The sequence below is a fragment of the Phyllobates terribilis genome, unplaced genomic scaffold (assembly GCF_046119375.1).
Source record: "Phyllobates terribilis strain yellow unplaced genomic scaffold, ASM4611937v1 Scaffold_1__5_contigs__length_1240528914, whole genome shotgun sequence".
NCBI lineage: Eukaryota > Metazoa > Chordata > Amphibia > Anura > Dendrobatidae > Phyllobates > Phyllobates terribilis.
The window spans coordinates 1,214,271,646-1,215,275,462 of record NW_027362761.1 but is presented as its reverse complement, the minus strand read 5'-3'; the positions used below and the strand labels follow the sequence as shown (position 1 = coordinate 1,215,275,462).

Sequence of the window (1,003,817 nt, the reverse complement as noted above, 5' to 3'; positions counted from 1 at the left end):
AGGGGGCACAGTATGGAGAGGGGGCAGAATGAAGAGATGAAGAGGGTGCACAGTATAGAGTGTGGACAATGTGGGGGACAGTGTGGAGGAGATCACACATTCTTGATTTGAAAAGAAAAGGGAAATAGTCTAACAATTAATGCAAAATAACCCTTGTTCATAAAAGATAATCTTTAATAATCATAACAAGACACATACAACATAAAAAAGGTGCCAATAAAAAAGTGACTTAGTGCAGGTAGTTATATGGAAATTGGCCCTAAGCGATCCCCACCCCCCACACTTCCACCAGAGGCGATAAATAAGATTTTCTGCCACTGGGTGTACAATAGAATAAATAATTAGCGTGCACTCTTGTCATAAGACGAGAGGTGCTGATGAAGAGACACGAGGTGTCCAATACATATATTAAATTATATCATCGCAGACTCATGAAATCTGATGCAGTGTTCATTTATTAACATTTGGCATAATATCAAACCGATCAAACGTGATTTGCGACAGGCGACAGCGCTGGGAGACGGTCACGCCGCCCTCCTCCTCCCCTGCAACAACGAGCCATATCTGGGACTCCTGCACCACAGCCAGAAACGGAAGCCAACAGGAACAAGTCCCCCACACTATATGAATAACAATATAGGGAAAAGGCCACACCGCTCCTCTCTACTATATGAAACAGCCACAACAGGGACGCCAGCACTGTATCAAGACGTAGAGACTTCACGTCACACCAGCATGAAAGTCTCCTTTAGGCTGTGAACCAAGAGACATTAAAGCACCATATAAAGATTTTTATTCTATCTCTTATGGCATATACCTTCATCTGAACCCACTTAAGCAGTGCGACTCAATGAATAAGGCCTGGAAAAGTCCGAAACGTCTCTGTCGCCAATCACTGTCGCAAATCACGTTTGATCGGTTTGATATTATGCCAAATGTTAATAAATGAACACTGCATCAGATTTCATGAGTGTGCGATGATATAATTTAATACTGGGTGTACAATATCTTAGTGTGAGGTCTAAACCCTAAATACATAAATCACTTATTTAAAAACAGCAGGAAAAAATACAGTTGGGGGATACATATCCGATACTAATAAATCCTACTAGTCTTTTCCCCCAAACCAAAGAACAACATGACAGGGGTGTAGCCCACAAGATAAGTTCAGACACTATTCATACATCCTACTTCGAATGCATTAGCCCTGTGGTTCCTTATACTGGTAGAATCACAGTGTATTTCAAGTAGCAGGTGGATGTCACTGCCACATCCGTCATAACATAATAATAGCATAATATGTAGGGAATTAAAAAAAAATGCACTTATCTTTGCAAAGGTATTGGGTTACCCCCATTACTTCTCGACGCGTTTCCCTGTTAGTGATGGTTCATCAGGAGAAGATCCAATCATCCTGCAAAAAGCTATGTGACAGTGTGGAGGCCATGGTTCATAAAGGAGGCCAGTGTGGCGGTTATAATTTATTAAGGGGCATATAGTGTGGCAGCTGTAGTTCATAATGCAGGATGATGTGGCAGTTATACACTGAAGAGCAAACGGGTAACAACTTTTTGCATTTTTGACTTTCCGGCTCCGTATCTCACCATCCACTACTGCTTCTAACCTGAGACGACCATCATTTTATAGACAATCATCTTGGCTATCTCATACATAAATTTGATTTGCAGCTTTTTAGCATATGATTAGTGATGCAGATTACTGTCATGTCACAGCATTGTTACTGTTTTGCTGCTAAAAATCAAAGTTTTTCTTTTTATTATTTTCTTAGTATTTTGTAAATCCACCTTTAACTTTCAGCACTGCCTGAATCCTTCTTGTTCTCAATCAGATTCAAGTATATCTCGACCGAAATCTGATCCCAGGTCTCTTCTACACGTTCCCAAAACTGAAGCATACTGGTCGCCTCACTTGGATATGTATACAGATTTTTCTTCAACTTTACCCACAAGTGTTTGATTGGGTTGAGATTTGGGGACTGTGGGGGCCAATTCAGCACCTCTACTTCATTGTCATTGAACCATTTTTTTTGCCAATCTCAATGTATGCTTCGGGTCATTGTCCTTCTGGAACACTATGTCGTTCTTACCCATAGTACTCAAGTGTACAAAGTAATTTGTCTTGTAGGATACTCACATATAGCTCAGCATTGAGACCGCCATTGAGCCTGGTCAAGTATCCAAGGCCTTTGTCTGTGAAACAACCCCATATCATCAGACTTTCTCTACCAAACTTGACATTTCCTTCAGTTCCTCGATCCGTTAGCCCCTTTTCCCCTTGTTTCTCCCAGACTCAAGGGCACCCATCAGAGCCTCGTCTATTGACTTTAGTCATCGCTCCAAATCACCCATTTCCAATCTTCTACTGTTCATTTTTCGCACCTTTTGGCAAACTGAAGCCGGCGCTTCTTATGACGATATTGAAGTGGAGGTTTCTTCGCCTTTTTTGGGCCACCATTCCAGGCTTGTGTAACGTGCATCGCACGGACTACTGTGATCTCACTATTACAAAGCATACGAGCCACCTCCACGACCATGTTTGTCGCTCCAGAACTGATAGACATTGTGATGAGCCGACTTGTTGACACAAATATGTTGCTCAGACGTCCACCACTTGGCTTTTGAATGGATGGACATGTCGTATCCTTCCAACTGTCTTGGCCAAGAGACCACTATCGATGAGCTGGATGATGCTGTTTCTCTTTTATTGGGAAATCTTCTTCATGGCGGCTCCAGTGACTTTTTTCTTGGGAATCAGCCTAGTAACGCACTGAGCTATTAGGGGATGTGAGAACAGGTTGTATTTTGTGGTATACAGGAAGAAAAAGATTTTTCCACCACCAGGAGCAAAAAAGTAACAATGCAGTGATATGACAAGAACCTGTATAACGAATCATATGATATATACAGTGCCTACAAGTAGTATTCAACCCCCTGCAGATTTAGCTGGTTTGATAAGATGCAAATAAGTTAGAGCCTTCAAACTGCAAACGAGAGTAGGTTTTATGAACAGAAGCATAAATCTTACAATCCAAAAAGTTATGTTGCTCAGTTGAATTTTATTAAATTTTAAACATAAAAGTGTGGGTCAATTATTATACAACCCCTATGTTTAATATTTTGTGGAATAACCCTTGTTTGCAATTACAGCTAATAATCGTCTTTTATAAGACCTGATCAGGCCGGCACAGGTCTGTGGAGTTATCTTGGCCCACTCCTCCATGCAGATCTTCTCCAAGTTATCTAGGTTCTTTGGGTGTCTCATGTGGACTTTATTCTTGAGCTCCTTCCACAAGTTTTCAATTGGGTTAAGGTCAGGAGACTGACTAGGCCACTCCAACACCTTGACTTTTTCCCTATTGAACCAGGCTTTGGTTTTCTTGGCTGTGTGCTTTGGGTCTTTGTCTTGTTGGAAGATGAAATTACGACCCATCTTAAGATCCTTGATGGAGGAGCGGAGGTTCTTGGCCAAAATCTCCAGGTAAGCTGTGCTATCCATCTTCCCATGGATGCGGACCAGATGGCCAGGCCCCTTGGCAGAGAAACAGCCCCACAGCATGATGCTGCCACCACCATGCTTGACTGTAGGGATGGTATTCTTGGGGTCGTATGCAGTGCCATCCAGTCTCCAAACGTCACGTGTGTGGTTGGCACCAAAGATCTAGATCTTGGTCTCATCAGACCATAGAACCTTGAACCAGTCTGTCTCAGAGTCCTCCAAGTGATCATGAGCAAACTGTAGACGAGCCTTGACATGACGCTTTGAAAGTAAAGGTACCTTACGGGCTCGTCTGGAACGGAGACCATTGCGGTGGAGTACGTTACTTATGGTATTGATTGAAACCAATGTCCCCACTGCCATGAGATCTTCCCAGAGCTCCTTCCTTGTTGTCCTTGGGTTAGCCTTGATTCTTTGGACAAGCCTGGCCTCGGCACGGGAGGACACTTTCAAAGGCTGTCCTGGCCGTGGAAGGCTAACAGTAGTTCCATAAGCCTTCCACTTACGTATGATGCTCCCAACAGTGGAGACAGGTAGGCCCAACTCCTTGGAAAGGGTTTTGTACCCCTTGCCAGCCTTGTGACCCTCCACGATCTTGTCTCTGATGGCCTTGGAATGCTCCTTTGTCTTTCCCATGTTGACCATGTCTGAGTGCTGTTCACAAGTTTGGGGAGGGTCTTAAATAGTCAGAAAAGGCTGGCAAAAGAGATCTTTAATCCACACATGTGAAGCTCATTATTCTTGATGCCTGAACTACTTCTTAATACTTTAGGGGGACCAAACAGAATTCTTGTGGTTTGAGGGGTTGAATAATAAATGACACTCTGAATTAACTTTTTACGTTTTAAAAAAACAAAAAACAAAAAAACTAAAACAAAATTTGCTGCAGTGCATTTCCCACTTCCAGGCTGATCTACAGTACAAATGTCACAATGCCAAGTTAATTCCGCATGTGTCAACCAGCTAAATCTGCAGGGGGTTGAATACTACTTGTAGGCACTGTAGATGCAAGTCAAATTTATGTATGAGATAGCCAAGAAGATTGTCTATAAAATGATGGTCGTCTCAGGTCGGAAGCAGTAGTGGATGGTGAGATACGGAGCCCGAAAGTCACAAGTTCAAAACATTGTTACCCTTTTGCTCATCAGTGTAGGTCCTAAGGAGGGCAGTGTGTAGGATATAGTTTATAAGAAAGCATGATGTGATGGTTTTAGTTCATGAGGGAGGATGATGTGACGGAGATAGTTCATATGGGAGGACAGTGTGTCAGTATAGTTCATAAGGGGGTGGTGTGGAGATTGTAGTTCATAATGAGGACAATATGGCTGTGATATGGCTGTGATAGTTGTAGGGTTTTCTACTCTCTTCAGCCCGGTTAGAGGTAGGCACGGTACACTGTCTCTTTAAAATGTCCAAGGCAGGTTTATTACGCTGCATAAACCGCACTTTCAGGAGTAAACAAAAGAAAAGCCTTGTCCGGCACAGTGTAACAAAAACGGAAAACAAACAGTCCATCCAATATGGCGGGTTCACCCACTCACGGTCACAGTCAGTGTCCTTTTGGCAAAAACACTCTGGAGGTCTCCACACCGCCAGCCACAGACAATGAATGAGACACTTGGTCTCCATTTTATACACAAGCTCTGGGGGTGGGGATATGTGAGCAACCAATCCCCCCCATCTCTTATGACTGCTCGAAAAAAACAGCCCTGATACACCTAATTAACCCTCCCAGCACTACTTGTGCTGGAGCATGCTTTTCTGGTTTTACATTACTGAAGTTACCAACCTCAGTGATACATACCTCCCCTCAAAGACATGTCCGGTGGCCATTTTACATACCCCCCCCCCTTCTGCTAATATACAGTGGACCCTCGACAATGCGTCAGCATTGCCATGCAGTTTCCCAGACCTATGCTCTACATGGAAGCTGAACTCCTGGAGGGCAAGGAACCACCTGGTCACTGGGGCATTATTCCCCTTCTTCTCCATCATCCACCTTAGTGGGGCATGGTTTGGCACCAGCCTGAACTTCCTGCCTAAGAGATCGTATTTCAGGGTGTCCAACGCTCACTTGATGGCCAAACATTCCTTCTCCACTATGGAGCAATTTCTCTCACAAGATGTCAGCTTCCGGCTTAAATACATTATGGGGTGCTCCTCCCTGTTCACCTCTTGTGATAGGACAGCCCCCAGTCCAACATCTGACGCGTTTGTCTGGACCACAAACTCCTTTGAGAAATCCGGCGCCACCAGCACCGGCTGTTTACACAGAGCCTGCTTCAGCTCCTGGAAAGCCGTCTCAGTTTCTGGAGACCACTTAGCCATAGGCGACTTTGTCCCTTTAAGGAGGTCTGTCAAAGGGGCGCAATCATGGCAAAATTAGGGATGAACCGGCGGTAGTAGCCCACGATGCCCAGGAAGGCTCTGACCTGCTTTTTTGAGAGAGGTTGTGGCCAACCCTGGATCGCTTCAATTTTATTTATTTGGGGCTTTATCACGCCTCTGCCTATGACATAGCCCAAATATCTGGCTCCATCCATGCCCATGGCACATTTCTTCGGGTTGATTGAAAACCCTGCCTTCTGCAGAGCATTGACTATCGCCTGGACTTTACTCAGATGACTTCCCCAATCCTGGCTGTAGATCACAATATCATCCAGGTAGGCCGCTGCATACTTCTTGTGGGGAGCTAGAATCCGGTCCATGGCTCTCTGGAAGGTAGCTGGAGCTCCTTGCAACCAAAACGGCATCTTGGTGTACCGAAAACACCCATCTGGAGTTGAAAAGGCCGTCTTCTCCATGGCCTCTTGGGCCATAGGGATCTGCCAATACCCTTTTGTGAGGTCAAGGATAGTAATGTACCTGGCCGGCCCTAGCCTTTCAATTAGTTCATCTACCCGGGGCATTGGGTATGAATCAAACTTAGAGACCTCATTCAGGTTCCTATAGTTGTTGCAAAACCGCCATTCTCCATCTGGTTTTGGCACTAGGACTATGGGACTGGAGCAGCCACTCATGGATTCTTCAATGACTCCCAGACTTAGCATCCACTTTACTTCTTTCGAAATTACCTCTCGGCGGGCTTCGGGAATCCGATACGGCTTCAGGTTTACCCGGACATGAAGTTCTGTAAGGACCTCATGCTCTATGATCTGGGTCCAACCTGGTAGTTCGGAGAACAGGTCCCTGTTCTGCTGCAACAACTCTCGGCACTGTTGCTTTTGGGCACGTGAGAGCGACTCAGCCACCTTGACCTCTTCCACATCGGCTTCAGTCTTCACCACCAAACACGGAGCTTCCATGGGCTCCCTATCTTGCCATGGCTTGATTAAGTTGACGTGGTACAGCTGGTAGGGCTTTCTCCTCCCTGGATGGTGAATTTTATAATTGACATCACCAACCTTTTCCACTACTTCATAGGGACCCTGCCACTTGGCCAGGAATTTGCTCTACACAAGTACCCGATCTCCAGGGTTGAAATGTCTCACCCTCGCTGACCTATTGTACACCCTCGACTGTGCCTCTTGGGCTTTGAGGAGATGTTCTTTCACAATGGGCATTACTTCTGCAATCCTCTCTTGCATCTGTGCCACATGTTTAATTACACTCCTGTAGGGTGTAGACTCAAACTCCCAGGTCTCCTTTGCTACATCCAGGAGTCCATGGGGGTGTCGGCCATACAACAGATCGAAAGGGGAGAATCCAGTAGAGGCCTGTGGGTCTTCTCTGATGGAGAACAGAAGGTACGGCAGTAGGCAGTCCCACTCCCGGCCGTCTTTCTCTACGATCTTCTTCAACATGGCCTTCAAGGTTTTATTGAACCGCTCCACCAAGCTATCTGTCTGCGGGTGGTAAACTGAGGTCCTTAGTTGTGTGATTTGCAGGATCTTGCACAACTCCCTCATCACCTTTGACATAAACGGAGTTCATTGGTTCATTAGAATTTCTTTAGGCAACCCCGTCCTGGAAAAGATATGGACTAACTCCCGGGCTATACATTTGGAGGAGGAGTTTCGTAGGGGCACGTCCTCCGGATACCACGTAGCATAGTCCAGTACCACCAGGATGTACTGATTGCCTCTGGCGGACTTGACCAGGGGTCTCACTAGATCCATTGCGATGCGTTCAAATGGGATCTCAATTACAGGTAGAGGCACTAAAGGGCTCCGGAAGTGAGCCACCGGGGAGGTCAGCTGACAGGTGGGACACACGACCTGCAATAATTCACTATCTCTCGGTGACACCCGGGCCAGTAGAATCTCTGGAGGATCCTTTCTTGGGTTTTTTCTACCACCAGATGACCGCCTAAGACATGTGCATGGGCCATATCTAACACCTTGCGTCTATACGGCCCTGGCACTAGTAACTGCTCGAGAACCTCCCCTCTGAGCTTGGTGACCTGATATAACAACTCCCCATTTATGGCAAAATGTGGATATCCAGTGTCAGCCCCCGGCTCTTGATCAACACTATTAAGAACAAACACATTATCAAACGCCCCTTTTAGGGCTAAGTCCCTGAGCTGGGTGGTTCCAAAGTTTCCTCTGGACACCTCCAGTTCAGGGAGGTTGACCTCCGGGGATGCCGCCTCATCTTGTCCCCAACCAGCACACAAAAAGGAAACCCGTTGGCAGCGGGCGGTGATGAGGTTTCTTCAGGAGTGATCTAGTTGTTGCCCGGACAACCCAGCTTCCTCCCTTTCTCCCACAAGTCCCAAAACAAGGCAAAGTTCCGCCCTATTATAACAATGTGCAACAGGTCCTTGACTACGCCAACATCATGGGATTCAGCACCACAGTTTGTGTCTATGACCACTCGGGCCACAGGGTAGTCCTTAGCGTCCCCATGGATACAACTGACGCCTACCTTTTTCCCCGGAACCAGATGATGAGGAACTGTGGCCTGCACTAGGGTTACTAAACTCCCCGAGGCAGGATATGCATAGTACGAGCAGCGCCGTCCTGCTCTGCAGTCCATTGGCTCGTTGGTCATGGGGCAACGGGCGGCTATGTGACCTGGGGTATAACATCTCCAACACACTATGTTATGGGGTAGGACCTTGGGCAGCAACTCAGACCCCTCCTGACCTCTAGGACACCCCCCAGGTGTGGCTCTAGCTCCCCTCATTTGGGTGTCCGCCCCCTTTTGGAAACCCCAGGATGGAGACGCTACGACCCCTTGTTTCCCCAAGGAGCTCTCAACCGCCTGGCACCTTTCCACCAACCCCACCAAGTCATCGGCAATATGGGGATCTCCCTGGGTAACCCAGGATTGCATCAACCTCGGAAGAGAGTGTATGAACCTGTCTATAACAACCCTTTCCACCATCTGTGCTGGGGAGGAAGATTCAGGTTGCAACCACTTTTGGACCAGGTGTAGGAGGTCGAACATTTGGGACTGGGGAGGTTTGTCACTGCAACAGACCCAATGGTGCACCCGTTGCGCCCTGACAGTCAGAGTCACTCCCAAATGCACCAAGATCTCCATTTTTAATTTAGGGTACTCTTTTGCGTCCTGCAAGGCCAGGTCATAAAAGGCCTTCTGCGGCTCCCTTGTTAAATATGTTGCCAAAACCTCCGCCCACTGCTCAGGAGGCAACGTCTCCCGCTCAGCCACCCTCTCAAAGACCGTCAGGAACGCCTCGACGTCATTGTAATGCAGGTGCCGGAATGCAACACACAAAGACATAAGGCGAGGACAGTCAGAAATGAATATAAACAGTTTATATATAGATATAACAGGTATTGTGAACAAGGGAATGGCAACAGAGGTAATGAACGATAATTTGAAATATTAGCAAAATACGAAGTCTCTCAAGGTAGTGTGGTGTATCCAATCATGGGAGTCACCATGTCAGTTCTTTAACTCTGTATATGGCCCTAGCGGGGGTCACCGGTTATTCCCTCTAGGCCGAAAGTCTTTTCTCTCAAGCCGTGAATAGGGGTGTCCAGACCTCGTCTGTCGGCAGGCGACGTTGGGTTCCGCTTACTCACTCAGTACCACAAGCAGGTTCCGACTCACCTCAGTAGGCACAACACTCGGGGCACATCTGTGAGGGATTCGGAGCTCATCCACAGGTGTCCGGCTGTGGCACCTCGCAGGCCTCCGGCTTAGGCCTGCCACGCGGGGGTTCTCAGCACGTAGGGAGCACGTCTGCTCCTCCCTGTTGCTTGGCGCCAAAACCACCTCAGGCTTGGCGCACTGGCCTCTTATACCCAGGAACTCCTTCCTGGAAGTCACCTGACTGGGTCCAGCATCTAAATCTGCTCCCCCTTCAACTTACCTTGCACATCTTGGTTCCGCTTGACTGTGCCTGACCAGCAGATGGCAATCTCTCTCCATCTTTGGAGCATCCTGTAAGAATTCTCTTAAAGGCTCTCTTGCCTCTATTACATTCCTCCCTCCTTTTTGTTCGCTAGTCCTCGGGCGAGTGGATTTCTCGTGGGATTGATGCCTCTTTCCAGGCAGCGCTAGTTCAGACAGGAGTTGTGCACACTCCTCCATTTTCTGTTGGATCTGAGACCAGATACACTCTTCTTGAGCATACCGGTTAGGAGGAATTCCAGCATTAGCCTCTTCAGTTCTGCGGGGCTCCTCTCCCAGAGGTGACTCTACCACTTGGGATTGCAAGTGAGGGTCCCAGGGGATGGGGACGACTCAGCGCCGGGGCCTTGTTGTTAGTTTTGGGGGATGCCGTGGTGGCCGGCTCCGAAAGCCGTACCCTGGGGTCACTCTTTAAAAGAAGAAGGAATTGGGGGAAAGGTGTATGGGATAGGTAAAGTTCGTGATGCCACCTGTGGTGTCTGGTGAGGATCACCAGCGCTGCTACAGTCCTCTGAGGCCGGTGGTCCGGCAGCTTGGTTGGTGCGGCTCCCCACAGGTGGAGCGGGACCTCAGGGCAGCGTAGGAGAAGGGATGCAGGACAGAGGGGACCCAGCCGGGTCAGAAGAAGAATAGGCACACACACGACAGTTCACTTCAGTACCTTTACTGGTGGTGTTTCAGGCACGATCCAGGGCACTGTAGGGTGAAGGGTGCACTTCAGGACTCTCCCCAATGAGCAGGTGTGGGGCCTCCTGTTTATTGCCTTTTCCTGTTAAGTTTAGTTTATGACCTGCCTGAAGCTAGGCCTAACTTGGTCTCTGTCTTGCACCTGCTGACCTGGTGGTAGGGCCTTCCGTTGGAGATCACACTCCCTGGTCTCTTGGGCCTCTGTGATTCCTGACCCTGGTATAACGGTCAGCTTCTGGTGTTCCTGGGACATGTAGTTCGCCAGGGGTTCCGGTAGTTTCTGCTGGTCCTAGAAATCCCTGCAGACGCGAACCCGGTGTCCGGTATATGAACTTGGAGTGAGCTGGCTAAGCTCCTCTGCTCCCTATGTAGCTCGCTTACTCCACTTGCCTTCGGACGCACTCGGGGCCCTCACTAGGCTTCAAACTGGCAGTAGGCCTCGCTACTCTTCACCGCTCTTATGGCGTCGGCACGCCTTAGGCTCACTGACTGAGCTTCTTGAGTCTGAACTCTCTCTAGAGGGACTGGAACTGCCTCTGTCCGCTGAGGAAACTGTTCTATAGACTGCACGGCCTAGCTCCACCTTCCCTATTTATATCCCTATCCGAGCTCCCTCTGGTGGTCTGAGGTGGAAGGTGGAGGTGTGTGAATGCTACGAGGGCCTCTTGTGGAGGAATCCGTCCATGCACCCCTCTAGGATCTGTGGCACTAATGCACAGTAGGGCGCCACACAAGTCACTTCTCGATTCATTCAGGGTCCTACTAGGGGTTGGCATCGACGGTTCTGACAGGCCCAACTGCATTGTGGCCCATCCTTCTTCATCCCCCAAGACTTCAGTATGTGGCACTTCAGCCAATTCCTTTGAAGGCCCAACTCCATTACAGGCCTCTGCTTCAGAGGAGCAAGTTCGCAGCATATTGCGGTGCAACAACCTGGGTGTCGCGGTGTCATCCCCTTCGGGCCTAAGCTCGTAGACTGGGTTGTCTGGGTGAATCTTCTTCACCACCCCATATTGTATCGCCTCCCAACGATGGTCAAGTTTACTCCCAAATCGTTTGACCCTTACCAGCACACGGTCTTCTGGCTGCAGTGATCCACCCGAGGTCGGGGGCTGAGCTGCATGCTCTACTTCCTGAAACTTCTGCGCAACCAATCTTCTCACTGTATGAAGCCGGCGCTTGTGTTCGCGAATCCAGATACTCGAGCTACTGCCCGGGCCAGAGTCTTCTCAGTCTACCTCTAGTTCAGTAATTCCTCGTCCACTCCTTCCAAACAGCAACATGTAAGGGGTGTAGCTAGTAGTCGCATGAACTCGATTATTATACACCCACACCCGCTCAGACACGAATTCGGGCCACTTCATCTTTTTGTCCACTTCCAGCATTCGCAACATTTGCCACAGGGTTCGGTTGAAGCGCTCGCATGCGCCGTTCCCTTGATTGTGGTAGGGTGTTGTTCAGGATCAGTCGATCCCATAGATACGGTATAGTTCATCCATCACTCGTCCTTGGAAGCAGGCCTCCAGGTCAGAATGTATTCGCTTCGGGCACCCATAAATCCGGATGAAATCCTGACAGATGGCCTTAACTGCGGCTTCTGCTGTCTGGTCTCGGGTAGGCGTCACTACTGCGAACTTGGTGAAGTGATCAGTCATGACTAAGCAGTGTCCGTAACCATTGTATGACGTTCCGATCATCAGGTAGTCAATCATCAGGACTTCCAAGGGTGCAGAAGTTCGGATAGTCTGAATCGGTGCTCTTTGTTCTGGGGGCTTGTTCAACTCACACTAGTGACATGTTCGGCAGACCCCTTCGACTTCTTGCAGCAGTTGAGGCCAATACACCAGCTGTTGTAACTACCGAAAGGTCTTCTCCACACCGAAGTGAGCACCTCTTCTATGAGCTTCCTGGGCTAGCTTCTTTACCAGCGCTTCTGGAACTACTACTTGCCAGGTAACATCAAACTCTTGAGGTAGCTGGATTCTTCGGCATAGCAAGCCGTCCTTCAGGAAGAGTCTCTCCCACTGGCCTAGGATTTGTAGGGTAGTTGGAAGTGAAGCGGCCCTGGCTTCCTGGTCAGGTCTTTGACCCAGGACGACCCATTCTCTCAGCTTTGCCAGCTCTGGGTCGGAATGTTGCAGATGTATCCACTCGTCTCTTGAGCGGCCAAGAATTTGAGTGGGCCTCGGCTCCTCTCTGGTCTCCTGGGCGTTGACCACGGCAGCGGCGAACTGGCTGAAATCCGGAATCTCGTCACCTTCGAGCTCCTCATTTCTGTCCCTCTTCGGCCCCGTCTGAGTGACCCGGGACAGGGTATCTGCATGAGTGTTCAGGGCCTTGGACCGATAGGCGATTTTATACTGGTATTTGGACATCCTTGCCAGCCCATCGCTGCTCTAAAGCGCCCAGCTTGGCGTTCTCCAAGTGGGTCAAAGGATTGTTATCTGTCCGCACTTGCACTTCTGACCCCGACAAGTACTCAGCAAATTTCTTGGTCATTGCCCACACCAGTGCCAGTAGCTCCAGCTTGAACGAACTGTAGTTGTCTGGATTCTTCTCCGTATCTCGGAGCGACCTGCTGGCATACGCGATCACCCGCTCTTTCCCTCCTTGCACTTGAGCCAGCACTGCTCCCAGTCCATGCCAGCTTTCATCAGTGTACAACACGAAAGGCTGTGAAAAGTCAGTGTAGGCCAGAATTGGGGCATCCGTTAGCGCCATTTTCAATGCTCGGAATGCCTCTTCTTGTCGTGGGCCCCACTGAATGGGCTTCCGCTTGGCTCCCCAACCGTTCCTCTCAGCAATTCATTGAGCGGGATTGCAATCTTAGCGAAGTCTTTAATGAACCTGCAGTAGTATCCAGAAAGCCCCAGGAATGCCCTCAGTTCACTTAGATTGGGGGGTGTGGGCCATTTCTGCACGGCAGATACTTCCTCCGCAGTGGGGTGCACTTCCGTACTGGACACAGTGTGCCCCAGATATTCAATTTCTCGATTGAAGAGACGAAACTTACCAGGCTTAATTTTCAGGCCATGCCTCTGAAACCATTCTAGCACTTGTTCCAGTCGGCGGAGATGATCTTCAAATGTAGCGAAATAGATAATTATATCGTCCAGATATATTAAAGTGGCTTTAAAGTTGAGGTCCCCCAAGCATCTCTCCATCAGTCTTTGGAAGGTTCCCAGTGCATTTGTTAGCCTGAACGGCATCCGATTGAACTCAAATAAGCCCATAGGGAGGACAAAAGTTGTCTTTGGACGATCCTTCTCAGCTACTGGGACCTGCCAATAGCTACTGGCCAGGTCGAGGGAAGAGAAGAACTTGGCACTTCCTAGTGCAGATAGAGACTCTTCAATTCAGGGGAATGGATAGGAGTCCCGTACTGTACATGCATTCAGCTACTGATAGTCTACACAAAATCTCAGGGTACCATCCTTCTTCCAGACCAGCATGATAGGAGCTGCCCAAGGACTCTGACTTTCGCGGATCACGCTGTTCCGCAACATGTGGGCCAATAGTTCTTTCACCTCCTGGTACATTGGAGGTGGGATCTGCCGAATAGGAGCAGTATTTCCTGTGGGTATTTCGTGCTGAATGTCCCGAGTGCAAACACTCCCTGATACCGCTGTAGAAGTTGTTCGATCTGTCTGACTTATCCAGCAGAAAACTCAGTAAGATTAACCTCCATTTTCTCCAAGAGATGGCGCCCAGCCAATGGTTCTCTTCCATTCTCTTGGCTTGGCTGTTGAGGGACACCTCAAGGGTCCGTGGCTCTCCTTCCACAGGTGCCAGCCCTATAGCATCAGCTCTGGTAAGGGCCTCTGGCAGTATGCAAACTCGCGCCACCTCTTGTCAGGGCAACAACTGTAAACTAGTGCCTCTTAGATTGATGCAGTGCATGGTCACTCGACCCTGCCGCTTAGTGGCCAGGGTCCGAACAACCAGGAGTCCAGAGAGTGTTTCCTCTCCCTTCATTGGTTCAATCTTAATGTCCACACTCTCTAAGGACACATGTACCAGTACCGGTAAAGTGAGTACAGTCTGTCCCACTGGCAGTGTTATTGTGCCTTCGGACGGTATCGATACCTTACCAAGGTACTGAGAGGTAGCCGGCAATTTTTGAATTTGACTGACTCGCACGAAATGCTGGAATACTCTCTTGTTAGCTGGGTCATGAGTGGAGTGGGTTCAGTTGTTTTTGTTAGACCCCTCAGCCAGGAACTGCCGACCTCCTTCAGCACATTCATGCCCAGGGTTACAATGGGCCCATCGCCTCCGGGCCCTGAGGTCAGTACTATCCCTTTCCGACCAAGTTCCTTTCTGCATGCCCGGACAGACATCCATACTACTCCCTCTACTGGGATAGGTAGTTGATTACCCGCCACCAGTTTGACAGTGGGTTCCCGCCAGGAACGAGCAACTTCAGGAAAGTGACTTTGGAAATACGTCTCAGGCATAGTGGTCACCTGAGACACAGTGTCCATTAGACAGCGGATCCACTGCCCATTAAATTCAGCCCAGATAAAGGGCCTCTCGGAGACAATGTCTTCAGAGCTCCAGCTTCCACTCTCTGAAGCTTGAGACCCCACGGTATGCTCCACAACCATGGGGCATCTTAGTTTAACGGCTGCCCCCGCCTCCTCTTTTCTCGGTTTGGACAGTCTTTAGAGATATGCCCCCTGCCGCCGCAGGTCCTCATTCTACCAATAGGTCGGGTACATGACGTGCTGGTGCCTGGTAGGAACGTCTTTCTCGCTCTGGTCTCCATCCACGTGGGACAGTATGGTCCATCGGCAAGGGTGCAGCAGGGGTCTTTCTAATAGTGTTCAGCTCACCCCGAATATCTCGAATTTCCTGACTTATCTCCCGTACCCAATCAGGCTCTTTGTGGGTGAATCCAGGGGCAATTGCCTCATGACTTCTAACTGTGGCCTTGAGAACAGGAACTTCTTTCTCCAGGAGTCTAGCTTCAGCCCCAACCTCCAGGAAGCCCAGATCGGGGCTCAAATGCAGCCGCTCCTTCAAGATCTGCCTCAGGGAAGGGTCTTTCAAGCCAGCAATCAGTTGGTCACACAACACTTCATCCAATGGTCCCAGTCCTCGGTTCCCATCTCGAGCCTTCTTAACGATATGAGTCGTCACTTCCTGTAATGCATTAACATACTGTTTTCTGGTCTCATTTTCCCCTTGGACCCGCTGAAATAACCGTTGGTGCAAGTGTCCCAGGTCCGTGGTGTCCCCGTGCATGTCCTCTAGAATTTTTATCACTTTGTCCACGGTGTCACGGTCCCCAGGTGGGGGGTACATCACAGTTTGCCGGGCCTCTCCATCAAAGGTTTGGAGGGCCAGTTCCACCTGGGCTAGGGGATCGAGGGGATACATAAGTAGCATACTTCTCAGTCTTTCTACCCAGTCCCACAGTGACATGCCATCCCCCGTGAACTTGGGAAGATGGCTGACCATAGCCCCCAGGGGTATATGGCTCCGGCCGGACCCAGCCACAGACTGATCCGCCATCTCTGCGTCTGAATGTTGCATCCTGCCTACTACGCCAAATGTAATGCAGGTGCCAGAATGCAACACTCAGAGACACAAGGCGAGGACAGTCAGAACAGGATTCTGAAAAAGGGAATGGCAACAGGGATAATGAAGGGTAATTTGAAATATTACCAAAATACGAAGTCTCTCAAGGTAGTGTGGTGCACCCAATCATGGGAGTGACCACGTCAGTTCTTTAACTCTGTATATGGCCCTAGCGGGGGTCACCAGCTATTCCCGCTAGGCCGAAAGTCTTTTCCGGACAAAGTCAATTAAATCACGTTTAGCTTCTTCCGCCCCAACCGTTCCCCTCCCAACCTGAGTACCTAAACCCAACTGTAAACAGTAGAAGTGACGGCCCTGTTCACGTATGCAGCTCCTCTGCTTTCACTGGCGTGACTTTCCTGGCGCAGCTGTCTCCCAACTCCCGGGGTCATCTTTTGCAATGCTCTCCTTACCGTCTTCCTCACGTGAGAGTCATCACCTGGTGTAGGGGGTGGGGTGGATGCCCTGCCACGGATCACCTTAAAGGAGATTAAAGTGTGGAGGCCATTTATCATAAGTTGGACAGTGTGAGAGTAATTTTTTGCGCAGGAAGCACAGTGGGTGGTAATCATCTAATTGAATGTTTGCCTGCAGTTATCTGCTACCATTACATGGTTCTACAAAGCGAGCTGGATAGCAGGAAGTTAATCACTGTGTGGCTGAGACCACATGAGAGGCAGAACTCCCGTGTGCAGAGGAGAACGGAGACCTAGGCTGCAAATATGGAATGGTTCAGAAAGAAAGGTCCAGAAAAAGAGGGAACGTTACAGAGGCATGCATGAGGAGAGAGATGCAGCTTCAGAAAGACAAGAGATCGGTGGAGTGAATGCTGCAATCTTCATTTCCAGTGAAAGTGCCTGTGAGGCTGGAGACCTGGAGGACAGCATCCTTGAGGTGAGCGGGCTGCAGAACATGAGACTTTGTGAAGAGGGTGGTCGGGTAATAAAGATAAGTGCCCAGGGTGTTTTTTGAGTAGGTTTGGAGCATAAACAAAATGGACAGTCTCAAAATGCTCCTCAAAAAAATGGAAGTTCTACTCAGTTTCTGCTCTGAAAAATCCGTGTGCACATACCCATAAGCTGAATACTGTTGTAACACATAGCGCCCAGGCTCACCCAGAAAGAATCACTGAAGTTAAAGTGGCACCCTTTTAGAAGTGGAAACTCTAAAGACTCTCAAACTGTGTTGACCAAGTCCAGCTCGGAGAACATTATTCAAATATAGACTGACTAAGCTTCATAACGTCGGATGGGATCCATGGTGACCTGTTAAGACCAGGTGGGAGCTCCACGACTTGGACTCACGCAACGTTACAACTTCATGCAGTCGTGTAGACTGACTAGGCTTCATAATGTGTGATCGAACCCATGGTGGCCTGTTAAGACCAGGTGGGAGCTCCACGACTTGGACTCACGCAACGTTGCAACCTCATGCAGTTGTGCAGACTGACTAGGCTTCATAATGTGTGATGGAACCCATGGTGGCCTGTTAAGACCAGGTGGGAGCTCCACGACTTGGACTCACGCAACGTTGCAACCTCATGCAGTCGTGCAGACTGACTAGGCTTCATAATGTGTGATGGGACCCATGGTGACCTGTTAAGACCAGGTGGGAGCTCCACGACTTGGACTCATGCAACGTTACAACTTCATGCAGTTGTGTAGACTGACTAGGCTTCATAATGTGTGATGGAACCTATGGTGGCCTGTTAAGACCAGGTGGGAGCTCCACCACTTGGACTCACGCAACGTTGCAACCTCATGCAGTCAGGTAGACTGACTAGTCTTCATGACGTGTGACGAGACCAATGGTGGTCTGGGAAGATGAGGCGGGGAGATGCATGATCGAGGAGAGGGCCAATTAGAGGCAAATTCTATTTCCCCCCACATTTGTTATACTCTGGGGTCTGGAGAGACCCTAGAACATAATAAGACACAATTGATTCGTATTCAATAAATTTGAAGTATTACCAAATTTTATAGCCAAAGTCAAGCAAACTTCCGAATTTGAATTTTGTCAGAATCTGTCATCACTCGTCTGTTCACATTAATGGATGGTCTGCGTATTACGCAGTGGGGGCTGTCCTCCAGAGAGAGACAGATGATCTTTGTAATGGCTCAACACTCCGGCCAAAATATGAGGATCCTGAGCACAGGAACACATTCTTATAAAGGGGTTGTCCATACAGGGCATTTATCACCGATCCATATTCATGTATGATCCCTGGCAATGTGGCTACTGAAACCTCGAGAAAAAGGGGCCAAAAGTCCCCTGTGTCAATAGAGCAGCAGTAAGCATGTGTGACCACTAACTCTATCAACAGTGAACGTAACAGGGGTCGCACATGCTCACAGCTGCTCTAATCACACAGGGACCACCCATTATTGTGACTAGTGGGGATCCCAGTGGTCAAACCCACAGTAGCCATAGGCGGATTATAATGAGGGCAATATGGGCTACCGCCCGGGGCCCTTGCTACTCTTAATCCACCCCTGACAGTAGCCATTTATTTTGTCTTCCTCCCTATGGATAAGTGATATATGTTGTTTATAGGACAAGCCCTTAAAGCTTTTTTTTTTATATGTATACTGCCTGACTTCCACCCTCCCGCAGTTCTTCAGGGTAATCCTAAACTTCTGACTTTCCTTTGATCGGACCCAACTGTCCGGACGCGCGGAGGAAGTGGCAGCAGGTTACACATTGCAGATAAGGGCTCTGCTATGAGTCAACTGTAAATATTTCTACTGAAAACACGAAGATATAATATAATGTCACAACAAGTCTGCGCGTCCTATGGACACAAGGAAAGTGGAAGAACCGGTCCTGCAGCCGCTCACACGAACCGGTCCTGCAGCCGCTCACACTGACACATTCATCTCTCCTTCCGCACAATTCTCCCCGGGTAAGGGAGTCGCAGATGTCAGCCCAGGGTGATGGCAGAGTCCGTGCTCACAGCACAATGTCTGTTATCAAGGGGAGAAGAGAGACACCGGGCCCAACAAAGGATGGCAAATTATCACCAAGACGGGGCCACCAAGAGCAGAATGCCAGGGGACCACCAGGGTTATTACATATGGCGTGAATAAAGATAAAGAGTATACATCTTCTTGTATACAGTGACATGGAGCATGCTGGTATAACCTGGGCATCTCCTGTATATAATTATATATGTACAACTGGTATAACCTGGGCATCTCCTGTATATAATTATATATGTACAACTGGTATAACCTGGACATCTCCTGTATATAATTATATATGTACAGCTGGTATAACCTGGGAATCTCTTGTATATAATAATATATGTACAGCTGGTATAACCTGGGCATCTCCTGTATATAATTATATATGTACAGCTGGTATAACCTGGGAATCTCTTGTATATAATAATATATGTACAGCTGGTATAACCTGGGCATCTCCTGTATATAATTATATATGTACAGCTGGTATAACCTGGGAATCTCTTGTATATAATAATATATGTACAGCTGGTATAACCTGGGCATCTCCTGTATATAATTATATATGTACAGCTGGTATAACCTGGGTATCTCCTGTATATAATTATATATGTACAGCTGGTATAACCTGGGTATCGTCTGTATATAATTATATATGTACAGCTGGTATAACCTGGGCCTCTACTGTATATAATTATATATGTACAGCTGCTATAACCTGGGCATCTAGTCTATATAATTATATATGTACAGCTGGTATAACCTGGGCATCTCCTGTATATAATTATATATGTACAGCTGGTATAACCTGGGCCTCTACTGTATATAATTATATATGTACAGCTGGTATAACCTGGGAATCTCCTGTATATAATTATATATGTACAGCTGGTATAACCTGGGCATCTCCTGTATATAATTATATATGTACAGCTGGTATAACCTGGGCCTCTACTGTATATAATTATATATGTACAGCTGGTATATCCTGGACATCTCCTGTATATAATTATATATGTACAGCTGGTATAACCTGGGCATCTCCTATATATAATTATATATGAACAGCTGGTATATCCTGGACATCTCCTGTATATAATTATATATGTACAGCTGGTATAACCTGGGCATCTCCTGTATATAATTATATATGTACAGCTGGTATAACCTGGGCATCTCCTGTATATAATTATATATGTACAGCTGGTATAACCTGGACATCTCCTGTATATAATTATATATGTACAGCTGGTATAACCTGGGTATCTACTGTATATAATTATATATGTACAGCTGGTATAACCTGGGCATCTCATGTATATAATAATATATGTACAGCTGGTATAACCTGGGCATCTCCTGTATATAATTATATTTGTACAACTGGTATAACCTGGGTATCTCCTGTATGTAATTATATATGTACAGCTGGTATAACCTGGGCATCTCCTGTATATAATTATATATGCACAGCTGGTATAACCTGGGCATCTCCTGTATATAATTATATATGTACAGCTGGTATAACCGGGGCATCTCCTTTATATAATTATATATGTACAGCTGGTATAACCTGGGCCTCTACTGTATATAATTATATATGTACAGCTGGTATATCCTGGACATCTCCTGTATATAATTATATATGTACAGCTGGTATAACCTGGGCATCTCCTATATATAATTATATATGAACAACTGGTATATCCTGGACATCTCCTGTATATAATTATATATGTACAGCTGGTATAACCTGGGCATCTCCTGTATATAATTATATATGTACAGCTGGTATAACCTGGGCATCTCCTGTATATAATTATATATGTACAGCTGGTATAACCTGGACATCTCCTGTATATAATTATATATGTACAGCTGGTATAACCTGGGCATCTCCTGTATATAATTGTATATGCACAGGTGGTATAACCTGGGCATCTCCTATATATAATTATATATGTACAGCTGGTATAACCTGGGTATCTCCTATATATAATTATATATGTACAGCTGGTATAACCTGGGCCTCTACTGTATATAATTATATATGTACAGCTGGTATATCCTGGACATCTCCTGTATATAATTATATATGTACAGCTGGTATAACCTGGGCATCTCCTATATATAATTATATATGAACAACTGGTATATCCTGGACATCTCCTGTATATAATTATATATGTACAGCTGGTATAACCTGGGCATCTCCTGTATATAATTATATATGTACAGCTGGTATAACCTGGGCATCTCCTGTATATAATTATATATGTACAGCTGGTATAACCTGGACATCTCCTGTATATAATTATATATGTACAGCTGGTATAACCTGGGCATCTCCTGTATATAATTGTATATGCACAGGTGGTATAACCTGGGCATCTCCTATATATAATTATATATGTACAGCTGGTATAACCTGGGTATCTCCTATATATAATTATATATGTACAGCTGGTATAACCTGGGCCTCTACTGTATATAATTATATATGTACAGCTGGTATATCCTGGACATCTCCTGTATATAATTATATATGTACAGCTGGTATAACCTGGGCATCTCCTATATATAATTATATATGAACAACTGGTATATCCTGGACATCTCCTGTATATAATTATATATGTACAGCTGGTATAACCTGGGCATCTCCTGTATATAATTATATATGTACAGCTGGTATAACCTGGGCATCTCCTGTATATAATTATATATGTACAGCTGGTATAACCTGGACATCTCCTGTATGTAATTATATATGTACAGCTGGTATAACCTGGGCATCTCCTGTATATAATTGTATATGCACAGGTGGTATAACCTGGGCATCTCCTATATATAATTATATATGTACAGCTGGTATAACCTGGGTATCTCCTATATATAATTATATATGTACAGCTGGTATAACCTGGGCATCTCCTGTATATAATTATATATGTACAGCTGGTATAACCTGGGTATCTCCTATATATAATTATATATGTACAGCTGGTATAACCTGGGTATCTCCTGTATATAATTATATATGTACAGCTGGTATAACCTGGGCATCTCCTGTATATAATTATATATGTACAGCTGGTATAACCTGGGCATCTCCTGTATATAATTATATATGTACAGCTGGTATAACCTGGGTACCTTCTGTATATAATTATATATGTACAGCTGCTATAACCTGGGCATCTCCTGTATATAATTATATATGTACAGCTGGTATAACCTGGACATCTCCTGTATATAATTATATATGCACAGCTGGTATAACCTGGACATCTCCTGTATATAATTATATATGCACAGCTGGTATAACCTGGACATCTCCTGTATATAAATATATATGCACAGCTGGTATAACCTGGGCAACTCCTGTATATAATTATATATGCACAGCTGGTATAACCTGGATATCTTCTGTATATAATTATATATGCACAGCTGTTATAACCTGGGTATATTCTGTATATAATTATATATGTACAGCTGGTATAACCTGGGTATCTCCTGTATATAATTATATATGTACAGCTGGTATAACCTGGGTATCTCCTGTATATAATTATATATGTACAGCGGGTATAACCTGGGCATCTTCGGTATATAATTATATATGTACAGCCGGTATAACCTGGGTATCTCCTGTATATAATTATATATGTACAGCGGGTATAACCTGGGCATCTTCGGTATATAATTATATATGTACAGCCGGTATAACCTGGGCATCTCCTGTCAGGCCGGTGTCAGCACCAGGCGCACCCCGCAGGGCTATGGGCGGAGGAGAGCGGTGCCAGCGCCCGCCCTTCTCTGCCGCTTGCTTAGGACACCGGCAGCCGGATACTTACCTCTCCCCGTGCCTCCGCAGATCCGCTGTCTTCCCACTCTGCGCTCCCTGTGACGTCTCAGGTCAGAGGGCGCGGTGACGTCTTTCCACCACGCGCTCTCCTGAGCCGTCACAGGGAGCGCAGAGCAGGAAGATACCGGCAACGCTGGAGTCCGGACCCGACCAGCTGCAGCAGGTGAGGAGGAGGTAGGTGAGTATTTGATTTTTTTTTTAATGTATGGAGGCATGGGGCATTATATTAGGGGTGACATCCTGCATGGGGCATAATATTAGGGGTGACATCCTGCATGGGGCATAATATGAGGGGGTGACATCCTGCATGGGGCATAATATGGGGGGGGTGACATCCTGCATGGGGCATTATATGGGGGGGTGACTTCCTGCATGGGGCATTATATGGGGGGGTGACATCCTGCATGGGGCATTATATGGGGGGGTGACATCCTGCATGGGGCATTATATGGGGGGGTGACATCCTGCATGGGGCATTATATGGGGGGGTGACATCCTACATGGGGCCTTATAAAGAGAGGGGGTGACATACTGTATGGGGCATTATAAAGAGAGGGGGGTGATATCCTGCATGGGGCATTATAAAGAGAGGGGGGTGACATCCTGCATGGGGCATTATAAAGAGAGGGGGGTGACATCCTGCATGGGGCATTATAAAGAGGGGGGGTGACATCCTGCATGGGGCATTATAAAGAGTGGGGGTGACATCCTGCATGGGGCATTATAAAGAGGGGGGGTGACATCCTGCATAGGGCATTATAAAGAGTGGGGGTGACATCCTGCATGGGGCATTATAAAGAGGGGGGGTGACATCCTGCATAGGGCATTATAAAGAGGGGGGGTGACATCCTGCATGGGGCCTTATAAAGAGGGGGGTACATCCTGCATGGGGCATTATAAAGAGGAGGGGTGACATCCTGCATGGGGCCTTATAAAGAGGGGGGGTACATCCTGCATGGGGCATTATAAAGAGGAGGGGTGACAGCCTGCATGGGGCATTATAAGGGGGGAACAACCTGCATGGGGCATTATAAGGGTGGGGGACGACAGCCTGCATAGTGCTTTATGTGGGGGGTAACAGCCTGCATGGAGCATTATATGGGGGCCAGTATCCTGCAGGGAGCGTTATAAGGGGACCAGTATCCTGTATGGAGCGTTATATCCGGGCCAGTATCCTGTATGGAGCTTTATAAGGAGACCAGTATCCTGTATGGAGCCTTATATGGGGGCCAGTATTCCGTATGGAGCCTTATATGGGGGCCAGTATTCCGTATGAAGCCTTATAAGGAGGCCAGTATTCCGTATGGAGCCTTATATGGGGGCCAGTATTCCGTATGGAGCCTTATATGGGGGCCAGTATTCCGTATAGAGCATTATGGGGCCAGTATTCCGTATGGAGCCTTATATGGGGGCCAGTATTCCGTATGGAGCCTTATATGGGGGCCAGTATTCCGTATGGAACCTTATATGGGGGCCAGTATTCCGTATGGGGCCTTATATGGGGGCCAGTATTCCGTATGGGGCCTGATATGGGGGCCAGTATTCCGTATGGAGCCTTATGGGGGCCAGTATTCCTTATGGACCCTTATATGGGGGCCATTATTCCATATGGAGCTTTATATGGGGGCCAGTATTCTGTATGGAACCTTATATGGGGGCCAGTATTCCATATGGAGCCTTATATGGGGGGCCAGTATTCCGTATGGAGCCTTATATGGGGGCCAGTATTCCATATGTGGCCTTATATGGGGGCCAGTATTCCGTATGGGGCCTTATATGGGGGCCAGTATTCCGTATGGGGCCTTATATGGGGGCCAGAATTCCGTATGGGGCCTTATATGGGGGCCAGTATTCCGTATGGAGTCTTTTATGGGGGCTAGTATTCCGTATGGGGCCTTATATGGGGGCCAGTATTCCGTATGGGGCCTTATATGGGGGCCAGTATTCTGTATGGAGCCTTATGGGGGCCAGTATTCCGTATGGGGCCTTATATGGGGGCCAGTATTCCGTATGGGGCCTTATATGGGGGCCAGTATTCCGTATGGGGCCTTATATGGGGGCCAGTATTCCGTATGGAGCCTTATATGGGGGCCAGTATTCCGTATGGAGCCTTATATGGGGGCCAGTATTCCGTATGGAGCCTTATATGGGGCCAGTATTCCATATGGAGCCTTATATGGGGGCCAGTATTCCGTATGGAGCCTTATATGGGGGCCAGTATTCCGTATGGAACCTTATATGGGGGCCAGTATTCCGTATGGAGCCTTATATGGGGGCCAGTATCCTGCATGGAGCATTATAAGGTGACCAGTATCCTGTATGGAGCGTTATATCCGGGCCAGTATCCTGTATGGAGCTTTATAAGGAGACCAGTATCCTGTATGGAGACTTATATGGGGGCCAGTATTCCGTATGGAGCCTTATATGGGGGCCAGTATTCCGTATGGAGCCTTATATGGACGCCAATATTCCGTATGGAGCCTTATATGGGGGCCAGTATTCCGTATGGAGCCTTATATGGGGGCCAGTATTCCGTATGGAGCCTTATATGGGGGCCAGTATTCCATATGGAGCCTTATATGGGGCCAGTATTCCATAGGGAGCCTTATATGGGGGCCAGTATTCCGTATGGAGCCTTATATGGGGGCCAGTATTCCGTATGGAACCTTATATGGGGGCCAGTATTCCGTATGGAGCCTTATATGGGGGGGCCAGTATTCCGTATGGAGCCTCATATGGGGGCCAGTATCCTGCATGCAGAATTATAAGGTGACCAGTATCCTGTATGGAGCGTTATATCCGGGCCAGTATCTTGTATGGAGCTTTATAAGGAGACCAGTATCCTGTATGGAGCCTTATATGGGGGCCAGTATTCCGTATGGAGCCTTATATGGGGGCCAGTATTCCGTATGGAGCCTTATATGGACGCCAATATTCCGTATGGAGCCTTATATGGGGGCCAGTATTCCGTATGGGGCCTTATATGGGGGCCAGTATTCCGTATGGAGCCTTATATGGGGGACAGTATTCCGTATGGAGCCTTATATGGGGGCCAGTATTCCGTATGGAGCCTTATATGGGGCCAGTATTCCATATGGAGCCTTATATGGGGGCCAGTATTCCGTATGGAGCCTTATATGGGGGCCAGTATTCCGTATGGAACCTTATATGGGGGCCAGTATTCCGTATGGAGCCTTATATGGGGGGGCCAGTATTCCGTATGGAGCCTTATATGGGGGCCAGTATCCTGCATGGAGCATTATAAGGTGACCAGTATTCCATATGGAGCCTTATATGGGGGCCAGTATCCTGAATGGAGCTTTATAAGGAGACCAGTATCCTGTATGGAGCCTTATATGGGGGCCAGTATTCCGTATGGAGCCTTATATGGGGGCCAGTATTCCGTATGGAGCCTTATATGGAGGCCAATATTCCGTATGGAGCCTTATGGGGGCCAGTATTCCGTATGGAGCCTTATATGGGGGCCAGTATTCCGTATGGAACCTTATATGGGGGCCAGTATTCCGTATGGAGCCTTATATGGGGGGGCCAGTATTCCGTATGGAGCCTTATATGGAGGCCAGTATTCCATATGGGGCCTTATATGGGGGCCAGTATTCCATATGGGGGCTTATATGGGGGCCAGTATTCCGTATGGGGCCTGATATGGGGGCCAGTATTCCATCTGGAGCCTTATGGGGGCCAATATTCCGTATGGGGCCTTATATGGGGGCCAGTATTCCGTATGGGGCCTTATATGGGGGCCAGTATTCCATATGGGGCCTTATATGGGGGCCAGTATTCCGTATAGAGTCTTATATGGGGGCTAGTATTCCGTATGGGCCGTATATGGGGGCCAGTATTCCGTATGGGGCCTTATATGGGGGCCAGTATTCTGTATGGAGCCTTATATGGGGGCCAGTATTCCGTATGGAGCCTTATATGGGGGGGCCAGTATTCCGTATGGAGCCATATATGGGGGGCAGTATTCCGTATGGAGCCTTATATGGGGGCCAGTATTCCGTATGGAACCTTATATGGGGGCCAGTATTCCGTATGGAGCCTTATATGGGGGGGCCAGTATTCCGTATGGAGCCTTATATGGGGGCCAGTATTACATATGGGGCCTTATATGGGGGCCAGTATTCCGTATGGGGCCTTATATGGGGGCCAGTATTCCGCATGGGGCCTTATATGGGGGCCAGTATTCCGCATGGGGCCTTATATGGGGGCCAGTATTCCGTATGGAGCCTTATATGGGGGCCAGTATTCCGTATGGAGCCTTATATGGAGGCCAGTATTCCGTATGGAGCCTTATATGGGGGCCAGTATTCCGTATGGAGCCTTATTTGGGGGCCAGTATTCCGTATGGGGCCTGATATGGGGGCCAGTGTTCTGTATGGAGCCTTATGGGAGCCAGTATTCCGTATGGAGCCTTATATGGGGGCCAGTATTCTGTATGGAGCCTTATATGGGGGCCAGTATTCCGTATGGAGCCTTATGGGGGCCAGTATTCCGTATTGAGCCTTACATGGGGGCCAGTATTCCGTATGGAGCCTTATATGGGGGCCAGTATTCCGTATGCAACCTTATATGGGGGCCAGTATTCCGTATGGAGCCTGATATGGGGGCCAGTATTCCGTATGGAGCCTGATATGGGGGCCAGTATTCCGTATGGAGCCTTATGGGGGCCAGTATTCCGTATGGGGCCTTATATGGGGGCCAGTATTCCGTATGGAGCCTTATATGGGGGCCAGTATTCCGTATGGAGCCTTATATGGGGGCCAGTATTCCGTATGGAGCCTTATGGGGGCCAGTATTCCGTATGGGGCCTTATATGGGGGCCAGTATTCCGTATGGAGCCTTATATGGGGGCCAGTATTCCGTATGGAGCCTTATATGGGGGCCAGTATTCCGTATGGAGCCTTATGGGGGCCAGTATTCCGTATGGGGCCTTATATGGGGGCCAGTATTCCGTATGGAGCCTTATATGTGGGCCAGTATTCCGTATGGGGCCTTATATGGGGGCCAGTATTCCGTATGGAGCCTTATATGGGGGCCAGTATTCCGTATGGAGCCTTATGGGGGCCAGTATTCCGTATGGGGCCTTATATGGGGGCCAGTATTCCGTATGGAGCCTTATGGGGGCCAGTATTCCTTATGGGGCCTGATATGGGGGCCAGTATTCCGTATGGGGCCTTATATGGGGGCCAGTATTCCGTATGGAGCCTTATATGGGGGCCAGTATTCCTTATGGGGCCTGATATGGGGGCCAGTATTCCGTATGGAGCCTTATGGGGGCCAGTATTCCGTATGGGGCCTTATATGGGGACCAGTATTCCGTATGGAGCCTTATGGGAGCCAGTATTCCTTATGGGGCCTGATATGGGGGCCAGTATTCCGTATGGGGCCTTATATGGGGGTCAGTATTCCGCATGGAACCTTATATGGGGGCCAGTATTCCGTATGAATCGTTATATGGGGGCCAGTATTCCGTATGAAGCGTTATATGGGGGCCAGTATTCCGTATGGGGCCTTATATGGGGGCCAGTATTCCGTATGAAGCGTTATATGGGGGCCAGTATTCCGTATGGGGCCTTATATGGGGGCCAGTATTCCGTATGGGGCCTTATATGGGGGCCAGTATTCCGTATGAAGCGTTATATGGGGGCCAGTATTCCGTATGGAGCCTTATATGGGGGCCAGTATTCCGTATGGGGCCTTATATGGGGGCCAGTATTCCGTATGGGGCCTTATATGGGGGCCAGTATTCCGTATGAAGCGTTATATGGGGGCCAGTATTCCGTATGGGGCCTTATATGGGGGCCAGTATTCCGTATGGGGCCTTATATGGGGGCCAGTATTCCGTATGAAGCGTTATATGGGGGCCAGTATTCCGTATGGGGTCTTATATGGGGGCCAGTATTCCGTATGAAGCGTTATATGGGGGTCAGTATTCCGTATGGAGCCTTATATGGGGGCCAGTATTCCGTATGAAGCGTTATATGGGGGCCAGTATTCCGTATGGGGCCTTATATGGGGGCCAGTATTCCGTATGGGGCCTTATATGGGGGCCAGTATTCCGTATCGGGCCTTATATGGGGGCCAGTTTTCCGTATGGGGCCTTATATGGGGGCCAGTATTCCGTATGGAGCCTTATGGGGGCCAGTATTCCTTATGGGGCCTGATATGGGGGCCAGTATTCCGTATGGGGCCTTATATGGAGGCCAGTATTCCGTATGGAGCCTTATATGGGGGCCAGTATTCCTTATGGGGCCTGATATGGGGGCCAGTATTCCGTATGAAGCCTTATGGGGGCCAGTATTCCGTATGGGGCCTTATATGGGGGCCAGTATTCCGTATGGAGCCTTATATGGGGCCAGTATTCCTTATGGGGCCTGATATGGGGGCCAGTATTCCGTATGGAGCCTTATATGGGGGCCAGTATTCCGTATGGGGCCTTATATGGGGGCCAGTATTCCGTATCGGGCCTTATATGGGGGCCAGTATTCCGTATGGGGCCTTATATGGGGGCCAGTATTCCGTATGAAGCGTTATATGGGGGCCAGTATTCCGTATGGGGCCTTATATGGGGGCCAGTATTCCGTATGGGGCCTTATGGGGGCCAGTATTCCGTATGGGGCCTTATATGGGGGCCAGTATTCCGTATGGGGCCTTATATGGGGGCCAGTATTCCGTATGAAGCGTTATATGGGGGCCAGTATTCCGTATGGGGCCTTATATGGGGGCCAGTATTCCGTATGGGGCCTTATATGGGGGCCAGTATTCCGTATGGGGCCTTATATGGGGGCCAGTATTCCGTATGGGGCCTTATATGGGGGCCAGTATTCCGTATGAAGCGATATATGGGGGTCAGTATTCCGTATGGAGCCTTATATGGGGGCCAGTATTCCGTATGAAGCGTTATATGGGGGCCAGTATTCCGTATGGGGCCTTATATGGGGGCCAGTATTCCGTATGGGGCCTTACATGGGGGCCAGTATTCCGTATCGGGCCTTATATGGGGGCCAGTTTTCCGTATGGGGCCTTATATGGGGGCCAGTATTCCGTATGGAGCCTTATGGGGGCCAGTATTCCTTATGGGGCCTGATATGGGGGCCAGTATTCCGTATGAAGCCTTATGGGGGCCAGTATTCCGTATGGGGCCTTATATGGGGGCCAGTATTCCGTATGGAGCCTTATATGGGGGCCAGTATTCCTTATGGGGCCTGATATGGGGGCCAGTATTCCGTATGAAGCCTTATGGGGGCCAGTATTCCGTATGGGGCCTTATATGGGGGCCAGTATTCCGTATGGAGCCTTATATGGGGGCCAGTATTCCTTATGGGGCCTGATATGGGGGCCAGTATTCCGTATGGAGCCTTATATGGGGGCCAGTATTCCGTATGGGGCCTTATATGGGGGCCAGTATTCCGTATCGGGCCTTATATGGGGGCCAGTATTCCGTATGGGGCCTTATATGGGGGCCAGTATTCCGTATGAAGCGTTATATGGGGGCCAGTATTCCGTATGGGGCCTTATATGGGGGCCAGTATTCCGTATGGGGCCTTATATGGGGGCCAGTATTCCGTATGGGGCCTGATATGGGGGCCAGTATTCCTTATGGGGCCTGATATGGGGGCCAGTATTCCGTATGAAGCCTTATGGGGGCCAGTATTCCGTATGGGGCCTTATATGGGGGCCAGTATTCCGTATGGGGCCTTATATGGGGGCCAGTATTCCGTATGAAGCGTTATATGGGGGCCAGTATTCCGTATGGGGCCTTATATGGGGGCCAGTATTCCGTATGGGGCCTTATATGGGGGCCAGTATTCCGTATGAAGCGTTATATGGGGGCCAGTATTCCGTATGGGGCCTTATATGGGGGCCAGTATTCCGTATGGGGCCTTATATGGGGGCCAGTATTCTGTGTGGAGCAATTCGCCGGTTTCTGAGCTATTGTGGAATTTACAGTAGATATCACTCATGTAATATAAGAAGTGAAATCCTAAGCCTTGTACTATATATATATATTTCTCTGTGGTATCTCTGCATCATGAATCATGGTATGTGTTAAAGGGGCCACTGAGACTCTTTCGCCCGGGGCCCAGAAAAACCGTCCCTGTCTCCTGTATATAATTATATATGTACAGCTGGTATAACCTGGGCATCTCCTGCATATAATTATATATGTACAGCTGGTATAACCTGGGCATCTCCTGCATATAATTATATATGTACAGCTGGTATAACCTGAGGATCTCTTGTATATAATTATATATGTACAGCTGGTATAACCTGGGCATCTCCTGTATATAATTATATATGTACAGCTGGTATAACCTGGGCATCTCTTGTATATAATTATATATGTACAGCTGGTATAACCTGGGCATCTCCTGTATATAATTATATATGTACAGCTGGTATAACCAGGGCATCTCCTGTATATAATTATATATGTACAGCTGGTATAACCTGGGCATCTCCTGTATATAATTATATATGTACAGCTAGTATAACCTGGGCATCTCCTGTATATAATTATATATGTACAGCTGGTATAACCTGGGTATCTCCTGTATATAATAATATATGTACAGCTGGTATACCCTGGGCATCTCCTGTATATAATAATATATGCACAGCTGGTATAACGTGGGTATCTCCTGTATAATATTATATATGTACAGCTGCTATGACCTGGGCATCTCCTATATATAATTATATATGTACAGCTGGTATAACCTGGGCATGTCCTGTATATAATTATATATGCACAGCTGGTATAACGTGGGTATCTCCTCTATAATATTATATATGTACAGCTGCTATGACCTGGGCATCTCCTATATATAATTATATATTTACAGCTGGTATTACCTGGGCATCTCCTGTATATAATTATATATGTACAGCTGGTATATCCTGGGTATCTCCTGTATATAATTATATATGTACAGCTGGTATAACCTGGGCATGTCCTGTATATAATTATATATGCACAGCTGGTATAACGTGGGTATCTCCTCTATAATATTATATATGTACAGCTGCTATGACCTGGGCATCCCCTATATATAATTATATATGTACAGCTGGTATACCCTGGACATCTCCTGTATATAATTATATATATATAGCTGGTATTACCAGGGCATCTCCTGTATATAATTATATATGTACAGCTGGTATAACCTGGGTATCTCCTGTATATAATTATATATGTACAGCTGGTATAACCAGGGCATCTCCTGTATATAATTATATATGTACAGCTGGTATAACCTGGGCATCTCCTGTATATAATTATATATGTACAGCTGGTATAACCAGGGCATCTCCTGTATATAATTATATATGTACAGCTGGTATAACCTGGGCATCTCCTGTATATAATTATATATGCACAGCTGGTATAACGTGGGTATCTCCTGTATATAATTATATAAGTACAGCTGGTATAACCTGGGCATCTCCTGTATATAATTATATATGTACAGCTGGTATAGCCAGGGCATCTCCTGTATATAATTATATATGTACAGCTGGTATAACCTGGGCATCTCCTGTATATAATTATATATGTACAGCTGGTATAACCAGGGCATCTCCTGTATATAATTATATATGTACAGCTGGTATAACCAGGGCATCTCCTGTATATAATTATATATGTACAGCTGGTATAACCTGGGCATCTCCTGTGTATAATTATATATGTACAACTGGTATAACGTGGGTATCTCCTTTATATAATTATATATGTACAGCTGGTATAACCTGGGCATCTCCTGTATATAATTATATATGTACAGCTGGTATAACCAGGGCATCTCCTGTATATAATTATATATGTACAGCTGGTATAACCTGGCATCTCCTGTATATAATTATATATGTACAGCTGGTATAACCAGGGCATCTCCTGTATATAATTATATATGTACAGCTGGTATAACCTGGGCATCTCCTGCATATAATTATATATGTACAGCTGGTATAACCAGGGCATCGCCTGTATATAATTATATATGTACAGCTGGTATAACCAGGGCATCGCCTGTATATAATTATATATGTACAGCTGGTATAACCGGGGCATCTCCTGTAAATAATTATATATGTACAGCTGGTATAACCTGGGCATCTCCTGTATATAATTATATATGTACAGCTGGTATAACGAGGGTATCTCCTGTATACAATTATATATGTACAGCTGCTATAACCTGGGCATCTCCTGTATATAATTATATATGTACAGCTTGTATAATCGGGGCATCTCTTTTATATAATTATATATGTACAGCTGGTATAACCGGGGCATCTCCTTTATATAATTATATATGTACAGCTGGTAAAACCTGGGCATCTCCTGTATATAATTATATATGTACAGCTGGTATAACCTGGGTATCTCCTGTATATAATTATATATGTACAGCTGGTATAACCTGGGCATCTTCTGTATATAATTATACATGTACAGATGGTTTAACCGGGGAATCTCCTTTATATAATTATATATGTACAGCTGGTATAACCTGGGCATCTCCTGTATGTAATTATATATGCACAGCTGGTATAACGTGGGTATCTCCTGTATAATATTATATATGTACAGCTGCTATGACCTGGGCATCTCCTATATATAATTATATATAGACAGCTGGTATAACCTGGGCATCTCCTGTATATAATTATATATGTACAGCTGGTATAACCTGGGCATCTCCTGTATATAATTATATATGAACAGCTGGTATAATGTGGGTATCTCCTGTATAATATTATATATGTACAGCTGCTATGACCTGGGCATCTCCTGTATATAATAATATATGCACAGCTGGTATAACCTGGGCATCTCCTGTATATAATTATATATGTACAGCTGGTATAACCTGGGCATCTCCTGTATATAATTATATATATACAGCTGGTATAACGTGGGTATCTCCTGTATATAATTATATATGTACAGCTGCTATAACCTGGGCATCTCCTGTATGTAATTATATATGTACAGCTGGTTTAACCTGGGAATCTCCTACATATAATTATATATGTACAGCTGATATAACCTGGGCATCTTCTATATATAATTATATATGTACAGCTGGTATAACCTGGGCATCTCCTGTATATAATTATATATGCACAGCTGGTATAACCAGGGCATCTCCTGTATATAATTATATATGTACAGCTGGTATAACCTGGGCATCTCCTATATATAATTATATATGTACAGCTGGTATTACCTTGGCATCTCCTTTATATAATTATATATGTACAGCTGGTATAAACTGGGCATCTCCTGTGCATAATTATATATGTACAGCTGGTATAACCTGGGCATCTCCTGTATATAATTATATATGTACAGCCGGTATAACCTGGGCATCCCCTGTATATAATTATACATGTACAGCTGCTATAACCTGGGCATCTAGTCTATATAATTATATATGTACAGCTGCTATATCCTGGGCATCTCCTGTATATAATAATATATGCACAGCTGGTATAACCTGGGCATCTCCTGTATATAATTATATATGTACAGCTGGTATTACCTGGGCATCACCTATATATAATTATATATGTACAGCTGGTATTACCTGGGCATCTCCTATATATAATTACATATGTACAGCTGGTATAACCTGGGTATCTTCTGTATATAATTATATATGCACAGCTTGTATAACCTGGGCATCTCCTGTCTATACTTATTTACGTACAGCTGATAAAACCTGGGCATCTCCTGTATTTAATTATATATGTACAGCTGGTATAACCTAGGCATCTCCTGTATATAATTATATATGTACAGCTGGCATAACCAGGGCATCTCCTGTGTATAATTATATATGTACAGCTGGTATAACCTGGGCATCTCCTGTATATAATTATATATGTACAGCTGGTATAACCAGGGCATCGCCTGTATCTAATTATATATGTACAGCTGGTATAACCAGGGCATCGCCTGTATATAATTATATATGTACAGCTGGTATAACCGGGGCATTTCCTGTATATAATTATATATGTACAGCTGGTATAACCTGGGCATCTCCTGTATATAATTATATATGTACAGCTGGTAAAACGAGGGTATCTCCTGTATATAATAATATATGTACAGCTGCTATAACCTGGGCATCTCCTGTATATAATTATATATGTACAGCTGTTATAACCTGGGCATCTCCTTTATATAATTATATATGTACAGCTGATAAAACCTGGGCATCTCCTGTATATAATTATATATGTACAGCTGGTATAACCTGGGCATCTCCTATATATAATTATATATGTACAGCTGGTATAACCAGGGCATCTCCTGTATATAATTATATATGTACAGCTGGTATAACCTGGGCATCGCCTGTATCTAATTATATACGTACAGCTCGTATAACCAGGGCATCACCTGTATCTAATTATATATGTACAGCTGGTATAACCGGGGCATCTCCTGTATATAATTATATATGTACAGCTGGTATAACCTGGGCATCTCCTGTATATAATTATATATGTACAGCTGGTAAAACGAGGGTATCTCCTGTATATAATAATATATGTACAGCTGTTATAACCTGGGCATCTCCTGTATATAATTATATATGTACAGCTGGTATAACCGGGGCATCTCCTTTATATAATTATATATGTACAGCTGGTATAACCTGGGCATCTCCTGTATATAATTATATATGTACAGCTGGTATAACCTGGGCATCTCCTGTATATAATTATATATGTACAGCTTGTATAACCTGGGCATCTCCTGTATATAATTATATATGTACAGCTGGTATAACGAGGGTATCTCCTGTATATAATTATATATGTACAGCTGCTATAACCTGGGCATCTAGTGTATATAATTATATAGGTACAGCTGGTATAACCTGGCCATCTCCTGTATATAATTATATATGCACAGCTGGTATAACGTGGGTATCTCCTGTATAATATTATATATGTACAGCTGCTATGACCTGGGCATCTCCTGTATATAATAATATATGCACAGCTGGTATAACCTGGGCATCTCCTATATATAATTATATATGTACAGCTGGTATAACCTGGGCATCTCCTGTATATAATTATTTATGTACAGCTGGTATAACGTGGGTATCTCCTGTATATAATTATATATGTACAGTTGCTATAACCTGGGCATCTCCTGTATATAATTATATATGTACATCTGGTTTAACCTGGGAATCTCCTACATATAATTAAATATTTACAGCTGATATAACCTGGGCATCTCCTATATATAATTATATATGTACAGCTGGTATAACCTGGGCATCTCCTGTATATAATTATATATGCACAGCTGGTATAACCAGGTCATCTCCTCTATATAATTATATATGTACAGCTGGTATAACCTGGGCATCTCCTGTGTATAATTATATATGTACAACTGGTATAACGTGGGTATCTCCTTTATATAATTATATATGTACAGCTGGTATAACCTGGGCATCTCCTGTATATAATTATATATGTACAGCTGGTATAACCAGGGCATCTCCTGTATATAATTATATATGTACAGCTGGCATAACCTGGCATCTCCTGTATATAATTATATATGTACAGCTGGTATAACCAGGGCATCTCCTGTATATAATTATATATGTACAGCTGGTATAACCTGGGCATCTCCTGCATATAATTATATATGTACAGCTGGTATAACCAGGGCATCGCCTGTATATAATTATATATGTACAGCTGGTATAACCAGGGCATCGCCTGTATATAATTATATATGTACAGCTGGTATAACCGGGGCATCTCCTGTAAATAATTATATATGTACAGCTGGTATAACCTGGGCATCTCCTGTATATAATTATATATGTACAGCTGGTATAACGAGGGTATCTCCTGAATATAATTATATATGTACAGCTGCTATAACCTGGGCATCTCCTGTATATAATTATATATGTACAGCTTGTATAACCGGGGCATCTCTTTTATATAATTATATATGTACAGCTGGTATAACCGGGGCATCTCCTTTATATAATTATATATGTACAGCTGGTAAAACCTGGGCATCTCCTGTATATAATTATATATGTACAGCTGGTATAACCTGGGTATCTCCTGTATATAATTATATATGTACAGCTGGTATAACCTGGGCATCTTCTGTATATAATTATACATGTACAGATGGTTTAACCGGGGAATCTCCTTTATATAATTATATATGTACAGCTGGTATAACCTGGGCATCTCCTGTATGTAATTATATATGCACAGCTGGTATAACGTGGGTATCTCCTGTATAATATTATATATGTACAGCTGCTATGACCTGGGCATCTCCTATATATAATTATATATAGACAGCTGGTATAACCTGGGCATCTCCTGTATATAATTATATATGTACAGCTGGTATAACCTGGGCATCTCCTGTATATAATTATATATGCACAGCTGGTATAACCAGGTCATCTCCTCTATATAATTATATATGTACAGCTGGTATAACCTGGGCATCTCCTGTGTATAATTATATATGTACAACTGGTATAACGTGGGTGTCTCCTTTATATAATTATATATGTACAGCTGGTATAACCTGGGCATCTCCTGTATATAATTATATATGTACAGCTGGTATAACCAGGGTATCTCCTGTATATAATTATATATGTACAGCTGGTATAACCTGGCATCTCCTGTATATAATTATATATGTACAGCTGGTATAACCAGGGCATCTCCTGTATATAATTATATATGTACAGCTGGTATAACCTGAGCATCTCCTGCATATAATTATATATGTACAGCTGGTATAACCAGGGCATCGCCTGTATATAATTATATATGTACAGCTGGTATAACCAGGGCATCGCCTGTATATAATTATATATGTACAGCTGGTATAACCGGGGCATCTCCTGTAAATAATTATATATGTACAGCTGGTATAACCTGGGCATCTCCTGTATATAATTATATATGTACAGCTGGTATAACGAGGGTATCTCCTGTATATAATTATATATGTACAGCTGCTATAACCTGGGCATCTCCTGTATATAATTATATATGTACAGCTTGTATAACCGGGGCATCTCTTTTATATAATTATATATGTACAGCTGGTACAACCGGGGCATCTCCTTTATATAATTATATATGTACAGCTGGTAAAACCTGGGCATCTCCTGTATATAATTATATATGTACAGCTGGTATAACCTGGGTATCTCCTGTATATAATTATATATGTACAGCTGGTATAACCTGGGCATCTTCTGTATATAATTATACATGTACAGATGGTTTAACCGGGGAATCTCCTTTATATAATTATATATGTACAGCTGGTATAACCTGGGCATCTCCTGTATGTAATTATATATGCACAGCTGGTATAACGTGGGTATCTCCTGTATAATATTATATATGTACAGCTGCTATGACCTGGGCATCTCCTATATATAATTATATATAGACAGCTGGTATAACCTGGGCATCTCCTGTATATAATTATATATGTACAGCTGGTATAACCTGGGCATCTCCTGTATATAATTATATATGAACAGCTGGTATAATGTGGGTATCTCCTGTATAATATTATATATGTACAGCTGCTATGACCTGGGCATCTCCTGTATATAATAATATATGCACAGCTGGTATAACCTGGGCATCTCCTGTATATAATTATATATGTACAGCTGGTATAACCTGGGCATCTCCTGTATATAATTATATATATACAGCTGGTATAACGTGGGTATCTCCTGTATATAATTATATATGTACAGCTGCTATAACCTGGGCATCTCCTGTATATAATTATATATGTACAGCTGGTTTAACCTGGGAATCTCCTACATATAATTATATATGTACAGCTGATATAACCTGGGCATCTTCTATATATAATTATATATGTACAGCTGGTATAACCTGGGCATCTCCTGTATATAATTATATATGCACAGCTGGTATAACCAGGGCATCTCCTGTATATAATTATATATGTACAGCTGGTATAACCTGGGCATCTCCTATATATAATTATATATGTACAGCTGGTAATACCTTGGCATCTCCTTTATATAATTATATATCTACAGCTGGTATAAACTGGGCATCTCCTGTGCATAATTATATATGTACAGCTGGTATAACCTGGGCATCTCCTGTATATAATTATATATGTACAGCTGGTATAACCTGGGCATCTCCTGTATATAATTATATATGTACAGCTGCTATAACCTGGGCATCTAGTCTATATAATTATATATGTACAGCTGCTATATCCTGGGCATCTCCTGTATATAATAATATATGCACAGCTGGTATAACCTGGGCATCTCCTGTATATAATTATATATGTACAGCTGGTATTACCTGGGCATCACCTATATATAATTATATATGTACAGCTGGTATTACCTGGGCATCTCCTATATATAATTACATATGTACAGCTGGTATAACCTGGGTATCTTCTGTATATAATTATATATGCACAGCTTGTATAACCTGGGCATCTCCTGTCTATACTTATTTACGTACAGCTGATAAAACCTGGGCATCTCCTGTATTTAATTATATATGTACAGCTGGTATAACCTAGGCATCTCCTGTATATAATTATATATGTACAGCTGGCATAACCAGGGCATCTCCTGTGTATAATTATATATGTACAGCTGGTATAACCTGGGCATCTCCTGTATATAATTATATATGTACAGCTGGTATAACCAGGGCATCGCCTGTATCTAATTATATATGTACAGCTGGTATAACCAGGGCATCGCCTGTATATAATTATATATGTACAGCTGGTATAACCGGGGCATCTCCTGTATATAATTATATATGTACAGCTGGTATAACCTGGGCATCTCCTGTATATAATTATATATGTACAGCTGGTAAAACGAGGGTATCTCCTGTATATAATAATATATGTACAGCTGCTATAACCTGGGCATCTCCTGTATATAATTATATATGTACAGCTGTTATAACCTGGGCATCTCCTTTATATAATTATATATGTACAGCTGATAAAACCTGGGCATCTCCTGTATATAATTATATATGTACAGCTGGTATAACCTGGGCATCTCCTATATATAATTATATATGTACAGCTGGTATAACCAGGGCATCTCCTGTATATAATTATATATGTACAGCTGGTATAACCTGGGAATCGCCTGTATCTAATTATATATGTACAGCTCGTATAACCAGGGCATCACCTGTATCTAATTATATATGTACAGCTGGTATAACCGGGGCATCTCCTGTATATAATTATATATGTGCAGCTGGTATAACCTGGGCAACGCCTCTATCTAATTATATATGTACAGCTCGTATAACCAGGGCATCACCTGTATCTAATTATATATGTACAGCTGGTATAACCTGGGCATCTCCTGTATATAATTATATATGTACAGCTGGTAAAACGAGGGTATCTCCTGTATATAATAATATATGTACAGCTGCTATAACCTGGGCATCTCCTGTATATAATTATATATGTACAGCTGGTATAACCGGGGCATCTCCTTTATATAATTATATATGTACAGCTGGTATAACCTGGGCATCTCCTGTATATAATTATATATGTACAGCTGGTATAACCTGGGCATCTCCTGTATATAATTATATATGTACAGCTGGTATAACCTGGGCATCTCCTGTATATAATTATATATGTACAGCTGGTATAACGAGGGTATCTCCTGTATATAATTATATATGTACAGCTGCTATAACCTGGGCATCTCCTGTATATAATTATATAGGTACAGCTGGTATAACCTGGGCATCTCCTGTATATAATTATATAGGTACAGCTGCTATGACCTGGGCATCTCCTGTATATAATAATATATGCACAGCTGGTATAACTTGGGCATCTCCTATATATAATTATATATGTACAGCTGGTATAACCTGGGCATCTCCTGTATATAATTATTTATGTACAGCTGGTATAACGTGGGTATCTCCTGTATATATTTATATATGTACAGTTGCTATAACCTGGGCATCTCCTGTATATATTTATATATGTACAGCTGGTCTCACCTGGGAATCTCCTACATATAATTAAATATTTACAGCTGATATAACCTGGGCATCTCCTATATATAATTATATATGTACAGCTGGTATAACCTGGGCATCTCCTGTATATAATTATATATGCACAGCTGGTATAACCAGGTCATCTCCTCTATATAATTATAAATGTACAGCTGGTATAACCTGGGCATCTCCTATATATAATTATATATGTACAGCTGGTATTACCTGGGTATCTCCTGTATATAATTATATATGTACAGTTGGTATAACCTGGGCATCTCCTGTATATAATTACATATGTACAGCTGGTATAACCTGGGTATCTTCTGTATATAATTATATATGCACAGCTTGTATAACCTGGGCATCTCCTGTCTATACTTATTTACGTACAGCTGATAAAACCTGGGCATCTCCTGTATATAATTATATATGTACAGCTGGTATAACCTAGGCATCTCCTGTATATAATTATATATGTACAGCTGGCATAACCAGGGCATCTCCTGTGTATAATTATATATGTACAGCTGGTATAACCAGGGCATCTCCTGTATATAATTATATATGTACAGCTGGTATAACCTGGGCATCTCCTGTATATAATTATATATGTACAGCTGGTATAACCTGGGCATCTCCTGTATATAATTACATATGTACAGCTGGTATAACCTGGGTATCTTCTGTCTATAATTCTATATGCACAGCTTGCATAACCTGGGCATCTCCTGTCTATACTTATTTACGTACAGCTGATAAAACCTGGGCATCTCCTGTATATAATTATATATGTACAGCTGGTATAACCTAGGCATCTCCTGTATATAATTATATATGTACAGCTGGCATAACCAGGGCATCTCCTGTATATAATTCTATATGTACAGCTGGTATAACCTGGGCATCTCTTGTATATAATTATATATGTACAGCTGGTATAACCAGGGCATCGCCTGTATCTAATTATATATGTACAGCTGGTATAACCAGGGCATCGCCTGTATATAATTATATATGTACAGCTGGTATAACCGGGGCATCTCCTGTATATAATTATATATGTACAGCTGGTATAACCTGGGCATCTCCTGTATATAATTATATATGTACAGCTGGTAAAACGAGGGTATCTCCTGTATATAATAATATATGTACAGCTGCTATAACCTGGGCATCTCCTGTATATAATTATATATGTACAGCTGTTATAACCTGGGCATCTCCTTTATATAATTATATATGTACAGCTGATAAAACCTGGGCATCTCCTGTATATAATTATATATGTACAGCTGGTATAACCTGGGCATCTCCTATATATAATTATATATGTACAGCTGGTATAACCAGGGCATCTCCTGTATATAATTATATATGTACAGCTGTTATAACCTGGGCATCGCCTGTATATAATTATATATGTGCAGCTCGCATAACCAGGGCATCACCTGTATCTAATTATATATGTACAGCTGGTATAACCGGGGCATCTCCTGTATATAATTATATATGTACAGCTGGTATAACCTGGGCATCTCCTGTATATAATTATATATGTACAGCTGGTAAAACGAGGGTATCTCCTATATATAATAATATATGTACAGCTGCTATAACCTGGGCATCTCCTGTATATAATTATATATGTACAGCTGGTATAACCGGGGCATCTCCTTTATATAATTATATATGTACAGCTGGTATAACCTGGGCATCTCCTGTATATAATTATATATGTACAGCTGGTATAACCTGGGCATCTCCTGTATATAATTATATATGTACAGCTTGTATAACCTGGGCATCTCCTGTATATAATTATATATGTACAGCTGGTATAACGAGGGTATCTCCTGTATAATTATATATGTACAGCTGCTATAACCTGGGCATCTCCTGTATATAATTATATATGTACAGCTGGTATAACCTGGGCATCTCCTGTATATAATTATATATGCACAGCTGGTATAACGTGGGTATCTCCTGTATAATATTATATATGTACAGCTGCTATGACCTGGGCATCTCCTGTATATAATAATATATGCACAGCTGGTATAACCTGGGCATCTCCTGTATATAATTATATATGTACAGCTGGTATAACCTGGGCATCTCCTGTATATAATTATATATGTACAGCTGGTATAACGTGGGTATCTCCTGTATATAATTATATATGTACAGCTGCTATAACCTGGGCATCTCCTGTATATAATTATATATGTACAGCTGGTTTAACCTGGGAATCTCCTACATATAATTATATATTTACAGCTGATATAACCTGGGCATCTCCTATATATAATTATATATGTACAGCTGGTATAACCTGGGCATCTCCTGTATATAATTATATATACACAGCTGGTATAACCAGGTCATCTCCTCTATATAATTATATATGTACAGCTGGTATAACCTGGGCATCTCCTATATATAATTATATATGTACAGCTGGTATTACCTGGATATCTCCTGCATATAATTATATATGTACAGCTGGTATAAACTGGGCATCTCCTGTATATAATTATATATGTACAGCTGGTATAACCTGGGCATCTCCTGTATATAATTATATATGTACAGCTGGTATAACCTGGGCATCTCCTGTATATAATTATATATGTACAGCTGGTATAACCTGGGCATATAGTCTATATAATTATATATGTACAGCTGGTATAACCTGGGCATATCCTGTATATAATAATATATGCACAGCTGGTATAACCTGGGCATCTACTCTATATAATTATATATGTACAGCTGGTATAACCTGGGCATCTCCTGTATATAATTATATATGTACAGCTGGTATAACGAGGGTATCTCCTGTATACAATTATATATGTACAGCTGCTATAACCTGGGCATCTCCTGTATATAATTATATTTGTACAGCTGGTATAACCTGGGCATCTCCTGTATATAATTATATATGCACAGCTGGTATAACGTGGGTATCTCCTGTATAATATTATATATGTACAGCTGCTATGACCTGGGCATCTCCTGTATATAATAATATATGCACAGCTGATATAACCTGGGCATCTCCTGTATATAATTATATATGTACAGCTGTTATAACCTGGGCATCTCCTGTATATAATTATATATGTACAGCTGGTATAACGTGGGTATCTCCTGTATATAATTATATATGTACAGCTGCTATAACCTGGGCATCTCCTGTATATAATTATATATGCACAGCTGGTTTAACCTGGGAATCTCCTACATATAATTATATATGTACAGCTGATATAACCTGGGCATCTCCTATATATAATTATAAATGTACAGCTGGTATAACCTGGGCATCTCCTGTATATAATTATATATGCACAGCTGGTATAACCAGGGCATCTCCTGTATATAATTATATATGTACAGCTGGTATAACCTGGGCATCTCCTATATATAATTATATATGTACAGCTGGTATTACCTGGGCATCTCCTGTATATAATTATATATGTACAGCTGGTATAAACTGGGTATCTCCTGTATATAATTATATATGTACAGCTGGTATAACCTGGGCATCTCCTGTATATAATTATATATGTTCAGCTGGTATAACCTAGGCATCTCCTGTATATAATTATATATGTACAGCTGGTATAACCTTGGCATCTTCTATATATAATTATATATGTACAGCTGGTATTACCTGGGCATCTCCTGTATATAACAATATATGCACAGCTGGTATAACCTGGGCATCTACTCTATAAAATTATATATGTACAGCTGGTATAATCTGGGCATCTCCTGTATATAATTATATATGTACAGCTGGTATAACCTGGGCATCTTCTGTTTATAATTATATATGTACAGCTGGTATAACCTGGGCATCTCCTGTATATAATTATTTATGTACAGCTGGTATTACCTGGGCATCACTTATATATAATTACATATGTACAGCTGGTATAACCTGGGTATCTTCTGTATATAATTATATATGCACAGCTTGTATAACCTGGGCATCTCCTGTCTATACTTATTTACGTACAGCTAATAAAACCTGGGCATCTCCTGTATATAATTTTATATGTACAGCTGGTATAACCTAGGCATCTCCTGTATATAATTATATATGTACAGCTGGTATAACCTAGGCATCTCCTGTATATAATTATATATGTACAGCTGGTATAACCTGGGCATCTCCTGCCTATAATTATATATGTACAGCTCGTATAACCCGGGCATCTCCTGTATATAATTATATATGTACAGCTGGTATAACCTGGGCATCTACTGTATATAGATATATATGTACAGCTGGTATAACCTGGGCATCTCCTGTATATAATTATATATGTACAGCTGCTATAACCTGGGCATCTCCTGTATATAATTATATATGCACAGCTGGTATAACGTCGGTATCTCCTGAATAATATTATATATGTACAGCTGCTATGACCTGGGCCTCTCCTGTATATAATAATATATGCACAGCTGGTATAACCTGGGCATCTCCTGTATATAATTATATATGTACAGCTGGTATAACCTGGGCATCTACTGTATATAGATATATATGTACAGCTGGTATAACCTGGGCATCTCCTGTATATAATTATATATGTACAGCTGGTATAACCTAGGCATCTCCTGTATATAATTATATATGTACAGCTGGTATAACCTGGGCATCTCCTGCATATAATTATATATGTACAGCTCGTATAACCCGGGCATCTCCTGTATATAATTATATATGTACAGCTGGTATAACCTGGGCATCTACTGTATATAGATATATATGTACAGCTGGTATAACCTGGGCATCTCCTGTATATAATTATATATGTACAGCTGCTATAACCTGGGCATCTCCTGTATATAATTATATATGCACAGCTAGTATAACGTCGGTATCTCCTGAATAATATTATATATGTACAGCTGCTATGACCTGGGCCTCTCCTGTATATAATAATATATGCACAGCTGGTATAACCTGGGCATCTCCTGTATATAATTATATATGTACAGCGGGTTTAACCTGGGAATCTCCTACATATAATTATATATGTACAGATGATATAACCTGGGCATCTCCTATATATAATTATATATGTACAGCTGTTATAACCTGGGCATCTCCTCTATATAATTATATATGCACAGCTGGTATAACCAGGGCATCTCCTGTATATAATTATATATGTACAGCTGGTATTAACTGGGCATCTCCTGTATATAATTATATATGTACAGCTGGCATAAACTGGGCATCTCCTGTATATAATTATATATGTACAGCTGGTATAACCTGGGCATCTCCTGTATATAATTATATATGTACAGCTGGTATAACCTGGGCATCTAGTCTATATAATTATATATGTACAGCTGGTATAACCTGGGCATCTCCTGTATATAATTATATATGTACAGCTTGTATAACCTGGGCATCTAGTCTATATAATTCTATATGTACAGCTGCTATAACCTGGGCATCTCCTGTATATAATAATATATGCACAGCTGGTATAACCTGGGCATCTACTCTATATAATTATATATGTACAGCTGGTATAACCTGGGCATCTCCTGTATATAATTATATATGTACAGCTGGTATAACCTGAGCATCTCCTATATATAATTATATATGTACAGCTGGTATTACCTGGGCATCTCCTGTATATTATTATATATGTACAGCTGGTATAACCTGGGCATCTCCTGTATATAATTATATATGTACAGCTGGTATAACCAGGGCATCTCCTGTATATAATTATATATGTACAGCTGGTATAACCTGGGCATCTCCTGTATATAATTATATATGTACAGCTGGTATAACCTGGGCATCTAGTCTATATAATTATATATGTACAGATGGTATAACCTGGGCATCTCCTGTATATAATTATATATGTACAGCTGCTATAACCTGGGCATCTCCTTTATATAATTATATATGCACAGCTGGTTTAACCTGGGAATCTCCTACATATAATTATGTATGTACAGCTGATATAACCTGGGCATCTCCTATATATATTTATATATGTACAGCTGGTATAACCTGGGCATCTCCTGTATATAATTATATATGCACAGCTGGTATAACCTGGGCATCTCCTGTATATAATTATATATGTACAGCTGGTATAACCTGGGCATCTCCTATATATAATTATATATGTACAGCTGGTATTACCTGGGCATCTCCTGTATATAATTATATATGTACAGCTGGTATAAACTGGGCATCTCCTGTATATAATTATATATGTACAGCTGGTATAACCTGGGCATCTCCTGTATATAATTATATATGTACAGCTGGTATAACCTGGGCATCTAGTCTATATAATTATATATGTACAGCTGCTATAACCTGGGCATCTCCTGAATATAATAATATATGCACAGCTGGTATAACCTGGGCATCTACTCTATATAATTATATATGTACAGCTGGTATAACCTGGGCAACTCCTGTATATAATTATATATGTACAGCTGGTATAACCTGGGCATCTCCTGTATATAATTATATATGTACAGCTGGTATTACCTGGGCATCTCCTGTATATTATTATATATGTACAGCTGGTATAAACTGGACATATATTATCTGTGTATAATAATATATGCACAGCTGTTATAACCTGGGCATCTACTCTATATAATTATATATGTACAGCTGGTATAACCTGGGCATCTCCTGTATATAATTATATATGCACAGCTGGTATAACGTCGGTATCTCCTGTATAATATTATATATGTACCGCTGCTATGACCTGGGCCTCTCCTGTATATAATAATATATGCACAGTTGGTATAACCTGGGCATCTCCTGTATATAATTATATATGCACAGCTGGTATAACGTCGGTATCTCCTGTATAATATTATATATGTACAGCTGCTATGACCTGGGCCTCTCCTGTATATAATGATATATGCACAGCTGGTATAACCTGGGCATCTCCTGTATATAATTATATATGTACAGCTGGTATAACCTGGGCATCTCCTGTATATAATTATATATGAACAGCTGGTATAACGTGGGTATCTCCTGTATATAATTATATATGTACAGCTGCTATAACCTGGGCATCTCCTGTATATAATTATATATGTACAGCTGGTTTAACCTGGGAATCTCCTACATATAATTATATATGTACAGCTGATATAACCTGGGCATCTCCTATATATAATTATATATGTACAGCTGGTATAACCTGGGCATCTCCTCTATATAATTATATATGCACAGCTGGTATAACCAGGGCATATCCTGTATATAATTATATATGTACAGCTGGCATAACCTGGGCATCTCCTATATATAATTATATATGTACAGCTGGTATAACCTGGGCATCTCCTATATATAATTATATATGTACAGCTGGTATTACCTGGGCATCTCCTGTATATAATTATATATGTACATCTGGTATAAACTGGGCATCTCCTGTATATAATTATATATGTACAGCTGGTATAACCTGGGCATCTCCTGTATATAATTATATATGTACAGCTGGTATAACCTGGGCATCTAGTCTATATAATTATATATGTACAGCTGCTATAACCTGGGCATCTTCTGTATATAATAATATATGCACAGCTGGTACAACCTGGGCATCTACTCTATATAATTATATATGTACAGCTGGTATAACCTGGGCATCTCCTGTATATAATTATATATGTACAGCTGGTATAACCTGGGCATCTCCTATATATAATTATATATGTACAGCTGGTATTACCTGGGCATCTCCTGTATATAATTATATATGTACAGCTGGTATAACCTGGGCATCTCCTATATATAATTATATATGTACAGGTGGTATAACCTGGGCATCTAGTCTATATAATTATATATGTACAGCTGCTATAACCTGGGCATCTCCTGTATATAATAATATATGCACAGCTGGTATAACCTGGGCATCTACTCTATATAATTATATATGTACAGCTGGTATAATCTGGGCATCTCCTGTATATAATTATATATGTACAGCTGGTATAACCTGGGCATCTTCTGTTTATAATTATATATGTACAGCTGGTATTACCTGGGCATCACCTATATATAATTATATATGTACAGCTGGTATAACCTGGGTATCTTCTGTATATAATTATATATGCACAGCTTGTATAACCTGGGCATCTCCTGTCTATACTTATTTACGTACAGCTGATAAAACCTGGGCATCTCCTGTATATAATTATATATGTACAGCTGGTATAACCTGGGCATCTCCTGTATATAATTATATATGTACAGCTGGTATAACCTAGGCATCTCCTGTATATAATTATATATGTACAGCTGGTATAACCTGGGTATCTCCTGTATATAATTATATATGTACAGCTGGTATAACCTGGGCATCTCCTGTATATAATTATATATGTATAGCTGGTATAACCTGGGCATCTCCTGTATATAATTATATATGTACAGCTGCTATAACCTGGGCATCTCCTGTATATAATTATATATGTACAGCTGGTATAACCTGGGCATCTCCTGCATATAATTATATATTTACAGCTCGTATAACCCGGGCATCTCCTGTATATAATTATATATGTACAGCTGGTATAACCTGGGCATCTCCTGTATATAATTATATATGTATAGCTGGTATAACCTGGGCATCTCCTGTATATAATTATATATGTACAGCTGCTATAACCTGGGCATCTCCTGTATATAATTATATATGTACAGCTGGTATAACCTGGGCATCTCCTGTATATAATTATATATGTACAGCTGGTATAACCTGGGCATCTCCTGTATATAATTATATATGCACAGCTGGTATAACCTGGGCATGTCCTGTATATAATTATATATGTACAGCTGGTATAACCTGGGCATCTACTGTATATAATTATATATGTACAGCTGGTATTACCTGAGCATCTCCTGTATATAATTATATATGCACAGCTGGTATAACCTGGGCATGTCCTGTATATAATTATATAAGTACAGCTGGTATAACCCGGGCATCTCCTGTATATAATTATATATGTACAGCTGGTATAACCTGGGCATGTCCTGTATATAATTATATATGTACAGCTGCTATAACCTGGGCATCTCCTTTATATAATTATATATGTACAACTGGTATAACCTGGGTATCTCCTGTATATAATTATATATGCACAGCTGGTATAACGTGGGTATCTCCTGTATAATATTATATATGTACAGCTGCTATGACCTGGGCATCTCCTGTATATAATAATATATGCACAGCTGGTATAACCTGGGCATCTCCTGTATATAATTATATAGGTACAGCTGGTATAACCTGGGCATCTCCTGTATATAATTATATAGGTACAGCTGGTATAACCTGGGCATCTCCTGTATATAATTATATATGCACAGCTGGTATAACGTGGGTATCTCCTGTATATAATTATATATGTACAGCTGCTATAACCTGGGCATCTCCTGTATATAATTATATATGTACAGCTGGTATAACCTGGTCATCTACTGTATATAAATATATATGTACAGCTGGTATAACCTGGGCCTCTACTGTATATAATTATATATGTACAGCTGCTATAACCTGGGCATCTAGTCTATATAATTATATATGTACAGCTGGTATAACCTGGGCATCTCCTGTATATAATTATATATGTACAGCTGGTATAACCTGGGCCTCTACTGTATATAATTATATATGTACAGCTGGTATAACCTGGGCATCTCCTGTATATAATTATATATGTACAGCTGGTATAACCTGGGCATCTCCTGTATATAATTATATATGCACAGCTGGTATAACCTGGGAATCTCCTGTATATAATTATATATGCACAGCTGGTTTAACCTGGGAATCTCCTACATATAATTATATATGTACAGCTGATATAACCTGGGCATCTCCTATATATAATTATATATGTACAGCTGGTATAACCTGGGAATCTCCTATATATAATTATATATGTACAGCTGATATTAGCTGGGCATCTCCTGTATATAATTATATATGTACAGCTGCTATAACCTGGGCATCTAATGTATATAATAATATCTGCACAGCTGGTATAACCTGGGCATCTACTCTATATAATTATATATGTACAGCTGGTATAACCTGGGCATCTCCTGTATATAATTATATATGTACAGCTGGTATAACCTGGGCATCTCCTATATATAATTATATATGTACAGCTGGTATTACCTGGGCATCTCCTGTATATAATTATATATGTACAGCTGGTATAAACTGGGCATCTCCTGTGTATAATTATATATGTACAGCTGGTATAACCTGGGCATCTCCTGTATATAATTATATATGTACAGCTGGTATAACCTGGGCATCTCCTGTATATAATTATATATGTACAGCTGGTATAACCTGGGCATCTAGTCTATATAATTATATATGTGCAGCTGCTATAACCTGGGCATCTCCTCTATATAATAATATATGCACAGCTGGTATAACCTGGGCATCTACTCTATATAATTATATATGTACAGCTGGTATAATCTGGGCATCTCCTGTATATAATTATATATGTACAGCTGGTATAACCTGGGCATCTTCTGTTTATAATTATATATGTACAGCTGGTATAACCTGGGCATCTCCTGTATATAATTATATATGTACAGCTGGTATTACCTGGGCATCACCTACATATAATTATATATGTACAGCTGATATAACCTGGGCATCTCCTGTATATAATTATATATGTACAGCTGGTATAACCTGGGCATCTAGTCTATATAATTATATATGTACAGCTGCTATAACCTGGGCATCTCCTGTATATAATAATATCTGCACAGCTGGTATAACCTGGGCATCTACTCTATATAATTATATATGTACAGCTGGTATAACCTGGGCATCTCCTGTATATAATTATATATGTACAGCTGGTATAACCTGGGCATCTCCTATATATAATTATATATGTACAGCTGGTATTACCTGGGCATCTCCTGTATATAATTATATATGTACAGCTGGTATAAACTGGGCATCTCCTGTGTATAATTATATATGTACAGCTGGTATAACCTGGGCATCTCCTGTATATAATTATATATGTACAGCTGGTATAACCTGGGCATCTCCTATATATAATTATATATGTACAGCTGGTATAACCTGGGCATCTCCTGTATATAATTATATATGTACAGCTGGTATAACCTGGGCATCTAGTCTATATAATTATATATGTGCAGCTGCTATAACCTGGGCATCTCCTGTATATAATAATATATGCACAGCTGGTATAACCTGGGCATCTACTCTATTTAATTATATATGTACAGCTGGTATAATCTGGGCATCTCCTGTATATAATTATATATGTACAGCTGGTATAACCTGGTCATCTCCTGTATATAATAATATATGTACAGCTGCTATGACCTGGGCATCTCCTGTATATAATAATATATGCACAGCTGGTATAACCTGGGCATCTCCTGTATATAATTATATAGGTACAGCTGGTATAACCTGGGCATCTCCTGTATATAATTATATATGTACAGCTGGTATAACGTGGGTATCTCCTGTATATAATTATATATGTACAGCTGCTATAACCTGGGCATCTCCTGTATATAATTATATATGTACAGCTGGTATAACCTGGGCATCTTCTGTATATAATTATATATGTACAGCTGGTATAACCTGGGCCTCTACTGTATATAATTATATATGTACAGCTGCTATAACCTGGGCATCTAGTCTATATAATTATATATGTACAGCTGGTATAACCTGGGCATCTCCTGTATATAATTATATATGTATAGCTGGTATAACCTGGGCCTCTACTGTATATAATTATATATGTACAGCTGGTATAACCTGGGCATCTCCTGTATATAATTATATATGTGCAGCTGGTATAACCTGGGCATCTCCTGTATATAATTATATATGCACAGCTGGTTTAACCTGGGAATCTCCTACATATAATTATATATGTACAGCTGATATAACCTGGGCATCTCCTATATATAATTATATATGTACAGCTGGTATAACCTGGGCATCTCCTGTATATAATTATATATGTACAGCTGGTATAACCTGGGCATCTCCTATATATAATTATATATGTACAGCTGATATTAGCTGGGCATCTCCTGTATATAATTATATATGTACAGCTGCTATAACCTGGGCATCTCCTGTATATAATAATATCTGCACAGCTGGTATAACCTGGGCATCTACTCTATATAATTATATATGCACAGCTGGTATAACCAGGGCATCTCCTGTATATAATTATATATGTACAGCTGGTATAACCTGGGCATCTCCTATATATAATTATATATGTACAGCTGATATTAGCTGGGCATCTCCTGTATATAATTATATATGTACAGCTGCTATAACCTGGGCATCTCCTGTATATAATAATATCTGCACAGCTGGTATAACCTGGGCATCTACTCTATATAATTATATATGTACAGCTGGTATAACCTGGGCATCTCCTGTATATAATTATATATGTACAGCTGGTATAACCTGGGCATCTCCTATATATAATTATATATGTACAGCTGGTATTACCTGGGCATCTCCTGTATATAATTATATATGTACAGCTGGTATAAACTGGGCATCTCCTGTGTATAATTATATATGTACAGCTGGTATAACCTGGGCATCTCCTGTATATAATTATATATGTACAGCTGGTATAACCTGGGCATCTCCTGTATATAATTATATATGTACAGCTGGTATAACCTGGGCATCTAGTCTATATAATTATATATGTGCAGCTGCTATAACCTGGGCATCTCCTTTATATAATAATATATGCACAGCTGGTATAACCTGGGCATCTACTCTATATAATTATATATGTACAGCTGGTATAATCTGGGCATCTCCTGTATATAATTATATATGTACAGCTGGTATAACCTGGGCATCTTCTGTTTATAATTATATATGTACAGCTGGTATAACCTGGGCATCTCCTGTATATAATTATATATGTACAGCTGGTATTACCTGGGCATCACCTATATATAATTATATATGTACAGCTGATATAACCTGGGCATCTCCTGTATATAATTATATATGTACAGCTGGTATAACCTGGGCATCTAGTCTATATAATTATATATGTACAGCTGCTATAACCTGGGCATCTCCTGTATATAATAATATCTGCACAGCTGGTATAACCTGGGCATCTACTCTATATAATTATATATGTACAGCTGGTATAACCTGGGCATCTCCTGTATATAATTATATATGTACAGCTGGTATAACCTGGGCATCTCCTATATATAATTATATATGTACAGCTGGTATTACCTGGGCATCTCCTGTATATAATTATATATGTACAGCTGGTATAAACTGGGCATCTCCTGTGTATAATTATATATGTACAGCTGGTATAACCTGGGCATCTCCTGTATATAATTATATATGTACAGCTGGTATAACCTGGGCATCTCCTATATATAATTATATATGTACAGCTGGTATAACCTGGGCATCTCCTGTATATAATTATATATGTACAGCTGGTATAACCTGGGCATCTAGTCTATATAATTATATATGTGCAGCTGCTATAACCTGGGCATCTCCTGTATATAATAATATATGCACAGCTGGTATAACCTGGGCATCTACTCTATTTAATTATATATGTACAGCTGGTATAATCTGGGCATCTCCTGTATATAATTATATATGTACAGCTGGTATAACCTGGGCATCTTCTGTTTATAATTATATATGTACAGCTGGTATAACCTGGGCATCTCCTGTATATAATTATATATGTACAGCTGGTATTACCTGGGCATCACCTATATATAATTATATATGTACAGCTGGTATAACCTGGGTATCTTCTGTATATAATTATATATGCACAGCTTGTATAACCTGGGCATCTCCTGTCTATACTTATTTACGTACAGCTGATAAAACCTGGGCATCTCCTGTATATAATTATATATGTACAGCTGGTATAACCTGGGCATCTCCTGTATATAATTATATATGTACAGCTGGTATAACCTGGGCATCTTCTGTTTATAATTATATATGTACAGCTGGTATAACCTGGGCATCTCCTGTATATAATTATATATGTACAGCTGGTATTACCTGGGCATCACCTATATATAATTATATATGTACAGCTGATATAACCTGGGCATCTCCTGTATATAATTATATATGTACAGCTGGTATAATCTGGGCATCTAGTCTATATAATTATATATGTACAGCTGCTATAACCTGGGCATCTCCTGTATATAATAATATCTGCACAGCTGGTATAACCTGGGCATCTACTCTATATAATTATATATGTACAGCTGGTATAACCTGGGCATCCCCTGTATATAATTATATATGTACAGCTGGTATAACCTGGGCATCTCCTATATATAATTATATATGTACAGCTGGTATTACCTGGGCATCTCCTGTATATAATTATATATGTACAGCTGGTATAAACTGGGCATCTCCTGTGTATAATTATATATGTACAGCTGGTATAACCTGGGCATCTCCTGTATATAATTATATATGTACAGCTGGTATAACCTGGGCATCTCCTATATATAATTATATATGTACAGCTGGTATAACCTGGGCATCTCCTGTATATAATTATATATGTACAGCTGGTATAACCTGGGCATCTAGTCTATATAATTATATATGTGCAGCTGCTATAACCTGGGCATCTCCTGTATATAATAATATATGCACAGCTAGTATAACCTGGGCATCTACTCTATTTAATTATATATGTACAGCTGGTATAATCTGGGCATCTCCTGTATATAATTATATATGTACAGCTGGTATAACCTGGTCATCTCCTGTATATAATAATATATGTACAGCTGCTATGACCTGGGCATCTCCTGTATATAATAATATATGCACAGCTGGTATAACCTGGGCATCTCCTGTATATAATTATATAGGTACAGCTGGTATAACCTGGGCATCTCCTGTATATAATTATATATGTACAGCTGGTATAACGTGGGTATCTCCTGTATATAATTATATATGTACAGCTGCTATAACCTGGGCATCTCCTGTATATAATTATATATGTACAGCTGGTATAACCTGGGCATCTTCTGTATATAATTATATATGTACAGCTGGTATAACCTGGGCCTCTACTGTATATAATTATATATGTACAGCTGCTATAACCTGGGCATCTAGTCTATATAATTATATATGTACAGCTGGTATAACCTGGGCATCTCCTGTATATAATTATATATGTATAGCTGGTATAACCTGGGCCTCTACTGTATATAATTATATATGTACAGCTGGTATAACCTGGGCATCTCTTGTATATAATTATATATGTGCAGCTGGTATAACCTGGGCATCTTCTGTATATAATTATGTATGCACAGCTGGTTTAACCTGGGAATCTCCTACATATAATTATATATGTACAGCTGATATAACCTGGGCATCTCCTATATATAATTATATATGTACAGCTGGTATAACCTGGGCATCTCCTGTATATAATTATATATGCACAGCTGGTATAACCAGGGCATCTCCTGTATATAATTATATATGTACAGCTGGTATAACCTGGGCATCTCCTATATATAATTATATATGTACAGCTGATATTAGCTGGGCATCTCCTGTATATAATTATATATGTACAGCTGCTATAACCTGGGCATCTCCTGTATATAATAATATCTGCACAGCTGGTATAACCTGGGCATCTACTCTATATAATTATATATGTACAGCTGGTATAACCTGGGCATCTCCTGTATATAATTATATATGTACAGCTGGTATAACCTGGGCATCTCCTATATATAATTATATATGTACAGCTGGTATTACCTGAGCATCTCCTGTATATAATTATATATGTACAGCTGGTATAAACTGGGCATCTCCTGTGTATAATTATATATGTACAGCTGGTATAACCTGGGCATCTCCTGTATATAATTATATATGTACAGCTGGTATAACCTGGGCATCTCCTGTATATAATTATATATGTACAGCTGGTATAACCTGGGCATCTAGTCTATATAATTATATATGTGCAGCTGCTATAACCTGGGCATCTCCTCTATATAATAATATATGCACAGCTGGTATAACCTGGGCATCTACTCTATATAATTATATATGTACAGCTGGTATAATCTGGGCATCTCCTGTATATAATTATATATGTACAGCTGGTATAACCTGGGCATCTTCTGTTTATAATTATATTGTACAGCTGGTATAACCTGGGCATCTCCTGTATATAATTATATATGTACAGCTGGTATTACCTGGGCATCACCTATATATAATTATATATGTACAGCTGATATAACCTGGGCATCTCCTGTATATAATTATATATGTACAGCTGGTATAACCTGGGCATCTAGTCTATATAATTATATATGTACAGCTGCTATAACCTGGGCATCTCCTGTATATAATAATATCTGCACAGCTGGTATAACCTGGGCATCTACTCTATATAATTATATATGTACAGCTGGTATAACCTGGGCATCTCCTGTATATAATTATATATGTACAGCTGGTATAACCTGGGCATCTCCTATATATAATTATATATGTACAGCTGGTATTACCTGGGCATCTCCTGTATATAATTATATATGTACAGCTGGTATAAACTGGGCATCTCCTGTTTATAATTATATATGTACAGCTGGTATAACCTGGGCATCTCCTGTATATAATTATATATGTACAGCTGGTATAACCTGGGCATCTCCTATATATAATTATATATGTACAGCTGGTATAACCTGGGCATCTCCTGTATATAATTATATATGTACAGCTGGTATAACCTGGGCATCTAGTCTATATAATTATATATGTGCAGCTGCTATAACCTGGGCATCTCCTGTATATAATAATATATGCACAGCTGGTATAACCTGGGCATATACTCTATTTAATTATATATGTACAGCTGGTATAATCTGGGCATCTCCTGTATATAATTATATATGTACAGCTGGTATAACCTGGGCATCTTCTGTTTATAATTATATATGTACAGCTGGTATAACCTGGGCATCTCCTGTATATAATTATATATGTACAGCTGGTATTACCTGGGCATCACCTATATATAATTATATATGTACAGCTGGTATAACCTGGGTATCTTCTGTATATAATTATATATGCACAGCTTGTATAACCTGGGCATCTCCTGTCTATACTTATTTACGTACAGCTGATAAAACCTGGGCATCTCCTGTATATAATTATATATGTACAGCTGGTATAACCTGGGCATCTCCTGTATATAATAATATATGTACAGCTGGTATAACCTAGGCATCTCCTGTATATAATTATATATGTACAGCTGGTATAACCTGGGCATCTCCTGTATATAATTATATATGTACAGCTCGTATAACCCGGGCATCTCCTGTATATAATTATATATGTACAGCTGGTATAACCTGGGCATCTCCTGTATATAATTATATATGTACAGCTGGTATAACCTGGGCATCTCCTGTATATAATTATATATGTACAGCTGGTATAACCTGGGCATCTCCTGTATATAATTATATATGTACAGCTGGTATACCCTGGGCATCTCCTGTATATAATTATATATGCACAGCTGGTATAACCTGGGCATGTCCTGTATATAATTATATATGTACAGCTGATATAACCTGGGCATCTACTGTATATAATTATATATGTACAGCTGGTATTACCTGAGCATATCCTGTATATAATTATATATGCACAGCTGGTATAACCTGGGCATGTCCTGTATATAATTATATATGTACAGCTGGTATAACCAGGGCATCTCCTGTATATAATTATATATGTACAGCTGGTATAACCTGGGCATGTCCTGTATATAATTATATATGTACAGCTGCTATAACCTGGGCATCTCCTGTATATAATTATATATGCACAGCTGGTTTAACCTGGGAATCTCCTACATATAATTATATATGTACAGCTGATATAACCTGGGCATCTCCTATATATAATTATATATGTACAGCTGGTATAACCTGGGCATCTCCTGTATATAATTATATTTGCACAGCTGGTATAACGTGGGTATCTCCTGTATAATATTATATATGTACAGCTGCTATGACCTGGGCATCTCCTGTATATAATAATATATGCACAGCTGGTATAACCTGGGCATCTCCTGTATATAATTATATATGTACAGCTGGTATAACCTGGGCATCTCCTGTATATAATTATATATGTACAGCTGGTATAACGTGGGTATCTCCTGTATATAATTATATATGTACAGCTGCTATAACCTGGGCATCTCCTGTATATAATTATATATGCACAGCTGGTTTAACCTGGGAATCTCCTACATATAATTATATATGTACAGCTGATATAACCTGGGCATCTCCTATATATAATTATATATGTACAGCTGGTATAACCTGGGCATCTCCTGTATATAATTATATATGCACAGCTGGTATAACCAGGGCATCTCCTGTATATAATTATATATGTACTGCTGGTATAACCTGGGCATCTCCTGTATATAATTATATATGTACAACTGGTATAACCTGGGCATCTCCTGTATATAATTATATATGTACAGCTGGTATAACCTGGGCATCTCCTATATATAATTATATATGTACAGCTGGTATTACCTGGGCATCTCCTGTATATAATTATATATGTACAGCTGGTATAACCTGGGCATGTAGTCTATATAATTATATATGTACAGCTGCTGTAACCTGGGCATCTCCTGTATATAATAATATATGCACAGCTGGTATAACCTGGGCATCTACTCTATATAATTATATATGTACAGCTGGTATAACCTGGGCATCTCCTGTATATAATTATATATGTACAGCTGGTATAACCTGGGCATCTCCTATATATAATTATATATGTACAGCTGGTATTACCTGGGCATCTCCTCTATTTAATTATATATGTACAGCTGGTATAAATTGGGCATCTCCTGTGTATAATAATATATGCACAGCTGGTATAACCTGGGCATCTACTCTATATAATTATATATGTACAGCTGGTATAACCTGGGCATCTCCTGTATATCATTATATATGTACAGCTGGTATAACGAGGGTATCTCCTGTATATAATTATATATGTACAGCTGCTATAACCTGGGCATCTCCTGTATATAATTATATATGTACAGCTGGTATAACCTGGGCATCTCCTGTGTATAATTATATATGCACAGCTGGTATAACGTCGGTATCTCCTGTATAATATTATATATGTACAGCTGCTATGACCTGGGCATCTCCTGTATATAATAATATATGCACAGCTGGTATAACCTGGGCATCTCCTGTATATAATTATATATGTACAGCTGGTATAACCTGGGCATCTCCTGTATATAATTATATATGTACAGCTGGTATAACGTGGGTATCTCCTGTATATAATTATATATGTACAGCTGCTATAACCTGGGCATCTCCTGTATATAATTATATATGTACAGCTGGTTTAACCTGGGAATCTCCTACATATAATTATATATGTACAGCTGATATAATCTGGGCATCTCCTATATATAATTATATATGTACAGCTGGTATAACCTGGGCATCTCCTCTATATAATTATATATGCACAGCTGGTATAACCAGGGCATCTCCTGTATATAATTATATATGTACAGCTGGTATAACCTGGGCATCTCCTATATATAATTATATATGCACAGCTGGTATTACCTGGGCATCTCCTGTATATAATTATATATGTACAGCTGGTATAAACTGGGCATCTCCTGTATATAATTATATATGTACAGCTGGTATAACCTGGGCATCTAGTCTATATAATTATATATGTACAGCTGGTATAACCTGGGCATCTCCTGTATATAATTATATATGTACAGCTGGTATAACCTGGGCATCTCCTGTATATAATTATATATGTACAGCGGGTATAACCTGGGCATCTCCTGTATATAATTATATATGTACAGCTGGTATAACCTGGGCATCTAGTCTATATAATTATATATGTACAGCTGCTATAACCTGGGCATCTCCTGTATATAATAATATATGCACAGCTGGTATAACCTGGGCAGCTACTCTATATAATTATATATGTACAGCTGGTATAATCTGGGCATCTCCTGTATATAATTATATATGTACAGCTGGTATAACCTGGGCATCTTCTGTTTATAATTATATATGTACAGCTGGTATAACCTGGGCATCTCCTGTATATAATTATATATGTACAGCTGGTATTACCTGGGAATCACCTATATATAATTATATATGTGCAGCTGGTATAACCTGGGTATCTTCTGTATATAATTATTTATGCACAGCTGGTATAACCTGGGCATCTAGTCTATATAATTATATATGTACAACTGGTATAACCTGGGCATCTTGTCTATATAATTATATATGTACAGCTGCTATAACCTGGGCATCTCCTGTATATAATAATATATGCACAGCTGGTATAACCTGGGCATCTACTCTATATAATTATATATGTACAGCTGGTATAACCTGGGCATCTCCTGTATATAATTATATATGTACAGCTTGTATAACCTGGGCATCTCCTATATATAATTATATATGTACAGCTGGTATTACCTGGGCATCTCCTGTATATAATTATATATGAACAGCTGGTATAAACTGGGCATCTCCTGTGTATAATTATATATGTACAGCTGGTATAACCTGGGCATCTCCTGTATATAATTATATATGTACAGCTGGTATAACCTGGGCATCTCCTGTATATAATTTTATATGTACAGCTGGTATAACCTGGGCATCTGGTCTATATAATTATATATGTACAGCTGCTATAACCTGGGCATCTCCTGTATATAATAATATATGCACAGCTGGTATAACCTGAGCATCTACTCTATATAATTATATTTGTACAGCTGCTATAATCTGGGCATCTCCTGTATATAATTATATATGTACAGCTGGTATAACCTGGGCATCTTCTGTTTATAATTATATATGTACAGCTGGTATAACCTGGGCATCTCCTGTATATAATTATATATGTACAGCTGGTATTACCTGGGCATCACCTATATATAATTATATATGTACAGCTGGTATAACCTGGGTATCTTCTGTATATAATTATATATGCACAGCTTGTATAACCTGGGCATCTCCTGTCTATATTTATTTACGTACAGCTGATAAAACCTGGGCATCTCCTGTATATAATTATATATGTACAGCTGGTATAACCTGGGCATCTCCTGCATATAATTATATATGTACAGCTGGTATAACCCGGGCATCTCCTGTATATAATTATATATGTACAGCTGGTATAACCTGGGCATCTATTGTATATAGATATATATGTACAGCTGGTATAACCTGGGCATCTCCTGTATATAATTATATATGTACAGCTGGTATAACCTGGGCATCTCCTGTATATAATTATATATGTACAGCTGGTATAACCTGGGCATCTCCTGTATATAATTATATATGTACAGCTGGTATAACCTGGGCATCTCCTGTATATAATTATATATGTACAGCTGGTATAACCTGGGCATCTCCTGTATATAATTATATATGTACAGCTGGTATAACCTGGGCATCTCCTGTATATAATTATATATGCACAGCTGGTATAACCTGGGCATGTCCTGTACATAATTATATATGTACAGCTGGTATAACCTGGGCATCTACTGTATATAATTATATATGTACAGCTGGTATTACCTGAGCATCTCCTGTATATAATTATATTTGCACAGCTGGTATAACCTGGGCATGTCCTGTATATAATTATATATGTACAGCTGGTATAACCTGGGTATCTCCTGTATATAATTATATATGTACAGCTGGTATAACCTAGGTATCTCCTGTATATAATTATATATGTACAGCTGGTATAACCGGGGCATCTCCTGTATATAATTATATATGTACAGCTGGTATAACCTGGGCATCTCCTCTATATAATTATATATGCACAGCTGGTATAACCAGGGCATCTCCTGTATATAATTATATATGTACAGCTGGTATAACCTGGGCATCTCCTATATATAATTATATATGTACAGCTGGTATTACCTGGGCATCTCCTGTATATAATTATATATGTACAGCTGGTATAAACTGGGCATCTCCTGTATATAATTATATATGTACAGCTGGTATAACCTGGGCATCTAGTCTATATAATTATATATGTACAGCTGGTATAACCTGGGCATCTCCTGTATATAATTATATATGTACAGCTGGTATAACCTGGGCATCTCCTGTATATAATTATATATGTACAGCTGGTATAACCTGGGCATCTCCTGTATATAATTATATATGTACAGCTGGTATAACCTGGGCATCTCCTGTATATAATTATATATGTACAGCTGGTATAATCTGGGCATCTCCTGTATATAATTATATATGTACAGCTGGTATAACCTGGGCATCTTCTGTTTATAATTATATATGTACAGCTGGTATAACCTGGGCATCTCCTGTATATAATTATATATGTACAGCTGGTATTACCTGGGCATCACCTATATATAATTATATATGTACAGCTTGTATAACCTGGGTATCTTCTGTATATAATTATATATGCACAGCTTGTATAACCTGGGCATCTCCTGTCTATATTTATTTACGTACAGCTGATAAAACCTGGGCATCTCCTGTATATAATTATATATGTACAGCTGGTATAACCTGGGCATCTCCTGTATATACTTATATATGTACAGCTGGTATAACCTGGGCATCTCCTGTATATAATTATATATGTACAGCTGGTATAACCTGGGCATCTCCTGTATATAATTATATATGTACAGCTGGTATAACCTGGGCATCTCCTGTATATAATTATATATGCACAGCTGGTATAACCTGGGCATGTCCTGTATATAATTATATATGTACAGCTGGTATAACCTGGGCATCTACTGTATATAATTATATATGTACAGCTGCTATAACCTGGGCATCTCCTGTATATATATATATATATACAGTTTGTATGGAAAGTATTCAGACTCCTTTAAATTTTTCACTCTTTGTTTCTTTGCAGCCATTTGGTAAATTCTAAAAAGTTCATTTTTTTCTCATTAAAGTACACTCTGCACCCCATCTTGGGAATGATGCAACAAGTTTCTCACACCTGGATTTGGGGATCCTCGGCCATTCTTCCTTGCAGATCCTCTCCAGTTCCATCAGTGAACGTTGGTGGACAGCTATTTTCAGGTCTCTCGAGAGATGCTCAATTGGGTTTAGGTCAGGGCTCTGGCTGAGCCAGTCATGAATGGTCACAGAGTTGTTCTGAAGCCACTCCTTTGTTATTTTATCTGTGTGCTTAGGGTCATTGTCTTGTTGGAAGGTGAACCTTCGGCCAAGTCTGAGGTCCAGAGCACTCTGGAAGAGGTTTTCATCCAGGATATCTCTGTATTTGGCCGTATTCTTGTTTCCTTCAATTGCAACCAGTTGTCCTGTCCCTGCAGCTGAAAAACACCCCCATAGCATGATGCTGCCACCACCATGTTTCACTGTTGGGATTGTATTGGGCAGGTGATGAGCAGTGCCTGGTTTTCTCCACACATACCACTTAGAATTATCCCCAAAAAGGTCTATCTTCGTCTCATCAGACCAGAGAATCTTATTTCTCATAGTCTGGGAGTCCTTCATGTGTTTTTGAGCAAACTCTATGCGAGCTTTCATATGTCTTGCACTGAGGAGAGGCTTCCGTCGGGCCACTCTGCCATAAAGGCCCGACTGGTGGAGGGCTGCAGTGATAGTTGACTTTGTGGAACTTTCTCTCATCTCCCTACTGCATCTCTGGAGCTCAGCCACAGTGATCTTGGGGTTCTTCTTTACCTCTCTCACCAAGGCTCTTCTCCCACGATTGCTCAGTTTAGCTGGACGGCCAGGTCTAGGAAGACTTCTGGTGGTCCCAAACTTCTTCCATTTCAGGATTATGGAGGCCACTGTGCTCTTAGGAACCTTGAGTAATGCAGAAATTCTTTTGTAACCTTGGCCAGATCTGTGCCTTGCCACAATTCTGTCTCTGAGCTCCTTGGGCAGTTCCTTTGAGCTCATGATTCTCATTTGGTCTGACATGCACTGTGAGCTGTGAGGTCTTATATAGACAGGTGTGCGCCTTTCCAAATCAAGTCCTATCAGTTTAAATAAACACAGCTGGACTCCAATGAAGGAGTAGAACCATCTCAAGGAGGATCACAAGGAAATGGACAGCATGGGACTGAAATATGAGTGTCTGAGCAAAGGGTCTGAATACTTATGACCATGGGATATTTCAGTTTTTCTTTTTTAAGAAATTTGCAAAAATTTCTACATTTCTGTTTTTTTTCAGTGAAGATGGGGTGCAGAGTGTACTTTAATGAGAAAAAAATATATACTTTTTAGAATTTACCAAATGGCTGCAATGAAACAAAGAGTGAAAAATGTAAAGGGGTCTGAATACTTTCTGTACACACTGTATATATAGTTGGTATAACCTGGGTATCTCCTGTATATAATTATATACCGGGGCGGACACTGACTGCTTGGGGCCCCTGTGCAAGAAATGTGTCTGGGTCCCCTTCTTTTATGGTGACAAAGCTACAGACGTAAATATAGCCACAGACACATATATATCTTACATAGCCTCCTTTATTATGTATATTGCCGTCCCTTATTACACAGTGCCCTCTCTTGTTATGTACAGCACCGTCCCTTACATATCGGATAATATAACGCCCTGTTTTTTATTACATACCGTCCTCTCCTGTTAGATATATAATGCAATGACTGCTGATGGAGCATTGGAAAGCGTCTTTTCTGATGGAGGAGCTGATGGACTGGTCTTCCGGTCAGATGCTGCTCCATCAGCCATCATTTTATATCTAACAAGAGACGACTATGTAATAAAAGAGGGCGCTGTGACTGACAAAAATAACAAGAATATGCTATGTAAGGGACAACATTGTACATTACAACAGAGGAAGCTATATAATAAGGGACTGCACTATATATAACTAGGGCGGATGGTACACAATAAGGGACGGTGTTATATATAATAAAAGAGGAAACTATGTAACTAAGGATGGCGCTATACAAAATTAGTGAGTGCACTATGTACTAAGGGACTATGCTATACATAATAAGTGAGTACACTATATACTAAGGTACTGTGCTGTACATAATAAGTGAGCACACTATATACTAAGGGACTGTGCTGTACATAATAAGACTACATTCCTGTATCTGTGTGCAGTGTCGGTGTGCTGGCCTGTTTTACTGACGCATTGAGCAAAATCGGATCAGAACAGGACATTCTCTGACCCTCTTAGATCTCATTCTCAGATCTGTGATTTTCATGGATGTGTGAATGGATCTATAAAACTCTACGAGTCCGTGGACCATCCGATAAAAAGATCTGGCAGCACACGGACATTTCACAAAATGTGAGAATTCAGCCTAAGGGATTTTACAGATGACATTATCACTCCAAGTCACACAGTGCAGATACAGAATAATACTTACATCCAGGCACTTACCGCTGACGTGTCATCTGAGTAGAGTAATTTTAATAATAATAATATTTTTTATTTATATAGCGCCAACATATTCCGCAGCGCAGCCCTTTACAATTCAGACAATTCTGCTGTTTCTTCTCCATCTGGTCAGACCTTCATGTCCACATCTCCCAGCCACGACTCGTCTTGTCACGATGATCTCCAGCCTAGAAAATAACAAGGTCCCATATATTGTATATATACATGTGCCTCCCCCACACTGCGCCCCTGAATACAGATATGTAACCCCCCAATAATATACTATTAGCCACTTAGTAATCAAAATATAAAGTGGTAAGCAGCACTGTGCCCCCCATTAACTATAATCTCCACCAGCCAATAATAAAAATTATTCAGTCTCTGTGACTCTCCCCAACTAACTGTAAGGCTATGTGCACACGGAAAACATACAAGGCTTCACAGAACAAGCAAAGTGAAACCCCCATTATTGCTCTCTCCCAGCACCCCCATCATTGCTTTCTCCCAGCACCCCCATCATTGCTCTCTCCCAGCACCCCCATCATTGCTCTCTCCCAGCACCCCCATCATTGCTCTCTCCCAGCACCTCCATCATTGCTCTCTCCCAGCACCCCCATCATTGCTCTCTCCCAGCACCCCCATCATTGCTCTGTCCCAGCACTCCCATCATTGCTCTCTCCCAGCACCGTCATTGCTCTCTCCCAGCATCCCCATCATTGCTCTCTCCCAGCACCCCCATCATTGCTCTCTCCCAGCACCCCCATCATTGCTCTGTCCCAGCACTCCCATCATTGCTCTCTCCCAGCACCGTCATTGCTCTCTCCCAGCATCCCCATCATTGCTCTCTCCCAGCACCCCCGTCATTGCTCTGTCCTAGCACCCCCATCATTGCTCTGTCACAGGACTCCCATCATTGCTCTCTCCCAGCACCCAATCATTGCTCTCTCCCAGCACCCCCCATCATTGCTCTCTCCCAGCACCCCCATCATTGCTTTCTACCCGCACCCCATCATTGCTCTCTCCCAGCACCCCCATCATTGCTCTCTCCCAGCACCCCCATCATTGCTCTCTCCCAGCACTCCATCATTGCTCTCTACCAGCACCCCATCATTGCTCTCTCCCAGCACCTCCATCATTGCTCTGTCCCAGGACTCCCATCATTGCTCTCTCCCAGCACCCAGTCATTGCTCTCTCCCAGCACCCCCCATCATTGCTCTCTCCCAGCCCCCCCATCATTGCTCTCTCCCAGCACCCCCATCATTGCTTTCTACCCGCACCCCATCATTGCTCTCTCCCAGCACCCCCATCATTGCTCTCTCCCAGCACCCCCATCATTGCTCTCTACCAGCACCCCATCATTGCTCTGTCCCAGCACCTTCATCATTGCTCTGTCCCAGCACCCCATCATTGTTCTCTCCCAGCACCCCCATCATTGCTCTGTCCCAGCACCTCCATCTTTGTTCTCTCCCAGCACCCCATCATTGTTCTCTCCCAGCACCCCATCATTGCTCTCTCCCAGCACCCCCATCATTGCTCTCTCCCAGCACCTCCATCATTGCTCTCTCCCAGCACCCCCATCATTGCTCTCTCCCAGCACCCCCATCATTGCTCTCTCCCAGCACCCCCATTATTGCTCTCTCCCAGCACCCCCGTCATTGCTCTCTCCCAGCACCCCATCATTGCTCTGTCACAGCACCCCATCATTGCTCTCTCCCAGCACCCCATCATTGCTCTCTCCCAGCACCCCATCATTGCTCTCTCCCAGCACCCCATCATAGCTCTCTCCCAGCACTCCATCATTGCTCTCTCCCAGCACCCCATCATTGCTCTCTCCCAGCACCTCCATCATTGCTCTCTCCCAGCACCCCATCATTGCTCTCTCCCAGCACCCCCATTATTGCTCTCTCCCAGCACCTTCATCATTGCTCTCTCCCAGCACCCCATCATTGCTTTCTCCCAGCACCCCCGTCATTGCTCTCTCCCAGCACACCCGTCATTGCTCTGTCCCAGCACTCCCATCATTGCTCTCTTCCTGCACCCCCATCATTGCTCTCCCCTTCCCCGTCATTGCTCTCTCCCAGCACCCCATCATTGCTCTCTCCCAGCACCCCCATCATTGCTCTGTCCCAGCACTCCCATCATTGCTATCTCCCAGCACCCCATCATTGCTCTCCCCATCCCCGTCATTGCTCTCTCCCAGCACTCCATCATTGCTCTGTCCCAGCACTCCCATCATTGCTCACTCCCAGCACCCCATCATTGCTCTCTCCCAGCACCCCATCATTGCTCTGTCACAGCACCGCATCATTGCTCTTTCCCAGCACCCCTATCCTTGCTCTGTCCCAGCACTCCCATCATTGCTCTCTCCCAGCACCCGCATCATTGCTCTGTCCTTGCACCCCCATCATTGCTCTGTCCCAGGACTCCCATCATTGCTCTCTCCCAGCACCCCATCATTGCTCTCTCCCAGCACCCCCATCATTGCTCTCTCCCAGCACCCCCATCATTGCTCTCTCCCAGCACCCTCATCATTGCTCTGTCCCAGCACCCCGTCATTGCTCTGTCCCAGCACCTCCATCATTGCTCTCTCCCAGCACTCCATCATTGCTCTCTCCCAGCACCCCATCATTGCTCTCTCCCAGCACACCATCATTTCTCTCTCCTAGCACCCCATCATTGCTCTCTCCCAGCACTCCATCATTGCTCTCTCCCAGCACCCCATCATTGCTCTGTCTCAGCACCTCCATCATTGCTCTCTCCCAGCACTCCATCATTGCTCTCTCCCAGCACCTCCATCATTGCTCTCTCCCAGCACCCCATCATTGCTCTGTCCCAGCACCTTCATCATTGCTCTCTCCCAGCACCCCATCATTGCTCTGTCCCAGCACCCCCATCATTGCTCTGTCCCAGCACCCCCATCATTGCTCTCTCCCAGCACCCCCATCATTGCTCTGTCCCAGCACCTCCATCATTGCTCTCTACCAAACCCCATCATTGCTCTCTCCCAGCACCCCATCATTTCTCTGTCCCAGCACCTTCATCATTGCTCCCTCCCAGCACCCCATCATTGCTCTCTTCCAGCACCCCCATCATTGCTCTCTCCCAGCACTCCATCATTGCTCTGTCCCAGCACCCCGTCATTGCTCTCTCCAAGCACCCCATCATTTCTCTGTCCCAGCACCTTCATCATTGCTCCCTCCCAGCACCCCATCATTGCTCTCTTCCAGCACCCTCATCATTGCTCTCTCCCAGCACTCCATCATTGCTCTTTCCCAGCACCCCCATCATTGCTCTGTCCCAGCACCTCCATCTTTGTTCTCTCCCAGCACCCCATCATTGCTCTCTCCCAGCACCCCCATCATTGCTCTCTCCCAGCACCCCATCATTGCTCTGTCCCAGCACCCCATCATTGCTCTGTCCCAGCACCCCCATCATTGCTCTGTCCCAGCACCTCCATCTTTGCTCTGTCCCAGCACCTCCATCTTTGTTCTCTCCCAGCACCCCATCATTGCTCTCTCCCAGCACCCCCATCATTGCTCTCTCCCAGCACCCCATCATTGCTCTGTCCCAGCATCTTCATCATTGCTCTCTCCCAGCAACCCCATCATTGCTCTGTCCCAGCACCCCCATCATTGCTCTCTCCCAGCACCCCATCATTGCTCTCTCCCAGCACACCCATCATTGCTCTCTTCCAGTACCCCCATTATTGCTCTCTCCCAGCACCCCTGTCATTGCTCTCTCCCAGCACCCCATCATTGTTCTCTCCCAGCGCTCCCATCATTGCTCCCTCCCAGCACCACCATCATTGCTCTCTCCCAGCACCCCCATCATTGCTCTGTCCCAGCACCTCCATCATTGCTCTCTACCAAACCCCATCATTGCTCTCTCCAAGCACCCCATCATTGCTTTCTTCCAGCACCCCATCATTGCTCTCTCCCAGCACCCCATCATTGCTCTCTACCAAACCCCATCATTGCTCTGTCCCAGCACTCCATCATTGCTCTCTTCCAGCACCCCATCATTGCTCTCTCCCAGCACCCCATCATTTCTCTGTCCCAGCACCTTCATCATTGCTCCCTCCCAGCACCCCATCATTGCTCTCTTCCAGCACCCCCATCATTGCTCTCTCCCAGCACTCCATCATTGCTCTGTCCCAGCACCCCGTCATTGCTCTCTCCCAGCACCCCATCATTTCTCTGTCCCAGCACCTTCATCATTGCTCCCTCCCAGCACCCCATCATTGCTCTCTTCCAGCACCCCCATCATTGCTCTCTCCCAGCACTCCATCATAGCTCTCTTCCAGCACCCCCATCATTGCTCTGTCCCAGCACCCCATCATTGCTCTCTCCCAGCACCCCATCATTGCTCTCTCCCAGCACACCATCATTTCTCTCTCCTAGCACCCCATCATTGCTCTCTCCCAGCACTCCATCATTGCTCTCTCCCAGCACCCCATCATTGCTCTGTCTCAGCACCTCCATCATTGCTCTCTCCCAGCACTCCATCATTGCTCTCTCCCAGCACCTCCATCATTGCTCTCTCCCAGCACCCCATCATTGCTCTGTCCCAGCACCTTCATCATTGCTCTCTCCCAGCACCCCATCATTGCTCTGTCCCAGCACCCCCATCATTGCTCTGTCCCAGCACCCCCATCATTGCTCTCTCCCAGCACCCCCATCATTGCTCTGTCCCAGCACCTCCATCATTGCTCTCTACCAAACCCCATCATTGCTCTCTCCCAGCACTCCATCATTGCTCTCTTCCAGCACCCCATCATTGCTCTCTCCCAGCACCCCATCATTTCTCTGTCCCAGCACCTTCATCATTGCTCCCTCCCAGCACCCCATCATTGCTCTCTTCCAGCACCCCCATCATTGCTCTCTCCCAGCACTCCATCATTGCTCTGTCCCAGCACCCCGTCATTGCTCTCTCCCAGCACCCCATCATTTCTCTGTCCCAGCACCTTCATCATTGCTCCCTCCCAGCACCCCATCATTGCTCTCTTCCAGCACCCTCATCATTGCTCTCTCCCAGCACTCCATCATTGCTCTTTCCCAGCACCCCCATCATTGCTCTGTCCCAGCACCTCCATCTTTGTTCTCTCCCAGCACCCCATCATTGCTCTCTCCCAGCACCCCCATCATTGCTCTCTCCCAGCACCCCATCATTGCTCTGTCCCAGCACCCCATCATTGCTCTGTCCCAGCACCCCCATCATTGCTCTGTCCCAGCACCTCCATCTTTGCTCTGTCCCAGCACCTCCATCTTTGTTCTCTCCCAGCACCCCATCATTGCTCTCTCCCAGCACCCCCATCATTGCTCTCTCCCAGCACCCCATCATTGCTCTGTCCCAGCATCTTCATCATTGCTCTCTCCCAGCAACCCCATCATTGCTCTGTCCCAGCACCCCCATCATTGCTCTCTCCCAGCACCCCATCATTGCTCTCTCCCAGCACACCCATCATTGCTCTCTTCCAGTACCCCCATTATTGCTCTCTCCCAGCACCCCTGTCATTGCTCTCTCCCAGCACCCCATCATTGTTCTCTCCCAGCGCTCCCATCATTGCTCCCTCCCAGCACCACCATCATTGCTCTCTCCCAGCACCCCCATCATTGCTCTGTCCCAGCACCTCCATCATTGCTCTCTACCAAACCCCATCATTGCTCTCTCCCAGCACCCCATCATTGCTTTCTTCCAGCACCCCATCATTGCTCTCTCCCAGCACCCCATCATTGCTCTCTACCAAACCCCATCATTGCTCTGTCCCAGCACTCCATCATTGCTCTCTTCCAGCACCCCATCATTGCTCTCTCCCAGCACCCCATCATTTCTCTGTCCCAGCACCTTCATCATTGCTCCCTCCCAGCACCCCATCATTGCTCTCTTCCAGCACCCCCATCATTGCTCTCTCCCAGCACTCCATCATTGCTCTGTCCCAGCACCCCGTCATTGCTCTCTCCCAGCACCCCATCATTTCTCTGTCCCAGCACCTTCATCATTGCTCCCTCCCAGCACCCCATCATTGCTCTCTTCCAGCACCCCCATCATTGCTCTCTCCCAGCACTCCATCATAGCTCTCTTCCAGCACCCCCATCATTGCTCTGTCCCAGCACCCCATCATTGCTCTTTCCCAGCACCCCCATCATTGCTCTGTCCCAGCACCTCCATCTTTGTTCTCTCCCAGCACCCCATCATTGCTCTCTCCCAGCACCCCCATCATTGCTCTCTCCCAGCACCCCATCATTGCTCTGTCCCAGCACCCCATCATTGCTCTGTCCCAGCACCCCCATCATTGCTCTGTCCCAGCACCTCCATCTTTGCTCTGTCCCAGCACCTCCATCTTTGTTCTCTCCCAGCACCCCATCATTGCTCTCTCCCAGCACCCCCATCATTGCTCTCTCCCAGCACCCCATCATTGCTCTGTCCCAGCATCTTCATCATTGCTCTCTCCCAGCAACCCCATCATTGCTCTGTCCCAGCACCCCATCATTGCTCTCTCCCAGCACCCCCATCATTGCTCTCTCCCAGCACCCCATCATTGCTCTCTCCCAGCACACTCATCATTGCTCTCTCCCAGCACCCCCATCATTGCTCTCTCCCAGCACCCCCATCATTGCTTTCTCCCAGCACCCCCATCATTGCTCTCTCCCAGCACCCCCATCATTGCTCTCTCCCAGCACTCCATCATTGCTCTCTCCCAGCACCTCCATCATTGCTCTCTCCCAGCACCCCCATCATTGCTCTGTCCCAGCACTCCCATCATTGCTCTCTCCCAGCACCGTCATTGCTCTCTCCCAGCATCCCCGTCATTGCTCTCTCCCAGCACCCCCGTCATTGCTCTTTCCTAGCACCCCCATCATTGCTCTGTCCCAGGACTCCCATCATTGCTCTCTCCCAGCACCCAATCATTGCTCTCTCCCAGCACCCCCCATCATTGCTCTCTCCCAGCACCCCCATCATTGCTTTCTACCCGCACCCCATCATTGCTCTCTCCCAGCACCCCCATCATTGCTCTCTCCCAGCACTCCATCATTGCTCTCTACCAGCACCCCATCATTGCTCTCTCCCAGCACCTCCATCATTGCTCTGTCCCAGGACTCCCATCATTGCTCTCTCCCAGCACCCAATCATTGCTCTCTCCCAGCACCCCCCATCATTGCTCTCTCCCAGCCCCCCCATCATTGCTCTCTCCCAGCACCCCCATCATTGCTTTCTACCCGCACCCCATCATTGCTCTCTCCCAGCACCCCCATCATTGCTCTCTCCCAGCACCCCCATCATTGCTCTCTACCAGCACCCCATCATTGCTCTGTCCCAGCACCTTCATCATTGCTCTGTCCCAGCACCCCATCATTGTTCTCTCCCAGCACCCCCATCATTGCTCTGTCCCAGCACCTCCATCTTTGTTCTCTCCCAGCACCCCATCATTGTTCTCTCCCAGCACCCCATCATTGCTCTCTCCCAGCACCCCCATCATTGCTCTCTCCCAGCACCTCCATCATTGCTCTCTCCCAGCACCCCCATCATTGCTCTCTCCCAGCACCCCCATCATTGCTCTCTCCCAGCACCCCCATTATTGCTCTCTCCCAGCACCCCCGTCATTGCTCTCTCCCAGCACCCCATCATTGCTCTGTCACAGCACCCCATCATTGCTCTCTCCCAGCACCCCATCATTGCTCTCTCCCAGCACCCCATCATTGCTCTCTCCCAGCACCCCATCATAGCTCTCTCCCAGCACTCCATCATTGCTCTCTCCCAGCACCCCATCATTGCTCTCTCCCAGCACCCCATCATTGCTCTGTCTCAGCACCTCCATCATTGCTCTCTCCCAGCACCCCATCATTGCTCTCTCCCAGCACCCCCATTATTGCTCTCTCCCAGCACCTTCATCATTGCTCTCTCCCAGCACCCCATCATTGCTTTCTCCCAGCACCGCCGTCATTGCTCTCTCCCAGCACACCCGTCAGTGCTCTGTCCCAGCACTCCCATCATTGCTCTCTTCCTGCACCCCCATCATTGCTCTCCCCTTCCCCGTCATTGCTCTCTCCCAGCACCCCATCATTGCTCTCTCCCAGCACCCCCATCATTGCTCTGTCCCAGCACTCCCATCATTGCTATCTCCCAGCACCCCATCATTGCTCTCCACATCCCCGTCATTGCTCTCTCCCAGCACTCCATCATTGCTCTGTCCCAGCACTCCCATCATTGCTCACTCCCAGCACCCCATCATTGCTCTCTCCCAGCACCCCATCATTGCTCTGTCACAGCACCCCATCATTGCTCTTTCCCAGCACCCCTATCCTTGCTCTGTCCCAGCACTCCCATCATTGCTCTCTCCCAGCACCCGCATCATTGCTCTGTCCTTGCACCCCCATCATTGCTCTGTCCCAGGACTCCCATCATTGCTCTCTCCCAGCACCCCATCATTGCTCTCTCCCAGCACCCCCATCATTGCTCTCTCCCAGCACCCCCATCATTGCTCTCTCTCAGCACCCTCATCATTGCTCTGTCCCAGCACCCCGTCATTGCTCTGTCCCAGCACCTCCATCATTGCTCTCTCCCAGCACCCCATCATTGCTCTCTCCCAGCACACCATCATTTCTCTCTCCTAGCACCCCATCATTGCTCTCTCCCAGCACTCCATCATTGCTCTCTCCCAGCACCCCATCATTGCTCTGTCTCAGCACCTCCATCATTGCTCTCTCCCAGCACTCCATCATTGCTCTCTCCCAGCACCTCCATCATTGCTCTCTCCCAGCACCCCATCATTGCTCTGTCCCAGCACCTTCATCATTGCTCTCTCCCAGCACCCCATCATTGCTCTGTCCCAGCACCCCCATCATTGCTCTGTCCCAGCACCCCCATCATTGCTCTCTCCCAGCACCCCCATCATTGCTCTGTCCCAGCACCTCCATCATTGCTCTCTACCAAACCTCATCATTGCTCTCTCCCAGCACTCCATCATTGCTCTCTTCCAGCACCCCATCATTGCTCTCTCCCAGCACCCCATCATTTCTCTGTCCCAGCACCTTCATCATTGCTCCCTCCCAGCACCCCATCATTGCTCTCTTCCAGCACCCCCATCATTGCTCTCTCCCAGCACTCCATCATTGCTCTGTCCCAGCACCCCGTCATTGCTCTCTCCCAGCACCCCATCATTTCTCTGTCCCAGCACCTTCATCATTGCTCCCTCCCAGCACCCCATCATTGCTCTCTTCCAGCACCCTCATCATTGCTCTCTCCCAGCACTCCATCATTGCTCTTTCCCAGCACCCCCATCATTGCTCTGTCCCAGCACCTCCATCTTTGTTCTCTCCCAGCACCCCATCATTGCTCTCTCCCAGCACCCCCATCATTGCTCTCTCCCAGCACCCCATCATTGCTCTGTCCCAGCACCCCATCATTGCTCTGTCCCAGCACCCCCATCATTGCTCTGTCCCAGCACCTCCATCTTTGCTCTGTCCCAGCACCTCCATCTTTGTTCTCTCCCAGCACCCCATCATTGCTCTCTCCCAGCACCCCCATCATTGCTCTCTCCCAGCACCCCATCATTGCTCTGTCCCAGCATCTTCATCATTGCTCTCTCCCAGCAACCCCATCATTGCTCTGTCCCAGCACCCCCATCATTGCTCTCTCCCAGCACCCCATCATTGCTCTCTCCCAGCACACCCATCATTGCTCTCTTCCAGTACCCCCATTATTGCTCTCTCCCAGCACCCCTGTCATTGCTCTCTCCCAGCACCCCATCATTGTTCTCTCCCAGCGCTCCCATCATTGCTCCCTACCAGCACCACCATCATTGCTCTCTCCCAGCACCCCCATCATTGCTCTGTCCCAGCACCTCCATCATTGCTCTCTACCAAACCCCATCATTGCTCTCTCCCAGCACCCCATCATTGCTCTCTTCCAGCACCCCATCATTGCTCTCTCCCAGCACCCCATCATTGCTCTCTACCAAACCCCATCATTGCTCTGTCCCAGCACTCCATCATTGCTCTCTTCCAGCACCCCATCATTGCTCTCTCCCAGCACCCCATCATTTCTCTGTCCCAGCACCTTCATCATTGCTCCCTGCCAGCACCCCATCATTGCTCTCTTCCAGCACCCCCATCATTGCTCTCTCCCAGCACTCCATCATTGCTCTGTCCCAGCACCCCGTCATTGCTCTCTCCCAGCACCCCATCATTTCTCTGTCCCAGCACCTTCATCATTGCTCCCTCCCAGCACCCCATCATTGCTCTCTTCCAGCACCCCCATCATTGCTCTCTCCCAGCACTCCATCATAGCTCTCTTCCAGCACCCCCATCATTGCTCTGTCCCAGCACCCCATCATTGCTCTTTCCCAGCACCCCCATCATTGCTCTGTCCCAGCACCTCCATCTTTGTTCTCTCCCAGCACCCCATCATTGCTCTCTCCCAGCACCCCCATCATTGCTCTCTCCCAGCACCCCATCATTGCTCTGTCCCAGCACCCCATCATTGCTCTGTCCCAGCACCCCCATCATTGCTCTGTCCCAGCACCTCCATCTTTGCTCTGTCCCAGCACCTCCATCTTTGTTCTCTCCCAGCACCCCATCATTGCTCTCTCCCAGCACCCCCATCATTGCTCTCTCCCAGCACCCCATCATTGCTCTGTCCCAGCATCTTCATCATTGCTCTCTCCCAGCAACCCCATCATTGCTCTGTCCCAGCACCCCATCATTGCTCTCTCCCAGCACCCCCATCATTGCTCTCTCCCAGCACCCCATCATTGCTCTCTCCCAGCACACTCATCATTGCTCTCTTCCAGTACCCCCATTATTGCTCTCTCCCAGCACCCCTGTCATTGCTCTCTCCCAGCACCCCATCATTGTTCTCTCCCAGCGCTCCCATCATTGCTCCCTCCCAGCACCACCATCATTGCTCTCTCCCAGCACCCCATCATTGCTCTCTCCATCCTCGTCATTGCTCTCTCCCAGCACTCCATCATTGCTCTGTCCCAGTACCCCCATCATTGCTCTCTCCCAGCACCCCATCATTGCTCTCTCCATCCTCGTCATTGCTCTCTCCCAGCACTCCATCATTGCTCTGTCCCAGCACCCCATCATTGCTCTCTCCCAGCACCACATCATTGCTCTCTCCCAGCACCCCCATCATTGCTCTCTCCCAGCACCCCCATCATTGCTCTCTCCCAGCACCCCATCATTGCTCTGTCTCAGCACCTCCATCATTGCTCTCTCCCAGCACCCCATCATTGCTCTCTCCCAGCACCCCATCATTGCTCTCTCCCAGCACCCCATCATTGCTCTCTCCCAGCACCTCCATCAATGCTCTGTCTCAGCACTCCATCATTGCTCTCTCCCAGCACCCCATCATTGCTCTGTCTCTGCACCTCCATCATTGCTCTCTCCCAGCACCCCATCATTGCTCTCTCCAAGCACCCCATGATTGCTCTCTCCCAGCACTCCCATCATTGCTCTCTCCCAGCACCCCATCATTGCTCTCCCCATCCCCGTCATTGCTCTCTCCCAGCACCCTCATCATTGCTCTGTCCCAGCACCCCGTCATTGCTCTCTCCCAGCACCCCGTCATTGCTCTCTCCCAGCACCCCGTCATTGCTCTCTCCCAGCACCCCATCATTGCTCTGTCCCAGCACTCCCATCATTGCTCTCTCCCAGCACCCCATCATTGCTCTCTCCCGGCACCCCCATCATTGCTCTCTCCCAGCACCCCCATCATTGCTCTCTCCCAGCACCCCCATCATTGCTCTCTCCCAGCACCCCCATCATTGCTCTCTCCCAGCACCCCCATCATTGCTCTCTCCCAGCACCCCATCATTGCTCTCTCCCAGCACCCCATCATTGCTCTGTCCCATCACTCCCATCATTGCTCTCTCCCAGCACCCCATCATTGCTCTCTCCCAGCACCCCCATCATTGCTCTGTCCCAGCACTCCCATCATTGCTCTCTCCCAGCACCCCATCATTGCTATCTCCCAGCACCCCATCATTGCTCTGTCCCAGCACTCCCATCATTGCTCTCTCCCAGCACCCCATCATTGCTCTCTCCCAGCACCCCCATCATTGCTCTGTCCCAGCACTCCCATCATTGCTCTCTTCCAGCACCCCATCATTGCTCTCTCCCAGCACCCCATCATTGCTCTCTCCCAGCACCCCATCATTGCTCTCTCCCAGCACCCCATCACTGCTCTCCCCATCCCCGTCATTACTCTCTCCCAACACCCCCGTCCTTGCTCTGTCCTAGCACCCCCATCATTGCTCTGTCCCAGTACTCCCATCATTTCTCTCTCCCAGCACCCCATCATTGCTTTCTCCCAGCACCCCCATCATTGCTTTCTCCCAGCACCCCCATCATTGCTCTCTCCCAGCACCCCCATCATTGCTCTCTCCCAGCACCCCCATCATTGCTCTCTTCCAGCACCCCCATCATTGCTTTCTCCCAGCACCCCCGTCATTGCTCTCTCCCAGCACCCCCGTCATTGCTCTGTCCCAGCAGCCCCGTCATTGCTTTCTCCCAGCACCCCCATCATTGCTCTCTCCCAGCACCCCCATCATTGCTTTCTCCCAGCACCCCCATCATTGCTTTCTCCCAGCACCCCCATCATTGCTCTCTTCCAGCACCCCCATCATTGCTCTCTTCCAGCACCCCCATCATTGCTTTCTCCCAGCACCCCCGTCATTGCTCTCTCCCAGCACCCCCATCATTGCTCTCTCCCAGCACCCCATCATTGCTCTCTCCCAGCACCCCCATCATTGCTTTCTCCCAGCACCCCCGTCATTGCTCTCTCCCAGCACCCCCATCATTGCTCTCTCCCAGCACCCCAATCATTGCTTTCTCCCAGCACCCCCATCATTGCTCTCTTCCAGCACCCCCATCATTGCTTTCTCCCAGCACCCCTGTCATTGCTCTCTCCCAGCACCCCCGTCATTGCTCTCTCCCAGCAGCCCCGTCATTGCTTTCTCCCAGCACCCCCGTCATTGCTCTCTCCCAGCACCCCCATCATTGCTCTGTCCCAGCACTCCCATCATTGCTCTCTTCCAGCACCCCCATCATTGCTCTCCCCATCCCCGTCATTGCTCTCTCCCAGCACCCCATCATTGCTCTCTCCCAGCACCCCCATCATTGCTCTGTACCCGCACCCCATCATTGCTCTCTCCCAGCACCCCCATCATTGCTCTCTCCCAGCACCCCCATCATTGCTCTCACCCAGCACCCCCATCATTGCTCTCTCCCAGCACCCCATCATTGCTCTCTCCCAGCACCCCCATCATTGCTCTCTCCCAGCACCCTCATCATTGCTCTCTCCCAGCACCCCGTCATTGCTCTCTCCCAGCACCCCGTCATTGCTCTCTCCCAGCACCCCGTCATTGCTCTCTCCCAGCACCCCGTCATTGCTCTCTCCCAGCACCCCATCATTGCTCTCTCCCAGCACCCCATCATTGCTCTCTCCCAGCACCCCATCATTGCTTTCTCCCAGCACCGCATCATTGCTCTCTCCTAGCACCCCATCATTGCTCTCTCCCAGCACCCCATCATTGCTCTCTCCCAGCACCCCATCATTGCTCTGTCTCAGCACCTCCATCATTGCTCTCTCCCAGCACCCCATCATTGCTCTCTCCCAGCACTCCATCATTGCTCTCCCCATCCCCGTCATTGCTCTCTCCCAGCACTCCATCATTGCTCTGTCCCAGCACTCCCATCATTGCTCTCTCTCAGCACCCCATCATTGCTCTCTCCCAGCACCCCCATCATTGCTCTGTCCCAGCACTCCCATCATTGCTCTCTCCCAGCACCCCCATCATTGCTCTCTCCCAGCACCCCATCATTGCTCTCTCCCAGCACCCCATCATTGCTCTCTCCCAGCACCCCATCATTGCTCTGTCCCAGCACTCCCATCATTGCTCTCTCCCAGCACCCCATCATTGCTCTCTCCCAGCACCCCATCATTGCTCTGTCCCAGCACTCCCATCATTGCTCTCTCCCAGCACCTCCATCATTGCTCTCTCCCAGCACCCCGTCATTGCTCTCTCCCAGCACCCCATCATTGCTCTCTCCCAGCACCCCATCATTGCTCTCTCCCAGCACCTCCATCATTGCTCTCTCCCAGCACCCCCATCATTGCTCTGTCCCAGCACTCCCATCATTGCTCTCTCCCAGCACCCCCGTCATTGCTCTCTCCCAGCACCCCCGTCATTGCTCTGTCCTAGCACCCCCATCATTGCTCTGTCCCAGGACTCCCATCATTGCTCTCTACCAGCACCCAATCATTGCTCTCTCCCAGCACCCCCCATCATTGCTCTCTCCCAGCCCCCCCATCATTGCTCTCTCCCAGCACCCCCATCATTGCTTTCTACTCGCACCCCATCATTGCTCTCTCCCAGCACCCCCATCATTGCTCTCTCCCAGCACTCCATCATTGCTCTCTCCCAGCACCTCCATCATTGCTCTGTCCCAGGACTCCCATCATTGCTCTCTCCCAGCACCCAATCATTGCTCTCTCCCAGCACCCCCCATCATTGCTCTCTCCCAGCCCCCCCATCATTGCTTTCTACCCGCACCCCATCATTGCTCTCTCCCAGCACCCCCATCATTGCTCTCTACCAGCACCCCATCATTGCTCTCTACCAGCACCTTCATCATTGCTCTGTCCCAGCACCCCATCATTGTTCTCTCCCAGCACCCCCATCATTGCTCTGTCCCAGCACCTCCATCTTTGTTCTCTCCCAGCACCCCATCATTGTTCTCTCCCAGCACCCCATCATTGCTCTCTCGCAGCACCCCCATCATTGCTCTCTCGCAGCACCTCCATCATTGCTCTCTCCCAGCACCCCATCATTGCTCTCTCCCAGCACCCCCATTATTGCTCTCTCCCAGCACCCCCGTCATTGCTCTCTCCCAGCACCCCATCATTGCTCTGTCACAGCACCTCCATCATTGCTCTCTCCCAGCACCCCATCATTGCTCTCTCCTAGCACCCCATCATTGCTCTCTCCCAGCACTCCATCATTGCTCTCTCCCAGCACCCCATCATTGCTCTCTCCCAGCACCCCATCATTGCTCTGTCTCAGCACCTCCATCATTGCTCTCTCCCAGCACCCCATCATTGCTCTCTCCCAGCACCCCCATTATTGCTCTCTCCCAGCACCTTCATCATTGCTCTCTCCCAGCACCCCATCATTGCTTTCTCCCAGCACCCCCGTCATTGCTCTCTCGCAGCACCCCCGTCATTGCTCTGTCCCAGCACTCCCATCATTGCTCTCTTCCTGCACCCCCATCATTGCTCTCCCCTTCCCCGTCATTGCTCTCTCCCAGCACCCCATCATTGCTCTCTCCCAGCACCCCCATCATTGCTCTGTCCCAGCACTCCCATCATTGCTATCTCCCAGCACCCCATCATTGCTCTCTCCCAGCACCCCCATCATTGCTTTCCCCATCCCCGTCATTGCTCTCTCCCAGCACTCCATCATTGCTCTGTCCCAGCACTCCCATCATTGCTCACTCCCAGCACCCCATCATTGCTCTCTCCCAGCACCCCTATCCTTGCTCTGTCCCACCACTCCCATCATTGCTCTCTCCCAGCACCCGCATCATTGCTCTGTCCTTGCACCCCCATCATTGCTCTGTCCCAGGACTCCCATCATTGCTCTCTCCCAGCACCCCATCATTGCTCTCTCCCAGCACCTCCATCATTGCTCTCTCCCAGCACCCCCATCATTGCTCTCTCCCAGCACCCTCATCATTGCTCTGTCCCAGCACCCCATCATTGCTCTCTCCCAGCACCTCCATCATTGCTCTCTCCCAGCACCCCCATCATTGCTCTCTCCCAGCACCCCATCATTGCTCTCTCCTAGCACCCCATCATTGCTCTCTCCCAGCACTCCATCATTGCTCTCTCCCAGCACCCCAAAATTGCTCTCTCCCAGCACCCCATCATTGCTCTGTCTCAGCACCTCCATCATTGCTCTCTCCCAGCACTCCATCATTGCTCTCTCCCAGCACCTCCATCATTGCTCTCTCCCAGCACCCCATCATTGCTCTGTCCCAGCACCTTCATCATTGCTCTCTCCCAGCACCCCATCATTGCTCTGTCCCAGCACCCCCATAATTGCTCTCTCCCAGCACCCCCATCATTGCTCTGTCCCAGCACCCCCATCATTGCTCTGTCCCAGCACCTCCATCATTGCTCTCTCCCAAAACCCCATCATTGCTCTCTCCCAGCACTCCATCATTGCTCTCTTCCAGCACCCCATCATTGCTCTCTCCCAGCACCCCATCATTTCTCTGTCCCAGCACCTTCATCATTGCTCCCTCCCAGCACCCCATCATTGCTCTCTCCCAGCACTCCATCATTGCTCTGTCCCAGCACCCCGTCATTACTCTCTCCCAGCACCCCATCATTTCTCTGTCCCAGCACCTTCATCATTGCTCCCTCCCAGCACCCCATCATTACTCTCTTCCAGCACCCCCATCATTGCTCTCTCCCAGCACTCCATCATAGCTCTCTTCCAGCACCCCCATCATTGCTCTGTCCCAGCACCCCATCATTGCTCTTTCCCAGCACCCCCATCATTGCTCTGTCCCAGCACCTCCATCTTTGTTCTCTCCCAGCACACCCATCATTGCTCTGTCCCAGCACCTCCATCTTTGCTCTGTCCCAGCACCTCCATCTTTGTTCTCTCCCAGCACCCCCATCATTGCTCTCTCCCAGCACCCCATCATTGCTCTGTCCCAGCACCTTCATCATTGCTCTCTCCCAGCAACCCCATCATTGCTCTGTCCCAGCACCCCATCATTGCTCTCTCCCAGCACCCCCATCATTGCTCTCTCCCAGCACCCCCATCATTGCTCTCTCCCAGCAACCCATCATTGCTTTCTCCCAGAACACCCATCATTGCTCTCTCCCAGCACCCCCATCATTGCTCTCTCCCAGCACCCCCATCATTGCTCTCTCCCAGCAACACATCATTGCTTTCTCCCAGAACACCCATCATTGCTCTATTCCAGTACCCCCATTATTGCTCTCTCCCAGCACCCCATCATTGTTCTCTCCCAGCGCTCCCATCATTGCTCCCTCCCAGCACCCCATCATTGCTCTGTCCCAGCACCCCCATCATTGCTCTGTCCCAGCACCCCCATCATTGCTCTGTCCCAGCACCCCATCATTGCTCTCTCCCAGCACCACATCATTGCTCTCTCCCAGCACCCCCATCATTGCTCTGTCCCAGCACCCCCATCATTGCTCTGTCCCAGCACCCCCATCATTGCTCTGTCCCAGCACCCCCATCATTGCTCTGTCCCAGCACCCCCATCATTGCTCTGTCCCAGCACCTCCATCATTGCTCTCTCCCAGCACCCCATCATTGCTCTCTCCCAGCACCCCATCATTGCTCTCTCCTAGCACCCCATCATTGCTCTCTCCCAGCACCCCATCATTGCTCTCTCCCAGCACCCCATCATTGCTCTGTCTCAGCACCTCCATCATTGCTCTCTCCCAGCACTCCATCATTGCTCTCTCCCAGCACCTCCATCATTGCTCTCTCCCAGCACCCCATCATTGCTCTGTCCCAGCACCTTCATCATTGCTCTCTCCCAGCACCCCATCATTGCTCTGTCCCAGCACCCCCATCATTGCTCTCTCCCAGCACCCCCATCATTGCTCTGTCCCAGCACCCCCATCATTGCTCTGTCCCAGCACCTCCATCATTGCTCTCTCCCAGCACCCCATCATTGCTCTCTCCCAGCACCCCATCATTGCTCTCTCCTAGCACCCCATCATTGCTCTCTCCCAGCACCCCATCATTGCTCTCTCCCAGCACCCCATCATTGCTCTGTCTCAGCACCTCCATCATTGCTCTCTCCCAGCACTCCATCATTGCTCTCTCCCAGCACCTCCATCATTGCTCTCTCCCAGCACCCCATCATTGCTCTGTCCCAGCACCTTCATCATTGCTCTCTCCCAGCACCCCATCATTGCTCTGTCCCAGCACCCCCATCATTGCTCTCTCCCAGCACCCCCATCATTGCTCTGTCCCAGCACCCCCATCATTGCTCTGTCCCAGCACCTCCATCATTGCTCTCTCCCAAAACCCCATCATTGCTCTCTCCCAGCACCCCCATCATTGCTCTGTCCCAGCACTCCCATCATTGCTCTCTTCCAGCACCCCATCATTGCTCTCTCCCAGCACCCCATCATTTCTCTGTCCCAGCACCTTCATCATTGCTCCCTCCCAGCACCCCATCATTGCTCTCTTCCAGCACCCCCATCATTGCTCTCTCCCAGCACTCCATCATTGCTCTGTCCCAGCACCCCGTCATTGCTCTCTCCCAGCACCCCCATCATTTCTCTGTCCCAGCACCTTCATCAATGCTCCCTCCCAGCACCCCATCATTGCTCTCTTCCAGCACCCCCATCATTGCTCTCTCCCAGCACTCCATCATAGCTCTCTTCCAGCACCCCCATCATTGCTCTGTCCCAGCACCCCATCATTGCTCTTTCCCAGCACCCCCATCATTGCTCTGTCCCAGCACCTCCATCTTTGTTCTCTCCCAGCACCCCATCATTGCTCTCTCCCAGCACCCCCATCATTGCTCTCTCCCAGCACCCCATCATTGCTCTCTCCCAGCACCCCATCATTGCTCTCTCCCAGCACCCCCATCATTACTCTGTCCCAGCACCTCCATCTTTGCTCTGTCCCAGCACCTCCATCTTTGTTCTCTCCCAGCACCCCATCATTGCTCTCTCCCAGCATCCCCATCATTGCTCTCTCCCAGCACCCCATCATTGCTCTCTCCCAGCACCTTCATCATTGCTCTCTCCCAGCAACCCCATCATTGCTCTGTCCCAGCACCCCATCATTGCTCTGTCCCAGCACCCCATCATTGCTCTCTCCCAGCACCCCCATCATTGCTCTCTCCCAGCACCCCCATCATTGCTCTCTCCCAGCACCCCCATCATTGCTCTCTCCCAGCACACCCATCATTGCTCTCTTCCAGTACCCCCATTATTGCTCTCTCCCAGCACCCCTGTCATTGTTCTCTCCCAGCGCTCCCATCATTGCTCCCTCCCAGCACCGCCATCATTGCTCTCTCCCAGCACCCCATCATTGCTCTCTCCATCCTCGTCATTGCTCTCTCCCAGCACTCCATCATTGCTCTGTCCCAGCACCCCCATCATTGCTCTCTCCCAGCACCCCATCATTGCTCTCTCCATCCTCGTCATTGCTCTCTCCCAGCACTCCATCATTCCTCTGTCCCAGCACCCCATCATTGCTCTCTCCCAGCACCACATCATTGCTCTCTCCCAGCACCCCCATCATTGCTCTCTCCCAGCACCCCCATCATTGCTCTCTCCCAGCACCCCATCATTGCTCTGTCTCAGCACCTCCATCATTGCTCTCTCCCAGCACCCCTTCATTGCTCTCTCCCAGCACCCCATGATTGCTCTCTCCCAGCACCCCATCATTGCTCTGTCTCAGCACTCCCATCATTGCTCTCTCCCAGCACCCCATCATTGCTCTCCCCATCCCCGTCATTGCTCTCTCCCAGCGCTCCATCATTGCTCTGTCCCAGCACTCCCATCATTGCTCTCTCCCAGCACCCCATCATTGCTCTCTCCCGGCACCCCCATCATTGCTCTCTCCCAGCACCCCCATCATTGCTCTCTCCCAGGACCCCCATCATTGCTCTCTCCCAGCACCCCATCATTGCTCTCTCCCAGCACCCCCATCATTGCTCTCCCCATCCCCGTCATTGCTCTCTCCCAGCACCCCATCATTGCTCTGTCCCAGCACTCCCATCATTGCTCTCTCCCAGCACCCCATCATTGCTCTCTCCCAGCACCCCCATCATTGCTCTGTCCCAGCACTCCCATCATTGCTCTGTCCCAGCACTCCCATCATTGCTCTGTCCCAGCACCCCATCATTGCTCTGTCCCAGCACCCCATCATTGCTCTGTCCCAGCACCCCATCATTGCTCTCTCCCAGCACCCCCATCATTGCTCTGTCCCAGCACTCCCATCATTGCTCTCTCGCAGCACCCCATCATTGCTCTCTCCCAGCACCCCATCATTGCTCTCCCCAGCACCCCATCATTGCTCTCTCCCAGCACCCCATCATTGCTCTCTCCCAGCACCCCATCACTGCTCTCCCCATCCCTGTCATTACTCTCTCCCAACACCCCCGTCCTTGCTCTGTCCTAGCAACCCCATCATTGCTCTGTCCCAGGACTCCCATCATTTCTCTCTCCCAGCACCGTCATTGCTCTCTCCCAGCACCCCCGTCATTGCTCTCTCCCAGCACCCCCGTCATTGCTCTCTCCCAGCAGCCCCATCATTGCTTTCTCCCAGCACCCCCGTCATTGCTCTCTCCCAGCACCCCCATCATTGCTCTGTCCCAGCACTCCCATAATTGCTCTCTTCCAGCACCCCCATCATTGCTCTCCCCATCCCCGTCATTGCTCTCTCCCAGCACCCCATCATTGCTGTCTCCCAGCACCCCCATCATTGCTCTGTCCCAGGACTCCCATCATTGCTCTCTCCCAGCACCCCATCATTGCTCTCTCCCAGCACCCCCCATCATTGCTCTCTCCCAGCACCCCCCATCATTGCTCTCTCCCAGCACCCCCCATCATTGCTCTCTCCCAGCCCCCCCATCATTGCTCTCTCCCAGCACCCCCATCATTGCTCTGTACCCGCACCCCATCATTGCTCTCTCCTAGCACCCCATCATTGCTCTCTCCCAGCACCGCATCATTGCTCTCTCCTAGCACCCCATCATTGCTCTCTCCCAGCACTCCATCATTGCTCTCTCCCAGCACCCCATCATTGCTCTCTCCCAGCACCCCATCATTGCTCTCTCCCAGCACCCCATCATTGCTCTCTCCCAGCACTCCGTCATTTCTCTCCCCATCCCCGTCATTGCTCTCTCCCAGCACTCCATCATTGCTCTGTCCCAGCACTCCCATCATTGCTTTCTCTCAGCACCCCATCATTGCTCTCTCCCAGCACCCCCATCATTGCTCTCTCACAGCACTCCATCATTGCTCTCTCCCAGCACCTCCATCATTGCTCTCTCCCAGCACCCCCATCATTGCTCTGTCCCAGCACCCCCATCATTGCTCTGTCCCAGCACCTCCATCATTGCTCTCTCCCAGCACCCCATCATTGCTCTCTCCCAGCACCCCATCATTGCTCTCTCCTAGCACCCCATCATTGCTCTCTCCCAGCACTCCATCATTGCTCTCTCCCAGCACCCCATCATTGCTCTCTCCCAGCACCCCATCATTGCTCTGTCTCAGCACCTCCATCATTGCTCTCTCCCAGCACTCCATCATTGCTCTCTCCCAGCACCTCCATCATTGCTCTCTCCCAGCACCCCATCATTGCTCTGTCCCAGCACCTTCATCATTGCTCTCTCCCAGCACCCCATCATTGCTCTGTCCCAGCACCCCCATCATTGCTCTCTCCCAGCACCCCCATCATTGCTCTGTCCCAGCACCCCCATCATTGCTCTGTCCCAGCACCTCCATCATTGCTCTCTCCCAAAACCCCATCATTGCTCTCTCCCAGCACTCCATCATTGCTCTCTTCCAGCACCCCATCATGCTCCCTCCCAGCACCCCATCATTGCTCTCTTCCAGCACCCCCATCATTGCTCTCTCCCAGCACTCCATCATAGCTCTCTTCCAGCACCCCCATCATTGTTCTGTCCCAGCACCCCATCATTGCTCTTTCCCAGCACCCCCATCATTGCTCTGTCCCAGGACCTCCATCTTTGTTCTCTCCCAGCACCCCCATCATTGCTCTCTCCCAGCACCCCATCATTGCTCTCTCCCAGCACCCCATCATTGCTCTCTCCCAGCATCCCCATCATTGCTCTCTCCCAGCACCCCATCATTGCTCTCTCCCAGCAACCCCATCATTGCTCTGTCCCAGCACCCCATCATTGCTCTGTCCCAGCACCCCATCATTGCTCTGTCCCAGCACCCCATCATTGCTCTCTCCCAGCACCCCCATCATTGCTCTTTCCCAGCACCCCCATCATTGCTCTCTCCCAGCACCCCCATCATTGCTCTCTCCCAGCACCCCCATCATTGCTCTCTCCCAGCACACCCATCATTGCTCTCTTCCAGTACCCCCATTATTGCTCTCTCCCAGCACCCCTGTCATTGTTCTCTCCCAGCGCTCCCATCATTGCTCCCTCCCAGCACCACCATCATTGCTCTCTCCCAGCACCCCATCATTGCTCTCTCCATCCTCGTCATTGCTCTCTCCCAGCACTCCATCATTGCTTTGTCCCAGCACCCCCATCATTGCTCTCTCCCAGCGCCCCATCATTGCTCTCTCCATCCTCGTCATTGCTCTCTCCCAGCACTCCATCATTGCTCTGTCCCAGCACCCCCATCATTGCTCTCTCCCAGCACCCCATCATTGCTCTCTCCATCCTCGTCATTGCTCTCTCCCAGCACTCCATCATTGCTCTGTCCCAGCACCCCCATCATTGCTCTCTCCCAGCACCACATCATTGCTCTCTCCCAGCACCCCCAATCATTGCTCTCTCCCAGCACCCCCATCATTGCTCTCTCCCAGCACCCCATCATTGCTCTCTCCCAGCACCCCATCATTGCTCTCTCCCAGCACCCCATGATTGCTCTCTCCCAGCACTCCCATCATTGCTCTCTCCCAGCACCCCATCATTGCTCTCCCCATCCCCGTCATTGCTCTCTCCCAGCGCTCCATCATTGCTCTGTCCCAGCACTCCCATCATTGCTCTCTCCCAGCACCCCATCATTGCTCTCTCCCGGCACCCCCATCATTGCTCTCTCCCAGCACCCCCATCATTGCTCTCTCCCAGGACCCCCATCATTGCTCTCTCCCAGCACCCCATCATTGCTCTCTCCCAGCACCCCCATCATTGCTCTCCCCATCCCCGTCATTGCTCTCTCCCAGCACCCCATCATTGCTCTGTCCCAGCACTCCCATCATTGCTCTCTCCCAGCACCCCCATCATTGCTCTGTCCCAGCACTCCCATCATTGCTCTGTCCCAGCACTCCCATCATTGCTCTGTCCCAGCACCCCATCATTGCTCTGTCCTAGCACCCAATCATTGCTCTGTCCCAGCACCCCATCATTGCTCTGTCCCAGCACCCCCATCATTGCTCTGTCCCAGCACTCCCATCATTGCTCTCTCCCAGCACTCCCATCATTGGTCTCTCCCAGCACCCCATCATTGCTCTCCCCAGCACCCCATCATTGCTCTCTCCCAGCACCCCATCATTGCTCTCTCCCAGCACCCCATCACTGCTCTCCCCATCCCCGTCATTACTCTCTCCCAACACCCCCGTCCTTGTTCTGTCCTAGCACCCCCATCATTGCTCTGTCAAAGGACTCCCATCATTTCTCTCTCCCAGCACCGTCATTGCTCTCTCCCAGCACCCCCGTCATTGCTCTCTCCCAGCACCCCCGTCATTGCTCTCTCCCAGCAGCCCCATCATTGCTTTCTCCCAGCACCCCCGTCATTGCTCTCTCCCAGCACCCCCATCATTGCTCTGTCCCAGCACTCCCATCATTGCTCTCTTCCAGCACCCCCATCATTGCTCTCCCCATCCCCGTCATTGCTCTCTCCCAGCACCCCATCATTGCTGTCTCCCAGCACCCCCATCATTGCTCTGTCCCAGGACTCCCATCATTGCTCTCTCCCAGCACCCCATCATTGCTCTCTCCCAGCACCCCCCATCATTGCTCTCTCCCAGCACCCCCCATCATTGCTCTCTCCCAGCCCCCCCATCATTGCTCTCTCCCAGCACCCCCATCATTGCTCTGTACCCGCACCCCATCATTGCTCTCTCCTAGCACCCCATCATTGCTCTCTCCCAGCACCGCATCATTGCTCTCTCCTAGCACCCCATCATTGCTCTCTCCCAGCACTCCATCATTGCTCTCTCCCAGCACCCCATCATTGCTCTCTCCCAGCACCCCATCATTGCTCTCTCCCAGCACCCCATCATTGCTCTCTCCCAGCACTCCGTCATTGCTCTCCCCATCCCCGTCATTGCTCTCTCCCAGCACTCCATCATTGCTCTGTCCCAGCACTCCCATCATTGCTTTCTCTCAGCACCCCATCATTGCTCTCTCCCAGCACCCCCATGATTGCTCTCTCACAGCACTCCATCATTGCTCTCTCCCAGCACCTCCATCATTGCTCTCTCCCAGCACCCCCATCATTGCTCTCTCCCAGCACCCTCATCATTGCTCTGTCCCAGCACCTTCATCATTGCTCTGTCCCAGCACCCCGTCATTGTTCTCTCCCAGCACCCCCATCATTGCTCTGTCCCAGCACTCCCATCATTGCTCTCTACCAGCACCCCATCATTGCTCTCTCCCAGCACCTCCATCATTGCTCCCTCCCAGCACCCCCATCATTGCTCTCTCCCAGCACTCCCATCATTGCTCTCTCCCAGCACCCCCATCATTGCTCTCTCCCAACACCCCCATTATTGCTCTCTCCCAGCACCCCCGTCATTGCTCTCTCCCAGCACCCCATCATTGCTCTGTCACAGCACCTCCATCATTGCTCTCTCCCAGCACCCCATCATTGCTCTCTCCCAGCACTCCATCATTGCTCTCTCCCAGCACCCCATCATTGCTCTCTCCCAGCACCCCATCATTGCTCTCTCCCAGCACCTCCATCATTGCTCTCTCCCAGCACCGCATCATTGCTCTCTCCCAGCACCTCCATCATTGCTCTCTCCCAAAACCCTATCATTGCTCTCTCCCAGCACCCCATCATTGCTCTCTCCCAGCACCCCATCATTCCTTTCTCCCAGCACCCCCATCATTGCTCTCTCCCAGCACCCCCGTCATTGCTCTGTCCCAGCACCTCCATCATTGCTCTCTCCCAGCACCCCATCATTGCTCTCCCCCAGCACCCCCATCATTGCTCTCTCCCAGCACCCCCGTCATTGCTCTGTCCCAGCACTCCCATCATTGCTCTCTTCCTGCACCCCCATCATTGCTCTCCCCTTCCCCGTCATTGCTCTCTCCCAGCACCCCATCATTGCTCTCTCCCAGCACCCCCATCATTGCTATCTCCCAGCACCCCCATCATTGCTATCTCCATCCCCGTCATTGCTCTCTCCCAGCACTCCATCATTGCTCTGTCCCAGCACTCCCATCATTGCTCACTCCCAGCACCCCATCATTGCTCTCTCCCAGCACCCCTATCCTTGCTCAGTCCCAGCACTCCCATCATTGCTCTCCCCATCCCCGTTATTGCTCTGTCCTTGCACCCCCATCATTGCTCTGTCCCAGGACTCCCATCATTGCTCTCTCCCAGCACCCCATCATTGCTCTCTCCCAGCACCTCCATCATTGCTCTCTCCCAGCACCCCCATCATTGCTCTCTCCCAGCACCCCCATCATTGCTCTCTCCCAGCACCCTCATCATTGCTCTATCCCAGCACCCCGTCATTGCTCGGTCCCAGCACCTCCATCATTGCTCTCTCCCAGCACCCCATCATTGCTCTCTCCCAGCACCCCATCATTGCTCTCTCCCAGCACCGCATCATTGCTCTCTCCTAGCACCCCATCATTGCTCTCTCCCAGCACTCCATCATTGCTCTCTCCCAGCACCCCATCATTGCTCTCTCCCAGCACCCCATCATTGCTCTGTCTCAGCACCTCCATCATTGCTCTCTCCCAGTACTCCATCATTTCTCTCTCCCAGCACCTCCATCATTGCTCTCTCCCAGCACCCCATCATTGCTCTCTCCCAGCACCCCCATCATTGCTCTGTCCCAGCACCCCCATCATTGCTCTGTCCCAGCACCTCCATCATTGCTCTCTCCCAAAACCTCATCATTGCTCTCTCCCAGCACTCCATCATTGCTCTCTCCCAGCACCCCATCATTGCTCGCTCCCAGCACCCCATCATTTCTCTGTCCCAGCACCTTCATCATTGCTCCCTCCCAGCACCCCATCATTGCTCTCTTCCAGCACCCCTATCATTGCTCTCTCCCAGCACCCCATCATTGCTCTCTCCCAGCACCCCATCATTGCTCTCTCCCAGCACCCCATCATAGCTCTCTCCCAGCATCCCATCATTGCTCTGTCCCAGCACCCCATCATTGCTCTTTCCCAGCACCCCCATCATTGCTCTGGCCCAGCACCTCCATCTTTGTTCTCTCCCAGCACCCCATCATTGCTCTCTCCCAGCACCCCCATCATTGCTCTCTCCCAGCACCCCATCATTGCTCTGTCCCAGCACCCCATCATTGCTCTCTCCCAGCACCCCCATCATTGCTCTGTCCCAGCACCTCCATCTTTGCTCTGTCCCAGCACCTCCATCTTTGTTCTCTCCCAGCACCCCATCATTGCTCTCTCCCAGCACCCCCATCATTGCTCTCTCCCAGCACCCCATCATTGCTCTGTCCCAGCACCCCATCATTGCTCTGTCCCAGCACCCCCATCATTGCTCTGTCCCAGCACCTCCATCTTTGTTCTCTCCCAGCACCCCATCATTGCTCTCTCCCAGCACTCCATGATTGCTCTGTCCCAGCACCTTCATCATTGCTCTCTCCCAGCAACCCCATCATTGCTCTGTCCCAGCACCCCATCATTGCTCTCTCCCAGCACCCCCATCATTGCTCTCTCCCAGCAACCCCATCATTGCTCTGTCCCAGCACCCCATCATTGCTCTCTCCCAGCACCCCCATCATTGCTCTCTCCCAGCACCCCCATCATTGCTCTCTTCCAGTACCCCCATTATTGCTCTCTCCCAGCACCCCTGTCATTGCTCTCTCCCAGCACCCCATCATTGTTCTCTCCCAGCGCTCCCATCATTGCTCCCTCCCAGCACACCCATCATTGCTCTGTCCCAGCACTCCCATCATTGCTCTCTCCCAGCACCCCATCATTGCTCTCTCCATCCTCGTCATTGCTCTCTCCCAGCACTCCATCATTGCTCTGTCCCAGCACTCCCATCATTGCTCTCTCCCAGCACCCCATCATTGCTCTCTCCCAACACCCCCATCATTGCTCTCTCCCAGCACCCCATCATTGCTCTGTCTCAGCACCTCCATCATTGCTCTCTCCCAGCACCCCATCATTGCTCTCTCCCAGCACCCCATCATTGCTCTGTCCCAGCACCTCCATCAATGCTCTGTCTCAGCACTCCCATCATTGCTCTGTCCCAGCACCCCATCATTGCTCTCCCCATCCCCGTCATTGCTCTGTCCCAGCGCTCCATCATTGCTCTGTACCAGCACTCCCATCATTGCTCTCGACCAGCACCCCATCATTGCTCTCGACCAGCACCCCCATCATTGCTCTCTCCCAGCACCCCCATCATTGCTCTCTCCCTGCACCCCCATCATTGCTCTCTCCCAGCACCTCCATCATTGCTCTCTCCCAAAACCCTATCATTGCTCTCTCCCAGCACCCCATCATTGCTCTCTCCCAGCACCCCATCATTGCTCTCTCCCAGCACCCCATCATTGCTCTCTCCCAGCACTCCGTCATTGCTCTCCCCATCCCCGTCATTGCTCTCTCCCAGCACTCCATCATTGCTCTGTCCCAGCACTCCCATCATTGCTTTCTCTCAGCACCCCATCATTGCTCTCTGCCAGCACCCCCATCATTGCTCTCTCACAGCACTCCATCATTGCTCTCTCCCAGCACCTCCATCATTGCTCTCTCCCAGCACCCCCATCATTGCTCTCTCCCAGCACCCTCATCATTGCTCTGTCCCAGCACCTTCATCATTGCTCTGTCCCAGCACCCCATCATTGTTCTCTCCCAGCACCCCCATCATTGCTCTCTCCCAGCACCTCCATCTTTGTTCTCTCCCAGCACCCCATCATTGTTCTCTCCCAGCACCCCATCATTGCGCTCTCCCAGCACCTCCATCATTGCTCTCTCCCAGCACCCCCATCATTGCTCTCTCCCAGCACTCCCATCATTGCTCTCTCCCAGCACCCCCATCATTGCTCTCTCCCAACACCCCCATTATTGCTCTCTCCCAGCACCCCCGTCATTGCTCTCTCCCAGCACCCCATCATTGCTCTGTCACAGCACCTCCATCATTGCTCTCTCCCAGCACCCCATCATTGCTCTCTCCCAGCACTCCATCATTGCTCTCTCCCAGCACCCCATCATTGCTCTCTCCCAGCACCCCATCATTGCTCTCTCCCAGCACCTCCATCATTGCTCTCTCCCAGCACCGCATCATTGCTCTCTCCCAGCACCCCATCATTGCTCTCTCCCAGCACCTCCATCATTGCTCTCTCCCAAAACCCTATCATTGCTCTCTCCCAGCACCCCATCATTGCTCTCTCCCAGCACCCCATCATTCCTTTCTCCCAGCACCCCCATCATTGCTCTCTCCCAGCACCCCCGTCATTGCTCTGTCCCAGCACCTCCATCATTGCTCTCTCCCAGCACCCCATCATTGTTCTCTCCCAGCACCCCCATCATTGCTCTCTCCCAGCACCCCCGTCATTGCTCTGTCCCAGCACTCCCATCATTGCTCTCTTCCTGCACCCCCATCATTGCTCTCCCCTTCCCCGTCATTGCTCTCTCCCAGCACCCCATCATTGCTCTCTCCCAGCACCCCCATCATTGCTATCTCCCAGCACCCCCATCATTGCTATCTCCATCCCCATCATTGCTCACTCCCAACACCCCAACATTGCTCTCTCCCAGCACCCCTATCCTTGCTCAGTCCCAGCACTCCCATCATTGCTCTCTCCCAGCACCCGCATCATTGCTCTCCCCATCCCCGTTATTGCTCTGTCCTTGCACCCCCATCATTGCTCTGTCCCAGGACTCCCATCATTGCTCTCTCCCAGCACCCCATCATTGCTCTCTCCCAGCACCCCCATCATTGCTCTCTCCCAGCACCCCCATCATTGCTCTCTCCCAGCACCCCCATCATTGCTCTCTCCCAGCACCCTCATCATTGCTCTGTCCCAGCACCCCGTCATTGCTCGGTCCCAGCACCTCCATCATTGCTCTCTCCTAGCACCCCATCATTGATCTCTCCCAGCACCCCATCATTGCTCTCTCCCAGCACCGCATCATTGCTCTCTCCTAGCACCCCATCATTGCTCTCTCCCAGCACTCCATCATTGCTCTCTCCCAGCACCCCATCATTGCTCTCTCCCAGCACCCCATCATTGCTCTGTCTCAGCACCTCCATCATTGCTCTCTCCCAGTACTCCATCATTTCTCTCTCCCAGCACCTCCATCATTGCTCTCTCCCAGCACCCCATCATTGCTCTCTCCCAGCACCCCCATCATTGCTCTGTCCCAGCACCCCCATCATTGCTCTGTCCCAGCACCTCCATCATTGCTCTCTCCCAAAACCCCATCATTGCTCTCTCCCAGCACTCCATCATTGCTCTCTCCCAGCACCCCATCATTGCTCGCTCCCAGCACCCCATCATTTCTCTGTCCCAGCACCTTCATCATTGCTCCCTCCCAGCACCCCATCATTGCTCTCTTCCAGCACCCCCATCATTGCTCTCTCCCAGCACCCCATCATTGCTCTCTCCCAGCACCCCATCATAGCTCTCTCCCAGCATCCCATCATTGCTCTGTCCCAGCACCCCATCATTGCTCTTTCCCAGCACCCCCATCATTGCTCTGGCCCAGCACCTCCATCTTTGTTCTCTCCCAGCACCCCATCATTGCTCTCTCCCAGCACCCCCATCATTGCTCTCTCCCAGCACCCCATCATTGCTCTGTCCCAGCACCCCATCATTGCTCTCTCCCAGCACCCCCATCATTGCTCTGTCCCAGCACCTCCATCTTTGCTCTGTCCCAGCACCTCCATCTTTGTTCTCTCCCAGCACCCCATCATTGCTCTCTCCCAGCACCCCCATCATTGCTCTCTCCCAGCACCCCATCATTGCTCTGTCCCAGCACCCCATCATTGCTCGCTCCCAGCACCCCCATCATTGCTCTGTCCCAGCAACTCCATCTTTGTTCTCTCCCAGCACCCCATCATTGCTCTCTCCCAGCACTCCATGATTGCTCTGTCCCAGCACCTTCATCATTGCTCTCTCCCAGCAACCCCATCATTGCTCTGTCCCAGCACCCCATCATTGCTCTCTCCCAGCACCCCCATCATTGCTCTCTCCCAGTACCCCCATCATTGCTCTCTCCCAGCACCCGATCATTGCTCTCTCCCAGCACCCCCATCCTTGCTCTCTTCCAGTACCCCCATTATTGCTCTCTCCCAGCACCCCTGTCATTGCTCTCTCCCAGCACCCCATCATTGTTCTCTCCCAGCGCTCCCATCATTGCTCCCTCCCAGCACACCCATCATTGCTCTGTCCCAGCACTCCCATCATTGCTCTCTCCCAGCACCCCATCATTGCTCTCTCCATCCTCGTCATTGCTCTCTCCCAGCACTCCATCATTGCTCTGTCCCAGCACTCCCATCATTGCTCTCTCCCAGCACCCCATCATTGCTCTCTCCCAGCACCCCCATCATTGCTCTCTCCCAGCACCCCATCATTGCTCTGTCTCAGCACCTCCATCATTGCTCTCTCCCAGCACCCCATCATTGCTCTCTCCCAGCACCCCATCATTGCTCTGTCCCAGCACCTCCATCAATGCTCTGTCTCAGCACTCCCATCATTGCTCTGTCCCAGCACCCCATCATTGCTCTCCCCATCCCCGTCATTGCTCTCTCCCAGCGCTCCATCATTGCTCTGTCCCAGCACTCCCATCATTGCTCTCGACCAGCACCCCATCATTGCTCTCGACCAGCACCCCCATCATTGCTCTCTCCCAGCACCCCCATCATTGCTCTCTCCCTGCACCCCCATCATTGCTCTCTCCCAGCACCCCCATCATTGCTCTCCCCATCCCCGTCATTGCTCTCTCCCAGCACCCCATCATTGCTCTGTCCCAGCACTCCCATCATTGCTCTGTCCCAGCACTCCCATCATTGCTCTCTCCCAGCACCCCATCATTGCTCTCTCCCAGCACCCCCATCAATGCTCTGTCCCAGCACTCCCATCACTGCTCTCTCCCAGCACCCCCATCACTGCTCCCCATCCCCGTCATTACTCTCTCCCAACACCCCCGTCCTTGCTCTGTCCAAGCACCCCCATCATTGCTCTGTACCAGGACTCCGATCATTTCTCTCTCCCAGCACCCCATCATTGCTCTGTCCCAGCACCTTCATCATTGCTCTCTCCCAGGCCCCCATCATTGCTCTCTCAAAGCACCTCCATCATTGCTCTCTACCCGCACCCCATCATTGCTCTCTCCCAGCACCCCCATCATTGCTCTCTCCCAGCACCCTCAACATTGCTCTGTCCCAGCACCCCGTCATTGCTCTCTCCCAGCACCTCCATCATTGCTCTGTCCCAGCACCCTCATCATTGCTCTCTCCCAGCACTCCATCATTGCTCTCTCCTAGTACCCCATCATTGCTCTCTCCCAGCACTCCATCATTGCTCTCTCCCAGCACCCCATCATTGCTCTCTCCCAGCACCCCATCATTGCTCTCTCCCAGCACCCCATCATTGCTCTGTCTCAGCACCTCCATCATTGCTCTCTCCTAGTACCCCATCATTGCTCTCTCCCAGCACTCCATCATTGCTCTCTCCCAGCACCCCATCATTGCTCTCTCCCAGCACCCCATCATTGCTCTGTCTCAGCACCTCCATCATTGCTCTCTCCCAGCACCCCATCATTGCTCTCTCCCAGCACCCCATGATTGCTCTCTCCCAGCACCCCGTCATTTCTCTGTCCCAGCACCTCCATCATTGCTCTCTCCCAGCACTCCATCATTGCTCTCTCCCGGCACCCCCATCATTGCTCTCTCCCAGCACCCCATCATTGCTCTCTCCCAGCACCCCATCATTGCTCTCTCCCAGCACCTCCATCATTGCTCTCTCCCAAAACCCTATCATTGCTCTCTCCCAGCACCCCATCATTGCTCTCTCCCAGCACCCCATCATTGCTTTCTCCCAGCACCCCCGTCATTGCTCTCTCCCAGCACCCCCGTCATTGCTCTGTCCCAGCACTCCCATCATTGCTCTCTTCCTGCACCCCCATCATTGCTCTCCCCTTCCCCGTCATTGCTCTTTCCCAGCACCCCATCATTGCTCTCTCCCAGCACCCCCATCATTGCTCTGTCCCAGCACTCCCATCATTGCTATCTCCCAGCACCCCATCATTGCTCTCTCCCAGCACCCCTATCCTTGCTCAGTCCCAGCACTCCCATCATTGCTCTCTCCCAGCACCCGCATCATTGCTCTCCCCATCCCCGTCATTGCTCTGTCCTTGCACCCCCATCATTGCTCTGTCCCAGGACTCCCATCATTGCTCTCTCCCAGCACCCCCATCATTGCTCTCTCCCAGCACCCCCATCATTGCTGTCTCCCAGCACCCCCATCATTGCTCTCTCCCAGCACCCCCATCATTGCTCTCTCCCAGCACCCTCATCATTGCTCTCTCCCAGCACCCTCATCTTTGCTCTGTCCCAGCACCCCGTCATTGCTCGGTCCCAGCACCTCCATCATTGCTCTCTCCCAGCACCCCATCATTGCTCTCTCCCAGCACCCCATCATTGCTCTCTCCCAGCACCCCATCATTGCTCTCTCCCAGCACCCCATTATTGCTCTCTCCCAGCACTCCATCATTGCTCTCTCCCAGCACCCCATCATTGCTCTCTCCCAGCACCCCATCATTGCTCTGTCTCAGCACCTCCATCATTGCTCTCTCCCAGCACTCCATCATTTCTCTCTCCCAGCACCTCCATCATTGCTCTCTCCCAGCACCCCATCATTGCTCTCTCCCAGCACCCCCATCATTGCTCTGTCCCAGCACCCCCATCATTGCTCTGTCCCAGCACCTCCATCATTGCTCTCTCCCAAAACCCCATCATTGCTCTCTCCCAGCACTCCATCATTGCTCTCTCCCAGCACCCCATCATTGCTCGCTCCCAGCACCTTCATCATTGCTCCCTCCCAGCACCCCATCATTGCTCTCTTCCAGCACCCCCATCATTGCTCTCTCCCAGCACCCCATCATTGCTCTCTCCCAGCACCCCATCATAGCTCTCTCCCAGCATCCCATCATTGCTCTGTCCCAGCACCCCATCATTGCTCTTTCCCAGCACCCCCATCATTGCTCTGTCCCAGCACCTCCATCTTTGTTCTCTCCCAGCACCCCCATCATTGCTCTCTCCCAGCACCCCATCATTGCTCTGTCCCAGCACCCCATCATTGCTCTCTCCCAGCACCCCCATCATTGCTCTGTCCCAGCACCTCCATCTTTGCTCTGTCCCAGCACCTCCATCTTTGTTCTCTCCCAGCACCCCATCATTGCTCTCTCCCAGCACACCCATCATTGCTCTCTCCCAGCACTCCATCATTGCTCTCTCCCAGCACTCCATCATTGCTCTCTCCCAGCACCCCATCATTGCTCTGTCTCAGCACCTCCATCATTGCTCTCTCCCAGCACTCCATCATTTCTCTCTCCCAGCACCTCCATCATTGCTCTCTCCCAGCACCCCCATCATTGCTCTCTCCCAGCACCCCCATCATTGCTCTCTCCCAGCACCTCCATAATTGCTCTCCCCATCCCCATCATTGCTCTCTCCCAGCACCCCCATCATTGCTCTCTCCCAGCACCCCCATCATTGATCTCTCCCAGCACCCCATCATTGCTCTCTTCCAGTACCCCCATTATTGCTCTCTCCCAGCACCCCTGTCATTGCTCTCTCCCAGCACCCCCATCATTGCTCCTTCCCAGCACACCCATCATTGCTCTGTCCCAGCACTCCCATCATTGCTCTCTCCCAGCACCCCATCATTGCTCTCTCCATCCTCTTCATTGCTCTCTCCCAGCACTCCATCATTGCTCTGTCCCAGCACTCCCATCATTGCTCTCTCCCAGCACCCCATCATTGCTCTCTCCCGGCACCCCCATCATTGCTCTCTCCCGGCACCCCCATAATTGCTCTCTCCCAGCACCCCCATCATTGCTCTCTCCCAGCACCCCCATCATTGCTCTCTCCCAGCACCCCCATCATTGCTCTCTCCCAGCACCCCCATCATTGCTCTCCCCATCCCCGTCATTGCTCTCTCCCAGCACCCCATCATTGCTCTGTCCCAGCACTCCCATCATTGCTCTCTCCCAGCACCCCATCATTGCTCTCTCCCAGCACCCCCATCATTGCTCTCTCCCAGCACCCCCATCATTGCTCTGTCCCAGCACTCCCATCATTGCTCTCTCCCAGCACCCCCATCACTGCTCCCCATCCCCGTCATTACTCTCCCCCAACACCCCCGTCCTTGCTCTGTCCTAGCACCCCCATCATTGCTCTGTCCCAGGACTCCCATCATTTCTCTCTCCCAGCACCCCATCATTGCTCTGTCCCAGCACCTTCATCATTGCTCTCTCCCAGGCCCCCCATCATTGCTCTCTCCCAGCACCTCCATCACTGCTCTCTACCCGCACCCCATCATTGCTCTCTCCCAGCACCCCCATCATTGCTCTCTCCCAGTACGCTCAACATTGCTCTGTCCCAGCACCCCGTCATTGCTCTCTCCCAGCACCTCCATCATTGCTCTGTCCCAGCACCCCCATCATTGCTCTCTCCCAGCACCCCATCATTGCTCTCTCCCAGCACCCCATCATTGCTCTCTCCCAGCACCCCATCATTGCTCTCTCCCAGCACCGCATCATTGCTCTCTCCCAGCACCGCATCATTGCTCTCTCCTAGTACCCCATCATTGCTCTCTCCCAGCACTCCATCATTGCTCTCTCCCAGCACCCCATCATTGCTCTCTCCCAGCACCCCATCATTGCTCTGTCTCAGCACCTCCATCATTGCTCTCTCCCAGCACCCCATGATTGCTCTCTTCCAGCACCCCGTCATTTCTCTGTCCCAGCACCTCCATCATTGCTCTCTCCCAGCACCTCCATCATTGCTCTCTCCCAGCACCCCCATCATTGCTCTCTCCCAGCACCCCCATCATTGCTCTGTCCCAGCACTCCCATCATTGCTCTCTCCCAGCACCCCCATCACTGCTCCCCATCCCCGTCATTACTCTCTCCCAACACCCCCGTCCTTGCTCTGTCCTAGCACCCCCATCATTGTTCTGTCCCAGGACTCCCATCATTTCTCTCTCCCAGCACCCCATCATTGCTCTGTCCCAGCACCTTCATCATTGCTCTCTCCCAGGCCCCCCATCATTGCTCTCTCCCAGCACCCCGTCATTTCTCTGTCCCAGCACCTCCATCATTGCTCTCTCCCGGCACCCCCATCATTGCTCTCTCCCAGCACCCCCATCATTGCTCTCTCCCAGCACCCCCATCATTGCTCTGTCCCAGCACTCCCATCATTGCTCTCTCCCAGCACCCCCATCACTGCTCCCCATCCCCGTCATTACTCTCTCCCAACACCCCCGTCCTTGCTCTGTCCTAGCACCCCCATCATTGCTCTGTCCCAGGACTCCCATCATTTCTCTCTCCCAGCACCCCATCATTGCTCTGTCCCAGCACCTTCATCATTGCTCTCTCCCAGGCCCCCCATCATTGCTCTCTCCCAGCACCTCCATCATTGCTCTCTACCCGCACCCCATCATTGCTCTCTCCCAGCACCCCCATCATTGCTCTCTCCCAGCACCCCGTCATTGCTCTCTCCCAGCACCTCCATCATTGCTCTGTCCCAGCACCCTCATCATTGCTCTCTCCCAGCACCCCATCATTGCTCTCTCCCAGCACCCCATCATTGCTCTCTCCCAGCACCCCATCATTGCTCTCTCCTAGTACCCCATCATTGCTCTCTCCCAGCACTCCATCATTGCTCTCTCCCAGCACCCCATCATTGCTCTCTCCCAGCACCCCATCATTGCTCTGTCTCAGCACCTCCATCATTGCTCTCTCCCAGCACCCCATGATTGCTCTCTCCCAGCACCCCGTCATTTCTCTGTCCCAGCACCTCCATCATTGCTCTCTCCCAGCACTCCATCATTGCTCTCTCCCGGCACCCCCATCATTGCTCTCTCCCAGCACCCCCATCATTGCTCTCTCCCAGCACCCTCATCATTGCTCTGTCCCAGCACCCCGTCATTGCTCTCTCACAGCACCTCCATCATTGCTCTCTCCCAGCACCTCCATCATTGCTCTCTCCCAGCACCCCATCATTGCTCTCTCCCAGCACCCCATCATTGCTCTCTCCCAGCACCCCATCATTGCTCTGTCCCAGCACCCCATCATTGCTCTGTCCCAGCACCTCCATCATTGCTCTCTCCCAGCACTCCATCATTGCTCTCTCCCAGCACCCCCATCATTGCTCTCTCCCAGCACCCCCATCATTGCTCTCTCCCAGCACCCTCATCATTGCTCTGTCCCAGCACCCCGTCATTGCTCTCTCCCAGCACCTCCATCATTGCTCTCTCCCAGCACCCCATCATTGCTCTCTCCCAGCACCCCATCATTGCTCTCTCCCAGCACCCCATCATTGCTCTCTCCCAGCACCCCATCATTGCTCTGTCTCAGCACCCCCATCATTGCTCTCCCCGTCCCCGTCATTGCTCTCTCCCAGCACCCCATCAATGCTCTGTCCCAGCATTCCCATCATTGCTCTCTCCCAGCACCCCATCATTGCTCTCTCCCAGCACCCCCGTCATTGCTCTGTCCTTGCACCCCCATCATTGCTCTGTCCCAGCACTCCCATCATTGCTCTCTCCCAGCACCCCATCATTGCTCTCTCCCAGCCCCCCCATCATTGCTCTCTCCCAGCACTCCATCATTGCTCTCTCCCAGCACCACATCATTGCTCTCTCCCAGCACCCCATCATTGCTCTCTCCCAGCACCTCCATCATTGCTCTCTCCCAGCACCCCATCTTTGCTCTCTCCCAGCACTCCATCATTGCTCTCTCCCAGCACCCCATGATTGCTCTCTCCCAGCACCCCATCATTGCTCTGTCCCAGCACCCCATCATTGCTCTCTCCCAGCACCCCATCATTGCTCTGTCCCAGAACCTTCATCATTGCTCTCTCCCAGCACCCACATCATTGCTCTCTCCCAGCACTCCATCATTGCTCTCTCCCAGCACCCCATCATTGCTCTCTCCCAGCACCCCATCATTGCTCTGTCCCAGCACCCACATCATTGCTCTCTCCCAGCACTCCATCATTGCTCTCTCCCAGCACCCCATCATTGCTCTCTCCCAGCACCCCATCATTGCTCTCTCCCAGCACCCCATCATTGCTCTCTCCCAGCACCCCATCATTGCTCTCTCTCAGCACCCCATCTTTGTTCTCTCCCAGCACCCCATCATTGCTCTCCCAGCACCCCCTTCATTGCTCTCTCCCAGCACCCCCATCATTGCTCTCTCCCAGCACCCCCATCATTGCTCTCTCCCAGCACCCCCATCATTGCTCTCTCCCAGCACCCCCATCATTGCTCTCACCAAGCACCCCCATCATTGTTCTCTCCCAGCACCCCCATCATTGCTCTCCCCATCCCCGTCATTGCTCTCTCCCAGCACCCCATCATTGCTCTGCCCCAGCACTCCCATCATTGCTCTCTCCCAGCACCCCATCATTGCTCTCTCCCAGCACCCCCATCATTGCTCTGTCCCAGCACTCCCATCATTGCTCTCTCCCAGCACCCCCATCATTGCTCTCTCCCAGCACCCCCATCATTGCTCTCTCCCAGCAACCCCATCATTGCTCTGTCTCAGCACCCCCATCATTGCTCTCTCCCAGCACTCCATCATTGCTCTCTCCCAGCACCCCCATCATTGCTCTGTCCCAGCACTCCCATCATTGCTCTCTCCCAGCACCCCCATCATTGCTCTCCCCATCCTCGTCATTGCTCTCTCCCAGCACTCCATCATTGCTCTCTCCCAGCACCCCATCATTGCTCTCTCCCAGCACCCCCATCATTGCTCTCTCCCAGCACCCCATCATTGCTCTGTCCCAGCACCCCATCATTGCTCTGTCCCAGCACCCCATCATTGCTCTGTCCCAGCACTCCAATCATTGCTCTCTCCCAGCACCCTATCATTGCTCTCTCCCAGCACCCCCTTCATTGCTCTCTCCCAGCACCCCATCATTGCTCTGTCCCAGCACTCCCATCATTGCTCTCTCCCAGCACCCCCATCATTGCTCTCCCCATCCCTGTCATTGCTCTCTCCCAGCACCCCATCATTGCTCTCTCCCAGCACCCCCATCATTGCTCTCTCCCAGCACTCCCATCATTGCTCTGTCCCAGCACCCCCATCATTGCTCTCCCCATCCCCATCATTACTCTCTCCCAGCACCCCCGTCCTTGCTCTGTCCTAGCACTCCCATCATTGCTCTGTCCCAAGACTCCCATCATTGCTCTGTCCCAGCACCCCATCATTGCTCTCTCCCAGCACCCCATCATTGCTCTATCCCATCACCCCATCATTGCTCTGTCTCAGCACCTCCATCATTGCTTTCTCCCAGCACCCCATCATTGCTCTCTCCCAGCACCCCATCATTGCTCTCTCCCAGCACCCCATCATTGCTCTCTCCCAGCACCTCCATCATTGCTCTCTCCCAAAACCCCATCATTGCTCTGTCTCAGCACCTCCATCATTGCTCTCTCCCAGCACCCCATCATTGCTCTCTCCTAGCACCTCCATCATTGCTCTCTCCCAGCACCCCATAATTGCTCTCTCCCAGCACCCCCATCATTGCTCTCTCCCAGCACCCCCATTATTGTTCTCTCCCAGCACCCCCGTCATTGCTTTCTCCCAGCACCCCATCATTGCTCTGTCCCAGCACTCCCATCATTGCTCTCTCCCAGCACCACCATCATTGCTCTCTCCCAGCACCACCATCATTGCTCTGTCCCAGCACTCCCATCATTGCTCTGTCCCAGCACTCCATCATTGCTCTCCCCATCCCCGTCATTGCTCTCTCCCAGCACTCCATCATTGCTCTGTCCCAGCACTCCCATCATTGCTCTCTCCCAGCACCCCCATCATTGCTCTGTCCCAGCACTCCCATCATTGCTCTCTCCCAGCACCACATCATTGCTCTCCCCATCCCCGTCATTGCTCTCTCCCAGCACTCCATCATTGCTCTGTCCCAGCACTCCCATCATTGCTCTCTCCCAGCACCCCATCATTGCTCTCTCCCAGCACCCCATCATTGCTCTGTCACAGCACCTCCATCATTGCTCTCTCCCAGCACCCCATCATTGCTCTCTCCCAGCACCTCCATCATTGCTGTCTCTCAGCACCTCCATCATTGCTCTCTCCCAGCACCCCATCATTGCTCTCTCCCAGCACCCCCATCATTGCTCTCTTCCAGCACCCCCATTATTGCTCTCTCCCAGCACCCCCGTCATTGCTTTCTCCCAGCTCCCCATCATTGCTCTGTCCCAGCACTCCCGTCATTGCTCTCTCCCAGCACCACCATCATTGCTCTGTCCCTGCACTCCCATCATTGCTCTCTCCCAGCACCCCATCATTGCTCTCCCCATCCCTGTCATTGCTCTCTCCCAGCACTCCATCATTGCTCTGTCCCAGCACTCCCATCATTGCTCTCACCCAGCACCCCCATCATTGCTCTGTCCCAGCACTCCCATCATTGCTCTCTCCCAGCACCCCATCATTGCTCTCCCCATCCCCGTCATTGCTCTCTCCCAGCACTCCCATCATTGCTCTGTCCCAGCACTCCCATCATTGCTCTCTCCCAGCACCCCCATCATTGCTCTGTCCCAGCACTCCCATCATTGCTCTCTCACAGCACCCCATCATTGCTCTCCCCATCCCCGTCATTGCTCTCTCCCAGCACTCCATCATTGCTCTCTCCCAGCACTCCATCATTGCTCTCTCCCAGCACTCCATCATTGCTCTCTCCCAGCACTCCCATCGTTGCTCTGTCCCAGCACCCCATCATTGCTCTCTCCCAGCACCCCCATCATTGCTCTGTCCCAGAACTCCCATCATTGCTCTCTCCCAGCACCCCCATCATTGCTCTCCCCATCCCCGTCATTGCTCTCTCCCAGCACCCCCATCCTTGCTCTGTCCTAGCACTCCCATCATTGCTCTGTCCCAAGACTCCCATCATTGCTCTGTCCCAGCACCCCATCATTGCTCTCTCCCAGCACCCCCATCATTGCTCTCTCCCAGCTCCCCCATCATTGCTCTCTCCCAGCACCCCCATCATTGCTCTCAACCCGCACCTCATCATTGCTCTCTCCCAGCACCCCCATCATTGCTCTCTCCCAGCACCCCCATCATTGCTCTCTCCCAGCACCCCCATCATTGCTCTCTCCCAGCACCCTCATCATTGCTCTGTCCCAGCACCCTCATCATTGCTCTCTCCCAGCACTTCCATCATTGCTTTGTCCCAGCACCCTCATCATTGCTCTCTCCCACTACCCCATCATTGCTCTCTCCCAGCACCCCATCATTGCTCTCTCCCAGCACCGCATCATTGCTCTCTCCTAGCACCCCATCATTGCTCTCTCCCAGCACCCCATTATTGCTCTCTCCCAGCACCCCATCATTGCTCTGTCTCAGCACCTCCATCATTGCTCTCTCCCAGCACCCCTTCATTGCTCTCTCCCAGCACTCCATCATTGCTCTCTCCCAGCACCCCATGATTGCTCTCTCCCAGCACCCCATGATTGCTCTCTCCCAGCACCCCATGATTGCTCTCTCCCAGCTCCCCATGATTGCTCTCTCCCAGCACTCCATCATTGCTCTCTCCCAGCACTCCATCATTGCTCTCTCCCAGCACTCCATCATTGCTCTCTCCCAGCACTTCATCATTGCTCTCTCCCAGCACTCCATCATTGCTCTCTCCCAGCACCCCATCATTGCTCTGTCTCAGCACCTCCATCATTGCTCTCTCCCAGCACCCCATCATTGCTCTCTCCCAGCACTCCATCATTGCTCTCTCCCAGCACCCCATGATTGCTCTCTCCCAGCACCCCATGATTGCTCTCTCCCAGCACCCCATGATTGCTCTCTCCCAGCACCCCATGATTGCTCTCTCCCAGCACTCCATCATTGCTCTCTCCCAGCACTCCATCATTGCTCTCTCCCAGCACTCCATCATTGCTCTCTCCCAGCACTCCATCATTGCTCTCTCCCAGCACTTCATCATTGCTCTCTCCCAGCACTCCATCATTGCTCTCTCCCAGCACCCCATCATTGCTCTGTCCCAGCACCTTCATCATTGCTCTCTCTCAGCACCCCATCATTGCTCTCTCCCAGCACCCCCATCATTGCTCTCTCCCAGCACTCCATCATTGCTCTCTCCCAGCACTCCATCATTGCTCTCTCCTAGCACCCCATCATTGCTCTCTCCTAGCACCCCATCATTGCTCTCTCCTAGCACCTTCATCATTGCTCTCTCCCAGCACCCCCATCATTGCTCTGTCCCAGCACCTCCATCTTTGTTTTCTCCCAGCAGCCCATCATTGTTCTCCCCCAGCACCCAATCATTGCTCTCTCCCAGCACCCCCATCATTGCTCTCTCCCAGTACCGCCTTCATTGCTCTCTCCCAGTACCGCCTTCATTGCTCTCCCCCATCACCTCCATCATTGCTCTCTCCCAGCACCCCATCATTGCTCTCTCCCAGCACCCCCATCATTGCTCTCTCCCAGCACTCCATCATTGCTCTCTCCCAGCACCCCATGATTGCTCTCTCCCAGCACCCCATGATTGCTCTCTCCCAGCACCCCATGATTGCTCTCTCCCAGCACCCCATCATTGCTCTCTCCCAGCACCCCATCATTGCTCTCTCCCAGCACTCCATCATTGCTCTCTCCCAGCACTCCATCATTGCTCTCTCCCAGCACTTCATCATTGCTCTCTCCCAGCACTCCATCATTGCTCTCTCCCAGCACCCCATCATTGCTCTGTCCCAGCACCTTCATCATTGCTCTCTCTCAGCACCCCATCATTGCTCTCTCCCAGCACCCCCATCATTGCTTTCTCCCAGCACTCCATCATTGCTCTCTTCCAGCACCCCATCATTGCTCTCTCCTAGCACCCCATCATTGCTCTCTCCAAGCACCCCATCATTGCTCTCTCCTAGCACCTTCATCATTGCTCTCTCCCAGCACCCCCATCATTGCTCTGTCCCAGCACTTCCATCTTTGTTTTCTCCCAGCAGCCCATCATTGTTCTCCCCCAGCACCCAATCATTGCTCTCTCCCAGCACCCCCATCATTGCTCTCTCCCAGTACCGCCTTCATTGCTCTCTCCCAGTACCGCCTTCATTGCTCTCCCCCATCACCTCCATCATTGCTCTCTCCCAGCACCCCCTTCATTGCTCTCCCCCATCACCTCCATCATTGCTCTCTCCCAGCACCCCATCATTGCTCTCTCCCAGCACCCCCATCATTGCTCTCTCCCAGCACCCCCATTATTGCTCTCTCCCAGCACCCCCGTCATTGCTCTCTCCCAGCACCCCATCATTGCTCTGTCACAGCACCTCCATCATTGCTCTCTTCCTGCACCTCCATCATTGCTCTCTCCTAGTACCCCATCATTGCTCTCTCCCAGCACCTCCATCATTGCTTTCTTCCAACACCCCATCATTGCTCTCTCCCAACACCCCATCATTGCTCTCTCCCAGCACCCCATCATTGCTCTCTCCCAACACCCCATCATTGCTCTCTCCCAACACCCCATCATTGCTCTCTCCCAGCACCCTCATCATTGCTCTCTCCCAGCACCCCATCATTGCTCTCTCCCAGCACCCCATCATTGCTCTCTCCCAGCACCCCATCATTGCTCTCTCCCAGCACCCCCATCATTGCTCTCTCCCAACACCCCATCATTGCTCTCTCCCAGCACCCCATCATTGCTCTGTCCCAACACCTTCATCATTGCCCTCTCCCAGCACCCCCATCATTGCTCTCTCCCAGCACTCCCATCATTGCTCTCTCTCAGCACCCCATCATTGCTCTCTCCCAGCACCCCATCATTGCTCTGTCCCAGCACCTTCATCATTGCTCTCACCCAGCACCCCATCATTGCTCTCTCCCAGCACCCCCATCATTGCTTTGTCCCAGCACCTCCATCTTTGTTCTCTCCCAGCACCCCATCATTGCTCTCTCCCAGCACCCCCATCATTACTCTCTCCCAGCACCCCATCATCGTTCAGTCCCAGCACCTCCATCTTTGTTCTCTCCCAGCACCCCCATCATTGCTCTCTCCCAGCACCTCCATCATTGCTCTCTCCCAGCACCTCCATCATTGCTCTCTCCCGGCACCCCATCATTGCTCTCTCCCAGCACCCCCATCATTACTCTCTCCCGGCACCCCATCATTGCTCTCTCCCAGCACCCCCATCATTGCTCTCTCCCAGCACCTCCATCATTGCTCTCTCCCAGCACCTCCATCATTGCTCTCTCCCGACACCCCATCATTGCTCTCTCCCGACACCCCCATTATTGCTCTCTCCCAGCACCCCCATTATTGCTCTCTCCCATCACCACCGTCATTGCTCTCTCCCAGCACCCCATCATTGCTCTGTCACAGCACCTCCATCATTGCTCTCTCCCAGCACCCCATCATTGCTCTCTCCCAGCACCCCTATAATTGCTCAGTCCCAGCACCTCCATCTTTGTTCTCTCCCAGCACCCCCATCATTGCTCTCTCCCAGCACCCCCATCAGTGCTCTTTCCCAGCACCCCCATAATTGCTCAGTCCCAGTACCTCCATCTTTGTTCTCTCCCAGCACCCCATCATTGCTCTCTCCCAGCACCCCCATCATTACTCTCTCCCAGCACCCCATCATCGCTCTGTCCCAGCACCTCCATCATCGCTCTCTCCCAGCACCCCCATCATTGCTCTCTCCCAGCACCACCATCATTGCTCTCTCCCAGCACCACCATCATTGCTCTCTCCCAGCACCTCCATCTTTGTTCTCTCCCAGCACCCCATCATTGCTCTCTCCCAGCACCACCATCATTGCTCTCTCCCAGCACCCCCATCATTGCTCTCTCCCAGCACCTCCATCATTACTCTCGCCCAGCAACCCCATCATTGCTCTCTCCCAGCACTCCATCATTGCTCTCTCCCAGCACCCCCATCATTGCTCTTTCCCAGCACCCCCATCATTGTTCTCTCCCAGCAACCCACGCCATTGCTCTCTCCCACCAACCCCATCATTGTTCTCCCTCCACCCCCATCATTGCTCTCCCCATCCCCATCATTGTTTTCCCTTCAGCCCCATTATTGCTCTCCCCAGCCTCATCATTGCTCTCCCCATCCCCACCATTGCTCTCCCCATCCCCATCATTGTACTCCCCAGCCCCATCATTGCTCTCTCCAGCCCCATCATTGCTCTCTCCATCCCCATCATTGCTCTCTCCAGCCCCATCAATGCTCTCCCCAGCCCCAACATTGTGCTCTCTCCAGCCCCACCATTGCTCTCTCCAGCCCCACCATTGCTCTCTCCAGCCCCACCATTGCTCTCCCCTGCCCCACCATTGCTCTCCCCTGCCCCAACATTGCTCTCCCCAGTCACATCATTGCTCTCCCCATCGCCCCCATTGCTCTCCTTAGTCCCATCATTGCTTTCCCCCACCTCCCCTCATTCTCCTGTTCTCCCCAGCATTTCAGCGCGCTCCCCTGCAGCATCATCCTCACCGGCAGCTTCTTCCCTGACACAGGCCCGCGCTGCATGATAACGTTATCAAGCAGCGTGTGCCTGTGTCAGAGGAAGCCGCAGCGGCGGGCAGAAAGCAGAGGTGAGGACCCCTCCAGCTCCGCTGCCATTTTCTCCTGTCAGCGGCGGAGCTAGAGGGATTGCTCTCTGCCCACCGCATATGATGAGAATAATGTGGCCATGGGCCCCCCCGGAGCCCGGGGCTCCGAGAAGCAGGCCAGATTGCCCTCATCATTAGCCACCCGGCAAGGGCCCCCCTGCACCGCCGGGCCCCTGTGAGGTTGCTCCGGCGGTAGGTCCACCCCTGATTATATATGTACAGCTGGTATAACCTGGGTATCTCCTGTATATAATTATATATGTACAGCTGGTATAACCTGGGTATCTCCTGTATATAATTATATATGTACAGCTGGTATAACCTGGGTATCTCCTGTATATAATTATATATGTACAGCTGGTATAACCTGGGTATCTCCTGTATATAATTATATATGTACAGCTGGTATAACCTGGGCATCTCCTGTATATAATTATATATGTACAGCTGGTATAACCTGGGCATCTCCTGTATATAATTATATATGTACAGCTGGTATAACCTGGGTATCGTCTGCATATAATTATATATGTACAGCTGGTATAACCTGGGTATCGTCTGTATATAACTATATATGTACAACTAATATAACTTGGGTATCTTGTGCATATAATTATACATGTACATATATAAGCGATATGGGCCACATTACTCCTTTGCAGTACGTCACTATTAACTGGCACCAGAGAGCTAAGGCTATGTGCCCATGTAGCATTTTTGTAGCGTTTTTGCGCCGTTCTTACGGCCACAAAAACGCTTGTAAAACCGTCTGCCATGCAAAGCAATGTGAATTCGGATGTGCTGTGGGCGCCGAATTCGCATTGCGTTGCAAAACGCAGCATGACCATTTCTACCGTGATTGCGCCGCAAATTCGAGGCCATTGAGGAACATTGAAACACAGCAGACCCGCAGGTATATGTGGATTTGCTGCGTTTCAATTAAATTCAATGGCGTAATCGCGGTACATGTGGTACCCGGGATGAAGAGGAGACTACAACTCCTCTTCATCCCGGTTACCACGTGGTGAAAAAAAGAAATTAAAAAGTTAAAAATAAAAAAAAACCTGTATACTCACCTCTACGGTGTTTTCCCGGCCGCGTCCTCTCTCCTCGGTGTCCCGCGGCACACATGCAGGACCTGCGGTGACGTCATTTAGTCAGCTGATGGTCACGCGACCGCTGACGTCAGCGGTCAGGTGATAGTCGAATGACCATCAGCTGACTAAATGACGTCACCGCAGGTCCTGCATGTGCGCCGCGGGACACCGAGGAGAGAGGACGCGGCCGGGAGAACACCGTAGAGGTGCGTATACAGGTTTTTTTTTATTTTTAACTTTTTAATTATTTTTCTTTTTAACTATAGATGCAGCATTTAAAGCATCTAAGTTGGTCACACAACATAAATCCATGCCGGTTGCATGGATTTATATTGTGTGACCAACTTGTCAAGCACTTTCCAGGTGATGCTCAAAATCGCTTGGAAAACTGCTTGAAAAAACGCCTGTAAAAACGCTGAAAAAATGCTTCTCTCTGGCAGAAAAAACGCATGTAAATCTGCCAGAGTGAGGCAAAAACGCTCTGCATCAAATCTGCTACGTGGGCACATAGCCTAAATTTGCAGTTTTTGGAGTCTGAAGTCATCGGAAACCTTCATTCTTCCACATCAGCGGTGCCTCCATGCTTTACACTGCAGTACTACGAACGGATTATAACTTGAATAATCCAAATCAACCTCAATAACCTGGAGCTTTCAGATCTCCTTTAACCATGATTGCAGATTACATGAGATCAGACCTGGACATGAAGGACACGGACACGCATCTTATTTACCAAAAGCAGAGAAGTTTTATTCTGTGAGGATGAAGAAAAAAAAATGATTTGTCAAAAAACACCTTTCAGTACCGAGCACCAAGCACGACATCACTTTGTCCTTAAAATGACAAGAAATACGAATTTAAGAGTTTTCTTTAAGAGGACGAAAGATAAACTGGAACTGATTATTACAGCATCCTTCAATGCCCGTCTCCTCGGTAGGTGAAACACCGTGTAATGTCCTATCTGTGGCTGGATGCTACCAAGACTGTGCCAGGACCTTTACTTCATCTGTGACCAGTTGCTTCTAAGATGGTGCCACCATCATGTGACAATGCCATGTTTCTTCCTTTATATTATGGAAACTAAGGATGTCTTATTGGCACCAGGTCATTTTGGTGAGGGCCACTAATGGTGGTCAAGAATGGATGGAGCTACAGACCAAAGCGAACCAGACCACGACATGAGTTAGCGTCTTGTTAGCCTGTAGGGCTCTCAAGACAAGCTACGATTCGGGCTGCTTTGTATCCGTTGCTTGGGCAATTCTTGGCATTTCAGCATGCCACCATGTCTTGTAGTATGTTGACAATATGGCGATGACAATTAATGAGTTCCTCTTAGAAATAATGAGAATCAAGTTGGTTGGCTGGGTATTCAAGAGGACCCAATACTCATGGAAGAGTGGTCACCTGAAAACCCAACATCTCATCTAAAACTCTGGTGGGTTATACATTCAACTTTTAAGAAGTTTATGAGAGCAACAACTGAGGGTCCATTCAAATTCTAATTTACCCCACACAGTCAATGGGATCCCCAAATGAAAGCTGTTGGCAAAACTTATTTTCACCTCTTCATAGCTTTAAATTCTCAATGGCTCAACACTGGAGATGTCATTTCAACACCAGTGATGTCACCTCAGTACAAGAGATGTCACCTCAACACCAGTGATGTCACCTCAGTACAAGAGATGTCACCTCAATACAAGTGATGTCACCTCAACACCAGTGATGTCACCTCAGTACAAGAGATGTCACCTCAATACAAGTGATGTCACCTCCATACAAGAGATGTCACCTCAACACAAGTGATGTCACCTCAACACAAGTGATGTCACCTCAATACAAGTGATGTCACCTCCATACAAGAGAAGTCACCTCCATACAAGAGAAGTCACCTCCATACAAGAGATGTCACCTCAATACAAGTGATGTCACCTCAGTACAAGTGATGTCACCTCAACACAAGTGATGTCACCTCAATACAAGTGGTCACCTCCATACAAGAGAAGTCACCTCAACACAAGTGATGTCACCTCAATACAAGTGATGTCACCTCCATACAAGAGACGTCACTTCCATACAAGAGAAGTCACCTCAATACAAGTGGTGTCATCTCAATAAAAGAGACATCACCTCAATACAAGTGATGTCACTTCAAGTCAAATGATGTCACCTCAACACAAGAGACAATCACCTTAATACAAGAGCTGTCACCACAACACAAGAGAGGTCACTTCAGCTCCATTGATGTCACCTCAACACAAAAGACATCATCTCAACACAAAAGACATTACCTCAACACAAGAGAAGTCACCTCGATACAAGAGATATGACCTCAACTTCAGTGATGTCACCTCAACACAAATGATTTCACATCACGCCAAGTGATGTCACCTCAATACAAATGATATTATCTTAACACCAGTAATGTCACCTCACCAGAAGTTGCAGGTCAAGGTCACAAAGTGGTCTTCTGCTACTTCAGAAAAAGACTTCAAATACTTTTTTTAAGGGTTTAACTGAATTTGGAAATTCAATCTAATGCTTCCACGTCTGGTGACTCCATGGTGAAAATAATTAGCAGAAACCAAGTTAGTTGGCTCATATTTGAGGGGGCACCATACAAATTGTAGAGTCCATCTCCCGAACCCCTTTATTTCATGGAAAACTGTCAGTTTGGGTGGGTTGAATATTCAACTATTAAGCAGTTTATGATTGTCAATGCAAATCCCACAAAGGTAACGGGACCTCCCAACCGAAAGCTACTGGCAATGGTTAGTTTTACCTCATTAATATTTTTAAATATTCAACACCAGTGATGTCACATCAATACAAGTGGCATCACCTCAACACCATTTACGTCACCTCGACACAAGAGACGTCACCTCAACACAAGAGACGTCACCTCAACACAAGAGACGTCACCTGAACACAAGAGACGTCACCTGAACACAAGAGACGTCACCTCAACACAAGAGACGTCACCTCAACACCAATTATGTTACTGGAACACAAGTGATGTCACCTCAAGACAAGTGACCTCACCCCAACCCAAGTATTGTCATCACAACATGAGTAATGTCATCTTAACACAAGTGACGTTATCCAATGCCAAATGATGTCACCTGAATTTGAGCGATACTGTATAATCTCAATAGAAGTGCTGTTAACTCAACAGAAGTCCAAGTCAGGAGGACAAAGTGGTCTTTTGCTCCACCAAAAAATAAGTACAAATACTTTTTACAGGGTTTACCAGGATTTGGAAAAACTTTCTGAAGTTTTATCTTCCTGTCCCATAAAGAAACATCACTTTCAGGTGGAACCACTTCTTCCCATTTACAGTTTTTTTTGGCATCTACAAACCGACCTTCCGTTCCAGACTAAGTCATAATAAATAGTAATGAAACAATTGATTATTCTCGGATTACTTTAGCAAAGCAGAAACGTTTAGAGATCTCATCAAGGGGTTTTGACCCACAAGAATTAATGGATGGCATACAAATTAACGGGGATCCCTATAGAAAAAAAAATCTACTGAACGGGATCGGAGGTGGGGTTGGGTGGTGTAGGCACAATCTGTCAGGGTATGAAGACCATGCATGATGGTTAAATACTGTACATATCATAGATTCTCAGTACAGGGCTGGAAGTGTGTGTCTCCGATACACCTACTGAAAACAGCCAAGAAACCTCCTTATAGAGCTCGCTTCAAGATAAATCTGTTTAAGAAGGTGGCCCAGAAATCAGATTGTCAAATGTATGAAGTGGAGCCGTCCAACGCGAGCCTTAAAGTTGCAACACACAAAAAAAAAAACCCTGGAGATTTCTGAATTAGGCTTTTATGAGCAAGGAATCATACATAAGCCCGATATCATAGTGCTCAATGCCAGGTGTATGCTGAGGTGATGTAAAGCCACCAGAAAAGTACTCCAGAGATATGGGGATGTTTACAAAAATTTTTGTCTGTAATATTCAAATACGTGTTTCGGGGTGCACATACTTGATAGAGAACGCAATTTGTAGATATTGAACAAATGTATGGGGATAATTGTCTCTGGCTGTCCTCTTCTACACCCCTCTTATCTGGATGCATCCAGCCTTGATCTCCCATGATCGCATGACTGGACAGGTCCCGGGGTCGGCGCTTCCCACTTCTACAATGTCCTGTGACATTGCAAACTCTGCTCCTTCCCCCATGTCTCTGCTTGTGGCCAGTTCATTACATTTCACAGTGAACATAGCTCATAACTTCTGGAAAGACAAGGTAACATGGTTCCATATGCATTAAATGACCTCACATATATAATTAACACCCCTCCCCCACCCCTTCCATTTTTTTTTTTTTCCAAGTCTTGAACGAGTGTCTTGTCATCGGTTTTCTTAGTACAGAGCAATCCCACGATGGACAGACCCATTTACCAATGTGGCGAGAGTGTTTACGGACCAATTAACAGTGGTAGGAAAAATGAGGACCGCCGTCTCCCGCTGAACAAGTCATAAAGCTGCCTCTGTACAATTTATATTATCACTGTGAGAACAAACACACACACCACGAGACACATTTGGCTCAATAGTCTCTTGATATTCGACCAGTACATAGGTGTGCGGGCAGAGAAGCGACACAGTGGACCACTCGACTTTGACACCTTCACGTCGGCAATGATTCTTAGGAACTTGCCTTTTTGCTGGACATAATGTCTTTTCTTTCCAGACGGGTATAAGGCTCAAAGGCTGAGCTTCCTAGTCCGTACCCAGTGGGTATTTCATGTAGGCCCCCCAATAGAGGACCGGGAAAACAAAGCGGAGGCGGGAGCCTCGGTGAAGTGGCAGAAGCTAAGGATGGAACCTGGAGGGTGAAGGCACCAGCTCCTGGTGGGGTACTGCTTATACTGGGTGATGTACTTCCCGATGTTCCCAGGCTGGACCCATTTGCCGATGAATTGCCTAATGGGTTTTGATTAGGTGAAAGCAAGTTGGGGGGAGCCGGAACGGATAACAGTCTGCCTTGTTCCAACAGCCGTAAAATATTACAGGTAGCGAATGACTCGGAGGTCGACGAGGAACGTTTTTCAGAGTCCCTGCTCTGGTCCTTCTTCTGTTTGGTCCTTCGATTCTGGAACCAGACCTTGACCTGAAAGAGAGAAATGTAAAGAGTGAACATTAGAGTCATTTATGGACCAAAAATATATATATATATATGTAGTAATGACGTAAGATGTTGTTAGGTCAGGGAGGTCATGGTCAGCAGGTCTTGTGCCATATTGCCAGACATTGGATTACCACCATACACAAGTAGTACCAGATGGCCATAAAAAGGTGTGACAGCCTCATTGGGTGCACTGACCCAAACAATAGAGATACAGCAGCTATACCTTATAGGTTCAACTCTAACAAACCACTCACCACCGTATTCCAGTGATAATGTGTCATGTCGTGTAGCGGTTCTTGTTTTACCCTCATGGTTGTTTTAGAAATACGACTTTCAGACATACCCCCCCCCCCCCCATCAATGCTACATAATTTATTGCTCAATATTCCTATTCTACCAGTTCACCAAGAAAGAACTAAAACAAGTCTGTAGAGCAAGGAGAGGTAGTCTCACATTGGTGCATTTCGTAATGAAGTATATCACCTGAACAAGAAGATACAACGGTACAAAGATATCAGTGGCCAACCAACTTAAAAGGGGTTTTCAGGGCTTATTCTTCTTAATCAGCTCAGAATCCAGGGGGAACCTGAGTAAAAGGGCCCTATCTCTCCATCAAGGGCCAAAGCCAGTGGTGTCACCTCAATCCAAATGATGCCACCACAGCCAGTTGAATGCCAGTCCAGGGACATCAGGGCGTCCATAACGTCAGCAGTACTTGGCACTGAGGCTCTAGATATTCGCCTGGACTTTAGGACAGATGAGATACAGTCTTTAGCTACAGAAGGCAGGAGGAAACCCGAGCAACTCGCTCCACCTGCATAGTGGTCAGACGAAAGGTTTGAAAGTGGGAACATCTGCAGATGTATCATCCCCTGAAAAGTTGTATCTGCATGGGGTGATACATAGTGTACCCATCCAAAAGTTCTTCTTATAGAGAAAGTTTCACCAATCTCCTGTGAGGTGGACGTGTCTATGAGCGCAATGAGAGGTCTATCATTCCAATCCAACTTAGTTAAAGATCGGCCAGAGCTTGGGGTCATTTCCCTTGGGCTTCCCGATGGAGCACCTCTTCGAGATGGAGAGAGTATTTAGATACAAGGCTTATGCACCACACTAAACCGTCCATCCCATCTGAAGAAAAGCTTAGATACACGTATGTTACTGGGAATCCTGTAGAAATCACCACAAATAATTGCTGACCCAAAATTGTAACCTACGCCTTTCGCGACCACCATGGTTCTGATGATACAGGCGCAGGTGGGTAGATAGGTTCTTGAGGTTCCCACCCATGTTTCATAAAATATAACCATAAAGGACTTCAAAAATGGATTAAAAAAAAGTGGACAAGAGATTTACCATTACACTCTTTGATAACCAGAAGCTACAATGGATCTTTCATGTATCGTGCACCCGGCCGAGCTTCCCACATTGGGAAAAGGCTTCATCTCCCAGTATAATTCCTGTGATTTTTGGTGGGGACCACGTGAATTCTCGTATTAAGTGCCTTGTTCTGACTCTTTCATGGAGCGGTTAATTAGCCCGTCTGCCGTGGACGGCCATTCATGTCACACTTTATGTAGTCCCAGCAGGCCACCTTCCATTCTAGAAAAAGCCTCGGTACAAATAGGATTTATTCAGTATGGAAACCGTCTCCCCCTTTATTAGTCCTCATCATTCATGTCTCCGGTCTGAAAAGGAATCGGGAGAACAATGGCCTCGGCCACATTTACAGAAGACGGTGGCGGCACAATGGAGGCATGCAGATGTGACCGTGCCCCAGACGGATGTGAACATGGAAATAAATGATTAAATATAAACGTATAAGAATCACGATAAAGAATCTCGAGGAGATCAAATATCCCAAATGATCAGACTCCATGGCAATCGTGAAAAAAAAAAGGACAAAAATCTCCAAAATACAAAAAAGTGATAAAGCAAAAAGCAATAGGGGTAAGAAAATGTAAAATTAACGGGGTCGTCCAACCCCATAGCTCAAAAAAAAAGCAACAGCTGCCAATAGTCCTAAATGACAAACAGTCATTCTCCCACCTGCCGTGTAGACGATTCCTCCCGGATCCCCTGGACTCCAGTGATGACGTCTCTGCACAAGACTGCTGCAGCCAATCACCGCCTGTCCACACCCCTGATATCGCCTCTGTAGATAGTGATTGGTTGCAGCTGTCATATATCGCATCAACACATCATCGCGGACACCTCGCGAGCAGATCATGGTGGTCGACCAGGCAAGAGGTGTCATGAGAGCGGCAGAGAATTGGCTGCTGGTTCAAACTATATTTATGGAGCTGGAAAAACCATGGCTGCCCATTTACAATACAGCATCATTCAGAAACCACAACCCCCATGGAGTGCCTCTCTGTAGGCACTATAGTAATACCGCTCTGTAGACACTATAGTAATACCGCTCTGTAGACACTATAGTAATACCGGTCTGTAGACACTATAGTAATACCGCTCTGTAGACACTATAGTAATACCGCTCTGTAGACACTATAGTAATACCGCTCTGTAGACACTATAGTAATACCGCTCTGTAGACACTATAGTAATACCACTCTATAGACACTATAGTAATACCGCTCTGTAGACACTATAGTAATACCGCTCTGTAGACACTATAGTAATACCGGTCTGTAGACACTATAGTAATACCGCTCTGTAGGCACTATAGTAATACCGCTCTATAGACACTATAGTAATACCGCTCTATAGACACTATAGTAATACCGCTCTGTAGACACTATAGTAATACCGCTCTGTAGACACTATAGTAATACCGCTCTATAGACACTATAGTAATACCGCTCTATAGACACTATAGTAATACCGCTCTGTAGACACTATAGTAATACCGCTCTGTAGGCACTATAGTAATACCGCTCTATAGACACTATAGTAATACCACTCTATAGACACTATAGTAATACCGCTCTGTAGACACTATAGTAATACCGCTCTGTAGACACTATAGTAATACCGCTCTGTAGGCACTATAGTAATACCGCTCTGTAGACACTATAGTAATACCGCTCTGTAGACGCTATAGTAATACCGCTCTGTAGATACTATAGTAATACCGCTCTGTAGACACTATAGTAATACCGCTCTGTAGACACTATAGTAATATCGCTCTGTAGGCACTATAGTAATACCGCTCTATAGGCACTATAGTAATACCGCTCTGTAGGCACTATAGTAATACCGCTCTGTAGACACTATAGTAATACCGCTCTGTAGACACTATAGTAATACCACTCTGTAGATACTATAGTAATACCGCTCTGTAGACACTATAGTAATACCGCTCTGTAGACACGATAGTAATACCGCTCTGTAGACATGATAGTAATACCACTCTGTAGGCACTATAGTAATACCGCTCTGTAGACACAATAGTAATACCGCTCTGTAGACATGATAGTAATACCGCTCTGTAGGCACTATAGTAATACCACTCTGTAGACACTGTAGTAATACCGCTCTGTAGGCAGTATATTAATACCGCTCTGTAGGCACTATAGTAATACCGCTCTGTAGGCAGTATAGTAATACCACTCTGTAGACACTGTAGTAATACCGCTCTGTAGGCAGTATATTAATACCGCTCTGTAGGCAGTATAGTATGGTGTCTCTGGATTGGTCTTACGGTTGTGTCAGGGGTGTGGATCTCCTGAATGTCTAACCACAATGTAACATGATTCCATATAGTAGTGAATAAATTAGCAGTGTAATTTGGTATTGGATTTGTTAGGTGGAGTTCCCCTTTAAGCCTAGATTGTGATGACAATGGAGACTTCTATATTCTCCCCCTTTCCTTAGGACCGGCTGCCCCGGCTCACAGATCGAGCCCCGCCGCCTTGTTTTATGACTGAGCACAATTTAAGGCTGAATACCTGGAACAATGGCCGCCGCCGCCGCTTCGAGGAGCGAAGTCGCTATTTGTCTGTGCAATGTCGGCAGTTATAACAAATCAATAGGGACGTACGACTGGGTATTGTCTGCGCTGTGGGGTTTTTACTACAGAATGGACCATTATCTCCCTCTGACCGGAGAAGCAGACGCTCGGCATGGCTCCTCAATCAGCCGCGGCATTAAAGACAAGCACTCTCCGGAAAACGAATTATACCATGTCATGTAGCAAAACGCAAATATCCCGCCATCGCCTTCTTCACCCTCTTCCTAAACCCCTTGAGGAACAGCACAATAAAGAACAAAGTTTTTTTTTTTGTTTGTTTTTTGTTTTTGCCTCTCAGTATTTTTTTATATGGTATTTTTTTTTTTTATATAGGGTCTTATTTTTTGGGGGGGGCAGATACAGTATAGAGAAGCAATCATTTACATTTCCACGAAAAAGAAAAAAAACAATGTGATTTTTTTTAATTTTTAGATTTTACTTTATTTCGTTTTCCAGACCTTTTGCGTCGATGACCGCGAATTAACCCTGGTCGCCTTCTAGAAATGAGTTTTTATGATTATGAAGTGGCCAAATACGGATATATTATTGTTTTGTAATTAATATGGAAAGTAATAAATGTAACAATATTGGATAATAATTTTTTATTTTTTTTTTTACTTTTGTATTAGTTATTTTATTAACATTATTATTATTTAAGTTTTTTTTTTTTTTTTTTATTGACTTTTTTTTTGCTGATTATTATTTTTTTTCCCACAGTAATATACGAATATACTGTACGGAGCTCCGTAGCGCTGGACGACAAGGGGTTAAAGCCAACGTTAAAGGGGGGTGATGCTACGGCCGTGTTGCGTTATTAGGCCAATAATGCAGTTTTTGGATAGATGGCCGCAGGCTCGCTGTAGGATGGACCTAAGTGCTCTCTTCTCGTCTTGGACGTAGTTGACCGGTGTCTGCACCATCCACATTACCGATCCATTAGCGCGGAGGGGTCTTCGGTCATCACTCAGGTCTGGCCGACCCGAGACAGTTATGTAGGTACATAGTAATATAGGTGGCTACTTTGAAGAACCTAGAATATAAGACATATTTTCAGTAGTTTCACACTTTTTTGTTAAGTATATAATTCCACATGTGGTAATTCATAGTTTTGATGCCTTCAGTGTGAATGTACAATTTTCATAGTCATGAAAATACAGAAAAATCTTTAAATGAGAAGGTGTGTCCAAACTTTTGGTCTGTGCTGTAGGTCTTACACAACGTCATAATGTCCAGGTGATTGCAAGTCATGCAGTCATAGGGGGATCTTATGACAGTTTCATTGATGACTAAAGACCGGAGTGGAGAGGGGCTGCACAACTGCCCTGCTGAAAGTGGGTGATGGGGAGACAACATGTTTTTAAGTATTTTTTTAACCCTCTAAAATCCAGGAAAATGTCATCCGCTCGGTAACCACTTTGATAGATTTCAGCAAAATGGATTGCCCAATATTTGGATCTGCCTGAATCGTTGAATTTTGAGAAATTCTAAATGAATTTGATTTGTTTAGAACCAATTCTCTCATCACAGATTAGACCTCATTGTTGATGTTGTATGCCATCAATGATAATTATAATAGAACCTACACAAGCACATCTGACATTGCCGATTTTCCCAGGGCAGACCTGCCTGCCAATCCGCAATGGGATTGGTCTTAACAAGACCATGTCCAAAGGTTTGTGGGCATTCTTTGGCGATTCTAGTGGCGGTTCCTAAAGTAGACCTTTCACTAGATTATTTTTTTTTATTTAACCTGAGTATCTCCTCAATTAGATGCCGTTCCACTGATTCGGGAACAAGTTTTCCTTTTTTTTTTTCTATGCCCCTTCTTTACAAAGTTATGGACTCCAGAAATAAATAAAGCATAATTTTTCCTTCAACTAACTGGAAACGTATCCCAGAACTCCTCCGCGCGACCATGGTTTGGTCAGCGTCAGAGGAGAAGAAGCAAACACCCATGAGGACCTTCTGCCACGTACACCCAGTTGGTTCACCATAAAATGTCCTTCTTTATTTCCTGGAGGCATAACTTTGGACCTGAGGGGCACAGAAAAATAAAAAAGAAGAAAAATTGTTCTAGGAGGAGGAGGTACTCAAATTAAAAAAAAAAACAGTGAGAGGTCCACTTTAACTATCCCAAATATTTCATAGGAGATGTTGCATTGTACCTTAAAAGTGGATGACACGTTTCTGTGAGTGGTCCTCTCAATCATGGTCTAAGGGACCCCAGTTTATCACAATCTCAAGTTTGTCCTAAACTGCAACCATCAGACGTAAGACTTGACCCAGAAGGAAGGGGATGATATGACAATGCCTCGGAGTCTGAGACCGGCACCTGGTGGCGGTAAGGTTCTTGCTGTACCTGGCGTTGTGCCTACTGGGTAATTACATGGTAGCTATCCAAGTACCGTGCTTATAATAAGATGCTGGGGTACGTGGGATTCGGAGAACTCTATGTAATGTTCTGGTAATTAGACTGTAATTTTACTGCATTTTCCCCGATCATCCAACCTGTCTAATCTCCGGTTTCCTCTCTTGGACTCTGTATAATAAACTTACTAACTAAATCCCTTATTGATCCGAAAGGAAGAATTATTTCAATTTCATAAATTTGTTGTTTTAGTTGGAGTTGGCTCAGCTGATGAGGACAGCAAACCACCGATACTAAGCAAGGAATGGGAAGATGAAGACCACAATTTCCATAAATGAACCAAGGGTCAAACAGACAGCTATAGGATACTAGATGGTGGCCCGATTCTAACGCATCGGGTATTCTAGAATATGTATGCGGCCGACCGGGCGCAATCAGCAGAGCGGTGTTTAAATTTGGCGCCAAAATCGCTGATTGGCCGCGGCCGGCGGTCAGGGTACTTCTGCTGCGAGCCGGTCATCTCCCGGCTGCATCGCCACTGACCTCCGTGCGGCAGATGAGCCGCTAACGGCCGCCATCTTTTTCTGAAATCCCGCGTCGATGATTGGCCGCGGCCGGACCAATTAGCGAGGCGGGATTTCCTGGACAGAAGGACAGACAGACAGAGAGGGATAAGACGATTATATATATTAGATAGGAGAAACAACTGAACGTATAGGGTGACATTTTTTTTAAAAACATCTACTTTTATGGTGGCTGGACGTTTCCCCATAAATTGATTCGCAGGATATTTACGCCAGGTGGATCTCCTCAATGAGAGCAGAGTCTTACAGGCAATGTTCCATGGGAAAAAAAGTATGCAAATGAGCTCTCCTCCATGAAAAAGAAAACTCTTTAGTGCCACCTATAGGTAGCCACCCTGTAAGCACACACAGATGAATCCTCCGCCCATTGCGTTAGGCCAATATATTAAACTGTGTATGGCCAACTTTGGTGCAGTTGCAAGAACAAAAGCCAAGTCTAAGAGAATCCAGATGGAGAGTGAGGACAATCTCAAGTCTTCTTCATCACAACACATCTGTAAGGAGAACAGTCCTAACGCTATAGATGGCAGTAAAGAGAGGTATTTCCCTTTGGAGAAGAGCTCATTTCACAAAAAATATTGCCTCTAAGCCTCCCTATACTATATGGATGCACATCCAGCTGACGTGTATTGCAGTGCAGAGAACCTCCGGCTCCCTGCGCTGCAATACACGCCACTGGCCAATCAGGTCCCGCGGCAGCTGACATTAGTATGCCTGGCATTGTCATTGCATGGAAGTGACATCATGCTTCACCATAGCAGGCACGCTAATGTCAGCTGCCGACATCAGATGCTAGGCTCTGATTGATTGGCGGCATGTATTGCAGCGCAGGGAGCCGGAGGGTCCCTGCGCTGCAATACACTTCAGCTGAATGTGCATCTACACACATCTAGCTGAAGTAGATGCCGGGGTTTGCAGGTCAACCTCCCGCACAAGCCCAGAAGAGCACACTGCTCATCAAGGGAGTGGAGGAGGGAGTTCAGAATAATGTTTTTTTTCTTTAAATGTAGAATGGGGAACATGTATAGCAGAAATGGGCGCAGGATGGGGGACATATATTCCAGGATGGAGGACATATATACCAGGATAGGAGACATATACCAGAATGGGGGTCATATATACCAGGATAGGAGACATATACCAGGATGGGGGACATATATACCAGGATAGGAGACACATACCAGGATGGGGGACATATATATTGGGATGTGTCACGGATGGGGGACATTATACCAGGATGGGAGATATACAGTAGGTGAAATAAATATTTAACACATCACCAATTTTCTAAGTAAATATAGGTGCTATTGACATGAAATTCTCACCCGATATTGGTAACAACCCATCCTATCCACACAAAAAAAAGAAATTAAACCATAGATGTCCATAAATTATGTGTAATAATGAGCAATGACACGGGAAAAAAGTATTGACCACATGAAGAAAGAGAAGTGCAAAAAGCCATGTAAAGTCCTGACACCAGATGAAATCTAATCTGAAAGCAATCCTGCTACTTAGTAAAAAATAATATCAGCTAATGTATAAAAAAGTGTCTCATTACCAAGGTGCCACACAAGAAACATCTCATGATGGATGGGTAAAATCAGTGAAATGTCTCAAGACCTTCGCAACCTTATTGTTGAAAAACATCCTGATGGCATTGGTTACAGCAGAATTTCTAAACTACTGAAGACTCCAGTGAGCACTGTTGGGGCAATAATCCAGAAGTAGAAAGAACATCATTTCACCATAAACCGGCCTCAACCAGGTGCTCCCCGCAAGATTTCAGACAGAGGAGTGAAAAGAATAAGCAGAAGAGTTGTCCAAGAGCCAAAGACCACATGTGGAGAGATACAGAAAGACCTGGAGTCACCAGGTACAATTGTTTCAAAGAAAACTATAAGTAATGCACTCAACCTCCATGGCCTGTATGCACGCTCACCACGCAAGACTCCATTGCTGAACACAAGCATGTTCAAGCGTATTTACAGTTTTCTCAACAACATTTAGACAAGCCTGTGAAATACTGGGACAAAATAGTCTGGTCAGATGAGACCAAAATTGAGCTCTTTGGATGCCATAATGCATGTCATGTTCGGAGGCCAAAAGGCACTGTATATTAATGCAAAAACACCATACCAACAGTGAAGTTCGGAGGTGGGAACATCATGGTGTGGTGCTGTTTTTCAGCATGCAGCACTAGCAAACTTCATATAATTGAAGTTAAGATGAATGGACAAATGTACTCAGACATTCTTGATAAAAATCTGCTGCCATCTACCAGGATGATGAAGGGGACACAAGGGTGAACGTTTTAGGAAGACAATGATCCCAAACACACAGCCAAGAAAATGCTCAGTTGGTTTCAGAGAAAGAAAGCTCCTAGAATGGCTGAGCCAATCACTGGACCTGAATCCAAAAGAAAATGTAGGGAAAAAACTAAAGCTCAGAGTTCATAGAAGGAGCCCACAGAAGCTTCAGGATGTGAAGAGTGTTTGTGTGGAAGAATCGGCCAAAATCACACCTGAGCAATGCCTGCGACTAGTTTCTCCATACAGGAGCTGTCTTGTCATCACCAACAAAAGCTTTCTTATGAAGTATTAATTACATTTCAGTAAGCGTGTTCAATACTGTTTCCCTGTGTCATTTCTCATTATTACACATAGCTTAAGTTATGGACATCTATGGTTTGATTTCTTTGCCTGTGTGGATTGGATGAGCTGTCTCTGACATCTGGTGTGAATTTCATGTCAATAGCACCTTTAGAAATATATTTACTTAGAAAATTGGTGACATGTTCAATACTTATTACACCCACTGTATATGCCAAGAAGCGGAACATATATACCAGTATGGGATACATATATACCAGGAAGGGCCTCAGGATGTGGCACATATATACCAGGATGGAGGACATAAATACCAAGAAGGGGGACATATAATACGAGGAAGGGCCTCAAGATGTGGCACATATATACCAAGGTGGGGGACATATAATACCAGGAAGGGCCTCAGGATGTGGCACATATATACCAAGGTGGGGGACAAAAAAACCAAGAAGGGGGACATATAATACCAGGAAGGGCCTCAGGATGTGGCACATATATACCAGAGTGGAGGACATATATACCAAGAAGCGGAACATATATATCAGTATGGGAGACATATATACCAGGAAGGGCCTCAGGATGTGGCACATATATACCAAGGTGGGGGACATAAATACCAAGAAGGGGGACATATAATACGAGGAAGGGCCTCAAGATGTGGCACATATATACCAAGGTGGGGGACATAAATACCAAGAAGGGGGACATATAATACCAGGAAGGGCCTCAGGATGTGGCACATATATACCAAGGTGGGGGACATAAATACCAAGAAGGGAGACATATATACCAGGAAGGGCCTCAGGATGTGGCACATATATACCAAGGTGGGGGACATAAATACCAAGAAGGGGACATATATACCAGGGAGGGCCTCAGGATGTGGCACATATATACCAGGGTGGGGGACATAAATACCAAGAAGGGGGACATATATACCAGGAAGGGCCTCAGGATGTGGCACATATATACCAAGGTGGGGGACATAAATACCAAGAAGGGAGACATATATACCAGGAAGGGCCTCAGGATGTGGCACATATATACCAAGGTGGGGGACATAAATACCAAGAAGGGGACATATATACCAGGGAGGGCCTCAGGATGTGGCACATATATACCAAGGTGGGGGACATAAATACCAAGAAGGGAGACATATATACCAGGAAGGGCCTCAGGATGTGGCACATATATACCAAGGTGGGGGACATAAATACCAAGAAGGGGGACATATATACCAGGAAGGGCCTCAGGATGTGGCACATATATACCAAGGTGGGGGACATAAATACCAAGAAGGGGACATATATACCAGGAAGGGCCTCAGGATGTGGCACATATATACCAAGGTGGGGGACATAAATACCAAGAAGGGAGACATATATACCAGGAAGGGCCTCAGGATGTGGCACATATATACCAGGGTGGGGGACATAAATACCAAGAAGGGAGACATATATACCAGGAAGGGCCTCAGGATGTGGCACATATATACCAAGGTGGGGGACATAAATACCAAGAAGGGAGACATATATACCAGGAAGGGCCTCAGGATGTGGCACATATATACCAGGGTGGGGGACATAAATACCAAGAAGGGGGACATATATACCAGGATCGAGTATCCTCTTTTTCAGGGTAATTGCTGTTTTATAAGACAATCTGATCCAAGGTCAACGATTTTGGTAAAGTAATGGTACATCAAGACTATAGATAAGGGTAAAGCACAATCTAGTGGAAGGTTAATATTTTCGATAGAGGATTATATGGCTCCATTCGACATCTACAGATTACTGATCAATTCAATATTAATTGATATGGAATACACGCAATAAGGCAAAGAACACAAGGTAAGGAAATTCTTATAGATCTGAAGGACCTGGATCATCTGTATGAAAAAGAGAGAAAAGTCAAGAAATCACAGAAATTTAAGAAGCGGAAGAGTCAAGTAAGGACAGAAGGATTTTTTTCTTTTTTAAGTCTTCTACCTTATCGGGAAGAAGGGATTGATTTGTTCTGGGTACTTATTTTATTTTGTAAGTATTTTTATAATGATTAATAAAAACATTTAAAAGTAAAAAAAAAATTGACCCACAAGAATAATTGTTTTCAAAGTTCATTATTGACCATCCATTGAAAAATTCATTCAAGACCATTAATAAAGAACACCCTGCGTCTTAAAATTGGGTAAAATTTCTGCAATTTACCGTGAAGGTCCAATTCCAACCGTTTTAAGGCAATCATCAAGAACATCTGAACAATTGGTTCCAATCTTTTCCTTAAAATCTTGCGAATTGTATGTCGTTTTAAACAAACAGAATTCATTTCATGGCCGCCCGCCGCCCAGCGATAATTTTTTCCTAGGTTTGATAAAGATAATTGATACGGGTAAGCGGACTTCTTTTTCCAGTTTGTCTTTCGAGATAATGAGGTTGATGTCTAAATGTAGTTTTCCTAGTAAATATGCCCAGGAAATATAAATTAAAATACACGTAGTGGGTCCGCGGGAGCCAGCGTGTAAAAGAATAAGTGGCTGAGCGAAATCATTCATTATATTAAAAAAAAATGCTGTTATTGTTAAGTGAATGTGACAGACACAAAAGGCGGCACGAGAGCCTGCTGGGAAATCCTTTGCCCTAAGCCCACTCCGTTGTTTAAGTAAATCATTTTCTGCGCGGCTTAAGAAAAGGACAATTACAGTTTTCATTTTTGCTTTTTACACTCGGAGATTGCGGAGCGTAGACGGCGCTTAGGACTAAAGTGCAGAGCTCGGCCCGACGCTGGGTTATTAGACGCGGACAAGCTGCGCGGAGGACGCGGACGCGAAAACCTGAAAACAAACAAGAGTCGCTTCGTTGGGTTTAATATGTGGGTGCTGAAGTGTGCGAGGTGGTCGGTCTAGATTGCACGTTACACCTCGACTTCATTCATCATCACCAATCCATAAAATTCTACTCATCGAGGCAAATTAGTTATAATAACTACAAATCCGTGTATAATGGGTAATATTATTATTTAATGGCCTTCGGCTCGATCTTGAGATATGGCGACTTGATGGATGAGTGGTCTGTAGGAAGATCGATCTTCTCCAAGCCTAGATAGGTCCACCAGGGTCTTCTCCACCGGTATCTTGATAGTATCAAGCCTTTGGGTTGCCGGTTTTCCTCTTCACCTTGTTTCTTCTAATCTTCGGACCATGATGTCCTTCTCCAGCGACTGCTCTCTACGTATGATGTGTCCAAGTCGTAGCTCGGTGATCATTGCTTTGAGTGACATGTCTGGCCTGATTTGTTCCAAAACGTATTTGTGTGTTCTTCTTGTATAATGGATAATTTCACTTATTTTACAGTAGACTGTTCTTGGATGCCAAACTCCAGAGAAATTTCCGCTGCAATTGATATTACCATCGATTGTACAATAATTATCCTTTACGAAATGGAAGGCTCAGCTAAGTATTTTACTCAAAGTTCAAAATTTGCCTTCGTATCTCAATGTTTGGTAACAGTTATCAAAAGGGTTATCCAGTGATGATCCACAGGGTAGATGATAACGTATAGATCGGTGGGAGACCAACTGTTAGGACCTGCATTGATGGGCAGAATGAGGCCTTTTTATCCCTAATGATGCCAGTCCATTGCGCCATTCGTTCCCAGTGGTGCTCTTGAACGTTGTACTCGTCTTTTTCAGACAGCAACGCAGACAAAGAATGGAGAGACGGTCATGCATACGTACTACTGCATACGCACTTCCGCTCCATTCTATCGGGGCCTCATTCTGCCAATCAGTGCAGGTCCCAGCGGTCAGGACTCCCACGATCTATCCTGTGAGCTTATATGGTAACTTATCTTCAGCAGAAAACCCCTTCAAGGACATTCTCTTTACCATGGAAGTAGCTTTCTCTTTTGGCCTTTGTCTCCCCCCCGCCCGAATAAGTAATGAACTTTTTATGAGCTGCCAACATACAAAAGGGAACTGACAACTTCTCACAACACATTCACCTTACTTAATTTTATCCCTAATTCTGGGCATTAAGGAAACCTGGATATTTTCTTTACCATTACTAATACAATTTTTTTTCTCTCTTTTTTATTATTCCACCTGCAATGACTTTTGCCTCCTCATTTATATACTTTTTGGAAATCTGAAGTGTCATAATTATTACATAAGTAATAATTGCAACCATAAGTGAATGTCTGGTGACCTATATGTTTTAGATAGCCTTGGTCTGATGATAGTTTTGGGTCTTTTTACTGTTCAAATGCACTTTGAATCCATTGTGAGAAAAGGGCAATATCAATGTTTGCTGTTTTTGTTACCTTTGTTGTTGCTGTTGTTTTTGTTGTTGGTGTTGCCTTTGTTGTTGTTGTTGCCTTTGCTTTTTCTGTTTTCTTTGTTGTTGCCATTGCTATTGCCTTTGTTGTTGATGTTTCCTTTGTTGTTGTTGTTGCCTTTGCTGTAGCCTTTGTTGTTGCTGTTTCCTTTGATGTTGCCTTTGTTGTTGCTGTTTCCTTTGTTGTTGTTGCCTTTGCTGTTGCCATTGTTGTTGTCTTTGCTGTAGCCTTTGCTGTAGCCTTTGCTGTTGCCTTTGTTGTTGCCTTTGTTGTTGTCTTTGCTGTTGCCATTGTTGTTGTCTTTGCTGTTGTTGTTGTCTTTGCTGTAGCCTTTGCTGTTGTCTTTGCTGTTGCCTTTGTTGTTGTTGTTGTCTTTGTTGTTGCCTTTGTTGTTGCCTTTGTTGTTGCCTTTGCTGTTTCCTTTGCAGTTGTTGTTGCTGTTTCCTTTGCTGTTTCCTTTGTTGCTGCTTTTGCTGTTGCCTTTGTTGTTGCTGTTATTATTGTTATTTTTACATTTGTGATATCACACTGATGATTTCTTTGGTAGTCTCCATCCATTATAACGTCATATTAGTCTACACCTTTCTAATTTTCTCTTTATTCTATGCATTTGAGACTCAAGTATAAGACTTGTCTTGGTTTTTACATTGGTTCACTCACCTCAGCTAAAGTTTTTTTTTTTATCATCTTAGTCCTCAAATAAGAAAACTTTTACTGGTCAAATATTCAACCTTAAATTCTAAGTTTTAACTTGTAACTTTTGGAAACCGCTCGCATTTTGCTAATTCTATACAAAACAACAAATGATTATTATAATTTAATGCAACTCGTGGCATTGTCCGGAGCATAAGATTTTATTTGCTTGCCACCATAATAACCTGACCTGTGTGTACTTGGGACAACCCGCTGTTATTCTTATTACAGGGAAGGACCTAATCTATACTAACAAAAGCCTATAAAAAAAAAAAAAAAAACGAAAAAAAAAAAACTTTTTTTTGTGTACTTTAGTGGGAGTAAAATGCCAGAGCTTTTTATTCTGTCAGTATGCGCCTTCCTCCTCCTGCCTTTGCTCCTTGGGCGAGTTCTATTCTAGTAACCTGGCATACCTCCATCAAATCAAAATTAGGCTAGTTCTAGCACCCAATATGGCATCTCGCGTGTGGTTCCGCTAAAGCTCCCTGCTCCTTGCTCTCTTCATAGTGAACAATTCAAACACCTAGCAATCTAGTACCGGCAGCAGCCGGGACAATAGAGCCATGCGCGTGCAGAGACTCTGATTGTATGGGGGACGTGAGACACACATTTATGCAAGGAGCTAATCCCGCTAACAAGCTCTGCCATGCTACGGTGATTTATTTTTACACCCTGCTTTTGCGCTGGGCATGCATTGCAACCAGGCGGGTCAGCACAATGGCATCTGTACGGGGAACTGTGCTTTGCTTCTATTTCTCTATGTGCTGGGCCTGGACACAACATTATAACAATTATGGCTGTACAAAAATTATACAGGAACTGAACAACAACCTGGGAAAAGCTAATTTTATATCAAAGTAGTTTAACCGTTCCTGTGCCTGCCCATCGACCAAATTCAAGCTCAACTTTTGGTTTTTATTTTTTTTATAAAGTTCATTTCTGGACACAACATTATAACAATTATGGCTGTGCAAAAATTATACAGGAACTTAACTACAACCTGGCAAAAGCTAATTTTATATCAAAATAGTTTAACCGTTCCTGTGCCTGCCCATCGACCAAATTCAAGCTCAACTTTTTTTTTTTTTTTTTTTTATAAAGTTCATTTCTGGACACAACATTATAACAATTATGATGGACAAAAATTATACAGGAACTGAACTACAACCTGGCAAAAGCTAATTTTACATCAAAATAGTTTAACCGTTCCTGTGGCTGACCATCGACCAAATTCACGCTCAACTTTTGTTTTTTATTTTTTTTATAAAGTTCATTTCTGGACACAACATTATAACAATTATGACTGTACAAAAATTATACAGGAACTGAATAACATCCTGGCAAAAGCTAATTTTGTATCAAAGTAGTTTAACCGTTCCTGTGCCTGACCATCGACCAAATTCAAGCTCAACTTTTGTTTTTTTTATTTTTTTATAAAGTTCATTTCTGCTTTAAAGGGAACGTGTCATCAGAAAATGCGCTATGGCTTAAAAAAAAAAGTTTGAAGAATTTTCGTTGTTTTTTTTTTTTTTTTTATTTCATCTTCCATATCTTATCTATATTAATAAAAAATCCTAAAAGCTTGATGTTTTCAATGGCCGCTGAGCCTCATAATAGCCTTATACTGCCTGTTCCGTAATCATCTCATCGTCATCAAAGCCAAGTAACACCGACAGTCCTGCTCCTCGTTATCGGCACCCATGAAGTGTAAATACATAATGTGGATTATCTCCTGAACAAAAATGAATCAAATGAAACAGTTTTTTGTATAGAGACTCGTGTTAAATACAAAAGAGCAAATGATAAACAATAATTTAAACCAGAAAACAATGGGAGGGAAAAATAGAAAAACCTAAATCTTCCTGTGTCACTGGTATTGGCACCTTTACATTAATTTAGTGTGGAAACACATTTTAACTCGCCTGTAATAAATCCCAAAAGAGATTCACCTGTGATTAATTGTCAGTGCCCATGTGACACGAATTACCCAATGAAAGATGACTTGAGTGTTTTAAAAATGTACATGGCAGGCCCGGTGTCTTTGTCACATTAGTGAAGACAAAGGAACTGTCTGAGGACATCAGAACTGTTATTATTAGCCAACACAAGACTTCCAAAGGGTATAAGGCCATCTCCAAAGACCTTGGTATCCCAGTTTCAACAGTTTGCAATGTTATTAAGAAGTTTTCCAAGAAAGGAACCATCAAGAACTTCGCTGGACATGGGGGAAAGAGGAAAATTGACAAAAGAGGTCTTTGAAGGTTGGTGCGAATGGTGGAAAAAGCACCACATCAAACATTCAAAGACCTGAAGACCAACCTGGAAAAGGCTGGGGTCACGGTTTCAACAAGTACCATATGCCATACACTAAACCAAGCAGAGCTTTATGGGTGAAGGCCAAGGAAGAAACCATTGCTGAAGAAAAGACATAAAAAGGAACGACTGATCTTTGCCAAACAGTACCTTGACAAACATCAATCCTACTCGGAAAAGTTTCTGTGGACAGATGAAACAAAAAATAGAGCTATTTGGCAACGCAAAGCAACAGTTAGTTTACAGACGGCGCAATGAAGCTTATAAGGAAAAGAACACCTTACCAACAGTTAAGCATGGTGAAGGATCCATAATCTTGTAGGGTTGCTTTGCTGCGTCTGGTACTGGAGGCCCTGACTGTATCACAGAAATCATGAAATCAGATAATTATCAAGAGATTTTAGAGCAAAATGTTCTACCCAGTATAAGAAAACTTGGTTTGAGTCGAAGATCATGGGTCCTCCAGCAAGACAATGACCCAAAGCACACATCCAAAAGTACACAGGAATGGTTGAAAAAGAAAAAATGGATTGTTTTAAAATGGCCAATAATGAGTCCTGACCTCAATCCCATTGAAAATCTTTGGGGGGAGCTGAAATCTGACATTGGAAAAAAGAACCCGGCAAACATTCAAGAGCCTGAACAAACTGCAAAGGAAGATGGGAGAAAACTCCAGCTGAGAAGTGCAAGACGCTTATAGATGGCTACAAGAAACGTGTGGAGGCTGTCAGCAATGCCAAAGGGTGGGCAACCAAGTATTAATTAGGGGGGCAACCAAGTATTAATCAGGGGTGCCTTTATTGCTGCACATGATGGTTATTCTGTTTTTTTCATTAAAATTGAAACATGGAAGTTGAAAAACAATGTTTATTTTTGTATTACTTTGGACCACTAATTAAAAAATCCTGAGGATATAACTTTGGTACTTTTCCATTTGGTTCTGAAGATATTGTACAGTCTATGAAAAAAAATGAAGGTGAGCCAATAATGGTGAGAAGCTCTGTACATCCAGGTAACACAAGATTCACCATTTCATATAGATGATGGTTACAGCTCACCTCCTCCGTCTCCCTTCACAATGACATTTGCCCTGGTCCATGTGGCTGTTGTAAAGCAGATCTGCCTCCATAATTTACAACATACAGTACACAAAGAAACGTGTAGTCAGTATATGATGCGACAATCAGGAGCTGTTCATCAGTTTTAGCCACCATCTGTACATGTAAACCAATCAGGCTAGGAAGTCAAAGGCATCAGGACAAAGATAAGTGTTTTCGATAATCACCTTGACTCTTCGGAAGATGAAGGATCCTTCAATGAACGTGTATGCGGAGGCGACAAATGCCTCTAATTACCATATATCGGTTAACAGATTTCAATCGACTCAACCCTTCTCTTTCTATAAAAAAGACAAACTTGACAACTTTGGGATCGAATGGTGAGAAAGGAGAAATCGGTTGGGTAGAAGCTGAAATACTCCATTGGTAAGGGAGGATGTACAGAGAGGACGACCATTCTCGTAGCCTTTACATTTCCTAATCTCAATTACAGTTGACATTTCGGAAGGGATTCCTTCCATTTAGGGGGTTGTCCGGTGAATAGAAGTTCTCCCATACTCACAGAGTAAAATATTGGGGGTCTGACCCCCACCTTTTACCAGAATGGGGCACTTTTATACCTGATAGAATGGGGCTGCAGTGCGCATGCTTGACCACCGCTCTATTGATTCTCTATGTGGCTGATGGAAAAAGAAGAGCTCAGCGCTTGGCGGTATCACCGAGACGCATTGGAGCGGTAGTCGAGTATGTGCATTCTAGTGATAATTGTGCCCCATTCTTGCAATCAGTGGAGGACCTAGCAGTCAGACTCGCAACGATCCATAATCACTAACTTACCCTGCGGATAGGTGATCACTGATAACGTCACTTCAGTGGAAAAGACCTTTAAAAGTAATGGTGATCTAGCATGGAAGTGTATATGGATGAGCTACAATATCACACGCAACCTGTAGACAAGTATGGAACGATCTGGAAGAAGCAGCCATGTATTTTTTTTCCAAAGGTTGCATAACCGCATTAATTAAATAGGTTTGGCACGCAACTAGTTTTTAGACTCAAGGTGGTCCGAGAGTAGTTTAAGAGCCACATGCATCTCGGAATTTGACTAAATATCCGGCATTCAGCGAGACAATACTAGACGACACCCAACATCTTGGTGAAATTCATCCTGACAGAACAGATCGATCATGGAATTGTTCTGTCTGATCAAATAGTCCAGGGCTTATCGCGGACGGTACCCTAGCTGTAGTTAAAGGTGTTCATACATTGTTCATAATGTTGTTGTTGGCTGACTAAGGTGTGTGAAGGTGTCCGGTTGGCCGCCTGGTGAAAGACACATACATGCCCAATCCTTTATTCTTGCAGGTGACTTGATCAATACTCAGCTGGCTGATATGATCGTGCTTTTGTATGGAGGGTCAGGAAAAAAGTTGTAGGCCAAACCAGCGTTTAGGACAGCAGTTCTTGTATGTGGATGGGCAGTTCTAGAAGTGCCATTGATGTCACCTACAAGATTTTAAAATACCAACCATGTTAGTTTCATAGGTGTGATTGAAGTAGTAAGGATAGGGCGTAAAGCTGAAAAATTGGTTGCAACATGTTCTCCAATAAATCCACAATTGTCTCTCAATTAGCAGCTAGACCCTGAAGCACAGCAATGGGACATTTCTAGGAGTGATGTCCCATTCACCATGCTTTATATCTTGGACTCTCTCACCAGTGGTGAGAGTCCAGGTTCTGTATGCCCATTAGCAGGGGAGCGGTGGCTGCATAATACCGTAAGGAGAAGGGAGATGGTAACAACCTTCGGTCAGATCGTGTGTTCTGTTGTATGTCTATAACTACAGAAGTCACTAGGACACATGAGGACATCTCGGACATGATAAAGTCCTTGACTGGCTCATGTAGCCTTTACCTATCCCCCATTCCTTCAAGATGGCTGGACCATCATTGTAAATAAGCCCCTGGACTTTGTGTCACCCCCACCTCATTGTAGATTGTAAGCTTTTATGAGCAGGGTCATCATTATTTTTGCTTTAATTATTGTATTATCTTTAACTGTTACTTATGACTGTTGTATATGAACCGGTCACGGGTGTGTCAGAGGTGACAGACAGTCGCCCTGCAGTGGGTTGCAGGAGATCTCTACGTTTGGCATTGCAGACAGCTTCTTAGATAAGAGGCTGTCTTTAGGACCGAGCGGCTACCTCCCTCTTGCTAATTAGCTCTCTGGCCTGGGTGTATATATACCTGGTGTGTCTGAGAGGGAGTCGCCGGCTATATCCATTTCTACTTGTGAAGCTTAGCAGGAGCAGTACTTCGTCCTCTCTGGAGCTTGAGGCCGTGTGCATATTTGGAGTCTTCTAAAGCTAAGCTATTTCCCCCTGTTTTGTCTTCCCTTGTTGTCTATAGTGTTTAGTATAGGTTGACTTGTGCTCATCTCCTTCCATCACTAGCCGTAGCCATACGCCAGGGAAAGTAGGGCGAGGCATACGTGCGGTGATTGCTGAAAAGGCAATATAGGGATGGTAGTTGAGACAGGGTTACGCTAGACCAGACTAGGAGGTTTCCACTTCCCCCTTTCCCTAGTGTCTGGGCTCCCTTTCACTTTTCCACCTGGAGTGACATAACCTCTGAATTGTAAAGCACTGTGGAATATGTTGGCGCTATATAAATAAAGATTATTATTACGTGCGTATCTGAGCTGTATGTAAATAATGCGATCGGAGCCCTGCTGGATCGTGGAAAGCAGCAGGATAATGGGATATGCTTTTTACAAGTCTAGAGGAAATCCTAAATAATTATTGTACTTTCTGACAATGAGATATCAATTTATAGATAATGTGATATACTATATGCATTTTTTTCAAGAAAACCGAAGAGTAAACAGTGCCACAAAACAGTCCACATGGATGCGGTCTATTGCGGAGGAGAAGGGCACCCAGTAAACTTTACCCCATCCCTACAGACCAGAAAGCCACAGAGAGAGCCAGGGATAGGTGTCAAAGCTTAGGAGTGCCGATCTTCCTTCCAGCATCCAACTGGGCTGCCACCCCAGTGGACCCAGGAGCTCAGTCTAGATTGGCTTATTTCCTGGTGGGAATGAACTGGGGGTAACATTCTTTATCTCTCTATGGGAAGTGGATGTGGATTTTTCTTTCAGGAAGTGTAGACGGGTTTATGTATTTTTTCTCTATAGTGAATTGGGCAGGTCTTTTTGCCCTTCTACGAGAAGTACGGGTGGGTCGGTGGGTCCCCCTCTCCTCTACAGATGGGTGGGTTTTTGACTTTTTACAGGAAGTGGGGGTGAGTCTTTTTCTCTATACAGAGAATGGGGAGGGCCATTTTCTCTCTACAAATAGTGGAGTTGGGCTTTTGTCTTTCTACACGAAGAGAGGGAGGGTCTATTTTCCTTTACAGGAAGTGGAGGCAAGTTTTTTACCTCTATAGGAAGTGCGGGTTTTCTTTCTACAGGAAATGGGGGGGGGGGGTCTTTGTCCCTCTACAGAAACTTCTGATGTTTTTTTTTGTCTCTACAGTAAGTGGGGGGAGGTTTTATTTTACCTCTACAGGAAGTGTGGGGTTTGTCTCTCTACAGGAAGTGGTGATACTTTTTTGTCTATGTACAGGAAGTGGGGATAAGTCTGTGTGGCGTCCCTGCGGGTTCAGTCACCACAGAGGTACTGCATCTCACCCAGAGGTGTGGTGTCTCCTTCTCTCAGGTAAGGAGGGAGTGCTGCCCGGAACCCCAACACCTGCATCCAACACTACACTACTCCAGGTCAGCAGGAGGGGCAAGATGCACAGCTACATGGCTGTGCCCTGTCCCTGGCTGGAATGGGGGGAACCAAGAGAGGGGGAACCATGTAATGGGTGTGGGTGGAGGAAGCAGATTAGGAGAGCACTTGAGAAGGAGGATATAAAAAGAGAAGCCATCTTCTGAGTCCAGTCAGTCAGTCAGTAGTCAGTCAGTCAGAGGAGAGTGACAGGAGCAGGAGCTCTGTAGGAGCTCTGCTCAGGAGGAGGGCCTAGTGAGAGAGGTCCAGGACAGACTGAAGAGAGGAGAGGAGCAGGAAGGAAGGCTCCAGAACGGAAAGGATCCCAGGGGCACGGGCAGTGCGGATGCCACCCGTGCGCCCAAATCTACCAGGAGTGGAAGCATCAGGCCGCAGAGGGGACCGGCTCCTAAGCTAGCGGAGCTCTTCAGGTCTCAGCTAGATAACCGGAGGGGGCAGCATTTCAGGTGCTGCAGCCAGCAGCCACATCTAAATCGCCAAAAAGGTGGCCATAGAGGACCCAGGGGACAGAGAAGACATCGCCTGACAAGGTCCGCGGTCACTGGCTTGGGACACGTGGTGTGAGGCGCAGAGCAGGAGGGTGAGAGCCAGCGCAGGAAGTAGACCAGAGAAGGCACACAGAAGGGGGTCCCGCTAGGTGTTCTGGAATTACCTGAGGGTTTGCTGAACCCCTCAGTGAGTAGACACAGGACGACGTGGGAGGTTATACACCGGTAACTGTAACCTGGAGTCTTGGCAAGCTGTGAGTAAAACCCTGAAGATTTCACCCCACTGTCTCTGTGAATAATTTCTGCGCCATCCCCTGCACTACACTGTAACAGCAACATCGATGACATCCCCACTACTCTGCCCTGGAGCTAAGCTCTACCTGTGGAGAGCTGAACCAACTCTGCTGCATTAACAACAACTCTAGAGGATCTGCTCCGCAGCGGCGGCTCCATATAGCCGCGTACTACAGGTGGCGTTGCGAACATTAAACTTTAAAAACTATAATCCCCTGAAAATTACCCCCCCTTTTATTGACCGCCCTGGGTCACGGACCAGGTCACCGCCACTGTGACATGTCCCCTAGCAATGACCGGCCCGGCACCGAGTACCCCACGGCCCAGGGGGGGTGCGTCATCTGCGTCTCTTGATTCCTGCTCTGCTGAAACGTATTTTGGGAAGTGAGAGAAATGATGTTCCTGCACATAAAGTGCTGGCAGAATTCTGATGAAGAAGAACCACTCAACTCAAAAACTGCATGGTATGTCACAGAGCATCAAAATCAGGACAGGTCCTGGACTTGTTAATCTGGTATAAGCAGCTTTCCATTGTTCTGGAGATGAGAGCAGCAAAGTTTTGGTCCACTATTTGCATTCAGAGTGATTACAGAATCCTGTGTCTGGTAGAGCGCCAACCTTCCTTTCGCACCAGACATTATGCCGCTAGTTCCAAGCAGTAAATCAGCGTTGATGGTGAAAAGACAATTTATAAGATCCTTTGATAGAACAGGTTGCTTTAATAAAGGGAAGATAGGACATCACAGCTGCAATCTGGAAATCTGTAACTATAGGGAGCCACCGGCGTCCACGATCCCACTCCAAGGGAAGAAAGGGAAAGTAGAGGGAAGCGAGAAATGAAGTGATTTCGACATTCCTGGCAGAGCTATTACCGAGCGTCTCGAGAAAACACTTACTGTAAGAGGCGTGCTTTTTTTTTTTCAGGACTCAATTGAAGGGAAGGAAGGCTTGTTTTTATAAACAGGCAAATGACTCAGCTTGTAATCTCAGCTGGCGACCATTCAATTATTATTATAACTGAGCCCCCTGCCGGAGCTTTCCATATCTCATCCGCCGAAACCTCACGAACAAACGCTCTGCCGGGTTATTTCTTCGTCTGCACTAAAAACTCCCTTTTCTCTTTAACAAATGACAAGTAGTAGAAACATGGAGCGGCATTGATAATAATATACATCACCCCCCCGCCAAGTCTTAAAGGGGATGTCTCACGCACGCCATTCTAATTCATTAATGAGAAGAGAAATGCTGTCATGCGTTTGCTTTTTTGTAGACGGTGCAGCAGGGTGCGCGCTTCATCAGAGAACTGTCAATGGATAATGAGAGGAAACTATAGAGTCCAGCCCTACCTAGAGCGACAGGAGAGCTGCATACTGAACCGTACTTATGTATATAGCGTTCATAGCTTTACTCATCCAGGTCTATAGCAGAACAGAGCGGCCGTTATCTCTGTGCATCTGTAGCGCCCCGAGGGTTCGGCCGCTACAGGGGTATTGCACCTCTGCCAGAGGTGTGGTATTCCACTCCCGGGTAAGGATGGAGTATGGACCAGGGCTCAGTTAGCTGCATACAGCACACACACCCCATTTCCGAGGGACAACTCAACGGTGCTCCCACTAGACAGAAGTGCAGGCACGACCGACTATGTCCCTGTCTGGAGTGGGGAGGGGGGTGGAACACCCAGTGCTGTAGGAGCAGAAGGGGACGGTTCCTGAGCGTAGGTAGGAGCCCATTGGTTGCTGGTCACCTGGGCTCATGGTCAGAGGGAGGTATAAAAGGTGGGCACCATCTTAGCTCTAGGAGAAGAGAAGTCCTGTCCAGAGAGGAGAAGACAGGGAGTAGAGGCTCTGTAGGAGCTCTACTCCAGGAGGGCCTAGTGAGAGGCTGAGGAGGAGGTGAAGGGGAGCTGTGATTAAGTCTCATCCCAGCTCCACGAGGAAGGAACAGACAGGAACGGAAAGGAACAGAGAAGGAGAAGAAGAAACAGAGAAACAGAAGGGCTCAGGAACAAGAAGGTGGAAGGGACCCTAAGAACCCACGAGAATCCAGGGTGCAGGGTCAGGCAGATTAAGGGTGCCGGATCCCAAGTTGGTGGAGGAGAAACTACCCTCAGCCAAAGACCGGACGTCGTGATCATTTATTGGTGCGACACCTCATCCAACCTGCTAGGAAGGCACCATATAGGACAGCGGAGGACGGGGCCCACGTTTACCCGCACAAGTCCGCGGCAGCTGGACAAAAGTGGGTCACTGGCGAGGCAGGCCAGAGGAAGGATTAAAGGTGGTCCTGAGCCATACTCCTGAGCTGTCTGGGAGTTGACCGAGCCCCTCACCTGGTGGACGCCGCACGGCTCGGGCAGTCATTCCCTGCAGAAGTGACTTGGATATTAACCGTGAGTAAAGACTCTGGACTGCAGTACGTTGTCTTTGTGCTTTTTCGCTCCTCCGGCACTACCGGTACTGGGACTCTCACCACCATCACTCCCACCATCCACTACACTGCCCTGGGGCCGCACTCTTCCCATGGGGAGTCACACCATCCCAGCTGCGTACATCATCGGCCCCAGCGGTCTGCCCTGCAGCGGCGGTTCCTAATAACCGCAATCCACGGGTGGCGTAGTCGGACATCTCTTAAAACATCTAAAAGACTGCCACTGGTCTGACCACCCTGAGCCACTTGACCAGGTCGCCACTACTACCCCCATCGTCTCCCTATTGCCCGGTTCCGAGTGCCCCACGGCCCAGGGGGCGAGTCAGCTTTGGCGTAGTCGGCAGGATTTCGTGCCCGCTAACAACGGGTACTGCGCGCCTGAAAAGAGACTGTTTCACTGTACTAAAGATGGCGCCCGCCCCAGAAGAACGAGCGCCATAATGTGCGCGCCAAAAGACCACAGGAGGCAGCCTCCCATCGTGGGCCGGGTCCCAGAATGGCGCCAAAGAGGAAGCCCGCCCCCAACAACCATGAGCCCGGCTGTAGAAATGTCCGTCAACGTGGGGGGGCTGCCCCTGAGAGTGATTGTCAGCAGAATGCCCCAGGACCACCCCCCATGGGGGCGGAAAGAGAAGAAAACTGCGGGGCAGGGGGTGGTCTGGATCAGTCTGGCCAGGCCGCACCCGGAGATGGAGAAAGGAACCAGCTCCAGTACTTTAGCAAGGGGCCTGCTGCAAGCCACACCACCATGCAGCTTCACAGAGCTGCTAGCCCACCTCCCCAAGGAGGACCCCGAGTATGCGCGGGCGGCGCTGGAGGAGCTGGACCGGAGGATGGTCCGGGCGCAGCAGGACGTGATAGCCGGGTGGAAAGAAGAAGTGGCTCGGCGGGCTGTGACCCTGCAGCAGGAGGCGCCGTCGACGTCCAGCAGCACACCAGCCACCGAGGGCAGTGAAGACAGAGTGGAGGCTGAAGACGACGCCGCGGAGGAGGCCGCGACAGCAGAGGCAGGTAACGGAGACGCCCCTACCCCGAACCCTGGGGCCGCCGACCTGCCCCTGCACCCTGTTGCGGAGCCCAACGTACCTGAACCCGCCATCGACACCGTGCCTCCACCGCTACCAACCGGTTCCCAGGCCATCGACACCGCCAGCGAGCCCCGCCCCACGCCGTGCCCTCTGACCCCGGGCGTGATCAGCAGACCACAATCGCAGGCCCGGTCGCAAGGCCTAGCGCCCCCGGACGCCGCCCGTCGACGGGAGTACTGCCGCCAACAGCTGGAGGTGTTCGAGAGGGAGCAGCGGGAGCGGTGCATGAAACAGGAGAAGCTGCAGGCCCAAAGTGCGGAGCAGAAGATGAAGGCCCGACGAGATCCCCGAGCTGCCCGCGGCCCCCAGTCACCGGGACTGTCGTAAAATTTTACATGGAACATGGCTGGGGTTTCATTAAAGATCCTGAGACCATCAGCAACGTGTTCGTGACTAGGAGGGATGTAGAGAGCCACCTGCCACCTGCCAGAAGGTCATTGAGGGCAGGATCTATATCCAGGAGACGTGGTGTCCTACACCCGACACCAAGGCGTGAAGGGATAGTACGCCCTCCACGTCCACAGAGTGGTAGAAGAGGAGGAGCAGTACCACTCGGACTCTGAGTACCAAGAGGGCCCTGACAGGCCTGAAGATTATGAGGAGCAAGGAGCAGCTGGAGGGTATCGCTACCAGTAAACAGTGGCATACCAGTGTAAATAGTTACCCGTCAGGGTACAAAGGAACTGTTTGGGACTGTTTGAAATTGAGTGTGGTCCCCGTTGGGACTGATATAGGACTGTGTGAGTAACCTGGCTGAGGACTGAGAGCAGCCATCCCTCTTCCCTTTAACAGGCTGAGGACTGTGAACAGCCATTCCCCCTTACCAACCGGCCGAGGACTGGGAACGGCCAATCCCTTGTATATAGTTGCGCTTCCTAAAGCGCTCCCTACTGATTTTATAAAAAGACTGCAACGTCTACCTCAAGACAAGTTTACTGGACTGTTGCACCTTTACGAAGAAAGAACACATGGTCGCAAATTCCACCGCGGCCGTGATCCAAGAATACAAGAATGTGTTTTGCCTAAATATGTTTTATATGAAGAGTTTAATATGCTGCTAGAAAATGTTTTACATAATCTTGAAACCGTTTTATAAGATGTTTTATACAAAAGAGTTCCGGAAGTATTGAAAATATAATGTCTAGTGAAAAGAAAAGTGTGTCCCATAAAGGGAATTGAACTGTGTCGTCCGTTTCTAAATGTGAAAAGTTTTGAAAAAGTTTTGCATGTCCTGTAATTATCTGTCTTTGCTCTTTTCCAGCCCAAGGACGTGCTGTGGTTTACCAGGGGGGAATGTAGCGCCCCGAGGGTTCGGCCGCTACAGGGGTATTGCACCTCTGCCAGAGGTGTGATATTCCACTCCCGGGTAAGGATGGAGTATGGACCAGGGCTCAGTTAGCTGCATACAGCACACACACCCCATTTCCGAGGGACAGCTCAACGGTGCTCCCACTAGACAGAAGTGCAGGCACGACCGACTATGTCCCTGTCTGGAGTGGGGAGGGGGGTGGAACACCCAGTGATGTAGGGACAGTTAGGGGTTGGTTCCTGAGCGTAGGTAGGAGCCCATTGGTTGCTGGTCACCTGGGCTCATGGCTAGAGGGAGGTATAAAAGGTGGGCACCATCTTAGCTCTAGGAGAAGAGAAGTCGTGTCCAGAGAGGAGAAGACAGGGAGTAGAGGCTCTGTAGGAGCTCTACTCCAGGAGGGCCTAGTGAGAGGCTGAGGAGGAGGTGAAGGGGAGCTGTGATTAAGTCTCATCCCAGTTCCACGAGGAAGGAACAGACAGGAACGGAAAGGAACAGAGAAGGAGAAGAAGAGACAGAGAAACAGAAGGGCTCAGGAACAAGAAGGTGGAAGGGACCCTAAGAACCCACGAGAATCCAGGGTGCAGGGTCAGGCAGGTTAAGGGTACCGGATCCCAAGTTGGTGGAGGAGAAACGACCCTCAGCCAAAGACCGGAGGTCGTGATCATTTATTGGTGCGACACCTCATCAAACCTGCTAGGAAGGCTCCATATAGGACAGCGGAGGACGGGGCCCACGTTTAACCGCACAAGTCCGCGGTAGCTGGACAAAAGTGGGTCACTGGCGAGGCAGGCCAGAGGAAGGATTAAAGGGGGTCCTGAGCCATACTCCTGAGCTGTCTGGGAGTTGACCGAGCCCCTTACCTGGTGGACGCCGCACGGCTCGGGCAGTCATTCGCTGCAGAAGTGACTTGGATATTAACCGTGAGTAAAGACCCTGGACTGCAGTACGTTGTCTTTGTGCTTTTTCGCTCCTCCGGCACTACCGGTACTGGGACTCTCACCACCATCACCCCCACCATCCACTACACTGCCCTGGGGCCGCACTCTTCCCGTGGGGAGTCACACCATCCCAGCTGCGTACATCATCGGCCCCAGCGGTCTGCCCTGCAGCGGCGGTTCCTAATAACCGCAATCCACGGGTGGCGTAGTCGACATCACCTAAAACATCTAAAAGACTGCCACTGGTCTGACCACCCTGAGCCACGGGACCGGGTCGCCACTACTACCCCCATCGTCTCCCTATTGCCCGGTTCCGAATGCCCCACGGCCCAGGGGGCGAGTCACATCCTGTAATGATAATGAGATGACTCTGCTAATTCTGTCCTAGTCTATACAGCAAAGCAGACAAGTGACACTAAAGTAACCAGGAGACGTGTGCGCGAAAACTGAAATATTTCTATATTTTTCTACGTGGAAAAAAAGGTATTTTTTTCTAATAACATAAATGAAATAAAATTCTATAGACCGATTCGAAAAAAATAAAAATAAAAAATAGACCTAGATACTTTGCTATATACCCCTTTATGTGACATGGAGTTCTTATTATTTCTTTGTTTTCCAAGCCCAATCTTATCTGGCAAATGATGTAAGAGCTAATATCAGTAAGGGGCTATAATATCATATAGATTTATATTTTATTATTTTTGTAGTTATGGATTCTGGTAATGATATTTATAAGAAATCTTAGCTTTGGGGTATACATAGAAATCATGGGGTCCCAGAGCAGAAATCTGAGTTGGGCCCCTCTCCTATATGTAGAAAGTCAGCATGGGATTAAAGGGGTTGTCCCTTTTTTATAAAACTGTTCCTGATCTATACAGTTGGTTGTAAAATTGAATAAACTGCCCTTTTTTACCCTCCCAGAGTCCAGCACTGAGTCTCCACCGCTGCCCCAGTCTTTGTCATTTGGCTGCAGTGATGACGTCACATCAATATTGTTGTAGCCAATCACTGAGCTCAGTGGCACGCGCTGCCTATTCAGGTGACGCTGCTGAGCTCAGTGATTGGCTGCAGTGATGCTGCAGCCTGTAATGACCCCCTGCCACATCACCACCACCAGAGCTGCTAAATCACCAACACCAGAGCTGCCACTTCACCACCACCGGAGCTGTCACCTCACCACCACCGGAGCTACCACTTCACTACCACCAGAGCTGCCACCTCACCACCACCGGAGCTACCACTTCACTACCACCAGAGCTGCCACCTCACCACCACCGGAGCTACCACTTCACTACCACCAGAGCTGCCACCTCACCACCCCCGGGTATGCCACCTCACCACCCCCGGGTATGCCACCTCACCACCACCGGAGCTACCACCTCACCACCCCCGGGTATGCCCCCTCACCACCACCAGAGATGCCACCTCACCACCACCGGAGTTGCCACCTCACCACCGCCGGTGCTGTCACCTCACCACCGCCGGAGCTGTCACCTCACCACCACCGGAGCTACCACCTCACCACCACCGGAGCTGCCACCTCACCACCACCGGAGCTGCCATCTCACCACCACCAGAGTTAACATCTCATCACTCCCGGGTATGCCCCCTCACCACCACCAGAGATGCCACCTCACCACCACCGGAGTTGCCACCTCACCACCGCCGGTGCTGTCACCTCACCACCGCCGGAACTGCCACCTCACCACCACCGGAGCTACTACCTCACCACCACCGGAACTGCCACCTCACCCCCCTCAGAGCTGCCACCTCACTACCATTGGAGCTGCCACCTCACCCCCCTCAGAGCTGCCACTCACTACCACCGGAGCTATCACCTCATCACCACCGGAGCTGCCACTTCAGTACCACCACAGCTGCCACCTCACCACCATTGGAGCTGCCAGCTCACCCCCCTCAGAGCTGCCACCTCACCACCACCGGAGCTGTCGCCTCACCACCACCGGAGCTGTCACCTCACCACCACCAGAGCTGTCACCTCACCACCACCGGAGCTGTCACCTCACCACCACCGGAGCTGTCACCTCACCACTACCGGAGCTGTCACCTCACCACCACCGGAGCTGTCACCTCACCACCACCGGAGCTGTCACCTCACCACTACCGGAGCTACCACCTCACCACCACCGGAGCTGTCACCTCACCACCACCGGAGCTACCACCTCACCACCACCGGAGCTACCACCTCACCACCACCGGAGCTACCACCTCACCACCACAGGAGCTGTCACCTCACCACCACCGGAGCTACCACCTCACCACCACCGGAGCTGTCACCTCACCACCAACGGAGCTACCACCTCACCACCACCGGAGCTGCCACCTCACCGCAACCAGAGCTACCACCTCACCACCACTGGAGCTACCACCTCACCACCACCGGAGCTGTCACCTCACCACCACCGGAGCTACCACCTCACCACCACCGGAGCTGCCACCTCACCGCAACCAGAGCTACCACCTCACCACCACCGGAGCTACCACCTCACCACCACCGGAGCTGTCACCTCACCACCACCGGAGCTACCACCTCACCACCACCGGAGCTGCCACCTCACTGCAACCAGAGCTACCACCTCACCACCACCGGGCTGCCACCTGATTACCACTGGAGCTGACACAATCTCCCCAACCTAGCGTCTCCTTCCCCATTGCCCTGTAGAATGTAAGCCAGTGAGCCCCGGGCCCTCTCCCCTCTGTACCCATCTGTCATTGTTAGCTTGTTACTGAGATGAGAGAGATCCTGTACTGCTGAGCCGGCCTCTCTAGCAAGTAACGTTACAATATATATATATAAATTTATGGGCCTCTTTTTATAAAGTTGGAAACAGTAGCAAACACAAAACCAACAATGTACTCAGGAAATCATAAAAAGTAATAAAAATTTACAGAACCTTTTAGGTTAAAAGAGTGAAACTTTGGTTTGGACAAGGAACCCCTGTGGGTGCTGTAAAAAAATTATTGCAAAGTAAAGGCCCCTATTGACCTGACACGTTTTTGCATTGGAGGCCATATTGGCTTAGATGTTCTGCTGAATTTCCATCATTGATCCCTCATCAGGGGAGTTGGGAGCCAATGGTCGTAGCTGGTTTTTCTGGCGCGCTTTATGGGAGGGATCGGTTGTGCCCTGCGGATGACCTGGGCCTTTAAATCTGTTCATCTGCAGGGACTGTGACCTCAGTCGATTAAGCCTTAAGCCCTGCACTCGCCTTCCCTTCCATGGGGGGATTAAAGCATGATAGGCATGTCAGCGGCTACACGTCCTTGACAATCAATGGACGCGGTTTATACGTGATCACAAACAAATCATCACGAGGGCGGAACGCCGGATAAAACTGACTTTATATGTATATATGTTATATATAGTTGAGCTAAGGGATGAAGGCGTAGAGTAATAAGAACCCACCACAATGTATGGGCTCGCGAGCCTATAGGGGACGTCTATGTATAGCTGCCGCTGTCTCTTCCCGGGGGGGGGTGGACAGTGACGGATGCAATCTCTGCATTCAGCGACCTACTTCCACGGCAGCTGCCGAGCCCCTCTATGTCTCCATATCCAGAGACCAGATGCTTCTCTGCAGATTTCCTCCTTGAACTTGTAACCTATAAGAAATTATTAACCTGTCCGTGACTTTTCCTTCTAAATTCCCTACGTGGCCGATATTCAGGCGTTTTCCATATGCTCACACAGAGGAAATTAGGATTTAGTGTTTAGCAAAGGATAAATAATTATATACTGCGGTGGGATTATGGCAGCCACAGTGCAGCTCGGAGGGATTTCTGCTATTACTAATGGTGAGCGAAACGCAAGGATATAAATGGAAAACCGGTCAAAAACGCGCCGGCAAGAAGTCACCGTCCACATATGGGCTCAGAAAAATGATATAATGACACGGGCTGTCGTAGAATGACATCATCCAGGAATAACGCTGCACCAGCCCTAGCAAAGAAGTCATAGAGCGGGGGTGCCGAGCGCTGAGGGGTAGAGGGAGAAAAGTCACCACCGCTCTGCTCACCCCATAACTGCAGAGTCCAGACCCCCTCTGCTATCAGCATAAACACTGCGCCCCCGCCAGGAGCTTCATGGCCGAGCAGCTGCATGCAGCCGTACATCACCAAGCACAATGCTGAGCATCGGATGGAGTGGTGTAAAGCCGCCACCACTGGACTCTGGAGGAGACGTGTTCTGTGCAGTGACGGATTGCACATCTCTATCTGCGTCTGATGGAGGGGTCTGGGTTTGGTGATTCCAGGAGGACGTTACCCCCTGACGGCATTGTGCCCCCTGTACAGATGGTGGAGGAGGATAATAATACGGGCTGTTATCAGGGGCCGGCCGCGGCCCCTCAGCTCCAGTGATGGGAAATCTTGATCTTCAGCACAAGACATTGTGGACAATTGTAGCTTCAGCTTTGTGGGAACAGTTTTGGGAAGACCCTTCTCTGTTCCCCCTGACTGTGCCCAGTGCACAAGGTCCATACAGATATAGAGGGGAAGAACATGAGCGGCCGCGCAGAGCCCGAAACATCCAACACCTATAATGGAAACTGTGAGCCCGGGGTCCCCCCAATATCAGGGTCAGACCCCACAAATGCTCAAAAGGTCCCGTAGGCACCTCCAAAATCTTGTAGAAATCGTTTCCAGAATGAATATTCAGAGGGGCGACTCCATATTAATGTCTATGGATGTAGGATGGAGGCTAGAATAGCTCCAAGAGGTGGGTGTGAAGGGGGCACATACTTTTCTCAATTTTATTGTCCATGGATGTAATATGGGAGGTCGGAAAAGCCTCTGGAGGTGGAAGTAGCTCATACATTTCTCCATATAGTGTATCCATGTATACTACTGGTACAGTGTATACCAGTACAGTCTTCCTGCATGACAGTTCTGATGAAGAAAGACTATCTGTGGAAGTCATAGCAACCAGAGCTCAGCTTTCATTTTACCATAGCAACCAGAGTTCAGCTTTCATTTTACCATAGCAACCAGAGATCATCTTTCATTTTACCAAGGCAACCAGAGCTCAGCTTTCATTTTACCATAGCAACCAGAGTTCAGCTTTCATTTTACCATAGCAACCAGAGATCACCTTTCATTTTACCTTAGCAATCAGAGCTCAGTATTCATTTTACCATAGCAACCAGTGCTCAGCTTTCATTTTACCATAGCAACCAGAGTTCAGCTTTCATTTTACCATAGCAACCAGAGATCAGCTTTCATTTTACCATAGCAACCAGAGATCAGCTTTCATTTTACCATAGCAATCAGAGCTCAGTATTCATTTTACCATAGCAACTAGAGCTCAGTTTCTAATTTTACTGTAGCAACCAGCACTCAGCTTTCATTTTCCCATAGTAACCAACGTTCAGCTTTCATTTTCCCATAGTAACCAACGTTCAGCTTTCATTTTCCCATAGTAACCACCGCTCAGCTTTCATTTTCCCATAGTAACCACTGCTCAGCTTTCATTTTTCCATAGTAACCACCACTCAGCTTTCATTTTCCCATAGTAACCAACGTTCAGCTTTCATTTTCCCATAGTAACCAACGCTCAGCTTTCATTTTCCCATAGTAACCACCGCTCAGCTTTCATTTTCCCATAGTAACCACCGCTCAGCTTTAATTTTCCCATAGCAACCACCGCTCAGCTTTCATTTTAGCATAATAACCAGTGCTCAGCTTTCATTTTCCCATAGTAACCACCGCTCAGCTTTCATTTTCCCATAGTAACCACTGCTCAGCTTTCATTTTCCCATAGTAACCACTGCTCAGCTTTCATTTTCCCATAGCAACCACCGCTCAGCTTTCATTTTACCATAGCAACCAACTCTCAGCTTTCATTTTACCATAGCAACCAACTCTCAGCTTTCATTTTACCATAGCAACCAACGTTCAGCTTTCGTTTTACCATAGTAACCACTGCTCAGCTTTCATTTTCCCATAGTAACCACCGCTCAGCTTTCATTTTCCCATAGCAACCAACGCTCAGCTTTCATTTTCCCATAGTAACCACCGTTCAGCTTTCATTTTCCCATAGTAACCACCGCTCAGCTTTCATTTTCCCATAGTAACCACCGCTCAGCTTTCATTTTCCCATAGTAACCACCGCTCAGCTTTCATTTTCCCATAGCAACCAACGCTCAGCTTTCATTTTCCCATAATAACCAGTGCTCAGCTTTCATTTTCCCATAGTAACCACCGTTCAGCTTTCCTTTTCCCATAGTAACCACCGCTCAGCTTTCATTTTCCCATAGTAACCACCGCTCAGCTTTCATTTTCCCATAGTAACCACCGCTCAGCTTTCATTTTCCCATAGTAACCACCGCTCAGCTTTCATTTTCCCATAGTAACCACCGCTCAGCTTTCATTTTCCCTTAGCAACCAACGCTCAGCTTTCATTTTCCCATAGTAACCACCGCTCAGCTTTCATTTTCCCATAGTAACCACTGCTCAGCTTTCATTTTCCCATAGTAACCACTGCTCAGCTTTCATTTTCCCATAGCAACCAACGCTCAGCTTTCATTTTACCATAGCAACCAACTCTCAGCTTTCATTTTACCATAGCAACCAACGTTCAGCTTTCGTTTTACCATAGTAACCACTGCTCAGCTTTCATTTTCCCATAGTAACCACCGCTCAGCTTTCATTTTCCCATAGCAACCAACGCTCAGCTTTCATTTTCCCATAGTAACCACCATTCAGCTTTCATTTTCCCATAGTAACCACCGCTCAGCTTTCATTTTCCCATAGTAACCACCGCTCAGCTTTCATTTTCCCATAGTAACCACCGCTCAGCTTTCATTTTCCCATAGCAACCAACGCTCAGCTTTCATTTTCCCATAATAACCAGTGCTCAGCTTTCATTTTCCCATAGTAACCACCGTTCAGCTTTCCTTTTCCCATAGTAACCACCGCTCAGCTTTCATTTTCCCATAGTAACCACCGCTCAGCTTTCATTTTCCCATAGTAACCACTGCTCAGCTTTCATTTTCCCATAGTAACCACCGCTCAGCTTTCATTTTCCCATAGTAACCATCGCTCAGCTTTCATTTTCCCTTAGCAACCAACGCTCAGCTTTCATTTTCCCATAGTAACCACCGCTCAGCTTTCATTTTCCCATAGTAACCACCGTTCAGCTTTCATTTTCCCATAGTAACCACCGCTCAGCTTTCATTTTCCCATAGTAACCAACGCTCAGCTTTCATTTTCCCATAGTAACCAGAGCCCAGCTTTCATTTTCCCATAGTAACCACCGCTCAGCTTTCATTTTCCCATAGTAACCCCGCTCAGCTTTCATTTTCCCATAGCAACCAACGCTCAGCTTTCATTTTCCCATAATAACCAGTGCTCAGCTTTCATTTTCCCATAGTAACCAACGCTCAGCTTTCATTTTCCCATAGCAACCAACGCTCAGCTTTCATTTTCCCATAGTAACCACCGCTCAGCTTTCATTTTCCCATAGTAACCACCGCTCAGCTTTCATTTTCCCATAGTAACCACCGCTCAGCTTTCATTTTCCCATAGTAACCACCGTTCAGCTTTCATTTTCCCTTAGCAACCAACGCTCAGCTTTCATTTTCCCATAGTAACCACCGCTCAGCTTTCATTTTCCCATAGTAACCAACGCTCAGCTTTCATTTTCCCATAGTAACCAGAGCCCAGCTTTCATTTTCCCATAGTAACCACCGCTCAGCTTTCATTTTCCCATAGTAATCACCGCTCAGCTTTCATTTTCCCATAGTAACCACCGCTCAGCTTTCATTTTCCCATAGTAACCAACGCTCAGCTTTCATTTTCCCATAGTAACCACCGCTCAGTTTTCATTTTCCCATAGTAACCACCGCTCAGCTTTCATTTTCCCATAGTAACCACCGCTCAGCTTTCATTTTCCCATAGTAACCAACGCTCAGCTTTCATTTTCCCATAGTAACCAACGCTCAGCTTTCATTTTCCCATAGTAACCAGAGCCCAGCTTTCATTTTCCCATAGTAACCACCGCTCAGCTTTCATTTTCCCATAGTAACCCCGCTCAGCTTTCATTTTCCCATAGCAACCAACGCTCAGCTTTCATTTTCCCATAATAACCAGTGCTCAGCTTTCATTTTCCCATAGTAACCCCGCTCAGCTTTCATTTTCCCATAGCAACCAACGCTCAGCTTTCATTTTCCCATAGTAACCACCACTCAGCTTTCATTTTCCCATAGTAACCACCGCTCAGCTTTCATTTTCCCATAGTAACCACCGCTCAGCTTTCATTTTCCCATAGTAACCACCGCTCAGCTTTCATTTTCCCATAGCAACCAATGCTCAGCTTTCATTTTACCATAGTAACCAGTGCTCAGCTTTCATTTTACCATAGCAACCAGAGTTCAGCTTTCATTTTACCATAGCAACCAGAGATCAGCTTTCATTTTACCATAGCAACCAGAGATCAGCTTTCATTTTACCATAGCAATCAGAGCTCAGTATTCATTTTACCATAGCAACTAAAGCTCAGTTCTAATTTTACTGTAGCAACCAGCACTCAGCTTTCATTTTCCCATAGTAACCAACGTTCAGTTTTCATTTTCCCATAGTAACCAACGTTCAGCTTTCATTTTCCCATAGTAACCACCGCTCAGCTTTCATTTTCCCATAGTAACCACTGCTCAGCTTTCATTTTTCCATAGTAACCACCGCTCAGCTTTCATTTTCCCATAGTAACCAACGTTCAGCTTTCATTTTCCCATAGTAACCACCGCTCAGCTTTCATTTTCCCATAGTAACCACCGCTCAGCTTTCATTTTCCCATAGTAACCACCGCTCAGCTTTCATTTTCCCATAGTAACCACCGCTCAGCTTTCATTTTCCCATAGTAACCACCGTTCAGCTTTCATTTTCCCATAGTAACCACCGCTCAGCTTTCATTTTCCCATAGTAACCAACGCTCAGCTTTCATTTTCCCATAGTAACCAGAGCCCAGCTTTCATTTTCCCATAGTAACCACCGCTCAGCTTTCATTTTCCCATAGTAACCCCGCTCAGCTTTCATTTTCCCATAGCAACCAACGCTCAGCTTTCATTTTCCCATAATAACCAGTGCTCAGCTTTCATTTTCCCATAGTAACCAACGCTCAGCTTTCATTTTCCCATAGCAACCAACGCTCAGCTTTCATTTTCCCATAGTAACCACCGCTCAGCTTTCATTTTCCCATAGTAACCACCGCTCAGCTTTCATTTTCCCATAGTAACCACCGCTCAGCTTTCATTTTCCCATAGTAACCACCGTTCAGCTTTCATTTTCCCTTAGCAACCAACGCTCAGCTTTCATTTTCCCATAGTAACCACCACTCAGCTTTCATTTTCCCATAGTAACCAACGCTCAGCTTTCATTTTCCCATAGTAACCAGAGCCCAGCTTTCATTTTCCCATAGTAACCACCGCTCAGCTTTCATTTTCCCATAGTAATCACCGCTCAGCTTTCATTTTCCCATAGTAACCACCGCTCAGCTTTCATTTTCCCATAGTAACCAACGCTCAGCTTTCATTTTCCCATAGTAACCACCGCTCAGTTTTCATTTTCCCATAGTAACCACCGCTCAGCTTTCATTTTCCCATAGTAACCACCGCTCAGCTTTCATTTTCCCATAGTAACCAACGCTCAGCTTTCATTTTCCCATAGTAACCAACGCTCAGCTTTCATTTTCCCATAGTAACCAGAGCCCAGCTTTCATTTTCCCATAGTAACCACCGCTCAGCTTTCATTTTCCCATAGTAACCCCGCTCAGCTTTCATTTTCCCATAGCAACCAACGCTCAGCTTTCATTTTCCCATAATAACCAGTGCTCAGCTTTCATTTTCCCATAGTAACCCCGCTCAGCTTTCATTTTCCCATAGCAACCAACGCTCAGCTTTCATTTTCCCATAGTAACCACCACTCAGCTTTCATTTTCCCATAGTAACCACCGCTCAGCTTTCATTTTCCCATAGTAACCACCGCTCAGCTTTCATTTTCCCATAGTAACCACCGCTCAGCTTTCATTTTCCCATAGCAACCAATGCTCAGCTTTCATTTTACCATAGTAACCAGTGCTCAGCTTTCATTTTACCATAGCAACCAGAGTTCAGCTTTCATTTTACCATAGCAACCAGAGATCAGCTTTCATTTTACCATAGCAACCAGAGATCAGCTTTCATTTTACCATAGCAATCAGAGCTCAGTATTCATTTTACCATAGCAACTAAAGCTCAGTTCTAATTTTACTGTAGCAACCAGCACTCAGCTTTCATTTTCCCATAGTAACCAACGTTCAGTTTTCATTTTCCCATAGTAACCAACGTTCAGCTTTCATTTTCCCATAGTAACCACCGCTCAGCTTTCATTTTCCCATAGTAACCACTGCTCAGCTTTCATTTTTCCATAGTAACCACCGCTCAGCTTTCATTTTCCCATAGTAACCAACGTTCAGCTTTCATTTTCCCATAGTAACCACCGCTCAGCTTTCATTTTCCCATAGTAACCACCGCTCAGCTTTCATTTTCCCATAGTAACCACCGCTCAGCTTTCATTTTCCCATAGTAACCACCGCTCAGCTTTCATTTTCCCATAGTAACCACCGTTCAGCTTTCATTTTCCCATAGTAACCACCGCTCAGCTTTCATTTTCCCATAGTAACCAACGCTCAGCTTTCATTTTCCCATAGTAACCAGAGCCCAGCTTTCATTTTCCCATAGTAACCACCGCTCAGCTTTCATTTTCCCATAGTAACCCCGCTCAGCTTTCATTTTCCCATAGCAACCAACGCTCAGCTTTCATTTTCCCATAATAACCAGTGCTCAGCTTTCATTTTCCCATAGTAACCAACGCTCAGCTTTCATTTTCCCATAGCAACCAACGCTCAGCTTTCATTTTCCCATAGTAACCACCGCTGAGCTTTCATTTTCCCATAGTAACCACCGCTCAGCTTTCATTTTCCCATAGTAACCACCGCTCAGCTTTCATTTTCCCATAGTAACCACCGTTCAGCTTTCATTTTCCCTTAGCAACCAACGCTCAGCTTTCATTTTCCCATAGTAACCACCGCTCAGCTTTCATTTTCCCATAGTAACCAACGCTCAGCTTTCATTTTCCCATAGTAACCAGAGCCCAGCTTTCATTTTCCCATAGTAACCACCGCTCAGCTTTCATTTTCCCATAGTAATCACCGCTCAGCTTTCATTTTCCCATAGTAACCACCGCTCAGCTTTCATTTTCCCATAGTAACCAACGCTCAGCTTTCATTTTCCCATAGTAACCACCGCTCAGTTTTCATTTTCCCATAGTAACCACCGCTCAGCTTTCATTTTCCCATAGTAACCACCGCTCAGCTTTCATTTTCCCATAGTAACCAACGCTCAGCTTTCATTTTCCCATAGTAACCAACGCTCAGCTTTCATTTTCCCATAGTAACCAGAGCCCAGCTTTCATTTTCCCATAGTAACCACCGCTCAGCTTTCATTTTCCCATAGTAACCCCGCTCAGCTTTCATTTTCCCATAGCAACCAACGCTCAGCTTTCATTTTCCCATAATAACCAGTACTCAGCTTTCATTTTCCCATAGTAACCCCGCTCAGCTTTCATTTTCCCATAGCAACCAACGCTCAGCTTTCATTTTCCCATAGTAACCACCACTCAGCTTTCATTTTCCCATAGTAACCACCGCTCAGCTTTCATTTTCCCATAGTAACCACCGCTCAGCTTTCATTTTCCCATAGTAACCACCGCTCAGCTTTCATTTTCCCATAGCAACCAATGCTCAGCTTTCATTTTACCATAGTAACCAGTGCTCAGCTTTCATTTTACCATAGCAACCAGAGTTCAGCTTTCATTTTACCATAGCAACCAGAGATCAGCTTTCATTTTACCATAGCAACCAGAGATCAGCTTTCATTTTACCATAGCAATCAGAGCTCAGTATTCATTTTACCATAGCAACTAAAGCTCAGTTCTAATTTTACTGTAGCAACCAGCACTCAGCTTTCATTTTCCCATAGTAACCAACGTTCAGTTTTCATTTTCCCATAGTAACCAACGTTCAGCTTTCATTTTCCCATAGTAACCACCGCTCAGCTTTCATTTTCCCATAGTAACCACTGCTCAGCTTTCATTTTTCCATAGTAACCACCGCTCAGCTTTCATTTTCCCATAGTAACCAACGTTCAGCTTTCATTTTCCCATAGTAACCACCGCTCAGCTTTCATTTTCCCATAGTAACCACCGCTCAGCTTTCATTTTCCCATAGTAACCACCGCTCAGCTTTCATTTTCCCATAGTAACCACCGCTCAGCTTTCATTTTCCCATAGCAACCACCGCTCAGCTTTCATTTTAGCATAATAACCAGTACTCAGCTTTCATTTTCCCATAGTAACCACCGCTCAGCTTTCATTTTCCCATAGTAACCACCGCTCAGCTTTCATTTTCCCATAGTAACCACCGCTCAGCTTTCATTTTCCCATAGTAACCACTGCTCAGCTTTCATTTTCCCATAGTAACCACTGCTCAGCTTTCATTTTCCCATAGCAACCAACGCTCAGCTTTCATTTTACCATAGCAACCAACTCTCAGCTTTCATTTTACCATAGCAACCAACGTTCAGCTTTCGTTTTACCATAGTAACCACTGCTCAGCTTTCATTTTCCCATAGTAACCACCGCTCAGCTTTCATTTTCCCATAGCAACCAACGCTCAGCTTTCATTTTCCCATAGTAACCACCGCTCAGCTTTCATTTTCCCATAGCAACCAATGCTCAGCTTTCATTTTCCCATAATAACCAGAGCCCAGCTTTCATTTTCCCATAGTAACCACCGCTCAGCTTTCATTTTCCCATAGTGACCACCGCTCAGCTTTCATTTTCCCATAGTAACCACCGCTCAGCTTTCATTTTCCCATAGCAACCACCGTTCAGCTTTCATTTTCCCATAGCAACCAACGCTCAGCTTTCATTTTCCCATAGTAACCACTGCTCAGCTTTCATTTTCCCATAGTAACCACTGCTCAGCTTTCATTTTCCCATAGCAACCAACTCTCAGCTTTCATTTTACCATAGGAACCAACGTTCAGCTTTCGTTTTACCATAGTAACCAACGCTCAGCTTTCATTTTCCCATAGTAACCAACGCTCAGCTTTCATTTTCCCATAGTAACCACCGCTCAGCTTTCATTTTCCCATAGCAACCAACGCTCAGCTTTCATTTTCCCATAATAACCACTGCTCAGCTTTCATTTTCCCATAGCAACCAACGCTCAGCTTTCATTTTCCCATAGTAACCACCGCTCAGCTTTCATTTTCCCATAGTAACCACCGCTCAGCTTTCATTTTCCCATAGTAACCACCGCTCAGCTTTCATTTTCCCATAGTAACCACTGCTCAGCTTTCATTTTCCCATAGTAACCACCGCTCAGCTTTCATTTTCCCATAGTAACCACCGTTCAGCTTTCATTTTCCCTTAGCAACCAACGCTCAGCTTTAATTTTCCCATAGTAACCACCGCTCAGCTTTCATTTTCCCATAGTAACCAACGCTCAGCTTTCATTTTCCCATAGTAACCAGAGCCCAGCTTTCATTTTCCCATAGTAACCACCGCTCAGCTTTCATTTTCCCATAGTAATCACCGCTCAGCTTTCATTTTCCCATAGTAACCACCGCTCAGTTTTCATTTTCCCATAGTAACCACCGCTCAGCTTTCATTTTCCCATAGTAACCACCGCTCAGCTTTCATTTTCCCATAGTAACCAACGCTCAGCTTTCATTTTCCCATAGTAACCAGAGCCCAGCTTTCATTTTCCCATAGTAACCACCGCTCAGCTTTCATTTTCCCATAGTAACCAGAGCCCAGCTTTCATTTTCCCATAGCAACCAACGCTCAGCTTTCATTTTCCCATAGTAACCACCGCTCACCTTTCATTTTCCCATAGTAACCACCGCTCAGCTTTCATTTTCCCATAGTAACCACCGCTCAGCTTTCATTTTCTCATAGTAACCACCGCTCAGCTTTCATTTTCCCATAGCAACCAATGCTCAGCTTTCATTTTACCATAGTAACCAGTGCTCAGCTTTCATTTTACCATAGCAACCAGAATTCAGCTTTCATTTTACCATAGCAACCAGAGATCAGCTTTCATTTTACCATAGCAACCAGAGATCAGCTTTCATTTTACCATAGCAATCAGAGCTCAGTATTCATTTTACCATAGCAACTAGAGCTCAGTTCTAATTTTACTGTAGCAACCAGCACTCAGCTTTCATTTTCCCATAGTAACCAACGTTCAGCTTTCATTTTCCCATAGTAACCAACGTTCAGCTTTCATTTTCCCATAGTAACCACCGCTCAGCTTTCATTTTCCCATAGTAACCACTGCTCAGCTTTCATTTTTCCATAGTAACCCCGCTCAGCTTTCATTTTCCCATAGCAACCAACGCTCAGCTTTCATTTTCCCATAGCAACCAACGCTCAGCTTTCATTTTCCCATAGTAACCACCGCTCAGCTTTCATTTTCCCATAGTAACCACCGCTCAGCTTTCATTTTCCCATAGTAACCACCGCTCAGCTTTCATTTTCCCATAGTAACCACCGTTCAGCTTTCATTTTCCCTTAGCAACCAACGCTCAGCTTTCATTTTCCGATAGTAACCACCGCTCAGCTTTCATTTTCCCATAGTAACCAACGCTCAGCTTTCATTTTCCCATAGTAACCAGAGCCCAGCTTTCATTTTCCCATAGTAACCACCGCTCAGCTTTCATTTTCCCATAGTAATCACCGCTCAGCTTTCATTTTCCCATAGTAACCACCGCTCAGCTTTCATTTTCCCATAGTAACCAACGCTCAGCTTTCATTTTCCCATAGTAACCACCGCTCAGTTTTCATTTTCCCATAGTAACCACCGCTCAGCTTTCATTTTCCCATAGTAACCACCGCTCAGCTTTCATTTTCCCATAGTAACCAACGCTCAGCTTTCATTTTCCCATAGTAACCAACGCTCAGCTTTCATTTTCCCATAGTAACCAGAGCCCAGCTTTCATTTTCCCATAGTAACCACCGCTCAGCTTTCATTTTCCCATAGTAACCCCGCTCAGCTTTCATTTTCCCATAGCAACCAACGCTCAGCTTTCATTTTCCCATAATAACCAGTGCTCAGCTTTCATTTTCCCATAGTAACCCCGCTCAGCTTTCATTTTCCCATAGCAACCAACGCTCAGCTTTCATTTTCCCATAGTAACCACCACTCAGCTTTCATTTTCCCATAGTAACCACCGCTCAGCTTTCATTTTCCCATAGTAACCACCGCTCAGCTTTCATTTTCCCATAGTAACCACCGCTCAGCTTTCATTTTCCCATAGCAACCAATGCTCAGCTTTCATTTTACCATAGTAACCAGTGCTCAGTTTTCATTTTACCATAGCAACCAGAGTTCAGCTTTCATTTTACCATAGCAACCAGAGATCAGCTTTCATTTTACCATAGCAACCAGAGATCAGCTTTCATTTTACCATAGCAATCAGAGCTCAGTATTCATTTTACCATAGCAACTAAAGCTCAGTTCTAATTTTACTGTAGCAACCAGCACTCAGCTTTCATTTTCCCATAGTAACCAACGTTCAGTTTTCATTTTCCCATAGTAACCAACGTTCAGCTTTCATTTTCCCATAGTAACCACCGCTCAGCTTTCATTTTCCCATAGTAACCACTGCTCAGCTTTCATTTTTCCATAGTAACCACCGCTCAGCTTTCATTTTCCCATAGTAACCAACGTTCAGCTTTCATTTTCCCATAGTAACCACCGCTCAGCTTTCATTTTCCCATAGTAACCACCGCTCAGCTTTCATTTTCCCATAGTAACCACCGCTCAGCTTTCATTTTCCCATAGTAACCACCGCTCAGCTTTCATTTTCCCATAGCAACCACCGCTCAGCTTTCATTTTAGCATAATAACCAGTACTCAGCTTTCATTTTCCCATAGTAACCACCGCTCAGCTTTCATTTTCCCATAGTAACCACCGCTCAGCTTTCATTTTCCCATAGTAACCACCGCTCAGCTTTCATTTTCCCATAGTAACCACTGCTCAGCTTTCATTTTCCCATAGTAACCACTGCTCAGCTTTCATTTTCCCATAGCAACCAACGCTCAGCTTTCATTTTACCATAGCAACCAACTCTCAGCTTTCATTTTACCATAGCAACCAACGTTCAGCTTTCGTTTTACCATAGTAACCACTGCTCAGCTTTCATTTTCCCATAGTAACCACCGCTCAGCTTTCATTTTCCCATAGCAACCAACGCTCAGCTTTCATTTTCCCATAGTAACCACCGCTCAGCTTTCATTTTCCCATAGCAACCAATGCTCAGCTTTCATTTTCCCATAATAACCAGAGCCCAGCTTTCATTTTCCCATAGTAACCACCGCTCAGCTTTCATTTTCCCATAGTGACCACCGCTCAGCTTTCATTTTCCCATAGTAACCACCGCTCAGCTTTCATTTTCCCATAGCAACCACCGTTCAGCTTTCATTTTCCCATAGCAACCAACGCTCAGCTTTCATTTTCCCATAGTAACCACTGCTCAGCTTTCATTTTCCCATAGTAACCACTGCTCAGCTTTCATTTTCCCATAGCAACCAACTCTCAGCTTTCATTTTACCATAGCAACCAACGTTCAGCTTTCGTTTTACCATAGTAACCAACGCTCAGCTTTCATTTTCCCATAGTAACCAACGCTCAGCTTTCATTTTCCCATAGTAACCACCGCTCAGCTTTCATTTTCCCATAGCAACCAACGCTCAGCTTTCATTTTCCCATAATAACCACTGCTCAGCTTTCATTTTCCCATAGCAACCAACGCTCAGCTTTCATTTTCCCATAGTAACCACCGCTCAGCTTTCATTTTCCCATAGTAACCACCGCTCAGCTTTCATTTTCCCATAGTAACCACCGCTCAGCTTTCATTTTCCCATAGTAACCACTGCTCAGCTTTCATTTTCCCATAGTAACCACCGCTCAGCTTTCATTTTCCCATAGTAACCACCGTTCAGCTTTCATTTTCCCTTAGCAACCAACGCTCAGCTTTCATTTTCCCATAGTAACCACCGCTCAGCTTTCATTTTCCCATAGTAACCAACGCTCAGCTTTCATTTTCCCATAGTAACCAGAGCCCAGCTTTCATTTTCCCATAGTAACCACCGCTCAGCTTTCATTTTCCCATAGTAATCACCGCTCAGCTTTCATTTTCCCATAGTAACCACCGCTCAGTTTTCATTTTCCCATAGTAACCACCGCTCAGCTTTCATTTTCCCATAGTAACCACCGCTCAGCTTTCATTTTCCCATAGTAACCAACGCTCAGCTTTCATTTTCCCATAGTAACCAGAGCCCAGCTTTCATTTTCCCATAGTAACCACCGCTCAGCTTTCATTTTCCCATAGTAACCAGAGCCCAGCTTTCATTTTCCCATAGCAACCAACGCTCAGCTTTCATTTTCCCATAGTAACCACCGCTCACCTTTCATTTTCCCATAGTAACCACCGCTCAGCTTTCATTTTCCCATAGTAACCACCGCTCAGCTTTCATTTTCCCATAGTAACCACCGCTCAGCTTTCATTTTCCCATAGCAACCAATGCTCAGCTTTCATTTTACCATAGTAACCAGTGCTCAGCTTTCATTTTACCATAGCAACCAGAATTCAGCTTTCATTTTACCATAGCAACCAGAGATCAGCTTTCATTTTACCATAGCAACCAGAGATCAGCTTTCATTTTACCATAGCAATCAGAGCTCAGTATTCATTTTACCATAGCAACTTGAGCTCAGTTCTAATTTTACTGTAGCAACCAGCACTCAGCTTTCATTTTCCCATAGTAACCAACGTTCAGCTTTCATTTTCCCATAGTAACCAACGTTCAGCTTTCATTTTCCCATAGTAACCACCGCTCAGCTTTCATTTTCCCATAGTAACCACTGCTCAGCTTTCATTTTTCCATAGTAACCACCGCTCAGCTTTCATTTTCCCATAGTAACCACCGCTCAGCTTTCATTTTCCCATAGTAACCACCGCTCAGCTTTCATTTTCCCATAGTAACCACTGCTCAGCTTTCATTTTTCCATAGTAACCACCGCTCAGCTTTCATTTTCCCATAGTAACCAACGTTCAGCTTTCATTTTCCCATAGTAACCAACGCTCAGCTTTCATTTTCCCATAGTAACCACCGCTCAGCTTTCATTTTCCCATAGTAACCACCGCTCAGCTTTCATTTTCCCATAGCAACCACCGCTCAGCTTTCATTTTAGCATAATAACCAGTGCTCAGCTTTCATTTTCCCATAGTAACCCGCTCAGCTTTCATTTTCCCATAGTAACCACCGCTCAGCTTTCATTTTCTCATAGCAACCACCGCTCAGCTTTCATTTTAGCATAATAACCAGTGCTCAGCTTTCATTTTCCCATAGTAACCACCGCTCAGCTTTCATTTTCCCATAGTAACCACCGCTCAGCTTTCATTTTCCCATAGTAACCACTGCTCAGCTTTCATTTTCCCATAGTAACCAGTGCTCAGCTTTCATTTTCCCATAGCAACCAACGCTCAGCTTTCATTTTACCATAGCAACCAACTCTCAGCTTTCATTTTACCATAGCAACCAACGTTCAGCTTTCGTTTTACCATAGTAACCACTGCTCAGCTTTCATTTTCCCATAGTAACCACCGCTCAGCTTTCATTTTCCCATAGTAACCACCGCTCAGCTTTCATTTTCCCATAGCAACCAATGCTCAGCTTTCATTTTACCATAGTAACCAGAGCCCAGCTTTCATTTTACCATAGTAACCACCGCTCAGCTTTCATTTTACCATAGTAACCACTCACAGTCCAGCTTCCATCTCACACCCCAGCAGTTGAAATGACAGCGGCCGTAGTCTCTTTCCTGTCAGTCGGGTGTTTCTCTGCAGAGAGTGGTCACGTTCTTTGCGTCTATCATGGCGTATTATGATAGAGGATGCTGATGCACACACAGGATCAGTCACAGAAACATGACCGCCTTGCCGGGCAATGTCCGCATCTTCCCACCTCAGTAATAAGCCGTATACAAGATCCATGACCAAATTCCGAAAAATAATTGACACCACGTGTCCGTCATTGTTAAAGATGTCCAAGAGAGGATTGTGAGAATCCAAAGGAAATCGATGTGAAAACGGTCCCAGCAGCCGCAAAATAACATGGCGGCGTGTACAGATATCACCCCACCGAGTGTCAGCAGTGCGAGGGTTAAATAGAAGTGCATGGACGATTCGGTGGAGTCATGCTCCTCGGAGGATGTGACGCAGTTGTACAGTAACATAACTTCCAACTTTTTAAGAAGAGAAATATGGACAAATTTTGGCCAAACCCCAATCCATGCGCATTTATCACTTTTCTTACCCTGGCGGGAGATGTTGGGGGTGACTGAGGGCCGTAGCCGTGGACGAGGTCCATTACGCCCTGGCACTTTACAGGAAAATTGTGTCCCGGTCCCAATGTGCTGTCATGTGTGGGGTGCATCTTGTAGGCCGCAGGCCTCCACTTTCTCCAGGCCTCCATCTTATGGAGCCACCGCACATAACTCAGGGGACACACAGTTTGTTTCAACACATAGAAGTTTACTGGAAGTTCATCAGATTACAGCACGCAGTATCGGGCACAAAGCTTCTCGTTCCTTGTTTCCCTAATACAGTCCGTCTCCAGCATTACTATCCGTTCCTCCTGGACCATCCCCACCTTTACTGACTCTGTCACCCCCAGGGATTTCCCAGCCAGTTCCGCAGTGCACCCGGGATCCGTTACCTTCTCTTAGTGCGGTTCGACGTCCATCGTCCCCTGTATGCCAGAGGATAAGGCACTCTCCATGGTACCTGTATCGAGTCTTGAGCTCCACAAGGAAGTCCATACAGGACTCCCACTGCCCCAAACAATGGATCCATACTTATACTATCAGCCTACTGCAACTTCAACTTGACCTTGGTTTACAAATGTCCTTATCTGACTCCTATCAGGAAGCAGTCCCTTTTTACTGGGGCTTTCCCCTCCCACTACGGGCTAGTCCCAAATTTAACTGTGTTTGTCCCTGTCTGTAGCTGGCAGCTATACTTTTACAAACATTATACATTGCATTTGCATACATCAAACGTATTACACTTTTAATGTTTATCAAAGTCTATCTTACCCTATAGTCACTACCTAACCTATGTCTTACTCTATACTTTATACATTACCATATCACAGGCTATATCACAATACACACTAAAACGCGCAGGACATAATTCACACTTCACATGACACAACCTACCTATATAAAACGCATGACATTGTTCACAAAACGTGATTGGTGTCTACACTAATTAAAAATTACATTTATGTACTGTAATTGTTTTTCATTATTTTTTAGTAATTTTATAGGAAGAAAAAAATCTTCCTTTTCTCCTTCTAGAATACAGAGACATAAAAATACAGAAGCCGAGATTGTGGGCCAGATGAAACCATGCCTGCTGTGGGAGCACAACAAACATACTCATCCACGAGACCTAGCTTCCTGTCCCACTTTGCAGGGCGGGGAGGGACACTACTCTTGAAGCTAGAAAAGTGCAAACAGGTGGTAAGTTGGATGGCAGATAATGCTTTCAGTATGTTTCACAGCACCACCCTGTCTTCCACACGGTGTAGTCTCACTTGCCAAGAGCCTGGACCACATAATCCTCACCCTGATTCTCCTTTTTCCCACCATAGTGAGTCCCAGGAGACAAGTGATCCCACACTCAGACACTCCAAGGAGCTCTTTACATTTCCATTTATTGATTCCAGCCTCTCACAGTGCACACTTCAAGATGGACATAGGGAGCTTGTGTGTAGTAATGCCCAAATATTTGAGCAGCTACAGCCAGAAGAAGACGACGGTGGGGAACGGCAATTAGTGTCTCAAGTGGTAGATGATGATGAGACACAGTTGGCAATAAGTGATGTTGTTAAATCAACAAGTCAGGAGGAGCAGTGTGCGTAAATGGAAGACGAGGTGGTGGACGATGAAGTCACTGATCCTACCTGGGAAGGTGCCATGCAGAGCGAGGCCAGCAGCCCCGAGAGGGAGGGATCTGCAGCACCACAACAAGCCGGAAGAGGCAGTAGGGTGGCCAGAGGGAGCAGGAGGGCAACTCTTCCGCAGAGCACCCACATGCATCAAGATTTTGGGCCAAGCGTTAGGTGTTTCCCAGTCTGGACCTTTTTTAGAGAAAGTGCAGATGATATCAGCAGGGGCCTGACCACTCCAAGCTGACCACCACTAACATGCTTAGGTACATGTCATCAAAGCACCCCGTCTAGGTGGGCCAAACGCCTGAGTCCACAATCAGTGTCTGCGGGTGACACCACTGCCTCTTTCCCTGTGATACGTGCTTGCCAATCCCCTGTCCAGGACGCAGGCGTGGATGCCTCCTGCCCTGCACCTGTCATTGCACATTCACAAGCACCATCAGCAACCATGTCCAATAGCCTTTTCCCAGTGGAGCCCTACCCCAGGCCTTGAAACGCAAACGAAAATACCCAGCCAACCACCCACAGGCCCAAACACTAAACGGACACATTTCCAGACTGCTTGCCCTGTCAATGTTGCCATTTAGGCTTGTGGACACTGATGCGTTCCGTAACCTCATGGCGGTGAACGTCCCTCGGTACTCGGCCCCCAGCCGCCACTGTTTTTCCCGGTGTGCTGTCTCTGACACCGGCACATGTCCCATAACATCACCCATGCCCTCTACTATGTCATCTATTATACTCATAGGTGGCAGAGAAAGACGGTGAGAGATGGGGCTACACTATATTGATGACATATGATGATATGATTGCATTGGGGATTTACAATCATTCGACACTTTTATTCAATCGATAAATTCTAGTGATTCCGATATCACATTCATCACTCATATTGGCCAGGTCCTGATTCATTTTCTTGATGATATGGTAAAAAAAAAGATTCCCCTGGTAGCCTATCAACTGATTTATATAGAAATATACACTTTATTACTGTACAGTAGCTATCACCCCAACTCTGTTAGGTCCTCACACTGCCAATATCTCAATTTTGTCACATTGTTAGTGACACTCTTCCTTTATCCTATCCACAAGTCATTGAACTTAAATCTCCACCATTCATTTCCTACAATACATGGCAGAAATTTACAAGATAAACCTGTTAACCCCTTCCCGACCTTGGGATTTTCCGTTTTTCCGTTTTCGTTTTTTTTTTTTTTACTCCCCTTCTTCCCAGAGCCATAACTTTTTAATCTTTCCGTCAATATGGCCATACCAGGGCTTTTTTTTTTTGTGTGGAACGAGTTGCACTTTTGAACAACACCATTGATTTTACCCCATTGTGTACTGAAAAATGAGAATAAAACTCAAAGTGCGGTGAAATTGCAAAAAAAAGTGCATTTTCACAATTTATTTTATTTTTTTTTTAATTTACCACGTTCACTAAATGCTAAAACTGACCTGCCATTATTATTCTCCAGGTCACTATGAGTTCGTAGATACCAAACATGTGTAGGTTCTTTTTTATTTAAGTGGTGAAAAGAAAATCCAAAGCTTGCAAGAAAAAAAAATGGCGCCTTTTTCCGAGACCTGTAGGGCTTATTTTTTTGGGCGCCGAGCTGAAGTTTTTAGTGATACTATTTTGGGGTATATATGATGTTTTGATCGCCTGTTATTGCATTTTATTGCAATGTTGCGGCGACCAAAAAACCCCATAATTCTGCCATTTCCATTTTTTTTTTCATTACGCCGTTTACTGATTGGATAATTTCTTTTTATTTATTGATAGATCGAGCGATTCTGAACGCGGCGATACCAAATATGTGTTTTTTTTTATTGTTTCTTTTTGAATGGGGCAGCAGGCGGGTGATTTAAAGTTTTATATATTTTTTTATTTTTTTATTTTTATTTTTTTTACACTTTTTACTTGCGTCAAGACTTGAAGCTGCGATCTTACATAGTTACATAGTTAGTAAAGCCGAATAAAGACTTGCGTCCATCAAGTTCGACCTGTTAGTTCTGTAATTGCTAAAGTTGATCCAGAGGAGGCAAAAACCCCAAATGATTTGGCCAATCTTCACCTGAGGAAAAATTCCCTCCCGACTCTGAAACCAGCAGTCAGAATAAATCCCTGTATCAACCTACTATTTTATTTTATTTTTAAGTATACGCTGAAATCTGCCTGGTATCTAGAAATGCATCCAGTCCCCGCTTGAACTGGTTTAGTGAATCCGACATTACCGTCTCCTCACTCAGTGAATTCCATATTCTCACTGCTCTTACCGTAAAGAACCCCTTCCTATGCTGGTGCTGAAACCTTTTCTCTTCCAGTCTTAGTGAGTGCCCTCTTGTTACCGTAATATCCCTCCTTTTGAACAAATCCTGGGCAAGGTCTCTATACTGTCCCCTAACATATTTGTACACATTTATTATGTCCCCCCTCAACCTTCTCTTTTCCAGGCTGAATAGTCCTAGTTTTGCCAACCTCTCTGGGTATTGCAGTCCCTCCATTCCCCTTATTAATTTTGTTGCCCTCCTTTGTACCTTTTCAAGCTCATTTATATCCTTTCTATATATTGGGGCCCATAACTGAGCACAGTATTCCAAGTGTGGTCTGACCAGTGCTTTGTACAGTGGAAGAACAATGTTCTCCTCCTTTGCAGCTATACCTCTTCTGATACATCCCATTACCCTGTTTGCCCTTACAGCAGCCGCCTGACTTTGGGCACTCCAATTTAGTTTGCTATCAATCAAGATGCCCAAGTCCTTCTCCATCTCTGAATTCCCCAATGATTTCCCATTCAGTGAGTACTGGTGACTTCCATTTTTCCTTCCCATATGTATGACCTTACATTTCTCCTCGTTAAACCTCATTTGCCATTTAATGCTCCACCTACCCAGCTTATCCAAATCCCTCTGTAGGTCTGCACTGTCCTCTTTTGTATTAATTGTTTTACATAACTTTGTGTCATCTGCAAATATTGATATTTTACTATTTATCCCGTTGACTATGTCGTTAATAAAGATATTAAATAACATTGGGCCTAGTACAGACCCCTGTGGTACCCCACTAGTGACGCTTACCCAATCTGAGTATATTCCATTTATAACCACCCTCTGCCTTCTATCCTTTAGCCAGTTAGCTACCCACTTGCAGACATTTTCCCCCAGCCCCATCATTCTCATTTTGTATACCAACCTATTATGTGGCACGCTATCGAACGCTTTTGAGAAGTCGAGATACACGACATCCACTGGTTCCCCCTGATCTACTCGAGAGCTAACCTCCTCGTAGAAGTCAATCAGGTTAGTTTGGCAGGAGCGATTCCTCATGAATCCATGTTGGTTCGGGGTTAATAGATTATTAGCATCAAGATGCTCCGTAATTGCCTCTTTAATGAAGCTTTCAAAAATTTTTCCCACAACGGACGTCAGACTCACCGGCCGATAGTTTCCGGCGTCACTTTTCGCTCCCTTTTTGAATATTGGCACTACATTCGCCTGTCGCCAATCAAGTGGCACAGACCCAGTCTCAACAGAGTCCTTAAATATAAGATATAACGGTCTGTCTATCACATGACTTAGTTCCCTTAGTACCCGTGGGTGTATGCCATCAGGTCCTGGTGATTTGTTTATTTTAATGTTACTGAGGCGTTTCTGTACCCCAGCTTGGGTTAGATTAGTCATACTTAGTGGAGGATTAAGCTTGTCACTTCTCATTTCTCCTGTTAGTTCTTTTTCCTTTGTGAAAGTTGTCGAAAAAAATGTATTTAATAGATTAGCTTTATCCTCATCTTTCTCTATGATTTTGCCTTCCTCACTTTTTATCGGTCCAATATTATTCGATTTAATCCTTTTACTATTTATATACGTAAAGAACAGTTTGGGATTTGATCTACTTTCTCTAGCAATACGTCTCTCTGTTTCCTCCTTTGCTATTTTTATTTGTTTTTTACAGGTTCTCGTTTTTTCCTTGTAACACATTAGTGCCTCCTTGCTGTTTTCCTGTTTTAATCTCTTGAATGCCTCTTTTTTGCTATTTAACGCCCCTTTTACGTTCTTGTTCAACCATATTGGTTTCCTCTTATTTCTGGCCCTTTTATTCCCATACGGTATATACCTCTCGCACTGAGTATTCAGAATTCTTTTGAAGGTTTCCCATTTACTATTCGTATTCCTTTGATTAAGAACTTTGTCCCAGTCTATAAGTTGAAGGTTTTCTTTCAGCTGATCAAACTTCGCCCTCCTAAAGTTTAATGTTTTTGTTGTTCCCTTATTGATAACCCTACTGAAGGGCATTTTGAAATTGATAATATTATGATCGCTATTACCTAGGAGCCCCCCTATCTGTACCTCAGTTATTCTATCAGGCCTATTAGTTAATATTAAGTCCAACACGGCCTTCCCTCTCGTTGGTTCCTGCACTAGTTGGGAGAGATAATTATCCTTGATATTTGTCAAGAACCTTTTTCCTTTCTGCGATCTACAGGTTTCTGTTTCCCAGTCAATATCCGGGTAGTTGAAATCCCCCATTACAATCACTTCATTATGTTTTGCTACTTTGTCTATTTGTCCTAATAGCAGATTCTCATTCTCCTCTGTTATATTGGGTGGCTTATAGCAGACCCCCAGTAATATTTTATTATTATTTTTTGCCCCCTCTATCTCTACCCACATGGACTCGACCCCCTCTTCTCCCTCTCCTATATCTTCCCTTAGTCTGGGTTTTAGACATGACTTTACATATAAGCAGACTCCTCCGCCTTTCCCCTGTTTCCGGTCCCTTCTAAATAAACTATAATCTAATAAATTTACCTCCCAGTCGTAGCTATCGTCTAGCCAAGTCTCTGTTATACCTACGATGTCATACCTCTCCTCCGATATAAGCGCCCGCAGCTCATCCGCCTTATTGGTCAGGCTTCTTGCATTGGTCAGCATGCAAGATAAAACTTTGGGGTTATTTAGCATCCTATTCTTCTCTAACGATCTAACTGTACTATCCCCACCCCCCTCTCCACCCTCATTATATTCACTTCTCCCCTTCCCCCTTGCTTGCCTCACATCCCACCTATTTCCTTGGTTTCCCCCCCCCCCCGTCTCTAGTTTAAAAACTCCTCCAACCTATTAGCCATCTTCTTCCCCAGCACCGCTGCACCCTCCCCATTGAGGTGCAACCCATCCCTACGGTAGAGCCTGTAGCCGACCGCGAAGTCGGCCCAGTTCTCCATGAACCCAAACCCTTCTGCCTTGCACCAACTCTTTAGCCACTTATTCACCTCCCTAACCTCCCATTGGCGCTCCTGTGTGGCTCGCGGGATTGGTAGTATTTCTGAGAAAACTACCTTGGAGGTCCTTGCCCTAAGCTTCCTACCTAGGTCCCTGAAATCATTTTTAAGGACCCTCCATCTACCACTCACTTTGTCATTGGTGCCAATGTGGACCATGACCGCTGGGTCTTCGCCAGCCCCACCCAGTAACCTGTCAACCCGATCCGCGATGTGCCGGACTCGAGCGCCAGGGAGGCAGCACACCGTTCGGCGATCCCGGTCTTTGTGACAGATTGCCCTGTCTGTCCCCCTAATAATAGAGTCACCCACTACCAGGACCTGTCTAGCCTGCCCTACACTTCCCCCCTCCCCCTCATTACTGGAGCATACACTCCCCCGGCGGTCAGAGGATCTGTCGTGCTCCAATAATGCCGGTCCTGAACCAGCCTTCCTATACTTCTTCCCTCTATCCCTTCTAACTGTTATCCAGCTCCCTGCCTGTTCAGCCTGCACTTCCCCTCTATGCTCCACCCCCAGTATTGACCCATTGAGTGTCTGCTCGGTGAGCAGCAAACTCCGTTCCATGTTGTCGATGCTCCTCAGTACCGCTATCTGAGCACTTAGATCCAGGATTTGGGCTTCCAAGTGCACGATATGCTCACATCTCTCGCAGCAGTATGGATCCCTGAGCGGTAGCTCAGGGAATGCATACATTGCGCAAGATGTACACTGCACGGCTCCGGCCAACATGGACGTCATTCTAAATATGGGGATACAGTCAGTATATATGTACAAGTACAAAACACAATTATTTATATATAGGTGTATGGACGGGGATCAATTAGGGATGTGCAAGTGTATCGATTAGATATCGGCGCGGGATCAGTTAAGTATGGACGGGGGATCAATTAAGTATCAATTAAGTATGGACGGGGGATCAGCTGAGTGGGTCAGGTGGATTAATTAAGTATGGACGGTGTGTCAATTAACTATGGACTGGGATCAATAAGTATGGACTGGGGAAATAATTAATTGTGGACTAGGGAATCAATCAATTAATTATGGACAGGGGGTTTAATTAAATTCGGAATTTAATTCCGATCGCTTGTGCTACACATAGCAGGGCTTCAGCAAGTAGCAAAAATCATCATCTCCTATTAGGAGATCTGCAATGACAAGCATGGGGGGGGTCTTCTGCAGACCCCCAGCTGTTATGCCAACCCATTGGCGCCCCGCGATCATGTGACAGGGGCACAAATGGGCGGGGTTTGTGACGCCGCGCTTCCGGTGCTCTCGTATTGAATGCTGCTGTCAGTGATTGACAGTGGCATTTAACATGGATCGCTTTTCCACCTGCTTTTAGGGGCACATGACAGCTGATCAGATCAGAGGGAAAGATGCAGGCTCAGCACCGGAGCCCGCATCAAATGCCTGGACACCAGCTATGACGTACCTATACGTCATAGGTCACGAAGGGGTTAAAGCTGATATCGGATCCTGACACAGCACGTATCCTGGTCTTGGGTGCAGTCAATGTTCCAGTGTATTGAATGGCGACCACATTGTACATCCACACACTGGTTTATCCATGTGATCCATCATTCGTTGTATACGCCATTAGGTGTCCATACGGTCTCATACACCAGGGGGAAAGCACCTGGCCCATACGTGTCCGCATATCCAACATAAATCCACTATCAGATGTAAATGATGCCACCTGACCATTCCATAACATCAGCGCTCGACGCTTCCAGGGTTTGGAACAGATTTTACCATCACGACGTGGCAGCCATAGGATTTACCCAACTCAAACTACATCAATCCTTTTGGATTCACAAACTACAAACCCTTTTCCTAAAAGGTCTGAATAGGGAACTGGCCCGTCCTCTGTAATCTGCTATGACATTCGTTTTCTCTTGTATTATCTCTATAAGATACAATATGTTGGATTTTTCCCTTTTTTTTTTCCTTATCTAAAAAAGCTTTTGGAGCCATCTGGTTCTGGGTCTTGATGATCCCACCATGTGGCGTAGGTCTGGATCTGTGTCGGTCTTGCCCTATCTTCTCCTACCCTCGCCCCCTTCCCCTTGCGTTTTTGATGTTGTGTCCTAGTCAGGATTCATATTGCCATTATTTTATGTTTTTTTTTATAATTTTATTGTTATTTCTATGTTACTTTCATATCATTTTTGTAATATTATTCTAATATAATAATTGAGTTTATTATTCTCCATTTTTACTTTCTATTATTGTTTTCTGACCCTACACATTGCTCTTCACATTGCTGCTCTGTATATTTTATTTTCTCCCTAGTAGAGCCTCTCTCCTTCCATCATGGCCGATCTGGTGATCCTCTTCTTCAGCACATCCCCTTGCTCTTACTCATCCTTCTCTCTCTTTGTGCCACACTTCTGTCCAAACTCTCCGCCCTCATGCCCCTCATCCGGTGCGCGCTACTAAACCTGCGCGGGACGTCACTTCAGATTAGGTCTATTTAAACAGTTCCAGTCGGCTCTCATTGCACCACATGTCTCAGCAGCACACACCGCATCTCTCGGCAGCACACACAACATCTCTCGGCAGCACACGCCGCATCTCTCGGCAGCACACACAGCATCTTTCGGCAGCACACACCACATCTCTCGGCAGCACACACCACATCTCTCGGCATCACACACCACATCTTTCGACAGCACACACCACCTCAATCGGCATCACATACCACATCTTTCGGCAGCACACACTGCATCTCTCGGCAGCAAACACCACATCTCTCGGCATCACACACCACATCTTTCGGCAGCACACACCACATCTCTTGGCAGCACACACCACATCTCTCGGCAGCACATGCCGCATCTCTCGGCAGCACATGCCGCATCTCTCGGCAGCACACACCGCATCTCTCGGCAGCATACACATCTCTCGGCAGCACACACAGCATCTCTCGGCAGCACACACAGCATCTCTCGGCAGCACACACCACATCTGTCGGCAGCACACACCACATCTCTCGGCAGCACACACCACATCTCTCGGCATCACATACCACATCTTTCGGCAGCACACACCACGTCTCTTGGCAGCACACACCACATCTCTCGGCAGCACATGCCGCATCTCTCGGCAGCACACACCGCATCTCTTGGCAGCACTAACCGCATCTCTCGGCAGCACACACTGCATCTCTCGGCAGCACACACCACATCTCTCGGCATCACACAGGACATCTTTCAACAGCACACACCACATCTCTCGGCAGCACAAACCACATCTCTCGGCAGCACACACCACATCTCTCGGCATGACATACCACATCTTTTGGCAGCACACACCACATGTCTTGGCAGCACACACCACATCTCTCGACAGCACATGCCGCATCTCTCGGCAGCACACACCGCATCTCTCGGCAGCACACACCACATCTCTCGGCATCACATACCACATCTTTCGGCAGCACACACCACATCTCTCGGCAGCACACACCACATCTCTCGGCAGCACATGCCGCATCTCTCGGCAGCACACACCGCATCTCTCGGCAGCATACACCACATCTCTCGGCAGCACACACAGCATCTCTCAGCAGCACACACAGCATCTCTCGGCAGCACACACCACATCTCTCGGCAGCACACACCACATCTCTCGGCAGCACACACCACATCTCTCGGCATCACATACCACATCTTTCGGCAGCACACACCACGTCTCTTGGCAGCACACACCACATCTCTCGGCAGCACATGCCGCATCTCTCGGCAGCACACACCGCATCTCTCGGCAGAACACACCACATCTCTCGGCATCACATACCACATCTTTCGGCAGCACACACCACATCTCTCGGCAGCACATGCCGCATCTCTCGGCAGAACACACCACATCTCTCTGCATCACATACCACATCTCTCGGCAGCACACACAGCATCTCTCGGCAGCACACACAGCATCTCTCGGCAGCACACACCACATCTCTCGGCAGCACACGCAGCATCTCTCGGCAGCACACACCGCTCTGCTTCTCTCTGTCACCTCCACCCTCCGCTCATGTGTGGGATGTAATGATTGATGCTCTTGGCTCTCGCACAGTTGATATCATCGTTTAATCAGTGATCAGCTTTGGTTTCATCCTCGTTTCTTCTTTCACTCTTCGTCGCGCTCCCTCTATTCTTTACTCTCGGTTACATTTTCCTCTTTTTTTCACTCCTGTATCTTTTGCTCCTATTTTTTATTCTTTCTTTTACCTCTTTTTCAGTATTTTATCTTCTTTTATCACATTTGTGCTGCCTTCTATACTTCTACTACGGATTTTGTCTTTATTTGCAGCTCTAAGCATCATTTATCAGATACATAGACTTATAACGGTAAATCCTTCAATTCTGGTTACTGTTACTATATCTTATATTACTCCATAATTTATAGATTTTTGGTGCAATTATTTGTCTGTACTTATGTTACTGTTCTCAAAAAGTACTTTTTTTATGTGTGTATTTCTATATATTATTCCAGGCTGTGATTAAAGATCAGTGGTGACATCACTGAGAATGCCGCCTATCCATCACTAGAGAACAGCGGTGACATCACTGAGAATGCCGCCTATCCATCACTAGAGAACAGCGGTGACATCACTGAGAATGCCGCCTATCCATCACCAGAGATCAGAGGTGACATCACTAAGAATGCCTCCTATCCATCACTAGAGATCAGCGGTGACATCACTGAGAATGCCGCCTATCCATCACTAGAGATCAGCGGTGACATCACTGAGAATGCCTCCTATCCATCACTAGAGATCAGCGGTGACATCACTGAGAATGCCGCCTATCCATCACTAGAGATCAGCGGTGACATCACTGAGAATGCCGCCCATCCATCACTAGAGATCAGCGGTGACATCACTGAGAATGCCCTCTATCCATCACTAGAGATCAGCGGTGACATCACTGAGAATGCCGCCTATCCATCACCAGAGATCAGCGGTGACATCACTGAGAATGCCGCCCATCCATCACTAGAGATCAGCGGTGACATCACTGAGAATGCCGCCTATCCATCACTAGAGATCAGCGGTGACATCACTGAGAATGCCGCCTATCCATCACCAGAGATCAGAGGTGACATCACTGAGAATGCCGCCCATCCATCACTAGAGATCAGCGGTGACATCACTGAGAATGCCCTCTATCCATCACTAGAGATCAGCGGTGACATCACTGAGAATGCCGCCTATCCATCACCAGAGATCAGCGGTGACATCACTGAGAATGCCGCCCATCCATCACTAGAGATCAGCGGTGACATCACTGAGAATGCCGCCTATCCATCACTAGAGATCAGCGGTGACATCACTGAGAATGCCGCCTATCCATCACCAGAGATCAGAGGTGACATCACTGAGAATGCCACCTATCCATCACTAGAGATCAGAGGTGACATCACTGAGAATGCCTCCTATCCATCACTAGAGATCAGAGGTGACATCACTGAGAATGCCGCCTATCCATCACCAGAGATCAGAGGTGACATCACTGAGAATGCCGCCTATCCATCAGAAGAGATCAGCGGTGACATCACTGAGAATGCCTCCTATCCATCACCAGAGATCAGCGGTGACATCACTGAGAATGCCGCCTATCCATCACTAGAGATCAGCGGTGACATCACTGAGAATGCCGCCTATTCATCACTAGAGATCAGCGGTGACATCACTGAGAATGCCTCCTATCCATCAGAAGAGATCAGCGGTGACATCACTGAGAATGCCGCCTATCCATCACCAGAGATCAGAGGTGACATCACTGAGAATGCCTCCTATCCATCAGAAGAGATCAGCGGTGACATCACTGAGAATGCCGCCTATCCATCACCAGAGATCAGAGGTGACATCACTGAGAATGCCGCCTATCCATCAGAAGAGATCAGCGGTGACATCACTGAGAATGCCTCCTATCCATCACCAGAGATCAGCGGTGACATCACTGAGAATGCCTCCTATCCATCACCAGAGATCAGCGGTGACATCACTGAGAATGCCGCCTATCCATCAGAAGAGATCAGCGGTGACATCACTGAGAATGCCGCCTATCCATCAGAAGAGATCAGCGGTGACATCACTGAGAATGCCGCCTATCCATCACTAGAGATCAGCGGTGACATCACTGAGAATGCCGCCTATCCATCAGAAGAGATCAGCGGTGACATCACTGAGAATGCCGCCTATCCATCACCAGAGATCAGCGGTGACATCACTGAGAATGCCGCCTATCCATCACCAGAGATCAGAGGTGACATCACTGAGAATGCCGCCTATCCATCACTAGAGATCAGAGGTGACATCACTGAGAATGCCTCCTATCCATCACTAGAGATCAGCGGTGACATCACTGAGAATGCCTCCTATCCATCACTAGAGATCAGCGGTGACATCACTGAGAATGCCGCCTATCCATCACCAGAGATCAGCGGTGACATCACTGAGAATGCCGCCTATCCATCAGAAGAGATCAGCGGTGACATCACTGAGAATGCCGCCTATCCATCAGAAGAGATCAGCGGTGACATCACTGAGAATGCCGCCTATCCATCACTAGAGATCAGCGGTGACATCACTGAGAATGCCGCCTATCCATCAGAAGAGATCAGCGGTGACATCACTGAGAATGCCGCCTATCCATCACCAGAGATCAGCGGTGACATCACTGAGAATGCCGCCTATCCATCACCAGAGATCAGAGGTGACATCACTGAGAATGCCTCCTATCCATCACTAGAGATCAGCGGTGACATCACTGAGAATGCCGCCTATCCATCACTAGAGATCAGCGGTGACATCACTGAGAATGCCGCCTATCCATCACTAGAGATCAGCGGTGACATCACTGAGAATGCCGCCTATCAATCACTAGAGATCAGCGGTGACATCACTGAGAATGCCGCCTATCCATCACTAGAGATCAGCGGTGACATCACTGAGAATGTCGCCTATCCATCACTAGAGATCAGCGGTGACATCACTGAGAATGCCGCCTATCCATCACTAGAGATCAACGGTGACATCACTGAGAATGCCGCCTATCCATCACTAGAGATCAGTGGTGACATCACTAAGAATGCCGCCTATCCATCACTAGAGATCAGCGGTGACATCACTGAGAATGCCGCCTATCCATCACTAGAGATCAGTGGTGACATCACTGAGAATGCCGCCTATCCATCACTAGAGATCAACGGTGACATCACTGAGAATGCCGCCTATCCATCACTAGAGATCAGCGGTGACATCACTGAGAATGCCGCCTATCCATCACTAGAGATCAGCGGTGACATCACTGAGAATGCCGCCTATCCATCACTAGAGATCAGCGGTGACATCACTGAGAATGCCGCCTATCCATCACTAGAGATCAGCGGTGACATCACTGAGAATGCCGCCTATCCATCACTAGAGATCAGCGGTGACATCACTGAGAATGCCGCCTATCCATCAGTAGAGATGAGAGGTGACATCACTGAGAATGCCGCCTATCCATCACTAGAGATCAGCGGTGACATCACTGAGAATGCCGCCTATCCATCACTAGAGATCAGCGGTGACATCACTGAGAATGACGCCTATCCATCACTAGAGATCAGAGGTGACATCACTGAGAATGCCGCCTATCCATCACTAGAGATCAGCGGTGACATCACTGAGAATGCCGCCTATCCATCACCAGAGATCAGCGGTGACATCACTGAGAATGACGCCTATCCATCACTAGAGATCAGAGGTGACATCACTGAGAATGCCGCCTATCCATCACTAGAGATCAGCGGTGACATCACTGAGAATGCCGCCTATCCATCACCAGAGATCAGAGGTGACATCACTGAGAATGCCGCCTATCCATCACTAGAGATCAGAGGTGACATCACTGAGAATGCCTCCTATCCATCACCAGAGATCAGAGGTGACATCACTGAGAATGCCGCCTATCCATCACTAGAGATCAGCGGTGACATCACTGAGAATGCCGCCTATTCATCACCAGAGATCAGCGGTGACATCACTGAGAATGCCGCCTATCCATCACCAGAGATCAGAGGTGACATCACTGAGAATGCCGCCTATCCATCACTAGAGATCAGCGGTGACATCACTGAGAATGCCGCCTATCCATCACCAGAGATCAGAGGTGACATCACTGAGAATGCCGCCTATCCATCACTAGAGATCAGCGGTGACATCACTGAGAATGCCGCCTATTCATCACCAGAGATCAGCGGTGACATCACTGAGAATGCCACCTATCCATCACTAGAGATCAGCGGTGACATCACTGAGAATGCCGCGTATCCATCACCAGAGATCAGCGGTGACATCACTGAGAATGCCGCCTATTCATCACCAGAGATCAGCGGTGACATCACTGAGAATGCCACCTATCCATCACTAGAGATCAGCGGTGACATCACTGAGAATGCCGCGTATCCATCACCAGAGATCAGCGGTGACATCACTGAGAATGCCGCCTATCCATCACTAGAGATGAGAGGTGACATCACTGAGAATGCCGCCTATCCATCACTAGAGATCAGCGGTGACATCACTGAGAATGCCGCCTATCCATCACTAGAGATCAGAGGTGACATCACTGAGAATGCCGCCTATCCATCACTAGAGATCAGCGGTGACATCACTGAGAATGCCGCCTATCCATCACTAGAGATCAGCGGTGACATCACTGAGAATGCCGCGTATCCATCACCAGAGATCAGCGGTGACATCACTGAGAATGCCGCCTATCCATCACTAGAGATCAGAGGTGACATCACTGAGAATGCCGCCTATCCATCACTAGAGATGAGAGGTGACATCACTGAGAATGCCGCCTATCCATCACCAGAGATCAGCGGTGACATCACTGAGAATGCCGCGTATCCATCACCAGAGATCAGCGGTGACATCACTGAGAATGCCGCCTATCCATCACTAGAGATGAGAGGTGACATCACTGAGAATGCCGCCTATCCATCACTAGAGATGAGAGGTGACATCACTGAGAATGCCTCCTATCCATCACTAGAGATCAGAGGTGACATCACTGAGAATGCCGCGTATCCATCACCAGAGATCAGCGGTGACATCACTGAGAATGCCGCCTATCCATCACTAGAGATGAGAGGTGACATCACTGAGAATGCCGCCTATCCATCACTAGAGATCAGCGGTGACATCACTGAGAATGCCGCCTATCCATCACTAGAGATCAGCGGTGACATCACTGAGAATGCCGCCTATCCATCACCAGAGATCAGCGGTGACATCACTGAGAATGCCGCCTATCCATCACCAGAGATCAGCGGTGACATCACTGAGAATGCCGCCTATCCATCACCAGAGATCAGCGGTGACATCACTGAGAATGCCGCCTATCCATCACCAGAGATCAGCGGTGACATCACTTAGAATGCCGCCTATCCATCACTAGAGATCAGCAGTGACATCACTGAGAATGCCGCCTATCCATCACCAGAGATCAGCGGTGACATCACTGAGAATGCCGCCTATCCATCACCAGAGATCAGCGGTGACATCACTGAGAATGACGCCTATCCATCACCAGAGATCAGAGGTGACATCACTGAGAATGACGCCTATCCATCACCAGAGATCAGCGGTGACATCACTGAGAATGCCACCTATCCATCACTAGAGATCAGCGGTGACATCACTGAGAATGCCGCCTATCCATCACTAGAGATCAGCGGTGACATCACTGAGAATGCCGCCTATCCATCACCAGAGATCAGCGATGACATCACTGAGAATGCCGCCTATCCATCACCAGAGATCAGCGGTGACATCACTGAGAATGCCGCCTATCCATCACTAGAGATCAGCGGTGACATCACTGAGAATGCCTCCTATCCATCACTAGAGATCAGAGGTGACATCACTGAGAATGCCTCCTATCCATCACTAGAGATCAGAGGTGACATCACTGAGAATGCCGCCTATCCATCACGAGAGATCAGAGGTGACATCACTGAGAATGCCTCCTATCCATCACTAGAGATCAGCGGTGACATCACTGAGAATGCCTCCTATCCATCACTAGAGATCAGCGGTGACATCACTGAGAATGCCGCCTATCCATCACGAGAGATCAGAGGTGACATCACTGAGAATGCCACCTATCCATCACTAGAGATGAGAGGTGACATCACTGAGAATGCCTCCTATCCATCACTAGAGATCAGAGGTGACATCACTGAGAATGCCGCGTATCCATCACCAGAGATCAGCGGTGACATCACTGAGAATGCCGCGTATCCATCACCAGAGATCAGCGGTGACATCACTGAGAATGCCGCCTATCCATCACTAGAGATGAGAGGTGACATCACTGAGAATGCCTCCTATCCATCACTAGAGATCAGAGGTGACATCACTGAGAATGCCGCGTATCCATCACCAGAGATCAGCGGTGACATCACTGAGAATGCCGCCTATCCATCACTAGAGATGAGAGGTGACATCACTGAGAATGCCGCCTATCCATCACTAGAGATCAGCGGTGACATCACTGAGAATGCCGCCTATCCATCACTAGAGATCAGCGGTGACATCACTGAGAATGCCGCCTATCCATCACCAGAGATCAGCGGTGACATCACTGAGAATGCCGCCTATCCATCACCAGAGATCAGCGGTGACATCACTGAGAATGCCGCCTATCCATCACCAGAGATCAGCGGTGACATCACTGAGAATGCCGCCTATCCATCACCAGAGATCAGCGGTGACATCACTTAGAATGCCGCCTATCCATCACCAGAGATCAGCGGTGACATCACTGAGAATGACGCCTATCCATCACCAGAGATCAGAGGTGACATCACTGAGAATGACGCCTATCCATCACCAGAGATCAGCGGTGACATCACTGAGAATGACGCCTATCCATCACCAGAGATCAGAGGTGACATCACTGAGAATGACGCCTATCCATCACCAGAGATCAGCGGTGACATCACTGAGAATGCCACCTATCCATCACTAGAGATCAGCGGTGACATCACTGAGAATGCCGCCTATCCATCACTAGAGATCAGTGGTGATATCACTGAGAATGCCGCCTATCCATCACTAGAGATCAGCGGTGACATCACTGAGAATGCCGCCTATCCATCACTAGAGATCAGCGGTGACATCACTGAGAATGCCGCCTATCCATCACTAGAGATCAGCGGTGACATCACTGAGAATGCCGCCTATCCATCACTAGAGATCAGCGGTGACATCACTGAGAATGCCGCCTATCCATCACTAGAGATCAGCGGTGACATCACTGAGAATGCCGCCTATCCATCAGTAGAGATGAGAGGTGACATCACTGAGAATGCCGCCTATCCATCACTAGAGATCAGCGGTGACATCACTGAGAATGCCGCCTATCCATCACTAGAGATCAGCGGTGACATCACTGAGAATGACGCCTATCCATCACTAGAGATCAGAGGTGACATCACTGAGAATGCCGCCTATCCATCACTAGAGATCAGCGGTGACATCACTGAGAATGCCGCCTATCCATCACCAGAGATCAGCGGTGACATCACTGAGAATGACGCCTATCCATCACTAGAGATCAGAGGTGACATCACTGAGAATGCCGCCTATCCATCACTAGAGATCAGCGGTGACATCACTGAGAATGCCGCCTATCCATCACCAGAGATCAGAGGTGACATCACTGAGAATGCCGCCTATCCATCACTAGAGATCAGCGGTGACATCACTGAGAATGCCGCCTATTCATCACCAGAGATCAGCGGTGACATCACTGAGAATGCCACCTATCCATCACTAGAGATCAGCGGTGACATCACTGAGAATGCCGCGTATCCATCACCAGAGATCAGCGGTGACATCACTGAGAATGCCGCCTATTCATCACCAGAGATCAGCGGTGACATCACTGAGAATGCCACCTATCCATCACTAGAGATCAGCGGTGACATCACTGAGAATGCCGCGTATCCATCACCAGAGATCAGCGGTGACATCACTGAGAATGCCGCCTATCCATCACTAGAGATGAGAGGTGACATCACTGAGAATGCCGCCTATCCATCACTAGAGATCAGCGGTGACATCACTGAGAATGCCGCCTATCCATCACTAGAGATCAGAGGTGACATCACTGAGAATGCCGCCTATCCATCACTAGAGATCAGCGGTGACATCACTGAGAATGCCGCCTATCCATCACTAGAGATCAGCGGTGACATCACTGAGAATGCCGCGTATCCATCACCAGAGATCAGCGGTGACATCACTGAGAATGCCGACTATCCATCACTAGAGATGAGAGGTGACATCACTGAGAATGCCGCCTATCCATCACCAGAGATCAGCGGTGACATCACTGAGAATGCCGCGTATCCATCACCAGAGATCAGCGGTGACATCACTGAGAATGCCGCCTATCCATCACTAGAGATGAGAGGTGACATCACTGAGAATGCCGCCTATCCATCACTAGAGATGAGAGGTGACATCACTGAGAATGCCTCCTATCCATCACTAGAGATCAGAGGTGACATCACTGAGAATGCCGCGTATCCATCACCAGAGATCAGCGGTGACATCACTGAGAATGCCGCCTATCCATCACTAGAGATGAGAGGTGACATCACTGAGAATGCCGCCTATCCATCACTAGAGATCAGCGGTGACATCACTGAGAATGCCGCCTATCCATCACTAGAGATCAGCGGTGACATCACTGAGAATGCCGCCTATCCATCACCAGAGATCAGCGGTGACATCACTGAGAATGCCGCCTATCCATCACCAGAGATCAGCGGTGACATCACTGAGAATGCCGCCTATCCATCACCAGAGATCAGCGGTGACATCACTGAGAATGCCGCCTATCCATCACCAGAGATCAGCGGTGACATCACTTAGAATGCCGCCTATCCATCACTAGAGATCAGCAGTGACATCACTGAGAATGCCGCCTATCCATCACCAGAGATCAGCGGTGACATCACTGAGAATGCCGCCTATCCATCACCAGAGATCAGCGGTGACATCACTGAGAATGACGCCTATCCATCACCAGAGATCAGAGGTGACATCACTGAGAATGACGCCTATCCATCACCAGAGATCAGCGGTGACATCACTGAGAATGCCACCTATCCATCACTAGAGATCAGCGGTGACATCACTGAGAATGCCGCCTATCCATCACTAGAGATCAGCGGTGACATCACTGAGAATGCCGCCTATCCATCACCAGAGATCAGCGATGACATCACTGAGAATGCCGCCTATCCATCACCAGAGATCAGCGGTGACATCACTGAGAATGCCGCCTATCCATCACTAGAGATCAGCGGTGACATCACTGAGAATGCCGCCTATCCATCACGAGAGATCAGAGGTGACATCACTGAGAATGCCGCCTATCCATCACTAGAGATCAGAGGTGACATCACTGAGAATGCCTCCTATCCATCACTAGAGATCAGCGGTGACATCACTGAGAATGCCTCCTATCCATCACTAGAGATCAGCGGTGACATCACTGAGAATGCCGCCTATCCATCACGAGAGATCAGAGGTGACATCACTGAGAATGCCTCCTATCCATCACTAGAGATCAGAGGTGACATCACTGAGAATGCCGCGTATCCATCACCAGAGATCAGCGGTGACATCACTGAGAATGCCGCGTATCCATCACCAGAGATCAGCGGTGACATCACTGAGAATGCCGCCTATCCATCACTAGAGATGAGAGGTGACATCACTGAGAATGCCTCCTATCCATCACTAGAGATCAGAGGTGACATCACTGAGAATGCCGCGTATCCATCACCAGAGATCAGCGGTGACATCACTGAGAATGCCGCCTATCCATCACTAGAGATGAGAGGTGACATCACTGAGAATGCCGCCTATCCATCACTAGAGATCAGCGGTGACATCACTGAGAATGCCGCCTATCCATCACTAGAGATCAGCGGTGACATCACTGAGAATGCCGCCTATCCATCACCAGAGATCAGCGGTGACATCACTGAGAATGCCGCCTATCCATCACCAGAGATCAGCGGTGACATCACTGAGAATGCCGCCTATCCATCACCAGAGATCAGCGGTGACATCACTGAGAATGCCGCCTATCCATCACCAGAGATCAGCGGTGACATCACTTAGAATGCCGCCTATCCATCACCAGAGATCAGCGGTGACATCACTGAGAATGACGCCTATCCATCACCAGAGATCAGAGGTGACATCACTGAGAATGACGCCTATCCATCACCAGAGATCAGCGGTGACATCACTGAGAATGACGCCTATCCATCACCAGAGATCAGAGGTGACATCACTGAGAATGACGCCTATCCATCACCAGAGATCAGCGGTGACATCACTGAGAATGCCACCTATCCATCACTAGAGATCAGCGGTGACATCACTGAGAATGCCGCCTATCCATCACTAGAGATCAGCGGTGACATCACTGAGAATGCCGCCTATCCATCACCAGAGATCAGCGATGACATCACTGAGAATGCCGCCTATCCATCACCAGAGATCAGCGGTGACATCACTGAGAATGCCGCCTATCCATCACTAGAGATCAGCGGTGACATCACTGAGAATGCCGCCTATCCATCACGAGAGATCAGAGGTGACATCACTGAGAATGCCTCCTATCCATCACTAGAGATCAGCGGTGACATCACTGAGAATGCCTCCTATCCATCACTAGAGATCAGCGGTGACATCACTGAGAATGCCGCCTATCCATCACTAGAGATCAGCGGTGACATCACTGAGAATGCCTCCCATCCATCACCAGAGATCAGCGGTGACATCACTGAGAATGCCTCCTATCCATCACTAGAGATCAGCAGTGACATCACTGAGAATGCCGCCTATCCATCACCAGAGATCAGCGGTGACATCACTGAGAATGCCGCCTATCCATCACTAGAGATCAGCGGTGACATCACTGAGAATGCCGCCTATCCATCACCAGAGATCAGCGGTGACATCACTGAGAATGCCTCCTATCCATCACTAGAGATCAGCGGTGACATCACTGAGAATGCCGCCTATCCATCACTAGAGATCAGCAGTGACATCACTGAGAATGCCGCCTATCCATCACCAGAGATCAGCGGTGACATCACTGAGAATGCCGCCTATCCATCACTAGAGATCAGTGGTGACATCACTGAGAATGCCGCCTATCCATCACTAGAGATCAGCGGTGACATCACTGAGAATGCCGCCTATCCATCACCAGAGATCAGCGGTGACATCACTGAGAATGCCGCCTATCCATCACCAGAGATCAGAGGTGACATCACTGAGAATGCCGCCTATCCATCACTAGAGATCAGCGGTGACATCACTGAGAATGCCGCCTATCCATCACTAGAGATCAGCGGTGACATCACTGAGAATGCCGCCTATCCATCACTAGAGATCAGCGGTGACATCACTGAGAATGCCACCTATCCATCACTAGAGATCAGCGGTGACATCACTGAGAATGCCGCCTATCCATCACCAGAGATCAGCGGTGACATCACTGAGAATGCCTCCTATCCATCACCAGAGATCAGCGGTGACATCACTGAGAATGCCGCCTATCCATCACTAGAGATCAGCGGTGACATCACTGAGAATGCCTCCTATCCATCACCAGAGATCAGCGGTGACATCACTGAGAATGCCACCTATCCATTACCAGAGATCAGCGGTGACATCACTGAGAATGCCGCCTGTCCATCACTAGAGATCAGCGGTGACATCACTGAGAATGCCGCCTATCCATCACCAGAGATCAGCGGTGACATCACTGAGAATGCCGCCTATCCATCACTAGAGATCAGAGGTGACATCACTGAGAATGCCGCCTATCCATCACCAGAGATCAGCGGTGACATCACTGAGAATGCCTCCTATCCATCACTAGAGATCAGCGGTGACATCACTGAGAATGCCGCCTATCCATCACTAGAGATCAGCGGTGACATCACTGAGAATGCCGCCTGTCCATCACTAGAGATCAGCGGTGACATCACTGAGAATGCCTCCTATCCATCACCAGAGATCAGCGGTGACATCACTGAGAATGCCGCCTATCCATCACTAGAGATCAGCGGTGACATCACTGAGAATGCCGCCTGTCCATCACTAGAGATCAGAGGTGACATCACAGAGAATGCCAGCTATCCATCACTAGAGATCAGCGGTGACATCACTGAGAATGCCGCCTATCCATCACCAGAGATCAGCGGTGACATCACTGAGAATGCCGCCTATCCATCACTAGAGATCAGCAGTGACATCACTGAGAATGCCGCCTATCCATCACCAGAGATCAGCAGTGACATCACTGAGAATGCCTCCTATCCATCACCAGAGATCAGCGGTGACATCACTGAGAATGCCGCCTATCCATCACTAGAGATCAGCGGTGACATCACTGAGAATGCCGCCTGTCCATCACTAGAGATCAGAGGTGACATCACAGAGAATGCCGCCTATCCATCACTAGAGATCAGCGGTGACATCACTGAGAATGCCGCCTATCCATCACCAGAGATCAGCGGTGACATCACTGAGAATGCCGCCTATCCATCACTAGAGATCAGCGGTGACATCACTGAGAATGCCGCCTATCCATCACCAGAGATCAGAGGTGACATCACTGAGAATGCCGCCTATCCATCACCAGAGATCAGCAGTGACATCACTGAGAATGTCGACTATCCATCACCAGAGATCAGCGGTGACATCACTGAGAATGCCGCCTATCCATCACCAGAGATCAGCGGTGACATCACTGAGAATGCCGCCTATCTATCACCAGAGATCAGCGGTGACATCACTGAGAATGCCGCCTATCCATCACCAGAGATCAGAGGTGACATCACTGAGAATGCCTCCTATCCATCACTAGAGATCAGCGGTGACATCACTGAGAATGCCGCCTATCCATCACTAGAGATCAGCGGTGACATCACTGAGAATGCCGCCTATCCATCACTAGAGATCAGCTGTGACATCACTGAGAATGCCGCCTATCCATCACTAGAGATCAGCGGTGACATCACTGAGAATGCCTCCTATCCATCACTAGAGATCAGCGGAGACATCACTGAGAATGCCGCCTATCCATCACTAGAGATCAGCGGAGACATCACTGAGAATGCCGCCTATCCATCACCAGAGATCAGCGGTGACATCACTGAGAATGCCGCCTGTCCATCACCAGAGATCAGCGGTGACATCACTGAGAATGCTTCCTATCCATCACCAGAGATCAGCAGTGACATCACTGAGAATGCCTCCTATCCATCACCAGAGATCAGCGGTGACATCACTGAGAATGACGCCTATCCATCACTAGAGATCAGCGGTGACATCACTGAGAATGCCGCCTATCCATCACTAGAGATCAGCGGTGACATCACTGAGAATGCCGCCTGTCCATCACCAGAGATCAGCGGTGACATCACTGAGAATGCCGCCTATCCATCACCAGAGATCAGCAGTGACATCACTGAGAATGTCTCCTATCCATCACCAGAGATCAGCGGTGACATCACTGAGAATGCCGCCTATCCATCACCAGAGATCAGCAGTGACATCACTGAGAATGCCTCCTATCCATCACCAGAGATCAGCGGTGACATCACTGAGAATGACGCCTATCCATCACTAGAGATCAGCGGTGACATCACTGAGAATGCCGCCTATCCATCACTAGAGATCAGCGGTGACATCACTGAGAATGCCGCCTATCCATCACCAGAGATCAGCGGTGACATCACTGAGAATGACGCCTATCCATCACTAGAGATCAGCGGTGACATCACTGAGAATGCCGCCTATCCATCACCGGAGATCAGCGGTGACATCACTGAGAATGCCGCCTATTCATCACCAGAGATCAGCGGTGACATCACTGAGAATGCTGCCTATCCATCACCAGAGATCAGCGGTGACATCACTGAGAATGCCTCGTATCCATCACCAGAGATCAGAGGTGACATCACTGAGAATGCCGCCTATCCATCACTAGAGATCAGCGGTGACATCACTGAGAATGCCGCCTATCCATCACCAGAGATCAGCGGTGACATCACTGAGAATGACGCCTATCCATCACCAGAGATCAGCGGTGACATCACTGAGAATGCCGCCTATCCATCACCAGAGATCAGCGGTGACATCACTGAGAATGCCGCCTATCCATCACCAGAGATCAGCGGTGACATCACTGAGTATGCCGCCTATCCATCACCAGAGATCAGAGGTGACATCACTGAGAATGTCGCCTATCCATCACCAGAGATCAGCGGTGACATCACTGAGAATGCCGCCTATCCATCACTAGAGATCAGCGGTGACATCACTGAGAATGCCGCCTGTCCATCACTAGAGATCAGAGGTGACATCACAGAGAATGCCGCCTATCCATCACTAGAGATCAGCGGTGAGATCACTGAGAATGCCGCCTATCCATCACCAGAGATCAGCGGTGACATCACTGAGAATGCCGCCTATCCATCACTAGAGATCAGCAGTGACATCACTGAGAATGCCGCCTATCCATCACCAGAGATCAGCAGTGACATGACTGAGAATGCCGCCTATCCATCACCAGAGATCAGCAGTGACATCACTGAGAATGCCGCCTATCCATCACTAGAGATCAGCGGTGACATCACTGAGAATGCCTCCTATCCATCACCAGAGATCAGAGGTGACATCACTGAGAATGCCGCCTATCCATCACCAGAGATCAGCAGTGACATCACTGAGAATGTCGACTATCCATCACCAGAGATCAGCGGTGACATCACTGAGAATGCCGCCTATCCATCACCAGAGATCAGCGGTGACATCACTGAGAATGCCGCCTATCTATCACCAGAGATCAGCGGTGACATCACTGAGAATGCCGCCTATCCATCACCAGAGATCAGAGGTGACATCACTGAGAATGCCGCCTATCCATCACTAGAGATCAGCGGAGACATCACTGAGAATGCCGCCTATCCATCACCAGAGATCAGCGGTGACATCACTGAGAATGCCGCCTGTCCATCACCAGAGATCAGCGGTGACATCACTGAGAATGCCGCCTATCCATCACCAGAGATCAGCAGTGACATCACTGAGAATGCCTCCTATCCATCACTAGAGATCAGAGGTGACATCACTGAGAATGCCGCCTATCCATCACTAGAGATCAGCGGTGACATCACTGAGAATGCCGCCTATCCATCACTAGAGATCAGAGGTGACATCACTGAGAATGCCGCCTATCCATCACCAGAGATCAGCGGTGACATCACTGAGAATGCCGCCTGTCCATCACTAGAGATCAGCGGTGACATCACTGAGAATGCCGCCTATCCATCACCAGAGATCAGCGGTGACATCACTGAGAATGACGCCTATCCATCACTAGAGATCAGCGGTGACATCACTGAGAATGCCGCCTATCCATCACCAGAGATCAGCGGTGACATCACTGAGAATGACGCCTATCCATCACCAGAGATCAGCGGTGACATCACTGAGAATGACGCCTATCCATCACCAGAGATCAGCGGTGACATCACTGAGAATGCCGCCTATCCATCACTAGAGATCAGCGGTGACATCACTGAGAATGACGCCTATCCATCACCAGAGATCAGCGGTGACATCACTGAGAATGACGCCTATCCATCACTAGAGATCAGCGGTGACATCACTGAGAATGCCGCCTATCCATCACCGGAGATCAGCGGTGACATCACTGAGAATGCCGCCTATTCATCACCAGAGATCAGCGGTGACATCACTGAGAATGCTGCCTATCCATCACCAGAGATCAGCGGTGACATCACTGAGAATGCCTCGTATCCATCACCAGAGATCAGAGGTGACATCACTGAGAATGCCGCCTATCCATCACTAGAGATCAGCGGTGACATCACTGAGAATGCCGCCTATCCATCACCAGAGATCAGCGGTGACATCACTGAGAATGACGCCTATCCATCACCAGAGATCAGCGGTGACATCACTGAGAATGCCGCCTATCCATCACCAGAGATCAGCGGTGACATCACTGAGAATGCCGCCTATCCATCACCAGAGATCAGCGGTGACATCACTGAGAATGCCGCCTATCCATCACCAGAGATCAGCGGTGACATCACTGAGTATGCCGCCTATCCATCACCAGAGATCAGAGGTGACATCACTGAGAATGTCGCCTATCCATCACCAGAGATCAGCGGTGACATCACTGAGAATGCCGCAAATCCATCACCAGAGATCAGCGGTGACATCACTGAGAATGACGCCTATCCATCACTAGAGATCAGCATTGACATCACTGAGAATGCCGCCTATCCATCACCAGAGATCAGCGGTGACATCACTGAGTATGCCGTCTATCCATCACCAGAGATCAGCAGTGACATCACTGAGAATGACGCCTATCCATCACCAGAGATCAGAGGTGACATCACTGAGTATGCCGTCTATCCATCACCAGAGATCAGAGGTGACATCACTGAGAATGTCGCCTATCCATCACTAGAGATCAGCGGTGACATCACTGAGAATGCCGCCTATCCATCACCAGAGATCAGCATTGACATCACTGAGAATGCCTCCTATCCATCACCAGAGATCAGCGGTGACATCACTGAGAATGCCTCCTATCCATCACTAGAGATCAGCGGTGACATCACTGAGAATGCCGCCTATCCATCACCAGAGATCAGCGGTGACATCACTGAGAATGCCGCCTATCCATCACCAGAGATCAGCGGTGACATCACTGAGAATGCCTCCTATCCATCACCAGAGATCAGCGGTGACATCACTGAGAATGCTGCCTATCCATCACTAGAGATCAGAGGTGACATCACTGAGAATGCTGCCTATCCATCACCAGAGATCAGCGGTGACATCACTGAGAATGCTGCCTATCCATCACTAGAGATCAGAGGTGACATCACTGAGAATGCTGCCTATCCATCACTAGAGATCAGCGGTGACATCACTGAGAATGCCTCCTATCCATCACTAGAGATCAGAGGTGACATCACTGAGAATGCCTCCTATCCATCACCAGAGATCAGCGGTGACATCACTGAGAATGCCGCCTATCCATCACCAGAGATCAGCGGTGACATCACTGAGAATGCCGCCTATCCATCACCAGAGATCAGCGGTGACATCACTGAGAATGCCGCCTATCCATCACCAGAGATCAGCGGTGACATTACTGAGAATGACGCCTATCCATCACCAGAGATCAGCGGTGACATCACTGAGAATGCCGCCTATCCATCACCAGAGATCAGCGGTGACATCACTGAGAATGCCGCCTATCCATTACTAGAGATCAGCGGTGACATCACTGAGAATGCCGCCTATTCATCACTAGAGATCAGAGGTGACATCACTGAGAATGCCGTCTATCCATCACCAGAGATCAGCGGTGACATCACTGAGAATGCCGCCTATCCATCACCAGAGATCAGCGGTGACATCACTGAGAATGCCGCCTATCCATCACCAGAGATCAGCGGTGACATCACTGAGAATGACGCCTATCCATTACCAGACATCAGCGGTGACATCACTGAGAATGCCACCTATCCATTACTAGAGATCAGCGGTGACATCACTGAGAATGCCGCCTATCCATCACTAGAGATCAGCGGTGACATCACTGAGAATGACGCCTATCCATTACCAGACATCAGCGGTGACATCACTGAGAATGCCACCTATCCATTACTAGAGATCAGCGGTGACATCACTGAGAATGCCGCCTATCCATTACCAGAGATCAGCGGTGACATCACTGAGAATGCCGCCTATCCATTACCAGAGATCAGCAGTGACATCACTGAGAATGCCGCCTATTAATCACCAGAGATCAGCGGTGACATCACTGAGAATGCCGCCTATCCATCACCAGAGATCAGCGGTGACATCACTGAGAATGCCTCCTATCCATCACCAGAGATCAGCGGTGACATCACTGAGAATGCCACCTATCCATCACCAGAGATCAGCGGTGACATCACTGAGAATGCCACCTATCCATCACTAGAGATCAGCAGTGACATCACTGAGAATGCCGCCTATCCATCACCAGAGATCAGCGGTGACATCACTGAGAATGCCGCCTATCCATCACCAGAGATCAGGAGTGACATCACTGAGAATGCCGCCTATCCATCACTAGAGATCAGCGGAGACATCACTGAGAATGGCGCCTATCCATCAACAGAGATCAGCGGTGACATCACTGAGAATGCCGCCTATCCATCACCAGAGATCAGCGGTGACATCACTGAGAATGCCGCCTATCCATCACCAGAGATCAGCAGTGACATCACTGAGAATGCCGCCAATCCATCACTAGAGATCAGCAGTGACATCAATGAGAATGCCACCTATCCATCACCAGAGATCAGCGGTGACATCACTGAGAATGCCGCCTATCCATTACCAGAGATCAGCAGTGACATCACTGACAATGCCGCCAATCCATCACTAGAGATCAGCAGTGACATCAATGAGAATGCCGCCTATCCATCACCAGAGATCAGCCGTGACATCACTGAGAATGCCGCCTATCCATCACCAGAGATCAGCGGTGACATCACTGAGAATGCCGCCTATCCATCACCAGAGATCAGCAGTGACATCACTGAGAATGCCGCCAATCCATCACTAGAGATCAGCGGTGACATCACTGAGAATGCCTCCTATCCATCACTAGAGAACAGCGGTGACATCACTGAGAATGCCTCCTATCCATCACCAGAGATCAGCGGTGACATCACTGAGAATGCCGCCTATCCATCACTAGAGATCAGCGGTGACATCACTGAGAATGCCGCCTATCCATCACTAGAGATCAGCGGTGACATCACTGAGAATGCCGCCTATCCATCACTAGAGATCAGCGGTGACATCACTGAGAATGCCGCCTATCCATCACCAGAGATTCTCGGTGACATCACTGAGAATGCCGCCAATCCATCAATAGAGATCAGCGGTGACATCACTGAGAATGCCGCCTATCCATCACTAGAGATCAGCGGTGACATCACTGAGAATGCCGCCTATCCATCACTAGAGATCAGCGGTGACATCACTGAGAATGCCTCCTATCCATCACTAGAGATCAGCGGTGACATCACTGAGAATGCCGCCTATCCATTACCAGAGATCAGCAGTGACATCACTGAGAATGCCGCCTATCCATCACTAGAGATCAGCAGTGACATCACTGAGAATGCCGCCTTTCCATCACCAGAGATCAGCAGTGACATCACTGAGAATGCCGCCTATCCATCACTAGAGATCAGCAGTGACATCACTGAGAATGCCGCCTTTCCATCACCAGAGATCAGCAGTGACATCACTGAGAATGCCGCCAATCCATCACTAGAGATCAGCAGTGACATCACTGAGAATGCCGCCTTTCCATCACCAGAGATCAGCAGTGACATCACTGAGAATGCCGCCAATCCATCACTAGAGATCAGCGGTGACATCACTGAGTATGCCGCCTATCCATCACCAGAGATCAGAGGTGACATCACAGAGAATGTCGCCTATCCATCACCAGAGATCAGCGGTGACATCACTGAGAATGCCGCCTATCCATCACTAGAGATCAGCGGTGACATCACTGAGAATGCCGCCTGTCCATCACTAGAGATCAGAGGTGACATCACAGAGAATGCCGCCTATCCATCACTAGAGATCAGCGGTGACATCACTGAGAATGCCGCCTATCCATCACTAGAGATCAGCATTGACATCACTGAGAATGCCTCCTATCCATCACCAGAGATCAGCGGTGACATCACTGAGAATGCCTCCTATCCATCACTAGAGATCAGCGGTGACATCACTGAGAATGCCGCCTATCCATCACCAGAGATCAGCGGTGACATCACTGAGAATGCCGCCTATCCATCACCAGAGATCAGCGGTGACATCACTGAGAATGCCTCCTATCCATCACCAGAGATCAGCGGTGACATCACTGAGAATGCTGCCTATCCATCACTAGAGATCAGAGGTGACATCACTGAGAATGCTGCCTATCCATCACCAGAGATCAGCGGTGACATCACTGAGAATGCTGCCTATCCATCACTAGAGATCAGAGGTGACATCACTGAGAATGCTGCCTATCCATCACTAGAGATCAGAGGTGACATCACTGAGAATACAGCCTATCCATCACCAGAGATCAGCGGTGACATCACTGAGAATGCCGCCTATCCATCACCAGAGATCAGCGGTGACATCACTGAGAATGCCGCCTATCCATCACCAGAGATCAGAGGTGACATCACTGAGAATGCCTCCTATCCATCACCAGAGATCAGCAGTGACATCACTGAGAATGACGCCTATCCATCACCAGAGATCAGAGGTGACATCACTGAGTATGCCGTCTATCCATCACCAGAGATCAGAGGTGACATCACTGAGAATGCCTCCTATCCATCACCAGAGATCAGCAGTGACATCACTGAGAATGACGCCTATCCATCACCAGAGATCAGAGGTGACATCACTGAGTATGCCGTCTATCCATCACCAGAGATCAGAGGTGACATCACTGAGAATGTCGCCTATCCATCACTAGAGATCAGCGGTGACATCACTGAGAATGCCGCCTATCCATCACCAGAGATCAGCATTGACATCACTGAGAATGCCTCCTATCCATCACTAGAGATCAGCGGTGACATCACTGAGAATGCCGCCTATCCATCACCAGAGATCAGCGGTGACATCACTGAGAATGCCGCCTATCCATCACCAGAGATCAGCGGTGACATCACTGAGAATGCCTCCTATCCATCACCAGAGATCAGCGGTGACATCACTGAGAATGCTGCCTATCCATCACTAGAGATCAGAGGTGACATCACTGAGAATGCTGCCTATCCATCACCAGAGATCAGCGGTGACATCACTGAGAATGCTGCCTATCCATCACTAGAGATCAGAGGTGACATCACTGAGAATGCTGCCTATCCATCACTAGAGATCAGCGGTGACATCACTGAGAATGCCTCCTATCCATCACTAGAGATCAGAGGTGACATCACTGAGAATGCCTCCTATCCATCACCAGAGATCAGCGGTGACATCACTGAGAATGCCGCCTATCCATCACCAGAGATCAGCGGTGACATCACTGAGAATGCCGCCTATCCATCACCAGAGATCAGCGGTGACATCACTGAGAATGCCGCCTATCCATCACCAGAGATCAGCGGTGACATTACTGAGAATGACGCCTATCCATCACCAGAGATCAGCGGTGACATCACTGAGAATGCCGCCTATCCATCACCAGAGATCAGCGGTGACATCACTGAGAATGCCGCCTATCCATTACTAGAGATCAGCGGTGACATCACTGAGAATGCCGCCTATTCATCACTAGAGATCAGAGGTGACATCACTGAGAATGCCGTCTATCCATCACCAGAGATCAGCGGTGACATCACTGAGAATGCCGCCTATCCATCACCAGAGATCAGCGGTGACATCACTGAGAATGCCGCCTATCCATCACCAGAGATCAGCGGTGACATCACTGAGAATGACGCCTATCCATTACCAGACATCAGCGGTGACATCACTGAGAATGCCACCTATCCATTACTAGAGATCAGCGGTGACATCACTGAGAATGCCGCCTATCCATCACTAGAGATCAGCGGTGACATCACTGAGAATGACGCCTATCCATTACCAGACATCAGCGGTGACATCACTGAGAATGCCACCTATCCATTACTAGAGATCAGCGGTGACATCACTGAGAATGCCGCCTATCCATTACCAGAGATCAGCGGTGACATCACTGAGAATGCCGCCTATCCATTACCAGAGATCAGCAGTGACATCACTGAGAATGCCGCCTATTAATCACCAGAGATCAGCGGTGACATCACTGAGAATGCCGCCTATCCATCACCAGAGATCAGCGGTGACATCACTGAGAATGCCTCCTATCCATCACCAGAGATCAGCGGTGACATCACTGAGAATGCCACCTATCCATCACCAGAGATCAGCGGTGACATCACTGAGAATGCCACCTATCCACCACTAGAGATCAGCAGTGACATCACTGAGAATGCCGCCTATCCATCACCAGAGATCAGCGGTGACATCACTGAGAATGCCGCCTATCCATCACCAGAGATCAGGAGTGACATCACTGAGAATGCCGCCTATCCATCACTAGAGATCAGCGGAGACATCACTGAGAATGGCGCCTATCCATCAACAGAGATCAGCGGTGACATCACTGAGAATGCCGCCTATCCATCACCAGAGATCAGCGGTGACATCACTGAGAATGCCGCCTATCCATCACCAGAGATCAGCAGTGACATCACTGAGAATGCCGCCAATCCATCACTAGAGATCAGCAGTGACATCAATGAGAATGCCACCTATCCATCACCAGAGATCAGCGGTGACATCACTGAGAATGCCGCCTATCCATTACCAGAGATCAGCAGTGACATCACTGACAATGCCGCCAATCCATCACTAGAGATCAGCAGTGACATCAATGAGAATGCCGCCTATCCATCACCAGAGATCAGCCGTGACATCACTGAGAATGCCGCCTATCCATCACCAGAGATCAGCGGTGACATCACTGAGAATGCCGCCTATCCATCACCAGAGATCAGCAGTGACATCACTGAGAATGCCGCCAATCCATCACTAGAGATCAGCGGTGACATCACTGAGAATGCCTCCTATCCATCACTAGAGAACAGCGGTGACATCACTGAGAATGCCTCCTATCCATCACCAGAGATCAGCGGTGACATCACTGAGAATGCCGCCTATCCATCACTAGAGATCAGCGGTGACATCACTGAGAATGCCGCCTATCCATCACTAGAGATCAGCGGTGACATCACTGAGAATGCCGCCTATCCATCACTAGAGATCAGCGGTGACATCACTGAGAATGCCGCCTATCCATCACCAGAGATTCTCGGTGACATCACTGAGAATGCCGCCAATCCATCAATAGAGATCAGCGGTGACATCACTGAGAATGCCGCCTATCCATCACTAGAGATCAGCGGTGACATCACTGAGAATGCCGCCTATCCATCACTAGAGATCAGCGGTGACATCACTGAGAATGCCGCCTATCCATTACCAGAGATCAGCAGTGACATCACTGAGAATGCCTCCTATCCATCACTAGAGATCAGCGGTGACATCACTGAGAATGCCGCCTATCCATTACCAGAGATCAGCAGTGACATCACTGAGAATGCCGCCTATCCATCACTAGAGATCAGCAGTGACATCACTGAGAATGCCGCCTTTCCATCACCAGAGATCAGCAGTGACATCACTGAGAATGCCGCCTATCCATCACTAGAGATCAGCAGTGACATCACTGAGAATGCCGCCTTTCCATCACCAGAGATCAGCAGTGACATCACTGAGAATGCCGCCAATCCATCACTAGAGATCAGCAGTGACATCACTGAGAATGCCGCCTTTCCATCACCAGAGATCAGCAGTGACATCACTGAGAATGCCGCCAATCCATCACTAGAGATCAGCGGTGACATCACTGAGTATGCCGCCTATCCATCACCAGAGATCAGAGGTGACATCACAGAGAATGTCGCCTATCCATCACCAGAGATCAGCGGTGACATCACTGAGAATGCCGCCTATCCATCACTAGAGATCAGCGGTGACATCACTGAGAATGCCGCCTGTCCATCACTAGAGATCAGAGGTGACATCACAGAGAATGCCGCCTATCCATCACTAGAGATCAGCGGTGACATCACTGAGAATGCCGCCTATCCATCACTAGAGATCAGCATTGACATCACTGAGAATGCCTCCTATCCATCACCAGAGATCAGCGGTGACATCACTGAGAATGCCTCCTATCCATCACTAGAGATCAGCGGTGACATCACTGAGAATGCCGCCTATCCATCACCAGAGATCAGCGGTGACATCACTGAGAATGCCGCCTATCCATCACCAGAGATCAGCGGTGACATCACTGAGAATGCCTCCTATCCATCACCAGAGATCAGCGGTGACATCACTGAGAATGCTGCCTATCCATCACTAGAGATCAGAGGTGACATCACTGAGAATGCTGCCTATCCATCACCAGAGATCAGCGGTGACATCACTGAGAATGCTGCCTATCCATCACTAGAGATCAGAGGTGACATCACTGAGAATGCTGCCTATCCATCACTAGAGATCAGAGGTGACATCACTGAGAATACAGCCTATCCATCACCAGAGATCAGCGGTGACATCACTGAGAATGCCTCCTATCCATCACTAGAGATCAGAGGTGACATCACTGAGAATGCCTCCTATCCATCACCAGAGATCAGCGGTGACATCACTGAGAATGCCGCCTATCCATCACCAGAGATCAGCGGTGACATCACTGAGAATGCCGCCTATCCATCACCAGAGATCAGCGGTGACATCACTGAGAATGACGCCTATCCATCACCAGAGATCAGCGGTGACATCACTGAGAATGACGCCTATCCATCACCAGAGATCAGCGGTGACATCACTGAGAATGCCGCCTATCCATCACCAGAGATCAGCGGTGACATCACTGAGAATGACGCCTATCCATTACTAGAGATCAGCGGTGACATCACTGAGAATACCGCCTATTCATCACTAGAGATCAGAGGTGACATCACTGAGAATGCCGTCTATCCATCACCAGAGATCAGCGGTGACATCACTGAGAATGCCGCCTATCCATCACCAGAGATCAGCGGTGACATCACTGAGAATGCCGCCTATCCATCACCAGAGATCAGCGGTGACATCACTGAGAATGACGCCTATCCATTACCAGACATCAGCGGTGACATCACTGAGAATGCCACCTATCCATTACTAGAGATCAGCGGTGACATCACTGAGAATGCCGCCTATCCATTACCAGAGATCAGCGGTGACATCACTGAGAATGCCGCCTATCCATTACCAGAGATCAGCAGTGACATCACTGAGAATGCCGCCTATCCATCACCAGAGATCAGCGGTGACATCACTGAGAATGCCTCCTATCCATCACCAGAGATCAGCGGTGACATCACTGAGAATGCCTCCTATCCATCACCAGAGATCAGCGGTGACATCACTGAGAATGCCACCTATCCATCACCAGAGATCAGCGGTGACATCACTGAGAATGCCACCTATCCATCACTAGAGATCAGCAGTGACATCACTGAGAATGCCGCCTATCCATCACTAGAGATCAGCGGAGACATCACTGAGAATGGCGCCTATCCATCAACAGAGATCAGCGGTGACATCACTGAGAATGCCGCCTATCCATCACTAGAGATCAGCGGTGACATCACTGAGAATGCCGCCTATCCATCACCAGAGATCAGCGGTGACATCACTGAGAATGCCGCCTATCCATCACCAGAGATCAGGAGTGACATCACTGAGAATGCCGCCTATCCATCACTAGAGATCAGCGGAGACATCACTGAGAATGGCGCCTATCCATCAACAGAGATCAGCGGTGACATCACTGAGAATGCCGCCTATCCATCACCAGAGATCAGCGGTGACATCACTGAGAATGCCGCCTATCCATCACCAGAGATCAGCAGTGACATCACTGAGAATGCCGCCAATCCATCACTAGAGATCAGCAGTGACATCAATGAGAATGCCACCTATCCATCACCAGAGATCAGCGGTGACATCACTGAGAATGCCGCCTATCCATTACCAGAGATCAGCAGTGACATCACTGACAATGCCGCCAATCCATCACTAGAGATCAGCAGTGACATCACTGAGAATGCCGCCTTTCCATCACTAGAGATCAGCGGTGACATCACTGAGAATGCCGCCTATCCATCACCAGAGATCAGCCGTGACATCACTGAGAATGCCGCCTATCCATCACCAGAGATCAGCGGTGACATCACTGAGAATGCCGCCTATCCATCACCAGAGATCAGCAGTGACATCACTGAGAATGCCGCCAATCCATCACTAGAGATCAGCGGTGACATCACTGAGAATGCCTCCTATCCATCACTAGAGAACAGCGGTGACATCACTGAGAATGCCTCCTATCCATCACCAGAGATCAGCGGTGACATCACTGAGAATGCCGCCTATCCATCACTAGAGATCAGCGTTGACATCACTGAGAATGCCGCCTATCCATCACTAGAGATCAGCGGTGACATCACTGAGAATGCCGCCTATCCATCACTAGAGATCAGCGGTGACATCACTGAGAATGCCGCCTATCCATCACCAGAGATTCTCGGTGACATCACTGAGAATGCCGCCAATCCATCAATAGAGATCAGCGGTGACATCACTGAGAATGCCGCCTATCCATCACTAGAGATCAGCGGTGACATCACTGAGAATGCCGCCTATCCATCACTAGAGATCAGCGGTGACATCACTGAGAATGCCTCCTATCCATCACTAGAGATCAGCGGTGACATCACTGAGAATGCCGCCTATCCATTACCAGAGATCAGCAGTGACATCACTGAGAATGCCGCCTATCCATCACTAGAGATCAGCAGTGACATCACTGAGAATGCCGCCTTTCCATCACCAGAGATCAGCAGTGACATCACTGAGAATGCCGCCAATCCATCACTAGAGATCAGCAGTGACATCACTGAGAATGCCGCCTATCCATCACTAGAGATCAGCAGTGACATCACTGAGAATGCCGCCTATCCATCACTAGAGATCAGCAGTGACATCACTGAGAATGCCGCCTATCCATCACTAGAGATCAGCAGTGACATCACTGAGAATGCCGCCTTTCCATCACCAGAGATCAGCAGTGACATCACTGAGAATGCCGCCTTTCCATCACCAGAGATCAGCAGTGACATCACTGAGAATGCCGCCAATCCATCACTAGAGATCAGCAGTGACATCACTGAGAATGCCGCCAATCCATCACTAGAGATCAGCAGTGACATCACTGAGAATGCCGCCTATCCATTACCAGAGATCAGCAGTGACATCACTGAGAATGCCGCCTATCCATCAATAGAGATCAGCGGTAACATCACTGAGAATGCCGCCTATCCATCAATAGAGATCAGCGGTGACAACACTGAGAATGCCGCCTATCCATCACTAGAGAACAGCGGTGACATCACTGAGAATGCCGCCTATCCATCAATAGAGATCAGCAGTGACATCACTGAGAATGCCGCCTATCCATCACTAGAGATCAGCAGTGACATCACTGAGAATGCCGCCTTTCCATCACCAGAGATCAGCGGTGACATCACTGAGAATGCCGCCTATCCATCACTAGAGATCAGCGGTGACATCACTGAGAATGCCGCCTATCCATCACTAGAGATCAGCGGTGGCATCACTGAGAATGCCGCCTATCCATCACTAGAGATCAGCGGTGACATCACTGAGAATGCCGCCTATCCATCACTAGAGATCAGCGGTGGCATCACTGAGAATGCCATCTATCCATCACTAGAGATCAGCGCTGACATCACTGAGAATGCCGCCTATCCATCACCAGAGATCAGCGGTGACATCACTGAGAATGCCGCCTATCCATCACTAGAGATCAGCGGTGGCATCACTGAGAATGCCGTCTATCCATCACTAGAGATCAGCGGTGACATCACTGAGAATGCCGCCTATCCATCACCAGAGATCAGCGGTGACATCACTGAGAATGCCGCCTATCCATCACTAGAGATCAGCGGTGACATCACTGAGAATGCCGCCTATCCATCACTAGAGATCAGCGGTGGCATCACTGAGAATGCCGCCTATCCATCACCAGAGATCAGCAGTGACATCACTGAGAATGCCGCCTATCCATCACCAGAGATCAGCGGTGACATCACTGAGAATGCCGCCTATCCATCACTAGAGATCAGCGGTGACATCACTGAGAATGCCGCCTATCCATCACTAGAGATCAGCGGTGACATCACTGAGAATGCCTCCTATCCATCACTAGAAATCAGAGGTGACATCACTGAGAATGAAGCCTATCCATCACTAGAGATCAGAGGTGACATCACTGAGAATGCCTCCTATCCATCACTAGAGATCAGCGGTGACATCACTGAGAATGCCGCCTATCCATCACCAGAGATCACCGATGACATCACTGAGAATGCCGCCTATCCATCACCAGAGATCAGAGGTGACATCACTGAGAATTCCGCCTATCCATCACTAGAGATCAGCGGTGACATCACTGAGAATGAAGCCTATCCATCACTAGAGATCAGCGGTGACATCACTGAGAATGCCGCCTATCCATCACCAGAGATCAGAGGTGACATCACTGAGAATGCCTCCTATCCATCACTAGAAATCAGAGGTGACATCACTGAGAATGCCGCCTATCCATCACCAGAGATCACCGATGACATCACTGAGAATGCCGCCTATCCATCACCAGAGATCAGAGGTGACATCACTGAGAATTCCGCCTATCCATCACTAGAGATCAGCGGTGACATCACTGAGAATGCCGTCTATCCATCACCAGAGATCACCGATGACATCACTGAGAATGCCGCCTATCCATCACCAGAGATCAGAGGTGACATCACTGAGAATGACGCCTATCCATCACTAGAGATCAGCGGTGACATCACTGAGAATGCCGCCTATCCATCACCAGAGATCACCGATGACATCACTGAGAATGCCGCCTATCCATCACCAGAGATCAGAGGTGACATCACTGAGAATGCCGCCTATCCATCACTAGAGATCAGCAGTGACATCACTGAGAATGCCGCCTATCCATCACCAGAGATCAGCGGTGACATCACTGAGAATGCCGCCTATCCATCACCAGAGATCAGCAGTGACATCACTGAGAATGCCGCTTATCCATCACCAGAGATCAGCAGTGACATCACTGAGAATGCCGCCTATCCATCACTAGAGATCAGCAGTGACATCACTGAGAATGCCGCCTATCCATCACCAGAGATCAGCGGTGACATCACTGAGAATGCCGCCTATCCATCACCAGAGATCAGCAGTGACATCACTGAGAATGCCGACTATCCATCACTAGAGATCAGCAGTGACATCACTGAGAATGCCGCCTATCCATCACCAGAGATCAGCGGTGACATCACTGAGAATGCCGCCTATCCATCACCAGAGATCAGCGGTGACATCACTGAGAATGCCGCCTATCCATCACCAGAGATCACCGATGACATCACTGAGAATGCCGCCTATCCATCACCAGAGATCAGAGGTGACATCACTGAGAATGCCGCCTATCCTTCACCAGAGATCAGCGGTGACATCACTGAGAATGCCGCCTATCCATCACTAGAGATCAGCGGTGACATCACTGAGAATACCGCCTATCCATCACCAGAGATCAGCGGTGACATCACTGAGAATGCCGCCTATCCATCACCAGAGATCAGAGGTGACATCACTGAGAATGCCGCCTATCAATCACCAGAGATCAGAGGTGACATAACTGAGAATGCCGCCTATCCATCACCAGAGATCAGCGGTGACATCACTTAGAATGCCGCCTATCCATCACCAGAGATCAGAGGTGACATCACTGAGATTGCCGAATATCCATCACTAGAGATCAGCGGTGACATCACTGAGAATGCCGCCTATCCATCACCAGAGATCAGAGGTGACATCACTGAGAATGCCGCCTATCCATCACCAGAGATCAGAGGTGACATCACTGAGAATCCCGCCTATCCATCACTAGAGATCAGCGGTGACATCACTGAGAATGCCTCCTATCCATCACTAGAGATCAGAGGTGACATCACTGAGAATGCCGCCTATCCATCACCAGAGATCAGCAGTGACATCACTGAGAATGCCGCCTATCCATCACTAGGGATCAGCGGTGACATCACTGAGAATGCCGCCTATCCATCACCAGAGATCAGAGGTGACATCACTGAGTATGCCGCCTATCCATCACCAGAGATCAGCGGTGACATCACTGAGAATGCCGCCTATCCATCACCAGAGATCAGAGGTGACATCACTGAGAATGCGGCCTATCCATCACCAGAGATCAGCAGTGGCATCACTGAGAATGCCGCCTATCCATCACTAGAGATCAGCAGTGACATCACTGAGAATGCCGCCTATCCATCACCAGAGATCAGCAGTGACATCACTGAGAATGCGGCCTATCCATCACCAGAGATCAGCAGTGGCATCACTGAGAATGCCGCCAATCCATCACTAGAGATCAGCGGTGACATCACTGAGAATGCCTCCTATCGATCACTAGAGAACAGCGGTGACATCACTGAGAATGCCTCCTATCCATCACCAGAGATCAGCGGTGACATCACTGAGAATGCCGCCTATCCATCACTAGAGATCAGCGTTGACATCACTGAGAATGCCGCCTATCCATCACTAGAGATCAGCGGTGACATCACTGAGAATGCCGCCTATCCATCACTAGAGATCAGCGGTGACATCACTGAGAATGCCGCCTATCCATCACCAGAGATTCTCGGTGACATCACTGAGAATGCCGCCAATCCATCAATAGAAATCAGCGGTGACATCACTGAGAATGCCGCCTATCCATCACTAGAGATCAGCGGTGACATCACTGAGAATGCCGCCTATCCATCACTAGAGATCAGCGGTGACATCACTGAGAATGCCTCCTATCCATCACTAGAGATCAGCGGTGACATCACTGAGAATGCCGCCTATCCATTACCAGAGATCAGCAGTGACATCACTGAGAATGCCGCCTATCCATCACTAGAGATCAGCAGTGACATCACTGAGAATGCCGCCTTTCCATCACCAGAGATCAGCAGTGACATCACTGAGAATGCCGCCAATCCATCACTAGAGATCAGCAGTGACATCACTGAGAATGCCGCCTATCCATCACTAGAGATCAGCAGTGACATCACTGAGAATGCCGCCTATCCATCACTAGAGATCAGCAGTGACATCACTGAGAATGCCGCCTATCCATCACTAGAGATCAGCAGTGACATCACTGAGAATGCCGCCTTTCCATCACCAGAGATCAGCAGTGACATCACTGAGAATGCCGCCTTTCCATCACCAGAGATCAGCAGTGACATCACTGAGAATGCCGCCAATCCATCACTAGAGATCAGCAGTGACATCACTGAGAATGCCGCCAATCCATCACTAGAGATCAGCAGTGACATCACTGAGAATGCCGCCTATCCATTACCAGAGATCAGCAGTGACATCACTGAGAATGCCGCCTATCCATCAATAGAGATCAGCGGTGACATCACTGAGAATGCCGCCTATCCATCAATAGAGATCAGCGGTGACAACACTGAGAATGCCGCCTATCCATCACTAGAGAACAGCGGTGACATCACTGAGAATGCCGCCTATCCATCAATAGAGATCAGCAGTGACATCACTGAGAATGCCGCCTATCCATCACTAGAGATCAGCAGTGACATCACTGAGAATGCCGCCTTTCCATCACCAGAGATCAGCGGTGACATCACTGAGAATGCCGCCTATCCATCACTAGAGATCAGCGGTGACATCACTGAGAATGCCGCCTATCCATCACTAGAGATCAGCGGTGGCATCACTGAGAATGCCGCCTATCCATCACTAGAGATCAGCGGTGACATCACTGAGAATGCCGCCTATCCATCACTAGAGATCAGCGGTGGCATCACTGAGAATGCCATCTATCCATCACTAGAGATCAGCGCTGACATCACTGAGAATGCCGCCTATCCATCACCAGAGATCAGCGGTGACATCACTGAGAATGCCGCCTATCCATCACTAGAGATCAGCGGTGGCATCACTGAGAATGCCGTCTATCCATCACTAGAGATCAGCGGTGACATCACTGAGAATGCCGCCTATCCATCACCAGAGATCAGCGGTGACATCACTGAGAATGCCGCCTATCCATCACTAGAGATCAGCGGTGACATCACTGAGAATGCCGCCTATCCATCACTAGAGATCAGCGGTGGCATCACTGAGAATGCCGCCTATCCATCACCAGAGATCAGCAGTGACATCACTGAGAATGCCGCCTATCCATCACCAGAGATCAGCGGTGACATCACTGAGAATGCCGCCTATCCATCACTAGAGATCAGCGGTGACATCACTGAGAATGCCGCCTATCCATCACTAGAGATCAGCGGTGACATCACTGAGAATGCCTCCTATCCATCACTAGAAATCAGAGGTGACATCACTGAGAATGCCGCCTATCCATCACCAGAGATCACCGATGACATCACTGAGAATGCCGCCTATCCATCACCAGAGATCAGAGGTGACATCACTGAGAATGCCTCCTATCCATCACTAGAAATCAGAGGTGACATCACTGAGAATGCCGCCTATCCATCACCAGAGATCACCGATGACATCACTGAGAATGCCGCCTATCCATCACCAGAGATCAGAGGTGACATCACTGAGAATGCCTCCTATCCATCACTAGAAATCAGAGGTGACATCACTGAGAATGCCGTCTATCCATCACCAGAGATCACCGATGACATCACTGAGAATGCCGCCTATCCATCACCAGAGATCAGAGGTGACATCACTGAGAATGACGCCTATCCATCACTAGAGATCAGCGGTGACATCACTGAGAATGCCGCCTATCCATCACCAGAGATCACCGATGACATCACTGAGAATGCCGCCTATCCATCACCAGAGATCAGAGGTGACATCACTGAGAATGCCGCCTATCCATCACTAGAGATCAGCAGTGACATCACTGAGAATGCCGCCTATCCATCACCAGAGATCAGCGGTGACATCACTGAGAATGCCGCCTATCCATCACCAGAGATCAGCAGTGACATCACTGAGAATGCCGCTTATCCATCACCAGAGATCAGCAGTGACATCACTGAGAATGCCGCCTATCCATCACTAGAGATCAGCAGTGACATCACTGAGAATGCCGCCTATCCATCACCAGAGATCAGCGGTGACATCACTGAGAATGCCGCCTATCCATCACCAGAGATCAGCAGTGACATAACTGAGAATGCCGCCTATCCATCACCAGAGATCAGCAGTGACATCACTGAGAATGCCGACTATCCATCACTAGAGATCAGCAGTGACATCACTGAGAATGCCGCCTATCCATCACCAGAGATCAGCGGTGACATCACTGAGAATGCCGCCTATCCATCACCAGAGATCACCGATGACATCACTGAGAATGCCGCCTATCCATCACCAGAGATCAGAGGTGACATCACTGAGAATGCCGCCTATCCTTCACCAGAGATCAGCGGTGACATCACTGAGAATGCCGCCTATCCATCACTAGAGATCAGCGGTGACATCACTGAGAATGCCGCCTATCCATCACCAGAGATCAGCGGTGACATCACTGAGAATGCCGCCTATCCATCATCAGAGATCAGAGGTGACATCACTGAGAATGCCGCCTATCAATCACCAGAGATCAGAGGTGACATAACTGAGAATGCCGCCTATCCATCACCAGAGATCAGCGGTGACATCACTTAGAATGCCGCCTATCCATCACCAGAGATCAGAGGTGACATCACTGAGATTGCAGAATATCCATCACTAGAGATCAGCGGTGACATCACTGAGAATGCCGCCTATCCATCACCAGAGATCAGAGGTGACATCACTGAGATTGCCGAATATCCATCACCAGAGATCAGAGGTGACATCACTGAGAATGCCGCCTATCCATCACCAGAGATCAGAGGTGACATCACTGAGAATCCCGCCTATCCATCACTAGAGATCAGCGGTGACATCACTGAGAATGCCTCCTATCCATCACTAGAGATCAGAGGTGACATCACTGAGAATCCCGCCTATCCATCACCAGAGATCAGCGGTGACATCACTGAGAATGCCGCCTATCCATCACCAGAGATCAGAGGTGACATCACTGAGAATGCGGCCTATCCATCACCAGAGATCAGCAGTGGCATCACTGAGAATGCCGCCTATCCATCACTAGAGATCAGAGGTGACATCACTGAGAATGCCGCCTATCCATCACCAGAGATCAGCAGTGACATCACTGAGAATGCCGCCTATCCATCACCAGAGATCAGCTGTGACATCACTGAGAATGCCGCCTATCCATCACTAGGGATCAGCGGTGACATCACTGAGAATGCCGCCTATCCATCACCAGAGATCAGAGGTGACATCACTGAGTATGCCGCCTATCCATCACCAGAGATCAGCGGTGACATCACTGAGAATGCCGCCTATCCATCACCAGAGATCAGAGGTGACATCACTGAGAATGCGGCCTATCCATCACCAGAGATCAGCAGTGGCATCACTGAGAATGCCGCCTATCCATCACTAGAGATCAGAGGTGACATCACTGAGAATGCGGCCTATCCATCACCAGAGATCAGCAGTGACATCACTGAGAATGCCGCCTATCCATCACTAGAGATCAGCGGTGACATCACTGAGAATGCCGCCTATCCATCACTAGAGATCAGCGGTGACATCACTGAGAATGCCGCCTATCCATCACCAGAGATCAGAGGTGACATCACTGAGAATGCCGCCTATCCATCACCAGAGATCAGCAGTGACATCACTGAGAATGCCGCCTATCCATCACTAGAGATTAGAGGTGACATCACTGAGAATGCCTCCTATCCATCACCAGAGATCAGCAGTGACATCACTGAGAATGCCTCCTATCCATCACCAGAGATCAGCAGTGACATCACTGAGAATGCCTCCTATCCATCACCAGAGATCAGAGGTGACATCACTGAGAATGCCTCCTATCCATCACCAGAGATCAGAGGTGACATCACTGAGAATGCCTCCTATCCATCACCAGAGATCAGAGGTGACATCACTGAGAATGCCTCCTATCCATCACCAGAGATCAGAGGTGACATCACTGAGAATGCCACCTATCCATCACTAGAGATCAGCGGTGACATCACTGAGAATGCCGCCTATCCATCACCAGAGATCAGCGGTGACATCACTGAGAATGCCTCCTATCCATCACCAGAGATCAGAGGTGACATCACTGAGAATGCCTCCTATCCATCACTAGAGATCAGCGGTGACATCACTGAGAATGCCGCCTATCCATCACTAGAGATCAGAGGTGACATCACTGAGAATGCCTCCTATCCATCACTAGAGATCAGCGGTGACATCACTGAGAATGCCGCCTATCCATCACTAGAGATCAGCGGTGACATCACTGAGAATGCCGCCTATCCATCACTAGAGATCAGCTGTGACATCACTGAGAATGCCTCCTATCCATCACTAGAGATCAGCGGTGACATCACTGAGAATGCCTCCTATCCATCACCAGAGATCAGCGGTGACATCACTGAGAATGCCGCCTATCCATCACTAGAGATCAGCAGTGACATCACTGAGAATGCCGCCTATCCATCACTAGAGATCAGCGGTGACATCACTGAGAATGCCGCCTATCCATCACCAGAGATCAGCGGTGACATCACTGAGAATGCCTCCTATCCATCACTAGAGATCAGCGGTGACATCACTGAGAATGCCTCCTATCCATCACCAGAGATCAGCGGTGACATCACTGAGAATGCCTCCTATCCATCACCAGAGATCAGCGGTGACATCACTGAGAATGCCGCCTATCCATCACTAGAGATCAGCGGTGACATCACTGAGAATGCCTCCTATCCATCACCAGAGATCAGCGGTGACATCACTGAGAATGCCGCCTATCCATCACTAGAGATCAGCGGTGACATCACTGAGAATGCCGCCTATCCATCACTAGAGATCAGAGGTGACATCACTGAGAATGCCTCCTATCCATCACTAGAGATCAGCGGTGACATCACTGAGAATGCCTCCTATCCATCACCAGAGATCAGCGGTGACATCACTGAGAATGCCGCCTATCCATCACTAGAGATCAGCAGTGACATCACTGAGAATGCCGCCTATCCATCACTAGAGATCAGCGGTGACATCACTGAGAATGCCGCCTATCCATCATTAGAGATCAGCGGTGACATCACTGAGAATGCCGCCTATCCATCACTAGAGATCAGCGGTGACATCACTGAGAATGCCGCCTATCCATCACTAGAGATCAGCGGTGACATCACTGAGAATGCCGCCTATCCATCACTAGAGATCAGAGGTGACATCACTGAGAATGCCTCCTATCCATCACCAGAGATCAGCGGTGACATCACTGAGAATGCCTCCTATCCATCACCAGAGATCAGAGGTGACATCACTGAGAATGCCGCCTATCCATCACCAGAGATCAGCGGTGACATCACTGAGAATGCCGCCTATCCATCACTAGAGATCAGCGATGACATCACTGAGAATGCCTCCTATCCATCACTAGAGATCAGCGGTGACATCACTGAGAATGCCGCCTATCCATCACTAGAGATCAGCGGTGACATCACTGAGAATGCCGCCTATCCATCACCAGAGATCAGCGGTGACATCACTGAGAATGCCGCCTATCCATCACCAGAGATCAGCGGTGACATCACTGAGAATGCCGACTATCCATCACCAGAGATCAGCGGTGACATCACTGAGAATGCCGCCTATCCATCACCAGAGATCAGCGGTGACATCACTGAGAATGCCGCCTATCCATCACCAGAGATCAGCGGTGACATCACTGAGAATGCCGCCTATCCATCACCAGAGATCAGAGGTGACATCACTGAGAATGCCGCCTATCCATCACCAGAGATCAGAGGTGACATCACTGAGAATGCCGCCTATCCATCACTAGAGATCAGCGATGACATCACTGAGAATGCCTCCTATCCATCACTAGAGATCAGCGGTGACATCACTGAGAATGCCGCCTATCCATCACTAGAGATCAGCGGTGACATCACTGAGAATGCCGCCTATCCATCACCAGAGATCAGCGGTGACATCACTGAGAATGCCGCCTATCCATCACCAGAGATCAGCGGTGACATCACTGAGAATGCCGACTATCCATCACCAGAGATCAGCGGTGACATCACTGAGAATGCCGCCTATCCATCACCAGAGATCAGCGGTGACATCACTGAGAATGCCGCCTATCCATCACCAGAGATCAGCGGTGACATCACTGAGAATGCCGCCTATCCATCACCAGAGATCAGCGGTGACATCACTGAGAATGCCGCCTATCCATCACCAGAGATCAGCGGTGACATCACTGAGAATGCCTCCTATCCATCACTAGAGATCAGCGGTGACATCACTGAGAATGCCGCCTATCCATCACCAGAGATCAGCGGTGACATCACTGAGAATGCCGCCTATCCATCACTAGAGATCAGCGGTGACATCACTGAGAATGCCGCCTATCCATCACCAGAGATCAGCGGTGACATCACTGAGAATGCCGCCTATCCATCACTAGAGATCAGCGGTGACATCACTGAGAATGCCGCCTATCCATCACCAGAGATCAGCGGTGACATCACTGAGAATGCCGCCTATCCATCACCAGAGATCAGCGGTGACATCACTGAGAATGCCGCCTATCCATCACTAGAGATCAGCGGTGACATCACTGAGAATGCCGCCTATCCATCACTAGAGATCAGCGGTGACATCACTGAGAATGCCGCCTATCCAGCACCAGAGATCAGCGGTGACATCACTGTGAATGCCGCCTATCCATCACTAGAGATCAGCGGTGACATCACAGAGAATGCCGCCTATCCATCACCAGAGATCAGCGGTGACATCACTGAGAATGCCGCCTATCCATCACCAGAGATCAGCGGTGACATCACTGAGAATGCCGCCTATCCATCACCAGAGATCAGCGGTGACATCACTGAGAATGCCGCCTATCCATCACTAGAGATCAGCGGTGACATCACTGAGAATGCCACCTATCCATCACTAGAGATCAGCGGTGACATCACTGAGAATGCCGCCTATCCATCACCAGAGATCAGCGGTGACATCACTGAGAATGCCGCCTATCAATCACTAGAGATCAGAGGTGACATCACTGAGAATGCCACCTATCCATCACTAGAGATCAGCGGTGACATCACTGAGAATGCCGCCTATCCATCACCAGAGATCAGCTGTGACATCACTGAGAATGCCGCCTATCCATCGCCAGAGATCAGCGGTGACATCACTGAGAATGCCGCCTATCCATCACTAGAGATCAGCGATGACATCACTGAGAATGCCGCCTATCCATCACTAGAGATCAGCGATGACATCACTGAGAATGCCGCCTATCCATCACTAGAGATCAGCGGTGACATCACTGAGAATGCCGCCTATCAATCACTAGAGATCAGAGGTGACATCACTGAGAATGCCACCTATCCATCACTAGAGATCAGCGGTGACATCACTGAGAATGCCGCCTATCCATCACCAGATATCAGCGGTGACATCACTGAGAATGCCGCCTATCCATCACCAGAGATCAGCGGTGACATCACTGAGAATGCCGCCTATCAATCACTAGAGATCAGAGGTGACATCACTGAGAATGCCACCTATCCATCACTAGAGATCAGCGGTGACATCACTGAGAATGCCGCCTATCCATCACTAGAGATCAGCGGTGACATCACTGAGAATGCCTCCTATCCATCACTAGAGATCAGCGGTGACATCACTGAGAATGCCGCCTATCAATCACTAGAGATCAGAGGTGACATCACTGAGAATGCCGCCTATCCATCACCAGAGATCAGCGGTGACATCACTGAGAATGCCGACTATCCATCACCAGAGATCAGCGGTGACATCACTGAGAATGCCGCCTATCCATCACTAGAGATCAGCGATGACATCACTGAGAATGCCGCCTATCCATCACCAGAGATCAGCGGTGACATCACTGAGAATGCCGCCTATCAATCACCAGAGATCAGCGGTGACATCACTGAGAATGCCGCCTATCCATCACTAGAGATCAGCGGTGACATCACTGAGAATGCCGCCTATCCATCACTAGAGATCAGAGGTGACATCACTGAGAATGCCGCCTATCAATCACTAGAGATCAGAGGTGACATCACTGAGAATGCCGCCTATCAATCACTAGAGATCAGAGGTGACATCACTGAGAATGCCGCCTATCAATCACTAGAGATCAGCGATGACATCACTGAGAATGCCGCCTATCAATCACTAGAGATCAGCGGTGACATCACTGAGAATGCCGCCTATCCATCACCAGAGATCAGAGGTGACATCACTGAGAATGCCGCCTATCCATCACCAGAGATCAGCGGTGACATCACTGAGAATGCCGCCTATCCATCACTAGAGATCAGCGATGACATCACTGAGAATGCCGCCTATCAATCACTAGAGATCAGAGGTGACATCACTGAGAATGCCGCCTATCAATCACTAGAGATCAGCGATGACATCACTGAGAATGCCGCCTATCAATCACTAGAGATCAGAGGTGACATCACTGAGAATGCCGCCTATCCATCACTAGAGATCAGCAGTGACATCACTGAGAATGCCGCCTATCCATCACTAGAGATCAGAGGTGACATCACTGAGAATGCCGCCTATCCATCACCAGAGATCAGCGATGACATCACTGAGAATGCCGCCTATCCATCACTAGAGATCAGAGGTGACATCACTGAGAATGCCGCCTATCCATCACCAGAGATCAGCGATGACATCACTGAGAATGCCGCCTATCCATCACCAGAGATCAGCGATGACATCACTGAGAATGCCGCCTATCCATCACTAGAGATCAGCGGTGACATCACTGAGAATGCCGCCTATCCATCACTAGAGATCAGCGATGACATCACTGAGAATGCCGCCTATCAATCACTAGAGATCAGAGGTGACATCACTGAGAATGCCGCCTATCAATCACTAGAGATCAGCGATGACATCACTGAGAATGCCGCCTATCAATCACTAGAGATCAGAGGTGACATCACTGAGAATGCCGCCTATCCATCACTAGAGATCAGCAGTGACATCACTGAGAATGCCGCCTATCAATCACTAGAGATCAGCGATGATATCACTGAGAATGCCGCCTATCAATCACTAGAGATCAGAGGTGACATCACTGAGAATGCCGCCTATCCATCACTAGAGATCAGAGGTGACATCACTGAGAATGCCGCCTATCCATCACCAGAGATCAGCGATGACATCACTGAGAATGCCGCCTATCAATCACTAGAGATCAGCGATGACATCACTGAGAATGCCGACTATCCATCACTAGAGATCAGCGGTGACATCACTGAGAATGCCGCCTATCCATCACTAGAGATCAGCAGTGACATCACTGAGAATGCCGCCTATCCATCACCAGAGATCAGTGGTGACATCACTGAGAATGCCGCCTATCCATCACTAGAGATCAGCGATGACATCACTGAGAATGCCGCCTATCCATCACTAGAGATCAGTGGTGACATCACTGAGAATGCTGCCTATCAATCACTAGAGATCAGCGATGACATCACTGAGAATGCCGCCTATCCATCACCAGAGATCAGCGGTGACATCACTGAGAATGCCTCCTATCCATCACTAGAGATCAGCGGTGACATCACTGAGAATGCCGCCTATCCATCACCAGAGATCAGAGGTGACATCACTGAGAATGCCGCCTATCCATCACCAGAGATCAGCGATGACATCACTGAGAATGCCGCCTATCAATCACTAGAGATCAGCGATGACATCACTGAGAATGCCGCCTATCCATCACTAGAGATCAGCGGTGACATCACTGAGAATGCCGCCTATCCATCACTAGAGATCAGCAGTGACATCACTGAGAATGCCGCCTATCCATCACCAGAGATCAGTGGTGACATCACTGAGAATGCCGCCTATCAATCACTAGAGATCAGCGATGACATCACTGAGAATGCCGCCTATCCATCACCAGAGATCAGCGGTGACATCACTGAGAATGCCGCCTATCCATCACTAGAGATCAGCGATGACATCACTGAGAATGCCTCCTATCCATCACTAGAGATCAGCGGTGACATCACTGAGAATGCCGCCTATCCATCACCAGAGATCAGCGGTGACATCACTGAGAATGCCGCCTATCCATCACCAGAGATCAGCGGTGACATCACTGAGAATGCCGCCTATCCATCACTAGAGATCAGCAGTGACATCACTGAGAATGCCGCCTATCCATCACTAGAGATCAGCGGTGACATCACTGAGAATGCCACCTATCCATCACTAGAGATCAGCGATGACATCACTGAGAATGCCGCCTATCCATCACTAGAGATCAGCGGTGACATCACTGAGAATGCCGCCTATCCATCACTAGAGATCAGCAGTGACATCACTGAGAATGCCGCCTATCAATCACTAGAGATCAGAGGTGACATCACTGAGAATGCCACCTATCCATCACTAGAGATCAGCGGTGACATCACTGAGAATGCCGCCTATCCATCACCAGATATCAGCGGTGACATCACTGAGAATGCCGCCTATCCATCACCAGAGATCAGCGGTGACATCACTGAGAATGCCGCCTATCAATCACTAGAGATCAGAGGTGACATCACTGAGAATGCCACCTATCCATCACTAGAGATCAGCGGTGACATCACTGAGAATGCCGCCTATCCATCACTAGAGATCAGCGGTGACATCACTGAGAATGCCGCCTATCCATCACCAGAGATCAGCGGTGACATCACTGAGAATGCCTCCTATCCATCACTAGAGATCAGCGGTGACATCACTGAGAATGCCGCCTATCAATCACTAGAGATCAGAGGTGACATCACTGAGAATGCCGCCTATCCATCACCAGAGATCAGCGGTGACATCACTGAGAATGCCGCCTATCCATCACCAGAGATCAGCGGTGACATCACTGAGAATGCCGCCTATCCATCACTAGAGATCAGCGATGACATCACTGAGAATGCCGCCTATCCATCACCAGAGAACAGCGGTGACATCACTGAGAATGCCGCCTATCAATCACCAGAGATCAGCGGTGACATCACTGAGAATGCCGCCTATCCATCACTAGAGATCAGCGGTGACATCACTGAGAATGCCGCCTATCAATCACTAGAGATCAGCGGTGACATCACTGAGAATGCCGCCTATCCATCACCAGAGATCAGAGGTGACATCACTGAGAATGCCGCCTATCCATCACTAGAGATCAGAGGTGACATCACTGAGAATGCCGCCTATCCATCACCAGAGATCAGAGGTGACATCACTGAGAATGCCGCCTATCCATCACCAGAGATCAGCGGTGACATCTCTGAGAATGCCGCCTATCCATCACCAGAGATCAGAGGTGACATCACTGAGAATGCCGCCTATCCATCACCAGAGATCAGCGGTGACATCACTGAGAATGCCGCCTATCCATCACTAGAGATCAGCGATGACATCACTGAGAATGCCGCCTATCAATCACTAGAGATCAGAGGTGACATCACTGAGAATGCCGCCTATCAATCACTAGAGATCAGCGATGACATCACTGAGAATGCCGCCTATCAATCACTAGAGATCAGCGGTGACATCACTGAGAATGCCGCCTATCCATCATTAGAGATCAGCGGTGACATCACTGAGAATGCCGCCTATCCATCACTAGAGATCAGCGGTGACATCACTGAGAATGCCGCCTATCCATCACTAGAGATCAGCGGTGACATCACTGAGAATGCCGCCTATCCATCACTAGAGATCAGAGGTGACATCACTGAGAATGCCTCCTATCCATCACCAGAGATCAGCGGTGACATCACTGAGAATGCCTCCTATCCATCACCAGAGATCAGAGGTGACATCACTGAGAATGCCGCCTATCCATCACCAGAGATCAGCGGTGACATCACTGAGAATGCCGCCTATCCATCACTAGAGATCAGCGATGACATCACTGAGAATGCCTCCTATGCATCACTAGAGATCAGCGGTGACATCACTGAGAATGCCGCCTATCCATCACTAGAGATCAGCGGTGACATCACTGAGAATGCCGCCTATCCATCACCAGAGATCAGCGGTGACATCACTGAGAATGCCGCCTATCCATCACCAGAGATCAGCGGTGACATCACTGAGAATGCCGACTATCCATCACCAGAGATCAGCGGTGACATCACTGAGAATGCCGCCTATCCATCACCAGAGATCAGCGGTGACATCACTGAGAATGCCGCCTATCCATCACCAGAGATCAGCGGTGACATCACTGAGAATGCGGCCTATCCATCACCAGAGATCAGAGGTGACATCACTGAGAATGCCGCCTATCCATCACCAGAGATCAGCGGTGACATCACTGAGAATGCCGCCTATCCATCACTAGAGATCAGCGATGACATCACTGAGAATGCCTCCTATCCATCACTAGAGATCAGCGGTGACATCACTGAGAATGCCGCCTATCCATCACTAGAGATCAGCGGTGACATCACTGAGAATGCCGCCTATCCATCACCAGAGATCAGCGGTGACATCACTGAGAATGCCGCCTATCCATCACCAGAGATCAGCGGTGACATCACTGAGAATGCCGACTATCCATCACCAGAGATCAGCGGTGACATCACTGAGAATGCCGCCTATCCATCACCAGAGATCAGCGGTGACATCACTGAGAATGCCGCCTACCCATCACCAGAGATCAGCGGTGACATCACTGAGAATGCCGCCTATCCATCACCAGAGATCAGCGGTGACATCACTGAGAATGCCGCCTATCCATCACTAGAGATCAGCGGTGACATCACTGAGAATGCCGCCTATCCATCACCAGAGATCAGCGGTGACATCACTGAGAATGCCGCCTATCCATCACTAGAGATCAGCGGTGACATCACTGAGAATGCCGCCTATCCATCACCAGAGATCAGCGGTGACATCACTGAGAATGCCGCCTATCCATCACTAGAGATCAGCGGTGACATCACTGAGAATGCCGCCTATCCATCACCAGAGATCAGCGGTGACATCACTGAGAATGCCGCCTATCCATCACCAGAGATCAGCGGTGACATCACTGAGAATGCCGCCTATCCATCACTAGAGATCAGCGGTGACATCACTGAGAATGCCACCTATCCATCACTAGAGATCAGCGGTGACATCACTGAGAATGCCGCCTATCCATCACCAGAGATCAGCGGTGACATCACTGAGAATGCCGCCTATCAATCACTAGAGATCAGAGGTGACATCACTGAGAATGCCACCTATCCATCACTAGAGATCAGCGGTGACATCACTGAGAATGCCGCCTATCCATCACCAGAGATCAGCGGTGACATCACTGAGAATGCCGCCTATCCATCGCCAGAGATCAGCGGTGACATCACTGAGAATGCCGCCTATCCATCACTAGAGATCAGCGATGACATCACTGAGAATGCCGCCTATCCATCACTAGAGATCAGCGATGACATCACTGAGAATGCCGCCTATCCATCACTAGAGATCAGCAGTGACATCACTGAGAATGCCGCCTATCCATCACTAGAGATCAGCGGTGACATCACTGAGAATGCCACCTATCCATCACTAGAGATCAGCGATGACATCACTGAGAATGCCGCCTATCAATCACTAGAGATCAGAGGTGACATCACTGAGAATGCCACCTATCCATCACTAGAGATCAGCGGTGACATCACTGAGAATTCCGCCTATCAATCACTAGAGATCAGAGGTGACATCACTGAGAATGCCGCCTATCCATCACTAGAGATCAGCGGTGACATCACTGAGAATGCCGCCTATCAATCACTAGAGATCAGCGATGACATCACTGAGAATGCCGCCTATCAATCACTAGAGATCAGAGGTGACATCACTGAGAATGCCACCTATCCATCACTAGAGATCAGCGGTGACATCACTGAGAATGCCGCCTATCCATCACTAGAGATCAGCGGTGACATCACTGAGAATGCCGCCTATCAATCACTAGAGATCAGCGATGACATCACTGAGAATGCCGCCTATCAATCACTAGAGATCAGAGGTGACATCACTGAGAATGCCACCTATCCATCACTAGAGATCAGCGGTGACATCACTGAGAATGCCGCCTATCCATCACTAGAGATCAGCAGTGACATCACTGAGAATGCCGCCTATCCATCACTAGAGATCAGCGGTGACATCACTGAGAATGCCGCCTATCAATCACTAGAGATCAGAGGTGACATCACTGAGAATGCCGCCTATCCATCACCAGAGATCAGCGGTGACATCACTGAGAATGCCTCCTATCCATCACTAGAGATCAGCGGTGACATCACTGAGAATGCCGCCTATCAATCACTAGAGATCAGAGGTGACATCACTGAGAATGCCGCCTATCCATCACCAGAGATCAGCGGTGACATCACTGAGAATGCCGCCTATCCATCACCAGAGATCAGCGGTGACATCACTGAGAATGCCGCCTATCCAGCACTAGAGATCAGCGATGACATCACTGAGAATGCCGCCTATCCATCACCAGAGATCAGCGGTGACATCACTGAGAATGCCGCCTATCAATCACCAGAGATCAGCGGTGACATCACTGAGAATGCCGCCTATCCATCACTAGAGATCAGCGGTGACATCACTGAGAATGCCGCCTATCCATCACTAGAGATCAGAGGTGACATCACTGAGAATGCCGCCTATCAATCACTAGAGATCAGCGATGACATCACTGAGAATGCCGCCTATCAATCACTAGAGATCAGCGGTGACATCACTGAGAATGCCGCCTATCCATCACCAGAGATCAGAGGTGACATCACTGAGAATGCCGCCTATCCATCACCAGAGATCAGCGGTGACATCACTGAGAATGCCGCCTATCCATCACTAGAGATCAGCGATGACATCACTGAGAATGCCGCCTATCAATCACTAGAGATCAGAGGTGACATCACTGAGAATGCCGCCTATCAATCACTAGAGATCAGCGATGACATCACTGAGAATGCCGCCTATCAATCACTAGAGATCAGAGGTGACATCACTGAGAATGCCGCCTATCCATCACTAGAGATCAGAGGTGACATCACTGAGAATGCCGCCTATCCATCACCAGAGATCAGCGATGACATCACTGAGAATGCCGCCTATCAATCACTAGAGATCAGCGATGACATCACTGAGAATGCCGCCTATCCATCACTAGAGATCAGCAGTGACATCACTGAGAATGCCGCCTATCCATCACTAGAGATCAGCAGTGACATCACTGAGAATGCCGCCTATCAATCACTAGAGATCAGCGATGACATCACTGAGAATGCCGCCTATCCATCACTAGAGATCAGCGGTGACATCACTGAGAATGCCGCCTATCCATCACTAGAGATCAGCAGTGACATCACTGAGAATGCCGCCTATCCATCACCAGAGATCAGCGGTGACATCACTGAGAATGCCGCCTATCCATCACTAGAGATCAGCGATGACATCACTGAGAATGCCGCCTATCCATCACCAGAGATCAGAGGTGACATCACTGAGAATGCCGCCTATCCATCAATAGAGATCAGCAGTGACATCACTGAGAATGCCGCCTATCCATCACCAGAGATCAGCGGTGACATCACTGAGAATGCCGCCTATCCATCACCAGAGATCAGAGGTGACATCACTGAGAATGCCGCCTATCCATCACCAGAGATCAGAGGTGACATCACTGAGAATGCCGCCTATCCATCACCAGAGATCAGCGGTGACATCACTGAGAATGCCGCCTATCCATCACTAGAGATCAGCGATGACATCACTGAGAATGCCGCCTATCAATCACTAGAGATCAGAGGTGACATCACTGAGAATGCCGCCTATCAATCACTAGAGATCAGCGATGACATCACTGAGAATGCCGCCTATCAATCACTAGAGATCAGAGGTGACATCACTGAGAATGCCGCCTATCCATCACTAGAGATCAGAGGTGACATCACTGAGAATGCCGCCTATCCATCACTAGAGATCAGAGGTGACATCACTGAGAATGCCGCCTATCCATCACCAGAGATCAGCGATGACATCACTGAGAATGCCGCCTATCAATCACTAGAGATCAGCGATGACATCACTGAGAATGCCGCCTATCCATCACTAGAGATCAGCGGTGACATCACTGAGAATGCCGCCTATCCATCACTAGAGATCAGCAGTGACATCACTGAGAATGCCGCCTATCCATCACCAGAGATCAGTGGTGACATCACTGAGAATGCCGCCTATCAATCACTAGAGATCAGCGATGACATCACTGAGAATGCCTCCTATCCATCACTAGAGATCAGCGGTGACATCACTGAGAATGCCGCCTATCCATCACCAGAGATCAGAGGTGACATCACTGAGAATGCCGCCTATCAATCACTAGAGATCAGCGATGACATCACTGAGAATGCCGCCTATCCATCACTAGAGATCAGCGGTGACATCACTGAGAATGCCGCCTATCCATCACTAGAGATCAGCAGTGACATCACTGAGAATGCCGCCTATCCATCACTAGAGATCAGAGGTGACATCACTGAGAATGCCGCCTATCAATCACTAGAGATCAGCGATGACATCACTGAGAATGCCGCCTATCCATCACTAGAGATCAGTGGTGACATCACTGAGAATGCTGCCTATCAATCACTAGAGATCAGCGATGACATCACTGAGAATGCCGCCTATCCATCACTAGAGATCAGAGGTGACATCACTGAGAATGCCGCCTATCCATCACTAGAGATCAGCGATGACATCACTGAGAATGCCTCCTATCCATCACTAGAGATCAGCGGTGACATCACTGAGAATGCCGCCTATCCATCACCAGAGATCAGCGGTGACATCACTGAGAATGCCGCCTATCCATCACCAGAGATCAGCGGTGACATCACTGAGAATGCCGCCTATCCATCACTAGAGATCAGCAGTGACATCACTGAGAATGCCGCCTATCCATCACTAGAGATCAGCGGTGACATCACTGAGAATGCCACCTATCCATCACTAGAGATCAGCGATGACATCACTGAGAATGCCGCCTATCAATCACTAGAGATCAGAGGTGACATCACTGAGAATGCCTCCTATCCATCACTAGAGATCAGCGGTGACATCACTGAGAATGCCGCCTATCAATCACTAGAGATCAGAGGTGACATCACTGAGAATGCCGCCTATCCATCACCAGAGATCAGCGGTGACATCACTGAGAATGCCGCCTATCCATCACCAGAGATCAGCGGTGACATCACTGAGAATGCCGCCTATCCATCACTAGAGATCAGCGATGACATCACTGAGAATGCCGCCTATCCATCACCAGAGATCAGCGGTGACATCACTGAGAATGCCGCCTATCAATCACCAGAGATCAGCGGTGACATCACTGAGAATGCCGCCTATCCATCACTAGAGATCAGCGGTGACATCACTGAGAATGCCGCCTATCAATCACTAGAGATCAGCGGTGACATCACTGAGAATGCCGCCTATCCATCACCAGAGATCAGCGGTGACATCACTGAGAATGCCGCCTATCCATCACCAGAGATCAGCGGTGACATCACTGAGAATGCCGCCTATCCATCACTAGAGATCAGCGATGACATCACTGAGAATGCCGCCTATCCATCACCAGAGATCAGAGGTGACATCACTGAGAATGCCGCCTATCCATCACTAGAGATCAGAGGTGACATCACTGAGAATGCCGCCTATCCATCACCAGAGATCAGAGGTGACATCACTGAGAATGCCGCCTATCCATCACCAGAGATCAGCGGTGACATCTCTGAGAATGCCGCCTATCCATCACCAGAGATCAGAGGTGACATCACTGAGAATGCCGCCTATCCATCACCAGAGATCAGCGGTGACATCACTGAGAATGCCGCCTATCCATCACTAGAGATCAGCGATGACATCACTGAGAATGCCGCCTATCAATCACTAGAGATCAGAGGTGACATCACTGAGAATGCCGCCTATCAATCACTAGAGATCAGCGATGACATCACTGAGAATGCCGCCTATCAATCACTAGAGATCAGAGGTGACATCACTGAGAATGCCGCCTATCCATCACTAGAGATCAGAGGTGACATCTCTGAGAATGCCGCCTATCCATCACTAGAGATCATAGGTGACATCACTGAGAATGCCGCCTATCCATCACCAGAGATCAGCGATGACATCACTGAGAATGCCGCCTATCAATCACTAGAGATCAGCGATGACATCACTGAGAATGCCGCCTATCCATCACTAGAGATCAGCGGTGACATCACTGAGAATGCCGCCTATCCATCACTAGAGATCAGCAGTGACATCACTGAGAATGCCGCCTATCCATCACCAGAGATCAGCGGTGACATCACTGAGAATGCCGCCTATCCATCACTAGAGATCAGCGATGACATCACTGAGAATGCCGCCTATCCATCACCAGAGATCAGAGGTGACATCACTGAGAATGCCGCCTATCCATCACCAGAGATCAGAGGTGACATCACTGAGAATGCCGCCTATCCATCAATAGAGATCAGCAGTGACATCACTGAGAATGCCGCCTATCCATCACCAGAGATCAGAGGTGACATCACTGAGAATGCCGCCTATCCATCACAAGAGATCAGCGATGACATCACTGAGAATGCCGCCTATCCATCACCAGAGATCAGAGGTGACATCACTGAGAATGCCGCCTATCCATCACTAGAGATCAGAGGTGACATCACTGAGAATGCCGCCTATCCATCACCAGAGATCAGAGGTGACATCACTGAGAATGCCGCCTATCCATCACCAGAGATCAGCGGTGACATCTCTGAGAATGCCGCCTATCCATCACCAGAGATCAGAGGTGACATCACTGAGAATGCCGCCTATCCATCACCAGAGATCAGCGGTGACATCACTGAGAATGCCGCCTATCCATCACTAGAGATCAGCGATGACATCACTGAGAATGCCGCCTATCAATCACTAGAGATCAGAGGTGACATCACTGAGAATGCCGCCTATCAATCACTAGAGATCAGCGATGACATCACTGAGAATGCCGCCTATCAATCACTAGAGATCAGAGGTGACATCACTGAGAATGCCGCCTATCCATCACTAGAGATCAGAGGTGACATCTCTGAGAATGCCGCCTATCCATCACTAGAGATCAGAGGTGACATCACTGAGAATGCCGCCTATCAATCACTAGAGATCAGCGATGACATCACTGAGAATGCCGCCTATCAATCACTAGAGATCAGAGTTGACATCACTGAGAATGCCGCCTATCCATCACTAGAGATCAGAGGTGACATCACTGAGAATGCCTCCTATCCATCACTAGAGATCAGAGGTGACATCTCTGAGAATGCCGCCTATCCATCACTAGAGATCAGAGGTGACATCACTGAGAATGCCGCCTATCCATCACCAGAGATCAGCGATGACATCACTGAGAATGCCGCCTATCAATCACTAGAGATCAGCGATGACATCACTGAGAATGCCGCCTATCCATCACCAGAGATCAGCGGTGACATCACTGAGAATGCCGCCTATCCATCACTAGAGATCAGCGATGACATCACTGAGAATGCCTCCTATCCATCACTAGAGATCAGCGGTGACATCACTGAGAATGCCGCCTATCCATCACCAGAGATCAGCGGTGACATCACTGAGAATGCCGACTATCCATCACCAGAGATCAGCGGTGACATCACTGAGAATGCCGCCTATCCATCACCAGAGATCATCGGTGACATCACTGAGAATGCCGCCTATCCATCACCAGAGATCAGCGGTGACATCACTGAGAATGCCGCCTATCCATCACCAGAGATCAGCGGTGACATCACTGAGAATGCCGCCTATCCATCACCAGAGATCAGCGGTGACATCACTGAGAATGCCGCCTATCCATCACCAGAGATCAGCGGTGACATCACTGAGAATGCCGCCTATCCATCACCAGAGATCAGCGGTGACATCACTGAGAATGCCGCCTATCCATCACTAGAGATCAGCGGTGACATCACTGAGAATACCGCCTATCCATCACCAGAGATCAGCGGTGACATAACTGAGAATGCCACCTATCCATCACCAGAGATCAGCGGTGACATCACTGAGAATGCCGCCTATCCATCACCAGAGATCAGCGGTGACATAACTGAGAATGCCACCTATCCATCACTAGAGATCAGCGATGACATCACTGAGAATGCCGCCTATCAATCACTAGAGATCAGAGGTGACATCACTGAGAATGCCGCCTATCCATCACTAGAGATCAGCGGTGACATCACAGAGAATGCCGCCTATCCATCACCAGAGATCAGCGGTGACATCACTGAGAATGCCGCCTATCCATCACCAGAGATCAGCGGTGACATCACTGAGAATGCCGCCTATCCATCACCAGAGATCAGCGGTGACATCACTGAGAATGCCGCCTATCCATCACCAGAGATCAGCGGTGACATCACTGAGAATGCCGCCTATCAATCACTAGAGATCAGCGGTGACATCACTGAGAATGCCGCCTATCCATCACTAGAGATCAGCGGTGACATCACTGAGAATGCCGCCTATCCATCACCAGAGATCAGCGGTGACATCACTGAGAATGCCGCCTATCCATCACTAGAGATCAGCGGTGACATCACTGAGAATGCCGCCTATCCATCACTAGAGATCAGCGGTGACATCACTGAGAATGCCGCCTATCAATCACTAGAGATCAGAGGTGACATCATTGAGAATGCCGCCTATCCATCACTAGAGATCAGCGGTGACATCACTGAGAATGCCGCCTATCCATCACCAGAGATCAGCGGTGACATCACTGAGAATGCCGCCTATCCATCACTAGAGATCAGCGGTGACATCACTGAGAATGCCGCCTATCCATCACCAGAGATCAGCGGTGACATCACTGAGAATGCCGCCTATCAATCACTAGAGATCAGCGGTGACATCACTGAGAATGCCGCCTATCCATCACCAGAGATCAGCGGTGACATCACTGAGAATGCCGCCTATCAATCACTAGAGATCAGAGGTGACATCACTGAGAATGCCGCCTATCCATCACTAGAGATCAGCGGTGACATCACTGAGAATGCCGCCTATCCATCACTAGAGATCAGAGGTGACATCACTGAGAATGCCGCCTATCCATCACTAGAGATCAGCAGTGACATCACTGAGAATGCCGCCTATCCATCACTAGAGATCAGAGGTGACATCACTGAGAATGCCGCCTATCCATCACTAGAGATCAGAGGTGACATCACTGAGAATGCCGCCTATCCATCACCAGAGATCAGCGGTGACATCACTGAGAATGCCGCCTATCCATCACTAGAGATCAGAGGTGACATCACTGAGAATGCCGCCTATCCATCACTAGAGATCAGAGGTGACATCACTGAGAATGCCGCCTATCCATCACCAGAGATCAGAGGTGACATCACTGAGAATGCCGCCTATCCATCACTAGAGATCAGAGGTGACATCACTGAGAATGCCGCCTATCCATCACTAGAGATCAGAGGTGACATCACTGAGAATGCCGCCTATCCATCACTAGAGATCAGAGGTGACATCACTGAGAATGCCGCCTATCCATCACTAGAGATCAGAGGTGACATCACTGAGAATGCCGCCTATCCATCACCAGAGATCAGCGGTGACATCACTGAGAATGCCGCCTATCCATCACTAGAGATCAGAGGTGACATCACTGAGAATGCCGCCTATCCATCACTAGAGATCAGAGGTGACATCACTGAGAATGCCGCCTATCCATCACTAGAGATCAGAGGTGACATCACTGAGAATGCCGCCTATCCATCACTAGAGATCAGAGGTGACATCACTGAGAATGCCGCCTAACCATCACTAGAGATCAGAGGTGACATCACTGAGAATGCCACCTCTCCATCACTAGAGATCAGCGGTGACATCACTGAGAATGCCACCTCTCCATCACTAGAGATCAGCGGTGACATCACTGAGAATGCCGCCTATCCATCACTAGAGATCAGCGGTGACATCACTGAGAATACCGCCTATCAATCACTAGAGATCAGAGGTGACATCACTGAGAATGCCAACTATCCATCACTAGAGATCAACGGTGACATCACTGAGAATGCCGCCTATCCATCACTAGAGATCAGCGGTGACATCACTGAGAATACCGCCTATCCATCACTAGAGATCAGCGGTGACATCACTGAGAATGCCGCCTATCCATCACCAGAGATCAGAGGTGACATCACTGAGAATGCCGCCTATCCATCACTAGAGATCAGAGGTGACATCACTGAGAATACCGCCTATCCATCACTAGAGATCAGCGGTGACATCACTGAGAATACCGCCTATCCATCACTAGAGATCAGCGGTGACATCACTGAGAATACCGCCTATCCATCACTAGAGATCAGCGGTGACATCACTTAGAATGCCGCCTATCCATCACTAGAGATCAGAGGTGACATCACTGAGAATACCGCCTATCCATCACTAGAGATCAGCGGTGACATTACTGAGAATGCCGCCTATCCATCACTAGAGATCAGAGGTGACATCACTGAGAATGCCGCCTATCCATCACTAGAGATCAGAGGTGACATCACTGAGAATGCCGCCTATCCATCACTAGAGATCAGTGGTGACATCACTGAGAATGCCGCCTATCCATCACCAGAGATCAGCGGTGACATCACTTAGAATGCCGCCTATCCATCACTAGAGATCAGAGGTGACATCACTGAGAATGCCGCCTATCCATCACTAGAGATCAGCGGTGACATCACTGAGAATGCCGCCTATCCATCACCAGAGATCAGCAGTGAGATCACTGAGAATGCCGCCTATCCATCACTAGAGATCAGAGGTGACATCACTGAGAATGCCGCCTATCCATCACTAGAGATCAGAGGTGACATCACTGAGAATGCCGCCTATCCATCACTAGAGATCAGAGGTGACATCACTGAGAATGCCTCCTATCCATCACCAGAGATCAGCGGTGACATCACTGAGAATACCGCCTATCAATCACTAGAGATCAGAGGTGACATCACTGAGAATGCCGCCTATCCATCACTAGAGATCAGCGGTGACATCACTGAGAATGCCGCCTATCCATCACTAGAGATCAGCGGTGACATCACTGAGAATACCGCCTATCAATCACTAGAGATCAGAGGTGACATCACTGAGAATGCCACCTATCCATCACTAGAGATCAGCGGTGACATCACTGAGAATGCCGCCTATCCATCACTAGAGATCAGCGGTGACATCACTGAGAATACCGCCTATCCATCACTAGAGATCAGCGGTGACATCACTGAGAATGCCGCCTATCCATCACCAGAGATCAGAGGTGACATCACTGAGAATGCCGCCTATCCATCACTAGAGATCAGCGGTGACATCACTGAGAATACCGCCTATCCATCACTAGAGATCAGCGGTGACATCACTGAGAATGCCGCTTATCCATCACCAGAGATCAGAGGTGACATCACTGAGAATGCCGCCTATCCATCACTAGAGATCAGAGGTGACATCACTGAGAATGCCGCCTATCCATCACTAGAGATCAGAGGTGACATCACTGAGAATGCCGCCTATCCATCACTAGAGATCAGCGGTGACATCACTGAGAATGCCGCCTATCCATCACTAGAGATCAGCGGTGACATCACTGAGAATGCCTCCTATCCATCACTAGAGATCAGAGGTGACATCACTGAGAATGCCGCCTATCCATCACTAGAGATCAGCGGTGACATCACTGAGAATACCGCCTATCCATCACTAGAGATCAGCGGTGACATCACTGAGAATACCGCCTATCCATCACTAGAGATCAGCGGTGACATCACTTAGAATGCCGCCTATCAATCACTAGAGATCAGAGGTGACATCACTGAGAATGCCACCTATCCATCACTAGAGATCAGAGGTGACATCACTGAGAATGCCGCCTATCCATCACTAGAGATCAGCGGTGACATCACTGAGAATGCCGCCTATCCATCACTAGAGATCAGAGGTGACATCACTGAGAATGCCTCCTATCCATCACCAGAGATCAGAGGTGACATCATTGAGAATGCCTCCTATCCATCACTAGAGATCAGCGGTGACATCACTGAGAATGCCGCCTATCCATCACTAGAGATCAGCGGTGACATCACTGAGAATGCCGCCTATCCATCACCAGAGATCAGCAGTGACATCACTGAGAATGCCTCCTATCCATCACCAGAGATCAGAGGTGACATCATTGAGAATGCCGCCTATCCATCACTAGAGATCAGCGGTGACATCACTGAGAATACCGCCTATCCATCACTAGAGATCAGAGGTGACATCACTGAGAATGCCGCCTATCCATCACTAGAGATCAGCGGTGACATCACTGAGAATACCGCCTATCAATCACTAGAGATCAGAGGTGACATCACTGAGAATGCCTCCTATCCATCACCAGAGATCAGAGGTGACATCATTGAGAATGCCGCCTATCCATCACTAGAGATCAGCGGTGACATCACTGAGAATACCGCCTATCCATCACTAGAGATCAGCGGTGACATCACTGAGAATACCGCCTATCCATCACTAGAGATCAGCGGTGACATCACTTAGAATGCCGCCTATCCATCACTAGAGATCAGAGGTGACATCACTGAGAATGCCGCCTATCCATCACTAGAGATCAGAGGTGACATCACTGAGAATGCCGCCTATCCATCACTAGAGATCAGAGGTGACATCACTGAGAATGCCGCCTATCCATCACTAGAGATCAGAGGTGACATCACTGAGAATGCCGCCTATCCATCACTAGAGATCAGAGGTGACATCACTGAGAATGCCGCCTATCCATCACTAGAGATCAGAGGTGACATCACTGAGAATGCCGCCTATCCATCACTAGAGATCAGAGGTGACATCACTGAGAATGCCGCCTATCCATCACTAGAGATCAGAGGTGACATCACTGAGAATGCCGCCTATCCATCACTAGAGATCAGTGGTGACATCACTTAGAATGCCGACTATCCATCACTAGAGATCAGTGGTGACATCACTGAGAATGCCGCCTATCCATCACCAGAGATCAGCGGTGACATCACTTAGAATGCCTCCTATCCATCACTAGAGATCAGAGGTGACATCACTGAGAATGCCGCCTATCCATCACTAGAGATCAGAGGTGACATCACTTAGAATGCCTCCTATCCATCACTAGAGATCAGAGGTGACATCACTGAGAATGCCGCCTATCCATCACCAGAGATCAGCGGTGACATCACTTAGAATGCCTCCTATCCATCACTAGAGATCAGCGGTGACATCACTTAGAATGCCTCCTATCCATCACTAGAGATCAGAGGTGACATCACTGAGAATGCCGCCTATCCATCACTAGAGATCAGAGGTGACATCACTGAGAATGCCGCCTATCCATCACTAGAGATCAGAGGTGACATCACTGAGAATGCCGCCTATCCATCACTAGAGATCAGAGGTGACATCACTGAGAATGCCGCCTATCCATCACTAGAGATCAGCGGTGACATCACTGAGAATGCCGCCTATCCATCACTAGAGATCAGAGGTGACATCACTGAGAATGCCGCCTATCCATCACCAGAGATCAGCGGTGACATCACTGAGAATGCCACCTCTCCATCACTAGAGATCAGCGGTGACATCACTGAGAATGCCGCCTATCCATCACTAGAGATCAGAGGTGACATCACTGAGAATGCCGCCTATCCATCACCAGAGATCAGCGGTGACATCACTTAGAATGCCGCCTATCCATCACTAGAGATCAGAGGTGACATCACTGAGAATGCCGCCTATCCATCACTAGAGATCAGCGGTGACATCACTGAGAATGCCGCCTATCCATCACTAGAGATCAGAGGTGACATCACTGAGAATGCCACCTCTCCATCACTAGAGATCAGCGGTGACATCACTGAGAATGCCGCCTATCCATCACTAGAGATCAGCGGTGACATCACTGAGAATACCGCCTATCAATCACTAGAGATCAGAGGTGACATCACTGAGAATGCCACCTATCCATCACTAGAGATCAGCGGTGACATCACTGAGAATGCCGCCTATCCATCACTAGAGATCAGAGGTGACATCACTGAGAATGCCGCCTATCCATCACTAGAGATCAGAGGTGACATCACTGAGAATACCGCCTATCCATCACTAGAGATCAGCGGTGACATCACTGAGAATACCGCCTATCCATCACTAGAGATCAGCGGTGACATCACTGAGAATGCCGCCTATCCATCACTAGAGATCAGAGGTGACATCACTGAGAATGCCGCCTATCCATCACTAGAGATCAGAGGTGACATCACTGAGAATGCCGCCTATCCATCACTAGAGATCAGCGGTGACATCACTGAGAATACCGCCTATCCATCACTAGAGATCAGCGGTGACATCACTGAGAATGCCGCTTACCCATCACCAGAGATCAGAGGTGACATCACTGAGAATGCCGCCTATCCATCACTAGAGATCAGCGGTGACATCACTGAGAATACCGCCTATCCATCACTAGAGATCAGCGGTGACATCACTTAGAATGCCGCCTATCCATCACTAGAGATCAGCGGTGACATCACTGAGAATACCGCCTATCCATCACTAGAGATCAGCGGTGACATCACTTAGAATGCCGCCTATCCATCACTAGAGATCAGAGGTGACATCACTGAGAATGCCACCTATCAATCACTAGAGATCAGAGGTGACATCACTGAGAATGCCACCTATCCATCACTAGAGATCAGAGGTGACATCACTGAGAATGCCGCCTATCCATCACTAGAGATCAGCGGTGACATCACTGAGAATGCCGCCTATCCATCACTAGAGATCAGCGGTGACATCACTGAGAATGCCGCCTATCCATCACTAGAGATCAGCGGTGACATCACTGAGAATGCCGCCTATCCATCACCAGAGATCAGCAGTGACATCAATGAGAATGCCGCCTATCCATCACTAGAGATCAGCGGTGACATCACTGAGAATACCGCCTATCCATCACTAGAGATCAGAGGTGACATCACTGAGAATGCCGCCTATCCATCACTAGAGATCAGCGGTGACATCACTGAGAATACCGCCTATCAATCACTAGAGATCAGAGGTGACATCACTGAGAATGCCACATATCCATCACTAGAGATCAGCGGTGACATCACTGAGAATACCGCCTATCCATCACTAGAGATCAGAGGTGACATCACTGAGAATACCGCCTATCCATCACTAGAGATCAGCGGTGACATCACTTAGAATGCCGCCTATCCATCACTAGAGATCAGAGGTGACATCACTGAGAATGACGCCTATCCATCACTAGAGATCAGCGGTGACATCACTGAGAATGCCGCCTATCCATCACTAGAGATCAGCGGTGACATCACTGAGAATACCGCCTATCCATCACTAGAGATCAGAGGTGACATCACTGAGAATACCGCCTATCCATCACTAGAGATCAGCGGTGACATCACTTAGAATGCCGCCTATCCATCACTAGAGATCAGCGGTGACATCACTGAGAATGCCGCCTATCCATCACTAGAGATCAGCGGTGACATCACTGAGAATGCCGCCTATCCATCACTAGAGATCAGCGGTGACATCACTGAGAATGCCTCCTATCCATCACTAGAGATCAGCGGTGACATCACTGAGAATGCCACCTCTCCATCACTAGAGATCAGCGGTGACATCACTGAGAATGCCGCCTATCCATCACTAGAGATCAGCGGTGACATCACTGAGAATACCGCCTATCAATCACTAGAGATCAGAGGTGACATCACTGAGAATGCCACCTATCCATCACTAGAGATCAGCGGTGACATCACTGAGAATGCCGCCTATCCATCACTAGAGATCAGCGGTGACATCACTGAGAATACCGCCTATCCATCACTAGAGATCAGCGGTGACATCACTGAGAATGCCGCCTATCCATCACTAGAGATCAGAGGTGACATCACTGAGAATGCCGCCTATCCATCACCAGAGATCAGCGGTGACATCACTGAGAATGCCTCCTATCCATCACTAGAGATCAGAGGTGACATCACTGAGAATGCCGCCTATCCATCACCAGAGATCAGCGGTGACATCACTGAGAATGCCTCCTATCCATCACTAGAGATCAGAGGTGACATCACTGAGAATGCCGCCTATCCATCACTAGAGATCAGCGGTGACATCACTGAGAATGCCGCCTATCCATCACTAGAGATCAGCGGTGACATCACTGAGAATGCCGCCTATCCATCACTAGAGATCAGAGGTGACATCACTGAGAATGCCTCCTATCCATCACTAGAGATCAGAGGTGACATCACTGAGAATGCCGCCTATCCATCACTAGAGATCAGCGGTGACATCACTGAGAATGCCGCCTATCCATCACCAGAGATCAGAGGTGACATCACTGAGAATGCCGCCTATCCATCACCAGAGATCAGTGGTGACATCACTGAGAATGCCAACTATCCATCACTAGAGATCAGAGGTGACATCACTGAGAATGCCGCCTATCCATCACTAGAGATCAGCGGTGACATCACTGAGAATACCGCCTATCCATCACCAGAGATCAGAGGTGACATCACTGAGAATGCCGCCTATCCATCACTAGAGATCAGCGGTGACATCTCTGAGAATGCCGCCTATCCATCACCAGAGATCAGTGGTGACATCACTGAGAATGCCACCTATCCATCACTAGAGATCAGAGGTGACATCACTGAGAATGCCGCCTATCCATCACTAGAGATCAGCGGTGACATCACTGAGAATGCCGCCTATCCATCACCAGAGATCAGAGGTGACATCACTGAGAATGCCGCCTATCCATCACCAGAGATCAGTGGTGACATCACTGAGAATGCCACCTATCCATCACTAGAGATCAGAGGTGACATCTCTGAGAATGCCGCCTATCCATCAATAGAGATCAGAGGTGACATCACTGAGAATGCCGCCTATCCATCAATAGAGATCAGTGGTGACATCACTGAGAATGCCACCTATCCATCACTAGAGATCAGAGGTGACATCTCTGAGAATGCCGCCTATCCATCACTAGAGATCAGAGGTGACATCACTGAGAATGCCTCCTATCCATCACTAGAGATCAGAGGTGACATCACTGAGAATGCCGCCTATCCATCACTAGAGATCAGCGGTGACATCACTGAGAATGCCGCCTATCCATCACCAGAGATCAGAGGTGACATCACTGAGAATGCCGCCTATCCATCACCAGAGATCAGTGGTGACATCACTGAGAATGCCAACTATCCATCACTAGAGATCAGAGGTGACATCACTGAGAATGCCTCCTATCCATCACTAGAGATCAGCGGTGACATCACTGAGAATACCGCCTATCCATCACCAGAGATCAGAGGTGACATCACTGAGAATGCCGCCTATCCATCACTAGAGATCAGCGGTGACATCTCTGAGAATGCCGCCTATCCATCACCAGAGATCAGTGGTGACATCACTGAGAATGCCACCTATCCATCACTAGAGATCAGAGGTGACATCACTGAGAATGCCGCCTATCCATCACTAGAGATCAGCGGTGACATCACTGAGAATGCCGCCTATCCATCACCAGAGATCAGAGGTGACATCACTGAGAATGCCGCCTATCCATCACCAGAGATCAGTGGTGACATCACTGAGAATGCCACCTATCCATCACTAGAGATCAGAGGTGACATCTCTGAGAATGCCGCCTATCCATCAATAGAGATCAGAGGTGACATCACTGAGAATGCCGCCTATCCATCAATAGAGATCAGTGGTGACATCACTGAGAATGCCGCCTATCCATCACCAGAGATCAGTGGTGACATCACTGAGAATGCCTCCTATCCATCACTAGAGATCAGCGGTGACATCACTGAGAATACCGCCTATCCATCACTAGAGATCAGCGGTGACATCAATGAGAATGCCTCCTATCCATCACTAGAGATCAGAGGTGACATCACTGAGAATGCCTGCTATCCATCACTAGAGATCAGCGGTGACATCACTGAGAATGCCTCCTATCCATCACTAGAGATCAGCGGTGACATCACTGAGAATGCCTGCTATCCATCACCAGAGATCAGAGGTGACATCATTGAGAATGCCGCCTATCCATCACTAGAGATCAGCGGTGACATCACTGAGAATGCCGCCTATCCATCACCAGAGATCAGCGGTGACATCACTGAGAATGCCTCCTATCCATCACCAGAGATCAGCGGTGACATCACTGAGAATACCGCCTATCCATCACCAGAGATCAGAGGTGACATCACTGAGAATGCCGCCTATCAATCACTAGAGATCAGAGGTGACATCACTGAGAATGCCACATATCCATCACTAGAGATCAGCGGTGACATCACTGAGAATGCCGCCTATCCATCACTAGAGATCAGCGGTGACATCACTGAGAATGCCGCCTATGAATCACCAGAGATCAGCGGTGACATCACTGAGAATGCCGCCTATCAATCACTAGAGATCAGAGGTGACATCACTGAGAATGCCGCCTATCAATCACTAGAGATCAGAGGTGACATCACTGAGAATGCCGCCTATCCATCACCAGAGATCAGAGGTGACATCACTGAGAATGCCGCCTATCCATTACTAGAGATCAGAGGTGACATCACTGAGAATGCCGCCTATCCATCACTAGAGATCAGCGGTGACATCACTGAGAATGCCGCCTATCCATTACTAGAGATCAGAGGTGACATCACTGAGAATGCCGCCTATCCATCACTAGAGATCAGCGGTGACATCACTGAGAATGCCGCCTATCAATCACTAGAGATCAGAGGTGACATCACTGAGAATGCCACCTATCCATCACTAGAGATCAGAGGTGACATCACTGAGAATGCCGCCTATCCATCACCAGAGATCAGTGGTGACATCACTGAGAATGCCACCTATCCATCACTAGAGATCAGAGGTGACATCACTGAGAATGCCGCCTATCCATCACCAGAGATCGGCGGTGACATCACTGAGAATGCCGCCTATCCATCACTAGAGATCAGAGGTGACATCACTGAGAATGCCGCCTATCCATCAATAGAGATCAGAGGTGACATCACTGAGAATGCCGCCTATCCATCACCAGAGATCAGAGGTGACATCACTGAGAATGCCACCTATCCATCACCAGAGATCAGCAGTGACATCACTGAGAATGCCGCCTATCCATCACCAGAGATCAGAGGTGACATCACTGAGAATGCCACCTATCCATCACTAGAGATCAGAGGTGACATCACTGAGAATGCCGCCTATCCATCACCAGAGATCAGTGGTGACATCACTGAGAATGCCTCCTATCCATCACTAGAGATCAGCGGTGACATCACTGAGAATACCGCCTATCCATCACTAGAGATCAGCGGTGACATCACTGAGAATGCCGCCTATCCATCACTAGAGATCAGCGGTGACATCACTGAGAATGCCGCCTATCCATCACTAGAGATCAGAGGTGACATCACAGAGAATGCCTCCTATCCATCACCAGAGATCAGCGGTGACATCACTGAGAATGCCGCCTATCCATCACTAGAGATCAGCGGTGACATCACTGAGAATACCGCCTATCCATCACTAGAGATCAGCGGTGACATCACTGAGAATACCGCCTATCCATCACTAGAGATCAGCGGTGACATCACTGAGAATACCGCCTATCCATCACTAGAGATCAGCGGTGACATCACTTAGAATGCCGCCTATCCATCACTAGAGATCAGCGGTGACATCACTGAGAATACCGCCTATCCATCACTAGAGATCAGCGGTGACATCACTTAGAATGCCGCCTATCCATCACTAGAGATCAGAGGTGACATCACTGAGAATGCCGCCTATCCATCACTAGAGATCAGCGGTGACATCACTGAGAATACCGCCTATCAATCACTAGAGATCAGAGGTGACATCACTGAGAATGCCACCTATCCATCACTAGAGATCAGAGGTGACATCACTGAGAATGCCGCCTATCCATCACCAGAGATCAGCGGTGACATCACTGAGAATGCCGCCTATCCATCACTAGAGATCAGCGGTGACATCACTGAGAATGCCGCCTATCCATCACTAGAGATCAGCGGTGACATCACTGAGAATGCCTCCTATCCATCACTAGAGATCAGCGGTGACATCACTGAGAATGCCGCCTATCCATCACCAGAGATCAGCAGTGACATCACTGAGAATGCCGCCTATCCATCACTAGAGATCAGCGGTGACATCACTGAGAATGCCGCCTATCCATCACCAGAGATCAGCAGTGACATCACTGAGAATGCCGCCTATCCATCACTAGAGATCAGCGGTGACATCACTGAGAATGCCTCCTATCCATCACCAGAGATCAGAGGTGACATCATTGAGAATGCCGCCTATCCATCACTAGAGATCAGCGGTGACATCACTGAGAATGCCGCCTATCCATCACCAGAGATCAGCGGTGACATCACTGAGAATGCCTCCTATCCATCACCAGAGATCAGAGGTGACATCATTGAGAATGCCGCCTATCCATCACTAGAGATCAGAGGTGACATCATTGAGAATGCCGCCTATCCATCACTAGAGATCAGCGGTGACATCACTGAAAATGCCTCCTATCCATCACCAAAGATCAGCGGTGACATCACTGAGAATGCCTCCTATCCATCACCAGAGATCAGAGGTGACATCATTGAGAATGCCACCTATCCATCACTAGAGATCAGCGGTGACATCACTGAGAATGCCGCCTATCCATCACTAGAGATCAGCGGTGACATCACTGAGAATGCCGCCTATCCATCACCAGAGATCAGCGGTGACATCACTGAGAATGCCGCCTATCAATCACTAGAGATCAGAGGTGACATCACTGAGAATGCCGCCTATCCATCACCAGAGATCAGAGGTGACATCACTGAGAATGCCGCCTATCCATCACCAGAGATCAGAGGTGACATCACTGAGAATGCCTCCTATCCATCACCTAAGATCAGCGGTGACATCACTGAGAATGCCTCCTATCCATCACCAGAGATCAGAGGTGACATCATTGAGAATGCCTCCTATCCATCACTAGAGATCAGCGGTGACATCACTGAGAATGCCGCCTATCCATCACTAGAGATCAGCGGTGACATCACTGAGAATGCCGCCTATCCATCACTAGAGATCAGAGGTGACATCACTGAGAATGCCGCCTATCCATCACTAGAGATCAGCGGTGACATCACTGAGAATGCCGCCTATCAATCACTAGAGGTCAGAGGTGACATCACTGAGAATGCCACCTATCCATCACTAGAGATCAGAGGTGACATCACTGAGAATGCCTCCTATCCATCACTAGAGATCAGAGGTGACATCACTGAGAATGCCGCCTATCCATCACTAGAGATCAGCGGTGACATCACTGAGAATGCCGCCTATCCATCACTAGAGATCAGAGGTGACATCACTGAGAATGCCGCCTATCCATCACTAGAGATCAGCGGTGACATCACTGAGAATGCCGCCTATCCATCACTAGAGATCAGCGGTGACATCACTGAGAATGCCGCCTATCCATCACTAGAGATCAGCGGTGACATCACTGAGAATGCCGCCTATCCATCACCAGAGATCAGAGGTGACATCACTGAGAATGCCGCCTATCCATCACCAGAGATCAGCGGTGAAATCACTGAGAATGCCGCCTATCCATCACCAGAGATCAGCGGTGACATCACTGAGAAGGCCGCCTATGCATCACCAGAGATCAGCGGTGACATCACTGAGAATGCCTCCTATCCATCACTAGAGATCAGCGGTGACATCACTGAGAATGCCTCCTATCACCAGAGATCAGCGGTGACATCACTGAGAAGGCCGCCTATGCATCACCAGAGATCAGCGGTGACATCACTGAGAATGCCTCCTATCCATCACTAGAGATCAGCGGTGACATCACTGAGAATGCCGCCTATCCATCACCAGAGATCAGCGGTGACATCACTGAGAAGGCCGCCTATGCATCACCAGAGATCAGCGGTGACATCACTGAGAATGCCTCCTATCCATCACTAGAGATCAGCGGTGACATCACTGAGAATGCCTCCTATCTATCACCAGAGATCAGAGGTGACATCACTGAGAATGCCGCCTATCCATCACCAGAGATCAGAGGTGACATCACTGAGAATGCCGCCTATCCATCACCAGAGATCAGCGGTGACATCACTGAGAATGCCGCCTATCCATCACCAGAGATCAGAGGTGACATCACTGAGAATGCCGCCTATCCATCACCAGAGATCAGCGGTGACATCACTGAGAATGCCGCCTATCCATCACCAGAGATCAGCGGTGACAACACTGAGAATGCCGCCTATCCATCACTAGAGATCAGAGGTGACATCACTGAGAATGCCGCCTATCCATCACTAGAGATCAGCGGTGACATCACTGAGAATGCCGCCTATCCATCACCAGAGATCAGCGGTGACATCACTTAGAATGCCGGCTATCAATCACTAGAGATCAGCGGTGACATCACTGAGAATGCCGCCTATCCATCACTAGAGATCAGCGGTGACATCACTGAGAATGCCGCCTATCCATCACCAGAGATCAGCGGTGACATCACTTAGAATGCCGCCTATCCATCACTAGAGATCAGCGGTGACATCACTGAGAATGCCGCCTATCAATCACCAGAGATCAGCGGTGACATCACTGAGAATGCCGCCTATCCATCACTAGAGATCAGCGGTGACATCACTGAGAATGCCGCCTATCCATCACTAGAGATCAACGGTGACATTACTGAGAATGCCGCCTATCCATCACCAGAGATCAGCGGTGACATCACTTAGAATGCCGCCTATCAATCACTAGAGATCAGCGGTGACATCACTGAGAATGCCGCCTATCCATCACTAGAGATCAGCGGTGACATCACTGAGAATGCCGCCTATCCATCACCAGAGATCAGCGGTGACATCACTGATAATGCCGCCTATCCATCACCAGAGATCAGCGGTGACATCACTGAGAATGCCGCCTATCCATCACTAGAGATCAACGGTGACATCACTGAGAATGGCGCCTATCCATCACCAGAGATCAGCGGTGACATAACTTAGAATGCCGCCTATCCATCATTAGAGATCAGCGGTGACATCACTGAGAATGCCGCCTATCCATCACTAGAGATCAGCAGTGACATCACTTAGAATGCCGCCTATCCATCACTAGAGATCAGCGGTGACATCACTGAGAATGCCGCCTATCCATCACCAGAGATCAGCGGTGACATCACTGAGAATGCCGCCTATCAATCACCAGAGATCAGCGGTGACATCACTGAGAATGCCGCCTATCCATCACCAGAGATCAGAGGTGACATCACTGAGAATGCCGCCTATCAATCACCAGAGATCAGCGGTGACATCACTGAGAATGCCGCCTATCCATCACCAGAGATCAGCGGTGACATCACTGAGAATGCCGCCTATCCATCACCAGAGATCAGAGGTGACATCACTGAGAATGCCGCCTATCCATCACTAGAGATCAGCGGTGACATCACTGAGAATGCCGCCTATCCATCACCAGAGATCAGCATTGACATCACTGAGAATGCCGCCTATCCATCACTAGAGATCAGAGGTGACATCACTGAGAATGCCGCCTATCCATCACCAGAGATCAGAGGTGACATCACTGAGAATGCCGCCTATCCATCACTAGAGATCAGCGGTGACATCACTGAGAATGCCGCCTATCCATCACCAGAGATCAGCAGTGACATCACTGAGAATGCCGCCTATCCATCACTAGAGATCAGAGGTGACATCACTGAGAATGCCGCCTATCCATCACCAGAGATCAGAGGTGACATCACTGAGAATGCCGGATATCCATCACCAGAGATCAGCGGTGACATCACTGAGAATGCCGCCTATCCATCACCAGAGATCAGCAGTGACATCACTGAGAATGCCGCCTATCCATCACCAGAGATCAGAGGTGACATCACTGAGAATGCCGCCTATCCATCACTAGAGATCAGCGGTGACATCACTGAGAATGCCGCCTATCCATCACTAGAGATCAGAGGTGACATCACTGAGAATGCCTCCTATCCATCACCAGAGATCAGAGTTGACATCACTGAGAATGCCACCTATCCATCACTAGAGATCAGAGGTGACATCACTGAGAATGCCGCCTATCCATCACCAGAGATCAGCGGTGACATCACTGAGAATGCCGTCTATCCATCACTAGAGATCAGAGGTGATATCACTGAGAATGCCACCTATCCATCACCAGAGATCAGCGGTGACATAACTTAGAATGCCGCCTATCCATCATTAGAGATCAGCGGTGACATCACTGAGAATGCCGCCTATCCATCACTAGAGATCAGCAGTGACATCACTTAGAATGCCGCCTATCCATCACTAGAGATCAGCGGTGACATCACTGAGAATGCCGCCTATCCATCACCAGAGATCAGCGGTGACATCACTGAGAATGCCGCCTATCAATCACCAGAGATCAGCGGTGACATCACTGAGAATGCCGCCTATCCATCACCAGAGATCAGAGGTGACATCACTGAGAATGCCGCCTATCAATCACCAGAGATCAGCGGTGACATCACTGAGAATGCCGCCTATCCATCACCAGAGATCAGCGGTGACATCACTGAGAATGCCGCCTATCCATCACCAGAGATCAGAGGTGACATCACTGAGAATGCCGCCTATCCATCACTAGAGATCAGCGGTGACATCACTGAGAATGCCGCCTATCCATCACCAGAGATCAGCATTGACATCACTGAGAATGCCGCCTATCCATCACTAGAGATCAGAGGTGACATCACTGAGAATGCCGCCTATCCATCACCAGAGATCAGAGGTGACATCACTGAGAATGCCGCCTATCCATCACTAGAGATCAGCGGTGACATCACTGAGAATGCCGCCTATCCATCACCAGAGATCAGCAGTGACATCACTGAGAATGCCGCCTATCCATCACTAGAGATCAGAGGTGACATCACTGAGAATGCCGCCTATCCATCACCAGAGATCAGAGGTGACATCACTGAGAATGCCGCCTATCCATCACCAGAGATCAGCGGTGACATCACTGAGAATGCCGCCTATCCATCACCAGAGATCAGCAGTGACATCACTGAGAATGCCGCCTATCCATCACCAGAGATCAGAGGTGACATCACTGAGAATGCCGCCTATCCATCACTAGAGATCAGCGGTGACATCACTGAGAATGCCGCCTATCCATCACTAGAGATCAGAGGTGACATCACTGAGAATGCCTCCTATCCATCACCAGAGATCAGAGGTGACATCACTGAGAATGCCTCCTATCCATCACCAGAGATCAGCAGTGACATCACTGAGAATGACGCCTATCCATCACTAGAGATCAGAGGTGACATCACTGAGAATGCCGCCTATCCATCACCAGAGATCAGCGGTGACATCACTGAGAATGCCGCCTATCCATCACTAGAGATCAGAGGTGATATCACTGAGAATGCCGCCTATCCATCACCAGAGATCAGAGGTGATATCACTGAGAATGCCGCCTATCCATCACCAGAGATCAGAGGTGACATCACTGAGAATGACGCCTATCCATCACTAGAGATCAGAGGTGACATCACTGAGAATGCCGCCTATCCATCACCAGAGATCAGCGGTGACATCACTGAGAATGCCGCCTATCCATCACTAGAGATCAGAGGTGATATCACTGAGAATGCCGCCTATCCATCACCAGAGATCAGAGGTGATATCACTGAGAATGCCTCCTATCCATCACCAGAGATCAGAGGTGATATCACTGAGAATGCCTCCTATCCATCACCAGAGATAAGCGGTGACATCACTGAGAATGCCGCCTATCCATCACTAGAGATCAGCGGTGACATCACTGAGAATGCCACCTATCCATCACCAGAGATAAGCGGTGACATCATTGAGAATGCCGCCTATCCATCACTAGAGATCAGAGGTGACATCATTGAGAATGCCACCTATCCATCACCAGAGATAAGCGGTGACATCATTGAGAATGCCGCCTATCCATCACTAGAGATCAGCAGTGACATCACTGAGAATGACGCCTATCCATCACTAGAGATCAGAGGTGACATCACTGAGAATGCCGCCTATCCATCACCAGAGATCAGCGGTGACATCACTGAGAATGCCGCCTATCCATCACTAGAGATCAGAGGTGATATCACTGAGAATGCCACCTATCCATCACCAGAGATCAGAGGTGATATCACTGAGAATGCCGCCTATCCATCACCAGAGATAAGCGGTGACATCACTGAGAATGCCGCCTATCCATCACTAGAGATCAGCGGTGACATCATTGAGAATGCCGCCTATCCATCACTAGAGATCAGAGGTGACATCACTGAGAATGCCGCCTATCCATCACTAGAGATCAGCGGTGACATCATTGAGAATGCCGCCTATCCATCACCAGAGATAAGCGGTGACATCACTGAGAATGCCGCCTATCCATCACTAGAGATCAGCGGTGACATCATTGAGAATGCCGCCTATCCATCACCAGAGATAAGCGGTGACATCACTGAGAATGCCACCTATCCATCACCAGAGATAAGCGGTGACATCATTGAGAATGCCGCCTATCCATCACTAGAGATCAGAGGTGACATCACTGAGAATGCCGCCTATCCATCACTAGAGATCAGAGGTGACATCACTGAGAATGCCGCCTATCCATCACCAGAGATCAGCGGTGACATCACTGAGAATGCCGCCTATCCATCACTAGAGATCAGAGGTGATATCACTGAGAATGCCACCTATCCATCACCAGAGATCAGAGGTGATATCACTGAGAATGCCGCCTATCCATCACCAGAGATAAGCGGTGACATCACTGAGAATGCCGCCTATCCATCACTAGAGATCAGCGGTGACATCACTGAGAATGCCACCTATCCATCACTAGAGATCAGAGGTGATATCACTGAGAATGCCTCCTATCCATCACCAGAGATCAGAGGTGATATCACTGAGAATGCCGCCTATCCATCACTAGAGATCAGAGGTGATATCACTGAGAATGCCGCCTATCCATCACCAGAGATCAGCGGTGACATCACTGAGAATGCCGCCTATCCATCACCAGAGATCAGAGGTGATATCACTGAGAATGCCACCTATCCATCACCAGAGATCAGCGGTGACATCACTGAGAATGCCTCCTATCCATCACCAGAGATAAGCGGTGACATCATTGAGAATGCCGCCTATCCATCACTAGAGATCAGCGGTGACATCACTGAGAATGCCGCCTATCCATCACTAGAGATCAGCGGTGACATCACTGAGAATGCCACCTATCCATCACCAGAGATAAGCGGTGACATCATTGAGAATGCCGCCTATCCATCACTAGAGATCAGCGGTGACATCACTGAGAATGCCGCCTATCCATCACTAGAGATCAGCGGTGACATCACTGAGAATGCCGCCTATCCATCACTAGAGATCAGCGGTGACATCACTGAGAATGCCGCCGATCAATCACCAGAGATCAGCGGTGACATCACTGAGAATGCCGCCTATCCATCACCAGAGATCAGCGGTGACATCACTGAGAATGCCGCCTATCCATCACCAGAGATCAGCGGTGACATCACTGAGAATGCCGCCTATCCATCACCAGAGATAAGCGGTGACATAACTGAGAATGCCGCCTATCCATCACCAGAGATAAGCGGTGACATCACTGAGAATGCCGCCTATCAATCACCAGAGATCAGCGGTGACATCACTGAGAATGCCGCCTATCCATCACCAGAGATAAGCGGTGACATAACTGAGAATGCCTCCTATCCATCACTAGAGATCAGCGGTGACATCACTGAGAATGCCGCCTATCAATCACCAGAGATCACCGGTGACATCACTGAGAATGCCGCCTATCCATCACCAGAGCTCAGAGGTGACATCACTGAGAATGCCGCCTATCCATCACTAGAGATCAGAGGTGACATCACTGAGAATGCCACCTATCCATCACCAGAGATCAGCGGTGACATCACTGAGAATGCCTCCTATCCATCACTAGAGATCAGAGGTGACATCACTGAGAATGCCACCTATCCATCACCAGAGATCAGCGGTGACATCACTGAGAATGCCTCCTATCCATCACCAGAGATCAGCGGTGACATCACTGAGAATGCCGCCTATCCATCACTAGAGATCAGCAGTGACATCACTGAGAATGCCGCCTATCCATCACTAGAGATCAGAGGTGACATCACTGAGAATGCCTCCTATCCATCACCAGAGATCAGCGGTGACATCACTGAGAATGCCGCCTATCCATCACTAGAGATCAGCAGTGACATCACTGAGAATGCCTCCTATCCATCACTAGAGATCAGCGGTGACATCACTGAGAATGCCGCCTATCCATCACCAGAGATCAGCGGTGACATCACTGAGAATGCCTCCTATCCATCACCAGAGATCAGCGGTGACATCACAGAGAATGCCACCTATCCATCACCAGAGATCAGCGGTGACATCACTGAGAATGCCGCCTATCCATCACCAGAGATAAGCGGTGACATAACTGAGAATGCCGCCTATCCATCACCAGAGATCAGCGGTGACATCACTGAGAATGCCGCCTATCCATCACCAGAGATCAGCGGTGACATCACTGAGAATGCCGCCTATCCATCACCAGAGATCAGAGGTGACATCACTGAGAATGACGCCTATCCATCACCAGAGATCAGCGGTGACATCACTGAGAATGCCGTCTATCCATCACCAGAGATCAGAGGTGACATCACTGAGAATGCCGTCTATCCATCACCAGAGATCAGAGGTGACATCACTGAGAATGACGCCTATCCATCACCAGAGATCAGCGGTGACATCACTGAGAATGCCGCCTATCCATCACCAGAGATCAGCGATGACATCACTGAGAATGCCGCCTATCCATCACCAGAGATCAGCGGTGACATCACTGAGAATGCCGCCTATCCATCACCAGAGATCAGAGGTGACATCACTGAGAATGACTAATATCCATCACCAGAGATCAGCGGTGACATCACTGAGAATGCCGTCTATCCATCACCAGAGATCAGAGGTGACATCACTGAGAATGCCGTCTATCCATCACCAGAGATCAGAGGTGACATCACTGAGAATGCCTCCTATCCATCACTAGAGATCAGCGGTGACATCACTGAGAATGCCGCCTATCCATCACCAGAGATCAGCGATGACATCACTGAGAATGCCGCCTATCCATCACCAGAGATCAGCGGTGACATCACTGAGAATGCCGCCTATCCATCACCAGAGATCAGAGGTGACATCACTGAGAATGACGCCTATCCATCACCAGAGATCAGCGGTGACATCACTGAGAATGCCGTCTATCCATCACCAGAGATCAGCGGTGACATCACTGAGAATGCCGTCTATCCATCACCAGAGATCAGAGGTGACATCACTGAGAATGACGCCTATCCATCACCAGAGATCAGCGGTGACATCACTGAGAATGCCGCCTATCCATCACCATAGATCAGCGATGACATCACTGAGAATGCCGCCTATCCATCACCAGAGATCAGAGGTGACATCACTGAGAATGCCGCCTATCCATCACCAGAGCTCAGAGGTGACATCACTGAGAATGCCGCCTATCCATCACTAGAGATCAGCGGTGACATCACTGAGAATGCCGTCTATCCATCACTAGAGATCAGAGGTGACATCACTGAGAATGCCGCCTATCCATCACCAGAGATCAGAGGTGACATCACTGAGAATGCCGCCTATCCATCACCAGAGATCAGCGGTGACATCACTGAGAATGCCGCCTATCCATCACCAGAGCTCAGAGGTGACATCACTGAGAATGACGCCTATCCATCACCAGAGATCAGCGGTGACATCACTGAGAATGCCGCCTATCCATCACTAGAGATCAGCGGTGACATCACTGAGAATGCCGCCTATCCATCACTAGAGATCAGCGGTGACATCACTGAGAATGCCGCCTATCCATCACTAGAGATCAGCGGTGACATCACTGAGAATGCCGCCTATCCATCACCAGAGATAAGCGGTGACATCACTGAGAATGCCGCCTATCCATCACTAGAGATCAGAGGTGACATCACTGAGAATGCCGAATATCCATCACCAGAGATCAGCGGTGACATCACTGAGAATGCCGCCTATCCATCACCAGAGATAAGCGGTGACATAACTGAGAATGCTGCCTATCCATCACCAAAGATCAGCGGTGACATCACTGAGAATGCCGCCTATCAATCACCAGAGATCAGCGGTGACATCACTGAGAATGCCGCCTATCCATCACCAGAGCTCAGAGGTGACATCACTGAGAATGACGCCTATCCATCACTAGAGATCAGCGGTGACATCACTGAGAATGCCGCCTATTCATCACTAGAGATCAGCGGTGACATCACTGAGAATGCCGCCTATCCATCACCAGAGATCAGAGGTGACATCACTGAGAATGCCGCCTATCCATCACCAGAGATCAGCGGTGACATCACTGAGAATGCCGCCTATCCATCACTAGAGATCAGCGGTGACATCACTGAGAATGCCGCCTATCCATCACCAGAGATCAGCGGTGACATCACTGAGAATGCCGCCTCTCCATCACAAGAGATCAGCGGTGACATCACTGAGAATGCCGCCTATCCATCACCAGAGATCAGCGGTGACATCACTGAGAATGCCTCCTATCCATCACCAGAGATCAGCGGTGACATCACTGAGAATGCCGCCTATCCATCACCAGAGATCAGCGATGACATCACTGAGAATGCCGCCTATCCATCACCAGAGATCAGCGGTGACATCACTGAGAATGCCGCCTATCCATCACCAGAGCTCAGAGGTGACATCACTGAGAATGACGCCTATCCATCACCAGAGATCAGCGGTGACATCACTGAGAATGACGCCTATCCATCACTAGAGATCAGCGGTGACATCACTGAGAATGCCGCCTATCCATCACTAGAGATCAGCGGTGACATCACTGAGAATGCCGCCTATCCATCACTAGAGATCAGCGGTGACATCACTGAGAATGCCGCCTATCCATCACCAGAGATAAGCGGTGACATCACTGAGAATGCCGCCTATCCATCACTAGAGATCAGAGGTGACATCACTGAGAATGCCGAATATCCATCACCAGAGATCAGCGGTGACATCACTGAGAATGCCGCCTATCCATCACCAGAGATAAGCGGTGACATAACTGAGAATGCTGCCTATCCATCACCAAAGTTCAGCGGTGACATCACTGAGAATGCCGCCTATCAATCACCAGAGATCAGCGGTGACATCACTGAGAATGCCGCCTATCCATCACCAGAGCTCAGAGGTGACATCACTGAGAATGACGCCTATCCATCACTAGAGATCAGCGGTGACATCACTGAGAATGCCGCCTATTCATCACTAGAGATCAGCGGTGACATCACTGAGAATGCCGCCTATCCATCACCAGAGATCAGAGGTGACATCACTGAGAATGCCGCCTATCCATCACCAGAGATCAGCGGTGACATCACTGAGAATGCCGCCTATCCATCACTAGAGATCAGCGGTGACATCACTGAGAATGCCGCCTATCCATCACCAGAGATCAGCGGTGACATCACTGAGAATGCCGCCTCTCCATCACAAGAGATCAGCGGTGACATCACTGAGAATGCCGCCTATCCATCACCAGAGATCAGCGGTGACATCACTGAGAATGCCGCCTATCCATCACTAGAGATCAGAGGTGACATCACTGAGAATGCCGCCTATCCATCAATAGAGATCAGCGGTGACATCACTGAGAATGCCGCCTGTCCATCACCAGAGATCAGCGGTGACATCACTGAGAATGCCGCCTATCCATCATTAGAGATAAGAGGTGACATCACTGAGAATGCCGCCTATCCATCACCAGAGATCAGCGGTGACATCACTGAGAATGCCGCCTATCCATCAATAGAGATCAGCAGTGACATCACTGAGAATGCCGCCTATCCATCAATAGAGATCAGCAGTGACATCACTGAGAATGCCGCCTATCCATCAACAGAGATCAGCTGTGACATCACTGAGAATGCCGCCTATCCATCACTAGAGATCAGCGGTGAAATCACTGAGAATGCCGCCTATCCATCACCAGAGATCAGCGGTGACATCACTGAGAATGCCGCCTATCCATCACTAGAGATCAGCAGTGACATCACTGAGAATGCCTCCTATCCATCACTAGAGATCAGCAGTGACATCACTGAGAATGCCGCCTATCCATCACCAGAGATCAGCGGTGACATCACTGAGAATGCCTCCTATCCATCACCAGAGATCAGAGGTGACATCACTGAGAATGCCGCCTATCCATCACCAGAAATCAGCGGTGACATCACTGAGAATGCCTCCTATCCATCACCAGAGATCAGCGGTGACATCACTGAGAATGCCGCCTATCCATCACTAGAGATCAGAGGTGACATCACTGAGAATGCCGCCTATCCATCACTAGAGATCAGCGGTGACATCACTGAGAATGCCGCCTATCCATCACTAGAGATCAGCGGTGACATCACTGAGAATGCCGCCTATCCATCACTAGAGATCAGCGGTGACATCACTGAGAATGCCGCCTATCCATCACTAGAGATCAGCGGTGACATCACTGAGAATGCCGCCTATCCATCACTAGAGATCAGCGGTGACATCACTGAGAATGCCGCCTATCCATCACCAGAGATCAGCGGTGACATCACTGAGAATGCCGCCTATCCATCACCAGAGATCAGCGGTGACATCACTGAGAATGCCGCCTATCCATCACCAGAGATCAGCGGTGACATCACTGAGAATGCCACCTATCCATCACTAGAGATCAGCGGTGACATCACTGAGAATGCCTCCTATCCATCACCAGAGATCAGAGGTGACATCACTGAGAATGCCTCCTATCCATCACTAGAGATCAGCGGTGACATCACTGAGAATGCCGACTATCCATCACCAGAGATCAGCGGTGACATCACTGAGAATGCCGCCTATCCATAACTAGAGATCAGCGGTGACATCACTGAGAATGCCGCCTATCCATCACCAGAGATCAGTGGTGACATCACTGAGAATGCCGCCTATCCATAACTAGAGATCAGCGGTGACATCACTGAGAATGCCGCCTATCCATCACCAGAGATCAGCGGTGACATCACTGAGAATGCCGCCTATCCATCACTAGAGATCAGAGGTGACATCACAGAGAATGCCGCCTATCCATCACCAGAGATCAGCGGTGACATCACTGAGAATGCCGCCTATCCATCACCAGAGATCAGCGGTGACATCACTGAGAATGCCTCCTATCCATCACCAGAGATCAGTGGTGACATCACTGAGAATGCCGCCTATCCATCACCAGAGATCAGCGGTGACATCACTGAGAATGCCTCCTATCCATCACCAGAGATCAGCGGTGACATCACTGAGAATGCCTCCTATCCATCACCAGAGATCAGCGGTGACATCACTGAGAATGCCGCCTATCCATCACCAGAGATCAGCGGTGACATCACTGAGAATGCCGCCTATCCATCACCAGAGATCAGCGGTGACATCACTGAGAATGCCTCCTATCCATCACCAGAGATCAGCGGTGACATCACTGAGAATGCCGCCTATCCATCACTAGAGATCAGCGGTGACATCACTGAGAATGCCTCCTATCCATCACAAGAGATCAGCGGTGACATCACTGAGAATGCCTCCTATCCATCACTAGAGATCAGCGGTGACATCACTGAGAATGCCGCCTATCCATCACTAGAGATCAGAGGTGACATCACAGAGAATGCCGCCTATTCATCACTAGAGATCAGCGGTGACATCACTGAGAATGCCTCCTATCCATCACTAGAGATCAGCGGTGACATCACTGAGAATGCCGCCTATCCATCACTAGAGATCAGCGGTGACATCACTGAGAATGCCTCCTATCCATCACCAGAGATCAGCGGTGACATCACTGAGAATGCCGCCTATCCATCACTAGAGATCAGCGGTGACATCACTGAGAATGCCGCCTATCCATCACTAGAGATCAGAGGTGACATCACAGAGAATGCCGCCTATCCATCACTAGAGATCAGAGGTGACATGACTGAGAATGCCGCCTATCCATCACCAGAGATCAGAGGTGACATCACTGAGAATGCCTCCTATCCATCACCAGAGATCAGCGGTGACATCACTGAGAATGCCTCCTATCCATCACCAGAGATCAGCGGTGACATCACTGAGAATGCCTCCTATCCATCACTAGAGATCAGCGGTGACATCACTGAGAATGCCTCCTATCCATCACTAGAGATCAGAGGTGACATCACTGAGAATGCCTCCTATCCATCACCAGAGATCAGCGGTGACATCACTGAGAATGCCTCCTATCCATCACCAGAGATCAGCGGTGACATCACTGAGAATGCCTCCTATCCATCACTAGAGATCAGCGGTGACATCACTGAGAATGCCTCCTATCCATCACTAGAGACCAGAGGTGACATCACTGAGAATGCCTCCTATCCATCACCAGAGATCAGCGGTGACATCACTGAGAATGCCTCCTATCCATCACCAGAGATCAGCGGTGACATCACTGAGAATGCCTCCTATCCATCACTAGAGATCAGCGGTGACATCACTGAGAATGCCTCCTATCCATCACTAGAGATCAGCGGTGACATCACTGAGAATGCCGCCTATCCATCACCAGAGATCAGCGGTGACATCACTGAGAATGCCGCCTATCCATCACTAGAGATCAGCGGTGACATCACTGAGAATGCCGCCTATCCATCACTAGAGATCAGAGGTGACATCACTGAGAATGCCGCCTATCCATCACTAGAGATCAGCGGTGACATCACTGAGAATGCCGCCTATCCATCACTAGAGATCAGCAGTGACATCACTGAGAATGCCGCCTATCCATCACTAGAGATCAGAGGTGACATCACTGAGAATGCCGCCTATCCATCACTAGAGATCAGCGGTGACATCACTGAGAATGCCGCCTATCCATCACCAGAGATCAGCGGTGTCATCACTGAGAATGCCGCCTATCCATCACTGGAGATCAGCGGTGTCATCACTGAGAATGCCTCCTATCCATCACCAGAGATCAGCGGTGACATCACTGAGAATGCCGCCTATCCATCACCAGAGATCAGCGGTGACATCACTGAGAATGCCGCCTCTCCATCACTAGAGATCAGCGGTGACATCACTGAGAATGCCGCCTATCCATCACTAGAGATCAGCGGTGACATCACTGAGAATGCCGCCTATCCATAACTAGAGAACAGCGGTGACATCACTGAGAATGCCGCCTATCCATCACTAGAGATCAGCGGTGACATCACTGAGAATGCCGCCTATCCATCACTAGAGAACAGCGGTGACATCACTGAGAATGCCGCCTATCCATCACTAGAGATCAGCGGTGACATCACTGAGAATGCCGCCTATTCATCACTAGAGATCAGCGGTGACATCACTGAGAATGCCGCCTATCCATCACCAGAGATCAGCGGTGACATCACTGAGAATGCCGCCTATCCATCACCAGAGATCAGCGGTGACATCACTGAGAATGCCGCCTATCCATCACCAGAGATCAGCGGTGACATCACTGAGAATGCCACCTATACATCACCAGAGATCAGCGGTGACATCACTGAGAATGCCACCTATCCATCACCAGAGATCAGCGGTGACATCACTGAGAATGCCACCTATCCATCACCAGAGATCAGAGGTGACATCACTGAGAATGCCGCCTATCCATCACTAGAGATCAGCGGTGACATCACTGAGAATGCCGCCTATCCATCACCAGAGATCAGAGGTGACATCACTGAGAATGCCGCCTATCCATCACTAGAGATCAGAGGTGACATCACTGAGAATGCCGCCTATCCATCACCAGAGATCAGCGGTGATATCACTGAGAATGCCGCCTATCCATCACTAGAGATCAGCGGTGACATCACTGAGAATGCCGCCTATCCATCATCAGAGATCAGCGGTGACATCACTGAGAATGCCGCCTATCCATCACCAGAGATCAGCGGTGACATCACTGAGAATGCCGCCTATCCATCACCAGAGATCAGCGGTGACATCACTGAGAATGCCGCCTATCCATCACCAGAGATCAGCGGTGACATCACTGAGAATGCCGCCTATCCATCACTAGAGATCAGAGGTGACATCACTGAGAATGCCGCCTATTCATCACCAGAGATCAGCGGTGACATCACTGAGAATGCCTCCTATCCATCACTAGAGATCAGAGGTGACATCACTGAGAATGCCGCCTATTCATCACCAGAGATCAGAGGTGACATCACTGAGAATGCCGCCTATTCATCACCAGAGATCAGAGGTGACATCACTGAGAATGCCGCCTATCCATCACTAGAGATCAGAGGTGACATCACTGAGAATGCCGCCTATCCATCACCAGAGATCAGCGGTGACATCACTGAGAATGCCGCCTATTCATCACCAGAGATCAGAGGTGACATCACTGAGAATGCCGCCTATCCATCACTAGAGATCAGAGGTGACATCACTGAGAATGCCTCCTATCCATCACCAGAGATCAGCGGTGACATCACTGAGAATGCCGCCTATTCATCACCAGAGATCAGAGGTGACATCACTGAGAATGCCGCCTATCCATCACTAGAGATCAGAGGTGACATCACTGAGAATGCCGCCTATCCATCACCAGAGATCAGCGGTGACATCACTGAGAATGCCGCCTATCCATCACCAGAGATCAGCGGTGACATCACTGAGAATGCCGCCTATCCATCACTAGAGATCAGCGGTGACATCACTGAGAATGCCGCCTATCCATCACCAGAGATCAGAGGTGACATCACTGAGAATGCCGCCTATCCATCACCAGAGATCAGAGGTGACATCACTGAGAATGCCGCCTATCCATCACCAGAGATCAGCGGTGACATCACTGAGAATGCCGCCTATCCATCACCAGAGATCAGCGGTGACATCACTGAGAATGCCGCCTATCCATCACTAGAGATCAGCGGTGACATCACTGAGAATGCCGCCTATCCATCACCAGAGATCAGAGGTGACATCACTGAGAATGCCGCCTATCCATCACCAGAGATCAGAGGTGACATCACTGAGAATGCCGCCTATCCATCACCAGAGATCAGCGGTGACATCACTGAGAATGCCGCCTATCCATCACCAGAGATCAGCGGTGACATCACTGAGAATGCCGCCTATCCATCACCAGAGATCAGCGGTGACATCACTGAGAATACCGCCTATCCATCACTAGAGATCAGCGGTGACATCACTGAGAATGCCACCTATCCATCACCAGAGATCAGAGGTGACATCACTGAGAATGCCGCCTATCCATCACCAGAGATCAGAGGTGACATCACTGAGAATGCCGCCTATCCATCACCAGAGATCAGAGGTGACATCACTGAGAATGCCGTATATCCATCACTAGAGATCAGCGGTGACATCACTGAGAATACCGCCTATCCATCACCAGAGATCAGCAGTGACATCACTGAGAATGTCGCTTATCCATCACCAGAGATCAGCGGTGACATCACTGAGAATGCCGCCTATCCATCACCAGAGATCAGCGGTGTCATCACTGAGAATGCCGCCTATCCATCACTAGAGATCAGCAGTGACATCACTGAGAATGCCTCCTATCCATCACCAGAGATCAGCGGTGACATCACTGAGAATGCCGCCTATCCATCACTAGAGATCAGCGGTGACATCACTGAGAATGCCGCCTATCCATCACTAGAGACCAGAGGTGACATCACTGAGAATGCCGCCTATCCATCACTAGAGATCAGCGGTGACATCACTGAGAATGCCGCCTATCCATCACTAGAGATCAGCGGTGACATCACTGAGAATGCCGCCTATCCATCACCAGAGATCAGCAGTGACATCACTGAGAATGCCGCCTATCCATCACCAGAGATCAGCGGTGACATCACTGAGAATGCCGCCTATCCATCACCAGAGATCAGCGGTGTCATCACTGAGAATGCCGCCTATCCATCACTAGAGATCAGCAGTGACATCACTGAGAATGCCACCTATCCATCACTAGAGATCAGCGGTGACATCACTGAGAATGCCGCCTATCCATCACCAGAGATCAGAGGTGACATCACTGAGAATGCCGCCTATCCATCACCAGAGATCAGCGGTGACATCACTGAGAATGCCACCTATCCATCACCAGAGATCAGAGGTGACATCACTGAGAATGCCGCCTATCCATCACCAGAGATCAGCGGTGACATCACTGAGAATGCCACCTATCCATCACCAGAGATCAGAGGTGACATCACTGAGAATGCCGCCTATCCATCACCAGAGATCAGCGGTGACATCACTGAGAATGCCGCCTATCCATCACTAGAGACCAGAGGTGACATCACTGAGAATGCCGCCTATCCATCACCAGAGATCAGCGGTGACATCACTGAGAATGCCGCCTATCCATCACTAGAGATCAGCGGTGACATCACTGAGAATGCCGCCTATCCATCACCAGAGATCAGCAGTGACATCACTGAGAATGCCGCCTATCCATCACCAGAGATCAGCAGTGACATCACTGAGAATGCCGCCTATCCATCACCAGAGATCAGCGGTGACATCACTGAGAATGCCGCCTATCCATCACCAGAGATCAGCGGTGTCATCACTGAGAATGCCGCCTATCCATCACTAGAGATCAGCAGTGACATCACTGAGAATGCCACCTATCCATCACCAGAGATCAGAGGTGACATCACTGAGAATGCCGCCTATCCATCACCAGAGATCAGGGGTGACATCACTGAGAATGCCGCCTATCCATCACCAGAGATCAGCGGTGACATCACTGAGAATGCCGCCTATCCATCACCAGAGATCAGCGGTGACATCACTGAGAATGCCGCCTATCCATCACCAGAGATCAGCGGTGACATCACTGAGAATGCCGCCTATCCATCACCAGAGATCAGCGGTGACATCACTGAGAATGCCGCCTATCCATCACCAGAGATCAGCGGTGACATCACTGAGAATGCCGCCTATCCATCACCAGAGATCAGCGGTGACATCACTGAGAATGCCGCCTATCCATCACCAGAGATCAGCGGTGACATCACTGAGAATGCCGCCTATCCATCACCAGAGATCAGCGGTGACATCACTGAGAATGCCGCCTATCCATCACTAGAGATCAGAGGTGACATCACTGAGAATGCCGCCTATTCATCACCAGAGATCAGAGGTGACATCACTGAGAATGCCTCCTATCCATCACTAGAGATCAGAGGTGACATCACTGAGAATGCCGCCTATTCATCACCAGAGATCAGAGGTGACATCACTGAGAATGCCGCCTATTCATCACCAGAGATCAGAGGTGACATCACTGAGAATGCCGCCTATCCATCACTAGAGATCAGAGGTGACATCACTGAGAATGCCGCCTATCCATCACTAGAGATCAGAGGTGACATCACTGAGAATGCCGCCTATCCATCACCAGAGATCAGCGGTGACATCACTGAGAATGCCTCCTATCCATCACCAGAGATCAGCGGTGACATCACTGAGAATGCCGCCTATCCATCACTAGAGATCAGAGGTGACATCACTGAGAATGCCGCCTATCCATCACCAGAGATCAGCGGTGACATCACTGAGAATGCCGCCTATCCATCACCAGAGATCAGCGGTGACATCACTGAGAATGCCGCCTATCCATCACTAGAGATCAGCGGTGACATCACTGAGAATGCCGCCTATCCATCACCAGAGATCAGAGGTGACATCACTGAGAATGCCGCCTATCCATCACTAGAGATCAGAGGTGACATCACTGAGAATGCCGCCTATCCATCACCAGAGATCAGCGGTGACATCACTGAGAATGCCGCCTATCCATCACCAGAGATCAGCGGTGACATCACTGAGAATACCGCCTATCCATCACTAGAGATCAGCGGTGACATCACTGAGAATGCCACCTATCCATCACCAGAGATCAGAGGTGACATCACTGAGAATGCCGCCTATCCATCACCAGAGATCAGAGGTGACATCACTGAGAATGCCGCCTATCCATCACCAGAGATCAGAGGTGACATCACTGAGAATGCCGTATATCCATCACTAGAGATCAGCGGTGACATCACTGAGAATACCGCCTATCCATCACCAGAGATCAGAGGTGACATCACTGAGAATGCCGTATATCCATCACTAGAGATCAGCGGTGACATCACTGAGAATGCCTCCTATCCATCACCAGAGATCAGCAGTGACATCACTGAGAATGTCGCTTATCCATCACCAGAGATCAGCGGTGACATCACTGAGAATGCCGCCTATCCATCACCAGAGATCAGCGGTGTCATCACTGAGAATGCCGCCTATCCATCACTAGAGATCAGCAGTGACATCACTGAGAATGCCTCCTATCCATCACCAGAGATCAGCGGTGACATCACTGAGAATGCCGCCTATCCATCACCAGAGATCAGAGGTGACATCACTGAGAATGCCGCCTATCCATCACTAGAGACCAGAGGTGACATCACTGAGAATGCCGCCTATCCATCACTAGAGATCAGCGGTGACATCACTGAGAATGCCGCCTATCCATCACTAGAGATCAGCGGTGACATCACTGAGAATGCCGCCTATCCATCACCAGAGATCAGCAGTGACATCACTGAGAATGCCGCCTATCCATCACCAGAGATCAGCGGTGACATCACTGAGAATGCCGCCTATCCATCACCAGAGATCAGCGGTGTCATCACTGAGAATGCCGCCTATCCATCACTAGAGATCAGCAGTGACATCACTGAGAATGCCTCCTATCCATCACCAGAGATCAGCGGTGACATCACTTAGAATGCCACCTATCCATCACCAGAGATCAGAGGTGACATCACTGAGAATGCCGCCTATCCATCACCAGAGATCAGCGGTGACATCACTGAGAATGCCGCCTATCCATCACTAGAGACCAGAGGTGACATCACTGAGAATGCCGCCTATCCATCACCAGAGATCAGCGGTGACATCACTGAGAATGCCGCCTATCCATCACTAGAGATCAGCGGTGACATCACTGAGAATGCCGCCTATCCATCACCAGAGATCAGCAGTGACATCACTGAGAATGCCGCCTATCCATCACCAGAGATCAGCAGTGACATCACTGAGAATGCCGCCTATCCATCACCAGAGATCAGCGGTGACATCACTGAGAATGCCGCCTATCCATCACCAGAGATCAGCGGTGTCATCACTGAGAATGCCGCCTATCCATCACCAGAGATCAGGGGTGACATCACTGAGAATGCCTCCTATCCATCACCAGAGATCAGCGGTGACATCACTGAGAATGCCACCTATCCATCACCACAGATCAGAGGTGACATCACTGAGAATGCCGCCTATCCATCACCAGAGATCAGGGGTGACATCACTGAGAATGCCGCCTATCCATCACCAGAGATCAGCGGTGACATCACTGAGACTGCCGCCTATCCATCACCAGAGATCAGCGGTGACATAACTGAGAATGCCTCCTATCCATCACCAGAGATCAGCGGTGTCATCACTGAGAATGCCGCCTATCCATCACTAGAGATCAGCAGTGACATCACTGAGAATGCCTCCTATCCATCACCAGAGATCAGCGGTGACATCACTGACAATGCCGCCTATCCATCACCAGAGATCAGGGGTAACATCACTGAGAATGCCTCATATCCATCACCAGAGATCAGCGGTGACATCACTGAGAATGCCGCCTATCCATCACCAGAGATCAGCGGTGACATCACTGAGAATGCCGCCTATCCATCACTAGAGATCAGCGGTGACATCACTGAGAATGCCGCCTATCCATCACCAGAGATCAGCGGTGACATCACTGAGAATGCCGCCTATCCATCACTAGAGATCAGCGGTGACATCACTGAGAATGCCTCCTATCCATCACCAGAGATCAGCGGTGACATCACTGAGAATGCCGCCTATCCATCACCAGAGATCAGCAGTGACATCACTGAGAATGCCGCCTATCCATCACCAGAGATCAGCGGTGACATCACTGAGAATGCCGCCTATCCATCACCAGAGATCAGCAGTGACATCACTGAGAATGCCGCCTATCCATCACCAGAGATCAGCGGTGACATCACTGAGAATGCCACCTATCCATCACCAGAGATCAGCGGTGACATCACTGAGAATGCCACCTATCCATCACCAGAGATCAGCGGTGACATCACTGAGAATGCCACCTATCCATCACCAGAGATCAGAGGTGACATCACTGAGAATGCCGCCTATCCATCACTAGAGATCAGCGGTGACATCACTGAGAATGCCGCCTATCCATCACCAGAGATCAGAGGTGACATCACTGAGAATGCCGCCTATCCATCACTAGAGATCAGCGGTGACATCACTGAGAATGCCGCCTATCCATCACTAGAGATCAGAGGTGACATCACTGAGAATGCCGCCTATCCATCACCAGAGATCAGCGGTGACATCACTGAGAATGCCGCCTATCCATCACCAGAGATCAGCGGTGACATCACTGAGAATGCCGCCTATCCATCACCAGAGATCAGCGGTGACATCACTGAGAATGCCGCCTATCCATCACCAGAGATCAGCGGTGACATCACTGAGAATGCCGCCTATCCATCACCAGAGATCAGCGGTGACATCACTGAGAATGCCGCCTATCCATCACCAGAGATCAGCGGTGACATCACTGAGAATGCCGCCTATCCATCACTAGAGATCAGAGGTGACATCACTGAGAATGCCGCCTATTCATCACCAGAGATCAGAGGTGACATCACTGAGAATGCCTCCTATCCATCACTAGAGATCAGAGGTGACATCACTGAGAATGCCGCCTATCCATCACTAGAGATCAGAGGTGACATCACTGAGAATGCCTCCTATCCATCACCAGAGATCAGCGGTGACATCACTGAGAATGCCGCCTATTCATCACCAGAGATCAGAGGTGACATCACTGAGAATGCCGCCTATCCATCACTAGAGATCAGAGGTGACATCACTGAGAATGCCGCCTATCCATCACCAGAGATCAGCGGTGACATCACTGAGAATGCCGCCTATCCATCACCAGAGATCAGCGGTGACATCACTGAGAATGCCGCCTATCCATCACTAGAGATCAGCGGTGACATCACTGAGAATGCCGCCTATCCATCACCAGAGATCAGAGGTGACATCACTGAGAATGCCGCCTATCCATCACCAGAGATCAGAGGTGACATCACTGAGAATGCCGCCTATCCATCACCAGAGATCAGCGGTGACATCACTGAGAATGCCGCCTATCCATCACCAGAGATCAGCGGTGACATCACTGAGAATGCCGCCTATCCATCACCAGAGATCAGCGGTGACATCACTGAGAATACCGCCTATCCATCACTAGAGATCAGCGGTGACATCACTGAGAATGCCACCTATCCATCACCAGAGATCAGAGGTGACATCACTGAGAATGCCGCCTATCCATCACCAGAGATCAGAGGTGACATCACTGAGAATGCCGCCTATCCATCACCAGAGATCAGAGGTGACATCACTGAGAATGCCGTATATCCATCACTAGAGATCAGCGGTGACATCACTGAGAATACCGCCTATCCATCACCAGAGATCAGCGGTGACATCACTGAGAATGCCGCCTATCCATCACCAGAGATCAGCGGTGTCATCACTGAGAATGCCGCCTATCCATCACTAGAGATCAGCAGTGACATCACTGAGAATGCCTCCTATCCATCACCAGAGATCAGCGGTGACATCACTGAGAATGCCGCCTATCCATCACCAGAGATCAGAGGTGACATCACTGAGAATGCCGCCTATCCATCACTAGAGACCAGAGGTGACATCACTGAGAATGCCGCCTATCCATCACTAGAGATCAGCGGTGACATCACTGAGAATGCCGCCTATCCATCACTAGAGATCAGCGGTGACATCACTGAGAATGCTGCCTATCCATCACCAGAGATCAGCAGTGACATCACTGAGAATGCCGCCTATCCATCACCAGAGATCAGCGGTGACATCACTGAGAATGCCGCCTATCCATCACCAGAGATCAGCGGTGTCATCACTGAGAATGCCGCCTATCCATCACTAGAGATCAGCAGTGACATCACTGAGAATGCCTCCTATCCATCACCAGAGATCAGCGGTGACATCACTGAGAATGCCACCTATCCATCACCAGAGATCAGAGGTGACATCACTGAGAATGCCGCCTATCCATCACCAGAGATCAGCGGTGACATCACTGAGAATGCCGCCTATCCATCACTAGAGACCAGAGGTGACATCACTGAGAATGCCGCCTATCCATCACCAGAGATCAGCGGTGACATCACTGAGAATGCCGCCTATCCATCACTAGAGATCAGCGGTGACATCACTGAGAATGCCGCCTATCCATCACCAGAGATCAGCAGTGACATCACTGAGAATGCCGCCTATCCATCACCAGAGATCAGCGGTGACATCACTGAGAATGCCGCCTATCCATCACCAGAGATCAGCGGTGTCATCACTGAGAATGCCGCCTATCCATCACTAGAGATCAGCAGTGACATCACTGAGAATGCCTCCTATCCATCACCAGAGATCAGCGGTGACATCACTGAGAATGCCACCTATCCATCACCAGAGATCAGAGCTGACATCACTGAGAATGCCGCCTATTCATCACCAGAGATCAGGGGTGACATCACTGAGAATGCCGCCTATCCATCACCAGAGATCAGCGGTGACATCACTGAGACTGCCGCCTATCCATCACCAGAGATCAGCGGTGACATAACTGAGAATGCCTCCTATCCATCACCAGAGATCAGCGGTGTCATCACTGAGAATGCCGCCTATCCATCACTAGAGATCAGCAGTGACATCACTGAGAATGCCGCCTATCCATCACCAGAGATCAGGGGTAACATCACTGAGAATGCCTCCTATCCATCACCAGAGATCAGCAGTGACATCACTGAGAATGCCGCCTATCCATCACTAGAGATCAGCGGTGACATCACTGAGAATGCCGCCTATCCATCACCAGAGATCAGCGGTGACATCACTGAGAATGCCGCCTATCCATCACTAGAGATCAGCGGTGACATCACTGAGAATGCCTCCTATCCATCACCAGAGATCAGCGGTGACATCACTGAGAATGCCTCCTATCCATCACCAGAGATCAGCGGTGACATCACTGAGAATGCCGCCTATCCATCCCCAGAGATCAGCAGTGACATCACTGAGAATGCCGCCTATCCATCACTAGAGATCAGCGGTGACATCACTGAGAATGCCGCCTATCCATCACCAGAGATCAGCGGTGACATCACTGAGAATGCCGCCTATCCATCACTAGAGATCAGCGGTGACATCACTGAGAATGCCTCCTATCCATCACCAGAGATCAGCGGTGACATCACTGAGAATGCCTCCTATCCATCACCAGAGATCAGCGGTGACATCACTGAGAATGCCGCCTATCCATCACTAGAGATCAGCGGTGACATCACTGAGAATGCCGCCTATCCATCACTAGAGATCAGCGGTGACATCACTGAGAATGCCGCCTATCCATCACCAGAGATCAGCGGTGACATCACTGAGAATGCCGCCTATCCATCACTAGAGATCAGCGGTGACATCACTGAGAATGCCTCCTATCCATCACCAGAGATCAGCGGTGACATCACTGAGAATGCCTCCTATCCATCACCAGAGATCAGCGGTGACATCACTGAGAATGCCTCCTATCCATCCCCAGAGATCAGCAGTGACATCACTGAGAATGCCGCCTATCCATCACTAGAGATCAGCGGTGACATCACTGAGAATGCCGCCTATCCATCACCAGAGATCAGCGGTGACATCACTGAGAATGCCGCCTATCCATCACTAGAGATCAGCGGTGACATCACTGAGAATGCCTCCTATCCATCACCAGAGATCAGCGGTGACATCACTGAGAATGCCTCCTATCCATCACCAGAGATCAGCGGTGACATCACTGAGAATGCCGCCTATCCATCCCCAGAGATCAGCAGTGACATCACTGAGAATGCCGCCTATCCATCACTAGAGATCAGCGGTGACATCACTGAGAATGCCGCCTATCCATCACCAGAGATCAGCGGTGACATCACTGAGAATGCCGCCTATCCATCACTAGAGATCAGCGGTGACATCACTGAGAATGCCTCCTATCCATCACCAGAGATCAGCGGTGACATCACTGAGAATGCCTCCTATCCATCACCAGAGATCAGCGGTGACATCACTGAGAATGCCTCCTATCGATTACCAGAGATCAGCGGTGACATCACTGAGAATGCCTCCTATCCATCACCAGAGATCAGCGGTGACATCACTGAGAATGCCTCCTATCCATTACCAGAGATCAGCGGTGACATCACTGAGAATGCCGCCTATCCATCACTAGAGATCAGAGGTGACATCACTGAGAATGCCGCCTATCCATCACCAGAGATCAGCGGTGACATCACTGAGAATGCCTCCTATCCATCACCAGAGATCAGCGGTGACATCACTGAGAATGCCTCCTATCCATTACCAGAGATCAGCGGTGACATCACTGAGAATGCCGCCTATCCATTACCAGAGATCAGTGGTGACATCTCTGAGAATGCCGCCTATCCATTACCAGAGATCAGTGGTGACATCTCTGAGAATGCCGCCTATCCATCACCAGAGATCAGCGGTGACATCACTGAGAATGCCGCCTATCCATCACTAGAGATCAGCGGTGACATCACTGAGAATGCCTCCTATCCATCACCAGAGATCAGCGGTGACATCACTGAGAATGCCTCCTATCCATTAGCAGAGATCAGCGGTGACATCACTGAGAATGCCGCCTATCCATTACCAGAGATCAGTGGTGACATCTCTGAGAATGCCGCCTATCCATCACTAGAGATCAGCGGTGACATCACTGAGAATGCCGCCTATCCATCACTAGAGATCAGAGGTGACATCACTGAGAATGCCGCCTATTCATCACTAGAGATCAGCGGTGACATCATTGAGAATGCCGCCTATTCATCACTAGAGATCAGCGGTGACATCACTGAGAATGGCGCCTATCCATCACTAGAGATCAGCGGTGACATCACTGAGAATGCCGCCTATCCATCACTAGAGATCAGAGGTGACATCACTGAGAATGCCGCCTATCCATCACCAGAGATCAGCGGTGACATCACTGAGAATGCCACCTATCCATCACCAGAGATCAGCGGTGACATCACTGAGAATGCCGCCTATTCATCACTAGAGATCAGCGGTGACATCACTGAGAATGCCGCCTATCCATCACTAGAGATCAATGGTGACATCACTGAGAATGCCGCCTATCCATCACTAGAGATCAGAGGTGACATCACTGAGAATGCCGCCTATCCATCACCAGAGATCAGAGGTGACATCACTGAGAATGCCACCTATCCATCACTAGAGATCAGCAGTGACATCACTGAGAATGCCGCGTATCCATCACCAGAGATCAGCGGTGACATCACTGAGAATGCCGCCTATCCATCACCAGAGATCAGCGGTGACATCACTGAGAATGCCGCCTATCCATCACCAGAGATCAGCGGTGACATCACTGAGAATGCCGCCTATCCATCACTAGAGATCAGCAGTGACATCACTGAGAATGCCGCCTATCCATCACCAGAGATCAGCGGTGACATCACTGAGAATGCCGCCTATCCATCACTAGAGATCAGCAGTGACATCACTGAGAATGCCGCCTATCCATCACCAGAGATCAGCGGTGACATCACTGAGAATGCCGCCTATCCATCACTAGAGATCAGCAGTGACATCACTGAGAATGCCGCGTATCCATCACCAGAGATCAGCGGTGACATCACTGAGAATGCCGCCTATCCATCACCAGAGATCAGAGGTGACATCACTGAGAATGCCGCCTATCCATCACAAGAGATCAGCGGTGACATCACTGAGAATGCCGCGTATCCATCACCAGAGATCAGCGGTGACATCACTGAGAATGCCTCCTATCCATCACTAGAGATCAGCAGTGACATCACTGAGAATGCCCCCTATCCATCACCAGAGATCAGCGGTGACATCACTGAGAATGCCGCCTATCCATCACAAGAGATCAGCGGTGACATCACTGAGAATGCCTCCTATCCATCACCAGAGATCAGCGGTGACATCACTGAGAATGCCGCCTATCCATCACCAGAAATCAGAGGTGACATCACTGAGAATGCCGCCTATCCATCACTAGAGATCAGCGGTGACATCACTGAGAATGCCGTCTATCCATCACAAGAGATCAGCGGTGACATCACTGAGAATGCCGTCTATCCATCACAAGAGATCAGCGGTGACATCACTGAGAATGCCGCCTATCCATCACCAGAGATCAGCGGTGACATCACTGAGAATGCCGCCTATCCATCACCAGAAATCAGAGGTGACATCACTGAGAATGCCGCCTATCCATCACTAGAGATCAGCGGTGACATCACTGAGAATGCCACCTATCCATCACTAGAGATCAGAGGTGACATCAATGAGAATGCCGCCTATCCATCACTAGAGATCAGCGGTGACATCACTGAGAATGCCGCCTATCCATCACCAGAGATCAGAGGTGACATCACTGAGAATGCCGCCTATCCATCACTAGAGATCAGAGGTGACATCACTGAGAATGCCGCCTATCCATCACTAGAGATCAGCGGTGACATCACTGAGAATGCCGCCTATTCATCACCAGAGATCAGCGGTGACATCACTGAGAATGCCGCCTATCCATCACAAGAGATCAGCGGTGACATCACTGAGAATGCCGCCTATACATCACCAGAGATCAGAGGTGACATCACTGAGAATGCCGCCTATCCATCACTAGAGATCAGCGGTGACATCACTGAGAATGCCGCCTATCCATCACTAGAGATCAGCGGTGACATCACTGAGAATGCCGCCTATCCATCACCAGAGATCAGCGGTGACATCACTGAGAATGCCTCCTATCCATCACTAGAGATCAGCGGTGACATCACTGAGAATGCCGCCTATCCATCACTAGAGATCAGCGGTGACATCACTGAGAATGCCGCCTATCCATCACCAGAGATCAGAGGTGATATCACTGAGAATGCCGCCTATCCATCACCAGAGATCAGCGGTGACATCACTGAGAATGCCGCCTATCCATCACAAGAGATCAGCGGTGACATCACTGAGAATGCCGCCTATCCATCACCAGAGATCAGAGGTGATATCACTGAGAATGCCGCCTATCCATCACCAGAGATCAGCGGTGACATCACTGAGAATGCCGCCTATCCATCACAAGAGATCAGCGGTGACATCACTGAGAATGCCGCCTATCCATCACAAGAGATCAGCGGTGACATCACTGAGAATGCCTCCTATCCATCACTAGAGATCAGTGGTGACATCACTGAGAATGCCGCCTATCCATCACTAGAGATCAGCGGTGACATCACTGAGAATGCCGCCTATCCATCACTAGAGATCAGCGGTGACATCACTGAGAATGCCTCCTATCCATCACTAGAGATCAGCGGTGACATCACTGAGAATGCCTCCTATCCATCACTAGAGATCAGCGGTGACATCACTGAGAATGCCTCCTATCCATCACTAGAGATCAGCGGTGACATCACTGAGAATGCCTCCTATCCATAACAAGAGATCAGCGGTGACATCACTGAGAATGCCGCCTATCCATCACCAGAGATCAGAGGTGACATCACTGAGAATGCCGCCTATCCATCACTAGAGATCAGCGGTGACATCACTGAGAATGCCGCCTATCCATCACTAGAGATCAGCGGTGACATCACTGAGAATGCCGCCTATCCATCACTAGAGATCAGCGGTGACATCACTGAGAATGCCTCCTATCCATCACTAGAGATCAGCGGTGACATCACTGAGAATGCCTCCTATCCATCACCAGAGATCAGCGGTGACATCACTGAGAATGCCTCCTATCCATCACCAGAGATCAGAGGTGACATCACTGAGAATGCCTCCTATCCATCACTAGAGATCAGCGGTGACATCACTGAGAATGCCGCCTATCCATCACCAGAGATCAGCGGGTGACATCACTGAGAATGCCGCCTATCCATCACTAGAGATCAGCGGTGACATCACTGAGAATGCCTCCTATCCATCACTAGAGATCAGCGGGTGACATCACTGAGAATGCCTCCTATCCATCACCAGATATCAGCGGTGATATCATTGAGAATGCCGCCTATCCATCTCCAGAGATCAGCGGTGATATCACTGAGAATGCCGCCTATCCATCAACAGAGATCAGCGGTGACATCACTGAGAATGCCGTCTATCCATCACCAGAGATCAGAGGTGACATCACTGAGAATGCCGCCTATCCATCACCAGAGATCAGCGGTGACATCACTGAGAATGCCGCCTATCCATCAACAGAGATCAGCGGTGACATCACTGAGAATGCCGCCTATCCATCACCAGAGATCAGCGGTGACATCACTGAGAATGCCGCCTATCCATCACCAGAGATCAGCGGTGACATCACTGAGAATGCCGTCTATCCATCACCAGAGATCAGCGGTGACATCACTGAGAATGCCGTCTATCCATCACCAGAGATCAGAGGTGACATCACTGAGAATGCCGCCTATCCATCACCAGAGATCAGCGGTGACATCACTGAGAATGCCGCCTATCCATCAACAGAGATCAGCGGTGACATCACTGAGAATGCCGCCTATCCATCACCAGAGATCAGAGGTGACATCACTGAGAATGCCGCCTATCCATCACTAGAGATCAGAGGTGACATCACTGAGAATGCCGCTTATCCATCACCAGAGATCAGCGGTGACATCACTGAGAATGCCGCCTATCCATCACAAGAGAACAGAGGTGACATCACTGAGAATGCCGCCTATCCATCACTAGAGATCAGAGGTGACATCACTGAGAATGCCGCTTATCCATCACCAGAGATCAGCGGTGACATCACTGAGAATGCCGCCTATCCATCACAAGAGAACAGAGGTGACATCACTGAGAATGCCGCCTATCCATCACTAGAGATCAGAGGTGACATCACTGAGAATGCCGCTTATCCATCACCAGAGATCAGCGGTGACATCACTGAGAATGCCGCCTATCCATCACAAGAGAACAGAGGTGACATCACTGAGAATGCCGCTTATCCATCACCAGAGATCAGCGGTGACATCACTGAGAATGCCGCCTATCCATCACAAGAGAACAGAGGTGACATCACTGAGAATGCCTCCTATCTATCACCAGAGATCAGAGGTGACATCACTGAGAATGCCGCCTATCCATCACCAGAGATCAGAGGTGACATCACTGAGAATGCCTCCTATCCATCACCAGAGATCAGAGGTGACATCACTGAGAATGCCGCCTATCCATCACCAGAGATCAGCGGTGACATCACTGAGAATGCCGCCTATCCATCACCAGAGATCAGAGGTGACATCACTGAGAATGCCGCCTATCCATCACCAGAGAACAGAGGTGACATCACTGAGAATGCCGCTTATCCATCACCAGAGATCAGCGGTGACATCACTGAGAATGCCTCCTATCCTTCACAAGAGAACAGAGGTGACATCACTGAGAATGCCTCCTATCCATCACTAGAGATCAGAGGTGACATCACTGAGAATGCGGCCTATCCATCACCAGAGATCAGCGGTGACATCACTGAGAATGCCGCCTATCCATCACAAGAGAACAGAGGTGACATCACTGAGAATGCCTCCTATCCATCACCAGAGATCAGAGGTGACATCACTGAGAATGCCTCCTATCCATCACTAGAGATCAGAGGTGACATCACTGAGAATGCGGCCTATCCATCACTAGAGATCAGCGGTGACATCACTGAGAATGCCGCCTATCCATCACCAGAGATCAGCGGTGACATCACTGAGAATGCCGCCTATCCATCACCAGAGATCAGCGGTGACATCACTGAGAATGCCTCCTATCCATCACCAGAGATCAGCAGTGACATCACTGAGAATGCCTCCTATCCATCACTAGAGATCAGCGGTGACATCACTGAGAATGCCTCCTATCCATCACAAGAGATCAGCGGTGACATCACTGAGAATGCCGCCTATCCATCACCAGAGATCAGAGGTGACATCACTGAGAATGCCGCCTATCCATCACTAGAGATCAGCGGTGACATCACTGAGAATGCCGCCTATCCATCACTAGAGATCAGCGGTGACATCACTGAGAATGCCGCCTATCCATCACCAGAGATCAGAGGTGACATCACTGAGAATGCCTCCTATCCATCACCAGAGATCAGCGGTGACATCACTGAGAATGCCGCCTATCCATCACTAGAGATCAGCGGTGACATCACTCAGAATGCCGCCTATCCATCACCAGAGATCAGCGGTGACATCACTGAGAATGCCGCCTATCCATCACCAGAGATCAGCGGTGACATCACTGAGAATGCCACCTATCCATCACCAGAGATCAGCGGTGACATCACTGAGAATGCCGCCTATCCATCACCAGAGATCAGCGGTGACATCACTGAGAATGCCTCCTATCCATCACCAGAGATCAGCGGTGATATCACTGAGAATGCCTCCTATCCATCACCAGAGATCAGCGGTGACATCACTGAGAATGCCGCCTATCCATCACCAGAGATCAGCGGTGACATCACTGAGAATGCCGTCTATCCATCACCAGAGATCAGCGGTGACATCACTGAGAATGCCTCCTATCCATCACCAGAGATCAGCGGTGACATCACTGAGAATGCCGCCTATCCATCACCAGAGATCAGAGGTGACATCACTGAGAATGCCGCCTATCCATCACCAGAGATCAGCGGTGACATCACTGAGAATGCCGCCTATCCATCAACAGAGATCAGCGGTGACATCACTGAGAATGCCACCTATCCATCACCAGAGATCAGAGGTGACATCACTGAGAATGCCGCCTATCCATCACTAGAGATCAGAGGTGACATCACTGAGAATGCCGCCTATCCATCACTAGAGATCAGAGGTGACATCACTGAGAATGCCGCCTATCCATCACTAGAGATCAGAGGTGACATCACTGAGAATGCCGCCTATCCATCACCAGAGATCAGAGGTGACATCACTGAGAATGCCGCCTATCCATCACCAGAGAACAGAGGTGACATCACTGAGAATGCCGCCTATCCATCACTAGAGATCAGCGGTGACATCACTGAGAATGCCGCCTATCCATCACCAGAGATCAGCGGTGACATCACTGAGAATGCCGCCTATCCATCACTAGAGATCAGCGGTGACATCACTGAGAATGCCGCCTATCCATCACTAGAGATCAGCGGTGACATCACTGAGAATGCCGCCTATCCATCACTAGAGATCAGAGGTGACATCACTGAGAATGCCGCCTATCCATCACTAGAGATCAGCGGTGACATCACTGAGAATGCCGCCTATCCATCACCAGAGAACAGAGGTGACATCACTGAGAATGCCTCCTATCCATCACTAGAGATCAGCGGTGACATCACTGAGAATGCCGCCTATCCATCACCAGAGAACAGAGGTGACATCACTGAGAATGCCTCCTATCCATCACTAGAGATCAGAGGTGACATCACTGAGAATGCCAACTATCCATCACCAGAGATCAGCGGTGACATCACTGAGAATGCCGCCTATCCATCACCAGAGATCAGCGGTGACATCACTGAGAATGCCGCCTATCCATCACCAGAGATCAGCGGTGACATCACTGAGAATGCCGCCTATCCATCACCAGAGATCAGAGGTGACATCACTGAGAATGCCAACTATCCATCAGCAGAGATCAGCGGTGACATCACTGAGAATGCCGCCTATCCATCACCAGAGAACAGAGGTGACATCACTGAGAATGCCGCCTATCCATCACCAGAGATCAGCGGTGACATCACTGAGAATGCCGCCTATCCATCACCAGAGATCAGAGGTGACATCACTGAGAATGCCGCCTATCCATCACTAGAGATCAGCGGTGACATCACTGAGAATGCCGCCTATCCATCACTAGAGATCAGCGGTGACATCACTGAGAATGCCGCCTATCCATCACTAGAGATCAGCGGTGACATCACTGAGAATGCCGCCTATCCATCACTAGAGATCAGCGGTGACATCACTGAGAATGCCGCCTATCCATCACTAGAGATCAGCGGTGACATCACTGAGAATGCCACCTATCCATCACTAGAGATCAGCGGTGACATCACTGAGAATGCCGCCTATCCATCACTAGAGATCAGCGGTGACATCACTGAGAATGCCGCCTATCCATCACTAGAGATCAGCGGTGACATCACTGAGAATGCCGCCTATCCATCACTAGAGATCAGCGGTGACATCACTGAGAATGCCGCCTATCCATCACTAGAGATCAGCGGTGACATCACTGAGAATGCCGCCTATCCATCACTAGAGATCAGCGGTGACATCACTGAGAATGCCGCCTATCCATCACTAGAGATCAGCGGTGACATCACTGAGAATGCCGCCTATCCATCACCAGAGATCAGCGGTGACATCACTGAGAATGCCGCCTATCCATCACTAGAGATCAGCGGTGACATCAATGAGAATGCCGCCTATCCATCACTAGAGATCAGAGGTGACATCACTGAGAATGCCGCCTATCCATCACCAGAGATCAGCGGTGACATCACTGAGAATGCCGCCTATCCATCACTAGAGATCAGCGGTGACATCACTGAGAATGCCGCCTATCCATCACTAGAGATCAGAGGTGACATCACTGAGAATGCCTCCTATCCATCACTAGAGATCAGCGGTGACATCACTGAGAATGCCGCCTATCCATCACTAGAGATCAGAGGTGACATCACTGAGAATGCCGCCTATCCATCACTAGAGATCAGAGGTGACATCACTGAGAATGCCGCCTATCCATCACTAGAGATCAGCGGTGACATCACTGAGAATGCCGCCTATCCATCACCAGAGATCAGCGGTGACATCACTGAGAATGCCGCCTATCCATCACTAGAGATCAGCGGTGACATCACTGAGAATGCCGCCTATCCATCACTAGAGATCAGCGGTGAAATCACTGAGAATGCCGCCTATCCATCACTAGAGATCAGAGGTGACATCACTGAGAATGCCGCCTATCCATCACTAGAGATCAACGGTGACATCACTGAGAATGCCTCCTATCCATCACCAGAGATCAGCGGTGACATCACTGAGAATGCCGCCTATCCATCACTAGAGATCAGCGGTGACATCACTGAGAATGCCGCCTATCCATCACTAGAGATCAGCGGTGAAATCACTGAGAATGCCGCCTATCCATCACTAGAGATCAGAGGTGACATCACTGAGAATGCCTCCTATCCATCACCAGAGATCAGCGGTGACATCACTGAGAATGCCGCCTATCCATCACTAGAGATCAGCGGTGACATCACTGAGAATGCCGCCTATCCATCACTAGAGATCAGCGGTGACATCACTGAGAATGCCGCCTATCCATCACTAGAGATCAGAGGTGACATCACTGAGAATGCCTCCTATCCATCACCAGAGATCAGCGGTGACATCACTGAGAATGCCGCCTATCCATCACTAGAGATCAGCGGTGACATCACTGAGAATGCCGCCTATCCATCACTAGAGATCAGCGGTGAAATCACTGAGAATGCCGCCTATCCATCACTAGAGATCAGAGGTGACATCACTGAGAATGCCGCTTATCCATCACCAGAGATCAGCGGTGACATCACTGAGAATGCCTCCTATCCTTCACAAGAGAACAGAGGTGACATCACTGAGAATGCCTCCTATCCATCAATAGAGATCAGAGGTGACATCACTGAGAATGCGGCCTATCCATCACCAGAGATCAGCGGTGACATCACTGAGAATGCCGCCTATCCATCACAAGAGAACAGAGGTGACATCACTGAGAATGCCTCCTATCCATCACCAGAGATCAGAGGTGACATCACTGAGAATGCCTCCTATCCATCACTAGAGATCAGAGGTGACATCACTGAGAATGCGGCCTATCCATCACTAGAGATCAGCGGTGACATCACTGAGAATGCCGCCTATCCATCACCAGAGATCAGCGGTGACATCACTGAGAATGCCGCCTATCCATCACCAGAGATCAGCGGTGACATCACTGAGAATGCCTCCTATCCATCACCAGAGATCAGCAGTGACATCACTGAGAATGCCTCCTATCCATCACTAGAGATCAGCGGTGACATCACTGAGAATGCCTCCTATCCATCACAAGAGATCAGCGGTGACATCACTGAGAATGCCGCCTATCCATCACCAGAGATCAGAGGTGACATCACTGAGAATGCCGCCTATCCATCACTAGAGATCAGCGGTGACATCACTGAGAATGCCGCCTATCCATCACTAGAGATCAGCGGTGACATCACTGAGAATGCCGCCTATCCATCACTAGAGATCAGCGGTGACATCACTGAGAATGCCGCCTATCCATCACCAGAGATCAGAGGTGACATCACTGAGAATGCCTCCTATCCATCACCAGAGATCAGCGGTGACATCACTGAGAATGCCGCCTATCCATCACTAGAGATCAGCGGTGACATCACTCAGAATGCCGCCTATCCATCACCAGAGATCAGCGGTGACATCACTGAGAATGCCGCCTATCCATCACCAGAGATCAGCGGTGACATCACTGAGAATGCCACCTATCCATCACCAGAGATCAGCGGTGACATCACTGAGAATGCCGCCTATCCATCACCAGAGATCAGCGGTGACATCACTGAGAATGCCTCCTATCCATCACCAGAGATCAGCGGTGATATCACTGAGAATGCCTCCTATCCATCACCAGAGATCAGCGGTGACATCACTGAGAATGCCGCCTATCCATCACCAGAGATCAGCGGTGACATCACTGAGAATGCCGTCTATCCATCACCAGAGATCAGCGGTGACATCACTGAGAATGCCTCCTATCCATCACCAGAGATCAGCGGTGACATCACTGAGAATGCCGCCTATCCATCACCAGAGATCAGAGGTGACATCACTGAGAATGCCGCCTATCCATCACCAGAGATCAGCGGTGACATCACTGAGAATGCCGCCTATCCATCAACAGAGATCAGCGGTGACATCACTGAGAATGCCACCTATCCATCACCAGAGATCAGAGGTGACATCACTGAGAATGCCGCCTATCCATCACTAGAGATCAGAGGTGACATCACTGAGAATGCCGCCTATCCATCACTAGAGATCAGAGGTGACATCACTGAGAATGCCGCCTATCCATCACTAGAGATCAGAGGTGACATCACTGAGAATGCCGCCTATCCATCACCAGAGATCAGAGGTGACATCACTGAGAATGCCGCCTATCCATCACCAGAGAACAGAGGTGACATCACTGAGAATGCCGCCTATCCATCACTAGAGATCAGCGGTGACATCACTGAGAATGCCGCCTATCCATCACCAGAGATCAGCGGTGACATCACTGAGAATGCCGCCTATCCATCACTAGAGATCAGCGGTGACATCACTGAGAATGCCGCCTATCCATCACTAGAGATCAGCGGTGACATCACTGAGAATGCCGCCTATCCATCACTAGAGATCAGAGGTGACATCACTGAGAATGCCGCCTATCCATCACTAGAGATCAGCGGTGACATCACTGAGAATGCCGCCTATCCATCACCAGAGAACAGAGGTGACATCACTGAGAATGCCTCCTATCCATCACTAGAGATCAGCGGTGACATCACTGAGAATGCCGCCTATCCATCACCAGAGAACAGAGGTGACATCACTGAGAATGCCTCCTATCCATCACTAGAGATCAGAGGTGACATCACTGAGAATGCCAACTATCCATCACCAGAGATCAGCGGTGACATCACTGAGAATGCCGCCTATCCATCACCAGAGATCAGCGGTGACATCACTGAGAATGCCGCCTATCCATCACCAGAGATCAGCGGTGACATCACTGAGAATGCCGCCTATCCATCACCAGAGATCAGAGGTGACATCACTGAGAATGCCAACTATCCATCAGCAGAGATCAGCGGTGACATCACTGAGAATGCCGCCTATCCATCACCAGAGAACAGAGGTGACATCACTGAGAATGCCGCCTATCCATCACCAGAGATCAGCGGTGACATCACTGAGAATGCCGCCTATCCATCACCAGAGATCAGAGGTGACATCACTGAGAATGCCGCCTATCCATCACTAGAGATCAGCGGTGACATCACTGAGAATGCCGCCTATCCATCACTAGAGATCAGCGGTGACATCACTGAGAATGCCGCCTATCCATCACTAGAGATCAGCGGTGACATCACTGAGAATGCCGCCTATCCATCACTAGAGATCAGCGGTGACATCACTGAGAATGCCGCCTATCCATCACTAGAGATCAGCGGTGACATCACTGAGAATGCCACCTATCCATCACTAGAGATCAGCGGTGACATCACTGAGAATGCCGCCTATCCATCACTAGAGATCAGCGGTGACATCACTGAGAATGCCGCCTATCCATCACTAGAGATCAGCGGTGACATCACTGAGAATGCCGCCTATCCATCACTAGAGATCAGCGGTGACATCACTGAGAATGCCGCCTATCCATCACTAGAGATCAGCGGTGACATCACTGAGAATGCCGCCTATCCATCACTAGAGATCAGCGGTGACATCACTGAGAATGCCGCCTATCCATCACTAGAGATCAGCGGTGACATCACTGAGAATGCCGCCTATCCATCACCAGAGATCAGCGGTGACATCGCTGAGAATGCCGCCTATCCATCACTAGAGATCAGCGGTGACATCAATGAGAATGCCGCCTATCCATCACTAGAGATCAGAGGTGACATCACTGAGAATGCCGCCTATCCATCACCAGAGATCAGCGGTGACATCACTGAGAATGCCGCCTATCCATCACTAGAGATCAGCGGTGACATCACTGAGAATGCCGCCTATCCATCACTAGAGATCAGAGGTGACATCACTGAGAATGCCTCCTATCCATCACTAGAGATCAGCGGTGACATCACTGAGAATGCCGCCTATCCATCACTAGAGATCAGAGGTGACATCACTGAGAATGCCGCCTATCCATCACTAGAGATCAGAGGTGACATCACTGAGAATGCCGCCTATCCATCACTAGAGATCAGCGGTGACATCACTGAGAATGCCGCCTATCCATCACCAGAGATCAGCGGTGACATCACTGAGAATGCCGCCTATCCATCACTAGAGATCAGCGGTGACATCACTGAGAATGCCGCCTATCCATCACTAGAGATCAGCGGTGAAATCACTGAGAATGCCGCCTATCCATCACTAGAGATCAGAGGTGACATCACTGAGAATGCCGCCTATCCATCACTAGAGATCAACGGTGACATCACTGAGAATGCCTCCTATCCATCACCAGAGATCAGCGGTGACATCACTGAGAATGCCGCCTATCCATCACTAGAGATCAGCGGTGACATCACTGAGAATGCCGCCTATCCATCACTAGAGATCAGCGGTGAAATCACTGAGAATGCCGCCTATCCATCACTAGAGATCAGAGGTGACATCACTGAGAATGCCTCCTATCCATCACCAGAGATCAGCGGTGACATCACTGAGAATGCCGCCTATCCATCACTAGAGATCAGCGGTGACATCACTGAGAATGCCGCCTATCCATCACTAGAGATCAGCGGTGACATCACTGAGAATGCCGCCTATCCATCACTAGAGATCAGAGGTGACATCACTGAGAATGCCTCCTATCCATCACCAGAGATCAGCGGTGACATCACTGAGAATGCCGCCTATCCATCACTAGAGATCAGCGGTGACATCACTGAGAATGCCGCCTATCCATCACTAGAGATCAGCAGTGACATCACTGAGAATGCCGCCTATCCATCACCAGAGATCAGAGGTGACATCACTGAGAATGCCGCCTATCCATCACTTGAGATCAGCGGTCACATCAATGAGAATGCCGCCTATCCATCACCAGAGATCAGCGGTGACATCACTGAGAATGCCTCCTATCCATCACTAGAGATCAGCGGTGACATCACTGAGAATGCCGCCTATCCATCACTAGAGATCAGCGGTGACATCACTGAGAATGCCGCCTATCCATCACCAGAGATCAGAGGTGACATCACAGAGAATGCCGCCTATCCATCACCAGAGATCAGAGGTGACATCACTGAGAATGCCACCTATCCATCACCAGAGATCAGCGGTGACATCACTGAGAATGCCGCCTATCCATCACCAGAGATCAGAGGTGACATCACTGAGAATGCCGAATATCCATCACCAGAGATCAGAGGTGACATCACTGAGAATGCCACCTATCCATCACCAGAGATCAGCGGTGACATCACTGAGAATGCCGCCTATCCATCACCAGAGATCAGAGGTGACATCACTGAGAATGCCGCCTATCCATCACCAGAGATCAGAGGTGACATCACTGAGAATGCCGAATATCCATCACTAGAGATCAGCGGTGACATCACTGAGAATGCCGCCTATCCATCACTAGAGATCAGAGGTGACATCACTGAGAATGCCACCTATTCATCACCAGAGATCAGCGGTGACATCACTGAGAATGCCGCCTATCCATCACTAGAGATCAGCGGTGAAATCACTGAGAATGCCTCCTATCCATCACCAGAGATCAGAGGTGACATCACTGAGAATGCCGCCTATTCATCACTAGAGATCAGCTGTGACATCACTGAGAATGCCACCTATTCATCACCAGAGATCAGCGGTGACATCACTGAGAATGCCGCCTATCCATCACCAGAGATCAGCGGTGACATCACTGAGAATGCCGCCTATCCATCACCAGAGATCAGCGGTGACATCACTGAGAATGCCGCCTATCCATCACCAGAGATCAGAGGTGACATCACTGAGAATGCCGCCTATCCATCACTAGAGATCAGTGGTGACATCACTGAGAATGCCGCCTATCCATCACTAGAGATCAGCGGTGACATCACTGAGAATGCCGCCTATCCATCACTAGAGATCAGTGGTGACATCACTGAGAATGCCGCCTATCCATCACTAGAGATCAGCGGTGACATCACTGAGAATGCCGCCTATCCATCACTAGAGATCAGCGGTGACATCACTGAGAATGCCGCCTATCCATCACCAGAGATCAGTGGTGACATCACTGAGAATGCCGCCTATCCATCACTAGAGATCAGCGGTGACATCACTGAGAATGCCGCCTATCCATCACCAGAGATCAGCGGTGACATCACTGAGAATGCCGCCTATCCATCACTAGAGATCAGCGGTGACATCACTGAGAATGCCGCCTATCCATCACTAGAGATCAGCGGTGACATCACTGAGAATGCCGCCTATTCATCACTAGAGATCAGCGGTGACATCACTGAGAATGCCGCCTATTCATCACCAGAGATCAACGGTGACATCACTGAGAATGCCGCCTATTCATCACCAGAGATCAACGGTGACATCACTGAGAATGCCGCCTATCCATCACTAGATATCAGCAGTGACATCACTGAGAATGCCGCCTATCCATCGCTAGAGATCAGAGGTGACATCACTGAGAATGCCACCTATCCATCACTAGAGATCAGCGGTGACATCACTGAGAATGCCGCCTATCCATCACTAGAGATCAGAGGTGACATCACTGAGAATGCCGCCTATCCATAACTAGAGATCAGCGGTGACATCACTGAGAATGCCGCCTATCCATCACTAGAGATCAGAGGTGACATCACTGAGAATGCCGCCTATCCATCACCAGAGATCAGCAGTGACATCACTGAGAATGCCGCCTATCCATCACCAGAGATCAGCGGTGACATCACTGAGAATGCCGCCTATCCATCACTAGAGATCAGCGGTGACATCACTGAGAATGCCGCCTATCCATCACTAGAGATCAGAGGTGACATCACTGAGAATGCCGCCTATCCATCACCAGAGATCAGCAGTGACATCACTGAGAATGCCGCCTATCCATCACTAGAGATCAGCGGTGACATCACTGAGAATGCCGCCTATCCATCACCAGAGATCAGCGGTGACATCACTGAGAATGCCGCCTATCCATCACCAGAGATCAGAGGTGACATTACTGAGAATGCCGCCTATCCATCACTAGAGATCAGCGGTGACATCACTGAGAATGCCGCCTATCCATCACCAGAGATCAGCAGTGACATCACTGAGAATGCCGCCTATCCATCACCAGAGATCAGCGGTGACATCACTGAGAATGCCGCCTATCCATCACTAGAGATCAGCGGTGACATCACTGAGAATGCCGCCTATCCATCACTAGAGATCAGCGGTGACATCACTGAGAATGCCGCCTATCCATCACTAGAGATCAGAGGTGACATCACTGAGAATGCCTCCTATCCATCACTAGAGATCAGCGGTGACATCACTGAGAATGCCGCCTATCCATCACTAGAGATCAGCGGTGACATCACTGAGAATGCCTCCTATCCATCACTAGAGATCAGAGGTGACATCACTGAGAATGCCGCCTATCCATCACTAGAGATCAGCGGTGACATCACTGAGAATGCCTCCTATCCATCACTAGAGATCAGCGGTGACATCACTGAGAATGCCGCCTATCCATCACTAGAGATCAGAGGTGACATCACTGAGAATGCCGCCTATCCATCACCAGAGATCAGAGGTGACATCACTGAGAATGCCTCCTATCTATCACTAGAGATCAGCGGTGACATCACTGAGAATGCCGCCTATTCATCACTAGAGATCAGCGGTGACATCACTGAGAATGCCGCCTATCCATCACCAGAGATCAGTGGTGACATTACTGAGAATGCCTCCTATCTATCACTAGAGATCAGCGGTGACATCACTGAGAATGCCGCCTATCCATCACTAGAGATCAGCGCTGACATCACTGAGAATGCCGCCTATTCATCACTAGAGATCAGCGGTGACATCACTGAGAATGCCACCTATCCATCACCAGAGATCAGAGGTGACATCACTGAGAATGCCTCCTATCCATCACCAGAGATCAGAGGTGACATCACTGAGAATGCCGCCTATTTATCACTAGAGATCAGCGGTGACATCACTGAGAAAGCCACCTATCCATCACCAGAGATCAGCGGTGACATCACTAAGAATGCCGCCTATCCATCACCAGAGATCAGCGGTGACATCACTGAGAATGCCTCCTATCCATCACCAGAGATCAGCAGTGACATCACTGAGAATGCCGCCTATTCATCACTAGAGATCAGCGGTGACATCACTGAGAATGCCTCCTATCCATCACCAGAGATCAGCGGTGACATCACTGATAATGCCGCTTATTCATCACTAGAGATCAGTGGTGACATCACTGAGAATGCCACCTATCCATCACCAGAGATCAGCGGTGACATCACTGAGAATGCCGCCTATTCATCACTAGAGATCAGTGGTGACATCACTGAGAATGCCGCCTATCCATCACCAGAGATCAGCGGTGACATCACTGAGAATGCCTCCTATCCATCACCAGAGATCAGCGGTGACATCACTGAGAATGCCGCCTATCCATCACTAGAGATCAGCGGTGACATCACTGAGAATGCCGCCTATTCATCACTAGAGATCAGTGGTGACATCAATGAGAATGCCGCCTATTCATCACTAGAGATCAGCGGTGACATCACTGAGAATGCCTCCTATCCATCACCAGAGATCAGCGGTGACATCACTGAGAATGCCTCCTATCCATCACCAGAGATCAGTGGTGACATCACTGAGAATGCCGCCTATCCATCACTAGAGATCAGCGGTGACATCACTGAGAATGCCGCCTATCCATCACTAGAGATCAGCGGTGACATCACTGAGAATGCCGCCTATCCATCACCAGAGATCAGCAGTGACATCACTGAGAATGCCGCCTATTCATCACTAGAGATCAGCGGTGACATCACTGAGAATGCCGCCTATCCATCACCAGAGATCAGTGGTGACATCACTGAGAATGCCGCCTATCCATCACCAGAGATCAGTGGTGACATCACTGAGAATGCCGCCTATCCATCACTAGAGATCAGCGGTGACATCACTGAGAATGCCGCCTATCCATCACCAGAGATCAGCAGTGACATCACTGAGAATGCCGCCTATTCATCACTAGAGATCAGCGGTGACATCACTGAGAATGCCGCCTATCCATCACTAGAGATCAGTGGTGACATCACTGAGAATGCCGCCTATTCATCACTAGAGATCAGTGGTGACATCACTGAGAATGCCGCCTATTCATCACTAGAGATCAGTGGTGACATCACTGAGAATGCCGCCTATCCATCACCAGAGATCAGCAGTGACATCACTGAGAATGCCGCCTATTCATCACTAGAGATCAGCGGTGACATCACTGAGAATGCCGCCTATTCATCACTAGAGATCAGTGGTGACATCACTGAGAATGCCGCCTATCCATCACCAGAGATCAGCGGTGACATCACTGAGAATGCCGCCTATTCATCACTAGAGATCAGTGGTGACATCACTGAGAATGCCGCCTATTCATCACTAGAGATCAGTGGTGACATCACTGAGAATGCCGCCTATCCATCACTAGAGATCAGCGGTGACATCACTGAGAATGCCGCCTATCCATCACTAGAGATCAGTGGTGACATCACTGAGAATGCCGCCTATCCATCACCAGAGATCAGCAGTGACATCACTGAGAATGCCGCCTATTCATCACTAGAGATCAGCGGTGACATCACTGAGAATGCCGCCTATTCATCACTAGAGATCAGTGGTGACATCACTGAGAATGCCGCCTATCCATCACCAGAGATCAGCAGTGACATCACTGAGAATGCCGCCTATTCATCACTAGAGATCAGCGGTGACATCACTGAGAATGCCGCCTATCCATCACTAGAGATCAGAGGTGACATCACTGAGAATGCCGCCTATCCATCACCAGAGATCAGCGGTGACATCACTGAGAATGCCGCCTATCCATCACTAGAGATCAGCAGTGACATCACTGAGAATGCCGCCTATCCATCACCAGAGATCAGCGGTGACATCACTGAGAATGCCGCCTATTCATCACCAGAGATCAACGGTGACATCACTGAGAATGCCGCCTATTCATCACCAGAGATCAACGGTGACATCACTGAGAATGCCGCCTATCCATCACTAGAGATCAGCGGTGACATCACTGAGAATGCCGCCTATTCATCACCAGAGATCAACGGTGACATCACTGAGAATGCCGCCTATTCATCACTAGAGATCAGCGGTGACATCACTGAGAATGCCGCCTATTCATCACTAGAGATCAGCGGTGACATCACTGAGAATGCCGCCTATCCATCACCAGAGATCAGAGGTGACATCACTGAGAATGCCGCCTATCCATCACCAGAGATCAGAGGTGACATCACTGAGAATGCCGCCTATCCATCACCAGAGATCAGAGGTGACATCACTGAGAATGCCGCCTATTCATCACTAGAGATCAGCGGTGACATCACTGAGAATGCCGCCTATCCATCACTAGAGATCAGCGGTGACATCACTGAGAATGCCGCCTATTCATCACTAGAGATCAGCGGTGACATCACTGAGAATGCCGCCTATCCATCACCAGAGATCAGAGGTGACAATTACTGAGAATGCCGCCTATCCATCACTAGAGATCAGCGGTGACATCACTGAGAATGCCGCCTATCCATCACCAGAGATCAGAGGTGACATCACTGAGAATGCCGCCTATCCATCACTAGAGATCAGCGCTGACATCACTGAGAATGCCGCCTATCCATCACCAGAGATCAGCGGTGACATCACTGAGAATGCCGCCTATTTATCACTAGAGATCAGCGGTGACATCACTGAGAATGCCGCCTATTCGTCACTAGAGATCAGCGGTGACATCACTGAGAATGCCGCCTATCCATCACCAGAGATCAGCAGTGACATCACTGAGAATGCTGCCTATTCATCACCAGAGATCAGCGGTGACATCACTGAGAATGCCACCTATCCATCACCAGAGATCAGCGGTGACATCACTGAGAATGCCTCCTATCCATCACCAGAGATCAGCGGTGACATCACTGAGAATGCCTCCTATCCATCACCAGAGATCAGCAGTGACATCACTGAGAATGCCACCTATCCATCACCAGAGATCAGCGGTGACATCACTGAGAATGCCTCCTATCCATCACCAGAGATCAGCAGTGACATCACTGAGAATGCTGCCTATTCATCACTAGAGATCAGCGGTGACATCACTGAGAATGCCGCCTATCCATCATTAGAGATCAGAGGTGACATCACTGAGAATGCCGCCTATCCATCACGAGAGATCAGCAATGACATCACTGAGAATGCCGCCTATCCATCACTAGAGATCAGCGGTGACATCACTGAGAATGCCGCCTATTCATCACTAGAGATCAGCGGTGACATCACTGAGAATGCCACCTATCCATCACCAGAGATCAGCGGTGACATCACTGAGAATGCCTCCTATCCATCACCAGAGATCAGCAGTGACATCACTGAGAATGCCGCCTATCCATCACCAGAGATTAGAGGTGACATCACTGAGAATGCCGCCTATCCATCACTAGAGATCAGCGGTGACATCACTGAGAATGCCTCCTATCCATCACCAGAGATCAGCAGTGACATCACTGAGAATGCCGCCTATCCATCACCAGAGATCAGCGGTGACATCACTGAGAATGCCTCCTATCCATCACTACAGATCAGCGGTGACATCACTGAGAATGCCGCCTATCCATCATTAGAGATCAGAGGTGACATCACTGAGAATGCCTCCTATCCATCACCAGAGATCAGCGGTGACATCACTGAGAATGCCGCCTATCCATCACTAGAGATCAGCAATGACATCACTGAGAATGCCGCCTATCCATCACCAGAGATCAGAGGTGACATCACTGAGAATGCCGCCTATCCATCACTAGAGATCAGCAATGACATCACTGAGAATGCCGCCTATCCATCACCAGAGATCAGCGGTGACATCACTGAGAATGCCGCCTATCCATCACTAGAGATCAGCGGTGACATCACTGAGAATGCCGCCTATCCATCACTAGAGATCAGCGGTGACATCACTGAGAATGCCGCCTATCCATCACCAGAGATCAGCGGTGACATCACTGAGAATGCCTCCTATCCATCACCAGAGATCAGCGGTGACATCATTGAGAATGTCACCTATCCATCACGAGAGAACAGAGGTGACATCACTGAGAATGCCGCCTATCCATCACCAGAGAACAGAGGTGACATCACTGAGAATGCCGCCTATCCATCCCCAGAGATCAGCGGTGACATCACTGAGAATGCGGCCTATCCATCACCAGAGATCAGCGGTGACAACACTGAGAATGTCACCTAACAATCACCAGAGAACAGAGGTGACATCACTGAGAATGCCGCCTATCCATCACTAGAGATCAGCGGTGACATCACTGAGAATGCCGCCTATTCATCACTAGAGATCAGCGGTGACATCACTGAGAATGCCGCCTATCCATCACTAGAGAACAGCGGTGACATCACTAAGAATGCCGCCTATTCACTAGAGAACAGCGGTGACATCACTGAGAATGCCGCCTATCTATCACTAGAGATCAGCGGTGACATCACTGAGAATGCCACCTATCCATCACTAGAGATCAGCGGTGACATCACTGAGAATGCCACCTATCCATCACTAGAGATCAGCGGTGACATCACTGAGAATGCCGCCTATCCATCACTAGAGATCAGCAGTGACATCACTGAGAATGCCTCCTATCTATCACCAGAGATCAGCGGTGACATCACTGAGAATGCCTCCTATCCATCACCAGAGATCAGCGGTGACAACACTGAGAATGTCACCTAACAATCACCAGAGAACAGAGTTGACATCACTGAGAATGCCGCCTATCCATCACTAGAGATCAGCGGTGACATCACTGAGAATGCCGCCTATCCATCACTAGAGATCAGAGTTGACATCACTGAGAATGCCGCCTATCCATCACTAGAGATCAGCGGTGACATCACTGAGAATGCCGCCTATCCATCACCAGAGATCAGCGGTGACATCACTGAGAATGCCGCCTATCCATCACTAGAGATCAGAGGTGACATCACTGAGAATGCCTCCTATCCATCACTAGAGATCAGAGGTGACATCACTGAGAATGCCGCCTATCCATCACCAGAGATCAGCGGTGACATCACTGAGAATGCCGCCTATCCATCACTAGAGATCAGAGGTGACATCACTGAGAATGCCTCCTATCCATCACTAGAGATCAGAGGTGACATCACTGAGAATGCCTCCTATCCATCACCAGAGATCAGAGGTGACATCACTGAGAATGCCGCGAATCCATCACTAGAGATCAGCGGTGACATCACTGAGAATGCCGCCTATCCATCACCAGAGATCAGAGGTGACATCACTGAGAATGCCGCCTATCCATCACCAGAGATCAGCGGTGACATCACTGAGAATGCCTCCTATCCATCACCAGAGATCAGAGGTGACATCACTGAGAATGCCGCCTATCCATCACCAGAGATCAGCGGTGACATCACTGAGAATGCCTCCTATCCATCACCAGAGATCAGCGGTGACATCACTGAGAATGCCGCCTATCCATCACCAGAGATCAGCGGTGACATCACTGAGAATGCCTCCTATCCATCACCAGAGATCAGCGGTGACATCACTGAGAATGCCGCCTATCCATCACCAGAGATCAGCGGTGACATCACTGAGAATGCCTCCTATCCATCACCAGAGAACAGAGGTGACATCACTGAGAATGCCGCCTATCCATCACTAGAGATCAGCGGTGACATCACTGAGATTGCCGCCTATCCATCACCAGAGATCAGAGGTGACATCACTGAGAATGCCGCCTATCCATCACTAGAGATCAGCAGTGACATCACTGAGAATGCCGCCTATCCATCACTAGAGATCAGCAGTGACATCACTGAGAATGCCGCCTATCCATCACTAGAGATCAGCAGTGACATCACTGAGAATGCCGCCTATCCATCACTAGAGATCAGAGGTGACATCACTGAGAATGCCGCCTATCCATCACTAGAGATCAGCAGTGACATCACTGAGAATGCCGCCTATCCATCACTAGAGATCAGAGGTGAAATCACTGAGAATGCCGCCTATCCATCACCAGAGATCAGCGGTGACATCACTGAGAATGCCGCCTATCCATCACTAGAGATCAGAGGTGACATCACTGAGAATGCCTCCTATCCATCACCAGAGATCAGCGGTGACATCACTGAGAATGCCGCCTATCCATCACTAGAGATCAGCAGTGACATCACTGAGAATGCCGCCTATCCATCACTAGAGATCAGAGGTGACATCACTGAGAATGCCTCCTATCCATCACCAGAGATCAGCGGTGACATCACTGAGAATGCCGCCTATCCATCACCAGAGATCAGCGGTGACATCACTGAGAATGCCGCCTACCCATCACCAGAGAACAGAGGTGACATCACTGAGAATGCCGCCTATCCATCACTAGAGATCAGCGGTGACATCACTGAGATTGCCGCCTATCCATCACCAGAGATCAGCGGTGACATCACTGAGAATGCCGCCTATCCATCACTAGAGATCAGAGGTGACATCACTGAGAATGCCGCCTATCCATCACCAGAGATCAGAGGTGACATCACTGAGAATGCCTCCTATCCATCACTAGAGATCAGAGGTGACATCACTGAGAATGCCGCCTATCCATCACCAGAGATCAGAGGTGACATCACTGAGAATGACGCCTATCCATCACTAGAGATCAGCAGTGACATCACTGAGAATGCCGCCTATCCATCACCAGAGATCAGAGGTGACATCACTGAGAATGCCTCCTATCCATCACCAGAGATCAGAGGTGACATCACTGAGAATGCCGCCTATCCATCACCAGAGATCAGAGGTGACATCACTGAGAATGCCGCCTATCCATCACTAGAGATCAGCAGAGACATCACTGAGAATGCCGCCTATCCATCACCAGAGATCAGCGGTGACATCACTGAGAATGCCGCCTATCCATCACTAGAGATCAGAGGTGACATCACTGAGAATGCCGCCTATCCATCACCAGAGATCAGAGGTGACATCACTGAGAATGCCGCCTATCCATCACTAGAGATCAGAGGTGACATCACTGAGAATGCCGCCTATCCATCACTAGAGATCAGCGGTGACATCACTGAGAATGCCACCTATCCATCACCAGAGATCACCGGTGACATCACTGAGAATGCCTCCTATCCATCACCAGAGATCAGAGGTGACATCACTGAGAATGCCGCCTATCCATCTCCAGAGATCAGAGGTGACATCACTGAGAATGCCTCCTATCCATCACTAGAGATCAGCGGTGACATCACTGAGAATGCCACCTATCCATCACCAGAGATGACCGGTGACATCACTGAGAATGTCACCTATCCATCACTAGAGATCAGCGGTGACATCACTGAGAATGCCGCCTATCCATCACTAGAGATCAGCGGTGACATCACTGAGAATGCCGCCTATCCATCACCAGAGATCAGCGGTGACATCACTGAGAATGCCGCCTATCCATCACTAGAGATCAGCGGTGACATCACTGAGAATGCCGCCTATCCATCACTAGAGATCAGCGGTGACATCACTGAGAATGCCGCCTATCCATCACCAGAGATCAGAGGTGACATCACTGAGAATGCCGCCTATCCATCACCAGAGATCAGCGGTGACATCACTGAGAATGCCTCCTATCCATCACCAGAGATCAGAGGTGACATCACTGAGAATGCCGCCTATCCATCACCAGAGATCAGCGGTGACATCACTGAGAATGCCTCCTATCCATCACCAGAGATCAGCGGTGACATCACTGAGAATGCCGCCTATCCATCACCAGAGATCAGCGGTGACATCACTGAGAATGCCTCTTATCCATCACCAGAGATCAGCGGTGACATCACTGAGAATGCCGCCTATCCATCACCAGAGATCAGCGGTGACATCACTGAGAATGCCTCCTATCCATCACCAGAGATCAGCGGTGACATCACTGAGAATGCCGCCTATCCATCACTAGAGAACAGAGGTGACATCACTGAGAATGCCGCCTATTCATCACTAGAGATCAGCGGTGACATCACTGAGATTGCCGCCTATCCATCACCAGAGATCAGAGGTGACATCACTGAGAATGCCGCCTATCCATCACTAGAGATCAGCGGTGACATCACTGAGAATGCCGCCTATCCATCACCAGAGAACAGAGGTGACATCACTGAGAATGCCGCCTATCCATCACTAGAGATCAGCGGTGACATCACTGAGATTGCCGCCTATCCATCACCAGAGATCAGAGGTGACATCACTGAGAATGCCGCCTATCCATCACTAGAGATCAGCAGTGACATCACTGAGAATGCCGCCTATCCATCACCAGAGATCAGAGGTGACATCACTGAGAATGCCGCCTATCCATCACTAGAGATCAGCGGTGACATCACTGAGAATGCCTCCTATCCATCACTAGAGATCAGCGGTGACATCACTGAGAATGCCGCCTATCCATCACCAGAGATCAGCGGTGACATCACTGAGAATGCCGCCTATCCATCACTAGAGATCAGCGGTGACATCACTGAGAATGCCGCCTGTCAATCACTAGAGATCAGCGATGACATCACTGAGAATGCCGCCTATCCATCACTAGAGATCAGCGGTGACATCACTGAGAATGCCGCCTATCCATCACTAGAGATCAGCGGTGACATCACTGAGAATGCCGCCTGTCAATCACTAGAGATCAGCGATGACATCACTGAGAATGCCGCCTATCCATCACTAGAGATCAGCGGTGACATCACTGAGAATGCCGCCTGTCAATCACTAGAGATCAGCGATGACATCACTGAGAATGCCGCCTATCCATCACCAGAGATCAGCGGTGACATCACTGAGAATGCCGCCTATCCATCACCAGAGATCAGAGGTGACATCACTGAGAATGCCACCTATCCATCACTAGAGATCAGCGGAGACATCACTGAGAATGCCGCCTATCCATCACTAGAGATCAGAGGTGACATCACTGAGAATGCCAACTATCCATCACTAGAGATCAGAGGTGACATCACTGAGAATGCTTCCTATCCATCACTAGAGATCAGCGGTGACATCACTGAGAATGCCGCCTATCCATCACCAGAGATCAGCTGTGACATCACTGAGAATGCCGCCTATCCATCACCAGAGATCAGCGGTGACATCACTGAGAATGCCTCCTATCCATCACCAGAGATCAGCGGTGACATCACTGAGAATGCCTCCTATCCATCACCAGAGATCAGCGGTGACATCACTGAGAATGCCGCCTATCCATCACCAGAGATCAGCGGTGACATCACTGAGAATGCCGCCTATCCATCACTAGAGATCAGCGGTGACATCACTGAGAATGCCGCCTATCCATCACCAGAGATCAGCGGTGACATCACTGAGAATGCCTCCTATCCATCACTAGAGATCAGCGGTGACATCACTGAGAATGCCGCCTATCCATCACCAGAGATCAGCGGTGACATCACTGAGAATGCCTCCTATCCATCACTAGAGATCAGCGGTGACATCACTGAGAATACCGCCTATCCATCACTAGAGATCAGCGGTGACATCACTGAGAATGCCGCCTATCCATCACTAGAGATCAGCGGTGACATCACTGAGAATGCCGCCTATCCATCACTAGAGATCAGCGGTGACATCACTGAGAATGCCGCCTATCCATCACTAGAGATCAGCGGTGACATCACTGAGAATGACGCCTATCCATCACTAGAGATCAGCGGTGACATCACTGAGAATGCCGCCTATCCATCACTAGAGATCAGCGGTGACATCACTGAGAAAGCCTCCTATCCATCACCAGAGTTCAGCGGTGACATCACTGAGAATGCCTCCTATCCATCACTAGAGATCAGAGGTGACATCACTGAGAATGCCGCCTATTCATCACTAGAGATCAGCGGTGACATCACTGAGAATGCCGCCTATCCATCACCAGAGATCAGCGGTGACATCACTGAGAATGCCTCCTATCCATCACTAGAGATCAGCGGTGCCGTCACTGAGAATGCCGCCTATTCATCACCAGAGATCAGCGATGACATCACTGAGAATGCCGCCTATCCATCACCAGAGATCAGAGGTGACATCACTGAGAATGCCGCCTATCCATCACTAGAGATCAGCGGTGACATCACTGAGAATGCCGCTTATCCATCACTAGAGATCAGAGGTGACATCACTGAGAATGCCGCCTATTCATCACTAGAGATCAGCGGTGACATCACTGAGAATGCCGCCTATCCATCACTAGAGAACAGCGGTGACATCACTGAGAATGCCTCCTATCCATCACTAGAGATCAGCGGTGCCGTCACTGAGAATGCCGCCTATTCATCACCAGAGATCAGCGATGACATCACTGAGAATGCCGCCTATCCATCACCAGAGATCAGAGGTGACATCACTGAGAATGCCGCCTATCCATCACTAGAGATCAGCGGTGACATCACTGAGAATGCCGCTTATCCATCACTAGAGATCAGAGGTGACATCACTGAGAATGCCGCCTATCCATCACTAGAGATCAGCAGTGACATCACTGAGAATGCCTCCTATCCATCACTAGAGATCAGAGGTGACATCACTGAGAATGCCTCCTATCCATCACTAGAGATCAGCAGTGACATCACTGAGAATGCCGCTTATCCATCACTAGAGATCAGAGGTGACATCACTGAGAATGCCGCCTATCCATCACTAGAGATCAGCAGTGACATCACTGAGAATGCCGCCTATCCATCACTAGAGATCAGAGGTGACATCACTGAGAATGCCGCCTATCCATCACTAGAGATCAGCGGTGACATCACTGAGAATGCCACCTATCCATCACCAGAGATCAGCAGTGACATCACTGAGAATGCCGCCTATCCATCACTAGAGATCAGCGGTGACATCACTGAGAATGCCTCCTATCCATCACTAGAGATCAGAGGTGACATCACTGAGAATGCCTCCTATCCATCACTAGAGATCAGAGGTGACATCACTGAGAATGCCTCCTATCCATCACTAGAGATCAGAGGTGACATCACTGAGAATGCCTCCTATCCATCACTAGAGATCAGAGGTGACATCACTGAGAATGCCGCCTATCCATCACTAGAGATCAGCAGTGACATCACTGAGAATGCCGCCTATCCATCACTAGAGATCAGAGGTGACATCACTGAGAATGCCGCCTATCCATCACTAGAGATCAGAGGTGACATCACTGAGAATGCCGCCTATCCATCACTAGAGATCAGCAGTGACATCACTGAGAATGCCGCCTATCCATCACCACAGATCAGGGGTGACATCACTGAGAATGCCTCCTATCCATCACCAGAGATCAGCAGTGACATCACTGAGAATGCCGCCTATCCATCACCACAGATCAGCAGTGACATCACTGAGAATGCCGCCTATCCATCACCAGAGATCAGCGGTGACATCACTGAGAATGCCGCCTATCCATCACCAGAGATCAGCGGTGACATCACTGAGAATGCCTCCTATCCATCACCACAGATCAGCGGTGACATCACTGAGAATGCCTCCTATCCATCACCAGAGATCAGCGGTGACATCACTGAGAATGCCGCCTATCCATCACCAGAGATCAGCGGTGACATCACTGAGAATGCCACCTATCCATCACTAGAGATCAGCGGTGACATCACTGAGATTGCCGCCTATCCATCACCAGAGATCAGAGGTGACATCACTGAGAATGCCGCCTATCCATCACCAGAGATCAGAGGTGACATCACTGAGAATGCCACCTATCCATCACTAGAGATCAGCGGTGACATCACTGAGAATGCCGCCTATCCATCACTAGAGATCAGCGGTGACATCACTGAGAATGCTGCCTATCCATCACCAGAGATCAGAGGTGACATCACTGAGAATGCCGACTATCCATCACTAGAGATCAGCGGTGACATCACTGAGAATGCCGCCTATCCATCACTAGAGATCAGAGTTGACATCACTGAGAATGCCGCCTATCCATCACTAGAGATCAGCGGTGACATCACTGAGAATGCCGCCTATCCATCACCAGAGATCAGCGGTGACATCAATGAGAATGCCGCCTATCCATCACCAGAGATCAGAGGTGACATCACTGAGAATGCCTCCTATCCATCACTAGAGATCAGCGGTGACATCACTGAGAATGCCGCCTATCCATCACCAGAGATCAGCGGTGACATCACTGAGAATGCCGCCTATCCATCACTAGAGATCAGCGGTGACATCACTGAGAATGCCGCCTGTCAATCACTAGAGATCAGCGATGACATCACTGAGAATGCCGCCTATCCATCACTAGAGATCAGCGGTGACATCACTGAGAATGCCGCCTATCCATCACCAGAGATCAGCGGTGACATCACTGAGAATGCCGCCTGTCAATCACTAGAGATCAGCGATGACATCACTGAGAATGCTGCCTATCCATCACTAGAGATCAGCGGTGACATCACTGAGAATGCCGCCTATCCATCACCAGAGATCAGAGGTGACATCACTGAGAATGCCGCCTATCCATCACCAGAGATCAGAGTTGACATCACTGAGAATGCCGCCTATCCATCACTAGAGATCAGCGGTGACATCACTGAGAATGCCGCCTATCCATCACCAGAGATCAGCGGTGACATCACTGAGAATGCCGCCTATCCATCACCAGAGATCAGAGGTGACATCACTGAGAATGCCGCCTATCCATCACTAGAGATCAGAGGTGACATCACTGAGAATGCCGCCTATCCATCACCAGAGATCAGCGGTGACATCACTGAGAATGCCACCTATCCATCACTAGAGATCAGCGGTGACATCACTGAGAATGCCGCCTATCCATCACCAGAGATCAGCGGTGACATCACTGAGAATGCCTCCTATCCATCACTAGAGATCAGCGGTGACATCACTGAGAATGCCGCCTATCCATCACTAGAGATCAGCGGTGACATCACTGAGAATGCCTCCTATCCATCACTAGAGATCAGCGGTGACATCACTGAGAATGCCTCCTATCCATCACTAGAGATCAGCGGTGACATCACTGAGAATGCCTCCTATCCATCACTAGAGATCAGCGGTGACATCACTGAGAATGCCGCCTATCCATCACTAGAGATCAGCGGTGACATCACTGAGAATGCCTGCTATCCATCACTAGAGATCAGCGGTGACATCACTGAAAATGCCTCCTATCCATCACTAGAGATCAGCGGTGACATCACTGAGAATGCCTCCTATCCATCACTAGAGATCAGCGGTGACATCACTGAGAATGCCGCCTATCCATCACCAGAGAACAGAGGTCACATCACTGAGAATGCCTCCTATCCATCACCAGAGATCAGCGGTGACATCACTGAGAATGCCTCCTATCCATCACCAGAGATCAGTGGTGACATCACTGAGAATGCCGCCTATCCATCACAAGAGAACAGAGGTCACATCACTGAGAATGCCGACTATCCATCACTAGAGATCAGCGGTGACATCACTGAGAATGCCGCCTATCCATCACTAGAGATCAGAGTTGACATCACTGAGAATTCCTCCTATCCATCACCAGAGATCAGCGGTGACATCACTGAGAATGCCTCCTATCCATCACCAGAGATCAGTGGTGACATCACTGAGAATGCCGCCTATCCATCACAAGAGAACAGAGGTCACATCACTGAGAATGCCGCCTATCCATCACTAGAGATCAGCGGTGACATCACTGAGAATGCCGCCTATCCATCACCAGAGATCAGCGGTGACATCAATGAGAATGCCGCCTATCCATCACCAGAGATCAGAGGTGACATCACTGAGAATGCCTCCTATCCATCACTAGAGATCAGCGGTGACATCACTGAGAATGCCGCCTATCCATCACCAGAGATCAGCGGTGACATCACTGAGAATGCCGCCTGTCAATCACTAGAGATCAGCGATGACATCACTGAGAATGCCGCCTATCCATCACTAGAGATCAGCGGTGACATCACTGAGAATGCCGCCTATCCATCACCAGAGATCAGCGGTGACATCACTGAGAATGCCGCCTGTCAATCACTAGAGATCAGCGATGACATCACTGAGAATGCTGCCTATCCATCACTAGAGATCAGCGGTGACATCACTGAGAATGCCGCCTATCCATCACCAGAGATCAGCGGTGACATCACTGAGAATGCCGCCTATCCATCACCAGAGATCAGAGGTGACATCACTGAGAATGCCGCCTATCCATCACTAGAGATCAGAGGTGACATCACTGAGAATGCCGCCTATCCATCACCAGAGATCAGCGGTGACATCACTGAGAATGCCACCTATCCATCACTAGAGATCAGCGGTGACATCACTGAGAATGCCGCCTATCCATCACCAGAGATCAGCGGTGACATCACTGAGAATGCCTCCTATCCATCACTAGAGATCAGCGGTGACATCACTGAGAATGCCGCCTATCCATCACTAGAGATCAGCGGTGACATCACTGAGAATGCCTCCTATCCATCACTAGAGATCAGCGGTGACATCACTGAGAATGCCTCCTATCCATCACTAGAGATCAGCGGTGACATCACTGAGAATGCCTCCTATCCATCACTAGAGATCAGCGGTGACATCACTGAGAATGCCGCCTATCCATCACTAGAGATCAGCGGTGACATCACTGAGAATGCCTCCTATCCATCACTAGAGATCAGCGGTGACATCACTGAAAATGCCTCCTATCCATCACTAGAGATCAGCGGTGACATCACTGAGAATGCCTCCTATCCATCACTAGAGATCAGCGGTGACATCACTGAGAATGCCGCCTATCCATCACCAGAGAACAGAGGTCACATCACTGAGAATGCCTCCTATCCATCACCAGAGATCAGCGGTGACATCACTGAGAATGCCTCCTATCCATCACTAGAGATCAGCGGTGACATCACTGAGAATGCCTCCTATCCATCACTAGAGATCAGCGGTGACATCACTGAGAATGCCGCCTATCCATCACTAGAGATCAGCGGTGACATCACTGAGAATGCCTCCTATCCATCACTAGAGATCAGCGGTGACATCACTGAAAATGCCTCCTATCCATCACTAGAGATCAGCGGTGACATCACTGAGAATGCCTCCTATCCATCACTAGAGATCAGCGGTGACATCACTGAGAATGCCGCCTATCCATCACCAGAGAACAGAGGTCACATCACTGAGAATGCCTCCTATCCATCACCAGAGATCAGTGGTGACATCACTGAGAATGCCGCCTATCCATCACAAGAGAACAGAGGTCACATCACTGAGAATGCCTCCTATCCATCACTAGAGATCAGCGGTGACATCACTGAGAATGCCTCCTATCCATCACCAGAGATCAGTGGTGACATCACTGAGAATGCCTCCTATCCATCACCAGAGATCAGCGGTGACATCACTGAGAATGCCTCCTATCCATCACAAGAGATCAGAGGTGACATCACTGAGAATGCCTCCTATCCATCACCAGAGATCAGCGGTGACATCACTGAGAATGCCGCCTATCCATCACCAGAGAACAGAGGTCACATCACTGAGAATGCCTCCTATCCATCACCAGAGATCAGAGGTGACATCACTGAGAATGCCGCCTATCCATCACCAGAGATCAGTGGTGACATCACTGAGAATGCCGCCTATCCATCACTAGAGATCAGAGGTGACATCACTGAGAATGCCGCCTATCCATCACTAGAGATCAGCGGTGACATCACTGAGAATGCCTCCTATCCATCACTAGAGATCAGCGGTGACATCACTGAGAATACCGCCTATCCATCACCAGAGAACAGAGGTCACATCACTGAGAATGCCTCCTATCCATCACCAGAGATCAGCGGTGACATCACTGAGAATGCCTCCTATCCATCACCAGAGATCAGCGGTGACATCACTGAGAATGCCTCCTATCCATCACCAGAGATCAGAGGTGACATCACTGAGAATGCCTCCTATCCATCACCAGAGATCAGTGGTGACATCACTGAGAATGCCGCCTATCCATCACTAGAGATCAGCGGTGACATCACTGAGAATGCCGCCTATCCATCACAAGAGATCAGAGGTGACATCACTGAGAATGCCTCCTATCCATCACCAGAGATCAGTGGTGACATCACTGAGAATGCCGCCTATCCATCACTAGAGATCAGCGGTGACATCACTGAGAATGCCTCCTATCCATCACCAGAGATCAGTGGTGACATCACTGAGAATGCCGCCTATCCATCACTAGAGATCAGCGGTGACATCACTGAGAATGCCTCCTATCCATCACTAGAGATCAGCGGTGACATCACTGAGAATGCCGCCTATCCATCACTAGAGATCAGCGGTGACATCACTGAGAATGCCGCCTATCCATCACCAGAGATCAGTGGTGACATCACTGAGAATGCCGCCTATCCATCACCAGAGATCAGCGGTGACATCCCTGAGAATGCCGCCTATCCATCACCAGAGATCAGTGGTGACATCACTGAGAATGCCGCCTATCCATCACCAGAGATCAGTGGTGACATCACTGAGAATGCCGCCTATCCATCACCAGAGATCAGCGGTGACATCACTGAGAATGCCTCCTATCCATCACTAGAGATCAGTGGTGACATCACTGAGAATGCCGCCTATCCATCACCAGAGATCAGTGGTGACATCACTGAGAATGCCGCCTATCCATCACTACAGATCAGCGGTGACATCACTGAGAATGCCTCCTATCCATCACCAGAGATCAGAGGTGACATCACTGAGAATGCCGCCTATCCATCACAAGAGATCAGAGGTGACATCACTGAGAATGCCGCCTATCCATCACTAGAGATCAGAGGTGACATCACTGAGAATGCCTCCTATCCATCACTAGAGATCAGCGGTGACATCACTGAGAATGCCTCCTATCCATCACCAGAGATCAGTGGTGACCTCACTGAGAATGCCGCCTATCCATCACTAGAGATCAGAGGTGACATCACTGAGAATGCCTCCTATCCATCACTAGAGATCAGCGGTGACATCACTGAGAATGCCGCCTATCCATCACTAGAGATCAGAGGTGACATCACTGAGAATGCCTCCTATCCATCACCAGAGATCAGCGGTGACATCACTGAGAATGCCGCCTATCCATCACCAGAGATCAGCGGTGACATCACTGAGAATGCCGCCTATTCATCACTAGAGATCAGCGGTGACATCACTGAGAATGCCGCCTATCCATGACCAGAGATCAGCGGTGACATCACTGAGAATGCCGCCTATCCATCACTAGAGAACAGCGGTGACATCACTGAGAATGCCGCCTATTCATCACTAGAGATCAGCGGTGCCGTCACTGAGAATGCCGCCTATTCATCACCAGAGATCAGCGATGACATCACTGAGAATGCCGCCTATCCATCACCAGAGATCAGAGGTGACATCACTGAGAATGCCGCCTATCCATCACTAGAGATCAGCGGTGACATCACTGAGAATGCCGCCTATCCATCACTAGAGATCAGAGGTGACATCACTGAGAATGCCGCCTATCCATCACTAGAGATCAGCGGTGACATCACTGAGAATGCCTCCTATCCATCACTAGAGATCAGCGGTGACATCACTGAGAATGCCGCCTATCCATCACCAGAGATCAGCGGTGACATCACTGAGAATGCCGCCTATCCATCACTAGAGATCAGAGGTGACATCACTGAGAATGCCTCCTATCCATCACTAGAGATCAGCAGTGACATCACTGAGAATGCCGCCTATCCATCACTAGAGATCAGAGGTGACATCACTGAGAATGCCGCCTATCCATCACCAGAGATCAGCAGTGACATCACTGAGAATGCCGCCTATCCATCACCAGAGATCAGCAGTGACATCACTGAGAATGCCGCCTATCCATCACCAGAGATCAGGGGTGACATCACTGAGAATGCCTCCTATCCATCACCAGAGATCAGCGGTGACATCACTGAGAATGCCTCCTATCCATCACCAGAGATCAGCAGTGACATCACTGAGAATGCCGCCTATCCATCACCAGAGATCAGGGGTGACATCACTGAGAATGCCTCCTATCCATCACCAGAGATCAGCGGTGACATCACTGAGAATGCCGCCTATCCATCACCAGAGATCAGCGGTGACATCACTGAGAATGCCGCCTATCCATCACCAGAGATCAGCGGTGACATCACTGAGAATGCCGCCTATCCATCACCAGAGATCAGAGGTGACATCACTGAGAATGCCGCCTATCCATCACTAGAGATCAGAGGTGACATCACTGAGAATGCCGCCTATCCATCACCAGAGATCAGCAGTGACATCACTGAGAATGCCTCCTATCCATCACCAGAGATCAGCGGTGACATCACTGAGAATGCCTCCTATCCATCACCAGAGATCAGCGGTGACATCACTGAGAATGCCTCCAATCCATCACTAGAGATCAGCAGTGACATCACTGAGAATGCCGCCTATATATCACTAGAGATCAGCGGTGACATCACTGAGAATGCCGCCTATCCATCACCAGAGATCAGCGGTGACATAACTGAGAATGCCGCCTATCCATCACTAGAGATCAGCGGTGACATCACTGAGAATGCCGCCTATCCATCACTAGAGATCAGAGGTGACATCACTGAGAATGCCGCCTATCCATCACTAGAGAACAGCGGTGACATCACTGAGAATGCCGCCTATCTATCACTAGAGATCAGCGGTGACATCACTGAGAATGCCGCCTATCCATCACCAGAGATCAGCGGTGACATAACTGAGAATGCCGCCTATCCATCACTAGAGATCAGCGGTGACATCACTGAGAATGCCTCCCATCCATCACTAGAGATCAGCGGTGACATCACTGAGAATGCCGCCTATCCATCACTAGAGATCAGAGGTGACATCACTGAGAATGCCGCCTATCCATCACCAGAGATCAGCAGTGACATCACTGAGAATGCCTCCTATCCATCACCAGAGATCAGCGGTGACATCACTGAGAATGCCTCCTATCCATCACCAGAGATCAGCGGTGACATCACTGAGAATGCCTCCAATCCATCACTAGAGATCAGCAGTGACATCACTGAGAATGCCGCCTATATATCACTAGAGATCAGCGGTGACATCACTGAGAATGCCGCCTATCCATCACCAGAGATCAGCGGTGACATAACTGAGAATGCCGCCTATCCATCACTAGAGATCAGCGGTGACATCACTGAGAATGCCGCCTATCCATCACTAGAGATCAGAGGTGACATCACTGAGAATGCCGCCTATCCATCACTAGAGAACAGCGGTGACATCACTGAGAATGCCGCCTATCTATCACTAGAGATCAGCGGTGACATCACTGAGAATGCCGCCTATCCATCACCAGAGATCAGCGGTGACATAACTGAGAATGCCGCCTATCCATCACTAGAGATCAGCGGTGACATCACTGAGAATGCCGCCTATCCATCACTAGAGATCAGAGGTGACATCACTGAGAATGCCGCCTATCCATCACTAGAGATCAGCGGTGACATCATTGAGAATGCCGCCTATCCATCACTAGAGAACAGCGGTGACATCACTGAGAATGCCGCCTATCCATCACCAGAAATCAGCGGTGACATCACTGAGAATGCCGCCTATCCATCACCAGAGATCAGAGGTGACATCACTGAGAATGCCGCCTATCCATCACCAGAGATCAGCCGTGACATCACTGAGAATGCCACCTATCCATCACTAGAGATCAGCGGTGACATCACTGAGAATGCCTCCTATCCATCACCAGAGATCAGCGGTGACATCACTGAGAATGCCGCCTATCCATCACTAGAGATCAGCGGTGACATCACTGAGAATGCCGCCTATCCATCACCAGAGATCAGCGGTGACATCACTGAGAATGCCGCCTATCCATCACTAGAGATCAGCGATGACATCACTGAGAATGCCGCCTATTCATCACTAGAGATCAGCGATGACATCACTGAGAATGCCGCCTATCCATCACCAGAGATCAGAGGTGACATCACTGAGAATGCCGCCTATCCATCACTAGAGATCAGCGGTGACATCACTGAGAATGCCGCCTATCCATCACCAGAGATCAGCGGTGACATCACTGAGAATGCCGCCTATCCATCACTAGAGAACAGCGGTGACATCACTGAGAATGCCGCCTATTCATCACTAGAGATCAGCGATGACATCACTGAGAATGCCGCCTATCCATCACCAGAGATCAGAGGTGACATCACTGAGAATGCCGCCTATCCATCACTAGAGATCAGCGGTGACATCACTGAGAATGCCTCCTATCCATCACCAGAGATCAGCGGTGACATCACTGAGAATGCCGCCTATCCATCACTAGAGAACAGCGGTGACATCACTGAGAATGCCGCCTATTCATCACTAGAGATCAGCGATGACATCACTGAGAATGCCGCCTATCCATCACCAGAGATCAGAGGTGACATCACTGAGAATGCCGCCTATCCATCACTAGAGATCAGCGGTGACATCACTGAGAATGCCGCCTATCCATCAATAGAGATCAGAGGTGACATCACTGAGAATGCCGCCTATCCATCACCAGAGATCAGGGGTGACATCACTGAGAATGCCGCCTATCCATCACCAGAGATCAGCGGTGACATCACTGAGAATGCCGCCTATCCATCACTAGAGATCAGAGGTGACATCACTGAGAATGCCGCCTATCCATCACCAGAGATCAGCGGTGACATCACTGAGAATGCCGCCTATCCATCACTAGAGATCAGAGGTGACATCACTGAGAATGCCTCCTATTCATCACTAGAGATCAGCAGTGACATCACTGAGAATGCCGCCTATCCATCACCAGAGATCAGCGGTGACATCACTGAGAATGCCGCCTATCCATCACCAGAGATCAGCGGTGACATCACTGAGAATGCCGCCTATCCATCACTAGAGATCAGAGGTGACATCACTGAGAATGCCTCCTATTCATCAATAGAGATCAGCGGTGACATCACTGAGAATGCCGCCTATCCATCACCAGAGATCAGCAGTGACATCACTGAGAATGCCGCCTATCCATCACCAGAGATCAGGGGTGACATAACTGAGAATGCCGCCTATCCATCACCAGAGATCAGGGGTGACATCACTGAGAATGCCGCCTATCCATCACCAGAGATCAGCGGTGACATCACTGAGAATGCCTCCTATTCATCACCAGAGATCAGCGGTGACATCACTGAGAATGCTGCCTATCCATCACCAGAGATCAGGGGTGACATCACTGAGAATGCCTCCTATCCATTACCAGAGATCAGCGGTGACATCACTGAGAATGCCTCCTATCCATCACTAGAGATCAGTGGTGACATCACTGAGAATGCCGCCTATCCATTACCAGAGATCAACGGTGACATCACTGAGAATGCCGCCTATCCATCACTAGAGATCAGAGGTGACATCACTGAGAATGCCGCCTATCCATTACCAGAGATCAGCGGTGACATCACTGAGAATGCCTCCTATCCATCACTAGAGATCAGAGGTGACATCACTGAGAATGCCGCCTATCCATTACCAGAGATCAGCGGTGACATCACTGAGAATGCCGCCTATCCATCACTAGAGATCAGAGGTGACATCACTGAGAATGCCGCCTATCCATTACCAGAGATCAGCGGTGACATCACTGAGAATGCCGCCTATCCATCACTAGAGATCAGCGGTGATATCACTGAGAATGCCGCCTATCCATCACTAGAGATCAGCGGTGACATCACTGAGAATGCCTCCTATCCATCACTAGAGATCAGCGGTGACATCACTGAGAATGCCTCCTATCCATCACTAGAGATCAGAGGTGACATCACTGAGAATGCCGCCTATCCATCACTAGAGATCAGAGGTGACATCACTGAGAATGCCGCCTATCCATCACTAGAGATCAGCGGTGACATCACTGAGAATGCCTCCTATCCATCACTAGAGATCAGCGGTGACATCACTGAGAATGCCGCCTATCCATCACTAGAGATCAGCGGTGACATCACTGAGAATGCCGCCTATCCATCACCAGAGATCAGCAGTGACATCACTGAGAATGCCGCCTATCCATCACTAGAGATCAGCGGTGACATCACTGAGAATGCCGCCTATCCATCACCAGAGATCAGCGGTGACATCACTGAGAATGCCGCCTATCCATCACCAGAGATCAGCAGTGACATCACTGAGAATGCCGCCTATCCATCACCAGAGATCAGAGGTGACATCACTGAGAATGCTGCCTATCCATCACTAGAGATCAGCGGTGACATCACTGAGAATGCCGCCTATCCATCACTAGAGATCAGAGGTGACATCACTGAGAATGCCGCCTATCCATCACTAGAGATCAGCGGTGACATCACTGAGAATGCCGCCTATCCATCACCAGAGATCAGAGGTGACATCACTGAGAATGCCTCCTATCCATCACCAGAGATCAGAGGTGACATCACTGAGAATGCTGCCTATCCATCACTAGAGATCAGCGGTGACATCACTGAGAATGCCGCCTATCCATCACTAGAGATCAGAGGTGACATCACTGAGAATGCCGCCTATCCATCACTAGAGATCAGCGGTGACATCACTGAGAATGCCGCCTATCCATCACTAGAGATCAGAGGTGACATCACTGAGAATGCCGCCTATCCATCACTAGAGATCAGCGGTGACATCACTGAGAATGCCGCCTATCCATCACCAGAGATCAGCGGTGACATCACTGAGAATGCCTCCTATCCATCACTAGAGATCAGAGGTGACATCACTGAGAATGCCTCCTATCCATCACTAGAGATCAGCGGTGACATCACTGAGAATGCCGCCTATCCATCACTAGAGATCAGAGGTGACATCACTGAGAATGCCTCCTATCCATCACCAGAGATCAGCGGTGACATCACTGAGAATGCCTCCTATCCATCACTAGAGATCAGCGGTGACATCACTGAGAATGCCGCCTATCCATCACTAGAGATCAGCGGTGACATCACTGAGAATGCCTCCTATCCATCACTAGAGATCAGCGGTGACATCACTGAGAATGCCGCCTATCCATCACTAGAGATCAGCGGTGACATCACTGAGAATGCCGCCTATCCATCACTAGAGATCAGCGGTGACATCACTGAGAATGCCTCCTATCCATCACTAGAGATCAGAGGTGACATCACTGAGAATGCCACCTATCCATCACCAGAGATCAGAGGTGACATCACTGAGAATGCCTCCTATCCATCACTAGAGATCAGAGGTGACATCACTGAGAATGCCGCCTATCCATCACTAGAGATCAGAGGTGACATCACTGAGAATGCCGCCTATCCATCACCAGAGATCAGAGGTGTCATCACTGAGAATGGCTCCTATCCATCACTAGAGATCAGAGGTGACATCACTGAGAATGCCGCCTATCCATCACCAGAGATCAGAGGTGACATCACTGAGAATGGCTCCTATCCATCACTAGAGATCAGAGGTGACATCACTGAGAATGCCGCCTATCCATCACTAGAGATCAGTGGTGACATCACTGAGAATGCCGCCTATCCATCACTAGAGATCAGAGGTGACATCACTGAGAATGCCGCCTATCCATCACTAGAGATCAGAGGTGACATCACTGAGAATGCCGCCTATCCATCACCAGAGATCAGAGGTGTCATCACTGAGAATGGCTCCTATCCATCACTAGAGATCAGAGGTGACATCACTGAGAATGCAGCCTATCCATCACCAGAGATCAGTGGTGACATCACTGAGAATGCCGCCTATCCATCACCAGAGATCAACGGTGACATCACTGAGAATGCCGCCTATCCATCACTAGAGATCAGAGGTGACATCACTGAGAATGCCGCCTATCCATCACCAGAGATCAGTGGTGACATCACTGAGAATGCCGCCTATCCATCACTAGAGATCAGCGGTGACATCACTGAGGATGCAGCCTATCCATCACCAGAGATCAGTGGTGACATCACTGAGAATGCCGCCTATCCATCACCAGAGATCAACGGTGACATCACTGAGAATGCCGCCTATCCATCACTAGAGATCAGAGGTGACATCACTGAGAATGCCGCCTATCCATCACCAGAGATCAGAGGTGACATCACTGAGAATGCCGCCTATCCATCACCAGAGATCAGAGGTGTCATCACTGAGAATGGCTCCTATCCATCACTAGAGATCAGAGGTGACATCACTGAGAATGCCGCCTATCCATCACCAGAGATCAGAGGTGACATCACTGAGAATGGCTCCTATCCATCACCAGAGATCAGAGGTGACATCACTGAGAATGCCGCCTATCCATCACCAGAGATCAGAGGTGACATCACTGAGAATGCCGCCTATCCATCACTAGAGATCAGTGGTGACATCACTGAGAATGCCGCCTATCCATCACCAGAGATCAGAGGTGACATCACTGAGAATGCCGCCTATCCATCACTAGAGATCAGTGGTGACATCACTGAGAATGCCGCCTATCCATCACCAGAGATCAGAGGTGACATCACTGAGAATGCCTCCTATCCATCACTAGAGATCAGCGGTGACATCACTGAGAATGCCTCCTATCCATCACTAGAGATCAGCGGTGACATCACTGAGAATGCCGCCTATCCATCACCAGAGATCAGCGGTGACATCACTGAGAATGCCTCCTATCCATCACTAGAGATCAGAGGTGACATCACTGAGAATGCCGCCTATCCATCACCAGAGATCAGCAGTGACATCACTGAGAATGCCTCCTATCCATCACTAGAGATCAGAGGTGACATCACTGAGAATGCCTCCTATCCATCACTAGAGATCAGCGGTGACATCACTGAGAATGCCGCCTATCCATCACCAGAGATCAGCGGTGACATCACTGAGAATGCCGCCTATCCATCACCAGAGATCAGCGGTGACATCACTGAGAATGCCTCCTATCCATCACTAGAGATCAGCAGTGACATCACTGAGAATGCCGCCTATCCATCACTAGAGATCAGCAGTGACATCACTGAGAATGCCACCTATCCATCACTAGAGATCAGTGGTGACATCACTGAGAATGCCTCCTATCCATCACCAGAGATCAGCGGTGACATAACTGAGAATGCCGCCTATCCATCACTAGAGATCAGAGGTGACATCACTGAGAATGCCTCCTATCCATCACCAGAGATCAGCGGTGACATAACTGAGAATGCCGCCTATCCATCACTAGAGATCAGAGGTGACATCACTGAGAATGCCTCCTATCCATCACTAGAGATCAGCGGTGACATCACTGAGAATGCCGCCTATCCATCACTAGAGAACAGCGGTGACATCACTGAGAATGCCGCCTATCCATCACTAGAGATCAGAGGTGACATCACTGAGAATGCCTCCTATCCATCACTAGAGATCAGAGGTGACATCATTGAGAATGCCGCCTATCCATCACTAGAGAACAGCGGTGACATCACTGAGAATGCCGCCTATCCATCACTAGAGATCAGAGGTGACATCACTGAGAATGCCTCCTATCCATCACTAGAGATCAGCGGTGACATCACTGAGAATGCCTCCTATCCATCACCAGAGATCAGCGGTGACATCACTGAGAATGCCACCTATCCATCACCAGAGATCAGCGGAGACATCACTGAGAATGCCGCCTATCCATCACCAGAGATCAGCGGTGACATCACTGAGAATGCCGCCTATCTATCACTAGAGATCAGCGGTGACATCACTGAGAATGCCTCCTATCCATCACTAGAGATCAGAGGTGACATCACTGAGAATGCCGCCTATCCATCACCAGAGATCAGCGGTGACATCACTGAGAATGCCGCCTATCCATCACCAGAGATCAGCGGTGACATCACTGAGAATGCCGCCTATCTATCACTAGAGATCAGCGGTGACATCACTGAGAATGCCTCCTATCCATCACTAGAGATCAGAGGTGACATCACTGAGAATGCCGCCTATCCATCACCAGAGATCAGCAGTGACATCACTGAGAATGCCGCCTATCCATCACCAGAGATCAGCAGTGACATCACTGAGAATGCCGCCTATCCATCACTAGAGATCAGCGGTGACATCACTGAGAATGCCTCCTATCCATCACTAGAGATCAGCGGTGACATCACTGAGAATGCCTCCTATCCATCACCAGAGATCAGCGGTGACATCACTGAGAATGCCTCCTATCCATCACCAGAGATCAGCAGTGACATCACTGAGAATGCCGCCTATCCATCACTAGAGATCAGCGGTGACATCAGTGAGAATGCCGCCTATCCATCACCAGAGATCAGCAGTGAGATCACTGAGAATGCCGCCTATTCATCACTAGAGATCAGAGGTGACATCACTGAGAATGCCTCCTATCCATCACTAGAGATCAGCGGTGACATCAGTGAGAATGCCGCCTATCCATCACCAGAGATCAGCAGTGACATCACTGAGAATGCCGCCTATTCATCACTAGAGATCAGCGATGACATCACTGAGAATGCCGCCTATCCATCACCAGAGATCAGCAGTGACATCACTGAGAATGCCGCCTATTCATCACTAGAGATCAGCGATGACATCACTGAGAATGCCGCCTATCCATCACCAGAGATCAGCAGTGACATCACTGAGAATGCCGCCTATTCATCACTAGAGATCAGCGATGACATCACTGAGAATGCCGCCTATCCATCACTAGAGATCAGCGGTGACATCACTGAGAATGCCGCCTATCCATCACTAGAGAACAGCGGTGACATCACTGAGAATGCCGCCTATACATCACTAGAGATCAGCGGTGACATCACTGAGAATGCCTCCAATCCATCACTAGAGATCAGCAGTGACATCACTGAGAATGCCGCCTATACATCACTAGAGATCAGCGGTGACATCACTGAGAATGCCGCCTATCCATCACCAGAGATCAGCGGTGACATAACTGAGAATGCCGCCTATCCATCACTAGAGATAAGCGGTGACATCACTGAGAATGCCGCCTATCCATCACTAGAGATCAGAGGTGACATCACTGAGAATGCCTCCTATCCATCACTAGAGATCAGCGGTGACATCACTGAGAATGCCGCCTATCCATCACTAGAGAACAGCGGTGACATCACTGAGAATGCCTCCTATCCATCACTAGAGATCAGCGGTGACATCATTGAGAATGCCGCCTATCCATCACTAGAGAACAGCGGTGACATCACTGAGAATGCCTCCTATCCATCACTAGAGATCAGCGGTGACATCATTGAGAATGCCGCCTATCCATCACTAGAGATCAGCGGTGACATCACTGAGAATGCCTCCTATCCATCACTAGAGAACAGCGGTGACATCACTGAGAATGCCGCCTATCCATCACTAGAGATCAGCAGTGACATCATTGAGAATGCCGCCTATCCATCACTAGAGATCAGCGGTGACATCACTGAGAATGCCTCTTATCCATCACTAGAGATCAGCGGTGACATCACTGAGAATGCCTCCTATCCATCACTAGAGATCAGCAGTGACATCACTGAGAATGCCTCCTATCCATCACCAGAGATCAGCGGTGACATCACTGAGAATGCCGCCTATCCATCACCAGAGATCAGCGGTGACATCACTGAGAATGCCGCCTATCTATCACTAGAGATCAGCGGTGACATCACTGAGAATGCCTCCTATCCATCACTAGAGATCAGAGGTGACATCACTGAGAATGCCGCCTATCCATCACCAGAGATCAGCGGTGACATCACTGAGAATGCCGCCTATCCATCACCAGAGATCAGCGGTGACATCACTGAGAATGCCGCCTATCCATCACTAGAGATCAGCGATGACATCACTGAGAATGCCACCTATCCATCACCAGAGATCAGCGATGACATCACTGAGAATGCCGCCTATCCATCACTAGAGATCAGCGGTGACATCACTGAGAATGCCGCCTATCCATCACCAGAGATCAGCGATGACATCACTGAGAATGCCACCTATCCATCACCAGAGATCAGCGATGACATCACTGAGAATGCCGCCTATCCATCACTAGAGATCAGCGGTGACATCACTGAGAATGCCGCCTATCCATCACCAGAGATCAGCGGTGACATCACTGAGAATGCCGCCTATTCATCACTAGAGATCAGCGATGACATCACTGAGAATGCCACCTATCCATCACCAGAGATCAGCGGTGACATCACTGAGAATGCCGCCTATCCATCACCAGAGATCAGCGGTGACATCACTGAGAATGCCTCCTATCCATCACTAGAGATCAGCGGTGACATCACTGAGAATGCCTCCTATCCATCACTAGAGATCAGAGGTGACATCACTGAGAATGCCGCCTATCCATCACCAGAGATCAGCGGTGACATCACTGAGAATGCCTCCTATCCATCACTAGAGATCAGAGGTGACATCACTGAGAATGCCTCCTATCCATCACTAGAGATCAGAGGTGACATCACTGAGAATGCCGCCTATCCATCACCAGAGATCAGCGGTGACATCACTGAGAATGCCGCCTATCCATCACTAGAGATCAGAGGTGACATCACTGAGAATGCCGCCTATCCATCACTAGAGATCAGAGGTGACATCACTGAGAATGCCTCCTATCCATCACTAGAGATCAGAGGTGACATCACTGAGAATGCCTCCTATCCATCACTAGAGATCAGCGGTGACATCACTGAGAATGCCACCTATCCATCACTAGAGATCAGCGATGACATCACTGAGAATGCCGCCTATCCATCACTAGAGATCAGAGGTGACATCACTGAGAATGCCGCCTATCCATCACTAGAGATCAGAGGTGACATCACTGAGAATGCCTCCTATCCATCACTAGAGATCAGCGGTGACATCACTGAGAATGCCTCCTATCCATCACTAGAGATCAGAGGTGACATCACTGAGAATGCCGCCTATCCATCACCAGAGATCAGCGGTGACATCACTGAGAATGCCGCCTATCCATCACTAGAGATCAGAGGTGACATCACTGAGAATGCCGCCTATCCATCACTAGAGATCAGAGGTGACATCACTGAGAATGCCTCCTATCCATCACCAGAGATCAGAGGTGACATCACTGAGAATGCCGCCTATCCATCACTAGAGATCAGAGGTGACATCACTGAGAATGCCGCCTATCCATCACCAGAGATCAGCGGTGACATCACTGAGAATGCCGCCTATCCATCACTAGAGATCAGAGGTGACATCACTGAGAATGCCTCCTATCCATCACTAGAGATCAGCGGTGACATCACTGAGAATGCCGCCTATCCATCACCAGAGATCAGCGGTGACATCACTGAGAATGCCACCTATCCATCACCAGAGATCAGAGGTGACATCACTGAGAATGCCGCCTATCCATCACTAGAGATCAGCGGTGACATCACTGAGAATGCCACCTATCCATCACCAGAGATCAGAGGTGACATCACTGAGAATGCCGCCTATCCATCACTAGAGATCAGCGGTGACATCACTGAGAATGCCGCCTATCCATCACTAGAGATCAGAGGTGACATCACTGAGAATGCCTCCTATCCATCACTAGAGATCAGCGGTGACATCACTGAGAATGCCGCCTATCCATCACCAGAGATCAGCGGTGACATCACTGAGAATGCCACCTATCCATCACCAGAGATCAGAGGTGACATCACTGAGAATGCCTCCTATCCATCACTAGAGATCAGCGGTGACATCACTGAGAATGCCGCCTATCCATCACCAGAGATCAGCGGTGACATCACTGAGAATGCCACCTATCCATCACCAGAGATCAGCGTTAACATCACTGAGAATGCCGCCTATCCATCACCAGAGATCAGCGTTAACATCACTGAGAATGCCTCCTATCCATCACCAGAGATCAGCGGTGACATCACTGAGAATGCCGCCTATCCATCACCAGAGAGCAGCGGTGACATCACTGAGAATGCCGCCTATCCATCACCAGAGATCAGCGTTAACATCACTGAGAATGCCGCCTATCCATCACCAGAGATCAGCGTTAACATCACTGAGAATGCCGCCTATCCATCACCAGAGATCAGCGGTGACATCACTGAGAATGCCGCCTATCCATCACCAGAGAGCAGCGGTGACATCACTGAGAATGCCGCCTATCCATCACCAGAGATCAGAGGTGACATCACTGAGAATGCCGCCTATCCATCACCAGAGATCAGCGGTGACATCACTGAGAATGCCGCCTATCCATCACTAGAGATCAGCGGTGACATCACTGAGAATGCCGCCTATCCATCACTAGAGATCAGAGGTGACATCACTGAGAATGCCGTCTATCCATCACTAGAGATCAGAGGGGACATCACTGAGAATGCCGCCTATCCATCACTAGAGATCAGCGGTGACATCACTGAGAATGCCTCCTATCCATCACCAGAGATCAGCGGTGACATCACTGAGAATGCCGCCTATCCATCACTAGAGATCAGCGGTGACATCACTGAGAATGCCGCCTATCCATCACTAGAGATCAGAGGTGACATCACTGAGAATGCCGCCTATCCATCACTAGAGATCAGCGGTGACATCACTGAGAATGCCGCCTATCCATCACTAGAGATCAGAGGGGACATCACTGAGAATGCCGCCTATCCATCACTAGAGATCAGCGGTGACATCACTGAGAATGCCTCCTATCCATCACCAGAGATCAGCGGTGACATCACTGAGAATGCCGCCTATCCATCACCAGAGATCAGCGGTGACATCACTGAGAATGCCGCCTATCCATCACTAGAGATCAGCGGTGACATCACTGAGAATGCCGCCTATCCATCACTAGAGATCAGCGGTGACATCACTGAGAATGCCGCCTATCCATCACTAGAGATCAGAGGTGACATCACTGAGAATGCCGTCTATCCATCACTAGAGATCAGCGGTGACATCACTGAGAATGCCGCCTATCCATCACTAGAGATCAGCGGTGACATCACTGAGAATGCCGCCTATCCATCACCAGAGATCAGAGGTGACATCACTGAGAATGCTGCCTATCCATCACTAGAGATCAGAGGTGACATCACTGAGAATGCCGCCTATCCATCACCAGAGATCAGAGGTGACATCACTGAGAATGCCGCCTATCCATCACTAGAGATCAGCGGTGACATCACTGAGAATGCCGCCTATCCATCACCAGAGATCAGCGGTGACATCACTGAGAATGCCGCCTATCCATCACTAGAGATCAGAGGTGACATCACTGAGAATGCCGCCTATCCATCACCAGAGATCAGAGGTGACATCACTGAGAATGCCGCCTATCCATCACCAGAGATCAGCGGTGACATCACTGAGAATGCCGCCTATCCATCACTAGAGATCAGAGGTGACATCACTGAGAATGCCGCCTATCCATCACCAGAGATCAGAGGTGACATCACTGAGAATGCCGCCTATCCATCACTAGAGATCAGCGGTGACATCACTGAGAATGCCGCCTATCCATCACCAGAGATCAGCGGTGACATCACTGAGAATGCCGCCTATCCATCACTAGAGATCAGAGGTGACATCACTGAGAATGCCGCCTATCCATCACTAGAGATCAGAGGTGACATCACTGAGAATGCCGCCTATCCATCACCAGAGATCAGAGGTGACATCACTGAGAATGCCGCCTATCCATCACTAGAGATCAGAGGTGACATCACTGAGAATGCCGCCTATCCATCACTAGAGATCAGAGGTGACATCACTGACAATGCCGCCTATCCATCACCAGAGATCAGCGGTGACATCACTGAGAATGCCGCCTATCCATCACTAGAGATCAGAGGTGACATCACTGAGAATGCCGCCTATCCATCACCAGAGATCAGCGGTGACATCACTGAGAATGCCGCCTATCCATCACCAGAGATCAGCGGTGACATCACTGAGAATGCCTCCTATCCATCACTAGAGATCAGCGGTGACATCACTGAGAATGCCGCCTATCCATCACTAGAGATCAGAGGTGACATCACTGAGAATGCCGCCTATCCATCACCAGAGATCAGCAGTGACATCACTGAGAATGCCGCCTATCCATCACCAGAGATCAGAGGTGACATCACTGAGAATGCCGCCTATCCATCACCAGAGATCAGCAGTGACATCACTGAGAATGCCTCCTATCCATCACTAGAGATCAGAGGTGACATCACTGAGAATGCCGCCTATCCATCACCAGAGATCAGCAGTGACATCACTGAGAATGCCGCCTATCCATCACTAGAGATCAGTGGTGACATCACTGAGAATGCCTCCTATCCATCACTAGAGATCAGCGGTGACATCACTGAGAATGCCTCCTATCCATCACTAGAGATCAGCGGTGACATCACTGAGAATGCCACCTATCCATCACTAGAGATCAGAGGTGACATCACTGAGAATGCCGCCTATCCATCACCAGAGATCAGCAGTGACATCACTGAGAATGCCGCCTATCCATCACCAGAGATCAGAGGTGACATCACTGAGAATGCCGCCTATCCATCACCAGAGATCAGCAGTGACATCACTGAGAATGCCGCCTATCCATCACTAGAGATCAGAGGTGACATCACTGAGAATGCCACCTATCCATCACTAGAGATCAGAGGTGACATCACTGAGAATGCCGCCTATCCATCACTAGAGATCAGAGGTGACATCACTGAGAATGCCGCCTATCCATCACCAGAGATCAGAGGTGACATCACTGAGAATGCCTCCTATCCATCACTAGAGATCAGCGGTGACATCACTGAGAATGCCGCCTATCCATCACCAGAGATCAGCAGTGACATCACTGAGAATGCCGCCTATCCATCACTAGAGATCAGTGGTGACATCACTGAGAATGCCTCCTATCCATCACTAGAGATCAGCGGTGACATCACTGAGAATGCCTCCTATCCATCACTAGAGATCAGCGGTGACATCACTGAGAATGCCTCCTATCCATCACTAGAGATCAGCGGTGACATCACTGAGAATGCCGCCTATCCATCACTAGAGATCAGCGGTGACATCACTGAGAATGCCTCCTATCCATCACTAGAGATCAGCGGTGACATCACTGAGAATGCCGCCTATCCATCACTAGAGATCAGCGGTGACATCACTGAGAATGCCGCCTATCCATCACTAGAGATCAGAGGTGACATCACTGAGAATGCCTCCTATCCATCACTAGAGATCAGCGGTGACATCACTGAGAATGCCGCCTATCCATCACTAGAGATCAGAGGTGACATCACTGAGAATGCCGCCTATCCATCACCAGAGATCAGCAGTGACATCACTGAGAATGCCGCCTATCCATCACTAGAGATCAGAGGTGACATCACTGAGAATGCCGCCTATCCATCACCAGAGATCAGCAGTGACATCACTGAGAATGCCGCCTATCCATCACTAGAGATCAGTGGTGTCATCACTGAGAATGCCGCCTATCCATCACTAGAGATCAGAGGTGACATCACTGAGAATGCCTCCTATCCATCACCAGAGATCAGCGGTGACATCACTGAGAATGCCGCCTATCCATCACTAGAGATCAGCGGTGACATCACTGAGAATGCCGCCTATCAATCACCAGATATCAGCGGTGACAACACTGAGAATGCCGCCTATCCATCACTAGAGATCAGCGATGACATCACTGAGAATGCCGCCTATCCATCACCAGAGATCAGCGGTGACATCACTGAGAATGCCACCTATCCATCACTAGAGATCAGCGGTGACATCACTGAGAATGCCGCCTATCCATCACTAGAGATCAGCGGTGACATCACTGAGAATGCCGCCTATCCATCACTAGAGATCAGCGGTGACATCACTGAGAATGCCACCTATCCATCACTAGAGATCAGCGGTGACATCACTGAGAATGCCGCCTATCCATCACTAGAGATCAGCGGTGACATCACTGAGAATGCCTCCTATCCATCACTAGAGATCAGCGGTGACATCACTGAGAATGCCTCCTATCCATCACTAGAGATCAGCGGTGACATCACTGAGAATGCCGCCTATCAATCACCAGATATCAGCGGTGACAACACTGAGAATGCCGCCTATCCATCACTAGAGATCTGCGATGACATCACTGAGAATGCCGCCTATCCATCACTAGAGATCAGCGGTGACATCACTGAGAATGCCTCCTATCCATCACTAGAGATCAGCGGTGACATCACTGAGAATGCCGCCTATCCATCACCAGAGATCAGCAGTGACATCACTGAGAATGCCTCCTATCCATCACTAGAGATCAGAGGTGACATCACTGAGAATGCCGCCTATCCATCACCAGAGATCAGCAGTGACATCACTGAGAATGCCGCCTATCCATCACTAGAGATCAGTGGTGTCATCACTGAGAATGCCGCCTATCCATCACTAGAGATCAGAGGTGACATCACTGAGAATGCCACCTATCCATCACCAGAGATCAGCGGTGTCATCACTGAGAATGCCGCCTATCCATCACTAGAGATCAGAGGTGACATCACTGAGAATGCCGCCTATCCATCACTAGAGATCAGTGGTGTCATCACTGAGAATGCCGCCTATCCATCACTAGAGATCAGTGGTGTCATCACTGAGAATGCCTCCTATCCATCACCAGAGATCAGCGGTGACATCACTGAGAATGCCGCCTATCCATCACTAGAGATCAGCGGTGACATCACTGAGAATGCCGCCTATCAATCACCAGATATCAGCGGTGACAACACTGAGAATGCCGCCTATCCATCACTAGAGATCAGCGATGACATCACTGAGAATGCCGCCTATCCATCACCAGAGATCAGCGGTGACATCACTGAGAATGCCACCTATCCATCACTAGAGATCAGCGGTGACATCACTGAGAATGCCGCCTATCCATCACTAGAGATCAGCGGTGACATCACTGAGAATGCCGCCTATCCATCACTAGAGATCAGCGGTGACATCACTGAGAATGCCACCTATCCATCACTAGAGATCAGCGGTGACATCACTGAGAATGCCGCCTATCCATCACTAGAGATCAGCGGTGACATCACTGAGAATGCCTCCTATCCATCACTAGAGATCAGCGGTGACATCACTGAGAATGCCTCCTATCCATCACTAGAGATCAGCGGTGACATCACTGAGAATGCCTCCTATCCATCACTAGAGATCAGCGGTGACATCACTGAGAATGCCGCCTATCAATCACCAGATATCAGCGGTGACAACACTGAGAATGCCGCCTATCCATCACTAGAGATCAGCGATGACATCACTGAGAATGCCGCCTATCCATCACTAGAGATCAGCGGTGACATCACTGAGAATGCCTCCTATCCATCACTAGAGATCAGCGGTGACATCACTGAGAATGCCTCCTATCCATCACTAGAGATCAGCGGTGACATCACTGAGAATGCCTCCTATCCATCACTAGAGATCAGCGGTGACATCACTGAGAATGCCGCCTATCAATCACCAGATATCAGCGGTGACAACACTGAGAATGCCGCCTATCCATCACTAGAGATCAGCGATGACATCACTGAGAATGCCGCCTATCCATCACTAGAGATCAGCGGTGACATCACTGAGAATGCCGCCTATCCATCACTAGAGATCAGCGGTGACATCACTGAGAATGCCTCCTATCCATCACTAGAGATCAGCGGTGACATCACTGAGAATGCCGCCTATCAATCACCAGATATCAGCGGTGACATCACTGAGAATGCCGCCTATCCATCACCAGAGATCAGTGGTGACATCACTGAGAATGCCTCCTATCCATCACCAGAAATCAGCGGTGACATCACTGAGAATGCCACCTATCCATCACTAGAGATCAGCGGTGACATCACTGAGAATGCCACCTATCCATCACTAAAGATCAGCGATGACATCACTGAGAATGCCGTCTATCCATCACTAGAGATCAGAGGTGACATCACTGACAATGCCTCCAATCCATCACTAGAGATCAGCGGAGACATCACTGAGAATGCCGCCTATCCATCACTAGAGATCAGCGGTGACATCACTGAGAATGCCACCTATCCATCACTAGAGATCAGAGGTGACATCACTGACAATGCCTCCAATCCATCACTAGAGATCAGCAGTGACATCACTGAGAATGCCTCCTATCCATCACTAGAGATCAGCGGAGACATCACTGAGAATGCCGCCTATCCATCACTAGAGATCAGCGGTGACAACACTGAGAATGCCACCTATCCATCACTAGAGATCAGAGGTGACATCACTGACAATGCCTCCAATCCATCACTAGAGATCAGCAGTGACATCACTGAGAATGCCTCCTATCCATCACTAGAGATCAGCGGAGACATCACTGAGAATGCCGCCTATCCATCACTAGAGATCAGCGGTGACATCACTGAGAATGCCACCTATCCATCACTAGAGATCAGAGGTGACATCACTGACAATGCCTCCAATCCATCACTAGAGATCAGCAGTGACATCACTGAGAATGCCTCCTATCCATCACCAGAGATCAGAGGTGACATCACTGAGAATGCCACCTATCCATCACTAGAGATCAGCGATGACATCACTGAGAATGCCGTCTATCCATCACTAGAGATCAGAGGTGACATCACTGACAATGCCTCCAATTCATCACTAGAGATCAGCAGTGACATCACTGAGAATGCCGCCTATCCATCACTAGAGATCAGCGGTGACATCACTGAGAATGCCTCCTATCCATCACTAGAGATCAGCGGTGACATCACTGAGAATGCCTCCTATCCATCACTAGAGATCAGCGGTGACATCACTGAGAATGCCGCCTATCCATCACTAGAGATCAGCAGTGACATCACTGAGAATGCCTCCTATACATCACTAGAGATCAGCGGTGACATCACTGAGAATGCCTCCTATCCATCACTAGAGATCAGCGGTGACATCACTGAGAATGCCACCTATCCATCACTAGAGATCAGCGATGACATCACTGAGAATGCCGTCTATCCATCACTAGAGATCAGAGGTGACATCACTGACAATGCCTCCAATCCATCACTAGAGATCAGCAGTGACATCACTGAGAATGCCTCCAATTCATCACTAGAGATCAGCAGTGACATCACTGAGAATGCCTCCTATCCATCACTAGAGATCAGCGGTGACATCACTGAGAATGCCTCCTATCCATCACTAGAGATCAGCGGTGACATCACTGAGAATGCCTCCTATCCATCACTAGAGATCAGCGGTGACATCACTGAGAATGCCGCCTATCCATCACTAGAGATCAGCGGTGACATCACTGAGAATGCCACCTATCCATCACTAGAGATCAGCGATGACATCACTGAGAATGCCTCCTATCCATCACCAGAGATCAGCGGTGACATCACTGAGAATGCCTCCAATCCATCACTAGAGATCAGCGGTGACATCACTGAGAATGCCTCCTATCCATCACTAGAGATCAGCGGTGACATCACTGAGAATGCCGCCTATCCATCACTAGAGATCAGCGGTGACATCACTGAGAATGCCTCCAATCCATTACCAGAGATCAGCGGTGACATCACTGAGAATGCCTCCTATCCATCACTAGAGATCAGCGGTGACATCACTGAGAATGCCTCCTATCCATCACTAGAGATCAGCGGTGACATCACTGAGAATGCCTCCTATCCATCACTAGAGATCAGCGGTGACATCACTGAGAATGCCTCCAATCCATCACTAGAGATCAGCGGTGACATCACTGAGAATGCCTCCTATCCATCACTAGAGATCAGCGGTGACATCACTGAGAATGCCGCCTATCCATCACTAGAGATCAGCAGTGACATCACTGAGAATGCCGCCTATACATCACTAGAGATCAGCGGTGACATCACTGAGAATGCCGCCTATCCATCACTAGAGATCAGCGGTGACATCACTGAGAATGCCTCCTATCCATCACTAAAGATCAGCGGTGACATCACTGAGAATGCCGCCTATCCATCACTAGAGATCAGAGGTGACATCACTGAGAATGCCTCCTATCCATCACTAGAGATCAGCGGTGACATCATTGAGAATGCCGCCTATCCATCACTAGAGAACAGCGGTGACATCACTGAGAATGCCAACTATCTATCACTAGAGATCAGCGGTGACATCACTGAGAATGCCAACTATCTATCACTAGAGATCAGCGGTGACATCACTGAGAATGCCGCCTATCCATCACTAGACAACAGCGGTGACATCACTGAGAATGCCAACTATCTATCACTAGAGATCAGCGGTGACATCACTGAGAATGCCGCCTATCTATCACTAGAGATCAGAGGTGACATCACTGAGAATGCCACCTATCCATCACTAGAGATCAGAGGTGACATCACTGAGAATGCCGCCTATCCATCACTAGAGAACAGCGGTGACATCACTGAGAATGCCACCTATCCATCACTAGAGATCAGAGGTGACATCACTGAGAATGCCGCCTATCCATCACCAGAGATCAGCGGTGACATCACTGAGAATGCCGCGTATCCATCACCAGAGATCAGCGGTGACATCACTGAGAATGCCGCCTATCCATCACCAGAGATCAGCGGTGACATCACTGAGAATGCCTCCTATCCATCACCAGAGATCAGCGGTGACATCACTGAGAATGCCGTGTATCCATCACCAGAGATCAGCGGTGACATCACTGAGAATGCCGCCTATCCATCACTAGAGATCAGCGGTGACATCACTGAGAATGCCGCCTATTCATCACCAGAGATCAGCGGTGACATCACTGAGAATGCCTCCTATCCATCACCAGAGATCAGCGGCGACATCACTGAGAATGCCGCCTATCCATCACTAGAGATCAGCGGTGACATCACTGAGAATGCCGCCTATCCATCACTAGAGATCAGAGGTGACATCACAGAGAATGCCTCCTATCCATAACCAGAGATCAGCGGTGACATCACTGAGAATGCCTCCTATCCATCACCAGAGATCAGCGGTGACATCACTGAGAATGCCGCGTATCCATCACCAGAGATCAGCGGTGACATCACTGAGAATGCCGCGTATCCATCACCAGAGATCAGCGGTGACATCAATGAGAATGCCGCGTATCCATCACCAGAGATCAGCGGTGACATCACTGAGAATGCCTCCTATCCATCACCAGAGATCAGCGGTGACATCACTGAGAATGCCGCCTATCAATCACCAGATATCAGCGGTGACAACACTGAGAATGCCGCCTATCCATCACTAGAGATCAGCGATGACATCACTGAGAATGCCGCCTATCCATCACTAGAGATCAGCGGTGACATCACTGAGAATGCCACCTATCCATCACTAGAGATCAGCGGTGACATCACTGAGAATGCCGCCTATCCATCACTAGAGATCAGCGGTGACATCACTGAGAATGCCTCCTATCCATCACTAGAGATCAGCGGTGACATCACTGAGAATGCCGCCTATCAATCACCAGATATCAGCGGTGACAACACTGAGAATGCCGCCTATCCATCACTAGAGATCAGCGATGACATCACTGAGAATGCCTCCTATCCATCACTAGAGATCAGCGGTGACATCACTGAGAATGCCGCCTATCCATCACTAGAGATCAGCGGTGACATCACTGAGAATGCCTCCTATCCATCACTAGAGATCAGCGGTGACATCACTGAGAATGGCTCCTATCCATCACTAGAGATCAGCGGTGACATCACTGAGAATGCCGCCTATCAATCACCAGATATCAGCGGTGACAACACTGAGAATGCCGCCTATCCATCACTAGAGATCAGCGATGACATCACTGAGAATGCCGCCTATCCATCACTAGAGATCAGCGGTGACATCACTGAGAATGCCGCCTATCCATCACTAGAGATCAGCGGTGACATCACTGAGAATGCCTCCTATCCATCACTAGAGATCAGCGGTGACATCACTGAGAATGCCGCCTATCAATCACCAGATATCAGCGGTGACATCACTGAGAATGCCGCCTATCCATCACTAGAGATCAGCGGTGACATCACTGAGAATGCCTCCTATCCATCACTAAAGATCAGCGGTGACATCACTGAGAATGCCTCCTATCCATCACTAAAGATCAGCGGTGACATCACTGAGAATGCCGCCTATCCATCACTAGAGATCAGAGGTGACATCACTGAGAATGCCGCCTATCCATCACCAGAGATCAGCGGTGACATCACTGAGAATGCCTCCTATCCATGACTAGAGATCAGCGGTGACATCACTGAGAATGCCGACTATCCATCACTAGAGATCAGAGGTGACATCACTGAGAATGCCTCCTATCCATGACTAGAGATCAGCGGTGACATCACTGAGAATGCCGACTATCCATCACTAGAGATCAGCGGTGACATCATTGAGAATGCCACCTATCCATCACTAGAGATCAGAGGTGACATCACTGAGAATGCCGCCTATCCATCACTAGAGAACAGCGGTGACATCACTGAGAATGCCGCCTATCCATCACCAGAGATCAGCGGTGACATCACTGAGAATGCCGCCTATCCATCACTAGACAACAGCGGTGACATCACTGAGAATGCCGCCTATCCATCACCAGAGATCAGCAGTGACATCACTGAGAATGCCGCCTATCCATCACTAGAGATCAGCAGTGACATCACTGAGAATGCCGCCTATCCATCACTAGAGAACAGCGGTGACATCACTGAGAATGCCGCCTATCCATCACTAGAGATCAGCAGTGACATCACTGAGAATGCCGCCTATCCATCACTAGAGATCAGCGGTGACATCACTGAGAATGCCGCCTATCCATCACTAGACAACAGCGGTGACATCACTGAGAATGCCGCCTATCTATCACTAGAGATCAGCGGTGACATCACTGAGAATGCCGCCTATCTATCACTAGAGATCAGAGGTGACATCACTGAGAATGCCGCCTATCCATCACTAGAGAACAGCGGTGACATCACTGAGAATGCCGCCTATCCATCACCAGAGATCAGCGGTGACATCACTGAGAATGCCGCGTATCCATCACCAGAGATCAGCGGTGACATCACTGAGAATGCCGCGTATCCATCACCAGAGATCAGCGGTGACATCACTGAGAATGCCGCCTATCCATCACCAGAGATCAGCGGTGACATCACTGAGAATGCCTCCTATCCATCACCAGAGATCAGCGGTGACATCACTGAGAATGCCGCGTATCCATCACCAGAGATCAGCGGTGACATCACTGAGAATGCCGCCTATTCATCACCAGAGATCAGCGGTGACATCACTGAGAATGCCGCGTATCCATCACCAGAGATCAGCGGTGACATCACTGAGAATGCCGCGTATCCATCACCAGAGATCAGCGGTGACATCACTGAGAATGCCGCGTATCCATCACTAGAGATCAGAGGTGACATCACTGAGAATCCCGCCTATCCATCACCAGAGATCAGCGGTGACATCACTGAGAATGCCGCGTATCCATCACCAGAGATCAGCGGTGACATCACTGAGAATGCCGCGTATCCATCACCAGAGATCAGCGGTGACATCACTGAGAATGCCGCCTATCCATCACCAGAGATCAGCGGTGACATCACTGAGAATGCCTCCTATCCATCACCAGAGATCAGCGGTGACATCACTGAGAATGCCGCGTATCCATCACCAGAGATCAGCGGTGACATCACTGAGAATGCCGCCTATTCATCACCAGAGATCAGCGGTGACATCACTGAGAATGCCTCCTATCCATCACCAGAGATCAGCGGCGACATCACTGAGAATGCCGCCTATCCATCACTAGAGATCAGCGGTGACATCCCTGAGAATGCCGCCTATCCATCACTAGAGATCAGAGGTGACATCACAGAGAATGCCTCCTATCCATCACCAGAGATCAGCGGTGACATCACTGAGAATGCCTCCTATCCATCACCAGAGATCAGCGGTGACATCACTGAGAATGCCGCGTATCCATCACCAGAGATCAGCGGTGACATCACTGAGAATGCCGCGTATCCATCACCAGAGATCAGCGGTGACATCAATGAGAATGCCGCGTATCCATCACCAGAGATCAGCGGTGACATCACTGAGAATGCCGCCTATCCATCACCAGAGATCAGAGGTGACATCACAGAGAATGCCTCCTATCCATCACCAGAGATCAGCGGTGACATCACTGAGAATGCCTCCTATCCATCACCAGAGATCAGCGGTGACATCAATGAGAATGCCGCGTATCCATCACCAGAGATCAGCGGTGACATCACTGAGAATGCCGCCTATCCATCACTAGAGATCAGAGGTGACATCACAGAGAATGCCTCCTATCCATCACCAGAGATCAGCGGTGACATCACTGAGAATGCCGCCTATTCATCACCAGAGATCAGCGGTGACATCACTGAGAATGCCGCCTATCCATCACTAGAGATCAGCGGTGACATCACTGAGAATGCCGCCTATTCATCACCAGAGATCAGCGGTGACATCACTGAGAATGCCTCCTATCCATCACCAGAGATCAGCGGTGACATCACTGAGAATGCCGCCTATCCATCACTAGAGATCAGCGGTGACATCACTGAGAATGCCTCCTATCCATCACCAGAGATCAGCGGTGACATCACTGAGAATGCCGCGTATCCATCACCAGAGATCAGCGGTGACATCACTGAGAATGCCACCTATCCATCACCAGAGATCAGCGGTGACATCACTGAGAATGCCGCCTATCCATCACTAGAGATCAGAGGTGACATCACTGAGAATGCCGCCTATCCATCACTAGAGATCAGCGGTGACATCACTGAGAATGCCGCCTATCCATCACTAGAGATCAGCGGTGACATCACTGAGAATGCCGCCTATCCATCACCAGAGATCAGCGGTGACATCAGTGAGAGTACCTCCTATCCATCACCAGAGATCAGCGGTGACATCACTGAGAATGCCGCCTATCCATCACTAGAGATCAGAGGTGACATCACTGAGAATGCCGCCTATCCATCACCAGAGATCAGCGGTGACATCAGTGAGAATACCTCCTATCCATCACCAGAGATCAGCGGTGACATCACTGAGAATGCCTCCTATCCATCACCAGAGATCAGCGGTGACATCACTGAGAATGCCGCCTATCCATCACTAGAGATCAGCGGTGACATCACTGAGAATGCCGCCTATCCATCACTAGAGATCAGAGGTGACATCACTGAGAATGCCGCCTATCCATCACTAGAGATCAGAGGTGACATCACTGAGAATGCCGCCTATCCATCACTAGAGATCAGCGGTGACATCACTGAGAATGCCGCCTATCCATCACTAGAGATCAGAGGTGACATCACTGAGAATGCCGCCTATCCATCACTAGAGATCAGAGGTGACATCACTGAGAATGCCGCCTATCCATCACTAGAGATCAGAGGTGACATCACTGAGAATGCCGCCTATCCATCACCAGAGATCAGCGGTGACATCACTGAGAATGCCGCCTATCCATCACTAGAGATCAGCGGTGACATCACTGAGAATGCTAACTATCCATCACTAGAGATCAGCGGTGACATCACTGAGAATGCCGCCTATCCATCATCAGAGATCAGCGGTGACATCACTGAGAATGCCTCCTATCCATCTCTAGAGATCAGAGGTGACATCACTGAGAATGCCTCCTATCCATCACTAGAGATCAGAGGTGACATCACTGAGAATGCCTCCTATCCATCACCAGAGATCAGCGGTGACATCACTGAGAATGCCACCTATCCATCATCAGAGATCAGCGGTGACATCACTGAGAATGCCTCCTATCCATCTCTAGAGATCAGAGGTGACATCACTGAGAATGCCTCCTATCCATCACTAGAGATCAGAGGTGACATCACAGAGAATGCCGCCTATCCATCACTAGAGAACAGCGGTGACATCACTGAGAATGCCGCCTATCCATCACTAGAGATCAGCGGTGACATCACTGAGAATGCCGCCTATCCATCACTAGAGATCAGCGGTGACATCACTGAGAATGCCTCCTATCCATCACTAGAGATCAGAGCTGACATCACTGAGAATGCCGCCTATCCATCACTAGAGAACAGCGGTGACATCACTGAGAATGCCGCCTATCCATCACCAGAGATCAGCGGTGACATCACTGAGAATGCCGCCTATCCATCACTAGAGATCAGCGGTGACATCACTGAGAATGCCGCCTATCCATCACTAGAGATCAGAGGTGACATCACTGAGAATGCCGCCTATCCATCACTAGAGATCAGAGGTGACATCACTGAGAATGCCTCCTATCCATCACTAGAGATCAGCGGTGACATCACTGAGAATGCCTCCTATCCATCACTAGAGATCAGCGGTGACATCACTGAGAATGCCTCCTATCCATCACTAGAGATCAGCGGTGACATCACTGAGAATGCCGCCTATCCATCACTAGAGATCAGCGGTGACATCACTGAGAATGCCGCCTATCCATCACTAGAGATCAGCGGTGACATCACTGAGAATGCCTCCTATCCATCACTAGAGATCAGAGGTGACATCACTGAGAATGCCTCCTATCCATCACTAGAGAACAGCGGTGACATCACTGAGAATGCCGCCTATCCATCACCAGAGATCAGCGGTGACATCACTGAGAATGCCTCCTATCCATCACCAGAGATCAGCGGTGACATCACTGAGAATGCCGCCTATCCATCACTAGAGATCAGCGATGACATCACTGAGAATGCCTCCTATCCATCACCAGAGATCAGCGGTGACATCACTGAGAATGCCGCCTATCCATCACCAGAGATCAGCGGTGACATCACTGAGAATGCCGCCTATCCATCACTAGAGATCAGCGGTGACATCACTGAGAATGCCTCCTATCCATCATTAGAGATCAGCGGTGACATCACTGAGAATGCCGCCTATCCATCACCAGAGATCAGCGGTGACATCACTGAGAATGCCGCCTATCCATCACTAGAGATCAGCGGTGACATCACTGAGAATGCCTCCTATCCATCATTAGAGATCAGCGGTGACATCACTGAGAATGCCTCCTATCCATCACCAGAGATCAGCGGTGACATCACTGAGAATGCCGCCTATCCATCACTAGAGATCAGCGGTGACATCACTGAGAATGCCGCCTATCCATCACTAGAGATCAGCGGTGACATCACTGAGAATGCCTCCTATCCATCACCAGAGATCAGCGGTGACATCACTGAGAATGCCGCCTATCCATCACCAGAGATCAGCGGTGACATCACTGAGAATGCCGCCTATACATCACTAGAGATCAGCGGTGACATCACTGAGAATGCCGCCTATCCATCACTAGAGATCAGAGGTGACATCACTGAGAATGCCGCCTATCCATCACCAGAGATCAGCGGTGACATCACTGAGAATGCCGCCTATCCATCACTAGAGATCAGAGGTGACATCACTGAGAATGCCGCCTATCCATCACTAGAGATCAGCGGTGACATCACTGAGAATGCCTCCTATCCATCACCAGAGATCAGAGGTGACATCACTGAGAATGCCGCCTATCCATCACTAGAGATCAGAGGTGACATCACTGAGAATGCCTCCTATCCATCACCAGAGATCAGAGGTGACATCACTGAGAATGCCTCCTATCCATCACTAGAGATCAGAGGTGACATCACTGAGAATGCCTCCTATCCATCACCAGAGATCAGAGGTGACATCACTGAGAATGCCTCCTATCCATCACTAGAGATCAGAGGTGACATCACTGAGAATGCCGCCTATCCATCACCAGAGAACAGCGGTGACATCACTGAGAATGCCGCCTATCCATCACTAGAGATCAGCGGTGACATCACTGAGAATGCCTCCTATCCATCACTAGAGATCAGAGGTGACATCACTGAGAATGCCTCCTATCCATCACTAGAGATCAGAGGTGACATCACTGAGAATGCCACCTATCCATCACTAGAGATCAGCGGTGACATCACTGAGAATGCCACCTATCCATCACCAGAGATCAGCGGTGACATCACTGAGAATGCCGCCTATCCATCACCAGAGATCAGCGGTGACATCACTGAGAATGCCACCTATCCATCACTAGAGATCAGCGGTGACATCACTGAGAATGCCTCTTATCCATCACTAGAGATCAGAGGTGACATCACTGAGAATGCCACCTATCCATCACTAGAGATCAGCGGTGACATCACTGAGAATGCCTCCTATCCATCACTAGAGATCAGAGGTGACATCACTGAGAATGCCGCCTATCCATCACCAGAGATCAGCGGTGACATCACTGAGAATGCCGCCTATCCATCACCAGAGATCAGCGGTGACATCACTGAGAATGCCTCCTATCCATCACTAGAGAACAGCGGTGACATCATTGAGAATGCCGCCTATCCATCACTAGAGAACAGCGGTGACATCACTGAGAATGCCGCCTATCCATCACTAGAGAACAGCGGTGACATCACTGAGAATGCCGCCTATCCATCACTAGAGATCAGCGGTGACATCATTGAGAATGCCGCCTATCCATCACTAGAGAACAGCGGTGACATCACTGAGAATGCCGCCTATCTATCACTAGAGATCAGCGGTGACATCACTGAGAATGCCGCCTATCCATCACTAGAGATCAGAGGTGACATCACTGAGAATGCCGCCTATCCATCACTAGAGATCAGAGGTGACATCACTGAGAATGCCGCCTATCCATCACCAGAGATCAGCGGTGACATCACTGAGAATGCCTCCTATCCATCACTAGAGACCAGCAGTGACATCACTGAGAATGCCGCCTATCCATCACTAGAGATCAGAGGTGACATCACTGAGAATGCCGCCTATCCATCACTAGAGATCAGAGGTGACATCACTGAGAATGCCGCCTATCCATCACCAGAGATCAGCGGTGACATCACTGAGAATGCCGCCTATCCATCACCAGAGATCAGCGGTGACATCACTGAGAATGCCTCCTATCCATCACCAGAGATCAGCGGTGACATCACTGAGAATGCCGCCTATCCATCACCAGAGATCAGCGGTGACATCACTGAGAATGCCGCCTATCCATCACCAGAGATCAGCGGTGACATCACTGAGAATGCCTCCTATCCATCACCAGAGATCAGCGGTGACATCAATGAGAATGCCGCCTATCCATCACCAGAGATCAGAGGTGACATCACTGAGAATGCCTCCTATCCATCACTAGTGATCAGCGGTGACATCATTGAGAATGCCGCCTATCCATCACTAGAGAACAGCGGTGACATCACTGAGAATGCCGCCTATCCATCACTAGAGATCAGAGGTGACATCACTGAGAATGCCTCCTATCCATCACTAGAGATCAGCGGTGACATCATTGAGAATGCCGCCTATCCATCACTAGAGATCAGAGGTGACATCACTGAGAATGCCGCGTATCCATCACCAGAGATCAGCGGTGACATCACTGAGAATGCCGCCTATCCATCACTAGAGAACAGCGGTGACATCACTGAGAATGCCACCTATCCATCACTAGAGATCAGAGGTGACATCACTGAGAATGCCGCCTATCCATCACCAGAGATCAGAGGTGACATCACTGAGAATGCCGCCTATCCATCACTAGAGATCAGCGGTGACATCACTGAGAATGCCGCCTATCCATCACCAGAGATCAGCGGTGACATCACTGAGAATGCCTCCTATCCATCACCAGAGATCAGCGGTGACATCACTGAGAATGCCGCCTATTCATCACCAGAGATCAGCGGTGACATCACTGAGAATGCCGCCTATCCATCACTAGAGATCAGCGGTGACATCATTGAGAATGCCGCCTATCCATCACTAGAGAACAGCGGTGACATCACTGAGAATGCCGCCTATCCATCACTAGAGATCAGAGGTGACATCACTGAGAATGCCTCCTATCCATCACTAGAGATCAGCGGTGACATCATTGAGAATGCCGCCTATCCATCACTAGAGATCAGAGGTGACATCACTGAGAATGCCGCGTATCCATCACCAGAGATCAGCGGTGACATCACTGAGAATGCCGCCTATCCATCACTAGAGAACAGCGGTGACATCACTGAGAATGCCACCTATCCATCACTAGAGATCAGAGGTGACATCACTGAGAATGCCGCCTATCCATCACCAGAGATCAGAGGTGACATCACTGAGAATGCCGCCTATCCATCACTAGAGATCAGAGGTGACATCACTGAGAATGCCTCCTATCCATCACCAGAGATCAGCGGTGACATCACTGAGAATGCCGCCTATTCATCACCAGAGATCAGCGGTGACATCACTGAGAATGCCGCCTATCCATCACTAGAGAACAGCGGTGACATCACTGAGAATGCCTCCTATCCATCACTAGAGATCAGCGGTGACATCACTGAGAATGCCTCCTATCCATCACTAGAGAACAGCGGTGACATCACTGAGAATGCCTCCTATCCATCACTAGAGATCAGCAGTGACATCACTGAGAATGCCGCCTATCCATCACTAGAGATCAGAGGTGACATCATTGAGAATGCCGCCTATCCATCACTAGAGATCAGCGGTGACATCACTGAGAATGCCGCGTATCCATCACCAGAGATCAGCGGTGACATCACTGAGAATGCCGCCTATCCATCACTAGAGAACAGCGGTGACATCACTGAGAATGCCGCCTATCTATCACTAGAGATCAGCGGTGACATCACTGAGAATGCCGCCTATCTATCACTAGAGATCAGAGGTGACATCATTGAGAATGCCGCCTATCCATCACTAGAGATCAGAGGTGACATCACTGAGAATGCCGCCTATCCATCACCAGAGATCAGCGGTGACATCACTGAGAATGCCGCGTATCCATCACCAGAGATCAGCGGTGACATCACTGAGAATGCCGCCTATCCATCACTAGAGAACAGCGGTGACATCACTGAGAATGCCGCCTATCTATCACTAGAGATCAGCGGTGACATCACTGAGAATGCCTCCTATCCATCACTAGAGATCAGCGGTGACATCACTGAGAATGCCGCCTATCCATCACCAGAGATCAGCGGTGACATCACTGAGAATGCCTCCTATCCATCACTAGAGATCAGCGGTGACATCACTGAGAATGCCGCCTATCCATCACTAGAGATCAGAGGTGACATCACTGAGAATGCCTCCTATCCATCACTAGAGATCAGAGGTGACATCACTGAGAATGCCTCCTATCCATCACTAGAGATCAGAGGTGACATCACTGAGAATGCCTCCTATCCATCACTAGAGATCAGCGGTGACATCACTGAGAATGCCTCCTATCCATCACTAGAGATCAGCGGTGACATCACTGAGAATGCCTCCTATCCATCACTAGAGATCAGCGGTGACATCACTGAGAATGCCGCCTATCCATCACCAGAGATCAGCGGTGACATCACTGAGAATGCCTCCTATCCATCACTAGAGATCAGCGGTGACATCACTGAGAATGCCTCCTATCCATCACTAGAGATCAGCGGTGACATCACTGAGAATGCCTCCTATCCATCACTAGAGATCAGCGGTGACATCACTGAGAATGCCTCCTATCCATCACTAGAGATCAGCGGTGACATCACTGAGAATGCCGCCTATCCATCACTAGAGATCAGGGGTGACATCACTGAGAATGCCACCTATCCATCACTAGAGATCAGCGGTGACATCACTGAGAATGCCTCCTATCCATCACTAGAGATCAGCGGTGACATCACTGAGAATGCCACCTATCCATCACCAGAGATCAGAGGTGACATCACTGAGAATGCCACCTATCCATCACTAGAGATCAGCGGTGACATCACTGAGAATGCCTCCTATCCATCACTAGAGATCAGCGGTGACATCACTGAGAATGCCACCTATCCATCACTAGAGATCAGCGGTGACATCACTGAGAATGCCGCCTATCCATCACTAGAGATCAGAGGTGACATCACTGAGAATGCCACCTATCCATCACTAGAGATCAGCGGTGACATCACTGAGAATGCCGCCTATCCATCACTAGAGATCAGAGGTGACATCACTGAGAATGCCACCTATCCATCACTAGAGATCAGCGGTGACATCACTGAGAATGCCTCCTATCCATCACTAGAGATCAGCGGTGACATCACTGAGAATGCCACCTATCCATCACCAGAGATCAGAGGTGACATCACTGAGAATGCCTCCTATCCATCACTAGAGATCAGCGGTGACATCACTGAGAATGCCTCCTATCCATCACTAGAGATCAGCGGTGACATCACTGAGAATGCCGCCTATCCATCACTAGAGATCAGCGGTGACATCACTGAGAATGCCACCTATCCATCACCAGAGATCAGCGGTGACATCACTGAGAATGCCTCCTATCCATCACTAGAGATCAGCGGTGACATCACTGAGAATGCCGCCTATCCATCACTAGAGATCAGAGGTGACATCACTGAGAATGCCGCCTATTCATCACTAGAGATCAGCGGTGACATCACTGAGAATGCCGCCTATCCATCACTAGAGATCAGCGGTGACATCACTGAGAATGCCTCCTATCCATCACTAGAGATCAGAGGTGACATCACTGAGAATGCCTCCTATCCATCACTAGAGATCAGCGGTGACATCACTGAGAATGCCGCCTATCCATCACTAGAGATCAGCGGTGACATCACTGAGAATGCCACCTATCCATCACCAGAGATCAGCGGTGACATCACTGAGAATGCCGCCTATCCATCACTAGAGATCAGCGGTGACATCACTGAGAATGCCTCCTATCCATCACTAGAGATCAGCGGTGACATCACTGAGAATGCCGCCTATCCATCACTAGAGATCAGCGGTGACATCACAGAGAATGCCGCCTATCCATCACTAGAGATCAGCGGTGACATCACTGAGAATGCCGCCTATCCATCACTAGAGATCAGCGGTGACATCACAGAGAATGCCGCCTATCCATCACTAGAGATCAGCGGTGACATCACTGAGAATGCCTCCTATCCATCACTAGAGATCAGCGGTGACATCACTGAGAATGTCTCCTATCCATCACTAGAGATCAGCGGTGACATCACTGAGAATGCCGCCTATCCATCACTAGAGATCAGCGGTGACATCACAGAGAATGCCGCCTATCCATCACCAGAGATCAGCGGTGACATCACTGAGAATGCCTCCTATCCATCACTAGAGATCAGAGGTGACATCACTGAGAATGCCTCCTATCCATCACTAGAGATCAGCGGTGACATCACTGAGAATGCCGCCTATCCATCACTAGAGATCAGCGGTGACATCACTGAGAATGCCTCCTATCCATCACTAGAGATCAGCGGTGACATCACTGAGAATGCCTCCTATCCATCACTAGAGATCAGCGGTGACATCACTGAGAATGCCTCCTATCCATCACTAGAGATCAGCGGTGACATCACTGAGAATGCCGCCTATCCATCACTAGAGATCAGCGGTGACATCACAGAGAATGCCGCCTATCCATCACTAGAGATCAGCGGTGACATCACTGAGAATGCCTCCTATCCATCACTAGAGATCAGCGGTGACATCAATGAGAATGTCTCCTATCCATCACTAGAGATCAGCGGTGACATCACTGAGAATGCCGCCTATCCATCTCTAGAGATCAGCGGTGACATCACTGAGAATGTCTCCTATCCATCACTAGAGATCAGAGGTGACATCACTGAGAATGCCGCCTATCCATCACCAGAGATCAGAGGTGACATCACTGAGAATGCCTCCTATCCATCACTAGAGATCAGCGGTGACATCACAGAGAATGCCTCCTATCCATCACTAGAGATCAGAGGTGACATCACTGAGAATGCTTCCTATCCATCACTAGAGATCAGCGGTGACATCACTGAGAATGCCTCCTATCCATCACTAGAGATCAGCGGTGACATCACAGAGAATGCCTCCTATCCATCACTAGAGATCAGAGGTGACATCACTGAGAATGCTTCCTATCCATCACTAGAGATCAGCGGTGACATCACTGAGAATGTCTCCTATCCATCACTAGAGATCAGCGGTGACATCACAGAGAATGCCTCCTATCCATCACTAGAGATCAGCGGTGACATCACTGAGAATGCCTCCTATCCATCACTAGAGATCAGCGGTGACATCACTGAGAATGTCTCCTATCCATCACTAGAGATCAGCGGTGACATCACAGAGAATGCCTCCTATCCATCACTAGAGATCAGCGGTGACATCACTGAGAATGTCTCCTATCCATCACTAGAGATCAGCGGTGACATCACTGAGAATGCCGCCTATCCATCACTAGAGATCAGAGGTGACATCACTGAGAATGCCTCCTATCCATCACTAGAGATCAGAGGTGACATCACTGAGAATGCCTCCTATCCATCACTAGAGATCAGCGGTGACATCACAGAGAATGCCTCCTATCCATCACTAGAGATCAGAGGTGACATCACTGAGAATGCCTCCTATCCATCACTAGAGATCAGAGGTGACATCACTGAGAATGCCTCCTATCCATCACTAGAGATCAGCGGTGACATCACAGAGAATGCCTCCTATCCATCACTAGAGATCAGCGGTGACATCACAGAGAATGCCTCCTATCCATCACTAGAGATCAGAGGTGACATCACTGAGAATGCCTCCTATCCATCACTAGAGATCAGAGGTGACATCACTGAGAATGCTTCCTATCCATCACTAGAGATCAGCGGTGCCATCATTGAGAATGCCTCCTATCCATCACTAGAGATCAGTGGTGACATCACTGAGAATGCCTCCTATCCATCACCAGAGATCAGCGGTGACATCACTGAGAATGCCGCCTATCCATCACCAGAGATCAGCGGTGACATCACTGAGAATGCCTCCTATCCATCACTAGAGATCAGCGGTGACATCACTGAGAATGCCGCCTATCCATCACTAGAGATCAGAGGTGACATCACTGAGAATGCCGCCTATCCATCACTAGAGAACAGCGGTGACATCACTGAGAATGCCGCCTATTCATCACCAGAGATCAGCGGTGACATCACTGAGAATGCCGCCTATCCATCACTAGAGATCAGCGGTGACATCATTGAGAATGCCGCCTATCCATCACTAGAGAACAGCGGTGACATCACTGAGAATGCCGCCTATCCATCACTAGAGATCAGAGGTGACATCACTGAGAATGTCTCCTATCCATCACTAGAGAACAGCGGTGACATCACTGAGAATGCCTCCTATCCATCACCAGAGATCAGCGGTGACATCACTGAGAATGCCGCCTATCCATCACTAGAGATCAGCGGTGACATCATTGAGAATGCCGCCTATCCATCACTAGAGAACAGCGGTGACATCACTGAGAATGCCGCCTATCCATCACTAGAGATCAGAGGTGACATCACTGAGAATGCCGCCTATTCATCACCAGAGATCAGCGGTGACATCACTGAGAATGCCGCCTATCCATCACTAGAGATCAGCGGTGACATCATTGAGAATGCCGCCTATCCATCACTAGAGATCAGAGGTGACATCACTGAGAATGCCGCCTGTCCATCACCAGAGATCAGCGGTGACATCACTGAGAATGCCGCCTATCCATCACCAGAGATCAGCGGTGACATCATTGAGAATGCCGCCTATCCATCACTAGAGAACAGCGGTGACATCACTGAGAATGCCGCGTATCCATCACCAGAGATCAGCGGTGACATCACTGAGAATGCCTCCTATCCATCACTAGAGATCAGAGGTGACATCATTGAGAATGCCTCCTATCCATCACTAGAGATCAGAGGTGACATCACTGAGAATGCCTCCTATCCATCACTAGAGATCAGAGGTGACATCACTGAGAATGCCTCCTATCCATCACTAGAGATCAGAGGTGACATCACTGAGAATGCCGCCTATCCATCACTAGAGAACAGCGGTGACATCATTGAGAATGCCTCCTATCCATCACTAGAGATCAGAGGTGACATCACTGAGAATGCCGCCTATCCATCACTAGAGAACAGCGGTGACATCATTGAGAATGCCTCCTATCCATCACTAGAGATCAGAGGTGACATCACTGAGAATGCCTCCTATCCATCACTAGAGATCAGAGGTGACATCACTGAGAATGCCGCCTATCCATCACTAGAGATCAGCGGTGACATCATTGAGAATGCCGCCTATCCATCACTAGAGAACAGCGGTGACATCACTGAGAATGCCGCCTATCCATCACTAGAGATCAGAGGTGACATCACTGAGAATGCCTCCTATCCATCACTAGAGATCAGAGGTGACATCACTGAGAATGTCTCCTATCCATCACTAGAGATCAGAGGTGACATCACTGAGAATGCCTCCTATCCATCACTAGAGATCAGCGGTGACATCACTGAGAATGCCTCCTATCCATCACTAGAGATCAGCGGTGACATCACTGAGAATGCCGCCTATCCATCACTAGAGATCAGAGGTGACATCACTGAGAATGCCGCCTATCCATCACTAGAGATCAGCGGTGACATCACTGAGAATGCCTCCTATCCATCACTAGAGATCAGCGGTGACATCACTGAGAATGCCGCCTATCCATCACTAGAGATCAGCGGTGACATCACAGAGAATGCCGCCTATCCATCACTAGAGATCAGCGGTGACATCACTGAGAATGCCTCCTATCCATCACTAGAGATCAGCGGTGACATCACTGAGAATGTCTCCTATCCATCACTAGAGATCAGCGGTGACATCACTGAGAATGCCGCCTATCCATCACTAGAGATCAGCGGTGACATCACAGAGAATGCCGCCTATCCATCACTAGAGATCAGCGGTGACATCACTGAGAATGCCTCCTATCCATCACTAGAGATCAGCGGTGACATCACTGAGAATGTCTCCTATCCATCACTAGAGATCAGCGGTGACATCACAGAGAATGTCTCCTATCCATCACTAGAGATCAGCGGTGACATCACTGAGAATGCCTCCTATCCATCACTAGAGATCAGCGGTGACATCACTGAGAATGCCTCCTATCCATCACTAGAGATCAGCGGTGACATCACTGAGAATGTCTCCTATCCATCACTAGAGATCAGCGGTGACATCACTGAGAATGCCTCCTATCCATCACTAGAGATCAGCGGTGACATCACTGAGAATGCCTCCTATCCATCACTAGAGATCAGCGGTGACATCACAGAGAATGCCGCCTATCCATCACCAGAGATCAGCGGTGACATCACTGAGAATGCCACCTATCCATCACTAGAGATCAGCGGTGACATCACTGAGAATGTCTCCTATCCATCACTAGAGATCAGAGGTGACATCACTGAGAATGCCTCCTATCCATCACTAGAGATCAGCGGTGACATCACTGAGAATGTCTCCTATCCATCACTAGAGATCAGCGGTGCCATCATTGAGAATGCCTCCTATCCATCACTAGAGATCAGCGGTGACATCACTGAGAATGTCTCCTATCCATCACTAGAGATCAGAGGTGACATCACTGAGAATGCCTCCTATCCATCACTAGAGATCAGCGGTGACATCACTGAGAATGCCTCCTATCCATCACTAGAGATCAGCGGTGACATCACTGAGAATGCCTCCTATCCATCACTAGAGATCAGCGGTGACATCACTGAGAATGCCTCCTATCCATCACTAGAGATCAGCGGTGACATCACTGAGAATGCCGCCTATCCATCACTAGAGATCAGAGGTGACATCACTGAGAATGCCTCCTATCCATCACTAGAGATCAGAGGTGACATCACTGAGAATGCCTCCTATCCATCACTAGAGATCAGCGGTGACATCACTGAGAATGCCTCCTATCCATCACTAGAGATCAGCGGTGACATCACTGAGAATGCCTCCTATCCATCACTAGAGATCAGAGGTGACATCACTGAGAATGCTTCCTATCCATCACTAGAGATCAGCGGTGCCATCATTGAGAATGCCTCCTATCCATCACTAGAGATCAGTGGTGACATCACTGAGAATGCTTCCTATCCATCACTAGAGATCAGCGGTGACATCATTGAGAATGCCGCCTATCCATCACTAGAGATCAGCGGTGACATCACTGAGAATGCCGCCTATCCATCACTAGAGATCAGCGGTGACATCACTGAGAATGCCGCCTATCCATCACTAGAGATCAGCGGTGACATCATTGAGAATGCCGCCTATCCATCACTAGAGAACAGCGGTGACATCACTGAGAATGCCGCCTATCCATCACTAGAGATCAGAGGTGACATCACTGAGAATGCCTCCTATCCTTCACTAGAGATCAGAGGTGACATCACTGAGAATGTCTCCTATCCATCACTAGAGATCAAAGGTGACATCACTGAGAATGCCTCCTATCCATCACTAGAGATCAGCGGTGACATCACTGAGAATGCCTCCTATCCATCACTAGAGATCAGAGGTGACATCACTGAGAATGCCGCCTATCCATCACTAGAGATCAGCGGTGACATCATTGAGAATGCCGCCTATCCATCACTAGAGAACAGCGGTGACATCACTGAGAATGCCGCCTATCCATCACTAGAGATCAGAGGTGACATCACTGAGAATGCCTCCTATCCTTCACTAGAGATCAGAGGTGACATCACTGAGAATGTCTCCTATCCATCACTAGAGATCAAAGGTGACATCACTGAGAATGCCTCCTATCCATCACTAGAGATCAGCGGTGACATCACTGAGAATGCCGCCTATCCATCACTAGAGATCAGAGGTGACATCACTGAGAATGTCTCCTATCCATCACTAGAGATCAGAGGTGACATCACTGAGAATGCCGCCTATCCATCACTAGAGATCAGCGGTGACATCACTGAGAATGCCGCCTATCCATCACTAGAGATCAGAGGTGACATCACTGAGAATGCCGCCTATCCATCACTAGAGATCAGCGGTGACATCACTGAGAATGCCTCCTATCCATCACTAGAGATCAGCGGTGACATCACTGAGAATGCCGCCTATCCATCACTAGAGATCAGCGGTGACATCACAGAGAATGCCGCCTATCCATCACTAGAAATCAGCGGTGACATCACTGAGAATGCCTCCTATCCATCACTAGAGATCAGCGGTGACATCACTGAGAATGTCTCCTATCCATCACTAGAGATCAGCGGTGACATCACTGAGAATGCCGCCTATCCATCACTAGAGATCAGCGGTGACATCACAGAGAATGCCGCCTATCCATCACTAGAGATCAGCGGTGACATCACTGAGAATGCCTCCTATCCATCACTAGAGATCAGCGGTGACATCACTGAGAATGTCTCCTATCCATCACTAGAGATCAGCGGTGACATCACAGAGAATGCCGCCTATCCATCACTAGAGATCAGCGGTGACATCACTGAGAATGTCTCCTATCCATCACTAGAGATCAGCGGTGACATCACTGAGAATGTCTCCTATCCATCACTAGAGATCAGCGGTGACATCACAGAGAATGCCGCCTATCCATCACTAGAGATCAGCGGTGACATCACTGAGAATGCCTCCTATCCATCACTAGAGATCAGCGGTGACATCACTGAGAATGCCTCCTATCCATCACTAGAGATCAGCGGTGACATCACTGAGAATGCCTCCTATCCATCACTAGAGATCAGCGGTGACATCACTGAGAATGCCGCCTATCCATCACTAGAGATCAGCGGTGACATCACTGAGAATGTCTCCTATCCATCACTAGAGATCAGCGGTGACATCACTGAGAATGCCTCCTATCCATCACTAGAGATCAGCGGTGACATCACTGAGAATGTCTCCTATCCATCACTAGAGATCAGCGGTGACATCACAGAGAATGCCGCCTATCCATCACTAGAGATCAGCGGTGACATCACTGAGAATGCTTCCTATCCATCACTAGAGATCAGCGGTGACATCACTGAGAATGCCTCCTATCCATCACTAGAGATCAGCGGTGACATCAATGAGAATGCCGCCTATCCATCACTAGAGATCAGCGGTGACATCACTGAGAATGCCTCCTATCCATCACTAGAGATCAGAGGTGACATCACTGAGAATGCCTCCTATCCATCACTAGAGATCAGAGGTGACATCACTGAGAATGCCGCCTATCCATCACTAGAGATCAGCAGTGACATCACTGAGAATGCCGCCTATCCATCACTAGAGATCAGAGGTGACATCACTGAGAATGCCGCCTATCCATCACCAGAGATCAGAGGTGACATCACTGAGAATGCCGCTTATCCATCACCAGAGATCAGCAGTGACATCACTGAGAATGCCTCCTATCCATCACTAGAGATCAGAGGTGACATCACTGAGAATGCCGCCTATCCATCACTAGAGATCAGCAGTGACATCACTGAGAATGTCTCCTATCCATCACTAGAGATCAGAGGTGACATCACTGAGAATGCCTCCTATCCATCACTAGAGATCAGCGGTGACATCACTGAGAATGTCTCCTATCCATCACTAGAGATCAGCGGTGACATCACTGAGAATGCCTCCTATCCATCACCAGAGATCAGCAGTGACATCACTGAGAATGCCGCCTATCCATCACTAGAGATCAGCGGTGACATCACTGAGAATGTCTCCTATCCATCACTAGAGATCAGCGGTGACATCACTGAGAATGCCGCTTATCCATCACCAGAGATCAGCAGTGACATCACTGAGAATGCCTCCTATCCATCACTAGAGATCAGCAGTGACATCACTGAGAATGCCTCCTATCCATCACTAGAGATCAGAGGTGACATCACTGAGAATGTCTCCTATCCATCACTAGAGATCAGAGGTGACATCACTGAGAATGCCTCCTATCCATCACTAGAGATCAGCGGTGACATCACTGAGAATGTCTCCTATCCATCACTAGAGATCAGCGGTGACATCACTGAGAATGCCTCCTATCCATCACTAGAGATCAGCGGTGACATCACTGAGAATGCCTCCTATCCATCACTAGAGATCAGAGGTGACATCACTGAGAATGCTTCCTATCCATCACTAGAGATCAGCGGTGACATCACTGAGAATGCCTCCTATCCATCACTAGAGATCAGAGGTGACATCACTGAGAATGTCTCCTATCCATCACTAGAGATCAGCGGTGACATCACTGAGAATGCCTCCTATCCATCACTAGAGATCAGAGGTGACATCACTGAGAATGCTTCCTATCCATCACTAGAGATCAGCGGTGACATCACTGAGAATGCCTCCTATCCATCACTAGAGATCAGAGGTGACATCACTGAGAATGCCGCCTATCCATCACTAGAGATCAGCGGTGACATCATTGAGAATGCCGCCTATTCATCACTAGAGAACAGCGGTGACATCACTGAGAATGCCGCCTATCCATCACTAGAGATCAGAGGTGACATCACTGAGAATGCCTCCTATCCATCACTAGAGATCAGCGGTGACATCACTGAGAATGCCGCCTATTCATCACCAGAGATCAGCGGTGACATCACTGAGAATGCCGCCTGTCCATCACTAGAGATCAGAGGTGACATCACTGAGAATGCCGCCTATCCATCACTAGAGATCAGCGGTGACATCATTGAGAATGCCGCCTATCCATCACTAGAGAACAGCGGTGACATCACTGAGAATGCCGCCTATCCATCACTAGAGATCAGAGGTGACATCACTGAGAATGCCGCCTATCCATCACCAGAGATCAGCGGTGACATCACTGAGAATGCCTCCTATCCATCACTAGAGATCAGCGGTGACATCATTGAGAATGCCGCCTATCCATCACTAGAGATCAGAGGTGACATCACTGAGAATGCCGCCTATCCATCACCAGAGATCAGCGGTGACATCACTGAGAATGCCGCGTATCCATCACCAGAGATCAGCGGTGACATCACTGAGAATGCCGCCTATCCATCACTAGAGAACAGCGGTGACATCACTGAGAATGCCTCCTATCCATCACTAGAGATCAGAGGTGACATCACTGAGAATGCCTCCTATCCATCACTAGAGATCAGCGGTGACATCACTGAGAATGCCGCCTATCCATCACTAGAGATCAGAGGTGACATCACTGAGAATGCCTCCTATCCATCACCAGAGATCAGCGGTGACATCACTGAGAATGCCTCCTATCCATCACCAGAGATCAGCGGTGACATCACTGAGAATGCCGCCTATCCATCACCAGAGATCAGCGGTGACATCATTGAGAATGCCGCCTATCCATCACCAGAGATCAGCGGTGACATCACTGAGAATGCCGCCTATCCATCACTAGAGATCAGAGGTGACATCACTGAGAATGCCGCCTATCCATCACCAGAGATCAGCGGTGACATCACTGAGAATGCCGCCTATCTATCACTAGAGATCAGCGGTGACATCACTGAGAATGCCGCCTATCCATCACTAGAGATCAGAGGTGACATCACTGAGAATGCCTCCTATCCATCACCAGAGATCAGCGGTGACATCACTGAGAATGCCGCCTATCCATCACCAGAGATCAGCGGTGACATCATTGAGAATGCCGCCTATCCATCACCAGAGATCAGCGGTGACATCACTGAGAATGCCGCCTATCCATCACTAGAGATCAGAGGTGACATCACTGAGAATGCCGCCTATCCATCACCAGAGATCAGCGGTGACATCACTGAGAATGCCGCCTATCTATCACTAGAGATCAGCGGTGACATCACTGAGAATGCCTCCTATCCATCACTAGAGATCAGAGGTGACATCACTGAGAATGCCGCCTATCCATCACTAGAGATCAGAGGTGACATCACTGAGAATGCCGCCTATCCATCACCAGAGATCAGCGGTGACATCACTGAGAATGCCGCGTATCCATCACCAGAGATCAGCGGTGACATCACTGAGAATGCCGCCTATCCATCACCAGAGATCAGCGGTGACATCACTGAGAATGCCTCCTATCCATCACCAGAGATCAGCGGTGACATCACTGAGAATGTCGCGTATCCATCACCAGAGATCAGCGGTGACATCACTGAGAATGCCGCCTATTCATCACCAGAGATCAGCGGTGACATCACTGAGAATGCCTCCTATCCATCACCAGAGATCAGCGGTGACATCACTGAGAATGCCGCCTATCCATCACTAGAGATCAGCGGTGACATCACTGAGAATGCCGCCTATCCATCACCAGAGATCAGCGGTGACATCACTGAGAATGCCGCCTATCCATCACTAGAGATCAGCGGTGACATCACTGAGAATGCCGCGTATCCATCACCAGAGATCAGCGGTGACATCACTGAGAATGCCGCCTATCCATCACCAGAGATCAGCGGTGACATCACTGAGAATGCCGCCTATCCATCACCAGAGATCAGCGGTGACATCACTGAGAATGCCTCCTATCCATCACCAGAGATCAGCGGTGACATCACTGAGAATGCCGCCTATCCATCACTAGAGATCAGCGGTGACATCACTGAGAATGCCGCGTATCCATCACCAGAGATCAGCGGTGACATCACTGAGAATGCCGCCTATCCATCACCAGAGATCAGCGGTGACATCACTGAGAATGCCTCCTATCCATCACCAGAGATCAGCGGTGACATCACTGAGAATGCCGCGTATCCATCACCAGAGATCAGCGGTGACATCACTGAGAATGCCGCCTATCCATCACCAGAGATCAGCGGTGACATCACTGAGAATGCCGCCTATCCATCACCAGAGATCAGCGGTGACATCACTGAGAATGCCTCCTATCCATCACCAGAGATCAGCGGTGACATCACTGAGAATGCCGCCTATCCATCACTAGAGATCAGCGGTGACATCACTGAGAATGCCGCGTATCCATCATCAGAGATCAGCGGTGACATCACTGAGAATGCCGCCTATCCATCACTAGAGATCAGCGGTGACATCACTGAGAATGCCGCGTATCCATCATCAGAGATCAGCGGTGACATCACTGAGAATGCCGCCTATTCATCACCAGAGATCAGCGGTGACATCACTGAGAATGTCTCCTATCCATCACCAGAGATCAGCGGTGACATCACTGAGAATGCCGCCTATCCATCACTAGAGATCAGCGGTGACATCACTGAGAATGCCGCGTATCCATCACCAGAGATCAGCGGTGACATCACTGAGAATGCCACCTATCCATCACCAGAGATCAGCGGTGACATCACTGAGAATGCCGCCTATCCATCACCAGAGATCAGCGGTGACATCACTGAGAATGCCTCCTATCCATCACTAGAGATCAGAGGTGACATCACTGAGAATGCCGCCTATCCATCACCAGAGATCAGCGGTGACATCACTGAGAATGCCGCCTCTCCATCACTAGAGATCAGCGGTGACATCACTGAGAATGCCGCCTATCCATCACTAGAGATCAGCGGTGACATCACAGAGAATGCCGCCTATCCATCACTAGAGCTCAGCGGTGACATCACTGAGAATGCCTCCTATCCATCACTAGAGATCAGCGGTGACATCACTGAGAATGCCTCCTATCCATCACCAGAGATCAGCGGTGACATCACTGAGAATGCCTCCTATCCATCACTAGAGATCAGCGGTGACATCACTGAGAATGCCGCCTATCCATCACCAGAGATCAGCGGTGACATCACTGAGAATGCCGCCTATCCATCACTAGAGATCAGAGGTGACATCACTGAGAATGCCGCCTATCCTTCACTAGAGATCAGCGGTGACATCACTGAGAATGCCGCCTATCCATCACTAGAGATCAGCGGTGACATCACTGAGAATGCCGCCTATCCATCACTAGAGATCAGCGGTGACATCACAGAGAATGCCGCCTATCCATCACTAGAGATCAGCGGTGACATCACTGAGAATGCCTCCTATCCATCACTAGAGATCAGCGGTGACATCACTGAGAATGCCGCCTATCCATCACTAGAGATCAGAGGTGACATCACTGAGAATGCGACCTATCCATCACCAGAGATCAGCGGTGACATCACTGAGAATGCCTCCTATCCATCACTAGAGATCAGAGGTGACATCATTGAGAATGCCGCCTATCCATCACCAGAGATCAGCGGTGACATCACTGAGAATGCCTCCTATCCATCACTAGAGATCAGCGGTGACATCATTGAGAATGCCGCCTATCCATCACTAGAGATCAGAGGTGACATCACTGAGAATGCCGCCTATCCATCACCAGAGATCAGCGGTGACATCACTGAGAATGCCGCGTATCCATCACCAGAGATCAGCGGTGACATCACTGAGAATGCCGCCTATCCATCACTAGAGAACAGCGGTGACATCACTGAGAATGCCTCCTATCCATCACTAGAGATCAGAGGTGACACCACTGAGAATGCCGCCTATCCATCACTAGAGATCAGAGGTGACATCACTGAGAATGCCGCCTATCCATCACCAGAGATCAGCGGTGACATCATTGAGAATGCCGCCTATCCATCACCAGAGATCAGCGGTGACATCACTGAGAATGCCGCCTATCCATCACTAGAGATCAGCGGTGACATCACTGAGAATGCCGCCTATCCATCACCAGAGATCAGCGGTGACATCACTGAGAATGCCTCCTATCCATCACCAGAGATCAGCGGTGACATCACTGAGAATGCCGCCTATCCATCACTAGAGATCAGAGGTGACATCACTGAGAATGCCGCCTATCCATCACCAGAGATCAGCGGTGACATCACTGAGAATGCCGCCTATCTATCACTAGAGATCAGCGGTGACATCACTGAGAATGCCTCCTATCCATCACTAGAGATCAGAGGTGACATCACTGAGAATGCCGCCTATCCATCACCAGAGATCAGCGGTGACATCACTGAGAATGCCGCGTATCCATCACCAGAGATCAGCGGTGACATCACTGAGAATGCCGCCTATCCATCACCAGAGATCAGCGGTGACATCACTGAGAATGCCTCCTATCCATCACCAGAGATCAGCGGTGACCTCACTGAGAATGCCTCCTATCCATCACCAGAGATCAGCGGTGACATCACTGAGAATGCCGCGTATCCATCACCAGAGATCAGCGGTGACATCACTGAGAATGCCGCCTATCCATCACCAGAGATCAGCGGTGACATCACTGAGAATGCCGCCTATCCATCACCAGAGATCAGCGGTGACATCACTGAGAATGCCTCCTATCCATCACCAGAGATCAGCGGTGACATCACTGAGAATGCCGCCTATCCATCACTAGAGATCAGCGGTGACATCACTGAGAATGCCGCGTATCCATCATCAGAGATCAGCGGTGACATCACTGAGAATGCCGCCTATCCATCACTAGAGATCAGCGGTGACATCACTGAGAATGCCGCGTATCCATCACCAGAGATCAGCGGTGACATCACTGAGAATGCCGCGTATCCATCATCAGAGATCAGCGGTGACATCACTGAGAATGCCACCTATCCATCACTAGAGATCAGCGGTGACATCACTGAGAATGTCTCCTATCCATCACCAGAGATCAGCGGTGACATCACTGAGAATGTCTCCTATCCATCACCAGAGATCAGCGGTGACATCACTGAGAATGCCGCCTATTCATCACCAGAGATCAGCGGTGACATCACTGAGAATGTCTCCTATCCATCACCAGAGATCAGCGGTGACATCACTGAGAATGCCGCCTATCCATCACTAGAGATCAGCGGTGACATCACTGAGAATGCCGCGTATCCATCACCAGAGATCAGCGGTGACATCACTGAGAATGCCACCTATCCATCACCAGAGATCAGCGGTGACATCACTGAGAATGCCGCCTATCCATCACCAGAGATCAGCGGTGACATCACTGAGAATGCCTCCTATCCATCACTAGAGATCAGAGGTGACATCACTGAGAATGCCGCCTATCCATCACCAGAGATCAGCGGTGACATCACTGAGAATGCCGCCTCTCCATCACTAGAGATCAGCGGTGACATCACTGAGAATGCCGCCTATCCATCACTAGAGATCAGCGGTGACATCACAGAGAATGCCGCCTATCCATCACTAGAGCTCAGCGGTGACATCACTGAGAATGCCTCCTATCCATCACCAGAGATCAGCGGTGACATCACTGAGAATGCCTCCTATCCATCACTAGAGATCAGCGGTGACATCACTGAGAATGCCTCCTATCCATCACCAGAGATCAGCGGTGACATCACTGAGAATGCCTCCTATCCATCACTAGAGATCAGCGGTGACATCACTGAGAATGCCGCCTATCCATCACCAGAGATCAGCGGTGACATCACTGAGAATGCCGCCTATCCATCACTAGAGATCAGAGGTGACATCACTGAGAATGCCGCCTATCCATCACTAGAGATCAGCGGTGACATCACTGAGAATGCCGCCTATCCATCACTAGAGATCAGCGGTGACATCACTGAGAATGCCGCCTATCCATCACTAGAGATCAGCGGTGACATCACAGAGAATGCCGCCTATCCATCACTAGAGATCAGCGGTGACATCACTGAGAATGCCTCCTATCCATCACTAGAGATCAGCGGTGACATCACTGAGAATGCCGCCTATCCATCACTAGAGATCAGAGGTGACATCACTGAGAATGCGACCTATCCATCACCAGAGATCAGCGGTGACATCACTGAGAATGCCTCCTATCCATCACTAGAGATCAGCGGTGACATCACTGAGAATGCCTCCTATCCATCACTAGAGATCAGAGGTGACATCACTGAGAATGCCTCCTATCCATCACTAGAGATCAGCGGTGACATCACTGAGAATGCCGCCTATCCATCACTAGAGATCAGAGGTGACATCACTGAGAATGCGACCTATCCATCACCAGAGATCAGCGGTGACATCACTGAGAATGCCTCCTATCCATCACTAGAGATCAGAGGTGACATCACTGAGAATGCCGCCTATCCATCACTAGAGATCAGTGGTGACATCACTGAGAATGCCTCCTATCCATCACTAGAGATCAGCGGTGACATCACTGAGAATGCCGCCTATCCATCACTAGAGATCAGAGGTGACATCACTGAGAATGCGACCTATCCATCACCAGAGATCAGCGGTGACATCACTGAGAATGCCGCCTATCCATCACTAGAGATCAGCGGTGACATCACTGAGAATGCCGCCTATCCATCACTAGAGATCAGCGGTGACATCACTGAGAATGCCGCCTATCCATCACTAGAGATCAGCGGTGACATCACTGAGAATGCCTCCTATCCATCACTAGAGATCAGAGGTGACATCACTGAGAATGCCGCCTATCCATCACCAGAGATCAGCGGTGACATCACTGAGAATGCCGCCTATCCATCACTAGAGATCAGCGGTGACATCACTGAGAATGCCTCCTATCCATCACTAGAGATCAGCGGTGACATCACTGAGAATGCCACCTATCCATCACCAGAGATCAGCGGTGACATCACTGAGAATGCCGCCTATCCATCACTAGAGATCAGCGGTGACATCACTGAGAATGCCTCCTATCCATCACTAGAGATCAGCGGTGACATCACTGAGAATGCCGCCTATCCATCACTAGAGATCAGAGGTGACATCACTGAGAATGCCTCCTATCCATCACTAGAGATCAGCGGTGACATCACTGAGAATGCCGCCTATCCATCACTAGAGATCAGAGGTGACATCACTGAGAATGCCTCCTATCCATCACTAGAGATCAGCGGTGACATCACTGAGAATGCCGCCTATCCATCACCAGAGATCAGAGGTGACATCACTGAGAATGCCGCCTATCCATCACCAGAGATCAGAGGTGACATCACTGAGAATGCCTCCTATCCATCACTAGAGATCAGCGGTGACATCACTGAGAATGCCGCCTATCCATCACTAGAGATCAGCGGTGACATCACAGAGAATGCCTCCTATCCATCACTAGAGATCAGCGGTGACATCACTGAGAATGCCGCCTATCCATCACTAGAGATCAGCGGTGACATCACTGAGAATGCCTCCTATCCATCACTAGAGATCAGCGGTGACATCACTGAGAATGCCTCCTATCCATCACTAGAGATCAGCGGTGACATCACTGAGAATGCCGCCTATCCATCACTAGAGATCAGCGGTGACATCACAGAGAATGCCTCCTATCCATCACTAGAGATCAGCGGTGACATCACTGAGAATGCCGCCTATCCATCACTAGAGATCAGCGGTGACATCACTGAGAATGCCTCCTATCCATCACTAGAGATCAGCGGTGACATCACTGAGAATGCCGCCTATCCATCACTAGAGATCAGCGGTGACATCACTGAGAATGCCTCCTATCCATCACTAGAGATCAGAGGTGACATCACTGAGAATGCCGCCTATCCATCACCAGAGATCAGAGGTGACATCACTGAGAATGCCTCCTATCCATCACTAGAGATCAGAGGTGACATCACTGAGAATGCCGCCTATCCATCACTAGAGATCAGCGGTGACATCACTGAGAATGCCTCCTATCCATCACTAGAGATCAGAGGTGACATCACTGAGAATGCCGCCTATCCATCACCAGAGATCAGAGGTGACATCACTGAGAATGCCTCCTATCCATCACCAGAGATCAGAGGTGACATCACTGAGAATGCCTCCTATCCATCACCAGAGATCAGAGGTGACATCACTGAGAATGCCTCCTATCCATCACTAGAGATCAGACGTGACATCACAGAGAATGTCTCCTATCCATCACTAGAGATCAGCGGTGACATCACTGAGAATGCCGCCTATCCATCACTAGAGATCAGCGGTGACATCACAGAGAATGCCGCCTATCCATCACTAGAGATCAGCGGTGACATCACTGAGAATGCCTCCTATCCATCACTAGAGATCAGAGGTGACATCACTGAGAATGCCGCCTATCCATCACCAGAGATCAGCGGTGACATCACTGAGAATGTCTCCTATCCATCACCAGAGATCAGCGGTAACATCACTGAGAATGCCGCCTATCCATCACTAGAGATCAGAGGTGACATCACTGAGAATGCCTACTATCCATCACTAGAGATCAGCGGTGACATCACTGAGAATGCCGCCTATCCGTCACTAGAGATCAGCGGTGACATCACTGAGAATGCCACCTATCCATCACTAGAGATCAGCGGTGACATCACTGAGAATGCCGCCTATCCATCACCAGAGATCAGCGGTGACATCACTGAGAATGTCTCCTATCCATCACCAGAGATCAGCGGTGACATCACTGAGAATGCCGCCTATCCATCACTAGAGATCAGAGGTGACATCACTGAGAATGCCGCCTATCCATCACTAGAGATCAGAGGTGACATCACTGAGAATGCCTACTATCCATCACTAGAGATCAGCGGTGACATCACTGAGAATGCCGCCTATCCGTCACTAGAGATCAGCGGTGACATCACTGAGAATGCCACCTATCCATCACTAGAGATCAGAGGTGACATCACTGAGAATGCCGCCTATCCATCACCAGAGATCAGCGGTGACATCACAGAGAATGCCTCCTATCCATCACTAGAGATCAGAGGTGACATCACTGAGAATGCCGCCTATCCATCACCAGAGATCAGCGGTGACATCACTGAGAATGCCGCCTATCCATCACCAGAGATCAGCGGTGACATCACTGAGAATGCCGCCTATCCATCACTAGAGATCAGCGGTGACATCATTGAGAATGCCGCCTATCCATCACTAGAGATCAGCGGTGACATCATTGAGAATGCCGCCTATCCATCACCAGAGATCAGCGGTGACATCATTGAGAATGCCGCCTATCCATCACTAGAGAACAGCGGTGACATCACTGAGAATGCCGCCTATCTATCACTAGAGAACAGCGGTGACATCACTGAGAATGCCGCCTATCCATCACCAGAGATCAGCGGTGACATCACTGAGAATGCCTCCTATCCATCACCAGAGATCAGCGGTGACATCACTGAGAATGCCTCCTATCCATCACCAGAGATCAGCGGTGACATCACTGAGAATGCCTCCTATCCATCACTAGAGATCAGCGGTGACATCATTGAGAATGCCGCCTATCCATCACCAGAGATCAGCGGTGACATCATTGAGAATGCCGCCTATCCATCACTAGAGAACAGCGGTGACATCACTGAGAATGCCTCCTATCCATCACCAGAGATCAGCGGTGACATCACTGAGAATGCCTCCTATCCATCACCAGAGATCAGCGGTGACATCATTGAGAATGCCGCCTATCCATCACTAGAGAACAGCGGTGACATCACTGAGAATGCCGCCTATCCATCACTAGAGATCAGAGGTGACATCACTGAGAATGCCGCCTATCCATCACCAGAGATCAGCGGTGACATCACTGAGAATGCCTCCTATCCATCACCAGAGATCAGCGGTGACATCACTGAGAATGCCGCCTATCCATCACCAGAGATCAGCGGTGACATCACTGAGAATGCCTCCTATCCATCACCAGAGATCAGCGGTGACATCACTGAGAATGCCGCCTATCCATCACTAGAGATCAGCGGTGACATCACTGAGAATGCCGCCTATTCATCACTAGAGATCAGCGATGACATCACTGAGAATGCCGCCTATCCATCACCAGAGATCAGCGGTGACATCACTGAGAATGCCACCTATCCATCACCAGAGATCAGCGGTGACATCACTGAGAATGCCGCCTATCCATCACCAGAGATCAGCGGTGACATCACTGAGAATGCCTCCTATCCATCACTAGAGATCAGCGGTGACATCACTGAGAATGCCGCCTATCCATCACTAGAGATCAGAGGTGACATCACTGAGAATGCCTCCTATCCATCACTAGAGATCAGCGGTGACATCACTGAGAATGCCACCTATCCATCACCAGAGATCAGCGGTGACATCACTGAGAATGCCGCCTATCCATCACCAGAGATCAGCGGTGACATCACTGAGAATGCCGCCTATCCATCACTAGAGAACAGCGGTGACATCACTGAGAATGCCTCCTATCCATCACCAGAGATCAGCGGTGACATCACTGAGAATGCCTCCTATCCATCACCAGAGATCAGCGGTGACATCATTGAGAATGCCGCCTATCCATCACTAGAGAACAGCGGTGACATCACTGAGAATGCCGCCTATCCATCACTAGAGATCAGAGGTGACATCACTGAGAATGCCGCCTATCCATCACCAGAGATCAGCGGTGACATCACTGAGAATGCCTCCTATCCATCACCAGAGATCAGCGGTGACATCACTGAGAATGCCGCCTATCCATCACCAGAGATCAGCGGTGACATCACTGAGAATGCCTCCTATCCATCACCAGAGATCAGCGGTGACATCACTGAGAATGCCGCCTATCCATCACTAGAGATCAGCGGTGACATCACTGAGAATGCCGCCTATTCATCACTAGAGATCAGCGATGACATCACTGAGAATGCCGCCTATCCATCACCAGAGATCAGCGGTGACATCACTGAGAATGCCACCTATCCATCACCAGAGATCAGCGGTGACATCACTGAGAATGCCGCCTATCCATCACCAGAGATCAGCGGTGACATCACTGAGAATGCCTCCTATCCATCACTAGAGATCAGCGGTGACATCACTGAGAATGCCGCCTATCCATCACTAGAGATCAGAGGTGACATCACTGAGAATGCCTCCTATCCATCACTAGAGATCAGCGGTGACATCACTGAGAATGCCACCTATCCATCACCAGAGATCAGCGGTGACATCACTGAGAATGCCGCCTATCCATCACCAGAGATCAGCGGTGACATCACTGAGAATGCCGCCTATCCATCACTAGAGATCAGCGGTGACATCACTGAGAATGCCGCCTATCCATCACTAGAGAACAGCGGTGACATCACTGAGAATGCCGCCTATCCATCACCAGAGATCAGCGGTGACATCACTGAGAATGCCGCCTATCCATCACTAGAGATCAGCGGTGACATCACTGAGAATGCCGCCTATCCATCACTAGAGATCAGAGGTGACATCACTGAGAATGTCGCCTATCCATCACTAGAGAACAGCGGTGACATCACTGAGAATGCCGCCTATTCATCACTAGAGATCAGCGATGACATCACTGAGAATGCCGCCTATCCATCACCAGAGATCAGCGGTGACATCACTGAGAATGCCACCTATCCATCACCAGAGATCAGCGGTGACATCACTGAGAATGCCGCCTATCCATCACCAGAGATCAGCGGTGACATCACTGAGAATGCCGCCTATCCATCACCAGAGATCAGAGGTGACATCACTGAGAATGCCTCCTATCCATCACTAGAGATCAGCGGTGACATCACTGAGAATGCCGCCTATCCATCACCAGAGATCAGAGGTGACATCACTGAGAATGCCGCCTATCCATCACCAGAGATCAGCGGTGACATCACTGAGAATGCCGCCTATTCATCACTAGAGATCAGCGATGACATCACTGAGAATGCCGCCTATCCATCACCAGAGATCAGCGGTGACATCACTGAGAATGCCACCTATCCATCACCAGAGATCAGCGGTGACATCACTGAGAATGCCGCCTATCCATCACCAGAGATCAGCGGTGACATCACTGAGAATGCCGCCTATCCATCACCAGAGATCAGAGGTGACATCACGGAGAATGCCTCCTATCCATCACCAGAGATCAGCGGTGACATCACTGAGAATGCCTCCTATCCATCACTAGAGATCAGAGGTGACATCACTGAGAATGCCACCTATCCATCACCAGAGATCAGCGGTGACATCACTGAGAATGCCGCCTATCCATCACCAGAGATCAGCGGTGACATCACTGAGAATGCCGCCTATCCATCACTAGAGATCATCGGTGACATCACTGAGAATGCCGCCTATCCATCACTAGAGATCAGAGGTGACATCACTGAGAATGCCACCTATCCATCACCAGAGATCAGCGGTGACATCACTGAGAATGCCGCCTATCCATCACCAGAGATCAGCGGTGACATCACTGAGAATGCCGCCTATCCATCACTAGAGATCAGAGGTGACATCACTGAGAATGCCGCCTATCCATCACTAGAGAACAGCGGTGACATCACTGAGAATGCCTCCTATCCATCACTAGAGAACAGCGGTGACATCACTGAGAATGCCGCCTATCCTTCACTAGAGATCAGCGGTGACATCACTGAGAATGCCGCCTATCCATCACCAGAGATCAGCGGTGACATCACTGAGAATGCCGCCTATCCATCACTAGAGATCAGCGGTGACATCACTGAGAATGCCTCCTATCCATCACCAGAGATCAGCGGTGACATCACTGAGAATGCCGCCTATCCATCACCAGAGATCAGCGGTGACATCACTGAGAATGCCTCCTATCCATCACTAGAGATCAGCGGTGACATCATTGAGAATGCCGCCTATCCATCACTAGAGAACAGCGGTGACATCACTGAGAATGCCGCCTATCCATCACTAGAGATCAGAGGTGACATCACTGAGAATGCCTCCTATCCATCACTAGAGATCAGCGGTGACATCATTGAGAATGCCGCCTATCCATCACTAGAGAACAGCGGTGACATCACTGAGAATGCCGCCTATCTATCACTAGAGAACAGCGGTGACATCACTGAGAATGCCGCCTATCCATCACTAGAGATCAGAGGTGACATCACTGAGAATGCCGCCTATCCATCACCAGAGATCAGCGGTGACATCACTGAGAATGCCGCCTATCCATCACCAGAGATCAGCGGTGACATCACTGAGAATGCCTCCTATCCATCACCAGAGATCAACGGTGACATCACTGAGAATGCCGCCTATCCATCACCAGAGATCAGCGGTGACATCACTGAGAATGCCTCCTATCCATCACCAGAGATCAGCGGTGACATCACTGAGAATGCCGCCTATCCATCACTAGAGATCAGCGGTGACATCACTGAGAATGCCTCCTATCCATCACCAGAGATCAGCGGTGACATCACTGAGAATGCCTCCTATCCATCACTAGAGATCAGCGGTGACATCACTGAGAATGCCGCCTATTCATCACTAGAGATCAGCGATGACATCACTGAGAATGCCGCCTATCCATCACCAGAGATCAGCGGTGACATCACTGAGAATGCCACCTATCCATCACCAGAGATCAGCGGTGACATCACTGAGAATGCCGCCTATCCATCACCAGAGATCAGCGGTGACATCACTGAGAATGCCTCCTATCCATCACTAGAGATCAGCGGTGACATCACTGAGAATGCCGCCTATCCATCACTAGAGATCAGAGGTGACATCACTGAGAATGCCGCCTATCCATCACCAGAGATCAGCGGTGACATCACTGAGAATGCCTCCTATCCATCACTAGAGATCAGCGGTGACATCACTGAGAATGCCACCTATCCATCACCAGAGATCAGCGGTGACATCACTGAGAATGCCGCCTATCCATCACCAGAGATCAGCGGTGACATCACTGAGAATGCCTCCTATCCATCACTAGAGATCAGCGGTGACATCACTGAGAATGCCGCCTATCCATCACCAGAGATCAGAGGTGACATCACTGAGAATGCCGCCTATCCATCACTAGAGATCAGAGGTGACATCACTGAGAATGCCGCCTATCCATCACTAGAGAACAGCGGTGACATCACTGAGAATGCCTCCTATCCATCACCAGAGATCAGAGGTGACATCACTGAGAATGCCGCCTATCCATCACTAGAGATCAGAGGTGACATCACTGAGAATGCCGCCTATCCATCACTAGAGAACAGCGGTGACATCACTGAGAATGCCGCCTATCCATCACTAGAGATCAGAGGTGACATCACTGAGAATGCCGCCTATCCATCACTAGAGATCAGAGGTGACATCACTGAGAATGCCGCCTATCCATCACTAGAGATCAGCGGTGACATCACTGAGAATGCCGCCTATCCATCACTAGAGATCAGAGGTGACATCACTGAGAATGCCGCCTATCCATCACCAGAGATCAGCGGTGACATCACTGAGAATGCCGCCTATCCATCACCAGAGATCAGAGGTGACATCACTGAGAATGCCGCCTATCCATCACTAGAGATCAGAGGTGACATCACTGAGAATGCCGCCTATCCATCACCAGAGATCAGCGGTGACATCACTGAGAATGCCTCCTATCCATCACCAGAGATCAGCGGTGTCATCACTGAGAATGCCGCCTATCCATCACTAGAGATCAGAGGTGACATCACTGAGAATGCCTCCTATCCATCACCAGAGATCAGAGGTGACATCACTGAGAATGCCTCCTATCCATCACCAGAGAACAGCGGTGACATCACTGAGAATGCCACCTATCCATCACTAGAGATCAGCGGTGACATCACTGAGAATGCCTCCTATCCATCACTAGAGATCAGCGGTGACATCACTGAGAATGCCTCCTATCCATCACTAGAGATCAGCGGTGACATCACTGAGAATGCCTCCTATCCATCACTAGAGATCAGAGGTGACATCACTGAGAATGCCGCCTATCCATCACCAGAGATCAGAGGTGACATCACTGAGAATGCCTCCTATCCATCACTAGAGATCAGAGGTGACATCACTGAGAATGCCTCCTATCCATCACTAGAGATCAGAGGTGACATCACTGAGAATGCCACCTATCCATCACAAGAGATCAGCGGTGACATCACTGAGAATGCCGCCTATCCATCACCAGAGATCAGAGGTGACATCACTGAGAATGCCGCCTATCCATCACTAGAGATCAGAGGTGACATCACTGAGAATGCCTCCTATCCATCACTAGAGATCAGCGGTGACATCACTGAGAATGCCGCCTATCCATCACTAGAGATCAGAGGTGACATCACTGAGAATGCCTCCTATCCATCACTAGAGATCAGAGGTGACATCACTGAGAATGCCGCCTATCCATCACTAGAGATCAGAGGTGACATCACTGAGAATGCCTCCTATCCATCACTAGAGATCAGAGGTGACATCACTGAGAATGCCGCCTATCCATCACTAGAGTTCAGAGGTGACATCACTGAGAATGCCACCTATCCATCACTAGAGATCAGAGGTGACATCACTGAGAATGCCGCCTATCCATCACTAGAGATCAGCGGTGACATCACTGAGAATGCCTCCTATCCATCACTAGAGATCAGAGGTGACATCACTGAGAATGCCGCCTATCCATCACCAGAGATCAACGGTGACATCACTGAGAATGCCGCCTATCCATCACCAGAGATCAGCGGTGACATCACTGAGAATGCCGACTATCCATCACTAGAGATCAGAGGTGACATCACTGAGAATGCCGCCTATCCATCACTAGAGATCAGAGGTGACATCACTGAGAATGCCACCTATTCATCACCAGAGATCAGAGGTGACATCACTGAGAATGCCGCCTATCCATCACTAGAGATCAGAGGTGACATCACAGAGAATGCCGCCTATCCATCACTAGAGATCAGCGATGACATCACTGAGAATGCCTCCTATCCATCACTAGAGATCAGAGGTGACATCACTGAGAATGCCACCTATCCATCACCAGAGATCAGCGGTGACATCACTGAGAATGCCGCCTATCCATCACCAGAGATCAGCGGTGACATCACTGAGAATGCCTCCTATCCATCACCAGAGATCAGCGGTGACATCACTGAGAATGCCGCCTATCCATCACCAGAGATCAGCGGTGACATCACTGAGAATGCCTCCTATCCATCACCAGAGATCAGCGGTGACATCACTGAGAATGCCGCCTATCCATCACTAGAGATCAGCGGTGACATCACTGAGAATGCCGCCTATTCATCACTAGAGATCAGCGATGACATCACTGAGAATGCCGCCTATCCATCACCAGAGATCAGCGGTGACATCACTGAGAATGCCACCTATCCATCACCAGAGATCAGCGGTGACATCACTGAGAATGCCGCCTATCCATCACCAGAGATCAGCGGTGACATCACTGAGAATGCCTCCTATCCATCACTAGAGATCAGCGGTGACATCACTGAGAATGCCGCCTATCCATCACTAGAGATCAGAGGTGACATCACTGAGAATGCCTCCTATCCATCACTAGAGATCAGCGGTGACATCACTGAGAATGCCTCCTATCCATCACCAGAGATCAGCGGTGACATCACTGAGAATGCCGCCTATCCATCACTAGAGATCAGCGGTGACATCACTGAGAATGCCGCCTATCCATCACTAGAGATCAGAGGTGATATCACTGAGAATGCCGCCTATCCATCACTAGAGAACAGCGGTGACATCACTGAGAATGCCGCCTATCCATCACCAGAGATCAGAGGTGATATCACTGAGAATGCCGCCTATCCATCACTAGAGATCAGCGGTGACATCACTGAGAATGCCGCCTATCCATCACTAGAGATCAGAGGTGACATCACTGAGAATGTCGCCTATCCATCACTAGAGAACAGCGGTGACATCACTGAGAATGCCTCCTATCCATCACTAGAGATCAGCGGTGACATCACTGAGAATGCCGCCTATCCATCACTAGAGATCAGAGGTGACATCACTGAGAATGTCGCCTATCCATCACTAGAGATCAGCGATGACATCACTGAGAATGCCGCCTATCCATCACCAGAGATCAGCGGTGACATCACTGAGAATGCCACCTATCCATCACCAGAGATCAGCGGTGACATCACTGAGAATGCCGCCTATCCATCACCAGAGATCAGCGGTGACATCACTGAGAATGCCGCCTATCCATCACCAGAGATCAGAGGTGACATCACTGAGAATGCCTCCTATCCATCACTAGAGATCAGCGGTGACATCACTGAGAATGCCGCCTATCCATCACCAGAGATCAGAGGTGACATCACTGAGAATGCCGCCTATCCATCACCAGAGATCAGCGGTGACATCACTGAGAATGCCGCCTATTCATCACTAGAGATCAGCGATGACATCACTGAGAATGCCGCCTATCCATCACCAGAGATCAGCGGTGACATCACTGAGAATGCCACCTATCCATCACCAGAGATCAGCGGTGACATCACTGAGAATGCCGCCTATCCATCACCAGAGATCAGCGGTGACATCACTGAGAATGCCGCCTATCCATCACCAGAGATCAGAGGTGACATCACGGAGAATGCCTCCTATCCATCACTAGAGATCAGCGGTGACATCACTGAGAATGCCTCCTATCCATCACTAGAGATCAGAGGTGACATCACTGAGAATGCCACCTATCCATCACCAGAGATCAGCGGTGACATCACTGAGAATGCCGCCTATCCATCACTAGAGATCAGAGGTGACATCATTGAGAATGCCGCCTATCCATCACTAGAGAACAGCGGTGACATCACTGAGAATGCCTCCTATCCATCACTAGAGAACAGCGGTGACATCACTGAGAATGCCGCCTATCCTTCACTAGAGATCAGCGGTGACATCACTGAGAATGCCGCCTATCCATCACCAGAGATCAGCGGTGACATCACTGAGAATGCCGCCTATCCATCACTAGAGATCAGCGGTGACATCACTGAGAATGCCTCCTATCCATCACCAGAGATCAGCGGTGACATCACTGAGAATGCCGCCTATCCATCACCAGAGATCAGCGGTGACATCACTGAGAATGCCTCCTATCCATCACTAGAGATCAGCGGTGACATCATTGAGAATGCCGCCTATCCATCACTAGAGAACAGCGGTGACATCACTGAGAATGCCGCCTATCCATCACTAGAGATCAGAGGTGACATCACTGAGAATGCCTCCTATCCATCACTAGAGATCAGCGGTGACATCATTGAGAATGCCGCCTATCCATCACTAGAGAACAGCGGTGACATCACTGAGAATGCCGCCTATCTATCACTAGAGAACAGCGGTGACATCACTGAGAATGCCGCCTATCCATCACTAGAGATCAGAGGTGACATCACTGAGAATGCCGCCTATCCATCACCAGAGATCAGCGGTGACATCACTGAGAATGCCGCCTATCCATCACCAGAGATCAGCGGTGACATCACTGAGAATGCCTCCTATCCATCACCAGAGATCAACGGTGACATCACTGAGAATGCCGCCTATCCATCACCAGAGATCAGCGGTGACATCACTGAGAATGCCTCCTATCCATCACCAGAGATCAGCGGTGACATCACTGAGAATGCCGCCTATCCATCACCAGAGATCAGCGGTGACATCACTGAGAATGCCTCCTATCCATCACCAGAGATCAGCGGTGACATCACTGAGAATGCCGCCTATCCATCACTAGAGATCAGCGGTGACATCACTGAGAATGCCTCCTATCCATCACCAGAGATCAGCGGTGACATCACTGAGAATGCCGCCTATCCATCACCAGAGATCAGCGGTGACATCACTGAGAATGCCTCCTATCCATCACCAGAGATCAGCGGTGACATCACTGAGAATGACGCCTATTCATCACTAGAGATCAGCGATGACATCACTGAGAATGCCGCCTATCCATCACCAGAGATCAGCGGTGACATCACTGAGAATGCCACCTATCCATCACCAGAGATCAGCGGTGACATCACTGAGAATGCCGCCTATCCATCACCAGAGATCAGCGGTGACATCACTGAGAATGCCTCCTATCCATCACTAGAGATCAGCGGTGACATCACTGAGAATGCCGCCTATCCATCACTAGAGATCAGAGGTGACATCACTGAGAATGCCGCCTATCCATCACCAGAGATCAGCGGTGACATCACTGAGAATGCCTCCTATCCATCACTAGAGATCAGCGGTGACATCACTGAGAATACCACCTATCCATCACCAGAGATCAGCGGTGACATCACTGAGAATGCCGCCTATCCATCACCAGAGATCAGCGGTGACATCACTGAGAATGCCTCCTATCCATCACTAGAGATCAGCGGTGACATCACTGAGAATGCCGCCTATCCATCACCAGAGATCAGAGGTGACATCACTGAGAATGCCGCCTATCCATCACTAGAGATCAGAGGTGACATCACTGAGAATGCCGCCTATCCATCACCAGAGATCAGAGGTGACATCACTGAGAATGCCGCCTATCCATCACTAGAGAACAGCGGTGACATCACTGAGAATGCCGCCTATCCATCACTAGAGAACAGCGGTGACATCACTGAGAATGCCGCCTATCCATCACTAGAGATCAGAGGTGACATCACTGAGAATGCCGCCTATCCATCACTAGAGATCAGAGGTGACATCACTGAGAATGCCGCCTATCCATCACTAGAGATCAGCGGTGACATCACTGAGAATGCCGCCTATCCATCACCAGAGATCAGCGGTGACATCACTGAGAATGCCGCCTATCCATCACTAGAGATCAGAGGTGACATCACTGAGAATGCCGCCTATCCATCACCAGAGATCAGCGGTGACATCACTGAGAATGCCGCCTATCCATCACCAGAGATCAGAGGTGACATCACTGAGAATGCCGCCTATCCATCACTAGAGATCAGAGGTGACATCACTGAGAATGCCGCCTATCCATCACCAGAGATCAGCGGTGACATCACTGAGAATGCCGCCTATCCATCACTAGAGATCAGAGGTGACATCACTGAGAATGCCTCCTATCCATCACCAGAGATCAGAGGTGACATCACTGAGAATGCCTCCTATCCATCACTAGAGATCAGAGGTGACATCACTGAGAATGCCTCCTATCCATCACCAGAGAACAGCGGTGACATCACTGAGAATGCCACCTATCCATCACTAGAGATCAGCGGTGACATCACTGAGAATGCCTCCTATCCATCACTAGAGATCAGCGGTGACATCACTGAGAATGCCTCCTATCCATCACTAGAGATCAGCGGTGACATCACTGAGAATGCCTCCTATCCATCACTAGAGATCAGAGGTGACATCACTGAGAATGCCGCCTATCCATCACCAGAGATCAGAGGTGACATCACTGAGAATGCCGCCTATCCATCACTAGAGATCAGAGGTGACATCACTGAGAATGCCTCCTATCCATCACTAGAGATCAGAGGTGACATCACTGAGAATGCCACCTATCCATCACAAGAGATCAGCGGTGACATCACTGAGAATGCCGCCTATCCATCACCAGAGATCAGAGGTGACATCACTGAGAATGCCGCCTATCCATCACTAGAGATCAGAGGTGACATCACCGAGAATGCCGCCTATCCATCACTAGAGATCAGAGGTGACATCACTGAGAATGCCTCCTATCCATCACTAGAGATCAGCGGTGACATCACTGAGAATGCCGCCTATCCATCACTAGAGATCAGAGGTGACATCACTGAGAATGCCTCCTATCCATCACTAGAGATCAGAGGTGACATCACTGAGAATGCCGCCTATCCATCACTAGAGATCAGAGGTGACATCACTGAGAATGCCTCCTATCCATCACTAGAGATCAGAGGTGACATCACTGAGAATGCCACCTATCCATCACTAGAGATCAGAGGTGACATCACTGAGAATGCCGCCTATCCATCACTAGAGATCAGCGGTGACATCACTGAGAATGCCTCCTATCCATCACTAGAGATCAGAGGTGACATCACTGAGAATGCCGCCTATCCATCACCAGAGATCAACGGTGACATCACTGAGAATGCCGCCTATCCATCACCAGAGATCAGCGGTGACATCACTGAGAATGCCGCCTATCCATCACTAGAGATCAGAGGTGACATCACTGAGAATGCCTCCTATCCATCACCAGAGATCAGCGGTGACATCACTGAGAATGCCGCCTATCCATCACTAGAGATCAGCGGTGACATCACTGAGAATGCCGACTATCCATCACTAGAGATCAGAGGTGACATCACTGAGAATGCCGCCTATCCATCACTAGAGATCAGAGGTGACATCACTGAGAATGCCACCTATCCATCACTAGAGATCAGAGGTGACATCACAGAGAATGCCGCCTATCCATCACTAGAGATCAGCGATGACATCACTGAGAATGCCGCCTATCCATCACCAGAGATCAGCGGTGACATCACTGAGAATGCCTCCTATCCATCACCAGAGATCAGAGGTGACATCACTGAGAATGCCGCCTATCCATCACTAGAGATCAGAGGTGACATCACAGAGAATGCCGCCTATCCATCACTAGAGATCAGCGATGACATCACTGAGAATGCCGCCTATCCATCACCAGAGATCAGCGGTGACATCACTGAGAATGCCTCCTATCCATCACTAGAGATCAGCGGTGACATCACTGAGAATGCCGCCTATCCATCACTAGAGATCAGCGGTGACATCACTGAGAATGCCGCCTATCCATCACCAGAGATCAGCGGTGACATCACTGAGAATGCCGCCTATCCATCACCAGAGATCAGCGGTGACATCACTGAGAATGCCTCCTATCCATCACTAGAGATCAGAGGTGACATCACTGAGAATGCCTCCTATCCATCACCAGAGATCAGCGGTGACATCACTGAGAATGCCTCCTATCCATCACCAGAGATCAGCGGTGACATCACTGAGAATGCCGCCTATCCATCACCAGAGATGAGAGGTGACATCACTGAGAATGCCTCCTATCCATCACTAGAGAACAGCGGTGACATCACTGAGAATGCCTCCTATCCATCACCAGAGATGAGAGGTGACATCACTGAGAATGCCTCCTATCCATCACTAGAGATCAGAGGTGACATCACTGAGAATGCCGCCTATCCATCACTAGAGATCAGCGGTGACATCACTGAGAATGCCGCCTAACCATCACCAGAGATCAGAGGTGACATCACTGAGAATGCCGCCTAACCATCACCAGAGATCAGAGGTGACATCACTGAGAATGCCTCCTATCCATCACCAGAGATCAGAGGTGACATCACTGAGAATGCCTCCTATCCATCACCAGAGATCAGAGGTGACATCACTGAGAATGCCGCCTATCCATCACTAGAGATCAGCGGTGACATCACTGAGAATGCCGCTTATCCATCACTAGAGATCAGAGGTGACATCACTGAGAATGCCTCCTATCCATCACTAGAGATCAGAGGTGACATCACTGAGAATGACGCCTATCCATCACCAGAGAACAGCGGTGACATCACTGAGAATGCCGCCTATCCATCACCAGAGATCAGCGGTGACATCACTGAGAATGCCACCTATCCATCACCAGAGATCAGAGGTGACATCACTGAGAATGCTGCCTATCCATCACTAGAGATCAGAGGTGACATCACTGAGAATGCCGCCTATCCATCACCAGAGATCAGCGGTGACATCACTGAGAATGCCGCCTATCCATCACCAGAGATCAGCGGTGACATCACTGAGAATGCCTCCTATCCATCACCAGAGATCAGCGGTGACATCACTGAGAATGCCTCCTATCCATCACCAGAGATCAGAAGTGACATCACTGAGAATGCCACCTATCCATCACTAGAGATCAGCGGTGACATCACTGAGAATGCCGCCTATCCATCACTAGAGATCAGCGGTGACATCACTGAGAATGCCACCTATCCATCACTAGAGATAAGCGGTGACATCACTGAGAATGCCTCCTATCCATCACTAGAGATAAGCGGTGACATCACTGAGAATGCCTCCTATCCATCACTAGAGATAAGCGGTGACATCACTGAGAATGCCTCCTATCCATCACCAGAGATCAGAAGTGACATCACTGAGAATGCCACCTATCCATCACTAGAGATCAGCGGTGACATCACTGAGAATGCCGCCTATCCATCACTAGAGATCAGCGGTGACATCACTGAGAATGCCTCCTATCCATCACTAGAGATCAGAGGTGACATCACTGAGAATGCCTCCTATCCATCACTAGAGATCAGAGGTGACATCACTGAGAATGCCTCCTATCCATCACTAGAGATCAGCGGTGACATCACTGAGAATGCCTCCTATCCATCACTAGAGATCAGAGGTGACATCACTGAGAATGCCGCCTATCCATCACTAGAGATCAGCGATGACATCACAGAGAATGCCTCCTATCCATCACCAGAGATCAGCGGTGACATCACTGAGAATGCCGCCTATCCATCACTAGAGATCAGAGGTGACATCACAGAGAATGCCTCCTATCCATCACCAGAGATCAGCGGTGACATCACTGAGAATGCCGCCTATCCATCACTAGAGATCAGAGGTGACATCACAGAGAATGCCGCCTATCCATCACTAGAGATCAGAGGTGACATCACTGAGAATGCCGCCTATCCATCACTAGAGATCAGAGGTGACATCACTGAGAATGCCGCCTATCCATCACCAGAGATCAGCGGTGACATCACTGAGAATGCCGCCTATCCATCACCAGAGATCAGAGGTGACATCACTGAGAATGCCGCCTATCCATCACTAGAGATCAGAGGTGACATCACTGAGAATGCCTCCTATCCATCACTAGAGATCAGAGGTGACATCACTGAGAATGCCGCCTATCCATCACTAGAGATCAGCGGTGACATCACTGAGAATGCCGCCTATCCATCACCAGAGATCAGCGGTGACATCACTGAGAATGCCGCCTATCCATCACCAGAGAACAGCGGTGACATCACTGAGAATGCCGCCTATCCGTCACCAGAGATCAGCGGTGACATCACTGAGAATGCCACCTATCCATCACTAGAGATCAGCGGTGACATCACTGAGAATGCCACCTATCCATCACCAGAGAACAGCGGTGACATCACTGAGAATGCCGCCTATCCATCACCAGAGATCAGCGGTGACATCACTGAGAATGCCACCTATCCATCACTAGAGATCAGCGGTGACATCACTGAGAATGCCACCTATCCATCACTAGAGATCAGCGGTGACATCACTGAGAATGCCACCTATCCATCACTAGAGATCAGCGGTGACATCACTGAGAATGCCGCCTATCCATCACCAGAGAACAGCGGTGACATCACTGAGAATGACGCCTATCCATCACCAGAGATCAGCGGTGACATCACTGAGAATGCCGCCTATCCATCACCAGGGAACAGCGGTGACATCACTGAGAATGCCGCCTATCCATCACCAGAGATCAGAGGTGACATCACTGAGAATGCCGCCTATCCATCACTAGAGATCAGAGGTGACATCACTGAGAATGACGCCTATCCATCACCAGAGAACAGCGGTGACATCACTGAGAATGCCGCCTATCCATCACTAGAGATCAGAGGTGACATCACTGAGAATGCCTCCTATCCATCACTAGAGATCAGCGGTGACATCACTGAGAATGCCTCCTATCCATCACTAGAGATCAGAGGTGACATCACTGAGAATGACGCCTATCCATCACCAGAGAACAGCGGTGACATCACTGAGAATGCCGCCTATCCATCACCAGAGATCAGCGGTGACATCACTGAGAATGCCACCTATCCATCACTAGAGGTCAGCGGTGACATCACTGAGAATGCCGCCTATCCATCACTAGAGATCAGAGGTGACATCACTGAGAATGCCGCCTATCCATCACCAGAGATCAGCGGTGACATCACTGAGAATGCCGCCTATCCATCACCAGAGATCAGCGGTGACATCACAGAGAATGCCTCCTATCCATCACCAGAGATCAGCGGTGACATCACTGAGAATGCCGCCTATCCATCACCAGAGATCAGCGGTGACATCACTGAGAATGCCGCCTATCCATCACCAGAGATCAGCGGTGACATCACTGAGAATGCCTCCTATCCATCACTAGAGATCAGAGGTGACATCACTGAGAATGCCGCCTATCCATCACTAGAGATCAGAGGTGACATCACTGAGAATGCCTCCTATCCATCACTAGAGATCAGAGGTGACATCACTGAGAATGCCGCCTATCCATCACTAGAGATCAGAGGTGACATCACTGAGAATGCCGCCTATCCATCACCAGAGATCAGCGGTGACATCACAGAGAATGCCTCCTATCCATCACCAGAGATCAGCGGTGACATCACTGAGAATGCCGCCTATCCATCACCAGAGATCAGCGGTGACATCACTGAGAATGCCGCCTATCCATCACCAGAGATCAGAGGTGACATCACTGAGAATGCCTCCTATCCATCACTAGAGATCAGAGGTGACATCACTGAGAATGCCTCCTATCCATCACTAGAGATCAGAGGTGACATCACTGAGAATGCCGCCTATCCATCACTAGAGATCAGCAGTGACATCACTGAGAATGCCTCCTATCCATCACCAGAGATCAGCGGTGACATCACTGAGAATGCCTCCTATCCATCACTAGAGATCAGAGGTGACATCACTGAGAATGCCTCCTATCCATCACTAGAGATCAGAGGTGACATCACTGAGAATGCCGCCTATCCATCACCAGAGATCAGCGGTGACATCACTGAGAATGACGCCTATCCATCATCAGAGATCAGCGGTGACATCACTGAGAATGCCTCCTATCCATCACTAGAGATCAGCGGTGACATCACTGAGAATGCCTCCTATCCATCACCAGAGATCAGCGGTGACATCACTGAGAATGCCGCCTATCCATCACTAGAGATCAGCGGTGACATCACTGAGAATGCCGCCTATCCATCACCAGAGATCAGCGGTGACATCACTGAGAATGCCGCCTATCCATCACGAGAGATCAGCGGTGACATCACTGAGAATGCCTTCTATCCATCACTAGAGATCAGCGGTGACATCACTGAGAATGCCGCCTATCCATCACTAGAGATCAGCGGTGACATCACTGAGAATGACGCCTATCCATCATCAGAGAACAGCGGTGACATCACTGAGAATGCCGCCTATCCATCACTAGAGATCAGCGGTGACATCACTGAGAATGACGCCTATCCATCATCAGAGAACAGCGGTGACATCACTGAGAATGCCTCTTATCCATCATTAGAGAACAGCGGTGACATCACTGAGAATGCCTCCTATCCATCACCAGAGATCAGCGGTGACATCACTGAGAATGCCGCCTATCCATCACCAGAGATCAGCGGTGACATCACTGAGAATGCCTCCTATCCATCACTAGAGATCAGAGGTGACATCACTGAGAATGCCGCCTATCCATCACCAGAGATCAGCGGTGACATCACTGAGAATGCCGCCTATCCTTCACTAGAGAACAGCGGTGACATCACTGAGAATGCCTCCTATCCATCACCAGAGATCAGAGGTGACATCACTGAGAATGCCGCCTATCCATCACCAGAGATCAGCAGTAACATCACTGAGAATGCCGCCTATCCATCACCAGAGATCAGAGGTGACATCACTGAGAATGCCGCCTATCCATCACCAGAGATCAGAGGTGACATCACTGAGAATGCCGCCTATCCATCACCAGAGATCAGCGGTGACATCACTGAGAATGCCGCCTATCCATCACCAGAGATCAGCGGTGACATCACTGAGAATGCCTCCTATCCATCACCAGAGATCAGAGGTGACATCACTGAGAATGCCGCCTATCCATCACCAGAGATCAGCGGTGACATCACTGAGAATGCCGCCTATCCATCACCAGAGATCAGCGGTGACATCACTGAGAATGCCTCCTATCCATCACTAGAGATCAGAGGTGACATCACTGAGAATGCCGCCTATCCATCACTAGAGATCAGAGGTGACATCACTGAGAATGCCGCCTATCCATCACTAGAGATCAGAGGTGACATCACTGAGAATGCCACCTATCCATCACTAGAGATCAGAGGTGACATCACTGAGAATGCCGCCTATCCATCACTAGAGATCAGAGGTGACATCACTGAGAATGCCGCCTATCCATCACCAGAGATCAGCGGTGACATCACTGAGAATGCCGCCTATCCATCACCAGAGATCAGCGGTGACATCACTGAGAATGCCTCCTATCCATCACTAGAGATCAGAGGTGACATCACTGAGAATGCCGCCTATCCATCACCAGAGATCAGCGGTGACATCACTGAGAATGCCGCCTATCCATCACTAGAGATCAGAGGTGACATCACTGAGAATGCCACCTATCCATCACTAGAGATCAGCGGTGACATCACTGAGAATGCCTCCTATCCATCACTAGAGATCAGAGGTGACATCACTGAGAATGCCTCCTATCCATCACCAGAGATCAGAGGTGACATCACTGAGAATGCCGCCTATCCATCACCAGAGATCAGAGGTGACATCACTGAGAATGCCGCCTATCCATCACCAGAGATCAGCGGTGACATCACTGAGAATGCCGCCTATCCATCACCAGAGATCAGCGGTGACATCACTGAGAATGCCTCCTATCCATCACTAGAGATCAGAGGTGACATCACTGAGAATGCCGCCTATCCATCACTAGAGATCAGAGGTGACATCACTGAGAATGCCGCCTATCCATCACTAGAGATCAGAGGTGACATCACTGAGAATGCCACCTATCCATCACTAGAGATCAGAGGTGACATCACTGAGAATGCCGCCTATCCATCACTAGAGATCAGAGGTGACATCACTGAGAATGCCGCCTATCCATCACCAGAGATCAGCGGTGACATCACTGAGAATGCCGCCTATCCATCACCAGAGATCAGCGGTGACATCACTGAGAATGCCTCCTATCCATCACTAGAGATCAGAGGTGACATCACTGAGAATGCCGCCTATCCATCACCAGAGATCAGCGGTGACATCACTGAGAATGCCGCCTATCCATCACTAGAGATCAGAGGTGACATCACTGAGAATGCCACCTATCCATCACTAGAGATCAGCGGTGACATCACTGAGAATGCCTCCTATCCATCACTAGAGATCAGAGGTGACATCACTGAGAATGCCTCCTATCCATCACCAGAGATCAGAGGTGACATCACTGAGAATGCCGCCTATCCATCACCAGAGATCAGAGGTGACATCACTGAGAATGCCGCCTATCCATCACCAGAGATCAGAGGTGACATCACTGAGAATGCCGCCTATCCATCACCAGAGATCAGAGGTGACATCACTGAGAATGCCTCCTATCCATCACTAGAGATCAGAGGTGACATCACTGAGAATGCCGCCTATCCATCACCAGAGATCAGCAGTGACATCACTGAGAATGCCGCCTATCCATCACTAGAGATCAGAGGTGACATCACTGAGAATGCCGCCTATCCATCACCAGAGATCAGCAGTGACATCACTGAGAATGCCGCCTATCCATCTCTAGAGATCAGAGGTGACATCACTGAGAATGCCTCCTATCCATCACTAGAGATCAGCGGTGACATCACTGAGAATGCCGCCTATCCATCACCAGAGATCAGCGGTGACATCACTGAGAATGCCGCCTATCCATCACTAGAGATCAGAGGTGACATCACTGAGAATGCCTCCTATCCATCACTAGAGATCAGCGGTGACATCACTGAGAATGCCGCCTATCCATCACCAGAGAACAGCGGTGACATCACTGAGAATGCCGCCTATCCATCACTAGAGATCAGCGGTGACATCACTGAGAATGCCGCCTATCCATCACCAGAGAACAGCGGTGACATCACTGAGAATGCCGCCTATCCATCACCAGAGATCAGCGGTGACATCACTGAGAATGCCGCCTATCCATCACTAGAGATCAGCAGTGACATCACTGAGAATGCCTCCTATCCATCACTAGAGATCAGCGGTGACATCACTGAGAATGCCTCCTATCCATCACTAGAGATCAGCGGTGACATCACTGAGAATGCCGCCTATCCATCACTAGAGATCAGCGGTGACATCACTGAGAATGCCGCCTATCCATCACCAGAGATCAGCGGTGACATCACTGAGAATGCCTCCTATCCATCACTAGAGATCAGCGGTGACATCACTGAGAATGCCACCTATCCATCACTAGAGATCAGAGGTGACATCACTGAGAATGCCTCCTATCCATCACTAGAGATCAGCGGTGACATCACTGAGAATGCCTCCTATCCATCACTAGAGATCAGCGGTGACATCACTGAGAATGCCGCCTATCCATCACTAGAGATCAGAGGTGACATCACTGAGAATGCCGCCTATCCATCATCAGAGATCAGCGGTGACATCACTGAGAATGCCGCCTATCCATCACTAGAGATCAGAGGTGACATCACTGAGAATGCCTCCTATCCATCACTAGAGATCAGCGGTGACATCACTGAGAATGCCTCCTATCCATCACTAGAGATCAGGGGTGACATCACTGAGAATGCCTCCTATCCATCACTAGAGATCAGCGGTGACATCACTGAGAATGCCTCCTATCCATCACTAGAGATCAGCGGTGACATCACTGAGAATGCCGCCTATCCATCACTAGAGATCAGAGGTGACATCACTGAGAATGCCTCCTATCCATCACTAGAGATCAGCGGTGACATCACTGAGAATGCCGCCTATCCATCACTAGAGATCAGAGGTGACATCACTGAGAATGCCGCCTATCCATCATCAGAGATCAGCGGTGACATCACTGAGAATGCCGCCTATCCATCACTAGAGATCAGCAGTGACATCACTGAGAATGCCGCCTATCCATCACCGGAGATCAGCGGTGACATCACTGAGAATGCCGCCTATCAATCACCAGATATAAGCAGTGACATCACTGAGAATGCCGCCTATCCATCATCAGAGATCAGCGGTGACATCACTGAGAATGCCTCCTATCCATTACTAGAGATCAGCAGTGACATCACTGAGAATGCCGCCTATCCATCACCAGAGATCAGCAGTGACATCACTGAGAATGCCGCCTATCCATCACCAGAGATCAGCAGTGACATCACTGAGAATGCCGCCTATCCATCACCAGAGATCAGCAGTGACATCACTGAGAATGCCGCCTATCCATCACTAGAGATCAGCGGTGACATCACTGAGAATGCCTCCTATCCATCACTAGAGATCAGCGGTGACATCACTGAGAATGCCGCCTATCCATCACTAGAGATCAGCGGTGACATCACTGAGAATGCCGCCTATCCATCACTAGAGATCAGCGGTGACATCACTGAGAATGCCGCCTATCCATCACTAGAGATCAGAGGTGACATCACTGAGAATGCCGCCTATCCATCACTAGAGATCAGCAGTGACATCACTGAGAATGCCGCCTATCCATCACCAGAGATCAGCAGTGACATCACTGAGAATGCCGCCTATCCATCACCAGAGATCAGCAGTGACATCACTGAGAATGCCGCCTATCCATCACCAGAGATCAGCAGTGACATCACTGAGAATGCCTCCTATCCATCACTAGAGATCAGCGGTGACATCACTGAGAATGCCTCCTATCCATCACCAGAGATCAGTGGTGACATCACTGAGAATGCCGCCTATCCATCACCAGAGATCAGCAGTGACATCACTGAGAATGCCTCCTATCCATCACTAGAGATCAGTGGTGACATCACTGAGAATGCCTCCTATCCATTACTAGAGATCAGCAGTGACATCACTGAGAATGCCGCCTATCCATCACCAGAGATCAGCAGTGACATCACTGAGAATGCTGCCTATCCATCACCAGAGATCAGCGGTGACATCACTGAGAATGCCGCCTATCCATCACCAGAGATCAGCAGTGACATCACTGAGAATGCCGCCTATCCATCACCAGAGATCAGCAGTGACATCACTGAGAATGCCGCCTATCCATCACTAGAGATCAGCGGTGACATCACTGAGAATGCCGCCTATCCATCACCAGAGATCAGCGGTGACATCACTGAGAATGCCTCCTATCCATCACCAGAGATCAGCGGTGACATCACTGAGAATGCCTCCTATCCATCACTAGAGATCAGCGGTGACATCACTGAGAATGCCTCCTATCCATCACTAGAGATCAGAGGTGACATCACTGAGAATGCCTCCTATCCATCACTAGAGATCAGCGGTGACATCACTGAGAATGCCGCCTATCCATCACCAGAGATCAGCGGTGACATCAGTGAGAATGCCACCTATCCATCACCAGAGATCAGTGGTGACATCACTGAGAATGCCACCTATCCATCACCAGAGATCAGCAGTGACATCACTGAGAATGCCGCCTATCCATCACTAGAGATCAGCGGTGACATCACTGAGAATGCCGCCTATCCATCACCAGAGATCAGCGGTGACATCACTGAGAATGCCTCCTATCCATCACCAGAGATCAGCGGTGACATCACTGAGAATGCCTCCTATCCATCACTAGAGATCAGCGGTGACATCACTGAGAATGCCTCCTATCCATCACTAGAGATCAGAGGTGACATCACTGAGAATGCCTCCTATCCATCACTAGAGATCAGCGGTGACATCACTGAGAATGCCGCCTATCCATCACCAGAGATCAGCGGTGACATCAGTGAGAATGCCACCTATCCATCACCAGAGATCAGTGGTGACATCACTGAGAATGCCACCTATCCATCACCAGAGATCAGCGGTGACATCACTGAGAATGCCGCCTATCCATCACTAGAGATCAGCGATGACATCACTGAGAATTCCGCCTATCCATCACCAGAGATCAGCGGTGACATCACTGAGAATGCCGTCTATCCATCACTAGAGATCAGAGGTGACATCACTGAGAATGCCGCCTATCCATCACTAGAGATCAGCGGTAACATCACTGAGAATGCCTCCTATCCATCACCAGAGATCAGCGGTGACATCACTGAGAATGCCGCCTATCCATCACTAGAGAACAGCGGTGACATCACTGAGAATGCCGCCTATCCATCACTAGAGATCAGCGGTGACATCACTGAGAATGCCGCCTATCCATCACCAGAGATCAGCGGTGACATCACTGAGAATGCCGCCTATCCATCACTAGAGATCAGCGGTGACATCACTGAGAATGCCGCCTATCCATCACTAGAGATCAGCGGTGACATCACTGAGAATGCCGCCTATCCATCACTAGAGAACAGCGGTGACATCACTGAGAATGCCTCCTATCCATCACCAGAGATCAGCGGTGACATCACTGAGAATGCCGCCTATCCATCACTAGAGATCAGCGGTGACATCACTGAGAATGCCGCCTATCCATCACTAGAGATCAGCGGTGACATCACTGAGAATGCCTCCTATCCATCACTAGAGAACAGTGGTGACATCACTGAGAATGCCGCCTATCCATCACTAGAGATCAGCGGTGACATCACTGAGAATGCCTCCCATCCATCACCAGAGATCAGCGGTGACATCACTGAGAATGCCGCCTATCCATCACTAGAGATCAGCAGTGACATCACTGAGAATGCCGCCTATCCATCACCAGAGATCAGCGGTGACATCACTGAGAATGCCGCCTATCCATCACTAGAGATCAGCGGTGACATCACTGAGAATGCCGCCTATCCATCACTAGAGATCTGAGGTGACATCACTGAGAATGCCGCCTATCCATAACTAGAGATCAGCGGTGACATCACTGAGAATGCAACCTATCCATCACCAGAGATCAGCGGTGACATCACTGAGAATGCCTCCTATCCATCACTAGAGATCAGCGGTGACATCACTGAGAATGCCGCCTATCCATCACCAGAGATCAGCGGTGACATCACTGAGAATGCGGCCTATCCATCACTAGAGATCAGCAGTGACATCACTGAGAATGCCTCCTATCCATCACCAGAGATCAGCGGTGACATCAATGAGAATGCCGCCTATCCATCACTAGAGATCAGCGGTGACATCACTGAGAATGCCTCCTATCCATCACCAGAGATCAGCGATGACATCACTGAGAATGTCACCTATCCATCACCAGAGATCAGCGGTGACATCACTGAGAATGCCGCCTATCCATCACTAGAGATCAGCGGAGACATCACTGAGAATGCCGCCTATCCATCACTAGAGATCAGCGGTGACATCACTGAGAATGCCTCCTATCCATCACCAGAGATCAGCGGAGACATCACTGAGAATGCCGCCTATCCATCACTAGAGATCAGAGGTGACATCACTGAGAATGCCGCCTATCCATCACTAGAGATCAGAGGTGACATCACTGAGAATGCCGCCTAACCATCACCAGAGATCAGCGGTGACATCAGTGAGAATGCCGCCTATCCATCACTAGAGAACAGCGGTGACATCACTGAGAATGCCGCCTATCCATCACTAGAGATCAGAGGTGACATCACTGAGAATGCCGCCTATCCATCACCAGAGATCAGCGGTGACATCACTGAGAATGCCGCCTATCCGTCACCAGAGATCAGAGGTGACATCACTGAGAATGCCACCTATCCATCACCAGAGATCAGCGGTGACATCACTGAGAATGCCGCCTATCCATCACTAGAGAACAGCGGTGACATCACTGAGAATGCCGCCTATCCATCACTAGAGATCAGAGGTGACATCACTGAGAATGCCGCCTAACCATCACCAGAGATCAGCGGTGACATCAGTGAGAATGCCGCCTATCCATCACCAGAGATCAGCGGTGACATCACTGAGAATGCCGCCTATCCATCACTAGAGATCAGCGGTGACATCACTGAGAATGCCGCCTATCCATCACTAGAGATCAGAGGTGACATCACTGAGAATGCCGCCTATCCATCACCAGAGATCAGAGGTGACATCACTGAGAATGCCGCCTATCCATCACTAGAGATCAGCGGTGACATCACTGAGAATGCCTCCTATCCATCACCAGAGATCAGCGGTGACATCACTGAGAATGCCGCCTATCCATCACTAGAGATCAGCGGTGACATCACTGAGAATGCCGCCTATCCATCACCAGAGATCAGCGGTGACATCACTGAGAATGCCTCCTATCCATCACCAGAGATCAGCGGTGACATCACTGAGAATGCCTCCTATCCATCACTAGAGATCAGCGGTGACATCACTGAGAATGCCGCCTATCCATCACTAGAGATCAGCGGTGACATCACTGAGAATGCCGCCTATCCATCACCAGAGATCAGCGGTGACATCACTGAGAATGCCTCCTATCAATCACTAGAGATCAGCGGAGACATCACTGAGAATGCCGCCTATCCATCACTAGAGATCAGCGGTGACATCACTGAGAATGCCTCCTATCAATCACTAGAGATCAGCGGTGACATCACTGAGAATGCCGCCTATCCATCACTAGAGATCAGCGGAGACATCACTGAGAATGCCGCCTATCCATCACCAGAGATCAGCGGTGACATCACTGAGAATGCCGCCTATCCATCACTAGAGATCAGCAGTGACATCACTGAGAATGCCGCCTATCCATCACCAGAGATCAGCGGTGACATCACTGAGAATGCCGCCTATCCATCACTAGAGATCAGCGGTGACATCACTGAGAATGCCGCCTATCCATCACTAGAGATCTGAGGTGACATCACTGAGAATGCCGCCTATCCATAACTAGAGATCAGCGGTGACATCACTGAGAATGCAACCTATCCATCACCAGAGATCAGCGGTGACATCACTGAGAATGCCTCCTATCCATCACTAGAGATCAGCGGTGACATCACTGAGAATGCCGCCTATCCATCACCAGAGATCAGCGGTGACATCACTGAGAATGCGGCCTATCCATCACTAGAGATCAGCAGTGACATCACTGAGAATGCCTCCTATCCATCACCAGAGATCAGCGGTGACATCAATGAGAATGCCGCCTATCCATCACTAGAGATCAGCGGTGACATCACTGAGAATGCCTCCTATCCATCACCAGAGATCAGCGATGACATCACTGAGAATGTCACCTATCCATCACCAGAGATCAGCGGTGACATCACTGAGAATGCCGCCTATCCATCACTAGAGATCAGCGGAGACATCACTGAGAATGCCGCCTATCCATCACTAGAGATCAGCGGTGACATCACTGAGAATGCCTCCTATCCATCACCAGAGATCAGCGGAGACATCACTGAGAATGCCGCCTATCCATCACTAGAGATCAGAGGTGACATCACTGAGAATGCCGCCTATCCATCACTAGAGATCAGAGGTGACATCACTGAGAATGCCGCCTAACCATCACCAGAGATCAGCGGTGACATCAGTGAGAATGCCGCCTATCCATCACTAGAGAACAGCGGTGACATCACTGAGAATGCCGCCTATCCATCACTAGAGATCAGAGGTGACATCACTGAGAATGCCGCCTATCCATCACCAGAGATCAGCGGTGACATCACTGAGAATGCCGCCTATCCATCACCAGAGATCAGAGGTGACATCACTGAGAATGCCACCTATCCATCACCAGAGATCAGCGGTGACATCACTGAGAATGCCGCCTATCCATCACTAGAGAACAGCGGTGACATCACTGAGAATGCCGCCTATCCATCACTAGAGATCAGAGGTGACATCACTGAGAATGCCGCCTAACCATCACCAGAGATCAGCGGTGACATCAGTGAGAATGCCGCCTATCCATCACCAGAGATCAGCGGTGACATCACTGAGAATGCCGCCTATCCATCACTAGAGATCAGCGGTGACATCACTGAGAATGCCGCCTATCCATCACTAGAGATCAGAGGTGACATCACTGAGAATGCCGCCTATCCATCACCAGAGATCAGAGGTGACATCACTGAGAATGCCGCCTATCCATCACTAGAGATCAGCGGTGACATCACTGAGAATGCCTCCTATCCACCACCAGAGATCAGCGGTGACATCACTGAGAATGCCGCCTATCCATCACTAGAGATCAGCGGTGACATCACTGAGAATGCCGCCTATCCATCACCAGAGATCAGCGGTGACATCACTGAGAATGCCTCCTATCCATCACCAGAGATCAGCGGTGACATCACTGAGAATGCCTCCTATCCATCACTAGAGATCAGCGGTGACATCACTGAGAATGCCGCCTATCCATCACTAGAGATCAGCGGTGACATCACTGAGAATGCCGCCTATCCATCACCAGAGATCAGCGGTGACATCACTGAGAATGCCTCCTATCAATCACTAGAGATCAGCGGAGACATCACTGAGAATGCCGCCTATCCATCACTAGAGATCAGCGGTGACATCACTGAGAATGCCTCCTATCAATCACTAGAGATCAGCGGAGACATCACTGAGAATGCCGCCTATCCATCACCAGAGATCAGAGGTGACATCACTGAGAATGCCGCCTATCCATCACTAGAGATCAGCGGTGACATCACTGAGAATGCCTCCTATCCATCACCAGAGATCAGCGGTGACATCACTGAGAATGCCGCCTATCCATCACTAGAGATCAGCGGTGACATCACTGAGAATGCCGCCTATCCATCACCAGAGATCAGCGGTGACATCACTGAGAATGCCTCCTATCCATCACCAGAGATCAGCGGTGACATCACTGAGAATGCCTCCTATCCATCACTAGAGATCAGCGGTGACATCACTGAGAATGCCGCCTATCCATCACTAGAGATCAGCGGTGACATCACTGAGAATGCCGCCTATCCATCACCAGAGATCAGCGGTGACATCACTGAGAATGCCTCCTATCAATCACTAGAGATCAGCGGAGACATCACTGAGAATGCCGCCTATCCATCACTAGAGATCAGCGGTGACATCACTGAGAATGCCGCCTATCCATCACTAGAGATCAGCGGTGAAATCACTGAGAATGCCGCCTATCCATCACTAGAGATCAGCGGTGACATCACTGAGAATGCCACCTATCCATCACTAGAGAACAGCGGTGACATCACTGAGAATGCCGCCTATCCATCACTAGAGATCAGCGGTGACATCACTGAGAATGCCACCTATCCATCACCAGAGATCAGCGGTGACATCACTGAGAATGCCTCCTATCCATCACCAGAGATCAGCGGTGACATCACTGAGAATGCCGCCTATCCATCACCAGAGATCAGCGATGACATCACTGAGAATGCCGCCTATCCATCACTAGAGATCAGCGGTGACATCACTGAGAATGCCGCCTATCCATCACTAGAGATCAGAGGTGACATCACTGAGAATGCCGCCTATCCATCACTAGAGATCAGCGGTGACATCACTGAGAATGCCGCCTATCCATCACTAGAGATCAGAGGTGACATCACTGAGAATGCCGCCTATCCATCACTAGAGATCAGCGGTGACATCACTGAGAATGCCGCCTATCCATCACCAGAGATCAGCGGTGACATCACTGAGAATGCCTCCTATCCATCACCAGAGATCAGCGGTGACATCACTGAGAATGCCGCCTATCCATCACCAGAGATCAGCGATGACATCACTGAGAATGCCGCCTATCCATCACTAGAGATCAGTGGTGACATCACTGAGAATGCCGCCTATCCATCACTAGAGATCAGAGGTGACATCACTGAGAATGCCGCCTATCCATCACTAGAGATCAGAGGTGACATCACTGAGAATGCCGCCTAACCATCACCAGAGATCAGCGGTGACATCAGTGAGAATGCCGCCTATCCATCACTAGAGAACAGCGGTGACATCACTGAGAATGCCGCCTATCCATCACTAGAGAACAGCGGTGACATCACTGAGAATGCCGCCTATCCATCACCAGAGATCAGCGGTGACATCACTGAGAATGCCGCCTATCCATCACTAGAGATCAGAGGTGACATCACTGAGAATGCCGCCTATCCATCACTAGAGATCAGTGGTGACATCACTGAGAATGCCGCCTATCCATCACCAGAGATCAGAGGTGACATCACTGAGAATGCCACCTATCCATCACCAGAGATCAGCGGTGACATCACTGAGAATGCCTCCTATCCATCACTAGAGATCAGCGGTGACATCACTGAGAATGCCTCCTATCCATCACCAGAGATCAGCGGTGACATCACTGAGAATGCCGCCTATCCATCACTAGAGATCAGTGGTGACATCACTGAGAATGCCGCCTATCCATCACCAGAGATCAGCGGTGACATCACTGAGAATGCTGCCTATCCATCACTAGAGATCAGCGGTGACATAACTGAGAATGCCTCCTATCCATCACCAGAGATCAGCGGTGACATCACTGAGAATGCCGCCTATCCATCACTAGAGATCAGTGGTGACATCACTGAGAATGCCGCCTATCCATCACCAGAGATCAGCGGTGACATCACTGAGAATGCCGCCTATCCATCACTAGAGATCAGTGGTGACATCACTGAGAATGCCGCCTATCCATCACCAGAGATCAGCGGTGACATCACTGAGAATGCCTCCTATCCATCACTAGAGATCAGCAGTGACATCACTGAGAATGCCGCCTATCCATCACTAGAGATCAGCGGTGACATCACTGAGAATGCCTCCTATCCATCACTAGAGATCAGCGGTGACATCACTGAGAATGCCTCCTATCCATCACTAGAGATCAGCAGTGACATCACTGAGAATGCCGCCTATCCATCACTAGAGATCAGCGGTGACATCACTGAGAATGCCGCCTATTCATCACTAGAGATCAGCGGTGACATCAGTGAGAATGCCGCCTATCCATCACTAGAGAACAGCGGTGACATCACTGAGAATGCCGCCTATCCATCACCAGAGATCAGCGGTGACATCACTGAGAATGCCACCTATCCATCACCAGAGATCAGCGGTGACATCACTGAGAATGCCGCCTATTCATCACTAGAGATCAGCGGTGACATCACTGAGAATGCCGCCTATCCATCACCAGAGATCAGCGGTGACATCACTGAGAATGCCACCTATCCATCACCAGAGATCAGCGGTGACATCACTGAGAATGCCTCCTATCCATCACTAGAGATCAGAGGTGACATCACTGAGAATGCCGTCTATCCATCACTAGAGATAAGCGGTGACATCACTGAGAATGCCGCCTATCCATCACTAGAGATCAGCGGTGACATCACTGAGAATGCCTCCTATCCATCACTAGAGAACAGCGGTGACATCACTGAGAATGCCGCCTATCCATCACTAGAGATAAGCGGTGACATCACTGAGAATGCCGCCTATCCATCACCGGAGATCAGCGGTGACATCACTGAGAATGCCGCCTATCCATCACTAGAGATCAGCGGTGACATCACTGAGAATGCCGCCTATCCATCACTTAAGATCAGCTTTGACATCACTGAGAATGCCGCCTATCCATCACCAGAGATCAGCGGTGACATCACTGAGAATGCCGCCTATCCATCACCGGAGATCAGCGGTGACATCACTGAGAATGCCGCCTATCCATCACTAGAGATCAGCGGTGACATCACTGAGAATGCCGCCTATCCATCACCGGAGATCAGCGGTGACATCACTGAGAATGCCGCCTATCCATCACCAGAGATCAGCGGTGACATCACTGAGAATGCCGCCTATTCATCACCAGAGATCAACGGTGACATCACCGAGAATGCCTCCTATCCATCACTAGAGATCAGAGGTGACATCACTGAGAATGCCTCCTATCCATCACTAGAGATCAGAGGTGACATCACTGAGAATGCCACCTATCCATCACTAGAGATCAGCGGTGACATCACTGAGAATGCCGCCTATCCATCACTAGAGATCAGAGGTGACATCACTGAGAATGCCACCTATCCATCACCAGAGATCAGTGGTGACATCACTGAGAATGCCTCCTATCCATCACTAGAGATCAGAGGTGACATCACTGAGAATGCCGCCTATCCATCACCAGAGATCAGCGGTGACATCACTGAGAATGCCGCCTATCCATCACTAGAGATCAGAGGTGACATCACTGAGAATGCCGCCTATCCATCACTAGAGATCAGTGGTGACATCACTGAGAATGCCGCCTATCCATCACTAGAGATCAGAGGTGACATCACTGAGAATGCCGCCTATCCATCACCAGAGATCAGCGGTGACATCACTGAGAATGCCGCCTATCCATCACTAGAGATCAGAGGTGACATCACTGAGAATGCCTCCTATCCATCACCAGAGATCAGTGGTGACATCACTGAGAATGCCGCCTATCCATCACTAGAGATCAGCGGTGACATCACTGAGAATGCCGCCTATCCATCACTAGAGATCAGCGGTGACATCACTGAGAATGCCGCCTATCCATCACTAGAGATCAGTGGTGACATCACTGAGAATGCCGCCTATCCATCACTAGAGATCAGTGGTGACATCACTGAGAATGCCGCCTATCCATCATGAGAGATCAGTGGTGACATCACTGAGAATGCCTCCTATCCATCACCAGAGATCAGCGGTGACATCACTGAGAATGCCGCCTATCCATCACTAGAGATCAGCGGTGACATCACTGAGAATGCCTCCTATCCATCACGAGAGATCAGAGGTGACATCACTGAGAATGCCTCCTATCCATAACTAGAGATCAGTGGTGACATCACTGAGAATGCCGCCTATCCATCACTAGAGATCAGAGGTGACATCACTGAGAATGCCTCCTATCCATAACTAGAGATCAGTGGTGACATCACTGAGAATGCCTCCTATCCATCACCAGAGATCAGCGGTGACATCACTGAGAATGCCTCCTATCCATCACTAGAGATCAGAGGTGACATCACTGAGAATGCCGCCTATCCATCACTAGAGATCAGAGGTGACATCACTGAGAATGCCGCCTATCCATCACTAGAGATCAGTGGTGACATCACTGAGAATGCCGCCTATCCATCACGAGAGATCAGTGGTGACATCACTGAGAATGCCTCCTATCCATCACCAGAGATCAGCGGTGACATCACTGAGAATGCCGCCTATCCATCACTAGAGATCAGCGGTGACATCACTGAGAATGCCGCCTATCCATCACTAGAGATCAGAGGTGACATCACTGAGAATGCCTCCTATCCATAACTAGAGATCAGTGGTGACATCACTGAGAATGCCGCCTATCCATCACCAGAGATCAGCGGTGACATCACTGAGAATGCCTCCTATCCATAACTAGAGATCAGTGGTGACATCACTGAGAATGCCTCCTATCCATCACGAGAGATCAGAGGTGACATCACTGAGAATGCCGCCTATCCATCACTAGAGATCAGCGGTGACATCACTGAGAATGCCACCTATCCATCACTAGAGATCAGTGGTGACATCACTGAGAATGCCGCCTATCCATCACTAGAGATCAGCGGTGACATCACTGAGAATGCCACCTATCCATCACTAGAGATCAGTGGTGACATCACTGAGAATGCCGCCTATCCATAACTAGAGATCAGTGGTGACATCACTGAGAATGCCGCCTATCCATCACTAGAGATCAGCGGTGACATCACTGAGAATGCCTCCTATCCATCACTAGAGATCAGTGGTGACATCACTGAGAATGCCGCCTATCCATCACTAGAGATCAGTGGTGACATCACTGAGAATGCCGCCTATCCATCACTAGAGATCAGTGGTGACATCACTGAGAATGCCTCCTATCCATCACTAGAGATCAGTGGTGACATCACTGAGAATGCCTCCTATCCATCACTAGAGATCAGCGGTATCATCACTGAGAATGCCGCCTATCCATCACGAGAGATCAGTGGTGACATCACTGAGAATGCCGCCTATCCATCACTAGAGATCAGTGGTGACATCACTGAGAATGCCTCCTATCCATCACTAGAGATCAGTGGTGACATCACTGAGAATGCCGCCTATCCATCACTAGAGATCAGCGGTGACATCACTGAGAATGCCGCCTATCCATCACTAGAGATCAGTGGTGACATCACTGAGAATGCCTCCTATCCATCACTAGAGATCAGTGGTGACATCACTGAGAATGCCGCCTATCCATCACGAGAGATCAGCAGTGACATCACTGAGAATGCCTCCTATCCATCACTAGAGATCAGTGGTGACATCACTGAGAATGCCTCCTATCCATCACTAGTTTTCAGCGGTGACATCACCGAGAATGTCGCCTATCCATCACTAGAGATCAGCGGTGACATCACTGAGAATGCCGCCTATCCATCACCAGAGATCAGCGGTGACATCACTGAGAATGCCGCCTATCCATCACCAGAGATCAGAGGTGACATCACTGAGAATGCCGCCTATCCATCACCAGAGATCAGAGGTGACATCACTGAGAATGCCGCCTATCCATCACTAGAGATCAGTGGTGACATCACTGAGAATGCCACCTATCCATCACTAGAGATCAGCGGTGACATCACTGAGAATGCCGCCTATCCATCACCAGAGATCAGCGGTGACATCACTGAGAATGCCGCCTATCCATCACCAGATATCAGAGGTGACATCTCTGAGAATGCCGCCTATCCATCACTAGAGATCAGCGGTGACATCACTGAGAATGCCGCCTATCCATCACCAGAGATCAGCGGTGACATCACTGAGAATGCCGCCTCTCCATCACTAGAGATCAGCGGTGACATCACTGAGAATGCCGCCTATCCATCACCAGAGATCAGCGGTGACATCACTGAGAATGCTACCTATCCATCACTAGAGATCAGCGGTGACATCACTGAGAATGCCGCCTATCCATCACCAGAGATCAGCGGTGACATCACTGAGAATGCTACCTATCCATCACTAGAGATCAGCGGTGACATCACTGAGAATGCCGCCTATCCATCAGAAGAGATCAATGGTGACATCACTGAGAATGCCGCCTATCCATCACCAGAGATCAGAGGTGACATCACTGAGTATGCCTCCTATCCATCACTAGAGATCAGCAGTGACATCATTGAGAATGCCACCTATCCATCACCAGAGATCAGAGGTGATATCACTGAGAATGCCGCCTATCCATCACCAGAGATCAGAGGTGACATCACTGAGAATGCCTCCTATCCATCACTAGAGATCAGCAGTGACATCACTGAGAATGCCTCCTATCCATCACCAGAGATCAGCGGTGACATCACTGAGAATGCCTCCTATCCATCACAAGAGATCAGCGATGACATCACTGAGAATGCCGCCTATCCATCACCAGAGATCAGAGGTGACATCACTGAGAATGCCACCTATCCATCACTATAGATCAGCGGTGACATCACTGAGAATGCCGCCTATCCATCACTAGAGATCAGCGGTGACATCACTGAGAATGCCGCCTATTCATCACCAGAGATCAGAGGTGACATCACTGAGAATGCCTCCTATCCATCACCAGAGATCAGAGGTGACATCACTGAGAATGCCGCCTATCCATCACCAGAGATCAGAGGTGACATCACTGAGAATGCCGCCTATCCATCACCAGAGATCAGCGGTGACATCACTGAGAATGCCTCATATCCATCACTAGAGATCAGCAGTGACATCACTGAGAATGCCGCCTATCCATCACCAGAGATCAGCGGTGACATCACTGAGAATGCCTCCTATCCATCACAAGAGATCAGCGATGACATCACTGAGAATGCCGCCTATCCATCACCAGAGATCAGCGGTGACATCACTGAGAATGCCGCCTATCCATCACCAGAGATCAGCGGTGACATCACTGAGAATGCCGCCTATCCATCACCAGAGATCAGCGGTGACATCACTGAGAATGCCTCATATCCATCACTAGAGATCAGCAGTGACATCACTGAGAATGCCGCCTATCCATCACCAGAGATCAGCGGTGACATCACTGAGAATGCCGCCTATCCATCACCAGAGATCAGCGGTGACATCACTGAGAATGCCGCCTATCCATCACCAGAGATCAGCGGTGACATCACTGAGAATGCCTCCTATCCATCACCAGAGATCAGCAGTGACATCACTGAGAATGCCGCCTATCCATCACCAGAGATCAGCAGTGACATCACTGAGAATGCCTCCTATCCATCACCAGAGATCAGCAGTGACATCACTGAGAATGCCGCCTATCCATCACCAGAGATCAGCAGTGACATCACTGAGAATGCCGCCTATCCATCACCAGAGATCAGCAGTGACATCACTGAGAATGCCGCCTATCCATCACCAGAGATCAGCGGTGACATCACTGAGAATGCCTCCTATCCATCACAAGAGATCAGCGATGACATCACTGAGAATGCCGCCTATCCATCACCAGAGATCAGCGGTGACATCACTGAGAATGCCGCCTATCCATCACCAGAGATCAGCGGTGACATCACTGAGAATGCCTCCTATCCATCACCAGAGATCAGCAGTGACATCACTGAGAATGCCGCCTATCCATCACTAGAGATCAGCGGTGACATCACTGAGAATGCCGCCTATCCATCACTAGAGATCAGCGGTGACATCACTGAGAATGCCTCCTATCCATCACCAGAGATCAGCAGTGACATCACTGAGAATGCAGCCTATCCATCACTAGAGATCAGCGGTGACATCACTGAGAATGCCGCCTATCCATCACTAGAGATCAGCAGTGACATCACTGAGAATGCCTCCTATCCATCACCAGAGATCAGAGGTGACATCACTGAGAATGCCGCCTATCCATCACTAGAGATCAGAGGTGACATCACTGAGAATGCCGCCTATCCATCACTAGAGATCAGCAGTGACATCACTGAGAATGCCTCCTATCCATCACCAGAGATCAGAGGTGACATCACTGAGAATGCCGCCTATCCATCACTAGAGATCAGCGGTGACATCACTGAGAATGCCGCCTATCCATCACCAGAGATCAGAGGTGACATCACTGAGAATGCCGCCTATCCATCACTAGAGATCAGAGGTGACATCACTGAGAATGCCGCCTATCCATCACCAGAGATCAGCAGTGACATCACTGAGAATGCCGCCTATCCATCACCAGAGATCAGCGGTGTCATCACTGAGAATGCCTCCTATCCATCACCAGAGATCAGCAGTGACATCACTGAGAATGCCGCCTATCCATCACTAGAGATCAGCAGTGACATCACTGAGAATGCCTCCTATCCATCACCAGAGATCAGCGGTGACATCACTGAGAATGCCTCCTATCCATCACAAGAGATCAGCGGTGACATCACTGAGAATGCCGCCTATCCATCACCAGAGATCAGCAGTGACATCACTGAGAATGCCGCCTATCCATCACTAGAGATCAGAGGTGACATCACTGAGAATGCCTCCTATCCATCACCAGAGATCAGCAGTGACATCACTGAGAATGCCGCCTATCCATCACTAGAGATCAGCAGTGACATCACTGAGAATGCCTCCTATCCATCACCAGAGATCAGCAGTGACATCACTGAGAATGCCTCCTATCCATCACCAGAGATCAGAGGTGACATCACTGAGAATGCCGCCTATCCATCACCAGAGATCAGAGGTGACATCACTGAGAATGCCGCCTATCCATCACTAGAGATCAGCGGTGACATCACTGAGAATGCCGCCTATCCATCACCAGAGATCAGCGGTGACATCACTGAGAATGCCGCCTATCCATCACCAGAGATCAGAGGTGACATCACTGAGAATGCCGCCTATCCATCACTAGAGATCAGCGGTGACATCACTGCGAATGCCTCCTATCCATCACCAGAGATCAGAGGTGACATCACTGAGAATGCCGCCTATCCATCACTAGAGATCAGCGGTGACATCACTGAGAATGCCGCCTATCCATCACCAGAGATCAGCGGTGACATCACTGAGAATGCCGCCTATCCATCACAAGAGATCAGTGGTGACATCACTGAGAATGCCGCCTATCCATCACCAGAGATCAGCGGTGACATCACTGAGAATGCCGCCTATCCATCACCAGAGATCAGCGGTGACATCACCGAGAATGCCACCTATCCATCACCAGAGATCAGCGGTGACATCACTGAGAATGCCACCTATCCATCACCAGAGATCAGCGGTGACATCACCGAGAATGTCGCCTATCCATCACCAGAGATCAGTGGTGACATCACTGAGAATGCCGCCTATCCATCACTAGAGATCAGCGGTGACATCACCGAGAATGCCGCCTATCCATCACCAGAGATCAGCGGTGACATCACCGAGAATGTCGCCTATCCATCACCAGAGATCAGTGGTGACATCACTGAGAATGCCGCCTATCCATCACTAGAGATCAGCAGTGACATCACAGAGAATGCTGCCTATCCATCACCAGAGATCAGAGGTGACATCACTGAGAATGCCGCCTATCCATCATTAGAGATCAGCGGTGACATCACTGAGAATGCCGCCTATCCATCACCAGAGATCAGCGGTGACATCACTGAGAATGCCGCCTATCCATCACCAGAGATCAGAGGTGACATCACTGAGAATGCCGCCTATCCATCACTAGAGATCAGAGGTGACATCACTGAGAATGCCGCCTATCCATCACCAGAGATCAGCAGTGACATCACTGAGAATGCCGCCTATCCATCACCAGAGATCAGCGGTGTCATCACTGAGAATGCCTCCTATCCATCACCAGAGATCAGCAGTGACATCACTGAGAATGCCGCCTATCCATCACTAGAGATCAGCAGTGACATCACTGAGAATGCCTCCTATCCATCACCAGAGATCAGCGGTGACATCACTGAGAATGCCTCCTATCCATCACAAGAGATCAGCGGTGACATCACTGAGAATGCCGCCTATCCATCACCAGAGATCAGCAGTGACATCACTGAGAATGCCTCCTATCCATCACCAGAGATCAGCAGTGACATCACTGAGAATGCCTCCTATCCATCACCAGAGATCAGAGGTGACATCACTGAGAATGCCGCCTATCCATCACTAGAGATCAGCGGTGACATCACTGAGAATGCCGCCTATCCATCACCAGAGATCAGCAGTGACATCACTGAGAATGCCGCCTATCCATCACCAGAGATCAGCGGTGACATCACTGAGAATGCCGCCTATCCATCACCAGAGATCAGAGGTGACATCACTGAGAATGCCGCCTATCCATCACTAGAGATCAGCGGTGACATCACTGAGAATGCCGCCTATCCATCACCAGAGATCAGCGGTGACATCACTGAGAATGCCGCCTATCCATCACCAGAGATCAGAGGTGACATCACTGAGAATGCCGCCTATCCATCACTAGAGATCAGCGGTGACATCACTGAGAATGCCTCCTATCCATCACCAGAGATCAGAGGTGACATCACTGAGAATGCCGCCTATCCATCACTAGAGATCAGCGGTGACATCACTGAGAATGCCGCCTATCCATCACCAGAGATCAGCGGTGACATCACTGAGAATGCCGCCTATCCATCACAAGAGATCAGTGGTGACATCACTGAGAATGCCGCCTATCCATCACCAGAGATCAGCGGTGACATCACTGAGAATGCCGCCTATCCATCACCAGAGATCAGCGGTGACATCACCGAGAATGCCACCTATCCATCACCAGAGATCAGCGGTGACATCACTGAGAATGCCACCTATCCATCACCAGAGATCAGCGGTGACATCACCGAGAATGTCGCCTATCCATCACCAGAGATCAGTGGTGACATCACTGAGAATGCCGCCTATCCATCACTAGAGATCAGCGGTGACATCACCGAGAATGTCGCCTATCCATCACTAGAGATCAGCAGTGACATCACAGAGAATGCTGCCTATCCATCACCAGAGATCAGAGGTGACATCACTGAGAATGCCGCCTATCCATCATTAGAGATCAGCGGTGACATCACTGAGAATGCCGCCTATCCATCACCAGAGATCAGCGGTGACATCACTGAGAATGCCGCCTATCCATCACCAGAGATCAGAGGTGACATCACTGAGAATGCCGCCTATCCATCACTAGAGATCAGCGGTGACATCACTGAGAATGCCGCCTATCCATCACCAGAGATCAGCGGTGACATCACTGAGAATGCCGCCTATCCATCACTAGAGATCAGCGGTGACATCACTGAGAATGCCGCCTATCCATCACCAGAGATCAGCGGTGACATCACTGAGAATGCTACCTATCCATCACTAGAGATCAGCGGTGACATCACTGAGAATGCCGCCTATCCATCACTAGAGATCAGAGGTGACATCACTGAGAATGCCGCCTATCCATCACCAGAGATCAGCGGTGACATCACTGAGAATGCCGCCTATCCATCATTAGAGATCAGAGGTGACATCACTGAGAATGCCTCCTATCCATCACCAGAGATCAGCAGTGACATCACTGAGAATGCCTCCTATCCATCACTAGAGATCAGCGGTGACATCACTGAGAATGCTGCCTATCCATCACTAGAGATCAGCGGTGACATCACTGAGAATGTCGCCTATCCATCACTAGAGATCAGAGGTGACATCACTGAGAATGCCACCTATCCATCACTAGAGATCAGAGGTGACATCACTGAGAATGCCGCCTATCCATCACTAGAGATCAGAGGTGACATCACTGAGAATGCCACCTATCCATCACTAGAGATCAGCGGTGACATCACTGAGAATGCCGCCTATCCATCACTAGAGATCAGAGGTGACATCACTGAGAATGCCACCTATCCATCACTAGAGATCAGCGGTGACATCACTGAGAATGCCGCCTATCCATCACTAGAGATCAGTGGTGACATCACTGAGAATGCCGCCTATCCATCACGAGAGATCAGTGGTGACATTACTGAGAATGCCTCCTATCCATCACTAGAGATCAGCGGTGACATCACTGAGAATGCCGCCTATCCATCACTAGAGATCAGTGGTGACATCACTGAGAATGCCGCCTATCCATCACGAGAGATCAGTGGTGACATTACTGAGAATGCCGCCTATCCATCACTAGAGATCAGTGGTGACATCACTGAGAATGCCTCCTATCCATCACTAGAGATCAGTGGTGACATTACTGAGAATGCCTCCTATCCATCACTAGAGATCAGCGGTGACATCACTGAGAATGCCGCCTATCCATCACTAGAGATCAGTGGTGACATCACTGAGAATGCCGCCTATCCATCACTAGAGATCAGTGGTGACATCACTGAGAATGCCGCCTATCCATCACTAGAGATCAGTGGTGACATCACTGAGAATGCCTCCTATCCATCACTAGAGATCAGTGGTGACATCACTGAGAATGCCGCCTATCCATCACGAGAGATCAGCAGTGACATCACTGAGAATGCCGCCTATCCATCACTAGAGATCAGTGGTGACATCACTGAGAATGCCTCCTATCCATCACTAGAGATCAGCGGTGACATCACTGAGAATGCCGCCTATCCATCACCAGAGATCAGCGGTGACATCACTGAGAATGCCTCCTATCCATCACTAGAGATCAGTGGTGACATCACTGAGAATGCCTCCTATCCATCACTAGAGATCAGCGGTGACATCACTGAGAATGCCGCCTATCCATCACCAGAGATCAGAGGTGACATCACTGAGAATGCCGCCTATCCATTACTAGAGATCAGTGGTGACATCACTGAGAATGCCGCCTATCCATCACTAGAGATCAGCGGTGACATCACTGAGAATGCCGCCTAACCATCACCAGAGATCAGCGGTGACATCACTGAGAATGCCGCCTATCCATCACCAGAGATCAGAGGTGACATCACTGAGAATGCCGCCTATCCATCACTAGAGATCAGTGGTGACATCACTGAGAATGCCGCCTATCCATCACTAGAGATCAGCGGTGACATCACTGAGAATGCCGCCTATCCATCACCAGAGATCAGCGGTGACATCACTGAGAATGCCGCCTATCCATCACCAGATATCAGAGGTGACATCACTGAGAATGCCGCCTATCCATCACTAGAGATCAGCGGTGACATCACTGAGAATGCCGCCTATCCATCACCAGAGATCAGCGGTGACATCACTGAGAATGCCGCCTCTCCATCACTAGAGATCAGTGGTGACATCACTGAGAATGCCGCCTATCCATCACCAGAGATCAGCGGTGACATCACTGAGAATGCTACCTATCCATCACTAGAGATCAGCGGTGACATCACTGAGAATGCCGCCTATCCATCACCAGAGATCAGCGGTGACATCACTGAGAATGCTACCTATCCATCACTAGAGATCAGCGGTGACATCACTGAGAATGCCGCCTATCCATCAGAAGAGATCAATGGTGACATCACTGAGAATGCCGCCTATCCATCACCAGAGATCAGCGGTGACATCACTGAGAATGCCGCCTATCCATCACCAGAGATCAGAGGTGACATCACTGAGAATGCCTCCTATCCATCACTAGAGATCAGCAGTGACATCACTGAGAATGCCACCTATCCATCACCAGAGATCAGAGGTGATATCACTGAGAATGCCGCCTATCCATCACCAGAGATCAGCGGTGACATCACTGAGAATGCTACCTATCCATCACTAGAGATCAGCGGTGACATCACTGAGAATGCCGCCTATCCATCACCAGAGATCAGCGGTGACATCACTGAGAATGCTACCTATCCATCACTAGAGATCAGCGGTGACATCACTGAGAATGCCGCCTATCCATCAGAAGAGATCAATGGTGACATCACTGAGAATGCCGCCTATCCATCACCAGAGATCAGCGGTGACATCACTGAGAATGCCGCCTATCCATCACCAGAGATCAGAGGTGACATCACTGAGAATGCCTCCTATCCATCACTAGAGATCAGCAGTGACATCACTGAGAATGCCACCTATCCATCACCAGAGATCAGAGGTGATATCACTGAGAATGCCACCTATCCATCACTAGAGATCAGCAGTGACATCACTGAGAATGCCGCCTATCCATCACCAGAGATCAGCGGTGACATCACTGAGAATGCCGCCTATCCATCACCAGAGATCAGCGGTGACATCACTGAGAATGCAGCCTATCCATCACCAGAGATCAGAGGTGATATCACTGAGAATGCCGCCTATCCATCACTAGAGATCAGAGGTGACATCACTGAGAATGCCGCCTATCCATCACCAGAGATCAGAGGTGACATCACTGAGAATGCCTCCTATCCATCACTAGAGATCAGCAGTGACATCACTGAGAATGCCTCCTATCCATCACCAGAGATCAGCGGTGACATCACTGAGAATGCCGCCTATCCATCACCAGAGATCAGCGGTGACATCACTGAGAATGCCTCCTATCCATCACAAGAGATCAGCGATGACATCACTGAGAATGCCTCCTATCCATCACCAGAGATCAGAGGTGACATCACTGAGAATGCCACCTATCCATCACTAGAGATCAGCGGTGACATCACTGAGAATGCCGCCTATCCATCACTAGAGATCAGCGGTGACATCACTGAGAATGCCGCCTATTCATCACCAGAGATCCGAGGTGACATCACTGAGAATGCCTCCTATTCATCACCAGAGATCAGAGGTGACATCACTGAGAATGCCGCCTATCCATCACCAGAGATCAGAGGTGACATCTCTGAGAATGCCGCCTATCCATCACTAGAGATCAGCGGTGACATCACTGAGAATGCCGCCTATCCATCACCAGAGATCAGCGGTGACATCACTGAGAATGCCTCCTATCCATCACTAGAGATCAGCGGTGACATCACTGAGAATGCCTCCTATCCATCACAAGAGATCAGCGATGACATCACTGAGAATGCCGCCTATCCATCACCAGAGATCAGCGGTGACATCACTGAGAATGCCGCCTATCCATCACCAGAGATCAGCGGTGACATCACTGAGAATGCCGCCTATCCATCACCAGAGATCAGCGGTGACATCACTGAGAATGCCTCCTATCCATCACCAGAGATCAGCGGTGTCATCACTGAGAATGCCTCCTATCCATCACCAGAGATCAGCAGTGACATCACTGAGAATGCCTCCTATCCATCACTAGAGATCAGCGGTGACATCACTGAGAATGCCGCCTATCCATCACCAGAGATCAGCAGTGACATCACTGAGAATGCCTCCTATCCATCACCAGAGATCAGAGGTGACATCACTGAGAATGCCGCCTATCTATCACTAGAGATCAGCGGTGACATCACAGAGAATGCCGCCTATCCATCACTAGAGATCAGCAGTGACATCACTGAGAATGCCTCCTATCCATCACCAGAGATCAGAGGTGACATCACTGAGAATGCCGCCTATCCATCACTAGAGATCAGCGGTGACATCACTGAGAATGCCGCCTATCCATCACTAGAGATCAGCAATGACATCACTGAGAATGCCGCCTATCCATCACCAGAGATCAGAGGTGACATCACTGAGAATGCCGCCTATCCATCACTAGAGATCAGAGGTGACATCACTGAGAATGCCGCCTATCCATCACCAGAGATCAGCAGTGACATCACTGAGAATGCCTCCTATCCATCACCAGAGATCAGCGGTGACATCACTGAGAATGCCGCCTATCCATCACCAGAGATCAGCGGTGACATCACTGAGAATGCCGCCTATCCATCACCAGAGATCAGAGGTGACATCACTGAGAATGCCGCCTATCCATCACTAGAGATCAGCGGTGACATCACTGAGAATGCCTCCTATCCATCACCAGAGATCAGAGGTGACATCACTGAGAATGCCGCCTATCCATCATCAGAGATCAGCGGTGACATCACTGAGAATGCCGCCTATCCATCACCAGAGATCAGCGGTGACATCACTGAGAATGCCGCCTATCCATCACAAGAGATCAGTGGTGACATCACTGAGAATGCCGCCTATCCATCACCAGAGATCAGCGGTGACATCACTGAGAATGCCGCCTATCCATCACCAGAGATCAGAGGTGACATCACTGAGAATGACGCCTATCCATCACTAGAGATCAGCGGTGATATCACTGAGAATGCCGCCTATCCATCACCAGAGATCAGAGGTGACATCACTGAGAATGCCGCCTATCCATCACCAGAGATCAGAGGTGACATCACTGAGAATGCCACCTATCCATCACTAGAGATCAGCGGTGACATCACTGAGAATGCCGCCTATCCATCACTAGAGATCAGCGGTGACATCACTGAGAATGCCGCCTATTCATCACCAGAGATCCGAGGTGACATCACTGAGAATGCCTCCTATCCATCACCAGAGATCAGAGGTGACATCACTGAGAATGCCGCCTATCCATCACCAGAGATCAGAGGTGACATCTCTGAGAATGCCGCCTATCCATCACTAGAGATCAGCGGTGACATCACTGAGAATGCCGCCTATCCATCACCAGAGATCAGCGGTGACATCACTGAGAATGCCTCCTATCCATCACTAGAGATCAGCAGTGACATCACTGAGAATGCCGCCTATCCATCACCAGAGATCAGCGGTGACATCACTGAGAATGCCTCCTATCCATCACAAGAGATCAGCGATGACATCACTGAGAATGCCGCCTATCCATCACCAGAGATCAGCGGTGACATCACTGAGAATGCCGCCTATCCATCACCAGAGATCAGCGGTGACATCACTGAGAATGCCGCCTATCCATCACCAGAGATCAGCGGTGTCATCACTGAGAATGCCTCCTATCCATCACCAGAGATCAGCAGTGACATCACTGAGAATGCCTCCTATCCATCACTAGAGATCAGCGGTGACATCACTGAGAATGCCGCCTATCCATCACCAGAGATCAGCAGTGACATCACTGAGAATGCCTCCTATCCATCACCAGAGATCAGAGGTGACATCACTGAGAATGCCGCCTATCTATCACTAGAGATCAGCGGTGACATCACAGAGAATGCCGCCTATCCATCACTAGAGATCAGCAGTGACATCACTGAGAATGCCTCCTATCCATCACCAGAGATCAGAGGTGACATCACTGAGAATGCCGCCTATCCATCACTAGAGATCAGCAGTGACATCACTGAGAATGCCTCCTATCCATCACCAGAGATCAGAGGTGACATCACTGAGAATGCCGCCTATCCATCACTAGAGATCAGCGGTGACATCACTGAGAATGCCGCCTATCCATCACTAGAGATCAGCAGTGACATCACTGAGAATGCCGCCTATCCATCACCAGAGATCAGAGGTGACATCACTGAGAATGCCGCCTATCCATCACTAGAGATCAGAGGTGACATCACTGAGAATGCCGCCTATCCATCACCAGAGATCAGCAGTGACATCACTGAGAATGCCGCCTATCCATCACCAGAGATCAGCGGTGACATCACTGAGAATGCCGCCTATCCATCACCAGAGATCAGCGGTGACATCACTGAGAATGCCGCCTATCCATCACCAGAGATCAGCGGTGACATCACTGAGAATGCCGCCTATCCATCACCAGAGATCAGCGGTGACATCACTGAGAATGCCGCCTATCCATCACCAGAGATCAGAGGTGACATCACTGAGAATGCCGCCTATCCATCACTAGAGATCAGCGGTGACATCACTGAGAATGCCTCCTATCCATCACCAGAGATCAGAGGTGACATCACTGAGAATGCCGCCTATCCATCACTAGAGATCAGCGGTGACATCACTGAGAATGCCGCCTATCCATCACCAGAGATCAGCGGTGACATCACTGAGAATGCCGCCTATCCATCACCAGAGATCAGAGGTGACATCACTGAGAATGACGCCTATCCATCACTAGAGATCAGCGGTGATATCACTGAGAATGCCGCCTATCCATCACCAGAGATCAGAGGTGACATCACTGAGAATGCCGCCTATCCATCACCAGAGATCAGCGGTGACATCACTGAGAATGCCGCCTATCCATCACAAGAGATCAGTGGTGACATCACTGAGAATGCCGCCTATCCATCACCAGAGATCAGCGGTGACATCACTGAGAATGCCGCCTATCCATCACCAGAGATCAGAGGTGACATCACTGAGAATGACGCCTATCCATCACTAGAGATCAGCGGTGATATCACTGAGAATGCCGCCTATCCATCACTAGAGATCAGCGGTGACATCACTGAGAATGCCGCCTATCCATCACTAGAGATCAGCAGTGACATCACTGAGAATGCCTCCTATCCATCACTAGAGATCAGCGGTGACATCACTGAGAATGCCGCCTATCCATCACTAGAGATCAGCAGTGACATCACTGAGAATGCCTCCTATCCATCACTAGAGATCAGCGGTGACATCACTGAGAATGCCGCCTATCCATCACCAGAGATCAGCGGTGACATCACTGAGAATGCCGCCTATCCATCACAAGAGATCAGTGGTGACATCACTGAGAATGCCGCCTATCCATCACCAGAGATCAGCGGTGACATCACTGAGAATGCCGCCTATCCATCACCAGAGATCAGAGGTGACATCACTGAGAATGACGCCTATCCATCACTAGAGATCAGCGGTGATATCACTGAGAATGCCGCCTATCCATCACTAGAGATCAGCGGTGACATCACTGAGAATGCCGCCTATCCATCACTAGAGATCAGCAGTGACATCACTGAGAATGCCTCCTATCCATCACTAGAGATCAGTGGTGACATCACTGAGAATGCCGCCTATCCATCACTAGAGATCAATGGTGACATCACTGAGAATGCCGCCTATCCATCACTAGAGATCAATGGTGACATCACTGAGAATGCCGCCTATCCATCACTAGAGATCAATGGTGACATCACTGAGAATGCCGCCTATCCATCACTAGAGATCAGCGGTGACATCACTGAGAATGCCGCCTATCCATCACTAGAGATCAGTGGTGACATCACTAAGAATGCCGCCTATCCATCACCAGAGATCAGTGGTGACATCACTGAGAATGCCGCCTATCCATCACCAGAGATCAGCGGTGACATCACTGAGAATGCCGCCTATCCATCACTAGAGATCAGTGGTGACATCACTGAGAATGACGCCTATCCATCACTAGAGATCAGTGGTGACATCACTGAGAATGCCGCCTATCCATCACTAGAGATCAGCGGTGACATCACTGAGAATGCCGCCTATCCATCACCAGAGATCAGTGGTGACATCACTGAGAATGACGCCTATCCATCACCAGAGATCAGCGGTGACATCACTGAGAATGACGCCTATCCATCACCAGAGATCAGCGGTGACATCACTGAGAATGCCGCCTATCCATCACTAGAGGTCAGCGGTGACATCACTGAGAATGCCGCCTATCCATCACCAGAGATCAGAGGTGACATCACTGAGAATGCCGCCTATCCATCACCAGAGATCAGCGGTGACATCACTGAGAATGCCGCCTATCCATCACCGGAGATCAGCGGTGACATCACTGAGAATGCCGCCTATCCATCACTAGAGATCAGCGGTGACATCACTGAGAATGCCGCCTATCCATCACTAGAGATCAGCGTTGACATCACTGAGACTGCCGCCTATCCATCACTAGAGATCAGCGGTGACATCACTGAGAATGCCGCCTATTCATCACCAGAGATCAGCGGTGACATCACCGAGAATGTCGCCTATCCATCACCAGAGATCAGTGGTGACATCACTGAGAATGCCACCTATCCATCACCAGAGATCAGCGGTGACATCACCGAGAATGTCGCCTATCCATCACCAGAGATCAGTGGTGACATCACTGAGAATGCCGACTATCCATCACTAGAGATCAGCGGTGACATCACCGAGAATGTCGCCTATCCATCACTAGAGATCAGCAGTGACATCACAGAGATTGCTGCCTATCCATCACCAGAGATCAGCGGTGACATCACTGAGAATGCCGCCTATCCATCACCAGAGATCAGAGGTGACATCACTGAGAATGCCGCCTATCCATCATTAGAGATCAGCGGTGACATCACTGAGAATGCCGCCTATCCATCACCAGAGATCAGCGGTGACATCACTGAGAATGCCGCCTATCCATCACCAGAGATCAGAGGTGACATCACTGAGAATGCCGTCTATCCATCACTAGAGATCAGCGGTGACATCACTGAGAATGCCGCCTATCCATCACCAGAGATCAGCGGTGACATCTCTGAGAATGCCGCCTATCCATCACTAGAGATCAGCGGTGACATCACTGAGAATGCCTCCTATCCATCACCAGAGATCAGCGGTGACATCACTGAGAAGGCCGCCTATCCATCACTAGAGATCAGCGGTGACATCACTGAGAATGCCGCCTATCCATCACCAGAGATCAGCGGTGACATCACTGAGAATGCCGCCTATCCATCACCAGAGATAGGCGGTGACATCACTGAGAATGCCGCCTATCCATCACCAGAGATAGGCGGTGACATCACTGAGAATGCCGCCTGTCCATCACCAGAGATCAGCGGTGACATCACTGAGAAGGCCGCCTATCCATCACTAGAGATCAGCGGTGACATCACTGAGAATGCCGCCTATCCATCACCAGAGATCAGCGGTGACATCACTGAGAATGCCGCCTATCCATCACCAGAGATCAGAGGTGACATCACTGAGAATGCCGCCTATCCATCACCAGAGATCAGAGGTGACATCACTGAGAATGCCTCCTATCCATCACCAGAGATCAGCAGTGACATCACTGAGAATGCCTCCTATCCATCACCAGAGATCAGAGGTGACATCACTGAGAATGCCGCCTTTCCATCACTAGAGATCAGAGGTGACATCACTGAGAATGCCTCCTATCCATCACTAGAGATCAGCGGTGACATCACTGAGAATGCCTCCTATCCATCACCAGAGATCAGCGGTGACATCACTGAATATGCCGCCTATCCATCACCAGAGATCAGCAGTGACATCACTGAGAATGCCTCCTATCCATCACTAGAGATCAGAGGTGACATCACTGAGAATGCCGCCTATCCATCACTAGAGATCAGCGGTGACATCACTGAGAATGCCGCCTATCCATCACTAGAGATCAGCGATGACATCACTGAGAATGCCGCCTATCTATCACTAGAGATCAGCGGTGACATCACTGAGAATGCCGCCTATCTATCACTAGAGATCAGCGGTGACATCACTGAGAATGCCGCCTATCCATCACTAGAGATCAGCGGTGACATCACTGAGAATGCCTCCTATCCATCACCAGAGATCAGCGGTGACATCACTGAGAATGCCTCCTATCCATCACCAGAGATCAGCGGTGACATCACTGAGAATGCCTCCTATCCATCACCAGAGATCAGCGGTGACATCACTGAGAATGCCTCCTATCCATCACCAGAGATCAGCGGTGACATCACTGAATATGCCGCCTATCCATCACCAGAGATCAGCAGTGACATCACTGAGAATGCCTCCTATCCATCACCAGAGATCAGAGGTGACATCACTGAGAATGCCGCCTATCCATCACTAAAGATCAGCGGTGACATCACTGAGAATGCCGCCTATCCATCACCAGAGATCAGCGGTGACATCACTGAGAATGCCTCCTATCCATCACCAGAGATCAGCGGTGACATCACTGAGAATGCCTCCTATCCATCACCAGAGATCAGCGGTGACATCACTGAGAATGCCGCCTATCCATCACCAGAGATCAGCAGTGACATCACTGAGAATGCCTCCTATCCATCACCAGAGATCAGCGGTGACATCACTGAGAATGCCGCCTATCCATCACCAGAGATCAGCGGTGACATCACTGAGAATGCCTCCTATCCATCACCAGAGATCAGCGGTGACATCACTGAATATGCCGCCTATCCATCACCAGAGATCAGCAGTGACATCACTGAGAATGCCTCCTATCCATCACCAGAGATCAGAGGTGACATCACTGAGAATGCCGCCTATCCATCACTAAAGATCAGCGGTGACATCACTGAGAATGCCGCCTATCCATCACCAGAGATCAGCGGTGACATCACTGAATATGCCGCCTATCCATCACCAGAGATCAGCAGTGACATCACTGAATATGCCTCCTATCCATCACCAGAGATCAGAGGTGACATCACTGAGAATGCCGCCTATCCATCACTAGAGATCAGCGGTGACATCACTGAGAATGCCGCCTATCCATCACTAGAGATCAGCGATGACATCACTGAGAATGCCGCCTATCCATCACTAGAGATCAGCGGTGACATCACTGAGAATGCCGCCTATCCATCACCAGAGATCAGCGGTGACATCACTGAATATGCCTCCTATCCATCACCAGAGATCAGAGGTGACATCACTGAGAATGCCGCCTATCCATCACTAGAGATCAGCGGTGACATCACTGAGAATGCCGCCTATCCATCACTAGAGATCAGCGATGACATCACTGAGAATGCCGCCTATCCATCACTAGAGATCAGCGGTGACATCACTGAGAATGCCGCCTATCCATCACCAGAGATCAGCGGTGACATCACTGAGAATGCCGCCTATCCATCACTAAAGATCAGCGGTGACATCACTGAGAATGCCGCCTATCCATCACCAGAGATCAGCGGTGACATCACTGAGAATGCCGCCTGTCCATCACCAGAGATCAGAGGTGACATCACTGAGAATGCCGCCTATCCATCACTAGAGATCAGCGGTGACATCACTGAGAATGCCGCCTATCCATCACCAGAGATCAGCGGTGACATCACTGAGAATGACGCCTATCCATCACCAGAGATCAGCGGTGACATCACTGAGAATGCCGCCTATCCATCACTAGAGATCAGCGGTGACATCACTGAGAATGCCGCCTATCCATCACTAGAGATCAGCGGTGACATCACTGAGAATGCCGCCTATCCATCACCAGAGATCAGCGGTGACATCACTGAGAATGCCGCCTATCCATCACTAAAGATCAGCGGTGACATCACTGAGAATGCCGCCTATCCATCACCAGAGATCAGCGGTGACATCACTGAGAATGCCTCCTATCCATCATCAGAGATCAGTGGTGACATCACTGAGAATGCTGCCTATCCATCACTAGAGATCAGCGGTGACATCACTGAGAATGCCGCCTGTCCATCACCAGAGATCAGCGATGACATCACTGAGAATGCCGCCTATCCATCACTAGAGATCAGCGGTGACATCACTGAGAATGACGCCTATCCATCACTAGAGATCAGCGGTGACATCACTGAGAATGTCTCCTATCCATCACCAGAGATCAGAGGTGACATCACTGAGAATGCTGCCTATCCATCACTAGAGATCAGCGGTGACATCACTGAGAATGCCGCCTGTCCATCACCAGAGATCAGCGATGACATCACTGAGAATGCCGCCTATCCATCACTAGAGATCAGCGGTGACATCACTGAGAATGACGCCTATCCATCACTAGAGATCAGCGATGACATCACTGAGAATGCCTCCTATCCATCACTAGAGATCAGCGATGACATCACTGAGAATGCCGCCTATCCATCACTAAAGATCAGCGGTGACATCACTGAGAATGCCGCCTATCCATCACCAGAGATCAGCGGTGACATCACTGAGAATGCCTCCTATCCATCACTAGAGATCAGCGGTGACATCACTGAGAATGCCGCCTATCCATCACCAGAGATCAGCGGTGACATCACTGAGAATGCCGCCTATCCATCACCAGAGATCAGCGGTGACATCACTGAGAATGCCGCCTATCCATCACCAGAGATCAGTGGTGACATCACTGAGAATGCTGCCTATCCATCACCAGAGATCAGCGGTGACATCACTGAGAATGCCGCCTATCCATCACTAGAGATCAGCGGTGACATCACTGAGAATGCCGCCTATCCATCACCAGAGATCAGCGGTGACATCACTGAGAATGACGCGTATCCATCACTAGAGATCAGCGATGACATCACTGAGAATGCCGCCTATCCATCACTAGAGATCAGCGATGACATCACTGAGAATGCCGCCTATCCATCACTAGAGATCAGCGATGACATCACTGAGAATGCCGCCTATCCATCACTAGAGATCAGCGGTGACATCACTGAGAATGCCGCCTATCCATCACCAGAGATCAGCGGTGACATCACTGAGAATGCCGCCTATCCATCACCAGAGATCAGAGGTGACATCACTGAGAATGCCGCCTATCCATCACCAGAGATCAGCGGTGACATCACTGAGAATGCCGCCTATCCATCACCAGAGATCAGAGGTGACATCACTGAGAATGCCGCCTATCCATCACCAGAGATCAGAGGTGACATCACTGAGAATGCCGCCTATCCATCACTAGAGATCAGCAGTGACATCACTGAGAATGCCGCCTATCCATAACCAGAGATCAGCGGTGACATCACTGAGAATGCCGCCTATCCATCACCAGAGATCAGCGGTGACATCACTGAGAATGCCGCCTATCCATCACCAGAGATCAGAGGTGACATCACTGAGAATGCCGCCTATCCATCACCAGAGATCAGAGGTGACATCACTGAGAATGCCGCCTATCCATCACTAGAGATCAGTAGTGACATCACTGAGAATGCCGCCTATCCATCACTAGAGATCAGCGGTGACATCACTGAGAATGCCGCCTATCCATCACTAGAGATCAGCAGTGACATCACTGAGAATGCCGCCTATCCATCACCAGAGATCAGCGGTGACATCACTGAGAATGCCTCCTATCCATCACCAGAGATCAGCGGTGACATCACTGAGAATGCCTCCTATCCATCACCAGAGATCAGCGGTGACATCACTGAGAATGCCGCCTATCCATCACAAGAGATCAGAGGTGACATCACTGAGAATGCCGCCTATCCATCACCAGAGATCAGAGGTGACATCACTGAGAATGCCGCCTATCCATCACTAGAGATCAGAGGTGACATCACTGAGAATGCCACCTATCCATAACCAGAGATCAGCGGTGACATCACTGAGAATGCCTCCTATCCATCACTAGAGATCAGAGGTGACATCACTGAGAATGCCGCCTATCCATCACAAGAGATCAGAGGTGACATCACTGAGAATGCCGCCTATCCATCACCAGAGATCAGAGGTGACATCACTGAGAATGCCGCCTATCCATCACCAGAGATCAGAGGTGACATCACTGAGAATGCCGCCTATCCATCACTAGAGATCAGAGGTGACATCACTGAGAATGCCGCCTATCCATAACCAGAGATCAGCGGTGACATCACTGAGAATGCCGCCTATCCATCACTAGAGATCAGAGGTGACATCACTGAGAATGCCGCCTATCCATCACCAGAGATCAGAGGTGACATCACTGAGAATGCCGCCTATCCATCACCAGAGATCAGAGGTGACATCACTGAGAATGCCTCCTATCCATCACTAGAGATCAGAGGTGACATCACTGAGAATGCCGCCTATCCATCACAAGAGATCAGAGGTGACATCACTGAGAATGCCGCCTATCCATCACCAGAGATCAGAGGTGACATCACTGAGAATGCCGCCTATCCATCACCAGAGATCAGAGGTGACATCACTGAGAATGCCGCCTATCCATCACTAGAGATCAGAGGTGACATCACTGAGAATGCCGCCTATCCATCACTAGAGATCAGAGGTGACATCACTGAGAATGCCGCCTATCCATCACCAGAGATCAGCGGTGACATCACTGAGAATGCCGCCTATCCATCACTAGAGATCAGCAGTGACATCACTGAGAATGCCGCCTATCAATCACTAGAGATCAGAGGTGACATCACTGAGAATGCCGCCTATCCATCACCAGAGATCAGCGGTGACATCACTGAGAATGCCGCCTATCCATAACCAGAGATCAGCGGTGACATCACTGAGAATGCCGCCTATCCATCACCAGAGATCAGCGGTGACATCACTGAGAATGCCGCCTATCCATCACCAGAGATCAGAGGTGACATCACTGAGAATGCCGCCTATCCATCACTAGAGATCAGTGGTGACATCACTGAGAATGCCTCCTATCCATCACTAGAGATCAGAGGTGACATCACTGAGAATGCCGCCTATCCATCACTAGAGATCAGTGGTGACATCACTGAGAATGCCGCCTATCCATCACTAGAGATCAGCGGTGACATCACTGAGAATGCCGCCTATCCATCACTAGAGATCAGTGGTGACATCACTGAGAATGCCGCCTATCCATCACTAGAGATCAGTGGTGACATCACTGAGAATGCCGCCTATCCATCACTAGAGATCAGTGGTGACATCACTGAGAATGCCGCCTATCCATCACTAGAGATCAGTGGTGACATCACTGAGAATGCCGCCTATCCATCACTAGAGATCAGTGGTGACATCACTGAGAATGCCGCCTATCCATCACTAGAGATCAGAGGTGACATCACTGAGAATGCCGCCTATCCATCACTAGAGATCAGTGGTGACATCACTGAGAATGCCGCCTATCCATCACTAGAGATCAGTGGTGACATCACTGAGAATGCCGCCTATCCATCACCAGAGATCAGTGGTGACATCACTGAGAATGCCGCCTATCCATCACTAGAGATCAGTGGTGACATCACTGAGAATGCCGCCTATCCATCACTAGAGATCAGAGGTGACATCACTGAGAATGCCGCCTATCCATCACTAGAGATCAGTGGTGACATCACTGAGAATGCCGCCTATCCATCACTAGAGATCAGTGGTGACATCACTGAGAATGCCGCCTATCCATCACCAGAGATCAGCGGTGACATCTCTGAGAATGCCGCCTATCCATCACTAGAGATCAGTGGTGACATCACTGAGAATGCCGCCTATCCATCACTAGAGATCAGAGGTGACATCACTGAGAATGCCGCCTATCCATCACTAGAGATCAGCGGTGACAACACAGAGAATGCCGCCTATCCATCACTAGAGATCAGCGGTGACATCACTGAGAATGCCGCCTATCCATCACTAGAGATCAGCGGTGACATCACTGAGAATACCGCCTATCCATCACTAGAGATCAGCGGTGACATCACTGAGAATGCCGCCTATCCATCACTAGAGATCAGAGGTGACATCACTGAGAATGCCGCCTATCCATCACCAGAGATCAGCGGTGACATCACTGAGAATGCCTCCTATCCATCACTAGAGATCAGCGGTGACATCACTGAGAATGCCGCCTATCCATCACCAGAGATCAGCGGTGACATCACTGAGAATGCCTCCTATCCATCACCAGAGATCAGCGGTGACATCACTGAGAATGCCTCCTATCCATCACTAGAGATCAGCGGTGACATCACTGAGAATGCCACCTATCCATCACCAGAGATCAGCGGTGACATCACTGAGAATGCCGCCTATCCATCACCAGAGATCAGCAGTGACATCACTGAGAATGCCTCCTATCCATCACTAGAGATCAGCGGTGACATCACTGAGAATGCCGCCTATCCATCACTAGAGATCAGAGGTGACATCACTGAGAATGCCGCCTATCCATCACCAGAGATCAGCGGTGACATCACTGAGAATGCCTCCTATCCATCACTAGAGATCAGCGGTGACATCACTGAGAATGCCACCTATCCATCACTAGAGATCAGCGGTGACATCACTGAGAATGCCGCCTATCCATCACTAGAGATCAGAGGTGACATCACTGAGAATGCCGCCTATCCATCACCAGAGATCAGCGGTGACATCACTGAGAATGCCTCCTATCCATCACTAGAGATCAGCGGTGACATCACTGAGAATGCTGCCTATCCATCACCAGAGATCAGCGGTGACATCACTGAAAATGCCTCCTATCCATCACCAGAGATCAGCGGTGACATCACTGAGAATGCCTCCTATCCATCACTAGAGATCAGCGGTGACATCACTGAGAATGCCACCTATCCATCACCAGAGATCAGCAGTGACATCACTGAGAATGCCGCCTATCCATCACCAGAGATCAGCAGTGACATCACTGAGAATGCCTCCTATCCATCACTAGAGATCAGCGGTGACATCACTGAGAATGCCGCCTATCCATCACTAGAGATCAGCGGTGACATCACTGAGAATGCCGCCTATCCATCACTAGAGATCAGAGGTGACATCACTGAGAATGCCGCCTATCCATCACCAGAGATCAGCGGTGACATCACTGAGAATGCCTCCTATCCATCACTAGAGATCAGCGGTGACATCACTGAGAATGCTGCCTATCCATCACCAGAGATCAGCGGTGACATCACTGAGAATGCCTCCTATCCATCACCAGAGATCAGCGGTGACATCACTGAGAATGCCTCCTATCCATCACTAGAGATCAGCGGTGACATCACTGAGAATGCCGCCTATCCATCACTAGAGATCAGAGGTGACATCACTGAGAATGCCACCTATCCATCACTAGAGATCAGCGGTGACATCACTGAGAATGCCACCTATCCATCACCAGAGATCAGCAGTGACATCACTGAGAATGCCTCCTATCCATCACTAGAGATCAGCGGTGACATCACTGAGAATGCCACCTATCCATCACCAGAGATCAGCAGTGACATCACTGAGAATGCCTCCTATCCATCACTAGAGATCAGCGGTGACATCACTGAGAATGCCACCTATCCATCACCAGAGATCAGCGGTGACATCACTGAGAATGCCACCTATCCATCACCAGAGATCAGCAGTGACATCACTGAGAATGCCTCCTATCCATCACTAGAGATCAGCGGTGACATCACTGAGAATGCCTCCTATCCATCACTAGAGATCAGCGGTGACATCACTGAGAATGCCTCCTATCCATCACTAGAGATCAGCGGTGACATCACTGAGAATGCTGCCTATCCATCACCAGAGATCAGCGGAGACATCACTGAGAATGCCGCCTATCCATCACCAGAGATCAGCGGTGACATCACTGAGAATGCCGCCTATCCATCACCAGAGATCAGCGGTGACATCACTGAGAATGCCGCCTATCCATCACCAGAGATCAGCGGTGACATCACTGAGAATGCCGCCTATCCATCACCAGAGATCAGCGGTGACATCACTGAGAATGCTGCCTATCCATCACCAGAGATCAGCGGTGACATCACTGAGAATGCCGCCTATCCATCACCAGAGATCAGCGGCGACATCACTGAGAATGCCGCCTATCCATCACCAGAGATCAGCGGTGACATCACTGAGAATGCCGCCTATCCATCACCAGAGATCAGCGGTGACATCACTGAGAATGCCTCCTATCCATCACTAGAGATCAGCGGTGACATCACCGAGAATGCTGCCTATCCATCACCAGAGATCAGCGGTGACATCACTGAGAATGACGCCTATCCATCGCCAGAGATTAGTGGTGACATCACTGAGAATGCCGCCTATCCATCACCAGAGATCAGCGGTGACATCACTGAGAATGCCGCCTATCCATCACTAGAGATCAGCAGTGACATCACTGAGAATGTCGCCTATCCATCACTAGAGATCAGCGGTGACATCACTGAGAATGCCGCCTATCCATCACCAGAGATCAGAGTTGACATCACTGAGAATGCCGCCTATCCATCACCAGAGATCAGAGTTGACATCACTGAGAATGCCGCCTATCCATCACCAGAGATCAGAGTTGACATCACTGAGAATGCCGCCTATCCATCACTAGAGATCAGAGGTGACATCACTGAGAATGCCGCCTATCCATCACTAGAGATCAGAGGTGACATCACTGAGAATGCCGCCTATCCATCACCAGAGATCAGCGGTGACATCACTGAGAATGCCGCCTATCCATAACCAGAGATCAGCGGTGACATCACTGAGAATGCCGCCTATCCATCACCAGAGATCAGCGGTGACATCACTGAGAATGCCGCCTATCCATCACCAGAGATCAGAGGTGACATCACTGAGAATGCCGCCTATCCATCACTAGAGATCAGCGGTGACATCACTGAGAATGCCGCCTATCCATCACTAGAGATCAGCGGTGACATCACTGAGAATGCCGCCTATCCATCACTAGAGATCAGTGGTGACATCACTGAGAATGCCGCCTATCCATCACTAGAGATCAGTGGTGACATCACTGAGAATGCCGCCTATCCATCACCAGAGATCAGAGGTGACATCACTGAGAATGCCGCCTATCCATCACTAGAGATCAGTGGTGACATCACTGAGAATGCCGCCTATCCATCACTAGAGATCAGTGGTGACATCACTGAGAATGCCTCCTATCCATCACTAGAGATCAGAGGTGACATCACTGAGAATGCCTCCTATCCATCACTAGAGATCAGAGGTGACATCACTGAGAATGCCGCCTATCCATCACTAGAGATCAGCGGTGACATCACTGAGAATGCCACCTATCCATCACTAGAGATCAGAGGTGACATCACTGAGAATGCCGCCTATCCATCACTAGAGATCAGCGGTGACATCACTGAGAATGCCTCCTATCCATCACTAGAGATCAGAGGTGACATCACTGAAAATGCCTCCTATCCATCACTAGAGATCAGAGGTGACATCACTGAGAATGCCTCCTATCCATCACTAGAGATCAGCGGTGACATCACTGAGAATGCCTCCTATCCATCACTAGAGATCAGAGGTGACATCACTGAAAATGCCTCCTATCCATCACCAGAGATCAGAGGTGACATCACTGAGAATGCCTCCTATCCATCACTAGAGATCAGAGGTGACATCACTGAGAATGCCTCCTATCCATCACTAGAGATCAGAGGTGACATCACTGAGAATGCCGCCTATCCATCACTAGAGATCAGTGGTGACATCACTGAGAATGCCTCCTATCCATCACTAGAGATCAGAGGTGACATCACTGAGAATGCCGCCTATCCATCACCAGAGATCAGCAGTGACATCACTGAGAATGCCGCCTATCCATCACCAGAGATCAGCAGTGACATCACTGAGAATGCCGCCTATCCATCACTAGAGATCAGTGGTGACATCACTGAGAATGCCGCCTATCCATCACCAGAGATCAGTGGTGACATCACTGAGAATGCCACCTATCCATCACTAGAGATCAGCGGTGACAACACAGAGAATGCCGCCTATCCATCACTAGAGATCAGCGGTGACATCACTGAGAATGCCGCCTATCCATCACTAGAGATCAGCGGTGACATCACTGAGAATGCCGCCTATCCATCACTAGAGATCAGCGGTGACATCACTGAGAATGCCGCCTATCCATCACTAGAGATCAGAGGTGACATCACTGAGAATGCCTCCTATCCATCACCAGAGATCAGCGGTGACATCACTGAGAATGCCTCCTATCCATCACCAGAGATCAGCGGTGACATCACTGAGAATGCCTCCTATCCATCACTAGAGATCAGCGGTGAAATCACTGAGAATGCCACCTATCCATCACCAGAGATCAGCAGTGACATCACTGAGAATGCCTCCTATCCATCACTAGAGATCAGCGGTGACATCACTGAGAATGCCTCCTATCCATCACCAGAGATCAGCGGTGACATCACTGAGAATGCCTCCTATCCATCACCAGAGATCAGCGGTGACATCACTGAGAATGCCGCCTATCCATCACCAGAGATCAGCGGTGACATCACTGAGAATGCCGCCTATCCATCACCAGAGATCAGCGGTGACATCACTGAGAATGCCGCCTATCCATCACCAGAGATCAGCGGTGACATCACTGAGAATGCCGCCTATCCATCACCAGAGATCAGCGGTGACATCACTGAGAATGCCGCCTATCCATCACCAGAGATCAGCGGTGACATCACTGAGAATGCTGCCTATCCATCACCAGAGATCAGCGGTGACATCACTGAGAATGCCGCCTATCCATCACCAGTGATCAGCGGTGACATCACTGAGAATGCCGCCTATCCATCACCAGAGATCAGCGGTGACATCACTGAGAATGCCGCCTATCCATCACCAGAGATCAGCGGTGACATCACTGAGAATGCCTCCTATCCATCACTAGAGATCAGCGGTGACATCACCGAGAATGACGCATATCCATCGCCAGAGATCAGTGGTGACATCACTGAGAATGACGTATATCCATCGCCAGAGATCAGTGGTGACATCACTGAGAATGCAGCCTATCCATCACCAGAGATCAGCGGTGACATCACTGAGAATGACGCCTATCCATCGCCAGAGATCAGTGGTGACATCACTGAGAATGCAGCCTATCCATCACCAGAGATCAGCGGTGACATCACTGAGAATGCCGCCTATCCATCACTAGAGATCAGTAGTGACATCACTGAGAATGTCGCCTATCCATCACTAGAGATCAGCGGTGACATCACTGAGAATGCCGCCTATCCATCACCAGAGATCAGCGGTGACATCACTGAGAATGCCTCCTATCCATCACTATAGATCAGCGGTGACATCACGGAGAATGCTGCCTATCCATCACCAGAGATCAGCGGTGACATCACTGAGAATGACGCCTATCCATCGCCAGAAATCAGTGGTGACATCACTGAGAATGCCGCCTATCCATCACCAGAGATCAGCGGTGACATCACTGAGAATGCCGCCTATCCATCACTAGAGATCAGCAGTGACATCACTGAGAATGCCGCCTATCCATCACCAGAGATCAGTGGTGACATCACTGAGAATGCCACCTATCCATCACTAGAGATCAGCAGTGACATCACTGAGAATGTCGCCTATCCATCACTAGAGATCAGCGGTGACATCACTGAGAATGCCGCCTATCCATCACTAGAGATTAGCAGTGACATCACTGAGAATGTCGCCTATCCATCACCAGAGATCAGCGGTGACATCACTGAGAATGCCTCCTATCCATCACCAGAGATCAGCGGTGACATCACTGAGAATGCCGCCTATCCATCACTAGAGATCAGCGGTGACATCACTGAGAATGCCTCCTATTCATCACCAGAGATCAGCGGTGACATCACTGAGAATGCCGCCTATCCATCACTAGAGATCAGCGGTGACATCACTGAGAATGCCGCCTATCCATCACTAGAGATCAGCGGTGACATCACTGAGAATGTCGCCTATCCATCACTAGAGATCAGCGGTGACATCACTGAGAATGCCGCCTATCCATCACCAGAGACCAGCGGTGACATCACTGAGAATGCCGCCTATCCATCACCAGAGATCAGCAGTGACATCACTGAGAATGCCGCCTATCCATCACCAGAGATCAGCGGTGACATCACTGAGAATGCCTCCTATCCATCACCAGAGATCAGCGGTGACATCACCGAGAATGCCACCTATCCATCACTAGAGATCAGCGGTGATATCACTGAGAATGCCGCCTATCCATCACTAGAGATCAGCTGTGACATCACTGAGAATGCCGCCTATCCATCACCAGAGATCAGCGGTGATATCACTGAGAATGCCGCCTATCCATCACCAGAGATCAGCGGTGACATCACTGAGAATGCCGCCTATCCATCACCAGAGATCAGCGGTGACATCACTGAGAATGCCGCCTATCCATCACCAGAGATCAGCGGTGACATCACTGAGAATGCCGCCTATCCATCACCAGAGATCAGCGGTGACATCACTGAGAATGCTGCCTATCCATCACCAGAGATCAGCGGTGACATCACTGAGAATGCCGCCTATCCATCACCAGAGATCAGCGGTGACATCACTGAGAATGCCGCCTATCCATCACCAGAGATCAGCGGTGACATCACTGAGAATGCCGCCTATCCATCACCAGAGATCAGCGGTGACATCACTGAGAATGCCTCCTATCCATCACTAGAGATCAGCGGTGACATCACTGAGAATGCCGCCTATCCATCACCAGAGATCAGAGGTGACATCACTGAGAATGCCGCCTATCCATCACCAGAGATCAGAGGTGACATCACTGAGAATGCCGCCTATCCATCACTAGAGATCAGCGGTGACATCACTGAGAATGCCGCCTATCCATCACCAGAGATCAGCGGTGACATCACTGAGAATGCCGCCTATCCATCACCAGAGATCAGCGGTGACATCACTGAGAATGCCGCCTATCCATCACCAGAGATCAGCGGTGACATCACTGAGAATGCCGCCTATCCATCACCAGAGATCAGCGGTGACATCACTGAGAATGCCTCCTATCCATCAGTAGAGATCAGCGGTGACATCACTGAGAATGCCGCCTATCCATCACCAGAGATCAGAGGTGACATCACTGAGAATGCCGCCTATCCATCACCAGAGATCAGCGGTGACATCACTGAGAATGCCGCCTATCCATCTCAAGAGATCAGCGGTGTCATCACTGAGAATGCCGCCTATCCATCACCAGAGATCAGCGGTGACATCACTGAGAATGCCGCCTATCCATCACCAGAGATCAGCGGTGACATCACTGAGAATGCCGCCTATCCATCACCAGAGATCAGAGGTGACATCACTGAGAATGCCGCCTATCCATCACTAGAGATCAGCGATGACATCACTGAGAATGCCGCCTATCCATCACTAGAGATCAGCGGTGACATCACTGAGAATGCCGCCTATCCATCACCAGAGATCAGAGGTGACATCACTGAGAATGCCGCCTATCCATCACCAGAGATCAGCGGTGACATCACTGAGAATGCCGCCTATCCATCTCAAGAGATCAGCGGTGTCATCACTGAGAATGCCGCCTATCCATCACCAGAGATCAGCGGTGACATCACTGAGAATGCCGCCTATCCATCACCAGAGATCAGCGGTGACATCACTGAGAATGCCGCCTATCCATCACCAGACATCAGAGGTGACATCACTGAGAATGCCGCCTATCCATCACTAGAGATCAGAGGTGACATCACTGAGAATGCCGCCTATCCATCACCAGAGATCAGAGGTGACATCACTGAGAATGCCGCCTATCCATCACCAGAGATCAGAGGTGACATCACTGAGAATGCCGCCTATCCATCACTAGAGATCAGCGGTGACATCACTGAGAATGCCGCCTATCCATCACTAGAGATCAGCGGTGACATCACTGAGAATGCCGCTTATCCATAACCAGAGATCAGCGGTGACATCACTGAGAATGCCGCCTATCCATCACCAGAGATCAGCGGTGACATCACTGAGAATGCCGCCTATCCATCACCAGAGATCAGAGGTGACATCACTGAGAATGCCGCCTATCCATCACCAGAGATCAGAGGTGACATCACTGAGAATGCCGCCTATCCATCACCAGAGATCAGCGGTGACATCACTGAGAATGCCGCCTATCCATCACCAGAGATCAGCGGTGACATCACTGAGAATGCCGCGTATCCATCACTAGAGATCAGCGGTGACATCACTGAGAATGCCGCCTATCCATCACCAGAGATCAGAGGTGACATCACTGAGAATGCCGCCTATCCATCACCAGAGATCAGAGGTGACATCACTGAGAATGCCGCCTATCCATCACCAGAGATCAGAGGTGACATCACTGAGAATGCCGCCTATCCATCACCAGAGATCAGCGGTGACATCACTGAGAATGCCGCCTATTCATCACCAGAGATCAGCGGTGACATCACTGAGAATGCCGCCTATCCATCACCAGAGATCAGAGGTGACATCACTGAGAATGCCGCCTATCCATCACCAGAGATCAGAGGTGACATCACTGAGAATGCCGCCTATCCATCACCAGAGATCAGAGGTGACATCACTGAGAATGCCTCCTATCCATCACCAGAGATCAGCGGTGACATCACTGAGAATGCCTCCTATCCATCACTAGAGATCAGCGGTGACATCACTGAGAATGCCGCCTATCCATCACTAGAGATCAGCGGTGACATCACTGAGAATGCCGCCTATCCATCACCAGAGATCAGAGGTGACATCACTGAGAATGCCGCCTATCCATCACCAGAGATCAGAGGTGACATCACTGAGAATGCCGCCTATCCATCACCAGAGATCAGCGGTGACATCACTGAGAATGCCGCCTATCCATCACTAGAGATCAGTGGTGACATCACTGAGAATGCCTCCTATCCATCACTAGAGATCAGTGGTGACATCACTGAGAATGCCGACTATCCATCACTAGAGATCAGTGGTGACATCACTGAGAATGCCTCCTATCCATCACCAGAGATCAGAGGTGACATCACTGAGAATGCCTCCTATCCATCACTAGAGATCAGCAGTGACATCACTGAGAATGCCGCCTATCCATCACTAGAGATCAGCGGTGACATCACTGAGAATGCCTCCTATCCATCACCAGAGATCAGAGGTGACATCACTGAGAATGCCGCCTATCCATCACTAGAGATCAGAGGTGACATCACTGAGAATGCCGCCTATCCATCACCAGAGATCAGCGGTGACATCACTGAGAATGCCGCCTATCCATAACCAGAGATCAGCGGTGACATCACTGAGAATGCCTCCTATCCATCACCAGAGATCAGAGGTGACATCACTGAGAATGCCGCCTATCCATCACCAGAGATCAGAGGTGACATCACTGAGAATGCCGCCTATCCATCACCAGAGATCAGAGGTGACATCACTGAGAATGCCGCCTATCCATCACCAGAGATCAGAGGTGACATCACTGAGAATGCCGCCTATCCATCACTAGAGATCAGAGGTGACATCACTGAGAATGCCGCCTATCCATCACCAGAGATCAGAGGTGACATCACTGAGAATGCCGCCTATCCATCACCAGAGATCAGCGGTGACATCACTGAGAATGCCGCCTATCCATCACCAGAGATCAGAGGTGACATCACTGAGAATGCCGCCTATCCATCAACAGAGATCAGAGGTGACATCACTGAGAATGCCGCCTATCCATCACTAGAGATCAGTGGTGACATCACTGAGAATGCCGCCTATCCATCACTAGAGATCAGCGGTGACATCACTGAGAATGCCTCCTATCCATCACTAGAGATCAGAGGTGACATCACTGAGAATGCCGCCTATCCATCACTAGAGATCAGAGGTGACATCACTGAGAATGCCGCCTATCCATCACTAGAGATCAGTGGTGACATCACTGAGAATGCCGCCTATCCATCACCAGAGATCAGCGGTGACATCACTGAGAATGCCGCCTATCCATCACTAGAGATCAGTGGTGACATCACTGAGAATGCCGCCTATCCATCACTAGAGATCAGCGGTGACATCACTGAGAATGCCGCCTATCCATCACCAGAGATCAGCGGTGACATCACTGAGAATGCCGCCTATCCATCACTAGAGATCAGCGGTGACAACACAGAGAATGCCGCCTATCCATCACTAGAGATCAGAGGTGACATCACTGAGAATGCCGCCTATCCATCACTAGAGATCAGCGGTGACATCACTGAGAATGCCGCCTATCCATCACTAGAGATCAGCGGTGACATCACTGAGAAAGCCGCCTATCCATCACTAGAGATCAGCGGTGACATCACTGAGAATGCCGCCTATCCATCACTAGAGATCAGAGGTGACATCACTGAGAATGCCGCCTATCCATCACCAGAGATCAGCGGTGACATCACTGAGAATGCCGCCTATCCATCACCAGAGATCAGCGGTGACATCACTGAGAATGCCGCCTATCCATCACCAGAGATCAGAGGTGACATCACTGAGAATGCCGCCTATCCATCACCAGAGATCAGAGGTGACATCACTGAGAATGCCGCCTATCCATCACTAGAGATCAGTGGTGACATCACTGAGAATGCCGCCTATCCATCACTAGAGATCAGCGGTGACATCACTGAGAATGCCGCCTATCCATCACTAGAGATCAGCGGTGACATCACTGAGAATGCCTCCTATCCATAACTAGAGATCAGAGGTGACATCACTGAGAATGCCTCCTATCCATCACTAGAGATCAGTGGTGACATCACTGAGAATGCCTCCTATCCATCACTAGAGATCAGCGGTGACATCACTGAGAATGCCGCCTATCCATCACTAGAGATCAGCGGTGACATCACTGAGAAAGCCGCCTATCCATCACTAGAGATCAGCGGTGACATCACTGAGAATGCCGCCTATCCATCACTAGAGATCAGAGGTGACATCACTGAGAATGCCGCCTATCCATCACCAGAGATCAGCGGTGACATCACTGAGAATGCCGCCTATCCATCACCAGAGATCAGCGGTGACATCACTGAGAATGCCGCCTATCCATCACCAGAGATCAGAGGTGACATCACTGAGAATGCCGCCTATCCATCACCAGAGATCAGAGGTGACATCACTGAGAATGCCGCCTATCCATCACTAGAGATCAGTGGTGACATCACTGAGAATGCCGCCTATCCATCACTAGAGATCAGTGGTGACATCACTGAGAATGCCGCATATCCATCACTAGAGATCAGAGGTGACATCACTGAGAATGCCGCCTATCCATCACTAGAGATCAGTGGTGACATCACTGAGAATGCCGCCTATCCATCACTAGAGATCAGAGGTGACATCACTGAGAATGCCGCCTATCCATCACCAGAGATCAGAGGTGACATCACTGAGAATGCCGCCTATCCATCACCAGAGATCAGAGGTGACATCACTGAGAATGCCTCCTATCCATCACCAGAGATCAGCGGTGACATCACTGAGAATGCCGCCTATCCATCACCAGAGATCAGAGGTGACATCACTGAGAATGCCGCCTATCCATCACCAGAGATCAGAGGTGACATCACTGAGAATGCCTCCTATCCATCACCAGAGATCAGCGGTGACATCACTGAGAATGCCGCCTATCCATCACCAGAGATCAGCGGTGACATCACTGAGAATGCCGCCTATCCATCACTAGAGATCAGTGGTGACATCACTGAGAATGCCGCCTATCCATCACTAGAGATCAGCGGTGACAACACAGAGAATGCCGCCTATCCATCACTAGAGATCAGCGGTGACATCACTGAGAATGCCGCCTATCCATCACTAGAGATCAGCGGTGACATCACTGAGAATGCCGCCTATCCATCACTAGAGATCAGAGGTGACATCACTGAGAATGCCGCCTATCCATTAACAGAGATCAGCGGTGACATCACTGAGAATGCCGCCTATCCATCACTAGAGATCAGCGGTGACATCACTGAGAATGCCTCCTATCCATCACCAGAGATCAGCGGTGACATCACTGAGAATGCCACCTATCCATCACCAGAGATCAGCAGTGACATCACTGAGAATGCCACCTATCCATCACCAGAGATCAGCAGTGACATCACTGAGAATGCCACCTATCCATCACCAGAGATCAGCAGTGACATCACTGAGAATGCCACCTATCCATCACCAGAGATCAGCGGTGACATCACTGAGAATGCCGCCTATCCATCACCAGAGATCAGCGGTGACATCACTGAGAATGCCACCTATCCATCACCAGAGATCAGCAGTGACATCACTGAGAATGCCACCTATCCATCACCAGAGATCAGCAGTGACATCACTGAGAATGCCACCTATCCATTACCAGAGATCAGCGGTGACATCACTGAGAATGCCTCTTATCCATCACTAGAGATCAGCGGTGACATCACTGAGAATGCCTCCTATCCATCACCAGAGATCAGCGGTGACATCACTGAGAATGCCTCCTATCCATCACCAGAGATCAGCGGTGACATCACTGAGAATGCCTCCTATCCATCACTAGAGATCAGCGGTGACATCACTGAGAATGCCACCTATCCATCACCAGAGATAAGCAGTGACATCACTGAGAATGCCTCCTATCCATCACTAGAGATCAGCGGTGACATCACTGAGAATGCCTCCTATCCATCACCAGAGATCAGCGGTGACATCACTGAGAATGCCGCCTATCCATCACTAGAGATCAGCGGTGACATCACTGAGAATGCTGCCTATCCATCACCAGAGATCAGAGGTGACATCACTGAGAATGCCGCCTATCCATCACCAGAGATCAGCGGTGACATCACTGAGAATGCCTCCTATCCATCACTAGAGATCAGCGGTGACATCACTGAGAATGCCTCCTATCCATCACTAGAGATCAGCGGTGACATCACTGAGAATGCCTCCTATCCATCACCAGAGATCAGAGGTGACATCACTGAGAATGCCGCCTATCCATCACTAGAGATCAGCGGTGACATCACTGAGAATGCCTCCTATCCATCACTAGAGATCAGCGGTGACATCACTGAGAATGCCGCCTATCCATCACTAGAGATCAGCGGTGACATCACTGAGAATGCCGCCTATCCATCACCAGAGATCAGCGGTATCATCACTGAGAATGCCTCCTATCCATCACCAGAGATCAGCGGTGACATCACAGAGAATGCCGCCTATCCATCACTAGAGATCAGCGGTGACATCACTGAGAATGCCTCCTATCCATCACCAGAGATCAGCGGTGACATCACTGAGAATGCCGCCTATCCATCACCAGAGATCAGCGGTGACATCACTGAGAATGCCGCCTATCCATCACCAGAGATCAGCGGTGACATCACTGAGAATGCCGCCTATCCATCACTAGAGATCAGTGGTGACATCACTGAGAATGCCGCCTATCCATCACTAGATATCAGAGGTGACATCACTGAGAATGCCTCCTATCCATCACTAGAGATCAGAGGTGACATCACTGAGAATGCCTCCTATCCATCACTAGAGATCAGCGGTGACATCACTGAGAATGCCTCCTATCCATCACTAGAGATCAGTGGTGACATCACTGAGAATGCCGCCTATCCATCACCAGAGATCAGCGGTGACATCACTGAGAATGCCGCCTATCCATCACTAGAGATCAGTGGTGACATCACTGAGAATGCCGCCTATCCATCACTAGAGATCAGAGGTGACATCACTGAGAATGCCGCCTATCCATCACCAGAGATCAGCGGTGACATCACTGAGAATGCCGCCTATCCATCACTAGAGATCAGCGGTGACATCACTGAGAATGCCGCCTATCCATCACCAGAGATCAGCGGTGACATCACTGAGAATGCCGCCTATCCATCACTAGAGATCAGCGGTGACATCACTGAGAATGCCGCCTATCCATCACTAGAGATCAGCGGTGACATCACTGAGAATGCCTCCTATCCATCACTAGAGATCAGCGGTGACATCACTGAGAATGCCGCCTATCCATCACCAGAGATCAGCGGTGACATCACTGAGAATGCCGCCTATCCATCACTAGAGATCAGTGGTGACATCACTGAGAATGCCTCCTATCCATCACCAGAGATCAGCGGTGACATCACTGAGAATGCCGCCTATCCATCACTAGAGATCAGTGGTGACATCACTGAGAATGCCGACTATCCATCACTAGAGATCAGTGGTGACATCACTGAGAATGCCTCCTATCCATCACCAGAGATCAGAGGTGACATCACTGAGAATGCCTCCTATCCATCACTAGAGATCAGCAGTGACATCACTGAGAATGCCGCCTATCCATCACTAGAGATCAGCGGTGACATCACTGAGAATGCCTCCTATCCATCACCAGAGATCAGAGGTGACATCACTGAGAATGCCGCCTATCCATCACTAGAGATCAGAGGTGACATCACTGAGAATGCCGCCTATCCATCACCAGAGATCAGCGGTGACATCACTGAGAATGCCGCCTATCCATAACCAGAGATCAGCGGTGACATCACTGAGAATGCCTCCTATCCATCACCAGAGATCAGAGGTGACATCACTGAGAATGCCGCCTATCCATCACCAGAGATCAGAGGTGACATCACTGAGAATGCCGCCTATCCATCACCAGAGATCAGAGGTGACATCACTGAGAATGCCGCCTATCCATCACCAGAGATCAGAGGTGACATCACTGAGAATGCCGCCTATCCATCACTAGAGATCAGAGGTGACATCACTGAGAATGCCGCCTATCCATCACCAGAGATCAGAGGTGACATCACTGAGAATGCCGCCTATCCATCACCAGAGATCAGCGGTGACATCACTGAGAATGCCGCCTATCCATCACCAGAGATCAGAGGTGACATCACTGAGAATGCCGCCTATCCATCAACAGAGATCAGAGGTGACATCACTGAGAATGCCGCCTATCCATCACTAGAGATCAGTGGTGACATCACTGAGAATGCCTCCTATCCATCACCAGAGATCAGAGGTGACATCACTGAGAATGCCGCCTATCCATCAACAGAGATCAGAGGTGACATCACTGAGAATGCCGCCTATCCATCACTAGAGATCAGTGGTGACATCACTGAGAATGCCGCCTATCCATCACCAGAGATCAGAGGTGACATCACTGAGAATGCCGCCTATCCATCAACAGAGATCAGAGGTGACATCACTGAGAATGCCGCCTATCCATCACCAGAGATCAGCGGTGACATCACTGAGAATGCCGCCTATCCATCACCAGAGATCAGAGGTGACATCACTGAGAATGCCGCCTATCCATCAACAGAGATCAGAGGTGACATCACTGAGAATGCCGCCTATCCATCACTAGAGATCAGAGGTGACATCACTGAGAATGCCGCCTATCCATCACCAGAGATCAGAGGTGACATCACTGAGAATGCCGCCTATCCATCACCAGAGATCAGCGGTGACATCACTGAGAATGCCGCCTATCCATCACCAGAGATCAGAGGTGACATCACTGAGAATGCCGCCTATCCATCAACAGAGATCAGAGGTGACATCACTGAGAATGCCGCCTATCCATCACTAGAGATCAGCGGTGACATCACTGAGAATGCCTCCTATCCATCACTAGAGATCAGAGGTGACATCACTGAGAATGCCGCCTATCCATCACTAGAGATCAGAGGTGACATCACTGAGAATGCCGCCTATCCATCACTAGAGATCAGTGGTGACATCACTGAGAATGCCGCCTATCCATCACCAGAGATCAGCGGTGACATCACTGAGAATGCCGCCTATCCATCACTAGAGATCAGTGGTGACATCACTGAGAATGCCGCCTATCCATCACTAGAGATCAGCGGTGACATCACTGAGAATGCCGCCTATCCATCACCAGAGATCAGCGGTGACATCACTGAGAATGCCGCCTATCCATCACTAGAGATCAGCGGTGACAACACAGAGAATGCCGCCTATCCATCACTAGAGATCAGAGGTGACATCACTGAGAATGCCGCCTATCCATCACTAGAGATCAGCGGTGACATCACTGAGAATGCCGCCTATCCATCACTAGAGATCAGCGGTGACATCACTGAGAATGCCGCCTATCCATCACTAGAGATCAGCGGTGACATCACTGAGAATGCCGCCTATCCATCACTAGAGATCAGAGGTGACATCACTGAGAATGCCGCCTATCCATCACCAGAGATCAGCGGTGACATCACTGAGAATGCCGCCTATCCATCACCAGAGATCAGCGGTGACATCACTGAGAATGCCGCCTATCCATCACCAGAGATCAGAGGTGACATCACTGAGAATGCCGCCTATCCATCACCAGAGATCAGAGGTGACATCACTGAGAATGCCGCCTATCCATCACTAGAGATCAGTGGTGACATCACTGAGAATGCCGCCTATCCATCACTAGAGATCAGCGGTGACATCACTGAGAATGCCGCCTATCCATCACTAGAGATCAGCGGTGACATCACTGAGAATGCCTCCTATCCATAACTAGAGATCAGAGGTGACATCACTGAGAATGCCTCCTATCCATCACTAGAGATCAGTGGTGACATCACTGAGAATGCCTCCTATCCATCACTAGAGATCAGCGGTGACATCACTGAGAATGCCGCCTATCCATCACTAGAGATCAGCGGTGACATCACTGAGAAAGCCGCCTATCCATCACTAGAGATCAGCGGTGACATCACTGAGAATGCCGCCTATCCATCACTAGAGATCAGAGGTGACATCACTGAGAATGCCGCCTATCCATCACCAGAGATCAGCGGTGACATCACTGAGAATGCCGCCTATCCATCACCAGAGATCAGCGGTGACATCACTGAGAATGCCGCCTATCCATCACCAGAGATCAGAGGTGACATCACTGAGAATGCCGCCTATCCATCACCAGAGATCAGAGGTGACATCACTGAGAATGCCGCCTATCCATCACTAGAGATCAGTGGTGACATCACTGAGAATGCCGCCTATCCATCACTAGAGATCAGTGGTGACATCACTGAGAATGCCGCATATCCATCACTAGAGATCAGAGGTGACATCACTGAGAATGCCGCCTATCCATCACTAGAGATCAGTGGTGACATCACTGAGAATGCCGCCTATCCATCACTAGAGATCAGAGGTGACATCACTGAGAATGCCGCCTATCCATCACCAGAGATCAGAGGTGACATCACTGAGAATGCCGCCTATCCATCACCAGAGATCAGAGGTGACATCACTGAGAATGCCTCCTATCCATCACCAGAGATCAGCGGTGACATCACTGAGAATGCCGCCTATCCATCACCAGAGATCAGAGGTGACATCACTGAGAATGCCGCCTATCCATCACCAGAGATCAGAGGTGACATCACTGAGAATGCCTCCTATCCATCACCAGAGATCAGCGGTGACATCACTGAGAATGCCGCCTATCCATCACCAGAGATCAGCGGTGACATCACTGAGAATGCCGCCTATCCATCACTAGAGATCAGTGGTGACATCACTGAGAATGCCGCCTATCCATCACTAGAGATCAGCGGTGACAACACAGAGAATGCCGCCTATCCATCACTAGAGATCAGCGGTGACATCACTGAGAATGCCGCCTATCCATCACTAGAGATCAGCGGTGACATCACTGAGAATGCCGCCTATCCATCACTAGAGATCAGAGGTGACATCACTGAGAATGCCGCCTATCCATTAACAGAGATCAGCGGTGACATCACTGAGAATGCCGCCTATCCATCACTAGAGATCAGCGGTGACATCACTGAGAATGCCTCCTATCCATCACCAGAGATCAGCGGTGACATCACTGAGAATGCCACCTATCCATCACCAGAGATCAGCAGTGACATCACTGAGAATGCCACCTATCCATCACCAGAGATCAGCAGTGACATCACTGAGAATGCCACCTATCCATCACCAGAGATCAGCAGTGACATCACTGAGAATGCCACCTATCCATCACCAGAGATCAGCGGTGACATCACTGAGAATGCCGCCTATCCATCACCAGAGATCAGCGGTGACATCACTGAGAATGCCACCTATCCATCACCAGAGATCAGCAGTGACATCACTGAGAATGCCACCTATCCATCACCAGAGATCAGCAGTGACATCACTGAGAATGCCACCTATCCATTACCAGAGATCAGCGGTGACATCACTGAGAATGCCTCTTATCCATCACTAGAGATCAGCGGTGACATCACTGAGAATGCCTCCTATCCATCACCAGAGATCAGCGGTGACATCACTGAGAATGCCTCCTATCCATCACCAGAGATCAGCGGTGACATCACTGAGAATGCCTCCTATCCATCACTAGAGATCAGCGGTGACATCACTGAGAATGCCACCTATCCATCACCAGAGATAAGCAGTGACATCACTGAGAATGCCTCCTATCCATCACTAGAGATCAGCGGTGACATCACTGAGAATGCCTCCTATCCATCACCAGAGATCAGCGGTGACATCACTGAGAATGCCGCCTATCCATCACTAGAGATCAGCGGTGACATCACTGAGAATGCTGCCTATCCATCACCAGAGATCAGAGGTGACATCACTGAGAATGCCGCCTATCCATCACCAGAGATCAGCGGTGACATCACTGAGAATGCCTCCTATCCATCACTAGAGATCAGCGGTGACATCACTGAGAATGCCTCCTATCCATCACTAGAGATCAGCGGTGACATCACTGAGAATGCCTCCTATCCATCACCAGAGATCAGAGGTGACATCACTGAGAATGCCGCCTATCCATCACTAGAGATCAGCGGTGACATCACTGAGAATGCCTCCTATCCATCACTAGAGATCAGCGGTGACATCACTGAGAATGCCGCCTATCCATCACTAGAGATCAGCGGTGACATCACTGAGAATGCCTCCTATCCATCACCAGAGATCAGCGGTGACATCACTGAGAATGCCGCCTATCCATCACCAGAGATCAGCGGTGACATCACTGAGAATGCCGCCTATCCATCACCAGAGATCAGCGGTGACATCACTGAGAATGCCGCCTATCCATCACTAGAGATCAGTGGTGACATCACTGAGAATGCCTCCTATCCATCACTAGAGATCAGAGGTGACATCACTGAGAATGCCTCCTATCCATCACTAGAGATCAGCGGTGACATCACTGAGAATGCCTCCTATCCATCACTAGAGATCAGCGGTGACATCACTGAGAATGCCGCCTATCCATCACCAGAGATCAGCGGTGACATCACTGAGAATGCCGCCTATCCATCACTAGAGATCAGTGGTGACATCACTGAGAATGCCGCCTATCCATCACTAGAGATCAGAGGTGACATCACTGAGAATGCCGCCTATCCATCACCAGAGATCAGCGGTGACATCACTGAGAATGCCGCCTATCCATCACTAGAGATCAGCGGTGACATCACTGAGAATGCCGCCTATCCATCACCAGAGATCAGCGGTGACATCACTGAGAATGCCGCCTATCCATCACTAGAGATCAGCGGTGACATCACTGAGAATGCCGCCTATCCATCACTAGAGATCAGCGGTGACATCACTGAGAATGCCTCCTATCCATCACCAGAGATCAGCGGTGACATCACTGAGAATGCCGCCTATCCATCACCAGAGATCAGCGGTGACATCACTGAGAATGCCGCCTATCCATCACCAGAGATCAGCGGTGACATCACTGAGAATGCCGCCTATCCATCACTAGAGATCAGTGGTGACATCACTGAGAATGCCGCCTATCCATCACTAGATATCAGAGGTGACATCACTGAGAATGCCGCCTATCCATCACTAGATATCAGAGGTGACATCACTGAGAATGCCTCCTATCCATCACTAGAGATCAGAGGTGACATCACTGAGAATGCCGCCTATCCATCACTAGAGATCAGCGGTGACATCACTGAGAATGCCTCCTATCCATCACTAGAGATCAGTGGTGACATCACTGAGAATGCCGCCTATCCATCACCAGAGATCAGCGGTGACATCACTGAGAATGCCGCCTATCCATCACTAGAGATCAGTGGTGACATCACTGAGAATGCCGCCTATCCATCACTAGAGATCAGAGGTGACATCACTGAGAATGCCGCCTATCCATCACCAGAGATCAGCGGTGACATCACTGAGAATGCCGCCTATCCATCACTAGAGATCAGTGGTGACATCACTGAGAATGCCGCCTATCCATCACTAGAGATCAGCGGTGACATCACTGAGAATGCCGCCTATCCATCACCAGAGATCAGCGGTGACATCACTGAGAATGCCGCCTATCCATCACTAGAGATCAGCGGTGACATCACTGAGAATGCCGCCTATCCATCACTAGAGATCAGCGGTGACATCACTGAGAATGCCTCCTATCCATCACTAGAGATCAGCGGTGACAACACAGAGAATGCCGCCTATCCATCACTAGAGATCAGCGGTGACATCACTGAGAATGCCGCCTATCCATCACTAGAGATCAGCGGTGACATCACTGAGAAAGCCACCTATCCATCACTAGAGATCAGCGGTGACATCACTGAGAATGCCGCCTATCCATCACTAGAGATCAGAGGTGACATCACTGAGAATGCCTCCTATCCATCACCAGAGATCAGCGGTGACATCACTGAGAATGCCTCCTATCCATCACCAGAGATCAGCGGTGACATCACTGAGAATGCCGCCTATCCATCACCAGAGATCAGAGGTGACATCACTGAGAATGCCGCCTATCCATCACTAGAGATCAGCGGTGACATCACTGAGAATGCCGCCTATCCATCACTAGAGATCAGCGGTGACATCACTGAGAATGCCGCCTATCCATCACTAGAGATCAGCGGTGACATCACTGAGAATGCCTCCTATCCATCACTAGAGATCAGTGGTGACATCACTGAGAATGCCGCCTATCCATCACTAGAGATCAGTGGTGACATCACTGAGAATGCCGCCTATCCATCACTAGAGATCAGTGGTGACATCACTGAGAATGCCGCCTATCCATCACTAGAGATCAGTGGTGACATCACTGAGAATGCCGCCTATCCATCACTAGAGATCAGTGGTGACATCACTGAGAATGCCGCATATCCATCACCAGAGATCAGTGGTGACATCACTGAGAATGCCGCATATCCATCACCAGAGATCAGCGGTGACATCACTGAGAATGCCGCCTATCCATCACCAGAGATCAGCGGTGACATCACTGAGAATGCCGCCTATCCATCACTAGAGATCAGCGGTGACATCACTGAGAATGCCGCCTATCCATCACTAGAGATCAGTGGTGACATCACTGAGAATGCCGACTATCCATCACCAGAGATCAGCGGTGACATCACTGAGAATGCCGCCTATCCATCACTAGAGATCAGTGGTGACATCACTGAGAATGCCGCCTATCCATCACTAGAGATCAGCGGTGACAACACAGAGAATGCCGCCTATCCATCACTAGAGATCAGCGGTGACATCACTGAGAATGCCGCCTATCCATCACTAGAGATCAGCGGTGACATCACTGAGAATGCCGCCTATCCATCACTAGAGATCAGCGGTGACATCACTGAGAATGCCGCCTATCCATCACTAGAGATCAGAGGTGACATCACTGAGAATGCCGCCTATCCATTACCAGAGATCAGCGGTGACATCACTGAGAATGCCTCCTATCCATCACTAGAGATCAGCGGTGACATCACTGAGAATGCTGCCTATCCATCACCAGAGATCAGCGGTGACATCACTGAGAATGCCTCCTATCCATCACCAGAGATCAGCGGTGACATCACTGAGAATGCCTCCTATCCATCACTAGAGATCAGCGGTGACATCACTGAGAATGCCACCTATCCATCACCAGAGATCAGCAGTGACATCACTGAGAATGCCTCCTATCCATCACTAGAGATCAGCGGTGACATCACTGAGAATGCCTCCTATCCATCACCAGAGATCAGCGGTGACATCACTGAGAATGCCTCCTATCCATCACCAGAGATCAGCGGTGACATCACTGAGAATGCCTCCTATCCATCACTAGAGATCAGCGGTGACATCACTGAGAATGCTGCCTATCCATCACCAGAGATCAGCGGTGACATCACTGAGAATGTCGCCTATCCATCACCAGAGATCAGCGGTGACATCACTGAGAATGCCGCCTATCCATCACCAGAGATCAGCGGTGACATCACTGAGAATGCCGCCTATCCATCCCCAGAGATCAGCGGTGACATCACTGAGAATGCCGCCTATCCATCACCAGAGATCAGCGGTGACATCACTGAGAATGCTGCCTATCCATCACCAGAGATCAGCGGTGACATCACTGAGAATGCCGCCTATCCATCACCAGAGATCAGCGGTGACATCACTGAGAATGCCGCCTATCCATCACCAGAGATCAGCGGTGACATCACTGAGAATGCCGCCTATCCATCACCAGAGATCAGCGGTGACATCACTGAGAATGCCTCCTATCCATCACTAGAGATCTGCGGTGACATCACCGAGAATGCTGCCTATCCATCACCAGAGATCAGCGGTGACATCACTGAGAATGACGCCTATCCATCGCCAGAGATCAGTGGTGACATCACTGAGAATGCCGCCTATCCATCACCAGAGATCAGCGGTGACATCACTGAGAATGCCTCCTATCCATCACTAGAGATCAGCGGTGACATCACTGAGAATGCTGCCTATCCATCACCAGAGATCAGCGGTGACATCACTGAGAATGCCTCCTATCCATCACTAGAGATCAGCGGTGACATCACTGAGAATGCCTCCTATCCATCACTAGAGATCAGCGGTGACATCACTGAGAATGCCTCCTATCCATCACCAGAGATCAGCGGTGACATCACTGAGAATGCCTCCTATCCATCACTAGAGATCAGCGGTGACATCACTGAGAATGCCACCTATCCATCACCAGAGATCAGCAGTGACATCACTGAGAATGCCTCCTATCCATCACTAGAGATCAGCGGTGACATCACTGAGAATGCCTCCTATCCATCACCAGAGATCAGCGGTGACATCACTGAGAATGCCTCCTATCCATCACTAGAGATCAGCGGTGACATCACTGAGAATGCTGCCTATCCATCACCAGAGATCAGCGGTGACATCACTGAGAATGTCGCCTATCCATCACCAGAGATCAGCGGTGACATCACTGAGAATGCCGCCTATCCATCACCAGAGATCAGCGGTGACATCACTGAGAATGCCGCCTATCCATCCCCAGAGATCAGCGGTGACATCACTGAGAATGCCGCCTATCCATCACCAGAGATCAGCGGTGACATCACTGAGAATGCTGCCTATCCATCACCAGAGATCAGCGGTGACATCACTGAGAATGCCGCCTATCCATCACCAGAGATCAGCGGTGACATCACTGAGAATGCCGCCTATCCATCACCAGAGATCAGCGGTGACATCACTGAGAATGCCGCCTATCCATCACCAGAGATCAGCGGTGACATCACTGAGAATGCCTCCTATCCATCACTAGAGATCAGCGGTGACATCACCGAGAATGCTGCCTATCCATCACCAGAGATCAGCGGTGACATCACTGAGAATGCCTCCTATCCATCACTAGAGATCAGTGGTGACATCACTGAGAATGCCGCCTATCCATCACCAGAGATCAGCGGTGACATCACTGAGAATGCCTCCTATCCATCACTAGAGATCAGCGGTGACATCACTGAGAATGCCGCCTATCCATCACTAGAGATCAGCGGTGACATCACTGAGAATGTCGCCTATCCATCACTAGAGATCAGCGGTGACATCACTGAGAATGCCGCCTATCCATCACCAGAGATCAGCGGTGACATCACTGAGAATGCCTCCTATCCATCACCAGAGATCAGCGGTGACATCACTGAGAATGACGCCTATCCATCGCCAGAGATCAGTGGTGACATCACTGAGAATGCCGCCTATCCATCACCAGAGATCAGCGGTGACATCACTGAGAATGCCACCTATCCATCACTAGAGATCAGCAGTGACATCACTGAGAATGCCGCCTATCCATCACTAGAGATCAGCGGTGACATCACTGAGAATGCCGCCTATCCATCACCAGAGATCAGCGGTGACATCACTGAGAATGCCGCCTATCCATCACTAGAGATCAGCTGTGACATCACTGAGAATGCCGCCTATCCATCACCAGAGATCAGCGGTGACATCACTGAGAATGCCGCCTATCCATCACTAGAGATCAGCGGTGACATCACTGAGAATGCCGCCTATCCATCACCAGAGATCAGCGGTGACATCACTGAGAATGCCGCCTATCCATCACTAGAGATCAGCTGTGACATCACTGAGAATGCCGCCTATCCATCACCAGAGATCAGCGGTGACATCACTGAGAATGCCGCCTATCCATCACCAGAGATCAGCGGTGACATCACTGAGAATGCCGCCTATCCATCACCAGAGATCAGCGGTGACATCACTGAGAATGCCGCCTATCCATCACCAGAGATCAGCGGTGACATCACTGAGAATGCCGCCTATCCATCACCAGAGATCAGCGGTGACATCACTGAGAATGACGCCTATCCATCGCCAGAGATAAGTGGTGACATCACTGAGAATGCCGCCTATCCATCACCAGAGATCAGCGGTGACATCACTGAGAATGCCGCCTATCCATCACTAGAGATCAGCAGTGACATCACTGAGAATGTCGCCTATCCATCACTAGAGATCAGCGGTGACATCACTGAGAATGCCGCCTATCCATCACCAGAGATCAGCGGTGACATCACTGAGAATGCCTCCTATCCATCACTAGAGATCAGCGGTGACATCACGGAGAATGCTGCCTATCCATCACCAGAGATCAGCGGTGACATCACTGAGAATGTCGCCTATCCATCACTAGAGATCAGCGGTGACATCACTGAGAATGCTGCCTATCCATCACTAGAGATTAGCAGTGACATCACTGAGAATGTCGCCTATCCATCACCAGAGATCAGCGGTGACATCACTGAGAATGTCGCCTATCCATCACCAGAGATCAGCGGTGACATCACTGAGAATGCCTCCTATCCATCACCAGAGATCAGCGGTGACATCACTGAGAATGCCGCCTATCCATCACTAGAGATCAGCGGTGACATCACTGAGAATGCCTCCTATCCATCACTGGAGATCAGCGGTGACATCACTGAGAATGCCTCCTATCCATCACCAGAGATCAGCGGTGACATCACTGAGAATGCCGCCTATCCATCACCAGAGATCAGCGGTGACATCACTGAGAATGCCGCCTATCCATCACTGGAGATCAGCGGTGACATCACTGAGAATGCCGCCTATCCATCACCAGAGATCAGAGGTGACATCACTGAGAATGCCGCCTGTCCATCACTAGAGATCAGCGGTGACATCACTGAGAATGCCTCCTATCCATCACCAGAGATCAGGGGTGACATCACTGAGAATGCCGCCTATCCATCACTAGAGATCAGCGGTGACATCACTGAGAATGCCTCCTATCCATCACCAGAGATCAGCGGTGACATCACTGAGAATGCCTCCTATCCATCACCAGAGATCAGAGGTGACATCACTGAGAATGCCGCCTATCCATCACCAGAGATCAGAGGTGACATCACTGAGAATGCCGCCTGTCCATCACTAGAGATCAGCGGTGACATCACTGAGAATGCCTCCTATCCATCACCAGAGATCAGGGGTGACATCACTGAGAATGCCGCCTATCCATCACTAGAGATCAGCGGTGACATCACTGAGAATGCCTCCTATCCATCACCAGAGATCAGCGGTGACATCACTGAGAATGCCTCCTATCCATCACCAGAGATCAGCGGTGACATCACTGAGAATGCCTCCTATCCATCACCAGAGATCAGCGGTGACATCACTGAGAATGCCGCCTATCCATCACCAGAGATCAGTGGTGACATCACTGAGAATGCCGCCTATCCATCACTAGAGATCAGCGGTGACATCACTGAGAATGCCACCTATCCATCACTAGAGATCAGCGGTATCATCACTGAGAATGCCACCTATCCATCAACAGAGATCACCGGTAACATCACTGAGAATGCCGCCTATCCATCACCAGAGATCAGCGGTGACATCACTGAGAATGCCGCCTATCCATCACCAGAGATCAGCGGTATCATCACTGAGAATGCCGCCTATCCATCACTAGAAATCAGCGGTGACATCACTGAGAATGCCGCCTATCCATCACCAGAGATCAGCAGTGACATCACTGAGAATGCCGCCTATCCATCACCAGAGATCAGCGGTGACATCACTGAGAATGCCGCCTATCCATCACCAGAGATCAGCGGTGACATCACTGAGAATGTCGCCTATCCATCACTAGAGATCAGCGGTGACATCACTGAGAATGCCGCCTATCCATCACCAGAGATCAGCGTTGACATCACTGAGAATGCCGCCTATCCATCACCAGAGATCAGCGGTGACATCACTGAGAATGCCGCCTATCCATCACCAGAGATCAGCGGTGACATCACTGAGAATGCCGCCTATCCATCACCAGAGATCAGCGGTGACATCACTGAGAATGCCGCCTATCCATCACCAGAGATCAGCGTTGACATCACTGAGAATGCCGCCTATCCATTACCAGAGATCAGCGGTGACATCACTGAGAATGACGCCTATCCATCACCAGAGATCAGCGATGACATCACTGAGAATGCCGCCTATCCATCACCAGAGATCAGAGGTGACATCACTGAGAATGCCGCCTATCCATCACCAGAGATCAGCGGTGACATCACTGAGAATGCCACCTATCCATCACCAGAGATCAGAGGTGACATCACTGAGAATGCCGCCTATCCATCACCAGAGATCAGCGATGACATCACTGAGAATGCCACCTATCCATCACCAGAGATCAGAGGTGACATCACTGAGAATGACGCCTATCCATCACCAGAGATCAGCGATGACATCACTGAGAATGCCACCTATCCATCACCAGAGATCAGCGATGACATCACTGAGAATGCCGCCTATCCATCGCTAGAGATCAGCGGTGACATCACTGAGAATGCCGCCTATCCATCACCAGAGATCAGCGGTGACATCACTGAGAATGCCGCCTATCCATCACCAGAGATCAGCGGTGACATCACTGAGAATGCCGCCTATCCATCACTAGAGATCAGCGGTGACATCACTGAGAATGCCGCCTATCCATCAACAGAGATCACCGGTAACATCACTGAGAATGCCGCCTATCCATCACTAGAGATCAGCGGTGACATCACTGAGAATGACGCCTATCCATCACCAGAGATCAGCGGTGACATCACTGAGAATGCCGCCTATCCATCACTAGAGATCAGCGGTGACATCACTGAGAATGCCGCCTATCCATCAGCAGAGATCAGCGGTGACATCACTGAGAATGCCTCCTATCCATCACCAGAGATCAGCGGTGACATCACTGAGAATGCCGCCTATCCATCAGCAGAGATCAGAGGTGACATCACTGAGAATGCCGCCTATCCATCAGCAGAGATCAGAGGTGACATCACTGAGAATGCCTCCTATCCATCACCAGAGATCAGCGGTGACATCACTGAGAATGCCTCCTATCCATCACCAGAGATCAGAGGTGACATCACTGAGAATGCCGCCTATCCATCACTAGAGATCAGCGGTGACATCACTGAGAATGCCGCCTATCCATCACCAGAGATCAGCGGTGACATCACTGAGAATGCCGCCTATCCATAACTAGAGATCAGAGGTGACATCACTGAGAATGCCGCCTATCCATCACTAGAGATCAGCGGTGACATCACTGAGAATGCCTCCTATCCATCACTAGAGATCAGCGGTGACATCACTGAGAATGCCTCCTATCCATCACCAGAGATCAGAGGTGACATCACTGAGAATGCCGCCTATCCATCACCAGAGATCAGCGGTGACATCACTGAGAATGCCTCCTATCCATCACTAGAGATCAGCGGTGACATCACTGAGAATGCCTCCTATCCATCACCAGAGATCAGAGGTGACATCACTGAGAATGCCTCCTATCCATCACCAGAGATCAGAGGTGACATCACTGAGAATGCCGCCTATCCATCACCAGAGATCAGAGGTGACATCACTGAGAATGCCTCCTATCCATCACTAGAGATCAGCGGTGACATCACTGAGAATGCCTCCTATCCATCACTAGAGATCAGCGGTGACATCACTGAGAATGCCGCCTATCCATCACCAGAGATCAGAGGTGACATCACTGAGAATGCCGCCTATCCATCACTAGAGATCAGCGGTGACATCACTGAGAATGCCGCCTATCCATCACTAGAGATCAGCGGTGACATCACTGAGAATGCCGCCTATCCATCACTAGAGATCAGCGGTGACATCACTGAGAATGCCGCCTATCCATCACTAGAGATCAGCGGTGACATCACTGAGAATGCCGCCTATCCATCACTAGAGATCAGCGGTGACATCACTGAGAATGCCGCCTATCCATCACCAGAGATCAGCGATGACATCACTGAGAATGCCACCTATCCATCACCAGAGATCAGCGATGACATCACTGAGAATGCCGCCTATCCATCACCAGAGATCAGCGGTGACATCACTGAGAATGCCGCCTATTCATCACTAGAGATCAGAGGTGACATCACTGAGAATGCCGCCTATTCATCACTAGAGATCAGAGGTGACATCACTGAGAATGCCGCCTATCCATCACTAGAGATCAGCGGTGACATCACTGAGAATGCCTCCTATCCATCACTAGAGATCAGCGGTGACATCACTGAGAATGCCTCCTATCCATCACCAGAGATCAGCGGTGACATCACTGAGAATGCCGCCTATCCATCACCAGAGATCAGAGGTGACATCACTGAGAATGCCTCCTATCCATCACTAGAGATCAGCGGTGACATCACTGAGAATGCCGCCTATCCATCACGAGAGATCAGCGGTGACATCACTGAGAATGCCTCCTATCCATCACTAGAGATCAGCGGTGACATCACTGAGAATGCCGCCTATCCATCACTAGAGATCAGCGGTGACATCACTGAGAATGCCTCCTATTCATCACTAGAGATCAGCGGTGACATCACTGAGAATGCCGCCTATCCATCACTAGAGATCAGCGGTGACATCACTTAGAATGCCGCCTATCCATCACTAGAGATCAGCGGTGACATCACTGAGAATGTCTCCTATTCATCACTAGAGATCAGCGGTGACATCACTGAGAATGCCTCCTATCCATTACCAGAGATCAGAGGTGACATCACTGAGAATGCCGCCTATCCATCACTAGAGATCAGCGGTGACATCACTGAGAATGCCGCCTATCCATCACTAGAGATCAGCAGTGACATCACTGAGAATGCCTCCTATCCATCACCAGAGATCAGAGGTGACATCACTGAGAATGCCGCCAATCCATCACTAGAGATCAGAGGTGACATCACTGAGAATGCTGCCTATCCATCTCTAGAGATCAGCGGTGACATCACTGAGAATGCCTCCTATCCATCACCAGAGATCAGAGGTGACATCACTGAGAATGTCGCCTATCCATCACCAGAGATCAGCGGTGACATCACTGAGAATGCCGCCTATCCATCACCAGAGATCAGAGGTGACATCATTGAGAATGTCGCCTATCCATCACTAGAGATCAGAGGTGACATCACTGAGAATGCCTCCTATCCATCACCAGAGATCAGAGGTGACATCACTGAGAATGCCTCCTATCCATCACTAGAGATCAGAGGTGACATCACTGAGAATGCTGCCTATCCATCTCTAGAGATCAGCGGTGACATCACTGAGAATGCCTCCTATCCATCACCAGAGATCAGAGGTGACATCACTGAGAATGCCTCCTATCCATCACCAGAGATCAGAGGTGACATCACTGAGAATGCCTCCTATCCATCACTAGAGATCAGAGGTGACATCACTGAGAATGCTGCCTATCCATCTCTAGAGATCAGCGGTGACATCACTGAGAATGCCTCCTATCCATCACCAGAGATCAGAGGTGACATCACTGAGAATGTCGCCTATCCATCACCAGAGATCAGCGGTGACATCACTGAGAATGCCGCCTATCCATCACCAGAGATCAGAGGTGACATCATTGAGAATGTCGCCTATCCATCACTAGAGATCAGCGGTGACATCACTGAGAATGCCGCCTATCCATCACCAGAGATCAGCAGTGACATCACTGAGAATGCCGCCTATCCATCACTAGAGATCAGCGGTGACATCACTGAGAATGCCACCTATCCATCACTAGAGATCAGCGGTGACATCACTGAGAATGCTGCCTATCCATCTCTAGAGATCAGCGGTGACATCACTGAGAATGCCTCCTATCCATCACCAGAGATCAGAGGTGACATCACTGAGAATGTCGCCTATCCATCACCAGAGATCAGCGGTGACATCACTGAGAATGCCGCCTATCCATCACCAGAGATCAGAGGTGACATCATTGAGAATGTCGCCTATCCATCACTAGAGATCAGCGGTGACATCACTGAGAATGCCGCCTATCCATCACCAGAGATCAGCAGTGACATCACTGAGAATGCCGCCTATCCATCACTAGAGATCAGCGGTGACATCACTGAGAATGCCGCCTATCCATCACCAGAGATCAGAGGTGACATCACTGAGAATGCCGTCCATCCATCACCAGAGATCAGCAGTGACATCACTGAGAATGTCGCCTATCCATCACCAGAGATCAGCGGTGACATCATTGAGAATGTCGCCTATCCATCACCAGAGATCAGCGGTGACATCACTGAGAATGCCGCCTATCCATCACCAGAGATCAGAGGTGACATCATTGAGAATGTCGCCTATCCATCACCAGAGATCAGCGGTGACATCACTGAGAATGTCGCCTATCCATCACCAGAGATCAGAGGTGACATCATTGAGAATGTCGCCTATCCATCACCAGAGATCAGCGGTGACATCACTGAGAATGCCGCCTATCCATCACCAGAGATCAGAGGTGACATCATTGAGAATGTCGCCTATCCATCACCAGAGATCAGCGGTGACATCACTGAGAATGCCGCCTATCCATCACCAGAGATCAGAGGTGACATCATTGAGAATGCCGCCTATCCATCACTAGAGATCAGCGGTGACATCACTGAGAATGCCGCCTATCCATCACCAGAGATCAGCAGTGACATCACTGAGAATGCCGCCTATCCATCACCAGAGATCAGCGGAATCATCACTGAGAATGCCTCCTATCCATCACTAGAGATCAGCGGTGACATCACTGAGAATGCCGCCTATCAATCACTAGAGATCAGCGGTGACATCATTGAGAATGTCGCCTATCCATCACCAGAGATCAGCGGTGACATCACTGAGAATGCCTCCTATCCATCACTAGAGATCAGCGGTGACATCACTGAGAATGCCGCCTATCCATCACTAGAGATCAGCGGTGACATCACTCAGAATGCCGCCTATCAATCACTAGAGATCAGCGGTGACATTATTGAGAATGTTGCCTATCCATCACCAGAGATCAGCGGTGACATCACTGAGAATGCCGCCTATCCATCACTAGAGATCAGCGGTGACATCACTGAGAATGCCACCTATCCATCACCAGAGATCAGCGGTGACATCACTGAGAATGCCGCCTATCCATCACTAGAGATCAGCGGTGACATCACTGAGAATGCCGCCTATCCATCACCAGAGATCAGAGGTGACATCACTGAGAATGCCGCCTATCCATCACCAGAGATCAGCGGTGACATCACTGAGAATGCCGCCTATCCATCACTAGAGATCAGTGGTGACATCACTGAGAATGCCACCTATCCATCACCAGAGATCAGCGGTGACATCACTGAGAATGCCGCCTATCCATCACTAGAGATCAGCGGTGACATCACTGAGAATGCCGCCTATCCATCACTAGAGATCAGTGGTGACATCACTGAGAATGCCACCTATCCATCACCAGAGATCAGCGGTGACATCACTGAGAATGCCTCCTATCCATCACTAGAGATCAGTGGTGACATCACTGAGAATGCCACCTATCCATCACCAGAGATCAGCGGTGACATCACTGAGAATGCCACCTATCCATCACCAGAGATCAGCGGTGACATCACTGAGAATGCCGCCTATCCATCACTAGAGATCAGCGGTGACATCACTGAGAATGCCGCCTATCCATCACCAGAGATCAGAGGTGACATCACTGAGAATGCCGCCTATCCATCACCAGAGATCAGAGGTGACATCACTGAGAATGCCGCCTATCCATCACTAGAGATCAGCGGTGACATCACTGAGAATGCCTCCTATCCATCACTAGAGATCAGCGGTGACATCACTGAGAATGCCGCCTATCCATCACTAGAGATCAGCGGTGACATCACTGAGAATGCCTCCTATCCATCACTAGAGATCAGCGGTGACATCACTGAGAATGCCGCCTATCCATCACCAGAGATCAGAGGTGACATCACTGAGAATGCCTCCTATCCATCACTAGAGATCAGCGGTGACATCACTGAGAATGCCGCCTATCCATCACCAGAGATCAGCATTGACATCACTGAGAATGCCGCCTATCCATCACCAGAGATCAGCGGTGACATCACTGAGAATGCCTCCTATCCATCACTAGAGATCAGCGGTGACATCACTGAGAATGCCGCCTATCCATCACTAGAGATCAGCAGTGACATCACTGAGAATGCCGCCTATCCATCACCAGAGATCAGCGGTGACATCACTGAGAATGCCTCCTATCCATCACCAGAGATCAGCATTGACATCACTGAGAATGCCGCCTATCCATCACTAGAGATCAGCGGTGACATCACTGAGAATGCCTCCTATCCATCACTAGAGATCAGCGATGACATCATTGAGAATGCCTCCTATCCATCACTAGAGATCAGCGGTGACATCACTGAGAATGCCTCCTTTCCATCACTAGAGATCAGCGGTGACATCACTGAGAATGCCGCCTATCAATCACCAGAGATCAGAGGAGACATCACCGAGAATGCCGCCTATCCATCACCAGAGATCAGAGGAGACATCACCGAGAATGCCTCCTATCCATCACTAGAGATCAGCAGTGACATCACTGAGAATGCCGCCTATCCATCACTAGAGATCAGCGGTGACATCACCGAGAATGCCGCCTATCCATCACCAGAGATCAGCGGTGACATCACTGAGAATGCCGCCTATCCATCACCAGAGATCAGCGGTGACATCACTGAGAATGCCGCCTATCCATCACCAGAGATCAGAGGTGACATCACTGAGAATGCCGCCTATCCATCACCAGAGATCAGCGGTGACATCACCGAGAATGCCGCCTATCCATCACCAGAGATCAGAGGTGACATCACTGAGAATGCCGCCTATCCATCACTAGAGATCAGCGGTGATATCACTGAGAATGCCGCCTATCCATCACTAGAGATCAGCGGTGATATCACTGAGAATGCCGCCTATCCATCACTAGAGATCAGCAGTGACATCACTGAGAATGCCGCCAATCCATCACCAGAGATCAGAGGTGACATCACAGAGAATGCCGCCTATCCATCTCTAGAGATCAGCGGTGATATCACTGAGAATGCCGCCTATCCATCACTAGAGATCAGCGGTGACATCACCGAGAATGCCGCCTATCCATCACCAGAGATCAGCGTTGACATCACAGAGAATGCCGCCTATCCATCACTAGAGATCAGCAGTGACATCACTGAGAATGCCGCCAATCCATCACCAGAGATCAGAGGTGACATCACAGAGAATGCCGCCTATCCATCTCTAGAGATCAGCAGTGACATCACTGAGAATGCCGCCTATCCATCACCAGAGATCAGCGGTGACATCACTGAGAATGCCGACTATCCATCACTAGAGATCAGCGGTGATATCACTGAGAATGCCGCCTATCCATCACCAGAGATCAGAGGTGACATCACAGAGAATGCCGCCTATCCATCACTAGAGATCAGCAGTGACATCACTGAGAATGCCGCCTATCCATCACTAGAGATCAGCAGTGACATCACTGAGAATGCCCCCTATCCATCTCTAGAGATCAGCGGTGACATCACTGAGAATGCCTCCTATCCATCACTAGAGATCAGCGGTGACGTCACTGAGAATGCCGCCTATCCATCACTAGAGATCAGCAGTGACATCACTGAGAATGCCGCCTATCCATCACTAGAGATCAGCAGTGACATCACTGAGAATGCCGCCTATCCATCACCAGAGATCAGCGGTGACATCACTGAGAATGCCGCCTATCCATCTCTAGAGATCAGCAGTGACATCACTGAGAATGCCGCCTATCCATCACCAGAGATCAGCGGTGACATCACTGAGAATGCCGACTATCCATCACTAGAGATCAGCGGTGATATCACTGAGAATGCCGCCTATCCATCACCAGAGATCAGAGGTGACATCACAGAGAATGCCGCCTATCCATCACTAGAGATCAGCAGTGACATCACTGAGAATGCCGCCTATCCATCACTAGAGATCAGCAGTGACATCACTGAGAATGCCCCCTATCCATCTCTAGAGATCAGCGGTGACATCACTGAGAATGCCTCCTATCCATCACTAGAGATCAGCGGTGACGTCACTGAGAATGCCGCCTATCCATCACTAGAGATCAGCAGTGACATCACTGAGAATGCCGCCTATCCATCACTAGAGATCAGCAGTGACATCACTGAGAATGCCGCCTATCCATCACCAGAGATCAGCGGTGACATCACTGAGAATGCCGCCTATCCATCTCTAGAGATCAGCAGTGACATCACTGAGAATGCCGCCTATCCATCACCAGAGATCAGCGGTGACATCACTGAGAATGCCGACTATCCATCACTAGAGATCAGCGGTGACATCACCGAGAATGCCGCCTATCCATCACCAGAGATGAGCGGTGACATCACTGAGAATGCCGCCTATCCATCACCAGAGATCAGCGGTGACATCACTGAGAATGCCGCCTATCCATCACCAGAGATCAGAGGTGACATCACTGAGAATGCCGCCTATCCATCACCAGAGATCAGCGGTGACATCACTGAGAATGCCACCTATCCATCACTAGAGATCAGCGGTGACATCACTGAGAATGCCGCCTATCCATCACTAGAGATCAGCGGTGACATCACTGAGAATGCCGCCTATCCATCACCAGAGATCAGCGGTGACATCACTGAAAATGCCGCCTATCCATCACCAGAGATCAGCGGTGACATCACTGAGAATGCCGCCTATCCATCACCAGAGATCAGCGGTGACATCACTGAGAATGCCGACTATCCATCACCAGAGATCAGCGGTGACATCACTGAGAATGCCGCCTATCCATCACTAGAGATCAGCGGTGACATCACTGAAAATGCCGCCTATCCATCACCAGAGATCAGAGGTGACATCACTGAGAATGCCGCCTATCCATCACCAGAGATCAGCTGTGACATCACTGAGAATGCCGCCTATCCATCACCAGAGATCAGCGGTGACATCATTGAGAATGCCGACTATCCATCACCAGAGATCAGCGGTGACATCACTGAGAATGCCGCCTATCCATCACCAGAGATCAGCGGTGACATCACTGAGAATGCCGCCTATCCATCACTAGAGATCAACGGTGACATCACTGAGAATGCCTCCTATCCATCACCAGAGATCAGCGGTGACATCACTGAGAATGCCTCCTATCCATCACCAGAGATCAGCGGTGACATCATTGAGAATGCCGACTATCCATCACCAGAGATCAGCGGTGACATCACTGAGAATGCCTCCTATCCATCACCAGAGATCAGCGGTGACATCATTGAGAATGCCGACTATCCATCACCAGAGATCAGCGGTGACATCACTGAGAATGCCGCCTATCCAACACTAGAGATCAGCGGTGACATCAGTGAGAATGCCACGTATCCATCACTAGAGATCAGCGGTGACATCACTGAGAATGCCGCCTATCCATCACTAGAGATCAGCGGTGACATCACTGAGAATGCCGCCTATCCATCACTAGAGATCAGAGCTGACATCACTGAGAATGCCGCCTATCCATCACTAGAGATCAGCAGTGACATCACTGAGAATGCCGCCTATCCATCACTAGAGATCAGCGGTGACATCACTGAGAATGCCGCCTATCCAACACCAGAGATCAGCGGTGACATCACTGAGAATGCCGCCTATCCATCACCAGAGATCAGCGGTGACATCACTGAGAATGCCGCCTATCCATCACCAGAGATCAGCGGTGACATCACTGAGAATGCCGCCTATCCATCACTAGAGATCAGCGGTGACATCACTGAGAATGCCGCCTATCCATCACTAGAGATCAGCGGTGACATCACTGAGAATGCCGCCTATCCATCACCAGAGATCAGCGGTGACATCACTGAGAATGCCGCCTATCCATCACCAGAGATCAGCGTTGACATCACTGAGAATGCCGCCTATCCATCACCAGAGATCAGCGGTGACATCACTGAGAATGCCGCCTATCGATCACTAGAGATCAGCCGTGACATCACTGAGAATGCCGCCTATCCATCACTAGAGATCAGCGGTGACATCATTGAGAATGCCGCCTATCCATCACTAGAGATCAGCGGTGACATCACTGAGAATGCCGCCTATCCATCACTAGAGATCAGCGGTGACATCACTGAGAATGCCGCCTGTCCATCACCAGAGATCAGCGGTGACATCACTGAGAATGCCTCCTGTCCATCACTAGAGATCAGCGGTGACATCACTGAGAATGCCACCTATCCATCACTAGAGATCAGCGGTGACATCACTGAGAATGCCGCCTATCCATCACCAGAGATCAGCGGTGACATCACTGAGAATGCCTCCTATCCATCACTAGAGATCAGCGGTGACATCACTGAGAATGCCGTCTATCCATCACCAGAGATCAGCGGTGACATCACTGAGAATGCCTCCTATCCATCACTAGAGATCAGCGGTGACATCACTGAGAATGCCGTCTATCCATCACCAGAGATCAGCGGTGACATCACTGAGAATGCCTCCTATCCATCACTAGAGATCAGCGGTGGCATCACTGAGAATGCCGCCTATCCATCACCAGAGATCAGCGGTGACATCACTGAGAATGTCGCCTATCCATCACTAGAGATCAGCGGTGACATCACTGAGAATGCCGCCTATCCATCACTAGAGATCAGCGGTGACATCACTGAGAATGCCTCCTATCCATCACTAGAGATCAGCGGTGACATCACTGAGAATGTCGCCTATCCATCACTAAGGATCAGCGGTGACATCACTGAGAATGCCTCCTATCCATCACTAGAGATCAGCGGTGACATCACTGAGAATGCCGCCTATCCATCACCAGAGATCAGCGGTGACATCACTGAGAATGCCTCCTATCCATCACTAGAGATCAGCGGTGACATCACTGAGAATGCCGCCTATCCATCACCAGAGATCAGCGGTGACATCACTGAGAATGCCGCCTATCCATCACCAGAGATCAGAGGTGACATCACTGAGAATGCCGCATATCTATCACTAGAGATCAGAGGTGACATCACTGAGAATGCCGCCTATCCATCACCAGAGATCAGAGGTGACATCACTGAGAATGCCGCCTATCCATCACTAGAGATCAGAGGTGACATCACTGAGAATGCCTCCTATCCATCACTAGAGATCAGCGGTGACATCACTGAGAATGCCGCCTATCCATCACCAGAGATCAGAGGTGACATCACTGAGAATGCCGCCTATCCATCACTAGAGATCAGCGGTGACATCACTGAGAATGCCTCCTATCCATCACCAGAGATCAGCGGTGACATCACTGAGAATGCCTCCTATCCATCACTAGAGATCAGAGGTGACATCACTGAGAATGCCGCCTATCCATCACCAGAGATCAGCGGTGACATCACTGAGAATGCCGCCTATCCATCACTAGAGATCAGCGGTGACATCACTGAGAATGCCGCCTATCCATCACTAGAGATCAGCGGTGACATCACAGAGAATGCCGCCTATCCATCACTAGAGATCAGCGGTGACATCACTGAGAATGCCGCCTATCCATCACTAGAGATCAGCGGTGACATCACTGAGAATGCCGCCTATCCATCACTAGAGATCAGAGTTGACATCACTGAGAATGCCGCCTATCCATCACCAGAGATCAGCGGTGACATCACTGAGAATGCCGCCTATCCATCACTAGAGATCAGAGTTGACATCACTGAGAATGCCGCCTATCCATCACCAGAGATCAGCGGTGACATCACTGAGAATGCCGCCTATCCATCACCAGAGATCAGAGGTGACATCACTGAGAATGCCGCCTATCCATCACTAGAGATCAGAGGTGACATCACTGAGAATGCCGCGTATCCATCACCAGAGATCAGAGGTGACATCACTGAGAATGCCTCCTATCCATCACTAGAGATCAGAGGTGACATCACTGAGAATGCCGCCTATCCATCACTAGAGATCAGCGGTGACATCACTGAGAATGCCGCCTATCCATCACTAGAGATCAGCGGTGACATCACTGAGAATGCCGCCTATCCATCACTAGAGATCAGCGGTGACATCACTGAGAATGCCGCCTATCCATCACTAGAGATCAGCGGTGACATCACTGAGAATGCCGCCTATCCATCACCAGAGATCAGCGGTGACATCACTGAGAATGCCTCCTATCCATCACTAGAGATCAGAGGTGACATCACTGAGAATGCTGCCTATCCATCACTAGAGATCAGCGGTGACATCACTGAGAATGCCGCCTATCAATCACTAGAGATCAGAGGTGACATCATTGAGAATGCCGCCTTGCCATCACCAGAGATCAGAGGTGACATCACTGAGAATGCCGCCTATCCATCACTAGAGATCAGCAGTGAGATCACTGAGAATGCCTCCTATCCATCACTAGAGATCAGCGGTGCCATCACTGAGAATGCCGCCTATCCATCACCAGAGATCAGCGGTGACATCACTGAGAATGCCTCCTATCAATCACTAGAGATCAGAGGTGACATCACTGAGAATGCCTCCTATCCATCACCAGAGATCAGAGGTGACATCACTGAGAATGCCTCCTATCCATCACTAGAGATCAGCGGTGACATCACTGAGAATGCCGCCTATCCATCACTAGAGATCAGCGGTGACATCACTGAGAATGCCGCCTATCCATCACTAGAGATCAGCGGTGACATCACTGAGAATGCCGCCTATCAATCACTAGAGATCAGAGGTGACATCATTGAGAATGCCGCCTATCCATCACCAGAGATCAGAGGTGACATCACTGAGAATGCCTCCTATCCATCACTAGAGATCAGCGGTGACATCACTGAGAATGCCGCCTATCCATCACTAGAGATCAGCGGTGACATCACTGAGAATGCCGCCTATCCATCACCAGAGATCAGCGGTGACATCACTGAGAATGCCTCCTATCCATCACCAGAGATCAGAGGTGACATCACTGAGAATGCCTCCTATCCATCACTAGAGATCAGCGGTGACATCACTGAGAATGCCGCCTATCCATCACTAGAGATCAGCGGTGACATCACTGAGAATGCCGCCTATCCATCACTAGAGATCAGCGGTGACATCACTGAGAATGCCGCCTATCAATCACTAGAGATCAGAGGTGACATCATTGAGAATGCCGCCTATCCATCACCAGAGATCAGAGGTGACATCACTGAGAATGCCTCCTATCCATCACTAGAGATCAGCGGTGACATCACTGAGAATGCCGCCTATCCATCACTAGAGATCAGCGGTGACATCACTGAGAATGCCGCCTATCCATCACCAGAGATCAGCGGTGACATCACTGAGAATGCCTCCTATCCATCACCAGAGATCAGAGGTGACATCACTGAGAATGCCTCCTATCCATCACTAGAGATCAGCGGTGACATCACTGAGAATGCCGCCTATCCATCACTAGAGATCAGAGGTGACATCACTGAGAATGCCTCCTATCCATCACTAGAGATCAGCGGTGACATCACTGAGAATGCCGCCTATCCATCACCAGAGATCAGCGGTGACATCACTGAGAATGCCGCCTATCAATCACTAGAGATCAGAGGTGACATCATTGAGAATGCCGCCTATCCATCACCAGAGATCAGCGGTGACATCACTGAGAATGCCGCCTATCCATCACTAGAGATCAGCGGTGACATCACTGAGAATGCCGCCTATCCATCACTAGAGATCAGAGGTGACATCATTGAGAATGCCGCCTATCCATCACTAGAGATCAGCGGTGACATCACTGAGAATGCCGCCTATCCATCACTAGAGATCAGAGGTGACATCACTGAGAATGCCGCCTATCTATCACCAGAGATCAGAGGTGACATCACTGAGAATGCCGCCTATCCATCACTAGAGATCAGAGGTGACATCACTGAGAATGCCGCCTATCCATCACCAGAGATCAGAGGTGACATCACTGAGAATGCCGCCTATCCATCACTAGAGATCAGCGGTGACATCACTGAGAATGCCGCCTATCCATCACTAGAGATCAGCGGTGACATCACTGAGAATGCCGCCTATCCATCACTAGAGATCAGCGGTGACATCACTGAGAATGCCGCCTATCCATCACTAGAGATCAGCGGTGACATCACTGAGAATGCCGCCTATCCATCACTAGAGATCAGCGGTGACATCACTGAGAATGCCGCCTATCCATCACTAGAGATCAGCGGTGACATCACTGAGAATGCCTCCTATCCATCACTAGAGATCAGCGGTGACATCACTGAGAATGCCGCCTATCTATCACTAGAGATCAGAGGTGACATCACTGAGAATGCCGCCTATCCATCACTAGAGATCAACGGTGACATCACTGAGAATGCCGCCTATCCATCACTAGAGATCAGCGGTGACATCACTGAGAATGCCTCCTATCCATCACTAGAGATCAGCGGTGACATCACTGAGAATGCCAACTATCCATCACTAGAGATCAGCGGTGACATCACTGAGAATGCCGCCTATCTATCACTAGAGATCAGAGGTGACATCACTGAGAATGCCTCCTATCCATCACTAGAGATCAACGGTGACATCACTGAGAATGCCGCCTATCTATCACTAGAGATCAGCGGTGACATCACTGAGAATGCCTCCTATCCATCACTAGAGATCAGAGGTGACATCACTGAGAATGCCTCCTATCCATCACCAGAGATCAGCGGTGACATCGCTGAGAATGCCTCCTATCCGTCACCAGAGATCAGAGGTGACATCACTGAGAATGCCGCCTATCCATCACTAGAGATCAGAGGTGACATCACTGAGAATTCCACCTATCCATCACCAGAGATCAGCGGTGTCATCACTGAGAATGCCGCCTATCCATCACCAGAGATCAGAGGTGACATCACTGAGAATGCCTCCTATCCATCACCAGAGATCAGCGGTGACATCACTGAGAATGCCGCCTATCCATCACCAGAGATCAGAGGTGACATCACTGAGAATGCCGCCTATCTATCACCAGAGATCAGCGGTGACATCACTGAGAATGCCTCCTATCCATCACCAGAGATCAGCGGTGTCATCACTGAGAATGCCTCCTATCCATCACCAGAGATCAGAGGTGACATCACTGAGAATGCCGCCTATCTATCACCAGAGATCAGCGGTGTCATCACTGAGAATGCCGCCTATCCATCACCAGAGATCAGCGGTGACATCACTGAGAATGCCGCCTATCCATCACTAGAGATCAGCGGTGACATCACTGAGAATGCCGCCTATCCATCACTAGAGATCAGAGGTGACATCACTGAGAATGCCGCCTATCAATCACTAGAGATCAGAGGTGACATCATTGAGAATGCCGCCTATCCATCACTAGAGATCAGAGGTGACATCATTGAGAATGCCGCCTATCCATCACCAGAGATCAGAGGTGACATCACTGAGAATGCCTCCTATCCATCACTAGAGATCAGCGGTGACATCACTGAGAATGCCGCCTATCCATCACTAGAGATCAGCGGTGACATCACTGAGAATGCCGCCTATCCATCACCAGAGATCAGCGGTGACATCACTGAGAATGCCTCCTATCCATCACCAGAGATCAGAGGTGACATCACTGAGAATGCCTCCTATCCATCACTAGAGATCAGCGGTGACATCACTGAGAATGCCGCCTATCCATCACTAGAGATCAGAGGTGACATCACTGAGAATGCCTCCTATCCATCACTAGAGATCAGCGGTGACATCACTGAGAATGCCGCCTATCCATCACCAGAGATCAGCGGTGACATCACTGAGAATGCCGCCTATCAATCACTAGAGATCAGAGGTGACATCATTGAGAATGCCGCCTATCCATCACCAGAGATCAGCGGTGACATCACTGAGAATGCCGCCTATCCATCACTAGAGATCAGCGGTGACATCACTGAGAATGCCGCCTATCCATCACTAGAGATCAGAGGTGACATCATTGAGAATGCCGCCTATCCATCACTAGAGATCAGCGGTGACATCACTGAGAATGCCGCCTATCCATCACTAGAGATCAGAGGTGACATCACTGAGAATGCCGCTTATCTATCACCAGAGATCAGAGGTGACATCACTGAGAATGCCGCCTATCCATCACTAGAGATCAGAGGTGACATCACTGAGAATGCCGCCTATCCATCACCAGAGATCAGAGGTGACATCACTGAGAATGCCGCCTATCCATCACTAGAGATCAGCGGTGACATCACTGAGAATGCCGCCTATCCATCACTAGAGATCAGCGGTGACATCACTGAGAATGCCGCCTATCCATCACTAGAGATCAGCGGTGACATCACTGAGAATGCCGCCTATCCATCACTAGAGATCAGCGGTGACATCACTGAGAATGCCGCCTATCCATCACTAGAGATCAGCGGTGACATCACTGAGAATGCCGCCTATCCATCACTAGAGATCAGCGGTGACATCACTGAGAATGCCTCCTATCCATCACTAGAGATCAGCGGTGACATCACTGAGAATGCCGCCTATCTATCACTAGAGATCAGAGGTGACATCACTGAGAATGCCGCCTATCCATCACTAGAGATCAACGGTGACATCACTGAGAATGCCGCCTATCCATCACTAGAGATCAGCGGTGACATCACTGAGAATGCCTCCTATCCATCACTAGAGATCAGCGGTGACATCACTGAGAATGCCAACTATCCATCACTAGAGATCAGCGGTGACATCACTGAGAATGCTGCCTATCTATCACTAGAGATCAGAGGTGACATCACTGAGAATGCCTCCTATCCATCACTAGAGATCAACGGTGACATCACTGAGAATGCCGCCTATCTATCACTAGAGATCAGCGGTGACATCACTGAGAATGCCGCCTATCCATCACTAGAGATCAGAGGTGACATCACTGAGAATTCCACCTATCCATCACCAGAGATCAGCGGTGTCATCACTGAGAATGCCGCCTATCCATCACCAGAGATCAGAGGTGACATCACTGAGAATGCCTCCTATCCATCACCAGAGATCAGCGGTGTCATCACTGAGAATGCCGCCTATCCATCACCAGAGATCAGCGGTGACATCACTGAGAATGCCGCCTATCCATCACCAGAGATCAGAGGTGACATCACTGAGAATGCCGCCTATCCATCACCAGAGATCAGAGGTGACATCACTGAGAATGCCGCCTATCTATCACCAGAGATCAGCGGTGACATCACTGAGAATGCCTCCTATCCATCACCAGAGATCAGCGGTGTCATCACTGAGAATGCCTCCTATCCATCACCAGAGATCAGAGGTGACATCACTGAGAATGCCGCCTATCTATCACCAGAGATCAGCGGTGACATCACTGAGAATGCCTACTATCCATCACCAGAGATCAGCGGTGTCATCACTGAGAATGCCTCCTATCCATCACCAGAGATCAGAGGTGACATCACTGAGAATGCCGCCTATCTATCACCAGAGATCAGCGGTGACATCACTGAGAATGCCTACTATCCATCACCAGAGATCAGCGGTGTCATCACTGAGAATGCCTCCTATCCATCACCAGAGATCAGAGGTGACATCACTGAGAATGCCGCCTATCCATCACTAGAGATCAGCGGTGTCATCACTGAGAATGCCTCCTATCCATCACCAGAGATCAGAGGTGACATCACTGAGAATGCCTCCTATCCATCACCAGAGATCAGCGGTGACATCACTGAGAATGCCTCCTATCCATCACCAGAGATCAGAGGTGACATCACTGAGAATGCCGCCTATCTATCACCAGAGATCAGCGGTGACATCACTGAGAATGCCGCCTATCCATCACCAGAGATCAGAGGTGACATCACTGAGAATGCCTCCTATCCATCACCAGAGATCAGAGGTGACATCACTGAGAATGCCTCCTATCCATCACCAGAGATCAGCGGTGACATCACTGAGAATGCCGCCTATCCATCACTAGAGATCAGAGGTGACATCACTGAGAATGCCGCCTATCCATCACTAGAGATCAGCGGTGACATCACTGAGAATGCCGCCTATCCATCACCAGAGATCAGTGGTGACATCACTGAGAATGCCGCCTATCCATCACTAGAGATCAGCGGTGACATCACTGAGAATGCCGCCTATCCATCACCAGAGATCAGTGGTGACATCACTGAGAATGCCATCTATCCATCACTAGAGATCAGCGGTGACATCACTGAGAATGCCGCCTATCCATCACTAGAGATCAGTGGTGACATCACTGAGAATGCCGCCTATCCATCACCAGAGATCAGCAGTGACATCACTGAGAATGCCGCCTATCCATCACCAGAGATCAGCGGTGACATCACTGAGAATGCCGCCTATCCATCACCAGAGATCAGCGGTGACATCACTGAGAATGCCGCCTATCCATCACCATAGATGAGCGGTGACATCACTGAGAATGCCGCCTATCCATCACCAGAGATCAGCGGTGACATCACTGAGAAGGCCGCCTATCCATCACCATAGATGAGCGGTGACATCACTGAGAATGCCGCCTATACATCACCAGAGATCAGCGGTGACATCACTGAGAATGCCGCCTATCCATCACCAGAGATCAGAGGAGACATCACTGAGAATGCCGCCTATCCATCACTAGAGATCAGCGGTGACATCACTGAGAATGCCGCCTATCCATCACTAGAGATCAGAGGTGACATCACTGAGAATGCCGCCTATCCATCACCAGAGATCAGCGGTGACATCACTGAGAATGCCGCCTATCCATCACTAGAGATCAGAGGTGACATCACTGAGAATGCCGCCTATCCATCACTAGAGATCAGCGGTGACATCACTGAGAATGCCGCCTATCCATCACTAGAGATCAGAGGTGACATCACTGAGAATGCCGCCTATCCATCACCAGAGATCAGCGGTGACATCACTGAGAATGCCGCCTATCCATCACCAGAGATCAGAGGTGACATCACTGAGAATGCCGCCTATCCATCACCAGAGATCAGAGGTGACATCACTGAGAATGCCGCCTATCCATCACCAGAGATCAGAGGTGACATCACTGAGAATGCCGCCTATCCATCACCAGAGATCAGCGGTGACATCACTGAGAATGCCGCCTATCCATCACCAGAGATCAGCGGTGACATCACTGAGAATGCCGACTTTCCATCACCAGAGATCAGAGGTGACATCACTGAGAATGCCGCCTATCCATCACCAGAGATCAGCGGTGACATCACTGAGAATGCCGCCTATCCATCACCAGAGATCAGCGGTGACATCACTGAGAATGCCGACTATCCATCACCAGAGATCAGAGGTGACATCACTGAGAATGCCGCCTATCCATCACCAGAGTTCAGTGGTGACATCACTGAGAATGCCGCCTATCCATCACCAGAGATCAGCGGTGACATCACTGAGAATGCCGACTATCCATCACCAGAGATCAGAGGTGACATCACTGAGAATGCCGCCTATCCATCACCAGAGATCAGCGGTGACATCACTGAGAATGCCGCCTATCCATCGATAGAGATCAGCGGTGACATCACTGAGATTGCCGCCTATCCATCACCAGAGATCAGCGGTGACATCACTGAGAATGCCGCCTATCCATCGATAGAGATCAGCGGTGACATCACTGAGAATGCCGACTATCCATCACCAGAGATCAGAGGTGACATCACTGAGAATGCCGCCTATCCATCACCAGAGATCAGTGGTGACATCACTGAGAATGCCGCCTATCCATCACCAGAGATCAGCGGTGACATCACTGAGAATGCCGCCTATCCATCACCAGAGATCAGCGGAGACATCACTGAGAATGCCGCCTATCCATCACGAGAGATCAGCGGCGACATCACTGAGAATGCCGCCTATCCATCACGAGAGATCATCGTTGACATCACTGAGAATGCCGCCTATCCATCACCAGAGATCAGCGGTGACATCACTGAGAATGCCACCTATCCATCACTAGAGATCAGCGGTGACATCACTGAGAATGCCACCTATCCATCACTAGAGATCAGCGGTGACATCACTGAGAATGCCGCCTATCCATCACCAGAGATCAGCGGTGACATCACTGAGAATGCCGCCTATCCATCACCAGAGATCAGCGGTGACATCACTGAGAATGCCGCCTATCCATCACCAGAAATCAGCGGTGACATCACTGAGAATGCCGCCTATCCATCACCAGAGATCATCAGTGACATCACTGAGAATGCCGCCTATCCATCACCAGAGATCAGCGGTGTCATCACTGAGAATGCCGCCTATCCATCACCAGAGATCAGCGGTGACATCACTGAGAATGCAGCCTATCCATCACCAGAAATCAGCGGTGACATCACTGAGAATGCCGCCTATCCATCACCAGAGATCAGCGGTGACATCACTGAGAATGCCGCCTATCCATCACCAGAGATCAGCGGTGACATCACTGAGAATGCCGCCTATCCATCACTAGAGATCAGCGGTGACATCACTGAGAATGCCTCCTATCCATCTCCAGAGATCAGCGGTGACATCACTGAGAATGCCGCCTATCCATCACTAGAGATCAGAGGTGACATCACTGAGAATGCCGCCTATCCATCACTAGAGATCAGCGGTGACATCACTGAGAATGCCGCCTATCCATCACCAGAGATCAGAGGTGACATCACTGAGAATGCCGCCTATCCATCACCAGAGATCAGAGGTGACATCACTGAGAATGCCGCCTATCCATCACCAGAGATCAGAGGTGACATCACTGAGAATGCCGCCTATCCATCGATAGAGATCAGCGGTGACATCACTGAGAATGCCGCCTATCCATCACCAGAGATCAGAGGTGACATCACTGAGAATGCCGCCTATCCATCACTAGAGATCAGCGGTGACATCACTGAGAATGCCGCCTATCCATCTCCAGAGATCAGAGGTGACAACACTGAGAATGCCGCCTATCCATCGATAGAGATCAGCGGTGACATCACTGAGAATGCCACATATCCATCACTAGAGATCAGCGGTGACATCACTGAGAATGCCACATATCCATCACTAGAGATCAGCGGTGACATCACTGAGAATGCCGCCTATCCATCGATAGAGATCAGCGGTGACATCACTGAGAATGCCGCCTATCCATCGATAGAGATCAGCGGTGACATCACTGAGAATGCCGCCTATCCATCACCAGAGATCAGAGGTGACATCACTGAGAATGCCGCCTATCCATCACCAGAGATCAGCGGTGTCATCACTGAGAATGCCGCCTATCCATCACTAGAGATCAGCGGTGACATCACTGAGAATGCCGCCTATCCATCACCAGAAATCAGCGGTGACATCACTGAGAATGCCGCCTATCCATCACCAGAGATCAGCGGTGACATCACTGAGAATGCCGCCTATCCATCACCAGAGATCAGCGGTGACATCACTGAGAATGCCTCCTATCCATCTCCAGAGATCAGAGGTGACATCACTGAGAATGCCTCCTATCCATCACCAGAGATCAGAGGTGACATCACTGAGAATGCCGCCTATCCATCACCAGAGATCAGCGGTGACAGCACTGAGAATGCCGCCTATCCATCTCCAGAGATCAGAGGTGACATCACTGAGAATGCCGCCTATCCATCACCAGAGATCAGAGGTGACATCACTGAGAATGCCTCCTATCCATCACCAGAGATCAGAGGTGACATCACTGAGAATGCCGCCTATCCATCACCAGAGATCAGCGGTGACATCACTGAGAATGCCGCCTATCCATCACCAGAGAACAGCGGAGACATCACTGAGAATGCCTCCTATCCATCACTAGAGATCAGCGGTGACATCACTGAGAATGCCGCCTATCCATCACGAGAGATCAGCGGCGACATCACTGAGAATGCCGCCTATCCATCACGAGAGATCAGCGGTGACATCACTGAGAATGCCGCCTATCCATCACCAGAGATCAGAGGTGACATCACTGAGAATGCCGCCTATCCATCACTAGAGATCAGCGGCGACATCACTGAGAATGCCTCCTATCCATCACTAGAGATCAGCGGTGACATCACTGAGAATGCCGCCTATCCATCACCAGAGATCAGCGGCGATATCACTGAGAATGCCTCCTATCCATCACTAGAGATCAGCGGTGACATCACTGAGAATGCCGCCTATCCATCACTAGAGATCAGCGGTGACATCACTGAGAATGCCTCCTATCCATCACTAGAGATCAGCGGTGACATCACTGAGAATGCCTCCTATCCATCACTAGAGATCAGCGGTGACATCACTGAGAATGTCGCCTATCCATCACCAGAGATCAGAGGTGACATCACTGAGAATGCCGCCTATCCATCACTAGAGATCAGCGGTGACATCACTGAGAATGCCGCCTATCCATCACCAGAGATCAGAGGTGACATCACTGAGAATGCCGCCTATCCATCACTAGAGATCAGAGGTGACATCACTGAGAATGCCGCCTATCCATCACTAGAGATCAGCGGTGACATCACTGAGAATGCCGCCTATCCATCACCAGAGATCAGCGGTGACATCACTGAGAATGCCGCCTATCCATCACTAGAGATCAGCGGTGACATCACTGAGAATGCCGCCTATCCATCACCAGAGATCAGAGGTGACATCACTGAGAATGCCGCCTATCCATCACTAGAGATCAGCGGTGACATCACTGAGAATGCCGCCTATCCATCACTAGAGATCAGCGGTGACATCACTGAGAATGCCGCCTATCCATCACCAGAGATCAGCGGTGACATCACTGAGAATGCCGCCTATCCATCACTAGAGATCAGCGGTGACATCACTGAGAATGCCGCCTATCCATCACTAGAGATCAGCGGTGACATCACTGAGAATGCCGCCTATCCATCACCAGAGATCAGCGGTGACATCACTGAGAATGCCGCCTATCCATCACTAGAGATCAGGGGTGACATCACTGAGAATGCCGCCTATCCATCACCAGAGATCAGCGGTGACATCACTGAGAATGCCGCCTATCCATCACCAGAGATCAGCGGTGACATCACTGAGAATGCCGCCTATCTATCACCAGAGATCAGCGGTGACATCACTGAGAATGCCTCCTATCAATCACCAGAGATCAGCGGTGACATCACTGAGAATGCCGCCTATCCATCACCAGAGATCAGCGGTGACATCACTGAGAATGCCGCCTATCCATCACTAGAGATCAGCGGTGACATCACTGAGAATGCCGCCTATCCATCACTAGAGATCAGCGGTGACATCACTGAGAATGCCGCCTATCCATCACCAAAGATCAGCGGTGACATCACTGAGAATGCCGCCTATCCATCACTAGAGATCAGCGGTGACATCACTGAGAATGCCGCCTATCCATCACTAGAGATCAGCGGTGACATCACTGAGAATGCCGCCTATCCATCACTAGAGATCAGCGGTGACATCACTGAGAATGCCTCCTATCCATCACTAGAGATCAGCGGTGACATCACTGAGAATGCCGCCTATCCATCACTAGAGATCAGCGGTGACATCACTGAGAATGCCGCCTATCCATCACTAGAGATCAGCGGTGACATCACTGAGAATGCCGCCTATCCATCACCAGAGATCAGCGGTGACATCACTGAGAATGCCGCCTATCCATCACTAGAGATCAGCGGTGACATCACTGAGAATACCTCCTATCCATCACTAGAGATCAGCGGTGACATCACTGAGAATGCCGCCTATCCATCACTAGAGATCAGCGGTGACATCACTGAGAATGCCGCCTATCCATCACCAGAGATCAGCGGTGACATCACTGAGAATGCCGCCTATCCATCACTAGAGATCAGCGGTGACATCACTGAGAATGCCGCCTATCCATCACTAGAGATCAGCGGTGACATCACTGAGAATGCCTCCTATCCATCACTAGAGATCAGCGGTGACATCACTGAGAATGCCGCCTATCCATCACTAGAGATCAGCGGTGACATCACTGAGAATGCCGCCTATCCATCACCAGAGATCAGAGGTGACATCACTGAGAATGCCGCCTATCAATCAATAGAGATCAGCGGTGACATCACTGAGAATGCCGCCTATCCATCACCAGAGATCAGCGGTGACATCACTGAGAATGCCGCCTATCCATCACCAGAGATCAGCGGTGACATCACTGAGAATGCCACCTATTCATCACTAGATATCAGCGGTGACATCACTGAGAATGCCGCCTATCCATCACTAGAGATCAGCGGTGACATCACTGAGAATGCCGCTTATCCATCACTAGAGATCAGCGGTGACATCACTGAGAATGCCGCCTATCCATCGCGAGAGATCAGCGGTGACATCACTGAGAATGCCGCCTATCCATCACCAGAGATCAGCGGTGACATCACTGAGAATGCCGCTTATCCATCACTAGAGATCAGCGGTGACATCACTGAGAATGCCGCCTATCCATCACCAGAGATCAGCGGTGACATCACTGAGAATGCCGCCTATCCATCACTAGAGATCAGCGGTGACATCACTGAGAATGCCGCCTATCCATCACCAGAGATCAGCGGTGACATCACTGAGAATGCCGCCTATCCATCACCAGAGATCAGCGGTGACATCACTGAGAATGCCGCCTATCCATCACTAGAGATCAGCGGTGACATCACTGAGAATGCCGCCTATCCATCACTAGAGATCAGAGGTGACATCACTGAGAATGCCGCCTATCCATCACCAGAGATCAGAGGTGACATCACTGAGAATGCCGCCTATCCGTCACTAGAGATCAGTGGTGACATCACTGAGAATGCCGCCTATCCATCACCAGAGATCAGCGGTGACATCACTGAGAATGCCACCTATCCATCACCAGAGATCAGCGGTGACATCACTGAGAATGCCGCCTATCCATCACCAGAGATCAGCGGTGACATCACAGAGAATGCCGCCTATCCATCACTAGAGATCAGCGGTGACATCACTGAGAATGGCGCCTCTCCATCACCAGAGATCAGCGGTGACATCACTGAGAATGCCGCCTATCCATCACCAGAGATCAGAGGTGACATCACTGAGAATGCCTCCTATCCATCACTAGAGATCAGAGGTGACATCACTGAGAATGCCTCCTATCCATCACTAGAGATCAGCGGTGACATCACTGAGAATGCCGCCTATCCATCACTAGAGATCAGCGGTGACATCACTGAGAATGCCGCCTATCCATCACTAGAGATCAGCGGTGACATCACTGAGAATGCCGCCTATCCATCACTAGAGATCAGCGGTGACATCACTGAGAATGCCTCCTATCCATCACCAGAGATCAGCGGTGACATCACTTAGAATGCCGCCTATTCATCACTAGAGATCAGCGGTGACATCACTGAGAATGCCGCCTATCCATCACCAGAGATCAGCGGTGACATCACAGAGAATGCCGCCTATCCATCACTAGAGATCAGCGGTGACATCACTGAGAATGGCGCCTCTCCATCACCAGAGATCAGCGGTGACATCACTGAGAATGCCGCCTATCCATCACCAGAGATCAGAGGTGACATCACTGAGAATGCCTCCTATCCATCACTAGAGATCAGAGGTGACATCACTGAGAATGCCTCCTATCCATCACTAGAGATCAGCGGTGACATCACTGAGAATACCGCCTATCCATCACCAGAGATCAGCGGTGACATCACTGAGAATGCCGCCTATCCATCACTAGAGATCAGCGGTGACATCACTGAGAATGCCGCCTATCCATCACTAGAGATCAGCGGTGACATCACTGAGAATGCCTCCTATCCATCACCAGAGATCAGCGGTGACATCACTTAGAATGCCGCCTATTCATCACTAGAGATCAGCGGTGACATCACTGAGAATGCCGCCTATTCATCACTAGAGATCAGCGGTGACATCACTGAGAATGCCGCCTATCCATCACCAGAGATCAGCGGTGACATCACTGAGAATGCCGCCTATCCATCACTAGAGATCAGAGGTGATATCACTGAGAATGCCGCCTATCCATCACCAGAGATCAGCGGTGACATCACTGAGAATGCCGCCTATCCATCACTAGAGATCAGCGGTGACATCACTGAGAATGCCTCCTATCCATCACTAGAGATCAGCGGTGACATAACTGAGAATGCCGCCTATCCATCACTAGAGATCAGCGGTGACATCACTGAGAATGCCTCCTATCCATCACTAGAGATCAAAGGTGACATCACTGAGAATGCCGCCTATCCATCACCAGAGATCAGAGGTGACATCACTGAGAATGCCTCCTATCCATCACCAGAGATCAGAGGTGACATCACTGAGAATGCCGCCTATCCATCACCAGAGATCAGAGGTGACATCACTGAGAATGCCGCCTATCCATCACCAGAGATCAGAGGTGACATCACTGAGAATGCCGCCTATCCATCACTAGAGATCAGCGGTGACATCACTGAGAATGCCTCCTATCCATCACCAGAGATCAGAGGTGACATCACTGAGAATGCCGCCTATCCATCACCAGAGATCAGAGGTGACATCACTGAGAATGCCGCCTATCCATCACCAGAGATCAGAGGTGACATCACTGAGAATGCCGCCTATCCATCACCAGAGATCAGAGGTGACATCACTGAGAATGCCGCCTATCCATCACTAGAGATCAGCGGTGACATCACTGAGAATGCCTCCTATCCATCACTAGAGATCAGCGGTGACATAACTGAGAATGCCGCCTATCCATCACCAGAGATCAGAGGTGACATAACTGAGAATGCCTCCTATCCATCACTAGAGATCAGAGGTGACATCACTGAGAATGCCGCCTATCCATCACCAGAGATCAGAGGTGACATCACTGAGAATGCCGCCTATCCATCACCAGAGATCAGAGGTGACATAACTGAGAATGCCTCCTATCCATCACTAGAGATCAGAGGTGACATCACTGAGAATGCCGCCTATCCATCACCAGAGATCAGAGGTGACATCACTGAGAATGCCGCCTATCCATCACTAGAGATCAGCGGTGACATCACTGAGAATGCCTCCTATCCATCACTAGAGATCAGCGGTGACATAACTGAGAATGCCGCCTATCCATCACCAGAGATCAGAGGTGACATAACTGAGAATGCCTCCTATCCATCACTAGAGATCAGAGGTGACATCACTGAGAATGCCGCCTATCCATCACCAGAGATCAGAGGTGACATAACTGAGAATGCCTCCTATCCATCACCAGAGATCAGAGGTGACATCACTGAGAATGCCGCCTATCCATCACTAGAGATCAGCGGTGACATCACTGAGAATGCCGCCTATCCATCACTAGAGATCAGAGGTGACATCACTGAGAATGCCGCCTATCCATCACCAGAGATCAGCGGTGACATCACTGAGAATGCCGCCTATCCATCACTAGAGATCAGCGGTGACATCACTGAGAATGCCGCCTATCCATCACTAGAGATCAGCGGTGACATCACTGAGAATGCCGCCTATCCATCACTAGAGATCAGCGGTGACATCACTGAGAATGCCTCCTATCCATCACTAGAGATCAGCGGTGACATCACTGAGAATGCCGCCTATCCATCACTAGAGATCAGCGGTGACATCACTGAGAATGCCGCCTATCCATCACTAGAGATCAGCGGTGACATCACTGAGAATGCCGCCTATCCATCACTAGAGATCAGCGGTGACATCACTGAGAATGCCGCCTATCCATCACTAGAGATCAGAGGTGACATCACTGAGAATGCCGCCTATCCATCACTAGAGATCAGCGGTGACATCACTGAGAATGCCGCCTATCCATCACTAGAGATCAGAGGTGACATCACTGAGAATGCCGCCTATCCATCACTAGAGATCAGCGGTGACATCACTGAGAATGCCGCCTATCCATCACTAGAGATCAGCGGTGACATCACTGAGAATGCCGCCTATCCATCACTAGAGATCAGCGGTGACATCACTGAGAATGCCGCCTATCCATCACCAGAGATCAGAGGTGACATCACTGAGAATGCCTCCTATCCATCACTAGAGATCAGCAGTGACATCACTGAGAATGCCGCCTATCCATCACTAGAGATCAGCGGTGACATCACTGAGAATGCCGCCTATCCATCACCAGAGATCAGAGGTGACATCACTGAGAATGCCTCCTATCCATCACTAGAGATCAGCAGTGACATCACTGAGAATGCCTCCTATCCATCACTAGAGATCAGCAGTGACATCACTGAGAATGCCGCCTATCCATCACTAGAGATCAGCGGTGACATCACTGAGAATGCCGCCTATCCATCACTAGAGATCAGCGGTGACATCACTGAGAATGCCGCCTATCCATCACTAGAGATCAGCGGTGACATCACTGAGAATGCCTCCTATCCATCACTAGAGATCAGAGGTGACATCACTGACAATGCCGCCTATCCATCACTAGAGATCAGCGGTGACATCACTGAGAATGCCGCCTATCCATCACCAGAGATCAGAGGTGACATCACTGAGAATGCCTCCTATCCATCACTAGAGATCAGCGGTGACATCACTGAGAATGCCTCCTATCCATCACTAGAGATCAGCGGTGACATCACTGAGAATGCCGCCTATCCATCACTAGAGATCAGCGGTGACATCACTGAGAACGCCGCCTATTCATCACTAGATATCAGCGGTGACATCACTGAGAATGCCGCCTATCCATCACTAGAGATCAGCGGTGACATCACTGAGAATGCCGCCTATCCATCACTAGACATCAGCGGTGACATCACTGAGAATGCCGCCTATCCATCACCAGAGATCAGCGGTGACATCACTGAGAATGCCGCCTATCCATCACTAGAGATCAGCGGTGACATCACTGAGAATGCCGCCTATCCATCACTAGACATCAGCGGTGACATCACTGAGAATGCCGCCTATCCATCACTAGAGATCAGCGGTGACATCACTGAGAATGCCACCTATCCATCACCAGAGATCAGAGGTGACATCACTGAGAATGCCGCCTATCCATCACTAGAGATCAGCGGTGACATCACTGAGAATGCCGCCTATCCATCACCAGAGATCAGCGGTGACATCACTGAGAATGCCACCTATCCATCACCAGAGATCAGCGGTGACATCACTGAGAATGCCGCCTATCCATCACTAGAGATCAGCGGTGACATCACTGAGAATGCCGCCTATCCATCACTAGAGATCAGCGGTGACATCACTGAGAATGCCGCCTATCCATCACCAGAGATCAGCGGTGACATCACTGAGAATGCCGCCTATCCATCACCAGAGATCAGCAGTGACATCACTGAGAATGCCGCCTATCCATTACCAGAGATCAGCGGTGACATCACTGAGAATGCCGCCTATCCATTACCAGAGATCAGCGGTGACATCACTGAGAATGCCGCCTATCAATCACTAGAGATCAGAGGTGACATCACTGAGAATGCCGCCTATCAATCACTAGAGATCAGAGGTGACATCACTGAGAATGCCGCCTATCCATCACTAGAGATCAGCGGTGACATCACTGAGAATGCCGCCTATCCATCACTAGAGATCAGAGGTGACATCACTGAGAATGCCGCCTATCCATCACTAGAGATCAGCGGTGACATCACTGAGAATGCCGCCTATCCATCACTAGAGATCAGAGGTGACATCACTGAGAATGCCGCCTATCCATCACTAGAGATCAGCGGTGACATCACTGAGAATGCCGCCTATCCATCACCAGAGGTCAGCAGTGACATCACTGAGAATGCCGCCTATCCATCACTAGAGATCAGCGGTGACATCACTGAGAATGCCGCCTATCAATCACTAGAGATCAGCGGTGACATCACTGAGAATGCCGCCTATCCATCACTAGAGATCAGCGGTGACATCACTGAGAATGCCGCCTATCCATCACCAGAGATCAGCGGTGACATCACTGAGAATGCCGCCTATCCAACACCAGATATCAGCGGTGACATCACTGAGAATGCCGCCTATCCATCACCAGAGATCAGCAGTGACATCACTGAGAATGCCGCCTATCCATCACCAGAGATCAGCGGTGACATCACTGAGAATGCCGCCTATCCATCACCAGAGATCAGCAGTGACATCACTGAGAATGCCGCCTATCCATCACCAGAGATCAGCAGTGACATCACTGAGAATGCCGCCTATCCATCACCAGAGATCAGCAGTGACATCACTGAGAATGCCGCCTATCCATCACCAGAGATCAGCAGTGACATCACTGAGAATGCCGCCTATCCATCACGAGAGATCAGCGATGACATCACTGAGAATGCCGCCTATCCATCACGAGAGATCAGCGATGACATCACTGAGAATGCCTCCTATCCATCACCAGAGATCAGAGGTGACATCACTGAGAATGCCGCCTATCCATCACGAGAGATCAGCGATGACATCACTGAGAATGCCTCCTATCCATCACTAGAGATCAGCGATGACATCACTGAGAATGCCTCCTATCCATCACCAGAGATCAGCGATGACATCACTGAGAATGCCTCCTATCCATCACCAGAGATCAGAGGTGACATCACTGAGAATGCCGCCTATCCATCACGAGAGATCTGCGGTGACATCACTGAGAATGCCTCCTATCCATCACTAGAGATCAGCGATGACATCACTGAGAATGCCGCCTATCCATCACCAGAGATCAGCGATGACATCACTGAGAATGCCTCCTATCCATCACCAGAGATCTGCGGTGACATCACTGAGAATGCCGCCTATCCATCACTAGAGATCAGAGGTGACATCACTGAGAATGCCGCCTATCCATCACTAGAGATCAGCGATGACATCACTGAGAATGCCTCCTATCCATCACCAGAGATCTGCGGTGACATCACTGAGAATGCCGCCTATCCATCACTAGAGATCAGCGATGACATCACTGAGAATGCCTCCTATCCATCACCAGAGATCAGAGGTGACATCACTGAGAATGCCGCCTATCCATCACTAGAGATCAGCGGTGACATCACTGAGAATGCCACCTATCCATCACCAGAGATCAGCGGTGACATCACTGAGAATGCCGCCTATCCATTACCAGAGATCAGCGGTGACATCACTGAGAATGCCGCCTATCAATCACTAGAGATCAGCGGTGACATCACTGAGAATGCCGCCTATCCATCACCAGAGATCAGCGGTGTCATCACTGAGAATGCCGCCTATCCATTACTAGAGATCAGCGGTGACATCACTGAGAATGCCGCCTATCCATCACCAGAAATCAGCGGTGACATCACTGAGAATGCCGCCTATCCATCTCCAGAGATCAGAGGTGACATCACTGAGAATGCCGCCTATCCATCACTAGAGATCAGAGGTGACATCACTGAGAATGCCGCCTATCCATCACTAGAGATCAGCGGTGACATCACTGAGAATGCCTCCTATCCATCACCAGAGATCAGCGGTGACATCACTGAGAATGCCGCCTATCCATCACCAGAGATCAGCGGTGACATCACTGAGAATGCCGCCTATCCATCACCAGAGATCAGAGGTGACATCACTGAGAATGCCGCCTATCCATCACCAGAGATCAGAGGTGACATCACTGAGAATGCCGCCTATCCATCACCAGAGATCAGAGGTGACATCACTGAGAATGCCGCCTATCCATCGATAGAGATCAGCGGTGACATCACTGAGAATGCCGCCTATCCATCACCAGAGATCAGAGGTGACATCACTGAGAATGCCGCCTATCCATCTCCAGAGATCAGAGGTGACATCACTGAGAATGCCGCCTATCCATCACCAGAGATCAGAGGTGACATCACTGAGAATGCCGCCTATCCATCACCAGAGATCAGAGGTGACATCACTGAGAATGCCGCCTATCCATCGATAGAGATCAGCGGTGACATCACTGAGAATGCCGCCTATCCATCACCAGAGATCAGAGGTGACATCACTGAGAATGCCGCCTATCCATCACCAGAGATCAGAGGTGACATCACTGAGAATGCCGCCTATCCATCACCAGAGATCAGAGGTGACATCACTGAGAATGCCTCCTATCCATCACCAGAGATCAGAGGTGACATCACTGAGAATGCCGCCTATCCATCACCAGAGATCAGCGGTGACATCACTGAGAATGCCGCCTATCCATCACCAGAGATCAGAGGTGACATCACTGAGAATGCCTCCTATCCATCACTAGAGATCAGCGGTGACATCACTGAGAATGCCACATATCCATCACTAGAGATTAGCGGTGACATCACTGAGAATGCCGCCTATCCATCACCAGAGATCAGCGGTGACATCACTGAGAATGCCTCCTATCCATCACTAGAGATCAGCAGTGACATCACTGAGAATGCCGCCTATCCATCACCAGAGATCAGCGGTGACATCACTGAGAATGCCGCCTATCCATCACCAGAGATCAGCGGTGACATCACTGAGAATGCCGCCTATCCATCACTAGAGATCAGCGGTGACATCACTGAGAATGCCGCCTATCCATCACCAGAGATCAGCGGTGACATCACTGAGAATGCCGCCTATCCATCACCAGAGATCAGAGGTGACATCACTGAGAATGCCGCCTATCCATCACTAGAGATCAGCGGTGACATCACTGAGAATGCCGCCTATCCATCACCAGAGATCAGCGGTGACATCACTGAGAATGCCGCCTATCCATCACTAGAGATCAGCGGTGACATCACTGAGAATGCCGCCTATCCATCACCAGAGATCAGCGGTGACATCACTGAGAATGCCGCCTATCCATCACCAGAGATCAGAGGTGACATCACTGAGAATGCCGCCTATCCATCACCAGAGATCAGCGGTGACATCACTGAGAATGCCTCCTATCCATCACTAGAGATCAGCGGTGACATCACTGAGAATGCCGCCTATCCATCACCAGAGATCAGCGGTGACAGCACTGAGAATGCCGCCTATCCATCACCAGAGATCAGCGGTGACATCACTGAGAATGCCGCCTATCCATCACCAGAGAACAGCGGAGACATCACTGAGAATGCCTCCTATCCATCACTAGAGATCAGCGGTGACATCACTGAGAATGCCGCCTATCCATCACGAGAGATCAGCGGTGACATCACTGAGAATGCCGCCTATCCATCACCAGAGATCAGCGGTGACATCACTGAGAATGCCGCCTATCCATCACCAGAGAACAGCGGAGACATCACTGAGAATGCCGCCTATCCATCACCAGAGAACAGCGGAGACATCACTGAGAATGCCGCCTATCCATCACGAGAGATCAGCGGTGACATCACTGAGAATGCCGCCTATCCATCACCAGAGATCAGAGGTGACATCACTGAGAATGCCGCCTATCCATCACTAGAGATCAGCGGTGACATCACTGAGAATGCCGCCTATCCATCACCAGAGATCAGCGGTGACATCACTGAGAATGCCTCCTATCCATCACCAGAGATCAGAGGTGACATCACTGAGAATGCCTCCTATCCATCACCAGAGATCAGCGGTGACATCACTGAGAATGCCGCCTATCCATCACTAGAGATCAGCGGTGACATCACTGAGAATGCCGCCTATCCATCACTAGAGATCAGAGGTGACATCACTGAGAATGCCGCCTATCCATCACCAGAGATCAGAGGTGACATCACTGAGAATGCCGCCTATCCATCACTAGAGATCAGCGGTGACATCACTGAGAATGCCGCCTATCCATCACCAGAGATCAGAGGTGACATCACTGAGAATGCCGCCTATCCATCACTAGAGATCAGCGGTGACATCACTGAGAATGCCGCCTATCCATCACTAGAGATCAGCGGTGACATCACTGAGAATGCCGCCTATCCATCACCAGAGATCAGCGGCGATATCACTGAGAATGCCTCCTATCCATCACCAGAGATCAGCGGTGACATCACTGAGAATGCCGCCTATCCATCACTAGAGATCAGCGGTGACATCACTGAGAATGCCGCCTATCCATCACGAGAGATCAGCGGCGACATCACTGAGAATGCCGCCTATCCATCACGAGAGATCAGCGGTGACATCACTGAGAATGCCGCCTATCCATCACCAGAGATCAGAGGTGACATCACTGAGAATGCCGCCTATCCATCACTAGAGATCAGCGGTGACATCACTGAGAATGCCGCCTATCCATCACCAGAGATCAGCGGTGACATCACTGAGAGTGCCGCCTATCCATCACTAGAGATCAGCGGTGACATCACTGAGAATGCCGCCTATCCATCACCAGAGATCAGCGGTGACATCACTGAGAATGCCGCCTATCCATCACTAGAGATCAGCGGTGACATCACTGAGAATGCCGCCTATCCATCACTAGAGATCAGCGGTGACATCACTGAGAATGCCGCCTATCCATCACCAGAGATCAGCGGTGACATCACTGAGAATGCCGCCTATCCATCACTAGAGATCAGCGGTGACATCACTGAGAATGCCGCCTATCCATCACTAGAGATCAGCGGTGACATCACTGAGAATGCCGCCTATCCATCACCAGAGATCAGCGGTGACATCACTGAGAATGCCGCCTATCCATCACTAGAGATCAGGGGTGACATCACTGAGAATGCCGACTATCCATCACCAGAGATCAGCGGTGACATCACTGAGAATGCCGCCTATCCATCACTAGAGATCAGGGGTGACATCACTGAGAATGCCGCCTATCCATCACCAGAGATTAGCGGTGACATCACTGAGAATGCCGCCTATCTATCACCAGAGATCAGCGGTGACATCACTGAGAATGCCTCCTATCAATCACCAGAGATCAGCGGTGACATCACTGAGAATGCCGCCTATCCATCACCAGAGATCAGCGGTGATATCACTGAGAATGCCGCCTATCCATCACTAGAGATCAGCGGTGACATCACTGAGAATGCCTCCTATCCATCACTAGAGATCAGCGGTGACATCACTGAGAATGCCGCCTATCCATCACCAAAGATCAGCGGTGACATCACTGAGAATGCCTCCTATCCATCACTAGAGATCAGAGGTGACATCACTGAGAATGCCGCCTATCCATCACTAGAGATCAGAGGTGACATCACTGAGAATGCCTCCTATCCATCACCAGAGATCAGAGGTGACATCACTGAGAATGCCGCCTATCCATCACGAGAGATCAGCGATGACATCACTGAGAATGCCTCCTATCCATCACTAGAGATCAGCGATGACATCACTGAGAATGCCTCCTATCCATCACCAGAGATCAGCGATGACATCACTGAGAATGCCTCCTATCCATCACCAGAGATCAGAGGTGACATCACTGAGAATGCCGCCTATCCATCACCAGAGAACAGCGGAGACATCACTGAGAATGCCGCCTATCCATCACGAGAGATCAGCGGTGACATCACTGAGAATGCCGCCTATCCATCACCAGAGATCAGAGGTGACATCACTGAGAATGCCGCCTATCCATCACTAGAGATCAGCGGTGACATCACTGAGAATGCCGCCTATCCATCACCAGAGATCAGCGGTGACATCACTGAGAATGCCTCCTATCCATCACCAGAGATCAGAGGTGACATCACTGAGAATGCCGCCTATCCATCACTAGAGATCAGCGGTGACATCACTGAGAATGCCGCCTATCCATCACTAGAGATCAGCGGTGACATCACTGAGAATGCCGCCTATCCATCACCAGAGATCAGCGGTGACATCACTGAGAATGCCGCCTATCCATCACTAGAGATCAGCGGTGACATCACTGAGAATGCCGCCTATCCATCACTAGAGATCAGCGGTGACATCACTGAGAATGCCGCCTATCCATCACCAGAGATCAGAGGTGACATCACTGAGAATGCCGCCTATCCATCACTAGAGATCAGGGGTGACATCACTGAGAATGCCGCCTATCCATCACCAGAGATCAGCGGTGACATCACTGAGAATGCCGCCTATCCATCACTAGAGATCAGGGGTGACATCACTGAGAATGCCGCCTATCCATCACCAGAGATTAGCGGTGACATCACTGAGAATGCCGCCTATCTATCACCAGAGATCAGCGGTGACATCACTGAGAATGCCTCCTATCAATCACCAGAGATCAGCGGTGACATCACTGAGAATGCCGCCTATCCATCACCAGAGATCAGCGGTGACATCACTGAGAATGCCGCCTATCCATCACTAGAGATCAGCGGTGACATCACTGAGAATGCCTCCTATCCATCACTAGAGATCAGCGGTGACATCACTGAGAATGCCGCCTATCCATCACCAAAGATCAGCGGTGACATCACTGAGAATGCCTCCTATCCATCACTAGAGATCAGAGGTGACATCACTGAGAATGCCGCCTATCCATCACTAGAGATCAGAGGTGACATCACTGAGAATGCCGCCTATCCATCACCAGAGATCAGCGGTGACATCACTGAGAATGCCTCCTATCCATCACCAGAGATCAGAGGTGACATCACTGAGAATGCCTCCTATCCATCACGAGAGATCAGCGATGACATCACTGAGAATGCCTCCTATCCATCACGAGAGATCAGCGATGACATCACTGAGAATGCCTCCTATCCATCACCAGAGATCAGCGATGACATCACTGAGAATGCCTCCTATCCATCACCAGAGATCAGCGATGACATCACTGAGAATGCCTCCTATCCATCACCAGAGATCAGAGGTGACATCACTGAGAATGCCGCCTATCCATCACGAGAGATCTGCGGTGACATCACTGAGAATGCCTCCTATCCATCACTAGAGATCAGCGATGACATCACTGAGAATGCCTCCTATCCATCACCAGAGATCAGCGATGACATCACTGAGAATGCCGCCTATCCATCACCAGAGATCAGCGGTGACATCACTGAGAATGCCGCCTATCCATCACCAGAGATCAGCGGTGACATCACTGAGAATGCCACCTATCCATCACTAGAGATCAGCGGTGACATCACTGAGAATGCCGCCTATCCATCACTAGAGATCAGAGGTGACATCACTGAGAATGCCGCCTATCCATCACTAGAGATCAGCGATGACATCACTGAGAATGCCTCCTATCCATCACCAGAGATCTGCGGTGACATCACTGAGAATGCCGCCTATCCATCACTAGAGATCAGAGGTGACATCACTGAGAATGCCGCCTATCCATCACTAGAGATCAGCGATGACATCACTGAGAATGCCTCCTATCCATCACCAGAGATCTGCGGTGACATCACTGAGAATGCCGCCTATCCATCACTAGAGATCAGCGATGACATCACTGAGAATGCCTCCTATCCATCACCAGAGATCAGAGGTGACATCACTGAGAATGCCGCCTATCCATCACTAGAGATCAGCGGTGACATCACTGAGAATGACACCTATCCATCACCAGAGATGAGCGGTGACATCACTGAGAATGCCGCCTATCCATTACCAGAGATCAGCGGTGACATCACTGAGAATGCCTCCTATCAATCACTAGAGATCAGAGGTGACATCACTGAGAATGCCGCCTATCCATCACGAGAGATCAGCGGTGACATCACTGAGAATGCCGCCTATCCATCACCAGAGATCAGCGGTGTCATCACTGAGAATGCCGCCTATCCATTACTAGAGATCAGCGGTGACATCACTGAGAATGCCGCCTATCCATCACCAGAAATCAGCGGTGACATCACTGAGAATGCCGCCTATGTATCACCAGAGATCAGCGGTGACATCACTGAGAATGCCGCCTATCCATCACCAGAGATCAGAGGTGACATCACTGAGAATGCCGCCTATCCATCACTAGAGATCAGCGGTGACATCACTGAGAATGCCGCCTATCCATCACCAGAGATCAGCGGTGACATCACTGAGAATGCCGCCTATCCATCACTAGAGATCAGCGGTGACATCACTGAGAATGCCGCCTATCCATCACCAGAGATCAGCGGTGACATCACTGAGAATGCCGCCTATCCATCACCAGAGATCAGAGGTGACATCACTGAGAATGCCGCCTATCCATCACCAGAGATCAGCGGTGACATCACTGAGAATGCCTCCTATCCATCACTAGAGATCAGCGGTGACATCACTGAGAATGCCGCCTATCCATCACCAGAGATCAGCGGTGACAGCACTGAGAATGCCGCCTATCCATCACCAGAGATCAGCGGTGACATCACTGAGAATGCCGCCTATCCATCACCAGAGAACAGCGGAGACATCACTGAGAATGCCGCCTATCCATCACGAGAGATCAGCGGTGACATCACTGAGAATGCCGCCTATCCATCACTAGAGATCAGCGGTGACATCACTGAGAATGCCGCCTATCCATCACGAGAGATCAGCGGTGACATCACTGAGAATGCCGCCTATCCATCACCAGAGATCAGCGGTGACATCACTGAGAATGCCGCCTATCCATCACCAGAGAACAGCGGAGACATCACTGAGAATGCCGCCTATCCATCACCAGAGAACAGCGGAGACATCACTGAGAATGCCGCCTATCCATCACGAGAGATCAGCGGTGACATCACTGAGAATGCCGCCTATCCATCACCAGAGATCAGAGGTGACATCACTGAGAATGCCGCCTATCCATCACTAGAGATCAGCGGTGACATCACTGAGAATGCCGCCTATCCATCACCAGAGATCAGAGGTGACATCACTGAGAATGCCTCCTATCCATCACCAGAGATCAGCGGTGACATCACTGAGAATGCCGCCTATCCATCACTAGAGATCAGCGGTGACATCACTGAGAATGCCGCCTATCCATCACTAGAGATCAGAGGTGACATCACTGAGAATGCCGCCTATCCATCACCAGAGATCAGAGGTGACATCACTGAGAATGCCGCCTATCCATCACTAGAGATCAGCGGTGACATCACTGAGAATGCCGCCTATCCATCACCAGAGATCAGAGGTGACATCACTGAGAATGCCGCCTATCCATCACTAGAGATCAGCGGTGACATCACTGAGAATGCCGCCTATCCATCACTAGAGATCAGCGGTGACATCACTGAGAATGCCGCCTATCCATCACCAGAGATCAGCGGCGATATCACTGAGAATGCCTCCTATCCATCACCAGAGATCAGCGGTGACATCACTGAGAATGCCGCCTATCCATCACTAGAGATCAGCGGTGACATCACTGAGAATGCCGCCTATCCATCACGAGAGATCAGCGGCGACATCACTGAGAATGCCGCCTATCCATCACGAGAGATCAGCGGTGACATCACTGAGAATGCCGCCTATCCATCACCAGAGATCAGAGGTGACATCACTGAGAATGCCGCCTATCCATCACTAGAGATCAGCGGTGACATCACTGAGAATGCCGCCTATCCATCACCAGAGATCAGCGGTGACATCACTGAGAGTGCCGCCTATCCATCACTAGAGATCAGCGGTGACATCACTGAGAATGCCGCCTATCCATCACCAGAGATCAGCGGTGACATCACTGAGAATGCCGCCTATCCATCACTAGAGATCAGCGGTGACATCACTGAGAATGCCGCCTATCCATCACTAGAGATCAGCGGTGACATCACTGAGAATGCCGCCTATCCATCACCAGAGATCAGCGGTGACATCACTGAGAATGCCGCCTATCCATCACTAGAGATCAGCGGTGACATCACTGAGAATGCCGCCTATCCATCACTAGAGATCAGCGGTGACATCACTGAGAATGCCGCCTATCCATCACCAGAGATCAGCGGTGACATCACTGAGAATGCCGCCTATCCATCACTAGAGATCAGGGGTGACATCACTGAGAATGCCGCCTATCCATCACCAGAGATCAGCGGTGACATCACTGAGAATGCCGCCTATCCATCACTAGAGATCAGGGGTGACATCACTGAGAATGCCGCCTATCCATCACCAGAGATTAGCGGTGACATCACTGAGAATGCCGCCTATCTATCACCAGAGATCAGCGGTGACATCACTGAGAATGCCTCCTATCAATCACCAGAGATCAGCGGTGACATCACTGAGAATGCCGCCTATCCATCACCAGAGATCAGCGGTGATATCACTGAGAATGCCGCCTATCCATCACTAGAGATCAGCGGTGACATCACTGAGAATGCCTCCTATCCATCACTAGAGATCAGCGGTGACATCACTGAGAATGCCGCCTATCCATCACCAAAGATCAGCGGTGACATCACTGAGAATGCCTCCTATCCATCACTAGAGATCAGAGGTGACATCACTGAGAATGCCGCCTATCCATCACTAGAGATCAGAGGTGACATCACTGAGAATGCCTCCTATCCATCACCAGAGATCAGAGGTGACATCACTGAGAATGCCGCCTATCCATCACGAGAGATCAGCGATGACATCACTGAGAATGCCTCCTATCCATCACTAGAGATCAGCGATGACATCACTGAGAATGCCTCCTATCCATCACCAGAGATCAGCGATGACATCACTGAGAATGCCTCCTATCCATCACCAGAGATCAGAGGTGACATCACTGAGAATGCCGCCTATCCATCACCAGAGAACAGCGGAGACATCACTGAGAATGCCGCCTATCCATCACGAGAGATCAGCGGTGACATCACTGAGAATGCCGCCTATCCATCACCAGAGATCAGAGGTGACATCACTGAGAATGCCGCCTATCCATCACTAGAGATCAGCGGTGACATCACTGAGAATGCCGCCTATCCATCACCAGAGATCAGCGGTGACATCACTGAGAATGCCTCCTATCCATCACCAGAGATCAGAGGTGACATCACTGAGAATGCCGCCTATCCATCACTAGAGATCAGCGGTGACATCACTGAGAATGCCGCCTATCCATCACTAGAGATCAGCGGTGACATCACTGAGAATGCCGCCTATCCATCACCAGAGATCAGCGGTGACATCACTGAGAATGCCGCCTATCCATCACTAGAGATCAGCGGTGACATCACTGAGAATGCCGCCTATCCATCACTAGAGATCAGCGGTGACATCACTGAGAATGCCGCCTATCCATCACCAGAGATCAGAGGTGACATCACTGAGAATGCCGCCTATCCATCACTAGAGATCAGGGGTGACATCACTGAGAATGCCGCCTATCCATCACCAGAGATCAGCGGTGACATCACTGAGAATGCCGCCTATCCATCACTAGAGATCAGGGGTGACATCACTGAGAATGCCGCCTATCCATCACCAGAGATTAGCGGTGACATCACTGAGAATGCCGCCTATCTATCACCAGAGATCAGCGGTGACATCACTGAGAATGCCTCCTATCAATCACCAGAGATCAGCGGTGACATCACTGAGAATGCCGCCTATCCATCACCAGAGATCAGCGGTGACATCACTGAGAATGCCGCCTATCCATCACTAGAGATCAGCGGTGACATCACTGAGAATGCCTCCTATCCATCACTAGAGATCAGCGGTGACATCACTGAGAATGCCGCCTATCCATCACCAAAGATCAGCGGTGACATCACTGAGAATGCCTCCTATCCATCACTAGAGATCAGAGGTGACATCACTGAGAATGCCGCCTATCCATCACTAGAGATCAGAGGTGACATCACTGAGAATGCCGCCTATCCATCACCAGAGATCAGCGGTGACATCACTGAGAATGCCTCCTATCCATCACCAGAGATCAGAGGTGACATCACTGAGAATGCCTCCTATCCATCACGAGAGATCAGCGATGACATCACTGAGAATGCCTCCTATCCATCACGAGAGATCAGCGATGACATCACTGAGAATGCCTCCTATCCATCACCAGAGATCAGCGATGACATCACTGAGAATGCCTCCTATCCATCACCAGAGATCAGCGATGACATCACTGAGAATGCCTCCTATCCATCACCAGAGATCAGAGGTGACATCACTGAGAATGCCGCCTATCCATCACGAGAGATCTGCGGTGACATCACTGAGAATGCCTCCTATCCATCACTAGAGATCAGCGATGACATCACTGAGAATGCCTCCTATCCATCACCAGAGATCAGCGATGACATCACTGAGAATGCCGCCTATCCATCACCAGAGATCAGCGGTGACATCACTGAGAATGCCGCCTATCCATCACCAGAGATCAGCGGTGACATCACTGAGAATGCCACCTATCCATCACTAGAGATCAGCGGTGACATCACTGAGAATGCCGCCTATCCATCACTAGAGATCAGAGGTGACATCACTGAGAATGCCGCCTATCCATCACTAGAGATCAGCGATGACATCACTGAGAATGCCTCCTATCCATCACCAGAGATCTGCGGTGACATCACTGAGAATGCCGCCTATCCATCACTAGAGATCAGAGGTGACATCACTGAGAATGCCGCCTATCCATCACTAGAGATCAGCGATGACATCACTGAGAATGCCTCCTATCCATCACCAGAGATCTGCGGTGACATCACTGAGAATGCCGCCTATCCATCACTAGAGATCAGCGATGACATCACTGAGAATGCCTCCTATCCATCACCAGAGATCAGAGGTGACATCACTGAGAATGCCGCCTATCCATCACTAGAGATCAGCGGTGACATCACTGAGAATGACACCTATCCATCACCAGAGATGAGCGGTGACATCACTGAGAATGCCGCCTATCCATTACCAGAGATCAGCGGTGACATCACTGAGAATGCCTCCTATCAATCACTAGAGATCAGAGGTGACATCACTGAGAATGCCGCCTATCCATCACGAGAGATCAGCGGTGACATCACTGAGAATGCCGCCTATCCATCACCAGAGATCAGCGGTGTCATCACTGAGAATGCCGCCTATCCATTACTAGAGATCAGCGGTGACATCACTGAGAATGCCGCCTATCCATCACCAGAAATCAGCGGTGACATCACTGAGAATGCCGCCTATGTATCACCAGAGATCAGCGGTGACATCACTGAGAATGCCGCCTATCCATCTCCAGAGATCAGAGGTGACATCACTGAGAATGCCGCCTATCCATCACTAGAGATCAGAGGTGACATCACTGAGAATGCCGCCTATCCATCACTAGAGATCAGCGGTGACATCACTGAGAATGCCGCATATCCATCACCAGAGATCAGAGGTGACATCACTGAGAATGCCGCCTATCCATCACCAGAGATCAGAGGTGACATCACTGAGAATGCCGCCTATCCATCACCAGAGATCAGAGGTGACATCACTGAGAATGCCGCCTATCCATCGATAGAGATCAGCGGTGACATCACTGAGAATGCCGCCTATCCATCACCAGAGATCAGAGGTGACATCACTGAGAATGCCGCCTATCCATCACTAGAGATCAGCGGTGACATCACTGAGAATGCCGCCTATCCATCTCCAGAGATCAGAGGTGACATCACTGAGAATGCCTCCTATCCATCACCAGAGATCAGAGGTGACATCACTGAGAATGCCGCCTATCCATCACCAGAGATCAGCGGTGACATCACTGAGAATGCCGCCTATCCATCACCAGAGATCAGAGGTGACATCACTGAGAATGCCTCCTATCCATCACCAGAGATCTGCGGTGACATCACTGAGAATGCCGCCTATCCATCACTAGAGATCAGCGGTGACATCACTGAGAATGCCACATATCCATCACTAGAGATCAGCGGTGACATCACTGAGAATGCCGCCTATCCATCACCAGAAATCAGCGGTGACATCACTGAGAATGCCGCCTATCCATCACCAGAGATCAGCGGTGACATCACTGAGAATGCCGCCTATCCATCACCAGAGATCAGCGGTGACATCACTGAGAATGCCGCCTATCCATCACCAGAGATCAGCGGTGACATCACTGAGAATGCCGCCTATCCATCACTAGAGATCAGCGGTGACATCACTGAGAATGCCGCCTATCCATCACCCGAGATCAGCGGTGACATCACTGAGAATGCCGCCTCTCCATCACTAGAGATCAGCGGTGACATCACTGAGAATGCCGCCTATCCATCACCCGAGATCAGCGGTGACATCACTGAGAATGCCGCCTATCCATCTCCAGAGATCAGAGGTGACATCACTGAGAATGCCTCCTATCCATCACCAGAGATCAGAGGTGACATCACTGAGAATGCCGCCTATCCATCACCCGAGATCAGCGGTGACATCACTGAGAATGCCGCCTATCCATCACCAGAGATCAGCGGTGACATCACTGAGAATGCCTCCTATCCATCACCAGAGATCAGAGGTGACATCACTGAGAATGCCGCCTATCCATCACCAGAGATCAGCGGTGACAGCACTGAGAATGCCTCCTATCCATCACTAGAGATCAGCGGTGACATCACTGAGAATGCCGCCTATCCATCACGAGAGATCAGCGGTGACATCACTGAGAATGCCGCCTATCCATCACCAGAGATCAGCGGTGACATCACTGAGAATGCCGCCTATCCATCACCAGAGAACAGCGGAGACATCACTGAGAATGCCGCCTATCCATCACGAGAGATCAGCGGCGACATCACTGAGAATGCCGCCTATCCATCACCAGAGAACAGCGGAGACATCACTGAGAATGCCGCCTATCCATCACGAGAGATCAGCGGTGACATCACTGAGAATGCCGCCTATCCATCACCAGAGATCAGAGGTGACATCACTGAGAATGCCGCCTATCCATCACTAGAGATCAGCGGTGACATCACTGAGAATGCCGCCTATCCATCACCAGAGATCAGCGGTGACATCACTGAGAATGCCTCCTATCCATCACCAGAGATCAGAGGTGACATCACTGAGAATGCCGCCTATCCATCACTAGAGATCAGCGGTGACATCACTGAGAATGCCGCCTATCCATCACCAGAGATCAGCGGCGATATCACTGAGAATGCCTCCTATCCATCACTAGAGATCAGAGGTGACATCACTGAGAATGCCGCCTATCCATCACCAGAGATCAGAGGTGACATCACTGAGAATGCCGCCTATCCATCACTAGAGATCAGCGGTGACATCACTGAGAATGCCGCCTATCCATCACCAGAGATCAGCGGCGATATCACTGAGAATGCCTCCTATCCATCACTAGAGATCAGAGGTGACATCACTGAGAATGCCGCCTATCCATCACCAGAGATCAGAGGTGACATCACTGAGAATGCCGCCTATCCATCACTAGAGATCAGCGGTGACATCACTGAGAATGCCGCCTATCCATCACTAGAGATCAGCGGTGACATCACTGAGAATGCCGCCTATCCATCACCAGAGATCAGCGGCGATATCACTGAGAATGCCTCCTATCCATCACCAGAGATCAGCGGTGACATCACTGAGAATGCCGCCTATCCATCACTAGAGATCAGCGGTGACATCACTGAGAATGCCGCCTATCCATCACGAGAGATCAGCGGCGACATCACTGAGAATGCCGCCTATCCATCACGAGAGATCAGCGGTGACATCACTGAGAATGCCGCCTATCCATCACCAGAGATCAGAGGTGACATCACTGAGAATGCCGCCTATCCATCACTAGAGATCAGCGGTGACATCACTGAGAATGCCGCCTATCCATCACCAGAGATCAGCGGTGACATCACTGAGAATGCCGCATATCTATCACTAGAGATCAGCGGTGACATCACTGAGAATGCCGCCTATCCATCACTAGAGATCAGCGGTGACATCACTGAGAATGCCGCCTATCCATCACTAGAGATCAGCGGTGACATCACTGAGAATGCCGCCTATCCATCACTAGAGATCAGCGGTGACATCACTGAGAATGCCGCCTATCCATCACCAGAGATCAGCGGTGACATCACTGAGAATGCCGCCTATCCATCACTAGAGATCAGCGGTGACATCACTGAGAATGCCGCCTATCCATCACTAGAGATCAGCGGTGACATCACTGAGAATGCCGCCTATCCATCACCAGAGATCAGCGGTGACATCACTGAGAATGCCGCCTATCCATCACTAGAGATCAGGGGTGACATCACTGAGAATGCCGCCTATCCATCACCAGAGATCAGCGGTGACATCACTGAGAATGCCGCCTATCTATCACCAGAGATCAGCGGTGACATCACTGAGAATGCCTCCTATCAATCACCAGAGATCAGCGGTGACATCACTGAGAATGCCGCCTATCCATCACCAGAGATCAGCGGTGACATCACTGAGAATGCCGCCTATCCATCACTAGAGATCAGCGGTGACATCACTGAGAATGCCTCCTATCCATCACTAGAGATCAGCGGTGACATCACTGAGAATGCCGCCTATCCATCACCAAAGATCAGCGGTGACATCACTGAGAATGCCTCCTATCCATCACTAGAGATCAGAGGTGACATCACTGAGAATGCCTCCTATCCATCACTAGAGATCAGCGGTGACATCACTGAGAATGCCGCCTATCCATCACTAGAGATCAGAGGTGACATCACTGAGAATGCCGCCTATCCATCACTAGAGATCAGCGGTGACATCACTGAGAATGCCTCCTATCCATCACCAAAGATCAGCGGTGACATCACTGAGAATGCCGCCTATCCATCACTAGAGATCAGCGGTGACATCACTGAGAATGCCGCCTATCCATCACTAGAGATCAGCGGTGACATCACTGAGAATGCCGCCTATCCATCACCAGAGATCAGCGGTGACATCACTGAGAATGCCGCCTATCCATCACTAGAGATCAGCGGTGACATCACTGAGAATGCCGCCTATCCATCACCAGAGATCAGAGGTGACATCACTGAGAATGCCTCCTATCCATCACTAGAGATCACAGGTGACATCACTGAGAATGCCTCCTATCCATCACTAGAGATCAGCGGTGACATCACTGAGAATGCCTCCTATCCATCACCAAAGATCAGCGGTGACATCACTGAGAATGCCGCCTATCCATCACTAGAGATCAGCGGTGACATCACTGAGAATGCCGCCTATCCATCACTAGAGATCAGCGGTGACATCACTGAGAATGCCGCCTATCCATCACCAGAGATCAGCGGTGACATCACTGAGAATGCCGCCTATCCATCACTAGAGATCAGCGGTGACATCACTGAGAATGCCGCCTATCCATCACCAGAGATCAGAGGTGACATCACTGAGAATGCCGCCTATCCATCACTAGAGATCAGCGGTGACATCACTGAGAATGCCGCCTATCCATCACTAGAGATCAGCGGTGACATCACTGAGAATGCCGCCTATCCATCACCAGAGATCAGCGGTGACATCACTGAGAATGCCGCCTATCCATCACTAGAGATCAGCGGTGACATCACTGAGAATGCCGCCTATCCATCACTAGAGATCAGCGGTGACATCACTGAGAATGCCGCCTATCCATCACCAGAGATCAGCGGTGACATCACTGAGAATGCCGCCTATCCATCACTAGAGATCAGGGGTGACATCACTGAGAATGCCGCCTATCCATCACCAGAGATCAGCGGTGACATCACTGAGAATGCCGCCTATCTATCACCAGAGATCAGCGGTGACATCACTGAGAATGCCTCCTATCAATCACCAGAGATCAGCGGTGACATCACTGAGAATGCCGCCTATCCATCACTAGAGATCAGCGGTGACATCACTGAGAATGCCGCCTATCCATCACTAGAGATCAGCGGTGACATCACTGAGAATGCCTCCTATCCATCACCAGAGATCAGCGGTGACATCACTGAGAATGCCGCCTATCCATCACCAGAGATCAGCGGTGACATCACTGAGAATGCCGCCTATCCATCACCAAAGATCAGCGGTGACATCACTGAGAATGCCTCCTATCCATCACCAGAGATCAGCGGTGACATCACTGAGAATGCCGCCTATCCATCACCAGAGATCAGCGGTGACATCACTGAGAATGCCGCCTATCCATCACCAGAGATCAGCGGTGACATTGACGCGCCCCCTGGGACATATTCCTTTTTGAGGGGAATACCCGGCACCGGATCAGATGGGGGGTTGTAGTCTCCGAGCGGCTGTGACCCGGTCCCGTGCCCAGGGCGTCAAGCTCAGTGTGATGTGGCAGTTCTACAGATGTTACTAAAGTTCTTTTGTGTCGACTACGCCACCCGTTGTATTGCGGTCACTACGGCCGCCGCTGCAGCAGGGTCCGCTGAGGCTGATGGTGTAGGTGCAGCTTTTGATGGTATAACCCCCAACGGGTGGGGTATAGCCTCAGGGGGTCAGGTGCAGAGGATGGGGGTTGTGGTGGTGCAGCATAGATGTTAAAGGAAGACAGAGTCGGGTTGTGCAGTTTAGGGTATTTACTCACTGCTGATGTTCCGGTCACTCCAGCTGCTAGTGACCACCCGAGCCGTGCTGCGTCCACCAGGTCCTGGATCCAGCCAACCCCCAAGCGAGTCCGGAGCGTGACCCTGAGCTCTCCTTCTGTCCTTTCTCTGGCCGTCCCCACTAGTGATCCACCCAGGTCCAGCTCCCTCGGGCCTTCTGTTGGGTGACCCTTGGCCCTGGGTTCCCTGACCCTTCATGTGGTGTGCCTTCGGGGTGGATGTGGTGGGTGGCCGTGGCAGACGCTGCCCACGGCCTCCGGTCTCTGGCTGGGGTGTGTTTCTGCCCCCACCAGCTTGGGTTCCGGTACCCTGATGCCGGCTCTTCACCCGTTGTTTTAATTTGGGATCTTGGAGTCCTCTCTTCTGCTTCCCCCTCTGGGTCTCTCTTTCTCTGCTCCACTCTCTCTCTCTCTAGGGCTCTGCTCTGCTCCTCTTCCTGATTCTGACAGACTGACCCTGATTCTAGTTGGTGCCCACCTTATATATCCCTCTATGTGTGAGCTCAGGTGACCAGCACCCAATGAGCTCCTATCTTTACCCAGGCTGCTCCCCCTATCTGCCCCTACACTACTTGGGATGTACCACCCCCCTCCCACTCCAGCCAGGAACAGACTCGGTTGTACCTGCACATTTCTAAGTGGGAGTACCGTCGGTCTGCTCCTCGGAAATGGGATGTATGTAGTGCATGCAGCCTACCGAGCTCAGTTCCACACTCCATCCTTACCCGGGAGTGGAATATCACACCTCTGGGTTGAGGTGCAATACCCCTGTAGCAGCCGAATCCTCAGGGTGCTACATTCCCCCCTGGTAAATCACAGCACGTCCTCGGGCTGTAAGACAAAACACCACAACATACAAATTTTTGCATAAACATAAACATAATAAAACATCATATAAAACTTTTCATATAAACATTCTCGTAGTCGTTTCTTGTTTCAGGTTCCTCCTCCGGACACTGTGCAACGTGTGTCTGGGAAAAGTACGACAGTCTCTTAGAAAAACTGGTTTTCTATAAAACCGGTAGGGGGCGCTTTAGGAAGCGCAACTATATACAGGGGAAGTTGGCCGCTCTCAGTCCTCGGCCAGGTAGAGGGAAGGGAATGGCTGCTCACAGTCCTCAGCCTGTAGGATGAAGGGGTTAACGGGTAAACAGTTCACTGGTCCCAACGGGGACTATTTTAGCAGCAGCAACAGTTTCTTTGGTACCCGGTCGGGTAACTATTTACATCACTTGCTCTGCCGCACTCAACGGCGTCTTCCTCCTGCTCTTTGCTTATAGCTGGTTGTTACTTCAGACCCGTCCGGCCATGTGAGCTGGCTGAACAAGTCCTCCCCCAGGTGTGGCACCCTTGGTTTTACGGGTGCGGGCGCGGTGGTGGTGGCGCCCGGGTTGCCCAGGCCTTGCGGCCAGGCCGGAGGCTCCGCGGAGGTAGGGGGCGCTGTTGGTGATGCGGCGCCCGGGGGTACTAGGCCTTGCGACCAGGCTGGTGGTATTTCCTGCTTTGTCACGCTCCGGGTCGGTGCGTGTGACGTCACAGGGGTCGCGGCGGCGGCTTCTGGTCGGGGCCTAGTCATTAGCGGTGACATGGCGGTTACTGGCACGGACGGGGGACTTTCGGGCTCTGCGACGGGGAGCTGGGGCAGGTGGGCGGTTTCTCGGCTTGGGGTATAGGCGTCCCCTTTACCTGCCTCCATGCGTTCGGCTCCCTTCTCGGCGCCGTCTCCGGCCTTGGGTCCTCCCGCGCCATCCTCAGAGGCGGTCTGCTTCCTCTTCCAGGGTAGCGTGCTCCGTTGACTGGTCTCAGCTTGCTGGGTCATCTCCCGGCTCCACTCCGCCAGTATCTCGCGCTGTACCCGGGCCATCCTCCGTGCGAGGCCCTCCAGGGCAGTCTGTGCACACTCCCGGTCTCGGGGGAGCTGCGCTAAGATCTCCGCTAGACCTAGCGGGGTTGTGGACTCTAGCAGGCTCCTGACCATCGGGTCGGTGCTGCTCTGCTCTTCTTCCGGCAGGCTCCTGGCCAGCGGGCCGGTGCTGCTCTGCCCTCCTTCCTCGGTCTCTAGCAGACTCCTGGCCAGCGGGCCGGTGCTGTTCTGCTTTCTCTCCATCTCCGGGTGAGCTCCTCCGCTACTCCTCGTTAGACCTCTTGCCTCCGGGTCCGCTCGCTCCAGACTCCTCCAAGCGGCACCCATCTTTTCTCTCCTCTTTCGTCTCCTCCCACTTCGAGGGCGGTCCCGGGGCAACTCGGTGACTGTCAGCTCCAGGGGTAGTTCTTTCACGCTGACAGACACCTCCAGCATCACAGTCTCTGTTGGTGGGGGCGGTTTCCACTTTTGGCGCCATTTTCTGTCCTGGCCCACGATGGGAGGTGGCCTCTTGCTCTCCTTTGGCACGCCCATAATGGCGTCCGCTGCTCTTCCAAGGCGGGAAATCTGCGGTTTTGGCGGGAAGCGTCGCCCAGTGGCGGGAAACTCTGCAGATGGCGGGAACAAGCTGGAAATGGCAGACAATCGGCGGGAAACGACTGGTGATGGAGTCCGATGGCGTGGACCCTCCGGAACCGGCGGGAGACTTCTTTCTGAGGTAAACTTGCACTTTTCTTCAGGCACGCAGTACCCGGGTGTTGCGGGCACGTAATCCTGCCGACTACGCCAAAATTGACGCGCCCCCTGGGACATATTCCTTTTTGAGGGGAATACCCGGCACCGGATCAGATGGGGGGTTGTAGTCTCCGAGCGGCTGTGACCCGGTCCCGTGCCCAGGGCGTCAAGCTCAGTGTGATGTGGCAGTTCTACAGATGTTACTAAAGTTCTTTTGTGTCGACTACGCCACCCGTTGTATTGCGGTCACTATGGCCGCCGCTGCAGCAGGGTCCGCTGAGGCTGATGGTGTAGGTGCAGCTTTTGATGGTATAACCCCCAACGGGTGGGGTATAGCCTCAGGGGGTCAGGTGCAGAGGATGGGGGTTGTGGTGGTGCAGCATAGATGTTAAAGGAAGACAGAGTCGGGTTGTGCAGTTTAGGGTATTTACTCACTGCTGATGTTCCGGTCACTCCAGCTGCTAGTGACCACCCGAGCCGTGCTGCGTCCACCAGGTCCTGGATCCAGCCAACCCCCAAACGAGTCCGGAGCGTGACCCTGAGCTCTCCTTCTGTCCTTTCTCTGGCCGTCCCCACTAGTGATCCACCCAGGTCCAGCTCCCTCGGGCCTTCTGTTGGGTGACCCTTGGCCTTGGGTTCCCTGACCCTCCGCGTGGTATGCCTTCGGGGTGGATGTGGTGGGTGGCCGTGGCAGACGCTGCCCACGGCCTCCGGTCTCTGGCTGGGGTGTGTTTCTGCCCCCACCAGCTTGGGTTCCGGTACCCTGATGCCGGCTCTTCACCCGTTGTTTTAATTTGGGATCTTGGAGTCCTCTCTTCTGCTTCCCCCTCTGGGTCTCTCTTTCTCTGCTCCACTCTCTCTCTCTCTAGGGCTCTGCTCTGCTCCTCTTCCTGATTCTGACAGACTGACCCTGATTCTAGTTGGTGCCCACCTTATATATCCCTCTATGTGTGAGCTCAGGTGACCAGCACCCAATGAGCTCCTATCTTTACCCAGGCTGCTCCCCCTATCTGCCCCTACACTACTTGGGATGTACCACCCCCCTCCCACTCCAGCCAGGAACAGACTCGGTCGTACCTGCACATTTCTAAGTGGGAGTACCGTCGGTCTGCTCCTCGGAAATGGGATGTATGTAGTGCATGCAGCCTACCGAGCTCAGTTCCACACTCCATCCTTACCCGGGAGTGGAATATCACACCTCTGGGTTGAGGTGCAATACCCCTGTAGCAGCCGAATCCTCAGGGTGCTACAACATCACTGAGAATGCCGCCTATCTATCACCAGAGATCAGCGGTGACATCACTGAGAATGCCTCCTATCAATCACCAGAGATCAGCGGTGACATCACTGAGAATGCCGCCTATCCATCACCAGAGATCAGCGGTGACATCACTGAGAATGCCTCCTATCCATCACTAGAGATCAGCGGTGACATCACTGAGAATGCCGCCTATCCATCACCAAAGATCAGCGGTGACATCACTGAGAATGCCTCCTATCCATCACCAAAGATCAGCGGTGACATCACTGAGAATGCCTCCTATCCATCACCAAAGATCAGCGGTGACATCACTGAGAATGCCGCCTATCCATCACTAGAGATCAGAGGTGACATCACTGAGAATGCCGCCTATCCATCACTAGAGATCAGAGGTGACATCACTGAGAATGCCGCCTATCCATCACTAGAGATCAGCGGTGACATCACTGAGAATGCCTCCTATCCATCACCAAAGATCAGCGGTGACATCACTGAGAATGCCTCCTATCCATCACCAGAGATCAGCGGTGACATCACTGAGAATGCCGCCTATCCATCACTAGAGATCAGAGGTGACATCACTGAGAATGCCGCCTATCCATCACTAGAGATCAGCGGTGACATCACTGAGAATGCCGCCTATCCATCACTAGAGATCAGCGGTGACATCACTGAGAATGCCTCCTATCCATCACCAGAGATCAGCGGTGACATCACTGAGAATGCCGCCTATCCATCACTAGAGATCAGAGGTGACATCACTGAGAATGCCGCCTATCCATCACTAGAGATCAGCGGTGACATCACTGAGAATGCCACCTATCCATCACTAGAGATCAGCGGTGACATCACTGAGAATGCCGCCTATCCATCACTAGAGATCAGCGGTGACATCACTGAGAATGCCGCCTATCCATCACCAGAGATCAGCGGTGACATCACTGAGAATGCCGCCTATCCATCACTAGAGATCAGCGGTGACATCACTGAGAATACCTCCTATCCATCACCAGAGATCAGCGGTGACATCACTGAGAATGCCGCCTATCCATCACTAGAGATCAGAGGTGACATCACTGAGAATGCCTCCTATCCATCACCAGAGATCAGCGGTGACATCACTGAGAATGCCTCCTATCCATCACTAGAGATCAGCGGTGACATCACTGAGAATGCCGCCTATCCATCGCTAGAGATCAGCGGTGACATCACTAAGAATGCCGCCTATCCATCACTAGAGATCAGCGGTGACATCACTGAGAATGCCGCCTATCCATCACTAGAGATCAGCGGTGACATCACTGAGAATGCCGCCTATCCATCACTAGAGATCAGCGGTGACATCACTGAGAATGCCTCCTATCCATCACTAGAGATCAGCGGTGACATCACTGAGAATGCCGCCTATCCATCACTAGAGATCAGCGGTGACATCACTGAGAATGCCGCCTATCCATCACTAGAGATCAGCGGTGACATCACTGAGAATGCCGCCTATCCATCACTAGAGATCAGCGGTGACATCACTGAGAATGCCGCCTATCCATCACTAGAGATCAGCGGTGACATCACTGAGAATGCCGCCTATCCATCACTAGAGATCAGCGGTGACATCACTGAGAATGCCTCCTATCCATCACTAGAGATCAGCGGTGACATCACTGAGAATGCCTCCTATCCATCACTAGAGATCAGCGGTGACATCACTGAGAATGCCGCCTATCCATCACTAGAGATCAGCGGTGACATCACTGAGAATGCCGCCTATCCATCACTAGAGATCAGTGGTGACATCACTGAGAATGCCTCCTATCCATCACTAGAGATCAGCGGTGACATCACTGAGAATGCCTCCTATCCATCACCAGAGATCAGCGGTGACATCACTGAGAATGCCGCCTATCCATCACTAGAGATCAGTGGTGACATCACTGAGAATGCCGCCTATCCATCACTAGAGATTAGCGGTGACATCACTGAGAATGCCGCCTATCCATCACTAGAGATCAGCGGTGACATCACTGAGAATGCCGCCTATCCATCACAAGAGATCAGAGGTGACATCACTGAGAATGCCGCCTATCAATCAATAGAGATCAGCGGTGACATCACTGAGAATGCCGCCTATCCATCACTAGAGATTAGCGGTGACATCACTGAGAATGCCGCCTATCCATCACTAGAGATCAGCGGTGACATCACTGAGAATGCCGCCTATCCATCACAAGAGATCAGAGGTGACATCACTGAGAATGCCGCCTATCAATCAATAGAGATCAGCGGTGACATCACTGAGAATGCCTCCTATCCATCACTAGAGATCAGCGGTGACATCACTGAGAATGCCGCCTATCCATCACTAGAGATCAGCGGTGACATCACTGAGAATGCCGCCTATCCATCACCAGAGATCAGAGGTGACATCACTGAGAATGCCGCCTATCCATCACTAGAGATCAGCGGTGACATCACTGAGAATGCCGCCTATCCATCACTAGAGATCAGCGGTGACATCACTGAGAATGCCGCCTATCCATCACCAGAGATCAGAGGTGACATCACTGAGAATGCCGCCTATCCATCACTAGAGATCAGAGGTGACATCACTGAGAATGCCTCCTATCCATCACTAGAGATCAGAGGTGACATCACTGAGAATGCCGCCTATCCATCACTAGAGATCAGCGGTGACATCACTGAGAATGCCTCCTATCCATCACCAGAGATCACAGGTGACATCACTGAGAATGCCGCCTATTCAAATGGTTCGGGCTGATAGAGAGAGAGTTAGATGCGGCAAGAAAAAAGGTGGAGGAGTGATACTCTACATTAACAACAGATGGTGCAATCAGGGGCATGTAACTGTTAAGGAGAAACATTGCTGTCCAAATATTGAACTGTTAGCAGTGGGCCTCAGGCCTTACTATCTGCCTAGAGAATTCACTCTTGTTATTGTAGTTGTGATGTATATACCACCATCTGCGAACCCAGAGGCTGCTGGGGATGTGTTGTCAGGGGTGATGGCCCGGCTTCAGACTAAACACCCAAACTCTCTAACTGTAATTTCTGGGGATTTCAATCGAGTAAAGATCTCATCTGCAATACCAAAGTTCTATCAATATGTCAAATGTCCTACACGGGACAACAACACACTGGATCTCCTCTTTGCTAATGTTAAGAATGCTTATTCATCGGCTGCATTACCCCCCCTGGGGAAATCTGACCACAACCAGGGGAGGAGTCCTGAGGAGATAATTTGCATATTCCCACTGCATTTTGGGGTAAGTGAAGAGTCTCCGCGAGCTCAAAGAACACTGGATTTTGGCTGTTGGAGCTGAAAAGAGGACATCGGTAAACCAGGGGAGGAGTCCTGAGGAGATAATTTGCATATTCCCACTGCATTTTGGGGTAAGTGAAGAGTCTCCGCGAGCTCAAAGAACACTGGATTTTGGCTGTTGGAGCTGAAAAGAGGACATCGGTAAACCAGGGGAGGAGTCCTGAGGAGATAATTTGCATATTCCCACTGCATTTTGGGGTAAGTGAAGAGTCTCCGCGAGCTCAAAGAACACTGGATTTTGGCTGTTGGAGCTGAAAAGAGGACATCGGTAAACCGCGCGCCTACCGGCGCGCGCATTTTGAAGCTTTTTTTGAAGCTTTTTTCACTGTTTTCAGAACATTAACAATAAGAACATGGAAGAGTCCAGGAGCCATTTGGTGAGCTGCATATCCTGCTACATGTTCACAGACTTGCCAGTGGAAAAGCCAAACTTCACATGCCAGAAATGCAAGCTTGTGTCCCTGTTGGAGGAAAAGTTGCGAAATCTAGAAGAGAGGTTAACTACCTTGAAAATCATTAAGGAAGGTGAAGAGTTCTTAGACAGAGCAGAATTATCTCTTCATGATTCAGAAAGAGAAGAAATTCGAACTGCACCTGACGAAACAGAGGAATGGAAGCATGTGACCCACAGAAGCAGGAGGATCGAGAGGCAGTCAGCACCCATACTGCTCAGGAACCAGTACCAGGCTCTCACGCAGGAGAACCATGAAGAAATACAGCAAAATAAGACTTTGCCAGAAATGAATAACCTTGTAAGCCCTCAGAATCCTCCTGGATGGAGAAAGAAGAATGTTGTGAAGAAAAAACGGAGAGTGGTGGTTATGGGGGATTCCCTGTTAAGAGGAACAGAGGCCGCTATCTGCAGACCAGACATAACCTCAAGAGAAATGTGCTGTCTTCCAGGAGCAAAAATTAAAGATGTGTCTGACAGGATATCAAGACTCTTCAGACCTACAGATCACTACCCATTCCTGCTAATACATGTGGGGACAAATGACACCGCAAGAAAGGACCTGGAAACCATCTGCAGTGACTTTGAAGACTTAGGCAAGAAAGTGAAAGAATTGGGAGCGCAGGTGGTCTTCTCATCCATCCTCCCAGTGGATGGCCATGGAACAATGAGGTGGAATAAGATTCTACAGGTGAACAACTGGCTACGTCGATGGTGCCGTCAACAAGGATTTGGATTTCTGGATCACGGAATGAATTACCTATACGATGGACTACTTGCTAGAGATGGGGTGCACCTTACGAAGACTGGAAAACATGTATTTGGAAGTCGCCTTGCTACACTCATCAGAAGAGCTTTAAACTAGAACAATGTGGGAAGGGAAGCAAAAGGCCAGAAAAAGCCATACAGCTGACAAATACTATTGAGATCTCTGCTACTGGAAGTGGAAAGGAAGAACAAAGACAAAACAATTTAAATAATAAAAATATGGGAGGAAGAGAAACCAATCACAAACTAAAATGTTTTTATACAAATGCACAAAGCATGGGCAACAAACAAGGAGAATTGGAACTACTAATGCAGGAAAAGGAATATGATGTCATTGGAATCACTGAAACTTGGTGGGACGATACACATGATTGGAATAAAAGGCTAAAAGGATACAACTTATTTGCAAGAAACAGACTTGATAAACGAGGAGGAGGTGTTGCATTGTATGTTAGAAAAGCGTATATCTGCACAGAGATTGAAGCTTCAGAGACTGGGAGTTCTGTGGAAACTGTTTGGGTAAGAATACAAGGAGAGAACAACGGAAAGGACACCATTGTAGGCATTTACTACAGGCCACCTGGGCAAGCTGAAGATATGGATGAACTCTTTATGTATCAAATGACCAAGTTCTCCAAAAAATATGACGTAGTGGTCATGGGAGATTTCAACTATCCAGACATTTGTTGGGAATCTCTCTCAAGTAAAACTAACAGGTCAAGCAAATTCTTATCCTCTCTTGCTGACAACTTTATCTTCCAAAAGGTAGGGGAGAAAACAAGGGGATCTGCTACTTTGGATCTAATCCTTATAAACAGGGAGGAAATGGTTGAGGAGGTAAAGGTGGCTGGGACCCTAGGAGGCAGCGATCATGCTATTATAGAATTTTGGATAACTAGAGGAGGAAGACATGTGAAGACTCAAACTTCAAGGTTAGATTTTAGAAAGGCAGATTTTAAGAGACTCAGAAAGAGAATAGGAGGGATCCAATGGCTGGATGTCTTTAAGGACAAAAATGTCCAGGAAGGATGGGAAATTTTTAAAAATGAGATTCTCAAAGCACAATCGTTAACAATCCCGAAAAGTAGGAAGAATGGGAAGCATTTAAGGAAACCAGGATGGATGAACACAGAACTTAAACACATGCTAAAAAGAAAGAAAGAAATGTTTATTAAATGGAAAGAGGGAGGCATATCTAAAGAAGATTATAATGCAGTCTGCAGATCCTGTAGGGCACGTATCAGGTTAGCTAAAGCTGACAATGAATTAAGGCTTGCAAGAGATGTCAAAAGCAATAAAAAAGGATTTTGGGGGTATGTCAAAAGTAAAAGAAAAGTCAAAGATGCTATAGGATTTTTACAGGATGAAAATGGAGAAATGGTAAGAGAGGATGTTGAGAAGGCCGAACTTTTTAATTCCTATTTTGCATCTGTTTTCTCTCAGAAAGCAAATGTAACATCAACTGATCTTCACTGTCCTTTTAACGGAATAGAGGAATCCAAGTTATCTGTAAACCGAAAGATTGTGAGGGAATATTTAGCTAACATAAATGAGTTCAAGTCTCCAGGTCCAGATGAATTACACCCCAGAGTACTGAAGGAGATCGTAGAAGAAATTTTAGAACCACTCTCCATAATCTTTGAAAATTCTTGGAGAACAGGAGAAGTCCCAGAAGACTGGAGAAGAGCAAATGTTGTTCCTATCTTCAAAAAGGGGAAGAAGGTGGACCCAGGGAACTATAGGCCGGTGAGTCTGACTTCTATACCAGGAAAGATCTTTGAACAAATTATTAAACAACATGTATGTAAGTACATGGATAAGAATGAAGTGATTAACCAGAGTCAGCATGGGTTTGTAACTAACAAGTCATGTCAGACTAACTTAATTTCCTTCTATGACAGAATCACTGACTGGGTGGATCAGGGAAATGCTGTAGATATAGTATATCTTGACTTCAGCAAAGCATTTGACAAAGTATCTCACACCATCCTTATTGAAAAAATGACCAAGTATGCAATGGACCAGGCAACTGTTAGGTGGATTCATAACTGGCTTAGTGATCGGACTCAAAGGGTGGTTGTAAATGGCTTCACATCCAGCTGGATGAATGTCTCAAGTGGGGTACCACAGGGCTCCGTCCTGGGACCTGTATTGTTCAACATCTTTATCAATGATTTAGATGAAGGAATTGAGGGTAAGCTGATTAAATTTGCTGATGACACAAAGCTAGGAGGGATAGCTAATACTAGAGAAGAGAGAGAGAGGATTCAAAAAGACCTAAATAAACTGGAGCAGTGGGCAGCAACCAACAGAATGGTTTTTAACAGGGAAAAATGCAAAGTACTACATCTGGGCAATAAAAATGAAAAAAGCATATACAGAATGGGAGGAATAGAGCTAAGCAACAGTACATGTGAAAAAGACTTAGGTATACTAATAGATCATAGACTGAACATGAGTCAACAGTGTGATGCAGCAGCAAAAAAGGCAAATACAATTCTGGGATGTATTAACAGAAGCATACAGTCTAGATCACGTGAAGTCATTATCGGTCTTTACTCCTCTTTGGTCAGACCTCATCTGGAATACTGTGTACAGTTTTGGGCACCACATTTTAAAAAAGACATAGACAAACTGGAGCAAGTTCAGAGAAGAGCGACCAGAATGGTGACTGGTCTGCAAACCCTGTCCTATGAGGAACGGTTGCAGGATTTGGGAATGTTTAGCTTGCTAAAAAGAAGACTGAGAGGAGACTTAATAGCTGTCTACAAATATGTCAAGGGCTGTCACATTGTAGAAGGATCATCTTTATTCTCATTTGCACAAGGAAAGACTAGAAGCAATGGGATGAAACTAAATGGGAGGAGACACAGATTAGATATTAGAAAAAACTTTTTGACAGTTAGGGTGATTAATGAGTGGAACAGGCTGCCACGAGAGGTGGTGAGTTCCCCTTCAATGGACGTCTTCAAACAGAGGCTGGACAGACATCTGTCTGAGATGATTTAGTGAATCCTGCTTTGAGCAGGGGGTTGGACCAGATGACCCAGGAGGTCCCTTCCAACTCTACCATTCTATGATTCTATGATTCATACTATTGTCTCCTGCTTACCAACCAGACGTCCGCAAACAACCAGTGACAATTAAAAAGATAAGGAAGTGGTGTCCAGCAGCAGAGGAGGCGTTACAAGACTGCTTTGATTGTACAGACTGGGAGGTGTTGTGTACCATGAAAGAGAATTGTGATGTTAATGAGATTACTGGCAGAGTTACTGATTACATCAACTTCTGTATGGACATAGTAGTACCTGTTCAAGAGATTCGGTGTTATGCAAACAATAAGCCATGGATTACAAAAGAGTTGAAACATTTACTAAACATGAAAAAACTGGCTTTTAAAAGGAAGGACAAGGAGGCATTGAAAATTATACAGCGAGACCTAAAGGGGAAAATTAAGATTGCCCGTGAGGCATTCAGAGTTAAATTAGAAAATCAATTTGCACAAAAAAGCTCCAGAGAGGTGTGGGCTGGAATGAAGCTAGTGACTGGGTTTAAGGCAAGGTCGGAGCAGGGGGGTGGTGGACTTAGAATGGCTAATGAAATGAATGAGTTCTTCAATAGATTCAGCAATAAAGGTGCGGTAGCAGCAGGGAAGGGGGAGGAGGCCGGGGAACAACTAGCTAAATTAACAGGGGGTGAAATAGATCATTTCTCGGTCTCCAAAAATGACGTGAGGGACCAGTTTAGTAAGCTGGCCATTGGCAAAGCAGCAGGGCCTGACGGTCTCAGTCCACGTGTCCTCAGAGTGTGTGCAAATGAGTTGTGTACTGTCTTCCAGCATCTCTTTAACCAGAGCTTACAATCAAAGAGAGTACCAGTGCTATGGAAGACTTCCTGCCTGGTGCCGGTTCCCAAGACTACCTTCCCGGCTTCCCCGGGGGACTATAGACCGGTGGCCTTAACATCGCATGCGATGAAGTCCTTGGAGAGAATAGTACTTGCTCACTTGTGTCCGAGGGTGATGGCGTATACTGATGCTCTTCAGTTTGCGTACCGGCAGGGACTGGGGGTGGACGATGCTGTAGCGTCTCTGCTACAAACAGTACATTCCTTTTTGGACAATGATGGAACCACAGTGCGTGCTTTGTTCTTTGATTTCTCTAGTGCGTTCAACACATTACAGCCACTCTTACTGCGTGGAAAGTTGATTAAAATGGCGGTGGATGAGGGACTTGTGAATTGGATAATTGACTACCTGTCGGATAGGCCACAGTTTGTTAGGTGGGGGACGGCTACATCAGATAGTGTACTGAGCAGTGTCGGAGCCCCGCAGGGAACAGTGCTGTCGCCATTCCTCTTTACATTGTACACAGCTGACTTTCAGTATAAATCAGACCGTTGTCACCTCCAGAAGTACTCGGATGACTCTGTGATAGTTGGCGGTATTGGGAAGGACCAGGATGAAGAGGAATATAGAAGGGTAGTTGCGGACTTTGTAGTATGGTGCCAGGCTAACCATCTAGAACTAAATGTTAAGAAAACCAGGGAGTTGGTGATGAGCTATGGAAGGTGCAAGAAGGTATGCCTACCTGTTACCATTGACGGTCAGGATGTGGAGATGGTGGACAGTTTCAAATATTTGGGGGTTTACCTGGATAGCAAGCTAGACTGGAAGTGCCACATGGAGAAGGTCTACAAGAAGGGGATGAGTAGATTGTACTTCCTAAGGAAGTTAAGGTCTTTTAATGTGTGTGGCAAAATGCTTGAGGTGTTCTACCAATCCATTGTGGCTAGTGCCACCTTTGCGGCAATAATTTGCTGGGGTAACAGTGTGCGTGTTGCTGACGCCAACAAGCTCAACAAACTTATAAAGAAGGCTAGCGCGACGGTGGGCCTACAGCTTGGGACTTTTGAAGAGGTGGTAGAGGATAGGATTAAGAAGAAGTGCAGAGCTATAATGGGCAACAACACACACCCGCTTTATGAACTGTTTGCGAAACAGAAGAGCACATTCAGCAATCGCCTAATACAACTAAGGTGTAAAAAGGAAAAATACAGGAGATCGTTTGTTCCAACAGCTATGGGGGTGTTTAACAAATGTCTGAAAAGCAATGTCTAAAGCATTCCAAATGTTTTGTTATCATATGTGTCATGTTCGAGATCTGTGTTCTGCTGCTGTGATACCGCAATTTCCTCCGGGATAAATAAAGTATATCTTATCTTATCTTATCTTATCTATTCATCACCAGAGATCAGAGGTGACATCACTGAGAATGCCGCCTATCAATCAATAGAGATCAGAGGTGACATCACTGAGAATGCCGCCTATCCATCACTAGAGATCAGCGGTGACATCACTGAGAATGCCGCCTATTCATCACTAGATATCAGCGGTGACATCACTGAGAATGCCGCCTATCCATCACCAGAGATCAGAGGTGACATCACTGAGAATGCCGCCTATCCATCACTAGAGATCAGCGGTGACATCACTGAGAATGCCGCCTATCCATCACTAGACATCAGCGGTGACATCACTGAGAATGCCGCCTATCCATCACTAGAGATCAGCGGTGACATCACTGAGAATGCCGCCTATCCATCACCAGAGATCAGAGGTGACATCACTGAGAATGCCGCCTATCCATCACTAGAGATCAGCGGTCACATCACTGAGAATGCCGCCTATCCATCACCAGAGATCAGCGGTGACATCACTGAGAATGCCACCTATCCATCACCAGAGATCAGCGGTGACATCACTGAGAATGCCGCCTATCCATCACTAGAGATCAGCGGTGACATCACTGAGAATGCCGCCTATCCATCACTAGAGATCAGCGGTGACATCACTGAGAATGCCGCCTATCCATCACCAGAGATCAGCGGTGACATCACTGAGAATGCCGCCTATCCATCACTAGAGATCAGCGGTGACATCACTGAGAATGCCACCTATCCATCACCAGAGATCAGCGGTGACATCACTGAGAATGCCGCCTATCCATCACCAGAGATCAGCGGTGACATCACTGAGAATGCCGCCTATCCATCACCAGAGATCAGCAGTGACATCACTGAGAATGCCGCCTATCCATTACCAGAGATCAGCGGTGACATCACTGAGAATGCCGCCTATCCATTACCAGAGATCAGCGGTGACATCACTGAGAATGCCGCCTATCAATCACTAGAGATCAGAGGTGACATCACTGAGAATGCCGCCTATCCATCACTAGAGATCAGCGGTGACATCACTGAGAATGCCGCCTATCCATCACTAGAGATCAGAGGTGACATCACTGAGAATGCCGCCTATCCATCACCAGAGATCAGCGGTGACATCACTGAGAATGCCGCCTATCAATCACTAGAGATCAGCGGTGACATCACTGAGAATGCCACCTATCCATCACCAGAGATCAGCGGTGACATCACTGAGAATGCCGCCTATCCATCACCAGAGATCAGCGGTGACATCACTGAGAATGCCGCCTATCCATCACCAGAGATCAGCAGTGACATCACTGAGAATGCCGCCTATCCATTACCAGAGATCAGCAGTGACATCACTGAGAATGCCGCCTATCCATCACGAGAGATCAGCGATGACATCACTGAGAATGCCTCCTATCCATCACCAGAGATCAGAGGTGACATCACTGAGAATGCCACCTATCCATCACGAGAGATCAGCGTTGACATCACTGAGAATGCCGCCTATCCATCACCAGAGATCAGCGGTGACATCACTGAGAATGCCTCCTATCCATCACCAGAGATCTGCGGTGACATCACTGAGAATGCCTCCTATCCATCACTAGAGATCAGCGATGACATCACTGAGAATGCCTCCTATCCATCACCAGAGATCAGAGGTGACATCACTGAGAATGCCGCCTATCCATCACTAGAGATCAGCGGTGACATCACTGAGAATGCCGCCTATCCATCACCAGAGATCAGCAGTGACATCACTGAGAATGCCGCCTATCCATCACCAGAGATCAGCGGTGACATCACTGAGAATGCCGCCTATCCATCACCAGAGATCAGCAGTGACATCACTGAGAATGCCGCCTATCCATTACCAGAGATCAGCGGTGACATCACTGAGAATGCCGCCTATCCATCACGAGAGATCAGCGATGACATCACTGAGAATGCCTCCTATCCATCACCAGAGATCAGAGGTGACATCACTGAGAATGCCACCTATCCATCACGAGAGATCAGCGTTGACATCACTGAGAATGCCGCCTATCCATCACCAGAGATCAGCGGTGACATCACTGAGAATGCCGCCTATCCATCACCAGAGATCTGCGGTGACATCACTGAGAATGCCTCCTATCCATCACTAGAGATCAGCGATGACATCACTGAGAATGCCTCCTATCCATCACCAGAGATCAGAGGTGACATCACTGAGAATGCCGCCTATCCATCACTAGAGATCAGCGGTGACATCACTGAGAATGCCACCTATCCATCACCAGAGATCAGCGGTGACATCACTGAGAATGCCGCCTATCCATTACCAGAGATCAGCGGTGACATCACTGAGAATGCCGCCTATCAATCACTAGAGATCAGAGGTGACATCACTGAGAATGCCGCCTATCCATCACCAGAGATCAGTGGTGACATCACTGAGAATGCCTCCTATCCATCACCAGAGATCAGAGGTGACATCACTGAGAATGCCACCTATCCATCACGAGAGATCAGTGGTGACATCACTGAGAATGCCGCCTATCCATCACCAGAGATCAGCGGTGACATCACTGAGAATGCCTCCTATCCATCACCAGAGATCTGCGGTGACATCACTGAGAATGCCGCCTATCCATCACTAGAGATCAGAGGTGACATCACTGAGAATGCCGCCTATCCATCACTAGAGATCAGCGATGACATCACTGAGAATGCCGCCTATCCATCACCAGAGATCAGCGGTGACATCACTGAGAATGCCTCCTATCCATCACCAGAGATCTGCGGTGACATCACTGAGAATGCCGCCTATCCATCACGAGAGATCAGCGGTGACATCACTGAGAATGCCGCCTATCCATCACCAGAGATCAGCGGTGACATCACTGAGAATGCCTCCTATCCATCACCAGAGATCTGCAGTGACATCACTGAGAATGCCGCCTATCCATCACCAGAGATCAGCGGTGACATCACTGAGAATGCCGCCTATCCATCACCAGAGATCAGAGGTGACATCACTGAGAATGCCGCCTATCCATCACTAGAGATCAGCGATGACATCACTGAGAATGCCGCCTATCCATCACCAGAGATCAGCGATGACATCACTGAGAATGCCGCCTATCCATCACCAGAGATCAGAGGTGACATCACTGAGAATGCCGCCTATCCATCACTAGAGATCAGAGGTGACATCACTGAGAATGCCGCCTATCCATCACTAGAGATCAGCGATGACATCACTGAGAATGCCGCCTATCCATCACCAGAGATCAGAGGTGACATCACTGAGAATGCCGCCTATCCATCACCAGAGATCAGAGGTGACATCACTGAGAATGCCGCCTATCCATCACTAGAGATCAGCGATGACATCACTGAGAATGCCTCCTATCCATCACCAGAGATCAGAGGTGACATCACTGAGAATGCCTCCTATCCATCACTAGAGATCAGCGGTGACATCACTGAGAATGCCTCCTATCCATCACTAGAGATCAGCGGTGACATCACTGAGAATGCCGCCTATCCATCACTAGAGATCAGCGGTGACATCACTGAGAATGCCTCCTATCCATCACCAGAGATCTGCGGTGACATCACTGAGAATGCCGCCTATCCATCACTAGAGATCAGAGGTGACATCACTGAGAATGCCTCCTATCCATCACTAGAGATCAGAGGTGACATCACTGAGAATGCCGCCTATCCATCACCAGAGATCAGCGGTGACATCACTGAGAATGCCGCCTATCCATCACTAGAGATCAGCGATGACATCACTGAGAATGCCGCCTATCCATCACTAGAGATCAGAGGTGACATCACTGAGAATGCCGCCTATCCATCACCAGAGATCAGCGGTGACATCACTGAGAATGCCGCCTATCCATCACTAGAGATCAGCGATGACATCACTGAGAATGCCTCCTATCCATCACCAGAGATCAGAGGTGACATCACTGAGAATGCCGCCTATCCATCACCAGAGATCAGAGGTGACATCACTGAGAATGCCGCCTATCCATCACTAGAGATCAGCGGTGACATCACTGAGAATGCCACCTATCCATCACTAGAGATCAGCGGTGACATCACTGAGAATGCCGCCTATCCATCACTAGAGATCAGCGGTGACATCACTGAGAATGCCGCCTGTCCATCACCAGAGATCAGAGGTGACATCACTGAGAATGCCGCCTATCCATCACTAGAGATCAGAGGTGACATCACTGAGAATGCCGCCTATCCATCACTAGAGATCAGAGGTGACATCACTGAGAATGCCGCCTATCCATCACTAGAGATCAGCGGTGACATCACTGAGAATGCCGACTATCCATCACCAGAGATCAGAGGTGACATCACTGAGAATGCCGACTATCCATCACTAGAGATCAGAGGTGACATCACTGAGAATGCCGCCTATCCATCACTAGAGATCAGCGGTGACATCACTGAGAATGCCGCCTATCCATCACTAGAGATCAGAGGTGACATCACTGAGAATGCCGCCTATCCATCACTAGAGATCAGCGGTGACATCACTGAGAATGCCGCCTATCCATCACTAGAGATCAGAGGTGACATCACTGAGAATGCCGCCTATCCATCACTAGAGATCAGAGGTGACATCACTGAGAATGCCGCCTATCCATCACTAGAGATCAGCGGTGACATCACTGAGAATGCCGCCTATCCATCACCAGAGATCAGAGGTGACATCACTGAGAATGCCAACTATCCATCACTAGAGATCAGCGGTGACATCACTGAGAATGCCGCCTATCCATCACTAGAGATCAGAGGTGACATCACTGAGAATGCCGCCTATCCATCACTAGAGATCAGCGGTGACATCACTGAGAATGCCGCCTATCCATCACTAGAGATCAGCGGTGACATCACTGAGAATGCCGCCTATCCATCACTAGAGATCAGCGGTGACATCACTGAGAATGCCGCCTATCCATCACTAGAGATCAGCGGTGACATCACTGAGAATGCCGCCTATCCATCACCAGAGATCAGCGGTGACATCACTGAGAATGCCGCCTATCCATCACTAGAGATCAGCGGTGACATCACTGAGAATGCCGCCTATCCATCACTAGAGATCAGCAGTGACATCACTGAGAATGCCTGCTATCCATCACTAGAGATCAGCGGTGACATCACTGAGAATGCCACCTATCCATCACTAGAGATCAGCGGTGACATCACTGAGAATGCCGCCTATCCATCACTAGAGATCAGCGGTGACATCACTGAGAATGCCGCCTATCCATCACTAGAGATCAGCGGTGACATCACTGAGAATGCCTCCTATCCATCACTAGAGATCAGCGGTGACATCACTGAGAATGCCTCCTATCCATCACCAGAGATCAGAGGTGACATCACTGAGAATGCCGCCTATCCATCACTAGAGATCAGCGGTGACATCACTGAGAATGCCGCCTATCCATCACTAGAGATCAGCGGTGACATCACTGAGAATGCCGCCTATCCATCACTAGAGATCAGCGGTGACATCACTGAGAATGCCGCCTATCCATCACTAGAGATCAGCGGTGACATCACTGAGAATGCCGACTATCCATCACTAGAGATCAGCGGTGACATCACTGAGAATGCTGCCTATCCATCACCAGAGATCAGAGGTTACATCACTGAGAATGCTGCCTATCCATCACTAGAGATCAGCGGTGACATCACTGAGAATGCCACCTATCCATCACCAGAGATCAGCGGTGACATCACTGAGAATGCCACCTATCCATCACTAGAGATCAGCGGTGACATCACTGAGAATGCCTCCTATCCATCACCAGAGATCAGCGGTGACATCACTGAGAATGCCAACTATCCATCACCAGAGATCAGCGGTGACATCACTGAGAATGCCACCTATCCATCACTAGAGATCAGCGGTGACATCACTGAGAATGCCGCCTATCCATCACTAGAGATCAGAGGTGACATCACTGAGAATGCCAACTATCCATCACCAGAGATCAGCGGTGACATCACTGAGAATGCCACCTATCCATCACTAGAGATCAGCGGTGACATCACTGAGAATGCCACCTATCCATCACTAGAGATCAGCGGTGACATCACTGAGAATGCCTCCTATCCATCACTAGAGATCAGAGGTGACATCACTGAGAATGCCAACTATCCATCACTAGAGATCAGAGGTGACATCACTGAGAATGCCGCCTATCCATCACTAGAGATCAGCGGTGACATCACTGAGAATGCCGCCTATCCATCACTAGAGATCAGCGGTGACATCACTGAGAATGCCGACTATCCATCACTAGAGATCAGCGGTGACATCACTGAGAATGCTGCCTATCCATCACCAGAGATCAGAGGTGACATCACTGAGAATGCCGCCTATCCATCACTAGAGATCAGCGGTGACATCACTGAGAATGCCAACTATCCATCACCAGAGATCAGCGGTGACATCACTGAGAATGCCAACTATCCATCACCAGAGATCAGCGGTGACATCACTGAGAATGCCAACTATCCATCACCAGAGATCAGCGGTGACATCACTGAGAATGCCACCTATCCATCACTAGAGATCAGCGGTGACATCACTGAGAATGCCGCCTATCCATCACTAGAGATCAGAGGTGACATCACTGAGAATGCCGCCTATCACCAGAGATAAGCGGTGACATCACTGAGAATGCCTCCTATCCATCACTAGAGATCAGAGGTGACATCACTGAGAATGCCGCCTATCCATCACTAGAGATCAGAGGTGACATCACTGAGAATGCCACCTATCCATCACTAGAGATCAGAGGTGACATCACTGAGAATGCCGCCTATCCATCACTAGAGATCAGAGGTGACATCACTGAGAATGCCACCTATCCATCACTAGAGATCAGAGGTGATATCACTGAGAATGCCGCCTATCCATCACTAGAGATCAGAGGTGACATCACTGAGAATGCCGCCTATCCATCACTAGAGATCAGAGGTGACATCACTGAGAATGCCACCTATCCATCACCAGAGATCAGCGGTGACATCACTGAGAATGCCGCCTATCCATCACTAGAGATCAGAGGTGACATCACTGAGAATGCCAACTATCCATCACCAGAGATCAGCGGTGACATCACTGAGAATGCCACCTATCTATCACTAGAGATCAGCGGTGACATCACTGAGAATGCCGCCTATCCATCACTAGAGATCAGAGGTGACATCACTGAGAATGCCAACTATCCATCACTAGAGATCAGAGGTGACATCACTGAGAATGCCGCCTATCCATCACTAGACATCAGAGGTGACATCACTGAGAATGCCAACTATCCATCACCAGAGATCAGCGGTGACATCACTGAGAATGCCGCCTATCCATCACCAGAGATCAGCGGTGACATCACTGAGAATGCCACCTATCCATCACTAGAGATCAGCGGTGACATCACTGAGAATGCCGCCTATCCATCACTAGAGATCAGAGGTGACATCACTGAGAATGCCTCCTATCCATCACCAGAGATCAGAGGTGACATCACTGAGAATGCCGCCTATCCATCACCAGAGATCAGCGGTGACACTGAGAATGCCGCCTATCCATCACCAGAGATCAGCGGTGACATCACTGAGAATGCCGCCTATCCATCACTAGAGATCAGAGGTGACATCACTGAGAATGCCGTCTATCCATCACCAGAGATCAGCGGTGACATCACTGAGAATGCCTCCTATCCATCACCAGAGATCAGAGGTGACATCACTGAGAATGCCGCCTATTCATCACCAGAGATCAGAGGTGACATCACTGAGAATGCCGCCTATGCATCACCAGAGATCAGCGGTGACATCACTGAGAATGCCTCCTATCCATCACCAGAGATCAGAGGTGACATCACTGAGAATGCCTCCTATCCATCACCAGAGATCAGCGGTGACATCACTGAGAATGCCACCTATCCATCACCAGAGATCAGAGGTGACATCACTGAGAATGCCGCCTATCCATCACTAGAGATCAGAGGTGACATCACTGAGAATGCCGCCTATCCTTCACTAGAGATCAGCGGTGACATCACTGAGAATGCCACCTATCCATCACTAGAGATCAGCGGTGACATCACTGAGAATGCCGCCTATCCATCACTAGAGATCAGAGGTGACATCACTGAGAATGCCGCCTATCCATCACTAGAGATCAGCAGTGACATCACTGAGAATGCCTCCTATCCATCACTAGAGATCAGCGGTGACATCACTGAGAATGCCTCCTATCCATCACCAGAGATCAGAGGTGACATCACTGAGAATGCCTCCTATCCATCACCAGAGATCAGCGGTGACATCACTGAGAATGCCGCCTATCCATCACCAGAGATCAGAGGTGACATCACTGAGAATGCCGCCTATCCATCACTAGAGATCAGCGGTGACATCACTGAGAATGCCACCTATCCATCACTAGAGATCAGCGGTGACATCACTGAGAATGCCGCCTATCCATCACTAGAGATCAGAGGTGACATCACCGAGAATGCCACCTATCCATTACTAGAGATCAGCGGTGACATCACTGAGAATGCCGCCTATCCATCACTAGAGATCAGAGGTGACATCACTGAGAATGCCGCCTATCCATCACCAGAGATCAGCGGTGACATCACTGAGAATGCCGCCTATCCATCACTAGAGATCAGAGGTGACATCACTGAGAATGCCGCCTATCCATCACTAGAGATCAGAGGTGACATCACTGAGAATGCCGCCTATTCATCACCAGAGATCAGAGGTGACATCACTGAGAATGCCTCCTATCCATCACCAGAGATCAGCGGTGACATCACTGAGAATGCCTCCTATCCATCACTAGAGATCAGAGGTGACATCACTGAGAATGCCTACTATCCATCACCAGAGATCAGAGGTGACATCACTGAGAATGCCTCCTATCCATCACTAGAGATCAGAGGTGACATCACTGAGAATGCCTCCTATCCATCACTAGAGATCAGAGGTGACATCACTGAGAATGCCGCCTATCCATCACCAGAGATCAGCGGTGACATCACTGAGAATGCCGCCTATCCATCACTAGAGATCAGAGGTGACATCACTGAGAATGCCGCCTATCCATCACCAGAGATCAGCGGTGACATCACTGAGAATGCCGCGTATCCATCACCAGAGATCAGCGGTGACATCACTGAGAATGCCAACTATCCATCACCAGAGATCAGCGATGACATCACTGAGAATGCCTCCTATCCATCACTAGAGATTAGTGGTGACATCACTGAGAATGCCTCCTATCCATCACTAGAGATCAGATGTGACATCACTGAGAATGCCAACTATCCATCACCAGAGATCAGCGGTGACATCACTGAGAATGCCACCTATCCATCACTAGAGATTAGTGGTGACATCACTGAGAATGCCGCCTATCAATCACTAGAGATCAGCGGTGACATCACTGAGAATGCCGCCTATCCATCACCAGAGATCAGCGGAGACATCACTGAGAATGCCGCCTATCCATCACCAGAGATCAGCGGAGACATCACTGAGAATGCCGCCTATCCATCACCAGAGATCAGCAGTGACATCACTGAGAATGCCACCTATCCATCACTAGAGATCAGCGGAGACATCACTGAGAATGCCGCCTATCCATCACCAGAGATCAGCGGAGACATCACTGAGAATGCCGCCTATCCATCACCAGAGATCAGCAGTGACATCACTGAGAATGCCGCCTATCCTTCACCAGAGATCAGCGGTGACATCACTGAGAATGCCGCCTATCCATCACCAGAGATCAGAGGTGACATCACTGAGAATGCCGCCTATCCATCACCAGAGATCAGCGGTGACATCACTGAGAATGCCGCCTATCAATCACTAGAGATCAGAGGTGACATCACTGAGAATGCCGCCTATCCATCACTAGAGATCAGATGTGACATCACTGAGAATGCCAACTATCCATCACCAGAGATCAGCGGTGACATCACTGAGAATGCCACCTATCCATCACTAGAGATTAGTGGTGACATCACTGAGAATGCCGCCTATCAATCACTAGAGATCAGCGGTGACATCACTGAGAATGCCGCCTATCCATCACTAGAGATCAGCGGAGACATCACTGAGAATGCCGCCTATCCATCACCAGAGATCAGCGGAGACATCACTGAGAATGCCGCCTATCCATCACCAGAGATCAGCAGTGACATCACTGAGAATGCCGCCTATCCTTCACCAGAGATCAGCGGTGACATCACTGAGAATGCCGCCTATCCATCACCAGAGATCAGAGGTGACATCACTGAGAATGCCGCCTATCCATCACCAGAGATCAGCGGTGACATCACTGAGAATGCCGCCTATCAATCACTAGAGATCAGAGGTGACATCACTGAGAATGCCGCCTATCCATCACCAGAGATCAGGGTTGACATCACTGAGAATGCCACCTATCCATCACCAGAGATCAGCGGTGACATCACTGAGAATGCCGCCTATTTATTACCAGAGATCAGCGGTGACATCACTGAGAATGCCGCCTATCTATCACTAGAGATCAGAGGTGACATCGCTGAGAATGCCGCCTATTTATTACCAGAGATCAGCGGTGACATCACTGAGAATGCCGCCTATCTATCACTAGAGATCAGAGGTGACATCACTGAGAATGCCGCCTATTCATCACTAGAGATCAGCGGTGACATCACTGAGAATGCCGCCTATCAATCACTAGAGATCAGAGGTGACATCACTGAGAATGCCGCCTATCCATCACCAGAGATCAGAGGAGACATCACTGAGAATGCCGCCTATCCATCACCAGAGATCAGAGGTGACATCACTGAGAATGCAGCCTATCCATCACCAGAGATCAGAGGTGACATCACTGAGAATGCCGCCTATCTATCACTAGAGATCAGAGGTGACATCACTGAGAATGCCGCCTATTCATCACTAGAGATCAGCGGTGACATCACTGAGAATGCCGCCTATCAATCACTAGAGATCAGAGGTGACATCACTGAGAATGCCGCCTATCCATCACCAGAGATCAGAGGAGACATCACTGAGAATGCCACCTATTCATCACCAGAGATCAGCGGTGACATCACTGAGAATGCCGCCTATCCATTACCAGAGATCAGCGGTGACATCACTGAGAATGCCGCCTATCCATCACTAGAGATCAGAGGTGACATCACTGAGAATTCCGCCTATCCATCACTAGAGATCAGCGATGACATCACTGAGAATGCCTCCTATCCATCACCAGAGATCAGAGGTGACATCACTGAGAATGACGCCTATCCATCACTAGAGATCAGCGGTGACATCACTGAGAATGACGCCTATCCATCACTAGAGATCAGAGGTGACATCACTGAGAATGCCGCCTATCCATCACTAGAGATCAGAGGTGACATCACTGAGAATGCCTACTATCCATCACCAGAGATCAGAGGTGACATCACTGAGAATGCCTCCTATCCATCACTAGAGATCAGAGGTGACATCACTGAGAATGCCTCCTATCCATCACTAGAGATCAGAGGTGACATCACTGAGAATGCCGCCTATCCATCACCAGAGATCAGCGGTGACATCACTGAGAATGCCGCCTATCCATCACTAGAGATCAGAGGTGACATCACTGAGAATGCCGCCTATCCATCACCAGAGATCAGCGGTGACATCACTGAGAATGCCGCGTATCCATCACCAGAGATCAGCGGTGACATCACTGAGAATGCCAACTATCCATCACCAGAGATCAGCGGTGACATCACTGAGAATGCCTCCTATCCATCACTAGAGATTAGTGGTGACATCACTGAGAATGCCTCCTATCCATCACTAGAGATCAGATGTGACATCACTGAGAATGCCAACTATCCATCACCAGAGATCAGCGGTGACATCACTGAGAATGCCACCTATCCATCACTAGAGATTAGTGGTGACATCACTGAGAATGCCGCCTATCAATCACTAGAGATCAGCGGTGACATCACTGAGAATGCCGCCTATCCATCACCAGAGATCAGCGGAGACATCACTGAGAATGCCGCCTATCCATCACCAGAGATCAGCGGAGACATCACTGAGAATGCCGCCTATCCATCACCAGAGATCAGCAGTGACATCACTGAGAATGCCACCTATCCATCACTAGAGATCAGCGGAGACATCACTGAGAATGCCGCCTATCCATCACCAGAGATCAGCGGAGACATCACTGAGAATGCCGCCTATCCATCACCAGAGATCAGCAGTGACATCACTGAGAATGCCGCCTATCCTTCACCAGAGATCAGCGGTGACATCACTGAGAATGCCGCCTATCCATCACCAGAGATCAGAGGTGACATCACTGAGAATGCCGCCTATCCATCACCAGAGATCAGCGGTGACATCACTGAGAATGCCGCCTATCAATCACTAGAGATCAGAGGTGACATCACTGAGAATGCCGCCTATCCATCACTAGAGATCAGATGTGACATCACTGAGAATGCCAACTATCCATCACCAGAGATCAGCGGTGACATCACTGAGAATGCCACCTATCCATCACTAGAGATTAGTGGTGACATCACTGAGAATGCCGCCTATCAATCACTAGAGATCAGCGGTGACATCACTGAGAATGCCGCCTATCCATCACTAGAGATCAGCGGAGACATCACTGAGAATGCCGCCTATCCATCACCAGAGATCAGCGGAGACATCACTGAGAATGCCGCCTATCCATCACCAGAGATCAGCAGTGACATCACTGAGAATGCCGCCTATCCTTCACCAGAGATCAGCGGTGACATCACTGAGAATGCCGCCTATCCATCACCAGAGATCAGAGGTGACATCACTGAGAATGCCGCCTATCCATCACCAGAGATCAGCGGTGACATCACTGAGAATGCCGCCTATCAATCACTAGAGATCAGAGGTGACATCACTGAGAATGCCGCCTATCCATCACCAGAGATCAGGGTTGACATCACTGAGAATGCCACCTATCCATCACCAGAGATCAGCGGTGACATCACTGAGAATGCCGCCTATTTATTACCAGAGATCAGCGGTGACATCACTGAGAATGCCGCCTATCTATCACTAGAGATCAGAGGTGACATCGCTGAGAATGCCGCCTATTTATTACCAGAGATCAGCGGTGACATCACTGAGAATGCCGCCTATCTATCACTAGAGATCAGAGGTGACATCACTGAGAATGCCGCCTATTCATCACTAGAGATCAGCGGTGACATCACTGAGAATGCCGCCTATCAATCACTAGAGATCAGAGGTGACATCACTGAGAATGCCGCCTATCCATCACCAGAGATCAGAGGAGACATCACTGAGAATGCCGCCTATCCATCACCAGAGATCAGGGTTGACATCACTGAGAATGCCACCTATTCATCACCAGAGATCAGCGGTGACATCACTGAGAATGCCGCCTATCCATTACCAGAGATCAGCGGTGACATCACTGAGAATGCCGCCTATCCATCACTAGAGATCAGAGGTGACATCACTGAGAATGCCGCCTATCCATCACTAGAGATCAGCGATGACATCACTGAGAATGCCGCCTATCCATCACTAGAGATCAGAGGTGACATCACTGAGAATTCCGCCTATCCATCACTAGAGATCAGCGATGACATCACTGAGAATGCCTCCTATCCATCACCAGAGATCAGAGGTGACATCACTGAGAATGACGCCTATCCATCACTAGAGATCAGCGATGACATCACTGAGAATGCCGCCTATCCATCACTAGAGATCAGAGGTGACATCACTGAGAATTCCGCCTATCCATCACTAGAGATCAGCGATGACATCACTGAGAATGCCTCCTATCCATCACCAGAGATCAGAGGTGACATCACTGAGAATGCCGCCTATCCATCACTAGAGATCAGAGGTGACATCACTGAGAATGCCGCCTATCCATCACTAGAGATCAGAGGTGACATCACTGAGAATGCCGCCTATCCATCACCAGAGATCAGAGGTGACATCACTGAGAATGCCGCCTATCCATCACCAGAGATCAGAGGTGACATCACTGAGAATGCCGCCTATCCATCACTAGAGATCAGAGGTGACATCACTGAGAATGCCGCCTATCCATCACCAGAGATCAGAGGTGACATCACTGAGAATGCCGCCTATCCATCACCAGAGATCAGAGGTGACATCACTGAGAATGACGCCTATCCATCACTAGAGATCAGAGGTGACATCACTGAGAATGCCGCCTATCCATCACCAGAGATCAGAGGTGACATCACTGAGAATGCCGCCTATCCATCACCAGACATCAGATGTGACATCACTGAGAATGCCGCCTATCCATCACTAGAGATCAGCGATGACATCACTGAGAATGCCGCCTATCCATCACTAGAGATCAGAGGTGACATCACTGAGAATGCCGCCTATCTATCACCAGAGATCAGAGGTGACATCACTGAGAATGACGCCTATCCATCACTAGAGATCAGCGGTGACATCACTGAGAATGCCTCCTATCTATCACCAGAGATCAGAGGTGACATCACTGAGAATGCCTCCTATCCATCACCAGAGATCAGAGGTGACATCACTGAGAATGACGCCTATCCATCACTAGAGATCAGCGGTGACATCACTGAGAATGACGCCTATCCATCACTAGAGATCAGAGGTGACATAACTGAGAATGCCGCCTATCCATCACTAGAGATCAGAGGTGACATCACTGAGAATGCCGCCTATCCATCACCAGAGATCAGAGGTGACATCACTGAGAATGCCGCCTATCCATCACCAGAGATCAGAGATGACATCACTGAGAATGCCGCCTATCCATCACTAGAGATCAGAGGTGACATCACTGAGAATGCCGCCTATCTATCACCAGAGATCAGAGGTGACATCACTGAGAATGCCTCCTATCCATCACCAGAGATCAGAGGTGACATCACTGAGAATGACGCCTATCCATCACTAGAGATCAGCGGTGACATCACTGAGAATGACGCCTATCCATCACTAGAGATCAGAGGTGACATAACTGAGAATGCCGCCTATCCATCACTAGAGATCAGAGGTGACATCACTGAGAATGCCGCCTATCCATCACCAGAGATCAGAGGTGACATCACTGAGAATGCCGCCTATCCATCACCAGAGATCAGAGATGACATCACTGAGAATGCCGCCTATCCATCACTAGAGATCAGAGGTGACATCACTGAGAATGCCGCCTATCCATCACCAGAGATCAGAGGTGACATCACTGAGAATGCCGCCTATCCATCACCAGAGATCAGAGGTGACATCACTGAGAATGACGCCTATCCATCACTAGAGATCAGAGGTGACATCACTGAGAATGCCGCCTATCCATCACCAGAGATCAGAGGTGACATCACTGAGAATGCCGCCTATCCATCACCAGAGATCAGAGGTGACATCACTGAGAATGACGCCTATCCATCACTAGAGATCAGAGGTGACATCACTGAGAATGCCGCCTATCCATCACCAGAGATCAGAGGTGACATCACTGAGAATGCCGCCTATCCATCACCAGAGATCAGAGGTGACATCACTGAGAATGCCGCCTATCCATCACTAGAGATCAGTGGTGACATCACTGAGAATGCCGCCTATCCATCACCAGAGATCAGCGGTGACATCACTGAGAATGCCGCCTATCCATCACCAGAGATCAGAGGTGACATCACTGAGAATGCCGCCTATCCATCACTAGAGATCAGTGGTGACATCACTGAGAATGCCGCCTATCCATCACCAGAGATCAGCGGTGACATCACTGAGAATGCCACCTATCCATCACTAGAGATCAGCGGTGACATCACTGAGAATGCCGCCTATCCATCACTAGAGATCAGAGGTGACATCACTGAGAATGCCTCCTATCCATCACTAGAGATCAGAGGTGACATCACTGAGAATGCCGCCTATCCATCACCAGAGATCAGCGGTGACATCACTGAGAATGCCACCTATCCATCACTAGAGATCAGCGGTGACATCACTGAGAATGCCGCCTATCCATCACTAGAGATCAGAGGTGACATCACTGAGAATGCCAACTATCCATCACCAGAGATCAGCGGTGACATCACTGAGAATGCCACCTATCCATCACTAGAGATCAGCGGTGACATCACTGAGAATGCCGCCTATCCATCACTAGAGATCAGAGGTGACATCACTGAGAATGCCGCCTATCCATCACCTGAGATCAGTGGTGACATCACTGAGAATGCCTCCTATCCATCACCAGAGATCAGCGGTGACATCACTGAGAATGCCGCCTATCCATCACCAGAGATCAGCGGTGACATCACTGAGAATGACGCCTATCCATCACTAGAGATCAGAGGTGACATCACTGAGAATGCCGCCTATCCATCAATAGAGATCAGAGGTGACATCACTGAGAATGCCGCCTATCCATCACCAGAGATCAGAGGTGACATCACTGAGAATGCCGCCTATCCATCACCAGAGATCAGCGGTGACATCACTGAGAATGCCGCCTATCCATCACTAGAGATCAGAGGTGACATCACTGAGAATGCCTCCTATCCATCACCAGAGATCAGCGGTGACATCAATGAGAATGCCGCCTATCCATCACTAGAGATCAGAGGTGACATCACTGAGAATGCCGCCTATCCATCACTAGAGATCAGCGGTGACATCACTGAGAATGCCACCTATCCATCACTAGAGATCAGAGGTGACATCACTGAGAATGCCGCCTATCCATCACTAGAGATCAGCGGTGACATCACTGAGAATGACACCTATCCATCACTAGAGATCAGAGGTGACATCACTGAGAATGCCGCCTATCCATCACTAGAGATCAGCGGTGACATCACTGAGAATGCCGCCTATCCATCACCAGAGATCAGCGGTGACATCACTGAGAATGCCACCTATCCATCACCAGAGATCAGCGGTGACATCACTGGGAATGCCACCTATCCATCACCAGAGATCAGAGGTGACATCACTGAGAATGCCACCTATCCATCACCAGAGATCAGCGGTGACATCACTGAGAATGCCTCCTATCCATCACCAGAGATCAGCGGTGACATCACTGAGAATGCCTCCTATCCATCACTAGAGATCAGCGGTGACATCACTGAGAATGCCTCCTATCCATCACTAGAGATCAGTGGTGACATCACTGAGAATGCCACCTATCCATCACCAGAGATCAGCGGTGACATCACTGAGAATGCCTCCTATCCATCACCAGGGATCAGAGGTGACATCACTGAGAATGCCGCCTATCCATCACTAGAGATCAGCGGTGACATCACTGAGAATGCCGCCTATCCATCACTAGAGATCAGCGGTGACATCACTGAGAATGCCGCCTATCCATCACTTGAGATCAGCGGTGACATCACTGAGAATGCCGCCTATCCATCACTAGAGATCAGCGGTGACATCACTGAGAATGCCGCCTATCCATCACTAGAGATCAGCGGTGACATCACTGAGAATGCCAACTATCCATCATTAGAGATCAGAGGTGACATCACTGAGAATGCCGCCTATCCATCACTAGAGATCAGCGGTGACATCACTGAGAATGCCGCCTATCCATCACTAGAGATCAGCGGTGACATCACTGAGAATGCCGCCTATCCATCACTAGAGATCAGCGGTGACATCACTGAGAATGCCACCTATCCATCACCAGAGATCAGCGGTGACATCACTGAGAATGCCGCCTATCCATCACTAGAGATCAGCGGTGACATCACTGAGAATGCCGCCTATCCATCACTAGAGATTAGAGGTGACATCACTGAGAATGCCGCATATCCATCACCAGAGATCAGCGGAGACATCACTGAGAATGCCTCCTATCCATCACCAGAGAACAGCGGAGACATCACTGAGAATGCCGCCTATCCATCACTAGAGATCAGCGGTGACATCACTGAGAATGCCGCCTATCCATCACTAGAGATCAGCGGTGACATCACTGAGAATGACGCCTATCCATCACTAGAGATCAGAGGTGACATCACTGAGAATGCCTCCTATCCATCACCAGAGATCAGAGGTGACATCACTGAGAATGCCACCTATCCATCACTAGAGATCAGCGGTGACATCACTGAGAATGCCGCCTATCCATCACTAGAGATCAGAGGTGACATCACTGAGAATGCCGCCTCTCCATCACCAGAGATCAGCGGTGACATCACTGAGAATGCCACCTATCCATCACCAGAGATCAGCAGTGACATCACTGAGAATGCCACCTATCCATCACTAGAGATCAGCGGTGACATCACTGAGAATGCCACCTATCCTTCACTAGAGATCAGTGGTGACATCACTGAGAATGCCACCTATCCATCACCAGAGATCAGAGGTGACATCACTGAGAATGCCGCCTATCCATCACTAGAGATCAGTGGTGACATCACTGAGAATGCCAACTATCCATCACCAGAGATCAGCGGTGACATCACTGAGAATGCCACCTATCCATCACTAGAGATCAGTGGTGACATCACTGAGAAAGCCGCCTATCCATCACCAGAGATCAGAGGTGACATCACTGAGAATGCCGCCTATCCATCACTAGAGATCAGTGGTGACATCACTGAGAAAGCCGCCTATCCATCACTAGAGATCAGCAGTGACATCACTGAGAATGCCGCCTATCCATCACTAGAGATCAGCAGTGACATCACTGAGAATGCCACCTATCCATCACTAGAGATCAGTGGTGACATCACTGAGAAAGCCGCCTATCCATCACCAGAGATCAGAGGTGACATCACTGAGAATGCCGCCTATCCATCACTAGAGATCAGTGGTGACATCACTGAGAAAGCCGCCTATCCATCACCAGAGATCAGTGGTGACATCACTGAGAATGCCTCCTATCCATCACTAGAGATCAGCAGTGACATCACTGAGAATGCCGCCTATCCATCACCAGAGATCAGCGGTGACATCACTGAGAATGCCTCCTATCCATCACTAGAGATCAGCAGTGACATCACTGAGAATGCCGCCTATCCATCACTAGAGATCAGCGGTGACATCACTGAGAATGCCTCCTATCCATCCCTAGAGATCAGCAGTGACATCACTGAGAATGCCGCGTATCCATCACCAGAGATCAGCGGTGACATCACTGAGAAAGCCGCCTATCCATCACCAGAGATCAGTGGTGACATCACTGAGAATGCCGCCTATCCATCACTAGAGATCAGTAGTGACATCACTGAGAATGCCACCTATCCATCACTAAAGAACAGCAGTGACATCACTGAGAATGCCGCCTATCAATCACTAGAGATCAGCGGTGACATCACTGAGAATGCCGCCTATCCATCACCAGAGATTAGCGGTGACATCACTGAGAATGAATCCTATCCATCACTAGAGATCAGAGGTGACATCACTGAGAATGCCGCCTATCCATCACCAGAGATCAGAGGTGACATCACTGAGAATGCCGCCTATCCATCACTAAAGATCAGAGGTGACATCACTGAGAATGCCGCCTATTCATCACTAGAGATCAGCGGTGACATCACTGAGAATGCCTCCTATCCATCACCAGAGATCAGAGGTGACATCACTGAGAATGCCGCCTATCCATCACTAGAGATCAGAGGTGACATCACTGAGAATGCCGCCTATTCATCACTAGAGATCAGCGGTGACATCACTGAGAATGCCTCCTATCCATCACCAGAGATCAGAGGTGACATCACTGAGAATGCCGCCTATCCATCACTAGAGATCAGCGGTGACATCACTGAGAATGCCGCCTATCCATCACTAGAGATCAGAGGTGACATCACTGAGAATGCCGCCTATCCATCACTAGAGATCAGCGGTGACATCACTGAGAATGCCGCCTATCCATCACTAGAGATCAGAGGTGACATCACTGAGAATGCCGCCTATCCATCACCAGAGATCAGAGGTGACATCACTGAGAATGCCGCCTATCCATCACCAGAGATTAGCGGTGACATCACTGAGAATGCCGCCTATCCATCACTAGAGATCAGAGGTGACATCACTGAGAATGCCGCCTATCCATCACTAGAGATCAGCGGTGACATCACTGAGAATGCCGCCTATCCATCACTAGAGATCAGAGGTGACATCACTGAGAATGCCGCCTATCCATCACTAGAGATCAGCGGTGACATCACTGAGAATGCCGCCTATCCATCACTAGAGATCAGCGGTGACATCACTGAGAATGCCTCCTATCCATCACCAGAGATCAGAGGTGACATCACTGAGAATGCCGCCTATCCATCACTAGAGATCAGCGGTGACATCACTGAGAATGCCGCCTATCCATCACTAGAGATCAGCGGTGACATCACTGAGAATGCCGCCTATCCATCACCAGAGATTAGCGGTGACATCACTGAGAATGCCGCCTATCCATCACTAGAGATCAGAGGTGACATCACTGAGAATGCCGCCTATCCATCACCAGAGATCAGAGGTGACATCACTGAGAATGCCGCCTATCCATCACTAGAGATCAGCGGTGACATCACTGAGAATGCCGCCTATCCATCACTAGAGATCAGCGGTGACATCACTGAGAATGCCGCCTATCCATCACCAGAGATCACCGATGACATCACTGAGAATGCCGCCTATCCATCACCAGAGATCAGCGGTGACATCACTGAGAATGCCTCCTATCCATCACCAGAGATCAGCGGTGACATCACTGAGAATGCCGCCTATCCATCACTAGAGATCAGCGGTGACATCACTGAGAATGCCGCCTATCCATCACCAGAGATCAGAGGTGACATCACTGAGAATGCCGCCTATCCATCACTAGAGATCAGCGGTGACATCACTGAGAATGCCTCCTATCCATCACCAGAGATCAGAGGTGACATCACTGAGAATGCCGCCTATCCATCACTAGAGATCAGCGGTGACATCACTGAGAATGCCGCCTATCCATCACTAGAGATCAGCAGTGACATCACTGAGAATGCCGCCTATCCATCACCAGAGATCAGCGGTGACATCACTGAGAATGCCAACTATTCATCACCAGAGATCAGCGGTGACATCACTGAGAATGCCGCCTATCCATCACTAGAGATCAGCGGTGACATCACTGAGAATGCCTCCTATCCATCACCAGAGATCAGAGGTGACATCACTGAGAATGCCGCCTATCCATCACTAGAGATCAGCGGTGACATCACTGAGAATGCCGCCTATCCATCACTAGAGATCAGCAGTGACATCACTGAGAATGCCGCCTATCCATCACCAGAGATCAGCGGTGACATCACTGAGAATGCCAACTATTCATCACCAGAGATCAGCGGTGACATCACTGAGAATGCCGCCTATCCATCACTAGAGATCAGAGGTGACATCACTGAGAATGCCGCCTATCCATCACCAGAGATCAGAGGTGACATCACTGAGAATGCCGCCTATCCATCAGAAGAGATCAGAGGTGACATCACTGAGAATGCCGCCTATCCATCACCAGAGATCAGCGGTGACATCACTGAGAATGCCGCCTATCCATCACTAGAGATCAGAGGTGACATCACTGAGAATGCCGCCTATCCATCACCAGAGATCAGAGGTGACATCACTGAGAATGCCGCCTATCCATCAGAAGAGATCAGAGGTGACATCACTGAGAATGCCGCCTATCCATCAGAAGAGATCAGAGGTGACATCACTGAGAATGCCTCCTATCCATCACCAGAGATCAGAGGTGACATCACTGAGAATGCCGCCTATCCATCACTAGATATCAGAGGTGACATCACTGAGAATGCCTCCTATCCATCACCAGAGAACAGAGGTGACATCACTGAGAATGCCGCCTATCCATCACTAGATATCAGAGGTGACATCACTGAGAATGCCTCCTATCCATCACCAGAGATCAGAGGTGACATCACTGAGAATGCCTCCTATCCATCACCAGAGATCAGCGATGACATCACTGAGAATGCCACCTATCCATCACCAGAGATCAGCGATGACATCACTGAGAATGCCTCCTATCCATCACCAGAGATCAGCGATGACATCACTGAGAATGCCACCTATCCATCACCAGAGATCAGCGGTGACATCACTGAGAATGCCTCCTATCCATCACCAGAGATCAGAGGTGACATCACTGAGAATGCCGACTATCCATCACTAGAGATCAGCGGTGATATCACTGAGAATGCCACCTATTCATCACCAGAGATCAGAGGTGACATCACTGAGAATGCCGCCTATCCATCACCAGAGATCAGAGGTGACATCACTGAGAATGCCGCCTATCCATCACTAGATATCAGAGGTGACATCACTGAGAATGCCTCCTATCCATCACCAGAGAACAGAGGTGACATCACTGAGAATGCCGCCTATCCATCACTAGATATCAGAGGTGACATCACTGAGAATGCCTCCTATCCATCACCAGAGATCAGCGGTGACATCACTGAGAATGCCGCCTATCCATCACCAGAGATCAGAGGTGACATCACTGAGAATGCCGCCTATCCATCACTAGAGATCAGCGATGACATCACTGAGAATGCCACCTATCCATCACCAGAGATCAGCGGCGACATCACTGAGAATGCGCCTATCCATCACTAGAGATCAGAGGTGACATCACTGAGAATGCCGCCTATCCATCACTAGAGATCAGCGGTGACATCACTGAGAATGCCGCCTATCCATCACCAGAGATCAGAGGTGACATCACTGAGAATGCCGCCTATCCATCAGAAGAGATCAGAGGTGACATCACTGAGAATGCAGCCTATCCATCACTAGAGATCAGAGGTGACATCACTGAGAATGCCGCCTATCCATCACCAGAGATCAGCGGTGACATCACTGAGAATGCCGCCTATCCATCACTAGAGATCAGCGGTGACATCACTGAGAATGCCGCCTATCCATCACCAGAGATCAGAGGTGACATCACTGAGAATGCCGCCTATCCATCAGAAGAGATCAGCGGTGACATCACTGAGAATGCCTCCTATCCATCACCAGAGATCAGAGGTGACATCACTGAGAATGCCGCCTATCCATCAGAAGAGATCAGCGGTGACATCACTGAGAATGCCACCTATTCATCACCAGAGATCAGAGGTGACATCACTGAGAATGCCGCCTATCCATCACCAGAGATCAGAGGTGACATCACTGAGAATGCCGCCTATCCATCACTAGAGATCAGCGATGACATCACTGAGAATGCCGCCTATCCATCACTAGAGATCAGAGGTGACATCACTGAGAATGCCGCCTATCCATCACTAGATATCAGAGGTGACATCACTGAGAATGCCTCCTATCCATCACTAGAGATCAGCGATGACATCACTGAGAATGCCGCCTATCCATCACCAGAGAACAGAGGTGACATCACTGAGAATGCCGCCTATCCATCACTAGAGATCAGCGATGACATCACTGAGAATGCCGCCTATCCATCACTAGAGATCAGAGGTGACATCACTGAGAATGCCGCCTATCCATCACTAGAGATCAGCGGTGACATCACTGAGAATGCCGCCTATCCATCACTAGAGATCAGCGGTGACATCACTGAGAATGCCGCCTATCCATCACTAGAGATCAGAGGTGACATCACTGAGAATGCCGCCTATCCATCAGAAGAGATCAGAGGTGACATCACTGAGAATGCCGCCTATCCATCACTAGAGATCAGCGGTGACATCACTGAGAATGCCTCCTATCCATCACCAGAGATCAGCGGTGACATCACTGAGAATGCCGCCTATCCATCACCAGATATCAGAGGTGACATCACTGAGAATGCCGCCTATCCATCAGAAGAGATCAGCGGTGACATCACTGAGAATGCCGCCTATCCATCACCAGAGATCAGCGGTGACATCACTGAGAATGCCACCTATCCATCACCAGAGATCAGCGGTGACATCACTGAGAATGCCGCCTATCCATCACTAGAGATCAGCGGTGACATCACTGAGAATGCTGCCTATCCATCACCAGAGATCAGCGGTGACATCACTGAGAATGCCGCCTATCCATCACCAGAGATCAGCGGTGACATCACTGAGAATGCCGCCTATCCATCACCAGAGATCAGAGGTGACATCACTGAGAATGCCGCCTATCCATCACCAGAGATCAGAGGTGACATCACTGAGAATGCCGCCTATCCATCAGAAGAGATCAGCGGTGACATCACTGAGAATGCCGCCTATCCATCACCAGAGATCAGCGGTGACATCACTGAGAATGCCGCCTATCCATCACCAGAGATCAGAGGTGACATCACTGAGAATGCCGCCTATCCATCACCAGAGATCAGAGGTGACATCACTGAGAATGCCGCCTATCCATCAGAAGAGATCAGCGGTGACATCACTGAGAATGCCACCTATCCATCACCAGAGATCAGCGGTGACATCACTGAGAATGCCGCCTATCCATCACTAGAGATCAGAGGTGACATCACTGAGAATGCCGCCTATCCATCACCAGAGAACAGAGGTGACATCACTGAGAATGCCGCCTATCCATCACCAGAGATCAGAGGTGACATCACTGAGAATGCCACCTATCCATCACTAGAGATCAGAGGTGACATCACTGAGAATGCCGCCTATCCATCACCAGAGAACAGAGGTGACATCACTGAGAATGCCGCCTATCCATCACCAGAGATCAGAGGTGACATCACTGAGAATGCCACCTATCCATCACTAGAGATCAGAGGTGACATCACTGAGAATGCCGCCTATCCATCACCAGAGATCAGAGGTGACATCACTGAGAATGCCACCTATCCATCACTAGAGATCAGAGGTGACATCACTGAGAATGCCTCCTATCCATCACTAGAGATCAGCGGTGACATCACTGAGAATGCCGCCTATCCATCACCAGAGATCAGAGGTGACATCACTGAGAATGCCACCTATCCATCACTAGAGATCAGAGGTGACATCACTGAGAATGCCGCCTATCCATCACTAGAGATCAGCGGTGATATCACTGAGAATGCCGCCTATCCATCACCAGAGATCAGAGGTGACATCACTGAGAATGCCGCCTATCCATCACCAGAGATCAGCGGTGACATCACTGAGAATGCCGCCTATCCATCACTAGAGATCAGCGGTGACATCACTGAGAATGCCGCCTATCCATCACTAGAGATCAGCGGTGACATCACTGACAATGCCGCCTATCCATCACTAGAGATCAGCAGTGACATCACTGAGAATGCCGACTATCCATCACTAGAGATCAGCGGTGACATCACTGAGAATGCCGCCTATCCATCACTAGAGATCAGCAGTGACATCACTGAGAATGCCGACTATCCATCACTAGGGATCAGCGGTGACATCACTGAGAATGCCGCCTATCCATCACTAGAGATCAGCGCTGACATCACTGAGAATGCCACCTATCCATCACCAGAGATCAGCGGTGACATCACTGAGAATGCCGCCTATCCATCACCAGAGATCAGCGGTGACATCACTGAGAATGCCGCCTATCCATCACCAGAGATCAGCGGTGACATCAATGAGAATGCCGCCTATCCATCACCAGAGATCAGCGGTGACATCACTGAGAATGCCGCCTATCCATCACCAGAGATCAGCGGTGACATCACTGAGAATGCCGCCTATCCATCACTAGAGATCAGCGGTGACATCACTGAGAATGCCTCCTATCCATCACTAGAGATCAGCGGTGACATCACTGAGAATGCCGCCTATCCATCACCAGAGATCAGCGGTGACATCACTGAGAATGCCGCCTATCCATCACCAGAGATCAGAGGTGACATCACTGAGAATGCCGCCTATCCATCACTAGAGATCAGCGGTGACATCACTGAGAATGCCGCCTATCCATCACCAGAGATCAGAGGTGACATCACTGAGAATGCCGCCTATCCATCACTAGAGATCAGCGGTGACATCACTGAGAATGCCGCCTATCCATCACCAGAGATCAGAGGTGACATCACTGAGAATGCCGCCTATCCATCACCGGAGATCAGCGGTGACATCACTGAGAATGCCGCCTATCCATCACTAGAGATCAGAGGTGACATCACTGAGAATGCCGCGTATCCATCACCAGAGATCAGCGGTGACATCACTGAGAATGCCGCCTATCCATCACTAGAGATCAGCGGTGACATCACTGAGAATGCCGCCTATCCATCACTAGAGATCAGCGGTGACATCACTGAGAATGCCGCCTATCCATCACCAGAGATCAGCGGTGACATCACTGAGAATGCCTCCTATCCATCACTAGAGATCAGCGGTGACATCACTGAGAATGCCACCTATCCATCACTAGAGATCAGGGGTGACATCACTGAGAATGCCGCCTATCCATCACTAGAGATCAGCAGTGACATCACTGAGAATGCCGCCTATCCATCACCAGAGATCAGCGGTGACATCACTGAGAATGCCGCCTATCCATCACCAGAGATCAGCGGTGACATCACTGAGAATGCCACCTATCCATCACTAGAGATCAGCGGTGACATCACTGAGAATGCCGCCTATCCATCACCAGAGATCAGAGGTGACATCACTGAGAATGCCGCCTATCCATCACTAGAGATCAGCGGTGACATCACTGAGAATGCCACCTATCCATCACCAGAGATCAGCGGAGACATCACTGAGAATGCCGCCTATCCATCACCAGAGATCAGCGGAGACATCACTGAGAATGCCGCCTATCCATCACCAGAGATCAGCAGTGACATCACTGAGAATGCCGCCTATCCATCACTAGAGATCAGCGGTGACATCACTGAGAATGCCGCCTATCCATCACCAGAGATCAGCGGTGACATCACTGAGAATGCCTCCTATCCATCACTAGAGATCAGAGGTGACATCACTGAGAATGCCTCCTATCCATCACTAGAGATCAGGGGTGACATCACTGAGAATGCCGCCTATCCATCACTAGAGATCAGCGGTGACATCACTGAGAATGCCTCCTATCCATCACTAGAGATCAGCAGTGACATCACTGAGAATGCCGCCTATCCATCACCAGAGATCAGCGGTGACATCACTGAGAATGCCGCCTATCCATCACTAGAGATCAGGGGTGACATCACTGAGAATGCCGCCTATCCATCACTAGAGATCAGCGATGACATCACTGAGAATGCCACCTATCCATCACTAGAGATCAGCGGTGACATCAATGAGAATGCCACATATCCATCACTAGAGATCAGCGATGACATCACTGAGAATGCCACCTATCCATCACTAGAGATCAGCGATGACATCACTGAGAATGCCACCTATCCATCACTAGAGATCAGCGATGACATCACTGAGAATGCCACCTATCCATAACTAGAGATCAGCGATGACATCACTGAGAATGCCACCTATCCATCACCAGAGATCAGAGGTGACATCACTGAGAATGCCTCCTATCCATCACTAGAGATCAGGGGTGACATCACTGAGAATGCCGCCTATCCATCACTAGAGATCAGCAGTGACATCACTGAGAATGCCACCTATCCATCACCAGAGATCAGAGGTGACATCACTGAGAATGCCGCCTATCCATCACCAGAGATCAGCGATGACATCACTGAGAATGCCTCCTATCCATCACTAGAGATCAGAGGTGACATCACTGAGAATGCCTCCTATCCATCACTAGAGATCAGGGGTGACATCACTGAGAATGCCGCCTATCCATCACTAGAGATCAGCAGTGACATCACTGAGAATGCCACCTATCCATCACCAGAGATCAGAGGTGACATCACTGAGAATGCCGCCTATCCATCACCAGAGATCAGCGATGACATCACTGAGAATGCCACCTATCCATCACTAGAGATCAGCGGTGACATCACTGAGAATGCCGCCTATCCATCAAAAGAGATCAGCGGTGACATCACTGAGAATGCCGCCTATCCATCATTAGAGATCAGCAGTGACATCACTGAGAATGCCACCTATCCATCACTAGAGATCAGCGGTGACATCACTGAGAATGCCGCCTATCCATCACTAGAGATCAGCAGTGACATCACTGAGAATGTCGCCTATCCATCACTAGAGATCAGAGGTGACATCACTGAGAATGCCTCCTATCCATCACCAGAGATCAGCAGTGACATCACTGAGAATGTCGCCTATCCATCACTAGAGATCAGCAGTGACATCACTGAGAATGTCGCCTATCCATCACTAGAGATCAGAGGTGACATCACTGAGAATGCCTCCTATCCATCACCAGAGATCAGCAGTGACATCACTGAGAATGTCGCCTATCCATCACTAGAGATCAGCGGTGACATCACTGAGAATGCCTCCTATCCATCACTAGAGATCAGCAGTGACATCACTGAGAATGCCTCCTATCCATCACTAGAGATCAGCGGTGACATCACTGAGAATGCCTCCTATCCATCACTAGAGATCAGCAGTGACATCACTGAGAATGCCACCTATCCATCACCAGAGATCAGAGGTGACATCACTGAGAATGCCGCCTATCCATCACCAGAGATCAGCGATGACATCACTGAGAATGCCACCTATCCATCACTAGAGATCAGCGGTGACATCACTGAGAATGCCGCCTATCCATCAAAAGAGATCAGCGGTGACATCACTGAGAATGCCGCCTATCCATCATTAGAGATCAGCAGTGACATCACTGAGAATGCCGCCTATCCATCATTAGAGATCAGCAGTGACATCACTGAGAATGCCACCTATCCATCACTAGAGATCAGCGGTGACATCACTGAGAATGCCGCCTATCCATCACTAGAGATCAGCAGTGACATCACTGAGAATGTCGCCTATCCATCACTAGAGATCAGAGGTGACATCACTGAGAATGCCTCCTATCCATCACCAGAGATCAGCAGTGACATCACTGAGAATGTCGCCTATCCATCACTAGAGATCAGCGGTGACATCACTGAGAATGCCTCCTATCCATCACTAGAGATCAGCAGTGACATCACTGAGAATGCCGCCTATCCATCACTAGAGATCAGCAGTGACATCACTGAGAATGTCGCCTATCCATCACTAGAGATCAGCAGTGACATCACTGAGAATGCCGCCTATCCATCACCAGAGATCAGCAGTGACATCACTGAGAATGCCGCCTATCCATCACCAGAGATCAGCGGTGACATCACTGAGAATGCCTCCTATTCATCACCAGAGATCAGCAGTGACATCACTGAGAATGCCGCCTATCCATCACCAGAGATCAGCGGTGATATCACTGAGAAAGCCGCCTATCCATCACTAGAGATCAGCGGTGACATCACTGAGAATGCCGCCTATCCATCACCAGAGATCAGCGGTGATATCACTGAGAAAGCCGCATATCCATCACTAGAGATCAGCGGTGACATCACTGAGAATGCCGCCTATCCATCACCAGAGATCAGCGGTGACATCACTGAGAATGCCGCCTATCCATCACTAGAGATCAGCGGTGACATCACTGAGAATGCCGCCTATCCATCACCAGAGATCAGCTGTGACATCACTGAGAAAGCCGCCTATCCATCACCAGAGATCAGCGGTGATATCACTGAGAATGCCGCCTATCCATCACTAGAGATCAGCGGTGACATCACTGAGAATGCCGCCTATCCATCACCAGAGATCAGAGGTGACATCACTGAGAATGCCGCCTGTCCATCACCAGAGATCAGTAGTGACATCACTGAGAATGCCGCCTATCCATCACCAGAGATCAGCAGTGACATCACTGAGAATGCCGCCTATCCATCACCAGAGATCAGCGGTGACATCACTGAGAATGCCTCCTATTCATCACCAGAGATCAGCGGTGACATCACTGAGAATGCCGCCTATCCATCACTAGAGATCAGCAGTGAAGTCACTGAGAAAGCCGCCTATCCATCACCAGAGATCAGTGGTGACATCACTGAGAATTCCGCCTATCCATCACTAGAGATCAGCGGTGACATCACTGAGAATGCCGCCTATCCATCACCAGAGATCAGAGGTGACATCACTGAGAATGCCGCCTATCCATCACTAGAGATCAGCGGTGACATCACTGAGAATGCCTCCTATCCATCACCAGAGATCAGTAGTGACATCACTGAGAATGCCTCCTATCCATCACTAGAGATCAGAGGTGACATCACTGAGAATGCCGCCTATCCATCACTAGAGATCAGCGGTGACATCACTGAGAATGCCGCCTATCCATCACTAGAGATCAGCGGTGACATCACTGAGAATGCCGCCTATCCATCACTAGAGATCAGTGGTGACATCACTGAGAATGCCGCCTATCCATCACCAGAGATCAGTGGTGACATCACTGAGAATGCCGCCTATCCATCACCAGAGATCAGTGGTGACATCACTGAGAATGCCGCCTATCCATCACCAGAGATCAGTGGTGACATCACTGAGAATTCCGCCTATCCATCACCAGAGATCAGCGGTGACATCACTGAGAATGCCGCCTATCCATCACTAGAGATCAGCGGTGACATCACTGAGAATGCCGCCTATCCATCACCAGAGATCAGCGGTGACATCACTGAGAATGCCGCCTATCCATCACTAGAGATCAGAGGTGACATCACTGAGAATGCCACCTATCCATCACTAGAGATCAGAGGTGACATCACTGAGAATGCCGCCTATCCATCACTAGAGATCAGCGGTGACATCACTGAGAATGCCGCCTATCCATCACTAGAGATCAGCGGTGACATCACTGAGAATGCCACCTATCCATCACTAGAGATCAGCGGTGACATCACTGAGAATGCCGGTTATCCATCACCAGAGATCAGCGGTGACATCACTGAGAATGCCGCCTATCCATCACCAGAGATCAGTGGTGACATCACTGAGAATGCCGCCTATCCATCACTAGAGATCAGCGGTGACATCACTGAGAATGCCGCCTATCCATCACCAGAGATCAGCGGTGACATCACTGAGAATGCCGCCTATTCATCACTAGAGATCAGCGGTGATATCACTGAGAATGCCGCCTATCCATCACCAGAGATCAGTGGTGACATCACTGAGAATGCCTCCTATTCATCACCAGAGATCAGCGGTGATATCACTGAGAATGCCGCCTATCCATCACTAGAGATCAGCGGTGACATCACTGAGAATGCCGCCTATCCATCACCAGAGATAGGTGGTGACATCACTGAGAATGCCGCCTATCCATCACTAGAGATCAGCGGTGATATCACTGAGAATGCCTCCTATCCATCGCTAGAGATCAGCGGTGACATCACTGAGAATGACGCCTATCCATCACCAGAGATCAGCGGTGACATCACTGAGAATGCCGCCTATCCATCACCAGAGATCAGAGGTGACATCACTGAGAATGCCGCCTATCCATCACCAGAGATCAGAGGTGACATCACTGAGAATGCCGCCTATCCATCACCAGAGATCAGCGGTGACATCACTGAGAATGCCGCCTATGAATCACTAGAGATCAGCGGTGACATCACTGAGAATGCCACCTATCCATCACCAGAGATCAGTGGTGACATCACTGAGAATGCCACCTATCCATCACCAGAGATCAGTGGTGACATCACTGAGAATGCCTCCTATCCATCACTGGAGATTAGCGGTGACATCACTGAGAATGCCTCCTATCCATCACCAGAGATCAGAGGTGACATCACTGAGAATGCCGCCTATCCATCACCAGAGATCAGAGGTGACATCACTGAGAATGCCGCCTATCCATCACCAGAGATCAGCGGTGACATCACTGAGAATGCCGCCTATGAATCACTAGAGATCAGCGGTGACATCACTGAGAATGCCACCTATCCATCACCAGAGATCAGTGGTGACATCACTGAGAATGCCTCCTATCCATCACCAGAGATCAGAGGTGACATCACTGAGAATGCCGCCTATCCATCACCAGAGATCAGTGGTGACATCACTGAGAATGCCTCCTATCCATCACCAGAGATCAGAGGTGACATCACTGAGAATGCCACCTATCCATCACCAGAGATCAATGGTGACATCACTGAGAATGCCACCTATCCATCACTAGAGATCAGGGGTGACATCACTGAGAATGCCGCCTATCCATCACTAGAGATCAGCGGTGACATCACTGAGAATGCCGCCTATCCATCACCAGAGATCAGAGGTGACATCACTGAGAATGCCGCCTATCCATCACTAGAGATCAGCGGTGACATCACTGAGAATGCCGCCTATCCATCACCAGAGATCAGAGGTGACATCACTGAGAATGCCGCCTATCCATCACCGGAGATCAGCGGTGACATCACTGAGAATGCCGCCTATCCATCACTAGAGATCAGCGGTGACATCACTGAGAATGCCGCGTATCCATCACCAGAGATCAGCGGTGACATCACTGAGAATGCCGCCTATCCATCACTAGAGATCAGCGGTGACATCACTGAGAATGCCGCCTATCCATCACTAGAGATCAGCGTTGACATCACTGAGAATGCCGCCTATCCATCACTAGAGATCAGCGGTGACATCTCTGAGAATGCCGCGTATCCATCACCAGAGATCAGCGGTGACATCACTGAGAATGCCGCCTATCCATCACTAGAGATCAGCGGTGACATCACTGAGAATGCCACCTATCCATCACTAGAGATCAGGGGAGACATCACTGAGAATGCCGCCTATCCATCACTAGAGATCAGCGGTGACATCACTGAGAATGCCTCCTATCCATCACTAGAGATCAGCAGTGACATCACTGAGAATGCCGCCTATCCATCACTAGAGATCAGCGGTGACATCACTGAGAATGCCGCCTATCCATCACTAGAGATCAGCGTTGACATCACTGAGAATGCCGCCTATCCATCACTAGAGATCAGCGGTGACATCACTGAGAATGCCGCGTATCCATCACCAGAGATCAGTGGTGACATCACTGAGAATGCCGCCTATCCATCACTAGAGATCAGCGGTGACATCACTGAGAATGCCACCTATCCATCACTAGAGATCAGGGGTGACATCACTGAGAATGCCGCCTATCCATCACCAGAGATCAGCGGTGACATCACTGAGAATGCCTCCTATCCATCACCAGAGATCAGCGGTGACATCACTGAGAATGCCGCCTATCCATCACTAGAGATCAGCGGTGACATCACTGAGAATGCCACCTATCCATCACTAGAGATCAGGGGTGACATCACTGAGAATGCCGCCTATCCATCACTAGAGATCAGCGGTGACATCACTGAGAATGCCTCCTATCCATCACTAGAGATCAGCAGTGACATCACTGAGAATGCCGCCTATCCATCACTAGAGATCAGGGGTGACATCACTGAGAATGCCGCCTATCCATCACTAGAGATCAGCGATGACATCACTGAGAATGCCACCTATCCATCACTAGAGATCAGCGGTGACATCACTGAGAATGCCGCCTATCCATCACTAGAGATCAGCAGTGACATCACTGAGAATGCCGCCTATCCATCACCAGAGATCAGCAGTGACATCACTGAGAATGCCGCCTATCCATCACCAGAGATCAGCAGTGATATCACTGAGAAAGCCGCCTATCCATCACTAGAGATCAGCGGTGACATCACTGAGAATGCCGCCTATCCATCACAAGAGATCAGCGGTGATATCACTGAGAAAGCCGCCTATCCATCACCAGAGATCAGAGGTGACATCACTGAGAATGCCGCCTATCCATCACTAGAGATGAGCGGTGACATCACTGAGAATGCCGCCTATCCATCACAAGAGATCAGCGGTGATATCACTGAGAAAGCCGCCTATCCATCACTAGAGATCAGCGGTGACATCACTGAGAATGCCGCCTATCCATCACCAGAGATCAGCGGTGATATCACTGAGAAAGCCGCCTATCCATCACTAGAGATCAGCGGTGACATCACTGAGAATGCCACCTATCCATCACCAGAGATCAGCGGTGACATCACTGAGAATGCCGCCTATCCATCACTAGAGATCAGCGGTGACATCACTGAGAATGCCGCCTGTCCATCACCAGAGATCAGCGGTGATATCACTGAGAATGCCGCCTATCCATCACTAGAGATCAGCGGTGACATCACTGAGAATGCCACCTATCCATCACCAGAGATCAGAGGTGACATCACTGAGAATGCCGCCTGTCCATCACCAGAGATCAGTAGTGACATCACTGAGAATGCCGCCTATCCATCACTAGAGATCAGCGGTGACATCACTGAGAATGCCTCCTATCCATCACCAGAGATCAGCGGTGACATCACTGAGAAAGCCGCCTATCCATCACTAGAGATCAGCGGTGACATCACTGAGAATGCCGCCTATCCATCACCAGAGATCAGAGGTGACATCACTGAGAATGCCGCCTATCCATCACCAGAGATCAGTAGTGACATCACTGAGAATGCCGCCTATCCATCACTAGAGATCAGCAGTGAAGTCACTGAGAAAGCCGCCTATCCATCACCAGAGATCAGTGGTGACATCACTGAGAATTCCGCCTATCCATCACTAGAGATCAGCGGTGACATCACTGAGAATGCCACCTATCCATCACTAGAGATCAGCGGTGACATCACAGAGAATGCCGCCTATCCATCACTAGAGATCAGAGGTGACATCACTGAGAATGCCGCCTATCCATCACTAGAGATCAGCGGTGACATCACTGAGAATGCCGCCTATCCATCACTAGAGATCAGCGGTGACATCACTGAGAATGCCGCCTATCCATCACTAGAGATCAGCGGTGACATCACTGAGAATGCCACCTATCCATCACCAGAGATCAGTGGTGACATCACTGAGAATGCCGCCTATCCATCACAAGAGATCAGCGGTGACATCACTGAGAATGCCACCTATCCATCACTAGAGATCAGCGGTGACATCACTGAGAATGCCGCCTATCCATCACCAGAGATCAGCGGTGACATCACTGAGAATGCCGCCTATCCATCACTAGAGATCAGCGGTGACATCACTGAGAATGCCGCCTATCCATCACCAGAGATCAGTGGTGACATCACTGAGAATGCCGCCTATCCATCACCAGAGATCAGTGGTGACATCACTGAGAATGCCGCCTATCCATCACCAGAGATCAGCGGTGACATCACTGAGAATGCCGCCTATCCATCACTAGAGATCAGCGGTGACATCACTGAGAATGCCGCCTATCCATCACCAGAGATCAGCGGTGACATCACTGAGAATGCCGCCTATCCATCACTAGAGATCAGTGGTGACATCACTGAGAATGCCACCTATCCATCACTAGAGATCAGAGGTGACATCACTGAGAATGCCGCCTATCCATCACTAGAGATCAGCGGTGACATCACTGAGAATTCCTCCTATCCATCACTAGAGTTCAGCGGTGACATCACTGAGAATGCCACCTATCCATCACCAGAGATCAGTGGTGACATCACTGAGAATGCCGCCTATCCATCACAAGAGATCAGCGGTGACATCACTGAGAATGCCACCTATCCATCACTAGAGATCAGCGGTGACATCACTGAGAATGCCGGTTATCCATCACCAGAGATCAGCGGTGACATCACTGAGAATGCCGCCTATCCATCACCAGAGATCAGTGGTGACATCACTGAGAATGCCGCCTATCCATCACTAGAGATCAGCGGTGACATCACTGAGAATGCCGCCTATCCATCACCAGAGATCAGCGGTGACATCACTGAGAATGCCTCCTATCCATCACCAGAGATCAGCGGTGACATCACTGAGAATGCCGCCTATCCATCACTAGAGATCAGCGGTGATATCACTGAGAATGCCGCCTATCCATCACCAGAGATCAGTGGTGACATCACTGAGAATGCCTCCTATCCATCACCAGAGATCAGTGGTGATATCACTGAGAATGCCGCCTATCCATCACTAGAGATCAGCGGTGACATCACTGAGAATGCCGCCTATCCATCACCAGAGATCAGTGGTGACATCACTGAGAATGCCGCCTATCCATCACTAGAGATCAGCGGTGATATCACTGAGAATGCCTCCTATCCATCGCTAGAGATCAGCGGTGACATCACTGAGAATGACGCCTATCCATCACCAGAGATCAGCGGTGACATCACTGAGAATGCCGCCTATCCATCACCAGAGATCAGAGGTGACATCACTGAGAATGCCGCCTATCCATCACCAGAGATCAGAGGTGACATCACTGAGAATGCCGCCTATCCATCACCAGAGATCAGCGGTGACATCACTGAGAATGCCGCCTATCCATCACCAGAGATCAGAGGTGACATCACTGAGAATGCCGCCTATCCATCACCAGAGATCAGAGGTGACATCACTGAGAATGCCTCCTATCCATCACCAGAGATCAGTGGTGACATCACTGACAATGCCTCCTATCCATCACCAGAGATCAGAGGTGACATCACTGAGAATGCCTCCTATCCATCACCAGAGATCAGCAGTGACATCACTGAGAATGCCGCCTATCCATCACCAGAGATCAGAGGTGACATCACTGAGAATGCCACCTATCCATCACTCGAGATCAGCAGTGACATCACTGAGAATGCCGCCTATCCATCACCAGAGATCAGCGGTGACATCACTGAGAATGCCTCCTATCCATCACTAGAGATCAGCGGTGACATCACTGAGAATGCCTACTATCCATCACCAGAGATCAGAGGTGACATCACTGAGAATGCCGCCTACCCATCACCAGAGATCAGCGGTGACATCACTGAGAATGCCTCCTATCCATCACTAGAGATCAGCGGTGACATCACTGAGAATGCCTCCTATCCATCACCAGAGATCAGCGGTGACATCACTGAGAAAGCCGCCTATCCATCACTAGAGATCAGCGGTGACATCACTGAGAATGCCGCCTATCCATCACCAGAGATCAGAGGTGACATCACTGAGAATGCCGCCTATCCATCACCAGAGATCAGTAGTGACATCACTGAGAATGCCGCCTATCCATCACTAGAGATCAGCAGTGAAGTCACTGAGAAAGCCGCCTATCCATCACCAGAGATCAGTGGTGACATCACTGAGAATTCCGCCTATCCATCACTAGAGATCAGCGGTGACATCACTGAGAATGCCACCTATCCATCACTAGAGATCAGCGGTGACATCACAGAGAATGCCGCCTATCCATCACTAGAGATCAGAGGTGACATCACTGAGAATGCCGCCTATCCATCACTAGAGATCAGCGGTGACATCACTGAGAATGCCGCCTATCCATCACTAGAGATCAGCGGTGACATCACAGAGAATGCCTCCTATCCATCACTAGAGATCAGCGGTGACATCACTGAGAATGCCGCCTATCCATCACTAGAGATCAGCGGTGACATCACTGAGAATGCCGCCTATCCATCACTAGAGATCAGCGGTGACATCACTGAGAATGCCACCTATCCATCACCAGAGATCAGTGGTGACATCACTGAGAATGCCGCCTATCCATCACAAGAGATCAGCGGTGACATCACTGAGAATGCCACCTATCCATCACTAGAGATCAGCGGTGACATCACTGAGAATGCCGCCTATCCATCACCAGAGATCAGCGGTGACATCACTGAGAATGCCGCCTATCCATCACTAGAGATCAGCGGTGACATCACTGAGAATGCCGCCTATCCATCACCAGAGATCAGTGGTGACATCACTGAGAATGCCGCCTATCCATCACCAGAGATCAGTGGTGACATCACTGAGAATGCCGCCTATCCATCACCAGAGATCAGCGGTGACATCACTGAGAATGCCGCCTATCCATCACTAGAGATCAGCGGTGACATCACTGAGAATGCCGCCTATCCATCACCAGAGATCAGCGGTGACATCACTGAGAATGCCGCCTATCCATCACTAGAGATCAGTGGTGACATCACTGAGAATGCCACCTATCCATCACTAGAGATCAGAGGTGACATCACTGAGAATGCCGCCTATCCATCACTAGAGATCAGCGGTGACATCACTGAGAATTCCTCCTATCCATCACTAGAGTTCAGCGGTGACATCACTGAGAATGCCACCTATCCATCACCAGAGATCAGTGGTGACATCACTGAGAATGCCGCCTATCCATCACAAGAGATCAGCGGTGACATCACTGAGAATGCCACCTATCCATCACTAGAGATCAGCGGTGACATCACTGAGAATGCCGGTTATCCATCACCAGAGATCAGCGGTGACATCACTGAGAATGCCGCCTATCCATCACCAGAGATCAGTGGTGACATCACTGAGAATGCCGCCTATCCATCACTAGAGATCAGCGGTGACATCACTGAGAATGCCGCCTATCCATCACCAGAGATCAGCGGTGACATCACTGAGAATGCCTCCTATCCATCACCAGAGATCAGCGGTGACATCACTGAGAATGCCGCCTATCCATCACTAGAGATCAGCGGTGACATCACTGAGAATGCCTCCTATCCATCACCAGAGATCAGTGGTGACATCACTGAGAATGCCTCCTATCCATCACCAGAGATCAGTGGTGATATCACTGAGAATGCCGCCTATCCATCACTAGAGATCAGCGGTGACATCACTGAGAATGCCGCCTATCCATCACCAGAGATCAGTGGTGACATCACTGAGAATGCCGCCTATCCATCACTAGAGATCAGCGGTGATATCACTGAGAATGCCTCCTATCCATCACCAGAGATCAGCGGTGACATCACTGAGAATGCCGCCTATCCATCACCAGAGATCAGAGGTGACATCACTGAGAATGCCGCCTATCCATCACCAGAGATCAGAGGTGACATCACTGAGAATGCCGCCTATCCATCACCAGAGATCAGCGGTGACATCACTGAGAATGCCGCCTATCCATCACCAGAGATCAGAGGTGACATCACTGAGAATGCCGCCTATCCATCACCAGAGATCAGAGGTGACATCACTGAGAATGCCTCCTATCCATCACCAGAGATCAGTGGTGACATCACTGACAATGCCTCCTATCCATCACCAGAGATCAGAGGTGACATCACGGAGAATGCCTCCTATCCATCACCAGAGATCAGCAGTGACATCACTGAGAATGCCGCCTATCCATCACCAGAGATCAGAGGTGACATCACTGAGAATGCCACCTATCCATCACTAGAGATCAGCAGTGACATCACTGAGAATGCCGCCTATCCATCACCAGAGATCAGCGGTGACATCACTGAGAATGCCTCCTATCCATCACTAGAGATCAGCGGTGACATCACTGAGAATGCCTACTATCCATCACCAGAGATCAGAGGTGACATCACTGAGAATGCCGCCTACCCATCACCAGAGATCAGCGGTGACATCACTGAGAATGCCTCCTATCCATCACTAGAGATCAGCGGTGACATCACTGAGAATGCCTCCTATCCATCACCAGAGATCAGAGGTGACATCACTGAGAATGCCTCCTATCCATCACCAGAGATCAGAGGTGACATCACTGAGAATGCCGCCTATCCATCACCAGAGATCAGCAGTGACATCACTGAGAATGCCGCCTATCCATCACCAGAGATCAGCGGTGATATCACTGAGAATGCCGCCTATCCATCACCAGAGATCAGCGGTGACATCACTGAGAATGCCACCTATCCATCACTAGAGATCAGCGGTGACATCACTGAGAATGCCGCCTATCCATCACCAGAGATCAGCGGTGACATCACTGAGAATGCCGCCTATACATCACCAGAGATCAGTGGTGACATCACTGAGAATGCCGCCTATCCATCACCAGAGATCAGTGGTGACATCACTGAGAATGCCGCCTATCCATCACCAGAGATCAGCGGTGACATCACTGAGAATGCCGCCTATCCATCACTAGAGATCAGCGGTGACATCACTGAGAATGCCGCCTATCCATCACCAGAGATCAGCGGTGACATCACTGAGAATGCCGCCTATCCATCACTAGAGATCAGAGGTGACATCACTGAGAATGCCACCTATCCATCACTAGAGATCAGAGGTGACATCACTGAGAATGCCGCCTATCCATCACTAGAGATCAGCGGTGACATCACTGAGAATGCCTCCTATCCATCACTAGAGTTCAGCGGTGACATCACTGAGAATGCCACCTATCCATCACCAGAGATCAGTGGTGACATCACTGAGAATGCCGCCTATCCATCACAAGAGATCAGCGGTGACATCACTGAGAATGCCACCTATCCATCACTAGAGATCAGCGGTGACATCACTGAGAATGCCGGTTATCCATCACCAGAGATCAGCGGTGACATCACTGAGAATGCCGCCTATCCATCACCAGAGATCAGTGGTGACATCACTGAGAATGCCGCCTATCCATCACTAGAGATCAGCGGTGACATCACTGAGAATGCCGCCTATCCATCACCAGAGATCAGCGGTGACATCACTGAGAATGCCTCCTATCCATCACCAGAGATCAGCGGTGACATCACTGAGAATGCCGCCTATCCATCACTAGAGATCAGCGGTGATATCACTGAGAATGCCGCCTATCCATCACCAGAGATCAGTGGTGACATCACTGAGAATGCCTCCTATCCATCACCAGAGATCAGTGGTGATATCACTGAGAATGCCGCCTATCCATCACTAGAGATCAGCGGTGACATCACTGAGAATGCCGCCTATCCATCACCAGAGATCAGTGGTGACATCACTGAGAATGCCGCCTATCCATCACTAGAGATCAGCGGTGATATCACTGAGAATGCCGCCTATCCATCACTAGAGATCAGCGGTGACATCACTGAGAATGCCGCCTATCCATCACCAGAGATCAGTGGTGACATCACTGAGAATGCCGCCTATCCATCGCTAGAGATCAGCGGTGACATCACTGAGAATGACGCCTATCCATCACCAGAGATCAGCGGTGACATCACTGAGAATGCCGCCTATCCATCACCAGAGATCAGAGGTGACATCACTGAGAATGCGGCCTATCCATCACCAGAGATCAGAGGTGACATCACTGAGAATGCCGCCTATCCATCACCAGAGATCAGCGGTGACATCACTGAGAATGCCGCCTATCCATCAACAGAGATCAGAGGTGACATCACTGAGAATGCCGCCTATCCATCACCAGAGATCAGAGGTGACATCACTGAGAATGCCTCCTATCCATCACCAGAGATCAGTGGTGACATCACTGACAATGCCTCCTATCCATCACCAGAGATCAGAGGTGACATCACTGAGAATGCCGCATATCCATCACCAGAGATCAGTGGTGACATCACTGAGAATGCCTCCTATCCATCACCAGAGATCAGAGGTGACATCACTGAGAATGCCTCCTATCCATCACCAGAGATCAGCAGTGACATCACTGAGAATGCCGCCTATCCATCACCAGAGATCAGAGGTGACATCACTGAGAATGCCACCTATCCATCACTAGAGATCAGCAGTGACATCACTGAGAATGCCGCCTATCCATCACCAGAGATCAGCGGTGACATCACTGAGAATGCCTCCTATCCATCACTAGAGATCAGCGGTGACATCACTGAGAATGCCTCCTGTCCATCACCAGAGATCAGAGGTGACATCACTGAGAATGCCTCCTATCCATCACCAGAGATCAGAGGTGACATCACTGAGAATGCCGCCTATCCATCACCAGAGATCAGCAGTGACATCACTGAGAATGCCGCCTATCCATCACCAGAGATCAGCGGTGATATCACTGAGAATGCCGCCTATCCATCACCAGAGATCAGCGGTGATATCACTGAGAATGCCGCCTATCCATCACTAGAGATCAGCGGTGATATCACTGAGAATGCCGCCTATCCATCACCAGAGATCAGAGGTGACATCACTGAGAATGCCTCCTATCCATCGCTAGAGATCAGCGGTGACATCACTGAGAATGCCGCCTATCCATCACCAGAGATCAGAGGTGACATCACTGAGAATGCCGCCTATCCATCACCAGAGATCAGAGGTGACATCACTGAGAATGCCTCCTATCCATCACTAGAGATCAGCGGTGACATCACTGAGAATGCCTCCTATCCATCACTAGAGATCAGCGGTGACATCACTGAGAATGCCACCTATCCATCACTAGAGATCAGCAGTGACATCACTGAGAATGCCTCCTATCCATCACTAGAGATCAGCGGTGACATCACTGAGAATGCCACCTATCCATCACTAGAGATCAGCAGTGACATCACTGAGAATGCCGCCTATCCATCACTAGAGATCAGCAGTGACATCACTGAGAATGCCACCTATCCATCACTAGAGATCAGCGGTGATATCACTGAGAATGCCTCCTATCCATCACTAGAGATCAGCAGTGACATCACTGAGAATGCCACCTATCCATCACTAGAGATCAGCGGTGATATCACTGAGAATGCCACCTATCCATCACTAGAGATCAGCAGTGACATCACTGAGAATGCCGCCTATCCATCACTAGAGATCAGCAGTGACATCACTGAGAATGCCACCTATCCATCACTAGAGATCAGCAGTGACATCACTGAGAATGCCTCCTATCCATCACTAGAGATCAGCGGTGACATCACTGAGAATGCCACCTATCCATCACTAGAGATCAGCAGTGACATCACTGAGAATGCCGCCTATCCATCACTAGAGATCAGCAGTGACATCACTGAGAATGCCACCTATCCATCGCTAGAGATCAGCGGTGACATCACTGAGAATGCCGCCTATCCATCACCAGAGATCAGAGGTGACATCACTGAGAATGCCGCCTATCCATCACCAGAGATCAGAGGTGACATCACTGAGAATGCCTCCTATCCATCACTAGAGATCAGCGGTGACATCACTGAGAATGCCTCCTATCCATCACTAGAGATCAGCGGTGACATCACTGAGAATGCCACCTATCCATCACTAGAGATCAGCAGTGACATCACTGAGAATGCCTCCTATCCATCACTAGAGATCAGCGGTGACATCACTGAGAATGCCACCTATCCATCACTAGAGATCAGCGGTGACATCACTGAGAATGCCGCCTATCCATCACCAGAGATCAGCGGTGACATCACTGAGAATGCCTCCTATCCATCACCAGAGATCAGAGGTGACATCACTGAGAATGCCGCCTATCCATCACCAGAGATCAGCGGTGACATCACTGAGAATGCCGCCTATCCATCACCAGAGATCAGCGGTGACATCACTGAGAATGCCACCTATCCATCACCAGAGATCAGCGGTGACATCACTGAGAATGCCGCCTATCCATCACCAGAGATCAGCGGTGACATCACTGAGAATGCCGCCTATCCATCACTAGAGATCAGAGGTGACATCACTGAGAATGCCGCCTATCCATCACCAGAGATCAGCGGTGACATCACTGAGAATGCCTCCTATCCATCACCAGAGATCAGCGGTGACATCACTGAGAATGCCTCCTATCCATCACCAGAGATCAGCGGTGACATCACTGAGAATGCCGCCTATCCATCACCAGAGATCAGAGGTGACATCACTGAGAATGCCGCCTATCCATCACCAGAGATCAGAGGTGACATCACTGAGAATGCCGCCTATCCATCACCAGAGATCAGCGGTGACATCACTGAGAATGCCGCCTATCCATCACCAGAGATCAGCGGTGACATCACTGAGAATGCCTCCTATCCATCACCAGAGATCAGCGGTGACATCACTGAGAATGCCGCCTATCCATCACCAGAGATCAGCGGTGACATCACTGAGAATGCCGCCTATCCATCACCAGAGATCAGAGGTGACATCACTGAGAATGCCGCCTATCCATCACTAGAGATCAGAGGTGACATCACTGAGAATGCCGCCTATCCATCACTAGAGATCAGCGGTGACATCACTGAGAATGCCTCCTATCCATCACCAGAGATCAGCGGTGACATCACTGAGAATGCCGCCTATCCATCACCAGAGATCAGCGGTGACATCACTGAGAATGCCACCTATCCATCACTAGAGATCAGCGGTGACATCACTGAGAATGCCACCTATCCATCACTAGAGAACAGCGGTGACATCACTGAGAATGCCTCCTATCCATCACTAGAGAACAGCGGTGACATCACTGAGAATGCCGCCTATCCATCACCAGAGATCAGCGGTGACATCACTGAGAATGCCACCTATCCATCACTAGAGAACAGCGGTGACATCACTGAGAATGCCTCCTATCCATCACTAGAGAACAGCGGTGACATCACTGAGAATGCCGCCTATCCATCACCAGAGATCAGTGGTGACATCACTGAGAATGCCGCCTATCCATCACTAGAGATCAGCAGTGACATCACTGAGAATGCCGACTATCCATCACTAGAGATCAGCAGTGACATCACTGAGAATGCCGACTATCCATCACCAGAGATCAGCAGTGACATCACTGAGAATGCCGCCTATCCATCACTAGAGATCAGCAGTGACATCACTGAGAATGCCGACTATCCATCACCAGAGATCAGCAGTGACATCACTGAGAATGCCGCCTATCCATCACTAGAGATCAGCAGTGACATCACTGAGAATGTCGCCTATCCATCACTAGAGATCAGCAGTGACATCACTGAGAATGTCGCCTATCCATCACCAGAGATCAGTGGTGACATCACTGAGAATGCCGCCTATCCATCACTAGAGATCAGCAGTGACATCACTGAGAATGTCGCCTATCCATCACCTGAGATCAGCGGTGACATCACTGAGAATGCCTCCTATCCATCACCAGAGATCAGCGGTGACATCACTGAGAATGCCGCCTATCCATCACCAGAGATCAGTGGTGACATCACTGAGAATGTCGCCTATCCATCACTAGAGATCAGCAGTGACATCACTGAGAATGTCGCCTATCCATCACCTGAGATCAGCGGTGACATCACTGAGAATGCCTCCTATCCATCACCAGAGATCAGCGGTGACATCACTGAGAATGCCTCCTATCCATCACCAGAGATCAGTGGTGACATCACTGAGAATGCCGCCTATCCATCACTAGAGATCAGCAGTGACATCACTGAGAATGTCGCCTATCCATCACCTGAGATCAGCGGTGACATCACTGAGAATGCCTCCTATCCATCACCAGAGATCAGCGGTGACATCACTGAGAATGTCGCCTATCCATCACTAGAGATCAGCAGTGACATCACTGAGAATGTCGCCTATCCATCACCTGAGATCAGCGGTGACATCACTGAGAATGCCTCCTATCCATCACCAGAGATCAGCGGTGACATCACTGAGAATGTCGCCTATCCATCACTAGAGATCAGCGGTGACATCACTGAGAATGTCGCCTATCCATCACTAGAGATCAGCAGTGACATCACTGAGAATGTCGCCTATCCATCACCAGAGATCAGTGGTGACATCACTGAGAATGCCGCCTATCCATCACTAGAGATCAGCAGTGACATCACTGAGAATGTCGCCTATCCATCACCTGAGATCAGCGGTGACATCACTGAGAATGTCGCCTATCCATCACCTGAGATCAGCGGTGACATCACTGAGAATGCCGCCTATCCATCACTAGAGATCAGCAGTGACATCACTGAGAATGCCGCCTATCCATCACCAGAGATCAGCGGTGACATCACTGAGAATGCCTCCTATCCATCACCAGAGATCAGCGGTGACATCACTGAGAATGCCTCCTATCCATCACCAGAGATCAGCGGTGACATCACTGAGAATGCCTCCTATCCATCACCAGAGATCAGCGGTGACATCACTGAGAATGCTGCCTATCCATCACTAGAGATCAGCGGTGACATCACTGAGAATGCTGCCTATCCATCACTAGAGATCAGCGGTGACATCACTGAGAATGCTGCCTATCCATCACCAGAGATCAGCGGTGATATCACTGAGAATGCCGCCTATCCATCACCAGAGATCAGCGGTGACATCACTGAGAATGCTGCCTATCCATCACTAGAGATCAGCGGTGACATCACTGAGAATGCTGCCTATCCATCACCAGAGATCAGCGGTGATATCACTGAGAATGCCGCCTATCCATCACCAGAGATCAGCGGTGACATCACTGAGAATGCCGCCTATCCATCACCAGAGATCAGTGGTGACATCACTGAGAATGCCTCCTATCCATCACCAGAGATCAGCGGGGACATCACTGAGAATGCCACCTATCCATCACTAGAGATCAGCGGTGACATCACTGAGAATGCCAAATATCCATCACCAGAGATCAGCGGTGATATCACTGAGAATGCCGCCTATCCATCACCAGAGATCAGCGGTGACATCACTGAGAATGCTGCCTATCCATCACTAGAGATCAGCGGTGACATCACTGAGAATGCCGCCTATCCATCACTAGAGATCAGCGGTGATATCACTGAGAATGCCTCCTATCCATCACCAGAGATCAGCGGTGACATCACTGAGAATGCCGCCTATCCATCACCAGAGATCAGCGGTGACATCACTGAGAATGCCGCCTATCCATCACTAGAGATCAGCGGTGACATCACTGAGAATGCCTCCTATCCATCACTAGAGATCAGCGGTGACATCACTGAGAATGCCGCCTATCCATCACCAGAGATCAGCGGTGACATCACTGAGAATGCCGCCTATCCATCACTAGAGATCAGCGGTGACATCACTGAGAATGCCGCATATCCATCACTAGAGATCACAGGTGACATCACTGAGAATGCCGCCTATCCATCACTAGAGATCAGAGGTGACATCACTGAGAATGCCGCCTATCCATCACTAGAGATCAGAGGTGACATCACTGAGAATGCCGCCTATCCATCACCAGAGATCAGCGGTGACATCACTGAGAATGCCGCCTATCCATCACCAGAGATCAGCAGTGACATCACTGAGAATGCCGCCTATCCATCACTAGAGATCAGCGGTGACATCACTGAGAATGCCGCCTATCCATCACCAGAGATCAGCGGTGACATCACTGAGAATGCCAACTATCCATCACCAGAGATCAGCGCTGACATCACTGAGAATGCCCCCTATCCATCACTAGAGATCAGCGGTGACATCACTGAGAATGCCGCCTATCCATCACTAGAGATCAGAGGTGACATCACTGAGAATGCCCCCTATCCATCACTAGAGATCAGCAGTGACATCACTGAGAATGCCGCCTATCCATCACCAGAGATCAGCGGTGACATCACTGAGAATGCCGCCTATCCATCACCAGAGATCAGCGGTGACATCACTGAGAATGCCGCCTATCCATCACTAGAGATCAGCGGTGACATAACTGAGAATGCCGCCTATCCATCACCATAGATCAGCGGTGACATCACTGAGAATGCCGCCTATCCATCACTAGAGATCAGCGGTGACATCACTGAGAATGCCTCCTATCCATCACCATAGATCAGCGGTGACATCACTGAGAATGCCGCCTATCCATCACCAGAGATCAGCGGTGACATCACTGAGAATGCCTCCTATCCATCACCATAGATCAGCGGTGACATCACTGAGAATGCCGCCTATCCATCACCAGAGATCAGCGGTGACATCACTGAGAATGCCGCCTATCCATCACTAGAGATCAGCGGTGACATCACTGAGAATGCCGCCTATCCATCACCATAGATCAGCGGTGACATCACTGAGAATGCCGCCTATCCATCACCAGAGATCAGCGGTGACATCACTGAGAATGCCGCCTATCCATCACCAGAGATCAGCGGTGACATCACTGAGAATGCCGCCTATCCATCACTAGAGATCAGCGGTGACATCACTGAGAATGCCGCCTATCCAACACTATAGATCAGCGGTGACATCACTGAGAATGCCGCCTATCCATCACCATAGATCGGCGGTGACATCACTGAGAATGCCGTCTATCCATCACTAGAGATCAGCGGTGACATCACTGAAAATGCCAACTATCCATCACCAGAGATCAGCGGTGACATCACTGAGAATGCCACCTATCCATCACTAGAGATCAGCGGTGACATCACTGAGAATGCCGCCTATCCATCACTAGAGATCAGCGGTGACATCACTGAGAATGCCGCCTATCCATCACCAGAGATCAGCAGTGACATCACTGAAAATGCCAACTATCCATCACTAGAGATCAGCGGTGACATCACTGAGAATGCCGCCTATCCATCACTAGAGATCAGCAGTGACATCACTGAGAATGCCAACTATCCATCACCAGAGATCAGCGGTGACATCACTGAGAATGCCTCCTATCCATCACTAGAGATCAGAGGTGACATCACTGAGAATGCCTCCTATCCATCACTATAGATCAGCGGTGACCTCACTGAGAATGCCGCCTATCCATCACTAGAGATCAGCGGTGACATCACTGAGAATGCCTCCTATCCATCACTAGAGATCAGCGGTGACATCACTGAGAATGCCGCCTATCCATCACTAGAGATCAGCGGTGACATCACTGAGAATGCCTCCTATCCATCACTAGAGATCAGCGGTGACATCACTGAGAATGCCGCCTATCCATCACCAGAGATCAGCGGTGACATCACTGAGAATGCCGCCTATCCATCACCAGAGATCAGCGGTGACATCACTGAGAATGCCAACTATCCATCACCAGAGATCAGCGGTGACATCACTGAGAATGCCTCCTATCCATCACCAGAGATCAGAGGTGACATCACTGAGAATGCCGCCTATCCATCACCAGAGATCAGCGGTGACATCACTGAGAATGCCGCCTATCCATCACCAGAGATCAGCGGTGACATCACTGAGAATGCCAACTATCCATCACCAGAGATCAGCGGTGACATCACTGAGAATGCCTCCTATCCATCACTAGAGATCAGCAGTGACATCACTGAGAATGCCGCCTATCCATCACTAGAGATCAGCGGTGACATCACTGAGAATGCCTCCTATCCATCACTAGAGATCAGCGGTGACATCACTGAGAATGCCGCCTATCCATCACTAGAGATCAGCGGTGACATCACTGAGAATGCCGCCTATCCATCACCAGAGATCAGCGGTGACATCACTGAGAATGCCAACTATCCATCACCAGAGATCAGCGGTGACATCACTGAGAATGCCGCCTATCCATCACCAGAGATCAGCGGTGACATCACTGAGAATGCCAACTATCCATCACCAGAGATCAGCGGTAACATCACTGAGAATGCCGCATATCCATCACTAGAGATCAGCGGTGACATCACTGAGAATGCCGCCTATCCATCACTAGAGATCAGTAGTGACATCACTGAGAATGCCGCCTATCCATCACTAGAGATCAGCGGTGACATCACTGAGAATGCCGCCTATCCATCACTAGAGATCAGCGGTGACATCACTGAGAATGCCGCCTATCCATCACCAGAGATCAGCGGTGACATCACTGAGAATGCCAACTATCCATCAACAGAGATCAGCGGTGACATCACTGAGAATGCCACCTATCCATCACTAGAGATCAGCGGTGACATCACTGAGAATGCCGCCTATCCATCACTAGAGATCAGCGGTGACATCACTGAGAATGCCGCCTATCCATCACTAGAGATCAGCGGTGACATCACTGAGAATGCCGCCTATCCATCACTAGAGATCAGCGGTGACATCACTGAGAATGCCGCCTATCCATCACCAGAGATCAGCGGTGACATCACTGAGAATGCCAACTATCCATCACCAGAGATCAGCGGTGACATCACTGAGAATGCCGCCTATCCATCACTAGAGATCAGCAGTGACATCACTGAGAATGCCGCCTATCCATCACCAGAGATCAGCGGTGACATCACTGAGAATGCCGCCTATCCATCACCAGAGATCAGCGGTGACATCACTGAGAATGCCGCCTATCCATCACTAGAGATCAGCGGTGACATCACTGAGAATGCCGCCTATCCATCACTAGAGATCAGCGGTGACATCACTGAGAATGCCTCCTATCCATCACTAGAGATCAGCGGTGACATCACTGAGAATTCCCCCTATCCATCACTAGAGATCAGCGGTGACATCACTGAGAATGCCGCCTATCCATCACTAGAGATCAGCGGTGACATCACTGAGAATGCCGCCTATCCATCACCAGAGATCAGCGGTGACATCACTGAGAATGCCGTCTATCCATCACTAGAGATCAGCGGTGACATCACTGAGAATGCCTCCTATCCATCACCAGAGATCAGCGGTGACATCACTGAGAATGCCGTCTATCCATCACTAGAGATCAGCGGTGACATCACTGAGAATGCCAACTATCCATCACCAGAGATCAGCGGTGACATCACTGAGAATGCCGCCTATCCATCACTAGAGATCAGCAGTGACATCACTGAGAATGCCGCCTATCCATCACCAGAGATCAGCGGTGACATCACTGAGAATGCCGCCTATCCATCACCAGAGATCAGCGGTGACATCACTGAGAATGCCGCCTATCCATCACTAGAGATCAGCGGTGACATCACTGAGAATGCCGCCTATCCATCACCATAGATCAGCGGTGACATCACTGAGAATGCCGTCTATCCATCACTAGAGATCAGCGGTGACATCACTGAGAATTCCCCCTATCCATCACTAGAGATCAGCGGTGACATCACTGAGAATGCCGCCTATCCATCACTAGAGATCAGCGGTGACATCACTGAGAATGCCGCCTATCCATCACCATAGATCAGCGGTGACATCACTGAGAATGCCGCCTATCCATCACCAGAGATCAGAGGTGACATCACTGAGAATTCCCCCTATCCATCACTAGAGATCAGCGGTGACATCACTGAGAATGCCGCCTATCCATCACTAGAGATCAGCGGTGACATCACTGAGAATGCCGCCTATCCATCACCAGAGATCAGAGGTGACATCACTGAGAATTCCCCCTATCCATCACTAGAGATCAGCGGTGACATCACTGAGAATGCCGCCTATCCATCACTAGAGATCAGCGGTGACATCACTGAGAATGCCGTCTATCCATCACTAGAGATCAGCGGTGACATCACTGAGAATGCCAACTATCCATCACCAGAGATCAGCGGTGACATCACTGAGAATGCCGCCTATCCATCACTAGAGATCAGCGGTGACATCACTGAGAATGCCGCCTATCCATCACCAGAGATCAGCGGTGACATCACTGAGAATGCCGCCTATCCATCACCAGAGATCAGCGGTGACATCACTGAGAATGCCGCCTATCCATCACCAGAGATCAGCGGTGACATCACTGAGAATGCCTCCTATCCATCACTAGAGATCAGAGGTGACATCACTGAGAATGCCGCCTATCCATCACTAGAGATCAGTGGTGACATCACTGAGAATGCCGCCTATCCATCACTAGAGATCAGAGGTGACATCACTGAGAATGCCGCCTATCCATCACTAGAGATCAGCGGTGACATCACTGAGAATGCCGCCTATCCATCACTAGAGATCAGAGGTGACATCACTGAGAATGCCTCCTATCCATCACTAGAGATCAGAGGTGACATCACTGAGAATGCCTCCTATCCATAACTAGAGATCAGAGGTGACATCACTGAGAATGCCTCCTATCCATCACCAGAGATCAGCGGTGACATCACTGAGAATGCCTTCTATCCATCACCAGAGATCAGCGGTGACATCACTGAGAATGCCGCCTATCCATCACCAGAGATCAGAGGTGACATCACTGAGAATGCCGCCTATCCATCACTAGAGATCAGCGGTGACATCACTGAGAATGCCGCCTATCCATCACCAGAGATCAGCGGTGACATCACTGAGAATGCCTTCTATCCATCACCAGAGATCAGCGGTGACATCACTGAGAATGCCTCCTATCCATCACTAGAGATCAGAGGTGACATCACTGAGAATGCCGCCTATCCATCACTAGAGATCAGCGGTGACATCACTGAGAATGCCGCCTATCCATCACCAGAGATCAGCGGTGACATCACTGAGAATGCCGCCTATCCATCACCAGAGATCAGCGGTGACATCACTGAGAATGCCGCCTATCCATCACTAGAGATCAGCGGTGACATCACTGAGAATGCCGCCTATCCATCACTAGAGATCAGCGGTGACATCACTGAGAATGCCGCCTATCCATCACTAGAGATCAGAGGTGACATCACTGAGAATGCCGCCTATCCATCACTAGAGATCAGCGGTGACATCACTGAGAATGCCGCCTATCCATCACCAGAGATCAGCGGTGACACCACTGAGAATGCCGCCTATCCATCACTAGAGATCAGCGGTGACATCACTGAGAATTCCTCCTATCCATCACCAGAGATCAGAAGTGACATCACTGAGAATGCCGCCTATCCATCACTAGAGATCAGCGGTGACATCACTGAGAATGCCTCTTATCCATCACTAGAGATCAGCGGTGACATCACTGAGAATGCCGCCTATCCATCACTAGAGATCAGCGGTGACATCACTGAGAATGCCGCCTATCCATCACCAGAGATCAGAGGTGACATCACTGAGAATGCCGCCTATCCATCACCAGAGATCAGCGGTGACATCACTGAGAATGCCGCCTATCCATCACTAGAGATCAGCGGTGACATCACTGAGAATGCCGCCTATCCATCACTAGAGATCAGCAGTGACATCACTGAGAATGCCTCCTATCCATCACCAGAGATCAGAGGTGACATCACTGAGAATGCCGCCTATCCATCACTAGAGATCAGCGATGACATCACTGAGAATGCCGCCTATCCATCACTAGAGATCAGCGATGACATCACTGAGAATGCCGCCTATCCATCACTAGAGATCAGCGGTGACATCACTGAGAATGCCGCCTATCCATCACCAGAGATCAGAGGTGACATCACTGAGAATGCCGCCTATCCATCACCAGAGATCAGCGGTGACATCACTGAGAATGCCTCCTATCCATCACTAGAGATCAGCGGTGACATCACTGAGAATGCCGCCTATCCATCACCAGAGATCAGCGGTGACATCACTGAGAATGCCGCCTATCCATCACTAGAGATCAGAGGTGACATCACTGAGAATGCCTCCTATCCATCACTAGAGATCAGCGATGACATCACTGAGAATGCCTCCTATCCATCACTAGAGATCAGCGGTGACATCACTGAGAATGCCGCCTATCCATCACCAGAGATCAGCGGTGACATCACTGAGAATGCCTCCTATCCATCACCAGAGATCAGCGGTGACATCACTGAGAATGCCTCCTATCCATCACTAGAGATCAGCGATGACATCACTGAGAATGCCGCCTATCCATCACCAGAGATCAGCGGTGACATCACTGAGAATGCCTCCTATCCATCACTAGAGATCAGCGATGACATCACTGAGAATGCCGCCTATCCATCACTAGAGATCAGCGGTGACATCACTGAGAATGCCGCCTATCCATCACCAGAGATCAGCGGTGACATCACTGAGAATGCCGCCTATCCATCACTAGAGATCAGCGGTGACATCACTGAGAATGCCAACTATCCATCACCAGAGATCAGCGGTGACATCACTGAGAATGCCGCCTATCCATCACTAGAGATCAGCGGTGACATCACTGAGAATGCCGCCTATCCATCACCAGAGATCAGAGGTGACATCACTGAGAATGCCGCCTATCCATCACCAGAGATCAGCGGTAACATCACTGAGAATGCCTCCTATCCATCACTAGAGATCAGCGGTGACATCACTGAGAATGCCGCCTATCCATCACTAGAGATCAGCAGTGACATCACTGAGAATGCCGCCTATCCATCACTAGAGATCAGCGGTGACATCACTGAGAATGCCGCCTATCCATCACCAGAGATCAGCGGTGACATCACTGAGAATGCCGCCTATCCATCACTAGAGATCAGCGATGACATCACTGAGAATGCCTCCTATCCATCACTAGAGATCAGCGGTGACATCACTGAGAATGCCGCCTATCCATCACCAGAGATCAGCGGTGACATCACTGAGAATGCCTCCTATCCATCACCAGAGATCAGCGGTGACATCACTGAGAATGCCGCCTATCCATCACCAGAGATCAGCGGTGACATCACTGAGAATGCCGCCTATCCATCACTAGAGATCAGCAGTGACATCACTGAGAATGCCGCCTATCCATCACTAGAGATCAGCAGTGACATCACTGAGAATGCCGCCTATCCATCACCAGAGATCAGCGGTGACATCACTGAGAATGCTGCCTATCCATCACTAGAGATCAGCGATGACATCACTGAGAATGCCTCCTATCCATCACTAGAGATCAGCGGTGACATCACTGAGAATGCCGCCTATCCATCACCAGAGATCAGCGGTGACATCACTGAGAATGCCTCCTATCCATCACCAGAGATCAGCGGTGACATCACTGAGAATGCCTCCTATCCATCACTAGAGATCAGCGATGACATCACTGAGAATGCCGCCTATCCATCACCAGAGATCAGCGGTGACATCACTGAGAATGCCGCCTATCCATCACTAGAGATCAGAGGTGACATCACTGAGAATGCCGCCTATCCATCACCAGAGATCAGCGGTGACATCACTGAGAATGCCGCCTATCCATCACTAGAGATCAGAGGTGACATCACTGAGAATGCCTCCTATCCATCACTAGAGATCAGCGGTGACATCACTGAGAATGCCGCCTATCCATCACTAGAGATCAGAGGTGACATCACTGAGAATGCCTCCTATCCATCACCAGAGATCAGCGGTGACATCACTGAGAATGCCGCCTATCCATCACTAGAGATCAGCAGTGACATCACTGAGAATGCCTCCTATCCATCACTAGAGATCAGCGGTGACATCACTGAGAATGCCGCCTATCCATCACTAGAGATCAGCGATGACATCACTGAGAATGCCGCCTATCCATCACTAGAGATCAGCGGTGACATCACTGAGAATGCCGCCTATCCATCACTAGAGATCAGCAGTGACATCACTGAGAATGCCGCCTATCCATCACCAGAGATCAGCGGTGACATCACTGAGAATGCCGCCTGTCAATCACTAGAGATCAGCGATGACATCACTGAGAATGCCGCCTATCCATCACTAGAGATCAGCGGTGACATCACTGAGAATGCCGCCTATCCATCACCAGAGATCAGCGGTGACATCACTGAGAATGCCGCCTATCCATCACTAGAGATCAGAGGTGACATCACTGAGAATGCCGCCTATCAATCACCAGAGATCAGCGGTGACATCACTGAGAATGCCTCCTATCCATCACTAGAGATCAGCGGTGACATCACTGAGAATGCCGCCTATCCATCACTAGAGATCAGCGGTGACATCACTGAGAATGCCGCCTATCCATCACTAGAGATCAGCGGTGACATCACTGAGAATGCCTCCTATCCATCACTAGAGATCAGCGGTGACATCACTGAGAATGCCGCCTATCCATCACCAGAGATCAGCGGTGACATCACTGAGAATGCCGATTATCCATCACTAGAGATCAGAGGTGACATCACTGAGAATGCCGCCTATCAATCACCAGAGATCAGCGGTGACATCACTGAGAATGCCGCCTATCCATCACTAGAGATCAGCGGTGACATCACTGAGAATGCCGCCTATCCATCACTAGAGATCAGCGGTGACATCACTGAGAATGCCGCCTATCCATCACTAGAGATCAGCAGTGACATCACTGAGAATGCCGCCTATCCATCACCAGAGATCAGCGGTGACATCACTGAGAATGCCAACTATCCATCACTAGAGATCAGCGGTGACATCACTGAGAATGCCGCCTATCCATCACTAGAGATCAGCGGTGACATCACTGAGAATGCCTCCTATCCATCACTAGAGATCAGCAGTGACATCACTGAGAATGCCTCCTATCCATCACTAGAGATCAGCAGTGACATCACTGAGAATGCCGCCTATCCATCACTAGAGATCAGCGGTGACATCACTGAGAATGCCTCCTATCCATCACCATAGATCAGCGGTGACATCACTGAGAATGCCGTCTATCCATCACTAGAGATCAGCGGTGACATCACTGAGAATGCCAACTATCCATCACCAGAGATCAGCGGTGACATCACTGAGAATGCCGCCTAGCCATCACTAGAGATCAGCGGTGACATCAATGAGAATGCCGCCTATCCATCACTAGAGATCAGCAGTGACATCACTGAGAATGCCGCCTATCCATCACTAGAGATCAGCAGTGACATCACTGAGAATGCCGCCTATCCATCACTAGAGATCAGAGGTGACATCACTGAGAATGCCGCCTATCCATCACTAGAGATCAGCGGTGACATCACTGAGAATGCCGCCTATCCATCACTAGAGATCAGCGGTGACATCACTGAGAATGCCGCCTATCCATCACTAGAGATCAGCAGTGACATCACTGAGAATGCCGCCTATCCATCACTAGAGATCAGAGGTGACATCACTGAGAATGCCGCCTGTCAATCACTAGAGATCAGCAATGACATCACTGAGAATGCCGCCTATCCATCACTAGAGATCAGCGGTGACATCACTGAGAATGCCGCCTGTCAATCACTAGAGATCAGCGGTGACTTCACTGAGAATGCCGCCTGTCAATCACTAGAGATCAGCGATGACATCACTGAGAATGCCGCCTATCAATCACTAGAGATCAGCAATGACATCACTGAGAATGCCGCCTATCCATCACTAGATATCAGCGGTGACATCACTGAGAATGCCGCCTATCCATCACTAGAGATCAGAGGTGACATCACTGAGAATGCCGCCTATCCATCACTAGAGATCAGCGGTGACATCACTGAGAATGCCTCCTATCCATCACTAGAGATCAGCGGTGACATCACTGAGAATGCCGCCTATCAATCACTAGAGATCAGCGGTGACATCACTGAGAATGCCTCCTATCCATCACTAGAGATCAGCGGTGACATCACTGAGAATGCCGCCTATCCATCACTAGAGATCAGCGATGACATCACTGAGAATGCCGCCTATCAATCACTAGAGATCAGCGATGACATCACTGAGAATGCCGCCTATCAATCACTAGAGATCAGCGATGACATCACTGAGAATGCCGCCTATCCATCACTAGAGATCAGCGGTGACATCACTGAGAATGCCGCCTATCCATCACTAGAGATCAGCGCTGACATCACTGAGAATGCCGCCTATCCATCACTAGAGATCAGCGCTGACATCACTGAGAATGCCGCCTATCCATCACCAGAGATCAGCGGTGACATCACTCAGAATGCCGCCTATTCATCACCAGAGATCAGCAGTGACATCACTGAGAATGCCGCCTATCCATCACTAGAGATCAGCGGTGACACCACTGAGAATGCCGCCTATCAATCACTAGAGATCAGAGGTGACATCACTGAGAATGCCGCCTATCCATCACCAGAGATCAGAGGTGACATCACTGAGAATGCCGCCTATCCATCACCAGAGATCAGAGGTGACATCACTGAGAATGCCGCGTATCCATCACCAGAGATCAGAGGTGACATCACTGAGAATGCCGCCTATCCATCACCAGAGATCAGAGGTGACATCACTGAGAATGCCGCCTATCCATCACCAGAGATCAGAGGTGACATCACTGAGAATGCCGCCTATCCATCACCAGAGATCAGAGGTGACATCACTGAGAATGCCGCGTATCCATCACCAGAGATCAGAGGTGACATCACTGAGAATGCCGCGTATCCATCACTAGAGATCAGCGGTGACATCACTGAGAATGCCGCCTATCCATCACCAGAGATCAGCGGTGACATCACTGAGAATGCCGCCTATCCATCACCAGAGATCAGAGGTGACATCACTGAGAATGCCGCCTATCCATCACCAGAGATCAGAGGTGACATCACTGAGAATGCCGCGTATCCATCACCAGAGATCAGAGGTGACATCACTGAGAATGCCGCGTATCCATCACTAGAGATCAGCGGTGACATCACTGAGAATGCCGCCTATCCATCACCAGAGAACAGAGGTGACATCACTGAGAATGCCGCCTATTCATCACCAGAGATCAGCAGTGACATCACTGAGAATGCCGCCTATCCATCACTAGAGATCAGCGGTGACACCACTGAGAATGCCGCCTATCAATCACTAGAGATCAGAGGTGACATCACTGAGAATGCCGCCTATCCATCACCAGAGATCAGAGGTGACATCACTGAGAATGCCGCCTATCCATCACCAGAGATCAGAGGTGACATCACTGAGAATGCCGCCTATCCATCACCAGAGATCAGAGGTGACATCACTGAGAATGCCGCGTATCCATCACCAGAGATCAGAGGTGACATCACTGAGAATGCCGCGTATCCATCACTAGAGATCAGCGGTGACATCACTGAGAATGCCGCCTATCCATCACCAGAGATCAGAGGTGACATCACTGAGAATGCCGCCTATCCATCACCAGAGATCAGAGGTGACATCACTGAGAATGCCGCCTATCCATCACCAGAGATCAGAGGTGACATCACTGAGAATGCCGCCTATCCATCACCAGAGATCAGAGGTGACATCACTGAGAATGCCGCCTATACATCACCAGAGATCAGAGGTGACATCACTGAGAATGCCGCCTATCCATCACCAGAGATCAGAGGTGACATCACTGAGAATGCCGCGTATCCATCACCAGAGATCAGAGGTGACATCACTGAGAATGCCGCGTATCCATCACTAGAGATCAGCGGTGACATCACTGAGAATGCCGCCTATCCATCACCAGAGATCAGAGGTGACATCACTGAGAATGCCTCCTATCCATCACCAGAGATCAGAGGTGACATCACTGAGAATGCCGCGTATCCATCACTAGAGATCAGCGGTGACATCACTGAGAATGCCGCCTATCCATCACTAGAGATCAGCGCTGACATCACTGAGAATGCCGCCTATCCATCACTAGAGATCAGCGGTGACATCACTGAGAATGCCGCCTATCCATCACCAGAGATCAGCGGTGACATCACTGAGAATGCCGCCTATTCATCACCAGAGATCAGCAGTGACATCACTGAGAATGCCGCCTATCCATCACTAGAGATCAGCGGTGACACCACTGAGAATGCCGCCTATCAATCACTAGAGATCAGAGGTGACATCACTGAGAATGCCGCCTATCCATCACCAGAGATCAGAGGTGACATCACTGAGAATGCCGCCTATCCATCACCAGAGATCAGAGGTGACATCACTGAGAATGCCGCCTATCCATCACCAGAGATCAGAGGTGACATCACTGAGAATGCCGCGTATCCATCACCAGAGATCAGAGGTGACATCACTGAGAATGCCACCTATCCATCACCAGAGATCAGAGGTGACATCACTGAGAATGCCGCCTATCCATCACCAGAGATCAGAGGTGACATCACTGAGAATGCCGCCTATCCATCACCAGAGATCAGAGGTGACATCACTGAGAATGCCGCCTATCCATCACCAGAGATCAGAGGTGACATCACTGAGAATGCCGCCTATCCATCACCAGAGATCAGAGGTGACATCACTGAGAATGCCGCCTATCCATCACCAGAGATCAGAGGTGACATCACTGAGAATGCCGCGTATCCATCACCAGAGATCAGAGGTGACATCACTGAGAATGCCGCCTATCCATCACCAGAGAACAGAGGTGACATCACTGAGAATGCCGCCTATCCATCACCAGAGATCAGAGGTGACATCACTGAGAATGCCGCGTATCCATCACTAGAGATCAGCGGTGACATCACTGAGAATGCCGCCTATCCATCACTAGAGATCAGAGGTGACATCACTGAGAATGCCTCCTATCCAACACAAGAGATCAGTGGTGACATCACTGAGAATGCCGCCTATCCATCACTAGAGATCAGCGGTGACATCACTGAGAATGCCGCCTATCCATCACTAGAGATCAGCGGTGACATCACTGAGAATGCCGCCTATCCATCACTAGAGATCAGCGGTGACATCACTGAGAATTCCGCCTATCCATCACTAGAGATCAGCGGTGACATCACTGAGAATGCCGCCTACCCATCATTAGAGATCAGCGGTGACATCACTGAGAATGCCGCCTATCCATCACTAGAGATCAGCGGTGACATCACTGAGAATGCCGCCTATCCATCACTAGAGATCAGCGGTGACATCACTGAGAATGCCGCCTATCCATCACCAGAGATCAGCGGTGACATCACTGAGAATGCCGCCTACCCATCATTAGAGATCAGCGGTGACATCACTGAGAATGCCGCCTATCCATCACCAGAGATCAGCGGTGACATCACTGAGAATGCCGCCTATCCATCACTAGAGATCAGCGGTGACATCACTGAGAATGCCGCCTATCCATCACCAGAGATCAGAGGTGACATCACTGAGAATGCCTCCTATCCATCACCAGAGATCAGCGGTGACATCACTGAGAATGCCTCCTATCCATCACCAGAGATCAGTGGTGACATCACTGAGAATGCCGCCTATCCATCACCAGAGATCAGCGGTGACATCACTGAGAATGCCGCCTATCCATCACTAGAGATCAGCGGTGACATCACTGAGAATGTCGCCTATCCATCACTAGAGATCAGCGGTGACATCACTGAGAATGCCGCCTATCCATCACCAGAGATCAGCGGTGACATCACTGAGAATGCCGCGTATCCATCACCAGAGATCAGCAGTGACATCACTGAGAATGCCTCCTATCCATCACCAGAGATCAGTGGTGACATCACTGAGAATGCCGCCTATCCATCACCAGAGATCAGCGGTGACATCACTGAGAATGCCCTCTATCCATCACCAGAGATCAGCGGTGACATCACTGAGAATGCCGCCTATCCATCACCAGAGATCAGCGGTGACATCACTGAGAATGCCGCGTATCCATCACCAGAGATCAGCGGTGACATCACTTAGAATGCCGCCTATCCATCACTAGAGATCAGCGGTGACATCACTGAGAATGCCACCTATCCATCACCAGAGATCAGCGGTGACATCACTGAGAATGCCCTCTATCCATCACCAGAGATCAGCGGTGAGATCACTGAGAATGCCGCCTATCAATCACTAGAGATCAGCGGTGACATCACTGAGAATGCCGCCTATCCATCACTAGAGATCAGCGGTGACATCACTGAGAATGCCGCCTATCTATCACCAGAGATCAGCGGTGACATCACTCAGAATGCCGCCTATCCATCACCAGAGATCAGTGGTGACATCACTGAGAATGCCGCCTATCCATCACCAGAGATCAGTGGTGACATCACTGAGAATGCCGCCTATCCATCACCAGAGATCAGCAGTGACATCACTGAGAATGCCGCCTATCCATCACCAGAGATCAGTGGTGACATCACTGAGAATGCCGCCTATCCATCACCAGAGATCAGCGGTGACATCACTGAGAATGCCCTCTATCCATAACTAGAGATCAGCGGTGACATCACTGAGAATGCCGCCTATCCATCACCAGAGATCAGCGGTGACATCACTGAGAATGCCGCGTATCCATCACCAGAGATCAGCGGTGACATCACTTAGAATGCCGCCTATCAATCACTAGAGATCAGCGGTGACATCACTGAGAATGCCGCCTATCCATCACTAGAGATCAGCGGTGACATCACTGAGAATGCCACCTATCCATCACCAGAGATCAGCGGTGACATCACTGAGAATGCCCTCTATCCATCACCAGAGATCAGCAGTGACATCACTGAGAATGCCGCCTATCAATCACTAGAGATCAGCGGTGACATCACTGAGAATGCCGCCTATCCATCACTAGAGATCAGCGGTGACATCACTGAGAATGCCGCCTATCTATCACCAGAGATCAGCGGTGACATCACTGAGAATGCCGCCTATCCATCACCAGAGATCAGTGGTGACATCACTGAGAATGCCGCCTATCCATCACTAGAGATCAGCGGTGACATCACTGAGAATGCCGCCTATCCATCACCAGAGATCAGCGGTGACATCACTGAGAATGCCGCCTATCCATAACTAGAGATCAGCGGTGACATCACTGAGAATGCCGCCTATCCATCACAAGAGATCAGCGGTGACATCACTGAGAATGCCGCGTATCCATCACCAGAGATCAGCGGTGACATCACTTAGAATGCCGCCTATCAATCACTAGAGATCAGCGGTGACATCACTGAGAATGCCGCCTATCCATCACTAGAGATCAGCGGTGACATCACTGAGAATGCCGCCTATCTATCACCAGAGATCAGCGGTGACATCACTTAGAATGCCGCCTATCCATCACCAGAGATTAGCGGTGACATCACTTAGAATGCCGCCTATCCATCACCAGAGATCAGAGGTGACATCACTGAGAATGCCTCCTATCCATCACTAGAGATCAGCGGTGACATCACTGAGAATGCCGCCTATCCATCACCAGAGATCAGCGGTGACATCACTTAGAATGCCGCCTATCAATCACTAGAGATCAGCGGTGACATCACTGAGAATGCCGCCTATCCATCACTAGAGATCAGCGGTGACATCACTGAGAATGCCGCCTATCCATCACCAGAGATCAGCGGTGACATCATTTAGAATGCCGCCTATCAATCACTAGAGATCAGCGGTGACATCACTGAGAATGCCGCCTATCCATCACTAGAGATCAGCGGTGACATCACTGAGAATGCCGCCTATCTATCACCAGAGATCAGCGGTGACATCACTTAGAATGCCGCCTATCCATCACCAGAGATCAGCGGTGACATCACTAAGAATGCCGCCTATCCATCACTAGAGATCAGCGGTGACATCACTGAGAATGCCGCCTATCCATCACCAGAGATCAGCGGTGACATCACTTAGAATGCCGCCTATCCATCACCAGAGATCAGCGGAGACATCACTGAGAATGCCGCCTATCCATCACCAGAGATCAGCGGTGACATCACTTAGAATGCCGCCTATCCATCACCAGAGATCAGAGGTGACATCACTGAGAATGCCGCCTATCCATCACCAGAGATCAGCGGTGACATCATTGAGAAAGCCGCCTATCCATCACTAGAGATCAGCGGTGACATCACTGAGAATGCCGCCTATCCATCACTAGAGATCAGCAGTGACATCACTGAGAATGCCGCCTATCAATCACTAGAGATCAGCGGTGACATCAATGAGAATGCCGCCTATCCATCACTAGAGATCAGCGGTGACATCACTGAGAATGCCGCCTATCAATCACTAGAGATCAGCGGTGACATCACTGAGAATGCCGCCTATGCATCACTAGAGATCAGCGGTGACATCACTGAGAATGCCGCCTATCCATCACTAGAGATCAGCGGTGACATCACTTAGAATGCCGCCTATCCATCACCAGAGATCAGCGGTGACATCACTTAGAATGCCGCCTATCCATCACCAGAGATCAGCGGTGACATCACTGAGAATGCCGCCTCTCCATCACCAGAGATCAGCGGTGACATCACTGAGAATGCCGTCTATCCATCACTAGAGATCAGCGGTGACATCAATGAGAATGCCGCCTATCCATCACTAGAGATCAGCGGTGACATCACTGAGAATGCCTCCTAACCATCACCAGAGATCAGCGGTGACATCACTGAGAATGCCGCTTATCCATCACTAGAGATCAGAGGTGACATCACTGAGAATGCCGCCTATCCATCACCAGAGATCAGCGGTGACATCACTGAGAATGCCTCCTAACCATCACCAGAGATCAGCGGTGACATCACTGAGAATGCCGCTTATCCATCACTAGAGATCAGAGGTGACATCACTGAGAATGCCGCCTATCCATCACCAGAGATCAGCGGTGACATCACTGAGAATGCCTCCTATCCATCACCAGAGATCAGCGGTGACATCACTGAGAATGCCGCCTATCCATCACCAGAGATCAGTGGTGACATCACTGAGAATGCCGCCTATCCATCACTAGAGATCAGCGGTGACATCACTGAGAATGCCGCCTATCCATCACCAGAGATCAGCGGTGACATCACTGAGAATGCGGCCTATCAATCACTAGAGATCAGCGGTGACATCACTGAGAATGCCGCCTATCCATCACTAGAGATCAGCGGTGACATCACTGAGAATGCCGCCTATCCATCACCAGAGATCAGCGGTGACATCACTTAGAATGCCGCCTATCAATCACTAGAGATCAGCGGTGACATCACTGAGAATGCCGCCTACCCATCACTAGAGATCAGCGGTGACATCACTGAGAATGCCGCCTATCCATCACCAGAGATCAGCGGTGACATCACTGAGAATGCCGCCTACCCATCACTAGAGATCAGCGGTGACATCACTGAGAATGCCGCCTATCCATCACTAGAGATCAGCGGTGACATCACTGAGAATGCCGCCTACCCATCACTAGAGATCAGCGGTGACATCACTGAGAATGCCGCCTATCCATCACCAGAGATCAGCGGTGACATCACTGAGAATTCCGCCTATCAATCACTAGAGATCAGCGGTGACATCACTGAGAATGCCGCCTACCCATCATTAGAGATCAGCGGTGACATCACTGAGAATGCCGCCTATCAATCACTAGAGATCAGCGGTGACATCACTGAGAATGCCGCCTATCCATCACCAGAGATCAGCGGTGACATCACTGAGAATGCCTCCTATCCATCACCAGAGATCAGCGGTGACATCACTGAGAATGCCTCCTATCCATCACTAGAGATCAGCGGTGACATCACTGAGAATGCCACCTATCCATCACTAGAGATCAGAGGTGACATCACTGAGAATGCCTCCTATCCATCACTAGAGATCAGCGGTGACATCACTGAGAATGCCGCCTATCCATCACCAGAGATCAGCGGTGACATCACTGAGAATGCCTCCTATCCATCACTAGAGATCAGCGGTGACATCACTGAGAATGCCGCCTATCCATCACCAGAGATCAGCGGTGACATCACTGAGAATGCCTCCTATCCATCACTAGAGATCAGCGGTGACATCACTGAGAATGCCGCCTATCCATCACTAGAGATCAGCGGTGAAATCACTGAGAATGCCGCCTATCCATCACTAGAGATCAGCGGTGACATCACTGAGAATGCCGCCTACCCATCATTAGAGATCAGCGGTGAAATCACTGAGAATGCCGCCTATCAATCACTAGAGATCAGCGGTGACATCACTGAGAATGCCGCCTACCCATCATTAGAGATCAGCGGTGACATCACTGAGAATGCCGCCTATCCATCACTAGAGATCAGCGGTGACATCACTGAGAATGCCGCCTATCCATCACCAGAGATCAGAGGTGACAACACTGAGAATGCCGCCTATCCATCACCAGAGATCAGCGGTGACATCACTGAGAATGCCGCCTATCCATCACCAGAGATCAGAGGTGACAACACTGAGAATGCCGCCTATCCATCACCAGAGATCAGCGGTGACATCACTGAGAATGCCGCCTATCCATCACCAGAGATCAGCGGTGACATCACTGAGAATGCCGCCTATTCATCACTAGAGATCAGCGGTGACATCACTGAGAATGCCGCCTATCCATCACTAGAGATCAGAGGTGACATCACTGAGAATGCCGCCTATCCATCACTAGAGATCAGCAGTGACATCACTGAGAATGCCGCCTATCCATCACCAGAGATCAGAGGTGACATCACAGAGAATGCCGCCTATCCATCACTAGAGAACAGCGGTGACATCACTGAGAATGCCGCCTATCCATCACCAGAGATCAGAGGTGACAACACTGAGAATGCCGCCTATCCATCACTAGAGATCAGCGGTGACATCACTTAGAATGCCGACTATCCATCACTAGAGATCAGCGGTGACATCACTTAGAATGCCGCCTATCCATCACCAGAGATCAGCGGTGACATCACTTAGAATGCCGCCTATCCATCACCAGAGATCAGCGGTGACATCAATGAGAATGCCGCCTATCCATCACCAGAGATCAGCGGTGACATCACTGAGAATGCCGCCTATCCATCACTAGAGATCAGCGGTGACATCACTGAGAATGCCGCCTATCAATCACTAGAGATCAGCGGTGACATCACTGAGAATGCCGCCTATCCATCACCAGAGATCAGAGGTGACATCACAGAGAATGCCGCCTATCCATCACCAGAGATCAGAGGTGACAACACTGAGAATGCCGCCTATCCATCACCAGAGATCAGAGGTGACATCACTGAGAATGCCGCCTATCCATCACCAGAGATCAGAGGTGACAACACTGAGAATGCCGCCTATCCATCACCAGAGATCAGCGGTGACATCACTGAGAATGCCGCCTATCCATCACCAGAGATCAGAGGTGACAACACTGAGAATGCCGCCTATCCATCACCAGAGATCAGCGGTGACATCACTGAGAATGCCGCCTATCCATCACCAGAGATCAGAGGTGACAACACTGAGAATGCCGCCTATCCATCACCAGAGATCAGCGGTGACATCACTGAGAATGCCGCCTATTCATCACTAGAGATCAGCGGTGACATCACTGAGAATGCCGCCTATCCATCACCAGAGATCAGAGGTGACAACACTGAGAATGCCGCCTATCCATCACCAGAGATCAGCGGTGACATCACTGAGAATGCCGCCTATCCATCACCAGAGATCAGAGGTGACAACACTGAGAATGCCGCCTATCCATCACCAGAGATCAGCGGTGACATCACTGAGAATGCCGCCTATCCATCACCAGAGATCAGAGGTGACAACACTGAGAATGCCGCCTATCCATCACCAGAGATCAGCGGTGACATCACTGAGAATGCCGCCTATTCATCACTAGAGATCAGCGGTGACATCACTGAGAATGCCACCTATCCATCACTAGAGATCAGAGGTGACATCACTGAGAATGCCGCCTATCCATCACTAGAGATCAGAGGTGACATCACTGAGAATGCCGCCTATCCATCACTAGAGAACAGCGGTGACATCACTGAGAATGCCGCCTATCCATCACTAGAGATCAGCGGTGACATCACTGAGAATGCCGCCTATCCATCACCAGAGATCAGAGGTGACATCACTGAGAATGCAGCCTATCCATCACTAGAGATCAGCGGTGACATCACTGAGAATGCCGCCTATCCATCACTAGAGAACAGCGGTGACATCACTGAGAATGCCGCCTATCCATCACCAGAGATCAGAGGTGACAACACTGAGAATGCCGCCTATCCATCACCAGAGATCAGCGGTGACATCACTGAGAATGCCGCCTATCCATCACTAGAGATCAGAGGTGACATCACTGAGAATGCCTCCTATCCATCACTAGAGATCAGCGGTGACATCACTGAGAATGCCGCCTATCCATCACTAGAGAACAGCGGTGACATCACTGAGAATGCCGCCTATCCATCACCAGAGATCAGAGGTGACAACACTGAGAATGCCGCCTATCCATCACCAGAGATCAGCGGTGACATCACTGAGAATGCCGCCTATCCATCACCAGAGATCAGCGGTGACATCACTGAGAATGCCTCCTATCCATCACTAGAGATCAGCGGTGACATCACTGAGAATGCCGCCTATCCATCACTAGAGATCAGAGGTGACATCACTGAGAATGCCGCCTATCCATCACTAGAGATCAGCGGTGACATCACTGAGAATGCCGCCTATCCATCACCAGAGATCAGAGGTGACATCACTGAGAATGCCGCCTATCCATCACTAGAGATCAGAGGTGACATCACTGAGAATGCCGCCTATCCATCACCAGAGATCAGAGGTGACATCACTGAGAATGCCGCCTATCCATCACTAGAGATCAGCGGTGACATCACTGAGAATGCCTCCTATCCATCACTAGAGATCAGAGGTGACATCACTGAGAATGCCGCCTATCCATCACTAGAGATCAGCGGTGACATCACTGAGAATGCCGCCTATCCATCACCAGAGATCAGAGGTGACATCACTGAGAATGCCGCCTATCCATCACTAGAGATCAGAGGTGACATCACTGAGAATGCCTCCTATCCATCACTAGAGATCAGAGGTGACATCACTGAGAATGCCGCCTATCCATCACTAGAGATCAGCGGTGACATCACTGAGAATGACGCCTATCCATCACTAGAGATCAGCGGTGACATCACTGAGAATGCCGCCTATCCATCACTAGAGATCAGCGGTGACATCACTGAGAATGCCGCCTATCCATCACTAGAGATCAGCGGTGACATCACTGAGAATGCCGCCTATCCATCACTAGAGATCAGCGGTGACATCACTGAGAATGCCGCCTATCCATCACTAGAGATCAGCGGTGACATCACTGAGAATGCCGCCTATCCATCACTAGAGATCAGAGGTGACATCACTGAGAATGCCGCCTATCCATCACCAGAGATCAGCGGTGACATCACTGAGAATGCCTCCTATCCATCACTAGAGATCAGCGGTGACATCACTGAGAATGCCGCCTATCCATCACTAGAGATCAGCGGTGACATCACTGAGAATGACGCCTATCCATCACTAGAGATCAGCGGTGACATCACTGAGAATGCCGCCTATCCATCACTAGAGATCAGCGGTGACATCACTGAGAATGTCGCCTATCCATCACTAGAGATCAGAGGTGACATCTCTGAGAATGCCGCCTATCCATCACTAGAGATCAGCGGTGACATCACTGAGAATGTCGCCTATCCATCACTAGAGATCAGAGGTGACATCACTGAGAATGACGCCTATCCATCACTAGAGATCAGCGGTGACATCACTGAGAATGACGCCTATCCATCACTAGAGATCAGCGGTGACATCACTGAGAATGTCGCCTATCCATCACTAGAGATCAGAGGTGACATCACTGAGAATGACGCCTATTCATCACTAGAGATCAGCGGTGACATCACTGAGAATGCCGCCTATTCATCACTAGAGATCAGCGGTGACATCACTGAGAATGCCACCTATCCATCACCAGAGATCAGCGGTGACATCACTGAGAATGCCGCCTATCCATCACTAGAGATCAGAGGTGACATCACTGAGAATGCCACCTATCCATCACTAGAGATCAGCGGTGACATCACTGAGAATGCCGCCTATCCATCACTAGAGATCAATGGTGACATCACTGAGAATGCCGCCTATCCATCACCAGAGATGAGAGGTGACATCACTGAGAATGCCGCCTATCCATCACTAGAGATCAGCGGTGACATCACTGAGAATGCCGCCTATCCATCACTAGAGATCAATGGTGACATCACTGAGAATGCCGCCTATCCATCACTAGAGATCAGCGGTGACATCACTGAGAATGCCTCCTATCCATCACTAGAGATCAGAGGTGACATCACTGAGAATGCCGCCTATCTATCACTAGAGATCAATGGTGACATCACTGAGAATGCCGCCTATCTATCACTAGAGATCAATGGTGACATCACTGAGAATGCCGCCTATCCATCACTAGAGATCAGAGGTGACATCACTGAGAATGCCGCCTATCCATCACTAGAGATCAATGGTGACATCACTGAGAATGCCTCCTATCCATCACTAGAGATCAGAGGTGACATCACTGAGAATGCCGCCTATCCATCACTAGAGATCAGAGGTGACATCACTGAGAATGCCACCTATCCATCACTAGAGATCAGAGGTGACATCACTGAGAATGCCGCCTATCCATCACTAGAGATCAATGGTGACATCACTGAGAATGCCGCCTATCCATCACTAGAGATCAGCGGTGACATCACTGAGAATGCCGGCTATCCATCACTAGAGATCAGCGGTGACATCACTGAGAATGCCGCCTACCCATCACTAGAGATCAGAGGTGACATCACTGAGAATGCCGACTATCGATCACTAGAGATCAGCTATGACATCACTGAGAATGCCACCTATCCATCACTAGAGATCAGCGGAGACATCACTGAGAATGCCGCCTATCCATCACCGGAGATCAGCGGTGACATCACTGAGAATGCCGCCTATCCATCACTAGAGATCAGCGGTGACATCACTGAGAATGCCGCCTATCCATCACCAGAGATCAGCGGTGACATCACTTAGAATGCCGCCTATCAATCACTAGAGATCAGCGGTGACATCACTGAGAATGCCGCCTATCCATCACTAGAGATCAGCGATGACATCACTGAGAATGCCGCCTATCCATCACTAGAGATCAGCGGTGACATCACTGAGAATGCCGACTATCGATCATTAGAGATCAGCGGTGACATCACTGAGAATGCCGCCTATCCATCACTAGAGAACAGAGGAGACATCACTGAGAATGCCGCCTATCCATCACCGGAGATCAGCGGTGACATCACTGAGAATGCCGCCTATCCATCACTAGAGATCAGCTATGACATCACTGAGAATGCCACCTATCCATCACTAGAGATCAGCGGAGACATCACTGAGAATGCCGCCTATCCATCACCGGAGATCAGCAGTGACATCACTGAGAATGCCGCCTATCCATCACTAGAGATCAGCGGTGACATCACTGAGAATGCCGCCTATCCATCACCAGAGATCAGCGGTGACATCACTTAGAATGCCGCCTATCAATCACTAGAGATCAGCGGTGACATCACTGAGAATGCCGCCTATCCATCACTAGAGATCAGCGATGACATCACTGAGAATGCCGCCTATCCATCACTAGAGATCAGCGGTGACATCACTGAGAATGCCGACTATCGATCACTAGAGATCAGCGGTGACATCACTGAGAATGCCGCCTATCCATCACTAGAGATCAGAGGAGACATCACTGAGAATGCCGCCTATCCATCACTAGAGATCAGAGGAGACATCACTGAGAATGCCACCTATCCATCACCAGAGATCAGCGGTGACATCACTTAGAATGCCGCCTATCCATCACTAGAGATCAGAGGAGACATCACTGAGAATGCCGTCTATCCATCACTAGAGATCAGCGGTGACATCACTTAGAATGCCTCCTATCCATCACCAGAGATCAGCGGTGACATCACTTAGAATGCCGCCTATCCATCACTAGAGATCAGAGGAGACATCACTGAGAATGCCGTCTATCCATCACTAGAGATCAGCGGTGACATCACTTAGAATGCCTCCTATCCATCACCACAGATCAGCGGTGACATCACTTAGAATGCCGCCTATCCATCACTAGAGATCAGCGATGACATCACTGAGAATGACGCCTATCCATCACTAGAGATCAGCGGTGACATCACTGAGAATGCGGCCTATCCATCACTAGAGATCAGCGGTGACATCACTGAGAATGCCGCCTATCCATCACCAGAGATCAGCGGTGACATCACTGAGAATGCCGCCTATCCATCACTAGAGATCAGAGGTGACATCACTGAGAATGCCGCCTATCCATCACCAGAGATCAGCGGTGACATCACTGAGAATGCCGCCTATCCATCACTAGAGATCAGCGGTGACATCACTGAGAATGCCTCCTATCCATCACTAGAGATCAGCGGGGACATCACTGAGAATGCCGCCTATCCATCACTAGAGATCAGCGGTGACATCACTGAGAATGACGCCTATCCATCACTAGAGATCAGCGGTGACATCACTGAGAATGCCGCCTATCCATCACTAGAGATCAGCGGTGACATCACTGAGAATGCCGCCTATCCATCAATAGAGATCAGAGGTGACATCACTGAGAATGACGCCTATTCATCACTAGAGATCAGCGGTGACATCACTGAGAATGCCGCCTATCCATCACTAGAGATCAGCGGTGACATCACTGAGAATGCCGCCTATTCATCACTAGAGATCAGCGGTGACATCACTGAGAATGCCACCTATCCATCACCAGAGATCAGCGGTGACATCACTGAGAATGCCGCTTATCCATCACTAGAGATCAGCGGTGACATCACTGAGAATGCCGCCTATCCATCACTAGAGATCAGAGGTGACATCACTGAGAATGCCGCCTATCCATCACTAGAGATCAGAGGTGACATCACTGAGAATGCCGCCTATCCATCACTAGAGATCAGCGGTGACATCACTGAGAATGCCGCCTATCCATCACTAGAGATCAGCTATGACATCACTGAGAATGCCACCTATCCATCACTAGAGATCAATGGTGACATCACTGAGAATGCCGCCTATCCATCACTAGAGATCAATGGTGACATCACTGAGAATGCCACCTATCCATCACTAGAGATCAATGGTGACATCACTGAGAATGCCACCTATCCATCACTAGAGATCAATGGTGACATCACTGAGAATGCCGCCTATCTATCACTAGAGATCAGCTATGACATCACTGAGAATGCCGCCTATCCATCACTAGAGATCAATGGTGACATCACTGAGAATGCCGCCTATCTATCACTAGAGATCAGCTATGACATCACTGAGAATGCCTCCTATCCATCACTAGAGATCAATGGTGACATCACTGAGAATGCCGCCTATCTATCACTAGAGATCAGCTATGACATCACTGAGAATGCCTCCTATCCATCACTAGAGATCAATGGTGACATCACTGAGAATGCCGCCTATCTATCACTAGAGATCAGCTATGACATCACTGAGAATGCCACCTATCCATCACTAGAGATCAATGGTGACATCACTGAGAATGCCGCCTATCTATCACTAGAGATCAGCTATGACATCACTGAGAATGCCTCCTATCCATCACTAGAGATCAGAGGTGACATCACTGAGAATGCCGCCTATCTATCACTAGAGATCAGCTATGACATCACTGAGAATGCCTCCTATCCATCACTAGAGATCAATGGTGACATCACTGAGAATGCCGCATATCCATCACTAGAGATCAATGGTGACATCACTGAGAATGCCTCCTATCCATCACTAGAGATCAGAGGTGACATCACTGACAATGCCGCCTATCCATCACCAGAGATCAGCGGTGACATCACTGAGAATGCCACCTATCCATCACTAGAGATCAGAGGTGACATCACTGAGAATGCCGCCTATCCATCACTAGAGATCAATGGTGACATCACTGAGAATGCCGCCTATCTATCACTAGAGATCAGAGGTGACATCACTGAGAATGCCACCTATCCATCACTAGAGATCAGAGGTGACATCACTGAGAATGCCGCCTATCCATCACTAGAGATCAGCGGTGACATCACTGAGAATGCCGCCTATCTATCACTAGAGATCAGCTATGACATCACTGAGAATGCCGCCTATCCATCACTAGAGATCAGCGGTGACATCACTGAGAATGCCACCTATCCATCACTAGAGATCAGAGGTGACATCACTGAGAATGCCGCCTATCCATCACTAGAGATCAATGGTGACATCACTGAGAATGCCGCCTATCCATCACTAGAGATCAGCGGAGACATCACTGAGAATGCCACCTATCCATCAGTAGAGATCAGCGGAGACATCACTGAGAATGCCGCCTATCCATCACTAGAGATCAGCTATGACATCACTGAGAATGCCGCCTATCCATCACTAGAGATCAGCGGTGACATCACTGAGAATGCCGCCTATCCATCACTAGAGATCAGCTATGACATCACTGAGAATGCCGCCTATCCATCACCAGAGATCAGCGGTGACATCACTGAGAATGCCGCCTATCCATCACTAGAGATCAGCTATGACATCACTGAGAATGCCGCCTATCCATCACCAGAGATCAGCGGTGACATCACTGAGAATGCCGCCTATCCATCACTAGAGATCAGCTATGACATCACTGAGAATGCCACCTATCCATCACTAGAGATCAGCGGAGACATCACTGAGAATGCCGCCTATCCATCACCAGAGATCAGCGGTGACATCACTGAGAATGCCGCCTATCCATCACTAGAGATCAGCGGTGACATCACTGAGAATGCCGCCTATCCATCACTAGAGATCAGCGGTGACATCACTGAGAATGCCGCCTATCCATCACCAGAGATCAGCGGTGACATCACTTAGAATGCCGCCTATCAATCACTAGAGATCAGCGGTGACATCACTGAGAATGCCGCCTATCCATCACTAGAGATCAGCGATGACATCACTGAGAATGCCGTCTATCCATCACTAGAGATCAGAGGAGACATCACTGAGAATGCCGCCTATCCATCACTAGAGATCAGAGGAGACATCACTGAGAATGCTGCCTATCCATCACCAGAGATCAGCGGTGACATCACTGAGAATGCCGTCTATCCATCACTAGAGATCAGAGGAGACATCACTGAGAATGCCGTCTATCCATCACTAGAGATCAGCGGTGACATCACTTAGAATGCCGCCTATCAATCACTAGAGATCAGCGGAGACATCACTGAGAATGCCGCCTATCCATCACCAGAGATCAGCGGTGACATCACTTAGAATGCCGCCTATCCATCACTAGAGATCAGAGGAGACATCACTGAGAATGCCGTCTATCCATCACTAGAGATCAGCGGTGACATCACTGAGAATGCCGCCTATCCATCACTAGAGATCAGAGGAGACATCACTGAGAATGCCGTCTATCCATCACTAGAGATCAGCGGTGACATCACTTAGAATGCCGCCTATCCATCACTAGAGATCAGAGGAGACATCACTGAGAATGCCGCCTATCCATCACTAGAGATCAGCGGTGACATCACTTAGAATGCCGCCTATCCATCACTAGAGATCAGAGGTGACATCACTGAGAATGCCGCCTATCAATCACTAGAGATCAGCGGAGACATCACTGAGAATGCCGCCTATCCATCACTAGAGATCAGAGGAGACATCACTGAGAATGCCGTCTATCCATCACCAGAGATCAGCGGTGACATCACTTAGAATGCCGCCTATCCATCACTAGAGATCAGAGGAGACATCACTGAGAATGCCGTCTATCCATCACTAGAGATCAGCGGTGACATCACTGAGAATGCCTCCTATCCATCACTAGAGATCAGAGGAGACATCACTGAGAATGCCGCCTATCCATCACTAGAGATCAGCGGTGACATCACTTAGAATGCCGCCTATCAATCACTAGAGATCAGCGGAGACATCACTGAGAATGCCGCCTATCCATCACTAGAGATCAGCGGTGACATCACTGAGAATGCCGTCTATCCATCACTAGAGATCAGCGGTGACATCACTTAGAATGCCGCCTATCCATCACTAGAGATCAGCGGTGACATCACTGAGAATGCCGTCTATCCATCACTAGAGATCAGAGGAGACATCACTGAGAATGCCGTCTATCCATCACTAGAGATCAGCGGTGACATCACTTAGAATGCCGCCTATCAATCACTAGAGATCAGCGGTGACATCACTGAGAATGCCGCCTATCCATCACCAGAGATCAGCGGTGACATCACTGAGAATGCCGCCTATCCATCACCAGAGATCAGCGGTGACATCAATGAGAATGCCGCCTATCCATCACTAGAGATCAGAGGTGACATCACTGAGAATGCCGCCTATCCATCACCAGAGATCAGAGGTGACATCACTGAGAATGCCGTCTATCCATCACTAGAGATCAGCGGTGACATCACTTAGAATGCCGCCTATCCATCACTAGAGATCAGAGGAGACATCACTGAGAATGCCGCCTATCCATCACTAGAGATCAGCGGTGACATCACTTAGAATGCCGCCTATCCATCACTAGAGATCAGAGGAGACATCACTGAGAATGCCGCCTATCCATCACTAGAGATCAGAGGTGACATCACTGAGAATGCCGCCTATCCATCACTAGAGATCAGCGGTGACATCACTTAGAATGCCGCCTATCCATCACTAGAGATCAGAGGAGACATCACTGAGAATGCCGCCTATCCATCACTAGAGATCAGCGGTGACATCACTTAGAATGCCGCCTATCCATCACTAGAGATCAGAGGAGACATCACTGAGAATGCCGCCTATCCATCACTAGAGATCAGCGGTGACATCACTTAGAATGCCGCCTATCCATCACTAGAGATCAGAGGAGACATCACTGAGAATGCCGCCTATCCATCACTAGAGATCAGCGGTGACATCACTTAGAATGCCGCCTATCCATCACTAGAGATCAGAGGAGACATCACTGAGAATGCCGCCTATCCATCACTAGAGATCAGCGGTGACATCACTTAGAATGCCGCCTATCCATCACTAGAGATCAGAGGAGACATCACTGAGAATGCCGCCTATCCATCACTAGAGATCAGAGGTGACATCACTGAGAATGCCGTCTATCCATCACTAGAGATCAGCGGTGACATCACTTAGAATGCCGCCTATCCATCACTAGAGATCAGCGGTGACATCACTGAGAATGCCGCCTATCCATCACTAGAGATCAGAGGAGACATCACTGAGAATGACACCTATCCATCACTAGAGATCAGAGGAGACATCACTGAGAATGCCGTCTATCCATCACTAGAGATCAGCGGTGACATCACTTAGAATGCCGCCTATCCATCACTAGAGATCAGAGGAGACATCACTGAGAATGCCGCCTATCCATCACCAGAGATCAGCGGTGACATCACTGAGAATGCCGCCTATCCATCACCAGAGATCAGCGGTGACATCAATGAGAATGCCGCCTATCCATCACCAGAGATCAGAGGTGACATCACTGAGAATGCCGCCTATCCATCACTATAGCTCAGCGGTGACATCACTGAGAATGCCTCCTATCCATCACTAGAGATCAGAGGAGACATCACTGAGAATGACACCTATCCATCACTAGAGATCAGAGGAGACATCACTGAGAATGCCGTCTATCCATCACTAGAGATCAGCGGTGACATCACTTAGAATGCCGCCTATCCATCACTAGAGATCAGAGGAGACATCACTGAGAATGCCGCCTATCCATCACCAGAGATCAGCGGTGACATCACTGAGAATGCCGCCTATCCATCACCAGAGATCAGCGGTGACATCAATGAGAATGCCGCCTATCCATCACCAGAGATCAGAGGTGACATCACTGAGAATGCCGCCTATCCATCACTAGAGATCAGCGGTGACATCACTGAGAATGCCGCCTATCCATCACTATAGCTCAGCGGTGACATCACTGAGAATGCCTCCTATCCATCACCAGAGATCAGCGGTGACATCACTGAGAATGCCTCCTATCCATCACTAGAGATCAGCGGTGACATCACTGAGAATGTCACCTATCCATCACTAGAGATCAGCGGTGACATCACTGAGAATGCCTCCTATCCATCACTAGAGATCAGTGGTGACATCACTGAGAATGTCACCTATCCATCACTAGAGATCAGCGGTGACATCACTGAGAATGCCTCCTATCCATCACCAGAGATCAGCGGTGACATCACTGAGAATGCCTCCTATCCATCACTAGAGATCAGCGGTGACATCACTGAGAATGCCGCCTATCCATCACTAGAGCTCAGCGGTGACATCACTGAGAATGCCGTCTATCCATCACTAGAGATCAGCGGTGACATCACTGAGAATGCCTCCTATCCATCACTAGAGATCAGTGGTGACATCACTGAGAATGTCACCTATCCATCACTAGAGATCAGCGGTGACATCACTGAGAATGCCGCCTATCCATCACTAGAGATCAGCGGTGACATCACTGAGAATGCCGCCTATCCATCACCAGAGATCATCGGTGACATCACTGAGAATGCCGCCTATCCATCACTAGAGATCAGCGGTGACATCACTGAGAATGCCTCCTATCCATCACCAGAGATCAGCAGTGACATCACTGAGAATGCCGCCTATCCATCACCAGAGATCAGCGGTGACATCACTGAGAATGCCGCCTATCCATCACCAGAGATCAGCGGTGACATCACTGAGAATGCCGCCTATCCATCACCAGAGATCAGCGGTGACATCACTGAGAATGCCTCCTATCCATCACTAGAGATCAGCGGTGACATCACTGAGAATGTCACCTATCCATCACTAGAGATCAGCGGTGACATCACTGAGAATGCCGCCTATCCATCACTAGAGATCAGCGGTGACATCACTGAGAATGCCGCCTATCCATCACCAGAGATCAGCGGTGACATCACTGAGAGTGCCTCCTATCCATCACTAGAGATCAGCGGTGACATCACTGAGAATGCCACCTATCAATCACTAGAGATCAGCGGTGACATCACTGAGAATGTCACCTATCCATCACTATAGCTCAGCGGTGACATCACTGAGAATGCCTCCTATCCATCACCAGAGATCAGCGGTGACATCACTGAGAATGCCTCCTATCCATCACTAGAGATCAGCGGTGACATCACTGAGAATGTCACCTATCCATCACTAGAGATCAGCGGTGACATCACTGAGAATGCCTCCTATCCATCACTAGAGATCAGTGGTGACATCACTGAGAATGTCACCTATCCATCACTAGAGATCAGCGGTGACATCACTGAGAATGCCTCCTATCCATCACCAGAGATCAGCGGTGACATCACTGAGAATGCCGCCTATCCATCACTAGAGATCAGCGGTGACATCACTGAGAATGCCTCCTATCCATCACTAGAGCTCAGCGGTGACATCACTGAGAATGCCGCCTATCCATCACCAGAGATCAGCGGTGACATCACTGAGAATGCCTCCTATCCATCACTAGAGATCAGCGGTGACATCACTGAGAATGCCTCCTATCCATCACCAGAGATCAGAGGTGACATCACTGAGAATGCCTCCTATCCATCACCAGAGATCAGCGGTGACATCACTGAGAATGCCTCCTATCCATCACCAGAGATCAGCGGTGACATCACTGAGAATGCCTCCTATCCATCACCAGAGATCAGAGGTGACATCACTGAGAATGCCTCCTATCCATCACCAGAGATCAGAGGTGACATCACTGAGAATGCCTCCTATCCATCACTAGAGATCAGTGGTGACATCACTGAGAATGTCACCTATCCATCACTAGAGATCAGCGGTGACATCACTGAGAATGCCGCCTATCCATCACTAGAGATCAGCGGTGACATCACTGAGAATGCCGCCTATCCATCACCAGAGATCATCGGTGACATCACTGAGAATGCCGCCTATCCATCACTAGAGATCAGCGGTGACATCACTGAGAATGCCTCCTATCCATCACCAGAGATCAGCAGTGACATCACTGAGAATGCCGCCTATCCATCACCAGAGATCAGCGGTGACAGCACTGAGAATGCCGCCTATCCATCACCAGAGATCAGCGGTGACATCACTGAGAATGCCGCCTATCCATCACCAGAGATCAGCGGTGACATCACTGAGAATGCCTCCTATCCATCACTAGAGATCAGCGGTGACATCACTGAGAATGTCACCTATCCATCACTAGAGATCAGCGGTGACATCACTGAGAATGCCGCCTATCCATCACTAGAGATCAGCGGTGACATCACTGAGAATGACGCCTATCCATCACCAGAGATCAGCGGTGACATCACTGAGAATGCCTCCTATCCATCACTAGAGATCAGCGGTGACATCACTGAGAATGTCACCTATCCATCACTAGAGATCAGCGGTGACATCACTGAGAATGCCTCCTATCCATCACCAGAGATCAGAGGTGACATCACTGAGAATGCCTCCTATCCATCACCAGAGATCAGCGGTGACATCACTGAGAATGCCTCCTATCCATCACCAGAGATCAGCGGTGACATCACTGAGAATGCCTCCTATCCATCACCAGAGATCAGAGGTGACATCACTGAGAATGCCTCCTATCCATCACCAGAGATCAGAGGTGACATCACTGAGAATGCCTCCTATCCATCACCAGAGATCAGCGGTGACATCACTGAGAATGCCTCCTATCCATCACCAGAGATCAGAGGTGACATCACTGAGAATGCCTCCTATCCATCACCAGAGATCAGAGGTGACATCACTGAGAATGCCTCCTATCCATCACCAGAGATCAGAGGTGACATCACTGAGAATGCCTCCTATCCATCACCAGAGATCAGCGGTGACATCACTGAGAATGCCTCCTATCCATCACCAGAGATCAGCGGTGACATCACTGAGAATGCCTCCTATCCATCACTAGAGATCAGCGGTGACATCACTGAGAATGCCTCCTATCCATCACCAGAGATCAGCGGTGACATCACTGAGAATGCCGCCTATCCATCACCAGAGATCAGCGGTGACATCACTGAGAATGCCGCCTATCCATCACCAGAGATCAGCGGTGACATCACTGAGAATGCCGCCTATCCATCACCAGAGATCAGCGGGGACATCACTGAGAATGCCTCCTATCCATCACCAGAGATCACCGGTGACATCACTGAGAATGCCACCTATCCATCACTAGAGATCAGCGGTGACATCACTGAGAATGCCTCCTATCCATCACCAGAGATCACCGGTGACATCACTGAGAATGCCACCTATCCATCACTAGAGATCAGCGGTGACATCACTGAGAATGCCGCCTATCCATCACTAGAGATCAGCGGTGACATCACTGAGAATGCCACCTATCCATCACTAGAGATCAGCGGTGACATCACTGAGAATGCCTCCTATCCATCACCAGAGATCACCGGTGACATCACTGAGAATGCCACCTATCCATCACTAGAGATCAGCGGTGACATCACTGAGAATGCCGCCTATCCATCACTAGAGATCAGCGGTGACATCACTGAGAATGCCTCCTATCCATCACTAGAGATCAGCGGTGACATCACTGAGAATGCCTCCTATCCATCACCAGAGATCACCGGTGACATCACTGAGAATGCCGTCTATCCATCACTAGAGATCAGCGGTGACATCACTGAGAATGCCGCCTATCCATCACCAGAGATCAGCGGTGACATCACTGAGAATGCCGCCTATCCATCACCAGAGATCAGCGGTGACATCACTGAGAATGCCGCCTATCCATCACCAGAGATCAGCAGTGACATCACTGAGAATGCCGCCTATCCATCACCAGAGATCAGCAGTGACATCACTGAGAATGCCGCCTATCCATCACTAGAGATCAGCAGTGACATCACTGAGAATGCCGCCTATCCATCACCAGAGATCAGAGGTGACATCACTGAGAATGCCTCCTATCCATCACCAGAGATCAGAGGTGACATCACTGAGAATGCCTCCTATCCATCACCAGAGATCAGCGGTGACATCACTGAGAATGCCTCCTATCCATCACCAGAGATCAGAGGTGACATCACTGAGAATGCCGCCTATCCATCACCAGAGATCAGAGGTGACATCACTGAGAATGCCGCCTATCCATCACCAGAGATCAGCAATGACATCACTGAGTATGCCGCGTATCCATCACCAGAGATCAGAGGTGACATCACTGAGAATGCCGCCTATCCATCACCAGAGATCAGCGGTGACATCACTGAGAATGCCTCCTATCCATCACCAGAGATCAGCGGTCACATCACTGAGAATGACGCCTATCCATCACCAGAGATCAGCGGTGACATCACTGAGAATGCCGCCTATCCATCACCAGAGATCAGCGGTGACATCACTGAGAATGCCGCCTATCCATCACCAGAGATCAGCGGTGACATCACTGAGAATGACGCCTATCCATCACCAGAGATCAGCAGTGACATCACTTAGAATGCCGCCTATCCATCACCAGAGATCAGCAGTGACATCACTGAGAATGCCGCCTAACCATCACCAGAGATCAGCAGTGACATCACTGAGAATGCCGCCTATCCATCACTAGAGATCAGCGGTGACATCACTGAGAATGCCGCCTATCCATCACTAGAGATCAGCGGTGACATCAATGAGAATGCCGCCTATCCATCACCAGAGATCAGCGGTGACATCACTGAGAATGCCGCCTATCCATCACTAGAGATCAGCAGTGACATCACTGAGAATGCCGCCTATCCATCATCAGAGATCAGCGGTGACATCACTGAGAATGCCGCCTATCCATCATCAGAGATCAGCAGTGACATCACTGAGAATGCCGCCTATCCATCATCAGAGATCAGCGGTGACATCACTGAGAATGCCGCCTATCCATCACCAGAGATCAGCGGTGACATCACTGAGAATGCCGCCTATCCATCACTAGAGATCAGCGGTGACATCACTGAGAATGCCGTCTATCCATCACCAGAGATCAGCGGTGACATCACTGAGAATGCCGCCTATCCATCACCAGAGATCAGCGGTGACATCACTGAGAATGCCGTCTATCCATCACCAGAGATCAGAGGTGACATCACTGAGAATGCCGCCTATCCATCACCAGAGATCAGTGGTGACATCACTGAGAATGCCGCCTATCCATCACTAGAGATCAGCGGTGACATCACTGAGAATGCCGCCTATCCATCACTAGAGATCAGCGGTGACATCACTGAGAATGCCGTCTATCCATCACCAGAGATCAGAGGTGACATCACTGAGAATGCCTCCTATCCATCACCAGAGATCAGCGGTGACATCACTGAGAATGCCGCCTATCCATCACTAGAGATCAGCGGTGACATCACTGAGAATGCCGCCTATCCATCACCAGAGATCAGCGGTGACATCACTGAGAATGCCGCCTATCCATCACTAGAGATCAGCGGTGACATCACTGAGAATGCCGTCTATCCATCACCAGAGATCAGCGGTGACATCACTGAGAATGCCACCTATCCATCACCAGAGATCAGAGGTGACATCACTGAGAATGCCGCCTATCCATCACTAGAGATCAGCGGTGACATCACTGAGAATGCCGCCTATCCATCACCAGAGATCAGAGGTGACATCACTGAGAATGCCGCCTATCCATCAACTAGAGATCAGAGGTGACATCACTGAGAATGCCGCCTATCCATCACCAGAGATCTGCGGTGACATCACTGAGAATGCCGCCTATCCATCACTAGAGATCAGAGGTGACATCACTGAGAATGCCGCCTATCCATCACCAGAGATCAGCGGTGACATCACTGAGAATGCCGCCTATCCATCACCAGAGATCTGCGGTGACATCACTGAGAATGCCGCCTATCCATCACTAGAGATCAGAGGTGACATCACTGAGAATGCCGCCTATCCATCACCAGAGATCAGAGGTGACATCACTGAGAATGCCGCCTATCCATCAACTAGAGATCAGAGGTGACATCACTGAGAATGCCGCCTATCCATCACCAGAGATCTGCGGTGACATCACTGAGAATGCCGCCTATCCATCACTAGAGATCAGAGGTGACATCACTGAGAATGCCGCCTATCCATCACCAGAGATCAGCGGTGACATCACTGAGAATGCCTCCTATCCATCACTAGAGATCAGTGGTGACATCACTGAGAATGCCGCCTATCCATCACCAGAGATCAGCAGTGACATCACTGAGAATGCCGCCTATCCATCACCAGAGATCAGAGGTGACATCACTGAGAATGCCGCCTATCCATCACTAGAGATCAGCGGTGACATCACTGAGAATGCCGCCTATCCATCACCAGAGATCAGCAGTGACATCACTGAGAATGCCGCCTATCCATCACTAGAGATCAGCGGTGACATCACTGAGAATGCCGCCTATCCATCACCAGAGATCAGTGGTGACATCACTGAGAATGCCTCCTATCCATCACCAGAGATCAGCGGTGACATCACTGAGAATGCCTCCTATCCATCACCAGAGATCAGAGGTGACATCACTGAGAATGCCGCCTATCCATCACTAGAGATCAGCGGTGACATCACTGAGAATGCCGCCTATGCATCACCAGAGATCAGAGGTGACATCACTGAGAATGCCGCCTATCCATCACTAGAGATCAGAGGTGACATCACTGAGAATGCCGCCTATCCATCACCAGAGATCAGCGGTGACATCACTGAGAATGCCGTCTATCCATCACCAGAGATCAGCGGTGACATCACTGAGAATGCCGCCTATCCATCACCAGAGATCAGCGGTGACATCACTGAGAATGCCGTCTATCCATCACCAGAGATCAGCGGTGACATCACTGAGAATGCCTCCTATCCATCACTAGAGATCAGCGGTGACATCACTGAGAATGCCTCCTATCCATCACTAGAGATCAGCGGTGACATCACTGAGAATGCCTCCTATCCATCACCAGAGATCAGCGGTGACATCACTGAGAATGACGCCTATCCATCACCAGAGATCAGCAGTGACATCACTTAGAATGCCGCCTATCCATCACCAGAGATCAGCAGTGACATCACTGAGAATGCCGCCTATCCATCACCAGAGATCAGCAGTGACATCACTGAGAATGCCGCCTATCCATCACTAGAGATCAGCGGTGACATCACTGAGAATGCCGCCTATCCATCACTAGAGATCAGCGGTGACATCAATGAGAATGCCGCCTATCCATCACCAGAGATCAGCGGTGACATCACTGAGAATGCCGCCTATCCATCACTAGAGATCAGCAGTGACATCACTGAGAATGCCGCCTATCCATCATCAGAGATCAGCGGTGACATCACTGAGAATGCCGCCTATCCATCACCAGAGATCAGAGGTAACATCACTGAGAATGCCTCCTATCCATCACCAGAGATCAGCGGGGACATCACTGAGAATGCCGCCTATCCATCACTAGAGATCAGCGGTGACATCACTGAGAATGCCGCCTATCCATCACCAGAGATCAGCGGTGACATCACTGAGAATGCCGCCTATCCATCACTAGAGATCAGCGGTGACATCACTGAGAATGCCGTCTATCCATCACCAGAGATCAGCGGTGACATCACTGAGAATGCCGCCTATCCATCACCAGAGATCAGCGGTGACATCACTGAGAATGCCGTCTATCCATCACCAGAGATCAGAGGTGACATCACTGAGAATGCCGCCTATCCATCACCAGAGATCAGTGGTGACATCACTGAGAATGCCGCCTATCCATCACTAGAGATCAGCGGTGACATCACTGAGAATGCCGCCTATCCATCACTAGAGATCAGCGGTGACATCACTGAGAATGCCGTCTATCCATCACCAGAGATCAGAGGTGACATCACTGAGAATGCCTCCTATCCATCACCAGAGATCAGCGGTGACATCACTGAGAATGCCGCCTATCCATCACTAGAGATCAGCGGTGACATCACTGAGAATGCCGCCTATCCATCACCAGAGATCAGCGGTGACATCACTGAGAATGCCGCCTATCCATCACTAGAGATCAGCGGTGACATCACTGAGAATGCCGTCTATCCATCACCAGAGATCAGCGGTGACATCACTGAGAATGCCACCTATCCATCACCAGAGATCAGAGGTGACATCACTGAGAATGCCGCCTATCCATCACTAGAGATCAGCGGTGACATCACTGAGAATGCCGCCTATCCATCACCAGAGATCAGAGGTGACATCACTGAGAATGCCGCCTATCCATCAACTAGAGATCAGAGGTGACATCACTGAGAATGCCGCCTATCCATCACCAGAGATCTGCGGTGACATCACTGAGAATGCCGCCTATCCATCACTAGAGATCAGAGGTGACATCACTGAGAATGCCGCCTATCCATCACCAGAGATCAGCGGTGACATCACTGAGAATGCCGCCTATCCATCACCAGAGATCTGCGGTGACATCACTGAGAATGCCGCCTATCCATCACTAGAGATCAGAGGTGACATCACTGAGAATGCCGCCTATCCATCACCAGAGATCAGAGGTGACATCACTGAGAATGCCGCCTATCCATCAACTAGAGATCAGAGGTGACATCACTGAGAATGCCGCCTATCCATCACCAGAGATCTGCGGTGACATCACTGAGAATGCCGCCTATCCATCACTAGAGATCAGAGGTGACATCACTGAGAATGCCGCCTATCCATCACCAGAGATCAGCGGTGACATCACTGAGAATGCCTCCTATCCATCACTAGAGATCAGTGGTGACATCACTGAGAATGCCGCCTATCCATCACCAGAGATCAGCAGTGACATCACTGAGAATGCCGCCTATCCATCACCAGAGATCAGAGGTGACATCACTGAGAATGCCGCCTATCCATCACTAGAGATCAGCGGTGACATCACTGAGAATGCCGCCTATCCATCACCAGAGATCAGCAGTGACATCACTGAGAATGCCGCCTATCCATCACTAGAGATCAGCGGTGACATCACTGAGAATGCCGCCTATCCATCACCAGAGATCAGTGGTGACATCACTGAGAATGCCTCCTATCCATCACCAGAGATCAGCGGTGACATCACTGAGAATGCCTCCTATCCATCACCAGAGATCAGAGGTGACATCACTGAGAATGCCGCCTATCCATCACTAGAGATCAGCGGTGACATCACTGAGAATGCCGCCTATCCATCACCAGAGATCAGAGGTGACATCACTGAGAATGCCGCCTATCCATCACCAGAGATCAGAGGTGACATCACTGAGAATGCCGCCTATCCATCACTAGAGATCAGAGGTGACATCACTGAGAATGCCGCCTATCCATCACCAGAGATCAGCGGTGACATCACTGAGAATGCCGCCTATCCATCACTAGAGATCAGCGGTGACATCACTGAGAATGCCGCCTATCCATCACTAGAGATCAGTGGTGACATCACTGAGAATGCCGCCTATCCATCACCAGAGATCAGCGGTGACATCACTGAGAATGCCGCCTATCCATCACTAGAGATCAGCGGTGACATCACTGAGAATGCCGTCTATCCATCACCAGAGATCAGAGGTGACATCACTGAGAATGCCGCCTATCCATCACTAGAGATCAGCGGTGACATCACTGAGAATGCCTCCTATCCATCACCAGAGATCAGCAGTGACATCACTGAGAATGCCGCCTATCCATCACTAGAGATCAGCGGTGACATCACTGAGAATGCCGCCTATCCATCACCAGAGATCAGTGGTGACATCACTGAGAATGCCTCCTATCCATCACCAGAGATCAGCGGAGACATCACTGAGAATGCCGCCTATCCATCACCAGAGATCAGCGGTGACATCACTGAGAATGCCGCCTATCCATCACCAGAGATCAGCGGTGACATCACTGAGAATGCCGTCTATCCATCACCAGAGATCAGCGGTGACATCACTGAGAATGCCGCCTATCCATCACCAGAGATCAGCGGTGACATCACTGAGAATGCCGTCTATCCATCACCAGAGATCAGCGGTGACATCACTGAGAATGCCTCCTATCCATCACTAGAGATCAGCGGTGACATCACTGAGAATGCCTCCTATCCATCACTAGAGATCAGCGGTGACATCACTGAGAATGCCTCCTATCCATCACCAGAGATCAGCGGTGACATCACTGAGAATGCCTCCTATCCATCACTAGAGATCAGCGGTGACATCACTGAGAATGCCGCCTATCCATCACTAGAGATCAGCGGTGACATCACTGAGAATGCCTCCTATCCATCACCAGAGATCAGCGGTGACATCACTGAGAATGCCTCCTATCCATCACTAGAGATCAGCGGTGACATCACTGAGAATGCCTCCTATCCATCACCAGAGATCAGCGGTGACATCACTGAGAATGCCACCTATCCATCACCAGAGATCAGAGGTGACATCACTGAGAATGCCACCTATCCATCACCAGAGATCAGCGGTGACATCACTGAGAATGCCGCCTATCCATCACTAGAGATCAGAGGTGACATCACTGAGAATGCCACCTATCCATCACCAGAGATCAGAGGTGACATCACTGAGAATGCCGCCTATCCATCACTAGAGATCAGAGGTGACATCACTGAGAATGCCACCTATCCATCACCAGAGATCAGAGGTGACATCACTGAGAATGCCACCTATCCATCACCAGAGATCAGAGGTGACATCACTGACAATGCCACCTATCCATCACCAGAGATCAGAGGTGACATCACTGAGAATGCCACCTATCCATCACTAGAGATCAGAGGTGACATCACTGACAATGCCACCTATCCATCACCAGAGATCAGAGGTGACATCACTGAGAATGTCGCCTATCCATCACCAGAGATCAGAGGTGACATCACTGAGAATGCCACCTATCCATCACCAGAGATCAGAGGTGACATCACTGAGAATGCCACCTATCCATCACCAGAGACCAGTGGTGACATCACTGAGAATGTCACCTATCCATCACCAGAGATCAGCGGTGACATCACTGAGAATGCCGCCTATCCATCACCAGAGATCAGCGGTGACATCACTGAGAATGCCACCTATCCATCACCAGAGATCAGAGGTGACATCACTGAGAATGCCACCTATCCATCACCAGAGATCAGCGGTGACATCACTGAGAATGTCGCCTATCCATCACCAGAGATCAGCGGTGACATCACTGAGAATGCCACCTATCCATCACCAGAGATCAGCGGTGACATCACAGAGAATGCCGCCTATCCATCACCAGAGATCAGCGGTGACATCACTGAGAATGCCGCCTATCCATCACCAGAGATCAGCGGTGACATCACTGAGAATGCCGCCTATCCATCACCAGAGATCAGCGGTGACATCACTGAGAATGCCTCCTATCCATCACTAGAGATCAGCGGTGACATCACTGAGAATGTCACCTATCCATCACTAGAGATCAGCGGTGACATCACTGAGAATGCCGCCTAACCATCACTAGAGATCAGCGGTGACATCACTGAGAATGCCGCCTATCCATCACTAGAGATCAGCGGTGACATCACTGAGAATGCCACCTATCAATCACTAGAGATCAGCGGTGACATCACTGAGAATGTCACCTATCCATCACTATAGCTCAGCGGTGACATCACTGAGAATGCCTCCTATCCATCACCAGAGATCAGCGGTGACATCACTGAGAATGCCTCCTATCCATCACTAGAGATCAGCGGTGACATCACTGAGAATGTCACCTATCCATCACTAGAGATCAGCGGTGACATCACTGAGAATGCCTCCTATCCATCACTAGAGATCAGTGGTGACATCACTGAGAATGTCACCTATCCATCACTAGAGATCAGCGGTGACATCACTGAGAATGCCTCCTATCCATCACCAGAGATCAGCGGTGACATCACTGAGAATGCCGCCTATCCATCACTAGAGATCAGCGGTGACATCACTGAGAATGCCTCCTATCCATCACTAGAGATCAGCGGTGACATCACTGAGAATGCCGCCTATCCATCACTAGAGCTCAGCGGTGACATCACTGAGAATGCCGTCTATCCATCACTAGAGATCAGCGGTGACATCACTGAGAATGCCTCCTATCCATCACTAGAGATCAGTGGTGACATCACTGAGAATGTCACCTATCCATCACTAGAGATCAGCGGTGACAACACTGAGAATGCCGCCTATCCATCACTAGAGATCAGCGGTGACATCACTGAGAATGCCGCCTATCCATCACCAGAGATCATCGGTGACATCACTGAGAATGCCGCCTATCCATCACTAGAGATCAGCGGTGACATCACTGAGAATGCCTCCTATCCATCAGCAGAGATCAGCAGTGACATCACTGAGAATGCCGCCTATCCATCACTAGAGATCAGCGGTGACATCACTGAGAATGTCACCTATCCATCACTAGAGATCAGCGGTGACATCACTGAGAATGCCGCCTATCCATCACTAGAGATCAGCGGTGACATCACTGAGAATGCCGCCTATCCATCACCAGAAATCAGCGGTGACATCACTGAGAATGCCGCCTATCCATCACCAGAGATCAGCGGTGACATCACTGAGAATGCCGCCTATCCATCACCAGAGATCAGCGGTGACATCACTGAGAATGCCTCCTATCCATCACTAGAGATCAGCGGTGACATCACTGAGAATGTCACCTATCCATCACTAGAGATCAGCAGTGACATCACTGAGAATGCCGCCTATCCATCACCAGAGATCAGCGGTGACAGCACTGAGAATGCCGCCTATCCATCACCAGAGATCAGCGGTGACATCACTGAGAATGCCGCCTATCCATCACCAGAGATCAGCGGTGACATCACTGAGAATGCCTCCTATCCATCACTAGAGATCAGCGGTGACATCACTGAGAATGTCACCTATCCATCACTAGAGATCAGCGGTGACATCACTGAGAATGCCGCCTATCCATCACTAGAGATCAGCGGTGACATCACTGAGAATGCCGCCTATCCATCACCAGAGATCAGCGGTGACATCACTGAGAATGCCTCCTATCCATCATTAGAGATCAGCGGTGACATCACTGAGAATGTCACCTATCCATCACTAGAGATCAGCGGTGACATCACTGAGAATGCCTCCTATCCATCACCAGAGATCAGCGGTGACATCACTGAGAATGCCGCCTATCCATCACTAGAGATCAGAGGTGACATCACTGAGAATGCCTCCTATCCATCACCAGAGATCAGCGGTGACATCACTGAGAATGCCTCCTATCCATCACCAGAGATCAGCGGTGACATCACTGAGAATGCCTCCTATCCATCACCAGAGATCAGCGGTGACATCACTGAGAATGCCTCCTATCCATCACCAGAGATCAGCGGTGACATCACTGAGAATGCCTCCTATCCATCACCAGAGATCAGCGGTGACATCACTGAGAATGCCTCCTATCCATCACCAGAGATCAGCGGTGACATCACTGAGAATGCCTCCTATCCATCACCAGAGATCAGCGGTGACATCACTGAGAATGCCTCCTATCCATCACCAGAGATCAGCGGTGACATCACTGAGAATGCCTCCTATCCATCACCAGAGATCAGAGGTGACATCACTGAGAATGCCTCCTATCCATCACCAGAGATCAGCGGTGACATCACTGAGAATGCCTCCTATCCATCACCAGAGATCAGAGGTGACATCACTGAGAATGCCGCCTATCCATCACCAGAGATCAGCGGTGACATCACTGAGAATGCCTCCTATCCATCACCAGAGATCAGCGGTGACATCACTGAGAATGCCGCCTATCCATCACCAGAGATCAGCGGTGACATCACTGAGAATGCCTCCTATCCATCACCAGAGATCAGAGGTGACATCACTGAGAATGCCTCCTATCCATCACCAGAGATCAGCGGTGACATCACTGAGAATGCCTCCTATCCATCACCAGAGATCAGCGGTGACATCACTGAGAATGCCTCCTATCCATCACCAGAGATCAGAGGTGACATCACTGAGAATGCCGCCTATCCATCACTAGAGATCAGCGGTGACATCACTGAGAATGCCGCCTATCCATCACCAGAGATCAGCGGTGACATCACTGAGAATGCCACCTATCCATCACTAGAGATCAGCGGTGACATCACTGAGAATGCCTCCTATCCATCACTAGAGATCAGCGGTGACATCACTGAGAATGCCTCCTATCCATCACCAGAGATCACCGGTGACATCACTGAGAATGCCTCCTATCCATCACTAGAGATCAGCGGTGACATCACTGAGAATGCCGCCTATCCATCACCAGAGATCACCGGTGACATCACTGAGAATGCCGCCTATCCATCACTAGAGATCAGCGGTGACATCACTGAGAATGCCACCTATCCATCACTAGAGATCAGCGGTGACATCACTGAGAATGCCGCCTATCCATCACTAGAGATCAGCGGTGACATCACTGAGAATGCCTCCTATCCATCACCAGAGATCACCGGTGACATCACTGAGAATGCCGCCTATCCATCACTAGAGATCAGCGGTGACATCACTGAGAATGCCGCCTATCCATCACTAGAGATCAGCGGTGACATCACTGAGAATGCCTCCTATCCATCACTAGAGATCAGCGGTGACATCACTGAGAATGCCTCCTATCCATCACCAGAGATCACCGGTGACATCACTGAGAATGCCGCCTATCCATCACTAGAGATCAGCGGTGACATCACTGAGAATGCCGCCTATCCATCACCAGAGATCAGCGGTGACATCACTGAGAATGCCTCCTATCCATCACCAGAGATCAGAGGTGACATCACTGAGAATGCCGCCTATCCATCACCAGAGATCAGCGGTGACATCACTGAGAATGCCGCCTATCCATCACCAGAGATCAGCAGTGACATCACTGAGAATGCCGCCTATCCATCACCAGAGATCAGCAGTGACATCACTGAGAATGCCGCCTATCCATCACTAGAGATCAGCAGTGACATCACTGAGAATGCCGCCTATCCATCACCAGAGATCAGCAGTGACATCACTGAGAATGCCGCCTATCCATCACTAGAGATCAGCGGTGACATCACTGAGAATGCCTCCTATCCATCACCAGAGATCACCGGTGACATCACTGAGAATGCCGCCTATCCATCACCAGAGATCAGCGGTGACATCACTGAGAATGCCGCCTATCCATCACCAGAGATCAGCAGTGACATCACTGAGAATGCCGCCTATCCATCACCAGAGATCAGCAGTGACATCACTGAGAATGCCGCCTATCCATCACTAGAGATCAGCAGTGACATCACTGAGAATGCCGCCTATCCATCACCAGAGATCAGCATTGACATCACTGAGAATGCCACCTATCCATCACTAGAGATCAGCGGTGACATCACTGAGAATGCCTCCTATCCATCACCAGAGATCACCGGTGACATCACTGAGAATGCCGTCTATCCATCACTAGAGATCAGCGGTGACATCACTGAGAATTCCTCCTATCCATCACTAGAGATCAGCGGTGACATCACTGAGAATGCCGCCTATCCATCACCAGAGATCAGCGGTGACATCACTGAGAATGCCGCCTATCCATCACCAGAGATCAGCAGTGACATCACTGAGAATGCCGCCTATCCATCACCAGAGATCAGCAGTGACATCACTGAGAATGCCGCCTATCCATCACTAGAGATCAGCGGTGACATCACTGAGAATGCCGCCTATCCATCACCAGAGATCAGCGGTGACATCACTGAGAATGCCACCTATCCATCACTAGAGATCAGCGGTGACATCACTGAGAATGCCTCCTATCCATCCCCAGAGATCAGCGGTGACATCACTGAGAATGCCTCCTATCCATCACCAGAGATCACCGGTGACATCACTGAGAATGCCTCCTATCCATCCCCAGAGATCAGAGGTGACATCACTGAGAATGCCTCCTATCCATCCCCAGAGATCAGCGGTGACATCACTGAGAATGCCGCCTATCCATCACCAGAGATCAGCGGTGACATCACTGAGAATGCCGACTATCCATCACCAGAGATCAGCGGTGACATCACTGAGAATGCCGCCTATCCATCACTAGAGATCAGCGGTGACATCACTGAGAATGCCGCCTATCCATCACCAGAGATCAGCGGTGACATCACTGAGAATGCCACCTATCCATCACTAGAGATCAGCGGTGACATCACTGAGAATGCCTCCTATCCATCACCAGAGATCACCGGTGACATCACTGAGAATGCCTCCTATCCATCCCCAGAGATCAGCGGTGACATCACTGAGAATGCCGCCTATCCATCACCAGAGATCAGCGGTGACATCACTGAGAATGCCGCCTATCCATCACCAGAGATCAGCGGTGACATCACTGAGAATGCCGCCTATCCATCACTAGAGATCAGCGGTGACATCACTGAGAATGCCACCTATCCATCACTAGAGATCAGCGGTGACATCACTGAGAATGCCACCTATCCATCACCAGAGATCAGCGGTGACATCACTGAGAATGCCACCTATCCATCACTAGAGATCAGCGGTGACATCACTGAGAATGCCACCTATCCATCACCAGAGATCAGAGGTGACATCACTGAGAATGCCGCCTATCCATCACCAGAGATCAGCGGTGACATCACTGAGAATGCCGCCTATCCATCACCAGAGATCAGCGGTGACATCACTGAGAATGCTGCCTATCCATCACCAGAGATCAGCGGTGACATCACTGAGAATGCCTCCTATCCATCACTAGACATCAGAGGTGACATCACTGAGAATGCCTCCTATCCATCACCAGAGATCAGCGGTGACATCACTGAGAATGCCGCCTATCCATCACCAGAGATCAGCGGTGACATCACTGAGAATGCTGCCTATCCATCACCAGAGATCAGCGGTGACATCACTGAGAATGCCTCCTATCCATCACTAGACATCAGAGGTGACATCACTGAGAATGCCGCCTATCCAACACCAGAGATCAGCGGTGACATCACTGAGAATGCCGCCTATCCATCACTAGAGATCAGCGGTGACATCACTGAGAATGCCGCCTATCCATCACTAGAGATCAGCGGTGACATCACTGAGAATGCCGCCTATCCATCACCAGAGATCAGCGGTGACATCACTGAGAATGCCGCCTATCCATCACTAGAGATCAGCGGTGACATCACTGAGAATGCCACCTATCCATCACTAGAGATCAGCGGTGACATCACTGAGAATGCCGCCTATCCATCACTAGAGATCAGCGGTGACATCACTGAGAATGCCGCCTATCCATCACCAGAGATCAGAGGTGACATCACTGAGAATGCCTCCTATCCATCACTAGAGATCAGCGGTGACATCACTGAGAATGCCGCCTATCCATCACTAGAGATCAGCAGTGACATCACTGAGAATGCCTCCTATCCATCACTAGAGATCAGCGGTGACATCACTGAGAATGCCGCCTATCCATCACCAGAGATCAGAGGTGACATCACTGAGAATGCCGCCTATCCATCACTAGAGATCAGCAGTGACATCACTGAGAATGCCGCCTATCCATCACCAGAGATCAGCGGTGACATCACTGAGAATGCCGCCTATCCATCACTAGAGATCAGCGGTGACATCACTGAGAATGCCTCCTATCCATCACCAGAGATCAGAGGTGACATCACTGAGAATGCCGCCTATCCATCACCAGAGATCAGCAGTGACATCACTGAGAATGCCGCCTATCCATCACCAGAGATCAGAGGTGACATCACTGAGAATGCCTCCTATCCATCACCAGAGATCAGAGGTGACATCACTGAGAATGCCGTCTATCCATCACCAGAGATCAGCAGTGACATCACTGAGAATGCCGCCTATCCATCACTAGAGATCAGCGGTGACATCACTGAGAATGCCGCCTATCCATCACCAGAGATCAGAGGTGACATCACTGAGAATGCCGCCTATCCATCACTAGAGATCAGCAGTGACATCACTGAGAATGCCTCCTATCCATCACTAGAGATCAGCAGTGACATCACTGAGAATGCCTCCTATCCATCACTAGAGATCAGCAGTGACATCACTGAGAATGCCGCCTATCCATCACTAGAGATCAGCAGTGACATCACTGAGAATGCCTCCTATCCATCACTAGAGATCAGCAGTGACATCACTGAGAATGCCGCCTATCCATCACTAGAGATCAGCAGTGACATCACTGAGAATGCCGCCTATCCATCACTAGAGATCAGCAGTGACATCACTGAGAATGCCGCCTATCCATCACTAGAGATCAGCAGTGACATCACTGAGAATGCCTCCTATCCATCACTAGAGATCAGCAGTGACATCACTGAGAATGCCGCCTATCCATCACTAGAGATCAGCAGTGACATCACTGAGAATGCCTCCTATCCATCACTAGAGATCAGCAGTGACATCACTGAGAATGCCGCCTATCCATCACTAGAGATCAGCAGTGACATCACTGAGAATGCCTCCTATCCATCACTAGAGATCAGCGGTGACATCACTGAGAATGCCGCCTATCCATCACTAGAGATCAGCAGTGACATCACTGAGATTGCCGCCTATCCATCACTAGAGATCAGCAGTGACATCACTGAGAATGCCGCCTATCCATCACTAGAGATCAGCAGTGACATCACTGAGAATGCCTCCTATCCATCACTAGAGATCAGCAGTGACATCACTGAGAATGCCTCCTATCCATCACTAGAGATCAGCAGTGACATCACTGAGAATGCCGCCTATCCATCACTAGAGATCAGCGGTGACATCACTGAGAATGCCGCCTATCCATCACCAGAGATCAGCGGTGACATCACTGAGAATGCCTCCTATCCATCACTAGAGATCAGCAGTGACATCACTGAGAATGCCGCCTATCCATCACTAGAGATCAGCAGTGACATCACTGAGAATGCCGCCTATCTATCACCAGAGATCAGAGGTGACATCACTGAGAATGCCGCCTATCCATCACCAGAGATCAGCGGTGACATCACTGAGAATGCCTCCTATCCATCACTAGAGATCAGCGGTGACATCACTGAGAATGCCTCCTATCCATCACCAGAGATCAGCGGTGACATCACTGAGAATGCCTCCTATCCATCACCAGAGATCAGCGGTGACATCACTGAGAATGCCTCCTATCCATCACCAGAGATCAGCGGTGACATCACTGAGAATGCCTCCTATCCATCACTAGAGATCAGCAGTGACATCACTGAGAATGCCGCCTATCCATCACCAGAGATCAGAGGTGACATCACTGAGAATGCCGCCTATCCATCACCAGAGATCAGCGGTGACATCACTGAGAATGCCGCCTATCCATCACCAGAGATCAGCGGTGACATCACTGAGAATGCCTCCTATCCATCACCAGAGATCAGCGGTGACATCACTGAGAATGCCGCCTATTCATCGCCAGAGATCAGCGGTGACATCACTGAGAATGCCTCCTATCCATCACTAGAGATCAGCAGTGACATCACTGAGAATGCCGCCTATCCATCACCAGAGATCAGAGGTGACATCACTGAGAATGCCTCCTATCTATCACCAGAGATCAGAGGTGACATCACTGAGAATGCCGCCTATCCATCACCAGAGATCAGCGGTGACATCACTGAGAATGCCGCCTATCCATCACCAGAGATCAGCGGTGACATCACTGAGAATGCCTCCTATCCATCACTAGAGATCAGAGGTGACATCACTGAGAATGCCTCCTATCCATCACCAGAGATCAGCGGTGACATCACTGAGAATGCCGCCTATCCATCACTAGAGATCAGCGGTGACATCACTGAGAATGCCGCCTATCCATCACCAGAGATCAGCGGTGACATCACTGAGAATGCCTCCTATCCATCACTAGAGATCAGCGGTGACATCACTGAGAATGCCTCCTATCCATCACCAGAGATCAGCGGTGACATCACTGAGAATGCCTCCTATCCATCACCAGAGATCAGCGGTGACATCACTGAGAATGCCTCCTATCCATCACCAGAGATCAGCGGTGACATCACTGAGAATGCCTCCTATCCATCACTAGAGATCAGCAGTGACATCACTGAGAATGCCGCCTATCCATCACCAGAGATCAGAGGTGACATCACTGAGAATGCCGCCTATCCATCACCAGAGATCAGCGGTGACATCACTGAGAATGCCGCCTATCCATCACCAGAGATCAGCGGTGACATCACTGAGAATGCCTCCTATCCATCACCAGAGATCAGCGGTGACATCACTGAGAATGCCGCCTATTCATCGCCAGAGATCAGCGGTGACATCACTGAGAATGCCTCCTATCCATCACTAGAGATCAGCAGTGACATCACTGAGAATGCCGCCTATCCATCACCAGAGATCAGAGGTGACATCACTGAGAATGCCTCCTATCCATCACCAGAGATCAGAGGTGACATCACTGAGAATGCCGCCTATCCATCACCAGAGATCAGCGGTGACATCACTGAGAATGCCGCCTATCCATCACCAGAGATCAGCGGTGACATCACTGAGAATGCCGCCTATCCATCACCAGAGATCAGCGGTGACATCACTGAGAATGCCTCCTATCCATCACCAGAGATCAGCGGTGACATCACTGAGAATGCCGCCTATTCATCGCCAGAGATCAGCGGTGACATCACTGAGAATGCCTCCTATCCATCACTAGAGATCAGCAGTGACATCACTGAGAATGCCGCCTATCCATCACCAGAGATCAGCAGTGACATCACTGAGAATGCCTCCTATCTATCACCAGAGATCAGAGGTGACATCACTGAGAATGCCGCCTATCCATCACCAGAGATCAGCGGTGACATCACTGAGAATGCCTCCTATCCATCACTAGAGATCAGAGGTGACATCACTGAGAATGCCTCCTATCCATCACCAGAGATCAGCGGTGACATCACTGAGAATGCCGCCTATCCATCACCAGAGATCAGCGGTGACATCACTGAGAATGCCGCCTATCCATCACTAGAGATCAGCGGTGACATCACTGAGAATGCCGCCTATCCATCACCAGAGATCAGCGGTGACATCACTGAGAATGCCGCCTATCCATCACCAGAGATCAGCGGTGACATCACTGAGAATGCCGCCTATCCATCACTAGAGATCAGCGGTGACATCACTGAGAATGCCGCCTATCCATCACTAGAGATCAGCGGTGACATCACTGAGAATGCCGCCTATCCATCACCAGAGATCAGCGGTGACATCACTGAGAATGCCGCCTATCCATCACTAGAGATCAGCGGTGACATCACTGAGAATGCCGCCTATCCATCACCAGAGATCAGCGGTGACATCACTGAGAATGCCGCCTATCCATCACTAGAGATCAGCGGTGACATCACTGAGAATGCCTCCTATCCATCACTAGAGATCAGAGGTGAGATCACTGAGAATGCCACCTATCCATCACTAGAGATCAGCGGTGACATCACTGAGAATGCCGCCTATCCATCACTAGAGATCAGAGGTGACATCACTGAGAATGCCGCCTATCCATCACTAGAGATCAGAGGTGAGATCACTGAGAATGCCGCCTATCCATCACCAGAGATCAGTGGTGACATCACTGACAATGCCTCCTATCCATCACCAGAGATCAGCGGTGACATCACTGAGAATGCCGTCTATCCATCACCAGAGATCAGAGGTGACATCACTGAGAATGCCGCCTATCCATCACCAGAGATCAGTGGTGACATCACTGAGAATGCCGCCTATCCATCACTAGAGATCAGCGGTGACATCACTGAGAATGCCGCCTATCCATCACCAGAGATCAGCGGTGACATCACTGAGAATGCCGCCTATCCATCACCAGAGATCAGTGGTGACATCACTGAGAATGCCGCCTATCCATCACTAGAGATCAGTGGTGACATCACTGAGAATGCCGCCTATCCATCACCAGAGATCAGTGGTGACATCACTGAGAATGCCGCCTATCCATCACTAGAGATCAGCAGTGACATCACTGAGAATGCCGTCTATCCATCACCAGAGATCAGAGGTGACATCACTGAGAATGCCGCCTATCCATCACCAGAGATCAGCGGTGACATCCCTGAGAATGCCGCCTATCCATCACCAGAGATCAGCGGTGACATAACTGAGAATGCCACCTATCCATCACCAGAGATCAGCGGTGACATCACTGAGAATGCCGCCTATACATCACTAGAGATCAGCAGTGACATCACTGAGAATGCCGCCTATCCATCACCAGAGATCAGTGGTGACATCACTGAGAATGCCGCCTATCCATCACTAGAGATCAGCGGTGACATCACTGAGAATGCCGCCTATCCATCACTAGAGATCAGCGGTGACATCACTGAGAATGCCGTCTATCCATCACCAGAGATAAGCGGTGACATCACTGAGAATGCCGCCTATCCATCACCAGAGATCAGCGGTGACATCACTGAGAATGCCGTCTATCCATCACCAGAGATCAGCGGTGACATCACTGAGAATGCCTCCTATCCATCACTAGAGATCAGCGGTGACATCACTGAGAATGCCTCCTATCCATCACTAGAGATCAGCGGTGACATCACTGAGAATGCCTCCTATCCATCACTAGAGATCAGTGGTGACATCACTGAGAATGCCTCCTATCCATCACTAGAGATCAGCGGTGACATCACTGAGAATGCTGCCTATCCATCACTAGAGATCAGTGGTGACATCACTGAGAATGCCTCCTATCCATCACTAGAGATCAGCGGTGACATCACTGAGAATGCCGCCTATCCATCACCAGAGATCAGCGGTGACATCACTGAGAATGCCGCCTATCCATCACCAGAGATCAGCGGTGACATCACTGAGAATGTCTCCTATCCATCACCAGAGATCAGCGGTGACATCACTGAGAATGCCTCCTATCCATCACCAGAGATCAGCGGTGACATCACTGAGAATGCCTCCTATCCATCACTAGAGATCAGTGGTGACATCACTGAGAATGCCTCCTATCCATCACCAGAGATCAGCGGTGACATCACTGAGAATGCCTCCTATCCATCACTAGAGATCAGCGGTGACATCACTGAGAATGCCGCCTATCCATCACCAGAGATCAGCGGTGACATCACTGAGAATGCCTCCTATCCATCACTAGAGATCAGCGGTGACATCACTGAGAATGCCGCCTATCCATCACTAGAGATCAGCGGTGACATCACTGAGAATGCCGTCTATCCATCACGAGAGAGCAGAGGTGACATCACTGAGAATGCCTCCTATCCATCACCAGAGATCAGCAGTGACATCACTGAGAATGCCGCCTATCCATCACTAGAGATCAGCGGTGACATCACTGAGAATGCCGCCTATCCATCACTAGAGATCAGCGGTGACATCACTGAGAATGCCGCTTATCCATAACCAGAGATCAGCGGTGACATCACTGAGAATGCCTCCTATCCATCACCAGAGATCAGCTGTGACATCACTGAGAATGCCTCCTATCCATCACCAGAGATCAGCGGTGACATCACTGAGAATGCCGCCTATCCATCACCAGAGATCAGCGGTGACATCACTGAGAATGCCGTCTATCCATCACCAGAGATCAGCGGTGACATCACTGAGAATGCCTCCTATCCATCACTAGAGATCAGCGGTGACATCACTGAGAATGCCTCCTATCCATCACTAGAGATCAGCGGTGACATCACTGAGAATGCCTCCTATCCATCACCAGAGATCAGCGGTGACATCACTGAGAATGCCGCCTATCCATCACTAGAGATCAGCGGTGACATCACTGAGAATGCCTCCTATCCATCACTAGAGATCAGTGGTGACATCACTGAGAATGCCGCCTATCCATCACTAGAGATCAGAGGTGACATCACTGAGAATGCCTCCTATCCATCACCAGAGATCAGCAGTGACATCACTGAGAATGCCGCCTATCCATCACCAGAGATCAGCGGTGACATCACTGAGAATGCCTCCTATCCATCACCAGAGATCAGTGGTGACATCACTGAGAATGCCGCCTATCCATCACCAGAGATCAGCGGTGACATCACTGAGAATGCCTCCTATCCATCACCAGAGATCAGCGGTGACATCACTGAGAATGCCTCCTATCCATCACCAGAGATCAGTGGTGACATCACTGAGAATGCCGCCTATCCATCACTAGAGATCAGCGGTGACATCACTGAGAATGCCTCCTATCCATCACCAGAGATCAGTGGTGACATCACTGAGAATGCCGTCTATCCATCACCAGAGATCAGCGGTGACATCACTGAGAATGCCTCCTATCCATCACTAGAGATCAGAGGTGACATCACTGAGAATGCCGCCTATCCATCACTAGAGATCAGCGGTGACATCACTGAGAATGCCGTCTATCCATCACCAGAGATCAGCGGTGACATCACTGAGAATGCCTCCTATCCATCACTAGAGATCAGAGGTGACATCACTGAGAATGCCGCCTATCCATCACTAGAGATCAGCGGTGACATTACTGAGAATGCCGCCTATCCATCACCAGAGATCAGCGGTGATATCACTGAGAATGCCGCCTATCCATCACCAGAGATCAGCGGTGACATCACTGAGAATGCCACCTAACCATCACTAGAGATCAGCGGTGACATCACTGAGAATGCCTCCTATCCATCACCAGAGATCAGCGGTGACATCACTGAGAATGCCTCCTATCCATCACCAGAGATCAGCGGTGACATCACTGAGAATGCCTCCTATCCATCACTAGAGATCAGCGGTGACATCACTGAGAATGCCTCCTATCCATCACCAGAGATCAGCGGTGACATCACTGAGAATGCCGCCTATCCATCACTAGAGATCAGCGGTGACATCACTGAGAATGCCTCCTATCCATCACCAGAGATCAGCGGTGACATCACTGAGAATGCCGTCTATCCATCACCAGAGATCAGCGGTGACATCACTGAGAATGCCGTCTATCCATCACCAGAGATCAGCGGTGACATCACTGAGAATGCTTCCTATCCATCACCAGAGATCAGCGGTGACATCACTGAGAATGCCGTCTATCCATCACCAGAGATCAGCGGTGACATCACTGAGAATGCCTCCTATCCATCACTAGAGATCAGTGGTGACATCACTGAGAATGCCTCCTATCCATCACTAGAGATCAGCGGTGACATCACTGAGAATGCCTCCTATCCATCACCAGAGATCAGCGGTGACATCACTGAGAATGCCGTCTATCCATCACCAGAGATCAGCGGTGACATCACTGAGAATGCCTCCTATCCATCACCAGAGATCAGAGGTGACATCACTGAGAATGCCTCCTATCCATCACTAGAGATCAGCGGTGACATCACTGAGAATGCCACCTATCCATCACCAGAGATCAGCGGTGACATCACTGAGAATGCCGTCTATCCATCACCAGAGATCAGAGGTGACATCACTGAGAATGCCGCCTATCCATCACCAGAGATCAGCAGTGCCATCACTGAGAATGACGCCTATCCATCACCAGAGATCAGCGGTGACATCACTGAGAATGCCGCCTATCCATCACTAGAGATCAGCGGTGACATCACTGAGAATGCCTCCTATCCATCACCAGAGATCAGCGGTGACATCACTGAGAATGCCTCCTATCCATCACTAGAGATCAGCGGTGACATCACTGAGAATGCCGCCTATCCATCACCAGAGATCAGAGGTGACATCACTGAGAATGCCGCCTATCCATCACTAAAGATCAGCGGTGACATCACTGAGAATGCCGCCTATCCATCACCAGAGATCAGAGGTGACATCACTGAGAATGCCACCTATCCATCACCAGAGATCAGCGGTGACATCACTGAGAATGCCGCCTATCCATCACTAGAGATCAGCGGTGACATCACTGAGAATGCCGCCTATCCATCACCAGAGATCAGAGGTGACATCACTGAGAATGCCGCCTATCCATCACTAAAGATCAGCGGTGACATCACTAAGAATGCCGCCTATCCATCACCAGAGATCAGAGGTGACATCACTGAGAATGCCACCTATCCATCACCAGAGATCAGCGGTGACATCACTGAGAATGCCGCCTATCCATCACCAGAGATCAGCGGTGACATCACTGAGAATGCCGCCTATCCATCACTAGAGATCAGCGGTGACATCACTGAGAATGCCTCCTATCCATCACCAGAGATCAGCGGTGACATCACTGAGAATGCCTCCTATTCATCACCAGAGATCAGCGGTGACATCACTGAGAATGCCGCCTATCCATCACCAGAGATCAGCGGTGACATCACTGAGAATGCCACCTATCCATCACCAGAGATCAGCGGTGACATCACTGAGAATGCCGCCTATCCATCACTAGAGATCAGCGGTGACATCACTGAGAATGCCTCCTATCCATCACCAGAGATCAGCGGTGACATCACTGAGAATGCCTCCTATCCATCACTAGAGATCAGCGGTGACATCACTGAGAATGCCGCCTATCCATCACTAGAGATCAGCGGTGACATCACTGAGAATGCCTCCTATCCATCACTAGAGATCAGCGGTGACATCACTGAGAATGCCGCCTATCCATCACCAGAGATCAGCGGTGACATCACTGAGAATGCCGCCTATCCATCACCAGAGATCAGCGGTGACATCACTGAGAATGCCGCCTATCCATCACTAGAGATCAGCGGTGACATCACTGAGAATGCCGCCTATCCATCACTAGAGATCAGCGGTGACATCACTGAGAATGCCGTCTATCCATCACCAGAGATCAGAGGTGACATCACTGAGAATGCCGTCTATCCATCACCAGAGATCAGCGGTGACATCACTGAGAATGCCGTCTATCCATCACCAGAGATCAGCGGTGACATCACTGAGAATGCCGCCTATCCATCACTAGAGATCAGCGGTGACATCACTGAGAATGCCTCCTATACATCACCAGAGATCAGCGGTGACATCACTGAGAATGCCGTCTATCCATCACCAGAGATCAGAGGTGACATCACTGAGAATGCCGTCTATCCATCACCAGAGATCAGCGGTGACATCACTGAGAATGCCGTCTATCCATCACCAGAGATCAGCGGTGACATCACTGAGAATGCCGCCTATCCATCACTAGAGATCAGCGGTGACATCACTGAGAATGCCTCCTATACATCACCAGAGATCAGCGGTGACATCACTGAGAATGCCGCCTATCCATCACTAGAGATCAGCGGTGACATCACTGAGAATGCCTCCTATCCATCACCAGAGATCAGCGGTGACATCACTGAGAATGCCGCCTATCCATCACCAGAGATCAGCGGTGACATCACTGAGAATGCCGCCTATCCATCACTAGAGATCAGCGGTGACATCACTGAGAATGCCGCCTATCCATCACTAGAGATCAGCGGTGACATCACTGAGAATGCCTCCTATCCATCACCAGAGATCAGCGGTGACATCACTGAGAATGCCGCCTATCCATCACCAGAGATCAGCGGTGACATCACTGAGAATGCCGCCTATCCATCACCAGAGATCAGGGGTGACATCACTGAGAATGCCGTCTATCCATCACCAGAGATCAGCGGTGACATCACTGATAATGCCGCCTATCCATCAAAAGAGATCAGCGGTGACATCACTGAGAATGCCGTCTATCCATCACCAGAGATCAGCGGTGACATCACTGAGAATGCCTCCTATCCATCACTAGAGATCAGCGGTGACATCACTGAGAATGCCGCCTATCCATCACTAGAGATCAGCGGTGACATCACTGAGAATGCCTCCTATCCATCACCAGAGATCAGCGGTGACATCACTGAGAATGCCTCCTATCCATCACCAGAGATCAGCGGTGACATCAGTGAGAATGCCTCCTATCCATCACTAGAGATCAGCGGTGACATCAGTGAGAATGCCTCCTATCCATCACCAGAGATCAGCGGTGACATCAGTGAGAATGCCTCCTATCCATCACCAGAGATCAGCGGTGTCATCACTGAGAATGCCTCCTATCCATCACTAGAGATCAGCGGTGACATCACTGAGAATGCCGCCTATCCATCACCAGAGATCAGTGGTGACATCACTGAGAATGCCTCCTATCCATCACCAGAGATCAGCGGTGACATCACTGAGAATGCCGCCTATCCATCACCAGAGATCAGGGGTGACATCACTGAGAATGCCGTCTATCCATCACCAGAGATCAGCGGTGACATCACTGATAATGCCGCCTATCCATCAAAAGAGATCAGCGGTGACATCACTGAGAATGCCGTCTATCCATCACCAGAGATCAGCGGTGACATCACTGAGAATGCCTCCTATCCATCACTAGAGATCAGCGGTGACATCACTGAGAATGCCGCCTATCCATCACTAGAGATCAGCGGTGACATCACTGAGAATGCCTCCTATCCATCACCAGAGATCAGCGGTGACATCACTGAGAATGCCTCCTATCCATCACCAGAGATCAGCGGTGACATCAGTGAGAATGCCTCCTATCCATCACTAGAGATCAGCGGTGACATCACTGAGAATGCCGCCTATCCATCACTAGAGATCAGCGGTGACATCACTGAGAATGCCTCCTATCCATCACCAGAGATCAGCGGTGACATCACTGAGAATGCCTCCTATCCATCACCAGAGATCAGCGGTGACATCAGTGAGAATGCCTCCTATCCATCACCAGAGATCAGCGGTGACATCAGTGAGAATGCCTCCTATCCATCACCAGAGATCAGCGGTGTCATCACTGAGAATGCCTCCTATCCATCACTAGAGATCAGCGGTGACATCACTGAGAATGCCGCCTATCCATCACTAGAGATCAGCGGTGACATCACTGAGAATGCCGCCTATCCATCACCAGAGATCAGCGGTGACATCACTGAGAATGCCGTCTATCCATCACCAGAGATCAGCGGTGACATCACTGAGAATGCCGCCTATCCATCACCAGAGATCAGCGGTGACATCACTGAGAATGCCGTCTATCCATCACCAGAGATCAGCGGTGACATCACTGAGAATGCCTCCTATCCATCACCAGAGATCAGCGGTGACATCACTGAGAATGCCGCCTATCCATCACCAGAGATCAGCGATGACATCACTGAGAATGCCGCCTATCCATCACTAGAGATCAGCAGTGACATCACTGAGAATGCCACCTATCCATCACTAGAGATCAGCGGTGACATCACTGAGAATGCCGCCTATCCATCACTAGAGATCAGCGGTGATATCACTGAGAATGCCGCCTATCCATCACTAGAGATCAGCGGTGACATCACTGAGAATGCCGCCTATCCATCACTAGAGATCAGCGGTGACATCACTGAGAATGCCGCCTATCCATCACCAGAGATCAGCGGTGACATCACTGAGAATGCCGTCTATCCATCACCAGAGATCAGCGGTGACATCACTGAGAATGCCGCCTATCCATCACTAGAGATCAGCGGTGACATCACTGAGAATGCCGCCTATCCATCACTAGAGATCAGCGGTGACATCACTGAGAATGCCTCCTATCCATCACTAGAGATCAGCGGTGACATCACTGAGAATGCCGCCTATCCATCACTAGAGATCAGCGGTGACATCACTGAGAATGCCTCCTATCCATCACCAGAGATCAGCGGTGACATCACTGAGAATGCCGCCTATCCATCACCAGAGATCAGCGGTGACATCACTGAGAATGCCGCCTATCCATCACTAGAGATCAGCGGTGACATCACTGAGAATGCCGCCTATCCATCACTAGAGATCAGCGGTGACATCACTGAGAATGCCGCCTATCCATCACTAGAGATCAGCGGTGACATCACTGAGAATGCCTCCTATCCATCACTAGAGATCAGCGGTGACATCACTGAGAATGCCGCCTATCCATCACTAGAGATCAGCAGTGACATCACTGAGAATGCCGCCTATCCATCACTAGAGATCAGCGGTGACATCACTGAGAATGCCTCCTATCCATCACCAGAGATCAGCGGTGACATCACTGAGAATGCCGCCTATCCATCACCAGAGATCAGCGGTGACATCACTGAGAATGCCGCCTATCCATCACTAGAGATCAGCGGTGACATCACTGAGAATGCCGCCTATCCATCACCAGAGATCAGCGGTGACATCACTGAGAATGCCTCCTATCCATCACTAGAGATCAGCGGTGACATCACTGAGAATGCCGCCTATCCATCACTAGAGATCAGCGGTGACATCACTGAGAATGCCTCCTATCCATCACCAGAGATCAGCGGTGACATCACTGAGAATGCCTCCTATCCATCACCAGAGATCAGCGGTGACATCACTGAGAATGCCTCCTATCCATCCCCAGAGATCAGCGGTGACATCAGTGAGAATGCCGCCTATCCATCACCAGAGATCAGCGGTGACATCACTGAGAATGCCGCCTATCCATCACCAGAGATCAGCGGTGACATCACTGAGAATGCCGTCTATCCATCACCAGAGATCAGCGGTGACATCACTGAGAATGCCGCCTATCCATCACCAGAGATCAGCGGTGACATCACTGAGAATGCCTCCTATCCATCACCAGAGATCAGCGGTGACATCACTGAGAATGCCTCCTATCCATCACCAGAGATCAGCGGTGACATCACTGAGAATGCCTCCTATCCATCCCCAGAGATCAGCGGTGACATCAGTGAGAATGCCGCCTATCCATCACCAGAGATCAGCGGTGACATCACTGAGAATGCCGCCTATCCATCACCAGAGATCAGCGGTGACATCACTGAGAATGCCGTCTATCCATCACCAGAGATCAGCGGTGACATCACTGAGAATGCCGCCTATCCATCACCAGAGATCAGCGGTGACATCACTGAGAATGCCGCCTATCCATCACCAGAGATCAGCGGTGACATCACTGAGAATGCCTCCTATCCATCACCAGAGATCAGCGGTGACATCACTGAGAATGCCGCCTATCCATCACCAGAGATCAGCGGTGACATCACTGAGAATGCCGCCTATCCATCACTAGATATCAGCGGTGACATCACTGAGAATGCCGCCTATCCATCACTAGAGATCAGCGGTGACATCACTGAGAATGCCGCCTATCCATCACCAGAGATCAGCGGTGACATCACTGAGAATGCCGCCTATCCATCACTAGAGATCAGCGGTGACATCACTGAGAATGCCGCCTATCCATCACCAGAGATCAGCGGTGACATCACTGAGAATGCCGCCTATCCATCACCAGAGATCAGCGGTGACATCACTGAGAATGCCGCCTATCCATCACTAGAGATCAGCGGTGACATCACTGAGAATGCCGCCTATCCATCACCAGAGACCAGCGGTGACATCACTGAGAATGCTGCCTATCCATCACCAGAGATCAGCGGTGACATCACTGAGAATGTCGCCTATCCATCACCAGAGATCAGCGGTGACATCACTGAGAATGCCTCCTATCCATCACCAGAGATCAGCGGTGACATCACTGAGAATGCCGCCTATCCATCACTAGAGATCAGAGGTGACATCACTGAGAATGCGTCCTATCCATCACTAGAGATCAGCGGTGACATCACTGAGAATGCCTCCTATCCATCACCAGAGATCAGCGGTGACATCACTGAGAATGCCTCCTATCCATCACCAGAGATCAGCGGTGACATCACTGAGAATGCCTCCTATCCATCACCAGAGATCAGCGGTGACATCACTGAGAATGCCTCCTATCCATCACCAGAGATCAGAGGTGACATCACTGAGAATGCCGCCTATCCATCACCAGAGATCAGCGGTGACATCACTGAGAATGCCTCCTATCCATCACCAGAGATCAGCGGTGACATCACTGAGAATGCCTCCTATCCATCACCAGAGATCAGCGGTGACATCACTGAGAATGCCGCCTATCCATCACCAGAGATCAGCGGTGACATCACTGAGAATGCCTCCTATCCATCACCAGAGATCAGCGGTGACATCACTGAGAATGCCTCCTATCCATCACCAGAGATCAGCGGTGACATCACTGAGAATGCCTCCTATCCATCACCAGAGATCAGAGGTGACATCACTGAGAATGCCGACTATCCATCACTAGAGATCAGCGGTGACATCATTGAGAATGCCTCCTATCCATCACTAGAGATCAGCGGTGACATCACTGAGAATGCCGCCTATCCATCACCAGAGATCAGCGGTGACATCACTGAGAATGCCGCCTATCCATCACCAGAGATCAGCAGTGACATCACTGAGAATGCCTCCTATCCATCACTAGACATCAGCGGTGACATCACTGAGAATGCCGCCTATCCATCACCAGAGATCAGCGGTGACATCACTGAGAATGCCTCCTATCCATCACCAGAGATCAGCGGTGACATCACTGAGAATGCCGCCTATCCATCACCAGAGATCAGCGGTGACATCACTGAGAATGCCTCCTATCCATCACCAGAGATCAGCGGTGACATCACTGAGAATGCGTCCTATCCATCACTAGAGATCAGCGGTGACATCACTGAGAATGCCTCCTATCCATCACCAGAGATCAGCGGTGACATCACTGAGAATGCCGCCTATCCATCACCAGAGATCAGCGGTGACATCACTGAGAATGCCTCCTATCCATCACCAGAGATCAGCGGTGACATCACTGAGAATGCCTCCTATCCATCACCAGAGATCAGCGGTGACATCACTGAGAATGCCGCCTATCCATCACCAGAGATCAGCGGTGACATCACTGAGAATGCCTCCTATCCATCACCAGAGATCAGCGGTGACATCACTGAGAATGCCGCCTATCCATCACCAGAGATCAGAGGTGACATCACTGAGAATGCCGACTATCCATCACTAGAGATCAGCGGTGACATCATTGAGAATGCCTCCTATCCATCACTAGAGATCAGCGGTGACATCACTGAGAATGCCGCCTATCCATCACCAGAGATCAGCGGTGACATCACTGAGAATGCCGCCTATCCATCACCAGAGATCAGCAGTGACATCACTGAGAATGCCTCCTATCCATCACTAGACATCAGCGGTGACATCACTGAGAATGCCTCCTATCCATCACCAGAGATCAGCGGTGACATCACTGAGAATGCCTCCTATCCATCACCAGAGATCAGCGGTGACATCACTGAGAATGCCTCCTATCCATCACCAGAGATCAGCGGTGACGTCACTGAGAATGACGCCTATCCATCACTAGAGATCAGAGGTGACATCACTGAGAATGCTGCCTATCCATCACTAGAGATCAGCGGTGACATCACTGAGAATGCCTCCTATCCATCACCAGAGATCAGAGGTGACATCACTGAGAATGCCGCCTATCCATCACTAAAGATCAGCGGTGACATCACTGAGAATGCCGCCTATCCATCACTAAAGATCAGCGGTGACATCACTGAGAATGACGCCTATCCATCACTAAAGATCAGCGGTGACATCACTGAGAATGCCGCCTATCCATCACTAAAGATCAGCGGTGACATCACTGAGAATGACGTCTATCCATCACTAGAGATCAGCGGTGACATCACTGATAATGCCGCCTATCCATCACTAGAGATCAGCGGTGACATCACTGAGAATGCCGCCTATCCATCACCAGAGATCAGCGGTGACATCACTGAGAATGCATCCTATCCATCACTAAAGATCAGCGGTGACATCACTGAGAATGACGTCTATCCATCACTAGAGATCAGCGGTAACATCACTGAGAATGCCGCCTATCCATCACTAGAGATCAGCGGTGACATCACTGAGAATGCCTCCTATCCATCACCAGAGATCAGCGGTGACATCACTGAGAATGCCGCCTATCCATCACCAGAGATCAGCGGTGACATCACTGAGAATGCCACCTATCCATCACCAGAGATCAGCGGTGACATCACTGAGAATGCCGCCTATCCATCACTAGAGATCAGCGGTGACATCACTGAGAATGCCGCCTATCCATCACTAGAGATCAGAGGTGACATCACTGAGAATGCCGCCTATCCATCACCAGAGATCAGAGGTGACATCACTGAGAATGCCGCCTATCCATCACTAGAGATCAGAGGTGACATCACTGAGAATGCCTCCTATCCATCACTAGAGATCAGCGGTGACATCACTGAGAATGCCGCCTATCCATCACCAGAGATCAGCGGTGACATCACTGAGAATGTCGCCTATCCATCACTAGAGATCAGCGGTGACATCACTGAGAATGCCGCCTATCCATCACCAGAGATCAGCGGTGATATCACTGAGAATGCCTCCTATCCATCACTAGAGATCAGCGGTGACATCACTGAGAATGCCGCCTATCCATCACTAGAGATCAGCGGTGACATCACTGAGAATGCCTCCTATCCATCACCAGAGATCAGCGGTGACATCACTGAGAATGCCTCCTATCCATCACCAGAGATCAGCGGTGACATCACTGAGAATGCCTCCTATCCATCACCAGAGATCAGCGGTGACATCACTGAGAATGCCTCCTATCCATCACTAGAGATCAGCGGTGACATCACTGAGAATGCCGCCTATCCATCACCAGAGATCAGCGGTGACATCACTGAGAATGCCTCCTATCCATCACCATAGATCAGCGGTGACATCACTGAGAATGCCGCCTATCCATCACCAGAGATCAGAGGTGACATCACTGAGAATGCCGCCTATCCATCACCAGAGATCAGGGGTGACATCACTGAGAATGCCGCCTATCCATCACTAGAGATCAACGGTGACATCACTGAGAATGCCGCCTATCCATCACCAGAGATCAGCGGTGACATCACTGAGAATGCCGCCTATCCATCACTAGAGATCAGCGGTGACATCACTGAGAATGCCGCCTATCCATCACCAGAGATCAGGGGTGACATCACTGAGAATGCCTCCTATCCATCACCATAGATCAGCGGTGACATCACTGAGAATGCCACCTATCCATCACTAGAGATCAGCGGTGACATCACTGAGAATGCCGTCTATCCATCACTAGAGATCAGCGGTGACATCACTGAGAATGCCGCCTATCCATCACCATAGATCAGCGGTGACATCACTGAGAATGCCGCCTATCCATCACCAGAGATCAGCGGTGACATCACTGAGAATGCCGCCTATCCATCACTAGAGATCAGCGGTGACATCACTGAGAATGCCGCCTATCCATCACCAGAGATCAGCGGTGACATCACTGAGAATGCCTCCTATCCATCACCATAGATCAGCGGTGACATCACTGAGAATGCCGCCTATCCATCACCAGAGATCAGAGGTGACATCACTGAGAATGCCGCCTATCCATCACCAGAGATCAGGGGTGACATCACTGAGAATGCCGCCTATCCATCACTAGAGATCAACGGTGACATCACTGAGAATGCCGCCTATCCATCACCAGAGATCAGCGGTGACATCACTGAGAATGCCGCCTATCCATCACTAGAGATCAGCGGTGACATCACTGAGAATGCCGCCTATCCATCACCAGAGATCAGCGGTGACATCACTGAGAATGCCGCCTATCCATCACTAGAGATCAGCGGTGACATCACTGAGAATGCCTCCTATCCATCACTAGAGATCAGCGGTGACATCACTGAGAATGCCGCCTATCCATCACTAGAGATCAGCGGTGACATCACTGAGAATGCCGCCTATCCATCACTAGAGATCAGCGGTGACATCACTGAGAATGCCTCCTATCCATCACCAGAGATCAGCGGTGACATCACTGAGAATGCCGCCTATCCATCACTAGAGATCAGCGGTGACATCACTGAGAATGCCGCCTATCCATCACCAGAGATCAGCGGTGACATCACTGAGAATGCCGCCTATCCATCACTAGAGATCAGCGGTGACATCACTGAGAATGCCGCCTATCCATCACCAGAGATCAGCGGTGACATCACTGAGAATGCCGCCTATCCATCACTAGAGATCAGCGGTGACATCACTGAGAATGCCTCCTATCCATCACCAGAGATCAGCGGTGACATCACTGAGAATGCCGCCTATCCATCACCAGAGATCAGGGGTGACATCACTGAGAATGCCGTCTATCCATCACCAGAGATCAGCGGTGACATCACTGAGAATGCCGCCTATCCATCACCAGAGATCAGGGGTGACATCACTGAGAATGCCTCCTATCCATCACCAGAGATCAGCGGTGACATCACTGAGAATGCCGCCTATCCATCACTAGAGATCAGCGGTGACATCACTGAGAATGCCGCCTATCCATCACCAGAGATCAGGGGTGACATCACTGAGAATGCCGTCTATCCATCACCAGAGATCAGCGGTGACATCACTGAGAATGCCGCCTATCCATCACCAGACATCAGGGGTGACATCACTGAGAATGCCTCCTATCCATCACCAGAGATCAGCGGTGACATCACTGAGAATGCCGTCTATCCATCACCAGAGATCAGCGGTGACATCACTGAGAATGCCTCCTATCCATCACTAGAGATCAGCGGTGACATCACTGAGAATGCCGCCTATCCATCACTAGAGATCAGCGGTGACATCACTGAGAATGCCTCCTATCCATCACCAGAGATCAGCGGTGACATCACTGAGAATGCCGTCTATCCATCACCAGAGATCAGCGGTGACATCACTGAGAATGCCTCCTATCCATCACTAGAGATCAGCGGTGACATCACTGAGAATGCCGCCTATCCATCACCAGAGATCAGCGGTGACATCACTGAGAATGCCTCCTATCCATCACCAGAGATCAGCGGTGACATCACTGAGAATGCCTCCTATCCATCACCAGAGAACAGCGGTGACATCACTGAGAATGCCTCCTATCCATCACCAGAGATCAGCGGTGACATCACTGAGAATGCCGCCTATCCATCACTAGAGATCAGAGGTGACATCACTGAGAATGCCTCCTATCCATCACCAGAGATCAGCGGTGACATCACTGAGAATGCCACCTATCCATCACCAGAGATCAGCGGTGACATCACTGAGAATGCCTCCTATCCATCACCAGAGATCAGCGGTGACATCACTGAGAATGCCTCCTATCCATCACCAGAGATCAGCGGTGACATCACTGAGAATGCCACCTATCCATCACCAGAGATCAGCGGTGACATCACTGAGAATGCCACCTATCCATCACTAGAGATCAGCGGTGACATCACTGAGAATGCCTCCTATCCATCACTAGAGATCAGCGGTGACATCACTGAGAATGCCTCCTATCCATCACTAGAGATCAGCGGTGACATCACTGAGAATGCCGCCTATCCATCACTAGAGATCAGCGGTGACATCACTGAGAATGCCTCCTATCCATCACCAGAGATCAGAGGTGACATCACTGAGAATGCCTCCTATCCATCACCAGAGATCAGCGGTGACATCACTGAGAATGCCTCCTATCCATCACTAGAGATCAGCGGTGACATCACTGAGAATGCCGCCTATCCATCACCAGAGATCAGCGGTGACATCACTGAGAATGCCTCCTATCCATCACCAGAGATCAGCGGTGACATCACTGAGAATGCCGCCTATCCATCACCAGAGATCAGCGGTGACATCACTGAGAATGCCTCCTATCCATCACCAGAGATCAGAGGTGACATCACTGAGAATGCCTCCTATCCATCACCAGAGATCAGCGGTGACATCACTGAGAATGCCTCCTATCCATCACCAGAGATCAGAGGTGACATCGCTGAGAATGCCGCCTATCCATCACCAGAGATCAGCGGTGACATCACTGAGAATGCCTCCTATCCATCACTAGAGATCAGCGGTGACATCACTGAGAATGCCTCCTATCCATCACCAGAGATCAGCGGTGACATCACTGAGAATGCCTCCTATCCATCAATAGAGATCAGCGGTGACATCACTGAGAATGCCTCCTATCCATCACTAGAGATCAGCAGTGACATCACTGAGAATGCCGCCTATCCATCACTAGAGATCAGCGGTGACATCACTGAGAATGCCGCCCATCCATCACTAGAGATCAGCGGTGACATCACTGAGAATGCCGCCTATCCATCACCAGAGATCAGCGGTGACATCACTGAGAATGCCTCCTATCCATCACTAGAGATCAGCGGTGACATCACTGAGAATGCCTCCTATCCATCACTAGAGATCAGCGGTGACATCACTGAGAATGCCGCCTATCCATCACCAGAGATCAGCGGTGACATCACTGAGAATGCGGCCTATCCATCACTAGAGATCAGCGGTGACATCACTGAGAATGCCGCCTATCCATCACTAGAGATCAGCGGTGACATCACTGAGAATGCGGCCTATCCATCACTAGAGATCAGCGGTGACATCACTGAGAATGCCGCCTATCCATCACTAGAGATCAGCGGTGACATCACTGAGAATGCTGCCTATCCATCACCAGAGATCAGCGGTGACATCACTGAGAATGCCTCCTATCCATCACTAGAGATCAGCGGTGACATCACTGAGAATGCCTCCTATCCATCACCAGAGATCAGCGGTGACATCACTGAGAATGCCTCCTATCCATCACTAGAGATCAGCGGTGACATAACTGAGAATGCCGCCTATCCATCACCAGAGATCAGCGGTGACATCACTGAGAATGCCTCCTATCCATCACTAGAGATCAGCGGTGACATCACTGAGAATGCCGCCTATCCATCACTAGAGATCAGCAGTGACATCACTGAGAATGCCGCCTATCCATCACCAGAGATCAGCGGTGACATCACTGAGAATGCCGCCTATCCATCACTAGAGATCAGCAGTGACATCACTGAGAATGCCGCCTATCCATCACCAGAGATCAGCGGTGACATCACTGAGAATGCCGCCTATCCATCACTAGAGATCAGCGGTGACATCACGGAGAATGCCGCCTATCCATCACCAGAGATCAGCGGTGACATCACTGAGAATGCCTCCTATCCATCACTAGAGATCAGCGGTGACATCACTGAGAATGCCGCCTATCCATCACTAGAGATCAGCAGTGACATCACTGAGAATGCCGCCTATCCATCACCAGAGATCAGCGGTGACATCACTGAGAATGCCTCCTATCCATCACTAGAGATCAGCGGTGACATCACTGAGAATGCCGCCTATCCATCACTAGAGATCAGCAGTGACATCACTGAGAATGCCGCCTATCCATCACCAGAGATCAGCGGTGACATCACTGAGAATGCCTCCTATCCATCACTAGAGATCAGCGGTGACATCACTGAGAATGCCTTCTATCCATCACCAGAGATCAGCGGTGACATCACTGAGAATGCCGCCTATCCATCACCAGAGATCAGCGGTGACATCACTGAGAATGCCTCCTATCCATCACTAGAGATCAGCGGTGACATCACTGAGAATGCCGCCTATCCATCACTAGAGATCAGCAGTGACATCACTGAGAATGCCGCCTATCCATCACTAGAGATCAGCGGTGACATCACTGAGAATGCCGCCTATCCATCACTAGAGATCAGCGGTGACATCACTGAGAATGCCGCCTATCCATCACTAGAGATCAGCGGTGACATCACTGAGAATGCCTCCTATCCATCACTAGAGATCAGCGGTGACATCACTGAGAATGCCGCCTATCCATCACCAGAGATCAGCGGTGACATCACTGAGAATGCCTCCTATCCATCACTAGAGATCAGCGGTGACATCACTGAGAATGCCGCCTATCCATCACTAGAGATCAGCGGTGACATCACTGAGAATGCCTCCTATCCATCACCAGAGATCAGCGGTGACATCACTGAGAATGCCTCCTATCCATCACTAGAGATCAGTGGTGACATCACTGAGAATGCCGCCTATCCATCACTAGAGATCAGCGGTGACATCACTGAGAATGCCTCCTATCCATCACCAGAGATCAGCGGTGACATCACTGAGAATGCCTCCTATCCATCACTAGAGATCAGTGGTGACATCACTGAGAATGCCGCCTATCCATCACTAGAGATCAGCGGTGACATCACTGAGAATGCCTCCTATCCATCACTAGAGATCAGCGGTGACATCACTGAGAATGCCTCCTATCCATCACTAGAGATCAGTGGTGACATCACTGAGAATGCCGCCTATCCATCACTAGAGATCAGCGGTGACATCACTGAGAATGCCTCCTATCCATCACTAGAGATCAGCGGTGACATCACTGAAAATGCCGCCTATCCATCACCAGAGATCAGCGGTGACATCACTGAGAATGCCTCCTATCCATCACCAGAGATCAGAGGTGACATCACTGAGAATGTCGCCTATCCATCACCAGAGATCAGCGGTGACATCACTGAGAATGCCGCCTATCCATCACCAGAGATCAGCAATGACCTCACTGAGAATGCCGCCTATCCATCACCAGAGATCAGAGGTGACATCACTGAGAATGCCTCCTATCCATCACTAGAGATCAGCAATGACCTCACTGAGAATGCCGCCTATCCATCACCAGAGATCAGCGGTGACATCACTGAGAATGCCGCCTATCCATCACCAGAGATCAGAGGTGACATCACTGAGAATGCCTCCTATCCATCACCAGAGATCAGAGGTGACATCACTGAGAATGCCTCCTATCCATCACCAGAGATCAGCGGTGACATCACTGAGAATGCCTCCTATCCATCACCAGAGATCAGAGGTGACATCACTGAGAATGCCTCCTATCCATCACCAGAGATCAGAGGTGACATCACTGAGAATGCCACCTATCCAACACCAGAGATCAGCAATGACATCACTGAGTATGCCGCCTATCCATCACCAGAGATCAGAGGTGACATCACTGAGAATGCCGCCTATCCATCACCAGAGATCAGCGGTGACATCACTGAGAATGCCTCCTATCCATCACCAGAGATCAGCGGTCACATCACTGAGAATGACGCCTATCCATCACCAGAGATCAGCGGTGACATCACTGAGAATGCCGCCTATCCATCACCAGAGATCAACGGTGACATCACTGAGAATGCCGCCTATCCATCACCAGAGATCAGCGGTGACATCACTGAGAATGACGCCTGTCCATCACCAGAGATCAGCGGTGACATCACTGAGAATGCCGCCTATCCATCACCAGAGATCAGCGGTGACATCACTGAGAATGCCGCCTATCCATCACCAGAGATCAGCGGTGACATCACTGAGAATGCCGCATATCCATCAGTAGAGATCAGCGGTGACATCACTGAGAATGCCGCCTATCCATCACCAGAGATCAGCGGTGACATCACTGAGAATGCCGCCTATCCATCACCAGAGATCAGCGGTGACATCACTGAGAATGCCTCCTATCCATCACCAGAGATCAGCGGTGACATCACTGAAAATGCCGCCTATCCATCACCAGAGATCAGCGGTGACATCACTGAGAATGCCTCCTATCCATCACCAGAGATCAGCGGTGACATCACTGAGAATGCCGCCTATCCATCACCAGAGATCAGCGGTGACATCACTGAGAATGCCGCCTATCCATCACCAGAGATCAGCAGTGACATCACTGAGAATGCCTCCTATCCATCACCAGAGATCAGCGGTGACATCACTGAGAATGCCTCCTATCCATCACCAGAGATCAGCGGTGACATCACTGAGAATGCCTCCTATCCATCACTAGAGATCAGCGGTGACATCACTGAGAATGCCTCCTATCCATCACCAGAGATTAGCGGTGACATCACTGAGAATGCCGCCTATCCATCACCAGAGATCAGCGGTGACATCACTGAGAATGCCTCCTATCCATCACTAGAGATCAGCGGTGACATCACTGAGAATGCCTCCTATCCATCACTAGAGATCAGTGGTGACATCACTGAGAATGCCGCCTATCCATCACTAGAGATCAGCGGTGACATCACTGAGAATGCCTCCTATCCATCACTAGAGATCAGCGGTGACATCACTGAGAATGCCGCCTATCCATCACCAGAGATCAGCGGTGACATCACTGAGAATGCCTCCTATCCATCACCAGAGATCAGAGGTGACATCACTGAGAATGTCGCCTATCCATCACCAGAGATCAGCGGTGACATCACTGAGAATGCCGCCTATCCATCACCAGAGATCAGCAATGACATCACTGAGAATGCCGCCTATCCATCACCAGAGATCAGAGGTGACATCACTGAGAATGCCGCCTATCCATCACCAGAGATCAGCGGTGACATCACTGAGAATGCCGCCTATCCATCACCAGAGATCAGAGGTGACATCACTGAGAATGCCTCCTATCCATCACCAGAGATCAGCGGTGACATCACTGAGAATGCCTCCTATCCATCACCAGAGATCAGAGGTGACATCACTGAGAATGCCGCCTATCCATCACCAGAGATCAGAGGTGACATCACTGAGAATGCCGCCTATCCATCACCAGAGATCAGAGGTGACATCACTGAGAATGCCGCCTATCCATCACCAGAGATCAGAGGTGACATCACTGAGAATGCCTCCTATCCATCACCAGAGATCAGTGGTGACATCACTGAGAATGACGCCTATCCATCACCAGAGATCAGCGGTGACATCACTGAGAATGCCGCCTATCCATCACCAGAGATCAGCGGTGACATCACTGAGAATGCCGCCTATCCATCACCAGAGATCAGCGGTGACATCACTGAGAATGCCGCCTATCCATCACCAGAGATCAGCGGTGACATCACTGAGAATGACGCCTATCCATCACCAGAGATCAGCGGTGACATCACTGAGAATGCCGCCTATCCATCACCAGAGATCAGCGGTGACATCACTGAGAATGCCGCCTATCCATCACCAGAGATCAGCGGTGACATCACTGAGAATGCCGCCTATCCATCAGTAGAGATCAGCGGTGACATCACTGAGAATGCCGCCTATCCATCACCAGAGATCAGCGGTGACATCACTGAGAATGCCGCCTATCCATCACCAGAGATCAGCGGTGACATCACTGAGAATGCCTCCTATCCATCACCAGAGATCAGCGGTGACATCACTGAGAATGCCGCCTATCCATCACCAGAGATCAGAGGTGACATCACTGAGAATGCCGCCTATCCATCACTAGAGATCAGCGGTGACATCACTGAGAATGCCGCCTATCCATCACCAGAGATCAGCGGTGACATCACTGAGAATGCCGCCTATCCATCACTAGAGATCAGCGGTGACATCACTGAGAATGCCGCCTATCCATCACTAGAGATCAGCGGTGACATCACTGAGAATGCCGCCTATCCATCACCAGAGATCAGCGGTGACATCACTGAGAATGCCTCCTATCCATCACTAGAGATCAGCGGTGACATCACTGAGAATGCCTCCTATCCATCACTAGAGATCAGCGGTGACATCACTGAGAATGCCTCCTATCCATCACCAGAGATCAGCGGTGACATCACTGAGAATGCCGCCTATCCATCACCAGAGATCAGCGGTGACATCACTGAGAATGCCTCCTATCCATCACCAGAGATCAGAGGTGACATCACTGAGAATGCCGCCTATCCATCACCAGAGATCAGCAATGACATCACTGAGAATGCCGCCTATCCATCACCAGAGATCAGAGGTGACATCACTGAGAATGCCGCCTATCCATCACCAGAGATCAGAGGTGACATCACTGAGAATGCCGCCTATCCATCACCAGAGATCAGAGGTGACATCACTGAGAATGCCGCCTATCCATCACTAGAGATCAGCGGTGACATCACTGAGAATGCCTCCTATCCATCACCAGAGATCAGTAGTGACATCACTGAGAATGCCTCCTATCCATCACCAGAGATCAGAGGTGACATCACTGAGAATGCCGCCTATCCATCACCAGAGATCAGCGGTGACATCACTGAGAATGCCGCCTATCCATCACCAGAGATCAGCGGTGACATCACTGAGAATGCCTCCTATCCATCACCAGAGATCAGCGGTGACATCACTGAGAATGCCGCCTATCCATCACTAGAGATCAGAGGTGACATCACTGAGAATGCCTCCTATCCATCACCAGAGATCAGCGGTGACATCACTGAAAATGCCGCCTATCCATCACTAGAGATCAGAGGTGACATCACTGAGAATGCCGCTTATCCATCACCAGAGATCAGAGGTGACATCACTGAGAATGCCGCCTATCCATCACCAGAGATCAGCGGTGACATCACTGAGAATGCCGCCTATCCATCACCAGAGATCAGAGGTGACATCACTGAGAATGCCTCCTATCCATCACCAGAGATCAGCGGTGACATCACTGAGAATGCCGCCTATCCATCACTAGAGATCAGAGGTGACATCACTGAGAATGCCGCCTATCCATCACTAGAGATCAGTGGTGACATCACTGAGAATGCCTCCTATCCATCAATAGAGATCAGTGGTGACATCACTGAGAATGCCGCCTATCCATCACCAGAGATCAGTAGTGACATCACTGAGAATGCCGCCTATCCATCACTAGAGATCAGCGGTGACATCAATGAGAATGCCGCCTATCCAATACCAGAGATCAGCGGTGACATCACTGAGAATGCCGTCTATCCATCACTAGAGATCAGTAGTGACATCACTGAGAATGCCGTCTATCCATCACTAGAGATCAGTAGTGACATCACTGAGAATGCCGCCTATCCATCACTAGAGATCAGCGGTGACATCACTGAGAATGCCTCCTATCCATCACTAGAGATCAGTAGTGACATCACTGAGAATGCCGCCTATCCATCACTAGAGATCAGCGGTGACATCACTGAGAATGCCTCCTTTCCATCACCAGAGATCAGCGGTGACATCACTGAGAATGCCTCCTATCCATCACTAGAGATCAGAGGTGACATCACTGAGAATGCCGCCTATCCATCACCAGAGATCAGCGGTGACATCACTGAGAATGCCGCCTATCCATCACTAGAGATCAGCGGTGACATCACTGAGAATGCCGCCTATCCATCACTAGAGATCAGCAGTGACATCACTGAGAATGCCGCCTATCCATCACTAGAGATCAGCAGTGACATCACTGAGAATGCCGCCTATCCATCACCAGAGATCAGAGGTGACATCACTGAGAATGCCGCCTATCCATCACCAGAGATCAGCGGTGACATCACTGAGAATGCCGCCTATCCATCACCAGAGATCAGCGGTGACATCACTGAGAATGCCGCCTATCCATCACTAGAGATCAGCGGTGACATCACTGAGAATGCCGCCTATCCATCACTAGAGATCAGCAGTGACATCACTGAGAATGCCGCCTATCCATCACTAGAGATCAGCGGTGACATCACTGAGAATGCCGCCTATCCATCACTAGAGATCAGTGGTGACATCACTGAGAATGCCGCCTATCCATCACCAGAGATCAGCGGTGACATCACTGAGAATGCCTCCTATCCATCACCAGAGATCAGAGGTGACATCACTGAGAATGCCACCTATCCATCACTAGAGATCAGCGGTGACATCACTGAGAATGCCGCCTATCCATCACCAGAGATCAGAGGTGACATCAATGAGAATGCCGCCTATCCATCACTAGAGATCAGCGGTGACATCACTGAGAATGCCGCCTATCCATCACCAGAGATCAGAGGTGACATCACTGAGAATGCCTCCTATCCATCACCAGAGATCAGAGGTGACATCACTGAAAATGCCTCCTATCCATCACCAGAGATCAGCGGTGACATCACTGAGAATGCCGCCTATCCATCACTAGAGATCAGCAGTGACATCACTGAGAATGCCACCTATCCATCACTAGAGATCAGCGGTGACATCAATGAGAATGCCGCCTATCCATCACCAGAGATCAGCGGTGACATCACTGAGAATGCCTCCTATCCATCACCAGAGATCAGAGGTGACATCACTGAGAATGCCTCCTATCCATCACCAGAGATCAGAGGTGACATCACTGAGAATGCCTCCTATCCATCACCAGAGATCAGAGGTGACATCACTGAGAATGCCTCCTATCCATCACCAGAGATCAGCGGTGACATCAATGAGAATGCCGCCTATCCATCACCAGAGATCAGCGGTGACATCACTGAGAATGCCTCCTATCCATCACCAGAGATCAGAGGTGACATCACTGAGAATGCCTCCTATCCATCACCAGAGATCAGAGGTGACATCACTGAGAATGCCTCCTATCCATCACCAGAGATCAGAGGTGACATCACTGAGAATGCCTCCTATCCATCACCAGAGATCAGCGGTGACATCACTGAGAATGCCGCCTATCCATCACTAGAGATCAGCGGTGACATCACTGAGAATGCCGCCTATCCATCACCAGAGATCAGAGGTGACATCACTGAGAATGCCTCCTATCCATCACCAGAGATCAGAGGTGACATCACTGAGAATGCCTCCTATCCATCACCAGAGATCAGCGGTGACATCACTGAGAATGCCTCCTATCCATCACCAGAGATCAGAGGTGACATCACTGAGAATGCCTCCTATCCATCACCAGAGATCAGAGGTGACATCACTGAGAATGCCGCCTATCCATCACTAGAGATCAGCGGTGACATCACTGAGAATGCCTCCTATCCATCACTAGAGATCAGCGGTGACATCACTGAGAATGCCGACTATCCATCACCAGAGATCAGCGGTGACATCACTGAGAATGCCTCCTATCCATCACCAGAGATCAGCGGTGACATCACTGAGAATGCCTCCTATCCATCACCAGAGATCAGAGGTGACATCACTGAGAATGCCGCCTATCCATCACTAGAGATCAGCGGTGACATCACTGAGAATGCCGCCTATCCATCACTAGAGATCAGCGGTGACATCACTGAGAATGCCGCCTATCCATCACCAGAGATCAGCAGTGACATCACTGAGAATGCCGCCTATCCATCACTAGAGATCAGCGGTGACATCACTGAGAATGCCGCCTATCCATCACTAGAGATCAGCGGTGACATCACTGAGAATGCCTCCTATCCATCACTAGAGATCAGCGGTGACATCACTGAGAATGCCGCCTATCCATCACTAGAGATCAGCGGTGACATCACTGAGAATGCCTCCTATCCATCACCAGAGATCAGCGGTGACATCACTGAGAATGCCGCCTATCCATCACCAGAGATCAGCGGTGACATCACTGAGAATGCCGCCTATCCATCACCAGAGATCAGCAGTGACATCACTGAGAATGCCGCCTATCCATCACTAGAGATCAGCGGTGACATCACTGAGAATGCCTCCTATCCATCACCAGAGATCAGAGGTGACATCACTGAGAATGCCTCCTATCCATCACCAGAGATCAGCGGTGACATTACTGAGAATGCCGCCTATCCATCACCAGAGATCAGCGGTGACATCACTGAGAATGCCGCCTATCCATCACTAGAGATCAGCGGTGACATCACTGAGAATGCCGCCTATCCATCACCAGAGATCAGCAGTGACATCACTGAGAATGCCGCCTATCCATCACCAGAGATCAGCGGTGACATCACTGAGAATGCCGCCTATCCATCACTAGAGATCAGCGGTGACATCACTGAGAATGCCGCCTATCCATCACCAGAGATCAGCAGTGACATTACTGAGAATGCCGCCTATCCATCACCAGAGATCAGCGGTGACATCGCTGAGAATGCCGCCTATCCATCACCAGAGATCAGCAGTGACATCACTGAGAATGCCGCCTATCCATCACTAGAGATCAGCAGTGACATCACTGAGAATGCCGCCTATCCATCACCAGAGATCAGCGGTGACATCACTGAGAATGCCGCCTATCCATCACCAGAGATCAGAGGTGACATCACTGAGAATGCCTCCTATCCATCACCAGAGATCAGCAGTGACATCACTGAGAATGCCGCCTATCCATCACTAGAGATCAGCGGTGACATCACTGAGAATGCCTCCTATCCATCACCAGAGATCAGAGGTGACATCACTGAGAATGCCTCCTATCCATCACCAGAGATCAGCAGTGACATCACTGAGAATGCCGCCTATCCATCACTAGAGATCAGCGGTGACATCACTGAGAATGCCTCCTATCCATCACCAGAGATCAGCGGTGACATTACTGAAAATGCCGCCTATCCATCACCAGAGATCAGCGGTGACATCACTGAGAATGCCGCCTATCCATCACTAGAGATCAGCGGTGACATCACTGAGAATGCCACCTATCCATCACCAGAGATCAGCGGTGACATCACTGAGAATGCCGCCTATCCATCACTAGAGATCAGAGGTGACATCACTGAGAATGCCGCCTATCCATCACTAGAGATCAGTGGTGACATCACTGAGAATGCCGCCTATCCATCACCAGAGATCAGCGGTGACATCACTGAGAATGCCTCCTATCCATCACCAGAGATCAGAGGTGACATCACTGAGAATGCCACCTATCCATCACTAGAGATCAGCGGTGACATCACTGAGAATGCCGCCTATCCATCACCAGAGATCAGAGGTGACATCAATGAGAATGCCGCCTATCCATCACTAGAGATCAGCGGTGACATCACTGAGAATGCCGCCTATCCATCACCAGAGATCAGAGGTGACATCACTGAGAATGCCTCCTATCCATCACCAGAGATCAGAGGTGACATCACTGAAAATGCCTCCTATCCATCACCAGAGATCAGCGGTGACATCACTGAGAATGCCGCCTATCCATCACTAGAGATCAGCAGTGACATCACTGAGAATGCCACCTATCCATCACTAGAGATCAGCGGTGACATCAATGAGAATGCCGCCTATCCATCACCAGAGATCAGCGGTGACATCACTGAGAATGCCTCCTATCCATCACCAGAGATCAGAGGTGACATCACTGAGAATGCCTCCTATCCATCACCAGAGATCAGAGGTGACATCACTGAGAATGCCTCCTATCCATCACCAGAGATCAGAGGTGACATCACTGAGAATGCCTCCTATCCATCACCAGAGATCAGCGGTGACATCAATGAGAATGCCGCCTATCCATCACCAGAGATCAGCGGTGACATCACTGAGAATGCCTCCTATCCATCACCAGAGATCAGAGGTGACATCACTGAGAATGCCTCCTATCCATCACCAGAGATCAGAGGTGACATCACTGAGAATGCCTCCTATCCATCACCAGAGATCAGAGGTGACATCACTGAGAATGCCTCCTATCCATCACCAGAGATCAGCGGTGACATCACTGAGAATGCCGCCTATCCATCACTAGAGATCAGCGGTGACATCACTGAGAATGCCGCCTATCCATCACCAGAGATCAGAGGTGACATCACTGAGAATGCCTCCTATCCATCACCAGAGATCAGAGGTGACATCACTGAGAATGCCTCCTATCCATCACCAGAGATCAGCGGTGACATCACTGAGAATGCCTCCTATCCATCACCAGAGATCAGAGGTGACATCACTGAGAATGCCTCCTATCCATCACCAGAGATCAGAGGTGACATCACTGAGAATGCCGCCTATCCATCACTAGAGATCAGCGGTGACATCACTGAGAATGCCTCCTATCCATCACTAGAGATCAGCGGTGACATCACTGAGAATGCCGACTATCCATCACCAGAGATCAGCGGTGACATCACTGAGAATGCCTCCTATCCATCACCAGAGATCAGCGGTGACATCACTGAGAATGCCTCCTATCCATCACCAGAGATCAGAGGTGACATCACTGAGAATGCCGCCTATCCATCACTAGAGATCAGCGGTGACATCACTGAGAATGCCGCCTATCCATCACTAGAGATCAGCGGTGACATCACTGAGAATGCCGCCTATCCATCACCAGAGATCAGCAGTGACATCACTGAGAATGCCGCCTATCCATCACTAGAGATCAGCGGTGACATCACTGAGAATGCCGCCTATCCATCACTAGAGATCAGCGGTGACATCACTGAGAATGCCTCCTATCCATCACTAGAGATCAGCGGTGACATCACTGAGAATGCCGCCTATCCATCACTAGAGATCAGCGGTGACATCACTGAGAATGCCTCCTATCCATCACCAGAGATCAGCGGTGACATCACTGAGAATGCCGCCTATCCATCACCAGAGATCAGCGGTGACATCACTGAGAATGCCGCCTATCCATCACCAGAGATCAGCAGTGACATCACTGAGAATGCCGCCTATCCATCACTAGAGATCAGCGGTGACATCACTGAGAATGCCTCCTATCCATCACCAGAGATCAGAGGTGACATCACTGAGAATGCCTCCTATCCATCACCAGAGATCAGCGGTGACATTACTGAGAATGCCGCCTATCCATCACCAGAGATCAGCGGTGACATCACTGAGAATGCCGCCTATCCATCACTAGAGATCAGCGGTGACATCACTGAGAATGCCGCCTATCCATCACCAGAGATCAGCAGTGACATCACTGAGAATGCCGCCTATCCATCACCAGAGATCAGCGGTGACATCACTGAGAATGCCGCCTATCCATCACTAGAGATCAGCGGTGACATCACTGAGAATGCCGCCTATCCATCACCAGAGATCAGCAGTGACATTACTGAGAATGCCGCCTATCCATCACCAGAGATCAGCGGTGACATCGCTGAGAATGCCGCCTATCCATCACCAGAGATCAGCAGTGACATCACTGAGAATGCCGCCTATCCATCACTAGAGATCAGCAGTGACATCACTGAGAATGCCGCCTATCCATCACCAGAGATCAGCGGTGACATCACTGAGAATGCCGCCTATCCATCACCAGAGATCAGAGGTGACATCACTGAGAATGCCTCCTATCCATCACCAGAGATCAGCAGTGACATCACTGAGAATGCCGCCTATCCATCACTAGAGATCAGCGGTGACATCACTGAGAATGCCTCCTATCCATCACCAGAGATCAGAGGTGACATCACTGAGAATGCCTCCTATCCATCACCAGAGATCAGCAGTGACATCACTGAGAATGCCGCCTATCCATCACTAGAGATCAGCGGTGACATCACTGAGAATGCCTCCTATCCATCACCAGAGATCAGCGGTGACATTACTGAAAATGCCGCCTATCCATCACCAGAGATCAGCGGTGACATCACTGAGAATGCCGCCTATCCATCACTAGAGATCAGCGGTGACATCACTGAGAATGCCACCTATCCATCACCAGAGATCAGCGGTGACATCACTGAGAATGCCGCCTATCCATCACTAGAGATCAGAGGTGACATCACTGAGAATGCCGCCTATCCATCACCAGAGATCAGCGGTGACATCACTGAGAATGCCTCCTATCCATCACTAGAGATCAGAGGTGACATCACTGAGAATGCCGCCTATCCATCACCAGAGATCAGCGGTGACATCACTGAGAATGCCTCCTATCCATCACTAGAGATCAGCGGTGACATCACTGAGAATGCCGCCTATCCATCACTAGAGATCAGCGGTGACATCACTGAGAATGCCGCCTATCCATCACCAGAGATCAGCGGTGACATCACTGAGAATGCCGCCTATCCATCACCAGAGATCAGCGGTGACATCACTGAGAATGCCGCCTATCCATCACCAGAGATCAGCGGTGACATCACTGAGAATGCCGCCTATCCATCACTAGAGATCAGAGGTGACATCACTGAGAATGCCGCCTATCCATCACCAGAGATCAGCGGTGACATCACTGAGAATGCCTCCTATCCATCACTAGAGATCAGCGGTGACATCACTGAGAATGCCGCCTATCCATCACCAGAGATCAGCGGTGACATCACTGAGAATGCCTCCTATCCATCACTAGAGATCAGAGGTGACATCACTGAGAATGCCTCCTATCCATCACCAGAGATCAGAGGCGACATCACTGAGAATGCCGACTATCCATCACCAGAGATCAGCGGTGACATCACTGAGAATGCCTCCTATCCATCACCAGAGATCAGAGGTGACATCACTGAGAATGCCGCCTATCCATCACTAGAGATCAGCGGTGACATCACTGAGAATGCCTCCTATCCATCACCAGAGATCAGAGGTGACATCACTGAGAATGCCTCCTATCCATCACCAGAGATCAGTGGTGACATCACTGAGAATGCCGCCTATCCATCACTAGAGATCAGCGGTGACATCACTGAGAATGCCTCCTATCCATCACCAGAGATCAGAGGCGACATCACTGAGAATGCCTCCTATCCATCACCAGAGATCAGTGGTGACATCACTGAGAATGCCGCCTATCCATCACTAGAGATCAGCGGTGACATCACTGAGAATGCCTCCTATCCATCACCAGAGATCAGAGGTGACATCACTGAGAATGCCTCCTATCCATCACCAGAGATCAGAGGTGACATCACTGAGAATGCCGACTATCCATCACCAGAGATCAGCGGTGACATCACTGAGAATGCCGCCTATCCATCACCAGAGATCAGAGGTGACATCACTGAGAATGCCGCCTATCCATCACCAGAGATCAGAGGTGACATCACTGAGAATGCCGACTATCCATCACTAGAGATCAGCGGTGACATCACTGAGAATGCCTCCTATCCATCACCAGAGATCAGAGGTGACATCACTGAGAATGCCGACTATCCATCACCAGAGATCAGCGGTGACATCACTGAGAATGCCGCCTATCCATCACCAGAGATCAGCGGTGACATCACTGAGAATGCCGCCTATCCATCACCAGAGATCAGAGGTGACATCACTGAGAATGCCGACTATCCATCACTAGAGATCAGCGGTGACATCACTGAGAATGCCGCCTATCCATCACCAGAGATCAGAGGTGACATCACTGAGAATGCCGCCTATCCATCACTAGAGATCAGCGGTGACATCACTGAGAATGCCTCCTATCCATCACCAGAGATCAGCGGTGACATCACTGAGAATGCCGCCTATCCATCACTAGAGATCAGCGGTGACATCACTGAGAATGCCTCCTATCCATCACTAGAGATCAGAGGTGACATCACTGAGAATGCCACCTATCCATCACCAGAGATCAGAGGTGACATCACTGAGAATGCCTCCTATCCATCACCAGAAATCAGCGGTGACATCACTGAGAATGCCTCCTATCCATCACCAGAGATCAGCGGTGACATCACTGAGAATGCCGCCTATCCATCACTAGAGATCAGAGGTGACATCACTGAGAATGCCGCCTATCCATCACTAGAGATCAGCGGTGACATCACTGAGAATGCCGCCTATCCATCACCAGAGATCAGCGGTGACATCACTGAGAATGCCTCCTATCCATCACCAGAGATCAGCGGTGATATCACTGAGAATGCCGCCTATCCATCACCAGAGATCAGAGGTGACATCACTGAGAATGCCGCCTATCCATCACCAGAGATCAGCGGTGACATCACTGAGAATGCCTCCTATCCATCACTAGAGATCAGCGGTGACATCACTGAGAATGCCTCCTATCCATCACTAGAGATCAGCGGTGACATCACTGAGAATGCCGCCTATCCATCACTAGAGATCAGCGGTGACATCACTGAGAATGCCTCCTATCCATCACTAGAGATCAGCAGTGACATCACTGAGAATGCCTCCTATCCATCACTAGAGATCAGCGGTGACATCACTGAGAATGCCTCCTATCCATCACTAGAGATCAGCGGTGACATCACTGAGAATGCCGCCTATCCATCACTAGAGATCAGAGGTGACATCACTGAGAATGCCTCCTATCCATCACTAGAGATCAGCGGTGACATCACTGAGAATGCCTCCTATCCATCACTAGAGATCAGAGGTGACATCACTGAGAATGCCTCCTATCCATCACCAGAGATCAGCGGTGACATCACTGAGAATGCCTCCTATCCATCACTAGAGATCAGCGGTGACATCACTGAGAATGCCGCCTATCCATCACTAGAGATCAGCGGTGACATCACTGAGAATGCCTCCTATCCATCACTAGAGATCAGCAGTGACATCACTGAGAATGCCTCCTATCCATCACTAGAGATCAGCGGTGACATCACTGAGAATGCCGCCTATTCATCACCAGAGATCAGCGGTGACATCACTGAGAATGCCTCCTATCCATCACTAGAGATCAGCGGTGACATCACTGAGAATGCCTCCTATCCATCACTAGAGATCAGCGGTGACATCACTGAGAATGCCGCCTATCCATCACTAGAGATCAGCGGTGACATCACTGAGAATGCCGCCTATCCATCACTAGAGATCAGCGGTGACATCACTGAGAATGCCGCCTATCCATCACTAGAGATCAGCGGTGACATCACTGAGAATGCCTCCTATCCATCACTAGAGATCAGCGGTGACATCACTGAGAATGCCGCCTATCCATCACTAGAGATCAGCGGTGACATCACTGAGAATGCCGCCTATCCATCACTAGAGATCAGCGGTGATATCACTGAGAATGCCTCCTATCCATCACCAGAGATCAGCGGTGATATCACTGAGAATGCCTCCTATCCATCACTAGAGATCAGCGGTGACATCACTGAGAATGCCGCCTATCCATCACCAGAGATCAGAGGTGACATCACTGAGAATGCCGCCTATCCATCACCAGAGATCAGCGGTGACATCACTGAGAATGCCTCCTATCCATCACTAGAGATCAGCGGTGACATCACTGAGAATGCCGCCTATCCATCACCAGAGATCAGAGGTGACATCACTGAGAAGGCCTCCTATCCATCACTAGAGATCAGCGGTGACATCACTGAGAATGCCTCCTATCCATCACTAGAGATCAGAGGTGACATCACTGAGAATGCCTCCTATCCATCACCAGAGATCAGCGGTGACATCACTGAGAATGCCTCCTATCCATCACTAGAGATCAGCGGTGACATCACTGAGAATGCCGCCTATCCATCACTAGAGATCAGCGGTGACATCACTGAGAATGCCGCCTATCCATCACTAGAGATCAGCGATGACATCACTGAGAATGCCGCCTATCCATCACCAGAGATCAGCGGTGACATCACTGAGAATGCCGCCTATCCATCACTAGAGATCAGCGGTGACATCACTGAGAATGACTCCTATCCATCACTAGAGATCAGCGGTGACATCACTGAGAATGCCTCCTATCCATCACCAGAGATCAGCGGTGACATCACTGAGAATGCCACCTATCCATCACTAGAGATCAGCGGTGACATCACTGAGAATGCCTCCTATCCATCACTAGAGATCAGCGGTGACATCACTGAGAATGCCGCCTATCCATCACTAGAGATCAGTGGTGACATCACTGAGAATGCCACCTATCCATCACTAGAGATCAGCGGTGACATCACTGAGAATGCCTCCTATCCATCACTAGAGATCAGCGGTGACATCACTGAGAATGCCGCCTATCCATCACTAGAGATCAGCGGTGACATCACTGAGAATGCCGCCTATCCATCACTAGAGATCAGCGGTGACATCACTGAGAATGCCTCCTATCCATCACCAGAGATCAGCAGTGACATCACTGAGAATGCCGCCTATCCATCACCAGAGATCAGCAGTGACATCACTGAGAATGCCGCCTATCCATCACCAGAGATCAGCAGTGACATCACTGAGAATGCCACCTATCCATCACCAGAGATCAGCGGTGACATCACTGAGAATGCCGCCTATCCATCACCAGAGATCAGCGGTGACATCACTGAGAATGCCGCCTATCCATCACCAGAGATCAGCAGTGACATCACTGAGAATGCCGCCTATCCATCACCAGAGATCAGCGGTGACATCACTGAGAATGCCTCCTATCCATCACCAGAGATCAGAGGTGACATCACTGAGAATGCCTCCTATCCATCACTAGAGATCAGCGGTGACATCACTGAGAATGCCTCCTATCCATCACCAGAGATCAGCGGTGACATCACTGAGAATGCCTCCTATCCATCACCAGAGATCAGCGGTGACATCACTGAGAATGCCTCCTATCCATCACTAGAGATCAGCAGTGACATCACTGAGAATGCCTCCTATCCATCACTAGAGATCAGCGGTGACATCACTGAGAATGCCTCCTATCCATCACCAGATATCAGAGGTGACATCACTGAGAATGCCTCCTATCCATCACTAGAGATCAGCGGTGACATCACTGAGAATAACTCCTATCCATCACCAGAGATCAGAGGTGACATCACTGAGAATGCCGCCTATCCATCACCAGAGATCAGCGGTGACATCACTGAGAATGCCTCCTATCCATCACCAGAGATCAGCAGTGACATCACTGAGAATGCCGCCTATCCATCACCAGAGATCAGCAGTGACATCACTGAGAATGCCGCCTATCCATCACTAGAGATCAGCGGTGACATCACTGAGAATGCCTCCTATCCATCACCAGAGATCAGAGGTGACATCACTGAGAATGCCGCCTATCCATCACCAGAGATCAGCAGTGACATCACTGAGAATGCCGCCTATCCATCACCAGAGATCAGCGGTGACATCACTGAGAATGCCTCCTATCCATCACCAGAGATCAGAGGTGACATCACTGAGAATGCTTCCTATCCATCACTAGAGATCAGCGGTGACATCACTGAGAATGCCGCCTATCCATCACTAGAGATCAGCGGTGACATCACTGAGAATGCCTCCTATCCATCACCAGAGATCAGCAGTGACATCACTGAGAATGCCGCCTATCCATCACCAGAGATCAGCAGTGACATCACTGAGAATGCCTCCTATCCATCACCAGAGATCAGCAGTGACATCACTGAGAATGCCGCCTATCCATCACCAGAGATCAGCAGTGACATCACTGAGAATGCCGCCTATCCATCACCAGAGATCAGCGGTGACATCACTGAGAATGCCTCCTATCCATCACCAGAGATCAGCGGTGACATCACTGAGAATGCCTCCTATCCATCACTAGAGATCAGCGGTGACATCACTGAGAATGCCGCCTATCCATCACCAGAGATCAGCGGTGACATCACTGAGAATGCCTCCTATCCATCACTAGAGATCAGCGGTGACATCACTGAGAATGCCGCCTATCCATCACTAGAGATCAGAGGTGACATCACTGAGAATGCCTCCTATCCATCACCAGAGATCAGCGGTGACATCACTGAGAATGCCGCCTATCCATCACTAGAGATCAGCAGTGACATCACTGAGAATACCTCCTATCCATCACTAGAGATCAGCGGTGACATCACTGAGAATGCCTCCTATCCATCACTAGAGATCAGCGGTGACATCACTGAGAATGCCTCCTATCCATCACCATAGATCAGCGGTGACATCACTGAGAATGCCTCCTATCCATCACCATAGATCAGCGGTGACATCACTGAGAATGCCTCCTATCCATCACCAGAGATCAGCGGTGACATCACTGAGAATGCCTCCTATCCATCACCATAGATCAGCGGTGACATCACTGAGAATGCCTCCTATCCATCACCAGAGATCAGCGGTGACATCACTGAGAATGCCTCCTATCCATCACCATAGATCAGCGGTGACATCACTGAGAATGCCTCCTATCCATCACCATAGATCAGCGGTGACATCACTGAGAATGCCTCCTATCCATCACCAGAGATCAGCGGTGACATCACTGAGAATGCCGCCTATCCATCACTAGAGATCAGCAGTGACATCACTGAGAATGCCGCCTATCCATCACTAGAGATCAGCGGTGACATCACTGAGAATGCCTCCTATCCATCACTAGAGATCAGCGGTGACATCACTGAGAATGCCTCCTATCCATCACCATAGATCAGCGGTGACATCACTGAGAATGCCTCCTATCCATCACCAGAGATCAGCGGTGACATCACTGAGAATGCCTCCTATCCATCACTAGAGATCAGCAGTGACATCACTGAGAATGCCTCCTATCCATCACTAGAGATCAGCGGTGACATCACTGAGAATGCCTCCTATCCATCACCAGATATCAGAGGTGACATCACTGAGAATGCCTCCTATCCATCACTAGAGATCAGCGGTGACATCACTGAGAATGCCTCCTATCCATCACCAGAGATCAGAGGTGACATCACTGAGAATGCCTCCTATCCATCACCAGAGATCAGCGGTGACATCACTGAGAATGCCTCCTATCCATCACTAGAGATCAGCGGTGACATCACTGAGAATGCCGCCTATCCATCACCAGAGATCAGCGGTGACATCACTGAGAATGCCTCCTATCCATCACTAGAGATCAGCGGTGACATCACTGAGAATGCCGCCTATCCATCACCAGAGATCAGCAGTGAGATCACTGAGAATGCCGCCTATCCATCACTAGAGATCAGAGGTGACATCACTGAGAATGCCTCCTATCCATCACTAGAGATCAGCAGTGACATCACTGAGAATGCCTCCTATCCATCACTAGAGATCAGCGGTGACATCACTGAGAATGCCTCCTATCCATCACTAGAGATCAGCAGTGACATCACTGAGAATGCCTCCTATCCATCACTAGAGATCAGCGGTGACATCACTGAGAATGCCTCCTATCCATCACTAGAGATCAGCGGTGACATCACTGAGAATGCCTCCTATCCATCACTAGAGATCAGCGGTGACATCACTGAGAATGCCTCCTATCCATCACTAGAGATCAGCAGTGACATCACTGAGAATGCCGCCTATCCATCACCAGAGATCAGCAGTGACATCACTGAGAATGCCACCTATCCATCACTAGAGATCAGCAGTGACATCACTGAGAATGCCGCCTATCCATCACCAGAGATCAGCAGTGACATCACTGAGAATGCCTCCTGTCCATCACCAGAGATCAGCAGTGACATCACTGAGAATGCCTCCTATCCATCACTAGAGATTAGCAGTGACATCACTGAGAATGCCTCCTATCCATCACTAGAGATCAGCGATGACATCACTGAGAATGTCACCTATCCATCACTAGAGATCAGCAGTGACATCACTGAGAATGCCTCCTATCCATCACCAGAGATCAGCAGTGACATCACTGAGAATGCCTCCTATCCATCACTAGAGATCAGCGATGACATCACTGAGAATGCCGCCTATCCATCACCAGAGATCAGCAGTGACATCACTGAGAATGCCTCCTATCCATCACTAGAGATCAGCGGTGACATCACTGAGAATGCCACCTATCCATCACTAGAGATCAGCGGTGACATCACTGAGAATGCCGCCTATCCATCACCAGAGATCAGCGGTGACATCACTGAGAATGCCACCTATCCATCACCAGAGATCAGCAGTGACATCACTGAGAATGCCACCTATCCATCACTAGAGATCAGCGGTGACATCACTGAGAATGCCGCCTATCCATCACCAGAGATCAGCGGTGACATCACTGAGAATGCCACCTATCCATCACCAGAGATCAGCGATGACATCACTGAGAATGCCGCCTATCCATCACTAGAGATCAGCGGTGACATCACTGAGAATGCCTCCTATCCATCACTAGAGATCAGCGGTGACATCACTGAGAATGCCGCCTATCCATCACTAGAGATCAGCGGTGACATCACTGAGAATGCCGCCTATCCATCACTAGAGATCAGCGGTGACATCACTGAGAATGCCGCCTATCCATCACCAGAGATCAGCGGTGACATCACTGAGAATGCCGCCTATCCATCACCAGAGATCAGCGGTGACATCACTGAGAATGCCGCCTATCCATCACTAGAGATCAGCGGTGACATCACTGAGAATGCCGCCTATCCATCACTAGAGATCAGTGGTGACATCACTGAGAATGCCACCTATCCATCACTAGAGATCAGCGGTGACATCACTGAGAATGCCGCCTATCCATCACTAGAGATCAGCGGTGACATCACTGAGAATGCCTCCTATCCATCAGTAGAGATCAGCGGTGACATCACTGAGAATGCCGCCTATCCATCACTAGAGATCAGCGGTGACATCACTGAGAATGCCTCCTATCCATCACCAGAGATCAGCAGTGACATCACTGAGAATGCCGCCTATCCATCACCAGAGATCAGCAGTGACATCACTGAGAATGCCGCCTATCCATCACCAGAGATCAGCAGTGACATCACTGAGAATGCCACCTATCCATCACCAGAGATCAGCGGTGACATCACTGAGAATGCCGCCTATCCATCACCAGAGATCAGCGGTGACATCACTGAGAATGCCGCCTATCCATCACCAGAGATCAGCAGTGACATCACTGAGAATGCCGCCTATCCATCACCAGAGATCAGCGGTGACATCACTGAGAATGCCTCCTATCCATCACCAGAGATCAGAGGTGACATCACTGAGAATGCCTCCTATCCATCACTAGAGATCAGAGGTGACATCACTGAGAATGCCTCCTATCCATCACTAGAGATCAGCGGTGACATCACTGAGAATGCCTCCTATCCATCACCAGAGATCAGCGGTGACATCACTGAGAATGCCTCCTATCCATCACCAGAGATCAGCGGTGACATCACTGAGAATGCCTCCTATCCATCACTAGAGATCAGCAGTGACATCACTGAGAATGCCTCCTATCCATCACTAGAGATCAGCGGTGACATCACTGAGAATGCCTCCTATCCATCACTAGAGATCAGCGGTGACATCACTGAGAATAACTCCTATCCATCACCAGAGATCAGCGGTGACATCACTGAGAATGCCACCTATCCATCACTAGAGATCAGAGGTGACATCACTGAGAATGCCTCCTATCCATCACCAGAGATCAGAGGTGACATCACTGAGAATGCCGCCTATCCATCACCAGAGATCAGCAGTGACATCACTGAGAATGCCGCCTATCCATCACCAGAGATCAGCGGTGACATCACTGAGAATGCCTCCTATCCATCACCAGAGATCAGAGGTGACATCACTGAGAATGCTTCCTATCCATCACTAGAGATCAGCGGTGACATCACTGAGAATGCCGCCTATCCATCACTAGAGATCAGCGGTGACATCACTGAGAATGCCTCCTATCCATCACCAGAGATCAGCAGTGACATCACTGAGAATGCCGCCTATCCATCACCAGAGATCAGCAGTGACATCACTGAGAATGCCTCCTATCCATCACCAGAGATCAGCAGTGACATCACTGAGAATGCCGCCTATCCATCACCAGAGATCAGCAGTGACATCACTGAGAATGCCGCCTATCCATCACCAGAGATCAGCGGTGACATCACTGAGAATGCCTCCTATCCATCACCAGAGATCAGCGGTGACATCACTGAGAATGCCTCCTATCCATCACTAGAGATCAGCGGTGACATCACTGAGAATGCCGCCTATCCATCACCAGAGATCAGCGGTGACATCACTGAGAATGCCTCCTATCCATCACTAGAGATCAGCGGTGACATCACTGAGAATGCCGCCTATCCAACACTAGAGATCAGAGGTGACATCACTGAGAATGCCTCCTATCCATCACTAGAGATCAGAGGTGACATCACTGAGAATGCCTCCTATCCATCACCAGAGATCAGCGGTGACATCACTGAGAATGCCGCCTATCCATCACTAGAGATCAGCAGTGACATCACTGAGAATGCCTCCTATCCATCACTAGAGATCAGCGGTGACATCACTGAGAATGCCTCCTATCCATCACTAGAGATCAGCGGTGACATCACTGAGAATGCCTCCTATCCATCACCATAGATCAGCGGTGACATCACTGAGAATGCCTCCTATCCATCACCATAGATCAGCGGTGACATCACTGAGAATGCCTCCTATCCATCACCAGAGATCAGCGGTGACATCACTGAGAATGCCTCCTATCCATCACCATAGATCAGCGGTGACATCACTGAGAATGCCTCCTATCCATCACCAGAGATCAGCGGTGACATCACTGAGAATGCCTCCTATCCATCACCATAGATCAGCGGTGACATCACTGAGAATGCCTCCTATCCATCACCATAGATCAGCGGTGACATCACTGAGAATGCCTCCTATCCATCACCAGAGATCAGCGGTGACATCACTGAGAATGCCGCCTATCCATCACTAGAGATCAGCAGTGACATCACTGAGAATGCCGCCTATCCATCACTAGAGATCAGCGGTGACATCACTGAGAATGCCTCCTATCCATCACTAGAGATCAGCGGTGACATCACTGAGAATGCCTCCTATCCATCACCATAGATCAGCGGTGACATCACTGAGAATGCCTCCTATCCATCACCAGAGATCAGCGGTGACATCACTGAGAATGCCTCCTATCCATCACTAGAGATCAGCAGTGACATCACTGAGAATGCCTCCTATCCATCACTAGAGATCAGCGGTGACATCACTGAGAATGCCTCCTATCCATCACCAGATATCAGAGGTGACATCACTGAGAATGCCTCCTATCCATCACTAGAGATCAGCGGTGACATCACTGAGAATGCCTCCTATCCATCACCAGAGATCAGAGGTGACATCACTGAGAATGCCTCCTATCCATCACCAGAGATCAGCGGTGACATCACTGAGAATGCCTCCTATCCATCACTAGAGATCAGCGGTGACATCACTGAGAATGCCGCCTATCCATCACCAGAGATCAGCGGTGACATCACTGAGAATGCCTCCTATCCATCACTAGAGATCAGCGGTGACATCACTGAGAATGCCGCCTATCCATCACCAGAGATCAGCAGTGAGATCACTGAGAATGCCGCCTATCCATCACTAGAGATCAGAGGTGACATCACTGAGAATGCCTCCTATCCATCACTAGAGATCAGCAGTGACATCACTGAGAATGCCTCCTATCCATCACTAGAGATCAGCGGTGACATCACTGAGAATGCCTCCTATCCATCACTAGAGATCAGCAGTGACATCACTGAGAATGCCTCCTATCCATCACTAGAGATCAGCGGTGACATCACTGAGAATGCCTCCTATCCATCACTAGAGATCAGCGGTGACATCACTGAGAATGCCTCCTATCCATCACTAGAGATCAGCGGTGACATCACTGAGAATGCCTCCTATCCATCACTAGAGATCAGCAGTGACATCACTGAGAATGCCGCCTATCCATCACCAGAGATCAGCAGTGACATCACTGAGAATGCCACCTATCCATCACTAGAGATCAGCAGTGACATCACTGAGAATGCCGCCTATCCATCACCAGAGATCAGCAGTGACATCACTGAGAATGCCTCCTATCCATCACCAGAGATCAGCAGTGACATCACTGAGAATGCCTCCTATCCATCACTAGAGATCAGCAGTGACATCACTGAGAATGCCTCCTATCCATCACCAGAGATCAGCAGTGACATCACTGAGAATGCCTCCTATCCATCACTAGAGATCAGCAGTGACATCACTGAGAATGCCTCCTATCCATCACCAGAGATCAGCAGTGACATCACTGAGAATGCCTCCTATCCATCACTAGAGATCAGCGATGACATCACTGAGAATGCCGCCTATCCATCACCAGAGATCAGCAGTGACATCACTGAGAATGCCTCCTATCCATCACTAGAGATCAGCAGTGACATCACTGAGAATGCCTCCTATCCATCACTAGAGATCAGCAGTGACATCACTGAGAATGCCTCCTATCCATCACCAGAGATCAGCAGTGACATCACTGAGAATGCCTCCTATCCATCACTAGAGATCAGCGATGACATCACTGAGAATGCCGCCTATCCATCACCAGAGATCAGCAGTGACATCACTGAGAATGCCTCCTATCCATCACTAGAGATCAGCGGTGACATCACTGAGAATGCCACCTATCCATCACTAGAGATCAGCGGTGACATCACTGAGAATGCCGCCTATCCATCACCAGAGATCAGCGGTGACATCACTGAGAATGCCACCTATCCATCACCAGAGATCAGCAGTGACATCACTGAGAATGCCTCCTATCCATCACCAGAGATCAGCAGTGACATCACTGAGAATGCCTCCTATCCATCACTAGAGATCAGCGATGACATCACTGAGAATGCCGCCTATCCATCACTAGAGATCAGCGGTGACATCACTGAGAATGCCTCCTATCCATCACTAGAGATCAGCGGTGACATCACTGAGAATGCCGCCTATCCATCACTAGAGATCAGCGGTGACATCACTGAGAATGCCGCCTATCCATCACCAGAGATCAGCGGTGACATCACTGAGAATGCCGCCTATCCATCACCAGAGATCAGCGGTGACATCACTGAGAATGCCGCCTATCCATCACTAGAGATCAGCGGTGACATCACTGAGAATGCCGCCTATCCATCACTAGAGATCAGAGGTGACATCACTGAGAATGCCTCCTATCCATCACTAGAGATCAGAGGTGACATCACTGAGAATGCCTCCTATCCATCACTAGAGATCAGAGGTGACATCACTGAGAATGCCGCCTATCCATCACCAGAGATCAGAGGTGACATCACTGAGAATGCCTCCTATCCATCACCAGAGATCAGAGGTGACATCACTGAGAATGCCGCCTATCCATCACTAGAGATCAGCAGTGACATCACTGAGAATGCCGCCTATCCATCACCAGAGATCAGAGGTGACATCACTGAGAATGCCTCCTATCCATCACTAGAGATCAGAGGTGACATCACTGAGAATGCCTCCTATCCATCACCAGAGATCAGAGGTGACATCACTGAGAATGCCGCCTATCCATCACTAGAGATCAGCAGTGACATCACTGAGAATGCCGCCTATCCATCACCAGAGATCAGCGGTGACATCACTGAGAATGCCGCCTATCCATCACTAGAGATCAGCGGTGACATCACTGAGAATGCCTCCTATCCATCACTAGAGATCAGCAGTGACATCACTGAGAATGCGGCCTATCCATCACCAGAGATCAGCGGTGACATCACTGAGAATGCCGACTATCCATCACCAGAGATCAGCGGTGACATCACTGAGAATGCCTCCTATCCATCACTAGAGATCAGAGGTGACATCACTGAGAATGCCTCCTATCCATCACCAGAGATCAGTGGTGACATCACTGAGAATGCCGACTATCCATCACCAGAGATCAGCGGTGACATCACTGAGAATGCCTCCTATCCATCACTAGAGATCAGAGGTGACATCACTGAGAATGCCTCCTATCCATCACCAGAGATCAGTGGTGACATCACTGAGAATGCCGCCTATCCATCACTAGAGATCAGCGGTGACATCACTGAGAATGCCTCCTATCCATCACCAGAGATCAGCGGTGACATCACTGAGAATGCCTCCTATCCATCACCAGAGATCAGAGGTGACATCACTGAGAATGCCGCCTATCCATCACTAGAGATCAGCAGTGACATCACTGAGAATGCCGCCTATCCATCACTAGAGATCAGCGGTGACATCACTGAGAATGCCGCCTATCCATCACTAGAGATCAGCGGTGACATCACTGAGAATGCCGCCTATCCATCACTAGAGATCAGCGGTGACATCACTGAGAATGCCGCCTATCCATCACCAGAGATCAGCGGTGACATCACTGAGAATGCCGCCTATCCATCACTAGAGATCAGCGGTGACATCACTGAGAATGCCGCCTATCCATCACTAGAGATCAGCGGTGACATCACTGAGAATGCCTCCTATCCATCACCAGAGATCAGAGGTGACATCACTGAGAATGCCTCCTATCCATCACCAGAGATCAGAGGTGACATCACTGAGAATGCCGCCTATCCATCACCAGAGATCAGCGGTGACATCACTGAGAATGCCGCCTATCCATCACTAGAGATCAGCGGTGACATCACTGAGAATGCCGCCTATCCATCACTAGAGATCAGCGGTGACATCACTGAGAATGCCTCCTATCCATCACTAGAGATCAGCGGTGACATCACTGAGAATGCCGCCTATCCATCACCAGAGATCAGCGGTGACATAACTGAGAATGCCTCCTATCCATCACTAGAGATCAGAGGTGACATCACTGAGAATGCCTCCTATCCATCACTAGAGATCAGCGGTGACATCACTGAGAATGCCTCCTATCCATCACTAGAGATCAGCGGTGACATCACTGAGAATGCCGCCTATCCATCACTAGAGATCAGCGGTGACATCACTGAGAATGCCGCCTATCCATCACCAGAGATCAGCAGTGACATCACTGAGAATGCCGCCTATCCATCACCAGAGATCAGCGGTGACATCACTGAGAATGCCGCCTATCCATCACCAGAGATCAGAGGTGACATCACTGAGAATGCCGCCTATCCATCACTAGAGATCAGCGGTGACATCACTGAGAATGCCGCCTATCCATCACCAGAGATCAGCAGTGACATCACTGAGAATGCCTCCTATCCATCACTAGAGATCAGCGATGACATCACTGAGAATGCCGCCTATCCATCACTAGAGATCAGCGGTGACATCACTGAGAATGCCTCCTATCCATCACTAGAGATCAGCGGTGACATCACTGAGAATGCCGCCTATCCATCACTAGAGATCAGCGGTGACATCACTGAGAATGCCGCCTATCCATCACTAGAGATCAGCGGTGACATCACTGAGAATGCCGCCTATCCATCACCAGAGATCAGCGGTGACATCACTGAGAATGCCGCCTATCCATCACCAGAGATCAGCGGTGACATCACTGAGAATGCCGCCTATCCATCACTAGAGATCAGCGGTGACATCACTGAGAATGCCGCCTATCCATCACTAGAGATCAGAGGTGACATCACTGAGAATGCCTCCTATCCATCACTAGAGATCAGAGGTGACATCACTGAGAATGCCGCCTATCCATCACCAGAGATCAGAGGTGACATCACTGAGAATGCCTCCTATCCATCACCAGAGATCAGAGGTGACATCACTGAGAATGCCGCCTATCCATCACTAGAGATCAGCAGTGACATCACTGAGAATGCCGCCTATCCATCACCAGAGATCAGAGGTGACATCACTGAGAATGCCTCCTATCCATCACTAGAGATCAGAGGTGACATCACTGAGAATGCCTCCTATCCATCACCAGAGATCAGAGGTGACATCACTGAGAATGCCGCCTATCCATCACTAGAGATCAGCAGTGACATCACTGAGAATGCCGCCTATCCATCACCAGAGATCAGCGGTGACATCACTGAGAATGCCGCCTATCCATCACTAGAGATCAGCGGTGACATCACTGAGAATGCCTCCTATCCATCACTAGAGATCAGCAGTGACATCACTGAGAATGCGGCCTATCCATCACCAGAGATCAGCGGTGACATCACTGAGAATGCCGACTATCCATCACCAGAGATCAGCGGTGACATCACTGAGAATGCCTCCTATCCATCACTAGAGATCAGAGGTGACATCACTGAGAATGCCTCCTATCCATCACCAGAGATCAGTGGTGACATCACTGAGAATGCCGCCTATCCATCACTAGAGATCAGCGGTGACATCACTGAGAATGCCTCCTATCCATCACCAGAGATCAGCGGTGACATCACTGAGAATGCCTCCTATCCATCACCAGAGATCAGAGGTGACATCACTGAGAATGCCGCCTATCCATCACTAGAGATCAGCAGTGACATCACTGAGAATGCCGCCTATCCATCACCAGAGATCAGCGGTGACATCACTGAGAATGCCGCCTATCCATCACTAGAGATCAGCGGTGACATCACTGAGAATGCCGCCTATCCATCACTAGAGATCAGCGGTGACATCACTGAGAATGCCGCCTATCCATCACTAGAGATCAGCGGTGACATCACTGAGAATGCCGCCTATCCATCACCAGAGATCAGCGGTGACATCACTGAGAATGCCGCCTATCCATCACTAGAGATCAGCGGTGACATCACTGAGAATGCCGCCTATCCATCACTAGAGATCAGCGGTGACATCACTGAGAATGCCTCCTATCCATCACCAGAGATCAGAGGTGACATCACTGAGAATGCCTCCTATCCATCACCAGAGATCAGAGGTGACATCACTGAGAATGCCGCCTATCCATCACCAGAGATCAGCGGTGACATCACTGAGAATGCCGCCTATCCATCACTAGAGATCAGCGGTGACATCACTGAGAATGCCGCCTATCCATCACTAGAGATCAGCGGTGACATCACTGAGAATGCCTCCTATCCATCACTAGAGATCAGCGGTGACATCACTGAGAATGCCGCCTATCCATCATCAGAGATCAGCGGTGACATCACTGAGAATGCCGCCTATCCATCACCAGAGATCAGCGGTGACATAACTGAGAATGCCTCCTATCCATCACTAGAGATCAGAGGTGACATCACTGAGAATGCCTCCTATCCATCACTAGAGATCAGCGGTGACATCACTGAGAATGCCGCCTATCCATCACTAGAGATCAGCGGTGACATCACTGAGAATGCCGCCTATCCATCACTAGAGATCAGCGGTGACATCACTGAGAATGCCGCCTATCCATCACCAGAGATCAGCGGTGACATCACTGAGAATGCCGCCTATCCATCACTAGAGATCAGCGGTGACATCACTGAGAATGCCGCCTATCCATCACCAGAGATCAGCGGTGACATCACTGAGAATGCCTCCTATCCATCACCAGAGATCAGCAGTGACATCACTGAGAATGCCGCCTATCCATCACTAGAGATCAGCGGTGACATCACTGAGAATGCCTCCTATCCATCACCAGAGATCAGAGGTGACATCACTGAGAATGCCTCCTATCCATCACCAGAGATCAGAGGTGACATCACTGAGAATGCCGCCTATCCATCACCAGAGATCAGCGGTGACATCACTGAGAATGCCGCCTATCCATCACTAGAGATCAGCGGTGACATCACTGAGAATGCCGCCTATCCATCACTAGAGATCAGCGGTGACATCACTGAGAATGCCTCCTATCCATCACTAGAGATCAGCGGTGACATCACTGAGAATGCCGCCTATCCATCATCAGAGATCAGCGGTGACATCACTGAGAATGCCGCCTATCCATCACCAGAGATCAGCGGTGACATAACTGAGAATGCCTCCTATCCATCACTAGAGATCAGAGGTGACATCACTGAGAATGCCTCCTATCCATCACTAGAGATCAGCGGTGACATCACTGAGAATGCCTCCTATCCATCACTAGAGATCAGCGGTGACATCACTGAGAATGCCGCCTATCCATCACTAGAGATCAGCGGTGACATCACTGAGAATGCCGCCTATCCATCACCAGAGATCAGCAGTGACATCACTGAGAATGCCGCCTATCCATCACCAGAGATCAGCGGTGACATCACTGAGAATGCCGCCTATCCATCACCAGAGATCAGAGGTGACATCACTGAGAATGCCGCCTATCCATCACTAGAGATCAGCGGTGACATCACTGAGAATGCCGCCTATCCATCACCAGAGATCAGCGGTGACATCACTGAGAATGCCGCCTATCCATCACTAGAGATCAGCGGTGACATCACTGAGAATGCCGCCTATCCATCACTAGAGATCAGAGGTGACATCACTGAGAATGCCACCTATCCATCACTAGAGATCAGCGGTGACATCACTGAGAATGCCACCTATCCATCACTAGAGATCAGCGGTGACATCACTGAGAATGCCGCCTATCCATCACTAGAGATCAGAGGTGACATCACTGAGAATGCCACCAATCCATCACTAGAGATCAGCGGTGACATCACTGAGAATGCCACCTATCCATCACCAGAGATCAGCAGTGACATCACTGAGAATGCCGCCTATCCATCACCAGAGATCAGAGGTGACATCACTGAGAATGCCTCCTATCCATCACTAGAGATCAGCAGTGACATCACTGAGAATGCCGCCTATCCATCACTAGAGATCAGCGGTGACATCACTGAGAATGCCGCCTATCCATTACCAGAGATCAGCGGTGACATCACTGAGAATGCCGCCTATCCATTACCAGAGATCAGCGGTGACATCACTGAGAATGCCGCCTATCCATTACCAGAGATCAGCGATGACATCACTGAGAATGCCTCCTATCCATCACTAGAGATCAGCGGTGACATCACTGAGAATGCCGCCTATCCATTACTAGAGATCAGTGGTGACATCACTGAGAATGCCACCTATCCATCACTAGAGATCAGCGGTGACATCACTGAGAATGCCGCCTATCCATCACTAGAGATCAGCGGTGACATCACTGAGAATGCCGCCTATCCATCACTAGAGATCAGCAGTGACATCACTGAGAATGCCGCCTATCCATCACTAGAGATCAGCGGTGACATCACTGAGAATGCCTCCTATCCATCACCAGAGATCAGCGGTGACATCACTGAGAATGCCTCCTATCCATCACTAGCGATCAGAGGTGACATCACTGAGAATGCCTCCTATCCATCACTAGAGATCAGCGGTGACATCACTGAGAATGCCGCCTATCCATCACTAGAGATCAGCGGTGACATCACTGAGAATGCCGCCTATCCATCACTAGAGATCAGCGGTGACATCACTGAGAATGCCTCCTATCCATCACTAGAGATCAGCGGTGACATCACTGAAAATGCCTCCTATCCATCACCAGAGATCAGCGGTGACATCACTGAGAATGCCTCCTATCCATCACCAGAGATCAGAGGTGACATCACTGAGAATGCCGCCTATCCATCACCAGAGATCAGCGGTGACATCACTGAGAATGCCTCCTATCCATCACCAGAGATCAGCGGTGACATCACTGAGAATGCCTCCTATCCATCACTAGAGATCAGAGGTGACATCACTGAGAATGCCTCCTATCCATCACCAGAGATCAGCGGTGACATCACTGAGAATGCCGCCTATCCATCACCAGAGATCAGCGGTGACATCACTGAGAATGCCTCCTATCCATCACTAGAGATCAGAGGTGACATCACTGAGAATGCCGCCTATCCATCACTAGAGATCAGAGGTGACATCACTGAGAATGCCTCCTATCCATCACCAGAGATCAGAGGTGACATCACTGAGAATGCCGCCTATCCATCACTAGAGATCAGCGGTGACATCACTGAGAATGCCGCCTATCCATCACCAGAGAACAGAGGTGACATCACTGAGAATGCCTCCTATCCATCACTAGAGATCAGAGGTGACATCACTGAGAATGCCGCCTATCCATCACTAGAGATCAGCGGTGACATCACTGAGAATGCCGCCTATCCATTACTAGAGATCAGCGGTGACATCACTGAGAATGCCGCCTATCCATTACTAGAGATCAGCGGTGACATCACTGAGAATGCCTCCTATCCATCACTAGAGATCAGCGGTGACATCACTGAGAATGCCGCCTATCCATCACTAGAGATCAGCGGTGACATCACTGAGAATGCCTCCTATCCATCACTAGAGATCAGCAGTGACATCACTGAGAATGCCGCCTATCCATCACTAGAGATCAGCGGTGACATCACTGAGAATGCCGCCTATCCATTACCAGAGATCAGCAGTGACATCACTGAGAATGCCTCCTATCCATCACTAGAGATCAGCGGTGACATCACTGAGAATGCCGCCTATCCATCACTAGAGATCAGTGGTGACATCACTGAGAATGCCACCTATCCATCACTAGAGATCAGCGGTGACATCACTGAGAATGCCGCCTATCCATCACTAGAGATCAGCGGTGACATCACTGAGAATGCCGCCTATCCATCACTAGAGATCAGCAGTGACATCACTGAGAATGCCGCCTATCCATCACTAGAGATCAGCGGTGACATCACTGAGAATGCCTCCTATCCATCACCAGAGATCAGCGGTGACATCACTGAGAATGCCTCCTATCCATCACTAGCGATCAGAGGTGACATCACTGAGAATGCCGCCTATCCATCACTAGAGATCAGCGGTGACATCACTGAGAATGCCTCCTATCCATCACTAGAGATCAGCGGTGACATCACTGAGAATGCCTCCTATCCATCACCAGAGATCAGCGGTGACATCACTGAGAATGCCTCCTATCCATCACTAGCGATCAGAGGTGACATCACTGAGAATGCCGCCTATCCATCACCAGAGATCAGCGGTGACATCACTGAGAATGCCTCCTATCCATCACCAGAGATCAGCGGTGACATCACTGAGAATGCCTCCTATCCATCACTAGAGATCAGCGGTGACATCACTGAGAATGCCTCCTATCCATCACTAGAGATCAGAGGTGACATCACTGAGAATGCCTCCTATCCATCACCAGAGATCAGCGGTGACATCACTGAGAATGCCTCCTATCCATCACTAGCGATCAGAGGTGACATCACTGAGAATGCCTCCTATCCATCACCAGAGATCAGCGGTGACATCACTGAGAATGCCGCCTATCCATCACCAGAGATCAGCGGTGACATCACTGAGAATGCCTCCTATCCATCACCAGAGATCAGCGGTGACATCACTGAGAATGCCGCCTATCCATCACTAGAGATCAGAGGTGACATCACTGAGAATGCCTCCTATCCATCACCAGAGATCAGCGGTGACATCACTGAGAATGCCGCCTATCCATCACCAGAGATCAGCGGTGACATCACTGAGAATGCCGCCTATCCATCACCAGAGATCAGCGGTGACATCACTGAGAATGCCGCCTATCCATCACCAGAGAACAGAGGTGACATCACTGAGAATGCCTCCTATCCATCACTAGAGATCAGAGGTGACATCACTGAGAATGCCGCCTATCCATCACTAGAGATCAGCGGTGACATCACTGAGAATGCCGCCTATCCATTACTAGAGATCAGCGGTGACATCACTGAGAATGCCGCCTATGCATTACTAGAGATCAGCGGTGACATCACTGAGAATGCCTCCTATCCATCACTAGAGATCAGCGGTGACATCACTGAGAATGCCGCCTATCCATCACTAGAGATCAGCGGTGACATCACTGAGAATGCCGCCTATCCATCACTAGAGATCAGAGGTGACATCACTGAGAATGCCTCCTATCCATCACTAGAGATCAGCGGTGACATCACTGAGAATGCCGCCTATCCATCACTAGAGATCAGCGGTGACATCACTGAGAATGCCTCATATCCATCACCAGAGATCAACGGTGACATCACTGAGAATGCCGCCTATCCATCACCAGAGATCAGCGGTGACATCACTGAGAATGCCTCCTATCCATCACTAGAGATCAGCGGTGACATCACTGAGAATGCCGCCTATCCATCACTAGAGATCAGCAGTGACATCACTGAGAATGCCGTCTATCCATCACCAGAGATCAGCAGTGACATCACTGAGAATGCCGCCTATCCATCACTAGAGATCAGCGGTGACATCACTGAGAATGCCGTCTATCCATCACCAGAGATCAGAGGTGACATCACTGAGAATGCCGCCTATCCATCACTAGAGATCAGAGGTGACATCACTGAGAATGCCGCCTATCCATCACCAGAGATCAGCGGTGACATCACTGAGAATGCCGCCTATCCATCACTAGAGATCAGCGGTGACATCACTGAGAATGCCTCCTATCCATCACTAGAGATCAGCGGTGACATCACTGAGAATGCCGCCTATCCATCACTAGAGATCAGCGGTGACATCACTGAGAATGCCGCCTATCCATCACTAGAGATCAGCGGTGACATCACTGAGAATGCCTCCTATCCATCACCAGAGATCAGCAGTGACATCACTGAGAATGCCTCCTATCCATCACTAGAGATCAGCGGTGACATCACTGAGAATGCCTCCTATCCATCACTAGAGATCAGCGGTGACATCACTGAGAATGCCTCCTATCCATCACTAGAGATCAGCGGTGACATCACTGAGAATGCCGCCTATCCATCACTAGAGATCAGCGGTGACATCACTGAGAATGCCGCCTATCCATCACCAGAGATCAGCGGTGACATCACTGAGAATGCCTCCTATCCATCACTAGAGATCAGCAGTGACATCACTGAGAATGCCTCCTATCCATCACTAGAGATCAGCAGTGACATCACTGAGAATGCCGCCTATCCATCACTAGAGATCAGCGGTGACATCACTGAGAATGCCGCCTATCCATCACCAGAGATCAGTGGTGACATCACTGAGAATGCCTCCTATCCATCACTAGAGATCAGCGGTGACATCACTGAGAATGCCTCCTATCCATCACCAGAGATCAGCGGTGACATCACTGAGAATGCCGCCTATCCATCACTAGAGATCAGCGGTGACATCACTGAGAATGCCGCCTATCGATCACTAGAGATCAGCGGTGACATCACTGAGAATGCCGCCTATCCATCACTAGAGATCAGCGGTGACATCACTGAGAATGCCTCCTATCCATCACTAGAGATCAGCGGTGACATCACTGAGAATGCCTCCTATCCATCACTAGAGATCAGCGGTGACATCACTGAGAATGCCTCCTATCCATCACCAGAGATCAGCAGTGACATCACTGAGAATGCCTCCTATCCATCACTAGAGATCAGCGGTGACATCACTGAGAATGCCGTCTATCCATCACTAGAGATCAGCGGTGACATCACTGAGAATGCCGCCTATCCATCACTAGAGATCAGCGGTGACATCACTGAGAATGCCGCCTATCCATCACTAGAGATCAGCGGTGACATCACTGAGAATGCCGCCTATCCATCACTAGAGATCAGCGGTGACATCACTGAGAATGCCGCCTATCCATCACTAGAGATCAGCGGTGACATCACTGAGAATGCCGCCTATCCATCACTAGAGATCAGCGGTGACATCACTGAGAATGCCTCCTATCCATCACTAGAGATCAGCGGTGACATCACTGAGAATGCCTCCTATCCATCACTAGAGATCAGCGGTGACATCACTGAGAATGCCTCCTATCCATCACCAGAGATCAGCGGTGACATCACTGAGAATGCCTCCTATCCATCACTAGAGATCAGAGGTGACATCACTGAGAATGCCGCCTATCCATCACCAGAGATCAGCGGTGACATCACTGAGAATGCCGCCTATCCATCACTAGAGATCAGCGGTGACATCACTGAGAATGCCTCCTATCCATCACCAGAGATCAGCGGTGACATCACTGAGAATGCCGCCTATCCATCACTAGAGATCAGAGGTGACATCACTGAGAATGCCGCCTATCCATCACCAGAGATCAGCGGTGACATCACTGAGAATGCCGCCTATCCATCACTAGAGATCAGCGGTGACATCACTGAGAATGCCTCCTATCCATCACCAGAGATCAGCGGTGACATCACTGAGAATGCCGCCTATCCATCACCAGAGATCAGCGGTGACATCACTGAGAATGCTGCCTATCCATCACCAGAGATCAGAGGTGACATCACTGAGAATGCCGCCTATCCATCACTAGAGATCAGCGGTGACATCACTGAGAATGCCGCCTATCCATCACTAGAGATCAGCGGTGACATCACTGAGAATGCCGCCTATCCATCAAAAGAGATCAGCGGTGACATCACTGAGAATGCCTCCTATCCATCACCAGAGATCAGAGGTGACATCACTGAGAATGCCGCCTATCCATCACCAGAGATCAGCGGTGACATCACTGAGAATGCCGCCTATCCATCACTAGAGATCAGCGGTGACATCACTGAGAATGCCACCTATCCATCACCAGAGATCAGCGGTGACATCACTGAGAATGCCGCCTATCCATCACCAGAGATCAGAGGTGACATCACTGAGAATGCCTCCTATCCGTCACTAGAGATCAGCGGTGCCGTCACTGAGAATGCCGCCTATCCATCACTAGAGATCAGCGGTGACGTCACTGAGAATGCCGCCTATCCGTCACTAGAGATCAGCGGTGCCGTCACTGAGAATGCCGCCTATCCATCACTAGAGATCAGCGGTGACATCACTGAGAATGCCGCCTATCCATCACCAGAGATCAGCGGTGACATCACTGAGAATGCCGCCTATCCATCACTAGAGATCAGCGGTGACATCACTGAGAATGCCTCCTATCCATCACTAGAGATCAGCGGTGACATCACTGAGAATGCCGCCTATCCATCACTAGAGAACAGCGGTGACATCACTGAGAATGCCGCCTATCCATCACTAGAGATCAGCGGTGACATCACTGAGAATGCCTCCTATCCATCACTAGAGATCAGCGGTGACATCACTGAGAATGCCGCCTATCCATCACTAGAGATCAGCGGTGACATCACTGAAAATGCCGCCTATCCATCACTAGAGAACAGCGGTGACATCACTGAGAATGCCGCCTATCCATCACTAGAGATCAGCGGTGACATCACTGAGAATGCCGCCTATCCATCACTAGAGATCAGCGGTGACATCACTGAGAATGCCTCCTATCCATCACTAGAGATCAGCGGTGACATCACTGAGAATGCCGCCTATCCATCACCAGAGATCAGCGGTGACATCACTGAGAATGCCGGCTATCCATCACTAGAGATCAGCGGTGACATCACTGAGAATGCCGCCTATCCATCACTAGAGATCAGCGGTGACATCACTGAGAATGCCGCCTATCCATCACTAGAGAACAGCGGTGACATCACTGAGAATGCCGCCTATCCATCACTAGAGATCAGCGGTGACATCACTGAGAATGCCTCCTATCCATCACTAGAGATCAGCGGTGACATCACTGAGAATGCCGCCTATCCATCACTAGAGATCAGCGGTGACATCACTGAGAATGCCGCCTATCCATCACTAGAGAACAGCGGTGACATCACTGAGAATGCCGCCTATCCATCACTAGAGATCAGCGGTGACATCACTGAGAATGCCGCCTATCCATCACTAGAGATCAGCGGTGACATCACTGAGAATGCCTCCTATCCATCACTAGAGATCAGCGGTGACATCACTGAGAATGCCGCCTATCCATCACCAGAGATCAGCGGTGACATCACTGAGAATGCCGGCTATCCATCACTAGAGATCAGCGGTGACATCACTGAGAATGCCGCCTATCCATCACTAGAGATCAATGGTGACATCACTGAGAATGCCGCCTATCCATCACTAGAGATCAGCGGTGACATCACTGAGAATGCCTCCTATCCATCACTAGAGATCAGCGGTGACATCACTGAGAATGCCTCCTATCCATCACTAGAGATCAGTGGTGACATCACTGAGAATGCCGCCTATCCATCACCAGAGATCAGCGGTGACATCACTGAGAATGCCGCCTATCCATCACCAGAGATCAGAGGTGACATCACTGAGAATGCCTCCTATCCATCACTAGAGATCAGCGGTGACATCACTGAGAATGCCGCCTATCCATCACCAGAGATCAGCGGTGACATCACTGAGAATGCCGCCTATCCATCACCAGAGATCAGCGGTGACATCACTGAGAATGCCGCCTATCCATCACTAGAGAACAGCGGTGACATCACTGAGAATGCCGCCTATCCATCACCAGAGATCAGCGGTGACATCACTGAGAATGCCGCCTATCCATCACTAGAGATCAGCGGTGACATCACTGAGAATGCCTCCTATCCATCACTAGAGATCAGCGGTGACATCACTGAGAATGCGCCTATCCATTACTAGAGAGCAGCGGTGACATCACTGAGAATGCCGCCTATCCATCACCAGAGAACAGAGGTGACATCACTGAGAATGCCGCCTATACATCACCAGAGATCAGCAGTGACATCACTGAGAATGCCGCCTATCCATCACCAGAGATCAGAGGTGACATCACTGAGAATGCCGCCTATCCATCACTAGAGATCAGAGGTGACATCACTGAGAATGCCGCCTATCCATCACCAGAGATCAGAGGTGACATCACTGAGAATGCCGCCTATCCATCACCAGAGATCAGCGGTGACATCACTGAGAATGCCGCCTATCCATCACCAGAGATCAGAGGTGACATCACTGAGAATGCCGCCTATCCATCACCAGAGATCAGCAGTGACATCACTGAGAATGCCGCCTATCCATCACTAGAGATCAGAGGTGACATCACTGAGAATGCCGCCTATCCATCACCAGAGATCAGAGGTGACATCACTGAGAATGCCGCCTATCCATCATTAGAGATCAGCGGTGACATCACTGAGAATGCCGCCTATCCATCACCAGAGATCAGAGGTGACATCACTGAGAATGCCGCCTATCCATCACCAGAGATCAGAGGTGACATCACTGAGAATGCCGAATATCCATCACCAGAGATCAGAGGTGACATCACTGAGAATGCCGCCTATCCATCACCAGAGATCAGCAGTGACATCACTGAGAATGCCGCCTATCCATCACCAGAGATCAGAGGTGACATCACTGAGAATGCCGCCTATCCATCACCAGAGATCAGGGGTGACATCACTGAGAATGCCGCCTATCCATCACGAGAGATCAGCAGTGACATCACTGAGAATGCCGCCTATCCATCACCAGAGATCAGAGGTGACATCACTGAGAATGCCGCCTATCCATCACTAGAGATCAGAGGTGACATCACTGAGAATGCCGCCTATCCATCACTAGAGATCAGAGGTGACATCACTGAGAATGCCGCCTATCCATCACCAGAGATCAGAGGTGACATCACTGAGAATGCCGCCTATCCATCACTAGAGATCAGAGGTGACATCACTGAGAATGCCGCCTATCCATCACCAGAGATCAGCAGTGACATCACTGAGAATGCCGCCTATCCATCACCAGAGATCAGAGGTGACATCACTGAGAATGCCGCCTATCCATCACCAGAGATCAGAGGTGACATCACTGAGAATGCCGCCTATCCATCACCAGAGATCAGAGGTGACATCACTGAGAATGCCGCCTATCCATCACCAGAGATCAGCAGTGACATCACTGAGAATGCCGCCTATCCATCACCAGAGATCAGAGGTGACATCACTGAGAATGCCGCCTATTCATCACTAGAGATCAGAGGTGACATCACTGAGAATGCCGCCTATCCATCACCAGAGATCAGAGGTGACATCACTGAGAATGCCGCCTATCCATCACCAGAGATCAGAGGTGACATCACTGAGAATGCCGCCTATCCATCACCAGAGATCAGCGGTGACATCACTGAGAATGCCTCCTATCCATCACTAGAGATCAGCGGTGACATCACTGAGAATGCCGCCTATCCATCACCAGAGATCAGCGGTGACATCACTGAGAATGCCTCCTATCCATCACTAGAGATCAGCGGTGACATCACTGAGAATGCCGCCTATCCATCACTAGAGATCAGCGGTGACATCACTGAGAATGCCGCCTATCCATCACCAGAGATCAGAGGTGACATCACTGAGAATGCCGCCTATCCATCACCAGAGATCAGCGGTGACATCACTGAGAATGCCGCCTATCCATCACCAGAGATCAGAGGTGACATCACTGAGAATGCCGCCTATCCATCACCAGAGATCAGCGGTGACATCACTGAGAATGCCGCCTATCCATCACCAGAGATCAGAGGTGACATCACTGAGAATGCCGCCTATCCATCACCAGAGATCAGCAGTGACATCACTGAGAATGCCGCCTATCCATCACTAGAGATCAGAGGTGACATCACTGAGAATGCCGCCTATCCATCACCAGAGATCAGAGGTGACATCACTGAGAATGCCGCCTATCCATCACCAGAGATCAGCAGTGACATCACTGAGAATGCCGCCTATCCATCACCAGAGATCAGAGGTGACATCACTGAGAATGCCGCCTATCCATCACCAGAGATCAGAGGTGACATCACTGAGAATGCCGCCTATCCATCACGAGAGATCAGCAGTGACATCACTGAGAATGCCGCCTATCCATCACCAGAGATCAGAGGTGACATCACTGAGAATGCCGCCTATCCATCACTAGAGATCAGAGGTGACATCACTGAGAATGCCGCCTATCCATCACTAGAGATCAGAGGTGACATCACTGAGAATGCCGCCTATCCATCACCAGAGATCAGAGGTGACATCACTGAGAATGCCGCCTATCCATCACTAGAGATCAGCGGTGACATCACTGAGAATGCCGCCTATCCATCACTAGAGATCAGAGGTGATATCACTGAGAATGTCGCCTATCCATCACTAGAGATCAGAGGTGACATCACTGAGAATGCCGCCTATCCATCACCAGAGATCAGCAGTGACATCACTGAGAATGCCGCCTATCCATCACCAGAGATCAGCGGTGACATCACTGAGAATGCCGCCTATCCATCACTAGAGATCAGCGGTGACATCACTGAGAATGCCGCCTATCCATCACTAGAGATCAGCAGTGACATCACTGAGAATGCCGCCTATCCATCACTAGAGAACAGCGGTGACATCACTGAGAATGCCGCCTATCCATCACTAGAGATCAGCGGTGACATCACTGAGAATGCCTCCTATCCATCACTAGAGATCAGCGGTGACATCACTGAGAATGCTGCCTATCCATCACTAGAAATCAGCAGTGACATCACTGAGAATGCCTCCTATCCATCACTAGAGATCAGCGGTGACATCACTGAGAATGCCGCCTATCCATCACTAGAGAACAGCGGTGACATCACTGAGAATGCCGCCTATCCATCACTAGAGATCAGCGGTGACATCACTGAGAATGCCTCCTATCCATCACTAGAGATCAGCGGTGACATCACTGAGAATGCCGCCTATCCATCACTAGAGATCAGCGGTGACATCACTGAGAATGCCGCCTATCCATCACTAGAGAACAGCGGTGACATCACTGAGAATGCCGCCTATCCATCACTAGAGATCAGCGGTGACATCACTGAGAATGCCGCCTATCCATCACTAGAGATCAGCGGTGACATCACTGAGAATGCCTCCTATCCATCACTAGAGATCAGCGGTGACATCACTGAGAATGCCGCCTATCCATCACTAGAGATCAGCGGTGACATCACTGAGAATGCCGCCTATCCATCACTAGAGATCAGCGGTGACATCACTGAGAATGCCGCCTATCCATCACTAGAGATCAGCGGTGACATCACTGAGAATGCCGCCTATCCATCACTAGAGATCAGCGGTGACATCACTGAGAATGCCTCCTATCCATCACTAGAGATCAGCGGTGACATCACTGAGAATGCCGCCTATCCATCACCAGAGATCAGCGGTGACATCACTGAGAATGCCGCCTATCCATCACTAGAGATCAGCGGTGACATCACTGAGAATGCCGCCTATCCATCACTAGAGATCAGCGGTGACATCACTGAGAATGCCGCCTATCCTATCACTAGAGATCAGCGGTGACATCACTGAGAATGCCGCCTATCCATCACTAGAGAACAGCGGTGACATCACTGAGAATGCCGCCTATCCATCACTAGAGATCAGCGGTGACATCACTGAGAATGCCGCCTATCCATCACTAGAGATCAGCGGTGACATCACTGAGAATGCCTCCTATCCATCACTAGAGATCAGCGGTGACATCACTGAGAATGCCGCCTATCCATCACCAGAGATCAGCGGTGACATCACTGAGAATGCCGGCTATCCATCACTAGAGATCAGCGGTGACATCACTGAGAATGCCGCCTATCCATCACTAGAGATCAATGTGACATCACTGAGAATGCCGCCTATCCATCACTAGAGATCAGCGGTGACATCACTGAGAATGCCTCCTATCCATCACTAGAGATCAGCGGTGACATCACTGAGAATGCCTCCTATCCATCACTAGAGATCAGTGGTGACATCACTGAGAATGCCGCCTATCCATCACCAGAGATCAGCGGTGACATCACTGAGAATGCCGCCTATCCATCACCAGAGATCAGAGGTGACATCACTGAGAATGCCTCCTATCCATCACTAGAGATCAGCGGTGACATCACTGAGAATGCCGCCTATCCATCACCAGAGATCAGCGGTGACATCACTGAGAATGCCGCCTATCCATCACCAGAGATCAGCGGTGACATCACTGAGAATGCCGCCTATCCATCACTAGAGAACAGCGGTGACATCACTGAGAATGCCGCCTATCCATCACCAGAGATCAGCGGTGACATCACTGAGAATGCCGCCTATCCATCACTAGAGATCAGCGGTGACATCACTGAGAATGTCTCCTATCCATCACTAGAGATCAGCGGTGACATCACTGAGAATGCCGCCTATCCATTACTAGAGAGCAGCGGTGACATCACTGAGAATGCCGCCTATCCATCACCAGAGAACAGAGGTGACATCACTGAGAATGCCGCCTATACATCACCAGAGATCAGCAGTGACATCACTGAGAATGCCGCCTATCCATCACCAGAGATCAGAGGTGACATCACTGAGAATGCCGCCTATCCATCACTAGAGATCAGAGGTGACATCACTGAGAATGCCGCCTATCCATCACCAGAGATCAGAGGTGACATCACTGAGAATGCCGCCTATCCATCACCAGAGATCAGCGGTGACATCACTGAGAATGCCGCCTATCCATCACCAGAGATCAGAGGTGACATCACTGAGAATGCCGCCTATCCATCACCAGAGATCAGCAGTGACATCACTGAGAATGCCGCCTATCCATCACTAGAGATCAGAGGTGACATCACTGAGAATGCCGCCTATCCATCACCAGAGATCAGAGGTGACATCACTGAGAATGCCGCCTATCCATCATTAGAGATCAGCGGTGACATCACTGAGAATGCCGCCTATCCATCACCAGAGATCAGAGGTGACATCACTGAGAATGCCGCCTATCCATCACCAGAGATCAGAGGTGACATCACTGAGAATGCCGTCTATCCATCACCAGAGATCAGAGGTGACATCACTGAGAATGCCGCCTATCCATCACCAGAGATCAGCAGTGACATCACTGAGAATGCCGCCTATCCATCACCAGAGATCAGAGGTGACATCACTGAGAATGCCGCCTATCCATCACCAGAGATCAGGGGTGATATCACTGAGAATGCCGCCTATCCATCACGAGAGATCAGCAGTGACATCACTGAGAATGCCGCCTATCCATCACCAGAGATCAGAGGTGACATCACTGAGAATGCCGCCTATCCATCACTAGAGATCAGAGGTGACATCACTGAGAATGCCGCCTATCCATCACCAGAGATCAGAGGTGACATCACTGAGAATGCCGCCTATCCATCACTAGAGATCAGAGGTGACATCACTGAGAATGCCGCCTATCCATCACCAGAGATCAGCAGTGACATCACTGAGAATGCCGCCTATCCATCACCAGAGATCAGAGGTGACATCACTGAGAATGCCGCCTATCCATCACCAGAGATCAGAGGTGACATCACTGAGAATGCCGCCTATCCATCACCAGAGATCAGAGGTGACATCACTGAGAATGCCGCCTATCCATCACCAGAGATCAGCAGTGACATCACTGAGAATGCCGCCTATCCATCACCAGAGATCAGAGGTGACATCACTGAGAATGCCGCCTATTCATCACTAGAGATCAGAGGTGACATCACTGAGAATGCCGCCTATCCATCACCAGAGATCAGAGGTGACATCACTGAGAATGCCGCCTATCCATCACCAGAGATCAGAGGTGACATCACTGAGAATGCCGCCTATCCATCACCAGAGATCAGCGGTGACATCACTGAGAATGCCTCCTATCCATCACTAGAGATCAGCGGTGACATCACTGAGAATGCCGCCTATCCATCACCAGAGATCAGCGGTGACATCACTGAGAATGCCTCCTATCCATCACTAGAGATCAGCGGTGACATCACTGAGAATGCCGCCTATCCATCACTAGAGATCAGCGGTGACATCACTGAGAATGCCGCCTATCCATCACCAGAGATCAGAGGTGACATCACTGAGAATGCCGCCTATCCATCACCAGAGATCAGCGGTGACATCACTGAGAATGCCGCCTATCCATCACCAGAGATCAGAGGTGACATCACTGAGAATGCCGCCTATCCATCACCAGAGATCAGCGGTGACATCACTGAGAATGCCGCCTATCCATCACCAGAGATCAGAGGTGACATCACTGAGAATGCCGCCTATCCATCACCAGAGATCAGCAGTGACATCACTGAGAATGCCGCCTATCCATCACTAGAGATCAGAGGTGACATCACTGAGAATGCCGCCTATCCATCACCAGAGATCAGAGGTGACATCACTGAGAATGCCGCCTATCCATCACCAGAGATCAGCAGTGACATCACTGAGAATGCCGCCTATCCATCACCAGAGATCAGAGGTGACATCACTGAGAATGCCGCCTATCCATCACCAGAGATCAGAGGTGACATCACTGAGAATGCCGCCTATCCATCACGAGAGATCAGCAGTGACATCACTGAGAATGCCTCCTATCCATCACCAGAGATCAGCGGTGACATCACTGAGAATGCCGCCTATCCATCACCAGAGATCAGAGGTGACATCACTGAGAATGCCGCCTATCCATCACTAGAGATCAGAGGTGACATCACTGAGAATGCCGCCTATCCATCACTAGAGATCAGAGGTGACATCACTGAGAATGCCGCCTATCCATCACCAGAGATCAGAGGTGACATCACTGAGAATGCCGCCTATCCATCACTAGAGATCAGCGGTGACATCACTGAGAATGCCGCCTATCCATCACTAGAGATCAGAGGTGATATCACTGAGAATGTCGCCTATCCATCACTAGAGATCAGAGGTGACATCACTGAGAATGCCGCCTATCCATCACCAGAGATCAGCAGTGACATCACTGAGAATGCCGCCTATCCTTCACCAGAGATCAGAGGTGACATCACTGAGAATGCCGCCTATCCATCACCAGAGATCAGAGGTGACATCACTGAGAATGCCGCCTATCCTTCACTAGAGATCAGCGGTGACATCACTGAGAATGCCGCCTATCCATCACTAGAGATCAGCGGTGACATCACTGAGAATGCCGCCTATCCATCACTAGAGATCAGCGGTGACATCACTGAGAATGTCGCCTATCCATCACTAGAGATCAGCGGTGACATCACTGAGAATGCCGCCTATTCATCACTAGAGATCAGCGGTGACATCACTGAGAATGCCGCCTATCCATCATCAGAGATCAGCGGAGACATCACTGAGAATGCCGCCTATCCTTCACCAGCGAACAGAGGTGACATCACTGAGAATGTCGCCTATCCATCACTAGAGATCAGCGGTGACATCACTGAGAATGCCGCCTATCCATCACCAGAGATCAGCGGTGACATCACTGAGAATGCTGCCTATCCATCACCAGAGATCAGCGGTGACATCACTGAGAATGCCGCCTATCCATCACTAGAGATCAGCGGTGAAATCACTGAGAATGCCGCCTATCCATCACTAGAGATCAGCGGTGACATCACTGAGAATGCCGCCTATCAATCACTAGAGATCAGCGGTGACATCACTGAGAATGCCGCCTATCCATCACCAGAGATCAGCGGTGACATCACTGAGAATGCCGCCTATCCATCACCAGAGATCAGCAGTGACATCACTGAGAATGCCTCCTATCCATCACTAGAGATCAGCGGTGACATCACTGAGAATGCCGCCTATCCATCACCAGAGATCAGAGGTGACATCACTGAGAATGCCACCTATCCATCACTAGAGATCAGCGGTATCATCACTGAGAATGCCGCCTATCCATCACTAGAGATCAGCGGTGACATCACTGAGAATGCCGCCTATCAATCACTAGAGATCAGCGGTGACATCACTGAGAATGCCGCCTATCCATCACCAGAGATCAGCGGTGACATCACTGAGAATGCCGCCTATCCATCACTAGAGATCAGCGGTGACATCACTGAGAATGCCGCCTATCCATCACTAGAGATCAGCGGTGACATCACTGAGAATGCCGCCTATCCATCACCAGAGATCAGCGGTGACATCACTGAGAATGCCGCCTATCCATCACTAGAGATCAGCAGTGACATCACTGAGAATGCCGCCTATCCATCACTAGAGATCAGCAGTGACATCACTGAGAATGCCGCCTATCCATCACTAGAGATCAGCAGTGACATCACTGAGAATGCCGCCTATCCATCACCAGAGATCAGCGGTGACATCACTGAGAATGCCGCCTATCCATCACTAGAGATCAGCGGTGACATCACTGAGAATGCCGCCTATCCATCACTAGAGATCAGAGGTGACATCACTGAGAATGCCGCCTATCCATCACTAGAGATCAGAGGTGACATCACTGAGAATGCCGCCTATCCATCACTAGAGATCAGAGGTGACATCACTGAGAATGCCGCCTATCCATCACTAGAGATCAGAGGTGACATCACTGAGAATGCCGCCTATCCATCACTAGAGATCAGTGGTGACATCACTGAGAATGCCGCCTATCCATCACTAGAGATCAGAGGTGACATCACTGAGAATGCCGCCTATCCATCACTAGAGATCAGAGGTGACATCACTGAGAATGCCGCCTATCCATCACTAGAGATCAGCGGTGACATCACTGAGAATGCCACCTATCCATCACTAGAGATCAGTGGTGACATCACTGAGAATGCCGCCTATCCATCACTAGAGATCAGAGGTGACATCACTGAGAATGCCGCCTATCCATCACTAGAGATCAGCGGTGACATCACTGAGAATGCCGCCTATCCATCACCAGAGATCAGCGGTGACATCACTGAGAATGCCACCTATCCATCACTAGAGATCAGAGGTGACATCACTGAGAATGCCGCCTATCCATCACTAGAGATCAGAGGTGACATCACTGAGAATGCCGCCTATCCATCACCAGAGATCAGCGGTGACATCACTGAGAATGCCGCCTATCCATCACCAGAGATCAGCGGTGACATAACTCAGAATGCCGCCTATTCATCACTAGAGATCAGCGGTGACATCACTGAGAATGCCGCCTATTCATCACCAGATATCAGCGGTGACATCACTGAGAATGCCGCCTATCCATCACCAGAGATCAGCGGTGACATCACTGAGAATGCCGCCTATTCATCACCAGATATCAGCGGTGACATCACTGAGAATGCCGCCTATCCATCACTAGAGATCAGCGGTGACATCACTGAGAATGCCGCCTATCCATCACCAGAGATCAGCGGTGACATCACTGAGAATGCCACCTATCCATCACTAGAGATCAGAGGTGACATCACTGAGAATGCCGCCTATCCATCACTAGAGATCAGAGGTGACATCACTGAGAATGCCGCCTATCCATCACCAGAGATCAGCGGTGACATCACTGAGAATGCCGCCTATCCATCACCAGAGATCAGCGGTGACATCGCTGAGAATGCCGCCTATTCATCACTAGAGATCAGCGGTGACATCACTGAGAATGCCGCCTATTCATCACCAGATATCAGCGGTGACATCACTGAGAATGCCGCCTATCCATCACCAGAGATCAGCGGTGACATCACTGAGAATGGCGCCTATTCATTACCAGAGATCAGCGGTGACATCACTGAGAATGCCGCCTATCCATCAATAGAGATCAGAGGTGACATCACTGAGAATGCCGCCTATCCATCACTAGAGAACAGGGGTGACATCACTGAGAATGCCGCCTATCCATCACCAGAGATCAGCGGTGACATCACTGAGAATGCCGCCTATCCATCACCAGAGATCAGAGGTGACATCACTGAGAATGCCGCCTATCCATCAATAGAGATCAGAGGTGACATCACTGAGAATGCCGCCTATCCATCAATAGAGATCAGAGGTGACATCACTGAGAATGCCGCCTATCCATCACCAGAGATCAGCGGTGACATCACTGAGAATGCCGCCTATCCATCACCAGAGATCAGAGGTGACATCACTGAGAATGCCGCATATCCATCACCAGAGATCAGAGATGACATCACTGAGAATGCCGCCTATCCATCACTAGAGATCAGCGGTGACATCACTGAGAATGCCGCCTATCCATCACCAGAGAACAGAGGTGACATCACTGAGAATGCCGCCTATCCATCACCAGAGATCAGCAGTGACATCACTGAGAATGCCGCCTATCCATCACCAGAGATCAGAGGTGACATCACTGAGAATGCCGCCTATCCATCACCAGAGATCAGAGGTGACATCACTGAGAATGCCGCCTATCCATCACCAGAGATCAGAGGTGACATCACTGAGAATGCCGCCTATCCATCACCAGAGATCAGCGGTGACATCACTGAGAATGCCGCCTATCCATCACCAGAGATCAGCGGTGACATCACTGAGAATGCCTCCTATCCATCACCAGAGATCAGAGGTGACATCACTGAGAATGCCGCCTATCCATCACCAGAGATCAGAGGTGACATCACTGAGAATGCCGCCTATCCATCACCAGAGATCAGCAGTGACGTCACTGAGAATGCCGCCTATCCATCACCAGAGATCAGAGGTGACATCACTGAGAATGCCGCCTATCCATCACTAGAGATCAGAGGTGACATCACTGAGAATGCCGCCTATCCATCACCAGAGTTCAGCAGTGACGTCACTGAGAATGCCGCCTATCCATCACTAGAGATCAGCGGTGACATCACTGAGAATGCCGCCTATCCATCACTAGAGATCAGAGGTGACATCACTGAGAATGCCGCCTATCCATCACTAGAGATCAGCGGTGACATCACTGAGAATGCCGCCTATCCATCACCAGAGAACAGAGGTGACATCACTGAGAATGCCGCCTATCCATCACTAGAGATCAGCGGTGACATCACTGAGAATGCCGCCTATCCATCACTAGAGATCAGGGGTGACATCACTGAGAATGCCGCCTATCCATCACTAGAGATCAGGGGTGACATCACTGAGAATGCCGCCTATCCATCACTAGAGATCAGCGGTGACATCACTGAGAATGCCGCCTATCCATCACTAGAGATCAGCGGTGACATCACTGAGAATGCTGCCTATCCATCACTAGAGATCAGCGGTGACATCACTGAGAATGCCGCCTATGCATCACCAGAGATCAGAGGTGACATCACTGAGAATGCCGCCTATCCATCACCAGAGATCAGCGGTGACATCACTGAGAATGCCGCCTATCCATCACCAGAGATCAGCGGTGACATCACTGAGAATGCCGCCTATCCATCACCAGAGATCAGAGGTGACATCACTGAGAATGCCGCCTATCCATCAATAGAGATCAGAGGTGACATCACTGAGAATGCCGCTTATCCATCACCAGAGATCAGCGGTGACATCACTGAGAATGCCGCCTATCCATCACTAGAGATCAGCGGTGACATCACTGAGAATGCCGCCTATGCATCACTAGAGAACAGCGGTGACATCACTGAGAATGCCTCCTATCCATCACCAGAGATCAGAGGTGACATCACTGAGAATGCCTCCTATCCATCACCAGAGATCAGCGGTGACATCACTGAGAATGCCGCCTATCCATCACCAGAGATCAGAGGTGACATCACTGAGAATGCCGCCTATCCATCAATAGAGATCAGAGGTGACATCACTGAGAATGCCGCCTATCCATCACTAGAGATCAGCGGTGACATCACTGAGAATGCCGCCTATCCATCACTAGAGATCAGCGGTGACATCACTGAGAATGCCGCCTATCCATCACTAGAGATCAGAGGTGACATCACTGAGAATGCCGCCTATCCATCACTAGAGATCAGAGGTGACATCACTGAGAATGCCGCCTATCCATCACTAGAGATCAGTGGTGACATCACTGAGAATGCCGCCTATCCATCACCAGAGATCAGAGGTGACATCACTGAGAATGCCGCCTATCCATCACCAGAGATCAGCAGTGACATCACTGAGAATGCCGCCTATCCATCACCAGAGATCAGCAGTGACATCACTGAGAATGCCGCCTATCCATCACCAGAGATCAGCAGTGACATCACTGAGAATGCCGCCTATCCATCACTAGAGATCAGCGGTGACATCACTGAGAATGCCGCCTATCCATCACCAGAGATCAGAGGTGACATCACTGAGAATGCCGCCTATCCATCACCAGAGATCAGAGGTGACATCACTGAGAATGCCGCCTATCCATCACCAGAGATCAGCGGTGACATCACTGAGAATGCCGCCTATCCATCACCAGAGATCAGAGGTGACATCACTGAGAATGCCGCCTATCCATCACCAGAGATCAGCAGTGACATCACTGAGAATGCCGCCTATCCATCACTAGAGATCAGCGGTGACATCACTGAGAATGCCGCCTATCCATCACCAGAGATCAGAGGTGACATCACTGAGAATGCCGCCTATCCATCACCAGAGATCAGAGGTGACATCACTGAGAATGCCGTCTATCCATCACCAGAGATCAGAGGTGACATCACTGAGAATGCCGCCTATCCATCACCAGAGATCAGCAGTGACATCACTGAGAATGCCGCCTATCCATCACCAGAGATCAGAGGTGACATCACTGAGAATGCCGCCTATCCATCACCAGAGATCAGGGGTGATATCACTGAGAATGCCGCCTATCCATCACGAGAGATCAGCAGTGACATCACTGAGAATGCCGCCTATCCATCACCAGAGATCAGAGGTGACATCACTGAGAATGCCGCCTATCCATCACTAGAGATCAGAGGTGACATCACTGAGAATGCCGCCTATCCATCACTAGAGATCAGAGGTGACATCACTGAGAATGCCGCCTATCCATCACCAGAGATCAGAGGTGACATCACTGAGAATGCCGCCTATCCATCACTAGAGATCAGAGGTGACATCACTGAGAATGCCGCCTATCCATCACCAGAGATCAGCAGTGACATCACTGAGAATGCCGCCTATCCATCACCAGAGATCAGAGGTGACATCACTGAGAATGCCGCCTATCCATCACCAGAGATCAGAGGTGACATCACTGAGAATGCCGCCTATCCATCACCAGAGATCAGAGGTGACATCACTGAGAATGCCGCCTATCCATCACCAGAGATCAGCAGTGACATCACTGAGAATGCCGCCTATCCATCACCAGAGATCAGAGGTGACATCACTGAGAATGCCGCCTATTCATCACTAGAGATCAGAGGTGACATCACTGAGAATGCCGCCTATCCATCACCAGAGATCAGAGGTGACATCACTGAGAATGCCGCCTATCCATCACCAGAGATCAGAGGTGACATCACTGAGAATGCCGCCTATCCATCACCAGAGATCAGCGGTGACATCACTGAGAATGCCTCCTATCCATCACTAGAGATCAGCGGTGACATCACTGAGAATGCCGCCTATCCATCACCAGAGATCAGCGGTGACATCACTGAGAATGCCTCCTATCCATCACTAGAGATCAGCGGTGACATCACTGAGAATGCCGCCTATCCATCACTAGAGATCAGCGGTGACATCACTGAGAATGCCGCCTATCCATCACCAGAGATCAGAGGTGACATCACTGAGAATGCCGCCTATCCATCACCAGAGATCAGCGGTGACATCACTGAGAATGCCGCCTATCCATCACCAGAGATCAGAGGTGACATCACTGAGAATGCCGCCTATCCATCACCAGAGATCAGCGGTGACATCACTGAGAATGCCGCCTATCCATCACCAGAGATCAGAGGTGACATCACTGAGAATGCCGCCTATCCATCACCAGAGATCAGCAGTGACATCACTGAGAATGCCGCCTATCCATCACTAGAGATCAGAGGTGACATCACTGAGAATGCCGCCTATCCATCACCAGAGATCAGAGGTGACATCACTGAGAATGCCGCCTATCCATCACCAGAGATCAGCAGTGACATCACTGAGAATGCCGCCTATCCATCACCAGAGATCAGAGGTGACATCACTGAGAATGCCGCCTATCCATCACCAGAGATCAGAGGTGACATCACTGAGAATGCCGCCTATCCATCACGAGAGATCAGCAGTGACATCACTGAGAATGCCTCCTATCCATCACCAGAGATCAGCGGTGACATCACTGAGAATGCCGCCTATCCATCACCAGAGATCAGAGGTGACATCACTGAGAATGCCGCCTATCCATCACTAGAGATCAGCGGTGACATCACTGAGAATGCCGCCTATCCATCACTAGAGATCAGCGGTGACATCACTGAGAATGCCGCCTATCCATCACTAGAGATCAGCGGTGACATCACTGAGAATGTCGCCTATCCATCACTAGAGATCAGCGGTGACATCACTGAGAATGCCGCCTATTCATCACTAGAGATCAGCGGTGACATCACTGAGAATGCCGCCTATCCATCATCAGAGATCAGCGGAGACATCACTGAGAATGCCGCCTATCCTTCACCAGCGAACAGAGGTGACATCACTGAGAATGTCGCCTATCCATCACTAGAGATCAGCGGTGACATCACTGAGAATGCCGCCTATCCATCACCAGAGATCAGCGGTGACATCACTGAGAATGCTGCCTATCCATCACCAGAGATCAGCGGTGACATCACTGAGAATGCCGCCTATCCATCACTAGAGATCAGCGGTGAAATCACTGAGAATGCCGCCTATCCATCACTAGAGATCAGCGGTGACATCACTGAGAATGCCGCCTATCAATCACTAGAGATCAGCGGTGACATCACTGAGAATGCCGCCTATCCATCACCAGAGATCAGCGGTGACATCACTGAGAATGCCGCCTATCCATCACCAGAGATCAGCAGTGACATCACTGAGAATGCCTCCTATCCATCACTAGAGATCAGCGGTGACATCACTGAGAATGCCGCCTATCCATCACCAGAGATCAGAGGTGACATCACTGAGAATGCCACCTATCCATCACTAGAGATCAGCGGTATCATCACTGAGAATGCCGCCTATCCATCACTAGAGATCAGCGGTGACATCACTGAGAATGCCGCCTATCAATCACTAGAGATCAGCGGTGACATCACTGAGAATGCCGCCTATCCATCACCAGAGATCAGCGGTGACATCACTGAGAATGCCGCCTATCCATCACTAGAGATCAGCGGTGACATCACTGAGAATGCCGCCTATCCATCACTAGAGATCAGCGGTGACATCACTGAGAATGCCGCCTATCCATCACCAGAGGTCAGCGGTGACATCACTGAGAATGCCGCCTATCCATCACTAGAGATCAGCAGTGACATCACTGAGAATGCCGCCTATCCATCACTAGAGATCAGCAGTGACATCACTGAGAATGCCGCCTATCCATCACTAGAGATCAGCAGTGACATCACTGAGAATGCCGCCTATCCATCACCAGAGATCAGCGGTGACATCACTGAGAATGCCGCCTATCCATCACTAGAGATCAGCGGTGACATCACTGAGAATGCCGCCTATCCATCACTAGAGATCAGAGGTGACATCACTGAGAATGCCGCCTATCCATCACTAGAGATCAGAGGTGACATCACTGAGAATGCCGCCTATCCATCACTAGAGATCAGAGGTGACATCACTGAGAATGCCGCCTATCCATCACTAGAGATCAGAGGTGACATCACTGAGAATGCCGCCTATCCATCACTAGAGATCAGTGGTGACATCACTGAGAATGCCGCCTATCCATCACTAGAGATCAGAGGTGACATCACTGAGAATGCCGCCTATCCATCACTAGAGATCAGAGGTGACATCACTGAGAATGCCGCCTATCCATCACTAGAGATCAGCGGTGACATCACTGAGAATGCCACCTATCCATCACTAGAGATCAGTGGTGACATCACTGAGAATGCCGCCTATCCATCACTAGAGATCAGAGGTGACATCACTGAGAATGCCGCCTATCCATCACTAGAGATCAGCGGTGACATCACTGAGAATGCCGCCTATCCATCACCAGAGATCAGCGGTGACATCACTGAGAATGCCACCTATCCATCACTAGAGATCAGAGGTGACATCACTGAGAATGCCGCCTATCCATCACTAGAGATCAGAGGTGACATCACTGAGAATGCCGCCTATCCATCACCAGAGATCAGCGGTGACATCACTGAGAATGCCGCCTATCCATCACCAGAGATCAGCGGTGACATAACTCAGAATGCCGCCTATTCATCACTAGAGATCAGCGGTGACATCACTGAGAATGCCGCCTATTCATCACCAGATATCAGCGGTGACATCACTGAGAATGCCGCCTATCCATCACCAGAGATCAGCGGTGACATCACTGAGAATGCCGCCTATTCATCACCAGATATCAGCGGTGACATCACTGAGAATGCCGCCTATCCATCACTAGAGATCAGCGGTGACATCACTGAGAATGCCGCCTATCCATCACCAGAGATCAGCGGTGACATCACTGAGAATGCCACCTATCCATCACTAGAGATCAGAGGTGACATCACTGAGAATGCCGCCTATCCATCACTAGAGATCAGAGGTGACATCACTGAGAATGCCGCCTATCCATCACCAGAGATCAGCGGTGACATCACTGAGAATGCCGCCTATCCATCACCAGAGATCAGCGGTGACATCGCTGAGAATGCCGCCTATTCATCACTAGAGATCAGCGGTGACATCACTGAGAATGCCGCCTATTCATCACCAGATATCAGCGGTGACATCACTGAGAATGCCGCCTATCCATCACCAGAGATCAGCGGTGACATCACTGAGAATGGCGCCTATTCATTACCAGAGATCAGCGGTGACATCACTGAGAATGCCGCCTATCCATCAATAGAGATCAGAGGTGACATCACTGAGAATGCCGCCTATCCATCACTAGAGAACAGGGGTGACATCACTGAGAATGCCGCCTATCCATCACCAGAGATCAGCGGTGACATCACTGAGAATGCCGCCTATCCATCACCAGAGATCAGAGGTGACATCACTGAGAATGCCGCCTATCCATCAATAGAGATCAGAGGTGACATCACTGAGAATGCCGCCTATCCATCAATAGAGATCAGAGGTGACATCACTGAGAATGCCGCCTATCCATCACCAGAGATCAGCGGTGACATCACTGAGAATGCCGCCTATCCATCACCAGAGATCAGAGGTGACATCACTGAGAATGCCGCATATCCATCACCAGAGATCAGAGATGACATCACTGAGAATGCCGCCTATCCATCACTAGAGATCAGCGGTGACATCACTGAGAATGCCGCCTATCCATCACCAGAGAACAGAGGTGACATCACTGAGAATGCCGCCTATCCATCACCAGAGATCAGCAGTGACATCACTGAGAATGCCGCCTATCCATCACCAGAGATCAGAGGTGACATCACTGAGAATGCCGCCTATCCATCACCAGAGATCAGAGGTGACATCACTGAGAATGCCGCCTATCCATCACCAGAGATCAGAGGTGACATCACTGAGAATGCCGCCTATCCATCACCAGAGATCAGCGGTGACATCACTGAGAATGCCGCCTATCCATCACCAGAGATCAGCGGTGACATCACTGAGAATGCCTCCTATCCATCACCAGAGATCAGAGGTGACATCACTGAGAATGCCGCCTATCCATCACCAGAGATCAGAGGTGACATCACTGAGAATGCCGCCTATCCATCACCAGAGATCAGCAGTGACGTCACTGAGAATGCCGCCTATCCATCACCAGAGATCAGAGGTGACATCACTGAGAATGCCGCCTATCCATCACTAGAGATCAGAGGTGACATCACTGAGAATGCCGCCTATCCATCACCAGAGTTCAGCAGTGACGTCACTGAGAATGCCGCCTATCCATCACTAGAGATCAGCGGTGACATCACTGAGAATGCCGCCTATCCATCACTAGAGATCAGAGGTGACATCACTGAGAATGCCGCCTATCCATCACTAGAGATCAGCGGTGACATCACTGAGAATGCCGCCTATCCATCACCAGAGAACAGAGGTGACATCACTGAGAATGCCGCCTATCCATCACTAGAGATCAGCGGTGACATCACTGAGAATGCCGCCTATCCATCACTAGAGATCAGGGGTGACATCACTGAGAATGCCGCCTATCCATCACTAGAGATCAGGGGTGACATCACTGAGAATGCCGCCTATCCATCACTAGAGATCAGCGGTGACATCACTGAGAATGCCGCCTATCCATCACTAGAGATCAGCGGTGACATCACTGAGAATGCTGCCTATCCATCACTAGAGATCAGCGGTGACATCACTGAGAATGCCGCCTATGCATCACCAGAGATCAGAGGTGACATCACTGAGAATGCCGCCTATCCATCACCAGAGATCAGCGGTGACATCACTGAGAATGCCGCCTATCCATCACCAGAGATCAGCGGTGACATCACTGAGAATGCCGCCTATCCATCACCAGAGATCAGAGGTGACATCACTGAGAATGCCGCCTATCCATCAATAGAGATCAGAGGTGACATCACTGAGAATGCCGCTTATCCATCACCAGAGATCAGCGGTGACATCACTGAGAATGCCGCCTATCCATCACTAGAGATCAGCGGTGACATCACTGAGAATGCCGCCTATGCATCACTAGAGAACAGCGGTGACATCACTGAGAATGCCTCCTATCCATCACCAGAGATCAGAGGTGACATCACTGAGAATGCCTCCTATCCATCACCAGAGATCAGCGGTGACATCACTGAGAATGCCGCCTATCCATCACCAGAGATCAGAGGTGACATCACTGAGAATGCCGCCTATCCATCAATAGAGATCAGAGGTGACATCACTGAGAATGCCGCCTATCCATCACTAGAGATCAGCGGTGACATCACTGAGAATGCCGCCTATCCATCACTAGAGATCAGCGGTGACATCACTGAGAATGCCGCCTATCCATCACTAGAGATCAGAGGTGACATCACTGAGAATGCCGCCTATCCATCACTAGAGATCAGAGGTGACATCACTGAGAATGCCGCCTATCCATCACTAGAGATCAGTGGTGACATCACTGAGAATGCCGCCTATCCATCACCAGAGATCAGAGGTGACATCACTGAGAATGCCGCCTATCCATCACCAGAGATCAGCAGTGACATCACTGAGAATGCCGCCTATCCATCACCAGAGATCAGCAGTGACATCACTGAGAATGCCGCCTATCCATCACCAGAGATCAGCAGTGACATCACTGAGAATGCCGCCTATCCATCACTAGAGATCAGCGGTGACATCACTGAGAATGCCGCCTATCCATCACCAGAGATCAGAGGTGACATCACTGAGAATGCCGCCTATCCATCACCAGAGATCAGAGGTGACATCACTGAGAATGCCGCCTATCCATCACCAGAGATCAGCGGTGACATCACTGAGAATGCCTCCTATCCATCACTAGAGATCAGCGGTGACATCACTGAGAATGCCGCCTATCCATCACTAGAGATCAGCGGTGACATCACTGAGAATGGGGCCTATCCATCACCAGAGAACAGAGGTGACATCACTGAGAATGCCGCCTATCCATCACTAGAGATCAGCGGTGACATCACTGAGAATGCCGCCTATCCATCACTAGAGATCAGCGGTGACATCACTGAGAATGCCGCCTATCCATCACCAGAGATCAGAGGTGACATCACTGAGAATGCCGCCTATCCATCACTAGAGATCAGCGGTGACATCACTGAGAATGCCGCCTATCCATCACTAGAGATCAGCGGTGACATCACTGAGAATGCCGCCTATCCATCACTAGAGATCAGCGGTGACATCACTGAGAATGCCGCCTATCCATCACCAGAGATCAGCGGTGACATCACTGAGAATGCCGCCTATCCATCACCAGAGATCAGCGGTGACGTCACTGAGAATGCCGCCTATCCATCATCAGAGATCAGCGGAGACATCACTGAGAATGCCGCCTATCCATCACTAGAGGTCAGCGGTGACATCACTGAGAATGCCGCCTATCCATCACCAGAGATCAGCGGTGACATCACTGAGAATGCCGCCTATCCATCACCAGAGATCAGCGGTGACATCACTGAGAATGCCGCCTATCCATCACCAGAGATCAGCGGTGACATCACTGAGAATGCCGCCTATCCATCATCAGAGATCAGCGGTGACATCACTGAGAATGCCGCCTATCCATCACCAGAGATCAGCGGTAACATCACTGAGAATGCCGCCTATCCATCACCAGAGATCAGCGGTGACGTCACTGAGAATGCCGCCTATCCATCATCAGAGATCAGCGGTGACATCACTGAGAATGCCGCTTATCCATCACCAGAGATCAGCGGTGACATCACTGAGAATGCTGCCTATCCATCACTAGAGATCAGCGGTGACATCACTGAGAATGTCGCCTATCCATCACTAGAGATCAGCGGTGACATCACTGAGAATGCCTCCTATTCATCACTAGAGATCAGAAGTGACATCACTGAGAATGCCGCCTATTCATCACTAGAGATCAGCGGTGACATCACTGAGAATGCCTCCTATCCATCACCAGAGATCAGAGGTGACATCACTGAGAATGCCGCCTATCCATCACCAGAGATCAGAGGTGACATCACTGAGAATGCCGCCTATCCATCACCAGAGATCAGCGGTGACATCACTGAGAATGCCGCCTATCCATCACCAGAGATCAGCGGTGACATCACTGAGAATGCCTCCTATCCATCACCAGAGATCAGAGGTGACATCACTGAGAATGCCGCCTATTCATCACCAGAGATCAGAGGTGACATCACTGAGAATGCCGCCTATTCATCACTAGAGATCAGCGGTGACATCACTGAGAATGCCTCCTATCCATCACCAGAGATCAGAGGTGACATCACTGAGAATGCCACCTATCCATCACCAGAGATCAGAGGTGACATCACTGAGAATGCCGCCTATCCATCACCAGAGATCAGCAGTGACGTCACTGAGAATGCCGCCTATCCATCACCAGAGATCAGAGGTGACATCACTGAGAATGCCGCCTATCCATCACTAGAGATCAGAGGTGACATCACTGAGAATGCCGCCTATCCATCACCAGAGTTCAGCAGTGACGTCACTGAGAATGCCGCCTATCCATCACTAGAGATCAGCGGTGACATCACTGAGAATGCCGCCTATCCATCACTAGAGATCAGAGGTGACATCACTGAGAATGCCGCCTATCCATCACTAGAGATCAGCGGTGACATCACTGAGAATGCCGCCTATCCATCACCAGAGAACAGAGGTGACATCACTGAGAATGCCGCCTATCCATCACTAGAGATCAGCGGTGACATCACTGAGAATGCCGCCTATCCATCACTAGAGATCAGGGGTGACATCACTGAGAATGCCGCCTATCCATCACTAGAGATCAGGGGTGACATCACTGAGAATGCCGCCTATCCATCACTAGAGATCAGCGGTGACATCACTGAGAATGCCGCCTATCCATCACTAGAGATCAGCGGTGACATCACTGAGAATGCTGCCTATCCATCACTAGAGATCAGCGGTGACATCACTGAGAATGCCGCCTATGCATCACCAGAGATGAGAGGTGACATCACTGAGAATGCCACCTATCCATCACCAGAGATCAGCGGTGACATCACTGAGAATGCCGCCTATCCATCACCAGAGATCAGCGGTGACATCACTGAGAATGCCGCCTATCCATCACCAGAGATCAGCGGTGACATCACTGAGAATGCCGCCTATCCATCACCAGAGATCAGAGGTGACATCACTGAGAATGCCGCCTATCCATCAATAGAGATCAGAGGTGACATCACTGAGAATGCCGCTTATCCATCACCAGAGATCAGCGGTGACATCACTGAGAATGCCGCCTATCCATCACTAGAGATCAGCGGTGACATCACTGAGAATGCCGCCTATGCATCACTAGAGAACAGCGGTGACATCACTGAGAATGCCTCCTATCCATCACCAGAGATCAGAGGTGACATCACTGAGAATGCCTCCTATCCATCACCAGAGATCAGCGGTGACATCACTGAGAATGCCGCCTATCCATCACCAGAGATCAGAGGTGACATCACTGAGAATGCCGCCTATCCATCAATAGAGATCAGAGGTGACATCACTGAGAATGCCGCCTATCCATCACTAGAGATCAGCGGTGACATCACTGAGAATGCCGCCTATCCATCACTAGAGATCAGCGGTGACATCACTGAGAATGCCGCCTATCCATCACTAGAGATCAGAGGTGACATCACTGAGAATGCCGCCTATCCATCACTAGAGATCAGAGGTGACATCACTGAGAATGCCGCCTATCCATCACTAGAGATCAGTGGTGACATCACTGAGAATGCCGCCTATCCATCACCAGAGATCAGAGGTGACATCACTGAGAATGCCGCCTATCCATCACCAGAGATCAGCAGTGACATCACTGAGAATGCCGCCTATCCATCACCAGAGATCAGCAGTGACATCACTGAGAATGCCGCCTATCCATCACCAGAGATCAGCAGTGACATCACTGAGAATGCCGCCTATCCATCACTAGAGATCAGCGGTGACATCACTGAGAATGCCGCCTATCCATCACCAGAGATCAGAGGTGACATCACTGAGAATGCCGCCTATCCATCACCAGAGATCAGAGGTGACATCACTGAGAATGCCGCCTATCCATCACCAGAGATCAGCGGTGACATCACTGAGAATGCCTCCTATCCATCACTAGAGATCAGCGGTGACATCACTGAGAATGCCGCCTATCCATCACTAGAGATCAGCGGTGACATCACTGAGAATGGGGCCTATCCATCACCAGAGAACAGAGGTGACATCACTGAGAATGCCGCCTATCCATCACTAGAGATCAGCGGTGACATCACTGAGAATGCCGCCTATCCATCACTAGAGATCAGCGGTGACATCACTGAGAATGCCGCCTATCCATCACCAGAGATCAGAGGTGACATCACTGAGAATGCCGCCTATCCATCACTAGAGATCAGCGGTGACATCACTGAGAATGCCGCCTATCCATCACTAGAGATCAGCGGTGACATCACTGAGAATGCCGCCTATCCATCACTAGAGATCAGCGGTGACATCACTGAGAATGCCGCCTATCCATCACCAGAGATCAGCGGTGACATCACTGAGAATGCCGCCTATCCATCACCAGAGATCAGCGGTGACGTCACTGAGAATGCCGCCTATCCATCATCAGAGATCAGCGGAGACATCACTGAGAATGCCGCCTATCCATCACTAGAGGTCAGCGGTGACATCACTGAGAATGCCGCCTATCCATCACCAGAGATCAGCGGTGACATCACTGAGAATGCCGCCTATCCATCACCAGAGATCAGCGGTGACATCACTGAGAATGCCGCCTATCCATCACCAGAGATCAGCGGTGACATCACTGAGAATGCCGCCTATCCATCATCAGAGATCAGCGGTGACATCACTGAGAATGCCGCCTATCCATCACCAGAGATCAGCGGTAACATCACTGAGAATGCCGCCTATCCATCACCAGAGATCAGCGGTGACGTCACTGAGAATGCCGCCTATCCATCATCAGAGATCAGCGGTGACATCACTGAGAATGCCGCTTATCCATCACCAGAGATCAGCGGTGACATCACTGAGAATGCTGCCTATCCATCACTAGAGATCAGCGGTGACATCACTGAGAATGTCGCCTATCCATCACTAGAGATCAGCGGTGACATCACTGAGAATGCCGCCTATCCATCACTAGAGATCAGCGGTGACATCACTGAGAATGCCTCCTATTCATCACTAGAGATCAGAAGTGACATCACTGAGAATGCCGCCTATTCATCACTAGAGATCAGCGGTGACATCACTGAGAATGCCTCCTATTCATCACTAGAGATCAGAAGTGACATCACTGAGAATGCCGCCTATTCATCACTAGAGATCAGCGGTGACATCACTGAGAATGCCACCTATCCATCACTAGAGATCAGCGGTGACATCACTGAGAATGCCTCCTATTCATCACTAGAGATCAGAAGTGACATCACTGAGAATGCCGCCTATTCATCACTAGAGATCAGCGGTGACATCACTGAGAATGGCGCCTATCCATCACTAGAGATCAGCGGTGACATCACTGAGAATGCCTCCTATCCATCACCAGAGATCAGCGGTGACATCACTGAGAATGCCTCCTATTCATCACTAGAGATCAGCGGTGACATCACTGAGAATGCCTCCTATCCATCACCAGAGATCAGCTGTGACATCACTGAGAATGCCGCCTATTCATCACTAGAGATCAGAGGTGACATCACTGAGAATGCCGCCTATCCATCACTAGAGATCAGCGGTGACATCACTGAGAATGCCAACTATCCATCACCAGAGATCAGAGGTGACATCACTGAGAATGCCGCCTATCCATCACCAGAGATCAGCTGTGACATCACTGAGAATGCCGCCTATTCATCACTAGAGATCAGCGGTGACATCACTGAGAATGCCGTCTATCCATCACCAGAGATCAGAGGTGACATCACTGAGAATGCCGCCTATCCATCACTAGAGATCAGTGGTGACATCACTGAGAATGCCGCCTATTCATCACTAGAGATCAGCGATGACATCACTGAGAATGCCGCCTATCCATCACCAGAGATCAGCAGTGACATCACTGAGAATGCTGCCTATCCATCACCAGAGATCAGCGGTGACATCACTGAGAATGCCTCCTATCCATCACTAGAGATCAGCGGTGACATCACTGAGAATGCCGCCTATCCATCACCAGAGATCAGCGGTGACATCACTGAGAATGCCGCCTATCCATCACTAGAGATCAGTGGTGACATCACTTTGAATGCCGCCTATCCATCACCAGAGAACAGAGGTGACATCACTTAGAATGCCGCCTATCCATCACCAGAGAACAGAGGTGACATCACTGAGAATGCCGCCTATCCATCACCAGAGATCAGCGGTGACATCACTGAGAATGCCGCCTATTCATCACCAGAGATCAGCAGTGACATCACTGAGAATGCCGCCTATCCATCACCAGAGATCAGAGGTGACATCACTGAGAATGCCGCCTATTCATCACCAGAGATCAGCAGTGACATCACTGAGAATGCCGCCTATCCATCACTAGAGATCAGCGGTAACATCACTGAGAATGCCTCCTATCCATCACCAGAGATCAGCGGTGACATCACTGAGAATGCCGCCTATCCATCACCAGAGATCAGAGGTGACATCACTGAGAATGCCGCCTATCCATCACTAGAGATCAGAGGTGACATCACTGAGAATGCCTCCTATCCATCACCAGAGATCAGCGGTGACATCACTGAGAATGCCGCCTATCCATCACCAGAGTTCAGAGGTGACATCACTGAGAATGCCGCCTATCCATCACTAGAGATCAGCGGTGACATCACTGAGAATGCCGCCTATCCATCACCAGAGATCAGCGGTGACATCACTGAGAATGCCGCCTATCCATCACTAGAGATCAGCGGTGACATCACTGAGAATGCCTCCTATCCATCACTAGAGATCAGCAGTGACATCACTGAGAATGCCGCCTATCCATCACTAGAGATCAGCGGTGACATCACTGAGAATGCCTCCTATCCATCACTAGAGATCAGCGGTGACATCACTGAGAATGCCGCCTATCCATCACTAGAGATCAGCGATGACATCACTGAGAATGCCGCCTATCCATCACCAGAGATCAGCGGTGACATCACTGAGAATGCCGCCTATTCATCACTAGAGATCAGCAGTGACATCACTGAGAATGCCGCCTATCCATCACTAGAGATCAGAGGTGACATCACTGAGAATGCCACCTATCCATCACTAGAGATCAGTGGTGACATCACTGAGAATGCCGCCTATCCATCACCAGAGATCAGCGGGGACATCACTGAGAATGCCGCCTATCCATCACTAGAGATCAGAGGTGACATCACTGAGAATGCCACCTATCCATCACTAGAGATCAGCGATGACATCACTGAGAATGCCTCCTATCCATCACTAGAGATCAGAGGTGACATCACTGAGAATGCCGCCTATCCATCACTAGAGATCAGAGGTGACATCACTGAGAATGCCGCCTATCCATCACCAGAGATCAGCGGTGACATCACTGAGAATGCTGCCTATCCATCACTAGAGATCAGCGGTGACATCACTGAGAATGCCACCTATCCATCACTAGAGATCAGCAGTGACATCACTGAGAATGCCGCCTATCCATCACTAGAGATCAGAGGTGACATCACTGAGAATGCCACCTATCCATCACTAGAGATCATCGGTGACATCACTGAAAATGCCGCCTATCCATCACTAGAGATCAGTGGTGACATCACTGAGAATGCCGCCTATCCATCACTAGAGATCAGAGGTGACATCACTGAGAATGCCGCCTATCCATCACTAGAGATCAGTGGTGACATCACTGAGAATGCCGCCTATCCATCACTAGAGATCAGCGGTGACATCACTGAGAATGCCGCCTATCCATCACTAGAGATCAGAGGTGACATCACTGAGAATGCCACCTATCCATCACTAGAGATCAGTGGTGACATCACTGAGAATGCCGCCTATCCATCACTAGAGATCAGAGGTGACATCACTGAGAATGCCGCCTATCCATCACTAGAGATCAGAGGTGACATCACTGAGAATGCCGCCTATCCATCACTAGAGATCAGAGGTGACATCACTGAGAATGCCGCCTATCCATCACAAGAGATCAGCGGTGACATCACTGAGAATGCCACCTATCCATCACTAGAGATCAGAGGTGACATCACTGAGAATGCCGCCTATCCATCACCAGAGATCAGCGGTGACATCACTGAGAATGCCACCTATCCATCACTAGAGATCAGTGGTGACATCACTGAGAATGCCGCCTATCCATCACTAGAGAACAGCGGTGACATCACTGAGAATGCCGCCTATCCATCACTAGAGATCAGTGGTGACATCACTGAGAATGCCGAATATCCATCACCAGAGATCAGAGGTGACATCACTGAGAATGCCGCCTATCCATCACTAGAGATCAGTGGTGACATCACTGAGAATGCCGCCTATCCATCACCAGAGATCAGAGGTGACATCACTGAGAATGCCTCCTATCCATCACTAGAGATCAGTGGTGACATCACTGAGAATGCCGAATATCCATCACCAGAGATCAGTGGTGACATCACTGAGAATGCCGAATATCCATCACCAGAGATCAGAGGTGACATCACTGAGAATGCCGCCTATCCATCACTAGAGATCAGCAGTGACATCACTGAGAATGCCGCCTATCCATCACTAGAGATCAGAGGTGACATCACTGAGAATGCCACCTATCCATCACTAGAGATCAGTGGTGACATCACTGAGAATGCCTCCTATCCATCACTAGAGATCAGCGGTGACATCACTGAGAATGCCGCCTATCTATCACTAGAGATCAGAGGTGACATCACTGAGAATGCCGCCTATCCATCACTAGAGATCAGAGGTGACATCACTGAGAATGCCGCCTATCCATCACTAGAGATCAGCGGTGACATCACTGAGAATGCCGCCTATCCATCACTAGAGATCAGCGGTGACATCACTGAGAATGCCGCCTATCCATCACTAGAGATCAGAGGTGACATCACTGAGAATGCCGCCTATCCATCACTAGAGATCAGAGGTGACATCACTGAGAATGCCGCTTATCCATCACTAGAGATCAGAGGTGACATCACTGAGAATGCCGCCTATCCATCACTAGAGATCAGAGGTGACATCACAGAGAATGCCGCCTATCCATCACCAGAGATCAGCGGTGACATCACTGAGAATGCCGCCTATCCATCACTAGAGATCAGAGGTGACATCACTGAGAATGCCACCTATCCATCACTAGAGATCAGCGGTGACATCACTGAGAATGCCGCCTATCCATCACTAGAGATCAGAGGTGACATCACTGAGAATGCCGCCTATCCATCACCAGAGATCAGCGGTGACATTACTGAGAATGCCGCCTATCCATCACTAGAGATCAGAGGTGACATCACTGAGAATGCCGCCTATCCATCACTAGAGATCAGCGATGACATCACTGAGAATGCCGCCTATCCATCACTAGAGATCAGCGGTGACATTACTGAGAATGCCGCCTATCCATCACTAGAGATCAGAGGTGACATTACTGAGAATGCCGTCTATCCATCACTAGAGATCAGCGATGACATCACTGAGAATGCCGCCTATCCATCACCAGAGATCAGCGGTGACATCACTGAGAATGCCGCCTATCCATCACTAGAGATCAGAGGTGACATCACTGAGAATGCCGCCTATCCATCACTAGAGATCAGAGGTGACATCACTGAGAATGCCGCCTATCCATCACTAGAGATCAGAGGTGACATCACTGAGAATGCCGCCTATCCATCACTAGAGATCAGAGGTGACATCACTGAGAATGCCACCTATCCATCACTAGAGATCAGAGGTGACATCACTGAGAATGCCACCTATCCATCACTAGAGATCAGAGGTGACATCACTGAGAATGCCACCTATCCATCACTAGAGATCAGAGGTGACATCACTGAGAATGCCACCTATCCATCACTAGAGATCAGTGGTGACATCACTGAGAATGCCGCCTATCCATCACCAGAGATCAGCGGTGACATCACTGAGAATGCCGCCTATCCATCACTAGAGATCAGAGGTGACATCACTGAGAATGCCACCTATCCATCACTAGAGATCAGCGATGACATCACTGAGAATGCCTCCTATCCATCACTAGAGATCAGAGGTGACATCACTGAGAATGCCGCCTATCCATCACCAGAAATCAGCGGTGACATTACTGAGAATGCCGCCTATCCATCACTAGAGATCAGAGGTGACATCACTGAGAATGCCACCTATCCATCACTAGAGATCAGCGATGACATCACTGAGAATGCCACCTATCCATCACCAGAGATCAGAGGTGACATCACTGAGAATGCCGCCTATCCATCACTAGAGATCAGAGGTGACATCACTGAGAATGCCGCCTATCCATCACTAGAGATCAGAGGTGACATCACTGAGAATGCCTCCTATCCATCACTAGAGATCAGAGGTGACATCACTGAGAATGCCGCCTATCCATCACCAGAGATCAGAGGTGACATCACTGAGAATGCCGCCTATCCATCACTAGAGATCAGAGGTGACATCACTGAGAATGCCGCCTATCCATCACTAGAGATCAGAGGTGACATCACTGAGAATGCCACCTATCCATCACTAGAGATCAGAGGTGACATCACTGAGAATGCCACCTATCCATCACTAGAGATCAGAGGTGACATCACTGAGAATGCCACCTATCCATCACTAGAGATCAGAGGTGACATCACTGAGAATGCCACCTATCCATCACTAGAGATCAGTGGTGACATCACTGAGAATGCCGCCTATCCATCACCAGAGATCAGCGGTGACATCACTGAGAATGCCGCCTATCCATCACTAGAGATCAGAGGTGACATCACTGAGAATGCCACCTATCCATCACTAGAGATCAGCGATGACATCACTGAGAATGCCTCCTATCCATCACTAGAGATCAGAGGTGACATCACTGAGAATGCCGCCTATCCATCACCAGAAATCAGCGGTGACATTACTGAGAATGCCGCCTATCCATCACTAGAGATCAGAGGTGACATCACTGAGAATGCCACCTATCCATCACTAGAGATCAGCGATGACATCACTGAGAATGCCACCTATCCATCACCAGAGATCAGAGGTGACATCACTGAGAATGCCGCCTATCCATCACTAGAGATCAGAGGTGACATCACTGAGAATGCCACCTATCCATCACTAGAGATCAGCAGTGACATCACTGAGAATGCCGCCTATCCATCACTAGAGATCAGAGGTGACATCACTGAGAATGCCGCCTATCCATCACTAGAGATCAGTGGTGACATCACTGAGAATGCCGCCTATCCATCACTAGAGATCAGAGGTGACATCACTGAGAATGCCTCCTATCCATCACTAGAGATCAGAGGTGACATCACTGAGAATGCCGCCTATCCATCACTAGAGATCAGCAGTGACATCACTGAGAATGCCTCCTATCCATCACTAGAGATCAGCGGTGACATCACTGAGAATGCCGCCTATCCATCACTAGAGATCAGCGGTGACATCACTGAGAATGCCGCCTATCCATCACTAGAGATCAGCGGTGACATCACTGAGAATGCCGCCTATCCATCACTAGAGATCAGCGGTGACATCACTGAGAATGCCGCCTATCCATCACTAGAGATCAGAGGTGACATCACTGAGAATGCCACCTATCCATCACCAGAGATCAGCGGTGACATCACTGAGAATGCCGACTATTCATCACCAGAGATCAGCGGTGACATCACTGAGAATGCCGCCTATCCATCACTAGAGATCAGCGGTGACATCACTGAGAATGCCGCCTATCCATCACTAGATATCAGAGGTGACATCACTGAGAATGCCACCTATCCATCACCAGAGATCAGCGGTGACATCACTGAGAATGCCTCCTATCCATCACTAGAGATCAGCAGTGACATCACTGAGAATGCCGCCTATCCATCACTAGAGATCAGCAGTGACATCACTGAGAATGCCTCCTATCCATCACTAGAGATCAGCAGTGACATCACTGAGAATGCCTCCTATCCATCACTAGACATCAGCAGTGACATCACTGAGAATGCCGCCTATCCATCACTAGAGATCAGAGGTGACATCACTGAGAATGCCACCTATCCATCACCAGAGATCAGCGGTGACATCACTGAGAATGCCGCCTATCCATCACTAGAGATCAGCAGTGACATCACTGAGAATGCCGCCTGTCCATCACTAGAGATCAGAGGTGACATCACTGAGAATGCCACCTATCCATCACTAGAGATCAGCAGTGACATCACTGAGAATGCCGCCTATCCATCACTAGAGATCAGAGGTGACATCACTGAGAATGCCACCTATCCATCACCAGAGATCAGCGGTGACATCACTGAGAATGCCGCCTATCCATCACTAGAGATCAGCAGTGACATCACTGAGAATGCCGCCTATCCATCACCAGAGATCAGCGGTGACATCACTGAGAATGCCACCTATCCATCACCAGAGATCAGCGGTGACATCACTGAGAATGCCACCTATCCATCACTAGAGATCAGCAGTGACATCACTGAGAATGCCGCCTATCCATCACTAGAGATCAGCGGTGACATCACTGAGAATGCCGCCTATCCATCACTAGAGATCAGCAGTGACATCACTGAGAATGCCGCCTATCCATCACTAGAGATCAGAGGTGACATCACTGAGAATGCCGCCTATCCATCACCAGAGATCAGCGGTGACATCACTGAGAATGCCGACTATCCATCACTAGAGATCAGCGGTGAGATCACTGAGAATGCCGCCTATCCATCACTAGAGATCAGCAGTGACATCACTGAGAATGCCGCCTATCCATCACTAGAGATCAGCGGTGACATCACTGAGAATGCCGCCTATCCATCACTAGAGATCAGCGGTGACATCACTGAGAATGCCGCCTATCCATCACTAGAGATCAGCGGTGACATCACTGAGAATGCCGCCTATCCATCACTAGAGATCAGCGGTGACATCACTGAGAATGCCGCCTATCCATCACCAGAGATCAGCGGTGACATCACTGAGAATGCCTCCTATCCATCACCAGAGATCAGAGGTGACATCACTGAGAATGCCGCCTATCCATCACCAGAGATCAGCGGTGACATCACTGAGAATGCCGCCTATCCATCACCAGAGATCAGCAGTGACATCACTGAGAATGCCGCCTATCCATCACCAGAGATCAGCGGTGACATCACTGAGAATGCCGCCTATCCATCACCAGAGATCAGCAGTGACATCACTGAGAATGCCGCCTATCCATCACTAGAGATCAGCGGTGACATCACTGAGAATGCCGCCTATCCATCACCAGAGATCAGCAGTGACATCACTGAGAATGCCGCCTATCCATCACTAGAGATCAGCGGTGACATCACTGAGAATGCCTCCTATCCATCACCAGAGATCAGAGGTGATATCACTGAGAATGCCTCCTATCCATCACTAGAGATCAGCGGTGACAACACTGAGAATGCCGCCTATCCATCACTAGAGATCAGCAGTGACATCACTGAGAATGCCGCCTATCCATCACCAGAGATCAGCGGTGACATCACTGAGAATGCCGCCTATCCATCACTAGAGATCAGCAGTGACATCACTGAGAATGCCACCTATCCATCACTAGAGATCAGCGGTGACATCACTGAGAATGCCGCCTATCCATCACTAGAGATCAGAGGTGACATCACTGAGAATGCCACCTATCCATCACCAGAGATCAGCGGTGACATCACTGAAAATGCCGCCTATCCATCACTAGAGATCAGCAGTGACATCACTGAGAATGCCACCTATCCATCACTAGAGATCAGCGGTGACATCACTGAGAATGCCTCCTATCCATCACTAGAGATCAGCGGTGACATCACTGAGAATGCCGACTATTCATCACTAGAGATCAGCGGTGACATCACTGAGAATGCCGCCTATCCATCACCAGAGAACAGAGGTGACATCACTGAGAATGCCGCCTATCCATCACTAGAGATCAAAGGTGATATCACTGAGAATGCCGCCTATCCATCACTAGAGATCAAAGGTGACATCACTGAGAATGCCGCCTATCCATCACTAGAGATCAAAGGTGATATCACTGAGAATGCCGCCTATCCATCACTAGAGATCAGCGGTGACATCACTGAGAATGCCGCCTATCCATCACCAGAGATCAGCAGTGACATCACTGAGAATGCCTCCTATCCATCACTAGAGATCAGCAGTGACATCACTGAGAATGCCACCTATCCATCACTAGAGATCAGAGGTGACATCACTGAGAATGTCGCCTATCCATCACTAGAGATCAGCGGTGACATCACTGAGAATGCCTCCTATCCATCACTAGAGATCAGCGGTGACATCACTGAGAATGCCGCCTATCCATCACTAGAGATCAGCGGTGACATCACTGAGAATGCCGCCTATCCATCACTAGAGATCAGAGGTGACATCACTGAGAATGCCTCCTATCCATCACTAGAGATCAGCGGTGACATCACTGAGAATGCCGCCTATCCATCACTAGAGATCAGCAGTGACATCACTGAGAATGCCACCTATCCATCACTAGAGATCAGAGGTGACATCACTGAGAATGCCGCCTATCCATCACTAGAGATCAGCGGTGACATCACTGAGAATGCCTCCTATCCATCACTAGAGATCAGCGGTGACATCACTGAGAATGCCGCCTATCCATCACTAGAGATCAGCGGTGACATCACTGAGAATGCCGCCTATCCATCACTAGAGATCAGCAGTGACATCACTGAGAATGCCGCCTATTCATCACTAGAGATCAGCAGTGACATCACTGAGAATGCCACCTATCCATCACCAGAGATCAGAGGTGATATCACTGAGAATGCCGCCTATCCATCACTAGAGATCAGCAGTGACATCACTGAGAATGCCGCCTTTCCATCACCAGAGATCAGCAGTGACATCACTGAGAATGCCGCCTTTCCATCACTAGAGATCAGCAGTGACATCACTGAGAATGCCGCCTATCCATCACCAGAGATCAGAGGTGACATCATTGAGAATGCCGCCTATCCATCACTAGAGATCAGCAGTGACATCACTGAGAATGCCACCTATCCATCACCAGAGATCAGAGGTGACATCACTGAGAATGCCGCCTATCCATCACTAGAGATCAACAGTGACATCACTGAGAATGCCTCCTATTCATCACCAGAGATCAGCGGTGACATCACTGAGAATGCCGCCTATCCATCATCAGAGATCAGCGGTGACATCACTGAGAATGCCACCTATCCATCACCAGAGAACAGAGGTGACATCACTGAGAATGCCGCCTATCCATCACTAGAGATCAGAGGTGACATCACTGAGAATGCCGCCTTTCCATCACCAGAGATCAGCAGTGACATCACTGAGAATGCCGCCTTTCCATCACTAGAGATCAGCAGTGACATCACTGAGAATGCCGCCTATCCATCACTAGAGATCAGCAGTGACATCACTGAGAATGCCGCCTTTCCATCACTAGAGATCAGCAGTGACATCACTGAGAATGCCACCTATTCATAACTAGAGATCAGCAGTGACATCACTGAGAATGCCACCTATCCATCACCAGAGATCAGAGGTGATATCACTGAGAATGCCGCCTATCCATCACTAGAGATCAGCAGTGACATCACTGAGAATGCCGCCTATCCATCACTAGAGATCAGCAGTGACATCACTGAGAATGCCGCCTATCCATCACCAGAGATCAGAGGTGACATCACTGAGAATGCCGCCTATCCATCACCAGAGATCAGAGGTGACATCACTGAGAATGCCACCTATCCATCACCAGAGATCAGCGGTGACATCACTGAAAATGCCGCCTATCCATCACTAGAGATCAGCAGTGACATCACTGAGAATGCCACCTATCCATCACTAGAGATCAAAGGTGATATCACTGAGAATGCCTCCTATCCATCACCAGAGATCAGCGGTGACATCACTGAGAATGCCACCTATCCATCACTAGAGATCAAAGGTGATATCACTGAGAATGCCGCCTATCCATCACTAGAGATCAGCAGTGACATCACTGAGAATGCCACCTATCCATCACTAGAGATCAGAGGTGACATCACTGAGAATGCCGCCTATCCATCACTAGAGATCAGCGGTGACATCACTGAGAATGCCTCCTATCCATCACTAGAGATCAGCGGTGACATCACTGAGAATGCCGCCTATCCATCACTAGAGATCAGCGGTGACATCACTGAGAATGCCGCCTATCCATCACTAGAGATCAGAGGTGACATCACTGAGAATGCCTCCTATCCATCACTAGAGATCAGCGGTGACATCACTGAGAATGCCGCCTATCCATCATTAGAGATCAGCGGTGACATCACTGAGAATGCCGCCTATCCATCACTAGAGATCAGCGGTGACATCACTGAGAATGCCGCCTATCCATCACTAGAGATCAGAGGTGACATCACTGAGAATGCCGCCTTTCCATCACCAGAGATCAGCAGTGACATCACTGAGAATGCCGCCTATCCATCACTAGAGATCAGCAGTGACATCACTGAGAATGCCGCCTTTCCATCACTAGAGATCAGCAGTGACATCACTGAGAATGCCGCCTATCCATCACTAGAGATCAGAGGTGACATCACTGAGAATGCCGCCTTTCCATCACCAGAGATCAGCAGTGACATCACTGAGAATGCCGCCTTTCCATACTAGAGATCAGCAGTGACATCACTGAGAATGCCGCCTTTCCATCACTAGAGATCAGCAGTGACATCACTGAGAATGCCGCCTATTCATCACTAGAGATCAGCAGTGACATCACTGAGAATGCCACCTATCCATCACCAGAGATCAGAGGTGATATCACTGAGAATGCCGCCTATCCATCACTAGAGATCAGCAGTGACATCACTGAGAATGCCGCCTTTCCATCACCAGAGATCAGCAGTGACATCACTGAGAATGCCGCCTTTCCATCACTAGAGATCAGCAGTGACATCACTGAGAATGCCGCCTATCCATCACCAGAGATCAGAGGTGACATCACTGAGAATGCCGCCTATCCATCACTAGAGATCAGCAGTGACATCACTGAGAATGCCGCCTATCCATCACCAGAGATCAGAGGTGACATCACTGAGAATGCCGCCTATCCATCACTAGAGATCAACAGTGACATCACTGAGAATGCCTCCTATTCATCACCAGAGATCAGCGGTGACATCACTGAGAATGCCGCCTATCCATCATCAGAGATCAGCGGTGACATCACTGAGAATGCCACCTATCCATCACCAGAGAACAGAGGTGACATCACTGAGAATGCCGCCTATCCATCACTAGAGATCAGAGGTGACATCACTGAGAATGCCGCCTTTCCATCACCAGAGATCAGCAGTGACATCACTGAGAATGCCGCCTTTCCATCACTAGAGATCAGCAGTGACATCACTGAGAATGCCGCCTATCCATCACTAGAGATCAGCAGTGACATCACTGAGAATGCCGCCTTTCCATCACTAGAGATCAGCAGTGACATCACTGAGAATGCCACCTATTCATCACTAGAGATCAGCAGTGACATCACTGAGAATGCCACCTATCCATCACCAGAGATCAGAGGTGATATCACTGAGAATGCCGCCTATCCATCACTAGAGATCAGCAGTGACATCACTGAGAATGCCGCCTATCCATCACTAGAGATCAGCAGTGACATCACTGAGAATGCCGCCTATCCATCACCAGAGATCAGAGGTGACATCACTGAGAATGCCGCCTATCCATCACCAGAGATCAGAGGTGACATCACTGAGAATGCCGCCTATCCATCACTAGAGATCAGCAGTGACATCACTGAGAATGCCGCCTATCCATCACCAGAGATCAGAGGTGACATCACTGAGAATGCCGCCTATCCATCACTAGAGATCAGCAGTGACATCACTGAGAATGCCTCCTATTCATCACCAGAGATCAGCGGTGACATCACTAAGAATGCCGCCTATCCATCATCAGAGATCAGCGGTGACATCACTGAGAATGCCACCTATCCATCACCAGAGAACAGAGGTGACATCACTGAGAATGTCGCCTATCCATCACCAGAGATCAGCGGTGACATCACTGAGAATGCCGCCTATCCATCACCAGAGATCAGCGGTGACATCACTGAGAATGCCGCCTATCCATCACTAGAGATCAGCGGTGACATCACTGAGAATGCCTCCTATTCATCACCAGAGATCAGCGGTGACATCACTGAGAATGCCGCCTATCCATCATCAGAGATCAGCGGTGACATCACTGAGAATGCCACCTATCCATCACCAGAGAACAGAGGTGACATCACTGAGAATGTCGCCTATCCATCACCAGAGATCAGCGGTGACATCACTGAGAATGCCGCCTATCCATCACTAGAGATCAGCGGTGACATCACTGAGAATGCCGCCTATCCATCACCAGAGATCAGGGGTGACATCACTGAGAATGCCGCCTTTCCATCACCAGAGATCAGCAGTGACATCACTGAGAATGCCGCCTTTCCATCACTAGAGATCAGCAGTGACATCACTGAGAATGCCGCCTTTCCATCACTAGAGATCAGCAGTGACATCACTGAGAATGCCGCCTATTCATCACTAGAGATCAGCAGTGACATCACTGAGAATGCCGCCTATTCATCACTAGAGATCAGCAGTGACATCACTGAGAATGCCGCCTATCCATCACCAGAGATCAGAGGTGATATCACTGAGAATGCCGCCTATCCATCACTAGAGATCAGCAGTGACATCACTGAGAATGCCGCCTTTCCATCACCAGAGATCAGCAGTGACATCACTGAGAATGCCGCCTTTCCATCACTAGAGATCAGCAGTGACATCACTGAGAATGCCGCCTATCCATCACCAGAGATCAGAGGTGACATCACTGAGAATGCCGCCTATCCATCACTAGAGATCAGCAGTGACATCACTGAGAATGCCGCCTATCCATCACCAGAGATCAGAGGTGACATCACTGAGAATGCCGCCTATCCATCACTAGAGATCAACAGTGACATCACTGAGAATGCCTCCTATTCATCACCAGAGATCAGCGGTGACATCACTGAGAATGCCGCCTATCCATCATCAGAGATCAGCAGTGACATCACTGAGAATGCCACCTATCCATCACCAGAGAACAGAGGTGACATCACTGAGAATGCCGCCTATCCATCACTAGAGATCAGAGGTGACATCACTGAGAATGCCGCCTTTCCATCACCAGAGATCAGCAGTGACATCACTGAGAATGCCGCCTATCCATCACTAGAGATCAGCAGTGACATCACTGAGAATGCCGCCTTTCCATCACTAGAGATCAGCAGTGACATCACTGAGAATGCCGCCTATTCATCACTAGAGATCAGCAGTGACATCACTGAGAATGCCGCCTTTCCATCACTAGAGATCAGCAGTGACATCACTGAGAATGCCGCCTATTCATCACTAGAGATCAGCAGTGACATCACTGAGAATGCCGCCTATTCATCACTAGAGATCAGCAGTGACATCACTGAGAATGCCGCCTATCCATCACCAGAGATCAGAGGTGATATCACTGAGAATGCCGCCTATCCATCACTAGAGATCAGCAGTGACATCACTGAGAATGCCGCCTTTCCATCACCAGAGATCAGCAGTGACATCACTGAGAATGCCGCCTTTCCATCACTAGAGATCAGCAGTGACATCACTGAGAATGCCGCCTATCCATCACCAGAGATCAGAGGTGACATCACTGAGAATGCCGCCTATCCATCACTAGAGATCAGCAGTGACATCACTGAGAATGCCGCCTATCCATCACCAGAGATCAGAGGTGACATCACTGAGAATGCCGCCTATCCATCACTAGAGATCAACAGTGACATCACTGAGAATGCCTCCTATTCATCACCAGAGATCAGCGGTGACATCACTGAGAATGCCGCCTATCCATCATCAGAGATCAGCAGTGACATCACTGAGAATGCCACCTATCCATCACCAGAGAACAGAGGTGACATCACTGAGAATGCCGCCTATCCATCACTAGAGATCAGAGGTGACATCACTGAGAATGCCGCCTTTCCATCACCAGAGATCAGCAGTGACATCACTGAGAATGCCGCCTTTCCATCACTAGAGATCAGCAGTGACATCACTGAGAATGCCGCCTATCCATCACTAGAGATCAGCAGTGACATCACTGAGAATGCCGCCTTTCCATCACTAGAGATCAGCAGTGACATCACTGAGAATGCCGCCTATTCATCACTAGAGATCAGCAGTGACATCACTGAGAATGCCTCCTATCCATCACCAGAGATCAGAGGTGATATCACTGAGAATGCCGCCTATCCATCACTAGAGATCAGCAGTGACATCACTGAGAATGCCACCTATCCATCACCAGAGATCAGAGGTGACATCACTGAGAATGCCGCCTATCCATCACCAGAGATCAGAGGTGACATCACTGAGAATGCCGCCTATCCATCACTAGAGATCAGCAGTGACATCACTGAGAATGCCGCCTATCCATCACCAGAGATCAGAGGTGACATCACTGAGAATGCCGCCTATCCATCACCAGAGATCAGAGGTGACATCACTGAGAATGCCGCCTATCCATCACTAGAGATCAGCAGTGACATCACTGAGAATGCCGCCTATCCATCACCAGAGATCAGAGGTGACATGACTGAGAATGCCGCCTATCCATCACTAGAGATCAGCAGTGACATCACTGAGAATGCCTCCTATTCATCACCAGAGATCAGCGGTGACATCACTGAGAATGCCGCCTATCCATCATCAGAGATCAGCGGTGACATCACTGAGAATGCCACCTATCCATCACCAGAGAACAGAGGTGACATCACTGAGAATGTCGCCTATCCATCACCAGAGATCAGCGGTGACATCACTGAGAATGCCGCCTATCCATCACTAGAGATCAGCGGTGACATCACTGAGAATGCCGCCTATCCATCACCAGAGATCAGGGGTGACATCATTGAGAATGCCGCCTATCCATCACCAGAGATCAGCGGTGACATCACTGAGAATGCCGCCTATCCATCACTAGAGATCAGCGGTGACATCACTGAGAATGCCTCCTATTCATCACCAGAGATCAGCGGTGACATCACTGAGAATGCCGCCTATCCATCATCAGAGATCAGCGGTGACATCACTGAGAATGCCACCTATCCATCACCAGAGAACAGAGGTGACATCACTGAGAATGTCGCCTATCCATCACCAGAGATCAGCGGTGACATCACTGAGAATGCCGCCTATCCATCACTAGAGATCAGCGGTGACATCACTGAGAATGCCGCCTATCCATCACCAGAGATCAGGGGTGACATCACTGAGAATGCCGCCTATCCATCACCAGAGATCAGCGGTGACATCACTGAGAATGCCGCCTATCCATCACTAGAGATCAGCGGTGACATCACTGAGAATGCCGCCTATCCATCACCAGAGATCAGCGGTGACATCACTGAGAATGCCGCCTATCCATCACTAGAGATCAGCGGTGACATCACTGAGAATGCCTCCTATCCATCACTAGAGATCAGCGGTGACATCACTGAGAATGCCTCCTATCCATCACCAGAGATCAGCGGTGACATCACTGAGAATGCCGCCTATCCATCACTAGAGATCAGCGGTGACATCACTGAGAATGCCGCCTATCCATCACTAGAGATCAGCGGTGACATCACTGAGAATGCCGCCTATCCATCACTAGAGATCAGAGGTGACATCACTGAGAATGCCGCCTATCCATCACCAGAGAACAGAGGTGACATCACTGAGAATGCCGCCTATCCATCACTAGAGATCAGCGGTGACATCACTGAGAATGCCGCCTATCCATCACTAGAGATCAGAGGTGACATCACTGAGAATGCCGCCTATCCATCACCAGAGATCAGCGGTGACATCACTGAGAATGCCGCCTATCCATCACCAGAGATCAGAGGTGACATCACTGAGAATGCCGCCTATCCATCACTAAAGATCAGCGGTGACATCACTGAGAATGCCTCCTATTCATCACCAGAGATCAGCGGTGACATCACTGAGAATGCCGCCTATCCATCATCAGAGATCAGCGGTGACATCACTGAGAATGCCGCCTATTCATCACTAGAGATCAGAGGTGACATCACTGAGAATGCCGCCTATCCATCACCAGAGATCAGAGGTGACATCACTGAGAATGCCGCCTATCCATCACCAGAGATCAGCGGTGACATCACTGAGAATGCCTCCTATCCATCACTAGAGATCAGAGGTGACATCACTGAGAATGCCGCCTATCCATCACCAGAGATCAGCGGTGACATCACTGAGAATGCCTCCTATCCATCACTAGAGATCAGAGGTGACATCACTGAGAATGCCGCCTATCCATCACCAGAGATCAGAGGTGACATCACTGAGAATGCCGCCTATCCATCACCAGAGATCAGCGGTGACATCACTGAGAATGCCTCCTATCCATCACTAGAGATCAGAGGTGACATCACTGAGAATGCCGCCTATCCATCACCAGAGATCAGCGGTGACATCACTGAGAATGCCTCCTATCCATCACTAGAGATCAGAGGTGACATCACTGAGAATGCCGCCTATCCATCACTAGAGATCAGAGGTGACATCACTGAGAATGCCGCCTATCCATCACCAGAGATCAGAGGTGACATCACTGAGAATGCCGCCTATCCATCACCAGAGATCAGAGGTGACATCACTGAGAATGCCGCCTATCCATCACCAGAGATCAGCGGTGACATCACTGAGAATGCCACCTATCCATCACTAGAGATCAGAGGTGACATCACTGAGAATGCCGCCTATACATAACTAGAGATCAGCGGTGACATCACTGAGAATGCCGCCTATACATCACTAGAGATCAGCGGTGACATCACTGAGAATGCCTCCTATCCATCACCAGAGATCAGCGGTGACATCACTGAGAATGCCGCCTATCCATCACCAGAGAACAGAGGTGACATCACTGAGAATGCCGCCTATCCATCACTAGAGATCAGCGGTGACATCACTGAGAATGCCGCCTATCCATCACTAGAGATCAGCGGTGACATCACTGAGAATGCCGCCTATTCATCACTAGAGATCAGCGGTGACATCACTGAGAATGCCGCCTATCCATCACTAGAGATCAGCGGTGACATCACTGAGAATGCCGCCTATCCATCACCAGAGATCAGCGGGGACATCACTGAGAATGCTGCCTATTCATCACTAGAGATCAGCGGTGACATCACTGAGAATGCCGCCTATTCATCACTAGAGATCAGCGGTGACATCACTGAGAATGCCGCATATCCATCACCATAGATCAGCGGTGACATCACTGAGAATGCCGCCTATCCATCACCAGAGATCAGCGGTGACATCACTGAGAATGCCGCCTATTCATCACTAGAGATCAGCGGTGACATCACTGAGAATGCCGCCTATCTATCACTAGAGATCAGCGGTGACATCACTAAGAATGCCGCCTATCCATCACTAGAGATCAGCAGTGACATCACTGAGAATGCCGCCTATCCATCACTAGAGATCAGCAGTGACATCACTGAGAATGCCGCCTATCCATCACTAGAGATCAGCGGTGACATCACTGAGAATGCCGCCTATCTATCACAAGAGATCAGCAGTGACATCACTGAGAATGCCGCCTATCCATCACTAGAGATCAGCAGTGACATCACTGAGAATGCCGCCTATCTATCACTAGAGATCAGCGGTGACATCACTAAGAATGCCGCCTATCCATCACTAGAGATCAGCAGTGACATCACTGAGAATGCCGCCTATCCATCACTAGAGATCAGCAGTGACATCACTGAGAATGCCGCCTATCCATCACTAGAGATCAGCGGTGACATCACTGAGAATGCCGCCTATTCATCACTAGAGATCAGCGGTGACATCACTGAGAATGCCGCCTATCTATCACTAGAGATCAGCGGTGACATCACTAAGAATGCCGCCTATCCATCACTAGAGATCAGCAGTGACATCACTGAGAATGCCGCCTATCCATCACTAGAGATCAGCAGTGACATCACTGAGAATGCCGCCCATCCATCACCAGAGATCAGAGGTGACATCACTGAGAATGCCGCCTATCTATCACCAGAGATCAGAGGTGACATCACTGAGAATGCCTCCTATCCATCACTAGAGATCAGTGGTGACATCACTGAGAATGCCGCCTATCCATCACCAGAGATCAGAGGTGACATCACTGAGAATGCCGCCTATCCATCACCAGAGATCAGAGGTGACATCACTGAGAATGCCGCCTATCCATCACCAGAGATCAGAGGTGACATCACTGAGAATGCCGCCTATCTATCACCAGAGATCAGAGGTGACATCACTGAGAATGCCTCCTATGCATCACTAGAGATCAGCAGTGACATCACTGAGAATGCCGCTTATCCATCACTAGAGATCAGAGGTGACATCACTGAGAATGCCGCCTATCCATCACTAGAGATCAGAGGTGACATCACTGAGAATGCCGCCTATCCATCACCAGAGATCAGAGGTGACATCACTGAGAATGCCGTCTATCCATCACCAGAGATCAGCGGTGACATCACTGAGAATGCCGCCTATCCATCACCAGAGATCAGCGGTGACATCACTGAGAATGCCGCCTATCCATCACCAGAGATCAGCGGTGACATCACTGAGAATGCCGCCTATCCATCACCAGAGATCAGCGGTGACATCACTGAGAATGCCGCCTATCCATCACTAGAGATCAGCGGTGACATCACTGAGAATGCCGTCTATCCATCACTAGAGATCAGCGGTGACATCACTGAGAATGCCGCCTATCCATCACTAGAGATCAGCGGTGACATCACTGAGAATGCCGCCTATCCATCACCATAGATCAGCGGTGACACCACTGAGAATGCCGCCTATCCATCACCAGAGATCAGCGGTGACATCACTGAGAATGACGCCTATCCATCACCATAGATCAGCGGTGACATCACTGAGAATGCCGCCTATCCATCACCAGAGATCAGCGGTGACATCACTGAGAATGCCGCCTATCCATCACCAGAGAACAGAGGTGACATCACTGAGAATGCCGCCTATTCATCACTAGAGATCAGCGGTGACATCACTGAGAATGCCGCCTATTCATCACTAGAGATCAGCGGTGACATCACTGAGAATGCCGCCTATTCATCACTAGAGATCAGCGGTGACATCACTGAGAATGCCGCCTATCCATCACTAGAGATCAGCAGTGACATCACTGAGAATGCCGCCTATCCATCACTAGAGATCAGCAGTGACATCACTGAGAATGCCGCCTATCCATCACTAGAGATCAGCGGTGACATCACTGAGAATGCCGCCTATCCATCACTAGAGATCAGCGGTGACATCACTGAGAATGCCGCCTATCCATCACTAGAGATCAGCAGTGACATCACTGAGAATGCCGCCTATCCATCACTAGAGATCAGAGGTGACATCACTGAGAATGCCGCCTATCCATCACTAGAGATCAGCGGTGACATCACTGAGAATGCCGCCTATCCATCACTAGAGATCAGCAGTGACATCACTGAGAATGCCGCCTATCCATCACTAGAGATCAGAGGTGACATCACTGAGAATGCCGCCTATCCATCACTAGAGATCAGCGGTGACATCACTGAGAATGCCTCCTATCCATCACTAGAGATCAGCGGTGACATCACTGAGAATGCCGACTATTCATCACTAGAGATCAGCGGTGACATCACTGAGAATGCCGCCTATCCATCACCAGAGATCAGCGGTGACATCACTGAGAATGCCGCCTATCCATCACCAGAGAACAGAGGTGACATCACTGAGAATGCCAACTATCCATCACCAGAGATCAGCGGTGACATCACTGAGAATGCCAACTATCCATCACCAGAGATCAGAGGTGACATCTATGAGAATGCCGCCTATCCATCACCAGAGATCAGCGGTGACATCACTGAGAATGCCGCCTATCTATCACCAGAGAACAGAGGTGACATCACTGAGAATGCCGCCTATCCATCACCAGAGATCAGCGGTGACATCACTGAGAATGCCTCCTATCCATCACTAGAGATCAGAGGTGACATCACTGAGAATGCCGCCTATCCATCACTAGAGATCAGCGGTGACATCACTGAGAATGCCGCCTATCCATCACCAGAGATCAGCGGTGACATCACTGAGAATGCCTCCTATCCATCACTAGAGATCAGAGGTGACATCACTGAGAATGCCGCCTATTCATCACTAGAGATCAGCGGTGACATCACTGAGAATGCCGCCTATTCATCACTAGAGATCAGCGGTGACATCACTGAGAATGCCGACTATCCATCACTAGAGATCAGCGGTGACATCACTGAGAATGCCGCCTATCCATCACCAGAGATCAGGGGTGACATCACTGAGAATGCCGTCTATCCATCACCAGAGATCAGCGGTGACATCACTTAGAATGCCGCCTATTCATCACTAGAGATCAGCGGTGACATCACTGAGAATGCCGCCTATCCATCACTAGAGATCAGCGGTGACATCACTGAGAATGCCGCCTATCCATCACCAGAGATCAGGGGTGACATCACTGAGAATGCCGTCTATCCATCACCAGAGATCAGCGGTGACATCACTGATAATGCCGCCTATCCATCACCAGAGATCAGCGGTGACATCACTGAGAATGCCGTCTATCCATCACCAGAGATCAGCGGTGACATCACTGAGAATGCCGCCTATCCATCACCAGAGATCAGCGGTGACATCACTGATAATGCCGCCTATCCATCACCAGAGATCAGCGGTGACATCACTGAGAATGCCGTCTATCCATCACCAGAGATCAGCGGTGACATCACTGAGAATGCCGTCTATCCATCACCAGAGATCAGCGGTGACATCACTGAGAATGCCTCCTATCCATCACTAGAGATCAGCGGTGACATCACTGAGAATGCCGCCTATCCATCACTAGAGATCAGCGGTGACATCACTGAGAATGCCTCCTATCCATCACTAGAGATCAGAGGTGACATCACTGAGAATGCCGCCTATCCATCACCAGAGATCAGCGGTGACATCACTGAGAATGCCGCCTATTCATCACTAGAGATCAGCGGTGACATCACTGAGAATGCCGCCTATTCATCACTAGAGATCAGCGGTGACATCACTGAGAATGCCGCCTATCCATCACCAGAGATCAGAGGTGACATCACTGAGAATGCCGCCTATCCATCACCAGAGATCAGAGGTGACATCACTGAGAATGCCGCCTATCCATCACCAGAGATCAGAGGTGACATCACTGAGAATGCCGCCTATCCATCACCAGAGATCAGCGGTGACATCACTGAGAATGCCGCCTATCCATCACTAGAGATCAGAGGTGACATCACTGAGAATGCCGCCTATCCATCACCAGAGATCAGTGGTGACATCACTGAGAATGCCTCCTATCCATCACTAGAGATCAGCGGTGACATCACTGAGAATGCCGCCTATTCATCACTAGAGATCAGCGGTGACATCACTGAGAATGCCGCCTATTCATCACTAGAGATCAGCGGTGACATCACTGAGAATGCCTCCTATCCATCACTAGAGATCAGAGGTGACATCACTGAGAATGCCGCCTATCCATCACCAGAGAACAGAGGTGACATCACTGAGAATGCCGCCTATTCATCACTAGAGATCAGCGGTGACATCACTGAGAATGCCGCCTATTCATCACTAGAGATCAGCGGTGACATCACTGAGAATGCCGCCTATTCATCACTAGAGATCAGCGGTGACATCACTGAGAATGCCTCCTATCCATCACTAGAGATCAGAGGTGACATCACTGAGAATGCCACCTATCCATCACTAGAGATCAGCGGTGACATCACTGAGAATGCCACCTATCCATCACTAGAGATCAGAGGTGACATCACTGAGAATGCCGCCTATCCATCACCAGAGATCAGCGGTGACATCACTGAGAATGCCGCCTATCCATCACCAGAGATCAGCGGTGACATCACTGAGAATGCCGCCTATCCATCACCAGAGATCAGCGGTGACATCACTGAGAATGCCTCCTATCCATCACCAGAGATCAGCGGTGACATCACTGAGAATGCCGCCTATCCATCACTAGAGATCAGAGGTGACATCACTGAGAATGCCGCCTATCCATCACTAGAGATCAGAGGTGACATCACTGAGAATGCCGCCTATCCATCACCAGAGATCAGCGGTGACATCACTGAGAATGCCGCCTATCCATCACCAGAGAACAGAGGTGACATCACTGAGAATGCCGCCTATTCATCACTAGAGATCAGCGGTGACATCACTGAGAATGCCGCCTATCCATCACCAGAGAACAGCGGTGACATCACTGAGAATGCCGCCTATCCATCACTAGAGATCAGAGGTGACATCACTGAGAATGCCGCCTATCCATCACCAGAGATCAGCGGTGACATCACTGAGAATGCCGCCTATCCATCACCAGAGATCAGAGGTGACATCACTGAGAATGCCGCCTATCCAACACTAGAGATCAGAGGTGACATCACTGAGAATGCCGCCTATCCATCACCAGAGATCAGCGGTGACATCACTGAGAATGCCGCCTATCCATCACCAGAGATCAGAGGTGACATCACTGAGAATGCCGCCTATCCATCACCAGAGATCAGGGGTGACATCACTGAGAATGCCGCCTATCCATCACCAGAGAACAGAGGTGACATCACTGAGAATGCCGCCTATCCATCACCAGAGATCAGGGGTGACATCACTGAGAATGCCGCCTATCCATCACCAGAGATCAGGGGTGACATCACTGAGAATGCCGACTATCCATCACCAGAGATCAGCGGTGACATCACTGAGAATGCCGCCTATCCATCACTAGAGAACAGAGGTGACATCACTGAGAATGCCGCCTATCCATCACTAGAGAACAGAGGTGACATCACTGAGAATGCCGCCTATCCATCACCAGAGATCAGGGGTGACATCACTGAGAATGCCTCCTATCCATCACCAGAGAACAGAGGTGACATCACTGAGAATGCCGCCTATCCATCACTAGAGATCAGAGGTGACATCACTGAGAATGCCGCCTATCCATCACTAGAGATCAGCGGTGACATCACTGAGAATGCCGCCTATCCATCACTAGAGATCAGCGGTGACATCACTGAGAATGCCGCCTATCCATCACCAGAGAACAGAGGTGACATCACTGAGAATGCCGCCTATTCATCACTAGAGATCAGCGGTGACATCACTGAGAATGCCGCCTATCCATCACCAGAGAACAGCGGTGACATCACTGAGAATGCCGCCTATTCATCACTAGAGATCAGCGGTGACATCACTGAGAATGCCGCCTATTCATCACTAGAGATCAGCGGAGACATCACTGAGAATGCCGCCTATCCATCAGTAGAGATCAGCAGTGACATCACTGAGAATGCCGCCTATCCATCACCAGAGAACAGAGGTGACATCACTGAGAATGCCGCCTATTCATCACTAGAGATCAGCGGTGACATCACTGAGAATGCCGCCTATCCATCACCAGAGAACAGCGGTGACATCACTGAGAATGCCGCCTATTCATCACTAGAGATCAGCGGTGACATCACTGAGAATGCCGCCTATCCATCACCAGAGATCAGCGGTGACATCACTGAGAATGCCGTCTATCCATCACTAGAGATCAGAGGTGACATCACTGAGAATGCCGCCTATCAATCACTAGAGATCAGCGGTGACATCACTGAGAATGCCGCCTATTCATCACTAGAGATCAGCGGTGACATCACTGAGAATGCCGCCTATCAATCACTAGAGATCAGAGGTGACATCACTGAGAATGCCGCCTATTCATCACTAGAGATCAGAGGTGACATCACTGAGAATGCCGCCTATTCATCACTAGAGATCAGCGGTGACATCACTGAGAATGCCGCCTATCAATCACTAGAGATCAGCGGTGACATCACTGAGAATGCCTCCTATCCATCACTAGAGATCAGCGGTGACATCACTGAGAATGCCGCCTATCCATCACTAGAGATCAGCGGTGACATCACTGAGAATGCCTCCTATCCATCACTAGAGATCAGTGGTGACATCACTGAGAATGCCTCCTATCCATCACCAGAGATCAGAGGTGACATCACTGAGAATGCCGCCTATCCATCACTAGAGATCAGCGGTGACATCACTGAGAATGCCGACTATCCATCACCAGAGATCAGAGGTGACATCACTGAGAATGCCGCCTATCCATCACCAGAGATCAGGGGTGACATCACTGAGAATGCCGACTATCCATCACCAGAGATCAGCGGTGACATCACTGAGAATGCCTCCTATCCATCACTAGAGATCAGCGGTGACATCACTGAGAATGCCGACTATCCATCACCAGAGATCAGAGGTGACATCACTGAGAATGCCGCCTATCCATCACCAGAGATCAGGGGTGACATCACTGAGAATGCCGTCTATCCATCACCAGAGATCAGCGGTGACATCACTGATAATGCCGCCTATCCATCACCAGAGATCAGCGGTGACATCACTGAGAATGCCGTCTATCCATCACCAGAGATCAGCGGTGACATCACTGAGAATGCCTCCTATCCATCACTAGAGATCAGCGGTGACATCACTGAGAATGCCTCCTATCCATCACTAGAGATCAGCGGTGACATCACTGAGAATGCCGCCTATCCATCACTAGAGATCAGCGGTGACATCACTGAGAATGCCTCCTATCCATCACTAGAGATCAGAGGTGACATCACTGAGAATGCCGCCTATCCATCACCAGAGATCAGCGGTGACATCACTGAGAATGCCGCCTATTCATCACTAGAGATCAGCGGTGACATCACTGAGAATGCCGCCTATTCATCACTAGAGATCAGCGGTGACATCACTGAGAATGCCGGCTATCCATCACTAGAGATCAGAGGTGACATCACTGAGAATGCCGCCTATCCATCACCAGAGATCAGAGGTGACATCACTGAGAATGCCGCCTATCCATCACCAGAGATCAGCGGTGACATCACTGAGAATGCCGCCTATCCATCACTAGAGATCAGCGGTGACATCACTGAGAATGCCTCCTATCCATCACTAGAGATCAGAGGTGACATCACTGAGAATGCCGCCTATCCATCACCAGAGATCAGAGGTGACATCACTGAGAATGCCGCCTATCCATCACTAGAGATCAGAGGTGACATCACTGAGAATGCCGCCTATCCATCACCAGAGATCAGTGGTGACATCACTGAGAATGCCGCCTATCCATCACCAGAGATCAGCGGTGACATCACTGAGAATGCCTCCTATCCATCACCAGAGATCAGAGGTGACATCACTGAGAATGCCGCCTATCCATCACCAGAGATCAGAGGTGACATCACTGAGAATGCCGCCTATCCATCACTAGAGATCAGAGGTGACATCACTGAGAATGCCGCCTATCCATCACCAGAGATCAGTGGTGACATCACTGAGAATGCCTCCTATCCATCACTAGAGATCAGCGGTGACATCACTGAGAATGCCGCCTATTCATCACTAGAGATCAGCGGTGACATCACTGAGAATGCCGCCTATTCATCACTAGAGATCAGCGGTGACATCACTGAGAATGCCTCCTATCCATCACTAGAGATCAGAGGTGACATCACTGAGAATGCCGCCTATCCATCACCAGAGAACAGAGGTGACATCACTGAGAATGCCGCCTATTCATCACTAGAGATCAGCGGTGACATCACTGAGAATGCCGCCTATTCATCACTAGAGATCAGCGGTGACATCACTGAGAATGCCGCCTATTCATCACTAGAGATCAGCGGTGACATCACTGAGAATGCCTCCTATCCATCACTAGAGATCAGAGGTGACATCACTGAGAATGCCACCTATCCATCACTAGAGATCAGCGGTGACATCACTGAGAATGCCACCTATCCATCACTAGAGATCAGAGGTGACATCACTGAGAATGCCGCCTATCCATCACCAGAGATCAGCGGTGACATCACTGAGAATGCCGCCTATCCATCACCAGAGATCAGCGGTGACATCACTGAGAATGCCGCCTATCCATCACCAGAGATCAGCGGTGACATCACTGAGAATGCCTCCTATCCATCACCAGAGATCAGCGGTGACATCACTGAGAATGCCGCCTATCCATCACTAGAGATCAGAGGTGACATCACTGAGAATGCCGCCTATCCATCACTAGAGATCAGAGGTGACATCACTGAGAATGCCGCCTATCCATCACCAGAGATCAGCGGTGACATCACTGAGAATGCCGCCTATCCATCACCAGAGAACAGAGGTGACATCACTGAGAATGCCGCCTATTCATCACTAGAGATCAGCGGTGACATCACTGAGAATGCCGCCTATCCATCACCAGAGAACAGCGGTGACATCACTGAGAATGCCGCCTATCCATCACTAGAGATCAGAGGTGACATCACTGAGAATGCCGCCTATCCATCACCAGAGATCAGCGGTGACATCACTGAGAATGCCGCCTATCCATCACCAGAGATCAGAGGTGACATCACTGAGAATGCCGCCTATCCATCACTAGAGATCAGAGGTGACATCACTGAGAATGCCGCCTATCCATCACCAGAGATCAGCGGTGACATCACTGAGAATGCCGCCTATCCATCACCAGAGATCAGAGGTGACATCACTGAGAATGCCGCCTATCCATCACCAGAGATCAGGGGTGACATCACTGAGAATGCCGCCTATCCATCACCAGAGAACAGAGGTGACATCACTGAGAATGCCGCCTATCCATCACCAGAGATCAGGGGTGACATCACTGAGAATGCCGCCTATCCATCACCAGAGATCAGGGGTGACATCACTGAGAATGCCGACTATCCATCACCAGAGATCAGCGGTGACATCACTGAGAATGCCTCCTATCCATCACCAGAGAACAGAGGTGACATCACTGAGAATGCCGCCTATCCATCACTAGAGATCAGAGGTGACATCACTGAGAATGCCGCCTATCCATCACTAGAGATCAGCGGTGACATCACTGAGAATGCCGCCTATCCATCACTAGAGATCAGCGGTGACATCACTGAGAATGCCGCCTATCCATCACCAGAGAACAGAGGTGACATCACTGAGAATGCCGCCTATTCATCACTAGAGATCAGCGGTGACATCACTGAGAATGCCGCCTATCCATCACCAGAGAACAGCGGTGACATCACTGAGAATGCCGCCTATTCATCACTAGAGATCAGCGGTGACATCACTGAGAATGCCGCCTATTCATCACTAGAGATCAGCGGAGACATCACTGAGAATGCCGCCTATCCATCAGTAGAGATCAGCAGTGACATCACTGAGAATGCCGCCTATCCATCACCAGAGAACAGAGGTGACATCACTGAGAATGCCGCCTATTCATCACTAGAGATCAGCGGTGACATCACTGAGAATGCCGCCTATCCATCACCAGAGAACAGCGGTGACATCACTGAGAATGCCGCCTATTCATCACTAGAGATCAGCGGTGACATCACTGAGAATGCCGCCTATCCATCACCAGAGATCAGCGGTGACATCACTGAGAATGCCTCCTATCCATCACTAGAGATCAGCGGTGACATCACTGAGAATGCCGCCTATCCATCACTAGAGATCAGCGGTGACATCACTGAGAATGCCTCCTATCCATCACTAGAGATCAGTGGTGACATCACTGAGAATGCCTCCTATCCATCACCAGAGATCAGAGGTGACATCACTGAGAATGCCGCCTATCCATCACTAGAGATCAGCGGTGACATCACTGAGAATGCCGACTATCCATCACCAGAGATCAGCGGTGACATCACTGAGAATGCCGACTATCCATCACCAGAGATCAGAGGTGACATCACTGAGAATGCCGCCTATCCATCACTAGAGATCAGCGGTGACATCACTGAGAATGCCGCCTATCCATCACCAGAGATCAGGGGTGACATCACTGAGAATGCCGACTATCCATCACCAGAGATCAGCGGTGACATCACTGAGAATGCCTCCTATCCATCACTAGAGATCAGCGGTGACATCACTGAGAATGCCGACTATCCATCACCAGAGATCAGAGGTGACATCACTGAGAATGCCGCCTATCCATCACCAGAGATCAGGGGTGACATCACTGAGAATGCCGACTATCCATCACCAGAGATCAGCGGTGACATCACTGAGAATGCCGACTATCCATCACTAGAGATCACAGGTGACATCACTGAGAATGCCGCCTATCCATCACTAGAGATCAGCGGTGACATCACTGAGAATGCCGCCTATCCATCACTAGAGATCAGCGGTGACATCACTGAGAATGCCTCCTATCCATCACTAGAGATCAGCGGTGACATCACTGAGAATGCCGCCTATCCATCACTAGAGATCAGCGGTGACATCACTGAGAATGCCGTCTATCCATCACTAGAGATCAGAGGTGACATCACTGAGAATGCCGCCTATCCATCAGTAGAGATCAGCAGTGACATCACTGAGAATGGCGCCTATCCATCTCCAGAGAACAGAGGTGACATCACTGAGAATGCCGCCTATTCATCACTAGAGATCAGCGGTGACATCACTGAGAATGCCGCCTATCCATCACCAGAGAACAGCGGTGACATCACTGAGAATGCCGCCTATCCATCACCAGAGAACAGCGGTGACATCACTGAGAATGCCGCCTATCCATCACCAGAGATCAGAGGTGACATCACTGAGAATGCCGCCTATCCATCACTAGAGATCAGCGGTGACATCACTGAGAATGCCTCCTATCCATCACTAGAGATCAGAGGTGACATCACTGAGAATGCCGCCTATCCATCACTAGAGATCAGAGGTGACATCACTGAGAATGCCGACTATCCATCACCAGAGAACAGAGGTGACATCACTGAGAATGCCGCCTATCCATCACTAGAGATCAGCGGTGACATCACTGAGAATGCCGACTATCCATCACCAGAGATCAGAGGTGACATCACTGAGAATGCCGCCTATCCATCACCAGAGATCAGGGGTGACATCACTGAGAATGCCGACTATCCATCACCAGAGATCAGCGGTGACATCACTGAGAATGCCGTCTATCCATCACTAGAGATCAGCGGTGACATCACTGAGAATGCCTCCTATCCATCACTAGAGAACAGAGGTGACATCACTGAGAATGCCTCCTATCCATCACTAGAGAACAGAGGTGACATCACTGAGAATGCCTCCTATCCATCACTAGAGATCAGCGGTGACATCACTGAGAATGCTGCCTATCCATCACTAGAGATCAGCGGTGACATCACTGAGAATGCCGCCTATCCATCACTAGAGATCAGCGGTGACATCACTGAGAATGCCGCCTATCCATCACTAGAGATCAGCGGTGACATCACTGAGAATGCCTCCTATCCATCACCAGAGATCAGCGGTGACATCACTGAGAATGCCGCCTATCCATCACCAGAGAACAGAGGTGACATCACTGAGAATGCCGCCTATCCATCACCAGAGATCAGCGGTGACATCACTGAGAATGCCGCCTATCCATCACTAGAGATCAGAGGTGACATCACTGAGAATGCCGCCTGTCCATCACTAGAGATCAGAGGTGACATCACTGAGAATGACGCCTATCCATCACTAGAGATCAGCGGTGACATCACTGAGAATGCCTCCTATCCATCACCAGAGATCAGCGGTGACATCACTGAGAATGCCGCCTATCGATCACTAGAGATCAGCGGTGACATCACTGAGAATGCCTCCTATCCATCACTAGAGAACAGAGGTGACATCACTGAGAATGCCTCCTATCCATCACTAGAGATCAGCGGTGACATCACTGAGAATGCCGCCTATCCATCACTAGAGATCAGCGGTGACATCACTGAGAATGTCTCCTATCCATCACTAGAGATCAGCGGTGACATCACTGAGAATGCCGCCTATCCATCACCAGAGATCAGAGGTGAGATCACTGAGAATGCCTCCTATCCATCACCAGAGATCAGCGGTGACATCACTGAGAATGCCGCCTATCCATCACCAGAGAACAGAGGTGACATCACTGAGAATGCCGCCTATCCATCACTAGAGATCAGAGGTGACATCACTGAGAATGCCGCCTATCCATCACTAGAGATCAGCGGTGACATCACTGAGAATGCCTCCTATCCATCACCAGAGATCAGCGGTGACATCACTGAGAATGCCGCCTATCCATCACTAGAGATCAGAGGTGACATCACTGAGAATGCCGCCTATCCATCACTAGAGATCAGCGGTGACATCACTGAGAATGCCGCCTATCCATCACCAGAGATCAGGGGTGACATCACTGAGAATGCCGACTATCCATCACCAGAGATCAGCGGTGACATCACTGAGAATGCCGCCTATCCATCACTAGAGATCAGCGGTGACATCACTGAGAATGCCGACTATCCATCACCAGAGATCAGCGGTGACATCACTGAGAATGCCGCCTATCCATCACTAGAGATCAGCGGTGACATCACTGAGAATGCCGACTATCCATCACCAGAGATCAGAGGTGACATCACTGAGAATGCCGCCTATCCATCACTAGAGATCAGCGGTGACATCACTGAGAATGCCGCCTATCCATCACTAGAGATCAGCGGTGACATCACTGAGAATGCCGCCTATCCATCACTAGAGATCAGCGGTGACATCACTGAGAATGCCGCCTATCCATCACCAGAGATCAGAGGTGACATCACTGAGAATGCCGTCTATCCATCACTAGAGATCAGCGGTGACATCACTGAGAATGCCGACTATCCATCACCAGAGATCAGCGGTGACATCACTGAGAATGCCGTCTATCCATCACTAGAGATCAGCGGTGACATCACTGAGAATGCCGACTATCCATCACCAGAGATCAGAGGTGACATCACTGAGAATGCCGCCTATCCATCACTAGAGATCAGCGGTGACATCACTGAGAATGCCGCCTATCCATCACTAGAGATCAGCGGTGACATCACTGAGAATGCCGCCTATCCATCACTAGAGATCAGCGGTGACATCACTGAGAATGCCTCCTATCCATCACCAGAGATCAGCGGTGACATCACTGAGAATGCCTCCTATCCATCACCAGAGATCAGCGGTGACATCACTGAGAATGCCGCCTATCCATCACCAGAGAACAGAGGTGACATCACTGAGAATGCCGCCTATCCATCACTAGAGATCAGAGGTGACATCACTGAGAATGCCGCCTATCCATCACTAGAGATCAGAGGTGACATCACTGAGAATGCCTCCTATCCATCACCAGAGATCAGCGGTGACATCACTGAGAATGCCTCCTATCCATCACCAGAAATCAGCGGTGACATCACTGAGAATGCCGCCTATCCATCACCAGAGATCAGTGGTGACATCACTGAGAATGCCGCCTATCCATCACCAGAGATCAGTGGTGACATCACTGAGAATGCCGCCTATCCATCACCAGAGATCAGTGGTGACATCACTGAGAATGCCGCCTATCCATCACTAGAGATCAGAGGTGACATCACTGAGAATGCCACCTATCCATCACTAGAGATCAGGGGTGACATCACTGAGAATGCCGCCTATCCATCACTAGAGATCAGAGGTGACATCACTGAGAATGCCGCCTATCCATCACTAGAGATCAGAGGTGACATCACTGAGAATGCCGCCTATCCATCACCAGAGATCAGCGGTGACATCACTGAGAATGCCGCCTATCCAACACTAGAGATCAGCGGTGACATCACTGAGAATGCCACCTATTCATCACCAGAGATCAGAGGTGACATCACTGAGAATGCCGCCTATTCATCACCAGAGATCAGAGGTGACATCACTGAGAATGCCGCCTATCCATCACCAGAGATCAGTGGTGACATCACTGAGAATGCCGCCTATCCATCACCAGAGATCAGAGGTGACATCACTGAGAATGCCGCCTATCCATCACCAGAGATCAGCGGTGACATCACTGAGAATGCCGCCTATTCATCACTAGAGATCAGCGGTGACATCACTGAGAATGCCGCCTATCCATCACCAGAGATCAGCGGTGACATCACTGAGAATGCCGCCTATTCATCACTAGAGATCAGCGGTGACATCACTGAGAATGCAGCCTATCCATCACCAGAGATCAGCGGTGACATCCCTGAGAATGCCGCCTATCCATCACCAGAGATCAGCGGTGACATCACTGAAAATGCCGCCTATCCATCACCAGAGATCAGCGGTGACATCACTGAGAATGCCACCTATCCATCACTAGAGATCAGAGGTGACATCACTGAGAATGCCGCCTATCCATCACTAGAGATCAGAGGTGACATCACTAAGAATGCCGCCTATCCATCACCAGAGATCAGCGGTGACATCACTGAGAATGCCGACTATCCAACAATAGAGATCAGCGGTGACATCACTGAGAATGCCGCCTATCCAACACTAGAGATCAGCGGTGACATCACTGAGAATGCCGCCTATCCATCACCAGAGATCAGTGGTGACATCACTGAGAATGCCGACTATCCATCACTAGAGATCAGCGGTGACATCACTGAGAATGCCGCCTATCCAACACTAGAGATCAGCGGTGACATCACTGAGAATGCCGCCTATCCATCACCAGAGATCAGTGGTGACATCACTGAGAATGCCTCCTATCCATCACTAGAGATCAGCGGTGACATCACTGAGAATGCCGCCTATTCATCACTAGAGATCAGCGGTGACATCACTGAGAATGCCGCCTATTCATCACTAGAGATCAGCGGTGACATCACTGAGAATGCCACCTATCCATCACCAGAGATCAGCGGTGACATCACTGAGAATGCCGCCTATCCATCACTAGAGATCAGCGGTGACATCACTGAGAATGCCGCCTATCCATCACTAGAGATCAGCGGTGACATCACTGAGAATGCCTCCTATCCATCACCAGAGATCAGCGGTGACATCACTGAGAATGCCTCCTATCCATCACCAGAGATCAGCGGTGACATCACTGAGAATGCCGCCTATCCATCACCAGAGAACAGAGGTGACATCACTGAGAATGCCGCCTATCCATCACTAGAGATCAGAGGTGACATCACTGAGAATGCCGCCTATCCATCACTAGAGATCAGAGGTGACATCACTGAGAATGCCTCCTATCCATCACCAGAGATCAGCGGTGACATCACTGAGAATGCCTCCTATCCATCACCAGAAATCAGCGGTGACATCACTGAGAATGCCGCCTATCCATCACCAGAGATCAGTGGTGACATCACTGAGAATGCCGCCTATCCATCACCAGAGATCAGTGGTGACATCACTGAGAATGCCGCCTATCCATCACCAGAGATCAGTGGTGACATCACTGAGAATGCCGCCTATCCATCACTAGAGATCAGAGGTGACATCACTGAGAATGCCACCTATCCATCACTAGAGATCAGGGGTGACATCACTGAGAATGCCGCCTATCCATCACTAGAGATCAGAGGTGACATCACTGAGAATGCCGCCTATCCATCACTAGAGATCAGAGGTGACATCACTGAGAATGCCGCCTATCCATCACCAGAGATCAGCGGTGACATCACTGAGAATGCCGCCTATCCAACACTAGAGATCAGCGGTGACATCACTGAGAATGCCACCTATTCATCACCAGAGATCAGAGGTGACATCACTGAGAATGCCGCCTATTCATCACCAGAGATCAGAGGTGACATCACTGAGAATGCCGCCTATCCATCACCAGAGATCAGTGGTGACATCACTGAGAATGCCGCCTATCCATCACCAGAGATCAGAGGTGACATCACTGAGAATGCCGCCTATCCATCACCAGAGATCAGCGGTGACATCACTGAGAATGCCGCCTATTCATCACTAGAGATCAGCGGTGACATCACTGAGAATGCCGCCTATCCATCACCAGAGATCAGCGGTGACATCACTGAGAATGCCGCCTATTCATCACTAGAGATCAGCGGTGACATCACTGAGAATGCAGCCTATCCATCACCAGAGATCAGCGGTGACATCCCTGAGAATGCCGCCTATCCATCACCAGAGATCAGCGGTGACATCACTGAGAATGCCGCCTATCCATCACCAGAGATCAGCGGTGACATCACTGAGAATGCCACCTATCCATCACTAGAGATCAGAGGTGACATCACTGAGAATGCCGCCTATCCATCACTAGAGATCAGAGGTGACATCACTAAGAATGCCGCCTATCCATCACCAGAGATCAGCGGTGACATCACTGAGAATGCCGACTATCCAACAATAGAGATCAGCGGTGACATCACTGAGAATGCCGCCTATCCAACACTAGAGATCAGCGGTGACATCACTGAGAATGCCGCCTATCCATCACCAGAGATCAGTGGTGACATCACTGAGAATGCCGACTATCCATCACTAGAGATCAGCGGTGACATCACTGAGAATGCCGCCTATCCAACACTAGAGATCAGCGGTGACATCACTGAGAATGCCGCCTATCCATCACCAGAGATCAGTGGTGACATCACTGAGAATGCCTCCTATCCATCACTAGAGATCAGCGGTGACATCACTGAGAATGCCGCCTATTCATCACTAGAGATCAGCGGTGACATCACTGAGAATGCCGCCTATTCATCACTAGAGATCAGCGGTGACATCACTGAGAATGCCACCTATCCATCACCAGAGATCAGCGGTGACATCACTGAGAATGCCGCCTATCCATCACCAGAGATCAGCGGTGACATCACTGAGAATGCCGCCTATTCATCACTAGAGATCAGCGGTGACATCACTGAGAATGCCGCCTATCCATCACCAGAGATCAGAGGTGACATCCCTGAGAATGCCGCCTATCCATCACCAGAGATCAGCGGTGACATCACTGAGAATGCCGCCTATCCATCACCAGAGATCAGCGGTGACATCACTGAGAATGCCGCCTATCCATCACTAGAGATCAGCGGTGACATCACTGAGAATGCCGCCTATCCATCACCAGAGATCAGAGGTGACATCACTGAGAATGCCGCCTATCCATCACCAGAGATCAGAGGTGACATCACTGAGAATGCCGCCTATCCATCACTAGAGATCAGCGGTGACATCACTGAGAATGCCGCCTATCCATCACCAGAGATCAGCGGTGACATCACTGAGAATGCCACCTATCCATCACCAGAGATCAGCGGTGACATCACTGAGAATGCCGCCTATCCATCACCAGAGATCAGCGGTGACATCACTGAGAATGCCACCTATCCATCACCAGAGATCAGCGGTGACATCACTGAGAATGCCGCCTATCCATCACCAGAGATCAGCGGTGACATCACTGAGAATGCCGCCTATCCATCACCAGAGATCAGTGGTGACATCACTGAGAATGCCGCCTATCCATCACTAGAGATCAGCGGTGACATCACTGAGAATGCCGCCTATCCATCACTAGAGATCAGCGGTGACATCACTGAGAATGCCGCCTATCCATCACCAGAGATCAGCGGTGACATCACTGAGAATGCCACCTATCCATCACCAGAGATCAGCGGTGACATCACTGAGAATGCCGCCTATCCATCACCAGAGATCAGCGGTGACATCACTGAGAATGCCGCCTATCCATCACCATGGATCAGAGGTGACATCACTGAGAATGCCGCCTATCCATCACTAGAGATCAGCGGTGACATCACTGAGAATGCCGCCTATCCATCACTAGAGATCAGCGGTGACATCACTGAGAATGCCGCCTATCCATTACCAGAGATCAGCGGTGACATCACTGAGAATGCCGCCTATCCATCACCATGGATCAGAGGTGACATCACTGAGAATGCCGCCTATCCATCACTAGAGATCAGCGGTGACATCACTGAGAATGCCTCCTATCCATCACCAGAGATCAGCAGTGACATCACTGAGAATGCCGCCTATCCATCACTAGAGATCAGCGGTGACATCACTGAGAATGCCGCCTATCCATCACTAGAGATCAGCGGTGACATCACTGAGAATGCCGCCTATCCATCACTAGAGATCAGCGGTGACATCACTGAGAATGCCGCCTATCCATCACTAGAGATCAGCGGTGACATCACTGAGAATGCCGCCTATCCATCACCAGAGATCAGCGGTGACATCACTGAGAATGCCGCCTATCCATCATCAGAGATCAGCGGTGACATCACTGAGAATGCCTCCTATCCATCACTAGAGATCAGCGGTGACATCACTGAGAATGCCGCCTATCCATCACCAGAGATCAGCGGTGACATCACTGAGAATTCCGCCTATCCATCACCAGAGATCAGCGGTGACATCACTGAGAATGCCGCCTATCCATCATCAGAGATCAGCGGTGACATCACTGAGAATGCCGCCTATCCATCATCAGAGATCAGCGGTGACATCACTGAGAATGCCGCCTATCCATCATCAGAGATCAGCGGTGACATCACTGAGAATGCCACCTATCCATCACCAGAGATCAGCGGTGACATCTCTGAGAATGCCGCCTATCCATCACTAGAGATCAGCGGTGACATCACTGAGAATGCCGCCTATCCATCACTAGAGATCAGCGGTGACATCACTGAGAATGCCACCTATCCATCACCAGAGATCAGCGGTGACATCACTGAGAATGCCTCCTATTCATCACTAGAGATCAGCGGTGACATCACTGAGAATGCCGCCTATTCATCACTAGAGATCAGCGGTGACATCACTGAGAATGCCGCCTATCCATCACCAGAGATCAGCAGTGACATCACTGAGAATGCCGCCTATCCATCACTAGAGATCAGCGGTGACATCACTGAGAATGCCGCCTATCCATCACCAGAGATCAGCAGTGACATCACTGAGAATGCCTCCTATCCATCAATAGAGATCAGCGGTGACATCACTGAGAATGCCACCTATCCATCACTAGAGATCAGAGGTGACATCACTGAGAATGCCGCCTATCCATCACTAGAGATCAGCGGTGACATCACTGAGAATGCCACCTATCCATCACTAGAGATCAGAGGTGACATCACTGAGAATGCCGCCTATCCATCACTAGAGATCAGCGGTGACATCACTGAGAATGCCGCCTATCCATCACTAGAGATCAGCGGTGACATCACTGAGAATGCCGCCTATCCATCACTAGAGATCAGCGGTGACATCACTGAGAATGCCTCCTATCCATCACCAGAGATCAGCGGTGACATCACTGAGAATGCCACCTATCCATCACCAGAGATCAGAGGTGACATCACTGAGAATGCCTCCTATCCATCACTAGAGATCAGAGGTGACATCACTGAGAATGCCGCCTATCCATCACTAGAGATCAGCGGTGACATCACTGAGAATGCCTCCTATCCATCACCAGAGATCAGCGGTGACATCACTGAGAATGCCTCCTATCCATCACTAGAGATCAGCAGTGACATCACTGAGAATGCTGCCTATCCATCACCAGAGATCAGCGGTGACATCACTGAGAATGCCTCCTATCCATCACCAGAGATCAGCAGTGACATCACTGAGAATGCCGCCTATCCATCACTAGAGATCAGCGGTGACATCACTGAGAATGCCGCCTATCCATCACTAGAGATCAGCGGTGACATCACTGAGAATGCCGCCTATCCATCACCAGAGATCAGCGGTGACATCACTGAGAATGCCGCCTATCCATCACCAGAGATCAGCGGTGACATCACTGAGAATGCCTCCTATCCATCACCAGAGATCAGCGGTGACATCACTGAGAATGCCGCCTATCCATCACCAGAGATCAGCGGTGACATCACTGAGAATGCCACCTATCCATCACCAGAGATCAGCGGTGACATCACTGAGAATGCCGCCTATCCATCACTAGAGCTCAGCGGTGACATCACTGAGAATGCCTCCTATCCATCACTAGAGATCAGAGGTGACATCACTGAGAATGCCTCCTATCCATCACTAGAGATCAGCGGTGACATCACTGAGAATGCCACCTATCCATCACCAGAGATCAGCGGTGACATCACTGAGAATGCCGCCTATCCATCACTAGAGCTCAGCGGTGACATCACTGAGAATGCCACCTATCCATCACTAGAGATCAGAGGTGACATCACTGAGAATGCCTCCTATCCATCACTAGAGATCAGCGGTGACATCACTGAGAATGCCACCTATCCATCACTAGAGATCAGAGGTGACATCACTGAGAATGCCTCCTATCCATCACCAGAGATCAGCGGTGACATCACTGAGAATGCCACCTATCCATCACTAGAGATCAGAGGTGACATCACTGAGAATGCCGCCTATCCATCACTAGAGATCAGCGGTGACATCACTGAGAATGCCACCTATCCATCACTAGAGATCAGAGGTGACATCACTGAGAATGCCGCCTATCCATCACTAGAGATCAGCAGTGACATCACTGAGAATGCCGCCTATCCATCACCAGAGATCAGCGGTCACATCACTGAGAATGCCGCCTATCCATCACTAGAGATCAGCGGTGACATCACTGAGAATGCCGCCTATCCATCACTAGAGATCAGCGGTGACATCACTGAGAATGCCGCCTATCCATCACTAGAGATCAGCGGTGACATCACTGAGAATGCCACCTATCCATCACTAGAGATCAGAGGTGACATCACTGAGCATGCCGCCTATCCATCACTAGAGATCAGAGGTGACATCACTGAGAATGCCGCCTATCCATCACTAGAGATCAGCGGTGACATCACTGAGAATGCCACCTATCCATCACTAGAGATCAGAGGTGACATCACTGAGAATGCCGCCTATCCATCACCAGAGATCAGCGGTGACATCACTGAGAATGCCGCCTATCGATCACTAGAGATCAGCGGTGACATCACTGAGAATGCCGCCTATCGATCACTAGAGATCAGCGGTGACATCACTGAGAATGCCGCCTATCCATCATCAGAGATCAGAGGTGACATCACTGAGAATGCCGCCTATCCATCACTAGAGATCAGCGGTGATATCACTGAGAATGCCGCCTATCCATCACTAGAGATCAGCGGTGACATCACTGAGAATGCCACCTATCCATCACCAGAGATCAGCGGTGACATCACTGAGAATTCCGCCTATCCATCACTAGAGATCAGCGGTAACATCACTGAGAATGCCTCCTATCCATCACCAGAGTTCAGCGGTGACATCACTGAGAATGCCGCCTATCCATCACTAGAGATCAGCGGTGACATCACTGAGAATGCCGCCTATCCATCACTAGAGATCAGAGGTGACATCACTGAGAATGCCGCCTATTCATCACTAGAGATCAGCGGTGACATCACTGAGAATGCCGCCTATCCATCACCAGAGATCAGCAGTGACATGACTGAGAATGCCGCCTATCCATCACCAGAGATCAGCAGTGACATCACTGAGAATGCCGCCTATCCATCACCAGAGATCAGCGGTGACATCACTGAGATGCCTCCTATCCATCACCAGAGATCAGCGGTGACATCACTGAGAATGCCAACTATCCATCACTAGAGATCAGCAGTGACATCACTGAGAATGCCAACTATCCATCACTAGAGATCAGCAGTGACATCACTGAGAATGCCTCCTATCCATCACCAGAGATCAGCGGTGACATCACTGAGAATGCCTCCTATCCATCACCAGAGATCAGCGGTGACATCACTGAGAATGCCTCCTATCCATCACCAGAGATCAGCGGTGACATCACTGAGAATGCCGCCAATCCATCACCAGAGATCAGCAGTGACATCACTGAGAATGCCAACTATCCATCACTAGAGATCAGCAGTGACATCACTGAGAATGCCGCCTATCCATCACCAGAGATCAGCGGTGACATCACTGAGAATGCCGCCTATCCATCACTAGAGATCAGCGGTGACATCACTGAGAATGCCTCCTATCCATCACCAGAGATCAGCGGTGACATCACTGAGAATGCCGACTATCCATCACCAGAGATCAGCGGTGACATCACTGAGAATGCCTCCTATCCATCACCAGAGATCAGCGGTGACATCACTGAAAATGCCGCCTATCCATCACTAGAGATCAGCGGTGACATCACTGAGAATGCCAACTATCCATCACTAGAGATCAGCAGTGACATCACTGAGAATGCCGCCTATCCATCACCAGAGATCAGTGGTGACATCACTGAGAATGCCAACTATCCATCACTAGAGATCAGCGGTGACATCACTGAGAATGCCAACTATCCATCACTAGAGATCAGCGGTGACATCACTGAGAATGCCTCCTATCCATCACCAGAGATCAGCGGTGACATCACTGAGAATGCCGCCTATCCATCACCAGAGATCAGCGGTGACATCACTGAGAATGCCGCCTATCCATCACCAGAGATCAGTGGTGACATCACTGAGAATGCCAACTATCCATCACTAGAGATCAGCGGTGACATCACTGAGAATGCCAACTATCCATCACTAGAGATCAGCGGTGACATCACTGAGAATGCCTCCTATCCATCACCAGAGATCAGCGGTGACATCACTGAGAATGCCGCCTATCCATCACTATAGATCAGCGGTGACATCACTGAGAATGCCGCCTATCCATCACTAGAGATCAGCGGTGACATCACTGAGAATGCCGCCTGTCAATCACTAGAGATCAGCGATGACATCACTGAGAATGCCGCCTATCCATCACTAGAGATCAGCGGTGACATCACTGAGAATGCCCCCTATCCATCACCAGAGATCAGCAGTGACATCACTGAGAATTCCGCCTATCCATCACCAGAGATCAGCAGTGACATCACTGAGAATGCCGCCTATCCATCACCAGAGATCAGCGGTGACATCACTGAGAATGCCCCCTATCCATCACCAGAGATCAGCAGTGACATCACTGAGAATGCCGCCTATCCATCACTAGAGATCAGCAGTGACATCACTGAGAATGCCGCCTATCCATCACCAGAGATCAGCGGTGACATCACTGAGAATGCCTCCTATCCATCACTAGAGATCAGCGGTGACATCACTGAGAATGCCACCTATCCATCACTAGAGATCAGAGGTGACATCACTGAGAATGCCACCTATCCATCACTAGAGATCAGAGGTGACATCACTGAGAATGCCTCCTATCCATCACTAGAGATCAGCAGTGACATCACTGAGAATGCCGCCTATCCATCACCAGAGATCAGCGGTCACATCACTGAGAATGCCGCCTATCCATCACTAGAGATCAGCGGTGACATCACTGAGAATGCCGCATATCCATCACTAGAGATCAGCGGTGACATCACTGAGAATGCCGCCTATCCATCACTAGAGATCAGCGGTGACATCACTGAGAATGCCACCTATCCATCACTAGAGATCAGAGGTGACATCACTGAGAATGCAGCCTATCCATCACTAGAGATCAGAGGTGACATCACTGAGAATGCCGCCTATCCATCACGAGAGATCAGCGGTGACATCACTGAGAATGCCACCTATCCATCACTAGAGATCAGAGGTGACATCACTGAGAATGCCGCCTATCCATCACCAGAGATCAGCGGTGACATCACTGAGAATGCCGCCTATCGATCACTAGAGATCAGCGGTGACATCACTGAGAATGCCGCCTATCGATCACTAGAGATCAGCGGTGACATCACTGAGAATGCCGCCTATCCATCATCAGAGATCAGAGGTGACATCACTGAGAATGCCGCCTATCCATCACTAGAGATCAGCGGTGATATCACTGAGAATGCCGCCTATCCATCACTAGAGATCAGCGGTGACATCACTGAGAATGCCGCCTATCCATCACTAGAGATCAGCGGTGACATCACTGAGAATGCCACCTATCCATCACCAGAGATCAGCGGTGACATCACTGAGAATGCCTCCTATCCATCACCAGAGTTCAGCGGTGACATCACTGAGAATGCCGCCTATCCATCACTAGAGATCAGCGGTGACATCACTGAGAATGCCGCCTATCCATCACTAGAGATCAGAGGTGACATCACTGAGAATGCCGCCTATTCATCACTAGAGATCAGCGGTGACATCACTGAGAATGCCGCCTATCCATCACCAGAGATCAGCAGTGACATCACTGAGAATGCCGCCTATCCATCACTAGAGATCAGAGGTGACATCACTGAGAATTCCTCCTATCCATCACCAGAGATCAGCGGTGACATCACTGAGAATGCCTCCTATCCATCACCAGAGATCAGCGGTGACATCACTGAGAATGCCAACTATCCATCACTAGAGATCAGCAGTGACATCACTGAGAATGCCTCCTATCCATCACCAGAGATCAGCGGTGACATCACTGAGAATGCCTCCTATCCATCACCAGAGATCAGCGGTGACATCACTGAGAATGCCTCCTATCCATCACCAGAGATCAGCGGTGACATCACTGAGAATGCCGCCTATCCATCACTAGAGATCAGAGGTGACATCACTGAGAATGCCGCCTATCCATCACCAGAGATCAGCAGTGACATCACTGAGAATGCCAACTATCCATCACTAGAGATCAGCAGTGACATCACTGAGAATGCCGCCTATCCATCACCAGAGATCAGCGGTGACATCACTGAGAATGCCGCCTATCCATCACTAGAGATCAGCGGTGACATCACTGAGAATGCCTCCTATCCATCACCAGAGATCAGCGGTGACATCACTGAAAATGCCGCCTATCCATCACTAGAGATCAGTGGTGACATCACTGAGAATGCCAACTATCCATCACCAGAGATCAGCGGTGACATCACTGAGAATGCCAACTATCCATCACTAGAGATCAGCGGTGACATCACTGAGAATGCCAACTATCCATCACTAGAGATCAGCGGTGACATCACTGAGAATGCCTCCTATCCATCACCAGAGATCAGCGGTGACATCACTGAGAATGCCGCCTATCCATCACTATAGATCAGCGGTGACATCACTGAGAATGCCGCCTATCCATCACTAGAGATCAGCGGTGACATCACTGAGAATGCCGCCTATCCATCACTAGAGATCAGCAGTGACATCACTGAGAATGCCGCCTATCCATCACCAGAGATCAGCAGTGACATCACTGAGAATGCCGCCTATCCATCACCAGAGATCAGCGGTGACATCACTGAGAATGCCCCCTATCCATCACCAGAGATCAGCGGTGACATCACTGAGAATGCCCCCTATCCATCACCAGAGATCAGCAGTGACATCACTGAGAATGCCGCCTATCCATCACCAGAGATCAGCAGTGACATCACTGAGAATGCCGCCTATCCATCACCAGAGATCAGCGGTGACATCACTGAGAATGCCTCCTATCCATCACTAGAGATCAGCGGTGACATCACTGAGAATGCCGCCTATCCATCACCAGAGATCAGCGGTGACATCACTGAGAATGCCCTCTATCCATCACCAGAGATCAGCGGTGACATCACTGAGAATGCCGCCTATCCATCACCAGAGATCAGCAGTGACATCACTGAGAATGCCACCTATCCATCACCAGAGATCAGCAGTGACATCACTGAGAATGCCCTCTATCCATCACCAGAGATCAGCGGTGACATCACTGAGAATGCCGCCTATCCATCACCAGAGATCAGCGGTGACATCACTGAGAATGCCCTCTGTCCATCACCAGAGATCAGCGGTGACATCACTGAGAATGCCGCCTATCCATCACCAGAGATCAGCGGTGACATCACTGAGAATGCCGCCTATCCATCATCAGAGATCAGTGGTGACATCACTGAGAATGCCGCCTATCCATCACTAGAGATCAGAGGTGACATCACTGAGAATGCCGTCTATCCATCACTAGAGATCAGTGGTGACATCACTGAGAATGCCGCCTATCCATCACCAGAGATCAGTGGTGACATCACTGAGAATGCCGCCTATCCATCACCAGAGATCAGCAGTGACATCACTGAGAATGCCACCTATCCATCACCAGAGATCAGAGGTGACATCACTGAGAATGCCTCCTATCCATCACCAGAGATCAGTGGTGACATCACTGAGAATGCCGCCTATCCATCACCAGAGATCAGCAGTGACATCACTGAGAATGCCTCCTATCCATCACTAGAGATCAGCGGTGACATCACTGAGAATGCCTCCTATCCATCACCAGAGATCAGTGGTGACATCACTGAGAATGCCGCCTATCCATCACCAGAGATCAGCAGTGACATCACTGAGAATGCCAACTGTCCATCACTAGAGATCAGCGGTGACATCACTGAGAATGCCACCTATCCATCACCAGAGATCAGCGGTGACATCACTGAGAATGCCGCCTATCCATCACCAGAGATCAGCAGTGACATCACTGAGAATGCCAACTATCCATCACTAGAGATCAGCGGTGACATCACTGAGAATGCCTCCTATCCATCACCAGAGATCAGCAGTGACATCACTGAGAATGCCGCCTATCCATCACCAGAGATCAGAGGTGACATCACTGAGAATGCCGCCTATCCATCACCAGAGATCAGAGGTGACATCACTGAGAATGCCGCCTATCCATCACTAGAGATCAGAGGTGACATCACTGAGAATGCCGCCTATCCATCACTAGAGATCAGCGGTGACATCACTGAGAATGCCGCCTATCCATCACCAGAGATCAGCAGTGACATCACTGAGAATGCCGCCTATCCATCACCAGAGATCAGCGGTGACATCACTGAGAATGCCTCCTATCCATCACCAGAGATCAGCGGTGACTTCACTGAGAATGCCGCCTATCCATCACTAGAGATCAGCGGTGACATCACTGAGAATGCCGCCTATCCATCACTAGAGATCAGAGGTGACATCACTGAGAATGCCTCCTATCCATCACTAGAGATCAGCGGTGACATCACTGAGAATGCCGCCTATCCATCACTAGAGATCAGAGGTGACATCACTGAGAATGCCGCCTATCCATCACCAGAGATCAGAGGTGACATCACTGAGAATGCCGCCAATCCATCACTAGAGATCAGCGGTGACATCACTGAGAATGCCGCCTATCCATCACTAGAGATCAGCGGTGACATCACTGAGAATGCCTCCTATCCATCACTAGAGATCAGAGGTGACATCACTGAGAATGCCTCCTATCCATCACTAGAGATCAGAGGTGACATCACTGAGAATGCCGCCTATCCATCACTAGAGATCAGCAGTGACATCACTGAGAATGCCGCCTATCCATCACTAGAGATCAGAGGTGACATCACTGAGAATGCCGCCTATCCATCACCAGAGATCAGAGGTGACATCACTGAGAATGCCGCTTATCCATCACCAGAGATCAGCAGTGACATCACTGAGAATGCCTCCTATCCATCACTAGAGATCAGAGGTGACATCACTGAGAATGCCGCCTATCCATCACCAGAGATCAGCGGTGACATCACTGAGAATGCCGCCTATTCATCACCAGAGATCAGCAGTGACATCACTGAGAATGCCTCCTATTCATCACTAGAGATCAGAGGTGACATCACTGAGAATGCCGCCAATCCATCACTAGAGATCAGCGGTGACATCACTGAGAATGCCGCCTATCCATCACCAGAGATCAGAGGTGACATCACTGAGAATGCCGCCTATCCATCACCAGAGATCAGCAGTGACATCACTGAGAATGCCACCTATCCATCACCAGAGATCAGAGGTGACATCACTGAGAATGCCTCCTATCCATCACCAGAGATCAGTGGTGACATCACTGAGAATGCCGCCTATCCATCACCAGAGATCAGCAGTGACATCACTGAGAATGCCTCCTATCCATCACTAGAGATCAGCGGTGACATCACTGAGAATGCCTCCTATCCATCACCAGAGATCAGTGGTGACATCACTGAGAATGCCGCCTATCCATCACCAGAGATCAGCAGTGACATCACTGAGAATGCCAACTATCCATCACTAGAGATCAGCGGTGACATCACTGAGAATGCCTCCTATCCATCACCAGAGATCAGTGGTGACATCACTGAGAATTCCGCCTATCCATCACCAGAGATCAGCAGTGACATCACTGAGAATGCCAACTATCCATCACTAGAGATCAGCGGTGACATCACTGAGAATGCCACCTATCCATCACCAGAGATCAGCGGTGACATCACTGAGAATGCCGCCTATCCATCACCAGAGATCAGCAGTGACATCACTGAGAATGCCGCCTATCCATCACCAGAGATCAGAGGTGACATCACTGAGAATGCCGCCTATCCATCACCAGAGATCAGAGGTGACATCACTGAGAATGCCGCCTATCCATCACCAGAGATCAGCGGTGACATCACTGAGAATGCCTCCTATCCATCACCAGAGATCAGCAGTGACATCACTGAGAATGCCGCCTATCCATCACCAGAGATCAGAGGTGACATCACTGAGAATGCCGCCTATCCATCACCAGAGATCAGTGGTGACATCACTGAGAATGCCGCCTATCCATCACTAGAGATCAGAGGTGACATCACTGAGAATGCCGCCTATCCATCACTAGAGATCAGCGGTGACATCACTGAGAATGCCGCCTATCCATCACCAGAGATCAGCAGTGACATCACTGAGAATGCCGCCTATCCATCACCAGAGATCAGCGGTGACATCACTGAGAATGCCTCCTATCCATCACCAGAGATCAGCGGTGACTTCACTGAGAATGCCGCCTATCCATCACTAGAGATCAGCGGTGACATCACTGAGAATGCCGCCTATCCATCACTAGAGATCAGAGGTGACATCACTGAGAATGCCTCCTATCCATCACTAGAGATCAGCGGTGACATCACTGAGAATGCCGCCTATCCATCACTAGAGATCAGAGGTGACATCACTGAGAATGCCGCCTATCCATCACCAGAGATCAGAGGTGACATCACTGAGAATGCCGCCAATCCATCACTAGAGATCAACGGTGACATCACTGAGAATGCCGCCTATCCATCACTAGAGATCAGCGGTGACATCACTGAGAATGCCTCCTATCCATCACTAGAGATCAGAGGTGACATCACTGAGAATGCCTCCTATCCATCACTAGAGATCAGAGGTGACATCACTGAGAATGCCGCCTATCCATCACTAGAGATCAGCAGTGACATCACTGAGAATGCCGCCTATCCATCACTAGAGATCAGCGGTGACATCACTGAGAATGCCTCCTATCCATCACTAGAGATCAGAGGTGACATCACTGAGAATGCCGCCTATCCATCACCAGAGATCAGAGGTGACATCACTGAGAATGCCGCTTATACATCACCAGAGACCAGCAGTGACATCACTGAGAATGCCTCCTATCCATCACTAGAGATCAGCGGTGACATCACTGAGAATGCCGCCTATCCATCACTAGAGATCAGCGGTGACATCACTGAGAATGCCTCCTATCCATCACTAGAGATCAGAGGTGACATCACTGAGAATGCCGCCTATCCATCACCAGAGATCAGCGGTGACATCACTGAGAATGCCGCCTATTCATCACCAGAGATCAGCAGTGACATCACTGAGAATGCCTCCTATCCATCACTAGAGATCAGAGGTGACATCACTGAGAATGCCTCCTATCCATCACTAGAGATCAGAGGTGACATCACTGAGAATGCCGCCTATCCATCACCAGAGATCAGCGGTGACATCACTGAGAATGCCGCCTATCCATCACCAGAGACCAGCAGTGACATCACTGAGAATGCCGCCTATCCATTACTAGAGATCAGCGGTGACATCACTGAGAATGCCGCCTATCCATCACTAGAGATCAGCGGTGACATCACTGAGAATGCCTCCTATCCATCACTAGAGATCAGAGGTGACATCACTGAGAATGCCGCCTATCCATCACCAGAGATCAGCGGTGACATCACTGAGAATGCCGCCTATTCATCACCAGAGATCAGCAGTGACATCACTGAGAATGCCGCCTATCCATCACCAGAGATCAGCAGTGACATCACTGAGAATGCCAACTATCCATCACTAGAGATCAGCAGTGACATCACTGAGAATGCCGCCTATCCATCACTAGAGATCAGCGGTGACATCACTGAGAATGCCTCCTATCCATCACTAGAGATCAGCGGTGACATCACTGAGAATGCCGCCTATCCATCACCAGAGATCAGAGGTGACATCACTGAGAATGCCGCCTATCCATCACTAGAGATCAGAGGTGACATCACTGAGAATGCCGCCTATCCATCACCAGAGATCAGAGGTGACATCACTGAGAATGCCGCCTATCCATCACCAGAGATCAGCAGTGACATCACTGAGAATGCCGCCTGTCCATCACTAGAGATCAGAGGTGACATCACTGAGAATGCCGCCTATCCATCACTAGAGATCAGAGGTGACATCACTGAGAATGCCGCCTATCCATCACTAGAGATCAGAGGTGACATCACTGAGAATGCCGCCTATCCATCACCAGAGATCAGCAGTGACATCACTGAGAATGCCGCCTGTCCATCACTAGAGATCAGAGGTGACATCACTGAGAATGCCGCGTATCCATCACCAGAGATCAGCAGTGACATCACTGAGAATGCCAACTATCCATCACTAGAGATCAGCAGTGACATCACTGAGAATGCCTCCTATCCATCACTAGAGATCAGCGGTGACATCACTGAGAATGCCTCCTATCCATCACTAGAGATCAGCGGTGACATCACTGAGAATGCCTCCTATCCATCACCAGAGATCAGCGGTGACATCACTGAGAATGCCAACTATCCATCACTAGAGATCAGCAGTGACATCACTGAGAATGCCAACTATCCATCACTAGAGATCAGCGGTGACATCACTGAGAATGCCGCCTATCCATCACCAGAGATCAGCGGTGACATCACTGAGAATGCCAACTATCCATCACTAGAGATCAGCGGTGACATCACTGAGAATGCCTCCTATCCATCACCAGAGATCAGCAGTGACATCACTGAGAATGCCGCCTATCCATCACTAGAGATCAGCGGTGACATCACTGAGAATGCCGCCTATCCATCACTAGAGATCAGCGGTGACATCACTGAGAATGCCGCCTATCCATCACTAGAGATCAGCGGTGACATCACTGAGAATGCCTCCTATCCATCACTAGAGATCAGCGGTGACATCACTGAGAATGCCTCCTATCCATCACCAGAGATCAGCGGTGACATCACTGAGAATGCCGCCTATTCATCACCAGAGATCAGCAGTGACATCACTGAGAATGCCGCCTATCCATCACCAGAGATCAGCGGTGACATCACTGAGAATGCCGCCTATTCATCACCAGAGATCAGCAGTGACATCACTGAGAATGCCGCCTATCCATCACTAGAGATCAGAGGTGACATCACTGAGAATGCCTCCTATCCATCACTAGAGATCAGCGGTGACATCACTGAGAATGCCTCCTATCCATCACTAGAGATCAGAGGTGACATCACTGAGAATGCCGCCTATCCATCACCAGAGATCAGAGGTGACATCACTGAGAATGCCGCCAATCCATCACTAGAGATCAGCGGTGACATCACTGAGAATGCCTCCTATCCATCACTAGAGATCAGAGGTGACATCACTGAGAATGCCTCCTATCCATCACTAGAGATCAGCGGTGACATCACTGAGAATGCCGCCTATCCATCACTAGAGATCAGCGGTGACATCACTGAGAATGCCTCCTATCCATCACTAGAGATCAGAGGTGACATCACTGAGAATGCCGCCTATCCATCACCAGAGATCAGCAGTGACATCACTGAGAATGCCGCCTATCCATCACTAGAGATCAGCGGTGACATCACTGAGAATGCCTCCTATCCATCACTAGAGATCAGAGGTGACATCACTGAGAATGCCGCCTATCCATCACCAGAGATCAGAGGTGACATCACTGAGAATGCCGCCTATCCATCACCAGAGATCAGCAGTGACATCACTGAGAATGCCGCCTATCCATCACCAGAGATCAGCAGTGACATCACTGAGAATGCCTCCTATCCATCACTAGAGATCAGAGGTGACATCACTGAGAATGCCGCCTATTCATCACCAGAGATCAGCAGTGACATCACTGAGAATGCCACCTATCCATCACTAGAGATCAGAGGTGACATCACTGAGAATGCCGCCTATTCAACACCAGAGATCAGAGGTGACATCACTGAGAATGCCGCCTATCCATCACCAGAGATCAGCGGTGACATCACTGAGAATGCCACCTATCCATCACTAGAGATCAGAGGTGACATCACTGAGAATGCCACCTATCCATCACCAGAGATCAGCAGTGACATCACTGAGAATGCCGCCTATCCATCACTAGAGATCAGCAGTGACATCACTGAGAATGCCAACTATCCATCACTAGAGATCAGCGGTGACATCACTGAGAATGCCGCCTATCCATCACTAGAGATCAGAGGTGACATCACTGAGAATGCCGCCTATCCATCACCAGAGATCAGCAGTGACATCACTGAGAATGCCAACTGTCCATCACTAGAGATCAGCAGTGACATCACTGAGAATGCCGCCTATCCATCACTAGAGATCAGAGGTGACATCACTGAGAATGCCGCCTATCCATCACCAGAGATCAGCAGTGACATCACTGAGAATGCCAACTGTCCATCACTAGAGATCAGCAGTGACATCACTGAGAATGCCGCCTATCCATCACTAGAGATCAGCAGTGACATCACTGAGAATGCCGCCTATCCATCACTAGAGATCAGCAGTGACATCACTGAGAATGCCTCCTATCCATCACTAGAGATCAGCGGTGACATCACTGAGAATGCCTCCTATCCATCACCAGAGATCAGCAGTGACATCACTGAGAATGCCAACTATCCATCACTAGAGATCAGCGGTGACATCACTGAGAATGCCTCCTATCCATCACTAGAGATCAGAGGTGACATCACTGAGAATAACTCCTATCCATCACCAGAGATCAGCAGTGACATCACTGAGAATGCCAACTATCCATCACTAGAGATCATCAGTGACATCACTGAGAATGCCGCCTATCCATCACTAGAGATCAGAGGTGACATCACTGAGAATGCCGCCTATCCATCACTAGAGATCAGAGGTGACATCACTGAGAATGCCTCCTATCCATCACTAGAGATTAGCGGTGACATCACTGAGAATGTCAACTATCCATCACTAGAGATCAGCAGTGACATCACTGAGAATGCCGCCTATCCATCACTAGAGATCAGCAGTGACATCACTGAGAATGCCGCCTATCCATCACTAGAGATCAGCGATGACATCACTGAGAATGCCTCCTATCCATCACCAGAGATCAGAGGTGACATCACTGAGAATGCCGCCTATCCATCACTAGAGATCAGAGGTGACATCACTGAGAATGCCAACTATCCATCACTAGAGATCAGAGGTGACATCACTGAGAATGCCGCCTATCCATCACTAGAGATCAGAGGTGACATCACTGAGAATGCCGCCTATCCATCACCAGAGATCAGAGGTGACATCACTGAGAATGCCGCCTATCCATCACTAGAGATCAGAGGTGACATCACTGAGAATGCCAACTATCCATCACTAGAGATCAGCAGTGACATCACTGAGAATGCCGCCTATCCATCAAAAGAGATCAGAGGTGACATCACTGAGAATGCCGCCTATCCATCACTAGAGATCAGCGGTGACATCACTGAGAATGCCGCCTATCCATCACTAGAGATCAGCAGTGACATCACTGAGAATGCCTCCTATCCATCACCAGAGATCAGAGGTGACATCACTGAGAATGCCGCCTATCCATCACTAGAGATCAGAGGTGACATCACTGAGAATGCCGCCTATCCATCACTAGAGATCAGCGGTGACATCACTGAGAATGCCTCCTATCCATCACTAGAGATCAGCGGTGACATCACTGAGAATGCCTCCTATCCATCACTAGAGATCAGCGGTGACATCACTGAGAATGCCGCCTATCCATCACCAGAGATCAGCGGTGACATCACTGAGAATGCCAACTATCCATCACCAGAGATCAGCAGTGACATCACTGAGAATGCCAACTATCCATCACTAGAGATCAGCAGTGACATCACTGAGAATGCCAACTATCCATCACTAGAGATCAGCGGTGACATCACTGAGAATGCCGCCTATCCATCACCAGAGATCAGCGGTGACATCACTGAGAATGCCAACTATCCATCACCAGAGATCAGCAGTGACATCACTGAGAATGCCGCCTATCCATCACCAGAGATCAGCAGTGACATCACTGAGAATGCCAACTATCCATCACTAGAGATCAGCAGTGACATCACTGAGAATGCCGCCTATCAATCACTAGAGATCAGCGGTGACATCACTGAGAATGCCCCCTATCCATCACTAGAGATCAGAGGTGACATCACTGAGAATGCCGTCTATCCATCACTAGAGATCAGCGGTGACATCACTGAGAATGCCCCCTATCCATCACTAGAGATCAGAGGTGACATCACTGAGAATGCCTCCTATCCATCACTAGAGATCAGCGGTGACATCACTGAGAATGCCGCCTATCCATCACCAGAGATCAGCAGTGACATCACTGAGAATGCCGCCTATTCATCACCAGAGATCAGCAGTGACATCACTGAGAATGCCGCCTATCCATCACTAGAGATCAGAGGTGACATCACTGAGAATGCCTCCTATCCATCACTAGAGATCAGCGGTGACATCACTGAGAATGCCGCCTATCCATCACTAGAGATCAGCAGTGACATCACTGAGAATGCCGCCTATCCATCACCAGAGATCAGAGGTGACATCACTGAGAATGCCGCCAATCCATCACTAGAGATCAGCGGTGACATCACTGAGAATGCCGCCTATCCATCACTAGAGATCAGCGGTGACATCACTGAGAATGCCGCCTATCCATCACTAGAGATCAGCGGTGACATCACTGAGAATGCCTCCTATCCATCACTAGAGATCAGAGGTGACATCACTGAGAATGCCTCCTATCCATCACTAGAGATCAGAGGTGACATCACTGAGAATGCCGCCTATCCATCACCAGAGATCAGCGGTGACATCACTGAGAATGCCGCCTATCCATCACCAGAGATCAGCAGTGACATCACTGAGAATGCCGCCTATCCATCACTAGAGATCAGCGGTGACATCACTGAGAATGCCTCCTATCCATCACTAGAGATCAGAGGTGACATCACTGAGAATGCCTCCTATCCATCACTAGAGATCAGAGGTGACATCACTGAGAATGCCTCCTATCCATCACTAGAGATCAGCGGTGACATCACTGAGAATGCCGCCTATCCATCACCAGAGATCAGCAGTGACATCACTGAGAATGCCGCCTATCCATCACTAGAGATCAGCGGTGACATCACTGAGAATGCCTCCTATCCATCACTAGAGATCAGAGGTGACATCACTGAGAATGCCGCCTATCCATCACCAGAGATCAGAGGTGACATCACTGAGAATGCCGCCTATCCATCACCAGAGATCAGCAGTGACATCACTGAGAATGCCGCCTATCCATCACCAGAGATCAGAGGTGACATCACTGAGAATGCCGCCTATCCATCACCAGAGATCAGCAGTGACATCACTGAGAATGCCTCCTATCCATCACTAGAGATCAGAGGTGACATCACTGACAATGCCGCCTATTCATCACCAGAGATCAGCAGTGACATCACTGAGAATGCCACCTATCCATCACTAGAGATCAGAGGTGACATCACTGAGAATGCCACCTATCCATCACCAGAGATCAGAGGTGACATCACTGAGAATGCCACCTATCCATCACCAGAGATCAGCGGTGACATCACTGAGAATGCCACCTATCCATCACCAGAGATCAGAGGTGACATCACTGAGAATGCCACCTATCCATCACTAGAGATCAGAGGTGACATCACTGAGAATGCCACCTATTCAACACCAGAGATCAGAGGTGACATCACTGAGAATGCCGCCTATCCATCACCAGAGATCAGCGGTGACATCACTGAGAATGCCACCTATCCATCACTAGAGATCAGAGGTGACATCACTGAGAATGCCACCTATCCATCACCAGAGATCAGCAGTGACATCACTGAGAATGCCGCCTATCCATCACTAGAGATCAGCAGTGACATCACTGAGAATGCCAACTATCCATCACTAGAGATCAGCGGTGACATCACTGAGAATGCCGCTAATCCATCACTAGAGATCAGCGGTGACATCACTGAGAATGCCGCCTATCCATCACCAGAGATCAGCAGTGACATCACTGAGAATGCCTCCTATCCATCACCAGAGATCAGCAGTGACATCACTGAGAATGCCAACTATCCATCACTAGAGATCATCAGTGACATCACTGAGAATGCCGCCTATCCATCACTAGAGATCAGCGGTGACATCACTGAGAATGCCTCCTATCCATCACTAGAGTTCAGCGGTGACATCACTGAGAATGCCTCCTATCCATCACTAGAGATCAGAGGTGACATCACTGACAATGCCACCTATCCATCACTAGAGATCAGAGGTGACATCACTGACAATGCCGCCTATCCATCACTAGAGATCAGCAGTGACATCACTGAGAATGCCGTCTATCCATCACTAGAGATCAGCGGTGACATCACTGAGAATGCCGCCTATCCATCACTAGAGATCAGCGGTGACATCACTGAGAATGCCTCCTATCCATCACCAGAGATCAGCAGTGACATCACTGAGAATGCCAACTATCCATCACTAGAGATCAGCGGTGACATCACTGAGAATGCCTCCTATCCATCACTAGAGATCAGAGGTGATATCACTGAGAATGCCGCCTATCCATCACCAGAGATCAGCAGTGACATCACTGAGAATGCCAACTATCCATCACTAGAGATCATCAGTGACATCACTGAGAATGCCTCCTATCCATCACTAGAGATCAGCGGTGACATCACTGAGAATGCCTCCTATCCATCACTAGAGTTCAGCGGTGACATCACTGAGAATGCCGCCTATCCATCACTAGAGATCAGCGGTGACATCACTGAGAATGCCTCCTATCCATCACTAGAGTTCAGCGGTGACATCACTGAGAATGCCTCCTATCCATCACTAGAGATCAGAGGTGACATCACTGACAATGCCACCTATCCATCACTAGAGATCAGAGGTGACATCACTGACAATGCCGCCTATCCATCACTAGAGATCAGCGGTGACATCACTGAGAATGCCTCCTATCCATCACCAGAGATCAGCGGTGACATCACTGAGAATGCCTCCTATCCATCACCAGAGATCAGCAGTGACATCACTGAGAATGCCGCCTATCCATCACCAGAGATCAGCAGTGACATCACTGAGAATGCCAACTGTCCATCACTAGAGATCAGCAGTGACATCACTGAGAATGCCGTCTATCCATCACTAGAGATCAGCGGTGACATCACTGAGAATGCCGCCTATCCATCACTAGAGATAAGCGGTGACATCACTGAGAATGCCTCCTATCCATCACCAGAGATCAGCAGTGACATCACTGAGAATGCCAACTATCCATCACTAGAGATCAGCGGTGACATCACTGAGAATGCCTCCTATCCATCACTAGAGATCAGAGGTGACATCACTGACAATGCCGCCTATCCATCACCAGAGATCAGCGGTGACATCACTGAGAATGCCTCCTATCCATCACCAGAGATCAGCAGTGACATCACTGAGAATGCCAACTATCCATCACTAGAGATCAGCGGTGACATCACTGAGAATGCCTCCTATCCATCACCAGAGATCAGCAGTGACATCACTGAGAATGCCAACTATCCATCACTAGAGATCATCAGTGACATCACTGAGAATGCCGCCTATCCATCACTAGAGATCAGAGGTGACATCACTGAGAATGCCGCCTATCCATCACTAGAGATCAGCGGTGACATCACTGAGAATGCCTCCTATCCATCACTAGAGTTCAGCGGTGACATCACTGAGAATGCCTCCTATCCATCACTAGAGATCAGAGGTGACATCACTGACAATGCCGCCTATCCATCACCAGAGATCAGCGGTGACATCACTGAGAATGCCTCCTATCCATCACCAGAGATCAGCAGTGACATCACTGAGAATGCCAACTATCCATCACTAGAGATCAGCGGTGACATCACTGAGAATGCCTCCTATCCATCACTAGAGATCAGAGGTGACATCACTGAGAATGCCTCCTATCCATCACCAGAGATCAGCAGTGACATCACTGAGAATGCCGCCTATCCATCACTAGAGATCATCAGTGACATCACTGAGAATGCCGCCTATCCATCACTAGAGATCAGAGGTGACATCACTGAGAATGCCGCCTATCCATCACTAGAGATCAGAGGTGACATCACTGAGAATGCCAACTATCCATCACTAGAGATCAGCAGTGACATCACTGAGAATGCCTCCTATCCATCACTAGAGATCAGCGGTGACATCACTGAGAATGCCAACTATCCATCACTAGAGATCAGCAGTGACATCACTGAGAATGCCGCCTATCCATCACTAGAGATCAGCAGTGACATCACTGAGAATGCCGCCTATCCATCACCAGAGATCAGCGGTGACATCACTGAGAATGCCGCCTATCCATCACCAGAGATCAGAGGTGACATCACTGAGAATGCCGCCTATCCATCACTAGAGATCAGAGGTGACATCACTGAGAATGCCAACTATCCATCACTAGAGATCAGAGGTGACATCACTGAGAATGCCGCCTATCCATCATTAGAGATCAGAGGTGACATCACTGAGAATGCCGCCTATCCATCACCAGAGATCAGAGGTGACATCACTGAGAATGCCGCCTATCCATCACTAGAGATCAGAGGTGACATCACTGAGAATGCCAACTATCCATCACTAGAGATCAGCAGTGACATCACTGAGAATGCCGCCTATCCATCACCAGAGATCAGCGGTGACATCACTGAGAATGCCTCCAATCCATCACCAGAGATCAGAGGTGACATCACTGAGAATGCCGCCTATCCATCACTAGAGATCAGCGGTGACATCACTGAGAATGCCGCCTATCCATCACTAGAGATCAGCAGTGACATCACTGAGAATGCCTCCTATCCATCACCAGAGATCAGAGGTGACATCACTGAGAATGCCGCCTATCCATCACTAGAGATCAGAGGTGACATCACTGAGAATGCCGCCTATCCATCACTAGAGATCAGCGGTGACATCACTGAGAATGCCGCCTATCCATCACTAGAGATCAGAGGTGACATCACTGAGAATGCCGCCTATCCATCACTAGAGATCAGAGGTGACATCACTGAGAATGCCTCCTATCCATCACTAGAGATCAGCGGTGACATCACTGAGAATGCCTCCTATCCATCACTAGAGATCAGCGGTGACATCACTGAGAATGCCTCCTATCCATCACTAGAGATCAGCGGTGACATCACTGAGAATGCCGCCTATCCATCACCAGAGATCAGCGGTGACATCACTGAGAATGCCAACTATCCATCACCAGAGATCAGCAGTGACATCACTGAGAATGACGCCTATCCATCACCAGAGATCAGCGGTGACATCACTGAGAATGCCAACTATCCATCACCAGAGATCAGCAGTGACATCACTGAGAATGACGCCTATCCATCACTAGAGATCAGCGGTGACATCACTGAGAATGCCTCCTATCCATCACTAGAGATCAGCGGTGACATCACTGAGAATGCCGCCTATCCATCACCAGAGATCAGCGGTGACATCACTGAGAATGCCAACTATCCATCACTAGAGATCAGCAGTGACATCACTGAGAATGACGCCTATCCATCACCAGAGATCAGCGGTGACATCACTGAGAATGCCAACTATCCATCACCAGAGATCAGCAGTGACATCACTGAGAATGCCAACTATCCATCACTAGAGATCAGCGGTGACATCACTGAGAATGCCTCCTATCCATCACCAGAGATCAGCAGTGACATCACTGAGAATGCCAACTATCCATCACTAGAGATCAGCAGTGACATCACTGAGAATGCCGCCTATCAATCACTAGAGATCAGCGGTGACATCACTGAGAATGCCCCCTATCCATCACTAGAGATCAGAGGTGACATCACTGAGAATGCCGTCTATCCATCACTAGAGATCAGCGGTGACATCACTGAGAATGCCTCCTATCCATCACTAGAGATCAGCGGTGACATCACTGAGAATGCCGCCTATCCATCACCAGAGATCAGCAGTGACATCACTGAGAATGCCAACTATCCATCACTAGAGATCAGAGGTGACATCACTGAGAATGCCTCCTATCCATCACTAGAGATCAGCGGTGACATCACTGAGAATGCCGCCTATCCATCACCAGAGATCAGCAGTGACATCACTGAGAATGCCAACTATCCATCACTAGAGATCAGCGGTGACATCACTGAGAATGCCGCCTATCCATCACTAGAGATCAGCGGTGACATCACTGAGAATGCCGCCTATCCATCACTAGAGATCAGTGGTGACATCACTGAGAATGCCGCCTATCCATCACCAGAGATCAGCAGTGACATCACTGAGAATGCCAACTATCCATCACTAGAGATCAGCGGTGACATCACTGAGAATGCCGCCTATCCATCACCAGAGATCAGAGGTGACATCACTGAGAATGCCGCCTATCCATCACTAGAGATCAGCGGTGACATCACTGAGAATGCCGCCTATCCATCACTAGAGATCAGCGGTGACATCACTGAGAATGCCGCCTATCCATCACCAGAGATCAGAGGTGACATCACTGAGAATGCCGCCTATCCATCACTAGAGATCAGCAGTGACATCACTGAGAATGCCTCCTATCCATCACTAGAGATCAGCGGTGACATCACTGAGAATGCCGCCTATCCATCACCAGAGATCAGCGGTGACATCACTGAGAATGCCAACTATCCATCACTAGAGATCAGCGGTGACATCACTGAGAATGCCTCCTATCCATCACCAGAGATCAGCGGTGACATCACTGAGAATGCCACCTATCCATCACCAGAGATCAGCGGTGACATCACTGAGAATGCCTCCTATCCATCACCAGAGATCAGCGGTGACATCACTGAGAATGCCTCCTATCCATCACCAGAGATCAGCGGTGACATCACTGAGAATGCCGCCTATTTATCACCAGAGATCAGCGGTGACATCACTGAGAATGCCTCCTATCCATCACCAGAGATCAGCGGTGACATCACTGAGAATGCCGCCTATCCATCACCAGAGATCAGCGGTGACATCACTGAGAATGCCACCTATCCATCACCAGAGATCAGCGGTGACATCACTGAGAATGCCGCCTATCCATCACCAGAGATCAGCAGTGACAACACTGAGAATGCCGCCTATCCATCACCAGAGATCAGCAGTGACATCACTGAGAATGCCGCCTATCCATCACCAGAGATCAGCGGTGACATCACTGAGAATGCCTCCTATCCATCACTAGAGATCAGCGGTGACATCACTGAGAATGCCGCCTATCCATCACTAGAGATCAGTGGTGACATCACTGAGAATGCCGCCTATCCATCACTAGAGATCAGTGGTGACATCACTGAGAATGCCGCCTATCCATCACTAGAGATCAGTGGTGACATCACTGAGAATGCCGCCTATCCATCACTAGAGATCAGTGGTGACATCACTGAGAATGCCGCCTATCCATCACTAGAGATCAGTGGTGACATCACTGAGAATGCCGCCTATCCATCACCAGAGATCAGCGGTGACATCACTGAGAATGCCGCCTATCCATCACTAGAGATCAGAGGTGACATCACTGAGAATGCCGCCTATCCATCACTAGAGATCAGCAGTGACATCACTGAGAATGCCTCCTATCCATCACCAGAGATCAGCAGTGACATCACTGAGAATGCCTCCTATCCATCACCAGAGATCAGCGGTGACATCACTGAGAATGCCGCCTATCCATCACTAGAGATCAGAGGTGACATCACTGAGAATGCCGCCTATCCATCACTAGAGATCAGCAGTGACATCACTGAGAATGCCTCCTATCCATCACCAGAGATCAGAGGTGACATCACTGAGAATGCCGCCTATCCATCACCAGAGATCAGCAGTGACATCACTGAGAATGCCGCCTATCCATCACTAGAGATCAGCGGTGACATCACTGAGAATGCCGCCTATCCATCACCAGAGATCAGAGGTGACATCACTGAGAATGCCGCCTATCCATCACCAGAGATCAGCGGTGACATCACTGAGAATGCCTCCCATCCATCACCAGAGATCAGCAGTGACATCACTGAGAATGCCGCCTATCCATCACTAGAGATCAGAGGTGACATCACTGAGAATGCCGCCTATCCATCACCAGAGATCAGCAGTGACATCACTGAGAATGCCGCCTATCCATCACCAGAGAACAGTGGTGACATCACTGAGAATGCCGCCTATCCATCACTAGAGATCAGCAGTGACATCACTGAGAATGCCGCCTATCCATCACCAGAGAACAGTGGTGACATCACTGAGAATGCCGCCTATCCATCACTAGAGATCAGCGGTGACATCACTGAGAATGCCTCCTATCCATCACCAGAGATCAGCAGTGACATCACTGAGAATGCCACCTATCCATCACTAGAGATCAGAGGTGACATCACTGAGAATGCCTCCTATCCATCACCAGAGATCAGAGGTGACATCACTGAGAATGCCGCCTATCCATCACCAGAGATCAGAGGTGACATCACTGAGAATGCCGCCTATCCATCACTAGAGATCAGCGGTGACATCACTGAGAATGCCGCCTATCCATCACCAGAGATCAGTGGTGACATCACTGAGAATGCCGCCTATCCATCACTAGAGATCAGCGGTGACATCACTGAGAATGCCTCCTATCCATCACCAGAGATCAGCAGTGACATCACTGAGAATGCCACCTATCCAACACTAGAGATCAGAGGTGACATCACTGAGAATGCCGCCTATCCATCACCAGAGATCAGCGGTGACATCACTGAGAATGCCGCCTATCCATCACTAGAGATCAGAGGTGACATCACTGAGAATGCCGCCTATCCATCACCAGAGATCAGCGGTGACATCACTGAGAATGCCGCCTATCCATCACTAGAGATCAGAGGTGACATCACTGAGAATGCCGCCTATCCATCACTAGAGATCAGTGGTGACATCACTGAGAATGCCTCCTATCCATCACTGGAGATCAGCGATGACATCACTGAGAATGCCGCCTTTCCATCACTAGAGATCAGGGTGACATCACTGAGAATGCCACCTATCCATCACCAGAGATCAGAGGTGACATCACTGAGAATGCCGCCTATCCATCACTAGAGATCAGCAGTGACATCACTGAGAATGCCGCCTATCCATCACTAGAGATCAGCAGTGACATCACTGAGAATGCCGCCTATCCATCACTAGAGATCAGTGGTGACATCACTGAGAATGCCGCCTATCCATCACTAGAGATCAGCAGTGACATCACTGAGAATGCCTCCTATCCATCACTAGAGATCAGCGGTGACATCACTGAGAATGCCGCCTATCCATCACTAGAGATCAGAGGTGACATCACTGAGAATGCCACCTATCCATCACTAGAGATCAGTGGTGACATCACTGAGAATGCCTCCTATCCATCACTAGAGATCAGCAGTGACATCACTGAGAATGCCGCCTATCCATCACTAGAGATCAGCAGTGACATCACTGAGAATGCCGCCTATCCATCACCAGAGATCAGCGGTGACATCACTGAGAATGCCTCCTATCCATCACCAGAGATCAGCGGTGACATCACTGAGAATGCCTCCTATCCATCACCAGAGATCAGCGGTGACATCACTGAGAATGCCTCCTATCCATCACTAGAGATCAGCAGTGACATCACTGAGAATGCCGCCTATCCATCACTAGAGATCAGAGGTGACATCACTGAGAATGCCGCCTATCCATCACTAGAGATCAGCAGTGACATCACTGAGAATGCCGCCTATCCATCACTAGAGATCAGCGGTGACATCACTGAGAATGCCGCCTATCCATCACCAGAGATCAGCGGTGACATCACTGAGAATGCCGCCTATTCATCACCAGAGATCAGCGGTGACATCACTGAGAATGCCTCCTATCCATCACCAGAGATCAGCGGTGACATCACTGAGAATGCCGCCTATTCATCACCAGAGATCAGCGGTGACATCACTGAGAATGCCTCCTATCCATCACCAGAGATCAGCGGTGACATCACTGAGAATGCCTCCTATCCATCACCAGAGATCAGCAGTGACATCACTGAGAATGCCGCCTATCCATCACCAGAGATCAGAGGTGACATCACTGAGAATGCCGCCTATCCATCACCAGAGATCAGCAGTGACATCACTGAGAATGCCGCCTATCCATCACTAGAGATCAGCGGTGACATCACTGAGAATGCCGCCTATCCATCACCAGAGATCAGAGGTGACATCACTGAGAATGCCAACTATCCATCACTAGAGATCAGCAGTGACATCACTGAGAATGCCGCCTATCCATCACCAGAGATCAGCGGTGACATCACTGAGAATGCCTCCTATCCATCACCAGAGATCAGCAGTGACATCACTGAGAATGCCGCCTATCCATCACTAGAGATCAGCAGTGACATCACTGAGAATGCCGCCTATCCATCACCAGAGATCAGTGGTGACATCACTGAGAATGCCACCTATCCATCACCAGAGATCAGCGGTGACATCACTGAGAATGCCGCCTATCCATCACTAGAGATCAGCGGTGACATCACTGAGAATGCCTCCTATCCATCACCAGAGATCAGCAGTGACATCACTGAGAATGCCACCTATCCATCACTAGAGATCAGAGGTGACATCACTGAGAATGCCGCCTATCCATCACTAGAGATCAGCAGTGACATCACTGAGAATGCCTCCTATCCATCACTAGAGATCAGCGGTGACATCACTGAGAATGCCGCCTATCCATCACTAGAGATCAGAGGTGACATCACTGAGAATGCCACCTATCCATCACTAGAGATCAGTGGTGACATCACTGAGAATGCCTCCTATCCATCACTAGAGATCAGCAGTGACATCACTGAGAATGCCGCCTATCCATCACTAGAGATCAGCAGTGACATCACTGAGAATGCCTCCTATCCATCACCAGAGATCAGCGGTGACATCACTGAGAATGCCTCCTATCCATCACTGGAGATCAGCGGTGACATCACTGAGAATGCCTCCTATCCATCACTAGAGATCAGCGGTGACATCACTGAGAATGCCGCCTATCCATCACTAGAGATCAGAGGTGACATCACTGAGAATGCCGCCTATCCATCACTAGAGATCAGTGGTGACATCACTGAGAATGCCTCCTATCCATCACTAGAGATCAGCAGTGACATCACTGAGAATGCCGCCTATCCATCACTAGAGATCAGCAGTGACATCACTGAGAATGCGCCTATCCATCACCAGAGATCAGCGGTGACATCACTGAGAATGCCTCCTATCCATCACCAGAGATCAGCGGTGACATCACTGAGAATGCCTCCTATCCATCACCAGAGATCAGCGGTGACATCACTGAGAATGCCTCCTATCCATCACTAGAGATCAGCAGTGACATCACTGAGAATGCCAACTATCCATCACTAGAGATCAGAGGTGACATCACTGAGAATGCCGCCTATCCATCACTAGAGATCAGCAGTGACATCACTGAGAATGCCGCCTATCCATCACTAGAGATCAGCGGTGACATCACTGAGAATGCCGCCAATCCATCACCAGAGATCAGCGGTGACATCACTGAGAATGCCGCCTATTCATCACCAGAGATCAGCAGTGACATCACTGAGAATGCCGCCTATCCATCACTAGAGATCAGCGGTGACATCACTGAGAATGCCGCCTATCCATCACCAGAGATCAGCGGTGACATCACTGAGAATGCCTCCTATCCATCACCAGAGATCAGCGGTGACATCACTGAGAATGCCTCCTATCCATCACCAGAGATCAGAGGTGACATCACTGAGAATGCCGCCTATCCATCACTAGAGATCAGCGGTGACATCACTGAGAATGCCGCCTATCCATCACTAGAGATCAGCAGTGACATCACTGAGAATGCCGCCTATCCATCACTAGAGATCAGAGGTGACATCACTGAGAATGCCGCCTATCCATCACTAGAGATCAGCGGTGACATCACTGAGAATGCCGCCTATCCATCACTAGAGATCAGCGGTGACATCACTGAGAATGCCGCCTATCCATCACTAGAGATCAGAGGTGACATCACTGAGAATGCCGCCTATCCATCACTAGAGATCAGCGGTGACATCACTGAGAATGCCGCCTATCCATCACTAGAGATCAGCGGTGACATCACTGAGAATGCCGCCTATCCATCACCAGAGATCAGCGGTGACATCACTGAGAATGCCTCCTATCCATCACCAGAGATCAGCGGTGACATCACTGAGAATGCCTCCTATGCATCACCAGAGATCAGAGGTGACATCACTGAGAATGCCGCCTATCCATCACTAGAGATCAGCGGTGACATCACTGAGAATGCCGCCTATCCATCACTAGAGATCAGCGGTGACATCACTGAGAATGCCGTCTATCCATCACCAGAGATCAGCGGTGACATCACTGAGAATGCCGTCTATCCATCACCAGAGATCAGCGGTGACATCACTGAGAATGCCGCCTATCCATCACTAGAGATCAGCGGTGACATCACTGAGAATGCCGTCTATCCATCACCAGAGATCAGCGGTGACATCACTGAGAATGCCGTCTATCCATCACCAGAGATCAGCGGTGACATCACTGAGAATGCCGCCTATCCATCACTAGAGATCAGCGGTGACATCACTGAGAATGCCGCCTATCCATCACTAGAGATCAGCGGTGACATCACTGAGAATGCCGTCTATCCATCATCAGAGATCAGCGGTGACATCACTGAGAATGCCTCCTATCCATCACTAGAGATCAGAGGTGACATCACTGAGAATGCCGACTATCCATCACCAGAGATCAGCAGTGACATCACTGAGAATGCCGTCTATCCATCACCAGAGATCAGCGGTGACATCACTGAGAATGCCTCCTATCCATCACTAGAGATCAGAGGTGACATCACTGAGAATGCCGCCTATCCATCACTAGAGATCAGCGGTGACATCACTGAGAATGCCTCCTATCCATCACTAGAGATCAGCGGTGACATCACTGAGAATGCCTCCTATCCATCACTAGAGATCAGAGGTGACATCACTGAGAATGCTGCCTATCCATCACTAGAGATCAGCGGTGACATCACTGAGAATGCCGCCTATCCATCACTAGAGATCAGCGGTGACATCACTGAGAATGCCGCCTATCCATCACCAGAGATCAGCGGTGACATCACTGAGAATGCCGCCTATCCATCACCAGAGATCAGCAGTGACATCACTGAGAATGCCTCCTATCCATCACCAGAGATCAGAGGTGACATCACTGAGAATGCTGCCTATCCATCACCAGAGATCAGCAGTGACATCACTGAGAATGCCGCCTATCCATCACTAGAGATCAGAGGTGACATCACTGAGAATGCCTCCTATCCATCACCAGATATCAGCGGTGACATCACTGAGAATGCCTCCTATCCATCACTAGAGATCAGTGGTGACATCACTGAGAATGCCACCTATCCATCACTAGAGATCAGCGGTGACATCACTGAGAATGCCGTCTATCCATCATCAGAGATCAGCGGTGACATCACTGAGAATGCCGCCTATCCATCACTAGAGATCAGAGGTGACATCACTGAGAATGCCGCCTATCCATCACTAGAGATCAGAGGTGACATCACTGAGAATGCCGCCTATCCATCACTAGAGATCAGCGGTGACATCACTGAGAATGCCGCCTATCCATCACTAGAGATCAGGGGTGACATCACTGAGAATGAAGCCTATCCATCATCAGAGATCAGCAGTGACATCACTGAGAATGCCGTCTATCCATCACCAGAGATCAGCGGTGACATCACTGAGAATGCCGCCTATCCATCACTAGAGATCAGAGGTGACATCACTGAGAATGCCGCCTATCCATCACCAGAGATCAGCAGTGACATCACTGAGAATGCCGCCTATCCATCACCAGAGATCAGCGGTGACATCACTGAGAATGCCGCCTATCCATCACTAGAGATCAGCGGTGACATCACTGAGAATGCCGCCTATCCATCACTAGAGATCAGCGGTGACATCACTGAGAATGCCGCCTATCCATCACCAGAGATCAGCAGTGACATCACTGAGAATGCCGCCTATCCATCACTAGAGATCAGCGGTGACATCACTGAGAATGCCTCCTATCCATCACCAGAGATCAGCGGTGACATCACTGAGAATGCCGCCTATCCATCACTAGAGATCAGCGGTGACATCACTGAGAATGCCGCCTATCCATCACCAGAGATCAGCAGTGACATCACTGAGAATGCCGTCTATCCATCACCAGAGATCAGCGGTGACATCACTGAGAATGCCGCCTATCCATCACTAGAGATCAGAGGTGACATCACTGAGAATGCCGCCTATCCATCACCAGAGATCAGCGGTGACATCACTGAGAATGCCACCTATCCATCACTAGAGATCAGAGGTGACATCACTGAGAATGCCACCTATCCATCACTAGAGATCAGTGGTGACATCACTGAGAATGCCGCCTATCCATCACTAGAGATCAGCGGTGACATCACTGAGAATGCCGTCTATCCATCACCAGAGATCAGCAGTGACATCACTGAGAATGCCACCTATCCATCACTAGAGATCAGCGGTGACATCACTGAGAATGCCACCTATCCATCACTAGAGATCAGCGGTGACATCACTGAGAATGCCACCTATCCATCACTAGAGATCAGCGGTGACTTCACTGAGAATGCCACCTATCCATCACCAGAGATCAGCGCTGACATCACTGAGAATGCCGCCTATCCATCACTAGAGATCAGCGGTGACATCACTGAGAATGCCGTCTATCCATCACCAGAGATCTGTGGTGACATCACTGAGAATGCCACCTATCCATCACTAGAGATCAGTGGTGACATCACTGAGAATGCCACCTATCCATCACTAGAGATCAGTGGTGACATCACTGAGAATGCCGCCTATCAATCACCAGAGATCAGTGGTGACATCACTGAGAATGCCGCCTATTCATCACTAGAGATCAGCGGTGACATCACTGAGAATGCCGCCTATACATCACAAGAGATCAGCATTGACATCACTGAGAATGCCGCCTATTCATCACTAGAGATCAGCGGTGACATCACTGAGAATGCCACCTATCCATCACCAGAGATCAGCGGTGACATCACTGAGAATGCCACCTATCCATCACCAGAGATCAGCGGTGACATCACTGAGAATGCCGCCTATCCATCACCAGAGATCAGTGGTGACATCACTGAGAATGCCACCTATCCATCACCAGAGATCAGCGGTGACATCACTGAGAATGCCGCCTATACATCACCAGAGATCAGCGGTGACATCACTGAGAATGCCGCCTATCCATCACTAGAGATCAGCAGTGACATCACTGAGAATGCCTCCTATCCATCACCAGAGATCAGCGGTGACATCACTGAGAATGCCACCTATCCATCACCAGAGATCAGCGGTGACATCACTGAGAATGCCGCCTATCCATCACTAGAGATCAGCAGTGACATCACTGAGAATGCCTCCTATCCATCACCAGAGATCAGCGGTGACATCACTGAGAATGCCGCCTATCCATCACCAGAGATCAGCGGTGACATCACTGAGAATGCCACCTATCCATCACCAGAGATCAGCGGTGACATCACTGAGAATGCCGCCTATCCATCACTAGAGATCAGCAGTGACATCACTGAGAATGCCGCCTATCCATCACCATAGATCAGCGGTGACATCACTGAGAATGCCGCCTATCTATCACCAGAGATCAGAGGTGACATCACTGAGAATGCCGCCTATCCATCACCAGAGATCAGAGGTGACATCACTGAGTATGCCGCCTATCCATCACCAGAGATCAGCGGTGACATCACTGAGAATGCCGCCTATCCATCACTAAAGATCAGCAGTGACATCACTGAGAATGCCGCCTATCCATCACCAGAGATCAGCGGTGACATCACTGAGAATGCCGCCTATCTATCACCAGAGATCAGAGGTGACATCACTGAGAATGCCGCCTATCTATCACCAGAGATCAGAGGTGACATCACTGAGAATGCCGCCTATCCATCACTAGAGATCAGAGGTGACATCACTGAGAATGCCGCCTATCCATCACTAGAGATCAGCAGTGACATAACGGAGAATGCCGCCTATCCATCAGCAGAGATCAGCAGTGACATCACTGAGAATGCCGCCTATCCATCACTAGAGATCAGCGGTGACATCACTGAGAATGCCTCCTATCCATCACCAGAGATCAGAGGTGACATCACTGAGAATGCCTCCTATCCATCACTAGAGATCAGCGGTGACATCACTGAGAATGCCGCCTATCCATCACTAGAGATCAGCGGTGACATCACTGAGAATGCCTCCTATCCATCACTAGAGATCAGCGGTGACATCACTGAGAATGCCGCCTATCCATCACTAGAGATCAGCGGTGACATCACTGAGAATGCCTCCTATCCATCACTAGAGATCAGCGGTGACATCACTGAGAATGCCGCCTATCCATCACCAGAGATCAGCGGTGACATCACTGAGAATGCCTCCTATCCATCACTAGAGATCAGCGGTGACATCACTGAGAATGCCGCCTATCCATCACTAGAGATCAGCGGTGACATCACTGAGAATGCCTCCTATCCATCACTAGAGATCAGCGGTGACATCACTGAGAATGCCGCCTATCCATCATTAGAGATCAGAGGTGACATCACTGAGAATGCCTCCTATCCATCACTAGAGATCAGAGGTGACATCACTGAGAATGCCGCCTATCCATCACCAGAGATCAGCGGTGACATCACTGAGAATGCCTCCTATCCATCACTAGAGATCAGCGGTGACATCACTGAGAATGCCGCCTATCCATCACTAGAGATCAGCGGTGACATCACTGAGAATGCCTCCTATCCATCACTAGAGATCAGCGGTGACATCACTGAGAATGCCGCCTATCCATCACTAGAGATCAGCGGTGACATCACTGAGAATGCCTCCTATCCATCACTAGAGATCAGAGGTGACATCACTGAGAATGCCGCCTATCCATCACTAGAGATCAGCGGTGACATCACTGAGAATGCCTCCTATCCATCACTAGAGATCAGCGGTGACATCACTGAGAATGCCGCCTATCCATCATTAGAGATCAGAGGTGACATCACTGAGAATGCCTCCTATCCATCACTAGAGATCAGCGGTGACATCACTGAGAATGCCTCCTATCCATCACTAGAGATCAGCGGTGACATCACTGAGAATGCCTCCTATCCATCATTAGAGATCAGAGGTGACATCACTGAGAATGCCTCCTATCCATCACTAGAGATCAGCGGTGACATCACTGAGAATGCCTCCTATCCATCACTAGAGATCAGCGGTGACATCACTGAGAATGCCGCCTATCCATCACTAGAGATCAGCGGTGACATCACTGAGAATGCCGCCTATCCATCACTAGAGATCAGCGGTGACATCACTGAGAATGCCTCCTATCCATCACTAGAGATCAGCGGTGACATCACTGAGAATGCCGCCTATCCATCACCAGAGATCAGCGGTGACATCACTGAGAATGCCGCCTATCCATCACTAGAGATCAGCAGTGACATCACTGAGAATGCCGCCTATACATCACTAGAGATCAGCGGTGACATCACTGAGAATGCCGCCTATCCATCACCAGAGATCAGTGGTGACAACACTGAGAATGCCGCCTATCCATCACCAGAGATCAGCGGTGACAACACTGAGAATGCCGCCTTTCCATCACTAGAGATCAGCAGTGACATCACTGAGAATGCCGCCTATCCATCACTAGAGATCAGCGGAGACATCACTGAGAATGCCGCCTATCCATCACTAGAGATCAGCGGAGACATCACTGAGAATGCCGCCTATCCATCACTAGAGATCAGCAGTGACATCACTGAGAATGCCGCCTATCCATCACTAGAGATCAGCGGTGACATCACTGAGAATGCCGCCTATCCATCACCAGAGATCAGCGGTGACATCACTGAGAATGCCGCCTATACATCACTAGAGATCAGCGGAGACATCACTGAGAATGCCGCCTATCCATCACCAGAGATCAGCGGTGACATCACTGAGAATGCCGCCTATACATCACTAGAGATCAGCGGTGACATCACTGAGAATGCCGCCTATCCATCACCAGAGATCAGTGGTGACAACACTGAGAATGCCGCCTATACATCACTAGAGATCAGCGGTGACATCACTGAGAATGCCGCCTATCCATCACCAGAGATCAGCGGTGACAACACTGAGAATGCCGCATATCCATCACCAGAGATCAGCGGTGACATCACTGAGAATGCCGCCTATCCATCACCAGAGATCAGCGGTGACAACACTGAGAATGCCGCCTATCCATCACCAGAGATCAGCAGTGACATCACTGAGAATGCCGCCTATCCATCACTAGAGATCAGCGGTGACATCACTGAGAATGCCGCCTATCCATCACTAGAGATCAGAGGTGACATCACTGAGAATGCCTCCTATCCATCACTAGAGATCAGAGGTGACATCACTGAGAATGCCGCCTATCCATCAGTAGAGATCAGAGGTGACATCACTGAGAATGCCTCCTATCCATCACTAGAGATCAGAGGTGACATCACTGAGAATGCCGCCTATCCATCACTAGAGATCAGCAGTGACATCACTGAGAATGCCTCCTATCCATCACTAGAGATCAGAGGTGACATCACTGAGAATGCCGCCTATCCATCACTAGAGATCAGCAGTGACATCACTGAGAATGCCGCCTATCCATCACTAGAGATCAGCGATGACATCACTGAGAATGCCGCCTATCCATCACCAGAGATCAGCAGTGACATCACTGAGAATGCCGCCTATCCATCACTAGAGATCAGCGGTGACATCACTGAGAATGCCGCCTATACATCACCAGAGATCAGCAGTGACATCACTGAGAATGCCGCCTATCCATCACTAGAGATCAGCGGTGACATCACTGAGAATGCCACCTATCCATCACCAGAGATCAGCGGTGACATCACTGAGAATGCCACCTATCCATCACCAGAGATCAGCGGTGACATCACTGAGAATTCCGCCTATCCATCACTAGAGATCAGCAGTGACATCACTGAGAATGCCGCCTATCCATCACTAGAGATCAGCAGTGACATCACTGAGAATGCAACCTATCCATCACCAGAGATCAGCGGTGACATCACTGAGAATGCCACCTATCCATCACCAGAGATCAGCGGTGACATCACTGAGAATGCCGCCTATCCATCACCAGAGATCAGAGGTGACATCACTGAGAATGCCTCCTATCCATCACCAGAGATCAGCAGTGACATCACTGAGAATGCCACCTATCCATCACCAGAGATCAGCGGTGACATCACTGAGAATGCCACCTATCCATCACCAGAGATCAGCGGTGACATCACTGAGAATGCCTCCTATCCATCACCAGAGATCAGCGGTGACATCACTGAGAATGCCTCCTATCCATCACCAGAGATCAGCAGTGACATCACTGAGAATGCCACCTATCCATCACCAGAGATCAGCGGTGACATCACTGAGAATGCCTCCTATCCATCACCAGAGATCAGCGGTGACATCACTGAGAATGCCGCCTATCCATCACTAGAGATCAGCAGTGACATCACTGAGAATGCCACCTATCCATCACCAGAGATCAGCGGTGACATCACTGAGAATGCCGCCTATCCATCACTAGAGATCAGCAGTGACATCACTGAGAATGCCGCCTATCCATCACCAGAGATCAGCGGTGACATCACTGAGAATGCCGCCTATCCATCACTAGAGATCAGCAGTGACATCACTGAGAATGCCGCCTATCCATCACCAGAGATCAGCGGTGACATCACTGAGAATGCAACCTATCCATCACCAGAGATCAGCGGTGACATCACTGAGAATGCCACCTATCCATCACCAGAGATCAGCGGTGACATCACTGAGAATGCCGCCTATCCATCACTAGAGATCAGCAGTGACATCACTGACAATGCCACCTATCCATCACCAGAGATCAGCGGTGACATCACTGAGAATGCCACCTATCCATCACCAGAGATCAGCGGTGACATCACTGAGAATGCCACCTATCCATCACCAGAGATCAGCGGTGACATCACTGAGAAAGCCGCCTATCCATCACTAGAGTTCAGCAGTGACATCACTGAGAATGCCGCCTATCCATCACTAGAGATCAGCAGTGACATCACTGAGAATGCCACCTATCCATCACCAGAGATCAGCAGTGACATCACTGAGAATGCCGCCTATCCATCACCAGAGATCAGAGGTGACATCACTGAGAATGCCGCCTATCTATCACCAGAGATCAGAGGTGACATCACTGAGAATGCCGCCTATCCATCACCAGAGATCAGCAGTGACATCACTGAGAATGCCGCCTATCCATCACTAGAGATCAGAGGTGACATCACTGAGAATGCCGCCTATCCATCACTAGAGATCAGCAGTGACATCACGGAGAATGCCGCCTATCCATCAGCAGAGATCAGCAGTGACATCACTGAGAATGCCGCCTATCCATCACCAGAGATCAGAGGTGACATCACTGAGAATGCCGCCTATCCATCACCAGAGATCAGCGGTGACATCACTGAGAATGCCGCTTATCCATCACCAGAGATCAGAGGTGACATCACTGAGAATGCCGCCTATCCATCACTAGAGATCAGCGGTGACATCACTGAGAATGCCGCCTATCCATCACTAGAGATCAGCAGTGACATCACTGAGAATGCCGCCTATCCATCACCAGAGATCAGCGGTGACATCACTGAGAATGCCGCCTATCCATCACTAGAGATCAGCAGTGACATCACTGAGAATGCCGCCTATCCATCACCAGAGATCAGCGGTGACATCACTGAGAATGCCGCCTATCCATCACTAGAGATCAGCAGTGACATCACTGAGAATGCCGCCTATCCATCACCAGAGATCAGCGGTGACATCACTGAGAATGCCGCCTATCCATCACTAGAGATCAGAGGTGACATCACTGAGAATGCCGCCTATCCATCACTAGAGATCAGAGGTGACATCACTGAGAATGCCGCCTATCCATCACTAGAGATCAGCAGTGACATCACGGAGAATGCCGCCTATCCATCAGCAGAGATCAGCAGTGACATCACTGAGAATGCCGCCTATCCATCACCAGAGATCAGAGGTGACATCACTGAGAATGCCGCCTATCCATCACTAGAGATCAGCGGTGACATCACTGAGAATGCCGCTTATCCATCACCAGAGATCAGAGGTGACGTCACTGAGAATGCCGCCTATCCATCACTAGAGATCAGCGGTGACATCACTGAGAATGCCGCCTATCCATCACTAGAGATCAGCAGTGACATCACTGAGAATGCCGCCTATCCATCACTAGAGATCAGCAGTGACATCACTGAGAATGCCGCCTGTCCATCACCAGAGATCAGCGGTGACATCACTGAGAATGCCGCCTATCCATCACTAGAGATCAGCAGTGACATCACTGAGAATGCCGCCTATCCATCACTAGAGATCAGAGGTGACATCACTGAGAATGCCGCCTATCCATCACCAGAGATCAGCGGTGACATCACTGAGAATGCCGCCTATCCATCACTAGAGATCAGCAGTGACATCACTGAGAATGCCGCCTATCCATCACTAGAGATCAGCAGTGACATCACTGAGAATGCCACCTATCCATCACCAGAGATCAGCGGTGACATCACTGAGAATGCCGCCTATCCATCACTAGAGATCAGCAGTGACATCACTGAGAATGCCGCCTATCCATCACCAGAGATCAGAGGTGACATCACTGAGAATGCCGCCTATCCATCACCAGAGATCAGCAGTGACATCACTGAGAAAGCCGCCTATCCATCACTAGAGATCAGAGGTGACATCACTGAGAATGCCGCCTATCCATCACCAGAGATCAGCAGTGACATCACTGAGAAAGCCGCCTATCCATCACTAGAGATCAGCGGTGACATCACTGAGAATGCCGCCTATCCATCACCAGAGATCAGCAGTGACATCACTGAGAAAGCCGCCTATCCATCACTAGAGATCAGAGGTGACATCACTGAGAATGCCGCCTATCCATCACCAGAGATCAGAGGTGACATCACTGAGAATGCCGCCTATCCATCACTAGAGATCAGCGGTGACATCACTGAGAATGCCGCTTATCCATCACCAGAGATCAGAGGTGACATCACTGAGAATGCCGCCTATCCATCACTAGAGATCAGCGGTGACATCACTGAGAATGCCGCCTATCCATCACTAAAGATCAGCGGTGACATCACTGAGAATGCCGCCTATCCATCACTAGAGATCAGCGGAGACATCACTGAGAATGCCGCCTATCCATCACTAGAGATCAGAGGTGACATCACTGAGAATGCCGCCTATCCATCACTAGAGATCAGCGGTGACATCACTGAGAATGCCACCTATCCATCACTAGAGATCAGCGGTGACATCACTGAGAATGCCGCCTATCCATCACTAGAGATCAGCAGTGACATCACTGAGAATGCCGCCTATCCATCACTAGAGATCAGAGGTGACATCACTGAGAATGCCGCCTATCCATCACTAGAGATCAGAGGTGACATCACTGAGAATGCCTCCTATCCATCACTAGAGATCAGCAGTGACATCACTGAGAATGCCGCCTATCCATCACTAGAGATCAGCGGTGACATCACTGAGAATGCCACCTATCCATCACTAGAGATCAGCGGTGACATCACTGAGAATGCCGCCTATCCATCACTAGAGATCAGCAGTGACATCACTGAGAATGCCGCCTATCCATCACTAGAGATCAGCGGTGACATCACTGAGAATGCCTCCTATCCATCACCAGAGATCAGTGGTGACATCACTGAGAATGCCACCTATCCATCACCAGAGATCAGCGGTGACATCACTGAGAATGCCGCCTATCCATCACTAGAGATCAGAGGTGACATCACTGAGAATGCCGCCTATCCATCACCAGAGATCAGCAGTGACATCACTGAGAATGCCACCTATCCATCACCAGAGATCAGCAGTGACATCACTGAGAATGCCGCCTATCCATCACCAGAGATCAGCAGTGACATCACTGAGAATGCCACCTATCCATCACCAGAGATCAGCAGTGACATCACTGAGAATGCCGCCTATCCATCACTAGACATCAGCGGTGACATCACTGAGAATGCCGCCTATCCATCACTAGAGATCAGCGGTGACATCACTGAGAATGCCGCCTATCCATCACCAGAGATCAGCGGTGACATCACTGAGAATGCCGCCTATCCATCACCAGAGATCAGTGGTGACATCACTGAGAATGCCACCTATCCATCACCAGAGATCAGCGGTGACATCACTGAGAATGCCGCCTATCCATCACCAGAGATCAGCGGTGACATCACTGAGAATGCCACCTATCCATCACCAGAGATCAGCGGTGACATCACTGAGAATGCCACCTATCCATCACCAGAGATCAGTGGTGACATCACTGAGAATGCCACCTATCCAACACTAGAGATCAGCGTTGACATCACTGAGAATGCCGCCTATCCATCACCAGAGAACAGCGGTGACATCACTGAGAATGCCACCTATCCATCACCAGAGATCAGCGGTGACATCACTGAGAATGCCGCCTATCCATCACCAGAGATCAGTGGTGACATCACTGAGAATGCCACCTATCCAACACTAGAGATCAGCGTTGACATCACTGAGAATGCCGCCTATCCATCACCAGAGATCAGCGGTGACATCACTGAGAATGCCACCTATCCATCACCAGAGATCAGCGGTGACATCACTGAGAATGCCACCTATCCATCACCAGAGATCAGCGGTGACATCACTGAGAATGCCGCCTATCCATCACTAGAGATCAGCGGTGACATCACTGAGAATGCCGCCTATCCATCACCAGAGATCAGCAGTGACATCACTGAGAATGCCACCTATCCATCACTAGAGATCAGCAGTGACATCACTGAGAATGCCGCCTATCCATCACTAGACATCAGCGGTGACATCACTGAGAATGCCGCCTATCCATCACCAGAGATAAGCAGTGACATCACTGAGAATGCCGCCTATCCATCACTAGACATCAGCAGTGACATCACTGAGAATGCCACCTATCCATCACTAGACATCAGCGGTGACATCACTGAGAATGCCGCCTATCCATCACTAGAGATCAGCGGTGACATCACTGAGAATGCCGCCTATCCATCACCAGAGATCAGCGGTGACATCACTGAGAATGCCGCCTATCCATCACCAGAGATCAGCGGTGACATCACTGAGAATGCCACCTATCCATCACCAGAGATCAGCGGTGACATCACTGAGAATGCCGCCTATCCATCACCAGAGATCAGCGGTGACATCACTGAGAATGCCACCTATCCATCACCAGAGATCAGTGGTGACATCACTGAGAATGCCTCCTATCCATCACCAGAGATCAGCGGTGACATCACTGAGAATGCCGCCTATCCATCACTAGAGATCAGTGGTGACATCACTGAGAATGCCGCCTATCCATCACCAGAGATCAGTGATGACATCACTGAGAATGCCGCCTATCCATCACCAGAGATCAGCGGTGACATCACTGAGAATGCCGCATATCCATCACTAGAGATCAGTGGTGACATCACTGAGAATGCCTCCTATCCATCACTAGAGATCAGCGGTGACATCACTGAGAATGCCGCCTATCCATCACCAGAGATCAGCGGTGACATCACTGAGAATGCCACCTATCCATCACCAGAGATCAGCGGTGACATCACTGAGAATGCCTCCTATCCATCACTAGAGATCAGCGGTGACATCACTGAGAATGCCTCCTATCCATCACTAGAGATCAGAGGTGACATCACTGAGAATGCCGCCTATCCATCACCAGAGATCAGAGGTGACATCACTGAGAATGCCGCCTATCCATCACTAGAGATCAGCGGTGACATCACTGAGAATGCCGCCTATCCATCACCAGAGATCAGAGGTGACATCACTGGGAATGCCGCCTATCCATCACTAGAGATCAGCGGTGACATCACTGAGAATGCCGCCTATCCATCACCAGAGATCAGAGGTGACATCACTGAGAATGCCGCCTATCCATCACTAGAGATCAGCGGTGACATCACTGAGAATGCCGCCTATCCATCAATAGAGATCAGAGGTGACATCACTGAGAATGCCGCCTATCCATCACCAGAGATCAGCGGTGACATCACTGAGAATGCCGACTATCCATCACCAGAGATCAGCGGTGACATCACTGAGAATGCCGCCTATCCATCACTAGAGATCAGAGGTGACATCACTGAGAATGCCTCCTATCCATCACTAGAGATCAGCGGTGACATCACTGAGAATGCCGCTAATCCATCACTAGAGATCAGCGGTGATATCACTGAGAATGCCGTCTATCCATCACCAGAGATCAGCGGTGACATCACTGAGAATGCCGCCTATCCATCACTAGAGATCAGCGGTGACATCACTGAGAATGCCACCTATCCATCACTAGAGATCAGCGGTGACATCACTGAGAATGCCGCCTATCCATCACTAGAGATCAGCGGTGACATCACTGAGAATGCCGCCTATCCATCACTAGAAATCAGCGGTGATATCACTGAGAATGCCGCCTATCCAGCACCAGAGATCAGCGGTGACATCACTGAGAATGCCGCCTATCCATCACTAGAGATCAGCGGTGACATCACTGAGAATGCCGCCTATCCATCACCAGAGATCAGCAGTGACATCACTGAGAATGCCGCCTATCCATCACTAGAGATCAGCGGTGACATCACTGAGAATGCCTCCTATCCATCACCAGAGATCAGCGGTGACATCACTGAGAATGCCGCCTATCCATCACCAGAGATCAGCGGTGACATCACTGAGAATGCCGCCTATCCATCACTAGAGATCAGCAGTGACATCACTGAGAATGCCGCCTATCCATTACCAGAGATCAGAGGTGACATCACTGAGAATGCCGCCTATCCATCACCAGAGATCAGCGGTGACATCACTGAGAATGCCGCCTATCCATCACCAGAGATCAGCGGTGACATCACTGAGAATGCCGCCTATCCATCACCAGAGATCAGCGGTGACATCACTGAGAATGCCACCTATCCATCACCAGAGATCAGCGGTGACATCACTGAGAATGCCACCTATCCATCACCAGAGATCAGAGGTGACATCACTGAGAATGCCGCCTATCCATCACCAGAGATCAGCGGTGACATCACTGAGAATGCCTCCTATCCATCACTAGAGAACAGCGGTGACATCACTGAGAATGCCGCCTATCCATCACTAGAGATCAGCGGTGACATCACTGAGAATGCCGCCTATCCATCACCAGAGATCAGAGGTGACATCACTGAGAATGCCGCCTATCCATCACCAGAGATCAGAGGTGACATCACTGAGAATGCGGCCTATCCATCACCAGAGATCAGCGGTGACATCACTGAGAATGCCGCCTATCCATCACTAGAGATCAGAGGTGACATCACTGAGAATGCCGCCTATCCATCACTAGAGATCAGAGGTGACATCACTGAGAATGCCGCCTATCCATCACTAGAGATCAGCAGTGACATCACTGAGAATGCCGCCTATTCATCACCAGAGATCAGAGGTGAAATCACTGAGAATGCCGCCTATCCATCACCAGAGATCAGCGGTGACATCACTGAGAATGCCGCCTATCCATCACTAGAGATCAGAGGTGACATCACTGAGAATGCCGCCTATTCATCACTAGAGATCAGAGGTGACAACACTGAGAATGCCGCCTATCCATCACTAGAGATCAGCGGTGACATCACTGAGAATGCCGCCTATCCATCACCAGAGATCAGAGGTGACATCACTGAGAATGCCGCCTATCCATCACCAGAGATCAGCGGTGACATCACTGAGAATGCCGCCTATCCATCACTAGAGATCAGAGGTGACATCACTGAGAATGCGGCCTATCCATCACCAGAGATCAGAGGTGACATCACTGAGAATGCCGCCTATCCATCACTAGAGATCAGAGGTGACATCACTGAGAATGCAGCCTATCCATCACCAGAGATCAGAGGTGACATCACTGAGAATGCCGCCTATCCATCACTAGAGATCAGAGGTGACATCACTGAGAATGCCGCCTATCCATCACCAGAGATCAGAGGTGACATCACTGAGAATGCGGCCTATCCATCACCAGAGATCAGAGGTGACATCACTGAGAATGCCGCCTATCCATCACCAGAGATCAGAGGTGACATCATTGAGAATGCCGCCTATCCATCACTAGAGAACAGCGGTGACAACACTGAGAATGCCGCCTATCCATCACTAGAGATCAGAGGTGACATCACTGAGAATGCCGCCTATCCATCACTAGAGAACAGCAGTGACAACACTGAGAATGCCGCCTATCCATCACCAGAGATCAGCGGTGACATCACTGAGAATGCCGCCTATCCATCACCAGAGATCAGCGGTGACATCACTGAGAATGCCGCCTATCCATCACCAGAGATCAGAGGTGACATCACTGAGAATGCCGCCTATCCATCACCAGAGATCAGCGGTGACATCACTGAGAATGCCACCTATCCATCACCAGAGATCAGCGGTGACATCACTGAGAATGCCGCCTATCCATCACTAGAGATCAGCAGTGACATCACTGAGAATACCACCTATCCATCACTAGAGATCAGAGGTGACATCACTGAGAATGCCACCTATCCATCACCAGAGATCAGAGGTGACATCACTGAGAATGCCGCCTATCCATCACCAGAGATCAGCGGTGACATCACTGAGAATGCTGCCTATCCATCACCAGAGATCAGAGGTGACATCACTGAGAATGCCGCCTATCCATCACCAGAGTTCAGCGGTGACATCACTGAGAATGCCGCCTATCCATCACTAGAGATCAGCGGTGACATCACTGAGAATGCCGCCTATCCATCACTAGAGATCAGCGGTGACATCACTGAGAATGCCGCCTATCCATCACTAGAGATCAGCGGTGACATCACTGAGAATGCCGCCTATCCATCACTAGAGATCAGCGGTGACATCACTGAGAATGCCACCTATCCATCACTAGAGATCAGAGGTGACATCACTGAGAATGCCGCCTATCCATCACTAGAGATCAGCGGTGACATCACTGAGAATGCCGCCTATCCATCACTAGAGATCAGCGGTGACATCACTGAGAATGCCGCCTATCCATCACTAGAGATCAGCGGTGACATCACTGAGAATGCCGCCTATCCATCACTAGAGATCAGCGGTGACATCACTGAGAATGCCTCCTATCCATCACTAGAGATCAGCGGTGACATCACTGAGAATGCCGCCTATCCATCTCTAGAGATCAGCGGTGACATCACTGAGAATGCCGCCTATCCATCTCTAGAGATCAGCGGTGACATCACTGAGAATGCCGCCTATCCATCACTAGAGATCAGCGGCGACATTACTGAGAATGCCGCCTATCCATCACTAGAGATCAGAGGTGACATCACTGAGAATGCCGCCTATCCATCACCAGAGATCAGCGGTGACATCACTGAGAATACCGCCTATCCATCACTAGAGATCAGCGGTGACATCACTGAGAATGCCTCCTATCCATCACTAGAGATCAGCGGTGACATCACTGAGAATGCCGCCTATCCATCTCTAGAGATCAGCGGTGACATCACTGAGAATGCCGCCTATCCATCACTAGAGATCAGCGGTGACATCACTGAGAATGCCTCCTATCCATCACTAGAGATCAGAGGTGACATCACTGAGAATGCCTCCTATCCATCACTAGAGATCAGAGGTGACATCACTGAGAATGCCGCCTATCCATCACCAGAGATCAGCGGTGACATCACTGAGAATACCGCCTATCCATCACTAGAGATCAGCGGTGACATCACTGAGAATGCCGCCTATCCATCACTAGAGATCAGAGGTGACATCACTGAGAATGCCGCCTATCCATCACCAGAGATCAGAGGTGACATCACTGAGAATACCGCCTATCCATCACTAGAGATCAGCGGTGACATCACTGAGAATGCCGCCTATCCATCACTAGAGATCAGAGGTGACATCACTGAGAAGGCCGCGTATCCATCACCAGAGATCAGCAGTGACATCACTGAGAATGCCTCCTATCCATCACTAGAGATCAGCAGTGACATCACTGAGAATGCCGCCTATCCATCACTAGAGATCAGCAGTGACATCACTGAGAATGCCTCCTATCCATCACTAGAGATCAGCAGTGACATCACTGAGAATGCCGCCTATCCATCACCAGAGATCAGCAGTGACATCACTGAGAATGCCGCCTATCCATCACTAGAGATCAGCAGTGACATCACTGAGAATGCCGCCTATCCATCACCAGAGATCAGCAGTGACATCACTGAGAATGCCGCCTATCCATCACCAGAGATCAGCAGTGACATCACTGAGAATGCCGCCTATCCATCACTAGAGATCAGAGGTGACATCACTGAGAATGCCGCCTATCCATCACCAGAGATCAGTGGTGACATCACTGAGAATGCCGCCTATCCATCACTAAAGATCAGTGGTGACATCACTGAGAATGCCTCCTATCCATCACCAGAGATCAGAGGTGACATCACTGAGAATGCCGCCTATCCATCACCAGAGATCAGAGGTGACATCACTGAGAATGCCGCCTATCCATCACCAGAGATCAGCGGTGACATCACTGAGAATGCCGCCTATCCATCACCAGAGATCAGCGGTGACATCACTGAGAATGCCGCCTATCCATCACCAGAGTTCAGCGGTGACATCACTGAGAATGCCTCCTATCCATCACTAGAGATCAGCAGTGACATCACTGAGAATGCCGCCTATCCATCACCAGAGTTCAGCGGTGACATCACTGAGAATGCCTCCTATCCATCACTAGAGATCAGCGGTGACATCACTGAGAATGCCGCCTATCCATCACCAGAGATCAGCGGTGACATCACTGAGAATGCCTCCTATCCATCACTAGAGATCAGCAGTGACATCACTGAGAATGCCGCCTATCCATCACCAGAGATCAGCGGTGACATCACTGAGAATGCCTCCTATCCATCACTAGAGATCAGCAGTGACATCACTGAGAATGCCTCCTATCCATCACTAGAGATCAGCAGTGACATCACTGAGAATGCCGCCTATCCATCACCAGAGATCAGAGGTGACATCACTGAGAATGCCTCCTATCCATCACTAGAGATCAGCAGTGACATCACTGAGAATGCCGCCTATCCATCACCAGAGATCAGAGGTGACATCACTGAGAATGCCGCCTATCCATCACTAGAGATCAGCAGTGACATCACTGAGAATGCCGCCTAAACATCACTAGAGATCAGCGGTGACATCACTGAGAATGCCGCCTATCCATCACCAGAGATCAGAGGTGACATCACTGAGAATGCCGCCTATCCATCACTAGAGATCAGCGGTGACATCACTGAGAATGCCGCCTATCCATCACTAGAGATCAGCGGTGACATCACTGAGAATGCCGCCTATCCATCACCAGAGATCAGAGGTGACATCACTGAGAATGCCGCCTATCCATCACTAGAGATCAGCGGTGACATCACTGAGAATGCCGCCTATCCATCACTAGAGATCAGAGGTGACATCACTGAGAATGCCGCCTATCCATCACTAGAGATCAGCGGTGACATCACTGAGAATGCCTCCTATCCATCACTAGAGATCAGAGGTGACATCACTGAGAATGCCTCCTATCCATCACTAGAGATCAGCAGTGACATCACTGAGAATGCCTCCTATCCATCACCAGAGATCAGAGGTGACATCACTGAGAATGCCGCCTATCCATCACCAGAGATCAGCGGTGACATCACTGAGAATGCCGCCTATCCATCACCAGAGCTCAGCGGTGACATCACTGAGAATGCCGCCTATCCATCACCAGAGCTCAGCGGTGACATCACTGAGAATGCTTCCTATCCATCACTAGAGATCAGAGGTGACATCACTGAGAATGCCTCCTATCCATCACCAGAGATCAGCGGTGACATCACTGAGAATGCCGCCTATCCATCACTAGAGATCAGCAGTGACATCACTGAGAATGCCGCCTATCCATCACTAGAGATCAGCAGTGACATCACTGAGAATGCCACCTATCCATCACCAGAGATCAGAGGTGACATCACTGAGAATGCCGCCTATCCATCACCAGAGATCAGCGGTGACATCACTGAGAATGCCACCTATCCATCACCAGAGATCAGCGGTGACATCACTCAGAATGCCGCCTATCCATCACTAGAGATCAGCAGTGACATCACTGAGAATACCACCTATCCATCACTAGAGATCAGAGGTGACATCACTGAGAATGCCACCTATCCATCACCAGAGATCAGAGGTGACATCACTGAGAATGCCGCCTATCCATCACCAGAGATCAGCGGTGACATCACTGAGAATGCTGCCTATCCATCACCAGAGATCAGAGGTGACATCACTGAGAATGCCGCCTATCCATCACCAGAGTTCAGCGGTGACATCACTGAGAATGCCGCCTATCCATCACTAGAGATCAGCGGTGACATCACTGAGAATGCCGCCTATCCATCACTAGAGATCAGCGGTGACATCACTGAGAATGCCGCCTATCCATCACTAGAGATCAGCGGTGACATCACTGAGAATGCCGCCTATCCATCACTAGAGATCAGCGGTGACATCACTGAGAATGCCACCTATCCATCACTAGAGATCAGAGGTGACATCACTGAGAATGCCGCCTATCCATCACTAGAGATCAGCGGTGACATCACTGAGAATGCCGCCTATCCATCACTAGAGATCAGCGGTGACATCACTGAGAATGCCGCCTATCCATCACTAGAGATCAGCGGTGACATCACTGAGAATGCCGCCTATCCATCACTAGAGATCAGCGGTGACATCACTGAGAATGCCTCCTATCCATCACTAGAGATCAGCGGTGACATCACTGAGAATGCCGCCTATCCATCTCTAGAGATCAGCGGTGACATCACTGAGAATGCCGCCTATCCATCTCTAGAGATCAGCGGTGACATCACTGAGAATGCCGCCTATCCATCACTAGAGATCAGCGGCGACATTACTGAGAATGCCGCCTATCCATCACTAGAGATCAGAGGTGACATCACTGAGAATGCCGCCTATCCATCACCAGAGATCAGCGGTGACATCACTGAGAATACCGCCTATCCATCACTAGAGATCAGCGGTGACATCACTGAGAATGCCTCCTATCCATCACTAGAGATCAGCGGTGACATCACTGAGAATGCCGCCTATCCATCTCTAGAGATCAGCGGTGACATCACTGAGAATGCCGCCTATCCATCACTAGAGATCAGCGGCGACATTACTGAGAATGCCGCCTATCCATCACTAGAGATCAGAGGTGACATCACTGAGAATGCCTCCTATCCATCACTAGAGATCAGAGGTGACATCACTGAGAATGCCGCCTATCCATCACTAGAGATCAGAGGTGACATCACTGAGAATGCCGCCTATCCATCACCAGAGATCAGCGGTGACATCACTGAGAATACCGCCTATCCATCACTAGAGATCAGCGGTGACATCACTGAGAATGCCGCCTATCCATCACTAGAGATCAGAGGTGACATCACTGAGAATGCCGCCTATCCATCACCAGAGATCAGAGGTGACATCACTGAGAATACCGCCTATCCATCACTAGAGATCAGCGGTGACATCACTGAGAATGCCGCCTATCCATCACTAGAGATCAGAGGTGACATCACTGAGAAGGCCGCGTATCCATCACCAGAGATCAGCAGTGACATCACTGAGAATGCCTCCTATCCATCACTAGAGATCAGCAGTGACATCACTGAGAATGCCGCCTATCCATCACTAGAGATCAGCAGTGACATCACTGAGAATGCCTCCTATCCATCACTAGAGATCAGCAGTGACATCACTGAGAATGCCGCCTATCCATCACCAGAGATCAGCAGTGACATCACTGAGAATGCCGCCTATCCATCACTAGAGATCAGCAGTGACATCACTGAGAATGCCGCCTATCCATCACCAGAGATCAGCAGTGACATCACTGAGAATGCCGCCTATCCATCACCAGAGATCAGCAGTGACATCACTGAGAATGCCGCCTATCCATCACTAGAGATCAGAGGTGACATCACTGAGAATGCCGCCTATCCATCACCAGAGATCAGTGGTGACATCACTGAGAATGCCGCCTATCCATCACTAAAGATCAGTGGTGACATCACTGAGAATGCCTCCTATCCATCACCAGAGATCAGAGGTGACATCACTGAGAATGCCGCCTATCCATCACCAGAGATCAGAGGTGACATCACTGAGAATGCCGCCTATCCATCACCAGAGATCAGCGGTGACATCACTGAGAATGCCGCCTATCCATCACCAGAGATCAGCGGTGACATCACTGAGAATGCCGCCTATCCATCACCAGAGTTCAGCGGTGACATCACTGAGAATGCCTCCTATCCATCACTAGAGATCAGCAGTGACATCACTGAGAATGCCGCCTATCCATCACCAGAGTTCAGCGGTGACATCACTGAGAATGCCTCCTATCCATCACTAGAGATCAGCGGTGACATCACTGAGAATGCCGCCTATCCATCACCAGAGATCAGCGGTGACATCACTGAGAATGCCTCCTATCCATCACTAGAGATCAGCAGTGACATCACTGAGAATGCCGCCTATCCATCACCAGAGATCAGCGGTGACATCACTGAGAATGCCTCCTATCCATCACTAGAGATCAGCAGTGACATCACTGAGAATGCCGCCTATCCATCACCAGAGATCAGAGGTGACATCACTGAGAATGCCGCCTATCCATCACTAGAGATCAGCAGTGACATCACTGAGAATGCCGCCTAAACATCACTAGAGATCAGCGGTGACATCACTGAGAATGCCGCCTATCCATCACCAGAGATCAGAGGTGACATCACTGAGAATGCCGCCTATCCATCACTAGAGATCAGCGGTGACATCACTGAGAATGCCGCCTATCCATCACTAGAGATCAGCGGTGACATCACTGAGAATGCCGCCTATCCATCACCAGAGATCAGAGGTGACATCACTGAGAATGCCGCCTATCCATCACTAGAGATCAGCGGTGACATCACTGAGAATGCCGCCTATCCATCACTAGAGATCAGAGGTGACATCACTGAGAATGCCGCCTATCCATCACTAGAGATCAGCGGTGACATCACTGAGAATGCCTCCTATCCATCACTAGAGATCAGAGGTGACATCACTGAGAATGCCTCCTATCCATCACTAGAGATCAGCAGTGACATCACTGAGAATGCCTCCTATCCATCACCAGAGATCAGAGGTGACATCACTGAGAATGCCGCCTATCCATCACCAGAGATCAGCGGTGACATCACTGAGAATGCCGCCTATCCATCACCAGAGCTCAGCGGTGACATCACTGAGAATGCCGCCTATCCATCACCAGAGCTCAGCGGTGACATCACTGAGAATGCCTCCTATCCATCACTAGAGATCAGAGGTGACATCACTGAGAATGCCTCCTATCCATCACCAGAGATCAGCGGTGACATCACTGAGAATGCCGCCTATCCATCACTAGAGATCAGCGGTGACATCACTGAGAATGCCGCCTATCCATCACTAGAGATCAGCAGTGACATCACTGAGAATGCCGCCTATCCATCACTAGAGATCAGCAGTGACATCACTGAGAATGCCACCTATCCATCACCAGAGATCAGAGGTGACATCACTGAGAATGCCGCCTATCCATCACTAGAGATCAGCGGTGACATCACTGAGAATGCCGCCTATCCATCACGAGAGATCAGTGGTGACATCACTGAGAATGCCGCCTATCCATCTCTAGAGATCAGCGGTGACATCACTGAGAATGCCTCCTATCCATCACCAGAGATCAGAGGTGACATCACTGAGAATGCCGCCTATCCATCACTAGAGATCAGCAGTGACATCACTGAGAATGCCGCCTATCCATCACTAGAGATCAGCGGTGACATCACTGAGAATGCCTCCTATCCATCACCAGAGATCAGAGGTGACATCACTGAGAATGCCGCCTATCCATCACTAGAGATCAGCAGTGACATCACTGAGAATGCCGCCTATCCATCTCTAGAGATCAGCGGTGACATCACTGAGAATGCCTCCTATCCATCACCAGAGATCAGCGGTGACATCACTGAGAATGCCGCCTATCCATCACCAGAGATCAGCGGTGACATCACTGAGAATGCCTCCTATCCATCACCAGAGATCAGAGGTGACATCACTGAGAATGCCGCCTATCCATCACTAGAGATCAGCGGTGACATCACTGAGAATGCCGCCTATCCATCACCAGAGATCAGAGGTGACATCACTGAGAATGCCTCCTATCCATCACCAGAGATCAGCGGTGACATCACTGAGAATGCCTCCTATCCATCACCAGAGATCAGAGGTGACATCACTGAGAATGCCGCCTATCCATCACTAGAGATCAGCGGTGACATCACTGAGAATGCCGCCTATCCATCACCAGAGATCAGCGGTGACATCACTGAGAATGCCGCCTATCCATCACCAGAGATCAGAGGTGACATCACTGAGAATGCCGCCTATCCATCACCAGAGATCAGCGGTGACATCACTGAGAATGCCGCCTATCCATCACCAGAGATCAGAGGTGACATCACTGAGAATGCCGCCTATCCATCACCAGAGATCAGCGGTGACATAACTGAGAATGCCGCCTATCCATCACTAGAGATTAGCGGTGACATCACTGAGAATGCCGCCTATCCATCACTAGAGATCAGAGGTGACATCACTGAGAATGCCGCCTATCCATCACCAGAGATCAGAGGTGACATCACTGAGAATGCCGCCTATCCATCACCAGAGATCAGAGGTGACATCACTGAGAATGCCGCCTATCCATCACCAGAGATCAGCGGTGACATCACTGAGAATGCCGCCTATCCATCACTAGAGATCAGAGGTGACATCACTGAGAATGCCGCCTATCCATCACCAGAGATCAGCGGTGACATCACTGAGAATGCCGCCTATCCATCACTAGAGATTAGCGGTGACATCACTGAGAATGCCGCCTATCCATCACTAGAGATCAGAGGTGACATCACTGAGAATGCCGCCTATCCATCACCAGAGATCAGCGGTGACATCACTGAGAATGCCGCCTATCCATCACTAGAGATTAGCGGTGACATCACTGAGAATGCCGCCTATCCATCACTAGAGATCAGAGGTGACATCACTGAGAATGCCGCCTATCCATCACCAGAGATCAGAGGTGACATCACTGAGAATGCCGCCTATCCATCACCAGAGATCAGAGGTGACATCACTGAGAATGCCGCCTATCCATCACCAGAGATCAGCGGTGACATCACTGAGAATGCCGCCTATCCATCACTAGAGATCAGAGGTGACATCACTGAGAATGCCGCCTATCCATCACCAGAGATCAGAGGTGACATCACTGAGAATGCCGCCTATCCATCACTAGAGATCAGCGGTGACATCACTGAGAATGCCGCCTATCCATCACCAGAGATCAGAGGTGACATCACTGAGAATGCCGCCTATCCATCACTAGAGATCAGCGGTGACATCACTGAGAATGCCGCCTATCCATCACTAGAGATCAGCGGTGACATCACTGAGAATGCCGCCTATCCATCACTAGAGATCAGCGGTGACATCACTGAGAATGCCGCCTATCCATCACTAGAGATCAGCGGTGACATCACTGAGAATGCCTCCTATCCATCACCAGAGATCAGCGGTGACATCACTGAGAATGCCGCCTATCCATCACCAGAGATCAGAGGTGACATCACTGAGAATGCCGCCTATCCATCACCAGAGATCAGCGGTGACATCACTGAGAATGCCGCCTATCCATCACTAGAGATCAGAGGTGACATCACTGAGAAGGCCGCCTATCCATCACTAGAGATCAGCGGTGACATCACTGAGAATGCCGCCTATCCATCACTAGAGATCAGCGGTGACATCACTGAGAATGCCGCCTATCCATCACTAGAGATCAGCGGTGACATCACTGAGAATGCCGCCTATCCATCACCAGAGATCAGCGGTGACATCACTGAGAATGCCTCCTATCCATCACCAGAGATCAGAGGTGACATCACTGAGAATGCCGCCTATCCATCACCAGAGATCAGTGGTGACATCACTGAGAATGCCGCCTATCCATCACTAGAGATCAGCGGTGACATCACTGAGAATGCCGCCTATCCATCACTAGAGATCAGAGGTGACATCACTGAGAATGCCGCCTATCCATCACCAGAGATCAGAGGTGACATCACTGAGAATGCCGCCTATCCATCACTAGAGATCAGCGGTGACATCACTGAGAATGCCTCATATCCATCACTAGAGATCAGAGGTGACATCACTGAGAATGCCGCCTATCCATCACTAGAGATCAGCGGTGACATCACTGAGAATGCCTCCTATCCATCACTAGAGATCAGAGGTGACATCACTGAGAATGCCTCCTATCCATCACTAGAGATCAGAGGTGACATCACTGAGAATGCCGCCTAACCATCACCAGAGATCAGAGGTGACATCACTGAGAATGCCGCCTATCCATCACCAGAGATCAGCGGTGACATCACTGAGAATGCCGCCTATCCATCACTAGAGATCAGCGGTGACATCACTGAGAATGCCGCCTATCCATCACTAGAGATCAGCGGTGACATCACTGAGAATGCCGCCTATCCATCACTAGAGATCAGCAGTGACATCACTGAGAATGCCTCCTATCCATCACTAGAGATCAGCGGTGACATCACTGAGAATGCCGCCTATCCATCACCAGAGATCAGAGGTGACATCACTGAGAATGCCTCCTATCCATCACCAGAGATCAGCGGTGACATCACTGAGAATGCCTCCTATCCATCACCAGAGATCAGAGGTGACATCACTGAGAATGCCTCCTATCCATCACTAGAGATCAGCGGTGACATCACTGAGAATGCCTCCTATCCATCACCAGAGATCAGCGGTGACATCACTGAGAATGCCGCCTATCCATCACCAGAGATCAGAGGTGACATCACTGAGAATGCCTCCTATCCATCACTAGAGATCAGCGGTGACATCACTGAGAATGCCTCCTATCCATCACCAGAGATCAGCGGTGACATCACTGAGAATGCCTCCTATCCATCACCAGAGATCAGAGGTGACATCACTGAGAATGCCTTCTATCCATCACTAGAGAGCAGAGGTGACATCACTGAGAATGCCTCCTATCCATCACCAGAGATCAGCGGTGACATCACTGAGAATGCCTCCTATCCATCACCAGAGATCAGAGGTGACATCACTGAGAATGCCGCCTATCCATCACCAGAGATCAGCGGTGACATCACTGAGAATGCCTCCTATCCATCACCAGAGATCAGAGGTGACATCACTGAGAATGCCTCCTATCCATCACTAGAGATCAGCGGTGACATCACTGAGAATGCCTCCTATCCATCACCAGAGATCAGCGGTGACATCACTGAGAATGCCGCCTATCCATCACCAGAGATCAGCGGTGACATCACTGAGAATGCCGCCTATCCATCACCAGAGATCAGAGGTGACATCACTGAGAATGCCGCCTATCCATCACCAGAGATCAGCGGTGACATCACTGAGAATGCCTCCTATCCATCACCAGAGATCAGCGGTGACATCACTGAGAATGCCTCCTATCCATCACCAGAGATCAGCGGTGACATCACTGAGAATGCCTCCTATCCATCACCAGAGATCAGAGGTGACATCACTGAGAATGCCTCCTATCCATCACTAGAGATCAGCGGTGACATCACTGAGAATGCCTCCTATCCATCACCAGAGATCAGCGGTGACATCACTGAGAATGCCTCCTATCCATCACCAGAGATCAGAGGTGACATCACTGAGAATGCCTTCTATCCATCACTAGAGAGCAGAGGTGACATCACTGAGAATGCCTCCTATCCATCACCAGAGATCAGCGGTGACATCACTGAGAATGCCTCCTATCCATCACCAGAGATCAGAGGTGACATCACTGAGAATGCCGCCTATCCATCACCAGAGATCAGCGGTGACATCACTGAGAATGCCTCCTATCCATCACCAGAGATCAGCGGTGACATCACTGAGAATGCCTCCTATCCATCACCAGAGATCAGCGGTGACATCACTGAGAATGCCTCCTATCCATCACCAGAGATCAGAGGTGACATCACTGAGAATGCCTCCTATCCATCACCAGAGATCAGCGGTGACATCACTGAGAATGCCGCCTATCCATCACCAGAGATCAGCAGTGACATCACTGAGAATGCCGCCTATCCATCACCAGAGATCAGAGGTGACATCACTGAGAATGCCGCCTATCCATAACTAGAGATCAGCAGTGACATCACTGAGAATGCCGCCTATCCATCACCAGAGATCAGCAGTGACATCACTGAGAATGCCGCCTATCCATCACCAGAGATCAGCGGTGACATCACTGAGAATGCCGCCTATCCATCGCTAGAGATCAGCGGTGACATCACTGAGAATGCCGCCTATTCATCACCAGAGATCAGCGGTGACATCACTGAGAATGACGCCTATCCATCACCAGAGATCAGCGGTGACATCACTGAGAATGCCGCCTATCCATCACTAGAGATCAGCCGTGACATCACTGAGAATGCCGCCTATCCATCACTAGAGATCAGCGGTGACATCACTGAGAATGCCTCCTATCCATCACTAGAGATCAGCAGTGACATCACTGAGAATGCCTCCTATCCATCACCAGAGATCAGCGGTGACATCACTGAGAATGCCGCCTATCCATCACCAGAGATCAGCGGTGACATCACTGAGAATGCCTCCTATCCATCACCAGAGATCAGAGGTGACATCACTGAGAATGCCTCCTATCCATCACCAGAGATCAGCGGTGACATCACTGAGAATGCCGCCTATCCATCACCAGAGATCAGAGGTGACATCACTGAGAATGCCTCCTATCCATCACTAGAGATCAGCGGTGACATCACTGAGAATGCCTCCTATCCATCACCAGAGATCAGCGGTGACATCACTGAGAATGCCTCCTATCCATCACCAGAGATCAGAGGTGACATCACTGAGAATGCCTCCTATCCATCACCAGAGATCAGCGGTGACATCACTGAGAATGCCTCCTATCCATCACCAGAGATCAGCGGTGACATCACTGAGAATGCCTCCTATCCATCACCAGAGATCAGCGGTGACATCACTGAGAATGCCTCCTATCCATCACCAGAGATCAGAGGTGACATCACTGAGAATGCCTCCTATCCATCACCAGAGATCAGCGGTGACATCACTGAGAATGCCGCCTATCCATCACCAGAGATCAGCAGTGACATCACTGAGAATGCCGCCTATCCATCACCAGAGATCAGAGGTGACATCACTGAGAATGCCGCCTATCCATAACTAGAGATCAGCAGTGACATCACTGAGAATGCCGCCTATCCATCACCAGAGATCAGCAGTGACATCACTGAGAATGCCGCCTATCCATCACCAGAGATCAGCGGTGACATCACTGAGAATGCCGCCTATCCATCGCTAGAGATCAGCGGTGACATCACTGAGAATGCCGCCTATTCATCACCAGAGATCAGCGGTGACATCACTGAGAATGCCGCCTATCCATCACCAGAGATCAGCGGTGACATCACTGAGAATGCCGCCTATCCATCACCAGAGATCAGAGGTGACATCACTGAGAATGCCGCCTATCCATCACCAGAGATCAGCGGTGACATAACTGAGAATGCCGCCTATCCATCACTAGAGATTAGCGGTGACATCACTGAGAATGCCGCCTATCCATCACTAGAGATCAGAGGTGACATCACTGAGAATGCCGCCTATCCATCACTAGAGATCAGCGGTGACATCACTGAGAATGCCGCCTATCCATCACCAGAGATCAGAGGTGACATCACTGAGAATGCCGCCTATCCATCACTAGAGATCAGCGGTGACATCACTGAGAATGCCGCCTATCCATCACTAGAGATCAGCGGTGACATCACTGAGAATGCCGCCTATCCATCACTAGAGATCAGCGGTGACATCACTGAGAATGCCGCCTATCCATCACTAGAGATCAGCGGTGACATCACTGAGAATGCCTCCTATCCATCACCAGAGATCAGCGGTGACATCACTGAGAATGCCGCCTATCCATCACCAGAGATCAGAGGTGACATCACTGAGAATGCCGCCTATCCATCACCAGAGATCAGCGGTGACATCACTGAGAATGCCGCCTATCCATCACCAGAGATCAGAGGTGACATCACTGAGAATGCCTCCTATCCATCACCAGAGATCAGCGGTGACATCACTGAGAATGCCGCCTATCCATCACCAGAGATCAGCGGTGACATCACTGAGAATGCCGCCTATCCATCACTGGAGATCAGAGGTGACATCACTGAGAAGGCCGCCTATCCATCACTAGAGATCAGCGGTGACATCACTGAGAATGCCGCCTATCCATCACTAGAGATCAGCGGTGACATCACTGAGAATGCCGCCTATCCATCACTAGAGATCAGCGGTGACATCACTGAGAATGCCGCCTATCCATCACCAGAGATCAGCGGTGACATCACTGAGAATGCCTCCTATCCATCACCAGAGATCAGAGGTGACATCACTGAGAATGCCGCCTATCCATCACCAGAGATCAATGGTGACATCACTGAGAATGCCGCCTATCCATCACCAGAGATCAGCGGTGACATCACTGAGAATGCCGCCTATCCATCACTAGAGATCAGAGGTGACATCACTGAGAATGCCGCCTATCCATCACTAGAGATCAGCGGTGACATCACTGAGAATGCCGCCTATCCATCACTAGAGATCAGAGGTGACATCACTGAGAATGCCGCCTATCCATCACCAGAGATCAGAGGTGACATCACTGAGAATGCCGCCTATCCATCACTAGAGATCAGCGGTGACATCACTGAGAATGCCTCATATCCATCACTAGAGATCAGAGGTGACATCACTGAGAATGCCGCCTATCCATCACTAGAGATCAGCGGTGACATCACTGAGAATGCCTCCTATCCATCACTAGAGATCAGAGGTGACATCACTGAGAATGCCTCCTATCCATCACTAGAGATCAGAGGTGACATCACTGAGAATGCAGCCTAACCATCACCAGAGATCAGAGGTGACATCACTGAGAATGCCGCCTATACATCACCAGAGATCAGCGGTGACATCACTGAGAATGCCGCCTATCCATCACTAGAGATCAGCGGTGACATCACTGAGAATGCCGCCTATCCATCACTAGAGATCAGCGGTGACATCACTGAGAATGCCGCCTATCCATCACTAGAGATCAGCAGTGACATCACTGAGAATACCTCCTATCCATCACTAGAGATCAGCGGTGACATCACTGAGAATGCCGCCTATCCATCACCAGAGATCAGAGGTGACATCACTGAGAATGCCTCCTATCCATCACCAGAGATCAGCGGTGACATCACTGAGAATGCCTCCTATCCATCACCAGAGATCAGAGGTGACATCACTGAGAATGCCTCCTATCCATCACCAGAGATCAGCGGTGACATCACTGAGAATGCCGCCTATCCATCACCAGAGATCAGAGGTGACATCACTGAGAATGCCTCCTATCCATCACTAGAGATCAGCGGTGACATCACTGAGAATGCCTCCTATCCATCACCAGAGATCAGCGGTGACATCACTGAGAATGCCTCCTATCCATCACCAGAGATCAGAGGTGACATCACTGAGAATGCCTTCTATCCATCACTAGAGAGCAGAGGTGACATCACTGAGAATGCCTCCTATCCATCACCAGAGATCAGCGGTGACATCACTGAGAATGCCTCCTATCCATCACCAGAGATCAGAGGTGACATCACTGAGAATGCCTCCTATCCATCACCAGAGATCAGCGGTGACATCACTGAGAATGCCTCCTATCCATCACCAGAGATCAGCGGTGACATCACTGAGAATGCCTCCTATCCATCACCAGAGATCAGCGGTGACATCACTGAGAATGCCTCCTATCCATCACCAGAGATCAGAGGTGACATCACTGAGAATGCCTCCTATCCATCACCAGAGATCAGCGGTGACATCACTGAGAATGCCGCCTATCCATCACCAGAGATCAGCAGTGACATCACTGAGAATGCCGCCTATCCATCACCAGAGATCAGAGGTGACATCACTGAGAATGCCGCCTATCCATAACTAGAGATCAGCAGTGACATCACTGAGAATGCCGCCTATCCATCACCAGAGATCAGCAGTGACATCACTGAGAATGCCGCCTATCCATCACCAGAGATCAGCGGTGACATCACTGAGAATGCCGCCTATCCATCGCTAGAGATCAGCGGTGACATCACTGAGAATGCTGCCTATTCATCACCAGAGATCAGCGGTGACATCACTGAGAATGACGCCTATCCATCACCAGAGATCAGCGGTGACATCACTGAGAATGCCGCCTATCCATCACTAGAGATCAGCCGTGACATCACTGAGAATGCCGCCTATCCATCACTAGAGATCAGCGGTGACATCACTGAGAATGCCTCCTATCCATCACTAGAGATCAGCGGTGACATCACTGAGAATGCCTCCTATCCATCACTAGAGATCAGCAGTGACATCACTGAGAATGCCTCCTATCCATCACCAGAGATCAGCGGTGACATCACTGAGAATGCCGCCTATCCATCACCAGAGATCAGAGGTGACATCACTGAGAATGCCGCCTATCCATCACTAGAGATCAGCGGTGACATCACTGAGAATGCCTCATATCCATCACTAGAGATCAGAGGTGACATCACTGAGAATGCCGCCTATCCATCACTAGAGATCAGCGGTGACATCACTGAGAATGCCTCCTATCCATCACTAGAGATCAGAGGTGACATCACTGAGAATGCCTCCTATCCATCACTAGAGATCAGAGGTGACATCACTGAGAATGCCGCCTATCCATCACCAGAGATCAGCGGTGACATCACTGAGAATGCCGCCTATCCATCACTAGAGATCAGCGGTGACATCACTGAGAATGCCGCCTATCCATCACCAGAGATCAGAGGTGACATCACAGAGAATGCCGCCTATCCATCACCAGAGATCAGAGGTGACATCACAGAGAATGCCGCCTATCCATCACCAGAGATCAGCGGTGACATCACTGAGAATGCCGCCTATCCATCACTAGAGATCAGCGGTGACATCACTGAGAATGCCGCCTATCCATCACCAGAGATCAGAGGTGACATCACAGAGAATGCCGCCTATCCATCACCAGAGATCAGCGGTGACATCACTGAGAATGCCGCCTATCCATTACCAGAGATCAGCGGTGACATCACTGAGAATGTCGCCTATCCATCACTAGAGATCAGCAGTGACATCACTGAGAATGCCTCCTATCCATCACTAGAGATCAGCGGTGACATCACTGAGAATGCCGCCTATCCATCACCAGAGATCAGAGGTGACATCACTGAGAATGCCTCCTATCCATCACCAGAGATCAGCGGTGACATCACTGAGAATGCCTCCTATCCATCACCAGAGATCAGAGGTGACATCACTGAGAATGCCTCCTATCCATCACCAGAGATCAGCGGTGACATCACTGAGAATGCCGCCTATCCATCACCAGAGATCAGAGGTGACATCACTGAGAATGCCTCCTATCCATCACTAGAGATCAGCGGTGACATCACTGAGAATGCCTCCTATCCATCACCAGAGATCAGCGGTGACATCACTGAGAATGCCTCCTATCCATCACCAGAGATCAGAGGTGACATCACTGAGAATGCCTTCTATCCATCACTAGAGATCAGAGGTGACATCACTGAGAATGCCTCCTATCCATCACCAGAGATCAGCGGTGACATCACTGAGAATGCCTCCTATCCATCACAAGAGATCAGAGGTGACATCACTGAGAATGCCTCCTATCCATCACCAGAGATCAGCGGTGACATCACTGAGAATGCCTCCTATCCATCACCAGAGATCAGCGGTGACATCACTGAGAATGCCTCCTATCCATCACCAGAGATCAGAGGTGACATCACTGAGAATGCCTCCTATCCATCACCAGAGATCAGCGGTGACATCACTGAGAATGCCGCCTATCCATCACCAGAGATCAGCAGTGACATCACTGAGAATGCCGCCTATCCATCACCAGAGATCAGAGGTGACATCACTGAGAATGCCGCCTATCCATAACTAGAGATCAGCAGTGACATCACTGAGAATGCCGCCTATCCATCACCAGAGATCAGCAGTGACATCACTGAGAATGCCGCCTATCCATCACCAGAGATCAGCGGTGACATCACTGAGAATGCCGCCTATCCATCGCTAGAGATCAGCGGTGACATCACTGAGAATGCCGCCTATTCATCACCAGAGATCAGCGGTGACATCACTGAGAATGACGCCTATCCATCACCAGAGATCAGCGGTGACATCACTGAGAATGCCGCCTATCCATCACTAGAGATCAGCGGTGACATCACTGAGAATGCCTCCTATCCATCACTAGAGATCAGCGGTGACATCACTGAGAATGCCTCCTATCCATCACTAGAGATCAGCAGTGACATCACTGAGAATGCCTCCTATCCATCACCAGAGATCAGCGGTGACATCACTGAGAATGCCGCCTATCCATCACCAGAGATCAGAGGTGACATCACTGAGAATGCCGCCTATCCATCACTAGAGATCAGCGGTGACATCACTGAGAATGCCTCCTATCCATCACTAGAGATCAGCGGTGACATCACTGAGAATGCCTCCTATCCATCACCAGAGATCAGCGGTGACATCACTGAGAATGCCGCCTATCCATCACCAGAGATCAGAGGTGACATCACTGAGAATGCCGCCTATCTATCACTAGAGATCAGCGGTGACATCACTGAGAATGCCGCCTATCCATCACCAGAGATCAGCAGTGACATCACTGAGAATGCCTCCTATCCATCACCAGAGATCAGCGGTGACATCACTGAGAATGCCGCCTATCCATCACCAGAGATCAGAGGTGACATCACTGAGAATGCCGCCTATCCATCACCAGAGATCAGCGGTGACATCACCGAGAATGCCGCCTATCCATCACTAGAGATCAGCGGTGACATCACTGAGAATGCCGCCTATCCATCACTAGAGATCAGCGGTGACATCACTGAGAATGCCTCCTATCCATCACCAGAGATCAGAGGTGACATCACTGAGAATGACGCCTATCCATCACCAGAGATCAGTGGTGACATCACTGAGAATGCCGCCTATCCATCACTAGAGATCAGCGGTGACATCACTGAGAATGCCGCCTATCCATCACTAGAGATCAGCGGTGACATCACTGAGAATGCCGCCTATCCATCACTAGAGATCAGCGGTGACATCACTGAGAATGCCTCCTATCCATCACCAGAGATCAGAGGTGACATCACTGAGAATGACGCCTATCCATCACCAGAGATCAGTGGTGACATCACTGAGAATGCCGCCTATCCATCACTAGAGATCAGCGGTGACATCACTGAGAATGCCGCCTATCCATCACTAGAGATCAGCGGTGACATCACTGAGAATGCCGCCTATCCATCACCAGAGATCAGCGGTGACATCACTGAGAATGCCGCCTATCCATCACCAGAGATCAGCGCTAACATCACTGAGAATGCCGCCTATCCATCACTAGAGATCAGCGGTGACATCACTGAGAATGCCTCCTATCCATCACTAGAGATCAGCGGTGACATCACTGAGAATGCCGCCTATCCATCACTAGAGATCAGCGGTGACATCACTGAGAATGCCGCCTATCCATCACCAGAGATCAGCGGTGACATCACTGAGAATGCCGCCTATCCATCACTAGAGATCAGCGGTGACATCACTGAGAATGCCTCCTATCCATCACCAGAGATCAGCGCTAACATCACTGAGAATGCCGCCTATCCATCACTAGAGATCAGCGGTGACATCACTGAGAATGCCTCCTATCCATCACTAGAGATCAGCGGTGACATCACTGAGAATGTCGCCTATCCATCACCGGAGATCAGCGGTGACATCACTGAGAATGCCGCCTATCCATCACCAGAGATCAGCGGTGACATCACTGAGAATGCCGCCTATCCATCACTAGAGATCAGCGGTGACATCACTGAGAATGCCTCCTATCCATCACCAGAGATCAGCGCTAACATCACTGAGAATGCCGCCTATCCATCACTAGAGATCAGCGGTGACATCACTGAGAATGTCGCCTATCCATCACCGGAGATCAGCGGTGACATCACTGAGAATGCCGCCTATCCATCACCAGAGATCAGAGGTGACATCACTGAGAATGCCGCCTATCCATCACTAGAGATCAGCGGTGACATCACTGAGAATGCCGCCTATCCATCACTAGAGATCAGCGGTGACATCACTGAGAATGCCGCCTATCCATCACTAGAGATCAGCGGTGACATCACTGAGAATGCCTCCCATCCATCACCAGAGATCAGAGGTGACATCACTGAGAATGCCACCTATACATCACCAGAGATCAGCGGTGACATCACTGAGAATGCCGCCTATCCATCACTAGAGATCAGCGGTGACATCACTGAGAATGCCGCCTATCCATCACTAGAGATCAGCGGTGACATCACTGAGAATGCCGCCTATCCATCACCAGAGATCAGAGGTGACATCACTGAGAATGCCGCCTATCCATCACCAGAGATCAGCGGTGACATCACTGAGAATGCTGCCTATCCATCACTAGAGATCAGAGGTGACATCACTGAGAATGCCGCCTATCCATCACCAGAGATCAGCGATGACATCACTGAGAATGCCTCCTATCCATCACCAGAGATCAGCGGTGACATCACTGAGAATGCCGCCTATCCATCACTAGAGAACAGCAGTGACATCACTGAGAATGCCTCCTATCCATCACTAGAGATCAGCGTTGACATCACTGAGAATGCCGCCTATCCATCACTAGAGATCAGCGGTGACATCACTGAGAATGCCTCCGATCCATCACCAGAGATCAGCGGTGACATCACTGAGAATGCCGCCTATCCATCACTAGAGATCAGCGGTGACATCACTGAGAATGCCGCCTATCCATCACCAGAGATCAGTGGTGACATCACTGAGAATGCCGCCTATCCATCACTAGAGATCAGCGGTGACATCACTGAGAATGCCGCCTATCCATCACCAGAGATCAGAGGTGACATCACTGAGAATGCCGCCTATCCATCACCAGAGATCAGCAGTGACATCACTGAGAATGCCGCCTATCCATCACCAGAGATCAGAGGTGACATCACTGAGAATGCCGCCTATCCATCACCAGAGATCAGCGGTGACATCACTGAGAATGCCTCCTATCCATCACCAGAGATCAGAGGTGACATCACTGAGAATGCCGCCTATCCATCACCAGAGATCAGCAGTGACATCACTGAGAATGCCGCCTATCCATCACCAGAGATCAGAGGTGACATCACTGAGAATGCCGCCTATCCATCACCAGAGATCAGAGGTGACATCACTGAGAATGCCGCCTATCCATCACAAGAGATCAGCGGTGACATCACTGAGAATGCCGCCTATCCATCACCAGAGATCAGAGGTGACATCACTGAGAATGCCGCCTATCCATCACCAGAGATCAGAGGTGACATCACTGAGAATGCCGCCTATCCATCACAAGAGATCAGCGGTGACATCACTGAGAATGCCGCCTATCCATCACCAGAGATCAGAGGTGACATCACTGAGAATGCCGCCTATCCATCACAAGAGATCAGCAGTGACATCACTGAGAATGCCGCCTATCCATCACCAGAGATCAGAGGTGACATCACTGAGAATGCCGCCTATCCATCACTAGAGATCAGAGGTGACATCACTGAGAATGCCGCCTATCCATCACAAGAGATCAGCAGTGACATCACTGAGAATGCCGCCTATCCATCACAAGAGATCAGCAGTGACATCACTGAGAATGCCTCCTATCCATCACAAGAGATCAGCAGTGACATCACTGAGAATGCCGCCTATCCATCACAAGAGATCAGCAGTGACATCACTGAGAATGCCACCTCTCCATCACTAGAGATCAGCAGTGACATCACTGAGAATGCCGCCTATCCATCACCAGAGATCAGAGGTGACATCACTGAGAATGCCGCCTATCCATCACCAGAGATCAGCGGTGACATCACTGAGAATGCCGCCTATCCATCACAAGAGATCAGCAGTGACATCACTGAGAATGCCACCTCTCCATCACTAGAGATCAGCAGTGACATCACTGAGAATGCCGCCTATCCATCACCAGAGATCAGAGGTGACATCACTGAGAATGCCGCCTATCCATCACCAGAGATCAGAGGTGACATCACTGAGAATGCCGCCTATCCATCACTAGAGATCAGAGGTGACATCACTGAGAATGCCGCCTATCCATCACTAGAGATCAGCGGTGACATCACTGAGAATGCCGCCTATCCATCACCAGAGATCAGCGGTGACATCACTGAGAATGCCGCCTATCCATCACCAGAGATCAGAGGTGACATCACTGAGAATGCCTCCTATCCATCACTAGAGATCAGCGGTGACATCACTGAGAATGCCTCCTATCCATCACCAGAGATCAGCGGTGACATCACTGAGAATGCCTCCTATCCATCACCAGAGATCAGAGGTGACATCACTGAGAATGCCTTCTATCCATCACTAGAGAGCAGAGGTGACATCACTGAGAATGCCTCCTATCCATCACCAGAGATCAGCGGTGACATCACTGAGAATGCCTCCTATCCATCACCAGAGATCAGAGGTGACATCACTGAGAATGCCTCCTATCCATCACCAGAGATCAGCGGTGACATCACTGAGAATGCCTCCTATCCATCACCAGAGATCAGCGGTGACATCACTGAGAATGCCTCCTATCCATCACCAGAGATCAGCGGTGACATCACTGAGAATGCCTCCTATCCATCACCAGAGATCAGAGGTGACATCACTGAGAATGCCTCCTATCCATCACCAGAGATCAGCGGTGACATCACTGAGAATGCCGCCTATCCATCACCAGAGATCAGCAGTGACATCACTGAGAATGCCGCCTATCCATCACCAGAGATCAGAGGTGACATCACTGAGAATGCCGCCTATCCATAACTAGAGATCAGCAGTGACATCACTGAGAATGCCGCCTATCCATCACCAGAGATCAGCAGTGACATCACTGAGAATGCCGCCTATCCATCACCAGAGATCAGCGGTGACATCACTGAGAATGCCGCCTATCCATCGCTAGAGATCAGCGGTGACATCACTGAGAATGCTGCCTATTCATCACCAGAGATCAGCGGTGACATCACTGAGAATGACGCCTATCCATCACCAGAGATCAGCGGTGACATCACTGAGAATGCCGCCTATCCATCACTAGAGATCAGCCGTGACATCACTGAGAATGCCGCCTATCCATCACTAGAGATCAGCGGTGACATCACTGAGAATGCCTCCTATCCATCACTAGAGATCAGCGGTGACATCACTGAGAATGCCTCCTATCCATCACTAGAGATCAGCAGTGACATCACTGAGAATGCCTCCTATCCATCACCAGAGATCAGCGGTGACATCACTGAGAATGCCGCCTATCCATCACCAGAGATCAGAGGTGACATCACTGAGAATGCCGCCTATCCATCACTAGATATCAGCGGTGACATCACTGAGAATGCCTCATATCCATCACTAGAGATCAGAGGTGACATCACTGAGAATGCCGCCTATCCATCACTAGAGATCAGCGGTGACATCACTGAGAATGCCTCCTATCCATCACTAGAGATCAGAGGTGACATCACTGAGAATGCCTCCTATCCATCACTAGAGATCAGAGGTGACATCACTGAGAATGCCGCCTATCCATCACCAGAGATCAGCGGTGACATCACTGAGAATGCCGCCTATCCATCACTAGAGATCAGCGGTGACATCACTGAGAATGCCGCCTATCCATCACCAGAGATCAGAGGTGACATCACAGAGAATGCCGCCTATCCATCACCAGAGATCAGAGGTGACATCACAGAGAATGCCGCCTATCCATCACCAGAGATCAGCGGTGACATCACTGAGAATGCCGCCTATCCATCACTAGAGATCAGCGGTGACATCACTGAGAATGCCGCCTATCCATCACCAGAGATCAGAGGTGACATCACAGAGAATGCCGCCTATCCATCACCAGAGATCAGCGGTGACATCACTGAGAATGCCGCCTATCCATCACCAGAGATCAGCGGTGACATCACTGAGAATGTCGCCTATCCATCACTAGAGATCAGCAGTGACATCACTGAGAATGCCTCCTATCCATCACTAGAGATCAGCGGTGACATCACTGAGAATGCCGCCTATCCATCACCAGAGATCAGAGGTGACATCACTGAGAATGCCTCCTATCCATCACCAGAGATCAGCGGTGACATCACTGAGAATGCCTCCTATCCATCACCAGAGATCAGAGGTGACATCACTGAGAATGCCTCCTATCCATCACCAGAGATCAGCGGTGACATCACTGAGAATGCCGCCTATCCATCACCAGAGATCAGAGGTGACATCACTGAGAATGCCTCCTATCCATCACTAGAGATCAGCGGTGACATCACTGAGAATGCCTCCTATCCATCACCAGAGATCAGCGGTGACATCACTGAGAATGCCTCCTATCCATCACCAGAGATCAGAGGTGACATCACTGAGAATGCCTTCTATCCATCACTAGAGATCAGAGGTGACATCACTGAGAATGCCTCCTATCCATCACCAGAGATCAGCGGTGACATCACTGAGAATGCCTCCTATCCATCACAAGAGATCAGAGGTGACATCACTGAGAATGCCTCCTATCCATCACCAGAGATCAGCGGTGACATCACTGAGAATGCCTCCTATCCATCACCAGAGATCAGCGGTGACATCACTGAGAATGCCTCCTATCCATCACCAGAGATCAGAGGTGACATCACTGAGAATGCCTCCTATCCATCACCAGAGATCAGCGGTGACATCACTGAGAATGCCGCCTATCCATCACCAGAGATCAGCAGTGACATCACTGAGAATGCCGCCTATCCATCACCAGAGATCAGAGGTGACATCACTGAGAATGCCGCCTATCCATAACTAGAGATCAGCAGTGACATCACTGAGAATGCCGCCTATCCATCACCAGAGATCAGCAGTGACATCACTGAGAATGCCGCCTATCCATCACCAGAGATCAGCGGTGACATCACTGAGAATGCCGCCTATCCATCGCTAGAGATCAGCGGTGACATCACTGAGAATGCCGCCTATTCATCACCAGAGATCAGCGGTGACATCACTGAGAATGACGCCTATCCATCACCAGAGATCAGCGGTGACATCACTGAGAATGCCGCCTATCCATCACTAGAGATCAGCGGTGACATCACTGAGAATGCCTCCTATCCATCACTAGAGATCAGCGGTGACATCACTGAGAATGCCTCCTATCCATCACTAGAGATCAGCAGTGACATCACTGAGAATGCCTCCTATCCATCACCAGAGATCAGCGGTGACATCACTGAGAATGCCGCCTATCCATCACCAGAGATCAGAGGTGACATCACTGAGAATGCCGCCTATCCATCACTAGAGATCAGCGGTGACATCACTGAGAATGCCTCCTATCCATCACTAGAGATCAGCGGTGACATCACTGAGAATGCCTCCTATCCATCACTAGAGATCAGCAGTGACATCACTGAGAATGCCTCCTATCCATCACCAGAGATCAGCGGTGACATCACTGAGAATGCCGCCTATCCATCACCAGAGATCAGAGGTGACATCACTGAGAATGCCGCCTATCTATCACTAGAGATCAGCGGTGACATCACTGAGAATGCCGCCTATCCATCACCAGAGATCAGCAGTGACATCACTGAGAATGCCTCCTATCCATCACCAGAGATCAGCGGTGACATCACTGAGAATGCCGCCTATCCATCACCAGAGATCAGAGGTGACATCACTGAGAATGCCGCCTATCCATCACCAGAGATCAGCGGTGACATCACCGAGAATGCCGCCTATCCATCACTAGAGATCAGCGGTGACATCACTGAGAATGCCGCCTATCCATCACTAGAGATCAGCGGTGACATCACTGAGAATGCCTCCTATCCATCACCAGAGATCAGAGGTGACATCACTGAGAATGACGCCTATCCATCACCAGAGATCAGTGGTGACATCACTGAGAATGCCGCCTATCCATCACTAGAGATCAGCGGTGACATCACTGAGAATGCCGCCTATCCATCACTAGAGATCAGCGGTGACATCACTGAGAATGCCGCCTATCCATCACTAGAGATCAGCGGTGACATCACTGAGAATGCCTCCTATCCATCACCAGAGATCAGAGGTGACATCACTGAGAATGACGCCTATCCATCACCAGAGATCAGTGGTGACATCACTGAGAATGCCGCCTATCCATCACTAGAGATCAGCGGTGACATCACTGAGAATGCCGCCTATCCATCACCAGAGATCAGCGGTGACATCACTGAGAATGCCGCCTATCCATCACTAGAGATCAGCGGTGACATCACTGAGAATGCCGCCTATCCATCACCAGAGATCAGCGCTAACATCACTGAGAATGCCGCCTATCCATCACTAGAGATCAGCGGTGACATCACTGAGAATGCCTCCTATCCATCACTAGAGATCAGCGGTGACATCACTGAGAATGCCGCCTATCCATCACTAGAGATCAGCGGTGACATCACTGAGAATGCCGCCTATCCATCACCAGAGATCAGCGGTGACATCACTGAGAATGCCGCCTATCCATCACTAGAGATCAGCGGTGACATCACTGAGAATGCCTCCTATCCATCACCAGAGATCAGCGCTAACATCACTGAGAATGCCGCCTATCCATCACTAGAGATCAGCGGTGACATCACTGAGAATGCCTCCTATCCATCACTAGAGATCAGCGGTGACATCACTGAGAATGTCGCCTATCCATCACCGGAGATCAGCGGTGACATCACTGAGAATGCCGCCTATCCATCACCAGAGATCAGCGGTGACATCACTGAGAATGCCGCCTATCCATCACTAGAGATCAGCGGTGACATCACTGAGAATGCCTCCTATCCATCACCAGAGATCAGCGCTAACATCACTGAGAATGCCGCCTATCCATCACTAGAGATCAGCGGTGACATCACTGAGAATGTCGCCTATCCATCACCGGAGATCAGCGGTGACATCACTGAGAATGCCGCCTATCCATCACCAGAGATCAGAGGTGACATCACTGAGAATGCCGCCTATCCATCACTAGAGATCAGCGGTGACATCACTGAGAATGCCGCCTATCCATCACTAGAGATCAGCGGTGACATCACTGAGAATGCCGCCTATCCATCACTAGAGATCAGCGGTGACATCACTGAGAATGCCTCCCATCCATCACCAGAGATCAGAGGTGACATCACTGAGAATGCCACCTATACATCACCAGAGATCAGCGGTGACATCACTGAGAATGCCGCCTATCCATCACTAGAGATCAGCGGTGACATCACTGAGAATGCCGCCTATCCATCACTAGAGATCAGCGGTGACATCACTGAGAATGCCGCCTATCCATCACCAGAGATCAGAGGTGACATCACTGAGAATGCCGCCTATCCATCACCAGAGATCAGCGGTGACATCACTGAGAATGCTGCCTATCCATCACTAGAGATCAGAGGTGACATCACTGAGAATGCCGCCTATCCATCACCAGAGATCAGCGATGACATCACTGAGAATGCCTCCTATCCATCACCAGAGATCAGCGGTGACATCACTGAGAATGCCGCCTATCCATCACTAGAGAACAGCAGTGACATCACTGAGAATGCCTCCTATCCATCACTAGAGATCAGCGTTGACATCACTGAGAATGCCGCCTATCCATCACTAGAGATCAGCGGTGACATCACTGAGAATGCCTCCGATCCATCACCAGAGATCAGCGGTGACATCACTGAGAATGCCGCCTATCCATCACTAGAGATCAGCGGTGACATCACTGAGAATGCCGCCTATCCATCACCAGAGATCAGTGGTGACATCACTGAGAATGCCGCCTATCCATCACTAGAGATCAGCGGTGACATCACTGAGAATGCCGCCTATCCATCACTAGAGATCAGCGGTGACATCACTGAGAATGCCGCCTATCCATCACCAGAGATCAGTGGTGACATCACTGAGAATGCCGCCTATCCATCACTAGAGATCAGCGGTGACATCACTGAGAATGCCGCCTATCCATCACCAGAGATCAGAGGTGACATCACTGAGAATGCCGCCTATCCATCACCAGAGATCAGCAGTGACATCACTGAGAATGCCGCCTATCCATCACCAGAGATCAGAGGTGACATCACTGAGAATGCCGCCTATCCATCACCAGAGATCAGCGGTGACATCACTGAGAATGCCTCCTATCCATCACCAGAGATCAGAGGTGACATCACTGAGAATGCCGCCTATCCATCACCAGAGATCAGCAGTGACATCACTGAGAATGCCGCCTATCCATCACCAGAGATCAGAGGTGACATCACTGAGAATGCCGCCTATCCATCACCAGAGATCAGAGGTGACATCACTGAGAATGCCGCCTATCCATCACAAGAGATCAGCGGTGACATCACTGAGAATGCCGCCTATCCATCACCAGAGATCAGAGGTGACATCACTGAGAATGCCGCCTATCCATCACCAGAGATCAGAGGTGACATCACTGAGAATGCCGCCTATCCATCACAAGAGATCAGCGGTGACATCACTGAGAATGCCGCCTATCCATCACCAGAGATCAGAGGTGACATCACTGAGAATGCCGCCTATCCATCACAAGAGATCAGCAGTGACATCACTGAGAATGCCGCCTATCCATCACCAGAGATCAGAGGTGACATCACTGAGAATGCCGCCTATCCATCACTAGAGATCAGAGGTGACATCACTGAGAATGCCGCCTATCCATCACAAGAGATCAGCAGTGACATCACTGAGAATGCTGCCTATCCATCACAAGAGATCAGCAGTGACATCACTGAGAATGCCTCCTATCCATCACAAGAGATCAGCAGTGACATCACTGAGAATGCCGCCTATCCATCACAAGAGATCAGCAGTGACATCACTGAGAATGCCACCTCTCCATCACTAGAGATCAGCAGTGACATCACTGAGAATGCCGCCTATCCATCACCAGAGATCAGAGGTGACATCACTGAGAATGCCGCCTATCCATCACCAGAGATCAGAGGTGACATCACTGAGAATGCCGCCTATCCATCACCAGAGATCAGCGGTGACATCACTGAGAATGCCGCCTATCCATCACAAGAGATCAGCAGTGACATCACTGAGAATGCCACCTCTCCATCACTAGAGATCAGCAGTGACATCACTGAGAATGCCGCCTATCCATCACCAGAGATCAGAGGTGACATCACTGAGAATGCCGCCTATCCATCACCAGAGATCAGAGGTGACATCACTGAGAATGCCGCCTATCCATCACTAGAGATCAGAGGTGACATCACTGAGAATGCCGCCTATCCATCACTAGAGATCAGCGGTGACATCACTGAGAATGCCGCCTATCCATCACTAGAGATCAGCGGTGACATCACTGAGAATGCCGCCTATCCATCACTAGAGATCAGCGGTGACATCACTGAGAATGCCTCCTATCCATCACCAGAGATCAGCGGTGACATTACTGAGAATGCCGCCTATCCATCACCAGAGATCAGAGGTGACATCACTGAGAATGCCGCCTATCCATCACTAGAGATCAGCGGTGACATCACTGAGAATGCCGCCTATCCATCACTAGAGATCAGCGGTGACATCACTGAGAATGCCTCCTATCCATCACCAGAGATCAGCGGTGACATTACTGAGAATGCCGCCTATCCATCACCAGAGATCAGAGGTGACATCACTGAGAATGCCGCCTATCCATCACCAGAGATCAGCGGTGACATCACTGAGAATGCCGCCTATCCATCACTAGAGATCAGAGGTGACATCACTGAGAATGCCGCCTATCCATCACTAGAGATCAGCGGTGACATCACTGAGAATGCCGCCTATCCATCACTAGAGATCAGCGGTGACATCACTGAGAATGCCGCCTATCCATCACTAGAGATCAGAGGTGACATCACTGAGAATGCCGCCTATCCATCACTAGAGATCAGCGGTGACATCACTGAGAATGCCGCCTATCCATCACTAGAGATCACCGGTGACATCACTGAGAATGCCGCCTATCCATCACTAGAGATCAGCGGTGACATCACTGAGAATGCCGCCTATCCATCACCAGAGATCAGCGGTGACATCACTGAGAATGCCTCCTATCCATCACCAGAGATCAGAGGTGACATCACTGAGAATGCCGCCTATCCATCACCAGAGATCAGTGGTGACATCACTGAGAATGCCGCCTATCCATCACTAGAGATCAGCGGTGACATCACTGAGAATGCCGCCTACACATCACTAGAGATCAGAGGTGACATCACTGAGAATGCCGCCTATCCATCACTAGAGATCAGCGGTGACATCACTGAGAATGCCTCCTATCCATCACTAGAGATCAGAGGTGACATCACTGAGAATGCCGCCTATCCATCACCAGAGATCAGAGGTGACATCACTGAGAATGCCGCCTATCCATCACCAGAGATCAGCAGTGACATCACTGAGAATGCCTCCTATCCATCACCAGAGATCAGCGGTGACATCACTGAGAATGCCGCCTATCCATCACCAGAGATCAGCGGTGACATCACTGAGAATGCCGCCTATCCATCACCAGAGATCAGCGGTGACATCACTGAGAATGCCGCCTATCCATCACTAGAGATCAGCAGTGACATCACTGAGAATGCCTCCTATCCATCACCAGAGATCAGCGGTGACATCACTGAGAATGCCGCCTATCCATCACTAGAGATCAGCGGTGACATCACTGAGAATGCCGCCTATCCATCACCAGAGATCAGCGGTGACATCACTGAGAATGCCGCCTATCCATCACTAGAGATCAGCGGTGACATCACTGAGAATGCCGCCTATCCATCACCAGAGATCAGAGGTGACATCACTGAGAATGCCTCCTATCCATCACCAGAGATCAGCGGTGACATCACTGAGAATGCCTCCTATCCATCACCAGAGATCAGAGGTGACATCACTGAGAATGCCTCCTATCCATCACCAGAGATCAGCGGTGACATCACTGAGAATGCCGCCTATCCATCACCAGAGATCAGAGGTGACATCACTGAGAATGCCTCCTATCCATCACCAGAGATCAGCGGTGACATCACTGAGAATGCCTCCTATCCATCACCAGAGATCAGAGGTGACATCACTGAGAATGCCTCCTATCCATCACCAGAGATCAGCGGTGACATCACTGAGAATGCCTCCTATCCATCACCAGAGATCAGCGGTGACATCACTGAGAATGCCTCCTATCCATCACCAGAGATCAGCGGTGACATCACTGAGAATGCCTCCTATCCATCACCAGAGATCAGAGGTGACATCACTGAGAATGCCTCCTATCCATCACCAGAGATCAGCGGTGACATCACTGAGAATGCCGCCTATCCATCACCAGAGATCAGAGGTGACATCACTGAGAATGCCGCCTATCCATCACCAGAGATCAGAGGTGACATCACTGAGAATGCCGCCTATCCATAACTAGAGATCAGCAGTGACATCACTGAGAATGCCGCCTATCCATCACCAGAGATCAGCAGTGACATCACTGAGAATGCCGCCTATCCATCACCAGAGATCAGCGGTGACATCACTGAGAATGCCGCCTATCCATCGCTAGAGATCAGCGGTGACATCACTGAGAATGCCGCCTATTCATCACCAGAGATCAGCGGTGACATCACTGAGAATGACGATAATCCATCAACAGAGATCAGCGGTGACATCACTGAGAATGCCGCCTATCCATCACCAGAGATCAGCGGTGACATCACTGAGAATGCCGCCTATCCATCACCAGAGATCAGCGGTGACATCACTGAGAATGCCGCCTATCCATCACCAGAGATCAGCGGTGACATCACTGAGAATGCCGCCTATCCATTACCAGAGATCAGCAGTGACATCACTGAGAATGCCGCCTATCCATCGCTAGAGATCAGCGGTGACATCACTGAGAATGCCGCCTATCCATTACCAGAGATCAGAGGTGACATCACTGAGAATGCCGCCTATCCATAACTAGAGATCAGAGGTGACATCACTGAGAATGCCGCCTATCCATCACCAGAGATCAGCGGTGACATCACTGAGAATGCCGCCTATCCATCACCAGAGATCAGCGGTGGCATCACTGAGAATGCCGCCTATCCATCACCAGAGATAAGCGGTGACATCACTGAGAATGCCGCCTATCCATCGCTAGAGATCAGCGGTGACATCACTGAGAATGCCGCCTATCCATCGCTAGAGATCAGCGGTGACATCACTGAGAATGCCGCCTATCCATAACTAGAGATCAGCAGTGACATCACTGAGAATGCCGCCTATCCATCACCAGAGATCAGCAGTGACATCACTGAGAATGCCGCCTATCCATCACCAGAGATCAGCGGTGACATCACTGAGAATGCCGCCTATCCATCGCTAGAGATCAGCGGTGACATCACTGAGAATGCCGCCTATTCATCACCAGAGATCAGCGGTGACATCACTGAGAATGACGATAATCCATCAACAGAGATCAGCGGTGACATCACTGAGAATGCCGCCTATCCATCACCAGAGATCAGCGGTGACATCACTGAGAATGCCGCCTATCCATCACCAGAGATCAGCGGTGACATCACTGAGAATGCCGCCTATCCATCACCAGAGATCAGCGGTGACATCACTGAGAATGCCGCCTATCCATTACCAGAGATCAGCAGTGACATCACTGAGAATGCCGCCTATCCATCACCAGAGATCAGCGGTGACATCACTGAGAATGCCGCCTATCCATCGCTAGAGATCAGCGGTGACATCACTGAGAATGCCGCCTATTCATCACCAGAGATCAGCGGTGACATCACTGAGAATGACGATAATCCATCAACAGAGATCAGCGGTGACATCACTGAGAATGCCGCCTATCCATCACCAGAGATCAGCGGTGACATCACTGAGAATGCCGCCTATCCATCACCAGAGATCAGCGGTGACATCACTGAGAATGCCGCCTATCCATCACCAGAGATCAGCGGTGACATCACTGAGAATGCCGCCTATCCATTACCAGAGATCAGCAGTGACATCACTGAGAATGCCGCCTATCCATCGCTAGAGATCAGCGGTGACATCACTGAGAATGCCGCCTATCCATTACCAGAGATCAGAGGTGACATCACTGAGAATGCCGCCTATCCATAACTAGAGATCAGAGGTGACATCACTGAGAATGCCGCCTATCCATCACCAGAGATCAGCGGTGACATCACTGAGAATGCCGCCTATCCATCACCAGAGATCAGCGGTGACATCACTGAGAATGCCGCCTATCCATCACCAGAGATCAGCGGTGGCATCACTGAGAATGCCGCCTATCCATCACCAGAGATAAGCGGTGACATCACTGAGAATGCCGCCTATCCATCGCTAGAGATCAGCGGTGACATCACTGAGAATGCCGCCTATCCATCGCTAGAGATCAGCGGTGACATCACTGAGAATGCCGCCTATCCATAACTAGAGATCAGCAGTGACATCACTGAGAATGCCGCCTATCCATCACCAGAGATCAGCAGTGACATCACTGAGAATGCCGCCTATCCATCACCAGAGATCAGCGGTGACATCACTGAGAATGCCGCCTATCCATCGCTAGAGATCAGCGGTGACATCACTGAGAATGCCGCCTATTCATCACCAGAGATCAGCGGTGACATCACTGAGAATGACGATAATCCATCAACAGAGATCAGCGGTGACATCACTGAGAATGCCGCCTATCCATCACCAGAGATCAGCGGTGACATCACTGAGAATGCCGCCTATCCATCACCAGAGATCAGCGGTGACATCACTGAGAATGCCGCCTATCCATCACCAGAGATCAGCGGTGACATCACTGAGAATGCCGCCTATCCATTACCAGAGATCAGCGGTGACATCACTGAGAATGCCGCCTATCCATCGCTAGAGATCAGCGGTGACATCACTGAGAATGCCGCCTATCCATTACCAGAGACCAGCAGTGACATCACTGAGAATGCCGCCTATCCATAACTAGAGATCAGAGGTGACATCACTGAGAATGCCGCCTATCCATTACCAGAGACCAGCAGTGACATCACTGAGAATGCCGCCTATCCATAACTAGAGATCAGAGGTGACATCACTGAGAATGCCGCCTATCCATCACCAGAGATCAGCGGTGACATCACTGAGAATGCCGCCTATCCATCACCAGAGATCAGCGGTGACATCACTGAGAATGCCGCCTATCCATCACCAGAGATCAGCGGTGACATCACTGAGAATGCCGCCTATCCATCACCAGAGATAAGCGGTGACATCACTGAGAATGCCGCCTATCCATCGCTAGAGATCAGCGGTGACATCACTGAGAATGCCGCCTATCCATCGCTAGAGATCAGCGGTGACATCACTGAGAATGCCTCCTATCCATCACCAGAGATCAGCGGTGACATCACTGAGAATGCCTCCTATCCATCACTAGAGATCAGAGGTGACATCACTGAGAATGCCGCCTATCCATCGCTAGAGATCAGCGGTGACATCACTGAGAATGCCTCCTATCCATCACCAGAGATCAGCAGTGACATCACTGAGAATGCCTCCTATCCATCACTAGAGATCAGTGGTGACATCACTGAGAATGCCGCCTATCCATCACTAGAGATCAGCGGTGACATCACTGAGAATGCCTCCTATCCATAACTAGAGATCAGAGGTGACATCACTGAGAATGCCGCCTATCCATTACCAGAGATCAGCGGGGACATCACTGAGAATGCCGCCTATCCATCACTAGAGATCAGAGGTGACATCACTGAGAATGACGCCTATCCATCACCAGAGATCAGCGGAGACATCACTGAGAATCCCGCCTATCCATCACCAGAGATCAGCGGTGACATTACTGAGAATGCCGCCTATCCATCACCAGAGATCAGAGGTGACATCACTGAGAATGCCGCCTATCCATCACCAGAGATCAGCGGTGACATCACTGAGAATGCCTCCTATCCATCACCAGAGATCAGAGGTGACATCACTGAGAAAGCCTCCTATCCATCACCAGAGATCAGCGGTGACATCACTGAGAATGCCTCCTATCCATCACCAGAGATCAGCGGTGACATCACTGAGAATGCCTCCTATCCATCACCAGAGATCAGCGGTGACATCACTGAGAATGCCTCCTATCCATCACCAGAGATCAGAGGTGACATCACTGAGAATGCCTCCTATCCATCACCAGAGATCAGCGGTGACATCACTGAGAATGCCGCCTATCCATCACCAGAGATCAGAGGTGACATCACTGAGAATGCCGCCTATCCATAACTAGAGATCAGCAGTGACATCACTGAGAATGCCGCCTATCCATCACCAGAGATCAGCAGTGACATCACTGAGAATGCCGCCTATCCATCACCAGAGATCAGCGGTGACATCACTGAGAATGCCGCCTATCCATCGCTAGAGATCAGCGGTGACATCACTGAGAATGCCGCCTATTCATCACCAGAGATCAGCGGTGACATCACTGAGAATGACGATAATCCATCAACAGAGATCAGCGGTGACATCACTGAGAATGCCTCCTATCCATCACCAGAGATCAGCGGTGACATCACTGAGAATGCCGCCTATCCATCACCAGAGATCAGAGGTGACATCACTGAGAATGCCTCCTATCCATCACCAGAGATCAGCGGTGACATCACTGAGAATGCCTCCTATCCATCACCAGAGATCAGAGGTGACATCACTGAGAATGCCGCCTATCCATCACCAGAGATCAGCGGTGACATCACTGAGAATGCCGCCTATCCATCACCAGAGATCAGCGGTGACATCACTGAGAATGCCGCCTATCCATCACCAGAGATCAGCGGTGACATCACTGAGAATGCCGCCTATCCATTACCAGAGATCAGCAGTGACATCACTGAGAATGCCGCCTATCCATCGCTAGAGATCAGCGGTGACATCACTGAGAATGCCGCCTATCCATTACCAGAGACCAGCAGTGACATCACTGAGAATGCCGCCTATCCATAACTAGAGATCAGAGGTGACATCACTGAGAATGCCGCCTATACATCACCAGAGATCAGCAGTGACATCAATGAGAATGCCGCCTATCCATAACTAGAGATCAGCGGTGACATCACTGAGAATGCCGCCTATCCATCACCAGAGATCAGCGGTGACATCACTGAGAATGCCGCCTATCCATCACCAGAGATCAGCGGTGACATCACTGAGAATGCCGCCTATCCATTACCAGAGATCAGCAGTGACATCACTGAGAATGCCGCCTATCCATCGCTAGAGATCAGCGGTGACATCACTGAGAATGCCGCCTATCCATTACCAGAGACCAGCAGTGACATCACTGAGAATGCCGCCTATCCATAACTAGAGATCAGAGGTGACATCACTGAGAATGCCGCCTATCCATCACCAGAGATCAGCGGTGACATCACTGAGAATGCCGCCTATCCATCACCAGAGATCAGAGGTGACATCACTGAGAATGCCGCCTATCCATCACTAGAGATCAGCGGTGACATCACTGAGAATGCCGCCTATCCATCACTAGAGATCAGCGGTGACATCACTGAGAATGCCGCCTATCCATCACTAGAGATCAGCGGTGACATCACTGAGAATGCCGCCTATCCATCACTAGAGATCAGCGGTGACATCACTGAGAATGCCTCCTATCCATCACCAGAGATCAGCGGTGACATCACTGAGAATGCCGCCTATCCATCACCAGAGATCAGAGGTGACATCACTGAGAATGCCGCCTATCCATCACTAGAGATCAGCGGTGACATCACTGAGAATGCCGCCTATCCATCACTAGAGATCAGAGGTGACATCACTGAGAATGCCGCCTATCCATCACCAGAGATCAGAGGTGACATCACTGAGAATGCCACCTATCCATCACCAGAGATCAGCGGTGACATCACTGAGAATGCCGCCTATCCATCACTAGAGATCAGCGGTGACATCACTGAGAATGCCTCATATCCATCACTAGAGATCAGAGGTGACATCACTGAGAATGCCGCCTATCCATCACTAGAGATCAGAGGTGACATCACTGAGAATGCCGCCTATCCATCACTAGAGATCAGAGGTGACATCACTGAGAATGCCTCCTATCCATCACTAGAGATCAGAGGTGACATCACTGAGAATGCCTCCTATCCATCACCAGAGATCAGAGGTGACATCACTGAGAAAGCCTCCTATCCATCACCAGAGATCAGCGGTGACATCACTGAGAATGCCTCCTATCCATCACCAGAGATCAGCGGTGACATCACTGAGAATGCCTCCTATCCATCACCAGAGATCAGCGGTGACATCACTGAGAATGCCTCCTATCCATCACCAGAGATCAGAGGTGACATCACTGAGAATGCCTCCTATCCATCACCAGAGATCAGCGGTGACATCACTGAGAATGCCGCCTATCCATCACCAGAGATCAGAGGTGACATCACTGAGAATGCCGCCTATCCATAACTAGAGATCAGCAGTGACATCACTGAGAATGCCGCCTATCCATCACCAGAGATCAGCAGTGACATCACTGAGAATGCCGCCTATCCATCACCAGAGATCAGCGGTGACATCACTGAGAATGCCGCCTATCCATCGCTAGAGATCAGCGGTGACATCACTGAGAATGCCGCCTATTCATCACCAGAGATCAGCGGTGACATCACTGAGAATGACGATAATCCATCAACAGAGATCAGCGGTGACATCACTGAGAATGCCGCCTATCCATCACCAGAGATCAGCGGTGACATCACTGAGAATGCCGCCTATCCATCACCAGAGATCAGCGGTGACATCACTGAGAATGCCGCCTATCCATCACCAGAGATCAGCGGTGACATCACTGAGAATGCCGCCTATCCATTACCAGAGATCAGCAGTGACATCACTGAGAATGCCGCCTATCCATCGCTAGAGATCAGCGGTGACATCACTGAGAATGCCGCCTATCCATAACTAGAGATCAGAGGTGACATCACTGAGAATGCCGCCTATACATCACCAGAGATCAGCAGTGACATCACTGAGAATGCCGCCTATCCATAACTAGAGATCAGCGGTGACATCACTGAGAATGCCGCCTATCCATCACCAGAGATCAGCAGTGACATCACTGAGAATGCCGCCTATCCATCACCAGAGATCAGCGGTGACATCACTGAGAATGCCGCCTATCCATCACCAGAGATCAGCGGTGACATCACTGAGAATGCCGCCTATCCATCACCAGAGATCAGCGGTGACATCACTGAGAATGCCGCCTATCCATTACCAGAGATCAGCAGTGACATCACTGAGAATGCCGCCTATCCATCGCTAGAGATCAGCGGTGACATCACTGAGAATGCCGCCTATCCATTACCAGAGACCAGCAGTGACATCACTGAGAATGCCGCCTATCCATAACTAGAGATCAGAGGTGACATCACTGAGAATGCCGCCTATCCATCACCAGAGATCAGCGGTGACATCACTGAGAATGCCGCCTATCCATCACCAGAGATCAGCGGTGACATCACTGAGAATGCCGCCTATCCATCACCAGAGATCAGCGGTGACATCACTGAGAATGCCGCCTATCCATTACCAGAGATCAGCAGTGACATCACTGAGAATGCCGCCTATCCATCGCTAGAGATCAGCGGTGACATCACTGAGAATGCCGCCTATCCATCACCAGAGATCAGCGGTGACATCACTGAGAATGCCGCCTATCCATCACCAGAGATAAGCGGTGACATCACTGAGAATGCCGCCTATCCATCACCAGAGATCAGAGGTGACATCACTGAGAATGCCGCCTATCCATTACCAGAGACCAGCAGTGACATCACTGAGAATGCCGCCTATCCATAACTAGAGATCAGAGGTGACATCACTGAGAATGCCGCCTATCCATCACCAGAGATCAGCGGTGACATCACTGAGAATGCCGCCTATCCATCACCAGAGATCAGCGGTGACATCACTGAGAATGCCGCCTATCCATCACCAGAGATCAGCGGTGACATCACTGAGAATGCCGCCTATCCATCACCAGAGATAAGCGGTGACATCACTGAGAAAGCCGCCTATCCATCGCTAGAGATCAGTGGTGACATCACTGAGAATGCCGCCTATCCATCACTAGAGATCAGCGGTGACATCACTGAGAATGCCTCCTATCCATAACTAGAGATCAGCAGTGACATCACTGAGAATGCCGCCTATCCATCACCAGAGATCAGCAGTGACATCACTGAGAATGCCGCCTATCCATCACCAGAGATCAGCGGTGACATCACTGAGAATGCCGCCTATCCATCGCTAGAGATCAGCGGTGACATCACTGAGAATGCCGCCTATTCATCACCAGAGATCAGCGGTGACATCACTGAGAATGACGATAATCCATCAACAGAGATCAGCGGTGACATCACTGAGAATGCCGCCTATCCATCACCAGAGATCAGCGGTGACATCACTGAGAATGCCGCCTATCCATCACCAGAGATCAGCGGTGACATCACTGAGAATGCCGCCTATCCATCACCAGAGATCAGCGGTGACATCACTGAGAATGCCGCCTATCCATTACCAGAGATCAGCAGTGACATCACTGAGAATGCCGCCTATCCATCGCTAGAGATCAGCGGTGACATCACTGAGAATGCCGCCTATCCATTACCAGAGATCAGCAGTGACATCACTGAGAATGCCGCCTATCCATCACCAGAGATCAGCGGTGACATCACTGAGAATGCCGCCTATCCATCACCAGAGATCAGCGGTGACATCACTGAGAATGCCGCCTATCCATTACCAGAGACCAGCAGTGACATCACTGAGAATGCCGCCTATCCATCACTAGAGATCAGAGGTGACATCACTGAGAATGCCGCCTATCCATTACCAGAGACCAGCAGTGACATCACTGAGAATGCCGCCTATCCATAACTAGAGATCAGAGGTGACATCACTGAGAATGCCGCCTATCTATCACCAGAGATCAGCGGTGACATCACTGAGAATGCCGCCTATCCATCACCAGAGATCAGCGGTGACATCACTGAGAATGCCGCCTATCCATCACCAGAGATCAGCGGTGACATCACTGAGAATGCCGCCTATCCATCACCAGATATAAGCGGTGACATCACTGAGAATGCCGCCTATCCATCGCTAGAGATCAGCGGTGACATCACTGAGAATGCCGCCTATCCATCGCTAGAGATCAGCGGTGACATCACTGAGAATGCCGCCTATCCATCACCAGAGATCAGCGGTGACATCACTGAGAATGCCACCTATCCATCACTAGAGATCAGTGGTGACATCACTGAGAATGCCTCCTATCCATAACTAGAGATCAGAGGTGACATCACTGAGAATGCCGCCTATCCATTACCAGAGATCAGCGGGGACATCACTGAGAATGCCGCCTATCCATCACTAGAGATCAGAGGTGACATCACTGAGAATGCCGCCTATCCATCACCAGAGATCAGCGGTGACATCACTGAGAATGCCGCCTATCCATCACCAGAGATCAGCGGTGACATTACTGAGAATGCCGCCTATCCATCACCAGAGATCAGCGGTGACATTACTGAGAATGCCGCCTATCCATCACCAGAGATCAGCGGTGACATTACTGAGAATGCCGCCTATCCATCACCAGAGATCAGAGGTGACATCACTGAGAATGCCGCCTATCCATCACCAGAGATCAGCGGTGACATCACTGAGAATGCCGCCTATCCATCACTAGAGATCAGAGGTGACATCACTGAGAATGCCGCCTATCCATCACTAGAGATCAGCGGTGACATCACTGAGAATGCCGCCTATCCATCACTAGAGATCAGCGGTGACATCACTGAGAATGTCGCCTATCCATCACCAGAGATCAGCGGAGACATCACTGAGAATGCCGCCTATCCATCACCAGAGATCAGCGGTGACATTACTGAGAATGCCGCCTATCCATCACCAGAGATCAGAGGTGACATCACTGAGAATGCCGCCTATCCATCACCAGAGATCAGCGGTGACATCACTGAGAATGCCGCCTATCCATCACTAGAGATCAGAGGTGACATCACTGAGAATGCCGCCTATCCATCACTAGAGATCAGCGGTGACATCACTGAGAATGCCGCCTATCCATCACTAGAGATCAGCGGTGACATCACTGAGAATGCCGCCTATCCATCACTAGAGATCAGCGGTGACATCACTGAGAATGCCGCCTATCCATCACTAGAGATCAGCGGTGACATCACTGAGAATGCCTCCTATCCATCACCAGAGATCAGCGGTGACATCACTGAGAATGCCGCCTATCCATCACCAGAGATCAGTGGTGACATCACTGAGAATGCCGCCTATCCATCACTAGAGATCAGCGGTGACATCACTGAGAATGCCGCCTATCCATCACTAGAGATCAGTGGTGACATCACTGAGAATGCCGCCTATCCATCGCTAGAGATCAGCGGTGACATCACTGAGAATGCCGCCTATCCATCACCAGAGATCAGAGGTGACATCACTGAGAATGCCGCCTATCCATCACCAGAGATCAGTGGTGACATCACTGAGAATGCCGCCTATCCATCACTAGAGATCAGCGGTGACATCACTGAGAATGCCGCCTATCCATCGCTAGAGATCAGCGGTGACATCACTGAGAATGCCGCCTATCCATCACCAGAGATCAGAGGTGACATCACTGAGAATGCCGCCTATCCATCACCAGAGATCAGTGGTGACATCACTGAGAATGCCGCCTATCCATCACTAGAGATCAGCGGTGACATCACTGAGAATGCCGCCTATCCATCACTAGAGATCAGAGGTGACATCACTGAGAATGCCGCCTATCCATCACCAGAGATCAGAGGTGACATCACTGAGAATGCCGCCTATCCATCACTAGAGATCAGCGGTGACATCACTGAGAATGCCTCATATCCATCACTAGAGATCAGAGGTGACATCACTGAGAATGCCGCCTATCCATCACTAGAGATCAGCGGTGACATCACTGAGAATGCCTCCTATCCATCACTAGAGATCAGAGGTGACATCACTGAGAATGCCGCCTATCCATCACCAGAGATCAGAGGTGACATCACTGAGAATGCCTCCTATCCATCACCAGAGATCAGCGGTGACATCACTGAGAATGCCGCCTATCCATCACCAGAGATCAGAGGTGACATCACTGAGAATGCCGCCTATCCATAACTAGAGATCAGCAGTGACATCACTGAGAATGCCGCCTATCCATCACCAGAGATCAGCAGTGACATCACTGAGAATGCCTCCTATCCATCACCAGAGATCAGCGGTGACATCACTGAGAATGCCGTCTATCCATCACTAGAGATCAGCGGTGACATCACTGAGAATGCCGCCTATCCATCACCAGAGATCAGCGGTGACATCACTGAGAATGCCTCCTATCCATCACCAGAGATCAGCGGTGACATCACTGAGAATGCCTCCTATCCATCACCAGAGATCAGCGGTGACATCACTGAGAATGCCGCCTATCCATCACTAGAGATCAGCAGTGACATCACTGAGAATGCCTCCTATCCATCACTAGAGATCAGCGGTGACATCACTGAGAATGCCGCCTATCCATCACCAGAGATCAGAGGTGACATCACTGAGAATGCCTCCTATCCATCACCAGAGATCAGCGGTGACATCACTGAGAATGCCTCCTATCCATCACCAGAGATCAGCGGTGACATCACTGAGAATGCCTCCTATCCATCACCAGAGATCAGAGGTGACATCACTGAGAATGCCTCCTATCCATCACCAGAGATCAGCGGTGACATCACTGAGAATGCCGCCTATCCATCACCAGAGATCAGAGGTGACATCACTGAGAATGCCTTCTATCCATCACTAGAGATCAGAGGTGACATCACTGAGAATGCCTCCTATCCATCACCAGAGATCAGAGGTGACATCACTGAGAATGCCTCCTATCCATCACCAGAGATCAGCGGTGACATCACTGAGAATGCCTCCTATCCATCACCAGAGATCAGCGGTGACATCACTGAGAATGACGATAATCCATCAACAGAGATCAGCGGTGACATCACTGAGAATGCCGCCTATCCATCACCAGAGATCAGCGGTGACATCACTGAGAATGCCGCCTATCCATCACCAGAGATCAGCGGTGACATCACTGAGAATGCCGCCTATCCATCACCAGAGATCAGCGGTGACATCACTGAGAATGCCGCCTATCCATTACCAGAGATCAGCAGTGACATCACTGAGAATGCCGCCTATCCATCGCTAGAGATCAGCGGTGACATCACTGAGAATGCCGCCTATCCATTACCAGAGACCAGCAGTGACATCACTGAGAATGCCGCCTATCCATAACTAGAGATCAGAGGTGACATCACTGAGAATGCCGCCTATCCATTACCAGAGACCAGCAGTGACATCACTGAGAATGCCGCCTATCCATAACTAGAGATCAGAGGTGACATCACTGAGAATGCCGCCTATCCATCACCAGAGATCAGTGGTGACATCACTGAGAATGCCGCCTATCCATCACCAGAGATCAGCGGTGACATCACTGAGAATGCCGCCTATCCATCACCAGAGATCAGCGGTGACATCACTGGGAATGCCGCCTATCCATTACCAGAGATCAGCAGTGACATCACTGAGAATGCCGCCTATCCATCGCTAGAGATCAGCGGTGACATCACTGAGAATGCCGCCTATCCATCACCAGAGATCAGCGGTGACATCACTGAGAATGCCGCCTATCCATCACCAGAGATAAGCGGTGACATCACTGAGAATGCCGCCTATCCATCGCTAGAGATCAGCGGTGACATCACTGAGAATGCCGCCTATCCATCGCTAGAGATCAGCGGTGACATCACTGAGAATGCCGCCTATCCATCACCAGAGATCAGCGGTGACATCACTGAGAATGCCACCTATCCATCACTAGAGATCAGTGGTGACATCACTGAGAATGCCGCCTATCCATTACCAGAGATCAGCGGGGACATCACTGAGAATGCCACCTATCCATCACTAGAGATCAGAGGTGACATCACTGAGAATGACGCCTATCCATCACCAGAGATCAGCGGAGACATCACTGAGAATGCCGACTATCCATCACCAGAGATCAGCGATGACATCACTGAGAATGCCTCCTATCCATCACCAGAGATCAGCGGTGACATCACTGAGAATGCCTCCTATCCATTACCAGAGATCAGCGGGGACATCACTGAGAATGCCTCCTATCCATCACTAGAGATCAGAGGTGACATCACTGAGAATGCCGCCTATCCATCACTAGAGATCAGCGGTGACATCACTGAGAATGCCTCCTATCCATAACTAGAGATCAGAGGTGACATCACTGAGAATGCCGCCTATCCATCACTAGAGATCAGCGGTGACATCACTGAGAATGCCTCCTATCCATAACTAGAGATCAGAGGTGACATCACTGAGAATGCCGCCTATCCATCACTAGAGATCAGCGGGGACATCACTGAGAATGACGCCTATCCATCACCAGAGATCAGCGGAGACATCACTGAGAATGCCGCCTATCCATCACTAGAGATCAGAGGTGACATCACTGAGAATGACGCCTATCCATCACCAGAGATCAGCGGAGACATCACTGAGAATGCCGACTATCCATCACCAGAGATCAGCGATGACATCACTGAGAATGCCTCCTATCCATCACCAGAGATCAGCGGTGACATCACTGAGAATGCCTCCTATCCATTACCAGAGATCAGCGGGGACATCACTGAGAATGCCTCCTATCCATCACTAGAGATCAGAGGTGACATCACTGAGAATGCCGCCTATCCATCACCAGAGATCAGAGGTGACATCACTGAGAATGCCGCCTATCCATCACCAGAGATCAGTGGTGACATCACTGAGAATGCCTCCTATCCATCACCAGAGATCAGCGGTGACATCACTGAGAATGCCGCCTATCCATCACTAGAGATCAGCGGTGACATCACTGAGAATGCCTCCTATCCATCACCAGAGATCAGCGGTGTCATCACTGAGAATGACGCCTATCCATCACCAGAGATCAGCGGTGACATCACTGAGAATGCCTCCTATCCATAACTAGAGATCAGAGGTGACATCACTGAGAATGCCTCCTATCCATCACTAGAGATCAGCGGTGACATCACTGAGAATGCCTCCTATCCATTACCAGAGATCAGCGGGGACATCACTGAGAATGCCTCCTATCCATCACTAGAGATCAGAGGTGACATCACTGAGAATGCCGCCTATCCATCACCAGAGATCAGAGGTGACATCACTGAGAATGACGCCTATCCATCACCAGAGATCAGCGGAGACATCACTGAGAATGCCGCCTATCCATCACCAGAGATCAGCGGTGACATCACTGAGAATGCCTCCTATCCATCACTAGAGATCAGAGGTGACATCACTGAGAATGCCTCCTATCCATCACCAGAGATCAGCGGTGACATCACTGAGAATGACGCCTATCCATCACCAGAGATCAGCGGTGACATCACTGAGAATGCCGCCTATCCATCACCAGAGATCAGCGGTGACATCACTGAGAATGCCTCCTATCCATCACCAGAGATCAGAGGTGACATCACTGAGAATGCCTCCTATCCATAACTAGAGATCAGAGGTGACATCACTGAGAATGCCTCCTATCCATCACTAGAGATCAGCGGTGACATCACTGAGAATGCCGCCTATCCATCACCAGAGATCAGCGGTGACATCACTGAGAATGCCGCCTATCCATCACCAGAGATCAGCGGTGACATCACTGAGAATGCCGCCTATTCATCACCAGAGATCAGCGGGGACATCACTGAGAATGCCGCCTATCCATCACTAGAGATCAGCGGTGACATCACTGAGAATGCCGCCTATCCATCACCAGAGATCAGCGGTGACATCACTGAGAATGCCGCCTATTCATCACCAGAGATCAGCGGTGACATCACTGAGAATGCCGCCTATTCATCACCAGAGATCAGCGGTGACATCACTGAGAATGCCGCCTATCCATCACTAGAGATCAGCGGTGACATCACTGAGAATGCCTCCTATCCATTACCAGAGATCAGCGGGGACATCACTGAGAATGCCTCCTATCCATCACTAGAGATCAGCGGTGACATCACTGAGAATGCCGCCTATTCATCACCAGAGATCAGCGGTGACATCACTGAGAATGCCGCCTATTCATCACCAGAGATCAGCGGTGACATCACTGAGAATGCCGCCTATCCATCACTAGAGATCAGCGGTGACATCACTGAGAATGCCTCCTATCCATTACCAGAGATCAGCGGGGACATCACTGAGAATGCCGCCTATCCATCACCAGAGATCAGAGGTGACATCACTGAGAATGCCGCCTATCCATCACTAGAGATCAGAGGTGACATCACTGAGAATGCCGCCTATCCATCACTAGAGATCAGAGGTGACATCACTGAGAATGCCGCCTATCCATCACTAGAGATCAGTGGTGACATCACTGAGAATGCCGCCTATCCATCACTAGAGATCAGTGGTGACATCACTGAGAATGCCGCCTATCCATAACTAGAGATCAGCGGTGACATCACTGAGAATGCCTCCTATCCATTACCAGAGATCAGCGGTGACATCACTGAGAATGCCGCCTATCCATCACCAGAGATCAGAGGTGACATCACTGAGAATGCCGCCTATCCATCCCTAGAGATCAGAGGTGACATCACTGAGAATGCCTCCTATCCATCACTAGAGATCAGCGGTGACATCACTGAGAATGCCGCCTATCCATCACCAGAGATCAGAGGTGACATCACTGAGAATGCCGCCTATCCATCACCAGAGATCAGCGGAGACATCACTGAGAATGCCGCCTATCCATCACTAGAGATCAGAGGTGACATCACTGAGAATGCCGCCTATCCATCACTAGAGATCAGCGGTGACATCACTGAGAATGCCGCCTATCCATCACTAGAGATCAGAGGTGACATCACTGAGAATGCCGCCTATCCATCACTAGAGATCAGAGGTGACATCACTGAGAATGCCGCCTATCCATCACTAGAGATCAGCGGTGACATCACTGAGAATGCCGCCTATCCATCACTAGAGATCAGCGGTGACATCACTGAGAATGCCTCCTATCCATAACTAGAGATCAGCGGTGACATCACTGAGAATGCCTCCTATCCATCACTAGAGATCAGCGGTGACATCACTGAGAATGCCGCCTATCCATCACCAGAGATCAGCGGTGACATCACTGAGAATGCCGCCTATCCAACACTAGAGATCAGAGGTGACATCACTGAGAATGCCTCCTATCCATTACCAGAGATCAGCAGTGACATCACTGAGAATGCCGCGTATCCATTACCAGAGATCAGCGGGGACATCACTGAGAATGCCGCCTATCCATCACCAGAGATCAGCGGTGACATCACTGAGAATGCCGCCTATCCATCACTAGAGATCAGAGGTGACATCACTGAGAATGCCTCCTATCCATCACTAGAGACCAGAGGTGACATCACTGAGAATGCCGCCTATCCATCACTAGAGATCAGAGGTGACATCACTGAGAATGCCGCCTATCCATCACCAGAGATCAGAGGTGACATCACTGAGAATGCCTCCTATCCATCACTAGAGATCAGCGGTGACATCACTGAGAATGCCTCCTATCCATCACTAGAGATCAGCGGTGACATCACTGAGAATGCCGCCTATCCATCACCAGAGATCAGAGGTGACATCACTGAGAATGCCGCCTATCCATCACCAGAGATCAGCGGTGACATCACTGAGAATGCCGCCTATCCATCACTAGAGATCAGAGGTGACATCACTGAGAATGCCGCCTATCCATCACTAGAGATCAGCGGTGACATCACTGAGAATGCCGCCTATCCATCACTAGAGATCAGAGGTGACATCACTGAGAATGCCGCCTATCCATCACTAGAGATCAGAGGTGACATCACTGAGAATGCCTCCTATCCATAACTAGAGATCAGCGGTGACATCACTGAGAATGCCTCCTATCCATCACTAGAGATCAGCGGTGACATCACTGAGAATGCCTCCTATCCATCACTAGAGATCAGCGGTGACATCACTGAGAATGCCTCCTATCCATTACCAGAGATCAGCAGTGACATCACTGAGAATGCCTCCTATCCATTACCAGAGATCAGCAGTGACATCACTGAGAATGCCGCGTATCCATTACCAGAGATCAGCGGTGACATCACTGAGAATGCCTCCTATCCATTACCAGAGATCAGCAGTGACATCACTGAGAATGCCGCGTATCCATTACCAGAGATCAGCGGGGACATCACTGAGAATGCCGCCTATCCATCACCAGAGATCAGCGGGGACATCACTGAGAATCCCGCCTATCCATCACCAGAGATCAGCGGTGACATCACTGAGAATGCCGCCTATCCATCACCAGAGATCAGCGGTGACATCACTGAGAATGCCGCCTATCCATCACCAGAGATCAGCGGTGACATCACTGAGAATGCCGCCTATCCATCACCAGAGATCAGCGGTGACATCACTGAGAATGCCTCCTATCCATTACCAGAGATCAGCAGTGACATCACTGAGAATGCCGCGTATCCATTACCAGAGATCAGCGGGGACATCACTGAGAATGCCGCCTATCCATCACCAGAGATCAGCGGGGACATCACTGAGAATGCCGCCTATCCATTACCAGAGATCAGCGGGGACATCACTGAGAATGCCGCCTATCCATCACTAGAGATCAGAGGTGACATCACTGAGAATGCCACCTATCCATCACTAGAGATCAGCGGTGACATCACTGAGAATGCCGCCTATCCATTACCAGAGATCAGCAGTGACATCACTGAGAATGCCGCCTATCCATCACTAGAGATCAGCGGTGACATCACTGAGAATGCCGCCTATCCATCACTAGAGATCAGAGGTGACATCACTGAGAATGCCTCCTATCCATTACCAGAGATCAGCAGTGACATCACTGAGAATGCCTCCTATCCATCACCAGAGATCATTGGTGACATCACTGAGAATGCCTCCTATCCATTACCAGAGATCAGCAGTGACATCACTGAGAATGCCTCCTATCCATCACCAGAGATCAGCGGTGACATCACTGAGAATGCCTCCTATCCATTACCAGAGATCAGCAGTGACATCACTGAGAATGCCTCCTATCCATCACCAGAGATCATTGGTGACATCACTGAGAATGCCTCCTATCCATCACTAGAGATCAGCGGTGACATCACTGAGAATGCCACCTATCCATCACTAGAGATCAGCGGTGACATCACTGAGAATGCCTCCTATCCATCACTAGAGATCAGAGGTGACATCACTGAGAATGCCTCCTATCCATCACTAGAGATCAGCGGTGACATCACAGAGAATGCCGCCTATCCATCACTAGAGATCAGCGGTGACATCACTGAGAATGCCGCCTATCCATCACTAGAGATCAGCGGTGACATCACTGAGAATGCCTCCTATCCATCACCAGAGATCAGCGGGGACATCACTGAGAATGCCTCCTATCCATCACTAGAGATCAGCGGTGACATCACTGAGAATGCCTCCTATCCATCACCAGAGATCAGCGGTGACATCACTGAGAATGCCACCTATCCATCACCAGAGATCAGCGGTGACATCACTGAGAATGCCGCCTATCCATCACTAGAGATCAGCAGTGACATCACTGAGAATGCCGCGTATCCATTACCAGAGATCAGCAGTGACATCACTGAGAATGCCGCGTATCCATTACCAGAGATCAGCGGGGACATCACTGAGAATGCCTCCTATCCATCACTAGAGATCAGCGGTGACATCACTGAGAATGCCTCCTATCCATCACCAGAGATCAGCGGTGACATCACTGAGAATGCCACCTATCCATCACCAGAGATCAGCGGTGACATCACTGAGAATGCCGCCTATCCATCACTAGAGATCAGAGGTGACATCACTGAGAATGCCGCCTATCCATCACCAGAGATCAGCGGTGACATCACTGAGAATGCCACCTATCCATCACCAGAGATCAGCGGTGACATCACTGAGAATGCCGCCTATCCATCACTAGAGATCAGAGGTGACATCACTGAGAATGCCGCCTATCCATCACCAGAGATCAGAGGTGACATCACTGAGAACGCCGCCTATCCATCACCAGAGATCAGCGGTGACATCACTGAGAATGCCGCGTATCCATTACCAGAGATCCGCGGGGACATCACTGAGAATGCCTCCTATCCATCACTAGAGATCAGCGGTGACATCACTGAGAATGCCGCCTATCCATCACCAGAGATCAGCGGTGACATCACTGAGAATGCCACCTATCCATCACTAGAGATCAGCGGTGACATCACTGAGAATGCCTCCTATCCATCACCAGAGATCAGCGGTGACATCACTGAGAATGCCGCCTATCCGTCACCAGAGATCAGCGGTGACATCACTGAGAATGCCTCCTATCCATCACTAGAGATCAGCGGTGACATCACTGAGAATGCCTCCTATCCATCACCAGAGATCAGAGGTGACATCACTGAGAATGCCGCCTATCCATCACCAGAGATCAGAGGTGACATCACTGAGAATGCCGCCTATCCATCACTAGAGAACAGCGGTGACATCACTGAGAATGCCGACTATCCATCACTAGAGATCAGCGGTGACATCACTGAGAATGCCGCCTATCCATCACCAGAGATCAGCGGTGACATCACTGAGAATGCCACCTATCCATCACCAGAGATCAGCGGTGACATCACTGAGAATGCCGACTATCCATCACTACAGATCAGCGGTGACATCACTGAGAATGCCGACTATCCATCACTAGATATCAGCGGTGACATCACTGAGAATGCCACCTATCCATCACTAGAGATCAGCGGTGACATCACTGAGAATGCCGCCTATCCATCACTAGAGATCAGCGGTGACATCACTGAGAATGCCGCCTATCCATCACCAGAGATCAGCGGTGACATCACTGAGAATGCCGCCTATCCATCACTAGAGATCAGCAGTGACATCACTGAGAATGCCGCCTATCCATCACTAGAGATCAGAGGTGACATCACTGAGATTGCCGCCTATCCATCACTAGAGATCAGCAGTGACATCACTGAGAATGCCGCCTATCCATCACTAGAGATCAGAGGTGACATCACTGAGAATGCCGCCTATCCATCACTAGAGATCAGCAGTGACATCACTGAGAATGCCGCCTATCCATCACTAGAGATCAGAGGTGACATCACTGAGAATGCCGCCTATCCATCACTAGAGATCAGCAGTGACATCACTGAGAATGCCGCCTATCCATCACTAGAGATCAGAGGTGACATCACTGAGAATGCCGCCTATCCATCACTAGAGATCAGCAGTGACATCACTGAGAATGCCGCCTATCCATCACTAGAGATCAGCAGTGACATCACTGAGAATGCCGCCTATCCATCACTAGAGATCAGAGGTGACATCACTGAGAATGCCGCCTATCCATCACTAGAGATCAGCAGTGACATCACTGAGAATGCCGCCTATCCATCACTAGAGATCAGCAGTGACATCACTGAGAATGCCGCCTATCCATCACTAGAGATCAGCGGTGACATCACTGAGAATGCCGCCTATCCATCACTAGAGATCAGCGGTGACATCACTGAGAATGCCGCCTATCCATCACTAGAGATCAGCGGTGACATCACTGAGAATGCCGCCTATCCATCACTAGAGATCAGCGGTGACATCACTGAGAATGCCGCCTATCCATCACTAGAGATCAGAGGTGACATCACTGAGAATGCCGCCTATCCATCACTAGAGATCAGCGGTGACATCACTGAGAATGCCGCCTCTCCATCACTAGAGATCAGCGGTGACATCACTGAGAATGCCGCCTATCCATCACTAGAGATCAGCAGTGACATCACTGAGAATGCCGCCTATCCATCACTAGAGATCAGCGGTGACATCACTGAGAATGCCGCCTATCCATCACTAGAGATCAGCAGTGACATCACTGAGAATGCCGCCTATCCATCACTAGAGATCAGCGGTGACATCACTGAGAATGCCGCCTATCCATCACTAGAGATCAGCAGTGACATCACTGAGAATGCCGCCTATCCATCACTAGAGATCAGAGGTGACATCACTGAGAATGCCGCCTATCCATCACTAGAGATCAGCGGTGACATCACTGAGAATGCCGCCTATCCATCACCAGAGATCAGCGGTGACATCACTGAGAATGCCTCCTATCCATCACTAGAGATCAGAGGTGACATCACTGAGAATGCCGCCTATCCATCACTAGAGATCAGAGGTGACATCACTGAGAATGCCGCCTATCCATCACTAGAGATCAGCGGTGACATCACTGAGAATGCCTCCTATCCATCACCAGAGATCAGAGGTGACATCACTGAGAATGCCGCCTATCCATCACTAGAGATCAGCGGTGACATCACTGAGAATGCCGCCTATCCATCACTAGAGATCAGCAGTGACATCACTGAGAATGCCGCCTATCCATCACTAGAGATCAGAGGTGACATCACTGAGAATGCCGCCTCTCCATCACTAGAGATCAGCAGTGACATCACTGAGAATGCCGCCTCTCCATCACTAGAGATCAGCAGTGACATCACTGAGAATGCCGCCTATCCATCACTAGAGATCAGAGGTGACATCACTGAGAATGCCGCCTATCCATCACTAGAGATCAGAGGTGACATCACTGAGAATGCCATCTATCCATCACTAGAGATCAGCGGTGACATCACTGAGAATGCCTCCTATCCATCACCAGAGATCAGCGGTGACATCACTGAGAATGCCGCCTATCCATCACTAGAGATCAGCGGTGACATCACTGAGAATGCCGCCTCTCCATCACTAGAGATCAGCAGTGACATCACTGAGAATGCCGCCTCTCCATCACTAGAGATCAGCAGTGACATCACTGAGAATGCCATCTATCCATCACTAGAGATCAGAGGTGACATCACTGAGAATGCCGCCTCTCCATCACTAGAGATCAGCAGTGACATCACTGAGAATGCCGCCTCTCCATCACTAGAGATCAGCAGTGACATCACTGAGAATGCCGCCTATCCATCACTAGAGATCAGAGGTGACATCACTGAGAATGCCGCCTATCCATCACTAGAGATCAGAGGTGACATCACTGAGAATGCCATCTATCCATCACTAGAGATCAGCGGTGACATCACTGAGAATGCCGCCTATCCATCACTAGAGATCAGAGGTGACATCACTGAGAATGCCATCTATCCATCACCAGAGATCAGCGGTGACATCACTGAGAATGCCGCCTATCCATCACTAGAGATCAGCAGTGACATCACTGAGAATGCCGCCTCTCCATCACTAGAGATCAGCAGTGACATCACTGAGAATGCCGCCTCTCCATCACTAGAGATCAGCAGTGACATCACTGAGAATGCCGCCTATCCATCACTAGAGATCAGAGGTGACATCACTGAGAATGCCGCCTATCCATCACTAGAGATCAGAGGTGACATCACTGAGAATGCCATCTATCCATCACTAGAGATCAGCGGTGACATCAATGAGAATGCCGCCTATCCATCACTAGAGATCAGCGGTGACATCACTGAGAATGCCGCCTATCCATCACTAGAGATCAGCGGTGACATCACTGAGAATGCCACCTATCCATCACTAGAGATCAGCGGTGACATCACTGAGAATGCCGCCTATCCATCACTAGAGATCAGCGGTGACATCACTGAGAATGCCGCCTATCCATCACTAGAGATCAGCGGTGACATCACTGAGAATGCCGCCTATCCATCACCAGAGATCAGCGGTGACATCACTGAGAATGCCTCCTATCCATCACTAGAGATCAGCGGTGACATCACTGAGAATGCCGCCTATCCATCACTAGAGATCAGCGGTGACATCACTGAGAATGCCGCCTATCCATCACTAGAGATCAGTGGTGACATCACTGAGAATGCCGCCTATCCATCACTAGAGATCAGCGGTGACTTCACTGAGAATGCCTCCTATCCATCACTAGAGATCAGCGGTGACATCACTGAGAATGCCGCCTATCCATCACCAGAGATCAGCGGTGACATCACTGAGAATGCCTCCTATCCATCACTAGAGATCAGCGGTGACATCACTGAGAATGCCGCCTATCCATCACCAGAGATCAGCGGTGACATCACTGAGAATGCCTCCTATCCATCACCAGAGATCAGCGGTGACATCACTGAGAATGCCGCCTATCCATCACCAGAGATCAGAGGTGACATCACTGAGAATGCCTCCTATCCATCACCAGAGATCAGCGGTGACATCACTGAGAATGCCGCCTATCCATCACTAGAGATCAGCGGTGACATCACTGAGAATGCCGCCTATCCATCACTAGAGATCAGCAGTGACATCACTGAGAATGCCGCCTATCCATCACTAGAGATCAGCAGTGACATCACTGAGAATGCCGCCTATCCATCACTAGAGATCAGCGGTGACATCACTGAGAATGCCGCCTATCCATCACTAGAGATCAGCAGTGACATCACTGAGAATGCCTCCTATCCATCACTAGAGATCAGCAGTGACATCACTGAGAATGCCGCCTATCCATCACTAGAGATCAGCGGTGACATCACTGAGAATGCCGCCTATCCATCACTAGAGATCAGCAGTGACATCACTGAGAATGCCGCCTATCCATCACTAGAGATCAGAGGTGACATCACTGAGAATGCCGCCTATCCATCACTAGAGATCAGAGGTGACATCACTGAGAATGCCATCTATCCATCACTAGAGATCAGCGGTGACATCACTGAGAATGCCGCCTATCCATCACTAGAGATCAGCGGTGACATCACTGAGAATGCCGCCTATCCATCACTAGAGATCAGCGGTGACATCACTGAGAATGCCACCTATCCATCACTAGAGATCAGCGGTGACATCACTGAGAATGCCGCCTATCCATCACTAGAGATCAGCGGTGACATCACTGAGAATGCCGCCTATCCATCACTAGAGATCAGCGGTGACATCACTGATAATGCCGCCTATCCATCACCAGAGATCAGCGGTGACATCACTGAGAATGCCGACTATCCATCACTAGAGATCAGCGGTGACATCACTGAGAATGCCTCCTATCCATCACTAGAGATCAGCGGTGACATCACTGAGAATGCCTCCTATCCATCACTAGAGATCAGCGGTGACATCACTGAGAATGCCGCCTATCCATCACTAGAGATCAGCAGTGACATCACTGAGAATGCCGCCTATCCATCACTAGAGATCAGCAGTGACATCACTGAGAATGCCGCCTATCCATCACTAGAGATCAGCAGTGACATCACTGAGAATGCCGCCTATCCATCACCAGAGATCAGAGGTGACATCACTGAGAATGCCGCCTATCCATCACTAGAGATCAGAGGTGACATCACTGAGAATGCCACCTATCCATCACTAGAGATCAGAGGTGACATCACTGAGAATGCCGCCTATCCATCACTAGAGATCAGAGGTGACATCACTGAGAATGCCGCCTATCCATCACTAGAGATCAGCAGTGACATCACTGAGAATGCCGCCTATCCATCACTAGAGATCAGCAGTGACATCACTGAGAATGCCGCCTATCCATCACTAGAGATCAGCGGTGACATCACTGAGAATGCCGCCTATCCATCACTAGAGATCAGCAGTGACATCACTGAGAATGCCACCTATCCATCACTAGAGATCAGCGATGACATCACTGAGAATGCCGCCTATCCATCACTAGAGATCAGCAGTGACATCACTGAGAATGCCGCCTATCCATCACCAGAGATCAGCGGTGACATCACTGAGAATGCCGCCTATCCATCAACAGAGATCAGCGGTGACATCACTGAGAATGCCGCCTATCCATCACCAGAGATCAGAGGTGACATCACTGAGAATGCCTCCTATCCATCACCAGAGATCAGAGATGACATCACTGAGAATGCCGCCTATCCATCACCAGAGATCAGCGGTGACATCACTGAGAATGCCTCCTATCCATCACCAGAGATCAGCGGTGACATCACTGAGAATGCCTCCTATCCATCACTAGAGATCAGCGGTGACATCACTGAGAATGCCGCCTGTCCATCACTAGAGATCAGCGGTGACATCACTGATAATGCCGCCTATCCATCACCAGAGATCAGCGGTGACATCACTGAGAATGCCGACTATCCATCACTAGAGATCAGCGGTGACATCACTGAGAATGCCTCCTATCCATCACTAGAGATCAGCGGTGACATCACTGAGAATGCCGCCTATCCATCACCAGAGATCAGACGTGACATCACTGAGAATGCCGCCTATCCATCACTAGAGATCAGTGGTGACATCACTGAGAATGCCGCCTATCCATCACTAGAGATCAGCGGTGACATCACTGAGAATGCCGCCTATCCATCACTAGAGATCAGCGGTGACATCACTGAGAATGCCGCGTATCCATCACTAGAGATCAGCGGTGACATCACTGAGAATGCCGCCTATCCATCACTAGAGATCAGCGGTGACATCACTGAGAATGCCGCCTATCCATCACCAGAGATCAGCGGTGACATCACTGAGAATGCCGCCTATCCATCACTAGAGATCAGAGGTGACATCACTGAGAATGCCTCCTATCCATCACCAGAGATCAGCGGTGACATCACTGAGAATGCCGCCTATCCATCACCAGAGATCAGCGGTGACATCACTGAGAATGCCGCCTATCCATCACTAGAGATCAGAGGTGACATCACTGAGAATGCCTCCTATCCATCACCAGAGATCAGCGGTGACATCACTGAGAATGCCGCCTATCCATCACTAGAGATCAGCGGTGACATCACTGAGAATGCCACCTATCCATCATCAGAGATCAGCGGTGACATCACTGAGAATGCCGCCTATCCATCACTAGAGATCAGCGGTGACATCACTGAGAATGCCGCCTATCCATCACCAGAGTTCAGAGGAGACATCACTGAGAATGCCGCCTATCCATCACCAGAGATCAGAGGAGACATCACTGAGAATGCCGCCTATCCATCACCAGAGATCAGAGGAGACATCACTGAGAATGCCGCCTATCTATCACTAGAGATCAGAGGTGACATCACTGAGAATGCCACCTATCCATCACCAGAGATCAGCGGTGACATCACTGAGAATGCCGCCTATCAATCACTAGAGATCAGCGGTGACATCACTGAGAATGCCTCCTATGCATCACTAGAGATCAGCGGTGACATCACTGAGAATGCCGCCTATCCATCACTAGAGATCAGAGGTGAGATCACTGAGAATGCCTCCTATGCATCACTAGAGATCAGCGGTGACATCACTGAGAATGCCGCCTATCCATCACCAGAGATCAGCGGTGACATCACTGAGAATGCCGCCTATCAATCACTAGAGATCAGAGGTGACATCACTGAGAATGCCGCCTATCCATCACCAGAGATCAGCGGTGACATCACTGAGAATGCCGCCTATCCATCACCAGAGATCAGCGGTGACATCACTGAGAATGCCGCCTATCCATCACCAGAGATCAGCGGTGACATCACTGAGAATGCCGCCTATCCATCACCAGAGATCAGCGGTGACATCACTGAGAATGCCGCCTATCCATCACCAGAGATCAGCGGTGACATCACTGAGAATGCCTCCTATCCATCACCAGAGATCAGCGGTGACATCACTGAGAATGCCTCCTATCCATCACCAGAGATCAGCGGTGACATCACTGAGAATGCCACCTATCCATCACTAGAGATCAGAGGTGACATCACTGAGAATGCCGCCTATCCATCACTAGAGATCAGCGGTGACATCACTGAGAATGCCGCCTATCCATCACTAGAGATCAGAGGTGACATCACTGAGAATGCCACCTATCCATCACTAGAGATCAGAGGTGACATCACTGAGAATGCCACCTATCCATCACTAGAGATCAGCGATGACATCACTGAGAATGCCGCCTATCCATCACTAGAGATCAGCGGTGACATCACTGAGAATGCCGCCTATCCATCACTAGAGATCAGAGGTGACATCACTGAGAATGCCGCCTATCAATCACTAGAGATCAGCGGTGACATCACTGAGAATGCCGCCTATCCATCTCCAGGGATCAGCGGTGACATCACTGAGAATGCCTCCTATTCATCACCAGAGATCAGCGGTGTCATCACTGAGAATGCGGCCTATCCATCACTAGAGATCAGCAGTGACATCACTGAGAATGCCTCCTATTCATCACCAGAGATCAGAGGTGACATCACTGAGAATGCCGCCTATCCATCACCAGAGATCAGCGGTGACATCACTGAGAATGCCTCCTATCCATCACCAGAGATCAGCGGTGACATCACTGAGAATGCCGCCTATCCATCACTAGAGATCAGCGGTGACATCACTGAGAATGCCGCCTATCCATCACTAGAGATCAGCGGTGACATCACTTAGAATGCCGCCTATCAATCACTAGAGATCAGCGGTGACATCACTGAGAATGCCGCCTATCAATCACTAGAGATCAGAGGTGACATCACTGAGAATGCTGCCTATCCATCACTAGAGATCAGCGGTGACATCACTGAGAATGCCTCCTATCCATCACTAGAGATCAGAGGTGACATCACTGAGAATGCCGCCTATCCATCACTAGAGATCAGCGGTGACATCACTGAGAATGCCGCCTATCCATCACTAGAGATCAGCGGTGACATCACTGAGAATGCCGCCTATCCATCACCAGAGATCAGCGGTGACATCACTGAGATTGCCTCCTACACATCACCAGAGATCAGCGGTGATATCACTGAGAATGCCGCCTATCCATCTCCAGGGATCAGCGGTGACATCACTGAGAATGCCGCCTATCCATCACTAGAGATCAGCGGTGACATCACTGAGAATGCCTCCTATCCATCACTAGAGATCAGCGGTGACATCACTGAGAATGCCTCCTATCCATCACCAGAGATCAGCGGTGACATCACTGAGAATGCCGCCTATCCATCACTAGAGATCAGCGGTGACATCACTGAGAATGCCGCCTATCCATCACTAGAGATCAGCGGTGACACCACTCCCTCCAAGTGTTGAGAGCACAGCCCCTCACCCACGTCCACAGCTTTGCTCTCGGGACATGTCCGGCAGACTTGGTGATATTGGTTGGGAGGCTTCAGACCTAACACAATGACTTCTCCTTGATACGTTGTCTTCCTGGTCTTTACACCCACAACCCGATATTAAACCTTCATGATGTCATAAAGTCTAAAAGTCTGAAAGTAGAAGGAGATATAGAGCAGTAGTGAGATATATTACTCCTGCCCCTCCTGCGGCCCCCCGGTGGTCTTCATTATCTGTGTCGGATTTTCAGAGCGCACATTCTCTGCTCTTTCTCTCTATAGGATTTTCCCCGTAAACGATGTGAACGCTACTTGATGAATCTTGATTACTATTTTCACAGCTCTCACATTAAACCATTCATTAGCTCCGGCACAGCCAGCAGGCGCAACGATCCGGAGATGGAAGAAAAGACTGGCTTCCCTTCCACCGTGCTTCTTACTCTAAAGCAGGAAAGGGTTAATTACGAGCGGCAGGGAGCGGAGAAATGCTCAAACATGGAGCCGTGTGATGGCTTTGGCTTATTTTCTGCACATGTGTATCTAGAGGTGAATCGAGAACTATAATAATAGCACTCTACCCATCTAGGCCCTACTCCACTCCTCCTACCCATCGCCTATATGTGGCGAGTGCACAGGCCGTGGCGGTGTGACATGCTCCCGCCATCTGCTCTGAATGCACATGTCTAGTTGGTATGAGCCAGGATAGTGCAGTCACCAATGAACATCACGAGCGCTGCATGTCGCGATGCACCGGATATAGGCACCAAAAGAAGCCCAATGTCATAGTAAATGCAGCCAGTCCATTCGCCACACTGTATCAAATGACTAAATATTAGTGACATCAATAAGAATGGTGACATCACCGATAATGCAGCTTTATCCATATACAAGAGACTGGTGACATCACTAGAGAGAGATGACATACAACAGCTGCAGGCTTCTTCTTTGGAAAGACTTTGATGAGCCGACAGCAGATGGTGTTTTCTTAATGAATAGTTTGTGAATACTGTGTGACCTCTTTGTGTTTGTTCTCTCCCTCCCATCCTCCGTGTTGTGATGATGAGGATGATCTTTGTATCATGTATCAAGTCCAAAGATCTCCCACAATATCTGATTGCTGATGATGCTGCTAAAAGCTGAAATCTGCAGCAGATGACATCACTGAGAATGCAGCCTCACCATTCACTACAGAGTGGTGACATCACTGAGAATGCAGCCTCACCATTCACTACAGAGTGATGACATCACTGAGAATGCAGCCTCACCATTCACTACAGAGTGGTGACATCACTGAGAATGCAGCCTCGCCATTCACTAGAGTGGTGACATCACTGAGAATGCAGCCTCGCCATTCACTACAGAGTGGTGACATCACTGAGAATGCAGCCTCACCATTCACTACAGAGTGGTGACATCACTGAGAATGCAGCCTCGCCATTCACTAGAGTGGTGACATCACTGAGAATGCAGCCTCGCCATTCACTACAGAGTGGTGACATCACTGAGAATGCAGCCTCACCATTCTCTACAGAGTGATGACATCACTGAGAATGCAGCCTATCCATTCTCTACAGAGTGATGACATCACTGAGAATGCAGCCTCGCCATTCACTACAGAGTGGTGACATCACTGAGAATGCAGCCTCGCCATTCACTACAGAGTGGTGACATCACTGAGAATGCAGCCTCGCCATTCACTACAGAGTGGTGACATCACTGAGAATGCAGCCTCGTCATTCACTACAGAGTGGTGACATCACTGAGAATGCAGCCTCACCATTCACTACAGAGTGGTGACATCACTGAGAATGCAGCCTCGCCATTCACTACAGAGTGGTGACATCACTGAGAATGCAGCCTCACCATTCACTACAGAGAGGAGACATTACTGAGAATGCAGCCTCGCCATTCACTACAGAGTGGTGACATCACTGAGAATGCAGCCTCGCCATTCACTACAGAGTGGTGACATCACTGAGAATGCAAACTCGCCATTCACTACAGAGTGGTGACATCACTGAGAATGCAGCCTCACCATTCACTACAAAGTGGTGACAACACCGAGAATGCAGCCTCGCCATTCACTACAGAGTGGTGACATCACTGAGAATGCAGCCTCGCCATTCACTACAGAGTGGTGACATCACTGAGAATGCAGCCTCGCCATTCACTACAGAGTGGTGACATCACTGACAATGCAGCCTCGCCATTCACTACAGAGTGGTGACATCACTGAGAATGCAGCCTCACCATTCACTACAGAGTGGTGACATCACTGAGAATGCAGCCTCGCCATTCACTACAGAGAGGAGACAACACTGAGAATGCAGCCTCGCCATTCACTACAGAGTGGTGACATCACTGAGAATGCAGCCTCGCCATTCACTACAGAGTGGTGACATCACTGAGAATGCAGCCTCGCCATTCACTACAGAGTGGTGACATCACTGACAATGCAGCCTCGCCATTCACTACAGAGTGGTGACATCACTGAGAATGCAGCCTCACCATTCACTACAGAGGGTGACATCACTGAGAATGCTGCCTCGCCATTCACTACAGAGTGGTGACATCACTGAGAATGCAGCCTCACCATTCACTACAGAGTGGTGACATCACTGAGAATGTAGCCTCGCCATTCACTACAGAGTGGTGACATCACTGAGAATGCAGCCTCACCATTCACTTCAGAGTGGTGACATCACTGAGAATGCAGCCTCACCATTCACTTCAGAGTGGTGACATCACTGAGAATGCAGCCTCGCCATTCACTACAGAGTGGTGACATCACTGAGAATGCAGCCTCACCATTCACTACAGAGTGATGACATCACTGAGAATGCAGCCTCACCATTCACTACAGAGTGGTGACATCACTGAGAATGCAGCCTCACCATTCACTACAGAGTGGTGACATCACTGAGAATGCAGCCTCGCCATTCACTAGAGTGGTGACATCACTGAGAATGCAGCCTCGCCATTCACTACAGAGTGGTGACATCACTGAGAATGCAGCCTCACCATTCTCTACAGAGTGATGACATCACTGAGAATGCAGCCTATCCATTCTCTACAGAGTGATGACATCACTGAGAATGCAGCCTCGCCATTCACTACAGAGTGGTGACATCACTGAGAATGCAGCCTCGCCATTCACTACAGAGTGGTGACATCACTGAGAATGCAGCCTCGCCATTCACTACAGAGTGGTGACATCACTGAGAATGCAGCCTCGTCATTCACTACAGAGTGGTGACATCACTGAGAATGCAGCCTCACCATTCACTACAGAGTGGTGACATCACTGAGAATGCAGCCTCGCCATTCACTACAGAGTGGTGACATCACTGAGAATGCAGCCTCACCATTCACTACAGAGAGGAGACATTACTGAGAATGCAGCCTCGCCATTCACTACAGAGTGGTGACATCACTGAGAATGCAGCCTCGCCATTCACTACAGAGTGGTGACATCACTGAGAATGCAAACTCGCCATTCACTACAGAGTGGTGACATCACTGAGAATGCAGCCTCACCATTCACTACAAAGTGGTGACAACACCGAGAATGCAGCCTCGCCATTCACTACAGAGTGGTGACATCACTGAGAATGCAGCCTCGCCATTCACTACAGAGTGGTGACATCACTGAGAATGCAGCCTCGCCATTCACTACAGAGTGGTGACATCACTGACAATGCAGCCTCGCCATTCACTACAGAGTGGTGACATCACTGAGAATGCAGCCTCACCATTCACTACAGAGTGGTGACATCACTGAGAATGCAGCCTCGCCATTCACTACAGAGAGGAGACAACACTGAGAATGCAGCCTCGCCATTCACTACAGAGTGGTGACATCACTGAGAATGCAGCCTCGCCATTCACTACAGAGTGGTGACATCACTGAGAATGCAGCCTCGCCATTCACTACAGAGTGGTGACATCACTGACAATGCAGCCTCGCCATTCACTACAGAGTGGTGACATCACTGAGAATGCAGCCTCACCATTCACTACAGAGGGTGACATCACTGAGAATGCTGCCTCGCCATTCACTACAGAGTGGTGACATCACTGAGAATGCAGCCTCACCATTCACTACAGAGTGGTGACATCACTGAGAATGTAGCCTCGCCATTCACTACAGAGTGGTGACATCACTGAGAATGCAGCCTCACCATTCACTTCAGAGTGGTGACATCACTGAGAATGCAGCCTCACCATTCACTTCAGAGTGGTGACATCACTGAGAATGCAGCCTCGCCATTCACTACAGAGTGGTGACATCACTGAGAATGCAGCCTCACCATTCACTACAGAGTGGTGACATCACTGAGAATGCAGCTTCACCATTCACTACTGAGTGGTGACATCACTGAGAATGCAGCCTCACCATTCACTACAGAGTGGTGACATCACTGAGAATGCAGCCTCACCATTCACTACAGAGAGCAGACATCACTGAGAATGCAGCCTCGTCATTCACTACAGAGTGGTGACATCACTGAGAATGCAGACTCGCCATTCTCTACAGAGTGATGACATCACTGAGAATGCAGCCTCGCCATTCACTACAGAGAGGAGACAACACTGAGAATGCAGACTCGCCATTCACTACAGAGTGGTGACATCACTGAGAATGCAGCCTCACCATTCACTACAGAGTGGTGACATCACTGAGAATACAGCCTCGCCATTCACTACAGAGTGGTGACATCACTGAGAATGCAGCCTCGCCATTCACTACAGAGTGGTGACATCACTGAGAATGCAGCCTCACCATTCACTACAGAGTGGTGACATCACTGAGAATGCAGCCTCGCCATTCACTACAGAGTGGTGACATCACTGAGAATGCAGCCTCGCCATTCACTACAGAGTGGTGACATCACTGAGAATGCAGCCTCACCATTCACTACAGAGTGGTGACATCACTGAGAATGCAGCCTCACCATTCACTACAGAGAGGAGACATCACTGAGAATGCAGCCTCACCATTCACTACAGAGAGGAGACATCACTGAGAATGCAGCCTCGTCATTCACTTCAGAGTGGTGACATCACTGAGAATGCAGCCTCGTCATTCACTTCAGAGTGGTGACATCACTGAGAATGCAGCCTCGTCATTCACTTCAGAGTGGTGACATCACTGAGAATGCAGCCTCGCCATTCACTACAGAGTGGTGACATCACTGAGAATGCAGCCTCGCCATTCTCTACAGAGTGATGACATCACTGAGAATGCAGCCTCGCCATTCACTACAGAGTGGTGACATCACTGAGAATGCAGCCTCGCCATTCTCTACAGAGTGATGACATCACTGAGAATGCAGCCTCGCCATTCACTACAGAGTGGTGACATCACTGAGAATGCAGCCTCACCATTCACAACAGAGTGGTGACATCACTGAGAATGTAGCCTCACCATTCACTACAGAGAGGAGACAACACTGAGAATGCAGCCTCGCCATTCACTACAGAGTGGTGACATCACTGAGAATGCAGCCTCACCATTCACTACAGAGTGGTGACATCACTGAGAATGCAGCCTCACCATTCACTACAGAGTGGTGACATCACTGAGAATGCAGCGTCACCATTCACTACAGAGTGGTGAAATCTCTGAGAATGCAGCCTCACCATTCACAACAGAGTGGTGACATCACTGAGAATGCAGCCTCACCATTCACTACAGAGAGGAGACAACACTGAGAATGCAGCCTCGCCATTCACTACAGAGTGGTGACATCACTGAGAATGCAGCCTCACCATTCACTACAGAGTGGTGACATCACTGAGAATGCAGCCTCACCATTCACTACAGAGTGGTGACATCACTGAGAATGCAGCCTCACCATTCACTACAGAGTGGTGACATCACTGAGAATGCAGCCTCAGCATTCACGACAGAGTGGTGACATCGCTGAGAATGCAGCCTCGCCATTCACTACAGAGTGGTGACATCACTGAGAATGCAGCCTCGCCATTCACTACAGAGTGGTGACATCACTGAGAATGCAGCCTCGCCATTCACTACAGAGTGGTGACATCACTGAGAATGCAGCCTCGCCATTCACTACAGAGTGGTGACATCACTGAGAATGCAGCCTCGCCATTCACTACAGAGTGGTGACATCACTGAGAATGCAGCCTCACCATTCACTACAGAGTGGTGACATCACTGAGAATGCAGCCTCGCCATTCACTACAGAGTGGTGACATCACTGAGAATGCAGCCTCACCATTCACTACAGAGTGGTGACATCACTGAGAATGCAGCTTCACCATTCACTACAGAGTGGTGAAATCACTGAGAATGCAGACTCACCATTCACTACAGAGAGGAGACATCACTGAGAATGCAGCCTCGTCATTCACTACAGAGTGGTGACATCACTGAGAATGCAGCCTCGCCATTCTCTACAGAGTGATGACATCACTGAGAATGCAGCCTCGCCATTCTCTACAGAGTGATGATATCACTGAGAATGCAGCCTCACCATTCACTACAGAGTGGTGACATCACTGAGAATGCAGCCTCACCATTCACTACCGAGTGGTGACATCACTGAGAATGCAGACTCACCATTCACTACAGAGAGGAGACATCACTGAGAATGCAGCCTCGCCATTCACTACAGAGTGGTGACATCACTGAGAATGCAGCCTCACCATTCACTACAGAGTGGTGAAATCACTGAGAATGCAGACTCACCATTCACTACAGAGAGGAGACATCACTGAGAATGCAGCCTCGTCATTCACTACAGAGTGGTGACATCACTGAGAATGCAGCCTCGCCATTCTCTACAGAGTGATGACATCACTGAGAATGCAGCCTCGCCATTCTCTACAGAGTGATGATATCACTGAGAATGCAGCCTCGCCATTCACTACAGAGTGGTGACATCACTGAGAATGCAGCCTCGCCATTCACTACAGAGTGGTGACATCACTGAGAATGCAGCCTCACCATTCACTACAGAGTGGTGACATCACTGAGAATGCAGCCTCACCATTCACTACAGAGTGGTGACATCACTGAGAATGCAGCCTCGCCATTCACTACAGAGTGGTGACATCACTGAGAATGCAGCCTCACCATTCACTACAGAGTGGTGACATCACTGAGAATGCAGCCTCACCATTCACTACAGAGTGGTGACATCACTGAGAATGCAGCCTCACCATTCACTACAGAGTGGTGACATCACTGAGAATGCAGCCTCACCATTCACTACAGAGTGGTGACATCACTGAGAATGCAGCCTCACCATTCACTACAGAGTGGTGACATCACTGAGAATGCAGCCTCACCATTCACTGCAGAGTGGTGACATCACTGAGAATGCAGCCTCACCATTCACTGCAGAGTAGTGACATCACTGAGAATGCAGCCTCGCCATTCACTACAGAGTGGTGACATCACTGAGAATGCATCCTCACCATTCACTACAGAGTGGTGACATCACTGAGAATGCAGCCTCGCCATTCACTACAGAGTGGTGACATCACTGAGAATGCAGCCTCGCCATTCAATACAGAGTGGTGACATCACTGAGAATGCAGCCTCACCATTCACTGCAGAGTGATGACATCACTGAGAATGCAACTAATTCATTCACTAGAGATCAATGACATCACTGAGAATGCAGCCTCACCATTCACTGCAGAGTGGTGACATCACTGAGAATGCAGCCTCGCCATTCACTACAGAGTGGTGACATCACTGAGAATGCAGCCTCGCCATTCACTACAGAGTGGTGACATCACTGAGAATGCAGCCTCACCATTCACAACAGAGTGGTGACATCACTGAGAATGCAGCCTCGCCATTCACTACAGAGTGGTGACATCACAGAGAATGCAGCCTCACCATTCACTACAGAGAGGAGACAACACTGAGAATGCAGCCTCGTCATTCACTACAGAGTGGTGACATCACTGAGAATGCAGCCTCACCATTCACTACAGAGTGGTGACATCACTGAGAATGCAGCTTCACCATTCACTACTGAGTGGTGACATCACTGAGAATGCAGCCTCACCATTCACTACAGAGTGGTGAAATCACTGAGAATGCAGTCTCACCATTCACTACAGAGAGGAGACATCACTGAGAATGCAGCCTCGTCATTCACTACAGAGTGGTGACATCACTGAGAATGCAGCCTCACCATTCACTACAGAGTGGTGACATCACTGAGAATGCAGCTTCACCATTCACTACTGAGTGGTGACATCACTGAGAATGCAGCCTCACCATTCACTACAGAGTGGTGAAATCACTGAGAATGCAGTCTCACCATTCACAACAGAGAGGAGACATCACTGAGAATGCAGCCTCGTCATTCACTACAGAGTGGTGACATCACTGAGAATGCAGCCTCGCCATTCTCTGCAGAGTGATGACATCACTGAGAATGCAGCCTCGCCATTCTCTACAGAGTGATGATATCACTGAGAACGCAGCCTCGCCATTCACTACAGAGTGGTGACATCACTGAGAATGCAGCCTCACCATTCACTACAGAGTGGTGACATCACTGAGAATGCAGCCTCACCATTCACTACAGAGAGGAGACAACACTGAGAATGCAGCCTCGCCATTCACTACAGAGTGGTGACATCACTGAGAATGCAGCCTCACCATTCACAACAAAATGGTGACATCACTGAGAATGCTGCCTCACCATTCACTACAGAGTGGTGACATCACTGAGAATGCAGCCTCACCATTCACTACAGAGTGATGACATCACTGAGAATGCAGCCTCGCCATTCTCTACAGAGTGATGACATCACTGAGAATGCAGCCTCGCCATTCACTACAGAGTGGTGACATCACTGAGAATGCTGCCTCGCCATTCACTACAGAGTGGTGACATCACTGAGAATGCAGCCTCACCATTCACTACAGAGTGGTGACATCACTGAGAATGCAGCCTCACCATTCACTACAGAGTGGTGACATCACTGAGAATGCAGCCTCACCATTCGCTACAGAGTGATGACATCACGGAGAATGCAGCCTCGCCATTCACTACAGAGTGGTGACATCACTGAGAATGCAGCCTCGCCATTCACTACAGAGTGGTGACATCACTGACAATGCAGCCTCGCCATTCACTACAGAGTGGTGACATCACTGAGAATGCAGCCTCGCCATTCACTAAAGAGTGATGACATCACTGAGAATGCAGCCTCGCAATTCACTACAGAGTGATGACATCACTGAGAATGCAGCCTCACCATTCACTACAGAGTGGTGACATCACTGAGAATGCAGCCTCGCCATTCACTACAGAGTGGTGACATCACTGAGAATGCAGCCTCGCCATTCACTACAGAGTGGTGACATCACTGAGAATGCAGCCTCGCCATTCACTACAGAGTGGTGACATCACTGAGAATGCAGCCTCGCCATTCACTACAGAGTGGTGACATCACTGAGAATGCAGCCTCGCCATTCACTACAGAGTGGTGACATCACTGAGAATGCAGCCTCGCCATTCACTACAGAGTGGTGACATCACTGAGAATGCAGCCTCACCATTCACTGCAGAGTGGTAACATCACTGAGAATGCAACTAATTCATTCACTAGAGATCAATGACATCACTGAGAATGCAGCCTAACCATTCGCTACAGAGTGGTGACATCACTGAGAATGCAGCCTCACCATTCACTACAGAGTGGTGACATCACTGAGAATGCAGCCTCACTATTCACTACAGAGTGGTGACATCACTGAGAATGCAGCCTCACCATTCACTACAGAGTGGTGACATCACTGAGAATGCAGCCTCGCCATTCACTACAGAGTGGTGACATCACTGACAATGCAGCCTCGCCATTCACTACAGAGTGGTGACATCACTGAGAATGCAGCCTCGCCATTCACTAAAGAGTGGTGACATCACTGAGAATGCAGCTTCACCATTCACTACAGAGTGGTGACATCACTGAGAATGCAGCCTCGCAATAAACTACAGAGTGGTGACATCACTGAGAATGCAGCCTCACCATTCACTACAGAGTGGTGACATCACTGAGAATGCAGCCTCGCCATTCACTACAGAGTGGTGACATCACTGAGAATGCAGCCTCACCATTCGCTACAGAGTGATGACATCACGGAGAATGCAGCCTCGCCATTCACTACAGAGTGGTGACATCACTGAGAATGCAGCCTCGCCATTCACTACAGAGTGGTGACATCACTGACAATGCAGCCTCGCCATTCACTACAGAGTGGTGACATCACTGAGAATGCAGCCTCGCCATTCACTAAAGAGTGATGACATCACTGAGAATGCAGCCTCGCCATTCACTACAGAGTGGTGACATCACTGAGAATGCAGCCTCGCCATTCACTACAGGGTGGTGACATCACTGAGAATGCAGACTCACCATTCACTGCAGAGTGGTAACATCACTGAGAATGCAAGTAATTCATTCACTAGAGATCAATGACATCACTGAGAATGCAGCCTAACCGTTCACTACAGAGTGGTGACATCACTGAGAATGCAGCCTCACCATTCACTACAGAGTGGTGACATCACTGAGAATGCAGCCTCACTATTCACTACAGAGTGGTGACATCACTGAGAATGCAGCCTCACTATTCACTACAGAGTGGTGACATCACTGAGAATGCAGCCTCACCATTCACTACAGAGTGGTGACATCACTGAGAATGCAGCCTCGCCATTCACTACAGAGTGGTGACATCACTGACAATGCAGCCTCGCCATTCACTACAGAGTGGTGACATCACTGACAATGCAGCCTCGCCATTCACTACAGAGTGGTGACATCACTGAGAATGCAGCCTCGCCATTCACTACAGAGTGGTGACATCACTGAGAATGCAGCCTCGCCATTCACTACAGAGGGGTGACATCACTGAGAATGCAGCCTCGCCATTCACTACAGAGTGGTGACATCACTGAGAATGCAGCCTCACCATTCACTACAGAGTGGTGACATCACTGAGAATGCAGCCTCGCCATTCACTACAGAGTGATGACATCACTGAGAATGCTGCCTCGCCATTCACTACAGAGTGGTGACATCACTGAGAATGCAGCCTCACCATTCACTACAGAGTGGTGACATCACTGAGAATGCAGCCTCGCCATTCACTACAGAGTGGTGACATCACTGAGAATGCAGCCTCACCATTCACTACAGAGTGGTGACATCACTGAGAATGCAGCCTCACCATTCACTACAGAGTGGTGACATCACTGAGAATGCAGCCTCGCCATTCACTACAGAGTGGTGACATCACTGAGAATGCAGCCTCACCATTCACTACAAAGTGATGACATCACTGAGAATGCAGCCTCGCCATTCTCTACAGAGTGATGACATCACTGAGAATGCAGCCTCGCCATTCACTACAGAGTGGTGACATCACTGAGAATGCAGCCTCGCCATTCACTACAGAGTGGTGACATCACTGAGAATGCAGCCTCGCCATTCACTACAGAGTGGTGACATCACTGAGAATGCAGCCTCACCATTCACTACAGAGTGGTGACATCACTGAGAATGCAGCCTCGCCATTCACTACAGAGTGGTGACATCACTGAGAATGCTGCCTCGCCATTCACTACAGAGTGGTGACATAACTGAGAATGCAGCCTCGCCATTCACTACAGAGTGGTGACATCACTGAGAATGCAGCTTCACCATTCACTACAGAGAGGAGACATCACTGAGAATGCAGCCTCGTCATTCACTACAGAGTGGTGACATCACTGAGAATGCAGCCTCGCCATTCCCTACAGAGTGATGACATCACTGAGAATGCATCCTAGCCATTCTCTGCAGAGTGATGACATCACTGAGAATGCAGCCTCGCCATTCACTACAGAGTGATGACATCACTGAGAATGCAGCCTCACCATTCTCTACAGAGTGGTGACATCACTGAGAATGCAGCCTCACCATTCACTACAGAGAGGACACAACACTGAGAATGCAGCCTCGCCATTCACTACAGAGTGGTGACATCACTGAGAATGCAGCCTCACCATTCACTACAGAGTGGTGACATCACTGAGAATGCAGCCTCACCATTCACTACAGAGTGGTGACATCACTGAGAATGCAGCCTCACCATTCACTACAGAGTGGTGACATCACTGAGAATGCAGCCTCACCATTCACTACAGAGTGGTGACATCACTGAGAATGCAGCCTCACCATTCACTACAGAGTGGTGACATCACTGAGAATGCAGCCTCACCATTCACTGCAGAGTGGTGACATCACTGAGAAAGCAGCCTCACCATTCACTGCAGAGTAGTGACATCACTGAGAATGCAGCCTCGCCATTCACTACAGAGTGGTGACATCACTGAGAATGCATCCTCACCATTCACTACAGAGTGGTGACATCACTGAGAATGCAGCCTCGCCATTCACTACAGAGTGGTGACATCACTGAGAATGCAGCCTCGCCATTCAATACAGAGTGGTGACATCACTGAGAATGCAGCCTCGCCATTCACTACAGAGTGGTGACATCACTGAGAATGCAACTAATTCATTCACTAGAGATCAATGACATCACTGAGAATGCAGCCTCACCATTCACTGCAGAGTGGTGACATCACTGAGAATGCAGCCTCGCCATTCACTACAGAGTGGTGACATCACTGAGAATGCAGCCTCGCCATTCACTACAGAGTGGTGACATCACTGAGAATGCAGCCTCACCATTCACAACAGAGTGGTGACATCACTGAGAATGCAGCCTCGCCATTCACTACAGAGTGGTGACATCACAGAGAATGCAGCCTCACCATTCACTACAGAGAGGAGACAACACTGAGAATGCAGCCTCGTCATTCACTACAGAGTGGTGACATCACTGAGAATGCAGCCTCACCATTCACTACAGAGTGGTGACATCACTGAGAATGCAGCTTCACCATTCACTACTGAGTGGTGACATCACTGAGAATGCAGCCTCACCATTCACTACAGAGTGGTGAAATCACTGAGAATGCAGTCTCACCATTCACTACAGAGAGGAGACATCACTGAGAATGCAGCCTCGTCATTCACTACAGAGTGGTGACATCACTGAGAATGCAGCCTCACCATTCACTACAGAGTGGTGACATCACTGAGAATGCAGCTTCACCATTCACTACTGAGTGGTGACATCACTGAGAATGCAGCCTCACCATTCACTACAGAGTGGTGAAATCACTGAGAATGCAGTCTCACCATTCACTACAGAGAGGAGACATCACTGAGAATGCAGCCTCGTCATTCACTACAGAGTGGTGACATCACTGAGAATGCAGCCTCGCCATTCTCTGCAGAGTGATGACATCACTGAGAATGCAGCCTCGCCATTCTCTACAGAGTGATGATATCACTGAGAACGCAGCCTCGCCATTCACTATAGAGTGGTGACATCACTGAGAATGCAGCCTCACCATTCACTACAGAGTGGTGACATCACTGAGAATGCAGCCTCACCATTCATTACAGAGAGGAGACAACACTGAGAATGCAGCCTCGCCATTCACTACAGAGTGGTGACATCACTGAGAATGCAGCCTCACCATTCACAACAAAATGGTGACATCACTGAGAATGCTGCCTCACCATTCACTACAGAGTGGTGACATCACTGAGAATGCAGCCTCACCATTCACTACAGAGTGATGACATCACTGAGAATGCAGCCTCGCCATTCTCTACAGAGTGATGACATCACTGAGAATGCAGCCTCGCCATTCACTACAGAGTGGTGACATCACTGAGAATGCTGCCTCGCCATTCACTACAGAGTGGTGACATCACTGAGAATGCAGCCTCACCATTCACTACAGAGTGGTGACATCACTGAGAATGCAGACTCACCATTCACTACAGAGTGGTGACATCACTGAGAATGCAGCCTCACCATTCGCTACAGAGTGATGACATCACGGAGAATGCAGCCTCGCCATTCACTACAGAGTGGTGACATCACTGAGAATGCAGCCTCGCCATTCACTACAGAGTGGTGACATCACTGACAATGCAGCCTCGCCATTCACTACAGAGTGGTGACATCACTGAGAATGCAGCCTCGCCATTCACTACAGAGTGGTGACATCACTGAGAATGCAGCCTCGCCATTCACTACAGAGTGGTGACATCACTGAGAATGCAGACTCACCATTCACTGCAGAGTGGTAACATCACTGAGAATGCAACTAATTCATTCACTAGAGATCAATGACATCACTGAGAATGCAGCCTAACCGTTCACTACAGAGTGGTGACATCACTGAGAATGCAGCCTCACCATTCACTACAGAGTGGTGACATCACTGAGAATGCAGCCTCACTATTCACTACAGAGTGGTGACATCACTGAGAATGCAGCCTCACCATTCACTACAGAGTGGTGACATCACTGAGAATGCAGCCTCGCCATTCACTACAGAGTGGTGACATCACTGACAATGCAGCCTCGCCATTCACTACAGAGTGGTGACATCACTGACAATGCAGCCTCGCCATTCACTACAGAGTGGTGACATCACTGAGAATGCAGCCTCGCCATTCACTACAGAGTGGTGACATCACTGAGAATGCAGCCTCGCCATTCACTACAGAGGGGTGACATCACTGAGAATGCAGCCTCACCATTCACTACAGAGTGGTGACATCACTGAGAATGCAGCCTCGCCATTCACTACAGAGTGATGACATCACTGAGAATGCTGCCTCGCCATTCACTACAGAGTGGTGACATCACTGAGAATGCAGCCTCACCATTCACTACAGAGTGGTGACATCACTGAGAATGCAGCCTCGCCATTCACTACAGAGTGGTGACATCACTGAGAATGCAGCCTCACCATTCACTACAGAGTGGTGACATCACTGAGAATGCAGCCTCACCATTCACTACAGAGTGGTGACATCACTGAGAATGCAGCCTCGCCATTCACTACAGAGTGGTGACATCACTGAGAATGCAGCCTCACCATTCACTACAAAGTGATGACATCACTGAGAATGCAGCCTCGCCATTCTCTACAGAGTGATGACATCACTGAGAATGCAGCCTCGCCATTCACTACAGAGTGGTGACATCACTGAGAATGCAGCCTCGCCATTCACTACAGAGTGGTGACATCACTGAGAATGCAGCCTCGCCATTCACTACAGAGTGGTGACATCACTGAGAATGCAGCCTCACCATTCACTACAGAGTGGTGACATCACTGAGAATGCAGCCTCGCCATTCACTACAGAGTGGTGACATCACTGAGAATGCTGCCTCGCCATTCACTACAGAGTGGTGACATAACTGAGAATGCAGCCTCGCCATTCACTACAGAGTGGTGACATCACTGAGAATGCAGCCTCACCATTCACTACAGAGAGGAGACATCACTGAGAATGCAGCCTCGTCATTCACTACAGAGTGGTGACATCACTGAGAATGCAGCCTCGCCATTCCCTACAGAGTGATGACATCACTGAGAATGCAGCCTAGCCATTCTCTGCAGAGTGATGACATCACTGAGAATGCAGCCTCGCCATTCACTACAGAGTGATGACATCACTGAGAATGCAGCCTCGCCATTCTCTACAGAGTGGTGACATCACTGAGAATGCAGCCTCGCCATTCACTACAGAGTGGTGACATCACTGAGAATGCAGCCTCACCATTCACTACAGAGTGGTGACATCACTGAGAATGCAGCCTCGCCATTCACTGCAGAGTGGTGACATCACTGAGAATGCAGCCTCGCCATTCACTACAGAGTGATGACATCACTGAGAATGCAGCCTCGCCATTCATTACAGAGTGGTGACATCACTGAGAATGCAGCCTCGCCATTTACTACAGAGTGGTGACATCACTGAGAATGCAGCCTCGCCATTCACTACAGAGTGGTGACATCACTGAGAATGCAGCCTCGTCATTCACTACAGAGTGGTGACATCACTGAGAATGCAGCCTCTCAATTCACTACAGAGTGGTGACATCACTGAGAATGCAGCCTCACCATTCACTGCAGAATGGTGAGATTACTGAGAATGCAGCCTCGCCATTCACTACAGAGTGGTGACATCACTGAGAATGCAGCCTCGCCATTCACTACAGAGTGGTGACATCACTGAGAATGCAGCCTCGCCATTCACTACAGAGTGGTGACATCACTGAGAATGCAGCCACACCATTCATTGCAGAGTGGTGACATCACTGAGAATGCAACTAATTCATTCACTAGAGATCAATGACATCACTGAGAATGCAGCCTCGCCATTCACTACAGAGTGGTGACATCACTGAGAATGCAGCCTCACCATTCACTGCAGAGTGGTGACATCACTGAGAATGCAGCCTCGCCATTCACTACAGAGTGGTGACATCACTGAGAATGCAACTAATTCATTCACTAGAGATCAATGACATCACTGAGAATGCAGCCTCACCATTCACTACAGAGTGGTGACATCACTGAGAATGCAGCCTCACCATTCACTGCAGAGTGGTGACATCACTGAGAATGCAACTAATTCATTCACTAGAGATCAATGACATCACTGAGAATGCAGCCTCACCATTCACTACAGAGTGGTGACATCACTGAGAATGCAGCCTCGCCATTCACTACAGAGTGATGACATCACTGAGATTGCAGCCTCGCCATTGACTACAGAGTGGTGACATCACTGAGAATGCAGCCTCGCCATTCACTACAGAGTGGTGACATAACTGAGAATGCAGCCTCGCCATTCACTACAGAGTGGTGACATCACTGAGAATGCAGCCTCGCCATTCACTACAGAGTGGTGACATCACTGAGAATGCAGCCTCGCCATTCACTACAGAGTGGTGACATCACTGAGAATGCAGCCTCGCCATTCACTACAGAGTGGTGACATCACTGAGAATGCAGCCTCGCCATTCACTACAGAGTGGTGACATCACTGAGAATGCAGCCTCGCCATTCACTACAGAGTGGTGACATCACTGAGAATGCAGCCTCGCCATTCACTACAGAGTGGTGACATCACTGAGAATGCAGCCTCACCATTCATTGCAGAGTGGTGACATCACTGAGAATGCAACTAATTCATTCACTAGAGATCAATGACATCACTGAGAATGCAGCCTCGCCATTCACTACAGAGTGGTGACATCACTGAGAATGCAGCCTCACCATTCACTGCAGAGTGGTGACATCACTGAGAAAGCAGCCTCGCCATTCACTACAGAGTGGTGACATCACTGAGAATGCAACTAATTCATTCACCAGAGATCAATGACATCACTGAGAATGCAGCCTCACCATTCACTACAGAGTGGTGAGATCACTGAGAATGCAGCCTCACCATTCACTGCAGAGTGGTGACATCACTGAGAATGCAACTAATTCATTCACTATAGATCAATGACATCACTGAGAATGCAGCCTAACCGTTCACTACAGAGTGGTGACATCACTGAGAATGCAGCCTCACCATTCACTACAGAGTGGTGACATCACTGAGAATGCAGCCTCGCCATTCACTACAGAGTGATGACATCACTGAGAATGCTGCCTCGCCATTCACTACAGAGTGGTGACATCACTGAGAATGCTGCCTCGCCATTCACTACAGAGTGGTGACATCACTGAGAATGCAGCCTCGCCATTCACTACAGAGTGGTGACATCACTGAGAATGCAGCCTCACCGTTCACTACAGAGTGGTGACATCACTGAGAATGCAGCCTCACCGTTCACTACAGAGTGGTGACATCACTGAGAATGCAGCCTCGCCATTCACTACAGAGTGGTGACATCACTGAGAATGCAGCCTCACCATTCACTACAGAGTGGTGACATCACTGAGAATGCAGCCTCACCATTCACTACAGAGAGGAGACATCACTGAGAATGCAGCCTCGCCATTCACTACAGAGTGGTGACATCACTGAGAATGCAGCCTCGCCATTCACTACAGAGTGGTGACATCACTGAGAATGCAGCCTCACCATTCACTACAGAGTGGTGATATCACTGAGAATGCAGCCTCACCATTCACTACAGAGTGGTGACATCACTGAGAATGCAGCCTCGCCATTCACTACAGAGTGATGACATCACTGAGAATGCAGCCTCGCCATTCACTACAGAGTGATGACATCACTGAGAATGCAGCCTTGCCATTCTCTACAGAGTGATGACATCACTGAGAATGCAGCCTCGCCATTCACTACAGAGTGGTGACATCACTGAGAATGCAGCCTCGCCATTCACTACAGAGTGGTGACATCATTGAGAATGCAGCCTCGCCATTCACTACAGAGTGGTGACATCACTGAGAATGCAGCCTCACCATTCACTACAGAGTGGTGACATCACTGAGAATGCAGCCTCACCATTCACTACACAGAGGAGACATCACTGAGAATGCAGCCTCGTCATTCACTACAGAGTGGTGACATCACTGAGAATGCAGCCTCGCCATTCACTACAGAGTGGTGACATCACTGAGAATGCAGCCTCGCCATTCTCTACAGAGTGGTGACATCACTGAGAATGCAGCCTCGCCATTCACTACAGAGTGGTGACATCACTGAGAATGCAGCCTCGCCATTGACTACAGAGTGGTGACATCACTGAGAATGCAGCCTCGCCATTCACTACAGAGTGGTGACATCACTGAGAATGCAGCCTCGCCATTCACTACAGAGTGGTGACATCACTGATAATGCAGCCTCACCATTCACTACAGAGTGGTGACATCACTGAGAATGCAGCCTCACCATTCACTGCAGAGTGGTGACATCACTGAGAATGTAGCCTCACCATTCACTACAGAGTGATGACATCACTGAGAATGCAGCCTCGCCATTCATTACAGAGTGGTGACATCACTGAGAATGCAGCCTCGCCATTCACTACAGAGTGGTGACATCACAGAGAATGCAGCCTCGCCATTTACTACAGAGTGGTGACATCACTGAGAATGCAGCCTCGCCATTCACTACAGAGTGGTGACATCACTGAGAATGCAGCCTCACCATTCACTACAGAGTGGTGACATCACTGAGAATGCAGCCTCGCCATTCACTACAGAGTGGTGACATCACTGAGAATGCAGCCTCGCCATTCACTACAGAGTGATGATATCACTGAGAATGCAGCCTCGCCATTCACTACAGAGTGATGATATCACTGAGAATGCAGCCTCGCCATTCACTAAAGAGTGATGACATCACTGAGAATGCAGCCTCGCAATTCACTACAGAGTGATGACATCACTGAGAATGCAGCCTCACCATTCACTACAGAGTGGTGACATCACTGAGAATGCAGCCTCACCATTCACTGCAGAGTGGTGACATCACTGAGAATGCAGCCTCGCCATTCACTACAGAGTGGTGACATCACAGAGAATGCAGCCTCGCCATTTACTACAGAGTGGTGACATCACTGAGAATGCAGCCTCGCCATTCACTACAGAGTGGTGACATCACTGAGAATGCAGCCTCACCATTCACTACAGAGTGGTGACATCACTGAGAATGCAGCCTCGCCATTCACTACAGAGTGGTGACATCACTGAGAATGCAGCCTCGCCATTCACTACAGAGTGATGATATCACTGAGAATGCAGCCTCACCATTCACTACAGAGTGGTGACATCACTGAGAATGCAGCCTCACCATTCACTACAGAGTGGTGACATCACTGAGAATGCAGCCTCACCATTCATTGCAGAGTGGTGACATCACTGAGAATGCAGCCTCACCATTCACTACAGAGAGGAGACATCACTGAGAATGCAGCCTCGCCATTCACTACAGAGTGGTGACATCACTGAGAATGCAGCCTCGCCATTCACTACAGAGTGGTGACATCACTGAGAATGCAGCCTCACCATTCACTACAGAGTGTTGATATCACTGAGAATGCAGCCTCACCATTCACTACAGAGTGGTGACATCACTGAGAATGCAGCCTCGCCATTCACTACAGAGTGATGACATCACTGAGAATGCAGCCTCGCCATTCACTACAGAGTGATGACATCACTGAGAATGCAGCCTTGCCATTCTCTACAGAGTGATGACATCACTGAGAATGCAGCTTCGCCATTCACTACAGAGTGGTGACATCACTGAGAATGCAGCCTCGCCATTCACTACAGAGTGGTGACATCATTGAGAATGCAGCCTCGCCATTCACTACAGAGTGGTGACATCACTGAGAATGCAGCCTCACCATTCACTACAGAGTGGTGACATCACTGAGAATGCAGCCTCACCATTCACTACACAGAGGAGACATCACTGAGAATGTAGCCTCGTCATTCACTACAGAGTGGTGACATCACTGAGAATGCAGCCTCGCCATTCACTACAGAGTGGTGACATCACTGAGAATGCAGCCTCGCCATTCTCTACAGAGTGGTGACATCACTGAGAATGCAGCCTCGCCATTCACTACAGAGTGGTGACATCACTGAGAATGCAGCCTCGCCATTGACTACAGAGTGGTGACATCACTGAGAATGCAGCCTCGCCATTCACTACAGAGTGGTGACATCACTGAGAATGCAGCCTCGCCATTCACTACAGAGTGGTGACATCACTGATAATGCAGCCTCACCATTCACTACAGAGTGGTGACATCACTGAGAATGCAGCCTCACCATTCACTGCAGAGTGGTGACATCACTGAGAATGTAGCCTCACCATTCACTACAGAGTGATGACATCACTGAGAATGCAGCCTCGCCATTCATTACAGAGTGGTGACATCACTGAGAATGCAGCCTCGCCATTCACTACAGAGTGGTGACATCACAGAGAATGCAGCCTCGCCATTTACTACAGAGTGGTGACATCACTGAGAATGCAGCCTCGCCATTCACTACAGAGTGGTGACATCACTGAGAATGCAGCCTCACCATTCACTACAGAGTGGTGACATCACTGAGAATGCAGCCTCGCCATTCACTACAGAGTGGTGACATCACTGAGAATGCAGCCTCGCCATTCACTACAGAGTGATGATATCACTGAGAATGCAGCCTCGCCATTCACTACAGAGTGATGATATCACTGAGAATGCAGCCTCGCCATTAACTAAAGAGTGATGACATCACTGAGAATGCAGCCTCGCAATTCACTACAGAGTGATGACATCACTGAGAATGCAGCCTCACCATTCACTACAGAGTGGTGACATCACTGAGAATGCAGCCTCACCATTCACTGCAGAGTGGTGACATCACTGAGAATGCAGCCTCGCCATTCACTACAGAGTGGTGACATCACAGAGAATGCAGCCTCGCCATTTACTACAGAGTGGTGACATCACTGAGAATGCAGCCTCGCCATTCACTACAGAGTGGTGACATCACTGAGAATGCAGCCTCACCATTCACTACAGAGTGGTGACATCACTGAGAATGCAGCCTCGCCATTCACTACAGAGTGGTGACATCACTGAGAATGCAGCCTCGCCATTCACTACAGAGTGATGATATCACTGAGAATGCAGCCTCACCATTCACTACAGAGTGGTGACTGTTATGTTCTGCTACCAGAGCTAAGGAAAGAGAGGAGATCTGTCCCTACTATGAGACTCAGCTGAATCCCTACGATGTAACAGGGAACCTGATCCTGCGATCAGACCTGCTAAAGTCCTAATCTAGTCTGTACGAAGACCTATAGATGTGGGGAGGGAATCCCTACAAGTACTAAGGACTGGGAGGAATATGGGACACCTCCTAACAGAAATAGTAGCAGACAGACGAACAAACAAAATAGATAGAACATAGAGGTCAGTAGACCAAGCAAACTAACAGAGTTAGATACAGAGCACAGGCTAGCTAGAAAGTAGATATACAATGAAGTCCAGCAAAGCCAGAAGGGCGGAGCAGGATTAAATAGGCCAACAAGGTCATGTGACCAGCAAAGGAAAAAAAACCTAACAGCAAGGTTCTAACAGTACCCCCCCTTCTAAGAGGATCCTCCGGATCCCCTAGGACCAGGCTTATCAGGAAATCTCCTGTGAAACGCTCTGATAAGTCTGGACGCGGAAACATCATCTGACCTCACCCAAGAGTTATCCTCGGGTCCGAAACCTTTCCAGGCCACAAGATACTGCAAACTACCTCTATACCGTCTAGAGTCAAGGATGCGAGAAATTTCATATTCCCCGTCCTCCACCACCGGAGGAACAGAGGCAGAGGCGTCACCATCCGACACAACAGCTTTTTTTAACAGAGAGACATGAAAGACCGGATTAATTCTCCAGGAGGTAGGAACCTCCAACCTAACAGCAGATTGGTTGACAACCTGAAGCACCTTAAAGGGCCCTACAAACTTGGGACCCAATTTCTTAGAAGGAATCCTCAACCGCAGATTCCTAGAGGACAACCAAACCATGTCACCAACAGCGAACAAAACCTCCTGTCGTTTCCTATCAAAGTAGTCTTTAGATTTTCTGTTGGCCTCCTGAAGATTACCACGCACATCCGTCCAAACTCTTTCCAAATCACCGGAAAAATTCTCCTCCTCAGGCACGGCAGATCCCAACTTGGAGAACGACCCAAACGACGGATGTCTCCCAGAACAACAAAAAAAAGGCGAACAACCAGCAGAAGAAGATGTATGATTGTTCAGAGCAAATTCGGCAAGTGGCAGAAACTCAGACCACCCCTCTTGATTGTCTGCCACAAAACAACGCAAGAACTGCTCAACATCCTGGTTTTTCCTTTCTGTCTGGCCATTAGATTCAGGATGATATCCGGACGAGAACGACAAATGAACTCCCAACCAGTCACAAAAGGCACGCCAAAAACGAGCCACGAACTGAGGACCCCTATCAGAAACAATGTCAGTAGGAACGCCATGAAGTCTGACAATTTCCTTGACAAAGGCCTTAGCGAGAGTTTTAGCGCAGGGCAGTTTGACGAAGGGAACCAAGTGACACATCTTGCTAAAACGGTCCACGACCACCCAGATGACAGTAAAACCCTCAGAGGGGGGAAGGTCAGTTATAAAGTCCATAGCCAAATGTGTCCAAGGAGCACTGGGGACCTCCAAAGGACAAAGCAACCCCGCAGCAGGAGTATGTGAGGACTTAGATCTAGCACATATAGTACATTGGCGCACCCACTTAATGACTTCCTTCTGCCATCCAGGCCACCAAAAACTGCGACCCACCAGTCTCTTGGTCTCAGAGATTCCGGGATGACCTGCCAACCGAGATTCGTGACACTCAAACAAATCTCTCCTAAAGATCTCAGGCACAAACAACCTCCCATGAGGAGTGTTAGAAGGAGCATTCTCCTGAGCTTTAAGAATCTCATTTTCCAAAACGGAGTCTAAAGCAGCTATCACAACACCTTCTTGTAAAATGTTTTCCTCTTTCTCAGCACCGACTATGGGAGAAAAACTGCGAGACAAGGCATCCGCCTTAACATTCTTAGTACCAGGGATGTAAGTAACGGAGAAATTAAACCGCAAGAAAAACAGTGCCCACCTAGCCTGACGGGCATTCAGGCGCTTGGCAGCATCAAGATATATCAGATTTTTATGATCCGTAAGAACCTGAACGGGAAATTCCGCACCTTCCAAGAAGTGGCGCCAGTGTTCAAATGCGAGTTTAATAGCCAATAATTCCCGATTACCAATATCGTAATTCAATTCAGTCTCCGAAAATTTTTTTGAAAAAAAGGCACAGGGATGTAATCCATCCCCGTTATCCTGAGACAATACTGCGCCAACCCCCACAGAGGAAGCATCAACCTCAACCAAAAACGGCCTAGTAACATCAGGCTGCATAAGGATGGGGGCAGAGCTGAACCTCTCCTTGAGATACACAAAAGCTTCAATGGCCTCAGAAGACCACTGAACCGCATCAGCACCTTTCCTGGTGAGATCAGTCAGAGGTTTGACAATACTAGAAAAATTTTTTATGAACTTTCTATAGTAATTGGCGAAACCCAAAAACCTCTGTATCGATTTCAAACCAATAGGCCTAGGCCATTCCTGCACAGCCTGAACCTTAACCGGATCCATCTCAAAACCTTTGCTGGAGATAATGTAGCCCAAAAAACTAATTCTCTGTACAGCGAACTCACATTTCTCCAGCTTAGCAAAAAGCGAATTGTCCATTAATAACTGTAATACCTCACGCACGCTCCGCCAATGAGACTCCAGATCTGGCGAATAAATCAAAATGTCATCCAAATACACAACCACATTTTTACCGATCAAAGGTCTAAGGATGTCATTAATCAGATTCTGAAAAAATGCAGGAGCATTAGTGAGACCAAAAGGCATAACCAGATTCTCAAAATGACCCACAGGAGTGTTAAAAGCAGTCTTCCATTCATCACCCTCCTTCATGCGCAACAGATTGTATGCCCCCTTAAGGTCAATTTTAGAGAACCACTTGGCCCCCATTAACTGGTTAAACAGATCAGGAATCAATGGCAGTGGGTAAGGATTGCGTACCGTAATTTTGTTAATCTCACGAAAATCCAGACAAGGACGTAAACCGCCGTCCTTTTTTTTTACAAAAAAAAATCCAACAGCCACAGGAGACTTAGAGGGCCTAATGTGACCGGCGGCCAAACTTGTCTGTATGTATTCCTCCAAAGCCTTCCTCTCAGGAATAGTAAGGTTAAATAAACGACTTTTAGGAAGAGTCGCTCCAGGGACAAATTCAATAGTACAATCATAGTCTCTATGAGGAGGCAAAACCTGCGATTCCTTCTCAGAAAAAACTCTCCAAAAATCCTGAATAGGAACAGGCAATTCTCCCCTATCCAAAGCTGCAATACGCCCGTTACAACACTTGTCATAACATTTATGGCTCCAGGATTTAATTTCACTGGTAGACCAATCCAGTACAGGATTGTGAAATTTTAACCAGGGCAATCCCAATATTACTGGAGAAGGCAAGTTATTCAACACTACCAAATCCAATTTCTCATGGTGAACACCATTAATAGTGAGAGGAAATTCACTGACCTTGAGAGTAATATTCTTCAAAGGGGAACCATCCACAGAAACCACAGCAATGGGGGATGATAAAGGTTCAGGTTTTAAATTGAGTTTTTCCACGAATCCCCCATCAATTACATTCAGTGTAGACCCGCAATCAACAAACACCCGAAATTCCATTAATTTTTTCTGAGCAATCGTGGAAGCAGCTAAAAATACACCCTTGGAATTTAAACAGGCAATACGGGCGTGACTGACCATTTTTTTTTCTTTCTTCATACGAAGCTCACAGCCTTTAATCAAATGACCAGATTTTCCGCAGTAGAAACACAAGCCTTCAAAAAACGACGGTCTTTTTCTTGAGAGCGAGGTGCCACCGATCCAATCTCCATCGGTTCACCACTGTTAGTACACACATTATCATAACCAGAAACTGACATAGCAGAGGATTTGCTCTCATTAGCCCTAGCACGCAGTCTCCTATCCACCCGTATAGCTAATTGCATAGCCTGTTGCAAATCTTCAGGTGTAGGATAAGCAATTAGCAGGTCTTTAACCCTTTCACTGAGCCCAGCAAGAAATAGACTTTTCAGAGCAGAATCGTTCCACCCTGTTTGAGTGGACCAACGACGAAAATGTGTACAATATTTTTCCACATTACCTGATCCTTGTTTTAGACGTCTCAACTCAGTCTCAGCTGATGCCACACGGTCAGGATCATCATATAATAGTCCCAAAGCAGAAAAAAAACTATCCACTGATCTGAAGCATGAATCACTAGGTTGCAAAGAAAAGGCCCACTCCTGAGGTTCTTTGCGCAAAAGTGACATTATGAACCCTACGCGCTGGGATTCATCCCCAGAGGACTTAGGTCTCAAACGAAAATACAATAAGCAAGCATTTTTAAATGAAAAAAATTCTCGGTGTTCACCAAAAAACAAATCCGGAAAACATACCTTAGGCTCCAAGAAATGTGCTCCAGGACAGTTACTCACGTGCTGACGGAGCTCGGCCACTTCCAGAGAGAGTCCCTGCAGGCGATGAGCCAAATCCTGAACCGACACCATGATGGAACAGAAAAATCTTTCCTTAGAGAATTTGCTGGCTGGACTTACTGTTATGTTCTGCTACCAAAGCTAAGGAAAGAGAGGAGATCTGTCCCTACTATGAGACTCAGCTGAATCCCTACGATGTAACAGGGAACCTGATCCTGCGATCAGACCTGCTAAAGTCCTAATCTAGTCTGTACGAAGACCTATAGATGTGGGGAGGGAATCCCTACAAGTACTAAGGACTGGGAGGAATATGGGACACCTCCTAACAGAAATAGTAGCAGACAGACGAACAAACAAAATAGATAGAACATAGAGGTCCGTAGACCAAGCAAACTAACAGAGTTAGATACAGAGCACAAGCTAGCTAGAAAGTAGATATACAATGAAGTCCAGCAAAGCCAGAAGGGCGGAGCAGGACTAAATAGGCCAACAAGGTCATGTGACCAGCAAAGGAAAAAAAACCTAACAGCAAGGTTCTAACAGTGACATCACTGAGAATGCAGCCTCGCCATTCACTACAGAGAGGAAACATCACGGAGAATGCAGCCTCGCCATTCACTACAGAGTGGTGACATCACTGAGAATGCAGCCTCGCTATTCACTACAGAGTGGTGACATCACTGAGAATGCAGCCTCGCCATTCACTACAGAGTGGTGACATCACTGAGAATGCAGCCTCGCTATTCACTACAGAGTGGTGACATCACTGAGAATGCAGCCTCGCCATTCACTACAGAGAGGAAACATCACGGAGAATGCAGCCTCGCCATTCACTACAGAGTGGTGACATCACTGAGAATGCAGCCTCGCCATTCACTACAGAGAGGAAACATCACGGAGAATGCAGCCTCGTCATTCACTACAGAGTGGTGACATCACTGAGAATGCAGCCTCGCCATTCACTACAGAGAGGAAACATCACGGAGAATGCAGCCTCGCCATTCACTACAGAGTGGTGACATCACTGAGAATGCAGCCTCACCATTCACTACAGAGTGGTGACATCACTGAGAATGCAGCCTCGCTATTCACTACAGAGTGGTGACATCACTGAGAATGCAGCCTCGCCATTCACTACAGAGTGGTGACATCACTGAGAATGCAGCCTCGCTATTCACTACAGAGTGGTGACATCACTGAGAATGCAGCCTCGCCATTCACTACAGAGAGGAAACATCACGGAGAATGTAGCCTCGCCATTCACTACAGAGTGGTGACATCACTGAGAATGCAGCCTCGCCATTCACTACAGAGAGAAAACATCACGGAGAATGCAGCCTCGTCATTCACTACAGAGTGGTGACATCACTGAGAATGCAGCCTCGCCATTCACTACAGAGAGGAGACAACACTGAGAATGCAGCCTCGCCATTCACTGCAGAGTGGTGATATCACTGAGAATGCAGCCTCACCATTCACTGCAGAGTGGTGACATCACTGAGAATGCAGCCTCGCCATTCACTGCAGAGTGGTGATATCACTGACAATGCAGCCTCACCATTCACTACAGAGTGGTGACATCACTGAGAATGCAGACTCACCATTCACTGCAGTGTGGTGACATCACTGAGAATGCAGCCTCGCCATTCTCTGCAAAGTGGTGACATCACTGAGAATGCAGCCTCACCATTCACTATAGAGTGGTGACAGCACTGAGAATGCAGCCTCACCAGTCAGTACAGAGAGATGACATCACTGAGAATGCAGCCTCGCCATTCTCTCCAGAGTGATGACATCACTGAGATGCAGCCTCACCATTCACTACAGAGTGGTGACATCACTGAGAATGCAGCCTCGCCATTCACTACAGAGTGATGACATCACTGAGAATGCAGCCTCGCCATTCACTACAGAGTGGTGACATCACTGAGAATGCTGCCTCACCATTCACTACAGAGTGGTGACATCACTGAGAATGCAGCCTCACCATTCACTACAGAGTGGTGACATCACTGAGAATGCATCCTCACCATTCACTGCAGAGTGGTGAGATTACTGAGAATGCAGCCTCGCCATTCACTACAGAGTGGTGACATCACTGAGAATGCAGCCTCACCATTCACTACAGAGTGGTGACATCACTGAGAATGCAGCCTCACCATTCACTACAGAGTGGTGACATCACTGAGAATGCAGCCTCACCATTCACTACAGAGTGGTGACATCACTGAGAATGCAGCCTCACCATTCACTACAGAGTGGTGACATCACTGAGAATGCAGCCTCGCCATTCACTACAGAGTGGTGACATCACTGAGAATGCAGCCTCGCCATTCACTACAGAGTGGTGACATCACTGAGAATGCTGCCTCACCATTCACTACAGAGTGGTGACATCACTGAGAATGCAGCCTCACCATTCACTACAGAGTGGTGACATCACTGAGAATGCAGCCTCACCATTCACTGCAGAGTGGTGACATCACTGAGAATGCAGCCTCGCCATTCACTACAGAGTGGTGACATCACTGAGAATGCAGCCTCGCCATTCACTACAGAGTGGTGACATCACTGAGAATGCAGCCTCGCCATTCACTACAGAGTGGTGACATCACTGAGAATGCAGCCTCGCCATTCACTACAGAGAGGAAACATCACGGAGAATGCAGCCTCGCAATTCACTACAGAGTGGTGATATCACTGAGAATGCAGCCTCACCATTCACTACAGAGTGGTGATATCACTGAGAATGCAGCCTCACCATTCACTGCAGAGTGGTGACATCACTGAGAATGCAGCCTCGCCATTCACTGCAGAGTGGTGATATCACTGAGAATGCAGCCTCACCATTCACTACAGAGTGGTGACATCACTGAGAATGCAGCCTCACCATTCACTGCAGAGTGGTGACATCACTGATAATGCAGCCTCGCCATTCACTACAGAGTGGTGACATCACTGAGAATGCAGCCTCGCCATTCACTACAGAGTGGTGACATCACTGAGAATGCAGCCTCACCATTCACTACTGAGTGGTGACATCACTGAGAATGCAGCCTCGCCATTCACTACAGAGTGGTGACATCACTGAGAATGCAGCCTCGCTATTCACTACAGAGTGGTGACATCACTGAGAATGCAGCCTCGCCATTCACTACAGAGAGGAAACATCACGGAGAATGCAGCCTCGCCATTCACTACAGAGTGGTGATATCACTGAGAATGCAGCCTCACCATTCACTACAGAGTGGTGATATCACTGAGAATGCAGCCTCGCCATTCACTACAGAGAGGAGACAACACTGAGAATGCAGCCTCGCCATTCACTGAAGAGTGGTGATATCACTGAGAATGCAGCCTCACCATTCACTGCAGAGTGGTGACATCACTGAGAATGCAGCCTCGCCATTCACTGCAGAGTGGTGATATCACTGACAATGCAGCCTCACCATTCACTACAGAGTGGTGACATCACTGAGAATGCAGACTCACCATTCACTGCAGAGTGGTGACATCACTGAGAATGCAGCCTCGCCATTCTCTGCAAAGTGGTGACATCACTGAGAATGCAGCCTCGCCATTCACTGCAGAGTGGTGACATCACTGAGAATGCAGCCTCACCATTCAGTACAGAGAGATGACATCACTGAGAATGCAGCCTCGCCATTCACTACAGAGTGGTGACATCACTGAGAATGCAGCCTCGCCATTCTCTGCAAAGTGGTGACATCACTGAGAATGCAGCCTCACCATTCACTGCAGAGTGGTGACAGCACTGAGAATGCAGCCTCACCATTCAGTACAGAGAGATGACATCACTGAGAATGCAGCCTCGCCATTCTCTCCAGAGTGATGACATCACTGAGATGCAGCCTCACCATTCACTACAGAGTGGTGACATCACTGAGAATGCAGCCTCGCCATTCACTACAGAGTGGTGACATCACTGAGAATGCAGCCTCGCCATTCACTACAGAGTGGTGACATCACTGAGAATGCTGCCTCACCATTCACTACAGAGTGGTGACATCACTGAGAATGCAGCCTCACCATTCACTACAGAGTGGTGACATCACTGAGAATGCAGCCTCACCATTCACTGCAGAGTGGTGAGATTACTGAGAATGCAGCCTCGCCATTCACTACAGAGTGGTGACATCACTGAGAATGCAGCCTCACCATTCACTACAGAGTGGTGACATCACTGAGAATGCAGCCTCACCATTCACTACAGAGTGGTGACATCACTGAGAATGCAGCCTCACCATTCACTACAGAGTGGTGACATCACTGAGAATGCAGCCTCACCATTCACTACAGAGTGGTGACATCACTGAGAATGCAGCCTCGCCATTCACTACAGAGTGGTGACATCACTGAGAATGCAGCCTCGCCATTCACTACAGAGTGGTGACATCACTGAGAATGCTGCCTCACCATTCACTACAGAGTGGTGACATCACTGAGAATGCAGCCTCACCATTCACTACAGAGTGGTGACATCACTGAGAATGCAGCCTCACCATTCACTGCAGAGTGGTGACATCACTGAGAATGCAGCCTCGCCATTCACTACAGAGTGGTGACATCACTGAGAATGCAGCCTCGCCATTCACTACAGAGTGGTGACATCACTGAGAATGCAGCCTCGCCATTCACTACAGAGTGGTGACATCACTGAGAATGCAGCCTCGCCATTCGCTGCAGAGTGGTGACATCACTGAGAATGCAGCCTCGCCATTCTCTACAGAGTGATGACATCACTGAGAATGCAGCCTCGCCATTCTCTACAGAGTGGTGACATCACTGAGAATGCAGCCTCGCCATTCACTGCAGAGTGATGACATCACTGAGAATGCAGCCTCGCCATTCACTAAAAAGTGGTGACATCACTGAGAATGCAGCCTCACCATTCACTACAGAGTGGTGACATCACTGAGAATGCAGCCTCGCCATTCACTACAGAGTGGTGACATCACTGAGAATGCAGCCTCGCCATTCACTACAGAGTGGTGACATCACTGAGAATGCAGCCTCACCATTCACTGCAGAGTGGTGACATCACTGAGAATGCAGCCTCGCCATTCACTGCAGAGTGGTGACATCACTGAGAATGCAGCCTCGCCATTCACTACAGAGTGGTGACATCACTGAGAATGCAGCCTCACCATTCACTGCAGAGTGGTGACATCACTGAGAATGCAGCCTCGCCATTCACTGCAGAGTGGTGACATCACTGAGAATGCAGCCTCGCCATTCACTACAGAGTGGTGACATCACTGAGAATGCAGCCTCGCCATTCACTACAGAGTGGTGACATCACTGAGAATGCAGCCTCGCCATTCGCTGCAGAGTGGTGACATCACTGAGAATGCAGCCTTGCCATTCTCTACAGAGTGATGACATCACTGAGAATGCAGCCTCGCCATTCTCTACAGAGTGGTGACATCACTGAGAATGCAGCCTCGCCATTCACTACAGAGTGGTGACATCACTGAATATGAAGGCTCTCCGGTAAGTTCACTAATACTCCGCCTATCCATTCAGTATTACAAATCTTCCCATCCTATCAGAATTGTAAATCTTCAGGCAAATAGCATTTATCAGTTTACTGGACTCAAGTGTTAAACATTGTGAAATCAGAAGTTATTGATGTCACCAATCCCAACTTCACGTAGCAATTGCAAACTCTATGTTTGATTAGATAACATTGATCTCTATGGTTCATGTATATAAAACCAATCTATATAAATGCACACTAAGAGTAATGTGGAATCTTGTATACCGATACGGCCGGAGTGATGACGAATATCAGGACTGCATTCACCTGCTGGATCTCCTTCATGATAATCTTATCCAAACCCATCATTCTCACCTGTGTTTCTGACAAGTTGAGCTGTCTTGCCAGTTCTGTCCTTTCCCTGCCAACCACATACTGGCATCTCTGGAACTCCAACTCCAACCGGTACAGTTGCTCCGCAGTGAAGGAGGTTCTGGTGCGTTTTGGCCGGTCCAGATCCAGGCCTTTAGGGAGGACAATCTCTCGGATCGTCCCTTTGGCATCTAGATGAAAGAAAAAGAGAGGAGGGTGACATTAAAACAGGGAATGAGTCGGCCCATTTCACTAATTCCATCAATCGATGGACAAATAAATCAATTTGACAAATTTTCACTTTTTATTTTTTGGTTAAAATAGGGTTATTCTCATTTTATGGTCTTGAGGAGTTAAAGAATAACCAACTCCCAGCTTCTTGCTTGCTGGGGGGCAGTGTATTCCTGATGATTGACAGTTGTTAGTCTGAACTGTGCACTCTCCCATGTCACAAGCAGAGGCAGGGACATTGAAGGTGGCTGGACCCAGAGCAGCACAGTGCACTCTCCTATGTCACAAGCAGAGGCAGGGACATTGAAGGTGGCTGGATTCAGAGTCACTCTATGCACTCTGCCATGTCACAAGCAGATTCAGGGACATTGAAGGTGGCTGGATCTAGAGGAGCACTGTACACTCTCCCATGTCACAAGCAGAGGCAGGGACATTGAAGGTGGCTGGATCCAGAGGAGCACTATACACTCTCCTAGGAAACAAGCAGAGGCAGGGACATTGAAGGTGGCTGGATCCAGACCAGCACTCTACGCTCTCACATGTCACAAGCAAAAGCAGGGACATTGAAGGTGGCTGGATCCAGACCAGCACTGTACGCTCTCACATGTCACAAGCAAAAGCAGGGACATTGAAGGTGGCTGGATTCAGAGCCGCACTGTGCACTCTCCCATGTAACAAGCAGAGGCAGGGACATTGAAGGTGGCTGGATTCAGAGCCGCACTGTACGCTCTCACATGTCACAAGCAAAGGCAGGGACATTGAAGGTGGCTGGATCCAGAGGAGCACAGTGCACTCTCCCATGTAACAAGCAAAGGCAGGGACATTGAAGGTGGCTGGATCCAGAGGAGCACAGTGCACTCTCCCATGTCGAAAGCAGAGGCAGGGACATTGAAGATGGCTGGATCCAGACCAGAACTGTACACTCTCCTATGTCACAAGCAGAGTCAGGGACATTGAAGGTGGTTGGATCCAGAGGAGCACAGTGCACTCTCCCATGTCGCAAGCAGAGGCAGGGACATTGAAGGTGGCTGGATCCAGAGCAGCACTGTACACTCTCCCATGTCACAAGCAGAGGCAGGGACATTGAAGGTGGCTGGATCCAGACCAGAGCAGCACTGTGCACTCTCTCATGTCGCAAGCAGAGGCAGGGACATTGAAGATGGCTGGATCCAGACCAGAACTGTACACTCTCGCATGTAACAAGCAGAGTCAGGGACATTGAAGGTGGCTGGATTCAGAGCCGTACTGTGAACTCTCCCATGTAACAAGCAAAGGCATGTACATTGAAGGTTGCTGGATCCAGAGCTGCACTGTGCACTCTCCCATGTAACAAGCAGAGGCAGGGACATTGAAGGTGGCTGGATCCAGACCAGCACTGTACACTCTCCCATGTAACAAGCAGAGGCAGGGACATCGAAGGTGGCTGGATCCAGAGCAGCACTGTAAGCTCTCACATGTCACAAGCAGAGGCAGGGACATTGAAGGTGGCTGGATTCAGAGCCGCACTGTGAACTCTCCCATGTAACAAGCAAAGGCATGTACATTGAAGGTGGCTGGATTCAGAGCAGCACTGTGCACTCTCCCATGTAACAAGCAGAGGCAGGGACATTGAAGGTGGCTGGATCCAGAGCAGCACTGTGCACTCTCCCATATAACAAGCAGAGGCAAGTACATTGAAGGTGGCTGGATCCAGAGCAGCACTGTGCACTCTCCCATGTAACAAGCAGAGGCAAGTACATTGAAGGTGGCTGGATCCAGACCAGCACTGTACACTTTTCCATGTAACAAGCAAAGTCAGGGACATTGAAGGTGGTTGGATCCAGAGCAGCACTGAATGCTCTCACATGTAACAAGCAGAGGCAGGGACATTGAAGGTGGTTGGATCCAGAGCAGCACTGAATGTTCTCACATGTCACAAGCAGAGGCAGGGACATTGAAGGCTGCTGGATTCAGAGCAGCACTGTACGCTCTCACATGTCACAAGCAGAGGCAGGGATATTGAAGGTGGCTGGATCCAGAGCAGCACTGTAAGCTCTCACATGTCACAAGCAGAGACAGGGACATTGAAGGTGGCTGGATCCACAGCAGCACTGTAAGTTCTCACATGTCACAACCAGAGGCAGGGACATTGAAGGTGGCTGGATCCAGACCAGAGCAGCACCGTGCACTATCTCATCTCGCAAGCAGAGGCAGGGACACTGAAGATGGCTGGATCCAGACCAGAACTGTACACTCTCCCATGTAACAAGCAGAGTCAGGGACATTGAAGGTGGCTGGATCCAGAGCAGCACTGTACGCTCTCACATGTCACAAGCAGAGGCAGGGACATTGAAGGTGGCTGGATTCAGAGCCGCACTGTGCAATCTCCCATGTAACAAGCAGAGACAAGTACATTGAAAGTGGCTGGATCCAGACCAGCACTGTACACTCTTCCATGTAACAAGCAGGGACATTGAAGGTGGTTGGATCCAGAGCAGCACTGAATGCTCTCACATGTCACAAGCAGAGGCAGGGACATTGAAGGTGGCTGGATTCAGAGCCGCACTGTGAACTCTCCCATGTAACAAGCAGAGGCAAGTACATTGAAGTTGGCTGGATCCAGAGCAGCACTGTATACTCTACCATGTAACAAGCAGAGGCAAGTACATTGAAGTTGGCTGGATTCAGAGCTGCACTGTGCACTCTCCCATGTAACAAGCAGAGGCAGGGACATTGAAGGTGGCTGGATCCAGAGCAGCACTGTACACTCTTCCATGTAACAAGCAGAGACAAGTACATTGAAAGTGGCTGGATCCAGACCAGCACTGTACGCTCTTCCATGTAACAAGCAGGGACATTGAAGGTGGTTGGATACAGAGCAGCACTGAATGCTCTCACATATCACAAGCAGAGGCAGGGACATTGAAGGTGGCTGGATTCAGAACTGCACTGTGCACTCTCCCATGTAACAAGCAGAGGCAGGGACATTGAAGGTGGCTGGATCCAGAGCAGCACTGTAAGCTCTCACATGTCACAAGCAGAGGCAGGGACATTGAAGGTGGCTGGATTCAGAGCCGCACTGTGAACTCTCCCATGTAACAAGCAAAGGCAGGGACATTGAAGGTGGTTGGATTCAGAGCAGCACTGTAAGCTCTCACATGTCACAAGCAGAGGCAGGGACATTGAAGGTGGCTGGATTCAGAGCCGCACTGTGAACTCTCCCATGTAACAAGCAGAGGCAAGTACATTGAAGGTGGCTGGATCCAGACCAGCACTGTACACTTTTCCATGTAACAAGCAGAGGCAGGGACATTGAAGGCTGCTGGATTCAGAGCAGCACTGTACGCTCTCACATGTCACAAGCAGAGGCAGGGACATTGAAGGTGGCTGGATCCAGAGTAGCACTGTACACTCTCCCATGTAGCAAGCAAAGGCAGGGACATTGAAGGTGGCTGGATCCAGACCAGCACTGTACACTCTCCCATGTCACAAGCAGAGGCAGGGATATTGAAGGTGGCTGGATTCAGAGCAGCACAGTGCACTCTCCCATGTCACAAGCAGAGGCAGGGATATTGAAGGTGGCTGGATCCAGAGCAGCACTGTACACTCTCACATGTAACAAGCAGAGGCAGGGACATTGAAGGTGGCTGGATCCAGACCAGAGCAGCACCGTGCACTCTCTCATGTCGCAAGCAGAGGCAGGGACATTGAAGATGGCTGGATCCAGACCAGAACTGTACACTCTCCCATGTAACAAGCAGAGTCAGGGACATTGAAGGTGGCTGGATCCAGACCAGCACTGTACGCTCTCACATGTCACAAGCAGAGGCAGGGACATTGAAGGTGGCTGGATTCAGAGCCGCACTGTGCACTCTCCCATGTAACAAGCAGAGACAAGTACATTGAAAGTGGCTGGATCCAGACCAGCACTGTACACTCTTCCATGTAACAAGCAGGGACATTGAAGGTGGTTAGATCCAGAGCAGCACTGAATGCTCTCACATGTCACAAGCAGAGGCAGGGACATTGAAGGTGGCTGGATTCAGAGCCGCACTGTGAACTCTCCCATGTAACAAGCAGAGGCAAGTACATTGAAGGTGGCTGGATTCAGAGCTGCACTGTGCACTCTCCCATGTAACAAGCAGAGGCAGGGACATTGAAGGTGGTTGGATCCAGAATAGCACTATACGCTCTCACATGTCACAAACAGAGGCAGGGACATTGAAGGTGGCTGGATTCAGAGCTGCACTGTACACTCTCCCATGTAACAAGCAGAGGCAGGGACATTGAAGGTGGCTGGATCCAGAGCAGCACTGTGCACTCTCCCATGTAACAAGCAGAGGCAGGGACATTGAAGGTGGTTGGATCCAGAGCAGCACTGTAAGCTCTCACATGTCACAAGCAGAGGCAGGGATATTGAAGGTGGCTGGATTCAGAGCCGCACTGTGAACTCTCCCATGTCACAAGCAGAGGCAGGGACATTGAAGGTGGCTGGATCCAGAGCCGCACTGTACACTCTCCCATGTAACAAGCAGAGGCAGGGACATTGAAGGTGGCTGGATTCAGAGCTGCACTGTACACTCTCACATGTCAAAAACAGAGGCAGGGACATTGAAGGTGGCTGGATCCAGAGCAGCACTGTAAGCTCTCACATGTCACAAACAGAGGCAGGGACATTGAAGGTGGCTGGATTCAGAGCTGCACTGTGCACTCTCCCATGTAACAAGCAGAGGCAGGGACATTGAAGGTGGTTGGATCCAGAGCAGCACTGTGCACTCTCCCATGTAACAAGCAGAGGCAGGGACATTGAAGGTGGTTGGATCCAGAGCAGCACTGAATGCTCTCACATGTCACAAACAGAGGCAAGTACATTGAAGGTGGCTGGATTCAGAGCCGCACTGTGAACTCTCCCATGTAACAAGCAGAAGCAGGGACATTGAAGGTGGCTGGATCCAGAGCAGCACTGTAAGCTCTCACATGTCACAAACAGAGGCAGGGACATTGAAGGTGGCTGGATTCAGAGCTGCACTGTGCACTCTCCCATGTAACAAGCAGAGGCAGGGACATTGAAGGTGGTTGGATCCAGAGCAGCACTGTGCACTCTCCCATGTAACAAGCAGAGGCAGGGACATTGAAGGTGGTTGGATCCAGAGCAGCACTGTACGCTCTCACATGTCACAAACAGAGGCAAGTACATTGAAGGTGGCTGGATTCAGAGCCGCACTGTGAACTCTCCCATGTAACAAGCAAAGGCAAGTACATTGAAGGTGGCTGGATTCAGAGCTGCACTGTGCACTCTCCCATGTAACAAGCAGAGGCAGGGACATTGAAGGTGGTTGGATCCAGAGCAGCACTGAATGCTCTCACATGTCACAAACATAGGCAAGGATATTGAAGGTGGCTGGATTCAGAGTCGCACTGTGAACTCTCCCATGTAACAAGCAGAAGCAGGGACATTGAAGGTGGTTGGATCCAGAGCAGCACTGTAAGCTCTCACATGTCACAAGCAGAGGCATGGACATTGAAGGTGGCTGGATTCAGAGCTGCACTGTGCACTCTCCCATGTAACAAGCAGAGGCAGGGACATTGAAGGTGGCTGGATTCAGAGCTGCACTGTGCACTCTCCCATATAACAAGCAGAAGCAGGGACATTGAAGGTGGCTGGATCCAGAGCAGCACTGTAAGCTCTCACATGTCACAAACAGAGGCAGGGACATTGAAGGTGGCTGGATTCAGAGCCGCACTGTGAACGCTCCCATGTAACAAGCAGAGGCAGGGACATTGAAGGTGGTTGGATCCAGAGCAGCACTGCACGCTCTCACATGTCACAAGCAGAGGCAGGGACATTGAAGGTGGCTGGATCCAGAGCAGCACTTACAGGCTCTACAGCACAAAGCTTTGCAGTCTATCAGAAATAAGGCAACAAGCAGTAAATGAAAATTAAAAATCGTTCAATTCTTGAGAACAGAGGCGATTTTTCTTAAGTGATAAATTGAAAATGTGATTGTTTTTATTAACACTTCGCAATTTTATCTATTTGGATGAGAGGAAAACCTCTTTAATCAAATTTCCTTGCACACTAAAGGCAGTGACATTAGACACCAACTTATAAATATGCAAAATTTGGTGAATTATTCCTCTTATCTTTAGATATGATGATAACACTTTAGTCATTTTGGACATAGCAGGATCAAAGCATTCATTATCTAGTCCATAACAGAAAATCAAAATGATCTCCAGTGTGAGAAGCTTGTCAAACACTGCCGATATCTAAGCTTACTGCATCTCTATGACTGTGAACTGGTGATTGAGAGGATAATCATGTTACCTGCACAAGCAGCTTTTGTGACCTTGTATGATCCAGTAACATTGCTAATATCAGCACTATAATACTGCCCCTATGTACAAGAATATAACTACTATAATACTGCCCCTATATGCAAGAATATAACTACTATAATACTGCTCTATGTACAAGAATGTAACTACTACAATACTGCCCCTATGTACAAGAATATAACTACTATAATACTGCTCCCTATGTACAAGAATATAACTACTATAATACTGCCCCTATGTACAAGAATATAACTACTATAATACTGCCCCTATATACAAGAATATAACTACTATAATACTGCCCCCTATGTACAAGAATATAACTACTATAATACTGCTCCCTATGTACAAGAATATAACTACTATAATACTGCCCCTATGTACAAGAATGTAACTAGTATAATACTGCCCCTATGTACAAGAATATAACTACTATAATACTGCCCCTATATACAAGAATATAACTACTATAATACTGCCCCTATATACAAGAATATAACTACTATAATACTGCCCCTATGCACAAGAATATAACTACTATAATACTGCCCCTATATACAAGAATATAACTACTATAATACTGCCCCCTATGTACAAGAATATAACTACTATAATACTGCTCCCTATGTACAAGAATATAACTACTATAATACTGCCCCTATGTACAAGAATGTAACTACTATAATACTGCCCCTATGTACAAGAATATAACTACTATAATACTGCCCCTATGTAAAAGAATATAACTACTATAATACTGCCCCCTATGTACAAGAATATAACTACTATAATACTGCCCCTATGTACAAGAATATAACTACTATAATACTGCCCCCTATGTACAAGAATATAACTACTATAAAACTGCCCCCTATGTACAAGAATATAACTACTATAATACTGCCCCCTATGTACAAGAATATAACTACTATAATACTGCCTCCTATGTACAAGAATATAACTACTATAATACTACCCCCTATGTACACGAATATAACTACTATAATACTGCCCCCTATGTACAAGAATATAACTACTATAATACTGCTCCTATGTACAAGAATATAACTACTATAATACTGCTCCTATGTACAAGAATATAACTACTATAATACTGCCCCCTAAGTACAAGAATATAACTACTATAATACTGCCCCCTAAGTACAAGTATATAACTACTATAATACTGCTCCTATGTACAAGAATATAACTAATATAATACTGCTCCAATGTACAAGAATATAACTACAATAATACTGCTCCTATGTACAAGAATATAACTACTATAATACTGCCCCCTATGAACAAGAAAATAACTACTATAATACTGCTCCTATGTACAAGAATATAACTACTATAATACTGCTCCTATGTACAAGAATATAACTACTATAATACTGCGTCTATGTAAAAGAATATAACTACTATAATACTGCTCTTAAGTATAAGAATATAACTACTATAATACTGCCCCCTATGTACAAGAATATAACTAATATAATACTGCTCCTATGTACAAGAATATAACTACTATAATACTGCCCCTATGTACAAGAATATAACTACTATAATACTGCTCCTATGTACAAGAATATAACTGCTATAATACTGCCCCTATGTACAAGAATATAACTACTATAATACTGCCCCCTATGTACAAGAATATAACTACTATAATACTGCTCCTATGTATAAGAATATAACTACTATAATACTGCCCCCTATGTACAAGAATATAACTACTATAATACTGCTCCTATGTACAAGAATATAACTACTATAATACTGCCCCCTATGTACAAGAATATAACTACTATAATACTACTCCTATGTACAAGAATATAACTACTATAATACTGCCCCTATGTACAAGAATGTAACTAGTATAATACTGCCCCTATGTACAAGAATATAACTACTATAATACTGCCCCTATATACAAGAATATAACTACTATAATACTGCCCCTATATACAAGAATATAACTACTGTAATACTGCCCCTATGTACAAGAATATAACTACTATAATACTGCCCCTATATACAAGTATATAACTACTATAATACTGCCCCCTATGTACAAGAATATAACTACTATAATACTGCCCCTATGTACAAGAATGTAACTACTATAATACTGCCCCTATGTACAAGAATATAACTACTATAATACTGCCCCTATGTAAAAGAATATAACTACTATAATACTGCCCCTATGTACAAGAATATAACTACTATAATACTGCCCCTATGTACAAGAATATAACTACTATAATACTGCCCCCTATGTACAAGAATATAACTACTATAAAACTGCCCCCTATGTACAAGAATATAACTACTATAATACTGCCCCCTATGTACAAGAATATAACTACTATAATACTGCCTCCTATGTACAAGAATATAACTACTATAATACTACCCCCTATGTACACGAATATAACTACTATAATACTGCCCCCTATGTACAAGAATATAACTACTATAATACTGCTCCTACGTACAAGAATATAACTACTATAATACTGCTCCTATGTACAAGAATATAACTACTATAATACTGCCCCCTAAGTACAAGAATATAACTACTATAATACTGCCCCCTATGTACAAGAATATAACTACTATAATACTGCTCCCTATGTACAAGAATATAACTACTATAATACTGCCCCTATGTACAAGAATGTAACTACTATAATACTGCCCCTATGTACAAGAATATAACTACTATAATACTGCCCCTATGTAAAAGAATATAACTACTATAATACTGCCCCCTATGTACAAGAATATAACTACTATAATACTGCCCCTATGTACAAGAATATAACTACTATAATACTGCCCCCTATGTACAAGAATATAACTACTATAAAACTGCCCCCTATGTACAAGAATATAACTACTATAATACTGCCCCCTATGTACAAGAATATAACTACTATAATACTGCCTCCTATGTACAAGAATATAACTACTATAATACTACCCCCTATGTACACGAATATAACTACTATAATACTGCCCCCTATGTACAAGAATATAACTACTATAATACTGCTCCTATGTACAAGAATATAACTACTATAATACTGCTCCTATGTACAAGAATATAACTACTATAATACTGCCCCCTAAGTACAAGAATATAACTACTATAATACTGCCCCCTAAGTACAAGTATATAACTACTATAATACTGCTCTATGTACAAGAATATAACTAATATAATACTGCTCCAATGTACAAGAATATAACTACAATAATACTGCTCCTATGTACAAGAACATAACTACTATAATACTGCCCCCTATGAACAAGAAAATAACTACTATAATACTGCTCCTATGTACAAGAATATAACTACTATAATACTGCTCCTATGTACAAGAATATAACTACTATAATACTGCGTCTATGTACAAGAATATAACTACTATAATACTGCTCCTAAGTATAAGAATATAACTACTATAATACTGCCCCCTATGTACAAGAATATAACTAATATAATACTGCTCCTATGTACAAGAATATAACTACTATAATACTGCCCCTATGTACAAGAATATAACTACTATAATACTGCTCCTATGTACAAGAATATAACTGCTATAATACTGCCCCTATGTACAAGAATATAACTACTATAATACTGCCCCCTATGTACAAGAATATAACTACTATAATACTGCTCCTATGTATAAGAATATAACTACTATAATACTGCCCCCTATGTACAAGAATATAACTACTATAATACTGCTCCTATGTACAAGAATATAACTACTATAATACTGCCCCCTATGTACAAGAATATAACTACTATAATACTACTCCTATGTACAAGAATATAACTACTATAATACTGCCCCTATGTACAAGAATGTAACTAGTATAATACTGCCCCTATGTACAAGAATATAACTACTATAATACTGCCCCTATATACAAGAATATAACTACTATAATACTGCCCCTATATACAAGAATATAACTACTGTAATACTGCCCCTATGTACAAGAATATAACTACTATAATACTGCCCCTATATACAAGTATATAACTACTATAATACTGCCCCCTATGTACAAGAATATAACTACTATAATACTGCCCCTATGTACAAGAATGTAACTACTATAATACTGCCCCTATGTACAAGAATATAACTACTATAATACTGCCCCTATGTAAAAGAATATAACTACTATAATACTGCCCCCTATGTACAAGAATATAACTACTATAATACTGCCCCTATGTACAAGAATATAACTACTATAATACTGCCCCCTATGTACAAGAATATAACTACTATAAAACTGCCCCCTATGTACAAGAATATAACTACTATAATACTGCCCCCTATGTACAAGAATATAACTACTATAATACTGCCTCCTATGTACAAGAATATAACTACTATAATACTACCCCCTATGTACACGAATATAACTACTATAATACTGCCCCCTATGTACAAGAATATAACTACTATAATACTACTCCTACGTACAAGAATATAACTACTATAATACTGCTCCTATGTACAAGAATATAACTACTATAATACTGCCCCCTAAGTACAAGAATATAACTACTATAATACTGCCCCCTATGTACAAGAATATAACTACTATAATACTGCTCCCTATGTACAAGAATATAACTACTATAATACTGCCCCTATGTACAAGAATGTAACTACTATAATACTGCCCCTATGTACAAGAATATAACTACTATAATACTGCCCCTATGTAAAAGAATATAACTACTATAATACTGCCCCCTATGTACAAGAATATAACTACTATAATACTGCCCCTATGTACAAGAATATAACTACTATAATACTGCCCCCTATGTACAAGAATATAACTACTATAAAACTGCCCCCTATGTACAAGAATATAACTACTATAATACTGCCCCCTATGTACAAGAATATAACTACTATAATACTGCCTCCTATGTACAAGAATATAACTACTATAATACTACCCCCTATGTACACGAATATAACTACTATAATACTGCCCCCTATGTACAAGAATATAACTACTATAATACTGCTCCTACGTACAAGAATATAACTACTATAATACTGCTCCTATGTACAAGAATATAACTACTATAATACTGCCCCCTAAGTACAAGTATATAACTACTATAATACTGCTCCTATGTACAAGAATATAACTAATATAATACTGCTCCAATGTACAAGAATATAACTACAATAATACTGCTCCTATGTACAAGAATATAACTACTATAATACTGCCCCCTATGAACAAGAAAATAACTACTATAATACTGCTCCTATGTACAAGAATATAACTACTATAATACTGCCTCCTATGTACAAGAATATAACTACTATAATACTGCTCCTATGTACAAGAATATAACTACTATAATACTGCGTCTATGTACAAGAATATAACTACTATAATACTGCTCCTAAGTATAAGAATATAACTACTATAATACTGCCCCCTATGTACAAGAATATAACTAATATAATACTGCTCCTATGTACAAGAATATAACTACTATAGTACTGCCCCTATGTACAAGAATATAACTACTATAATACTGCTCCTAAGTACAAGAATATAACTGCTATAATACTGCCCCTATGTACAAGAATATAACTACTATAATACTGCCCCCTATGTACAAGAATATAACTACTATAATACTGCTCCTATGTATAAGAATATAACTACTATAATAGTGCCCCCTATGTACAAGAATATAACTACTATAATACTGCTCCTATGTACAAGAATATAACTACTATAATACTGCCCCCTATGTACAAGAATATAACTACTATAATACTACTCCTATGTACAAGAATATAACTACTATAATACTGTCCCCTATGTACAAGAATATAACTACTATAATACTGCTCCTATGTTCAAGAATATAACTACTATAATACTGCTCCTATGTACAAGAACATAACTACTATAATACTGCTCCTATGTACAAGAATATAACTACTATAATACTGCTCCTATGTACAAGAATATAACTACTATAATACTGCTGCTATGTACAAGAATATAACTACTATAATACTGCTCCTATGTACAAGAATATAACTACTATAATACTGCCCCTCTATGTAAAAGAATATAACTACTATATTACTGCCCATATGTACAAGAATATAACTACTACAATACTGCTCCCTATGTACAAGAATATGACTACTATAATACTGCTCCTATGTACAAGAATATTACTACTATAATACTGCCTCCTATGTACAAGAATATAACTACTATAATACTTGCGCCCTATGTACAAGAATATAACTACTATAATACTGCCCCTATGTACAAGAATATAACTACTATAATACTGCCCCTATATACAAGAATATAACTACTATAATACTGCTCCTATGTACAAGAATATAACTATTATAATACTGCTCCTATGTACAAGAATATAACTACTATAATACTGCCCCTATATACAAGAATATAACTACTATAACACTGCTCCTATGTACAAGAATATAACTACTATAATACTGCTCCTATGTACAAGAATATAACTACTATAATACTGCCTCCTATGTACAAGAATATAACTACTATAATACTGCCCCTATGTACATGAATATAACTACTATAATACTGCCCCCTATGTACAAGAATATAACTACTATAATACTGTCCCCTATGTACAAGAATATAACTACTATAATACTGCCCTCTATGTACATGAATATAACTACTGTAATACTGCCCCCTATGTACAAGAATATAACTACTAAAATGCTACCCCTATGTACAACAATATAACTACTATAATACTGCCCCTATGTACAAGAATATAACTACTATAATACTGCGCCCTATGTATACGAATATAACTACTATAATACTGCCCCTATGTACAAGAATATAACTACCATAATACTGCCCCCTATGTACATGAATATAACTACTATAATACTGCTCCTATGTACAAGAATATAACTACTATAATACTGCTCCTATGTACAAGAATATAACTACTATAATACTGCCCCTCTATGTACAAGAATATAGCTACTATAATACTGCTCCTATGTACAAGAATATAACTACTATAATACTGCCTCCTATGTACAAGAATATAACTACTATAATACTCCCCCTATGTACAAGAATATAATTACTATAATACTGCCCCCTATGTAGAAGAATATAACTACTATAATACTGCCCCTATGTACAAGAATATAACTACTATAATACTGCTCCTATGTACACAAATATAGCTACTATAATACTGCCTCCTATATACAAGAATAACACTACTATAATACTGCCCCCTATGAACAAGAATATAACTACTATAATACTGCCCCTATGTACAAGAATATAACTACTATAATACTGCCCCTCTATGTACAAGAATATAACTACTAAAATACTGCCTCCTATGTACAAGAATATAACTGCTATAATACTGCTCTTATGTACAAGAATATAACTACTATAATACTGCTCCTATGTACAAGAATATAACTACTATAATGCTGCCCCCTATGTACAAGAATATAACTACTATAATACTGCGCCCTATGTATACGAATATAACTACTATAATACTGCTCCTATGTACAAGAATATAACTACTATAATACTGCTCCTATGTACAAGAATATAACTACTAAAATACTGCCCCTCTATGTACATGAATATAACTACTATAATACTGCTCCTATGTACAAGAATATAACTACTATAATACTGCCTCCTATGTACAAGAATATAACTACTATAATACTCCCCCCTATGTACAAGAATATAACTGCTATAATACTGCTCCTATGTACAAGAATATAACTACTATAATACTGCTCCTATGTACACGAATATAGCTACTATAATACTGCCTCCTATGTACAAGAATATAACTACTATAACACTGCTCCTATGTACAAGAATATAACTAATATAATGCTGCCCCTCTATGTACAAGAATATAACTACTAAAATACTGCCTCCTATGTGCGAGAATATAACTGTTATAATACTGCTCCTATGTACAAGAATATAACTACTATAATACTGCTCCTATGTACAAGAATATAACTACTATTATACTGCCCCTCTTTGTACAAGAATATAACTGCTATAATACTGCCCCTCTATGTACAAGAATATAACTACTAAAATACTGCTCCTATGTACAAGAATATAACTACTATAATACTGCTCCTATGTACAAGAATATAACTACTATAATACTGCTCCTATGTACAAGAATATAACTACTATTATACTGCCCCTCTTTGTACAAGAATATAACTGCTATAATACTGCCCCTCTATGTACAAGAATATAACTACTAAAATACTGCCCCCTATGAACAAGAATATAACTAATATAATACTGCCTCCTATGTACAAGAATATAACTACTATATCACTGCCCCTATGTACAAGAATATAACTACTATAATACTGCCCCTATGTATACGAATATAACTACTATAATACTGCTCCTATGTACAAGAATATAACTACTATAATACTGCCCCCTATGTACAAGAATATAACTACTATAATACTGCTCCTATGTACATGAATATAGCTACTATAATACTGCCTGCTATATACAAGAATAACACTACTATAATACTGCCTCCTATGTACAAGAATATAACTACTATAATACTGCCCCCTATGAACAAGAATATAACTAATATAATACTGCCCCCTATGTACAAGAATATAACTACTATATCACTGCCCCTGTGTACAAGAATATAACTACTATAATACTGCTCCTATGTACAAGAATATAACTACTGTAATACTGCTCCTATGTACAAGAATATAACTACTATTATACTGCCCCTCTTTGTACAAGAATATAACTGCTATAATACTGCCTCCTATATACAAGAATAACACTACTATAATACTGCCCCCTATGAACAAGAATATAACTAATATAATACTGCCCCCATGTACAAGAATATAACTACTATATCAGTGCCCCTATGTACAAGAATATAGCTACTATAATACTGCCCCTATGTATACGAATATAACTACTATAATACTGCTCCTATGTACAAGAATATAACTACTATAATACTGCCCCTATGTACAAGAATATTACTACTATAATACTGCTCCTATGTACAAGAATATAACTACTATAATACTGCCCCCTATGTACAAGAATATAACTACTATAATACTGCTCCTATGTATAAGAATATAACTACTATAATACTGCCCCCTATGTACAAGAATATAACTACTATAATACTGCTCCTATGTACAAGAATATAACTACTATAATACTGCCCCCTATGTACAAGAATATAACTACTATAATACTACTCCTATGTACAAGAATATAACTACTATAATACTGCCCCTATGTACAAGAATGTAACTAGTATAATACTGCCCCTATGTACAAGAATATAACTACTATAATACTGCCCCTATATACAAGAATATAACTACTATAATACTGCCCCTATATACAAGAATATAACTACTGTAATACTGCCCCTATGTACAAGAATATAACTACTATAATACTGCCCCTATATACAAGTATATAACTACTAAAATACTGCCCCCTATGTACAAGAATATAACTACTATAATACTGCCCCTATGTACAAGAATGTAACTACTATAATACTGCCCCTATGTTCAAGAATATAACTACTATAATACTGCCCCTATGTAAAAGAATATAACTACTATAATACTGCCCCCTATGTACAAGAATATAACTACTATAATACTGCCCCTATGTACAAGAATATAACTACTATAATACTGCCCCCTATGTACAAGAATATAACTACTATAAAACTGCCCCCTATGTACAAGAATATAACTACTATAATACTGCCCCCTATGTACAAGAATATAACTACTATAATACTGCCTCCTATGTACAAGAATATAACTACTATAATACTACCCCCTATGTACACGAATATAACTACTATAATACTGCCCCCTATGTACAAGAATATAACTACTATAATACTACTCCTACGTACAAGAATATAACTACTATAATACTGCTCCTATGTACAAGAATATAACTACTATAATACTGCCCCTCTATGTACAAGAATATAGCTACTATAATACTGCTCCTATGTACAAGAATATAACTACTATAATACTGCCTCCTATGTACAAGAATATAACTACTATAATAATCCCCCTATGTACAAGAATATAATTACTATAATACTGCCCCCTATGTAGAAGAATATAACTACTATAATACTGCCCCTATGTACAAGAATATAACTACTATAATACTGCTCCTATGTACACAAATATAGCTACTATAATACTGCCTCCTATATACAAGAATAACACTACTATAATACTGCCCCCTATGAACAAGAATATAACTACTATAATACTGCCCCTATGTACAAGAATATAACTACTATAATACTGCCCCTCTATGTACAAGAATATAACTACTAAAATACTGCCTCCTATGTACAAGAATATAACTGCTATAATACTGCTCTTATGTACAAGAATATAACTACTATAATACTGCTCCTATGTACAAGAATATAACTACTATAATACTGCCCCCTATGTACAAGAATATAACTACTATAATACTGCGCCCTATGTATACGAATATAACTACTATAATACTGCTCCTATGTACAAGAATATAACTACTATAATACTGCTCCTATGTACAAGAATATAACTACTAAAATACTGCCCCTCTATGTACATGAATATAACCACTATAATACTGCTCCTATGTACAAGAATATAACTACTATAATACTGCCTCCTATGTACAAGAATATAACTACTATAATACTCCCCCCTATGTACAAGAATATAACTGCTATAATACTGCTCCTATGTACAAGAATATAACTACTATAATACTGCTCCTATGTACACGAATATAGCTACTATAATACTGCCTCCTATGTACAAGAATATAACTACTATAACACTGCTCCTATGTACAAGAATATAACTAATATAATGCTGCCCCTCTATGTACAAGAATATAACTACTAAAATACTGCCTCCTATGTGCGAGAATATAACTGTTATAATACTGCTCCTATGTACAAGAATATAACTACTATAATACTGCTCCTATGTACAAGAATATAACTACTATTATACTGCCCCTCTTTGTACAAGAATATAACTGCTATAATACTGCCCCTCTATGTACAAGAATATAACTACTAAAATACTGCTCCTATGTACAAGAATATAACTACTATAATACTGCTCCTATGTACAAGAATATAACTACTATAATACTGCTCCTATGTACAAGAATATAACTACTATTATACTGCCCCTCTTTGTACAAGAATATAACTGCTATAATACTGCCCCTCTATGTACAAGAATATAACTACTAAAATACTGCCCCCTATGAACAAGAATATAACTAATATAATACTGCCTCCTATGTACAAGAATATAACTACTATATCACTGCCCCTATGTACAAGAATATAACTACTATAATACTGCCCCTATGTATACGAATATAACTACTATAATACTGCTCCTATGTACAAGAATATAACTACTATAATACTGCCCCCTATGTACAAGAATATAACTACTATAATACTGCTCCTATGTACATGAATATAGCTACTATAATACTGCCTGCTATATACAAGAATAACACTACTATAATACTGCCTCCTATGTACAAGAATATAACTACTATAATACTGCCCCCTATGAACAAGAATATAACTAATATAATACTGCCCCCTATGTACAAGAATATAACTACTATATCACTGCCCCTGTGTACAAGAATATAACTACTATAATACTGCTCCTATGTACAAGAATATAACTACTGTAATACTGCTCCTATGTACAAGAATATAACTACTATTATACTGCCCCTCTTTGTACAAGAATATAACTGCTATAATACTGCCTCCTATATACAAGAATAACACTACTATAATACTGCCCCCTATGAACAAGAATATAACTAATATAATACTGCCCCCATGTACAAGAATATAACTACTATATCAGTGCCCCTATGTACAAGAATATAGCTACTATAATACTGCCCCTATGTATACGAATATAACTACTATAATACTGCTCCTATGTACAAGAATATAACTACTATAATACTGCCCCTATGTACAAGAATATTACTACTATAATACTGCTCCTATGTACAAGAATATAACTACTATAATACTGCCCCCTATGTACAAGAATATAACTACTATAATACTGCTCCTATGTATAAGAATATAACTACTATAATACTGCCCCCTATGTACAAGAATATAACTACTATAATACTGCTCCTATGTACAAGAATATAACTACTATAATACTGCCCCCTATGTACAAGAATATAACTACTATAATACTACTCCTATGTACAAGAATATAACTACTATAATACTGCCCCTATGTACAAGAATGTAACTAGTATAATACTGCCCCTATGTACAAGAATATAACTACTATAATACTGCCCCTATATACAAGAATATAACTACTATAATACTGCCCCTATATACAAGAATATAACTACTGTAATACTGCCCCTATGTACAAGAATATAACTACTATAATACTGCCCCTATATACAAGTATATAACTACTATAATACTGCCCCCTATGTACAAGAATATAACTACTATAATACTGCCCCTATGTACAAGAATGTAACTACTATAATACTGCCCCTATGTACAAGAATATAACTACTATAATACTGCCCCTATGTAAAAGAATATAACTACTATAATACTGCCCCCTATGTACAAGAATATAACTACTATAATACTGCCCCTATGTACAAGAATATAACTACTATAATACTGCCCCCTATGTACAAGAATATAACTACTATAAAACTGCCCCCTATGTACAAGAATATAACTACTATAATACTGCCCCCTATGTACAAGAATATAACTACTATAATACTGCCTCCTATGTACAAGAATATAACTACTATAATACTACCCCCTATGTACACGAATATAACTACTATAATACTGCCCCCTATGTACAAGAATATAACTACTATAATACTACTCCTACGTACAAGAATATAACTACTATAATACTGCTCCTATGTACAAGAATATAACTACTATAATACTGCCCCCTAAGTACAAGAATATAACTACTATAATACTGCCCCCTATGTACAAGAATATAACTACTATAATACTGCTCCCTATGTACAAGAATATAACTACTATAATACTGCCCCTATGTACAAGAATGTAACTACTATAATACTGCCCCTATGTACAAGAATATAACTACTATAATACTGCCCCTATGTAAAAGAATATAACTACTATAATACTGCCCCCTATGTACAAGAATATAACTACTATAATACTGCCCCTATGTACAAGAATATAACTACTATAATACTGCCCCCTATGTACAAGAATATAACTACTATAAAACTGCCCCCTATGTACAAGAATATAACTACTATAATACTGCCCCCTATGTACAAGAATATAACTACTATAATACTGCCTCCTATGTACAAGAATATATCTACTATAATACTACCCCCTATGTACACGAATATAACTACTATAATACTGCCCCCTATGTACAAGAATATAACTACTATAATACTGCTCCTACGTACAAGAATATAACTACTATAATACTGCTCCTATGTACAAGAATATAACTACTATAATACTGCCCCCTAAGTACAAGTATATAACTACTATAATACTGCTCCTATGTACAAGAATATAACTAATATAATACTGCTCCAATGTACAAGAATATAACTACAATAATACTGCTCCTATGTACAAGAATATAACTACTATAATACTGCCCCCTATGAACAAGAAAATAACCACTATAATACTGCTCCTATGTACAAGAATATAACTACTATAATACTGCCTCCTATGTACAAGAATATAACTACTATAATACTGCTCCTATGTACAAGAATATAACTACTATAATACTGCGTCTATGTACAAGAATATAACTACTATAATACTGCTCCTAAGTATAAGAATATAACTACTATAATACTGCCCCCTATGTACAAGAATATAACTAATATAATACTGCTCCTATGTACAAGAATATAACTACTATAGTACTGCCCCTATGTACAAGAATATAACTACTATAATACTGCTCCTAAGTACAAGAATATAACTGCTATAATACTGCCCCTATGTACAAGAATATAACTACTATAATACTGCCCCCTATGTACAAGAATATAACTACTATAATACTGCTCCTATGTATAAGAATATAACTACTATAATAGTGCCCCCTATGTACAAGAATATAACTACTATAATACTGCTCCTATGTACAAGAATATAACTACTATAATACTGCCCCCTATGTACAAGAATATAACTACTATAATACTACTCCTATGTACAAGTATATAACTACTATAATACTGCTCCTATGTACAAGAATATAACTAATATAATACTGCTCCAATGTACAAGAATATAACTACAATAATACTGCTCCTATGTACAAGAATATAACTACTATAATACTGCCCCCTATGAACAAGAAAATAACTACTATAATACTGCTCCTATGTACAAGAATATAACTACTATAATACTGCCTCCTATGTACAAGAATATAACTACTATAATACTGCTCCTATGTACAAGAATATAACTACTATAATACTGCGTCTATGTACAAGAATATAACTACTATAATACTGCTCCTAAGTATAAGAATATAACTACTATAATACTGCCCCCTATGTACAAGAATATAACTAATATAATACTGCTCCTATGTACAAGAATATAACTACTATAGTACTGCCCCTATGTACAAGAATATAACTACTATAATACTGCTCCTAAGTACAAGAATATAACTGCTATAATACTGCCCCTATGTACAAGAATATAACTACTATAATACTGCCCCCTATGTACAAGAATATAACTACTATAATACTGCTCCTATGTATAAGAATATAACTACTATAATAGTGCCCCCTATGTACAAGAATATAACTACTATAATACTGCTCCTATGTACAAGAATATAACTACTATAATACTGCCCCCTATGTACAAGAATATAACTACTATAATGCTACTCCTATGTACAAGAATATAACTACTATAATACTGTCCCCTATGTACAAGAATATAACTACTATAATACTGCTCCTATGTTCAAGAATATAACTACTATAATACTGCTCCTATGTACAAGAACATAACTACTATAATACTGCTCCTATGTACAAGAATATAACTACTATAATACTGCTCCTATGTACAAGAATATAACTACTATAATACTGCTCCTATGTACAAGAATATAACTACTATAATACTGCTCCTATGTACAAGAATATAACTACTATAATACTGCCCCTCTATGTAAAAGAATATAACTACTATATTACTGCCCATATGTACAAGAATATAACTACTACAATACTGCTCCCTATGTACAAGAATATGACTACTATAATACTGCTCCTAAGTACAAGAATATTACTACTATAATACTGCCTCCTATGTACAAGAATATAACTACTATAATACTTGCGCCCTATGTACAAGAATATAACTACTATAATACTGCCCCTATGTACAAGAATATAACTACTATAATACTGCCCCTATATACAAGAATATAACTACTATAATACTGCTCCTATGTACAAGAATATAACTATTATAATACTGCTCCTATGTACAAGAATATAACTACTATAATACTGCCCCTATATACAAGAATATAACTACTATAACACTGCTCCTATGTACAAGAATATAACTACTATAATACTGCTCCTATGTACAAGAATATAACTACTATAATACTGCCTCCTATGTACAAGAATATAACTACTATAATACTGCCCCTATGTACATGAATATAACTACTATAATACTGCCCCCTATGTACAAGAATATAACTACTATAATACTGTCCCCTATGTACAAGAATATAACTACTATAATACTGCCCTCTATGTACATGAATATAACTACTGTAATACTGCCCCCTATGTACAAGAATATAACTACTAAAATGCTACCCCTATGTACAACAATATAACTACTATAATACTGCCCCCTATGTACAAGAATATAACTACTATAATACTGCGCCCTATGTATACGAATATAACTACTATAATACTGCCCTTATGTACAAGAATATAACTACCATAATACTGCCCCCTATGTACATGAATATAACTACTATAATACTGCTCCTATGTACAAGAATATAACTACTATAATACTGCTCCTATGTACAAGAATATAACTACTATAATACTGCCCCTCTATGTACAAGAATATAGCTACTATAATACTGCTCCTATGTACAAGAATATAACTACTATAATACTGCCTCCTATGTACAAGAATATAACTACTATAATACTCCCCCTATGTACAAGAATATAATTACTATAATACTGCCCCCTATGTAGAAGAATATAACTACTATAATACTGCCCCTATGTACAAGAATATAACTACTATAATACTGCTCCTATGTACACAAATATAGCTACTATAATACTGCCTCCTATATACAAGAATAACACTACTATAATACTGCCCCCTATGAACAAGAATATAACTACTATAATACTGCCCCTATGTACAAGAATATAACTACTATAATACTGCCCCTCTATGTACAAGAATATAACTACTAAAATACTGCCTCCTATGTACAAGAATATAACTGCTATAATACTGCTCTTATGTACAAGAATATAACTACTATAATACTGCTCCTATGTACAAGAATATAACTACTATAATACTGCCCCCTATGTACAAGAATATAACTACTATAATACTGCGCCCTATGTATACGAATATAACTACTATAATACTGCTCCTATGTACAAGAATATAACTACTATAATACTGCTCCTATGTACAAGAATATAACTACTAAAATACTGCCCCTCTATGTACATGAATATAACTACTATAATACTGCTCCTATGTACAAGAATATAACTACTATAATACTGCCTCCTATGTACAAGAATATAACTACTATAATACTCCCCCCTATGTACAAGAATATAACTGCTATAATACTGCTCCTATGTACAAGAATATAACTACTATAATACTGCTCCTATGTACACGAATATAGCTACTATAATACTGCCTCCTATGTACAAGAATATAACTACTATAACACTGCTCCTATGTACAAGAATATAACTAATATAATGCTGCCCCTCTATGTACAAGAATATAACTACTAAAATACTGCCTCCTATGTGCGAGAATATAACTGTTATAATACTGCTCCTATGTACAAGAATATAACTACTATAATACTGCTCCTATGTACAAGAATATAACTACTATTATACTGCCCCTCTTTGTACAAGAATATAACTGCTATAATACTGCCCCTCTATGTACAAGAATATAACTACTAAAATACTGCTCCTATGTACAAGAATATAACTACTATAATACTGCTCCTATGTACAAGAATATAACTACTATAATACTGCTCCTATGTACAAGAATATAACTACTATTATACTGCCCCTCTTTGTACAAGAATATAACTGCTATAATACTGCCCCTCTATGTACAAGAATATAACTACTAAAATACTGCCCCCTATGAACAAGAATATAACTAATATAATACTGCCTCCTATGTACAAGAATATAACTACTATATCACTGCCCCTATGTACAAGAATATAACTACTATAATACTGCCCCTATGTATACGAATATAACTACTATAATACTGCTCCTATGTACAAGAATATAACTACTATAATACTGCCCCCTATGTACAAGAATATAACTACTATAATACTGCTCCTATGTACATGAATATAGCTACTATAATACTGCCTGCTATATACAAGAATAACACTACTATAATACTGCCTCCTATGTACAAGAATATAACTACTATAATACTGCCCCCTATGAACAAGAATATAACTAATATAATACTGCCCCCTATGTACAAGAATATAACTACTATATCACTGCCCCTGTGTACAAGAATATAACTACTATAATACTGCTCCTATGTACAAGAATATAACTACTATAATACTGCTCCTATGTACAAGAATATAACTACTATTATACTGCCCCTCTTTGTACAAGAATATAACTGCTATAATACTGCCTCCTATATACAAGAATAACACTACTATAATACTGCCCCCTATGAACAAGAATATAACTAATATAATACTGCCCCCATGTACAAGAATATAACTACTATATCAGTGCCCCTATGTATAAGAATATAGCTACTATAATACTGCCCCTATGTATACGAATATAACTACTATAATACTGCTCCTATGTACAAGAATATAACTACTATAATACTGCCTCCTATGTACAAGAATATAACTACTATAATACTGCCCCTATGTACAAGAATATTACTACTATAATACTGCTGCTATGTACAAGAATATAACTACTATAATACTGCTCCTATGTACAAGAATATAACTACTATTATACTGCCCCTCTTTGTACAAGAATATAACTGCTATAATACTGCCTCCTATATACAAGAATAACACTACTATAATACTGCCCCCTATGAACAAGAATATAACTAATATAATACTGCCCCCTATGTACAAGAATATAACTACTATATCACTGCCCCTATGTACAAGAATATAACTACTATAATACTGCCCCTATGTATACGAATATAACTACTATAATACTGCTCATATGTACAAGAATATAACTACTATAATACTGCCCCCTATGTACAAGAATATAACTACTATAATACTGCTCCTATGTACATGAATATAGCTACTATAATACTGCCTGCTATATACAAGAATAACACTACTATAATACTGCCCCATATGAACAAGAATATAACTAATATAATACTGCCCCCTATGTACAAGAATATAACTACTATATCACTGCCCCTGTGTACAAGAATTTAACTACTATAATACTGCCCCTCTATGTACAAGAATATAACTACTAAAATACTGCCTCCTATGCACAAGAATATAACTGCTATAATACTGCCTCCTATGTACAAGAATATAACTACTATAATACTGCCCCTCTATGTACAAGAATATAACTACTAAAATACTGCCTCCTATGTACAAGAATATAACTACTATAATACTGTCCCCTATGTACAAGAATATAACTACTATAATACTGCTCCTATGTACAAGAATATAACTACTATATCACTGCCCCTGTGTACAAGAATATAACTACTATAATACTGCCCCTCTATGTACAAGAATATAACTACTAAAATACTGCCTCCTATGTACAAGAATATAACTGCTATAATACTGCCTCCTATGTACAAGAATATAACTACTATAATACTGCTCCTATGTACAAGAATATAATTACTATAATACTGCCCCCTATGTACAAGAATATAACTACTATAATACTGCTCCTATGTACATGAATATAGCTACTATAATACTGCCTCCTATATACAAGAATAACACTACTATAATACTGCCCCCTATGAACAAGAATATAACTAATATAATACTGCCCCCTATGTACAAGAATATAACTACTATATCACTGCCCCTGTGTACAAGAATATAACTACTATAATACTGCCCCTCTATGTACAAGAATATAACTACTAAAATACTGCCTCCTATGTACAAGAATATAACTGCTATAATACTGCCCCCTATGTACAAGAATATAACTACTATAATACTGCCCCTATGTACAAGAATATAACTACTATAATACTGTCCCCTATGTACAAGAATATAACTACTATAATACTGCCCCTATGTACAAGAATATAACTACTATAATACTGCCCTCTATGTACAAGAATATAACTACTATAATACTGCCCCTATGTACAAGAATATAACTACTATAATACTGCTCCTATGTACAAGAATATAACTACTATAATACTGCTCCTATGTACAAGAATATAACTACTATAATACTGCTCCTATGTACAAGAATATAACTACTATAATACTGCCTCCTATGTACAAGAATATAACTACTATAATACTGCCCCCTATGAACAAGAATATAGCTACTATAATACTGCCCCTCTGTACAAGAATATAACTACTATAATACTGCTCCTATTTACAAGAATATAACTACTATAATACTGCCCCCTATGAACAAGAATATAACTACTAAAATACTGCCTCCTATGTACAAGAATATAACAACTATAATACTCCCCCCTATGTACAAGAATATAACTACTATAATACTGCCCCCTATGTACAAGAAAATAACTACTATAATACTGCCCCTATGTACAAGAATATAACTACTATAATACTGCCCCTATGTACAAGAATATAATGTCACGGGTGTGTCGCCACGAAGATCGTCACGATTACACAGCCTGACTTCTCGCAGCTGACTTTTTGGTGCTTTGTGTTTTTCGGCAGTGAGGGAGTTAATTCTCTCTCTCTTTGTGCTAGACGAGGTCCAGCCTCGCCCAGCTGCAATCAATGCTGCTGTAGTGAGACTCCTTCAAATGCCTGCTGGTCTGTTAGGGAAGTGTCGGTGAAAGCATTTCATGCAGATTAAACAGAGCGGATCGTGGTATTTGGAGTTTCAGAGCTAAGTGCATTTGGAGTGTTTTTTCCCTTCATCGCTTTATCATTTATCTCCTTTCCCGTTGGTGTTCCCTCTGTTGTAGTTGTGTAGTTTTTGTATGCAAGGTGGTTTTGGTTTTTCCCTTGTACTGTCTCGTTCGTCTAAGTACTGTGTGTGGGCATATTATTACTTGTCCTCTTTTGTTGTGATTGGGGTCCTTCTCAGGACTAGATTACTTAGGTGCAGGGATCCTCAGGAGGTAGGGGTTACGCTGGCGGCCTGGACCTCTGTACCTCTAAAAGTACCTCCAGGTTGAGGGATTAGTCAGGGCCCCAGCTTAGGGTCAGCTTAGGCCCCCTACCTCCAGTATACAGAGACAGCGTGACATTTTCACCGACCACTTAGTTTTTCTCCAGCTACCATGGATCCAGTAGCCGGTCTAGCTCGGCAGTTGCAGAGTTTGTCCATGGAGCTGGCGGTCGTTAGGTCCAAGGTTTTGTATCCTCAGGAGCAAGCCGGACCAGAACCTAAAGTAGCTCTCCCTGACAGGTTCACTGGGGGGCGGGACAAGTTTTTTGTTTTCCGGGAGGCATGCAAGTTGTACTTTCGGCTGCGGCCTCGGTCATCGGGGAGTGAAGAACAAAGGGTGGGAATTGTCATCTCGCTCCTACAAGGGGACCCACAATCTTGGGCGTTCTCTCTTCCCCCGGGCTCCCCGGCTCTCCAGTCAGTGGATAGGTTTTTCGCTGCTCTGGGACTCGTATATGATGACCCAGATCGGATCTCCCTTGCTGAGTCTAAGTTACGTAGGATCCAGCAGGGAGATCGTCCGGCGGAGGAATTCTGTTCGGAGTTCCGTAGGTGGGCCACGGACACCCAGTGGAATGACCCGGCTCTTAGGAGCCAGTTTTGTCAAGGTTTATCCGACAAATTACAGGATTTGTTGGCACAGTATGACTCTCCCGCGTCACTGGAAGCCGCTATGGCCCTTGCTATTCGCGTTGACAGACGGCTTCGGGAGAGGTGCGGGATAACTCTACCCCCTGTGATGACTCCACCTCCTACAAGGTCCCCTCATATGGTGGTTCCCCTGGTCAGTCCAGAGGAGCCTATGCAATTAGGAGGGACATCATTTCGGGGGAGGGGACCGGTGGTGCGCCATAAGACAGGAAGGTGTTTCTTCTGCGGGAGAAAGGGACATTTTATTGGGGGGTGTCCATCCCGTCCCTTGCAGAGTGAAGAGTCGTCGGAAAACTGTTGATCCCAGGTTGTGTGGTGGACAGCAATCTGGGAGTAGGTATTTCGTCCCTAGGTTCGTCTCAGTTTCTCGTACCGGCGGAGGTGGTGGTGGGTACGAGAACTGAGAGGATATCTGTTCTTCTGGATAGTGGGGCCGGGGCTAATCTGGTTGATGCTCGGTTTGCCCGGGTTCAAGGTATGCATTTGAGTGAGTTGGCTAAACCCATCCCCATATTCTCGATCGATGCCAGGCCTCTCGGTCAGGGAAGTTTTTTGCAAGCTGTGCATGACGTAAAACTTCAAGTGGGGGCGATACATAAAGAACTGTTGTCTTGCTACGTGTTGGAGGGTCTTCCCACTCCTATAGTGTTGGGCCTTCCTTGGTTAACTAAGCATAACCCGGTTATTAATTGGCAAACCAGAGAGATAAGCCAATGGAGTAAATTCTGTAATAAAAACTGCATGAACACGGTCATTGGTGCGGTTACTCCTTGGGTCTTACCTCCATTTCTGGCGGACTTTGAGGATGTATTCTCGGAGAAAGGGTGTCAGGAACTACCTCCTCATCGCGAGTATGACTGTTCTGTAAAACTGCTCCCTGAGGCCAAGTTACCTAAAGCTAGGTTGTATAACCTTTCTGGTCCTGAGAGGCAGGCCATGAAGGATTATATTTCAGAAAGTCTGGCTAAGGGGCATATTAGACCTTCATCTTCACCGGTGGCTGCAGGGTTCTTCTTTGTTAAGAAGAAAGATGGAGGCCTACGCCCTTGCCTGGATTTCCGTGAACTTAATCGGATTACGGTCCGAGATCCGTATCCGCTCCCACTTATTCCCGATCTCTTTAATCAGATCGAGGGCGCCAAATGGTTCTCTAATTTGGATCTCAGGGGGGCGTACAATCTGATTAGGTTGAAGGAGGGGGATGAGTGGAAGACGGCGTTTAACACTCCGGAGGGGCATTATGAGAACCTTGTCATGCCATTCGGTCTGACTAATGCCCCGGCGGTGTTCCAACACTTTGTTAATGACATTTTTCGCCGCCTGGTGGGACAGTTTGTTGTCATATATCTGGATGATATCTTAATTTACTCGCCGGATCTGGTGTCTCATCAGGAGCACGTTAGGCAGGTGTTACTTACTTGCGGGATAATAAACTGTATGCCAAATGGGAAAAGTGTGTGTTCGCCGTACAGGAACTCCAGTTTTTAGGCTTCCTGGTTTCAGCGTCCGGTTTTCGTATGGACCCTGGGAAAGTGCGGGCAGTTCTTGAATGGGATCGGCCAGAGAATCTTAAGGCACTACAACGTTTCCTGGGGTTTGCTAATTATTACTGGAAGTTCATTTGTAATTTCTCGTCCATGGTTAAGCCTCTCACAGACATGACTAAAAAGGGGACGTATTTTTCTAGGTGGTCTGACAAGGCTTGTCAAGCATTCTCCTCCTTGAAAAAATGTTTTGCCTCGGCACCCATACTCATTCAACCGGATGCGTCACAGCCATTCATTGTAGAGGTAGATGCTTCCGAGGTAGGGGTGGGAGCAGTATTGTCATAAGGTTCGTCCCCTGGTAAGTGGCATCCGTGCGCCTTTTTCTCTAAAAAATTGTCGTCCGCTGAGAGGAATTACGATGTCGGCAATAGGGAACTCTTGGCCATTAAGTTAGCTTTTGAGGAGTGGCGCCATTTTTTGGAGGGGGCAGTCCATCCGGTCACCGTCATCACCGATCACAAGAACCTGCTATATCTGGAGTCCGCGAAACGTCTGAATCCCAGACAAGCTAGGTGGTCATTGTTTTTTACCAGGTTTAATTTTGTCGTTACATATCGTCCTGGGTCAAAAAATGTAAAGGCGGATGCCTTATCTCGTAGTTTTCCTGGGGCCGGGAATACGGACGACCCGATTCCTATCCTTCAGGAGGGGGTGGTGGTTTCGGCAGTATGCTCTGAGCTGGAGGAGGAGGTATTGGAGGCTCAGGGGGACGCCCCTGTTGGACCTCCGGGGAGACTGTTTGTTCCAGATCAGTTGCGACAAAAGGTGATCGAGGCACACCATAACTCAGTTTTTGCAGGACACCCGGGGAGTAGAGCAACTGTGGATCTCCTCTCGCGTCGGTTTTGGTGGCCTAACTTACATAAGGAGGTGGTAACTTTTGTCGCGTCCTGTGGGGTTTGTGCGCGCTCTAAGACCTCACATACCCGTCCGTCTGGGGCCCTCTTACCTTTGAAGATCCCGGAGCGTCCTTGGACTCATCTGTCTATGGACTTTATTACGGACCTCCCTCCGTCTTCGGGTAAAACGGTCATACTCGTTGTAGTGGACAGGTTCAGCAAGATGGCACATTTTATCGCTCTTCCGGCTCTCCCTAATGCTAAAACTCTTGCGCAGGTGTTCATTGGGGAGATTGTGAGGCTTCACGGGGTACCCTCCGAGGTGGTGTCTGATCGGGGGTCTCAGTTTGTGTCCAAGTTCTGGAAGGCGTTTTGTGCACGGCGGGGTATGCATTTGTCGTTCTCATCGGCTTTTCATCCTCAGACCAATGGTCAGACGGAACGTATGAACCAGAGCTTGGAGACATATCTCCGGTGTTTTGTGTCAGAGAACCAGGAGGACTGGGCTTCTTTCTTACCTCTGGCAGAGTTTGTTCTTAATAATAGGCGGAGCGAGTCCACTGGTAAGTCCCCGTTTTTTGGGGCATATGGTTTTCACCCCGAGTTTTGTACTTTCAGTAGGGGGGGCTCTTCGGGGGTTCCTGAGGAGGAACGATTTTCCTCATCACTCGCTTCAGTATGGAGAGGGGTGCTGAAGAATCTGAATACTATGGGGAACCGATACAAACGTATGGCTGATAGGAGGAGAGTGTCTGGTCCGGACCTAAGTGTGAACGATCGGGTATGGTTGTCTACCAGGAATATAAAACTTAAGGTTCCCTCCTGGAAACTGGGTCCCAGGTTCTTCGGGCCGTACAGAATCAGTTCTATTATTAATCCGGTGGCATTCCGTCTTGACCTCCCCCCTACGTTTAAAATTCACAACGTGTTCCACAGATCGTTGCTTAAGAGGTATGTGGCGCCGGTGGTACCGTCACCTTTACCTCCCCCTCCAGTGGTGGTCAAGGGTAACTTGGAGTTCCAGGTATCGAGGGTCATCGATTCACGCTTTAATCGCCGGTCCCTTCAGTACCTGGTTCATTGGAAAGGGTATGGTCCTGAGGAGAGGATGTGGGTTCCTGCATCGGATATTAACGCAGACCGATTAGTTCGGGCCTTCGACACGACTCACCCGGATAAACCTGGCCCTGAGGGTCCGGAGGCCCCTCGTAGAAGGGGGGGTACTGTCACGGGTGTGTCGCCACGAAGATCGTCACGATTACACAGCCTGACTTCTCGCAGCTGACTTTTTGGTGCTTTGTGTTTTTCGGCAGTGAGGGAGTTAATTCTCTCTCTCTCTGTGCTAGACGAGGTCCAGCCTCGCCCAGCTGCAATCAATGCTGCTGTAGTGAGACTCCTTCAAATGCCTGCTGGTCTGTTAGGGAAGTGTCGGTGAAAGCATTTCATGCAGACTAACAGAGCGGATCGTGGTATTTGGAGTTTCAGAGCTAAGTGCATTTGGAGTGTTTTTTCCCTTCCTCGCCTTATCATTTATCTCCTTTCCCGTTGGTGTTCCCTCTGTTGTAGTTGTGTAGTTTTTGTATGCAAGGTGGTTTTGGTTTTTCCCTTGTACTGTCTCGTTCGTCTAAGTACTGTGTGTGGGCATATTATTACTTGTCCCCTTTTGTTGTGATTGGGGTCCTTCTCAGGACTAGATTACTTAGGTGCAGGGATCCTCAGGAGGTAGGGGTTACGCTGGCGGCCTGGACCTCTGTACCTCTAACAGTACCTCCAGGTTGAGGGATTAGTCAGGGCCCCAGCTTAGGGTCAGCTTAGGCCCCCTACCTCCAGTATACAGAGACAGCGTGACATATAACTACTATAATACTGTCCCCTATGTACAAGAATATAACTACTATAATACTGCCCCTATGTACAAGAAAATAACTACTATAATACTGCCCCCTATGTACAAGAATATAACTACTATAATACTGCCCCCTATGTACAAGAATATAACTACTATAATACTGCCCCCTATGTACAAGAATATAAATACTATAATACTGCCCCCTATGTACAAGAATATAACTACTATAATACTGCCCCTATGTACAAGAATATAACTACTATAATACTGCTCCTATGTACAAGAATATAACTACTATAATACTGCCTCTATGTACAAGAATATACCTACTATAATACTGCTCCTATGTACAAGAATATAACTACTAAAATACTGCCTCCTATGTACAAGAAAATAACTGCTATAATACTGCTCCTATGTACAAGAATATAACTACTATAATAGTGCTCCTATATACACGAATATAGCTACTATAACATTGCCTCCTATATACAAGAATAACACTACTATAATACTGCCCCCTATGAACAAGAATATAACTATGTACAAGAATATAACTACTATAATACTGCCCCTCTATGTACAAGAATATAACTACTAAAATACTGCCTCCTATGTACAAGAATATAACTGCTATAATACTGCTCTTATGTACAAGAATATAACTACTATAATACTACTCCTATGTACAAGAATATAACTACTAAAATACTGCCCCTATGTACAAGAATATTACTACTATAATACTGCTCCTATGTACAAGAATATAACTACTATAATAGTGCTCCTATGTACAAGAATATAACTACTATTATACTGCCCCCTATGTACAAGAATATAACTACTATAATACTGCTCCTATGTACAAGAATATAACTACTATAATACTGACCCCTATGTACAAGAATATAACTACTATAATACTGCTCCTATGTACAAGAATATAACTGCTATAATACTGCTCTTATGTACAAGAATATAACTACTATAATACTGCTCCTATGTACAAGAGTATAACTACTATAATACTGCTCCTATGTACAAGAATATATCTACTAAAATACTGCCCCTATGTACAAGAATATAACTACTATAATACTGCTCCTATGTACAAGAATATACCTACTATAATACTGCCCCCTATGTACAAGAATATAACTTCTATAACACTGCTCCTATGTACAAGAATATAGCTACTATAATACTGTCCCCTATGTACAAGAATATAACTACTATAATACTGCCCCTATGTACAAGAATATAACTACTATAATACTGCCCTCTATGTACAAGAATATAACTACTATAATACTGCCTCCTATGTACAAGAATATAACTACTATAATACTGCCCCTATGTACAAGAATATAACTACTATATTACTGCCCCTATGTACAAGAATATAACTACTATAATACTGTCCCCTATGTACAAGAATATAACTACTATAATACTGCCCCTATGTACAAGAATATAACTAGTATAATACTGCCCCTATGTACAAGAATATAACTACTATAATACTGCCCCTATGTACAAGAATATAACTACTATAATACTGCCCCTATGTACAAGAATATAACTACTATAATACTGCTCCTATGTACAAGAATATAACTACTATAATACTGCCCCTATGTACAAGAATATAACTACTATAATACTGCTCCTATGTACAAGAATATAACTACTAAAATACTGCCTCTATGTACAAGAATATAACTACTATAATACTGCTCCTATGTACAAGAATATAACTACTATAATACTGCCTCTATGTACAAGAATATAACTACTATAATACTGCCCCCTATGTACAAGAATATAACTACTATAATACTGCCCCCTATGTACAAGAATATAACTACTATAATACTGCCCCCTATGTACAAGAATATAACTACTATAATACTGCTCCTATGTACAAGAATATAACTACTATAATACTGCTCCTATGTACAAGAATATAACTACTATAATACTGCTCCTATGTACAAGAATATTACTACTATAATACAACCCCTATGTACAAGAATAAAACTACTATAATACTGCCCCATATGTACAAGAATATTACTACTATAATACTGCCCCTATGTACAAGAATATAACTACTATAATACTGCCCCTATGTACAAGAATATAACTACTATAATACTGCCCCCTATGTACAAGAATATTACTACTATAATACTGCCCCTATGTACAAGAATATAACTACTATAATACTGCCCCCTATGTACAAGAATATAACTACTATAATACTGCCCCCTATGTACAAGAATATAACTATTATAATACTGCCCCCTATGTACAAGAATATAACTACTATAATACTGACCCCTATGTACAAGAATATAACTACTATAATACTGCTCCTATGTACAAGAATATAACTACTATAATACTGACCCCTATGTACAAGAATATAACTACTATAATACTGCTCCTATGTACAAGAATATAACTGCTATAATACTGCTCTTATGTACAAGAATATAACTACTATAATACTGCTCCTATGTACAAGAGTATAACTACTATAATACTGCTCCTATGTACAAGAATATATCTACTAAAATACTGCCCCTATGTACAAGAATATAACTACTATAATACTGCTCCTATGTACAAGAATATACCTACTATAATACTGCCCCCTATGTACAAGAATATAACTTCTATAACACTGCTCCTATGTACAAGAATATAGCTACTATAATACTGTCCCCTATGTACAAGAATATAACTACTATAATACTGCCCCTATGTACAAGAATATAACTACTATAATACTGCCCTCTATGTACAAGAATATAACTACTATAATACTGCCTCCTATGTACAAGAATATAACTACTATAATACTGCCCCTATGTACAAGAATATAACTACTATATTACTGCCCCTATGTACAAGAATATAACTACTATAATACTGTCCCCTATGTACAAGAATATAACTACTATAATACTGCCCCTATGTACAAGAATATAACTACTATAATACTGCCCCTATGTACAAGAATATAACTACTATAATACTGCCCCTATGTACAAGAATATAACTACTATAATACTGCTCCTATGTACAAGAATATAACTACTATAATACTGCCCCTATGTACAAGAATATAACTACTATAATACTGCTCCTATGTACAAGAATATAACTACTATAATACTGCCTCTATGTACAAGAATATAACTACTATAATACTGCTCCTATGTACAAGAATATAACTACTATAATACTGCCTCTATGTACAAGAATATAACTACTATAATACTGCCCCCTATGTACAAGAATATAACTACTATAATACTGCCCCCTATGTACAAGAATATAACTACTATAATACTGCCCCCTATGTACAAGAATATAACTACTATAATACTGCTCCTATGTACAAGAATATAACTACTATAATACTGCTCCTATGTACAAGAATATAACTACTATAATACTGCTCCTATGTACAAGAATATTACTACTATAATACAACCCCTATGTACAAGAATAAAACTACTATAATACTGCCCCATATGTACAAGAATATTACTACTATAATACTGCCCCTATGTACAAGAATATAACTACTATAATACTGCCCCTATGTACAAGAATATAACTACTATAATACTGCCCCCTATGTACAAGAATATTACTACTATAATACTGCCCCTATGTACAAGAATATAACTACTATAATATTGCCCCCTATGTACAAGAATATAACTACTATAATACTGCCCCCTATGTACAAGAATATAACTATTATAATACTGCCCCCTATGTACAAGAATATAACTACTATAATACTGCCCCCTATGTACAAGAATATAACTACTATAATACTGCTCCTATGTACAAGAATATAACTACTATAATACTGCTCCTATGTACAAGAATATAACTACTATAATACTGCGCCTATGTACAAGAATATAACTACTATAATACTGCTCCTATGTACAAGAATATAACTACTATAATACTGCCCTCTATGTACAAAAATATAACTATTAAAATACTGCCCCTATGTACAAGAATATTACTACTGTAATGCACACGCCCGGACTGACTGGCGTGTGCGTGTTTATGTAGTGATTCCACTGTGCCATGAACCGGAGAGTGCCTGGAGGGGCGTAACTAAGTATCTGCCCGATCCGACCAAGGTCGCACGACGGCATACGACGCCAGTGCACCAGAGAGGAACCGAGCAGAGGAACCAGGGTCTACTCCAAGTCAGACTCCGGACACGGCTGTTGACCCACACCGGGGAATACAGAGACAGGCAGACTAGAGCGCAGGCTGGGTAGGGTCCAGTACAGACTGGGAGACAAATTCGAAACCACAGACGCGGTGGACAGGGCCGAGCAAAGCGAAACCGCAGACGCGGCGGACAGGGCCGAGCAAAGCGAAACCGCAGACGCGGCGGACAGGGCCGAGCAAAGCGAAAACCGCAGACGCGGTGGACAGAGCTGAGCAAAGCGAAAACCGCAGACGCGGCGGACAGAGCTGAGCAAAGCGAAAACCGCAGATGCGCCGGACAGAGCTGAGCAAAGCGAAAACCGCAGACGCGGCAGCCAGAGCTGAGCAAAGCGAAAACCGCAGACGCGGCGGACAGAGCTGAGCAAAGCGAAAACCGCAGACGCGGCGGACAGAGCTGGGCAAAGCGAAAACCGCAGACGCGGTGGACAGAGCTGGGCAAAGCGAAAACCGCAGACGCGGTGGACAGAGCTGAGCAAAGCGAAAACCGCAGACGCGGTGGACAGAGCTGAGCAAAGCGAAAACCGCAGACGCGGTGGACAGAGCTGAGCAAAGCAAAAACCGCAGACGCGGTGGAAAAGGCTCTGTTCACACAGAACAGACTAGAAGAGAAAGGCAGAACCAGATACCCACAGGGTACTTGCAGAGAAGTAGCGAGTGGACCACAAACTCACAAACGGAAGTACAGTGACAATGAGCAGGAGTTAGGTACGAGTACAGACTCTGCAGAAAAAGGAAAGGAACAGACATAGAGAAAAAACAGGTAAAAGATAGGAGAGAGTTCAGACTGGAACTGAGTGTACGGAGGAGACCGACACTGCAGCGGGATACAGGAGCGGGTCTGGGAATACAGCCCCCAGAGAGGCGGGACGAATAGGCAAGGAGCGTGTTCAGACTGGCCTGGAAATACAGCCTCCAGGAAGGCGGAACGAACAGGCAAGGAACGAGTACAGACTGCAGGTTAAGGTACACAGATAGGACACAGTACAGACATGGAAACAGATACTGCAAGACTGGTAACATAGACAGGACCTGGCATGTCAGAGACAAAAGCCAACTGACAGGGCAAGATGCTCAGGCATCAGTTAATTGGGGCAGCTGGTTTAAATGCCAGGTGATAGACAGCAATAGGCTGAGGACGCACAAGGGGTGTGCCTGCAGCAGGTACAAAAAGCAGGAAGTGATCGGGCGCCGCCCTTAAGCAGCAGACACAGAAGCAAACAGACAACATGGAGGGAAGCCAGAGAGACACCCTGGACTGGAGATCAAGTGCGCGCTCTTGCACAGTGGGAGATGGACCACTATGCAAGGACGCCGCCAGGTATGTTACAGTACCCCCCCCCCTTACGCCCCCTCTTCTTCAGGCCTGCCAGAATGTTCTGCAGGGAATTCGAGGGCCAATCCTTTACTTCAAGGAGATCACTTCCACTGTCCACTGGAGAAACTGGTCTCATCTGGGTAGCTAGGATGCTACCTCCTATCCAGCCATCCTCAGCAACAGACGAAACGGGTGGAGTACCAGGAACAGCACACAAGGAAGTCTCTCTCCACTTATTATCAGGTAGCACCCCAGAGGGTTCAGGAGACAACTGGAAGCCCTCCGCCGGGTTGGAGGGGTGCAGAGACTCGGGGGTAACCTCTGCTTCGGGGTACATCTTGTCAAACTCACAGGATGAAATGGGCGAGGTATCAGGTACAAGGTGTAGAAAAGTCCCTGTTACCTTGTTATCTGGTAGTACCCAGGAGGATTCAGAAAACAACTGGGGGTCCTCCGCCTGGTCGGAGGGGTGTAGAGACTCGGGGGTAACCTCTGCTTCAGAGTACACTAGGTCGGACTCGCTGGATGAAGCGGGCGAGGTATCAGGTACTGAGTATAGGAGAGTCTCTGTCCATTCGCTATCAGGTAGCACCCCGAAGGGTTCAGGAGACAACTGGAGGTCCTCCGCCTGGTCGGAGGGGTGTAGAGACTCGGGGATAACCTCTGCTTCGGAGTACACTAGGTCGGACTCACTGGACGAAGTGGGCGAGGTATCAGGTACAGAGTATAAGGAAGGCTCTGTCCATTCGCTATTAGGTAGCACCCCGAAGGGTTCTGGAAACAACTGGAGGTCCTCCGCCCGATCGGAGAGGTGTAGAGACTCGGGAGTAACCTCTGCTTCGGAGAACACTAGGTTGGACTCACTGGACGAAGCGACAGAGGTATCAGGTACCGAGTATAGGAGAGTCTCTGTCCATTCGCTATTAGGTAGCACCCCGAAGGGCTCTGGAGACAACTGGAGGTCCTCCGCCTGGTCGGAGGGGTATAGAGACTCGGGATTAACTACCGCTTTGAGGTACCCATTGTCAGGCTCACAGGACGGAGCGGACGAAGTATCGGGTACCGGGTGTAGGGAAGTCTCTTTCCATTTGTCATCAGGTGGTATCCCGGAGGATTCAGGAGGCAACAGGGGGTCCTCCGCCAGGTAGCAGAGATGCACAGACTCGGAGGTAATCACTGCTTCAGAGTACCCTTGGACAGGCTCACCGGTTAAAGTGGGTGAAGCATCAGATACCAGATGCAGGAAGTCCTCCTGTGTTGATTCTGGGTAGGCAGTAGTCTCTTCAGGCAGGAGAACAGGTGCACTACCCACGCACATTACCTGTCGGGGCTGCTTCGGGATACCGGGAAATGAAGCTTCAGCAGGAACCTCAAGGTTGGAATCAGGAGGTCTTTGGGAGAACAGACCCTGGTGTGACGGCTTGCCTCTACGCCTAACACGTCTGGACTGCCTCTTGAGATCGTGAGAAGTATTCCGGAGAGCGTAGTCATCCTGTCTGGATTCTGGGTGGGCAGTAGTCTCTTCGGGCAGGAGGACTAGTGCGCTACCCACACACATTACCCATCGGGGCTGCTCCGGGATATTGGGAAGTGAAGCTTCAGCAGGGGCTTCAGGGTTAGGGTCCTCGAAGACCATACGAAAGGCCACCAGGAAGGCCTGCAGGTCAAGGACGACAGGATCCCATGCTTCCCATAGGGGGGTGACCCATTTCAAGGCATCACCCGCTAGGTAGTCAATCATAAAGGCCACTTTAGCCCAATCGGAAGGAAAATAGAGAGGGTAAGCCTTGAAGTGTAGCATGCATTGCTCCACAAAAGCACGACTCTGTCTTGGATCCCCATAGTAACGTGGCGGATCCGCAGGAACGAGAGCTGATAGATCCATCTGGACGGGTGCGTAATTCGCCTGGAACTCAGCTAGAGAAAAAAAAAATAATATTTATTTTTAATGCACGTATTCGCTGGAAAAAAGTCTCAGAGAGCGAAGGCCGTGGGGCTCAACGGGAACCATGGCCTGAGCATGCTGTAATGCACACGCCCGGACTGACTGGCGTGTGCGTGTTTATGTAGTAATTCCACTGTGCCATGAACCGGAGAGTGCCTGGAGGGGCGTAACTAAGTATCTGCCCGATCCGACCAAGGTCGCACGACGGCATACGACGCCAGTGCACCAGGGAGGAACCGAGCAGAGGAACCAGGGTCAACTCCAGGTCAGACTCCGGACACGGCTGTTGACCCACACCGGGGAATACAGAGACAGGCAGACTAGAGCGCAGGCTGGGTAGGGTCCAGTACAGACTGGGAGACAAATTCGAAACCGCAGACGCGGTGGACAGGGCCGAGCAAAGCGAAACAGCAGACGCGGTGGACAGAGCTAAGCAAAGCGAAAACCGCAGACGCGGTGGACAGAACTGAGCAAAGTGAAAACCGCAGACGCGGTGGACAGAGCTGAGCAAAGAGAAAACCGCAGAAGCGGTGGACAGAGCTGAGCAAAGCGAAAACCGCAGACGCGGTGGACAGAGCTGAGCAAAGCGAAAACCGCAGACGCGGCGGACAGAGCTGAGCAAAGCGAAAACCGCAGACGCGGCGGACAGAGCTGAGCAAAGCGAAAACCGCAGACGCGGTGGAAAAGGCTCTGTTCACACAGAACAGACTAGAAGAGAAAGGCAGAACCAGATACCCACAGGGTACTTGCAGAGAAGTAGCGAGTGGACCACAAACTCACAAACGGAAGTACAGTGACAATGAGCAGGAGTTAGGTACGAGTACAGACTCTGCAGAAAAAGGAAAGGAACAGACATAGAGAAAAAACAGGTAAAAGATAGGAGAGAGTTCACACTGGAACTGAGTGTACGGAGGAGACCGACACTGCAGCGGGATACAGGAGCGGGTCTGGGAATACGGCCCCCAGAGAGGCGGGACGAACAGGCAAGGAGCGTGTTCAGACTGGCCTGGAAATACGGCCTCCAGGAAGGCGGAACGAACAGGCAAGGAACGAGTACAGACTGCAGGTTAAGGTACACAGATAGGACACAGTACAGACATGGAAACAGATACTGCAAGACTGGTAACATAGACAGAACCTGGCATGTCAGAGACAAAAGCCAATTGACAGGGCAAGATGCTCAGGCCTCAGTTAATTGGGGCAGCTGGTTTAAATACCAGGTGACAGACAGCAATAGGCTGAGGACGCACAAGGGGTGTGACCCACAGCAGGTACAAAAAGCAGGAAGTGATCGGGCGCCGCCCTTAAGCAGCAGACACAGACACAAACAGACAGCATGGAGGGAAGCCAGAGAGACATTCTGGACTGGAGATCAAGTGCGCGCTCTTGCACAGTGGGAGATGGACCACTATGCAAGGACGCCGCCAGGTATGTTACAACTACTATAATACTGCTCCTATATGCAAGAATATAACTACTATAATACTGCTCCCATGTACAAGAATATAACTACTATAATACTGCTCCTATGCACAAGAATATAACTACTATAATACTGCCTCCTATGTACAAGAATATAACTACTATAATACTGCCCCTATGTACAAGAATATTACTACTATAATACTGCTCCTATGTACAAGAATATAACTACTATAATACTGCCCCTATGTACAAAAATATAACTACTATAATACTGCTCCTATGTACAAGAATATAACTACTATAATACTGCTCCTATGTACAAGAATATAACTACTATAATACTGCCCCCTATGTACAAGAATATAACTACTATAATACTGCCCCTATGTACAAGAATATAACTACTATAATACTGTCCCCTATGTACAAGAATATAACTACTATAATACTGCTCCTATGTACAAGAATATAACTACTATAATACTGCTCCTATGTGCAAGAATATAAATATTAAAATACTGCCCCTATGTACAAGAATATTACTACTATAATACTGCTCCTATGTACAAGAATATAACTACTATAATACTGCCCCCTATGTACAAGAATATAACTACTATAATACTGCTCCTATGTACAAGAATATAGCTACTATAATACTGCCCCCTATGTACAAGAATATAACTACTATAATACTGCCCCTATGTACAATAATATAACTACTATAATACTGCCCCCTATGTACAATAATATAACTACTATAATACTGTTCCCTATGTACAAGAATATAACTACTATAATACTGCTCCTATGTACAAGAATATAGCTACTATAATACTGCCCCCTATGTACAAGAATATAACTACTATAATACTGCCCCCTATGTACAATAATATAACTACTATAATACTGCCCCCTATGTACAATAATAAACTACTATAATACTGTCCCCTATGTACAAGAATCTAACTACTATAATACTGCTCCTATGATCAAGAATATAACTACTATAATACTGCTCCTATGTACAAGAATATAAATATTAAAATACTGCCCCTATGTACAAGAATATAACTACTATAATACTGCCCCTATGTACAAGAATATAACTACTATAATACTGCTCCTATGTACAAGAATATAACTACTATAATACTGCTCCTATGTACATGAATATAGCTACTATAATACTGCCTGTTATATACAAGAATAACACTACTATAATACTGCCCCCTATGAACAAGAATATAACTAATATAATACTGCCCCCTATGTACAAGAATATAACTACTATATCACTGCCCCTGTGTACAAGAATATAACTACTATAATACTGCCCCTCGATGTACAAGAATATAACTACTAAAATACTGCCTCCTATGTACAAGAATATAACTGCTATAAAACTGCCTCCTATGTACAAGAATATAACTACTATAATACTGCCCCTCTATGTACAAGAATATAACTACTAAAATACTGCCTCCTATGTACAAGAATATAACTGCTATAATACTGCCTCCTATGTACAAGAATATAACTACTATAATACTGCTCCTATGTACATGAATATAGCTACTATAATACTGTCTCCTATATACAAGAATAACACTACTATAATACTGCCCCCTATGAACAAGAATATAACTAATATAATACTGCCCCCTATGTACAAGAATATAACTACTATATCACTGCCCCTGTGTACAAGAATATAACTACTATAATACTGCCCCTCTATGTACAAGAATATAACTACTAAAATACTGCCTCCTATGTACAAGAATATAACTGCTATAATACTGCCCCCTATGTACAAGAATATAACTACTATAATACTGCCCCTATGTACAAGAATATAACTACTATAATACTGTCCCCTATGTACAAGAATATAACTACTAAAATACTGCCTCCTATGTACAAGAATATAACTACTATAATACTGCCCCCTATGTACAAGAATATAACTGCTATAATACTGCTCCTATGTACAAGAATATAACTACTATAATACTGCTCCTATGTACAAGAATATAACTACTATAATACTGCCCCCTATGTACAAGAATATAACTACTAAAATACTGCCTCCTATGTACAAGAATATAACTACTATAATACTGCCCCCTATATACAGGAATATAACTACTATAATACTGCCTCTCTATGTACAAGAATATAACTACTAAAATACTACCTCCTATGTACAAGAATATAACTACTATAATACTGCCCCCTATGTACAAGAATATAACTGCTATAATACTGCTCCTATGTACAAGAATATAACTACTATAATACTGCTCCTATGTGCACGAATATAGCTACTATATTATTGCCTCCTATATACAAGAATAACACTACTATAATACTGCCCCCTATGAACAAGAATATAACTAGTATAATACTGCCCCCTATGTACAAGAATATAACTACTATAATACTGCCCCTATGTACAAGAATATAACTACTATAATACTGCCCCTCTATGTACAAGAATATAACTACTAAAATACTGCCTCCTATGTACAAGAATATAACTGCTATAATACTGCTCTTATGTACAAGAATATAACTACTATAATACTGCCCCTATGTACAAGAATATTACTACTATAATACTGCTCGTATGTACAAGAACATAACTACTATAATACTGCCCCCTATGTACAATAATATAACTACTATAATACTGCCCCCTATGTAAAAGAATATAACTACTATAATACTGCTACTATGTACAAGAATATAACTACTATTATACTGCCCCTCTTTGTACAAGAATATAACTACTATAATACTGCCCCATGTACAAGAATATTACTACTATAATACTGCTCTTATGTACAAGAATATAACTACTATTATACTGCCCCTCTTTGTACAAGAATATAACTACTATAATACTGCCCCTATGTACAAGAATATAACTACTATAATACTGCCCCTATGTACAAGAATATAACTACTATAATACTGCTCCTATGTACAAGAATATAACTACTATTATACTGCCCCTCTTTGTACAAGAATATAACTGCTATAATACTGCCCCTATGTACAAGAATATTACTACTATAATACTGCTCTTATGTACAAGAATATAACTACTATAATACTGCTCTTATGTACAAGAATATAACTACTATAATACTGCCCCTATGTACAAGAATATAACTGCTATAATACTGCTCTTATGTACAAGAATATAACTACCATAATACTGCCCCTCTATGTACAAGAATATAACTACTAAAATACTGCCTCCTATGTACAAGAATATAACTGCTATAATACTGCTCTTATGTACAAGAATATGACTACTATAATACTGCTCCTATGTACAAGAATATAACTACTATAATACTGCTCCTATGTACAAGAATATAACTACTATAATACTGCTCCTATGTACAAGAATATAACTACTATAATACTGCCCCCTATGTACAAGAATATAACTTCTATAACACTGCTCCTATGTACAAGAATATAGCTACTATAATACTGTCCCCTATGTACAAGAATATAACTACTATAATACTGCTCCTATGTACAAGAATATAACTACTATAATACTGCTCCTATGTACAAGAATATAACTACTAAAATACTGCCCCTATGTACAAGAATATAACTACTATAATACTGCTCCTATGTACAAGAATATAACTACTATAATACTGCGCCCTATGTACAAGAATATAACTTCTATAACACTGCTCCTATGTACAAGAATATAGCTACTATAATACTGTCCCCTATGTACAAGAATATAACTACTATATTACTGCCCCTATGTACAAGAATATAACTACTATAATACTGCCCCTATGTACAAGAATATAACTACTATAATACTGTCCCCTATGTACAAGAATATAACTACTATAATACTGCCCCTATGTACAAGAATATAACTACTATAATACTGCCCCTATGTACAAGAATATAACTACTATAATACTGCCCCTATGTACAAGAATATAACTACTATAATACTGCTCCTATGTACAAGAATATAACTACTATAATACTGCCTCTATGTACAAGAATATAAATACTATAATACTGCTCCTATGTACAAGAATATAACTACTATAATACTGCCCCCTATGTACAAGAATATAACTACTATAATACTGCCCCCTATGTACAAGAATATATCTACTATAATACTGCTCCTATGTACAAGAATATAACAACTGTAATACTGCTCCTATGTACAAGAATATAACTACTATAATACTGCCCCTATGTACAAGAATATAACTGCTATAATACTGCTCTTATGTACAAGAATATAACTACTATAATACTGCCCCTCTATGTACAAGAATATAACTACTAAAATACTGCCTCCTATGTACAAGAATATAACTGCTATAATACTGCTCTTATGTACAAGAATATGACTACTATAATACTGCTCCTATGTACAAGAATATAACTACTATAATACTGCTCCTATGTACAAGAATATAACTACTATAATACTGCTCCTATGTACAAGAATATAACTACTATAATACTGCCCCCTATGTACAAGAATATAACTTCTATAACACTGCTCCTATGTACAAGAATATAGCTACTATAATACTGTCCCCTATGTACAAGAATATAACTACTATATTACTGCCCCTATGTACAAGAATATAACTACTATAATACTGCCCCTATGTACAAGAATATAACTACTATAATACTGTCCCCTATGTACAAGAATATAACTACTATAATACTGCCCCTATGTACAAGAATATAACTACTATAATACTGCCCCTATGTACAAGAATATAACTACTATAATACTGCCTCTATGTACAAGAATATAACTACTATAATACTGCTCCTATGTACAAGAATATAACTACTATAATACTGCCCCCTATGTACAAGAATATAACTACTATAATACTGCCCCCTATGTACAAGAATATATCTACTATAATACTGCTCCTATGTACAAGAATATAACAACTGTAATACTGCTCCTATGTACAAGAATATAACTACTATAATACTGCCCCTATGTACAAGAATATAACTACTATAATACTGCTCTTATGTACAAGAATATAACTACTATAATACTGCTCCTATGTACAAGAATATAACTACTATAATACTGCCCCCTATGTACAAGAAAATAACTACTATAATACTGCCCCTATGTACAAGAATATAACTACTATAATACTGCCCCTATGTACAAGAATATAATGTCACGGGTGTGTCGCCACGAAGATCGTCACGATTACACAGCCTGACTTCTCGCAGCTGACTTTTTGGTGCTTTGTGTTTTTCGGCAGTGAGGGAGTTAATTCTCTCTCTCTTTGTGCTAGACGAGGTCCAGCCTCGCCCAGCTGCAATCAATGCTGCTGTAGTGAGACTCCTTCAAATGCCTGCTGGTCTGTTAGGGAAGTGTCGGTGAAAGCATTTCATGCAGATTAAACAGAGCGGATCGTGGTATTTGGAGTTTCAGAGCTAAGTGCATTTGGAGTGTTTTTTCCCTTCATCGCTTTATCATTTATCTCCTTTCCCGTTGGTGTTCCCTCTGTTGTAGTTGTGTAGTTTTTGTATGCAAGGTGGTTTTGGTTTTTCCCTTGTACTGTCTCGTTCGTCTAAGTACTGTGTGTGGGCATATTATTACTTGTCCTCTTTTGTTGTGATTGGGGTCCTTCTCAGGACTAGATTACTTAGGTGCAGGGATCCTCAGGAGGTAGGGGTTACGCTGGCGGCCTGGACCTCTGTACCTCTAAAAGTACCTCCAGGTTGAGGGATTAGTCAGGGCCCCAGCTTAGGGTCAGCTTAGGCCCCCTACCTCCAGTATACAGAGACAGCGTGACATTTTCACCGACCACTTAGTTTTTCTCCAGCTACCATGGATCCAGTAGCCGGTCTAGCTCGGCAGTTGCAGAGTTTGTCCATGGAGCTGGCGGTCGTTAGGTCCAAGGTTTTGTATCCTCAGGAGCAAGCCGGACCAGAACCTAAAGTAGCTCTCCCTGACAGGTTCACTGGGGGGCGGGACAAGTTTTTTGTTTTCCGGGAGGCATGCAAGTTGTACTTTCGGCTGCGGCCTCGGTCATCGGGGAGTGAAGAACAAAGGGTGGGAATTGTCATCTCGCTCCTACAAGGGGACCCACAATCTTGGGCGTTCTCTCTTCCCCCGGGCTCCCCGGCTCTCCAGTCAGTGGATAGGTTTTTCGCTGCTCTGGGACTCGTATATGATGACCCAGATCGGATCTCCCTTGCTGAGTCTAAGTTACGTAGGATCCAGCAGGGAGATCGTCCGGCGGAGGAATTCTGTTCGGAGTTCCGTAGGTGGGCCACGGACACCCAGTGGAATGACCCGGCTCTTAGGAGCCAGTTTTGTCAAGGTTTATCCGACAAATTACAGGATTTGTTGGCACAGTATGACTCTCCCGCGTCACTGGAAGCCGCTATGGCCCTTGCTATTCGCGTTGACAGACGGCTTCGGGAGAGGTGCGGGATAACTCTACCCCCTGTGATGACTCCACCTCCTACAAGGTCCCCTCATATGGTGGTTCCCCTGGTCAGTCCAGAGGAGCCTATGCAATTAGGAGGGACATCATTTCGGGGGAGGGGACCGGTGGTGCGCCGTAAGACAGGAAGGTGTTTCTTCTGCGGGAGAAAGGGACATTTTATTGGGGGGTGTCCATCCCGTCCCTTGCAGAGTGAAGAGTCGTCGGAAAACTGTTGATCCCAGGTTGTGTGGTGGACGGCAATCTGGGAGTAGGTATTTCGTCCCTAGGTTCGTCTCAGTTTCTCGTACCGGCGGAGGTGGTGGTGGGTACGAGAACTGAGAGGATATCTGTTCTTCTGGATAGTGGGGCCGGGGCTAATCTGGTTGATGCTCGGTTTTCCCGGGTTCAAGGTATGCATTTGAGTGAGTTGGCTAAACCCATCCCCATATTCTCGATCGATGCCAGGCCTCTCGGTCAGGGAAGTTTTTTGCAAGCTGTGCATGACGTAAAACTTCAAGTGGGGGCGATACATAAAGAACTGTTGTCTTGCTACGTGTTGGAGGGTCTTCCCACTCCTATAGTGTTGGGCCTTCCTTGGTTAACTAAGCATAACCCGGTTATTAATTGGCAAACCAGAGAGATAAGCCAATGGAGTAAATTCTGTAATAAAAACTGCATGAACACGGTCATTGGTGCGGTTACTCCTTGGGTCTTACCTCCATTTCTGGCGGACTTTGAGGATGTATTCTCGGAGAAAGGGTGTCAGGAACTACCTCCTCATCGCGAGTATGACTGTTCTGTAAAACTGCTCCCTGAGGCCAAGTTACCTAAAGCTAGGTTGTATAACCTTTCTGGTCCTGAGAGGCAGGCCATGAAGGATTATATTTCAGAAAGTCTGGCTAAGGGGCATATTAGACCTTCATCTTCACCGGTGGCTGCAGGGTTCTTCTTTGTTAAGAAGAAAGATGGAGGCCTACGCCCTTGCCTGGATTTCCGTGAACTTAATCGGATTACGGTCCGAGATCCGTATCCGCTCCCACTTATTCCCGATCTCTTTAATCAGATCGAGGGCGCCAAATGGTTCTCTAAGTTGGATCTCAGGGGGGCGTACAATCTGATTAGGTTGAAGGAGGGGGATGAGTGGAAGACAGCGTTTAACACTCCGGAGGGGCATTATGAGAACCTTGTCATGCCATTCGGTCTGACTAATGCCCCGGCGGTGTTCCAACACTTTGTTAATGACATTTTTCGCCGCCTGGTGGGACAGTTTGTTGTCATATATCTGGATGATATCTTAATTTACTCGCCGGATCTGGTGTCTCATCAGGAGCACGTTAGGCAGGTGTTACTTACTTGCGGGATAATAAACTGTATGCCAAATGGGAAAAGTGTGTGTTCGCCGTACAGGAACTCCAGTTTTTAGGCTTCCTGGTTTCAGCGTCCGGTTTTCGTATGGACCCTGGGAAAGTGCGGGCAGTTCTTGAATGGGATCGGCCAGAGAATCTTAAGGCACTACAACGTTTCCTGGGGTTTGCTAATTATTACTGGAAGTTCATTTGTAATTTCTCGTCCATGGTTAAGCCTCTCACAGACATGACTAAAAAGGGGACGTATTTTTCTAGGTGGTCTGACAAGGCTTGTCAAGCATTCTCCTCCTTGAAAAAATGTTTTGCCTCGGCACCCATACTCATTCAACCGGATGCGTCACAGCCATTCATTGTAGAGGTAGACGCTTCCGAGGTAGGGGTGGGAGCAGTATTGTCATAAGGTTCGTCCCCTGGTAAGTGGCATCCGTGCGCCTTTTTCTCTAAAAAATTGTGGTCCGCTGAGAGGAATTACGATGTCGGCAATAGGGAACTCTTGGCCATTAAGTTAGCTTTTGAGGAGTGGCGCCATTTTTTGGAGGGGGCAGTCCATCCGGTCACCGTCATCACCGATCACAAGAACCTGCTATATCTGGAGTCCGCGAAACGTCTGAATCCCAGACAAGCTAGGTGGTCATTGTTTTTTACCAGGTTTAATTTTGTCGTTACATATCGTCCTGGGTCAAAAAATGTAAAGGCGGATGCCTTATCTCGTAGTTTTCCTGGGGCCGGGAATACGGACGACCCGATTCCTATCCTTCAGGAGGGGGTGGTGGTTTCGGCAGTATGCTCTGAGCTGGAGGAGGAGGTATTGGAGGCTCAGGGGGACGCCCCTGTTGGACCTCCGGGGAGACTGTTTGTTCCAGATCAGTTGCGACAAAAGGTGATCGAGGCACACCATAACTCAGTTTTTGCAGGACACCCGGGGAGTAGAGCAACTGTGGATCTCCTCTCGCGTCGGTTTTGGTGGCCTAACTTACATAAGGAGGTGGTAACTTTTGTCGCGTCCTGTGGGGTTTGTGCGCGCTCTAAGACCTCACATACCCGTCCGTCTGGGGCCCTCTTACCTTTGAAGATCCCGGAGCGTCCTTGGACTCATCTGTCTATGGACTTTATTACGGACCTCCCTCCGTCTTCGGGTAAAACGGTCATACTCGTTGTAGTGGACAGGTTCAGCAAGATGGCACATTTTATCGCTCTTCCGGCTCTCCCTAATGCTAAAACTCTTGCGCAGGTGTTCATTGGGGAGATTGTGAGGCTTCACGGGGTACCCTCCGAGGTGGTGTCTGATCGGGGGTCTCAGTTTGTGTCCAAGTTCTGGAAGGCGTTTTGTGCACGGCGGGGTATGCATTTGTCGTTCTCATCGGCTTTTCATCCTCAGACCAATGGTCAGACGGAACGTATGAACCAGAGCTTGGAGACATATCTCCGGTGTTTTGTGTCAGAGAACCAGGAGGACTGGGCTTCTTTCTTACCTCTGGCAGAGTTTGTTCTTAATAATAGGCGGAGCGAGTCCACTGGTAAGTCCCCGTTTTTTGGGGCATATGGTTTTCACCCCCAGTTTTGTACTTTCAGTAGGGGGGGCTCTTCGGGGGTTCCTGAGGAGGAACGATTTTCCTCATCACTCGCTTCAGTATGGAGAGGGGTGCTGAAGAATCTGAATACTATGGGGAACCGATACAAACGTATGGCTGATAGGAGGAGAGTGTCTGGTCCGGACCTAAGTGTGAACGATCGGGTATGGTTGTCTACCAGGAATATAAAACTTAAGGTTCCCTCCTGGAAACTGGGTCCCAGGTTCTTCGGGCCGTACAGAATCAGTTCTATTATTAATCCGGTGGCATTCCGTCTTGACCTCCCCCCTACGTTTAAAATTCACAACGTGTTCCACAGATCGTTGCTTAAGAGGTATGTGGCGCCGGTGGTACCGTCACCTTTACCTCCCCCTCCAGTGGTGGTCAAGGGTAACTTGGAGTTCCAGGTATCGAGGGTCATCGATTCACGCTTTAATCGCCGGTCCCTTCAGTACCTGGTTCATTGGAAAGGGTATGGTCCTGAGGAGAGGATGTGGGTTCCTGCATCGGATATTAACGCAGACCGATTAGTTCGGGCCTTCGACACGACTCACCCGGATAAACCTGGCCCTGAGGGTCCGGAGGCCCCTCGTAGAAGGGGGGGTACTGTCACGGGTGTGTCGCCACGAAGATCGTCACGATTACACAGCCTGACTTCTCACAGCTGACTTTTTGGTGCTTTGTGTTTTTCGGCAGTGAGGGAGTTAATTCTCTCTCTCTCTGTGCTAGACGAGGTCCAGCCTCGCCCAGCTGCAATCAATGCTGCTGTAGTGAGACTCCTTCAAATGCCTGCTGGTCTGTTAGGGAAGTGTCGGTGAAAGCATTTCATGCAGACTAACAGAGCGCATCGTGGTATTTGGAGTTTCAGAGCTAAGTGCATTTGGAGTGTTTTTTCCCTTCCTCGCCTTATCATTTATCTCCTTTCCCGTTGGTGTTCCCTCTGTTGTAGTTGTGTAGTTTTTGTATGCAAGGTGGTTTTGGTTTTTCCCTTGTACTGTCTCGTTCGTCTAAGTACTGTGTGTGGGCATATTATTACTTGTCCCCTTTTGTTGTGATTGGGGTCCTTCTCAGGACTAGATTACTTAGGTGCAGGGATCCTCAGGAGGTAGGGGTTACGCTGGCGGACTGGACCTCTGTACCTCTAACAGTACCTCCAGGTTGAGGGATTAGTCAGGGCCCCAGCTTAGGGTCAGCTTAGGCCCCCTACCTCCAGTATACAGAGACAGCGTGACATATAACTACTATAATACTGTCCCCTATGTACAAGAATATAACTACTATAATACTGCCCCTATGTACAAGAAAATAACTACTATAATACTGCCCCCTATGTACAAGAATATAACTACTATAATACTGCCCCCTATGTACAAGAATATAACTACTATAATACTGCCCCTATGTACAAGAATATAACTACTATAATACTGCCCCTTATGTACAAGAATATAACTACTATAATACTGCCCCTATGTACAAGAATATAACTACTATAATACTGCTCCTATGTACAAGAATATAACTACTATAATACTGCCTCTATGTACAAGAATATACCTACTATAATACTGCTCCTATGTACAAGAATATAACTACTAAAATACTGCCTCCTATGTACAAGAAAATAACTGCTATAATACTGCTCCTATGTACAAGAATATAACTACTATAATAGTGCTCCTATGTACACGAATATAGCTACTATAACATTGCCTCCTATATACAAGAATAACACTACTATAATACTGCCCCCTATGAACAAGAATATAACTATGTACAAGAATATAACTACTATAATACTGCCCCTCTATGTACAAGAATATAACTACTAAAATACTGCCTCCTATGTACAAGAATATAACTGCTATAATACTGCTCTTATGTACAAGAATATAACTACTATAATACTACTCCTATGTACAAGAATATAACTACTAAAATGCTGCCCCTATGTACAAGAATATTACTACTATAATACTGCTCCTATGTACAAGAATATAACTACTATAATAGTGCTCCTATGTACAAGAATATAACTACTATTATACTGCCCCCTATGTACAAGAATATAACTACTATAATACTGCTCCTATGTACAAGAATATAACTACTATAATACTGACCCCTATGTACAAGAATATAACTACTATAATACTGCTCCTATGTACAAGAATATAACTACTATAATACTGACCCCTATGTACAAGAATATAACTACTATAATACTGCTCCTATGTACAAGAATATAACTGCTATAATACTGCTCTTATGTACAAGAATATAACTACTATAATACTGCTCCTATGTACAAGAGTATAACTACTATAATACTGCTCCTATGTACAAGAATATATCTACTAAAATACTGCCCCTATGTACAAGAATATAACTACTATAATACTGCTCCTATGTACAAGAATATACCTACTATAATACTGCCCCCTATGTACAAGAATATAACTTCTATAACACTGCTCCTATGTACAAGAATATAGCTACTATAATACTGTCCCCTATGTACAAGAATATAACTACTATAATACTGCCCCTATGTACAAGAATATGACTACTATAATACTGCCCTCTATGTACAAGAATATAACTACTATAATACTGCCTCCTATGTACAAGAATATAACTACTATAATACTGCCCCTATGTACAAGAATATAACTACTATATTACTGCCCCTATGTACAAGAATATAACTACTATAATACTGTCCCCTATGTACAAGAATATAACTACTATAATACTGCCCCTATGTACAAGAATATAACTACTATAATACTGCCCCTATGTACAAGAATATAACTACTATAATACTGCCCCTATGTACAAGAACATAACTACTATAATACTGCCCCTATGTACAAGAATATAACTACTATAATACTGCTCCTATGTACAAGAATATAACTACTATAATACTACCCCTATGTACAAGAATATAACTACTATAATACTGCTCCTATGTACAAGAATATAACTACTATAATACTGCCTCTATGTACAAGAATATAACTACTATAATACTGCTCCTATGTACAAGAATATAACTACTATAATACTGCCTCTATGTACAAGAATATAACTACTATAATACTGCCCCCTATGTACAAGAATATAACTACTATAATACTGCCCCCTATGTACAAGAATATAACTACTATAATACTGCCCCCTATGTACAAGAATATAACTACTATAATACTGCTCCTATGTACAAGAATATAACTACTATAATACTGCTCCTATGTACAAGAATATAACTACTATAATACTGCTCCTATGTACAAGAATATTACTACTATAATACAACCCCTATGTACAAGAATAAAACTACTATAATACTGCCCCATATGTACAAGAATATTACTACTATAATACTGCCCCTATGTACAAGAATATAACTACTATAATACTGCCCCTATGTACAAGAATATAACTACTATAATACTGCCCCCTATGTACAAGAATATTACTACTATAATACTGCCCCTATGTACAAGAATATAACTACTATAATACTGCCCCCTATGTACAAGAATATAACTACTATAATACTGCCCCCTATGTACAAGAATATAACTACTATAATACTGCCCCCTATGTACAAGAATATAACTACTATAATACTGCTCCTATGTACAAGAATATAACTACTATAATACTGCTCCTATGTACAAGAATATAACTACTATAATACTGCTCCTATGTACAAGAATATAACTACTATAATACTGCTCCTATGTACAAGAATATAACTACTATAATACTGCCCTCTATGTACAAAAATATAACTATTAAAATACTGCCCCTATGTACAAGAATATTACTACTGTAATGCACACGCCCGGACTGACTGGCGTGTGCGTGTTTATGTAGTGATTCCACTGTGCCATGAACCGGAGAGTGCCTGGAGGGGTGTAACTAAGTATCTGCCCGATCCGACCAAGGTCGCACGACGGCATACGACGCCAGTGCACCAGAGAGGAACCGAGCAGAGGAACCAGGGTCTACTCCAAGTCAGACTCCGGACACGGCTGTTGACCCACACCGGGGAATACAGAGACAGGCAGACTAGAGCGCAGGCTGGGTAGGGTCCAGTACAGACTGGGAGACAAATTCGAAACCACAGACGCGGTGGACAGGGCCGAGCAAAGCGAAACCGCAGATGCGGCGGACAGGGCCGAGCAAAGCGAAACCGCAGACGCGGCGGACAGGGCCGAGCAAAGCGAAAACCGCAGACGCGGCGGACAGAGCTGAGCAAAGCGAAAACCGCAGACGCGGCGGACAGAGCTGAGCAAAGCGAAAACCGCAGACGCGGCAGACAGAGCTGAGCAAAGCGAAAACCGCAGACGCGGCGGACAGAGCTGAGCAAAGCGAAAACCGCAGACGCGGCGGACAGAGCTGGGCAAAGCGAAAACCGCAGACGCGGTGGACAGAGCTGGGCAAAGCGAAAACCGCAGACGCGGTGGACAGAGCTGAGCAAAGCGAAAACCGCAGACGCGGTGGACAGAGCTGAGCAAAGCGAAAACCGCAGACGCGGTGGACAGAGCTGAGCAAAGCAAAAACCGCAGACGCGGTGGAAAAGGCTCTGTTCACACAGAACAGACTAGAAGAGAAAGGCAGAACCAGATACCCACAGGGTACTTGCAGAGAAGTAGCGAGTGGACCACAAACTCACAAACGGAAGTACAGTGACAATGAGCAGGAGTTAGGTACGAGTACAGACTCTGCAGAAAAAGGAAAGGAACAGACATAGAGAAAAAACAGGTAAAAGATAGGAGAGAGTTCACACTGGAACTGAGTGTACGGAGGAGACCGACACTGCAGCGGGATACAGGAGCGGGTCTGGGAATACAGCCCCCAGAGAGGCGGGACGAATAGGCAAGGAGCGTGTTCAGACTGGCCTGGAAATACAGCCTCCAGGAAGGCGGAACGAACAGGCAAGGAACGAGTACAGACTGCAGGTTAAGGTACACAGATAGGACACAGTACAGACATGGAAACAGATACTGCAAGACTGGTAACATAGACAGGACCTGGCATGTCAGAGACAAAAGCCAACTGACAGGGCAAGATGCTCAGGCATCAGTTAATTGGGGCAGCTGGTTTAAATGCCAGGTGATAGACAGCAATAGGCTGAGGACGCACAAGGGGTGTGCCTGCAGCAGGTACAAAAAGCAGGAAGTGATCGGGCGCCGCCCTTAAGCAGCAGACACAGAAGCAAACAGACAGCATGGAGGGAAGCCAGAGAGACACCCTGGACTGGAGATCAAGTGCGCGCTCTTGCACAGTGGGAGATGGACCACTATGCAAGGACGCCGCCAGGTATGTTACAGTACCCCCCCCCCCTTACGCCCCCTCTTCTTCAGGCCTGCCAGAATGTTCTGCAGGGAATTCGAGGGCCAATCCTTTACTTCAAGGAGATCACTTCCACTGTCCACTGGAGAAATTGGTCTCATCTGGGTAGCTAGGATGCTACCTCCTATCCAGCCATCCTCAGCAACAGACGAAACGGGTGGAGTACCAGGAACAGCACACAAGGAAGTCTCTCTCCACTTATTATCAGGTAGCACCCCAGAGGGTTCAGGAGACAACTGGAAGCCCTCCGCCGGGTTGGAGGGGTGCAGAGACTCGGGGGTAACCTCTGCTTCGGGGTACATCTTGTCAAACTCACAGGATGAAATGGGCGAGGTATCAGGTACAAGGTGTAGAAAAGTCCCTGTTACCTTGTTATCTGGTAGTACCCAGGAGGATTCAGAAAACAACTGGGGGTCCTCCGCCTGGTCGGAGGGGTGTAGAGACTCGGGGGTAACCTCTGCTTCAGAGTACACTAGGTCGGACTCGCTGGATGAAGCGGGCGAGGTATCAGGTACTGAGTATAGGAGAGTCTCTGTCCATTCGCTATCAGGTAGCACCCCGAAGGGTTCAGGAGACAACTGGAGGTCCTCCGCCTGGTCGGAGGGGTGTAGAGACTCGGGGATAACCTCTGCTTCGGAGTACACTAGGTCGGACTCACTGGACGAAGTGGGCGAGGTATCAGGTACAGAGTATAAGGAAGGCTCTGTCCATTCGCTATTAGGTAGCACCCCGAAGGGTTCTGGAAACAACTGGAGGTCCTCCGCCCGATCGGAGAGGTGTAGAGACTCGGGAGTAACCTCTGCTTCGGAGAACACTAGGTTGGACTCACTGGACGAAGCGACAGAGGTATCAGGTACCGAGTATAGGAGAGTCTCTGTCCATTCGCTATTAGGTAGCACCCCGAAGGGCTCTGGAGACAACTGGAGGTCCTCCGCCTGGTCGGAGGGGTATAGAGACTCGGGATTAACTACCGCTTTGAGGTACCCATTGTCAGGCTCACAGGACGGAGCGGACGAAGTATCGGGTACCGGGTGTAGGGAAGTCTCTTTCCATTTGTCATCAGGTGGTATCCCGGAGGATTCAGGAGGCAACAGGGGGTCCTCCGCCAGGTAGCAGAGATGCACAGACTCGGAGGTAATCACTGCTTCAGAGTACCCTTGGACAGGCTCACCGGTTAAAGTGGGTGAAGCATCAGATACCGGATGCAGGAAGTCCTCCTGTGTTGATTCTGGGTAGGCAGTAGTCTCTTCAGGCAGGAGAACAGGTGCACTACCCACGCACATTACCTGTCGGGGCTGCTTCGGGATACCGGGAAATGAATCTTCAGCAGGAACCTCAAGGTTGGAATCAGGAGGTCTTTGGGAGAACAGACCCTGGTGTGACGGCTTGCCTCTACGCCTAACACGTCTGGACTGCCTCTTGAGATCGTGAGAAGTATTCCGGAGAGCGTAGTCATCCTGTCTGGATTCTGGGTGGGCAGTAGTCTCTTCGGGCAGGAGGACTAGTGCGCTACCCACACACATTACCCATCGGGGCTGCTCCGGGATATTGGGAAGTGAAACTTCAGCAGGGGCTTCAGGGTTAGGGTCCTCGAAGACCATACGAAAGGCCACCAGGAAGGCCTGCAGGTCAAGGACGACAGGATCCCATGCTTCCCATAGGGGGGTGACCCATTTCAAGGCATCACCCGCTAGGTAGTCAATCATAAAGGCCACTTTAGCCCAATCGGAAGGAAAATAGAGAGGGTAAGCCTTGAAGTGTAGCATGCATTGCTCCACAAAAGCACGACTCTGTCTTGGATCCCCATAGTAACGTGGCGGATCCGCAGGAACGAGAGCTGATAGATCCATCTGGACGGGTGCGTAATTCGCCTGGAACTCAGCTAGAGAAAAAAAAAATAATATTTATTTTTAATGCACGTATTCGCTGGAAAAAAGTCTCAGAGAGCGAAGGCCGTGGGGCTCAACGGGAACCATGGCCTGAGCATGCTGTAATGCACACGCCCGGACTGACTGGCGTGTGCGTGTTTATGTAGTAATTCCACTGTGCCATGAACCGGAGAGTGCCTGGAGGGGCGTAACTAAGTATCTGCCCGATCCGACCAAGGTCGCACGACGGCATACGACGCCAGTGCACCAGGGAGGAACCGAGCAGAGGAACCAGGGTCAACTCCAGGTCAGACTCCGGACACGGCTGTTGACCCACACCGGGGAATACAGAGACAGGCAGACTAGAGCGCAGGCTGGGTAGGGTCCAGTACAGACTGGGAGACAAATTCGAAACCGCAGACGCGGTGGACAGGGCCGAGCAAAGCGAAACCGCAGACGCGGTGGACAGAGCTAAGCAAAGCGAAAACCGCAGACGCGGTGGACAGAACTGAGCAAAGTGAAAACCGCAGACGCGGTGGACAGAGCTGAGCAAAGAGAAAACCGCAGAAGCGGTGGACAGAGCTGAGCAAAGCGAAAACCGCAGACGTGGTGGACAGAGCTGAGCAAAGCGAAAACCGCAGACGCGGCGGACAGAGCTGAGCAAAGCGAAAACCGCAGACGCGGCGGACAGAGCTGAGCAAAGCGAAAACCGCAGACGCGGTGGAAAAGGCTCTGTTCACACAGAACAGACTAGAAGAGAAAGGCAGAACCAGATACCCACAGGGTACTTGCAGAGAAGTAGCGAGTGGACCACAAACTCACAAACGGAAGTACAGTGACAATGAGCAGGAGTTAGGTACGAGTACAGACTCTGCAGAAAAAGGAAAGGAACAGACATAGAGAAAAAACAGGTAAAAGATAGGAGAGAGTTCACACTGGAACTGAGTGTACGGAGGAGACCGACACTGCAGCGGGATACAGGAGCGGGTCTGGGAATACGGCCCCCAGAGAGGCGGGACGAACAGGCAAGGAGCGTGTTCAGACTGGCCTGGAAATACGGCCTCCAGGAAGGCGGAACGAACAGGCAAGGAACGAGTACAGACTGCAGGTTAAGGTACACAGATAGGACACAGTACAGACATGGAAACAGATACTGCAAGACTGGTAACATAGACAGAACCTGGCATGTCAGAGACAAAAGCCAATTGACAGGGCAAGATGCTCAGGCCTCAGTTAATTGGGGCAGCTGGTTTAAATACCAGGTGACAGACAGCAATAGGCTGAGGACGCACAAGGGGTGTGACCCACAGCAGGTACAAAAAGCAGGAAGTGATCGGGCGCCGCCCTTAAGCAGCAGACACAGACACAAACAGACAGCATGGAGGGAAGCCAGAGAGACATTCTGGACTGGAGATCAAGTGCGCGCTCTTGCACAGTGGGAGATGGACCACTATGCAAGGACGCCGCCAGGTATGTTACAACTACTATAATACTGCTCCTATATGCAAGAATATAACTACTATAATACTGCTCCCATGTACAAGAATATAACTACTATAATACTGCTCCTATGCACAAGAATATAACTACTATAATACTGCCTCCTATGTACAAGAATATAACTACTATAATACTGCCCCTATGTACAAGAATATAAATATTAAAATACTGCCCCTATGTACAAGAATATTACTACTATAATACTGCTCCTATGTACAAGAATATAACTACTATAATACTGTCCCCTATGTACAAGAATATAACTACTATAATACTGCTCCTATGTACAAGAATATAACTACTATAATACTGCTCCTATGTACAAGAATATAAATATTAAAATACTGCCCCTATGTACAAGAATATAACTACTATAATACTGCCCCTATGTACAAGAATATAACTACTATAATACTGCTCCTATGTACAAGAATATAACTACTATAATACTGCTCCTATGTACATGAATATAGCTACTATAATACTGCCTGCTATATACAAGAATAACACTACTATAATACTGCCCCCTATGAACAAGAATATAACTAATATAATACTGCCCCCTATGTACAAGAATATAACTACTATATCACTGCCCCTGTGTACAAGAATATAACTACTATAATACTGCCCCTCGATGTACAAGAATATAACTACTAAAATACTGCCTCCTATGTACAAGAATATAACTGCTATAAAACTGCCTCCTATGTACAAGAATATAACTACTATAATACTGCCCTCTATGTACAAGAATATAACTACTAAAATACTGCCTCCTATGTACAAGAATATAACTGCTATAATACTGCCTCCTATGTACAAGAATATAACTACTATAATACTGCTCCTATGTACATGAATATAGCTACTATAATACTGCCTCCTATATACAAGAATAACACTACTATAATACTGCCCCCTATGAACAAGAATATAACTAATATAATACTGCCCCCTATGTACAAGAATATAACTACTATATCACTGCCCCTGTGTACAAGAATATAACTACTATAATACTGCCCCTCTATGTACAAGAATATAACTACTAAAATACTGCCTCCTATGTACAAGAATATAACTGCTATAATACTGCCCCCTATGTACAAGAATATAACTACTATAATACTGCCCCTATGTACAAGAATATAACTACTATAATACTGTCCCCTATGTACAAGAATATAACTACTAAAATACTGCCTCCTATGTACAAGAATATAACTACTACAATACTGCCCCCTATGTACAAGAATATAACTGCTATAATACTGCTCCTATGTACAAGAATATAACTACTATAATACTGCTCCTATGTACAAGAATATAACTACTATAATACTGCCCCCTATGTACAAGAATATAACTACTAAAATACTGCCTCCTATGTACAAGAATATAACTACTATAATACTGCCCCCTATGTACAGGAATATAACTACTATAATACTGCCTCTCTATGTACAAGAATATAACTACTAAAATACTGCCTCCTATGTACAAGAATATAACTACTATAATACTGCCCCCTATGTACAAGAATATAACTGCTATAATACTGCTCCTATGTACAAGAATATAACTACTATAATACTGCTCCTATGTGCACGAATATAGCTACTATATTATTGCCTCCTATATACAAGAATAACACTACTATAATACTGCCCCCTATGAACAAGAATATAACTAGTATAATACTGCCCCCTATGTACAAGAATATAACTACTATAATACTGCCCCTATGTACAAGAATATTACTACTATAATACTGCTCGTATGTACAAGAATATAACTACTATAATACTGCCCCCTATGTACAATAATATAACTACTATAATACTGCCCCCTATGTAAAAGAATATAACTACTATAATACTGCTACTATGTACAAGAATATAACTACTATTATACTGCCCCTCTTTGTACAAGAATATAACTACTATAATACTGCCCCATGTACAAGAATATTACTACTATAATACTGCTCTTATGTACAAGAATATAACTACTATTATACTGCCCCTCTTTGTACAAGAATATAACTACTATAATACTGCCCCTATGTACAAGAATATAACTACTATAATACTGCCCCTATGTACAAGAATATAACTACTATAATACTGCTCCTATGTACAAGAATATAACTACTATTATACTGCCCCTCTTTGTACAAGAATATAACTGCTATAATACTGCCCCTATGTACAAGAATATTACTACTATAATACTGCTCTTATGTACAAGAATATAACTACTATAATACTGCTCTTATGTACAAGAATATAACTACTATAATACTGCCCCTATGTACAAGAATATAACTGCTATAATACTGCTCTTATGTACAAGAATATAACTACTATAATACTGCCCCTCTATGTACAAGAATATAACTACTAAAATACTGCCTCCTATGTACAAGAATATAACTGCTATAATACTGCTCTTATGTACAAGAATATGACTACTATAATACTGCTCCTATGTACAAGAATATAACTACTATAATACTGCTCCTATGTACAAGAATATAACTACTATAATACTGCTCCTATGTACAAGAATATAACTACTATAATACTGCCCCCTATGTACAAGAATATAACTTCTATAACACTGCTCCTATGTACAAGAATATAGCTACTATAATTCTGTCCCCTATGTACAAGAATATAACTACTATAATACTGCTCCTATGTACAAGAATATAACTACTATAATACTGCTCCTATGTACAAGAATATAACTACTAAAATACTGCCCCTATGTACAAGAATATAACTACTATAATACTGCTCCTATGTACAAGAATATAACTACTATAATACTGCGCCCTATGTACAAGAATATAACTTCTATAACACTGCTCCTATGTACAAGAATATAGCTACTATAATACTGTCCCCTATGTACAAGAATATAACTACTATATTACTGCCCCTATGTACAAGAATATAACTACTATAATACTGCCCCTATGTACAAGAATATAACTACTATAATACTGTCCCCTATGTACAAGAATATAACTACTATAATACTGCCCCTATGTACAAGAATATAACTACTATAATACTGCCCCTATGTACAAGAATATAACTACTATAATACTGCCCCTCTGTACAAGAATATAACTACTATAATACTGCTCCTATGTACAAGAATATAACTACTATAATACTGCCTCTATGTACAAGAATATAACTACTATAATACTGCTCCTATGTACAAGAATATAACTACTATAATACTGCCCCCTATGTACAAGAATATAACTACTATAATACTGCCCCCTATGTACAAGAATATATCTACTATAATACTGCTCCTATGTACAAGAATATAACAACTGTAATACTGCTCCTATGTACAAGAATATAACTACTATAATACTGCCCCTATGTACAAGAATATAACTACTATAATACTGCTCTTATGTACAAGAATATAACTACTATAATACTGCTCCTATGTACAAGAATATAACTACTATAATACTGCTCTTATGTACAAGAATATAACTACTATAATACTGCTCCTATGTACAAGAATATAACTACTATTATACTGCCCCTCTTTGTACAAGAATATAACTACTATTATACTGCCCCTCTTTATACAAGAATATAACTACTATAATACTGCTCCTATGTACAAGAATATAACTACTATAATACTGCACCTATGTACAAGAATATAACTACTATAATACTGCCCCTCTATGTACAAGAATATAACTACTAAAATACTGCCCCTTATGTACAAGAATATAACTACTATAATACTGCCCCCTATGTACAAGAATATAACTGCTATAATACTGCTCTTATGTACAAGAATATAACTACTATAATACTGCTCCTATGTACAAGAATATAGCTACTATAATACTGCTCCTATGTACAAGAATATAACTACTATAATACTGCTCCTATGTACAAGAATATAACTACTATAATACTGCCCCCTATGTACAAGAATATAACTTCTATAACACTGCTCCTATGTACAAGAATATAGCTACTATAATACTGTCCCCTATGTACAAGAATATAACTTCTATAATACTGCCCCTATGTACAAGAATATAACTACTATAATACTGCTCCTATGTACAAGAATATAACTACTATAATACTGCCCCCTATGTACAAGAATATAACTTCTATAACACTGCTCCTATGTACAAGAATATAGCTACTATAATACTGTCCCCTATGTACAAGAATATAACTACTATAATACTGCCCCTATGTACAAGAATATAACTACTATAATACTGCCCCTATGTAAAAGAATATAACTACTATAATACTGCCCCTATGTAAAAGAATATGACTACTATAATATTGCCCCTATGTACAAGAATATAACTACTATAATACTGCTCCTATGTACAAGACTATAACTACTATAATACTGCTCCTATGTACAAGACTATAACTACTATAATACTGCCCCCTATGTACAAGAATATAACTACTATAATACTGCTCCTATGTACAAGAATATAACTACTATAATACTGCTCCTATGTACAAGAATATAACTACTATAATACTGCTCCTATGTACAAGAATATAACTACTATAATACTGCCCCCTATGTACAAGAATATAACTTCTATAACACTGCTCCTATGTACAAGAATATAGCTACTATAATACTGTCCCCTATGTACAAGAATATAACTACTATAATACTGCCCCTATGTACAAGAATATAACTACTATAATACTGCCCCTATGTAAAAGAATATGACTACTATAATATTGCCCCTATGTACAAGAATATAACTACTATAATACTGCTCCTATGTACAAGAATATAACTACTATAATACTATCACCATGTACAAGAATATAACTACTATAATACTGCCCCTATGTACAGAATATAACTACTATAATACTGCCACCTATGTACAAGAATATAGCTACTATAATACTGCTCCTATGTACAGAATATAACTACTATAATACTGCTCCTATGTACAAGAATATAACTACTATAATACTGCCTCTATGTACAAGAATATAACTACTATAATACTGCTCCTATGTACAAGAATATAACTACTATAATACTGCCTCTATGTACAAGAATATAACTACTATAATAATGCTCCTATGTACAAGAATATAACTACTATAATACTGCTCCTATGTACAAGAATATAACTTCTGTAATACTGCTCCTATGTACAAGAATATAACTACTATAATACTGCTCCTATGTACAAGAATATAACTTCTGTAATACTGCTCCTATGTACAAGAATGTAACTACTATAATACTGCCCCTATGTACAAGAATATAACTACTATAATACTGCTCTTATGTACAAGAATATAACTACTATAATACTGCCCCCTATGTACAAGAATATAACTACTATAATACTGCCCCCTATGTACAAGAATATAACTACTATAATACTGCTCCTATGTACAAGAATATAACTACTATAATACTGCTCCTATGTACAAGAATATAACTACTATAATACTGCTCCTATGTACAAGAATATAACTACTATAATACTGCCTCCTATGTACAAGAATATAACTACGATAATACTGCTCCTATGTACAAGAATATAACTACTATAATACTGCCCCCTATGTACAAGAATATAACTGCTATAATACTGCTCCTATGTACAAGAATATAACTACTATAATACTGCCCCTATATACAAGAATATAACTACTATAATACTGCCCTCTATGTAAAAGAATATAACTACTATAATACTGCCCCCTATGTACAAGAATATAACTACTATAATACTGCCCCCTATGTACAAGAATATAACTACTATAATACTGCTCCTATGTACAAGAATATAACTACTATAATACTGCTCCTATGTACAAGAATATAACTACTATAATACTGCCCCTCTATGTACAAGAATATAACTATTAAAATACTGCTCCTATGTACAAGAATATAACTACTATAATACTGCTCCTATGTACAAGAATATTACTACTATAATACTGCTCCTATGTACAAGAATATAACTACTATAATACTGTTCCTATGTACAAGAATATAACTACTATAATACTGCTCCTATGTACAAGAATATAACTACGATAATACTGCCCTCTATGTACAAGAATATAACTATTAAAATACTGCCCCTATGTACAAGAATATTACTACTATAATACTGCCCCCTATGTACAAGAATATAACTACTATAATACTGCTCCTATGTGCAAGAATATAACTACTATAATACTGCCCTCTATGTACAAGAATATAACTACTATAATACTGCCTCCTATGTACAAGAATATAACTACTATAATACTGCCCCTATATACAAGAATATAACTACTATAATACTGTCCCCTTTGTACAAGAATATAACTACTATAATACTGCCCCTATGTACAAGAATATAACTACTATAATACTGCCCCTATGTACAAGAATATAACTACTATAATACTGCCCCTATGTACAAGAATATAACTACTATAATACTGCTCCTATGTACAAGAATATAACTGCTATAATACTATCCCCATGTACAAGAATATAACTACTATAATACTGCCCCTATGTACAGAATATACTATAATACTGCCCCCTATGTACAAGAATATAGCTACTATAATACTGCTCCTATGTACAAGAATATAACTACTATAATACTGCTCCTATGTACAAGAATATAACTACTATAATACTGCCTCTATGTACAAGAATATAATTACTATAATACTGCTCCTATGTACAAGAATATAACTACTATAATACTGCCTCTATGTACAGGAATATAACTACTATAATACTGCCCCCTATGTACAAGAATATAACTACCATAATAATGCTCCTATGTACAAGAATATAACTACTATAATACTGCTCCTATGTACAAGAATATAACTACTATAATACTGTCCCCTATGTATAAGAATATAAATACTATAATACTGCCCCCTATGTACAAGAATATAACTACTATAATACTGCCCCCTATGTACAAGAATATAACTACTATAATACTGCCCCCTATCTGCAAGAATATAACTACTATAATACTGCTCCTATGTACAAGAATATAACTACTATAATACTGCTCCTATGTACAAGAATAAAACTACTATAATACTGCTCCTATGTACAAGAATATAACTTCTATAATACTGCCTCCTATGTACAAGAATATAACTACGATAATACTGCTCCTATGTACAAGAATATAACTACTATAATACTGCCCCCTATGTACAAGAATATAACTGCTATAATACTGCTCCTATGTACAAGAATATAACTACTATAATACTGCCCCTATATAAAAGAATATAACTACTATAATACTGCCCTCTATGTAAAAGAATATAACCACTATAATACTGCCTCCTATGTACAAGAATATAACTACTATAATACTGCCCCCTATGTACAAGAATATAACTACTATAATACTGCTCCTATGTACAAGAATATAACTACAATAATACTGCTCCTATGTACAAGAATATAACTACTATAATACTGCCCCCTATATACAGGAATATAACTGCTATAATACTGCTCCTATGTACAAGAATATAACTACTATAATACTGCTCCTATGTACAAGAATATAACTACTATAATACTGCTCCTATGTACAATAATATAACTACTATAATACTGCTCCTATGTACAAGAATATAACTACTTTAATACTGCTCCTATGTACAAGAATATAACTACGATATTACTGCTTCTATGTATAAGAATATAACTACTATAATACTGCCCCCTATGTACAAGAATATAACTGCTATAATACTGCTCCTATGTACAAGAATATAACTACTATAATACTGCCCCTATATACAAGAATATAACTACTATAATACTGCCCTCTATGTAAAAGAATATAACCACTATAATACTGCCCCCTATGTACAAGAATATAACTACTATAATACTGCTCCTATGTACAAGAATATAACTACTATAATACTGCCCCTCTATGTACAAGAATATAACTATTAAAATACTGCTCCTATGTACAAGAATATAAATATTAAAATACTGCCCATATGTACAAGAATATTACTACTATAATACTGCTCCTATGTACAACAATATAACTACTATAATACTGCCCCCTATGTACAAGAATATAGCTACTATAATACTGCTCCTATGTACAAGAATATAACTTCTATAATACTGCTCCTATGTACAAGATTATAACTACTATAATACTGCTCCTATGTACAAGAATATAACTATTAAAATACTGCCCCTATGTACAAGAATATAACTACTATAATACTGCCCCCTATGTACAAGAATATAACTACTATAATACTGCACCTATGTACAAGAATATAACTACTATAATACTGCCCCCTATGTACAAGAATATAACTACTATAATACTGCTCCTATGTACAAGAATGTAACTACTATAATACTGCCCCTATGTACAAGAATATAACTACTATAATACTGCTCCTATGTACAAGAATATAACTACTATAATACTGCCCCCTATGTACAATAATATAACTACTATAATACTGCTCCTATGTACAAGAATATAACTACTATAAAACTGCTCCTATGTACAAGAATATAACTACTATAATACTGTCCCCTATGTACAAGAATATAACTACTATAATACTGCCCCCTATGTACAAGAATATAACTACTATAATACTGCCCCTATGTACAAGAATATAACTACTATAATACTGCTCCTATGTACCAGAATGTAACTACTATAATACTGCTCCTATGTACAAGAATATAACTACTATAATACTGCTCCTATGTACAAGAATATAACTACTATAATACTGTCCCCTATGTATAAGAATATAACTACTATAATACTGCCCCCTATGTACAAGAATATAACTACTATAATACTGCTCCTATGTACAAGAATATAACTATTAAAATACTGCCCCTATGTACAAGAATATTACTACTATAATACTGCCCCTATGTACAAGAATATAACTACTATAATACTGCTCCTATGTGCAAGAATATAACTACTATAATACTGCTCCTATGTACAAGAATATAACTACTATAATACTGCTCCTATGTACAAGAATATAACTACTATAATACTGTCCCCTATGTATAAGAATATAACTACTATAATACTGCCCCCTATGTACAAGAATATAACTACTATAATACTGCTCCTATGTACAAGAATATAACTATTAAAATACTGCCCCTATGTACAAGAATATTACTACTATAATACTGCCCCTATGTACAAGAATATAACTACTATAATACTGCTCCTATGTGCAAGAATATAACTACTATAATACTGCTCCTATGTACAAGAATATAACTACTATAATACTGCTCCTATGTACAAGAATATAACTACTATAATACTGCTCCTATGTACAAGAATATAACTACTATAATACTGTCCCCTATGTACAAGAATATAACTACTATAATACTGCTCCTAGGTACAAGAATATAACTATTAAAATACTGCCCCTATGTACAAGAATATTACTACTATAATACTGCTCCTATGTGCAAGAATATAACTACTATAATACTGCTCCTATGTACAAGAATATAACTATTAAAATACTGCCACTATGTACAAGAATATAACTACTATAATACTGCCCCTATGTACAAGAACATAAATACTATAATACTGCTCCTATGTACAAGAATATAACTACTATAATACTGCTCCTATGTACAAGAACATAACTACTATAATACTGTCCCCTATGTACAAGAATATAACTACTATAATACTGCTCCTATGTACAAGAATATAACTACTATAATACTGCTCCTATGTACAAGAATATAACTACTATAATACTGCCCCCTATGTACAAGAATGTAGCTACTATAATACTGCTCCTGTGTACAAGAATATAACTACTATAATACTGCTCCTATGTACAAGAATTTTAACTACTATAATACTGCTCCTATGTACAAGAATATAACTATTAAAATACTGCCCCTATGTACAAGAATATAACTACTATAATACTGCCCCCTATGTACAAGAATATAACTACTATAATACTGCCCCCTATGTACACGAATATAACTACTATAATACTGCCCCCTATGTACACGAATATAACTACTATAATACTGCTCCTATGTACAAGAATATAACTACTATAATACTGCTCCTATGTACAAGAATATAACTACTATAATACTGCCCCCTATGTACAAGAATATAACTACTATAATACTGCTCCTATGTACAAGAATATAACTACTATAATACTGCCCCTTATGTACAAGAATATAACTACTATAATACTGCTCCTATGTACAAGAATATAACTACTATAATACTGCTCCTATGTACAAGAATATAACTACTATAATACTGCCCCTATGTACAAGAATATAACTACTATAATACTGCTCCTATGTACAAGAATATAACTACTATAATACTGCTCCTATGTACAAGAATATTACTACTATAATACTGCTCCTATGTACAAGAATATAACTACTATAATACTGCCCCCTATGCACAAGAATATAACTACTATAATACTGCACCTATGTACAAGAATATAACTACTATAATACTGCCCCCTATGTTCAAGAATATAACTACTATAATACTGCTCCTATGTACAAGAATGTAACTACTATAATACTGCTCCTGTGTACAAGAATATAACTACTATAATACTACTCCTATGTACAAGACTATAACTACTATAATACTGCTCCTATGTACAAGACTATAACTACTATAATACTGCCCCCTATGTACAAGAATATAACTACTATAATACTGCTCCTATGTACAAGAATATAACTACTATAATACTGCTCCTATGTACAAGAATATAACTACTATAATACTGCTCCTATGTACAAGAATATAACTGCTATAATACTGCTCCTATGTACAAGAATATAACTACTATAATACTGCTCCTTTGTACAAGAATATAACTACTATAATACTGCGCCTATGTACAAGAATATAACTATTAAAATACTGCCCCTATGTACAAGAATATAACTACTATAATACCGCCCCTATGTACAAGAATATAACTACTTTAATACTGCTCCTATGTACAAGAATATAACTACTATAATACTGCTCCTATGTACAAGAATATAACTACTATAATACTGCTCCTATGTACAAGAATATAACTATTAAAATACTGCCCCTATGTACAAGAATAAAACTACTATAATACTGCCCCCTATGTACAAGAATATAACTACTATAATACTGCCCCCTATGTACACGAATATAACTACTATAATACTGCCCCCTATGTACAAGAATATAACTACTATAATACTGCTCCTATGTACAAGAATATAACTACTATAATACTGCCCCCTATGTACAAGAATATAACTACTATAATGCTGCTCCTATGTACAAGTATATAACTATTATAATACTGCTCCTATGTACAAGAGTATAACTACTATAATACTGCTCCTATGTACCAGAATATTACTACTATAATACTGCTCCTATGTACAAGAATATAACTACTATAATACTGCCCCCTATGTACAAGAATATAACTACTATAATACTGCTCCTATGTACAAAAATATAACTACTATAATACTGCCCCCTATGTACAAGAATATAACTACTATAATACTGCTCCTATGTACAAGAATGTAACTACTATAATACTGCTCCTATGTACAAGAATATAACTACTATAATACTGCTCCTATGTACAAGAATATAACTACTATAATACTGCTCCTATGTACAAGATTATAACTACTATAATACTGCCCCCTATGTACAAGAATATAACTACTATAATACTGCTCCTATGTACAAGAATATAACTACTATAATACTGCTCCTATGTACAAGAATATAACTACTATAATACTGCTCCTATGTACAAGACTATAACTACTATAATACTGCCCCCTATGTACAAGAATATAACTACTATAATACTGCTCCTATGTACAAGAATATAACTACTATAATACTGCTCCTATATACAAGAATATTACTGCTATAATACTGCTCCTATGTACAAGAATATAACTACTATAATACTGCCCCTATGTACAAGAATATAACTACTATAATACCGACCCTATGTACAGGAATATAACTACTATAATACTGGTCCTATGTACAAGAATATAACTACTATAATACTGCTCCTATATACAAGAATATAACTACTATAATACTGCCCCCTATGTACAAGAATATAACTACTATAATACTGCCCCTATGTACAAGAATATTACTACTATAATACTGCTCCTATGTACAAGAATATAACTACTATAATACTGCCTCTATGTACAAAAATATAACTACTATAATACTGCCCCTGTGTACAAGAATATAACTACTATAATACTGCCCCCTATGTACAAGAATATTACTACTATAATACTGCCCCCTATGTACAAGAATATAACTACTATAATACTGCCCCCTATGTACAAGAATATAACTACTATAATACTGCCCCCTATGTACAAGAATATAACTACTATAATACTGCCCCCTATGTACAAGAATATAACTACTATAATACTGCTCCTATGTGCAAGAATATAACTACTATAATACTGCCCCTATGTACAAGAATATAACTACTATAATACTGCTCCTATGTACAAGAATATAACTACTATAATACTGCTCCTATGTACAAGAATATAACTACTATAATACTGCCCCCTATGAACAAGAATATAACTACTATAATACTGCCCCTTATGTACAAGAATATAACTACTATAATACTGCCCCCTATGTACAAGAATATAACTACTATAATACTGCCCCCTATGTACAAGAATATAACTACTATAATACTGCTCCTATGTACAAGAATATAACTTCTATAATTCTGCTCCTATGTACAAGAATATAACTACTATAATACTGCCCCCTATGTACAAGAATATAACTACTATAATACTGCTCCTATGTACAAGAATATAACTACTATAATACTGCCCCCTATGTACAAGAATATAACTACTATAATACTGCCCCCTATGTACAAGAATATAACTACAATAATACTGCCCCCTTTGTACAAGAATATAACTACTATAATACTGCTCCTATGTACAAGAATATAACTACTATAATACTGCTCCTATGTACAAGAATATAACTATTATAATACTGCCCCTATGTACAAGAATATAACTACTATAATACTGCCCCCTATGTACAAGAATATAACTACTATAATACTGCTCCTATGTACAAGAATATAACTACTATAATACTGCCCCTATAAAAATTCCTATGCCCGTCACCATCTTAGTTCTCAGTTGCCTACATAAGGTATTATATGTAGCTTGTAGGGAAGTATACCTTCATACATCTGTGTTTACTGCTGATTTTTACATGGGGGTCTATGGATGATAAATGCCTCTCTGTGGTACACACAGGGTATTTCTACTTCTACTTTTGAAGATCTCCCTGGGATTGATCTATTGTGTAATGAGAACATGGTGTAACATGGCATCCAATAGAAGATACATTAGCTCTCCATACAGATGTCTTCATAAGAAATCAGTACAGTCAGGTTTCTATAGGTGTCATAATAAAATGTTCATATATTATATAACGATGACAGTATTGCAAAAGCACAATGGCCAAAAGTCCCAATTTTGCTGGAAGTGTCCTTGGTGGTTATTTAACAAAAAATGCATAAGTTTTTTGTCCGGTTTGGGTCATTCCCAGGATGGAGCCAAAATAAATATCCATTTTTACTAATGCGGTTGGTAAGCAAACATAAGCTCCATTTATCTTCCCTGCCCACCCTATCTCCTGTCTCAACTATATGTGAATTAGCCATGTTCGCAATGCATCCTGCTCCTGACACTGCAGCCGGAGTCTGTTGCAGAGGTACTGCAGCCGGAGTCTGTTGCAGAGGTACTGCAGCCGGAGTCTGTTGAAGAGGTACTGCAGCCGGAGTCTGTTGCAGAGGTACTGCAGCCTGAGTTTGTTGACGAGGTACTGCAGCCGGAGTCTGTTGCAGAGGTACTGCAGCCAGAGTCTGTTGCAGAGGTACTGCAGCCGGAGTCTGTTGAAGAAGTACTGCAGCCGGAGTCTGTTGAAAGGGTACTGCAGCTGGAGTCTGTTGAAAGGGTACTGCAGCTGGAGTCTGTTGCAACAGTACTGCACCCGGAGTCTGTTGCAGAGGTATTGCAGCCGGAATCTGTTGCAGAGGTACTGCAGCCGGAATCTGTTGCAGAGGTATTGCAGCCGGAGTCTGTTGCAGAGGTACTGCAGCCAGAGTCTGTTGCAGAGGTACTGAAGCCGGAGTCTGTTGAATAGGTACTGCAGCCAGAGTCTGTTGAAAGGGTACTGCAGCCGGAGTCTGTTGAAAGGGTACTGCAGCCGGAGTCTGTTGAAAGGGTATTGCAGCTGGAGTCTGAGGCTCTGTAGCCGGAGTCTGTTGAAGAGGTACTACAGCAGGAGTCTGTTGCAGAGGTACCGCAGCCGTAGTCTGTTGCAGAGGTACTACAGCCGGAGTCTGCTGAATAAGTACTGCAGCCGGAGTCTGTTGAAAGGGTACTGCAGCCGGAGTCTGTTGAAAGGGTACTGCAGCCGGAGTCTGTTGAAAGGGTACTGCAGCAGGAGTCTGAGGTTCTGCAGCCGGAGTCTGTTGAAGAGGTACTACAGCAGGAGTCTGTTGCAGAGGTACCACAGCCGTAGTCTGTTGCAGAGGTACTACAGTCGGAGTCTGCTGAATAAGTACTGCAGCCGGAGTCTATTGAAAGGGTACTGCAGCCGGAGTCTGTTGAAAGGGTACTGCAGCCGGAGTCTGATGAAAGGGTACTGCAGCTGGAGTCTGAGGTTCTGCAGCCGGAGTCTGTTGAAGAGGTACTACAGCAGGAGTCTGTTGCAGAGGTACCACAGCCGTAGTCTGTTGCAGAGGTACTACAGCCGGAGTCTGCTGAATAAGTACTGCAGCTGGAGTCTATTGAAAGGGTACTGCAGCCAGAGTCTGTTGAAAGGGTACTGCAGCCGGAGTCTGTTGAAAGGGTACTGCAGCCGGAGTCTGTTGAAAGGATACTGCAGCTGGAGTCTGAGGATCTGCAGCCGGAGTCTGTTGAAAGGGTATTGCAGCTGGAGTCTGAGGTTCTGCAGCCGGAGTCTGTTGCAGAGGTACCGCAGCCGTAGTCTGTTGCAGAGGTACTACAGCCGGAGTCTGCTGAATAAGTACTGCAGCCGGAGTCTGTTGAAAGGGTACTGCAGCTGGAGTCTGTTGAAAGGGTTCTGCAGCTGGAGTCTGAGGTTCTGCAGCAGGAGTCTGTTGAAGAGGTACTACAGCAGGAGTCTGTTGCAGAGGTACCGCAGCCGTAGTCTGTTGCAGAGGTACTACAGCCGGAGTCTGCTGAATAAGTACTGCAGCCGGAGTCTATTGAAAGGGTACTGCAGCCGGAGTCTGTTGAAAGGATACTGCAGCTGGAGTCTGAGGATCTGCAGCCAGAGTCTGTTGAAAGGGTATTGCAGCTGGAGTCTGAGGTTCTGCAGCCGTAGTCTGTTGCAGAGGTACCGCAGCCGTAGTCTGTTGCAGAGGTACTACAGCCGGAGTCTGCTGAATAAGTACTGCAGCCGGAGTCTGTTGAAAGGGTACTGCAGCCGGAGTCTGTTGAAAGGGTTCTGCAGCTGGAGTCTGAGGTTCTGCAGCAGGAGTCTGCTGAAGAGGTACTACAGCAGGAGTCTGTTGCAGAGGTACCGCAGCCGTAGTCTGTTGCAGAGGTACTACAGCCGGAGTCTGCTGAATAAGTACTGCAGTCGGAGTCTATTGAAAGGGTACTGCTGCCGGAGTCTGTTGAAAGGGTACTGCAGCTGGAGTCTGAGGTTCTGCAGTCGTAGTCTGTTGCAGAGGTTCTACAGCAGGAGTCTGCTGAATAAGTACTGCAGCCGGAGTCTGTTGAAAGGGTATTGCAGCTGGAGTCTGAGGCTCTGTAGCCGGAGTCTGTTGAAGAGGTACTACAGCAGGAGTCTATTGCAGAGGTACCGCAGCCGTAGTCTGTTGCAAAGGTTCTACAGCCGGAGTCTGCTGAATAAGTACTGCAGCCGGAGTCTATTGAAAGGGTACTGCAGCCGGAGTCTGTTGAAAGGGTACTGCAGCCGGAGTCTGTGGTTCTGCAGCCGGAGTCTGTTGAAGAGGTACTACAGCAGGAGTCTGTTGCAGAGGTACCGCAGCCGTAGTCTGTTGCAGAGGTACTACAGCCGGAGTCTGCTGAATAAGTACTGCAGCTGGAGTCTATTGAAAGGGTACTGCAGCCGGAGTCTGTTGAAAGGGTACTACTATAAGCTAAATTACAATATTGGCTTTGCACTGTATGGCAGTATTATTTATCTACTGCTTTGTGGCATTTATGCACTATATGGAAATTTTGGAAGGGATCTTTTCTGGTCAATAACATTATCTGAGCATTATATATCACTATGATGAGTTATTTGGCAGTATTATTTTGGCTCTGCTGAGCAGCGTTATTGGAAAAATGCATGTTGATGCACTGTATGGCGGTATTATTTTAGGTACAGGGGGTCTGTTAGAGAATTTCTTGCCTGTTCTTCATCTAAATGATTTGAAATTATGGCAAATACTAATATAAGTGCACAAAACGTCTCAAAAACGTACTCAATTAGTTTTCAAGGAAAAAGTGTGAAAAGGACAAGAAGAGATGAAAAGAAGAAAAAGAGGAGATATAAAGAAGAGGACAAGGGGCGGCAGCAAACTGGAGAGTCGGGGAGGGTGCTGGCTGGAGAAGATGTCACCTCGGCTTATGGCCGGTGCCCCTCATGTGTGGTATATATTAATGGTCCGTTATGTAACACGCAACAGCGCCCCCTGTCTGCCTGATCACCAGATAACAGTGTGGGGCTCATTCTAATGTGCCGATATTGTCACACAGAGCTACAAGAGACTGAAGGACTCCAGAGCGGACGGAGTGGCCAGGACGTGGACGGTAGATTATTCCCCCGAACTACTGATGAGAACTCAGAAAGGCTGTGATCAACTATTCCGAATCATCAGACGGGCGTACAAATGTTTCTAAGATTAATGTTAAGGTTAGAGCCCCCCAAATAAAAACAAGCTCGTATAAAGTCTGCAACTAAACAGATAATAGATAGATAATAGATAGATAATAGATAATAGATAGATAATAGATAGATGATAGATAATAGATAGATAATAGATAGATAATAGAGAGATAATAGATAATAGATAGATAATAGATAGATAATAGATAGATGATAGATAATAGATAGATAATAGATGATAGATAATAGATAGAAAGATAGATAATAGATGGATAGATAATAGATAATAGATAGATAATAGATAATAGATAGATGATAGATAATAGATAGATGATAGATAATAGATGGATAGATAATAGATAATAGATAGATAATAGATAATAGATAGATGATAGATAATAGATAGATGATAGATAATAGATGGATAGATAATAGATAATAGATAGATAATAGATAATAGATAGATGATAGATAGATAATAGATAGATGATAGATAATAGATAGATAATAGATAGATAATAGATAGATAATAGATAGATAATAGATAGATGATAGATAATAGATAGATAATAGATGATAGATAATAGATAGAAAGATAGATAATAGATGGATAGATAATAGATAATAGATAGATAATAGATAGATGATAGATAGATAATAGATAATAGATAGATAATAGATAGATAATAGATAATAGATAATAGATAGATGATAGATAATAGATAGATAATAAATAATAGATAGATGATAGATAATAGATAGATAATAGATAGATAATAGATAGATGATAGATAATAGATAGATAATAGATGATAGATAATAGATAGATAATAGATAATAGATAGATGATAGATAGATAATAGATAGATGATAGATATTAGATAATAGATAGATAATAGATAATAGATAGATAATAGATGATAGATAGATGATAGATAATAGATAATAGATAGATGATAGATAATAGATAATAGATAGATGATAGATAATAGATGATAGATAGATAATAGATAGATAATAGATAGATAATAGATGATAGATAATAGATGATAGATAATAGATAGATAGATAGATAATAGATAGATAGATAATAGATAGATAATAGATAATAGATAGATGATAGATAGATAATAGATAGATGATAGATAATAGATAGATAATAGATGATAGATAATAGATAGAAAGATAGATAATAGATGGATAGATAATAGATAATAGATAGATAATAGATAGATGATAGATAATAGATAGATGATAGATAGATGATAGATAATAGATAGATAATAGATGATAGATAGATAATAGATAGATAATAGATAGATGATAGATAATAGATAATAGACAGATAATATACAGATAATAGATAGATAATAGATGATAGATAGATAATAGATAGATAATAGATAGATAATAGATGATAGATAATAGATGATAGATAATAGATAATAGATAGATGATAGTTAATAGATAGATAATAGATAATAGATAGATAGATAATAGATAGATAATATATAGATGATAGATAGATGATAGATAATAGATAGATAATAGATAGATAATAGATAGATAGATAATAGATAGATAATAGATAGATAATAGATAATAGATAGATAATAGATAGATAATAGATAATAGATAGATAATAGATAGATAATAGATAGATGATAGATAATAGATAGATGATAGATAGATAATAGATAATAGATAGATAATAGATAATAGATAGATAATAGATAATAGATAGATGATAGATAGTAGATAATAGATGATAGATAATAGATAATAGATAGATAATAGATAGATGATAGATAATAGATAGATAATAGATAATAGATAGATAGATAATAGATAGATAATAGATAGATAGATAGATGATAGATAGATAATAGATAATAGATAGATAATAGATAGATAATAGATAGATGATAGATAATAGATAGATGATAGATAGATAATAGATAGATAATAGATAATAGATAGATAATAGATAATAGATAATAGATAGATAATAGATGATAGATAGATGATAGATAATAGATAGATGATAGATAGATAATAGATAGATAATAGATAGATAATAGATTTAAGTGACAAACATGTAAAAGAATAAGAAATCAGGAAGGGGGCAAAGATGAGAGACCCCAGACCCAACAATGCAGACGAGCTGAAGGCAGCTATCAAAGCCACCTGGGCTTCCATAACACCTCAGCAGGGCCACAGGCTGATCGCCTCCATACCACATTGCCGCATTGATGCACAAGGAGCCCGACCAAGTATTGAGGCATTTACTGAACAGACAATACGAATTTTAAAAACATTTTTCAAGCTGTTATAAAGTATTCTAATTTACTGAGATAATGACTTTTGTGTTTTCATTGACTGTAAGCCATAATCATCAACATTAACAGAAATAAACTCTGGAAAAAGATCCCTCTGTGTGTAATGACTCTATATAATAGATCCCTCTGTGTGTAATGACTCTATATAATAGATCCCTCTGTGTGTAATGACTCTATATAATAGATCCCTCTGTGTGTAATGACTCCATATAATAGATCCCTCTGTGTGTAATGACTCTATATAATAGATCCCTCTGTGTGTAATGACTCTATATAATAGATCACTCTGTGTGTAATGACTCTATATAATAGATCCCTCTGTGTGTAATGACTCTATATAATAGATCCCTCTGTGTGTAATGACTCTATATAATAGATCCCTCTGTGTAAAATGACTCTATATAATAGATCCCTGTGTGTAATGACTCTATATAATAGATCCCTCTGTGTAAAATGACTCTATATAATAGATCCCTCTGTGTGTAATGACTCTATATAATAGATCCCTCTGCGTGTAATGACTCTATATAATAGATCCCTCTGTGTGTAATGACTCTATATAATAGATCCCTCTGTGTGTAATGACTCTATATAATAGATCCCTCTGTGTGTAATGACTCTATATAATAGATCCCTCTGCGTGTAATGACTCTATATAATAGATCACTCTGCGTGTAATGACTCTATATAATAGATCCCTCTGCGTGTAATGACTCTATATAATAGATCCCTCTGCATGTAATGACTCTATATAATAGATCACTCTGCGTGTAATGACTCTATATAATAGATCCCTCTGCATGTAAGGACTCTATATAATAGATCACTCTGCGTGTAATGACTCTATATAATAGATCACTGTGTGTAAGGACTCTATATAATAGATCACTCTGTGTGTAATGACTCTATATAATAGATCCCTCTGTGTGTAATGACTCTATATAATAGATCCCTCTGTGTGTAATGACTCTATATAATAGATCCCTCTGTGTGTAATGACTCTATATAATAGATCCCTCTGTGTGTAATGACTCTATATAATAGATCCCTCTGTGTGTAATGACTCTATATAATAGATCCCTCTGCATGTAATGACTCTATATAATAGATCCCTCTGCGTGTAAGGACTCTATATAATAGATCCCTCTGCGTGTAAGGACTCTATATAATAGATCCCTCTGCGTGTAAGGACTCTATGTAATAGATCCCTCTGCGTGTAAGGACTCTATATAATAGATCCCTCTGCGTGTAAGGACTCTATATAATAGATCCCTCTGCGTGTAAGGACTCTATATAATAGACCCCTCTGCGTGTAAGGACTCTATATAATAGATCCCTCTGTGTGTAATGACTCTATATACAGTTATATGAAAAAGTTTGGGCACCCCTATTAATCTTAAGCTTAATGTTTTATAAAAATTGGTGTTTTTGCAACAACTATTTCAGTTTGATATATGTAATAACTGTTGGACACAGTAATGTTTCTGCCTTGAAATGAGGTTTATTGTACTAACAGAAAATGTGCAATCTGCATTCAAACAAAATTTGACAGGTGCATAAGTATGGGCACCCCACCAGAAAAGTGACATTAATATTTAGTAGATCCTCCTTTTGCCTCTAGTCGCTTCCTGTAGCTTTTAATGAGTTCCTGGATCCTGGATGAAGGTATTTTTGACCATTCCTCTTTACAAAACAATTCCAGTTCCTGTAAGTTTGATGGTCGCCGAGCATGGACAGCCCTCTTCAAATGATCCCACAGATGTTCAATGATATTCAGGTCTGGGGACTGGGATGGCCTTTCCAGATCATTGTAATTGTTCCTCTTCATGAATGCCTGAGTAGATTTGGAGCGGTGTTTTGGATCATTGTCTTGCTGAAAGATCCATCCCCTGCGTAACTTCAACTTTGTCACTGATTGTTGAACATTATTGTCAAGAATCTGCTGATACTGAGTGGAATCCATGCGTCCCTCAACTTTAACAAGATTCCCGGTGCCGGCATTGGCCACACAGCCCCAAAGCATGATGGAACCTCCACCAAATTTTACTGTGGGTAGCAAGTGTTTTTCTTGGAATCCTGTGTTTTTTTGCCGCCATGCATAACACCTTTTTGTATGACCAAACAACTCAATCTTGGTTTCAAGACTTCACAGGACCTTCTTCCAAAAAGAAATTGGCTTCTCCAAATGTGCTTTTGCATACCTCAGCTGACTCTGTTTGTGGCGTGCTTGCAGAAACGGCTTCTTTCGCATCACTCTCCCATACAGCTTCTCCTTGTGCAAAGTGCATTGTATAGTTGACCGATGCACAGTGACACCATCTGCAGCAAGTTGATGCTGCAGCTCTCTGGAGGTAGTGTGAGGATTGTCCTTGACTGATCTCACCATTCTTCTTCTCTGCCTTTCTGATGTTTTTCTTGGCCTGCCACTTCTGGCCTTAACAAGAACTGTCCCTGTGTTCTTCCACTTCCTTACTATGTTCCTCACAGTGGAAACTGACAGGTTAAATCTCTGAGACAGCTATTTGTATCCTTCCCCTGAACAAATATGTTGAATAATCTTTGTTTTCAGATCATTTGACAGGTGTTTTGAGGAGCCCATGATGCCACTCTTCAGAGGAGATTCAAACAGGAGAACAACTTGCAAGTGGCCACTTTAAGTAGCTTTTCTCATGATTGCATACACCTGGCTATGAAGTTCAAAGCTCATTGAGGTTACAAAACCAAAAAAAGTGCTTTAGTAAGTCAGAAAAAAGTAGGTAGGAGTATTTAAAACAAGAAAATGATAAGGGTGCCCATACTTATGCACCTGTCAAATTTTGTTTGAATGCAGATTGCACATTTTCTGTTAGTACAATAAACCTCATTTCAAGGCAGAAACATTACGGTGTCCAACAGTTATTACATATATCAAACTGAAATAGCTGTTGCAAAAACACCAATTTTTATAAAACATTAAGCTTAAGATTAATAGGGGTGCCCAAACTTTTTCATATAACTGTAATAGATCACTCTGAGTGTAATGACTCTATATAATAGATCCCTCTGTGTGTAATGACTCTATATAATAGATCACTCTGTGTGTAATGACTCTATAATAGATCCCTCTGTGTGTAATGACTCTATAATAGATCCCTCTGTGTGTAATGACTCTATATAATAGATCCCTCTGTGTGTAATGACTCTATATAATAGATCCCTCTGTGTGTAATGACTCTATATAATAGATCCCTCTGTGTGTAATGACTCCATATAATAGATCGCTCTGTGTGTAATGAGTCTATATAATAGATCCCTCTGTGTGTAATGACTCTATATAATAGATCCCTCTGTGTGTAATGACTGTATATAATAGATCCCTCGGTGTGTAATGACTCTATATAATAGATCACTCTGTAATGACTCTATATAATAGATCCCTCTGTGTGTAATGACTCTATATAATAGATCACTCTGTGTGTAATGACTCTATATAATAGATCCCTCTGCGTATAATGACTCTATATAATAGATCCCTCTGTGTGTTATGACTCTATATAATAGATCCCTCTGCGTGTAAGGACTCTATATAATAGATCCCTCTGCGTGTAAGGACTCTATATAATAGATCCCTCTGCGTGTAAGGACTCTATATAATAGATCCCTCTGCGTGTAAGGACTCTATATAATAGATCCCTCTGCGTGTAAGGACTCTATATAATAGATCCCCCTGTGTGTAAGGACTCTATATAATAGATCCCTCTGCGTGTAAGGACTCTATATAATAGATCCCTCTGCATGTAAGGACTCTATATAATAGATCCCTCTGTGTGTAATGACTCTATATAATAGATCCCTCTGAGTGTAAGGACTCTATATAATAGATCCCTCTGTGTGTAATGACTCTATATAATAGATCCCTCTGCGTGTAAGGACTCTATATAATAGATGCCTCTGCGTGTAATGACTCTATATAAAAGATCCCTCTGCGTTTAAGGACTCTATATAATAGATCCCTCTGCGTGTAAGGACTCTATATAATAGATCCCTCTGCGTGTAATGACTCTATATCATAGATCCCTCTGCGTGTAATGACTCTATATAATAGATCCATCTGTGTGTAATGACTCTATATAATAGATCGCTCTGTGTGTAATGACTCTATATAATAGATCCCTCTGTGTGTAATTACTCTATAAAATAGATCGCTCTGTGTGTAATGACTCTATATAACAGATCACTCTGTGTGTAATGACTCTATATAATAGATCCCTCTGCGTGTAATGACTATATAACAGATCCCTCTGTGTGTAATGACTCTATATAATAGATCCTTCTGCGTGTAATGACTCTATATAACAGATCCCTCTGTGTGTAATGTCTCTATATAATAGATCCCTCTGCGTGTAATGACTCTATATAACAGATCCCTCTGCATGTAATGACTCTATATAACAGATCCCTCTGTGTGTAATGTCTCTATATAATAGATCCCTCTGCGTGTAATGACTCTATATAATAGATCCCTCTGCGTGTAATGACTCTGTATAATAGATCCCTCTGCGTGTAATGACTCTATATAATAGATCCCTCTGCGTGTAATGACTCTATATAATAGACCCCTCTGCGTGTAATGACTCTATATAATAGATCCCTCTGCATGTAATGACTCTATATAATAGATCCCTCTGTGTGTAATGACTCTATATAATAGATCACTCTGCATGTAATGACTCTATATAATAGATCCCTCTGTGTGTAATGACTCTATATAATAGATCACTCTGCGTGTAATGACTCTATATAATAGATCCCTCTGTAATGATTCTATATAATAGATCCCTCTGTGTGTAATGACTCTATATAATAGATCACTCTGTGTGTAATGACTCTATATAATAGATCCCTCTGTGTGTAATGACTCTATATAATAGATCCCTCTGTGTGTAATGACTCTATATAATAGATCACTCTGTGTGTAATGACTCTATATAATAGATCACTCTGTAATGACTCTATATAATAGATCCCTCTGTGTGTAATGACTCTATATAATAGATCACTCTGTGTGTAATGACTCTATATAATAGATCCCTCTGCGTGTAATGACTCTATATAATAGATCCCTCTGCGTGTAACGACTCTATATAATAGATCCCTCTGCGTGTAATGACTCTATATAATAGATCGCTCTGCGTGTAAGGACTCTATATAATAGATCACTCTGCGTGTAATGACTCTATATAATAGATCCCTCTGCGTGTAAGGACTCTATATAATAGATCCCTCTGCGTGTAATGACTCTATATAATAGAGCCCTCTGCGTGTAATGACTCTATATAATAGATCCCTCTGCGTGTAAGGACTCTATATAATAGATCCCTCTGTGTGTAATGACTCTATATAATAGATCCCTCTGTGTGTAATGACTCTATATAATAGATCCCTCTGCGTGTAATGACTCTATATAATAGATTGCTCTGTGTGTAATGACTCTATATAATAGATCCCTCTGCGTGTAATGACTCTATATAATAGATCGCTATGCGTGTAATGACTCTATATAACAGATCCCTCTGCATGTAATGACTCTATATAACAGATCCCTCTGTGTGTAATGTCTCTATATAATAGATCCCTCTGCGTGTAATGACTCTATATAATAGATCCCTCTGCGTGTAATGACTCTGTATAATAGATCCCTCTGCGTGTAATGACTCTATATAATAGATCCCTCTGCGTGTAATGACTCTATATAATAGACCCCTCTGCGTGTAATGACTCTATATAATAGATCCCTCTGCATGTAATGACTCTATATAATAGATCCCTCTGTGTGTAATGACTCTATATAATAGATCACTCTGCATGTAATGACTCTACATAATAGATCCCTCTGTGTGTAATGACTCTATATAATAGATCACTCTGCGTGTAATGACTCTATATAATAGATCCCTCTGTAATGATTCTATATAATAGATCCCTCTGTGTGTAATGACTCTATATAATAGATCACTCTGTGTGTAATGACTCTATATAATAGATCCCTCTGTGTGTAATGACTCTATATAATAGATCACTCTGTGTGTAATGACTCTATATAATAGATCACTCTGTAATGACTCTATATAATAGATCCCTCTGTGTGTAATGACTCTATATAATAGATCACTCTGTGTGTAATGACTCTATATAATAGATCCCTCTGCGTGTAATGACTCTATATAATAGATCCCTCTGCGTGTAACGACTCTATATAATAGATCCCTCTGCGTGTAATGACTCTATATAATAGATCCCTCTGCGTGTAAGGACTCTATATAATAGATCACTCTGCGTGTAATGACTCTATATAATAGATCCCTCTGCGTGTAAGGACTCTATATAATAGATCCCTCTGCGTGTAATGACTCTATATAATAGAGCCCTCTGCGTGTAATGACTCTATATAATAGATCCCTCTGCGTGTAAGGACTCTATATAATAGATCCCTCTGTGTGTAATGACTCTATATAATAGATCCCTCTGTGTGTAATGACTCTATATAATAGATCCCTCTGCGTGTAATGACTCTATATAATAGATTGCTCTGTGTGTAATGACTCTATATAATAGATCCCTCTGCGTGTAATGACTCTATATAATAGATCGCTATGCGTGTAATGACTCTATATAACAGATCACTCTGTGTGTAATGACTCTATATAATAGATCCCTCTGTGTGTAATGAATCTATATAACAGATCCCTCTGTGTGTAATGTCTCTATATAATAGATCCCTCTGCATGTAATGACTCTATATAATAGATCCCTCTGCGTGTAATGACTCTATGTAATAGATCCCTCTGCGTGTAATGACTCTGTATAATAGATCCCTCTGCGTGTAATGACTCTATATAATAGATCCCTCTGCGTGTAATGACTCTATATAATAGACCCCTCTGCGTGTAATGACTCTATATAATAGATCCCTCTGCGTGTAATGACTCTATATAATAGATCCCTCTGTGTGTAATGACTCTATATAATAGATCACTCTGCGTGTAATGACTCTATATAATAGATCCCTCTGTGTGTAATGACTCTATATAATAGATCACTCTGTGTGTAATGACTCTATATAATAGATCCCTCTGTGTGTAATGACTCTATATAATAGATCCCTCTGTAATGATTCTATATAATAGATCCCTCTGTGTGTAATGACTCTATATAATAGATCCCTCTGCGTGTAATGACTCTATATAATAGATCGCTATGCGTGTAATGACTCTATATAACAGATCCCTCTGCATGTAATGACTCTATATAACAGATCCCTCTGTGTGTAATGTCTCTATATAATAGATCCCTCTGCGTGTAATGACTCTATATAATAGATCCCTCTGCGTGTAATGACTCTGTATAATAGATCCCTCTGCGTGTAATGACTCTATATAATAGATCCCTCTGCGTGTAATGACTCTATATAATAGACCCCTCTGCGTGTAATGACTCTATATAATAGATCCCTCTGCATGTAATGACTCTATATAATAGATCCCTCTGTGTGTAATGACTCTATATAATAGATCACTCTGCATGTAATGACTCTACATAATAGATCCCTCTGTGTGTAATGACTCTATATAATAGATCACTCTGCGTGTAATGACTCTATATAATAGATCCCTCTGTAATGATTCTATATAATAGATCCCTCTGTGTGTAATGACTCTATATAATAGATCACTCTGTGTGTAATGACTCTATATAATAGATCCCTCTGTGTGTAATGACTCTATATAATAGATCACTCTGTGTGTAATGACTCTATATAATAGATCACTCTGTAATGACTCTATATAATAGATCCCTCTGTGTGTAATGACTCTATATAATAGATCACTCTGTGTGTAATGACTCTATATAATAGATCCCTCTGCGTGTAATGACTCTATATAATAGATCCCTCTGCGTGTAACGACTCTATATAATAGATCCCTCTGCGTGTAATGACTCTATATAATAGATCCCTCTGCGTGTAAGGACTCTATATAATAGATCACTCTGCGTGTAATGACTCTATATAATAGATCCCTCTGCGTGTAAGGACTCTATATAATAGATCCCTCTGCGTGTAATGACTCTATATAATAGAGCCCTCTGCGTGTAATGACTCTATATAATAGATCCCTCTGCGTGTAAGGACTCTATATAATAGATCCCTCTGTGTGTAATGACTCTATATAATAGATCCCTCTGTGTGTAATGACTCTATATAATAGATCCCTCTGCGTGTAATGACTCTATATAATAGATTGCTCTGTGTGTAATGACTCTATATAATAGATCCCTCTGCGTGTAATGACTCTATATAATAGATCGCTATGCGTGTAATGACTCTATATAACAGATCCCTCTGTGTGTAATGACTCTATATAATAGATCCCTCTGTGTGTAATGAATCTATATAACAGATCCCTCTGTGTGTAATGTCTCTATATAATAGATCCCTCTGCATGTAATGACTCTATATAATAGATCCCTCTGCGTGTAATGACTCTATGTAATAGATCCCTCTGCGTGTAATGACTCTGTATAATAGATCCCTCTGCGTGTAATGACTCTATATAATAGATCCCTCTGCGTGTAATGACTCTATATAATAGACCCCTCTGCGTGTAATGACTCTATATAATAGATCCCTCTGTGTGTAATGACTCTATATAATAGATCACTCTGCGTGTAATGACTCTATATAATAGATCCCTCTGTGTGTAATGACTCTATATAATAGATCACTCTGTGTGTAATGACTCTATATAATAGATCCCTCTGTGTGTAATGACTCTATATAATAGATCCCTCTGTAATGATTCTATATAATAGATCCCTCTGTGTGTAATGACTCTATATAATAGATCCCTCTGTGTGTAATGACTCTATATAATAGATCACTCTGTGTGTAATGACTCTATATAATAGATCCCTCTGTGTGTAATGACTCTATATAATAGATCACTCTGTGTGTAATGACTCTATATAATAGATCACTCTGTAATGACTCTATATAATAGATCCCTCTGTGTGTAATGACTCTATATAATAGATCCCTCTGTGTGTAATGACTCTATATAATAGATCCCTCTGTAATGTTTCTATATAATAGATCCCTCTGTGTGTAATGACTCTATATAATAGATCCCTCTGTGTGTAATGACTCTATATAATAGATCACTCTGTGTGTAATGACTCTATATAATAGATCCCTCTGTATGTAATGACTCTATATAATAGATCACTCTGTGTGTAATGACTCTATATAATAGATCACTCTGTAATGATTCTATATAATAGATCCCTCTGTGTGTAATGACTCTATATAATAGATCCCTCTGTGTGTAATGACTCTATATAATAGATCCCTCTGTGTGTAATGACTCTATATAATAGATCACTCTGTGTGTAATGACTCTATATAATAGATCCCTCTGTGTGTAATGACTCTATATAATAGATCACTCTGTGTGTAATGACTCTATATAATAGATCACTCTGTAATGACTCTATATAATAGATCCCTCTGTGTGTAATGACTCTATATAATAGATCCCTCTGTGTGTAATGACTCTATATAATAGATCCCTCTGCGTGTAATGACTCTATATAATAGATCCCTCTGTGTGTAATGACTCTATATAATAGATCCCTCTGTGTGTAATGACTCTATATAATAGATCGCTCTGTGTGTAATGACTCTATATAATAGATCACTCTGTGTGTAATGACTCTATATAATAGATCCCTCTGTGTGTAATGACTCTATATAATAGATCCCTCTGTGTGTAATGACTCTATATAATAGATCCCTCTGCGTGTAATGACTCTATATAATAGATCCCTCTGTGTGTAATGACTCTATATAATAGATCCCCCTGTGTGTAATGACTCTATATAATAGATCGCTCTGTGTGTAATGACTCTATATAATAGATCACTCTGTGTGTAATGACTCTATATAATAGATCCCTCTGTGTGTAATGACTCTATATAATAGATCCCTCTGTGTGTAATGACTCTATATAATAGATCACTCTGTGTGTAATGACTCTATATAATAGATCCCTCTGTGTGTAATGACTCTATATAATAGATCACTCTGTGTGTAATGACTCTATATAATAGATCACTCTGTAATGACTCTATATAATAGATCCCTCTGTGTGTAATGACTCTATATAATAGATCACTCTGTGTGTAATGACTCTATATAATAGATCCCTCTGTGTGTAATGACTCTATATAATAGATCCCTCTGTGTGTAATGACTCTATATAATATATCACTCTGTGTGTAATGACTCTATATAATAGATCCCTCTGTGTGTAATGACTCTATATAATAGATCCCTCTGTGTGTAATGACTCTATATAATAGATCCCTCTGTGTGAATGACTCTATATAATAGATCACTCTGCGTGTAATGACTCTATATAATAGATCCCTCTGCGTGTAATGACTCTATATAAGAGATCCCTCTGCGTGTAATGACTCTATATAATAGATCCCTCTGCGTGTAATGACTCTATATAATAGATCCCTCTGCGTGTAAGGACTCTATATAATAGATCGCTCTGCATGTAATGACTCTATATAATAGATCCCTCTGCGTGTAATGACTCTATATAATAGATCGCTCTGCGTGTAATGACTCTATATAATAGATCCCTCTGCGTGTAATGACTTTATATAATAGATCGATCTGCGTGTAATGACTTTATATAATAGATCCCTCTGCGTGTAATGACTTTATATAATAGATCGCTCTGCGTGTAATGACTCTATATAATAGATCCCTCTGCGTGTAATGACTCTATATGATAGATCGCTCTGCGTGTAATGACTCTATATAATAGATCCCTCTGTGTGTAATGACTCTATATAATAGATCCCTCTGTGTGTAATGACTCTATATAATAGATCACTCTGTGTGTAATGACTCTATATAATAGATCCCTCTGTGTGTAATGACTCTATATAATAGATCACTCTGTGTGTAATGACTCTATATAATAGATCACTCTGTAATGACTCTATATAATAGATCCCTCTGTGTGTAATGACTCTATATAATAGATCCCTCTGTGTGTAATGACTCTATATAATAGATCCCTCTGTAATGATTCTATATAATAGATCCCTCTGTGTGTAATGACTCTATATAATAGATCCCTCTGTGTGTAATGACTCTATATAATAGATGACTCTGTGTGTAATGACTCTATATAATAGATCCCTCTGTGTGTAATGACTCTATATAATAGATCACTCTGTGTGTAATGACTCTATATAATAGATCACTCTGTAATGATTCTATATAATAGATCCCTCTGTGTGTAATGACTCTATATAATAGATCCCTCTGTGTGTAATGACTCTATATAATAGATCCCTCTGTGTGTAATGACTCTATATAATAGATCACTCTGTGTGTAATGACTCTATATAATAGATCCCTCTGTGTGTAATGACTCTATATAATAGATCACTCTGTGTGTAATGACTCTATATAATAGATCACTCTGTAATGACTCTATATAATAGATCCCTCTGTGTGTAATGACTCTATATAATAGATCCCTCTGTGTGTAATGACTCTATATAATAGATCCCTCTGTGTGTAATGACTCTATATAATAGATCCCTCTGTGTGTAATGACTCTATATAATAGATCCCTCTGTGTGTAATGACTCTATATAATAGATCGCTCTGTGTGTAATGACTCTATATAATAGATCACTCTGTGTGTAATGACTCTATATAATAGATCCCTCTGTGTGTAATGACTCTATATAATAGATCCATCTGTGTGTAATGACTCTATATAATAGATCCCTCTGCGTGTAATGACTCTATATAATAGATCCCTCTGTGTGTAATGACTCTATATAATAGATCCCTCTGTGTGTAATGACTCTATATAATAGATCGCTCTGTGTGTAATGACTCTATATAATAGATCACTCTGTGTGTAATGACTCTATATAATAGATCCCTCTGTGTGTAATGACTCTATATAATAGATCCCTCTGTGTGTAATGACTCTATATAATAGATCCCTCTGTAATGATTCTATATAATAGATCCCTCTGTGTGTAATGACTCTATATAATAGATCCCTCTGTGTGTAATGACTCTATATAATAGATCCCTCTGTGTGTAATGACTCTATATAATAGATCCCTCTGTGTGTAATGACTCTATATAATAGATCACTCTGTGTGTAATGACTCTATATAATAGATCACTCTGTAATGACTCTATATAATAGATCCCTCTGTGTGTAATGACTCAATATAATAGATCACTCTGTGTGTAATGACTCTATATAATAGATCAATCTGTGTGTAATGACTCTATATAATAGATCCCTCTGTGTGTAATGACTCTATATAATATATCACTCTGTGTGTAATGACTCTATATAACAGATCCCTCTGTGTGTAATGACTCTATATAATAGATCCCTCTGTGTGTAATGACTCTATATAATAGATCCCTCTGTGTGAATGACTCTATATAATAGATCACTCTGCGTGTAATGACTCTATATAATAGATCCCTCTGCGTGTAATGACTCTATATAAGAGATCCCTCTGCGTGTAATGACTCTATATAATAGATCCCTCTGCGTGTAATGACTCTATATAATAGATCCCTCTGTGTGTAATGACTCTATATAATAGATCGCTCTGCATGTAATGACTCTATATAATAGATCCCTCTGCGTGTAATGACTCTATATAATAGATCGCTCTGCGTGTAATGACTCTATATAATAGATCCCTCTGCGTGTAATGACTTTATATAATAGATCGATCTGCGTGTAATGACCTTATATAATAGATCCCTCTGCGTGTAATGACTTTATATAATAGATCGCTCTGCGTGTAATGACTCTATATAATAGATCCCTCTGCATGTAATGACTCTATATAATAGATCGCTCTGCGTGTAATGACTCTATATAATAGATCCCTCTGTGTGTAATGACTCTATATAATAGATCGCTCTGTGTGTAATGACTCTATATAATAGATCCCTCTGCGTGTAATGACTCTATATAATAGATCCCTCTGCGTGTAAGGACTCTATATAATAGATCACTCTGTGTGTAAGGACTCTATATAATAGATCCCTCTGTGTGTAATGACTCTATATAATAGATCCCTCTGTGTGTAATGACTCTATATAATAGATCCCTCTGCGTGTAATGACTCTATATAATAGATCCCTCTGCGTGTAACGACTCTATATAATAGATCCCTCTGTGTGTAATGACTCTATATAATAGATAGCTCTGTGTGTAATGACTCTATATAATAGATCCCTCTGTGTGTAATGACTCTATATAATAGTTCGCTCTGTGTGTAATGACTCTATATAATAGATCCCTCTGCGTGTAATGACTCTATATAATAGATCACTCTGTGTGTAATGACTCTATATAATAGATCCCTCTGTGTGTAATGACTCTATATAATAGATCCCTCTGTGTGTAATGACTCTATATAATAGATCCCTCTGCGTGTAATGACTCTATATAATAGATCGCTCTGTGTGTAATGACTCTATATAATAGATCCCTCTGCGTGTAATGACTCTATATAATAGATCCCTCTGCGTGTAATGACTCTATATAATAGATCACTCTGCGTGTAATGACTATATATAATAGATCCCTCTGTGTGTAATGACTCTATATAATAGATCCCTCTGTGTGTAATAACTCTATATAATAGATCCCTCTGTGTGTAATGACTCTATATAATAGATCCCTCTGTGTGTAATGACTCTATATAATAGATCGCTCTGTGTGTAATAACTCTATATAATAGATCCCTCTGTGTGTAATGACTCTATATAATAGATCGCTCTGTGTGTAATGACTCTATATAATAGATCCCTCTGTGTGTAATGACTCTATATAATAGATCGCTCTGTGTGTAATGACTCTATATAATAGATCCCTCTGCGTGTAATGACTCTATATAATAGATCGCTCTGTGTGTAATGACTCTATATAATAGACCCCTCTGTGTGTAATGACTCTATATGATAGATCCCTCTGTGTGTAATGACTCTATATAATAGATCACTCTGCGTGTAATGACTCTATAGAATAGATCCCTCTGCGTGTAATGACTCTATATAATAGATCCCTCGGTGTGTAATGACTCTATATAATAGATCCCTCTGTGTGTAATGACTCTATATAATAGATCCCTCTGTGTGTAATGACTTTATATAATAGATCACTCTGTGTGTAATGACTCTATATAATAGATCCCTCTGTGTGTGATGACTCTATATAATAGATCCCTCTGTAATGATTCTATATAATAGATCCCTCTGTGTGTAATGATTCTATATAATAGATCCCTCTGTGTGTAATGACTCTATATAATAGATCCCTCTGTGTGTAATGACTCTATATAATAGATCCCTCTGTGTGTAATGACTCTATATAATAGATCCCTCTGTGTGTAATGACTCTATATAATAGACCCCTCTGTGTGTAATGACTCTATATAATAGATCGCTCTGTGTGTAATGACTCTATATAATAGATCCCTCTGTGTGTAATGACTCTATATAATAGATCACTCTGCGTGTAATGATTCTATAGAATAGATCCCTCTGCGTGTAATGACTCTATATAATAGATCCCTCGGTGTGTAATGACTCTATATAATAGATCCCTCTGTGTGTAATGACTTTATATAATAGATCACTCTGTGTGTAATGACTCTATATAATAGATCCCTCTGTGTGTAATGACTCTATATAATAGATCCCTCTGTAATGATTCTATATAATAGATCCCTCTGTGTGTAATGATTCTATATAATAGATCCCTCTGTGTGTAATGACTCTATATAATAGATCCCTCTGTGTGTAATAACTCTATATAATAGATCCCTCTGTGTGTAATGACTCTATATAATAGATCCCTCTGTGTGTAATGACTCTATATAATAGATCGCTCTGTGTGTAATGACTCTATATAATAGATCCCTCTGTGTGTAATGACTCTATATAATAGATCGCTCTGTGTGTAATGACTCTATATAATAGATCCCTCTGTGTGTAATGACTCTATATAATAGATCGCTCTGTGTGTAATGACTCTATATAATAGATCCCTCTGCGTGTAATGACTCTATATAATAGATCGCTCTGTGTGTAATGACTCTATATAATAGACCCCTCTGTGTGTAATGACTCTATATGATAGATCCCTCTGTGTGTAATGACTCTATATAATAGATCACTCTGCGTGTAATGACTCTATAGAATAGATCCCTCTGCGTGTAATGACTCTATATAATAGATCCCTCGGTGTGTAATGACTCTATATAATAGATCCCTCTGTGTGTAATGACTCTATATAATAGATCCCTCTGTGTGTAATGACTTTATATAATAGATCACTCTGTGTGTAATGACTCTATATAATAGATCCATCTGTGTGTAATGACTCTATATAATAGATCCCTCTGTAATGATTCTATATAATAGATCCCTCTGTGTGTAATGATTCTATATAATAGATCCCTCTGTGTGTAATGACTCTATATAATAGATCCCTCTGTGTGTAATGACTCTATATAATAGATCCCTCTGTGTGTAATGACTCTATATAATAGATCCCTCTGTGTGTAATGACTCTATATAATAGACCCCTCTGTGTGTAATGACTCTATATAATAGATCGCTCTGTGTGTAATGACTCTATATAATAGATCCCTCTGTGTGTAATGACTCTATATAATAGATCACTCTGCGTGTAATGATTCTATAGAATAGATCCCTCTGCGTGTAATGACTCTATATAATAGATCCCTCGGTGTGTAATGACTCTATATAATAGATCCCTCTGTGTGTAATGACTTTATATAATAGATCACTCTGTGTGTAATGACTCTATATAATAGATCCCTCTGTGTGTAATGACTCTATATAATAGATTCCTCTGTGTGTAATGACTTTATATAATAGATCACTCTGTGTGTAATGACTCTATATAATAGATCCCTCTGTGTGTAATGACTCTATATAATAGATCCCTCTGTAATGATTCTATATAATAGATCCCTCTGTGTGTAATTATTCTATATAATAGATCCCTCTGTGTGTAATGACTCTATATAATAGATCCCTCTGTGTGTAATGACTCTATATAATAGATCCCTCTGTGTGTAATGACTCTATATAATAGATCCCTCTGTGTGTAATGACTCTATATAATAGACCCCTCTGTGTGTAATGACTCTATATAATAGATCGCTCTGTGTGTAATGACTCTATATAATAGATCCCTCTGTGTGTAATGACTCTATATAATAGATCACTCTGCGTGTAATGATTCTATAGAATAGATCCCTCTGCGTGTAATGACTCTATATAATAGATCCCTCGGTGTGTAATGACTCTATATAATAGATCCCTCTGTGTGTAATGACTCTATATAATAGATCCCTCTGTGTGTAATGACTTTATATAATAGATCACTCTGTGTGTAATGACTCTATATAATAGATCCCTCTGTGTGTAATGACTCTATATAATAGATCGCTCTGTGTGTAATGACTCTATATAATAGATCCCTCTGCGTGTAATGACTCTATATAATAGATCGCTCTGTGTGTAATGACTCTATATAATAGACCCCTCTGTGTGTAATGACTCTATATGATAGATCCCTCTGTGTGTATTGACTCTATATAATAGATCACTCTGCGTGTAATGACTCTATAGAATAGATCCCTCTGCGTGTAATGACTCTATATAATAGATCCCTCGGTGTGTAATGACTCTATATAATAGATCCCTCTGTGTGTAATGACTCTATATAATAGATCCCTCTGTGTGTAATGACTTTATATAATAGATCACTCTGTGTGTAATGACTCTATATAATAGATCCCTCTGTGTGTAATGACTCTATATAATAGATCCCTCTGTAATGATTCTATATAATAGATCCCTCTGTGTGTAATGACTCTATATAATAGATCCCTCTGTGTGTAATGACTCTATATAATAGATCCATCTGTGTGTAATGACTCTATATAATAGATCCCTCTGTGTGTAATGACTCTATATAATAGATCCCTCTGTGTGTAATGACTCTATATAATAGACCCCTCTGTGTGTAATGACTGTATATAATAGATCGCTCTGTGTGTAATGACTCTATATAATAGATCCCTCTTTGTGTAATGACTCTATATAATAGATCATTCTGCGTGTAATGATTCTATAGAATAGATCCCTCTGCGTGTAATGACTCTATATAATAGATCCCTCGGTGTGTAATGACTATATAATAGATCCCTCTGTGTGTAATGACTCTATATAATAGATCCCTCTGTGTGTAATGACTCTATATAATAGATCCCTGTGTGTAATGACTCTATATAATAGATCCCTCTGTGTGTAATGACTCTATATAATAGATCCCTCTGTGTGTAATGACTTTATATAATAGATCACTCTGCGTGTAATGACTCTATAGAATAGATCCCTCTGCGTGTAATGACTCTATATAATAGATCCCTCGGTGTGTAATGACTCTATATAATAGATCCCTCTGTGTGTAATGACTCTATATAATAGATCCCTCTGTGTGTAATGACTTTATATAATAGATCACTCTGTGTGTAATGACTCTATATAATAGATCCCTCTGTGTGTAATGACTCTATATAATAGACCCCTCTGTGTGTAATGACTCTATATAATAGATCGCTCTGTGTGTAATGACTCTATATAATAGATCCCTCTGTGTGTAATGACTCTATATAATAGATCATTCTGCGTGTAATGATTCTATAGAATAGATCCCTCTGCGTGTAATGACTCTATATAATAGATCCCTTGGTGTGTAATGACTCTATATAATAGATCCCTCTGTGTGTAATGACTCTATATAATAGATCCCTCTGTGTGTAATGACTCTATATAATAGATCCCTCTGTGTGTAATGACTCTATATAATAGATCCCTGTGTGTAATGACTCTATATAATAGATCCCTCTGTGTGTAATGACTCTATATAATAGATCCCTCTGTGTGTAATGACTTTATATAATAGATCACTCTGTGTGTAATGACTCTATATAATAGATCCCTCTGTGTGTAATGACTCTATATAATAGATCCCTCTGTGTGTAATGACTATATAATAGATCCCTCTGTGTGTAACGACTATATAATAGATCCCTCTGTGTGTAATGACACTATACAATAGATCCCTCTGCGTGTAATGACTCTATATAATAGTTCCCTCTGTGTGTAATGACTCTATATAATAGATCCCTCTGTGTGTAATGACTATATAATAGATCACTCTGTGTGTAATGACTATATAATAGATCCCTCTGTGTGTAATGACTATATAATAGATCCCTCTGTGTGTAATGACTCTATATAATAGATCCCTCTGCGTGTAATGACTCTATATAATAGATCCCTCTGTGTGTAATGACTCTATATAATAGATCACTCTGTGTGTAATGACTCTATATAATAGATCCCTCTGTGTGTAATGACTCTATATAATAGATCCCTCTGTAATGATTCTATATAATAGATCCCTCTGTGTGTAATGACTCTATATAATAGATCCCTCTGTGTGTAATGACTCTATATAATAGATCACTCTGTGTGTAATGACTCTATATAATAGATCCCTCTGTGTGTAATGACTCTATATAATAGATCACTCTGTGTGTAATGACTCTATATAATAGATCACTCTGTAATGACTCTATATAATAGATCCCTCTGTGTGTAATGACTCTATATAATAGATCACTCTGTGTGTAATGAGTCTATATAATAGATCCCTCTGTGTGTAATGACTCTCTATAATAGATCGCTCTGTGTGTAATGACTCTATATAATAGATCACTCTGTGTGTAATGACTCTATATAATAGATCCCTCTGTGTGTAATGACTCTATATAATAGATCCCTCTGTAATGACTCTATATAATAGATCCCTCTGTGTGTAATGACTCTATATAATAGATCCCTCTGTGTGTAATGATTCTATATAATAGATCCCTCTGTGTGTAATGACTCTATATAATAGATCCCTCTGTGTGTAATGACTCTATATAATAGATCACTCTGTGTGTAATGACTCTATATAATAGATCCCTCTGTGTGTAATGACTCTATATAATAGATCACTCTGTGTGTAATGACTCTATATAATAGATCACTCTGTAATGACTCTATATAATAGATCCCTCTGTGTGTAATGACTCTATATAATAGATCACTCTGTGTGTAATGACTCTATATAATAGATCCCTCTGTGTGTAATGACTCTATATAATAGATCCCTCTGTGTGTAATGACTCTATATAATAGATCACTCTGTGTGTAATGACTCTATATAATAGATCCCTCTGTGTGTAATGACTCTATATAATAGATCCCTCTGTGTGTAATGACTCTATATAATAGATCCCTCTGTGTGTAATGACTCTATATAATAGATCACTCTGCGTGTAATGACTCTATATAATAGATCCCTCTGTGTGTAATGACTCTATATAAGAGATCCCTCTGCGTGTAATGACTCTATATAATAGATCCCTCTGCATGTAATGACTCTATATAATAGATCCCTCTGCGTGTAATGACTCTATATAATAGATCGCTCTGCATGTAATGACTCTATATAATAGATCCCTCTGCGTGTAATGACTCTATATAATAGATCGCTCTGCGTGTAATGACTCTATATAATAGATCCCTCTGCGTGTAATGACTTTATATAATAGATCCCTCTGCGTGTAATGACTTTATATAATAGATCGCTCTGGCGTGTAATGACTCTATATAATAGATCCCTCTGCGTGTAATGACTCTATATAATAGATCGCTCTGCGTGTAATGTTATATATAGATCCCTCTGTGTGTAATGACTCTATAATATAATAGATCCCTCTGTGTGTAATGACTCTATATAATAGATCGCTCTGTGTGTAATGACTCTATATAATAGATCCCTCTGCGTGTAATGACTCTATATAATAGATCCCTCTGCATGTAAGGACTCTATATAATAGATCACTCTGTGTGTAAGGACTCTATATAATAGATCCCTCTGTGTGTAATGACTCTATATAATAGATCCCTCTGTGTGTAATGACTCTATATAATAGATCCCTCTGCGTGTAATGATTCTATATAATAGATCCCTCTGTGTGTAATGACTCTATATAATAGATCCCTCTGCGTGTAATGACTCTATATAATAGATCCCTCTGCGTGTAACGACTCTATATAATAGATCCCTCTGTGTGTAATGACTCTATATAATAGATAGCTCTGTGTGTAATGACTCTATATAATAGATCCCTCTGTGTGTAATGACTCTATATAATAGTTCGCTCTGTGTGTAATGACTCTATATAATAGATCCCTCTGTGTGTAATGACTCTATATAATAGTTCGCTCTGTGTGTAATGACTCTATATAATAGATCCCTCTGTGTGTAATGACTCTATATAATAGATCCCTCTGCGTGTAATGACTCTATATAATAGATCACTCTGTGTGTAATGACTCTATATAATAGATCCCTCTGTGTGTAATGACTCTATATAATAGATCCCTCTGTGTGTAATGACTCTATATAATAGATCCCTCTGTGTGTAATGACTCTATATAATAGATCCCTCTGCGTGTAATGACTCTATATAATAGATCGCTCTGTGTGTAATGACTCTATATAATAGATCCCTCTGCGTGTAATGACTCTATATAATAGATCCCTCTGCGTATAATGACTCTATATAATAGATCACTCTGCGTGTAATGACTCTATATAATAGATCCCTCTGTGTGTAATGACTCTATATAATAGATCCCTCTGTGTGTAATGACTCTATATAATAGATCCCTCTGTGTGTAATGACTCTATATAATAGATCACTCTGCGTGTAATGACTCTATATAATAGATCCCTCTGCGTGTAATGACTCTATATAAGAGATCCCTCTGCGTGTAATGACTCTATATAATAGATCCCTCTGCGTGTAATGACTCTATATAATAGATCCCTCTGCGTGTAATGACTCTATATAATAGATCGCTCTGCATGTAATGACTCTATATAATAGATCCCTCTGCGTGTAATGACTCTATATAATAGATCGCTCTGCGTGTAATGACTCTATATAATAGATCCCTCTGCGTGTAATGACTTTATATAATAGATCGATCTGCGTGTAATGACTTTATATAATAGATCCCTCTGCGTGTAATGACTTTATATAATAGATCGCTCTGCGTGTAATGACTCTATATAATAGATCCCTCTGCGTGTAATGACTCTATATAATAGATCGCTCTGCGTGTAATGACTCTATATAATAGATCCCTCTGTGTGTAATGACTCTATATAATAGATCGCTCTGTGTGTAACGACTCTATATAATAGATCCCTCTGCGTGTAATGACTCTATATAATAGATCCCTCTGCATGTAAGGACTCTATATAATAGATCACTCTGTGTGTAAGGACTCTATATAATAGATCCCTCTGTGTGTAATGACTCTATATAATAGATCCCTCTGTGTGTAATGACTCTATATAATAGATCCCTCTGCGTGTAATGATTCTATATAATAGATCCCTCTGTGTGTAATGACTCTATATAATAGATCCCTCTGCGTGTAATGACTCTATATAATAGATCCCTCTGCGTGTAACGACTCTATATAATAGATCCCTCTGTGTGTAATGACTCTATATAATAGATAGCTCTGTGTGTAATGACTCTATATAATAGATCCCTCTGTGTGTAATGACTCTATATAATAGTTCGCTCTGTGTGTAATGACTCTATATAATAGATCCCTCTGCGTGTAATGACTCTATATAATAGATCACTCTGTGTGTAATGACTCTATATAATAGATCCCTCTGTGTGTAATGACTCTATATAATAGATCCCTCTGTGTGTAATGACTCTATATAATAGATCCCTCTGTGTGTAATGACTCTATATAATAGATCCCTCTGCGTGTAATGACTCTATATAATAGATCGCTCTGTGTGTAATGACTCTATATAATAGATCCCTCTGCGTGTAATGACTCTATATAATAGATCCCTCTGCGTGTAATGACTCTATATAATAGATCACTCTGCGTGTAATGACTCTATATAATAGATCCCTCTGTGTGTAATGACTCTATATAATAGATCCCTCTGTGTGTAATAACTCTATATAATAGATCCCTCTGTGTGTAATGACTCTATATAATACATCCCTCTGTGTGTAATGACTCTATATAATAGATCGCTCTGTGTGTAATGACTCTATATAATAGATCCCTCTGTGTGTAATGACTCTATATAATAGATCGCTCTGTGTGTAATGACTCTATATAATAGATCCCTCTGTGTGTAATGACTCTATATAATAGATCGCTCTGTGTGTAATGACTCTATATAATAGATCCCTCTGCGTGTAATGACTCTATATAATAGATCGCTCTGTGTGTAATGACTCTATATAATAGACCCCTCTGTGTGTAATGACTCTATATGATAGATCCCTCTGTGTGTAATGACTCTATATAATAGATCACTCTGCGTGTAATGACTCTATAGAATAGATCCCTCTGCATGTAATGACTCTATATAATAGATCCCTCGGTGTGTAATGACTCTATATAATAGATCCCTCTGTGTGTAATGACTCTATATAATAGATCCCTCTGTGTGTAATGACTTTATATAATAGATCACTCTGTGTGTAATGACTCTATATAATAGATCCCTCTGTGTGTAATGACTCTATATAATAGATCCCTCTGTAATGATTCTATATAATAGATCCCTCTGTGTGTAATGACTCTATATAATAGATCCCTCTGTGTGTAATGACTCTATATAATAGATCTCTCTGTGTGTAATGACTCTATATAATAGATCCCTCTGTGTGTAATGACTCTATATAATAGATCCCTCTGTGTGTAATGACTCTATATAATAGACCCCTCTGTGTGTAATGACTCTATATAATAGATCGCTCTCTGTGTAATGACTCTATATAATAGATCCCTCTGTGTGTAATGACTCTATATAATAGATCACTCTGCGTGTAATGATTCTATAGAATAGATCCCTCTGCGTGTAATGACTCTATATAATAGATCCCTCGGTGTGTAATGACTCTATATAATAGATCCCTCTGTGTGTAATGACTCTATATAATAGATCCCTCTGTGTGTAATGACTTTATATAATAGATCACTCTGTGTGTAATGACTCTATATAATAGATCCCTCTGTGTGTAATGACTCTATATAATAGACCCCTCTGTGTGTAATGACTCTATATAATAGATCGCTCTGTGTGTAATGACTCTATATAATAGATCCCTCTGTGTGTAATGACTCTATATAATAGATCATTCTGCGTGTAATGATTCTATAGAATAGATCCCTCTGCGTGTAATGACTCTATATAATAGATCCCTCGGTGTGTAATGACTCTATATAATAGATCCCTCTGTGTGTAATGACTCTATATAATAGATCCCTCTGTGTGTAATGACTCTATATAATAGATCCCTCTGTGTGTAATGACTCTATATAATAGATCCCTGTGTATAATGACTCTATATAATAGATCCCTCTGTGTGTAATGACTTTATATAATAGATCACTCTGTGTGTAATGACTCTATATAATAGATCCCTCTGTGTGTAATGACTCTATATAATAGATCCCTCTGTGTGTAATGACTATATAATAGATCCCTCTGTGTGTAATGACTATATAATAGATCCCTCTGTGTGTAATGACTCTATATAATAGATCCCTCTGTGTGTAATGACTATATAATAGATCCCTCTGTGTGTAATGACTATATAATAGATCCCTCTGTGTGTAATGACTCTATATAATAGATCCCTCTGTGTGTAATGACTCTATATAATAGATCCCTCTGTGTGTAATGACTATATAATAGATCACTCTGTGTGTAATACCTATATAATAGATCCCTCTGTGTGTAATGACTATATAATAGATCCCTCTGTGTGTAATGACTCTATATAATAGATCCCTCTGCGTGTAATGACTCTATATAATAGATCCCTCTGTGTGTAATGACTCTATATAATAGATCCCTCTGTGTGTAATGACTCTATATAATAGATCCCTCTGTAATGATTCTATATAATAGATCCCTCTGTGTGTAATGACTCTATATAATAGATCCCTCTGTGTGTAATGACTCTATATAATAGATCCCTCTGTGTGTAATGACTCTATATAATAGATCCCTCTGTGTGTAATGACTCTATATAATAGACCCCTCTGTGTGTAATGACTCTATATAATAGATCGCTCTGTGTGTAATGACTCTATATAATAGATCCCTCTGTGTCTAATGACTCTATATAATAGATCATTCTGCGTGTAATGATTCTATAGAATAGATCCCTCTGCGTGTAATGACTCTATATAATAGATCCCTCGGTGTGTAATGACTCTATATAATAGATCCCTCTGTGTGTAATGACTCTATATAATAGATCCCTCTGTGTGTAATGACTCTATATAATAGATCCCTCTGTGTGTAATGACTCTATATAATAGATCCCTGTGTGTAATGACTCTATATAATAGATCCCTCTGTGTGTAATGACTCTATATAATAGATCCCTCTGTGTGTAATGACTTTATATAATAGATCACTCTGCGTGTAATGACTCTATAGAATAGATCCCTCTGCGTGTAATGACTCTATATAATAGATCCCTCGGTGTGTAATGACTCTATATAATAGATCCCTCTGTGTGTAATGACTCTATATAATAGATCCCTCTGTGTGTAATGACTTTATATAATAGATCACTCTGTGTGTAATGACTCTATATAATAGATCCCTCTGTGTGTAATGACTCTATATAATAGACCCCTCTGTGTGTAATGACTCTATATAATAGATCGCTCTGTGTGTAATGACTCTATATAATAGATCCCTCTGTGTGTAATGACTCTATATAATAGATCATTCTGCGTGTAATGATTCTATAGAATAGATCCCTCTGCGTGTAATGACTCTATATAATAGATCCCTCGGTGTGTAATGACTCTATATAATAGATCCCTCTGTGTGTAATGACTCTATATAATAGATCCCTCTGTGTGTAATGACTCTATATAATAGATCCCTCTGTGTGTAATGACTCTATATAATAGATCCCTGTGTGTAATGACTCTATATAATAGATCCCTCTGTGTGTAATGACTCTATATAATAGATCCCTCTGTGTGTAATGACTTTATATAATAGATCACTCTGTGTGTAATGACTCTATATAATAGATCCCTCTGTGTGTAATGACTCTATATAATAGATCCCTCTGTGTGTAATGACTATATAATAGATCCCTCTGTGTGTAATGACTATATAATAGATCCCTCTGTGTGTAATGACTCTATATAATAGATCCCTCTGTGTGTAATGACTATATAATAGATCCCTCTGTGTGTAATGACTATATAATAGATCCCTCTGTGTGTAATGACTCTATATAATAGATCCCTCTGTGTGTAATGACTCTATATAATAGATCCCTCTGTGTGTAATGACTATATAATAGATCACTCTGTGTGTAATGACTATATAATAGATCCCTCTGTGTGTAATGACTATATAATAGATCCCTCTGTGTGTAATGACTCTATATAATAGATCCCTCTGCGTGTAATGACTCTATATAATAGATCCCTCTGTGTGTAATGACTCTATATAATAGATCACTCTGTGTGTAATGACTCTATATAATAGATCCCTCTGTGTGTAATGACTCTATATAATAGATCCCTCTGTGTGTAATGACTCTATATAATAGATCCCTCTGTGTGTAATGACTCTATATAATAGATCCCTCTGTGTGTAATGACTCTATATAATAGATCCCTCTGTGTGTAATGATTCTATATAATAGATCCCTCTGCGTGTAATGACTATATAATAGATCCCTCTGTGTGTAATGACTCTATATAATAGATCCCTCTGCGTGTAATGACTATATAATAGATCCCTCTGTGTGTAATGACTCTATATAATAGATCACTCTGTGTGTAATGACTCTATATAATAGATCCCTCTGTGTGTAATGACTCTATATAATAGATCACTCTGTGTGTAATGACTCTATATAATAGATCCCTCTGTGTGTAATGACTCTATATAATAGATCCCTCTGTGTGTAATGACTCTATATAATAGATCCCTCTGTGTGTAATGACTCTATATAATAGATCCCTCTGTGTGTAATGATTCTATATAATAGATCCCTCTGCGTGTAATGACTATATAATAGATCCCTCTGTGTGTAATGACTCTATATAATAGATCCCTCTGCGTGTAATGACTATATAATAGATCCCTCTGTGTGTAATGACTCTATATAATAGATCACTCTGTGTGTAATGACTCTATATAATAGATCCCTCTGTGTGTAATGACTCTATATAATAGATCCCTCTGTAATGATTCTATATAATAGATCCCTCTGTGTGTAATGACTCTATATAATAGATCCCTCTGTGTGTAATGACTCTATATAATAGATCTCTCTGTGTGTAATGACTCTATATAATAGATCCCTCTGTGTGTAATGACTCTATATAATAGATCCCTCTGTGTGTAATGACTCTATATAATAGACCCCTCTGTGTGTAATGACTCTATATAATAGATCGCTCTGTGTGTAATGACTCTATATAATAGATCCCTCTGTGTGTAATGACTCTATATAATAGATCACTCTGCGTGTAATGATTCTATAGAATAGATCCCTCTGCGTGTAATGACTCTATATAATAGATCCCTCGGTGTGTAATGACTCTATATAATAGATCCCTCTGTGTGTAATGACTCTATATAATAGATCCCTCTGTGTGTAATGACTTTATATAATAGATCACTCTGTGTGTAATGACTCTATATAATAGATCCCTCTGTAATGATTCTATATAATAGATCCCTCTGTGTGTAATGACTCTATATAATAGATCCCTTTGTGTGTAATGACTCTATATAATAGATCCCTCTGTGTGTAATGACTCTATATAATAGATCCCTCTGTGTGTAATGACTCTATATAATAGACCCCTCTGTGTGTAATGACTCTATATAATAGATCGCTCTGTGTGTAATGACTCTATATAATAGATCCCTCTGTGTGTAATGACTCTATATAATAGATCATTCTGCGTGTAATGATTCTATAGAATAGATCCCTCTGCGTGTAATGACTCTATATAATAGATCCCTCGGTGTGTAATGACTCTATATAATAGATCCCTCTGTGTGTAATGACTCTATATAATAGATCCCTCTGTGTGTAATGACTCTATATAATAGATCCCTCTGTGTGTAATGACTCTATATAATAGATCCCTGTGTGTAATGACTCTATATAATAGATCCCTCTGTGTGTAATGACTCTATATAATAGATCCCTCTGTGTGTAATGACTTTATATAATAGATCACTCTGCGTGTAATGACTCTATAGAATAGATCCCTCTGCGTGTAATGACTCTATATAATAGATCCCTCGGTGTGTAATGGCTCTATATAATAGATCCCTCTGTGTGTAATGACTCTATATAATAGATCCCTCTGTGTGTAATGACTTTGTATAATAGATCACTCTGTGTGTAATGACTCTATATAATAGATCCCTCTGTGTGTAATGACTCTATATAATAGACCCCTCTGTGTGTAATGACTCTATATAATAGATCGCTCTGTGTGTAATGACTCTATATAATAGATCCCTCTGTGTGTAATGACTCTATATAATAGATCATTCTGCGTGTAATGATTCTATAGAATAGATCCCTCTGCGTGTAATGACTCTATATAATAGATCCCTCGGTGTGTAATGACTCTATATAATAGATCCCTCTGTGTGTAATGACTCTATATAATAGATCCCTCTGTGTGTAATGACTCTATATAATAGATCCCTCTGTGTGTAATGACTCTATATAATAGATCCCTGTGTATAATGACTCTATATAATAGATCCCTCTGTGTGTAATGACTCTATATAATAGATCCCTCTGTGTGTAATGACTTTATATAATAGATCACTCTGTGTGTAATGACTCTATATAATAGATCCCTCTGTGTGTAATGACTCTATATAATAGATCCCTCTGTGTGTAATGACTATATAATAGATCCCTCTGTGTGTAATGACTATATAATAGATCCCTCTGTGTGTAATGACTCTATATAATAGATCCCTCTGTGTGTAATGACTATATAATAGATCCCTCTGTGTGTAATGACTATATAATAGATCCCTCTGTGTGTAATGACTCTATATAATAGATCCCTCTGTGTGTAATGACTCTATATAATAGATCCCTCTGTGTGTAATGACTATATAATAGATCACTCTGTGTGTAATACCTATATAATAGATCCCTCTGTGTGTAATGACTATATAATAGATCCCTCTGTGTGTAATGACTCTATATAATAGATCCCTCTGCGTGTAATGACTCTATATAATAGATCCCTCTGTGTGTAATGACTCTATATAATAGATCCCTCTGTGTGTAATGACTCTATATAATAGATCCCTCTGTAATGATTCTATATAATAGATCCCTCTGTGTGTAATGACTCTATATAATAGATCCCTCTGTGTGTAATGACTCTATATAATAGATCCCTCTGTGTGTAATGACTCTATATAATAGATCCCTCTGTGTGTAATGACTCTATATAATAGACCCCTCTGTGTGTAATGACTCTATATAATAGATCGCTCTGTGTGTAATGACTCTATATAATAGATCCCTCTGTGTGTAATGACTCTATATAATAGATCATTCTGCGTGTAATGATTCTATAGAATAGATCCCTCTGCGTGTAATGACTCTATATAATAGATCCCTCGGTGTGTAATGACTCTATATAATAGATCCCTCTGTGTGTAATGACTCTATATAATAGATCCCTCTGTGTGTAATGACTCTATATAATAGATCCCTCTGTGTGTAATGACTCTATATAATAGATCCCTGTGTGTAATGACTCTATATAATAGATCCCTCTGTGTGTAATGACTCTATATAATAGATCCCTCTGTGTGTAATGACTTTATATAATAGATCACTCTGCGTGTAATGACTCTATAGAATAGATCCCTCTGCGTGTAATGACTCTATATAATAGATCCCTCGGTGTGTAATGACTCTATATAATAGATCCCTCTGTGTGTAATGACTCTATATAATAGATCCCTCTGTGTGTAATGACTTTATATAATAGATCACTCTGTGTGTAATGACTCTATATAATAGATCCCTCTGTGTGTAATGACTCTACATAATAGACCCCTCTGTGTGTAATGACTCTATATAATAGATCGCTCTGTGTGTAATGACTCTATATAATAGATCCCTCTGTGTGTAATGACTCTATATAATAGATCATTCTGCGTGTAATGATTCTATAGAATAGATCCCTCTGCGTGTAATGACTCTATATAATAGATCCCTCGGTGTGTAATGACTCTATATAATAGATCCCTCTGTGTGTAATGACTCTATATAATAGATCCCTCTGTGTGTAATGACTCTATATAATAGATCCCTCTGTGTGTAATGACTCTATATAATAGATCCCTGTGTGTAATGACTCTATATAATAGATCCCTCTGTGTGTAATGACTCTATATAATAGATCCCTCTGTGTGTAATGACTTTATATAATAGATCACTCTGTGTGTAATGACTCTATATAATAGATCCCTCTGTGTGTAATGACTCTATATAATAGATCCCTCTGTGTGTAATGACTATATAATAGATCCCTCTGTGTGTAATGACTATATAATAGATCCCTCTGTGTGTAATGACTCTATATAATAGATCCCTCTGTGTGTAATGACTATATAATAGATCCCTCTGTGTGTAATGACTATATAATAGATCCCTCTGTGTGTAATGACTCTATATAATAGATCCCTCTGTGTGTAATGACTCTATATAATAGATCCCTCTGTGTGTAATGACTATATAATAGATCACTCTGTGTGTAATGACTATATAATAGATCCCTCTGTGTGTAATGACTATATAATAGATCCCTCTGTGTGTAATGACTCTATATAATAGATCCCTCTGCGTGTAATGACTCTATATAATAGATCCCTCTGTGTGTAATGACTCTATATAATAGATCACTCTGTGTGTAATGACTCTATATAATAGATCCCTCTGTGTGTAATGACTCTATATAATAGATCCCTCTGTGTGTAATGACTCTATATAATAGATCCCTCTGTGTGTAATGACTCTATATAATAGATCCCTCTGTGTGTAATGACTCTATATAATAGATCCCTCTGTGTGTAATGATTCTATATAATAGATCCCTCTGCGTGTAATGACTATATAATAGATCCCTCTGTGTGTAATGACTCTATATAATAGATCCCTCTGCGTGTAATGACTATATAATAGATCCCTCTGTGTGTAATGACTCTATATAATAGATCACTCTGTGTGTAATGACTCTATATAATAGATCCCTCTGTGTGTAATGACTCTATATAATAGATCACTCTGTGTGTAATGACTCTATATAATAGATCCCTCTGTGTGTAATGACTCTATATAATAGATCCCTCTGTGTGTAATGACTCTATATAATAGATCCCTCTGTGTGTAATGACTCTATATAATAGATCCCTCTGTGTGTAATGACTCTATATAATAGATCCCTCTGTGTGTAATGATTCTATATAATAGATCCCTCTGCGTGTAATGACTATATAATAGATCCGTCTGTGTGTAATGACTCTATATAATAGATCCCTCTGCGTGTAATGACTATATAATAGATCCCTCTGTGTGTAATGACTCTATATAATAGATCACTCTGTGTGTAATGACTCTATATAATAGATCCCTCTGTGTGTAATGACTCTATATAATAGATCACTCTGTGTGTAATGACTCTATATAATAGATCCCTCTGTGTGTAATGACTCTATATAATAGATCCCTCTGCGTGTAATGACTCTATATAATAGATCCCTCTGTGTGTAATGACTCTATATAATAGATCACTCTGTGTGTAATGACTCTATATAATAGATCACTCTGTGTGTAATGACTCTATATAATAGATCCCTCTGTGTGTAATGACTCTATATAATAGATCCCTCTGTGTGTAATGACTCTATATAATAGATCCCTCTGTGTGTAATGACTCTATATAATAGATCCCTCTGTGTGTAATGACTCTATATAATAGATCCCTCTGTGTGTAATGATTCTATATAATAGATCCCTCTGCGTGTAATGACTATATAATAGATCCCTCTGTGTGTAATGACTCTATATAATAGATCCCTCTGCGTGTAATGACTATATAATAGATCCCTCTGTGTGTAATGACTCTATATAATAGATCACTCTGTGTGTAATGACTCTATATAATAGATCCCTCTGTGTGTAATGACTCTATATAATAGATCACTCTGTGTGTAATGACTCTATATAATAGATCCCTCTGTGTGTAATGACTCTATATAATAGATCCCTCTGTGTGTAATGACTCTATATAATAGATCCCTCTGTGTGTAATGACTCTATATAATAGATCCCTCTGTGTGTAATGACTCTATATAATAGATCCCTCTGTGTGTAATGATTCTATATAATAGATCCCTCTGCATGTAATGACTATATAATAGATCCCTCTGTGTGTAATGACTCTATATAATAGATCCCTCTGCGTGTAATGACTATATAATAGATCCCTCTGTGTGTAATGACTCTATATAATAGATCACTCTGTGTGTAATGACTCTATATAATAGATCCCTCTGTGTGTAATGACTCTATATAATAGATCACTCTGTGTGTAATGACTCTATATAATAGATCCCTCTGTGTGTAATGACTCTATATAATAGATCCCTCTGCGTGTAATGACTCTATATAATAGATCCCTCTGTGTGTAATGACTCTATATAATAGATCACTCTGTGTGTAATGACTCTATATAATAGATCCCTCTGTGTGTAATGACTCTATATAATAGATCACTCTGTGTGTAATGACTCTATATAATAGATCACTCTGTGTGTAATGACTCTATATAATAGATCCCTCTGTGTGTAATGACTCTATACAATAGATCCCTCTGTGTGTAATGACTCTATATAATAGATCACTCTGTGTGTAATGACTCTATATAATAGATCCCTCTGTGTGTAATGACTCTATATAATAGATCACTCTGTGTGTAATGACTCTATATAATATAGGAGTTTCACTTTTTGTATTGAAGAACTGAAACAAATTAACTTTTTGATGATATTCTAATTTACTGAGATGCACCTGTAGATAGATAATATATACTGCTCAAAAAAATAAAGGGAACACTTAAACAATAGAATATAACTCCAAGTAAATCAAACTTCTGTGAAATCAAACTGTCCACTTAGAACAAAGTATTCAATGAGAATATTTCATTCATTCAGATCTGGGATGTGTTATTTGAGTGTTCCCTTTATTTTTTTGAGCAGTGTAGATAATAGATAGATAATAGATAATAGATAGATGATAGATAAATAGATAGATGATAGATAATAGATAGATGATAGAAAAATAGATAGATAATAGATAGATAATAGATAGATGATAGAAAAATAGATAGATTATAGATAGATAATAGATAGATGATAGATAATAGATAGATGATAGATAATAGATAGATAATAGATAGATAATAGATAGATTATAGATAGATAATAGATAGATGATAGATAATAGATAGATAATAGATAGATAATAGATAATAGATAGATAATAGATAGATGATAGATAATAGATAGATGATAGATAATAGATAGATAATAGATAGATAATAGATAGATAATAGATAATAGATAGATAATAGATAGATGATAGATAATAGATAATAGATAGATAATAGATAAATAGATAGATGATAGATAGATAATAGATAGATGATAGATAAATAGATAATAGATAGATGATTGATAGATAATAGATAATAGATAGATGATAGATAATAGATAGATGATAGATAATAGATAGATAATAGATAATAGATAGATAGATAGATGATAGATAATAGATAGATGATAGATGATAGATAGATAATAGATAGATAATAGATAATAGATAGATAATAGATGATAGATAAATAGATAGATTATAGATAGATAATAGATAGATAATAGATAGATGATAGATAAATAGATAATAGATAGATGATTGATAGATAATAGATAGATGATAGATAATAGATTGATGATAGATAATAGATAATAGATAATAGATAGATGATAGATGATAGATAACAGATAGATGATAGATAAATAGATAATAGATAGATAATAGATAATAGATAGATAGATAGATGATAGATAGATGATAGATGATAGATAATAGATAGATAATAGATAATAGATAGATGATAGATAGATGATAGATAATAGATAGATAATAGATAGATGATAGATAGATGATAGATAGATGATAGATAATAGATAATAGATAGATGATAGATAGATGATAGATAATAGATAGATGATAGATAAATAGATAGATAATAGATAGATAATAGATGATAGATAGATAGTAGATAGATAGATAATAGATAATAGATAGATAATAGATAGATGATAGATAGATGATAGATAATAGATAGATAATAGATAGATAATAGATAATAGATAGATGATAGATAGATGATAGATGATAGATAATAGATAGATAATAGATAGATAATAGATAGATAATAGATAGATGATAGATGATAGATAATAGATAGATAATAGATAATAGATGATAGATAGATGATAGATAGATAATAGATAATAGATAGATAATAGATAGATAATAGATAGATAATAGATAATAGATGATAGATAGATAATAGATAATACATAGATAATAGATAGATAATATATAGATAATAGATAATAGATAGATGATAGATAAATAGATAGATTATAGATAGATAATAGATAACAGATAGATAATAAATAGATAATAGATAGATGATAGATAGATAATAGATTATAGATAGGTTATAGATAGATGATAGATAATAGATAGCTAATAGATAACAGATAGATGATAGATAATAGATAGATGATAGATAGATAATAGATAATAGATAGATGATAGATAATAGATAATAGATAATAGATAGATGATAGATAGATGATAGATAATAGATAGATGATAGATAAATAGATAGATAATAGATAGATAATAGATGATAGATAGATAGTAGATAGATAATAGATAGATGATAGATAATAGATAGATATTAGATAGATAATAGATAATAGATAGATGATAGATAATAGATAGATAATAGATAGATAATAGATAGATGATAGATAATAGATAGATAATAGATAATAGATAGATAATAGATAGATGATAGATAATAGATAGATAATAGATAGATAATAGATAATAGATAGATGATAGATAATAGATGATAGATAATTGATAGATAATAGAGAGATGATAGATAATAGATAGATGATAGATAATAGATAGATAATAGATAATAGATGATAGATAGATAATAGATAGATGATAGATAATAGATAGATAATAGATAGATGATAGATAATAGATGATAGATAGATAATAGATAATACATAGATAATAGATAGATGATAGATAAATAGATAGATTATAGATAGATGATAGATAGATAATAGATAGATAATAGATAGATGATAGATAATAGATAGATGATAGATAACAGATAATAGATAGATGATAGATAGATAATAGATAATAGATAGATAATAGATAGATGATAGATAGATAATAGATAATAGATAGATAATAGATAATAGATAGATAATAGATAGATAATAGATGATAGATAGATAATAGATAGATAATAGATAGATAATAGATAGATAATAGATACAGTTATATGAAAAAGTTTGGGCACCCCTATTAATCTTAAGCTTAATGTTTTATAAAAATTGGTGTTCTTCAACAGCTATTTCAGTTTGATCTATGTAATAACTGTTGGACACAGTAATGTTTCTGCCTTGAAATGAGGTTTATTGTACTAACAGAAAATGTGCAATCTGCATTCAAACAAAATTTGACAGGTGCATAAGTATGGGCACCCCACCAGAAAAGTGACATTAATATTTAGTAGATCCTCCTTTTGCCTCTAGTCGCTTCCTGTAGCTTTTAATGAGTTCCTGGATCCTGGATGAAGGTATTTTTGACCATTCCTCTTTACAAAACAATTCCAGTTCAGTTAAGTTTGATGGTCGCCGAGCATGGACAGCCCTCTTCAAATGATCCCACAGATGTTCAATGATATTCAGGTCTGGGGACTGGGATGGCCATTCCAGAACATTGTAATTGTTCCTCTACATGAATGCCTGAGTAGATTTGGAGCGGTGTTTTGGATCATTGTCTTGCTGAAAGATCCATCCCCTGCGTAACTTCAACTTTATCACTGATTCTTGAACATTATTGTCCAGAATCTGCTGATACTGAGTGGAATCCATGCGTCCCTCAACTTTAACAAGATTCCCGGTGCCGGCATTGGCCACACAGCCCCAAAGCATGATGGAACCTCCACCAAATTTTACTGTGGGTAGCAAGTGTTTTTCTTGGAATGCTGTGTTTTTTTGCCGCCATGCATAATGCCTTTTTGTATGACCAAACAACTCAATCTTGGTTTCATCAGTCCACAGGACCTTCTTCCAAAAAGAAATTGGCTTCTCCAAATGTGCTTTTGCATACCTCAGCCGACTCTGTTTGTGGCGTGCTTGCAGAAACGGCTTCTTTCGCATCACTCTCCCATACAGCTTCTCCTTGTGCAAAGTGCCTTGTATAGTTGACCGATGCACAGTGACACCATCTGCAGCAAGTTGATGCTGCAGCTCTCTGGAGGTGGTCTGAGGATTGTCCTTGACTGATCTCATCATTCTTCTTCTCTGCCTTTCTGATGTTTTTCTTGGCCTGCAACTTCTGGCCTTAACGAGAACTGTCCCTGTGTTCTTCCATTTCCTTACTATATTCCTCACAGTGGAATCTGACAGGTTAAATCTCTGAGACAGCTTTTTGTATCCTTCCCCTGAACAACTATGTTGAATAATCTTTGTTTTCAGATCATTTGACAGTTGTTTTGAGGAGCCCATGATGCCACTCTTCAGAGGAGATTCAAACAGGAGAACAACTTGCAAGTGGCCACTTTAAGTAGCTTTTCTCATGATTGCATACACCTGGCTCTGAAGTTCAAAGCTCAATGAGGTTACAAAACCAAAAAAAGTGCTTTAGTAAGTCAGAAAAAAGTAGGTAGGAGTATTTAAAACAAGAAAATGATAAGGGTGCCCATACTTATGCACCTGTCAAATTTTGTTTGAATGCAGATTGCACATTTTCTGTTAGTACAATAAACCTCATTTCAAGGCAGAAACATTACTGTGTCCAACAGTTATTACATATATCAAACTGAAATAGCTGTTGCAAAAACACCAATTTTTATTAAACATTAAGCTTAAGATTAATAGGGGTGCCCAAACTTTTTCATATGACTGTAGATAATAGATGATAGATAGATAGTAGATAGATAGATAATAGATAGATAATAGATGATAGATAGATAATAGATGATAGATAATAGATAGATAGATAATAGATAGATGATAGATAATAGATAATAGATAGATGATAGATAATAGATAATAGATAGATGATAGATAGATGATAGATAATAGATAGATAATAGATAGATAATAGATAGATGATAGATAATAGATAGATAATATAGATGATAGATAGATGATAGATAATAGAAAGATAATAGATAATAGATAGATAATAGATAGATAATAGATAATAGATGGATAATAGATAATACATAGATAATACATAGATAATAGATAGATAATAGATAGATAATAGATAGATGATAGATAATAGATAATAGATAGATGATAGATAATACATAGATAATAGATAATAGATAGATAGATAATAGATAATAGATAGATAATAGATAGATAATAGATAGATGATAAATAATAGATAGATAATAGATAATAGATAGATGATAGATAATAGATAATAGATAGATAATAGATAATAGATAGATAATAGATAGATAATAGATAATAGATAGATAATAGAGAGATAATAGATAATAGATAGATAATAGATAGATAATAGATAGATAATAGATGATAGATAATAGATAGATAATAGATAGATGATAGATAATAGATAGATAATAGATAGATAGATAGATAGATAGATGATAGATAGATAATAGATAGATAATAGATAGATAGATAGATGATAGATAATAGATAGATAATAGATAGATAATAGATAATAGATAGATAATAGATAGATAATAGATGATAGATAATAGATAGATGATAGATAGATAATAGATGATAGATATTAGATAGATAATAGATAGATAATAGATAATATATAGATAATAGATAGATAATAGATAGATGATAGATAATAGATAGATAATAGATAACAGATAGATAATAGATAATAGATAACAGATAATAGATAGATAATAGATAGATAATAGATGATAGATATTAGATAGATAATAGATAGATAATAGATAATATATAGATAATAGATAGATAATAGATAGATGATAGATAATAGATAGATAATAGATAACAGATAGATAATAGATAATAGATAGATTATAGATAATAGATAATATAGATAATAGATAGATAATAGATAATAGATAGATGATAGATAATAGATAGATGATAGATAGATAATAGATAGATAATAGATAATAGATACATAATAGATGATAGATGATAGATAATAGATAATAGATAATAGATAGATAAATAGATAATAGATAGATAGATAATAGATAGAGAATAGATGATAGATATATAATAGATAACAGATAGATAATAGATAATAGATAGATGACAGATAATAGATAGATAATAGATAGATAATAGATAACAGATAGATAATAGATAGATAATAGATAATAGATAGATAATAGATAGATAGATAATAGATAGATAATAGATAGATAATAGATGATAGATAGATAATAGATAGATGATAGATAATTGATAGATAATAGATGATAGATAATAGATAGATAATAGATAATAGATAGATGATAGATAATAGATAGATAATAGATAATAGATAGATAATAGATAGATAGATAATAGATAATAGATAGATAATAGATAGATGATAGATAATAGATAGATGATAGATGATAGATAGATAGATAATAGATAGATGATAGATAATAGATAGATGATAGATAGATAATGGATAGATAATAGATAGATAATAGATAGATAATAGATGATAGATAGATAATAGATAGATGATAGATAATAGATAGATGATAGATAATAGATATATAATAGATAGATAATAGATAGATAGATAATAGATAGATAATATATAGATAATAGATAATAGATAGATAATAGATAATAGATATATAATAGATAGATGATAGATAGATAATAGATAATAGATAGATAATAGATGGATAATAGATAGATGATAGATAATAAATAGATAATAGATAGATGATAGATAGATAACAGATAGATAGATAGATAATAGATAGATGATAGATAATAGATAGATAATAGATAGATAATATATAGATAATAGATAGATGATAGATAATAGATAGATAATAGATAGATAATAGATAATAGATAGATGATAGATAATAGATAGATAATAGATAGATAATAGATAGATGATAGATAATAGATAGATAATAGATGATAGATAATAGATGATAGATGATAGATAGATAATAGATAGATAATAGATAGATGATAGATAATAGATAGATAATAGATAGATAATAGATAGATGATAGATAATAGATAGATGATAGATAATAGATGATAGATAGATGATAGATAATAGATAGATGATAGATGATAGATAGATAGATAATAGATAGATGATAGATAATAGATAGATGATAGATAGATAATGGATAGATAATAGATAGATAATAGATAGATAATAGATGATAGATAGATAATAGATAGATGATAGATAATAGATAGATGATAGATAATAGATATATAATAGATAGATAATAGATAGATAGATAATAGATAGATAATATATAGATAATAGATAATAGATAGATAATAGATAATAGATATATAATAGATAGATGATAGATAGATAATAGATAATAGATAGATAATAGATGGATAATAGATAGATGATAGATAATAAATAGATAATAGATAGATGATAGATAGATAACAGATAGATAGATAGATAATAGATAGATGATAGATAATAGATAGATAATAGATAGATAATATATAGATAATAGATAGATGATAGATAATAGATAGATAATAGATAGATAATAGATAATAGATAGATGATAGATAATAGATAGATAATAGATAGATAATAGATAGATGATAGATAATAGATAGATAATAGATGATAGATAATAGATGATAGATAATAGATAGATAATAGATAGATAATAGATAGATGATAGATAATAGATAGATAATATATAGATAATAGATAGATGATAGATAATAGATAGATAATAGATAGATGATAGATAATAGATAGATAATAGATGATAGATAATAGATGATAGATGATAGATAGATAATAGATAGATGATAGATAATAGATAGATGATAGATAATAAATAGATAATAGATAGATGATAGATAATAGATAGATAATAGATAGATAATAGATAATAGAAAGATAATAGATAATAAATAGATAGATGATAGATAATAGATAGATAATAGATATTAGATAGATAATAGATAGATGATAGATAATAGATAGATAATAGATAGATAATATATAGATAATAGATAGATGATAGATAATAGATAGATAATAGATAGATAATAGATAATAGATAGATGATAGATAATAGATAGATAATAGATAGATAATAGATAGATAATAGATAGATGATAGATAATAGATAGATAATAGATGATAGATAATAGATGATAGATGATAGATAGATAATAGATAGATAATAGATAGATAATAGATAGATAATAGATAGATGATAGATAATAGATAGATGATAGATAATAGATGATAGATAGATAATAGATAGATAATAGATAATAGATAGATGATAGATAATAGATAGATAATAGATAGATAATATATAGATAATAGATAGATGATAGATAATAGATAGATAATAGATAGATGATAGATAATAGATAGATAATAGATGATAGATAATAGATGATAGATGATAGATAGATAATAGATAGATGATAGATAATAGATAGATGATAGATAATAAATAGATAATAGATAGATGATAGATAATAGATAGATAATAGATAGATAATAGATAATAGAAAGATAATAGATAATAAATAGATAGATGATAGATAATAGATAGATAATAGATATTAGATAGATAATAGATAGATAGATAATAGATGGATAATAGATAGATAATAGATAGATAATAGATAATAGATAATAGATAGATAATAGATAGATAATAGATAGATAGATAGATGATAGATAGATGATAGATAGATAATAGATGATAGATAGATAATAGATAGATAATAGATAGATGATAGATAGATAATAGATAATAGATAGATAATAGATAGATAATAGATAGATAATAGATAATAGATAGATAATAGATAAATAATAGATGATAGATAATAGATAGATAATAGATAGATGATAGATAATAGATAGATGATAGATAATAGATAGATAATAGATAGATGATAGATAGATGATAGATAATAGATAGATAGATAGATAATAGATAATAGAAAGATAATAGATAATAGATAGATAATAGATGATCGATAGATAGATAATAGATGATAGATAGATAATAGATAGATGATAGATAGATAATAGATAATAGATGGATAATAGATAGATGATAGATAATAAATAGATAATAGATAGATAATAGATAGATGATAGATAGATAATAGATAGATAGATAGATAATAGATAGATGATAGATAGATGATAGATAATAGATAGATAATAGATAGATAATATATAGATAATAGATAGATGATAGATAATAGATAGATAATAGATAGATAACAGATGATAGATAATAGATGATAGATAGATAATAGATAGATAATAGATAGATAATAGATAATAGATAGATAATAGATAGATAATAGATAGATGATAGATAGATAATAGATAATAGATAATAGATAAATAATAGATGATAGATAATAGATAGATAATAGATAGATGATAGATAATAGATAGATGATAGATAATAGATAGATAATAGATAGATAATAGATAGATGATAGATAGATGATAGATAATAGATAGATAATAGATAATAGATAATAGATAGATAATAGATAGATAATAGATAATAGATAGATAATAGATAATAGATAGATAATAGATAGATGATAGATAATAGAAAGATAATAGATAATAAATAGATAGATGATAGATAATAGATAATAGATAGATAATAGATAGATAATAGATAATAGAAAGATAATAGATAATAAATAGATAGATGATAGATAATAGATAGATAATAGATAGATAGATAATAGATAATAGATAGATAATAGAAAGATAATAGATAATAAATAGATAGATGATAGATGTCAGGCAAAAGGTATTTTTGCCCGAGTTTTAAAAAATGAGAGATGTTTTAAAAAAGGAAAAAAAAAACCCACCCCCTATCTGTTTGTAAGTGAAGACATAGAACTCACTTTTGCTTTTCCCCAAACCAGGAATTTTTATGACCCGCCATAAAACCTCAGTCCAGGGCAAGCACTGGTACAAACCGGAAAATCCCTCCAAAAAATCCCATTGTTTAATTGTATGTCAATTTTAATCACGCACAGGTCTGACAGAAACATCGGAACCACGTTTTTTGAATGCTCACCTTTTTCCCATTACAATAGTATAACTTGCATAACTGAGGAATGACCGGGAACTGAGATAATGGATTCTGAGCTTCTGAGCGTCATAGAGGTTTCATATTTAATATCTATCTTCATGAATATTGGTGACGGTCCAGATGATATCTCCCTCTTGGATGTGGGACCCCCCCACACCAAGATATGGAATCTGAAGGATTTTTTAGGTCTTCTGCAGCTGGGTGGGCTCGCAAAGCCGAGCCCCCTTGTAAGGTAAATAAGGGGTGTTCCCCAGAGTTTTGGCTGCTTACTAAAAAGCAAATCGGCCATTTTCAGGTCATTCTTCTCAGGGACGTCGAACGCACGCACATCACGCGGCGTAAGAAGAATCACCTCTAATTTCCGGGGAGCCGTCCCTCCCACAGAATCTGAGACCATCACCTTGTGAAGCAGGTTTTGCTATTACTTATCCCTTTTATTTTAATAACTGTTGATGCATACATGTAAATTGTCTCCTTTATAATATCTTGTATATATTTTGTAAACACTGCCCACCTTTTGGGAGTAAATCATTAATTATTTACCAGTTTCTTTCTTCTTGTCCTATGTCGAGCAAACACGTTCCTCACCCGCTAATTCACGTTACCTACCAGGTACCCGATCCACCTGTTAAGCGATCGGTGGTGGCAGTATACCAGTATTTATGTGATATTGTGGTTGAGGGTGGCTGGTCGGAGGTATATATAGGTTCCTGGAAGGAACTGGTGGTATATATACGTCCTGTCACATCACGTGCCGCAATAGTCGACATAAATGAGAGCAGCGGCACCCGTGCTTATCCTCTGTCAATACCGTGTTTGACCAGCAGGATAAGGGGGCGCCAGAGAGCTGCAAGGTCTGACCCAAGAGTGGGTGTTGTTTTCGTGACAAATTGGTGGCAGCGGTGGGATCATAGGACATTAGTGATCTGGTTTGAGCAATCATTCCTCTCACTAAAAACTTGCACAAAAGTTTTGAAGATCGAACTCAGTGTTTATTAGATCTGAGACAATACTGTATGTGTAGCAGTTACCCCTACCCTTCTTCGTTTTTTTCTTTTTGTATTTTGGTGATCATGGTCGTAGTTGGGGAGCTCTGGTACAGCCAGCAGAAAAAGGACACTCTTATTGGAATATATATAACCAAAGGCATTGACCCCCACGGCAAAAGCAAAGAACAAATGATTTCTGAACTGTTACAAGATGCTGCAGAGCCCGTCCGACAGCAGAGCCCTGATGAGGGGGCGGCCAGCCAAGGCCCGGATGGCGCTGCTGCCGGGGTCCAACCGGTGATTGCTAGCCATACCCGCAACCAGGGTAGTGTGGACCCCCACCTGCAGATGGCCTTGGAGGAGCTCGCCACAGACAATCATGATGGACGACTGCAGCTGATCCTGAAATTCCAGGAGCGGGCTGAGCGACAAGCTGACCGAGAGGCTGCTGAGCGACAAGCCCAAGCTGACCGAGAGGCTGCTGAGCGACAAGCTGACCGAGAGGCTGCTGAGCGACAAGCTGACCGACAACACCAGCTGGAGCTAGCCCGGATTCAGAAGGAGTCGCCCTCTACGCAGACCCGTGAGTCCAACAGTGCCAGCTGCTTTAAACCTCGTCCTGAGCACTTCCCTGTGATGGAAAAGGATGGGGACTTGGACACATTTCTGCGAGGCTTTGAAAAGGCCTGCAGGCAGTATCAGCTGCCCATCGACCAATGGGCAAGATATTTGACTCCAGGGCTCCGAGGAAAAGCTTTGGAGGTGTTTGCTTCCCTCCCTCGAGAGCAGGATGGAGACTATGGGGCCGTCAAGCAGGCCCTGATAAAAAAGTACCAGCTGATTCCGGAGGTTTACCGGAAAAAATTCAGAACCCTCCAACGTGGACCACATGACACCTACAGCGATGTGTTAGACGGGCTCAGAACCAACTTTGAGCAGTGGATCCAAGGACTGTCAGTGACCACCTTTGAGCAGCTAAAGGACCTAATGGTGAAAGACCAGTTCCCGGATCTGTGTCCGACTGAGGTACGGCAGTTCGTGATGGATCGGGAGCCACCTGATGCCAATAAAGCAGCGCAGATCGCAGACACCTACGAGGCCAACCGGAGACCAGAGGTGCGGAAGCCGGTCGTCGCCAGCTGGAAAGGGGGTAAGCCATCAACCACCATCCCTGCCCCTGCCAGCCGACCTTCCGGAGGCCTTTTTCCCGTTGCCAAGGCCCTGCCTGCATCCGATGCCCGCAGGTGTTATTCCTGCAACCAGACTGGTCATCTCAGCGCCACTTGCCCAGAGAAGCAGAGGAAGAACCTCCCATCCAAGGCCCCAGGGCCTAATGCTTCAGTTCTTTTGGTGGGTGGGCCGGTTGGGAGGGCCTGTGAAAACTTTCAGTCTGTCAGGGTGGGGAACACTCTCACTGTAGGCCTCAAGGACACTGGGGCCGAACGAACCCTCATCCGACCCGAACTGGTGTCCCCTGAAGCGCTTATTCCAGGAAAGACCCTGACTGTCACTGGGATTGGGGGCGTCCGATGCCCCTTGCCCATGGCCCGGGTTTTATTGATTGGGGTGCGGGGAGTGGGGTGAAGGAAGTGGGAGTATCCAAAAACCTACCTGCAAATGTTTTGTTGGGAACTGATTTGGGGAGGATGTTTGCTTATTATGTCCCTGACACCCCTCCCCGATCTGATACGGTTGGTAAGGTTAATGCTAATAATGTGAATGTCAATGCTTTACATGATGAAGGTGATGATGATGATGATGATGATGATGATGATGATGATGTTGTTGTATTGGAAGGTGCAGGAGAACTCAGCCATGTCACTCTGCGGGGTGATGTTGCTAAGGATCCCCTAGCAGGAGCAAATGTCAGTGCCAAGGGTAATGGGGAGAGGCACGAGGACCATGAAGCAGGTGGTGCTGTGCCAGTGACCAGTGTCACAACAGAAGGTGACCTGGCTGATGGTAGCTGCCGCATACGTAGCACTGTGCCTGAGGTAATGGAGGATGATGGAGAAGTAGTTCTCATGGCCTCTCAGGCTAATGAGACGGTGTTATTCCCTGGGGAGACGGCCTATATAGCCGCTGTTACCCGCAGTCAGAGTGCCCAGAATGCAAGTAACGCCCTGCCTTCTGGACCCTCCTCGGACAGAGGAATAACAGGATCAGGTATGGACCCAGAGCCGGTCCCAGAGGGTCCTAGTGAGGACGTGGCCTTAACCTCACTTCTGGCTTCCTCCAGCCAGGAGTTTCAGGCAGCTCTGCACTCAGATGCTAGCCTGGAGACGTTAAGGAGCCTCGCTGAGAAGCCCACCTCCGAGTCTGATAAGGAGAGGGTATTCTGGGACCAAGGGAGGTTGTACCGGGAGACAGTTCCCTGTACACCCCAACAGGAGTGGCTGAGGGAAAGACAGCTGGTCGTCCCCTACCAATTCAGGGACGAGTTGTTGCGGATCGCCCATGAAATTCCACTCGCTGGACACTTGGGGGTTAGCAAAACCAAGGCCCGGCTGTCTCATCACTTTTATTGGCCCAAAATGAGGACATATGTGGTGAACTACTGTCGCTCCTGTACCACGTGTCAAAGAGTGGGAAAGTCAGGGCCGGCCCCCAAAGCCCCCCTGATCTCTTTGCCAGTGATAGAGGAGCCTTTCCAGAGGATTGCTGTGGACATTGTGGGACCACTGGCCACACCCAGCAGCTCTGGAAAATGTTTCATCCTTACCGTGGTAGACTATGCTACCCGGTATCCGGAGGCAGTAGCCCTGTCCTCAATTAGGGCGGATAAGGTGGCGGACGCCCTCTTGGCCATCTTTTCGCGAGTAGGATTTCCCAGGGAGATGCTTACCGACCAGGGGACTCAGTTCATGTCACGCTTAATGGAGGCCCTATGTAAGAAAATGCAGGTGCAGCATCTGGTATCGAGTGCGTATCACCCACAGACCAATGGTTTGTGTGAGCGATTCAACGGTACCCTCAAACAGATGTTAAAAATGCTGGTTGAGACCCAGGGTCGCGACTGGGAGCGTTACCTCCCACACCTGCTATTTGCTTACAGAGAGGTTCCACAGGCCTCGACGGGGTTCTCCCCCTTTGAGCTCCTGTATGGCAGGCGTGTCCGAGGACCCCTTGGGTTGATAAGGGAATTCTGGGAAGAAGAGCCGAGCTCCCCAGGAGTGTCCACCGTGGAGTATGTCATGCGCTTCCGTGACAAGATGCAGACCTTGACGCAGTTGGTGCATGACAACATGGCGCAAGCCCAGGCTGACCAGAAGCATTGGTACGACCAGAACGCCCGAGAACGGACCTACCAGGTGGGTCAGAAAGTGTGGGTGCTGGTCCCCGTACCAAAGGACAAGCTTCAGGCGGCCTGGGAAGGCCCGTACGTCATTCACCAACAGCTCAACCCGGTCACCTACGTGATCACACTTGACCACGAGCGGGGTAGGCGGAAGGCGTTTCACGTTAATATGATGAAGGCTCATCAAGAACGTGGAACCTGCGTCCTACCGGTCTGCAACCTGCCCGAGGATGGGGAGGATGACCCCCTTTTGGACATGCTCGCCCAAGCGAAGGCCAGCGGGTCCCTAGAGGATGTAGAGCTAAGCGACTTGCTATCCGCAGACCAGAGGTCTCAGATGCAAGCAGTGCTGAAACCCTTCCAAGCAGTGTTCACCAACCTGCCTGGCAGGACTGAAGTGGCGGTCCATGAAGTGGACACCGGGAATCATGCCCCACTCCGGCGGACAGCCTATCGAATCTCCGACGAGGTGCAGCATGTCATGCGCCAGGAGGTCGAGGAGATGCTGCAGTTGGGGGTGATTAAGCGGTCCAAGAGCGCGTGGGCCTCACCTGTAGTGCTGGTGCCTAAGAAGGACCGGACCACCCGGTTCTGTGTGGACTACAGGGGGCTCAATGCTATCACCGCCTCTGACGCACAACCAATGCCACGCATTGAGGAGCTGCTGGAGCGGTTAGCCAGCGCGAGCTATCTCTCCATTATGGATTTGAGTCGGGGATATTGGCAGATTCCCTTGAGCCCCGGGGCCCAGGAGAAGTCCGCCTTTATCACCCCCTTCGGATTGTATGAATCCACGGTCATGCCCTTCGGCATGAAAAATGCCCCTGCCACGTTCCAGCGAATGGTCAACCACCTGCTCCAGGGACTGGAGAGGTACGCAGTAGCGTACCTGGATGACATTGCCATCTTCAGTCCCACCTGGGAGGATCACCTCGAGCATCTGCAGCAGGTGCTCGGGCGCATTCACCAGGCGGGCTTGACCATCAAGCCGGGAAAGTGCCAGATGGGCATGAACGAGGTCCACTACCTGGGGCACCGGGTAGGTGGGGGTACTCTGAAGCCAGAGCCTGGGAAGGTGGATGCTATCGTGTCCTGGCCCACCCCCAGGACCAAGAAGCAGGTGCAGTCCTTCTTGGGCACCGCAGGGTACTATAGACGCTTTGTGCAGGACTATAGTAGCCTTGCGAAGCCCTTGACAGACCTCACTAGGAAGAGCCTACCCCATTTCGTCAAATGGACGGATGAATGCGAGGTGGCCTTTAGGGCTTTGAAGACTGCCCTGAGCAGCTCTCCTGTACTAAAGGCGGTCGACGGCACACGGCCACTCTTAGTACAGACCGACGCCAGTGAGTTTGGCCTCGGTGCTGTACTCAGCCAGGTCGACTCGGGGAACCAAGAACACCCCGTGTTGTACCTAAGCCGGAAACTGCTGCCGAGGGAAGTGGCCTATTCCACCATAGAGAAGGAGTGCCTGGCCATTGTATGGGCCCTCAACCGCTTACAGCCTTACTTGTACGGGCGCCCCTTCACTGTCGTGACTGACCACAACCCCCTGAGTTGGCTGCACACCATGTCAGGTGCCAACGGAAGGTTGTTACGCTGGAGCCTCACCCTCCAGCAGTACGACTTTACCGTTCAACACCGCAGGGGCAGCGAGCATGGCAATGCCGATGGGTTGTCCCGGCGAGGGGAGCCTCCAGACATACGCTTGGAGGAGTACCAGAAGGTCCTACCTCCATAGCGCAGTCAAAAAGGGGGAGGTGTCAGGCAAAAGGTATTTTTGCCCGAGTTTTAAAAAATGAGAGATGTTTTAAAAAAGAAAAAAAAAACCCACCCCCTATCTGTTTGTAAGTGAAGACATAGAACTCACTTTTGCTTTTCCCCAAACCAGGAATTTTTATGACCCGCCATAAAACCTCAGTCCAGGGCAAGCGCTGGTACAAACCGGAAAATCCCTCCAAAAAATCCCATTGTTTAATTGTACAAACGTTTTATGCCAATTTTAATCACGCACAGGTCTGACAGAAACATCGGAACCACGTTTTTTGAATGCTCACCTTTTTCCCATTACAATAGTATAACTTGCATAACTGAGGAATGACCGGGAACTGAGATAATGGATTCTGAGCTTCTGAGCGTCATAGAGGTTTCATATTTAATATCTATCTTCATGAATATTGGTGACGGTCAAGATGATGTCTCCCTCTTGGATGTGGGACCCCCCCACACCAAGATATGGAATCTGAAGGATCTGTTAGGTCTTCTGCAGCTGGGTGGGCTCGCAAAGCCGAGCCCCCCTTGTAAGGTAAATAAGGGGTGTTCCCCAGAGTTTTGGCTGCTTACTAAAAAGCAAATCGGCCATTTTCAGGTCATTCTTCTCAGGGACGTCGAACGCACGCACATCACGCGGCGTAAGAAGAATCACCTCTAATTTCCGGGGAGCCGTCCCCCCCACAGAATCTGAGACCATCACCTTGTGAAGCAGGTTTTGCTATTACTTATCCCTTTTATTTTAATAACTGTTGATGCATACATGTAAATTGTCTCCTTTATAATATCTTGTATATCTTTTGTAAACACTGCCCACTTTCGGGAGTAAATCATTAATTATTTACCAGTTTCTTTCTTCTTGTCCTATGTCGAGCAAACACGTTCCTCACCCGCTAATTCACGTTACCTACCAGGTACCCGATCCACCTGTTAAGCGATCGGTGGTGGCAGTATACCAGTATTTATGTGATATTGTGGTTTGAGGGTGGCTGGTCGGAGGTATATATACGTTCCTGGAAGGAACTGGTGGTATATATACGTCCTGTCACATCACGTGCCGCAATAGTCGACATAAATGAGAGCAGCGGCACCCGTGCTTATCCTCTGTCAATACCGTGTTTGACCAGCAGGATAAGGGGGCGCCAGAGAGCTGCAAGGTCTGACCCAAGAGTGGGTGTTGTTTTCATGACAATAGATAATAGATAGATAATAGATGGATAATAGATAGATAATAGATAGATAATAGATGAAAGATAATAGATAATAGATGGATAATAGATAATAGATAGATGATAGATAGATAATAGATAGATAGATAGATGATAGATAATAGATAGATAATAGATAGATGATAGATAGATAATAGATGATAGATAGATAATAGATAGATAATAGATAGATAATAGATAGATGATAGATAGATAATAGATAATAGATAGATAATAGATAATAGATAGATAATAGATAGATGATAGATAATAGATAGATAATAGATAGATAATAGATAATAGATAGATAATAGATAGATGATAGATAATAGATAATAGATAGATAATAGATAGATAATGATAGATGATAGATAATAGATAGATAATAGATAATAGATAGATAATAGATAATAGATAATAGATAGATAATAGATAGATAATAGATAATAGATAGATAACAGATAGATAATAGATAGATGATAGATGATAGATAGATAATAGATAGATGATAGATAATAGATAGATGATAGATAGATAATGGATAGATAATAGATAGATAATAGATGATAGATAGATAATAGATAGATGATAGATAATAGATAGATGATAGATAATAGATATATAATAGATAGATAATAGATAGATAGATAGATAATAGATAGATAGATAATAGATAGATAATAGATAGATAATAGATAATAGATAGATAATAGATGATCGATAGATAGATAATAGATGATAGATAGATAATAGATAGATGATAGATGATAGATAATAGATAGATAATAGATAGATGATAGATAATAGATAGATGATAGATAGATGATAGATAATAGATAATAGATGGATAATAGATAGATGATAGATAATAAATAGATAATAGATAGATAATAGATAGATGATAGATAGATAATAGATAGATAGATGATAGATAGATGATAGATAATAGATAGATAATAGATAGATAATATATAGATAATAGATAGATGATAGATAATAGATAGATAATAGATAGATGATAGATAATAGATAGATGATAGATAATAGATAGATAATAGATAGATGATAGATAATAGATAGATAATAGATAGATAACAGATGATAGATAATAGATGATAGATAGATAATAGATAGATAATAGATAGATAATAGATAATAGATAATAGATAGATGATAGATAGATGATAAATAGATAATAGATAATAGATAGATAATAGATAGATAATAGATAGATGATAGATAATAGATAGATAATAGATAGATAGATAATAAATAATAGATAGATAATAGATAGATGATAGATAATAGATAATAGATAGATAATAGATAGATAATAGATAGATGATAAATAGATAATAGATAGATAATAGATAGATAATAGATAATAGATAGATGATAGATTATAGATAGATAATAGATAGATAATAGATAATAGATAGATAATAGATAGATGATAGATAGATGATAGATAATAGATAGATAATAGATAGATAATAGATAATAGATAGATAATAGATAGATGATAGATAGATAATAGATAATAGATAGATAATAGATTGATATTATAGATAGATACATAGGAATAGTAATAATGGCCGTCAGTCAGTGATGTGACAGGTTTACTAGGTGTCACTTATATGGAGCCATTTGTTGCTCATTTATTTTACAGATTTTACAATCGTTGCGTTGCCTTCTGCGGTGACAGAGCGGAGCCGCTTTATTCTTATGTGTATCAAGATCCCAATCTGGAGGAAACGAGGTCTCGGCATCTTCCAGCTCCGTAGACTTCTATGGGGGTGGTAAATGTGTAATAAACGTTTCACCTCTGGCTTATTAGCTGCAGAATGAATCCGATGATGCTCAGCGAAACACATTTGCCAAAATGCTGCCATCTCCAGCGGTGACAGCTCGATACCTGAGACTTTACGCACAATCCTTTTTACGTTACCTTTTATTGTTTTAGAAAAAAAATCTGTGAATAGGAAGCGGAGAAGAAATAAAGACTTCTCAGGTGGACGGACAATCAGACAGGTTCCCGCCACTCGGCGGAGAATAGAAGGAATGAGCGGTGTACAATCACCGAGTGGTGCCGGCTGAAGATGAAGACAGAAGAGCTCACAATGCTCCTCTTCTCTGTCATTGGAATAACTTCTTACGTCGATAGTAACATAAGTGTAATAACAGTAAACTAAGAAACCTGCACCCCCCACAGTGAAGGCAGGGGGTACTGACAATAGGAGAATCCATCTATAAGGGCCAGGCTCAGCTGGTTAAAGGGGTTGTCCTCTTTCAAAACATCTTTGTCCTCTGGCGCACTTTGGGGTAAAAAAACAGAAAAGTGCAATACTCGTTATCCCTCAGTACTAACGTCATGTCGACAGCCAATCAGTAAGCTCAGCGGCTCCGCCAGTACCGACGAATAGCCCCGCTCAGAGTCGCTGAGCTCAACAATTGGTTGTCAACATGACGTCAGTGCCGGTACCAACGCCGGAGACCGGGAGCAGCGGTGGAGACTGATAAGGGCAATGGGGAGTTCAGCACCGTTTGGTATTTTAGAAATTTTTTGAAAGGGGACAACCCCTTTAATCAGCATCAATCAGCTACATATAAGTCGTTCTATGCAGTGCATCGGACAGAAACACCAATAACTAAAGTTTTATTTTTTTCTAATAATTTTGTCCACCCTGGAAAGTTATAAAACTTTGTAAATAACTTTATTAGAAGATTTCACTTAATTCCTGTAAACAAAAAAAAAAAATTCATTTAAGTGACCTCCAAACTCCTGCTGTTCCCCAGTCTATTAATATCAAAATGTACCCACTTGGGAGAACAGATGATGGCAGTGATGGGTCAGCATCAGCAGCACCTGTGCCTCTCTGACTCTGGGGAGAAGCTGCTGCAGGAGGTGGATCTGATAAGCTGAACACTCAGAGGAGGAGACTGGTGCAGCAGACCCATCACTGCCATCATCTGTACTCCAAGTGATATCAATGCAGCTAAAGGCAACAAACAGATTGGGAAGGTGCTGGAGTTTGGAAGCCACTTACATGCACTTTTTTTTTTTTTTTTTAACAGGAATGAAGATAAATTCCAAAATAATTTTTTTTTGTAAAGTTTCATAGCTTTCCATGTTGGAGACAAATAAATGAATATTTAGTTACTCTTTAAGGTTGAATTACAGGTAGTAAAATAAGTAATCAGACAAAGTTTCGGTCATTAAAGTTCTATAAACTTGCCGTAAAACAGAACCACTCTGGAACATCAAAATTCAGTCGGATGGTAAAGATCCGGCCCAAAAAATGTCCTTTAAAACTATCCAATACTCAACACGCATCGTAGGACCTTCTTACGTCTTTCAACGCTCTTAGTGGTAGGTTATGTTATGACGGAGAGCAGTTGTACCTGTGATGGTCTGTAGGGCCATTCACATGTCTCTAATTTATTCGTAGAAAATCACCTAAACATTTCCAACCTTGATCTGAAGGACAGATCAAAATCATCAATTCAAGTCAATGGGTGAAAAAAGCGGACGGCACTCCGATGACATCCAAGGGCAGTCCGATTTTCATGGACTGTCAGAATGGAGAAACTCTGGTCGGAGTATGGTCAGTGTAATCGGTCTGGTTTTTGTGTACATGGAAAAATTGGAGCTTAACCTGCCGTACGAGGTCCTGTCTGTAACAGCGGTCAAAAATGATCGCTGCGGAACCCGAGATATTCATGTGAAGTTATGATGTAATGGATGCAGAAGGGATATATAGAGTTTTCAGACTATAAAACAGAACTAAAATATTCTCACCATCCTGGAGATATTGGAAACAAAAGCTTTCGTTCGCTCTTCATCTACAAAGTGAGTGTTAGGGTTTTTTATTGCATATTGAAAAATTAAATGAGTCACGTAAAAAAGGTTCTAATAGCCCAGAAGAGAAATCAATGAACGTAGAAAAAAAATCAAGCTAAACTGGCTGTAACATCAATGCTAGAAAAGAGACAAAAGAGACCAGACAAAGGGAAGACATCGATGGCCGTGGTCTCCAGTCTAATCATGATCTAACCATTGATGGACGTGGTCTCCAGTCTAATCAGGATCTAACCATTGATGGCCGTGGTCTCCAGTCTAATCATGATCTAACCATTGATGGACGTGGTCTCCAGTCTAATCAGGATCTAACCATTGATGGCCGTGGTCTCCAGTCTAATCATGATCTAACCATTGATGGCCGTGGTCTCCAGTCTAATCAGGATCTAATCATTGATGGCCGTGGTCTCCAGTCTAATCAGGATCTAACCATTGATGGCCGTGGTCTCCAGTCTAATCATGATCTAACCATTGATGGACGTGGTCTCCAGTCTAATCAGGATCTAACCATTGATGGACATGGTCTCCAGTCTAATCATGATCTAACCATTGATGGACGTTGTCTCCAGTCTAATCAGGATCTAACCATTGATGGCCGTGGTCTCCAGTCTAATCATGATCTAACCATTGATGGCCGTGGTCTCCAGTCTAATCAGGATCTAATCATTGATGGCCGTGGTCTCCAGTCTAATCAGGATCTAACCATTGATGGCCATGTTCTCCAGTCTAATCATGATCTAACCATTGATGGCCGTGGTCTCCATTTTAATCAGGATCTAACCATTGATGGACGTCGTCTCCAGTCTAATCAAGATCTAACCATTGATGACCGTGGTCTCCAGTCTAATCAGGATCTAACCATTGATGGCCGTGGTCTCCAGTCTAATCAAGATCTAACCATTGATGGCTGTGGTCTACAGTCTAATCAAGATCTAACCACTGATGGCCGTGGTCTCCAGTCTAATCAGGATCTAACCATTAATGACCGTGGTCTCCAGACTAATTATGATCTAACCATTGATGGCCGTGGTCTCCAGTCTAATCAAGATCTAACCATTGATGGCCGTGGTCTCCAGTCTAATCAGGATCTAACCATTGATGGCCGTGGTCTCCAGTCTAATCAGGATCTAACCATTGATGGCCGTGGTCTCCAGTCTAATCATGATCTAACCACTGATGGCCGTGGTCTCCAGTCTAATCATGATCTAACCATTGATGGCCGTGGTCTCCAGTCTAATCAGGATCTAACCATTGATGGCCGTGGTCTCCAGTCTAATCAGGATCTAACCATTGATGGACATCGTCTCCAGTCTAATCAAGATCTAACCATTGATGGCCGTGGTCTCCAGTCTAATCAGGATCTAACCATTCATGGCCATGGTCTAAAGTCTAATCAGGATCTGATTATTGATGGCCGAAGTCTCGAGTCTAATCAGGATCTAACAATCATATTTGATGCTCCAGGTATACAACAGGCAGCTTATGGAGTGCTTCAGAAATTATATCTCCTTCGATGACAACAATGGGTATTTTTCAAACACAATTAGGGCTAAATTGGAAAGATTTAACATTGGCCACATAATCTGCATTATAGCATGAAGATTACATATACACCAGAACATCTCTTCTGTACTTTATTATTAATTTTGACTATGGCTTTGCGCATCTCGCCTGAAGCCCACAATTCTCGCTGATTCCTCGCTCGCAGATGGTTGTTCAGCTTCTCGATAAAAAAATGGCACAATATTATGTATCAGAAATGCTTTGTTGATCCAATTCAGGCAGAACAAGGAAAGTAACCCGTAATTTAACACTAGCAGCTGTCAGATGCCTCATAAATACATATAGACAAGCTCAATGAAAGGCTCCTCTCCGCGCTACGTCAACCCTTTTCTTCAGCCTCATCTTAATGGTTTATTTACTTTTTTTTTGCGTTCTCGGAAAATAAGAGAGGAAAGAAAAACATAATGCGCTTTTCCATATAGCTATAAAAATCTATTATTATGGTTTTGTCTCTTAATGGCTACCTGTTCCCCCGGACTGGCAACCAAAGATCACAGTATTTGTGAAGCGTCCAATCAAGGCTGAACTAGTGGCGACAATCATGAACCGAATATCTCCTAAAGTGGCAATTGGTAATTTTGGGAATAATAAATATGGCAGCTCCGTTTTAGAAGTAGTTTTCTTCTTTACTATGATTTAGCACTCCATGGGGACATTCACAGGACGTAATTGCACCCACTCCTGATCTATTCTCCCCCAGACTGCAATCATTTCCAGTGGTCCACCATAACTAACCAGTTGTCCATCACACATTACTCACATGGGATGCATACATTGAGCCATTTCTGGGGTCATTTTGGTCTCTCCTTTAAATTTGTCCAGCCCAAGGCATAGAATAAAATGGAATAATCCCTTCTTCAAATAGGAAGTTGTACAAATTGTCATATCAAAATGTTGTTCTCCGAAGTCAAAGGAGGATGCAACCGGAGTTATCATCGCAAGGATGGAACTAACTCGGTCTGACCCAAAATGCTAACTCTCATAAATAATAACTTCCCTTTGGTAAACACCAATGGGACAAGTTTGCCTTTTTCGGAAATTGAACTTACATTAACAACAACTTTACAGTATAGGGAAATATTCAGTGTATACACCTGGCATTAGAGAGAAGGATTCTGGAAGGGTGTTATATAAAAGGACTTAGATGGCCGAGCGCGTACATTATCCTTAATAAGGAGCCCTTACACAGTAGAAAGGTTTTGGCCAAACAATGCTTCGGCAGGCATCTATCTCTCCCGACTGCTCCTATGTCTTCTACGAGGAAGCCACTGCCAGACGTCTTTGTTGGTGGCTTATCTTGACGAGAACAAAAGGATTCGCAGTCCGAAATTGGACATGCTGGATCCCCGTCTCACCCAACATCATCTGTCAGGTGGAGAATCAGGAGGCCCCCCCCCCCCATACACATTAGGCTGTCGTCTGAGTCAGCGGACATTCATAGATATTGGCTGACGTTAGTCTGAAGTATATGGGGGGCCTTAATCATCTTCAATCATTTTTTTTGTCAGGTGATATGTAAAGTAGCTCTTCTCCACATGGAAGAAAACTCTTGTGCCACCTGTAGGTAGCTACCATGTAAGTCTTAAGAGGTTACTGTGACTAGGGATATTTGACCCATTTGTAGACAAGTGTTTCTTGGTTTTGCCCTTCATCAGGTCAGAGTAGAGTATGGGTTGGCTGGATTAAATGCCTTTGATGCCGAACTTGGGGAGAAGGAGAGAAGTAGGGGGTTCTGGTTTTTGTTAAGAAGATCCTGTGTGTGAGGGTTGGCCATCTTCTGTAGTCAGGTCTAAAGTCTCCTTTATGGGTCGGAGCTTGACCCTATAGTGTAGCTACCTACAAAGTGAGACCTGTACTTTGTATAGTATTCCTTCTATGTACGTAGCAAGACCTGTAAGGTGCCTTACAGTGTTGGATCCCTTCAGCGTGATCCAGTACCTCCCCAGAACATTGCAACCATACAAAGATGATAAATGTATTACATAAAACAACAACCAACATTCAGTCATGAGGGATTTTAAGACATGTGGGCAAACTAAATGAATATTATCAGCTCCGACTCCGAACAATGAAAATGATCTACAGCGTCAGTTAATCATGAGACACCAATCAGAAGGTGACCACACAAAGGCCCATAAAAATCATCTTTTGTCGATGATAGTACTAATGTGATTTGTTTAGTCCGGTGCCTGTTTGTATTGGGGACATTCATATAATTATTTGTTCAACCTGTGATGATTTTGTATATTTTTTTCTTATGAAAAAAAACAGATGAAAATCCCATCAGTGACAAAGAAGAAGATCTTCCTTCTGCTCCCATTTTTGGAAATAAATAATTGACATTCACACCCGGAAAATACAAGCTCTTATTGCGCATGAATTTTTGTCTACATCCCATCATTTTAACATTTTATTTTAAAATATAAAAAAAATTGAGAGAAATTCTAAAAAAAATAGAACCGCACATTCAATCAATGAACATGAATTTTCTTGGACATTTGCACCCCTTTCCACTTCACAAAGACTTCATTCATGGTGGTCCCTATTCATGGAGTGCAGGGCCATATGGCAATACTGAAGGTGCGGAGGAGGCAGTCTATGGGTACGCACCTTCGGATGCCAAGCACCATATCTCATGGCCTGTAAAACTTTTACAAAACAGATGGAGGATCCAAACAACGACAACTCAGTACTCAAAGATTGGGAAGAGTCCGGAGATGCAAGTCTACTTAGTTAAGGACCACCAGTGTCATGTATTTCAAAGTCTACCATCACATTTGTAAATGGCAGATCCCAAACTATCAGATATTAATAAGAGTCCAAAACAGTCTGCGTTTCTCAAAACATGAAACAACCCTCAGGTTGGTATTTAAAGAATAAAATGTGATTTTTTTTAACAACTGCAACATTTTTTTGTATAGACACGATTGGTAATATCTAACAGAACTCAACCATACAGCTAAGGTAAAAATAAAAAAGGATAAAAACACATCTATTCATGTTCAGTTCATTCCTATCCGTATGGGCTATAAAGCTTTATATCTTCCAGCGTGTACATAGATGTGAGTATGGTCACTATAAAGCTATAAAGCAATCTCATACTCTACATTGGAAGGATCGAAGCGTTCCTAATTTTAGTGGCATGGTCACCATAAAACAATCTATTATTATCGGAAGGATCAAAGTCTTTTTAATTTTAGTTAGCACTGCCTTACAGAAGTCATATATGCAGCTCCCTATCGGAGGGGATCGAGTACCCACAGCTAAATCGGATGGTGAAGATCAATATATATTAAAAATATTTTTGTAAATGTGGTCAATACTACAAAATTGAGCACATTTGTAACAGTAAAAAGAATAGATGTAAATTACGTGAATAAAGTGGTAAATAATACTTAATAAATAGTTTAAAAAGTCACTTTTTTGAGATTTGTAATGAAGCCTGAAGATATTTGGTAAGGATACTCATCGGATGTAGTTTTAACTCCGTAACCTAGTAAAGGTTTGATTTTATGTACATCTGAATAATTTCCAAAGACCTTTGTTTTTGGATGTTTCTTTCCCCTTACATTGAAAATTATATTGATGATCTTGATGATCTCAACACTTGCTTTCCCTCATACGAAGTTCCCAGAAGATGTCCAAAACATCCATGAAGTAGGAAGAGCAGGACGTGGCAATTAGGACTTAGGAGAAGGTCTACTGGGTAGTACTCCGATCTTAACTCTACTGGTTCTAGGAGACTTTTGGGTCTATGAACTAAGAGAATAGTTACATGTGATGTGAAGGGGCCATTGGTGACTTAGAACATGACACAGTGAAGCTCTGGGGGGGGACAGATTAGGAATAAGTGACTGCATTTCAGGAGAAGATCGCAGAATATCTATCAAGCCCTTTTTGAGAATGTTGAGCAACAATTACAATACCATTTACGATATTCCTTGAACCTCAAGTTGGTTCAGCATGACTGATGCCTGCCTGCTCTGAGCCTTTTTCACTGCAGTTCTGACCCAGCGAAACACGGCTAGAAAAGAGATAGAAAACTACCTTTGTCAATTAATTAAGTTATAAATGGACTCGGGAGTGGTTGTAACATTCTCTTGACCACAAAATGGCAAAAAATTGAATGTGGTGTTCCCGCTCGTAGCTGGGAGTCTTAGTGAATCACCAGAAGGGTTCCAAGAATTGTAGACTCTTTAATGGGCAACCTCACTAATATAATATAATTAGAAACGAGATAGAGAACCAACATGGAAAATGTATTCATATTGTGTCTATTTCCGTTGTTTGGAAAGGGATTCTTGGCTTTACGTTTTGCGAACAATGATGAGTAGAAGAGACTCAGTAGTCGTTTCTACAGCTATACATTTAGGAACAAGAGTAAGACCAAAACTTGAAGAAAGTCTGAAAAATGTTAGTTTTAAGCCTAAATAGCCAAAATTATTTGCTCAAATAATCAAAAATCGACAAACCAACTTTCTACTCCGAGCTACGAGACTCTCACTAATCGTTGGGAGTCCTTATGAATCACCACAAGGGTTCCATTAAAAGCGAACTCTTCAGTATAATTAGAAACAAGATAGAGGACCAATGCAGAAATTGTAATCATATTTTGTCTATTTTCATTGAGTTGTTCTTGAAGAAATCTTGGCGAAAAGCAAGGAGATAGAGAACCAACACGGAAAATGTATTCATATTGTGTCTATTTCCGTTGTTTGGAAAGGGATTCTTGGCTTTATGTTTCGCGAACAGTGATGAGTAGAAGAGACTGCGTCTAACTGATAATAGCCGTTTCTACGACTATACTTTTAGGAAGAAGAGTAAGACCAAAATTCCAAGAAATTCTAAAAAATTTTAGTTTAAAGCCTAAATAACCAAAAATATTTGCTCAAAAAATCATCAAAAATCGACAAACCAACTTTGTACTCCGAACTACGAGACTCTCGATTATAGCTAGGATTCTTTATGAATTACCACAAGGGTCCCATTAATTGTGGACTCTTTATTGGGCAACCTAATTAGTAACAAGGTAGAGAAGCAACACAGAAAACAGAATGATATTTTGTCTACTTCCATTAAGTTGTTTGGCGAGAGATCATTGGCTTTAAATTTCGCAAAAAAGACTCCGTCTAACCAATTATAGTCATTTCTGTGGCAAAAAAAGAGTAAGACCAAAATTTTAACAATCATTTTAAGCCTAAGTAATGAAAATTGAGAAAACCAACTTTTCTACACAACTTAATCCTCAGTTGCCTTTTCCACTCCTTTGGACTCCAGTGAGGATTTACCAAACTATTTGTGATTTATGTCTACATCCCTCATGTTTTATTTTTTTTTTTTGCTTGTCTTAAAATGACAAAAAAAAAAAAGTATTATTATTATTTTTTTTTGTAAATTGCCGGTCGTGCTGTGAAAAGCTGCATTAAGCTTTTCGTAAATAGTTTGTTCATTGCTGATTGCTACTCAGAAGAGAATTTATTTATCCCCCAATGTCACTTTTGGAAATCTGCATATTGACAATTTAAAGGCACCATGCGGACTCCGTGTGTGAGGATGATGGATCTTTGCTGTCTGTGCGCATAGAATTATGACAAAGGAAATGCTTTCTTGCAGCAAGATTTTTCAAACCCCCACTGATGGCGGATCTATGCCGACCAATGCGGGCAGCCGCTGGTAATTGTGTGCTTTGGGTTATATTGTTCTGATGTGACTGACGCATTGACTGACGCTCCGGCTTATCTCACCATATTCAATATTTGCATTACCTACTCCCTGATTGGCTGGGAATCGTTTAAGGAAAGAGAACGTTTCTTACAGTAGAGAGAATATACAGAATTCTCAATGCATAGGACATCGTAAGGCGTCTCCGCTTAGAGACAGTGATACGGGGGGAGTTATATACAACTTGTGTCTAAGATAGAGTAGACGTGCAAAAACATAAAGTAAAAGAAAAATAAAAAAAATGGTCCAAAACGGCGCTCATAATACATGAAATAGTGGTGCCATGAATTATACCTTTAATATCTGTAAATCCAAAATCCCGACCCACCGTAAATATAAATCGTAATAAAACTACAAACGCTAATAATATCTAACATTATATATATATATATATATATATATATATATATATACTGTATATCACACCGTGATTTATTTCTATTCTCAATCAAACGTATAATGAGGGGGGAAAAAAAGCATATTTCTACATATTTATTAAATGGCGCAATTTCGTAAAAAAAATAGTCGATTATAAAAGGAGCAAAATCATTTTAAATAAAAAAAGTTATATAATTCCATAAAAAAAATTCTAGAACCGTTAAAAAAAAAAAATGTCTCGATCACGACGAAATTTGTAAATTAGAATTATAATAACTCCCAATCAGTTGTAATGGTGAAGCCAAGAGGACAATACTAGAATGTTGTCAGTAGTCTTTTATAATATATTTTTTATTTTATTTTATTTTTTATTAAATGTTTGTTTTATTGTATTTAATACTTTATATTTATAAGAAGCAGAAAAAATAAAATGTGAATAATACATCACATCGTAAGAAAAAAATCAAAAAGCAAATTAGTTTTATTTTTTTAATTCATCTGCTTATTTTAAATGTTCTTAAGATTTCCGACGAATTATCGCTCGTGTTGGTTTTAACGAATTCATAACATTTTCAAAGTATACACTACTTTTTGTTACATAATGTAATGAGTTAAACAGAAAAAAAAAGAACAATTTACCGAACCTCATTGCTTTTTTTTTTTTTTTTTAAGTGGGAGTGGAAAAAAAAAACAATCTTCGGTGATGAGTCCACCATTTTGTTATGGAGTGGGGTCCCTGAGCAGCAAAATGGTGGCTGTCACTAATGACTCCTCTAATTAAAACCAGAGTAAAACTAAACCGTTCACTGAGTAACTCATCGTTTTGTTTTTTTCTAAAGGTCAATTTTCCCAAAAAAACTTTTTGAAAAGTTTTCTTCGAAATGTTGCAAAATATGAAGTTTTCAAAAATAATAAACTCTTTCCTGTAGATTGAATATTGATATATATATATATATGAAAAAAAACAAAGTGTCTGCATACAAACAGGGATATGCTGGTTGTGACATACGTAGAAATATACAGAAAATAAGGGGCTTCTGAGCATCGAAGCTTCTTTCATCGTCAATGTATTAACATTGTAGAAAATGATGAAAAATGAAAAATAATTATAGCTCGGACTCCAAGTTAACCACCTGGCACCACCATTCTCGTCCACCATTGTATTGGGCACACAGAGCAGCATCGCTCCTAATATCCCCTACATTCAGTCCTTAACTTGTTTTCACTTAATTAAGGACTGTGTCTAATTACAAAGCTGAAACAACTAGTTAGGAACAAGCTCCATACTGGGGACCACGTGGTCTATTTTTTTTAATTACTTTGTTTTTTTTCCTTCCTTCACATTTTGGAAAGAATTTCAAACTTCCAGCTGAATCCCTGTTTTCTATCTGTGGATAATCAGCATTTTATTTATTTTTTTATTTTATATTTTTTTTTTATATTTTAAATGCAGAGAAACTTTATATATCAACCGTACGGGGCTACATCCTAAACGTGGTTTGTTAACATGAGAGTCACAGCTGTGACATTATGGCCGCCTTTTTTTGAACTCAAGTTGACCCCTTTAGCCCTCAAGGTATACCAGGCCGACAGACTGATGCCATAGCCGAGCAGTTGCCATTGACCGTTGCATACAACCATGTCCAATTTAATTTTACACCACCATGGATGTATTTTGGCAAAACCGTCTTTGACTAATTAATTTACTTATAATTTAAATAAATTAATTCTATGTAGTCCTCATTACTCGTACTTTGTGCTACTGCACCAGAAAATGGCATGCACTTATAATAGTTGAGTGAAGGTATCCTCAAACAATGCTATACTACCAGAACATCAGTTCTTCTTTACAAAACGATTTCTATAAGTTGACAGCACCCTGTAATTTTTCAGAATTACCAGTACTTCTCTAGACTTCCTAATGTTAGCAAATCCTTGATGCTACAGAAGCACCAGATCTCTCAATGTTTAGCAGCAATTGTCTGTAAAATTACAAGCTTGCGAGTCAATCTACCGGTGGGCGCTACATCGACGATGTACCCAACATTATAAATGTCATTCAAACTGTACGGAACTCCAGGAAAATATAGTAATATGACATTTCACACCACAAACCTCCAAGTAGGGACGGGTAATTACCAGACATATACCAGACATAGTCTGGGCTGGCTCAGCCTCAATGCTTTTGTAGTTTGTACGAACATGTATATATGTAAATATATTGTACCATCGTAATGACTTCTCATTGGAGCTCATATCTGACCTAATAGGTGTGTGGATACAAATATATTAATAAACCTGGTCTAAATTGGCATTATTGAATGTTTTGGGTATTTTTACAAATTAAAAAATGTTTCTTCTGTACCAGCCTATGTGCGCCACAATAATTCAAACACTAGATACCATGAAATAATACTATATTGGACAATATAATCAAGTTCAATTAAAAAATTACTTCTGTTTATCATTTTATCTATTAATCTACTCAATCATACAAAAAAAAAAAAAACACCGGCCCAACCTCTGACGGTCTACCGTTCCAAGACGTGCCCAAACTTTATATAGAGAGTAAGATCTTCACGTTATGTCCCATTTAACGACGTCATTGTGCTTCTGTGGGAGGCCAATATCGACTACATTGTAGACAAACCCAACCAAAATACGAGATTAGAATACCCAACAATGACTTTAACCAATAAATAAGAGATGTAACATGTCCGTTTCCGGCATCAACATCATCTACGACGACAACTGCCCCTTACATAATCAGCGCACCGCAGATACAACCTTTCCTATATGACACACATGCTGTAAAATGTTATACTCCTCTGTAAAAAAACAACAACTCACAAAGCATTCACTCTGTGTTTTCCCTGCACTGTCTAAGCTGCCTTTTAGTGTTAGTAAGTGCTATCGATTTCAGAGCAAAGTGCTGTGTTTATTGCCCCTGAAACCCTGCAGGAGAAGAACTTGGGCAGACGGGTTCAGTGTCTACATGCTGCAGCCGTTGAGCGAGAGGATGAGTCCCCCCTTACACAAGGCCTCGTCATGCTCGTTTTTGCAAATTGTAGAACAATAAAGTTGTGAATGGCTAATAAATGAACAAAAAAAAAAAAAAAAGAAAAACAATGCCGAGACATCGCAGAATATAAGGCATTTTTTTTTTTTTCAAAAATCCTGGCGATGATCACGGCGTTAAGGGACTTAGGGATCCTGTTTCTAAATATATCCTCAGCAGCAATGTATTATTCCAGGGTAATGCTACATACGGTGGCTCTCACATGCTTAACCATGCACGACAAATATAGTACATGCAATGACGTTACTCTTAGGCGATGTATACAGAGGCATTCGCCCGTCCTCCTCCTCCTCATTTGGAGAGGAGAAGTGAACGCTGGCCTCGTTACTGCAACTTTATACATATTTCATTGCGTTCCATAGGCTCATCCGCAACCCTACGTATAGATCCTGTGCTTGACGTAGGAAAGAATTGAATGCCAGATGGACACAATAACGGGCTTTGTGTTATGCCGGGTAGCACTCAATTAATAGTTTGTTTTTGGGGCTAGAAAGCGAGATCACCGCGGTGCGGACACTAGAGGAACTGTGAGACATTGAGGTCGTTATCATAATCACGTAACTTTTACATGACGGGGAGCGATGCACCTGCAGCTATGAAGCTGTCCTCTCCCGTAACATAATTTCTATTGGCTCGTTAATTAAAATGATTGGAACGTTAGAGAGAAAAACAAAGGCCCCATTGGAAGGATCGGGATGTTTTCGTATGCTCACCCATCTCTCAGTTGCCTCCATTCATTCTCCTCTCTTCCATACCATTCCCTCCATGCCGCCCCCCCCCCACCCTTCCCTTGTTAAATCCTTACCTCTGACCAGGATCCGTCGACAGTAATCAGCTTCTCCTGCGGACTGATTGTCCTGACCTTCCTCTTTGGACGATCCCGGACTGGAGGTAGAGGTCACGGGAATGTCCTTAATGCTGTGGCCTCGTAAGGAACACTCTACATCAGCTCTGCTTCCCTTGTCTCTGAGTCGCTCTGTACACGACGTGGCAGACTTGCCACACAGAGGGCTTCTTCTCTCCTCGGACGCTCCATCGCCCATACTAGTAGCCTGATCAAACATCAGGCGATGCCCCCCCTAACCCCTAGGCTGGCCCCCTCCTTCCAATACCACTTTCTGAAAGGAGGAAAAAACAAAAACAAACAAGCAACAATTCGCACAGACGGGAGAAGTCAGCAGTCAAATGCATGTAGGGCATCAGAGGCTCTGCACAAGTATTCCACATAAGGTTTCGGCACGGTTGCCATCGTACACAAATGCAAGATCCCCTCAGCAACGTAGGTCTTTCTCAAGAGGAAAACACATCAAGTTGTTTCCAAATCTGAATTTTCAGACAGTGAGAGATTAAGTTAGATGCCACCGGTCATGGACAGTAAAGAGTGTCGCCGAGTCAACTTATAGACAGTAATTTCTAGGACTGTGTTGACTTTACTCCTTTCTTCTTTTTTCTTCTTCTTCTTCTTCTTCTCTGCCCAGCCAAGTATGAAGAATTGTGAATGAATGAGAGAAGGCGTTGCAAGGTTTTTTTTTTTTTTTTCCTTAAGAGTTCAGAGAGTTTATGACAGTCCAAAATATCCTTCAGTCTTGGAAAAAAAAACTTCTGGAGTCTGTAAAGCCCAATTCGCAAGGAGAGAGGAGGTAGAGTCTCGGAGAGACTGATGTGCAGTCACTGATCCCAAGTGCTCGTCTTGCCCACGACCAAAGTCTTCTTTTCCATTTCATCTGACAGGTTGGACTTAGTTGAAATAGGATGGCGTTGGTAAAAAAAAAACAAAAAAAACATCAATTCTACTTAAAAAAAAATATATATATATATATATTTTGTAGGGGAGGGAGGAGGGTATAAAGGGAAGGGCAAAGGAAACAGAGGGAGGGAATGGGGAGGAGGGAGACTGAGATTAGCCAAGACCATCTATATGTTTAACTCTCCACCTCTCCCTCCTACTCTGCATTTCCAGATAAGCAAAGGAAATACCTTGGGATCACAGCTACATAAATGCTCCTGTTGAGAAAGGAGGTAGGTAGGAGGATTTTTTTTTTTTTTTAAATTGAGTGCTTACCACAACGTAATTTCCTGCTTGTCAAATGCCGGCTATGGATTGGTAAACAAAGGATCTATTTAGTGCAGGCAATATACATAAATCTGCGGGGCGGGGGGGAGCCGGGCGAAGGAAAATACCCAATATTCCAAGCTTTTTTTTTATTTTGTTAAGATGGGATAAGAAGCAAATGCGATAAGATATTTTTTCGAGAATAAAAGAAAAATCTAAAATGAACGGTTAAAATTAAAAAAAAAAATCAAAATGTCTGTGTTCCGCGAGACACGAAACGTCGTCCGCTATATTTCAATCATTTGACGTGAAAGTTACATTTTCTAGGTGTAATGCAAATGTGATCATGTATATTTGACCCTTTTTTTGCATTTTCTTGATTCTCGCTGTATATTATGACGCGGATACAAGTGATTTGTAATAAATTTATACGATTTTCAAAATAAATTAGTCTGGCTGGTGTTGTGTTACCGGAAATATCTTCTGGGTGTGATACACATGTTCATGGTCCATCAAAAAGTGTCTGCTTGGTACCGAGAGTATTAATATGGCTGAATAAAGTCACATACCTGCGTGCCAGGGGAAGAAGCATGGAAAAAACAAAAATATACCCAAAAAAATAGTCAAATCTACAAGTTACAACCTCACGTGGCCCTGACTCCATTTTGTTAGAATGTTTTGGTCATTTTTTTTTTTTTTTTTTTTTTACAAAAGTTTAGAAGAAGTTTAAAACTTTTTTTTTTTGCACATGAATGTTTAAAACACAGCTAGTAAAACCTTCCTGAAGGCGCATCCTTTGACTCTTTTCTACTTTAGAGAAACTCGATCTCCAGGGGTTGGAAATATACAAAAGATTTCAATTAAATAAACAGGATCTAAATGAATAAGTCTGTTAATTGGATACGCTTGTCTGACTCCCACAGCAATACATAGAAGGAAAGGAGAAGAAGCGACCAAGGAAAGGAAGAAATCAAGAGGAAAACTGCAACATGGAGAAAAAAAGATGTCCTCATTATTATTCTTTTAATTATAGATAACATAGTATAAAACATAAAATTATTTATTACGCAATCATATAATGTCCTCGTCGATAGAAGAAACTTTTATTTTTCGGGTTATTAAAAATATTTTAAAATTATATTTATATTTTTACATTTTTCTTTCATTTCTTAATATTTAGGCAGAAGGATTATATAGGCGAAACTCGCATCAACGTTCTGAGCAAAATCTGTTTGAAAGGAAAAACTTTTTTTCAGGTTCAGAATTTTAAGATATAAAAATAGAACAAAAATGGTAAATGGCACAATAAGAAACATCCTGCAGAGATTCAGATTTTTTGTTGAGGTAACGGTATGTATTATACACACATATGTATGTTTATTAATATATATTTATACATATATAATATTTATGGTCCATGGGTTATGCAGTAGTATATATATATATAATATTTGTGGTCCATGGGTTATGCAGTAGTATATATATATATAATATTTGTGGTCCATGGGTTATGCAGTAGTATATATATATATAATATTTGTGGTCCATGGGTTATGCAATAGTATAAATATATAATATTTGTGGTCCATGGGTTATGCAATAGTATATATATATATAATATTTGTGGTCCATGGGTTATGCAGTAGTATATATATATAATATTTGTGGTCCATGGGTTATGCAATAGTATATATATATATCCTGTTACATAAATCATGGAGTACAAACATTATTTAATAACAAGGAAACATCTTTCCTACTTGTAAACTTTTTGACGATGTAATAAAGCCTAGCCTCCTCCAAAAAGTTTCTCTTTTTTCACCTGTTTTTTTGCAGCCTAGTCAAACTTTATTCTTCATTCCTTCCTAGACATAATAAAACCACCCCGTTCCATTATATATTATATTACAACATTAGCATTTATCGCATCTTCCACTTATGTTAAAATGAGATTAGGTATCACCTGGGAGACAGGGTTGTATGTGTCTTCACACATATATATATATATATATATATATATATATATACACACATATCTATCTGTATGTATGTGTGTATATATGTGTATGTGCATGTAAATATGTATGTATGTGTATATATATATCTATATATATATATATAGATATATATATAGATTAAGTCATGTTGTCATCTTTAGCACCCGGTTGATGCATTTCACAGAATTAGCATTTTTTTCTTTTCATTTCCACTGGATACTTATCACTGATGTATAAATATCCGGCTTTCTCTGCACCGTCCTGTATCAGAGCTCTTTCCACCCACTAAACATAACATTTATTTTTTGCATTTTAATTGCTCATAGAAAAAAAATGTTATGTTGCTTCCATTGTTTTTCATAGTGTTTTTTTGTTGTTGTTTAGCAACATTTAAAATGTGTTTTTTTTAGGAATTTTTCAAGTCCTATGGAGTATTCTGCGGGAACAATGCTGCACCTTAGACCTTGCTGCTTTTTGTGGAGAAGAATGACAAAAATGCAACAAAAATTCTAAGATAAAAATGCTGGGTATGTAGACTTAAAAAAAAAAATTGTAAAAAGCTTTAAAGTAACATCTGGCTGCAGCGTTTTAGACCCAAACTTAAAAAAAAATACCACTGAAAAAGGCAAAAAAGACGATGGGTGGAAAACAAAGTGATGTCGCGAGGTACCTAAAGTTTGTAAAAGAAAAGTTTTCTAGAAGAGTTTAGTTGGAAATGCTGAGCAGACGTGTTCCAACAGCAACTTAGGAGTCAGAGAGGGAATCTCTCCAAATAAAAACATTTTAATTTTGTGATTAAAAAAATAATAAAAATGACACCCTAAATTAAAATCAATATATGAATTGGAAAATAGGAGGACAGGACGGGATTATTTTTTTCAGAAGTAATTAAAGTCAAATGTTTACGAGTTTCATGACTAACGCAAAGGAGACTCCATCATCGTAAAGAACTCCGCCTAAACATACACTTGTTACTCGCACTGTACGTCGGCCATAGCACAGCGAGAAGACCGGGACGTAGAAGTGTGGGGAAGATTCTCCAAAAAACATCACCGGTGAGAAAATGAGACATTATTCTTGTAGAACTGGACCAGACAGACACACTCTGTGACCCAGCAATGTAGCAGAGCTGTGTTTGTCCTCAAGCACATCTCGTCACAAGGACTTTGCTTTCCTATAAGACGGCACGTATACCTACACACCAAACAAAAGAACACAGGTTCGCCCCGTTACATCTGCATTCAGTTTCTGCCTATTACATTGGTAATTACAAATTTACTCTAATTAGTATCTGATGACTCCAGGAGGTGGAATCAGTCATTTTTTTGTTCCTCTTCTGTGTAAAACTCTGGAAGCCTAATTTCTTAGATGTCGAGGTGTTGACTTACATCCGTCTCTCTCATTTTTATAGATTTAGAAGTAAAAAAACAGACAATCAAAGTCCGGAAAACAACAAAAATTACAAAGATGAAACATTAACAAACTATGGAATAGTCGATCACATTCATCAACTTATGTACCAATATTCCTCAAACATGAAAAATTACTACCCCGACTGTCTACATTCTGACCCACAAACCCTTCTCATACATACTGATATCAATAGATACCAAGTCTCTGTATGAAACGCTTATAAACATTATTAGCAGATCATTTATTGTCATTAAAGTGAGGATTTTTTTAATGTCTGATTTCCTGAAATGTTCTTTTTTTTTTTTATTTTTAGAGAGAGAGAGAATTTCTAAATTAAAATCTTTATTATTTTTCTTCCACCACCAATATATTTATAGTCAATAAATTAGTTCAATGAATGAAAAATGAGTTTTTCTGGACAGATGAGACCTGGGAACAGTTTTGGTAAAGTTGTTGAGAACTTTCAAAGTTAAAGAAAACTTCATAAACTTTGCTCCATTTCTTCTACTTTCATCTCTGCTGATAAAACTTTCTTCTGTTGGACATTGCACTGAAATAAAAGGTGGGTGATATAATCTAGCCCAAGAGGAAACCACTACTTGATATACTTGCTACGTAAATAATTAATATTGTAAATTAAAAAAAAAAAAAATCAGGTTATTAAATCAAGAGATGGTGAAAGCAAAAAACTATGTTAAGATTGAAAAATAAATAATAATAAAAAAAGAAAATCTTCCGTATTAAAAGTTCCTGTTGTGTATGTATATAGATAGATATAGAAGAAAGATAAATGCAATATTTTTTTATTCTTTTTCGATTGTAATTTCAGCTTTGGGTGCTACAATTTAATGTTGGCTCCGATTCTAAATAATCAAACGATGAATCATTTTTAATTTATATGAATGTTAATATAGTTCTAATTTTTTTTTATAAATATTGATTAAAAAATTGTGTATTTTCCTATTTTTCTGGCAAGTTTTTATTTTCCCTGCATATTACATTTTACATTACATAATATTAATTCTATATGAATATATATGATATGAAATAACACAATGCTATTATATTCTCAGCATTTCTAATAGTTTAAACACTATCAGATACATACATGAAAAATCGTAAAAAGTGACAAATAATCAACTCACCCATACAATCAAAAGTGAGCAACCAATAGAAACCCAGCATTGAGACAAGCTCCGCCCATTGCGCTTCTTATCAAACCAATGCAATGCCTCATTTCGACTTTAAGTAATGTAAATATGTATTATAAACTCTGGAGGTCTCTCAACGACTCTGGAGAGATTCATGTAAATCATTTCACCCGATTATGAACTTTTTATATATAGAAAAAGTCATTAGTAAATGGTTTCATTCAGCAGACAATTTAGATAATTAAGCGTTTTATGTAACATTAATCAAAGCTAGGAACTTCTAAGGAATGAACAATTTACTTGAATGTAAAGTATAAATGATTCGAAAAAAATTCAAAAGTTTAAAAACATCATTATATTAAGTATTGAACATTTCTCTGGTAATAAACTGCATTACATGTAGGACAGAAATTGAACTTTCCTCCTCACCAAATGTTTTTCCAGGACCAGAAAGATTTTATTTTATTTGTTAGATATCATCAAAAGTTGCCTCAAATAGTAAATCATGATAATGAGAGATGAGTGGATCTGGCGAGATTCGAATGCGTCACATCACCCGGATTTTACCAGGAAATTCGATTTCCACCGAAGTTATCTTCCGTGAATCGAATGTTCCCTACTATGCTCTGGGAAAACTAATACTCACCTTAAAGCTCACGTGTACTGGAACCCCTGCTGCCACCAGTGCCAAGCTATCCAGTCCTCAGGGTTTCTTTCCACGTACATGTGACGGTATCTTCTCTCTAGAACAGGGTGTCTGACAACAGTCAGGCCTCAGAGGACACGGCATATCGTGATTTCAGACCATTTCAATGCTCTGTGACTTCTGAGGCTTGGTGTTTTCACTCTAGAAAAGGACTTCTGGTCCCAACCAGGTCTCAGAGGTCAAGGCGCATCGTGATTTCAGGCCATTTTTATGCGCTGAGACCTCCAAGGCTTGGTGTCTTCACTCTACAGCAGGACTTCTGGCCACAACCAGACATCAGAGGACATTGTGCATCGTGATTTCAGGCCATTTTTATGCGCTGAGACCTCCAAGGCTTGGTGTCTTCACTCTACAGCAGGACTTCTGGCCACAACCAGACATCAGAGGACACGGCGCATCGTGATTTCAGGCCATTTCAATGCTCTGTGACCTCTGAGGCTTGGTGTTTTCACTATAGAAAAGGACTTCTGGTCTCAACCAGGTCTCAGAGGTCAAGGTGCACCATGCCATTTTTATGCGCTGTGACCTTCAAGGCTTGTTGTCTTCACGCTACAGCAGGACTTCTGGTCGCAACCAGACATCAGAGGACATGGCGCATCGTGATTTCAGGCCATTTTGATGCACTGTGACCTCCAAGGCATGGAGTCTTCACTCTAGAACAGGTCTCAAGCAGGTCTTAGAGGTCAAGTTGTATCATGATTCCAGATTATTTTGATACACTGTAATCTCCCTAGATTAGAACCGAGTATCAGGTTGCTATGTATATATATCATAAATATCTGAATAATCTCCATACTACACCTACTCTTAGGACCATATATCTCAGGCCATTCGTATACAGAACAATATATACCGAGGTGCCGAAGCAAGAAATACTACGAATGTATGGCCAATATCTTGAAAAAATAGAAAATCACTTTATTGAGAAAAACTTTTTAAAAAGATCATTAAAGTCATACAGGACTTCTGTGGCACAACATATGTCAAAAAGAAATTACACGTAGATAATTAAAACATACTTAAGAACAGACACCAGGTGTCACCACAGGGTGCAGATATCACATCCATCATTATATTCAATTGCATTTATATCACACAAGGGGACACTGTGAGGATTGTATGTATATTCATATATATGGGGGCTGGAGGGAGGTATCATAACAAGGTATACATGGCCAGAAATAGAGCCTCACTTATGGACCTAAACCTAAAATCCACCCGCCATAAATGTAAATAACTCACAGAACATATATCAAAAAAAGAGAGAAAACATGATTCACCTTGTGTAGACAAAGAGGCTGCACGCTGTGTGGCTCCCCGACGCGCGTTTCGGCGCTTCTGCCTTTGTCTTCACTCTAAAACCAACCTTCTGGCCCCAACCAGGCCTTGGAGATCATAATGTGTTGTAAACTTGTGTCATCATGACTCTCTGTGACCTCTGAGGCCTGGTCATGCCAAATCAAGACAATGGTGCATGAATGTAGAAAAAAGAGACCCAAAGGACAGTATGGAGGGCAGCTGCCACCGAAGGCAGCGGGGATGCCTGGACAGGTGAGCGGTGAGGTGAGAATTATGTTTTATTTTTAACCTTTTGCTGCCCCTCTACAGTTCAGCAAAATGGCGGCCACAGCTGGTTAAATCTGTTAAAACTGAGTAGAAGCAAATTACAAAAAAAATCTGCATTTTGGAAAAAAATTCCACTTTAATAGATTTCTAATGCTAACCATTAACTTGAGCAATAATGACCAGATCTAAAGGAAATTATTTTTGCCAATTTTTTTTTGATACATTTTCCAACTGATGAAAGAGACCTTTTTTGGTCTACAATGAGAAATAGGTTATTGGAACATGTGCTCCCAATCTGGCACACTCCATAGGTGCGGTTATCTGTTTCACGGTAGCTGATATCTAGGATGGTTATGGGAATACTGTGTCTAAATATAAGAGCTGTAAAATCATTAGTCAGGGGTGAGTGGGGATCCCATTACTGTCCCCTAGGAAAATTATGAAAAAGTATAAATAGTCCAGTATGGTGCAAGGAATGAAAAATATAGCACATCTGACAATATTTTTTTCTTTTAGGTGTGGAGATAAAAATGGGCCTCCACTCTGGACCTGTGCCTAGCCATTGAAACCAAAAGCCCCCAAAAAACAAAATCCAAAGCATTAAAGCTGGGCTCATTTCAAACATACAAAGGATAATAAAGATACCAATAGCTTTTAATGAACACCTTATCATTAGCTCTTTTCCCTCTCTGTTTTACTCTCTGTTATCAGCCAATTTAATATATAAGGGATATAAGGCTTGCTAGTATTACTAATAGTGCTACAGTTTAGTATGTGAGAGAGGGGGGCTTACAATTTACCGTATAGAGTATTAAGCCATATATTTGTATTTGTAAGTCTTACCCCACTAATTTTCCTAATAACCTTCTGTAGTGCTGATGTTTCGCAAAATATATAACCTAGGAAGTCAGTAGTAATATGCATTGTAATTTAATTTTATGTACATGTATTATTAATCCTATTGAACGCTTTAATGATTTCTTATCTGTAATTCTCCCAATGTAATGCAATTATTTATTATTATTCATTAATAAATATAAGACCAATTTGTATATATTTTTACTGTCCAAATTATTGTTTTCTTTTTCTAGCATACTAATCTTGAATTGGGCACGGCAGCCATTGGCTATCTTTCTCTCCTATACGTGCTTGGATATTTATAGGTTGTATAGCGCAATATGATGGGTAAAAAAGATAACTACATCGTCCGAAAATAATTGTGGACACTATAAAAAGATCTCTATGAATTGTTCATGATAGGTCCTTGTGTACTGAAAGTGAGCAAAAAAACACATGCAATTACCACCTATAAAAAAAAGGATAGGAAATAGAAGAGTTTTATCTACAGAAGAACCAGTGAAAGAGAAGTTATAGTCAGAACATATTACATTATTACGTCTTAAAAAATATCTCATGATACAAAAGAAAAGGATAGGTAGATAGATAATCATAGTAATAGAATTCAACTTAAGATCCCTATGTACAAGAATATAACTACTATAATACTGCCCCCTATGTACAAGAATATAACTACCATAATACTGCCCCCTATGTACAAGAATATAACTACTATAATACTGCCCCTATGTACAAGAATATAACTACTATAATACTGCCCCTATGTACAAGAATATAACTATTATAATACTGCTCCTATGTACAAGAATATAACTACTATAATACTGCCCCCTATGTACAAGAATATAACTACTATAATACTGCCCCTATGTACAAGAATATAACTACTATAATACTGCCCCTATGTACAAGAATATAACTATTATAATACTGCTCCTATGTACAAGAATATAACTATTATAATACTGCTCCTATGTACAAGAATATAACTACTATAATACTGATCCTATGTACAAGAATATAACTACTATAATACTGCTCCCTATGTACAAGAATATAACTAATATAATACTGCCCCTATGTACAAGAATATAACTACTATAATACTGCTCCTATATACAAGAATATAACTACTATAATACTGCCCCTATGTACAAGAATATAACTACTATAATACTGCCCCTATGTACAAGAATATAACTACTATAATACGGCCCCTATGTACAAGAATATAACTACTATAATACTGCCCCCTATGTACAAGAATATAACTACTATAATACTGCCCCCTGTGTACAAGAATATACCTACTATAATACTGCACCTATGTACAAGAATATAACTACTATAATACTGCCCCCTATGTACAAGAATATAACTACTATAATACTGCTCCCTATGTACAAGAATATAACTACTATAATACTGCCCCTATGTACAAGAATATAACTACTATAATACTGCCCCTATGTACAAGAATATAACTACTATAATACCGCTCCTATGTACAAGAATATAACTACTATAATACTGCTCCTATGTACAAGAATATAACTACTATAATACTGCCTCCTATGTACAAGAATATAACTACTATAATACTGCCCCTATGTACAAGAATATACCTACTATAATACTGCACCTATGTACAAGAATATAACTACTATACTACTGCCCTTATGTACAAGAATATAACTACTATAATACTGCCCCTATGTACAAGAATATAACTACTATAATACTGCCCCCTATGTACAAGAATATAACTACTATAATACTGCCCCTATGTGCAAGAATATAACTACTATAATACTGCCCCTATGTACAACAGTATAACTACTATACTACTGCTCCCTATGTACAAGAATATAACTACTATAATACTGCCCCCTATGTACAAGAATATAACTACTATAATACTGCCCCTATGTACAAGAGTATAACTACTATAATACTGCTCCTATGTACAAGAATATAACTACTATAATACTGCTCCCTATGTACAAGAATATACCTACTATAATACTGCACCTAT

General features: G+C 47.5%; 1 protein-coding gene and 1 long non-coding RNA gene across 2 annotated transcripts; one reads left to right on the top strand and one right to left on the bottom strand.

Annotated features, from left to right (window-relative positions):
- Positions 1–113,505: 113,505 nt before the first annotated feature.
- VAX2 (ventral anterior homeobox 2) lies at positions 113,506–994,036 on the bottom strand. Its single transcript, XM_073649618.1, has 3 exons — positions 992,844–994,036; positions 849,147–849,334; positions 113,506–117,809 (listed from the first exon to the last, which is right to left on the bottom strand). The coding sequence occupies exons 1-3, from the start codon at positions 993,100–993,102 to the stop codon at positions 117,345–117,347; spliced, it is 912 nt and encodes a 303-aa protein (XP_073505719.1). The 5' UTR covers positions 993,103–994,036; the 3' UTR covers positions 113,506–117,344.
- Positions 993,888–1,001,551, top strand: LOC141164423 (uncharacterized). The gene is made up of 3 exons (XR_012250901.1): positions 993,888–994,057; positions 996,499–996,615; positions 1,001,441–1,001,551. It is a non-coding gene; the product is annotated as an uncharacterized lncRNA (long non-coding RNA).
- The last annotated feature ends 2,266 nt before the right edge of the window (positions 1,001,552–1,003,817 follow it).

What these genes read in the sequence shown, in the direction of transcription:
- VAX2 (XM_073649618.1), bottom strand. Translation starts at nt 993,102, where the DNA reads ATGTTTGATCAGGCTACTAGTATGGGCGATGGAGCGTCCGAGGAGAGA. An exon ending in TCGACGGATCCTGGTCAGAG is followed by an intron (nt 849,335 to 992,843) that starts GTAAGGATTTAA and finishes TCTTTCATCTAG; the next exon opens with ATGCCAAAGGGACGATCCGA. An exon ending in TCAACTTGTCAGAAACACAG is followed by an intron (nt 117,810 to 849,146) that starts GTGAGAATGATG and finishes TCTCTCTTTCAG; the next exon opens with GTCAAGGTCTGGTTCCAGAA.